The 1,022,977-nt window shown below is 42.1% G+C and overlaps 8 protein-coding genes and 1 pseudogene across 15 annotated transcripts; 4 read left to right on the forward strand and 5 right to left on the reverse strand.

Moving 5' to 3' along the window:
* Window positions 1-1,420: 1,420 nt before the first annotated feature.
* Window positions 1,421-594,999, reverse strand: TTC28 (tetratricopeptide repeat domain 28). 3 transcript variants are annotated; one of them, XM_057526054.1, is made up of 23 exons: window positions 594,771-594,999; window positions 559,984-560,262; window positions 291,578-291,725; window positions 284,718-284,990; window positions 283,679-283,809; window positions 170,770-171,277; window positions 106,899-108,240; window positions 105,110-105,633; window positions 101,404-101,513; window positions 99,549-99,678; window positions 97,205-97,423; window positions 95,071-95,236; window positions 42,468-42,608; window positions 31,278-31,422; window positions 21,131-21,310; window positions 18,748-19,468; window positions 16,275-16,399; window positions 13,758-13,989; window positions 13,077-13,153; window positions 11,533-11,556; window positions 10,828-10,957; window positions 7,586-7,693; window positions 1,421-6,348 (listed from the first exon to the last, which is right to left on the reverse strand). In XM_057526054.1, exons 1-23 carry the CDS (start codon window positions 594,870-594,872, stop codon window positions 4,721-4,723), a joined length of 7,443 nt encoding a protein of 2,480 aa, XP_057382037.1. In that variant the 5' UTR covers window positions 594,873-594,999; the 3' UTR covers window positions 1,421-4,720. The 3 variants fall into 3 exon arrangements, with proteins under 3 accessions (XP_057382037.1, XP_057382038.1, XP_057382039.1); XM_057526055.1 differs by lacking the exon at window positions 11,533-11,556; XM_057526056.1 differs by lacking the exons at window positions 559,984-560,262; window positions 594,771-594,999 and adding an exon at window positions 412,584-413,341.
* Window positions 595,000-597,524: 2,525 nt separating this feature from the next.
* CHEK2 (checkpoint kinase 2) lies at window positions 597,525-639,169 on the reverse strand. Of its 2 annotated transcripts, XM_057527393.1 has the most exons (17): window positions 639,056-639,169; window positions 638,024-638,208; window positions 637,749-637,788; window positions 636,738-637,065; window positions 627,341-627,465; window positions 627,075-627,222; window positions 624,553-624,643; window positions 621,473-621,581; window positions 618,858-618,911; window positions 612,901-612,962; window positions 611,272-611,371; window positions 609,736-609,822; window positions 608,790-608,953; window positions 608,448-608,563; window positions 607,336-607,421; window positions 600,792-600,872; window positions 597,525-599,968 (listed from the first exon to the last, which is right to left on the reverse strand). In XM_057527393.1, exons 4-17 carry the CDS (start codon window positions 637,057-637,059, stop codon window positions 599,879-599,881), a joined length of 1,635 nt encoding a protein of 544 aa, XP_057383376.1. In that variant the 5' UTR covers window positions 637,060-637,065; window positions 637,749-637,788; window positions 638,024-638,208; window positions 639,056-639,169; the 3' UTR covers window positions 597,525-599,878. The 2 variants fall into 2 exon arrangements, with proteins under 2 accessions (XP_057383376.1, XP_057383375.1); XM_057527392.1 differs by lacking the exon at window positions 637,749-637,788.
* A 141-nt stretch (window positions 639,170-639,310) lies between these two features.
* On the forward strand, window positions 639,311-655,608 carry HSCB (HscB mitochondrial iron-sulfur cluster cochaperone). 4 transcript variants are annotated; one of them, XM_057527279.1, is made up of 6 exons: window positions 639,311-639,611; window positions 640,715-640,811; window positions 641,162-641,251; window positions 641,884-642,028; window positions 645,158-645,273; window positions 655,462-655,608. In XM_057527279.1, exons 1-5 carry the CDS (start codon window positions 639,376-639,378, stop codon window positions 645,223-645,225), a joined length of 636 nt encoding a protein of 211 aa, XP_057383262.1. In that variant the 5' UTR covers window positions 639,311-639,375; the 3' UTR covers window positions 645,226-645,273; window positions 655,462-655,608. The 4 variants fall into 4 exon arrangements, with proteins under 4 accessions (XP_057383262.1, XP_007170812.1, XP_057383263.1 ...); XM_007170750.2 differs by having other exon boundaries at window positions 645,158-645,205; XM_057527280.1 differs by lacking the exon at window positions 641,162-641,251 and having other exon boundaries at window positions 645,158-645,205.
* A 21,046-nt stretch (window positions 655,609-676,654) lies between these two features.
* On the forward strand, window positions 676,655-690,115 carry CCDC117 (coiled-coil domain containing 117). The gene is made up of 5 exons (XM_057526545.1): window positions 676,655-676,974; window positions 677,654-677,704; window positions 684,072-684,296; window positions 684,783-684,920; window positions 687,190-690,115. Exons 1-5 carry the CDS (start codon window positions 676,793-676,795, stop codon window positions 687,425-687,427), a joined length of 834 nt encoding a protein of 277 aa, XP_057382528.1. The 5' UTR covers window positions 676,655-676,792; the 3' UTR covers window positions 687,428-690,115.
* Window positions 690,116-692,394: 2,279 nt separating this feature from the next.
* On the reverse strand, window positions 692,395-697,200 carry XBP1 (X-box binding protein 1). The gene is given in 6 exon segments (XM_028163743.2): window positions 692,395-693,544; window positions 693,851-693,934; window positions 693,937-693,996; window positions 694,815-694,943; window positions 695,747-695,843; window positions 696,924-697,200. Coding segments are annotated over 6 exon segments (1,176 nt in total). The 5' UTR covers window positions 697,172-697,200; the 3' UTR covers window positions 692,395-692,986.
* A 5,070-nt stretch (window positions 697,201-702,270) lies between these two features.
* On the reverse strand, window positions 702,271-702,655 carry LOC103014049 (thioredoxin domain-containing protein 17-like). Its single transcript, XM_057527211.1, has one exon. The coding sequence runs from the start codon at window positions 702,653-702,655 to the stop codon at window positions 702,284-702,286; it is 372 nt and encodes a 123-aa protein (XP_057383194.1). The 3' UTR covers window positions 702,271-702,283.
* Window positions 702,656-758,636: 55,981 nt separating this feature from the next.
* Window positions 758,637-905,003, forward strand: ZNRF3 (zinc and ring finger 3). The gene is made up of 9 exons (XM_057526534.1): window positions 758,637-759,167; window positions 849,711-849,836; window positions 895,218-895,292; window positions 895,709-895,840; window positions 897,187-897,297; window positions 898,242-898,409; window positions 900,013-900,115; window positions 900,784-902,553; window positions 903,966-905,003. The coding sequence occupies exons 1-9, from the start codon at window positions 758,868-758,870 to the stop codon at window positions 904,007-904,009; spliced, it is 2,829 nt and encodes a 942-aa protein (XP_057382517.1). The 5' UTR covers window positions 758,637-758,867; the 3' UTR covers window positions 904,010-905,003.
* Window positions 806,414-807,710, reverse strand: LOC103013776 (origin recognition complex subunit 4-like; annotated as a pseudogene).
* Window positions 905,004-918,784: 13,781 nt separating the features above from the next.
* KREMEN1 (kringle containing transmembrane protein 1) lies at window positions 918,785-984,116 on the forward strand. Of its 2 annotated transcripts, none has more exons than XM_057526535.1 (9): window positions 918,785-918,993; window positions 937,497-937,659; window positions 942,854-942,945; window positions 960,199-960,323; window positions 966,770-966,923; window positions 976,372-976,704; window positions 977,573-977,734; window positions 978,814-978,898; window positions 980,515-984,116. In XM_057526535.1, the coding sequence occupies exons 1-9, from the start codon at window positions 918,897-918,899 to the stop codon at window positions 980,681-980,683; spliced, it is 1,380 nt and encodes a 459-aa protein (XP_057382518.1). In that variant the 5' UTR covers window positions 918,785-918,896; the 3' UTR covers window positions 980,684-984,116. The 2 variants fall into 2 exon arrangements, with proteins under 2 accessions (XP_057382518.1, XP_057382519.1); XM_057526536.1 differs by having other exon boundaries at window positions 977,573-977,731.
* The last annotated feature ends 38,861 nt before the right edge of the window (window positions 984,117-1,022,977 follow it).

The raw sequence follows: 1,022,977 nt of genomic DNA on the forward strand, positions 1-1,022,977 counted from the left end.
CTGTCTCTAAAAATCTACTTTTCTCTTCCCAAACAAATAACACTTTAACTTCCTTGTTTTACATATTATTGTCCAGTATTTTAATTTTTTATTGCTACCCAAATGAGACATTACTTTTTATATAATCAATACTTGTTTTGATTTTTTTTCACATTCACCTAATTCTGTGTTCATTATTTCTTCATGCATCTCAGACTTTCACAGGTAGGACTGTTTTCCTTTCTGAAATATAGTTGTCCTTTGAACAACGTCTGGGCTGGGGCACCAAACCTTTGCACAGTAAAAATCTGCATATAATACATAGTCTGCGCTTCTTATACGTGTTTCCTCACAGCTCCTCCATATCCGTGGCTCCACATCTGCATTCAACCAACTGTGAATCGTTTAACATTGTAGTATTTACTACTGAAAAAATCCACATATACGTGGACCCACACACTTCAAACCTGTGTTGTTTGAGGGTCAGCTGTACTTCCTTTGGAAGTTTCTTTTAGATACAGGGATCTAGTGGTAATGAACTCTGTTCATCTACAACCGTAGAATTTTCTGTCCTGCAACACAGAAGATCAGAAGCATTTAGCCATCTAAACCACTACCACCAACCCGGTACCCAGGCCTCGGGGCCAGATGAGCTGCGTGCAGGTCCGCTTTGCTGTGCGCTTTCTCTGGCTCTGCTCCTGGCAAACGTGAGGCTACAGTGTGTTTATAAGGATAAACTCCAGACAGAAATACATGCTCATTAATGACACATGACCACTTTGTGTACTGCAAAGAAACCTAGGAAGTGTGGAACATGCATAGAAAGTGATTCAGATACAGCACTTAAAACCAAGGGAACTCATGCTTTAATAGACACTGAAATCACAAAGGAAGGCCAAGTGCCTTAGCAATCTCAATAAAAATATGAAGTTCTTTTTACATGGTAAATTTCATAATATAAAAAGTTTAATGCCATCTGGAAACTGTAATTTACAAAAAAAAAGTTCACATAGGCCAAAGATGGCTAACACTGCATACAAGGGGCATGAGTGCCAAGTGGGGAAGGTGTCTGAGGAGGGGAGATGTGACCACGTGTGTCCTTACATGGAACATCTTTGAAGGGTCTGGCACAGACAAGGGCCCAGTTCACAAAGCACATGTACAATTGTTTTAGGTAAAACAACAAAATATGTGATGAAAATTATACATTTGTCACATTCTGCCTACTTACTAAATGCAAACCAGATTATTGTGTGGCATTTTTTCCAGCCTGAACTGAAACTAACGAAGTGTTCTCCTTGTGGTGGGGGTGGTGGCAGGACAGGCACTGAGCTGGGGACTTGCCGAGGTGACCGCGCACTGGGATTCACCGGGACAGAGAAGCACAGTGAGGACAGCGTGTGCAGCAGCGCGTGGACCAGGGACTGTTTCAAGTGGATGGAGGTGAGAACTTCTTCATTTTACTATACACCAATACCAAAACGCATCAAAATGTAAGCTTGAGTAACTAATTTTGTCTTGGTTTATTGACTTAGTTAAAGATCACTGAAGTAGTTGCGTGGTTCACTGGTGAGAAGACAGATTCGACTACCTTGCTTTGTGGTCATACCAAGGTTTCTAGGAGAGGGAGATGTTATTGCTTGTATTTGGTGTATTTGCATCTGATAGAGTAGAGTAGGGGCAGGGGTTCCAGTTTCCTGAGCTGAAAAAGAAATAATATCCAATGCTGTCTGCATACAGTGAGGAAAAATATTTTTGTAAATTTCACCCACACCCATCGACTCCTTCCAAGTGGGGCAAAGAGCCGAGGACTATGCAGGGGTCATTCGCGTCCATCCACATGGCTCAGGTTCCCACGCGTTCCTATCAGTTTTATCCACAGCCTGACACTCACTTTCCCTAGATTGTAGAAACAAAACATTATGCTAATTGTTTTCTGTCATCTATATACCAGGAGCCAGCAAACTTTTTCTTAAAAGACTAGGTATTTTAGTTCTTGTGGACCAAGAGGAGGTAAAATCAAAAATATTATGTAGGTACTTATTTATATAAATATTTTAAAATGTAAAATCCATTCCTAGCTCATGGCTGTAAAAATCCAGGCCTCTGACCAGATTTAGATTTAGCCTGTGGGTCATCATTTGCCAACCCCTGATCTGTACAAAGAATTTGCAAATTATACAATCTCACATAATTTTTAAGTGCATACTGTTTTCAAGGTAGACTGAAAAATTCACCTTGATTTTACATCCATTTCACTTGTATAGAAAACACCAAGACTGACAGTAAACATAAAGAAGTGGCGACCCTACAGTGATTTTTAGATTGGTCCTATTATTTCATCATCTTTGCTTTTCTTCATTGAAACTTATATCTAGGACCAAAAAAAAATCGTATATTCCATTTGGCTTTTCAACATGAAACCTACAACAACAAATGTATTTAGGACTAAAACCAGGTTAGGGTACACGAGTCCTCCTCGCTGGCTTGGTAACCACGGGGAAGCGGTCTGGGTGGTGGAGGGTGTGCGCTAGAGGGAGGCCTGCGGGGTTGTGCCCTTGTCCTCAGGGATGGAGCAGAGACCCGGCCTTTCCTCCAGGGCTACTTGGCACTTGGGAAAGAGGCTGAGAGTTGCTGAGAAAGGTACAGCCCAACTATCTATATGTGGATTCAGAAATTTACTTTGAGGTTTATTTCTTGTTGTTGAGGACCTGATTTTGCTATCTAAATGCACAGTGCTATAAACTTGGCTTTCATTTGCTACACTGGTACTGTTACTACCATTTATAAAAGATATAAAGACAACCTTATAGTTGCTTGCTTCTTTATAAAGTATTTCTCTTCCAGTGTTGGGATCAGGGTTAGAATGGGACATTCTTTCTTTTGCTTTTGTCAACATGGCTGTTGGGTTAAACACAAAAAGCTTCTATGACATAGCTCAGGAGAGTAAGACAAATTGAATAAATATCTCTTCCTCTTTTCAGAGTACAGTGAGGAACAGGGCAAGTGGTCAGTGTATGTTTATAAAGTGAGATCCTATCCAGGGTTAAAAACTCTCCCTGGAGGTCTTGATGTTAGTGTCCCTCCTGCCAGGCCCCTCCTGTCCACTCCCTGTGTGGCTTGTGTCCTGGGACAAGAGGCTGCCCACCGTTGTATGATGGACCCTCACAGTGAGGATGGTAGGATTTCAATTTTAGAATTACCTAAAACAGGCTTATGTCAATTCTCCAACTAAACAGTACTAACATGATTTTCAACACTTCTTTTCTTTATTTAAATATGTTAATGGTTACCCCTACCTAGACTGTTCTTTTGTCTTGTCCCAGCTGGCAACAGTATCAGTGAACTGTCATAGCTATAGGAAAAGTCCCTCTTTTTTTTTTTTTTCTATGACAACACTTTTAGGAATATCTCTTTCCCTGTTCAGCAATAATTCAGATGTATACCCCAGCAGAAGGCCCCCTGCTTCTGAGGCTGTGGACATTAAAGTCTTCTCTGGGGGGGAGGGGATTTGTCCTTTGGACCACAGGAGCAAGGGGCGCTGGTCACACTAAGATGAGGGTCCAGATGCAGCTCACAGATGTGAGGTGCTGGGATTGTGGGAACCTGGTGACAGATTTAGACAGAAGGGGTTTTAGAAGCCTGGCGTTGGGAAAAGATAATAAAATTAAGCAGGTAATAAAGGGAATAAGAGCTGGAAGGCTAGATTCTGGTTAAATCTAGTTAGCCATGGAATTTTTCTTTTGTTTTTTTGTTTGTTTTTTGGTTTTGTTTTTTTTTTTTTTTTTTGCTTATAAGGAAACAATAATTTCAAACTCCCCCCTCCAAACTTGATAATTACTTATTGATGACTATTCAAATTTTGATATTTTAAAAAACTTTTTGAGCTTTTAAAAATAATAGCTATAAATGCAAAGTACTATTGATAATAAAACCAAGTTGTTTATCCACATACAAAAAAGGTCAGTAATGTTTTAAAAGCACAAAGTTGCATTTTTAAATCACAATTGCATAGTTCTAAAATGCCTGGATAAGAGTTACATAAATTTTTTTAAGAAAATTCAAGTTTGGTTGACAGTGGGGCCCCAGGGACATTTGTAGCCCTCAAAGAGCAGAGTTCAGGAAGTGAATTATTGCCTTGTTACTCTGATGTTACAATATCATGAGACCAAAACTGCTACAATTTAATTACAAATCATTGGCATTTTTAAAACCAGTATCCTGTTTTTTGGCTACTGTAACACTTTCATGTAGAACTCAACTTAGAGAGATTTTATATACCCTACCCCCAACCAGCACCTGAAAGCCTTAAAAAAGCTCTGTTTGTATTTCTTTGTATAAAAGGTACTGCATATATACCTCTTAGCAAAATATGTGCTCCCTTTCTCTCCCCACCCCAGAACCATGACCATTTTTGTACAAAAATCCTGTTGAAGAATCACATCAAAGATGAGAAGCAGGGAGTTCCAAGGTAAACATTTGGTGACGTGTAGAAAATTCCATGAGCCTCCTGTACCAACTCCACAGAAGTCCTGGCTTTTGGTGAATCTGGCCCAGAGTCCCAGAGGGGCTACCAGTGTATGTGTGTGTGTGTGTGTGGCGTCTGGGAGTGGTGGCGCCCGCGCCGCGAGAGCACACCCATGCTGGGGTGGCCGCACTCGGGAGCAGGCCAATTGAGTGCGGAGAGCTGGGCTGTGGGCCGCTGTGCTCCAAGTCGGTGTTGGTGGGTATAAAAGATGTTTTAGCATTTAGAGGAAGGAAAAAATCTTCCTGGGGACAGAAACTTGTAGCCGTTTCCAGAAGGAAGTCTCAAAGGGCGCGTGGGCACCGCGGCAGGAGGGCCGGTGGGCAGCGGCAGTGTGCTCAGTGAGGTGGTCTCCGTATGCCAGTGTCCGTTGGGAGGGGCTTTTGGGGGCGTTTCTCCACATTGCTGCAAAGACAGCTCCTTAAGTTCTAGCTTGTCTGCTCCTTCCTCCTTCTTGTTGTGCCGAGGTGACAAGTTTAATAGACTGAGGACATCTCTCTTGGAAGTCATCGTTCCAGGGGTCCCCCGGAATATTTTCATTGGTCCCGTGGAATGCTGGGGTGTGCTCTGCCAAAACATCTTCAGGTTGTGTACAGCCTGCACCTTCTCGTCGATGGCTGCCATCTTCAGCTTGTCTATGTCAGGAGCATCGGCTGGACTCGAGCGAGCGGAGCCAGCTGAGGAATAGGAGAGAGCTGGGGACGGTGCACTTCCAGCAGGAGACTGGTGGCCTGAGCTCGGGGACATGTTCCTTGGTGATTTGGAAATGTGAGCACTGTAAGGAGAGCTGGGATACTTCAGCTTAAAGAGAGGCTGGTCGGTCAGGGAAGTCTGGGAGTCGGAGCCGGGCGACGGCCGGCCACTGTGCTGGCTCGGGCTGTCTTTGATGGACGCCTCTGAGGTGGTGGGGCTGCTGTATCCTGAACTCACCTTGGGTAGGGAAGAGCTTCTGGCTGGGGGCTTTGGTTTGATAGTAACTGGCGACGGCTGGCTCTTCTGGTGGGAGAGGGCAGGCCTGCTGAACGCACTTGTTTCTGACGCTCTGAAGACAGCAGCGCTGTTGGGCACGGAAATGCCATCTTCAGGATTAGTGCCCTTACCTTGACCACCACCCCTCTGAAGACGTTCCACCGCAATGAGATGGCTTTGTGTCTCCTCTAGAATCTTCTGGGCCAATTCTTGTGGATCAAGCTTTGTGTTGCTTTCTTCTTGGGATTTCACGGTACTATCTGTTTCTGTGCTAGACTGGTCTGATTCTCCCGTATCTGAACTTGCTAGTTTTCCAACCTTCTGGAAGGGTGAGTTTGGGCTGGGAATCAGAGTCATTTTAACTGGAGAGTTTGGAGTGCTTATGCTCCCCTTGGAGCTTACCGAAACTTTCACACCACCAGCTGCCCCGACTCGGGACTGTTTGTGATCTGGTGAGAAGCGAGTCTTTCTGTTTTCTTGGTAGGCCGCCAAAGGCTCAGTGCTGATGATGGAAAACCCTTCATATTCTTCTTCGTCTTTGCTGTCTGCAGGGCGGGTCGGGGGGGACAGCTGGCTCCGAGGCAGGGTGGATCGCTGTGGGAAGGCGTTCTTGGACCGGTCATAGTCCTGCCTTCCTCGAGGACCTCCGCCCTCTGACCCACCCTCAGGCTTGGAGACAAAGCTCATTGAGGAGGCGATGGAGCTCAGACTGTACACAGAGATGGCATCTGAGGCTATGCTCTCTGCACCGGTGGGAGAGAAAGGAGGGTGCTGGTAGCCCAAGGGCAGAGCATTGGAGACAGACTGGGCTGAGGCCAGAGACTCCAGGGAGGACGAGCTGTCAAGGCTGAGGCGCTTGGGCAGCTCAGTGGAATCTAAGACAAAACATAGGTGCCGAGAGGACAGTTAGAATTCTGTATGGTTTTGATTTTTCTTTCACAAGCATCCTTATATGCATAGAAGCTAGCAAAGCATTATGCAAGTGTTACTTATACACAACTTGAATTCATCTTATAAGCCTGAAAAACACAGTCCTGTTGGAAAAAGTAAATCTTACACTGGGGACAAAAACACCCCGAGAGCGCGCACAGCCCCGCACGCTGCAGACCCCACCATGCGCCCATCTCCACTCTGCTCCCTATCTCACGGGACCCCATGGCGGCCTCCTGCTCTGAATGGGGGGACGATCTGTGATGCCCCCTGTCCTAAACCCTCACCCGCCATCCCTTCCAGCTCCGGCCCCATCGCTCCACATCCCAGCGACCTCCTCGGAGTCACTTACACTCCTCTCCGCACGGCCTCTCCTCCCAGCTGCTCTTAACCCACTCCAGTCAGGCTTTCGTCCTCCCCAGTTCATGTAAAGGTTAGCAGTGGCCACCAAATCTGGTACTCTACACAGTCAATCACACCCGACCCTCGTGGACTGATCCTTCCTGGGCCCCTCCTTATCTCTGTGACCTTTGACCCCAGGAGTGCCCACAGGACACAGTCCTCTTCCCCTCGGACCTGTGTGCACATTTATGTCTCCACACTGGACTCGTCTAACCAGCTGCCTATGAAGGTGTCCAAGAGGGAACTCAGACCCATCCCATTCCTTCTGCCACTTTCAAGGTCTCAGCAAAGGCAGCCCCATTCTGGCAGCTGTTCCAAAGAACAGGATATCACCTCTGGCCTTCTCTCTCTGAGCACATTCATCAGCAGGCCCTGTTGGTTGCCTTCAAGGCTTGGCCACCATCCGAGCCAGCATTTAGCCTCACTTGGCCTCTTGAGAATGGCAGGCAGGCTTGCCCCAGGGTCTGAAAAGTGCCTCGCAGGCCCGGCTCTGGGCACCACTGCTCCCTCATCACCTCTGCTGCGATGCCACCCTCACTTCCTTAGTCCCTTAATTTGCACGTTTTCTGCAGAGCACATGGTGGCACCTCATCTAACGTATACTACATGTATGCTCATCGTAAGTTGAGTTCCACGAGAGCAGGGAGTTTGTTTACTTGAACATTCCCTAACACACAAAAAAGGTTCGTTCCCTTAATTCTTCCTCTTCCCAAACCATAATCAGGGTCATGCCCGTGGCTCCTGGGGGCCACTTGGGGTGGCGCCACACGGAGCTCTTACCGAAGAGCGCGAGCAGGGCTTGGAGCGCAAAGTGCATGGTCCGTCGGTTGGCTTGTTTCCCGGTTTTCAGGATTACTTCCTCCTGACCAACCTCACAGAGATCAAAACCTATAGAAACAAAGAATATAAACACCTGCTTCCTTAGGGAAGATTCCATGTCCTAAAAAGGATTAGGGCTCCTCATACAGTCCCAGGGGAACCCCTGCAGACCCCTCAGGAAGCCCCGCCTGGGCCCCCCACCTGCACGTCAATCATGTGAACGTCAAGTCACGTGAACCAACGGGGGCCAGCTCTGCGACCATCACACCTGCTCAGCATGGCTCCCCCTTGCTGTGTGTGGACCTCTGTCCCTTCGTAGAGCGCTGAACTGCATTCTCCAGAGGGGAGGGTGGGAATTAGTAAGGCTCATTAACACTTGTCTTCATTCTTTTGCAGAAGAACAGTCCACTTAAAGAATACTGTCCAGGACAGACACTGGCCACTCCGTTCGGCATTGGGTCCAATATTTAAAGCTAGTGCAGGGGAAGGTAGAAGCTTCTCAAGGGCAAGGACGGTGTCTCCACGCGTGGTCAGTGTCTGCCACAAGGGCTCTGAGATGAGCTGAGCTCTCTCTGATGCTACAGAATCTGCTGTATTGGCTGGACTGCCCTGCAGGAACTGCACTCCTCTCTGCCAGAGCCCAAGGGGCTGCTCCTGAGCCTAACGGTTCTAATGAGACACGGAGCTGGCACAACAAAGGGCAGGAGCCTCCTGAGCAGGAGGCTGCCTAACGAGCTGTTGCCACAGCACTTAGACTCATCAGGGGCCATTACAGAGGCAGCCAGCACGTCTCCCGGGAAGAGTGTAGGAGGAAGACGCCAAACAGACACCACAGCCAGTGCTGCGGCCATAGGCGGTGCCACCGAGCAAGGAGTTAGGGCCTGGGAGCCTCAGCATGGAACGTCTTCACTCACCTCCTCAGCGGATCACTGAGCTCCGCCTGAAATGGTGCAGACACTCGGTGCCGGCAGGCAGGGGGCAGGCCCTGTGATCCCAGGCCCTTCCCCTCCTCTGACCTCACAGTGTTCCCACAATAGGGACCCATGATACCTGATACATGATGGCGAGCATTCGCCAAAGGAGAAATCTGTCTCTGCCTTTTTTATTCTTGTAACTCTGATATTGGTTCTGACACTATCATTCCTCTGGGAATTAGATTCAGTAGAGTAGCCACTCAGCATTCGGGTTGCTGTGGGACATTTTCCTCTCTCAACTCAAAAATAAACAGTCCCTGAAAACAACAGGAAGGTCTCAGAGAACTCAGCACTTTGAAAACGAATATCTAATAATATAAATGTAACATTTTTAGTTAGAAGACTCTACTTTATCAAAGTAATTTGAACTGGTTGCTCTAATAGAACTGAGTCGTCTAAATAAACCACAGCTCTGTGATGGGTGTGATGGTGCCAAGGGCTGGAGGGGGCGCTTCTCCCCAGTCTCAGTCCAGAGGACTTAAAAATCAGAAGTATGTGCACCCAACTCACCCCTTGAGTGAGTATCACTGGGATTTGCAAAGTACAGAGACGTAGAGGAGCATCAACGAAAGTCACCCAGGATCCCAACAACACCAGAGCGAGCCAGTGACACACCTGGCAAAGGGGCATCAGAAACAGCCTGTCCACAGGGGAGGAGGGCTGGCTCCGTCACACCCGCACTCGAAGGGGGACTGAGGCCCTGCTTGAGGACAAGAGCTTTTCCTTTATACAGAAGGGCCTTGGCTTCGTTCTTGCCTCACCCTGCAGCCTGTCACAAAGATGAAGAGACCCATCCTGGGTGTGGACCTGGCCTTTCTCACCCTTGCTCCATCTGCTCCTGACTTATCTATTCAGATATAAATTTACTATGTTTACACCAAGAAGCCTATGTTTTAAGTCCACAGAAAACAAGCAAATAGTACAAATCATAAAGGACATCAAAGCATCTACTCACAGGGGATTTGGAGCCCCTGCGGGGCTGTGTGGCTTTCCCCCTTTACCTTCAAAAACAAATGGAGCCCGCCCTAAGCTGAGGTGGGCAGGGAAAGGTCATCTACAAATGGGCTAGCAAAGATGGCCCAATACTGAATATCCATGCCTCCCAAGCAGAAGAGAAGTTCCTTAAAAAGGAATCTCTGCCCTGCCATGTTTGATGGCTGGTCCCTGTACCAGTGAATCCAAGCCATGTCAACCTCCAAAGACGCCCCACTCCATCAGGTTGAAAACCAAGGGCCTTCCACTGGCCTCAAATCCCCAGGATCTACCCCATCCTCTGTCTCATCCGCCCCCGTGTCCCCTGCACCTTGCCCAGGCTCATCGACGCTCTTCCCTCGGCCTGGATCTTTCATCCACAGGCTCTGGGCCTGCCAGCCTCTCTGCCTCCACCCCTCCAGCACATCACTGTGACCCCAATGCTTTTGTCTGTCATGGTGCTTCCTCACCTTCTGAGGTGCTCCCCTTAGATTAGGTCTTTCTATGTCTGTCTGTCTCCCCCTCTAGCATGAAAACTCTGGTAAGAGGGCAGGGCTTTTTGTCCTTTGCTCACTGCTGCATCCCCAGTGCCTAGAACATTGCCCGACATAGAACACGTGTTGAAAAAAAAAAAAACAAAAAAACGTGGAGTGAATGGCTCTCCCGCAAGTCACACAGGCACTTAAGTGGGGCAGGAGGAGAGCAGCTTAGCCTCTCAAGGTGTTTTATCAACAAATGTACCTGTGGTAAGAAAGTAGCGATATTGTTGGGAGCTGCCTCAGTTGCGTTACAATTATGTTTGTTGAAAAAGGAAGAGTGTTCTGGATTGAAAGAGGATCCTGGAATACACAGTTCTAGGTCCCCGTGGTCAATCAAAGGTGGTTTCAATTGTATTTTTTTCTGCCAAGTTCCAGTAGCCAGTGATAGGGACCAATATTGAAATCATTATGATTTGACTTTATTTTCTTTCATCATGGGCTGACTCCCAACAATACTTGAATCTAACAGATTAATCTTAATGCAATGACTACAAATGGGAGAGAGGAAATCATAATGTAGGGAGAGTGGCACAAAGCTGGAAGGCCATTTGGAAATTGTGCTAAAGCACTAGAGTCTTTGCATTAGCTATTTTTAAGTAATAAACTAAGAAAACACTAAGACCCCTCAGAGTCTATTAACTTTACCCAATAGAAATGAGAAAAATAGGTTTTTAAAAAACAGAATGAAGCCAATGAAGTCAAGGATGCTTTGTCCTACCTAGAGCCGCCAGGAATTCGTGACATCCCGGGAGCCGCCACAGCTGGACGCTGATGGAGACCTGAATGGGGGCTGATGTGAAGTCCTGTTCCTTCTCGCCGGCCTGCAGCTGGACCAGCACCTGGTGGAGCTGAGCGGGGAGAGCGTCAGCGTCCGCTGCATCTGGGCCCCAGGGATTTGTCCCCAAGTTTCTCTTGTGTCACCTGTCATTATCATCGCTAATGACCTTACACGTGGGTAGCATCTGAAATTCTCTTTACGGTGCCTCCATGCCTACTGTCCTGCTGTCCTCTCTGGGGGAGCTCGAGGGCCAGCCCCCAGGCAGGGTTTCTGCTTCCAGCCTCTTCCCTCACACACTGGCCACGGGGCTATGAGTGCGGGAGGGGACTTGGGGCCTAGAGGAGGGGTGGGGTCTCCCAGACACAACCTGCTGAGTGTGTGAACTCCACCCGGGGCCTCGTGTGGTTTCACAGTGTGTTGTCCTGCCCCTGCTGTTCTGAGGGAACTTGAAAGGTCAAATCAAGAGCACAAGAAGGGTGGAGCAGGAAAGGGGAGCCAGAGCGGAGACGGGGCAGACCACCTGAGCCAGCGGCACTGCCCCCCCAGCCTGAGCGCGTGTTGGCGAGACAGCAGTGCCAGGGGGACCTCGGGGTGGGCGGGTTGAGGGGCTCACCTGACAACAGTGCTACTCAGAGTGGTACTCACCATTCCAACCATATTTTTAACAGCCTTCGGCCAGCAGATTATAAGAAGAAGAAAGAAAAAGAGAGAAAGAAGAGAATTTAGACTTAAGCACAGGTAGTTACGCAACACAAGCTGATCACTGCTGTAGGAAGCACCACACCGGGCCCGCGGCTCTGACCCGGAGGGGAGAGGAGTGAGAGTCAGCAGGGACACACAGGAGAACGCACAGCCACGCCCAGGCCAGACACGCTGGGGGTGGGGGTGGGGCCAGGGTCGGCCAGGCCCTGCCCTTCCTCGCCAGGAGATGGGGAGGGGCACACTGGGCACGGATAGGCCACTCTGTAGAGCAAAGTCCACTCTGGTTCCAGAGTGACTCGGAAATGCCTACCATCCCCCAGCCACTGGGGGCGGCCCAGGACGCTTCCCTGTGGAGGTCCCTGTGCTGCCACCAAAAGCTAGAAATTAAGCTATTGGCTGTATGGATGCTCAGCCTGGCCCTGTAAATGTAACTCTAGCTTTTTCTTTTTGTAGAGCACAGGCTTGTAGCCCTCCTGGGTTCAGGATGTTTAAGTGTCTTCCTGATTCTATTCAACATGCAGGTCTAACACACTTATTACAAAATGAGCAGAAACTCAGTGAAGGGGCCAGATCAGTGAGCTACATTCCAAATCTAGGCTGAAAACCACCCCAGGTAGGGGGAGGCTCCAGGAACCAATCAGATTTGCAGAGGTTAACCCTAGATGGAGCAGCTTTATTTCTACATAGAAACAGTTCTGCTAAAATGAAATCTGCTGATATCTAATAACGTGTATTTTTCAAATTATTACACTCTAAGGTGACCAGAGAAAACTGCTCTGTGCTCTTTAGGGGTTGCTACGCTGTCACCCCAGTGCTCGTTCCAGACCCTCACTGGCCAGTAGGAAGATCAGAAGCTCTTAGGCCAAGTTGGGAAGGGACTACATGATGCTAAGGGTTAGAATCCTCCAATTCTCTGAATTAGATCTACATTCTTCTAAAAGAAAGCACTTTTTGAAAACCTGCTAAGCAGTATCTTTCATGAGACTTGACTTTGTGTTCACCACTGTGCCTCAGTGGTGGTTTTGTTTCAGGCAAGGGTCATACTTTGATCTAAGAATAAGTACTGGAGCACCTGTAGCCACCCTGACGGGATGGCCCTACACCTGCTGGCTTGGGTAAGGTGGCTGCAACACTTGTCAATCAGCAGAAACAGTTGGTGGTTAGGGATGATAAGGTGCAGGAGACCACTGAATGGAGAGTTCAGGAAATGCCCTGAGACTACAGGTGACTGGGGCCCCTTAAGCATCCTCTGAGGCCCTTGGGACTCAGTGCCCAGGGAGGACACTGGGAGAACTTGCTCCTCTGTGCCTGCACCTGCTGGAGAGGGCAGTTCTACTCCCAGCCCTTGCCTTTTCCTTCTCATTACAAAAGCTGAAAAAAAGCAGTGAGGCTGCATCACGTGCAGGTTCCTATTTGGGGCCAAATCACTGTCTTTCCAACCCGGCACAGTCCTCAGACCTGGGCTCAGCTGCACTGGCTCAACTCACCCGGCTGATGAGCTGCTCGCCCGTCTCTGAGGCAGTGATGAGCTTGCAGAGGGCTTGGAGGGCAGGGTTGGGCAGACCTAAAGCAAGGAGGGGGCAGGCGTTATCCGGAGGGGCCTCTGCACCCGCAGTCCTGCACCTTCCGAGGGGAACGCACCCGCAACGCTCAGCTTTGGTGGCATTTTCAAAAGCTTGAGACAGCCAGACGTGTGTATCCGTGTCTGACTTGTCTGTGAGAAGGGCAGATGGAGGCAGGGCCAGTCCTGACCCTGCTGTGTCCTCCAGGCGTACGGTCACATGCCAGGACCCCAACTAGTCGCTCAGGCAGCATCACCCCCTTCGAGTGAAGCACAAAGGGCAGCCCTGAGCATCTGTGCCCCGCGTCACCCTGGGGTCAGCCACACAGCTCTGTCAGATCCGAAGCTGCTGATGAAATGTTAATAGCAGCTACTGTTTGCGCAGCAAGACCTCATGTCATCCCAGGAAGGGGCAGAGCTGGGGCAGAGGATGTGTTGCCATCAGATGGAAACACCAGGTCAGGAGCGCTCCTTTCCCCCAGAGCAGGAGGAGTCTGTGTCTGGGACTCCTCAGCACTTCTCAGGAGACCCTCGCTCCTCCCCATCTGAGACCCGGCAGGGACCACGGCCACCCACTACCCTGCTCGAGCTGTCAGCCAAGGCTCACCCAGCAGGGACTGGATGGTGCTGCTGCACTGCTGGAGTCGGTCGCCTGGGTCGGAGGTTGGGAAGAAGACAGCTGCCGGCAGGCCGCTGGCAGGGGGGTCCAGCCGGAAGCCCACAGCGGTGAGGAGGGCCTGCCAGCCAGGGATGCCGCCCACTTTGTTCTCCACGCTCTGCTGGGATGTGTACATGGCGTTGCGCTGCCCGTTCTGAATGCGCTGCAGGGACTTCTCCACCTGCAGGGGAGGGGGGAGTGAGGTGCCGCTCTGCGTGGGGTGGGCGGGGGGGGGTACCCTGTTTTCTCTCCAAGTGGCTTTGGGGGAACACAAAGCCCGTGTGGGAAGCTCTGCAGGGCTGGCAGCTGCCACCAGGCACCCAGGCCTGAGGACCACACTCTGCAGCAGCGGCCAGTGTCTTGCAGGGGAGGGGCTGCTACCGTGAGAGCCGAGGGCTGGAGACTTGGAGGAGTCCTGTCCCTTCCCTAACCCAGCTCCGGGCTGTCCTCCACAGACACTCAAGTGACTTGTCTGAAAACCAATCTCTGGCCAGGGACCTGCCCCAAACCCTGCAATGGCTGCGCCCCATCACTAGGATGAACCCTCAGGCCTTCAGGACCCCCCCTCACTGCCCGTGCACCTCACACACACCAAGCAGTGCCCACCGTGGGGCCTTCGTCCCCCAGGCCTCCGACTCCTCCTCCATCCTTCAGCGCTGACCTCTGGAACCTGTGTCCACCTGCACACGGGCCCCTTCTACCTTCCAGGGCCTAAATTAGTGCTGCCAGGTAACTGCCACCTTAACTCTCCCAGGGAGCGTCCACAGCACCTGCAACAGCCACAGGCCTTCCCTCGGCAGTTTTTCTAAGGGAAACCTCAGTCCATCTGAGATGTCACCTGCTCTGGGGCACGTGTGCCGTCACTGGAGGGGAAGGAGAGTTGTCCAGGATGTCACTTGAGACTTTTCTTAGAGTAAAACCTTGGGATGCTGGGGGCTGACATCAGAGGCAGGAAGAAACGCACGTTCCCGGGCAGGGCAGACAGGCAGCCAGCTGGCTGTCCCCTGGGCTAGAAGGGCCCTAGAGACACTGTCCAGTGGGTAGTTAGAAGGAGGAAAAGACTGGTGAACTTGACCCATGGCCCCTACACTCACCCCAGAAGATGAAGCCAAGAAAAAAGAGAAAACCCTTAGATGTACTCGAGGGGCCTCAAGGCCGAATGGGAGCGGAGAGGCCTGGCTCTTGCTCCACGGCCTGGCCTGGGAGGAGAAAGCAAATGGGCTACAGCAAGGAAGGAGGGCACCTCTCGGGGTGAGAGGGACCTGACAAGGGTCCTAGTGCTGAGCAACATAAAGGCTCCATGCAGCTTCCAGGCACAGGTTAAAATCAGTTGAGAAAGTCTTCCCCCAAATTCTCAAAGCACAAGAGCACGTCCACCCGGTGGCAGGCAGCGCGGGCTTCTTTGCATCTGGCCCAAGAGCTGTCAGAGGTTTCAGGCTCCAGCATTCTTGTTCATACACTGATTTCTGTCAGGCCTGAAAAAACCTCCTTCAGGCAGACCTGAGCTTAGGAAATGTCCGTGACTGATACCTCACTGGAGTCCACACAGAGCTGATGCCCAGCCCCATGGGCCGTGTTTCCCTGGCCAAGGGAACATGCCCACCCAGAAGCCGGCCCCAGCCCACTGCCAGGACCCGTGGAGAAGCCTTCACTGGGTCCTTCCTCCTGAGCACAGGCAGAGCCTTGTGTGCACCTCTAAGCTGCAAGGTGGCCACAGGGTGGCTGTTTGCCTTGGGTTTGGAAAGAGCTTGGCTGTGGTGTGGGCTGTCCCCCATCTCCCCCCTGCCTCATGGGGTCTGGGCTGGGGCTGCACTGGTCTTTCTGGCACAGAACTCCAAGGAAGCTAAGAATTCTAAATTATTTGAAACTGCCTTCCAGGTTATCAAGGTGGAAGGGTGGAACAAGTTTTATGTCACTGTTTCCCAGCTTGATTTATAACCTTTCAATTCTGTAGAAAATGGCATGGGGCCTCTGTGTTCTCACCAGGGCCCCGCCAAGAGTAGGGTTGGGCTTGGACTCTTCCAGTTGAGTTTAGGGAACGGCCAGTGTCCTTTGATTATAAAATACCAGTTCTCAGCTACTGGGACCCTATTGTGTGACAGCTACTCACCTTTTCTCTAACCCTCACGATAACCTTGAAAAGGTAAAGTTTTATCCCCCCTTCTACTCGAGGAAGTTGAGGCTCGGAGAGCAAGGTCACTTGCCCAAAGCCATGGGGCGGAAGCGGCTGTGGTCAGGCCCTGCTCCAGGGCCCCCCTTGGCCAACCCCCCCAGGGTCTGGGCGAGGATGGCTGCAGCCACCATCCGAGGATGGTGTGACACTGCACACTGTGCCCACCGCACAGACGTCTGGGGACAATGTCCCCTCCACCTGCTCAAGCCCCCCAGTGCTGTGGGACCCCTCCAGCCTCGCCCTGCTCCTCCTGCATCTCCGGCCGCCTCCCGCGAGGGCCCTACGCCCCTTACCAGGTGCAGCAGCACTCGCAGGGCATCCCGCGCCCGCTCTGGGTGCTGGAGGATCTCGGTGAGGGCCTGGCCGATGAGCGAGGAGGGACTGTTGAGCTTCACATCGCTCCCGATGAGCAAGAACCCTGTGGGGAGCCCAGAAAGCACCTCAGAACTGCCCTCACCCAGCCCAGCTGGTCTCTACAGCTCATTTGTGCCAGAGAGAGAGAGGCCTGCCAAGGACAGCTGCTCCATGGGCTGGACCGGGACGGCTAACTCACTGGGGCACTTTGATACTCTTTTGCTGGGTGAGCTGCTCAGGAAAGCTGATGAGGTAACTGCGCAGTGAGCGAGGCAGGAAAAGGCTGTGTGGCCCCCAGGGCCCCTCCCTGGCTTGGCCACCATCCCGAGGAATGATCTGCCTTGTTTTCCCTGAAATTAATCTGTGTTGGTCTGGAATGTGCCCAGGGATGGAGGGCCGGGTGTGCCTGACTCCTTGGGGCCACCAGACAAGGGGACAGGAGGAGGTATCCCCCAGTTTTAAGACGAGCAAATGGAGCTTAGGCTGGGGAGGAAGGAGCCACACGTCTGCCTGGATCCCGTCCCCCTTCCTCTTCCCCACCACCCACTTCCATAAGCAGGGCCTGGGGGAGGTACAGCGGAGCAGCCTCCCCCAGCAACTTTAGGACCAACCTGCTCCAAGTAATGGAGGGGAAGGGTTTTCTGAGAATGAATGTGCCAAGGCTGTTTTTAAGGGTAACAGGGCAGCATCATTAAACACCATTTCCCACAGAACAGAGTTGGCTTTTCTATTGTCTGTCACTGAAACTAAACAATGACAAAAATACCACGTCCGTAAGCACACTGGGAAGATGTGGAGTGGGGTTGGGAGGCCCTGTCAAGAATAAAAATGGCCAAGCACAGGGGCTGGGTCCCCACAAACCCTGCAGTACATTCTGCGGGACCACGTGGGACTCAGAGCCCCTTCTGACTGCTGAGAACAGATATAAACAGACATCATGTGCTGAGAACAATCATGGAAACCACGGACGTGATCGCCTCTGATTTCCGCATCTCCTGGCAGAGGAAGTCTGGCAACATGGCCAGGCCCAAACCCGCAGGGCCTGCCTGCCCCCTGCCTTGCAGAGGGAGGGCCCAGCCGTGAGCTGAGGGCTGCCAGAGAGGAGGCCTGCTGGACCAACTGAATGTTTCTCTTCAGCCACGTGAGGAAACAGGATAGATTCTGCTTTGAATTTTGAATACCTTTTTGAACAAGACCACAGCTATGGTATGTTTGTGAAGTAAACACGTTCCACTCCTCAACAACATGGCTCACCCACCCGGCACCAGCCCTTGGGCGTGGGCAACTCAGCACCATGCCCAGGGCGGCCCCCGCGGGCTCCTGTTTGCTGGCCACTGGGCCCGGGACACCACGGCCCCACTTCAGCGCTCACCCGCCTTTGGGGGACAACACCAGCAACCTCAGCTCACGTCAACTGGCTTTACTTTGAGGGGAAGAGTAAGGTGAAAGCCATTTTGTTCCCAACTTCTAAACATATAAATGAATGGTATATTTTTTTGCCATTAAAACAATAAAACGTACATGTTTGAAAATAGTATTTTTGGTGTTCCTCTGCTTCTCAAGGTTTAAGACACTCATTGTAGCATTGGTGGGATTGTCGTCTGCTCTGGAGGTCCTGGGGAGGTATAGGGGCCAATTCAGAGAGACCACCACAAACTGAAGGATCATGAAGTGTGTCAGCAAAACGGCCCTGCCGCATGAGAGGCCTGGGTCTGGGTTTGGACTCTGTCTCAGCCTGTCGGGGAGGGTCTCCCGCATGGGAGGGTCCACAGCGGGTCGCAGGTCATCGCATGGAGCTGAGCAGCAGACCAGATGTCACAGGGAAAGTGCTCCCTCCACCCCCAGGCCCTCATGCCCCTCACAGGGCCCTGCGGTGGGACCACTGGGCACACACGCCGCCGGCCCCTCACACATCACAAGACGTTCAACCCACTCCTCAGACTGTCTCAAATGTGGACAGGGAGATGCCAGCACTACCACCATCATCCGCTTGGTACCACTGAGGACACTGAGCTTCAGAGAGGGTAAGGAACCTGTCTCAGGTCACACAGCCTGATGCGGAGCTGGACCAAACCCAAGTCCTCCAATGACCAAATCTCAGGTCTCTCTAAACACACTGACTGCTCTTTCCTACAGTCTGGGATTTCACACGAGGGCCGTAAAATGGGTCAACCAGTGCACACGACATCAGGAGGGCTTGACACGCACTCTGACGGCAAACTGTTCTGACGCTCCTGCTCACAAGGCCACTCTAATGCCACAGTGAGGAGAGACTGACGTGGCTCGGCCAGCGAGGCCCCCTCCCTGAGCCTCTCCACACTGTCCTTCCCCAGCAGCCCCCCTGCCCCCGTCCTCACCCCCCACCGCCCTGACTGCGCCCCCAGGCCCTCTGACAGGCACCCGAGCCCCTACCTGCCCAGTTGGAGGGGTGTGAGAAGGCCTTGCTGCTCTGCACCACCTTCATGGCCTCGCCCAGGGCCGCGCTGGCCTTCAGGCCATTCAGCAGGGACGAGTACAAGGCGTGCAGGAACATCTTGGAAGCAGCCACGGGCACAGGCCACAGAGACACGAGGACACACTGTGCGCCGGCCGCCAGGAAGGCCCGCGTCAGCGCGATGACCCCGTCGGCTGTGACCTTGCTGTTGGACTCCTGGGAGGAGCCGAGGACCACCAGCTTCACAGGCAGCCGCAGGTCCAGGACGTCGGCGGCCGTGAGCAGCAGCTCCTGCAGTGGCGGGCAGTCTGAGATGCTCTCGCCATCGCTGGTGTCATCCTGCACCCGCAGGGACTCAGGGATGGTGTAGGGGTGGCCGAAGGAGCTCTTGCTGCCAGCGGGGGTGCCTTCCACACTGGGCGTGAGGACCAAGGCCGACAGTTTCCAAGAGATGTGGGTGGCAAAGTGGACGCACTCGGCCTGGGTCAGGGCGCTCATGACCCGCTCTTTGGTGGCCACGCTGCCCACCAGCGGCTGGCAGCCCAGCAGCTCGGACACCATGTAGGCCTCCTCCTCGGCTGACGGCATCGGGCCCCACAGCCACCTGTCCATCACCGCCGATGGGAGCTTGGGGTTGCCGACCACAGCCGCCATGGACGTGGAGCTGGAGTAGGCGGGAGGGTTCTTCCGCAGGTGAGACTGGAGGGGAGGGAAGACAGCGGGCCACCCATTAGGGCTTCTCTGGGGCAGGCAGATGCCAGCTCTCCAGCAGGGCTGCATCCAGCGTGGCTCCACCTGTTCTCCTGATAACCTTGTTCACTCTACTTTTCAAGACCTTTTTGACACAGGTGCATGTCTGACTGAGAATCACACCTGCTGGTGACAAGCTCTTGAAAACAATGAGACCAGATAGATGGCAGGAAGACCCCTTGCCGTTTGTCAAGCCGGAGGGGGGTGGGACAGGGCGTGCAGGAGGCGAGGGTGTGCAGGGCAGGATCACCTGCCCTACATCTCCCTCCCACAGGCTCCCCTGTGAGCCCCTCAATCAGGGGGAACCCACTGCTGATGCAACAGGGGCTCAGAGGGGTGATTTTGTTTAAACTTGCAAAAAGCAAGTCACAGGGGAGACAGGGCCAAATTAAGTCCTTTAGAGGCACTACAACTGAAAAGATGAAAAACATCACTGAATTATAAAATCATTATAAAGAAGCCCAACAAAGTTCTGATTTTCCCCCACGATGCCTTCTGATGTTTTTTGGGGAAAACATCACGCATCAAATTATTTCAAAATAATTTTTTGGTGTTTCCACCCGGTGATGCCTTAAACTGGGAAAGAGAAATGCTTCTCGGGTGCCTGTCGGGAGACGGGACTCTTCCACTCTCTGGTTCATCTCTGCCTCCCAGGGTGCCCTGGCAGCCAGAGAGGTGAGTTGGCCCTCCGTGCCGGACGGCACACAGCTGGCTCACGGATGGGATTCACAGTCAACCATGGACATGAAGAAAACTTGGAGAAAAATCATTTCTTTCACCTTGAACTGATTCTGTCCCATGAGAAGTACAATTCAGCAACAAAAACAGTCATAACTAAGATCTCCAAAACCCGTGAGGCAGAAACTGACCCGCCTGGAACCATGCCAGTGACCAAGGTCAACAGAGGCCAAGGCAGGTCCCGTGGGGGCCGCCCACGCCCAGGCCTGGGGCAGGAGTGTCGGGGCAGGAGGGAGCCCGGGTCTCAGGGTATCTGGGCGAGTTTAGAGAAGGGAAGAGGGCTCAGAGCTGGCTCCGAAGGCCCTCTAGGTAGGTGGGCAGGGCCAGGGGTGGCTGTGGGCTAAGCCCTGACCTGCAGTGGGCCACTGTCACCCCCTTGAGTCCACAGAGTTCATCCCACACTGATTTTTGCCGAATGAGACCCAAGTCCTGAAAGCCACCCATTTGTTTTTGGTTCTTTTGTCGGCCTGTGGGGCCCTTGCCCACTTGACGCTAATCCCATCTGTCTGCCCTCCCTGCCTGCGGCCCCTCTGCTGGGCACACTTGGCACCCACTCAGCGGTCAGCTTGGCGGGTGAACGCGGCCCCCAGGGGGTGACCCGCTTCCTCAGACAGGCGGCACAGCCTCCAGCCTGACTCAGTGCTGGGAGTAGCTCCCAACCCTGGTGTCACAGCAAAGCAACGCAGAGAGAAATGACACACATGGTGGCCTCCAGAGGTGGCAAAGGGTTCGGGAGGCTGTCCCCCTGCCTTCGGACGGATCTGCTCCAAAGTGACCCCACCAGCTGCAAACTAGAGAGTCCACACCTCCTCTTGCAGTCACCAGCCCAGCCAGAGGGACGGCGCCCCAAACACCCAGGCGGGCCTGACTTACCTTGGCCTGAGGACCGAGGGAGCGGATGGAAGGGACGGCGATGAGGGCGAAGCGCTCGTACAGGTACTCATTGGAGGAGCTTCCCTTCAGGAGGGCGAACGGGATGAGGTAGAGCTCCCCCTCCAGAACCAGGACCAGCTGCCGGTGCCGGCCCACAGGGCCGCTGGAGTGCATCAGGCCCTGTGGGGTGAGCGGAGCGGCTGACACACCCAGCGGGGGTACGCCTTGGGAGGACCAGGCACCCCCGCCCCCAGGGGGTCCGCTCAGGGAGTGGGGGTGATGGGGCGGGGCTCCCTCCCACCTGCCTCACAGGCGCCACCCGAGGAGGAGGGTAGAGGAGCAGGGCCAGGAGGGAGACTGCGGTCACCCGGTCATGGAGGGTGTCCCACAAAGACAAGGATCAGCCCGGGTCATCCAGATGTTTCTACAGAAGGCAGGGGATTCATGCAAAGGGCAGCTGTCCCAGAAAGCACTCAGTGAGTCACGGTGCACCCGAAGGACCAGGGCAGGAGATGCTGCGTTGGCACAGGGACCCTACGGGCAGTGTAGGAATGACCCTGTCACACAGGCAGTGAGGTCTCAACCAAAGTGGGACGTGCTGTCCATTTCAGTGGACAGGAGGCGAGAGAACTGACGTGCAGACAGAAGCTTTGGGAACCAGGATGACATCCCCGGAGGAGAAGGGTTCCGGATTCCAGGACCTCAAGTCACCTCAGGCCTCTGTGTCCCTCCCCCCAGGACAGGGTGGCCCCATGGCCCCGGGCTCTGCAGGGGCTGTCCCCACTCGCTCCCCCGGTGCTGGCAGGGAATCTGACACTGATGGGACCCCCATCACTCCTGAAAGGCCCAGGCGGGGACCTGAGGGAAGGGTGAGTGCATGCGGACCCATAGCAGACAGACACCCCTCAGGCTCCAACAGAATTGCTCATGGAGACTACGGCCAGATGAATCTGGATAACGCAAGTGGCAATGACTGTGAAAACCAGACTAGACACAGGCTAGGAGTGAATAAAGAGATGAAGCGGCCACAAGAGCCTGCGGGGAGAACGTGCAGGGCCCACAGACCACGGGCACCAGGTGCCAGGTGCTGGGCGGCCCTGAGCCCTGGGGTGCTGGCTCGGGGGAGGGTCACAGCCGGGTCCCCCCCCCATCCCTCTGTTGCCCAAGCCGCCACGCTCTGGAGGAGCGAGTGTCCACGGCCGCACTGCTGTGGGCTCTGGGCTGAGGGTGCAGAGGGCATTCAGCTAACCCAAAGGGACATGCGCCTGGCGGGACATTCTGTCTGTACAAACCCCCTGTGGCTTTTTTTCTTTTTTTTAAATTCTAGATGCATCTAAAGAAAGCGGAAGTAAAAATTATTAGGCCAAATGTTTCTTTTTTTCTTTAAGAGCTACTTTCCAAGAAAAGGTAAAAGTATCGCCGTACAACCCAGGAGAGAAGAAGTAGGGTGTGCCCAGTGACCACTCCAGGGGTCAACTCCTGGGCTCCGTGTCCCCACCGTGGGCCACACCGAGGTCCCTGCCTGGCCTGGCACAGGGAGGATGCTCTGGAAGGCCCTCTGGAGGGCAGATTGCTGGCTGCTGCAGTACACCCAGAGGACCCGGGGGCCGGGCCGGAGCAGCTGGGCTGTTGGTACCCTGACCTCGGGGATGGGTCAGCAGCCGTGACAGTGACAACTGCTCGCTGCCCAGCCAGAGCACTGCCGCCCGGCACATGGGCAATGGGGGGGCTCAGGCCACCTGCCATGGGCAGGACCAGACCCATCCTCGCCTGATCCAGGGTCACCAGGCATCACTGGATGGGGTGGCAGCCCCACCCCTGCAGACCTTGCCTGGACTCCACCTGCCAGGGCCCCAACCCTGATAAGTCTCTGTCAGGTGTCATTCCACAGGTCACGGGCTTCACGGGGACACAGCACTCTCAGACAAGTCCCCAGTCACGACAGCACCTGTCATGTGAAGTGAAGGTAGTTGAGGGGTGCTGGGCCAGGTAAGAGACTGGACCCTGCTTAGAGAAAAGGTCCACAGGCAGCGTGCCTTTGAAGGGACTCTGCTAACTCTGCCCACAAGGCCGTCTTGTCTGAGGCACAAGCCTCAAGAGGGTGATGCCACATCCTGGGAGGAGCTCGGGTGTCTTCTCCGACGACTGACTTCTGATCTCTCCACCAGCCACCAGTGTCTACGGTGGGTGACGGGGCGACGGGGGGCCACGTCAGTTCAGGACTCGGTCCCTGCTCGAGAGCTCACGATGATGCAATGTCTCAGAAAATAAAATGTGCACAAGAAACCACTACTGAGTGAGACCACGGAAGTGTAAAACGCCAGCCCCAGAGGGTGGGACACGATGCTGGGCCCCCCCCGCTGCTGCTCTGCACGTGAGGGTGGGGAGGCCCCAACTGGCCAGACGAGGCCCATGGGGCACACGGAGGGCAAGGCTGGATGGAGAGGGACTCGGGAGCCAGATGGTGGAGGCCTGAGGCTGAGCGGGAGTGTGGCTCTCGCAGACTGTGGGGACCTGCGTCCTCTGCTGCGGAACCTCTGATGAAGCCTTGAAAGGCAGCCTGCACCAACGAGACGGGCTGCACGTGGTAATTCAGACGAGGAAACGCAGCGGACAGAAGGGGACAGGACTTGCCAGGACTTGGTGAAGAGTGGCCTTAGCAGCGAGGAGAGGGAAACGCCTCTGAAACTCTAGCCTGGGAGCTTGCGAGCCTGTCTCTGAACCGTGTACCCGAATTCATAGGTCCAGGTCCTCCCGGGACAGCACCTCGCGGCAGGTACTGGCCTGGCATGTGCAGCCCTGGGCGAGGGCTCCGAATGGGACCCCTGTCCAGCAGAGGGGAAGGAGGTGGGTGGTGGCAGACGGGCTGCACGGCAGACGGGCAGCTCTGGTTAAAGGCAGCGGGAACACTGACCGAACATGTTGGAACAGGGGCCCTGGAAGCTGTCCTCTGCATCCTGCCTCCAGGACACACGAGCGTCACCCTGGCACGGAAGAATCAGCCAAAAGCCAACATGAACTTAAACACGGAGAGCACAGTGATGTCTCTATGCAAGCTACACCTCGTCTGTTAGACGGAAAAGGAGAGAGGATTCAAGGAAGCGCTATTCTGCGCCTCTGTCTGTCAGTCTGGGAAGGGCTCGCTGGCTTCTGAAGCCCTGGGTTTGAAGGACAAAAGGGCTCTGTATCGGCCCCACACCCGCCACGAGCACAGTCCAACAAATGCCAGCAACGACTCCGACTCTCTGACCCCTGCAGTTTCTAGAAATGTGTCTTCTGAAGTAGAAAACACCAGGCCAAGTGCCCTAAAATCTGTTTACTCCCAGGAAGCGTCCCTTCGCTCTCACCAGGGCCGTGACCCTGCCTGTCGCAGCAAACACAACTGGAGGGCTCGCGGCGCCAGGCCGGCCGGGCTGGAGGGGAGGCGGGCAGTGAGAGGACGAAAACAAGCGAAGCCCAGGCTTTGCAGAGGAGAGGGGGCTCCTCTCCACAGGGGGCTCCAGGCGGCTGTTATCAGCTCCCACCTCAGCTCCCAATGCCCTGTCCACACCTGCTCTTCACACGCTGCTTCCTGCAGCCAGTTCTCCCGAGCAAAACGTGCTGCCCTGAGGCGGGCGTGTGTGTGCGCGCGCGCGTGCGCACGTACTGAACGCAGCCCCGCCGTGGCCCCGCCGGCGGTGGCTCCTGGCCCCTCCCGCCCGCACTCGGGGGTGGCCCGGCTCTGGCCTGACCAGGGAACAGCCTGCTCCCGGGCAGTGGGTGGAGGGGGAACCACACCTCATCAGTGTCCGTCCTTCCTGGATTTCGCTCCCTCAGCCCAGGAGAACCACGCAGTCTCCTGTATCTCACAGTTACCCCTTCACCACAGGGAACAGTCTTGATACTAATCTCCCCTGGTTAACCTACCTGTGCTTTCTAGCTCCTGATGAGACCCAGACCCTCTGTTGAGCGGGGTTTGGAAGGTTGGAAAGCCTTGCCCAGTGACCAGGAAGGGAAGGCACATCCCGGGAGAGGCCTTTGCCACGGGGTCTGGGCCCGAGTGCTGGGTCGGGAGCTCTGGGGGACCCGGAACTGCTAGATGATGGGGTGTGTGGTTAGGGGAGAGGTGGAGGGGGTTCTGAGAACATCGACAAGACTCTCACCTCCCTGCCCCTCAGTTCCCGAACCCACAGGACAGCACTGACGCCACGACCTCACAGGCAGCGTGTGGGGCTCTAGGCGGGCCCTCAGCACACACTGGTCAAACGTGAATTCTCAACTGCCTTCAGGTGCTTTAAATAAGAGGAACACAGGTCCTATTATTCATACTACTCTTTCCTGCTGGGTCTCGATCATTTTTCTAGTACAACTCATTCCCTTTCCCTCCTGTGTTTGTAAACATGGCCAAAACACATAAATGGCCTCTTTGGAGCGTCCAGCTCCACATGGAACCCGGGGACTCAGGGATACCGCCATCACCACGGTCCTCCTCACCTGCACGTCTCCACCACCATCATCCACAGCTCTTCACTGAGTATCCACCACACCTGACACCTGCGAAACCCACCGCCAAGCAGTTACCCTGACGTCCAATTTCCGAGTCGGCAGTTCCCCCAGGCAACCCCCACGGGTCCCAAGTGTTTGCCTGGGTGGTGAACTCTGATTCGATCACCATTTTGGTCAACGGGATCTCCCATATACACTCATGGTGACCGGGGGGTGCTGAACCGTTTGGAAAGCACGGATATCAAATGTGATGTTGCATGCGTCCTAACTTTGGCTTAAGCACTACGTGCTCTGTGCACAGCACCAGGGTTCAGAGGAGCAGCCTGTAGCCTCCATATGCGGGGAGTTCCGTTTTCACGGAAGGACAGGAGGCCTCTCAGAGCCTCACAGCATAACAGGCCAGAGAATGAACACCCCTGATCACCACAGGGGGGCGCAAGAAAATTCCTGGGTCCATGAACTTTCCGGCAGATTAGATTTGGGATGAAATGGACTTCACTGTGTACAACAAGGATTCCAGAAGCAAAGAACTGACTGCTGGGAATCTGGATACCCCAGAACCATGTACAGGGCTTAGGATTTTTTCCTGACTTATATATTTGATTGAGCGAATTGATCAAACAGAACTTTTTAAGGTAGAGAAACCTTTTATGTGACGCTTCTGAGAAATCTTGGTGTCATGGATGGTTGTATCAGTCTCAGTAAATATCAAGTCTGTTCAGAAAAAAACCCTGAAACCATGACTAAAAGCTACCAGGATTGTAGACACTGTATTCCAACCAGAAATGCAAAAGTCCAAATTCGACCCACTCAACTGTCCTCTCTGAACAACAAAAAACAAACCACTGGTTTGCCTGGAGATTCTGAGAAGGGGCAAACCAGAGGAATCTGGCTACGGGAGATGCATGACCAGTGGCCAACCAGAGCCAGAGGGGCCTGCCGGCCACCCAGGGTCCAGTCTCAGCCAAGTCAGCCCAGAGGTCTGCTCACGCACAGGGGCCTCTCTGTGGCCGAACTGGTGAAAACGAGCCCAGACGCCCTCAGTGGAAGGTGTGCCTTGGCTCCCCAAGAACCTACTGGGGTCAGGCTGAGACGGGGGCAGTTGAACATCAGCTCGCATCGACCCAAGGGGCCCTGACCCAGGTGAGAACACCGCTTGCCTGGCAGGAGCTCGCTGATTGGTCTGGTGCTCTCACTACTGCTTCAGCAGTCCAGACAGCTTGCGAGTCGTTGCCTCCGTTTTTCCTTCTCCTAATCAGCTGTGGTGACACTTGCGGTCCTTGGGTGACGTCTGTCCTCATGTGAATGTTACCACAGAGTCCCAATCAGAAATCAGACAGCCTGGCGGTGCCCATCTTGCGGGCCTTGTCCCCCCTCCACACTCCGGAGTCAAGGTCGGACTGTTGTGTGACAAGCCTTCGAAGACGACCTCCAAAGCCTCCAGTCTATTTACAAACCAGGCACCTGACCAGTCGGTCTCATCTCCCGGGTAAAGGATAAGCTAGGTTATCACATCGCTTTACAAGAGTCCCTTTCCCCCAGAGCAGACATCACAGTCACGACCCTGCCAAAGCCAAGCTCTTCTCCTGGCCAAGCCCCAGAGCCAGACCCTTACCTCGAGTTTCTCAGAGGAGAGGTCCTGGGCCATCCTGGAGCTCTGGTGTCTAGGAGGGCAGTTTACCAACCTAACCGATGTGAACGGCAAGTTTTAAGTCAGTTTCTGGGGTCCTGAACCAGATAACTCCGCTTAGCCTGGAGGCTTCTTTAGTCAAGAGCAGAGGTGGACGAGGGGGACTGCTCCTTCTGACCAGAGTCGTTCACTCCTCCTACCTGTCTTATCATCTTGGCTTTGACAACTGTAAACTTAGGAAACAGGGAATTTAAATAAATGGAAATAATTATAAGGATGAGAGAGACTATAACTAGAACAAGCCCAGGGACTTGTTAAATCACATTTAAAGAGTGATTTGAGCAAACCCTAGGGAATTTTAGACTCTACATCTGGGTCCTTAATGCTAGCAGCTTCTGGCTCTGGATGAAGCCCCGTCTGCAAACTGAGGGGTAATTCGGGGTCTGCGCTTCACGTGGAGCAGCCCTGGGGGCGCGTGAATCTGCGTGTCCCTGTGGCGAGTCCAGGCTCGGGCACGAGTGACTACCCTTCACTCGACGGTGATGAAGAACGAATGCCACGGACCCAAACCGGGTCCCGGTCCCTCTCACACTAACACGTGCCACTTTTCTTTGGTGACATTTTCTCCTTTGGGTCTGAGACAGGATTTGACTTAATGTTTGATGATGGCTCATGTGCAGATGGAACGGGGCCTCCTCAGTGATAACTGGACATGCTCACCCGTCCTGACAGCAAAGGACAGCATGCTTCCAGGAAAGAGCCACAACAGTGTTTCCCTTCAGCTAAATTAAATCAAGTCCTGGTGCAAGCCTGCGGTAAAATATTATTCTGTTCCACTTTTCATACCGTCTGACCTAGTCCCTTAGCAACAGGACTGCGGCTAAACAAAGGCAGTTGTTCAAATAATTATACGTCCCATGTGAAGAGGCTAATCGTTTTAGTCTTGAAGTGTCAGTAATTCATAATCTTGGACTTTCGGTTTTGATTTGTATTTTCATTGAAAATGTGGAGAAGGCCTGGCTCTGTCTGGCAGCTGACAGCGGCGGGAGCGGCGGACGGTGCCGTGTCGCCCTCTAGTGGCCTCCGGAGCAGGGCGGGAACCAGCAGTCGTCCACCTCTTCCACCGGGCAGTGCGCTGGGCGGGAGCATGGTCCATGAGCGCCATACCCAGCAAACCGCCCCCGCCCCCAGTCTCCTCTGTGCCTGGTGTGCGCCCGGCTGTGCCTGGCACGTGTCAAGAAACACGTGAATGAGGGGATGAAATGCGGAGGGAAGGAACTCCTGATTAGATCCCAGCTCTTCGGTGAAGTGGTTTTACTGAACCGCAGTGAGTCCCATTAGTCAGCCAAGGAAAAGCTCTTGCCCTGATCATTTACTTTAACGACCTCTGAAAGGTTTTACTCCACATCTCTTTTGAGGCAGCCTAACTCCTTCACTGTGTTCAAACTCCTCAGTCACAAAAGGACTAAATATCAGGAACTAAATGCTCTCAAACTAAATGCCTCACTTCAAGACGAGACGCACCCCTGAGGGTCACACCTGTTCACACGTGCCGTTCCCGAGCACAGAGGGGCCGCCGCAGCCTCAGGATGCCGGCACGCACGTCGGGGGACCGGGGTTTCCTTCCTTAGTCAACTGTATAAAGACATGACTTCGATCACTGTTCTAACTCGTTTGGGGCTCAAGTCCATAAATCTTCCCCTTCCCGGCACCCCTGGAGGAGCACAGATGTCCAGACACAAGCAATCACTAATCCCACTGGCATGTTTATATTCTTTAAGTCATAGGGGAAAGTCCTCAGAGAGAAAAACTGTCTAAAAAACACAGGGCAGAGTTTATAAACTCACGGGACCCCTTCAAGGATGACTCGTGGCTGTAGCAGCCTCTCCCCCCGGTGGAAACGCTGCAGTGGATGGAGGGAGGGGTTGCCTCTCTCCGCCCCCAGCCTCTTCCCGCTGCTCTCCACCCCGAGGATTTCTGTCTTTGATACAAGGGAAGAGCCCCTTCTCTGGCCAAAAGGGGAGGGGTCAACCAGCGAAACAAACAACGCTCAGGTGTGAGTCCCCTGCAGGCACGTCACTGGACTTGGGACCTACCCAGAAGTAAGCCAGAACCAGCACCGGGCTGGTTGACAGGGTCGGGGGCTCACAGACTCAAAGCTGCTCCAGGGCAGGCCCAGCCCCTTCCTTCTGCTCGATAACCTCTTGGAAAGCTCCCAGCTGCCACAAAAGAGCGGCCACAGAAAACCCATTAGCTGACTTCTGCCTTGGGTCTTCTGCTTTGTATCCAGACTAGACCTAAATACCAAATGCAGCTTTGGACCACGTACCATCTATAAACTTTACTGAGTGCCAACATGCACCAGGCCCCGTGCCAGCTGCTAGGGACACAGAGATGGCTCTGCTCGGTGACATCGTCCTCAATTTCTAATGAGGACACAGGTACTCAAGGAGGGGTACCAGCTTGGCCAAGGTCACCTAGCCAGGAAAAGGCAGTGCTAGACACGAGTCCAGCCTTCCAGCTCCTAGAGGCTCTGTGCTTCCCTCCACCCCCGTGTCCCTGAGTGAGGGAAGTCCAGAGGGCACCACCAGGCAGTGCAGCCTCCTGAAAAATATCAGGCAAGTTGACACACATCCTGGGAAGGCCAGGCCAGGAGATGCACTGGCATTTCCTGAGGGTGAAGGGATCACTGTCAAGGTGAGGACACCTTGAGGATGCACCTCACCTCTGTCAGTTGGCAAAAGTGGAAGAGAGCTGCTGATGGGCCACTCCAATACCCGTGAGACGAATCTCCCACCTGGCTGTGGGGAGCTGCTAGGAGGGACACACAGGCTGGCTCCCTGAGGCCCCGTCAATCCCCACCCTCCCCAGCTGAGAGCTGGGCCCTCCAGGAGCACAGCCTCCACTTGCTGCAGGTACCTGGACTTGCCTAGGGGCCTGTAATGAACTGGACGTTTGTGTCCCCCCCAAATTTATATGTTCATGCCCTAGGCCCCCAGTGTGATGGTATTTGGAGGTGGGACCTTGGGGAGATAATTCAGTTTAGATGAGGTCATGAGGGCAGGATGATGGGATTAGTGTCCTTAGAAGAAGAAGAAGAGACCTGAGTGTGCTCGCTCTCCCTATCTCTCTGTCTCTGTCTTTCTCTCCATCACGTGAGGACACGTGCGAAAGTAGCTGTTTTCAAGCCAGGAAGAAGTCTCCCACCAAGAATCTGGGACTTCCAGCCTCCAGAACTGTGAGAAATAAATGTTGGTTGTTTAAGCCCCAGTCGGCAGCATTTTGTTACAGCAGCCAGAGCTGACTAATACACAGTCGCGTACAAAAGCATCTGATGGGCTCACCATTCAGATTCACAAGATCCCTGAGCCCTTTGGCAGCCCTCCCCTCACACCCTCCCGCCAGTTACATAGCCACATCTGGATTGAAAAGTGATGTGCAGAGACTAGGGCCACAGAAACCTGTCAGTAGCCGCGCTCAAACTTCTCGAGAAATCACAAGTGCAAGGGCGTCTCTGCCGCTGGACCCTGTGGTGGAGTGAGTCCTGACAAGGGCAGAGGCCAAGGGTCTGTTCTCACCAGGAAGCAGCCCTGGGCTTGAAGCTGCTCAGGCGAGACCCTCAGATGAGCAGTGGGTGGGGCAGCGCTGACTGCTGAGGAGATGGGGCAGATGCGTGCAGCCCTGCACCCCCAGGCCTCCCCAAGTCTGACGAGCAAGGTGGGAAGGAGCAGCATCTCATCTGCACCTGAGGTCACGGAGGCCAAACTGACCAGCCGGCCAGTAAGGAGCCGGGCTGGGACCTGAACCCGGATCTGCCCACTTGGAGCTCAGGGCCTATCCACTAACCAGGAGCCAACCCAGCACACATGCCCACTTGGGCTTCCGGACGCTGACTGAGAAGTTGGACGGAGAAGCCCCATGTCTGGAAAACCTCTTCTGTCTCAGGAGCCTGTTTTTTGTCTGGGGGGTGCAGGGGTGCTGAGCGGGAAGTGATGCGTCCTGACGCCAAGGAGCCGTGGGCCGGGCACTTACCCCTTCCATGGGTGCCACGAGCAGGTCGTACAGAGCACGGAGCGGCGGCCTGGCGAACGAGCTCTGCCTCCTGGGAAGAGAGGAGGTCCCGTCCTTGACGGGCGACGCGGTGTTGCCGACCAGGCTGGTCGTGCTCTGGCAGCTCCTGGGGAGAGAAGGACGGGGGTGACGTCGGGCACAGGCTCCGTTCCTGTTCCTGGAGGAGGCAGCGGGGAGGCCACCCAGCAGGACGCGCCGGCCTCCCTCCCTGTGGCCTCGCCCCCTCCCCCTCAGGTACTGTTCACAGCACAGTGAGCACTGACAGACACCACAGGGCGGCCCAGCTGCGCACAACAGCTTACACGGCTGTGGAGTTCTTCTGCATAATCAAATGTCCTGAAGTGCTCTTCAAAGGATTTAATTACATCCTTGTGTGGAGCGACTGGGCAGGCAGACATGAGGACCATGAGAATGGGGGCAGCCACCAAACTGCTCGGAAGACGGTGCCCCAAGACCAAGTAATGTCCAGGGCGCTGGCCTTGTTGGGGCCAACGAGGATCCTGTTGGCCCCAACCTGGGCTCAGGTCAGCCTCCAGCCCCCGCCAGAGCCCCAGCACAGCCCGAGGCCCCGCATGGGGGGGTGGTCAGCTCAGGCACAGCTGCAGGTATTGTTTTCCTTTTTAATTTATGTTCCAAAGTTTCCAGGCAAAATTTTATTAGTACAGGTGGTATTTTCAACCCCAAGGACCCCAAGTTTCACACTCCCAACACAGGCCGACAACATTCATTGAGTCACTGATGCATTGAGAAAATGTTTCCTGAGCACTGGCTACCTGCCAGGCACTGACGCAGGCCCTGGGGACCAACAGAGGACAAACGGCACAGGTGAGCAGAAGAGACGGCAGGTAGGGAAACAAACCCATCTCCACTGCAAGGACCAGGCTGCCCTGCGAGTCTTTCTGAACCCTCCCCTCGGCGTGGCTGGCGTGGCCCCAGCACAGCCTCTGGTGGCGGCCCCCACATGACTACTGGACAGTCACTGGGCTCTCAGCCTTGATCCAGACACCGTGCACAGTTCTGGAGTTTCTGCTATGCACTCAAGGACCTTAAGGCAGAGACCAGGTCTCACACCAGACACGTGGCCAAGTAAGTACTCTGGGCGGCTGGCAGTGGCAGCTCTGTGGTTATTACCTAAGGAAAAGCAGAACACGGCTTTCCCTCCTGGGCCAGGCCAGGATCCATGACCATCTAGAGAAATGATCTGAAAGATGCGTTTGCGTTTTTGAGGCGTGGCTTCTGTCCCTGGCCTTCCCCCACCCTTTGTGGTGTTCTCAGCAGTGTCCCACTTCTAAATCCTAGGGTCGTGCCAAGCCAGGCTGTGAGCACCCTCAGCCCCTACCCTGCTCCTGCAAGAGAAGAAAGAGGAGAGGGCTCGGAGGGCCTGCGAGCCCGCTCACGGCCACTCCTACATCACCCTCATTCAGAAAGCATGTAATTACAAGCGACTGGGGCTGTGGCATGTCTTTGCCATCAGAGCCAGTGAAGCACAGATAACCCTGCAGTGACACTCAGAGGCTCACTTAATTCCCTGGAATACACGGCAAAGAGCATTGCTCCCCTGCAGGAGCGAGCACCAAACTGCCCTCCAGAGATGTGCTGGAGTGACGCGCAGTGTCTGTCACGGCACCGTGTGCTCTTACACACGGCCTGTGTGCACTCGCAGCCTGGGGAGCCCAGGATGCCAGCAGAACAGCACGGGGAGTGGGGTGGCAGGACTGCAGCACCCTGCCCCACACACCCCTCACTTCACTCTTTAGACATGTGTCTCCTGGACTGTGGGCTTGTTACCCCACTTGAGGCACCTGAGTCTGATTAATCTGGCCACAGACATCCAGGGAGTGCCATGTTCCCAGACAACGGTGTGGCCACAAGTCCTAACAGTGACCGATGGGGCGCTCCACAAACCCCAAGGCCCTAAACTAAATAGCTCCTACTGGAGAAAGAGACCCAGCTCCACATCCCGAGCTCCCCTGGTACAAGGAGACCAGCATGACCAAGCTGCACAGGGAAGGCAGGAGGGGGTGGCGAGCTGTGCGATGGACAGACCTGTGGGCACGGGTCCCAGCCTGGGGCAAGTCTCTCGCCCTCTGGGCCTCACTTTTTGCATCTGCAAAAAGGGAAAATGCTGCAGAGAGTGTCAGATAGGGGAGGATGACTGCAAAGCATCCAGAAACTGAAAGGTGTTGGGAGTCTCAGCTGATGGGACAATGAGTGAGAAGCCCTGGGCAGGAGGGTGGAAGTGGGCTGGGTTGCCTTTCTATTGAACCCATGAAGTGCCAGAGGCATCTAAAGGGGCCCAACAACGCTAACCCACTCCACACGCATCACTACCCCGCGATGTGCCAGGCACGTGGGTCCACGTAGGGGCTGACCCATGGGTCCCGGCACTAGGCTGTATGTCGAGAAGGGAAGAGCGCCAGCAGGGGTCCGGGCCATAAGACCCTGACTAGCTGCTGGTCAGGCAGAGCTGAGGGAGGGCTTTCTGGGAGAGGACCATTTGCTGTGGGCACAGGGGGCGATCTGGAGTTAGACTGCCTGTGGACAAGGAGGGGGAAGGCCATTCCAAGCCCAGGGACAGCGCAGAGGGAGGCACCAGTGTTGGGAATGGAGCATTGGGGTGCTTGGGGCAGAGTGTTGGGGGCAAATGTATGGAGGGTGGGGCTGCGGGCTGGAGAGGTGAGGCGGCAGGGCGGCTGGCCTCTGGGCTCGCGCTGCCGAGGCCGGCCCACCCCCTTCAGCACCAGGCCTGCCTGAACAGGAAGCTCCTCCCCCAGGCCGATTCCTTGCAGGGCTCATCAGAGGAAGGCTCTGCGGTCTTCACTCTTCCCTGAAGGCCTCCTGCTGGTCTCCAGGGCTGGGACCAGGCTGGGACTCAGCGCCCTCACTCCCGGCCAGTTCAGGTGGGAAGCCAGTCGATGTCCTTGGTCAGGGCTGGTAAACACACGGCCGGTCGCGGCACGTGTTGCTTGGCGGAGGTTTCCAGGGACACTCTCTCTGGGCATCTGTACGCTTCCGGGGGCTGGGGGCAGGGGCCGGGTCTCAGGCTAGGACCCACCAGGGTCACAGTAGCGAGCAGTGGTTTCCTCACCTCCACAGAGCTGCCTTGGACAGACTGCAATCAACAAGCTCCCTGTGTGTGTTGCTTCTGTTTTTGCTACAACATTCACAGTGACCTACAGCGGCTCTCACAGCGGTGCGCCCGCCCGGAGATCTGCACAAAGATGCGCCATATTTCAGAGGAGCCGAGCGGTCAAGCTCCTTCCCCGGGCTGCGGGGACGTTCCCGGACAACAGAGCTGCCGCCGTGTGACTCTGCCAAGGCATGTCACTTCTCTGCTCCCCACTTTTCCTTGATTGTAAGACGAAAGGGGTAGACTAAATGCCTTGCAGGTCTCTTCTAGTTTTAAAAAATTAAAAATCTACTCACTCTAGGAAGCCATCAAAACTGCGGTGGCTCTTTTAACCGCTCTGCTGGCCACAGCCCTAGAGCCCTCCCTGAGCTTGCCCGTGTCGGTGGCAGGGCGTGAGCACAGCCCTCCGGCGCTGCAATCTGTCTAGAAAGTCAGCGTCGCCAATGCACGTCCCTGTGGTCGGGATTCAGAGTCACAGCCAAGTGGCCGCGGTCCCCTGGGCTCTGAGCCCCGGGCCGGAGTGGTTGACAGGTGTGAGCGGATGTGTGGGATGGTCCGCTCCCTGCTGTCCTCCTTCCTGGCATTGTCGCCACGGCCCAGTGCATCCATCACACTGCGGAAGCACGGCCACGGGGTGGGGCCTCGGTGATGGCACTGCTCTGATTTCTGCGGGCCCTTTCAGCCTGGCTGACTTCTCTCTGCCTGGGCAATCTGGAGGCAGATGAGAGGATGGTGCTTTGACAGGGTGGAAACGTTTCCCCGTGGCAAGAGGGTGAGCCGCAGGAGGGGCTGGGCCCCTATTCAGGCTCCTGCCAAGCCTGCCACACCCACATCTCGCTCTCAGGACCCTAGGAGGTGGGGAGGTTCCTCTTCTACAGATCAGAGAGGCCAAGAGCCTGGACGAGGCTGCCGGCCAGGGCAGGGTCAGGCCTCCCAACTGCCAGGGAGGGAGGGGTTTTATTGTGTCCTCCCAGCCTTCAGGACACACTGAGCAACCTGCACTTGCCTCCGATCGCTGCCCTCCCCGCTGCTAGGTCCACAAAGGTGACGTTGACAGCGGGCAGCCTCTCCCAGATTTCGTGGGAGCAGGAAGGAGGGCCGGGCTCCCGGGACTCCCAGCTGCTCCACCACGCGGCTCCAGCAGGGGGCGCTGGCTCGCTTTCCTTGAGGCCTCCATTTATTGCCAGGGACCCCATCGGGCTAATTGACAGTCCAGCTCTCAGCAGAGAGGATTTTCTCACACCACATCGTGGTCTTTACCAGCTCATTCCTCAGATGATGTTTATTAATCTACTTCTGGAGAAATATTCGTTTTCTCTGCGGCTCAGCCATCTGTGTGGTAATGGGAAACGGAGGGACTGAGCACGCATCCAGGGAGACAGCAGGCAGGCAGGCAGGCAAGGGGGGAGCCGCCTGGTCTCTGCACCAGCAGGATGCAGAGCTACGAGGTGATATGTGGAGCGCTCCCCGGCAGGGCAGAGGCATCGGGCAGAGGCATCGGGGTAGTTTATGTCTCCGGAATGATGACAAAAGCCAGGCGGTCTGGGTAGCACTTGCGGCTCATGAATCTCCCTGCAGGAATGAAGAGATCTATTCCCCAGGCAGGGGGATTTATAACTGCCTGGGCCTGCAGAAGACCCTGTGCGCTGGGACTCGCTCGGGCTCACACACTGACGCGCCCCACGCCACGGCCCCGTCTGGGGCGGGCGTGCGCCTACCAGGCATCCGGGGAAGCCGTGGGACACCTGGGGGATGTGCGCTTGGAAGGCTCGGCCCGAACTGCCACACTCAGCACAAGCTGGTTGCCCTGGCTTCCCGTCAGGGCTCTGCTGAGGAGGGGAGTGAGGTCACGTGCAGAGTTACTGTGGGGGGGGGACCCACCCGGGGGGGACCCACCCCCCACCCCCCACCCCCCATCCCCCACCCCCCACCCCAACACACACACTGGTTTCTCAGCTTTCACAGTCGAAGACGGAGAGCAAGGTGAGCAGCGGAAATGGGGGAGCAGGGGCTCAGCCCCCCTCAGGTGAGACTAAGGGAGGGGCCCCACCCAGGCTGAAGACCCCAGGGATGGTGGCAGCCAGCCTGGCCCAGAGATCCCACCCGTCCCGCCTGTCTCTCGGCGCAGAGGGAGGAGCCCAAACCTAAGCTTGGTGCATCCCAGAGATTCGCAAGGACTTCCCAGGGCTCCGCACGCACTTCCACCCAGAGGCGGGACTGGAACAGGCCTCCCTTGTCTGAGGAGGGGCAGGGACCGGGCAGAATACAGGGGAGCAGCGAGGAAAGGGGCGTTTCATGAAAGCATGACAGGCGAGCTGACCGAGGAGCCAGCTTTGCTCTTCCAGGTGCTGAGAAGCAGGGATGCCTGCCTCGCAGGCTTCCCCCCTGCGCCTTGGAGGGTCTTCTCCTTTCCCACCTTTCCCGTGTCCTCCCCTCTGTGCTCAATTCCCCGCCAGGCACTCGGGTCCTTCCCATCTGACAGGGCTGCAGAGTGAGCTGAGCCAGGAGCACTCACCCAGGGCACGTCTGGCATCTTTAGGGCAACTGGAGGGAGAGGACAGGAGAGAACCATGGGACAGGGGGCCTCTCCTGGGGTGGGCCAGGCTGGGCTGACCCGTGGCCATCACTGGAATCCTCCCACCAGGCAGGTCTCACCCGCACCCCCCGCACCTCCACTGCCACAGCTGAGTAAACAGAGACTCTAGGTTAAGCATCTCACCTAAGGCCCAGGTCATGGGCAGGGCCCCGCTGGCAATGCAGTCAGGCAACAGGAGGCTGGGGAGCCCAAGGCCCAGCGCTGCCACAGCCTCAGGCCCTGAACCCTCGTCTGGAGTGCCCCGTCACCCAGGATGGCAGACGCTGCACTGAGCACTGTACTCCAGGCCGTCTGTGTGCAGGGCGCACCCAGGTCAGGCTGTCCAGGGCCAGGAGAAGGAGGAGGCCTCCTGCCACAGTGCTGAGCTCGTTCTAGGTGTGGCCGCTTTGCTCAGGTGCCTGGCTCCTCACCTTCTCTGAGGTCTTTATCACATGTTTTCACTTTCCAGTGGCCAGTTCAGGAGGCTTCCTGTCTGTGCTCACAGCAGCATGGTCCTGGGCCTGGGGGGGTCCTGCCTCCACTCCTCGAGAGCCCCCCACCTGTCTCAGGGGGGCCTCCTGCCTCACAGCCGGGGAGCTGGGAGCGGCCCTGGCAGACAGAGCCGAGCTCCTGTTCCATGGGCACCTGCTGCCTGTGAAACTACTTGGGTTCCCTCCTCCCCACCCCCAGCCCTGACCCGGATGCTCCAAAATCCCCTCCGGGGCTCTGAACTGCATCTTCTGAGGGAACAGGGGCTGGCTGGCCTGAGATTTGAACAAGTACTTGGGTTTTAAGGTACCAGTGGAAAGATAAATTGGCAAATCCATTATATTCAAGCAGCCAGAGATGCCTCAATTCAATTTAAAAAAAAAGGACTCTGATAGCATTCAGTGACTCTCCGCCATGAACATCCTCATGTGAAGGGCTGTCTCCTTGGGGAGATGAAGGCTGTCAAGTGCTGCATTTTAAGTACTTATTCAATAAGCTGTCGGTGCTTTCTGCCTGCTCACCTACCTAATCACCAAGCACCTGGCTCACTGGTCTGGTCCCTCCTCGGGAGGTGGGCTCAGGCAGAGACCCCTGCTCTTCCAGCGACGCCAACTCCTCTCAAGCCCAGGGATGAATCTGGGCTGCACGAGGCTTCTCTTCTCTTGCTCTTGGGCTCTCCTGGGAATGGTGGTCAAGGGCTGTGACACACGTACCACCAAGGGGCCTGGGACTGCCCTCCTGCAGAAACCACAGCCGCTGCCCACTCTGCTCTTTGCTGCAATGTGCATGAGGCTCCATGGCCAAGCCTGGGGATGGTCGCCTTGGAAAAACCTGATGGCCAGGCCAGCCTTGCACAGGCTTTGCCTGCTGACCCCATTCAGGGCCCAAGCTGGGCAGTCATGGGGGGACGGGCTTATTATGTGCTCAGGGATGGAGAGAAGAGGACCCTGTGTGTGGTGGCCTGCCCAGCTGATGCTAACACAGAAACCCCCTTTCCAAAGGGCCTTGCACCCATGGGTGATTTGTGGGTCCAAGCCTGTCCCCCCCACAAACCTGTGAAGTCTCACTCACTCGTTTATAAAGAACCCCAGAGCTGTATTAGTCAGTGTTGTCCAAAGACAGAATGCACCGCCTCAGGAGGTGGTGAGCTCCCTCTCACTGGAGGAGTTCAAGCAAAGGCTGAGTGATCATCTGGCAGGAGCATTAGATGGGTGGGGATCTGGGAGCTAGAGCACTGTCTTGGGAGATGGCCAGACACAGATCCTAATGCTAGCTCTGTCGCTGAGCCCATGTGACCCGCCCATTGGGAAGGCACGCCTCTGTGCCACACTAGGCATGGGCACCCAGACCACACCAGGGCGGCCCCTCTCTTTGGTCTCTTCTCTCCTGCCCAGTCACGGGAGGCTGGTCCCACAGGATGGTGGTGCCTCCTTCTCTTCCTGCAGGACCCCCAGTCTTGGTCACTGACTCTCTTGGAGGACCCCGACCAGGCCAAGGAGGCTCACTTGCCGATCCGCCCACCCGGTCTTCTTTTGGGGGTGTGTGTGGCCGGGGTGCTAGCTGGAGGCTGCAAAGCTGAGGGAGGGCTCTGGCTCCCTCTCTAGAATGGGGAGCCCTGACACTTCGTTGCCCTCTGCTTTGGCTCTAGCCACTGATGTCTGGGCAACAGGAAAGCCCCTTTCTGCACCATATCACACATACTGCCATAAAGTGAAAAAGTAAAGACCTAGCACGCATGTTGCACCAGTGGTGGCAACAGAAGTCAGAACATTTCTCTGGGATTCTGGTCCTAATGGATTCTGGCTGGGCGCACCTGCAATGCCAAGGCACAGCCCTAGGACCCAGAATCCGGGTGCAGCTGAAAGCCTGTCCTGTTCCTCTTCCTCTTTTCTGCAGCAAATGCGATCTGCTGACTGCCCCTAGGTTCAGACACACATACACACACACACACCCCCATATACACGCACTGGCCTTCCAGGCCTCAGCATAACTTCCCAAGCCTTCTGCAGGATGAGGGGTAGAGCCCTCTCTGGGGGCTGCTGCTTTGCCCAGTGGGGGCCCCCAGGGTCAGGTGCTAAACGAGAGAAGACTGCTCATTTCCTCACTAGCAGTGCCTGCCCTGGGCTCGACATGCAACTGTGTTTTCTGCCAAAGTGCACAGGCAAGAAGAAAAATAGTGGTTGTGGAGACCTCAAGAACAAAGACCAAGCTAGCTGTGCAGTGGGGAGAGAGAGAGAGAGAGAAAGAGGGGGAGAGAGAGAATTCTAAGGCCAAGTCTCACTTGACTTGCCTCTGCTGCAGCAGCCTCATTGCCAAACCAGTCCAGCAAACTGCCTGGAACAAAAGAGCCAAGCAGCCCATGAATCATGGGGCTGGAGGGCCCTGCAGAGGGGAGCTGGTGCTGCTACACACATGGCTGCTTCCACTTCACCTCTGTGGGCTCCAGGGACAAGCGCTCTGCCGTCCCAGTCAGTGACAAACCAGCCCACCTCCTGGTCACGAAGGGGCAGCAAGAAAGGCCTGCCTGGGACCCCACGCAGGGCAGGGCAGCACACAGGCCGGCAGGGCAGCTGGGAGGTGGGACCTGAAACCCAGCTTTGCACCTGCTGTGGGGGCAGGTCTCCACCCTCCCAGCCCGTGCGTGCCCCTCAGCTGCGAGACTCGAGGATAGGCTGGAAGTTTGCAAGGGCCCACACCATCTTAACCGACAAGGATACCTTGGCCTCTGTGGGTCACTTGGAAGGATGGAGGCCAGAGACCCCTCTTCCTGGGCTTGTCGGGAAACAGCAGAGAGCACACAGCATGGCAACCGTCTTAGGCCTTTGGCTCCCTGCACTGAAGCTGAAAGAATGCAGCCTGTTTCCCCTCATCCGATCTGCCCTCAGAAGTCTCTAGAAGGTCAGGATTGGAAAGGTGTGCAGAGACCACTTCTAACCCTTTGTTTTCCTGAGGGCAGGCCTGAGGCTTCGAGCAGGTCAGGCCCTGATGAGGGAGCTGGGCACAGAGCAGCCAGGCAGCGAGGCCCAGGCTCCCATGCTGCAGGCCTTGCTGCCCCCTCCCAGCCTCAGGGCTGGCCCAGTCCTCAGCCTGGCCCTGGGCACAGACTGCATTGTTTAAACGAACCAATGAACTAATCCATGGTACTGTGCTCACTGGACCTACCTCAGAGCTGCTCAGAAAGACAACAAACATTTTCCCAAAGCAAGCAACTCCATGATCCAAAATTCACACCACCTACCATCCAGGGGTGATAAACTAGGATCCCAGGTACATCTGGTTTGACCCCTTTCTTGCCTTAGCACCGGAGGCCCTGGAGGAGGGGCTCCTGGCCACAGGCATGCCTGTGATCAGGCTGGCCATAGATGCCTGACGGCCTGCCGCTGGCTCTCTCTCTCTTGCGAGCAAAGGACATGAGGTGGGACAGGAAGAAAAAAGGCGGGTGAGGCTGCAACCCAAGGTGGTGAACACCTGTTCCACAGGTACATACAAATTTCACCCCTTCTAAAGTTTGTCCGCCCACATTATCATAAGAATCCAAGTTTAGCACTGTCCTTCACACCTAAAACAGTAGAAAGTCACCACGAGTACACGTGCATTAGGAAGCCTGTCATGTGTTGTTCATACATTAGCTCCTCAATTCTCATGTTAAGGGAACCCCGAAAAGTAGGAAGCTTGTTCCCACTTCAGCAACGAGGAAACAGGCTGACAGTGGTGAAGTCGCCTGCCTAGGGTCCCACAGCTGGCACGCGGCAAGGCCAGACCTGAGCCCCAAGCTCTTCGTGCCCTAGTTCACAACCATGGATCACAGCACCAGGCAGAGTCGAGAATCACCTGCCTCAGAGGCCGAGAAGCAGCAGCAGAGGGCGGAGCCGGGCCCGACCCGCCTCCTCGCACCTGGCCCTGTCCCTCCACAAAATTAAAGCCATGAGGGACACCTGCAAAGGGGGCAGGGCCGAAGAGGAAGCTGGGGGTGAACCAGACTGAGGTCCTGGCGTCCTTTCAGCCAAGTTGCCACTTCCTACAGCCCCAGCTCCTGGCTCCCGTCCCACTCGGCTCGCCCCTGGGAAAGTAAACACACGTTTGTCACCGTGACAGCACAATAATGAGAGGAAACCAGGGCCTGGAGTAGGAGCAGACGGGGCACACAATGCCCCCCACACAGGGCAGCCCGGCAGAGGCTGCCTCCACCCAGAGCACAGTCACTCCCTCCTGTGTGCCTGGCTCAACCTGCTGCCCTTCAAAGGCAGGGACCTCAGAGAGTCTGGGATGTCCTTCTGGAAAGGTCTCTCCAAATGTGACTCCCAGGTTGTTGCCAGGCAACCAAATGACAGCGGGACAGGTGCCCCTCAACCCCAACTGCCTGCCCCTGTTTATTTGGACGCAGCTCGGCTGTCACCCCCGGTGAAAAGGTGCAGGGGTGTGCTGGTTGGCAATTTCAACCCTGACCCATCTCGACGCCGCTGAGGTCTATCTGGTCAAGTAACGGGGAGATGGGGCCTGGGTCTGGACGGGCTCTCCCTCCAGCAATGCTGGCATCCACTCTTTCGGGCCTCCCTCAGTCTCAGGCCAGGAAGGTCAACACAGGGGCCTGGCCGTGAGTTACTGGCAAAAGCTGGCAAAGAAGTATGTGAAGTCACTCTGTGTGGCTTCTGCCTGGTGTCTGGGAAATCAGCTCCAAGGTCATGGGAAGAAGCGGCCGACCGTCCCCTGGGCCTCCCGTCCCAGCCAAGGCGGACTGTCACATCAAGCCTGCTACCGCTTCCTCCCCTCACCCGGAGGGGCTGCTGTGACGCCCAGGCCCCGGGGAGCAGGGGCCCGGGAGTACCACGCTCGCTCCTGCAGACTCACATCCCAGCCAGAAGCCCAAGCAGCCAGAAGGAGCATCCCCCGAAAGCACGCTATCCACGCTGCCGGGCGCCCTGCCTGGCACCAGCCCAGGAGGCAGGGCCACACATACCTGTTAAAGAGGTTGTTGCGGCGAACCATCCGAAGAAAGCCAGTGGGGTCAGTGACCGAGTTGAGCCTGTTGTTCATCTCCTCAAACTGCTGGTCCATGATGTCTCCGGCTTCACTCTCTGTCTCACTGCTGGCACAGGCCCTGTGGGGAAACGGCAGAGAAAGGGCGCTGAGCGCTGCTGCAAGCCTGCTCCGAGGCCCTGTCAGTCCAGCACCCAGCACGGCCCAGCGCAGCACCTCCTGAGTCTCCTCCTGCTCCCCATGTCCCGTGTCCCCCTCCTGCTCCCCGCAGCCTGTGCCCTGCCCGCTCGTGTCGCACTCCGCTGGCTGCATCCCCTGGGAACCCGCTGCAGGAAAGGGCTGGGCCGGCACCCAGGCTGCACTCCCTGCATCCAGCGTGTGCCCGACACAGACCGGGTGCTCAACCACCATTTGCTGAACGAATGGCACCATTTGCTGTGTCCTGACTGCCAGCCGGCTGCTCCGCCAGCGCAGAGCTTGGGTGAGTGTGCTGTGTGGCAGGAGCCCCAGTCCATTCCAGCCCAGAACCAGTAATTAAGCACCTACCTGTGCCAGGCACCATGCCAGGTGGGGGCACACACAGCCCCCAAAGGCATTTTTCCAGACGAGGAGACAAACATGCACACGAGTGGTTGCAATGCCAGGCAGAGGGGGACTTTGAAATGTAGGCTTGAGAAACGTTGTTGACTGGAGCCCATTTCCAAGCTCAGCATGAGGGTGTTATAATTTTTGAATTAATAAATTCATATTTCCTCTGTGACAAACTGTAAAAGAACATCTCACAATGGATTTTAAATAAACAGAAGTACCCAGGAGTGCCCTGATTCATCAGTATGATTAAAATAACAAAGGGCATATTAAATGTAAAAGCTGTGTCCTATGGCCCCGTGAGGCCAAGACAGACGTGATGACATGGTCACGAAGGTGTCCGAGGGGGCGCTGGCCTCCCCCGGTCCTCACCGGGTCCAAGTCCACCGAGGCTGAGGCTCAGCGAGGGCAGACCTCTATGTGGAGACCCGTCTTCCTTCAGCATCCTGATTACATCCAGACTTTGTGGAAATGCTGAGTGATGTCTGGCCCACAGATGACACCCAACCCACGTGGCAACTTTGATTAAAGTCTCCTGCTGCCTAAGGAGCAGAGGGGAAGAGTGGAGAGCGCCAGGGCACTGGAGGCAGAGGACAGACTCACAGACCAGCCATGTAAGCCACTCACATGCTGGAGAAGTGGGATCTGGAAAGGAACAGACTTCCCGCTGCCCAGAGGGAAAAGGCTCGGCGCGTTGAGACTTGGGTTTAAGGTGAGCATGGCCTGCTTCAAATGGCTAGGCTGGTGAGCCCGTGGCATCAGAATTACAGGACAGAGAAGGGGAATGACCCCCTCACTGGGTCGTCACAGAGCCGAATGAGACGCAGTGTGTGAAGCTGCTTAGGAAACCTGAAGGCTCTAAGTGAACGTCAGCCCTGGTGAGATGTCCATTTTATGTGTCAACTTGACTGGGCCCCGGGGGGCCCAGACATTTGGTGAAACGTTATCCTAGGTGTGGCTGTGAGGGCGTTTCTGAGAGATTAACATTGGAACCTGTAGACTGAGGAAAGCAAACTGCTCTCCCCATGTGGGTGGGCCCCATTCAATCCACTGAGGGCCTGAATAGAACAAAAAGGGGGAGTAAGAGAGCACTCCCTGCCTGCCTACCTGCCTTTGAGCTGGGACACGGGTCTCCTCCCCCTTCAGATGTGGACAGATTGGAACTTACATCACCGGCTCTCCTGCGTGTCCAGCTCGCCAATGACAGATCTGGGACTTCTCAGCCTTCATTACGGTGTGAGCCAATTCCTCACAATAAACTTCCATGCATGTGTCTGTGTGTGTGTGCGCGCACGTGCCCTATCTGTTCCTCTGGAGAACCTGGCATCAGGCACCAGATTCCGACTCAGCAGTGCTCCTTGCAGAAGGTCACGCAAACGTCCCATCATTGGGAGAGGACCCCAGGGGCCGGAGCCCCAGAGAAGTGTCAGGACTGGGGCGGTCTTCAAGGACGGCAGAGAGGTACGATTTCTGAGCCAGCTGCTCTCCTTCATCCCAGAACCACACCGATGGCTGGTAAAGGCATTAGCCTGCCTTTCTTCCCAGCCACACAATCTGGACATGACCCTTCAAACCCAGCACAGTGCCCAGCATACAGCAGGTACGCAAAGAGGAACTGCTGAACGAATGCCTATACTGGAGAGCATTTTACAACATGCAAAGTATTTTTACACAGATTTAATCCTATCTGTCCAACAAGCCTGTGAGGCAGTTCTCGTCATCTCCACTTTATTTCTGAGGAGACTGAGGTTTGGAGAAGCTGAGGAACTTGGCCAAGGAGCACTAAGTGGTAGAGCCAGACCTGACCTCCCCGCCCCTCCCCCTCTAAGGCTCTAAGTGTCTCACACATTCCAAGTCTCTTTCTGCTGGGGTTTGACTAGGGGAGGGAGGGGATGAATACAGGAAACAGGAACCAGGAAACTTCCGAGCACCTAAACAAATCACCATGGCTTCCATCCTGTTGGAGAGCAGGAGCGAGGTTTTATTCCTCTCGCCACCCCACGGGCGTCAGTCGACAGGGTGAGCAGCTGAAGGCTTAAAATGCTCCCTTGGGAGCTGAGGGCCCTTCACAGAGACCCTGGTAAATATCACTCAACAAGCTCTTCTGTCCAGGGACACATTTATCATCTGAACGCGACGGCCTGCTTGGAGCTGAGAAATCTGCCTGTCATTTGGTGCTTTGCAAAGGCGAGAAGAATTGGCTGGAACCAGTATCGGCCTCCATTATCTTGCAGCTCCGCTCGCTCGTGTTGTCAGCCCTCAGGATCTCATACTTAATGGGGTTGTTTCCTATTTCCTGACCCTTCAAAGTATTAACACTGAAGGGAAAAACAAACAGGCGATGTCACAGATAAGGGAATCTCCCATTTACAAAACAAGCCTCATCTATACAGCAGGGATACCGAGTGTCTTGCCATCAACGGTCGCCATATCACAATCACAGCCCCCTCATTTCTCTGAGAGACTTTCTAGAGATGGCATATCAGCTAGTCTGATGCCATTCACTTTGATCCAGCAAGGATTACTGAGCGGGACCTATGTGCAAGAACCACAAAGGCCAAACAGAAGAGAGTCTCACTACGCCTGCCTTCAAGGCACATACCATCCTGTATGACTAGTGACTACTGGCTAAGGTGGGTTAAGAAGGAGGCAGGAGGGTATCAGCCTATAGCAAAGAGAGGGAGGGCATAAGAGCTTTCCTGGAATTAGCTGCATCTGAGCGGCATCTGAAGGATACAACTATGACAGGTAGAGGCTGGGGTGGAGGCTGGGAGTGGGGGGATGGAACAGTATGAGGAGGTGTGGAGATAAGACAGTGTGGGGACTCTCTGGGGCCCAGGGAATAACCCAGGTGAGCTGGAGCAGAGGGAAAGAGTGGCAGAGAGGAAGGAGAGAGTGGCGGAAGGCCTTGAACTTGGAAGGCAGTAGAGAGCTGTCAGTCCAGGCCTCTAAGCAGGGGGTAGTGGGCTCAGGGCTGCTGTCTGAGAGACAGTCAACTGGCCCAGACTGGAGAATGCCGATTACACGGGAAGGAGAAAGTCAGGTGGCTATTACCAGCACCTACTCAGAAGCAGCCCTGAAGGCCCGGGGTCGAGCCCAGTGGGGACTGTTGGTCCCTCACACCTACTAGAAACCCCATTCTCAGGAGTTACTATTGTGTTAATACATTAATGTGCCCTGGGTCTCAACACGCCAGGTGAGGCAAGCTTTCCACAAGCCCTCGGGCTCTGAGGTCTGGGTAGCGGCTCCCTCCTCTGCCTCGAGCTCCCATCTCCTGTCTCCCTACAAATGGACAAGGCTGGCTGTAAACCCACCTTCCTGGTTCCTCCTCATTCTTTGCTCTCTATTGTCACAAACAATGGTTCTGCTTGTCCTGTGGTTGGGCTGGCTATCTCATTAGTCTAGACCTGTGAACTAGGGTGGCAAGGCTGAGAGTGAGAAAGTGAGAACTAACAGGAGAAACATTACCAAACAGAGAACTTATCTTCCTGAAACTCATTGAAGGGAAAGGGTAAAAGACAACTAGCAGTTAATTTATGGCAGATAGAGAAACTGAAAGTAGAAGCTAGTCTTCAGTGGAAGAGGAAGGGGTTCAGTTTGGACATGCTAAAAGTGCAGACAGGACACTGAGTTGGTGATGCCAAGTATGCAGATACTGATTCAATTATTTAGATGGTGTTCCTTCCAGAAGGGCTGGAGACTATTAGAAATCCAAGTCTGGTGCTGAGGAGAGAGGTTGGTACCAACTGTTTGATATCTCATTCATTTATTCACTTAATAAATGTTATTAAGAATTTGTTATAAATATCCTGCTATACCACGTTCTGGTTCTAGGTAAAATGGAGTAAAAACACATTCCACCCCACCTTTGCAACTGAATACAACTATAAATTCTTGATGGGCTGCACAGAACAGGATATCTGAGGAATGTGAAAAGTAAACAATATCAGGCAAATGAGGGAAGAAGACCAGAATTCAAAGTGCCACCAAATCAGTACTGAGCTTCACATTCTTTGTCCCTGTGAAATCCATCAGACAGGTCTCTCTGAAACCCCCAGATGTAGAAGCAGGAATCAGTGTGAACAGAGACCTCCAGGAGAAGCCCTCTGTTTCTGGCTCAGAGACACTACAGAAAATCTCCCATTTTTCTTATTCTTTCATTTCTGTTCTCATGTTCCAGGCCACAGACAAATCCTGTCAGTTGACCTACTCTAAAATAATTGCTAATGGAAGTCATTCAGATAGAAGGGAAATGACATCAGAAAGAACTAGGAACATCAGCAAAGAAGGGAGAGTAACAGAAATATCAAATGTCTGAGTAGATATAATAGACTATTCTTCTCCTAACACTGTCTGCTGGAGTTTTATTTATTTATTTTTATTTATATATTTTTTAATAAATTTAGTTTTATTTTTTATTTGTTTATTTTTGGCTGTGTTGGGTCTTCGTTGCTGTGTGCAGGCTTTCTCTAGTTGTGGTGAGCAGGGACTGCTCTTCATTGCGGTGCATGGGCTTTTCACTGCGGTGTTTTCTCTTGTTGCGGAGCATGGGCTCTAGGCGCATGGGCTTCAGTAGTTGTGGTACGCGGGCTTCAGTAGTTGTGGCTTGCGGGCTCTAGAGTGCAGGCTCGGTAGTTGTGGTGCACGGGCTTAGCTGCTCCGCGGCATGTGGGGTCTTCCCAGACCAGGGATCAAACCCATGTCCCCCGCATTGGCAGGCGGATTCTCAACCACTGCACCACCAGGGAAGTCCCTGGAGTTTTAATGTAGGTAGATGTAGTATGTAAGACAAATACAAGATGGGGCGGGGTGCTGGTAAAGATTCCCATATGGTGATAAGACTTTTATATTTCTCTTGAATTAATAAAGTATCAATAGTAAGTAAACTGCAGACTATAAAAAGTATATATATATTATAATCTCTAGAACAACTATTTAAAAAGCTATAAAAAGAAACATAGTCAAAGACACAAGAGATAAATTAAGGGACTTCAAAAAAAAAGTTCAAATAACCCAAAATAAGGCAGGAAAGGGGAAACAGAGGAATGAAAAACAGAGACTCAAACGAAAAACAAATATTAATATGACATACATAAATCCACACATATCAATAATTATATTAAAAGTAAATGGTCTAAATACAGAGACTGACAGAATGGAATTTTAAAACACAATCTAATTAAATGCTTTTACAAGAAATTCTCTTCAAATATGATACAGGAAGGTTTAAAGTAAAAGGATACAAAAAGATATATCATGCAAATAGTATTCAAAACAAAGCTGGAGTGGTTACGTTAATATCAAAGTAGATGTCAAAGCAAAGAAAATTACCAGGGATAAAGAGGGACATTACACAATGATAAAAGGGCCAATTCACCAGGAACATAAAATGGTTCTCAATGTGTATTCACCTATCAGCAGAGCTTCAAAATACATGATGTAAAAACTGACAGAACTGAAAAGAGAGGTGGATAAATTGACAGAGATTTTAATACTCCTTTCTTAGTAGTTGACTGATAGACAGAAAATCAACAAGATACAGAAGAACTGAACAATACCGTCAACCAACTGAATATAATTGAAATTTAGAGAAAACTCCACCCAACAAAAGTACAACACATATTCTTGTCAAATGCATGGAGAATATTCCTTAGAATAGACCATACCTTGGGTCATAAAACAACCTTAACAAATTTTAAATAATGCAAAATATGCCCTCTGCCCACCATGGAATTAGATTTGAAAGCAAAAAAAAGAAAGTTAACAGGAAAATCTCCAAATGCTTGGAAACTAAACAACACACTTCTAAATTACTGTCAAAGAAGAAGCCTTAAGAGAAACTAGGAAAATATTTTGAACTGAACAAAACTGAAAATACAACATAAATTTGTGGGACATAGATAAAGCCTTAGAGATAAGTAAATAGCATTAAATGCTTATATTAAAAAAGAAAGGGCTGCAATAACAAGAAGGTGGGGGTAGCAATACTCATATCAGACAAAACAGACTTTAAAACAAAGGCCATAAAGAAAGATAAAGAAAGACACTATATAATGACAAAAGGATCAATACAAGAAGGTGACATTACACTCATTAACATAAAGGCACCCAATATAGGAGCACCTAAATACATAAAATGAATACTAACAGACATAAAGGGAGAAACTGATGGGAATACAATAACAGTAGGAGACTTCAACACCCCACTGACATCAATGGACAGACCTTTCAGACAGAAAATCAATAAGGCAACAGAGATCCTAAATGACACAATAGAACAGTTAGACTTAATTGATATTTTCAGGACATTACATCCAAAGGCACAGAATATACATTCTTTTCAAGCATACATGGAACATTCTCTAGGGTATACCACATACTAGAACACAAAACAAGCCTCAACAAATTTAAGAGGATAGAAATTATTTCAAGCATCTTTTGTGACCACAACGGCATGAAACTAGAGATCAACCACAGAGAGAAAAACAAGAAAAAAATGATTACATGGAGACTAAAAAACATGCTACTAAAAAACCAATGGGTGAAGGATGAAATCAAAGAGGAAATTTAAAAAATACCTCAAGACAATAAACACACAACCATACAAAATCTATGGGATGCAGCAAAAACATCCTAGGAGGGAAGTCCATAGTGATACAGGCCTTCCTCAAAAAAAGAGAAAAATCTCAAATAACCTAACCTACCACCTAAAAGAATTAGAAAAAGAAGAAACACAACCTAATGTCAGCAGAAGAAAAGAAATAATAAAGAGAGGAAATAAATAAAATAGAGATAAAAATAACAATAGAAAAAATCAATAAAACCAAGATCTGGTTTTTTGAAAGGACAGACAAAATTGACAAACCTCTGGCCAGGCTCACCAAGAAGAAAAGAGAGAGGACCCAAATAAACAAAATAAGAAATGAAAAAGGATAAATAACCAATACCACAGAAATACAAAGAAGCATAAAAACAATTATATGAACAATTATATGCCAACAATTTGGACAATCTAAAAGAAATGAACAAGTTTCTAGAAACATAGAGCCCACCAAAAGTGAATCAAGAAGAAATAGATAATTTGAACTGACCAATCACTAGAAGTGAAATAGAATCTGTAATAAAAAAAAAAAAAACAAAACCTCCCTGCAAACAAAAGTTCAGGACCAGATGGCTTCACTGGGGAATTCTGCCAAACATACAAAGAACTTATACCAATCCTTCTCAAACTCTTCCAAAAGACTGAAGAGGAGGGAACATTCCCAAAGTCATTCTATGAAGCCAACAATCACCCTGATACCAAAACCAGACAAAGACACTACCAAAAAAGAAAGTTATAGGCCAATATCTTTGTATAGATGCAAAAATCCACAACAAAATATTAGCAAAACAAATCCAACAACACACAAAAAGGATCATAACCATGATCAAGTTGGATTCATTCCAAGGTCACAAGGAAGGTTCAACATATACAAATGAATGTGATACACCACAATAACAAAAGACAAAAACCACATGATTATCTCAATAGATGCAGAAAAAGCATTTGATAAAATGCTTCATCCATTCATGATAAAAACTCTCACCAAAGTGGGTATAGAGGGAGCTTATCTCAACATAATAAAAGCTATTTATGACAAACCCAGAGCCAAAATAACACTGAATGGTGAAAAGCTGAAAGCCTTCCCACTAAAATCTGGAACAAGACAAGGATGCCCACTATCACCACTTCTATTCAACACAGTATTTTGGAAGTCCCAGCTACAGCAATCAGACAAGAAAAAGAAATAAAAGGCATCCAAATTGGAAGAGAAGAGGTAAAATTGTCATTATATGCAGATGACATGATACTCTAGATAGAAAACCCTAAAGACTCCACACAAAAACTATTAAAACTGATAAATGAATTCAGCAAGGTAGAAGGATACGATATTAACATACAGAAATCTACTGCATTTCTCTACACTAACAATGAAATATCAGAAAGAGAAAGTTAAAAAAAAAATCCCTTTTAAAATCCCGTTAAAAAAATACCTGGAATAAACCTGACCAAGGAGGTAAAAGATTTATATGATGAGAACTATAAAACATTGATAAAGGAAATTGAAGATGATTCAAAGAAATGGAAAGACATCCCACGATCTTGGAGTGGAAGAATTAATATTGTTAAAATGGCCATACTACCCAAAGCAATTTAAGATTTAATGTGATCCCTATCAAATTATCCCATGAAATTTTTCACAGAACTAGAACAAACAATCCTAAAATTTATATGGAACAACTAAAGACCCAGAATTGCCAAAGCAATTCTGAGGAAAAAGAACAAAGCTGGAGGCATAACCCTCCCAGACTTCAGACAATACTACAAAGCTACAGTAATCAAAACAGTGTGGTATTGGCACAAAAACAGACATATAGATCAATGGAACAGAATAGACCACACATGGTCAGTTAATCTTCAACAAAGGAGGTAAACATATACAATGGAGAAAAGATAGTTTCTTTAGCAAGTGGTGTTGGGAAAGCTGGACAGCCGCATGTAAATCAATGAAGTTAGAACTCTCCCTCACACCATACACAAAAATAAACTCAAAATGGCTTAAAGACTTAAAGACATGACATCATAAAACTCCTAGGAGAGAACATAAGCAAAACCTTCTCTGACATAAATTGTAGTAATGTTTTCTTAGGTCAGTCTCCCAAGGCAAAAGAAATAAAAACAAAAATAAACAAATGGGACCCAATAAAACTTATAAGCTTTTGCACAGAAAAGGAAACCACAAACAAAAGGAAAAGACAACCTACGAACTGGGAGAAAATATTTGCAAATGATGCGACCAACAAGGGCTTAATTTCCAAAATATACAAACAGCTCATACAGCTCAATATCAAAACAAAAAAACAACCCAATCAAAAAATGAGCAGAAGACCTAAATAGACATTTCTCCAAAGAAGACACACAGATGGCCAAGAGGCACAAGAAAAGACACTCAACATCACTAATTATTAGAGAAATGCAAACCACAACTACAATGAGGAATCACCTTACACTGGTCAGCAACAACCTTCATCAAAAAGTCTACAAAGAATAAATCCTGGAAAGGATTTGGAGAAAAGGGAACACTCCTACACTGTTGGTGGGAATGTAAATTGGTGCAGCCACTATGGAGAACAGTATGGAAGTTCCTTAAAAAACTAAAAATAGATTTACCATATGATCCAACAATCCCACTCCTGGGCATATATCCAGAAAAGACAAAAACTCTAATTCAAAAAGAAACATGCATCTCAATGTTCATAGCAGCACTATTTACAATAGCCAAGACATGGAATACCTAAATATCCATTGACAGAGGGCTGGATAAAGAAGATGTGGGGGGTGTGTGTGTGTGTGTGTGTGTGTGTGTGTGTGTGTGTGTGTGTGTATGTATATACATATGTGTATATATGTGTATATATATACATACATACACATATATACACACACACAATGGAATATTACTTAGCCATAAATAAGAATGAAATAATGCCATTTGCAGCAACATGGATGGACCTAGACATTATCATACTAAGTGAAGTAAGTCAGACAGAGAAAGACAAATATCATATGATATCATTTATATGTGGCATCTAAAAAAATGATATAAATGGACTTATTTACAAAACAGAAACAGTCTCACAGACGTAGAAAACAAACTTATGGTTACCAAAGGGGAAAGGGGGGAGGGATAAATTAGGAGGTGGGATTAAAAGATACACACTACTGTATATAAAATGAACAGTGAGGCCCTACTGTATGGCACAGGAATCTATATTCTTGTAATAACTATATATGGCACAGGAATCTATATATCTTGTAATAACTATAATGGAAAAGAATATGCAAAAGGATATACATATAACTGAACCACTTTGCTATACACTTGAAACTAACACAACATTGTAAATCAACAATACTTCAATTTAAAAAAAAGAAAAAAAGGGCTGATATTAATAACTAAGCCTCCTCTTTAATAAACTAGAAAAAAATAGAGTAAAATAAACCAAAACAAACAGAGGCAGTAAAATAATAGAGCAGGGATCAATGAAATTGAAAAGAGTAAAACAATATCTTTTTTAAAAAATGATAAAGCAAAAAGTTGGTTCTGTGAAAAAAATTTTAAAAATCAATAAAATCTCTATCCAGGCAGACCAAGAGGAGAAAAGGCAAAATTTATCAATATTGGGAATGAAAGAGGAAATGTAACTATTGACCCCACAGAAATTAAAGGGATAAAAAAGGAATACTACAAACAACTCTACACATATGGATTCAACAACTTAGATAAAATGGATCAATTGCTCACAAACCACAAACTACTAAAACTCATCCAAAATGAAATAGATAACCTGAATAGTACTATAACTACTAAAGAATTATATTCATAGTTGAAAACCATCCAAACTAGAAATCTCCAGGTCCAGATGGTTTCAATGGCAAATTCTACTAAACATTTAAAGAAGAAATAATACCAATTCTACACAATCTCTTCCAGGAACCTGAAGAAAGAACACTTCCCAACTCATTTTATGAGGCTTATATTACCCTGATACCAAAAGCAGACAAAGATAATATGGGGAAAAAACCCCTGCAGACCAATATTCCACAGATCAAATGCAAACAGACATAACAAACAAAAAGTATTATACACCACAGTCAAAGGGGAGTATGGTTATTCCAGGAATGTAAAGTTTGTTCAATATTTGAAAAATCAATCAATATAATCCACCATATTAACAGACTAAAGAAAAAAAATACATGTTTAAATCATTTGATGCAGAAAAGCATTTGACAAAATCTAACACCAATTCATAATGAAAACTTACAAACTAAGAATAAAAGAGAACTTCATCAACCTGATACAGAGCAGCTACAACAAGCCTACGGCTGATACCATCCTTTATGATGAAAGACTGAATGCTTACCTTGGGAACAAGGTAAGGATGTCAGCTCACACCATTCATATTCAACACAGTCCTGGCAGTCTTAGCCAGTGCAAAAAGGCAACAGAAGGAAATAAAAGAGTAAACAGATTGGAAAGGAAGAAAAGAATCTACTTACAGAAGACATTACTGTCTATGTAGAAAAGACTCTATACAAAAAGACTCCTAAAACCACTGAGTTTCACAAGGTTGTGGGATACAATATCAACACAAAAAACTCAGCATTTCTATATACTAGCAACAAACAATTACAAAATGAAATTTTTAAATGGTTCCATTTATAATAGCTCCAAAAATAAAATACTTAGGTGTAAATCTAACAAAACATGTATATGGTATGTATGCTGAAAACTACAAAATGTGATGAAAGAAATCAAAAAAAGATTTAAATAAATGAAAAGACATACCATGTTCATGGATTTTAAGACTCAACATAATAATGACAGCAGTTTTTCCCAAGTTGATCTATAAGTTTAACATAATTCCAGTCAAAATATCAAGCCATTTATGTTGCTGTAGAGAAGCTGATTCTAAAATTTATATGAAAAGGCAAATGAACTAGAGCAGGGAAAGCAAGTTTAAAGAAGCAGAATAAAGTTGGAGGAATGACAGTGCCAGATTTTAAGACTTGTTATAAAGCTACAGTAACAAAGATAGTGTGGTACTGGTAAAAGGATAGAAATATAGATCAATGAAACAGAATAGCGTCCAAAAATAGACCCATCTGAATATGGACAATTAACTTTAGACAAAGGTGCAAAGACAGCTTAGCAGAGGAAGTCTTTTCAATAAATGGTTTGGGAACAACTGGACATCCACATACAAAAAAATGAACCTTCTAAAAATGAACCTCAGACTAAATCTTACACACTATACAAAAACTAAGTCAAAATGAATCACAGATCTAAATATAACAATGTAAAACTATAAAACTCTTAGAAGAAAATATAGGAGAAAATTTTTGTGACCTGGGGTTAGTGACATATTTCTTAGATTCATTTCACCAAAAGCATGATCCAGAAAGAAAAAATTGATAAAACTGATGTCATAAAAATTAAGAACTTTTGCTCTGTGAAATACACTGTTAAGAGAAGAAAAAGACAAGCTATGGACTGAGAGAAAATATTTGTAAACCACATATCTGTCAGAGGACTTATATCTAGAATATATAAAATATCTAGAATATATAAAGAACTTTTAAACTCAACAAGAAAACATACAGCTCAATTTGAAAAATGGGCAAAAGACTTGAACAGTCACTTCGCCAAAGAAAATATAAGGATGGCAAATAAACACATGAAGAAATGTTCAATATTATTTTGCCATTAGAGAAATGAAAATTAAAAGATGTCACTACACATCTATTTGAATGGCTCATATTTTAAAATGCTGACAATATCAGGTGCTGGTGAGACAGATCAACTGGAACCCTCATATACTGCTGGTGGGGATGGCAAAATGGTATAGTCATTCTCAAAAATACTTTTCAGTTTCTTATAAAATGAAATACATATTTACCATATGACCCAGCAATTCCACTCCTGAAGAAATGAATTTATTTACCCTATTTACCCTAAAGAAATGGAAACTTATGTTACATAAAAACCTGTCAATGAATATTTATAGCAGTTCTAGTCATAACTACCCCAAACGAGAACCAACCCAAAGTTCCTTCAGCAAGTGAATGGATAAGCAAACTGTGGTACCTCCATACAATGGTCGCCAGGGGTTAGGGGTAGAGGGAGGTATAGGATATGACTATAAAAAGACAGAGTTATTCGGGTTATGGAACTTTTCTGTATCCTGATCGTGGTGGTGGTCACACAAATCTATACATGTATTAAAACGCATAGAACTGACACCAGAAGAATAAAATTTACTGTGTGCCAGTTATCCATTTATTGCCTCTGTGCTCCAAATTCACCCTGCGTTGCCTGCTCTGAGATAATGGACCACAGCCCTTTAAATATTTTTTCCTTTGCCAGTGGGCACAGTTCTGAGCATTGTTAGTAGGCAGCTCTGGAGAGACAGGCAGGAGGAAGGGGTTCTGCCCTCCTGGTTCTGCTGTGCTTGTTCGGCGGGCTCCTGCTGGGCAGGTGCCTTCTCCAGTGTCCAGTGCCTGCAGCTCGGGTGGTTTCCCCACAACCCCAGTTCTGCAGTGCATGGCAGCCAGCAGCCTCCAGTGGCCATCAACTTGCCCTGGTGACCACCCCTAGGGTGGTTCTGTAGTGGACTGAGACACCTCCCTGTGAACAGCTTCCCATAGCACCCTAGACAGCATATTTCCAGCAAATTCTGAGGATGGATTTCCAGCAAGTTCCACTGGTGTGGCACCACAGCAACTTCTCTGCCACTGAGTGAGCCATGGCAGTGCCTCTCCAACAAGGTCCTCAGCCCTCGATGGGGGTGGGTTGGGTTGGGGCCTTCCTCCTCGGGTACTCAATCTCAGGGGTAGTGACTGCTCCTTACACCTGCTATTCCTGTATTCTTTACAATACTTTTACCAGCCAATCCCTTTTCATTCGAATCTCTGTTAGAGTATCTATCTATCTATGTTCAAATTACTGGGTGGTTTCTTGTTCTTGCTTTGATCCTGACTGATACATACCATATGTTAATTAAAAAACATATACTAAATCCTGCTATTACCAAATCCTGAGAGGAATTCAGAAAAGCAAGATAAACTTTGGTGCCACTCATTCATCCATCTGGCCATCAGGTCAACCAACCCTCAAAACCATTCATTGTGCAACCAGTGTGTGCCAAGCCCTTAGCTGGGGCTGGGATCACTCCAAATGAAGACAGCCTCTATCCTTGACAAACTAATCTCTGCAACACAAAAAATAAATTATTACATAGTGCCGTGTACGTGTATAGAGATAGATTAAATGAAGTACCAGCAGGGGATGAGAGAGAGAGAGAGAAAGAGAGAGGGGCCAAATATGAGAATATGAACGGATAAACAGCCAGTGGTTGTGCAGAGAGAGCCCCTGGAGCACTTGGACACATGGCCTGGTTTTGGTCACCCTTCTGATGGCCATGATCTGAAACAGAAGGAAAGGCAGAGAAGCGCCGGCTTTGCAGACAAAACAGGTGGTCACAGTTCAGCAAAGGGGAGATCAGAGGCCTGGAAGGAGAGAAAGGATGTGGGCTGGGTGGCAAGGTGGGAGAAGAGGAGACGGGAGGCTGCACAGAACTGGGAAGCTGGGGCTGCACTGAACGCCTTTCTCCCTGTTCTGCCCACATTCCAGTCCTGTTGGCCCAGCTCTGGACTCTTGGCCTGCCTGCCTGTCCTGCCCCCTGGGCCTGACACTATCTCCCCACCCCTGTGGCTCTCTAGGCCAAAGGATTCTGGCTCAGACTTGCCTCCCTGGCCCTTTCCTGGACCCTCGACGGAGGTAGAGTTCTCTGTTCTTGCTCCAAGCCCCTGACTTAGCATTTGCCCAGCAGCCAGAGTCCTGGCTGGACCTCGCCCCAGCTCCCTGCATAGGGTCGGGCGGGAGGTTGAGGTTTAGATCATTTTGGTCATGGAGAACAGTGAGGACAAAGGTTAAAGTCAGTACAAGCTGGCCTAGGTGCAGGACGGTGGCACGGGTCCTGGTGAGGGGCTGAGAAGGGAGCTGGAGAGTCCAGCAGATGGGCAGTGGCTTCTCCATGGCACCCACCTGCTCTGCCAGCATCTGCTCCTGGGACCCTGTGAGCAGACCAGCGCCCCCTGCTCTGGGGAATATAAATCATGCTGTCACAGAGGCAAGCTCCAAAATGCTGTTCACATGCAGCTTTCCCCAGAGACGGAAACGGCCCATGAATCAACCGCCACAGAGCCGTGCCAGAGCTGTCCTACTCTCGGGGACAGGGCTTGGCTAGAGGCTCCAGAGAGGATTTTCATTTGCAAGCATGGCCTCCTGATCTCTCCAAGTACACGCTCTCTGTCATCCCTCTGACAGTTGTGACTGAAGCTCTACACAAGCACACTTTATGTTTCAACAACCCTTTGCTAACTCATTCTTTCTTCGCCCCCCCACCCTGTCTCTAGGCTTCTTTTGCACTGATAACCAGTTACTTGCCAAAGACCAACATTTGCAACCCTGAAGCTAGAACAATGGGTGAGAAGCCCCATCTTCAGTTTTGGGCGCACAGGTCAGTGAGGCGGCTCCTGTGTCACTAGTCCCGTGTCTGATGGAATCAGCCCAAGGGCAGGAAATGCCCCTTCTTTCAAAACAAAGACCTCTTTATAACTGAAAAAACTTGAGGAGGCAAGAGTTAGTTCATTTGCTGCCACTGTGTATAATCATTTTGGGCTTCCTCATAACGAGGCCAGGTCTGACTGTGCCAGCACCCTGCGTTACAGAAGTCCAGAACTAGGTGGCAGAGAATGTCTTGGAGATATGAAAAGATGCACAGAAGACAGGTACCATGGGCATTTACTGGGCTTTGCACAGCCAGTCAGCCAACAGCTGAAAAGACCAGAAGCTGAAAATCCCAGAAGCCACTTAGCAAGAGTCTCAGAAACTAAAGACATGCGACTTTGGGAACTCGAGATTTCTGAGACCTTTTGAAATTTTCCCATGTGAATTACTTGCTAGTCCCTGTCTGTTTTTTCGTAGTGATTATAAGTGAAACTTCAGATGAAAAGAGCCTGGGGCTTACTTTTAGGGACAGCAAGGAAAGGAGGAGCTGGAGAAGAAGCGTCCTACTCCGTGGTGTCTCATATAGAAGAACCAAAGAAATAGAGATGCTGATGTGAGGCTTTAAAGCAGGAAAACAGGCTATAACTTCAGGATGGGAGGAGGTGGTGGTGTAGTAGACAACTTTGGGGCATCTGCCCTTGCCCTGGTCATAACGATTCTACTTCTAGAAATTGCCTCCCTGATCCATAGGGCCACAGAGGAGAGTTCCTAGCACCAAGTTTATACCTGATGATGCCCACTGCTGACTGGACCAGAGATGGACATCTGCTCTAAGCGAGCCAATCAGATTCCTTTCCCGAGAATTTGTGTGTTGCAATTCAGGGAAAGCTGAGGGTGACTTCCTGTGGCTGTGAGCACAGCAGCTGCTTAGGGTGGCCCTTTTCTCACTCTGGGACTAGAAGCAAGGAGCAAAGCGGAGGGTCTGCAGCAGGGGGTGCACAAGGAAGTGGTTGAGCAGTGATGGGAACCAGGCTGCCCTGTGCAGCCCAGGGCTCCCCACAGCTTTCCTCTCCTATCCTAAGCTTGCCCTTGGGTTTCACGGGACTCCTCGCCCCCATAACATTATAAATCCCCCTTTTTGGTTTAAGCAAACTTCTGAGAGGATTGTTTTTGGGGGACAGGAAGAGGAGGATTGAGAGGTGTCCTTGGAGACCTATGTGGCCTTACTGCAGAGAGCCAGTGCCACAGCTGCCCAAGTTGCCCTGGCATCATTCCACATCGTGGGGCACACAGAAGATAGGCCAGCAAGAGTTCAGTGGGTAGGAAGAGTGTGAGCTGCACACCAGAGGAAGATGTGCCAGAATCACCCGGGAGGGCAGGAGCAAGGTGAAGGCTATTCTCAGAAAACCCTTCCCAGTGAGGCCACTCATATCATGTACCATACTTCACAACCAGAGGGAATTCGTACAGCAACAGCAGACTCTGAGGTTAAATCCACTGGTTCAAGTCCACACTACTGGTGTCCCCCACCCCACCACAGCATTCACTGTCAGCGCTGCCCAGGGGTATTGCTGTTTCTTATCAGAAAGTCAAAGTCACTGTCACCTACTCATCTCGCTGGAAATGCTTATATTAGGATGAAACTAGGTTTAATTCCTTGCTCCTCTACTTGACTCTAGAAATTACTTTTCTTTGTATCATCTCAAGATGGTAATCCACACTATTATCTAACAGTTAGTATTTACAGAACAAACCTTCTGTTGGTCTGAAGACAAATGATTATATTCACCTTCCAGGAATCTACACACACACACACACACACACACACACACACACACACACACACACACACACAATCAGTAAGTTCTGATATGTGCTATGGTTGTTAAAGTGATATTAAAAGTCCTCTTCCGAAATGCCTTCTTAAAGTGATCATTTGAATTAAAAACAAAAAAGCCTCCTGCCTTTGGGATCCAGAACAGTTTTAACTCAGAAGCACTTTGTGAATTCCCTGAGTATATCACGGACTGGAATTATCTAGTCTGTACTTAAGAGGAGGAACATGGGTTTTTTCCTAGCTTTTCTTCCTTCAGTAAACACAGTGATCAAACAAATGAGAAGGTTTCACTTCCACTACTAGCTCAATAGCCTCTGTGCAGGAGGATGGAAAGACTGTAATCAATTGGAAGGTCCCATTACTTGGTCTCTCATTTTTGAAATCTCTGCTGAGAAAGTGTTGGCAATGGAGAGCTCTCCTGACAATGCAACTCCAGAACCCTCTCCACTGTCGATTTGGCTTCATCACATCAGTAAAGACCCTTTCAGCCAACACAGACACTGTGTGCTGTAGTGGAAAGAGCCAAGGCCCAGCACTGGGGAGACCCAGGCTTGACTCCCCCTCTCCTGCTCACCACCTGTAACCCAGGGTAAGCAAGCCTCTCTTCTAAAGTGGGGATAATGATGGGACTGCTGAAATGATGGAACCAGCAGGCAATGGACGCTTTTCTCTTCCCAATTCTGCCAATACATGTGTGCACTGCATGAGAAGGAGATACACATTCACAAGCCCAGGTACATCCAGGAAAGAAAGTCATCCTGACCACACAGAATTGCTTTGAGCACCAAAAGACAGCATAGGTGAAGCCCTTTGTAAAAGGCAGACTGTACAGTTAAAAGTTATCACTGTGTTGTGCTACAAGCACGTAATAGGATTTTTAGTCATACCAATATGTGCTTTCCTTGGTAAAAGCGCCAAAAACTAGGGAAAAAATAGTATGGTAGCAATCTTGTTTACTTTCTTTTAACTCTAGAAGTAAAATATACTTGAGGTAAATATTTAAATTGGTTTAAAAGGAAACCAAGTGAGGATGAAAAAGCCCCTCTATCCCCCCACCAAGTGAACACTGCTCCTATCATGTGGGCAGAGAAGCCTGTAGGATAGCCGTGCGCGCACGCGTGCGTGCGTGCGTGCGTGTGTGTAGGGAACAGAATGTCAGAAAGAGACCTTTTTAACTGAGGTGCCTGTTAACGTCACCACTGAGGGGCGGGCGCTCTGCCTCAGCTCCCCATGTGCGGATGCCCACAGGAAATGGCTCTGAGAACCTGTCCTAGGACTCTTGGGTACCCAGCGAGATCAAGGGTCAAAGAGGGCCCAGAGAGAAGGGGGTAAGGAGACTCGTGAACAGATTCTTTGGTGAGAGCTCCCCCCACACAGTGAGTCCCCATCACACCCTCTTGGGCAAGGAGTGAAGGGTGCCTCTCCCACCTCGAGCCTGGTGGGGTGTTTTCAGGGGGTACCACTTACAGAGCCTGGAAATGTGCACCTGAAGCTGGGAGAGAGACTGGAGGGCCAGGAGCCCAACTCTTGCTGGGGGAGGGGGAGTCTCACTGTCCCACTCTTGCCCCTGCCCGGCTGGGGAGGGACCAGCCGGCACTGCTAGAGTTGGCTGGGGTCAGGCCCACTTGTGGTCCACAGGGAGGGGACAGCGGACATGACTCATCTCAGCTTCTGTCTAACAAGGCCACCTGGAGGCCCGAGGAAGTGCAGCACCGGCTGCCAAGGGCTGAGAAGGTATCTCAGGGAGCATGCATGAGAAAGATGGAGGACTAGAGGTACATCCACGTGGGTCCAGCAAGCTGCAGGGAAACTCCAAAGAGCCTTCAAAGGGCCCACAAAGAGCAAGATTCCACTTTAACCATGCATCAAACGCAACATTCCCAAAGCCTCCTACCTAGCAGGAACAGTCTCCTTACCTGCCCTCCCGCCACCCCTTGCGACAGCAGTGAGAACGGTGGATGGAGGCCTGTCCCTCACCCTCAGCAGCCTTCCAGCCCAAGGCAGGCCCAGGCGAGTGTCTCCTAGGCCACAGTGGGACCAACCCTGGCTGCTACAGATGACCGCATTCAGGTTAGTGGCCAGTGGAATTTAAATGGGCTCCTAATTTACTTGATAACAAGAGTGTATCCTGGGCTTTCTTCTCTTCTGGCCCAGGAAACCATCTTGCCCTTAGCCATGGAGGAAGGAAAGCATCCTTGTCCTCTTCCTGGATTCTTTCCTAAAGTCAAGCTTTTGCTCAAAATTGAGGAGAGAACTGCCCTGCTCCTTCCCACTCATCACGATGGGGCCCGGCACTAAGAGCCCATCCTGTGCCACAAGCCTCGGGGCGGCAGCCACTCTATCTAGGCGGGAGATGTTTTCTGCCAGGAAAATCCACAAACGAATGGGCTCCTGCTCTCTGAGCAGTGAAGTAAGGGAGCTAAAGTGTCAAAAACACATAGTCCCGGACAGGGTGCGCTCATTCTCCCAGATATTGTGAGGGCCTGCACGGTGTAAGATGCCAAAAGACCCCACAAAGTGTAAGAGTCTGTGGCCTCAGGACCCCCCAGCCTAGGGGTGGGGAGCCGAAACGCAGACAGACTTGACTCTACCACAAGCCAGGAGCTGCGAAGTCTCCAGGGCAGGGGGACTGGGGGCTGCAGCGCGGGGGAGTAGTCGAGGAAGATCCTTTCCATCCCCTCAGAGGCAGCGGCACTTGAGACGCATGGAGGAAAGATCCAGGGCTGGGGCAGGTGGGGATGACAGAGTGGAGTATCTGGCGGGGAGGACACAGCTAAAGTAAAAGGATAAAAATGGCGTTAAGGAAAAATGCATAACTACTGTCAGACTAATCTTCCTAAAACCAGCACCCTGATTCAGCATTAAGTGTGTGAGTGCCACAGATGCTGTCCCAGCAGACGGGGTGCAGACGCGGGCTGTTCAAGGTCACTGTCATCTGGCGCTTGTCCGCCTTTCAGGTCTCTCCTCCCACCACTGCCTGAGACAAGCCTGCTCCATCCAGACCAGGGAGCTCTCCAGTCACGCCCACACCGAGCAGCATGCTGCCTCTTGGCTTTGCTGCAGCCACGCCCTCGGCCTGGACTCCCCTCCACACCAACCCCGACCTGCCTCCACACGTGGAAACCACATTTTTCTCTCAAAGCCAGCTCAGATGCCTTCTCCTCTAGAAAGCTTCCCCTGAACACCTCTCCATCCCCTGCACATTTCTTGGTGGACAACTCCTAAGGTCCAGACAAAGGAGCCTTGCAGCCAGCTCATCTGCACCCCGCGTTGGACAGACAGGGGTGGAGGTGCGGCCCTTTCTCACATGTCTCCGGCCCTCACAAGGCCTAGCACAGGGCAGAGCTCAGGTCCTGGGAGACACATCTCAGCACCAGCACTGCACCACCAACACCACGGAGAAATGCTTTACTGCAAAACCCACCCACAGGTTAGCCTCAGTCCCCTCCCAGGAGAAACGCACCAGTCACTGGAAAAGCAAAACATGCACCTTTAAGTAAACAGTGCCTACAGCAACTGTAAAGTGCCTTTCTTCCATTTCCTTCCTTGAATCTTGAACTTTCTTTATGTGAGGTGACAAAGAAAGGCGGAATTGCTACAGAAAGGGTTTTTTTAAAGCATGGTTGGGTTTGGGGCCAGAATTCTGGAGCGCCAGAGGACCCTGTGCCCTTGGAGGCTGGTCCCAAATCCCCGGCACTTTCTATAACAGGGTGTGGCTATTCTTTTCCCACCCTGGTTGGAGACTAAGGGCTCATGATGGCCCTGCTTCACTTTGTCACGGAGCATGTGAGGGTGTCCACACGTGTGGTGGTGAGGGCACGAGATGAGTGTGTGTGTCACTGTGAGAAGTGAGCGTGTCAAGTGAGAGCTGTACATGTGAGGGGTGTGTGTTGTGAGGGTAGGTGAGGGTGTGTGCAGACAAAGCCTTCTTTCAGGGGAGTGGCTCTAGGCCCTTCCCCAGGCATCTGAAATAAGGTACCCATTCTCATCCGTAGAGCCCCCCAATTCCCAGTCCAAAGGGCAACAGAGCTAGGACATGTTCTTAGTAACAGCAGAAGGCAGTAACTGAGCCCCAGGGCCCTGATGCTGAGAGGGAGACTCAGAGGAGTGCAGGCACCTGTCCTAGGCCCCATCAGGAATAAGCAGCAGAACTGGACCCAGGAGCCAGGGGGGTGCGAATTCAGGCCTGTGCCTTCCCACGCCACCATCTCTGCCTCCACGGGCTCGGAAGCTGCCTGATCCAAGGAACATCCAAGGCAACTGGGGACTGCGGAGCCCAAAGTCCACAGAGGTGGTTCCACTACCTCAGCCCTCTCAGCAGCAGCCCTTCCCATATGCTCTGCGTGCCTTTTAATTTCATTCGATCCTATGTTCTTGCGGAAAACACAGGCTATTATAACTGAAAATGGTTTTCGAAGATTACCGTGAGGTCCATTTCCCTTGTCCACTAAGAGCCAAGAAGGTCTGTGGGAGGAACATTTACATCCATGACGAACACCCTACATATTATCTAGGATCATGTATATGTGGAGGGATTGACAGCAGGAAGCTGAAGTGTGGAGTGTGGGTGTTCCTTTACCAGCTGTTAATGAGAGACCTGCCCGAGTTGGTCTTTAAAGATTTTTGTTTCCTACAACTGCACTAATACAAATTATATTAAAAAGCCAAATGAGTCCTTTAACAAATGAAAAAGAGATGAGGGTTTAGGATAATGAGAATATTATAGCAAAGCTCCTAATGTGTCTGCTTGTAATGGGAGCCCTGCAGCTAGACCTGCATGTGATGCTGTAAGAAAGCCCCTCAGAGTTGTGACGAATGCAACCAGCCCTAATATGTCATAATGGAAATGCATATTCCAATGCAACATAGTCTCCTTAACGAGGAAAACGGGAGGGGCTGCATGGTAGTTTTATTTATAATCCTCTAAATCTAGGTAAATTGCATGCATTTGAAATTTCTACACAAATTATGTCACCAAGAACTACCAAACCGAGTCTGTTTAATAGGTCTGGGTAAAGAGACCAGTGGACAGAGAAGGTCAAGGAGTAGCTAAGCACTGGGCAAAGGCCGTGGGAGGGGAGTTCTTTTTCATGTGGGGCACAGTCCCTTAAAGCTTCTAAAATCACTCCCTATTCCTGAGATCTTTTGTTATGACATTTAATTAAAACAGAGAAACGAGTTGAGGGGGAATGTGACTCCTATGCTTCTAGGAGGAATGGTGAAAGGTCTCTGATTTCCCTGACTTCTGTGATGATTTCTGAATAGTCATAGTTATGTTTGTTATTGCTAAACTGAACTTTGGGTGGAAACAGTTCCCTGTTCACTTGCAGTGTTTGTTTCCTGAGGAGAAACACTGGTTTTCTGAAACAAGTCAAAGTGATACAGGATTTTCCTTTGTTAATATCAAAGTCTTTGGCCTGGGGGTGGGGGAGAACTTGTTCCCTCTTTCTCTCTCAGCAAAGCATATTTCCTTCTCTCTCTAATTGGATTTTCTAAAAGGATCCCTTTCCCCTCCTCTATTCCAGATGCTTGCAGTAGAGCACTGTACAAAAAGCCACTGGCTGGTGTTGTTCTTGTCTTTTTCTGCCACATTAACCCGGCAGGGGGTTTAACAGCTCGAGATTTTGAAAAGCTGTTGTCAAGTCGTGAAAGCCCCCAAATGCAACTTAAATGGTTATTAGCTGGTGGGAAACGTCTCCTGCATTCTAATACCTCCATTTAAATAACAATAATAAATAAATAATAACAATAAGAGTAAACTCCATGCCTTCGCAGCCATGATTATACCCTACCACCCACAGTCCATGGCTAATTCACAAAGGGCCTGGGGGTGAGGGTGCAGTTTTGGCTGGCTGGACGCTCCTGATTTTGCAGCCAGCCAGCAGGGGTCGCCCAAGCCATTTAACAGCTAACGCAAGCGTCCATGACACCGTGGATAATTCCTTTAAACAATCCAAGGCATAGACAAAAGAGCCAAGGGGGTTCCTTGCTCTATTAGAAGCCCTGAAACACATTATTTGCCAAATGGAAAGGTGCAGAATTAATTGGAAAAGAGATGAAATTTGTATTCTTTAGCAACCTTGGGGGTTTTGTAATTAATAAATATTTGTAAAGCCTTTGACAAATATGAAGTACCATATATGTGCTAAACAAAACAAGCTTTTGTGAGCATCAGAATATACCTGTGGTACATTCCATATTAGATCAAAAGACACAAAAGTTAAGAATAAGAGAAATGATAACAGTGCCATATAGTGACCCTTTATCACGTGCCAGGTATTTTCCCTATGTTATTGCTTTCATCATGATGATCTATCAAGGAAGATATTATTATTCTGACCATTTCATAGGCTTTTGTCAAAAGCCCCTGAAAGCTCTGTGAGATTCGGTCACTTGCCCCAGGAAGTCCAGCCAGTAAGTAGAAGAGCCCAGATTCAAACTGGGTTTTACATCCAACTCTTCCCAACTCCCAAACTGGTGTTCTTTCTACAGCCCTCTTGTATAGCCACCATAACAAAATGTATGAATTCCTTATACCAGGAATTCTCTAAAGGAAAACCTATCACAGAAAAAGAAAAAAAGGACCAGCCATTTTTAGAATAATTAATGAAGTACAAATTGTATAAGTAATATGAAAAAAAAAGAACTGAGTTGGCTATGGGGCTTCTAAAATGATGTCTCAAGTGGTTTTATTTCATTACGTATATTCAATACTCTATAAACTGTCTACAGATGTGAAAATTATAGTAAATATGTTCTGCAGTCTTAATTGCTAAACGATTACAAAGTAACTAAACAAGAGGTGGCATGCTGCCCTGTGGTTTTATTCTTCTCTTTCCGGAGAGCAGCGAAATCATAAAGTCTTCTCTGACACAACAGGTTTCTATGGTTACATGAGACATACATATATTATATGTCCTGTGCGACGTGAAAGGGCCAGGCAGGCACGCTGTGTGTGCGGCAGACCCCCAGAGGGAGAGCACTCATGTAGATGGCACTCCACAGCTAGCTAAATATTTGTTTCCAGGTTTACAACAGGGTAGGAGCAGGAATAAAAGCTGGTGGTGCTAGAGAGACTATCTACAGAGCTTGGTGGATGTATAGGCATGTTGGTCACAAAGAAACGCAAAGAATGAAATGGCTTCTGCTGTGTCAGGCATGAGAACCAGGCCTTAGTGAGCCGTGGGAGGCAGAGGCTTTATCCACTGCCCCTCTGGATGAGGGTAGCCTATCTTCTCCCACAGGGCATCTGCACAGAATCTACATGGATCCAAATTATTCTGCTGGTGGTCTGCTTTTCTTTTTTTTTTTTAACTTCAAGAAGCATAACTCGATAGTGGCTGCTGAGAAACCAAATAAGAAAAGTCGTTTCCATTCAAGACAGGATAGGGTTGAGAACTGCCACCTCTGAATCCAGTATTTACTATGTGTATCATGAAAAGTGACAAACTGCAATAATCTCCATCATTAAGACTGAGGATGGAATACTGGAAAATCCAAATTCAAAGACCAAGGATAATAACAGCGTAGATTTCTCCAGAGCTATTTTTATTGCATAAATTGTGAAGCAATGTTAAATGGAGAAATGCTGTTGCCCATTAAGCGGAATCCCTAAGACCGTGAACTATGGTCTCTCCCCGCTTAACCCTGAAGTGTTTCACAGATCACCTGCTCTCGACTGTACATACTCCAAGGGGCCCTGGAATCCAGGAAAGCAGTTACTGGGGTAGCTATGTTTCTTTTTTATTTTTTAGTGATGAGAAAAGAAAGGGAAGGATAGGCAAAAAATCCCTAGGCCAAAAAGAGGCAAGCTCTTCTGGAGAGACAGTTTTTTCCTGAAGAAAGTGCTCATTGGTACCTTTTGGAGAAAAAAGTAATGCCTCTTGGTGGACAGTTTTGCTTTTTAGGTTTTTAGAATACATTAAACAATTCTTTTAAATGTAAATGTAACCTGATGCTTGTTAGCCAGAGGAAGGCTTATACAAACCCCAGTTAAAGGGGATGATCTGAGTTAGGAAAATAGCATATGGACCCCTTTAGGAGAAGACGGGGGCACGTATGCTGGGTATCTGGCCCTCCCAGAGAGAAAGTAAGGAGGCTGGTCTTCCAGGATCCAGAAATGTGGCAAAGGCAGGAATGGAGAAGGAATGATGAGATGGACAAAAGGGAAGGCTCTGGTGATCCCAGGATGGGCCCACATGCAGCAGAGCACTTGCTGAAACGAGGCCTCCTAATGAGTAGCTTGGATTGATTTGAAGACAAGGAAACATCAGGCTGAGGCTGTGCTAAAGGTCCCTCCTGGGTTTTGGGCCATTTCAGCTGGCTTCCATCTACTCCAAACACAATGCAAAACCAACACTTCCAGGCTGAAATATAGGGTTCCAAATGGGTTATTTGGATTTCATTTAAAAATCAGGGTTTGAGCCTGTCTTTGGCCCAAATAAAAGGAGGAGGAGGTCAGGACCAAATCAAGGATGAGATAAGGCTGTTACAAAGGACAGAGTAGAGAGGGTAATGGCTTCCAACCAGTCCACTAGCCATCTTGACCCCTTTAAGTCACGTGATAATCCTTATGAGCAGCCGGCACCCCACTGTGGGCTCCCCTCCAGCACATATCTGCTGCCATCACCAATCCCCAGCTCATGTCACTCTACATCCTTGGAATGTTCCTCCCTGTCTTTAGACAACTTACATCTCTCCCCACCGAAAAATTCTGCTTAATATTTACCTCCTCCATGAAGGCACTCCCACTGACTAATCCCAATTGGCTTTAGATCCTTTCATCTAAATTTAGTGTTCAAGGGTTTGATTACATAAAATCTAAGATCAGTTCCAGCTCTAAAATGTTATCCATAGTTTAACAGAATAGCTGAAAAAACAGCCATAGTGCTCTTTTACCATAGTAAAGAGAGGGTCCCTGTCTTTGAGTCCAGTGGGGTTTCTGGAGTGCTATCCTGCAGCAGATCTGGGCTGGGCTCATACAATTGCATCAGTGTGTTTGGAGAAGTTCAGCAAGTCTGATGGTGGGTAAAAGCAATGATAAATCAATGTGCTTACCAGACAGCGCTGAGTTAAAAGAGCAGTGAAAAAAAGGTAATGTCTATTCTTTCATACATTCAACAAACATTTGCTGAGCCCCTTCCATGTGGAGACAAAATAGGGAGTAATACAGACACTGTCCCTGCCTTTCTAGTCAGGGAGAGACACACAAGTGACTACACAACAACAGTACTGGGTAACAACTGAGCAGAGGGACACTCAAAACTACACTCTGAGTCCTCAAGAAACTATGGAATGATTAGTGAAGAGATAAGATAGATATACAGAGAGCAACTCTACACGTGTGAGACAAAATGGGATTGAAAGGAATGGTCTGCAAGTGCCAGTGGTCTTTGGAAAACAGGAAAAAGAGGCATGGTGCTGTAGACTTAGAGAAGGTAAGCCCCTTGAAGGACACCGAGGATTTAGATGAGAGGAAAGAAAAGCAAAGGATGATAGACCTTTGCTGTGTGTCTACCATAGATTAGGGGCTGTGCTAGGAACTTCCTGGATACTCTCATTTTGAGGCTCACAACAACTCTGTGAAGTAGAGATCATAATCCCCATTTTACAGATATGAAAAGTGAGTCTAAAGAATGTTAAACAACTTGTCTAAAATGGCATAGTTAGTAAGCAGTGAGGCCAAGATTTGACTAAGTTTAATGCTTTTCCATCTACCCATCCACCCTCTCTCCCTCTTTCCCCAGCATCACCATTTACCCGTGCAAATCCTGCCTATCCAACACCCATCTGTCACTTACCCCGTCATCCCTAGACCCCACTCATATTCCTTTTCCCATTGGCAACTGTTCTAATGTGTTTGTTGTATATCATTTTGCCTGAATTTCTTCCCCCAGATCTGGATGTAGGTATTTTAATCATGTTAATAATATTGTATTATATACTTCCTCCTCTTTCTCATTTTTCCACTCTATTTTTAAGATCCATATGTCCATGCTGCACTTCTACATTTTCGCAAAGTTTCATTATGAAAGAATTAAACATATAGAAAAGTTGAAAGAATTTTATAGTGAATACCCAAATACTTACTGCCTAGATGATTCTATCATTAACATTTTAGTAAAATTGCTTGATCACATATCTATTCAACGATTTTTCTCTCTTTCCATTCATCAATTCATTTTGTATTTTGGATGCAATTCAAAATAAATTTACAGACTTCAATTAAAGTTCCCCTCAATACTTCAGAAGGCATATTATTAGCTAGAGTACAATTATTTGTTTACAGTTTTTAATGTGAAATTTATATATAGTAAAGAAATAAAAACAATTACATGAAATGAACTACACAAATCTTCATTATGGATTCAGTGAGTTCTGACAAAGGCATGCACTTGTGTTCAAAAACCCGATCAAGATACAGAACACTACTTTCACCCTAGAAAGTTTCTTCATGATTCTTCCTAGTCAATCTTTGCCCTCCCCACCCCAGAGGCAGCTGCTGTTCTGATTTTTTTCCACCATAGGTTAATTAAGCCTGTTCTACAACTTCATATAAATAGAATAATATATATACTCTCTCTCTCTCTCTCTCTCTATATATATATATACTCTTCTGTATAAGGTTCCTTTCACTTAGAGTATTTCTGAGATTCATCCATGCTGTTATTTGTACTTGCAGTTTGTTACTTTTTATTGCTGGGTACCATTCCATTGTATGACTTACAGCACAGTTTGCTTAATCATTCTCCTATGGACAGACACTGAAACTGTTTCTAGTTTGGAGATATTATAAATAAAGCTGCTAATAATATTCACGTAGAATTCTCTTTGTGAACATATATTTTCATTTCTCTTGGGTAAATATCTAGGAGTGAAATTGCTGGCTCATAGGGTAGGTATATGTTTAGTTTCATAAAAACTGTTAGAACTTTTTCCAGAGTGATTATACAGTTACAGTAGCTCCAATAATACATGAGTGTTCCTGTTGCTCTATATCCTTACCAACATTTGTGTTGTCAGTCTTTTAAATTTTATCCATTTTGGTGGGAATGTAGTGCTATCTTCTTGTGATTTAAACTACATTTCCTCAAAAACTAATGATGTTAAAAAAAATTTTTTTTGATGTGCACATTGCCATTCATATAACTTTTTGTGTGTAAAATTGTGGGTTTTTTCTTAAGTATTTAATAGAATTAATCAGTGAAACCATCCGAGCTTTAAGTGAGTTTGTTGTTGTCATTAAACAGTTTTTTATTGAATTAAATTTCACTAATAGATGTAGGTCTAGTCATATTTTGTTTCACCTACTGTTGTTTTCATAAAATGCATTTTTCAATGAATTTTTCCATTTCATCTTAGTTGCAGAATTAATTGGTATGAAGTTGTTCCTAATCTTCTCTTACCCTTTTAGTGTCCATAAGATCTGCAGCAACAATGCTTCTTTCAGCTCTTACATCCATAATCCATGTTCTCTCTCTTCCTTAGCCAGTCTCACCAGAGGTTTCTGCACTGTTTGCTCTCCTCAAAGAAGCAAGTTTTAGTTTTGTGAACCTTTCTATATCATTTTTATGCTTTCTACTTTCACTGATTCTGCTTTTATCCTTATTTCCTTCTTTCTACAGTGCTCTTCTTTTTCTAGCTTCTTTAGGTGTAAACATAGGTCACTGATTTTACATTTCTCTTTTTCTAATATAAACATTTAAAGCTATAAATTTCCCTCCATGTATGTTTAGCTACATATTGTAAATTTTGATATATTTATTTTCATTATTATTTATTAGAAATATTTTTAAATTTCCTTTTTGTTTTCTTCTCTGACCTATAAATTATTCAGAAGTGTGTTTAATTTCCAAATATCTGAGGTCAGAACACATACTCTATATAATATTTCAATCATCTTTTAATTTGCCGAGATTTGTTTTAAGTCTGCCTCGTTGAATGTGCCATAGGCACTTGAAAAGAATATGTACAGGCAGACCTTGGAGATATTGCAGGTTCAGTTCCAGACCACCGGAATAAAGCAAATATCTCAATAAAGTGACTCACATAAATGTTTTGGTTTCCCAGTGCATATAAAAGTTATGTTTACACTGCACTATAGTCTATTAAGTGTGCAATAGCATTATATCTAAACAACGTACATACCTTAGTTAAAAAATACTTTATTGCTAAAAAATACCAACCATTGTCTGAGCCTTCAGTGAGTGGTAACCTTTTTGCTGGTGGAGGGTCTTGCCTCGACATTGATGGCTGCTGACTGATCAGGGTGGTGGTTATTGAAAGTTGGGATGGCCATGGCAACTACTTAAAATAAGACAATGCTTCAAAACAATTATAATAGTGACATCAAAGATCACAGATTACCACAACAAACAGTAATGAAAAAGTGTGAAATACTGCTGAGAATTACCAAAATGTGACATAGAGACACAAAGTGAGCAAATGCTATTGGAAAAATGACGACAATAGACGTGCTCAATGCAGGGTTGCCACAAACCTTTAGTTTGTAAAAAATACAATATCTGTGAAGTGCAATAAAGCAAAATGCAATAAAATAAGGCACGTCTATATTCTTCAGTTTGGGGATGTAGTGTTCTACAAATATAATTAAGTCAAGATGATTGGTGTTTTTGTATCATCTATGGTTTTTTTGGTTTTTGTTTTTTTCTAATTGTTCTAGCAATAAAAAGGGGTGTTAAAATTGCCAAATACAATTGCAGAAATGTCTGTTTCTCCCTTTAATTCTGTTAAATTTTGCTTCATGTAATTTGAAACTTTGTCATTATGATTATGATTACATTTATGATTTTTATGTATTTTGGGTCAATTGATCCTTTTATCATTAAGAAATATCCCTCTTTATCTTTGGTAATACTCTGTCCTGAAGTCTATTTTACCTGATTGAAGGCACTTCATCCTTCTTTATGTTTACTTTTTGCAAGGTATATCTTTTTCCATGCATTTACTTTCAATCTCTTTATAAATAGCAGATATTTCGGTTCTGCTTTTTTAAAAATCCATTTGACAATGTCCTTTAATTGGCGCATTTAATTCCTTAATATTTAATGAAAGTACTAATATGTTGGATTTAAACCTAGCATTTTATTATTTTCTGTTTGTCCCCTGTGGGTTTTTTTCTTCCTTTCCACCTGAATGTTTTCTAGAATTCCATTTTAATCTATATTGGCTTTTTACTCTGACATCATTTGTCGTGTACAGTGGTTGTGTGGGGATTAGAACATGTATCCTTAACTTTTCAAAGTATCACACAACTCGTCCATCGAACACCACCTCCAACTTTCACTGTATAATTGTGATATGTATAGCAGCTATATTCATTATGAACACCATAGGACAATATGATTTTTTTGTTTATTTTATATAGCCTTATGCACTTTTTTAAAAATAAGGGAAAACTAGGTCTTATTTTTACCCATTTATTTTCCATTTCTGACATTCTTCTTTCTTCCTGAAGATCCAAGTTTCCACCCAACATTAACCTTTCAACTGGAAGAGCTTCTTTTAGTACTTCCTATAGTACAGGTCTTCTGATTATCAATATTCAACTTTTTAAAAAAATCTGAAAACATATTTATTTTGCCTTAATTCTTGAAATACTTCTTTTGCTGTTCCTAACATTCTGGATCAACGATTTCTTCCTTCAGTATTTTAAAGGTGTCATTCCAATGTCTTCTGTCCTCCATCCTTTTGTATGAGAAATCCACATCACTCAAATCACTGTTCCCTTCCATGCAATGTGTTGACTTGCTCTAGCTACTTTCAGAATTTTCTCTATCTTATTTACAAAAGTAAATATCTTATTTATTTTGCTTGGGGTTCTCTGAGATTCTTGAATTTTTGAATGTATGTCTTTCACCAAATTTGGGAATGTTTTTCTTCAAATTTTTTTTTTTTTTTTTTTTTATAAGAAGCACTGGTGGGCACTAAGGAGGCTTGGTTTCTTTTTTTTTTTAATTTTATTTATTTATTTATTTATTTATGGCTGTGTTGGGTCTTCGTTTCTGTGCGAGGGCTTTCTCTAGTTGCGGCAAGTGGGGGCCACTCTTCATCGCGGTGCATGGGCCTCTCACTATCGCGGCCTCTCTTGTTGCGGAGCACAGGCTCCAGACGCGCAGGCACAGTAATTGTGGTTCACGGGCCTAGCTGCTCCGCGGCATGTGGGATCTTCCTGGACCAGGGCTCTAACCCGTGTCCCCTGCAGTGGCAGGCAGACTCTCAACCACTGCGCCACCAGGGAAGCCCTCAAATATTTTTTCTACCTCATTCTCTCTCTCTCCTTTTTTTCTTGGACCCTAATTACAGGCATGTTAGATCTTTTGGTATTATTCCACAGATCTGTGAGGCTCTATTCTTTTTTTTCTCCAATCTTTTTTTATCTTTCTTTTCTTAGGATTAGATACTTTCTATTGATCTATCTCCAAGTTCAATCTTTCCTTTGTCAACTCCAATCTGTTGTTAAGCCCATCCAGTGAGTTTTAAAGTTTAGATATTATATTTTTCAGTTTTAGAATTTCCATTGTATTCTTTTAAGTTTCTCACTCTCTGCTAAATTATATTTCTATATTTTATTTTATATATTTTGCTTTATATGTAATTTGAAATATACTCGATATATTTTTATATATTTTATATATTTAACTATAATATTATTCTTATATTTTCATTCACTGTGAGCATAGTTTATTTAACATTATAAATGCTTTGAAATCTTTGCTAATTCCAACATCTGAGTCAGCTCAGGGTTGACATCAGTTGACTATCTTTTCTCTTAAAACTGAGTTATATTTTCCTGGTTCTTTGTATGTCAAAATTTTTTTCAGTGTATCCAGGGTGTTGTGAAAGCTATGTTGTGAATTCTGTTACATTCCTCTAAAGAGTGTTGATTTTATTTTTTTAAAAGCAGGCAATTCACTTGATTGGATTCAAATGAAAAATTCTGTCTCTTGAGTGGCAGTTCAAATCTCAGTTCAGTTCTTCTATCTTTAGTCAGAATCTGTCCTGTGCATTTGCAGTTCAGCGGTCAGCCAGAGATGGGGCAGAGTTTATACACAGGCTGTAGTTGCCCTGGGTACTGTCATCCGGTTCTTCAGACCAGAAGGGTGTCATGTTTTACTGGAGTTCTAAATGCCAAATGTGGCTGCTGACTGTGGTCTGACCTTATGCTAAAAGCCATACACATGGGCCTCTGTGCCATCCCTTTCTTCCAAGTTATGACTCCTCTCCAGAATCTGTTTGCCTCTGTTCACTCTCAGTACCTTCAGGTACTTGGTATTTCTCTTCCCCACAATTTTAGTTGCTATTTGTGGGAGGAGCTTATTTTACCATACTGGAAGTGGAACCACTGCAACTGCAGTATCCACTGCTGCACTCAATGGCACGGCGCACTCCCACTGCACTTTCCCAACCCTCTACAGTGATGGATGCTCAGGCTGACTCCAACTCCCCATCGACACAAACGACACAGTCCAGGGCCCTTTCTCCCATATGTCTCTGTGGTGGGAAGGCGTCTGGACGGAGATACCTTCACATCCTGGATGTGAATCTGGTACGTGAGGAGGAGGAGACAAGACTAGCACAGCTGTGAGGAGGCTGAGTAAGAGCTGGAGTGGGGACCCATGCAGGAATGGGTCTCTGCAGCCTCCATCGGGGGAGCAGCAGGATAGCCACGGTTCAGGAGGGATCTTGTGCCGACAGAGAGTTTGTTGTCCTGGATTGCACAGAGACTGGGTGCAATTTTTTGGTGTCCTTTTTTCCGCACACATTTGACAGGATATGAACCAGGAGAAGCATGGTTGGCAGGGTTGGAAATGGAGGTGAAAGGACAGACATGGGCTTATTACTTTTCCTGTGGACAAGGGAGGGGTATAGTAGCAACGGCCGCTTTAAATTTAGTTTGCAAGGCTGCTTCTCAGAAGACTGGAGATGAAGGAGTGGAAGGAATGTACTAGAACTCCATGTCTGCGGGTTTGGTGTCTTGGGAGGCTCATGGTATCACTGACACACAAATCAGAGGGAAAGGGATGACTTCAGTCTTGGATGGAGTCTCTAAATAACCTCCCGGGCCCCTCTAACTTCAAACCTCTCTGATTCCATGTTTCCGAGTGTGGTTTTATGATCATGTTATGTTCTGAAGCTCATTTGTGTTACTTCTATGCCTTCAACTTGATGGTAACATCCTGAAAGCAGGAAGCAAGCTTTTACTTCTTTAATATTCTATGGTATTTTAAACTAGAGCTTGACACTTGAATTTTTATCATCTTTTAATAACTGCTAATAATCAAGACCCATGTTCATTTGCTGGATCTTTAAATAAATAAAATATCTGGGGCTTCCCTGGCGGTGCAGTGGTTAAGAATCTTCCTGCCAGGTCAGGGGACACGGGTTCGAGCTCTGGTCCAGGAAGATCCCACATGTCCCAGAGCAACTAAGCCCGTGTGCCACAACTACTGAGCCTGTGCTCTAGAGCCCGCGAGCCACAACTACTGAAGCCCGCATGCCTAGAGTCCGCGCACCACAACGAAGAGAAGCCCCCGCTCGCCGCAACTAGAGAAAGCCCACGCGCAGCAATGAAGACCCAATGCAGCCAAAAATAAAATAAATTAAAAATTAAAAATTAAAAATATAAATAAATAAGTAAAAATCTGTATTATGGAGATAATAATCATTTCTGCTCTGGCCACCCAATCTGGGGACGCAGCACTTCATGGCAGAAATACACACAAACTTGATTTGAATTCCAGTTCTACCACTTTCAAGTTGTATAACCACTGGCAGTTTACTTCATCTCTCTGTGTCTCAGTTTCCTCAACTGTAAAATGGGTGAATACCAGGCATTAAATATATGGCAATAAATGGCATACATAAGGCACCCAGCATAACGCTAAAACAGAGGAGGGCTCAGAGACTAGTTACAATGAAATAGTTTTCTTAGTATAGGTCTTTAATAACCCTTCACAATATTGCTTGTTCCAATATTTTATTGAAAGCAAGAGACAAAGTATTTCTAAAATCACAACAGATTCCATTACAACTCAAAATATACAGTAATGGAGAATCCATGCCCCTAAAATCAGGCTTGCAACACAGGACAGAAGTATAAACACAAGGGGAATCATCTCTAATCTAATTCTGCCACTGATCAGCTATAAGACACAATGAAAGGCACTTACTTTCTCTTCACCTAAGTTTTGTGAACTGTAAAATGGGAATAATAATACCTGCTCTTATCTATTTTCTAGATTGTAATAAGGGTAAAATGAGACGGAATAAAAATATTTCACTGCTATAAAATGTCATGTAAAATTAATATTTTATTGTTAAACAGGCCTAATTACACCCCTCCCCCAAATAACTTCATATACTTTCAATATCAGCTCTATGTTCAGAATAAAGGTTGCAAAGTAGTTTTAGCACACCTATGGTCAAACACTATCACTGCCCTCAAGGAGCAAGAGACAGGGACTTCCCTGGTGGTCCAGTGGTTAAGACTCCACGCTCCCAATGCAGGGGGCCCGGGTTCGATCCCTGGTCAGGGAACTAGATCCCACATGCATGCCACAACTAAGAGTCTGCATGCCGCAACTAAGACCTGGCGCAGCCAAATAAATAAATAAATATTTAAAATAAATAAATAAATAAAACAAATTCATGCTTAAAGAAAAAATAAGAAGCAGCAAGAGACAGGCGTATCAAAAGTAAATGGGTGAGATTTTCTCTGGGAAGGTACCCGGCAAACTGGAACACTGGCAACTCTGAGGAGGAGACTTAGGTCGTGAAAAAAAGAGATGGGAGGGAGACTGTTCACCATTTTCTCTTTTGAACGCTAGAATTTTGTACCAAGTACTAGTTATTCAAAAACTAAAATAAAAATGTAAATGGTGAATAGGAGATGCGTTTAAGAGAGCTATCAATGCATCAGTGCATCATTTTGATACATTACACACAGGAATGTGTGGCCTTCCCTATCGCATCCAGAAACCAACAACGCCTCTGGTATTCCAGCCAGGCCACCCCCCTCGCACGGCGTCTTGGCAGCAGCTGCTAAACCTCACGAGGCCAGCCAGGACGGACTCTGACCACACTGGGTATTTCCTTTCAGTGATTACGGACACACGTTCTCTTCCCAAAGTGGCATATGCAAGGGTAATTATACTTCCCACCAAGATGAGATTCTTCCAAAGAAGGAAGTGAAAACCCGTGGATGCCGAAGAAAGTACTGGTTCCTCTGTCGCAGTACACAGTCTACATACTTAGCCCTCCACTGACTTAGCATATGCTCCGAGGTCACTGAGAATCTGTGACCAAGGCGAGCTGACATTCTTTCCAGACTGCTCTGCCATATAACATTATTCTTCTTCATAAAATTATCAGGCCAACAAGGGTCAGGCATGCTAACTGTGATCATTTTTCATTTAAGAAAACACCTTATAAGGCCAAAATGATTTAAGAAAACATGTTTTCTATGGTTAAACTGAGGACGAATGAGCTCCTTTGACAGCTGTGCTACTGCAGTGTTTAAAGACAGCTCAAGCCTCACAGCCTCGTCTGCCCTTCAGAAAAAGGAGACGATTTCTTCCTACTGTCTTCTTTTTTAATTTATTTTTACTGACACCATGACAAAAGTATTCAATTTTAATTCTAATAGAGAATAGGGTAAAAAGAGCATTTGATACCATTTCATATTGCAGGCTGTCTCGGAGTCAGGACCTGGCCCTGGGTTTAAAGAGAAGGGATTTTGGTTTGGACTATGCACAGCTAAAACCTTGCTTGTCCCCTGAACATTTACCCAAGATAGGCTATTTTCTGCCAACACAATCAAAGACATTACCAGGAAATGTACATATTTTATACTTGACTTACTCTTACGGCATTTGCTGGACCAAATCAGAATATTAATTTTCTGGTTTTCTCTAGAACTAGAAAGTGGGGCTTCTCCCTTGTATGTACAATATTTCTAGGTTGAAGGAAGATGCTCAACATGACTTTTTAACTGTCCAGGAGGTTTTCAAATGGTTCTCTTTTCCCCTAAAATAACAGACCATGTAGAATATTTAACCCAAGAGCCTCAGAGAGAACAGGGCAAAATGATCTTGAGTTTTCCTTGGACAATTTGGACCATGTGCCTTTCTCAAATGCAAACCTCCTGCCCTGGCTTTGGAGTGACACCACCCTCCATGGCCACACAGCATCTGGCCCCTTCACACCTCTCCAGCCTGTTTCTAGGGGTGTTTAGGTCAAAGTTCTCCCTGTACTTGATACTTCAACTGTGCTGCCCTCCTTGCTTCTCCCTGCATGTGGCAGCTGCCCTACATCCCAAGCCTCAGCTTGTGCTGCACACTCCACCTGGGTTTCACACTGCCTTGCCGGCCTGGCAAAAACTCCAATGCAGCTCAAGCAGCACCTCCTCCAGGAAGCCTCTCCTGACTAAGCCCTCCTGGAGGCACAAGTGGCTCCTGTGACCTCTGTGTGCCTCTCCCGCTTCTCTCATAAGTGACAGTGGCAACTACATGAAGGCTTCTTATGTGCCCAGCTCTCTCCTGCTGTTTTTCAGGCATTATCATTTCATTGTTACAAAAACTCCATGAGATTAAATTGCTTGCCAAAGATCATGCAGCTATAAGTGGCAGAATCCAAACAGGGCATATTTGTTTATCGTCTCTCTCCTTTTAGACTGAGAGCTCCTTACTGCAGGAAATCTATTGGTTTCATCTCTGCAACCCCAATACACAGCGACAACCAGACACATAGTATACATTTGACAAATGTTTGCTGAATGAATGAATGTCTTAATAATTGGATTTCTCACAAATTAGAGTGACTGCATTGTCTCTTGTAATATGAAATACTGAAAGTTCCAACTTCAAGAAAATAAAAGACTTGAAAATTTGGAGGCAGGTAAACTTGGTGTCCACCAGAAGATGAATGACCTTTGTGAAACTTTCATCTGTGCTTTCGAGTGTCTCTATTCATGACACCCACAAACCTACTGGCCTGTGAACGCCTAAGGACAGGAAACGTGTCTTTTCTCTGAATTCTTGGGGCCCAGTATAGTAACTGGCATTATGGGGATACTAAGCAAATAGCTGTTGAACAAATAAATGGATAAAAAATTTCAAACTCTATTTGAAAGGCTAAATTACTCAGAAAAAATGCTTCTAAAACTGTCCACACTATATTAATTGCAAACCCTTCAGAGCTGTTCTTTTAACTAGAGTTGCATCACACTAAGTGACATCTCCTTCCTTCCTTCCTTCCTTCCTTCCTTCCTTCTTTCCTTCCTTCCTTCCTTCCTCCCTCCCTTCCTTCCTTCCTTCCTCCCGGCCATGCCACACGGATTGCAGGATCTTAGTTCCCTGACCAGGGATCAAAGCCATGTCCCCGGCAGTGGAAGCACAGAGTCCTAACCACTGGACCGCCAGGGAATTCCCTGCTGCCTGTTTCTTATCCCACTTTGTTTTCTGTTTGTTTGGTTTTTGTTGTTGTTGTTGTTGTTTTGGCCACACCTCACGGCATGTGGGATCTTAGTTCCCCAACCAGGGATCGAACCCACGCCCCCTGCATTGGAAGCACAGAGTCTTAACCACTGGACTGCCAGGGAAGTCCCTCTTATCCCACTTTGATTTAAGCGGCTTCAGATTTATCCTGGAACCCACATGCCCAAGCCATGTAGAAGTTAAGTAGATCAGTTTATTCATATACTATTGACTTAAATTTAGCTCATCTGAAAGCTTAGTGTTACACAGAAAATAATTCAGAACTTCATTATTACAGCTCAAATTCCATCTCTATAAATACTGTTACAAACCCCAGGCAATGCCCATCTGTCTCAAACACAGGAAAACTTCTATTACAATCAGAGACTTTGCATGAGCCTTGGCAAATCTAACAAAAGCTTATCCACGGTAAATACTTGCCTCTTGAGAGAGACAAATGGCTCTGTTGGAAAGAGCAATAGACTGGAACCTGGAGGCCTGGGTTCAAGTTCCGACTTTATCCTTTAGCTTTGTGACCTTGGATAAGTCAGTCTTTGAGGCTCAACTTCCTTGTCCCAAAAAGAGGTATCCTAATAGCTGTCCTTCCTATCTCCAAGGGCTACTGTAAAGATTAACTGAAGAATATATGTGAAGATGCCTGGTAGATGTTATATAAAGTCCACCTATAGAAGAGGTGGTATTATTATTGTTAGAGCTGATACCTCCTTCCATTCTGGGCTTGTGCACACTTACTTCTCTCCTCTCCTCTAATCCCCGTGGACAAAGGGTTTAAACCTCTGAAGTCTCTATTTCCTTATAACTGTTTCTTTCTTTCAAATGAAGTCAAATATACAACAGATGCAAGTCTGTTTCAAGGTTGAGCTAAAATCACCAAAGCAATTATTTAGGGAGAGTTCAGGGAATTGTACGTAAGATTAAACAATCACTTTAATGTTTGAATGGAAACTAGGTAAATTCTCAAGGACTGCTGAATTACTTCTTTCATGATATGGCTTGATATGTACTCTTTTCATTTTAAGAAATACCTTGGGTAATGAAGGATTTATTTTTTGAAAATATTCTTTAAGCCAAAGGACTTTTATTTCTCAGTGAGAAACCATTCTCCTTGCTTTCAAATTCACCTTAGTAAGATTGTTTAGATGCTGTGTTGGATTGCACTGTGACAGAATATTTCTCTACTTTTTCATCTTGTATATTTTTCTACATTTCTCTCTGCTCCATTTTACTGCTGAGACCGATGAGACTGGAGAATACCCAGTACTTGGAGACTCAATGCAAGTTTTCAAAAGGGGAGGAGACAAGTGTACCAAAATCTCCAAAGGGACAGCAGAAGTCTGGAAAGGCAGTGAATGGGTCATTTTCTGTCTCTTTTTCTCTTCCTCAAACAAAATCATTTGAAAACACAATTCTAGAGCCCCAGGAGGTATAGCACTCTGATTTTGAGAAACCCTTTCTAAGGCCCACATCTGAGTTCCAGTTCTACCATTTAACTAGCTGTGAACCCCCGACAATTCCTTGAATGGCTCTGAGTTTCTTTAGGCTTTCTGCTATGTAAAATGGGACCACAATCACCACCTCAGAGGATGTCGCAAACACCTAGCAAAGTATGTATGCCTGTGTCTGGCACATGGCTGCTATCAGCCACAGAGGCCATGTCTCTCTTCTTTCCCAAAAGAAGCAAGCTGAGCGGTTCTAATAGGGAGTCAGAGTTAAAACATGAGCGTTAACTTGGCATAACAGAGCACTCAGCAAGGCATCATATGCATCCTGGCTTGTTAATATTATTTAGCAGTGTAAGATGAAATCAAAGTTGCATGCATATACTGAAAAATCCTACCTGCCATGGGAAACTGAAACAATTCGTATTTTACAGGATGTGGATTCTCTTGCCTATTTGACTCATTTTCAAAGATAAGTTAGACAAATAGCTTTTTTCTCCTTGTAAATGTCTTCCAACTATAATTCTCTGTCCTTCTAAACTTAGCCATTTCCAACATTCAAAAACACTGTAATCCAAAGTCCTTACTCACTGTAAACTCTGTTGAGTTTTTCTCTCCAGGATTTAAAAGTCAACATTGAACTAAAGTAGGAGGAAGCAGACAAGAAGAAAAATAATAATAAAGCATTAGCTTATGCTTGATTGAAAGAAAGTTTGTATACACACACACAGTCCCCCCCTGCCTTTTTTTTTTTTTTTTCTCATTTCACTCTAGTATTAAGTCCAGTTTGCTCAATCTGTGTCCTTCTTTGGAAATTTTTTTTTCTCGTGCGTAGCCAGATCAATTCCAGCATTGATGGGAAACTTTCCTAACTTCAGCATTAACATAACTATGAATTGACAGTGTTTATATGGGAGAAAAAAAAGGTAGGTCCATTTCATTTAGTCATTCAATGACTATTTCCTGAGAGCTGACCATGTTCCACGTACTGTACTGATGGTAGATCAGACAACCCAATCCCTCCACTCAATGGACTTCTAGTCTGGTGAGAGAGAGAGACATTACAAAATGAACTCCATACAATAAATAATACTGTGATTAGGACAGCCAAGAATGAAACCTACAAGGCACTGGGATAGAAGGAAACAGTAGAAACCCACAACGCTAAAACTACACAGACCTAACAAACAGCTTTTTTGGAAACCCCAAAGAGCTGTCTTAGTTCTCTACAGGGATGTGGCACCCAAGTCTGGAGTGGCTAGCTAAAGGAAAGGAAATCAATGTTGTGTATCACTCGGGTCTTTCCATTTAATCTTCTCAAGAAAGGCCGTCTCCAACCTTGAGGTGCTAATCAATACATGACACATACAATGTCAACCTCATCAGTCTAAATTAGCAAATGTATATATTAACTTATAGTGAGATCTTAAAGTTATCCCATGGCTCTATCATTTCATGGATGGGATGTGTCAATCCAACTTCTAGTTTTAGGTGGAAGCATCCACTGTTGCTTGATCCACCTGTGAGGCTGGAGATGAGGACACAGAAAATGAACTGAAGCCCATATCAGCAACAGGCTCGCAGGAGGCCCTGGAGCGGAGGCAGGGAGGGGACGAGGGCAGGACAGCTACAGGCCGACTCCGGAGACGGGAAGGGACCCAGTCCCTCTGAAAAGCAGGAAGCTTCTATGAGGGCTGCCAGAAAATGAAGTGTTATTTCCTGATGTCTCTAATTAGCAGGGGGATGAGCAGCACACACAGGAGTAAAGTTAAAGACTAGTTTACGATGATAACTTTGTCTCCATCAGACAGTATGCTTTTGGAAGTGACAGGTCCTTAAATCAATTCTGCCACTCCCTGTTTATTAACAGTGACTCCTCACTGCATTAGCATAAGTCTATCAAAAGCCAGCAAAGAACATCTCATTACTTTTGAAGCCTTAACTAGTTTAATGTGTTACTGAGACTCAGATGAGTTTCATGTGCTGGCCTAGGGGCCAAGTTTTGTAATGTGGATGTTAATTCAAGTCTGCACTAATTATCTGATCTGGGTAAGTCCACCTCTTTGAGTGTTGAGGATAATATTGTGCTTTCACAGTACTTCACAGGGGTAGAAGTGGGAAGAAAGGGGCTAGAGCAACATGAGAAGTAACTATGAAACATGCTCTCACTTGTGTCATGCTTTGCTACATTGATGATGCCACACTGACCTTACGTTAAGGATGCTATACTGAGCATGTGCTCAGGCGAAGCAGTCCTCCCAGCCCCCAGCAGTTTGTTCTCTCCCTCCTTTACTCATCCACTCATCCAGGGAACATTCACTGAGGGCCTCTTAGGTACCAGGCACTGTTAAGAGCTGGAGTGTAGAGATAAGACACGATCACTAGACACGATCACTATTCAGGGACATCACCACTGGGACTGAGCCAATTTGTCCTATTTAATTCTAGTTACCCAACAAGTATACATCAGAGTTCTATGTACTATGTGCCCAGACTTTTCTAAATCCTGGTTGAGAGTAGAGAAAAGGGGAAAGCCCCAGCAGGTATCCCCTACCTTGTCCTCTCCCCTTAATACTTTCCCCCACTTTGGCTTCTACCCACCTGTGTAAGCAAATCCTGCCTTCAATGTGTGCTTAAGACTTCCAGGAAAAGCAATGCCCCGGGGGAAAGAACTCCAGGGGATCCCACACTGGCAGAAGAAGACAGTAAATGCAAATTCAGGGGAATGTGCATGGTGTGGAGGTGGTGGGGGACAAACCTGGCCCCTGTGGGAACAGAGTGTTGACTCCAGGAGCTGGAGTGGGACGAGCCGTATGGAACAATGGGGCCTGATGACCAACTCATCTCAGAGACTCCTTGGCCACCAGCATTCTCTGTAGGCTATGATGTGTGCAGGAGCAGTCAGATGACAGTGGAGCTTTTGGAAAACTTCTCAGTCAGCAGAGGGCCAGGAGAACTGAAGGAGGAGGAGGAGGAGGCAGGAGGCAGGAGGCAGGAGGCAGGAGGCAGAGAGCCAGGCTGGTAACGTGGACATGTTCTTATAAGAGCCTGGCCCAGAGCAGAAGAGAAGAAAGGGGGATTCTAGAAGCAAATGGGTAAGATCAGAGCTAGTGACAGATTACATAAACAGCAATGAAGGAGAGGGAAATTTAAGGACACATGATTCAAAGGCCTCAAAACTAAGGAATTTGGGGGGAAAAGATGGAGACTTTAAAATAAATAGGAAAAACTGGAAATAAAGGTGAAGCAGATTGGGGTGCTACCTGAGAAAAGGTATGCCTTTGGATATGCTGAGCCTGAGGTGATTTCCAGGGGACCTGCTTGTATACAGGGGGAAGGTCAAGCCTAGAAATCAAGTGAGACACTGGGCCAGGCATGCACATCTGTGTCCGTGAGGAAGACTACATTTCCAAGGGAAAGCCCAATAACCAAGTGTGAGCGAGGGGAAATGCCCACAGTTTCAGAGCAAGAGGAAGATGAGAAGCCATCAGAGGCGACGGAGGAGCACTTGCACACCTGGGTGTGCGTTGTGTTCAGAAGGGAGAGAGAGAAGCAGAAAGTGGTCCACATCAGATGCTGAAGGGAACAGGAGCATGAAGCCTGAGCGAACATCATCCCCGTCTCTCCCCAGTCTCCAGGGGCGGTGGGAGTGGGAGGCTGGGCTACTGTTCAGCGCACAGTCACTTCAGGAGAGACTCCCATCCCATTGCTGTCCCGCTTGGTACGTGACTTGCTTTAGCCAATGGAACAGGAGTGAGCGGTGAGCAGGACTTTAAATGTGCCTGATTGTTTTGCTTGGTCTCTTGTGATCCTGACTTCTGCTCTGAGAAGAGTGTTGTCTGGTCACCACCAGTCACAGAAAGATGAAACACAGGGACCTAAGCCCAACAGCCTGCCTAAAGCAGAACCACCCCAGTTGACCTGCAGACCCAGAGCAAGGAATACATGTTTGCGGTATAAGTCTCTGAAATTTTGAGGTGCTACATGGCATTACTAGAGGAAAACCTCACCAGCACAGTGTGAGTTGTGGGTCTGACACAGTAAAATGTGCTCCTTTAAGGAAGGCACCTCTCCAGGGCCTCCTTACCACTGTGCTCAAATGATAGAAGTACAAAGGGATGAAAACAATACCTATTTTAGCCAGTTCAAAGAGGAACGTGGTGGCTATACTGAGGCTATTTTCCCAAAGCAAGATAAGTCAAGAGTTATATATTAAATGTCTTAAATATTGATTGTTAGATAAAGCTGCACAGAATCAATCAGAAAGAAAAGGCCAGGGAATTTCACTGGGGCAAAGGGCAGGATATACAAAGTCAGAGATATTGAGATTTGATTAGTTCAAAGAATTTTTATAAAATTGGTTACGGCAACAGCCAGCCAAGGTTGATGTGGACCTGAGGGGAAGCAGTGACTGGATTGGTCAGTGGATTCACCCCACCCCTTCTCCCCCAGCCCTTGTTCTAACAGAAATGTCGTTCCAAGCTTTGGGACCATGAACAAAGGATCTGGGGCAAGACATAGAAGAAGTGTCTGGTGTCCAACAGTGCCCCTGCCAGGGCTCCATGACACCCACCAGAGTGGCCCCTGCCCTGTGGCCCAGGTGCCGAAGTGTCAGCCCCTGGCCCAGGGAAGCCCAGGTCATTCACAGTTCCAGGCCCGGGGGCCCCACACTTGCTCAATGACAGGCACAAACGGTTTTCCCTGTATCACCACTGTCTGCTTTTTGTCTTCAGGCTGATTCTACCATTTACCAGATTATCCCTCCCATGAATAATGGGAAAACTCATATCTAGCAATTTCAAGAACTCTGCTTTTAAAAAGTGCATGAGAAATACAAAAGGGGATTCAACTTAGGCTATTTCAGAGGTCATACAGAAAGACCAGCTACACTTATCCTCGCTAAGCTGCTGAATTACACTAAGAAGCTTACCAGAGCCTTCTGTACTCATTTTGTACTCAGCTCTTTGGAAGGAATCCAAATTCAGGAATCAGGGGCATAAGACCAGAGTCTACAGAGAGTTCCACTCATTTCTGCAGCTGTGTCTCTTCAAGTGCTCTAATCCCTAACCTGGCATCATCTTTTTTTTCCCCTCAAACAGATACAGCTGAGCCTGAGTGAGTCACCTCAGAGATAAGGCCTGCCCTTTGGAACTAAGCCGTGTCACAAGAAAACAGGACATAAGAGATTCAGCCAGGCAAACCCACCCTGTCAGAAAGGGAGCTGGACTTGGTATCTTACAAGAAAGAGGTGGGCCTCTGGAGGCAGCAGCTGAGCGGCTGTGATGCAGAGACTACAATTCCTGCAGCAAAAGATGGGGGCCCTCCTCTTGCAACGACCACTCATCACCTGAAGGCCTTGGCCCTTTCCCTCCTCTATGCCCTTGCTGGGTGAGGAACTGCCTCTGCCTGTGATGGCTTCTCTCGCTCTTCAGGGCCCAGCTCAAATGTCACCTCCCAGGAAACCTCTTGAACTACTGCCTTGCCCCCAAGTAGGCAGATCGAGGCATGGCCTTCTTTTTTAGACCTTTACCATAGCATTTCGCACATGGTGGATTGATAATTTACACATCTGTTGCATGTTCCACACTGTGAGCTACTGTAAGGCCAAGAATTCCTGCCATTATTCATGCATATATTTCCAGGCTCAGGACCAGCTCTGGCACAGACTGACTACATGCTCATAAAATAGTTTCAAAATGGCACTGCCCTAATTTAGAATGCAATTGGAAACTCTTTGTTTTAAAGGACAAAATAAATGCCCCAAAATATTATATCCACTTTTATTCCACAGAATTCTGAAAAGAAATTTGGGGTAAAAAAAAAAAATTTGATTTGTAAAATAAAACCTTACTAGTTTGGATTAATTGGGAGGTCAGCCTTGATTAGCAATTTGCCAGAATTAGAAAATATTGTGAATATAGTGGGGGTTTTTTATGAATTTATTTATTTTTACTGCATTGGGTCTTCGTTGCTGCACATGAGCTTTCTCTAGTTGCGGCGAGCGGGGGCTACTCTTTGTTGCGGTGCACAGGCTTCTCATTGCGGTGGCTCCTCTTGTTGCGGAGCACGGGCTCTAGGGTGTGCGGGCTTCAGTAGTTCTGGTTCGTAGGCTCTAAAGCGCAGGCTCAGTAGTGTGGCGCACAGACTTAGTTGCTCCGCGGCATGTGGGATTTTCCCGGACCAGGGCTCAAACCCTTGTCCCCTGCATTGGCAGGCGGATTCTTAACCACTGCGCCACCAGGGAAGTCCCGTAAATATAGTTTTAAACTTTCAAAGGCCCACTGTAATTTAAAATAAGCCAACGATGTAGCAATGACCAGTGCTTGGGTACTTGCTTAAAAGAACAGATACAAATAATTTAAATCAGTTTATCAAGTATCCATTTACATCGACTAAATGTGTCCTAGTTGCAATCTTGCTTTTGCAATTCATTTGTTTAAAAAACCCCGTTTTTTTTTTTTTCCTCTTTTAGTGGAGATGGGGGGCGGGAAATCTCTTTGGAACTGAATTAATCATAATCTTTGGTTCATCATTGATCCATGAACAGCCTGTTTTCATGTATTTATTGAGTAATTTTAATAATGTAATAGTACTCACAAACCCACCAGCCGAAACAAAACCCAGAGAATAACTTACATCTAATCATTTGTTGCCTCCCCCAGAGCCCATCCTCCCCTTCCCAGACCGAGGCAAGTGCCATCCCAAATCCCATGGCCATCATTCCCTACCTGTCCTTTCCACACAAGTTTTATTGCATCTAGCTATATTCCTAAAAGTATATTTTTATTTTAGTTGTTTTAACTCTATCAAAAGGATGTCATCCTATAGGTAGTATTTGGGGACCTACTTTTTCACTTAACATTATACTTCTAAGATTTAGGCACATTTTGGGGTTCACTATGGCTCCTCTCTTTTGTCTGCTGCTTAATATTCCACTTGGGGACTAACTGCTCATCCATTCTCTCACTGATGGCATGTGGGGGTTTCCAGGACTTTGCTACTGTTTACAGTGAAGCTCTGAAAATTCTTGCTCATGTACAAGAGCCTCTCTTGGATATTATACCTAAGGTGTGTACCTGGGTCAAAGGGTATGCAAATACGCAGATCAGAAGGTGATGCCAAACCATCTTCCAATGCAAAATGCCAATTTATTTTCTTCCCAGCCACATATAATATACCCTGTGGACCCACATCTCCTCCAACACTTGGGTTTGACAGACTTGTTAACAGTTGCCCTGTGTTATCAGGCTAGAACCAACTGGAGTCATCAGCATTTACGAATTCGTGCAATCTAAATTAATACGTGTTTTGAAATAAGAAAATACATTTGATTATAAAAATAACTTTCACTGTAGAAAATTTAGCAATATAGAAAAGCACCAAAAGAAAAAAATCGTTAACAGCTATAATTTATCAAGGTTTCATATTCATTTACAATGAAGGAATATTTACCCTATTATCAGGGCAGTCTACAATTGCAATTTATTTAGAACCCCCAAGGAAGCACACCTTTCAGACCAGACCTACCACTGAACACAGCCCTGTTAGTGTTCTAACCAGTCAGCTTAGCTTCCCCAAAGTGCCACTGTGCTGTCCCAGGTGCCCAGGAAGCAGCAAGACTCTGGCTAAATATCAGAATTAAAAGCTGAAGATGTGCTTTGAAATTCATAACACCTCCCTTATGGGAGGTGCGTATTCTATACGGTGGTTTCAATCTATGCTCTTTTGATCTGGGAAGAAGGGACTGGAAGTTCTTATTAAACACTTAATAAAAGCAGTTCTTTTATTTTAAATCCATTTTCAGAAAGTCCCTTGTAGCACTGTACTTCCTTTTAGCAGCAAGATGCCATTAAGGACAGCAAAAATGGTCTGCAGAATAACAAGGATATCATGGCCAGACTGTGGGTAATTGAATGAAGGTGTTCCCCCAGGCACCGAGACTCAATTTCTAGGGGCACATTGCGTACTTTACATCTACAAGAAAAAGAGAATCAGTGAGCCAGCCCAGCATAAGCACAGAGTCTTCTCACAGCACACCTTCTGGTGACTAAATTTCAAATTCACTGATGTCTCACTGTGGGCCAGGCACTGTGTTAGACAGTGAGAATTCAGAGAGAAGGACACTGCACCTGCTCTCCAGGGCATCACCATCTGCTTGGGAAGACACACAAATCAGGTGATTATGAAACAAGGAAGAATGAAATAATTGCTATTGTTAGCGACCACAGAGAACAGCCAAGACTGATTTAGACTTACAGGGACTGGGTGGTCCTGATAGAAACACTGTGAGATTTGAACAGGAATCTGAAGGGAGATTAGACTATGTACAGGAAAAGTAGAAGGACAGTTCTGGGAGAAAGGAGAAGTACTTCATTCACAGAATCAGTTGGTTGTTCACACAAACTTTTAATAAACATCTACTATGTTGCAGGGCTGCCTGAGGGCCTGGGTATGAAGAGGTGAATAAACCTGACAGTGAAGCTTCTGAAAGGTCTTTTTGAGGAGTTATCATTTAAGTAGGAACTTGAAGGATGAGAAGGAACCAGCCATACCAAGAGCAGTGGGCAGAACTTTACAGAGAGAAGGAAGGGCATGTGCAAAACTTTAACATGGGAAAGCCCTTGATTTACCCTAGGCAGTGAATGGAGGCTGGGGTGGCCACAGGGAGATGCCAAACTGAAGAACTAGAGGTGTCATTCAAGGGGCAGACAGAAGCCAGATCACATGGGCTTACAGGCCAGTGTGAGGAATGTGAGCTGGAGTCTGAAGACCATCAGAACGTTTGAAGGGATAAAATGTGATGGGGGAGCTCTGGGATGGGTGGGAAAAAAAGGAAACATAGTTCCAATACATCTATGAAAGGTCACTCTGACCGAAGGGGACTGGAAGGCCGTGAGAGGGAGAGGCAGCAGGAAGGGCAGAGGGGAGGCAGCAGCAGTGGTTCAGGGAGAACTTTGACCCAAAAACCCCTAGAAACAGGCTGGAGAGGTTCAAAGGGGCCAGATGCTGTATGGCCATGGAGGGTGGTGTCACCCCACAGCCAGGGGCAGGAGGTTTGCATTTGAGAAAGACACATGGTCCAAACTGTCTAAGGAGAACTCAAGATCTGCTTATGTGGTGCATTAGAGTGACTGATCTGGGGGAGAAATAGTTGGCCTTTAGATATATTAGACTAGAGATGCCTGGAAGATACCGAGACAGCTTTGGTTAGTGGGCAGCTGCAGCTACAGATCCAGAGGTTAGACATGCCTGAGCTAGAGTGGAGGGGGGAGTCACAGGGTACATTTAGAGAACAGACAGGAAGGTGTGGTGGTTGGAGCATGGCGCTCACGAAGAGGCAAGAACAGAAAAGAAACCCAGATCGCCCTCCTACAACTAGATCGTGGTGTCAGGCTCCAAAACTTGGATTTTATTCTCTGTAAATTGAAATTACAGAAAGGTTTCTTTTTTCCTCTTTGAATTGCAGAATTGTTTATACATGGCTATCTATTTCTGACTTTAAAAATAATATATGTTCATTGTTAAAAAACTGAAAATAAGGACAAGTACAAAGAATAAAATACCAAGCATCTATAATTCCATCATCCACCTGTAATTACCCCTAACACTATGGGCTAATTCCTTCCAAGGACTTTTTCTTACTTTTCATATCAGTATTTTGTATATATTACAAAATTTGAATTATACTATATACAATAATTCTAATCTTACTTTTTCACTTACTATTTTGTCACAAATATTTGACTATGTGCTTAAAAATTCTCTGTAAACATGATTTTAATTGCAACATAATATTATATTGATATAAATAATATTATATTGATATAAAATAATTTGACATTCAATAATTATGGATATTTCAGTTGTTTTTTTCTATAATATATAGAACTATTATAAATATTCCTATGTATACATCTTTACTCCATTTCTAAAATGAGAATTTTGGGGTTGAAGGGCCCATTTTTAAGATTTCTCATACTATTGGCAAATTATTTTTAGAAAGGCTAAACCAATTTATATCCCTAGAGTATGAGACTGTTCACTGCATCCACACTTTAAAAAATATTTACTAATTTTATAGATGAAAAATAATTTAGCTGTCATTGAAATGTTTTCTTGAAACTGAGGCAGAAACCAGTCTCACAAAAAACTCCACTTTAGTGAATTCAAACCATGCCACTAAAGTATTCAGTTTTAATATCATAATCAAGAACTTGAGTTTAAGTTCACAAAAGATGAAACAATTTTAATAAGACTAGTCCAAAGCAACAGGAAAGACCTCACTTCTGCCTTTCAAACTGGGGATCGAAGCTACCGAGGGCAGCCCCCCAAATTCATCCTGAGCATCAAGCCACCCAACATCCTAGAGACCCCTGAGGACTCATCCCGACTTGTGAGCTTTCTGTACAAGGTGGAGGGGAAAAGATTAAGGTGGGGAACAGGAGCAAGTTACAGCGCTTCCTCTCTCCCTGCCATTGAAGAAGAGCTGAACTATAACCCAAAAGTCATTTTTTTAATTCAGAAGGCACCAGGAAGCAAACTTAGTCAACCTCCAGTATCATATAAAAGAAATGCTGAGGCACAAGTGTTTGGAGTGAAACCATGGTGTCCAACAGGAGGGGTGCTGGGAAGAGTCAAAGGGTAACCCCCTTCCTTCTCATGATGAATTTTAACCTAGGTACACGGAAATTGGGATCGAGAGAAATCTGTGTTTTTGCACAGACTGAGCCCTCTCAGTGGTTTGTGTGCACTGCAATGCCCTGGCTGTGGCCACCACACCGCAGTAAGGGAGAAGCGCACCTCTACACGGGCAGGGTTTCAGATGGCAGGTGTTGCACACCCGGGTCCCTTCACAATTTCATCTCAGTTCAAGCTCTGGACTGTGGCCTTACAAGCTTGAAAGCCTGCTGTCGCTTATGTGCTCAAAGAGGCTTTGCCTCTTGGGAGCTCATTTTCATTAACCAAGGTCGCAGAGTGGTACAAACCAGAATGCCAGTTTGTTAGGTATTTATATCTGCAAGTATATGTCATGAGAAACCAAATGATAACCAGAAAGCAGAGGCCTGAACAAGGGAAGGGAGGGGGACAGCCTGAGAGGTCTCCCCCTGCAGACCTTGCACATCCTGCCTGGGGTGGCCTTCATTTAGTTTATTTCTCATCATCCTTCTGAGCTCAGTTCAAAAACCCCTCCTCAAGGAAGCCTCCCCAGCTCCCAGTATAGGTTTCCCCACCCCTGCTTATACATTTTCACTACGCCCCACGTTTACATACATACATGTAAGTTTAAATACTTACAACGATTTTCATTACAAGACTGTATATGCTCTGTGTCTACTTTCTTTCAGTTCCCTGAGAGCAGGAGCTATTCCTGCCTCATTCATCACTCTTTCCCCCATCTCTAGTAGACACAGCACATAGCAGGCACTCAAATATTTGTAGAAGGGAGGGAAGGCAGGAAGGATGAGAGCATAATGACAGCAAAGTCCACCACAAGAACAGCCTTCCAATGGGACTTGGAGTGCCTTAGCCAAGATTCTCTCCCCCTTTTCACAGTGTCAGAAATGGGCACTGCTAAAGTCTGCCCTGCTTTTGCTCCCTTTTTTTGTGTTTCTACTGCTGGGCATCCCCTCCCCTCTAACACTCGCTTTGGATATGCAATACCTTTGATCAGGTTACAGATTAGTCAGACTAGCCTAAGCGCCTTTCTGTCTGCTGAAGCAGCTCTGTGTACCCCTGGCCTAACCCATTTTATGGTCATTTATAATTAAATCTCAGGGAGTAGCCTTACTTTCCAAGTTCGTGGGGTTCCCACACTGTGAAGCCCCTGTGATCACCATACCATTACCCAGTGTTAAGGACAGGGATGCTCCAGGAGGCACGGCAGCCGTGGGAGAAATAGGACAACAGTGTGTGCATGTGGCTGACGCCTGTTCATGCTTCATAAAAACAGAAGCTAGAGATGACATTCTTACATGCTTTGGCTATTGTCTCAAGTATGATATTAATTTTGATAATTAAAAGCAGAACAAGCACCGGCCCGGGAGTCTGGGTGAGATCTAGATTGTTTTGATTCCAGCTCTGACACTAACTCGCTGTCGGCAAGTCCCATTTCGGTGCCGAATAAGGAGTTGGCCTAGATGACCACCAGAGCCCCTTCTGGCCTTGACATTTCCATTATCGAATGGTTACTTTTCATCTAAGAGCTTGTCTCAGACTTCATAAACACCCAAAGATCAATCCAGCTGCTGGCAATGACTATCACACACTCGGGGAGTCTGAGTTAAGCATCTCTAAAGAAATCACAGCAATATCTTAGGATTTTCATGATTACAAAAGAAATCATTCAAGAGAAAAGCAGATGTCCTTGGGACCTGACACCAGTTCACACAGCAGATTTTCTGACACGGATCTTCTCAACATTTGTTAATCACAGGATGGGGGACTGAGACGCCTGGGAAATCTGGCTATGACCCAGCTCTAAGGGGCTCTCTTCTTTCCATTTTCCCAGAAGCAGGGTCCTTGTGGAAATTCTTTTCTATATATAAAATAGCCAATCACGATAAGACATTTCCATGAGTATATAACTTTTACAATATTTGCAAAAAAGCACTTTTCCTCCCCACCCTCGATATTGGGAATTCAACTTCCTTCACCTCAGCCCCTCAACAAACAGATCCTGTCACTGGTAATACAGTCTCAAACAGGCGTTCAGCTATAGTACAAACAAACTCATCATGAATCTGTTTATAACCAAAAAAGCATCTCAATTTTAATTAGCTAATATGTTAAATTTGAAGTCGTGTTTATGTTTAAACATTCTACAAACCCATCTTAGAAAATGGGCATGTCTGATAAGGCCCTTCCCTGTCTGAAAGGAAATTACCAAAAATAATAAAGACATCCTGCTAAGGGGTTTGCACTCCAGAGACACGTATTTGTTTCTGCTGCAGCAACTGTGAATAGACTGAGCACAATGTGTGAATTCCAGATTTCTTCCATTAGCTCAAGTAGGACGTTTACAAAAGAGAAAACAAACGAAAACCCCTGAGATCATATCTGAAGGTGGGATTGGGAGCACCGCACTACTTGCCTTGAGTAATAAGACTCCACACCCAGGGCCTCCCGGACGCTGGCGATGTGCTGCTCTAGGGCCGAGCTGGTGGCTGTCGGAAGGGCTGCGCTGCTGCCAGCCTGGAAGTCACTGGAGTTTTCCACCGTGTTGTCTCCCAGGTAGTGTTCGTGAAACTTCAGAATCCCTGAAACAAGACAGGCACAGGCACAGCCAACATTATACACGATTGGGGTGGGGCAAGGGAAGGCGGAGGACAGTGGGCAGCAAGGTCGATGCTATGTGACCTCTTTGACAAGCATGCTGTCCTCCAAACCATGTGAAGAAATCCTGAAATCCGAGGTGTCAAGAGGGCTTTCAGAAGTCTGGTCAGTATGCTTTTTTACAGCTTTCACCAGAAGGTTTGGTGCTTGGAAACAGGGAATTCAAGACAGGGCTTTTGATTTTGACGATATATATTCAGAAGCTCCTGGAATGATGATTAGTTCACATCAGTTCACATATTTCAAAACAGATGCTTCTCAGAAGCACCAAACAGGGAAAGTTTCCTTTCAGGAATAGTGCATGAGCATGCCAAGGTGTATTCTCCCCAGAAACTGAACTCCTGACAAAAAATATAGCTAGCCAAATGGAAACTGTGTTACTCAAAGACCATTCGTTTCACAAAAGCAAATCAAAATAAATATGTAGTGTAAAGGCCAGATAAAAACATTTTAAACCATCTTTAAATAAGACCAACTAGTCAATGGTCATTAATGGATTAAAGGAGCAAAAAATGACGGCTGTATGAAACTGAGGCAATACGCAGCGGTTTTCTAGCAATAAACACAGGACATATTCTCAAATGGTGATGAGGTGTGTCAGCCCTGGAAAATGCTGGTCCTCTCTGATTGGATTAAAGCCCTGGTGAAAGCTTCAGAGTCTCATTAAGAGCAAAGAGAAACGGAAAGAGAAACAATAGGAACCTCATTATACATGGCTCATTGTTACAGGGATTTGGATATACCACCTGTCAAATTATGTTCCCAAAACATAACAACCACCGAGAGAATGAGCTCAATGCCTCCATCATCAGCTGTGTCCTCCTGAGCATCAGGGCCCTCCGGGGGCTGGGATACACAGGGATTCATCCCACTGTGCACGACGCTCACCAAGTCACCATGAACACCACAACTTAAAACCTTCAGCATAAAAAGGTCAGAGGCAAGAATGTTCTTTATGGAAAGCCCATAAAAAACATGGAATTAAGGGTAAAATTATAAAAAGTGAGGCTGAAGCATAGTACAGGCATTCTCAGAATGTAATCAGAACCCAGGAAGCATCTCAGAGCTGTCATCCAGCCATCATTTCCTTTTTAAATCAAAGGGACAGAAACATAATCAAGAAAATCTTGTCAGTTCTCCTTGGCAGTTGAACTTTTTGAAATTGGCTTACAGATATTCAAGAAGCCCATTCTTCAAGATTCCCAATTATAAGATCCACTTCCCCAGTCAATAAACTCTAATTGGATCTGGTGTGTCTCCAACGTGGTAAAACCATCAGCATTTTGTTATGCAAAAAATATGGCCCTAACAGCTAATTAGTGGTTCTGTATTTAGTGAAACTGTTAAAGCCTGAACATTTAATCCTGATTTAATCAAAGGGGATTTTTACTTCTGAAATAGATTTACAAATGAACTGGTTAAAAATGGGTTTTGCTAAACTCAGAAATTTCAAGCATAAGACTTCATTTATATACTGTGATAGAGTTGCCATTATCATTTTAGTCTCTTTAACTGTACCATGACAAAGGGTCACAATTATTAAATCATATCTAGAAAGAACTCATTCGGACTTATTACTTTATTAGCTAATGAACAACAGCTGCTTAAAAACAGGGCTGCTGGTGAAATTAATCCTCCTGCTCTTCGTCTTCCTTGATAAATGCTTCCACATTCACCAGCGAGGAGCCGTGATTTCTTGGGGGAATGAGAAAGCTGGGCTGTCTTATTAATTGAATGCCCCACTACGGACTACCCACCGTGGGGGAAGATTTGCTGAAAGCCGACATTAGCTCCTTGATCTGATCTATGGTAATGCACCTCTCCCACCTCTATTCATTAGACTTTCACAACCTAGTGTCTTAATTGCCCTGTTCCCACAGAAAGAGACTTACCTGCCCCAGGAGCAAGCAGCCAGCTGTACAGGTAGCCCGCAGCCAGGGAATAGTAAAGCACTAGTCCCCTCTGGCCATTAACCATCTCTAAGATCTGATCAGTAGTGACTGGGGAGTAGGGGTCGGAGTCCTGCTGTCCTGTCTGCCGTTCTACCAGGAGATCTGCAAACGCCCTTGTCCGTCCTCTTTCTGCCACAGCCAGGGCTTCATCATGATGGCCTAGGAGACAAAGGGATAGGCTGGGAGTCCACGGGGAGTATGCTTATCAGAGAGGGCCATCAGGTGACCCCGGGCAGGCAGAAACCCCACTGCCTCTCCACGCCAACGTGTGGCAGACTCTCAGTGAGACTGTTTCAAATTCAACCCCCTGCCTCAGATGACGGGTGCAGTGACCACTCTACTCAAACCCCACATTTTCAGATTCCACACCACCGTAAGCCACCAGGCTTCCCTGTCTGGCAGCCACACCACAGGAAAGCTGACTGTTCAGAGCATCCATCCTCAGCCCTGCCCACTCTCCCTCCACATCCTGAGTTACTCCCCGGCCTCCTGGCTTCTGACCCCATTCACTTGGCTCATTGGACCTGATGTTCTGCACTCTGGTTACCCTCTCACTTCCCTGCTCAGCTTGGATTCTGATTTGGCCTTGGCAGATGAGCCCTCTAAGACATGGCTCTTGACCATCTTTCTACTTCTCCTCGATGCAGCCCCTCTGTGCATCACATTGCCCAGCCCTGTTTCCACATTTCCCACCAAATTATACCTCTGTGCCCTCACACATGCTGGTCCATCTGCTCTGTGTGCCTTTCCCCTGTTCACTGAAAACAGGGAATCCTGATAGCTGTCCTGCCTATCTCAAAGACTAAACGAAACCCTATATGTGGAGGTGGCTGGTAGGCATTATTCAAAGCACAGTATATATAACAAGTGACATTATAATCACTAGAGCTGATACCTCATTCCATTCTGGGCTCCCACACACTTGCTTCTCATCTCTTCTCATTCCCATGGGCAAAGGGTTCAAATCTCTGAGGTCTCTAATTCTTTGAAATTGCTTCTCTCTTTCAAGCTTTTCCTTAGTCTTTCAATCCAACCTCTAATCCCACTTCATCTAAGAAACTAGTCTGTAATCTAGTTTAAAAGCTAATGCTCAAATATGAGAGCACAAAAGATAAAGCAACATCCTTTCAAGTTAGGATTATTAGAAGGAACACAATGCAAAGGATCTGCTTGCATCATAAATATACAAATGGAAGAGTTGCTAGAACTAAGGTCCAAAGAGAGAGCAGGCAGAGGCAGGAGACCAGATGCCGCGGCCCCACAGCACTTCAAGGATGCCCTGCTTCCGACAGTCTGAGTATCAGTAGAAAGCAGGGATCTATATGTGTGTATGCAAATGTCTTCTTTTACCCTATTAAGTTATTAACTGGAACAGCAGGGACGATTTCTGTACACATTGGAAAATTGGCCCCAAAGTGCTAGACAGACTTAACACTGTGATTATAGTAGATAATAAACTGTAATCGCAGGCAATGAGCACAGTTAATAGATACATTTTTCAAGGGGAAGTTTGAGTATTCATACCCATAAAGCAAAGGACAGGTTATTGATAAGCCCTCAACATCCAACTTCAAAGACATTGTTAATTCCAATGAATACCTCCTTAACCCAAGTTCTGGGCTGGGGAAAATGGTCTGCAGAGATGGACAGGCCTGAGGAAAGGCAGAGGACGGGGTGGCTGGAATAGGGTGGCTGAAACAGCTAAGGCCCAGGTAAGGGAAGGTGGATGCTGGCCCAGTGCAATGCAGCCCACAGGCCTGGGAGCGTTGTCACTGACTATGTCACAGCCTTGGGGTCAGACAGTACAAACATTTATTAGACAGCAACATTAAAAGATGTGTGGCAGTAAAATAGGGAAGAGACCAGTGTCTTCTCAGGTACCTGCCCTCAGGTACTAATGGGCAGAGGGAACCTGGTGGGAGCACCTGCTTCAAGCATCCCTGTCTCCAGGACACCTTCTCTGGCTCCTGGGTCTGCCTGCCAAGCCACTTTGTTCCCACAGCACGCGAGTCCCTTTTACTCTAGTGCCAGTCACACCCTTCTGGGCTCCCGACTTCTGTCTCCTGATAGGCTAAGGGCTTCTAGAGGTCAGAAACCGGCACTTCTTGACTGGCACACGGCACATACAAATATTCGTTGCTTGAATGAACGAATGTTCAATTGCTGCGTTGTGGTTGTGGCTTCAGTCTGCCATGACAACAAATCATATTTCATCACAGCACTCACTAAACGACTCAGACACAGGGGTGCACGCACACAAGGTGGGAACCCCCGCTGCTCTCACCGAGGCTGACGAGCACTCGCTGCAAGGCCTGGTAGGAGGATGTCTGCAGGTCAAAGAGGGAGAGCTTGTAGTCCGTGCTCAGCTGCACCTCGTGTCGGATCGTTTCAAACAAGGCTGATGCTCTATAGAGCTGCAAGGAGGGGAAAAGAACGTTATCTGTTTTCCAGAAACCACTGTCTAGCCGTTCACCGACTAGAGACCATTTTTGCTCACATCTTGGTAGACAACAGAAAAATTGTTTTAAAAGGTTTGAAAGGATGAATCTTTATTTCCAGGTAGGTCTTTGTGGACCTGAAAAGGCATCAATTAGATCCTACTCAGTAAATTATAGTTTGTGTCATCAGTTTCTGACAGACAAGGGGATCTAAAGGACAGGGGTTATGGACTCATAGTCTGAAACTTGTGGAAAAAAATCAGCTATGAACGCAATCAAGTGCTGATTTTGATTAAAACAAACGAAAAGCCTCTCCTCCTGTCATCAAGCAACTGTAATGCACCACCCCAACGCCTCACAGTGCGGAAGGGCTGGAACTGGAGCAGGTGAGGGGGGGCCAGGCTGGAGACGCCTGAGGCTGGGGGGAAACCCTGACGGCAGCCGCGCTCTCAGGAGGAGGAGGAGGGCTTCTTGCAGGCAGTTCAGCTGAACCAGATGCTGCTCTGCACAGCAGTGCTCCAGGGAGCCACGTCCACTCACAGGGACACCCTGGGACCAGACACACGACACTCCTAAGGAGACACTGTCCTGCTGCTCTAAGTGGACCACAAGGCCAATGGGACAAGGCATTTCTCTGATATTTATATGTGGAAACAGTATCAAATTTTAAATTCATGCAAATTTAAAGAATAGAATTCTAAGACTAAGGGACTTAGACTAGGAGAGAGGAATGTATTCCCAACCCTGCCACTAATTTGCTGGGTGACTTTTGGTAAGATTCAGAACCTCAGTTTTTTTCTCTGTAAAGGGATGGTTATCACTCTACCTCACAGGGTTATTTAGGAATAAATCCAGTCAGTGAAAGTACTCTGAAAACTATAAATCACTATATCAATACAAACTTTAATTCTGAAACCAGAAAACTAGAGAATTAATTCTTTAAACTGTAAAACGTCGTAACATCCCAGGATGCTGTGGCACAAGTTCAAGCATATCATGTCCTCACTCCCTGTGAGCACCTACGACAGGAGCCTGGGTTCACCAATCCTTGGCCCCCTTTGCTAGCGCAGTGCCCTCCACAGCAAGTGCTGCCTAAGCAGTTGAGTGTGTAATTTTAGATGCCATCTCACAATTCCTCCAACCTGACAGAGGAACTCATAATTCCAGGGATCTTTCTAATTTGCAGAGCCAGCACAGAGCAGGCTTCTCTTCAACTATTTGTGTGTATGCAGAAACATGAACTCTGTGTGTGTGTGTGTGTGTGTGTGTGTGTGTGTGTGTGTGTGTGTGAGAGAGAGAGAGAGAGAGAGAGAGAGAGGGAGGGAGAGGAAGAGGGAAGAGAAGCATCTAGTGATATAACTAGAAACCTACAAAGACAGTAAATCCAATAATTATGAATTCTTGGATTACTTACTTCTGTCATAAAATGTATATAATTTCATATTAAGGTTTAATGAGGAACAGTAGCACATAATACAAGAATTCCAAAGAAATTATTGAGAAATCTATCATACAAGTGAGTAAGAGTCTTTACTATGGTTCAACACTTCTGGGCTAACACAGGCTGGAAATCTTGTATGTCAAACCCAAGAGCACGGGTCAACACCTTCTGGCAAATGTCATCACTACTAGGATAGTAATCCCAAGGTCTTCCATGCTTCTGGAAACAAAATCCACTCGGGACAGGGTTCTCCTGCTCACCTGATGTTGGGCTTCCTCCAGGTTCCCACTCGCCCAAAGGGAGAGGCCAAGACCATGGCGAATTTTGGCTTCATCTTCTCTTCGGCCCAGCTGCTCTGCTAACCTTAAACCTGAATTCAGATAGAGAAATTTTGAGGACACATAAAAGACAATTCCATCCTGCCAAGGAGTTCCGGAGGGTAACTCTGCCTCAGGTGTATATAAAGAGTGTTAGCAACACAGCGAGTTAAAATGCAGGACAAGAGCAGAATCAGCCAAGGCAGAGTAAGCATTCTTTTCAAATTCTGTGCTGGTAGTGACCTTTCCAGGTCACTCCAAGTTGCCCCAGCAAGAGCTCAGGTGACAGCTATCAGCAGGAGACAGGTTTGCAGGGCAGGCAGAAACACTGAAACAAATGGGACCTAACTGGCAGCCCTCCCAGCTGTGAAATCCCTAGCTTTGCAAATGAAAACTCCTGGCCTATAAGTTTACCTAACCCAATTCTCTGGCTGGCAAAAGTCTTTCTTGAAAGTTCCATAGTCAAGTACAGAAGCCCAGCTAATACTCTTTCCTATCCCATGTGTACAGCATCCAATCAGTGTTGACGAGAGACACATCAGATGTCCTCCTGGAAGCAGAATGCTCACACCGCCTGACCCTGCCTTCTGTTACTGATGCCACTGAGGCATTTCGCATCCAATCTGCCTTTCCTTTAAGGCTGAGACTTTGATGTGCCTCAGCGGGGTTTCAGAACAAGAGCTATTATGAGTTGAAAGCTTTAAATGAGATTGTTCTCATTCTAATGGCCTTCAGATAGGCACCTGCAGTTTGGGTCACTTACCCACAGCAAGCTTCTGGATTTCAGGACACCAGCAACCTCCAGGGCTTTGTGGGAGTCAAATCTGAAGGCAACCATTTATTGTATTGGCCGCTAAGCAGTTCTCAGCAACACTTTGCCCTCATTATCCTGCTCTCTGTACGTAGGAGTTAGCTTGTGCCGAGACAGCAGGAAGGCTCCCACACTACAACTGCACACACAAAGGAAGGACTTCTTCTTTCTAATCTAATTCAGGGTGAATGGGAGCCTGCCTCTGAGCATGCTGGGCCCACACAACTTCAGACTTTCAAAAAGGAATTGTGTCAGTTGAGAGGCTAATAAAAGTGACACTCGGGTTCAAACTCATAAAATATCATGCATCTCAAAATGCACATAACTCAGAAAACTTAGAAACAGCATTTTAAATTTAAATCATGTCATGGGGTAACAAAAACAATATGTATTTGCAAATTATTCACATTTTAAAACACTTCATAGAGTAGGAACAGAAATAAAAGAAATGGTTCTTGGGTGAAAACCAGGAGGAGACCGGTTGTTTTAACTTTCAACAAGCTAACCATATTCATTCAGCAATATAGCTCTCCCTGCTAGGCCTGGGCCTCTGAGTTGGAAGTAAAAGTCATTGAGGCAGCTCCTCCAGAAGGTATGTTCTGTGCAAGGAGGGACTTGACTTTGCTCCCTGTTGGATCCCCAGCATGTAGGACACTCCCTGGTCCACAGTCAGAAGTTCAACAATGAAGATCTAAAAGCCCACTGGACAGACATGGTATCTGTCCTTCTCCAGTTTCTACCTGCTTCTGCCTCTTAGGAATCTGACCCACCCATCCAGCCCTCCTGGAGCCTAGTTTGCCAGAAACTAGTTACATAACTCCAGGTAAGTCACTAAATTACTCCAGCCTCCCTTTCTTCATTTGCAAAACGAAAAAAAGCTGGATGAGACCAGTGGTTTTAATCACGGGTAACCACACAAATCACGTGGAGAGCTTGTTGCAAAGGCTCTGACCAGGCCTGCCTGTGAGATTCTATTGCATGTGGGCAGGGGCATGCTAGTCCACAGCCCTGTCTGAAAGCCAGGAGGGAGAGAGAGTACTGAAGTGGTTTCCAACTGAACTGTCCCCTCGCTTCAAGAGGCTGCAGACCCAACTCAGAGCACTCAGAAAGGGCCTTCCAGGTGTCCTGCACCTGGAACAACTCATGCGAAGAGGCATCTGGTCAGGTCCACGAGGTACACCAGGCTCTCTGGTAGAGCACATCCACGAAAAAGACACTGTGGAGATGGCGCGATAAGAATTTAGATCTCTGCAAGACTTAAAATTACAACAATAAAAATAAACAGTTTTCCATAAATATAGAATTATGTTACAATATCTCAGGCAAAGCAGCTGCTTCATGGAAGTAATATTTCAGGAAGTACCAAAGAACACAGTTGAAAGGTTGTCATACGCTGGGTCTGAATTTAATAGTTTTCACATATTCAATTGAAAATCGCCCCCAGTCTGTTAGAATTTTACCAGTCTAGTTTCAGGAAACCAAAAGCCACCTCTCATATTTAATGCATTGAGGCAGAGCTCCCACTGAGTGGGAGCCAAATCATGTCTGGGAAGTGGCTTCTAGCCTCTCAGTAATCTCTCAGCCTGCAGGCCAGAGCAAGCCTGGTCTGTGCAGAGGACCACAGCGACCATCAGCCCCTGGCCCATTCTCCACCTCATGTGCTGCTTCCCTCTCTCCCGGCTTCCAGCTGGGGATCAGAAGTAATCGTGGACATGACGGCCCCAGCCCTGCTCTGTTCTTGGGAGGTTGAAAGAACTGCATACAAGGTCTTGTGTGGTTCCTGAGGTCAGGAAACCTGGGCTGAGCCCCATGCCACCACTGACTGACCGCATGGTCAGGATCAAGCCACTGTAGTCTCTGAGCCTCAGGTCACTTAGCTGCCAATGGGAATAAAAAGATACAACTCTCATGGTTACCATGAGAATGAAATCCAATTAGATAAACTATATATGCCAAAAAATTCTGGAAACTATAAATGACAGTTTTTGCTTGAAATCAGCAACCATTTCCTTTTACTAGTGAGCCAAGAACACCGTATCTGCTGTTTTTCCCTCCCAGGATGACAGGATGCCATGTGCCCGTGTGAGAGGAAGTGCTTTCCAAAGGAGGGTTCCAAAGGGGTGGAGGGTAAACACACTGCCGTGGGGCTCCTGCTTGACAAGGAAGGAAGCGTCCAAGGCCTGACTGTGCGCAGGTGACTGCATGGAGCCTGCCGGAGAGGAGAGGGGGTGGGGGGAGGGGGTGAAAAAGAGGCGAGGGAGGGAAGCAGTCACTTTCTGGGCCTGCCTGAAATAAGCCTACCGTGGCACCAGCCCAGCACCGTGGGTAACCAGCACTGGGAAACCTGGCTGATGGCTTGAGCGACCCCCAGACAGGTGCTTCTGGATTAGACCCCGGCTGCCACATTGAAATGGACTTCTACACAGCTTTGATACAGCTTATTTTCTAAAGGGACAATGGGCCCGGAACAGCTGTGCATTTTTCCTCTGATTCAGGCCCTTAACTTGTACAATATTAGATCTAACTTGACCTTGTGGAGAATGTGTTTTTCATTCAGTAGAGGACTCTGAAAAGCAAGGAGGGTGTCAGCTCCTTGGACAGCTGGCAAGCAGAGCGAGACAAGCTGGGTAATGCATCCTGGACAGTGGAAAGCCTTTGTATTACTAAGGAATGCCCAGTGGGGGACACCATGGTTTTGGAGTTGAACTGATGATGTGGCCTCTGAGATCCTCACTCCAAGCAGAGGTGGCCACTCACACCGTGCACACTTCCTTCTGAGCAGACTGTGAGCTCAGTCTCAGAGTAGACCGAGAAGCCGCGACAGACCTTTTCACTTACCTTCCTGCAAGTACATGACTGCCTGGGAATAGTTCTGCAAAGCATGATGGGTCCTTCCAAGGCTACTGTAAGACACCGTCTTGGCCACCAAGTCGTTCATCTGTGCAGCGATGCTCAAGTGCTGTTCTTGATAGACCACGGCCCTCTCAAAGGTGCCCAGGGACTCGTAGGTCAGGCCCAGGTTCCCATAGGCCCGGCCCTGGCACGTGGGGTTGTTGGTTTCCTCTGCTATCTGCAGATCCAGCTGGTGGTACTGCAGGGCTGTATCGTATTCCCCCATCTGCTGGTAAACACCCCCCAGGCCACAGGCGGCATCACTTTCCAGAGCTCGGTCTTTCATCTCTCTAGCAATGTTCAGCTGGCGTTCAAGGCAGGAAATGGCTTGTTCGTAATTCCCTAATTGGCTGTGCAGACTTCCCAGCTCTCCATAGGCCTGGGCTTTATTAAAGGCCTCCCCGAGCTCATGGGCAACCACGAGCCTCTTTTCAAAGCACACAAGGGCTTGCTGCAAGCTCCCCATTGCCCTGTGGGGGATGTAAACAGAAAAGCAATGATATTATTTTGTGCAGGTGCAGACATGCTAAAGCCCCTGAGAAAATGAAAAGCATTTGTCACTGTCACTTACTATAGAAGCTCTTAACTCCTCTTCTAGCTAAAATCTATCATGTGCCCTTAGAGTGAGATGCAGGGGAATTTCATAATCTGGAAAGCAATTCAAAAGTCATCCCTTAGTGACCTTCCCAAGAGCTTGAGATTCAATGGGATATATACCCCAGAGGAAACATAAAATATATTAATAGGCACAATGATAGCAAGTGAACTGTTTGGTTCTTTGGGCCTCCCAATTTCCACTACTGCTTAGACTATGTTTTTGAAATCACTTTACAATGGCTATAAATCTTTCACCCTTAGCTTCTCAGAGCACTCTGTGGGTGATGATTTAGTCTGACCCCTTGCCCTTCCTCCACTCCAGGAGCCCTAATCCCCTGCCTATCTGGAGAGGCCGTATATTCTGCAGACACAGACACCTTCTTGGGTTGCCCACGTTCAGAAGGAAAGCACCACCTTGGCCAACAGTGTATCTTTTTGTGCTGCTAAGAGACGACAAGATAAGAGTGAGAGAGCATGGATTCTGGCGGCAGACGAAACCAGTTGTGTAGGACACATGAATTCCTTTTCCTGAGCTTCAGTTTCTGGATGCTAATAAATCCCACATCCCATAGCAGATGATAATAAATGTAGACTAATACAAGATTGCTATAAATATTAAGCAAGATATCTATGCAAGGTGGCTAGCATGACAGTATATGTTTATTCACTCCCACTATTATGAGGTGGCTTTCCCTAAAAGCAACAAAATGGGGTCCAAGTAATTGGTGGGTATAGGTGTTATATTAATGAACACATCCATATAATGTGAGGGGCATTCAGAAAATATAAGTTAGATCGATTCATTCATCTTTCCCATTCCTATTATCTCTTTTATTCTGCTCATTATGATGTAGTCAAAAAGGTAGTGCATTTGGAGTCAGAGAGCCCTGGGTTTAACTCTCAGCTGTCCCTTTTAAGCTGTGTAATCTTGGACATAAACTCTGGGCCTTAGTTTCTTCCTATATAAGGGTAAAAATATACCCTGCTAATTTCACAGAATTATTGGAGGAACAAAATGAGGTATGCATGGAAATGATTTGTAGTCAGTAAGCTGCCATGCAGACATTAAGTGGTCATTACTTTCACAACTGCTCTTTGTGCAGGTTTATCAACCACATTTGTCCTCTGTCATTTTTACCTGTGTCCATTTCCCAGGCCTCGGTAAGCCTTGGCTTGGTCTTGCATGCGATTTAGACTCTGGGCAACAGATAAATATTGTTCATAGTACTTTATAGCTTCCTCATAGTCACCCAGGGCCTCGTAGCAATCCCCCAGGTTGCCATAGGCCCGGCCCCTGTCGAGCACAGACTCGTTTCCACTCAGCTGCTGCAGCATGGCCAGCTGCTGCTCGAAGTAGCCGATGGCTTCTTCCATCACATTCATGTTCATCTTTGTGATGCCCATGTTGCCATAGACCTGAGCTTCTAGACTCGGATCTTTCAGCTTCTGCCCTAGATCTAGCTGCTCTTCATAACACTTGAATGCCATCGTGTATTTCCCAAGGGCCATGTAGACGGCTGCCAGGTGCCCATGAGCTCTGCACTCTCCCGGCAAGTCGCTTAGCTCCTGATATACCTCCAGTTCCTGCGTGTGATAACCCAAGGCCTTGTCGTGTTTCTGGATCATTCGGTATGCAGTGCCCAGGGCTGCATATGCACTGGCCTCCAGTCTTCTGTCCTTTACATGGTGAGCCAAGCCCAGCTGCTGCTCATAGAATTTTATTGCACCACTGATATCTTTTTTACAGATGAATATATCGCCCAGGTTCCCCAGGGCTCGAAATTTAGCCTGGGAATTATTCAGGGACTGGGCTAGGGACAGTAGGTACTTCTGACACTCTTCAGCTTTGTTAAAATTCAGCAGAGCCTTGAATGCTAAGCCCAAGTTGCAGTAGGCTTTTGCTTGGCTCAATTTGTCATGAAGGTCTTTGGCCAGGGCCAGATCCTGCTCATAGTACTTCACCGCCTCCTGGTAATTTCCAAGGCAGTAATGGGCATAGCCAAGATTGTGACAGACCTTCCCTTCTCCTTCCATGTCTTGAAGCTCGGGAGCAAGCCGGAGGTACTGTTCGTAATAGGGGGCGGCCTGGACATACTCCCCTCGAGAGCAGTGGAAGTTGCCCAGGTTGCTGAGGGCCCGGGCCTCGCTCTGGATGTCACGCAGCTCCCGAGCAATGTTCAGGTGGTTCTGATAGTGCTGCAGGGCCCGGTCGTGGGCACCCAGGGCCTGGTAGGCCACAGCAAGGTTCCCGTGTGTGGATGCCTGCGAGGCACGGTCATTCACTTCCATGGAGATCTGCAGCTCCTGCCGGTGGTACTTGACAGCCTGGTCGTACATGCCCAGAGCATTGTAGGCATTGCCCATATTCCCGTAGGCACGGCCCTGGGCGGCGTAATCACTCAGCTCCTGGGCGATGCACAGGTGGGTCTTGTGGAGTTTCAGTGCAGTATCATAATCACCTTTCATCTGGTGTATGATTCCTGAGAAAGAGAACAGAACAATGGAAAAGGGTTGAAATGACTGATTAGCAATTTAGAAAAAATGTAATTTGCAACTTGATTTATACTCAAATACAATCCAGATGAATTAAAGAATTTAAAATAACAGAAGGTAGAATTAAATATTTATCAGCTCTCCAGAGGGGGGATAGCTTTCTCAGCTTCAAAGCAACAGGAAAAAAAAAAAAAACTGACAGATTTGGTTACAAAAATAATAAGTTTTATACTATAAATATATATCTAAAATTAAAAGGCAAACACAATACTGGAAAATATATGAATTATACAAAAAAAATTCAATAGCTACCATGTATAAAGATTTCACTTGTTTCATTTTTTTAAAAAATCAAGACCCCAATTTACTGAAATAGGCAAAAATAGTAAAAGTGAGCAGGCAACTCACATCCAAGGAAATACAAAGAGTAACCACAGGGGAAAATGTTAATTTCTTTTAATAATCAAAGAAATGCAAAATAAAGCAACCCTGAAGTACCATTTTACTTCTACTAAATTAGCAAACAAAAAATTTAAACAATACCCTATACTGATGAGGTGGCCCTGAAGCTGGTAAACACATCAACTGCTGGACACAAACGGGAACAGCCTTTGGAGGAGCAGCATGGCAAGAACCACACAACGGTGCTGCTCAGACCCTGCAACCCTGCTCAGGGGAATGTCTTCTAAGGCAATCATACGACAAATGCAAAAGCTGTATGCATAACAATCTTCACTGCACCATTACAGATTAGTGGAAAATCAGAAACATCTTCAATGGCAAACACTTGGGGATTATATAAGTACATTTTGGTATATCAACTCAATAGGGGATTATGCAGTCATTAAAAAGATAATTATGAAGTCTATGCAGAAAAATGGGGAAAAAAGAGTTCTTGCAATAATGTTAAGTGGAAAAAGCAGAAAACAATGCTGCACGCTCCCTGACAATGACTAGGAAAATGAATGTGTGCAAATGGACAAGACCTCGAGGGTATTATGCAAAAATAAAAACAGTTGCCTTGTTAGGTGAGAGGATTTGAATGATTTTTGTTCCAGAATTTCTTGTAATTCTGCTATCTAGCTTTTACAGTCAACAATAACAGCACTTCAGACAGCCCTCATAAACTATGCTATAGCTGCTAAGCTAAGCTGTTGTTTTTACAAGCAGTTCAAAATGAGATATGTCATAAATATCATAAAGTAGTTCCAAAAGAGGGATATAATAAAAGTAACTTGGGAAGCGCCTTTAAGGACAGCCCGGTTCATTTCAGTTGGGGCTGGGATGGGGAGGCACAGAAAAGGCGGAGGGATCTAGTATGCAAACAGGTTTCTCTTTGCCCTTGGTTTTGAACATGCTTTTCTGTGCATCAACGTGTGAAATTTGCACTGGTGACCAAAACCTGCAGAAGTATAAGAACTCAAAAACACCAAGATGGGTTGCTAAAATGTCTGAACTGAAACTAGAGGCACTGACAAAGCAAGCTATCGAAATCCAGCCTCTGTAATTTGCTTATCTCTACACCTTCCATTCCTTCCTTCCTTCATTCATTTACTTACACACTGACCCAACAAATATTAACTGAATATTTATTGTGTACTAAGCCTTGTGGAGGGCAGCACACAGGGAGAGGAATGAAGACACGTGTCTGCCCTCAGAAAGCACACAGGGTCATAAGGGAGACAGTCATGAAACAAATAACGTCAATACACACAATAAAAGCTGAAGTGAGCGGGGTGTGGGAGAGAGAGGAGCATGCCAGGGCCACTCCTCTGGTCCTGACTTCCTCCCCTGCCTGCAGTGGAGGTCTGCCCTGCCCCAGGAGTCGTGCTGAGCTCTGGGTCCAGCCATCTGTATGACATTAACTGGATTTAGGGCACTGGATAAATCATTTAGCCTCTTTGAGCTTTTTTTAGTTCATCTATAAATTGAGGAAAATAATAATCTTGATACCAACCTTAGAGGATAGTAGTGAGGATCAAATGAAATAATGTATGTCCAAGTGCATTGTAAACTATAAACTATAAACTATAAAGTGAAATTCAAATATTAGTTACTGAAATTACTATATGCTTCTAGGGAAGGGAATTCTCGAGGTGGTAGAGATTAAACCATCTATGGTAATTCTTCTGTGTATTTTCTTTTATGAGTGAAATATTTCATAGTTTAAAATAAGCAAATCATGGTACTCTATATGACGGAATAACATGGTGCCATTAAAAATGGTGAAGTAAAAAGAAAGATGAAATAGAAGTTTATATACTGACATGGGAAAAATTATAATATATTAAGGGGTTATATGGGCACAAACAGTACACTTAATAAAAACATTAATAGGATGTATGTATATACATACATGTTTACACTTATACATACAGCATACATTTTTTAAAAAGGTAACAGTAGTAATCTTTGAGTGGTGAAATTTTCCTTATCTGTATTTTAAATGGTTTTTCTATGATGAATGCACAACCCTTGGTTAAAAATTACTCAAATTTTTGAAACTCTGCTCTAATTAGAGCAACATTCCTGAGGAGTGGAGATGTCACTGGCATCCTAGCTGGAAAGGTCAGGTTTTCAGAGCCTGTCTCAAGGTTAGAAACTCTAAGGTGCCAAAAGGCACTACCTTAGCATCACCTGAAGGAAGCCTTAGTGACAGAAACATTTCAGTTCTGAAGACCTGAATGTGGCCTGTATCCCTAAATGGCTTTTATCTAAAGAAAAAACTTGTAGGTTTCAAATTTCCAAGTATCCTTAGAGGAAATGAATCATTTATTCCCTCTCTCCTCAGCTTCTGCAAAAGGAGAAATAAGGGGCAAAATACCTGACCCGCCATGAGTGCACAGTCATGAACAGAGCCAGAGCTGGGGAGGGCAGCAGGAGTCCCCACACATCCCTCTGAACACTTTCCCCCGCAGCAACGCCTTTACATTGATTTTCTTCCCACAGCTTTTGGATTTCACTGCAATGATTTTTAAGCCAATATGATCACTGATTGGTTGCTAAGGCGGTGTTAAGAGGAAGCAAGCAGTGTGGGACCTTCAGAGAAGGAAACTGAGGAAGCTCAGGTTTTTTGTATGCACCCTGCCGCTAAAGAAACAGGTCACCTGGCTAGCACCCCATCCTCCCCACTTGTGCCCCATCCTATAGGAAGCTGGCTAAGTATCTGGAAGGCACACTATAGTGGAAAAGGCACAGAACTTTAAGTCAGAAGTCCTGTTTTACAAGGCTGGCTCCCACCTCATTCAGCTGAGTATCTTTGAGACACTAAGTTCATGTCTCAGAGCCTTTGTTTTCTTTTCTTTTTTTTTTTAATTGAAAACTTTTTGGTGTTTTTGGTTTTCTTATTAATAAGGCCAGGTTATAATCATCTCAAAGAAATGGTATGAGAAACACAGTAGTGTATATCAATAGGCTTGCTAACTATCACATGCTTCCTAAACACAGTATGAACAGTATTCAGAGAGTGAGCGTTCAAAGGAAAAGTAATTCCATTTCTCTTGCTCTCGGGGCCTCAAGAGTCTGGCTAGTTAATAGGGAGCAGTTGGGATGATAATGGCTACCCAGGGTTCAATGATTTGTGAAAGAAACTGCCTGCTGGTTACGGCAAAATGATCTGACCCCCAGCCAGCTTGCCCACACACTCCCTTTCGCCCCCGCCTTCCCCCTCAGCTGACACTTCCAAGGGTCTCTAGAGAAGCATAGGAAGATTCTCAAAACAAAGACTTCCAGACACAGGCAAGGGTAGAGGAGATGGGCCGGCTGAAGTGGGAATTTTTTCTTCTGCCCTGTGTCTGCTCTGTCCCAGCCGCTGCCAGCCTGGAGAATTCTGAACGGAACATTACACACTCTTGGCAGCTCTTCTCTTTGTTGAGGCAACATAAAAGCGGCCCTGAGAGCTGCCAGCAGAGTGACTGCGCATGCTGAGGAGATAATCTGCAGATCCTCCTTCCCTTTCGAGACCACAGCTTGATTTTCCAGGGCTGACACTCAGATGAAGACTTACAGAGGGCCTGTCAGAGGGCATGCTAGGTGACACGTGATGCAGGGAGGGGAATTAAATGAAGATTAGTGGGGCAGAAGATCCTCACAAAGCCCAGTTCTCACAGGGCATGTAGAGAAATGACACATGCTTATGGATTTATACATCCATCCCCACAATAAACCTCCACCTATGCATCAGGAATGGTCACTGCCATAGGAATAATAAGAGCTACTGCCATAGGAATAATAAGAGCTACTGCAAAGACCTGTTGTGAGGGCCAAGGAGTCATGCTTATGAGAAGCTAGCACAAGTGCCTGGGACATAGTAAGTGCTCAATACATTTTGCCTCTATTGTTAACCATTACCAGCAAAGATCAAGGGAGGTGTGAACAGGACAAGCCTAACAGAACTCCACTGAAACTAGAATAGTTAGCATCTTAGCAGTGAATTCTGGCAGCCTTTTCTCTTGCAAATTCTCTAAAAGTAGGGCCTCATTGTACTTCTATAAAGGATGTGTGCATTCTTCTCATTTACTGAAAATATTATTATTTTGATTATTAATAGTACACGATCCAAATGGGGCTTTAAGAGCTCATCTATTCTTTCCCACTGCTTTCAAACAGGTTGAGTTTGGCTACATTCTAGCCAAATCACCAGCTATTCTCAAAGGAAATATCAAGATTTGGGAACTGGAAGAGCCCTCCTAACTTTGTAAATGACGTGACCCTGGCCCAGTGAGAGGAAGTGAGTTAGCGACAGAGCAGAGAGAAGGACTCTCGACCCACAGACCTTCAGCTGTACCAGCCCACCTGCTTTCAAGATAAGCAGAAGACATAAAGGAACTGTATTTAGTCTCACTAGGTGTGACACAGGACCGTAGCTATACTTTAAAAGCTTCTCATCTGCTAGGAATACATATGGAATTATTTACAGATGAAACAACATGGTGTCTACTATTTGCTTTAAAAATACTCCAGGGGCTTCCCTGGTGGCGCAGTGGTTGAGAATCTGCCTGCCAATGCAGGGGACACGGGTTCGAGCCCTGGTCTGGGAGGATCCCACATGCCGCAGAGCAACTAGGCCCATGAGCCACAACTACTGAGCCTGCGCGTCTGGAGCCTGTGCTCCGCAACAAGAGAGGCCGCGATAGTGAGAGGCCCACGCACCGTGATGAAGAGTGGCCCCCGCTTGCCACAACTAGAGAAAGCCCTTGCACAGAAACGAAGACCCAACACAGCCAAAAATAAATAAATAAATAAATAAAAATTTAAAATAATACAGACATACACTTTAAAAAAAAAATACTCCAGCAGAGGGGAAAAGTAAGTATATGTTTGTGTTTATGAAAATAGATGAAATAATATTAGCAAAATGTTGATAATTGGGTATTGTCGTATGGGGATTCATTATACTATTTTCTCTGTGTGTATATGTACGTGTCTGAAAATTTCCATAATAAAAAGTTAAATCAAATAATTGAGATAGGCAGAGAGGTCTGTAGCTCCTTTTGGATCAGGAAACTCCCTCATAAGTAAGTCCCAATATGGACGTTTAAGTTTACTTTTCGTCTTCGGGACCTCAGTAGAAAAAAAGAAACCAGCTGGTCACCAGCCTCTACAGCTATACCAGCCTCCATACATATCCTTCTCCAGGCTGGGAAGAGGACATGTGTAGACAGAACAACACAGCACTTTGTCCCATTGCCCTGATTTGTTTATCGTCATGATATTTAGTTTTGTCTTTAATTTCAAATCATCTTAAAGATAGGGTGATACTTTGTCTATCAAAGAGGCAGAGTGGGAAGGGATGGTAAAAACAGCTGAGAAAACCTGCTCCACAGAATATTCTGCAGCACTGCATATTCTCAGCTGCTTCTCCCAATCCTCCCCCTCCCCAGAAGGGGCCCCAGTTTCTCCTGGGGACCCATTATTCCAACTCCAGACATCTCTAGGTTCCCTGGACCCTCTCTCTCCCTCTCAAGTTTCCACATAAGAGTTCCCTACAGTGTACTTAAAATATCTCAAAGCTTGGGGTGGGGAGGAGGGGACAGATCTGGTTAGTAAACAAATGTCTACAAAGGTACAAGAGCATAGTGCTCTGTGTTATAAATACAACCAACTGGATGTCTTAACTAACTCATTTTCAGGTGACTATTTATGTTCCCGGAGACGAGTCCCCATTATTTTTGCCAGTGGAAGACAGCAAAGGTATAGATATTTTTAAATGTCAGATCATTCCAAAATTGCTTATCATATGATTTCAGCTACAAGCATTTTCCTGGTAGGTAAGCTTTTCCTGAGAACCTGTGCCTGGCTCTCTACTTGATGATCTCATTCACTCCTCAAAACAATCTTGCAAGGTCAATATAGGGTTCAAGAACTTAATCAGGCCCATATGGCTCTAAGTGGCAGGACTGATACAGGAGCCTGGTTCTTCTGACTCAGGAGTCCATGCTATTTCACTTGCTCCCCTTCTGTAGTGAAGCTGGCATGCCTTCTAGTGAAAGGTGGTCATGATTTTATACCCACTTCTTCTTTATTAACATTAGTATACTGTTGTGGCAAACCAACCCTCTGGCAGCTATGTAAAAACAGACCGATGGGCTGGCTAAATTTGTTTCTAGAGCAGAGAGGTATACATTAGAGACCAGAAAACCCTAAGAGACTCTGGAATGTAGGGGGAGGCGGCAGATGTAATTGTCGGTGTGGGCATCACCTCCGGAGAACTCTTGGGCCATCATCTGTCTCTTCTGCCCTCATTTATCTTAATTACATCTGTCTACTTTTTCTACCAAACCCACCTGGCTCTTCCTGTTCCTTCAAAGGGTAAGTGAAGTTAAGAGCCTGTTATCTTCTTTTGCTTCAACAGCAATTTAGGATGTCTTCAGTGACACTGAGAGTACAGTGGCACTTCTGTCCCAGATCCCAACTGCCCTTCCCTTCTGTCTCAATCCTGAGGAGGTGGCTATAATAAAGCCGAGGAAATCCTTGCACGTGCCACCTCTCCCTCCCACAAACACGTTTCACTAGAAACTACCTGTCCTACCACCCCCCAGCTTTACTGAGGTATAATTGACAAATAAAGTTATATATATTTAATGTGTACAATGTGACTTGATATACATATACATTGTGAAATGATTACCACAATCAAGTCAATTAACACATCCATCACCTTCTTGTGGTGAGAATGCTTAAGATCTACTCTCTTACAATACAGCATTATTATTATTATTATTATTATTTATTTATTTATTTATTTTTGGCTGTGTTGGGTCTTCATTGCTGTGTGCGGGCTTTCTCTAGTTGTGGCGAGCAGGGGCTGCTCTTCATGGCGGTGCGCAGGCTTCTCATTGTCGTGGCTTCTCTTGTTGCGGAGCACGGGCTCTAGGGCACGTGGGCTTCAGTAGTTGTGGCACGTGGGCTCAGTAGTTGTGGCTCGCGGGCTCTAGAGCTCAGGCTCAGTAGTTGTGGCGCACGGGCTTAGGTGCTCCGTGGCATGTGGGATCTTCCCAGACCAGGGCTCGAACCCGTGTCCCCTGCATTGGCAGGCGGATTCTTAACCAGTGCACCACCAGGGAAGCACCCACAATACAGCATTATTAACTATAGTCACCATGCTGTACATTAGATCCCTAGAACTTATTCATCTTATAACCAAACTTAATAAAATGCAGTCGAAATAGAAATAGAGAGGCACTAGCTGCTCCATCCCCAGCCCTCAAGGCTTCCCTTAGGCTGAACAGAGACAGAGGCAGCTCCTCTGTAGTCCCCTCCTGCCACCGCCCCAAAGGCCTGGGCTGAGTGAAGGCGACAGGAAGCCAGCCTGGAGCCACTGGAGCTCACAAATACTTCACTGCCTTCATACATGGCCCCACTTCCTACCTTCCCCCGGATAGTTAAAAACCAAGACTGCAGGTGAACAGCTCAGTAATTCCCTGGGCCTGTACGGCTGTAAATCCTGAGGCAGTGGGGAAGATTAATTGTGCCATGAAGTAAGGGAAGTAATAATTAAACCTATTAAAAAGAAGGTGGCTGCAGAGGGGGCTCTGGAGATGGATGATGAGGTAGGAAGTGCTAGGCTCAGTCATCCCTAACGGCTGTGACCAGGCCACTGTGAGGGAACTTGGTGCGAAGCCCAGAGCAGAGTGAAAAATATGCTGGGCCTGCCTGGCCAAGCCTGGCCATTAGTCACTGTTTGGAAAAGGCAAAGTATGCCTGGTTTTCATTCTGGTTCACAATAAGAGGTGGGAGGCACCCTCATAAGTTAACAATGCTGAGAATGTTACAGGGAGTTAGTTTCAATATGAAACAAACATTTCTTTTGTTTCAAGCCCTGGGGTAGAATCACTGAAATGCAGAGATAGCCGCTTCTGCTCCTCCCTTGAGCTGAGCCTCTAGAAACTGGACGGGTCCCACCTCCCTGGAGCACCTTCTGAGGGTTCCTCTGGCCTGCAGTGTAAAGAATAAGCCAATTAAAACAGCATTTACGAGCTTTCCGGATCCAGGTCCAGCCCAGCCATCCCTGCCCCGTGCCCCCTGCTCTGTGCCAGCCACGAAGCAGCCCCCTTGCCCTGTTGCTCACTCCCACGCTGCCTTGGATGCCTGACTTTCTCATCCCACTCGCTTGGCTTGGCCTGCCTTTCTCCCCCTTCTGAGATGGACTTTGCTAATGCTCACTGTTCTCTGGTTCTCTTCTACATCCAGGTATCTATTTTCCCACTCATTAGAAGTTAGGCATGGCCAAGTGACTTGCTTTGCCCCATGAAATGTGAGTAGAAGTGATAGGTTACTTCCAGACAGAGCACTGAAGGGCTGGACTACAATATTCCACACTCTCCTCCCCCGCCCCACTGACTGTGGAAGCTGTATGTTCCAGACGGCGCCGCTGTAGGGAGATGGAGTCATGGCAGGCCTGGATTAGTGAGTTGCCCCAGAGGGCTACATGAACCTGTGGTAGGCTGTGCATGAACACAACACTTTGTTGTTCTGGGCCGCTAAGACTTGTGGGCTGTTGTTACTGCACCAGACCCTAACACATCCTGATGGATGGGCCTTCCAATATCAATACTCCAAGCCTTGTCATAACACACAATTTCAAACTGTCCTAAAAACTCTGTGTCAGAAGAGAGATACCTATTAATAGACATTTATTTCATGAGTGGTTTTGGGGTCATCCACACCTCTGGATGTTCTAAATTCTAGCCCTGGATCAAGTGAGACCACTAAAATCTATAAACTTGAACCAAATTACCTTAGACTCACACAGAATAGGCTTAAGTGAATTGAGGTCTAATCTTAATGCCCTAATTAGTTGATTTGTTTTTGATTCAAGTTTGACAGTAGAAAAAGCACACTGAAATCTATTATAATCTGTGCTGTTAAAATTTTTTGACAGGTATAAATTTTGTTACCAAATTCCCTTATATAAAACCTCTCTTGAGAGATTTCTTTCAGAATTCTGTTTTCCTTCCTCTGTGGAATTCTATGCTCCTATCTTTTCGGTAATGAGAATTATGTGTTTCTGTTTTTGCTTTTGGTCACCAGGAAGCTCTGACTCGAATATGAAACTGTTTAACAACTAAATATTTTAGCCTTTATGGGCTGCATGTTTAGGCTCTTTTCTTTAATCTTGGTTTCCTACTTTTATTTGTATTTCCTTGATTTTCTATTTCTAGTGTATCATCATTTGATAAGTTAAGTAAAATCCTTTATGGATGAAACAAGTTATAAACAAGGAAGCAATCAAAAACCCCTTCCACATCTGCTGTATGCTCAGCTGACTTTACCTCAGTCATCTGCCTACCCCCCTAGCCTGTCACTTCTTGACTTTGCTGCAATTTGTTTCATTGGTCTTGTTCTACCAGCTTTAATAACCCAGAAATGCCAGTTACTTAGAGACAGTACTTTATGATGGAAAGACATTGCAACCAGAATTAGAAGTTCCCTATTCTTGGTTCTACCACTTCACTGTTTCATGCTCTTAGGAAAGTTACTACTTCTCCTGGCCTCAAGTTTTCATCTATCTCAGATGGCTATTATGAAGATCAAATAAACCAGTGAATACCAAGGTGTGATACTCCATTTTCTAGGGTATCAGTATTATTCCAAACAGCTCAGTTACCATAGCGCTTGATATTATAAATAACAAAATCAAAATATGCCACTCCCTCTAACATTATTTTACTATAGAATATAATTCACTTTGCCTTAAGAGGCCATCATATTTCCAAAGCGAGTACACCAAAGGGAACTTGATACCAGGTCATATCATCTAAGGAGAGTGCAAAATCAAGGGCTCTGAGAATATTAGGGCCAAGCTCTGCATGTGATGAGAGAATTGGAGCCCATTTCCTTAAGGGTCTCAGTGTGTGCATGTGGGAGAGGAGGCCCCCCAAGGGCATCTGGAAATGCAGAGGGGTAATTTGGGTTGTCAGAATATCTGGGGGCCCACCATGGCAGGCTGTGGGTGAGGCCAGGGGTACCAAACAGCCTGCACCATGTGGGTAAGTCCTGCACAATGAAGAACCATTGCATCCCCAAATGCCAAGAGACTACTACATTGAGAAACACTGGATGCTGAGGTGATTTTATACCCTGGCACTCATTAATAATCTGAAAAAAACAACTTCACTTCTGTACTGTCATATAGTTGAAGCTGTTAAAATAAATCAGCAAAACTAAAAAATTAGGAAGTCTTTTGGCTGGTATCCAATAATTTAAGCAAAAGACTAAGAAACTGGAAACCCTGATTTTAAAATCTGGTGTACTGACTGATCCCCTTTACCAGTTTCTTACCTGTGAAATATAATTCACTGAGAATATAAATCAAAAGATACCATATATGGGCTTCCTCCCAATTTCATTATGATAATTAACAAGGAAGAGGGGAACCTTTCCCTAAATAATGAAAATAGTAGTAGCAGTAATAATGACAATAATATACAAAATTCTCCTTGGTGATCTCATTCAATACTATGACAACAAGAACCAATTATGTGACTCCCAAATACGCAGTTCCAGCTCAGAGTTCTCTCCTAAACATTAGTCTCATAAATCTAACTGCCTAATGGATATACTTCAGATAACCTAAAACTCAGTTTCCAAAAATGTTCACTGAATTATTGAACAGAATTAAATCTAACATTTTATGGCACTTGTCAGTTTGCAAAGTCTTCAGGCCTCCATTATCTTATTTGACTCCAGGACAAAGGCAGGGTAGCTGGGCCTGCTTTTGAAGACACTCACAAAGGCCACATGGTCACTAAGTTATACAGCTAGGACCTGAGCTCAGGCCCACAGCCTCCCAACCCAGCACTCTTCCCCTGGATTACTTCGCCCCTCTGAAAGTCTGAGGCAGCAACTGCTACAGAATTCAACTGTACAGTCCGCAGTGAGGACAAAGCCCAGCTCCTGAGGCCACATCATTCCGTCAGCCCAGAGAGGACGAGAGGATGGCATGGTCTGCCCAGACCAACAGGAAGCCCTGGAGACGAACAGGGAAGGGGAGGAGGAGCAGAAGAGCTGGCCAAAAGAACAGCTCTTCAAAATGACTTCACTTTGCAAATTCAATTGCAAAGACAGATGGATTTTCCAGCAAGGCTGGAGAGCAAATTATGAAATCTGCTTTCCCAAGGCAATCGGGTCTGAAAAGCTTCATTTTAAAAATTCACACTGGATAGAAAACTCAAACTCTATGATTGTGTGAAGTGTTCTAGCTAGATTAAGCATAATGCTATCAAAACAAGTGATTCATATATTCTGCTCATTTTTCTCTTAGAACATGGGCTTTTGGTTAGGGCAATTTCAAAAACATGGAATGGGATTGAAATTGTGAATCCGTTTACTGCTTTCAGTTTTTCTTCCCTTTCTGTTTAATTGAGAGGAATTTACTTAGGAAATGAGAGGCTCCTGAGGCTGGCTCACTCATGCACATCACAGAAGATTTAAAAGTGTATTCCTCTTGTGAACCACTTTCAATGTGAAACCGCATTTACCTCCTTTATTCAAGGTGTAAACTCACAGGATCAGAGAAATCTGTAGAAATCACCTAAACTTGGGCTTCCCAAAACATCTGTTGGTTCTTGACACACCTCAACCCTGCTACATCAGGAAGGGGTGGGTCCTTGTCTGTCTATCCTGCCAGACCAGTCCCCTGTCCGTCTACACTCCTATCTCCAGCCAACCACTTCTTCCATGTACATATAAATAGAGGAACCACTCAATCTCTCCCCATCTATCACACACAGAAACACTAATGCAGAATACTACTGCTGTCAAGACTCAGAGCAGACAACTTTAATGCTTTTATGGCTTTCTTTTTGTCCTTTTGGCATGCATATTTTTACATTATTTAGATTCTATAATCAAAATTGAACATAATAATCTCAAAAATATTTTTCAATTATAAAAATAATACACGTTAAAAAAATGTTTCTAGCAGACCACAAAGTTTGGCTCACCAAACATTCATTTTCACTTCCTCCTCCTCCCTTGCTGCCTCTGAATATGGAGCTGGAAAGCTAAATATTCACTTTCCCAGCCTTCTTTGCAGTCAGGGTTGGTTAAGTGACACTACTGTGGTCAGTAGACAAAAGCAGAAGTCTGCTGGCATTTTAGAGAAAGTTTTTGCTTTTCTGATAAACGGATACAGAAGCAGCTGGCTCGGCATCCCTTGCCTCTCCTGATTTGAACAGGTCATGATGCTTGGAGCTTTAGTAGCCACTGTGTAACCATGAGGCATAAGAGACTAGCGTGAGAATTGCAGAGTAACAGTCCCTGTTACCCTTAGCCTCTGAACCAACATCAGGTGCCTCACACTTGCTGTTTTATGAGAAGAATAAGTCCTCATTTGTTTAAGCCATTGTAAATCAGATTTCCTCTTTTTTAGCCAATGGATTATTGTTACTATATTCAATGTAGAAAATATGAAACACAGAAAAACTCTTTATTTATGTATGTATGTATCTATCTACCTACCTATCTATCTCACTTCATGACTGTCTGAGATAATCATTGCTAACATTTTAGTACAGTTCCTGACAATCTGTTTTTGTGTTGGTGTAGACTGTTTCATTTATATTATTGAGATCATACTATATGTACTGATTTTTAAACATAATTAAAACAAAACCAGGTTCTTAAAGGAAAATAATAATAAAAGAATTTTGATGATGGATATCTGCCATTAGGTCTATGCTCTAAATTAGGTCATTCAATATGGGTTTAAAGGATGTAGACAACCATTTCTCAAGTTTCCTGGCAATGAAAATAGTTGTTATGTTGTTCTCTACAGCTCTGCTTTGTAGAATAAAAACTGTTCTTAAGTTCAGTAACTCTTCTGATAGTGTTTTAACAATGCAAAAATGAGCCATTCTTAGGAAGTGCTGGGACAGAACTACATCAGTTATAGCTTTCGGGGGTATCACACTGGACAAGAGGTTTCATTTGAAATGGGGGGTAAAGGATGTGGCAAAAGAAACAAATTTTCTGGTGTTGGTCAGGAGCCAAAGGGCAGTTGGCAGGTTCATGACAAGTTCAAACTTCTCTTGGCAACAGAAGCCACCTCACAATACATTAGTCAACTGAAATGTGGGAGCAAGATGAGAAGAAGACCCCTCAGAGCCCTGTACTAACACTTCCTAATCCTTGTCTTCGTTTCTTGGTTCTTCTCTTCTATATCCTGATAGAGCTCGCTCTCTACTTCACTGATTCAGCTTCCCCCACTCAGTTCTACTTCTATTTGCAGATTTTACATTTTCAGGTTCCCTGCGCTTCTTCCTTCTATCACCCATCTTCTTTTTCATCTGATCCTTTTTTCCATATTTACCTGCTTTCTTCTTCTAGTTTTCTACTCCTGTCTCATGTCTTTTTGCATCTACTAAGGATGCCAAACTCGTGTAAACTTTTCTCCTAGTTCCTATGGTAAACAATATTTAAATGTCTGCTTACCTTCTGAGAATGACTGTTGCCTCTCCCTTATTTTGTAGCAATTTTTCATTTATCTCTATTTTTTCCTGTTTAGTCTTCAAATGAAGCAAGCTGTATCTAATATTTACTCATAAATAGAGTACAGAGTTTGTGCTCCAGTGGGATTTGGCCTCATCCTCCATGTGCTTGGGCTCTAGCCAAATCCCGGTCCCAGATCTATTATTAGATGACAGAATGATGATGTACATAATGCCTCGCTCAATTCCCAGTGTATAATAATATCCATTTTAATAGTGAAAATTATTGAGGACTTACTATGTGCCAGGCACTATTTTAGACATTTTACATGTGTCAGTGTGATTCTCACAAGAGCATATGATTTAAGTACTATAATTATCCTCACGTTCCAGACGAGTCACAGAGAGGCTAAGGAACTTGCCCAAGGTCATATGACTAGAAAGTAGCAACCTGGTATTTGAACCCAGGCAGCCTGATTCTAGAGTTCAAGCTCTTAGCCAGTATATTTGATAGCATTTAATGGCATCTGGGCAATAAACCAAGGCTTCTGTGAGCAAGATACAGGTAGAGAAGGTGGGATTTGGGGAGGCACTATCTATGCCTGGTGACTTCTAAATCATCTCTAGATCACTTACCTGAGGCTTTCACTTCATCAGCTTGGGATGGAAGTGGCGGGGGGGTAACTCTTTAGGACAAAGTCCCATAGGTTCCCCAATACTGAAAACATGGATTCTAAACTGGGTAAATTCTAAACTGCTTAACCAACCTCATCTTCCATGTCTCACCAGTCTGAACCCTCCACTCCAGCTAGCTCTCTTCTGTGCTCTTCAAAGGAATAAATTGAATACACTGCACACCCTAGAGAAATAATAACAGTGGCAATTACAGTGACTGAGTGTTACACAGATATCGCCTCCAAAAAGCTCACCATGCTCTCATCTCTCTCTCCCCTTTATCTTTATAGCATTACTCGGGGCAGGGGGGATGCAAAGTTATTAATCATTCATTTTCCAGATGGAGAAACTGAAGTACAAAGAAGGGGAGCATCCTACCCAAAGTCAGACAGCTGGTTACTGTTAGTATGAACCTGGTTCCTATCTCATCTCCTTAGGATGAGGTCCTGTGAGGCCTCCAGAGTAAAAAATAATTTATTCATCTCTGTTGGCTGGGACATAATTTGCTAAAATGCCATTATCACTCGTTCAGCAAACATTTACCGCAGTGCCATAGTGGGCACTGGGGATGAGAGACGATGATCACGGGTTCCTGCTCAGGACCTGGTGGGGGAGGCACGATCACAACATGAGGTAACAGGTGTAGGAACGGAGGCACCGCAAACAACACACAAAGCCCCCTAGCCACTAGGTGCTCGCTCGAACGACCACCGATGCCGCCAAAGGCTCTGCTACATGGGGGAAAAAGAGAATAAAGAATGATTTTACACCTTGAACTCTGGTAACAGAAAACAGTACAGATCAATACTGTGTAGGCTTTACAGCAAGAGGATTCATATTTCTTTTTATGATGTGCTTATCTGTAATAGTTCCTAAAGGTCTGTTTGAAAAAAAGGATTATCACCGATCATTAATAAAACAGGTTAATTTGCTTAACAATGACTTTAAAAAATGATTAATGAAATTTATTCAGTATAAAAATATGTACATAATTCACACATGCTTTAAACATACCCATCAATTAAATTACAAAAATGTTGCACAGCTCATTACAAAAAACTGGGTAAGAGACAAAAGGATAAGTTTTCTATTATGAGGCATCTGCATAAATTAGGTGAAAAAAAAAAAAGCCACACTGGGAGCTTAGAGACTGCACATACCCATCTACAATCCTTAGAGGAACCGAGGAAATGGAAATTAGAAAGCAGCAAAGTCACTATATTCTTTATCACTGAAAGACATCGTACCCCAGAGGTAAAAAGCAACAGACGAAACAAGAGAGAATACTTTGGTCCTAGAGAGGATTGGAGAGGAGTGGAGAGAGAGAATGAGTTTGGCTCTCTGTCCGAGCAGGTGTGGAATGACTGAGTGCAGCACGGAGGGGTTCCTCCGTTCAGTCTGAGGTAATGAACATCCCATCCTGATAACAGTTCCTAACTACATGGTGCCAGGGGTTGCCAGTGAAGGACAAGCATGGTTCCCCAGAAAGAGAACTGGCATTTCTTCAATATAATGAAATAATCTAATCATGAAATTGTTTAATTATTGGGCTGGACCCTGGACATACCATTCAGATTCATCAAAATCACAAATGTAACCATAGTTGGGCTTGACCATGGAGAACTATGGGTTTCCACTGTTTCTAGCCCATTTGGGGCAGCACTTCCTGTCTCTCATGGCATTTGAGGTCAATCCATGTCCCACGTTCCTCTTCAAGTCCCACACTCTACAGCAGTTCACCTGAACAGGTGACTCCAGCAGTCAGAGTGACTAAGTAGGTCTGTTGGCCTGAAGAGTCACACACTAGTCTACACTGTGTAAATTTAGACTGAAAAAGGAAAGGTTCTATGCCTTACCCTTCTAGTGGGAAAGGCTGCCATTATGTAAATATAGGGTCATGGCAAAGTAACAAAAGTAATCAAGAGTAATTTTGTGTTTTCTGAACCTTGCTTTGGAAACAGCTGTGTCCCATAAGACACTAAAAGATGTCGTGAGACTCATGTGTCTTCTGTGGTCAAGTGAGTGTGAAACATACAGGACTTCTCAAAGCTTTTCATATGCTAACATGCAGGATAAATTTCCTGGAGAGAGATCTAGTATCCCAAATTATTTGATTACAGAAAGACAGCCTTATCTACATCTCCTGGAAGAGGGGTTCTATAGAACAGTTTGTGATCTTGCCAATTTTTAAAATACTGTAATAAAGTTAAACACTTATTGTTTAGATTGATTCTTAAAAGGTTTGATAAAACTATAATCATTACAAAGTTAAGCCCGATTAAAAACATTAGTTACCAACAGGAGGAACCAGTGGGTCACCAGGCCTGGGAGACACAGGAAACTCTTCTCTAGGCTAGCTTGGGAAACACTCTCTGTCAAGGGTTGAAATCAGCGTTTTGCTAAAATTTTGATATATGAGAGCATTTACAACTGAGGGTCTCTAATGCATACTGCATTATTTCACTGCATGCAAAGATGCAGCATAAGGAATACAGCATTATACTTAGCCCGAGGTGGAGCTTTTAGGTACCTTTTAAAGTAAGAAAATGGTAGCAATAAACCACCAACTTCCCCAACCCCTGCTCCCTCCAAAACAACAAAGATGTTTCCTCGACATTTCTCTAGTTGCACACTGTCCAATGCAGTGGCCACATGTGGCTACTGAGCACTTGAAACGTGGCTAGTCCAAATTGAGATGTGCTGTAATATAAAACACACCCAGGATTTCAATTTTCATATTGATTAATGTCATTAATTTTCATATTGATTATATGTTAAATGATAGTATGTTTTATGTAGTGAGTTAAGCAAAATATGTTAATAAATTTATTTTCACCTTTTTTACCTTTTAAAATGTGGCCACTAGAAAAATTTAAATTACATATGTGGCTTACATTATCTTTCTAGTGGACAGTGCTGTCCTGGCCCATTTGTCTACCCTTCAAGACAGTGAGCTCCGTGAAGCAAATGACTGTACCTTCTTCATTTCTGGAGCCCTGGGACTTGGCTCAATGTTTGGCTCACATCAGAGACTCCAAAAGTCTTTGTTGAACTAACTCGAATTGCAGCTCCAGCAAATAGCTTACTTTCTCTGAACCTCAGTTTGCTCACCTGAGAAACAGGGTAAGGTGAGGATTCAATGAAATACTTATGTAAAGCAAACAGCCAACTTCTGTTGCCAAACCATGGAGCTGGATTCTAATTCTGGTATCTATTTTCAACACTTCTGTGGCTAATAATGAGATCCACTTGCAGACCTAAACACGATTTTAAGTAAGTGGTGGTTGGAGATGAGGGCCAGGCTGTGTGCGGAGTAAGAAAAGGGAACTTTGCAATCATCACAAAGACTGGAAAAGATGCTTACTCTGCCTTTAGACATTTAGCGAGATCTAGATGGCCCTAATCAACTTCTCTCTCCCTGAACACAATGAGGTTATTGCACGTAACAATGCATCAAATGCTTTAGGTATTTATACCACCACTCCAGTATTCTTGGTGCTGGCAATCTAAAAGTCTACCCAGGCAACAAGTGAACCAAGGCAGGTGAGCTATTCCCAGTGGAGGTCCTGTCAACAGTGCCACATAGAGAGACATTTAGCCAGTCTGTAAACTAGTGGGTCTCAACTTTGGGGAACACGTTAGACTCTTAGAGGGAGCTTTTAAAAATCCCAATGCCAAGCCCAGACCCCAGACCAATTAAATCAGAATCTCTAAGGTGGGGTTGCTATGGTCTGCATGTTTCTAACCCCACAGAATTCCTATGCTAATTCCCAAAGGTGATGGTACTGGTAGGTGGAGCCTTTGGGAGGTGATTAGGTCATGCAAGTGAAACCCTCATGAATGAGATTAGTGCCCTTATAAAAGAAGCTCCAGAGGGATTCCTAACCTCTTCTGCCATGACCCAGAAGAGGGTCACCCAACCTCACCCAACCATGCTGACACCCTCACCTCAGACTTCCTGACTCCAGAACCGTGAGCAATAAATTTCTGTTGTCTATAAGCCATGCAGTCTGTGGTATTTTGTTACGGCAGCCCGAACACACTAAGACAGTGGGCATCAGCACTTTGTGATGCTCCCCAGGCAATTCTAAAACCAGCCAAGGCTGAAGTCCACTGTGATAATCTCTTTCTCATTCTAGCATGTTCTTAAGTGAGGAAAAAGCAGAGGCTCTGAGATCAGGGGGCTCTAGCATTTCCTGGCTGTGTGATTTTTTTTCTTTCTTTTTTTTTAAGTTTTATTTTTACTTATTTATTTATTTAATTTGTTTATTATTTTTGGCTGCGTTGGGTCTTCATTGCTGTGCAGGCTTTCTCTAGTTGCAGCGAACGGGGGGGCTACTCTTCCTTACGGTGTGCGGGCTTCTCATTGCAGTGGCTTCTCTTGTTGCAGAGCACGGGCTCTAGGCACACAGGCTTCAGTAGTTGTGGTACATGGGCTCAGTAGTTGTGGCTCGTGGGCTCTACAGCACAGCCTCAGTAGTTGTGGCGCATAGGCTTAGTTCCTCCACAGCATGTGGGATCTTCCCGGACCAGGGCTCAAACCCATGTCCCCTGAATTGGCAGGCAGATTCCTAACCACTGCGCCACCAGGGAAGCCCTGGCTGTGTGATCTTGGGAGAGTTATTTACTTATCTTCAGGCGCTTCATTTTCTTCAGCTGTCAAATGGAGCTAATAATACTTCCCTCGCGGGTGTGATGAGGATGAAATGAATATGATCACCTGTGCAGAGTGACGTGTGCACTGGGGGCTTAAGGAACCACAGTTGCGATCACTGTCATTATTCCCTCACCTCAAGGGAAATGATTCCTGTGTGTGGTCAGGTCAGTATCACTTTCTCCTGTGTTCATGCTATGCTGGCAGGGGAGATGATGCACATAAAAGTACTTTGCAGACCAAGGTTTCTCAAACCTTAATGTGCATAAGAATCACTGGGGACCTTGTTACCATACAGAAGCTTATTTCCTAGGTCTGAGGTAGGGCTGAGAGTCCTCATTTCTAATAAGTCCCAGGAGATGAGACGCTACTCATTCATGGGACACAGTTTGAGTACCTGGACTATAAATGGTAAAGCTCTTCACCGAAGTAAAGCGCTAATAGTACTTCCTTAACTTACCTTTGGGAAGTATCACCATATTACCTACTCTCTTCAATCTTCAAATGTTTTTATTTTGAGAGACTTTATAGCAAGTTTAATGCCTATAAAGGAACCAGTATACTTAGAGATCCTATATGAAAAACTTGAAGGTTTAAGCTCATTGTTTTTCACCTTATGGTTCTATTCCCTCCATTAGTCACCATCTGATTGAACTTAATAAACACACATCTGAATCACAAGTGTGAAAAACACACTTACCCTCCTTATTTCTCCCTTTGCTTGCTCCTGAAGAGTCAGAAGATTCATTACAACCTCCAAGGTGCTTTGGGCTTCTTCTACCACTTTGGTAAAATAACAATAAACTCTTTGATGTTTCAGAAACTTCTCTAGCTTTATCATAATGATGGTGGTATTTCTCAATGTCAACAGTTTCATTTGAGCATAATAATCTTAGTCCTGCATGTGCTCTATCTGAATGATAATGGAATTTTTGTTTTATACATATGTATCCAGCTTTACATATAAATATGTCCTCAAAAAATTGAGCATGAGAAACTTCTAGGTGAATCAAACCATATATTAGATGCAGAAAAGTAGCTGGCTATTTAAGGTTTCTATGAAAGATAATTCTGAAAACCACCTTTGAAAGTCTACTTTGTCTTTTGGAAAATCTGGATTTCCATTTTTTCACATAAGTGGATTAAATCACCTCAATTAGTGATCACCTCTATAGTGGTTCCTCCAGCCCTATGGATTCTGGGTATTGGGGTTTTGTTTTTTGCTTGTTTTCTCTTGGCTTAGCCATGAATCTGTTGTGTGATCTCAGGTTAGTCAATAAATCTCCCCAAACATAAGTCCTCTTATCAGTGAAAAATATTCTCTTTCTTATAAAGTGAAGGAATTAGACTGAATAATATTTTATAAAAAGCCTTTCCAGTTCTAACATCCCATAGTTCTAAGATGCTTTTAATGGTAGGATACGCCAATATCCTGATTTTCTAACATGACTCTGACAATGTTTGGCAGCACCCCACTGACAGCTTTATTCGGGTCACAAGCCAAGTGCACCAAGGGCAAAGGATGCCTCAAACTCTTCAGCAAATACAAGTGCAATAGACTATAGAATATACCAGTGGCTCTTGAAAATGGCTCCAAGTGCTTCTGGAAGTCAAGGAGGCTGAAGAACTAGAAGAGTTCACCAGTTCTGGCATCCAGACTCGGCATTTTGAAATTGCAGTAGCAAAAAATCAGTTAAATTTCTTGATAATCAAGCTTTTGATAAGAGCAAAAAGACTTTGTTCTCAATCCTGGCTCTGACCTTAACTGACTCTGTGATCTTTTTTTTTTTTTTTAATAGCTTTTACTTTGAAATAATTACACTTTTCCCATTCTCCATTGACTGATATAATCATGTGATTTTTCTTCTTGAGCCTGTTAATGTGATGGCTTACATTGACTGATTTTCAACTATTGAGCAAGTTTTGCATTCTCCGTGTAAACTCCTCTTGTCATGCTATATAATTCTTTTTATATGTTGCTGAATTCTAATGGCTGATATTTTGTTAAGAATTTTTCATCTGTATTCGTCACCTATATATGTATGTATATATGTATATAATTCTTTTAAATGTCTTTGCCTGGTTTTGGTATCAGGATAATACTGGCTTCACAGAATGAGTTAGGAAGTGTTTCCTCCTCTTCCATTTTCTGGAAGAGATTGCAGAATTCATGTTAATGCTTCTTTAAATTTTTGGTAGAGTTCTCCAGTGAAACCATCTAGGCTTGGAGATTTCTTTGAGAGGAGGTTTTCAATGAAGAATTCAATTTCCTTAGTAGTTAGGACTTAGTAGTTAGACTATTCAAATTATCTAGTACACATTGGGTAAGCTGTGCTGGTTTGTACTTTTCAAGGAATTAGTCCATTTTATGTAAGTTGTCAAATTATGGGTGTGAAGTTGCTCGTAGTATTTCCTTATCCTTTTGATATTTGCAGGATCTATAATGATATTCCCTGTTTTATGCCCAATAATAGTAATCTGTGTCTTCTATTTTTCTTTGTCAGTGTTGCTATAGGTTTTCCAATTTTACTGATCTTTTCAAAGAACCAGCTTAGTTTTATTGATTTCTCTATTGTTTTTTCTGTTTTCAATTTCACTGATTTCTGCTTTTACATTTATTATTTCCTTCCTTTGGCTTGCTTTAGGTTTATTTTGCCTTTCTTTTTCCAGTTTCTTCAGGGGGGAGCTTAGATTATTGATTTGAGATTTTTCCTCTTGGCTAACATAAATATTTAGTGCTATAAATTTCCCTCTCAGCACTACTTTAGTTGATTCCAACAAATTATATGTTGCATTTTCGTTTTCATTCAGTTTAATGTACTTTTTCATTTTCCTTAAGACTTTCTTTTTAACCCATTTATCATTTAAAAGTGTGTTTAGTTTCCAAGTGCTTGAAGATCTTCTACCTATCTTTCTGTTATTGATTTCTAGTTTGATTCCATTATGGTCACAGAATATACTGTGATATCAACTGTTTTACATTTGCTGAGGTTAATACATAACACGGGATACATATGGTCTGGTTGCTTTCAAGATTTTTTTGTCTTTCGTTTTCCGAAGTTCGACTAGGATGTGTCTTGGTGTAGATTTCTTTGGGTTTTTCCTATAGAGTTTGCTCAGCTTCTTGAATCTGTAGGTTTATATTTCTTGTCAGTTTCAAGAAATTTTCAGCCATTATTTCTTCATATTCATTTTTAGCCCCTCTCCCCTCTTTCCAGGACTCAAATGACATAAATGTTGGATCTTTTGTTATAGTTCCACATGTCTCCAAGGTTCTGTTCATTATTTTTTTCCAGTCTCTTTTCTCTCTGTTGCTCAGATTGGATAATTTCTATTGTTCTATCTTCAAGTTCATTGATTTTTTTCCTTTGTCCTCTCCATTCTGCTATTGAGCCCATCTGTTGAGATTTTTATTTCAGTTACTGTATTTTTCAGTTCTAAATTTCTATCTGGTTCTACTTTATACCTTCTATTTCCTTGCTGATGCTTTTCATTTTTTCCATTTGTTTCAAAACCGTTCATAATTGCTCACTGAAGCACTTTTGTGATGTCTGCTTTAAAAATCTTTGTTAGATAATTCTAACATCTGTGCCATCATGATGTTACTGTCTATTATCCTTTCTCATTAAGTTTGAGATCTTCCTGGTTCTTGATATGATGAGTGAGTTTCAACTGAAACCTGGTCTTTTTAGATATTATAAGATTCTGGACCTTATTTTAATCTTGTGTTTTAGCGGGTCTCCTCTGACATCACTCTGGTGGGTGAAGGGGGCGGTACCACCTTTTCACTGCGAGGTGGGGGAAGAAGTCCAGTTTTCTCCACTTAGCCTTCTGAGGGAACTCACTACCAGGTAACTTATTACCTTGTCATTCTTTGGACCCTGAGGTCCCTAGCTGGTCTACCTTCTCTCTACCTTTCTGAGCGTTCTTATGTTTGTTTTACATATAATGTTCAGGATTTTTTAGTTGTACTTGAGGGGATGGAAGAGGCATTTCTTGTTTGCAGGGTGGGGTGAAAGTTCAGGCCTCCACCTATATCACCCTGGCTGGGAGGGGTAGGGTCATCTCATTATTGCTCCTCACATGGCCTCCCACTGACACCATGGAGGGGGTGGCCTTATTACTACTGAGAGATGGTGAAAGTCCTGACTCTCCAATAAGCCTTCAGAGAGGAGATGAGAGAGGTGCCTCATTACCGCTGGTAGAAGCTCAGGCTCATCATGTGTTCCTCACTGACATGGGGTAGGAGTGGGTGGACAGCGGCCTTATTACTACTGATTGATGATGAAAATCTTGACTCTCCACTATGTCTCCTCAGACCCCACCTCAAGAAGGAGAGGGAGGAATGCATTGTTACTACCAGGTGGAGGTGGAGGTCTAGGCTCCCCACATGGTTTCTGCTGTTACAGAGATGGGAGGTGGGGGAGATTAAAGTTTCACCTGGCAGGGATGAAAGTTCTGGCTCCTCACTTGGCCTTCTCTGGCACTACCCCAGCAGGTGCGTTGAGATGCCTTGTTACAGCCTGGCAAGGGTGAAAGTTTAGGCTCTCCAGTCAGCCTTTCCTGGTGGGGGAGGAGCCTCAATTCTTTCTGTGGTGTTTTACTGGAGTAGAGCAGATTGTCTAAAAGTTTTCTGTCTTGGTAGACTGATCCTTCAGCTAGAGAGGCTTTTCTTGGGGCTTTTTTTTTTTTTTTTTTAAATGCACTCATGGCAGTTCCAGGTTGATGGCTTCTCCAATGTCCAGTCTGGGGTATATGAAGCAAAACGTGATGCAGGGAACTCACCATTATGTTGTTTCTTGGGTCCTGAGGTTCCCTAGCTCGTCTGCTTTTTTCTCTCTACCTTTCTGAGTCTTATGTTTGTTTTATATATAATGTTTAGAGTTCTTAGTTGTACACAGAGGGAGAAATAGGGAAAGTATGTCTATTCCATTCCCTTAAAAGCAGAAGTTGGTGATGCAATCTTGAGTGAGTCATTTCACCTCGCTAATAAGGAATTAATGTGCCAGTGCTTAACCAATGGAAAGGACTCAGTAAATGATGATTAAAGTAATTCAAATGAAATTGAAATGTCTTAAAATAAAGACACAGTTTCATTCATGCTTTGGAGTGAAGAGAAACTAAGAGTGAATCAGGTCATGTGTGTGTGTTTAATTTCCAAACAAAAAAAACTAGAATATTTTTAAAACTTACCATTTAAAACTAAGACAATGCTTATTCACATTATAAAAGTATTCTTTACAAAATAAGCAGAGTGGTTTATGAAATCCATTAATGAACTAAATTTCAAAAAATTTTACCCTCCCAATGGTTTATGTCCAGTTTTTGCTAAGCAGAGTTGTTGAGAAGTAAAACCCCAGGGCTAAGAGGAGCTCTGGAAGCCAAGTGAAGGTGCAATCTGGGAAAGGGTGTCAGGGGTGCAGACAGGGAGGGGAGCTCAAGTAAACAAAGTACAAGGCAAGGTGGACAGATCTGACATTTAGAAGATCACTGAGACTTTAGCAAAAGAAATTTAAAACAGTGGTAGGGGAAGAAACCAGATTTAGGGTGTTGAGAAGTAAATGGGAGTTGAGGAAGAAGAACCCGAGAGGAAGAGGAATAAAGAGATGAAGCCAAGTTTGAAAGTGAAGGGGAGGAACTACGGACATTTACATCCTGATATCACTACTGTAATTGTTACTATATTAGAGTCATTTCCAAAGAAAGATCAAGAAGACTTAAAACAGAATGGACATATGGAACAAATACAAAGAAGAAATAATTCCAAAATTGATTACCCTTTTAACTATATCAAAGACTGATCTGAATATACTATTAAGTAGTACTTATTCTAAAACAATCTTGGTGAAGGGCCAGTTTGGGGATTCTTTGCTTTTTACAATCTATTGCAAACTAATACTATTATAAAATGCAATAAAATATCATAGCAATGTCCAATTGCTATAAAGGTTTCAAAACCCTTACCCTCGCTTTCTTTCCTTATCTTCTTGTGCACAGGGAATAGACAGTTCACGGACTGGCACTGGCTCAGCTTGCAGCAGTGCTGCTCTCTAAGGCTGGACTCAGGCTTCACAGACCTCAGATTCAAAACCTGACATCTCAGCCAAGCTCCAGATGTCCAGGGAAATGTCTAACATGAGGGCATTCCATTTCTGTGCCCCTGCTTGTATTAATCAGGGTAGGCTAGGTTATGCTGTCACAAAGAACATTCTTGCCTCAGAGGTTTACCACATGTGTTTCTTGCTCACTCTGCATGTCTAAGGTGAGTCAGCAGGAGGCTCTATTCTGCACACCCACCACCCCAGTGGCTGCGGCAGAAAAACAGACACTGAAGAACTCCGTGTGTGCTTTCCACGGCCTCACATTTTATTGGCTAGAAGTAGTAACACCTGTATGTCAAGGAAGCTGGGAAACTTCAGCACACCGCTTTAACCATAAGCAACACAGAGGAAGGTCTGTTGAAGTTCTACTGTAAATCAACTGGTGGAGAACTACTTCTCTCTTCCTCTCATTCCTCCAATGTACTGGGCAAAGAGATTTGGAAAGGGACGGTGACTCTTACTTAACCAGTATTCTCTTGATTATGCTGGCTTTTTGCCCAAGACTGGCTACTGATGCTGCCTTTATGAAGGCATCGAAATGCTGCCCTCGTTTGTAAGGGTCTTGTACAAGTTCTCTGGAGCTCTGTGGGGAGATCTACCCACTGTGCAATTCCCTGATGTGGGAACCCTCTTTTGGATCCCATCCACAGAGTTACACTCCAGATCTTTGTGCTGCTAGGGTCTGCTCATCCAGAGGTAGCCCTGTTGGGAGGGATTCTGGAGAACTGTCTCAAACCAACTTCTTTACTCCTTGGTCCATGGGAAACTAGTGTGTGCTTGACTTGCCAAACATGGGAATGCAGTTCTCCACTACTGGCCCCTCTCTCCATCTTTCTCCTCTCCCTTTCAGGAAGGTACAGAAAGCAGACCAGCAAGTTCATTATGTAGTCAGACATGTGTCTGCAGAATGTGACTCCCATTTCTGCAGGTACCTCAAGCACTGTGAGTAGTTTTCTTGGAGGCCCCTTCTTGGTTTGGAGGGTAAATACCCACTTCTGTCCACTGTGAGGTTAAGTTTGAGCATCCTCACAATATGGCAGCTGACTTCCCCCAGAGTGAGTGGTCCAAGAGGGAGAGAGTCAAGCAGAAGTTGTATTCTTTTTATAACTTTGCCTCAGAAGTCCTATAGCATCAATTCTGTCATATTCTATTATTTAGAAGGAAGTTATTAAGTCTGGCCCACATTCAAGGGAAGGCAAATTAGGCTCTACTTTTTGAATGGAGAAGTGTTAATGAATTTGTGGACATATTTTAAACCACAACTCTCCTTAAAAACTTTCCAACTCAGTCTGTGGAATGAACTATAGTATCAACCAGCCAGAGTCTGAATCAAACAAATGTCTGACACAGAAATCATTACAATCTCAAGATACTGTCAAAAGCTGTTAGAACTCTTTGTTTTTATAAATAAGGTGGAGAGGGATGTACTGCTAGACTCTTGGGAAATGAGATCCAAAACTCTTCAAATGCTCCAATAAATCTCTTTCTGCACAAATTTTTAAAAACACTGAACAAATGTTTATAAAGTATTTGCACAAGGGAAGCTTTAATAACTAATAAAAGAGCTGAAGGTATGATATTCTGTATCTTTCCTCCTATCCAGTACCACCATCAAGATGCCTACTCTGGCAGAAGCCCATCTCTCCATCTGCATGGGTGATCAAAGAAGAAAACAACCCAGGAACACACTGCTATTTAGAACTGTAATGACACTGATTTGGTCAAAGCAGCTCTGGCTTTAATAGTTTGGGAAAATCCTGAGGCTTATCAAGGCCTAACAACTTTCCCAGAGATAACCCCACAAGCAGGATATGAGCAACCCTATGCCCCTCTGACTCCACAGCCTGAACTCTTAATCACTAGGTGGCATTGTCTCTCCTTAACACCAAAACATAACTCAATATTCAGGAAAGATCTGAGGTGGCTTCTATTCCATTAAAAGGAAATCAATATCGTTGAACTGAACTCAAAGATACGAACAAAAATAGAGGATAGTTCAAATGAACAAAGAATAACAATGACCACTACTTCTCAAAATACAGATACTTAAAAAGACAAACATGAGCATGAATCATGAGGCTGCAATGTTTCCTGTCTGTTAACTATTAGGATTATAGAACAACTGCTTTCGTCCTGAGTTTGGGGGGTGGGGTGGGGTGCAAAAGGGGATGGGGTGGAGTTGAGGGGACTGAGGGAGATGCAGTGTTAACCTGCTACTAAAACAAGCACATTTAATGAATGCCTTCTGAGGGTCACACATACACAATCCACAGGCTCAAAAGGCCTGGTGCCAGGCCTTCAAGGAGCTCATAGCCTACATGGGAGGACAGACATGGAAAGAAATAAGAACACCACGCTGTGATACAAGAAACACCAGAAAACAAAACATGGTTCTGTGAAATGAGCAACTGCCTCCAGTCCCCAGCCAGCTCCGTTTCTGTGGTACATTCACAAATCAAGGAGATGGTAAGGAGAATAAACCCACAGTAACAAGGATAGGATGCCCTTAATCACTGCTCTTGTTTCAATTAGAGACATTTTAATCAGGACTTCTTTTAGGAACCATGAGCACCAGATGAACAATTTTAAAATATGAAACTGTCAAAAATTAAACGGCTTTCTGTTGCAGGAAGGAGATTAAGGCAAGTAAGCCTGATATGAGGAAGGAAAATACTACAGAAACCTGTTTGCCCAGGCATTAAAAGCACCAGACTCTCACACTGCTTGGCCTCAAACCAGCTCTGTGATGTAAATCCCTCAGCTCCTCTGAGCTGTGGTTTTGTTTTGCTTTCCTAACATTAAGGGGACTGGATTATACAATCACTACAGTCCCTCTCTAGCTCTAAAATCTGGGATCCTAGTGTTCCAAGGAAAGCCTCTTTCCCCTCTCAGGTGCCATCTCCCCTGCAAGGTTCTCATTGGCTTCAGGCCTTGAGCCGAACCTCTTTTCTCTCCTGTCCTGACTTACCTCCCACACACGACCAGGATCATAGCACCAGCCGTAACCTCCCAGATGACTTCTTAGAAGGATCTGCCACATGGCAGCAGCTCCCATGTTAAGGACGGTGGTCCTTCCCTGCATGGTGGCCCAGGGGAAGCTTTCTCATAAGCTTGAATCTGTGTGTAGTCCTGACTTCTGGGTGATCTTGGACGTGTGAATTCCCCACCCACCAGGGCAAGAGGGTCTGCCCTCTCTGCAGGGTTGTTAATGGGGACAAAATGAAGTGATTCATAAAGCACTGTACAAATACAGAGTATTACAGTGATGACCATGATGACTGAATGCTCTGAGTTCAGGGGCTCCTCCAGCCGGAAGTCTTGCCAGGACAGAACTGTGTGCTTTATTGCTCCCTGAGAGGAAACCTGATGTAAAACAGACACAGCCTTGAGGCTGATGTACCTCTGAATCTCTCCCCAGAGCAGCTAGTGGCTCTAGAACTAATAAGGTCCCAGCGGATTCTTTCTCTAAAGAAGCTTTTAATGTTACTGTGAACTGACAGTAATGCTATCCACATCAATCCCATTATCACAGTCTCCGGAACATACCACATTAGAACTCCAAGTGTAGAACTTTTCTGTCACTGCCCACTTAGGTCAACATTCATGCCACCCACTGTCCCATGTAGAGTTCTAAGAAGTTAAGATCTCTATCCTGTTAAAACTGACTTCTGGATTCCCCCAGAAGAGTTTTATGGGACTGTGCACATTTAATGTAGTTAAAGTACCCATGGGCCTGGACTTTCCAGAAATGGCCAATTTCATGCAATCTTCTTCTCAATAAAGGCAAAGATTAATTACATGTATAACTAAGTATAATTAATTTTTCTAACTCCTTTGGATATTTATTCATGTAAATAATTCATAAATCAGATTTAAATATTTTTTCAGATCAGATTCTTGAGTCTTGAATTTTTACTTGGAAAATATGATTACTGTAGATATTGTAAACTCTGGGTTAACCTGCATGGTCAGAGAATATAAAGCTGTATTCAATTTTTAACTGCAAAAGAAGAAGAGGAGGAGAAGGAGGAGGAGGATAAAGAATATCAACAAACACCAAATACATTCATGCAAGCAAGAAGATGAAACTAACTCAGAGAGGTCCGACAGCGAGTAAGTTATAATGATGGAATTCAAACCCAAGTTTGGCTCACTCTGCTTCATTCATTCAAGTTTACTCTGCTTCATTCACCACCTAAAATATCCCAGCGGGCACCCTGACTCCCTCCTTCCTCTCCATCCATTCGCTGTCCTTTTCTGTCCTCCTTCCCCAGCTTTATTTTCCTGCACAGTACTTATTTGTCTGTTTAAAAATATGTCTCCTGTACTAGAACGTAAGCTAAGCAGGGTTTTTTTTTTGTTGTATTCACTGCTTTATCTCCAGTGCCTAGAACAGTGCTGGAGACATGGTGCTCACTAAATATTAAATAAACAAAAGAATAAAATATCCTAAGTGCATGTGTTTTTCATCACATCTCACTGGAGAGTATAGTAAGAAAGCAGACATGTACATACGTACATACATATACATTCTACTTCATAATTCTGTCCATGATCTGGGTGGTATGGTCACAGAGTAAAGGTTCAAATTGGTTGTGGAGAAAACTCATCAATCTTTTTACCAAGAGAAAAGAGCAGCTGTGTCCTAGAAGTTGGAGGACACCCTTACATCTGTAGCAGCACGTTCTTGCCCACACTACATTTATGTCCTTTGTTACAAGAATTAATATACAGTACTCTTTTCATGAAGAGTCCAAAAATTTGGTAAGATGATTTTTATCTTACTTTTCCATACGAAGAACAATTTAACACCAAACACACCTCCCAGATCTTTCATACAGTTAATTCCACAACCACTGAACTTATTCTGACTCACCAACAAAAGCCACATCAACATGGGAACAAGGGATTCATTTATTACACCAAAACAGTCTCTTCAGAACTTCTGAAGTAACTGCAATTTTTGGTCATTTAAATAATTTTGTATTTAATGTAGGCTCTATTTCCAGATCTTTCTGAAATAGTTGGAAGATATACCTAATAAAAATACATTTCAACAGAAAGGAATTAAGTAGATTATGGAGCTCTTGGGTCATCACCCTGGGAAGGTAAGACTTTAAAATGGAAGTGATGCTTCCAAGGGAACATCATTAGGGCACATACCTACTTTATTCAGGCAAAATGAGTGTCCAATAAATGTTGATTCACCAATCATGTATACCTTTCACATAAGAGATACCCTGAGATCTAAATCACATACCCAATATTCAGCAATGTGGCCTAGAATCAAGGGGTGAACCATGGGGGGAGGGAGATATGCTCTTCTTCCTGATACCTGTAAGCAGAACACTGCTGCGCAGACCCATTTGGTGTTTTTATAATTACCCAAATTCTCTTCTTTTGTCAAAATTCATTCGCAGTAACAGCTTGAGCAATGTAGCAATCGTGCTCTGAAATGACTTGTAAACCACAGACACAAATATTTGGGCCAAGAATGTGGAATCCATTGCTGTCACATTCCATTATTTCTGGTGGAGCAATTCACTAACATTTTGGAATCTAGATCATAAATTATGCAGAGCCTCAGCAAAAGAGCTGAGGACACAAACTGCTGTAATAAAATTCCTGTTACTGAAGCCATAAAAACAGAACAAAAGAAAGGCAAAGAAGAAAAATCAGGGTTGGACTTTTCTGACATTTCTTGTCCGCCATTGTTAATGCTTTCACAAAATGAAAATGTAACATTCGGGAAACCATCAGACAAGCCAAAAATGATATGATGGGCATACTGTCATTTATAAACACCACCACCACTATGAGATTCCCCAGAATAAAGTGAGCTTTGTGAAGAAAGCTTGAATATTGACATAAATTAAAGTGCCTAAACGTACAACAGAGCCATCTGTACATTTTTCATGATTCTCAAGAGGTGTGAAATGTCCTTCAATCACAGCACCCAGGCAATGGTCGAATTTTCTGTTGAGATATATTATAAAATATCAGAGGGAAAGAGCTCTGAATTGCCAGGTCATTTCTCCTCTCTGTGGAAACTGAGGTAATGGCAGAGGCAGAACTAAAACCCCATCTCTTGACTCCCAACCCACTGAGTTTCATCTTGCAGAATGATGCCTTAAGCATGGTAGGTGTTCAAAAATTATTTGACGGGCAGATGGATGAAAGAATGGTGCATAGATGGGTAAATGGCTGAATGAATGAAATAAAAAACCATCCTCTATGGGTCAATGTCAAAGAGAACATACCATTGAAATACTCTAGAAATAAAATAAAGAACTGAAAAGCGAGTTGGATCATGCTTAGCAACCATTCACAATGTGACTCCAAGAATTCTTTCTTTTCAAGTATAACTTGAGAGCACTGACATATGTATGTATGCGTACATATGTATGTATATGTGTGTATACTCCAAAAGGAGTAATGAGCATGAGAACAAACATAGGCAAACATGTTTCTTAAGCAGGACTGCTATTATTGGGCAATATTTAGTATGACTCCCTTCTTCAAGGTGCACCATAAATGAGGGAGAACAGAGGAGGTGAAGGGGGAAAGGTCCCAGCACAGATGGATGGAAAGTCAGGCATGTACTTTTTGAGCACAGTACTGCTTCTGCAATTATTACAAACATATTTAGAAGAAAACAAAATGCTTTTCAAGATAGAAGGTCTAAAATGTTAAAACAGGAAAAGGGGGCTCAGTACAAGTTAAAACCATATAAGGGAAGAAAGTTGTTTTTTCACCCGGATAGGAGGAAATTTTTCTTCTAGCAAATCCCAGAGCACAAAAGAAACTAGCTCCAATCATCTGTCTAGGTTAGGAATCTTCAAGTTTTCTACAAAGAAGAACTGCTTTAAATTTCCCCAGAGCCTTAACATCACTCAGAGGAGGAGGGAAAAGGAGTACAGAAGAAAGAAGGAAAACAGCCTAGCGGTGCCATTAGTGCCCTGAGGCGTGGGAAGTCTCAGCGCAGTACCAGACACAATTTCTGAGCCTGTACTGTGTGCCAGGCACAGTACAAAGCGCTCACATACATCGTCTCATTTAATCTTCACAAGAACTCTACCCCCACCCCGGAGATTCTACTCTTAACTCCATGTTTCAGATGAAGAAATTGAAGTCTGAAGAGCTTATATAACTTTCCCAAAGCCACACAGTTCATAAATGGCAGAGCTATGATTCAAACCCAGTCCGGTCTGACACCAAGGCTCAGGTTTTTCTGTCTCCTGGCTGCCACAGTCTCCCTCCCCTCTGAGAATCCCAGAAAGCCATGGCTTTACCAGCCTTAATACATGGTTTGGAAATCTACCAGATATACCTTCAAGTTCTTTCAAGACTATGATCTGAGATTGCTGGTCAGAGTTTCAAAAATCTGGGTTTACCATTACAAAACAACTGGCAGTTGTTGTCTTTCTTTGGTAAAAACCTTCTGGAAAGCCAAAAATTGCTGTGCTATGGTCATTCCTTACCCAAGTCTGTATTTTAACATCCAGCTAACTGAGATGAGCGGAGACATCTGTAAGCTGATTTTAAAAGAGACAAATCTCTTTGGAGCATAAAAACAGCGGAACCATTTACTGAGTGCTTGCTATGTGCTAAGCACTGCTCATCAATTCACGCAGCATCAAAGCCTAACAAGCAGAGCACTAAGCCCTGGGAATACAAATGCATCAGAGGGGGAGCCTGCAGCTTCTCCAGGGGCCTGCAGCTTGCGGGAAGCCAACCACGCAAGCAGTGAGAAGTGCGCCCCCTGCCTGTCGGGCACAGAGCACTGCAAGGGTGCCAAAGAGCACCCATGTGGATCCTGGAAGCCTCCTTAGAGGCAGGGTCTCCTCACAACACCTCAGGATGGAACCTGAGGGTCAGAAAGTTTAAGTAATGCAAAGGGGCACAGCTCTGAGGTGGGCTGTGCTCAGGTTTGCCTCGCTTCAGAGCCTTGCTCTTCGCATCACTTGCTGTGGCCTCACAGGAAAATATGCTCCTTCAAGCTTCTGTCACAGGATTACCTTTATCTTACAGGGCAAACACTAAACAAAAACCTACACTAACTTCTAGGTTCTCAGTAGAGTCATATTGACATGACTCTTATTTAGTACCTAACAGTCATCAAAGCATTTTCATGTTCACATTCACATTTTGAGCCTAATAACCATCTTGTAAAGAACAAAGATATTATATGGTGTTCTTCTTTGCATGTGAGAAAACTGAGGCCCAGGAAGGGGAAGCAACTTGCACAAGTTAAGGTTCAGAGCTCAGTCTGGGGCCCTTGAATGTCTAACTCCCAGTCCAGCCAATCTCCAAGCCACAGAACATTAGCTTATCATACCTGCTTGAGTTTTTCCTTTCTTGGTATCCCAAACTGCTTGCCTTACTCCAAAGATCAGTGAACAGTGTGGCAGATTTAGAATCTGGGGTCAGGTCTCTGTAGTCAATGTTTTGGTTTGGATGTTTTTTTTAATGGGTCTCTTTCATTTGAAATGTTTCTTATCAGAAAAACGTCAGGCAGGGATATCGGAGAGTTTGTCAGCAAGAGATGAAAAGACCAGAAGTAGGAGTGATGTCACCAAGATGGCAGAGTTGGAAACCCCAGCCTCTGTCCCTCACAAAGATCAATAGAGAGCTATCCACGAATAAAAACAGCTCTGGAGGAGCTCTGGAGTCCACTTAAGAAATTTCAGCAACATACTGGAACAAAAAAATTTGAGAATAATCACACAAAAAGTGAAGGAAGAACAGCTTCAACTTGCCTGCATCATCCCACTCCCCAAGCCAGCATTGCTCAGTACCAAAAGGGAACCCTCCAGCTAGCAAGAGTTCCTTTTGTTGAGAAAGGAAGAGTGGAGTGAGCATCTAGCTTCCCCAGCACCACATGAAGGATCTGCTTCCATTTCACTCCACCCAGAGACCAGCAAAAGCTTAGATGTACAGAGAAGACTAGGAACAAGGAAGAAAAGCAGGGGCTACCAGTATCCACCACGCAGCAGGAGCATCTGCGCTTCCTAGTGACCTGCTCTGTAGACAACCCCAGTGCTTTTACCACTGAAGAGACCAATGACCAGCGCAGCTGCCATGGACCACCTGTGGATTTCACTGGCTTTCACCCCACAGGTATTCATGTTTGCTGATGCCAGCCACCTGAGTGCCTCCCTACTTCTTCACCAGAGCCTGGGAACTGCACAGGAAGCCAGCCCCAGCTTCTGCAGTTGTGCTAGTGCAAGAAGCCAGCCTAGACCCCCGCAGCTGACACCCACCACCGTGCACATGCTCAGGGCTAGCCCCTCCAGCCAGCCATCTGCACACCCCCAACCCAACCCTCATCCATGGTCTCTACTGTTGTGCACACAACCAGAGGGAGACTGTGCAGCCATGAGAGAACATGCCAAATTGTAAATGGATTAAAGTTTCCAATCAAAAGGCACAGACTGGTTGAATGGGTGAAAAAACAAGACCAACTCTATGCTGCCTACAAGAGACTCACTTTAGCTTTAAGGACACATACAGGCTTAAAGTGAAGGAATCAAAAAGATATTCCATGCAAATGGAAACCAAAAGAGAGAAGTGGTAGCTTATATCAGACAAAACAGACTTTACGTGAAAAACTGTAACAAGAGACAAAGAAGATCATTATTTAATGATAAAGGGGTCACTTCATCAAGAGGATGTAACAATTGTAAATATATATGTACTGAACATAGGAGCACCTAAATATATTTAGCACATACTAACAGATCTGAAGACAATACGATAAAAGTAATGGACTTCAACACCCCACTGTCAACAATGGATAGGTCATCTAGACCAGAAATCAATAAGGAAGCACTGGACTTAAATAGCACTTTAGATCAAATGAACTTAACAGACATATATAGAACATTCCACCCAATAGCAGCAGAAAACACACTCTTTTCAAGCACAAATGGAACATTCTTCACAATGGATCATGTGTTAGGTCACAAAAAAAGTCTCAGCAAATTTTAAAAGACTGAAATTATACCAAGAACCTTTTCTGACCACAACAGTAAGAAACTAGAAATCAATAACAGGAGGAAAACTAGAAAATACATAAATATGCAGAAATTAAAACACACACTCCTGACCAACCAATTGGTCAAAGAGGAAACTAAAAGGGAAATCAAAAAATATACTGAAACAAATGAAAATGCAAACACAACATACCAAAACCTACAGAACATGGCAAAAGCAGTTCTAAGAGGGAAGTTTATAGTGATAAGCACCCACATTAAGAAAAAAGAAAGATCTCAAATAAACAAGCTAACTTTATACCTCAAGGAACTAGAACAACAAGAACAAACTAAGCCCAAAGTGAAGAAGGAAGAAGATAGCAAAGATCAGAGTAAAAATAAATAGACAACAGAAAAACAACAGAAAAGATCAGTGAAACTAATAGTTGGTTTTCTGAAAATATAAAGAAAATTGACAAACTTTTAGCTAGATTTATCAAGGGAAAAAAAAGGGAGCAGATCCAGATAAATAAAACTGTAAATAAAAAGGAGACATCCTAACTGATATGACAGAAATACAAAGGATTTTAAGCAGTTACTATGAACAAAAACCGTGAGACACTGATGCAATAAATCGAAGAAAACACAAATAAATGTAAAGATATCACATGCTCATGGACTGGAAGAATTAATATTGTTAAAATGTCCATACTACCCAAAGCCATCTATAGAGTCAATGTAATCCCTATCAAAATTCAAATGGCATTCTTCACAGAAATAGAAAAAAAACCCTAAAATTCATATGGAACTACACACACACCAAAAAACCCAAATAGCAAAGAAATTTTGAGAAAGAACAAAGCTGGAGGCACCACATGGTCTGACTGCAAACTATATTACAAAGCTATAGTAATCAAAACAGTATGGTACTGGCATAAAAAGCAGACATATAGACCAACAGAACAAAATCAAGAGCCACAAATTAAACCCACACATACATGGTCAACTAATATTTGACAAGGAAACCAAGAAAACTCAATGGGGAAGTAATGACAGTCTCTTCAATAAATGGTGCTGGGAAAACTGGATATCTGCACACAGAAAAATAAAATTGGACTGCTATCTTACACTATTCACAACAAATTAAGTGGAAATGGATTAAGGATTTAAACATAAGATCTGAAACCATAAAACTCCTAGAAGAAAACAGAGAGAAAAAGCTCCTTGACATCAGTCTTGGCAATGATTTCTTGGGTATGACACCAAAAGCATAAACAAGAAAAGCAAAAGCTAACAAGTGGTACTACCTCAACCTGAAAAGCTTATACACAGCAAATGAAATAATCAACAAAATGAAAAGGCAACCTAAGGAATGAGAGAAAATATCTGCAAACCATATATCTGACAAGAGGTTAACATCCAAAATGTATAAGTAACTCATATAATTCAATAGCAAAGAAACAATCTGATTAAAAAATAATCAAGAGGGCTTCCCTGGTGGCGCAGTGGTTGAGGGCCCACCTGCCAATGCAGGGGTCGCGGGTTCAAGCCCTGGTCCGGGAGGATCCCACATGCCACGGGCAGCTGGGCCTGTGCACCACGGCTGCTGAGCCTGCGCTCTGGAGCCCATGAGCTGCAGCTGCTGAGCCTGAGTGCTACAATTGCTGAAGCCTGCACGCCTGGAGCCCGTGCTCCGCAACAGGGGAGGCCACTGTGGTGAGAGGCCCACGCATCGCGGCAAGGAGTGGTCCCCGCTCGCCGCAGCTGGAGAGGGCCCATGAGCAGCAACGAAGACCCAACACAGACAAAAATAAATAAATAAAATAAATAAACTTATTAAAAAAATAATAATAATCAAGAGGATTTGAATGGACATTTTTCCAAAGATGACAATTAAATGGCCAACAAGTACATGAAAAGGTGTTCAACATCACTAATCATCAGGTAAATGTAAATTAAAACCACAATGAGATATCATTTCGCACCTTAGTTAGAATGGCTATCATCAAAAAAACAAGAGATAACAAGTGTTGGTGAGGATGAGGAGAAAAGTGAACCCTGGTGCACTGTTGGTAGGAAGGCAAATTGGTGCAGGTACTGTGGAAAACAAATGGAGGTTCCTCAAAAATTAGAAGTAGAACTACCATATAATGCAGCAATCCCACTTCTGGGTATTTATCTGAAGATGAAATCACTATCTCAGAGAGGTATCTGTTCCCATGTTCATTGCAGCATTACTCACAATAGCCAAGACATAGAAACAACCTAAGTGTCCACCAGTGGATAAATGGATTTTTAAAATGTGTTTTACATACATACAATGGAATGTTACTCAGTTATTAAAAAAAGAAGGAAATCCTGCCATCGTGACAACATGGATGGACAATGAGGGCATTATGCCAAGTGAAATATCATACAGAAAAAGACAAATACTATATAATCTCACTAACAGGTACAGTCTAAACACTTGAGACTCACAGAAACAGCATACTGATGGCTACCAGTGGCTGAAGAGTGGGGGACATGGGGAGATGTTGGTCAAAGGGTACATAACTTTCTTCAAGATCTACTTTGTTCCAATATAGTAACCCACTGTCACCAAGGACATGTGGCCTTGTCCCCAGGTCTAATTGCTTCTCTCAAGGAGTAGCTGTGTCAGGTCAGGCTGACTCCACTCACCTCCTGGAATTTTTGTAAAAATTGTCTGTGTCTCATGAGCTTAGAAATTCAAGAGACATCTTTACTGTCACTTCAAGGCTGGATTAACGGTGGCACCAATGGTGGTGCAGCTAGCTACACCACCACTTGCCTTTATCAATTTCTTTGATGTGTGCCAGGATGTGATGAGCTTGGGATGGCTTAGACGTCATTATTGTAGCCAGAAATTGTCCAGTTGTATATGGTCAGGTTAAATAGGATGGTGGGAAGAACATACAGGTGTGTGTGAGAGAGAATGGCAAATGTAGAGCAGGAAGGAGGGTTTTCACTCCAAAACAATATTAGGATCTTAATGCTTGCTTCAGGCTCTGTTCCCTAGAGAACCTTGTCTAACACAAGGGATTTATTTAAAATAATACTAGCTCATATCTCAAAATGAACCTATGTTGTGTCTGGCCCTGAGTCAAGCCCTTTCACTGGATTATTTAATACAAACCTCCCAATAGTCCAATAAAATGGCATTATCTTGCAGATGAGGTAACCATCACTCAGAGAAGTTAGATAACTTCTTTAAGATCACACAGTAAGTAGGATGCTTTATTTTAGGAGCATGCTGTTATTCTAACCCACTTTATATAGAATTACCTGGAGAACTTGCTTCCCATAGCACCACAATATCAATGACTTGGACATGCAATGCCTGTATTATTCATGCAAAAAGGATTCTAACCAAGCAATTAAAGACAGAATACTTAATTGAAAAGGTTGAGAAGGTTTTGTCTGAATGAGGAGCTTATTAAAAATGTGTTTAAATATAAAAAAAAAAGGTACATAACTTTAAGTTATAAGATGAATAAGTTCAGGGGATCTAATGCACAGCATGATGACTAAAGTTAAATACTGTATTGTATACTTGAAACTTGCTATGAGAGTAGGGCTTTAATGATCTCATTACAACAACAACAAAACGGTAATTATGTGAGGTGGAGGGTGTGTTAACTAACCTTATTGTGGTAAAACATTTTGCAATATATATGTGTATCAAATAATCACACTGTACATCTTAAACCTACACAATGTTAAATATCAGTTATATCTCAATAAAGCTGGGGGAAAAAAGAGATGAAGAGATCAAATAACAACATGTATTGCTGGCCCCAGATAACCACCTTCAACTTTCAATAGATCAGAATATTCTGAAGGGTAAGAAATGCTACATATTTCAGTAGCATTTTCACCTTTCTCTTAGCATCTTCCCACACATGATACAAAACTATGATGATGAAAAGGATGAAAACATTTTTGAGTGTTCACTATGTGTCAGGAATTGTTCTAAGGGCTTTACACATATTAACTCACTCAATCCTCACAGCCATCTTGGGAGACTGGTGCTATAATTATGCCCATTTCACAGATGAAGAAACTGAGGCAGAGAGCAACTAAGCACCTTGTCCAAGGTCACAAAGCCAGTAAGTGGCATAGCTGGCATCTCAAGCCAGGCCATCTGATTTCAGCAGTAAGGCTCTTTACAAGTACACCAGATATAGGGTGACTCTATATCCTATATCCTGCTGGTGCTTGGGACTGTCCCAGTGATAAATTCTATAGTCACCCTAGCTATACAACACTGTAAAAGCCATAACATTGGCAGTGAAGGGGAGGCATTTGTGAGTGGGGCTTCTTACTGATCAAAATGGAGAGAAATCAGCTTATGAGCTGAGTGGTTTATATGTCACCAGGATAAAGAAAAAGAACAGTCCAACAGGATTCTTAGGCAGAATGCCATAGCCCTGAAGGACAGAAGGGGAGTAGAGGAGAAAAATCATAAAGGTGTTCACCGAAAGATTTAGCGCATAGGTGCTTCTTATTCACTTTGTCACACACAAAGTAGTATGAGTTCTTCACTGATGACAAAGAGAATGTCTTTCTCCATCAGGCATTTAAGAAGTACCAGGAGTTGTCAAGGCAGACATGCCAGCTCACCGGATGGTGCCACGAACTGGAGAATACCATCTGTTTTGTTAAGGTTGACAGTCTGAAATTTCTGGTTAAACTCCAGATCTCCTTGTTGTGAAGGGCTTGATAACTTTTAGTCCATTACCTTCTGCTTACTGAGTCACAGAGCATATTATATCTCCCTCCAGAGCACTCCAACAGCTGGGCCATGTTATAAGCTGTCTTTGTCTTATTCGATATTAAATAATGGATTTGATAGGACCTTCCTTTTGAATCAGGGAAACTCAATTACAGAATTGCTGTTGTTTCAAGTAAGTGGCCAACTCTGACATTTTGGCTCAAGAACACAAATCTGTTACTTTTTTGCCACTGGGGCTGTTCTGATGAGGACTTGCTTTACAAGTGCATTGGACACATAACAAAGCATTTACTTCACTTTTTAATTGCTCTTGGAAACATTCTAAATGGCACCAATGCAATTTTTACTTGAAAATGAAAGTGTTTGCTTCCCAGAGTAACTTAACTCTTCAAAGGAGGGCAGAAAAGACCACTTTTTGAAATCCCTTGAAAACTGAGAGCCCGTCTGTATTCAGGAGCTAACAAAGCTGTTTGAAAGTCAAGTGGGGACAGGCTGAGTCAGCAATACCAACTAAAAAGTCGCATTTCGGCTTTAATCCAATTCAACAAATGCATTTTCTGCTGTGTCAGAGACAGCCTTAAGAAGAATTTCTGGAACAACATGCTGAAAATTGTTCCCGATGAAAGCTACTTTTTGAAGGCACCATGAAATTACTAATTATGCTGAAGAGAGTCTTAAACATTTGAGCCTCTTGTGTTTTTCATGCTGGGAAAGAGGGGTGAGTTCAGGTTGCGGTCTATGAGCAGCCACATGTCTGCCTGGCATCGGTCTGAAGGTGTGCCTGTGTGCGCCCAGCATGAAGTGGGGATGAGTGAATGAGTATGAAAAGAAGCTGTGAGTGGACTTTCCTGGTGGTGCAGTGGTTAAGAATCCGCCTGCCAATGCAGGGGACACAAGTTCGATCCCTGGTCCAGGAAGATCCCACATGCCGCGGAGCAACTAAGCCTGTGCGCCACAACTACTGAGCCTGCGCTCTAGAGCCCACGAGCCACAACTAGGGAGCCCATGCACCACAACTACTGAAGCCTGCGCGCCTAGAGCCCATGCTCCACAACAAGAGAAGCCACCACAATGAAAAGCCTGTGCACCGCAACGAGAAGCCTGCGCACCGCAACGAAGAGTAGCCCCTGCTCGCCACAACTGGAGAAGGCCTGCGTGCAGCAATGAAGACCCAACGCAGCCATAAATAAATAAATTAATTTAAAAAAAAAGAAGCTGTGAAAAATGCTCATTTCCAGTTTTTTTCCAGTTACAATGTCAAACTGTCCTAGCCACTTCAAAATGCAAGAGCTTCAGCTCTTTCCTAAATAATTGTAGCCACTCTCTTTAGAGAGGCAGGCAGCATGACATAGTATAAGAACACAGACTTTAGAGCCAGAGAGCTCTGGGCTCAAACCCCACACACTTGCTGTGGGACCTTTGACAAGTTAACCTCTCTGTTCTTTAGGTTTTTTATTTCTAAATGGGAATAATAAGCTCCATCTTTCTGAATTTTTAAATGAAACAATGAAACTGCAGAGGAAGCCACCCCAAGTATAGTGTTAGCACACTGGAGGCATTCCAAAAAGTGAAATGACTTTTATTATTATCATGACTTTTATGCCACTTCAAAGGTGTGTTGGAGAGATCACAAAGGCCTTTCATATATTCTCTAGGGAACCTGTAATTTGAATACATAAAAAGTGAAACTAGTATCAGTTTCCTAAGACTAGATAATAAATGCAGAGGACAATAAACTGCTAAGTTTATGCACTTAAAAGAAGAGAGAGTATGATATCTTAGTGATTTTCTTGTCTAGAAGTAATAAATATTACGGTTCTTCAAACCTGCACAAAAGGCCTCATTTTAGCCACGCTTTGTAAACTTCTTAGATAAAGATCCAAAAAGGTTAATATATTATTTAGTTTGCCTGCTACTCAGACTATCTCATTTAGCTATAGGGCAAAGAACTACGTAAAAGAAAGAGAACTATCTGCTCAATTCGGTATCCCTACTACCTGTAAGGAGTAAAATTAAAATGGTATCATAAAACCTAATCACCACCTGCTGGTTTAACTATTTCTCAAGCTGATTACATTTTTGGTTCATTTAAAAGCCTTTAGGACTCACATTCCAGCTTCCATATACATCATTTTTCCATGAAACTCCAGTTGTTAGTTCCTGGCATTTCCCACAGGGCTTGGCTCTTGTCGCCCTTCGTTTACTCAAGATACATGTATGGCGTGGCCACTTATCAGCCACTAGGAAATAAGGCCACAAAAAAGCAAAGAAACATATTCTGTACATTCTTGGCATTTATGATCTAGTTGGTAAACAATTATGATACTTAATAAGTGCCATATACAAAATGTTAGGGAACACAGATGAACACTAAATTTCCTGGAAGAGCCTGAGAGGCTTAAGAGTAATGTGACATTTGACTGAAGTATGGACAAATAAGCAAGACTTCAAAGGCTTGACAGAAGGAGAAAGATTACTCAGAGCAGAAGAAATGGCATGAGGAAAGGCATGGAGGAGTGACAGAGCACAAAGATTTGGAGAACAGTGAGAGTGAGGGGTGAGGGGGCAGAAAACGGCATTAGTAACATAAATTGGGACCAGTTCCTTAGAGAAGTTTTCTGACACCCCCACCTCAATTAAAATTACACCCAATGTAATAATTTCTGAAATCACTACGTACTTCTTCTCCTTTAAGCACTTAAATTTGTCTACCACACAGCCACTGGCAATAGTTTTTGGCACATAGTAGGCACTCAATAAATACTTTTTGAATGTTCAGCGTTGTTGAAAAATATATATGCCAGGTGTAAATGGAAAACCTCAGTTTTTTCCATCCTGTGTAGGGAAAAACCCAGTTCCTCCCTACTGTGTCCCCCCTCTGAGACTCCTTTACTACTCACACAGAACACTTCACTTCCAACATTTCTGGTTACCAAGTATGATGGGAGGGGGGGTTTCCCCACAACAACAAGAGAGTCTCAGACACCAGCTGGATGTCCTACAATTTGACTCAATTCTGACCCTGTCTACCCAGAGCTGGCATCAGATCCCACAGGTACGGGCTCAGTCTCATAAGACCAGCCCCCAACACCTACTTCAGATGCCAGTCCCAAGCTCTGTGCTTCTGGCCAACTGGCCATAGATTGGAGGTTCCCACAATCTCCTCCTCAGGTTTGATTAACTTGCTAGAGCAGCTCACAGAACTCAGGGAAACAGTACTTACAAATACCAGTTTATTAAAGGACATGATAAAGGATATAGATGAACAGCCAGATGAAGAGATACATAGGGAGAGGCTTGGGAGGATCCTGAGTGCAGGAGCTTTTCCATAGGAGTCTCTGTGGTGTTGGGGTGCATCACACTTCTGGTGTGGATGTGTTCCCCAACCTGAAAGCTCTTTGAACCCCCTACTGTTGGGATTTTATAGGCTTTTTCATGGAGGCATGATCAATTATTAACTCCATTTCCAGCCCATCTCCTATCTCTGGAGGATGGGGAGGGCAGGACTGAAAATTCCAAGCTTCTAATCATGGCTTGGTCTTTCTGCTCCCACGTAGGAGCCCACCCAGAGTTGCCTCATTAGAACAAAAGAGGCTCTTAGCGCTCTTATCCCTTAGGAAATTACAAGGGTTTTAGGCGCTCTGTGCCAGGAACTGGGGGCAGAGACCAATATACATATTTTCTATTGTCTCACACCAGACCAAGGATTTTGGACTTCATCCTGAAGGTAATGGGGAACCACTGCAGGGTTTTAAGCATATAAATGATTGAGTATAGATAAGATTGAGCACTTGGGGTTTTGAGAAGGTTACCTTGGAAGCCATGTGGAAAATGAACTGAAGGAGAAGCTGGGAGACCAGTATGGCGGGATCTGTTGCAATGATCCAGGCAAGAGGTGATGGAAGGCTGAAAACACAGCTGGGCAGATACAACAGAACTTGTTTGGAGAGGCAGAATTCTCAGGACTTTTGACCAACTAGACCTGGGCTACGAGGGAAGGAGGCAGGGGTCCCAGGCTAACTTTGAGATTTCTAGGTGGGGCACTGAGTTTGTGCTGCCATTCTCAGAAATAGGGAATACACAACATGAAATCACAGACTTAGAGAGAGGCCTATTTGGAGCAGATGGAGCTGTCTAGGAAGCAGGAATAGAAAGACATCTCAGATGGAAGTAAGGTCTGGGTTTGGGGAATTGGTGTATGGTGGTGAAAGCCGTGGGCATGGATAGGATCAAGAAAGGCATACCATTCCAATTCTACTCCGCCCCCAGAATGCAATGTATTTTTAAAAGTAAACCTTTAATTAAAGTATAATATATAGTCAGAAAGGTATAACATTTTAAGCATACAATTCAACAAATTTTCAAAAGTGAGCACAGCCATGCAACTACCACCCAGATCAAGAAGTAGAACATTACCAGAATCCCTGCAATGAATTTACCATCAGAGGCATTTACTGCCAATACTGTATTGGTGGCTTAGAGACCTAGAATCATTACCTGTAACAATAAGCTGTCTTTAAACAGAACTCACCATGAAGAAGAACAACAGAGGTGATCTGAATGTCTAAGAGACCTGGTTCTAATGTTCTACTTTTTCCACTGTTATTTGATTTTCTCAAAAAATTAGTCAAAAGTAAATTCCTCCAGAGTCACCTCAAAACAGATGGTTTCCTTAAAGAATGAACATGAGACTAAGAGCACAGCCAAATGATTCCAGAAGAAAGACCCCCCCAAAGCTCATTGCAGTCACGTGGCATAGGTCCAATATGAAGCGTCCAGCACAGATGGCAGGACCCAGGGTCACATCTGCACCCACCACTGTTGGCAAAGCAAATGGCTACACAGGAGCTGCTACAGATGGAAAGACTTAGGGACAGGCAGGTGTGGGAGGTGCCGGTGCCAGGTATGGGTGGCAGGAGCCAGAGACTAACATCATTGCGAGGCTCCCCTGCTCCCTGCATGGTGCCAGGCAGCACTGCTCACAGGAAACAGCCACACAAGAAGGGCTGAAGGTAGAGTGAATGCCAAAGTGGCAATACCCCCAGAAGGCCCACCTAAGTCTGGGAAAACGGAATGGTGTTCGGAAATCAACATTCTCCAAAGTGATCCCTCAAATGTTCCCTTCTGAAGTCCTAACAGAAGTGTTATCAATGCTCAGGACTGGGCTGCCTAATGGGAAATGCCCCCATGGGGGCCTTCTGACTCATACACCTATTCAGCCTCACATGTTCATAATCATTTGTGTAAAGAAGAAAAAACCTCCAAGCACTAATTAGAAAGACAGAGCTGTTGTATTTTCCTCCTGATCACCTTATCTTCTTTATTCAGTTCTTGAAGACTCAGCTATTAAAAGAAATTAAGTAATTCATCAAGCCCATTTCAATTACCTGCTGCTGATAATATCAGATTACAATTAGCATCTACAAATGAACCAAGCGCCAACTGCCAAGCTGAAACATAAGCTAATTTACTGCTAGACTCTGCCTGCTGGAGACAGAACTCTGGGACCTGGCAGTAAGCATGCACTTCATTATTCCAACAACAATTTTGCAGCGTCTCCTGCAACCATCCAAAGTGCAGCTCTGACCAAGATTTACTGCTCCGTCTGCCGCTGCTCACGTTTACAGACGCGCTGTATCTGTAAGCAAATCACAGCTCCTTTTAAATAGCAATGTCTAGACAAGCAGGGTGACAAATCTTGACCTAAAGGAGAGAATAAATATTATTAATATTTATTAGGTACTGATAGGTGTGGGGCACAGCACAGGATGTGCATGTCACAACCGTAATGAGGGTCTGAATCATTTTCTGTGAGTCCTCTGGTGCTTGATCAGAAAAATCTCCTGCTTTGGTTGATGCTCTCCATTTTTCATTTCTCCTTTCAAACAGGGAAAGTACATTCTTGTTACTTTCTTTTAGATGTCTAGAAAAATCTGTTTCAAGCTCTGGGACACATTTTTCCCCTTTTCATGACCCGAACAGGAACTGCTTTGAAAGAAAAGCAGAGGTGTGTGGTTTGGCTTTCTGTATTGTGGACATTATTAGACTTTGACAATCTGTGTAGTCTCGTCTATGCTTCTCAAGCAGAAGAACTAACAGTTCAATAAATGTGTGGGGTTCAGAGGGGGCCTGTGGGCTGTTGTAGAAGAGAGCACACAGACCAGGGTTTGGATCTTGCCTCTGCTGCTTGTAAACTGTATGATTCTGGGCCAGTACCTTTACTTCTGTGCCTACCACATAGGTTTGTAATGGGGATGAAATGAAATAATATATGCACAGTATCTAGCTCAGTGCAAGTAATCAACAGAAAATAGATTCTCTAGGAGAAGAAGAGAAAGGGCTGTTCCATCCTGACAGGGCCTGTACTTCTCTGGGAGCACTGGCTGTCTTGTACATGGGCACAAGCAGGGACCACTGTTGCAAGGTGTCCTAGAGCCCTTCCAGTGGTGTTTCTTCTTTCTCATCTTCCTGTATATGGAGGGTGGGGGTGGGTGCAGAAGAAACATCTTTGGCTTTTAGCCCTAGGCTGAGTAATCTCAGCACGGCTCCCACTGGAATCTACCATTCTAGTGGGAATGTTTCCTCATGGCAGGATCTGTGGACATGGAATCAGAGACCTGAAGTCTAGCCTCAACTCTGCCTCTACAACCCTGGGTGAGTTACAGACATTCGTTAATCTCTGGATCCTCATCAGTGAAAAGGAATAATAATAATTTAACTCATAGCACACTTGTTTGCTATTAGAAAGGCAAACAAGTACTGTAAGACACAAATATAATGGAACTGCATTGTTGAAGCAAGAATTTCTATGTGAGGTCTCATGGACCCTTCAACATCTTGAATGGTTATTCTGAACATGGTTCCATAATCACACTGTGGATTTTCAAAGCAAAACACCCAATTAGTGTAAATTAAATACTACCTACAATTATTATTAACATTTTACTCGTAAAGCTAGACCTCTCTCCACCTAAAGAAAACCCAACATATAAAAAGAAAACCCAACATATAAAAATTGAAATGTGAAAAACAGGCAAAAGAGAGTGACTGCCATATTACAGAATATTTTTCTCTTACAAAAGAAATTTATTATAAGATTTTTTCAGGATACTGTGTTTTATATGTGTTCACAGTATTTACTGAATATTTAATTCATAAAATGTAATCAGGAATACTATATAATCAAGGTGCAATGTGTGTTTGTTATATATACAACATGTAATATTGTTCCACCTTTCCTTGGGAATTCAAATTTTTCTGATTTAGATCGCCAGAATTTAATTTTTAAATATAATTTTTATAAAAGTTACTTAGGTGATGTTTCTTAAATCCTAGAATTAGAACAGCTGAGAGTCACCATTTCTGGTGACTATCATTTTGCTGTACTATAAATAAGAGGAATGATGTGTACCCACCAGAGTTGCTACCAAACATTTACTTCAACACATGACTACCAGGTTGGTTTGAAAACATGGAAAAAAAAAAAGCCAAGCATGGGGCTTCCCTGGTGGCGCAGTGGTTGAGAATCTGCCTGCTAATGCAGGGGACACGGGTTCGAGCCCTGGTCTGGGAAGATCCCACATGCCGCGGAGCGGCTGGGCCCGTGAGCCACGGCTACTGAGCCTGCGCGTCTGGAGCCTGTGCCCCGCAACGGGAGGGGCCGCGATGGTGAAAGGCCCGCGCACCGCGATGAAGAGCGGTCCCCGCACCGCGATGAAGAGTGGCCCCCACTTGCCGTAGCCAGAGAAAGCCCTCGCACGAACCGAAGACCCAAGACAGCCAAAAATAAATAAATAAATAAATAAATAAAGTAGCTATAAAAATTGTAAAAAAAAAAAAAAAAAAAAAAAAAAAAAAAAAAGCCAAGCATATTTTATGAGATCTTAATACATCTTTTATGCTACAGGTCTCTTGAAATTAAATGGGTCAAGATTTTTTTAACCTACCTGGGCTGTGATTTCCTCATATGTAAAATTAATTAATACTCTTGACCTCATAGGTTTGTGGAGATGATTAAATATGAAAATGAATATAAATATGTGACACAGAGCAGGTCTCAATATATGCTTGTTAAATGAAAAACCATAAGCTCCATGGGGACGGGAACTATGTCAGTCTTATTCATAAAATATAGCACAGTGCCTATCACATAACTAATGTTCAATAAATATTTGTTGAGAAAATGAATAAGTGAACAAATGAATTAATGAACTCTAGTCCCACACTGCTATATTTAAAATACATAACCATCAAGGACCTACTGTATAGAACAAGGAACTCTGCTAAATATTTTGTAATAACCTAAATGGGAAAAGAACTTGAAAAAGGATACATGAATATGTATAACTGAATCACTTTTCTGTACACCTGGAACTAACACAACATTGTTAATCAACTGTACTCCACTATAAAATAAAATAATTAAAAAAAAACACTAGTCCCATTTTGCTTTCTTTCCCAAAAAAGCTACTCTGTAGATAGCAAATGTCTTTTTGACTAAATTTAAAATTTTGAATTATTTTCCATAGATAGATTATTAGATATTTCACCCTAGGCCTTGGTGGGAAGCACTTTCCATATCTCATGTTTGACCCAATACTAGAAACAGAACAGCTCTTATACTGCTGTACATGGGAAGCGGCTCCTACAATGTATTCACTTTTGTATGTATTCCAGGAGCATGGTGGCAAGCTAAGTGGTCACCATCATCCAGAAAGAGAAAGAAAGAAAAGGAAGGGAGGGAGGGAGGGAGGAAGAAAGGGAAAGAGAGGGAGAAAGAAAGTGAGAGAGAGAGAGTGCAAGAGAGCAAGTAGGAAAGAAAGAAGGAGGGAGAGAGGGAGGGAAGGAAGGGAGGAAGGGAGGAAGGGAGGGAGGGAGGAAGGAAGGGAGAAAGGAAGGGAGGGAGGGAGGAAGGAAGGAAGCGGCCACCCTTCTAATTATCTCCCATCTCATTTTCCTAATTGCAGTTTATCTCAAAGTAAAATGAGAGGCATTTCTGTCTGCCTCCCCAGTGAATGAGAAGATCTGGGATGATCAGAGCGAGAGCACTTTAACTGAGGCTTTACTCTAGTGACCTACTTTGCAGCCTAACTGAGATTTGACTCCAAACTGCCTAAATTAGAACCATAAAGAAGGCTACCAAAAAACCAGAGGCTACAGAAATACTGTCATGCAACTACAGTTGTTTTGAGCATAAAAGAAAAGATGGACATTTTCCAAGCCAAAATTTACATTAGCATTATTTTCACAAGTAAGACATACTTAGAAAACACCTAGGCTATTCTTTGTTGTTCATAAGAAATCTAAAGAGTCTAAATCATTTCTACTTGTTTTATTTTAAAGCATCTAAAAGGTGGATACTAAATATTGGTATATGCTGACCACCAAAGGATAAAGATTTCTCATCATCTCTACCTTCTCTTTTTCTCCATCTCCATAAGTTCTATCCACTACCCCTCAGATGTGCACAGAAAGCTTCTAATGTCAAAAAACCTTTAGTGACTCAAATCTCATTCTCCCTGCCTTCTCTGATTTAAGTGATAAGCCCTCCACATCCTGAAGCTCTCTTCTCCCTGAACTCCACCTGGGTCACCTCCACCCTCTGTGATCCTGACTCAGTCTCCCTGACTGGCTTTCCTCCCTTATCTCATAGATATCATTAGGATGATGCCATCTTAATACTTGTTTCCAATTCTATTTGCTCATGTTACATTGAGAGAAACACATACTTGGCATGTATAAAACAAACTTACCACGTTTGATAAAGAACTACTTTGGGGAAGTTCCTCCTCTCAGCTTTCCTGTTTCTTTCCAAAGGCACCACTGTTCTTCCAATCACTGGGGCACAACATCTTGGCATAAGCTTTGACTCATTCAATCTAACCATATAAACACTGAGTACTCACTGTGTCTAAGGGGTTATACTCAGAGATACAGAGACTGTGGAGTAGAATAGTGTTTATACTTCTATTGAGTTTTAATCCAGTGGAGGTAACTATACAAGTACACCAATAACCATATTTTATGATTGAATAGAAATAGAATAAGAGAAATTTTAAAAGTGGACTCAGGTCTCAGACAAGGTAAAGAACTTGTTATCAAGAGAGGCTTCAAGAAGTGAATAGTTTTAAAAAAAAAAAAAAAGAAGTGAATAGTACTTGGGATAATCCTAAAAAGATGGGTAAACTTTAGATAAGCAAGATAGGGACAGAGAAGTTCTTCTAAGTAGAAGAAATAGCTTGAGAAAATATATTAAAGCAAGAAGTATAGCCAGTGTGGCTAAATTAGGGAAGATGGAAAAACACAGTTTTAGGTAAAGAGTATGTAACAGAGGAGTAGTAGAGTTAAAGAATGGAAATCGTGATAGTCCCCATTTTAAGGTATAGTTTAGGAAGGTCAGTCTACTATTGGTGTGTGGGATGGAGGAGGCATGGGAGGGAGGGAATGGTAGCAAGGAAAACCCAACTAGTTGGTTATTGCAACAGACTGGGCAACAAGGAAGGAGCAAGGGAAGGAAAAAACCTTAATGAGAATACTTACTTGACAACTGTTAGATTGAGTGTCAACTGAAAAAAGGGGGGATGGGGTAAGAAATCTATGATGACTTTAGATTTCTAAGTCAGGATTGTATAACAGGCTGAATGATCCTCCCGCTCCCCCACACGCAATCTCTGCATTCTAATCCCAGGAACCTGTGAATGTTACTTTACATGACAAAGGGGATTTTGGAGGTGTGATTAAACTGTGGATCTTGGGAAGATTATTCTGGATTACTCAAGTGGGTTTGATGTAATCACAACAGTCTTTTATTTTTAAGAGGGATACAAGAGGAGTTAGGACAGAAGAGAAGGCAATGTGATGACTCAGAAGCAGAGATTGGAGTGATGCACTCTGGAGTTGGAAGAAGAGGCCACAAGCCAAGGAATACAGGCAGCCATTAGAAGGTGATTCTCCCCTAGAGCCAAGAAACCAGGCTTGTTGACATTGACCTTAGCCTGGTGAAATTGATTTCAGACTCCTGATCTCCAGAACTGTAAGAGAAAACATTTGTGTTATTTGAAGCCACTAAGTTCATGGCAATTTGTTACAGCAGCAATAGTGAATTAATAGAGATAACTAGAAGAATGGGCCTGTCATCAACAGAATAAGGAAAGCTAGGAGAAGCAGTTAATTTAGGAAAAAGATATTTCACACTTGAACTCACAAACTTGGACTGATCAGCATGAAAATCAGACGAAGCATCTACTAGGCATATGAAAATGTGAAAATGATCTCAGGCAGCAGGTCAGAGCTGGTGAATATAGATTTAGAAACAATGGACATTGAAGCAGTAGTTGAAGGTATAGTGGTAAAAATGATAAAGAGAGATACAAAGAAAGAACGGGAAAGAATCAAGGAACAAAATACAAGAACTCCCACATTTAACAAGTGGCAATACAATGGAAAAGAGCCATTAAATATAATGTAGGGAAACTGAATAATGACACAGAGGGAAGCCTAAGAGGGAAGGCGTAATAAAAAAAGCAGATGGCAGAAAAGCACATATATTATGATCCAAGTTTTTAAAAAAGGAACAATCTGTACACACGTGTATATTTACATATATGATTATACTATCATGTGTTTATGTGCATAGTAAAAAGGTCTGGAAAGAGTCTAACCAAATTGTTAACAGTACTTAACTCTGAAGAGTGGGACATGGGAAGGTATGCAAGGGGGTGGACCGGGGTGGACCTCCTTTTTCTACTTTATACACTTTCATACCATAAGAATTTTTACCAAAGTAAGTACTGTTTTTGTAACTTTTAAAATTGTTCATTTTTTTAAAAGAAGGATAAGAAAAGCCAATGAAGATGGTACAGAAAGAGCAGCCAAGAAGAAAATCAGGACAGTGGTGCTTCACAGAAACTAGAGGAGGAGAGAATTTCAAGGAAAACTTAGTAAAGGCTGCCAAATGTTGCATACTGATTAGGGAAATTTAGAACTGTCAAGAGATCTCTCAACTGAGCCATCTGGAGATCACTGTTGATCTTTTTCAGGGGACAAAAGGTGCAAATCAAATTGCAATGGGTTAAACATGGATAGGAGGAATTCCACTTCCAGTAATGGAGGAGTACCTCCTTTCAGAGCCACCCTCCTATAGATAACAACTATAAAGTCTGACAGGGGGCAGGGCAGGAGGGCTGGCATGGAGGGGGCAGGAGGCCAGCATGCAGGAAGCAGAGGGAGGAATTTATCTAAAAACACTGGAGTGCAACCAAAAGCAGTGAGAAACTGTAGAGAGGTTGGAGTTGACTCTTTGCAGAAGGGAAAGGCATTGGGTAAGTTTCCCGTTTTTGAAATGCCAGAGGACATTGTGCGGGGGCAGGGACCAGAGGGCAAACCCCATTAGTGCCGTGTGGTGAGGTTAAAACTCGGGTAGAAACACACCGTCTTTCTGGCTTGAAGAACCAAAGGAAAAATCCCAGAGAGAGCCACAGTGGAGAGCCTTGGATTTGTAATTCTACACAAATCTCTGTTTAACTCATGAAATATGCATGTGCAAGGCCAAATCTAAGCAAGCTGAAAGACCTGAACAGAGATTTCAGCTGCTGCCCAACACAGGGAAGACAGAATTTGGAGCTTAAATTAAGTCAAGTTAACTGGTAAAACAACTACAACAAAAATCAATACTATTAACAGAAATATATCAGAATCCAGAGTCTCTATAAAGTATCACTGACAATGTTGGATATAATCCCTTTTCAAAGAGTACATTAAAATGTGACTAACAACTCAAAACAAAAGGCAATCAATGCACAACTCTGTGACTATACTACAAACCACTGAATTACACACCTTAAATGTATAAATAGTATACTATGGAATTATATCTCAATCAAGCTGTTAAAAAAATAACAACAACCTCAACAACAGGCAATCAATAGGGTCTAACTCTGAGATGACCCACATGGAATTAGCAGACAAGGTTTTTTTTTTTTTTTTTTTTTTTTTTTTTTTTTTTTTTTTTTTAATTACACTATACTAGGTATGCTTTATTTATTTATTAATGGCTGTGTTGGATCTTCGTTTCTGTGCGAGGGCTTTCTCCAGTTGTGGCAAGCGGGGGCCACTCTTCATCGCGGTGCGCGGGCCTCTCACTGTCGCGGCCTCTCTTGTTGCGGAGCACAGGCTCCAGACGCGCAGGCTCAGTAATCGTGGCTCACGGGCCTAGTTGCTCCGCGGCATGTGGGATCCTCCCAGACCAGGGCTCGAACCCGTGTCCCCTGCATTGGCAGGCGGATTCTCAACCACTGCGCCACCAGGGAAGCCCAGCAGACAAGGTTTTATAATCTTTTGTAATAACTAGGGCCAGTTATGTGAAAGAAAATACACATGTAATGAATAAACACATAAATCTTAGCAGGAAAACTGAAATGTTAATTAAAAGAACCAAATGGAAATTCTAGAGCTAAAAATATATATCTAAATTTTAAAATGCACCAATGCAGTAAAGAATTAACCTTGCCCAGAGAGGTCCAGCCTTTGCCCCTGGCTCTGGGAGATAATCTCGAAGCCCTTAGAATGCCCAGCCTAAGAGTCTTTGTTTACCTGAGGGTGTTGGCCATGCCAGAGAGTCCATGCTAACAGTATGATTTACAGTGGGGGCTTTCAGCTCAACCTCCAGAGGGGCAGGAAACTAAGATCACTCATGCACATGGTCAACCATATCTCTGTGACCAAGATCCAATAAAAACTTTGGAAAAGAAAGCTCAAGGGAGTCTCTGTGCATACTGTCACATATTGCTGCTTGGAGGAGTTAGCACCATACATGACACAACTGGAAGCTTTGTGCTTACAATTCTCCTGAACTCTAACCATGTGCCTCTTCCCTTGGCTGATTTTATTCTTCTTTCTCTAATTGCTTTAGGTGCAAGGTTAGGTTGTTTATTCGAGATGTTTCCTGTTTCTTGATGTAGGCTTGTATTGCTATAAACTTCCCTCTTAGAACTGCTTTTGCTGCATCCCATAGGTTTTGGGTCGTCATGTCTCCATTGTCATTTGTTTCTAGGTATTTTTTGATTTCCCCTTTGATTTCTTCAGTGATCACTTCGTTATTAAGTAGTGTATTGTGTAGCCTCCATGTGTTTGTATTTTTTACAGATCTTTTCCTGTAATTGATATCTAGTCTCATAGCGTTGTGGTCGGAAAAGATACTTGATACGATTTCAATTTTCTTAAATTTACCAAGGCTTGATTTGTGACCCAAGATATGATCTATCCTGGAGAATGTTCCATGAGCACTTGAGAAAAATGTGTATTCTGTTGTTTTTGGGTGGAATGTCCTATAAATATCAATTAAGTCCATCTTGTTTAATGTATCATTTAAAGCTTGCTTGTGTTTCCTTATTTATTTTCATTTTGGATGATCTGTCCATTGGTGAAAGTGGGGTGTTAAAGTCCCCTACTATGATTGTGTTACTGTCGATTTCCCCTTTTATGGCTGTTAGTATTTGCCTTATGTATTGAGGTGCTCCTATGTTGGGTGCATAAATATTTACAATTGTTATACCTTCTACTTGGATGGATCCCTTGATCATTATATAGAGTCCTTCTTTGTCTCTTGTAATAGTCTTTATTTTAAAGTCTATTTTGTCTGATATGAGAATTGCTACTCCAGCTTTCTTTTGATTTCCATTTGCATGGAATATCTTTTTCCATCCCCTCACTTTCAGTCTGTATGTGTCCCTAGGTCTGAAGTGGGTCTCTTGTAGACAGCATATATACGGGTCTTGTTCTTGTATCCATTCAGCCAGTCTGTGTCTTTTGGTGGGAGCATTTAATCCATTTACATTTAAGGTAATTATCGATATGTATGTTCCTATTCCCATTTTCTTAAATATTTTGTGTTTGTTATTGTAGGTGTTTTCCTTCTCTTGTGTTTCTTGCCTAGAGAAGTTCCTTTAGCATTTGTTGTAAAGCTGGTTTGGTGGTGCTGAACTCTCTCAGCTTTTGCTTGTCTGTAAAAGGTTTTAATATCTCCATCAAATCTGAATGAGATCCTTGCTGGGTAGAGTAATCTTGGTTGTAGGTTTTTCTCCTTCATCACTTTAAGTATATCCTGCCACTCCCTTCTGGCTTGCAGAGTTTCTGCTGAAAGATCAGCTGTCAACCTTATGGGGATTCCCTTGTGTGTTATTTGTTGTTTTTCCCTTGCTGCTTTTAATATGTTTTCTTTATATTTAATTTTTGATAGTTTGATTAATATGTGTCTTGGCGTGTTTCTCCTTGGATTTATCCTGTTATGGGACTCTCTGTGCTTTCAGGACATGATTAATTATTTCCTTTCCCATATTAGAGAAGTTTTCAACTACAATCTCTTCAAATATTTTCTCAGTCCCTTTCTTTTTCTCTTCTTCTTCTGGGACCCCTATAATTCGAATGTTGGTGCATTTAATGTTGTCCCAGAGGTCTCTGAGACTGTCCTCAGTTCTTTTCATTCTTTTTTCTTTATTCTGTTCTGCAGTAGTTATTTCCACTATTTTATCTTCCAGGTCACTTACCCGTTCTTCTGCCTCAGTTATTCTGCTATTGATCCCTTCTAGAGTATTTTTAATTTCATTTATTGTGTTTTTCATCGTTGCTTGGTTCCTCTTTAGTTCTTCTACGTCCTTGTTAAGTGTTTCTTGCATTTTGTCTATTCTATTTCCAAGATTTTGGATCATCTTTACTATCATTATTCTGAATTCTTTTTCAGGTAGACTGCCTATTTCCTCTTCATTTGTTAGGTCTGGTGTGTTTTGACCCTGCTCCTTCATCTGCTGTGTGTTTTTCTGTCTTCTCATTTTGCTTATCTTACTGTGTTTGGGGTCTCCTTTTCACAGGCTGCAGGCTCGTAGTTCCTGTTGTTTTTGGTATCTGTCCCCAGTGGCTAAGGTTGGTTCAGTGGGTTGTGTAGGCTTGCTGGTGGAGGGGACTAGTGCCTGTGTTCTGGTGGATGAGGCTGGATCTTGTCTTTCTGGTGGGCACGCCCACGTCTGGTGGTGTGTTTTGGGGTGTCTGTGGCCTTATTATGATTTTAGGCAGCCTCTCAGCTAATCGATGGGGCTGTGTTCCTGTCTTGCTAGTTGTTTGGCATAGGGTGTCCAGCACTGTAGCTTGCTGGTCGTTGAGTGAAGCTGGGTCTTGATGTTGAGATGGAGATCTCTGAGAGATTTTCGCTGTTTGGTATTACATGGAGCTGGGAGGTCTCTTGTGGACCAGTGTCCTGAAGTTGGCTCTCCCACCTCAGAGGCACAGCCCTGATGCCTGGCTGGAGCACCAAGAGCCTTTCATCCACATGGCTCAGAATAAAAGGGAGAAAAAATAGAAAGAGAGAAAGAAAGAGGATAAAATAAAATAAAATAAAATAAAATAAAGCTATTATAATAAAAAATAAGAAAAAAATTAAGAAAAAATTTATTAAGAAAATTTTTTTAATTTTTTAAAATAAATTTATTAACTTTTTATAATAAAAAATAAGAAAAAATTATTAAGAAAAAATTTATTAAGAAAAAAATTTTTAATTTTTTAAAATAAAAATTAAGAAAAAAATTATTAAGAAAAAATTTATTAAGAAAAAAAATTTTTTAAGTAAAAAAAAAAACCAAAACAACAGATGGACCAACCCCTAGGACAAATGGTGAAAGCAAAGCTATACAGACAAAATCTCACCCAGAAGCATACACATATACACTCACAAAAAAAGGAAAAGGGGAAAAATTAATATATCCTGCTCCCAAAGTCCACCTCCTGAATTTCGGATGATTCGTTGTCTATTCAGGTTTTCAACAGATGCAGGTACATCAAGTTGTTTGTGGAGCTTTAATCCGCTGCTTCTGAGGCTGCTGGGAGAAATTTCCCTTTCTCTTCTTTGTTTGTACAGCTCTCGGGGTTCAGCTTTGGATTTGGACCCACCTCTGGGTGTAGGTCGCCTGAGGGCGTGTGTTCTTCGCTCACACAGGACGGGGTAAAAGGAGCAGCTTCTTCGGGGGCTCTGGCTCACTCAGGCCGCGGGGAGGGAGGGGTATGGATGCGGGGCGAGCCTGCGGCGGCAGAGGCCAGCATGATGTTGCAGCAGCCTGAGGCGTGCCGTGCGTTCTCCCAGGGAAGTTGTCCCTGGATCACGGGAGCCTGGCAGTGGCAGGCTGCACAGGCTCCCGGGAGGGGCGGTGTGGAGAGTGACCTGTGCTCGCACACAGGCTTCTTGGTGGCAGCAGCAGCAGCCTTAGCATCTCATGCCCGTCTCTGGGGTCCGCACTGATAGCTGCGGCTCATGCCCGTCTCTGGAGCTTGTTTAGGCGGCGCTCTGAATCCCCTCTCCTTGCGCACCGCGAAACAAAGAGGCAAGAAAAGGTCTCTTGCCTCTTCGGCAGCTGCAGACTTTTTCCCAGACTCCCTCCCGGCTAGCTGTGGTGCGCTAACCCCTTCAGGTTGTGTTCATGCTGCCAACCCCAGTCCTCTCCCTGCGATCTGACCGAAGCCCGAGCCTCAGCTCCCAGCCCCCACCCGCCCCGCCGGGTGGGCAGACAAGCCTCTCGGGCTGGTGAGTGCTGCTTGGCGCCGATCCTCTGTGCGGGAATCTCTCCGCTTTGCCCTCTGCACCCCTGTAGCTGCGCTCTCCTCCGTGGCTCCGAAGCTTCCCCCCTCTGCCACCCGCATTCTCCGCCCATGAAGGGGCTTCCTAGTGTGTGGAAACCTTTCCTCCTTCACAGCTCCCTCCCACTGGCGCAGGTCCCGTCCCTATTCTTTTGTCTCTGTTATTTCTTTTTTCTTTTGCCCTACCCAAGTATGTGGGGAGTTTCTTGCCTTTTGGGAGGTCTGACGTCTTCTGCCAGCGTTCAGTGGGTATTCTGTAGGAGCAGTTCCACGTGTAGATGTATTTCTAATGTATCTGTGGGAAGGAAGGTGATCTCTGCGTCTTACTCTTCCGCCATCTTGCCCAGACCCCCCTTGGTTGATTTTAATCTGTATGCTTTCACTGTAATAAACCATAACCATGAGTATAACAATAACTTTCAGTGAATTCTGTGAGTCCTCCTAGTTACTGAACCTGAGGGTGACCCTTGTTTGCTGTTGATGTCAGAAGTGAGAGTAGTCTTGGGGAATCCCAAACTCTGCATCACTAGATAGGTTTAACAGAAGATTGGAGATGACAGAAGAGTTAGTGAACTTGAAGAAAGATTAACAGAAATTTTCAAATCTGAAGAATACAGAGATAAAAAATTAAAAACATGAACAGAGCCTCAGCAATATACAGGACAAAATCAAAAGGCCGAAAATAATTCAGAGACATAAATAGAGGAGAGAGGGAGTGAACAGAAAGAAGTATTTTTAAAATAATAGGTAAAAATTCCCTAAATTCAGGCAAAGATATATATGTGCTGATTCAAAAGCTCAAAGAACCATAGGAAGGAAAAAATACAAAGAAAGCCACATTTAGGCATATCATAAACTGCTGAAAACCGTATTTAGAAGAAATCTTGTGAACTGTCAAGAAAAAATTAGCATACACCATACAGATTATTAATTCCACTGACTTCTTATCAGAAATAATGGGGGCCGAAAGACTACTTTAAGCCACTGAAAGATAAAAAAAAAAAATCTACCAACCCAGAATTCTGTATCTAGCAAAAAATATCCTTCAAGAATGAGGTGAAATAAACACATTTTAAAGTAAACAAAATGAAGAGAATTCATCACTAGCAGACCTGCATTACAAGAAATGCTACATGAAGTTCTTTAGGCTGAAGGGAAATAATACCAGGTGGAAACTCATATCTTCAAGAGTGAATGCAATTACAAGAAATGATAAATAAGTGGATAAACAGAAAACATTATTTTTCCTCTTATTTAAAATGGTAATATAAAATAGAACAGCTAACATTGTACTGTGGAGTTTAAAAAGAATATAGGTGTAGTATAAATGTGACAACTACAGCATAAAGTACAGGGAGTGGGGAGTAAGTGGACCTACAAGGTCATAATGTACTTATATTTTACAGGAAGTGGTACAATGGTAGCTCAAAGTAAACCATGAAAAGTTAAGGATATATAATGCCATCCTTAGAGCAACCATTAAAAAATAATGCAAAGATAGAGCTAAAAAGCAAATAGACAAGTAAAAATAAAATCTACATGATTAAATTAACCCATAGACAGCAGGAAAGGAAGAACAGAGAACAAAATATAAATGGGACAAACAGAAAACCAACAGTAAAATAACAGACCTAAATCCAACAAAACCAATAATTACATTAACTGTTAAATGATGAAATGCTCTAATTAAAAGACCATAATTGTGAAAATCAATAAAGAAGCAATACCTAGCTAGATGTTATCTGCAGTTAACAAACTAAAGACACCGAGAAATAGAAAGTAAAGACAGAAAAAAAATGGAAAACACAAAAAGTAAGCATAAGAAGGTAGGAGTGGATATATTTGTATCAGATCAAGTAGTTCAAGAAAAAAAGACATGACCAATGATAAAAAGGGACATTTCATAATGATAAAAGGGCCAATCTGTCAGAAAGACAAAAACGATCATAAATGAATATTTGCCCAAAGAGAAAGCTTCAAAGTACATGAAGCCATGTTTCACAGAATTAAATGGAAAAACAGACAAGTCCACACTAACAGTTGTAGATTTTAACAACTTCCTTCTTAGCAACTGACAAAACATAAACAAAGAAATCAAAAAAGACAAAGATGATCTGAACAACACCATCAACTACCTAGACCTAAACAACATCTGTAGAGACACCTATTGCAATCCTACAAAGTATGTTCTCTGACTGCAATAGAACTAGAATTTGATAACAATAAAGTTTCTAGGAAAATCCCAAATGTTTTAAATTAAACAGCACTTCTAAACAACACAGGGGTTAAAGGGAAATCACAAACAATTTTAGAAAATATTTTAAACCCAATGAAGGTAAAAACATAATACATCAAAAATTATTAGATGCAGCTAAAGCAGTGTTTAGAGGAAATTTTATATTTTTTAATGCTTGTATTAGAAATTTTAAAAGTCCAAAATCAATGACCTAAGTTTCAACCTTGAGAGGCTAGAAAGAGGACCCAAAGAAAGCGGCAGGAAGAAAATGATAAAAATGAGACCAGAAAAATGAAATTAAAAAATAGATAAGCGGGCTTTCCTGGTGGCACAGTGGTTAAGAATCCACCTGCCAATGCAGGGGACACTGGTTCGAGCCCTGGTCTGGGAAGATCCCACATGCCATGGAGCAACTAAGCCCATGCACCACAACTACTGAGCCTGTGCTCTAGAGCCCGTGAGCCACAACTACTGAAGCCCACGTGCCTAGAGCCCGTGCTCTGCAACAAGAGAAGCCACCGTCAATTAAGACACAACGCAGCCAAAAAATAAAATAAATAAATTAAAAAAAAAAAGACAAGCAATAGAAAAAACTTAACAAAAGCAAAAGTTGGTTCTTTAAAAAGATCAAGAAAATTGATAAATCTCTAGCTAGAATGATCCAGAAAAGGGGGAGGGAGTTAGTATAGGTACAAAACACAAACTACCAATAACAGAAATTAAAGAGGACATATCACTATATATCTTACAAGCATTAAAAGGAAAATAAGCAAGTATTATAAACAACTTTATGCCAATAAATTCAACAATTTAGATGAAATGAACGAAGTCTTTGGAAAATAAATGCAACTAATCAAAATGATAGATTTCTGACACAAAATGATAGAGAAAATATGAATTGTCCAATATGCACAGCCTTCTACACTCCAGGTTTCAAGCCCTCCAACCTATCCTATGTGCCACTGCTTGACTTGTCTTCCTTAAATATCTAGTCAATGTTCTCACTTCTACATTTCAAAACCTTCAGGAGTTCCTGTTCACTAACAATTCCTTGCCTAGTTTTCATAATAATCTTCTACCATCCTCTAGCACATTCCTGAAGGCTAATCATGCCATTATCCCTCAGATATGCCAACCTATTGCATCAAATTCTTCTTTCACATACCCCTTGCCATCAATGCCATCCCATTTCTGGCCAAATCTCAGCTATTCTTCAAGGTCCACCTGGGCGTCATCTCCTCCAAGAAGCTTTCCAGACTATTCCCAGCCCTCAAGGCTTCCCTTCTGGGAATTTCATGGCAACACAACATCATTAACACTGTTGTCCTGTGTATTAATCTTATTTTCCCAACTAAATTATAAGCTCTTTGAGGGCAAGGATTTTTTTTCAAACTTCTCTATCACGTAAGGCAATTATTCCAGGATTCAGCACATAGTAATGATTCAATAAATACTTGAAATCTGTTGAATGAATATATCATACCAAGAACTTATTTCTATGGTTTCTATCAGGCTCTCTAGATTCTCATTCTGATCTCAATACCATCTTTAGCATCATCTCCAGGGATTTGCCAGACTTTTTCTAACAACCATATTCACGAAACATATGGTTACAATAAGCGGAGGTAGAGGGGAGGGAGAAGTAGTGCTAAAAATTATATAAAGAGAAATAGGGTTTTGTAGGTCACAAAAGAAAAGGGGACTGACTTTTACAATGCATTGCCACTAATATCTGCTAAGCATACACTAATATGAATAAGGTCACCGTCTCCTTGTCCTGTCCCCACCCTGAGTCCCTGTGGACATAACAAACCATGGGCTCCAGGCACACGGATGAGTTCCGCTTATACTTCTGAACACATCTGTTCCTTTCATTCATTATGTACCAACATCTGTTTGGGTACCAAGAAAAGATAACAATATCTTCTAAAAAGTAGCCAGTTACTAATACTTACCGCCTCTTACCACTCCATATAAATTCCCCCAAATCTATAAATATCTTAACTGTAACCAAGTACTATCAAAACATAGACTGCAAATCTATCTTATTTAAATTTTTCAAAAAATAATTTTACATTTACACTATAACTATCAACATCATTTGTGAATACACATACATTGAGGGGAAAAAATACATTTCCTTTGGGGTTAAAGTCACCAAGTAAAGAACTCCCTCTACACTAAAATCCTCTCAAATTCCCTTCCATTGATGACTTCCTAGAAAGCTTCCCTTTCATTTAAACCAAACATAGCTTTGTCTCTTCATTTCATCCCCCTTCTCTCTAATTAGATAAATCTGGTCGCTCTTCTCTCTAGACAGATTAAAAGGTTGGGGTGTTTTGTTTTTCCAGTATTTCAGAGTTCTAATCCTCAGAGCACTGTGATGACAGAAAGGATCCTGTGATTTAGAGCAGGCAGGCTCCAAGAAAATATATCTGAAGGAAATATAAAACACACACAATGAGGAGATTCTTTTGAATATAAACACACAGATTCCTGTAAAAGATAGTGGGTTACTCCAGCTATTTCCAGCCCTTGGCCCTGACCCGGGGTCCCGCAAGCAATCCTGTCCTTACCCAGATTGGAGGACGCTCGCCCCTCTGCCGCCCGGTCCTTGAGATCCTCAGCGATGCCCAGCTGCTGCTCATGGTACTGTTTAGCCCTCTCCAAATCCTGCATGCACCTGGCAGCATGGCCCAGGCCAGCATAGGCCCGCATCTCAATGGCCTTCTCCATCAACTCCTGAGCCAGCTCCAGCACGTAGTTGTGGTAAGACATGGCCTTGTCAAAGTTCCTCCTGTAGTGGTAGGCACTGCCCAGATTGCTGTAGGCACGGGCCTCTTCTCGCTTGTTGCCCAGGTCCTTGGCTATCTTCAGATGCTGCTCATGGCACTGCACAGCATTCTCAAAATCACCCATGGCAATATACACAGCTCCCATGTTGCCGAGTTCTCGGGCTTCAGAAAGCTCATCTTTGGATTGCTTGGCTAGAAGAACACACTGTTTGTGACTGGCCAGTGCATTGGGGTAGTCTCCAATGGCTGTGTACACGTGGCCCAGACTGCTCAGGGCTGATGAAGCTGCCTGGAGAGAAAAGATAAGGCAGAGAAAAGAAAGCACATCAGAAAATGGCTTTGGTTTGTTTCAGCAGATAAAATGTTAGAGAGTTTGCCCATAACCATCCAATCCTATTTCTAATGGTGTTTCTACCAGTGGTCCTCAGACCTATGCAGAACTGAAAAAGCGCACAACCAAACAGCAAGTTCCTAATAAAAGACAATGGCAATTTAATCAGTAACATTCAACACCGAATCTCATAGAAACAGGTTGTGTGCCATATAACCTTCATCTTAGTTTAAAGAGTTGACATTTCTAATATTGTGCTATTATATCTCTGTTAATAGCTATTAACCTCTGCAGTATAAGAAAATGTTGAAGAAAATCAAAATTAATTATTACATGTAATATAGCATAGGAAATTCATAGGAGAAATCCATGCTAGGCTCTTTGCACCCTGGGCATTTCTCAATTCTTGTCTTCTCCCAAAGCAAATGGATACATTAACGGCAAGGGAGATTTTTAGATTGATGATTGATAATTTTGTGACCCAGGACCCACTGGAGGGTCCTGTTCTCTTATCTTTGTTACCTCAATGTGACTTCATCAGTACTGGTTACTGTGGAGGGCTTAGATTAGATGAGCCCCAGAGGAAAATAACAGGGGAGTTACAACTACATTTCTGAATGGGGTAGTCCCCACGGGGCCTCACCACCCCTTTTTAGGCTCACATTGCTCTTCGAGCTTTGCTTTTCTTGCCTAGAGGCTCTCTCTTCTGACCCCAGCCTCTGTGCAGAAAGATGCTATCTTCCTAGTCCCCTCACACTGCTTGCCACTCAAGTAGTTCTTGTCTAAAGAAAAGAACATGAGCCCTTTTTGTCTTAAAGGTTTTAATGAAAATGACTCTATATTGGCATAGTGAACCAAAGGGAAACAAAAATAACAAAGGAGATGTTACACAGGTTCTAGAATCTTACCAAGTGCAGATAGTCTTAGATTCTCGTCTTTACTCTCTAACTCCTTTGCAGAGACATAAAAGGGAGTTACATCGAGGTCTCCTGCGCTTCTTTTCATTCAACAACTTGCCTATCCTTCCCTTCCTTCACACCGTGCCTACAGCTAGAGCCATGTAGCCCCCTTTCTTCATGATGCTCCCTCTTCGTACCATGAATATGTGATCCTGGCAGAACAAAGGGTAAACTCTGTCACAAGTAGGCAAGTGATCTTCACCAGGGCCTCCAGGCTAGGGAATAACAACAAGGGAAGGCCGTCCCACCTGGAGTAAGGGTATTTCTTTATCAGATGTGTTCTATGTGCACTTCAGAACATTTTTATTAATATTTCATAGTTTTGAGTGATTTGCTACCCTATTTCTTTGCCTGCAAAATAGCAGTTTTGATCAAAATGACTGAGACTGACCATCTTTACAATGCTTGCAAATTGTGTATCTGCAAAAGGTTCCATGTAGTTTTAAGTTGCTTTTATCATTTCACAGATGTTCCAACAAAAAGCTTGAGGAAAATAGAGAGGAAATAAACACTTGGAAATGTACTTCTGGGTTTTTGTTTTTTTTTTTCTGAGTGGTGGAGAGCAGAAACAATTCCATGAAAATCACAATCCTGTAGCAATGTGATTCTGGCAGACGCAGCAATGATGTCACCCAAGAGCATGCCACTTGGATGTGTACTGGCCTCAGGTTCCTACTTCGGGAACCTCTTCAGGATCAGGGGTTAAGACTTCTTGTTGGCACAGTGCACATAGGCCTTTCTACTCCTCACAACTCCCCTCCCCACACCCGACAATCTCCTTTCCTCCTTTGCTGCAGGACGGGGGGACTCAGTCTCTTTCCTTTCCTTCTGTAATTGGCCCTCCCCTCCTTACTCTCTGAGGTCCTTCTGTGCCCAAGCCAGGCTAGAGAGCAGGACACAGTCCACAAACCCTCCCACCTGCAAATCTTTGTTGCCCTCAAAGTAGAACACATGGCTCTTTCACTATGGACCTAGTGTGACTTAGAATCAGACACCCTTGGTTCAAAACTGCACTGCTGTTTACTAGCCCTGGGACCTTCAGAAACTTAACTTCTCTGAGCCTTGGTTTTCCAGACAGACGTTTCTAGGTCCCAGGAACCGTTTTCAAACTTAGCCATGAGCCTCTGTCAAATGTGTAAACCATAAATAATTCACTAGATAATTCCAAACAGTAGATCTGGTTGGAGGCAATGAGCCCTTGAACACTGCAGGGAATAGATTAATAAGGCCTGGGGAAGGCACAGCACCCCAGGCATCACTGTTCTTAGAAACTTGTGGTATGTGGCAACTCCAAATGACAGCCCAAGGATCTGCTGCTTCTGGTTCTTCATTTCTGTAAACGCCAGGGAGACATAGGAGCTCATTTGCTGAAGCTCTCCCAAACATAAGGAAAGGAGTATTGGGGCATTTCCCCTCTAGGGCTGTGAGGAAAGAGGGAAGGACTACTGCATTAGCTCTTCCCTGGCACCTTCCAGTTACAGGCAGCGCTATCAGGCTGGGACTCTTCATGCAGGTGTCCTGGAAACCAGCAACTCTAGAAAGGTCAATATAGTTTATGAAGCACATATCATAGCCTCTGAAACTAGAAAGGCAGCTTGATGTAGTATAAGAATGGAATAGAATTTAGAGTCAGAGGCCCTGGCTGTGTAACCCTGATAAGTCATTTCACTTCTTCACCTGTATTTTCTTTATATGTAAACCGTTCTGATAATGACAGCGTATGTACTTTCCAAGGTTAGGATGGGATCATATGAAGCAGTGCAAGTGAGTGTCCTGAGTAAACTGTAAAGTTCTCTGTAAATGCATCACTAAGGTGCGGATGGATGTTTTATGACTGCAGGCCGGCTGGGCTGAGCTCTGTTACCAAGCAGAAGCTAGTAACAGCACCAAAAACATCAGTCATTACAACCAAACATCTATATTCCTATCAGTTGCCACAGGAAATGAAGTCCAGTGTTTTACAGCTGCTGGGCAAATAACATGTGATGATATTTATCAGCTAAGTGAATTACAAATTAATCACTTGTCTTTGTTCCTGTTCCTGTGGAATAAGCTTAGATCTGAAACATGGTTTCAGGCTGTTAAGGAGAATCTGAAGACCCACTATCTACAGGGAAACACAGGCCCCACCTCAAGCAGATGCTGCACTTGCCACTAAGGTTCACACTGCCTTTGTATATTAATCTCTTTGAGATTTTTGTGCTAGAATAGCAGCAGCTGCTTCCCACAGTGGAAACATTTTGGAACATCTGTATTTGAATACCAAAATGAACACAAACAGTTATGCTAACAAACTCTCTGGTTGGAATAAGACAATACTTTTCTCTTTTTACAAGATATAAATTACTCATGTTCTTGCCAAAGCATGATTTCCAGCTGCAGACTTAGCACACAGGAGTCATTACCCCTTGCTCTGTGACCCAAATATTTGCAGAAGAACTGCACCTGACGAGTCAGTTTCGTGGGACATGGAGCTAGAGAAGGAAATTTGCTCATATTTTTTCAAACCACCTTTAAGGACTTTCAGTTTGAGACATGAAATAGAGGAAGTTTAAATTACCCAAAAAACCACACTGATGATACTACCATTAAACCTTATTTTGCAGAATTAAACGTGTTCCTCACAACTAGCATGTTTTTCCCTTTATTGTATGTATTTTCATAAGGGTTATATTTTGTGGGATGATTAAATGCACATATAGAGAATATCTGATATAACTGCTGATTGACTAATTGCATGTAGTTTTAAGAAAAGGGGAAATGCACCCACAGCTAGTACCAGAAATACAGTTTTTCATCTTCACTGTCCAAATCCACATGCACCTTGTATTCCTTGCCAGTTCAGTGCCCACAAACCCAAGGTACTGGGTTAACCACCTGCAACCCAAGAGGCAGAGGGATGTAGAAGAATAGGGGCAGACTCTGGAATCAGGCATGCATGGGTTCAAAGGACAAACTGTGTGATACTACACAAGTTATGCAACATCTCTGAGCCTCAGTTTCCTCATCTGTAAATGGGAATATTAATATCTCACAGTGCTCTGATGAGTACTACATAAGATAGAACTTGTAAAGAGCCCATTTCAAGGCTCACATTAGATGCTCAAAAATTTTAGACTTTCATTGCTCTTCCTACCCTAACTTAGCTTTATTCCTTTCAAAGATGTGGTAGAAGATGACCAGAAAATAGAACATGATGTTATTACACCACAACTAAAAAAACAACACAAGAAGCGTGCCCCACTGATGGCAGGAAGGGTCATTATTTTCATACGCTAAAGCATATTACTCGTATTACTCTTCTGCAAGTGTAGACATAAGAAAATTCACCCTTTACTCCGGGGCATTTTGGAATCATTGGTATATCCAACACATAATGTTGGTAAAAGCACTTTAAGTGGTCAAAGCTTACACGGATATTAGAGTGTTTTGGGGTCTGTTGGTTGGTTCATTTGTTCATTCATTCATGTACTCAAGAAAATTCTCTAGACACAAACAGAGTCAACTAATTTTTGACAAAGGAACAAAGGTAATTATGGAGAAAGGACAGCCTTTTCAAAAAATGGTGCTGGACATATATATGGAATCTAAGGAAAAAAAAAAAGGCCATGAAGAACCTAGTGGCAAGACGGGAATAAAGACACAGACCTACTAGAGAATGGACTTGAGGATATAGGGAGAGGGAGGGGTGAGATGTGACAGGGTGAGAGAGTGTCATGGACATATATACACTACCAAATGTAAAATAGATAGCTAGTGGGAAGCAGCCGCATAGCACAGGGAGATCAGCTCGGTGCTTTGTGACCACCTAGAGGGTGGGATAGGGAGGGTGGGAGGGAGGGAGATGCAAGAGGGAAGAGATATGGGAACATATGTATATGTATAACTGATTCACTTTGTTATAAAGCAGAAACTAACACACCATTGTAAAGCAATTATACTTCAATAAAGATGTTTTAAAAAAAAATGGTGCTGGAACAACTGGACATCCACATGCAAAGAAAGTGAATCTAGACACAGACTTTACACTTTTCATACAAATTGACTCAAAATGGATCATAGACCTAAATGTAAAATGCAAAACTATAAAACTCCTAGAAGATAAGAGAAATTCTAGGGGACCTAGGGTTTGGAAATGAATTTTTAGATAAAACACCAAAGGCACGACCCATGAAAGAAAAAATTGCTAAGTTGAACTTCATTAAAATTAAAAACTGTGCTCTGCAAGAGATACCATGAAGAGAATGAAAAGACAAGCTACAGACTGGGAGAAGATATTTGCAAAATACGTATCTGACAAAGGACTTGTATCCAAAATATACAAAAACAAAAAACAAAAAAACTTAAAACTCAACAAGAAAACAACCCAATTTTAAAATGGACAAAAGACCTGAACAGATACCTCACCAAAGAAGATACAGTTTTCCCCCAGCATCTGTGAGGGATTGGTTCCAGGAACCCCCACAGATACCAAAATCTGTGAATGCTCAAGTCCCTTATGTAAAATGGCATGGTATCTGCATATAACCTATGCACATCATCCCACATTCTTTAAATCATCTCTAGATGACTTATAATGCCTAATGCAATGTAAATACAATGTGAATAGTTGCTGGTACATGGCAAATTCAAGTTTTGCTTTTTGGAACCTTCTGGAATTTTTTCAAATATTTTTGATATGTGGTTTGTTGAATCTGTGGATGCAGAACCTATAAATATGGAGGGCCAACTGTATATAGGTGGCAAAGAAGCATATGAAAAGATGTTCCACATCATATGTCATCAGGGAATTGCAAGTTAAAACAACAATGAGATACCACTACACATCTATCAGAATGGTGGAAATCCAAGACAACTGACAATATCAAATCCTGGTGAAGATGTGGAGCAATAGGAACTCTCATTCATTGCTAATGGGAATGCAAAATGGGACAGCCACTTTGGAAGATGGTTGGGTAGTTTCCTACAAACATACTCATAGCATATGATCCAGCAATCATGCTCCTACGTATTTACCTTAATGAAATGAACACTTAACGTCCACACAAAAACCTGCACGTGAATGTTTGTAACACCTTTATTCATAATTGTTAAAAACTGGAAGCAACCAAGATGTCTTTCAATAGGTGAACGAATAAATAAAATTTGATACATCCTTACAATAGAATATTATTCAGCACTAAAAGGAAATGATCTACCAAGGCACAAAGAGATATGAAGGAAACTTTAAATGTATATTCTTTAATGAAAGAATCCAGTCTTAAAAGACTACACACTGTATGATCTCAACTACATGACACTCTGGAGAAGGCAAAACTATAGAGAAAGCAAAAAGATCAGTGGTTTCAGCAGGAGAAAATGACAGATCACAGGGGATTTTTAGGGCAGTGAAACTATTCTGCATGACACTATAATCATGGATACAGGGCATCATACATTTGTCAAAACCCATAGGCTGTACAACACGAATAGTGAACCCTAGTGTAAACTATGAACTTTAGTTAACAATATTATATCAATATTGGTTTGTCAATTGTAACAAATGTACCACACTGACACAAGATGTTACCAAGAGGGGAAACTGAATGGGGAAGAGAAAGGGAATGTGGGAACTCTCTGTACTAGCTGCTCAATTTTCTGTAAATCTAAAACTGCTCTAAAAATGACGTCTATTAGTTAAAAATTAATAAATAAATTGGAGTTTTCCTCGTTGGGGGAGTGGGTAATTCTAGGAAATGGAAACAGCACAAGCAAAGGCATGAAGTATGACAGAGTGTGTAATGATTAGAGACCAAGAAGCTGGTTAGACCTGGGAGTGGGGATAGTGGCTGGAGGGGAGTCTGGAAAGGCGGGTTTGGATGAATTCTGTCTGTCCATCAATTTGTAAAATCTAACGCATTTTCCATGTATGTTGTTTCATTTAATCATTAATAACAATCCTTTTAATTGTATGTTGTTATTATTAAATCCATTTGTGAGATAATGCTAGACTCAAAGAGATAAAATGACATGCCTAAGAATACACAATTGATAGCACTGATGGCAACGCCAGGGTTCAGGTCCACAGACATCAGACTCTAGCTCTCGTGCTCATTTAACTACATACAGTTTATCCTCTATTGAAGAATGTACAATCCACCCAGGGAGCAATAACAGCCACAGGTTTAAGCAGGGGACTGACAAGATCAGATTTATACATTCATGTATTTCCATGAAGTAGCTGAAAAGGAGGGAGATTGGTAGTAACGACAACAACAAAATGCTTAACTAAAATAACAACTAATTAGAATACAGTAAGATCAATGTTAAGCACTAATGATATTAGGGTAGGCTTTAGGGATATTCACAAATATGCTGGCATCTCTGTTTCGAAGTAGGTAAGACTGCACATCACTGACTGCATGAAGTCAGGTGTGAGTGGCTACGTGACCTTCTTTGGCCAACAAATGTGATCACATCCATGTAAAGCTTTAAGAACCAGTGCGTACTTCACCACATTTTCTCTTCTCTTTGCTACACACTGCTCCATCAAAATTGAAATTTAAGTGACAATCATAGCAATGTGGGCCCTGGCTGACCTGTAATGAATACACAGCAGGCACAAGAAATAAGCCACTAAGATTTGGGAATTTACTATTATTGCAGCATAACCTGGCCTAGCCTGACCAGTACAATACTGAGCATAAATTAATAATTTTCATGCTCCAGTCACTATAGTTACAGTTAACACTATCTAGTGGTTCAATTATTTGAATTACCATAGGTTTCTGGGTGATGAAATTTTAGTCATTTTGATAGAAAAACTAAATTTGAGGAGAATTAGGTACTAAAAACAGAAACTTAGCTAATCTTTAAAAATCTGTATTAACCCAGATACAAGGGTCTACCTGGTAGTAATTTACCCACATTGCAGATCTATTTAGCAGGAATCAATAGCCACCCAAATACAAACCTGTAGAAACAGAAGACTGAATCATGTTCTGTGAGGTCTATACACTTCCTACAGTCTTAAATAACATTCACTCCCTATTTAATGAGTGTACTATAGCCTGAAAAATCTACCCTTAGTCAGCAACTGAGTTGATAAAGTAATTCTGTATAAAAAGTTAAATGATAGTCATGAATGTCTAGAGTTGCTTACTCAATAGCCACACAAAAACAACTGTACAAAAATAATCAAAAAAATGTGTAATCTATATTGTTGAGGACGTTGTCCATGATACCACCTGATGTCATCTTTATAAGGACCAGTGGAAAAATTTCTTTCAGATTTCAATGCAGCTGCTATGGTTTTAAAATCTTAAGAAAAATGTGAATCATATAAGCGGTCATGTTTACCTTTTTGTTTGAGTCACCAGGAAGCTTATGATTTAATACAGAGCCTCCTTTTAACAGCCAGATAGAATCCCATAATATGTACAAACTCTACCCTCGCTTCAGCATATGATATGATCCTAATCCTCTCATTACTCTGATTTCTTCCCTTTTATGTTTTGTTTCCTGCTCCCACAAATCCTTCTTGGATTACAATAGAGAAAAAACAAATCAGCAAAACAAAAACAAAAAACAGTTAAATGTTAAGGCTCTTGGTAGGGAGAAAGCTTCCTGAAATGGGATCTCTAAGAATTGTGAACTCACAGCCACAGCCTGAAGAAGACATTTAAATACCACATAAACAGGGAAATTTTTAATTACATGGTCTTTAGTAGTCTTCAATCATTTCATGCTGTACATGCTCAATAACTGGTGTTGGGTTTATGATAATCAGTCTAACCAGTTTGTCCCAATTCCTAAACTTAGCGTTGGAGGAATATTCTGCAGTTGTTACTAAAAAGTAAGACAGTGATTTGTGTACATCTGAATTCTTTCTACCATATTACTATACCATAGTTGGAATAGTTGGTTTGAATCTATTACTATGAGCTTAGAGAGCAGTTAGTGACAGTTATAGCTTCTCCATAGGTAACCTGTCAGCTTTTCCTAATACTGTGGGGCCAGAGGAGCTTTCACAATAATTATTTTTATCAAAACTATATTAGGGTTGGAAGAATAATACAATGTCAGAAAGATCTATTACCTAGACCTAAGAGTTGCTATCACAGGTCATAAATTACTTATAATGCCCAGCATTAATACAGCAATGTTTTCAAACCAAGAATTTGTAAATGTCCTTTGCAGATGCAAATTAACAGATTAATAAGGAAACAAGCTTTCTTGTTTGAGAAGCTGGGATGACAGATTAGCTATTAAGAGCAATTTATAGGTCATAAGATATGAAAGTTGGCAAGAAACACTACCTCTGCTGGCTCTATAAATAGTAAAACTGCATTTAGCTTCCCAAAGGTATCCTGTTAGACATTTTAATTATACCATAAAAACTGCCAGAATTTATAATGAATTCATTTTTTTTTAAACTTGATGCTCCATGTAAACTTGATTCAATACAACAGGCATCTGTGCTATGTGCTGTAACTGCCAAGTTGCAGCCAATGCAAGAGTGTGTGCTACTTCCTCATGAAGGACTGCAAATGATGAGGTTGATGATGAACGACAGAGGAAAGAAATGTTCCTCCCTAACATCTCTTCCAGGTTACTTAAGGATTCTCCTCCCTCCTCTACATCTTAACACCTTCCACTGAAGCCATATGCTATCCCTCTAGAGAGATTTTTATAAAGAATTCCATTCTACATAGCTCTTTGGCCACAAGATGATGACCAAGTAATAATCCTAGAGTCTTGGTAGTCCTATTAGGGAGTTGAGTTTGATTGGGGATAAATTCTCTCACTCACTTGAAATAATCAATTAAGATGATTTTTGGAAAGTTATTTCCCACTCTCAGTTTCACCTACATCTTCAGTTTTATTTGGGGGAGTGATATGCAGATACTTAGTTTCAAATTAGTTTTTTACGACATAACTCACTCAAGTTTCTTATGCAATAATTTGACCTGGGTTAAGAGACATTCTACCATAGTGCTGTTTTAGTCCAGTCAAAACTATTCCATTCCACACTTGCCAGCCAACCTGAATTTTAGTAGACTATAAAACATCGTTTTGTAGGGAGTTGGAATGTAGTCAATCACCCTTTGAAGACCGAATCATAAAATCTGGCTTTGGCTGAGCAGGATATAATGGAGAAATGTGGAGAGAAAGAAAGATGGAAAACACATATGTGTTCAAGTGTAAATACAAGAGGCAGAAGAGACATTTCTTGGAAGGAAGAAAACCCAAGAAAAGGACAGCTTATTTGCTAGGACAAGCAGATAACAATTTAAACAAGAAATCTTTTAATTGGATGGAAAGGAGTCCTCAAGGATCCTGGAAAGATGTTAGGAAATTAAGAAACAACTGAGAACTTCTGCTACCATCCAGGAAGGAATATCATTATGGCCCTCCCACTTTAAAGAACAGGCCCTAATGCAGGCTGAGGCCTTCTGAAATTCATGGCTTCTAACTGTTCAGGAATAAATGGTCCACAATCTCAGCTCTCTGTACTTTCGCTCAGCCTGGCAGATTCAACTTCTATCCCTGTTGGATGATTCCAAACTCAGATTTCAGAATAAGAGACAGAGGATTTTAGAGCTGGAAGAGGCCTTATAGATCACCTAATTACATTGGTTTTCAAACTTTGTTTAAATCGAATTAAAAATACAGGGCTTCCCTGGTGGTGCAGTGGTTAAGAATCTGCCTGCCAATGCAGGGGACACGGGTTCGAGCCCTGGTCCAGGAAGATCCCACATGCCGAGGAGCAACTAAGCCCGTGCGCCACAACTACTGAAGCCCGCGCGCCTAGAGCCTGTGCTCTGCAACAAGAGAAGCCACCCAATGAGAAGCCCGCACACCGCAACGAAGAGTAGCCTCTGCTCACAGCAACTAGAGAAAAGCCCGCGGGCAGCAACAAAGACCCAAAACAGCCAAAAATTTAAAAAATAAATTTATTTAAAAGAATATATTAAAAATACATGTGATTTATGTGATTAAAAGTGTTGTTGTTTAGGTTACTTAGACTAGGATGCACTTTTCTCCCCAGTACCCTTGGGAGCATCTATGGCACCCTGCAGGTTTGAAAACCACTTACCAATGTTACTTCTCAATGTCTTTAGATATAGAAACTAAGACCAAGAGATGTCAAGTACCTTGGCAGCAGGTCAACCTGCTAATGACCAGCAAAGGCAGGACTAGAGCCCAAATCTTCAGGCCCCCAGCTGGTACCCTCCTCACTGTGCTTTGCCCACATCCCATCACACCATCTCACAGTCACCTCAAACTCAAGCCCTCACTGCCTTTCCTAAGTCTGTCTTGTGATTTCCATGATTAATGAAAGAAGTGAACGTTATCACTATTTCTTCCAACAACTAGTTAAAAGCTCAGTGTTATCATTGACTTTTTCCTTTCTTTTGGCCCTCATATTCAGCAGCCACCCAAGACCAGCTTTATTAGACTTGTGAAATTATAATTACACTAGTTTTTATTTAATAATCTTCACTTTAATGTCAATTATTTATATAAGAGAACCACTTAGAATTAATTTCTGACAGTGTTATTTTAAATAATAAATATTACCTTTAAAGTTATGTGACGATGTTAACAGATGAGGTTTGTAATATATTTTAAATACATACTGCTCTTCCCTCTAAAATCCAAGCCAGCTATTTAGTGACAAATTCAGTGGCAAACTTTAATAACTTCAGTAAAACTTTAGTAACTTTTCTAACAGCGACTGATTCTGTCTCCTGAATAATAATGAACTTAGTAATTCCAGGGTAATACAGCGACTAGAACTGTCTAGGTGTAAAACCTGTCTCTGCTGGCCATTTTCCTGACTCTTTGTCCTTGTTTCCTTACATATAAAGTGGAGGTAATGATATCTATCTCTTGGGATGGTTATAAGCATATACTTAAAGAGCTTAGAATTGTGCCTGGCACATTACAAGTATTCAGTTACTGCTAGCTGTTATTATAGATGCTAAATACCAATAAAATTGACTAAATTAAGTAATTTTAAAGTCATATATTTACATTCATTTAACCTGTTTTGCACATTTATTTAAAATTTAAATGTACTAAATTAGTGCCTGCCTTCCTCTCTCTCATTGTATTAATTTAAAAACCTGAAAATGTCATTTCCCTTGTGTGACATTTGTCATTGTTCCTTTGGCACAGAAATTATTTGGGCACGCAAGCACATAAACATTCCTTTTTGGGAATCCCCAAAGAAAGAAGACATCACACCAAGATCTAAAAAAGGAACACAATAAGTTCACTGAAGAAAAACTAAAATTTTAATTAAGATCCTAAATTACACTTTAAAATATTAGCTTATTATAAAAATATCCAAACTGATAGGTTTGGATTAAATACAGGTTACACTGATAGATAAAATTTTTAATTACAACTGTGACCAAATTCTTCATCCTATTAGTTATTAAATGTGTTTTTCAGTGGTATGCTTGTTTTGGATAAAAGTAAATATCAGAAAATGTACTAAAGTGTTAAAGGAACTATGTTCTAAAGCAAAAATACATGATTCATATATTTTCTATTTAAAGCAATAAGAAAAGATACAGGATATGGGTGAAGGGAAGAGGAACACAGCATGCGATAGGTCAGACTGGGCATTCTTGAAGCCAAGAGTTGTCTTATTCATCTCTGAAACTTCAGAGTCTATCATAATGCCTGGCACATAGCAGACACTCAGCAAACACTTGAAGAACAAACCAAACTGACAGTCATGGGACTTTCAGTCTGCACAAGGATATAAAAGAAGAAAACTCCATCCTCCAAGGTAAGAATGCCAGAATGAATGTGCGGTACCAATACCTCAACCTCTAGTTCTATTTAAGCAAAATTCTGATGCACTAAAACTTTCCTACAGCTCTAAGAATAGGAGGTCCATAGACATAGGTGTTTCTCAGCTGCCACTTTGGTGTCTGTATACCCAGAACTCACAGTCCTTCATCTCTGTCCTTGTCCTTCTACCTGCTGCTGCTCATCTAATCAGTCACATTCATGCTAAGTCTTATGAAATCTTCTCCCTTTTACCTTTAAATTGTTCACATGAGACATGAAATGATTAAACAGGAGCAACTATTATTTTTATTATAATACTGTTTTTCCTAAGAATGATTATAATGGTACCCCCAATTGGAGTCTAGGGAATTTAATCTGGGAGCCACTGAAATATTTCTTAGAAAAAATATATCATAATAATAAGTATGATTATTATTCATTGAGAGCCAAGCAACCCACATTTCATCAAATCAAAGTTGCCATCAATTTAAGAAGCACTTTACAATATGTACCACAAATAAAGGGACCAAAATGTTACAATTAAACAATGAGAACACGCTTTCCTATTGACTGTAAAATCATCCTAGAGATTATCATACTAAGCAAAGTAAGTCAGAAAGAGAAAGACAAATACCACATGATATCACTTATATGCTATCTAAAATACAACACAAATGAACATATCTACAGAACAGAAACAGACTCACAGATACAGAGAACAGACTTGTGGTTGTCAAGGAGAGTGGGGAAGGGAAGGATTGGGAGTTTGGGATTAGCAGATGCAAACTATTATATATAGGATGAATAAACAACAAGGTCCTACTGTATAGCACAGGAAACTATATTCAATATCCTGTGATTAACCATAATGGAAAAGAATATGAAAAAGAATATATATATGTATAACTGAGTCACTTTGCTATACAGCAGAAATTAACAACATAAATCAACCATACCTCAATAAAATTTAAAAAAATTTTTTTAAATCATCCTGATTTCAGAGATACTAAAACATGAAAAAACGTGTATTTCAGAGTCAATAAATTATGATATATCAGGTGCCTTATTTACATCATCCCAAATCCCCACCAGACCTCTCAGAGGTAGGAATTTTTACCTTTATTTTGCAGATAAGGAAACAGACCACATTAAGCAACTGCTCCAAAGTCAAGGTAACTAATAAAATGACAAGGTTGGGGTTTAAACGTAGGCCTACCTGACTGCAAATCTGAATATTTCCATCATACGGCACTTCCTCCTCCAGAAATCTCAGACAAAAAATGAGGAAAACAGCAAGAGCACTTGCTCTGAAAGGGACTAGTTATTATTGCTGTTCACAATTAGGTGCTTAGAACAGCTTAGCAGGCAGGTGTTTCTAATTTGCAATATTTAATAAAAATGGCTATTGTCAAATTCTATCACAAACTGGATACAGACTCAGAATTTTTCCAGAACCAAAGGAAAAAATAACCTGTAACAATTAGCCAACATTGCTGTTTTCTGAGTAAAATAATGTTTTACTCTCTACCTCCTAGATATAAAAACTACCTTTGGATGGCTTCAAGTTTGCCAACCAACCTTTGAGTCTCAAAAGAGATGTATTTTATTTGATTAATATTATCCTCAGGATTATATATAAATGCTGAGATATGAAATGAAAAGTTTAGGAATGTGCCAAGTCTAGGACTGGTTAATGTGTCTGGCATGCCTGAAAAATCCCAGAAAGCTGCTCCCAAATGTCTGCAATTACAGACATTCGGAAGATGTGTTATGATTCAGGTTTAAGTTTATTCCATTTAGGGACAGAGATGGTTTTCAACAGTGGTATTGGGCTATGAGTTCAGGCAGGACCGTTTAAATGTGCCTTAGTAATAATGTATGTGTGCTGGGAGGAAGAAAGAATTAGCCCAACTTTTCGAATGGCAGGGTCTATTTCCAGAAGGTTCCATTCAAAGTATTATGGTATTAAATAGAGACCGCTGTAAGTTGTATAGTTTTATGGAAACCTCAGAAGCCTCTTTCTGAAAAAATCTGGGATTAGAATGGATTGGTTTACCTTGCTCATAGTAAATGGTGAAAGGGGAGGTGATGATTCGGTCACCGTTAAAGAGAAAAAGCAGTGGGAAGGAGAAGATGAAGTGGTGAGTGATGACACTTCTGTCGATGCCCCCTTCCAGATGGGGGTGGAATACAGCCTTTTCCTGCTCTGGCTTCTGCCCAAGAAAGTAGCAGCACATTTTCCCCAAAATAAAGCACATGTTGTATCATATTTTATTACACCTAAAGCTTATTTTACCTAATTTTTATAGTTCAGAAGAAGAGGAAATGAAGGAGAAAACAGGAGGATAAATAAAGTTTTGCTTTCCAAGTTCTAAGGTTACTCTATTGGTAGTCACTTCATTCTGTGCTTACTTATGTGCCTGGAATCTAAGAAAACTAGATAGAAATGTGGAATAGAGGGAGTCATTAAGTGAGAGTAAGGGTTAAGATTAACCTCTTGTGTATAGAAGGGATGCAAAATAAAGAATGGAAAGAAGTGGAAAAATGCCAGTACTAAAACATTAATCTACCAGAAATAGTTTTTCATAAATGTGAAAGTGCGACAACTTGAATTTAATTTAAAAGAAACACAAAGCCTTGATTCGCATACAGTGAGTTGTCAAAAACACAGAACTTGGATTTTTTTAACCTAATTTTTAGTGTAACAAAATTAAACTTGCTGAACCAGTGATAAAAGGCAAAGGCCACTATCCACAACCATTCTAGGCTTCAGTCAGGGATTTACCCGTCTTTTACAGCAGCATCCAGATGTGCCCAAGTGAGTTACATTTCCCCCTGGGATGCTTCCCCTAACATCTTCTCTCTAACAAGATAAATAGTGGTCTTCACACTTCTCATGGGTGCCATCAGAGGCAAAAAACAGAATAGTGCTTTAAACATGTGTTGGGTACTTGAGAGCAATGTGGTGATTAAGTCAGCTGGGGGCATCAAGGATGTGCTTCAGGGGGTTGGTAATAAGAGTCTGGGAGATATATTCATCATTGGATACTTAATAAAATCCTCCATATAACAATGCCTGCTGGGAATTCTAAGTAACTTGAGCATACTGTGAATAACCGCTGCATTCAAAGGAGACTGGCCTCATCCAATGGCAGAATCTAGAATGGCATTGTAGGCACTTTGCTTCCAGAGACATCAAGAAAATGAATGCTTTGCAAAATTAACAAAGAAGAGTTAAAATTTATTTACTCACTCATTCATTCAACAAACATTTGAGAGCCTACTATGTCCTAGGCCCTGAGAAGATAAAGACAAATGAGACAAGGCATCTGCTGCAAAGTCACTCCCAGCCTGGGAGACAGAGTGGGAAAAGTAGATGCAATAGACCTCTGGGTGACTAGGACACATAGAAATCCCCAAGTTTCTCAGCTTCTGTCAGAAATCTCAGTAAAACAACAGTGAAAGAATAAAAAAAACCTGCAAACCCATAAAAACAAAAAGATTGAGAAAGATGCCAGCAGAAGACAGATATCCACCAAATTCTGGAGGATGGAAAGCAGATGGATGCGTGGTAACTGATTTAGTAGGACAGGGAAAACGGAAACTAAACTGCTTGCAAGGAGGAGCGCCAAGTCCAGCTGCATAAGGCTGGAAAGAAGCAGGAGTTGCGCACGGAGGCTTCTGAAGTTCAGGGGAAGGGATGCAGGGTTGAAACAGAGGATGGGATATAAATTTATATAAGAAGCAATGAGAGCCTAGAACTGCTCCCCCAATCTGGCAAAAGATGGAAGCCTACTTTCTGCAGATGTTTAGAGATGAAGATAGAAGTGAAACGCTATACTAAAAAAATGGGGAGATCAGTAAAAATCTGCATTCTGAATGGAGAGAGTCTCCTCACCCGGCACCCCTCTCCACATTACAAGTCCCTTTGCTCTGCTCAGTTTCTGCTAAGCTGGCAGCTACATGTATATCTTCTGGCAGCGGACTGGAAGTTTCTGGGGAAATTGGTCCAAAGAAAAGATGTGCACATACTAACATGAGGGGATTCCCCAAATTAAAAAAAAAAAATCTCTGTCTTTTCAACTTGCATGGAAGACCCACCCAACCATACGGAGGCTCTCGTCAGTTCTTAGTGCCTCACTCCTAATGTGCACAGCTGGCCAAAGATTACCAGACACTTGAGGAAATCTCTAACATGAAAGACAACAACCAAAACAAACAAACAAATTAAGAGGAAGAGATACAATTAGAGGATGAAAAAAAAAACCTTTCAAAATAATATCTTCAGGGACATAAATTAACAAACTGCAGCCATGAACACAAAGTACCACACAGAGGAACATTCAGAGAGAAGGCTTCAAAATTTTAAATGACAGCAGAAAATAAGTGTATGAAGTAGAACAAACTGAAGAATATTACATCACAGGAAGTAGGATTTGAAACAATAACAAAGAAATGGAAAAGAGGGAGAAGGAGAGATAATCCAATTAGAGGATCAACCCAAGAAGCCTAACATCTGACTAATAAAGCTCTAGCCCTGGAGAACAAAGAAAAAGGACAGGAATAAACAGTCAAAAAAAATTTTTTTAAGAAAATTTCCCAGGGGACTTCCCTGGTGGTGCAGTGGATAAGAACTAGACCCCACATGCATGCTGCAACTAAGAGTTCGCATGTTGCAACTAAGGAGCCCATGAGCCGCAACTAAGGAGCCCTCCTGCCGCAACTAAGACCTAGTGCAACCAAATAAATAAATATTAAAAAAGAAAGAAAGAAAGAAAGAAAATTTCCCAGAAATTTTACACATGAGACCTAGATAATGAAAAGGAAGGAAAAAAGCCCACTATGAACAGGAAATATTCCAAAGAAAAAAAATCTGCTAGGCTCCCCTGGTGGCGCAGTGGTTGAGAATCTGCCTGCCAATGCAGGGGACACGGGTTCGAGCCCTGGTCTGGGAAGATCCCACATGCCGCGGAGCGACTAGGCCCATGAGCCACAATTGCTGAGACTGCGCGTCTGGAGCCTGTGCTCTGCAACAAGAGAGGCCGTGAGAGTGAGAGGCCCGCGCACCACGATGAAGAGTGGCCCCCACTTGCCGCAACTAGAGAAAGCCCTCGCACAGAAACGAAGACCCAACACAGCCATAAATAAATAAATAAATAAATAAAATTTTTAAAAAATCTTCTAATAAACAAATAATTAGGAATCAGAGTAGCACTGGGCTTTTCAACAGCAATTGAAAGCCAAAAGACAATGGATCAAATACTGTCAAAATTCTGCAAGAATATCATTCTAATCTAGAATTCTATTCCTAGCCAAACTATCAGTCAAGGTTGAGAGCAGAATTAAAGAATTTTGAGACACTTAAAGTCTCAAAAACTTTACCTATCATGCATCGTTTCTCAGGGAGCTAATGAGGGTGTGCTCCGGTAACATATGGGTATAAACCAAAAAAGAAGATGCAATCTAGGAAACAAAGGCTACAAGACAGGAAAGAGGCAAAGGGAATTCTCAGAATCACAGGGGAGGGCAGCTGTGCAGGAGCCTACAGAACAACGGGTTAAGTTTGGAGCAGTACAGAAAGGCCTGCAAGAAGGATTTCTCCAGAAAAAAATAAAAGGTTTAGATTATCTGATATGTTTGGCACTCTAGAAAGGAGTTTTCTAGTTTAGATGGAAAGTCTTATGTTAGTGACTGGCACACAGAAAAGCAAGCAAAACCATAGCAACAACAAAAACTAAAGTAGTAATTAATTCTGATTTTGCAATAGGGAAAGATCACTGGGCACTGTGAAGAATGGACCGTGGCAGGGGAGATAGGTTAGGAGTTGAGTGACAAAGTGTGGAAGAAGTTACAGGGCTTGAACCAGAGCAACAGTAGTAGGGATAAAGGGGAGGCCAATTTAAGGGAATGGAGAGCTAGGAGGGTAACTCCTGATGCAAGTTCAATCTGTAACCTTAACCACACAGTCTTGCTGATGAAGAGCTGAGGCAAAAAGAGAATTTTAAAAGAAAAAAAAAAAAGGGAGCATCATCATAATCAGTTAATTAACTGGGTGGAATACTAAGCATTGCTTTTCTCATTAAGATGCTTAAGTAGTTTCAAGAGGACTCAACAAATCTAGCTACTACTAGACCATTGTGCTGGCCCTTCATAAGCAACAGGATTAGGAAGGTATTGTTATTCCCCATTTTACTAATGAGGCCTGGAGAGGTGAAGTAATGCACCCATGGTCACCCAGCTGAAAAGTGTCAAAGGATTCAAACCCAAGCCAGCTGTCCCCACAACCTAGTCTCTTAACTGCAGGGTTCATTCTAATAACTACTTAATATAATAATTATCACCTCCTGAGTACTCTGTGTCAGGCTCTGGGCTAAATATTTTACATGTGTTAACACATTTAATCTTCAGAACAATCTTATGAGATAGATACTAGTATCATCCCCATTTCACAGGTGAGAGATAAAGTGATCTGCCGAAGGCCATCTAATTAGTAAGTGCTAGGATTCAAGCCCAGTCACTCCAGCTTATTAAGAATGAGCTGCACTATAGGGTGCTGCCTCCTGTGCCACTGGACCATATCACCTTCTCTGAAGTTACCTTGATTCCTCTAAATCTCCTTCGTTCCCTAGATCCAGTAATGGGCAATGATGGGCAAATCTTACTGAGGTATGTATGTCTAATGTAGCACATGGTGGCCTGGAGGCCAGCAAACATGCTTTATTTGGTTCACGCAGTGTTTTTTTGTTTCTCTTTTAATTAGGAAATCTCATACAAAAATCCAGGTTTTCAACTTCCCTAGGGAAAAAAAACAACAACAAACCCAGATCTGACAGCACCAACCCATATTCTCTCTCACACAGGAAAAACCACCTAACTGAGTAATGGCTGTCCCTGTCAGATACTGCATGTATGCGTTTTCAAGTTCTCCATAGATTCCACCACTCCCCACATCAAACACACTGCATTCATTTGCAGTACTGCCTGGCTCCCTTGGGCATCTGCCTTTTGAGACCCCTGTTCTTACGTCAGACCTTTCACACCCTGGGCCTCTTTATCTCACACCTGTGTTGCTTTAACAGCCTCTTAACAGGTCATCCAGCCTCTAGCCCCTCCATCTACTACTCCATTAATTTCCCTAAAGTGTAGCTCTGATTATGCCATCCTTTGCTTAAAAACCTTTGATGACTTCCCAGTGCCTACTAATCCAAACCCTAGGGTTGGCAAGTAATGATTTTCACAATTGTGATGCCAACCTTCTTTTTTACTATTATCTCCCTCCTAACAACCCAGACCTCCTGGCATATTTGTTGCTCTCTAAACATCCACCTCATTTCCTGCTTCTAGGCCATGGTCCATATTTGTGTTAAATTTTTAATGATAAGAAATATTTAAATGCAAGTTTATTTTTTCAAATTATGCTAGAGGCTTCTTCAAAACTCCTGGTTTATAAGATCAATGGAGAAATAAAGGATTATCAAGTAAATGGAGATGGAACAATTGGTTAAAAATATACAATTTTTTAAAATCAGATAGATTAAAAAAGGTTAAACATAAAAAATAAAACACAAAAAACTAGGAGATATAGGAGATTACTTAATCTCTGAATGGGAAGGGCTTTCTAAGCCTAGAAACAATAGAAATCCCAAAGAATAAAATCAAAAGATATGACTGAATAAAAAATTTAAATTTATTTATGTCACAAACATCATAAAGGAAATTAAATAGCAAAAAAAATCCTGAAGAAAATATCTGTCACAAATAAGGGATGAAAGAACATATAATTTACCAAAAAAAGTGAAAAAAAAAATCAAACATGAAAAATTCATCTTCATTAGTAATTAAGGGAACACAAAAGAAAAGATTCAACTTCAACTTTCAAAAAGCAAAGAGTAAAAACATAATTTAAAAAAAACTCACTGTATTGGTGAAAATGAAGTGAGGAGGGTACTTTAGGGCACTGTTGTAGGAATACAAACTGGTGAAGCCTTTCTGAAAAGCAACCTGACAGAACAAATCAAAAGCCCTAAAAATGTTCTTTGACACAATAATTTTTCTTCCAGACTCAAGACCAGGAATTTTCAACTTTGGCACTATTGATATTTGGGGCTGCATAATTCTTTGTTGCGGGGGTCTGTCCTGTGCACTGGAGGATGTTTAGCAGCATCCGGGACCTCCAACCATTAGATAACTCTTAACAACTCTCTCCCACTCCACCCTTTAGGAAGGATACACACCAATTGGACAAAAGTGTTACTTTAGAAAAAGAAGGGGGAGGAATAAAAGTACATTCATTTTACCTGTAATATTTTTTAAATTTACTATGAGAATCTACCCATGTATTTTTTTTTCGTGCCTACTTGCTTTTTAAAATTTTTTAATTTTCTTATTTTTTTATACAGCAGGTTCTTATTAGTCATCAATTTTATACACATCAGTGTATACATGTCAATCCCAATCTCCCAATTCATCACACCACCACCACCACTACCCCCGCCGACACTTTCTCCCTTTGGTGTCCATACGTTTGTTCTCTACATCTGTGTCTCTATTTCTGCCCTGCAAACCGGTTCATCTGTACCATTTTTCTAGGTTCCACACATATGCGTTAATATACGATATTTGTTTTTCTCTTTCTGACTTAACTTCACTCTGTATAACACTCTCTAGATCCATCCACATCTCTACAAATGACACAATTTCGTTCCTTTTTCTGGCTGAGTAATATTCCATTGTATATATGTACCACATCTTCTTTATCCATTCATCTTTCGATGGGCATTTAGGTTGCTTCCATGACCTGGCTATTGTAAATAGTGCTGCAACGAACATTCGGGTGCATGTGTCTTTTTGAATTATGGTTTTCTCTGGGTATATGCCCAGTAGTGGGATTGCTGGGTCACATGGTAATTCTATTTTTAGTTTTTTAAGGAACCTCCATACTGTTCTCCATAGTGGCTGTTATCAGTTTACATTCCCACCAACAGTGCAAGAGGGTTCCCTTTTCTCCACACCCTCTCCAGCATTTGTTGTTTGTAGATTTTCTGATGATGCCCATTCTAACTGGTGTGAGGTGATACCTCATTGTAGTTTTGATTTGCATTTCTCTAATAATTAGTGATGTTGAGCAGCTTTTCATGTGCTTCTTGGCCATCTGTGTGTCTTCTTTGGAGAAATGTCTATTTAGGTCTTCTGCCCATTGTGGGATTGGGTTGTTTGTTTTTTCAATATTGAGCTGCATGAGCTGTTTATATATTTTGGAGATTAATCCTTTGTCTGTTGATTCGTTTGCAAATATTTTCTCCCATTCTGAGGGTTGTCTTTTCGTCTTGTTTATGGTTTCCTTTGCTGTGCAAAAGCTTTGAAGTTTCATTAGGTCCCATTTGTTTATTTTTGTATTTATTTCCATTACTCTAGGAGGTGGATCAAAAAAGATCTTGCTGTGATTTATGTCAAAGAGTGTTCTTCCTATGTTTTCCTGTAAGAGTTTTATAGTGTACGGTCTTACATTTAGGTCTCTAATCCATTTTGAGTTTATTTTTGTGTATGGTGTTAGGGAGTGTTCTAATTTTATTCTTTTACATGTAGCTGTCCAGTTTTCCCAGCACCACTTATTGAAGAGACTGTCTTTTCTCCATTGTATATCCTTGCCTCCTTTGTCATAGATTAGTTGACCATAGGTGCATGGGTTTATCTCTGTGCTTTCTATCTTGTTCCATCCATCTATATTTCTGTTTTTGTGCCAGTACCATATTGTCTTGATTACTGTAGCTTTGTAGTATAGTCTGAAGTCAGGGAGTCTGATTCCTCCAGCTCCGTTTTTTTCCCTCAAGACTGCTTTTGCTATTCCGGGTCTTTTACCCATGTATATTTATATACTTTTATTTTTTTTTAATTTCAGAAATAAAATATACAAACATATTAACAGTAATTATCTTTGAGTCATGAAACTGGATGACATTTGTTGTTTCTGTATAATTTATCTAAAAATACTGATTTAAAAATTTTAAAAATAACATTAACCTTATTTTTGAAGAAAAGAACAAAGACTGAAAAAGATATAAAAATGTTAATAGTGCTTTCAGATGGGAAAAGAGATGACATGCCATTTTTGTTTGCCTTTTGACCATTGCTTTCTAAATTTTCTACCACAGCATACACTAATTTACAATTCAAAAAAGTTTTGCTTTTTAAAAATCCTAGTCTTAGCTCTATTCCAGGAGGGCTAAGGCTAGCACCTGGGTCTGCTGAGAGCCAGTGCTCATGGAAGACTCTGTTTGCTAAGGTTTGAGGCAGTCACCATTGCCACGGGGCTGGTCCTGGCAGAGGGTAAGCCCAACCCAGCCCCATATTCCAGCCTCATTGTATGGGGGTGCTGTTTTCCTGCCCTGTGTCTCAATCCTGGCTGCCTAAGCCCGGGACACTCAAGTGCTTCCTTCCTTTCCCCTCTTCCTCCCACTGGGAGGCCTCTGGGCCTCCCTTTGTTCCTTGGGCCCTGAAGCCCCACCCATAGTATTGAGAAAGGTGGCCCCTGATGGAGTGAAGGGAAAGGCCCTTCAACCCCGAGCCTTGTCTGGATCCCCATCCTCTCTAGTATCCGCAGGATTTTTCTACCTGCCCCCAGAGCTGAGGCTCACGTGAGCCTCTGTGCCCAGGGTCCAGAGGGGAGCCTCCAGCCAGCAGTTCCCTGTCCTCATCAGACACAGGATGGTTCTCACTGCCTGGCCCTCCAACCCTGCCACCTCCAGCTCATCTGCCCCCGACCTACCTGTCACTTTCTCCCAGGGGGAGAGAGTGCTGCTCTGAGGTTCTGGGCAGTAGGCTGGGCCTGGCCCCAGAACCAGGGCAGCTCTTGCCTACTCCTTCACTTTTGTAAGGCCAACCCTTTCACCAGAATAGTATTAACTCCTGGTTCTTTGTACTACTGGTCCAGCTGCCTTGGGATCCTTTTCTACATTAATAAAGAAATGAGTCAAAAAATAAATAAATAAATAAAATAAAAATCCTAGTCTTATTAACTCTGAGTTAAAAAGAACAGTACCAAAAGAATAAATTAGAACCAAATGGGGTCAGAGATAGTGTGGTATATGGCTCCTCTTTACAAGGCAGTTCAAAATCCTGGCCTCCAAGATCAGACACCAGGGTTGGGAAAGAACTGTTTAGAACTGGGTTTAGAATTGCAAGGCTAGGAAGATAGCTCCTCTGAGAGCTTAAGAACCATGGGAAGGCAGTTAGGGCCCTGAATGGGGAACAAACAAACGGGTGTGATGCAGTCTCGAACATGCCATCTCCAACCTAGCAACTAAAGAGCAATATAAACAGAGAGACTAGTTAGAAGGCTGGAAATGGCCTGGTAGGAAAAAGACTGCAAACTCTGCTGAGATAAGCAGCTGACAATAGGTTCTCAGAGACTTATTCTACTTGATTTACAAGTATAAAGTCATATTGTGTGTTACTATGCAAATAATTTTTGGTTGTTTTTATTTTTAAAAAGCACAATTATATTTCTTGGAAAATCTCTATCTTTTGGCTTATCTATTTATGAAGAAAAAATGGTACTCACTCAGCATCCACTATGTGCCAGGCAGCTGACACATGTTGGCTTACTTGAAACTCAGAACACACTAGGGTTGGATGGTGTTATCTCCCTTCAAAGGTTGGAAAATTGAGGATCAGTCAGGTCATTTAACCAAGAGCACACAGTGAGTAAAGTATAGGAGCAGCACTTGATCAATCTCAAAATTAATTCATTCAAACAACCAAAGCAATATTTTTGAGCACCTATTACCTGTTAGCTAGGCCGGGGATACAACAATGACTGTGATAAACTCTGCTTTCATGAAGAGTGCGAGGCTAGTGTACAGCACAGACTTCACACGAGAAATTACAACGCAGTGTTTGATGAAGACTGGGGAAGTGTAGGAGATGAGGTGAAACAGCAGAACTCAACCTCGGGCAGTGATCAGTGGAGGCCTCCCAGAGAAGCAGATTTTAAATGAAGCCTGGGCCAACAGGTATATGAAAAGGTACTCAACATCACTAATCATCAGGGAAACATAATTCAAAAGCACAGTGAGATAGCACCACCCTCACCTGCTAGAATGGCTTTTATCAAAATGACAAGAAACAACAAGTGTTGTGAAGGATGTGGAGAAAAGGGAAACCTGGTGCATTGTTGGTAGAAATGTAATTTGGTGCAGCCACTATGGAAAACAGTATAGAGATTTCTCAAAAATTTAAAAATAGAACTACCATGTGATCCAGCAATTCTACTTCTGAGTATTTATCTGAAGAAAATTAAAACACTAACTCGAAAAGATACACACACCCCCATGTTCATTGCAGCATATGGCCAAGACATGGAAGCAATCTAAGTGTCCACTGATGGATGAATGGATAAAGAAGATAGATATAGACATAGATATAGATATAGACATAGATACTCATATAATCTCAGCCATAAACAAGAATGAAATCTTGCCATCTGGAACAACATGGATGGACCTTGAGGGGCATTATGCTAAGTGAAATAAGTGACCTCAGTTATACATGGAATCTAAAACAAAACAAAAACAAAAACAAAACACAACCAAGCTCACAGATACAGAGAACAGACTAGCAGTTGCCAGAAGCAGGGGTAGGCGTAGGGATGGGGACAAAAACAGTGAAGGGGGGGTCAAAAGGTACAAACTTCTAGTTATAATATGAATAAGTCATAGGGATGTAACGTACAGCATGGTGACTGTAGTTAATAACACTGTATTGTATTGCATATTTTAAAGTTTGCTAAGAGTGATCTTAAAAGTTTGCATCACTAGAAAAAAATTTTTCTATGTATGGTGACAGATCTGAACTAGACTTATTGTGATGATCATTTCACACTGTATACAAATATCAAATCATCATGTTGTACACGTGAAATTCATGTATTTGTTATATGTCAATTATACCTTGATTTTTAAAAGGGAGAAAAAAAAGAAGCCTGAAAGACGTGTGAGAATTAGAAAGGTGAAGTGGGGCAAGGTGCAGAGGGAGAAGGACAACAAGCAAGAGGCAAAAAGAGAGCATGAAGCTTTCAAGTTACTGAAGAAAACTCAGTATGGTTGAGTCATGCAGTACGACTGAGAGTCGTGAGAAAGAAGATGAGAGAGGACGACAGGAACAGCAGGGAGCACCCAACAGGCTAAAATAACCAAGGCCCAATTTGGGTTTCTGAAAGATGTGACTATAAGGAAGCAAAAAACTTGGAGGGGAGCCAGCGTGGACACAGAATTATCAGTTAAGTGGCTGTTCATAGAGTCCAGATGAGAGATGAATGTAGCCAGAACAGGGGTGATGGCCCTGGGATTAGAGAAGTGAGGAGACGTGAGGAACACTCAGCACATAGAACTTAATGGAATTAGTATTTGTATAGAGCTTCAGAGGCCAAATGAAATAACCTTCTCTGAGTGCACATTATGTACGCAACTCTTCACACGTCTTCTCTAGCCCATGACAATCCTATGAGGTAGTGTTTTCCTCACTTCACAGAAGAGGCAGAGGCTCAGACAGATTTCATAACTTGTCCTCAGTCTCATGGTTGACAAGTGGCAGGGCTGGGATTCAGACCTTAGTCAGTCTGACTTCATAAAGCCCCAGCTCTTTTCAAAATACCGTACTGCATCTGAATAGATTCAGAAACTTTAAACTCCTGCTTTTATTCAATAGTTTAAAAACAAGAGAAACAAGGATAGGAAAAAGAATTTTCTTTGCATCATCATTCTGTACCTTAGATTTATAACGCTATAAAGATGTCAAACTAGCAGGGACCTGTGTCATCAGAGGACCATGGAGTTTTATAGCTGTCCTAGAGGGGCTTCCAAGGTGCCTGCATTGTCTAGCTCTTCTGTCCTTCCAACGCAAGGGCCACCAAAGCTTTGTGTTGTAATTTAGGACTGGTTTTCTTTCTGTTTTTAGTTTTTTGAAATTTTCAAACAGAGAAAAGTAATATAATGAATACCTATGATTCAACTTTAACAAATCCTAATGGTCTCCCATATTTGCCTCAGGTTTTTTTCTTTTCTTTTTTATGGAAAATAAATATTACAGGGCTTCCCTGGTGGCGCAGTGGTTGAGAGTCTGCCTGCCAATGCAGGGGACACGGGTTCGAGCCCTGGTCTGGGGGGATCCCACATGCCGCAGAGCGGCTAGGCCCGTGAGCCACAATTACTGAGCCTGCGCGTCTGGAGCCTGTGCTCCGCAACAAGAGAGGCCGCGATAGTGAGAGGCCTGCGCACCGCGATGAAGAGTGGTCCCCACTTGCCACAACTAGAGAAAGCCCTCGCACAGAAACGAAGACCCAACACAGCCATAAATAAATTAAAAAATAAATAAATAAATAAAAATTAAAAAGTAAATAAATAAATAAATAAATAAATAAATATTACAGATGCAGTTTACCCCTTTCTTCCCTTTCCAGAGTAACCATTATCCTGAGTCTGGTGTTTACCACTCCCATGCATATTTGATACTATTACTGTGTACTATGAATCCACAACAATTATTAGCATTTTTGTATGTTTTCAAATTTTATAGAAATGGTAACATACTGCATACATCATTCTGTAGATTTTATTATCTACATATATTTGCATTATTTGTATTTTTTGGTAGAAGTCAACATGGTAAAGTGAGGCAAGCATGGTCTCTGGGAGAGCCAGGTAGACACTATGGCTTTTTCACTTAAGCCCTCAGGCAAGTTACTGAACCTTCCAGAGCTCCAGCTTCTTGATTTGTAAAATGGAGATAAAGAGCTACCTTGCAAGGCTATTGGGAGGTATAAGATAATACCTATCTTTAGGCCTGGCACCAAGCAGATATTCAATAAATGTTAGCCATTATTTGCCACAATAAAATAGTATACACTCAATAAATAGGAGCTATTTTTATTGTAACCTGTAAAAGTTCTTTATATTTGTTCGAGAATCCTAAGCCTTGAACGGCCCCAAGGTCCCCAGTGTCTGACTGTGCTCGTGTAACAGGAGGTGTGATAATTTCCAGGTCAAGTCTCTGTGAATTTTTACGTAGTCCCCTATCCAGCTGGGCTTGGCTTGTTTATTTTAATGGTAGAATTAAACTGCTAATTCTTTGATCTCTACCAAATGCCATTCCATATGACTGTATATAACTTGCAGAAGCCTTTTAAAGCCTAATCCTGCCCCCCAGCCCCAGCCCCTTCACCTCTCCCGTGGACAAACCCATCCCACTACAATTCTGTGTTATCCATAAATTTAATGAGCATTCATCTGTGTTTTCAATAAAGATGCTAAACATGGGCTCAGGACTGACACCAGCAGAAGCATGGTGGTGCTTATATAATCTCGGCTTCACCTGTCACAAGAAGATTGATATTGTGCATTCAAAAGCTCTTCTGATTACGTTATTGCTCCATTTTTAAAGAAAAAAGAAAAATACGTTTATTCATTGCCTTATTTTTTTTTAATTTTATGAGCACTTTTAATTAATTTATTTATTTATTTTTGGCTGTATTGGGTCTTCGTTTCTGTGCAAGGGCTTTCTCTAGTTGTGGCAAGCGGGGGCCACTCTTCATCGCGGCGCGCGGGCCTCTCATTGTCGCGGCCTCTCTTGTTGCGGAGCACAGGCTCCAGACACGCAGGCTCAGTAGTTGTGGCTCACGGGCCTAGTTACTCCGCGGCATGTGGGATCTTCCCAGACTAGGGCTCGAACCCGTGTCCCCTGCATTAGCAGGCAGATTCTCAACCACTGCGCCACCAGGGAAGCCCCACTGCCTTATTTTTAATACCTCAGTCTGACTTATGCTTAACCTCTGCTGGTCAAAACTTCACCCATTCTTCATGATTCCTCTCAACTACCAACTCCTTCACAAAATCCATCCTGACTCCCCCCCTGCCCCAAAGGGGTAATCTCTCTCTCTCTTCTGAATCCAGAGCCTGCACCTGTTGCACAGAGCTCAGCACGTACTTAGCCCTACGCAGCACTGATTAAACTGCAAGCTTCTCCGGGGAAGGACATCCTACTTCTCTCACAGGAGTTAGAAGAGCTTGTTAAGAAGGTACTGACTGGAACTCAATAACTACTAGGACTTGGTACACTGTAATGGGACAGCAGCCAATATGCAAACGATAACCACCACTGAGTGCAGGCAACCTGCTGATTCTGATGTCCACATGGATTCAATCTCTCTGTCTAAATGTTATTAGTAATAGCTAAAATCAGGAACCTCTGCCATGCCTGGTCCTTTATATGCATCAATTCTATTCTTATATTAATCCTGTAAGAGAAGTGGAATTGTCCCCATTTTCCAGACTGCAGTGAACTATAATTGAAATCCAGGTCTGTCTAACTCTGAAGCCCATGTTCTTCCCACTTCGAGTGTCCAACATTATAAACGCTAGTCTGACTCTCATGGCTCTGCAAACCGGCTACCCTGCCACACATAACTGAGCTTGAGGCAAGGAACACAATGAATAAGTCAGTTGGGATGCTCTCAGACACAGCCAAACAGTAATTCATAAAAAACACACTTACTCTTTCCCAAGATTCCTAAGCCTTTGGTCCTTCCATCCCCCAGAGAAAATCCCAATATCCATTCAGGATATTAATTATGATAAAAAATTATTAAATACTCATAAATGCTAGACACTACAGGGAACACTAGAAAAACACTGCTATATATCGTCACTCCTATTTGAAGAAAATTGTGTCTAAATGATGAGGACTCCTGGTAGCAGTAAACACTACTTTATTACTTGCATTTTCCCCACCCTTCTCTTAAAACCGTGTATTATTTATTCTCTCAGATTTCAGACGAAAGGCCAAAAACTAAAACGTGTTCCAGTAAAATACGATCTTAGTGGAGAGCATACCACCAACTTACTATCAGCCTTATCTCCATCATAAGGGTCCTTGTGAAATACTTCCTACAGTGTTTTCATGTTTCTTTGCTCCTTCTTAGACTGAAACAGGGAAAAGAAGGGCTTAAACCTTTTATATGAATACAGTGAAGATGAAAAGATGCTCTTTTACGTTAATGCTAGAATCACCCCACCCCCACCCACACACAGAGAGAGAGAGAGAGAGAGAGAGAGGGAAATGACTCTATTCAACCTAATTTATTTCTCCATAGTAGATCTGGATATTTTTTCCTTATAAATATCCTCAAATTTCAAGACTCTTTTTTTTCTCAGAACTTCTGTTCAAGGTGGTATAGCACAGTAATTAAAACATGTGACAAAACCAAAAAAGATCATGTGTACCTTGAAACCCAGACTAGAATTTACACCTGATGATAATTCTGCCCAGCTGCCCCACACTTCAGGGTCAAGTTGATATTAAATTTTAATAAAATGAAACTTCCATCTAGTGGTTTTCTAAGGACTGAGGGAATTGAGATTAACATAGGAAAATATCAGACAGATGAATGATTCACCTATTTGGCTGGTATGAATTAAATGAGAATTTTCAATGATGAAGATGTTAAATGAGTAACAGAATAAAATATTTGGTGGGATAAATATATTCAAATTAAACATTTGAGAACATCTGAAATGAAGGTATGATTTCCTGTATCAGGGAAGGAGCCCACATAAGCCCAAATCTTCTTCCTTTCCCCATGCATGAATTCCTTTAACAAGCCACAAAATCATTTATTTCACCATTAGAGATCAGGCTTAAATGGACATAACCCCTTGGAAAAAGGAGCACCTTGATTTTCATGAAATAACACTGATTTATTTCCACCCCACCCCCCACCCCACAACACACTGGTTCATGCTGTGGTTTAAGTATCTGATGAGTACAAGAGGGTTACTGTAGACTATCTGCACAAACCTCTAAATAGCCATGGGATGTCAAAAAAGAGGGGAACATTACTAGAAATTGGGAAAGGGAGAGGTTAGAGTACAAGGATCTGAAGCAAAACATTTAAAATTCCACCTAAGTCCCTTGGAAGCCAGCTTGCAAAATCTACTCCCGATTTTTCTAATTATGCATTGGGTCAGCTGTGAATACTCTGCAGTAACTGCTAATTAAAATACAAAAGCCCATGATCACGGACTGGTAAGTGATGGTAAATGCATGCATTTACAAAAGATGGGAGAAACCTAAGAAGATTTTGGTTAATAAATGCTCTAGCCACCTCGGGTTCCTTTGTATAAAATATTGGCTCACTGTAGGCTCTGACTCAAGTTATGGTCATACAGCACCTCCAGATCTTTTGTTGTTTAATTCTTTGGAGAATTCACAAAATGTGTCCATTTTCTAATCATCTTTCAACGTTAATCACATTAGATGCTAATTACAGTGTTTGTGCTAGCCCAAGCAGCAGTTAAGTGTCCAGAGCTAGTAAAGACAACCTAGTCTATCATATTGCTCAGAGGTTAGGCCAAAAGGGAAAATTTAGCCAATTCTGCTGAAGCACAAATCTGGTTAACATGTCCCTTGCAGAAGATGAGCTCTGATTAGTATTTTCTCTGTTAAATCATTTAAGACCTGAGAGCTGCATTTTGCCTTAAATAGCACTAGGGCTTCATAAACAAAAGAGATGGGTCCTCTTACCAGGGGTTTGAAAAATCATTGAATGTTGGCTATGGGGAAGCCAGAAAAAAGAAAACTGACACATTTCTACCCCGGGAGCCACACTACATTCTAGTTGCCATCCTCATCAGTACTTTACTCAGCACTATTGCAAGAAACAGGCACTCAAAAGTAATTTAAGTGCAACTGACTCACGTTGTTACAGATAATGGCGGAAGTCTCCACTCTAGGGGGAGCGGGGGCGGGGGGGACAAGGACGAGGAAAAGGACAAATTCATTCTAATATTTCGACACTGGATTAATATAAAATGTTATTAGGAAAGTAAACATGAGACAATCCTCCAAATGTAAATGTAAATGTTTAGACTGTCCAGGTTGGGATTATCTATTACGAACGTTATCTACAATTTGAATATAGTACCCTTAAGAAGAAAATTCTGAGTGCAAATAACTAACAAGTCACTAAGCCCTTTGACGAGGATGCCACTTGATTTTGTGGAGGCCAAGTAGCTGTAAAAGGGGCACAGTATATGGGCCTTCAATAAGTAATTTACTGCTGTGACATAGTACAATCACTATGGGTTAATTCATCCTGAAAATCACTGTAGCATTCCACTAGAGGAACACAAAAACGCTGACCCTGAAACACTATCCTTGACTACATGGTACACTGAAAAGGGCAAAAGGCCACACCTTTGGAATCAGATAGATGTGGAAATGAATCTAGACTCTACTACTTATATGACCTTCCGTAAGTTATTTATACCTCTGATCTCAGTTTATTCAGGCTATAAGGTCAATAATACCTGCCCTTGTATATTCTTGACAATGTAAACTCCTAGCAGAGCACTTAGAACACAGTAGGTGTCCAGAAGAAAAAGATTTTTCTAAGCTCAGCATTAGAACCATAAATATCAACATCAAAGTGTGGGCTTCAGAGACACTGGAAAGCTGAAGGCAGAGACATGATTCAGGGACACATAGGAATGTTCTCTATTTTCTCTCCATCAAGAATGAGTTGGCCTTGCTCACACTAAGCCTGATGGAGGATCCAGGAGAGCACTACCTTTGTAAAGATGTACTTAAAGTACACATACTCTACATGTAAGCTCTTCTGGAACAGTGATGAAACCCTCAAAATAAAAAGATGTGACTCATCAAGTTGTATACATTAAATATATAGAGTTTTGTGTGTGTCAATCATGCCTTAATAAAGTGGTTTAAAATAAATACATAAAATATGATATTTCAAAAAAAAGATTGTAGAGTATGACGTACTCAACCTGGCAGAACTTGACTTGCACAGGGATTGTCTTAGGAAGCTGTGTGCCCTGTAGGCAACCAATGGGCAGCAAGAACACTACGATGCACCTATGACTACTCTGCATAGCCACTTGCTCCCACGAGTCCTATACACATGAATAAATCTAGAATTTGCAGTAGGTATGTGGCTGTGTGTATGTGGAGTCTCTTCCCTTCATTCTGTAACCTGCCTAAAATGCTGCAAGGTGCTTAAATAAATAAAGGACACATGGACTTCCCAAGAAGTGCCCACTGATATCCACGAATCCTAATCTCTTAGTAAGTAAAGGCAAAGTAACTTAGCATTAGTCAAGCCTAATGGTGCTTTTCTGTGGTTCGCAGTATTCTCCTTCACCAGCCCTGGCCACAAAACTCCATACTACATTTGGTTCTTCATCCACATAATAATGTGACTAAAACAAAGAAATGGCAGAGATGCTGGAATTGCCATACACTTCCAGGGTGGGTCAGTGAAAAGGGCACCACACTAGAGGAATCAGAAGTACCAATTTCAAGTCAGCTTAATCAGAACAGTTTCTAATGCTTTTGTGCCACAGCCAGAAAACAACGGAATTCAAAGATTCTGGAAATCTAGGAATAAAAATAGCCACACCCCCACATATGACCTTTATGACCTCCCCTAGCTTACCAGGCACAGTTACAGTCCACACTTACACAGAGGTAACTTGTCTTTTTCTACATAAACTAATATCCTATGAATTCAAGTTACAACAATCCATGGTCTTCTAAAATATGGTATTTTGACCTCTAACCAAATATATATATTTCAAACCTTAAAAGATGCAAAAAGGCTGCAGTCAACACCTGGAACTAACTCAAAGAACTGACAGACCTGAAACCAATTTCAGCCTCTGAGAAAAGGTCTGTCGGAAAATTGTGTGCTCAGATTTGAGACTGAAGATACTTATCCTCTACATACTAGAGGGTCAATCTCCAATCATTCAGAAGAGCAATTGCTCATTAGAATCATCTGGGACCTGCCAAGGAAAATTACGTGCTTTGTAGCCACTGACTCAAAACAGATCAGTTGAATTAAAAGGTTTCTCAGACGCACAGCCTTGTAAAACAGGCTTAGCATATACACCAAGAGACCACGGCTCTCATAGTTTCACATTTTCACACCAAGTGATCTAGAGATGAGACTTCTCTGTACTTCAGTCCCCTTAGCTATAAAAAAGGAGACTGGATCAGATGGTCGGTCACGTGGTGCCTTCTGACACTGCAATCCAGTACTTGGCTCACTCATGAGGGTCACCACTGTGCTACCATTTTCCACACTACAAAAGGAAGGCAGAGGGTCCAGTGACGGATCACAGTAATTGGGCTTTACTGTGAAAAATAATGCCTCCCCTGCCCTTTTTGTTCCTTGTTTCCTAATTTGGCAGTTAATTTTCTTCCCCACAATAGTGGCCTCACTCTGGAATTTATCTCTAAGGAAATAAAAGCAAGGCCATCTCAAGCTGACAAATCTCTAAAGTGATTTTGAAGCGTGCACACCTGTGTGAGGATAGGTCTGTGGGTGTGGGTATGTTGGGGTTGGGTCAGAAGACTAGGACGCTAGTGATCATGTGCAAAAAGAGGATGAAACCATCTTCTCCACTTATCTTAGGGATACTATAAGAATCAAATAAAAAGTACAGAAAAAGATTTGTTAGGCATAGTGCAAGCATGAGGCATGTTTTTATTAACTTTTCTTACTCTTATATACAACAGGTACCTTGAAATCAGAGAGAAAAAAGCCAGACTTGCACAGAGTACAGGCTCATTAAATTGTAACTGGCTACAAACTTAAATACCAGAGAACACTGTGAATGAAAAGCATCATACAATAGACAATCTTTGTTTAGCCCTTACTATACAGCAGACCCTGTGGGCTGAGAACCACACGCCTGGGTAACTGCTGCATCCTCAGCACCCGGCACAGCAAGGGAGACAGAGAGAGGCACTCGACGTTGGCAGAGTGAAGGAGCTGCTGAAGAGATGAGAGTGCAGTCTGGACACCGGGCACATAACAAGCACAGTAATTATCAGAGCTGATGAGAAAGAAGTTCACATGGGCCGGGCACGAAGGCGGGAGTGATCAGTCAAGCTGGACGGGGTTCACTGAGTGGGGGTGGGGTGGAGAGAAAGTCAGAAAAGCCTCAGGAGAGGAGGTGAGCTTGGACTGAGTGTTCAGTGCACAAACTCACTCGTAAGTGTAACTGTCCTTTAACCACAAGGTGTTTGGAGTGAGACACGTGGTAACACGTGAGTTGTGTGTTGTGAAGTGGGGTACAGTAAGGTATAGATGTGTTTATATCATCTTTGCTATGTGTAATCCTACGGTGCTGAATTTATATGCCTTACATGGCCTCGTTTACAAAGTTAAGAAAACAAGGCAAGAGGTAGTTACCGAGGAAGAAAAGATATTGGCAGCTTCTACCAAGGTCCAGCAACACCACAGTTGTTACTGATCCTGAGGTCCACTAAAGATGTTAATGACAGCAAATATTATTTTCAAGAATAAACTTCATGTGATGAAAACTCAAGTTTGGAGAAAATATTAAATACCCTCAGATACAGGCAATAGATTTGCTGTAGTCAGTTCTAGCATATTCATTAGGTGTCATTAAATGGTCCAGGTCGGAGAACTCATTGCTCCTAATAGCTGAGTGTTAATGACTACACAAGATATACATCATCCTGAAGCTGTGGTCCCAAGAATCACTCTACGATACAGGAAAGATGGAAGGGGAGGAGTTAACAACCCCAATTTATATTGCTTTCAGACTGCAAGGCTAAGGAATTATTTCAATGGCAAGTTTGATTGCAACCTACATAAACTGGTCAGTAAAACAGTCTACAGTTTTGCACCATTAAAACTAGTGTAACTTGCCAGAAAAATCTACAAATGACCTAACAATAAATTCACACATGAGTATAAAATGAATTTTACCACATACCTATTTATATCAGTTCAGCCAAGTCATGTCTAATTTATGAATTCCATTCAATTAAAAGGAACTGTGGTGATGGAGGAAAGTGGTAATTGTATATAATCTATCAAGGTGAATAGTTGAAATCAAGGTGAAACAGGCTCAACATCATTAGTGACAGGACTATGCATCTTTAAAGTGCCTATAACATTTCACTTTAGTTTCAGAATAGACATGTAGGTACAGGAAACAGAGTATAAAGCATCAGTTCTAAAAAACACGTTTTGGTCTTAGGACCCCTTTGTACTCTTGACAAGTACAACACTAAAGAGCTTTTGTGTGTGTGGATTTTACATTTCAATATTTATTATATGAGAAATTAAAACTATGAAAAATTTTAAATATTTACTAACCATAAGTATAAACCCATTACAGGTTTAATATAAATAACACATTTTTATGAAAACTAACTAGATCCTCTAAAACAACAACAAAATAATGAAAAGAGTGGTATCACTGTGTATTTTTTAAAATCTTTAATACATGCTTAACGGAAGAGCTGGATTTTCATATTTGTTTCTGTATTTAATCTGTGGCAATATGTTGTTTGGATTGAAATATATGAATAAAATCCAGCCTCACACATATATGTAATTGGAAGAGGGATAATTGCAGATATTACTCTTTAATACTGTACCAAAACTTGACAAGTGATATTTTTTAAAGGTTAGCTACAATGTGGAATCTGAGACTACATCAACAAAGTTTTTGTACTCTGTTCTGTTAAAATACATTGGTCTATCTTGCACTTTGAATGGATCTTTCACCTACTCATGACTTTGTACTATCATGCATTGGTTATTTGAAAATATTGTTCACTCAGTCTTCAGATCTTCTAAATGTTGACACAATTCATTATACAATATCGAACACTCACCACCAATCTCATCAGAAAAATCTTCAAGTATTGGGAAATCGTCAAGCTCACAGTTACAGTGGTGAATACAAGTTTTCCAAAATTCTAACTTTTCCTTGAAGCCTTGAATTGAAAATAAATACTGTTTTCCTTGAGGCAATAGGCTCATTCAGTTTTTTTTTCCACTCATTCATTTTTGATAAAACCTCTCCATATATTCAAGTCTGGGTGACCACAGTTTTTTTGTCAGTTATTCTTTTAAGTAAAAAATGTGCTCCATGAAAAAAAACAGCCACTCAGCCCACAAATCAAACAACTGCACACGTACTTTTCTTTGAGACAGCCACAGTACTTTGGTTGGTATGCAGCAGAGTTGATTTAAAAATACCACCTATTTGGTCACACAGAATATTAAAAAGACATGTACTCAAGGGTTGAGACTCAATAAAATTAATGTTTTTTATTGCTTCACTGAGGATATTCTTAAGTGAAACTGGCTTTTTTTCCTTTTAACTGCAAGTTTATGGCAGTGAAGAATATAATGACTTCTAGTAGTTTGGTGCTACTGCCCAGATTCATGCTAAGATGCCAGCAGTTTTTCCACCATTGCTTTTGTACCACTGGTGCAAAAAACATCAGCATGGTTTAAAAATAAAACAACCCACAAATAACATTTTAGTATTAATATGAAACTAATTTTGACCTCATGAAGTCCCTGAAAAGATTTCAGGGACCCCAGGAGTCCATGTACCAAACTTCGAAAACTGCTGGTGTATAGGAAAGACAGCTCTGAAGGCATGAGGATTAAAGTTCTGTCTCTGAGACAGAACTAGCTGTGTGCTCTTGGGCACATAACTTATCTGGCCTTAGTTTGCTCACTTAACAAAATGAAGATTGAAAAGAAAAAAAAAAAACCCTCAACTTATAGACCTGCTGTGAAGATCATATGAGATGTGAAACAAGTAGCAAAGTACTCAGTAGTTGTTTACAAAATATTCTTTTTTAACTCTCTTTCCCCCACATGAAATGGAGATTAGCCTATTTTCAAATATATTCAAAAGCCAGGAGAGGTTAAATGACTGAAGATCAGAAGAACTAAAATAAATGGAAAAATTACTATGAGAATGATGCATAAATAACAGATCTAATACTGTTATGAAACTGATTTTTAAATGCTTTGGACAAATGTTTATATTTTCTATTAGTAAGCATTTGTGAACTAACTCAATTTCAAGCAACGGTACTCACCCTGAACCACTTATTACTGCTTCAGACACTACTGACACCTTCCCCAACACACTCAAGAAAATCTTTTAAGAATTCAGTTTTTTCTTTGCTCTCTGCTACACACAAGGTTACACTCAATATAATCTCCATGATTTTATAGTTTTCCTACCCCAGCTGCTGGATCCCATCTGGTGTCCTTTATCTAGGACACCTGTTTCAGGAATGAGACAATTAAGGTGATGAACCATTTCCTCGCAGAAAATAAAAATTTCCCATTTCCTTAGGAATGTTAGTAGGAGAGAGAAAAATGTTTAATAAAGCACAATTACACATCTAATTACCAGATATCAAGTATTTAACTAGAACAGACATTCTACTGGCTGTATCTTGTTTTGCTCCACTGAGACACTGTATTAGTTATCTATTGCTGTGTAACAAAATTACCACAGACTTAGTAGCTTAAAAACAACACACATTTATTATTTCATGGTTCTTTGAGTCAGGAGTCCCAGGCACTGCTTAGCTGGGTCTTCTGCAAGGGTGTCGACCAGGCCTGGGTTCTCATTTGGAGGCTCAGGAAGGGAAGAATCTGCTTCCCCTCCCCTCATGTGGTTGTAGGGAGTGCAGACTGCCTTCAGCTCCTCAAGCCACCTGCAGTTCTTTACCACATGGAGTTCTCCAACATGGCTATTTGCTTCCACATAGCCAGCAAGGAAGAGACTCCAGCATGACAGATGCTACAGTCTTGTATAACATAACCATGTACACATGATCATGTATATTCTGGCACCATTGAAATATTCTATTGGTTAGAAGCAAGTCACAGGTCCTGCCCACATTCAAGGGGTGGGGATCTTACAAGGGCATGAATATCAGGAAGCAGGGGTCAGGGGAATCATGGGGACCACCTTAAGAGTATGTTTACCATAGACATATTGCAGCATACTACGTGGCTAGAGCGGAATAAGAAGTTGGGAAGAGCCAAGATTCGGGTGAGAAGAACCAATGAGTTTAATGAGCTTGACAGTTATGGAAAAGGAGGGGTACAGGCTTATTACCAATATAAATTTATGTCCATAGAGATGCAACAAATCCAGACAAGAGCTGAGATAATACTAATATACAAGAAGGTCTGAGTTGGTGAGTTGGATACCACTGTAAGAGTAACAGGTGCTCACAATAAGCAAGTGACAATGGTGTGGCTCTGGGAAAGTGTCAGTTGGAACAGCTGGGAATATGGAAAGAAGAATCTAGGCTTGAGGAGGATGACTGGTAAGACAGATGCAGTGTCTGGGCTCTAGTTGAGGAGGCAAAAGCGTGAAACAAGCTCTAGCTCTGGGAATCAGAGAGCTGAGTAAGAAACCAAACAGAAGCCCAGTCACAAGGACCTGGTGAACAAGAATACAGTGAGGTTCCAGTTACAGAGCTCAGGGAGCTAGGGAGCTAGGGAGCTAGGGAGCATCTGGGCACACCACAGTTTAAGGCAGCAAGACTAACTGTAGATCTCACTGGCTAATAACCCAAAGCTACCTTAGCTCCAGAGACTGACTTAGGGACTGACTAGGGAGGCTGAAGTTTAAGGTATTGGTGTTGGGAGCTTAGCAAGAGAAGACAGGAACTGGCTTTGATGGTTCTCCATCACTTATGACACTGGGTGGGGTCTGAATCCACAGTATAGTATGAACACCACCATAATCCAGCCTCAGTCTGCCCATCTATGTTGACACTCCTTAGATTGAAACTACTGGACTGGCCTGCCATGCTGTGAACCTGGCATGAACCTGCATGCCTCTGAGACTCATCCTCTGTGTACCCTGCCTGGAGTGCCCTATCCCCTCCATCTCCATCTGGAAAATTCCTACTTGCCTTTCAGGACCTAGTTCAAATGTTACTTTCTCTGTGAAATGTGCCCACTGTCCAGGCCACTCTTGCAGCACTTACCCAGTTTGATTCTTTACTCAGTGTGTCTTTACCCTACAAGGCTATGGGTATGAGAGGGAAAAGGTCACATCTAACCATTCCACTTTGTATCCTTGCCACCTGGAATAGTGGTGGGGCTTGCATGGTTACTCAATAAAAATTATTGAAACAACAAATCCAGGAAGCAATTAAATCACTCTTTATTGATCTTGCCTTAGGAGCCTAATTTTGTTCCCCCACCCTCACTGACACCCTTCTCATCCCTTTGCTACACACCCACTTCTGGCAGTATTGACGGGAGCTCTGTGTATATGTCTGGGTTCACATAACTGCTGCTCTTTAATGAGCATTAATGCAGCTGAAGCCTGACAGAGAGGGCTGAAAAAACAGCACTAAATCTTTTATGGACAAACTGCAAATCTGCATGCACAGTCAGACATTTCCCTTGTTGACCCTGAGCTCTGATCACCAGATGTGAGAGGTAAAGCAGAACACAACACCCACATGTTTTCAAAAGAGAGTAAATCCCAAGTGTAGTTCACGGCTGCCACTGTGGGCAACCCAGAAAGTCCACATGACCTGAAGGTGATTCTAAGTCCCTCTCCCTCTGCTGACAAGAAAAACATAAGTCTTGGCACTTGGTATCTTTAGTGTCTGAAGCTCAGTAAAAGTATTTCCTCTTCAAAATTCATTCTGCATGTGAGAATGGCTTCCTTCTGCCCTTGCATGTGAGACTTTAATGACTAAACCTAATGTACAAGCACAAAGCTGGATCACAGACACAGTCATGACTATTTCTAAGGCCGGCTATTGAGTTCGGCACTAAATAATGTTCAGAAGCTGTCTGCCTTCTACTGGGCAACAGAGAAAAGGGTTATTCATCATCATCAGACATGCAGAACAGTATCAGTCAATTCTTTTCTGTGCTGAAAGATTTTAAGTTGAAATGAATCTTTCAAATCTGATTGTTAATGCTCAAGATGACCCCAACAGGGAGTGGCTGGAAACAAGGCCTCAGCTAATTTGCATGATGCCTTTTAGGCCTCTTAATACAAACATTAAACCCTGGAAATGGGAACAAATTATGCACACATCTGATCATTTTATTTTAAAATATGCACAGATCCATGTTTTAAAATGGCCCTTTGGCCTATGACAATGAAAGAACTTCATTCATGATGAGGGACAAGCATTAGATATGCAGAGAAAAAAAGAACTAATTTGCTTAATATGTCCTTAGAGTTGGCCTTGTGGAGAGAATGTGTCCAGGAACTGGACGGCCCTTCTGTCAAGATACCCTCAGCATAACACTGAACACAGTAGGTGAATCCTATGCAGGGCGTCAGCTAGAGCCAGCATCTCATGTACCGTCGTGGCTTGTCTGCTTGCTCTTCAGTCCTTCCTTCCATTCCACTAATATTCATCGAAAGCTTACTCAATGCTATTACTACGATAGACTCCTTCCTCCAAGAATAGAATTTATATAGCAGCATAAGTAAGAAATTAAAGACGTAAAAAAGGAAGTTTTAAACCACATGAGGTGAAGGTGACAAAGTCCCTTTGGAAAGCATACTTGGCTTACTTCTCCAAAAAAAGAAATCGAAATTGCAAAAGTATTTACTTCCACTGTTCATTGTTAAAAGTTTAAGGAAAGCTATTAAAATGATTCTGGCTTTTATAATCCATTTCCATGAGCTTCAAACATCTGTGCATTAGAACTTAATTATTTGAACTGGATTTGATCTGTTTTTACATCTCCACAGTTGGCCACAGCAGTGGAACTTCCTGAATGATTAGAGCTTGAACTTCCCAAAGAGATTTCTCTGAAAAGATCTCACTGTTAAATGACAAGAGGTATTTTATAGAAAATAAATACAATTAAACAAGTGGCTAAGTTCAAGATTTAATGTGTACATGATATCTATGTGAATAAACATTTTACCACTATACCAGAAAAATGAAAAGAAATGGCTTTCTAAATTAATGCAGTAAAGTGTACAAGAATGTCACAAAGGTTAACATTATCAAGAAATAAAAATTCACCCAAATCCTGATATTAAACCTACCCTTTCACATGGCCTTTGGCTTTTGGAGAGCAAATCCCATCAGACCGACTAATGTTTATGCAGATATTTATAGTTTATAAAACACTTTACCTGTTATTTCTTTTAAGCCTCTATTGCAGTGGTTCTTAACCAGGGGGATGCTCCCCCCAACCCCAGGGCACATCTGGCAATGTCTGGAAACATGTTTGGTTGTCACAACTGGAGTAGGGGTGGGCAGAGGTCAAGGGTGCTGATAAACATCCTACAAGGCACAGGAAAGCCCCCCACCGCAGATAATGATCCAGCCCCATATGTCAATGCAGAGATGGAGAAATCCTGCTCTAAGCAGTGCTGAGCTTTAAAGTGCATGTGTTTCACTTGAGGTCATGTCAAAATGCAGTGTCTACGGCAGGCCCTGAGATTCTGCATTTCTCTCTGCTCCCAGGTGATGCTGATGGCTGATCAAAGGAGTATCAAGGTTCTGTAGATCACATGTAGTATTCAGTGTGCCTATCTTATGCAGCCCTTCTCAAGAACCTGCTCTCAAAGCCCATAGTGAGTGGGCTACGTGACTCCAGCCTTCCAGCCGTGGTTCTTATACCTCAACGGACCCCAGAACCCAGCTGAGCAGTCAGATGACCTAGGAATTTGTTATCAGGCCTCAAGGACTCTAGAGAGTTTCTGCTGAAAGCTAGGAGCTAGCAATCAATTCTGGGAGCCAGACACTAAGGCAGAGCTAGGTTTCAGGATGGCTTTGTGTCTGGTCCATGTGCACAGAGAAACAGAAGGTTCTGAACTAGGGAGGGAAGGCAGGAGAGGAAGAAGAAGGGAGGGTGGGAGTGAAGGAATGCCTGATGAGAGGCAAATATGAGTGACCTCACCCTGGTTCCAGTCCCTCCTGAGGCTCCAGCTGAACTTCCTGCTCCAGAATTCATTAGATACCTCTACATCCTGGGATTACATTCCTTTTTTTTTTTGCTTAAACTGATTTAAAGAGGTGTCTTCACTTAAAACAATTGATTCCTGACTAAAGTGTGTTCACAATGACTGTCCTCAACACTGTAGTGTTAACTATGGCTCAGAGGTTAACAAACTTACCCAGTGTTAGTAAGAACCAGTAAATGGCAAAGCACAAATTCTTTGCCTCCAAACCCCCAGCTCCTTAAACTACACAGTCTGCCCTTTAATGGTCCCATAATAAAACTCGAAACTATGCCACATCTCACAGAAAAACAATAGTGACTCAAATTTTCATTCCATGATTCCAAGTTACTCCTTCTTGCTTCCACCTGGAGGAATGTCTCCAATTGACTTTTCAAATTGAGATAAACTAACTTTTCTGCCATGGACAGACAATAACACGAATATGAAGGAAAAGTATAACAATGATCTGAGGAAGAGTAGAATTGCAGATAATTCAAAATAACATGCAATTTATTTACTTAGGTAATTGACATAAAATAAATAGCATATATTTGAAGTAGAACTTGATAAGCTCTGATATCAACACCTGTGAAACCATCGCCACAGACAATACACTGAACACATCCCATCCTCCCCAAAAGTCTCCTCCTGCCCCTTGGTAATCCCTACTCTTTTGCCCCTCCCCACTTGCCCCTATTCCTAGGCAACTACTGATTTGCTTTCTATGCCTAAAGATTTCCAGAGTTTTATATAGGTGAAATCATATAGAGGGAGGTTCTTTCATTCAACATACTTATTGAGACTCATCCATGTTGTTGCATGTATAAATAGTTTGTTCCTTTTTATTAGCGAGAAGCATTCCATTGTTTGGATATAACCACAATTTGTTTATCCATTCACGTGTTAATGGACATTTGGTTGTTTCCAGTTCTTTTGGCTATTACAGATAAAGCTGCTATGAATATTCATGTACAAGACTTTGTGTGAACATGTGCTTTTCTTCTCTCTAGAGGAAATACCTCAGAGTTATATGGTTGGGTCGTATGGTAGGTATGTGTTTAACTTTTTAGGAAACTGCCAAACTGTTTTTGAAAGAGGTGGTACAATTTCCAATTCTCAGCAGCAGCATATACAAGTTCCAGTTCTTCCACATCCTCATCAAAACTTGGCATAGTCAGACTTTTTAATTTTAGCCATTCTAATAGGTATGTAGGGTTTTAACGTGCATTTCCCTAAAAACTATTAATGTTGAACATCTTTTCATGTTGTTTTTGCTATTTGTTGCCATTATTTGATCAAGTGTTCAACTCTTGCCAATTTTTAAATTGTTGTTTGTTTCTTTTTATTCTCTCAACAGTGTCTTTCAAAGAGCAGAAGTTTTAATTTTGATGAAGTCCAATTTATAGATTTTATTTCTTTAGTAAATACAGGGCTATCCAGGTCATCTATTTATTAAGTGAGCTTTGGTAGTTTTTATCTTTCAAGAAATTTGTCCATTCCATCTAAGTTGTCAGAATTATTGGGATAAATTGGCATAAATCATAATATCCCCTTATTAACTTTTTAATATTTGTAGTGATATCTGCTCTTTCATTCCTGATACTAGTAATTTGTGTCTTTTTTCTCTCCTAATTAGTCTGGCTAGAGTATCAATTTTACTGATTTTCTCAAAGTACCAGCCTTGAGGTTTATTGATCTTCTGGGTTTTTTTCTTTTTTCAATTTCATTGATTTCTGATCTTTATTATTTCCTTTCTTCTGCTTACTTTCAGTTTAATTTGCTCTTCTTTTTCTAGTTCCTTAAGGTAAAAGCTAAAGTCATTGATATGAGACCCTTCTCCTTTTAATAATATAGCTACTAATGCCATGAATGTCCCCCAAAAAGTGCTGCTTTAGCAGCATCCTACAAACTTTGATATGTTGTGTTTTCATTCAGTTCAAAATACTTGGTAATTTCTATTTTGAATTCTTTTTGATTCATGTGTCTGAAAGGATAAATGACTGACCCAGGGACATGGAGTGAAGAAGCAGAGCAGCTGGAATTTGAATCCAAACCTACCGAATTCCAAAGCCCATGTCCTTAATCACTATGTAGTTACCTAACAAGGCAAACCTTTCCATGCCTCCATATCTTCATACGTGGGCTATTTCTGCCGTAACACTCTTCCTTTACCTAACTTCTAATTGGCTTTCAAACTCACTTCAATCACTACCTATCTAGGAATAACAGTGAAATAAAAATTTTAAAAATAAACAAATAAACAGAATGAATGCTAATATTTGTTGAGGGGTACTAAATTCTAGATAATACACATATTTAATCCTTACAACAACCCTGTATGATCAATAGTAGAATTTCAATCTTAATTCTGAAGAAATGTCCAAGGTCATAAACTGGTAAATGGATAAGTGGTGGAGGTGAGATTTAAACATTTTCTAGCCCCAAATACTACTGGGAAGTTTGGAAAGGCCAAGGAGGATGGTGCCTAACCAAAGACATGCATTAGAACTCCCTAAAGCTTTTCAAAAATACACATGCTCAAACCAGTTTCATTTCTATATATTAATAATGAACAATACAAAAAGGAAATCAAGAAAATAATTCCATTTACAATAACATCAAAAGAACAGAAATAACTTTTAAAATAGTAAATATAAATTGAATAAATAAATAAATTTAACCAAGGGACAAAAGACACAAACATTGAAAACTTTAAAATATTACTGAAGGAAATTAAAGAAGACATAAATAAATGGAACGACATTCCACGTTCATGGGTTGGAAGACATAATATTGTTAAGATGATAATATTACCCAAAATGATCTGCAGATTCAATGCAATTCTTATCAAAACCTCAATGGCACTTTTGCAGAAAGGGAAAAATTCATCCTAGAATTCATATGGAATCTCAAGGGACCCTAAATAGCCAAATAATCTTGAAAAAGAAAAACAAAGTTGGAGAATGAGTTAGGCTCATTAGGTTAGGCTTCCTAATTTCAAAACTTACTAGAAAGATACAATAATCAAAATATTGTGGTACTGGCATAAAGACAGATATATAGACCAATAGAATAGAACAGAGAGCCCCAGAATAAATCCTCACATACATGGTCAATTGATTTTCCATCACAGTGCCAAAACCATTCAATGGGAGAAATGACAGTCTTTTCAACAAACAGTGCTGGGAAACTGGATATCTACATGCAAAAGAATGATTTGGACCCTTACGTTACACCATATATAAAAATTCACTCAAAACGGATCAAAGACCTAAATGTAAGAACTAAAACTATAAAATTCTTAGAAGAAAACATAGGGGGAAATCTTCATGACCCTGGATTTGGCGGTTGTTTCTTAAGTATAACACCAAAAGCACAAGCAATAAAAGAAAAAAAATAGAGAAATTGAACTTCATCAAAATTTAAAACTTTTGTGCAAAGAACACTATCAAGAGAGTGAAAAGACAATTCCCAGAATGGGAGAAAATATTTGCAAGTCATATACCTGATGAGGGATTGATATCAGAAGATATAAAGAACTCCTATAACTAACTCAACAACAAAAAATAAAGAACCCAATTCAAAAATAGCTAAAGGACTTGAACAGACGTTTCTTCAATGAAAATATACAAATGGTCAACAAGCACATGAAAAGATGCTCAACATCACTAACCATTAGGGAAGTGCAAATCAAAATCATGATGAGATACCACTTCATACTCTTTAGGATGTTATTACATGTAAGAAAGGGAGGGAGGGAGGGAGGGAGGGAGGGAGGAAGGAAGGAGAGAAGGAAATAAGTGTTGGTGAAGATGTAAAGAAATTAGGACCCTTGTGTACTGCTGGTGGGAATGTAATAGTGCAGCAGCTGTGGAAACCAGTCTGGCAGTTCTTCAAAAATTAAACACAGAATTACCATATGATCCAGCAATTCCACTTCTAGGTATATACTCAAAAGAACTGAAAGCAGGGACTTGAACAGATATTTGTATAGCCATGTTCATAGCAGCATCATTTACAACAGCCAAAAGGCAGAAGCAACCCAAGTGTTCATCACAGATGAATGGATAAACAAAATGTGGTAAATACACATACAATGAAAAATTATTCAGACTTAAAAAGGACGGAAATTCTGATACATGCTACTACATGGATGAATCTTGATGACAGTATGCTGTGTGAAATAAGCTAGACACAAAAAGACACATATTATATGATCCCCTTATAAGAGATATCTAGAGGAGCCAAATTCATAGAGAAAGAAAGTATAATAATGGTCACCAGGGGCTGGAGGAGTGATGGAGAAGGGAATGGGGAGTCAGTGTTTTAAGGGCACAGAGTTTAAGTTCAGAAGATGAAAAAGTTCTGGAGATGGATGGTGGTGATGGTTGCACAACAATGAGAAGAAACTTAATGCCACTGAACTGTACACTTAAAAATGGTTAAACTGGTCAATTTTATGTTATGTTTTACCACAATAAAAAATAAATTTTAAAAAGTACACATGCTCAGACTACACCCCAGATTTGAGGAGAGTCACTCTAAGACAGTGAAGATCCCCTCTACTGGTAGGAACCATTTTAAAATTTTTATCTAAATCAATAAATGGAATATAAATATTTCCCAGATGGCTTAAAAATAAAAACAACCCCGAATAAGATAATAAAGTTAGTTTCAAAGGAACAGATAGCTAATCTTGTATCTCTTGCATAGAATATCTACTGCCTTTAAAAATCACACAAAGAACAAATAAGTTCTCCATTTGGCTTTAAAATACAAATCAAAACAATTAAGTCAGGCTAACTAAAATAAAGGAGGGACCATGTGGATCAAGAAGATAATTAACTTTTAACAGCTATCATAAAGAACTACTATCAACTGTTCCCAGCAAAAGCCAACTCCAAAACTATTAAATTCAACCTGGCAGCCTTATTCTAATATAGACATATAAAATATGGAACCAACTAGCTTATTTAAATACTCCAGATTCAACTAATTTCACTATTTTCATTTTCCCCTAACCATTTATTTGTGATTGTATGATTAAAGTTAAGCAGTCCTCAGAACAATGTTATAGGTTAGCAGGGTGGTTAGGCAATAAGCAGGTTCCTAAGGGCTGCTAGTCATAAAAGTTTATTCCCCACCAATCCCTTCAATTCTACAACCATATGAATCAGGAGTTAAGATTGATCATCCAGGGTGGACAGAAATAACTCTGAAGCCTCATTCTGAGTTCTCTGGGTTAGACACAGCATAACATCTCAAAAATGTCCTCTTCTACCAGATATAGATGACAGTGTTTTCCCTGCTCAATGAGAGGATTTTGAAAATTACAGTTCCATAAAACATTTTGAAATGCTTAAATTCTTCTTGAAGAAAAATCTAAAGGAAAAATTCTATTCCTAATGACTGCCTCATGATGTGGTAATAAAAAGGATGCACACATACAATGTGTCTGGGCTCCAGACGGAATATTCAAATAGTGGGAACCTGCTCTCCAGCCTGGTCACCAGCTGACAGACACCAGTTGGAAAGGAAAGAATGGAAAAAGCCATTGTGGCAGTAGCCTGCATCCTGCAACAGCAGATTCTGACTGGCATCACTTCTACTGTGAAAGGTAAAAGAACTTGACAAAGAAAAATGCAGGCTCTTTTTCTACTTGCAATGGTCACAGCAGCCCAAGTGGCAGTATGATGTACAAGAGTCAAAGAGTGAAAGCAAATATCCGTAACCATGGAAAGGCCCCTTCTAGCTAAGCTGAGACAAAATTTCATGTGGATAGGCAGCAGTACGCATAGAGCTCTGTTGGCTGTAAAAGGCTTATTGATCCTGCTGAAGCGTTCTGCAGGTTATTAAATCTAACTCAAGAGATCCAGACAAGACTTATTACTATCCATTCAGAGGTGACTGCAACATAAGACTGCACCTTCACAGCAGGGGGAAGTTTTTTGTCTTTTCATTGTCCAGAAAACAACCCTCTTATTCTCAAGTGATACCTGGACACCACAGGAGATTCTTCAAAGGAGATTCTTCCACAGCATTTCCTTCACACGCCATGACAGATTCATCCAGAAGCTTTTACTGTATTACAGAGAGAGGCTAGGAGGGGTTCAGAGAAAACAGGATATTTTCCCTTGGAAGTATACCCTATAGTGTGCCAGCTGGGAAGGGCCTGAAAATTAAGTCAAGTGTGAGCTGAACAAAAAGTTTTTCTTTATGGGCAGGAGAAGCTTCCCATAACTGTAAACTACTGAGCTCTCATTCATTCCAATCCCAGGATTCTACTCCTCCTTAGCCAAGAGGAATGACCTAATGCGAAGTCTAACTGGAATTATGCAATTCTTTTTGTGAGTTTTATGCAAAAATGTTTAAGTAAGAGAGACATGTGTGCCTACATGGGAAGTGTGTACTGGTACAAATGTATCAAGTATTTTACAGGTATGAATTATAATAAATATTAACATTGGTGATCCTTCTATTTGCATGTATTTAGGTATATTCTGAAGTTAATATCTCTAGCTTTCCTTTCAACAACCTATTCATGCCACAAATGCTGTCTACAGACCTAGCACATATGTTACTGCACTAGAGACAGAGGCAGGAGGGTGAGGGGCGGGGAGGAGAATGAGCAGATGAATTAAACCTGGTCTTTGCACTTGATGAACCAACAGTCTACAGAAGGAGATATATATTGGGTTGGCCAAAAAGTTCGTTCGGATTTTCCTAAACTCTTACAGAAAAACCCAAATGAATCTTTTGGCCAACCCAATAAAAGAGACGGCTATATAATATGATAAGCACTTTAATACAGGAGCTAAGGAAACTCAAAGAGAAGATCATAACACCTGAGTCTGGGTTTTGAACAGGAGACAGGAGAATGAGCCTAGAGTCCTATTTCTAAATTTTAGTTCTAAATCCCTGCAGAGGTCAAAATGCACAGCTTGTATCTAACTCTTCTAACTCCTCCTAGAATCACAAGATAAACCCAATACAAGAGGGGCTGGTATCTGCAGATCACAGCTGGGAACAGCTCCGGGTTCTGTTTGTTTTACAAGTCCTATGGGGGGTCATGGAATGTTAGCAGTTTACACATGTCTGATGGGGAGAGGCTGTGCAAGAGCCATCAGGAACTCAGCTCTAACAGACCAGGCCTGGCCATGAGGAAAGTCCATGAAAATAAATGTCTGGAAGGAAGATATTTGTTGTTCCAAGGATTCAAAGAAGTCAAACATCAGGTCATTTACCCCTCTAATCATACATTAATTCCAGCCTTGATAATAGCAAGGAGACAATGGAAAATGGTTTGTTTATATGAAACTTAAAGTATCAATCAATGGCTTGAAAACTTAAGGGACATTTTCTTTCTGATTGGATATAAGGCTTAAATACTTATTCCGGACTTACACACCTAGGGGCTTCAGTGGTGCATAATGTCTGAGAAAGAATCCAGCAGAGAATTAGGGGCCATGGATTATTTTTTAAAGTATTAACCTATAACCATGTAGGTCAGGTATTGGTTTTCTTATATCAGACAAGACAATGACGGGGCATGCCAGCCCACAAGTCCTTTCTAAGGTAAACTGCTTCTTCATCCCAGCCCCTGCTGAGAGCCACAGCTGGCCATGTTGAGTACCACAGTATTTCAACCACCCCTCATAGCTGATTGAATCAGGTGTGGGAATCTGACTGAAAGACAGCCAATCAGTTCGATGACCAATGACCTGTTTTGTGGTCTGGAATGAAAAAAAGAGCACCAACCAATCAGATCAATCCACTTTCAGGAAATTAAACTAATAAATATTAAGAGAATTAGGCAGTTAAAAGTGAAACTAAAACTGAGAGAATGCATAAAAAGAGAAGCCTCATGAGGCAGCCTTGGGGGCATGGGTGCTCATGGCAAGGCCAAATGATGACAGATTCTCAAAGAGCAGCAAAGATCTAGAGAGAACACAGAAGACATTAATTGACCCGTCAGATAGAGAAAGCTGGTGGTCCTAACTGGAGTGTCCATTCCAGGGTAAATGTATCCTCATAATAAATCCCCTTTCACTTAATGTGTTTTTCACAGATTTCTGCGTCTTGAAACGAAAAAGATCCGAGTACAGTTTTCATTTTACAAATGAAGAAACTGAGACTTAATGTAATTAAATTATTGGTTAAGTGGTAGAGCTAGGACTGATTCCTGTATGTGGCTCAAGATAGAAAAGTAGCATAAACAGATAAAATAATTTGACTAATATCTTTTGCAAATTTATGGCTGTTTTTTCTTTCTTTTACTTAAGGTTCCTTTCATGACATTACATAGTTTACTTTCTTAAAATTACCATTTTAATTTTGATTTGTATTTCCTTTTATTGCTTTATATTTATTATAATACAATATTATTTGAGCATTTAAATTCTGGATTTTTTCAGTGATAATTTTGGAGAAAATTAAGTACACTGGTAGAAAGAACAGTTGCAAGTGCTCCTCATCAATTTATATTTGAATTTTAGACAATTTTTCTCATACTTTATGACTTTTAAATTACAACATACATATCACATAATTATGCTCAGATTTCAATTAATTTACCTTCATTATAAGATTTCTCTACACCTCACAAAATGCACACAGTTTTAATTAACGCATTATTTATACACTTCTAAAATATTACCATATTATTTAATACATGAATATTTGTCCATTATACAACTAGTAAAATAGTGGAAAATAAAATAACAAAAAACAACCCAGGGGTTAATTCCCTTGTTGAACATATGTATTCCAAGTATCGTTCAGACATTAAAAATGCACCAGCAATACATCACACCACTCAAAGCCATGTGTGTTATTTGTTACAAGAGCACAAGGAGCCATAACTAACGTGCATTCTACAGCCTCACATACATCACTGGCTAAATGACAATGGAAGAATTTGCTAAAATTGTTAGGGAAAGGGAATTCACTAGGATCTCAAATTCCATTTTCTATTATGCTAGCCTCATCTTCTAACCTACAGACTATATAGAATTAGCGGCTGAGATCCCCTGAAGTGTTTATCCACACATAGTGAAACAAGGGGGTGAATAAAACCCTTGAACTCTAAGAGACATGCTAAGAAAACACCAAAAATACATAATTTACTTCTATATTAGAACTGCAATGCTGAATTGTTCCTGTGGGGTTGTGAACTTACAGGTAATAAGCCCTTAAAATATACTCACTGATAGACAATCAGCCAATGATTACCTCCCAACTTGAGTCGTGATCTTTTACATTATCTCCAAGGAAGGTGCTCTTATGTATTACAAGTGCCTCCTCTCTGAGGCTTTTTTGATACACAGTATTATAAGGTTTAGTCATATAATATTAGAAAAGGAAAGACTGTTTGAAGTGTTTAATCTAGCCCACTCATACAGCAGATGGGAAATCAAAGCCCAAAGAGATGAAACAACTTTCCCAGAGTCAAAGCTACTCCCAGTCCCCATATTACTTTCTCTTCATCCAGGCTTTACTGCTCTTCCATTTATTCTCATTAGATCCTCATTCGTTTTTTGATTGTGTGGGGTTCTTTCCCTGTTCTAAAACAGGCAAGACCAAGAGACCAGGGAAGGAAGTAACATTTGGCCTAGCGTTTGATGTCTGGTCTTCGCTCAACTCTGAATAGGAAAGAAGCTTCACCCCAGCTGAAACTCCACAGTAATCACTGGCAAAGTTAATCAGTCTCTAAATCTCAAATTTCTCCTTTCCATTAACAAGTCCTAATATTCAAGGTGAAACACTGATCTAAGTGAGAGTTTAACTAAAGTAAGATAAGAGTAGTGTTCAAATATGGGCTTTCAAACTTATAAAGGAAGACTAGCCCTATCAGATATGAAAACATACTAAAGGTCTCTAGGATAAAACAATGTGGTATTGGTACCTGAACAATGAACAATGGAACAGAGTACAAAGTCCAGAACCAATGCAGTACATAAGGAAACAGGATAATGGTAGCATCTCAAGACAGTGAGACAGAGATGGACTTTTAATAAATGTTGATGGGGAAAACTGAATAGCCTTGGGAAAATGATAAAATGAGATCCAGACCTCCGACCATAGACAAGAATAAACTCAAAATGGATCATAGATAAAAATAATATAAAAACTGCAACCATGTGATTGTTCTATTGTTACCTTGGTTAGGTCTGGAACTACATTTCCTGGATTCCTGTTCCTTATGTGGTTTCAGGTTAGAGGAGGCCAAAAGAGGAACTTATGGGAAATTTGGGGGGATGAAAGTGAGCAGCAGCTACTACTCTCTGAGAGTCTTCATGATCTGACGTGACGGTGAACAGAGCGGCGCCTAGTGTGTTCAAGCTTGTCTTCCTCCTCTGCTCCATACCCAGGTTTTCTTCCTAACTGCTGGTCTTGCTGACCAACAGCAGTCCCCCAGGTCCTTCCCCAGAGGCCTGGCAGTAGACAGAGGCAACAGCTTCCCCACAGACCCCTCCGTGAATTCCCCCTTCACAGTCCGATGTCAGTAGCCGGACACGCTCAGCTTCTTAGATTCCTCCACGAGCTCCAACTAGTCCACCTGTGCCAGTGCTTCAGGAGGACAGAGTGTGACTTTTCCACTCATTCTCCAAACCCCCTTCTTGACCTTCATTTCCTTAGCTACTCCCACATTTGTGTAGTTCTAATTCCTATATTAACTCCTTTATCCCCTAACACTCACTGTGGATTTGCTTGCATGATTGATACAACTACCAGTCTTGGAAGTAGAATTCCAAGGTAATAGAATGAAAGGGAATCTAGAATTAGTTCTCTGATCTAACTATGCTCAAAGGCATTAGTGACCTTTTTGCCAGTTTTGAATGGGATACTGAGTGTATGGTATATAGAGCCAAAATAGATTATAAAAGTATTACCTGGAATCACCTGAAGTCAAGTGCCAATAAAGGGGAAGACTTTGGGTGACCAAGAAGCTGCTGCCATGGTAGATATTAGCGGAAACAGAGTATAAAGACTGTAGGTTTGGTTGCTCCTAAGGATGGTAGAGAACTTGAAGGAAGAAAATTATGAGCTCAGCACTTTAAATTTCCAGCCCAAAGTCAGGGGAAGGAACCAGAAAGCTTCTATGACCGTCCTGAAAGAAATCCTTTTCTAAAGCCAGGTTTAAGATTTCTGAAAACTAATTACAACATAGACTGAGAACGAATGCGACCCTGAAAAATAGAATGAAGACATACAGGCATATTCTGATAAACTGAGGACCTCAAATTGCAAGGGTTAGTCTTCCTTTGCCTGATAACCTATAGTGAACAGCCTCTCCTGAAGCAATTGCCTTGAAGAAGATGCTAATCTTGAGACCGGACCCCAGCACCATCACCACTCTTTGCTTCTAGACTAGGGTTTCTCAGTCGTGGCACTACTGACATTTGTTGGGTAGGAATGTCCTATGCACTGTGGGATGCTTAGCAGCATGCCTGGCTTCTATCCACTAGATTCCAGTAGCCCGCACTCCCAGTTGTGACTACCAAAAATGTCTCCAGACATGGCCAAAACTGCCTCCAGTTGAGAACAACTGTTCTAGGCCAATAACTAGTCTCAAGTCCTGGCAGCTCCAGGGGGTCAGGTACAAAAGTGTTACATGTGGAGGTAGCAAACACCAGTAGAATTATAAGGTTTTACAATTCCTATCAACAGAAACCTGAGGACTATATGTAAGAAATGATCTTATGGGTGTTAAGATGAAAGGAATGGGTCTAGCAACTTGGACGACTGAGACTAAAACCTGGAATTTTCGTCTCTCATTTGTTCCTTTTTCCCCTTTTTATCCTGCCTTCTTCTGGGTCAAGTGAGCAGTTTTTAAAATTTTATTTAATCTCTTCTATTGGCTTATTACTTTCTCTCTTTCTTTTTTCCTCCTCCCTTCCCCTCCTCTCCCCTCCCCTCCCCTTCTCTCTCTCTCTCTCTCTCTCTCTCTCTCTCTCTCTCAGTGGCTGCTCTCACAGCCCTCTTTGACTGGGATTCTACGGCAGATTTAAGCCCAGATGCCCTAAGGCATCCACTGTATGTCATGATTTTACTCTTCTCCTATGCATTGTAGAATGGTACTAACTACATTTCATCCTTAGGAGAACTGAGATAACAGTCACTCAAATAATTTTCTGTGTTCTGATGTTGAGACGAGGAACTCCAGTTGAGAAAGGCTACTGGGTCTACACTATACATCTTTAACTTATCAGGGTCCACCTTTAAATATTACACTGCTTCATGAATAATGTGAGAACTCTACAAGAGTACACTTTCATTTCCCCCTCTTGTCCTTTGAGCTATTATTATAATACATTTTACTTCAACATGTTATAAGTCCCACAATACACTCCTATTATTTCTGCTTTACACAACTATCTTTTAAGTAAATGAAACAATGATGGGGAAAAGTCATTTCTATTTATCTGCATATTTGCATGTTAAGCTCTCTTCTTTCCTTTGTGTAGATTTGAGTTTCTCTCTGGTATCATTTTCTTTCCACCTGAAAAACTTCCTTTAACACTTCTCTAGTACAAGTCTGCTGGCAACAATTTTTCTCAGCTTTTGTTTGTCTGAAGATGTCTTTATTGCATCTTCATTTTTGAAGTGTATTATTGCTACATATAGAATTCTAGGGTGACTGTTTTTTTTTTTTAACACTTCAGAGATGTCATTCTATTGCTTTTTTGGCTTGTATTGTTTCTGACGAGAAGTCAGCAATCATTCTTATCTTTGTTCCTCTGTATGTAATGTCTTTTTTCTCTGGCTGCTCTTCAGTCACTCTCTTTATCATCTGTTTTCAACAGTCTGATTATGGTATGCATTGGTGTGGTTTACTTTGTGTTTATCCTCTATGGATGGGATTCATTGAACTTCTTGGTATAATTTTCACACTATTAGGAAATTCCTTAGTCTTTATTTCTTCAATATTCGTATGCCCTATTCTGGGAATTCAATTACACATATGACAGACCACTTGACATGTCCAATACACCACTGAGGCTCTATTCATTTTCCTTAGGCTTTTTTCCTTTTCTTCAGTTTGGATGGATTCTACTGCTCCATCTTTAGAGTTTTTTTTTAATCTTTCCTTCAGCTGTGTCTAATCTGTTATTAAGCCCATCCAGTAATTCTTCATTCTCAGTATTGTATTTTTCCAATTTAGAAGTTTCATTTGGTTCTTTCTGATGTCTTCATTTCTCTTTTCATTATATCAAATGTTTTCTTTTAAATCCTTGAAAATATACAACACCTGTTTTAAAGTACTTGTCTGCTAATTCCATCATCTGCATCACTTATTTGCAGATCAATTTATTTTGAGACTTTTTAAGTTTGTTAGTTGAAATAATATGTCTGGATATATATGTATCCTTGTTATGATTTCTATTCTAAATGACTTTTTACAATCAATTAATTACTGGTACTGACTGGGTTAGATGAGTTTCAACTTTATTTACCATCTATGACAAATAGCCTGTAAAAGGTAGAAGTAATAATAAGCAGATTCATTTTAGATAACATGCTAAAATTGAACGAACATCAGATTGAGCAACCATGCCCTAACACAGTGCTTCTCAAACTGTGGTTTATACATCAGTCCTGATCTGCAAACTGTTTGTTACTGGTGTGCACTGGCACATGTACAGAAATTGAGAGTATTTAGAAATATTTTTATCAATTTGACAGAGTAATATTATGCCTATGTAATCTAATAATTTAAAAATTGGGGCTTGTATCTTTTATAAAAATTTTATTTCATTTTTTTCTGTTTTGTTTTTGCTTTTTTTTTTTAGGTGGGTTGTATTTTACAAATGTGTCAATTTGTGATAAGTTAGAAATTTAAGACTAATGCTTACCCACAGAGAGTTTGAAAAGTACTGCCCTAATACAGTGTAAGCTTTTTTGCTCCTATCATGACTGCAGACTACAGAGCTAGATAAGGAAAGATCTGAGCCATCAGGGAAATTCTTAAGAGTTTTAGGCTTAAGTTACAGGGAATGGGGAACAGATATCCACTGTACACCCAGCTCACTGCTTTAGTGACTTCACAAGCTCTGTGGGGTGGGAGGGGGCCAGATAAAATGAGAGTGTCCTCTGGCACAGAAAAGACAAGCAAGCTAAGATAAAGGTGAACAGGAGTAAGGAGGTGGGTGGTGAGACAAGGATAGAGGAGTAAATGCAGAATAGCTTTTCCCCCAAATCCCTTGAACTATTCAATTCATTCAACAAATATTTATTGAGCACCTATTATGTGACAGGCACTTCTAGAGGTGCTGGAGATATAGAATGTACAACATAAACAGAAATCTTTGCCCTCATGGAGCTTATATTCTAGAGGTGAGATTTCAGAGATGTTAAAGTGTGAAATATAATATATAAGCAATAAACATGGCAATAAGTTAGACAGTGCTAAGTTCTGAGGGGAAAATAAAGCAGGGCAGGTAGATAGGCAGGATTGGGGTAGGTTTGAGTAAAAACCTGGAGGAGGTGAAAGAGTGACCTAAGTGGGTACCTGGGAGAAGAGCAAAGGGAAAGCACAGAGGCGAGATGGAGACCAGCTTTACCAGGCAGAATGCGTTCTCAGGGACCATGTGGGTTCCACTCAAATAAATCTCTTCCAACCATCGGGTCTACAGTTACCCTTTGCCTCCTTTCAAGTACAGGGGAAAGATTTTACTGAGAAACAGCTTACCTTGATCTTCTAATCAAAAGGTAGGCAAAGAATGATTTTGCTATAGAGAGGAATAAAGCTCATGTAAACACACCACTACACCTAAATCAGTGAACAGACAGATAAGTGCTACTGAATGACTTAACTGATTGCAAGATTGTCCTCTTACTAGTAGGGTATAAAGAAGGCAAATGAAAATCTGAAAAAGCTTCAAAAGAGAAACCTAAAGCTCCACATTTTCTTTTCCCCACGTACTAAATACATGCTCTGAATTCTCAACACCTCTGCTTCCAGGGGCTCTTGATACATTATTCAATGTTTTTAATTCATGACAAATTACATCTAAATTTCCTCGCTCATGTTCATTTATGGGACATTTTTATCTTGTCATCTTTTTTCATGTACCGTGCAAGCAAGAAGAGAACATCCAGCACAACATACCCTTCAGAAACAAGCTAATGGCACAATTTGGTGTCAATTTCACAGCTCAGTGAAGTGAAAGTGATCTAGCTGGCCATCCACATACGCCTAGGAGGAGGTCTACTGAGAGTACCCAGCCTTGATGTTGCTTGTGTCATGCCTACAAGCAAGATAAGTTCAAGTGGAGACATTATGTATTAAGAGAGAAAGCAGTTATCATTCAGATGCCCTTAGAGCTCACTAGAACAGAACGTAGAGAGAGAAAGTAAGCCAGACCTTTCATTTTTATATTGTGGAAAGCTGTTTTTTAGAAGTCATGCTTATATTCACAAATGGCAGGGAACAGTAGCTTCCCTTTGGGGTTTTGATAACATTTAGAAGCAGAAATTTTCTTTAACAGAAGAATGAGAACTGAAAAACTATTTTAACAGTTTTCCATGCTTCATGATGGGAAAAAATCATAGACTTCCAGCTATATTTAATACAAAACCAATATGCAGTAGAAAGATTATATAGCTCCTATTATTAACAGCAATACCAATACGATTTTTTGCTAGCACACTGTAATGACTCCATTTCACCCTTAGTCCACTTTTGCAAAGTAAAGGGGTACAGTTAATGATTTTCCCTGTTTTGTAGATAAGGAAGCTGAATCTGAGGTGACAGTTAATAAATGTAAAAAAGTCAAAGCTTAAACTCTGGATTTTAGAGGGGAATTAGACTAGACAGTCTCTAAGGCTCTCTTCCAGTCTTTAACATTCTGTGATTCTGTGAGGAGCTAATCTTGCCACTCTTCATATATAATACATTATATTGCTACTTACTTGTTTCATGTGACAGTATTTCATATCCCACACAGACCCTAGCATAGCTGCATATGGTAATGATCACAGTGACCGAGTATTTGGCGTTTTATGTGTATACATTATCTCACTGAATCCTCACACTAACCCAATGACATGGGAACTATCTCCACTTTCAAATAAGAAAACTAAGGCTCACAGAAGTTAAGCCACAGGCCAATCACAATCTAGTAAGTGGTGGAGTTCTGCTTTCACCCCAGGTCTTGGACTTTGAAACTCCTGTTATTCCCATTGTGCTATGTGGCCTCTTGAAAAAATGACAAGTAGAAGGAAGACCAAATATAGCAAACTAGTAAAAATATAAGACAATAAAAGGTGGGGATGCACTATCCTTCAGTGAAAACCATTTTTAAGCTGTTGTGCATACCTGCCAGCACCTGGCTAGGAAGAAGATGCACTTCTTGAAAGCATGCAAGCACACACGGAAGCAGTGAGAAACTTGACTAGACCCTTGGCTGAGGACAAGATCTGTTCCAACCTGGGCAGCCATGCCAGTAAGATGGGGAAACAAGAGCATTAGGATACCAGGCACTCTTTCTAAGATACTATTTTTCTCCTAAGTGTAAACAAGGTGATGCGGCTGCTAGGTGCCTGCTAGGACCGCCAGAGACAACACCCAAAAAATAGTGTCTCTAGTGACAATACCCACGAAGGAAAACAGATTGTACCGTTTGTATGTCTGGGCTCCTCAATCATGGAAAATTGAGGGAGTCACACTGCCGGCCAGTTCTTCAATGTGAACTTTCTCATCGTGTGGGTGCGTAAGGCCCTGGGATAAGGAGCATAATGAGAATCATATGTGACTGTGCCTGAGTGACGCTCAGAGCCGCTTACCAAGCAGTGCAAGTCAGTTCAAGAATCACTAGTGGCTGCCTCTGCACTGCTCAAGGCACCGGACTGGGCACCTGAGGGCAGGCAAGAGAACAAATACCAGCCAGACTTCAGGCTGCCCACACCATGAGACAGAGACAGAAACATTATTTCAATACCGTGAGATAAGAGCTACCCATGACAGATGGCATCTCACCATTCTCTGAGCACACAGAGCAGGTGCAAACTCAGACTGGGGGAAGAGAAATAGGGAAGGCTTGCTGGGGGAGGCGATATCTGACCTGAGTCTCATAAAATGAGAATGTTTCATGTTGACAAAGAAGGCAGAGAAAGACTTTTTCAACAAAAGGAACAAAGAAGCAGAGGTCAAGGAAAGGCCAAAAATTGTATGATATATGTGGAGAGCTAACAGAATTCTGCCTCCTAGAGGTAATGGAAGAGGATGAGGCTACAGAGAAGGCAGAGCCTTGAATGACTTGAATGACTTTGACTATCATGAGTCACTGAAGATTTAAGCAAGGTAGACACATAATCAGATTTGTATTTTAAATACCTTCTCCTCAAGAAGCAGCTAGTAAAACGCTTCTTCTTTACAAATGAATCTGTGAATTGCTAAGAAATAATATCCTTGTACGATAAACATTCTAAAAGAACTAAGTCACACTGTTTGTTGCTTAGTTGTAGCAGGGCCTGAGTGCCAGTCAGTATCAGTGAGTGGCCTATGATAAATGACCCATTCAACTCTGCAGTAAGGCTGGGGACAGAGAGGGGTCTGAAGTGTCCCTAATGGAAACAGCATGTGTTCTTGTATTTGTATTCACTGAACACACCACATGTGGTGCCCACACATGGCTGAAAACTCCAGGAAACCTTAGAGCCCCCATCTATCTCCCTGACAGTTCTCATTGTAGCCAGCCTGGAAACCAGGGGCCAGGCTGGGGGTGGAATTTACTTTAATCTCTTCAACTTTCTCAGGTTCTTATTTGCCATGGAAAAATGAGAGTTAATTCCAGAGGTGCTCTTTAATTAAGGAGAACATTAGAATTTAAGACAGAACACAGTTCTCAACACTCAACCATCAAAATATTGTGAAGGTAACCAATACACACCCTACTGTAGGCACTACCCAAATAAAGAGGGTTGTTTTTAGTTCAATAGTTAGTAAAAAGGAGGAAAGACTTGGAATATGATCCCACTTTTCTGGTTGCAGCTCTGTCCTTCATAGTAGACACCCACTGAAGCCACACTAGAGTTAGCTCGCCACTGATGTTTACTTGGGAAGAGAGAAAGGATGCTACCTGAAGTGCCCTATAAACCTATAGGGGCCTTCCATGGCGCCAAGAATTAAAGGTCCATACTCTGATTTCAAATCAAAATTTTCTTGCAGGTTTGTTTTCTGTTTCCATGAGGGCTTAATTATTCACTAGTTTAGCTTTTCTAACTTTTCCATATAATAAGACAAACTAAAACTTAAAGCAGTATGGGGTATTCAGCAAAGGGAGAAAATGCAGAACTAGGAAAATTTTTCCTTTAATTCCAGCTTTACCATGTGAGTAAATATGTCCTTCCAACTATAATGAACATGTTAATTAATAATAGGTAGGACTCATAGAAATAACATTAATTCTTTAATCCCCCAAATTCATCAATTTGCACTGTTACATAATTCTTTATATAGCCTGATAATTTATTCCCAGAAAAAAAAACCACAGTAAGAAGACAAACTAAGTACCATAACTGGTGAAGGCAGAATAACACAGAGGTTGAGAGTACAGTTTTTGAAATGAGACAAACCCAGGTTTCAAATCCCAAGTCGGCCACTTGGGAGTTCTAACCCTGAGTTTTCTCATTTGTAAAATGAGGACAAGAACAGTACCTGCCCCACTGGGTAGCTATGAGGATTAAATAAGTGAATGTATAGAACATTTTTACTTCAGTATCTGGCACACAGAAAATGCTCAATATATGTAAGCTCTAATTATCTTTATCATCGTTACTTCTCAAAGGGTAGCAAGGTGACTCAGCATCCCTGCAGATCTTAGGAGGAGGTAGAACAAAATCTCCCACAGGTAATTTTTTTTAAAGTACAGCTTTAAAATTAATTTTGAATTATGTAAGTAGTACATGAAGACATTATTCTTTGCCAGAGATAATTTAAGTGAATTCCTACTTGGAGTCAGAGGGATGAATGAGATAATGTCTTGCAATCTCTAGTAGCTCTAGGAACTGACGAATTTCCCAAGGACAAGGGTAAAGGGCAGCACCTCCACCAGGACTTGTAATGTCACCGGGACTCAGCCAAGCTTCACGTCCCCTGTGGCAGGGCTACATGCCCTCCATGGCGGCCTTGAGCTCTCACTGAGACGGGCAGGCCCTTAATGGTAAACACATTGTCCAGCAAAATGAGAGGATGGATGTGTTTCCAGCTCAGGAAACTTAATAAAAATTCTTTATCTATTTTATTGAAAACTCAGTTCTGAGACATTACCTCAGAGGTCAGACCTGAAGACCAGCCACTCACTTGCTATTTCATGTTGAGACCAATTCACTGTGCCTCCAAGCAGCATCTCTGAGGTTTCACTCCTCTTGTTGTGATTAAAATGAAGACTCTCAGACACTTAAATATAACATTTCAATTAACACTCAACTAAGAAGTTAATTCTACACATAAGAGAGGTGTCTTAATGTAAGTAACTGACAATTCGAGGTCCTGGAAGACAGTTGTGCAAATTCATAAACCATTTTCAATATTTCAAAAGCCTCTAGGAAACTGTAAACTGAAATCTAAAATGTCACGTTTCCTCGCTGTGCCTGGAATACCATCAGCATAGTCACAATATTACTCATACTGATCACGTCAGTGTGAGGTTTTTCCTTTTAATGTCCTAGAGGATATAAACAGAAAACACTTTCAGGCATCCTTTGGTTTATTTATCCTTTTGCTATATTTCAAAATTCAAAACTCTACTTCACTCTTAAGATTTCAAGTTTACTTTTCTTATTATTCTCTCTATATCAATACTTAAAAAATTTTTTTTTGTTTTCTATAACATCATTTTTAAAGAGAGACTATTATAATGTTAACTTATACTCACTTAAGTGCATTAAACTACCTTTATAAATTTAACATATTCAGTTCTCTTAAGTTCTCTAGTCACCTGACTGACAAACAAGCCCTTTCAAAGAGTATAGGTAATGCTTATAAATAAATGTTTAAATATGATAATTCTTGGGCTCTCTAAAATATTCCAATATAGTTTATAAACTTAGAGTTCTAACTCAAGATCATAAGTCTAATCAATTACTTAAATATATTAAGAACACAGGCTGACCCATTGATCTAATAGGCCAAATTCTCTTAAACTTTAAAGTACATATTGCCTAACACAAAAATATTAATACTTGGGTTTGAATCACCTCTATATTTCAATATATAATTCTGAAAAGATGCTTACACCTAAGGAAATGATTATGCCATCACGAACAAAATAGAGAGTTATCTTTGGAAGCAATTTTGGGTGTTAAGTTAGCTAGGTACGGCTGCATGGCAACTGAGAGACTGGCTGGGATGCAAGTTTACAGACGCAGATATCAGGGAATTATTCTCATAACCTGATGGGAAGGTGGGCCCCTTTTTGCAGTTGGCACATAACATGTTACAGAAGCTAAAAAGGGAGGTAGTCATCTACCCCGGGGGCCCAGGGCTTGAGTTACATCATTATCTAATTTTCAAGTCATCATCTAGGTGGCTGTGCCCTTGACAGGAAAATGGACTCTGGGTATCACAAGACAACATGTGACTCAATGGTCACAGCTTTTAAGAAACATGGCCATGACAGGTTTTGATTGGTATTAATTTTAAAATGAGAGAGTGAACTCATTATTATTTAATATTCAGTTTATTTGAAAGTCCAACTTTTAAAATATGGGGGACTAGAAGGAGTCACAGATGGAAAACATATCAGACCCTTTAGTAAGGAGAAGTTTGGCAGCTACTTGTTTAGAAAAAAGGTTGGCAAAATCCTGCCCACCACATATTTTTGTAAATAAAGTTTTACCAGAACACAGCCATACCTATTTATTTACTCTCTATGGCTGTTTTCATGCCACAATAGCATTGTACTGGTCTGGCCAAGAGAAAAAAAAAAAAAAACTGAAGTATTTACCATTTGGCCCTTTACCAAAAAAGTTTGCCAACACCAGGGTTAGCGGAATAGCCACAGAACTGGAAATGAGAGAGCTGGACTCCATACCTAACTCTGACACTGTTGGGAGAAACAAAAGTACAATATGTATGAATTACTAATAAAATGTAAGTGATTCACAAATATATGGTGGCATATGATTAGTAATTAATTGAGCAGTCTTAACCAATTTATTTAACCTGTTTTTTGCTGTGTTTCCCAGCCTAATGTAAGGAATAGTAATATTTACTCTAATCCATGATAAGAAAACATGAGAAAATACAGACTTTGAAACACTAAAAGGGCTATGAAATAGGGTAGTCCCATTCCACTATCCATTAAAAAAGTATCTTGAGGGCTTCCCTGGTGGCGCAGTGGTTGAGAGTCTGCCTGCCAATGCAGGGGACACGGGTTCGAGCCCTGGTCTGGGAAGATCCCACATGCCGCGGAGCAACTAGGCCCGTGAGCCACAACTACTGAGCCTGCGCGTCTGGAGCCTGTGCTCTGCAGCAAGAGAGGCCGTGACAGTGAGAGACCCGCGCACCGCGATGAAGAGTCTCGCACCCCACTCGCCGCAACTAGAGAAAGCCCTCGCACAGAAACGAAGACCCAACACAGCCAAAAATAAATTAATTAATTTAAAAAAAAAAAAAAAGTATCTTGAGAGGGGATATATGTATATGTACAGCTGATTCACTTTGCTGTACAGCAGAAACTAACACAACATTGTAAAGCAACTATACTCCAATAACAATTAATGAAAAAATAAAATTAAAAAAAAGAAATGCTTAGCTTCTTGAAAAGTACTTAAAGCTGAGTTCAATTGACTTTTCTTTTTTGTGTATTTAATAATGTATATTTTCCTTAGTATTGAAAGTTTTTAAAATAAATTTTTAGATGGAAAAAAAAGTATCCTGAAGCTGAATCAATTAATTTCTCCCCTCTCTCTTTCTCTCAGTATTCCATATTCCATGTGATTAAAAGCAAAACAAACACACACCAAGACCACGAGCATTTATCCTAGACCCCAACACAACTGGTTATTAGCCATGTCAGCTAGCTGTTCTTCACTCAGTTACTAATTTTTTTTCAGAAGAGGAAATTAAATTGGATTATATGCAGTGAGGACACAATTCAGAAATAGCCACAGAATGATTCAGTATCATAATCTGTGCACATGAGAGGGCTACACGGTAACATGCTACATCTCTCTTTCCAGAACAGCCCTGGGCCAGTATGGAGTAATTTCATTTCTGTATTTTGCTCCAACTCATTTGACGGGCAATTCCAACAGATTTTCAGCAACTCCTGTCCCATTATCCAGGAGTAGTGACAGTCATTGGCTAACATCAGCTACAACTCCCTACAAAAACAGAACTCCAGAATTCACTGTGAAAAACGAGATGAAGTCTCCCAATCATCATTTTTAACCTGCCACACCTGCTATTCTGTAGTTCAACTACAGAAATGTACTGAGTTGAGAATGGCTGCAAGATCAAAAAAAAGGAGGGGTGGAGGCAGATGATGGTATATATTTCTACAAAACTGAAGCCAGATAGTTAAGCTCTAACTGCCATGACTAAGCCCATAAATGCAAATGATGTTGTCTCATCTTCCTACCAGCACTTATCTAATTGAAACAACTGAAACCAGAGAGAAACTATTCATTTGCAACAAGTTGGACGCTCGGATCTTTTTTTTCTCATTTCACACTGCCAGGTTCATCTTCATTGGCATTGCTGAAGTCTTTAAAGGTGTGGACATTAGGGGAAAGACTCAGGTTTGTGTTCAAAGGTCACAAAATACCTGGCACCATCCTCTGGCAGAACCTGACTGACTGTAGGGACAGGTGTGATGGTAGTTAACCCACCCGGCAAGCCTAGGTCAATGTTCTGCCCCTCTGCTTCTACCCCAACAGGAGTTATTAGTTACATGGTTCAGCTACTGGTTTTAGAAATACGTTGACTGATTCATCACCAGCTGTAGCAAGCCAAAGAACAGCATAATGTGGGCATAAAGATACCCAAATATACACCCTTCTTGTTAAATGCTGAGACAGGATTTGAGTACTCCAGTGCTCACTCACTCAGCAGCTATAGTTTGTTGTTTTCTGAAAAAGTCACACCACTTTAAAGACACCTACAAAAAGTTCACATAGATATTTCAGAAAATGGACTGAAAAACAAAATACTACAAGAAAATTATAAGTACTCTTGAGAGAGAGTATATATTTCTGGGAAATTTTCTAAATATAAAGAAAAGGCCACCACATAAAATAACATACCTATATAATCAAATGATTATTTAAAGGAATACATTTCAATAATGTAAAGGAAACAACTGTTTAGACTTCCAAACAATTTTAAGTAAATTTATGTTTTGCATATCTAAAACTCAGAGAAATAGTTATAGTATGGCATTTTCTGGCACTTATTTTCATCATGGATTGAATCTTCAAGAGAGATTTTATTCACATTCCAAAAAACTGAATCTGCAAATTACCTAAATCACCAATAAGTAACAAAAGAATGTCATTGCAATGCAATGACTTATTGCTCTCTAACATCATATTATATGTTATATATTTATTTGTTCACTATCTCTCACATGTGAATAAAAACTCCATGGGACAGGGACTTTGCTGTCTTAGTCACAACTGTGACTTCAGTACGTAGCACACAGTACTGGGCACATAGTAGGTATCCAATACATACTTGTTGTATGAACAAATGAATGACTAATGAGGAGCTTAACCATGTATGGTAGTAGCGATAGAGAGAATACTGATTTTTAAAATATTTAGGAGCAAAAAGAGCAATTCCTGGTATCTAACTAGACAGTGGTTGAAAGAGAGGAGGCCTGATTTCCTGTTTGAATGACCAGGAAAAAGGGGATGTCAGTAAGTGACATCAGGAATTCATGGAGAAAATGAGTTCTGAGAGGTAAGTAATGAGTCCAGGTTTAGATAAGCTTAGTTTGGGGCACCTAACTGCATGTCAGTGAGCCTCTGAATATACAAGGGAAGGATAGGGTAAGGTTGGAAATATAGTTTGGTAATAGTTATAATCATGAAAATATATGGGATCATACAAAGAGAGAATGTGGAGAAGAACACAGTGAAAAATAAACTTGAAGAACATCAACAAGTCAAGGAAGAAGAACATTTCAAAAAGAGTGCTTATTCAGGAATACTGAACGTGCAGAAAAAGTCTGGTAAGACAAGAGGCTGAAAAGTAACCTGAGATTTGATAAAATGGAAGTCAATCGGTAACCACTGAAAAAAGGTTGAGTATATAAGGGAAAGAAAAGATGTACTGGAATGGTTGAAGAGTGACTGAAGCCTAGTGTAGCCCTCCTTCCATTAGAACACATAGAAATGTCAGATATAATAACATGTTAAAGTCCCCCAGGTGCAAGAAACAGAGGAAACGCAAAACCAAAATATCAAGTATAGGAGCAAATACAGTGGTGGCCCAGGGTCCATCTGATGATGAATAATACCGAATGGGTTGGAGGAACCTGGTCTTAGGTTCACAGAAGGCAGAGAACCAGAACTGATACTCTTGTATAAAGCAAGGACTCTGAAAAGGCCTTCTCCCTTCGATGAAAAGGGGACTAAAAAACTATCCTTGGAAGACATAAGGAATCTAGTCATCTGTCTTCTATACAGAAACACTGTATCAACCTAAGAAATTAAAACCCCAGACCCGTGGTATACACAGCTGTGGAGTATGAATTTAAATCTCACAAATTGTATAGAATCTCAAAACAAGAAATCAACACTGAGAACAAGTCCTCGACCAGGGAAACCTGAGTTTCTTCAGCAGAAGCAAATGCAAAGCCAATCTGTAGGAACACTTCTGCAATCACTCCCAATAAAGATGATCTTGCAATTTGAGAAAAGCACGGATCACACAAGAAAGTCATTTACCAAGAGGGAGTCACAAGACACAGTCAACTGAGAATTAGCACCCCTGAAAAGTGACATAACATAACTGTGGTTGTCATTAGTGCTGATACCAAATATTTCCAGCCCTTTGCCTCCAGGACATATAAGGTTGCACCTCTTGGCCAACCTGCAAGTAACATGTGTCACTTCCAGTGTGAGACCCTCTTCTCACTCTGATATGACAACTGGAGATGCTCAAGATGGTGGCTGATCTCTCAGTCTGGGTCTCTGAGTGACTACAATGAGCAGAGACTCTCTAATGACCTGCAAAGAACATGCAGCATAAACAAAACATGCACCTGAGTTGTTGTAAACCACTGAGATTTTTTGGTTTGTTGTTATTGTAGGATAACCTAGACTGTAGTGTCTGAAATGAAAATAATTTAGAAAAGCTAATAAAATAAATAATTTAACATGATCAAAGAGGGTTTTTTTTTAAAAAAGGAAGAATGACTAAAAAGTCAGGAAGTGTTGGTACCAAGTGTAGATTATGTTTTTGAGAAATGTGTCTCATGTTGGTGGTAAAAAAATAGCATAGTAGCTAAAAAAGAACACAAGGTCAAGGGAATTTTTTTCCTAAGATAGGAGAGACCTGAAGATATTCATAGGGCTAATGGTGAAGAGAAAGAGGTTAACATAAGGGATAAAGACAGAAAGGAAGAACTATATATCGTTTATTCACCTCACCTAAGCTCTTTAAGCAAATCTTATAGGAAGTCTTAGCTAATTTTTACCACCATTGTCCTTACAGAAATCCTACTTCCTTTCTTTATACTAATTAAATCCTACTTCCTTTCTTTATACTTCTTCTTCCTTTGAAGAAGACGGCCCCCAAATTTTCCCCATAGAATAAAATAATTGTCCTCTATACTCTTATTTTAGTCCTCCCATTTTCTACCTTCCTTAGCAGAAACCAACATACTATAAATTAACACACTATAGTTGGAACTGGTCGGTGCCCTAAAGTAGTGGACGTTACTTAGCAATGCCCTTGTAATCGGTCTCTCAGACAGAACTCTCAACTTTTGGTGCATAATTTGCACCAAATGTGAACAAAGGCTGAAAGTATGAACAAAGGTTTACTGTGCACAGGTCAAACAATGGAATTTCATGTTATAAGGGAAGTTCTGGTTCTATGATTACACCCAACCTATTAGATAGGATCTTCACAGTTATATTTTCAGCATTTTATATATGTTCTTTAGCCTTAATCTTTTCCTTCCTTTACAAGGACACATCAAATAAAGTCAAACTGAGGATAAAGATATACTATTTCGAGCAGGGCCAATAGTTTTCCATCTTTATCTCAACTGTATTAGTTTATGAGACCTACATATCTTTTTGTTAATATTAGCACTTTTATATTTAAATTTCCCACTCATTTTTATAAAATAAGGGCAATATGCAATGAAACATACAAATAATTACACGAACTCATGCACAACAAAGATGGCAATAGGAGACAGCATTTGCAATGTCTAAAACTGGCAAGTGACCTGAGCTCTAGGGCACAGCAGGGCGGCAAACCCAACACCACCACCACCAACAGCAAAATGTCTAACAACTTACAGAAGAGGGAACTTAAAAGCAAACAAGAACGTAAGCAGATGCTCGAATCGGCTAATAATGAAAGAAATGCAAATTAAAACAATGAGGAAGCATGTTACAGTTTTTAGACCAACAAAAATTAGAATGTTGAAGAATGCCAAGTGCTAATGGAGATGTAGGACACAGGAATACATATGTGGAGATAAATACTGATACAGCCACTCCAGGGAAGAATCTGGCAGTTTTTGGTTAAATCTAGTATATGTATATTCTACTACCTCACACTTTCACCGCTGAGTATATATTCCAAAGAAATTCTCATCAGGTCCAGAAGGGAACAAATCCAAAGGTGATCTTCAAAGCACTGCTGTGGTGGTGGGAAGCTGAAGACATTCTGGTGTCCATCACGGGAGGCTCAACTGGTAAAATGTGGTGGATGTGCACATATCACAGATAGGCAATAGCTCTTTAGAAGCAATTTATTATTGCTGTAATTGTAATTTTTCTGTTTAGCTAACTGTCTTTTTCTCTGGACTGTGAGCTCTTCAAAGGCAGGGACTAAATTTTGTTCATCTTTGTATTGAAGTCATCATACACTGTTCCTAGCCTATAATAGGTGTTCATTAAATATTTAATGAATGAATAAAAATGGATTTAATAAAACTTTTAAGATGCAAAAACAAACAGTGTATAAATGTCTCAGAATACAATTTTCACTTCTACATAAAACAACAATGTGACAGTAACTGCAATAATGGTGGTGATTTAACATTTTGGGTTTTTAAATTTTTTTTCCAGTTTGGACTCAGAGTACCACAGATAACAAAGTAATTGATGTTAGTTCAGAAATACTTAGGTATGTCACAAAACTATGGGAAATGGCTCTATCTCTAGGAATATAAGACAAATGCTAGAAAAATCTAGGCCAGGCTGTTGCAGATATCCTCAGATCAAGTCACATTTCTAAGAAAAAATGTGTTGCATGTTCAATGGATGGAGCATCAAATATGAAAAGACAGCTCAATGGGTCTGCATCATGATTTTTTTAAAAAAAGAATCAGCTAACCACCTTTATGTATGATGTCTAGAATCTACTAAGAGCAGCTATAATGGAAATGTCAGATGAAAGTACTTCACTATTTGCCTTTAAAAGGGTTGTGCTGCATTTTAAAGACACTTAGATATTTGGCATCAAAAACTGTGGTGACAGGGTCACATGATTTCTCTCAGAAGAAATCACGAGGAGAGGGGAAAAGGGCACAAGGAGACAACCGTCTGGTAGTAGAGGCAGAAAGTCAGTTTTCAGCCCCAAACCCTCTACTCCTGAGGTTTTCTTCTACTCACAACAAATCAACTGTCAATGCATTTATTAGAAAAATGTCTTCCCACAATTCCGGTATTTTCAGGTAATGCTGTGTTCTCTTGGATGAATGCTTCAGAGAAAAGACAGGAACAGATGTGGAAGATGTAATAATTTATTAGGAATTAGCAGAGCTTGTGCTTTGTTCAGGGCAATCACATGTCCCAAAGCATAATCTCATGGGACATAAACATACTTCTAAATAATTCTCCTTTTACTAAGCAGGAGTGGAAGAAGTGGAAAACTAGTAGTTGTGATTTTGTACTACAACATGTTACATTAAAGGGGACAAATTTTAGACTAACTCTCGAGGACACTACTGTATTCATTCTTTTTGGCTAATGAAACAGAAGTGGTATATTTTACCTATCTGGAAAACAGTGAGGTTAAAAGTTTTTCATTTGTATCTTTTTGATAAATATATGATAGCAGAAAGGAATCCCAACAGCTAAAAAATAAAAGCTCTATTTCTTGGGGGCAAGAACTAGAATTATCATTATAGTCCTAAATCTCCAACTTAGCCTTCTATTATTTTTTAAAAGACCAAAAAGGAATTCATTTTTAATATGAATTTGGGGAACAAAGGTGAAATTATCAAAATCCAGAAACCAAATGAACAAGCTTTGCAAAAACAACAACAACAAAATCAGTCAGTGGAAAAACAGTATCCCCCAAATGAATCTGTTCTTTCTATAACTTGTTTGGCATGATTTGGCATCCTGTAAATATGTACTTAAAGAATGACAGGCCAGTGTTTCCCAGACTCAGGACCACTCTAGACTCAGGGCTCACCGTCAAGCTGAGCCAGAGGGCTGCCTGTCCTTTCAGGTGACACTGGCTGTAATTACAGGAGAGCCTAGCATACTAAGATGAGCACCATCACCTACTCCTATTTCAGGAGCATCATTCCTATTTCCTCCTATTCCCCTTCTCATCCTTGGTGCTGAGAAGGATATTGTCACCACATTCATGGTACAACATCATAATATGACTCAAATATGACTCATTTCCTTATACAGGGATTTTGTAGAGGGGGTCCTTCTGCTCCGCTTGTGCCTCTGCTCAGCCCACTTGGGATGGAGGTGGTAAAAATCTGTACCTTTCTTCCTAGCCTCAGGAATACCACCCTAATCTAGACGCTTGATTTCTCCCAAGGACAATTAGCTCATTCAACAAATAATTATTTTTCAACAAATAATTATTCAACAAATAATTATTGCATATCTACCTTGTGTGAAGCAGTATTTTAGATGTTGGGGATACAACAGAGAACAAAATACACAAAAAATTCTGTCGTTGTGGAACAACGTTCTAGTAGAAGGAAACAGATAACAAAAAATTAAATAAGGCAATGATGTAGTTAGTAAGGTAGAAGACATTATGTGCTATGGAGAAAAACAGAGAAGGAAGGGGGGGTAGGGAATACCTGCGTTGGACAGGATGATCTGAGCAGGCCTCATTGAGGAGGTTCAGCGTGCCTAGAGCAGGGCAAGGAGAGCCAAGAGAGGAGGTTCAAGAAGAACAGAAGATCAGCCCTTGAAGAGTCTTGGAGGCCACTCTAAGAATCCTGGCTTTCATTCCATGTGAGATGGGAACCTATTTCAGTGGTTTTGAGCATCAAAGAGACAAACTCTGTCAGTCTGTTAGTAGGTGTTCCACTAAAAAGAATTCAAATAAATTTGAGTCACGCTCCCTACTTAATAAACCCTCTCTAATTAATCCCTTTATGATTAACAAAGTACGTTAGCACATTTAAAGGTCTGAGAACTCCTGCAGAAAGACTCCTACTAACCTTACTTTTTAACCTTGGATATCACACACCTACTATGCCCATACAATTCTTTGATTATTCAAATATCTTACAGAATAGTTAAGAATACAGGAAATACTGGGGTAGATCATTTTTAAGGTCCTTTGAGATGTAATATTCTAAGATTTTTTAATCAGAAACATTTTAATAGAAGTTTCCTAACTAAACTGATATTACACAGGGTCAAGAAAATTGGCTATGAAAAACAGATGAAATAACTTGGGGCTTTAGATGTCTATCCTTTTTCTCTCTCTTGCTACAGTGAAATAATAACAAAGAGAAGGGAATCATGAATACTCGGAAGCAAAATCAGGGCTAAAATCTCCCTCAACATACTGTGATACTAGGCAAAATCAAAGTTAAAGTCATCAGTTCAAGCAGAGACCCCCTCAGTGGCTCTCGTCTGTCACATAAGTGTAGTTTTACAGCTTGAACTATTACAACTAACACAACCCTGAAGCCATTTATATCTGACACAAATGTTTATCTCAGCTACTGACTTTGTAAATTAGACTTTATGCAAACAATAGTTCTGAGCCACTAAACTAGAAAAATAGTTTTCCACACTGCAGCAAGGCTAAATTAAAGTTACATTTTTCAAAGCAATACATTCATTTTGCAATTTATTTCTTTGATCTTCTCTTATTCACATCATAGTATCTCAAATGTCTCATATATCCACAATATCACTTAGTCACTAAAACTTAATATAAACTAACAGCCTAATTCTATAGCTTCATATCTGATACAATTAACTATGAGCTATATATATATATATATATATATATAAATATAAAGCTCATATATATAAAGCTTTATATATATATAAAATCAGTCTTAATGAAGGGACCTAGACTGACAGATCTAGGCATAGGACCTCTACTTGCTAAGGATTCCAAGGAGTAACGTATTATACACAGATAACTCAGTTAAGCTCTAAGGCAGAGACTGGCCAAATATTAGCCTAAGGGGTCTAACTTTTCTCTCCTAAGGGCAAGCAAAGATGACAAATATGTTATCCCACAAGCCCCAGTGGCAATGAAGAACCAGGGCTTTTCTCATGGGGAAGGGTAGTTCATAAGACTTGAGAATGACTACCAGAAGTCAGCCCCTCATGAGATAAAGAGAGGTGCAATATGGTTGACAAGTGAGCATATTAGATGCAGGGTGGAAGCCAAGTTACAGAACCTAAATAAGGGGTGAGAGGCAAGGGTTGGTCAGGAATTAGGACTGGCAAAGACAAGGAAGAGGAGGGCAGACAAGCAGAGAAGGTGGTCTGGAAGAATTCCAGAATAAGGGTTAAGATATGCAAAGTGGTTCCTAAGGAAGCCGCAGGATAGATTTTCATGGTGAAGCTTTATGTTGGGTGTTGAATAAGATGAATAAGAGATAAATGAGACAGTTTCTGGCATCAAGAGATAAACAACAATAATAATGGCTAACATCTATTACATCCTTACTATGTCCTATGCATGATGTTAATGTGTTATGTGCATTTAATCTCTTTAATAGCCCCATGAAGTATTTTCTGTTTTTATCCCCATTCTACAGATGAGTAAGCAAAGGTTTAGAGAGTGGTTGAGCAGCTAACTCGAATTTTTTAAAGACAATAAGGCTCTACTCATACAACTCAATAGCAAAGAAAACCAAACAATCTAATTCAAAAATGGGCAGAAATGTCTATTCAGATAGACATTTTTCCAAAGAAAACATACAGATGGCCAACAGGTACATGAAAAGATGCTCAACGTCTCTAATCATCAGGGAAATACAAGTCAAAACCTCAATGATATATCACCTCACACCTGTTAGAATACCTGTTATCAAAAAGACAAGAAACAACAGGTGTTGGCGAGGATGTGGAGAAAAGGGAACCCTTGTGCACTATTGGTGGGAATGTAAGTTGGTACAGCCACTGTGGAAAACAGCATGGAGGTTCCTCAAAAAATTAAAAATAGACCTTATGATCCAGCAATTCCACTGCTGGATATTTATCCAAAGAAAATGAAAACACTAATTCATGTTTACTGCAGCATTACTTACAATAGTCAAGACATGGAAGCAACCTGAGCGTCATCAATGGATGACTGGATGAAGAATATGTGATACACACACACACTAGAATATTATTCTGCCATTAAAAAGGAATGAAATCTTGCTATTTGCAACATGGATAGAACTTGAGGGCATTATGCTACGTGAAATAAGTCAGAAAAACGAAAAGCATATACCGTTTTATCTCACTTATATGTGGAACCAAAAATAAATAAATAAAAGCCAAACCAAAACAAACAAACAAACAAACAAAAACCCAAGCTCATAGATACAGAGAACAGATTGGTGGTTGCCAGGGATGGTGGCAGGTGGATGGGCAAATGGTACAAACTTCCAGTTATACAATAAATAAGTCATGGGGATGTAATGCACAGCATAGCAATTATAGTTAATAACACCGTATTGAATATTTGAACATTGCTGAGAGAATGTCTTCAAAGTTATCATCACAAGAAAAAAAATTTGTAACTATGTATAGTGACTAGACTTAATGTGGTGATCATTTCTCAATATACAGAAATATCAAATCATCATGTTGCACACCTGAAACTAATATATGTCAATTATACCTCAATAAAATATTTTTAAATTATAAAACTCTATTACATTTGTACTTTGCATATTACATTATATACAATAGTCCAAAATAAGTATCTCATACCTAGTGACACAAAAATGAATAGCAACCAAAAAAATCAGCAATATGTACATTATTTTTTCTTTAATAATAAACATTCATTTCTGAACTGGTACAATTTCACAACATACAGATGCAGTCTGCCTTTTATTTCATGTAATCATTCTACTTTCCTATATCTACACTATTCAATAGGTTCCTATGTCAATTCTGATATACACGTGAAGCAAAACAGACAAAAGAATGTAGTGCTGTGTATTCTTAATGGGGTGATGTTGACAGATCAGTGAAGCTGGGATGTATAATGTTCTTTCATTAAACCTTCCTCAGAGTCTACCTGGCAAGAGATGACATTGACGCAGCATTTAGGGAAGGCTAACCAGAGAGGATGAGCCTTGATATCAGGACAAAGAGAGTAGGAGACTAGTCAGGCTAGAGGATAGGCTCCACACAGAGTAGCAGTAAATTAAAGTGGAAAGGCAAGTAGGAGCTGGACCAGGAAGGGCCAGAGCTAAGGAGTTTAAACTTTGATTTGTGGGCTATGGTGAGTCACTGGTGGATGTGACACAAGGGAATGCTATGTTTAGATTTGCACTTTGAAATTCTGCTCTGAAGTCTTTGGGAGGATGGGTCAAAAGGAGGGAGAAGGGAGGGAGAAAGACCAACTCAGAGATTGTTGTCCTTTCCATCATTTGTGGAACAACACAGAACATAAATTAAGGGAAAGATAATGAGGGTCTGCATGATGGTCTCCTGGAAAGGAGAAGAAAGGATATTTAAAAGAGATACATATATATCTCATTTATCACATATGATACATATGAACACGTGTGCGTGCATGCGCACACGTGTGTGTGTGTGTGTGTGTGAGCTTAGACAGGGCCTGAGGACTGTCTTGGCTGTGGAGAATGTGAGAGGCTAGTATGACTGCTGGGTTCCTGCACTGGGCATCAGGGGAGCCAGGAGAATCAGAGAGACCACGTGGGAGGGAGAGGAGCTGAAGAGCTTGGGTTGAGACCCGATGCGCTGAAGGTGTCTGTAACACACGCTGGTAGAGCTGTACGGAATGAAGCCTGAAATATGGATTTGAAGTTTAAGAGCAAGGTCTAGGATGAAGATGTGATTCTAGTGATTTCTGAGTGATTCCTCATTTTCCCTCACAGATGACAGTACTGAATATTAGGTTAAATCATATGAAACTACCAGTATTCTATTTTTTTGATCTACTAAAATGGCAATTTCAATAAGATAATCTATTTTATCCATGAGCTCTTTGGAAATATGACAACATGCGAATATACAGTATTTGTAAAATAGAATCTGCAATAGATGTTTCACAAATAGCCTGGAAGAAATAAAGCAATTAACATACACTTATGTATCCTCTGCCCATTGTTTGTTTAAATGTGATTTTGAGAAATTATCATTATTAGCAACTTGCACAAAACATAATTAATGGAACTGTTAAGACTGATGGATTGCTCAACTGTAATTTCAAGCAAGTGTGTTTTGTAGGGTCATGCATACCATGTATACATCCCATAATTTTTCTGCTTATGTGAAGAAATAGTAACTATGCATAGCTTTTCGAATGGCTTATCAGTGCTCACTAATTTACTCCCTCCCAAACAGTCTTTGTGGAAGGAAGAAATGAGAAGAGGTGGGTACCAGATCACCTGCTGCAATACTTCCTCAAATAAGGCACCTCAGTTTCCACATATGTAAAGCAAAGATGATATTCTGTAATTTTGTGGCTTATTGTAAGGACTAGAAGAAATACTGCATGTACCCCATGGGACATAAGAAAGGCTTAGTAAATGGTAGCTGTTGTTATTATGTCACAGATTTGCGAAATGACCAGCAGTACTACTCAAAAATCATCTCCTATACCAGGTTGCTGATGAGTGACCTATACCAACTTACCTATACACTTAAAATTCTTGGGCAAGACAAATATTAGAGAGAGTAATGTTGAAAAATTGAAAGTCATTTGGCCAAGATAACATAGTAAATGACACAAAGACTCAGAAAAACCACGCAGTAACCACTGAATCATAAATATCTTAGAGTAGAAAACGGCCTTTAAAAGTTATCTCATCAACATTCTTTCAACAGCACCCAGATAGGAGTGAGAAAGCCCAAGTATTTCAGGGATAGCAATAATTATTAGAGTTATTAAAAGGGTTCTTCTAAATGGAAAAAAATGTGAAAGTGCCGGATAAACTGATTCTATTCACCTTTTGTCCCGTTCTTCCTTCTTAAGACATGGACAGTAAGTTAACGGGAATCATATTGAAAACAATACATATTAAGGAATTTGTAACCTGGGTATATCATTTTCAGATAATTAAGCCACCACACTGTGGTAGAGTGATTGCACTGATAGTCCCAATTCTTCACTCCTCTCATTGAGGTCGTGGCAACCACTCAAGGCTCAGTCAAGTTCGCTTGCTTAGACCAATAAAATGTGCAAATGTGATTCAAGCAGAAGCTTGACAAGAACTTGCTGCTCTGTCTTTATCATAAGAGCATGCCCAGGGTGACCCTCTGGAGAATGAGACACATGGAACAGAGCCTGCCCTGTATGGTGGTCCCAGGGGATGTCTCAGATATGTGAGAAAGGCAGGGCAAGGTCAGGGAAGCTGCCTAGCCAGCGTCCTGCTGATTTCAGCTGATTGCAGACATATAAGTTAGCCCTGCTGAGCCTAGCTCTGATCAGAGATATATAAGCAAAAATAAATGTGTATTGTTTTAAACCACTGAGGTTTTGTGGTTGTTTGTCATAAGGCATTTCTGTAGCAACAGAAAACTGATATACATGATTATTAATCATGTGAAAATTGTTTACTCACTAACTCTATAAAAGCCCAGACTCCACCAGAATGACTACATAACAGCATCTCAACTATGACATGCGTTGTGTGTGTTTGAACGAGGGTCTGGGAAATCACTTTTCTTCAGGTGTTTGTAAACCGTTATATTTTAACAGAGTTTCATCAAACATGGGACCTTTCCTATTATACTACTTTAAAACTCAAAATCAGAAGGCATCAATGATACTGAGTTGCTAAGATTATATCCATTTGAAAAAATCTTGTTTAATAGTTGACTTCCTAGGTGCATGTAGGGGAGTAGCAGGTTACTGTACTAAACCCTGGGCTAAATGCCTACAGTATCTTTCCTATTTCCAATTTCTGTGATTTCTCATTCTATACCTTGATAGAACCCAGTTGCCTAACTATACAGAAACACTAGTTTCTAGTGAGAAGAAAAAGCAGCTGGATTTCTATTCCTATTTCCTGGAAAGTCTTCTCCAGTATTCAAGAGCCTAATCTTCGCGTATCAATCTAGAAGAAACTTTATAAGCTGGGAAATCCATTGCTTTTAATAGCCACACAGGACATTAAAACAGCCAGGTGCCAGGGTAAATCACACTTAGCAAATGGGAATAAAGCAAGCCAAAATATCTGTTTCTAAAATTTGGTAGAAGGACCCAAGACATTGCTTTCTTGTGATCCTTTACCTATGTCCAATTCCTTCTGTAACCAAGAGAAATAAAGTAGAACAAGAAGAAAACATGAATGTCTGAGAGTCATAATACTGAATGTGCTAAGACAAATAAAATATTTTGAGTTCTTCAGAGAAGATCATAGTAATTAACCTAGTACTATTAATCCTATTGTTCGATGACCACACAGGAATTAAACCTGCAGAACTTAATCAGAAGTGGGCATTTTTCTGACAAAATAAAACCAATAACACGAATTAGTTTTTCTAAATTCAAACGTCTTTGCTCAAGATTTCAGTAACTGTTTTTCGAATCTCTCTAAAATGATTCATTTCCCACATTTCTAAGTAATAGTACAGGACAGAGATCAAGTCCTTTGAGACTAGAGCTGGTCAGCTGCAGTGAAATCCTTTTACTGACATTTTCAAAGTTTAATATCAGATATTTTATCCTATTTAAAACTAAAGGGCATGTCAAAGCCTAGTGTGCCATCAAGAATGAGCTAACGGGGCTTCCCTGGTGGCACAGTGGTTGAGAGTCCGCCTGCCAATGCAGGGGACACGGGTTCGATCCCTGGTCTGGTAAGATCCCACATGCCGCGGAGCAACTGGGCCCGTGAGCCACAGCTACTGAGCCTGCGCGTCTGGAGCCTGTGCTCCGCAATAAGAGAGGCCGCGATAATGAGAGGCCCGCGCACCGCGATGAAGAGTGGTCCCCGCTTGCCGCAACTGGAGAAAGCCCTCGCACAGAAACGAAGACCCAACACAGCCATAAATAAATTAATAAATAAATTAATTAATTTTTTAAAAAATGAGCTAACGGGTTCTTTTTTGGTCATTCAGACTGGAGATGCATATTCTATACACTCAAGAGATTAAAAGCAAATGGAGGGACTTCCCTGGAGGTCCAGTGGTTAAGCCTTCACCTTCCAATGCAGGGGGTACGGGTTCGATCCCTGGTAGGGGAGCTAAGATCCTACATGCCTCAAGGCCAAAAAACCAAAACATAAAACAGAAGCAACACTGTAACAAATTTAATAAAGACTTTAAAAAAATGGTCCACATAAAAAAAGAAAAAATCTTTAAAAGCAAATGGAGTATATGAACCAGATTAATGGTCTGGTCCCTGCAGCCCTAGGGGAGAGTTTACTTAAGATGAAAGCTCTGGATGCAGAACCAACTTTTTACATCTAACCAAGGTTCTCACTCGAATGGCCCCCATAATAGTATTAGTACTGAAATCCTCCAGCTTATTCTTTCCAAGGCTGCTAGAAACAAGAACATTGCAGAAAAACCTGACCCATATTACTGCCTGCAGTGGGTACAGGAAAGGAGCGCTACAAGTTCAACAGCAGAGACAGGGTGGGGCATATGCCAACAGAAGTCCTTTTAAAACAATGATTCATGAGGTTAGGGAAAAATCTTTTCATCCAGGTCACTGAAACGCATCTTTGAAGGCAGATTTACTTCAAGACTCATCTGTGTTAATGATATATGTGGGAACGAAAGCCAATTGCCACGGTAATGCATATTTAGTAGCAAGAACCATTGAACCAGAGCAGGCTCTGTGACATATTAGTTTGAAAATATCTGATTCTAAGAGAGAATCAGTTTTCCTTTCAAGTGCTAATGAGAATTCCAGATCTTCTACAAATATGCATTTAATGGGAAATGCAATGATCCTCACCATACCTTTATGTCTAATTCCCCTTTACAGATTACTTTTTTCCCCTTTACAAATTAATGAAGAGCTAGTTTTTTGTTGGTGGTGGTGGTGTTCCTTAACTAGACATCTAGTTTCTTAGATGTTAGCTCTTAGATACCCCTCACTGAATCAGTCTTTTTGAGAAAAGCAGTAATATTACTTCTTCAGTCAAAGTTATTTAATTTCTACTTCTCTATTTTGGCGAAAAAGAGTAACACATTTATTATGACAATCTATTTTTTCTGATCCATTTTCTACTACTTAAAGAAAAAAACCTTTTACACTTATGATCATGAAGAAAAGACACTCTATCTTAATAAAACGCCTAATACAGGTCTCAGCGTGCTGGCCAGTGAATGCTTGAAAACTGCCAACACCCAGCAGCCTTCTGGCAGCGCTGGGCCTTCTAAAAGCTGTTCTCTGGCAATAGTCTTTCACGCAAGCACTAATTTTATTATAGCTAGTTTATGATTTTCCCTCATTTCCCTGCTATTTTTAAACGTGGGGCTGTAATAGGAGGCGGCTAGAGGCCCAGGAGATGAAGGAACCATTACACACGGGCCTCTGTGGTATCAGTGGCCTTTGGAAGCTAAGGATTCAAATACAATGTCAAAGAGTATTTGAACACAGGGTCCCTCATGGGAACTATGCCCAACGAGAAACACATTGCTTTGCTCTCTGCATTTTCCTTTTAATTTCTGCTTTCAAGTCCTTGTGGTCTCTCAACACTCTTCCCAGTTTTGTTCTTTAAAGTTATTTTTGTACATTGCTCATTCTAGCCAGACCTATTTAGCTACTTTTAGCAACACTGTCTTGAGGGATGGGTTTTTGACATTTTGCATAATGTACCAATAGTGATTTCTGTAACACAACAAAACAACATATGACGTAAACAAGACCTTACATGAAGAAATACCAAATTTACTTCATGTCATTCTACATGTAACTTTGGGATGCGAGCTTTCAGGAAGACTGGCTCTGAATTTATGCTAATCAGAAAAAAAGTCTGAAGAAGTAGAGTGGTTTTCAAGGATGGTTTACTGGGAAAAAGGAAGATATTTATGAAATGGTGGGGGGGGGGAGAACCATGTGTTTTTCTTAGAAACATACTTTTAATAACTGGGATAAGCAGAGCTCTCACATAGGAAAGTGACAATCAAATGCCCTGGACCCAAACTGTATCATCCCAATCAATTTCTTTAATCAAAAAAAGGGAAAAAAGCCCAAGATATAGCCCAAGCTGCACATTTATAAATACCAAAGCACCCTGACTTTCAGTTGAAAGAAAACACAGGTGGAAGAGCAGGGACTGATCGATGATAAGAACACTGAGTTGGGAGTCAGAGGGGCTGCAGACTAGTTCCACATCTACTTCTAATCAGACCCACAGACAACCCATGCACCTTGGTTCTCATCTATAAAATGAGAAGAGTGCAATAGATTATCTCCCTTAGTCCTTTCCACCTCTAAAATTCCATGTATCTAGAATTCTAACAGGTCTCTCCCAGGCCTAGATACAAATGAATCACTGGTTTACTTCCTGTTGCTTACCTGAACTATCTTCATTATTCCTTTAATTCTTGTGAAAAAAACCAAGAGGCAAAAGACAAAAAGAGACACATTAGGGAAGCATCTGAATCCTAAAACTACATTAAAAAAAGAGCAAATATTAGAAATGTTACTCTTCAGGTTTACATTTATTCCAAAACAAAATAGAGAGAGATGAGAAAACTCATAAGCACACAGAAGTATGGCTCTGGCAATACTATTAAATAGTAATAATCTCTGGATCAGACATTGCCTAACAAATGTACTTTGTATGGAGAAGCTTAAAGCCCAAAGCAACACTAGAATTCTTTTTCAGACTGTCATCAAGTACAGATAACATTCTGTCATTAAAAACAAAACACTTTAAAATAGCTTTTATATGTACAGAGGTCAAACGCTAAGCAGAATTTATTCCCCATGATGTCCTTTTCTATTTACCTATTTCCATTACCTGTGTTTCACTTTCCCTAACATAAAAACTAAAAGGCAGGGCTTCCCTGGTGGCGCAGTGGTTGAGAATCTGCCTGCTAATGCAGGGGACACGGGTTCGAGCCCTGGTCTGGGAAGATCCCACATGCCACGGAGCAGCTGGGCCCGTGAGCCACAATTGCTGAGCCTGCGCGTCTGGAGCCTGTGCCCCGCGACGGGAGGGGCCGCGATAGAGAAAGGCCCGCGCACCGCGATGAAGAGCAGTCCCCGCACCGCGATGAAGAGTGGCCCCCGCTTGCCGCAACTGGAGAAAGCCCTCGCACGAACCGAAGACCCAACACAGTCAAAAATAAATAAATAAATAAATAAATAAATAAGAAAATCCTTTAAAAAAAAAAAAAAACTAAAAGGCAAACAGATATGCAATCCAGATGCTACCTTATACATCCTGGTACAGCATGAGAAAGTGGGTGATCAAGTTATGTTGCCATAAAGCCACTGTCAATGGCTCCTCTATGGGATCCGTAAACCAGATCAAACTCTAGCCAGAGTCAACTCCATTCATTCTACAGTGTATACTCTGAACTTACAAATAAGTTTATCCTTTGTAAGAGAAGCTAGCAACTTGACTGATAAATAAGATTAAGATTATTCAAACATTCTAAAAGTAAACTGCAGAAGTCCAAAACAATATTCTTTGGTTTAGCACCCTTTGACTGTATGTAATTCCATAGTCATATATACCTTATTCTTCTCTGGCATAACCTCTGAGCTGAGCTATTGTAGTTAATAAATACTCCTCTATAGCATGATAGATGGGCATAATCCGGTAATGTTCTTTATGAATTATCCATTTTAGATTGGAAAACAATTCATTTTACAAACTAACAAAAAGGGAAAAGATAACTTTAGAGTCTTAAATGTGGGTGTATTAAGTAGCCCAGATAGGGCTTCATCGATGTGCCTGCAATTTGACAATGTTATCACAACTTCAAAATGTAAGCTCTTTTCTCATAATATGAAGTCCATCAGAGCACTATCATCACTCAACCACATCAAGGTTGAGTTGATTTTATAGAATGCTGGTTAGACATGGTTTATGACCTCAGTAAGTGAGTACAAGACAAAAACACTATATTACCAGTGATGCAGTGTAAAACTCAATGGACTAGAAGTTGGGAGTCCTTGAAATGAGAACAGCTATTAATGGGCTGTGTGTCCTTGGGTAGGTCTCTCTGACTCAGGGCCCTCACTATCTCAGCTATAAAATGAGGACAAGTTATTCTTTAAGATTCTTATTTGGATCATCTCAATAGATGCAGAGAAAGCTTTTGACAAAATTCAACACCCATTTATGACAAAAACTCTCCAGAAAGTAGGCATAGAGGGAACCTACCTCAACATAATAAAGGCCATATATGACAAACCCACAGCCAACATCATCCTCAATGGTGAAAAACTGAAACCATTTCCACTAAGATCAGGAACAAGACAAGGTTGCCCACTCTCACCACTATTATTCAACTATCTATAGATTCAGTGCAATCCCCATCAAACTACCAATGGCATTTTTCACAGAACTAGAACAAAAAATTGCACAATTTGTATGGAAACACAAAAGACCCCGAATAGCCAAAACAATCTTGAGAAAGAAAAACGGAGCTGGAGGAATCAGGCTCCCGGACTTCAGACTATCCTACAAAGCTACAGTAATCAAGACAGTATGGTACAGGCACAAAAACAGAAATATAGATCAATGGAACAGGACAGAAAGCCCAGAGATAAACCCACACACACATAGTCACCTTATCTTTGATAAAAGAGGCAAGAATATACAATGGAGAAAAGACAGCCTCTTCAATAACTGATGCTGGGAAAACTGGACAGCTACATGTAAAAGAATGAAATTAGAACACTCCCGAATACCATACACAAAAATAAACTCAAAAGGGATTAAAGACCTAAATGTAAGGCCAGACACTATCAAACTCTTAGAGGAAAACATAGGCAGAACACTCTATGACATAAATCACAGCAAGATCCTTTTTGACCCAGCTCCTAGAGAAATGGAAATAAAAACAAAAATAAACAAATGGGACCTAATGAAACTTAAAAGCTTTTGCACAGCAAAGGAAACCATAAACAAGACCAAAAGACAACCCTCAGAATGGGAGAAAATATTTGCAAATGAAGCAACTGACAAAGGATTAATCTCCAAAATTTACAAGCAGCTCATGCAGCTCAATACCAAAAAAACAAACAACCCAATCCAAAAATGGGCAGAAGACCTAAATAGACATTTCTCCAAAGAAGATATACAGATTGCCAACAAACACATGAAAGAATGCTCAACATCATTAATCATTAGAGAAATGCAAATCAAAACTACAATGTGATATCATCTCACACTGGTCAGAATGGCCATCATCAAAAAATCTACAAACAATAAATGCTGGAGAGGGTGTGGAGAAAAGGGAACCCTCATACACTGTTGGTGGGAATGTAAATTGATACAGCCACTATGGAGAACAGTATGGAGGTTCCTTAAAAAACTAAAAATAGAACTACCATACGACCCAGCAATCCCACTACTGGGCATATACCCTGAGAAAACCATAATTCAAAAAGAGTCATGTACCAAAATGTTCATTGTAGCTCTATTTACAATAGCCAGGATATGGAAGCAACCTAAGTGTCCATCAACAGATGAATGGATAAAGAAGATGTGGCACATATATACAATGGAATATTACTCAGCCATAAAAAGAAACGAAATTGAGTTATTTGTAGTGAGGTGGATGGACCCAGAGTCTGTCATACAGAGTGAAGTAAGTCAGAAAGAGAAAAACAAATACCGTATGCTAACACATATATATGGAATCTTAAAAAAAAAAAAAAAGGACATGAAGAACCTGTGGGCAAGACGGGAATAAAGATGCAGACCTACTAGAGAAGGGACTTGAGGACATGGGGAGGGGGAAGGGTAAGCTGGGACAAAGTGAGAGAGTGGTAGTGTATATATGGACATATGATAGCTAGTGGGAAGCAGTCGCATAGCACAGGGAGATCAGCTTGATGCTTTGTGACCAGCTAGAAGGGTGGGATAAGGAGGGTGGGAGGGAGGGAGACGCAAGAGGGAAGAGATATGGGGATATATGTATATGTATAACTGATTCACTTTGTTATAAAGCAGAAACTAACACACATTGTAAAGCAATTATACTCTAATAAAAATGTTAAAAAAAAAAAAAGATTCTTGTTTGATCCAAAAATTGTGATTCTAAATAAATAACCATCAGGAATCTAAACATTCATTAGTAAAAAGCAAATAATAAACTACTCCTAGTCATGACAGACTAGTTTGTAGCAGAAGAATTCATTTGCCAAGAACAATTCGGAAAAAAATGGATTAAAAAAAAATCCATTTAAGGGCACTAGAGTGGTATCAAGGCATTCAAGATTTGAGACTAAAATCCTGGGCAAAAGGAGACTCACTGAAGTGAACATGACATTCTCTGGAGAAAATTTCCAATTTGAAAGAGTCATGGGCAGAAAGTTGAGAGGTCAAGCATAAAGTGGTCACTATGAAGCACAAAAAAGTAGCAGAGCTTTCAGTAATCACATGAGACTAGGGAGATAAAACATAAAGTTAAGGACTACCAAGGAAGTCAGGATATGGCCAATATTACAGAAAAGCGAGCCCAAGAGTCTGAGCCATCTTTATCCTTAAGATAGTCACTATTTTATAACTACCACACACCCCAAGGAAGAGAAGTAAAAAATAATTGCAATAAACCATGTTAATGGCATTCCCATGGTACTGGTAAGATAAAAATTGAAGTTCGGAGCCCACAGCATCTGGGGCCTGGTAAAGTACCTCAGGCTTAAAGTTGGGACAGTGGAAGGACTAAAGCCTAGGAGGAAAATTGAACCAGAAATTGATCTGATTAAACCCCAGCTCGGAAATATCTCATTCTTGCCTAGATTAAAATGATCTACTCCTGCTCTAGATGCCAACAAGATATTAAGAAAAATTCTACCTAGAGGAACATAACAACACTGAGATCTCAATATTTTCATACACAATGGTGAGCAGTCAGTAAAAAGCTGAGCCAGGCACAATATAAATAGGACCAAGAGAAAACACAGAAAAAGAGAAACAAACCCACAAATTATTAGACATGGAATTTAAAATAATTGTGCTTTATATGTTCAAGAAAAAAATGATAAGATGAAGAATTTCAAGAGAACTGGAATCTATAAAAAATAATCAGGGCTTCCCTGGTGGCGCAGTGGTTGAGAGTCTGCCTGCCAATGCAGGGGACACGGGTTCGGGCCCTGGTCTGGGAAGATCCCACATGCCGCGGAGCAACTGGGCTCGTGAGCCATGGCTACTGAGCCTGCGCGTCTGGAGCCTGTGCTCCGCAGCAGGAGAGGCCGCGATGGTGAGAGGCCCGCGCACTGCGATGAAGAGTGGCCCCCGCTCGCCGCAACTAGAGAAAGCCCTCGCACAGAAACGAAGACCCAACACAGCTAAAAATAAATAAATAAATAAATAAATTTATAAAAAAAATAATCAAATTGATATTCCAGAAAAATAACTGAAATTACAAATGTAATATACAGGCTTAACAGCAAGTCAGACATAGCTAAAGAGAAAATATTTATGATCATGAATATAGCATAGTAAAAAATATCTAGGCTGAAACACACAGAGATAAAAACTTCCCAAAGATGGAAAATACAGTATAAAGCATAAGAGACAAATGGAACATTATGAAAAGGTGTAAGTTACATGCAATTGGACTCCTAGCAGGAGGACAGAAAAAAATGGGGTGGAAGCAATACTTGAAGAGATGATAGCTGAGAATGTTTCAACACTGATAAAAGCATCAAGCCACAAATTTAAGAAGCCCTGCGAACTTCATACAGGATAAATACAAAGCAAACCACATCTAGGCAACTTCATAGTAAAAGTGATAAAAACCAAGACAAAAAGAAAAAGTAAGAAGAGGGAGAAAAAAAAGACATCTTCAAAGGATCAACAGTAACGCTGAGACAGACTTTTCAATACAAAAAATGGAAATAACCAAAATGAAGTGTATATATTCATATAATAGAATACTATATAAAAGTGAGAATGCATAATAGTACTGCTATAGGTATCAACAATAACGAATCTAACAAACATTATATTCAGCAGCAGAAGCCAAGTACAAAGGATATATTTTATGAATCCATTTGTACAAAGTTCAAAAAGAAGAAAAACTAACCCACACTATTATAAGTCAGAATAGTGGTTATCCTTTGGAGTGGGAGACAAGAACCAGACTACTGGGTTGTTGGTAGCATTCTAGTTCCTCATCTGGGTAGAGGTTAGATAGGTATGTTCACTTTGTGAAAATTCATTTAAAAAAATGATTTGTGTACTTTTCTGTGTGCATGCTATACTTCAATACAAGTTTATTTAAACAATACACACATTAATGTATAACAGCAGTCCTTGAATTGCAAATTCTTTCCACAAATGATTCATATACAACTTCTTTCCTCCTTTCCTCCTTTTTACTCACTGCTTAATGTATCTTCAAACTACCCCATTCTTTGGGTTCAAAAGACTCTCAGGAATGAGACAGTCTTAAAAATAGGAACTTCAGCTTATAATCCATCTATAGATTATGAAGTGACTAAGGTATTAATGGCCAGGCTGGGAACTTGATTGCAAAAGACATCTGTTTCTATGAGGAACCAATTTTAAAGATAAGCCAAACAAAAAGAATTTAAGAGAAGAGGGAAAGAATTGTTTATTAAGAGTAACAAAAGAGACAGAGAAAAAGAGAGAGGGAGAGAGAGAGGGAATGGATTGCAGGAAAAGATTCCAGTAAGGAGCATTAGGAAATGAGCAATTTGATAAGGTGGTTCAATAAAATAAATACAGTAACTTAAACTTCACAGTACGGGGTCCATTTGTGATAGATTTGAACATTTATCGATCACTAGAAGAACAAGAACTTTAAAACAGGATAGACTATTTAGGCTGCATTACATAAGTTTTATAAGAAATTCTACATTTCTAGAGGAAGTTTCAGAAAATCCATCAATCTGGTATAAACGCTTTAGCAAAGCCCTTCCCCACTTCATGCATATTTCACTTGGAACAAAGAGAGGGCCCTTAAAGTAAATTCCTGCCACCACCATGAGTTTGCCTAAAACAATAAAATCATTATGTGTTTTGCGAGACAGACTATTAATAAAGCAATCTTACTGATTTGGCAGTTCTTTTTTTCTAGTCATTTTCTTACAGGATCTCATATGCAGTAAAAGTGGCTTTATAACTGAACAATGTTAGGAACCAGAAACCCAGTACAAGCTTTACAGGTATTGAATATTCTTCCACTCCGGTAATTTAGAAAAGGAAACTCTTTATCAGACTCTGCTAAACCTTGGGAATAGTCACTGATAGAAATATTCATACTTGACCTTATAATTGTTCTTACATGAAAATTCTCTTTTCTTCCTCTCTTTTATGAAAGAAAGCACTCCAGCTGCTTTTCTGGAGAGTAAAGGTATTCTGCAGTAGAGCAAAGTAATAGGTTTTTAACCTACTGTGGAAGAAGAGGAAGCTTAAAAAGTTTTTTTTTCAAACTATGTTGTCTACCACTCCACTCTCCTATGATGCTGAGATGGTGAAAACATCAAATCAGTAGATGGAGTATAAAGGGGGAGCTGGTAGGTTTGATTTAGAGATGCTGGCCAAGTCATTCTTTTTTTTTTTCTCTGGCTGTGTTGGGTCTTTGTTGCTGCGCGCGGGCTTTCTCTAGTTGCAGTGAGTGGGGGCTGCTCTTCGTTGCGGTGCGTGGGCTTCTCATTGCGGTGGCTTCTCTTGTTGCGGAGCACGGGCTCTAGGTGCACAGGCTTCAGTAGTTGCAGCATGCAGGCTCAGTAGCTGCAGCACATGGGCCCCAGAGCACGCGGGCTTCAGTAGTAGCGGCGCATGGGCTCAGTAGTTGTGGCTCGCGGGCTCTAGAGCGCAGGCTCAGTAGCTGTGGTGCACGGGCGTTGTTGCTCCGCGGCATGTGGGATCTTCCCAGACCAGGGCTCGAATCCATGTCCCCTGGATTGGCAAATGGATTCTTAACCACTGCGCCACCAGGGAAGTCCCAGTTATAAGATTTGATTAGATAAATAGGTAGAGTTATGATACTGTCAAGTATACATAGTAACTAGAATTTAATAGCTTTCACGGCTAGAGGAGGAAGATGAAGATGATGAGGATGGTTGCAGCGACTCCTGCGGCTTACCAACTGACCGCACACTTTATGCTAAACACTGTGCTAAACATTTTATTGCCTATTATCCCTATTTTAGGGATGAGGATATTGAGGCTGAAAGAAATGTAAGTTACTTACTCAAGGTCACATAACCAGATAAGTGTCACAGTGAGAACTCAACCAAAGTCTATTTGATCTTAATCATATTCTGCTCATAAATTCCAATCAGCATAATCAATTCCTTATATGCCTAACATTTCTGGAGAATTTGGGAATGCTTATTGATCTTCAAGATTTATTCATCCTGTAATATTTTAACCTCTTGGTTTGCCTAGAAAACCTCCTAAAAGATAGTTAAAAGTAAAACTTTAGGCTTAACCAATTACAAATTCTAAATAGAAACAGTTTAACTAATTAGTGAAGTGTTATCAGAGACTAAAATGGTAAAAAATTTAAAAGATTCTTAGAACTCTCAACCTCTATCTTCCAGGAAAGGCCCAAAGATGTGCTGTAACACACCTCCAGAAACCAGCGGACACCTGGCTAGTCTGCAGAAAAATGTGGATTAAGGAATAAAAGCGATAAGCAATTCAACGGTGATTTCTTTGGGATGTGATTTCTCTGTAGAAAAGGAGAACTTTGAGATTCATATGTGTTTTATGGTAATTAAAGGAAAGTGCTTTTATTCAGGGGGAATAAAAGATTCTGATTACTGCTTTGAAAACCAACCTTTTTTTTTCCCAACAGTGAACTAAAATTGAAAAATAAGAAAGGATTCCTAATTTGGATCATCTGTAGCAATGGATGGGAAGGGCATTGTACTTACAATCTACTTTCATCAGATTTTAATTGTTCTAACTCACAATAACATAAAATTAAACAAATTTCAGTGATGTCCTTACAAAATTAAAATGGACTGTAGGAAATTATGGTTTTTGTTGTTGTTTTTGTTTTGGAAATTATCTTTTTAAAAACTGGACACACAGGATAAATTTCATTTCAGCAAGGATTAATGATTTGTACCAAAATTCTATTCCAAATAGCTAGCAGAACATATTTCATATTGTCTTCCAAACCCATGATTCTATCTCTTACTAGCTGTGTGGCCTAAAGAAAAAGCACCCATATTCTTTAAGCCTTCATTTTCTCATCTAAAAAACAGAAATAATATCACTAATTTGCTTCAGTTTCTGAAGTTTCCATGGTCCCTAGAATAGATAAATCCAAAGTTAAAAATCAAGGAAGTGAAAGTTAATCCAGCAGCTATTCTGTCAGGACAGCTCGCCACCATCATACTGGAATGACAGCGTCTTAGCATTACACATGGTCATCAGTACCTTCAGGAACAGCAGCACTCACACTCCTCTCCGTCCTCGGATGATGCTGCAGTCTCCAATATGTCACATTCTACCTGGCTCTGAGTCTTTTAGTTTTGACTCTTTAGGCTCACATCTCTCAGCTCTTGGTTCAGTTCGCAGTCCCCCACGTGGGGAGCACACGCATAATCAAGCAAAAGACTTTTGGTATAGCCCAGGGAGCCTATCTCTCTGAGAAATTACTGAACTATACCAAACGATACAAAAATCCATTCTTGAAATCCAAAAAAATGCTCTGGGGTTTTGTGACAATGAAGTAATGTATAAGAAAATAAGAAATGTATTTGTAAATGGTAAACATTAACCACATACATATAATAATTAATTAGTTATCACTGATAATCATGATTTCAAATGACTAGGACTCTGTTAACATTCTACATATTGCATCATTATAGAGAAAATACTTGACAAATTTAGGATCTTTAGAAGTAAAGTGCCACATAATGACAAGAAAAAAAAAACTATTCCTAAATATAACAACCTTAAGCAACTCACTGTTGATCTTGGGGCAAGTCACTTCATTTCTATAAGCTTCTTATTCCTTAGGATAAAAAGAGAGGTCTAGATCCGGTGATTTTTATTAAATTGCGTAAAGTACTTTTTCCATGGGACCTACATCTTACTCCCTGTCCCAACCTATCACCTTTTTGCAAGGAAGAGGTGGCTCCTCACAGACAGTGTTATAAGAAAAGGCCACTGGCCATGCAATCAAGGTGAGCACTCCCACCCTCACTGAGGCAGAGATGATGAGATTGCCACTCCCTCCTTCCGCTTAGACCATCCAAAGTGCCCTAGAAGGCTAATGTGTAATTCATTGGTTTCTGACATTTAGTTGAAACTGGTCTCACCCATATATGAATATTTTGCTGTGATGGTATTCCAGGACACACTGTGCATGTATAGCCAGGAAGGAAAGGGGAGGTGTGGTGTGATTATTTTTCTTGGCATTGGGGGTGGGGTGGGTAGAGACAGGGGCATCCAGTGAAATTTATTCCACATGGGTCAGCTCCTACCAAGAGGTCTGATCACTGGAATTACTGCTCATCCCTCTTTCATCACCAAATCCTCTGTTTTTTCTAACATTTTTATGGTAAAAAATTACAAAGACACAGAAAACTTGAAAGAATTACACAATGAATAGCTACATATTCACATTAGGATTCTGCAATTACTAATATTTTATTAAATATGACTTTGCTAAATGTGCTTTATCACGTATCTATACATCTTTTCATCAATCCATTTTTGGATACAATTTAAAGTAAGTTTCAAACATTAGTATACCTTCCCCCAATACCACAGCATGTATGTCACTAACTAGAGTTCAATATTTACTTTTCTATTAAAAATTTACACATAGTGAAATGCATAATTTTTAAGTGTTACCATCTGATGAGTCTGACAAATGCATACATCTAGGTAACCCAAACATACATTAAGAGAGAAAACATTCCCATCATCCTAGAAAGTCCATTCATAGCCCTTTCCAGTCAATCCTACCCTCACTTCTGTTCCCAAAGGCAACCATTGATCTGTTTTCACCACAGATTAGTTTTGCTGTCCTAAAACTTGTTGCTAATGGAATCATAAAATATCAATATCTTCTCTTTTGTGTTTGACTTCTTTCACACAATCTTATGTTTTTGAGATTCGTTCATTTTGCTGTATGTATTTTACAACTATACAGCAGTTTATATATCCATTCTTCCACCGAAGAACACCTGGGCTATTCTCAGATTCTTCTATTATGAATAAAAATGCTATAAACATTCTTATACAAGTCATTTTGTGGACTTATGTTTTCAATTCTCTGAGGTAAATTCCTAGGAGTGGACTTGCTGGACCACAGGGCCAGTGTATGTTTCCATTCTAAAGAAACTGCAAGACATTTTTCTAAAGTGGTTGTACTGTTTCACATTTCCAACAACAACATATGAGAATCAAACATATACATCCATGTATGCCATGCATCTTACAATTTAATGTTATAATTTTGCTTTAAATAGACATATACATAGAAAAGAAATAGAGTCATCCCTTGGTATCTGCAAAGGATTGGTTCCAGGACCCCCGTGGATACCAAAATCTGCAATGCTCAAGTCCCTTATATAAAACATAAATCAATCCAGGTTGGTTGACCCTGAAGATGCAGAACCCACACAGATAAGGAGGGCCAACCGTATGAGGAAAAAACGTAAAAGTAGTCTTTTATACTTATCAACATATGTATTATTTCTGGTGCTGTTCCTCTTTTCCTGAAGATCTGAGTTTCCACTGGATATCATTTTTCCATCAGCCTGCAAATCTTCCCAAAGCATTTCTTATAGTACAGATCTGTTGATAATTTTCTCAGTTTTCACTTACCTGAAAATGTATTTTAGTTTCATTCTTAAAACATATTTTTGCTGGTTATGGAATTCTGGGTAGACAGTGTTTTGTTTTGTTTTTTAAATTTTATTTATTTATTTATTTTTGGCTGCGTTGGGTCTTCATTGCTGAACGCAGGCTTTCTCTAGTTGAGGTGAGCAGGGCTACTTTTCGTTGCAGTGCGTGGGCTTCTCATTGTGGGGGCTTCTCTTGTTGTGGAGCACAGGCTCTAGGCATGCGGGCTTCAGTAGTTGCAGCACACAGGCTCAGTAGTTGTGGCTCACGGGCTCTAGAGCACAGGCTCAGTAGTTGGGACGCACGGGCTTACTTGCTCCGCAGCATGTGGGATCTTCCCAGACCAGGGCTCGAACCCATGTCCCCTGCATTGGCAGGCGGATTCTTAACCACTGCACCACCAGGGAAGCGCTGGTAGACAGTGTTTTGAGTTTTGTTTTTTTTTTCTTTCAGCATTTTGAAAATTCTGTTCCACTGTCTTCTCCATTCCATTACTTCTCATAAGAAATCAGCCATCATTTGTACTGTTGCTCCTTCTCTTTCTAATATGTCATTTATCCTGGTTACTTTCAAGATTTTCCCTTTATAAATGGTTTACAGCAGTTTGACTATAAAGTGCATAGGTATGGTTTCCTTTGTATTTATTTCCTTGAGCTTAGCTGGATTTTTAGAATCTGCAATTTTATTTATTTATTTTCACTAAATTTAGGGAGATTTTAGCCACTATTTCTACAAATATTCTTTTTTTCCATTATTTTCTTTACCTTGTCTTTCTGCAACACATTTAATTATACATATTGTCCCACAAGACACTAAGGCTCAGTTAATTCTTTTCAACCTATTTTCTCTGATTTTCAGGTTATATAATTTCTATTGACCTGTCTACAAGCTCACGCCTCTTTCTCTGTCATCTCTAATATTCTCCAATTTCTGCCACTTTTGGTCACTCTCCAGTACCTTCACATAGTTGTTTGTTTTACAGTTTGCTTAGAGTTTATAATTGTTATGTGTAGCTGAGCTGATATAAGCTACTTTGCCATTATTAGAAACTGAAACTTCCTTCTTTCCCTGTGTATCTACAAAGAATACAGGTGATTCTACTATAATTAGCAAGTAGTATGGAAAACAGAAGGTGTTCTATGATTCACACTGATGTACTTTTTGTCTTCTGATTAAAGACTAGAGCCACAAGAGACTCTAATAACACTATTCAGTAGAACTTTCTGAGATAATAGATTTTTTTCTGTGTTGTCCAATATGGTAACCACTTGGCACACAGACTACTGGGCACTTAAAATGTGGTTATTGTGTTTGGGAAACTGATTTTTTTTTTACTTTATTTAATTCTAATTAATTTAAAATAACCACATGAGGCTAATGGCTACTGCATTGGGCAATATGACTCTAAAGATCATCTGATGTGGTCTTTCTGTTTACAGATGATGAACTAGCAACTAAGAGTTTCCAGAAGAGGCCTGCCCATGATACATGGCTGCTAGTGGCAAAACCAGGATTCCAATTTAGATCTCCCAATTCCTAGTCTGAAGCTCCTGCTACTCTGTAGAGGAAGAGAATGCAAAATGCTATGGCTGCAAGAGGACAACCAAAAATATAATAGGTGAGTGATGATAAATTAGACCTTGAAAAAATATAGCTGGAAGAAATGGAACAGTGAGAGCAGAATGATTTGCAAACATATCATACATTACACATACATACACACATATTCACTGGGTGTGCTCATTTCTTTTAAGGTAATAACTGTTTTGTTAGTAGGAGAAAAAGAGCTTTTTATAACTCATTACAGGCCCAAAAGGTCTGACTCAGACAATTTATACAAAGTACAAAGAGCACAATCAAGAAGTTGATGTCCCACCTCCATTCTTTACCAAGTGTCCACTTTCCAAGTCCTACAGTCTTCAGTGACTTGAAGAGTTACAGCTTAACACTTATTTGTTTCTCAAAAGCCTGTAAGACACACACCACTGGAAAGGTTGCCAAGCATTCCCCTCCTGAACTTAATACTCCCTATGAGGATACGGCTCTCTGCTAAAATGGAATGCTTTTTACCTTTTAACCACTCTCCTATACTACTGGAAGTAAAATAATTACCTCACTACATTCTTTCCCTCTGTCTCTGTCTCTGTCTTTCACACACACACACCCCACAAACCTTTGTGTGGATTTCATACTAGCACTACTAATATACTAATATACATGGTGTAGAAAAATGTCTGCAAAAAGGTCCAAGATAAACAGCATTGTTTTTGGAGAAAGTGCTGTGGTCAGGATGATGTCATAAAAAATCAACTAATCAATTTCCTGTACCACATCCTGAAGGAAATCCAGAAGGCTCAATTTTCTCACACTCCAGTAGTCTTTCTGGGGGGACACTAATTGTTCCTGTGAACCCACAGGTGGTAAATTGATAATGATTATTATCTACCTTAAATCTTCAAAATCACAAAGAGTGAAATTTCATTGTAAAAGATCTTTAATGTGGGAGGCATTATGAAAATACAAAAAGTATCCTTATTAAATGTGAATTTCAGATTTTAGTTACTGACAGCAAAGAAAAGAAAAAATGAGTAAACTTAGTTGGTATTTACTATTGGACTTCAAAACGCTTCCTCTCCAGATCTGAGTAAAACAAAGACCACCATTCACAAGAGCCAAGGAGAGATCACTCTTTACCTACTATACACCCTCAGTGCTTTTCCTCCAGGCAACAAGCACTCACCAACACTGGGCTGGCACACCGCAGGAGACCTGCCAGATTTGAGCTCCCTGAGGGCATGAACAATGGCATATTTAGCTGTATACCCAAAGGCATTATAGCACCTGGCACAAAGTAAGTGCCCAGTAAGCATGTGTTGAATGAATGAATGAATGAGATTATCAATATAAATAAGCTATTCTCCTTTCCCTCCAGAAGCTGCCAGTTAAAAATGGGGAGAAGACCACCATTACAAACAAATAATCAATAAGCACCATAACTGAGGTATCACTAAGGGCTGTGATTTGCCAAACGATTTGAAAAAAATCTAAAGATTAATAAGAAGAGCTTCTGGCTTTAGAACAGCCTTTGTGGTGAGCAATTTGGGAAAAACTTTTAATTTAAAATATGTATAACACCTGTTGACCCAGCAATTCCACTTGTTACACACTACTCTCGTCCTAAATGTATACAGACAGACTTGTAAAAGGTCTTTTCTCCTGCAACCATGTTTATAAAAGGAATTAAAAAAACCTCCCTGCACATTCCATCAGCAGACAAAGGGCACATCCATAATACATATCACTACACAGAAGTTCAAAAGAACGTGGTTGATCTGTATGTGCTACCGTGAAAAGAGGTTCAACACTATTAAGTGAAAATACATTTGGAAAACGTTACCATATTCCCACCTATGAAAAACAAAACCATAATAGAAAATGGGCTGGGGGCTTCCCTGGTGGCACAGTGGTTAAGAATCCGCCTGCCAATGCAGGGGACACGTGTTCGAGCACTGGTCTGGGAAGATCCCACATGCCATGGATCAACCAAGCCCACACGCCACAACTACTGAGCCTGCACTCTAGAGCACGCAAGCCACAACTACTGAAGCTCGCACGCCACAACTACTGAAGCCCACGCGCCTAGAGCCCATGCTCCGGAACAAGAGAAGCCACTGCAATGAGAAGGCCATGCACCGCAACAAAGAGTAGCCCCCACTCCCCGCAACTAGAGAAAGCCCACGTGCAGCAACAAAGACCCAACACAGCCAAAAATAATAAATAAAATAAATAAATTTATTTAAAAAAAGAAAGAAAATGGGCTAGAGCCATGCTATCTAATACAAACATAATAATTTAAACTTTTTAGTAACCACAGAAAAATGTAAAAGAAAAGTGAAATTAACATATTTTATTTAACTCAGTGTATCCAAAATATTATCACTATGTTGCCATCAATATGCAAACTAAGTAATGAAATACTTTACATTCTTTTTTTCATTCTAAGTCTTCAAAGTCCAGTGTGGATTTTACATGTATGGCACATCTCAATTAAAACTACACACATTTTAAATGCTCAACAGTCACATGTAGCAGTGGCTACCAAAGTGGACAGTGTAGGTCTAAGAAGGATACACTTCAAACTGGTAACAGTGGTCACTTCTGGAAAGGATTGTGTTTAATCTTTTACATCAATAACTAACTCATATATTACTTACATAATGGTAAAAACACAACAGTAAAAAACCAAGCAGTATGGGAATATAGATGGCTGAGCAAATATACCTATTCCAAGAGTTACTGAATATCTAGGTAGAGCAGGGGGGACCAGGGAAAAATAAAATTTAACAATATTATTTACAATAACACACCCATGTGTACACATGTACACACACACACACACACAAAACGTAAGGGTAAAACTAACGGAAAATATGCAATAGTTCTACACTGAAAACTATAAAACATTGCTGTAAGAGATTTTACAAGGCCTAATAAATGGAGAAATATACCATGTTCATGGACTATGAAATTCAAATATATTTATAGATTCAAAGCTATCCCAATCAAAATTCCAGCAGGATGTCTGAGTGAAGGGAGGGGGAACTATAAACTAATTCTAAGACATATATATGTTTTATATATTTATATAAATATATACTTGCATATACATGAATGTAAAGAACCTGGAATAGCCAAAACAATTTTGAAGAAGAACAAAGCTACAAGAATTTCTAGAGTCATTAAAAAGCTACAGTAATTAAGCAATATGCTATTGTCATAAAGATAGACAAACAGATCAACAGCACACATCACCTTGTTTCTGACAAAAGTGGCACACAGTGCAATCTTGTGAATATATGGTGCTGGGTCAACAGGGTATTCACATGAGGGAAAAACTGAATTTTAATACCTGCCCCAAACCAAACACAAAAGTAAATTCCAGGTGGCAGCAGAGCTAAATGCAAAAGGTAAACAATAAAGCCTCATAGGAAAATATCTTCATGACCTTGGGATACATAAACATTTTCTTAAACAGGACACAAAAGGCACTAACCATTAAAAAAAGGAATGGTAAACCGGCCTTCACCAACATTGGTATGATATTGGGTAGAAAAGATAGAAATTGAGAAAGAGAGCTTTTTTTTTTTTTTAACATCTTTATTGGAGTATAATTGCCTTACAATGGTGTGTTAGTTTCTGCTTTATAACAAAGTGAATCAGCTATACATATACATATATCCCTACATCTCCTCCCACTTGCGTCTCCCTCCCATCCTCCCTATTCCACCCCTCTAGGTGGTCACAAAGCACCCAGCTGATCTCCCTGTGCTATGTGGCTGCTTCCCACTAGCTATCTATTTTACATTTGGTAGTGTATATATGTCCATACCACTCTTTCACTTTGTCCCAGCTTACCCTTCCCCCTCCCCGTGTCCTCAAGTCCATTAGAAAGAGAGCTTTAGTGAGCAGAGACAATTCAAACAAACATGGATAAGAAAAACACTGCTGAGGAGTCAAAGATAAGGTCTTCTATGCAGAGGGACCATAATAAGTAAAGATACAGAGGATAAAGTATAAGGCACGTTTAACAAAGTATGGCAAGTAGACTTGTATGAACAGATTATAAGGTGTTTGACACGCAAAGCAGCTGAAGAAAAGTAATAGGAAAAGGTTATGAAGGGGTTTGGACTTTATCTTAAAGGAAACAAAAATCTGTCAAAGGCTTTTAAGCAGGAAAATTACACGATCAGAACTAAAGTTCAGAAGGGTAACTCAAAAGAGCTCTGTAGGTGACGGATTGGATACATAAGAAACTAGAATCAAGGCAGAGTTAAAACAGATTTCACAAATTAGAATATTTACATACTCCAGTGTGACAAGAGGTATGCAAAGCTCCTAACAAACAGCGCTTTTTCGAAGAGTATCCAGTTTACTTGAATATCTGGGGGAAAACAATTTTACACTACAATAAACACTGATGTTATACAGGCATATGCAACATTCATCATTTAAATGATGATGACAATGATAATGCCAATAATAATGCTTTCTTGAATCTTTAAGTCTCAGGCATTGTTTAAAGCAAGCCCTTTATATAAACTAACTCACTTAATTCTCACAACAATAAGCAAGAAGGTACTATTAGAATAACTTCTATCTAACTACAATATAGTTATTCACTCAGACATTTTGAATTTCTATATACCTTTTTACTTTTTATTTATTTTTTTATTAAGGCTTAACAATCCCTTATATTGCTGATGATAAAACTTGGTACAACTACTTTGGAAAACTGGTAAAAATCTAATGAATCTAAACATATGTATGACCAAACATTTAACAGATATAAGTGCTGATGTTTACCAAAAGATATATATGTTTATAGCAGCTTTTTCAAAACAGCCAAAAATCGGAAACAACTCACATGTCCATCACACTTAAAAAAGTTATATAATTTTCAGGGTGAGAGTGATATGTGGCCAAGCCAGAGTTCAAGCCCAAGGCTGTCTAATATCTAAGTTCACACTCTCAGCCACTACACTACACCTGAAAGAAATTATATTCCTATGGCAGTGGCTTCAGGCTATGCTCATAGATCCAGGTAGTAGACACGCTCTCTTCTTTGCTTGGAGGAGAGTGTTAAAAAGTATAGAAAGTTCTGAGAGGAGGCTACTGCAACAGTCCAGACAAAAGATGATATGGCAGAAGAAAGGAGGCAGAAAAGAGATCTCTTTTATAGAAAGAAGAGAACCCAGTAACAAATCAAACATGCGAGTGAGATGGCTTGGGCAACAGGACAAATGGTGAATGCAGAAGTAGGCAGAGATTGAGGGCTAAGTCAGGCATATTAAATTGAAGACGGGTGTCCAGGAGGCATTTGGATAAAGAAATATGAAGCTCAGGAGAGAAATCAGACTGATAAAAAAAACTTCAGATTCATCAGCATATGTGCATATCAGATTCCCTGAATAGAGAATAAAATCTCTAAAACAATATAATTAGTGTATTCTTCTGACAATTAATATTAACTCACAGGAAGGTCTCTGTGGCCATCTGAAATTAATTTTGGAACTGTTAAAGCAGTTAGAAGGTTAGTTAGAATGAAAAATCCTGTGGCGAAGGCATCACCTCCACGATTAAGTATCTGAGAATAATTGTACAAAAGAAAAACACTTTGCTTTTTAAGGTAAGTGGCCAAAGTGGTTTCAGGCTACTATCTTGCTACTTGGGAAAATCTTAAAATGTATTATAGCAAAGATGTAAGAGGCAGAAAGATGCAGCTTGGTTTTCTCACCAATCATAGCATTCATAGTGGTTAATTTTTGCTTCAAAAGGCAGCTTCCTGTATTTTATTTCAATGCCAAAATAATGCAAAAGGAAAACCAAGATAAAATTTGAGGTCACAGATACAATGTAAGAGTAGAATAATCATTAAAAAGTACATCCTCTGAACTTTTTATACTCAAAGGGTATGACTGCTTTGGGGGAGAGTTCTCAAAGTTCTAACCAGTACAATAATTAAGAGAAAAAAAGTAGGGGTATAACACAAGGAAAGAAATGCACAAAATTATCATTATTTGCAGAAAGTCTGCATTACAAAAAAAATCCAAGGGAATCAACAAAAAATACTGAGCTATAATGACAATTTTCACATAGTCAATTACAAAATGTGCAAAGTAAACACCTTCCCTCTTTGCCATCAATAACTAATTTTCAGAAAAGACACAATGGAAAAAATATCCCATTTCCAACAATATATATTAAATATCCAGGGAAAAACCTCCCCAAAAGTATAGATCAGCAAGGGGAATAAAGAGTAAATGAGGGCTTCCCTGGTGGCGCAGTGGTTGAGAATCTGCCTGCCAATGCAGGGGACACGGGTTCGAGCCCTGGTCTGGGAAGATCCCACATGCCGCGGAGCAACTAGGCCCGTGAGCCACAACTGCTGAGCCTGCGCGTCTGGAGCCTGTGCTCCGCAACAAGAGAGGCCGCGACAGTGAGAGGCCCGCGCACCGCGATGAAGAGTGGCCCCCGCTTGCCGCAACTGGAGAAAGCCCTCGCACAGAAACGAAGACCCAACACAGCCATAAATAAATAAATAAATAAATAAATAAAATTAAAAAAAAAAAAAAAAAAAAGAGTAAATGAAAGAACAGACCAGGCTCTTTAAATAGAAGATCAACTATTGAAACAACATCAATTTATCCATAATTAACAAGTAAATTTAATACACTTCCAGTAAATACCACAATGGGAGAGTCTCCAAAATTTGGCAAAATGAGTTAAAAATTCATTTGATGGGGGACAGAGAGACAAGAATATCCTAGACATTAAAAATAATAATAATGGTATGGGACTTGTAGCAGATGTAAAATATATTATAGAGCAACAAAAATTAAAACTATACATTAGAACACAAATTGCCCAACTGCTCAGTAGAATGATACAGCAATGCCCAGAATCAGATCAATATAAAATAACCAATATTGCAATAGAAAAACATATTTTGAGTATTCAAGATCTTTATAAAAGAAATTTTTAAAAATAGTAAACCCAGTAGTGACCAAAGAAATGCAAATTAAAACAATAAGATATCATTTTTTAAAATATCAAACTGACTTTTTAGTTTTAACAGTAATGCCTAGTGTTAGCTAGTGCAAGGAAATGAAAGCTTTTATACACTGCTCGTAGAACTGAAAACAGATACAGCCCTTCTGAGAGCAATTTAGCAATAAATATCAGAAGCCTTAATGTGTTTTTTTCTAAGCAAGCCCACTTCTAATACATTAACCAAAAGAAATGATGAGAGATATGTTCAAAGATTTATCTATAAAGATGTTTTTCCAGATTTTATAATACCAAAAATTTTGAAACAAACTAAATGTATAACAGTAGGGGGAAAGATTAAATAAATTATGATAAAGGCAAAAGACCTTCAGTAGAACATTTAATAAAATGAAGAAATGTTGGGCTTCCCTGGTGGCGCAGTGGTTGAGAGTCTGCCTGCTAGTGCAGGGGACACGGGTTCGAGCCCTGGTCTGGGAAGATCCCACATGCCGCGGAGCAGCTGGGCCCGTGTGCCACGGCTGCTGAGCTTGCGCGTCTGGAGCCTGTGCCCCGCAACGGGAGGGGCCGCGATAGTGAGGGGCCCGCGCACCGTGATGAAGAGCGGTCCCCGCACCGCAATGAGGGGTGGCCCCCGCTTGCCGCAACTGGAGAAAGCCCTCGCACGAACCGAGGACCCAACACAGCCAAAAATAATTAAAAAAATAAATAAATAAATAAATAAAGTAGCTATAAAAAAAAAAAATTAAAAAAAAAAAAAAAATGAAGAAATGTTTAAAAATAAGTGGAAGACAGGACAAGATGGCATACTATCAAGACGCGGAATTCGCGTCTCCTCACAACTAGGGCACCTACCAGGCACCGGTGGAAGACCACAGACACCTAAGGGGATGGGAGGAACCCCTAGCAACTGGGTAGGACATGGGGTGTGGGGGGAGTGAATCGGGAGGAGAAGTGGAGAGAGGAAGTGACTGGTGCCCCTGAGGGGCAGCTGGGGGACGGGAAGGGATCCCACCCCCGAAGGGGGAAACTGGGAACCACTGGGAGGGCAGAGGATCAAAGGGGAGCCGTGGCCAGGTTTCCCCTGCCCACTTAGACCCCCAGGAACCTGTTGAGTTCCCAGGCCTGATCCTCTGCCCACCGAAGCCCCCTCCAGCCCGCACGGGTCCTGAGGGAGTGGGAAGGAGGGCAGGGGGAGCAAAAGTAAAGGCTGGACCAGGACTGGCATGACTGAGGGGTGGCTGGGGTAGGGAAGAAGTCCCTACACCCAGCAGGACCCACCCACGGTTAGGGGTCCAGTGGTGATGGGGGAGATGGTGAGGGAGGGGTGAGAAGGAACAGAAGGGAACGGGCCAGTGCTTTCCCTGTCCGCTTAGGCACCGGGGAGACTGTTGGGCTCCCAGGCCTAATCCTCTGCCGTCAGAGCCTCCCTCCTGCCTCGAAGAACTCAAGCCCCGCACCTACACCCCCACCCAGCTCCCTGTCTCCATACTCGGAGACCCCCTCCAATAAGCTGGGCCTAAATTCCACCCACACACCCTCACTCAGGGCCCTACCTCCAAACTCCCAAACTCCACACTCCAGAAGCCCTCCTTTCCACATGCTGCCTCTCCCCTTCTGCGCAGGTCCTAAGCAGAGGCCCCGCCCAGACTTGAATGTCACCCCACCTACACCCCATCCCACCCTAAACCCCACCCATGCCTAAGTTCCACCCCTCACCTAACCTCCGCCCTCACAGCCAAGGCTTTTTTTCTTTTTTCCTCTTTTAGATTGGGGTTCTGTTTTACCTTGTTGATTCATTGTTGTTAATTCTTTTATATTTTTATTTTTCCTAATCTTTTATTTTTCTAATTTTATTTTATTCTTTATACTTTGTTAGTGATCTCTCCTTTTGGCTTGTTCCCCTCCCCTTTTTTCTTTTTTTTGTTGTGGTTTTCTTTTACCTTGTTGCAGTTGTTTCAATTATAGTTTTATTTTACCTAACATATTTTTTATCTTTCTAATTTTATTTTGTTTTCTATTCTTTGATATTGTGCTGCTCCTTTTTTTCTTTCTTTCTTCCTTTTTTTTTTTTTTTTTTATTGTGCTACAAAGCTTGCAGGATCTTGGTTCCCAGGCTGGAGGTCGGGCCTGAGCTCCAGTGGTGGGAGCTCCGAGTCCAAACCCCTGGACTAACAGAGAACCTCAGACCCCAGGGAATATCAGTTGGAGTGAGGCCTCCTGGAGGTCCTCATCTCAGCACCAAGACCCAGCTCTATCCAACTGCCTGCAAATTCCAGTGCTGGATGTCTCAGGTCAAACAACCAGTAAGACAGGAATACAGCACCACCCATCAAAAAAAAAAAAAAAAAAAAGAAACGACAAAAAAAATATGTTACAGAAGAAGGAGCGAGGTAAAAACCTACATAAACCTACCTAAACCTACCTAAAAGATCAAATAAATGAAGATGAAATAGGCAACCTACCTGAAAAAGAATTCAGACTAATTACAGTAAAGATGATCCAAAATCTCAGAAACAGAATGGAGAAAATACAAGAAACATTTAACAAGGATCTAGAAGAACTAAAGAGCAAACAAACAGTGATGAACAACACAATTACTGAAACTAAAAATACTCCAGAAGGAATCAATAATGGAATAACTGAGGCAGAAGAACAGATAAGTGAGCTGGAAGATAAAATGGTGGAAATAACTGCCAGGGAGCAGAATAAAGAAAAAAGAACAAAAAGAATTGAGGACAGTCTCAGAGACATCTGGGACAACATTAAACACACCAACATTCGAACTATAGGGGTCCCAGAAGAAGAAGAGAAAAAGAAAGGGACTGAGAAAATATCTAAAGAAATTATAGTTGAAAACTTCCCCAATATGGGAAAGGAACTAGTCAATCAAGTCCAGGAAGCACAGAGAGTCCCATACAGGATAAATCCAAGGAGAAGCATGCCAAGACACATATGAATCAAACTATCAAAAATTAAATACAAAGAAAAAATATTAAAAGCAGCAAGGGAAAAGCAACAAATAGCATACAATGGAATCCCCATAAGGTTAACAGCTGATCTTTCAGCAGAAACTCTGCAAGCCAGAAGGGAGTGGGAGGACATATTTAAAGTGATGAAAGGGGAAAACCTACAACCAAGATTACTCTACCCAGCAAGGATCTCATTCAGATTCAACGGAGAAATTAAAACTTTTACAGATAAGCAAAAGTTAAGAGAATTCAGCACCACCAAACCAGCTTTACAACAAATGCTAAAGGAACTTCTCTAAGCAGGAAACACAACAGAAGGGAAAGACCTACAAAACCAAACCCAAAACAATTAAGAAAATGGTAATAGGAACATACATATCGATAATTACCTTAAATGTAAATGGATTAAATGCTCCAACCAAAAGACACGGACTGGCTGAAGGGATACAAAAACAAGACTCATATATATGCTGTCTACAAGGGACCCACTTCAGACCCAGGGACACATACAGACTGAAAGGGAGGGGATGGAAAAAGATATTCCATGCAAATGGAAACCAGGAGAAAGCTGGAGTAGCAATTCTCATATCAGACAAAACAGACTTTAAAAGACTATTACAAGAGATAAAGAAGGACACTACATAATGATCAAGGGATCAATCCAAGCAGAAGATATAACAATTGTAAATATTTATGCACCCAACACAGGAGTACCTCAATACATAAGGTAAATGCTAACAGCCATAAAAGGGGAAATCGAGAGTAACACAATCATAGTAGGGGACTTTAACACCCCACTTTCACCAATGGACAGATCATTCAAAATGAAAATAAATAAGGAAACACAAGCTTTAAATGATACATTAGACAAGATGGATTTAATTGATATTTATAGGACATTCCATCCAAAAACAACAGAATACACTTTCTTCTCCAGTTCTCATGGAACATTCTCCAGGATAGATCATATCTTGGGTCACAAATCAAGCCTTAGTGAATTTAAGAAAACTGAAATCGTATCAGGTATCTTTTCCGACCACAACGCTATGAGACTAGATATCAATTACAGGAAAAAATCTGTAAAAAATACAAACACATGGAGGCTAAACAATACACTACTAAATAACCAAGAGATCACTGAAGAAATCAAACAGGAAATAAAAAAATACCTAGAAACAAATGACAATGAAAACATGACGGCCCAAAACCTACGTGATGCAGCAAAAGCAGTTCTAAGAGGGAAGTTTATAGCAACACAATCCTACCTCAAGAAACAAGAAAAGTCTCAAATAAACAACCTAACCTTACACCTAAAGCAATTAGAGAAAGAAGAACAAAAAAACCCCAAAGTTAGCAGAAGGAAACAAATCATAAAGATCAGATCAGAAATAAATGAAAAAGAAATGAAGGAAACAATAGCAAAGATCAATAAAACTAAAAGCTGGTTCTTTGAGAAGATAAACAAAATTGATAAACCATTAGCCAGACTCATCAAAAAAAAAGGGAGAAGACTCAAATCAATAGAATTAGAAATGAAAAAGGAGAAGTAACCACTGACACTACAGAAATACAAACGATCATGAGAGATTACTACAAGCAACTCTATGCCAATAAAATGGACAACCTGGAAGAAATGGACAAATTCTTAGAAATGCACAACCTGCCGAGACTGAACCAGGAAGAAATAGAAAATATGAACAGACCAATCACAAGCACTGAAATTGAAACTGTGATTAAAAATCTTCCAACAAACAAAAGCCCAGGACCAGATGGCTTCACAGGTGAATTCTATCAAACATTTAGAGAAGAGCTAACACCTATCCTTCTCAAACTCTTCCAAAATATAGCAGAGGGAGGAACACTCCCAAACTCATTCTACGAGGCCACCATCACCCTGATACCAAAAGAAGATAAAGATGTCACAAAAAAAGAAAACTACAGGCCAATATCACTGATGAACATAGATGCAAATATCCTCAACAAAATACTATCAAACAGAATCCAACAGCACATTAAAAGGATCATACACCATGATCAAGTGGGGTTTATCTCAGGAATGCAAGGATTCTTCAATATACGCAAACCAATCAATATGAAACACCATATTAACAAAGTGAAAGATAAAAACCATATGATAATCTCAACAGATGCAGAACAAGCTTTCAACAAAATTCAACACCCATTTATGATAAAAACTCTCCAGAAAGTAGGCATAGAGGGAACCTACCTCAACATAATAAAGGCCATATATGACAAACCCACAGCCAACATCATTCTCAATGGTGAAAAACTGAAACCATTTCCTCTAAGAGCAGGAACAAGACAAGGTTGCCCACTCTCACCACTATTATTCAACATAGTTTTGGAAGTTTTAGCCACAGCAATCAGAGAAGAAAAAGAAATAAAAGGAATCCAAATCGGAAAAGCAGTAAAACTGTCACTGTTTACAGATGACATGATACTATACATACAGAATGCTAAAGATACTACCAGAAAACTACTAGAGCTAATCAATGAATTTGGTAAAGTAGCAGGATACAAAACTAATTCAGAGAAATCTCTTGCACTCCTATACACTAATGATGAAAAATCTGAAAGAGAAATTAAGGAAACACTCCCATTTACCATTGCAACAAAATGAATAAAATACCTAGGAATAAACCTACCTAAGGAGACAAAAGACCTGTATGCAGAAAACTGTAAGACACTGAGGAAAGAAATGAAAGATGATACCAACAGATGGAGAGATATACTATGTTCTTGGGTTGGAAGAATCAACATTGTGAAAATGACTATACTATCCAAAGCAATCTACAGATTCAATGCAATCCCTATCAAACTACCAATGGCATTTTTCACAGAACTAGAACAAAAAATTGCACAATTTGTATGGAAACACAAAAGACCCCAAATAGCCAAAACAATCTTGAGAAAGTAAAACAGAGCTGGAGGAATCAGGCTCCCGGACTCAGACTATCCTACAAAGCTACAGTAATCAAGACAGTATGGTACAGGCACAAAAACAGAAATATAGATCAATGGAACAGGATAGAAAGCCCAGAGATAAACCCACACACACAGTCACCTTATCTTTGATAAAGGAGGCAAGAATATACAATGGAGAAAAGACAGCCTCTTCAATAATTGATGCTGGGAAAACTGGACAGCTACACGTAAAAGAATGAAATTAGAACACTCCCTAACACCATACACAAAAATAAACTCAAAATGGATTAGAGATCTAAAAGTAAAGTCAGACACTATAAAACTCTTAGAGGAAAACATAGGCAGAACACTCTATGACATAAATCACAGCAAGATCCTTTTTGACCCACCTCCTAGAGTAATGGAAATAAAAACAAAAATAAACAAATGGGACCTAATGAAACTTAAAAGCTTTTGCACAGCAAAGGAAACCATAAACAAGACCAAAAGACAACCCTCAGAATGGGAGAAAATATTTGCAAATGAAGCAACTGACAAAGGATTAATCTCCAAAATTTACAAGCAGCTCATGCAGCTCAATATCAAAAAAATAAACAACCCAGTCCAAAAATGGGCAGATGACCTAAATAGACATTTCTCCAAAGAAGATATACAGATTGCCAACAAACACATGAAAGAATGCTCAACATCATTAATCATTAGAGAAATGCAAACCAAAACTACAATGAGATATCATCTCACACCGGTCAGAATGGCCATCATCAAAAAATCTACAAACAATAAATGCTGGAGAGAGTGTGGAGAAAAGGGAACCCTCTTGCACTGTTGGTGGGAATGTAAATTGATACAGCCACTATGGAGAACAGTATGGAGGTTCCTTAAAAAACTAAAAATAGAACTACCATACGACCCAGCAATGCCACTACTGGGCATATACCCTGAGAAAACCATAATTCAAAAAGAGTCATGTACCAAAATGTTCATGGCAGCTCTATTTACAATAGCCAGGACATGGAAGCAACCTAAGTATCCATCGACAGATGAATGGATAAAGAAGATGTGGCACATATATACAATGGAACATTACTCAGCCATAAAAAGAAATGAAATGGAGGTATTTGTAATGAGGTGGATGGAGTTAGAGTCTGTCATACAGAGTGAAGTAAGTCAGAAAGAGAAAAACAAATACCATATGCTAACACATATATATGGAACCTAAAAAAAAAAAAAAAAAGAAAAGAAAATGGTTCGAAGAACCTAGGGGCAAGACGGGAATAAAGATGCAGACCTACTAGAGAGTGGACTTGAGGATACGGGGAGGGGGAAGGGTAAGCTGGGACAAAGTGAGAGAGTGGCATGGACATATATACACTACCAAACGTAAAATAGATAGCTAGTGGGAAGCAGCCACATAGCACAGGGAGATCAGCTCGGTGCTTTGTGACCACCTAGAGGGGTGGGATAGGGAGGGTGGGAGGGAGGGAGATGCAAGAGGGAAGAGATATGGGGACATATGTATATGTATAACTGATTCACTTTGTTATAAAGCAAAAACTGACACACCATTGTAAAGCAATTATACTCTAATAAAAATGTTAAAAAATTAAAAATAATTAAAAAAATTAAAATCTACAAACAATAAACGCTGGAGAAGGTGTGGAGAAAAGGGAATCCTCTTGCACTGTTGGTGGGAATGTAAATTGATACAGTCACTATGGAAAATAGTGTGGAGGTTCCTTAAAAAACTAGAAATAGAACTACCATACAACCCAGCAATCCCACTATTGGGCATATGCCCTGAGAAAACCATAATTCAAAAAGAGTCATGTCCCACAATGTTCATTGCAGCACTATTTACAATAGCCAGGACATGGAAGCAACCTAAGTGTCCATCGACAGATGAATGGATAAAGAAGATGTGGCACATATATACAATGGAATATTACTCAGCCATAAAAAGAAACAAAATTGAGTTATTTTTAGTGAGGTGGATGGACCTAGAGTCTGTCATACAGAGTGAAATAAATCAGAAAGAGATAAACAAATACCATATGCTAACACATATATATGGAATCTAAAAAAAAAAAAAAAAAAGGTGAACCTAGGGGCAGGACAGGAATAAAGACACAGACGTAGAGAATGGACTTGAGGACACGGGGAGGGGGAAGGGTAAGCTGGGACGAAGTGAGAGAGTAGCACTGACGTACATACGCTACCAAAAGTAAAATAGATAGCTAGTGGGAAGCAGCTGCATGGCACAGGGAGATCAGCTTGGTGCTTTGCGACCACCTAGAAGGGTGGGATAAGGAGGGTGGGAGGGAGATGCAAGAGGGAGGGGATATGGGGATATACATATGCATATAGCTGATTCACTTTCTTATACAGCAGAAACTAACACAATACTCTAAAGCAATTATACTCCAATAAAGATGTTAAAAAAAAATAAGTTGAAAATATTAATGAAAAAACAAGTTAAAACAGTATATAATAGGATTCTTTTCAATTCTTGTGTGAATTTCAATTCTTGTGTGAATACATATGAACAATCATAACTGCATATATGATCAAAAGATTATACCAAAAATATTAATAGGATGGTAAGCTTACAGTTGGTTATTTTCATGTATTTCTTATGTAATTAGATAAAACTAATAAATATCACCTTTTAAAAAAACCATGGGGACTTCCCTGGTGGCGCAGTGGTTAAGAATCCACCTGCCGATGCAGGGGACGCGGGTTCAAGCCCTGGACCTGGAAGATCCCACATGCCACGGGGCAACTGGGCCCGTGCACCACAACTACTGAGCCCACGTGCCACACTGCTGAAGCCTGTGCACCTAGAGCCCATGCTCCACAACAAGAGAAGTCACCGCAATGAGAAGCCCGAGCACCACAATGAAGAGTAGTCCCCACTTGCTGCAGCTAGAGAAAGCCTGCGTGCAGCTAGAGAAAGCCTGCATGCCGCAACGAAGACCCAACGCAGCAAAAATAAATAAATAAATAAATAAAGTTCAAAACTCAATTTTAAAAAAAACCAAGAATCTGTGACTATATATATAATATATATAATAGGATGGTGGAAAATATCTGTTCTTTGCTAAAGGAATAAACTATCTTATCACTCAGCAAAACATGACGTATCTGCTGACCAGGTTTTAGAACCCCATATGGCAATTTCTGCATCTCACTTGGGGGCCAGCTTGATTTCTACTTGTTTCACAAAGCTTCCTCAGCTCTATATCAGTCTCTGTTTCCTCTGGAATTCCAGAATCTTGGCAGCGATTGAGTGTTCTCCTTTTTAATACCTATCACAACCCTATGTCCCTAATTAAAAGTCTTTCTAGCTTATCCAGTAATCGAGCTAATATATACACCTCAAAGGTTAGGAAAATGGGGTATAAATTCAGCTCTTGACATATTTATAGCTATATGTCCCTACATTAAATGGCTCTATCTAGATACTGATGCTGTTTTAGTTCTTAAACCTGGCTCTCACTTCTTAATGCCATCAGTATATCTGCCTCTAGAAATCTGAGCCCTCTTTTCATTCTCTTAACATCAAGAAATCAGATAATCTGGCTTATAAGAAATGTTTGTAAACTAAGAGTAAATAGGTAAAGAGAAAAGTGTTTAGGCAACTCTCTTGAGAAGAAAATTGCCCCAAATTCACCGCCCTTGGAGCTTTCAAAGGCTTTTTTCTGATACCCATGGATGAGAGAGACTTTCTAGGAGTCCAGCTTTCCCAAGGGGAGATTCCAGCATGCCACTGAAGTAAAGGTTTTTTTCTTTCCCAATTCCTTTCTAGTGCCTGACTGTGTTCTAGAGACATGAAGATGCTGGGTCATTTAAATAATATAGTTAATCTCCATAACGTCCTACAGTGACATTCTGAGATGTAAATGTAACTAAACATATTTCCCAACACATAGATTAATTCATAAATTTACTGTTGCCTCTGCTATTAACTTCATTCTTATTTATAATATTATATTACTACTACCATTTATGGAATTCCAGGTACCATGCTAGGTACTTTACATGTATTATTTATAATCCTATCACAACTGTGTATGGAATAAACAGAATCATCATTTTCTGAATAAGATGTAAGAGGCAAAGAGAAGTTAAATAATAACTTCCCCAAGATCCCCGAGCCAGGAAGAACTGAAGCAGGAATTCAAATCTGGGTCTGTCTCCTACCAAACCCCACCCTCTTTCCACTCCGCAGGCACCATCAAGTTGCATCTACTGGATATCAAGTTTCTGAGAATATTTCATTTCATTTATCTAGAAAAGACTAGGATGATATTTCTCTATCATTACGATTCAGGTCTGTCAGTGAGACTTAACATGCTTCTACCACCAGAGTTAAAAATCCACCAAAGAAACAATGTGAAGGATTCACAGCAATAATACTCCATCTCAGATAAAGCATAATGTGTGCTTCTTTAATTTAACGAATATGTCATAATGATATAGCTTTTTGCTAATTTTACATATATCCATAGCACATATGAAGAACAATGTATCTGACCAAGCTGTTAGATCCTGAGGTCAGAGACCATGTCTCATTTACCTCTATATCCCCAAGTCCTGTATGTGATAGATGTTCAACACCTCATTGTTGATGAAAGTTAGAAGCAATGATTATCAACTCCTGAAAGTAATATTTTAAGATACCTAGAACATTTTGAGCAGCAAAAAAAGACCCCATGTTTCAAAAAAACTGGTTTTGATCTGCAGGTAAACTTCCTACCTCTCGATCCTTGAGTTTCATGGCAAGCACCAACTGATGCCTGTGGTTAGTGAGAGCCTCCCGGTAATTTCCTTTGGAGAAGAATGCAGAGCCCAGATTCCCATGAGCTCGGCATTCTCCTGTCTGGTCACCTGAATTGGGTTAAAAAAAAAAAAAAAGATAAAATTTATCTAAGTTACAGCATTATTTATAATATATAATGGCCATCTTACTTCAAGAGGCACAGATTTACTAGCTAAGATTTCACTTGCCTTCTTTTCTTCTTCTAAAAGACTCTATGTGGGAGGTTATGTGGGAAGTTATGGTCCTAGAAGTTAAATCTCTGGACAACTGTTATTGATGTTATAACATACAACTGCAGTCAGGGACATAAGTGTTCTGGAAATGAGAGGTCATTGCTTTGTTTCTGAACAACCATCAGCTTGTTGGTTCAGTCACTTTACTCCACACCTACCATAATATGTTGCTTCTTTACAAGTATGCTGATGGCAGACTCACCATATCTCTTCTCTTACTGCAGTCCTGCAAGTCCTTGAATAATCACTGTGATGATTATCATAAACCACATTTTTTTTTTAAATGAGGAAACAGCAGCAGAGATTAGGCAACTTGCCGAAGGTCACACAGCTAGTTAAGTGGCAGAGCCAGGATTCTAAACTCAGCAGTCTGGCTCCATAGTCCACAGTCTTAACCACTGCACTGCACTATTTCCTCCAACAAAACGATGGTGCATTCTAATGTAGGCAAAAATGAAAATTAAGGTGAAAGATTCACCCACAAATCTATCATTTGAGATAGTAAATCTGTGAGCCCGTATCTCTGAGGAGGCAATGAATATGTTAATCCATATCTTTTGGCCTTTTGGGAGCTTGATACCTTGTTAAATGAAAAGTCCTAAAGACCTAAGTACTCTAAAACTAAGAATGTTCCCGAGGTACAATCACTTTTCATTGCACATATTACTCCCATTCACGTCAGGTTAATCAGCTTTCTTCAATTCCTTTCTGTACTGAAATAAAGGAGAAAAGCATAACTCTACCTAAGGTCTTGGCTACATCCAAGTCCTGCTGCATGTATCCAGTGCTCTTCTCTGTGTTTCCGAGAGACCAGTAAGCACTGCTCAGCGCAGAGAAAACGGAACCTCTTAGTTTGAGGCTGCAGGTGCCAATCTTCAGAGCGGCTTCTAAGACAACCACAGAGGCCCCATGATGGCCAGCTGTCAGGAGTTCTTGCCCAACCACAGACACGACCACAAAGGGACTCTTGTCCAGTTTCATTTTCTGAAGCTGTTGATAAGTGGGCTCGAGGGAGTCTGAAGAAAAACAAAAGAAAATAAGAGAATGTAGGATTATACACAAAACAATCTTTTCCAATACGCTCTAGAAACAAATGTTTATCATACCTTTTTATGGCCTGTTTCAGGTACAAACTCTTCAACCTTTCGATCTAACACCACCCTCACTGTCCACTCATTCATACGACTGGGTAACACCAATGTCTTTCCAGTAATTTCCTTACATCACTTTCACATGCATACGCCACACTCGTCCTCTCTTCTGGTCTTTCTTTGATCAGGACCCACCACTTTCCCTGAATGGTTCTCCCTTCTCTGACCTCCTGCCCTCTCAAAATATCACAGGCACATCACTCAAGTCCCACCCCTACTGTATACAGGCAGACCTCAGAGATGCTGCGGGTCTGCTTCCAGACCACTGCAACAGAGCAAATATCACAATAAAGCAAATCACATGAAATTTTTGGTTTCCGTGCATATCAAGAAGAAAAAAGAAATCGTCTGAGTTTACTAAGGTAAGATGAAAGACAAAATTAATGTTTATCTCATTTTATTTTCATGTTATGGAAAGGACACAGATTAGGGGTCAGGAAGCCACAGGGAGATTCTTTCCTTTTGAAGCTAGGTTTCAAAGTGGATGACCTCTAAGCTCCTTCTTCCTCCTCTTTTTTTTTTTTTTAAAGACTGTAGCAGAGCTAATGACTATAACCTTACAATGAGGTAGCACTTGTAACACTTTTGTTGTTAACTTTCCTGAAAAACTGTTTCACGTTAGTTGTTCCACTGTGCCTATGTGAAAAAAAAAACTACTGAAAGGTTGGTCTCTTTAAACTGTGAATCTCTCAGCCAACAGTACTGCATTAAAATGTAATTTTTACAATTGATGACTTCAAATCTCCACTTGCCACTAAGGAGCTCTCATCTGAATCAACATTACCACGGAAACCTCGAAACCTACTGGTGCCTAAAGCATTTTTCCCTTCAATCAGATCACTAAACAGAGAACAAAGAACATTTTTACACCTGTCAAGATGCAAGCAGTACACAGTACCAGTAAACGCTTGCTAACCAATAGGGTTAAATAAAGGCACAAGAACCCAGGAATTGCTAGAACAGGAAAAGAAAATGTCATACTGAAATAACTGTGAGCAGAATTTTGGTGGTACCCACTGATGGATTTGGCAGCCAGTGATGATCACACATTAGCATCCCACTGGCCAATTAGCAGAAGCAAAAATAACAGAATTTTAGAGCTGAAAAGACCTTGAAAACACCTTTATTTTATTTATTTATTAAATTTATTTATTTTTATTTATTTATTTTTTTGGCTGTGTTGGGTCTTCGTTGCTGTGCGTGGGCTTTCTCTAGTTGTGGCGAGTGGGGGCTACTCTTTGTTGTGGTGTGAGGGTTTCTCACTGTGGTGGCTTCTCTTGTTGCGGAGCACAGGCTCTAGGCGTGCGGGCTTCAGTAGTTGTGGTGCGTGGGCTCAGTAGTTGTGGCTCACGGGCTCTAGAGCGCAGGCTCAGTAGTTGTAGCACACAGGCTTAGTTGCTCCGTGGCATGTGGGATCTTCCCGGACCAGGGCTCGAACCCGTGTCCCCTGCATTGGCAGGCGTATTCTTAACCACTGCGCCACCAGGGAAGCCCAACACCATTATTTTAGAAATGAAGAATCTGAGTATTTAAGTATTGAGTATTCACGCAAGGTCAGATAGCTTGGGACAAAGCCAAGACAAGAACCTATTGCAGGGATCTAAGTCCAGGCTCTCTGATACCATACTAGGCAAAATTCTTGTTCACACAAGAAGTCAATTCCGGCTGATTTTAAGCGGAGAAGAAATGCACTGAGTGGCTACTGAGTGACCCTTGCACAGAAACGAAGACCCAACACAGCCAAAAACAAATAAATAAATAAAGGGTGGAAAACCAGGCCTCCAGACCCACAGTCAAAATCATGTCACAAAAGCTTCCTGGTGAAGGCAACATCACCACTGCAAGTAAACACAGGACACTGCAGCTTGTAATTCTGCCTCCAGCACTACTAAATGTCACCCTTGGAAAACAGATGTCACTATTGCCACCTGCCACCACTGGAACAAATTCTGATATCCTTTCTTCTTTCAGCCTTTAGCTCCTAATTCAAAGGTGGAGTCTCAGTTGCAAAGGAGGATGAGAAAGTTAGGATCTGATGTTTTCAACTTTTATAGTGGAAGGCAAGGAGGCAGAAGTAAAAGACAGGGAGTTCCCAAAACACAGGAAGAGTGTTCAGACACAGATGGCACAAAATGACTGATGGCCAGCAAAGATTCTACTTTTCAGCTGGTGATTTTTTTAACCATTGCAACCACGGCTAAGTTCAAAAAAAGAGTCATCCAATAGAGCCTCTAAAGCTACACGATAGTAGAAAGAAGAGAGAACATTGCCACAGTTAGAGGACCAAGGGAAACACCTGGAAGATTTTCAAAAGAAAAGGAAATCTTCATTTGTACAAATTTTTACTAAATAAAAATGAAACGGAAGGATTAAGAGGTAAAAGATCAAATTTCCATTTGTAGTATATAGGGAAGAGACTATACATATAAAAAAGATAAATTATAATGCAAGCTCAAATACTGTATATGTTATAAGAGTTTGGAAAAGGGAGTGATTATCAAGGGTAATCAGAAAGCTTCATAAAAACAGAACCTGATTTCTTAAAGAAAGGGTAGGACTTAGACAAGTCTTTGTACTTTTTTCTGTGAGTAGAGGGTATTTTAGGCAGAAGGTTTGTCCTAAACAAAGGTGCATGGAATGAAAGATAGGTACATGGAATGAAAAGGAATGATGAACAGGGCAGCTTGAATGGCCCAGAGAATATTTATGGGGAAGGAAGCTGATGTGGAATAACACAGAAAATACTGAGCTAAGGATAAAGAGACCTGGATTTCAAAGCCACATAACCTCAGTTTCCTCACTTTGTCAAATGTATCACAATTATGATTGTGGTGATGGTTACATAAATCTATACATGTTATAGATAAGTATATGTCAATATTAAATACATATGTGTATATACATGTAAATGCATCTATGTTTGCATCTATGCATGTGTAAAGATATATACACAAAAAGTCCATTTCACGTGACGTAAATTAAAAAAATTTTAATGTCAAACTTCTCTGCTTTGGGCTGTAATTACGTCTCATTTGTCCATACTCACTAATCAGAAGGTCTGGTTAGCAGTTGTACACTCGTTTGATAAATAAAAGTGGTAAGATAAGTTTTTTTTTAATGTATAAAAACTGTATAGGGCTTCCCTGGTGGCGCAGTGGTTAGGAATCCGCCTGCCAGTGCAGGGGACACGGGTTCAAGCCCTGGTTGGAGAACTAAGATCCCCGCATGCCACAGGGCAACTAAGCCCATGCGCCGCAACAACTGAGCCCGGGCACTCTGGAGACCGTGTACCACAACTAGAGAGAATCCCATGCGCCGCAACTAGAGAAGCCTGCATGCTGCAACGAAGAGCCTGCATGCCACAATGAATACCCTGTGTGCCACAACTAAGACCCAATGCAGCCAAATAAATAAATATTTTAAAAAAACAATATTAGGAGGTACTTATTATCACACCCCTTTTACAGATAAGAACTGAGGTGCAGAGAAAGGAAGCAACCTTGCTCAGTCAAGGGGATAGCAAATGGCAGTACTGGAATTAGAGTCCAACCTTTGGGGGAAAAGTCAGGTTTTTTTTAACATAACATTTCAGAAACAGGCCCTCTGTGCAAAGTGACTGCCACTTAAAAGAGAATCAGAGGGAAAGAGTTACCAAGGGTGGACAATCAGATAAATAAAAGGTGAGCCCCAATTTGACTCTGAGAGAAAAGCTTATACATTCAAGCCATTTTCCACCAGTACTTCATAAAATCAGCTTCCTGGATCCTCTGAAGCTGGTAGAAACACCACGACAGGTGATAGCCCATAAATGTAATAGTCTTTAGATTACCAAATTAACAAGAGGAGAGAAAATATACACAAGAGAACCCTCAGCAAGAAGCAGCCCTAGCGTCTTTAGAGGAACAAATAAAGGTAAACACAATCTCACTTTGTAATTACATTATTAAATCTGCGGTTGGCAGTAGTACTATGCTACACCATCCAAATTTACATAAACATTTATAAGATACAATGAACTGAAATTGCTGAAAGACTATCTAAAAAGGAGAAATGGAAAATAGTAAAAGGATAATTTGAGGGTCATGAAAGAGTCTCATTTTATATTAATACTTATTTGTACATTTACATAAATGATTTAAGGGAAATACATTACATATAGTGATGTAAATATATCTACAGGAAAAGTAGATTATCTGATATCTGGTTGGTGAGCATGAATGAAACCACAAAAGTAAAGTAAAAAAGACTTAATGCAGTTAGCAATATAGGCAACAACAATATTTTAAAAATCAAGTAAGTTCCAAAGTGGATTAATATATTTATTTGGGAACAAGAGTATATTACTATAGATTAGCCCTATCTTTAAAGAAAATCTTGAAACGTCCCCAAAAGGCCAAACCACAGGAACTCTGTGCACATCGTGAGAGCTTTGTTTGCTTACAGAAGCACTGGACAAGGGAGCTTCCCTATTGCATTTCAGAATTTCGAAACAAAAACAACTGACACAACAGATCAGACCTACATGTAAAGTGTCCTGGACTGCACAGTTATGCAACAATGGCAGAAACTGAGAACGCTGCAGGAGGCTAAAATAAACAGTGGGTTAAAAATGGGCATCAAATGATGACAGATTTTGTGAATTATAACCATATGACAAAAAGAGAGGTCATTAAGATGTTAAATGATGCACAGAACAACACTGTGCAAAGCAACAGTCTTTCTATAAAATGTTGATGAGAAAAGCCCACCTGGAATAGCTACAGTGGTAAAGGCAATAACAAAAATAAATAAGTTAAATTGCTTTAAGGAAAGAGAAGAAAATATTAAAGCGCTCCAGGCACCTGTAAGATGCAGCTTTCTCCAGGGTCGCCCTTAGGTCACTCAGTATAAGACAGGAAAGAACATGGCACAGAAAACCCAAAGGCTGACAGAAGCACTGAGCTATTTCTTGCAGTGTAAAGAAGATTTTCTTATATTTATCTAAACAAATTGCTTCAAAGGCAAAATGGTAAGTATGATTCTGCTGATCTCAACACATTCACTCCAGTATACTAAGGCAGCAGCAGAAATACCTCAGAATAAAGAAGGGATATCTTCATGAACTAAATAAAAAATGTTCCATGTAAATTACTTGCAGAGGGATACAGGGAGAGAATGAGAAAATACTAGAAAAATGGAAAGGAGAGACAGATTGATTTTTTTTGTTGTCCATTCCCCCTCCCTCCCCAAGTCATGGAGCTCCAAAGTACATCTGCTCTAAGTCAGAGTTTATTAACAGCAGGTCCCCCAGTGGGAGAAGCCATTAGGTTCCTGCAGCAAAGACTCAGCTTTGTATGGGGTTATAAAATCGCATGAAAAGAGGCTTCCTTTCCACTTTTTTTCTAGAACATGAAATCTTCGCTTTCAGGAAAGTAATTTTTTATAGTTATGAATTGCTCAGAGGCCATACGAGTATCATTTAGTTAATCAAACTTTTACTTAGCACATATTTTGAGCCAAGTACCATACTAGCCTGTATATTAAAATTATCTAATGCTGCAAACATTTTCAAAACTAAATAAATTACCTAATGTACTGCCACCAAAATTTTTAGGTTAATTCAAAAACGTACCATTTCAGAAACAAAAATAGAGTTCTGCTTGACGTACCTAATTAGTGTGGAACGTCATTAGCTGTCTACTATTTGCCATCAACCTGCCTTAGTGTCTCCATCACTCTGCAAAGATGACAACTGGTGTACACTTTCAACCCAATCTTCCCAAGAACTCCTTCCTCAAAAATCAATGTTTCTCAAAGGGAAGCCAATCTGATTTGACCCTTAGAACTCCTCCAACCTCCACAGTACTATTTTCAATCTACTGTTGTCCCAGAATACCAATTGGTATAATTCATAAGTAGTATAGGAGAAAACCATGTATCTACCATGTTTCTCTCTCTTTCAAGTCAACATAATCTTTTAATGCTCCTCTGAAAAATGTTAGACATAGCCTACAGTTAGATCCATATTTCCTCTCATGAAATGTTTAATGTCTTCTCTTATCTGTTTATTTCTAGATGGCATATTGGTCCAACTGAGCAGATCAACTTACTAGTAGAGGTGTTTTGGTTTAGAGGTACAAAATCTTAGAACTACAAAAAACATAGGGATTCCTTATGTAACCCTGAAATCCAGAGAAGTTGATTCATTTACCCAGTTATACAGTTAGTTAACAAAAAATTCAAAAATATAATCTAGGTCCACAAACTTCCAGGCCAGTGGCCTTACCACCATCCCATTGTGCCTCATTAATGTCACCTATTGACAGTGATTCCTGGTCTTCCTTGGTCTAAAATATCCAATCTTATCTAATTTCATAACCTATCCATTCTCAATGCCTGAGTCTAAAGTCTTCAAAGGCTAGAAATGTTCTAATGTAAATTAGTGTTGGACCAAATACTTTCATCATATTTACCTCTCATGGGAGATTTCATGGCTGCTTCTACCATCCCCACCAGAAGCTGGAGACTCTTGGGGTCCTGAGCCAGCCCAGATGCAAAGGCTGCCAGGGCATCGGCATGACGTCCAAGGTACTGGAGGGCAACACCCTGTCGGAAGTATGCCTGGAAATAAAGAAAAGATAATGCATGTTTTACTTATACACAATGCTCCACCAAGGCTGATGAGGATTCTTGATTAGAACAACAGGTCGGCAGAACTAAAATTGAGGTGGTCCTGGTTCAAAAACCTAGCAAAGTGTTTATAATCAAATCTAATTTCTCTGAACATCATAAAATGTAAGCATACTTCTTTCAGGCAAATTACATTTAAAACTTTCATTATTTTCCCTTCTAGAACACATTGATTTTATCACATTCTTTGGTATTTATTCACATAGTACTTTTACTTTTTTTGATGATTTTTAAAATCTTTTATCCCAACTTTAATAGCATAAGCTCCTCAAGGACAGGGGTTTGGAGATTTCTTTACATCTCACCAAAGTATCTGGTATAGCGCAAGACAAATGAGAGATATTCAAATGCCACTTATTTTATACTTCTCCTCATTAATTAAAGAGATAAATCAATATGTGATTAGTATTAAGATAACTGTAATAATGAGTAACACAACATGGTTACATTTAATGTGGTGTTTCAGACATAATATTTTAAAACTATTATTAAAAATACGTGGGCTTCCCTGGTGGCACAGTGGTTGAGAGTCTGCCTGCCAATGCAGGGGACACGGGTTTGAGCCCTGATCTGGGAAGATCCCACATGCCGCGGAGCAACTAGGCCCGTGAGCCACAACTACTGAGCCTGCACGTCTGGAGCCTGTGCTCCGCAACAAGAGAGGACGCGACAGTGAGAGGCCTGCGCACCGCGATGAAGAGTGGCCCCCGCTCGCCACAACTAGAGAAAGCCCTTGCACAGCAACGAAGACCCAACACAGCCAAAAAAATTAAAATAAATAAATTTTTAAAATACGTGTGCTTTGCTTAGAAACAGAATAAGATTGCTGTCCTTTGTATTGTTTAATTGGATTGGTTTAAAAAACTAGTATTATCAACTGTGAATATAAGGAGACAACCCTCCTTCCAGCTAATTGCAGAAAGGGCCAGAAAATTAATAAAATATTTAAACTTCAGAATGATCTTAAGAATGTGTAGTTTGTCTTTGAACACAGAGTAAAAACAAGTAAATGATCAATATGTTACCAGTATTTAACCAGCAAAGGACCTTGTACCTGATTAAATAACACATAAAACTGACATATTAATGCATTCATTGCTTATATGACATCTGCTTCTAAAATACTTGGCCTCCTATTTAGCTTAAATACTTTTACGATACTCTATGTTTGTAACACAAACGTAACTTTTTCAGTCCAGTATACTTTGTAATTGTAACAAATTGTATTCATGGAATATAAATGAAGTTTCAAACAACTACTCAATAAAGTTAATACATAATTGTATAATTTTATATTATGCACACATACAGAGTGAAAGAGAGCACCTTTCATGTTTATAAAACATATTTACTTATTTCATTTTTATAACTACACTTTGAGGTAATGTAAGATAGGCAATACTATTCAGTGTTTCTATTAAGAAACAATCCATAAACAGAATGAATACTCAAATTATTATGGGCTATTCAGACTTCTATTAGTTTAAACTACTAGCAGCTGTTAAAACTCAGACTCCAGTAAGACAATAACCTGTAAATGCACTTTCATTACTAATTCATAAGATCACTTCCTTTCACTGGACTCAGCCACTTTTTAATCTTTAATGTCTTTATACACATTTTTCACCACCCTTTTTTTTTTTTTTTTAAAGCTCATTTTTTTTTTTTTTTTTTTTAATACTTTATTTATTTATTTATTTATGACTGTGTTGGGTCTCTTAGTTTTCGTGTGAGGGCTTTCTCTAGTTGCGGCAAGTGGGGGCCACTCTTCATCACGGTGCGGGGGCCGCTCTTCATCGCGGTGCGCGGGCCTTTCACTATCGCGGCCCCTCCCGTTGCGGGGCACAGGCTCCAGACGCGCAGGCTCAGTAGTTGTGGCTCACGGGCCCAGTTGCTCCGTGGCATGTGGGATCTTCCCAGACCAGGGCTCGAACCCGTGTCCCCTGCATTGGCAGGCAGATTCTCAGCCACTGCGCCACCAGGGAAGCCCCTCACCACCCTTTTCATTTCACATTTTAGGTGATTTCTATAATCCAAGAGGCAATATGTACCACATTCCAACTAAAATTAACTATAGTTTACATAATTCTATAAATTCTATATTAAAGCTAAACTTAAAAAATGTATTTATATATATGTGTGTGTGTGTATATATATATATACACCAAATATCTGTAAACTCTATTATTTATGGAGAGAGACAAAATGTGTCTGTAGTAATGATTTCAGGTACATATTTTAAGAACCACAAAAATCTACTATGGTAATCATTTCACAGTATATGTAAGTCAAATCATTATGCTGTACACCTGAAACTAATACAGTGCTGTAAAGTCAATTAAATCTCAATAAAACTGGAGGAAAAACACAAAAATTTAAATTAGTCTCAATGAATTTTGATAATTTCTTGCATGTTTAAAGCAAAGCATTATCGTTCATTGCTTCACTGAGAGAATAACTAATTTTTCCATCTGCCAAATGAAATCACCGAAAAGTATGACATCCACTCCCCATGTATCCACTCCCTAGTAGGTAGGCAAAGTTCAGCATTAATGGCAAGTTATGGTGTCAAATACACAAAGGAGTTAAAGAAGGGCATGCATGTTTTGTTTTCTTAGGACACTCATAAATGAGATGAAAAAAGGTATGACTGGATCATGCTGCCCATAGTCTCGGCTTCCTTTCTTCAGAAGATTTTGAAAAGAGATATAGGTGAGAAGGTTCCAAGGTCTCCCTTGATCCTCCCTTATGTCCTTCCAGAATCCCCAGCACAACTTTATAAGATTTTCTCAGTTAAAAGCTTAGAGTTGCATTCTTGTCAAGATAGCATAATGAGTCAAGCTCTGACATATCCCTGCACCTAATTTACAAAGTGGGGCTCTCCCAACTTACTCCCATGCAATATTAATTGCATGTATGAATAGCTGTTGAATAAAAATTAGTTATCTATACTTCTGTGAGAGATATGCCACTATGGAGTTCAAGTTAACGATGATAAAACCTAGATTATGGGTTACTGTGATAGAATAAAAAGAATTCAGCACAGTGCCTGACATAGAGTAAATACTTAATAAAGTGAGCTATTTTGATTATTAGTTAATGAGAAAATAATCATAACAAGAAAACATAATTATAGACTAAGAGAATATAAGGAGAGTCCAATAAATATTGAAAATATTTCATTATTCAATATAATATTATCCAATTCCTATCACTGCTTTATTCACTCCTCCCCCTTGCCCCATATAAGACTGCTGGCAACTGGGAAATTCACAGCTGTAAGGCTCCCAGACAAAATCTGAACCACCTGACTAAAAGAAATTGGTACTAACAGGTCTTGGGAGATGTAGCAGCCACCCAGAGGATTCTCCGCCAGCCTCTTCCAAAGCAAAGTTCAAGAAGTGCTGAGTTTCACAGCTGTTTACTATAACTTCAAAAAGATTGATGTGACCTAATTTTTCTCTTACTATCACAGGTTTCATAGGAAGCAGCGTCATCTGAGAAAGGGGCAAATTTGGGTCACTTAGGACTGAGGAGAGGCAGTATATGTGCAGCACACCAAGGAAAAGTGGGGCCTATGAAGAAACGTTGAACACTTGGTGCCCAGCCAAGATAACATACCCCCTGCCTCAGCACTCCCCATGCATATACCCACATTCTGGTCACTGGTTATGTAGCAGATGCAGAAGGGACGGCAATATGGACTGACTATTGAGAGCACCTAAACCCTGAGAACAATGGTTTTAACCTGAAGCTTTAGCCAAGAAGAAAGACTTAGGGTTAAGACTCTGCGCTTCCAATGCAAGGGGCACGGGTTCGATCCCTGGTTGGGGAACTAAGATTCCACATACCACGCAACTAAGATGCCACATGCCATGCAGGGCAGTCAAAGGAAAAAAAAAAAAGACTTATAGGGAGCTAGTTAATACACTGGACTAAAGGGGGAATGCCTAGATTTTAAAGTGTTGCAGAGTCATTCATATATTTTTTTGTTGTTCACCACAAAGAACTTTCAGTGTTTATTCCACAGATGCTACTTAATCTCACAAAAAACAGAAATACAAGTAGGTTACAAGTATAAGTTTTCATTCCTTCCATCTTGCCTTCAATTAACATTCTCTAAAAATCTACAGCACCAGTCACTGTGATGTGTACCACGGGGCTTGTACCCTCAAGTGCTCACAGTCTAGAGGGGAAGAATATAAAAAGCTATAAATGTCTTGACTGCTACCTACAATAACTGTTTACTAATAGTTAGGGTTTGTAACATTTTAGCAGAAATAAAAATGTAACTAATCACCAAAGTATTTATGCCCTTTTGTTAAAATTGTTAGTATTTGGTCTTTTTTTTTTTTTTTTTTTTTTTATTTTTACAAGAGATAGATAGACTGACACCAAGCATTGTACATGGATGACCACAACAAAAGCAACAATGATTGCAATTACCAAACATGAAACACACTTATACTATGTCATAACATTGACATTCAGTCCAGTAATCCTCCACTGTAACAGCTCCTTTACTTTGCAGTGAAAATTGATTTGTATATTCTTTTCCTCTGAGTCCTTGTGGGATTTTTTTTTTTTTAATTCAGACAGAAAGTCACAAAAATTATACTCATCCTCATCAGTTCACTCAGTCCCATGTAATTAATTTCTTTTTTTTCATCTTGATCTTTTGTTAGCACTTTTATGAGTTCATCAGTTTTTCATTAGAGTTCTGAAAATGCTTATTCATTCAGTTCAGCAGTACAGTCAGTTACCAGAAACCTGTACTTGTCAGAGTCTTTTCCATGAATTTCTTGAAGATGAAACTCTTTTATAGGAACATATTTGCAAAATCATCAGAGTACACCCAGAACTGTCTGTAAATGACAAAAGACTTAAAAATGACCATGGTTAAAGATTTGATGAAAGTTCATAATAATGCAGTTGACAAGAAAATTAGTTATTTCTGAGATATACATTTTAAAGTAATAACTAGGATTATTACTTATAACATTATACCAGAACATATAAGATTTTTAGACGTTTCCTGTAATGTCTGAAACATTTATATTAACATATTTCCATACATATTTCCATACAAATACAAATATAAGATTTTTAGAAATTTCATGTACTGTCTGAAACATTTATATTAACATATTTCCATACATATTTCCATACAAATACAAATATAAGATTTTTAGAAATTTCATGTAATGTCTGAAACATTTATATTAACATATTTCCATACAAATAACCCAATGAAAGTTTAGTATTAGTTGTTTTGTTTGTTTTTTTATACTGCAGGTTCTTATTAGGCATCAGTTTTATACACATCAGTGTATACATGTCAATCCCAATCGCCCAATTCAGCACATCACCATCCCCACCTCATCGCAGTTTTCCCCCCTTGGTGTCCATATGTCCATTCTCTACATCTGTGTCTCAACTTCTGCCCTGCAAACTGGCTCATCTGTACCATTTTTCTACGTTCCACATACATGCATTAACATACGATATTTGTTTTTCTCTTTCTGACTTACTTCACTCTGTATGACAGTCTCTAGATCCATCCACTTCTCAACAAATGACTCAATTTCGTTCCTTTTTATGGCTGAATAATATTCCATCGTATATATGTACCACAACTTCTTTATCCATTCGTCTGTTGATGGGCATTTAGGTTGCTTCCATGACCTGGCTATTGTAAATAGTGCTGCAATGAACATTCGGGTGCACGTGTCTTTTTGAATTACGGTTTTCTCTGGGTATATGCCCAGTAGTGGGATTGCTGGGTCATATGGTAATTCTATTTTTAGTTTTTTAAGGAACCTCCATATTGTTCTCCATAGTGGCTGTATCAATTTACATTCCCACCAACAGTGCAAGAGGGTTCCCTTTTCTCCACACCCTCTCCAGCATTTGTTGTTTGTAGATTTTCTGATGATGCCCATTCTAACAGGAGTGAGGTGATACCTCATTGTAGTTTTGATTTGCATTTCTCTAATAATTAGTGATGTTGAGCATCTTTTCATGTGCTTCGTGGCCGTCTGTATGTCTTCTTTGGAGAAATGTCTATTTAGGTCTTCTGCCCATTTTTGGATTGGGGTGTTTGTTTCTTTGATATTGAGCTGAATGAGCTGTTTATATATTTTGGAGATTAATCCTTTGTCCGTTGATTCATTTGCAAATATTTTCTCCCATTCTGAGGGTTGTCTTTTCGTCTTGTTTATGGTTTCCTTTGCTGTGCAAAAGCTTTGAAGTTTCATTAGGTCCCACTTGTTTATTTTTGTTTTTATTTCCATTACTCTAGGAGGTGGATCGAAAAAGATCTTGCTGTGATTTATGTCAAAGAGTGTTCTTCCTATGTTTTCCTCTAAGAGTTTTATAGTGTCCAGTCTTATATTTAGGTCTCTAATCCATTTTGAGTTTATTTTTGTGTATGGTGTTAGGGAGTATTCTAATTTCATTCTTTTACATGTGGCTGTCCAGTTTTCCCAGCACCACTTATTGAAGAGACTGTCTTTTCTCCATTGTATATCTTTGCCTCCTTTGTCATAGATTAGTTGACCATAGCTGCGTGGGTTAATCTCTGGGCTTTCTATCTTGTTCCATTGATCTATGTTTCTGTTTTTGTGCCAGTACCATATTGTCTTGATTACTGTAGCTTTGTAGTATAGTCTGAAGTCAGGGAGTCTGATTCCTCCAGCTCCATTTTTTTGCCTCAAGACTGCTTTGGCTATTCGGGGTCTTTTGTGTCTCCATACAAATTTTAAGATGATTTGTTCTAGCTCCGTAAAAAATGCCATTGGTAATTTGATAGGGATTGCATTGAATCTGTAGATTGCTTTGGGTAGTATACTCATTTTCACAATGTTGATTCTTCCAATCCAAGAACATGGTATATCTCTCCATCTGTTGGTATCATCTTTAATTTCTTTCATCAGTGTCTTATAGTTTTCCGCATACAGGTCTTTTGTCTCCCTAGGTAGGTTTATTCCTAGGTATTTTATTCTTTTTGTTGAAATGGTAAATGGGAGTGTTTCCATAATTTCTCTTTCAGATTTTTCATCATTAGTGTATAGGAATGCAAGAGATTTCTGTGCATTAATTTTGTAACCTGCAACTTTACCATATTCATTAATTAGCTCTAGCAGTTTTCTGGTGGCAGTTTTAGGATTCTCTATGTATAGTATCATGTCATCCGCAAACAGTGACAGTTTTACTTCTTCTTTTCCAATTTGTATTCCTTTTATTTCTTTTTCTTCTCTGATTGCCATGGCTAGGACTTCCAGAACTATGTTGAATAATAGTGGTGAGAGTGGATATCCTTGTCTCGTTCCTGATCTTAGAGGAAATGCTTTCAGTTTTTCACCATTGAGAATGATGTTTGCTGTGGGTTTGTCATATATGGCCTTTATTATGTTGAGGTAGGTTCCCTCTATGCCCACTTTCTGGAGAGTTTTTATCATAAATGGGTGTTGAATTTTGTCAAAAGCTTTTTCTGCATCTATTGAGATGATCATATGGTTTTTCTTCTTCAATTTGTTAATATGGTGTATCACATTGATTGATTTGCGTATATTGAAGAATCCTTGCATCCCTGGGATAAATCCCACTTGATCGTGGTGTATGATCCTTTTAATGTGTTGTTGGATTCTGTTTGCTAGTATTTTGTTGAGGATTTTTGCATCTATATTCATCAGTGATATTGGTCTGTAATTTTCTTTTTTTGTAGTGTCTTTGTCTGGTTTTGGTATCAGGGTGATGGTGGCCTCATAGAATGAGTTTGGGAGAGTTCCTTCCTCTGCAATTTTTTGGAAGAGTTTGAGAAGGATGGGTGTTAGCTCTTCTCTAAATGTTTGATAGAATTCACCTGTGAAGCCATCTGGTCCTGGACTTTTGTTTGTTGGAAGATTTTTAATCACAGTTTCAATTTCATTACTTGTGATTGGTCTGTTGATATTTTCTGTTTCTTCCTGGTTCAGTCTTGGAAGGTTATACCTTTCTAAGAATTTGTCCATTTCTTCCAGGTTGTCCATTTTATTGGCATAAAGTTGCTTGTAGTAGTCTCTTAGGATGTTTTGTATTTCTGCGGTGTCTGTTGTAACCTCTCCCCTTTCATTTCTGATTTTATTGATTTGAGTCCTCTCCCTCTTTTTCTTGATGAGTCTGGCTAATGGCTTATCAATTTTGTTTATCTTCTCAAAGAACCAACTTTTAGTTTTATTGATCTTTGCTATTGTTTTCTTTGTTTCTATTTCATTTATTTCTGCTCTGATCTTTATGATTTCTTTCCTTCTGCTAACTTTGGGTTTTGTTTGTTCTTCTTTCTCTAGTTTCTTTAGGTGTAAAGTTAGATTGTTTACTTGAGATTTTTCTTGTTTCTTTAGGTAGGCTTGTATAGCTATAAACTTCCCTCTTAGAACCGCTTTTGCTGCATCCCATAGGTTTTGGGTCGTCGTGTTTTCATTGTCATTTGTCTCTAGGTATTTTTTTATTTCCTGTTTGATTTCTTCAGTGATCTCTTGGTTATTTAGTAACGTATTGTTTAGCCTCCATGTGTTTGTCTTTTTTACGTTTTTTTCCCTGTGATTCATTTCTAATCTCATAGCGTTGTGGTCAGAAAAGATGCTTGATATGATTTCAATTTTCTTAAATTTACTGAGGCTTGATTTGTGACCCAAGATGTGATCTATCCTGGAGAATGTTCCGTGTGCACTTGAGAAGAATGTGTAATCTGCCGTTTTTGGATGGAATGTCCTATATATATCAATTAAATCTATCTGGTCTATTGTGTCATTTAAAGCTTCTGTTTCCTTATTTATTTTCATTTTGGATGATCTGTCCATTGGTGTAAGTGAGGTGTTAAAGTCCCCCACTATTATTGTGTTACTGTCGATTTCCTCTTTTATAGCTGTTAGCAGTTGCCTTATGTATTGAGGTGCTCCTATGTTGGGTGCATATATATTTATAATTGTTATATCTTCTTCTTGGATTGATCCCTGGATCATTATGTAGTGTCCTTCCTTGTCTCTTGTAACATTCTTTATTTTAAAGTCTATTTTATCTGATATGAGTATAGCTACTCCAGCTTTCTTTTGATTTCCATTTGCATGGAATATCTTTTTCCATCCCCTCACTTTCAGTCTGTATGTGTCCCTAGGTCTGAAGTGGGTCTCTTGTAGACAGCATATATATGGGTCTTGTTTTTGTATCCATTCAGCCAGTCTATGTCTTTTGGTTGGGGCATTTAATCCATTCACGTTTAAGGTAATTATCGATATGTATGTTCCTATGACCATTTTCTTAATTGTTTTGGGTTTGTTTTTGTAGGTCCTTTTCTTCTCTTGTGTTTCCCACTTAGAGAAGTTCCTTTAGCATTTGTTGTAGAGCTGGTTTGGTGGTGCTGAATTCTCTTAGCTTTTGCTTGTCTGTAAAGCTTTTGATTTCTCCATCAAATCTAAATGAGATCCTTGCTGGGTAGAGTAATCTTGGTTGTAGGTTCTTCCCTTTCATCACTTTAAGTATTTCATGCCACTCCCTTCTGGCTTGCAGAGTTTCTGCTGAGAAATCAGCTGTTAACCTTATGGGGGTTCCCTTGTATGTTATTTGTCGTTTTTCCCTTGCTGCTTTCAATAATTTTTCTTTGTCTTTAATTTTTGCCACTTTGATTACTATGTGTCTCGGCATGTTTCTCCTTGGGTTTATTCTGTATGGGACTCTCTGCGCTTCCTGGACTTGGGTGGCTATTTCCTTTCCCATGTTAGGGAAGTTTTCGATTATAATCTCTTCAAATATTTTCTCTGGTCCTTTCTCTCTCTCTTCTCCTTCTGGGACCCCTATAATGCGAATGTTGTTGCGTTTAATGTTGTCCCAGAGGTCTCTTAGGCTGTCTTCATTTCTTTTTAGTCTTTTTTCTTTAGTCTGTTCCGCAGCAGTGAATTCCACCATTCTGTCTTCCAGGTCACTTATCCGTTCTTCTGCCTCAGTTATTCTGCTATTGATTCCTTCTAGTGTAGTTTTCATTTCAGTTATTGTATTGGTCATCTCTGTTTGTTTGTTCTTTAATTCTTCTAGGTCTTTGTTAATCATTTCTTGCATCTTCTCAATCTTTGCCTCCATTCTTATTCCGAGGTCCTGGATCATCTTCACCATCATTATTCTGAATTCTTTTTCTGGAAGGTTGCCTATCTCCACTTCATTTAGTTGTTTTTCTGGGGTTTTTTCTTGTTCCTTCATCTGGTACATAGCCCTCTGCCTTTTCATCTTCTCTGTCTTTCTGTAACTGTGGTTTTTGGTCCACAGGCTGCAGGATTGTAGTTTTTCTTGCTTCTGTTGTCTGCCCTCTGGTGGTTGAGGCTATCTAAGAGGCTTGATGGGAGGCTCTGGTGGTGGGTAGAGCTGACTGTTGCTGTGGTGGTCAGAGCTCAGTAAAACCTTAATCCACTTGACTGTTGATGGGTGGGGCTGGGTTCCCTCCCTGTTGCTGTGGCGATCAGAGCCCAGTAAAACCTTAATCCACTTGACTGTTGATGGGTGGGGCTGGGTTCCCTCCCTGTTGGTTGTTTTGCCTGAGGCAACCCAACACTGGAGCCTACCCGTGCTCTTTGGTGGGGTTAATGGCAGACTCTGGGAGGGCTCACGCCAAGGAGAACTTCCCAGGACCTCTGCTGCCAGTGTCCTTATCCCCACGGTGAAACAGAGCCACCACTCGCCTCTGCAGGAGACCCCCCAACACCAGCAGGTACGTCTGGTTCAGTCTCCCCCAGGGTCACTGCTCCTTCCCCTGGGTCCCGATGCACACATTACTTTGTGTGTGCCCTCCAAGAGTGGGGTCTCTGTTTCCCCCAGTCCTGTCACAGTCCTGCAATCAATTCCCACTAGACTTCAAAGTCTGATTCTCTAGGAATTCCTCCTCCCTTTGCCGGACCCCCAGGTTGGGAAGCCTGAGGTGGGGCTCAGAACCTTCACTCCAGTGGGTGGACTTCTGTGGTATAAGTGTTCGCCAGTCTGTGAGTCACCCACCCAGCAGTTATGGGATTTGATTTTACTCTGATTGAGCCCCTCCTACCGTCTCACTGTGGCTTCTCCTCTGTCCTTGGACGTGGGGTGTCCTCCTTGGTGAAGTCCAGGGTCTTCCTGTCAATGATTGTCCAGCAGCCAGTTGTGATTCTGGTGCTCTCGCAAGAGGGAGTGAGAGCACGTCCTTCTACTCCGCCATCTTGGTTAATCTCCCCTGGATGATACCCCAAATCATCCTGCAACTAATCGGTAGCGCTGATCTTGGAACCTAAAGCTGTCTGCTTTCCAATTTTCTCTTGCAGTGTAGACTTGCTTTCCAATTTAATATTGCAGACGTAGCAGACGCTCCCAGCATCTGCCTGTTCCTGAGGTCTTACCATCCCAGAATGCCAGTATTTGGTCTTTAATAAGTGGACATTCTTCTCATCTCAGAGAGTTTGCTATAGACTAAATGTTTGTGTCCCTACAAAATTAATATGTTGAAACCTAATCCCCAGTGTGATGGTATTTGGAGATAGGGCTTTTGGGAGGTGATTAGGTAATGAGAGTGGAGCCCTCACGAGTGGGATTAGTGCCCTTATAAAAGTGACTCCAGAGAGCTCCCTCTTCCCTTCTACCACATGAGAACAGGCACAGCAAGAAAACAGCCATCTATTCACCAGGAAGTGGGCCCTCACCAGACACCAAATCTGCCATCACCTTGATCTTGGACTTCCCAGCCTCCAGAACTGTGAAAAATAAATGTTATTTAAGCCACCCAGTCTACGGTATTTTGCTACTGCAGTCCAAACAGACTACGACACGGTTAAAGTAAAAACACTCAAAGACTAAACATGGGAAACAGTAAGCCATTCACCCTTTAAGTACCCCTGGAAGCAATGAAGGACCTTTAAGTCTTTTCTTTCAACATTTTATTACTGGGTTCACAATTCTAAGTCATCACTGAACCCAATAATAACCTAAACTTCCTACTCTCCCATGGCTCAAATGAGTAATGAGGTAAATACCTATGCTCATAGGTACACATGTATATTTATAACATAAAATATAGAACAAATGTATATAATATGTAATGATATATAAAATTAAGGACTTCCTTGGTGGCACAGAGGTTAAGAATCCGCCTGTCAATGCAGGGGACACGTGTTCCAGCCCTGGTCCAGGAAGATCCCACATGCCATGGAGCAACTAAGCCTGTGTGCCACAACTACTGAGGCTGTGCTCTAGAGCCCGCGAGCCACAACTACTGAGCCTGCGTGCCACAACTACTGAAGCCTGCGTGCCTAGAGCCTGTGCTCCGCAACAAGAGAAGCCACCGCAATGAGAAGCCTGTGCACCGCAACGAAGAGTAACCCCCGCTCACCACAACTAGAGAAAGCTCATGCGCAGCAACAAAGACCCAAAGCAGCCAAAAATAAATTAATTTTTTAAAAAATTAAGTGTTTACTTATATGTACAATACAATCTATTACTTAGTTCAAGTGCTCCCAAATATTCTGCCTTTGATTTAATCTGTACTTTGTTGTACTTTAATGTTCCTAACCTGTCTTTCACTGTTTGAATTTGAACTTTTTTACATCTTCTGAAGAATAAATATCTCTAACTATAACCTGCTAGCCAATCCAATCATACCACCTGCTACCACATCATCACCATCTTTGTCAACAATGTTTGTAAATTACATAACTATTTTACTGACTTTTCCCTTATTATTTTATTTAAAAATGAGTAGAGATTGGGAAAATAGAAATGCTGATTCTAGTTTTTAAAAAGCAGCAGCATTAATCTATAATTTAACCACAACTGGGTCAAAAATGAAAATGATTACAAGGTTTCAAAAGCAGAAAAGCTTTAACATCACTGGATGAACACAGAACAGCTAACTATGCTCATTTTTGATGGAAAAGATAAAATTAGAGGATATATATATTAAAAAATGATTCTTAAAAGGAAAGATATGATTTGAGATTTTATTTTTCAGTTCTCTAGGAATTAACACTCCCCACTCACTGAACATGTCAATCTCTTGTTTAAGATTTGTGTATTTGATATTCCACATATTTGACTTTCATATACTTTTTCAGGAATGCATTATACAGGAAAATAAGACTGCTTGTATTACTTAAAACATATCCATCGTACAAGTAAAATGTACATAAACACATATTACCCACTATAAAATTTATAACATATTACAAATTATACATTATGTCACATTAAAATATGACATATAAAAATGAAGGGACAGAACCCATGTCCTCAGTAAGTTTCCACTGTCTCGCATGAAATAGGCACCTATATGGATACATAAGCACAAATTATTTTTGTAATATATTTTGTTATGTATGTTCATTTAGAACAAGGGAGAAATTAATAGAACTTTCTACAATGATGGAACTGTTCTTTGTACTGTCTAATAACATTAGCCTCTGGCCAGCCACATGTGGCCATTGAGCACTGGAAATATGGCTAGTGTGACCAAGAAACTAAATTTTAAATTCCCTTTCATTTTAATTAATTAAATTTAAATAGCCACAACTGGCTAGTAGCTACTGTATTGGACAGTGCAGCTCTAGAGTTTGGTCTTCCTTTAACAACAAACTTCCAAACACAAAGTGAAAGGGTATATACTAAACAAATAAAAATAATTACTACAAAAGCTTTGAACTGAAGCTATGTGACTTACTCCCAGGGCAGCTGTTGCAGAAGAGAAAGGACTCATAAGGCTGACATTAGAATCCTATCCCAGTTGCTTTTTAGCTGTGTGCCTTTAGCCAAGGCACTTAACTTCACCCAAATTCATGTGCCATTTCCACTTACAGAGAGGATGATAAGGATGACCTCAAAGGGTTGTAACAATGATTGCTACCTGATACCACGTATGATATATGAAGAGTGGGTACATTTTAAAAAATTGAAGTGAATTTCTCACTATTCACTCTCAGTTTGGCATTTGCTATTTAATCAGGTGGCTGATCTGCTTTACCAGCTTGCAGAATAGAAATTACTTTTGGTAAAGTGGGTGAGGGGCTGACAAAAATTAGGCATAAAACAAAAATTAATGATCTTAATGATAACCTTCAGTCATTAAGGAAATAGTTAACTTATGTTTGGCAACTTCCGTTTCAAAAGCCTATAAAGTAGGTAATACGTTTAAGGGGAATTTTAAATCAAAATTGCTTTTAAAAATGTTTACACTTTTGGGGACTTCCCTGGCAGTCCAGTGGTTAAGACTTCACCTTCCAATGCAGGGGCTGCGGGTTCGATCCCTGGTCGGGGAGCTAAGATCCCACATGCCTCAGGGCCAACAAAACCAAAACATAAAACAGAAGCAATATTGTAACAAATACAATAAAGACTTTAAAAAATGGTCCTCATCAAAAAAATCTTTAAAAAAAAATGTTTACACTTTTGGCAGTTGATTGGGTAGGCTTCAATTATCTAGTAAATTTGTTATTTGGGAAAAACATCATATGCAGGTTAAATAAAGTCCTTTGGCCTAGGTGGAAAAGAAGAAAGAGGTGGCAAAAATAGATGACCAAACATCTATCTGTAGAAACATGAAAAAGTCCTTCCTCTCAGAGACTTTACCCTGATCACCGATTATTAGAATTACTACAAGGTGTTCTGAGGCCCAAGCCTGACACCTATTTTAGAATTAACAAGAGCCCAGTCTTACCATATCAGTCTTGCCACTATAAATTATCATAACTTTTAGTGAACAGATGTTTTATTTTCCAAAACCCTTTCTAGCTATCATTTGTTGAACCTCTACTCTGTTAGCTGTTTTCCGTAGTTTATCACTAACTGTTTTCCATAGTTTATCACTAATGCTCACAATATTCTGCAAGAAGCTCTTATGACAACTATTACACAAAAGAGGTGGTTATGAAACTTGCCCCTGCTGCCAAAAACTCTTTCCACTATCCCACACTACCTCTTTGATAAAAGAATTAATGGTGTGCAATTAACCTCTAAATCAAGCTTTTTGTTTGGGAATTCTTATACTTGCAAAATTCAACCTATGGAGGCAGAAATGAAGGAAAATCAGAAATGACACAGAAAATTTATGAACATGAATATTTAATCTCTATTCCATTAGCAACCGTTGATTGTAGAACAATTTTTAATGAATTAAATGGAAGGAAAATTCATTTCATTAACCTTTCATATAAATGTATTATTATTGAACTAAACAGACCACTGTACTTGCAACTCAGTTCGATGTTAATTAGATTACAAGCATGAGGCTTTAAATCAAAGAGAAACAAAAGGAGCCATCAGCAAGCTTCTCAGCCAACACTTGTTTGCTGGCTAAAATGGATTTTTACCTGCAATACAATTTGCTATGCTTCTTTTATTTTCTGACATTTTCAAGTGGATTTTCTTTTGCTTCTATTTGCTGATACTTTATATTAAAAATAAAAATAAATAAAACCTTGAGAATCAGCAAAGAACACATTCTTCATGTAGCAATGTTTTACCTGCTCAGCTGGGAGTAATCATTCCTATCTCTCCAGAAAACTATGCTTCTATTTTTTACTAGTCTGTCTTATTGTATGCTGAAAGTACATGCAAGAGATTGAAGGCTATTTTAGAAAACACCATTATTTAGTTTGCAACCCAGAGTCAGAGGCCCAAATGGCCTAAACGTAATGTTCTAACCAAATTGGCAGCTGCAAATTGTTTTTCTCTTCAACATGGCTTTTGGTACATTGAATATCAATTTCTAAAAGAAATCTGCTCTCAATCGTAATTGTTTCATATCAATCAACTTTTTTCCCCAAAATTAGTTTTAAACTAATTATATCAAAAGTGTTAAAGTAACAAGTTTATGGGAAAATCATATTTTGAAAAGAAACCAGAAATCTGATAAGCAGTTAAAGATGAAATGACAACCAGGAGTTAAATAACTAAGTAGGTGTCAATTTCTAGCACTGGAGGAATTCCCAGTGTTAAAGTTTATGTCAAATTATAAGATGTGTCTACCATCATCTGGAGTTTCCCTTTTAAGCTTTAAAAGTAAACAACGGGGCTTCCCTGGTGGCGCAGTGGTTGAGAATCTGCCTGCTAATGCAGGGGACACGGGTTCGAGCCCTGGTCTGGGAAGATCCCACATGCCGCAGAGCAGCTAGGCCTGTGAGCCACAACTACTGAGCCTGCGCATCTGGAGCCTGTGCTCCGCAACAAGAGAGGCCGCGACAGTGAGAGGCCCGCGCACCGCGATGAAGAGTGGCCCCCACTTGCCACAACTAGAGACAGCCCTAGCACAGAAACTAAGACCCAACACAGCCATAAATAAAATAAAAAAATTAAAAATTTAAAAAAAAAAAAAAAGTAAACAACGAAAGAAGTTTGAAGTCCCCTAGAGTAATGGTTCTGAACTGCCCATATCTTGTGCCTTCACTCCACAGGTGTGGCACAGGAGGAGTGTAAAGTCATGCCAAGAAGAAAACCAGGGAATTTTCTGAACAATCGTCAAGAAATGATCTGGCTTCAGCATGAGTTCTGTGTCCATGCCCTACCAACCCTCCCTCTACCCCAGAACACAGAGCATGTGTGCCTTCACACATATAGACTGATCCTGGGGAAAGTGCTAAACCAGAAGCAAAATGGAAAAAAAAATAATGGTAGGCAGAGAGAATTACGAAAAACACTGACGCCAACAATGTGGGAATTAAAGGATTCACTAACTATTGAAAAAAACACTTGGTATCTCACCTACCATAATGTAACTCTACCCAAACCATGCTAGATTAATCGGAATCCACTTCCACCAGAAAGCAGTCTATTAAAAATTATTGCCATAAGTGCTGTATATTAGGATACAGCAGTTCTACATAAGGCTTCCCTGAGCAGATGAAATACCACCATTAGTGGCTCACTCCCTGATCTTTCTGATCTGATAGCTGATAGTTGATAACTCTTGCTTTTCTCATCAAATTATAATTCATATGGGAGTCCACAGCATTATACCATGGAGAAGGTCAAAGTCATACAATAACATAACATATCTCCTGAAACGTCAAATCTATTTGAAGTTTCTGGGAGAGAATCTTTTTAATTAATAAACTTTGTTTTTAGAGCAGTTCTAGATTCACCACAAAACTGAGTGAAAAGTACCGCGAACTCCCATATAACCACTGTTCTGACACATGCATAACTTCCTGCACCACAGTGGTACTTTCTTATAATCAATGGAGAATTATTTTTACATGAAAATTATAGAAGAAAATAAAAGAGTTCACACAATTTTTAAAAACATAAATAAATACCCATCTCCATTCCATCTATAGCCCCAATCCTTGGAATAGTACCTCTCTTCTGACTTTTTAGGTATTTGGGAAAGCAAAGTTTCAGAAGTGCTGCCTAAACCACTGATAGCCTTTACCTTTGTCAATTGCTAGCTCACACAAAGAGTCTCCAGAAAAGAATATGTATTGGGGAGAGGGACATGACAGGGTGACATGAGCAAGTGGTAAAAGCAGGGCTGAAAGGCAAGAATATATGCCAAAAAAAACTTACACAAATATTTCACACATGCTTTTCTAAACAATAAACTTCACAGTCTTCCTCTTTCCCCTTCCTATATTAGGTAATCTTTCTACACTGGCACATGTGTTAAGGTTCCACACATCAAAATGAAAAACAAGAAAAAGGAGAATGTCTGCCCCTCAATACCTACCAGCACAAAAACATAACAATACACTTTATATCTTTTCAAAAGAGAAGGGGTTCCATTTCTAGGCAAGACAGAGTAAGCATCCAATCTCTCCCACTGAATACAACCACATCCTGGAAAGACTTCATGGAAGAGCTCTCTGTAAATGGTAGCAGATGAATTGAGGAAGGAGAGCAGAATTCAAAGCAGTACCAAATCAGCAGTGGGTTTTCTGTTGGTCTGTTTATTCTTCCCATCTGGTATCACCAATCTTGGATTCAAAAGCAGCTCAAAATGAGGAAGTACTCATTGGCGCAAACAGAAAGCTCTCCAAGTAAAGTCCTCTTCTTCTGGTCAGAGAAGCAAAAAAGAGAACTCCCAAGGGTCAGAAAGAGTGGAGAAATCACATTTTTAAAATCCTCTTTCCATTCTTTCCCAGTCCACACCCCAGGCAAACCAACAGTGCCAAGGACAGTAACAGCAGTAGCTGCTGGGCAGGCATATAAAATTCTGAGGAAGAGGACCCTCATCACAGGAGCTGTGGTCCCCAGAGTTCAGGATGAGTCCTAATGCTTTTTTTTCTCTCTCTCTCTGCCCTCTCACTACTTGATGCCTCATAAAGGCATGATTATAGGACATGCATGGCAGAGCAGGGAAACTAAAGCCCTAGTTTTGGCTAGAGGATGGGAAGGGAGCAAGGCAGCCAGAGAGCTGGAAAGTGTTGGGGAATTTTTGAAAAGACATAGGAGGGAGCTTATGAGAGATCCCATAAAGAGGTGTTTGGATCTGACCTTAAATAGCATACCAAGGCTTTGAGAACTAAACTACAGAACAGACTACCACCTGGTTCTCAAACTGGCCATTGGGTGGTGCATACAAAAGAAAGGTCCCAGTAGAACTATAAAAACTCTGAAAACTTAACGGACTTTGGAACCAAAGTCCACAAAACATGGGCTAAGACTTATAGCCTGAACCTAACCAGGTAAATTGTCTATTAAAACAAACTATATTCTTTTTAAAATGTAAACAAGATGCAATGAATAATACCAAAGCATTCAGGATATAAGCAAAATTACTTGGCCTATGAAGAACCAAAAAAATCTCTACTCACAAGGAAATAAGGCAATAAACAGATGCCAACTCTGAAATGATGCAGAAATTAAAATAATCAGGCAACTATTATATCCATGCTGCAAGAAGGGCAAATAGTCTTGTGAAAAATGGAAAGACAGACATTCCCAGCAAAGAAATAAAAGATATAAAGAAAAACCAAATAAAAATTTTTAAACATAAAAATACAATAACTAAAGTGAAATATTTAGGAATGGGCTCAATAGCAGAACTTTGATTACAGAGAAAAGAATCAGTGAATTTAAAGATAGACCAAAAGAAATTACCCAATCTGAACAACAGAGAGAAAAATAATTGAAAACCAAAAATATTCAGAGCCTCAGGAATATGTTGGGCAACAACAAAAGCTTTAATATTCATGTCATTGGTATCCCAGTAGGAGATGATAAGAAATGTGGAGCAGGAAAAAAAAAAACTTGAAGAAATGATTTAAAATTTCCCACAATATGTGAGACACAAACCTTCAGATTCAAAGTCGGCAAACCCCAAATAGGATTAACCCAAAGAAATCCATGCCTAGAAGCATCATAATCAAAATACTGAAAACTAAAAGCAAAGAAAAACATCTTGAAAGCAGTCCGAGAAAAATGCCATATTATTTGCAGGGAAATAACATTTCAAATGACTGCAGACTTCTCATCAGAAACCATGGAGGCCAGAAAGCAGCAGAAAGACATTTCTTAAAGGGATGAAAGAAAAGAAATGTAAACCTGGAATTCTATAATACTTCAGGAAAACATCCTCCAAGAATGATGCTGAAATACAAAGAACTATGAAAACTTAAGAGTTAAAAAACAAAGGGGCTTCCCTGGTGGCACAGTGGTTAAGAATCTGCCTGCCAATGCAGGGGACACAGGTTCAATCTCTGGTCCACGAAGATTGCACATGCTGCGGAGCAACTAAGCCCGTGCACCACAACTACCGAGCCTGAGCTCTAGAGCCCAGGCTGAGCCCGCATGCCACAAACACTGAAGCCCGTGTGCCTAGAGCCAATGCTCTGCAACAAGACAAGCCACCGCAATGAGAAGCCTGTGCACAGTAACGAAGGTCCAATGCAGCCAAAAATAAATAAAACAAATAAATTTTAAAAATAAAAAACAAAGAACCCAATAAAAATGGGCAACAGATTTGAACAGACACTTCAGCAGAGAGGATATTCAGATGGCAAATAAGCACAAGAAAAAGATGTTCAACCTCATTAGCCATCAGCCAACATTAGTCAAGAAAATGCAAAGTAAACCACTATATACCTATTTGAACAGCAGACAAACAAAACAAAGACAATACCAAGTGCTGGTGAAGATACAGAGCAACTAGAATTCTCATACACTGTTGGTACAATGCAAATGTCTGGAAAATAGTTTTTCGGTTTCTTATAAAGTAAAATACAGATTTACTATATAATCCAGCAATCCTACTTCTAGGTGTTTATCCTAGAGAAATAACAGACGTTCACACAAAGCCTGTACATGAATGTTTACCACTGCTCTATTCATAATTTCCCCAAACTGGGAACAATCCAAATATCCTTCAAACGGAAGAACAGATAACTCTTTTATTTTTCAGGTCTGATTTTTATTACTAGCATTTCACCCATTTGCCAACTACTCCAGACAGGGTCAAAGTACAACCCAAATAAAGTCAAGGGATAAATCTATTAAGATCAATTCAGGGTTGTGAGTCATGTGGATGATTTAAAAATTTTAAAGGTGTTTTTAAAAGTAAAATGATGCTTTGGGCATCTCAATGAGAAGCATGCACAAACACACACAGACAATACACACTGCAAACCCTATAATGAAACAAAAAGAATACTTAAAAATGAAATGCACTTTGTATAAAACAAACAACAAAACTACCATGGAAGTAGAGTTATTTATACAAACATTATAGTTACATAAATTATTATTTAAAGTAAAGCCAAAAATATGAAGTTATGAGATTAAATATAAAAAATGGATAGTAATATGTACAGTTAATCTCATTATTCACAGATTCTATATTTGTGAATTCAACTACTTACTAAAATTTATTTGTAACCCTAAAATCAATACTCCTGGTGCTTTCATGTTCATTCAAGGACAAGTGCAGAGCAGAAAAAATTTGAGTCACCCAATCCACATGTTCCTAAAACAAGCTGACACTTTGTCTTCTTACTTCAGCTGTCATAAGTAAACAAGTATCCTTTTCACTGGTGTTTTCAGTTTTAAATGGTCCCCAAGTGTAGTGCTAGAGTGTTCCTAAGTACAAACCTGTTATGTTCCTTAGAGAGAAAATATATGTGTTAGATAAGCTTTGTTCAGGAATGATTTACAGTGCTGCTGGCCATGAGTTCAATGTTAATGAATCAACAATATATATTAACTCAGGTATATTTAAACAGAAGCACACATAAAACAAAGTTATGTGTTGATCAGTTGACAAAAATGTTGTGACCAGAGACTTGCAGGAACCTAACCCTGTATTTCCCGTAGGAGCAATGGTTCAGTATTTGCTAACTCAGTATTTGCTCAACTTATAGAACATAACCACCTTGAATAACCAGAACTGATTGTTAATTTTAATTCGAGGAAAAGGAAACCATTTTCCCCTTGGCTGTGACACCCAGTGAAGTGGCAAATGTGCAAGCGCTCTACTGTTCTTTGCTCTCTCCTGGAGCTCTAGGGCAGGAAGCAGAGAAAGAATGGATACCTACACCTATAAGTAGAGGTACAATACTAACGATAACCATAATAGCTACTATTCATTAAGTGCCTCCTAATTTACCAACACTCTTCCAGGTGCTTTACATTCATTCACTCATTCTTTAAACAAATATTTGCATGATTAGCTCCATGCCAGGCCCTGTGCCAATGAAACACAACGGAGAGAAGATAGACACTGCCTCTGCACTTCTAAAGCTCATATCTAGTGCAAGAGTAAACAAATACACAGTGAAAAAATAAAATAAGTTGTGAAAGTACAATAAAGAAACAAAACATGTAGAGTAATAAAGAATAACTGGTGGGGGAGACATACGTTATTTTAAAACATACCCAGAAAAGGTACCATTTAAGCTGAGAGTTAAGGATGGTAAGAAGCCAACCAAGGAAAGAGCACTGCAGGAAGGGGTGCAAAGGCCTGAGACTAGAAAGAGTGTAGTATGCTCATGGAATTCAAAGAACCCCACCTCAGTGGGAAAGAATGGCATGAGATGAGTCATTTAGTTCCCATAATGACTTTGGAAAGTAGGCATTATCAACCTATTTTTAAAATGAAGAACTTGAAGAGTTCAGAGAAGTACAGAAACTTGCTCAAGTTGCACAGCTCGTGGGCAAAAATTCAATCAGGATGGATTGATGCCAAAATCCATGCTCTTTCACTTACATCATGCTGCCTCCCACTTTCTTCCTGCTATCCTATGACTCACCCCCAAAGATTCTCCTGTCTCACTAAGGTAGATATATTTATATACCTTAAAGAAAAATAACTAAGTCACAGAAATGTAATAAATAGGACTTGATGTCAACAAGTGCAGTTGATATATGCTCTTTGTCTGTGTACATCCTGGGACCTTATGCACTTCTAAATAGTCACATCCTACTGCTGACACATGTTCAGTAATTACGTTATTATCCTCATTACATCTCTGTAACCCCTTGATGCCAGTGCTTTCTCTCAATCATGAGCTAATCTAGCTTTCCCCTATGAGACATGAAAAGAAAATGGCTTTTATTTTTATAGACAGAAAAACTAAGGTAAAAAAAGGTTAAAGTTCACAATGTCTTCCTCTTAGCACATCACAGTTACCCTAAACTGGCAGTTCTGTTTTGAACATAGTATTTACAGAGATTGAATCCTGAAAGGGTCTATGCCAGGGATTCAGGTTTCCCATTTTCCTTCTTTGTTTTTGTTTTCTTAGGTAGTTATTTATGTGACTGTCCTCCTAACTAAATGGACCAATCTGGGCATAAACCATTTTCTCATTTTCTCTGCTTATAGAAAGGAATGGTTTATTTCAGCACTGCAGATAACATCTTGAGGTCTCAGGAGGATGACAAATTGAAACAGTCTCTTTCTTGCCTAACATTTCTTACCCAAGAGTCAAGTGATGATGTTAAGGAACAAATTTCTCTTCTCCTGACAATTTGTACTTATTTTCTTAATAGCCCTGCTAAGATTCAATGAATTTCAGTTTGCTTAGAGCCTACTTAGTGCCTGCCAACAAGCACAGGATGCTTTCATTCATCTGTGTAACAGTCCTATTGGTGAGGCATTCCTATAAAATTATGGCAGCAATCCCAAAACAGAAACAGCAGAAATAGGGTTAATGAATTATCTTTCAAAAGAGCCATCAGAATAGCACAGCAGTTCTTACATAACTAGAAAACTTAATAAATTATTTTGATTGAGAAATATTCAGAAATTTTATTAAGGTGTAATATCAATGTGCAAAAAATTACCTGCTCAGTGGTATTATCTGTATTTTACAAAATCATGTGAAAACAAGCACAACAACTGAATACAACTGCATAACTCTACTAATAAATCTATGTCTTGGTAATCATGCACAAAGAATAACATTCACAGACAACTGATGCCTCAATTGGCTAAACAGTTCCAGATTAATGCCATTCTTTGACCTGTTAGATTCTTCTTGCACATAATTCTGGTGTACTATTTGACAGGTACCTTTGGTGCAGCAATGGTGTGATTCGCACCTCTTCCAAAGATCACAAATTGCTAACATTGTACCCTCTATCCTTTAAGCTCTCTTTCTATAAAACTTTTAAATTGAAACATTATTTTCTAGTATTATTTGTTGACAAGTTTTAAACTGCAGAGTCAAAATGATTTCATATTTTTAATTAAATTCATCTTTGGCATTTTTCTGTAACTTTAACCTTTCATCAACAACATATTCTCTAACTACCATGTATCATGTATTCAGTGCTACAGAGATATATAAGAAGAGATAATTAATCTCAGCTTTCAGAAAACATATAATCAACTTGGGAACATATGTTAAAGCTGTACATTAAATAATTAAAAAATTGTTTCAAAGTAACATATGAACAAATGCTTATAAAATTCAATATGGATCCTCCCCAATTTACAGAGGAATTGTTTTCTAAAAGTTCATTTTCAAGCCAGTTGTTCAGAATGTTTTAAGCATCTTTCCATTAAAAAAAAATTATCCTGTAAAGGGTAGTTATACTATCCAGCCAGTTCACAATGACCTACTTCATAGAAAATGCCACTGGATTACAAGACCAGCAATATTACGGAAAGGAAAAGAAATGGAACTGATATTCATTAGTATGTGACAAGCACTTCCACACAAGTAATGTTATTTAGTCTGAATAATCCTGCAAGGTAGATTATTATGTCTTCCTTTAAAGATAAGGACCCTGAGGCTGATAAAGGTTAAGTAACTTGCCCAAGGGAATAGCTTGTAAATGACAGAACAGATTCAAACCCAGAACTGCCTGGCTCTGAAGCCAGGACTCCATTCCTACAACATGCAGCTTCCCTTTAAAACAGCATTTATAAGGGAACACTTTTTCCATGTTCCAAATGGGAATGTCAGAAATATATTTCACAACCCAAAAGCTCCTGAAGTGCAGAAACAATGACTTTTCATCTTTGTATCTCCAATGTGGTGTTTCACACAGAGTAGTTACCCAATGATTACTGAATGAATGAATGAACAAACAAACAAATAACAATTAACAGAAAATGAGTTCTTCAAAAGCAGGGGTTATATTTTTATTCATATCTAAATACATATAGCCTACCATAGACATATAATCTACCCATCAATAAATATTTATTAGTAAAGAATTCCATCCTGCTAGCACACCTCTCATTCTGCTTTTCCTAAATTTGTAATCCTGACCGCTTCCAAATTCATTCCTTGAACTCAATGTCTTTCAAAATCTCAGTTCTCTCCTCCTTCCTTTCCTTAGACACTGAAATCCAGAAGACTAAATCTGTATTTACATCTTTTATGGGCTCAGCAAGCTCCCTAGCCAGGACAGATACGAATTTAACCTAGTAAGCTTTACCCATAATGCTCTTGGACCTCGGAGTTTGAAAAAGATACACTGCCCCTTGGGGAGAAATTATCCAAACCAGTATCAATGAAGTGGATTTATTTTGTCCAGAGGAAATGCAAATGAACTTAGTTGCATCAAGTTCCTGAAAGTACACTTCTTAAGCAAATTAAGAAACCCATTTCAAGTTGTTTGAAAGGAATCTTGGCTGACACTTGCAAATGAGTCTTCTACAGAGAAGTAGCTCTGATTCCACAGTTTTTCATTTCATATGGTCTTAGAGATGAATATTCAGATCCCACATCAACATTTAATGAAATGAAAAAAAAAAAAACATTTAATGAAATGGATAGAATCCCAAAGGCTTAAAAACTAGGTTCCACTTCATAATCTGTCATTCTCTCTACCTTCTTTCAGGATACATTAATTTTTTAAGAAGTTCTTTTAACTAGCTTCTAAGATACATTTTTAACCACTACAAGTTCAAAAATGATGTACAAAGCCCCTAATTTAATTGGTATCTTATGTAAAGAATCCTTATTAATTATAAAATTGTGACTATATAAAAATATAGAAGTGATAGAAATAAAGGTTCTGAATTTCTCACATTAAAAGTCCTTGAAAAAAAAGACAAATCATTTTCTTAAGTTCCCAGAGAGTACACTTAATATCCTATACCAACCATGTTGATTATTTTCAAAATTATCCTGAATATTATTAATGGCAAATGTTAAACTACCAAATATCCTGTACTATTGATAAGTTCTCTCTGATGACATGGCTCAGCAATTTCAGTATATACACTGTGAAACAAGAGAACCAGAAGTACTTTCAAGAAAGAACAACAAAATCTTCATTCCCTTCAGCAATTGGCTCAGAGCAATGAAAAAGAAATACCTGTTTTTAAAACAAACTTTATATCCACATTTAAATGCCTAATTAATCCTACTAATTAAATGCAGCCACTAACCACTTTCTTTGCAAGATCTCTTTTTTATTTCCATAAACTCTGGAATTTAATGGAAATCATTGTGTCATTATGGCCAGGGTAATAAATGCCTATTGGTCAATAAGCTCTGAACCTTAACAGGCAGTTAACTAATTCAGTCGGAAATAAGACCAATAGTTCTAATGGCCTCTAATTTCACTGCAAGAGTCCAGCCTTGTGAACTATAGATGGTTTTCATGAGCTCTTCCTACAGCAGAGAACAGCAATTTAAATGTAAAAGACATGCATTTGAAATTCAAGTGCTTACACTGATTTCATTTGCCAGTGAGACCACAGACCAGAAGAGGTCCTTCCAGAAGAAATATTTAAGTGCAATAAGTAGAGCCAATGCAAACAAAAATAAAACGATTTTAAATTACAAGAGGTCAATTTAGTCTATTTGAAAATCATTCAAATTTTCTTTTATTTCAAACAATCTGAATAATTTTTTTTAAACTGGACAAAAGTAACAACTGTACAAACACCTTGTAATAAAAACAAAAAGGGAGGCTTAGAAAGTTGATCTCTTCCTGCTGTCTCACTCATCCTCCCCTGAGAGTGAAGGCTTCTAGATTTCAACATAAATAGATATAACAGTATATAGATATCAGTATACTTGAAATAAAATAGTTTGGAGACATTAGTATCCACTCAAAACCTGATCTTTTCAGCTGTTTGTCTCACACTGCAACAGCAGAGAAAGCATTTCAAGCGATGAAGTAAGAATGTCCCTCCGTCCTATACCAGGGGGTGTCTTCCATATGAAAATGAACTAGGTTATGTTCACTGTTCTGCTAGCATTCAATTCTGACCTGATCATTTTGTGCCTCTATCCACACTGCTATAGTAGCTACACTTATACTTAACAGGAAAATCTCTTAAATTACACAATTGGGCTCCTTATTCCTATGACATTTAATTTAAAAAGCATTTACATGCCAAATTTTAAAAAATCCTTATACTTATTCATCACTTACTTTGTCAATTATGGTGAAAGAAGTTAAAGTTCTTTGGCCTAATTTTATACCAAACTTCTGACAAACCTAGAGAAAACAAATCACTGTATTTTCTAGCCTCTTGTTCAATCATAATCACATTTAGCCTAATCTTCCTGATTGCACACTAATTAAGACAGTGATAATATATGGTAGTGAACTAGAACACTAGACAGGTAGTAAAGAAACCTTGGGCTGGTACTAGCTTTGTAAATGACCAGTTATATGAATTTCAATTACTTTCCCTCTCCCAGCCTCAATTCCATCATTTCTAAAGTGAGGGGTTGGGTTAAATGATCTCTTAAGGGTCTTTAGAACTGTGTAACATCCTAAAATCCTGTTCTATGAAATGTGATCTTCTTTAATTATTTATAGAGCGGTTAACTGCTGAGGTGTCCTAAATTTCTCCTTAATACTTCCACATTCACTATCATTTGGAATCTTGTGATTACCATACTTGGTTTCATTTCAATGTCTCCTTTTTCGAACATTTTTTTCCAAAAAAGAAAACCTAACATAAGAGTCCTGGATAAGATATCTGTCACCACCATACTTCCCCCAAGGCAGGGCAAGCTTTCCCTTTTAACAAAAACACTTGCAATTGGCAAGAAGGGTGTGAGCCAGTCTATTTCTTTCCATGTGTTAATGAACCACCTATTGCCAAATGGAACTCTTTCCTTAATTCCAGACCAGTAAACACCATTTTCTGATGATGTAAAATGACAAAGTACTAATTAGAAGGAATCTAATATGAAGTCACAATTCTCATTAATTGGAAGTTATTAGAGTAATTATTAACAAGTCATATTATCATTAGACCAAAGAAAATGACAAAATTGATTTATGCATTCAAGAGTCTCTAATAAACAGGGTCTACAATCAAGGTCCTCTATAAAATGACCAGAGTAGAGAAATTAACATTTTACAGGTTTAATGAATGCTCTGAAAATATCACATTTTTTATTGTCCAGATGTCGTTTTCCAGCGTTAAATATAGCCTGAAATATTGAATTAAACTAGATGACTAGGAAGAGAAAATACTCTAAAGTCTCCAAAGAGTACAACCTGTAGCATCTTCAAGAGGCTAAAACAATCCTAATGATGACTAATGCCCTGAGGATCCCAAGAAGCATCTAACTCTAAGGTCAAAAGAGTACTGCCTTTGTTCAGCTCCCTAATTAAGATGAATTGAAGATAAACGCAAACAAAAATTGTGGGCATTTGGAGACCAATACATCAAAACAATAGAGGAAGAAAAAAAAAGCTGCTCAATTAATTGCAAAGTCATAACAACATGAGTAAATTTCATGTTTCTTTTGGAATTTGTCAGACTTCCTGATTCTTTCCTTATGGGTTTTTGCAATTTTGAACTAGCTCAGATTATATCATAAACACGTTTTAACATTAGTGAATTTTGGTATGTATTTGTACTCTGAACATACTTCAAAACTCTGTAATAGGGCTTCCCTGGTGGCGCAGTGGTTAAGAATCCGCCTGCCAATGCAGGGGACACGGGTTCAATCCCTGGTCCGGGAAGATCCCACATGCCATGGAGCAACTAAGCCCGTACGCCACAACTACTGAGCATGCGCTCTAGAGCCCACAACTACTGAGCCCATGTGCCACAACTACTGAAGCCCGTGAGCCTAAAGCCTGTGCTCCGCAACAAGAGAAGCCACCGCAGTGAGAAGCCTGCACACCACAAGGAAGAGTAGGCCCTGCTCAACACAACTAGAGAAAGCCCGTGTATAGCAACAAAGACCCAAGGAAGCCAGAAATAAATAAATTAAATAAATAAATTTATAAAAAAAACAAAACCCAAAAAAAACTCTAATAAAAAGTTACTGATCCAAGGAATTCCCTGGTTGTCCAGTGGTTAGGACTCTGTGCTTCCACTGCAGTGGACACGGGTTCGATCCCTGGTCAGGGAATTAAGATTCCGCAAGCCGCATGGTGCAGCCAAAAAAAAAAAAAAAAAGTTACTGATATTTGGTTTATAAAAGCTAAAATTGTTTCTTGTGTTAAATTCCCTAATTGCTACATATGGTCTAGGTTAGAGAACTATGTTCTCAGAGCATAATTAACATGCTAATGTGATGGTGCAATAAAAAGTTAATATTACTAAAAAATTATTTTACAGTTAATTTCATAATTTAAACTCAAAATTTTTATGCTAATATATTAATCACATTAGTAATCAAGTAAAAACACATTTCACAACTAAAAGGTAGAATAAATAAATTTCAAATGTTTCTTTCAAAAAAATTTAAACTACATTTATCTTATTTGTTTGTTTGGTTGGTTGGTTTTTTTGGCCTTACCAGGTGGCTTCTGGGATCTTAGTTCCTCAACCAGGGATTGAACCTGCGCACTTGGCAGTGAATATGCAGAGTCTTAACCACTGGACTGCCAGGGAATTCCCTACATTTATCTTATTTTAAAGATTTAGGGACTTCCCTGGTGGCGCAGTGGTTAAGAATCCGCCTGCCAATGCAGGGGACACGGGTTCAAGCCCTGGTCCGGGAAGATCCCACGTGCCATGGAGCAACTAAGCCCATGAGCCACAACTACTGGGCCTGCGCTCTAGAGCCCACGAGCCACAACTACTGAGCCCACGTGCCACAACTACTGAAGTGTGTGTGCCTAGAGCCTGTGCTCCACAACAAGAGAAGCCACCGCAATGAGAAGCCCACACACCGCAACGAAGAGTAGCCCCTGCTCGCCACAACCAGAGAAAGCCCACATGCAGCAATGAAGAACCAACACAGCCAAAAATAAATAAATAAATAAATAAAATTTTTTTTAAAAAAAGACCCAATGCAGCCAAAAATAAAAAGATAAATTTATTTTAAAAATGATTTATATTATTCTAATTAAAGAATATATGTTCATTCCAGAAAATTTAGGAAAAATAAAAAGCATAACAAAAGTTTAGCTCATCCTTTAATCTCATTACCAAGAGATCATCACTTTCATTTTAGCTTACATATTGCCAATATTTTTCTATTCAAATATTATTTTACAAAATTTGGAATTTCTCTAATTTTTTATGTTGGTTTAAATTGGTTTAAAATAGTCATTTGGTTATATAAACTTCACAGATAAAAGTGGACAAAGCAAGATGAAATTAATTTATAAGACACTTATGATTTTATATATGTATGATACATGCAAAAAAGTACGTGTAAAATTATATGTACATGCATATATGTGTAAAAGCATGTGTTAAGAACATATCTTTCATACAGATCCAATCAAATTTGTATATCAGAGCTGAAGGCATACCACAATTTTATCAGATAAATGTATCCATGCAGCATGTCTAATTTGTAGAACAAACTGTTGATCCTATTATAACTATATAATGGAAACTAACCAGATAAGAGAAACTAGAATAGCTTAAAGTATAAAGTATTTTTCAAATGAATGTGAGAAATTAACATATACATACTCAGACCTAAACTACAAATTTTATTAGACCCATGAGAGGAAATTCCAAAAACCTTTTAATTCACATCAGCCTCTGCTACTAGAGAACCAGGCTAATTCTCACCAAAAAAAAGAAAGTTAAGCAAAAGAAATATTTCCACTGTAACAACTTTTAATTGGTGGCAAAGGGAACATACATACACATGTAAACATAATGAAAAAGTACACCTTATGAATGATGCATATTAAACTTACAGATTTACTTAATAGTAAGAACCATCTCCAAAATGTATAACCCACAAAGTTGTTTAAATATAGAATAAAATACAATAGAGATTAGACAGAAAATCCTGGATGGGGAAAATCACGTGTGTCTTTAAAAGTTTCTGATACAGAGGAGTAAGACTGTCCTAAATCTAATTCAAGAATTCCAAAGGATTACTTTTATCGAGCACAGGTAAGTCCTTTTTGTGAGACTTGTAGAACGTGGCACTGGAGATGAATATAAATTAATTTGGAACATGTGCAACCATCTATAAACATCTATTGGAGTCTGTTTGCAGCAACATTTTCACTGAGTTATGTATTCTGCACACCAGTACAGCTGCTCTATAGCTTTCAAATGCTGATATAAAACTAGCTTCTACCTATTTAAACAATTGCATGAACAGTAAAAACTTGGATTAACCCAGTGTTCTGGTATTTTTAATTTCCTTGGGAGCATACAGAAAGGACAAAGAAAAGAATTCTTTATTTCAACATTAAGTATATGCTATTGCTTATACATGAACATAACCACATATGTATATATCCCCGATTACCCTTTAGCAGTATTATAAAATTCAATAGAAACAAATAGCATTTACTATTTTAAAACAGCCTTAGTCATTCTACTAGTCATTTGGCTTCTGCTCTATGTCTATGAAAAAGTGTGCTAACCATCACCAATCCTGTGATCACTGGTCCAGAAATCTAGTGTGGTGTCTTGCAACACAAGTCAGAAATTAGACTACATTTAAAACAAGTGGTTCAAGCTGAGTCTTAAAGAACAGCCACTGACCAGAGAGAATAATGAAACATTCACTACCTGAAGCAACATTACCAAGAAAAGAACAGCAAATTCAACCATGCTTCCTTTAAAATAATCTCAACTCAAAATTTCTTCAGCTTTCCTTCCTGATTAAAAAAATCAGATATTAAGGTCTTTTTGAAATAGGCTTAAGAATTAACATACAACAAATACCTTGTTGCTAGTATTAAATCGTGACACCACCTGCCAAACCAAAGAATCTGAAAGCATTAAGGAAACTGTAGGACTGAGTCTCTAACATGTTAAAAGATTTGGAATGTTTAAAGAAAACATAACTGAAAATAATAAATCCATTCTTCTGATTGGTATTATTAGCGATGAGAATTATTACAATTAACAACCACACAGGCACTCCACTTATGCCCTATTCTCAAAGTTATTTTATAATCATCCTAATTCTATAATCTGCATGAAATGAGATATAGCCCACTGGGATAGGGACGTTTCCCAAAGGTGTGAGAAAATGAGTCTCCCTGACCTTAATTAGAAGGAGAAAGGGAGGGTTTTTTTCTCTCCTTTCATCTCCAAAGGAGCTGGAAAGGCCCTGGCCCCACATGAAACCAGAGGTTGAATTCTTTTATGAATAAGGAGTGGAAGGGGAAGTAGAAGAACATGGGGATACCTTTACATATAGGACACTTGACATAAATCAATGCTCTCAACCACCCTAAACCATAAGAATTACCAATTCATTTTTCCAGTGAGGGAGAGGAGCCTCTGAGAGGCTGAGCAGCTGCCCCCATGTCACACACACTCAAGCAGTTCAACTGGGATCCAAACTCAGATCTAACTTCAAAGGCCCTGCTCTTTCCATGGAAGTATGCTGCTGCCCTGACTGAAGTTTTACTCAGCACAGTTTAGTCATAATACCTTTCTCTATTGAAATAAGTAACTTTAATCAGCTGGTCTTAATATCACAGGAACTGAAATTAAAACAAGCAAACACAACAACCACAAATATTTGGAACCACAAAGGGATATGTCATATTACAGCCAATAAAGTGCTGGTTTAACAGAACTTCCAAAGCTAGACCCCTGAAAAAAAAAAATTAAAGGTAGGGGAAAAAAATAACTGCTGCCAAAATGCTAATAATCACCCCCTGAAGATCCTCACACAGCACGTGGGACTACTGAGTCCTCAAGTCCTGAACCATCTCCTTTCCCAGCCCTCCTGCCCTCCCATTTCCCTCAGCCTCACTCGTCTCAGAGAGCTACGGTCACTGAATTAGCTGAGGTGCCTGCAATGACCTTTTATGGATCTGCCTGCCTGAGTTTGCTCACAGAGCCCAAGGCAAAGCAACTTTGAGAGTTTGGCGAAGAAACTCTAAATTTTAGTTGTTTTTATTTTTAAAAGAAAACATCATCACAAAAACATTAATGCTCCGGGTACATAAACAAGAAAAATTTCTTATGAAGCTCACTCTTCTTTTTCAAAGACTTTTACCACATAAATATTAGAACTTAAAACCCAGAAAGGCATATTATATTGGTTTTTCAAAGATAACAATGAATTATAAAATTACAGGGCTTGAAGGGATCTTAAGTAGTTACACAGACCATCATCTTCGCTTCAAACAAAATTTATTGAAGCATTTTAAATAACAGGGAATTTATTCAATGTTAAAACCTTCTCTCAGAAAAAAAAGTCAGCATTCACAGGCAAATTATTTCATATAACTAATGTGAAACACTCATTTTCCCTTATAAACTTGTGAGTTCTTATTAAATCTTCAGGGTGGGAGTTGGTGGTAGGGATGGTTTGTGTGAAAGAAAGGAAAACGAACATTAAATGTCAGACACTATCCTGGATACCTTTCATATATGGTATCATTTCATCTCCACAACAATCTGTGAAATAGGTACTATTAGCCCATTTTACTAGCAGATATTAAAGTTCAGAAGGGTAAATAAAATGTCCAAGGCCAGAAGGTAATAGGTGGCAGATTTGGGACATTACCTCAGGTTTGCCTAACTAACTATCCTCCTGTCAGTTCATAGTTCATCATCCTTTATGCCAGAGATTACCAACCTCGTCAAAGTGGTTGTGCATTGCTTTCACTCTAATGTGTCAGACTGGATCAGGGACAGCAACTTGAATGGGGATGAAGACATGTGCTGGCCAACAGCTCTTATTTGAAACACTGGGTCTACTTTATGATCATTGGAAACTTCTAAAAGCCAGGAGGGCCACACCAACTCCAAACTCTCAACAGAGTTTGAGAACAAGAGATCCAAGCTGGCTGAAAATGGGCCACAGACTAAGGGGGAAAGATCCAAAAGCTACCACCTGCTAGGGCAGGTGGCCGACAGTAGCCCTTGCGAGTGACAAGGAGTGGGACTTGTTGAAATAAATATCCATGAAAACTGCTTAATAGCCATCCTCAGTATACACTCCACAGATCGACAATCTCTGTAACATACAGGACTTTTTACATACAGACAATGCAGATAATATAGAAGGGGAGCAGGGAGAGAATAGGGTAAAAATAAGTGCCCATCCCGTTGTTCCAGGAGATGGGGTAGGAGCTGCGGGAGAGCACTGGACAAGCACACTGCATAGCACAGCAAGAAAGAAATCAACTTAAATCTAAAGGAAAAAAACACAAAAATAAAAACAAAAAAATTAAAAGTCAAAAAACAAGCAAGCAAAAAATTCAAAAAACATCCAGTGACGTGATCAGGGTAGAAACAAACTAAAGATTTTAAAGGAAAAGCTCTTGAAAATCACTTTTCTCCTCAGTACATGCTCCTTCTACTTACCACTCTTCTTCATTTACATGCACTCCAATCGATTTCATATTTCATCCCTAGAGTTTCGTAATAGAGTCTCACCACAGGCAGCTTGAGAAGCAATGATCAATATATTACTCAGCAACAATATACATGCATAGAACACCTAATGCCCCAGATTATCAAATTTACTCCTAACCCATTTGGGGCAGGTGAGGCCCACTAGGAAGGGCAGCGGGAAGAACAGCACCTATGCAATCTCACACATTGTGAGAGAGAGAGACTTAAAGCAATGGGGTTTTGACATCTCCCTTCAGAACTATCAGATTGGCATCAACCAATCAAAACCAAAAGCAGGCTTGCCACTTGAGTCTGAAGCAAGCAGGAAAGAGCCAAACACATGCCTTTCCACGATTCCAAGTCAGTCTAGATAGAACCTGTACCTTGATTTCAGACAGTCCACCTAGTGCTTGAGGGCTGTGATAGAAGAAGATTCACCCTGGGTAATATCTATAGAAGAAAATAACCATTACACTCTTAGATACTAGAAACAACTGTAGAACTTATAGATGTGGTCTCAGGTTGTCAAAAAAAATGTGAAAGCAGTAGATGAAACTCTAGCCCTTCCCCACATGCACAGTGGCCTCAATTCCTCCCATCTGCCTCCTGTCCTTGAAAGGTGGAATGTAGCTGAAGGGTCAAGGGAAAGAGATGATATTCAGCATTCCCTGGGGCTCCCAGAGGGTACCAGGTGTGGGCCTAGCCTCACAGGCCTCCAGAGGTTACCTGAGCCCAAGATAGAGCACAGAGATTTCCTAAAATCCTTGGAATTAGCTCTCACCTGAGGGGAAGTAAGCCTTCCCTGAAGCCTAGAACTAGAACAACTTCTCCATGTTTCAATCAGAACAGACAGACCTCCACAGGCGGTAGATATACCCAGTTGTTTGGGAGCTGACTTCCAAACATGTGGAGCTTTCATTCATGATCGAATGCTACTTAAGAGTTATAGACTTACTTCTAACCAATTGATGGCTTCTGATCCTGCTCAAGTGAACATGGAGAAACGAAATGTCAGCCTCTTTAAACATGCCAACTGGAAATCAAAGTGAAACGCTGAAGGAGAAGTGACAGCTCAGTGTTTCTAGTATAAATTCCCTGGTGTTCACTCTTAAAAGAATCGTCCCAGTCCTTTCCTGTTTGACATTTCCTTCCTCGCTCAAGCTAAAGTGGGGCCTGTGTATAATCACTGATGAACTAAATGCCCACACGACCACCTCAGGTGACACACACAGTGCTCTGACACAAAAAACAAAATCAATAATCTGCTGCTCTATGTCACATGGAAATCCTGACTGCTGTCAGCAGACAGGAGGAGGCTTGGGGGTTGCAGTAGAGACAATTAGAGCCCTTGGAAAAGCAGAGCAGAAAGTAATGAAACCTCCCCAAGTTCATCAGTTACACACACACACACAAACACGCACATGTGCGCACATAAAATGAAAAGGCCATGTAGCCAGAGGTCATATTTTTCCAGCCTGGTAAATTAAAGTGACTGAAAAGCTCTGTAATTACATAGAAACAGATGAAATTGTTATCTTAACTGAATTGTAAATGCACTTTAAATGTCATAAGTTTTGATGCAATTTAATATTTTAAATGGACATTGCTCCATATAGTCACTGATTGTATACCAAGCAGGTGGGGACATAAGCCATGTCCATTACCATGACTGAACAAAAGCTCATCCATCTGCCTGAGTAGTACAAAAAGATACTACAGAGAAAGCAAAGAACAAACCCTCTCTGACTGGAGTTACAGAAAAGAGCACTGGAAAGGAGCCAAGAGGCCCGAGTTCCAGTCTCAGCTCTGCCACAGTCACAACCTCTCTGGGCCTCAGTTTCCTTGTCTGTGAAACAGAGAAAAATAATCCCTGACATACTCATGTCACAAGTTACTGTGAGGATAAAATAAGATCAAATAAGTAAAAATGTTCTGTAAACAGTTAGATACAAATGTAAACAATCATTATAATTTATGCCATTATGTATTTGGGGCAAAATATGAAAACAAATCATTACTTACTGTAGCCCAGAAAAGATTTGAATTAACTTTCCACTAACCAGTTGGTTTAAAAAAAAAAAAAAGTGGATGAATGACACATTCTCAGTGCATTACTATTAACCCCGTAGAGTGCTCAACACTTCTAAAAAAATTAACTCAACATTATGTTACAATGAAGATGGGACAATAGTCTTCATGTACAAAACACAGACATACCTGTCTAGTATGTACCTAGGAGGGAAAAGAGTAAATAAATGTACTGCTTTTCATATCTAACTCATTAGCAGAGAGTGACATAAGCACTGCAGAAAAACAGATCCATTATCTCTCACCTTTCTTGGTCCCTTCCTACACACATTGTATATAAAATAGCAACTAAAGAAGACCATAAGAGCAGTACTAAAGTGGCAAGTTTAAACATTAACTGCATTCCAGATAAAGTACAATTTTCTCAAAACTATATCAACTTATTTTTCTATTATACATTTTGTGTATCTAGCAGATTCACTAGCAATTTTAGGACTCAAATGTATTGTGTGTATGATTAATGTTCTTAAGAAAATCTTTATTTCAGTTTCTAGTCTTTTTAAAGTACTAATAGTTTTTAATTATCTGTTCATCAAAAAAAAAGAGGTTTTTTTTCCGTGCTTAATGTGTTTTGCTCAAACTCTCCAAAAATTTTCTTTGGAGTTAATCACAAGAATGGAAAGTTTTAGCTTTGATGGGATATTTTTTGAGGTCTGGATTAGGTTAAACTAGAAGATACTTCACACTTTGAGCTGTACAGGACTCCATGGATGGAACTATATTTCTACAATCATTCTCTCTTGTTATCACAGGCTCCACCAGAATGCTAAGGCAATCCGACACACACACACACACACACACACACACACACACACACACACACACACACACACACATGAATCTCTGAGTTAGTGGGAAGCCATCACAGCAATGCTATCAGAAACAAAGAGGGCTGGAGTTAATGCACTGATAGTGGAGAAACAGAAAATGATTCAAGGAGTATTTAGGAGACCCCCTTGCTCAATTTTAAATCTTAATGCACCACTCTATGCACATATAGGAAACAGATAATTTTGCATAGTACATAAAGGTTGAGAATTACTGTTAAAATCCTCAAGAAACATTTCTCCAGAGGTGTCAGGAAAGGACAGGCAACACTGCACAAAGAGAGTGTCTCCTAACAACCTGTGTTCTGCAAACAAAAGAGCTCACTCTCACAACAAACAGATTCCATTTTATATGTGTAGAGAAAGGATTGTTTGTCCACTTAAAAAGAAAAATACTACCAAAACAGAAAGGAGAACATCATGTCTTAATATAGTCTTCCATCGTTTCAGCCTTGGGCTCACTTGATCTGAAGAATTCCATATATGCTTTGAGAGGTGAAAAGCCTTTGTGAATAATTGAAGACAAAATAATGAAACCCTAGAACGTCAGAGACATAATATAGTTTTGTAGAATTCATCATGGAGCTTTTAAATTCCCAAATACTACATGCTGAATAATTTATTCCTGTGTCAATATGGGGCCAGCAGATGTTCATTCAGAGCCAATATTAACCCTCCTCAAGCTGAAAAAGCAGGAAAACAGGCTCTGTCTGAGATGGAAGGAGGCACTTAGTTTAAGTGAGATTATCTTGGTATTTATGAGAAAATTAAAGCAGCTTTAGAAGTCAAGAAAAAACACACTACTTAGTTGGCAATCTTTTATCAAAGTCTGCTTAGAAAGATAAGGAGTTGAATTTCATGAAAAAACACAAATGGTTGAAACAGGGGGAGCTGATAACACTGCTCTCTCCTTTCAAAAGGGTCCCTGGGGACTTTTCACTGATTCTGTTTTAGTGGCTTATTGATATTTACCTTCCTCTTTGGATCACTAATTCTTGATGCAATTTTGAACTCTACTGTGTTTTAGTTTCTGGGTATTCTCCCCTCTATGGTTCACCTCTAATTCTGTTCACTTTTTTTAAAAAGAGAATAAGGCAGAAGAAAATTGAAAAATTAAGCAACAGGGAAGTTTAAAGTTTCACCAATGGGCTATTAAACTTCAAAACTGGAAACCAATGCCTTAGATTTCATTCATTCATTCACTCATTCAACACCTAGTTACTGAGAACCATCTCTGTACAAAGTATTATGTCAGGGCTAAAAAAAGATGAGATGTTTAACCAAATGTTCTAAAGATATATTAAACAGGGGAATATACATGTACATGTCTAGATATCTGCAGAGGCTTCCAGTCAATATTGTGAAAATGGTGTACTAGGCCTCTGCAGAAAGAGACAGCTCTTGATCTGAAAACACACAATGGGTAGAATATATGAAAATAGTTTTAGGCTACATGTCTGAGCTCATATCCAAGGAAGGGAAATCCCTCAACTGCTAGAAGCAAAAAGGAAATAAAGACAGAATAATGAGCAGGAGGTGAAGCCAATAAAGCTCCCAGGAAAAGTAATAGAATCAGCCACTGGAGGCGCGCCCTGATGCCACCTCAGTGAGAGGTGCCCAGGTTGCAGCTTCACGCGTGCTGCTCGATGGACACGAACTACCTGAATAAAATCAAGAATCGCCAAGGTCTATGCATGAAATAGAGACTAGGAAAAAACTCTACCTACCACCCAGAATGGTGATGTAGATGGGACCACCTGCACCACAAGAGTTAGGCATAATTCAACAGACTAAAACATTTTAAAACAATTATTTTTAAAATGTTAAAAGAGATAAAGACAGGAAGAGAATAAGGGTGTTTTTTTTTTAAAAAAAGGACAGTATAGAAAATGATCAGGCAGATCTGAAAAAGAATCAAATAGAAACTCTAGAAATAAAAGAGGAGGTAGACCTGATGCAGGGGGTGTAGGACCTCAACAGGTGGTCTGAACAATACCCAGCTGATAATTAGAGACTAGGAATATTAACTCAAGGAAATAATCCAAAATTCAGGACAGACAAGGAGATAAATACAGGAAAAAGAGGTTGACAAAAAGAAGATAGAATAAGATAGTTCAAAATACATCTAAGAAGGATCCCAGAAGAGAATAGAGAGAAAAATGAAAGACATAATTGAAAAACAGTATCTAGAACAGACCTTATTTTACAATGAGAAAATCGCAGCCCAGAATTGTCTTCAGTCATACAGCATGTTAGAGGAAAAGCTGGCAGCACACAGATCACTAGCTGATCACTCTTCCGTTATCAAACATCTTTCCAAATGGAGAACCCCATTTAAAAAAAAAATACATCAGCCTGAAATTTCTTTTAGTTGTTAAACTATTTGAGTATTTAAGCGTATCATAGTGCTAAAATCCTTGTATGTTACTACAACTGTTTTTCAATACAACCCTATTATTATTTTCATTTTACAGATAAGAAAACTGAGGCTCAAAGAGGAGTAACTTGCCCAAAATCATACAGGTGGTGAATGGCAGACCCAGGATTCAAATAAATGTATGTCTGATTCCAAAAAGCATACTTTTTTTTTTAATTGAAGTGTAGTTGATTTATAATGTTGGTTAGTTTCTGGTATACAGTGAAGTGATTCAGTTATGTGTGTGTGTGTGTGTGTGTGTGTATTCTTATATACACATAAATTTTCATATTCTTTTCCATTATGGTTTATCACAGGATATTGAACATAGCACCCTGTGCTATACAGTAGGACCTTGTTGTTTATCTATTTTATATATATAGTATTTTGTATCTGCTAATCCCAAACTCCTAATTTATCCCTCCCCCACACCCTTTCCCCTTTGGTAACCATAAATTTGTTTTCTATGTCTGTGAGTCTGTTTCTGTTTGTATATTTTAGATTCCACAAATAAGTGATATCATATGATATTTGTCTTTCTCTGTCTGACTTATAATCTCTAGGTCCATCCATGTTGCTGCAAAGGGCATTATTTCATTCTTTTTTATGGCTAAGTAATATTCCATTGTATACAGATACCACATCTTCTTTATCCATTCATCTGTTGATGGACATTTAGGTTGCTTCCATGTCTTGGCTACTGTAAATAGTGCTGCTATGAACACTGGGGTGCATATATCCAAAAGGCATACTCTTAATCACTATATAACAATGCTTCTATAGTGATATAGCTTTAAAATAATACGGCATCCCTAAAATTTACATTCAAAGATCAATTTAATTACATCACAGTCTCACTGTACACTTGTAGTATGATCTTTAAAAAATACAGTCAGCTCTCTATATCCACGGGTTTTGTTATCTACAGATTCAACCAACTACAAGTGGAAAATATATATTTTTTTAAATTCCAGAAAGTTCCAAAAAGCAAAATTTGAATTTGTCATGCACTGGCTACTATTTATATAGCATTTCCACTGTATTTAGGATTATAAGTAATCTAGAGATGATTTAAAGTATATGGGAGGATGTGTGTAAGTTATATGCAAATACTATGCCATTTCATATAAAGGACTTCAGCATCCTCAGATTTTGGTAATCTGTGAGGGATCCCAGAACCAATCCCCCCAGATACCAAGGGACGACTGTACTATGAATCAATTTAATATATTGTGTATTGCCTTATATGTTGACAACTATGGGAAGCCTTAAGGATTTTATTTTTTGGAATACTCACAAACTATTTCAATCTGCTATTTTTAACATTTAAATTAATGACTATATTAAAAGCAGATAGAACAAAAACCTATCCTAGGGCTTCCCTGGTGGCTCAGTGGTTAAGAATCCGCCTGCCAAGGCAGGGCACATGGGTTCAAGCCCTGGTCCGGGAAGATCCCACATGCCGCAAAGCAACTAAGCCTGTGCACCACAACTACTGAGCTTGCGCTCTAGAGCCCGCGAGCCACAGCTACTGAGCCCACATGCCACAACTACCAAAGTCCGCACACCACAACTACTGGAGTCCGCACACCTAGAGCCGGTGCTCCACAACAAGAGAAGCCACGGCAATGAGAAGCCCATGCACCTCAATGAAGATTAGCCCCCACTCGCTGCAACTAAAGAAAGCCCATGCACAGCAAAGACCCAATGCAGCCAAAACTAAAATAACTTAATTTATTAACTAAAAAAAAAAACCAAACCTATCCTAAAATTCACACGGAAATCTCAAGGAAGCCCAAATAATCAAAACAATTTTGAAAAAGAACAAAGTTCTAAGACCCATACCTCCTGATTTCAAAACTTACTACAAAGCTACAGTAATCAAAACAGTGTCATACTGGCAAAAAGACAAACACAGACCAGTGGAATACAATACAAAAGCCCAGAAATAAAGCTTCACATACATGGTCAATTAATTTTCAACAAGGGTGCCAAAATCATTCAATAAGAAAAGGACAGTCTTTTCAACAAATTGTGCTGGGAAAACTGGATATCCACATTCAAAAGAATGAAGCTGGATCCTTATCTTATACAATATACAAAAATTAACTCAAACTGGATCAAAGACCTAAACATAAGAGCTAAAAGTATCAAATTCTTTATTGTTTTTTTAAAGTATAAAATTATTAAAAGAAAACATAAGGGAAGAGATTCGCGACACTGGATCTGACAATGTTTTCTTGGATATGACACTAAAAACACAGGCAACAACAACAAAAAAATAGACAAATTGGACTTCATCCAAACCAAACATTTTTATGTAACAAAGGACACTATCAAGAGAGTGAAAAGACAACCCACAGAATGGGAGAAAATATTTGCAATTCATATATCTGATAAGGGATTAATATCCAGAATATATAAAGAACTCCTATAATTCAACAACTATATATATATATATATATATATATATATATATATATATATATATATAGCAACAACAAATATATTTAAGAATATATACTAAAAATGGGCCAAGGACTTGAATAGACATTTCCCCAAAGAAAATATATACGTGACCAACAAGCACGTGAGAAGATGTTCACATGCTTGTTAATTATTAGGAAAATCAAAACTTCAATGAGATATCACTACATATCCATTAGGAAGGCTATTATCAAAAAATGGCAAGAAAAAAAATAGATGTTGGCAAAGATGTGGAGAAATTGGAACTCTGGTGCATTGCAAGTGGGAATATAAAATGGTGCAGCCACTGTGGAAAGCAGTTTCACAGTTCCTCAAAAAGTTAAATGTAGAATTCCCATATGATCAACCAATTCCACTTCTAAGTATATACCCAAAAAAACTGGAAAGCAGGGACTCAGACAGATACTTGTATGTCAATGTTCATAGCAGCATTATTCACAATATCCAACAGGTAGAAATAACCAAGTGTCCATCGACAGATGAATGGAGAAACAAAATGTGGCATATACATACAATGGAATATTATTCAGTCACATAGAGGAACAAAATTCTGATACATGCTACATCATAGCTGAACCATGAAAATATGCTGAATGAAATAAGCCAGATGCAAAAGAACAAATAATTTATGACTTCACTTATATTATGTACCTGGAATAGGCAAATTCATAAAGACAGAAAATAGCATAGAGGTTACTGGGGACTGGCGGTAACCTAAGAGGAATGGGGGGTTAGTATTTAATCGGTACTAAGTTTCTGTTTGGGGTGATGAAAAGTTCTGGAACTGGAGAGCGGTGCTGTTTGTACAATTGTGAATGTTCTTTTTTTTTTTTTATTTTTATTTTATTTTATTTTTTTTTAATTAATTAATTTATATTTATTTTTGTCTGTATTGGGTCTTCGGTTCGTGCGAGGGCTTTCTCCAGTTGCGGCAAGCGGGGGCCACTCTTCATCGCGGTGCGGGGACCGCTCTTCATCGCGGTGCGCGGGCCTTTCTCTATCGCGGCCCCTCCCGTCGCGGGGCACAGGCTCCAGACGCGCAGGCTCAGCAATTGTGGCTCACGGGCCCAGCTGCTCCGTGGCATGTGGGATCTTCCCAGACCAGGGCTCGAACCCGTGTCCCCTGCATTAGCAGGCAGATTCTCAACCACTGCGCCACCAGGGAAGCCCGTGAATGTTCTTAATGCCACTGAATTGTATACTTAAAAATGGTTAAAATGATAAATTTTATGATATGTATATTTTACAACAACAAATAAATGGAAATGGCATGTGACTCACAGTATGCCTCCTCCTAATGTTATTGATATATACTAACATATCGTAAACATCTTTAAGAATAAAGAATACTCCTTTACTATCACAAATATGGGTATAAGTATTTAAAAATACTGGATCCCTAAATCTCAAAATAACATGCAGTTGAAGAAAATAATAATTATTGCTCGTATTTATTGAGCACTTACAATGTGTTAGCCACCATTCTTGCAAGAACTTCATAACAACACACACAATATATCACATTGTATATTATTATTCTGACTTTACAGATAAGAAAAGGGGGAGCCACAGAGGCTAAAATCTATTTGTCATTACACAGAAAAATATTTTTAAAAATAAACTGGAGTTATTTTCTTTACAAAAGTACTTCCCCCTCTTTGGAAAAGGAATTATCACTGAAAGCTTTCTTTTAACAGAAATTTCATCCAACCTAACTAAAAATTCTTAATTGATTTTGCACATAATTTATGCAACCATCTCTATTGCATCAAGAAAGGTATAGCCACACAACACTTATCTTTTTTTAACCAGTAATTTTCTTTTTATTTAAATTTTCTTTTAAAATATAGGTGTTACTATATTTATCCATGTACATTTTGCCAAAAATTCTTTTTTTTTTTAACATCTTTACAGGAGTATAATTGCTTTACAATGTTGTGTTAGTTTCTGCTGTATAACAAAGTGAATCAGCTGTATGTATACATATATCCCCATATCTCCTCTCTCTTGCGTCTCTCTCTCACCCTCCCTATCCTACCCCTCTAGGTGGTCACAAAGCACCGAGCTGATCTCCCTGTGCTATGCGGTTGCTTCCCACTAGCTATCTATTTTACATTTGGTAGTGTATATATGTCCATGCCACTCTCTCACTTCGTCCCAGTGAGACGAAGAGGGATGAGGAAGGAAACTAATATTTGTCAAGCATCAAATCATGTGCCAGACAATGTACTAAGCATATCTTATCTCATTTAATCCTCTCAACAACTTGTGAGGTAGGGATTACTATTCCCATTTTACAGGTAAGGAAACAAAAATATAATAATCTAAAATACTCCTATTCACTACTTTCAAATTCTGATAAATATTTTATTCAAGTAGGAGCCAATTAATTCCAGTTCCCTAGGAAGTCAAAGAATAGTGGTCACTGCCAGAAGCTATCCCAGATACCTGAAGGAGCCAATATGACAGCTGCCCCTAGCATACTGCATGACTGAGTATTCAAACGCCCAACAGATCTCACACCCAAACACAGTGTGCAAGGGCAGAAGATCACCCTCTCGTACTACTGAGTCAAGAAAAACGGATTGTGTGGCCTTCTGCTCCAGCACCAGCCCGACAGCGGAAAAGACAGCCAAATATGGATGACCCTGAGCCACATTAAGGGGGCTCACACTGCCCTCTCTTACTTGGGTATAAAGAATAGAATCTAAGGCACCTTCTGTTGCTTTGGAACATGAAAACTTTTGAACGTCAAAAATGTATAGCAAAAACTATACAATAAATTTTTAGTAAATATTTTGGAAATGATTATATTTAACTTTTCCCTCTAGACTAACTTCATCTTATTAACACTTAAATATTCTCAGTTCTCTTTAAAAAACAGAAAACAAACAAAGAACACTTCCCTCTATTTTATCTCCCACCCCAGCTACCACTCTCTTCCCTATTCTTCAAAGCCAGTCTTTCAGACAACTTTGTTTCTGTTTCAGTTGCTATCAACACCCTCACCTTTGACTCACTCCTCCACACACTCCTATCTGGCTACTCCCTACTCCACACCTACTAAACTGCTCCTGTCAAAGTCACTCTTACCTACACCATGGGGATTTGAAGGTGCCCAGAGAAATCCCTAAGGGTTCTGAAGGGCAGAGTTTGAAAACTACTATACTTGGGTCTGGATACACATTTTGTACAGCAGCTACATAATTTGTGGCGGCCAGTACAAAGTGAAAATGCGGGACCCCTTGTGTAAAAGCAGGAAAAAGAGCTTTTTCCTTTTTTCCCCCCTGCGGTCTCTCTATATACAAGTTATGATGTTTATTTGCTACTTAATAGTGTACTCCCTAGGGCATGAGGATGTTTGTACGACAATGCAGATTCTCATAGGCACCCAGGCAACATCCACAACTTGGTGTGTAGGGTACACACCAAATCCCACTCCTCCTATGCCCATACCCAAGGCCCTGCCAAGGGTGGAGAGTGGCATCAGTCTCTGGGCAGGGGAGGGGAAGTGGGCAGCTGAGAATTCGTCCCAGGGAAGTGATTAAGAAGTAGGAAAACGCTAGGTCGTAGAAGCTCCATGCCCCCAGCATAGGTGCCATTGTCCCATCTGACTTCACTCACAAATTACAATTTCAAAGATACAGCTAGGCAGAATGTCAATATGATGACCATACAGCATTAAATTCCAAGCACAGGACCCCCTTCTGAGCATGATATTTTAGGTAACTACAATGATTGCAAACCCTGATCCTGGCTACACCACATAATAATCATAACAATACCACCTTACATCTGCATAACACATCATAGTCCACAAATAGTTCCAATTTAATTTTAACCCCACAATAAACCAATAGAAATGGATAAGTATCTCATTTTACAGATGAAAAAGTGACTCAGAAAGGTGAAATGCACTGCCCAAGGCACGAAAGAGCAGGTGTTAAACCTGCCTCCTAACTCCAAGTCCAGGATTCTTTCTAGTGTAACGTGCTTCCTAAGCAAAGGGCAGATGGGAAGGGACTAGAACAGTGACCATTTCTGTACATGAGCCACTGGTTTAGCCATTAGGTGGAAAGCAATTCTGCCAAACTTCTGTCAATTCCAGTCAGATTTTTAAAAACTTGATCTTTTACTCTCTAGAGTTCAATGGCTTTATATAAATATCTAGTCTAAAAAAAAAAAAAAGTAAAAGCAACAGGTGTAAAGTTAGCTTGTACCCCATCCAATATGCACCTTGAGACCAAGCCACTCTGAGATACAATACACTTTCACTATAGGAGAGCTGATTCCTTGATTTCATTGGGAGAAAGTTCATCAAAATGCCAGACAGTAACAACAGAGATAATGGGGAAGCACGTAGCTAGGAGATACCAATATCAAGGAGGGAGCTAGTTTCTTCAACCTGACTCTTCCTTACCCACATTCCACATACTTTATATAATTCAATCTTTCCAGATAGTGAAATTGTTGTTAATTGTCATGTTAATGTAAAGGATAATACTTTATTTTGAGACTTGAACTCTCAATTTCCTAATTCAGTTACTCAAAATTCTCCCCTGAAAACAAGAAGAGAGCATTTTTTGTGATTGAGCTAATATGCATTTGTTACAACCATTGGCAGTGTGGACCCTTCACACTGGCCGATCACCCAGAAAATATCCAAGGAAAAACAAGTGCAACTGAATGTTAGATCCAAATAGCACAATCTCTCAGCTCACTAGAGCAGAATCTCTCTCTAATACACTGGTCACAGGCTATATTGCTAGCTCTTTTTATCCTATCTCTAGGTAGAAAAGCTATAATTTAAACTGACAGCATTACTTGTCATGAAGTCTGTGGGTTTACAATTTCTAAATGTCAGTTTGAACTTCTGACTAGTTCCTTAGAGCACTACTGTTTGTTTCTAAATGAGGCAACTTGTCAGCTCTGCATACATAAAAGCAGTTAATCAGCAATTTGCAGTGCAACACAAGAGGGATCAGCTGGTATGCTAATAGTGAGCCCACAAAGCACCTCCAATTAGGAAAGAAAGCCTTGTCCTAAGCCAATAATATCCTCATGTATCACAAAATTCATTCTACTACTCAATAGATGAAACATTTCATGCCAAGGAACTTATTATCTTGAAGTAATTGTCTGCCTCCAGCCTGATGTACACATGTTCCCATGGGCCTATAATGGAGGAGCTGCAGGAAGTAAGGACCACTGTGATTCCTGACCCTCTTCTCACTTGTGGCTTCTTTTCAGTTCCCAGTGGGTTCTTATTCTTCACTCCCTCCTTTTTACTATTCTGCTGTCCCCTTTTCTATGTGGCCTTCACATCTCCTGTCTTCAGCTCTCTAAGTAAAATGGGATGGGATCTTACCCGAGAATTACCCTGTTTCCTCTAACCTTTTAGAAAAACTACTGAACTATATAACAAAATCAATTCCAAAGAGAGGAATAATGATAACTCTAACAATCAGATTATTTCATTAATAAGAACACCCCCCCCCCAAAAAATAAGAACACCCGCTTCAAGGGTAAAAACACTTTGGCATAATTTTAACTACTAATAGGTTTGAGCCTATGGACTGAATTCTAGAATATGGATTGGAATGACTAAAATTAAATAGTAAGTAAAGGAAATATATCTAAAAGACTTCTTAAAATCTTTCCCATTATCCCTAGTGGCTATCTTAGGTGTTATATCAGGATAATATCAGGAAAAAAAATGTTTGACTGTAGTCATGTACCTCACCCATTTAAACAACCTTTGTGGACTTCCCTGGTGGTGCAGTGGTTAAGAATCTGCCTGCCAGTGCAGGGGACATGGGTTTGAGCCCTGGTCCAGGAAGATCCCACATGCCCTGCGGAGCAGCTAAGCCTGTGCGCCACAACTACTGAAGCCCGCACACCTAGAGCCCGCGAGCCACAAGAGAAGCCACCATCATGAGAAGCCCATGTGCTGCAACCAAGAGTAGCCCCCGCTTGCCACAACTAGAGAAAGCCCGCGTGCAGCAACGACAACCCAACGCAGCCAAAAAATAAATAAGAATTAAAAATAAATAAATTAAAAATTTTTTTAAATAAAATAAACAACTTTTGTGTAGCTCTCAAATCAGATTTTGAATTGATCAGGCAAATCTGGTTTAGTGATTGGGTGTAGTAAAAGAGCTACCCAGCCAAAATCCAATAATCCATTTTACCTCATATGAGACACATTTTATTGGAGTTAGAGAATAAGTGCTTCTGCGTATGCTACAGTTTTTCGCAGTGGCTAAGACTTCTGGGAGGGAAATCCTTTCTGGATCCAGTGGCATTCACCTGCCTGTCAAGTAACAGGTATGGGCAGATTCCAAGAAACAGAATCTGGTTCATGGCAGGCCCATGTGCCACCTGCCAACTGTCAAGCAGATGCACGTTGGTAATCAGAGAAGCTCTGTTCATGGATCAGAATAGGCTAGCCTACTGGGCACCATTCAGCACAGAGGGAAATTCTGAGACACTGGAGTGCCCTCTTACTAATGTTAGGTTTCAATGTCTCTTTATGAAATAATTTAGCCTGGGGGTATGAGACTGACAAGGCCAGGGCAAAGAGCTCTGATCTGCATGTGCTCAGGCTGCCCCTATTCCGAGCAATACACAGAATATTATATGGTATACCTTGAGATCATCTACTTTAAACCCTCTCTCCCTCCATTTACAGAAATGAAAAGTAAGGCCCAGAAGCCATTTGCCCAAGATGACACAGAGATAACAGAGTAAGGTCTGATTCTAAAACATCTGATGCTTAGACCAAAACTTTTACTTCTCGTCTTCCCTCCCTTCTTCTCCTCCTCCCTCTCTCACTCTCTTTTCCTCTCTTCCTCCTTCCTCTCCCTATCATCACCATCTTGAAGCAGCCAATATCTTCAAACAAAATCTTAACCAGAAGTCCAATATACAAAACAGATTAAAAAGGGCCTGCTTAGATGCAGACAGAGAAGGGAGACAGAGTGTATGTGCTAGAATCCTCCTTGCTTAAATGAGCCTGCAGCCTCCTCTGGGATCCTGGGCAGAACCCTGTGAATAATGTGCCTGAGATCAGGCAAACTTTTTCCTTAGTAACTTGCAACAAAGCTAGTTTCAAACACTAATTAGGATTGTGTTATTTTTACATAAAATTAATATTTTCTGAAACACTGGTAAAATATACATCGGAGTGGCAGTTATTTTCTTGTGTTTGGGTTTTTTTTTTTAAGACATCGACATCAAATCTGAAACTCAGAAACATTAATTTTCTTTCAATACCATCAGCACACACGAACAACCATCTGATGTGATAGATTTATTTAGGTGATATTTAAAATTAGGAAATAAAGTCATGAGATGATTGATAGTAATGAAACATAAGTGTCATTCCTAAAAGCTACCAGGAAAAAGGCACATGAACCTGACAACACAGAAGCAAGCTTTGGGAAACTTCAGCATAAGACATACATGAGATTACCACGTGCAAACACAAGACATCCATCTTATTCCCTTGGGTGACTCTTTTCATTAGTGCTAATGGGCTCAGGGCCTCTGTTTAGAGGCTGTTTCTACAGATGCTAGAACACAAATCTTGTTCTCTCTGGTGAAGTCCATTCTCATAAACAAGAAAAAAATGAAATCTATGTGTTGAAATCGACATATGTACACATGCATATTTGTCTGTGTATTACTTCTGATCACTTTTCCCTTTAACTTGAATTTATTAGTCATTAGAAATCCTGCCAAACATTACTGAGTAATATAATGTAAAATTAGTACCAAAATCAGATCCCACGGGCATTTTTAATTAAATCCCTTTCATCAGGATTAAGAATTTTAAAAAACTGTGTAAAAAGTAGTAGTATTGAAAGTCATTCACCACAAGCGACTTAAAAGCAATAATACAAAACATGGCACATATCAATCATGTTTATTAAACACCAATTTGCACATGGTTAAGTGCTAAATAATATAAAAAACTGAACCCAAAAGGAAAGGCATGTGCCCCAAATCAAGCAGCTTCTGATTCAACAACTTCTTTCCTCTTCCTTTATGTATATATATGTGGAAAGTACCATTTTCAACATACCTTTCCTGATTTTTATCTTCTGTTATTTTCTTCTGTCACTTACTAACTGCGTTTAACTGTATAAAGAAACTATGCCAAATTTCAACCAAGAAGTCTGTTGATAAAGAAACCCATGGAAAAATATGCAGTTCTAAGATTTCCTATAGCCCACTTGACATTCTGCCCACAAAGGCAAATGAAATCTAAACTCCATGTATTTTCTTCTCAATGAATTTTTCTCTTAAAATATTCACTCCTAATTTCCTCTCTCCTCTCTCAATCACCCATTCTTTTAACATTTTCTTACTTAGTGAGTTCTGCCCACTGGGATACAAAGATGAATTAGTCATGATCCTGGTCCCTGTCTTCTTAGGAGATCACAGTCTGTTAGGAAAGACAGAAATGCATGCAGACAATCAAAATAGAAAGTAATAACTGCTCAGTAGAGGTCTATCTACATTGCTTTGGTGATACAAAGGAGGGAGGAGTTAACTTAGGAAATAAGAGGTTTCTCAGAGGTGGCATTTGGATGGATTTAACAAAGGAGTTGATACTTCACTAGGGAAAGGATAACTCAGGCAGAGGGAAGAGCTTGTGAAAAAGCACAGAGACCAGAAAGCCAATGACACAGTCAAGGAGCCATTTCACACAGTAAAACAGGGGTAGATGGGAAGACACCAGTTATGGCAGGAGATGAACAAGCATAAATTGGGCATGATTATTAAAAGTCTCATTTATTTTCCAAAGAGTTTTGTCTTTATCTGCTCTTTTGTTTTCATAGTGCTAAACAACACAGCAGAAAAGCGGAAGGGAACAATCCACTGGTTTTAGACAAAGGCACAAAAGCAATGCACTAGAGAAAAGAGGGTGCTAGAACAACTGTATATACATGTGCAAAAAAAAAGAATATGGATCCATACCTCACACTATATACAACAATCAATTAAAAATCAACCATAGCCCAAAATATAACATCTAAAACTAAAAAACATCTAGAAGAAAACATAGGAGAAATCTTTATGACTTGGGTACTCCCAAAGATTTCTTATATATGACACCAAAAGCACAATCTATAAAATAAAAAAATTTAAAAATGCATTTCAGGGCTTCCCTGGTGGTGCAGTGGTTAAGAATCCACCTGCCAATGCAGGAGACATGGGTTCGAGGCCTGGTCCGGGAAGATCCCACATGCTGCGGAGCAACTAAGCCTGGGTGCCACAACTACTGAGCCTGCGAGCCACAACTGCTGAGCCTGCGTGCCTAGAGCCCGTGCTCCACAAGAGAAGCCATCACAATGAGAAGCCTGCGCACTGCAACGAAGAGTAGCCCCCACTCGCCACAACTAGAGAAAGCCCGTGTGCAGCAACAAAGACCCAATGCAACCAAAAATAAAAAATAAAATTTAAAAAATAAAAAAGTGCATTTCATCAAAATTAAAAACTGCTGCTCCTTAAAAGACAATTAGGTGAATAAAAAGATAAGCCAGAGACTGAGAGAAAATCTTTGCAAAGCATATACGTGATAAAGGACTTATGTTCAGGGCAAGAAGAGCTCTCAAAATTCAACAATAAGAAAACAAACAACCCAATGGGAAAAAAATGCTAAAAGATTTAGACACCTGACCAAAGAAGATATATGAATGGCAAATAAGCACATGAAAAGATGTTCAATATCATTAGTCATTACAGAAATTCAAATTAAAACCATAATGAGATACCACTACACACCTATTAAAATGACTAAATTAAAAAGATTGACCATACATACCAAGTATTGGCAAGGATGTGGAGAAACTAGAATTCTCGTAAACTGACAGTGGGAATGTAAAATGATACAACTATTTTTTAAAACAGTTTGGCAGTTTCTTAAAAAGTTAAACATACACCTACCATATGATTCAGCCACTCCGCTCCTAGATATTTACCCAAGAGGAAATAAAATATATATCCATACAAAGATTTATATACAAATTCTTATAGCAATCTTATGTATAACAGCCAGAAACTGGAAACAATCCAAATTCACATCAACATGTGAATAAATAAATACATTGTGGTATATCCGTACAATGGAATACCACTCCACAATAAAAAGTAATGAACTACTGATATAGCAACAACATGGATAAAATTCAAAATAATTATGAATACTTATGCTGAGTGACAGAAGCTAGACACAAAACAGTACACACTATATGACTGCATTTATATAAAAATCTAGAAAATGAAAAGTAATTTACAGAAAGGATACTGGTTGTTGCCTGGGGAAGGCATTGCTAGGAGGAACTACAAAGGGCACACAGAAGGAAACTTTCAGGCATGGTGAATATGTTCACTATCTTGATTGTGATGATGGTTTCATGGACGTATACACATGTCAACCCTATCAAATTGTACACTTTATATATGTGTAGTTTATTGAATGTCAATATCTCAGTAAAGCTGTTTTTAAAAAGTACTGAGTATGTTCAATCATTAACAATCATTTCATTTCTACCCTGCTTTCATACTTTCTTTGCAAGAGAACTGAATATGTGAGACAGTACAACAAAGGCACTAATAAGGTTTGCGTTTTCTGGTAGTTTTCCATATTTGTGACAAAGTTACATATGATAAAGTGAATAAAGTAGACAAGGATAGAATACGCAAGTTGGTAGAGATCAAACTTTTTAGGCACCTCCATAAGAAATCTGGTATCTATAAAGTAGCTGCTTTCCCTTATTTTGTTTCCCTTAAACTACCCAAACAATTTATTTAGTTCCTTATTTTTCCCATGACTGCAAAAAATTAGTGATATACAGTAGTCTTATTTTTTAATTTTTTGACTATAATGATGAAAAACTACAAAGAATGTTTCCAACCTGGCATGGTAATAGGAGGCTTCAATATTACTGTGAAATCACATTTGAATGTGTATACCAAAACATGTAAATGCTCTGTCTAGGAAGATGAGTGTTTAAACTGATAAAACAGTGGGTGGTACTGAAAGAACGTTCAAAAACATTTTAAAAACTGGGAAGACAAACATTTTTAAAATCTATTTCAAGAGTTTATAAAAATATACCAACAAAATAAATACCTTTCAATACTTTGGCTTTCTCCTCTACGTGCCCTGAAAAAAAAAAAAAGTTCTAAAAAAGATAACTATTAAACAATTCTAGAAGGGAAAGAAATCCAGCAGTCCAGAATGAGGTCATATCCTGGCTAAGGTGCATACACTTGAAGTTACTTTCTCAAACTACAATGGTATGGTAAGCCAATGTACTTTAGATCTGAATCAAGGACTTAAAAGGATGTCTGGCTTTTCAAAGAGTCACTAAGAGTATCCACTGCTTTTTGTCTGTCTTAAACCACTTTTGAGACAAACAAAAACAAAAACATCAGCTCTTTTCTTAAAAGTTTAGATATGAAAAGCTAATAATAGAGTAGTACTATACTCTAAAGAGTGCGATGATCAGGGACTAGAAATGAACCAAGGTGACTGGCAAGATATCTGGCCCCATTATCAGGGCCGGGGTATTAGTTCTCAGGGGTAGCTTTCTCTGAGTGGACAGTGCAAGAGAGACTCACCAGGCTAGGGAACTCTCATATTGTGAACACAAAAGGGCGACATATAAGGGCAGCAGACTGAAGCTCTTGCTTATAAATGTATTAAACAGTTGTTGGATTTTGTTGTTGTTGTTTTGTTTTTACCACAAAACTGTCTCATTCGAGGGATAAGGTCTCACAGCACCGTATGGGACTCTGATGGGCCACAAATAAAACTGGGCTTGTAAACCTCTAGAAAGATAGTTTATAGGAAGATCCAAGTTGTATCATGAAGGTATGTCAACTACAGAAATATCTGAAAAAGGTTATCCACTGTGTGATCAGTTGTAACAAGTACTATAATTAGATTAGCAACAAATCACTCAAAAGATTGAATACTAAAATAGAAAGAATCCTTTCTTCCTACAGTCCATATACAGGCTCTTCAAAGATTCATGCTTAATTTAAAGTATATTTCATCAGCTTTAAAAAAAATGTCAACCTGACCAACTAGCACATATCCTTTTCTTGAGTGTAATAAAGATTTGCGGAAATAAAATGTACAGAACAAGCTGATTTTGGCTTTTAGGATTTATACAGAACTCCCTCTTCCTAAAGTATTTATAAGGCATAGTGAAAATTATTATTTGTAAAAAGTTTAAAGGATAGATGCTAAAATATATATATACCTAAGATTAACAGGAATATACAGTAAGCATGAGAAGAAATCATAGATGTGCTTCATTTTACATTAAAGCTCGCTTCTATTTATAAATCAAAATGTATCCTTTCTGTGCTGATTATTCTGTTTGTCTTCCCCCTCCCCACTTAACCATACCTGCCCTTGTCTGGTCCCTCTGCACCAGGAGGCCAACCTCTATGGAAAACTATGGCTCCCTCTCCCCTTGGCTTCAGGTTGGGCTCAGCCAATGGGAGGCACTGGCAAGAAATCAGAATGCAAGAGAAGAGAGGTATCAAAGTATTTATTCCTGATCCCTCTCCCAAGACCCCTCAGCTTTCTCACTCTACCTCAGTGCAGTTGTTTTCAGTGGCTTCATCCCTCTGCAGCTACAGCTTCTACCTCATAGCTCTTCTTCAACAATAGCAGCTCTCATCAGGCTTTAATAACACTGTTCCTTCCTTTTCTACTTCTGGACTAGGGGAGGTGGTGACAGCTTCCCAGGGGTGCTAATCCCAGATATCTCACTATCATTTTCCAGTTTCCTTAACCCTCCCCAAACCTATGTAAATAGTGTCCTCATTAAATTCTCTTCAGTGAACCCCTGACTTTCTACATACTGCATGTCTTTAAAGCAAGACAGTCCTGTTTTGAGGGATAAATGAACATTTTACATAAAGACTATGCTACATCTTGGCCAATCTTATATTCCCCACCTATCTGAACCTTCATTGTGATACAAGTGACTGCACACACCAATCTGCATTATCACATTTACAATTATATATTTATCCAAAGGTTTCCTGGGGAAAAATCAAATATCTTATCTCAGAAAATAAGCATCTATGGTTTCTTGGTAATTAAATAATTTAATAGAAAACATATCATCTGTGAAACTTTAAGATGCTGAATCCGAGGAATATTCAAACTAGTGCTAGTATATGAGTGGTGCATCTAATAAGTATACAGACTGTTTATAGAAGAAAAGCTCAGATACATAAGGAACTCAGCTTTTCAGGGCCCTACTCATTCTACTTTACATCATCATTTCTTCTCCACCAAAACCAAAAGAAAATACAATGGGTGTTTCCAAAATCCATGGTATCTTCTAAGATAGTTATTAATTCTACTTCTGTCCAGTGACAATAAGTACAGAGTATCCAGAGCACTGAAAAGTAAAAGGCACTCAGCTGGGCTTTTTTGGCTTTAGATTAACTAGTATTAAATTTTATATCTGTATATTGATAGCTCCAGGTACCTCCAAAATACAAACTATACCCAATATGTTAGCCCAGGCAAACCTACTGTTTGTAGGTTTCCGTTGTAATTAGATAATATGTTCTAAAATAAATAAAAATGATTTTGGCTTATATTACCCTTTACCTACATTAGCAGAGATAATTGAGAGATGAATGCAATATATTGATTAATCTTCAAATTAAACCCAGAACATATCAAGTCTAGCCCCATTCTACAGAAAATGAAATTTATATTATGATGTGGAAGTGATCCAATCAAGAATTTAAACAAACTACCAGCCAATATTTGAAATGTTGTTTACCTAATGATTTTAAAAATCACAGAATGTAATAGCTAAAAGGAGGCTTGGAGACCATCAGTTAAACTCTTATTTTACAGATGAGGAACTTAATGCCCAAGGTTTAAGTAACTAGTTCAAAATTACTAGCTAGTTGGTCTGAACCCTATCAGGACTTGAACTTGGGGGCAAGAAGATATATGGCTACAAGAAGTATGACTCCTTGAAGGGGAGTGCTTAAATTAGGGGGAGAAATTCCGCTTATCAGCTAAGATTGCTGGATTCTGAATTACCAGTGTAAGCTTTCTATAATGATCAAGCCAGTTTGGGGAATTTATGTGCTTTTCTAATACTTTTAAGGGAACCATGATCACCCGTAGAAGGATGTCTCAGAATCCAGTCTTGATGCTGAATAAAAATTCAGACTCCTCATGCACCCTTGCCATTGTTCCGTATCTCTGAGAACAGGGAGAAAGGTTTGGCTTAGACTCAAAGTGGGAAATACATTATCAACATCATTAAATACTGGTCAACATTCTTCACTGAGAATCTCTGTTCCCTAAATTATGACTCTCTGAGTGGTGTGTGTGCCTGTGTGTGTGTGTGTGTGTGTGTGTGTGACAGAGAGAGAAATAGGGAGTGAGAGAAAGGGTAGGTTAAAAGAGAAGATAAGCAGAGAAGCAGGCTGTCACAGAGAGGAAATAAAAAAGGGGAAAGCAGAGGAGAAAGCAGAGAGAAGCAGAGAAAGAGACAGAAAGGCAGAGATACACAGAGAAGGTAAAACAGAAACAGTGAGAAACAGAAGCAGAGAGAGAGACAGAGACAGAGATGCAGAGACACACAGATCAAGAAAGACAGAGAAAAGAGGAGAGTAAGATAGTGAAGCCACACTATAAACCCTTGTTAGACAATGCTGTCCTTAGCCCAGAAGCTTTAGCACCGCCTGAGAACTGGTTAGAAGGCAGGAACTCAGGTCTTGTCCCAGGATCCACTAAATCAGAATCTGTATTTTTAAGACTATCCCAGGTAATTCAGGCGCTATGACAGTTAACTCTATTTACTCAAGGTCATTTTAACTGTCTCCCTGTAAGAATACTAAAGTATCGGCAAAAACCATGAAATAAATGTTAAAGGTGCTTTTTGTTTTGTTTTGTTTTGTTTTGTTTCTGAAAGCAAACATGGAGAACACAGACAATTTTCAAAATAAGGACTATTTTTCAAAAGAAACACTTGGAAATGTCCATCATTTGAAATATCCTGCCTCCTTTCTTTTTTTTAAATTCCATGTAGGTTACTTTGAGCTTATTGCTTTGATCAGATTTAGCTGTAAGTAATTATATTTAGTCATAGACATTTGATCTATAAATGGAATCTACTAAAGGAATTATCATAACTTCCATGAAATTGGCAAATAGCAGCTCCATTTAATGTGATTCTGAAAAGAAAATGCAATAAATTTACCTACATAGAAGATATCTGCCTTCAAAATTAAAATCTTTCAAGAGTACAGTTACACATCTATGTTTTAAAGAAAGAATAACCATTTAACAGTGTCACAAATATGGATTAATTACTCAGTAGTCACTCTCATATTGAGGAAGTAATGGGTAAAAAAATTATGTTTTTCTTTTCATAGATATCATGCAAATAATATCTATAGATTGAATGCTGTCACTAAGCAAAATAAAAAGAGTTAAGACTCCTCAGGATCCTTGCCCTGAAAGAATATAAACTCCATTGTTGATGACACAGTATGTAAATCTAGACACAAGTAAAATGTTTCACTAGGAAGCGACATGAATAGTGCAAAAAATACTTAAACAGTTGTTCTCCCATCACTGATATAGTCGTGGTTCTGTAATTTACTAGATGTTTGGCCTTAAGTTCACTGCTTATCTTCTCTGAGTCTCAGGTTCTTCCTTGGAAAACAGAGACAAAGATTCAAGCATCAAATAAGATAATGTACGTGAATACATTCTATTAACTATAAGGTGATATACAAATATTATTAAGTAAGTTGTATATTAAAAAGAGTAGGCCACTAAAAATAAATCATGGCCTAGAAAGTTGGGAGTTAGGTGGGTTATTTCAGTTTTAGATCTCTGGTGTGAACTTTACTACTAGTAAAGTTAACAGTCACCATTTATTAAGTCCTAACTCTGTGACAGGCACTGTGCTAAAGGCCTTTATATACATTAACTTATTTAATTCTTCCAACAACCATATGAAATATGTGATATTGCCCCATTTTACAAATGAGGCAACTGAGGATTAGGCAGGCAGAATAACTTTGCTGCAGATTAGTAAAAAGGGAAGCAAGGATTTCAATTCAAGTCTGACGCTATAGACTATACTCCTAATCACTATACTATTCTGACTTTGAAAAAAAAAATGGTTTCAGAGAAAGTTACTATTTTCTATAATGATTAGAGTATTAAGAATGATATTTTAGGCCTGGTAAAAATAAATAAATACAGGAGGGAACAGGAGGGGAGGGCAGGGGAAGAGGAGGGAGAAAACCACTTTTACTATAGCTCTTGCTTTCTTTTTTTTTTTTTTTTTTTTTACATTATTTATTTATTTATTTATTTATGGCTGCGTTGGGTCTTCGTTGCTGTGCGCAGGCTTTCTCTAGCTGTGACGAGCAGGGGCTACTCTTCGTTGCAGTGCACGGGCTTCTCATTGCAGTGGCTTCTCCTGCTGTGGAGCACGGGCTCTAGGCACGCAGGCTTCAGTAGTTGTGGCTCACAGGCTCTAGAGCACAGGCTCAGTAGTTGTGGCTCATGGGCTTAGTTGCTCCGCAGCATGTGGGATCTTCGCGGACCAGGGCTCAAACCCGTGTCCCCTGCATTTGCAGGCAGATTCTTTTTTTTGTTTTGTTTTGTTTTTTTAACATCTTTATTAGAGTATAATTGCTTTACAATCGTGTGTTAGTTTCTGCTTCATAACAAAGTAAATCAGCTATACATATATCCCCATATCTCCTCCCTCTTGCGTCTCCCTCCCACCCTCCCTACCTCACCTCTCTAGGTGGTCACAAAGCACTGAGCTGATCTCTCTGTGCTATGCGGCTGCTTCCCACTAGTTATCTATTTTACATTTGGTAGTATATATAAGTCCATGCCACTCTCTCACTTCGTCCCAGCTTACCCTTCCCGACCCCGTGTCCTCAAGTCCATTCTCTACGTCTGTGTCTTTATTCCTGTCCTGTCCCTAGGTTCTTCAGAACCTTTTTTTTTTAGATTCCATATGTATGTGTTAGCATACAGTATTTGTTTTACTCTTTCTGACTTACTTCTCTCTGTATGACAGACTCTGGGTCCATCCACCTCACTACAAATAACTCAATTTTGTTTCTTTTTATGGCTGAGTAATATTCCATTATATATATGTGCCACATCTTCTTTATCCATTCATCTGTCCATGGACACTTAGGTTGCTTCCATGTCCTGGCTACTGTAAATAGATCTGCGATGAACATTGTGCTACATGACTCTTTTTGAATTATGGTTTTCTCAGGGTATATGCCCAGTACTGGGATTGCTGGGTAGTATGGTAGTGGCAGGTGGATTCTTAACCACTGTGCCACCAGGGAAGTCCCAGCTCTTGCTTTTTAATACTCTGACTTGTATGTCAGAGAAAGTGAGTCAGAATAAAAAGGACTGGCTCGCGATCTTAGTTTCCCAGACTAGCACAAGCCATTCTCTCCCTTTTTTGGTGCCAATAATAACAACAACTAACATTTACTGAGCATTTACTATGTGCCAGGAACTGTTCTAAGAGCTTTATGTGTATTATCTATTCAATTCTCACAAATCCATAAATATTATCTACATTTTATAGATGAGTAAACTAGAACATAAGGAGATTAAATAACTTGGCTCAAATTCTGCCTCCAGGCAAGATGGAGTAACAGGGACAAGACTTATTTATCTAATTACTTAAACAACTAAAAAACTGGGGAGAAATATACAAGAAATAACAGTTTTCAGACATTGGGCAAGAGGCAGCAAAGGACAATGATCCCTGAAAAAGGTCTAAAAAAGAAGTAAACCCTATGAGTGCCCAGGCTCACTGCATAGAGAGTTTTAAGCTGCAGCTCTGGGAAGGGGAACCCAAGAAAAGCACAGAAATCTCCCTTAGTTGAGACGACAGAGTGGGAAGCTCAAGGAGGCTATGATGGGTAGAATTCACAGGGCAGAATACTGGAGAGGAGAGAGCTACACAGAGAGAAAAGAGGGGCCCCCCAGCCCAAGCCTTCACCTGAGAACTGGGTAGTGCAGCTATGTGAGAAAACTATCCAAGGCTGGGGGAAGAATCACCAGAAAAGAAGCAGGTGGAACACTCTTAGAACTCACACAGGGCCAGGAATAGCCTTCTCATGAGCCAGAGTGAAAAAGCCTCACAATACACAGGACATGAAGTATTCTAAAGGGCACTGCCGCAGTAGTCGGGCAAAATTTGCCTAGACTAAAGGCTGCTCTGTCCCACCTAACAAATGTTAAAAGAGAGCCTCAGAAAGATCAAACCATTTCCAAAATAATTTAATAGCAACAAAGCTCCACAACAAAGTCCAAAAATATTCTGTAAATACAAGAGTGCCTAGCATTCAACAAAGTAAAATTCACCATGTCTGACATCCAATCAAAAATTATCAGGCAAGCAAATAAGCAGGAAAATACAATCCAAAATGAGGAGAAGAATAATTCAATAGAAACCAAACCAGAAATGACACAGATAAGTAGACAAGGATATTCAAAGAGTTATTATAACAATGTTCTATATGTTCAAGAAAATAGAGGAAAACATGGTCATGTTAAGTAGAGACCTGAAAAATATATTTTTTAAGATATGTATCAGAGGTATAAAGATAAGACCATAATGTTTCAAACTTAAACATGCAGAGAATGTGACTAACATCAAATTAGACATTAAAGAAAAGATTAGTAAATTTGAATATATACCAACTGAAATAACTAAAAATGAAACAGTGTTTCAACAGAACATAAGTGAGCTGTGTACAACTTCAAGCAGCCTAATTTATGTGTAATAGGAGTCTCTAAAGGAGAAGAGAAAGAGGAAAGGGCAGAAAAAAAAATCTCCTTATTTAAGGAAATAAGAACTAAAATATGTCCAGGTTTAATAAAAACCATTATTTTTAAAATAAAAACTATTTAATAAAAACTACAACAAGGCACATCATAATCAATGTTCTTAAGCACATTAATAAAGAAAAAAAATCTTATAAGCATCCAGAGAAAATAAAGATTTTATACAAGAACAAAGCTAAGAATTACAGTGGACTTCTCACTGGAAATCGTACAGGAGAGACAAGTGAAGCAACATCTTTACATCTATGAAAGAAATCTCTAGACTTAGTAAAAATATCTTTCAAATAGCATAGCAAAAAACAAACATTTTCAGACATATAAAAGCTGAAATGGAAAACAATATGGTGTTTCCTCAAAAAATTAAAAATAGAATTACCATAGCATCTAGCAATTCCACTTCTAGGTATATACCCAAAAAAACTGAAAGCAGGGACTCAAATAGATATTTGTACATCAGTGTTCATAGCAGCATTATTCACAATAGCCAAAAGGTATAAACAACCCAAGTTTCTACCAAGAGATGAATAGATAAACAAAACATGATATATACAAACAATGGAATATTATTTGCCTTAAAAAGAAACTCTGATACACAAATACACAGGTTCATGCTACAACAAAAGATAAACCTTGAGGACATTCTGCTAAGTGAAATAAACCTGTCACAAAAAGATAAATACAGTATGATTCTACTTTTATGAGGTACCTAGAGTAGTCAAATTATAGAGACAGAAAGTAGGATAGTAGTTGGCAAGGAATGGGGGGAAAGCAGGAATGAAGAGTTGTTTAATGGCTATAGAGTTTCAGTTTTTGCAAGATGAAAAGAGTGCTGGTGATTGGTTGCATGATAATGTGAATGCACTTAACACTACAGAACTGTACAGTTAAAAATGGTTAAGATGGTAAATTTTATGTTATGTGTATTTTTACCACAATAAAAAATAAATAAAATAAAAAGTTTTTTTAAGCTGAAAGAATTCATCAGCAGCTGACCTGCACTACCAAAAAAAAAAAAAAAAAAGCTAAAGGAAAGACTGATAAAGACAAGGAAGACAAGTCACATATCAGAGGCCACTTATGGAGATACAACAGTTAAGTGCAATGTGGGATCCTGGATAATATCCTAGAGCAGAACAAGGGCATTAGGGAAAAACTGGTAAAATCTGTATGGGCTGTAGTTTAGTTAATATTATTGTACCTATGTTAATTTATTAGTTTTGATAATTATGCTATACTTATTCAAAATGTTAACATTAAAGGAAGCTATGGGAAGGGTATATATAGGAACTCTCTGTTCTGTTTTTGCAACTTTTCTGTAAGTCTAAAATTATTTTAAAATAAAAAAATTTTAAAAAGGAAGAAGAAAGCATGCTTAGCATACCACCTTCAACAAGAGTTAAAAGTTCCCCTGTTAATATAGGTGAATAAAGTTCAAAGTGAGCACATTTTAGATCAACTTAGAGGAGAGAGAGGCAATTTTGTTTTGTCTGTTTATTTTTAAACACGAGTATAGGGGAGAATAAGGTCAACAAACACTGCTGGAACAGCATAAAAATCATGGTCTATATATAACAATAAAAAATGCCTCCTTACCAAAGTTGTGATACCTGTGACAGTAAAACGAATTCCAAAATTAACCCAACAAATGTGGGGATCTAGGTTCATTAGAAATGTAGGAGGAGCCAAGAGAAAGGAAGAGGCTTTTAGGATTGGTTTGCATAATTCTGTGTGCTGTATGAAATCCAATCACTTATAATCAATCCCTTATGCTAAAGAATAAAAATTTATTGGTTAAATTTCCATAAGAAGACGGATGTATTCCCCCTACTGTTCCTGTCCATGAGATCCACGTATCAATTCTCAACCTTCTTACCCACTTCAATCTGGAGAGGCAGTTTTATGGAGTAGAAACAGCATGAAACTGAAACTAGTATTTATTGATCAGCTAGTCTGTGCCAGGTACTGTTCTAAATACTTTACACATGGATTATCTGATAATCCATTTAATCCTCACAACAAGCCTGAGAAAAATGTACTATTATCCCCATTTTTACAGATGAGTGCTCCAGCCCTGGCTTTTTTACTATGTCACTGGGAAAGTTTACCTTGAATCACAACTTCTCTGGGCCCTCAGAGATCAACACCTGTTAAATGTCGCTGCTAGCATTTGTTTCATGCCTGCCTTACCTCTCCTACTCTGAATTCCTACAAGGTGGGACAGTATTCACCTTGGTATTAGGCATATACGTGCACAAGATTTGCAGTTGCTGAAAGAAAGAATGTTAGGTGAGAAGACTGAACTAACTAGAAAAATGAACCTCTAGAGTTTCCTACAGCTCTGCCATCACATTCTTCAAAGAAAAAGCATCAGAGGAAGGAATAGACTAGGGATGAGGAATTTGGGATCTGGTCCCAACTCCACCACTGATTGGCTATGTGGTCTTAGGCAACTCACAAACCTCTCTCTATCTAAGATTCCAAACCAATGCAATAGAAACTATAATATTTGACCTTTCTGATTCAGCATATTGCTATGAGGAATGAATGAGCCTACCTTAGAGGCTTATTGTAAACCTAAAAGAGATAAAATATGTAAAGCTCCTGGTACAAGATCAGTGCCCAATGATATCAGTTCCCTCCCTTCCAACACAAGGATTCAAGGATGGAGCTGCCTTATTAGTAGATGGTGCCTTCCTGTCTGCTGCATTTTAGTAACCTGGCATTTTCACTCTGATGATATTTTTTTGTGGTATCCTACAAATGTTGGTATAGAGTGTGATTCATCATGTAAACTAAAATCACTGCTTGCAAGTAAATGCAAACTGCAAATTACAGAGAGAACAGAGGTTTAAAAATGTACTTAAAAATAATAAAAATTCAAGTGAAGTCACTTAATCCAATATTTTATTGGAAATTGGACCACCTCCAATTCTCTTAAGGGTACCACAGTTTGGTAACAGATGTTAATACTGTTCTTCTGCCAAAGAAAACTGCAAGATTTAAGGACTATTTTTTCCTTTAAAAAATTATATTTATATTTCAAAACATATACCTCTGATACCTTAACAGATTAGATTAAAAACTAAGTATCCCTTCGATCTCCATGCTACTCTAAGATATATTTGATGTGTACTGGCAGGAGGCACTGGAAGAAAAAGGGTCTATTTGTTATTTGGCTAAAGAATAAAATGGACACCAGTAGATAGCCAGCCTGACATTCAGATTTACAGCCAAAAGGTAAGCATTGTAGAAGCAGCCCAGACCCAAGAAGAACTTAATTATTCTATTGTAACTAGCAACATGAGCCTTATTAAGGGATGGGCACAGTAGTCATGAAGCAACGTGATTGCTGGTACGATCCAAGCTATCAAAAGGAATAAAGTAAACTACCATCCAAACCAACCAAATGTCAGATTAAAGTAAATTCTCTGCAATTTCCCTCAAGATACAAATATGAACATCCTAATCCACAGTATCGGAGTAGCAATTATGACAACTACACCAAGGCATTTTATTACTCTCTACTAGACTTGGCAAGAGCTCTGAGCTGCTTTCATCATCAGTTGAGCATTCCCTGAACCCCAAGGCTGTTTCTGACATAAATGAGGCGCAGCAAATGATATTCACCTTGTGTCATCTTCAAAGTATAGATAACAGAGTAGATTTGATTCTTTGACAGGATTATCTATGGACCTGACCTTTGGTAACTGTTCCTAAGTTCATCAGCTATCCAACACAAGTAAATGAGCAAATGAACAGGAGAGCTAGAATACACAACGTTAGACCAAACCCATACCACTGTGCAAATACCTCCAACTTAAAGTCTTAATTCCTTAATCAAAGTAATATGAGAATTAAACTACACCAAATAGATATACAAGTGGCTATAGTAAATGGCTACATTAATATCAGATGAAGTAGACTTCAAAACAAAGAGATAAAGAGTACATTTCATAATTACAAAAGGGTAAATTCATCAGAAAGACATTACAGTATCATCATAAATGTGTATGCACCTAATTAACAGAACTTCAAAACACAGGAAACTATCTATTCTTTCTGTCACTAGTTCATCTTCCACTTTCTTGAATCCTCTCCGCCAAAACTTCTCTAAGCAAGATCAGTGATCTTCATGCTGTCAAAGCCATTGATCAATTCTCATTTTATCTTACTTAACCTACCACTTCCTCACCCTTGAAACATTTTTCTGTTTTGGACTCAAGGGCTCCATTCTCTCTCCATTCTTCTAAAATCTACCATCTTTCCAGTTAGGAAATGCATTAGAGACAAGAGATTGGATGCAGAAAGAGCAGTTGTAATCATTCATCCATTGGCCATTTCTTCTTGGTTTCCTTTCCTGGTTTCTGACTCTATCTTCTTTTCTAAATATTCTAGTCCCCAATATGTACTTGGTTTTGACTTCTTCTCTATTATGTCTATTGCTTTACTTATGCTCTTTCTTTGATGAAAATGATATTGTTGAGTTTGAGACACTTTCCTTTGCCCACACTGGTGATGTGTTTATCCTAAACTGTCCACATCCCCTTACCTACCTCCATTTACAGTTTGTGATTTTAGGGTAACTGACCATAGTTAAAACCTACAAATCTCAAATTTATAACTGTATTGAATTCCAAACGTGTACTCAAATCTCCACTTAGATGTCTAATAGGAGTCAAAAACCGAAATCTTAATTCCAACCTCCCTTCCCCTCAAACCTCCTTTATCTATAGTCTTCCCCTTTCTCAATAAATGGCTCTGGTCAAATAACTTGGCTCCATTCTTTCTCTCATACCTCTGATCCAATCCTTGAGGAAGTCCAGTTAGTTCTACTTTCAAAAAAGATCCAGAACCTGACCACTACGTACCACTCTACCACTACCACCTTGGGCCAAGCCTCCCAATTGGTCTCATGGCCCTTAAGCCCACATAGCCTATTCTCCACACAGCAACTAGGATGACCCTTTTGAGCATTAGTCTGAACATGTCATTACTTTGCTCAAAACCCTCTGATTTCCTCCCATTAGAATAAAATCCTAACTCCTTACCATGGCCTTCAAATCTTACATGATCTGCGCTCCCCTCAACAACCTCTTTGACCTCATCTTCTACCATTATGCTATTCATTCCCTCCAGCCAAATTGTTTTCCTTCCTATTCTGTGAGTACAGCAAGCACATTTCCTACTGTGGGTCTTTACCCTTGATGGTCCCCCTGCTTGGACTACTCTTTTTTTATTCCCGGAAACCACATGGTTTTCCCCTTACTTCTTCCAAGTCTCATACATCACTTCCTAAGAAATGCCTTTCTATTCCACTCAAGATAAAACTGCATCCCATCCCCATGTATTTATGCATTGTTTCCCTCTAGAATATAAACTCTGTGAAAGCAGGGCCTTTGTTTTGTTCAGTGCTGAATCCCCACTGCCTAAATCAGTATCAGGCATATGGTAGATGTGCATTAAATATTTGGTGACCATATGAATATATTCTCTCAGTTAAATGAGTATCTTCAATACTTTCTCTCCCTTATTACCCTCATCCCATTAGCCTCTAAGTTCTTTCAAATCTATGTCCATTACACTTCTTCACATCCCTCCATTTCCATTACCAATGCTAGTTCAGCCCCCTTCATCTATCTTCTGCAACAGGCTTACCAGTGCTCTTTCTGCATCCAATCTCTTGTCTAACGCACTTCGTAAGTGGAAAGATTACGGACTTTAAAAATTAGACAGGTATAGACTTTCCTTGAGCAGTCAATTACCAGCTATGTGACCTTGAACAAAACATTTGAAATTTTCAGGGTTTCAGTTTGCTTATTTGTAAATGGAGATAATAAAACCTACTTTAAAAAAATTTTACAGACTTTTTTAAACAATGTTAGGTTCACACCAAGATTGAGCAGAAGGTACAGAGAGTGCCCACATACTCCCTCCATACATAATACCTACTTTTCAGAACTATTATGAGGAGTAAATAAAGTAAGAATATAAAGCATGCAATGTTAGTAGCAATGTACATAGCAGGCACTCAACTATTATGAGGGTTTTTTTTCCTTTCCAAACTCTGATCATGTATTCCCTGGCTCAAAACTTTAACTGGCTTACCACTATATACAGATAAATCAAATTCTTCAGTCTGGTATCCAAAGACTTCCACAACTTGGCTCCAACCTAGTTTTCCAGCTTTATCTTTTGCTAAACACCACCATCCACTAGCCCCCCACGCAAATTTTACTCCACCCACAACTCTACTCGCTACTTCTGATCACATTCAGCATTTTCCTACATCTGTTCTTTGCCCCATCTCTGCCAAAAATACTTTTTTCTCTTCCAGTATGTCTGCCAAACCTGAGATCCTTCTAAGCTCAGCTCAAATCCCATTTTTTATAAGAAGACATCCACAGTTTTACCAGTTGGCATTTATTTCTCTTTCTCCTATACTTTCATGTTATTTTGTTTATGCCTCTTTTCCTACTCTCTCTTGATGAGCAGGGACCACATTTTATTCAGCAATTAGCACAGTGCTGTGCAATACTTGGCATTCAGAAAAACTCTGTTGAATTCAATTGAACATATTGACTACAAAATCACAAGTTACTCAACATTAGAGGAGAAAACTAAAAATCCATCCCTAGAATATTTATCTTTGAATGAGTACTGAGTCAGATATAAGTATTCTTTCTATACTATGACTCCATGAAGTATTCTACTTTGAGAACTTTTTTTAAAAATGCCTTGGAGTAAAAAGGAAGAAGGGAAGAAGTACGAGGAAGGAGAACACTAAATATCTAAGAGCTACAGAATCTTAAGAATTGTATAACTCCTCAGCAGCATGAAGTTAAATGCTTTTATTTAGCTTAAGCCAGAAAGTTAGTTAGAATAAGAAACTAAAATCAATTTGCCATAAACTGTCCCTGACCATCTCTCTCTGAAGAGCTCTTTTCCCATCTCTAAGTTCCTAGAGCAATTATATTAACATTAATCATCTGATAATCATATCCTGCATTTTGTTCCTATTGCAGTATTTCCTTGAGCCATTTTTAAATCTTTCATCATTTAACTTTATTTCTCATATTCTCAACTAGATGATCAATTCAATGGAGGTAAAGTTCATATCTTGCACTTTTACAGTCTGTTCTGCTACAACACATTTCCACAACACCACTTAGCTCATGTCAATAGAGCATGGAAGTCGTATTGGTTCATATGTGATTTTTTTCTTAGGCAAGAAGAGCTGGAATAGTAGAATAGAATTATAACCTTCAGAAGGAAAAGTAAAATGGCTTCAGAGAGTCTGCTACACAGACAAGGCCCTTTGCTCTACTTAAGGAAAATGAAAAGTGAATGCCTGTATACAAGCTAAGAGAGGCATAATTTCTGGTTCTCATCTCAGGGCAAGTCTTACTTCCTTCTGTGCTCCTTAATGGCAAGCCCATTGGCTCAGGGCTCCACTTTGAAATGCATTATCTCACATTTCTGGAAGTCAGCATTTTTTTAGTGCATTTTTAATATCTATGGCAACTTCCACCCATGCTGAGCTACCAGCCTGGGCTGTCCAAGCTACTGTTTTTTTTGGTTCCATGGTTCAAAGTTGCATACATTTTGAGTAGTCTACATCTAGCCCTATTTTTCTCATCATCCCTATTATTTTTATATATATACACAAACACATTGCATATATATCATGCTATAGTAAAACGCATGATTATCCCAAGTCATTAGCACATTACCTTGAACATAACACTTAAAGGTTATTGCATTTAATTCTGAAAACAACTAGTAAAAACACTGTATTTTGCCATTGTTCACATGATCTTAAATCTAAAATCCATTTTCTGTGATTCCTAAACCCCCAGTCCCAACAAGGAGTCCTTCCCTGATAAGGTATCTATTCATCACACGCAAATCACTACTGAAATTAAACCACTTCTGTTAATATAAGATTCAACTTATTGTTATAAAAAGATCTAACCTGTAACACCATCAGTATGACTCTCAAACCCCAATAAGCAATGTGACCTCTCTGCTTGGTGATGCTAAACTTCTGGACACAATGAATGGAAAAGCGGAGACAAACAGGCTCAGTTTTCTATTCACTTTCACAGCTGCTTGGGCTACTGTCCAATCTCCATAATGAGGGTGGTCTCTTGCTTTGTTTTTATGAAACCGATAGCATGTAGAACACACAGCATTTCAATAGTGCAGCCTTCAGGATATTATATTGTCCCCAGTTGCTTGATATTTTGTCTCTCTCCTCCTCAGAATAGTCAGAAACACATTGGAGCTGTAATAGTAACTATGACTCCTACTGAACCAGCTTAAATGATCTACTTATTGTCAACAAGATGAATAATCAACATATCATTTTAAGTGAAAGCCTCCACACTTTGATCTTTAAGACCTGAGTTTCAATTAAAAAACTTGGAGATCAGAAGTATATTGTACTATATCCCCAATCAGGCCTGAGGACGCTCCTTTAACCCAATTTAGAGATGTGCACATGTATGTGCATATCTTCAAGGATACAGCAACGTGATTAGTTTTTAACACACACAAATATCTGCCATACATAATTTAGAGAGAGAGAGAGAGAGGAAATCAATCTTCCCTCCTTCCTTCCTTCCTTCACTCCTTTCCTTTTTCTTCTTGAAGGAGGCGGGTGTGGTGCCAGAAAACATTTTCCTTTATAAAACAGCAACAATCCCAATGTTCACTGTTAGTGTGTATTTATATAAACCCTGTGTAAACAACCCCCATGTCCTTGTAGGGCTATTTCATCCCTGACATATGCTGCTCAACCAAATTATTTACATTACAAAATATATTCAAACAAAAGCAACATTTTTAAACACCATGCAACCAAGGCCTAACCACCATTTGGATATGAACTGTGGCTTATCTTTCATCAAAGCAGGCAAAATCAGGAAAGGCACTAATAAATTTCATATTTCTCAGAATCTGAAAAATATTCACAACTATGGCTAATACAGACAAACAAGAAACCACTTGCAAGTTACGCTTTTAGGCCCTAAATCCTAGAATTCTAAAATATCAACTTGAAGGTACTTTAAAGATCAGATATTCCAACCACTTCATTTTCACATGAGAAAATTAAATCTCATAGCGAGGTAGTGACCAGTATAAAGTCACAACGATAGAATCCCAGGTCCACTGATTCTTGAGTGCCGTAATGCCTCTTCTCACAGAAAACAATGATTTTAAAACAGATTTTGAAATAAATTGAAGCACTGGTAAAATATTATTGATAGAAACCTTTGGCAAGCTTCTGAAATATATATGCTAATTCAGCAACTGTACTTGGTTAACTCTCTATTTTCTTCTTATAAATTGTTCCTATCTGTTAACACCAATATGACATTCCCCTGCAACTCCAAACAATTTTGGCAGCCTTTTCCATCTATTGGGATGTGCTCAGAAAATATATGCTACATTAAATATTTATTGAAGTAGAATCACTAGTGAGGCAAATTCATTGGGAAAACAACAAATTAATAGTAACACTTAGTAAGCATTTAAGTGCCAGGCACTATAATAAGTGCTTTACATTTATAACCTAATTTAAGCCTTACTGGCCCTAGGAGGTGGGCATTACTAATATCACCATTTTATAGATGAAGAAACTGAAGCACAGAGATGAAATAGCCAGGATTGACTATCAACTAGTAAACTGAAGAACAGATGTTCTAGCTTCTGAGCCCATGCTCTTAACCACTATACTTACAGGGCCTCTCTAAAAGGAAATCATACATTTCAAAAGAAAACAGATTTTGTTTTTTTGATTAGCTGAAAGTTGAGAGATTAACTAGACTATATTATTTCATAGAATGATAAAATTTCTTTCACTTTAAACACAAAGAAACTGATACTCAGAGAGGTTAAGAGATTTGTCTAAGGTCACACAGCTGTTTGGTGGTAGAACCTATTCATCATTACAGTCTAATATTATTCCTCATTGCCCTCCTATGCTAATACACAAGCTAGAGAATGTACTATTTAAAGTAGCAATACTAGGTATCAGATAAATAGTCTAAAAGGAAAACCTGACTTTGGGGAAGTAGAATTTCTAAAGAGCGACACATCAAAGAAAAAGTATGTGTGTAATTTGGTGATTACATGTTCCACAAACAGGCAGAAGAGATTTCACTAGTTCAAAGAAAGCCAAAGGTTACATTCTCCCTTAGAAAATAAGAGATATTTTGCTAGTATTGATTGTCCCTAACTGAATGAACATGGCCCAAACTGAGGCCCGACAGTAAAAGCAGTCCACTGTCTGGCTGTTTCCACTTGGCCACGTAGCTCAACTTGTAGGGCTGTAATTCTGAGTTATCAGTTTGTGGATGCAAGTGTTAAACAAAGCCTACAGCAGCCGCCCAGATCATTTCCTCCTCCCCCCCTTTTTTAATGAAGCCACAAATTCAGTGGAGTCTGGAGATTTAAATTCTAATCATTTTCCCTTTGCCCTTTAACATCAGTGCTCCCAAGGGAAACTTTACTTCCAAGCATTACTATTCTAGGCCCCTGAATCAATAACCCACAGCTCTAAAAGGCAAGAATGCCAAGTAAATGCTGTTTTCTCTCTCTCCCTCCCCATCCCAATTAAAGAAAATGAAATCTATAAGGCTGTGGAAGAGCCTCCAATAGACATACTATCATAATAAAAACCACTCAGAACATCTCAAACCGGACTAAAAATGCTGCATTCTACTTGCACACAGCAGCCATGAGATAATCCAGCTGACTATGTTTAGGAAGAATGCTTCTCAAAATAGAGCACCTAAATCTGATTGCCTTTTTGTCCCTGCTCCCCATCCATACCCACCAGAAGCACCAAACACTCACCTTGTTCCTGACACAGTATGAGATCTACCAGTACGCAGCTGGGTCTCTGCATTATTGATACCACTTTGCACAAAGGATATTGGCTGTGCAGCAAACCAATCCAATATTAAGAATAAAAATAATTTTAAATTTCAGTTTAATGAATATTTATTGACTATCTTTAATATCCCAAACATTGAGTTATATGCTGGGAACAAAGTAAAGGAAAAATATCCAGTCCCTGGTTCCAATAATCTTACTGTCTAGTAAGGCAAAGAGACAAGTGGGCAAACAAAAATCTAACAAAAAAATCCCTTACAGTTCTATAACCCTTCATAACTTTACAAAAGTTTGTATAAAACTTTTGCATCCTTTATAGCTCACTGATCCCTACAACAGTCCTGAGGTACGTAAGACTGTCCTAACTACTCCTCTTAACAGATGAAAGCACAAATTCAGAGTACAAAATTGCTATGAATAAAAGGCAAGAGGAATAACACACCACAAAGCTAGTGCCAAAGAAAGTATATTTAATGAAACCACAAATACTGTTGCATCATGATTATATGAGAGAGCCCAGTCTGGCAGTGAACAGCTCCAACAGCAAAACAGCACTGAAAGAGTGATGACGTAAGTAGTATACCAACCAAAGATGCTTTTACAGGTGCCAGGATCACGTGGTACTCTAATTCTAACTCTACTGAACTGCTACTGATTTGTTTAGTGCTGTTTTGAGATTTTATTCCCTTCAATTATATCACAAAATGCCATTTAAAAATATGCCACAAATATATAAATTTTTTAAAAATGTTGCACAAATTTAAAAAGCTGAGGAACATTGACCTAAGAACACAGAGGGGATAAGTGGTGGTATAAAATCAAGTTTTTGATCTCTCATTCAGTGCTCTTTTCACTATTCTCAGACAGTACCAAGGAAGTCCAGGTCACACGAATTTCCCCTTGGAAAAGACTCCTTTAATAATCCAGAATGCTTTCAGTCCAGGATCCCTGCATACATCCCAAGTCTCAGCCTCAAAATTCATCCCTAGGATCCCACACACACTCAGAATTTGTAAACCAGGCCTTAACATCTTTTTTTAAATTGAAGTACAGTTGATTTACAATGTGTTAATTTCTCCTGTACAGAAAAGTGACTCAGTTATACATATATACATGCTTTTCCATTATGGTTTATCCCAGGAGATTGGATATAGTTCCCTGTGCTATATAGTAGGAGCTTGCTGTTTATCTACTCTAAACGTAATAGTTTGCATCTACCAACCCCAAACTTCCAGTCCATCCCTCCCCGTCTCCCCTTCCCCCTTGGCAACCACCAGTTCTCTATGTCTGTGAGTCTGTTTCTGTTTTGTAGATAGGTTCATTTGTGCCATATTTTAGATTCCAAATATAAGTGATCTCATATGGTATTTGTTCTTCTCTGACTTGTTTCACTTAGTATGATAATCTTTAGTTGCATCCATGTTGCTGCAAATGGCATTATTTCATTCTTTCTTATGGCTGAGTAGTATTCCACTGTATGTATGTACCACATCTTTTTTATCCATTCATCTGTCAATGGACATTAAGGTTGTTTCCCTGTCTTGGCTATTGTGAATAGTGCTGCTATGAACATAGGGATGCATGTAACATTTTTAATTATAGGTTTGCCCAGATATATCAGGCCTTAACATCTTAAAGGCACCTAGACCAGACTGGACACCCTGAGAGCCCAGTTTAGACCCAGCTGCCCCAAGACTAAATGGCTCCAGAAACATGGGTATTGTCAGGTGCAGTGTAAACCTTGTCAGGCCAGAACAATAGCCCCCAACCCATTCCAAACCAAAGAGGATCTGGTAAGTACCTAAAATGGTCACCCTGAGGACTGTGGAGTTCAGTGGTTACACTGGCCCCACATGAGTGCTCAGAAGAGATGGTGAGAGGGGGCGAAGAGAGAGAAAATATGGGGGAGGGGGAAGGAAAATATGGGAACAAGAACTTTAAGTGTGGGATGGACGTTACAAATGTGCTCCCCCTTCAGTCAGCCTCTCATAGTGTGAACCCTTGGCCACGCTGAGGGTGGTTCTAGTATGTAGAGCATTACTTTTCCCTAAACATCATGGCCCATCAACACAAGCTGAGTTGGGGCTCAACCAAAGAAATGTTGCCTTGTTCTAACACTGGAGGAAAAATCTGCTGTATTAAACTTACTAATTTCTAACATGGAATTTTTAAAGAGATTTTTCAAGGTAATTTTGATTATTCCATTTTTCACTTTAGGTACTGACTTTGGAACCTACTGCCCAAGTAAGGTGTAGGGAGGCAGCTTCATAATATTTTTCTCGGGGCAAACATGACTTCCCTACCCCTGCGTATCTCCAGCTTTTTGCCATTATTCCTTCTTCTAATTTCCAGTTTATTATTTCTATATCCTTCTTCCTACTCCAACCTAGAAAAATAGGACTACAATAACTGGTTCAAATAGAATGTGATTCGGGCTTCCCTGGTGGCGCAGTGGTTGAGAATCTGCCTGCTAATGCAGGGGACACGGGTTCGAGCCCTGGCCTGGGAAGATCCCACATGCCGCAGAGCGGCTGGGCCCGTGAGCCACAACTGCTGAGCCTGCGCGTCTGGAGCCTGTGCTCCGCAACGAGAGAGGCCCGCGCATCGCGATGAAGAGTGGCCCCCGCTTGCCACAACTGGAGAAAGCCCTCGCACAGAAACGAAGACCCAACACAGCCAAAATCAATCAATCAATCAATCAATCAAACATACGCATCTGATTCAAGATCCTCATTAAAAAAAAAAAAAAAAATAGAATGTGATTCTTTTAAGCTTAAATATGGACTAAAGAAACCAAAACAGTTTTTATTATTTCTAACTTTAGTGACTTGGCAATGAAAATTCATTGCATTGCTGATGATCCTAATATATGATGCACTTCAACTCTACCAGACTTTTTCATTTTCCAGCCAACTGTCTCCTGTCAGTCTTTGTTTGAAATTTCTTAACTCCTGGGGATTTCTGCCAAACTCTTAATACCATGAACTCTGCATTATCTCTGTAAAATTTAAATCCCAGGCTGGCTTCCCCAGCCACCCAGCTCATTTCTGAGCTCTTCCCACTACAATCTGTGTACAATCTGAGAATAGAAACTAATTTTATTATCACTGTGAAACATAATGAGGAAGGTAAATTTCTCATAATCACACAAGTTGATAAATTTATCTTAAATACTATCAGTTAAAAGATTAAGTTTGTTATTCTGATGTTTTGTATTATCAAAGTCACTAGATTTAAGCCTTCAAGGCACCCCAGTCCCTTGTCTTGCCCTGCCTGGGCCCACACCGATAGTCATCCTCATCCACTACCAAAAAGAGACGCTACAAGATATTCCTCTTCAATAGCCACTTTTGAAGACAACCTTCTATTATAACAGCAGAAGCACATGCATTGCAGAAATTAGAAAATAAAGATGAGCAAAAATTTTCTAAATAAACATTTCACATTTCCATCATTCAGAGATCAGCCCTTTTAACATCTTGAGCTAAACCCTGTTAGGTCTTTCCCCTTGCCCCATATACACATATTCATACATGTTTTCACCAAAATAACATTATATTCTACACATTCTTCTGCATCCTGCTTTTTAAAGCCTTTGCCTTTCCATTTCAATAAGTTTTCATCTTATCTAATATCCAAACCAAATTCAGATATCCCAGATGACCCCAGCTGGTTTGTCTCAATTAGTATCAAATCTAGAATCATCATCAACAAATTTTTACTCTAAGCTATCTCTTCCAAGCCTGGTATGACCTGCCTTCTTCCCTTTGCAAATCTGCACAGCTCAAGTCCTTCTGTTCAATATCTCAAAACGTGCTCCTCCTCTAAGCCCCATTACATGTATAGTTGTATATAGTAGTAATAGTAGCAGCAGCAGCAGTAGAAAGAATACCACCACCTTTCACCTGGAAACATTTCCTTATCATACACATAAAAAGCTTAATGCAAAGCAAAATCTTTGAGTTAGTAAGCAGCTCATCCTCAACCTGGAAAAAAACAGAACCTTCGAGTTAGAGACCATATTACCCAGACTGATCAAGAAGATCTAAATGAATTTGTGACTTAATACATAAATATTGGCTAGAATACTTAGGATAGACCAGATGGTAACAGCAGTAGTGCCAACTCCTCAGGCCACTTATTAATATATTTCTAGTATTACTCTTTCAGCCTTCTATATTCTAAACAAGTATGTGTACATAAGAAATCCAGGGCTTCCCTGGTGGCGCAGTGGTTGGGAGTCTGCCTGCTAATGCAGGGGACACGGGTTCGAGCCCTGGCCTGGGAAGATCCCACATGCCGCAGAGCGGCTGGGCCCGTGAGCCACAACTGCTGAGCCTGCGCGTCTGGAGCCTGTGCTCTGCAACGAGAGAGGCCCGCGCATCGCGATGAAGAGTGGCCCCCGCTTGCCACAACTGGAGAAAGCCCTCGCACAGAAACGAAGACCCAACACAGCCAAAATCAATCAATCAATCAATCAATCAAACATACGCATCTGATTCAAGATCCTCATTTAAAAAAAAAAAAAAAAAGAAATCCAACAAGATCCAATTTAGTTTCTTCAACTCTTAGACTCTGAAACATTTTAAAAAATACACATACTCATCAAACACTGAAAAGGCATAAGTTTTGTTCTTATTTCAAATTAATGTTTCAGCTTCTTTAATTCTCATTTATATTTGGGTTGAGAAAGAAGATAGGAGTAGTAAGGGCAGGAAAAGGGAGGGGATCAGGGAGGTATGATAAGAAGATAACACAGGATACTTTACAGTCTAAAAATGAAGCAGAAAGAAACACTGCCAGAGGGCCAGAAAGAAAGAGAAACAAAGGGGAAATTCAAAGGCATATTATAGCCAGTCAGGGAACCAATGAGAGAGAAGCAAATACACAATGGCTGAACTGGCCTTTCCATTAGAGGTATCTCCTTAGATTAGCAGTAACAGGGTTACTGCTCACTAAGTGATTATCCAAGACCAAAATAAAAATAAAAACCAAAGCTTTTAAATGTGCTTAAAAGAAATTCAGAGAAGTCAGATTCAGAAATACATGAGTACTCCTCATTCATTTCCAACTGTTTGTTGAAAGCACTATGCTGAACAATAAGCATGCACATGTCACACATCCCTAATGTCAAGATAATTATTCCCAAATTAATGTTGTCTCTATACCAGCATATCAATAGGATTTTTAAATCATAAAATGTACTTAAGAGGAAGAAGAACAAGAAAAGGAGTGGGGAGGGGGAGAGAGTGGAGGGAGGGGGAGAAGGAAGAGGAGCAAAAGGAAGAACAGAAAGAAGAGGATGACAAACCACCACCGACAACAACTTATCACTTTACCCAGCTCAAATAATATTCTCAATGGGCTAAAGTCTCCTAATGAAGATCAAAGTTATCCATTATCAAATTAAACCATTAGACTCACAGCAGAACATAGACATAATCAGCTAATTTAGAGATACATGATGCCAAACCTAAATATCAACTTGATGGAGAAATCTGTGCATTTAACTCACAGCTGCTATGTTTCAGACACAGGATTTTTTAATTGACCCTTTTTTTTAGATAAAAGCCAGGATCTCCCAACCATCTGCTTGCTGGTTAAGTTCCCCTACCCTTAGTCCAAATTTAAAGTCTAATTTCAGTACTAATTACACTTATATATGGGTTCCCAAAGAGTACATCTATCTATAAATGCTGGTACACCAAAGACTGAAGTCTTCTAACCCTTGAAATGGTAAGAACAGCAAACACAATACCACCACTTTATGCAAGCTTGTCAGAGGAAGCACTGGCCTGGTAGGCTTAGGGGAACATCTGTTTCCAGTGGCAGCAGTAGACGGATGAAGGAGAAAAATAAGTTCCTGGTGTCTGCATTGAATAATGCCTAATGCAGTGACAGGACACACAGGGCTCACAAGCATTGTCTTTTTTTTTTTTTTTTTTTTTAATTTTTGGCTGCATTGGGTCTTCGTGGCTGCGCTCAGGCTTTCTCTAGTTGCGGCGAGTGGGGGCTACTCTTTGTTGCAGGGTGCGGGCCTCTCATTGTGGTGGCTTCTCTTGTTACAGAGCATGGGCTCTAGGCGCGCGGGCTTCAGTAGTTGTGGCACCCAGGCTCAGTAGTTGTGGCTTGCGGGCTCTAGAGCGCAGGCTCAGTACTTGTGGCACTCGGGCTTAGTTACTTTGCGGCATGTGGGATCTTCCCGGACCAGGGATTGAACCCGTATCCCCTGCATTGGCAGGCGGATTCCTAACCACTGCTCCACCAGGGAAGCCCCACATTGTCATATTTAAAGCATAGAAAATCAGTTCCTTAAAAATCCTGTGGTGGCACATGCAAAAATAAGAGCTGTTAATACTTTCCTTTACCTGAAATTACCACAGAGTGTTAGTTAAGTAACTCACTCTCTAACTCATTCTGATCATCACATGTTGTTAGCTTGTGATCTTTGAAAACATGTTGAAAGCTCTGCTTTCTGGGCTTCAATGCCTTAGAAGTTTTGGCACTACTTCTTCGTAGGCCTGTCTGTAATTTTTGTTTTTTCATCTTAAAGCACACAACTACAGGAATTGTGCACCACACCTGTGTCAGACAGATCCAGGTTCAAATCCCAGATCACTACTTACTAATTTCGTGGTCGTCAGCAAGTTACTGACCCAGTTTTAGACTCAGTCTCCTTCCCTGTGAAACAGTCATTCTAAAACCCTCCTGCAGTATTGTTAGGATGTGAAGGAGGCAACGATGTCAGCACAGTGCCGAACTCACAGGAGGCGCGAAGTAAATAGTCGCTATTATTAGCATTAGCGTTGACAACTTTTCTCCTGTTTGTCTATGCCTCTGCTTTACCTCCATCTGCGAAACTGGAAAAGAATTTCAAAAGTTTTATCTCCATCATGCTCTTACAACCAAGATTTTCAGATTTTCTTTTTATTGTAAGTCTAATTATTCTGAGGTCACAGACTAGTAAGAGTCTATACAATCTCCCAGTCTCCAGAAGGCAATTTAACCTATGGAAGTAGTCAATCTCAAACGTTACAGACATTGTGCTTTTATATCTTTTAACTGTACATCAATCTGTTCGTTAAGTAAACGAAGAGACATACACAGAAGTTAACCAACAGGCTCTTGACAAACTTATGGAACCTAACACGGAATACAGTCACTGCTCTTTCCTACCGGCAGTCACCTATTGCTACTGGGATTAGATCCCCAACATGACTACTACTAGGCTGACACATGGAAGAAAACTGGCCCAAAACATTTTGTTTTAGCCACAGGCTATTAGGTTATGAACAAAGCTGTTACCTCCCTATAATATTAGAGATACTAAGGTCTAAAAGGGGACATGGAAGTGAATGGGCAGATGGATTCCACAATTCAACTCATTAAGTGGACAACTGCCCTGATCCCTGTTAAATATGATTCGGGGTCTAAAGTCAAAGCCTGGCTAACATTTGTTCATGTTACCTCCTGTTTTAAGCCCTTTGTACAGATACTATCCTAAGTCAGCGAGCTCCATGAAGGCGCATTTTGCCTTTCCTCCAGCTACCATACCCAAGTGCTTCAGGAGAAGCATTAAATCAAAGCCAATCAAAGCTGTCTCTTGACTCTAAATAGCATCCTATCTCACAAAGGCCCCATTTCTTCTGCTTCACATATAACAAGGTTGTGAGAGGCTATAGGAGAGCCTTAGACAGGTTTTGCTTGGCTTCTTGCCATCACAGGTAAACAGTTTTGTATGGTTCAAAAGAGTGACGGGTCTCATTTTGTCATGAAAAACATCTCTGCAGCCATTCACACTGTAAGTCTGAGGAGGTAAGCCAGAACTGGGGAGACAGACAAATTTTTTTAAGTAAAGAAACATCTGCCCCAAAACCTGAAGTAATAAGCTTCCATCTTCATGTGACTGTGACTTGACTTTTGATCTCTTTGTTTCTACAATGACAGGCTCCAGAAGCAAAGGACACAAAACCACTAACAAAAAGACATTCTGAATATTAATAAGATGGGGAAAAAAGTGAATATATGCTTTGTTTTAAGACATACACACAAAAAGGAATGATGTTGGCAGATGTGAACCACTGTTCTCCTACACACACTTATCCTCTCCAAGGCACTGGCCCGCCTGTCAGCCCGTCCTGTGTCTCCTCTGCTGCTTCTCACTCACAGCCTGCATGCCAGCACCCAACCTCCAGGTTCCTCCCTCTCTCCAGTCATTCTATCACCTCTCTCCCACCCACCCTTGATTTTCTTTCTCACTATCTTCTCAGGTGTCCCTACATGACTTCTTACTAGGAGCATTAACAATGGCATTATCATTAGCTGCCCAAATTGTAATGTTTGTTTTATGAGAATTATCTAGGAGGGCAGAGCTTTAAGGAAGATAAGGTCTGGGGAGTAAGATGATAATGATCACCACCAAGGGGCAGGAAACTATCAGACAGCAGTGGTACTATTTGTTTTCGGAGTCATACAGGGCTGGGAATGACCAATGACTAATGGAAGCAGGGCTTGATCAAATATTTTATTTTCTAATACCTCCTCAGATGCATGGTGAGTTTCTTCTGTTTGCCCATAAGTTTACCATTTAACAGTGTGTGTTGTTAAGACAGAAGACTTTAGTGATAGCTCTGAGCTCTGTACAATTAATGAAGAATTCTGTTTTCATACAACGTTTTCTTGAAGAAGGCTCATACACTTGTTATTCAGTCTGCAAGACTGTTGATTCTGCTAAGAGGATCATATGTCAGTTTCTTCTCATATAAAATTCGGCATGCAAAAGTTTCTTAATGATTTTGATTAGTGTTTTTGAGATTTAAAAATAAAAACATCCTTACGTACCTAACAACAGTTTGTAAGTCCCTTTGCAAGACCTGGAATATGATTATGTAAAATAGATTAAAGTCAATGGGAAAACGTTATTTCTTTCTATTGGTCATTCACTCAACAAATGTTACCGAGTAAATCACAATGTGCAAGCCATTGCTGTAGGCTCCATGGAAGACAAGAGAGTCGTCAGTCATAGAGCCTGCCTTTAAAGAGAAGCATTTGTAAAACGTGTGTATATAAACAGCTACAGCAGAAAGTAGAAAGTACCATAAGAAGAATATAGATAAAGCACTCCGGGAGTTCAGAGAAGGAAGAGATCAATTTCAGTTAACAGACTCATGGAAAAGACAGTGGTAGTGGCACAGTTCAGACAGAGGCTCTTTCACCATATATTAGCATGTCAATTTCTGTGAACTTCTCTGGGTAGCAAAATCTCCAAGATTTGGTATTACATCTGTTGTTAGTATTCCTATCTATAACATTTCTCCAAGTCACCTCTTCCATTCATTGAAATGAAAATATAAGAAAAAAACACAAGGATTTAAACTCTTAAATTACAATGAAACTGGTAAAGGGACTGGAATACAAACATAATTCACTCGGCTAAGCCTCATGCCCTTTGTATTTGTTAGCAATAATCCCATAGCAACTAGAAAACACACTTATCTTATTAACGACACTGGAATTATTTTAATTAGTTATCTCCACATGCACCAACTGTTATAAATCAGACTGTTTTGAAACAGTTGTTAATGACTTAACACAGCAAACGTTTTCCTGAATTTCAGGAGGAAATCTATGATTGAGACAGATGGGGAAGAGCCTGTCCCTGCTGTGTAGCAGAGGAACAGCCTTGTGGGCCTAGAAACGCATTTTCCACTGGGATTCAGCGAAACAAGCCTAGAGACACCCAGAAAGACAATCAGAAACTTTGGTAACATCTGCTACATTAAAAGTTCAAAACTGGCACTAGCAAACATCTAATAATGAAGAAATGCTTCATCTCAGAAACAAGTCTCTAAATTTCAAAGTCTCAGAACACCTAATAAGAATATCAGGAGTCCAAGGTCTAAGCCCAGCCTTCTGGTTAACCTGGATGAGTGTGCTCTCTACCTCTACTAGACCCTTCCCTCAGACAGGAAACAGGACTCATAATGGAGTTCTATCCTATGCTTCACATTCTGTTGGAAATGAGGTTGTTTTCAGTTTATTATTAATTCATGGAAATGCTTTAAACCTTGGAAAAGGCTGTTAGCAAAATTTACAGAAATATATACAGGGCCCTCTGAGGAGGTACATGCCCTAGAAATTCTAACTATGTTAAAGAGGTATGTATGTGGCCTGCCTGAAGCAAGATGGAAATGTGTTAGAAAGCAACAACTAAAAAGGAATATATTTTATGCTTTAGCAGCTGGATAAGTACTATCCTTTGTGGTACTTCATAGGTGAGTCTCTACCTTTCTACTGAAAGCAAATACGTCAAAAAATGGCATATTAAATTCCTTTAACTTATTTTCTGGCCTAAGTAGGAAGAAAAGTAATAGAGTTCTCTTCCAGCCAGTCTAGTCTTTTTCTAGACCTGGGACAAAGATACATCTGGAGAAAGGAAGAGGGAGGAAAGCAAACACAAGCATAATAATGCTTATTTCCAAGGTTTATGGTGATCTGTACCTCGTATTTCTCCAAGGGTGTGATGAACGAAGGTTTTTCTCTCTGGCATGCCCAGGCTCCCTGGGCTCCAAGGTTTGGGAATATGAAAGAATTGCTATGTGTGTTCTCTCTCTCCCTCTCTCTCTCCCTCTCTCCCTCTCTCTCTCTCTCTCTCTCTCTCTCTCTCTCTCTCTCTCTCTCTCTCTCTCTCTCACACACACACACACACACACACACACACTCAGTGTTTTATACAAGGTTTTGCTATTTGGACAAGACAGAAGGTCTTTTGATTATAAGGCAGAGGGTCAAGGTAGGTGTGGCTTATAATCCATTTAACTGCTTCACTGATTAAGTTTTTCAGAGCTCTCATCTTATTTTACAAGAAAGAAAAAACTCACAGTTGTTACCAGGTACAATAACATTTTTAGTCTAGGTATTTTTGTGGTATAATATGCATTGTGATTTGCACATATAATGAATACAAGGACTGAATCACCCTGGTGACAAATGTCTTATCTCCTCTATTTTTCTACTTCTCACACAGCCAATCACTTCTATTGGTGCTTAATGACCAAAGGGCCAGTCTTCTGACTCTGGCACATTGCCAAGTACACAAGGAAATGAATGCTACAGAGTCAACATCCTCTCTAAGGGATGTGAGTTGGATAGAGAAGTTAAGGCCATAGGGTGTCAATTAACTCTTAAAATGACAAGTAGAGGTACAGCTGATTCTGTTTAGTAATAGTATTCCAGAAAAGCTGTTTGTGAATTCTTAGTAATCTCACTTATATTTTAATTTCTCATAATTTGGTTACATTATGGAAGAATTACTGTAAACTAAGCTATAGTTTGTTTTCCCTGTTTTGTAAACACATTTTTATAGGATAGACTTAATAAGACGCTAGGAAGCAGACTTCCTAAAAGTTGAAAGGATGGAAGAAAATAATAATAAATAAAGGAAGTTTCTAAAACATCACCATTGCATGTGGCAAACACACAACTTTCCAGTTCCACTGAATTGTTTTAGCTCCTCGGGAAGAACAAGGAGATTGGATCAGGTGTCTTCTAAGGTCCCTTCCACCTAGAAGATTCCATGATTCTCAAAAGTAATGTTTCATTTCATAATACAATCATCAAACACTATGAGGAAAAAGTCCCAACTTTTATTTTAAAAGCTCAGTTTTAAAGCCAGTACTTTTCTACATCTGCCCTGCAATGACCATAGGCCACCAACATGTGTTGGAAATTAACCTGCAATTAAAATAAGCTTTGCAAGAGACTCCTGAACTATCACCTCAAACTCTTGAAAGAGAAGGTGAACAAGAGAACTGCTGCTCATGTAGAGCAGAACATACAGTTACTAGTCACTTAAGAACCAAGCAACAGAGTATTTCTTGCATAGAATTTCTTCAGATCATGTTTCATTATTCATTAAACTTGGAGCCGAATCCTTTCTGAGCTACCGCAGGGTAAAGGAATCAGTTCCAAGCTTCCAGCTGCAATTTATGACTCTTATCCTTGCTTCCTTGTCCTCCTTGCAATGTTATACAATATCCGCCTTCAAGATGTGGGAGTTTCACTCCACCCTTCTCCTGCTGTGAAAAATTGGTGATAATCATGGGAAGAAAAATAACAATTGTTAGAAAATATGGTTCTAAACTTAAAACTAAAGAAGAGGTCACTCTCATAATCATGCCTATTGTCTACTGACTCCTTTATTATTAAAGAGCTGAGAATGTGGAACACGGCTAATGTGGAACATGGCTAATTCCTCTTCCACATGATAATCCTTCAAATACTTGAGGACAATATTATATGCCCCTTCCTACTACTAAAGATATCCATTTCCTTCTACCATTCCTCATCTGAAATCGTTGAAAAGCCACACTGTCATCCAGTCTCGGCTGTGGTGGCTAAACTGAGCATACTACAGTTTATCTTCATCTTAAATTACATCTGCCTTATCATAAACATGCTAAATAATGAATAAAAATAAATTATAGAACTCTAGAAAACATTTCATTGTGAGAAGGAACATGGATTGATTGTATTTCTGTGAGAGAAGAGGCAATTGTGACTTCTAAGCCCAGACCTTAGTAATTAATAGATGAGGTCTGGGATCCAGAAAGAGTTCACTGAAAAAGAGAGCAGTCTAGTAGGTTCGGAGGAGCCCACGAGAGGCTAAAGCAGAATGAGGATAACACATCTGGTATTTACTGAGATACAAACAAGAAAGCATTTAACAGAAGAGTTTAGGATACATTTGTGAGGATAAAAAGATAAGATGCCTAGAAAGAGAGAAAAATGGTAATTTAGTGAACTAGCAAATAAAGTGAATATATAGGGTAGAATTCTTTCTTTTTCAATCTTTTCAAAAGAAAATAATTCTATTTTTAATGATGTAACTTCAATATACAACTTTTTCATTAACAATTTTCCTTACCTTGGATGGAATTAAAACAAAACACAAAGACAACCCAAACAACTGTCTCTAAAACAGTAATTTGGGTATGCTACGGATAAGACTTCATTTTTACTCAATTCCTTTATTTTCAAGTTTGTTATTTTAAAAAGTGATGAACTAAATTCTTTTGTCTACAGGTAAATTTTTTAAAACTCTAATGAAAACTTGTTCAGAACACATTTTTTTTTAACAGATTCAGCAAAACTCCAGCTCAAACCCTTCTAACTGATTTTAGATAATATTATATTTTTATGATGTTTTGTCACCCTTAAAAATTTCTCTCAAGTCCAGCTGCAGGGTCAATGACAGCCACACTTGCAGATCCTAGCTATGTGGAGCCAGGAAAAGCAACTGCAGAGTTATTCAACTCTTAACAGAAGGCACCTCTACCACATTTCAGCCATGTTTATCATATTTAGTCATCTAAAAGCAAGCTTCTTCCAAGAGTCCATTACAAAAACACAGTCTTGGAAAAGATTTTTGGTTCAAAAGATCATTCTTATCCATCTGGAGAACCTCAAAAAGTGGTTCTGTGGCAGAAATTGAGATGTGCTGTAAGTGTGAAACACACATCAGATTTTGAACTTAATATAAAAAAAGGAAAAACATCACGTTAATAAATTTTGTACTGATTACATATTAAAATGATAATATTTGATAATATTAAATAAAATATATTATTAAAAATTTTTTAAAGTGGTTCTGCAAAAAAAAAAAAAAAAAAGTGTCCTTCCTGCAAGAGTTCATCAGAAAGCAGTGCTATAAGATAGCACCATGTACCTTGACAACTAAATGAGAACTACAACCTCTCCAAAAAGCACAGGATTAAATGATGCCTGCAAGAAAATACTACTTTCACAAGAACAGTTACAATGTCAGTTTAATGGCCTTCACTATTGATGATCTCCTCAGTTCCAAAGGCAGTGAAAGTAGTGCCTTAAAAATAGAATAGTTCTGGGCTTCCCTGGTGGCGCAGTGGTTGAGAATCTGCCTGACAATGCAGGGGATACGGGTTCGAGCCCTGGTCTGGGAAGATCCCACATGCCGCGGAGCAACTAGGCCCGTGAGCCACAACTGCTGAGCCTGCGCGTCTGGAGCCTGTGCTCCGCAACAAGAGAGGCCGCGATAGTGAGAGGCCCGTACACCGCAATGAAGAGTGGCCCCCGCTTGCCGCAACTAGAGAAAGCCCTCGCACAGAAATGAAGATGCAACACAGCCAAAAATAAATAAATAAATAAATAAAATTTAAAAAAAAAATAGAATAGTTCTAACCACTGTAGGAACTACAACTACTACAACTAGAGCTAGGTAGCAGTATACAAATAGAAACACATGTAACACCTGAATCATCTGTTTTCCTCACAAGAGATATAAGAAACAACCAAAACCAAAGTTTCCTGTCTGAGATCTGGCAAACAGAATCATAACACACAAGTCTCCAGAATTCTGCTCTCCAAAAGTTCTAGACCCTGCTGGAGTTTCCTAAAACAAAGACCCCACATCAATGTTATTTCAAAATAATCAAATATTTTGAAGCACTGTAATTTCAAAGCAATAAGAATAGTACAATCACATAAATTATGAGAAGAGCGTAGTAAGGCCAAGTTCTACAAGCAGGTTGACAAGTCACTGACCCTTATACCCTGTTCCAGTTGGAGAGGGAAGCTAGGACTTCAAAAGTTTCCCCAAATACATGCCTTGATAAAGGACACAAGATCTGTCTTTCAGACATCTGAAGATCTGTCACATAGAAGATGAATGAAGGCTGTGCCAGATGGTCAGATTCAACATCTTAGTCCAGCTTTGTTACCCCTTGATTAGAAATATTAGTGCCTCAGTAGTTAGCAGGTCTTCCTGCTACCCCTTCTCCACAGGTGCTTCTTTCCAGTTCATCTTCTACCACGCAGCCATAAGGAGACAGAGAGAGAAAAGGTGATCATGGTTCTCTACCAAGTTTGGAAAACATTTCTTGTATGTTCACTGGCTCCTAAACAAAACCAAAGCTCCTCATCTTGGCATACAAAGCCTTCACAATATGACCCAGTCTCTCTTTCCTGCCTTGCTTCCTTATAACTTTCCACCAAACTCATGAAGAACCAGCCACAGTGATCTTCTCCACCTACCAGGTTTGCCAGGTGTGTTCACAGTTCTGTGCCAGAATACCCTTCCCCCATCCTTCCGCCACCTGACAAAATTTTACTCCATTTTTAGTGCCAACTCTGCTCTCAGAGTTAAAGTTTCTTACTCTACTGCTCTTCTGTTCATTTCAGTTTTAGCACGTAGTGTGTTTCTCTATAATACTTCCTCTGTATTTGGGAATGGTGATGCTTGGTGACAGAATGGGCAGGGAATGGGGCAGGTGGGCTGCAAGCAGACAGGAATGCAAAATAGTTGCAGGCAAACTTTCTCCATTTAAAATATTTATCTAGGGCTTCCCTGGTGGCGCAGTGGTTGAGAATCTGCCTGCCAATGCAGGGGACACGGGTTCGAGCCCTGGTCTGGGAAGATCCCACATGCCATGGAGCAACTGGGCCCGTGAGCCACAATTACTGAGCCTGCGCGTCTGGAGCCTGTGCTCCGCAACAAGAGAGGCCGCGATGGTGAGAGGCCCGCGCACCGCGATGAAGAGTGGTCCCCACTTGCCACAACTAGAGAAAGCCCTCGCACAGAAATGAAGACGCAACACAGTCATACATAAATAAATAAATAAATGAACGTGAATTTCTTTAAAAAAAAAAAAATATTTATCTAAACCCTTGGTTGTCAGCTTTTAAAAAAATCATCTCACTTGCTGCATTATTTAGATCACTAACGCCTGGGAGCACATTCAGATAGGCTTCTATAAAGAATTTGGGCACCAACATGCTTAACGACTCCTTTAAGATCAGACTATTTCTAGGCATCTGATGTATTATTGAAAAACAATGTGAAATGGATTTTATTTTCATGAAATAGTGAAAGATAAAAGCTTAAATGCTACAATGAACTCTGGTACTTATATACTGATACCAGAAGCAGCCTGGAAGGCAGCCACAGGGGTTAAAAGAATCAATTTTGTTATAGGAAAACTTATTTTAAATGTATAATGCAGAAGGAATGCTTTATACTTCAAAATACCTTGTCAAAATTATTTAGAATCCTAAAGAAACAAATCTACGCTTTTAGAAATTTTCAATTAAGATTGAGGGTTCAAAAAAAACTGGGCAACTTCTCCCCACCATTCCCATGAGCTGTGGTCTATATCTCTTATGATAATACTGACAGCAGAATAAAAGAAGGAGGACTATTTGATTTGGGTTGTTCAAAAGCAAAGTACAATGACAGCCAAATGACATAAAAACCAACAGAGAGGTGGAAGGCTATGTTATCTTTAAGCTTTGAAGGGGATATTATAAACAATGAGGAAAAAGATAAACTACTGACTAATTCAAACTCAGAAACAATTCTCTAATTCACTATGAAACCTAGAAACATGTCAAAGCTTAGATGATCTTAAATATTCTTATTTTTACCTATTTCTGTCTGTCAATCATTAATATGTCACATCATCATCTAATTTTGTTTGCTGTGCAGCACATCTGAATGGAACCTTAATTTATCTTCCACGTAAAATAAGTACACAAGAGAAAAAAGGCTGTACTCTGGCTTGATCTCCTGTGGTTAGAATTCACACCAGGAAATGACCTTTCAGAAACAAACACCCTGCACAGATGCAGCATAGCTCTCTAGAGAGCAGCAGTAAATCTGAAGTTGATCAGACTGTCACTGGGGAGTGCCTGCAGGAAGGAATATTTGAAACATCTGGGATACTAACTGCAACCCTCTAAAATAATGTAAGGTGATGGAGAATGTGAGGCGAGCCCAATGTGTTATGTTCTTAGGAGCTGGCTCTTGTCACACTAAGATATCTGAAGATATTGAGAAGTCGGTTCCGAGTTGAAAACTGCAGCAGTTGGCCTATGGTGGGAAAAGCATTCTCCCTGAAGACAAACCACCCAGAGGCATGTGCTTCAGAGATGCAAGGGCAATGTAGACAATCAGGATGGAACAGGAACAAGTGTCTCAAAAGTGAAGATTGTCTGTCCAAATATTTATATTAGTGGGTGGGAAGGGGGAAGAATTGGAGAGAAGGATGGGCAGGACGGGGATGTAAGTCAGTCCCTGAGGGAGGGAAAGTGAATATGCAATGATCTAAGCACCAAAAGTGGAGCAAAATTCTGCTAATTGTCCAGTAAATACACAACCTGTATAGTTCAATTTCCAATTCTGTATAGAAACTTCAAGAAATATTTTCCTTTGAAATAAATGGAGTAAAAAGCAATAATCAATACAATACTTACAACTTTTAAAAAACATGTAATCAGGTTGGACAGACTTGACCAATTTACTTTTAATATTTTAATTGCATAATTTGTTGAATTATGGCAAAACCAATGATCTAAAACTGCATTCTAGTAAAATATCTGAGACAGGGTCTCAGAGTCTAATTCACAAGCTTAATTAAAATTGGCCTAATATGAGCACTACCAGATGGATTGAAAAGTGGCTCTGAGATGGAGAAAAACGATAAAGGAAAATATGTCAAATGGGAGGAGGGTCTGCTGCATGTGCCAGGGTTAGTATTGGGTCTGAGTTTAATTAACACATTCCTTAAATGACAAGAGAAAAATAAGATAATATCAGATAAATGAAATTCCCTTGAGGTAAATAAGAGAAAATTTAATTGAAGAAACAATTATAGAAAAGTGGAGACTATTCTTTGGAGGCATGCAGATAAGCAATTATAATTTTTATTAGAAAAAAAATATATGGTACAGATTTAAGGGAAAAATCTATCATTTTACTGAATCAGAATTGAAACATATGTTCAATGTGACTCTAGAACTATGGTGAAATCACATTTGGAAATTAATAAAAAGAAGTTTAAATAAAGATTTTCTTATAATAGACCATATCAACCAAAAAGTAAATATGATTTGAAACCCCCTTTTACAGAAATGATAATAATGTATTGCTTTACAGTTTCCCAAATGTTTTCACATATATTATGCTGTGAGATCCTCATAACAGCCCTCTGAGACAGGCAAGGTTCCTTATCCAATTTTACAGATAAGCAGCCTGAGGCTCTGAATTGGTATAAAATGTGTCTATGATCATACAGCTAGGACACAGAAGAAATGCCAGCAAACCTCAATTTGCTGACTTCTATTCCAATGAAAGGAAAGGGATCACATCACTGGAAGAAAAGCTTATGCTACTATAGTCGTAAATCTTCCTTCAGTGCTTTATCAGGCACTTCAGTCTCTAAACTGGGCAAAATCCAAATAATGATGTAACTTATTAAAAGGACCAAAATAATTTTTAGAAAATATTTAAACACCAAATGCATATATTTTCTATATTTTGCAACCTTCAAAAAAGTTTAAGAATGTTAAAGAGTTCCAACATTTCAAGATTAACATTTGAATTTTCCTAAATATCTACCTATCTATGAAAGAAGACTATAAAAATTGCCTGATTTTTCTTTATGCAAGTATACAGAACTCGAAAAAATACACTGGAGAAGCCAATATCAATGGTTATAAAGAATATATTCTCCATCTCTGGTTCCATTGATTTCAGTGTATTAGATCACAATATTCTATGGATTGATTAGTTGTTTTTTCTCTGCACTTTGAAAGATTTCCTCTTAGCAAAAATATTTATTAATTGAGAGGATACTAGAGGAAAATATCATACTGGTGCAGTCACAATTCCCTATAGAATTCTGAACAGTCTCACAGGCACTGCCCCTCCAGGTATCAATCTGAAGTGATGGAAATTACTTGAACATCATGTGGTCATTACATACTGAATACAATTCCCCCCAACCTCCACACCCAAATAACTTTTACTTTGCTGGAGACAAACCAGAGGAAGATTTGTCAGGCTGTAAAAAGGAACTTGTTGCTGTTGTTGTTGTAATATTCCTAGAATATTCTTTTCTTAGGTCCATCAGTCTTAGTGCTTCAATAAAACATGACAAGTTAGGGTGAGCTCCAGAATGGCTTGGCTCAAGTTTCATCACTCCAAGGTTTTAAGTTACCCCTACCATTGCTCACGAGCCATTTGGGAAAGCACAGCACACAACACTGAAACAAAAGAGATAGTAACATGCTCTGCAAAGGAGCTGGGGACACTTCAACCAAACAGGAAGACTGCAGTGAAAGGAAAGATTTAGAACTCCTATGATAAAACTTCATCACATTCATTCAATCAACAAATATTCACTGAGTACTTTCTCTCTATATAAAGAACACATTCACAGAAAATGGCACATCCATAGCACAGGCATAATATTAATAACTTTCCATAAAGCAATTTTTCAAAGGAGTTTCTTTTAACATAGTCATTTTTTTCCCCAGTTTGGAAAAAATTCAGAAAAAGACACTTACTTGTGCAGTTCCAATAAGGACTACCTTATGTTGACATGGACCTTAGGAAAAAGAATGAAATCACTGTGTTCTATGTTGGAAAGAAATTCTAAAAAGGCAGACGACATATGGCTGACTTAGATGACTCAGGAGTTTACAAGATTTAGATTCTGTCTACCTACCAAACACTGTGGTAGACATGTTCACATAGTTTTATTACCGAGGCATATGCACATGCATTTTCATTACATTAGTAAATTACAATACCCCAAGTCAAGCTTCCTGACAGAAAAATGGCACTACATTTGATTACTAGTCTACATATCAGGCCAAGCTATGGAAACCCTAGTAGCTCTGAGCCTGAAACCTCAAGCCCTCTCACTACATAGATGCGGACAGTTGGTATGAGTCTTAAGCCAGGAATTACTGTGGCTTTGAAAATATTAGCTATCTCTTGCTTTGAGTGGTACTACGCCATGGTTTCTCTAAAATACGATCAACTTCTTACAGTACTCCCAACACACTAAAATACAGATAGATCTTTATACAGACATTTTGTCTGACTGTGACTAAGAAAACCCAGCTTTAAACAGCACACAAGCATAATCTACAAGGGAGGCAATCTCTCAAGACTTGAGCAAAGTAGAATTAAAAGGGAAAACCTTGAGAAGACAGTAATTGGGCCATTGGAGTCTCTTCTCACTAATTATCCCAGAGTGGCCATTAGCTATGTAACCAAGGAGAAAAGTGTGTCAGACTTCAGCAAAGCTGTGTCTTCAGCATCTTATGGAATGCACCCTAAAGCCACTGTGTAATTAACTGCCAGGAAAATGCTGAGCGAGTAGAATAAAGAAAATATAACAAATCAAATATACTGCACAGTTCAACCCCCAATGACAGCAGTTGAACTGCTTAGAACTTCAAAATACTCATCAGCATACATTCCCTGTTCAGAATCTCCAGAAAACAGATTTTTGATTAAGAAGCAAAAATACATGCTACACAAAAGAGGCTTAAAATTATAGAAATCCTCAGCAATATGACTCACTTTATCTAGCTGCCCTTCATAATGTTACAGGAACACAGCTATCAGTGGTGCTCAAAACATGGGCCACAAGGAACCTGTAGGGCTTTTCCAAAAATCTAAGAGCATGATACACTGTGGTCAAACACAGAACAGACCAAAAAAAAAAAAAAAAAAAAAAGGTGAGTTTCTTGAATTTATTGGGGGTACTCTCCATTAAGATTTTTTAGTACATTCATCTATTCAACAAATATTTATTGAGCACATAAGTGCCTAGAGCTAACAATAAACTCCAACCTCACTTGAACATTGAAATTTCAAGGATCAAATAACTAAGCATAGACTGAAACATGCCCATTTGTTTTATTTTGATTTGGGAACACAGGAATGAGAGGAGGAAGGCTGCATGTTCTGTGAGCAATGAAAGCTCATAAAGAAGCTTATCTTCCAAACCTGGCAGGGCAGAATCACAGAGAACTTAAAATCAGAATTTTGAACCCTACCCAACATTTACTGAGATAGACTCTAGAAGCAGAGTCCAGAAACATACAGTTTTTAAGACTCCTAGGCCTAGATAATTATGATGATTGGCCAGGTTTAGAAATCACCAGTGAATACTGTGTCTCTCTTGAGAATCTAAATAACCCCTATTAAACATTGAATCATAACCAAGAGTTCTATAGAACTATCTGAAGCCATAATTTCTCATTGTATCACCATCTCCTTCTTTCAAACTCACTACGTGACAAAAAAAGAATATTATTGTTTTAAAATACTTTCCTGGGGACTTCCCTGCTGGTGCAGTGGTTAAAAATCTGCCTGCCAATGCAGGGGACACGGGTTCGAGCCCTGGTCTGGGAAGATCCCACATGCCACGGAGCAACTAAGCCTGTGAGCCACAACTACTGAGCCTGAGCTCTACAGCCCTTGAGCCACAACTAGTGAGCGCGCGTGCCACAGCTACTGAAACCCACACATCTGGAGTCCGTGCTCCGCAACAAGGGAAGCCAGCACAATAAGAAGCCCATGCACCACAACGAAGAGTAGCCCCTGCTCGCAGCAGCTAGAGAAAGCCTGCATGCAGCAACAAAGACCCAATGCAGCCATAAATAAATAAATAAACAAATAGATAGATAAATAAATAAATAAATAAATAAAATACTTTCCTGGGACTTCCCTGGAGGTCCAGTGGGTAAGACTCCGTGCTCCCAATGCAGGGGACCCAGGTGCGATCCCTGGTTGGAGAACTAGATCCCACATGCATGCCACAACTAAGAGTCTGCATGCTGCAACTAAGAATGTGCATGCCGCAACTGAGTGTGCATGCCACAACTAAGAGTCCACATGCCACAACTGAAAAAAAGATCCCACATGCTGCAACAAAGATCCCACGTGCCACAACTAAGACCCAGCGCAGCCTAAATAAATAAACAAAATAAATATTAAAAAAAAATACTTTCCCATATCTACTTGTTGAAATTCTACAGATTATTCAAATTAAATTAAATTTACAAATTAAAATGCAATTTCTTCCAGTAACTCTTCTCTGATCCCTCAGCAGGAATTGTTCCCTCCCCTGTGTTTCACAGCACTTTATGATATGTTTCTTTTTTTTAATATAAATTTAATTATTTATTTATTTATTTATTTTTGGTTGCACTGGGTCTTTGTTGATGCACGCAGCTTTCTCTAGTTGCGGCAAGCAGGCGCTACTGTTCGTTAGGGTGATCGGGCTTCTCACTGCAGTGGCTTCTCTTGTTGCCGAGCACGGACTCCAGATGTGTGGGCTTCAGTAGTTGTGGCACCCGGGCTCACTAGTTGTGGCTCACAGGCTGTAGAGCGCAGGCTCAGCAGTTGTGGCGCACGGGCTTAGCTGCTCCGCAGCATGTGGGATCTTCCTGAACCAGGGCTTGAACCCGTGTCCCGTGCATTGGCAGGCAGATTCTTAACCACTGCGCCACCAGGGAAGTCCTACAATATGTTTCTTATATTCTGCCTGCATTACAATATGTTGCTTACACTGGTCACCCTAACAAGAAGTTAATCTCTTTAACAGATGGAACCTCACCTACTGCATCTCTGTATCTATTCCAGCATCTAATTCCTTGCTCAGTGCATGTTCCATACATATTTGTTTAATTGAACTAAACTTATAAACTAGAAGAGAACTTGTCTTTTCTTTCTGTCTGGGGGCATTATTAAGAAACACTGCTGATTCAGGACTCTTGTTGAAAACATGATGTTAAACAGCAAATCAACAGTCTAAATAAGAAAACCACCACCTTCTAGGCATGGTATGTCAGCATTCTGGTTAAACCAGAGCACTCAATTAAAGGCAAACTGACCATGACAAAGAAATTGTTTATTTCACTTTAAATCAAATCTCAAAGTTATACTCTAAATGTAAGATTGTACAGTTTTTCTGTTTCACTTCTTTCAAGTATTAGAAATATCCAGATAGCTTAGAGTGCTATTTTCCCAATTGCAGCTCTAAATGAGACTAAGACTCAGTGTATTTTCAAGAAAAAGGGCTACAGATGATTATAAGTAAAAGGAAATACCCCCAAATCCCAATTACAGGATATTAATTTAAGATTTATAAGAAGTCAAGTAACCAAGTTACCAATCTTATCATGAAAGGCTGATTTATTTTGTATTAGGCAAGTTTGATTGTAAAAAGTTACATCCTTGATTCTTTGGCAGCTGCTACTGGTGTTTGTACAGTGCTTGTCATCACCCCAGATGACTGCTGATTGACAGGACTAATAGATTTTGTTTTAATTGTAAAAGAAGACAGATGAAAGCTTTTGGCCAGATGACTAACTGCTCATCTTGAGTAATAAACTTGCCTATTTCTCTCCCTCCATATTAAATATCTATTTTTAATTCACTATTAACTAATCAAGTAGGGCTGCAGTAAAAAAAAAAAAAAAAAAACAAGGATATAATATAAAAGTTCAAGCGTATCTCTTTGAAAAAATACGTTTCTCCTTCTAACTTTGATACCAATTAGAAATTACTAAATAGAAACAACCAGGTGAAAGTTAAGTACTTTCCTGGTAGTTTCTCTTCTCTGCAGTTACAATAATTCTCAAAATTACACTTAAAAATATAGAAAGATTAAGAGGGAGAGCGTGCACGTGCCTTAACTCTCTGAACTTCTTTTTTTCTCCCTAAGCACCTGAAAGAAAGCAACTTTAATTCTGTTTCTACAACCACAAAACCAAGAAAGTCAACATTTTAAACACAATTTTAGCTGAGATCCACCTGGAAAAGAAAGTAGATGTCTTCCTTCTTTTTGCTATATTTTATATTAATTGATATATATTCAAATCTATAATGCCACATTTTATCCAAAAACTATGTATCATATTTGTGACTGACCTAATAAAAAAATTCTTTACCACTAAAATGGTGTAAGTACAGAGAGACCTTACTCTGCTATAGAGTTGCACGTGACCTGTAGAGGCTAGTGCTTTGCTAACCAATAACCAGATGTTCAAGAAAGAGCCACAACATTTCTGGTTTACCTGACAAAGCAATCTATAAAGATGCTCTATGGCCTCAAACTGTGCTCCCATGTATTTTCAAAGTATTTCTTCTTACTTTCTTCCTTCCTTTTGTCCTATATCCACTAACTATAGAAAAGGAATTGGCATATCCTATCCTGTTCCATCCTTATATGCACACATCCAAAAGCATGCTTAACATACATTGTCTTTCAAAATTAAACAAATAAAACTTCAACCCTAGAAAACTAATTTGTCTCAATCTAGGAAAAAATAAGTAGTAGAGTGAGATCTTTACAAATAAGCATAACATCAAAAGAAATAGGAACAAAAAAAAAAAAACAACAACCCTGTATCATATTTCTCTGTTGACTAATGAGTTAGGAATGGTTTTTTTCCATCTATATTAGCAATAATTATTAATTTATGGATGATTATCTGCTTAAAGAAGAAATAACACACAAGAAATGATGAAATTATATAATTGTTTAACGCATTTATCAAAATGCCTACAGTTACTATTTCAAATCAAGATGAGTTATAATAAATGCCTAGTCAAGGAAAAAAAGAGCAAGAAATGTTGTCTAATATAAGCTTTAAACAGATTTGATGGGGATGTTATGGTCTTCAGTTGTATTTCTCTTTAAAAATTCCAATGATTATTTTTAAGAGGAAGGGAATAAATGAACATAAGTATCTGTTAAGTCAGCAAAGCAGAAAATGTTATACTCAACACTGTAATAGTAACAATGCAATGCTCAAAAACATGAAGAGCAAGCTGTCTACCTCTCACTTTATACCTGAATGATGTCCCTGCTAAATGACTTTGATGAGCAATAAGGGGTTCTATATATAAAAGAGCAAACGTATGGATGGGTTTCAGAGGTTAGTGGTCAAAAGCCTTTTTTGGAGTCACATAACTCACACTACAACCACTGATCCTCACATCTTTTCACTTGTGATTTAAAACCTTAAATATATCTAAATTCTATGTAGTCTGCACCTTTTGCCATTCAATGATATTAAATAAGTTATATTTTATTCAGGCCTCAGTAAGAAGCATTTCAAAAGTCAGAGAGAAAAGCCCTTATTTCATAAACACTAAAAGTCAAATTTTTACTTTAAAAATCAATTATATATTTTTAAAAATGTATTGATAACATTATTAACAATTCCCATCAATGGATAATACAAATTGCCATTTTCTTATTTCCAGTCACCTACTTCTTCACTCAAAATACTGAAAGCATAGTTCAGTATTTTTCATGAAGAAATACAGATATTACAAACCATGTATCTGATAAGAAAAAGATTCCAGATTAACAGTCAAGAACTTAAAAACTACTATAGGTCCCTGACATTCCTAAAGATCTCTGGATCATTCTAACACCCCAAATTTGCAAAAGATACTATAGCATATACCTTCCCCCACAAAATTCACTAAAATATGACTGAAATTTTTAGGTGACCCTTTTCAGACCCTTGATGGTTCTATAAATAATGGACTAAAGTAATTTGTGATACCATTAAAATAAATTCTGCCATGTAAATAAACTAAAGTCCATTAAGTTACATCATTACAGTAGCTGCATTAACCTTACCTGTCTGTACAAAACCAGAGTAGTGCTTCCAAGGGCTGATGACGGCCACTCTACCACCAAATAGCACATAGGCCGTCATGATAAAGAGAAGGATGGCGGTGGATATTGTATAGCAGGGAGAAGTCAGTTTACACTAGCAGTAATCCAAACGTGGGTATATTTACAAAGTGGCTGAATACAAGGTTGCTGGGTAGCCAGCTATGCTCACTCACTAGCTAAGCAACTCACAGGTGGCACATGGGCCACTGTGTGCTTTATCAAGATCACAAATTTCTATATCACTCTCTGGGATCACTAGAACAATTTAAATCTTAAATCTTAATACATCTGGAAATGCCAGGTGCTTTGGCATACTTATGTATAATTAACCTTATGAAATAACTTGAAAAAATACCTAATAAAATAACTGCACAAAAAAAGATGCAATGAAAGGTTGTCCTTTCACAAGAAAATTAGGCTCTAAGTAATTACTTGCACCTCACACTTTACATTCCCAAAATAAACAAATAAATAAGTAAATAAATAAATGTGTCCTACTGTTCAACATCTTCCTGCCTTTGCCTGTGGTGATGGCCTGCCTGAAGCAAAACCCTCTCACCTCCCTCAAGTGTGGGGAACCTTCTCTATTTCCCTCACACTCCTTTCTCAGTGAACCCATGATCCGTAGTACATACTTCCATTAGAATACTCAGAACAATGTATTATAATTGAATATTAATATATGCCTCCCAACTACACCCTGGCAAGGATCATGCCTTTTTTAGGCTGTTTTGAAGTATAATTGCTTTACCCAAGCCATAGTATAAGTCTGATAGCAATTTCCTTTTATTATAGTCCCAGGTAAAAGCATCTCATACCCAATTCTGTGTTTGTGTCTTAGCTGTTTCTAGTAAAGTTCTTTCTTACCACTTGGCTTTGCTAGGAGGTGATTTCTCACCTCTGGCCTTTACCATACCAGACTATAACCACATTTAGTCAAACATTTATATCTTTGCTAATTTCCAGTTAGCCCCTATCCACATGTTCCCCTTTCACAAACCTCCTGGATTAGATCAGTAAGGAATGGCTGCTGGCAGCTGTATTCCGTTCAATTTTGCTACCACTAAAGCATGTGAATATTTCATTGTTTAGGCATTGCAGAGACTCTTAGCAAACATTTACTCTGGGTTCTTGGATTAGAAGAACATTTGTGGTAGGCAAAAGGTAAATAATAAACCACAATGCTACTCAACCAGTGACCTAAAAGCCTTTTGACATCTGACTCTGTTGCTTACTAAATCATTGTGCATATAAACAAAGATTCAACCCTTTGTTGCTACTACCATTTATATTTCTAAAACACAGTTCCTTCAGTTATTTGGTTTATTTAAAATAAGCTAAAGTAAGGCACAATAGTTCAGTGGCTTGCAAACTAACATAAAAAGTATCAGAATATGAATTCATCTGTTACTGACTGACTACATACAGCTGGATGCATCATAATATAAGCTGTCAGGGCTTCCCTGGTGGCGCAGTGGTTAAGAATCCGCCTGCCCATACAGGGGACATGGGTTCAAGCCCTGGTCCAAGGAAGATCCCACATGCCGCGGAGCAACTAAGCCCGTGCACCACAACTACTGAGCCTGTGCTCTAGAGCCTGCGAGCCACAACTACTGAGCCCGCATGCCTCAACTACTGAAGCCCAAACGCCTAGAGCCCATGATCCGCAACAAGAGAAGTCACCGCAATGAGAAGTCCACGCACCACAACGAAGAGTAGCCCCCACTCGCCGCAACTAGAGAAAGCCCACGCACAGCAATGAAGACCCAACACAAACAAAAATAATTTTAAAAATAAAAATAAATAAATTTATATAAAAAAATAAGTTGTCAGAACGCTAGTTTCCTCCAATATAAGTCTATCATACAAATTTCAACTATAATGAAGCAATACCCATGAATCTTCAGTTCCGTGTGTCAGAAACAAAAACAAATTCAGTATACTCAAAGGCACTTGCTGAATGCCTTGTACAGTCAAGCACTAGGCTGGGCACATGGGAGAGAATGAGTAAGAACCATCACTGCTCTTTAGGGGTTTAAGATCTAGTGGGACAAACCAATATAAACAAGCAATAGCAATGAACAATTAGCTCACTGAAGATACGATTGAAAATAGATCATCAGTCCCTTCCTGATATGTTGTAAGGCTGATATAAGGTGGGCAACAAACACATGCTGAACAAATGAACTAATCAATCAATCAAACTGTAATAATTGCTCTAATAAGGGTAAAACAGTAAAAAAAAAAAAAAGAAAGAAAGAAAGAAAGAAAAGAAAAAGGGATTAATTCCAACTTAGTGGGTCTCAGAGAGCCTCACGGAGAGGAAGGCTTGAATTAGGTTTTGAAGAATGAGCTCCATTTGGGCAAGTTGAGATGAGGTGGGGTACTCTGGGGACAGAGTAAGGGAAACTCTTCCTCACTAAAACAACAGAGCCTAACAATATCTCCTCCATCTCACTTTCCCCTGGGGTCCATTCACTTTGATAGTGACTGTCACCATCTTACTGGCACCAAGAGATGTGTTGCTTCCCTCATCAAACTTCAACAGGCACTTGGCAAACATTTGTTCAGTGAAAGACCCAACTACTGGAAGTAGAGAAAAACAATAATAAAACCTTCCTTTGATTCTCTTCAGTTACAGCTGATGACATTTTCAAAAAGACGCAAAATGCCAAGGTTAAAAAAACTAAGCAGAGAATATCATTAATTAATTATTTAACTAATTCAATTAAATAAAAATTCTGACTTACACAGTCAGCTTTCCAAATCTATCTTAATATAGTCAGGTGGTTTGCCCCAGGAGTTGGATCAGGTCATTCTAATTCCTAAAATAGCTACATTCTAACCCCAAAGGTTCCCTGCAACTTCCCAAGTTTCTTACTTTCTACTTCCTAAGGTTGCTTTGATGTAAAGGGACCACTTGGTGATGCACCATGCAGGAGCTAACTGGAATATTTTGACAAGGCTTAGGGCACACTCCTCCCACTAGACTCCTGTTCTTATCTAAGCTATCTGGGAAGACTAAGGTAAACAGACTCAATGACTCTCTCTGACCTCCCCTTAACCAAGTTCAGGAATGGCCTTTCATCCCATTAGAGCTCCAAAAGAATGATAGCACTCCATCAAAAAAAGTAACCAAACAATTGAACAATTCATACCTTCATTCATGACTTAAAGACAGTCTACTACAGTTCCCACTATCACAGGCAGCATCACAGAGATTCTTTTCCTACCACCTCAAACTTATTGGCCCTTAAAAAGTCAGGAAGGGAAAATGTTTTTTCCCAATTGTTAAATTCACCAAGGGAACTACACCCTCTTATCTAACTTTATATTGTTAAAATTTTTAGTCCTTTAATAATAAAGTGAAACCCTCATAATGTTTTTCAAGAAAAACAGTAGGGAAATGTTTTAAGCACTGTAAAAAATTAAATGTGGGAAAAATAGTTTGGCACTTAGCAATATGTTCATATCTCTGGGGAAATGTTAAATCCAAGAACCTGATAAGTGGATTTTACTACAACACATTTTAATGACACTTTCTAACTTTTACAAGTTTTCTTTTTACCTTCCTGCTGCTACCAGTATTTTTCTCACATCTCTATCCCTATAGTCGTCTCATTTTATTTCCTTCTCTTGCCTTTTCTTCTATTTCCTTCTAATTAATTTCAGCCATAAGAAGAAAAGAATATTTCCATATTGACTATGTGTATGAATTCTTATACCTAATCCAAAACAAAGATATGTTGAGAAAGCAGTTCCCAACACATATATTTTCATGTTATTAAAAAAGAGGCCATATTTGGGAAATATTTGGTTGAATAAAGGTAAAGAAGTCTCTCTTCTCCACTCCATTCTTATATTTTTAATTATAGGACTACTCAGAACCCTCACAATATGCCAAAGGAGATACTGTGTACACCTCTTCTAAATTTATTTAACCATAGAATTTTTTCATCATCAGTGAATCCAGTAGAATGTACTTTAAGAACTGTTTTCCTAAATTAAAAAAAAATTAAGGAAAAAATTTAATATGGGTATAATACATTCAAAAGGTGTGTATATTAAAGTTTCGGGGAAAAAAGAGGACATTATGCCACAAGGCAATAAAAAAAGGGGGGGTGACTACAGGTAGCACTCATTTTATTAAGATCCAACTGTGAAAACTAATCTAATTAGAGGTGAATATGTAGGAAACGCATTAATCTTCCAAAAGTATTTAAGAGGAAATCAAGCTATGAACAACAATATTACAACATGGAAGTAATAAATGAAATAGGAATGCGGAACTCCTTTAAAATTAGTTTCCTTTAGTTACTTTTAAAAATCACTGTAATACAAATGACAGGATAAGTGGTGAGACAATCTATACTACAGAAAATACATGGTGGTTATTAACCTAGACAACTTCCACACATAGTTCAATGCTTAGCTCACATCACCTCACCTTCCTTCTTTCTCCTGCTTTTCAATGTTCCCATAGCACCCTATAAGTGGTACTACTGTTAACATATTGTATTGAAATAATTTATTTTCTCATCTGACTTCCTGTCTAGACTGTAAGCTCCTTGAGAATGGGGATATTATATCTGAATCTAACACTTCATAAGTTATTAGAGTGCTTATAGTTAGTAACTTAATTGGTTCTCTCAAATTCACTAATTACTCACTTACTCAGCAAACATTCATAAGGATTAACTGAATATCCAAAATGTTGGTATAATGGAGTCACCATTAAGCATTACTCATTTTTCCTCCTCATGATATAAATAGCCAGCATCTGGCACATAGTAGGCCCTTAATAAATGCATATTGAAATCATTCAATCAATTAACCCAAGTTTGACCACAAGTTTAGGTCTTAGTGGAGGGGCAGGATAGTTCAAAATCTAAGAACAACTCTTTAATCGCTCATGAGTTTTGCATCTCAGAACTAGCTCTAACTGATCCTTCCTAAAAGCTGCTATATTCAAGCCTGGCTTCTGACTGCTGCTGAGTACTGCACCTGGCAATAGGAGAGACAGAAATTTCAGCACTAAGGAACCATTCTCAACTCCTTGCAGCCAAAAGAAATTCCTATACAAGGTAAAGAAATAGGTGCTAACTGAAAAACTCAGAATTTTTAAAGCCACCTCAACAGCTCTGAAGACCGAAATCACTTTTTTTGTAGACAATCACAGCCTAACAATGAGTTAATTTCCTATACTTAGCACTTTGTCACCTATGTAGACATATGTCCATCACTTCTTTTTCAATATTCTTTCCAATTAATTATATTCTAGTGTAAACTCATTCTTCCCACTCCAATATTCTCCCTGTCTTAACTATATACACGTTATCTTTCCCAGATGGTATAATTAAATACTTAAAAATAAAAAAGTAGTCAGAATTCTGTCTTCACAAAAATGCCCAAAGGTACAGCATTTCTTTTAAGCTACAGCAATTACCCATCAGCCTAAAGGTCATCTAAATTTTAAAATCTTCAGGGAGAAGCATGACAGGAGAATGCTCCAAGGATGAGTTAAAGACTCTTTTCACCATACAGACTATGACTTCTTTGCAAGTTTATTCTCCTAGTAGTGATGTACTATTCTTTCACAACTTGCTTAGGATGGACATATAAGTTGTCTCCAACAAGGGCTCTGGAATGTGATTTTTTAAAAGTAAAGACTGCATTTAACAGAAATTCAAACAGAAATGTGAATTAAAGGGGTAATTTCAGATGTAGTGAAAAGCTGTAATGTCCATTCAAAGTAACGAAGGCACACAGCATTAATCTCCTAAAAAGATTCAAATGCTATGAGTAGAGCAATTCTATTCCTTGGTAGGAACAAATTAAGATGATTTCCCTTACAGAAATTGCCATAATTACAAGTAATTATCTTGTACTCTCTAAATTTACCACTATAGCACATTCTGCAAATATCATTCCCTTCAAATACTTTATTTGGAAATACAGGAGATTGTTGCTTTGTGAATTGTGCTACAGACCTCAAAATGATTGTTTAACAGTTCTACATAATATGTGTAGTAAAGAGATGACATTCTGAAGTTGGAAAGGCTTGAAATTCCAAATTTATGATATTCCTATCATCAGGTAACTAAGACTACCCAAAGGATTACAAACATGAGAATGGCAAACATTCAGAGATAAACTTGAGTCAAGTGTGACTTATGCATGAAACAATGAGGAGAATCATTCTGATATGCATAGGGCAATCATGAAAAACATGTAAACAGCTGCTGTAGTATTTATAAAAATCCTTGCAGAGCCAAATAAAATCCCATCATTTACAACCTACTCAGTTTTTCATTTCTCTTTAATACGAAATTGTGAGAAAGACTAGTTACTCACCAAGCATTAGGAGGAGAATAAGCATGTGAAAACCTAATTCACCATCTTTGGGGCCAATTACTGTCTGGATTTCAGCTGGCATTTGAAGTTTATTCTCCAGCCAAACTGGGATTCCTTACCATGTTGTAAAAACATGCTCAGAGCTTGCCTTTCCCTCCATTATTCTCTCTGCCTAGAATGGTCTCCTCGTCTCCCTCTAGTAAGCCCACCAAGTCTAGCTGAAATGCCACCCCACCATGCAAACTCTCTTGGTCGACTAATTCCTACCCCGAACTCCAAACCCCTCCCTTTCTTCCACCAACTCAGCTGTGCCCTCTCCTTTTAGTCACTCTCTCTGGTGATACTTAACATATGCCACCTCACATTTCAGACATTTGTGCACTTGTCTTAACCTCCCTTCTAGAGGAAATGTATTTTATTCATATTTGCATCTCCAACAGCTTTAATAAATGCTTACTAATTTGATCATTTAAAAGAAATTTGATTTTTAATATTATTATTGAAATAGCCTCTAAAAGGGCTACAGTGTCCATTAAGAAATCATATATTTTTTAAACTCTGAATATCTGGTTCTATTTAATCAAAAATTGTACATTTTTATATTAGTGTTTAAAACTCATCCATGGTGATATTATAACCTCTGTGCATATCAATCTTCCCTAGTTTATTTGGTCAGTATAAATGTTAATTATATTTGCATATGTAATTACATATAGTCAATAACCTATAATTTTTTTAACATCTTTATTAGAGTATAATTGCTTTACAATGGTGTGTCAGTTTCTGCTTTATAACAAAGTGAATCAGTTATACATATACATATGTCCCCATATCTCTTCCCTCTTGCATCTCCCTCCCTCCCACCCTCCCTATCCCACCCCTCTAGGTGGTCACAAAGCACCGAGCTGATCTCCCTGTGCTATGCGGCTGCTTCCCACTAGCTATCTATTTTACGTTTGGTAGTGTATATATATGTCCATGCCACTCTCTCACTTTGTCCCAGCTTACCCTTCCCCCTCCCCATATCCTCAAGTCCATTCTCTAGTAGGTCTGCATCTTTATTCCCATCTTGCCTCTATCAATAACCTATAATTTAAGATCCTTCCTTTAGCTGGTATCTCTTAAAGTTAGAATTTTTAATTTAAATTTTAAACAAAAAGATAAAGAAATCTACTCACTTTCTCCACATTTTATCCTATTTTAATCAACTTCTAAATGTCAGCAGTATATTCTGTAGACTTATAATAATTTAAAAATTACCTTTAGGGATTTTACATTCTCATTCATTCTTAATCCAGAATGATGGAGTGCAACAATATATTATGAATTCACTTTTAACAATTAAGTCAGAGAGTTCTGTTCAAATTAATACAGACGATTTACCCACAGTTACAGTTATACTAGAAACATTGGTTCCATAATAGCCCAGTTCTTCTAAATTGTTTGTTTCATGACCACTATAAATGGAATAGCATTTATATGGTTCATTAAAATTTCCTGAGAACCATAGCTATCATCAGAAATAATTAGAATCGTAACAAGTATATTCTGATAAATTTATTATCAGTGAGGTCTATTTCATATTTGCATTAACCTACATAAACTGTTTGCTTTTCAGATAAGTTATTCTGTCTTTATTGATAGTGATCATTAATTTTTCTTCCCTTACTCTTGGTCCTTTTGTGTCACCTACTCCCACCTAGAGCTGGTCTTACCTTAAAATTACAAAGTACATGGAGTTTGTGGTCAGTGTCCTCTATTTCTACTCTCGGCTATCTTTTTCTCCTGTCCCCCCAAATGCTACCCGTTAATGCTACTTCTTTTCTACTCAGGGTTCCCATCAAAGTGACCCCATCCTCCACCTCAAACTAGGCCTCTCAGTGACCAGGGACCTGATGTTTCATGAATCCCTCCCTACCAGCTATATCAAGAGGTTATAAGGATCCTGTTTCTGAATGTCTTGCTGGGTGACAGAGCAGCAAAGCTAACAGACAGCAAACAAATGCTACTGTCATATTTGCATTTTACTACAGATTTTTAAAGCATTGACACAAAAGAATTTTAGGAAAATAAGTCACAGAAAAGGTGTCTGAAAGCAAATAGATTCCTTGTGTCTTCAGAATATATCATCTATATAACTGTCTTTTTTTGAAAAACAAGCCCCACCCTAGATTCTGAATTCCTAGAGAAAAGATAGAAGCAGTACAGCCCAGTGGATATGGCCCTCTCCTTAGAGTACCCAGGTCTATCGCCAGCCTCTGAGTAGCTACATGATTCTGAGGGAGCCAGCTTACATTACTGGTACTCCACTTCCTAATCTGTAAAATTAAATGCTCCTTAAAAGCTCCTCTCATTTCTAAAAAATGTTTTAGTCTCAGTATTATAAATGCTGACTAGCACAAGCCTATGCTAAAACAAAAAGGGTTGTTTAAAATTAATATTTATGTAGCTAAAGAGATAATGTTTTAGTTAATCAATATATAACTAATTAATATTTAAATAAACCCCACATTCCTTGGTCATTTCTTCTCATAGGCAATCAGCTATAATCCCTAAGATATACAAATCTACCCTTCACATAAACTACTAATACTAGGTTCCCTCTACAATAGTTGATTATTATGTGTATATATTTGAACAAGTTATTGAAAAAAAATGCCAAGCCACATACTAAAGCAAAGTCAGAAAAGGAAACACTGGAGTGGTATTTATCAAATCATTCAAAATGTTTTCAGTCCCTGTGACCAAGCACCCTCAAATGTATCTAACATTCAGTAATCAATAGCATAATAAATATCTCACTTATCAAAAGGTCATTTACTGGGCTTCCCTGGTGGCACAGTGGTTAAGAATCCACCTGCCAATGCAGGGGACACACGTTCGAGCCCTGGTCCGGGAAGATCCCACGTGCCGCAGAGCAACTGACCCCAAGCGCCACAACTACTGAGCCTGCGCTCTATAGCCCGCGAGCCACAACTACTGAGCCCACATGCCACAACTACTGAAGCCCATATGCCTACAGCCGATCCTCTGAAGCAAGAGAAGCCACCACAATTAGAAGCCCGTGCACCACAATGAAGAGTAGCCCCTGCTCCCCGCAATTAGAGAAAGCCTACACCCAGCAATGAAGACCAAACACACCTAAAAATCAATAAATAAAATAAAATGTTTTTTTATACAGCGGGTTCTTATTAGTCATCAATTTTATACACATCAGTGTATACATGTCAATCCCCATCGCCCAATTCATCACACCACGATCCCACCTCCCGACCACTTTCCCCCCTTGGTGTCCATACGTTTGTTCTCTACATCTGTGTCTCAAACCGGTTCACCTGTACCATTTTTCTAGGTTCCACATATATGTGTTAATATACGATATTTGTTTTTCTCTTTCTGACTTACTTCACTCTGTATGACAGTCTCTAGATCCATCCACGTCTCAACAAATGACTCAATTTCGTTCCTTTTTATGGCTGAGTAATATTCCATTGTATATATGTACCACATCTTCTTTATCCATTCCTCTGTTGATGGGCATTTAGGTTGCTTCCATGACCTGGCTATTGTAAATAGTGTTGCAATGAACATTGGGGTGCATGTGTCTTTTTGAATTATGGTTTTCTCTGGGTATATGCCCAGTAGTAGGATTACTGGATCATATGGTAATTCTATTTTTAGTTTTTTAAGGAACCTCCATACTGTTCTCCATACTGGCTGTTATCAGTTTACATTCCCACCAACAGTGCAAGAGGGTTCCCTTTTCTCCACACCCTCTCCAGCATTTGTTGTTTGTAGATTTTCTGATGATGCCCATTCTAACTGGTGTGAGGTGATACCTCATTGTAGTTTTGATCTGCATTTCTCTAATAATTAGTGATGTTGAGCAGCTTTTCATGTGCTTCTTGGCCATCTGTATGTCTTCTTTGGAGAAGTGTCTATTTAGGTCTTCTGCCCATTTTTGGATTGGGTTGTTTGCTTTTTTAATATTCAGCTGCATGACCTGTTTATATATTTTGGAGATTAATCCTTTGTCCGTTGATTCATTTGTAAATATTTTCTCCCATTCTGAGGGTTGTCTTTTTGTCTTGTTTATGGTTTCCTTTGCTGTGCAAAAGCTTTGAAGTTTCATTAGGTCCCATTTGTTTATTTTTGTATTTATTTCCATTACTCTAGGAGGTGGATCAAAAAAGATCTCGCTGTGATTTATATCAAAGAGTGTTCTTCCTATGTTTTCCTCTAAGAGTTTTATAGTGTCCAGTCTTACATTTAGGTCTCTAATTCATTTTGAGTTTATTTTTGTGTATGGTGTTAGGGAGTGTTCTAATTTCATTCTTTTACATGTAGCTGTCCAGTTTTCCCAGCACCACTTATTGAAGAGACTGTCTTTTCTCCATTGTATATCTTTGCCTCCTTTGTCATAGATTAGTTGACCATAGCTGCGTGGGTTTATCTCTGGGCTTTCTAACTTGTTCCATTGATCTATGTTTCTGTTTTTGTGCCAGTACCATATTGTCTTGATCACTGTAGCTTTGTAGTATAGTCTGAAGTCAGGGAGTCTGATTCCTCCAGCTCCATTTTTTCCCCTCGAGACTGCTTTGGCTATTCGGGGTCTTTTGTGTCTCCATACAAATTTTAAGATGATTTGTTCTACTTCCGTAAAAAATGCCACTGGTAATTTGATAGGGATTGCATTGAATCTGTAGATTGCTTTGGGTAGTGCAGTCATTTTCACAATATTGATTTTTCCAATCCAAGAACATGGTATATCTCTCCGTCTGTTGGTATCATCTTTAATTTCTTTCATCAGTGTCTTATAGTTTTCTGCATACAGGTCTTTTGTCTCCCTAGGTAGGTTTATTCCTAGGTATTTTATTCTTTTTGTTGCAATGGTAAATGGGAGTGTTTCCATAATTTCTCTTTCAGATTTTTCATCATTAGTGTATAGGAATGCAAGAGATTTCTGTGCATTAATTTTGTATCCTGCAACTTTACCAAATTCATTGATTAGCTCTAGTAGTTTTCTGGTGGCATTTTTAGGATTCTCTATGTATAGTATCATGTCATCTGCAAACAGTGACAGTTTTACTTCTTCTTTCCCAATTTGTATTCCTTTTATTTCTTTTTCTTCTCTGATTGCCGTGGCTAGGACTTCCAAAACTATGTTGAATAACAGTGGTGAGAGTGGACATCCTTGTCTCGTTCCTGATGTTACAGGAAATGCTTTCAGTTTTTCACCGTTGAGAATGATGTTTGCTGTGCGTTTGTTGTATATGGCCTTTATTATGTTGAGGTAGGTTCCCTCTATGCCCACTTTCTGGAGAGTTTTTATCATAAATGGGTGTTGAATTTTGTCAAAAGCTTTTTCTGCATCTATTGAGATGATCATATGGTTTTTCTTCTTCAATTTGTTAATATGGTGTATCACAATGATTGATTTGCGTATATTGAAGAATCCTTGCATCCCTGGGATAAATCCCACTTGATCATGGTGTATGATCCTTTTAATGTGTTGTTGGATTCTGTTTGCTAGTATTTTGTTGAGGATTTTTGCATCTATATTCATCAGTGATATTGGTCTGTAATTTTCTTTTTTTGTAGTATCTTTGTCTGGTTTTGGTATCAGGGTGATGGTGGCCTCATAGAATGAGTTTGGGAGTGTTCCTTCCTCTGCAATTTTTTGGAAGAGTTTGAGAAGGATGGGTGTTAGCTCTTCTCTAAATGTTTGATAGAATTCACCTGTGAAGCCATCTGGTCCTGGACTTTTGTTTGTTGGAAGATTTTTAATCACAGTTTCAATTTCATTACTTGTGATTGGTCTCTTCATATTTTCTATTTCTTCCTGGTTCAGTCTTGGAAGGTTATACCTTTCTAAGAATTTGTCCATTTCTTCCAGGTTGTCCACTTTATTGGCATAGAGTTGCTGGTAGTAGTCTCTTAGGATGCTTTGTATTTCTGCGGTGTCTGTTGTAACCTCTTTTTAATTTCTAATTTTATTCATTTGAGTCCTCTCCATCTTTTTCTTGATGAGTCTGGCTAATGGTTTATTAATTTTGTTTATCTTCTCAAAGAACCAGCCGTTAGTTTTATTGTTCTTTGCTGTTGTTTTCTTTGTTTCTATTTCATTTATTTCTGCTCTGATCATTATGGTTTCTTTTTTCTGCTAACTTTGGGTTTTGTGTGTTCTTCTTTCTCTAGTTCCTTTAGGTGTAAGGTTAGATTGTTTATTTGAGATTTTTCTTGTTTCTTAAGGTTGGCTTGTATAGCTATAAACTTCCCTCTTAGAACTGCTTTTGCTGCATCCCATAGGTTTTGGATCGTCCTGTTTTTGTTGTCATTTGCCTCTAGGTGTTTTTTGATTTCCTCTTTGATTTCTTCAATAATCTCTTTGTTATTTAGTAATGTATTGCTTAGCCTCCATGTGTTTGTGGTTTTTATGTATTTTTCCCTGTAATTCATTTCTAATCTCATAGCATTGTGGTCAGAAAAGATGCTTGATATGATTTCAATTTTCTTAAATTTACTGAGGCTTGATTTGTGACCCAAGATGTGATCTATCCTGGAGAATGTTCCGTGAGCACTTGAGAAGAAAGTGTAATCTGCTGTTTTTGAATGGGATGTCCTATAAATATCAATTAAATCTATCTGGTCTATTGTGTCATTTAAAGCTTCTGTTTCCTTATTTATTTTCATTTTGGATGATCTGTCCATTGGTGTAAGTGAGGTGTTGAAGTCCCCCACTATTATTGTTACTGTCAATTTCCTCTTTTATAGCTGTTAGCAGTTGCCTTATGTATTGAGGTGCTCCTATATTGGGTGCATATATATTAATAATTGTTATATCTTCTTATTGGATGGATCCCTTGATCATTATGTAGCATCCTTCCTTGTCTCTTGTAACATTATTATTTTAAAGTCTATTTTATCTGATATGAGTATTGCTACTCCAGCTTTCTTTTGATTTACATTTGCATGGAATATCTTTTTCCATCTCCTCACTTTCAGTCTGTATGTGTCCCTAGGTCTGAAGTAGGTCTCTTGTAGACAGCATATATATATGGGTCTTGCTTTTGTATCCATTCAGCAAGCCTGTGTCTTTTCGTTGGAGCATTTAATCCATTCACATTTAAGGTAATTATCGATATGTATGTTCCTATGACCAGTTTCTTAATTGTTTTGGGTTTGTTTGTTTGTTTTTTGCTTGTTTGTTTGTTTTTGGGTTTGTTTTTGTAGGTCCTTTTCTTCTCTTGTGTTTCCCACTTAGAGAAGTTCCTTTAGCATTTGTTGTAGAGCTGGTTTGGTGGTGCTGAATTCTCTTAGCTTTTGCTTGTCTGTAAAGCTTTTGATTTCTCCGTCGAATCTGAATGAGATCCTTGGCGGGTAGAGTAATCTTGGTTGTAGGGTCTTCCTTTTCATCACTTTAAGTATATCATGCCACTCCCTTCTGGCTTGTAGAGTTTCTGCTGAGAAATCAGCTGTTAACCTTACGGGTGTTCCCTTGTATGTTATTTGTCGTTTTTCCCTTGCTGCTTTCTATAATTTTTCTTTGTCTTTAATTTTTGTCAATTTGATTACTATGTGTCTCAGCATGTTTCTCCTTGGGTTTATCCTGTATGGGACTCTCTGCGCTTCCTAGACTTGGGTGGCTATTTCCTTTCCCACGTTAGGGAAGTTTTTTACTATAATCTCTTCAAATATTTTCTCGGGTCCTTTCTCTCTCTCTTCTCCTTCTGGGACCCCTATAATGCGAATGTTTTTGCGTTTAATGTTGTCCCAGAGGTCTCTTAGGCTGTCTTCATTTCTTTTCATTCTTTTTTCTTTAGTCTGTTCCACAGCAGTGAATTCCACCATTCTGTCTTCCAGGTCACTTATCCGTTCTTCTGCCTCAGTTATTCTGCTATTGATTCCTTCTAGTGTAGTTTTCATTTCAGTTATTGTATTGTTCATCTCTGTTTGTTTGTTCTTTAATTATTCTAAGTCTTTGTTAAACATTTCTTGCATCTTCTCGATCTTTGCCTCCATTCTTTTTCTGAGGTCCTGGATCATCTTCACTATCATTATTCTGAATTCTTTTTCTGGAAGGTTGCCTAGCTCCACTTCATTTAGTTGTTTTTCTGGGGCTTTATCTTGTTCCTTCATCTGGTACATAGCCCTGTGCCTTTTCATCTTGTCTTCCTGTGAATGTGGTTTTTGTTCCACAGGCTGCAGGATTGTAGTTCTTCTTGCTTCTGCTTTCTGCCCTCCAAAATAATTTTTTTTTAAAAAAGGTCATTTATTAACCATCTTAAACATCTAAAACATAGCCTAAAACCAGAAAGTATTAAAAAAAAAAAAAAAACCTCTGAGTAGTCAAAACAGAAAGTCACAGTTCATACTCTAAAGTTCATACACTCATAACAGAAACCCTCATTCATTCAGAGTCTACTTACTTTCATCTCAGTCACAAGCTAAGGCTCAGTTAGCTGCACTTCTCACCCACCACAGATAGGAAACAAATACATAAAACAGAATTGCAAGAAGTAGGCACATGACAGCAGCATTACTTTGGACAACATGGAAAGAAAGGTAAAAACCACACAAAGACATCATAAAAGTATATCTTTTAAAATAAAGTTATTTATTTATTTATTTTTGGCTGCATTGGTTCTTTGTTGCTGCATGCAGGCTTTCTCTAGTTGCAGCGAGCGGGGGCTACTCTTCATTGCAGTGTGTGGGCTTCTCATTGCGGTGGCTTCTCTTACTGCAGAGCACAGACCCTAGGCACGCAGGCTTCAGTAGTTGTGGCACGTGGGCTCAGTAGTTGTGGCTCACAGGCTCTAGAGCATGGGCTTAGTTGTGGCACATGGGCTTAGTTGCCCTGCGGCATGTGGGATCTTCCCAGACCAGGGATCAAACCCATGTCCCCTGCACTGGCAGGTGGATTCTTAACCACTACACCACCAGGGAAGTCCCCAAAATATTTTAGAAGACACAAAAAAACAATCTGGGGTCAGTCAGTATAGGAACAAATAATTCTACATTCCTTAAAAGCTCCTATAGTAGTGCTGCATTATGCCAAAGTAGAATAATTCATGTTTGTGATAATAATCCTGAGTAATCAGGAGAAGCTTAGTACCTTCTGTTTAAGAAGACAGAAAATGTGTTATATATTTTAGAAAATTTCACATTAAAAAATGGTTGAAATTTAACAAGGGCTGGCAGTTAATGAATTAAGTTTGAGTTAACAAGAAATTCACAAGAACACCACAGATAAATATTAGCATAGTGATTTTCCATAAAAACCATGGTGACTACAGAATATTAAAATTCATAACTAATTCCTCAAACACATTTTAGTCTTAATTTCAATATTTATCACCACCATTCCTAACCCCCCCAATACTAATTGAACCAAAGTAAATTTCTAGTTTTGTAGGTAAAAGATGGTGAAACATCAGCAGTTTCACATGGTTCAACCTAATATATTTACCAAAATTATTAACAATAAAGTAGTTTGCATTTATCTTTTATTTCTCCAGCCCACCCTCTGTTGGAAAAAAACTAATTATTAAGTAATAAAGACCCAAAGTCCACCAAAATGATCATGGGTCCACCATCACTCAGTATGACATTTTCTTTCTACTCCTCAAAAACATAATAATCTTATTTATTTATGCCTGAGAATCTCAACTCTGCAAACACGTTTCCAAAAATATCTGACAGGGCTTCCCTGGTGGCGCAGTGGTTGAGAATCTGCCTGCTAATGCAGGAGACACGGGTTCGAGCCCTGGTCTGGGAAGATCCCACATGCCACGGAGCAGCTGGGCCCGTGAGCCACAGCTGCTGAGCCTGCGCGTCTGGAGCCTGTGCCCCGCAACGGGAGGGGCCGCGATAGTGAAAGGCCCGCGCACCGCGATGAAGAGCGGTCCCCGCACCGCGATGAAGAGTGGCCCCCACTTGCCGCAACTAGAGAAAGCCCTCGCACGAACTGAAGACCCAGCACAGCCAAAAATAAATAAAATAAATAAATAAATAAAATAAAAAAATATCTGACAGATCTGGGCTTAAGCATTTCAGCTTTTCACAGATAACCACAATTTAACATAATCCTGAAAATGAGTGTGTACATTTCCATTATGTTCATTTATAAATATTTAAAATATAAAATATGCTTAACAATTAATTGTCAGAGCAATGACGTAATGAACCAGATAAATATAATGGACATTCAAAGTTTTAGTTATATGAAACAAGTTGGCATTCAGTTTGTTTTCAGATTCAAATATTGTATTTTGATTTTCCTTAAAACAAGGAACGCCTACATTGGACAAGTCAAAATAAGGAATCACATCAATTTTAAAATCCCAATTTCTTATCTATTGATAATAAATGTTGTTTTGTCAATATAGGACATAAGTTATCCCAGGATGTACAACAAAGTTTCCTTGAAGGTTTCTTCCTTCTCTACTCCCACTATTACCTTTCTAGGTTCAAGTCTATGTATAGTGTGTGTTTAGGAGAGTATATATCCAAACACAATGAGTTCCCACAATAAGCTCCTGGCTCCCAACTCCACTTTGTCCTTATTCCAAATGGTAACTGCTCTCTAACTCAGAACTACCTCAAAAATCTGTGTTCCCACAAGCCTCAGTCTTCCAACTTGATGTAAATCCAAAATATTACCTCCCACATAGTAAATAATGCTGGAAATATCAGTACATTCATGAATGGACATTGGCTTACATAACCAGATGTAAGCTATAGAAATTTCAGTCCTTTGATAGTCCAAACTGAGAGATATCTACCAGCAGAAAGCTTATGTACAGCTTTGACAACTGACACCAAATTTATTTCAGGTACTTTTTCCAGAAATGTTAAGTTTATTACACAGAAGGTGTAAGCCAAAGGATACAATTTTATGTTTTTCCTTACGGTATATGCTAAAAGAATAGAATACTCAAAATAACGAAGACAGAACACTCTAACAGAATAAATAACAAAGTGTGCTGAAAAAGGAATATAGTTAAAGGGCTCAATCATGTGAGAATACGCCTCTTAGCTACAAAAATCTAAAAGGGGGCACTAACAAGAAAGTACAGGACAAAAGCGTCATATATATCCTAAAAATGTCAGTTGAATGATATAATTTTTATAGCTTTCAATAAAACTGCATGGTTTTAGCACATCAATAAAAAGCAAAGTCTTAAAGCTGAGACATACATTGTTATTAATGATATAATGAATTCGCTGTGGAAGTTAAAGCTGACAAGGCCGGCTGGGATTTCAGGTTTTCTCTTGCTTCCGCTGTGATTTCCACAGCATGTCATCACTGTGACTGACCAGCAAAATGAAGGTGGCTGCTGGCGCCTTTTCTTGAAGTTGGGCCAATTCAACTCTGTAGCCTCTCACAATGGCAATGTTTACTGGCTAGCTCCTGAACAGTAAAGGTGCCAAATCAGATTTCCTCATCATTGACTTCTTTCACTTCGTATCAAGTCTATCAACTATTCCCAGCTTCTCAAATGTCCCTGGAAGTAGTTTTCTATAGATGATCATTCCCTACCAGTTTTACAAGATCCAAAATATTTCGGGCTGAAGGGAATAAAGATTTAACTCCAGTGGTTTACAACCATGGCATTGCTGCACTTGTATCTTGTGATCCAGCTGTGAGATGTATCACAAATAACTGTAACTTTTTCCCCCTTTTTTTCATTTGAGGTAAAGTTCATACAACATAAAATTAACCATTTTGAAGTGTACAATTCAGTTGCATTCAGCACATACACACTGTTGTGCAGCCATCACCTCATAACTGGGACTTTATTTTTAATAGGTAAGGAGTTAAGATTATCCCTTTAATGCATCACCCTGACTCATAGTCAATATGGTGTTCTGAGAGGGTAAGAAAAAGAGATAAACCTGCAAGTTAGGCATTTCCAATAACTGGCAAGTCAGAGAATCTTGCCAGCTGGTTGAAGATCACTGACCATCATAGTCCATAAATGCGTTGCATTTTTTCAAATATTCACTCTTTCAGTTCCTACTCTGTGCCTGTGCCCTCAACCTTACACTGATAGAGGCAGACATACTGACAGTTACAGTACAGAGCTATGACTATGACTCATACAAGTATGGTCAAAGGAGGGTGTGGCCAACTATACCCAGCAATTACATAGAAAGATTCACTAAGGAGGAGAAGATTGAGTTAGTTCTTAAGGTATGACCAGTGACAAAAGGAAGTGAGTTAAGAAGAGTATAAGAAGACATTCTAAGCAAAGGAAGAAGTATGTACAAATGCACAGAAGCCTGGTAAGCTGTGTCCAGCTAGATTACAGGGTACCATCATACTAACAGGAAAAGTGTAGTAAGCACATTTTATGTGCCAGACACTCCTTGTAAGCATTTTACATTATATCTTCAAAGTCACACCAAGAGCTAGGTGGCCACTCGTATTAAATAGATGAGACATCTGAAGTACAGAGAGGCTGAATAACTTGGCTATGCAGCTACTAAGAGGCTGTACTGGAATTCAAACCCAGGCAGTCTAGCTTCAGAGCCCATCCTCTTCATCACTATACTATATAACCTACACTACATTCTTCTGTTTTCTTCTCCTCTTTAATAAAATTAATCACTTAAGGCAAGATCTTTTATGATGGAAACTAAGTACACCACAGCACACTGAAGGTGAACGAATGACTGGCATGAACAATGAGAGGGCACCACTAAGAACCCCTTGTGGCCCCCAAACAAGGGAAGAGTGGCAAACTGTATTGAGAGTACAGCTTAATTTATTTCTTATTCTTTTAGATTAAAAAATACACAAAAACAGAAGTCCTCATACTTCCCCATAACCCAGTCATTTTCTTGCACACTCCCTAGCCCAAGGTGTGTTCACCCCACTTTGGAGACATCTACTAGACAATGGAGAGACATGGCAGAGTTTTAAGAAGGTGAATAAATACATGTGTTTCTTTAAACAATTACTCTAGAAGGAATAAGAAGGGAAAATTAGAGGAAAAAAGAGACAAGAAAAAGAAAAATCATTAGGATGCCATTTGCAATAGATCCAGCAAATGATAATGAGGCGCTAAACTATAACAGTGGGGAGTCAGATGTGAAAGATTAAATGACATGCCCAAGGACACAAGTCATGGGAACTGCCAGAACCAAAACGTGGGTCTCTAGATTGCACTGATCTGGGAATGGTATATAGATGGATCTGCAGAAAGACCTTTATCATGAAATTTCTAAGACTTCTCTTTAAAACTTTTGTCCACAATGCTTATTTTTAAGTCTAATTTTATACTATAAACAAACTGTGGTCCAAAATGAATAATATAATAATATCAACTAGCACAACATTTAGGCAGGTAACTAAGTAATTTAGTATAGCTATATTAAAATTTGAGACTTAGCTTTCTAATCCAGAAACAAAATGCTTTCTCATAGAAAAAGTTCAGGGATTTGAAATACACTCTTTTGTAAAAGCAATAAGCTATTCTGAGACACAAATTTACAGGACACAATCCTTATTAGTGAGCTTTGAAATAAATGAAGCTCTATCAGAGAAGTCATTTAAGAAGCCAGATTCACATTATATTAATGTGACAAGTAGAACAAGATAAATACATCATATGATTCTCAAATGACATAATTAATGTAGCTTATATGACATATTCCTATTAATGATCTTTTATTATGTGTGAACAGTAAAATAACATTAGATAAGGAATGAAAAAATCCAATCAGCAGCAGTTTTCCTGAAGGTTTTGACTGCAGTCTTATTTACACAGTGTTATCTGATACTAATCCTTGGATTTTAAAGAGCAAAAATCACTTCAGAATTGTAAACAAACGTGTTCCTATGAGATGAGCATTTTAATTACTATCATTTCTGCAAATACAAGATAAAAATAACGTGCTGCATGATAGCCTATTAACGTGAAAACATGGGAAAGTATATTTTGCCAGGCCAATAAGGTTATGTTAATAAAAGGATCATGACACTGGATCTGGAGACTGGTAGTCTGTCTTAACAATGACTGCCACGGAGCCTGTGTGGAAAGTGTAGCTGTCCCCTCCCTGAAGTTGTCTACAAAAGATTAGAAGTGAGTGCCAAAATATGCTGGTTTTCTTTAATAATCCACTACAGTCTAATACCTATGAGTCAACTGAAACATTCTGAACCTTTTTACATTTAAAGATCATACCACCCTAAAAATAAATACGAGTTTTACAAAGCAATAGTTCTTATTTACTGTTACATCAAATAAATATTTACTGAGCAACTATATTATCCCTGGCACCAAAAAAGAGGTGTGAAGCGTGGTTCCTGAACTCAAGGAGCTTTAAGAATAATTGAGAGGCTAAGATAAAAAAAGTTTACTATCAGTAAAGGACAATCAGCCTATAAGGGCATAGATTCTAAATGCTCCAGGAATTCAGAGGTAGATAAAAATCACTGTTTCTTCAAGAAGGGGAGGGAAGAAGAGCATCTTGGTGGTAGTATCCAGAAATGAGGGAGCAAAGCTATGGCTAACTAAGCTCCTCACTGGTCCTGAGAGTGGAACATGATTAATCGTGTTCTGGTGGTTTCTTTGTGAAAAAGGTAGCAGACCCTAATTGAATACTCCAGAGCCCACATCTTGAATTTTAGTATTTAGTTAAACCCAGCAAATAAGCAGAGGAAAGAAGAGTAAAGAACTCCCCTTCAATCATGTACCCCAGCTGCATGCTCAGTTAGAAACAAAGAAACATAGAACCTATGGTCATTCTCTTAACAGTGAGCCCAGAATTTACAAAAGCCAGCACTGGTAGTGGCTGACAGGGCACCATGATAGCAAGTTACCATCAATCCTAGCCATGAAGCCCAGCTATAGCAAATGATGCTTGGGGCAGCATTCTATGGATGATCTTCTTAGCTTTGTTAAAATCACATCAATGTAGTATCACTTTTCATCTGTGGTGTAAATGGTTTTTGTGAAACAGTTTGACAAAACACATGGCATGTGACTGTACCACTACAAATGTGTTAGCAGGCCCAGCCAGAAACCACAGCAATGATCTGATCATGTGAGTATTCTTGCAAGAGTAAAAAAATAAACCTAATCTTTGTAAAGACTTATTGGTGCCCTACAGGAGTTGAATATTCTTCCAAGGAAGCTTCCGTTTCCAATGTAGAAGAAGGAAGAATTGTTCTCAAGCCACCACCAAATAATCACACAGTACTTAATGGCTCAGCTTAATTTTTAATCTTCTATGAACTTTGCAGAATTATATCTGGATCCTTATAACATGATGATTTGGGATTATGAATGCAGTGAATAAACACAACCTTCTGGTATAGCAATTTAAGCATCACAGAGTGAGTAAATACTGCAGAGTGAATCCTAACACTTGAAACAGAATCTTCCAGAGTCCAGAAATCCACCTGACTGCCAAGAATAATACTTCCGTGGTTCAAGCAATACCAGTACCCAGAGGGGTTTCCTCAGACATAACCACATGAGTTACTGCATATTGGGTAAAATAGAAAAAACAGACATTTATGAATGTATAGTTTGCAGACATCTTAAAAGTACTCATAAATATGCAATTTACAAATATAGAAGAAATTGGGGGGAGGGCTCCAGGAATACACAGAATCTGTTTAAATTTCTTAATTATATGGTTTATTCTATGGGTTTTCCTCATCTTAACTCTGATTTTTATGGGTGGTGGGGGGAGATGCATGGATCTCTTAACTAAAACACATGAAACCAATATCATTGAAAGAAGCTCTATGAGAACTAATATATGAGAGATTCTGACTTCAGAATGCGATAGAAATGACTTCGTTTCAGATAGCAAATTAGATATCAAAGAAAACCTTTCAATTCACCAGGCTGTACTGAAGCAGGGTTTGTTAGATTTTCTAGCAATAAAACAAATGCACAATATCTTCTCATGCATTTCACACATGATTTCTATTTCAGCTCTGATGTAAAACATGGTATCACACATCATGCCACAAAGAAAGAGTCAGTTTAGCTAGTTCAAGTAAAACACCAGGCAGCTGCTAACAGAGACAGGTCATGGCTGGGGAGAGGCACAGCACGTTCAGTTCGCTGTTTTCCTTCAAAAGAATGTCAATAAAAAACACGGCCAAATGAGGTATTTGAAGTGGGGGAAAAAGTCCTGCTATGCAGTGAACCACTGGGTTCACCTAACAGCGCCAGTCAGACAAGTTAGCAAAAGGGAGCCCTAGCCAAAGCTACAGCCGCCAACAACTTGAAGAAAGCTGTCTTTCTCCCTGAAAGTCCTGGGGTAGCGACCAGTCCCACATTTAGAAACGTTATTTCTGGGACCAATAGCAATTTATTTTGATAGAACCACTGGATTTTTTTTTTTCTTGAGTTCTCAACAAAGGAGCCATATTAGGAAATAATCTCGCAAAACGCAAAGTGCCCCCTCCCCCTCTTCCCCACGATCGATGCACACACGCCCGTGCACGCTGCCACGCACAGACGCACACCCGTGACAATGGTCGGCGCGTGCACTCGCGCGGGCCCACGCAGCCGCCCGGGAGCCCCGCGGGCAGAAGGCCCGGCCCCAGGAGCTCAGGCTGGAGGCCCCGCGGCCCCCGCTGCCCAGGAACCAGCTGCTGGGCGGTTGTGCTAGGGATGCTCGCCCCCCAGCGGGGCCCTGGAGAAGCGGCTGCCAGCGGCTCAGAGCCTATTAACCCCTTGGGGAAGTAGGTGCTACAACACCCACCTGCGGGGACACTGGAATGTGTCGGGAATACAACCCCAAATGGCTCCCCGTAGACGAGGCGCCACCGAGTCCTTAGACCCTGGCAGCTCTTAGCTGGCTCCTGCAAAGCTAATCGTGTGGCTGGCTCCACCGGGCTTCTAAGGCAAAGGGATGTTTCTGAGCTGTCACCCCTGAAGAGTCTGGGCATACCAAGAAGGAAAAACTTAAGAGGGCAATGGACGCAGATCAGACTTGGTAACCCGTCCCTAAGGGACTGGTGTAAGTCCCTAAAGGAACAGAGTTACTTGGACCTGCCCGTCCAGCAAACTACGGAAGGAGTGGAGGGACCCGAGGGCAACCGCCCCCTGTCACCCCTCCCTGGGTCGGGCATCAGGGCCCCGTCCCCACTCCGGGACACTTACCTTCTTCCGGGGCTGCCATTTCATCATATTTGTACAGCCGATACGTGGAACATCAAGATGCTGGCTGGGGGCTGGGGACAGATGCAGGGCAGCGGCGACTGCAAGTCATGCTGCCTCCCTCCCACCCCCTAATTCTTTCCCATATTCACTGCGAAGGGAAAGAGCCCAGGAGAGTCCAGTCTTTTCGCCTTCAGTTCAATGAAAAGTATCCCCAAACCACGAACACACTTCCCACGGGGCTAGGAAGTCCCAGCAGCAACCAGCGTACTCCTGCCAGAGCGGAGCATTTTCCCCTCAGGCCAGCGCCAGCAAAAAGAGCCTGCGGCAGGGGGTCTCCAAGCCGGCTGCAAAGACCCTCCCTCAGAGAAGAGACGGAGAACGCAAGCTGCTGCACAAACCCAGCCGGGCTCCTGCCATCCAAACCCCTTTTGGCGAATTCTCCTCTTCTCAAAAAAAGATTAGACAAGCAATCAAACCCTCACGCGCAGCCTGGAGCAATTCCCAAAATTCTGGGTGTATTTCTCGTTTGTAAAATTTAGCAAAGAAAATTCCAAAGATCTGTAATCAGAGCTTCTTTACGCTGTTTTCTCTTCTTTCTTGGATAGCTTGGGGAAAGGATCTGCCCTTCCCGAAATGCCTACCTTCCCTGAACACTGTAAATAGGAAAACTTGGTTTGTGTGTTTAGATTTTTTTTTTTTTTTTTTTTTAATTCCCAAGAACCTTAGTGGGGAAAGGCTGGAAGGAAATCCTGCAAGAACCCAACTCCACAGCTCAGTCTGCACTAATGACTTCCTTCCCTTCAGTGTGAGCACAGCCTGCCCAGCTCCAGCCACACAGAGCAAATGGTTTCTGGGTCTTAGTGCCACGACATCTGTTCCAAAGCAAAAAGTAAGCACACAGTTTCAGAGGCACCTAACAGCTCCCAAGGAATCAGAGCCAGAATAGACCTACGGAATCAGGAAACCATTTCAAAAGATCTAGATTTGTGAGTTATATCAAGAGAAAAAAGGAATAGAAAAGGTTTCTAGACCAAAAGGCTATATAATCTAAAAGTGTGACTTGAAGGAAAAAGATTTAAGATATCTGACAAAATAAAAATTTTAATCAAGAATAGACTCTGCTTCTCTAAATTTAGCACTAATTTTATTATTATAAAAAATATTGCTATTAAGATTGAGTTTCATTCAGCTTCTATAAAATGATTCCATCCTATTTAAGGAGACACATCTCCAAATACAAAATACAATATAATTCTATTATTTGTCATCCAACATGTCTAGTAATTCTTATCTCACCATGAGGCTACTTTGATAGCTGGGAATTAATGGGTAGTGTAAGCTACTAGAATACTAACTGATGAACATAATAATAGCAACTGATGTATCATCACTCCATTGTTTCAACAATATTTAACTTATTAATGTCAGAGTTCTATAATGCATTGGCAGGACTGGCTGATGTGGATGATTATAAGCAGATTGGACACTAACTATATCAGATATATTGTAAATGTCATTAAAATACCCAAAACAGTTAACTAAAACAAATTACTTTCGAGATTTTTTTCTAAGCCTAAGAGTCTGAAATTCAATGGTGAAATCATTGTCTTTTAAAAAATAATAATATTAACAAGTATAGTTAAGCCATGATATGCATCATAGCTACACACCAACCTTACCTTTCTGCTCAATAAAACTATTAAGTGCCTATGATTTAAGCACCTATTATTTGCCAGCACCTATTATTTGCCAGATAGATAAGGCTATCCCTGCTCTTGAAATTACATACTGCAGGCAGCAGTCACAAATAACATCAATACTCTGTATATGCCCTAACATATCCAAATCATTCTGCATAGCTTAACTTGGATATCCTACTAACATGGAAGTTCAATAAATTCCAAACCAAATTCATCAATCTACCCCCAAATCAGTTTCTCTTCCCAGCTTTCCTGTATGTGTCCATAGCACTGTTATTCTTCCAGGATCACAAACTAAAACCTTAATTAACATCATTCCTATGTCTCATCTATCACAAAGTCCTTTCACTTCTTTCTTAGACATTGCTTTCCAATTCCTACTGCTGATATCTGAGGCTGGAGCCTCACAAAAGAAACATATATTAAGTCCCAACTAGGTGCAAAACATCATGTAGGATAGAAAGGTATAAAACTAAGTCCCTACGCTAGAAAGACTAGTTACAAAGAAGTTAGGACAGAGCTGAAGACCTATAAGAGGACAATCAGACATTGCGTTGGTCAGTTAAACAAACGAATTACGTGGTAAGTAGCATTCCAGGAGATAGAAGGAGAATCCATTGTAAACAGGGATGGTCAAGGAAGGTGTCACAAAGGAATCTGAAGTAGAAATTCAGAGGAGATACAACTCATTCTAGAGCCAAAAGCCAAGGTCCTTACCACAGGCAGTAACGTTCTTCAGGATCTGGACCCGTCTAACTCTCAGAACTCATCTCTTACCCCTCTTCCACTCCCTTTCTCAGCCCCTGCCAGACTGGCCACCTCACTGTCCCTTGAATGTATCAAGCATACATGTGTTGCACCCTCTGCCTGAATCACCCTTTCACCAGATACCCTCTTGGATCCCTCCCTTAATTCCTTCAGTTCAAATATCATATTAGAAAGGCTGTCTCTCATCATTCCTTCTAAAATAATAGCACTATGACTGTTACCTTCTATCTTCCTTACCCTGCTACATTTACTTCATAGCCTTTATGACATATATTTTATTTATTTAATGTCTTATATCCCCAAGAATATAAATTCCAAGGGAGCAGGGACTTTACTCTGTATAATATCAACACCCAGTGAACAGTGCCTGATACAATAAGCAATCAATAAATATTTGTTGAATGAAATAATGAAAGAAAAAGGGAGAATAGTGTGAGCAAAGGAGGCAAGCCTATACAAGATGTATTCAAGATACAAAATATATTGACTTGCCTAAAATATAAGGCTTAAGAATGAGAATGTTAGAGGCAGAAACTTTGTCTTGTTCAGCTTTGTAATCCTCAGTGCCAGCATAGTGCCTGGCACAGCAGACGTGCTCAATATTTATGGGATAAAAGAATGAAGGGAGGGTAGAGATTGAATGATGAATGAGGGAAATTCCATTCCATTCCATATAAAGTAAAAGATACTTCAGCAAGGTATGTTGGAACCAAATGGTAGGGAACACTGTAAGGCAAAGAAATTTGGACTTTATCCTGTAGGATGCAGGGCATTAAAGGTATTAACAATAGTCAAGAGGCATGACTGAAGCAATCTAACAAAATATTAACCATGATTTTATGAGGCTGTTTTGTATATAAACCTTTGGATTTTTAAATTATGTGCATAATTAAAATGCTTATAATGACCATTTGACAGATATGATAGATATCAAAACTGAAATTCACAGGAGTTAACTGACCCCTTCAATGCCACCCAGCAAGTCAATAGTAATGGAAGGACTAGGATCCAAGGCTTAAAAACCAACGCCTGAGTGATGGGGGCAGGAACCTACAATTGCTTAGAGGTCAAGATAAAAGTTTCTATTTTTTACTCTGCCTCTAACTTGCTATACAACAAAAATTATCAGAAGGGCAAGTCAGATGACATGAATAAATGAAACAGAGTCAGGTGTAAGATAAAAGGGAATTGTAAGGACTGTAAATCTGGAGAAAGATAAATCATGTAAAAGAGGGAGTTGCTACATGCTACATAATGCTAGTCAATTGATGCCATACAGGAATATCAGTCCAACAGTGCCAGATCCTCTAAATTTTCATGAGAAGCTAAAATTTTCCTGATTTTAACTGTTTGCTCAAAAGTTTTAAAGCATCTTAACAGGCCAAACAAAACATGCCTGTAGGTCTAAATTCCATCTGCAAGTCATAATTTGTGACTGTTGATTTAACCACTCAAGGCTTCACTTTCCCATATGTAAATTAAGAGACCTACATGGTTCCTAATCTATGGGGTGGTTTTTTGAGGGCATCTGTGAATCCATATGCATACCACGCATGGTCTGTGGACTGAAGAGCAATCTCCCATGCTCAGATGTTGTTGGACTTAATAAATGACAAAGTTACTTAAACTGGGGGAGAGGGAGTCTGAGACAAGTGGACTGTAACAAGAAAGGAGACAGAGGAAATATTTATGTTTCGACATAATCTAAGACTTCAAAGTGAAGTTTTAAGCTGGTTTTCAATTTTTTAGGTATATTTCCTTTGGGTCACTTATTTATATGGCATTTCTTTCCCTGCTGACTGGTGAGTGTTTCAGCTTTCATTTAGTAGGTACCACTCGAAAGAAGACCATTACCTAAAAGCCTGTAAATATGAATACTATATTAAATCATCTTGCTTTTTTCTTTGTGCCTTTATTTATTTTGCTTAATCCAAACTGACTTGGTAATTATATCTGAAATATTTATAGAATTACTATTATACTAGTATACTTTCTCCCTTAGAAATTATTTATATAGAGGTACCAAGCTAACACAGCTCAAAATGTTGTAATTTAGCTTATTGTTTCAAAGATCCAATGTCAACAGTAAGAACAGTTTCTCAGATATGCAGCTACTAAAAGGCGTTTGCACCACTCCATTTTTAAACATAGCACTTTGCAAATCACTTCCCTAAAGGGAGATACTGTAAAACAGTCTATTAAAGTAGTATTTTCCTCAATAACTACTTGTCTATTCAAATCTGAACAAAAGCAAGAAAGAGGAAATGAATGGAGAAAACACACCTTTTTTCATTGTTGTGAGTTTCTTCAAGATTTCCTAAGGAGTGATATGTCTGACACTGATCACAGGGTAAATGCCCAGAAAAGCTAGTCTCGTAGTTATTTACATTTATTGTGTTTTAGAATATTAAACTCAATGTGAAACAGTATTTGGAAAATATATTAATTTTCCCAAAGACCTCTAACTTATTTTCAAGTATCTAAAGAGATATTAGGAAATAAAGGGACAAAAGCAGAAGTATATTTGAGACCAAAAAATTTGGCCTCATTAGTGATATTTCACACAATTGGGTGCTTTCAGAATATTAAAGGCCTTGTTTTGCTAAAAAAAGAAAACTAAAATAACCTGTTGCATAAGAATTCTGCCACACTGCAAAGTAGATGTAGAACGATGCTCCCATTCCTTGGGAAGTAAACTGTTCTACAACATCCAGGGAAAATCACCTCTAACTTTATCCACCTCACTTCCTTCCACTATATCAGACAGTGTCAGACAGGCTGAAGCCCAATCCTGTAAATTCAACACATATTGACTGAGTACTCATTCTATACAAGGGACTGTACTAGGTACTGTGAGAGGAGACAAAAATAAATCAGATGATTTTTGCCCTTAAGGACAGAGCAGTCTTGTGAGGTTGAAGGAAAAGACAGGTACACAACTAATAAAAATAACAATAACAACAGCAGCTAACCCTACTGATCTTGCCATTCATCTGACTTTGAGAGCCCAAGTTCTTCGTGCAAGCTAAGTGCTAAAAGAATGAAATAATTAATGACATATTCTCTCATTAAGACTATGGGAGCCCTAAAGAATAATTAATTCTGACTGTGGTAACAGAGAAAGGTTTTACAGGAGAGGTGGCACAGTATCCTTTCAACAAGCTGAGACAGTGTTTGGGGAGGAATGTGCCAGACTGAAGGAAAAGAGCATGAGCCAAAATATGGACGTATGAAAACATGGGCCACATTACCAAGTCATCTCACAGATCTGACACATATAACACAAGGCAAGGCATAGCGGACTTAAGGTTAGAGGGCTGTGAGTGCTATTACCTTAACAATAATAATAATAACTATCATCTGTTGAGTATGTGCTAAGCATTGTAGTCTTTTATATATTTTTTTTATTCATTGATTCTTCCTAACACCTTTATGAGGAGGAACTATCATTATGCCCATTTTACAGAAGAGGAAATTAAGGCTAAAGGGTTAAGTAAATTCCCAAAGAATCATGGCTGGAAGAAAGGAAATTGGAGTCAGACTCCAAAGCCTTGTTATTAATTCCTGACTTAGAATACAATGATGAGCAGCACAGGGTTTTAATCAAGGCATTAGCAAATCTATTTGAGTTTTATGCTAACTCTGGAAGTACTGTGAAGGACAGGAAGAATATGAGAACACTAAAGACAGGAAGGCCAAATAAGTTTCTATTACAAAAGATCAATAAGGGATGAAGAGGTCTTGAATTAGGGCAGCATAAGTGGAAAAAGGCCCTTCTTGAGAGACATTTCACAAGTAGAACAGGTCCTAAGAACTTGTTACATGAAAGAGACAGAGAAGGAAGGATTTAAAGATGATCCCCAAATTTTTCATCATCTTTTAGAAAAAGAGATACCCTACTAACTAAAGTATGGATCACAGAAAGAACAGGTAGGTACTAAATTCAGTTTGAGACTTATAGGTCTGAGGTAGTGGTAAGAGATACACAGGAATGTAAAGTAGGTAGGTGGAGGGATTGTCTGGAGGTAAGGATATATATCTATGTCTACAGCTATAGCTATAAAGAGATTTGTGGGTCATTTACATAATGGTGACATGTATAAAGCTTTGGTGAAAAAAGAAAAAAATACAACATAATTCACTGCTCAGTTGGGATGGGTGGGAGACCTACCCAGTTTCCTGAGGCAGCAATTTTTATTTGGCTAATAATGCCTGGGTCAAACCTTAGATCCACCATATACTAGCTGTGTGACCCTGGATTAATTCATTTTTCTGTACCTCAGTTTCCAACTCTGTAAAATGGAGATAATAATAGCAACTATCTAAGTATGGTTGTTGGGAGTATTAAACTATATATGTAATTATACACATATATAATATAACCTGTATATAATGCTATATGTTTAGCATTGTTGTTACTGTGGTTGTTTTACTATGCTAACCCTAATTTTTTTCTCTTTCTTCATCATACCATGGATTTTGTGTTGATTATATATTAAGGGCCACAAGCTGCCAGAACTAATCTTCATGTGTTTCAGTGGTAAAATCATTTTTCTAATGGAATTTCTGTTCATAACAGAGCAACTGGGACCAGGCTTACTCTCCTGGCATAACTAGAAAACTGGATAAAATACAGGGAAAACACTGTTTTCGTACTGTTTTCAGACAACAATATGCACACAGTACTATGAACCTTTAGAGAAGCAAAACAAATGAGGTAACCCCTATGATCACCCTGGATTTCTGCCTGGAGGCACTTTCCGGACCACAGAGCAGGAAGGGGATCCCAAGCAGAGCACAATGGTCGTGAGGAGACAGAGATCAGTTTGAGGAAGCCAATGAAGCTGGAACATTCCGGGTAGAGAAACGGAGAAAATGAACTCTAAGGGGGCTACATGGACAGGTGCTCCAGAGATCAACACAGGGGCTTCTTGAGTTCTGGTTGAATACAACGTTGCCCAATGTAGGGCAAAACTCCACAAGGCTAAGTGAAGGGAAGCTGTAAGAACAATTGTCAGAACTCTCTAGGGCTGCAAGTCTTTCAAGTTCCAATAGCCAGAGTGGAGGGAATACCTGAGACATTCAGTAGAGACCTCAGAAATGTCATTTCTTAACAGAAGAGGTTAACTAAAGTATACTGTAAACTCACCCTAACAAAGCTTAAAAACAAATCTTGAAAAAAGCACATTTAATCTACAAGTAACTTAACTATCTGGCAGAACAAAGTTCAATACTCTTTGAAGGAAGACAACAAAATCTAGCACTCACTGAAGAAGTCCAGCATTCAGTCATTTTCCAATGAAGCTTATTAAAGGACATGGGTACTAGCCTGGAAATACTTTGTTATCTCTTTGGTAAGCAATTAATCTTTTTTTTTTTAATAAATTTTATTTTATGTATTTATTTATTTATTTTGGCTGTGTTGGGTCTTCACTGCTGCGCGTGGGCTTTCTCTAGTTGCAGCGAGCAGGGGCTACTCTTCGTTGCAGTGCACAGGCTTCTCATTGCGGTGGCTTCTCTTGTTGCAGAGCTCAGGCTCTAAGCATACGGGCTCAGTAGTTGTGGCTCGCGGGCTCTAGAGTGCAGGCTCAGTAGTTGTGGCGCACAGGCTTAGTTGCTCCGCGGCATGTGGTATCTTCCCGGACCAGGGCTCGAACCCATGTCCCCTGCATTGGCAGGCAGATTCTTAACCACTGCACCACCAGGGAAGTCCAAATCTTCCATCTTAAGAATACTATGACTGTGTTACAATTTTCTCATATAGATCAGATCAATGGACTATAATATTTTGGGCTACAATCTTGTTACTTCTCTCTACCAGGTAGCCATAGCTATAGGGCATGTGTAATTTTGCTGTTATATAATTTGTCAACCTGGGAGAAACTTCAGCATATGTTATCTTTAGTTAAAATTTAGAGAATTTATCTGGAGTAAATTCAGTGGTCAGATATTTGGGGCAGAATATACAGCTTTGGGTTTATTAACGTTCTTAAAGGAATCCTGGATGTGCAAGGGTAGTAATTACATGTGTGTTTTAATACGTTAAGGTTTACTTAATAAAGATGCTTGAACTGGGGGCTTATTTACTTGTGTGTTTTTAACCAAAAGAGGCTATATTTCTCTGGCTATGCTTAAAAGGAACACAGGGAAAGTAGATCTCTTTTCAATCCTATGGCAGGAAACAGGCTTTGAGAAAAGAGTCAGTAGAAAAAAAATATTACTCTTGAGGTCCATTTGGAAGCACTATACTGACTTGCTGCTATGAATTTATAAGCAACCAAATGGATCACACTCACCAAATGGACACCTGTTTATGGTTGTTGAACTGCCTGGTATCTTAACTCTCATCCTCTGTTTTGGGGGAATTCCCCATTATCTGAGTCTTGGTGGAATGTAGGAAATATCTCTCATGACAGTAACCAAAGAGGTCAGATAATTACTTGATACCCACCACCCGACAGCTGGGATAAAAACATAATACCTCTGGCAAAGTTTTTTGCCAGAAGTTTGAAAGTGAAGCAAGTGACTCAAAGAATAATGACAGAGAATTTACTGTAGCAGGACGCACAGGAACATCCGGTTGCTACGGTCATCAGTGCCATGGAGCTCATCACCATATACAACATCCAGCCGCAGTGGTGGTTCCAGCTCTGGCAACCAGGATACAGCAGTTACTGTGGGCCCATTATGGCTGAAATCCAGGTACCTTTTGATTAGAAGTCACAGTTGTTTTCTGTTACTTGCAACTAAGAACCGTGGCTGACTCACACAGACACATTCGATTTTGTTTATATTGGGACACAAGTTTTTCTTGCATGAATATATACGCATGAACAGATATGTATGTATGCTGGAGAGCTCCAAGGCACAGTCTTCTGCTCTCTTTTCTGCCTATAATTACTCCCTCAGATCTCAGCTAGTCCCAAGCGTCTAAATACCATCTCTTAATTGATGACACCCATATTTATACCTCAAATTCCTACCTCTCTGAGCTCCAGACTTGTATAAATAACTGCCTATTCAACATCTTCACTAAGACATCTCAACAAAATTCTTGATTTTCCCCCAAGAATCTGGTCATTCTTCAGTCTTATTTTATCTCAATTAATGGCATCTCTATTCCTCCAGCAGCTCAGGCCAAAAACTTTAAACAGTTACCTCTGATTCCGCTCCTTTCTTCGCCCTCAACATCTAATCCAATACCAAGTCCTCAGCTCTCTACCTATGAATTCTAATTCATATCCTGCCACTTCACATCACCTCTACCCCTTCTTCTTTAGTCAGAGTTGTCATTAATATCAACTGGACTACTACAGTAGCTTCAGTTTGCTTCCTGTGATCCAGTCTCTCTGTGTAGCCAGGATGATCTTTCAATAACGTGAATCAGATCATGCAGTTCCCTGTCTGAAACCTGCTTAAGGCTTCCCTTTGCACAAAGAATAGAAATACAAAGCCTTTACCACGTCCTACAAGGCCCTCCCTACATCATCTTGCCTCTACCTTTCATCCTCATCTCTTACCATACTTTTTTTTTTTTAACATCTTTATTGGAGTATAAGTGCTTTACAATGTTGTGTTGTGTTAATTTCTGCTGTATAACAAAGTGAATCAGCTATATGTATACAAATATCCCCATATCCCCTCCCTCTTAAGCCTCCCTCCCACCCTCCCTATTCCACCCCTCTAGGTGGTCACAAAGCACTGAGCTGATCTCCCTGTGCTATGCAGCTGCTTCCCACTAGCTATCTGTTTTACATTTGGTAGTGTATATATGTCAATGCTACTCTCTCACTTTGTCCCGGCTTCCCCTTCCACACCCTCCCATACTTTTCCTTAACTGTGCTGTGGCTAGACCTGTCTTCTTATGTTTCCTTCATGACCTTGGTAGTTGCAGTTACGTCTGCCTGGAAATCTCTTCCTCCAGAATAGATATTCCTTCTCAATATTCAAGTCTCTTTTCAAATAACAAGTCCTCAGGGAAGTCCTCCTGAACAAAATCAACTACCCTCCCCAAACTGACTACATACTCTCTTACTTTGCTTTGTTTTCTTCAAGCCACATATTACAATTTGAAATTGCATTATTTACTCATTTGATCACTATGTCACCCAACAGAATGTAAGGTCTAGGGAGTGGTATCTGTATTGTTCACCACTGTAAGTCCAGTATTTAGAACAGGTCCCAGCACATATTAAGTACTCACTAAATATTCATTCAATGAATCAGTGAAATTAATGTTGGTTATATGATAAGAATACATAGAATTTCCTTTTGCAATAAAATTTTCAGCATGGCATTTATTCATTTACCAAAGGATACTTGTAAATACCTTCAGTTCTGAAAGATACACTCTCCCAAGTAACACCAGAAGGGGCTTTTCCCATTAAATCAGTACTACACCCTGACCTAAGTCTGAAGATGCTTAATAGAAAAAAAATAACCTTCTGAAAAATAAGCAATAATTATTCTGAAAAATAATTATTGCCCAATAATGTTTTTTATTTAAGAACTCCAGTGCTATCACTTTCTATTTTCATTTGTATTAAAGAGAATCTTATATTAACCCAAAAATGGGTGGATAAAATGATCTTTAAGATAGTTTAATAAATAAATTAAAAACACTTTGAAAACCTTAGATGAAGTACAAATCACTTGTCAAAAGTACAATCTCATTTGTCAAAACATGAAAATGAGAAAAGAGAAGACACAGAAATAACAGGCTCAGAGATGCCAAACTGACAGGCTGTCTTAAGTGAGATAGTCAAAACATTCATATGCTGATTTTTAAAGTGCTGTCTATCTGGCCATCCATATAAAAACAAGAGAGGGCTTTTTCTTCCTATTTCAAAAGGATATGAATGGGTCAGATAGTGGACACTCTGATTACAAATTAAGCAATAGCAATTAAGATCATAAAGAATTTTCTGTTTATTCTGAATGCACATATAAGACAAAATCTAACTTGCATGGAAGGTAATTCAGAAGATCCAACCCCCACAGAAACACTCTTATCAATTATACCATCTAACACAATTATTGGCAGTCTTCTGCACGTAGAATAGAGTGCAAAGGATGACTTTCCATGTTAGCAGCTGGGGTTAGCTATATGCTGTAAATGACAAAAGTTGAATAGCAAATAACTACCAAAATAGGGTTAAAGATTTAACCAAAATATACAAATACTATTTTAAATTATTTTCCTTTTTCATTTAGTATCTTAAAGGGTTTTCATGTTCACATTTCTACTAGGTATTCCTCCCTCTTGCAACACTAATAATTCTAAACAAAAGAGCATCTCCTTGAAATGTTCTGTTTACTCGGTTGATGAATCTATCATCAAATCAACACTTTCATGTATCATCCCACCTGCTGGGATGAGGAATCCAGTCTAGCAATATTACTGAAGTTTTGCTCAAATTTGCCGTGTTAAGAATGCTGGTGTTTCCAGAAAGTGGCGGGGAGCGGGGGGAGTGGTGGTGGGATGAAGTGGGAGATTGGGATTGACATATATACACTAATATGTATAAAATGGATAACCAATAAGAACCTGCTGTATAAAAAAGTAAATAAAATAACATTCAAAAAAAAAGAATGCTGGTGTTTCCAGACTTGGATTCAGATGTTCTGCTGCTAAAAAAGAAAGTGACACATAATGTATGATTCCATTTATATGAAATGTCCAGAACCGGCAAAAAGTCGATTAGAGACAGAAAGTTGATTAGTGAGTGGTTGCCAGGGTCTGGGCAGTAGGAGAAAGGAAGAGTGGCTGCTAATGGGTACAGGGTTTCTTTGGCAAGAGATTAAAATGATCTGGAATTGGACAGTGGTTGCACAATTTAGTGAATAAATGAAAAACCACTAAATTGTACACTTTAACAGGGTAAATTTTATGATATGTGGAAAATATCACAATAAAGCTGTTATTTTTTTTAAAAGGTGATCAGCTTTCCCCAATTCACAGAAAAATTAAGTTAATACATAATTCTCTCTACTTAAAACTTTTTCTCTCATAAATTTTTAAATCTTTGGCATGAGCTATCACTCATCTTCTAGCACCAGACAACAAAAATTAAAAATTAGCAAACTAATGTCGGTATGAAAAGTTGAGAAAACAGATCAACAACATTCTTGGTTAAATGGGTTATTTTATTCATGGACATGTGCTGATGATATTAATTTATTCTAAGTATGTACCACGAAACAATTTTCTGTAATTATCGTCTATAGAGCATTTGAAAGATATAATAAAATGTCAATATTTTATAGCATTCCACTAAGAACACCATAGCTCTATATGGTGTCTTGTTTAGACACATTAGAGCCAATGAAACAGAACAAAGCTAGTAAGGCCAAATAAAGATGAAACTAATCTGTATCTTTATAACAACATATGCTAGCCTAATACGGTTCATCTATGACTACAAACTCTTAAAAAAAAAAAAAAAACTGTGCACAAACCTTTCTCAACTGCCCCCAAAAAGTAGGTGGAAAGGTTGTTTCTTATAATTCTCACCAACTTTAGCACCACCATTTCAAAGATAAAATTTTTAAATTTTAATCCTAAAACACAGTGACTATTCTGTGTCAGAATCAGTTCCAACTTAAGAAAAAGAAATCTTAAAAAAAAAAAAAAAAAAAACCTCTGCTTCCTGAAGCAGTCAGATCGTAATGACAAGTAACAGTCACAATTTTCATATCTGCTAAGTGTAATGCTATTTATTTTATTGAACTCTCATTTTTTCTATATCTTAGTCAACTTACTTGGACTTTCTAGGTATAAAATATGTTTCCTGTAAGTATTTTTGTCTTAATTTTATATGAAACCCTGTTTAAACGTTTTACCTCAAAAAGCTTAGAGTACAATTCAAAATAATAATAAAATGCATTTAAATGGATAAGGAACCTGGGTCTGAGGATTGAGACACAGAAAGAGAGAGGAAGGATGAAAGGAAGGAAGAGAGGGATGGAGGGAGGGAAGAAAGGTAACAAATTCATCCAAAAAGAAATACAAAACCTAGTAGAGTTTAGCTTGAAGGTAGTATGGACTTCATTCAAACTTATATCTAAAAACCACTCTGAAATGGGTGAGACAATCTGAAAAATTCCAGATGTGTCTAAGCCTGGTTTTCAATAACTTTCTCAATAATCTCCCCAGAAATAGAAGTTCTAATACAAACCAGGATTTGGTAAAGACAGAAACATCAAAAGATATGTTCCTAAACAAGAGGCTTAATCTTTTTTTAAAAGTCAGTTTCTGAAAGGTAGTATTGAAATATTTACCCCAATAATAACAGTGTAGTCTTGTTTTATCAGATCATTAGCATATCATGCATTCCAGTAAAAAAGATCTCCTACCTGTAGGCGTGTGTGTGTGTGTGTGTGTGTGTGTGTGTGTGTGTGTGTGTGTTGTGTGTGTGCATGTGCACTAGGAGTGGCTTGGGAGTTTTTATATTCCTACTCTGAAGATCTTATTCTTTTTTTTCTAATAGAAAGCCTAAAGAAGGTGAGTGGAACCTAACACAAACTGCCTTGCCCTCCAACCTTTCTCTCAAAGTGCCACCTGCTTCCCTCTTCCAGGTCAGGTCGGTCCACCCATACTACAAGATCAGCTTCTGCTTTTTGCAAAAAAAGTATATATTAGCAAGCTCTTTTCTTTCTTGTTACTGCTGTTGTTCCATATTAACGATGCAATTATCTTGTGTACAATCTCCTAAATTGATGCCTTGGTACCTATTCCTTATCCAAGTTTTTTCTTCCTTGTCTCCAAATACCCAGAAACCTGAACCAAAGCCTGGCTCTTGCCCTCAAGAACAACTTGATACCTGACTTATATACTGACTCTGATCTTTTGTATGTATCTCCTATTCTGGATTGTCCCCTGCTCTCAAATAGCCCAGACTTGGTTGTAATTATCAGTTTCAAGGCTGTCCTTTCAGGAAATGTTGCTTGTCCTGTGGAGGAAGAATAGGGAGGTGGAAGAATATGTTCACTGACAAAAAGGGTTAAATACCAACAAATTTTATGTTACGTATGTTTTACCACAATAAAAAAATTGAAAATAAAACAAAACAAATAACAGAAGTGAACCTCAGAATATATAGGAAAAGAGTAGCTCTTTGATGAGACCCTAAAAGGAGATACAACTAGGATTATCAGGATAAAAGTTGAATAAATGAAAGAAGCCAGGTCAGAGTTGAAGTATGTTAACATGAAGGTTTTAGGATTAGGATGTTTGAGTCCAGAGATAAAGTCATGGGTAAATGCTGATTATGGTGAGATACTTTTTTGTTTAACTAGTTGTAATTATAAAGTTAAAATATATTACAGTAAAATGTGAACAGATAGAAGAGTATAAAATAAAAATTTTAACTCGTCCTCCCCATCCCTGAACTCTTGTATGCATATACAAACATTTTTTCCAACTCAAGTGAGATAATACTTTACATATGGACCTACAGCTTGCTTTTCCACCCAAAAGAATATCTATCACATCTCATGAGCTACCTCCACTAATTCAAAATAGCTACAATTAGGGACTTCCCTGGCGGTCCAGTGGTTAAGACTCCGTGCTTCCAATGCAGGGGGCACAGGTTCAATCCCTGGTCAGGGAACTAAGATCCTACATGCCATGTGGCGTGGCCAAAAAAATAAATAAATAAAACAAAATGGCTACATCATACTCAAAATACAATAATTTAATTGACCCATTGGTAGGATATGTTTATCTATGGTCTGCCTCTTCAGGAGTATCCGGCACACTTCGGTGCTTGTTCTTCATTGCAGCCTCCTTGCCTATTGTCATTATTTCATTTTCTATAGTTACCTTCCAACTGCCTAAAACTTTGTTAAAGATAGGATCTCTATCATTTCAACTTTATATCTCCAGTACCTGTAATGGTGCCTAGTACACAGTAATACTAAATACTTACTTTGTTGAATGAATGAATAAATGACCATCGACTTATCCAAAGAAAAGTGGCTAATAAGTAGCAGAAATAACATTATAATTCTCAATCTAGCTCTCCCTTTTGACTGGATCATATGGTTCTACTGAATCTATCTTTAAAACAAATAAACAAAACACCCTACTACCTACAATATCAAATCCAATTTTTCCCTTGGTTTTTTTTTTTTTTAATTTTATTTATTTATTTTATTTATGGCTGTGTTGGGTCCTCGTTTCTGCGCGAGGGCTTTCCCCAGTTGTGGCAAGCGGGGGCCACTCTTCATCGCGATGCGCGGGCCTCTCACTATCGCGGCCTCTCTTGTTGCGGAGCACAGGCTCCAGACGTGCAGGCTCAGCAATTGTGGCTCACGGGCCCAGTCGCTCCGTGGCATGTGGGATCTTCCCAGACCAGGACTCGAACCCGTGTGCCCTGCATTGGCAGGCAGATTCTCAACCACTGCGCCACCAGGGAAGCCCTTTCCCTTGGTTTTTGAGGTCCTCCATAATCTGGGACTACCCTCTCTCACCAACCCTATCCTCCCTGACTCTAAAATCAGGTCACCTGAGTCCATAACCAGTGGTCTCTTCTCTGTCTTTTCCACCAGTTATGCTTACCCCTACTCAGGTCATGGCTTAATCTGTTGCCCCGTTCTGGAACCCCCTCCCTTCTCATGTCCTGCCACCCCAATCACAGCCATCATTCACCATGCAGACTGTCTTAACATCTCTTCTCTAAACCCATGTTTTAATTATACTTCATGTATATATTTTGGTATTAGTTGTTCTCTGATTGTTGCATATTTGTTAGTATTTACTCTCCTATTATATTTGAAGGGAGGGACTATATTTTAGCAATAATATAATAGCTACAATTTATTGAGAAATTGTGATAAATTGTGTTAACTGTTCAAAATACTCACTGCTCTACTCCACCTGGCCCATCTAAAAAGAATCCTTCCCTTTGAGATGAGTATAATTCTTGCTCCAGTGATGTCAGGCTTGGCCATATAAGTAGCTTTGGCCAACAGAATATGAGTAGAAGTGGCATATGCCACATCTGAATAGAATTTTAAGAGCTATCACATGATTCCATCATGCCTGTTTTCCTCTGTCATGAAACTGGCATGTCTCAGATATGGGGCTGAGTCCAGTCTAGGTCCTGGAAGAAAAAGTTGTGGAGCACACCTACAGTTGACCTGCAACTAATGTGAATAAGCAATTCATGTTGAGTGAGAACTGAACCTTTGTACCTATAAGCCACTGAGATTTGGAGATTATTATCCCAGCATAATACAGCATAATAGCAAATAATATTCCTCCTCCTGCAGCTGCTTTCCCCACCCCTACCTTTCCAGTATACACAATACCATTAACAACATTAGAAATTCCAAGAAGTTACCTGGGGAGTCCTATGGCTTTCTCTACCCCTAGTCAAAGTGGAGCTGGGGGCTTCCAAGAAAATTAAGCACTGAGAGTACCTGTGGTAAGAGAATCTCATTCCCCATTTGGATAATCCAATCAGCTGTTCAGGCACATCAGAACACAGACCAATGGGCCTCACCAGGCCCAAGAATTTACATCTCTCACAAATTTCTAGGTGCTGCTGCTGCTGCTGCTCTAGGGACTACACTCTAAGAACTACTAGGTTAAGCAATGAATAGTTGATCTGCCCCGATAATTTGAGAGAACTAGCAGAAAGGGGGCAACAATGGAATAGCTTAAACTCCCATTGTTTGGCATGGCAAAGATGCAAGAACTTCCAAAATTAGGTATCATAGAAGGTGGCTTGGGATATCTTGCCAAGATATCTTAGGTATCTTGGGATACCCTACCCAAGAGGACTGCCTGGAGGCGAGGGGATTCCGGTAGCAGGAGGCTTTAGATTATATCTCTAGAGATGGACACTGAGAGAGGTTGGAAGAGACAGAACTGGAACTTAGTCTCTCATATTAAGAAACTGTGATGGAGGGCTTCCCTGGTGGCGCAGTGGTTGAGAATCTGCCTGCTAATGCAGGGGACACGGGTTCGAGCCCTGGTCTGGGAAGATCCCACATGCCACGGAGCAGCTGGGCCCGTGAGCCACAATTGCTGAGCCTGCGCGTCTGGAGCCTGTGCCCCGCGACGGGAGGGGCCGCGATAGAGAAAGGCCCGCGCACCGCGATGAAGAGCGGTCCCCGCACCGCGATGAAGAGTGGCCCCCGCTTGCCGCAACTGGAGAAAGCCCTCGCACGAACCGAAGACCCAACACAGCCAAAAATAAATAAATAAATAAATAAATAAATAAATAAATAAGAAAATCCTTTAAAAAAAAAAAAAAAGAAACTGTGATGGAGAAGTTCCTAAAGTGTCCTTCAAAATACTCATACATGTGCTTCCATAAGAGAACTAGCATTTGTACACCTGCCAATGGTGACCAGAGAAACTGCAACAATCAACAGTGAGTGAGCTACAAGTGCACCAGTAAAGTGAGAGACATTAAACTCTCCATTTCCTTCCTTCTAATACACTGGAAGAGCTAGATATCCAGAAGAGATAGGGAAAAAAATTTCATGATGAAGCCTGGGCCACTGGCTCTGGAGAAAGAGGAAGGGAAGAACTTTAAACTGGAAATACTACTGGAGTTTTAAATTGGAATTTTTTAAATACCCCAAAGCACACAGAAAGTTATGGAACTGGGAATCTGCCCAGAAAGAGAGATTTGACAGAACGTGGTTGAAGGAAGTGATTATAGGAAAATAAAGCCATGTCATGGATGTAGCCCCATAAGCCAGATGCTAATTTACCATATCAGCACCTTTGTTTTCCTGATTATGTGCATATCTTTTATAATCTGTTGATGATGCTTACTTTTCAATTTTCTTTAGGAAAGATTTTTCCTATCTATGAAAAAAGACTAAATTTGTGTATGATAAGATTTTATTGATCTTCATTTGCTCACTTCAAAAGGGAAAAAAATCCTCAGGCTTGTATATTCCTTAGAACAGAATTTAAAATGAAACATCCCCTTTCTCTTTCAGTATCAGGACTTATTCTTTATCTCTCCTTTTTCTACGACCTCTAAGTTCCTCCTGTTATCACTTCATGTTCAACACTGGAAGAGATGATACTTACCTGGTGATCCCTCCCAGGATTTTTACATCTACCTAACTGAACTACAGCATTCTTCACTGCTTTAATATCCTCTTCCAGAAAAGAAGGAAGCAATACCACTTGGAAGCCATTTATATTAAGCCAAATTTCAACTCACAAAAGAATTTGAAATGACCTGATATTGTAGTCTTTTATAGACTTCACACCAGATGCTTTCCATTTTATAGACTCCCCCAAATTTCTTACTGCTACTCTGTGCCTCTGTGTCCAATGATCATATATAATCAGCAGAACTATAAAACATCATAGATTTACATTTCTGGTTACTGACTTAGGTTTACAAACTTTGGTTTCTCTCATTTGGGAGAAAAATTTTTCTTCAGCTGTCTTACTGAAACACAATCATTAGGGTGAACTCTACATGTAGGAAAATTACAGGAATACAATAGGTCAGAGATAAATAATGAGAAGAAAACCAGAAGCTAACTTTTAATTTTCAAAAATATATATCTAAATTCTAGAAATGGTCAATTATCCAAGTTTATAATAGGCACAAAATAAGTCTTCTCTTGGGATGATTATGTTAGCCAGGGTTAGATTTAGCTCCAGGTAGTAGATAACTCAAAATAACAGTGGCTTACCTAAGAGAGAAGTTTAATCTTCTCCTATATAAACAAAGTCCAGAGATCAGAAGTTCAAGGCTGATATATTATGTCCACTATCATCAAGAATCCATTCCCTTATCTTGCCTCCCCCAATCTTTAATACATGGCTTTCACTACAGTTCAAATAGCTACTTAAGCACCAGCCATCATATCTACATCCCAGCCATCAGTAAGGAGAAAGCAAGAAAAGCACATCTCTCCCTATAAAGATGTCCTAGAAATTGTACTAGACACTTCTGATTACATCCCACAGGCCAGAATTTAGTTTCATGAATACACACTAGCTATGACGTTGAGTAGTCTTTATTCTGAGTGGCCAAAGGTCCAGTTAATAACGGCAGAGTTTATTCCATTTAATAACGGAAAAAAAAAAAAAGGAAGTGAATACTGGGGAAGAGCTAGCAATTTCTGCCTCAGTGATGATCACATTTTGTTGTTTCTGAGCACCAGGACTTAAGACCTCAGGCAAGTCAATTTCATTTTCTCAATCAAAAGTCTCCCAACTCTTGGCATGAAGAATATCAACTAGAAAAATATAAAGCATACAAACTTTCAGTTATAATATGAGTAAGTTCTGGGATCTAATGTACATCATGGTGATTATAGTTAATAATACTGTATTATATAATTGAAGGTTGCTAAGAGAGTAAATCTTAAATATTCTCATCACAAGGAAAAAAAAAACGGTAATCATGTGACCTATGGTGGTAATCATTTTGCAGTATATGTGTTTACACAATGTTATATGTCAATTATACCTCAATAAAGCTGGGGGAAAAAAAAGAAAGAAACATACCAGAATGTACAGGGTTATATTGAGAATACCAAGAGATTCTTAACTTAGACACAGCAGTAAATTTCCCAAGGATTTTAAATAGCATTTGAGCAATGGAAGGAAATAAAACAATGCTGATTTGATGCTCTCTGTTTCTTCTTTCCCCTTGAGATCTTTCCGCCATGTTGCAGGTACAGACATCAAAAAATTCCACTGTAAAGCATCAATGGTATATAAAAGATGGCATACCAAACAAAAGTAATAAATCTAAAGAAATCATACAGAGTACCAAGAATGTGAAATGTGATTTGGCACTAAGACTAGCAAACAGCAGCACAGTGTGTGATTAATCCTGCATGGCCACATTTACATCTCTAATTTGCTCATATAAATGCATTAAGCCAGATGGTTTTAGAGACTAGCACTCTGCATATACTCGTGGGTCAGCACCCACATCTTCTGTACTTTACGGGTGCCCAGGCTTTGGCAGGACCCACCCCTCACCCTTCATTAGTTTCCTAGCATAACCCCTTTATTCTTATTTTTCCCCACTTCCCATAATCAGCATTCTCACATCCAATATCCACCTATGCCAACATCTGCTGTAACCTTGCTAAGTAATATATTAGGAGGATGTGAAGAGGCAACTATTACTTTAACTTAGAACACATTAGGAAGACAATTTTGAAAATGGGCATTTTATTCTGTTTGTGAAAAATTAACACCCCCTACCAAAAATGAGAGTTACATATTTTACTAGTATAAATCCTATTCCATCTTTTAAAGAAAAATCCACACTAATATCTGACATTGTCAAAAATTCAATAAAAATTATAAAACCAAAGCTTTATTTGTTAAATTCTAATACTGATTTTCAAGTATTATAATAACTCTATACTTATTGATCTGTTGGCATCTAGTTCCAACCAGACACATCATGTGAGTCTATTCAGTAAGGCAGCTGTGGTAGCAATTTGTTTCTAGACTAACAATATACTGTTGAATACGGTCATTTTCTTATACCTCAAGTGCCAGCAATTAATGGATCCTCAATTGGTTTTCAGTATGGAACTGTCGTGTTAGGAACTATACATGACAAGTGGATATAAAATAAAGATGCGCCTTAAGCATTCACAAGCTTAGAATTTTTGTTATATCCTAAAATGAAAGAAATCTGAAAGAGCTCAGAAAAGACCTGTTTATTTTAGAGAAATAAGGGACAAAGTAAGAATGTTACGAAAATATGATGGTGTGTCCAAAAGGAAAATATCCTCAAAGATGTGAGCATGATTGGGGGGTGGGGCAGGGTGGGGGGAAACAGACACAATCCTCTCAGAGAAGAAGTTGAATCCCCATGGCAAATCTGCAGCTGCTCTACAAATGGTGGGAGCAGTTAAGGTGGCGGGGGGTATCTTCAGGTTCACAATGCAACAAGGAGAGGCCCGGGGTGCAATCCCAAGACCCACAGTATCTACCTATTTGAGTCATGGGAAAAGCTATTTGAAATCAGCAATCTCAGGGGAAATATAAATAGTAAAGACACACAACTATCTAAATCTCTGTCTATGGGTCCTATCTCTCCTCCAACTTTGGATTATCATTTCTTTCTTCCTCTACTTCTTTTATACATATAAGAGTTTACCTCTTATGCTATGTTGAGGGTCACAATTGCAGGCCTGTCTCTCATTTGGCTTTGAGAGCAAAGGGATAAAACTCACTAAGAAATCTATTATTTCTTGTTAGAATTCATCCTTCTTGGTACAGTCAAAGCACTCCAATTATGATTTTCAAGAACATGCAATTATTCTGTCTTTAGTTATAATTTAATTAACAACCTCAATTTAGGTACCCTACTTATCCTTCTTTCTCTGAGAACTGCACCTTATCAATAGGATTGAGAGTCTGAAGCTGTGTTTGTTCTGCACCCCCTGGCCATAGGAAGCTGGACCAGTGTTGGACATCTGACCAAGTCAGGGCTTCAAACTACCTTGTAGGAATCTGGAATCAATACTCAATTCTATTACCTACTATCCTATTAGTCTGGCCTACTATCCTATTAGTCTATCCTATTCCTGGCCTATCCTAATCATCTGGACGATTCTCCTGTGAACTCAGGACCTAAGGCTGCCATTGTGGGTTAGATATGCTTGGTACCTGGCAGGCCAAAACAGAGAAGGTGGTCTTCAGAAAAAAATAGAGCAGCATGAACAGCTGCAGATAGAGCAGGAGTGATTAGAGACTGGTAAACTAAATAATAGCTCCCAAAGATATCCAGGGCCTAATCCATGGAACTTGTGAAAATTATGTTATATGGCAAAAAGTACTTTGCAGATGTGATCAAGTTAAGGATCTTGAGCTGGAGAGAGTACCCTGGTTTATCCAGGTAGGCCCTAAATATAATTACAAGTGCCCTTATAAGAGAGAGGCAGAGGGAGATTTTTCTACAGAAGAAGAAGGCCATGTGACAACTGAAGAAAGATGTCATGCTGCTTTGCAGATGGAGGAAAGGGATGTGAGCCAGGAATACAAGAAATATAGCTCTAGAAGATGGAAAAGGCAAGGAAACAGATTCTCTCCTAAGCCTCCAGAGGGAACACGGCCCTGACAACACCTTGATTTGAGCCCAGTGAAAGTGTTTTTGGACTTCTGAGCCTCCACACTTTTTTTTTTTAATTGGGGTATAGTTGTTTTACAATGTTGTGTTAGTTTCTACTGTACAGCGAAGTGAAATAGCATTCCCTGTGCTATATAGCATGTTCTTATTAGTTATCTATTTTATACATATTAGTGTATATATGTTAATCCCAACCTCCCAATTCATCCCACCCCCTCTTTACCCCCTTGGTGTCCATATGTTTGTTCTCTACATCTGTGTCTCTATTTCTGCCTTGCAAACTGGTTCATCTGTACCATTTTTCTAGATTCCACAAATATGCGTTAATATACGATATTTGTTTTCCTCTTTCTGACTTACTTCACTCTGTATGACAGTCTCTAGGTCCATCCACATCTCTACAAATGACCCAATTTCGTTCCTTTTATGGCTGAGTAATATTCCATTGTATATATGTACCACAACTTCTTTATCCATTCGTCTGTCGATGGGCATTTAGGTTGCTTCCATGACCTGGCTATTGTAAATAGTGCTGCAATGAACATTGGGGTGCATGTGTCTTTCTGAATTATGGTTTTCTCTGGGTATCTGCCCAGTAGTGGGATCGCTGGGTCATATGGTAGTTCTATTTTTAGTTTTTTAAGGAACCTCCATACTTTTCTCCATAGTGGCTGTATCAGTTTACATTCCCACCAACAGTGCAAGAGGGTTCCCTTTGAGCCCCCACACTTTAAGAGAATAAATTTATTGTTTAAGCCACTAAGTGTGTGGTAATTTGTTACAGCAGCCACAGGAAATTAATACAGAGACCATGTGGCCCTAGACAAAGAGTCTGGGAAAATGGATGCCTGAGTTCTAACTGCTTCCTATTTTATTCCTTCAAGTGGCCTAGACGGCACATCTTGCCATTAGGTTCCACAAAACACCAGTGTTTCACTACAATGAAACCAGTGTTTCACTACAATGAAACAACATTTTGCTTAAGCCAACCAGAGGCTTAGTTAAGATGTAAAGAGGGCCAATAAAGTAAAGTATAAGAAGCTATGCAGTATAATTTGAAAAGAGCCATAATGCACGGTCTCCAGATAAAAATGTATTTGCCACAAGGTCGAAAACAGTGTCCCAAATCTCCACCCCAGTAGTCACTCTTGTAGCTTTAGGTATTATCTCCAAAAGGCCTTGCTTTAAAATGAAACTCTCTTTTTACCTGAAAGTGGAATTCCCCAATATAATTGCATCAACTGAACACATCAACATGGATTTGTCAACAAAATAATGTAACAAAGTTTATATTTGGCCCTAAAGAAATAGGACAAAGAAAAGTTACGTTTGCAAGAAGGAACTTGTAAAAGGCTGGAAAGTAAAGCAGCATCTAAAAAGGCAAAATTCAGTAAGGTGGCTGTGATACAATAAGAAATATACATTTGGTCTTTGTCTTTGGTCCCTGGCACAAAGTTCCTAAAACCCTTGGTATCTCTGCAGTGGTGAGAGTGTCTTTGGGAGGCGAAAATTCTACCTATGAACCTCCAATGCCTCCCAAAGAGTGTCTTTTGTATGCTAATGAGATGACTGTTCGCTGGGCCCTGGTCTTCAGAAAGACCAAGGTGTGATTAGAGGGTTAGAACTTTCAGCCCCACCCTCTGACCTCTAGGGAGGGGAAAAGCACTGGAGGTTGAGTTAATCACCAGGGGCAGATGATTTAATCAAACATGCCTACCTAATGAAACCTCCATAAAAACGCTAAATGGTAAGGTTCTGAGAGCTTCTGGGTTGGTGAATACACTGAGGTACTGTAAGGGTGGCACACCCAGAGAGTGCCCCTGGGAAGCACTGTGCCCCTCCCACCATATCTTGCCCAATGCATTTCTTCCATAAACTGTTTCCCTGAGTTGTGTGAGCTGTTATAGCAAATTATCAAACCTGAGGAAGGGTCATGGAATCCCTGATTTATAGTCAGTTAGTCAGAAGTACAGGTGGCAAACCAGGACTTGCAAGTGGTGTCTGAGGTGACTTTTGTGAAACTGAGTCCTTAACCTTGTGGGGTCTACACTAACTCCAGGCAGTTAGTTCAGAAATGAAATGAATTGTTGGACCCTCAGTTGGTGTCTGGATAATCAGAGAACTGGTTGTCGGTGTGGGAAAAACTTACACACTAGCAATGAAAAAGGTTTTAGCAAGTAGAGAACAGTGTAAGAGAAGTGGGTACCTAGAGAAGGTTAGATGCAAAAGCTGGAGATGATATGAGCAGATTTTCCCCACATTTCAGCCTAAGGCCTACAGATTTAGAAGATCAACAGAGAAACCAAAATGTGCTTCAAAAATGAAACCTATTTTAAAAGCTCAGTACAGAAATTATACTATCCCAACATGAATCACTAAATTTCAGTAGAATGAGAGAAGCAGTTTTCCATTTTCAACAATGAGAAACAATCCTTTCATTTTTCAAAGCTTGGAAAGTTGTACTTCTGTGAATAATTATTAGTCTATCAGTCTGTATTTACCTTTTTAATGGTATGTATGAATAGCTCTTTCTCCTAAAAGTGTTATCTTTCCTTGCAGTACCTTTATGGGATAGGTCTTTGTAGTGCTGAAATTCCTAGTATTCAATCTTCAACTCACATGAAAAGAACGATGTCATTAGAAACTGTTTGATTAGTGATGCAGAAAAACAAAATCCTAACATAACAGAAACCTAATCTAGGTTGAAATGCTACAGCTAAAAATCATGGGAAATAAAGATATACTTACCTAGAAAGGAGTCGCTGACAAAAGAAAAGACCTGGGGGAGAAAATACATGCTTAACATAAATTGGGAAGATATTGTATCATTTAGTGAAGAAAAAGCAGAATTCCTGAACAACAGATAACTAACGTGCTCATTTATCTCCTGGAAACAACAGGGAGCATGGAAGGTCAGAACAGGGGAGCAATCACCCAAACAGGATTATTCATGAACTCTAAATGCTTGTCACTAATTACAAATTACCTAGTAATACTGTGAAATGATCAAATAGGTTAATACAGGATTTGAATTAATCTTCCTGGGTTTAAGATTTTCCTCTAATCCACTGAACCTTAGAATCAGTGAAGTGTGATTTCTGTGTTCTGAGAAAGAACATTGGGAACATTAACATAATATTCCAATCTCTTGCCAGGCTAGTCTCAGATACAACTCTTTTGCTACGGTAAAAACTTAATGCTTCGTGTTCTGATCTCTATGAGGATCTACCTTTTAAAGAAAGGTCCATTTGAAGTCAGAGAGCCTCTTTGAGCCTCTGGAGGGCAGTGACTGTGCTCAAAGCATCTTTGAGTCTTCAGTGCTTAATAATTGATATGTTTGATAAATGAATGACACAAGTTAATATCTAAAACCTTTCTTCAAAGATTCTGCTTTTCCTATATACATAATTAAAGCCCCAAATACAATACCATACTCTAACCAACTAAGAAACATTTCTATCTATCATTCCTTTATTAATTTATATCAATATCATATCTACCATTCATGTTCCAATTCTCCACCCTGGATTATTTCCTTCCTGATGTCCCTATCACTCTTTTTTTTTTTTTTTTTTTTTTAGTGCAATGACATTTCTTAGGTTAAATGGCTACTATTCTCTTTATATAGAATAATGGTAAAGACTGACTTGTATAGTTTATTCTTTTATCAGTGGGGGTTATGAGCCTCAAGTAGTGAAGAAATAATCCTTACAGGGGATAGGAGGTCAAAAGGAGAGGACAGAAAAAGGGCATTCTATTACTTATCTTGGGTGGTTGTTTCACAGGTGTTTGCTTGGTGATAAATTATACACCTTGTTTTGTACACTTTGTGTTTGTAGACTACCACATTTTAACAAAAAGAAAATGTGTGTGTGTGTAACCCCAAATATATAAAAAGAGAAACTGCAACCACGAAATAAGAACAGGTTACTTAAAAAACACACACACACTACAGAGGATCAAAAAGAACTCTTAGAAATTAAATATATAATAAAAATTAAGGACTCACTAGGAGGACAGTAATACGATAAAACCTAGGAAAGTCTCTCCACAAATATAATGAAAAGGAAAAAAATTTGAAAGCAAGAGAGAAAAGATAAGGGAAAAAATTACCAGTCCAGAAGTGCCAATATCTGCATAACAAACATTCCAGCAAAGGAGAGTAAAGAAAACAGGGGGAGGAAATCATCAAAGAAATGATTCAAGAAAATTCCAAAGGATATTAATTTGGAGATTGACAAAGCCCACCAAATACCCAATGCAATGGATGAAAATATACTCACATCAAGGCATCACATCAGAAATTTCAGAACACTCAATATCTTATAAGCTTTGAGAGAAAGGAAGATATTAAAGAGTCAAGAAGAAAGGATTTAGAATCAGAATGGCTTTAGACTTCTCAACAGAAACACCCTATTTAAGCTAGCTTGGGTGAGTGTCTAATCCTTGCAAAAGAATGGCAAAAGAGCCTTAGCTAAAACATTACTAATCTCATTGTGCTTGGGGAAAGCATAACCAAAAAATAAAAAGAGAAAGTGACCCATAATTATTCCTATAAACATAAAACATTTCTTTACATTATAATGAAATAAAAATGAAAAGGTGGGACTTCCCTGGTGGTCCAGTGGCTAAGACTCCGTGCTCCCAATGTAGGGGGTCCAGGTTCGATCCCTGGTCAGGGAGCTAGACCGCCACATGCCACAACTAAGAGTTCACATGCCGCAGCTAAAGACCCGCATGCTGCAACTAAGACCGGGCACAGCCAAACAAATAAATAAATAATTTTTTTTTTTTTAATGAAAAGGAATACAGGCTGAAAGTACTAAAATCAATTCACTTAATAAATGTCAAAAATATTCTTATTATGGACTGAATTCATATATTGAAGTCCTAACTCCCAGCACCTCAGAATGTGACTGTATTTGGAGACAGAATCTTTAAAGAGGTAATTAAGCTAAAATGAGGTCATATGGGTGGGCCCTTATCCAATATGACTAGTGTTCGTTTGTTTGTTTGTTTGTTTGTTTATTTATTTGTTGGCTGCGTTGGGTCTGCGTTGCTGCATGCGGGCTTTCCCTAGCTGCAGTGACCGGTGCGCAGGGTTCTCACTGCAGTGGCTTCTCTTGTTGCAGAGCATGGGCTCTAGGCGCACAAGCTTCAGTAGTTGTGGCTCACGGGCTCTACAGCGCAGGCTCAGTAGTTGTGGCGCACGGGCTTAGTTGCTCCACAGCATGTGGGATCTTCCTGGATCAGGGCTCGAACCCACGTCCCCTGCATTGGCAGGTGGATTCTTAACCACTGCCACCAGGGAAGTCCATGACTAGTGTTCTTGTAAGAGGAGATTAGAACACAGATACCAGACACCCACAGAGTAAAGGCCATGTGAAGACAGAAGGAGAAGACCGCCATTTACAAGCCAAGGAGAGAAGTCTCAGAAGAAATCAATCCTACTGACATCTTGATCTTGGATTTCTACCCTCCAGAACAGCGAGAAAATAAATTTCTGTTGTTTAAGCCATTCAGTCTATGATACTTTGTTATGGCAGCCCTAGCTAGTTAATACTCCTAATACTCTGCTAAAATAATTACTACTAGTTAAACATGGTAGATTAAACATAAGCATTTAGGTCTCCTCTCTTCTAAAATTCCACTAAAATGACATTAAAAGGATTTTATAAATGGCATAAACTCACAATGGAAATAAAAGATCAGAAGATGAGGCAAAAACAGCAAAGTTTTAAAAGCTAGAAAGCAGATGGACAAGTGGTAACCGACTTGACAGAACCGAAACTTAAGCCACTGAGAAAAGCCAATTTATACTGCAGAATCTCTATCAAGCTCAGGAAGGAGCAGAACCATGTACCTCTGGAAGCTGAGATGAAGACAAGCTAGAAAGCAAAAGATAGGTTGAAAGTCTATTTAAGAAGCAGTTACATTTCCAGATGACTGCTCCTCTCTCTTCTGGCAGAAGCCTGGATAAAGGAAAACAGAGATCTCTGGGCTGAGAGATAACAGGCATGGTTGGAGGGTTCCATACTAAAAATATGTGGCTGAATTATAGGCTTATATGTTTGGCTCTCAGAACACTGACAGGCAGCCAAACATAAATCCTCAGACAGAAAAATGGAAGAGCTGGTGCTGGAGAATCTGACTACACGCAAGAAGGGGGAAAAAGACCCAAAGGAATTCTATCTAGTCAGATCACCATGTGATGAAAAGCACAGTCAGTCTCACCCTTGCTTAGAGAGCTTCCATTAAGTTTTATTGTACCTCAGTCTTAAATCTAAGCAGAAAAATAAGGATGGTAGACATTTTTGAGAAAATCATCTCATATAAAAAGCAGACACCAAAACAAACAGAAAGTAACTTGGAGAAATTAAAGAATATGCACATAGATAAAATTTCCAAAAAGTTACCATTAATACCCTTAAAGATAATAAGAGAAAATATTGCTTGAATGAAACAAGAATAGGATGTACTTAAAAAAGAACATTCAGGAGGAAAATGGACATATATACCCACTACAACATGAATTGACCCTGAAAAGATTATGCTAAGTGAAAAATACGGGAAATAAAAATTCACATGTTATATGATTCCACTTACATGATAATGTCCACAATAGGCAAATCCATAGAAGCAGAAAGCAGATTAGTGGTTGCCAGGGGTTGGGGAGTAAGGGGAATAGAGACTGACTCATGGGTAGGGGTTTCTTTTGGAATAATGAAAATGTTCTGAAATTAGAAAGTGACAATGGTTGCACAACCTAGTGAGTAAACTAAAAACCACTGCATTATACATTTTTTAAATGGTGGATTTTATGGTATGTGAATTACATCTCAATTTTTTAAAAAGGAATTTTTGAAATTAAAAATATGATAACAGAAATGAAATACTCAATATAAGATTTGAAAGGTAAGGTAGAGGAGATGTCCCAGAAAGTACAGCAAAATGAAAAAATAATGAAATTAGGAGGAAAATAAAAAGCAAGAAAATTAAATGGCAGGCCCATGAGGTTCAAAATCCCAGTAACAGAAATTCTAGGAAGAGAGAATAGAAAGAACTAGAAAGAGGTAAACTGTCAAAGTACATGTCTGTAAGTTCTGTAAAAATTTACCTGAACACAGAGAATCAAAACAGATCCACATTAAGGCATTTTGTTGTAAAACCGCAGAATGCTGGGGATAAAGAAAAGATCTTAAAAGCTTCTAAGGAGAGAGAGGGAAAAAAAACAGCTTTCAAACAAAGAATCAGGAATCAGAATAGTACTGGACTTTGCAGTTGCAACAATGAAAACTAGATAGCAAAGAATCAATGCCTTAAGAATTCTGAGGGAAAATAATTTCTAAACTAGAACTAAATTAATTGTGAGAGTAAAATATATCTCTTGTGCTCCCTTTCTTAGGAAGGTACTGAAGAGCATGCTCTACCAAAATGAGAGAATAAACCAAAAAAGATGATGGGACCCAGGGAAAAGAAGATCCAAAAAGGTAAGAAGCAAATACATTCCCCAAATGATGATAAAGGGAAATCCTTTGACAACAGCTATGCAGCAGAGATAAAGTAAGAAAGGGAGGAGAGAGCAGGAGACAGGGGCTTAAATTGCAAAGTAAAATACTATTTTGGGGGGTTGGCTCTTATACATGTATAGAATCAGGCTAAGTTAATCAATCCATCAATAAAGGTTTATTCTTATTTATATTCCAAGTGATAACATAAATGCTGTAATAAAGGAGATGCCACTCAGACACTAAATGAATTAATAAATTATGAATTAATGCTATAAATGTACTTTAAATAAATTGTTTCCACATTTCTAAATGCCGATTTAATGGAAATTTGGACCTACACACTGAAGTATGAATGGGGAATCACTAACCTAAGAACCATAGTGTTCAGGATGGGTTGCCAAGCCTGTCCACTCCTGTCAAATACAGTATCCCCTTCCAAGTAAAAGGCATGAACTAGTTTTTTCCTGCAATAGTTGTAACAAATTCTGATTTGAATGAAATCAGTTCTTCCTTTGCCTCATTATAATCTATTCTTCTACACAAAAGCCAGAGTACTTGTTTAATTTGTATGATCATTTAAATGTTTGATATACCAAGAGCTATACTGACAATTATATTTTAGTTATAAAGCAATCCAAGACCAGAACATTGCCAATAATTTGCACCTACCTCCACCATTCCATCTACCTCCCTCTACCTCCCTCCTGCCTGAGGAAATATCTTACTGCTGTATTTATCATTTCCTTGCCTTTTTTGACACAGTTTTATCACATCATGCCTGAACAAAATATTATTTAGTTTTGCTTGTTTATTAACTTTACCAATGATGCATATAATTGTAGTTCATTCACTTTCCCTAATGTATAATACTGTAATGTGTGACTATGCACAATTTATCCTTTATCCTGTCAATGGACACTTGGGTAGTTTCCTGTCTCTTTGCTATTGTAAACAGTGTTACTCACAAAATTCTAATGCACAGCTCCTAGTACACTTGTATAAGAGTTTCTCTACCTAGGAGTTGTAGAGTATAAAGTTTAAACTTTCAAAATATTGCCAAACGGTTTAAAAAATCAGTTATACCAGTTAATATTTGCACTAGCAAGGTATAACAGTTCCTCATGATAATCATCCCCTGCAAAATTGTGTTAAATGGCACTTCTACCAATCTAGTAGGTGAACACAGTATCTCACTGTGGTCTTAATTTGCATTTCCTTGATTGTAATGAGGTGGTACAATGTTGAAAAGCAGTTTGACAGTTTCTTATAAAATTGAAATATACTAAACCATATGATTCAGCAATTCCACTTTTAAGTATCTGTTCAAGAAAAATGAAAATATGTTCACAAAAAGACTTGTTTGTATACAAATGTTCATAGCAACTTTATTCATAATAACCAGAAAGCTGGAAACAACCCAAATGTCCATCAACTGGTAAATAAATAAACTGTGGTATAATCAAACCATTACATATCACATAGCAATAAAAATAAATGAATTTGCTAATGCTTGAAACAACATAGATGATTGCACAGTACAGACATTATGCTGAGTGAAAGGAGACAGATACAAAAGTATGATATTAGTATGATTCCATTGATACGAAGTTCTGGAACAGGTACAACTAACCTATGATAATAGAAATCAGATCAGTGGTCGCTAGAATGGAAAAGAGATTGACAGCAAAGCTGCAAGAGGGCACTTGTTGCAGTAATGGAAATGTTTGATACCTTGATTGGGGTAGTAATTACATGAGTGTACACATTTGTCAAAACTCATCTGTGTATTTTACTGCATGTAAATGTAACTTGGACTTACCAAAAACAAGATAAAACATAAATCGGGCTTCCCTGGTGGCGCAGTGGTTGGGAGTCTGCCTGCCGATGCAGGGGACACGGGTTCGAGCCCTGGTTTGGGAAGATCCCACATGCCGCGGAGCAACTGGGCCCGTGAGCCACAGCTGCTGAGCCTGCGCGTCTGGAGCCTGTGCTCAGCAACAAGAGGGGCCGCGATAGTGAGAGGCCCGCGCACCGCGATGAAGAGTGGCCCCCACTTGCTGCAACTGGAGAAGGCCCGCACGCAGCAGCGCAGACACAATGCAGCCAAAAATAAATAAATAAATTAAAAATAAATAAATAAATAAATAAATATGTAGCTTCTTAAGATTTAATTTAAAAAAAAAAAAAACATAAATCGATCATGTCATTCCCCAGCTGCAAACCCAACATGGCTGCCCAAGGCACTGAATGAATTAGCCTATACCCTCCAAACCTTGCCTATCATTCAATCCCCCATTACTACATTCCAGTCACATTGGCCTTCTCAATATTTATTAGAAATTCCCAAATTTCTTTTAAAAAATAAAATACAAGGTAAAAAAGTAAAGGAGGAAGAATCTAGAAACAGTAACTAATCATAATGTGTGAACTTTATTTGGATTCTAATTCAAACAAAATGCAAGAGAAAATCATTTACAGCATTTGCATTGGATTGATTGCATCAATGAACTCGATGAATGGCTTTCCTGAATTCACTCCACTTTGTCCTGAATCTTTGTAGTCCCCTCCCACTCTGACTTGCTTTGACCAATGGAATGGTAGCAAAGGTGAGGCAAGCAGAAGCTTGAAAAGCACTCATTCATTCTCACCTGCTCTCTTGCACAATTGGGCTTTGCTCTTACTTCTCTGCTTTCACCATGAAAACATGCCCAAGATTGCTTACTGGAGGAAAAAACATGTGGAGCAGAATCAAGATGGTCCAGTCCAGGCCCTAAATATGTGAAAAAGCCCAACCAAGATCAACAAAATCACCTACATCACCCACAGCTAACCACAGGTACATGAGTGAGTCCCTCCATGCCCAGCTTAGCACAACAGAAGCACCCAGCTGTTCCACAGACTCTATGTTTGCTCTTGTAACCTCTGAGGTTTTGTGGTTGTTTGGTATACTGCATAATTGTGACAAGAGAAAACTGATAAAGCATTTTCAGACAACTGGAAGTTCAACACTGACTAGATATTTTATGATATTAAGGAACCACTGTTAATTTTTTTCTAGTTATGATAATAATATTCTGGCCATATTGTTTAAAAGAGTCCTTATATTTTATACACACACTGAAATATTCTTAGATAAAATAATATGATGTCAAAATAATATGAAGGTGAGGTGGGATGGGAAGGCCTATCTTGCTCAGTTCTGACTTCCCAGCCTCTAGAACACAGCTGGCTCATTGTAGGTGCTTAAAGAAAGAAATCAAACCACAGCTGACTGAACCAAGTTTCAAATGCACAAGTTAAGGCAATGAATATAGACTAAGTACAAGGGAGAAGAAACACCTCTCAGGTATCCTCACAGAACTACAACCAAAAGGGGTACTCAATGCAGAGTGGCAAGCTGACCCAATTAAACTGTCTGTCCTGAAAATACACAAACGGTAGATGGAATGAGGAGAGCCACTTTGGCTTAGGTTGTTAACTACTAGCAGGCTGGTTTCTCCATAACAACCCTTGCATTTCCACTGTTTGCATCAGGTGTGAGTACAACCCCATTACAGTAACTTTCAGTGTTATGCACATATATCCTCAAAATAAATTCTCACTCAAAAGATAATAAGTATTTCTTTTCTTTGGGACCATAAAGACTTATCTAATCACAAGACAATGACAAATCTGACCTTAATATGATCTTACACTAGTCACTGCTGTTGCACCTAAGACAATTTCTATTCTAGTGGGCTGCTCTGATTTACCCATTTGGAATAAAACCTCTAATGACTTAAGTATTAGAGCTGACGAATCATAATTAATAAACATTTTCAAAGGACAATAGGTAACAGATGATAATCAGAACCTCAAAGCTTAAAATGAGAAGTGTGTAAATTCTCACTGACACCAACCTCAAAATAATCATCTTTGTTCTCTCTCCCCATTCTCCCCACCCCTACATCCAACACCCCAGTCTCTTCATCTTTGCCATTCTGCCATCCATTCTCAATTTATCTCTTTCATTCCCTCTCTTTTTTCCTCCACACCCATTTCAATCCCTTTTCTTATCCTCTCTTTCTTCCCTTCCCCTCCAAGCTTCCATTAAAATGAACTCATTCACATTTTTAAAATATTTATTAAATAATATATAAGAAATGAAAAATAAAACTATAAAAAGATATCGTTTTTACCTATCAGACTGAGCATCTCCTTCCTGAGGGAGAGAAAAAGGCAAACAGCAAGCTCACATTACAGAAGATGAGGCAAAGCCAAATGGGGGTTATCAATATGCAGATTTTGGGGCTTCCCTGGTGGCGCAGTGGTTGAGAGTCTGCCTGCCAATGCAGGGCACGCGGGTTCGAGCCCTGGTCTGGGAAGATCCCACATGCCGCGGAGCAACTCGGCCCGTGAGCCACAATTGCTGAGCCTGCGCGTCTGGAGCCTGTGCTCCGCAACGACAGAGGCCGCGATGGTGAGAGGCCCGCGCACCGCGATGAAGAGTGGCCCCCGCTTGCCACAACTAAAGAAAGCCCTCGCACAGAAACCAAAGCCATACATACATACATACATACATAAATAAAAAGAATGTAAGCAGACAAGAATAGCATTAAAAAAAAATTAAAAAAAAAAAAATATGCAGATTTTACAAGTCTCCAGATGTGAACTGTCAGTCACAATGATTACCACAGCAATCTCACAAAAGCTATATATGAGAAACAAGAGTGCTGCTATAAGCATTCATTCTAAAAGCATTTGTTTAATGAGTTGGGGAAATTTTTGCAAACATATCCAACAATTTTCTTTCTCTTGTTTTTCAGATACTTGTTTCTCTTGTAACTAAGCTATACATAGATCCTAAAGTTTTATGCCAGCAATCTTGCCATAAAACTAAAGTTTTACACTTGTGACCTCACCATCAACTTTCTGGCAATAATATCAGGTCACAGACTCTACAGAAAGACAGAAATATACACTCAGTAGAAATCTTGATATGTTCAGAAAATTAATTAGTATTTGGCATGCTGTTTTAAAAGCCTTTCATTCTGGTTCTGTCAAAAGCAGTCTGGCACATTTCTCTAGCATACTAACAATCTGATGATTGGTAAACCAATGTTTTATTTAGGTCCTTTCTACAGTTCTTCAGTGTTGCATTTGCATACATACGTAAGAGCCAAGTCAAAAGCTGAGGTTCTAGATGAGGAAAGGGCATTTCATTTACAGATTAGCATCCTTTAATGCTTTTTTATGCTTTTAAGACTGCTTCCTATCAAATCAGACAACAGTAAGAAAGCAAACCAAGAACAAGAAAGTGCAGTCAAGTGTTCACAGCTGCAAAAAAGAGAAGTTACCTTGCAAATTTTCTTATTGTATTTTCAAAATCACTAATTTAAAAGAATAATCACCCCTGACCACATGTCAGATCCTACTTTTTTAAAGGGATTTACATACCAAAGAGATAGGTTGATCATCCTCATTCTATAAAAGGATAAAATGAGTATTATTAAGGTTAAATGGTTTCTCCAAGGTCACACAGTCAGCAAATAGCAGAGAAGGGATGCACATTCAGGTCTGATTCTAAAATCCTATACCCTTAACCACTATGCTACTCTTATTTTATTCTTTGTTATATATTGCATTACATCTGTAAAATTTACTCAACATAAAAATCTAGCTATATCAAGACACGTACTTTTGCAAGAATGAAATGTTTCTAACTTGTATTTCTGTCATTTATATGACAGGTGACATGCACAGAAATTTTGGTTGTTCATTATTAATTTCCATAGAAACGCAGTTGTAATCTACATTTAAGAATAACCCTGGGCTTATTGCTTGGATAGTCCCCCATTTTGAGAGATGCCTATAATAGAGAAACTATTGCTAATAATTAAACATGGAAATACGAAACAAAAAAGAGAACGTGAGTAAATTAAGAAAAAAAAGCACTTTATAATTATAGAACATACATAAAAGGCTATACTTTAGTATGGAAAACACCAAGTCTGAACACTTGGTTATAATTTACAATAATCCAAATTAATCTAGATTCTGATTAGCAAAATGCAGACATGTGCATGTGACAGACAATCATTGTGGAGCCCAACAAGGCTACAGAGTGAAACCAGGTGAAAAGATGTGAATAGGAAATTTGTTCTATTTTGAAGAAGGGCAAGATTTTCTAACTGCTGGGGTAAAATGACTGAAGTCAAATGTTGAGACAGAATTTGGATTAATTTCTTGGTGCTGTTCTCCTTCATTCCCTTAGGACGAAAGATCATGTCACTCAACAGTGATACTTCCAGCCAATTAAAGAATGGTTTGGGTTGCACCTCCAAGCTGGAAAGATTTCAGCTGTAATACAGGGTCCACAACAAGGGTAAAGTAAGGAAGAGTAGGTAAAATGAGCTCTGTCACACAGGCAGTCAGTCTCATGGGAAGGAAAGAGCCAAAGAATTAGCATTTCTGAACTTGACAAGTGAACGTCACAGTCACATAGACTCTATATGCACCAGCAATTGTATTCTGCTCTGTCCCTTATATTACATCAGGTTTTAGGAACTATTTCTAGGTGTGCTCCATGTCAATCAAGGATTTTCCTTCTCCCATATGAACCAAAAACTTCTGTAGATTTTTAGCCTAATCGTTGCTTGTTCCCACTCTCCCATTTTGCTCAGATCGCAGGGCTAGTGATTGGCAGTCTTATTCACAATACCCTACAGAGCAGGCACTCAAAACAAACTGACCACCTTCATTATTCAGCAAGTAAGCAAGCATTTTTAAAATTAATCTATTGAGGTGAAATTCACATAACATAAAATTAACCATTTAAAGTGAATAATTCAGTGGCATTTAGTACATTCACAATGCTATGCAACCCCACCACTGCTCCAAAACACTTCCATCACTCCAAAGTAAAACTCCATCCCCATTAAGCAGTTTCTCCCCATTTCCCCCTCTCCTTCAGCCCCTGGAAACCATCAACCTATATTCTGTCTCTATGGATTTATCTGTTCTGGACGTTTCACGTAAGTGGAATCATGCAATATGTGACATTTTGTGTCTAGCTTTTTTCACTTAGCATATGCTTTTAAGGTTCACCCATGTTGTAGTATGTATCACATATTCATTTCTTTTTATGGTTGAATAATATTTTATTGTACATATATACCACAATGTGTTTATCCATTCACTCATTGACAGACACTTCCACCTATTGGCTAATATGAATAGTGCTGCTATGAATATGTGTGTACCTGTATTTATTTGAGTGCTTGTTTTAAATTCTTTTGGGTATATGCCTAGGAATTAAATTGCAAGATCATACGGTAATTCTACATTTAACTTTTTGAAAAACTGCCGAACTGCTTCCCACAGCCAAGCAAGCATTGCTGAGCACCAACCATGCATTAAAGTCCCCGATCTCATGAAGTTTACATTCTAGTGAGAAAAAAATAAGTAAACAAGTTAATCATTAATTTTATTACACAGGTAAATATATATACATATAAGTGTCATGTCAGATGGTGGTAAGTGATATGAAAAAATTAAGCAGAGTAGGGTACAGAGAGTTATGGGAGGGTACTATTTTATATAGGATGGTCAGGAAAAGCCTCTCTGATGTAAACAACATGAAATGAGATCATTAAATATTTTTAGAATATCTCAACAGTCAGTGAAACATTATTTATTTTTTAAGAAACATTATTTCTTATATTACATTTTTCCAAAGTAATACTTTCATCTTTTTGGCTTGAATAATGTTCCCTTTGTGATTTTTTTCTGAATGTTAATTCAGACTAGTAACTTTATGTAAAGATTCTTGGTATTTATTTTGTACAACACAAAATAAAACCCACCTGGTGAATTTTGTTGATCACCAGAATGCCCTATGGTGACAAACCTACATTTCTGATATCATCACAGTTAGAGGTAATCATCAAATAAAATGTTGTGGAATGTCAGAACGCTATAGTAATTTCAAACCATTAATTTCCCAAAAGAATGTAACTAGCAAATTATGAATAACTCAGATAAAGTATTAAATCCCAAATGTGGGGAAAATACACTTGGCTAAGGGTTAGGAACCCCCAGTTCTACTTCCTGCTTTACTACCTTGGCTAAGTCAGTTACCTCCTCTGTATCTCAATTTTCAAAAAGGGCAGTGGGGGTAGGGGGACAAGAGATGATGTCTAAGGTCCCTTCCAGTCTAAAGTTTAAGAAATACATTTGAATAGTACATCTGGAAGCCTCTAAGAGGGAGCTAAAGGATCCCAAACATAGCTGTGCCTTGGCTGTCTTCAGTCAATTTAGTTGAGTGAAAAAATGGCTATCCATATCCGACCTAGAGAATAGCCCCAGTTTAAACAGATGAATTGAGAAATCAGAAGTTTACAGCCCAAAACAAGGATCACCGTCCAAATTGCTAAGGAATTCTAGGATCAACATAATATATACTGAAGGGTAGTAATATACAGAAAGAATTATAAGTAATATACAGAAAGAATTATAAGCTTCTGTGTAGTAATATACAGAAAGAATTATATTCAGCACAGAATATCATAAAGCTGTCTTCTGAATGCCTAGTACATGCCTGGTATAGTTAGGCAAAATATATATAATATATATCATCATATACATGTATATGAACATATATAGAAATACATATCTAATATGCATAAGCATCCTCACTCTCATTTTACACATGAGAAACTAAGACTTAGATCAAGTAAATGTTAACAATCACACAGATAGACGTAGTAAAAAAAAGTGGGATTCTGATCCAGACAGGACTGAATGACTCCAATTCCGCTATCATAGTGAAAGACCTTAACAATATGACTGAAGATACCATTCTTCACTTAAGTTCTTAATATTTTATTTATATTAATAAACCTAGGATGTAAACAAAACCCAAAATCCTAGCTAAAATCAAATCAACTTTCTTAAGTTTCTTTATCTAAAAGTTGCTTCCGTTATTTCTACATTCTAAATTCAAAACTACCTTTCAACTACTTAATCGACTTTTCTTTTTTTCACAGACAACATATCTTTTAGAACAAAATTCTCCATAACATATTTTCTACCTACACTCTCTCCCCAGGTGATTTCATTCAGTCCTACCATCTACATGCTATGACTCCCAAATTATATCTTGAGCCTTAACCTCTCCATTGAGGTGCAGACTCTCAGATCCAATGGCCTCCAAAATGTTTCCAGTTAGATGTTTCAGAGCATCTCAACTTGAATAAAGACAAGACATAATTTTATCTTTTCCTTGCCATATCTGTTCATATTCTAATCTTCCTATTGCAATAAATAGCACCTCTATCCAACTGATCATTCAAGGCTAAAACTTAGGATTCATCCTTGATTCTTTTTTTTTTTTTTATAAATTTATTTATTTTTATTTTTGGCTGTGCTGGGTCTTTGTTGCTGCGTGCGGGCTTTCTCTAGTTGCGGCAAGCAGGGGCTACTCTTGTTGCAATGCGCGGGTTTCTCATTGCGGTGGCTTCTCTTGTTGTGGAGCATGGGCTCTAGGCACAGAGGCTTCAGTAGTTGTGGCCCGTGAGCTCAGCAGTTGTGGCTCGCAGGCTCTAGAGCGCAGGCTCAGTAGTTGTGGTGCACGGGCTTAGTTGCTCCACGGCATGTGGGATCTTCCCGGACCAGGGCTCGAACCCGTGTCCCCTGCATTGGCAGGCGGATTCTTAACCACTGCGCCACCAGGGAAGCCCCCATCCTTGATTCTTAACTTTCCCTCCTCCCCATATCCATCCTATCACCTAGCCCTATCAGCTCTACCACCAAAATATATTTAGAATCTGTCCTCTATTTTTTTTTTTTTTAATAATCAGCACTTTTTAAGGTTTTTTTGTAAAATTTTTATTGGGGTATAATTGATTTACAATGTTGTGTTAATTTCAGGTGTATAGCGAAGTGAATCCGTTATACATATACATATATCCACTCTTTCTTAGTAATTTTTTTTTTTTTGGCCATACTGCGTGTCGTGTGGGATCTTAGTTCCCTGACCAGGGACCAAACCCATGCCCCCTGCAGTGGAAGCGCAGAATCTTAACCACTGGACCACCAGGGAAGTCCCTAGAATCTATCCTTGTCTCTTCTTCTCTACTGCTCACCACCATCACTCACTCAAACTATGCAACAAGAATCACCTCCTGGGCTTCCCTGGTGGCGCAGTGGTTGAGAATCTGCCTGCCAATGCAGGGGACACGGGTTCGAGCCCTGGTCTGGGAAGATCCCACATGCCGTGGAGCAACTAGGCCCGTGAGCCACAACTACTGAGCCTGTGCGTCTGGAGCTTGTGCTCCGCAACAAGAGAGGCCGCGACAGTGAGAGGCCCGCGCACCGCGATGAAGAGTGGCCCCAACTCGCCGCAACTAGAGAAAGCCCTCGCACATAAACGAAGACCTAACGCAGCCAAAAATAAATAAATAAATAAATAAATAAATAAATAAATAAATAAATAAAAAAGAATCACCTCCTACCTGTTCTCCCTTTCTGACTCCCTATAATCCACACAGTAGCCACAGTGATCTTTCCAAATCACTGATCAGATGATGGCACTTCCAGGCTTAAAACTCTTCAATGGCTTTCTACTGCACTTCAATAAAACCCAAATGTCTTGCCATGTCCTACTACAAAACCTCACGACCCCGTCTCTTACCACACTCCCCTACATCATTTCCTATCATAACTCTTCACTCTCTGTGCTCCAGCATGCTGCTCTTTCTGTACCTCAAGTACACTAAGTTCATTTCTGTCTCAGGGTCTTTGTATTTGTGGTTTTCCCCTATTAGGCAACTTTGTCCCCAAATCTTTATGAAGCTAACTCCATCTTGTTATTCAGGTCTCAGTTTAAATGTTACCTCCACAGTGAGACCAAATCACTACCTCATCAAATAATTTATTTCTTTAGAGCATTATCACTATCTAGGATTATTTTTCTAGTGTATTTATCTAGCTTCCTCCCACAAAAACGTAAGTTCTTTGAGAGCAGAAATCTGGTTTGTTCTGTTTATTGTTGTATCCCAAGTACCTCAAAAAAAAAATCCCTATTGCATAGCATGCACTTGATAAATATTTAATAAAGAAATGAATAAATGAACAATATTGACACAACAGACATAGTATCAATGTTTTTTTACAAGTCAAAATTATTGCCATACTACCCTATCAACTTGAAGGTAAAATCTGTCTAATTCATCTTTCCATCTCCAGAGAACTTATATAGCACCTTGTATTATTGTAGGTTCTCAAAAAAAAAGATTAAAATTAATGAAGAAAACTTTGTTCTAAAGTGTTTAAAATATACTTAATTATATACTTATACTTAATTATATATACTTATATTGATATTTATTGAGCATTTAGTACATACCAGGCCTTGTTCTAAATGCTTTATGAACGCCTAACAACTCTGTGAGATAAGAAATACCATTATTCACATTTTACAGATGTAGGATCTAAACAAAAAGAGCTTAAGTAACTTGCCCAATGTAATACAACTACTAAGTAGCAGAGCTGAAATCTGAACCTAGACATTCCTCCCCAAGACAAGTATTAGTATCAGCTAATTGAGGATTCTCAGAAAAAGCTTGCCATTTTATCTGTTTGAACTCATGACTCTTCAGAGAATTTGAGGTTCTACTAAATTTAAGTAAGCCAAAAGTTTATTTAGGTCACAGTTTTGACATAATCATTACTTGATATTAGAACAGAGTAACCTTCCAGAACAGTTTTCTCTGCTATGAGGTCCAGAGCAATGCCAGAAGAATCTTTGAGCAATAAAAGAACTGTACAGCATAAACTTAATTCATAATCACTGGAGGAAGAAATTGGGTTTATAGCTTACTATTAAGTATATGATCCAATATGAAATTCAACAGGGTACTGAAGACGTGTAAAAAATTCTTAAATGTTTGGCTAATATAAAAAAGTGATATGAAATATACTACTTCACAACAGGAATTGTGAAGGTTATGAGGTTAGTATGAGTTAGTATAAGGTTATGTTTTTTCATAATATATAATTCAACTTTGTAAAGACTGATAAGCAATATCCTTTTGTCCTTGCTCTTCAAAAGCTCGCTATAGTCATTACCCGTCACCCCCAAAGTTTTATTAAAAGTTTTATGATTCTAGCACTTGAGAATATCAAACTTTTTTACAAAAACAGGCAAACCCCATAGTTTGTCATTTTTAACATCTGGAGCTCCTCTGGTTCTTCCCTGGAAGCCTAAGGGGTAGACAACCTCAGCAATGTTCCCTATACACACGCCTTACGTCTGATTCTACGATTATTCTCTTCCCCTGCTCCCCAAGTCCTCTACCAAAGATCTACCCCATGGATATTAAACTCATGATAGACTGGGGCCAGAAAGGAAAACCCTCCATAACTCCAAGCCTAAAAGAACCTCGAATGACAAAATTATATAGATTTGTACCAAAATAATTCAATGAAAGTATATAATAAGAAGAGTAAGTAAGCAAAAGGTAAAGAGAAAAGAATAGCAGACAAACCTCACAACTATTCTCAGATATCTGAATACTCTTCTGGGTTATCTTAGAATCCTCAAACATGATTTATGTCTGATCTGTCTCCTCAGCTTGACACTAAGTACACCGAATAACATAGCATCTGTAAATCTCCCTAATAAAAATATCTGTAAACTGCTCCCCCTAGAATGCTCCTCAAAGTCCAGTATATTTTTACTACCCTGTCAGTTTTCTGCCATGATATTATGACAGGGTTATTTCATTTTAAAGGTTACCATTCCTTCAACTGCCAGATATCAGCTATCACAGGAGCAAATAATGGAGTAGTATTTCTGTAATCTACATAGAGTCAACATTTTTTTAAAGGTTGTGAGTGAATGAAATGATCCAACAATTCTAAAACCCAGTCTGATGAGAAAATTAGAAAAGACTACCAAATCTTAGGAAAAATAAAATCCTTCCATTGTTAAACTAGTATCATATCATGACTGAATCAAGCCATTTCATTACATTTCATTTTTAGCTATATGGAAGTCAATATACTACATATATTATAAAATAATCTGAAAACCAAAATAATCTATAACAGTGACTTTTATATTGCCTTTATTTAATTTTAATATTAAAATACAAACTGCTATCTTAACATGAGGTATCTGCTTAACTCCTAATTAACTTCATTTCCATCCATTCTTCCCCATATCTTTTCTCATTTGGTTAGCTTTAAATATACTCATGCCAATTCTCCATGTCTCCCCAGCATGATTAAAAAATTTTTATACAACATTGGTATGGGAAATGATTGATAACAATCTTATTTTTTTCAAACTGATTCCTTGCTGGGTCTGTGGGGTGGTAAAAATGTTAAAAGTGATTTAAAAGCTAGTTTTTCTGAAATCCTACTTTTTCAGATGAATATCAAAAGAGAAAGAAAATGAGCATGTAGTCATTTATCTTTAAAATGAGAAGTCCACACTGTGAACATAAAGAAAAATACAAAGAGACTGAGTAACAAGCTGCTCTAGCCATTTCCTGCAAAGAAATTACATTTGTGACTGTAACTATTAAAATTATAGAAAACAACTCCCTGTTCTTCAAAAACCACTAAAATATGGCTCCAAAATCGTAAGTATTATTATTTTTAAAATGTAAAGGTTTTAAGAGCAAAATCGTGTTATTAATAAATTTAAGTAGTGAGCTGTAATGCTGGAAGACAACTGTGGTAAGATATACACAATACTAACCCATTTTGCCAAAAAAAAAACAAAGAGTAATAAAGACAAGTATAAAAGAAAACTGATTAAATCACTTTAAAAGAGGGGTTGCTGCTTTCGAAATTCTTTAGTATGGAATTTTCTTCCTATGGGATATTGTACAAATGTCTTTGTCTTGTCTAAAGTGTATTAAAATTACAAATACACTCGCATACTGAGGAAAATTGCTTTTACTTATCAGGTTGAAAGAAACAAGGAAGCCTTGGAAAAACAGATATTTCCAGGGAAGAAAAGTAAAGCAGGAAAGTGAAATATAATAAAAGGACTATAATCAGAGATATGGGAGGAAGACAAACTGCATTAATTAATTTTCTTTAAGAAATGAGACTAGCTGCACACTGAGATGAATTGTCTCATTTGCCAAGTGTCCCAAGTGGCAAAGTCAAACAAATAACTCTGTAATTCTTTATTAGTATTTCATCAAGTTTAACCATTTGAAGACTGCCAAAGTGGGGTAGGGAGAATCCTTCAAATCTCATGAGAATTACGACTAATCAACTTTTTTACGTGTAATTTTCAATATCTTCCTTTGTTGAAATAACCAAGTACCGAATGCAAATGGTATAAAAACAGAGCAAAACCAAATAAGATAAACAGCAGGAAGGGTATACTCTTCATGGGAGGCCATGCTGGACAGAGCAAAGCCTTTCAAATCCCTAAGAACTGGGTTTAAATTCTGACTCTTCCACTTCCTAGTTAAATGACTATGTCATTTATTTAATCTCTCGTCTCAATTTCCACAAATGTACAAAATGAAGGATACATCAGCTCTGCAGGAATGTTGTGAGATTAAAGATGGCTGTGGGGCTTCCCTGGTGGCGCAGTGGTTGGGACTCCGCCTGCCAATGCAGGGGACACGGGTTCGAGCCCTGGTCTGGGAGAAGCCCACATGCCGCGGAGCGGCTGGGCCCGTGAGCCACGATTGCTGAGCCTGCGCGTCTGGAGCCTGTGCTCCGCAACAAGAGAGGCCGCGGCAGTGAGAGGTCCGCGCACCGCGATGAGGAGTGGCCCCCGCTCGCCGCAACTGGAGAAAGCCCTGGCACAGAGGCGAAGACCCAGCACAGCCAAAAATAAATAAATAAATTAATTAATTAAAAAAAAAAAGATGGCTGTGATTTAAATATCATATACATAAAGTACCTAGCTCTTTCCTTAGTAAATGTCAATTCCTCCAATAAAGTACACAAGTCAGGCAAATATTTATTTAAACATTGGGATATACTGTTAAATGATCAAAGTTTTGAGTATACTGTGTGATCTTCTGAAGAGAGAGCCAAATGACCCTCACTCGACATTTAGTTAAGAAATTTAGTCTTCAATTCTTATGTATTGATACTTTCATACAGAGGTAAACTTATGGAAAGACTTGTTGTAAATTTCTTTTTCCTTTAGACATAAGCTTTTTCTTCCTCAGCCCCACTAAAAGATAGTTTTAAATCAAAGCCTAGATTTAACAGTACACGGGGCATTTTTTCCAAAATGAAAATAGCTTTATCATTTATGTCATTATAAAATTAATAAATTATCCTGATTTTTTAAAACTGGATATTACAAAAATATCATAAAGAATAAATTTTTGAGATCATTTGAAATCCTACCACCTAGAGATAATAGTGATTAAGATTATGACTGATAAACATACAAACATACCCCCATCTTAGACTTCTTTCTCTGTATAAATGTATATATAGGTTTTAATAAAAACTAAGAGAGTAACACCCTTTGAATAGGTTTAGGATGTCTTTTTTTTTTCTGGCCATACCGCGCGGCTTGTGGGATCTTAGTTCCCCAACCAGGGATGGAACCCAGGCTCCCTGCAGTGGAAGCTCAGAGTCCTAACCACTGGATCGCCAGGGAATTCCCTGGGTGTCTTTTATTAACTGTACAAAATCATAAGAATAACACTAAAATAAATAAAACTTCCACAATCCCAACACCTTAAATAATGTTTTTATTTTTGCCACTTCCATTTCTAATGCTTGTCCATATAAATATGTAATTAACATAATTATAATCATAAAAGGTACAATTTTATATTCTTTCTTTATCCATTGTAAGCATGTTCTATGTTGCTGCATGAAAAAACTTAAGTAGAATACAGCAAATGAGATACTTTGTCATAAGAACTAATATCAAAGTACCCTTCTGATTGTGATTTATAAAGCCAATTCCTCATTCTTGCAAATGATCATTTTAATAACAAACATACCTAGCTTTATTTTTTAAGGTTTTATACTTTGTTGCTATGGAGATTAAATGCAATGGGAGGTGAAAACTCCTGGTAAACCTGGATTATATGAATGTAACATATCATTACTATCTATCGAACATAGTAGGTTCTGAATGAACATTTCAAGTATATATGCTGTCTCTCGATATTTGTAGGAATTACTTTTCTAGGACTTTTTTGCTCCATGGCAAACAAGACTCTTCCTCTATTCTACAACTAGATCAGGATATGTTATAAAAAATACATTTTAATGTATTTCTGGGTTTGCAAGCAAGTAAGTAAGGGAAAGCTCTAAGGGGGAGAAAGGAAGAAGGAGCTGAAATAGAATAGGGGCCACAGAGGAACTAAACTTGGATGAACAGAATGAGAATCTCCTGCCTCAAAATTCAGCCCAGATTCCTGAATGATGCTAAACTGGTCCCAGATCTATAGAATCCTTGGCTTCAGACAGAAATAAATGCAAATTCTCCCTGAAATAAACAATCCCCAATTTAGCCCTAAGGATTCTCACAGATTAAGTTCAAATATGCACTAAGAATTTGTTTTTAAAAATCACTAAACCACTCAAGGAAATAAGCCACCATGAGTGAGAGTAAAAACAATATGACAGATTTAGACTTCCAAGTGTATTATTGCTTTTTATAAAAGAAAGCTATATTTTATCACTACATTAAAAGATATTTACCTTTCCAAAAGGTCAGAATTCAAATGTTTTATTTCTGTGTCCTATGACACAACCATAACTATCAAGAATCTGAAGAACATATTCCTCCAAAATCTCACCTTGAAAGCACTGAAATCTCACCCTGAAATTTCATCCTTCATAAACTGAAGCTTGATTTTTAAAATAGCCATGAAATTAAAAACAAACAAACAAACAAAAAGAAACATTCATCTCTATCTTTTTGTTCTTAGCTGCCTAAGCAGGGATCAAGAGAAACAATAGAGCTTTTTTAATTTTTTTTTTTGAGTAATTAAGTCTACATTACAGTATGGTTAGTAAAGAAAGGCTAAGTTACACCACAGCAACACAACCTCCAAATCACTGAGGCTTTAAGTAAGAAGGTGTTTTTCCTGCCCTCCCTGCATGTCCACTGCTCTGCTCTTTACAGTCCTCACCCAGGAATACAGGCTGCAAGAGCTTCGATCGTGTAGAACAAGACAGATCACAAGATAGAAGAGAACATGGCACATGGCAAATTGTGAGCCTATCCCTTGACATTTACTTGGTCAGAGCAAGTCATATGACCATGCCTAAATTCAAGGGGTAGGGAAGTACCAGCCTACCACGTGCCTAGAATGAGGAGAACCAGAAATACTGAACAGCACTAAGGGACACCACATACAGTTATTTCAACTCACCTCCATTAGCAATATAAACAAAGAAATGCTGAACTGAATGCAGTTGAAAGTTTATGTAATAATTCCACTGCTAGGTTTCAGTGGAGAACAACAAGGTGGTCTCAGAGAAGCTTGGGTTTGACAACAGCCTCAGGCGTTCACTGTTTCAAGATCCTAGGCTCCCTTATCAATTGAGTAAATGCAGCAGTTATCCAGGGCTCTACTCTTCCAAGTAATTTACCCCTCTAACTTAATGTTTCTCTAATCAGAGAAGAAAATGGTTGACATACCACAATAGACAGAAGTCAAATAAAAATCACCATTATATACTGTGCACTTAAAAGAAATTCCTCTGATATCACTAGCAATGACTTTTTGCCTAAAACATAAAAGTCAACCATATAGTAGTTTAAGCCGCTTTTAGTCTAGAAGGTTTTTTTAAAGACATGGGCAATAAAACTGTCAAGCTTTTAAACTTTAGGAATGATCTATGAAATCCTCAGCCTTGTCATTTCTTCCTGTCCCCTTGCTTCTCTCCCTCCTATCTCTTTGTCTCTCTTTTTCTCCTCATTGAAGGTAAGTGATAAAAGATACTTTTAAGAGTTTCTCTTAAGGAGAGAACTGTCTTGGTTTAAGAAAATATCCTAATATGTAGATGGTTTGAAGAGGGTAAAGTCAAGATAGCCAAACTGTTGCTCATAAGAAGTTAATAGGTGGCTTCTAGTTAAAGATAACAGATTAAATATAAGTAGTTAGCACACACACACACAAAAGACTGTAAAACTAAAATGAGAGAGTTTGTCATAAATCCACAAGGAAAAAAAAAAAAGAACCAACCTGGAACAGAAAGAAAAAAAGAGCAACAAAAATTTGGAAGCTATAAAGTCAATGAACTAGTCGTAACAGACTAAGCATATCCAAGAAAGTTAAGCCAACATGAGAGAAAGCTAAGAAATAACCAATTTACAACAATGAATCTCCCAAAGGCTTGGGAAGCAATAGCACCAGGTACTTCTGAAAAAAAAGATGTGGCGGTTGGTCTGAAAATAGAAGGACTGGGGAATTCCCTGGTGGTCCAGTGGTTAGGACTCCGTGCTTTCACTGCCAAGGGCCTGGGGAACTAAGATCCCACAAGCTGCGCAGCATGGCCAAAAAAAGAAAAAAAAAAAAAGAAAAAGGAAGGACAGGCTGAAAATCTGTGTAAGAAGCCCTAGAATATAGACTGTGGTCTCTAAATATCATGTCCCCAAAAAGGAACAGAATTCCCTAGCGAAATGGCTGATTCCAGGTCTGAGACAGAAAATGTACAAAATGTGCCCAAAACATCTTGTCATTCCAAAAAATAAGATAGCTTTCAAAGATCATTGGAGTCATGTCAAAGGACTCAGAAGCCAACTTGAAGAGGCTGCAAGGCCCAGAGATTGGTCACTGACAAGGATAATAATGGCAACAGACTGACACACATTGAGTCCACTTAAGTACAAGGGTTCATGATAATACTTAAAAAAAGAAAAAGAAAAAAAATTCACTGGTCTCCTTTGGAGGACATGAAGGAACCAATTCATAACTGTGAAAATAGGAAAATAAGAGAAATAAACATTCATCCTGCTTTTCTATAGGAACCACATCACAGGTAACCAACTAACTGGTAAGTGAAAGACAGACTGCTTTATAGAAGTTTTCTAGCTACTAAATGCAGATGGAATAAAATTATTTAGAGTATCTTCATTTTGCAACCCCAAATTCATTTAAGGATCTAGGCAATGACCATCAGTGGCTGCTAACAACACAAAAAGAGAAAACAGGCATTAGTGCCTCATGATAGACTTATGCAACAACACTTCTGAGGTAGTCTCCCCACCCCCAAAATTGCAATAGTGAGTCTGACAAAGCATCTAAATCCAACTCTAAGTTTTTAGGAAACAGAAGAGACACCATAACCACAGGGATACAATCAGCAAAGTCCAGACTGAAAAACTATATGACAATTGACTCTGTTTCTTCAACAAGTATTTGCCAGGGGAAGAGAAAACAAGAGAGCAAGAGAGCCACAGTGATTGAGAGCAAGGGCATATACAAGAGAAAAAGAGAGTGAAAGTGAGAGAGAAAGAAACTAAGAGACTTAAGAGCAATATATGGATATTAATTTAGATCATGAGTCAAACAAACATGCTATGCGGTGGAAATAGGAATCATTACTGAAACGATGAGGGAAATCTGAACACTGATTAAACTATCTGTAAAGAGAAATGACTGTTTATTATTTATGTGTGATGATGGTATTGTGATTATATTCCTTGTTTTTAAAAATGCCTTTTTCCTTTAGAGATATATATAGAAATATTTATGAATTAAATAATGATGTCTAGGACTGCTTCAGAATAACAGATAAAAAATGATTGGACATGAGTTAGTAACTATACATGCGAACTGTTCTCTCTCTTCTTGTATATGCTTGAAATATTCACAATGAAAAGTTTAAAAAGCAGTTAGATACTCCCCTACCCAGATACGTATTTTCAAACTATGTCATAACTACTCCCCCTATACCAGCAGAAGATGGCACAGATTTATCCTCTGGAGAGGTTAAAACACTTGGGTCTCTGATATAAAGGACACCAGGAACAGTTAAGTGTAGGATACTGCATGAAATGAGAATTACTTGAAAGTTTACTTGGTGAATGTTGAGATTCTTCTCTAACCTCCTTCTCCTACTTGACTTCAAAAGCACTGGAAGTCAGAAAAATACCCCTTGGGCCAGAAATTGAAATAGTCTTCACTACAGAACCTCACAAGCCCAAGATAAGAGACCTAAAGAGACTGACATCATGAGTTCCTCCCAGGGAAACAGCACAGCCACTCACCCTGTGGTGATGACTTGGGAGACTGAGGGAGAAACTGAGGGAGAAAATTTCAAAACTACCCTTTGAGAGATGAGAAAATACTGCATTTAAAAAACAAGAATGGATGCTAAAAAGAAAAGAGAGACTAATCAGAGAACAAAGGTCTTATAAAAAATAAGATAGAAATGAAAAAACTAAACAGAAGGGCTGGATGATAAAATTGAAGAAATACTGCAGAAAACAGATTAAGGAACAAGAGAGATGGAAAATGAGAGACACAAATATCAGAAGATAAGCTAATGAGATTTGATATCTGAATAAAAGTAGTTAAAAAAAGAGAACAGAGAAAACCATAAAAATGAAATCATTAACAAAATCATTCAAGGAAATTTGCCAGAATTAAAGTACATGGGTTTTTAGATTGGGAGTTATCCATCAAGTGTCCTGCACAGTTGATGAAAACAAATCCTCCCTAGACAACAATTAAGATTCTATACACTTCCTAAGAAAGTTTCCATATAAACAATCAAGGTTTTAAATTGCATCAGGATTCTCAACATCAAAAAGAGAAGAGGACAACGGCTAAATCAATTTCTTCAAAATTCAGAGGGGAAAATAATTCCCAGCCTAGAATACAATAACCAGTCAAACTATTCATCTCCTGTGAGAGTAAAATAAAGACATTTTCAGCAACGCATGCAAACTTTCAGCTATAAGATGAATAAGGTCTGAGGAGCTAATGTAAAACATACTGACTATAGTCAATAACACTGTATTATATAATTAAAATTTGCTAAGAGAGTAGAACTTAAGTGTTCTCACCAAAAATAAATAAATAAATATGTGAGGTGATGGATATGTTAATTAACTAGGTGGGGAAAATCCTTCCACAATGTATACATATGTCAAATCACCACCATGTACTTTAAATATCTTAGAAATTTATTTTTCAATATCTTGATAAAGCTGAAAAATAATAATATACCTTACTTCTAACACCTTTCCAAACAATACAAATAGGATGTATTGAATAAATATTTGTTCAATTGATGTGCTAACCCTTTGGAGAGCCTGCAAAAGTGAGAGAAGTCTCCAGGAAGGAACCATCACCACCTAAACCTAAAAGACTGCCATGAGCTGTCTGGCATCTGCAGCATGTGTCTAATATCATCCATTCACATGTTCTGCTGTTAGAATTCCACCGTCAGTGTGTTTAAGATCATTTATTTTAATCATTACGTCCATATGGCTTTATCAAGCTTGCTCACAAAGTAGGAAGAATTCAAAGGTGATGTCAGATACATGTAATAACCTTTCAAAAATATTTTTCTTATAGAAGGATCCATTATTACAAAGAGAAAATAATTACCAAATGGTAACAACAGAAGTAGTCTAATGTAGGTTCAATTCATCCTTAATATTCAGATTAGTTTTATCTTTTTGAATAATATAAAATCTTGCTAGGACACAGCTAATTACATTAAAGTCTACAACATGCAGAAACCTCAACATTTATAATAGACAATTCCTTATCACAGTAATCCCATAACGTTCATTAGCAGTAAAAATGTCTATTTGTTAGCATTAACAATCTTCTGCATTATTCCTGATAACGTGAGTTTCATAAAGCTGTACAAAGAATAAAGATTTAGTTAACAATTTCACAAAATGAGACAGGAGGAAGAGAGACTAGAACAGATCACTTGAGGCACTACACTCCATGGCTGGAATAAAAAAAACACATAATACTCTGTTATACTTGCCTTTAATTTGCTCGCAAACATGAAAAATGGGGTATCTTATTTGACTAAATTTCAGAGGCCAGAGGAATATTTCTTACTAGCATGAAATTTGAACATTTTGGAAAATATTCTTCTGTCTATTTCTAGAGCTTTTGCAAAAACTCATAAAACATTTGTACAGCACCTACTACATGCCAAGCATTGTATTAGGCACTAGATATACCAAAAACAAGGAAAGAATGCACCTTAAACCTTACCTCACACCATACATAAAAGTTAACCCAAAGTTGATCACGGACCAGATGTAAAATCTAGAACTATAAAACATCTAGGAGAAAATATTCACAGTCTTTGAGTACACAAAGATTTCCTAGACATAACACAAAAAGCATGAATCATAAAAGAAATACATGATAAACCTGACTTTACCAAATTTAAAACTTGTTCTTTGAAAGATGCCATCAAAAAATCAAAAGACAAGCTACAGACTAGGAGAAAACATTCTCATGCATATGCCTAATGAAGGACTTGTATCTAGCATAAATTTTTAAAATCTCAATAATAATAAGAAGCAACCCAATTAAAAATTGGGCAAAAAATCTGAACAGATATTTTACAAAAATAGATATACTAATGGCCAATAACCACAGAAAAAGATATATAACATTACAAATTCATCAGGGAAATGGAAGTTTAAAAACACAATAAGATACCATTACACATTCAAAAGAATAGATAAAATTAAAAAGAATGGGGCTTCCCTCGTGGCGCAGTGGTTGAGAATCTGCCTGCTAATGCAGGGGACACGGGTTCGAGCCCTGGTCTGGGAGGATCCCACATGCCGCGGAGCAACTGGGCCCGTGAGCCACAGCTACTGAGCCTGCGCATCTGGAGCCTGTGCTCCGCAACAGGAGAGGCCGCGATAGTGAAGGGGCCCGCGCACCGCGATGATGAGTGGCCCCCGCTTGCCGCAACTAGAGAAAGCCCTCGCACAGAAACGAAGACCTGACACAGCCAAAAATAAATATAAAAATAAATAAATAAATAAGACCCAGTGCAACCAAATTAATAAATAAAAATATTTAAAAAAAAAAAAAAGAATGGCAATGGGTCAAAGGAGAAATCACAAGGAAAATTAGAAAATATCTTAAGACAAACAAAAATGAAAATACAACATACCAAAACTCATGGGATGTGGTGAAAGCAATGCTAAGAGGGAAGTTTGTAGTAATAAATAAATTTAAAAAGAAGAAATATTTCAGATAAAAACCTAATTTACAACTCAAGGAACTAGAAAAAGATGAACACACTAAACCCAAAGAAGGAAGGAAATAATAAGGATTAGAGCAGAAATTAATGAAACAGAGAAAAGAAAAACAACAGAAAAATTCAACACAACTAAGAGCTGGATTTTTGAAAATATCAACAAAACTGAAAAACCTTTACATAGACTAAGAAAAAAAGAAGACTCAAATAACAAAAATCAGAAATGAAACAGGAGACACTACACCTGATGCAAGAGAAATAAAAAGATTATAAGAGACTACTACGAACAGTTATATGTCAACAAATTGGATAACCTAGAAAAATGGATACATTCCTAGAAACACACAACCTACTAAGACTGAATCACAAAGAAATAAAAAATCTGAACAGAACTATAACTAGTAAGGAGATTGAATTGGCAATCAAAAACCTCCCAACAAACAAAAACTTCACTAAAGAATTCTAACAAACATTTAAATAAGAGCTAACAGCAGTCCTCCTCCAACTCTTCTCAAAAATTGAAGAGAACACTTCCAAACTCATTTTATGAGGCCAGCATTACCCCGATACCAAAGCCAGACAAAGATACTAAAAGAAAATAAAACTACACACCAATTGATGTAAAAATACTCAACAAAATACTTGCAAACTAAATTCAACAGTACATTAAAAGAATTATACACCATGACCAAGTGGGAATTATCCCTGGAATACAAGCATGGTTCATCATATAAAATTATTCAATGTAATACAACACATTAACAGAATATAGGACAAAAACACATGATCATCTCAAGTGATGCAGAAAAAGCATTTGACAAAATTCAACACCTTTTCATGATAAAAACACTCAACAAACTAGGAACAGAAGGAAACTACCTCAACATAATGAAGTCTATATATGAAAAGCCCACAACTAACATCATATTCAGTGGTGAAAAATTAAAAGTTTTCCCTTAAGATCAAAAACAAGGCAAGGTCGCCCACTCTTACCACTTCTATTCAACATGGAACTTTAGGTCCTAGCCAGAGCAATCAGGCAAGAAAAAGAAATAAAAGGCATTCAAATTGGAAAGGAAGAAGCAAAATTATCTCTGTTCACAGATGATATAATCTTATACGTAGAAAACCCTAAAGATTCCATAAACAAACACATTTTAGAACTAATAGATGAATTCGGCAAAGTTGCAGGATACAAAATCAACATATAAAAATCAACTAACAATGAAGAATCTGCAAATGAACTTAAGAAAACAAGCCCATTTAACTAAGTAAATTTAACCAAGAAGGCAAAAGATCTATATAATGAAAACTACAAAACATTGCTGAAAGAAATGTAAGATGACACAAATAAATGGAGAGACATCCTGTGTTCATGGACTGGAAGACCTAATATTGTTTAAATGTCCCTACTACCCAAAGCAATCTACAGATTCCATGCAATTTCTATCAAAATCCCAATAGCATCCTTTGCAGAAATAGAAAAAAAATCCTAAAATTCCTACGGAATCTTAAGGGACTACTAATTGCCAAAATAATCTTGAAAAAAAACAAAAGAGGCCCCACATTTGCTGATTTCAAAACATATTGCAAAGCAATAGTAATCAAAACAGTGAAGTAAAGCATTAAAACAAACACATAGACAAATGAAACAGAACAGAGAGACCAGGAATAAACCCTCATGAATATAACCAAATGATCTTTGACAGAGCTGTCAAGACCACAAAATTGGGAAAAGACAGTCTCTTCAACAAATGGTGGTGGGAAAACTGTATACCCAAATGCAAAAGAATGAAGCTGGACACTTACCTTACACCATATACAAAAATAACTCAGAATGGATTAAAGGGCTTCCCTGGTGGCGCAGTGGTTAAGAATCTACCTGCCAAAGCAGGGGACACGGGTTCGAGCCCTGGTCCGGGAAGATCCCACACACCGCAGAGCAACTAAGCCCGTGTGCCACAACTACTGAGCCTGCGCTCTAGAGCTTGCAAGCCACAACTACCAAAGCCCGCACACCACAACTACTAAAGCCCGCGCACCTAGAGCCCATGCTCTGCAACAAGAGAAGCCTGCGCTCCACAACGAAGAGCAGCCCCCACTCGCCACAACTAGAGAAAGCCCGCACGCAGCAACGAAGACCCAAAGCCGCCAAAAAAAAAAAAAAAACAAAATCTAATAGCATGCATGGGAGGAAGTGTGTCACATATGTGAACAAAAAAAAGAATTACCCAAGAATGATCATAGTATCATTATTCATAATAACTAAGACCTAGAAACAATCCAAATATCCAACAACAGGATGTAAAAGTAAATTGCTGTATATTCAGCAACAAAAGTAAACAAAATACTGTTACATGTAACATAAGTCAATCTCGCAAACATATAGTGAAGCTAAAAGAGCCAAAACACACCAAAAGCTACCAAACAATACATATTGTTGGATTCCATTTAAAGAAAGGTCAATATCTATTCTGCTAGATATCAGAATAGTGGTTACCTTTAGAGAAGAATGAGGTGGGTAAGGACTGGGAGGGAGCAAAAGGATGTGCTTCTAAAATGTTGGTAATGTTCCATTTCTTCAATCTGAGTGGTGGTTATATGAGTATGTTCACTCTTGATTCACATTCATGATTTTACACTTTTCTGTATGTATAGTATATGGAAACAAAATGGAGTTTTTTCATGTTAATGTGGTTCAGAACAAGAGAAGTGGCGGTAAGAATGGACAGGAGAAGATGGAATTTTTTTAATTGCAAATGCTGTATCTGATGTAATAAGGGATACAAAATAAATATAGGAGCAGGACATTACTTCAAAACACAAATAGCTTATATTTCACACTCCTATGTAGAAAGAAGCTTCACATTTTGAATCTCAGAATGTCTGTACTGCAGATCTGATAAAAGTCAGTTTGAAATATACGATATTTATTCCTATTCTACTTCTTAACAAGATCTCCTCCAAGAACAACTTTTACATACATTTGAAGAAATCCTATTTGTTGATCAAGATTTTTAAAAAATGAATTAGAACCTTACTGAGCAGTTCTTTCCCAAGTAAATTTTGAAACTTCATATTTTCACAATAATGCAAATAGATAAGCCAGGAGTCTTTTTTTTATGCTACTCTTTTTGCTTTTTTACATAATTTATGCAATGTTGGAAAATATACTTTTTAAAAATCATCACTTACCTATTCACTTTTTTATAACTATTCTCTTTTGATGCAATGAATTTTTTAACTGCCATTAAGTTTTGGGTTTTACAGTATGTTCTGATGCTTTAAGTTAAAGAGGTGATTGGTGCTAGAAGCTTTCTCTAGTATCTATAAAAGCATTATGTTTTTTCACCAAATCTTTTAAGACTTACATAATTAATACAGTATTCTCATACATATTTCCCAAAGGGAACAGAATAGCATTACTATTTTTGGTGATGGTCTATAACTGAAGCCTTGAAAATTATCTGATAACAACCAGTTAAGAGATAATTGCTAGAATGGGAGAAAATATTTGCAAATGAATCAACAGACAAAGGATTAATCTCCAAAATATATAAACAGCTCATGCAGCTCAATATCAGAAAAACACAAACAACCCAATCAAGAAATGGGAAGAAGACCTAAATAGACATTTCTCCATTTCTCCAAAGAAGACATACAGATGGCCAAGAAGCACATGAAAAGACGCCCAACATCGCTAAATTATTAGAGAAATGCAAATCAAAACCACAATGAGGTATCACCTCACACTGGTTAGAATGGGCATCATCAGAAAATCTACAAACAATAAATGCTGGAGAGGGTGTGGAGAAAAGGGAATGCTCTTGCACATTGGTGGGAATGTAAATTGATACAGCCACTGTGGAGAACAGTATGGAGGTTTCTTTTTCTATTTTAAAAAACTAAAAACAGAATTACCATATGACCCAGCAATTCCACTACTGGGCATATATACCCAGAGAAAACCATAATTCAAAAAGACACACGCACCCCAAGGTTCACTGCAGCTCTGTTTACAATAGCCAGGTCATGGAAGCAACTTAAATGTCCATTGACAGATGAATGGATAAAGAAGATGTGGCACATATATATAATGGAATATTACTTAGCCATAAAAAGGAACGAAATTGGGTCACTTGTAGAGATGTAGATGCACCTAGAGACTGTCATACGGAGTGAAGCAAGTCAGAAAGAGAAAAACAAATATCGTATATTAACGCATATTTGTGGAATCTAGAAAAATGGTACAGATGAACCAGTTTGCAAGGCAGAAATAGAGACACAGATGTCGAGAACAAATGTATGGACACCAAGGGTGGAAAGCGGGGGGTGGGAGGTGGAGGTGGGATGAATTGGGAGATTGGGATTGACATATAAACACTAATATGTATAAAATAGATAACTAAGAAGAATCTGCTGTATAGCACAGGGAACTCCACTTCACTGTACAGTAGAAACTAACACAACATTGTAAAACAACTATACCCCAATAAAAAAAAGAGAGATAATTGCTGTTTCTACACTGGAGCACCAATATCTGTCTAATATGGCCAAACCCCTGTTATCCCTGCATCTGAGAGAGTTGCAGCTTGGAGAATGTTTATCTACTGACATCAATATCACTAAATATCACTTAGTGACTGGCAACACATTAAGAATTGTGCAAACCTCTTTCTAAATCATAAAGGAAAATGTACAGGTAGCACCCAAAAGTCCTTCTACGGAGCTTACCACAAAATTCTGATAATTAGGCTGTCGATGCAGAAATCTTGGATAATGCAGATCTTCTCCAATTTTTATAAACGTTAAGAGGAAAGGGATTGATCCTTCAAACCAAGGATAAAAGCAAGCATATCCTAGCTTGGGTTATATATATTGTTAATAAAAATTGATCACATAATACCACAATACCCATAAAAGTCCATGGCCGGCTTTGGGCAGCATTTTTATTTTTGCATTTTTTAATTTAGATTGGACACTTGTATTTTTCCATATGGCTTCACACATTTCCTCATGGAAGGTAGTAGGTACTAAACAGTTTGTTGAGTTTTTCTGCTAAAAAGCATGAGATTTGGACCCTGACCCCTAACTACCTCACCAGACATTTTTTTCACACATTCTTTGTGCTCCAAACACACCTATAATTTCAGATTCTTCCCCTGCTCCTCCCACCTCCTCCCCTTTCTTCAGAATTCAGATGAAGTGTCTCCAGGGAATTCTGGACTAGGTCAGGTCTTCCTGTTGTTTGCTCTCATTTTACATGTACTCCACACCATTAATCACAATTGTAATTAAATAATTATCCTGTGATTGATTAGTTTAATATCTGGCTCTCCCTGGAGATGTAAGTGCCATGAGTTTTCACAACTTTATCCCCAGGGCCTTTAACAAGCAGAATCAAAATGAGTTTTTGTTGATAAATAAACGAGTTTGAACCGTAGCTGTACAACTTGCTAGGTAAATTTGAAAAGGTCACTTAATATCATTAAGCTTCAGTTATTATATCTATGAAACAATGATAATGAAAAGGCTACCTTACTGAGTTGTTGGGATTTACGGTGAACTCTAAACTTTAAAATGTTGTATAAAAATGTTAATTTATTATTATTCTCAGCAAGGATATTCCACATCATATTATAGCTAATGTTGTCTTTAGCTATATCTTAATAATCTTAGCTACAGTCTTCAAAAAATCATACAGATTATCAAGATGCTAATAAATAATGGAACTATCTGACAAAAATTAATAAGTGGTCATTAGTTCCAGTCAGTAGCAGCCTATGACAGATTCCAAGGACTGATCTAACGATTGCCAGTTTCATAATAACTGTCCGTCTCACATGAAAGCTGGCAGGCCCACTGTAATTCATGCCTCAGAAAGAAGCATTTCCTATGGAGTCAGCCTCAGACGAACAAATACACCAGTTAAAGTGTGGATCAATAGTGGAAAGATGAGCTTTTCCAATTCACTCACAACTATGCTTGAGTCAACAGACTCATGTAAATCAATAATTTGTTATTTTTGCTACATTTACAGACTTGCTCTTTAATATAAACCTGGCAATAAAACAACACACATTTCTTTTCCTGTGTTCTACAATGAATATGGTAAGGGAAAAAAATTATTTTCCCTCTCATCTGAGTAATAAATACAAATCAAATTGTCCATTAACCTCTTTCAGGTATCTCTGGTAACTGTCTTCATGAAAAGACTTTAAAAAAATATACATATACAACTAAAAGCTAGATACACAAAGGGCAATTACTAATCATATGTAATTTTACATCTGGGTTATATGCTTCTCCTAGGTATTCCTGTAGTATCCTATATGTGTGTGTAAATATATATGTATACATGTGTGTATATGTGTACATATAATTATGTATAAATATTCACCTCACATAAACATACATTATAAAGTACAATACATACACACACACACATATAGAATGTCAACCCTTGCTCTACTGTATTATAATGATGTAGTATTTATCTGTATCGTCTCCTAGAAAGTGACCTCTTTGAAGGCATGGTCAATGTCTTTTAAATCTCTATTATCCTCAGCACCTAGTAAAGTGTTTCAACATAATAAACATTCAGTGAATGTTTGCTAAATGGATTTTACACCTTCTCTCCATCATAATATTTTTCTGACACCTGATTCACAGTCAGTCTCTGGGGTTGTCCATTCCCAGCTCTGAAGGAAGACATACTCTTAATAAAAAATACTTTCCCCGATATAGTGTCTGTTGTTTCCTTCAAGAAAATCCAGTGGAAGGGGGAAGGATGATGTAAAGGTGAAATAAAATTGTCTATGAGCTGATAATTTATGATTTTTTAAAATTAATTAATTTATTTATTTATTTTTGGCTGTGTTGCGTCTTCATTTCTGTGCGAGGGCTTTCTCTAGTTGCGGCGAGCAGGTGCCACTCTTCATCGCGGTGCGCGGGCCTCTCACCGTCGTGGCCTCTCTTGTTGTGGAGCACAGGCTCCAGACGCGCAGGCTCAATAGTTGTGGCTCATGGGCCCAGGTGCCCCGCGGCATGCGGGATCTTCCCAGACCAAGGCTCGAACCCGTGTCCCCTGCATTGGCAGGCAGATTCTCAACCACTGCGCCACCAGGGAAGCCCACTGCACCACCAGGGAAGCCCTGAATTTTTGATATTGGTTCATTATACTATTCTTTCTACTTTTGTATATGTTTGAAAATTTCCATTATGAAACTTTTTTAACTGAAAAAAAGTAATTTTCCATATGAATTTACGTACCATGCTTCTTTGAATATTTTTACCTGAAAATTTTTTAATAATCATACTCAGGACAACACAGTTAAGTAGTCGTTATTAACCAGCCCACACTTTGAATTTCTGATGTAAAGTCAGGAAGATATTAGTTCTTGCTTTTTACCTACAGCAGTCATGCTGATACAGAATGAAAAGAGCCAACATGACAGTTAATGTGTCAAGTGATAGCTTCAGCTACCTTACTATTTAATCCTACCCACTGCTTCTTTGGTTCAAATTTTAGGAGCTGAGAGAGAGCCCAGATAAGCTGGGACGAGCTTTCTGGAAAAAAGAAAAAAAAAAATTATTTGAAATGGTATATTGACTTTTTCTAGTCCAAAAGGTAGCATTTCCTTTTAAAAACAAAAACTCAATTCTCATTAAAAATGAGATTTCTAAAAACATTTTAATGACATGAGAAAATCTCATGCTATATAAAGTAAAAATAGTCAAGAAAATGTTAATTTCAAAGGGTTTCCAAATTTTATAAAAATAAAAATATACATCCATATCTATATACACACATATATGTTCATGTATTTACGTATGTATACATACACAGGAAAAAAATCTAGAAATATATCAAATATAAACAGAATTCTGTTATATATATAAAATATACATAATAGTTTTTATTTTATTATTTACTGTATGTTCTAATGCCCTATAATGGGCAAATATTGCTTTTTTTCTTTCAGTTTTATTGAGATATAACTGACATACAGCACTATATAAGTTTAAGGTGTACAGCATAATGATTTTGCTAGGGGAACCACTGACCAAAACCACCTGCCCTGGCCAGGCCTGATAGTAACCACTTGCATGAGTTATTTTACAACAGGAGGCCCTCGTAAGGAACGCGGAACTAACAAGCTACCACCAACCGGAAGAATTCGGGAGAGGTCAAAAGGACAGAGGAGGTGCCAGTCCGTATGTCCTACCACCCTCCCAGAATCCTTCTCGCTGGAATCCATCTTGGCTGAGTGATGCACGCACCACCAGGAAGGACCCTGAGTCAAAATGATTGGCCAGAAACAACCCGGAAACTAACCCCATCACCATAAAACCCAAGACTGCAACCCACGTGGCGGAGCAGTTCTCCTGGGTTCCCTTACGCTGCTGCTCTCCCGGGTGCCCCTTCCCAATAAAGTCTCTTGCTTTGTGAGCATGTGTGTCTCCTCGGACAATTCATTTCCAAATGTTAAGACAAGCGCCCACTCTCGGGCCCTGGAAGGGGTCTCCCTGCTTGCAACAATCTGACTTACACAGAACATGAAATGATTACCACAATAAGTTTAGTGAACATCCATCATCTCATATAGATACAAAATTAAAGAAACAGAAAAAAATATGTTTTTTCCTTGTAATGAGAACTCAGGATTTACTCTCTTAACAACTTTCATACGTTACAGCAGTGTTAATTGTATTTATTATGTTGTATATTACATCCCTAGTGCTTATTTATAACTGGAAGTTTGTACCTTCTGACTACCTTCATCCAATTCCCCCACCCCCCACCCTTCTTTTATTTTTATATGATGTTAAAATCATACTGTTTATGAGGTGGTCTTTGTATATAATACAAAACAGTTTAAGATTTTAAGATAGCATATATTCAAGCTTAAGAAAAAAAACACTGGACTTTTACTAAGGACACTATGAATAAAATAACTGGGTACTTCACATTTTTTGCATCTCCGTGTATTCTTCTATCTTACAGGTTGTAAATTCCCAATAGAAATCAATTGCCTTATTTATTTGACATATCCATTACTGACATATCCATATACTGTTAGAGCATAATGTCTTAAATAACAGTAATGAGAATAATTAAAGCACAACAACTATATCCTTTCTGATATATTAATAAGTGGAACAATGATCAGCAGTACGAATCTCTCAGATAACCCTGTTCTACCGGGAAAAAGAGAACAATTTGGCAAGTTAGCTAAATCAATTAATCATTTCCATCTGCTACAAACCATGCACACTAAAATACTCTCCCAGCTTTACTTAATGGAGAAAATGGAACTTTCATTTGGTGTTCATATCATATCAATAAAAAGAACATGCTGAATAAGGCCTTCCGAATGGACTACTTTGAGAGCCAACAAAAGGCCGGAAGCTGGAGAATTAAGAAGAGAAAACCTTATAGGGAGTATTCGTACTTGGCAGCTACTGGTGATTTGATCAGGCTCGGGACAGAACATTCTTGTTTTACTTTTCTGTATTTTCATAAAAATGATTTTTCCATTCCAACACTTACATATGCCTGTGCACGGCAGTGAGAATAGTATTCAGTGACTCTCGATACATATGGTATGCATTCAATGACATCATTCACGACTACATTTGCCAAGTCGAACCTCTCCTAAAGACCACCAAAACACAGCTTCACAGTCCCTGTGGGGCTAAGCGAGTAGTTCCAAAGCAACGGGTCGGTCCTGCAGAATGGAGAGGTTATTAATGTTTCATCCCATATATTCCATACCCTCCCTATCCCCTAATAAATAAAAACCTTTGTAATCTTGTAATGTATTCATCTTTTATTAACTCTTTCATTGTTGTTTTGCATAGTGAAGTGAATACACACTTGATGGCTCTTATTGCTACAGTACTCTGGCAGGTGTTGTTTACTGTCTTTTTATGCAACAGATTACAGAGTGAATTTTTATTATGAAGATAGATGAAAATTACTATGTGAGTTGTAAATCATAATTCATGTAACTGATATTTTTATTAATGATTATGAAATAACAATCAAAGCAGCTTTTTTATCAAAGAAAAGCTTTCAATAATATTGATTTTTCTAATTTAAACATCCCATTTAAAAATTTTTTAAAGGATTATATAATGGATTCATGATATTTCAAGACAGTTAAAAACCTCAATAATAATTTTCAAAGAGGTATTAAAGGCCCTGCTTAATTACTTTTCAAACCACTGAAAAAATTAGAGGAAAAAGCAACATTACTCACATAAAATTTTTTCCAGTGGTCTATGATATAACCACGTGTAAGTACAGTATAGGAAAACTAAAGTAAAAAGATATTGCTGAAAGATTTCAGGTGGGGTCTTGCTTCACAGCATGCTGGTTACCTGAGGTAGTTTAGCAAATAGCAGAGCTTTTAACACAAACTGTTCAGGGTTTTAAGGCAAATGTCAAGAAACGTAATCTCTGGGCAATGCAACTGAGTAGAGCACTCTTTTTTGAAAGGCCTCAGCATCTCTTTGTTTAGCTAGCATTTCTCACATGAGGCTGGGTTACAGGCTAACCACTATACATTGGGTCTGAAATACCATAAATTACAAAATAAGCCAGGTATTACATAACAAACTTATAATATCTTTTTATAAAAATGGATAGTAATATTTCCATTTACAAAAATGTCAGTGAAACCATGTGATTTGCAAAAGAGATGTAACAAATTATTTACATTATTTGTTTTAATGTAAATAATAACCTAATATGGCGATGCTATGAGTTTTCAGAGGCATGAGCATTCCTACTAGATATTATACTTCTTAAGAACTGTGTAAGCATTTCAAAGCCAAAATCTATTTAGAAATGTATGACCCAAGGATGATTCTGAAAAATCAATGATTAAAGTGTAAAATCCATGCCATGCCATGCTCCAGGATAATAGAATAGTTTTCATATGTTATCAGTAATACTCACTACAACTCACTACTCAATAGCAAGTAGATAATACTCACTACAACCTATTTTATAGTTGAGGAACCTGGGCTCAGAGACGATAAATATCTTGCCCAGGGTTGCAGAGTTAGTAAGAAGCCGAGCTAGGTTTTCAAACCACGTGTTACTAACTCTAAAGCCTCCCAGCTTTCCTCTATATGAAACTGACCACATTTAAAGAGACTTACTATAAAAGTATAAAGCTCAAATTCTCTAAGGACTAGTTAGCAGAGAAGACTGGGACTGGAACTATAGTTTCCATAATATGAAAGTAAACAGGATAAAAGCAGAATTTTCCAGCATTCTTTGACAGCCAAAAGTAATGATAAATCTATTAACTAAGATCAAAGACACATTCCAACTATTTGATTAAAATATATGTAATTCAAAACACTAAGCAAACTACTCCCCAACCCCCAATATTTACTGGACTCCTTGATACATTCCACTTCTAAAATTCTGCCATTCCATTTGTTATCCAGTGTTTGAGGAAAACAGTCCCCTAAAACCAAGAGATAAAACTGCCTTCCCAAAGGTAAAAATTGATGGGTCCTAAATATTAAAACAATCTAGTGTAAATAAGTGGCTAAAGAGTTTCTTCCAATCAGTTTTTGCCCAACATAAAACAGAGCATCATTAAAGATGTGGTATACCCAAGAAAATTATCAATCTAAAGTGAAAAAGATTTCCACAAAACATACTCAAGTACCTACCCTCCCCTCCACCTCAAAAAGGAATATAGACAGAGAACTCGAGGCAGAGACTAGGGGAGACAGAATCATAGCCAGTGAACTTCCAGCTGGGTCCAGCATACAAGCCAAGGGAAAGGCTATCTTTGTGGTAAGGAAACTCTTTTAAGCTCCTAAGCTACAGAATGTCTCAATCATCAGGCTTCCCAACAGCCAGGTTAACCTAAAGTCCCACAATTCATCCTGACTGAAAACATTTCATAAAGTCATTTAAATTTCTTAAAAATACTTGTTGAATACTTATTAGAGCAACATTCTGACTATTCTAATTAGGACTGCTTTCAACTCTTTACTTCCTCAACATTGCTTCAACGCTTACTAATGTATTAAATGTGAATTCATACAAAGTGACTTGAGCAATTTTTCCCTTTTCTGAAGTTTTTCAGAAAAAGCATTTTTTCAAACATTTATTAAGCATCTATGACATATCTACTACAAATATTAGATATATTATGCTCAGCAATTTTTAGAAGATATCTTCAAATATTCCTGTCATTGGCTTTTTCTGGCTTCAGCATGGAGATTTCAGATTCATGAAAATGAAGACTGCCATAGGGTTTCAGTTGCATGGGCTTCAGCAAACTGAGATGTTAACTGGTTTATTTATAATAACAGATACCTGTTCTAAGATCACAGACGACAAATTTAAGTTTTTAAGAATTAGTATATGTGATTAAATAAGTATAAACACATACACACAAACAAACCAAACTTATGTTGAAGCAGCATGTCTGGCAGAATTCATCTATCAATTAGGAAGGAAGGAAGAAGGTCTCTAAATATTCAAGAATGATGTGCTTTATCCATTAGAGTCTTCTAGGCCCTCATTCAGGCCCTAAAAAATAAAAATGGTGGAAAAATTGAAGACCATACTATAGTCCATAGAAAAGAATATTTAGTTCTTCTTGTCCTAACTGTGTTAACTAACTGGCTGTGCATCTGGGCCAAAGCACTTAATTTCTCTGGACCTCAAGTTCATTATGTATAAAATAAAGAAAAGCTACTTCAGCTACCCTCTAAAGTCCTAAGATGGTATTCTTATTTTTAAAGACATTTTTAACATCCTTGGTTACCTAGTTTTCTGAGCAATAGCAGATCAAAAATAGTCAATTACAGAGAGAAGAGGAAGGTATAACAAGAAGCAAACCATTGATAATGGCATAACTGGCACCTGACAAAGGAGGAGGTGACTGAAATATTTTAACAATCAGACCCAGGAACCCTCACAATAATCTGAGTCTGTTAGGAATAGAAGAAAACAGCTGTTCTAGCTATAGACTATTCAAGGGTCTTATTTCTATTATGGCACTTCAATTTGCTTTGGTCATTTTTCTGAACTAGATGATGAAGGAAAACAGATAAGACAGAAATAAAATTTATCACTTTCAAGTGCTGACAACGTAAGACACAAAAGTATTTGTGAGCTTATGTTCTACTTAGAAAAAATTAAAGAGAAAGTGTATCCTTTGAGTATATCTGTTAGACACTACTTTACAGTTATAATAACCCTATTAGGCAATAAGACATATTTATTTACACAAGAACCAGTTTCTAGAGTTCCAAATGGATGTATGTGAAAAAAAACACCAGATATGGGGTCATATATTCTGGGTTTGAGACCTAATTCTACCCAAAAGCAGCACATGAAAGACAGAAGACAAGTCATAGTCTTTTCAAGCTCAACTCTTAATTGGAAAATGAAGAAGATAATAATAATACTTATCCTCACAAAATTGAAAGGATCAAATGAATTGAAATCTTTGAAAGTGTTTCACAATTATATAAAAGCCTTTCACAAACTAGTGTCTCACATACACATCTTACAAATCTCCATCTCCAAGGTTCGGAGTAATTCACATCAAAACTTTACCTTCGGGACTTCCCTGGTGGCGCAGTGGTTGAGAATCTGCCTGCCAATGCAGGGGACATGGGTTCGAGCCCTGGTCTGGGAGGATCCCACATGCCGCGGAGCAACTGGGCCCGTGAGCCACAACTACTGAGCCTGCGCGTCTGGAGCCTGTGCTCCACAACGGGAGGGGCCGCGATGGTGAGAGGCCCGCGCACCGCGATGAAGAGTGGCCCCTGCTTGCCGCAACTGGAGAGACCCCTCGCACAGAAATGAAGACCCAACACAGCCATAAATAAATAAATACATAAATAAAAAAATTTAAAAAAAAAAACTTTACCTTCTTACAGAGAATAACTGTAGATCAACTGCATAGATATGAATAAACTATAAAAGTTAGTGTAAACTAAAATAAGAGTTAGTGTTTCTCTGACCAACACTGCTTTGACCCACTCGTAAACAAAAGCAGGGAGATTATCCAGTTAGGTCAAATTACTGATTTCAGGTATGATGGAGTGGCAGACCAACTCTCCCATCAAAAATACTCCAAAAATATCTAAATAATATATATTTTTAAACTGTTTAAAGGCATCAGAGAGAGCTGATAAAGGAACCAGCATAAGAGCAGCCAAGATTTCAGAGAGGAGAAAGGAACTGAGGTGAGCTGATATTCTACTGCCTCTCTTTCCCTGCGGGTATTGCTAATTCTGGGCAAAGGTCAAGAGGCTGAGAATCCATCCAGGCTTTCCTCTCCAGAGGAAAAGTTGCTTCTGGAAAACACAGAAACATGCAGAGCTTTTGCTTGTCTCCTGGGACTAGTAAAACAAAATTAGAAACTTGAGGGGCCAAGATCCCAGAGAGAAGAGGGAGGTAGAGAACTAAGCCTGACACAGAGCCAGCTTTCTCCTTAAGACATCTGCTAAATAGTGCAGGACAATAGCCTAAGCAGAAAGCCTTCAAAAAGCAGGAAAAAGTTTTCAGCAGTCTCAGAATGCTGAGGAGACAAGAATTAGAGCTCAGAACCCATGGGGAAAGAAGCCCTGATGAACACACAGAGCTCTTCATAGAAAGTTCTAGAAGGCTAGCCTCAACTCAATATCTCATTGGATTAAGATGATCAACCCCACTTTATGTGCCTACCTGAGGAAAGAAAGAACCTCTCCAAAAGAAAACATTCTCTGAAGACTCACCAATTTTTATATACAATGGCCACCTTTCTATCAAAATTTACCAGATATGCCAAGAAAGACAAGGCAGACAACCAAGAGAATCACAGGGAATTGAGAAGACAGGGTTAACAAATAAGAATTTTTAAAGTACCATAATTAACATGTTTAAAAAAATGAAGAAACAGATGGAAAATATTGAGAAAAAGATTGAGAATTTCAGCAGAGATTTAAAATATTAAAAATATAAAACAGAAAGAGTAGAACTGAAAAACAACTACTAAAATTAGAATTTAATAGATGAGTTTAACAGTAGATTACTGATGAATTAGAAAGCCAGCCAACAGAAAATTAATTGAAACAGGGACTTCCCTGGTGGTCCAGTGCTTAAGAATCCACCTTCCAACGCAAGGGATGTGGGTTCGATCTCTGATAGGGGAACTAAGATCCCACATGCCGCGGGGCAACTAAGCCCGTGTGCCACAACTTAGAGAGCCTGCGCGCTGCAACTAGAGAAGCCCATGCACTGCAACAAAAGATCCCGCATGCCACAATGAAGATCCCATGTGCCCCAACTAAGACCCAACGCAGCCAAATAATAATAAAATTAAATTTAAAGAAAAGAAATTGAAACAGAGCAAGAAAAAAAAATACTAAATAAAGAATGAAGTACTAATACATGCTATGATATAGATGAGCCTAAAAAACAATCTAAGAGAAAGAAGCCAGGCACAAAAGACCAGATATTGTATGATTCTATTTATATGAAATGTCCAGAATACGCAAAACCACAGAGACAGAAAGAAGATGAGTAGCTGCCAGAACCTGGGAGGTTGAGGCGGGTAGGGAAAATACAGAGTGACTGCTAGTGGGTATAGGATTTCTTTTTGGAATGATAAAAATGTTCTGGATTTAGATAGTGGTGATCCATGCATAACTATACAAATATACTAAAAATCAACTGATTTTAAAAAGGATATAATGGCATGTGAATTATATCTCAAGAAAGCTGTTATTGAAAAAAATGTAACAAAGCTCAATATATGACTTACAAGGGACACACTCTGAACAAAAAATACAGAAAGATCAAGAGTACAAGGATAGAAAAAGATACAACATGTAAACACAAACCAAAAGGCTGATATAACTACCTGAGTATCAGACTTTAACAAAAGTAATATCATTCAAGATAAAGAGAGACATTTCATAGTAATAATTTTTTTTTAAGATTTTTTTTTTTTTTTTTTGGCTACGTTGGGTCTTTGTTGCTGTGCACGGGCTTTCTCTAGTTGTGGCGAGCGGGGGCTACTCTTCATTGCGGCGCACGGGCTTCTCATTGCGGGGGCTTCTCTTGTTGTGGAGCACGGGCTCTAGGCGTGTGGGCTTCAATAGCTGCGGCAGGTGGGCTCAGTAGTTGTGGGGCGCAGGCTCAGTAGTTGTGGCACACGGGCTTAGTTGCTCCGCAGCACATGGGATCTTCCCAGAACAGGGCTTGAACCCGTGTCCCCTGCACTGATAGGCGGATTCTTATCCACTGCGCCACCAGAGAAGTCCCCATAGTAATAATTTTAAAAGTTAATCCATCAAGAAGATATCACAATTCTATATCTCTATATATCCATATGATAAACTGGGTTATTATTCAGCAAATATATATATCCTTGTTCATCTCACTGAAAGTAGTCTCTCCACTTTCTTTAATGTTGGCCAGGTTACTTGCATCAGCCAATGGACTGTCAGTGAGCATGACATGAGCAGAGGCCTTAAATGTATCTGCACAATTTGGACTGAGTCTTGTGCTCACTGATCTACTATAAGAAGAGAATGACCCAGATAGCCTTCCCCATTAGCAGGAGCTACAAGACAATACCACATGAAGTAGAAATAAATTCAATCTGCAGCCTGAAGCAAACTACCCAGTCAACCACAGACCCATGAGCAAAAAATAGACGTTTATTGTTATATGCCACAGAGATTCCTGAGGTTGTTTGTTATGCAGCAAAAGTCAACTAACATAACACAATACTATATCAAAATATATAATGCAAAAAATTGACAAAACTAAAAGGGGAAAGTAGACAAATCCACAATTACAGTGGAAAACTTCATACACCTCTTTTAATGGCTGACAGAGCAAGCAGACAGAAAATCTACAAAAACACAGAGGAACTGAATATCCAGCTAGGTTTATTATAACAAGTTGGTATAACATCTCCTTGGTTAATAATAAAATTGTAATCATTTTAACAGAAAAGATTGCAGCAGAAGGTATTACCTGTCATATTCTGATCGACAAGGCTAAAACTGAAGTACAAGTCCTATGTATAGTTGACTTTTAGATTGAAGTTCAGCTTTAAAAAATGTGACCTTCAATGCCTCCTTCACAGGTTTGGGATAAAGTCACGTACAATGCTTAGGCATGTAAAATACTAAGTATCACCTCATTTTTCTGCTTCCCTTCAAAGCTATACTTCCCCCAAAATACTGTCCCCCAAATTTGGTTAACCCCCAACTTTCTCAAACCCTCTCTCCCCCCTCACTCTTCCTCTCATGCGAATATAGTATCTGGCAGCACCATTCCACTGAAACCACTTACCAAAGCCAACAATATTTCTCTATTGCCAAATGCAATGTTCACTTCTCTGAAATCATCTTATTCAACCTCTCACTTGCCTTTGACACATCTGACTGTCATCCTTCATTGAAACGATAGTCTTTCTCAGTTCCGATGACACTACACTCTCCTGCTTTTGCTCCTATTGCACTGGCAGCTTCTTCTCAGTCTCCTTTGCTGGCTCTTCAGCTCAGTCTCTAAATGCAGGTGTTATACAGGATTCAGTACCAAGCCCTATTCTCCTACTGAAACTACACATAATCCATAATAATCTCATCCTATCCCATAGCTTTAAATACAATTTATATGATTCCTATCTCCAGCCCTGACCTCTTCTCTGAGCTCCAGATTCAAATATCTGACTGCCTATTTGATATTTCCCTTGAGTCTATTAGAAATATCTCAAATTTAACATGTCCTAAACAGAACACTTGATTTCATCCCTCTCCTTCCTGAGTCTGTTCCTTCCCGACAGTTAATAAGGACAGAAACCTCAAAGTCATTTCTGCCTTCTTTTCTTTTTTTTTTTTTTTTTTTTTTTGATTGAGTCAACCTCCTTTCCCCTTCTGTCAACTTGATGTGCTATCTGGCCTCCAGAAGGTAAATGGCGTTTGCTCTAAGGTGGACCTTGGGTGCTTATTGTTCACTTTCACCCCCTGGATTTTTATTTATTTATTTATTTATTTATTTATTTACTTATGGCTGTGTTGGGTCTTCGTTTCTGTGCGAGGGCTTCCTCCCGTTGCGGCAAGCGGGGGCCATTCTTCATCGCGGTGCGCGGGCCTCTCACTATCGCGGCCTCTCTTGTTGCGGAGCACAGGCTCCAGACGCGCAGGCTCAGTAATTGTGGCTCACGGGCCCAGTTGCTCCGTGGCATGTGGGATCTTCCCGGACCAGGGCTCGAACCCGTGTCCCCTGCATTGGCAGGCAGATTCTCAACCGCTGCGCCACCAGGGAAGCCCCTGCCTTCTTTTCTTTATACCACATTTCATTAGCAAGTCAGGTCAATGCCATCTCCAAAATTTATCTCCTACACCTACACTTCTTTCCATCTTCAATGGTACTACCAAAGTCCAAGCTATCACCACATTTCACTTACACACTACAGTAGTCTTTTATCTCCTCATTTCCAATTCTGGCCCCCTTATAAGTTATTCTCCTCCCAGCTTCCAGAATGACTTTTTAAAAATGCAAACCAGGTCATGCCACTTTCCTAATTAAACCCATCAAATGGCTTCCTACTGCTCTTAAAATAAAGCTTCTATATGGTCTGGCCCCTTCCTACCTGCCCATTTTCAACTCCTACCACTCTGTCCCCAAGCGCTACACTGCATCATGGAGTCCCTCTGTTAGTGCAGAGAACAAATAGAATTTTTCTTACCTCAAAGCATTTGTGCTCCAGGTTCTTCACAAAGCTGGATGCTTCTTAGCTTCCAGGCCTCATGTTAAAAGTCGTCTTCTCAGAAATGTCTTTCCTAAACACCCTATCTATATTAGGTCTCTCCTGTTATTCTCTAATACTCCATGTATTTATCTCTTAGCATTTATCACAACTTATTTTATTTATTATCTATCTTCTCAACTAGTATGTAAATATGAAAAGTCTGTAATCACAGATTCTGTATCTATTTTTTCACTGTTGCATCACCAGTGCATAAAAGAAATGTCAAAAATAAAGCAGGTACAATGTGAAGCTGATAAGTGCCATTAAAACGGGCCCAAAAACACAATCCCATTTACCAATGCATCAAAAAGAATAAAATACCTATGAATAAACCTACCAAAGGAGGCAAAAGACCTGTACTCCAAAAACTATAAGACCCTGATGAAAGAAATCGAAGATAACACAAACAAATGAAAAGATATACTGTGTTCCTGGATCAGAAGAATCAATATTGTCAAAATGACTATACTACCCAAGGCAATCAACAGACTCGGTGCAAATCCTATCAAATTAACAATGGCATTTTCCACAGAAATAGAACAAAAAAATTTTTTAATTTGTATGGAAACACCAAAAACCCCGAATAGCCAAAGCAATATTGAGAAAGAAAAACAGAGCTGAAGGAATCAGGCTCCCTGACTTCAGACTATACTACAAAGATACATTACTCAAAACAGTATGGTACTGGTACAAAAACAGAAATATAGATCAATGGAACAGGATAGAAAGCCCAGAAATAAACCCACACATATACAGTCAATGAATCAACAAAGGAGGCAAGAATATACAATGGAGCAAAAAGAGCCTCTTCAATAAGTGGTGCTGGGAAAACTGGACAGCTACAAGTAAAAGAATGAAATTAGAACATTCTCTAACACCATACACAAAAATAAACTCAAAATGAATTAACGATCTAAATGTGAGACCAGATACTATAAAACTCCTACAAGAAAACATAGGCAGAACACTCTTTGACATAAATCTCAGCAATATCTTTTTGGATCTGTCTCCTAGAGTAATGGAAGCAAAACCAAAAATAAACAAATGGGACCTAATTAAACTTCAAAGCTTTTGCACAGCAAAGGAAACCATAAACAAAACAAAAAGACAGAATGGGAGTAAATATTTGAAAATGATGCAACTGACAAGGGATTAATCTCCAAAATATACAAACAGCTCATACGGCTCAATATCAAAAAAAACAAACAACCCAATCAAAAAATGGGCAGATCTAAAAGGACATTTCTCCAAAGACATACAGATGGCCAAAAGGCACATGAAAAGATGCTCAACATCACTAATTACTAGAGAAATGCAAATCAAAACTACAATGAGGTATTACCTCACACCAGTCAGAATGGCCAACATCAAAAAGTCTACAAATAATAAATGCTGGAGAAGGTGTGAAGAAAAAGGAACCCTCCTACTCTGTTGATGGGAATGTAAATTGGTACAGCCACTATGGAGAACAATATGGAGGTTCCTTAAAAAACTACAAATAGAGCTACCATATGATCCTGCAATCCCACTCCTGGGCATATATCCAGAGAAAAACATAATTCGAAAAGATACATGCACCCCAATGTTCATAGTAGCACTATTTACAATACCCAAGACATGGAAGCAACCTAAGTGTCCATCGACAGATGAATGGATAAAGAAGATATGGTATATATACACAATGGAATATTACTCAGCCATAAAAGGAATGAAATAATGTCATTTGCAGCAACATGGATAGACCTAGAGATTATCATACTAAGTGAAATAAGCCAGAGAGAGAAAGACAAATATCATATGATATTGCTTATATGTGGAATCTAAAAAAAAAGATACAAATGAACTTATTTACAAAACAGAAATAGACTCACAGACATAGAAAACAAACTTGTGGTTACCAAGGGGGCGAGAGGGAGGGATAAATTAGGAGTTTGGTATTAAAATATACACACTACTATATATAAAATAGATAACCAACAAAGACCTACTGTATAGCACAGGGAACTATACTCAATATCTTGTAAAAACCTATAATGGAAGAGAATGTAAAAAAAGAATATATATATATGTATATGTATGCATATATATATGTATATGTATAACTGAATCACTTTGCTCTATACCTGAAACTAACACAACATTGTAAATCAACTATATTTTATTAAAATTTTTTTTAAATAATAAAAGAATAAATAAAATAAAAGGGGCCCAAAGATCCCTGTTCTCAGGTGTTTAGTATATTAATTTTAAAATAAATAATTCAGTTTAAGCTCATGGCTGATTTACACAGATCTTTTCTCACTAAAGCACTAATGAGGCTTGACAGTTCTAAAATCCAAATTCAGAAACACTGGGGTCTTCCCACTCTGTTTGCCAGGAGACCTTATAGTTGAATCTTGGTGTGTTTGCTCCCTTCCAACTCCATGCTATTAAAAGCCAAGTTATCTGTGTGCTTACTGTTACTAATAGAAAGTTTTCAGTAAAAAGGGTGTGAGCCTGTTTAAAAAGAAAACCTGCAGAGCCTGAAACAGCTGCCACCATCACTGGGACAGGATTGGCCTAACCTCTGAGGACACTCTTCCAGGTAGTACTGAGATCACCAATGCTCAGCCTGGGCAGTCACAGGGATCTACCCTTCGGGCACCTCAGTGAGGACGAACTTGCTCTAGTTCTGCTCTCTCAGGCTCTCAAAGGGAAGTCAGAGGTGGTGGGGACGAGGAAGGAAAGTCAGTACCTGAGAGGCTTCTATGTGCTCGGCACTTCACATATGTTGTCTGATTTAGCCTTGAAATGGCACAATCAGTCAGCTGTATCATTACACCCATTTTATAAACAAGGACACAGACCCTCAGAAAGATTGGGGGCTATATTCATGGTCACACAGGTAGCAGAGAAAACAGTAGAGCCATGGTTCAATGCCAAGCCTATTGTTTTGCTTCGTTTTTTTCAATTTTATTTATTTTTTTATACAGCAGGTTCTTATTAGTTATCCATTTTATACATATTAGTGTATATATGTCAATCCCAATCTCCCAATTCATCACAGCACCACCACCCTCCTCTGCCGCTTTCGCCCCTTGGTGTCCATACGTCTGTTCTCTACATCTGTGTCTCAATTTCTGCCCTGCAAACTGGTTCATCTGTACCATTTTTCTAGGTTCCACATATATGCGTTAATACATGATATTTGTTTTTCTCTTTCTGACTTACTTCACTCTGTATGACAGTCTCTAGATTCATCCACGTCTCTACAAATGACCCAATTTCGTTCCTTTTTATGGCTGAGTAATAGTCCATTGTATAGATGTACCACATCTTCTTTATCCATTTGTCTGTCGACGGGCATTTAGGTTGCCAAGCCTATTGTTAAAATGACCACATTCTTTTCAGAAAACCTAAAGGAAGCAAGAAAAAAGGGCAACCAGCCTGAATATGATCCAAGGCAAGTCCTGCATGAAGCCTTTGCAACGGATCATCTATAAACTTCCAGCAGGCCCTCCATCTAATTTAGGCTTTATCCAAAAGGCAGAAACAACACTCTCTAAGGCAGTACTTTCCAAGCTGATATGGAAACTTCTTGGCAAAGAGGCAATGATGGCAAGGAAGCTCAAACCATTAAAAAAAATGGTGCATCTTCCTGTAGTATCAATTTTGCTCACTGTAAAGTAACCAGAATCGTCTGTTATTAAAACAAATACCAATATGTTATGAAGTAAAATACAAAATTCACATGAATCATTAGGTTTAAAAAAGAATTCACCCAGTCACAGCAGCCAGCTCTGACCAAACCTCCCAAGAAGTAATAAACTCTGTCTTTAGGGATACTTTTATAGAAAAATTTAAGAAGCATTTAGGCAATTTATCCTACCTTAAGACAATTTAGGTAAAGTGAGGAAAAAAGAACGATGGTTTTTAATTTTTTATTATTTTCTCATCAAAAAAAATAGAAAATTTAAAAGGCTGGCTGATAAATACAGCAAATTAGAAATCTAAGGAACAAGATAAAAGTATAAGTTTTTAAGCCAAACAAAATCACAAAGAACTGGACAAGTTGCCTTTAAGTGAAAGCAACTAAACACAAATTACATAGAAGATCATATTAATAATTATTTAACAAGGAATGAGATAATGATGATCTTGCCCCTCCATTTTTCATTTGTTTCAGTTCCTTATAATTTACCAAAGCCCGAGGTCTGTTGTTTCAGGAGAAAGAGAATTAACTAGCCAAACATTATTTATATGGCAGTCTCCCTGTGCCTTTTGTAAACCACTATCAATAAAAACTTTTAAGCCTGCAATACTATGTGGCAGGGAACTATGGAGACTAATCATAACTTATTATATCAGGACCTAGATTAAGATAAATCAACCTTTCTAGCTTCATTAGTAAGTCACTTCCCTAAAGGATCTGCTTTAGGAAAATAAAAAGCTAATGATGCCATTATTTAATAGTTTTTTGTCCACTCTTATCAATCTATGCAGTCATTGTTGAGCACACGTTTTTACCATTCAAAATGCTCCACAACAGTGGCAGCTATGAAGGTGAGAGTCTCAAGCTTAATAATAGCTGACCTTTTTTTTTTTTTACATCTTTATTGGAGTATAATTGCTTTATAATGTTGTTAGTTTCTGATGTACAACAAAGTGAATCAGCTATATGTATACATATATCCCCATATCCCCTCCCTCTTGAGCCTCCCTCCCACCCTCCCTATCCCACCCCTCTAGGTTGTCACAAAGCATCGAGCTGATCTCCCTCAGCTGAATAGCTGACCTTTCATACAAAATTCTTCTCTGTATTAGTGAATTCTCTTCTTCCTTTTCAAAAATATAATTACTTCCCTTAGGCTTCCTCCTCACCACCAAAACATGCTCCTTTACTCAAAAAGCTTTCCCCTACCACCTGCCACACTGTCTGAAATCCCACACCACCAGTGAAGTTACTTCTTAATGGAAGCATGATTTTCAGAAAGACCATTTTACTAAGAAAACATATAATTGGTGAGACCTTGTAAAGAACAAGAATAACTTTTCAAATACAAACATAGATCACTTACTGTGTGCTAGCACTGAGTTAAATATTATTCATTTTCAAATTTAACCCTCATAAGAAACCTATGAGATAAACGCTATTTCCATTTTAGAGAGGTGAAAACTGAGGCTCAGAGAGATTAGGTTATTTGTTCAAAGTCACATCTATAAATAGTAAAGCAGCAAACTGAAGCTAGATCTGCTTGACTCTAGGACCCAAAGAGCGAAAATCTTAAAAAGTAGGACCTAAAGAAATTCAAATGGAAAACAAGTGTTTTTATGGTAATAACAATAATAAACAGTGGCAATACTAATGATTTTTGTAAAGTGCTTAATAAATTCCAAACAACTTTACATTATCTTATGCTGTCCCTCCTTTTCCTTCTTTTTCCCCACTTTTCCTCTGCCTTCTTAAAATATACATAAAGGCAAAACAGTACTTAGTAGGAAAACCTGGAAGGAGGAAAAATATGAAAAAACAGATTCTAAATAATTCACAATTTCATCAATATTTTCCGTTATTTAAAATTATTTTTAATAGAATCTCATTGAATTTTTAAAGTCACTTTCAAAGGGTGATGAATGAACATGAGTAAGTAATTTATCCTCAAAAAATTAATAGTAGCCAGTAAATATATGCAAAATGTTACCCTCACTAGAAATCAAAGAAATGCAAATTGAAAAGAAACCATTTTTTACCTCACAAAAATATGAAGTTTTTTTTTTAAATTATAACCTCCAGCATTGGCAAAGGCATGGTGAAATAAGCACTCTCATATGCTGCTGATGAAAACATAAATTAGTATAACCTTTTTGGAGGACAATTTGGAATTACATATTATTGGCCACAAAAATCATAACACTCTTGAACCATGTAATTCTAATTCTGGGAATTTATACTAAGGAATAATCATAGGCAAAGATTCATGCAAGTATTATTTTAATGTGGAAAAACTGGAAACAATCTTGATGTCCCCAAATAAATCATAATAAAATTATAATATCTGTATATAATGAAACAGTATTTAATTAATTCTAAGTCACATTTTCCAAAAGTTTCTATAGCCATGAAAAAGTGCTCAGGACACACCAGATGGAAAAAATGTTTATTGGACTTACTCCTGGGGGTTAAATTACTTGTAATGTATCTTTAAAATGATCTACAACTAAAATGTGCTGTATTTTAAAAAATCTTTTAATCCTAAGTTTTGTTTTTATTAGTTATTCTCTAGTACAGATTTTTCAGGCAGAAACACATTCACATCTTTTTTAATGGATGACTAAAATTAGGATCACTCTGGGGAATGGGGAAAAATATTTAAGCTTAGACAAGAGAATGCATTTTTTCTTTTATAAATAATTTTATTTGTTTAAATAGTCTGATTATCTATATTCCATGAGGTTTCCAATAAAGAGGACATAAATACTACAAATGGAGTCTGTGCAGGTGCCAGGAATATAACAAAGGATTCATTCTTGTACACTGAGTTTTAATTAAAGCCTCAAGGGAACATGAAAATAAATCTGAAAACCAACAAAATACATATTTAAGAAGAATAAACTGAACTATTAAAAACCTAAATGTATTTTTATTTAATAACTTCATAATACAATACTTACAAATATTTGTATAGCTTTTTAGATTGAAATAAATCCAATTTATTAAACACCTACTAACAACCTACTATGCTCCACGTCCTATAAGAATTCATCACAAAAATGAGACAGCATACCATTTTTGCACTTAAGAGACTAGAATTATAATGGACAAGTCAAAACACTAATTATAGAACATATTTTTGGCTTCCTATACTAACACTATGAACAAAGTTGTGTTTATGCTTACATCTTTAAGTGTGGGACGTGCACTGTGGAGTGGAACACATGCATTCAAATACTAGCTCTGCCATATGATCGCAGTAAAATGAGAACCTCTCTAAGCTTCAATATCCTTGATATGAAAAACTACTAGAGATAATAACTACCTAGCTTTAAGGTTGAAATAAAATAACATATTACATTTGATATATGGTAAATGTTCAATGTATGTTAGATATAATTATTCTAACAATATCTTTCACAGCTTTAAGTTTTTCTTTCCACAATAAAAATGCAGGTTCTACTTCCAGTAATGGTAGAGTAACTTATATGGACCTTCTCAAAATAAACATTATAAACTGTGAACAAACTATACAAAATAACTATTAAAAGGAAGATAACAACTGAAATCAGACAGAAGATGGAAAGGAGTCAACCCTTGAGATAAGAGAACTGCAGCTGACAAGAATTTTTTATATATGGCTTTTCATCTGAGAGCATTCCCAGTCCACACAGCACAGGGCAGCTAGAACTCAAAGAGAAAGTCAGTCTTACTGGCCCGAAGGGTTAGAGGATGGAGTTGTCTCTTGGCTCCTAATTCACCCTTCAATACCTGTTCCGCAGTAATGAATGGAATTCTCCTTTACAGTCAACATACAGAGTTTTCTCAGTAGAGGGCACTAGAGGACCACTGCAAGAGGAAGAAGCTCTGATTTTTTTCCTGGTTGGGGCAGAGGAGAAGAGTGGTGTCAGTATGAGGACATCTGGCAGCACTCTGACCCCAGTGCTAAGAACGTGCAGTCCCTTAGCAAATTCACAGTCCTCAGCTCAGCCTGGTGATTACCTTCCTGCAGCCCTCTCGACACACATACTGCATGCCCCAATGTCTCCTGCCCACACTGGTGCCTCAACTCCCTCTGCTTGCTCCTTCCCCTGGAGGTTTGTTTCCTAAAACCATCTCAACGCCACATGCCTACCTATGTGGACACCACGTACTCTAGGTCTCCTGCGTGCACTGGTGCCCCCACTTCCTCTGGATTCGCATCCTACTGGTCACCAGAGTGAGGTGACCAGTGTAAGGCTTGCCTGTGCCCAAGAGTTGCTTCCTGCTTGCCTAGAAACTACAGACCAGTTCTGGCCCAGGCAAACTGGAAACTTCGCTGCCATCCAATGGGCTATAGCTACACCTTCTCTAATAAGGTTTCCAGCCTTGGGGAAGGGACGCCCTTCCAAGTTTGTCCTTTCTTGGATATTCTCCCTAAACTTTAGGATACTCTAGAGAGTCCCTTTAAATCTTACAGACACACTTTTATCATAGCTTAATAATTCTTTATACTAAACTTCCCTGTTTAAATTACTGTCTCCTGACTGGAACCAGAATGATAAAGAATTATTACAGGGTGCGGCCCCAGGAAATAGACTCCTAAAGATGAGATTCTGGGATTGGTCTGTTTGGGCCCTGGGGTTTGAGGGAAGTATGAGCTTCTTGCCAATGTAAAAATGGGATGTTAAAAACCCAGAGTATAGAGTGGTGTCACAGCTAATCAAAACATCACCTGTGGTTGTTTGTAATAAAGTGCCAACTAAAGCAAGTGTCGAGACCTTCAAGATGGCGTAAGAGTAAGACGTGGAGATCACCTTCCTCCCCACAAATACATCAAAAATACATCTACATGTGAAACAACTCCTATAGAACACCTACTGAACACTAGCAGAAGACCTCAGACTTCCCAAAAGGCAAGAAACTCCCTAAGTACCTGGGTAGGGCAAAAGAAAAAAGAAAAACAGAGACAAAAGAATAGGGACAGTACCTGCACCTCTGGGAGGGAGCTGTGAAGGAGGAAAAGTTTCCACACACTAGGAAGCCCCTTCACTGGCACGGACAGGGGGTGGGCTGGGGGGAAGCTTCGGAGCCACAGAGGAGAGTGCAGCAACAGGGGTGCAGAGGGCAAAGCAGAGAGATTCCCGCACAGAGGATCGGTGCCGACGAGCACTCACCAGCCTGAGACGCTTGTCTGCTCACCAGCCAGGACAGGTGGGGGCTGAGAGCTGAGGCTCAGGCTTCGGAGGTCAGACCCCAGGGAGAGGACTGGGGTTGGCCACGTGAAGACAGCCTGAAGGGGGCTAGTGAGCCACAACTGGCCAGAGGGAGTCAGGGAAAAAGTGTGGACCTGCCGAAGAGGCAAGAGACCATTGTATCAGGGTGCGTGATGAGAGGGGATTCCTGCTCCAAGTGCCCACAGAAGGCAGAGCACCGCCTAAGCAAGCTCCAGAGACGGGCGCAATCTGCGGCTGTCAGCTCGGACCCCAGAGATGGGCATGAAATACTAACGCTGCCAACACTGCCACCAAGAATCCTGTGTGCAAGCGCAGGTCACTACCCATACCCTCCCGGGAACCTGTGCAGCACGCCACTGCCAGGGCCCCGAGATCCAGGGACAACTTCTCCGGAAGAACACACGGCTTGCCTCAGGCTGTTGCAATGTCACGCTGGCCTCTGCCGCCGCAGGCTCGGCCCACATTCCAATTATGACTACTGTACCCCTCGTTCTCCCCAGCCTGAGTGAGCAAGAGAACCCTAATCAGCAGCTGCTTTAACCCCCTCCTGTCTGGTGGGGAACAGATGCCTAAGGTTGGCCTACACACAGAGGCGGGGCCAAAACCAAAGCTGAACCCCAGGAGCTGTGCAAACAAAGAAAAGAAAGGGAAATTTCTCCATGCAACCTCAGGAGCACCGGATTAAATCCCCACAATCAAATTGATGAACCCTGCATCTGTGGAACAGACAACAAATGATCCCAAAATTGAGGCAGTGGACTTCAGGAACAACTGTAGACTTGGGTTTTGCTTTCTGCGTCTGATTTCTTTCTGGTTTTTATGTTTATCTTAGTTTAGTTTTTAATGCTTGTTATCACTGAAGGATTGGTTTATTGGTTTGGTTGCTCTCATCTTTTTTTTTTTTAATTTATTTCCTTTTTTATAAATTTTTTTTTCTTTTTTCTCTTTTTCTGAGTGTGCATGTGTATGTTTCTTTGTGCGATTTTGTCTGTTTAGGTTTGCTTTTACCATTTGGTTTGGGGTTCTATCTGTTCGTTTTTTTTTTTTTTAATCCTTTTTTTTCTTCCTTTTCTTCCAAGCTGTGTGGCTGGCAGGGTCCTGGTGCTCTGGCCGGGTGTCAGGCCTCAGCCTCTGAGGTGGGAGAGCTGAGTCCAGGACATTGGACCACCAGAGACCTCCTGGCCCCACGTAATAACAATCAGCGAGAGCTCTCCCAGAGATCCCCGTCTCAACACTAAGACCCAGCTCCATCCAATGGCCAGCAAGCTCCAGTGCTGGACACCCAATGCCAAACAACTAGAAAGACAGGAACACAACCCCACCCATTAGCAGACAGGCTGCCTAAAGTCACACTAAGTTCACAGACACCCCAAAACACACCACTGGACACGGCCCTGCCCACCAGAAGGTCAAGATCCAGCCCCACCCACCAGAACACAGGCACCAGTCCCCTCCATCAGGAAGCCTACACAAGCCACTGAACCAACCTCACCCACTGGGGGCAGACACCAAAAACAATGGGAACTACGAACCTGCAGCCAGTGAAAAGGAGACCCCAAACACAGTAAGTTAAACAAAATAAGAAGACAGAGAAATATGCAGCAGATGAAAGAGCAAGGTAAAAACCCACCAGACCAAACAAATGAAGAGTAAATAGGCAGTCTACCTGAAAATGAATTCAGAGTAATGATAGTAAAGATGACACAAAGGCTTGGAAATAGAATGGAGAAAATACAAGAAATGTTAAACAAGGACCTAGAAGAACTAAAGAGCAGACAATGACAAACAACACAATAAATGAAATTAAATATTCTCTAGAAGGAATCAATAGCAGAATAACTGAGGCAGAAGAACAGATAAGTGACCTGGAAGATAAAATAGTGGAAATAACTGCCACAGAGCAGAATAAAGAAAAAGGAATGAAAAGAATTGAGGACAGTCTTAGAGACCTCTGGGACAACATTAAATGCATCAACATTCGAATAATAGGGATCCCAGAAGAAGAAGAGAAAAAGAAAGGGTCTGAGAAAATATCTGAAGAGATTATAGTTGAATCCTATAATCCTATAGTTGAAATCCACACAGGATTTCTTTCCCTAACATGGGAAAGAAAATAGTCAATCAAGTCCAGGAAGCACAGAGAGTTCCATACAGGATAAATCCAAGGAGAAACACACCAACACACATATTAATCAAACTATCAAAAATTAAATACAAAGAAAAAATATTAAAAGCAGCAAGGGAAAAGCAACAAATAACATACAAGGGAATTCCCATAAGGTTAACAGCTGATCTTTCAGCAGAAACTCTGCAAGCCAGAAGGGAGTGGCAAGACATACTTAAAGTGATGAAAGGGGAAAACCTACAACCAAGATTACTCTACCCAGCAAGGATCTCATTCAAATTTGATGGAGAAATTAAAACCTTTACAGACAAGGAAAAGTTAAGAGAATTCAGCACCACCAAACCAGCTTTATAACAAATGCTAAAGGAACTTCTCTAGGCAGGAAACACAAGAGACAGAAAAGACCTACATAAACAAACCCAAGAACAATTAAGAAAATGGTAATAGGAACATACATGTCGATAATTACCTTAAATGTAAATGGATTAAATGCTCCAACCAAAAGACACAGACTGGCTGAATGGATACAAGAAAACAAGACCCATATATATGCTGTCTACAAGAGACCCACTTCAGACCTAGGGACACTTATAGACTGAAAGGGAGGGGATAGAAAAAGATATTCCATGCAAATGTAAATTGAAAGAAAGCTGGAGTAGCAATTCTCATATCAGACAAAATAGACTTTAAAATAAAGACTATTACAAGAGACAAAGAAGGACACTACATAATGCTCAAGGGATCAACCCAAGAAGAAGAGATAACAATTGTAAATATTTATGCACCCAACATAGGAGCACCTCAATACATAAGGCAAATGCTAACAGCCATAAAAGGGGAAATCGACAGTAACACAATAATAGTGGGGGACTTTAACACCCCACTTTCACCAATGGACAGATCATCCAAAATGAAAATAAATAAGGAAACACAAGCTTTAAATGACACATCAGACCGGATGGACTTAATTGATATTTATAGGATATTCCATCCAAAAACAACAGAATACACTTTCTTCTCAAGTGCTCATGGAACATTCTCCAGGATAAATCATATCTTGGGTCACAAATCAAGCTTTGGTAAATTTAAGAAAATTGAAATCATATCAAGCATCTTTTCCGACCACAACGCTGTGAGACTAGATACCAATTACAGGAAAATAAACTGTAAAAAAATACAAACACATGGAGGCTAAACAATACGCTACTAAATAACCAAGAGATCACAGAAGAAATCAAACAGGAAATCAAAAAATACCTAGAAACAAATGACAATGAAAACACGATGATCCAAAACCTATGGGATACAGCAAAAGCAGTTCTAAGAGGGAAGTTTATAGCAATACAATCCTACCTCAAGAAACAAGAAAAATCTCAAATAAACAACCTAACCTTACCCCTAAAGCAATTAGAGAAGGAAGAACAAAAAAACCCAAAGGTAGCAGAAGGAAAGAAATCATAAAGATCAGATCAGGAATAAATAAAAAAGAAATGAAGGAAACAATAGCAAAGATCAATAAAACTAAAAGCTGGTTCTTTGAGAAGATAAACAAAATTGATAAAACATTAGCCAGACTCATCAAGAAAAAAAAGGGAGAAAACTCAAATCACCAGAATTAGAAATGAAAAAGGAGAAGTAACAACTGACACTGCAGAAATACAAAGGATCATGAGAGATTACTACAAGCAACTCTATGCCAATAAAATGGACAACATGGAAGAAATGGACAAATTCTTAGAAAACTACAACCTTCCAAAACTGAACCAGGAAGAAACAGAAAATATGAACAGACCAACCACAAGCAGTGAAACTGAAACTGTGATTATAAATCTTCCAACAAACAAAAGCCCAAGACCAGATGGCTTCACAGGTGAATTCTATCAAACATTTAGAGAAGAGCTTACACCTATCCTTCTCAAACTCTTCCAAAATATAGCAGAGGGAGGAACAATCCCAAACTCATTCTACGAGACCACCATCACCCTGCTACCAAAACCAGACAAAGATGTCACAGAAGAAAAGAAAACTACAGGCCAATATCACTGATGAACATAGATGTAAAAACTCTCAACAAAATACTATCAGGGGGCTTCCCTGGTGGCGCAGTGGTTGAGAATCTGCCTGCCAATGCAGGGGACACGGGTTCGAGCCCTGGTCTGGGAAGATCCCACATGCCGCGGAGCAACTGGGCCCGTGAGCCACAACTACTGAGCCTGAGCGTCTGGAGCCTCTGCTCCGCAACAAGAGAGGCCGCAATAGTGAGAGGCCCGCGCACCGCGATGAAGAGTGGCCCCCACTCGCCGCAACTGGAGAAAGCCCTCACACAGAAACAAAGACCCAACACAGCCAAAAATAAACATAATAAATAAATAATAAATAAAAATTAAAAAAAAAAATACTATCAAACAGAATCCAACAGCACATTAAAAGGATCATATACCATGATCAAGTGGGGTTTATCCCAGGAATGCAAGGATTTTCAATATATGCAAACCAATCAATGTGATACACCATATTAACAAATTGAAGGATAGAAACCATATAATCATCTCAATAGATACAGGAAAAGCTTTCAACAAAATTCAACACCCATTTATGATTAAAAAAAACTCTCCAGAAAGTAGGCATAGAGGGAACCTACCCCAACATAATTAAGGCCATATATGACAAACCCACAGCCAACATCGTTCTCAATGGTGAGAAACTGAAACCATTTCCTCTAAGATCAGGAACAAGACAAGGTTGTCCACTCTCACCACTATTATTTAACAGAGTTTTGGAAGTTTTAGCCACGGCAATCAGAGAAGAAAAAGAAATAAAAGGTATCCAAATTGGAAAAGGAGAAGTAAAACTGTCACTGGTTGCAGATGACATAATACTATAAATAGAGAATCCTAAAGATGCTACCAGAAAACTACTAGAGCTAATCAATGAATTTGGTAAAGTAGCAGGATACAAAATTAATGCACAGAAATCTCTTGCATCCCTGTACACCAACAACGAAAAATCTGAAAGAGAAATTAAGGAAACACTCCCATCTACCACTGCAACAAGAAGAATATAATACCTCAGAATAAACCTACCTAAGGAAAGAAAAGACCTATACTCAGAAAACTGTAAGACACTGATGAAAGAAATTAAAGACAATACAAACAGATGTAGAGATATACCATGTTCTTGGATTGGAAGAATCAACATTGTGAAAATGACTATACTACCCAAAGCAATCTACAGATTCAATGCAATTCCTATCAAATTACCAACGGCATTTTTTATGGAGCTAGAACAAATCATCTTAAAATTTGTATGGAGACACAAAAGACCCCAAATAGCCAAAGCAGTCTTGAGGGAAAAAAACGGAGCTGGAGGAATCAGACTCCCTGACTTCAGACTATACTACAAAGCTACAGTAATCAAGACAATATGGTACTGGCACAAAAACAGAAACATAGATCAATGGAACAAGATAGAAAGCCCAGAGATAAACCCACACAGCTATGGTCAACTAATCTATGACAAAGGAGGCAAAGATATACAATGGAGAAAAGACAGTCTCTTCAGTAAGTGGTGCTGGGAAAACTGGACAGCTACATGTAAAAGAATGGAATTAGAACACTCCCTAACACCGTACACAAAAATAAACTCAAAATGGATTAGAGACCTAAATGTAAGGCCAGACACTGTAAAACCCTTAGAGGAAAACACAGGCAGAACACTCTATGACATAAATCACAGCAAGATCCTTTGTGACCCACCTCCTAGAAAAATGGAAATAAAAACAAAAATAAACAAATGGGACCTAATGAAACTTAAAAGCTTTTGCACAGCGAAGGAAACCATAAACAAGATGAAAAGACAACCCTCAGAATGGGAGAAAATATTTGCAAGCGAATCAACGGGTAAGGACTAATCTCCAAAATATACAAGCTGCTCATGTAGCTTAATATCAAAAAAAACAAACAACCCAATCCAAAAATGGGCAGAAGACCTAATTATACATTTCTCCAAAGAAGATATACAGATTGCCAACAAACACATGAAAGGATGCTCAAAATCACTAATCATTAGAGAAATGCAAATCAAAACCACAATGAGGTATCACCTCACACCAGTCAGAATGGCCATCATCAAAAACTCTATAAACAATAAATGCTAGAGAGGGTGTGTGGAGAAAAGAGAACCCTCTTGCACTGTTGGTGGGAATGTAAATTGATACAGCCACTATGGAGAACAGTATGGAGGTTCCTTAAAAAACTAAAAATAGAACTACCATATGACCCAGCAATCCCACTACTGGGCACATACCCTGAGAAAACCATAATTCAAAAAGAGTCATGTACCACAATGTTCATTGCAGCACTATTTACAATAGCCAGGACACGGAAGCAACCTAAGTGTCCATCAACAGATGAATGGATAAAGAAGATGTGGCACATATATACAATGGACTATTACTCAGGCATAAAAAGAAACAAAATTGAGTTATTTGTAGTCAGGTGGATGGACCTAGAATCTGTTATACAGAGTGAAGTAAGTCAGAAAGAGAAAAATACCATATGCTAACACATATATATGGAATCTAAAAAAAGAAAAAAAAAATGGTTCTGATGAACCCAGGACAGGAATAAAGATGCAGATGTAGAGAATGGACTTGAGGACACAGGGAGGGGGAAGGGTAAGCTGGGACAAAGTGAGAGAGTAGCACTGACATATATACACTGCCAAATGCAAAACAGATAGCTAGTGGGAAGCAGCTGCATAGCACAGGGAGATCAGCTCGGTGCTTTGTGACCCCCTAGAGGGGTAGAACAGGGACGGTGGGAAGGAGACGCAAGAGGGAGGAGATATGGGGATATATGTATATGTATAGCTGATTCACTTTTTTATACAGCAGAAACTAACACAACATTGTAAAGCAATTAGATTCCAATAAAGATGTTAAAAAAAATAAAAATAAAATAAATAAATAAAGCAAGTGCCTAGGTGACTCAAGTGGCTGATGTACTTCACAAATTATGACAACGACATATATAAGGACTGTATTATGGGATGAATTCTTTTGACTACATTTCAGTGCTAACAAAGAGAAAAAGGACAAATTCAAGTCTGTTGACTCTCAGCCCAAGTCATGGTCTGAGATTCACAGAGCTTCCATGACAGCCCTAAAAGAATCTTTTATTCCATGTAGACACAGGGAAGATCTTGCTAAAAATCAAACACAAAATTTAATTGTATGGGTTACTGAATTACAACAACTGTTGAATTCATAGTCTCACCAAATTTCTCATGTGAACTTTAGGACACTGATTGAGAAAGAATGGGATACTGAAACTTGAAATAGGAAAGATTTCACGTAAGAAACAGTGAGACCAGAAGACAATGGAATATCTTTAAATGTTGAAAGAAAAAACTGCACATCTAGAATTCTATATCCAGTGAAATCATTCTTCAAAAATTAAGACAAAATAAACTTATTTTCAGAAAAATTAAAACAGAGAATTTATCATCTACAAGCCTTCCCTCTGAAAATTCTAAAAGAGGTTTTTCAAACTGAAGAGAATTAATACCAGATGAAACACATTTTGGGGAAAGAATGAAAAGCACAGGAAGTGATATATTTGTGAGTAAATGCAAAAAAAAATATCTTCTCTTAATTTCTTAAAGGACACATGACTGTTTACAATAGTTTTTGTTTTTTTTAATGTTTAACTTTTTATTTTGAAATAATTTTAGACTTAAAGAAATGTTGCAAAAATAGTACTGAGATTTCCTGTGTATCCTGTATTCAGGCCCCCCCAAATATTTTATATAACTATAGTATAATTATCAAAATCAGGAAATTATCATTGGTGCAATACTATTAAGTAAATGATAGACCATTTTCTGTTCCAGGATTTAATCTAGGACCCCACTTTGCATATAATTGTAATGCTTCCTTAGTCTCCTCCAATCAGTACATGACTGTTTAAAGCAAATATTAAAGCACTGTATTGTGGGGTTGATAGTGTATGGTGCAATATATATGACAAAAATATCACCAAGGACAGGGAGGTGATAAACAGAACTACACTGTTGCAAGGTTCTTACTTTTTACGTGAATTGGTACCAGTAGATCTCAAGGACGCATATTGTAATTCCTAGAGTAGCATATTAAAAACTGCAAAGAAGTTAGCTAAAAAAGTCAATGTAGGAATTGAAATATTTAACGTTCATATATCATAATTCTGTAATATTTAACATGATGCAGAAATATTTTGATTCACATTATACTAGTGATTTTGCAAATCTATCAGTCTATTTCCAATGGAAATAAATTTAATTTGCTTTCCAATCTCTATAATACCAATCATGCTTTGATTTTTTTTTCATTTTTCAAACAGACTGCTTTAAAGAGAATAGTTTGAAAGCTTGTCTAAAGTATGCATGGAAATGAAACTGAAATAAATAAATAAGCAAGGAAACACATAAATAAAAATGCCAGTAACATGAAATCAACACAAAATGGTAGAAACTTGAATTTTTTTTAAATCTCAGTAAATTAAAAGAACATAGCTATTTCCTTAAAATAATAAAATAGATATATGTATTTATAGAGATCTCAACCTAAAAACCAGCATCATATTTAATAAGGAAACTTTAGAAGTATTCCCACCAAAGTCAGGAAAAAGCCAAAAACATATTCACTATCACCATGATTACTTAGCATTGTTCTAAAACAGTTCATGCAGTTAGATAAGAGAATGAAAGTTTAAAAACTGGGAAGTTGAAGTTATATTTGCAAATAATATGGTTGCATTCCTAGAAAAACTTTTTTAAAGGCAACAAAATTAATATTAAAAATGATCTTCAAATATATAAGCAACAACTATTTCTTATAAAGGAAGAAATTATTCCATTTATAGGAACAACAAAAAAAAGATGACTGACTGACCTAAGAATCAAGTTATCAAGAAAAGTACAAGAGCTACATGATAAAATCTTTATAACTACTGAGAAACACTGACTAAATGTAATGACCTATCCTATCTTGGATAGAAAGACAATGCTATAAAGGCATCAATTCTTTGATATACAATATTATTGTTTTATAAATGTAAGTCCCTAAAATTATCAACAAAAAATTTAAATTAGACACCTTGATCTTTAACAAAACAAACATGCAAGTAAAACTGGAAAGATATTTGAAAAAAGGAGTAATGAGGGGGGGACTTCCCTGGTGGCACAGTGCAATGCAGGGGACACGGGTTTGATCCCTGGTCCAGGAAGATCCCACATGCCGCGGAGCAACTAAGCCCATGCACCACAACTACTGAGCCTGTGCTCTAGAGCCTGGGAGCCACAACTACTGAGCCCATGCGCCTAGAGCTCATGCTCCACAACAAGAGAAGCCACGACAATGAGAAGCCCACGCACCGCAAGGAAGAGTAGCCCCCACTCGCCACAACTAGAGAAAGCCCACACGCAGCAATGAAGACCCAATGCAGCCAAAAATAAATAAATAAATAAAATTTTTTACAAATAGGTATAGGGTTTTCTTTTGAGGTGAAAATGTCTTGGAACAATAAGATAGAGGTGATGGCTGCATAACATTTAAAATGTACTAAATCCCACTGAACTGTCCACTTTAAAATTGTTAATTTTATATAGTGTTAATTTCACCTCCATCTTTAAGTGTAAAATATTTGAAATAAATAATTTTTTTAACAAAACCTAAGGTTGAACTCAGATTAATGTCAAAGAAACTACAAGATGCCACTTCAAAGAGTATTCCACAAATTTAATGGTCTATTCAGACTTAATCATTGTATCTGACAATTTGGTTTTACTTGAATAAAGGAAGTAACCATTAATTTATTAGTGTTTACATTCAAATGACATTAACATAATGCTTTATAGGCAATTGGTATATTTTTGTCTGAGAAAGTTTTCCACACTTTTTCCACCCCAACACTATGAACATCTGAATAATAGTACACAATGCATAAAGAATAGTGATTCGGGTTTCCCTGGTGGCGCAGTGGTTAAGAATCCACTTACCAATGCAGGGGACACAAGTTCAAGCCCTGGTCCGGGAAGATCCCACATGCCGCAGAGCAACTAAGCCTGTGCATCACAACTACTGAGCCTGCACTCTAGAGCCCGTGAGCCACAACTACTGAGCCCGCGTGCATGCCTAGAGCCGGTGCTCTGCAACAAGCGAAGCCACCACAATGAGAAGGAGCCCATGCACCACAACGAAGAGTAGCCCCCGCTCGCTGCAACTAGAGAAAGCTGGCGCACAGTAACGAAGACCCAACGCAGACAAAAATAATAAATAAATAAATAAATTTATAAAAAAAAAAGAATAGTGATTCACTGCAACAGAGATTTTCAAATGGCTAGTCAGATCTACCTAATAAGGAATATGAGAATACCTCAAATAAGAGAACATGTACAAATTTCAAAATATCCCATATCATTCTGATCCCTCTCTCCCCATACACATCTCACCTTGCCCCAACTCTGCTACCAATCTTGAGAACCACTTCTCTACAAATCATATATATTCCAATGCAAAAAACTAAAGTAGAAACAAGTGTGTTTAGGTACTATTTTGGGGTGAAAGTACCAGGAGGGAAGTGATCAATAGCCTTCATCAGACTCTCAAAGAAGAATATGACCCCCCCAATCAAAGATGAAGATCTCTGCTATATTCAGTGAGGCTCATCCATATACAGAACAGTACTTAATAATCCACAGCAGAGAACAACTATTACTCATTTCAGCTGGAAAGACAAGAGAAATCATATACCTGGGTAATACTTGGCTATGCTCTGTCTCCAGAAAAAGAAAATTAAGAACAATTTTAATCTACCAAAGTTTCCATACAAAATTAAATTTCTCCAAAATGTACCAAAGAAGGCACTTTATGATACCTGGCAGGAATATTAAAGAATTAATAAGAGAGTGTGCTTGGAGTAGTAAGTCCTAAAAGTACTTGAACACTATCAAAAAGGATTCCTTGATTACACATTTGATACACTCTTAAAACATACTTAAATATTCACATAATCCATCTTTCAAAGAACTGGATCTGATCCAAGAGTTCCCAAATGAAAGGCAGCTATAATGGAATCTGCACATCCCAGCCAACTTCTGGAAATGCCATAAGAATATAAAAATCGCTCTTTACTGCTTACTAATTTCAAATTTTGTTTTGAGATTACATCTCACAAATCATGACTGAGAACGACTGATTCAGAGTTGGAAAAGTATATTTACTATTAAAGATGGAAAAAATTCAGAAGTGCTTAAATAATTTTAGAAGATGACAAAATTTCTCCTGCTATATAATGAAATGATTAGTTAATATAATTGCGATAATATTTTTGGATTTTCCCTTATTGGTAAATTTCTCCCTCTGTACCCCATTATGGCTCCAGTCAAGAGAGTTGGACAAATACTACTTTGGAAAAGAAAGGGCTATGAAATAAAGGACCTTCCAAACATTAGGAAGAAAAAGAAAGCCCACCCCTTCCTCTCCTAGTATGTAAACAAGAGAAAAATCAAAAGCAGTGGGAGGTTTTTGCCTAGCTCCCCACATTAAACCCTAAGAGAAGACCATCATGCAGGATGGTCCTGGGGCAATACAGTCTGGTAGAAGGAACAGCAGAGCCTTAACAGAGGAAAGTAGCAAGTAAATGAGCTTGATGCAATACTCCTGACTCCCCATGGCCTACATATAGAGAGAGGATCCAGAAGTTCCATAAGCTCCAGAAACATCACTCCCAAAGGACAAAAAAACCATCTCGGCAGTCAAATCAGTCCAGGACAAGATTGGAGAAACTACCCCCAGCAGACACCAGTGAAGACTGGTACAGAATTCCAAGATACTCTCTACCACTATCACAAAATCAACTAAGGACCACACCCAATAGCACTTAAACAGCATGCTGAGGCACAGCAAGCATAAAAGGATAGGGGGAGAGACTATCTGAAAGACTGAGCATATACCTAAGAGAAGCTGAATTACCTAATGAAACAGATGTTAACTGGCAAGTTTAAACTAATACTCTGCCCTCTCCTTGCCTATCACTACCTGATTGGGTAAGATGCTTATAAGAAATATTAGAGCTATCACAAAAAATAAAGAAGCTGTATTTTCTTTGAGCATCTGAATGCAGGATGAGATATTTTCAACCCAGCTACACTAACAATGCTTACTAATTTAGTTTTTTCTCTTTTTTTCATTTCATTTTCCTTTGTTTCCATTTCATAAAAACAAATCAAGATTCAAAACTCTATCATAAATATCCTCAGGTAAGACACTACATCCATGAAACAAGACAGGGTAGTTTAAAAAAAATGGAGGGAAGTTCTCAGAAATTAAAAATAGGATAGCAGAAACAAAAAGCTCAATGAAAGGACTGGAAGATAAAACAGAAAATATCCTACAAAGCAGAGCAAAAAGACAAAATCATATAAATAAAAAAGACAAGAAAACCAGAGAGTCAATCTAGGAAATCCGATATCTGTAAAAGAGAAGTGTCAGAAAGAGAATTTTTTGAAAATATTAAGTGGGTCTAAATCAACAATAAAGAAAAGAGAATTCATGACATGAGCTTCCACACTGAAAGAGATCATCAAAGACCCAATACAGTATTCTTAAAATACATCACCAAGAAATTTCATAAAACTATGAATAAAAAAAAAATGCTTTAAAACTTCCATATGGAAAAACAGGTTTCACACAAGGATAAGGATTCAGAATGTCTTCTGATTAAGAAAGCCTGGTAGAAGGGCAACCCAGGTAGAAGACAATCAAAATCTGACAGAAAATTATTCTAACCTAGTATTCTACAACCAGTCAAAATATCAAGTGTAAGGCAGAAGAAAAAGGTATTTTTCAGACTTACACTGTCTCAAATAATTTACCTCCTATCCACTCTTTCTTAGGAAGCTACTAAAGAAAGTACACGACCAAAACAAGAAAATAAATGCAGAATGAAGAAGATACGTGACTGGGAACCAGGATTCAACACAAGCTACAGGCAAAGGGAATTTTCAGACTGATGAGGAAGTGAGACTCCTGATGACAACTGTGTATGTGGGGGAAGAGCAACAAGTCCTAACCGAAACCAGTCAGAAGAGATGTCCTCCAGAAGATGAACAAACGTCATTAAGAAGGTGACTGACATAGCACAGGGAGATCAGCTCCGTGCTTTGTGATCACCCAGAGGGGTGGGATAAGGGAGGGTGGGAGGGAGACGCAAGAGGGAGGAGATATGGGGATATACGTATATGTATAGCTGATTCACTTTGTTATAAAGCAGAAACTAACACACCATTGTAAAGCAATTATACTCCAATAAAGATGTTAAAAAAAAAAAAAAGAAGGTGACTGAATATTCAGTGTGCAACGAGAGGAGATTTAGAGAACTAGGGGCTATTTGGGAATGGAAAGGAAACAAGAAAGGAAAGGTAATCACAGTATACCAAATGATTCAGCTGTGAATGGCCTTTTCAGAGTAACACTAACATACTCAATTCTAACCTACACAAATTTATGATATAATTATATTGGGAGAATAGGAGTACAAGAAGTGTGCATTTGTGCCAGAAAGGGACAAAAGAGTTAAATCCTCATCTTTCATTTCGGGAAGACAATAGATAATACTTTAAAATAAAGTAACAGCAAAAGTGGTGATGGTTGTACAACAGTGTGATTGTATTTAATGCCACTGCACTGTACCCTTAAAATTGGCTAAAATGGTAAATTTTATGTTATGTATATTTACCACAATAAAAAGGAAAAAAGGTAGAAACAAAAGGTAAATTACAAAACAAATTGCTAAGAGAAGTACTTTGTTGCCTCTAAAAGCACAGGAAGGGCTTCCCTGGTGGCACAGTGGTTAAGAATCCACCTGCCAATGCAGGGGACACAGGTTCAATCCCTGGTCCAGGAAGATCCCACATGCCGCGGAGCAACTAAGCCGTGCTCCACAACTACCAAGCCTGAGCTCTAGAGCCTGCGTGCCACAACTACTGAAGCCAGCGAGCCACAACTACTGAAGCCTGTGCACCTAGAGCTCATGCTCTCTTCAACAAGAGATCCCACATGCCGCGGAGCAACTAAGCCGTGCTCCACAACTACCAAGCCTGAGCTCTAGAGCCTGTGTGCCACAACTACTGAAGCCAGCGAGCCACAACTACTGAAGCCTGTGCACCTAGAGCTCATGCTCTGCAACAAGAGAAGTCCCCATGATAAGAAGCCCATGAGCAGCAACAAAGACCCAATGCAGCCAAAAATAAATAAATAAATTTATTTAAAAAAAAAAAAAAAAAGAGCACAGGAAGCTAGATGGTTAAGGGAGGGTAAGGAGAGGCAAGGCACTGCAGGGGAGTATACGAATCCCTTGAGCCTTTAAAAGAGTTATATGGATAACTCTGATGAAAATGAAAGCTAAATTTTAAGAAGTAATCAGAAAATTTTAAAGCTTGCATATTTTTTTCTGTCTGTATGGATAAGATTTAGACTACTCTTTTCATTTGCTCTTAAAGTACAACATACAAAATGATATGCATGAACATGTGAGGAAAACATATGTCCTGAATAGGTCTACGCTCACAAGAATATGTTTATGCCTATTACTCAAAGCGAAGTTGTATGAGGCTACGTGTAATTTGGGGCAGTAGCCAAATTAAGCAAAACAAAACTGTGCAGAGTAAATCTCTAGCACCATCTCTTCCACCTGTCTGAAATTTCTATATCATAACTGAAGCCCTGGATATCTATTCTAATTGAGGGAAACGATATAGATAAATGAATTTAACATGAAATTACATAAATTCTCCCTTAGCAATTTAGATACCGCAAAATCAAAGTTTATAGTAATTCAGAAAAGACATTCTTTTTAAGAACATGTTTAAAAATTAAGGATTATGGGTTTCCCTGGTGGCGCAGTGGTTGAGAATCTGCCTGCTAATGCAGGGGACACGAGTTCGAGCCCTGGTCTGGGAAGATCCCACATGCCGCAGAGCAACTAGGCCCGAGAGCCACGATTGCTGAGCCTGCGCGTCTGGAGCCTGTGCTCCGCAACAAGAGAGGCCGCGATAGTGAGAGGCCCGCGCACCGCGATGAAGAGTGGCCCCCGCTTGCCACAACTAGAGAAAGCCCTCGCACAGAAACGAAGACCCAACACAGCCAAAAATAAATAAACAAATAAAATTTTTTTTAAAAGCTGTATAATTACTATAAAAAAAAAATTAAGGATTAATTTCCTGTGTTTTCAAATCAAGACTCAGCCATAGTTGTTTAAGTAGTTAAAACTGCATTGCAACTTATCCATGGCAAATAATTTAGATTGTGATAGCCAAGTAGTGGCAAAAATGTGGAGCAAAAAGGACTATCAAAATTTAGCCTGCTGGTGGCAGTGTACATTGGAACAAAACTTTGAAAAGCAATTTTGCATTATATAGTAATGGTGAAGACAAGTGTCCTCTGCAACCAGCAATTTAACTTCAACAGAAACTCTTTCATAAAGAATTGTTCACAGCAACATTCAGAATGTTTATGGCAGCATTGTTCATAATAGTTAAAACCTGTAAAAACAAATATAGAAATTACATAAATAGATTGTAGTATGCTTGTAGTAATGGAATTTTATAAAGAAGTGAAAATGAACAAGCTATGGCTACATTCATCAAAATGGATAACTATTAAAATATCACATTGACCTAAAGAAGGAAGTCACAGAAGAAAAATTACAAGATCACTCCACTTATGAAAATTTCAAAAACAAGCAAAACTAGGTAATATATTGTTTAGGAATCTATATATAGATAGATGGCAAAACTGTAAAGAAAAGTAAGAGAATGATTTATTATAAAAGCCAGAAGCGTTCACACTATTAGGAGAGTGAGATGTGCAGAGAAGAGCACACACGTGGCATCCAAGGTACTGGTAATGTTCTATTTCTTTTTGGGGTGGTTAGAGAACTGTTCACTTTATAATTAGTCTTTAAAGTTATACATATTTTATGTATAGTTATATATATATTATGTATAGCTATGTAATATTTTATGTAAAGTTATATATTTTTTATGTATAGTTATATAAGATTTCACAAAAAGTAAAGAAAAATTATTTCTATAAAGAGAAAGACATTAAAACATCAGGAAGAGATAAGTGTATTGCAATTAATGTGAACCTATTGTAAATGATAACTTTTTCATTAATTATTTCATTTTACCTACTAGCACTTAACAGTGTGGTTCATAATGTGAACTGTACCTAAAAGTAACAGAATTTTACATTCCTTTATTACTTAGTCTTTTTTTTTTTTTTCTCTTTTGCTGCATTGGGTCTTCGTTGCTGCGCGTGGGCTTTCTCTAGTTATGGCAAGCGGGGGCTACTCTTCGTTGCGGTGCACGGGCTTCTCATTGGGGTGGCTTCTCTTGTTGCAGAGCACGGGTCCTAGAGCATGCGGGCTTCACTAGTTGCAGCACACAGGCTCAGTAGTTGTGGCTCGCAGGCTCTAAAGTGCAGGCTCAGTAGTTGTGGCGCAGGGGCTTAGTTGCTCCACGGCATGTGGAATCTTCCTGGACTAAGGATCAAACCCGTGTCCCCCCATTGGCAGGCAGATTCTTTTTTTTTTTTTTAATTTATTTATTATTTATTTTTTTGGCTGTGTTGGGTCTTCGTTTCTGCGCCAGGGCTTTCTCTAGTTGCAGCAAGCAGGAGCCACTCTTCATCACGGTGCGCGGGCCTCTCACTATCGCGGCCCCTCTTGTTGCGGAGCACAGGCTCCAGACACGCAGGCTCAGTAGTTGTGGCTCATGGGCCTACCTGCTCCATGGCATGTGGGATCCTCCCAGACCAGGGCTCAAACCCGTGTCCCCTGCATTGGCAGGCAGACTCTCAACCACTGTGCCACCAGGGAAGCCCTGGCAGGCGGATTCTTAACCACTGCACCACCAGGGAAGTCCCTATTACTTCTTTTCAACTTTAATTAAATACTTGATTCAGTTCAACAACTACTGAGAACCTATTATGCACCAGGCATGGATTAAGCACTGGCAGTACCATAACAGAGAAGTCTCAGTCCACTGCACTGCCCTCAAACGGCATGGGGACACAGACATACAAACAGATAAATATTTTAATTAATATCTCTTTTTCCCTGATGATTAAAGCAACATATTCTCAGTATTTAAACCTTCTAAACTCTAGGAAAGTAAAAATGAGGTAATAAAATACACCTATTATTCCCACTACAAAATGTAACCACTCTTAACATTTTGTATATACTGTTGTAGCAGTCACTGTAATTGAATCCTTTTCATCATAGATCCTATCACACTTGCCAATGCCTGGGCCTGAAACCCAATTCTAGGCTGTGAGAAATAAGGCTGGGAACTTCCAGGAAAGATTTTCACACTGCTAAAGGAGTGATAGGAAAAGAGAGTTCCTCTTCACCCTGTAGAGGCTGTTGTGTCTGGAACTGTTGTGGGCAACTTGCAACACAGCACATTCCCTCATGTGGATGAACTGAAATATATAGACCACCTACCTAATATAGGACTTCTGGGTTGTTTTCAGTTTTTCATTATTTTTAAATAATGCTGTGATAGACATCTTTTTTGAAAAAAAACTTTGCCTGTACTTTATATTCTTTCTTTAAAAAAAACATATATATAAATAGGCAAACATAACTTCAATGTATTGTGTGATAAAGACAGTGGTAAGGATACATACAGAGTAACAAGGAAACACAGAGAAGGGGCACTCTGTCCAAACTGGAGATAGTTTTTGACTTACTATTCCTTCTCTACCAAATAATAAGTAATGATATAGGCTGAAAGGATAACCACACCTTCCTATTTTTCTCTTACAGTGCTGTTACTTTTAGTATGATTCTTCTCCAAATCTTAAGCTACCACGCCACCTTTTTATTTTTTCCTCAGTGAATATTTTCACTTTTTATTCCAGTTTTATTGAGATATAATTGACATACAACATTGTATAAGGTTAAGGTATAAACATAATGATTCTATATGTGTATATATTGCAAAATGATTACCACAATATGTTTAGTTGACATCCATCATCTCACATAGCTACAGTTTTTTTTCTTGTGATGAGAACTTTGAAGATCTACTCTTAGCAACTTTCAAATATACAATACAGTACTGTTAACAATAGTCACCATGCTGTTCACTAAATTTGCAGAACTTATTTATGTTATAACTGGAAGTCTGTACCTTTTGACCACCTTCACTCATTTCCCCACCCCCAGACCCCCACCTCTGGTAACCACCAATCTGTTCTCTGTTTAAGGTACCATGTCATCTTGCACTATCTCTTTACCTCTCTACAGAGATTCCCTTTACACTGTATTCAATTTATTTTTTCAGGAGTCTCATGAATTTACCTATCTGCTCAGAAATAATGTCATTTTTATACAAATTTCAAACATAGCTTTGTTTAATTAAGCATTTACTACAGACATTATAAAAATACTATTTACCAAATACCAGTAATGTACTGAACACTGTATAAAATCTAGAATTAAAAATTCTTCCTACTGAATATAGAATTGTAATTATTTTCACCTGACTCTACTACTCTTCTTTGACAAATCTGCTATTCATTCCTAAAGTAATTTATAAAACATGTCATTTTGGGTCTTTAGGTATCAGTTATCTAACTTACTCTAAAAGCATTGCAAAGACTGCCTTAGGTAACTTAAGTCCCACAGGCTTCAAACTATGTCCTCTTGGGGCTTCCCTGGTGGCGCAGTGGTTGAGAATCTGCCTGCCAATGCAGGGGACACGGGTTCGAGCCCTGGTCTGGGAAGATCCCACATGCCGCAGGGCAACTGGGCCCGTGAGCCACAACTACTGAGCCTGCACATCTGGAGCCTGTGCTCCGCAACAAGAGAGGCCGTGATAGTAAGAGGCCCGCGCACCGCGATGAAGAGTGCCCCCCACTTGCCGCAACTAGAGAAAGCCCTCGCACAGAAACTAAGACCCAACACAGCCATAAATTAATTAATTAATTAATTATTTTAAAAAAACTATATCCTCTTGGAATAAATGAAAATTAGCATTTCTTTAAATAAATTTTCTCATTCTATTGTCTGATTTTGCAACAGTGCTCTTCCTCAAAAATAATTAAGAAAACTATATTTATATGAAATAAATTTTACTTTAAAGAATTTATATCATCCCTTGAGATAACTAACATACCCTAGAATGTCACAAAATAGGACTATGGTAGTGAATTAAGAAACAGCAGTAAACTCCAAGGAATAAATATATAACATGTTATGATTTAGTGAAGAAAAGTCTAATAACTATTCAAAGTATTTAAGGAAACTAATAACCATGAGCAATTATCAAACACATACATACAATCTGTAATTTCAACAGGCAGGAGCAGGATACCACTCACAAATAAAATTATATGATTTTTATCTACGGATATCACTGTAAGAACATTCTTCCTTTTGTCACATGGCTACTTTCCTAGGTATCTATGTTACTTGCCATCATCTTATTAGTAGTTCGTACATCATAAACAACCCACTGGTGTATGTGGCATCTCAAGTAACTGATATAAGGCCTAAAACAGAGTTATGGGCTTTATAAATTTTTGAAAGGGTGCATTATTTAGAATGCTTTGGCAAGCACAATGTTTTTATCTGAAAGTAATATTCAGTATTAAGTGGTGTCTTTTTTTTTTAACAAAGCAATATTATTGAAATAATTTTGTGGCCTACAAAGCAAATGTTCATGTCTATAATTACTACCCATTTTTCTTAGCTAAGAATAGATGATTACTCTACAGATTTTTAGATTTATTTTATCTGAATATATCAGGATGATTACCTGACCAAGCTCTGTCCCAGTGTTGGGACTTAAAATGTCTTAAATATTTGCTACAACGCTAAGGGGCAATGCGAAGATCCCAGAAAACAGAGGAAAAAAATAACTGTTTCTTAGTGCTACCAAGAAGATACAGTAGAATTAAAAAGTTTCATGCTTAAGCAAAGAGCAGCCTTCAAAATTCACATAGATTATGCCTCACAGAGGATAAGTAAACTGAACTAAATGATCCAAGATGTTGAAAATGCTTTCATACTTCTTTCAAGGAAGACCAGGTTGGTAACAACACTATAAAAACAGTCTAACAGCTGCAACTGTGTATTACTTAAGGAGGACTAAGGTGAGATGCCATTTAATCACTTTTTAATATCAAAGTAGTAAATGTAAATGTGCAAATAAGAAAAGGAGATTGAAACCCATGAAATGGTATATGCCGAATTTCAGGATAACCCATCATGACTGGAGAACCAGTGAATCCAAAAAAATGCATTATAAAGTTTTACGTCTGAAAAATTGGAATGCAACTTTTTCACAAATTAAAGACAGATTGTAAAGGGAGGGTTACAGTTGGAAAGTTCCCTGCTCATCAAATTAAAAACAAGAGCTCTATTCATAAAAATAAAAAAAAAATTAGAAAAAAAAACTTATGTGGTCAAGTCACATTCTTTGTTCTAAAGTTTTTATGCAACTAGGGGTGACCATTCTACTTGTGATTCATAAAGAAAAATGACCAGTATAACAGGGGCTCCTAGAGCATGTGAGTACATTCTAGGTGATATGTAAGTAGCCATTTAAGATACCATAGGAAAGGAGAAAACACACCCTTAATACTCGGAGGAAAGAGTGTGTTCACATGACCAACAGCTGGACTTGATTAAAAAGAAATACCAGGTTAGGTTCTGGTGGTTCTCCCATAGTTACATGACGACACAAATGAGAAATGCTACATTTCTCACAGCCTGTTGCCTAGTGATTTCAGTGCCTGCTTCTTTATCCACACTCACAATGCAACCACATCTCCTCCCTTTCTTCCTCTATAGCATTTCAGTATTCTCATTTTACAAAATCATTATTTAAAGGGACATAATGAGAAAACAGAGCAAGTATAAATAAAAAGTCAGTTTCACTTACAATTTGTGATTCATTTTCACTTTCACATGCATGATAAAATACAAACTAAACTTTCCTTATCAATAATTTCCTTATCAATATGTGTATAAAAATACTTTAAATAGATTAAATTGCGCTGGTCCAGTAGAATTCCTGCCTTCTGAGGACTGAAAGTTAAAATGCTGGAGAAGAAGCAAGTAACAAATGTAACACATCTTTCCTCCTTAAAATTACCTTTGCAATACAGCAGAAGGTTAATGCCGAATGTAGTACTATGGAAACAACACGGTTTTATTGAACTGTGAACTAAAGAGTTACATTAAATACCCAGAATTCCCTGTGAAAATCTCTTTGTTTTTCTGCTTGTCAGCATCTGCATTTTACAGCTGCCTCCTTCAGTATGGACCCTGTCTTGCGGAAGTTCAGGAACTTAAAACATTAATATCCAGAAGCTTAAAAATCACAGCAATAATAACTTATTCAGATGGGAATAAAACAGTCACAGCATTCTTGACTATAGCCGAACAGAAAATAAATCTAAAGACTGGAGATAACTATTTACAGAATATAAGGATAAATATATCTCTTCTGACTCGGCAAGAGCATTTATACTAGAGAAATTAATTTAAGCCAAAAAAGCAGATGGGTTACTAGCAGGTTTGAGGTATCATTTACCAAAAGGTTAAAATCCCAAGAAAACGTTTCCCAATCACTTATTCTTTTCTCTTAATAATAAAAGCAAACACCACTTTTTTCTTCTGAGATAAATGCTTAACCTGATGCAAAAAGGATAATTTCCAGCAATATTCCATTTCTTTCTCTCAATCAATGAGATTGCTTTTACTCCTCATCCATAGTCCAACATAAAGACAGAAGCAGCTCCGGCCTTTCCTAGTGATCACTCCTGGTGATCTTTCAAAGTATTCCTCAATTCAAATGCAAATAAAAACTACAATGAGGTATCACCTCACACCTGTCAAAATGGCCATCATCAAAACATTTACAAACAATAAATGCTGGAGAGGGTGTGAAGAAAAGGAACCCTCCTACACTGTTGGTGAGAATGTAAATTGATACAGCCACTATGGAGAACAGTATGGAGGTTCCCTAAAAAACTAAAAATAGAACTATCATATGACCCAGCAATCCCACTACTGGGCATATACCCAGAGAAAACCATAATTCAAAAAGATACATGCACCCCAATGTTCACTGCAGCACTATTTACAATAGCCAGGACATGGAAGCAACCTAAATGTCCATCAATAGAGGAATGGATAAAGAAGATGTGGTACATATATACAATGAAATATTTCTCAGCCATAAAAAAGAACAAAATAATGCCATTTGCAGCAACATGGATGGACCTAGAGATTGTCATACTAAGTGAAGTAAGTCAGACACAGAAAGACAAACATCATATGATATCACTTATATGTGGAATCTTAAAAAAGGGTACAGGGGATTAACCAAGATGGCGGAGTAGAAGGACGTGCTCTCACTCCCTCTTGCGAGAGCACCAGAATGACAACTGGCTGCTGGACAATCATCGACAGGAAGACACTGGACTTCACCAAGGAGGATACCCCACGTCCAAGGACAGAGGAGAAGCCATAGTGAGACGGTAGGAGGGGCGCAATCAGAGTAAAATCAAATCCCATACCTGCTGGGTGGGTGACTCACAGACTGGCGAACACTTAAACCACAGAAGTCCACCCACTGGAGTGAAGGTTCTAAGCCCCACGTCAGGCTTCCCAACCTGGGGTTCCGGCAACGGGAGGAGGAATTCCTAGAGAATCAGACTTTGAAGCCTAGTGGGAATTGATTGCAGGACTTCGACAGGACTGGGGGAAACAGAGACCCCACTCTTGGAGGGCACACACAAAGTAGCGTGCGCATCGGGACCCAGGGGAAGGAGCAGTGACCCTGGGGGAGACTGAACCAGACCTACCTGCTGGTGTTGGGGGGTCTCCTGCAGAGGCAGGGGTTGGCTCTGTTTCACCGTGGGGACAAGGACACTGGCAGCAGAGGTTCTGGGAAGTTCTCCTTGGCGTGAGCCCTCCCAGAGTCTGCCATTAACCCCACCAAAGAGCCCAGGTAGGCTCCAGTGTTGGGTTGCCTCAGGCAAAACAACCAACAGGGAGGGAACCCAGCCCCACCCATCAACAGTTAAGTGGATTAAAGTTTTACTGAGCTCTGACTGCCACAGCAACAGTCAGCTCTACCCACCACCAGAGTCTCCCATCAAGCCTCTTAGATAGCCTCAACCACCAGAGGGCAGACAGCAGAAGCAAGAAAAACTACAATCCTGCAGCCTGTGGACCAAAAACCACAGTTACAGAAAGATAAACAAGATGAAAAGACAGAGGGCTATATACCAGACGAAGGAACAAGATAAAACCCTAGAAAAACAACTAAATGAAGTGGAGATAGGCAACCTTCCAGAAAAAGAATTCAGAATAATGATAGTGAAGATGATCCAGGACCTCGGAATAAGAATGGAGGCAAAGATTGAGAAGATGCAAGAAATGATTAACAAAGACCTAGAAGAATTAAAGAACAAACAAACAGAGATGACCAATACAATAACTGAAATGAAAACTACACTAGAAGGAATCAATAGCAGAATAACTGAGGCAGAAGAACGGATAAGTGACCTGGAAGACAGAATGGTGGAATTCACTGCTGTGGAACAGACTAAAGAAAAAAGAATGAAAAGAAATGAAGACAGCCTAAGAGACCTCTGGGACAACATTAAACGCAACAACATTCGCATTATAGGGGTCCCAGAAGGAGAAAAGAGAGAGAAAGGACCAGAGAAAATATTTGAAGAGATTATAGTCAAACACTTCCCTAACGTGGGAAAGGAAATAGCCACCCAAGTCCAGGAAGCGCAGAGAGTCCCATACAGGATAAACCCAAGGAGAAACACGCCGAGACACATAGTAATCAAAGTGGCAAAAATTAAAGGCAAAGAAAAATTATTGAAAGCAGCAAGGGAACAATGACAAATAACATACAAGGGAACTCCCATAAGATTAACAGCTGATTTCTCAGCAGAAACTCTACAAGCCAGAAGGGAGTGGCATGATATACTTAAAGTGATGAAAGGGAAGAACCTACAACCAAGATTACTCTACCCGGCAAGGATCTCATTTAGATTTGATGGAGAAATCAAAAGCTTTACAGACAAGCAAAAGCTAAGAGAATTCAGCACCACCAAACCAGCTCTACAACAAATGCTAAAGGAACTTCTCTAAGTGGGAAACACAAGAGAAGAAAAGGACCTACAAAAACAAACCCAAAACAATTGAGAAAATGGTCATAGGAACATACATATTGATAATTACCTTAAACGTGAATGGATTAAATGCTCCAACCAAAAGATACAGGCTTGCTGAATGGATACAAAAACAAGACCCATATATATTCTGTCTACAAGAGACCCACTTCAGACCTAGGGACACATACAGACTGAAAGTGAGGAGATGGAAAAAGATATTCCATGCAAATGGAAATCAAAAGAAAGCTGGAGTAGCTATACTCATATCAGATAAAATAGACTTTAAAATAAAGAATGTTACAAGAGACAAGGAAGGACACTACATAATGATCAAGGGATCAATCCAATAAGAAGATATAACAATTATAAATATATATGCACCCAACATAGGAGCACCTCAGTACATAAGGCAACTGCTAACAGCTATAAAAGAGGAAATTGACAGTAACACAATAATGGTGGGGGACTTTAACACCTCACTTACACCAATGGACAGATCATCCAAAATGAAAATAAATAAGGAAACAGAAGCTTTAAATGACACAATAGACCAGATAGATTTAATTGATATATATAGGACATTCCATCCAAAAACGGCAGATTACACGTTCTTCTCAAGTGCGCACGGAACATTCTCCAGGATAAATCACATCTTGGGTCACAAATCAAGCCTCAGTAAATTTAAGAAAATTGAAATCATATCAAGCATCTTTTCTGACCACAACACTATGAGATTAGAAATGAATTACAGGGAAAAAAACGTAAAAAAGACAAACACATGGAGGCTAAACAATACGTTACTAAATAACCAAGAGATCACTGAAGAAATCAAAGAGGAAATCAAAAAATACCTAGAGACAAATGACAATGAAAACACGACGATCCAAAACCTATGGGATGCAGCAAAAGCAGTTCTAAGAGGGAAGTTTATAGCTATACAAGCCTACCTAAAGAAACAAGAAAAATCTCAAGTAAACAATCTAACCTTACACCTAAAGAAACTAGAGAAAGAAGAACAAACAAAACCCAAAGTTAGTGGAAGGAAAGAAATCAAAGATCAGAGCAGAAATAAATGAAATAGAAACAAAGAAAACAATAGCAAAGATCAACAAAACTAAAAGCTGGATCTTTGAGAAGATAAGCAAAATTGATAAGCCATTAGCCAGACTCATCAAGAAAAAGAGGGAGAGGACTCAAATCAATAAAATCAGAAATGAAAAAGGAGAAGTTACAACAGACACCGCAGAAATACAAGGCATCCTAAGAGACTACTACAAGCAACTTTATGCCAATAAAATGGACAACATGGAAGAAATGGACAAATTCTTAGAAAGGTATAACCTTCCAAGACTGAACCAGGAAGAAACAGAAAATATGAACAGACCAATCACAAGTAATGAAATTGAAACTGTGATTAAAAATCTTCCAACAAACAAAAGTCCAGGACCAGATGGCTTCACAGGTGAATTCTATCAAACATTTAGAGAAGAGCTAACACCTATCCTTCTCAAACTCTTCCAAAAAATTGCAGAGGAAGGAACACTCCCAAACTCATTCTATGAGGCCACCATCACCCTGATACCAAAACCAGACAAAGACACTACAAAAAAAGAAAATTACAGACCAATATCACTGATGAATATAGATGCAAAAATCCTCAACAAGATACTAGCAAACAGAATCCAACAACACATTAAAAGGATCATACACCATGATCAAGTGGGATTTATCCCAGGGATGCAAGGATTCTTCAATATACGCAAATCAATCAATGTGATACACCATATTAACAAACTGAAGATGAAAAACCATATGATCATCTCAATAGATGCAGAAAAAGCTTCTGACAAAATTCAACACCCATTTATGATAAAAACTCTCCAGAAAGTGGGCATAGAGGGAACCTACCTCAACATAATAAAGGCCATATATGACAAACCCACAGCAAACATCATTCTCAATGGCGAAAAACTGAAAGCATTTCCTCTAAGATCAGGAACGAGACAAGGATGTCCACTCTCACCACTATTATTCAACATAGTTCTGGAAGGCCTAGCAATGGCAATCAGAGAAGAAAAAGAAATAAAAAGGAATCCAAATTGGAAAAGAAGAAGTAAAACTGTCACTGTTTGCAGATGACATGATACTATACATAGAGAATCCTAAAACTGCCACCAGAAAACTGCTAGAGCTAATTAATGAATATGGTAAAGTTTCAGGATACAAAATTAATGCACAGAAATCTCTTGCATTCCTATACACTAATGATGAAAAATCTGAAAGAGAAATTAAGGAAACACTCTCATTTACCACTGCAACAAAAAGAATAAAATACCTAGGAATAAACCTACCTAGGGAGACAAAAGACCTGTATGCGGAAAACTATAAGACACTGATGAAAGAAATTAAAGATGATACCAACAGATGGAGAGATATACCATGTTCTTGGATTGGAAGAATCAACATTGTGAAAATGACTATACTACCCAAAGCAATCTACAGATTCAATGCAATCCCTATCAAATTACCAACAGCATTTTTTATGGAGCTAGAACAAATCATCTTAAAATTTGTATGGAGACACAAAAGACCCCGAATAGCCAAAGCAGTCTTGAGGGAAAAAAACGGAGCTGGAGGAATCAGACTCCCTGACTTCAGACTATACTACAAAGCTACAGTGATCAAGACAATATGGTACTGGCACAAAAACAGAAACATAGATCAATGGAACAAGATAGAAAGCCCAGAGATAAACCCACGCAGCTATGGTCAACTAATCTATGACAAAGGAGGCAAAGATATACAATGGAGAAAAGACAGTCTCTTCAGTAAGTGGTGCTGGGAAAACTGGACAGCTACATGTAAAAGAATGGAATTAGAACACTCCCTAACACCGTACACAAAAATAAACTCAAAATGGATTAGAGACCTAAATGTAAGACTGGACACTATAAAACTCTTAGAGGAAAACATAGGAAGAACACTCTACGACATAAATCACAGCAAGATCTTTTTTGATCCACCTCCTAGAGTAATGGAAATAAAAACAAAAATAAACAAATGGGACCTAATGAAACTTCAAAGCTTTTGCACAGCAAAGGAAACCATAAACAAAACAAAAAGACAACCCTCAGAATGGGAGAAAATATTTGCAAACGAATCAACAGACAAAGGATTAATCTCCAAAATATATAAACAGCTCATTCAGCTCAATATTAAAGAAACAAACACCCCAATCCAAAAATGGGCAGAAGACCTAAATAGACATTTCTCCAAAGAAGACATACAGACGGCCACGAAGCACATGAAAAGATGCTCAACATCACTAATTATTAGAGAAATGCAAATCAAAACTACAATGAGGGGGCTTCCCTGGTGGCGCAGTGGTTGAGAGTCTGCCTGCTAATGCAGGGGACACGGGTTCGAGCCCTGGTCTGGGAAGATCCCACATGCCGCGGAGCAACTGGGCCCGTGAGCCACAATTACTGAGCCTGCGCGTCTGGAGCCTGTGCTCCGCAACAAAAGAGGCCACGATAATGAGAGGCCCGTGCACCGTGATGAAGAGTGGCCCCCGCTTGCCACAACTAGAGAAAGCCCTCGCACAGAAACAAAGACCCAACACAGCCATAAATTTAAAAAAACAAAACAAAAAAAACTACAATGAGGTATCACCTCACACCAGTTAGAATGGGCATCATCAGAAAATCTACAAACAACAATGCTGGAGAGGGTGTGGAGAAAAGGGAACCCTCTTGCACTGTTGGTGGGAATGTAAATGGATACAGCCAGTATGGAGAACAGTATGGAGGTTCCTTAAAAAACTAAAAATAGAATTACCATATGATCCAGCAATCCTACTACTGGGCATATACCCAGAGAAAACCATAATTCAAAAAGACACATGCACCCCAATGTTCATTGCAACAATATTTACAATAGCCAGGTCATGGAAGCAACCTAAATGCCCATCAACAGACGAATGGATAAAGAAGATGTGGTACATATATACAATGGAATATTACTCAGCCATAAAAAGGAACGAAATTGAGTCATTTGTTGAGACGTGGATGGATCTAGAGACTGTCATACAGAGTGAAGTAAGTCAGAAAGAGAAAAACAAATATCGTATATTAACGCATGTATGTGGAACCTAGAAAAATGGTACAGATGAGCCAGTTTGCAGGGCAGAAGTTGAGACACAGATGTAGAGAACGGACATATGGACACCAAGGGGGGAAAACTGCGGTGAGCTGGGGATGATGGTGTGCTGAATTGGGCGATTGGGATTGACATGTATACACTGATGTGTATAAAATTGATGCCTAATAAGAACATGCAGTATAAAACAAACAAACAAAACAACTAATACTAAACTTTCATTGGGTTATTTGTATGGAAATATGTTAATATAAATGTTTCAGACATTACATGAAATTTCTAAAAATCTTATATGTTCTGGTATAATGTTATAAGTCATAACCTAGTTATTACTTTAAAATGTATATCTCAGAAATAATTAATTTTCTTGTCAACTGCATTATTATGAACTTTCATCAAATCTTTAACTGTGGTCATTTTTAAGTCTTTTGTCATTTACAGACAGTTCTGGGTGTACTCTGATGCTTTTGCAAATATGTTCCTATAAAAGGGTTTCATCTTCAAGAAATTTATGGAAAAGACTCTGACAAGTACAGGATTCTGGTAACTGACTGTACTGCTGAACTGAATGAATAAGCATTTTCAGAACTCTAATGAAAAACTGATGAACTCATAAAAGTCCTAACAAAAGATCAAGATGAAAAAAAAATTAATTACATGGGACTGAGTGAACTGATGATGATGAGTATAATTTTTGTGACTTTCTGTCTGAACTAAAAAAAAAAAATCCCACAAGGACTCAGAGGCAAAGAACATACAAATCAATTTTCACTGCAAAGTAAAGGAGCTGTTACAGTGGAGGATTACTGGACTGAATGTCAATATTATGACATAGTATGAGTGTGTTTCATGTTTGGTAATTGCAATCGTTGCTTTTGTTGTGGTCATCCATGTACAATGCTTGGTGTCAGTCTATTTATCTCTTGTAAAAATAAAATACAGTGTGTGTGTGTGTGTGTGTGTGTGTGTGTGTAAAAAAAAAAAAAAAAGGGTACAGGGCTTCCCTGGTGGTGCAGTGGTTAAGAATCCGCCTCCCAATGCAGGGGACACGGGTTCGAGCCCTGGTCCAGGAAGATCCCACATGCCATGGAGCAACTAAGCTCATGCGCCACAACTACTGAGCCTGCGCTCTAGAGCCTGTGAGCCACAACTATTGAAGCCGGCACTCCTAGAGCCAGTGCCCCCCAACAAGAGAAGCCACCGCAAGGAGAAGCCCACGCACCGCAATGAAGAGTAGCCCCCACTCACCGCAACTAGAGAAAGCCCGCACACAGCAACAAAGACCCAACTCAGCCAAAAATAAATAAACAAATTTATTTTTTAGAAAAAGGGTACAAATTAACTTACTTACAAAACACAAGTAGAGTCATGAATGTAGAAAACAAACTTATGGTTACCAGGGGATAAGGGGCTGGAGGGGAAGGATAAATTGGGAGATTGGGATTGACATATACACACTACCATAAATGAAACAGATAACTAATAAGAACCTGCTGTATAGCACAGGGAACTCTATACTCAGTACTCTGCAATGGGTTATATGGGAAAAGAATCTAAAAAAAAAAAAGAGTGGATATATGTATATGTATAACTGATTCACTTTGCTGTATACCTGACACTAACACAACATTGTAAATCAACTATACCCCAATAAAAATTTAAATAAATAAAGTATTCCTCATTTCAAGGCAGCTCCAGCTTCTCTCCAGGAGCCTTAACTCTTCCAGTTAACAATATGAGCTCTCTAGCATCATCACCTCTGCTTCCTTTGCTCAACCCAGCTAGGTCTGGTACAATGCCAATCTGTCTCCCTTTTTTAAAATGTCTTGAATCTAGATCAGCACTGTCCAATAGAACTTTATGCAATAATGAGAATGTATCCATAATATGGTAGCTATTAGTCACATGTGGCTATTTAATACTTGAAATGTAGCTAGTGTAACAGAGGAATTAACTTTTTATATTTTATTCAACTGTAATTAATGAATTTTTTTAATCAAGGTATAGTTGACATACAATATTATATTAGTCTCAGGTGTACAACACAGTGATTTGACATTTATATACATTACAAATTGATCACCACAATAAGTCTAGTTACCATCTGTCACCACACAAAGTTACTGCAATATTACTGACTATATTCCCTATGTTGCACACTACACCCCCATGACATTTATTTTATAACTGGAAGTTTGTACCTCTTGACCCTCTTCACCTATTTTTCCCAACACCGCAGGCCCCTCCCCTCTGGTGACCACCAGTTTGTTCTCTGCATCTATGAGTCTGTTTCTGTTTGGTTTTCTTTGTTCATTTGTTTTGTTTTTTAGATTCCACATTTAAGTGAAATTATACAGTATTTGTCTTTCTCTGTCTAACTTATTTCACTTAGCATAATATTCTCAAGGTCCATCCATGTTGTCCCACATGGCAAGATTTCATTCTTTTTATGACTAATATTCCATCGCATACATACACCACATCTTCTTTAACCATTCATCAATCGATGGACACCGAGTTGTTTCCATATCTTGGTTATTATAAATTATGTTGTAATCAACATATCATTTTCAATCCCCAGAGAAAGTTCCACCAGATTCCTGCCTCTCTAGCATACACCCTAAATTAGTCAATGAGTCTCCTTCTCATAGGACCCAGGCACTTTACAAGCTGCTGCGTCTGTGCTGGAACTCAGAGCAAGTGGGTTTATGCGCAAGCCCTTCAGGAATGAAGTCTCGGTTTCCCACAGCCTTATAGTTCTCTTGGATGAAAGCTCCACTGGTTTTCAAAGCCAGATATTATGGGGACTTGTCCTCCCAGTGCAGGATCCCTAGGCTAGGGAGCCCGATATGGGGCTCAGACCCCTTGCTCCACAGAGGGCACCTCCATGGTTGTGATATTCCTCCTGCTTATGGGTCACCACACCAGTGGTGTGGGTACTGACTAGACCATGTCTCTACCCCTCTTACCCATCTCAACGTGGTCTTTTCTTTATATCTTTATATCTTTGTTGCAGAAAATCTGTTCTGCAGAGACAGTTGTTCTATATGTAGTTGTAGTTTTGGGGTATCCATGGGACGAAGTGAGCTCAGGATCTTCCTACTCTGCTATCTTGATCCGGACCTAATTAAATTGATTTTAATTTTAAAGAGCCACATACGACTAGTAATCTACCATATTAGACAGTACAGATCTAGAACAAGAGTGCCTTTTTCCCTACCAGAAATGACTTACTTTACCATGCAAATGATGGAGAGCTACTAAAAGACTGAATTTACATTTTAGAAAGCTTTTTCTGGCTGCTTTAAGGGAGTATGATTTTAGGGGTTGGGAACAGAAAGCAAATGCTGAAGGTCTGAAAGGTGCTCATTCGATCTGGCAACTAGGAGATCACTGCTAATTTTAGACTGAGAAGTTACAGTAGAGTAGCAGAGTTGTAAACCTCACTGGAAAGAGAGCCTGCAAATACAAACCATTCTTTCAAGAAATATGGCTCTGAAAGAAGAAAGGAAGTGGGGGAAAAACATCATGAAGAACCCATCATGTGCTAGAATTTGAAAGAAGGAACTTCACATTGATTACTCCATTTAACTTTACTTAATTCTCAAAACAAATTTGTAGTAAACCTCATCTCCATTTATAAAAAGCCTCAAAGGGGCTAAGTATCTTGCCTAGGGACACACTGGTGTGGCTAGGATTATAAAACTAGGGTCTTTTTCAGGCCAAAATTCATTCTCTTAAAGGTCAATACAGAACTGACAAGAGAAATGCAGGATTGAAGCAGGATGGGTGGAAACATTAAGCATGAGAGTGATAGAGTAATTGATGAAGCAAGGCTCTGTAGGAGATAGGTAGAAATGGAACTCAGAGTCCAGGCAAGAGATATTAACCTTGGATGAGAAGAGGAAAATCACCTCCTCTGAGATGCAAAGATAGAAATCAAGTGAGTGTGAATGTGTATATGTTTATAGTACAAGGGGCTTAGGAATGACAAAAACAGATGAAAATAAAACCTGATGATCTCTATTTTCCCTGTGAAGCAGAAGGCAAGACCTTCTGTGAGGAGATGAGAATAAAAGTTTAAAGATGATGGTTTAATCTAGCCATGATGGGAAGAAGCAGAGGAATGTATGTGAGACCAGAAAAGGTACTTCTCTTTTATCATCAGTCCTTTGATCTTTTTTTTTTAATTGAAGTATAGTTCATATACAATATTGTGTTAGTTTCAGGTGTACAGCAAAGTGATTCAGTTATACATATTTTTTTTCTGATTCTTTTCCATTATAGGTTATTATAAGATATTGAATATAGTTCCCTGTGTTGTAAATCCTTGTTGTTTATTTTATATAATAGTAGTGTGTATCTGTTAATCCCATACTCTTAATTTATCCCTCCCCCCTCCTCTTTCCCCTTTGGTAAACATAAGTTTGTTTTCTATGTCTGTGAGTCTGTTTCTTTTATACATAAGTTCATTTGCTTTATTTTTTAGACTCCATACATAAGTGATATCATATCAGTCCTTTGATCTTGATGTTTAGCTAATATTGGGTAGCTGACACATTAAAAGCATATGTAGAAAGTTCTTAAACTAATGTTTTCTTACGTGCAATCAAAATTCTTTTGACACATAATTTTCAGCTATATTTTTTCCAAATTTTTATTGTAGTAAAATAATTTAACATAAAATTTACAATAGCTATATTTTTTCATAGATAATAGAAAGGTATGAGGCATCACCTTTCACTGAACTTGTCACAAATTAGGGGAAACTAAATGTGTTTGATAATTTTTCAATTAATGCTAAACCATGCATTTGCTCCACAATTTGAATTTTTTATAAAGACCTTTCAGATCATTTATCTTAAATTCTGAACTGTAAAAGAATCCTCATTATTTAAACAAATATTTAAATATAAATACTTTTAAAATTTCTAACTATGAGTGATTTTCCCTAAAGTAGAAAAAATATACTTATATGTATATGATGTTATGATGTTATTAATAGTAAAATATAATTTAAAGTATGTATAAAGCTGTAAACTTCAGTAATAAAGCATTACACTTTCTGTCATTAATGACTAGAACTAATTTATCTTTAAATGTCAGTTAAGCTTGGGAATTCCCTGGTTGTCTAGTGGCTAGGATTCGCAGCTTTCAATGCCGTGGCCCGGCTCAATCCCTGGTTGGGGAGCTGAGATCCCACAAGCTGCACAGCACAACCAAAATTTAAGCTTGGCTATGATAGAAACAAAGTTTAAAATTTTAAAACATCATAAATAATTCCTGGCTTCCATTTAGGATGTAGAATGCTGAAGAGTTGCTTCCACTCTTACAACAAGGAAAAAATGGATAAGCTAAACAAATATAACTTTTCTGGAAACCGTTAGAGAGCTAAGGTTGTAGGATAACCAACTACTCTGAAATCTAAGGAAAGACAGATGCCTCCAAGGAGAAATAGGAGGTGAGCATTTGCTTACCTGGAGCAGATATCAGGTACTACACACCTGGTAGAAAAAAATCAGCTATAATTGTTTAAAAATTGCTAATAGCTCAGTGTGTGGGCTAGGAGTGTAGAACCCATGGGAGCCACAGAACAAGAGGAATTTGCACCCACTCACAGGTTCTTCTCTAGAGACCTTACCTGGTGCTGGGGAGGAAATGGGGAGCGGGGACAATGTGAGAAACCAAAGAAGGCCTCCCTTGTGGTGCAGGACCAGGGGAGGGAAGCAGCAGCTGCTCCAAGAAAAGCCTGAAGCCCCATCCAAACCCTTCTTCCTTACAGAACAAAAGCCATAAGGTGACTGAAGCTGGGAGAGGGAATCAGAAGAAGACCTGAGGTGGGGGAAAAGACAGCAAAATGTTCTAGGTCCAGACCATTTCCCACCTCTGAGGGGACTTGGGTCACGAACACCAAGAAGGCCCCAACACAGTAACTGCCTAAGGCTGAAGCTGAACCAGGACAGGAGAAAACACCCCCTCCCTGGCCCCCCAATACCAAGTTAAGAGACACTGAGTAACAAATAGTGGCAGATCTACTGCTGGGGGAAAGGCAAGAACATGAAAAGGACCCTCTCTGACATGCAGGTACAAAGGGAAGCTGAAGGTAGATCAGACTTTGAGAAAAAGTCTGGTAAACCAGCCCCCCAGCCAAGCACAAGGTAACACTAAAGGAATTTGAAGCCTGTGGTAGACTGAGGATAATAACAGCAACGACAAAACCAAAACTCAGCTGAGCTTCTGACTAACCTGACACAACTCCTACAACAAAGGCCAAGCAAAAGAAGAGGCATGACCCTTTCCAGGCATAAATACTATTGACTCCAGTGTCTGCTGTTCTACACAACATGTCTGCTTTCAACCAAAACATGTAAAACTCACAAAGAACCAAGAAAAGATAACACACTGTCAAGAGACAATGCAATCAACAGAATCCACCCAGATATTAAATTAACACATAGGGAATTTAAAATTACTGTGATTAACTACTGGAAGTGACCTTTTTCAAAATGACAATACTTGAAATGGAAAAGGCATAGCTTTATGTCTAGCTCCCCAACTTGATTCTTAGTTCCTTCAAGGAAAGAGCTAAGTTCATTTCTCTTTGCTTCCCTAGCATCAAATACAAATACCAGCAGATCTGACAGTAGCACAATAGTACAAAAACATGAAATACCTTCTTGAACTTGAAGACCCTCAACCACCAGTAGCAGACAAGGCACTATAGATCAAACTCCATTCTATACCAGGGCTATAGAAAAAGTTTCCATTTTGGATGGACTTTTGCACCTTTACTCCTTTACAAATTGACTAGGAATGCCTAAACCCAGGGTATGTATGCTGCTCGTGGGACTCTTGAAAACCTGTTCATTCATATTTTGAAACTGCCTTTTGGTTAGTTATTCTCCTCCAAAGACTAGAATCCCTAAATAAATGATTTTTTTAAGTAACATCTCAAAAATAATTTATGAGGTACATTTATATAATCTAGCTCGTTTTCAGATCCTAGAGAAAAAAACGATGCATCTTTCACTGAGCATCATCCTTAATTTCCATATATACTAGGCTCGAGCCTTCTTAGCTCTCATTTCTCTTTTACCACTTAAGGAAAATAAAGTGGCACTGAGATACTCTGAAATGAGTCCCTCCAATTCTTACCTCAGGCATTCCTAAGTCCTCTAGTTTATCCTCTAGTTTATCTAAATAACCTTGTTGTACATTCTTAGTGACACTTTCCCTGAAAGGGACTGTTGTACTTAAATCCAGTTTTATGAAATCTATGGGGCTTTCAGTAACTTCCCACAATTCTCACTATTTGAATTACAAAAATAACAAAGATCTTGAAAAGATTCCTATAACTTCCTATTTGATTTCATGAGCATCATGCAATTTCTAAGCCTTCTGGGAGGCCTCAGTAATCTTCTCCATGGAAAATTTAGAACAAATTTGCAAGAACACCCAAAATCTCCAACAATGATGCAAAATATTTGCTTACGCAATGAATGAGCAGGATTGATGAACCTTTGCAAAACAATTATAGAAATTGTGATTTTTAAAAAATTTTTCAATTAAAGGACATTTATAGAATGCTATCAGCAACTTCCACACCCACTTAAACTAAACCCACTACTTCCAGGAATGATATTCACAAAGCATCTTCTGATATAATATATTGAATACATTTCCTGTATCTTGATCATGCTCAATGACAGTTGACCCAATAATGAGTTATATTACCACCTGCAAGATGTCACACTCTTTTGTCTATTTCTTCATTGCTCATCACTCCTCCTCAATCTCCTTTTTGCTTGTTGTTTGCCTTCTCCCTGACCCTAAATGGTAGAACATCTCCAGACTCAGTCTTAGACATCTTCTCTTTTCTATCTCCCCTCGGTTATTCCATCCAGTATCATGGATTTAAATACAAATTTGTATTTCCAGTTCATATCTCTCTCTAAAATCCCAGGCTCATATATTTAACTGCCTACTCAACTTTTCACATGGATATCTTTTAGGTATCTCAGACTCAACATGTCCAAAACTGAGCTCCTGATCTTCCCAATCCAACTCCAACCATAACCTTCTGCATCTCAGGTGACAGCAAATCTATCCTTCCAGTTACTCAGGCAAAATGCCTTGGAATCATCCTTGACTTCCTCCAAATTTTTAGAAAATACTGTTGGCACTACTTCAAAATATATCCAGAATCTGACTACTTCTCACTACCTCCACACTTCCACCCTTATTTCTCGCATAGATTACTTCAATGGCTTCCTAATGGGTCTCTTATTCCTATACCCCACAGTCAGAGTAATCCTCTTAAATAGTAAGTTAGATTATTACTTCTCTGCTCACATTTCATTTAGAAAAGCTAGAGTTCTTACAATAGCCTACAATGACCTACATGATCTGGTCCCCCTCATGTCCCATTAATTTCCTCTCTGCTCATTCCTCTCCAGCCATATGAAATTCCTTCTTTAGATGCACCAGGTACCTCCTGCCTAAGGGGCTTTGCTTTAGATGTTCCCTCTGCTTAGAGTACTCTTTCTCCAGATAACTTCATGGTTAACTTCCTCACTTCCTTAAACTCTTTGCTCAAATATTATGTTTTGCATAAAACCTACACTCACTCTCACCCTCTCACCAGCGCTACCTTTACTTTGCTTTTTTTCCCCTACAGAACTTATTACTTTCTAATGTACCATATATTGACTTTTATTATTGTTTATTTCTCTCCTGTCCCATTAGAAAGCTCCATCTCAGTTGATGACAATTTTTTCTCTTGGTTCACAGATGTATCCCAAGTTTCTACAACATTATCCAGCATAAAATAGATACCCAATTAATATTTGTTGAATGAAAGAAACAAAACTCATAAGCCAGTGAGGCCACTTAGTGACTAAGGAATGATAAAAGACCACAACTACTAAGAGCCATGAGGCCCTATTCTTTTGTTCAATCTAGCCTAACAAATAGATTATAAACCTACTGGCCCTGCAAATAATGACAAGTCTTGCAAATTATGGCTTCACGTTGTTCCTAAGAGCATAAAAACATGAATTTAATCAAAAAGGGACCTTATCCCATTGCAGATTTTTGGTCTATATGTAGTATTGAGAGCAAACTCATTGTTTGCAGGTAAAACCAAGTTTAGAAGAATTATAAATTTAATTATACTTTAGAAAGTAGAATTAAAGTTCAAAGCTTCAAAGTGACTTTGAATTTGTGAAATGGTCCATGAAAAAAACAAAAACAAAACAAAACACCAAAAAAACAGGGAATTCCCTGGCAGTCCAGTGGTTAGGACTCAGCGCTCTAACTGCCGGGGCCCAGGTTCGATCCCTGGTTGGGGAACTAAGATCCTGCAAGCCATGTGATGTGGCCAAAAAACCAAACAAACAAACCAAGATGACGCTTAATAGGTAAAAATATTCTTAATAATAAAAAGTATACAATTTTAAGTAAGATTCACATAGAGCTCCACTGTTTACAAACTGTTTTCAGAAAAAAACCTTATTTGATCCTTACATCGATCCTGAGAGATGTATTATCACCAATCCCATTTTACTGATGGGTAACTGAAGCTAACAGAAGTTAAAAGAATTTCCCAAGGAGACTTAGCTAATAAGTAGATTCCTAGATTCAATTCCAGGTCCATATATCTTTTTTAAAATTTTGAAATAATCACAGATTCACAGGAAGTTGCAAAAATAGTACAGAGGACTCATGTGCCCTTAACCAGGTTCCCTCCAATCGTTACATCTTATATAAGTATTATATGATATCAAATCCATGAATGTACTTTTTAATATAGTATTTGGGAATGATAATGGATCACAAATGATATGATTCAAAGATTTTTTTTAACTCAAGTGAAAATAATTTACATAAATAAGCTAAGAGGTAATTCCTAGGTATATACTATTTTGCTCTGATAATTATAGGAGCATTACATTCCATTTTGGGTATTTATACTTAATAACATAAACATTACAACAGAAAGGGATTTGAAGATATGATTAATGGTAAAGGAGGGCAAAGTTGATTTGATAAACTTTTCTTCATTTATGTGATTTGTTATTATGATGCTACAGACCAATTATAAAGACATCTCTGCTCTGGCTAATCCACAAAAACTCCTCTTGCATCTCACTAATGGCCATCCTTCAATTTCAAACCTGGTAGATTTCTTTTTCCTCCTCCTTATTATCCTCATGACAGTACTGTTTACAATTAACTGCTTAATTCTTATGGAAACTTTCTCCTTCATTGGCTTTTAGGACACTGTACTCCCTTGACGCTCCTTTTTTGTTGTCTTTTTGTTGTCTCTAATCTATTGCCTTTTATCAAAAACCTCAGACCCCTTTCGTAGAGTACAAGTAAGAATTACAGTCCCATTTGGGACACAGCAGTTTTCCCAGGTCAAAAATCTCATTGGCCATTGTCTGGGTAACTCAGCACAAACCATCCAGTCTTTCAAGACTCCTCTATATTTCTCAGAAACCCCTTCCCTATATCGATTTGGATTAGACTGTACTAGTGAAAGGAATGCATGTGAGATATGGAAAGAATAGAAGCCATTACATTACTTTTTGGAGTGGCTGGAGGCAGATGTTAGATTCATAGTAGCTTTGGGGCAAGTGATTGAGAATCACCTGCTTTATTGCTACGGCCCAAGACATATGACAGAAGCATTCTCAAAGATGCTTGATGATTGCAGCAATTTCCTAATCAGCTTTTGAGAACCCTGAAGGTCTTCAGTGTCTACTTCCCTGACCTTCCTGCAGAAGCTTCCCTGACTTTCCAAAGTAACTTCCCTGACATTCACTCCCTCAGCTCTTCCAATATTCATGTAAGCCCTAGTTCCCAGATTTAAACTCTTATTCCTAAGGTAAATGCCTTTATTTTCCTAAAGATATTAAATATCTTTAATATTATTTATATAATTTATTATTATTTAATATTATTAATATCTCAAATATTCCTAAGATATTTGCCTTATCAATCCCAAACTGTTAACAACCATAAAGAAATAGATTAGGTATAGATATACAGATATACTTATATATCTATCTATGTGTAGACAGATATATAGATATATAAAATTTTACTTTTTGTTGTGTGTATATTTATATGTAGATATAAATATAAAAGGAGAGAGTTATATATCTATGAAATACCTGGGAAGGATACAAAACAACCTAGTAACAAGTTACCTTTGGAGAGGGAAACTGAATATCTAGAGGAAAGGAATGAAAGGATAACTTATTTTTTACTGTATACCCTTTTGTACCTTCTTGAACTTCATACTATAAGCATGTATCACCTATTCAAAAATGAAGTAATTATTTAAAAGTTACCTACCCACATAATTATTGTTTTATGCCCCTAAGGGCCCCACGGACCCAGAGGTCTTTTCTGCCTATGGTCATTTATTAGTTTTACTGTTCAAAGCTCTGAGCTGGAGGGAGTAGTAGAATAGGGAGAGGACAATGACTTCTCAGGAATGAGGTTTTGTACTCACAGGGGAAAGATCAACTACAGAGCCGTTGGTCAAAGCTTCTCAAGCTTGGAAGAAGAAATTTTCTCATTCATTCACTGGTATATTTAACAACCACCCTTGAAAGATACAAAGATAAAAACAAGAAGTCCCCAGTGCTATAATTAAGGAACAGATAAAGTGCTGGAAGTTGTGATGAGAGACATCTACGCAGTACCTAAAACTTTAAAGACAATATGAGTTTTAGAGACCATTTAGTCTCCAGCATTATTGTTTAATTATTAATAGCTAATCTCATCTCTCATCCCCAAGGAGAATTACAGCTTTTTTAAAAAATATTTATTTATTTATTTTATTTTTGGCTGCGTTGGGTCTTAGTTGCAGCACACAGGATCTTTGTTGCAACATGCGGGATCTTTCATTGAGGTGAGCAGGTTCTTCGTTGCAGCGTGGGGGCTTCTCTCGAGTTGTGGTTCACGTGCTCAGTAGTTGCAGCACGGGCTTAGTTGCCCCACGGTATGTGGGATCTTACTTCCCCGACCAGGGATCGAACTCATGTCCCCTGCACTGGAAGGCAGATTCGTAACCACTGGACCACCAGGGAAGTCCCAAATTATAGCTTTTTTTTACCTTATTATGAGATAATTCCAACATTTAATAAACCCCGAAAGTAGGAGACTAGTCAGAAGTATAATTTGGGAATTTCAATAAATTGAAGATTTTAATCAGGGATTACATAAATTACCACAGTTTACTAGATCTTTTAACCTAAAATACACATTCTGAGGAATCTAGGAAAATGAAGCATTAGAGTATTTTCCCTAACTTCCAGTACCAAAGTCATTACCAACTGGTAGTATCTCTCTCCCAGAGAATTCAGGGTTTCTATGTGGCTTTTAGAAGAGAAAAGGGGTTTTTTAAAGTTCTTTTTCAATTCTTGTAAATCACAATGGGGGAAAAATGCTCCTTACACTTATCTGTCAGTGAGCCCCAAACAACTAATCATTGTAGTGAGAAGTCTTATTCTAGAGTTTCAAGTATTTTTAAAAGGATTTTCTCATGTTCTGGATTTCAGAAAACAAAGAGAACAAAAAGCAACCTAAGCAACATAAAGCTGTGCAGTTTTTAGTACAGATGATAGTAATGAGGGTGTAATTATCATAACTGTAAGCAGATGAAAGTTCAGACAATCAAGCTTTAGCCAAAGACTATATTTCTAGAACTAAACAACAGAACAGTACCTTATGTCACTGATCTATTTAAGCTCCCCAAGTTGACAGCATGGCCTAAACTATTCATGTGCTGACTCTACATGTATTGATGTAAGGGTAGAGTACCACAGGAGGAAAAGTAGGGGTTTCACAACTTCATATCTCCATAGAGAATGTAGAATCCCTTTTACACAGGCATTCCACATTTTAAAGTTAACACTGGGCTTCCCTGGTGGCACAGTGGTTAAGAATCCACCTGCCAATGCAGGAGACAAGGGTTCGAGCCTTGGTCCAGTAAGATCCCACATGCTGCAGAGCAACTAAGCTCATGCGCCACAACTACTGACCCTGCGCTCTAGAGCCCACGAGCCACAACTACTGAGCCTGTGTGCCACAACTACTGAAGCCCGCGCACCCAGAGCCCGTGCTCCGCAACAAGAGAAGCCACCACAATGAGAAGCCCGTGCACCACAACGAAGAGTAGCCACCACTCGCCACAACTAGAGAAAGCCCGCATGCAGCAGCAAAGATCCAATGCAGCCAAAAATAAATAAATTAAATAAATAAATAAAGTTAATACTAAACACTAAAATCAAGCTTCACACCTATTTTGAAATTAAGTTAAAATGCGGGACTTCCCTGGTGGCGCAGTGGTTAAGAATCCACCTGCCAATGCAGGGGACACGGCTTTGAGCCCTGGTCCGGGAAGATCCCACATGCCAGAGAGCAACTAAGCCCGTGTGCCACAACTACCGAGCCCGTGCTCTAGAGCCCGCGAGCCACAGCTACTGAAGCCCATGTGCCTAGAGCCCGTGCTCCGCAACAAGAGAAGCCACCACAATGAGAAGCCTGTGCACCACAACGAAGAGTAGCCCCCACTCACTGCAACTAGAGAAAGCCCGCATGCAGCAACGAAGACCCAACACAGCCAAAAATAAATAAATAAATAAATTTATTTTTTTTTAAATGCTAGTTCTCATCAACTCCATGTAATTTCCAAAAATTAGTAATCAATGAAACAATGTGCCAAACCACCTTCAGAAAATATTATCTAGTCTTTCAGCATCCATATCTTTGTCACAGAGGAGTAAAACCAGTTTTAAGTGTCCATTGGTGCTTTCAGAAAGCTCTGTAACCAGTATTCCCAGCAGGATTTCCTAAAATTTCACTGATACAATGCATTGTGTAAAACAACTCCCAAATACCCTCTACAGCAGAAGACCTCTGTAAATGGCATCTTTCTGTTTCTGCACGAAGTATCTTTATTTAAAATATTTCAAGTTTACACAAATCCAGTATTCATTTACAACATCTGTTGAGCACTTACTACGTACCAGGCACTGCGGACCTGGAACACATACGTGAACAAGACAAAGTTCCCACCCTCAAGAAATTCACAGTCTAGGGGTACAGAGAAGGCTAACAGTGAGTTATAATACAGTGTTATCAGTCAATACTTAGGGTAGGGATAAGGATAGAGTATTATGGGAACACACGTAGGGACCCCCAAGAAGAATCTATAAATGCCCAAATGCTCCACAGTTAAGAATCTTTTATATTTCCATACTTTATAAAACACTGTTGCTGGTGTTTAATATAAAAAACCCTTAAGGATAAGTGGGATGTAGGGGTAAAGCATTTAAAATATTATTCTTTTTGATGACTGCCATCCCTTATTTTGTGAAGATGAATGACCCTAATTCTCTGAAGTAGGACTCTTTAATTATATAATGAAACATGAAGCCCTCTAAGATCTGGAAAAAAAATTGCCATAAGTTGAGAATCACTGAAGCAGCAAGCCACTGTTAGAGGTTTAAGTATATCTTATCCCTTAGTACTTTAGGCTAGAGACAAAGGTTGAAATTCACTGCCAAAATAAATTTAAAGTAAGATTCAATTTAAATTTAGAATTCCAATCAATTCATAACTTTTAGAGAAAATCTATAATATAGCATAGGATAGTATAATATAGTATAAAGTGAGGTACCCCTGTGTGTATAACAATCCCTAGATATCATTACACTTCAACTACTGAAAGAGATAGGATCCTCTCTTTAGGAAGGAAGAACTCTTAAACACAAGATAACACAATACTATGGGAAAATGAAAGTCAAAATATTTGTTGCAGCCTTCACTATCTGATCAATAAGAAGGGAAGTCTCTGCATGGTAAATCAAGTCACTAATCACTAACAGACTTGCACTACTATTTAGCTTGCCTAAGCACACAATCTTCTTGGTATACTACTGCCTCCTGGAGGTTATAGTATATTACTACTCTTCTGAGAAAACTGGCATAAACAGAAAACACAGATATTATTTTCTACTAAAAACACAATACAAAAGGTTCATGTCAAATAACAAGTAGGCCTTTCCTAAATAATCTCTATTTTTAACTGTCATATTTATTTCTATCTGAATAATTGGGAACAAAGTACATAACAAAACTTAATTATAGAAAGTGGTTGTTAATATGATTAAGAACATCAGGACTTATACAGCATTTTGCATTTTCAAACCACTTAGCCAACATTAAATGATTAATCTTTAGAACATTCTTGAGGTCAATATCACCACCATCTTTTTACAGAAAAGTAAACAGCAAGGTTAAGTATCAGAAATTGAAGAGCTCGTCAGTACTCTAATCAGCAAAGTGCCACAGAATGGTTTAATGTAAAATATGAAGCATTAATACATTAATTCATCTCTAATACCCCATGACCTATCTCTAGGAGAAATTACTCTTTTAACTGTGGCCCCATAACATTTTATAGATCCCTCTATTATAAGACTTAACACTTTTGTATTATGGTTATTGAATTGGCAGTCTCTGTAACTAAACTCAGTACCTCCACAGGACTTTGCAGTGTCTAGCACATAGCAAGACACAGCAATGAACCATTCAGGCATTTTCCAAGTATTAAAGTCAGGGGCTGTTCTGGACACAGGGGATTCAGCGGTGAAGAAGAAAGCCAAGCTCCCTACTCTCATGGAACATGCATTCTAGGAGGCAAAGGCAGATGACCAAAAAAAACAAAAACCAAAACAAGGTAGTAAGAAGAGCTATAGAGAAAATAAAAATAGGGCAATGTGACTACAGTTGGCTATGTAATTACAATAGATTAGGCAGTGATATTCAAGCTGGCATCTGAATATAAAAAATAACTAGCCATAACTATATGAGGAAAAGACAATTCCAGGTGGCAAATGCCAAAGTGGGCAAGAAACGGAAATATTCAAGGAACAGGAAAAAAAAAAGACCGTGGTTAGAGCAGTGGGCCAATGAGTGGGTGATAAAATATGAAATCAGAGAGGTGGGCAGGGGCCAGATCAGGGCTTTCTTGGGCCATGATAAGAATTTTATTCTGAGTGAAACAGAAAATTCTTTAAGGCTCCGTAATATGTATTTGCCAATTTGAATTGCTGCATTTGTGTAGTTGGTAGCACTAAAGGAAAATTAATTCTGAGAAAGGAAAATTACTATGCTATTGGTTAGGGAGCCTTTCTGTTTTAATAAATTACTTTTTAGTGAAAAGTTATTTTATAATTAAATTTTCAGACTAAAGGATAAAACAGCAGTGTCTACTAACATGTTAACAGAAGTTAGAATAATGAGATTTTGACAATCATTATTGGAAGAAATTGAAGAGCTCCTGCATAAACCACTGTACATTATAGATGACTATACTAGGATCTTATGCTAATCACTTATTAATTTTGCAAAGCCTAAGATCTCCAAATAGCTCATGATGAGTGCCAGACAGACATCTGGAGAGGAGGTTCTGAGTGAAAGTATGGAAGTATCATTAAACATAATAAATCTCTTCTTACCAGAGAAACCAGAATGAAAAAAGTAATATCCATTTAGAAGAGAGAACACTTTCTCACCATGTTAACTGAACAAGATACAGCAATAGCCTAAAAATTAAGTGCACGTTTAAATTTCACCTGAGATGATATAGGTGCTGTAGAAGCCTCAAGGCTAATTCCAAGCTACAGCACCAAGATTCAGTTAAATTTAACCTCACAAATAGTCAATGCAGAGAAAATATTATCATTTGCACATTCTAGGTAGCAGGTTCCGGCACATTTGATATATTATACTTTATGTATTTTCTACCTTTTTAATGTGTTTTTATTTTTATGGTTAAAAAAAAAGTAACATAAAATCACCATCTTAGCTATTTTCAAGTGTACAGTTCATTATTGTTAAATATATTCACACTGCTGTACAAGGGACCTCCAGAACTTTTTCATTTTGCGAAACTGACATTCTATACCCACTGAACAACTGCCTGTTTCCCCCTCCCCGTAACCCCTGGCAACCACCATTCAACTCTGTGTTTCAATATCACTTCCTGGTGTTTTTTACTTATAATATTACATTGTAATACTACACAAGCTCCTACAAAAGCAACTATGTATACAAGCTTTTGAGTTGGTATTTTAGTTGGTTTGCTTTTGTTTAAACACAATTTCATCCCTGTTTCCTAAACCAAAATGTGGATAGTAGAGGGCTAAGAATTGCCTCCAATATGTAGGCAAGAACACAGAAGTGACCAGGAATTACACTGTAATACACACTACACTATTTCCAATCCACCACTAACAAAATTATTATAGAGAAGTAAGGTTACTGGCCACTATACAATGTATTTATATGGAAAAATACATAGTACATAGGAAGAATGAACACTGGACTTAAAATAAAAAGACTTGAAGTTTGAGAATAGCCTAATGGACAATAATAAACTTCTCTTTTATTTTTATATTTTATCAGGAACTTCCACATACAACAATTCATTTAGTTAAGTCACAATCCCTCCGGATGTTTTCTTCTTCTGTAAAAGAGATAAAAATGCCTACCATGCTGACCTCATAAGGTTGAAACAAGGAAAAGAATGAAATAATAAATATAAACACAATTTGAAAGTTGTAAACACTTCTACACATATATAAACTGTCTAAAGATAAATCAAAAAATGTATCACTTGTAACCAAGAAATAGTCAACACAGTGCTATGTATGCAATTAATATTTACGAAATATTTGTCAAATAATTTATAGAGTGCCCTGAATATGAAGAGACAGCAAAATTTCCTCTATCCATTTGGTGCAAAGAAAATGAATTGTCTTAAATCTGCTAATGGTGAGGTCAAAATTAAAAGAAAATCAAAATACAAATCTAGAGACTGCATATAATAAGAACAAAAGGGGCAGGATTATAGGTGTGGTTATTCATGATACAGAACAGTGAGCCTTTAGAAAAATATACTCTGTGTAACTTTTTCCAAAAGTACTTTCTTTATGAATTGGTGATTTGGTAAATTGAACAACTATCAGTGGAATGCTTGTTCGATGAAAATTACAAAGGCACAACTGCAGGCAAGATTCTGTACAGGACAAATTAACACTAAAATCAAGAACACAAGTACTTCTCTGTGACATCATATAGTTACAGAACTATGTGGAATTTACATGAAGAATCCTATATCTCATTCTTCAAAAGGTAACTTGTATTAAATTTGAGAATATAATCAAGAAAGCTATATAAAGTCATTTATTTCCAGCTCTGAATTGTATGAGTTAGCCTATAATTGCCTATACAAATCAAACGTAAGAGGGTTTTATTATTATCTAGTAGGCAGGCAAGGCATTCTCAAATTCTGAACCTCTGGTAGCGAACCCTTTATAACCACCTTTTAAATTCCTCCCCCTTTTGAAAGGAATGCTTTGTTTATGACACTATTTGCTAAGCTTCTACAATCAGTTGGCACAGTGGCTCATAAACCTGCTCTGAAGTTGATCTGATTCTAATGGATCAACAAAATGAATCACAGTAATTCTGTCCATGACGAGTCCAGATAAAGGGGGGGTTCCATGTCAATTAGAAAAAGGCTATAGTGTGAGATTTTAACATGATTATAAGTACCATGGGGTATAAAGGTCCTGCTTCAATTAAATACTGACCCAAAGATCAAAAGTCACTTATTCTCCAGGTGCCTTTGGAACCATAGCAACAAGCTGTCCTTCAGAATACAGCAAGGTGGCAATTATCCAACTAATTTCAAATCTTTCGGTCAATAAGTATCATCAGTTATGATACTTCCATTCTTCCTTTCAACAAATATTTATTGAAGGCCTACAATGTGCCAAGCACTTACTATCTTGATCACCCAATAGAGTCTACAACAGCCATAGAACCTTCATATAAAAATAATGGTATAATTAAATCTTCTTAGCCTTTTTTCTTTTTTTTGTCTGAGTTGGGTCTTTGTTGCTGGGCGCGGGCTTTCTCTAGTTGCGGCGAGCGGGGGCTACTCTTCGTTGTGGTGTGCGGGCTTCTCATTGCAGTGGCTTCTCTTGTTGCAGAGCACGAGCTCTAGGCGAGCCGGCTCCAGTAGCTGTGGCTCGCGGGCTCTAGAGCGCAGGCTCAGTAGTTGTAGCTCACAGGCTTAGTTGCTCCGTGGCATGTGGGATCTTCCCGGACCAGGGCTCAACCTGTGTCCCCTGCATTGGGAGGCGGATTCTTAACAACTGTGCCACCAAGGAAGCCCCTTCTTAGCCTTTTAAAAAATAATTTATGTTCAGAACCATATACTTCATAAATGCATTAACTAAATATAATAAAATTTGACGTGGAGTATGTGAAAGTAAATGCAGGGAACAGAACCAGGGAGACACTTAACATTCTTTCCTCTTCTAATAATGAGATTAGGTAATATGCATTGAATAGTTATCATTATACTTGAAAAATTTTAATCTCTTCAAAAAATGCACATATACCAACCCAACCCATCAAACTACTTAAAGTCAGAACAGTCTTAATTATAAATAAACACAAGAGGGCGCACAAGTCTGGGAAATTCATAAAACCAAAGGCAAGTCACATTTTGCTCAACCATCTACATAGGCACATGGATTTACAAAGGAGTCTTCATGCACGTACTAGAGGCCAACTGCAATGAAAATATTTCCCTTTCTCAATATACTCTCCAGAAATCAAATCACTGCTTCTCTTTGTAACACAAATTCCTTATCCAAATAGATTTTAAACTTACATTTTAATATTTTATCATTAAGAAAAAGTATGGGGACTTCTCTGGTGGTGCAGTGGTTAACAATTGCCTGCCAGGGACTTCCCTGGTGGTGCAGTGGTTAAGAATCCGCCTGCCAACGCAGGGGACACAGGTTCCAGCCCTGGTCTGGGAAGATCCCACATGCCGCGGAGCAACTAAGCCCATGTGCCACAACTACTGAGGCTGCATTCTAGAGCCCGCAAGCCACACTACTGAGCCCGTGTGCCCCAACTACTGAAGCCCACATGCTTTGAGCCCATGCTCTGCAACAAGAGAAGCCACCGCAATGAGAAGCCCGCACACGGCAACAAAGAGTAGCCCCCGCTCGCCACAACTAGAGAAAGCCCGCATGCAGCAACAGAGACCCAATGCAGCCAAAATTAAATAAATTTTTTAAATAAATAAATTTTTTAAATAAATAAATAAAAGAAAAAGTATGACTTTTAATCACAAGTGTATGTCACCTTTTAATCTAACTTCTCCTTGGAAAACCTACTATTTAGAAGCTAGCCAACTCTTAAAATGCCTATTTTCAAATAACTTAAAGCTTCTCCATTTAATGATTAGAATCATAATAAACTTAGTTATAGGAAACAGACCTCCAACTTTTGGAAACTGATGCAAATTTATGTCATACTAATATCAGCTATTTAATTCTCGTGTAGTTAATATTCTGTCTATAACATTCTATTCCAAAATTGGTTGCAAGTCGCTCCCAAATAGACTATGATTTCATTAGTTCACTCCCTCATAAAATAATAAGTTACCATCTGAGAAGTTTCTGTATGTAAAGCAATCAGACTAAGATTACAGAGCCTATAGGCAGGAGCATAATCCAAAATAACTGCAGAGCACATTCAGCCTAACCTAAGATTCACAGCAGAATATACTCTATACACACACACACACACACACACACACACACACACACACACAAACACACAGTTCTAGGTATGTAACTCTATTCAGCTTTATATAGTCCTAATGCAGGCTGTGACACATGAAATTATTCTGAATGCCAGTAGTTTCATATGTTGCCTACGTCCTACACAGAAAAGGCACCTGAATATTACTTATCCCATACATATTACTATGTGAAGGAAATAAAAAAGAGAGATGAACTGGCTGCTAGGATCAAGAGAGTCAGGCAAAAAGCCCAGACCAGTAGCAGTGAGCTACAGGTTAGGTAGTATGGGCAAAGGCTGACAATCCAGAACAAAGGATAAGGATTATTTCAGCGATCAAAAGTCAGGGCACAAATCAAGGGAATAACAATCAGGAACCCAAGACTGGTCAGAATCCAGTCAATTAAATAAGTTAATTGTAATCCAAGCAGGTGGTACAGACCTGACACTACAGTTTATCTATCTGAACTAGACTCCTAATATACTTCTTGCCAGGTACTTGATCCTGAACCAGAAAGGAAAGGGCATCTATAAAAAATATTACTGGAGCCTCACTGAAATTTGAATACAGTCTGTGGATTGGATAGCAGTATTGCATCAATGTTAACGTCTTGATTTTAAGTGTTGTACTGTGGTTATACAGCAGGGTGTTCTCAATACATACTGAAGGATTTAGGGGTAATGGGACATCATGTCCACAATTCACTCTCAAATGGTTCAGAAAATAACAATAATAATTATAGGTAAAGAAAGAATTATAAGCCAAATATGGTAAAATGTTAACAACTGGGGGATCTAGATGAAGGACATATAGGAGCCCTTTGAACTAATATCACAACTTTTCTGCATGTTTCACATTATTTCAAAATTAAAAATATAAAACTATATAAGTAAATAAAATTTATAGATGCTTTGATAATGGAGTGTAGCATATTTTAAAAGAAATATCTGGGGGACTTCCTTGACAGTCCAGTGGTTAAGACTCTGCACTTCCAGTGCGGGGGACACAGGTTCAATCCCTGGCCAGGGAGCTAGGATCCCACATGGAGCACGGAACAGCCAAAAAAAAAAAAAACCTCTAAACTAATAAACACGTGAAATTATTTTTAAATAAAAAGTAAAAAAACAAAAGAAATGAAATGTTTTGACAATAGAGTATAGTACATCTCAAAAAGCATCTACACTGATAAACACATGGAGCAATTCTAACCTCAATTCCTAAAAGCCTCACTGGACTTCAATTAACATGAAAAAATATTTTCCTCAAATTAATGAGACCATGCTCCTTCCAGAGAATTCAAATGAAGGTAATAATGTACACATTCTAGAGAGCAATCTGCAGGTAAAATATTTTTTACCTTTTAAAATATAAGTAAATAAAAATAAAAATAACGCTTTTAGTAACCTTCTTCAAAACTGAAACAGTTTAATCTCCTATAAGTGAAAAGAAAAATCACTAAATTTCATCAAAGACTAGCTTTACTCAATGACTTCCAGTGTTGCTATAGTAATACAAATGTAAAAACAATTCCAATTCTGGTAGTAGTAATACTTCAATTTCCAAAAAAAAGATTCAGTTTTTACACATATTGGCCATCTACCAATCTTATCATTTAAAACATTTTTTTGGAAAAACACTTCTTTGCCATTGTTTCTGGAGTTGCTTTCATAACTTCTAATCTGAAACGTTCCTTTGAGACTATTGGAAAATACTTTAATGAAATGACTGTGGAAACCCCTAGGATAGTTTTCTCTTTCCATTAACATAAAAAATGCTACCAACCTTTTATTACAGAACAAGACAAACAGAAATCTTTAGAAGTTGAATGACCTAATACATTTTGAACAATATCACCCACAAAGCATACATCTACAGTTTAATCAACTGTCAAGTATAAATGACAACGAAACTTTCACTTCATTTAAAACAATGCATTCACATTCCTTAGTGATAAATTCGTCCCATATGGGAGCTGGAAGTGAAACTTGTTACTTATCATGTGTTTATAGCTTGGTCATTAGAACATTCTTGAAATGAATTATGACAAACAAACCTGAGACTTTAATAACTGAGCTCCTATTTCCTGAATTTCGTTTACAGCAAGACTTCCCTTCTTGCCACACTTCCTGAATCATTTCCTAAGGATAAAGCACCCATCTTAAATTACTTGGTTCTATCCCACAAAAGGCTGGTTTCCAAGGAGATGCTGTGGACTCTGCATTACTTCAGGCTCACATTTATGAGAAAAATTCCTCTCATTAAAAACTGTGATTTTCATAACAAATCAACAACAATAAAATAAAAACAATGTATAAATAAGTAAACAATGACCAATGAGCTTAAAACTCACTTCATCAACAGATATAAAAAGCTACCAATCAAATGGTGGCAACTAGAAAATATACTTTTGTTCGTGATCTTTGTAGTCTTTTCTGGAAAAACAAAGAAACAAGGACTACATTGTGCCCTCTTAGATGCACCCAAGAAAATACAGAAACCCTAAACCACTTTTACCTCATCTCTTACTACAGATTTTTATCTTCTTCTTAAATAAAAAATTAAAAATATTAAATTGGCATATTCATAATGTGGAATACTATATAGCTGTTAAAATAATTAGGTGTATAAACTGAGAAAAATAAACACATTACAAATCTAACATTTAAAAAGTATGTAGGTATATGTGTGTGAGCATATGTGTATGTGCATGTAGAGTTGTACATATATCACAAAATATCTCAAAAAATATTTAAATTGAATAAAAACAGTTAACTCTAGGACTGGAATGGGGGATGAGGAATGGAACGAGAGGAATATAATTTTTATTGTCTGAGATTTTTCCAAAAGTAATTTTGAGTTACTTTGTAATAATAAAAAAATTGTGTGTGTGAATGTACAATTTATAGATTAATCCAAAACACCTGAAACATAGCTTCAAATGCATACAAATAGTAAGCCTGTCATAAAATCATGTGCTTTAAGACATATGAGTTTAGGCCTGCAGCACAGCTCACCTTCTGTCTGCCCACCCTGCCTCCTCCCCTCCCTTCCATAGGGTCTCTCCTGGGCCACTCTCTAATAAACATCTTGCACACAGGAAAAAAAAAAAAAAGACGTATGAAATAATGGCCTATATTAATATAACAAGAAACCATTTATTCCCAAAGATAAATTGGTAATAACATTTGTTTTGGTAATCAATAACATTAAAAGAAGAAACAGCTGACTGTGATGGATTTCACTTATGGTAAAATATAGAGTCCACTTAAATTTAAAGGAAGTGTCATATTCTTACATATGAAAAATCCCATTTCCTGATTATCATCCCAACTGTCTACCAAAAACTTCTGAATAACTAAAGTCTCACCTCCTTAAAAGCAAGAATAAAATTATGCAAAGAAATTATGTAAGGAAGACAGTCAACTTTATTGTAAATATTTATTGTAAATTTAATATTTGACTTGTAACTTTGATTTTAATGTCATGAGACAGACGGCACAGATGTTAAGAAAACTGGAGTTAGATAAATAGAGTTTCTAATTCTGATTTTTTTTCTTACTCTCTGACTCTGGACAAACTGCTTAAATCTCTCTGAACCTCACCTTACCTATGAAATAAAGACAGCACCACCTATGATGATTGTTATGAGAATCAGTGATAGCCTTACAGTTATGACATTCAGTGAGTTTTTACAAAGCTTATCCCAAGTCCTTCAATTTCTTTCCATTCCCCACTAGAACTCTAGTCCAAGTTAGCATCATCATTGGTCTGCCTGCTTCTGCTTTCACCCTCCTACTTTCCATTTCTCTCACAGTGGTTTTTTATATTTTTCCATAAAGAAAATTATGAAGAAGCACTTCCAAAATAGCACAGTAAGGACCTCCAAAAATCTGCTTTTCCATAAAAGCAGTGAGAACATTAGCAAAACTTTTCAAAATCAACTTTCTCAGAATTCTGGAAATTAACCAATGACTTGCAGCAGCCCAAGAAGTGTTTCTTCAAAAGAAACAGCTGAATCTCAAAGAACAACAAGTTTGTGGGGTTTTACCCTATACTATTTTTATCCCCTTCTCCCAGCTCTGTGGTAAATGTGAAAACCAAGCAGCCTCTGAAGCAAAATACTTGTGAAAACCAGAAGCTTAGGAGCCAATGGTGGGAGTAATAATGGTTTGGAGCTTTCCAAAGCACCCTATCCCCAGAAAAACACCACTATCTGACCTGTCTGGTAGCTTCTTAAGAAAGCTCCAGTCACAGGACTTCATTTGACCTGACTCAGAGATGGCTCAGTGCAAACAGCCCTCCCCTCAGGGCATGTGTCAAACAAAAGCAGTGGCAATTGCTGAACATCACAGCTGCCTGAAGCTGCAATACAAGTTGGGTAAACAAGAGGCTAAAGAAAAAACTTAGAAGAACTATCTGGAGAATCAGATGTTCATAGGAGGCTTTGAAAAACTCCAAAATATTCTTGGGAATTTAGGAATGTGCACAGCTCTGTGCATGCTCAAGAAAGAACTGAGAATGTACTACTCTCTCACGGCTGGCTGAACGTGAGGTTTTACACAAGCAGGAAGTGAAGGCTAAGACAGAGTTGCAAGTTGCCAGAATGTTGAAAGTATGCCCCAACACAGAGAACTCTTCAAGAAAGGCTGGGAGAATTATTGGTTCAAGGCATTTAAGGAATCTCTGTCCAATCAACAGCTGACCACTAAGCTAACCAAGCAGAAACTTCAGTGGCTACACATGACAAAGAATACAGACTTTAAAAAATTAGTCCAGGAAAGCCACTAATTCACAAAAGGCAGGAACAACAACAAACAGCAACAATAAACCCGGGGAGGGAGGACAACAAGGGAACTGATTTTTTTCAAAGTTGCTACAATATGTTACTTAAAATGTCCACTTTTCAACAAAAAATTATGAGATACCCAAAGAAACAGGTAAGTATGGCCCATACACTGCCAAAAAAAAAGCAGGCAAGAGAATCTGAGGAAACCCAGATGTTGGATTTAGAAGACAAAGACTTTAAGTCACCTATTATAAACATGTTCAAAGTACTAGAGAAAACCATGTCTCAGGAATTAAAAAAAAAAATCCTGAGTACAATGCCTCACCAAATAGAAAATATCAATAAAGAGGTAGAAATTGTTTCAAAAGACAATGGCATAGGGCTTCCTTGGTGGTGCAGTGGTTGAGAGTCCGCCTGCCAATGCAGGGGACACAGGTTTGATCCCTGGTCCGGGAAGATCCCATATGCTGTGGAGCGGCTGGGCCCGTGCGCCACAACTGCTGAGCCTGTGCTCTGGAGCCCGTGAACCACAACTGCTGAGGCCCGCGCACCTGGAGCCCGTGCTCCACAATGGGAGAGGCCGCTGCAGTGAGAAGCCCCACGCACCATGGCCGAGACAGCCCGCGCGCAGCAATGAAGACCCAATGCAGACAAAAATAAATAAATAAAATTAATAACTGTGTTAAAAAAAAAAAGACAATGGCATAAAGCAATAATTATAAGATCATGCTGAAGGGCTTATAATGTATAAAGATGTAATTTGTATGACAATAATAGCACAAAGGAAAGAGAAAGGAATGAAGCTATATCACAGCAAAGTTTTGTATACTTTTGAAACTAAACTGATATAAATTCAAACTATATTATTTTAAATTAAAATGTTAATTATAATGCCTAGGAACCAAGAAAATAACTAAAAATATATACAGTAAAAACAACAACAACAACAATAACAGGGGAATGTAAATGGTATACTAGAAAATATTTAACATTAAAAAAAAAGGAAGTAGTGTAGGAAGAGAAAAAGACATATAGAAAACATATGAAAGACACCGAAAAAGTCATATAGAAAACGTATAACAAAGAGGCAGGTGTAAATCCTAACTTATGAGCAGTTACATTAAATATAAATGGATTAGACACTACAATCAAAGGAGAGGGACTGGCAGAATAGTTTTTTTTTTTTTAAATAAAACCATGATGTAACTATATGCTGTCTACAAGACACTCACTTCAGTTTCAAAAACACAAATAGGTTGAAAGGAAAAGTAAGAAAAAAAATATACCATATAAGCAGTAACCAAAATAGAAATGGTGTGGCTATATTAATATCAGACAAAATAGCTTTTAAGGCAAAAATTGTCACTACAGACAAAGGATATTTTGTAATGATAAAAGGATCAATCTTTCAGGAAGACATAAAATCATAAAAATATTAGCACCAAACAACAGAGCTCCCAAAATACATGACGCAGAACTGGTAGAACTGAAGGGAGAAATAGACAATTCAACAATTCAACTTCAATACATATTCTACTTCCAAAGATGAATAGGACCATCCATCATATTAACAAGAAAAAAGAAGACTCGAACAACACTATAAACTAATTAGACCTAATGCACATCTATAAAACACCCCACTCAACACAGCAGAATACACATTTTTCTCAAGTGCAGATGGAACATTCTTGAGGAAAGATATGCTAAGCCATAAAGCAAGCCTCAATAAATTTAAAATGACTGATATGACACAAAGTATGTTCTCCAACCACAATGGGATGAAATTTGAAATAAATAACAGAAGAAATTTTGGAAAGTCACAAATATGTAGAAATTAAACACGCTCATAACCTTTAACTAGACTGACCATAAATTAAATATGTTATCCATCTAGTTAAAATCTTCTGATCACATCCCATCATTCTTTGAATAAAACATTACAGCCCTACAAATGGCTTAAAAGGCCAAGGCCCTACATGACCTGTCTCCTGGCCACAGCAACAACCTCATCTCCTACTATCTCCTCTTCACTCACTCATTCATTGTGCTCCACTGATCTTCATGCTATTTTCTTCAGTTAGCCAAGTTCAAATTAGCTGTTTACTCTGCCCAGAATGCACTTTGCCCAGATCTTCACATTTAGTTCTTTCAGGTCTCATCTGAATCTCACCTCCTCCCATAAACTCTCCCATAATTCTGTCTTTCTCTTTTCTCAGTACTCTTTCCCTTTAGTCTAGTCTTTTTACGTCTTCTGAGCACTTGTCACTTTCAATCATTTTCATATGTATTTATTACTCTATTTTCTGCTTCTCCCCACTAGAATGTTAGCCGTAACAGCCCTGTTCTTGGCTGAATCACTGAGGTTTAGAACAGTGCCTAGCGCATAGAAATGCTCAATAAATAATTTTATTTCTTGCTGAAGAAATGAATTGAAATTATAAAAAGCACACATACCCCAAAAGTGTATAACAAATGCATACTATCATCTATAAAAATGCAGCATTATTTTGTGTATTTCTGTTATTAAGCTCCAAGGCATTTAAAACACTTTTTTTACTTGTAATGACAAGTAAAAGGCAAATAAATTGCAATCTCAGACTCTGGTTTATACCACAGGAATCTGAAATTGAACAGTCTGCTCAACATTATATGGACATATCGTGTTAAAACTTGAAAGAGAATTCTGAACTCTTACGATTCCTTAATTAATTAACTCCTTTGTCCAGGAAAGTAGTATAGTATACTGATTAAGGAAAAATTCTTCAGAATCAGACAGACCTGGGTGAAAATCTAACTCTTCTAGTTACTAACTGGATGTCCTGGACAAGTTATTTAACCTCTCACTGAGTATCAACATTTGCTTTTGCAAAGTTAGGATAATATGTACTTCATGAGCTTAATGTGGTATAAAATTGATATCACAAATAAAAGGATTCAGACAACACTTTGGTAAATAAGCATTCAATAAGAGCTATTATATTTTGTTACTATTATAATTTAGGTAAACCAAAAGGAAACATGAGGCCATGATATTTCTTAATATTTTTTATTACATATAACTGTCATCAGGTATAATACCTGACAAATAAGGTATTATACTCTGTCATCAAGTATTATACCTGATGATAGGATTCTGTCATCAGGTATAATCAATGAATGAGAATATGAGAAGAGCTGTACAGAACGAGGAGGTATTTACGGTATGCTTTAAAATTAATGGGAAAGTCCCACTGTGAAACTTTTCCTTATATAGTGTTATACCACATGAAGACTATCATTCCTTTGGGTTTCTCTTCCTACAGTACCTTTGAAGAATAAAACTATTTCTGTAACTCATAATTCACACTAAAATGATAGTAACTACTTCACAACTAACTTGTCTGAAAAAATGTGATTCAAGAAAATTCCAAAACAGAAAGATAAAGGGTAAGAAATCAAACTAAAGTATATACAACTAAAAAGGGATATATTTTAGGAATGAGGGTACATGAGGGTACGTGCATCATGATTAGCAACCAAACATCATTTGTTTCAAAGTCTGTTAGCGATTGGTCACTGCACATCTGTTATTCAGCCCATACACAAGCAGCAAAGAGGTAGTTGTGTTGCCTCCTTGTCTCCCAGTGATAAACCCCATGTGCACATTTTATAAAAATGAATTTTTGAAGAGAGAACTGACCAACAAAGATGAGTGTAGCAAAGAAATAAAAAGTGACAACACTGAAGGTAAAATTCAAATCAAATATAAAGGGAGCTATAGGAGAAAGAGCTGACTGTGGGAATGTTGACACACCCACTGTTCAAGGGATTCAGTCAGAAGAACTTAGTGACAATAAACTTAAGGACATAAATGAAGAAAGCAGTTCTGACAAAAAAGCTGAAAATGTTCCAGAGAAAGTGATGCTGGTAAAATTACTGGAATTATAGGAATTCTCAGAGATATTTCACAAAACTGAAAGTACAAAGATTAAAACATTAGAAGCTGATCCAAATTAGAAAGGCGTATGAGAGTTTGCCAAGGCATATTGTCATTGGCATTTGCTCACTCTGTATTGTGAATTACATGATGAGAAGAAGGCAGTAAGCACTGTTCAAATAACTCTGGATAAGCTTTTTATAGAAAAATAAAAAGTAAATATAGTTTTAATATTTTCCATTCCTTATACACTTATAATCTACAATAAGAAAGTTTTTAATATTTTGACAAAAACCGGTAAAGGTCACAGAACAATCAAAATTGTTACAATGATCACACTGCAAGATTTTTCAGCTTGCACAGTCGTTTCTATGGTACTGTGCTACCATGCAAAGCAAGGAGTGCCTGTATATGCTGTTTCCATTATACTATGCTATCTTGCTAAACATACAAAAGGTTTCAATGTGGGAGATTTGAAAGAAATGTTAGATTGCTTCCAGAACTGATTAAAAAGTAGACTAAAACTATTGAGGTCTTCAGCTAACAATAAAAAAGAACTTCTAAACATCAAGGTGGGGACTTCCCTGGTGGCACAATGGTTAAGAATCCACCTGCCAATGCAGGGGACACGGGTTCGATCCCTGGTCCGGGAAGATCCCACATGCCATGGAGCAACTAAGCCCATGCGCCACAACTATGAGCCCATGTGCCACAACTACTGAAGCCCGCGCGCCTAGAGCCCGTGCTCCACAACAAGAGAAGCCACCACAATGAGAAGCCCACGCACCACAACGAAGAGTAGCCCCCACTTGCTGCAACTAGAGAAAGCCCACTCGCAGCAACAAAAACCCAACACAGCCAAAAATTAATTAATTAATTAATTTAAAATAAATAAATAAACATCAAGGTGATAAGTTTATGGTTTGTGACATCTGCATCCTTAGAAGTCTTCAAGAAAAAAACGCACAATTATGTGTCTCCTAATTTTCTCATTGATTTAAATACTGAGGTTTAAAAAAAAGTACACAGGAATATCAGGACTATAAAATAAATAAACAACAAACTTTCAAGGGATTTTCAAGCCAATTTAAGACTCAGATACATTCAAGTGACATGTTTATATAACAATATAAATAATTAAGTGAAGTTAGCAACAGACAATGAATGATATTCACAGAAGCTCAATGTAGCTTCCAGGAAAAAGTAAGAGTTGACCGCCATAAAAAAGAATGAAGTAATGCCATTTGCAGCAACCAAGGCTGGACCTAGAGATTATCATGTTAAGTGAAGTAAGTCAGACAGGGAAAGACAAATATCATATATCACTTACATGTGGAATCTAAAAAAATGACACAAATGAACTTACAAAACAGAAATAGACTCACAGACATAGAAAACAAACTTATGGTTACCAAAGGGGATAGCAGGGGGGAATGGGGGATAAATTAGGCGTTTGGGATTAACATATATATACTACTATATATAAAAGAGGTAAACAACAAGGATTTACTGTATAGCACAGGGAACTATACTCAATATCTTGTAGTAACCTATAATGGAAAAGAATCTGAAACAGAATATATGAATATCTATATATACATATGTATGTATATAAATATAACTGAATCACTTTTCTGTACACTTGAAACTGACACAGCATTGTAAATTAACTATACTTAAATTAAAAAAAAAAAAAAAAAGTAAGAGTCTGGACCTATCCTATGTAGCCCAATAATAGTGGGAGCAGGGAAGAAAACTCCAGGCACAGAGCTTGACATAAACAAGAAGTAAGAAGAAAAAGGAAAAGACTGGACCAACAAGAGCAGGTTTATCAGCAGAGTAGCAAGAAAAGAACGGGGAAATGTGACCACTTGTGCAGAGTCTTGAATATCAGGCCAATTGGCAATATGAACAGAAAGTTTTTGATGAGAAACCTGTTACAATAAAAGCTTATCACAACAAAATAAGAATGAAACTATAAGAACCTAGACTATAATACTAACTATGGAAATAAACTGTATAAGATATATACGAAATATATTTAAAAAAGAATGCAGAGGGGTTATTGACCAATTTGATGGAAAGAATTAAAAAGGAAAAAGAGATAAATAACCTAAATGTATGAGACCAGGTAACTAGGAACAATGACCCCAATGACAAAATTCAAAACATCAAGAAAGCCACCTTGTCCAAAGAAGCAAGATGAGTTTGTTGGGGGGATCCACTGACCATGAGGAACCTTAGATCACAGAAAAGATGTCACTTCTGCTTCCAGTAATGACTGAGCAAGATCCTAGTGGATCCACTCCCACATAGAAAACAACTATAAAATCTAGACATAATACAAAAAGAAGCTACCTGAAAGCACTGGAGAGTAACAAGAAGCAGGCAGATTCTGGAGGAAGAAAGCTGTGAAATGACTTTCCATTTTCAGGGTGCAGAGATGAGGTGCTGACTGCAGGTCAGCAGGGCAACAGGAGTGCTGTCTTTCTGGTCTGTGGAATCAGAATATTGAAGCACAGGAAATCATAGTCTTTGGCCAAGGAGGAAGGGGATTCCAGAAGGAAAAGAACCAGAAAAGGGATACACAAATTCTGTCTTCCAACATCTTTGGATAACCCTTGAATTAACATGTATGAAACAAATTCAAAGCAGTTCAACTAAAGACAAAATATCTGTACTGAAGCTGGAGCTTCAACTCAAGAAATAAAGTATGCAATTCTATCCTGACCGAGAGAATTACTGGCCAAACAACTTCAACAACCACAGAAAACAATGGAAAACTTTCTCAAGAAAAAAAATCAATTCAAAAAGTATTCACATAAACCAACAAATAGTCAGAAAAGAGTAACAGAGGAACAAAAACAGAGAAGACAAACAAATAAAATGGTAGAGGCAAAATCAACAGCATTGATAATCATGCTAAATGTTAATGGACAAAGATCCAATTAAGAGACAGAGGCTTCCAAAACTGATTTAAAAAGCAAAACACAATTATATGCTGCCCAAAAGAGATGAATTTTAAATGTAAAGGCCCAGAGAGACTGAAAATATATGGATAGAAAAAGATACATAATGCAAGAAGTAAGCAGAAGATGGCTAGAGTGGCTATATTATATCAGACAAAACAGATTTTAGGACAAAAATTAGTACCAGAGATAAAGAGGGACCTTGCATAATGATAAAAGGATCAATAAGACATAATAATAATAAAAGTGTATATGTTAATAATAGAGCTTCAAAAATCATGGAGCAAAATTTGACAATATTAAAGGGGAAAATCACCAATTCCAAAATCTTAATTGGAAGAAAAAGGAAAAGACTGGACCAACAAGAGCAGGTTTATCAGCAGAGTAGCAAGAAAAAAATGGGGAAATGTGACCACTTGTGCAGAGTCTTGAATATCAGGCCAATTGGCAATATGGAACAACAGAAACCTTTTGATGAGAAAACTGTTACAATAAAAGTTTATTACACCAAAATAAGAATGAAACTATTTATTTTATGAATAAAGTGAAACTATTTATCTTTATTTCAGCAATTGATGGAATAACTAGACAAATGTAAGTCAGCAAAGACAAAGAAGATATGAACAACACTATCAACCACCTTGACCAAGTTGATATCCATAGACTTATACCTCACAACTGCAAAATACCCATTCTTTTCAATTGCTCATAGTAGGTTCACCAAGATAAATCATATGCTGGCCATGAAACAAGCCTCAGTAAATTGAAAAGCCGTAACATCATACCAAGTACATGTTCTTTAACCACAATGGAACCAGGTTAGATATCAATAATAAGATAACTTTAAAAAAAACCCAAGTATTAGGAAATTAAGTAACGAACTTTAATAAACTCATGGATGAAAGAAGTAATCATAAGGAAAATTAGAAAATATTCTTAACTGAATGATAATGAAAACATAACATGTCAAAATTTGTGGGATACAGCAAAAGCAGTGATTGGAGAGAACATTTTAGCTTTAAATGATTACATTAAAAAAGAAGAAAGATTTAAAATCAATGGCCTAACCTCCCATCTCAGGAAATGAAAAGGAGAGCAAACTAAATGTAAAATAATTAGAAAGAAGAAAATAATAAAGAGCAGAAATTGATTAAAGAGAAAATGTACAACACTGAAAATCAATAAACCCAACAACTGATCGTCTAGAAATAAAATTGATAAACATCTGGGCAGACTAATGAGACAAAAGAGAGAAAATACAAATTAACAATAGCAAGAATGAAAGAAAGGACATCATTATAGATCCTACAGAAATGAAAAGGATAATAAAGGAATGTTATTAACAACTTCATGCCAATAAATCTGCAACCTAGAGTAAATGTAAAAATTAACTGAAAGAAACAAAATACCAAAACTAATCTAACAATTAGAAAACTTGAATGGCCTCATATCAATCAAAGAAATTGAATTCATAATTAAAATCTTCCCACAAAGAAAAGTCCACGTAAAGATGACTTGACTGGTCAATTCTATCAAATACTTAAGGACAAAACAATGCCAATTCTACATAAATTTTTTTCAGAAAACACAAGAAGAGGGAACACTTCACAGCTCATTGTATGAGGCCAGTATCACTTTGATACCAAAACCAGCAAAGACATCATGAGAAAAGAAAACACAGATCAATATCCCTCATAAACACAGATGCAAAAATTCTTAACAAAATTACAGCAAATCAAATTTGACAATATATAAAAGTGATAATACATAATGACTAAGTGGTATGTATCCCATGAATGCAAGGTTGACTTAACATCCCAAAACAAAATCAATTTAATTTACCACATTAACACACTAAATGAGAAAAAATACGTATTATAATTTCAATAGATGAAGAAAAATTTTGACAAAATTCAACACTCAATTGTAATAGGAATTGAAGGGAATATCCTCCACCTGATTAAGGGCATCATCATCAACAATAAAAAGCTCACTACTTTTGCACTAAGATCAGGAATGAGTAAAGGAAGTTTGCTCTCACCATTTCTATGCATAATTGTAGTGGATATCCTAACCAGTACAATGAAGCAAGAAAAAGAAATAAAAGGCATATGCCAAAAAAAAAAAAAAAAGGAAGAAGTAGAAATGTCATTACCTGCAGATGACATGATCATGTACAGAAAAGATCCTAAGGGATCTGTAAAAAGTCCTACTAGAACTTAAAAGAAAACTCAACAGGGTCACATGACACAAAGTAAAAAAATACATTTTTTTCTATAGACTAGCAATTAAAAATTAGAAAATGAAAAATTTTAAATCCATTTATAATAGCATCAAAAAACAAAATACTTAGGAATAAATTTAATAAAAGATGCGCAAGACCTGAAAGCTACAAAAATTTGTACAGGGAAATAAAAGAAAAACTAAATAAATGGAGAGATATACCATATTTATGGACTGGAATGTTGAGATAGCAATTCTCTCCAAATTAAAAATTCAGTGCAATCCCACTAGTTTCCTAGTAGGTTTTTTGAAGAAATTGATAAGTTGATTTTACATTTATATAAAAATGCAAAGACAGAAGAGCAAAAACAACCTAGAAAAAGAAGAATAAAGCTAGAACACTCACAGTATCTGATGTTGAAACTTAAAATAAAACTACAGTAATCAAAATAGCATGGTTTTGATAAAGATAGATAATAAATCAATGGAACAAAATAGAGAGTCCAGTAAATACCCCAATACTTTTATGATCAAATGGTTTGTGACAAAGGTGCCAAAGATAATTCAATGGGGAAAGGACAGTCTTTTCAACAAATGTTGCTGGAACATGGTTATCTATATGGAAAATAAATAAACCTTGACCCTTACTTCATACAATACCCCAAAATTAACTTGAAATGAATCACAGACTTAAAGGCAGAAACTATAAAAATCCTGGAAGAAAAGATAAGAAAAACTTTATAACTTTGAGTAAGACAAATATTTCTTAAACAGGACACAGAAAGAATGAACATATACAGACAACAGCTAAGAGGCAGTTGGAGATAAGGTATCATAATGGGACTGGGCTTATTCTTTTCTGCGGGTGGGGGGGCTCTCATAGTGCTTTTGCTCATACTTCTTTTGCAGCCCATATAACATCAAAATCATTCTTTCATTCAGACAAAATAAATGTGAATAAAAACTCTCCAACCAACCTCTGAAGCCCTTGCATCTTAATATAAAAAATTAACTTTTACAGAGAGAGAAAGAAATTGGAAGGTATGTTTTACCACATCAAACTAGACAACAATGACATTTCAGAGAAAGATTTCAGAAAGGATCATAATGAAAAAGTCAGTTAGAAAAGTCAAAATTAAAAGAAAAAGGAATTGATAAAAATTTACCAGGCATATTTTCATGACAGAGAGTATAAATGAACTTTCTTTTACATAATGAGTATATTCCCAGAAAAGTAAGTATAAAAGCAAGTTTTATAAAATGCAACTTTTTATGCAGTAGTAATTTCTTTATAAATTAATTTTATTATGAATCATATTATACAGAAAGACCCTTCATGATTTCAATAACAAACCCTAATTTATATTTTGTATAATTCTAAATGTTCCTAAGTTAGATTGCTTAAAGCCAAATATGGAGTTGAAATATTAATGCAAATTATAAATATACAATAAATTTACTTATCATAAGGGAAAAAAATTAGAGACTAAAACTTGAAATTATCAAAAAAGGTTGATTTTTCATCTATAATCATAAAAGTGCAACTTTTCAGCCATTTTCTGTATAAAAATCACAAGAGGTTGACAAGAGAAAGTAGAAATGACATAGAAAAAGGAAAAAGATAAAAGTTTATAGCTATTCACAAATATAAGAAGGACACAAGTTAAGTGGACCACAATAAAAAAGGAATGAAGATATCTGATCTGAAATTTAAGCTCTCTGTATTTATCAGGCTCATTACATCAATCACAGGCTTAAAAAAAAAAAAAAAGAAAGAAAGAAAGAAAGAAAGAAAAAGAGAAGACACAGGCCAAGCCTTGCTAGAATAATTTACTAATTTGAACATTTAATAAAAATGCACAATCATAGCTATTATACACCAAACACCAAGTATGTACAAGTAACATATTATCTCTAACTCTTAAATAACCTTACAAGATAGGTATTATCATCCCATTTATCTTAACCCCAGAGAGGTTAAGAGATTTATCCAAAACCATATTGTCATTAATAGAAGAGAAGGAATTTGAACCTAGGTCTGTCCTTTGAAAACAGCAATCTAACTCCCGAATGTTGGCATACAACAATTTTTTAAAACAGATTTTGTTTCATTTACAATGATTATACGTATAAGAGAAATCCTTTAGGGAATTACAGAATACTAAACAACTCATAAGGTAGCAGCAATACTAGAAATTCCACTGAATGAGGCCAAAAATACCTACCAGAATTAAGGTAGAAAGCTATGACTATGACATATTATTAAGACAGTAAGAATCTTTTTTAAACTTCTAGGAAATTTCCATTAACCTTTGTTAACCCAACAGAAAGCCAAAAATAGGATGAAATGGTCTTGTGGTTCAATAAAAAAAAAATCTCAACACTTCAAGTCACATCTTAAGAAATCATTTCTAAAATAAACTGGGGGTTAGGAGGTGAAGAGGCACAATGAAAATAAAGTATATACAAAACAAAGATAACAACTCAAGACAAACTATTCAAGGGAAAATAGATAATTACAATGATTTATTAGGAAAAAAAAGTTTCTCTGATTAAATACCATTCTGAAAATAAGCAGTCATTGACAGGGAATAAAATTATTTAAAATTGAAGGAAAGAAACACGATCATAATACTCCATCTAAAACATCTGTGCAGGGCTTCCCTGGTGGCGCAGTGGTTGAGAATCTGCCTGCTAATGCAGGGGACACGGGTTCGAGCCCTGGCCTGGGAAGATCCCACATGCCGCAGAGCGGCTGGGCCCGTGAGCCACAACTGCTGAGCCTGCGCGTCTGGAGCCTGTGCTCCGCAACGAGAGAGGCCCGCGCATCGCGATGAAGAGTGGCCCCCGCTTGCCACAACTGGAGAAAGCCCTCGCACAGAAACGAAGACCCAACACAGCCAAAATCAATCAATCAATCAATCAAACATACGCATCTGATTCAAGATCCTCATTAAAAAAAATAAAAAATAAAAAAATAAAACATCTGTGCAAAAAAGAGGTGTCCAAAGCCTATAGAAATAACTAGAACGCATCCTATCAAGAAACTGAGTGAAAATAAAATTTACATCTCAAACATGCAGGAAAAGAATTAAACTTAGACAAGGAAAGCATACTTCCAAAGCATTAAAAAAGGAAGCTATTCACTAGTGTACCAGCTCAATGAAGCCATTCCACATCTTGCTGAAGTACAGACTATTAAAAAATTAATAACTGCACTCAGTCAATAAAGTGTTACATTAAAATAAGAAATCAGCACAAAAGATTCCGTGAAAGTAAATGAAATTTCTACCTTTGGCCATTTGGGATTGAGAAGTCGGGCTTTGATTGCATCGTCCAGAGCCTTGTCATACTGCTGGATTTTCATATAGGCTGCAGATCTATTGCTGTATAAGATGCAGTTCTGAGGGTCAACAGCTAGGGCTTCATTGTACAGAACAATAGCTGTGTGGAAATCTCCATCATGACAGGCCTGATTACTCTGACGAACTTTCTCAACAAATTCAGCTTTGCTCAGCACTGGTCCATCAGGACTTCTCCGGCCAACAGTCTTAGCACCAAAGAGAGGAATCTACAAACAAAGAAACTTTGTGAGACAAAGTTTAGATAATCCAGAGAGGTTCCTTGTCTGAATTTCAAGAGAACATGGACATTCTTCATAGTCTGCTTTATATTATAGTTAACTTTTGTGCCGTGAAAGACAATAAACTTTCCAAGAAACAGCCAACATAGTACCTTACATACAAATGTATCACTATTATATGTATGTGTGTTCATATATATACATATAGTTATAAACATACATATTTATACATGTATATATTTTTGATTGCGAGAATGAATGAATAAATGCAAAAACGTACTCAAGCTTTCCCTTGGCAATCTAAAGTTATACTAAGAAAAAAACCAAAAGGGACTTCCCTGGTGGCGCAGTGGTTAAGAATCTGCTTGCCGCAATGGTTAAGAATCCCCCTGCCAAGGCAGGGGACACGGGTTCAATCCCTGGTCCAGGAAGATCCCACATGCCATGGAGCAACTAAGCCCATGCGCCACAAGTTCTGAGCCTGTGCTCTAGAGCCCGTGAGCCACAGCTACTGAAGCCCACGTGCCTAGAGCCCGTGCTCCGCAATAAGAGAAGCCACCGCAATGAGAAGCCTGTGCATCGCAAAGATGCAACGAGAAGCCCCTGCTCGCCACAACTAGAGAAAGCCCGCGCAGCAACGAAGACCCAACACAGCCAAAATAAATAAAATAAAATAAATTAATTAATTAAAAATAAAATCTGCCTGCTAATGCTGGGGACACGGATTTGAGCCCTGGTCCAGGAAGATCCCACATGCCGCGGAGCAACTACTGAGCGCCACAATTACTGAGCCTGCGTTCTAGAGCCTGCGAGCCACAACTACTGAGCCCATGTGCCCCAACTACTGAAGCCCGCATGCTTAGAGCCCATGTTCCACAACAAGAGAAGCCACCGCAATGAGAAGCCCATGCACCACAATGAAGAGTAGCCCCCGCTCGCCACAACTAGAGAAAGCCCGCACACAGCAACAAAGACCCAATGCAGCCAAAAATAAATAAATAAATTTAGAAAAAACAAACCAAAATACAAACCTATGCAGACAATATGATCTCAATTATGTGAAGATGGTTGCACTTAAGAAATTAATGAAAGGAACAAGATCAAAATATTAACTATGCTGAAGACCTAAATAGACGTTTCTCCAAAGAAGACATACAGATGGCCAAGAAGCACATGAAAAGCGGCTCAACATCACTAATTATTAGAGAAATGTAAATCAAAACTACAATGAGGTATCACTTCACACCAGTCAGAATGGGCTTCATCAGAAAATCTACAAACAGGGACTTCCCTGGTGCTGCAGTGGTTAAGAATCCACCTGCCAATGCAAGGGACAGAGGTTCGAGCCTGGTCCAGGAGGATCCCACATGCCGTGGAGCAACTAAGCCTGTGCTCCACAACTACTGAGCCTGCACTCTAGAGCCCGCGAGCCACAACTACTGACCCCGCATGCCACAACCACTAAAGCCCACGTGCCTAGAGCCCACGCTCCTCAACAGGAGAAGCCACCGCAATGAGAAGCCCTCGCACCACAATGAAGAGTAGCCCCCACTCACCGCAACTGGAGAAGGCCCGTGCGCAGCAACAAAGATCCAACGCAGAAAAAAGTAAAATAAATTAATTAATTTTTAAAAAATCTACAGGGGTTTCCCTGGTGGCGCAGTGGTTGAGAATCTGCCTGCCAATGCAGGGGACACGGGTTCGAGCCCTGGTCTGGGAAGATCCCACATGCCACGGAGCAACTAGTGCCCGTGAGCCACAATTACTGAGCCTGCGCGTCTGGAGCCTGTGCTCCGCAACAAGAGAGGCCACGATAGTGAGAGGCCCGCGCACCGCGATGAAGAGTGGCCCCCACTCTCTGCAACTAGAGAAAGCCCTCGCACAGAAACGAAGACCCAACACAACCAAAAATAAATAAATAAATAAGCCTACACCTTAAAAAAAAAAAAATCTACAAACAATAAATGTTGGAGAGGGTGTGGAGAAAAGGGAACCCTCTTGCACTGTCGGTGGGAATGTAAATTGATACAGCCACTATGGAGAACAATATGGAGGTTCCTTAGAAAACTAAAAATAGAATTACCATATGACCCAGCAATCCCGCCACTGGGCATATACCCAGAGAAAACCATAATTCAAAAAGACACATGCACCCCAATCTTCACGGCAGCGCTACTTACAATAGCCAGGTCATGGAAGCAACCTAAATGCCATTGACAGATGAATGGATAAAAAAGATGTGGTACATATATACAATGGAATATTACTCAGCCATAAAAAGGAACGAAATTGGGTCATTTGTAGAGACGTGGATGGACCTAGAGACTGTCATACAGACTGAAGTAAGTCAGAAAGAGAAAAATATCATATATTAACGCATATTTGTGGAATCTAGAAAAATGGTACAGATGAACCTGTTTGCAAGGCAGAAATAGAGACAAAGACACAGAGAACAAACGCATGGACGCCAAGGCAAGAAATGGGGGGTGGGATGAACTGGGAGATTGGGATTGACATGTATACTCTAATAGGTATAAAATAGATAATTAATGAGAACCTGCTGTATAGCACAGGGAACTCTACTTAGTGCTCTGCGGTGACCTAAATGGGAAGGAAATCCAAAAAAGAGGGGATATATGTATACATATGGCTGATTCACTTCGCTGTACAGTAGAAACTAACACAACACTGTAAAACAACTATACCCCAATTAAAAATATATATATATATATATGTAAACTATGCTAAGTTATCTTTGGATATAAGATTGTGAGTTATTTTCTTAAAATTTTCTAACCCAAATGTTGGGCAATAAGCATACATAAGTTTTAAATTTAAAAAAAATAAAACTTTTTAAAAATAAATTTTCATGTACCAATGAATTTTTTTAGACTGGCAAATTTGCTAACTATAATTTTGCTACTACCATGGAATTTCAAAGACAAACATCAGTTTTTGGAGATTACCAAAAAGAAAAAAAATAATCTGCTGTAAATTGGATCTTGGCAGTTTAAGACCTGTCTTTGATGTTGATTTTTCCAAATCACTAAGTTTTCTATGATTTTATAGCAGTGACTTTAAAATGAAAGGGAGTGAATGAGTCAAATGTTACTCATTTTTAAAACAGGAAAATTATAAACTGCATTAGAGTCCCGAGGATAGAAGCTTAAGACAGCAGTATCAAGAGAGACAGCTTGCAATTTCAAGCAGGCTTGCCCTAAGTGAAATTACAACAAAAAGTGTGATTTCCTTCCCGGTGTCTTCCTTTAAGACTCAGTCCAGTCCCTCTATTCAAAAGTGCATAAACTTTTTTTCTTTTTTTCTTTTTTTTTTTTTTTGGCTGCATTGGGTCTTTTTTGCTGAGCTCGATCTTTTTCTAGGTGCGGCAAGCGGGGGCTACTCTTTGTTGCGGTGCGCAGGCTTCTCATTGCGGTGGCTTCTCTTGTTGCGGAGCACAGGCTGCAGGTGCGCGGGCTTCAGTAGTTGTGGCACGCAGGCTCAGCAGTTGTGGCTCGTGGGCTCTAGAGCACAGGCTCAGTAGTTGTGGCGCACGGGCTTAGTTGCTCTGCAGCATGTGGGATCTTCCCGGACCAGGGCTCGAACCCATGTCCCCTGCATTGGCAGGCGGATTCTTAACCACTGCAAAACGTGGATAGATCTAATATGTGACACATCAACATGCACAAAAGTAATAGATTCCTCACAGAGGTATTTGCATTAAAAAGAGCAGACTTCACAGAGAGCAGGAAGAAGGCAGAGCTAATCTCTCACACAGGCAACCAGATTTTTTCCTCTGCTTATAGGGATATCATAGCCTAGATTTCCAGGACAATTTAAAATATCCTAGAAGTTTCAAATATCAGTGCCCAAGTTATATCCTTCAACTACCTCATACTAGAAGTAACCAATAATGTACTCTAGTTAGGGTTTTGTTTTTTGTTTTTTATTTTTAATTATGATCATGAAGCATATTGCTTGAAAGTGAATGGACTATGGAACATTTACCAAACAACCAGGATTTTCCTAAACAGCCTTGATGTTTATTTATTTCATCCACATCATCAAACTAATATGTAAGACAGTGACAATGTATAAGACTGATTTCATTTTGGAAAATACAGTCATCATGACTCTACTTAAAGGCAGTACTAGCCATAAGTCATAGAAACAAATTCTACATTTGAAAATTCAGGGGTACAACATAAAAATAGCAATAGCAGCCTTTAAAAGTAAAATCGTTAGGTTCACAGGTAGCCTAAAAGTGAAAAAGACATGATCCTACTATTACAGCATTCCCTGCTTCACAGGGTAATTTGGTTCAATGCCAAAACAGATAAGAATCAAATTAAGAAAAGAAAGAGTCTGCATTCTATTACCTCCATATACAGTAACACAAAGTAACATTTTCCACAACACATTCCAAGGAACCCTAGGTCCTCAGGAGACTAAGATGAACAAAGTTAAATTAAGTTTCTTCTTTAGTGGAAGACCTCTAAGAGCTTCTATTTTGCACACTGTGAATCTGAGAGAAGAGATACCATACATTATGAGATCAAAGTATCTTTTTGGTGGAGTACCTAGCTGGACCAGAAAATGCTTGAAACACTGGTGTAAACTATTAAATATAAGGCCTCTGAGAGCAAAGAAAAACGCCATGGAAAAGTCAATGCTAGTGCAGAAAGATTATAAATACTAGAGGAGAACTCCAACACCATCATCACCACCAAGTACCCACAAATTTAAGAGAAAATGCACTCTAGTTAAGTGTCCATAGAAGTACCTAATTTGTCAAAATATGCCTGTATCTACTCAGCTGGTTACAATGTGGTCCTTAGGAGGCTAAGAAATAGCCATTTTTGTGTATGGTTTTTAAAAAGGGATATAATTTGCCTAGTCCTTCTCTATCTTCTCAGCAATTGATAAACTTGGCAATACAGAGAGATTAAAAAAAGACTTGCATGTATTTCTCAGATTATATATATATAGTACTTGGAACAAGCAGCCATATTAAATTCATAGACTATTAGGGTGAATATACAGTACTACTTAAGGAGACAAAGAAAAATAAAATTCTGAAATACTCATTTAATTCCTCTGATATTCTTTCTTTCCACATATATTTCATATAGGTATAGTTTATGGATGTCAACATACATTAACATTGTTGATATTTTCTTCTGACCCTCTGACAAATTCATCTTGAAAGGCTAGAAAGAGTGTCAATAACATATGGACCAGGGCTTCCCCGGTGGCACAGTGGTTAAGAATCCACCTGCCAATGCAGGGGACAAGGGTTCGAGCCCTGGTCTGGGAAGATCCCACATGTCACGGAGCAACTAAGCCCATGCACCACAACTACTGAGCCTGCGCTCTAGAGTCGGTGAGCCACAACTACTGAAGCCCGTGCGCCACAACTATTGAAGCCCGCGTGCCTAGAGCCCGTGCTCCGCAACAAGAGAAGCCACCGCAATGAGAAGCCCACGCACTGCAACAAAGAGTAGCCTCTGCTCGCCGTAACTAGAGAAAGCCCGCACGCAGCAATGAAGACCCAATGCAGCCAAAAATAAATAAATAAACTTAAAAGAATAAATTATTTAAAAAAAGAAAAATATTTATCATCCTTTATATTAAAAAACTATAGGGGAATCAAAGAATTAACTGTTTAAGATAAGATAAAATTATAAAAGTACTAAAAGGAAACAGAATTTTTTACCATGTAAACTGAGGAAGGCATTTCTAAGTACAACATAAAACCTAAAAACATAATAGAAAACACTGATAAATCTGACAACATAAAAGTTTTAAATATCTGCATAGAAAAAATAATTTTTAATTAAGCAAAAAGAAAAGTCACAAATCAGTAAAAAAAATAAATAAATAAAACTATTTGTAACACACGATAAAAAGCTAATTTGCTTACTATATAAAAATCTCCTACAAATAAATCAGAAAAAAAATCTAGTGGAGGACTTCCCTGGTGGCACAGTGGTTAAGAATCCGCCTGCCAATGCAGGGGACACTGATTGGAGCCCTGGTCTGGGAAGATCCCACATGCAACGGAGCAACTAAGCTCATGCGCCACAACTACTGAGCCTGTGCTCTAGAGCCCGCGAGCCACAACTACTGAGCCTGCGTGCCGCAACTACCGAAGCCCACACACCTACAGCCCGTGCTCCACAACAAGAGAAGCCACCGCAATAGAAGCCCGCGCACCATGACGAAGAGTAGCCCCCACTCACCGCAACTAGAGAAACCCTGCACATAGCAACGAAGACCCAAAACAGCCATAAATAAATAAATAAATAACTAAATAAATAAAATTTTTAAAAATAAAACCTAGTGGAATAAATGAACAAAAAATATGCACAGACAGATCATGAGAAAGGAAATCTATATGGCTTTTAATCATATTTTTTAATGTGTGGTTTCTTTTATTTTAAAAGAAAATCAAACCTTGAAATATCATTTTTCACCTCTCATACTAATGGAAAAAAATTATCAGTACACTTTAATAAGGGAACAAAGAAAAAATTCCACCCATACATTGTTGGTGGAAGTGTAAGCTGATGTAATTATAGAACAATTTAGGAATACTTCTAAAAATGTAAAAGATACATACCCTTTGAATTCTAGAAATTTTTCCTACTTCTGGTAAATTAGCCTTCAGATACATTAACTTATGTAAACAAAGTTACATACACCAGGATATTCATAACAGCATCATTTGTATTAGCATGAGGTTAGAAATAACCACAATACTGGACAATAGGAAAATAGATAAATTAGTTTTAATAGATCCATATAATTGATACTATAAAGCCAGCCAAAAGAATGAGGTAGATTTTATATACTGATATGTAAAGTTAGAAAAAATCAAGATGCAGAACAGAGAGGTAGGATATGTTACCTTCTATGAAATAAGTGGGAGGAATAATGCATATACATGTACATACACTTGCATACTTAAATATATTATGGATTAATTATGCCAGAAACAATATAAAAACCAGTAGAGTAACTGTCTCAAAAGAGAGTTGTTTGAGGACTGGAAGGCAGAGGTGGTAGAGAGACCAACTTTTCAATTTTGTACTGTCTGATATTTTACTATATGCATATATTACCTATTTTTTTAAAACATGAAAAAAATCATTCTGAAAAGAGAGCATAGCTTACTTTTATATATCAGGGTATCCATATATGGTTGCAAAATCTGTTCACTTTCTAAGGGTATCTGGCTAAGAAGGTGAAAGGGAATTAAAAACCAGCCTTTGCACCCTGGCCCAGAGCTACATAAGCCTAGAATGGAGGTACCATCTTCTTACAAAGTCACTCTCTACTCACCAAGCTATTCTTATGGCTAGGGAGTAGGCTCTTTCTTGAATTCACACAAAGGCCAAATATGGATAAGCTGCTATATATTAATTATGTATTTTTTTAAATAGATAAGACAAAATTCACTGGAGAATTGACCATATAATAAAAGAACTCAGTGTACATTCCAAAATATATGTAGAATATATAATATATATTACATGATACATATGTATTATATATAAAATATATAATACATGAAGTTAAGAACTTTGTGGATGGGTTCTCAAGATTTGACCCACAAATGACAGAATAAACTGAAAGAAAAGTCCATAGAAAATACCCAAAATGAAATATACTCAAATAGAAAAAGGAAACGGGGAAAAATGATAGGTGCATAAGAGACAAGAGGAACATGCCAAAGAGGTCTAACACACATATAACTGGGATCCCAGAAGGAAAGAAAAGGGATTAGATGCAATATTTGAATACCTCATGACCAAGAATTTTCTAAAACTGATGAAAGACATCAACTCAGAATACTGAACCCACTGAACTTCATCCAACCTCAAGATATCACAAAGAAAACTAGACCAACACACATCACAGTCAAACCACTAAAAACCAAAAACAAAGAAAATGTTAAAGCAAACAAAGGAGAAAAAAAGACACATTACCTTCAAAGGGGCTACAAGCTGCAAACTCAACAGGAATGATGGAAGCTGAACTAGCAGCTAGCCTACAATTCTACACCCAGAGAAAATATTATTAAAAAATGAAGTGGAAATAGGATTGATCATACATTACTGGTGGAATTTAAAATGGTTCAGCCATTGTGGAAAACAGTTGGCAGGTCTTCAAAAAGTTAAACATAGAATTACCATATGACCCAGAAATTCCACTCCTGGGTATCTACCCAAACGAATTGAAAATGTATATCCACACAACAACATGAACACAAATGTTCATAGCAGCATTATTCATAATGGCCAAAAAGTATAACAACACAAATATCCATCAAATGATGAGTAAATAAACAAAATGTGGCATAGCCACACAATGGAACCAAAAAAAGGAACAAAACACTAATACACATGAGAATATGGATGAACCTTTAAAACACTATGCTAAGTGAAAGAAGCCAGAAACAAATGGCCACATTTGTATAACTCCATTTATATTAAATGTCCATAGTAGGCAAATCCATACAGGCAGAAAGCAAATTAGTGGTTGTCAAGGGCCAGAGATGGGGGAAATGGAACACCTAACAAGTACTGGATTTGTTTTTGGGGTAATGGAAATTTTCGGGATTAGACAGTGGTGATGGTTGTGAATATACTAAAATCCACTAAATTGTACAATTTTAAATGGTGAATTTTATGGTGTGTTAATTTTTTAAATGTAAAATAAATACTTGTTCAAACAAACAAACACTGAGGGAATTCATCAACATCAGGCCCACTCTAAAAGAAATACTAAAAGAAATACTGCAGGAAAACGATCTTAGACAGAAATATGGAAATGTAGAAAGGAAGGAATAATACTGGTAAAGGCAAATATATGAGTAAATATAAATGAACATCAGCTATACAAAATAGTAACTGTAATGTGAAGTTTAAGATACATATAAGACAGAGCCTGAACCAAGATGGCAGAGTAGAAGGACATGCTCTCACTCCCTCTTGTGAGAACACCAGAATCACAAGTAGCTGCTGGACAGTCATCAACAGGAAGACACTGGAAGTCACCAAAAAAGATACCCCACATCCAAAGAAAAAGGAGAAGCCACAATGAGACGGTAGGAGGGGCGCAATCACAGCCCTAGATACTGTTTTGATTCATAAAATATACATGTATTTAAAGGCAATAAGGGGCTTCCCTGGTGACACAGTGGTTAAGAATCCGCCTGCCAATGCAGGGGACACGGGTTCGAGCCCTGGTTCGGGAAGATGCCACATGCCACGGAGCAACTAAGCCCGTATGCCACAACTACTGAGCCCGTGTGCCACAACTATTGAAGCCTGCATGCCTAGAGCCTATGCTCCGCAACAAGAGAAGCCACCACAATGAGAAGCCCATTGCACTACAAAGAAGAGTAGCCCCCGCTCGTCGCAACTAGAGAAAGTCCATGCGCAGCAACGAAGACCCAACGTAGCAAAAAATTAAAATAAATTTTTTTTAATTAAAGTTTAAAAAAAACAGTATCTATACATATTTAAAAAAAACAGAGGCATGTGTAAACAAGTTATTTTATTTACTCAGTCTACAGATGGTCTACATATGAATTGAACCATGACCTCCCTTAGAATCCACAAAACAGTAGGACGCAGTGATCTGGTAGGTTTCCTTGCTACAGAGAATAAAAGGTTATGCTGGTTAACCAATTCTGCTATCTGTTATCAGAAATAATGTCTTGATAGCAACTACTCTATTGTTTTTGCCAGACATCTTTCAAAATGTGGTAGGCTTATACAAGCATACTTCGGTAACATTGCCGGTTCAGTTCCAGACCCCTGCAATAAATCAAATATCAGAACAAAGCGAGTCACATGAATTTTTTGGTTTCCTAGTGCGTTTAGAAGTCATGTTTACACTAAACTGTAGTCTATAAAGTGTGTAATAGGATTATGTCCAAAAATATATCTATATATACCTTAATTTAAAAATACTTTATTGCTAAAAAAGGTAACCATTGTCTGAGCCTTCAGTGAGTGGTAATCTTTTTGCTGGTGGAGGGTCTTGCCTCAATGCTGATGGCTACTGACTGATCAGGGTGGTAGTTGCTGAAGGCTGGGGTGGCCATGACAGTTTCTGAAAATAAGACCACAGTGAAGGTTGCCTCATCAATTGACTCTTCCTTTCACGAACCATTTCTCTGTAGCACACAGTGCTGTTTGATAGCGTTTTACCCACAGTAGAACTGTCAAAATTGGAGTCAATCCTTTCAAACCCTGCTGCTGCTTTATCAACTAAGTTCATGTAATATTCTAAATCCTTTGTCACTTTCAACAACCTTCACAGCTTCTTCACCAGGAGTAGATTCCATCTCAAGAAACCACTTTCTTCACTCATTTATAAGAAGCACTCCTCATCTGTTAAAGTTTTATCATGAGATTGCTACAATCCAGTCACACCTTCAGGAGCCACTTCTAATTCTAGTTCTCTTGCTGTTTCTACCACATCTGCAGTTACTTCCTCCACTGAAGTCTTGAACCCCTCAAAGTCATCCACGTGGGTTGGAAGCAACTTATTCTAAACTTCTTTTAATGTTGATATTTTGACCTATTCCCATGAATCATGAATGTTCTTAATGGCATCCAGAATGCTGAATCCTTTCCAGAATGTTTTTCAATTTACTTTGCCCAGATCCATCATTAGAATCACCATCTATTGTGACTACAGCCTTACGAAATGTATTTCTTAAATAATAAGACCTAAAAGTCGAAATTACCCCTTGATCCATGGGCTGCAAAATGATGTTGTGTTAGCATGCATGAAAACAACACTAATCTCATTGTATATCTCCATCAGGGCGCTTGGGTGAACAGGTGCACTGTCAATGAGCAGTAATATATTGAAAGGAATCTTTTTTTCTGAGCAGTAGGTCTCAACAGTGGGCTTAAAATATTCAGTAAACCGTGTTGTCAACAGATGTGCTGCCATCCAGGCAGAGTAGATTTAGCATAATTCCTAAGGGCCCTAGGATTTCTTGAATAGTAAATAGCATTGGCTTCAACTTAAAGTCACTAGCTGCATTAGCCCCTAATAAGAGTCAGCCTGTCCTTTGAAGCTTTAAAGTCAGGCACTGACTTCTCTCTAGCTATGAAAGGCCTAGATGGCATCTTCTTCCAATAGAAGGCTGTTTCATCTACATTGAAAATCTACTGTTTAGTGTAGCCACATTCATTAATTATCTTAGCTAGATCTGGATAACTTGCAGAAGCTTCTACATCAGCACCTGCTGCTTCACCTTGCACTTTTATGTTATGGAGACAGCTTCTTTCCTTAAATTTCATGAGCCAACCTCTACTAGCTCAGACTTTACTTCTGCAGCTTCCTCATCTCTCTCAGCCTTCACAGAAGCAAAGAGAGTTAGGGCCTTACTCTGGATTAGGCTTTGGCTTAAGGGAATGCTGTGGCTAGCTTGATCTTCTATCCAGACCATTAAAACTTTCTTCATATCAGCAATAAGGCTGTTCCGCTTCCTGATCATTTGTGTATTCACTGGAGCAGCACTTTTAATTTCCTTCAAGAACTTTTCCTTTGCATTCACAACTTGGGCAACTGGCACAAGAGGCCTAGTTTTTAGCCTATCTCAGCTTTCGACATGCCTTCCTCACTAAGCTTAATCATTTCTAGCTTTCGATTTAAAGTGAAAGATTTGCAACTCTTCCTTTGATTTGACCACTTACAGGCAACCGAAGGGTTTATTCATTGGCCTAATTTCAATACTGTTGTGTCTCAGGAAATAGGGAGGCCCAAGGAGACAGAGATAGACAGGAGAACGGCCCGTGAGTGGAGCAGTCAGGACACACACAACATTTATCATTTAAGTTCGACATCTTATGTGGGCGCAATTCGTGGTGCCCCAAAACAATCACAATACTAACATCAAAGATCACTGATCACAGATCACCATAACAAATATAAAATTAATGAAAAATTTTGAAATATTGTGAGAATTACCAAAATGTGACACAGAGATACAAAGTGAGCAAATGCTGTTGGAAAAAAATGCCGCCGACAGACTTGCTCAATGCAGAATCGCCACAAACATTCAATTTGTAAAAAATGCAATATCTGCAAAGTGCAATAAAGTGAAGCACAGTAAAATGAGGTATGCCCATACTTTAGCCAATGACAAAACTGCCAATATTTATATTAAGAGTAGATGTGCTTAAATAACTCATGATTTTGAAATGTAGTGGAAGCAACATGGCTTTCTTACTTCCAGTGGAAATAAAATTTAAAATGGCCCCTATGTTCAGGAATTACTGGATGCAATACTTTTACCTACCACTTTAGCTATTATTAAGATTCCAGGGCATTCTAAACTTGACTCTCTGCAATTTAAGGGAAATCACCTTGCTGATATTTCCGCAAGGAAAGCTGCCCTTAAAGGAACCAACAATAGCCAAACCTCTGTCATGGTTGAAAGGGATATTTCTCCAAATGATAACTTAGAAAAACTGGCTAGAGAAGCCCAACAATTGGCCTCAGAAAAAGAAAAACAAGATTGGAAACTCAACAACTGCTGACTTGATAAAAAGAGAAAGCTCTGGTTTGGACCAAATAACAACCAAGTCCTACCAGAGGCTCTAAAATTCCCAGTCCTCACCATTGTACACGCAATAAACCATTGGTCTACTGACAAAATGATAGCCTTTGTGAATCAGTATTGGTGAGAAAACATTAATAAGGCCACCAAAAGTGCCTACCTCACTTGTTCCATTTATCTGAAGTACAACCCAGGGAAGCCTGTTTGTACTGCTCTCAGACATTTTAAACTGCCTAATGGACCATTTGAGGTCTGGCAAACGGATTTCATACAACTTCCTCTGTCTCATGGATATAAATATGTTTTAGTTATGGTCTGTATGTTATCACACTGGACTGAAGGCTTCCCTGGCAGACAGGCTACTGCCTCCTTTATGGCTAAAAAGTCCTTTTGGAAAAAATTATCCCTACCTAGGGAACGCCTCTCAAACTTCATAGTGATCCAGGAACCCATTTAATGGCCAGGTACTTCAACAAGTCTGTGCAGTTTGGCCAGTTTTATAATACTTTCACTGTGCTTACCACCCTCAATCCTCTGCTTTAGTCAAATGCACTAAGGGCTTTATTAAGACTCAACTGGAAAAATCTGTAGAGGCTCTTCAAATACCTTAGCCAAAAGCATTGCCATTGGTCCTTTTAAATCTTAGATCCACCCCTTTTGGAATTCATAAACTCTTACCTTTGAGATAGTCACAGGATGCCTAATGCCCTTGGCTCCTGGTTCTTTTGATGCACAACTGATAAAAGGAGAGATACTCCAATATTGCAAAGGTATAATTGCTTGTATTAAAAATACCCATGCTGGGCTTCCCTGGTGGCTCAGTGGTTGAGAATCCACCTGCCAATGCAGGGGACATGGGTTCGATCCCTCGTCCAGGAAGATCCCACATGCCACGGAGCAACTAAGCCCATGCGCCACAATTACTGAGCCTGCGCTCTAGAGCCGGTAGGCCACAATTACTGAGCCTGTGTGCCGCCAACTACTGAAGCCCACGTGCCTCGAGCCCATGCTCCGCACCAAGAAAAGCCACCGCAATGGGAAGCCCACGCACCGCAACGAAGAGTAGCCCCCGCTCACAGCAACTATAGAAAGCCCACGTGCAGCAACGAAGATCCAATGCAGCCAAAAATAAATAAATAAAAAATAAATAAATTTATTTTTTAAAAAGTAGCATGTCATTAAATAAATAAATAAGTAAATAAATAAATAAAAATAAAAATTACCGTGCTTTGGTACAGCAATCTTTTCATAGTGCACTCTCGGGAGACAAAATACTTAAGCATCACACCTTGAAACCTGAAGATTTCATCTACTGGAAAAGACACCTCCAGAAGAGCTCTCTTCAACCTCACTGCAGAGGCCCCTATCAGGTACTGCTAACCAACCCTTATACCACCAAACTTCAAGGAATAGACTCTTGGATTCATGTGACACACCTAAAGAAAGCACCAAACCCTGAATGGACCTGCACCATCATCTGGTGATCTGAAAGTAAAGATTTCCTGGAATTGAAGCAGATGACATCTGATGAGACAGCTTTCCCAAGATATCTGGACCAAGCCTGTTGGAAGTTTGCCACCAAACCTTTGATGATAATATAGCACTTCAGATGATCTCCAGTGTCTGTGATCTTGATAACATATGGATTTTAGATTAAAAGTACCTGAAAGTTCTCCCTCCTAGCCCTCCTTGTTACTCAAACACGACATCATTAACTTTCCAATCCGTGCACTTTCCCTCCAACATGAGATACTACACCCAGGAAAGGTCCTTCCTGGCATTGAGGGACAAAAAGCCACTGATACTAGAAAACCTGACTCTTGATAAAAGATGCTTTCAGAGAAAGATCTTGATCAAAAGGGAGAAATGTTAAAAATTAATAAACAGAAACCTCAGTTAAATAGAGTTGGGAGACCAGAAAGGGGAGCTCCCAATACCCTGTAACAATAGCAGAGCCCAACAGGAAGAAGAAAGACTCCTCTTCTTTCCTGGCAAGGACACAACCACTGAAAAGCCATGGACTCCTTTACTACAGTCCTCCCAACATTCCTCTCTATAAAAGTGTTCTCCTTCCCCTGCCGTGCGTGCTCACCATGGATGCCCACCCCAAACTGCAATTCTCTGCTGATCCCAAATAAACCCATCTTTGCTGGAAAAATATCTGGCAGTCTATTTGTTTTAGGTCAAAAATAGTAATAACAACAACAAAACACATATACACACACACACACACACACACACACATCTAGCATTTATTTAGCACTTACTATGTGCCTGGAAGTGTTTTAAATAATATATATGTATTAATTCATTTAATCCTGACAACAACCCTGTAAAATAAGCAACGGTAGCATTCTCACTTTATGGATGGGACAATAGGTACAGATCTCATACTTTTGACACTACATATGCTACAATGCCATGATACACAACTCTCTAAATTTAAGGCAGCCTTTGAAATGCAACACTTAAACACAACTTGCTTACATGCTTTTTAAAGTTCATATCTGGACTTGCAGCTATAACGGAAATAATTTTCTCACATATGGAGTGATTTTTTAAGACTCTTGGTTGAGAACATCTGACCTGACAACACACACAGGACAAAATGGGTAGAAAATCAGGCAATGAAATCATCTTCCACACTGCAAAATAAAACTACTACCTTCACTATTGTCCCATTCAGAAATCAAAAGTAAGGTAATTCATGGTAGGTATACACAATTTATTTTATAAATTATTGTTTCTATTTACTAAAGCTCAAAAATATCTTGGGCTGAGAATATAAAATTTAAGAGTCGGTTATCCTTAATAGTAAATACATGTCTTACATACAAACTTTGTATAAGTGGAAATTTAATAAAAGTAACTTTTATTTTCTGCAGTATTGTTAAACGTAATATGTGTTTTTAGTGTCATGATTTTTAAAAGCCAATGTTAAAATACTGCTGTATCTAAACTCACTGAACAAAAAGTGATAAAATACACAAGAAACAAAACTTTTTTTAAATGTTTGAGCCAAATTGACACAAATTCACTTTCACAACTCCCTCTATAAAATCAATCAAAATGCTATGACATGTTTGGTAATTGCAATCATTGTTGCTTTTGTTGTGGTCATCCATGTACAATGCTTGGTGTCAGTCTATTTATCTCTTGTAAAAATAAAATACAGTGTGTGTGTGTGAAAAAAAAAAATGCTATGACAATGGTGGGAAACCAAGCATATTTTGAAAAAAAATTAACTAGCAAACACATCGACTAATTCTATCTCTTCCAACTTCAACTAGAAATAAATATGTACTCTAAAGTAGAAGAATAATCGTATTTCTCAATATCTGCCAATTTGTTTACAACCCATCTCACAAAGGATAAAAATTTTAAATCCTTCTCTAAATAGCTTTGAGTTCACAAATAGACATGACTTAAAACAAAGCAGTGTAGGGAATTCCCTGGTGGTCCAGTGGTTAGGACGCAGTGCTTTCACTGCCGGGACCGGGGTTCAATCCCTGGGTGGAGAACTGAGATCCCACAAGCTGTGCAGTGCAGCAAAAAAACAAACAAACAAACAAAAAGCAGTGTAAAACTGTCTCTAGACATTCAATTATTTCAATTCTTCCCTTCAAGAATAAGGAAAAGCTCAAAAATTGATATTTATTAAGTAAATACTTACATTTTACTCTCACAGTAAATTCAAATGAAGAATATATTTCTGGAATCCTTTTTTTTTTTTTTAAATAATCAAAAACTTCTTTCAGGAAACTAAAATTATACGTTAATTTCACAAACCTGACCTTGGGCTAAAATTCTGAATCAATAAATGACTTACAGTATTAATTTTGCTTTGTTTTTAGTTAACAACTTTTAATTTGCATTATAAAGACTGATTCCCTTCATCAATAAACAAGGAAGATACAAGCTATGATTTTATTTTATAATTCCTTTTATTTCAGAGATGCATATGAAATTAGAATCATTCCTTTACTATCTTAAAAACGATTATTTTTATATAGACTCATTTCATTTAATACTTTTCTTCATTATCTGGTTTAATTCCCATTATTCATCAAGAAACCTTTATGTCAGGTACTCCATTAAGCATTAGTTTAATAACAGCTTTATAACTTTAAATACTTAAAAATAAACTGCTTACATTGCAGTTAATTTTATCTTTTGATTGATAAAAAGTTGCAAGATAATAAAGTGAAAGAATAAACTTAGTATCAAGTACTCATTCTTTGGCTCTAACATCATTATAGGGACTCAAATTCCAGAATACTGTGCCAACGTAACCTTAAACCCCACAACGAAAACTAGATTTTAACAAAATATCCAGGGGAATTCCTATATTGCTGTTCTGCAACAAGTCTAACATTCAGTAGCAAAATTGATTACTATTTCCTTAATGATCATTCAAATCAAAGATAGTCTAGGGCAATGGTTAAGAACGTAGACTCCAGAGTCAAACTACTAAATCAGAATCCAGGGCAACTCAGCTTCCTAACTGTGGAGCTTGAGTAAGTTACTACTTAGTGACCTTGCTGTATCTCAGTTTCCTCATGTGTAAAACAGTGACAACGATAGTAACTACCTCATAAGATAGTTGTGAGGATTAAATGAGTTAATTTATGTAAAGGACTTAGAACAGTGCTTAACACATAGTAAGCACAACATGTTAGTGATAATAATCTGAAACCAACAGACCTTATACTTATGGAAGGAACACTGCCTACACACAGTACTCTATAATTTACATGGTTCTTCCAAATATACCTAACAAAAATTTTATTTTTTTATGAAATGTATTTGGAATTTATGATCAATTTCCTAAACAATTTTTATAAATGGTTTTCATAAATCTTTGTGGAGATTAAGAAGCAATGAATTTGGGACTTCCTTGGTGGTACAGTGGTTAAGAATCCGCCTGCCAATGTAGGCAACACGGGTTCAAGCCCTGGTCTGGGAAGATCCCACATGCCACAGAGCAGCTAAAAGCCCATGAGCCACAACTACTGAGCCCACGCGCTGCAACTACGGAGGCCCGCGCACCTGGAGCCCGTGCTCTACAACAACAGAAGCCACCACAATGAGAGGCCCATGCACTGCAACAGAGTGGCCCCCGCTCTCCGCAACTAGAGAGAGCCTGCGCACAGCAACAAAGACCAAACGCAGCCAAAAATAAAATAAAGAAAGAAAGAAGCAATGAATTTAAGAAGAGCATTATTTGACAGTGGAGCAACTTTCAAAAATCCGGTTTCTACATAAGCTAAAACCATAAAGATCCAAGACAGCACTCTACACAAAAACATTACATACAGAACAAAAGCATTTGTGGCAGTGTTTTTAGTGCTTTTTTAGTACCCTCTCAGGAAATTGTGCAATCCCCTGTCAGATACTTTTCCCAAGGACAAGAAACTATACACAGGACCAAATGTCCAATAAAGGTGCCTGAATTCCAAAATCATATTAGCAGCACGCAAATTCCTGAGAGGGGAATGAGAATGACCAATTAACTCCAAAATAAAAGGTACTGTTTCAACCTAAGTGTTTGCCCTTATTAAATATATACTCTTCAGTATCAAACTGTACTAACAAAATTTCAGGAAACTAAGCTCTTAGTAAAAGATGGTCACAGGGTTAAGTCTTACGGAGTTGACGGCTTCCTCTGCTCTACAATTTGGCATAATATCTCATAAGCACATGGAGGTTAACATGATTGCATTAAAAATGTCATCACGGGCTTCGCTGGTGGCACAGTGGTTGAGAATCCGCCTGCCAATGCGGGGGACGCAGGTTCAGGCCCTGGTCCAGAAGGATCCCACGTGCCACGGAGCAGCTGGGCCCGTGCGCCACAACTACTGAACCTGCACTCTGGAACCCACGAGCCACAACTGCTGAGCCCACGTACCACAACTGCTGGGGCCCACATGCCTGGAGCCCGTGCTCCACAACGGAAGAGGTCACTGCGATGTGAGGCCCACGCACCACAGGGAACAGTGGCCCCCACTCGCTGCAACTAGAGAAAGCCGCACACAGCAATGAAGAACCAACGCAGCCAAAAATAAATAAATTTATAAAAATGTTGTCACTTATAAACCTGTGTTTTCTGATAAGATTTTCATTGTTTTTGCTCTTACATTTAGATCTTCGATTTATTTTGAGTTAATTTTTGTGTATGGTGTGAGACAGGGGTCCAAATTCATCCTTTTGCATGTGGATATTCAGTTGTCTGTTGTCCAGCAACATTCACTGAAAAGACCATTCTTTCCCCCATTTAATGGTCTTCACACCATTGTTGAGAATCAGTTGGCCGTCAATGTGAGGATTTATTTCTGGACTCTCAATTCCATTGACCTGTGTTATTCTTAAGTTAGTACCACACTGTCTTGATTACTGTTGCTTTATAGTAGATTGTGAAATTGGGAAGTGTGAGACCTCTAAGTTTGTTCTTTTTCAAGATTGTCTTGGCTATTCTGGGTACCCTGCATTTCCATATGGATTTTAGGATCAGCTTGTCAATCTCTGCAAAAAAGGCAGATGGGATTTTGATAGGAATTGCACTTAACCTGTACATCATTTGGGGGAGTACTGCGATATTAACACTGTTAAGTCTTCTGGTCCATGAATATAGGATGTCAAGATTAGACTTATTATTTTAAAACTACATTCCTTAAACTGCCCAGTCCAACTGCTAAAATAAAACAACCAAGAAAAATACCTTCAGCCCCAAAGAACTGAATCCATTCCAGCTTTACTTGATGCTGCAGAGTTCAATCACAAAAGAAAGAAAAGTCACACAAGAGATCCCAATAATAATTTTTAGAATGTTTGTCCTTTAAATCTAATAATTACCCTCTTCTCTCATCTCCACTTGCTCCTACTTCTATTTATTTGGATGATTCTTTTCCAATATGTCTTTTCTTTTAATCTATTCTTACTTTCCCCTCCTCATCTTCAAAAACTATTTTTTCTTGCATCTATAATCTAAAAATGGGCACCAATGGCTTTCTATATGCATGATTTGGCAAAATATAAGTATCAAGGTTTCTGATTTTCCTTTTATGATGACTGACAGAGGGAAATAATAATCATAGTAAGTTTCATCTTCATCAAAGTGATGTTCTTTATGCAATTCTGGAAGTGCAGAGAATACTGATAAGAAAAATTTCCTACCTTTTTCTGAACTAAGTCCACAGTAAGTTGAAACACTACTATGGCAATTTTTGAACTTCTACTATGGCAAACTTAGCCAGTGATAGCATGGAAATGCCAGATATATAATCATGAAAAGGAAAACCATATACAATAAGATGCCTTCCATATTTAACAGTCACAGCTAAACGTTTTTTTCACTCTTGCAAAGCTACAACAGAGTCAGGTTTGCTGTGTTACTTAGACCACCTGCTATTTCTTAGCAATCCATTCTTTATCCACAACATAGTACCACATCCTCATTACAAACAGTTATTTGTCAGCTAGAATCTCAACAACTCACATTTCAGATTACTGCAATTTAACTTTACACTATTATTAAATAATGCATGTTCTCCAGACTGAAATTTCCTCTCCTAGAGGTAATACAGCCATGAGATAAAAAGGGGTTTTTTGGTAGTGGTCACAGTAAGGGCAGTTAGAGCCATACTATGACACCTGCTTCCCCCCTTCTACTGTTCTACTCTCTAGTTGCTGTTACTGCTTGTTCAATCTCCCAATACTACTTTTTTTTTTTTAATCAGTCATCAATTTTATACACATCAGCATATACATGTCAATCCCAATCGCCCAATTCAGCACACCACCATCTCCACCCCACCGCAGTTTTCCCCTCGTGGTGTCCATACGTTTGTTCTCTACATCTGTGTCTCAACTTCTGCCCTGCAAACCGGTTCATCTGTACCATTTTTCTCGGTTCCACATAGATGCGTTAATATACGATATTTGTTTTTCTCTTTCTGACTTACTTCACTCTGTATGACAGTCTCTAGATCCATCCACGTCTCAACAAATGACTCAATTTCGTTCCTTTTTATGGCTAATATTCCATTGTATATATGTAACACATCTTCTTTATCCATTCGTCTGTTGATGGGCATTTAGGTTGCTTCCATGACCTGGCTATTGTAAATAGTGCTGCAATGAACATTCGGGTGAATGTGTCTTTTTGAATTACGGTTTTCTCTGGGTATATGCCCAGTAGTGGGATTGCTGGGTCATATGGTAATTCTATTTTTAGTTTTCTAAGGAACCTCCATATTGTTCGCCATAGTGGCTGTATCAATTTACATTCCCACCAACAGCGCAAGAGGGTTCCCTTTTCTCCACACCCTCTCCAGCATTTGTCGTTTGTAGATTTTCTGATGATGCCCATTCTAACTGGTGTGAGGTGATACCTCATTGTAGTTTTGATTTGCATTTCTCTAATAATTAGTGATGCTGAGAATATTTTCATATGCTTCTCGGCCAATTGTATGTCTTCTTTGGAGAAGTGTCTATTTAGGTCTTCTGCCCATTTTTGGATTGGGGTGTTTGTTTCTTTAATATTGAGCTGCATGACCTGTTTATATATTTTGGAGATTAATCCTTTGTCCGTTGATTCGTTTGCAAATATTTTCTCCCATTCTGAGGGTTGTCTTTTCATCTTGTTTATGGTTTCCTCTGCTGTGCAAAAGCTTTGAAGTTTCATTAGGTCCCATTTGTTTATTTTTGTTTTTATTTCCATTACTCTAGGAGGTGGATCAAAAAAGTTCTTGCTGTGATTTATATCAAAGAGTGTTCTTCCTATGTTTTCCTCTAAGAGTTTTATAGTGTCCAGTCTTACATTTAGGTCTCTAATCCATTTTGAGTTTATTTTTGTGTATGGTGCTAGGGAGTATTCTAATTTCATTCTTTTACATGTAGCTGTCCAGTTTTCCCAGCACCACTTATTGAAGAGACTGTCTTTTCTCCACTGTATATCTTTACCTCCTTTGTCATAGATTAGTTGACCATAGCTGCGTGGGTTTATCTCTGGGCTTTCTATCTTGTTCCATTGATCTATGTTTCTGTTTTTGTGCCAGTACCATATTGTCTTGATCACTGTAGCTTTGTAGTATAGTCTGAAGTCAGGGAGTCTGATTCCTCCAGCTCCGTTTTTTTCCCTCGAGACTGCTTTGGCTATTCGGGGTCTTTTTTGTCTCCATACAAATTTTAAGATGATTTGTTCTAGTTCCGTAAAAAATGCCACTGGTAATTTGATAGGGATTGCATTGAATCTGTAGATTGCTTTGGGTAGTACAGTCATTTTAACAATATTGATTTTTCCAATCCAAGAACATGGTATATCTCTCCATTTGTTGGTATCATCTTTAATTTCTTTTATCAGTGTCTTATAGTTTTCTGCATACAGGTCTTTTGTCTCCCTAGGTAGGTTTATTCCTAGGTATTTTATTCTTTTTGTTGCAATGGTAAATGGGAGTGTTTCCATAATTTCTCTTTCAGATTTTTCATCATTAGTGTATAGGAATGCAAGAGATTTCTGTGCATTAATTTTGTATCCTGAAACTTTACCAAATTCATTAATTAGCTCTAGTAGTTTTCTGGTGGCATTTTTAGGATTCTCTATGTACAGTATCATGTCATCTGCAAACAGTGACAGTTTTACTTCTTCTTTTCCAATTTGGATTCCTTTTATTTCTTTTTCTTCTCTGATTGCCATGGCAAGGACTTCCAAAACTATGTTGAATAACAGTGGTGACAGTGGACATCCTTGTCTCATTCCTGATGTTACAGGAAATGCTTTCAGTTTTTCACCATTGAGAATGATGTTTGCTGTGCGTTTGTCGTATATGGCCTTTATTATGTTGAGGTAGGTTCCCTCTATGCCCACTTTCTGGAGAGTTTTTATCATAAATGGGTGTTGAATTTTGTCAAAAGCTTTTTCTGCATCTATTGAGATTATCATATGGTTTTGTTTTTTTTTTATATATATATATTTTAATTTATTTTATTTATTTATTTATTTTTGGCTGTGCTGGGTCTTCGGTTCGTGCGAGGGCTTTCTCTAGTTGCGGCAAGTGGGGGCCACTCTTCATCGCGGTGCAGGGACCGCTCTTCATCGCGGTGCGCGGGCCTTTCACTATCGCGGCCCCTCCCGTTGCGGGGCACAGGCTCCAGACGCGCAGGCTCAGCAGCTGTGGCTCACGGGCCCAGCTGCTCCGTGGCATGTGGGATCTTCCCAGACCAGGGCTCGAACCCGTGTCTCCTGCATTAGCAGGCAGATTCTCAACCACTGTGCCACCAGGGAAGCCTTATCATATGGTTTTTATTCTTCAATTTGTTTTTTGTTTTTTGTTTTTTTTAATTTATTTATTTTATTATTTTATTTTTAATTTTTTGGCTGAGTTGGGTCTTTGTTGCTGCACGCGGGCTTTTCTCTGGTTGCGGCGAGCAGGGGCTACTCTTTGTTGCGGTGCATGGGCTTCTCATTGTGGTGGCTTCTCTTGTTGCAGAGCATGGGCTCTAGGCACATGGGCTTCAGTAGTTGTGGCACGTGGGCTCAGTAGTTGTGGCTCATGGGCTCTAGAGTTCAGACTCAGTAGTTGTGGTGCACGGGCTTAGTTGCTCTACAGCATGTGGGATCTTCCCGGATCAGGTCTCGAACCCGTGTCCCCTGCATTGGCAGGCGGATTCTTAACCACTGTGCCACCAGGGAAGCCCTTCAATTTGTTAATATGGTGTATCACATTGATTGATTTGCGTATATTGAAGAATCCTTGCATCCCTGGGATAAATCCCACTTGATCATGGTGTATGATCCTTTTAATGTGTTGTTGGATTCTGTTTGCTAGTATCTTGTTGAGGATTTTTGCATCTATATTCATCAGTGATATTGGTCTGTAATTTTCTTTTTTTGTAGTATCTTTGTCTGGTTTTGGTATCAGGGTGATGGTGGCCTCATAGAATGAGTTTGGGAGTGTTCCTTCCTCTGCAATTTTTTGGAAGAGTTTGAGAAGGATGGGTGTTAGCTCTTCTCTAAATGTTTGATAGAATTCACCTGTGAAGCCATCTGGTCCTGGACTTTTGTTTGTTGGAAGATTTTTCATCACAGATTCAATTTCATTACTTGTGATTGGTCTGTTCATATTTTCTGTTTCTTCCTGGTTTAGTCTTGGAAGGTTATACCTTTCTAAGAATTTGTCCATTTCTTCCAGGTTGTCCATTTTATTGGCATCGAGTTGCTTGTAGTAGTCTCTTAGGATGCTTTGTATTTCTGCGGTGTCTGTTATAACTTCTCCTTTTTCATTTCTAATTTTATTGATTTGAGTCCTCTCCCTCTTTTTCTTGATGAGTCTGGCTAATGGCTTATCAATTTTGCTTATCTTCTCAAAGGACCAGCTTTTAGTTTTATTGATCTTTGCTATTGTTTTCTTTGTTTCTATTTCATTTATTTCTGCTCTGATCTTTATGATTTCTTTCCTTCTGCTAACTTTGGGTTTTGTTTGTTCTTCTTTCTCTAGTTCCTTTAGGTGTAAGGTTAGATTGTTTACTTGAGATTTTTCTTGTTTCTTTAGGTAGGCTTGTATAGCTATAAACTTCCCTCTTAGAACTGCTGTTGCTGCATCCCATAGGTTTTGGATCGTCGTGTTTTCATTGTCATTTGTCTCTAGGTATTTTTTATTTCCTCTTTGATTTCTTCAGTGATCTCTTGGTTATTTAGTAACATATTGTTTAGCCTCCACTTGTTTGTGTTTTTTACGTTTTTTTCCCTGTAATTCATTTCTAGTCTCATAGCATTGTGGTCAGAAAAGATGCTTGATATGATTTCAATTTTTTTAAATTTACTGAGGCTTGATTTGTGACCCAAGATGTGATCTAATCTGGAGAATGTTCCATGCGCACTTGAGAAGAAAGTGTAATCTGCTGTTTTTGGATGGAATGTCCTATAAATATCAATTAAATCTATCTGGTCTATTGTGTCATTTAAAGCTTCTGTTTCCTTATTTATTTTCATTTTGGATGATCTGTCCATTGGTGTAAGTGAGGTGTTAAAGTCCCCCACTATTATTGTGTAACTGTCAATTTCCTCTTTTATAGCTGTTAGCAGTTGCCTTGTGTACTGAGGTGCTCCTATGTTGGGTGCATATATATTTATAACTGCTATATCTTCTTCTTGGATTGATCCCTTGATCATTATGTAGTGTCCTTCCTTGTCTCTTGTAACATTCTTTATTTTAAAGTCTATTTTATCTGATATGAGTATAGCTACTCCAGCTTTCTTTTGATTTCCATTTGCATGGAATGTCTTTTTCCATCTCCTCACTTTCAGTCTGTATGTGTCCCTAGGTCTGAAGTGGGTCTCTTGTAGACAGAATATATATGGGTCTTGTTTTTGTATCCATTCAGCAAGCCTGTATCTTTTGGTTGGAGCATTTAATCCATTCACGTTTAAGGTAATTATTGATATGTATGTTCCTATGACCATTTTCTCAATTGTTTTGGGTTTGTTTTTGTAGGTCCTTTTCTTCTCCTGTGTTTCCCACTTAGAGAAGTTCCTTTAGCATTTGTTGTAGAGCTGGTTTGGTGGTGCTGAATTCTCTTAGCTTTTGCTTGTCTGTAAAGCTTCTGATTTCTCCATCAAATCTAAATGAGATCCTTGCCAGGTAGAGTAATCTTGGTTGTAGGTTCTTCCCTTTCATCACTTTAAGTATATCATGCCACTCCCTTCTGGCTTGTAGAGTTTCTGCTGAGAAATCAGCTGTTAACCTTATGGGAGTTCCCTTGTATGTTATTTGTCGTTCTTCCCTTGCTGCTTTCAATAATTTTTCTTTGTCTTTAATTTGTGCCAGTTTGATTATTATGTGTCTCGGCATGTTCCTCCTTGGGTTTATCCTGTATGGGACTCTCTGCGCTTCCTGGACTTGGGTGGCTATTTCCTTTCCCACGTTAGGGAAGTTTTCGACTATAATCTCTTCAAATATTTTCTCGGGTCCTTTCTCTCTCTCTTCTCCTTCTGGGACCCCTATAATGCGAATGTTGTTGCATTTAATGTTGTCCCAGAGGTCTCTTAGGCTGTCTTCATTTCTTTTCATTCTTTTTTCTTTAGTCTGTTCCGCAGCAGTGAATTCCACCATTCTGTCTTCCAGGTCACTTATCCGTTCTTCTGCCTCAGTTATTCTGCTATTGATTCCTTCTAGTGTAGTTTTCATTTCAGTTATTGTATTGGTCATCTCTGTTTGTTCTTTAATTCTTCTAGGTCTTTGTTAAACATTTCTTGCATCTTCTTGATCTTTGCCTCCATTCTTATTCCGAGGTCCTGGATCATCTTCACTATCATTATTCTGAATTCTTTTTCTGGAAGGTTGCCTATCTCCACTTCATTTAGTTGTTTTTCTGGGGTTTTATCTTGTTCCTTCATCTGGTATATAGCCCTCTGCCTTTTCATCTTGTCTATCTTTCTGTGAATGTGATTTTTGTTCCACAGGCTGCAAGATTATAGTTTTTCTTGCTTCTGCTGTCTGCCCTCTGGTGGTTGAGGTTATCTAAGAGGCTTGTTGGGAGGCTCTCTCCCAATACTACTTTTGATCTCTAGTAAAAGGGACTAGTCTCTGATCTCTAGTTAAAGAATAGGAAGATATTATAACTGCTTTCTGTTTCTCAATAGCAAGAAAATATTAATGATAAAACAAGCCTTAGGGGCTTCCCTGGTGGCGCAGTGGTTGAGAGTCTGCCTGCCAGTGCAGGAGACACGGGTTCAAGCCCTGGTCTGAGAGGATCCCACATGCCGCGGAGCAACTGGGCCCATGAGCCACAATTACTGAGCCTGCGCGTCTGGAGCCTGTGCTCCGCAACAAGAGAGGCCGCGATAATGAGAGGCCCGCGCACCGCGATGAAGAGTGGACCCCACTTGCCGCAGCTGGAGAAGGCCCTCGCACAGAAACGAAGACCCAACACAGCCATAAATAAATTAAACAAATTAAACTTTAAAAAAAAAAAAAAAAGGAGACCGCTGCTACTAGATCTTGTTTAAAAAAAAAAAAAAAAACAAGCCTTATATCGTAACATTAAGTAGACATTACCAGTGGTATAATCTAGCCAAAATATTTAACTCGTATCCATCAAGTCTTTTTATACAGCTTCTAGTTTACAGGAAATAAAGAAACAAGATAAATGGCACCACATGGAAGATACCAGACAAATCCAGAAGATAACTGCAGGACAACTGGTTTGGTCTCCCCAATGACTCAGAGTCATGAAAAAAGGGACCATGCTACATTAAAAGAAACTTAAGTGGCATTAATTAAGGCATGATCCTGGATTAGCTACTGATTTTGACATAAGAGCTTCAAAGAACATTCTTAGGCAAATTTTTTTTTAATAAATTTATTTATTTTTGGCTGTGTTGGGTCTTCATTGCTGAGCACGGGCTTTCTTTTTTTTTTTAATGTATTTATTTTATTTATTTATTTTTGGCTGCGTTGGGTCTTCATTGCTGTGGGCTCTCTCTAGTTGTGGTGAGTGGGGGCTACTCTTCATTGCGGCGCGTGGGCTTCTCATTGCAGTGGCTTCCCTTGTTCTGGAGCACGGGCTCTAGAGCGCAGGCTCAGTAGTTGTGGCGCGCGGGCTCAGTAGTTGTGGCACACGGGCTTAGTTGCTCCGCGGCACGTGGGATCTTCCCGGACCAGGGCTTGAACCCGTGTCCCTTGCATTGGCGGGTGGATTCTTAACCACTGTGCCACCAGGGAAGCCCTGAGCGCGGGCTTTCTTTAGTTGCGTCAAGCCAGGGCTACTCTTCATTGCGGTGCACGGGCTTCTCATTGCAGTGGCTTCTCTTGCTGTGGAGCACAGGCTCTGGGCGCGCAGGCTTCAGTAGTTGTGGCACGTGGGCTCAGTAGTTGTGGCATGCCGGCTCTAGAGCACAGGCTCAGTAGTTGTGGTACACAGGCTTAGTTGCTCCACGGCATGTGGGATCTTCCTGGACCAGGGCTCGAACCCGTGTCCCTTGCATTGGCAGGCGGATTCTTAAGCACTGCACCACCAGGGAAGCCCCATAGGCAAAATTTTTAATATTGTCTGAGAATTTATTAAGAGGAAAATTTACTTAAATGGAAAGTTGGTGGGGAGGGGGGTCACTGCCTGAAAAAAAAGTTTTCAAAACAGTATCTATATAATGTTCACCATACAATCCAGCAATCCCACTCCTAAATACTTACAAAATATATACATATGTGTGTCTGTCTGTGTGACTTATGAAACACACAAAGACTTGTATGTGAATGTTCACAGTAGCTCTATTCACAATCACTAAAAACCAGAAAAAAACCCAAATGTTCATCAACTAGTAACTGAATAGCAAATTGCACGACACATACATTGCAGCAGTACTCAGTAATAAAAAGGAAAAGTCTTCTATAACTTTTACGGACTGTGATGGTGATTATACAACTATATATACTTGTCAGAACTCATAAAACTATACACTTAAAGTTGATAAATTTTATTTTTTTATAAATTATACCTAAATAAAGATGATTTTAAATATAATTAGAAGTAAAGACATTTTGTGCAGTCTTATTTTAGTTAAAATACCTATATACATTTGTGTGTATGTGTGCAAATATTTTTATATAGAAAGATGTACAGAAAAAGTTCCAGAAAGTTATGTATTAAGGTATTAATAGTAGTAATCACTGTATTAGTAATGTTACGGGGGGGGGAGTATTTTTGCTTGTCTTATGTTTTCTAATTTTATACCATGCACACATGCACTTTTTGTAATAATAAAAGCCTGCATTTTTTGTTTTTTTTTTTAAATACAGACACTTTGATTTAAAATTTTCTTATAGGGACTTCCCTGGTGGCACAATGGTTAAGAATCCGCCTGCCAATGCAGGGGACACAGGTTCGAGCCCTGGTCCGGGAAGATCCCACACGTCTCGAAGCAACTAAGCCCGTGCCCCACAACTACTGAGCCTGTGCTCTAGAGCCCGCAAGCCACAGCTACTGAGCCCGCGTGCCACACTACTGAAGCCCACGCACCTAGAGCCCGTATCCGCAATGAGAAGCCACCACAATGAGAAGCCACCACAATGAGAAGCCCATGCTCTGCAACAAGAGAAGCCACTGCAACGAAAAGCCCACGTACCACAATGAAGAGTAGCCCCCCACACACCACAACTAGAGAGAAAGCCCGTGCGCAGCAACGAAGACCCAACACAGCCAAAAATAAATAAATAAATAAATAAATTTTAAAATAAATATTAAAATTTTCTGATAGAAATGTCTGTGAGATCAATCTGTGGATCTGTGGGTTATGAATTTAATTGTAATTGTGATTCTGAAGGTAAGTTTATATTATTTAAATAATATTTACAGTATAAACAATTATTTTCTTTGGTTCATAGTGAATACACATTCAATGAACATGATATGTTACAAGCATCATATCTGCATTATATTGTTGTCTCTGGTATCCTCCTGCACAAAATAGCAATCTACTCCAGCTACTGAAGAAGCACCAAAATAAAAATAATACTATTAAATTTCAATTCAAACATCAGGCTTTGTCTCTAAGAGTTTTTTAAAAACAGCAATCATTTTATGGCTGAGTAATATTCCATTGTATATATGTGCCACATCTTCTTTATCCATTCATCTGTCGATGGACACTTAAGTTGCTTCCATGTCCTGGCTATTGTAAATAGTGCTGCAGTGAAGGTGGATGGACCTAGAGTCTGTCATACAGAGTGAAGTAAGTCAGAAAGGGAAAAACAAATACCGTATGCTAACACATATATATGTAATCTAAGGGAAAAAAATGGTTCTGACGAACCTAGGGGCAGGACAGGAATAAAAACACAGACGTAGAGAATGGACTTGAGGACACGGTGAGGGGGAAGGGAAAACTGGGATGAAGTGAGAGACTAACACTGATATACATACACTACCAAATGTAAAATAGATAGCTAGTGGGAAGCAGCTGCATCACACAGGGAGATCAGCTCAGTGCTGTGTGACCACCTAGTAGGGGTGGGATAGAGAGGGTGGGAGGGAGATGCAAGAGGGAGGGGATATGGGGATATATGTATATATATAGCTGATTCACTTTGTTGTACAGCAGAAACTAACACAACATTGTAAAGCAATTAGACTCCAATAAAGATGTTAAAAAAAAAATAGCAATCATTCGAAAGAAGCAAGAATTGTAATCAACTTAGTGAAAAAATATTGCTTCTGCTTTTAGGAGAAATAAGTAGTAAAAGAACAGGACATTAATAAGAACTACGGGGTAAAAGCAAACAGCTTTCAGTTACACTTTTATTATTTTTAATAATACATACAAATACGTTGTCAAATATCGTATAGAGCAGCCTAGATTTTTAGCAGCCTTTTATAATACAACTGTGTGGTGTGAGAGACTCTGTCTTTCACTGTTCCTCAAGCACTCACAGGGATTTCTTGGGTCACAGAAAAGTGAAGGGGACAGGAAGAGGTTTGCGGTTTTTTTTTTTTTTTTGGTCTGAGGTTTTAGGTTTGTTTGTTTTGGGGGGGAGGGATTTTTTTTTTTTTTTTTTTTGGTGTGGCAGTTTTGTTTGCTTTGGGACTTGCTTTTAAATAGAGTTAATTAGCAAAAGAAGATAAACAACAAAGTACCAAATCCCTACCACATGCAAGGCTTTGTTCTAAATATCTACCTACATTCTCTTTTACTTAACAATTCTTTGAGATGGATATTATTTACTGTCTCATTATACATATGAGAACACTGGATATATAACACAAGATTTGTCAAAAACTCAACTAGTAAGCAGCAGAGCCAAAACTTAGAGATATGAACCTGGATTTGCATCCATACTTGAGCTTTCAAAGACCATTCTTCCTCACTATTTTCGAGGAAAGATCTGAAACAGAAAATTGGAACAGACTACCACTAAACGATGAAGCTAAAAGATATATCCAAAACTCAATTGTATTTTTTCTATACTCTAACAATGAGCTAGTGATGAACAATGATGTGAAATGAAATGTTAAAAACAGTACCAGGTACAACAGAATCTAATAGAATACTTACAGATAAATTTTTGGAAGAAGTGTAAGACTTGGGCCTGAAAACCATAAAACATCATTGAAAGGACAGATTAAACACAATCTCTATAAAAATCCCAGCTACTCTTGGGCAGAAATTGATAAGCTGATCCTAAAATCCATATGTAAGGGACCCAGAAAAGTCAAAACAGTCTTGAAAAAGAACAAAGTTATAGGACTTACACTTAATTTCAAAACCTATTACAAAGCTACTGTAACCAAATAGTGTTGTACTGGCATAAGGATAGACAATAGAATAAGATTGAGAATCCAGAAAAAAACCTAACACATATTCAGCTGATTTTTCAATAGGGTGCAAAGACCACCCAATGGGATAAGAACAGTCTTTTCAATATATAGTGCTGGGACAACTGGATCACAATATGCAAAAGAATGAATGTGGACCACTGCCTTACACCATATGCAAAAATTAACGCAAAATGGATTGACGACCTAAATATAAGGACTAAAAACATAAAATTCTTAGAAGAAAGCATAGGGGTAAACCTTCATGACCTTGAATTTGGCAATGGATTCTTAGATATGACACCAAAAGCATGAGCAACAAAAGAACTTCATCACAATTAAAACTTTTTTTGCAACAAAGGACACTGTCAAAAAAGTTAAAACACAACCTACAGAACGGGAGAAAACATTTGCAAATCATATATCTAATTTAGTATCCAAAATATTTTTAAAACTCTGACCACTCAATAATAAAAAGACAAATAACCCAATCAAAAATTGGACCCCCCCCAAAAAGGGACAAAGGATTTGAACAGAAATTTCTCCAAAGATATACAAGTGGCCAATAAGCACACACACAAAAATATGCCCAACATCATTAGTCATCAAGAAAATGCAAATCAAAATTGCAATAAGATGCCATTTAACACCTACTAGGATGGCTAAGTTAAAAAGACAAACCATGGGACTTCCCTGGTGACGCAGTGGTTAAGAATCTTCCTGCCAATGCAGGGGACAAGGGTTCGATCCCTAGTCCGGGAAGATCCCACATGCCGCAGAGCAACTAAGCCTGCGAGCCACAACTACTGAGCCCATGTGCCACAACTACTGAAGCCCGCACACCTAGAGCCAGTGCTCCACAACAAGAGAAGCCACTGCAATGAGAAGCCTGCGCACCCGCTCGCCACCACTAGAAAAAGCCAGTGGGCAACAATGAAGACCCAACACAGCCAAAAATAAATAAAATTAATTAAAAAAAAAAAAGACAAACCAATAACAAGTACTGGCAAGATTGTAAAATTCTCATACACTGCTGGTGGGAATGCAAAATGATGCAATGACTTAGGAAACAGTTTTTCAACTCTTCAAAAGGTTAAAATAGAGTTACCATATAACCCAGCAATTGGGATATGCCCAAGAGAAATGAAAACATATGTCCACACTAAAGCTTGTACACAAATGTTCATAGCAGCATCATTCATTATAACCAAAAAGTGGGGGGGGAAAAACCTATGTCTATCAATGCATGAAAAGATACAATGCGGTATACCTGTTCAATTAAGTATTATTCAGCAATAAATAAATGATACAGGTACAACATGGATAAACTTCAAAAACACTGTGATAGGGCTTCCCTGGTGGCGCAGTGGTTGAGAATCTGCCTGCTAATGCAGGGGACACGAGTTCGAGCCCTGGTCTGGGAAGATCCCACATGCCACGGAGCGGCTGGGCCCGTGAGCCACAGCTGCTGAGCCTGCGCGTCTGGAGCCTGTGCCCCGCAGCGGGAGGGGCCGCGATGGTGAAAGGCCCGCGCACCGCGATGAAGAGTGGCCCCCACTTGCCGCAACTAGAGAAAGCCCTCGCACGAACCGAAGACCCAGCACAGCCAAAAATAAATAAATAAATAAATAAAATAAATAAATTAAAAAAAAAAATATTAAAAAAAAAAAAAAAAAAAAAACACTGTGATAAGTGAAAGAAGCCAGTCACAAAAAGACCACATATTGTAAGATTAATTATATCTCAACAAAGCTGGGGTTTTTTAAGACACTTTAAAAAAAAAAAAGTCATGGGGATGCACAGTACGGTGACTATAGTTAATAGCACTATATTGTATATTTGATTGTTGCTAAAAGAGTAGGTCTTAAAAGCTCTCATCTCAAGAAAAAAATCTGTAACTAGGTATGGTAATGGATGTTAACTAGACTTATTGTGGTGATCACTCTGCAATATATATAAATATCAAATCATTATGTTGTACACCTGAAACTAATGTTACATGTCAATTATATTGATATCTTAATTAAAATAAGGAATTTTTTAAAAGACATGTGCATGAACTACAAAAATGAAATGCTGAGAGAAAACAAAGCACCTAATTTTCAATTTTTCTTCTTCACATGCATATTCCTAAAATTGTCTTCCTATACATTCATATTTTGTCCATGAACAACAAACTACTGAAATTAAATCAAGTATTGAAATTCAAAAAACATGAAAAAAACAGCTCCTGAAATATCAAATAACTTTCAAACAATTCTACTTTAGCATGACTCTGAACTAAACATAAATCTCAATTTCAAAATATCACATAAAAATTACAAATACTCAGAGGTTTAAGCGAATTGCCAACTTTTCTGAATAAACAGTAATTCAGGTTTGCTTTGATGAAAATGTAAATATTTACCTGCCTCAAAAAAACAAAATCCTATAAGCCTAGTGTTCCCAAATGATGAAAGGAAAGAAAAATGCAATTTTTTTATTCAGAATTTAGTTTCAGAATTAATTTTAACCTAGTTAGGATTATACATAGTTGATGGTTTATACTGAGCAAGGTATACCCTGCTTTTGCCTTAAATATACTGAAAACAAGGCATTTATAAACAGTTACAAAAGTTAAGTTGGGACTGAGAAAAATCACATCATACAGTAAATGTGACGGAGATAATAATTTCAAAAAGCTCCTGAAAATACAAGAACTCCTATTTTGGAAACTCCCTAAGTCATTTAGTCTTTCTACAAATATTTACTGACCATCTACCATGTGGTAAGCACTGCGCCTGATACCAGGATGCCATGGTGAGCAATGAACAGATCAGGTCCCTGCTCGCAGGAAGCTTACACTAAAACAGTGCTTGTCAAATGTACCTAATCATAATCACGCAGGAGCTTGTTAAAAATTCAAAATCTGCTCCTCTGCTTTGGAGAGTCTGAGTCCGTGGGCCTGGGGTGAGTTGTGACGCCTGTATTTTTATCAAGCGCTCCAGATTATTCCTATGCCCTGGCTGTTTGAGGAGCCCAATGCTCGGGGGCATCCCATCCCATCCAGCCGGAGCCACACCTCCGAAGTCCATTTCACTCAACTTCCTTCACCCTGACCGATAAATACCCCAAACACACCACCACGCTGAGATGGATGTAAAGCATTCCAAAATCACTCTGTGCTGAGACACCGACAGACTTGCTTCCTTCCGGGAACGGACAGCTCACTGCCTTAGATTCCACCTGGGGCTGTCTGCACCTGAGCCTCCCGGGGCTGCGCCGACACCTGTCTCCTAGCGGCTGCGGTCTACCTCTCCCGTGGGCCCGGCTCACGGGCAGCCACCGCCCGGCGGGGACGGAGGCAAGGGACTGGCACCGCGCGCGTTAGGCGCCGACTGTATACGGCCCCCCTGTGCGTGCACACACACTCCCGCGGAAACTGAGGCGGGCAGGCAACAGACCGGGTCCCGCTGCCGAGCAGCGCGAGGCAGGGCTCGAACCCGGACGACGGGGCGGGTTCCGCCTCGCGAGCGCTCGTCAGCCGCCGAGGCCCGGCCCGGCTCGCACCGACGGAGTTTCACAAAGAAAGTCTCCCGGCCCGCGCCCCTCACGCACTCACCGGAGGCGGCGCCGGCGGTGACTCGGGCTCCCGCCGCCTACGGCTCCGTGCCGGGGTCGACCCCGGGGTGGGCTCGAGCGCCGGCGGCGGCGACTGCTCCATCTCCGCGGGGCCCGGGCCGCGTCCGCCTCGAGCTAACGGTCCCGCCAGCTAGGAGCGCGCGCCGGCCCCGCGCGCCATGTTCCCGCCGTGCCGCGCGCCGCCGCGGCGACCCCCACACCCCCCAACACCCAACACCGCGCACGCGCGCATCGCCGCGCCCGCTCCCCGCGCGCCTCCGCGAGTCCCCCCGACCGCGCAAGTGCGCACTCGCCGCGCCCCCTCCCCGGGCGCCCCGCCTCGCGCCCTCCGGAGCCGGCCGCTCTTCCCAGCGTTGCGCCCACCCCCTCTGCAGCCGTCCGGCCGGGCCAGAGAGCTCGCCGTTCTGGGCTGGGTGCCGCCGCCTGCCACACTGCGGACGACGCCGGACCAGGGCCCTCGGCACTGCCCCTTTTGCTTCACCTACTTGGGCTTGAGGAGGTGGTCCAAGCCAAGAGGGAATTATCCCAAGAAGTCCCGGGGGAAGACGCCGCTAAGGTGATGAGAGCCCCATCGCGAAGGTGTGTGAGCACGTGCGCGAGCCTAAGTAGCACAGTTGATGTCCATGTCCCTGGAAAGCCAGACTCAATGGAGAATCTGAGTTCGAGTCCCACATCTCCACTCACCCTTGCCTGATTAAGGTCAGGTCTCCAGGAGCCTGTTTCTCCTTCATCGGGAACGTCCAGCAAGTTAGGAGGACTTGAAATAATCCAGATAAAATGTCAACACCGCGCCTAGTGCTCACCAAATGGTAATCCAGTGACAAGACCTCTTAAGTAATTTTGTTTTATGGTCAAAAACCAAGGGCCCTTGAAAAGGGAAATCAGTTCAAGTCTTGCCTCCGGTTCTTGCAAACTGGGAAACCTTGAACAGGTCACTTGACAGACCCAGAGAGCCTTGATCTCTAAATCTGCAAAGGGAGGAGCGGCAGTAATACCTCACAGGGTTGAGGTGAGCTTTCCGATGAGGCACACACCTCTCTGAGCACAATGCCTGGCACACACCAAGCTATCCAAGCTTCAGTGGTATAATTCCAGCCCTATCCTTCAAAGACTCCTAAAGTTTAGTGAAGGGGGCTCTGATCCCAAACCCTGTGGTATAATTAGCTGGGAGGGGGTTCGCTCAACCTTGGGGCTGGAGGGACTTAGTTCCCACATCTTCACTTTCCATTCTCTGACCCAAACCTCTCTGGAAACCCTAAAGTTGGCACAAAAACAACAGCAGAGAATGTTTTCACTTGTAAAAAAAAAAAAAAAAAAAAGAAGAGTGCCTGAGGGTCTCTTGGAGTTTGTAAGTGGTTGAATTTATTAGTCTGGCCTTTTCCAGACACAAGTGACCAAAAATTTTTTAAACAAAAAAAATTTTTTTTTAATTTAAAAAACTCAACCTGGAGTAAAACAATTAAGGGAATAATTGAAAAGTCCTGGGTGGTACCTCACTTAAGGCATAGCTGGATCCAGGTGCTCAAACGATAACCTCAGTGTTTCTACAATCTCTCAGCTCTGCTTCCCTCTGTGATGACTTCATTCTCATGCAGTTCTCTCCACATAGTGTCCTGGGCAGCTCCTAGCTCACACCTACCATGGTAGGGTGAATAATGGCTTCCAAAGATGTTCTCATCCTAATTCCCCAGAATTTATGAATATGTAACTTTACATATTCATAGCAGGAGCTGTTTCCCAGTAGTTCCAGCCAGTCTTGGGTTTTCTTTCACTGGACCCATTTGGGTCACGTGCACCTGCCTGAGCCAATCACAGCAAGATTGGCTAGATCTGACTATATGGGGCCCCTCTAGGAAGGGGGTGGGGTCAACCCTGCCAGAAGGACCTGGGGTGGGAGCAAGTGGGAGGAGGGATTCCCCTCCCCCAGAAAAAATAGGGCTGCAATTACCGTAAGAGGCATCAGGTTCAGGACAGTAACAAAGTACAGCTGTCTACTGCACCATCATCAAGGCACCGGAGGTCCACCACCAAGCAACATGCCTGTTCTTCAAAAGGGACTGGCAGTTACTTCAGTCACTGGGTGGTACCCCTCCACCTCTGCTCCCACCACCCACCCCAGGCCTGGCATTTCCCAAATCTGCTTTGTCAAAGGCATCTGTTATCCACCCATCTTGTGTGAACCCAAAAAAGGTAAACAGGTGATGTTACTTCCTTGCTCAAGAACTTTCTATGGCTCCCTCTGGCTATGTATGTGACCCTCCCACCTTTAATGATAGAAGCCGACACTGACAGATCCCCTACCGGGCACTTTAAATGAAACTTCCACCACTGAATCCTCAGAAATGCCGTATTAAGATGGTACTCTTATTGCACCCATTTTACAGATAAGGAAATAAAAGCTCAGCAATTAGAAGTAACTTGTCCAAAGCCAAAGGTCAGGAAGTTCAGAGAGCTCAGATTAGCACAATATTGCTCCCACTACTGATGTTGCCATCCCAGCTCCATTTGCTCACATTTCAAAATCCTGTGCCCACCTCCAGCTGGGTGGGCAGTGAGAGGAGCTCTACCAGAGGAGGAGCCTCTAGGGACCCCTTTGGCTTCTATAGCGTGCAGGGGCGGGTGGGGGGGAGGCAGACACCTAGGTACCATCTCCCCCTCCCTCTATGACTTCATGGGATAGGGAGAAAGAATTCCCCAGAAAGAAAACCGGAGTATAAGGTTAAGAAGAGGAGGTGGATGCTGGGTGTCCGCAGATCAGCAGCTGTTGTCTCCCCATTAGTAATGAGTATATTAGTTTCCCCTGGCTGCTGTAACAAATTACCACAAATTGGGTGGCTTAAAATAACACATTTATTCTCTTAACTTTCCTAGGTCAGAAGTCTGAAATCAGTTTCACCTGGCTAAAGTCAAGGTGTAAAGTAAAAGGACTGGTTCCTTCAGGAGGCTCCAATGGAAGAATCCATTTCCTTGCTTTTTGTCTGTCAGCTTCTAGTGGCTGCCTGTAGTGGCTAGTGGCCTCTTCCTCTGTTTTGAAAGAGCACCACTCCATCTCTTCTGACTCTGACTCTTCCTGTGTCCCTCTTAAAAGGAACATTGTGATAACACTGGGCCCACCTTGATAAAACAGGATGGTCTTCCCATCTCGAGATCCTTCACTTAATCACATCTGCAAAGTCTCTTTTGCCATGTAAAGCCAAGTATTCATAAATTCTGGGGATTAGGATAAGAACATCTTTGGAGGCCATTATTCATCCTACCATGGTAGGTATAATCAGAGAGCTAATACAAAGTGCTCTGGAAACAGAGAAGGGCTTGCTGACTACCCCAAGAGAGAAAGATGCCCTAAGAAACCACAGCCTTCACATTAAATATTCAAATGAGCTAAAACCCATCTAACTTGGCAATCTCAGCCTCATTCCTTTAAATAGGCAAACCACCTAAATCCCCATCTAGCCCTCAGCAACAGGCCAGCCAAGCCTCAGAATGCTTGCACACCCTTCTAATTTCCATTGCCAACCACCACACTTCATTGCCTGGGGCAACAGCTGTGTGCCCCTCACCCTCCCCTGGCTGGCTCACCAGTGGCATCTGAACCAAGACACTCAACTCATGGCATATTCAGCAAGCTACAATGTGGCCTAGCATCAGTCAGCCAAAGTTACAAAAGAAGCAAAATCAGTGGGTCAGAAAGAGACAAGAAGAGCCAGCCATTAGAACTGCCTGGGCTCCTGATGGCTCCCAGGCCCAGCCCTCTGTAAGGCTGAAACAGATCCCCTTTTCCATGAAGTAATTTGAATGGGCCTCTGTTCCTTGTCACCAAGATGTCCCAGCTTCCACAGATCATGGCGTTGTACCCATTCATCATGATTGAACATACTGGCATTCAAAATTTGGAAATCAGTCTCATGTGAGTTTTGTCAGTGTGAGTCAACATCCCTGAGTCTGACTGAATAAGGGAGGGAGGAGATGAGGAACATGAATTTGAGTCAGAAAGCCCTGGGTTGGGTCTCAGCTCCGCCACTTCCTAGCTGTGTGACACTGGGTAAGTCACCTTACTCCTTCAGCCTGGGTTCCTCACCTATAACATAAAGGTGATCAGAGGACCTAGCCGCCCCCTCCATAGAATCACTAGACAAGACCAACCTGGGGAGGCGCTTTACACAGGGCCTCCTTGGTCATCATTGGGTCAACATGACATGCCCACATGCCTTAGTTACATTTCCAAAATCCAAACAGCTCTGAAACTGGAGAGTCCTCCATAACTCTCGTGGCAGAAAAGATAGACCTGAAGTGACATGAAGCTATTTACAGTTTTCTCTATTCCTCTTATTGTGAATATTTGCTGCAGAAATATTAAAGTGTTTGGTTATAGGATTCAGCTGGGTATTACATATAAACACAGTTGATGTGCCTGGTCCTCTTCCTAAAATCAGGAAATTTTTAAATTTCACAACTTATCTGGCTCTGTGGTTTCAGGGATGATGAGGGGGAGAATGGGACTCTAAAACTGGCCCATGGGGGAATTCCCTGGCAGTCCAGTGGTTAGGACTCCACACTTCCACTGCAGGGGGTACGGGTTCGATCCCTGGTCAAGGAACTAAGATCCCGAAAGCCGCATGGCCAAAAAAATAAAAATGAAAAATAAAATTTAAAAAAATTAAAGTTAAAAAAATATAAAACAAAACTGGCCCATAGTAGATGCACCAAGGCACCGACCGTCTTGTAAGGACTCTGGCCAGTCTCAACAAACCCCACCCTGACTCACTGTGCCGCGTCCCCTGCAACTTGAGAATTTGTATGCAGCTCACCCAGGGATACATCCTAAGAAACCTGCCTGGTTACAGCCAAGGTAGAGGCACCAGAGGAAAAGCACACAACTTCAAATATGCACACACTAAAGGCGTGTAATTAAGAGCTGATCAACAAGCAAAAGCACAAAGCCCAGGTTCCATTACGTTTTGAATTGTGTATCAATGATTGTGGAAAAGCAACTGTTCCCATAATGAAAATACAAACTATGCAAAACAGATTTAAAGAACATGGCAGCAGGGTTCAAGAAAGTTCAATTCTTTCATGGTCAACCGGTGTTCACGAGACAGCAGCACACACAGCCAGGCGCTTTGTGGGGTCGGCATCCTCTGCTTCCCCTTCAAGAAGCCGCTTACGACTTGTGGAAGGCTGAAAGTAAAGGAAAAGGGAGAGACGTTCAAAGAAAACCTCTGGCTTGGTTACAATTGATCAAAGTTTCCCTATATACTTCCAGTGAACTTGGAGCCTTTCATGTGAAACTTCTAGGACCAAGAATACTGGTTGTCCTCATTGACTCTGAATCCCCACCACACCCCTCCCAAACTCAGACACCCTTATTGGACTGACATTTCTCTCCCTTGGGGCTTCCAACCACTCAATGATGTCTATTCAAAGTAAGCAGCATAACCAGCCTCCTCTTGGTTGTCTTCTAAATTAGGAAATGTAAAGGGACCACAATACCTCTCCCAGGGAGCCTCAAGTCTTGCTCTTTTGTGGGAAGACAATCTTTTTTGTGTCTTTTTTTCCCCATTTATAAAATTGCAAGGGAGCAGTAGGAAGAGGAGTGTTACGGAAAGAAGGCAGGACAGGAATGAACAGATATTAACTGATACCTACAAAGAACTTTAGAGGAATAAGATTATAATCAGAAATCATCAACCACTCCCCCAAATTTTAAATTTTTCAACAAGTTTAAATCTGAGCCTCTAATAAGTCTTCCAATCTTGCCTTACAGGAGACTTCCTGAATGACAACCCCTAGCTGTGCTTCTCTAATGCATTAAGCATACTCTTCATTATTAAATCTTCTAAAGGTGCCAAAGCAGATCAAGCTGAAACAAAGTATCTACTACATTATTCCTTACCAAAAAAATGTTAAGCAATCACTGCTAAAGAGACTATTCAAACTCCTTATCCTCCACTCATTGGCTCTTTAAACTTAGCCTACGTTTAATGACCATGATCCAGAATACCTGGGCGGGAACCTGGGGCAGAGTCATCGACTTTTCTTCTTCAAAAAGCAAATTCTTAAATTTTCTCTTCATGTCCTCATCCTGTGAAGAAATGAAAAACATAAGTAGGCTGTGAATGAGGGAAAGAAAGCTCCTGAAAGGCAGGGCTAAGATGCCCCCAGAAACAGGGAAGTAGGCTAAGACGGGGAGGAATGTGGAGAAAAGGGAAAAGTCTACTCAGCAGTCGGTGCTCAGTCAACACTGGCTGAACCAAACCCATACACGTAAGAGCTCCAGGTGAATGTCTACTACTAATAGACTGACTACAACATAATGAGCAACTGTCACCTTTCCATTATATAACTATGTAACAAAAGGATTGGTTGACTAAAATATACTTATGGAATTACATAATTTCATCTGTGAAAACAAGGGAGCAAAGAAATAGTTGCTTATCCAAACCTGTCATATAAATTTATTTTCATTATATGATCCTTGAAAATCTGTGGTAGAAAATGCGTTACACTATGTCACAAAGCCCCATCAAACTATTTCAAATGGTTTCAAGTGGTTTGACTAGTGTTAAGGTAGGAGAGAATTATTAGATAAGACTTTGTAAACCGAAAGGTGATATACAAATAATAAAAACAGAATTATTATCAATAGAATATAGCTGAAATATGATAAAATCTTCTGAAAGAGCATTTTCTTGGTTTTCACTATATTTTAATTTCATTAGCAAATAAATTTTATTTTGCAAAAAAAAAAAAGAGCTCCGGGTGGGTCAGAGAGAACCATAGACCTTAGTGGTCAATCTTTCAGAGCCAGCATCTCAGATCCTGAGAGATGGCGATCAGGAGGTCAGAGGCTGGGGTTGGCTCCATGCTGCTCCCCAGATCTTTCCAGGAGGTCCCCCCTCCCACTGCCAACAATGAGACCAGTTACCGGGGCCACCCTAACAAAGCAACCCTGCACTCTAGGAAAATTCACCCAGCAAGCACTGCACAAGTTGCCAGAAGGACTTCAAGCCCACAATATCCCAGAGCTAATCAGAAAAAAAAGTGAACAGGTGTTTCTTGCTGCTGGAGAGGGAAATGAGGGGTGGGGCAGGGTACTCAGAAAACTCCTGCCCACCTCCATGGATAATCACTTCTGCAGGGCTCACTTCTGCATCTGGGAGCCCTGAGAGGTGACAGCCCTCCCTACCTTCAGAAAGGTGAAACATCCATGACTAGGACTGTGGGCTTTGGGGCCAGCTGAAAGCTGAGCTCAGCCACTCACAAGTGGAATACAGACCCAGAGCAGCCCACTTCCAAATCCCCATGTACTTTTCCATCCAACCCCCGCTCCACTCCTCCCACTACACCAAGTGCACCATGGTGGGTGCGGAGAAAGGACCTAGGAGTGAAGGCCTTCAATATTCAGCAATTTGATGGATATAGAAAAATTGGTGCTCGAGGATGAATTCACCTGTTCTACATCTTGTAGCTAGAATCACCTGCTTCCATCACTCTGTTTATTGCATCACTCAGTGTAGCTCCCCACTGCCCAAGTGCCAAGTTCATCTGGATTCCACTCCACACTGTCCTCTAGGATCTCATTTCTCAGCAAGGCCACTCTCAAAGGTCCATCACTTATTTCCTCCTACACCTGTTTACAGCCTCCGCCAGAAATGCCCTCTGTGCCTCCCTGCCCACCCACCTCACCCACCTTCCTCATTCACTCAGTGAACAGTTGAGGACCCTTAGATGCCAGGCACTGTAATAAGCACAGAGGCCTCCATATCAGAGGGACTCAATCAATGTTGAAAATGCTATTCCCCCGTTGCTGTGGCAACTGAATTGTGATTGTTATGGCTGAACTGTGTGAGTTATGACTGAATTGTGGCCCCCCGGACCCCATTTATATGTTGAAGCCAACCCCCAGAATTGTGACTGTATTTGGAGACAGGGCCTTCAAACGGATAATTAAGTTAAAATGAGGCTCTTAGCTTAAATATAAGACATGACACCATAAAACTCTAGAAGAGAATATAGGCAAAACATTCTCTGACATAAATCGTACAATTGTTTTCTTAGGTCAGTCTCCCAAGGCAATAGAAATAAAAGCAAAAATAAACAAATGGGACCTTATCAAACTTACAAGCTTTTGTACAGAAAAGGAAACCACAAACAAAACCAAAGGACAACCTACAGACTGGGAGAAAATATTTGCAAATGATTCGAGCAACAAGGGCTTAATTTCCAAAATATATAAACAGCTCATACAGCTCAATAACAAAAAAAATCAAACAACCCAATCAAAAAATGGGCAGAAGACCTAAATAGACATTTCTCCAAAGAAGACATACAGATGGCCAACAGGCACATGAAAAGATGCTCAACATCGCTAATTATCAGAGAGATGCAAATCAAAATTACAATGAGGTACCACTTCACACTGGTCAAAATGGCCATCGTTAAAAAGTCCACAAATTAAAAATGCTGGAGAGGATTTGGAGAAAAGGGAACCCTCCTACACTGTTGGTAGGAATGTAAATTGGTGCAGCCACTATGGAAAAACAGTATGCAGGTTCCTCAAAAAACTAAAAATAGTTGCCATATGATCCAGCAATCCCACTCCTGGGCATATATCTGGACAAAACTACAATTCAAAAAGATACATGCACCCGTATATTCATAGCAGCACTATTTACAATAGCCAAACAACCTAAATGTCCATCGACAGATGAATGGATAAAGATGTGGTGCATATATACAATGGAATACTACTCAGCCATAAAAAAGAATGGAATAATGCCATTTGCAGCAACATGGATGGACCTAGAGATTATAGTAAGTGAAGTAAGTCAGAAAGAGAAAGACAAATACCGTATGATATCACTTATATGTGGAATCTAAAATATAACACAAATGAACTTATCTATGAAACAGAAACAGACTCACAGACATGAAGAACAGACTCGTGGTTGCCAAGGGGGAGTAGGGGTGGGAGAGGGAGGGACTGGGAATTTGGGATTAGCAGATGCAAACTATTATATGGAGAATGGATAAACAACAAGGTCCTACTGTATAGCACAGGGAACCATATTCAATATCCTGTGATAAACCATAATGGAAAATAATATGAAAAAGAATGTATACATATATATAACTGAATCACTTTGCTGTACAGCAGAAATTAACACTTTTTTTTAATATAAATTTATTTATTTACTTTTGGCTGCATTGGGTCTTTGTTGCTGTGCGCGGGCTTTCTCTAGTTGCAGCAAGCAGGAGCTACTCTTCGTTGTGGTGAGTGGGCTTCTCATTGCAGTGGCTTCTGACGGAGCATGGGCTCTAGGCGCACGGGCTTCAGCAGTTGTGGCTCGTGGGCTCAGTAGTTGTGCTCGCAGGCTCTAGAGCACAGGCTCAGTAGTTGTGGTGCACGGGCTTAGTTGCTCCGTGGCATGTGGGATCTTCCCGGACCAGGGCTCGAACCCGTGTCCCCTGCATTGGCAGGTGGATTCTTAACCACTGTGCCACCAGGGAAGCCCAACACAACACTGTAAATCAACCATACTTAAATATAATAAATTTTTTGTTTAAATTGGGCTCTTAGGGTGGGGCCCTAATCCATTATGGCTGATGTCCTCATAAGAAAAGAAGAAGACATCAGGGATGTGAGCACACAGAGAAAAGACCAAGACACAGAGAGAAGGCAGCCACCTGCAGGGCAAGGAAAGAGGCCTCAGGAGAAACCAAACCTGCTGGCACCTTGAAATTGGATTTCCAGCCTCCAGAACTGTGTGAAAATAAATTTCTATTGTTTAAACCACCCAGTCAGTGGTACTCTTTTATGGCAGCCTGAGCAAAGTAATACTGCTATGTCATCCCCAGGCCACCCTGCCCTTAGACACTCTCCACACCGTGTGAACTTGTGGGTAGCGGAAGCCCTGTGGGCAGTCCTCATCCTGGGGATCCTCCATACTCTGTGCCTACCCCTATTCCCACATGTATCTCACTGCTCTGTAGTCAGGGTTGGCCGCCACCTGGACTGTGTATCCACAGTGCCTAACAGTGCTTGACACATGAGCTCCTTACCTGTCCTCTGAAAGCATGAATGAATGCATGAAGAGATGAAACCATGCAGCCAAACAGAAATGACCACAAGCTTATTTAAGCCTGTATTTAAAACAAGTCATCAGTTGGGAGTTCCCTGGCGGTCAAGTGGTTAGGACTCGGTGCTTTCACTGCTGGGGCCCGGATTCAGTCCCCGGTTGGGGAACTAAGTTCCCACAAGCCACGGCACGGCCAAAAATAAAAATAAAAAAGAGTCATCGGTAAGCAGTAATCTGAAAAAGGAGATCATTACATACCACAGATAGAATGTGTATCTGTAAATACCCTTCCTTTGAGATGTCTACAATCTATTCAAAAATACGACATTGTAATATGCCTCCAGGTTAAGCAGGAAAAAATCCTCTATTTCAAGAAGTAAACATGGACTTCCGTGGTGGCAGCATGGTTAGGAATCCGCCTGCCAGTGCAGGGGACATGGGTGCATGCCCTTGTCCGGGAAGATCCCACATGCCGCGGAGCAACTAAGCCCAGGCACCACAGCTACTAAGCCTGCACTCTAGAGCCCACGAGCCACAACTACTGAGCCCGCATGCCACAACTACTGAAGCCCACATGCCTAGAGCCCGTGCTCTGCAACAAGAGAAGCCACCGCAATGAGAAGCCCTCGCACTGCAACGAAGAGTAGCCCCCTCTCGCCGCGACTAGAGAAAACCCACGCACAGCAACGAAGACTCAACGCAGCCAAAAATTAATTAATTAATTAATTAATTTAAAAAAAAAAAAGAAGTGAACATGAGGTCAAAGGTGGATATAAGGGATGCTCCCAAAATTGGACACTGTTAATAACAAAAAAGAGATCAGAACTCACATTCCAAACACTCAGTCCAGTGCCAGACCCATAAAACCATTTAGTTTCCTCAAAAACACTGAATTTTCCCAAAATGAAACCTAAACTGTCACCAGCAGGTGATTTATGTGGGCACTTGGCATCCTCGTCCTCACTGAATGTTCACTCCACCTTCTGCTGCAAAAATAAAATGTGAACAAAAGAGTATTCAAGTGAGACCCCTGTGGCAGGGTTGAATTTCACCTTTTCCTTAGTTGTTAACAATTTTGAGACAAAAAGTACAAGAAAAATAGGCTATGCTTGTTTGTACATTTTGGGCAGATGTAAACCCTGTTCCCAGGCCTAACTGGTAAGCTCTGTTTTCTTCAAGACTAACACAGCTCTGCTACCTCCATATCTGGCCCCCAAGAGTTTCCCTATTAAGGCACATGAAAAGAGCCAAGAGGAATGTTTTTCTTTTTCATCAAAATTAAGTCCCCACATGCAAAGGCACCCTTTATTTCCAAATTCCTTTTCTCCAGGGTCCTGCAGTTTCAAATCTGTGTGGTCTATTAAGTGCTAAATCATCTGACAGATTTTTTTCTGGAGGGACTGCTGTTTCCAGGGCAACATCCCAAACACATATATCTACTTTTTGTTTCTTGTAAGGATTTCTTGTTCTCAACCTGAGCTGGCCTGAGCAGAACTGTTCGGTGTGGAGGGTTGGAAGAGAGAAAGAACGAGGACAGTCTTCCCAGAGCCCCAGAAGCACAGTGCTGAGACTAGATGGCCCAAGGAGTTCCTGGACTAGAAATTCCCACAGTATGTGAGCCTCCGGCTCAAGCAACCTGGTTGAGTCCCCCATCCCCACAGGAAACAGAGACCAAATGAAAGTTAACAGAAAGGCGTATGGCTGTGCTGAAAGGAACTCCACTTAACAGAAGACCTGGCATCCATCAAAAAGCCTGCCCAAGGCCATAGTGAATTCTAAAACCAAAGACTAGCCCACCAAAGCCACTAAGGACTTCCAACCCTGGCAGCTCGAATGAGATCAGTGCATAATCTAATGGCAGCCACAACCCCCAGCAGGGATACAGAGGAAATGCAGACTTGAAAGGCACAGGTGACAATCTGCTAACGGCATGCTTACTCACCATGAACGAGAAGTGGGACCCCTCATGCCCGATCACTTGGGCTTAAGAAATAGCCAGATTCTCCCCCAGCGAGGCTGCTCCCCTCCTCCCACCCCTGCTTCACTGATCTAAGGTTGAAGATGGCTGGAACACAGCCCATCCTGCCCGTCTGGGGTACGGTGTTTGAGGGAAGAGAAGGACATAGCTAGGGTGGAAGTTCGGGGCTAGAACAATCTCTCAAAGGAACACAATGGAACACAACTGAACCGCAGACTCAGGGAAGCCAGGTGGAACCAGGACAGGCCATAAAGTGAGCCTGTCTATCCAAGTCAAGTTGTAAAGGTTGCACACAAACACGAGACACACCCACACTCAGACCCATAGACAAACATACACATACCCACACACCTAAACCTCAGTCTTTAAAAATTGCATTAAACAGACCCAACAAAGCAAATGTATGTTTTCAGCCTCTTCCCCATCTCTGAGGCACAGTTCAGGGCTGCCCGGGTATTTTAGGCTGGCAGGCACTGCCCCATACACACCTGAAGCCACGGGTGTCTTAAAGCTTCTTCTGTCGTAAAACGTGCCTTTGGATCCACTATCAGCAACTTCTTGACGAGGTCCAGAGCTAAAGCAGTAAGATAATTTGGCAAATCACAGTGAGAAGGATAAAGACATTAAATCAACAAAATGAGAGTGTGCCAGAATCACAGGCCAACATCCAGAAAGAGGAGAGAGGGGCTGAGGTCATTGTGATCAGTAGGCACGGTAGGCAGGGCCCCCTAATCCTCCCCACTCTGTATTTGTCCACGTGCTCTAGAACACCAGGAACGACCACGATGCTCCCCAACACTCCCTGCTCAGACATCACAACCTCTTAGCTCTCCGTCCCTACTCTCCTTGCTGGACTCAAGTTCAAACTAATTAAAGCTGAACTTCCCCCAGTTCTAAAACTCAGGATGTTCGGCCAACTCTCTCCAAGACCCACAGAGTGATGGTGAGAGTTCCTCGGCCAGCGAGAGCTCGCTCCTTGGAATCCCAGGCTTGGCAGAAACAAAGCTTGACAGCCAGCAACAAGTGGAGGCTGGCTGTATATTGCAATATTATTCCTTAGACACTGTGACACTTAGCACAATCATCTGTGGTACATTGTTTTAGTTTTCTACTTTTTCTTTTGAGAATTACAAAGTTACCCTTTTAAATTCTAAAATACAAAGTAATTACATTTAGCTCTTGCTGCGCTTACTAATTCAAAGGAGACCTTGTAACTAAAAAGTTACCCATTATTTTGCACACTTAAATAGATACCAGGCACAGTGAGCATATTACACTTAACCCTCACAAAACCCCTCAAGTAGGGGTTTATTGTGCCCCTTTTACAAATAAACGAAACGGAGACCCAGAGATGTTAAGTAACTTGCCTAAGGTCACACAGCTAGGAAGTAGCAGAGCCGGGACACGAGCCTACATCAGCCTGGCCCTGGAGCCCAAGTTCCTAATAATTTCCTTTGCCTCTCAAATGGTGCAAAACTAACAACAGAAAATAAGAACAGGATTGACAGGAGAAAACATCACAGAATTTGAAAAGAAATTCCCACCACGGCACACACACATTTTAGCAAACCACAAATTCTTAACCCTTTCGTATCCATACCCTTCTCTGAGACCTCTGCCCAGACTTCAGGAATGAAGTTGTATTTTCCACTGGTGATCTGATCCTTCAATGGCACGTGAGTCTTATGCTCAGAGAAAGGTGGATACCCACTAAGGCTTAATATTGGTAGAGAGAGAAAGGAAAAGAAATCAAGTGGCATTCTCAGTGGCATTCGTGGATATAATGATTTCTTTTTCAGCATCATGAAAAATTAGGTGTTACTTTAAATCGATGGTCAAAAAAAGTGACCTAAATTAAACACAAGCTCTCGACCTGGACACATTTCTGATTTCACCTAAATACCTCCAACCAGAGTCTGAAGAGATGAAAACTTTTTCTTACCAAATGAAAAGAATAACTCCTAAACTCCAGCAGTCCACAGCACGGTTATATCCAGCAGTCCCAAAAGAATTAAGAACCTCAGGAGCCAGGTAAGTGGGGGTACCACATAAGGTTCTCATCAGAGAGGTCTCCCCCAAAATCTTGGACTGCCCAAAATCAGTAATCTAAAGTAAGGACAAAAGGGAATCACTTTTAATGACGTCATAAAATAAAGAGTAACATAGTCTGCCAGTCCCAAAAGACATGCAGATTAGAACAGTTCCTATCCTATGGTTCATGCTGCCATTAATCTGGAATCTACACATTGATGCTTTGGTAAGGTAATTTTATACTCTGCAAGTTATTTAATTTTGCTTAAATGAAAATTCCTGAGCCAAGGAACTTTAAGGCCCAGGTTTTCTCAACTTAGATCTGGGCTTTCTGTAACCTTACAAAAGGCTTATAACCCTAAACAGACACTCTAGAATTCTAATTAGTTATTCCTGGTTCTCCTTAGACCCCAGTTTCTCAACCTTGGCTGCAAACTGGAATACCCCAGGAGCCTGGGGAAAATATTTACACCTGGGTGCCACCTACAGCAATTCTGAGGCGTAGCCTTGGTGTCATGGTTTGTTTTTTTTTTTTTTAAATCAACAGAGGATTCTAAAATGAAGCCAGGCTTGGGAAGTACTGTTTTAAACAGAGGAAGACAGGGGATGTGTTTCTCCCATCTAGACCCCTACTTCCTCCCTCTGAAGATGAAAGTGGCTTATACACAATGGAGCTCAATAAATGTTCATTACATCTGGATTGGAGCAATACCACTTGATCTCTAAAAGAACTGCTAAGAGTGGGAAGGTCAAGTTCTCTACCTTTTTATGCTCCCACTTTTTACTTGATGAATTTAAAAGGAGTTTCTGAACAGAAATCTACTGGAGTGGCCACATATAGAACATACATTTCTTACCTTTATAAGGCAGTCCTCTTTTTGAGATGAGAGTAGAACATTCTCTGGCTTTAAGTCCCGATGTATAATGCCATTTTCGTGAAGGTACTGCATAGAAAGACAGGCATGACCCTTAGATATATGGAGTAGGATGTGAGTAGAGAGACACACACACATACACACACACACACACATTTTACAGTTGGATGAAACTGTAAGCCATGTTACTCACAACCATATTCCCCCAAATCATAGAAAACCACTGGATAAATGGATTAGTGTTTACAAATTTGTTTGCAAGAAACTCCTTAAAAACGTAGAAAAATGAAAAAGGCAACTTATGACAGTAGACATTTTACTTCACTCTTCAAGATAATAACTATCCCTTCACATTGGCAGAAACAGATGTCAATTTCCATAATAAAAATGTAAATGGGTGATATAAAATATTATGAGACCATCTTAAACTATAAAAAATTCCACCAAAATAGTATATTTGGTTATTCCATCCCTGAGAATATTTTTAAAGGGACTCTGTAAAGTACACATGTGTAGATTATCTGTTTGAACACCCAGAGTTAACATATTCCTTGATGCAAAGATTAGTCTTTGAAAACTATGGCTGAAATAGAACGGTGATATTTCTTTGTGTATTCATTTTTATATACTAAGTCATATTTCTTTAGGAAAAAAAAGTTTCCCACATCCACTGATCTGCACTCAATTCATCTTAATATTCTTGGTATAATATAAGGTTGGGAACAAACCATTAAGAGAGTAAAGCACTGGTTAGGTATTTATGGGCTTCAATTTTCTCTGGATATCCCTCTGGCCTAGAGGAAAAATCCTCCAAAACACCTCCACTCGGAAAGGGATCTGGTGAAGCCCCCAGGGTGGGCACCCAGGTAGAACAGCCCCTGGAAAATCTCCCTCAATCCTCGCTCAATGCAAGAGCTGCTCCCAATCACTGCGTTTCTTGCACACAGTAGGTTCTCAAGGGAAGAGGCCTTGGCAGGGAATCGCCACAACCAAATCTGGGTTGAGAAAGGGTGATGTTCTCTGAAGCATGCAGGGTGCCATCAGCTGTTCCTCCACCCAACACTTGCCCCGAATATTGAAGAGAAGGCAGAGCATGTGCCTGCCCGCGTGCCTGCTACAGTTAACAAGATGTGCAAGAAACCCCTAGCACTGTGCCACGGGGGTGTGATCTGTCCTCATACCTGCCCAGTTCCCCCCTTGAGAGGTAAGGGGGATTTCTGCAAGGATCAGGCAGCAGTAGAGATCCCTTCCCCTCCAGAAATACCTCCAAGCTAGAGAGAGGCCATGTGGGACTGTGTTTATTTCTTTAACTTCGTTTTTTTTCCTCTCTTAAGCCTCACAGCAAGAGTTTTCTCATCTGAGTCAAAGGGGTGGGATGTTTTTGCCAAGAATGGAACAACCCACACACACACACTCTGCTCTCTGGGTTTTTATCCCCCGTCCCTCATCTTCTGCCTAACTCGGAGAGTAACACTTAAAAGAAAGTACACTGTCAAAAGCAGCAAGGGCTTCTCTTACCTGCACAGCCAGGAGCATCTGGTAAAAATAGAGTTTGCATGTAGCTTCTTTCAGGCGCTTATTTCCCACCACCCTATCAAACAGCTCTCCTCCTTCCATCCTGAAACACACAGGCAAATCAGGGGGTTCATTCCTGGAGGGAAACTCACTTGGAGGGAAGAGAATAACACAAACAAAGCAAACTCATTAAGACAAGCAAAGTGTTCATTCACTCTTGACTCCCATTTGTAAACGCAGTGATGTAATAAGCCTCGTCCACAACAAAGATGTGCCCATTGGAAACTAAGGCAAGGAAAGATGGAGGAAGAGCACAGTGGGAATTGGAAACGCTTGGGGAGCTTTTAAAAAATCCGATGCAGTAGATCAGAGGTGGGACCCAGGAGTTTGCATTTTTATTGTGCACCCCAGGTGGTTCTGAGATTGGTGTAGAGGAGAAAGCAGGAACCTACAATCTGACAACTGGGGTCTGAACCCCAGCTCCACCACTTCCCAGCTGTGGGACTTTGGGCAAGTTACACAACCTCTCTGAGCTTGTTTCTACCTCCTCAAAAAATGGGGATAAAATCCCACCTACCTTGATGGCTGTTGCAAAAATTAAGAGATAACTGATGTAGGTAAAGCACCTGGCACAGTGGAGATGCTTGGTAAGATTATTCAATCCCTCTGCAATTCAGTTCTCATTTCTGTAAAGTGGACCTAAAAATAGTAACTCACCAGTAACTTGTAAGTAATCTGGATGACAGTTAGGAAAGTTAAATGAGTCAATCCCTGTGACGTGCTTAGAGCAGGACTTGGCTCATATTAAGTGCTTAATTAGTATCAGTTACTGTTATTGTATTATTATTACTATTATTATTAAAATGTTTTAACTAGATCCAGTCAAATAACAACCTCCTATTTCATAGCAACAGATATTCCCTTAAGCACAAGGGCCATCCAGTCTCCCCTAGTGCTATGACTGGGGCTGCTGTTTACTCTATAATCTTAATGGTCAGCCAGCATAGCCACTGTTTCCTGCAGGAGTAAACCCTTGTCTGTCTGCCATGACAGCCACTCCCAGAAACACTGCACATTTATGCAGAATGAACATCAAAACAGGCCTCTTCCAGGAATGAGACAGGAAATTATTTTAATCACACCAAATAAACCTGCAAGAAAACCAGCACCTGAAAGATACTCGGGTGTCACCATGCAACCTGGTACTGTGATCCCAAGCAGCAAGGGCCACCCAGGCCGGTTATTTCAGAGTAATAATATGCACCTGTGTTTGAGCACCTAGTGTGCCAGGTGCTCTGCTGGGGGCTTTCCAGCCTTCACAGCATTTGAACCTTATGAATCTGTGCCTGGGGGTATCATTATTACCCCAATTTAACACAGGGAATACGAGACTCAGAGAGGTGAGGTAAACTAACCCATGGGTAGACAGTCAGTCACCAGCAGAGTAAGATTCAAACACAGGCCTCAGATCCACATGCCTTTGGACACACTAGAGGGATTTTAGAATTGATACTAACCCCCCACCACATACATACATTGAGGGTCCCCAGCATGCCTAAATGCAAGCCAGCATTAGGCTCTTTGGTGGCTTATAAACTTTTAAATGGAAACAAAAAAAAGTATACTACTCACAATTCCAAAACAATATAATAATCTTCTGCATCAAAAAAGTCTTTAATCTTGATGATACAAGGCTAAAAGGGAAAAAAGAGGAAAAGTAGTGAGAAGCTCCCCAAGAGGAAAACCACAAGAGCAGAACTCAGGACATCCACCCAAGGGGTCAAGGAGGCCCAGACCAGGCCTCTGGCCCCCTGCCTCGGTACACTCTGAATTCCACGCACGGGGGAAGGCAGAACACAGCATAGCTGGCTCCTGAGTGAGAAAATACAAGAAACTCTCCACCACACCAAGCTGGTAAGAGAGAAGTTCACGCTTTGTATACAAGGCCGGTGCCACGGAAGGGAGGCCAGTCTCCTCCCAGCCTTCCTCCTCACTGACCCCCGAGCACAGGGACTCAAGGACACCTAAGGAACCTGGGAGCCTAGCAGGTAGCATGAATAAAGGGAGCGGGCCAGGTGGGGAGCCCAGCCATGCTGCCAGACAGCAGGGCTATTCAGCTCCAAGCAACTGGCACCACAGGGGACCCCATGTGACAAGATCCTCCATTTTCCAAGAGAAGAGGGAAATTCCAGTTGCATACGAACTCTACAGCACATCTGTGGGGTGGAGGAGAGAGACACACACACACACCTCTGGCTCATAGTTTGTGACCTCTGATCAATGCTGGGTGCATTTGCTGAAGAACAACAGAGAACAGTATCGTACAGTTTAAAATGCATATTTAATAGCATGATTTTATACTTGGAAAACACACCTATTGTTTTAATAGTACAAATGACTGACAGTAAAGCTAATGGTCGGGGTAGAAAAACGATGTGGTGAGTATCTATTAGGGACATACACTCCCACCCAGCAGAGAAGAGGACTGTGGTTACGTCAGAATTAAAGGGAAGGGCTTCCCTGGTGGCGCAGTGGTTAAGAATCCACCTTCTCATGCAGGCGACATGGATTCAAGCCCTGGTCCGGGAAGATCCCACATGCCGTGGAGCAACTAAGCCCGTGCGCCACAACTGCTGAGCCTGCGCTCTAGAGCCCGCGAACCACAACTACTGAAGCCCGTGCGCCTAGAGCCCATGCTCCTCAACAAGAGAAGCCACCGCAATGAGAAGCCCGCGCACCACAACGAAGAGTAGCCCCCACTCGCCACAACTAGAGAAAGCCCGCGCGCAGCAACAAAGACCCAACGTGGCCAAAAATAAATAAATAAATCTATAAAAAAAAAAAAAAAAGAATTAAGGAGAAGAGAGCTGTAAGAGTTTTACTTATTTATTTATTTATTTTTGGCCACGACCTGCAGCATGTGGGATCTTAGTTCCCCGACCAGGGATCAAACCCGTGCCCCCTGCATTGGCAGCGCGGAGTCTTAACCACTGGACCGCCAGGGAAGTCCCATAAGACTTTTAGATTTTAGGTTAAAAAGAATAGCAAAACCCGCCAGAGTGATCTTGCTACAAAGCAAATTTCATCACTTCCATCGCTGATTAAAATCCTCCAAGTAGGGACTTCCCTGGTGGTCCAGTGGTAAAGAAACCACCTTACAATGGCAGGGGACACAGGTTCGATCCCTGGTTGGGGAACTAAGATCTCACATACTACGGGGCAACTAAGCCCGCACGTCCCAACTACTGAGCTCAAGCACCTCAACTAGAGAGCCTACGTGCCGCAAACTAGAGCCCATGCGCCAGAATGAAAGATCCCACATACCTCAGCGAAGATCCCGCGTGCCGCAACTAAGACCTAATGCAGCCAAACATAAATTAAATAAATAAATAATAAATAAATCTTAAAGAAAAAAATCCTCCAAGTGGTACCTCCCCATGATGAACTGTCAGACAGCAGTGAATGAATGCCTCACAGCCTCCCCAGCACGATGGATCTTAGAAATACAATGCCGAGTGGAAAAGGCAAGTCTCGACAGACTTCAAAGAGTATGAGGTAGATTTAATTGTATGGGCAAAGTTTTCGTTGTTAAATTAATGGTGAGTTCAAAGGTGTTCACTTTATTGGTTTGCTTTATAATTTACACTTATTTTACATGTGTCAAATATTATATAATTTTAAATTATTTAAAGGAAGGAAGGGAGAAGAGTGAGGAGGAGGGAAGGAAGGGAGGAAGACAAGAAAAAAGAAATCCTTTAGCACCTTGCTGCCTAGAGGCTAAATTCCAACTTCTCAGCAGGGATTAGCAAGCCTTTCAAGACCCAGCCTCGTCCTGTCACCACCCACCACCCCAGCCTCATCTCCTGCGGCCAGTCCCAGACATCCTCCTTTCCAGGCCACAAAACTCCAGGCCCGCCTCAGATTCTCTCCCTGTGTCACACTTTTGCTCACACTACCCTCCAGGCCTGGTGATCCAGCCTTCTGGGCACACTTGGCCTCAGGCATCAAGCCCCAGCTCAAATGTCCCCCTTGGAATTGAGATCCACACTTCCTGCAGTGGCTCTAATCTGTGTTGCCCCACAAGGAAACTGACACCCACCACAAGTCTCCTTTCACCAGGCACTGCATGGGCTGAGTCAAGTCTTATTTATCTTTCTAAGACCAACACTCAGCAGAGCAGCTGGCACACAGGAGACACCCATATGCTGCCCAGATTAATACCATCGACATCAATAACAGACACACCACCCACTGAGGGTGAGCCCTGCCAGCCACATTTTGGTCATGGACTAAACAGCCATGGGGTCAGGCTGAGAGCAAACCATTTCCACCTCTCCTTACCTATGATCATATCATAGTATACTTGGCTCTGCATGACCATTTGTTATTGTCACAATAATGGAAACACTGAATATGCACTGTAGTATTACATTAAGAGGAACAGAAAGGAAAGGAGAGCTGAAATTCTCATATAACAGGAAGGCAATGAGCTATTATCATTAATAAACCAAGAGAGAGCAGTTTATGTGTATTATGTAGAAATACAGAGGTAAACTCTTTAAAAATCACCCCGATGTTCATTGCAGCACTATTTATAATAGCCAGGACATGGAAGCAACCTAAATGTCCATTGACAGAGGAATGGATAAAGAAGACGTGGTACATATATATACAATGGAATATTACCCAGCCATAAAAAAGGAACGAAATAGTGCCATTTGCAGAGATGTGGATGGACCTAGAGACTGTCATACAGAGTGAAGTAAGTCAGAAAGTGAAACACAAATACCGTATAATATTGCTTATATGTGAAATCTAGAAAAATGGTACAGGTGAACTTATTTGCAAAGCAGAAATAGACTCACAGATGTAGAGAACAAATTTATGGTTACCAAGCGGGGAAGGGGAGGGTGGGATGAATTGGGACTGACATACATACACTATTATGTATGACATAAGTAATGAGAAACTACTGTAGAGCACAGGGAACTCTACTTAATGCTCTGTGGTGACCTAAATGGAAAGGAAATCTAAAAAAGAGTGGATATATGTATACGTATAACTGATTCACTTTGCTGCACAGCAGAAACTAACAACATTGTAAAGCAACTATACTCCAATAAAAATTAATTTTTAAAAAATTCCTTAAAAAAATAGCTGAAAGAGTTTTAAAATGCAGGGAGGGAGATGCATGTGATATTTTGATAAAATGAAAAGCAGAAGAAAAGACACGCACATGGAAAAGGAATAGGAGATGAGAGGAAGGAATGCAAACTGTTTGGTCTGCTTGGCTTCATCATTGGCAGTGCCCTTCTGGGAATGGGTGGGGCTGGGAGCTGACAGAGCAACAACAGGCCCCCACTAGACGGAGCCAGCACGGGCTGTCTCCAGTCCCCACTATCTCCAGGGCCATGGGCTGCAGCTGCCATAGCTGAAAGTGTCTCTCAGAAACCAGAAGCCACCAACCCAGACCCTCCACTTAGGTCCTACAGGGCAAAGGGTAGGGAATTACAGATCACTGTCATTCCCCTAGTGTGTTCCCTGTGCTGAAACCTTTAGGAGCACATCTCATTCAAGTCTCACACTGACCTTTGAGGTAAGCATCCTACTGTCTCCACTGTACAGATGAGGGAATAGAGGCTCTGCAAAGTGAAATGACATGCTCAGAGCAAGGATGGGAACCCAGGTCTGTCTTCCCACTAGACTGAAGCCACATAAGAGGAGGGATGACCAAGTCCATCTGTGCTCACTGCCCGGAGCCTAGAAAACAGGCTGGCACAACAAACATTTGACAATTGATAAATCAAAACACCGGACTCCAAAGGCCAGGGTCTACTGGACTCTGCTAGGCTCTACTCATTGTCCCAAAACATCAAAATGCACTCATGAGCCCATCTTTAATTCCCATGGGCTTCCAAGTGCCCCTGTAAATTGCCAACAAATACCCCAAACATTGTCCCCAAACATCAAAATGCACTCATGAGCCCATCTTTGTCCCCAAAGATGTCCCCAAACATCAAAATGCACTCATGAGCCCATCTTTAATTCCCAAGGGCTTCCAAGTGCCCCTGTAAATTGCCAACAAATACCTCCAAGGATCTTTTTTAGAGTTTTAAATTCCTCTCCTCTGCAGCGGACATTGGATTTGTATAAATGTTATGTTTGGGGATCTTCTGACATCAGAGAAAATTCTCTGAGGATTCTAAGTGTTTATCTTTGGGGGATGTTTGAAGCAACACCACCCCAGAAAATTAGAGGGCTCCTCTCTTTAACGAGATTCCAGATCCCATGGAAAAAGGAGGCGAATGCAGGGAAGAGGAAGAAGTTGCAAGGGCATTAGAAGAAAGTCAAGCAGGAAGGTCAGCCACTCACATTCTTATGGGTTTTCGGATCCACCACGAGTTCTAAAGGAACCTATTGAATTATTGTGTCCGTGTGATGTTGTTCTTAGTTTCTATTTGCTGTTAGGATGGTCTGAGCAGGTCAGAGCAGGGAGAAGAAACCTTTTGTTGTTTGGAGGTTAAGAACCAGAATCAGACAATCCTTAGCTGGACAGACTGGAGGTTTCATTTCAAGTTTAACTCCAGTGCCTACCTAGCTCAGGACTGCATGGGGGCCCATGAATTAATGACAAAACAGAAAGAATAAAAAGGAAGATGGGATCAGTCCCACTAGTCCAACTTTCTCTTCTCACATCTTTAGATTCTTTCCATTGAGACAAGGTCATCACTGCACAAAAAAGACAAGAACTATTTACACTCAATGAGGCCACAGGCACCGTTTAATCATCCAGGATGTTGTCATACTTACTGGATACCCTTGGATTTATTTGATTTATTCCAACTGAGGTGAATGGAAATCGGCACCATCAAGAGGTATTTAGAGGTGTGAAAATTTCAGGTATAATTAAACCAAATGTACCAAATGAGCATTGTCTCCACAAACATAATCAGTTGATCAAGCACCCATAAGACATTATATTTAGGAGACTTACTGTGTCTTTCGGTCCAGAACTAACTCAGTGGAAATATCACATAATTATTTAATCATAAAAATCTTTATAAAGTATTGTCTTTTCACGGGAAGGGGGAAGGGTAAGCTGGGACGAACTAAGACAGTGGCATGGACATATATACACTACCAAATGTAAAACAGATAGCTAGTGGGAAGCAGCCGCATTGCACAGGGAGATCAGCTCCGTGCTTTGTGACCACCTAGAGGGGTGGGATAGGGAGGGTGGGAGGGAGATGCAACAGGGAGGGGATATGGGGATATATGTATATGTATAGCTGATTCACTTTGTTATACAGCAGTAACTAACACAACATTGTAAAACAATTATACTCCGATAAAGATGTTAAAAAAAAAAAAAAGTATTGTCCTTTCAAAATTTCAGGGTAAAGCTCTTCCCAGCTAAATGATAGCTAAACACATGTATGCATGCATACACACACGAACACACACGTACACACACACAATTAAGGAACCCAGGTTAATACTAGCTTTATTACACTGAAGTGCTTTGCACTCTCCCCATATTTTGACATAAATGAATTTAAGTATGGGTCATTTTTTACAGCAGTACTTACATGATTTAGTTTTTTCAAAATTTCTATTTCTGTTTCAACATTGAGTGCTGGATCCTTTGGAAAAAAAATAACATTAGAGTTTATTAGTAATAATAATAACCAATATTCAGAAAATATTTACAGTTCAAGTTAGCTGAGTAAAGGCTGCCTGGACTTCCCTGGTGGCGCAGTGGTTAAGAATCCACCTGCCAATGCAGGGGACACAGCTTCAAGCCCTGGTCCGGGAAGATCCCACATGCCGCAGAGCAACTAAGCCCGTGCGCCACAACTACTGAGCCTGCGCTCTAGAGCCCGAGAGCCACAACTACTGAAGCCCTCGTGCCTAGAGCCCGTGCTCTGCAACAAGAAAAGCCACCACAATGAGAAGCCCGCGCACCACAACGAAGAGTAGCCCCCACTCACCACAACTAGAGAAAGCCCGCGCACAGCAACAAAGACCCAATACAGCCAAAAATAAAAACAAATAAATAAATTTATTTAAAAAAAAAAAAAGAATCTGCCTGCCAATGCAGGGGACATGGGTTCGAGCCCTGGTCCAGGAAGATCCCACATGCCACAGAGCAACTAAGCCCATGCGCCACACCTACTGAGCCTGTGTTCTAGAGCCCGCGAGCCACAACTACTGAGCCTGCACGCCACAACTACTGAAGCCCGCCTGCCTAGAGCCCATGCTCCTCAACAGGAGAAGCCACCGCAATGAGAAGCCCATGCACCACAACAAAGAGTAGCCCTCGCGCAGCAACGAAGACCCAATGTAGGCAAAACTTAATTAATTAATTGATTAATTTAAAAAAAAAAAAAAAAAAGGCTGCCTGAGTTCCAAAGTCAGCACTATTCATACAGAGAAATCAAGGCGCAGAGGTGGATGAATTACACAACTCACCTAAAATCACCCTACAAAATGCTTGGCAAATAGTAAGCATTCAATAATGACCAGGCTCTATGCCAAGCTCTTTATTTAAAAGGGTCATCTCACATAAGCCTCATAATCCAAGTGAACTGGGTTCTAAAAGTATCCCCGTTTCACAGATGGAACAACTGAGGCTCAGAGAAAGGAAGCCACTTGCTGCAGTTCCCACAGCCAGAAACAAAGTGTGTTTCCACTGTTCTCACACTGCCCTGGTAAGCTCTGCTTGTCTCATCGACTGTGGAATTGTTTACATTCATAAAAATGATACAACAAACAAAAACCACAGACAAGAAGGTATTCAATTAAAATGTGTAAAGAAAACGCCAAGTCACATTTCTAATAATAGAGCAGACCCAGGTTCCAATTTCAAGTACAAGCTGAGATATTTACTGAGACTCTAACGAGAGTAGGCTTCAGGGTAGCGAAGTTGCTCTCCGTTACAATTCCAAAAGGATGACTCGAGTTACTCAACCTCACGGGCTACACCCTCCACAAGCAAAGAGGATATAGAATTACATATTTATGTAAAATGGACTTCAGCGAAGAAACCCAGATGTTTAATTTTTAAAACCTGCCTCTTCCTGTAAGCCGGTAAACTTATTACCAAATCCGGGTGCACTCTGATGATGGAGAGGTCTAAAGAGTCCGATAGGATTTGAAAGATGAAATTAAGAAGTAAAATTGTGCTCCAAGTCATTAAGAATCTGGTAGGTTATTTTCTTCCCCCCAAAATGGGAAACAAATCCAGAATCACAGGGGAAAGATCTATAACAATGTGAACACTGAAAGGAAATTCCTCTCGCTGTGTGAGAATGGCATTGTCTAGGGAGAAAAAAAAAAAGAAATTGATCTTTAAAGAATGTTAGAGTATAATAGCCAGAAACAGCTGGCCACAAAGGAAAACGTGATTAGAGGCTATGTTTTACATTACTTTGTTGGGTCATGTGTTGAAAGACAAATACACTTGGCCACTTCAGCAACGCATAAGCGTGTATTACAGAAAATGTAATAAAATGAATGGTTACCATATAAAGAGACTTTTAAAATAATTTAATATTTTTAAAAATCTATAAACATGAAGGTATTCATTGCCACGTTATCAGGAAGAGCAAAGAATTAGAAATTACCTAAATGACCTAACTCATCTAAATGATCAACCAGAGAAATGGTTGAATAAATTATGATAAAATTGGTGAGACAGAGACTCGATCATCAAAAAGGATACATTAGGGAAAAGTACATGTACTAATGCTTATGTGAAAAAGCAAAATGCAAAATTGTATACACAATATGATCTCAACCATCTAGAAACAGAAATTCATAGGAACAAAGACTAGAAGGAGGGAGAAAACTGAAAACAGCTGTGGGGTTACAGTGGTGTGGATACGGCTGGATTTTTTTTTTTTTTCCTAATTTCCTTTCATTTATTGTAAAAACAGTCTTGTAACAACTTGGAAGGGAAAAAAAAAAGCAAAAACAAGTTCCTGCTATGTGTATTATAATGTATAACCAAATATTTTTGGAACCAAATTATCTATAAGTAAGTGTTTAGATTAGTAGAATATACTCAAAATTTTTCAATGTTCTTTGATACAAATTCTGAGCAATAAATCCTTCCTGACATTGAAAATCACCACCCTAAAATTATTTGGGGAAGGTAAGAAGTGTTAAGAATGACCAAACAGCCACAAACAAGGGTACTTACTGCCTCTCTCTCGGAGCCAATAGCAAACTTCCTTTTGCTGATGATCTTTATGGCTACTTTCTTACACGTCTTCCTCTCGAAAGCTAGCTTCACCTCACCACAGGCGCCACTACAGGGAAAAACACAGAAAGTGACTGACTGTCAAAATGTTTTTAATCCTGAGACCCACCACTCCTGAACTGGCCTCAACCACTTTGAGTTAAAGACAGCCCATTGTCTCTGTTTTCAGAAACCTCACCAGTGTAAAATGTCAAAGGCATAAGTGAATAGGGACCATCCAGCAACACTGACTCAGCTCCAAATGCCACTTTTTGAGCTGAGTGATATAGACTTAGGTCTTGCTGTCACCCCAGATTGTGAAACTCTCAGAAAGACACTAAGAACAAATCAGAGAGAAATGATTTATCCCAGGGGCCAGAGAAAGACCAAATACAACCAAGTCCAAGTTAAAAATGAGTGCCTGAAACAAGTAATAGTAAACAGCAACTGAAAATGAATTACTTTCACTGATCCATTTCTCTTATTTCTTATCCTGTCTTCAAAGGAAGCGCATAAGCAGTTGATGCCATGAATTGCACCCGAAATAAAATCACAATACATAAGAAACCAAAAGTGCACCATGAAATCTGCTTGCAGCAAGCTCTTGAAGATTTGCAATTAATTGGGATGCTAAAATGGAGGAGGACTGCTACCCAGGATGACACCCAGTACAGTTAATCAAGCATCAGGGGCTTCCCTGGTGGCGCAGTGGTTGAGAATCTGCCTGCTAATGCAGGAGACACGGGTTCGAGCCCTGGTCTGGGAAGATCCCACATGCCACGGAGCGGCTGGGCCCGTGAGCCACAGCTGCTGAGCCTGCGCGTCTGGAGCCTGTGCCCCGCAGCGGGAGGGGCCGCGATGGTGAAAGGCCCGCGCACCGCGATGAAGAGCGGTCCCCGCACCGCGATGAAGAGTGGCCCCCACTTGCCGCAACTAGAGAAAGCCCTCGCACGAACCGAAGACCCAGCACAGCCAAAAATAAAAAAAAAAAAAAAAAAAAAAAAAAAAAAATCAAGCATCAGTCACCCATTACCTGCCGCAAGTAGACTTTTCTAACCACTGTGGGTTGGGGGATGGGGTGAGGGGGTTGCCAAGACATCTTTTTTACTATGTATTGTGTATATACATAACATAAAATTTGCCATTGTAATCATTTTTTTTTTGTCAATCCTATTAACATTTTATTATCAAAACTCGCATTTTATTTTTTTTGTTTTTGTTTTGTGGGTTTTTTTTTTTTGCTTTATCTTAAAGATTTTTTTTTTTATTGGCGTATAGTTGCTTTACATGCCATTATAATCATTTTAAAGTGTACAATTCAGTGGCATTAAGTACATCCACAATGTTGTGCAGCCATCACCTCTATCTAGTTCCGGAAATTTTTCATCAGCACAAATGGAAACCCCAAACCCATTAAGTGTTCACTCTCCTTTTTCCCTGCCCCCAGCCCCTGGCAACCTCTAATCTGCTCTCTCTCTATGGATTTGCCTGCTCAGAATATCTCGCATCAGTGGAATCAAACACTATGTGGTCTTTTGTGTCTGACTTCTTTCACTTGGAATGTTTTGAAGGTTCACCCATGCTGTAGCATGTATCAGTATTCCATTCCTTTTTATAGCTAAATAATAGCCCATTTTATGGATATATCACATTTTGTATATCCATTCTTTTGTTGATGGACACTTAGGTTGTTCCCACCTTTTCGCTACTGTGAATAGAGCTGCAGTGAACTGTTCGTGCACAAGTTTTTGTTGAACATCTGTTTTCAATCTGGGGGGTATATACCTAACAAGGAGAATTACTGCATCATATGGTAATTCTGTTTAACTTTTTGAGAAAACATCAAACTATTTCCCACAGTGGCTGCACCATTTTACATTCCCAAAAGCAGTGCATAAGGGTGTCAATTTCTCCGCATCCTCACAAACACATGTCACTTTCCGTCTCTTTATTATGGCCATCCTAATGGGTGCGAAGCAGCATCTCATTGTGGTTTTGATTTGCACTTCCCTAATGACTAATGATGCTGAGTATCTTCTCAAGTGGTTTTTGGCCATTTCTATATCTTCTTTGGAGAAATGTCCTTTGCCCATTTTTAAATTGGGTTATCTTCTTGTTGTTGAATTGTAGAAGTTCTTTATCTATTCTAAACACTAGATTCTTATCAGATATATCATTTGCAATATTTTCTCTCATTTTATGGCTTGTGTTTCACTCTCTTGATAGTGTCTTTTGAGGCAAAAGTTTTAAAATTTGACGAAGTCTAATTTTTCTATTTTTTCTTTTGTTGCTTGCGCTTTTGGTGCCATTTAAGAAACCACTGCTGGGACATCCCTGGTGGCGCAGTGGTTAAGAATCCGCCTGCCAATGCAGAGGACACGGGTTCGAGCCCTGGTCTGGGAAGATCCCACATGCTGCGGAGCAACTAAGCCCGTGCGCCACAACTACTGAGCCTGCGCTCTAGAGCCCATGAGCCACAACTACTGAGCCCGCATGCCACAACTACTGAAGCCCACACACCTAGAGCCCGTGCTCCTCAATAAGAGAAGCCACCGCAATGAGAAGCCCACACACCGTCATGAAGAGTAGCCCCCGCTTGCCGCAACTAGAGAAAGCCCGCATGCAACAACAAAGACCCAATGAAGCCAAAGATAAGATAAAATTTAAAAAAAAAATGAAATGTAATAAATGTTTCCTTATGGAAGGTAATGAAAATGTTCTAAAACTGACTGTGGTAAAGGCTTCACAGCTCTGTGAATATACTAAAAACCACTGAACTGTATACTTTTGAATGGGTGAATTGTATGGTATGCAAGTTATATCTCAATAAAACTGCTTTTAAAAAGTTATCACCAATAAAATTTATAAAGAAAAACTGCTCAACTGATCATTATAAGTCAATAACATACCTATCACAAATAGGTACCCTACAAATGTTATGAATACATAATGAATGCCATAAAACCAGGAACAAAAAACTAACCAATGACAAATGTTTAGAAAGAAATTAAGTGCAAGTTCCATAAGAAAAAAAAAATTACCTTCCAAGAGTTTTTGACATGATGTATTCGTCTCTTAATTCCTTGGGATAAACTGACTGATCATCTACAGTCAGATCAAAAAATACGAAAACTAAGGAAAAAATGGCAGAAATAGGTCTCATTAATCCATTTGATAAAGAAAAGATAAATAGTCCTATAACTTAGTAAACATATGGAATATAAGACAATCATTCTTAATTCCATTTAACATCTAACCCCAAAGAAATCATTTAGCTAGGCTAATGCATGTCGTAAAACCCTTGAAAAAAGATGATAGACAAGCTTCATTCCACAATGGAAACACACAGCATCATTCTCACTATAATGCAGGAAACTCATACATAAATGCTATTCTTATTCCTTGACCTCAGAACAGTTATCAACTGCACAGGCCCAGAACCAAAAGGCAATTAGTCTGAATCTAGAAAATATGTTCGAGGCAAGTAAATATCCAAAAAAAAAATCAGGCCAGAGGTCACCATACTAGTATTATCTTCTCTCAACCATTTCTACTTTTACCTAGCTGGTATTTTATAGTGCAAACCACCTTGAACTTACTTGTAAAATTAACTAAATAACACTTTCCCAAAAAATCCCCTTTATTTCTTCATTATTCGGCCTGTAACTCAGAAAAAGAAAACCAAAAAACCACTATTTCATAATTTAACCATCCATTGGGCCAAACCTGCAATCAGTTATCAGACATTCCAGTTCTACAAAGTGGTAAATTTTCAACTGCCTATAATATCTGGAAACAGTGAAATTTGTCAAGACCCTTGAGTTTCTCAGATTTCAGGTGATGGGTCTTGACCTCCCTGGAGTAACCTAGAGATCCAGTCTCTGGCACAAATCTGAACCAGCTCAGCATGCTTCAATCCAGGCTGGTCCCCAGAAGGCAGACAGCTGCCTGATGAATGAGACCTGCTGGCTACCTAGGATACAACCATTCCTCCCTGCTTATTGATATTGATGAACCTAGATGTTACAGTGACACCTGAGAATCAGGGAACTTGAGGGGCTCTGGAGATGTTATTTTCCCAAGTGTCGATGTCTACTTCAGGGGCTGTAAACTCAGTTGCCTACACAAGCCAGGAAGGTCATGCACACAGGTAAGGCTGGAGTGAGCGTAAGATGTGGAGCAGTGGAGACTTGAACAGGAAAACATCATCCATCTAAAGGAGGCAGCCTCTACTTAGCACCTGCAAATCCTCGAATTAGGGATAATATGCTCAAGTCTAGCCAGATATTCTATCTTTTCAAAGAAAACTGGATTTTCATATTAAAGCACAAATATCAGCAAAGGCCTAAAAAAATGTCAATAGGCTGAATCAGTCTGCAGAGTACCAGTTTGATCAATTTCCATCACGGCCAGCTTCAGACCACATAACACCTTTGTTCAAATAAAAGGTGCCCTTCAGATAGAACAATTAGAAAAAGATGGCACACCACTTGTCAAGTGGAGGACAGGCCACATTTCAGCGACCGGCTGCCCACCTCGACCAGGTGATCACAAACAGCAAAAGCCTGTGCAGCTGTCCTGACTATAATTATCAGACAGGAAATAAAATAGTCAGAAAACAGGAGAAACTAAGGCAATCATAAAGTGTACTCCAGGATGTCCAGAATAGCCATAATTCCGAGATGCCAGTCTGAAGACTGGCTGCATGAGAATCACCTGGGCAGGATTTTTTAAATCCCTGGGACTACTGGATCAGGATTTATGGGACAGTGCCTCTGGGAATCTATATTTTTAAGGTGTTATCCACACAAACACATACCATTCCAAGCTGCTCAACTGTCAGATAGTTTTGGGAAGTTCTGTGAGTTTTTTTTCAAATTAAAGAAACGAGAGTATTCCTCTTGTCCAAGGTTTTAAAATCACTGTGAGCTATATTTAATTCTGTAGGTTGTTTTTATTTACACCGAATGACAACTGTTCGTTTTAGATGTGATATTCATGAAGTTTTAGGAATAGATGCTTATAAAATACTACCCGATAATGATGATAAACATCTCCACTTTCAAAGGGTAACCATGTCATATTTAAGAAGGTGGAAGGTCTAAATTGAGATTGTTACAGAAAAACCCATAGCCTAATGCCAGGTTACATATAATAGTTCAATAAATATATGCAGAAATTAATGACTGAAAGGAATAAAGAAAGGGAAGAATAAGGAAGGAAGAGAAAAAGCAGGGGAAGGGATGAACTAATGGCCTAAAATAACAACTCATAGATAGCTAAGATTGATGTGATAAAAGTGAATCAATTAATGAATGATAACTAAGCAAAATGATAATTTAAAGCATATGGCTTTAAATAAAACTAATCAAACCAATTAAACCTTAGAAAATCTGTCTTGATAGAACTTTTGATTGTTAAAAAATGCAACTAGGATTGAGGTGAATCTTGAATACTAACCTACTTACTTTATGTACCTAACCATACTCTGCAAAGGACACAATGTCATTTTTCCTTTTATACAGAAGAAAAAATTCCAGTAACCAGAAGATAATAATATTACCTTTATTACTCCATACTGAAAGTGCAATTTCAGAATTGTTATTCAAAGGAAGGCGTCTTCCTTTCCCTACAAGCTCTCTATTTACAAAGGTTCCATTCCCACTGTGATCTTCTATGTATGCGATGTAAGAGCTTTTAGGACCCATTTCCTAAAAGAGAAAACATTTTATTTCAGAGTTTTAATGGTGGGGCGTTTCAGTGGGGAGACAACTAAGAGTGATGTCTAGATGACCAGTTCTCCCAAATGTATGGATATTTGCCACCTACTCTGAAGATCCGAAAGTGCTTCTTGCTGTAAGTCCGGTATTTATCGGTTCTTTTCAGCAGGGGCTCATCAAAGCAGTATTCACAGTTTCTATCCCTCCCAAACCAGTAGCTGTCGTTAACACACTCTGTAACACAAAAGCACACCCCAGAGGGCTGTTGAATTTCATGTATCAAACACCTTTAAAAACTGCTCATAAAATCTGCTTGTAGGAAAACACCCTAAGAAGGCAATCAAAATTATAGATTTGTCCATCAAGATTTTATAAGATTCAAAATCAGTGGGGAGAAAAAAACCAAATATTTCCAACGAGTTTAACAAATTATGGTTTATACATAGCCATGAAATGCTAAGCAGTCATTAAAATTCTCAAATAATTTTTAATGATTTGGAAAAATACTTATGATATAATAATAACTTCCTACTCATTACTCTCCTGAGGCTTCCCATCATACTCAGTATGAAATCTACACTCCACATGGCAGGCTAGATGCTCAGGATCTGGCCCTTGCGTCCCTCCCAGCTTCACCTTGTACCTCTCCCCTTGATCGCTACACTCAGCTCCACTGGCCTCCTTCCACTGCCCCAAATATGCTGGGTTCAACCTCCCTTGTGGCCTTTGAATTCTTCATTCCCAGTGATTTGAATGGCCATCTTGCCTTTTGTGTCTGCAAATTATCATCTTCCACTCAGCTTTCTGTATGTATAAGCACACTCCCAGCTCACCACCCACCCACAAGAGCCTGTTCTGTTTCCCTCTATAACTGAAAATTATCTTGATTATTTGTATATTGTCTCCTGGCATTCCCCTGTTAGAACAAATTCCAGAAGGGCAGCCTTGAGTCTCTTGTTTAAGAATACAGCTCCAGCACCTAGGACAATGCATATGGTAGGCAAGCAAAATGTTCATGGAAAGACAGACTAGGGAAAATATTAGCAACTCATGTCACAATCAAAGGACTATTTCCCTAATATCTGTAAAGTTTCTACAAAGCAATAAGAAAAAGACAAACAATGCAGTAGAAAATAGGTAAAGGATACAAAAAATTTATAAGAGACAGAAATACAAATGGCTCAAACATATGAAAGATGGCCAAGCTAACTCAATACAAGAAATTCTGAAAACCATACATTAAGATTCCACGTTTCAACTTTCAGATTGACAAAAATCAAAATGTTTCATATTATACTGTGTTGGCAAGAGGTATGAAGAAGCAGGTATTCCCATACGTTCCCAGTGAGAATGTAATTTATACACCGTCTAGGGAGGATAATTTGGCAAGACCAAAATTACATATGTAGGGGCTTCCCTGGTGGGGAAGTGGTTGAGAATCTGCCTGCCAATGCAGGGGACACAGGTTCGAGCCCTGCTCCAGGAAGATCCCACATGCCGCAGAGCAACTAAACCCATGCACCATAACTACTGAGCCTGCACTCTAGAGCCCACCAACCACAACTACTGAGCCCATGCGCCACAACTAACGCGCCTAGAGCCTGTGCTCCGCAACAAGAGAAGCCACCACAGTGGGAAGCCCGTGCACCACAACGAAGAATAGCCCCCGCTCGCCGCAACTAGAGAAAGCCCGTGCACAGCAACGAAGACCCAACACGGCCTAAATAAATAAATAAATAACTTTAAAAAAAAAAATTACATATGCAACCACTTCACACCCATGAAGACGGCTTTAATTTTTTAAAAAAGGAAAATAATAAGTGTTGGCAAGGATGCAAAGAAATAGGAACCCTCATACATTGCTAGTGGGAATGTAAAATGGTACACCTCTGTGGAAAATTTTGTGGTTCCTCAAAAAGTTAAACATAGGATTGCCTTATGACTCAGCAATTCCACTCCTAAGTATATACCCCAAAGAACTGAAAACATGTACCCAAACAAATCCTTGTACACAAGTGTTCATACCAGCACTAGTCACAATAGGCAAATGATGGAGACAAACCAAATGTCCTACAATGGATGAATGGATAAACAAATTGTGATATTTACATATAATATAAATGTGATATTACATATAATGGACTATTTTTCACCCATAAAAAGGAATAAATGCTAAAACTCATACATGCTACAACATGGATGAACCTTGAAAACATTATGCTAAGTGAAAGAAGCCAGACACAAAATGCCACAGATTGTATGACTGTATTTATATGAAATATCCAGAATAGTTAAATCCATAGATATGAAATGCAGATTGGTGGTTGCCAGGGGCAGAGGAGAAAGGAATGGGGAGTAACTGCTTAATGGATATAAGGTTTCATTTTGGAGTAAAGGAAATGTTTCAGAACTGGATAGAAGTGGTTGCACAATGTTGTGAATGTACTAAAGGTCACTGAACTGTTCACATTAAAATCGTTAATTCTAGGGACTTCCCTGGTGGTGCAATAGTTAGGAATCTGCCTGCCAATGCAGGAGACATGGGTTCGATCCCTGGTCTGGAAAGATCCCACATGCCGCGGAGCAACCAAGCTCACGCGCCATAACTACTGAGCCTGTGCTCTAGAGCCCACAAGCCACAACTACTGAGCCCGTGTGCCACAACTACTGAAGCCTGCGCGCCTGGACCCTGTGCTCTGCAACAAGAGACGTCACCGCAATGAGAAGCCCGCGCACTGCAGCAAAAAGTAGCCCCCACTCGTCGCAACTAGAGAAAGCCCGCATGCAGCAACAAAGACCCAACGCGGCCATAAATAAATAAATAATTTTTTTAATGGTTAATTTTATGTTATGTGAATTTCACCTCAGTTCCTTAAAGTTACATATGCACACACCCATTGGTCCAGAAATCCCACTTCTAGGAATTTATCCTACAGATAGAATCATATGTATTATGGAAGGACATAAGGACATATGTACAAGGTTATTCACTATAGCATTATTCCTTTTTTTTTTTATAAATTTACTTATTTATATATTTATTTATTTTTGGCTGAGTTGGGTCTTCATTGCTGCTCACGGGCTTTCTCTAGTTGTGGCGAGCGGGGGCTACTCTTTGTTGCGGTGTGCGGGCTTCCCACTGTGGTGACTTCTCTTGTTGCGGAGCACGGGCTCTAGGCCTGCGGGCTTCAGTAGTTGTGGCTCATGGGCTCTAGAGCGCAGGCTTAGTTGCTCCATGGCATGTGGGATCTTCCCGGACCAGGGATTGAACCCATGTCCCCTGCATTGGCAGGCGGATTCTTAACCACCATGCCACCAGGCAAGACCTATAGCATTATTCTTATAGCAACAACTTTAATGTCCATTAGTAAGGGGCTAGTTTAATAAATTTATATATCTACAAAAGAAATGGGGATCTTTACATTCTGATAGAAGAATGTCTAAGATACATTGTTAAATATAAACAACAGGTTACAACCAGTGTGCTGTAAATTACAGTTGGTATAAATAATAAAGGGGGAAAAAAGAACACATAGATACTTAGTTGCTTATATGTGCACCAAATAGTTCTGGAAGGATACATAAGAAATCAGCAATCCTGGGAAGTAGTTGGGGGAAAGACAGAAATTGGATGAAGGCCTTGCACTGTTTTGAATTTTGCACCTAATGCAAATATAACCTCTTCAAAAAGTTAAATTAATCGCTTAAAGAGTTCGCAGTCTGGTGGGGAGACAAACAGGGAAGCAACCACAATACAGCAGGTAGACTCTCCAGGGGAAGCACAGATGCAAGGCTCTGCCAACTCTGCCTGGGACTATCAAAAAGGCTTCATGAGGCAAGATAGGAAGGATAGATTGAACAGCCCTTTTGGAAGGCAACATGGCAGTACCCATTACAAGGTAAAGCCATGCCTACTCTATGATCCAGCAACTCAATACAGGCTCTACCCTAGAGAGACATTTGTCCAAATGACCAAGGAGACAAGGACATTCATTGCAGTCTTGCTTGCAGGAATAAAAACTGGCAACAACCTAAGCATCTATTAACAGGGAAAGGTATAAATGAACCGTGGTATTTCTACTAGAAACCAGGAGCTTCTGGGACAGTTGAGAAGGAAAGGCATGGAGATTTCATCAGGACACCAACAGTCCAGGGATGATGGACAGAGAGTGGAAGGGGAGGCTGCCCATGGAAGAGCCTGCTCTGACCTTGGCTCATTAGAGGAGGCCTCAGGCAGATGTGTGGAGGAGGGCAGGGACAGAAAGGCAGGAGGCAAAGAGACCAAAACTCTCAGTGAGGCAATTAGGAGTAAGAACCCTGGGAAGGATGGGCCCCTTCTCCTAGTAGTGAAGAATGGGGCACAGGTGAGATGGTGACAGGGGAGAGGAACATCACAAACAAGACAAGGATGTCTGCTCTTAAAACTTCCATTCCGTGTAAGAGGTTCAAGCCAGGACAATTAACGGAGGGAGGGACAGGGAGATGAAAAGCCAAGGCATCCATATTGGAAAGGAAGAAGCAAACCTATCTAATCCTATTCACAAATGACATAATCTTATATGTAGAAAATCCTAAGGAACCCACTAAAAAAGATTAGCCCAAATAAACAAGTTCAGCAACATTACAGGACACAGGATCAATATTTAAAAACCACTTGTATTTCTACACACTAGCAATGGACAACCTAAAATGAAATTAAGAAAATAATTCCATTTACAATAGCATAAAAAGAATAAAATACTTGGGAATAAATTTAACAAAAGAAGTGCAAATCTTTTTTTTTTTTAAACACTCAGTGTATCTCTTTAATTATTTATTTATCAATTTTTTACCTTTAGCTGCGTTGGGCCCCCGCCGCCGTGCGCAGGCCCCCTCCAGCTGCGGCAAGCAGGGGCTTCTCACTGCGGTGGCCTCCCCTGCTGCGGAGCACAGGCTCCAGGCGTGGGACCCCAGCAGTTGTGGCACGCGGGCTCAGCAGATGTGGCCCGCAGGCTCCAGAGCGCAGGTTCAGCAGTTGTGGCACATGGGCCCAGCCGCTCCGCGGCATGTGGGATCCTCCCGGACCAGGGATCGAACCCGCATCCCCCCCCACTGGCAGGCAGACTCCCAACCACTGCACCACCAGGGAAGCCCAGAAGTGCAAATCTTATACTCTAAAAACTACAAAACATTGTTGGAAAAAAATTTGAAAGACCTATGTAAATGTGCATGGATTGGAAGACTTAATGTTGTTAAGATGGCAAAACTCCCAAACTATACACAATTCCTATCAAAATCCCAGCTGCCTTCTTTGCAGAAATTAACAAGCTCAAACTAAAATTCCTATAAAAAAGCAAGGACCTGGAATAGCAAAACAATCTTGAAAATGAAGTACAAAGGGCTTACTTACATTTTGCAGTTTCAGAACTTACTACAGGACTTCCCTGGTGGCGCAGTGGTTAAGAATCCACCTGCCAATGCAGGGGACACAGGTTCAAGCCCTGATCCGGGAAGATCCCACATGCCGTGGAGCACTAAGCCCATGCGCCACAACTACTGAGCCTGTGCTCTAGAGCCCGTGAGCCACAACTACTGAGCCCGCGAGCCACAGTTACTGAAGCCCACGTACCTAGAGCCTGTGCTCTGCAACAAGAGAAGCTACCACAATGAGAAGCGCGTGCACCGCAATGAAGAGTAGCTCCCGGTCACTGCAACTAGAGAAAGCCCACGCACAACAACAAAGACCCAACACAGCCAAAAATAAATAAATAAATAAAATTTAAAAAACTTACTACAAAGCTATCATAATGAAGGCAGTGTAGTACTAGTGAAAGGTTAGACATACAGATCAATGGAAAAAAATTAAGAGACCGAAAATAAATCACATTTACAGTCAACTGATTTTCAACAAGGTGCCAACAAAATTCACAGGGGAAAAAATAGTCTTTTCAAATGGTGCTAGGACAAGTGGATATCTACATGTAAAATAATCTAGTTGTAACTTACCTCACACCATGTGCAAAAAGCAACTGAAAGAGAATCAAAGACTAATTGCAGGAACCAAAACTATAACACTCTAAGAAGAAAAAATAGTGATAAGGCTTTGTTACCTTGGGTTAAGCAATTCTGTCTAGATATGACCCCAAGGCACAAGAAACGAAAGAAAAAATATAAAAATTGGACACAATTAAAATTTAAAATGTGTATGAATCAAAGAACATCATCAAGAAAGTGAAAAGAAGTGAATGGGAGAAAATATTTGCAAAACACATATCTAGCAAGGGATTTATATCTACCATATAAAAAAGGACACTTACAACTCAATTAATAAGACAAACAATCCAATTTAAAAATGAGCAAAGATGGGGATATATGTATATGTATAGCTGATTCACTTTGTTATAAAGCAGACACTAACATACTGTAAAGCAATTATACTCCAATAAAGACGTTAAGAAAAAATAAAATAAAAATGAGCAAAGGATTTGAATAGACATTTCTCCAAATGCATAAAAATGACCAATAAGCACATGAAAAGATGTTTAACATCATTAGAGCCATCAGGGAAATGTAAAACAAAATCACAATGAGATACCACTTCACACCTACTATGATGATGGAAATCAAAAGACAGATATTAAGTGGTGGCGAAATGTGGAGAAATTAGAACCCTCATACATTAGTAGTGGGAATATGGAACAGTGCAGCTGCTGTGGAAAACAGTTTGGTGGTTTCTTAAAAAACTTAAACATGTTATCCAGCAATTCCACTCCTAGGCACTAAATACCCCCCAAAAAATTGAAAACAGAGACTCAAACAGATACTTGTCACAAATATTCATAGCAGCATTTTTCAAAATGGCCAAAAGGTCCAAATGTCCATCAACAGAAGAAGGGATAAAGAAAATGTGATATATTTATAAAATATTATTATTCAGATATACTATTCAGACATAAAAAGAAACAAAGTTCTGATACATGATACAACATGAACTTTGAAAATATTATGCTACATGAAAGAAGCCAGACACAAAAGGACAAATATTATGATTTCACTTAAACGAAGTATCTAGAATAGGTAAATTCAAAGACAGAGAAAATAGGTTAGAAATTACTAAAAGAACTCAATGGGGAAAGGATAATCTCTTCAATAAATGGTGCTGGGAAAACTGAATAACCACATGCAGAAGAATGAAATTGGACCCCTATCTTACACCACTCACAAAAATTAATTTGAAATCGATTAAGGACTTAAACAGAAGAAGTGAAACCCTAAAACTAGAAGAAAACAAATGGTAATTATGTGATGTGAAGGAGGTGTTAGCTAAGGCTATGGTGGAGATCATTTTGCAATATATAAGTGTATCAAACTGTACACCTTAAACTTACACAATGTTATATATGTCACTTATATATGTCTCAATAAAGCTAGGGGGGGAAGAGAAATTACCAGAGGAAAAAATTTTGGAACTAGATAATGGTGATGGTTGTACAACACTGTGAAAGTACTAATGCCAATGGACTGCACACTTAATGGTTAAAATGGCAAAAATTTATGTTATATATATTTTATCGCAATGAAAAGAAGTAAACATTAAAAAATACTAAGGAATAAAGTTTTTAAAGTGCAAGACTTGTACCCTGAAAACTACAAAACACTGTTGAAAGAAATTAAAGAAGACCTAAATAAATGAAAGCTACACCATGTTCACAGATTGGAAGACTTAATACAGTTAAGATGGGAATATTACTCATATTGATCTACAGATTTAATCCCAGCTGCCTTCTTTGCAGGAAGTGACAAGCTTATCCTAAAATTCCTATGGAAAAGTAAAGAACCATAGTAGTCAAAATAATCTTGAAAAAGAACAAATCAGGACTCACTCTGGATTTCAAAATTTACTACAAAGCTACAGTAATCAAGATTTTGTGGTACTGGCATAAGGACAGACACACAGATCCATGGAACAGAACTGAAAGTCCAGAATTAAACCCTCACATTTATGGTCAAATGATCTTTAATGAGGGTGTCAAGACCATTCAAGAGGGAAAGAACAGTCTCTTCAAGAAATAGTGCTCGGGGGGCTTCCCTGGTGGCGCAATAGTTAAGAATCCGCCTGCCAATGCAGCGGACACGGGTTCGAACCCTAGCCCGGGAAGATCCCACATGCTGCGGAGCAACTAAGCCCGTGCACCACAACTACTGAGCCTGCGCTCTAGAGCCCGCGAGCCACAACTACTGAGCCCACGTGCTACAGCTACTGAAGTCCTCACGCCTAGAGGCCGTGCTCCGCAACAAGAGAAGCCACGGTGATGAGAAGCCCATGCACCGCAATGAAGAGCAGCCACCACTCGCCACAACTAGAGAAAGCCCACGTGCAGCAACGAAGACCCAATGCAGCCAAAAATAAATAAATTTATTAAAAAAAAAAAAAAGAAAGAAAGAAATAGTGCTCGGACAACTGAACATTCCCATGCCAAAGGATGAATTTGGACAATACCTCATACCATGTACAAAAATCAACTCAAAAGGGATAAGAGCTAAAACTGTAAATTATTTAGAAGAAAAGATAGGTGTAAATCAATAACAAATAATAACAATAAAATATTATAGCTTCTCTTCATTGAGCAATTACTTTATGCTGGTCTCCCTAACAAGCTCTTTGTGTATGTAATCTTACGTTTAAAGGAGATACACCCAACTTCACCCTAACTCACCATTTCTGTGTCCCACTCACCACACATCAGCCCTAAGCCTAGCTTAAATGAGTAAAAATTAGCTTCAAATGCTTACTTCTAAATTTAAAGTTGTACGTATGAATATTGCTATATTATTTCTCCATTTTTTACTGTTTTTTTCAAGTCATCAAAGTTGCACGTGACATAAAAGGAAAGGGTGAGTGACAAGGTACAAAATGGTACATTAGCCATTCATTTCTTTACATTATTATTTTCTATTCCATTAATGTCAAGTTCTTTTTTTTTTTTTGTAATGAAGAGGTCATTTTAATTCGAGACAGAGGAAAAATGCTACTTAAAACATACCGAGAGCAAAGCCTTACTGTTGGAACCAGGTGTCAGAGAGGATGAGTATATTTAAACAGCAAGGTTGGCTATTTTGAGATAAAAATAAGTAACAGGGAGTCAACAAATAACCTTCCCCATTCCGAAACTGTAAAACTGATGCTCTGAAACTGCTGCACCACCAGCAGGAGTTAAGTGGTGAAGTTTCTGTGATTAGATGACAAATGTTTGCAAGCTTGCATGAATCCGCAATTTTCTAGGGAACAGATCCACAACCCTCTTCAGATGGACAACACGTGGCAGATGCCCAATTAATGTTTGTTGAAAGTATAAATGAAGGGGCTCTACAGCAAGTAAGAGCCAGTGCACAACCCAAAACTGCTTCCTTGGTTCCGTCTTTCATCACCTTCAAACTCCAGAATCATTCCAGGAGTGTCTTGAGCTGTCTGTTGCAACAACTTTCTATAACTGTTTTTCTGAACAAAATATTACAAAGGGTCTTACCAAGATTAGAGAATCCATCCTGAAGGGCCCATAATCGAGCCCAAGAGGCAGGGACAGGCTCCTCGGGTTCTTGGTCCTCGGGAATAGAATAGAGTTCCTGCGTGGACACTGTGTCTAAGGAGCTCAGCGTACCCGAGCTGGAGTGAGAGGACTGGCTGGACGTGGGCACCGTGCTGGTAGAGGAGCTGGACGTGCCCTGGGACTGTGAAGAGGAGCCTTGTGGCTGTGAGGAGGGACCGTGGGACTGCGAGAAGCCACCTTGGGACTGCGGGGAGGCACTGCCATGGGGCTGATGACACTCCACATCCGTCTCCCGAGACATCACCACCTCAAAAATAAGTGTCCAACAGTAAGGTGAATTTCAAGGAACAAGACATCGTAAAGGTCAAGAGTGAAGGATGGGTATATTACAACAGCCAAAAACAAAAAAAGATCCAGGATACACATGCTCTGCAAAAATTAAAATTCTAACAGTTTAGACCTATCATTCTTCTGGGCTGAGCTTTTCATCACATCATTTTCACCTGATAAGTTTTTGTGTGACAGCCACAACCACAGAGGACAGAAAGAAATTACTTGAAGGCTGTAAATAAGTAAAAAGCAATGAAACTGAATTGGGGAGGGGGAGAGACTCATAACAGCTTACACTCATCCAATTTTTTAAAATTAAAAATGGGAGCTAAAATGTATTCATTAATACAATCAACACTACACTTAAACTTCATATGTATTTTTGAAAAAGAAAGAAAGGGAAGGGTCAGGTGGCTTGGCATAGACTAAGAAAAACTCTACAGAAATTCACTGCATCACCCCAGGCGTGGCTATGTTATACATAAAATGCCACTGATGCCCCCTCTCCCCCAAACCAGCTCCTGGAGGGTAGGAACCAAGTTCATTCTAGATTCCTTGACTCCAAACTAAGAGCTGGGCCACTTAATAAGGCAAAACACAAAGACTGCTCTAAACAACTCCACCTAGCCCTTTGTGATGCTAATTAACTATGGGGCTCACCTTTTTGGCATCCTAAATGGCCTCCCAGCCCAACAGAAGCCTGAAGAAAACCATGATGAGACACAGAAGACCATAACAGAGGTTCCCACCCCAGCTTTAAAATTAATTTGATGGACAGTTAAACTCCAATAACAGAACCTATAGTAAAGTCAAAGTAACTTTCAATCCCTAACTTTAAATCCCTAATTTGATTAAAAAAAAAAAAAAAGGTGCTTTCTCTCCTGAATCCCACACTCAGGCTACCCCTCAAGGAGAATATAGTAAACATGACTCACACTGATTATTGCATTTACACAGCTTTCCAGATGCAAAGGTCCTTATGAGTTTTCCTGAAAGCACACCAGGGAGGTAGGTGTTGCCAGAGCTGGGTCCGCCACTTCAGGACCTGCTGCTCTAATACCACCTCAGCCGAGCTGTGTCCTCCTGCAGCTTCCTGAGCAAGACTCCTCTGCCCTGAAAACTGGCAAAAGACAGTGTGTCAAAAGGTAGCTGCTATCATCGCTCATGATAAGAGGGTCCACCAGACCAGGACTACATTGGCCTCTGCCATGAGGAAAAAGTATAGTGGAGAGGTTATAAGCAAACAGATCTGGAGTCGAGTCAGATGTCTAAGTCAACTCTTTGCACGACCTTTACGTAGATCGCAACCTCTCTGAACCCAGAAAAGTAGATAGAGCTTGCGAATCAAATGAGATGATGCATCAACGTTCCTCCCCTCACCCCTTGGTAATGCTTGGTAATTGGGAATTACAGGCCCAAAGAATCTGAAAGCAGGAAAAGGCCTTACAAGTGCAACACAATTTTTTTTTCAAATAGAGAAACTGAGTCCCAAGGAAGACTGGTGCCCTCCTACCCTCCCCTTGCCACCCCATCCCCCACACTTCCTTAGGGACACTCGCAGAGCATCCTCCTACACAAGTCGGTGTGTTTCCAGTTCCTGCAGCACCTTGCAGCTAATAATGGGTTCTCAGTACGCATTTTCCAGATTGAACCTAAATATGGAAATAATTACTAACACCTATAAAACTCTCTACGGAGCAACTTCGCTCTCATTTTGAAGGGGACAACTTTGTTCTTTCTTATCCTTTACGTCTGGGCCAGTTTCAGCTTGAAAGTTACAAGGGAAGTGACCTTCACCTCGAAATTTATCTACAAAGAAGGAAGAGAGTCGGCCACGCATTCCTCTCCCCCTTCCCAAGCTCAAACACAGTACAAAACGGAAGCTCGGGAAATTCAGCTCGCAAAAAGACCCTGAGGACAGGATTCGAACCCCTCAATACCCAAGAGAAGTTCCCACTATGACTCACCGCGAGCCCACCTAGAACCGCACACTCAGAGCAGCCGTAGCCAGCGGAGTGGCGCTAAACCCGCTGATACAAACTCCACCCTCAGCCAATCAAAACACCCCTCCGCCCCCGCCGGACCAATGACAAACAGCGGATGTGGCGGCCCACTTAGCCTCAATGCTTTCTGGGAGTTGTAGTTTAAAACGCAGAACGGGACTCGGAATCCAGGTTCCCCCCGGGTAGTCCCGCCCCCTCAGCTTCCCGGCCAATCAGCAGCACGAGTATGGTCGATCACTTTCTCTCCCCCACAGGTGACCGCGGGGAGGCCGACCGCCGGCCAGATGTGGTGCGGAAGGACCAGGGCCTTGCTCCGGATGTCGGGGTTATGGCCGACAGGGGTGCTCGGGAGGAGACCGCTAAACTGCAGTGCTGCGTCACTGGCGGGAAGCAACTCCCCCCGGTGTTGGAATTGCGGCGGCCTAGGGGGCCCCTTGCGAGGGGACCGGTTCTTCTGCCCTCAGTGCCGCGCGCTGCAGCCACCTGACCCCACGCGAGACTACTTCAGCCTCATGGACTGGTACGGGAGGCCGTTTCGGGAAATGCGTCTGGGCGTGCGAGATGGAGGGCGGGTCAGGCTAAGGGAGGAGAAGGCGGGACCAGTTACTTGGGTGGGCGGAGCCCTAGAGAACAGGGGCTGGGGGTGGGGCCTGGGAGAAGGTGGGTGGGATGTGTCGGGAGAGGAAATCGAGGGGCCGGACTGAGCGGCGACGCTTTGGGGGATGGAGACGAGAGTGGAGCGTGGACTGGTGGGGCGAGGAGTGTGATTAGGGGAAATTGAGGTTTGGAGCCTGCAATGGAGGGAGACTTGAGGGGCGGGATCTGAGAGAAGGAAGTTCAGAGGTGAGGCCTGAGGGAAGGGTGCTTGCGCGGCCCTTGGAGGATGGAGACTTGAGGAATAGGTTCAGAACTTTTAAAGTTGGGTTGAGACTTTTAAGAAAGAAATACTGAGGTGTTATCCAAAATAAGAGAGTAAGAGCAAAGAAAAACTTAATGCTGTGGGCAGAGTCTAAGGGAAAAGTGAGAATTGGAAGGTCTGAGAAATAGATGTTTTTTTTGTTTACCTCCGAAGGTCGAGGAGCTTGGAGAGGTGGTGAAGTTTGGGCGAAGCTAAACTGATGAGATAGGGCACGCTCTGGGAATAGAAAGCGAAGAGGATTCGATTAAGATAAAGTGAGAGGTAGAGATGAAGGGACCTGGGCCTTAGAAAAATAGAGTGGGATTCAGGAATGCCTCTTCCCCTTAACTCTGGGCTCTGGCCCCACCAGTCACTGAGCACTTATGAAGGGCTGCAGTAACACTACTCTTTATGTTGTTCAAGCATGCCAGTCTTGTTCCCACTTCAAGGCCTTTGCATGTTCCCTGTGCCTGAATGACTCTTTCCTGTGATCTTCGATTACTCCTCATCATCAGTCAGGTCTCAGCTCAAATGTCATCTCTTTGTCCACCACATCTACCATTCTCTGATCCTATTCTCTTTTCCTTTGCAGTACCTACCACTTTTTGAAATAGCTCTGTCTGTATGTTTATTGCGTCATCCCCCATGAGAACAGGAACCAGGCCCATACTATACAAATCTATAAACATTTGATACATGAATTTCATCTCCTGATTTCCTTCCAGCAACCGCTCCTTCAGAGTTGACACTGCGAAGCTCCAGCATAGGTACCAGCAACTACAGCGTCTTATCCACCCAGATTTCTTCAGCCAGAGGTCTCAGGTAGCCTATTGGCCACCCATAATCACACCCAAACACGTGTGTACCCTGGGTGGGTGGCAGTGTCCTTATGGTTATGTGATTATCAGGGACAGAGCCGGACAACCAGCTTCACCCTGAGGCAGCCTGACCCCAGCCATCCAGACCCTGGACCTGTCTTACACTCAGAGCTTTTACCTGATTTCCCAGCAGAATTAGAACCCATCACTTGAAAATAAAAACAGCTTATCCCATACCAGTTCTCCTTTGACCACTTCCTTATGTGCTTGCCCATCAGTATTTTATGAAACAGTTTGTGAATGTAAGATGGCCTATTTGCGTGATAATATGACTGTCTTCATTTCCACTTACAGACTGAAAAGGATTTCTCAGAGAAGCATTCGACCCTTGTTAATGATGCCTATAAGACCCTTCTGGCTCCCCTGAGCAGGGGACTATACCTTGTAAGGTGATTTTCCGACCCGTCTATCATGACAGCCTGGTCCCATTGCTCTGTAGGACAGCTACTCCCCTGTGTTCAACAGAAGAGTGCTTGAGACCTGAGCTAATCTAGGGACCCAATGATAATTAACCTCAAAGATACTATTACATGAGTATAGTTTTCTCTGTGTATCTCTGTAAATCTTACTTGCCCAATTGCCTTTTTTTTTTTTTTTTTTTAACCATTTTCTATAAATTTCAAGGATTAGATGGTGCTGGCTTTTAGGGAAGAGTAATTTTTGTTTTGTTTTGTTTTTTTGTGGGGGAGAATTGAGCACCTTAGAATTTTAGGATTTAATAGAATTTTTACAAATACCTAATTCAACCTCCTTCCACTTTTTTCCCAAGTGGAAGAATGACTCCCCCAGGGTCACATAGTTCCAGGTAGCAGGGAGTGATCCCATCCCAGCACTCCTATCTCAGTCTAACTTTCCAGCACCCTACCCTCACACTTTCACTATTGGGACAGTTCAAGTTTTCCCTGTGAGTGGCATTCTGTTCTGAACGGTGAGGAGGATATATGGTGAGGAGGTTTTATGACTCTGGCCATAGTTCCTTGAACTAAACTTATTTTCCCTGCTTTATGCCCCAATAGCTAAAGCTCTGTGGAATAGAGATTCCCGAAGGGACAGATTATGAAGTGGACAGTCAATTCCTCATGGAAATAATGGAAATCAATGAAAAACTTGCAGAAGCTCAAGGTGAAACTGCCATGAAAGAAATGGAATCTATTGTCAGAGGTAAAAGATAAAATACCACCGAATGCATTTTATTGCTGTTTTGAGTACATGTAGGGGTTAAGTGAAAAATGGTTATAAAGAGTACATATTGGCCTTCATAATGACTCAGGGAATTTTTTTTTTCTTGATTACGCTGAAACCCATTTGGTCTAGAGGTTAGACTTGCAAAATTCCTAATTCTCTGGAAGGTGGGCTTAAACCAAGAATGTAATAGTATTTTGCAGATTGCTGTGCTCCTTCCCACCCATGACATCATTTGGATAATAATATTATCTCTGACAAGAAAAATAGACCTCAGAAGTTCATGGGAATGCCCAAGGTCACACAGCAGATATAGCAGAGCAAAGATTGAAACCTTGATCTTATGATCCCATATTGCTTTACTTTCCACTTTATTCCATAGTGTATCAGTCAGGGTTCTCCAGAGAAACAGAATCAGTAGTGTATGTGTATGTGGAGAGAGAGAGAGAAATTTATTTTAAGGAATGGCTCATGTTATTATGAGAGCTAGCAAGTTCAAAATATGTAGATAGACTAGCAGGCTGGAAACTCAGGCAGGACTTCTATGTTAGTCATGAGGCAGAATCCCCTCCTCAGGAAACCTCAGTTTTTGCTTACTACCTTCAACTGATTGGATGAGGCCCACCCATGTTATGGAAGATAATCTCCTTAAAGTCAACTGACTGTAAATGTTAATCACATTTACAGAATACCTTCACAGCAACGTCTAGACTAGTGTTTGTCCAAACAATTGGGCACCACAGCCTAAACAAGATGGCACATAAAATTAACCATGCCATGTAGAAAAGGCTCCAGGTTTCTCGTTCAAATTGTATGCAGATATGAACTTTCACAAATGTTATGGCATGCTTACTGTATCAGGCACTGTGCAGGACACTGAGGATACAGCAGTGAACAAGAAAGACATGGCCTGGGCCTTCTTGGTGTTTATATATTCCAACTCAGTGTGTCCCAAATGGAAGTCATGAGCGTCTCTCTTCTGCTCCTTTGCTGATGTTCCCTTTCTAAGTGAATGACGCTCTGCGGTTGCACAAGTCCAAAACACCGAGGAGGTGTCCTTCACAACTTATACTCCCTTACCCCCGTAGACAGTCCATCACCAAGTCTTGAAAAGCTGACCTTCTAAATGTGTCTCAGATCCATCTATCCATTTTCACTGCCACCTCCCTGTCCCAAGCTACCATTCTCTCTCACCCAGACAACTGGAGTAACTCCACACTGGTCCGTCTCTACCTTCAATCTGATATATTCCTACACTGTCACATGTGAGAATTTTTTGAAACCCAAATCTAATCATATCACCCTTGGCCTTGCTTAAAAACTTCAAGTGGCTCCCCACCCCGCGCCTCAGGTTAAAGAGACCTGCATGGCTTGGCCTCTGCTTCCTCCCATTTGCTCCTTCCACTCCAGCCACACAGGCTGCTTCCAGTTCTTCATCTGTACCTTGTACCTCCCTACCCAGGGCATTTGCGCATGCTGTTGCTCCTGCCCGAAACCCTCTTCTCCTCTACCCCATCTATTTAACTCTTCCTCCTTCAGATCTGGGGGCAATCATCACTTCCTCAAAGAATCCGCAGAGGACCTCTCTGTCTCTACCTTTTGGTCGTGGGTACCCCTCCTTTGTAGGCCTAATCACTGGTCTATGTGAGATTACCGGACCAATATCAGTCTCCCCTACTAGACCAGAAGTTCTACAGAGGCAGAAATTGTGTCTGCTTTTTGCTTCCCTCACATCCTTAGCACATGCAATAGTACTTGGAGTATAATAGGGACTCAGTAAGTATTTGTCAAGTGAGTGAATAAATAACAAACAAAGAAGTTAAAAGCAGTAAAATAGAAGTTGTGGTGGGGGAGCTGTCAGCTAGGGGTGTACCAGCAACATTAGGGTTGGGAAAAGAGAAACTCAGGATTTTTAGTCAGAAGGCCCAGCTGCACGGCTTTGGAAGGCAGAGGTTCATGAAGCTCTGGGTGAGGTGGACTTGGGTTCAGTCCCAACACTGCCACTGACTTTTTGTGTGACCTTCAGTAAAGTGACTTCACCCCTCTGAGCTTCAGTTTCCTCATCTGTAAAATGGAGATAATATTAGTACTGGTTGTTGCAACAATTAAGTTAAAGCATGTAAAACACTTGACACAGTGCCTGGCCCATGGTAAGTTCCCAGTCAATGGTGGGGGTTATTTCTAGCTCTATAGTTAACATCTGGTTTAGAACAGGTCACTGACCTTCATTTAGAGTAATTCCTAAATTTCCTTTTACCTGCTAAGGCCCAGGTAATGTGAACGTTCAAGCGCATGAGCTAGATAGTTTTGGGGTCAGGACTTCAGAGGCTCCAGACTCCTAATCCAGTGTTCTTTTGTCAACACCACGTTGCCACCTGAGAAGCGAGTTTCCAAGCACTGGACCAGAAGTCAGATGACTTGGGGTCTGCTCTTAGCTCCTCCACTCACCAACCATGTGACCATATATGTTCTCCCAGTACCTGTCATTGCTTACCATGGGGATATAATGTATTTGAAAGTGCTTTGAAAGCAGGCACCATATAAATGATTGATACTGTTTGTATCTGGAAAAGGCACTTATCATACAATTTTCTAATGAGCAAACAATAAAAATGTGAGGTAGCTGCTCCTTTACTTCATCTGGCATCTTCTCTCTTAAGGTACAATATGATCGAAATGTTTCATTTTCCTGAGAGGCTGTATAATTTGCTAGTAGTTGCCTGGCACACTCTAATGCCCTGCTGATAGGCAAGTCCCGCTTGTTAATTTTCTCCTAGCTGAAATCTGGAAGACTCAGAGTGCTTGGTGGAGATAATCTAAGGAAATCCCTTGTCTTTTTTTTTTAATGCTTCTATAGCCATTTTATGAGCTTTGGTGGTTGCCCCTCAGACCTTTCATGGACAGAAAAACAGTGTAACTAGGATCAGCCAGAGCTGCACTAAACAGGAGCTGCCGTCATGGAACTGTAGAGACAGAGGTTATGAGGCCTTACCCTTGAATCCAAACTCCCTGCTATGTCGTGTTCACAACAACAAGAGGACAAAGCGTTGTCTTCATATTATGAGTCTATTTAAATAGAAAAATTAAGATAATGTTTTTCTTTTTCAGCTAAACAGAAAGAATTGACTGACAATGTGAGCAGAGCTTTTGAAAGAGGTACTTCCTTCATTTCTTGACTTTATATGGAAAGAAACTGTAAGCACTGAGGTATAACCATCCATTCAGTAAGTAGCTATTATGTGCCCATCCTATGACGGGTACATGGGAGCTATAAAATATAGATGAGTCTACATTTCTGCCTTCAAGGATTCAAAGTCTTGCTAGAGAAACAAGGGGTGTGCCAAAACCAGTGATATGCCCATTGAAGATTAGATGAGAGAAAGTGCTCCCATTCCCCTTTAGCAAGTAGAAGATAAGGTGAGGGATGTGGGCTGAAGCCAACACAGGCAGACTCTGAGGGCAAGGCTGCACAGTCAACATTTGGCAAAGCCCGCAGACCCCTTTCTTCTGCAAAGCCCAGGAGGAGAATCCCATGGCCGAGCTGTGCCCAGATTGCAAATAGGGCGTGTTCATCCGTGTCCTCACTGCTCCTGGCTCTCAGGCTAAAGAGACTAGATCTATTTCTAGCTATTTTTAAGCAAGAACAGCCTTTCTTTCCATCCCTGACTTGTGCCACTCCTTAAATAAGAGATTAATAGCCCTTTGGCTTAGGGATCGTTTGACTACAGAAAGGAGAACACAACTCATACTAGCCCAGGTAAAAGGAGGTCAGCTCTAAGGAATCAGGGCTATCTCTCAGAATCCAAAGTCCCTGAGATGAGTATAGTATTGTGTGATAAGAGCTTTTCTAGAACAAGACCTGGGAACCAGAAAGCAGTCTGGAACCAAGACTGTGGTCCTGAACTTGGTGGCCTAGCTGGCCACTCCATCCTTCTCCCCACTGCTATACACCGGTTCCGTCTGCTTTCTTATTGGTGTACAGTGCTGCAAACTGGCCTTCCCCACTGGATGACTCCTCAGTCCTCCTTGGTCTATTACCTCATAAGAGCAGTGCCTTTTATCATCTGACTAGAGTCTTCTACATCCAATCTAGATTCCTGGGAGGGGGGATTTGATTGCCCCAGTTTGAGTCAGATGTCCACTCCAGTCCAATCACTGAGGGCCAAGGAGATAAGCTTGCACAGTGTACTGCCTACTTTGCAGGGACTGTAGGAGTTTATTCTGAGAAGCAGGCAGAAGGTGGGGGGGAGGGAGAGGTGTCTCTAAAAAGATGGGGAGGAATATAGATTAATAGCAGAAAAGACAGGAACCTGGCCCAACATATCTGCCTGAAATCCATGTCCCCAGCCTACTGGTTAAGATGGTCAGATTATGTTCCACCAAGGCCCACCCCCAGTTCCTGTTATACCTTTGTGGGCTTTTATTTTTTTAATTATAAAATACAATTTCTTAAAGAATGAATAGTACATAAGTACAATTGGAAGAATAACAACAGAAGAAACACCCATGTCCCCACCACCCAGGTTAAGAAATAGAAAAAAGGTGCTCAACGTCACTAATCATTAGGGAAATGAAAATCAAAACCACAGCGAGATACCACCTCACACCTATAAAGATGGGTGCTATTAAAAAAAAAAGAAAATAGCAAATGTGGGCAAGGTTGTGGAGAAGTTGGGACCTTTGTGCACTGCTGGTGGGAATGTAAAATAGTGCACCCACTATGGAAAACAGTATGGCAGTTCCTCAAAAAATTAAAAATAGAATTACTGTGCAATCCAGCAATTCCACTTCTGGGTGTACACCTAAAGAATTGACAGCAGGAACTCAGAGAGATGCACTGTCACAGATAAACAAAGCCAGATACTAGTTAACGTGGTAAGGACAGATTTGAATCAGTAATAACTATGGCGATAGGGAAAAGAGTCCAGTGTGAACTGAATTCAATTTCGATTTGTACAGAGGTAACTGGGCATTTTAAAGGGAGAATGAGGGAGTAGGGCGGGGGTGCGCAGTGGCTCAGTAGAATTGGGGAAGTGAAATATTACAAAAAGCGGGAAGAAGGAGTTGGTCCTATGAAACCCATCTGGGTTTGTTAATTGGCCCTTATGGAAGTTAGGCTCCCACCCTCCCACAGAGCCTGGAGACAGGGGCCCTATCATCAGGTGTTGACTGGAACGAACAGCAAGAAAGAGACAGAAGAAACCTTCTTTCCTCTGAACGACATAAGTCCATTTCTCACTCAGTCGTCTTTTGTTTATGAAGGACTAGCTGAGCCATCTGTTGAGGCCTGATAGTAGAGAATATTTGGGGGATGACGTGAGCAAATGTGCATTTAATGAGGAGCATCTCTATGGAAACGAAAAGGAAAACAAAGGTCAATGGCTGGAGCCAACTATAACCCCAGTTTCTGAGTCCAGAGGGCAGCCACCTGAGAAGACACTGACCGCTTAAGCGTCTTTAGGTGTTGGCATGAGGACAGCAGAGGCAATCTGACGCATCTCCTGGCTTGTAGTTTCAATGTTTGTGGTGATGGCAGAGACATCAGCATCACAGTCATGGTTATTCTGCAGAGCACAGCGTGGAAGGTGCGCGCTTTCTGAGGGGCCCGTGCACCAGCAGCTCCAGGCACAAAGGTTGCCCGTGATTTGTTGTGATGAGTTCTTTGAAGTTTCCATCAAGTCCTCCAGCTTCAGCTTGCAGGACTTTTCCAGATCCTGGAGGAAAGGGGCAGCTATAAGACAGCCTGAGTCCCACTGAGGATCTGGGCAGTCAGGTTTTAGTTCTTAGTGACAGTAAGTCAGGAGGGAGGGAGGAACATTGGAAACATTGGTTTGGAAAGTTGTAGCCAGATGTTGAAAGAAACTAGAAGAATTGAGGATTTGCTGAGGGCCGACAAAATGTGTAATGATCCAGTTCAGTTTACAAGTAGATAATAAAACCTCAAAGACAATGAACAGGACCGGATTCTGATAATTCGCAAGGTTGTGTTATTCTTTTCCACTGAAACATAAAATTTCTCTCCACGGTCACCCCCTCTTTTTAATCAAAGATAAAGTAGCATTGTTCTTGTTTACAAAATAAATTTAGTTTCATGAAATTTGGCCTGATTATTTATTAAGTGCATCAAGAATGGTAACTAACCATAAAGGCCTTTTTAAGTTTTCCTAATGGAACTTTTTACAGGCATAACTGGTTTTATTGCACTTTGCAGATACTGCATATTTTACAAATTGAAGGTTTGTAGCACTCCTGTCTTGTCAGATGATGGTTAGCATTTTTCAGCAATAAAATATTTTTAATTAAGGTATGTACATTGTTTCTTTAGACATAATGCTATTGTGCACTTAATAGACTATAGTATAGTATCAATATTTATACGCACTGGGAAACCAAAAAATTTGTGTGACTTGCTTTATTTCAACATTCACTTTGTTGCAGTGGTCTGGAACCCAGCCCCCAGTATCTCTGAGGTCTGCCTGTATGAGGAATCTCAGATTAGACTTGAAAAACCTCTCTGCTAGGAAGTCAAGCCAAGATTTCTCCATCAAAATTCTTCACCTAAAAAAAAAAAAAAAAAAATTCTTCACCTGCATTACCTATAGATTCAGGTGAATTCCTCTCTTCCCAACGTCCCCCAAATATTCTAAGATTCATGGGCCTGCCGAGTGCCCTTAATCACCTGTAAGGCTGGGAACCCTGTAAACCAGGTACCAAGCCAGTTTTTGCAACAGGGCTTTGAAAGCATTATCTCTATAAAATCAGCCTTATTTCCCTAAAATTGATGACTTTATGCATCATTTTCAAATATGACGTTCCCGTCAAAGCCTTATTCTTAATTATGTCCTATCACAAAGAGGACAGATTCTTACTGAAGCTATGCAAATAACTATATTGCCTTGAAAACAAGAATACTCAATAATAGTTTCTAACTTTTTGAGGGATCAGGCAGGGAGAAGATGTTTTAATTTTGTTTACAAAAGTGTATAATTTACTAGATTGTTAATGAGTCATAGATAGCTTAAGAGAAAAGGAAAGGGGATTTCCTCATATCTAGAAAATAGAACATTTAAAAGCCAGCAATAGTTCGAACAAAAAATATAAAAAATTATAATCAACTTATCAGTTTACTCAATCCTATGTAGTTAATTTTGTTCTGTTTGATCTTGGGTTAGCAGTTTCATGAACCCATCGGCCTTTTCATTAGCGTTTTGGAAATCCTGACTTAGTCAACTGGTTTGAACTCAGTAATGTAAGCAATGCCATCAGAAGCCTGTACCACAGAGTACCTCGTACAGTACCTGTTTATTGATCACAAGTACTCTGGCTTATAGCTGGTTGCAAAAGCTTTTAGGAAAGCATCAGAGTAAGGTAACAACCATCCGTGGATAGCAAAAGACTTAAAATGGCCATAGTTAAAGATCTGATGAGAGGTTATTATAAAAATAACACAACTGAAAAGGAAATCTGGTTGTTTCTGTGACATATCACATTTTCAATAATAACTGGGCGATAACATCTTACCAGGATATATCGTGGATAATGAGGGCATTGACAAATTCTAAGAACTTTATACAATTTCTGAAATAATAACATTTAACCCATATAAAAATAACCTAGGGAAGGTTAAGTATCTTTTCTTTGACACTGCTTCCATTGTAATTTAATATATCAAATAAACCTACTCAGTTTAACATCTCTCTTTTTACAAGGTGAGAGAACAAATCCTTTGAGGTTTTCCAGGGGACCTCTCAGAAACTTCAAAGTCAGTTCAAAGTCAAGAAGAATTTATTTAGAATTTGGTTTGGGGAAGTTGTCAAAAATGTTAAATGGTTTGAATATTTAATTAAATAGGATCATAGATCATTGTGAAACAACACTTAGTTATCAAACTGAAGTAATAATGAAAGATTTCGGGGACTTTCCTGGTGGAGCAGTGGTTGGGAATCCGCCTGCCAATGCAGGGGACACGGGTTCGTGCCCTGGTCCGGGAAGATCCCACGTGCCGCGGAGCAGCTAAGCCCGTGAGCCACAACTACTGAAGCCAGCATGCCTAGAACCCCCACACCACAACGAAGAGTAGCCCCTGCTCACCGCAACTAGAGAAAGCACGCGCGGCAACGAAGACCCAATGCAGCCAAAACTTTAAAAAATTAAAAAAATAAAATTTCGAAGGGAAATATGAGGTAACATGGGAAAAAAAAACCCTTAGCTCTTTTGACAGTGAGGAGGCTCGATTCTCTTACATAATCGAGGACATGATAAAGACAACATGAAGCACAGGAAATTATTTTGATAAGACAGAATATGTTTCCTAGGCAGATTACTCAAAAGGTAAAGAAAAACCTTTGACAATCTTTTATTAACAGCAGACCAGTAATCCAAGAAACTTTGTCATTTTGACAGAGAGAAAACCACTCTGGTTTTGTATTAGTACACTATTGATATTTAAGTTCATTTTTTTAAAAACACTTTATGTATAAATCCACTTAATCTTAGCCAGCTTTGACCTTACAACATAAAATTCCTTTTCCACACACCTTCTACAGCTTTCTACGTTCATTCAGGTTTTGTCTTATTCTTTCCCTCTTTCACGGTCTACTTTAGAACAAAATTACTCTTTTTAATCTTAACAAAAAACACATTTACATTCTTTACATGCTTTTCATGTAAAAACACATCCTACTTTTCTCCCATACTTTGTGTACAAAGTTGTTTTTCTTCACTCTTATCATTTCCAGTAGTTTTATTTTCATATACCAATTATAAATTTTAACCATTAGTACTTTATTTTACGGAGAAAACTAGGAGGTAGAAATTATGAGCTATTACATACCAGTATTCTGTAGCAGATTAGCAAGTTTTATGAATATACCACTTCATAATCTCTAGAGGCATATGCTTTTTAAAAAAATATTTATTTATTTATTTATTTATTTAGACTGCACTGGGTCTTAGTTGCGGCACGTGGTATCTTAGTTGCAGCAGGCGGGCTTCTTAGTTGCGGCATGCAGACTTATTTGCAGCATTCGGACTTCCTAGTTGCAGCACTCAGCATTCTTGGTTGCAGCATGCAGACTCTTAGTTGTGGCATGCATGCAGGATCTAGTTCCCTGACCAGGGATCGAACCTGAGCCCCCAGCATTGAGAGCATGGAGTATTACCCACTGGACCACCAGGGAAGTCCCTAGAGGCATATGCTTTTTATAATACAATTTTTTTTAATGTGGCAAGACGAACATGTTTAAAAATAGACCCAAATATCTTTGTTCTCTCTGTACCATATAAAATAAGAAGCCGAAAGTATATAAATTTATGCTTAATACTGAATGTTTCAGCACTTTATCTTATTTAGAAATTATTTAGATATTTAATGAATATCTATTATTTAACTTAGAGTTAGCCCAAAGATTTTGGAAATGATTTTTAAACAATATATAAGACACAATTATCATTGAAATGAAGTTTGTCAGAATGATTTAATTTGAATAATATCAAATTTATCATTTTTATCATCTTAAACATCTAGTAAATGTTAGCTTATTTGACTAGTAAATGTAAGTAGAATAAAAAAGTATGCTTGCATTATATTTAATGTTAACAACTCTGAAGACATATCCATTTTATTAAACCAAGAACATCACACTAGTTTTGTTTACCAAAGATTTACCCAAATTACATGAAATTGAAAACATTTGAGTTGGTTCTTATATTTCTGGAAGTTTTAGGAAGATTTAATTTATGTAAGTACTCATTTCTCTCTAAGCAAATTAGGATACAGTTCCTTCAAAGGATTTTATAAATTAATTTCATAATACCATCAGAAGCTAGGGAAATATATGTTTATGTATATGTGTAGATACGTAAATATACAGACAGATGCAAATAGATCTTACAGTTTTCATTAAAAAATTCTGCCATAAGTCAGGCACAAATAAGATAATATAAAACTCACTTTATGTGAGGTGGTGGATGTTAAGTAAACTTTTTGTGGTAATCATTTTACAATATGTACACATATCAAATCATGTTATATACCTAAAACTAATATGACTTTATATCAATTATATCTCAGTAAAACTAGGAAATTAAACAAAAAAATTTAAACTCTCTAGTTTATATGGGTAGTTCTCATTTTTGCTCTGTTTTATATATTTATCTGAATTGAGTTTCTGGCAGATGGAGCAAGTTTTAAAGGTTGCCTGCTCAATGTGAGTTGTAGAGGTTTTTTTAAGGTTTTTTTGGTTTGTTTGTTTGTTTTTTTGTTTTGGGGTTGTTTTTTTTTTGCCCTGATATATAATCTTATGGAGTCTGTGGGCTAAATATCTGTTTCCAGTTAGCTTTTTTTTCTTTTCAGCTTCAGTTGGTTGCTTTTGGAGGTACCTGAGTCCCTTGCAAGCCCCTGATGGGGACAGGAGGCCCAAAAGTCCAGTGCTTGTAAGGAGTTGGGGGGCGGGAGTGGGAAGGGAAAGGTCTGGTAGGATGGACAGAGGGACTGAGGAGGTAGGGGCTTGAAGGGGGACATATCAAAGGATGCGAGGGAGCGGAAGGGAAGATGGAAGGTGGTGAGAGGAGGGAGGAGGAGGCAAGAGGTCTTAAAGGAGCCAGTGTGGGGAATCTTAAGTTTCCCAAAGAAGCCAGAGAAGTTCCAATTTTTCCTAAGTATAGGTAGACCACGGAGATACTGCGGGTTTGGTTCCAGACCACCACAAGAAAGTGAATATTGCAATAAAACAAGTCACATGCATTTTTTTTTATTTCCCTGCATATCAAAGTTACGTTGACACTAATTGTAGTCTGTTAAGTGTGCAGTAGCATTATGTCTAATAAAACCAATTAATTAAAAAATACTTTATTGCTAAAAATTGCTAACCATCCTCTGAGCCTTCAGTGAGTCATAATCTTTTAGCCATGGCAACATCAAAGATCACTGATCACAGACCACTAGAACAAATATAATAATAATAAAAAAGTTTGAAAAATTGGGAGAATTACCAAAGTCTGACACAGGGACACGAAGTGAGCAAATGCTGTTGGGAAAATGTTATACATAGACTTGCTCGACGCAGGGTTGCCACAAACCTTCAATTTGTAAAAAACGCAGTATCTGCAAAGCATGATAAAACAAGATCTGCCTATAAAGTCACAGCAGCAAGAAAAGAGGTAGACCAAGCACCATGGTGGCATGCAGTCAGTAGAAGTTCAAGAAGGAGGTTTCAGAGGGCTGACAAGTTCCCATGGGAGGAGCAGGGTCAAATAGAACATAGAGGCCTCTCAAGGAGCCAGGAAAAAGAAAATGTCCAGCCCGGGAGTCAATCCCCACTCAAAACGAGGAGCCAGAAAGAATTCCAGCCTGGAGCTACCTTTCAAAAGAAGGCTGGGACTCTATCGTTCTGAGAGGATACTCAGAATCGTGAGAATCCAAATCTGTCCTCACCGTGCTTCAACAGAGGTTTGTCTGCAGAATTTGAGCAGGAGTCAGACTCACCCCAGGTTCCCAAATGAGCAGGTGGGCTGGAGAGGAGACCAAGGTCTCTGTGCTCACTGAAAGGTCCAACCGTCATGTCTGAGGGCCTGATGGTGTTTCCAATCTAGATCCAAGTCACAGCACCAGATTACTGTCAAAGATAAACAAAGCCAGACGTTAGTTAAAGTGCTAAGGACGGGTTCTAATCAGTAATAACCATTGCAGTAGGGGAATAGTCCAGCATGAACTGAACTCAGCTTCGATGTGTGACTGGGCATTTTAAAGGTAGAATGAGGGAGTGGGGTGGGGGTGGGCAGCGCACAGGACCAAGGAAGTGAAAATTTACAAAAGGTGGGAAGCAGGAGTTGGACCATTTGAAACCCATCTGGGTTTGCTAACGGGCACTTCTTGAAGTTAGGTTCCTACCCTCCCACAGACCCTGGGAGACGGGCCCTAGCTTCAGGTGTAAACTGTGATAAATTCTTTTGGCAGCCCTGTGTTCTCAGGCAGGCATTTTAAGGTGGGGCCAGAATCATGCTAGGGATGCTGCCTTTGAGCTGTAAGTAACTATGTTATTGTTTGTTCAAGTCCCTATAGGCCAAGGTGGAGGGCTAGTCAAGAAGAGGGCTCAGAGGAGCCTGGCTAGAGTTTGGTGAAGGAGATAATTTTTGTCAGCACCAACGTTCATACAATTTTTCATAATAGCTAACAGGTGAAAGCAACCTAACTGTCCATCAACTGATGAATGGATAAACAAAATGTGGTCTATCCATACAAGGGAATATTATACAGCCTTTAAAAGGAAGGAAATTCTGATGCATGCTACAACATGGATGAACCTTGAGGATATTATGCTAACTGAAGTAAGCTAGTCACAAAAAGATAAACACTGTGTGATTTCACTTACATGAGGTCCCTAGAGCAGTCAAATTCATAGAGACAGAAAGTAGAATGGTGGTTGCCAGGGACCAAAGGGAATGGGGAATAGCAAGTTATTGTTTCATACGTAGAGTTTCAGTTTTGTGAATGTACTTAATGTCACTGAGTTCTACACTTAAAAATGGTCACAATGGTAAATTTATGTCATGTATATTTTATCATAATTAAAAGAATATTTATAAATACAAAAAAATAATCAAATGAAATAAAGAAATGAACATGACCACTGCCTTCAAGCCCCTGGTAGGCCCTTTGTAATTGCATTCCCCTTCCATGGTAGCAACTAGTCTCCTGAATTTTTGTACTAACCATTCCCTTGCTTTTCTTGGTAGTTTTAACCATATATGAATATAACGGTGTATTATTTTATTACACATAAATCTAAGTCAGGGTTTCTCAACCTTGGCACTACCAACATTTTGGGCCAGATAATTCTTTGTTGTGGGGGGCTGTCCTGTACACTGTAGGCTGTTTGGCAGCACCTCTGGCCTCTGCCCACTAGATGTCAGTGCCACCTCCCCAGGGTGACAACCAAAAAACGTCTCCAGACATTGCCAAACATCCCCACAGGCGAGAAATCACCCGCAGTCAAGAACCACGGGTCTAAGGGCATCTTTCCAGAACCTGCGAGCCTCCTGGGGGCAGCTCTGTATCGCAGCACCTGGCACAGAGGAAGCACCAGGTGCTTCCACATCCTCGTCAGGGTTAGACCACCGTGTATGATAGGGGAAAACTCTTAAAACACAACTTAGTTATTGGGTATTGTCCTGAAGAAGAAGCAGCTTCTCATTTAAAGTCTGAATCCTGTGAAGAAGCATGCTTTTGCTCCCTTTGGTTAAGCCCTTTATCCCCTGAACAATCCAGATGTTTTCTCTTTCTCAAATCTACTGAGTAATTGATCAGCCTTCCAGAGCCTGGGGCTCAGCTTTGATCCGGCTGCCTTGGATAATAGAGTGATTTTATTCTTGCTTGAAATGAAGCCTCGCATTAATGTCTCTCTTTATTTCAGATGATTTTGAAAAAGCCAAGGAACTTTTAACAAAGATGAGATACTTTTCAAACGTTGAAGAAAAGATTAAGTTAAAGAAGATTCCCCTCTAATGGTTGCTAATTTTAAAGTTTTAAAAATAAAGTTCTTATCTATTTCTTTTCTGGACTCTGCTGATTCAGAGTAGAGGTGTTTCAACCGCTTTGACCATCTTTCTTTTCTTTCTTTCTTTTTTTTTGGCTATGTTGGGTCTTGTTGCTGTGCGCAGGCTTTCTCTAGTTGCGGTGAGCCGGGCCTACTCTTCGTTGGCGGTGCGCGGGCTTCTCATTGTCGTGGCTTCTCTTGTTGCGGCGCACGGGCTCTAGGCACGCAGGCTCAGTAGTTGTGGCTTGCGGACTGTAGAGCTCAGGCTCAGTAGTTGTGGCACACAGGCTTAATTACTCCGTGGCATGCGGGATCTTCCTGGGCCAGGGCTCAAACCCGTGTCCCTTGCATTGGCAGGCAGATTCTTAACCACTGCGCCACCAGGGAAGCCCACTTTAACCATCTTAATTAAACCTGTGGCTCAAGCATTAGTGGGCTGCAAAGCTTGTCATGTCAGCAGAAGAACAGCCCAGCCAGGGTTTGAGTGGTCGGTTCTTCATGGGATACTTGATATACCATGTTCCTCATCTAGGCCTGTGGATGAGGAGGTGGAAGTAAGGCCAACTCGAGGCCCTTGAGGGGAGGGGAGTTTTTCTGCAAAGGGCCAGTAGTAAATGTTTTAGACTTTGTGGGCCACACCGCCTCTGTTGCAAATAAACTCTGCCCTTGTAGCACATTATTTACTAAACAGGCAGTAGGCTAGATTTGACATGGGTTTGCCACCCTCTGCTGTAGAACCACATCTTCCTTCCGGTGGCATGACGTTCACAAATAGATAGTCAGTCTTGTTAGTGTGTCCTTCAAGGAATGGTTTGGCAACCGTGCAAAGCTGCCTAAGGGTCTCTTTGGTCTACACTTAAATACATAAATGCATTTTATCTACATGAAACATAGATAATATTATCAAGAATTAGTCTGGGAACTTCCCTGGTGGTCCAGTGGTTAAGAATCCACCCGCCAATGCAGGGGACACGGGTTCGATCCCTGGTCAGGGAACTAAGATCCCACAAGCCGCGGGGCAACTAAGCCCGCGTGCCGCAATGAAAGGTCCCGCGTACCTGCAACTAAGACCCGATGGCAGCCAAAAATAAAAGTTAGTTTTAAAAAGTTAGTAACTGTTTTAAAAAAAAATGAATTAGTCTGGTATTAAACACTAACCACATGTTCAGCTCCACCTTGATGAATTGGAGCATTTTAAATTTATTCCTGAACAGCTGCTCTCCTGTCACCGGAAGCAGCTTCCCTTCCCTTTTTGGATCTTTGGAAATTCAGTTTAAGTTCTTGATTCATTTCCAGAAAAAAAAATTTTTTTTAAGTCTCTGGATCAAGGAAGATTAAAATAGAAAATTCGGATGAAAAATTCTGAGAAACAGCATTCAAATTCTTAGAGAGAATTGCTTGTTTATAAGTGAAAAAATTCAGGGTTCTGAACCAAGGTTTAAGTACTACTCCTAGAGCTTTGCATCCTCCCTTGTCATTGTCTAAGAATTTATATCTTGTGAATCCTGATCCAGTTATACTCAGTTAACATTTCAGGATTTATGGATCTTCTGAAGGCTAATGAACCACAGCAGCTGTCTGGCTTAATGGTACTGGGGAATATCAGTACAATCTCCAGCCCCCTCACAATTTACAAGAAGAACGAGTTTCTTGTCTGAACACACACAGGGAGTCCTTTAAGTAAATAATTACAAAGCAAGCAAATGTCCTGATTAGTTTGGGTGCTTCTGAAAAGAAGGAGAAAATGAAAGGAGTGTTTGAAATATGTCTGTAGACAATCTTCCATCCTTTGGAACAAAGATCAAAACCGAAACAATCTGACCACAAAAAGAAATCAGATAAACAAATTTTCTTCAAACAATGTCTTTGGAGGAACTTCAAAGAAACTTTCCCTTACCTGTTGCCATCAGCTGGAAAGGCCACTGGACCTCCCAGCAAACCATTTCTTTTTTTTCTCTTTTTTTTGGCCGCACAGCACGGCATGTGGGATCTTAGTTGCTAGACCAGGGATCGAACCCATGCCCCCTGCATTGGAAGCACGGAATCTTAACCACTGGACCGCCAAGGAAGTCCTGAGCAAACATTTCTGATTGGGGGAATAAATTTAAAAGACTTTATTTCTGAGACATGGCTTCTGAGTCAGTGGAATTACTTATTTTTCCCCTCTCTTCCAAATTCTTTCCCTTTTAGTCTAAACTCCAAGTTTAGCTGGACTTCTAAATCCAGGAACCCTTTCAAGTGTTCCCTGACAAAGCCCTATGGGAGGGATGCTTCTAGACCTCTGAAAGGTTAGCAGCCCTATTTGGGTTAAAGTTTCTGAGTGAAGGAAATTAAGCACCCACCTCCTAACCCCACATCGTTCTTAATATGGCATCAGAACAAGTCAGAAGTTTTGACTAATTTGTGACTGCTGCAGTGTCAAATAGGCCTGCTGTTTTGGACTGAATGTGTCCCCCCCAAAATTCGTATGTTGACTCCCTAACCTCCTGTGTGGCTGTATTTCGAGATGGTGCCTCTAGGGAAGTAATTAAGGATAAATGAGGTTGTAAAGGTGAAGCCCTGGTTTTATAGATTAGTGTCCTTATAAGAAAAACACCCTTGCTCAGTCTTCCCACACTCATGCACCAGGGAAAGGCCCTTTGAGAAAGCCAGGGAGACGCCTACCATCTACAAACCAGGAAGAGACTCCTCAACGGATAGTGAAACTGACTCTGACAGCACCTTGATCTTGGACTTCCAGCCTCCAGACTGTGAGAAAATTAATTTCTGTCGTTTAAGACACCCAATCTGTGATATTTTGTTACGGCAGCCTGAGCAGACTAATACACCTGGGTTTTTTTGTTTATTTGTTTAATTTATTTTATTTTTGGTTGCATTGGGTTTTTATTGCTGCACGCGGGCTTTTCTCTGGTTGCAGTGAGCGGGGGCTACTCTTCATTGTGGTGCGCGGGCTTCTCATTGCAGTGGCTTCTCGTTGCGGAGCACGGGCTCTAGGTGTGTGGGCTTCAGTAGTTGTGGCACGCGGGCTTCAGTAGTTGTGGCACGCAGGCTCCGTAATTGTGGCGCATGGGCTTAGTTGCTCCGCGGCATGTGGGATATTCCTGGACCAGGGCTCGAACCTGTGTCCCCTGCATTGGCAGGCGGATTCTTAACCATTGCACCACCAGGGAAGCCCCTACACCTGGTTTTGAATTACAGCTCTGCCACTAATTTGCTGTAAGTCCATGATTGTGCTAAGCTTCATTTCCTCATCTTTAAAATGGTGATAATAATAATAGTACCACACTCACAGGGTCATTGTGAAGATTAAATGGAATAAATTATGCAAATTGTTTAGCCCAGTGCATGGCACGTAAGCACTCAAATGTGATTTTTTAAATGGTAATGACTACTTTTGTTTTTATTTTGGCAACAAAGTCATGCCTTTCACTACAGAGTAAATATTCTCCTTTCAACAAAGTTTCAAGCACCTACTTTGTGTAACAGAATGCTCTAACCTGAGAGAGTAACACAGAACAGTGAGATGCTTCCTGTCTATTTGGGGAGAAGACTTTTACACCAATAACCAAAACAATGATAAAAGTTCCCATTTGCTGTGCACTGTGTGCCAGGCACTATGGGCAGTACTTTGCATGATTCCATCAAATTAAACCCAATTCCACCCATTTTACAGATGAAGAAACAAGCTCCCAGAAGGTAAGAGAGTCAAGAGCAGGGATTCAAACCCAGGCCTGTCTGCAAAGCCTCTGCTCTTAGGGAGTCTGAACCGGCCAAGATTAAGTACCAGCCAAGGGACTAAACAATCTTTACAAGAGGGGCCATTTACCAGGGCCTGCTCCATGCCAAGCCAAAGCAGTATTTGATCCAAGTCTCTGTTTCCAAAGTTTGCACATACAGCTTCACTGGGCACAGGGAAAGATCACTCCCAGGTGTGGTAACCAGGGAAGAAGTCTTCAGGGAAGAGGGGAAGTGGCATCCAGACAAGCAGAGAGAGACTGTGTCAGGTGTCCCCAAGACCACCCCCAGTTTCAACGACTCAAGGGGAGAACCCACAGGACTCGGTACATAGTCCTACTCATGGCTATGAATTATTACAGCAAAAGGATACAAAGTTAAATCAACAAAGAGAAAAGGCACATGGGGTGAAGTCTGACGGAAACCAGGCACAAGCTTCCAAGGCTCCTTTCCCTAGTGCAATCACAGAGAACACACTTAATTCCCCGGCAACAAGTTGTGACAACACGTGTGAAAATGCTGTCTGCAAGGGAAACTTGTTAGAAACTCAGTACCCAGAGTTTTTCTTTGGTGCTGGTCACATAAGCACTCTTTGTCTAGCATGTGCCAAAATTCCAGACTCCAAGAAAGAAAACAGGTATTCAGCATAAATTACATTGTTTGTACAAACAATTTAGGCAGAGTGAGCCACTCTTATCAGTTCTGGAAATAGGGAAACCCTCCCCAAATCCAAGTTCCCAGACACCAGCCAAGGGCCAACCTTGTAAGCAGGACTTTATAAGGATGTGCAATCTTGGGGCTGCTGGGTTAACTTTTCTGCACAGAAGTCAAGGGGCGGTCCTGTCACGGTTGAGGGAATTATATAACAAGTAATCTATAATCAGAGAGGAAAGCACCTCCGTTGCAAAAGGGCTTTTTCCTGTCTCCGTGGCCTCCACCAAGCAAAGAGAAAGATGCTGCTGAGTGGACAAAGCAGTCATGCCACGTAGTGTGCTCAGCAGCAAGTGACAAATAGCTGCAGCAGACTCAGACCTAAAGCTTTGCTTTGACAAAGAATTCCTTTGGTTCTGTCACTTTTGATAACATGTTGGATATATCAGATTTGGCCAGATGAAAAAATAAAGAGAAGACACCATCTTTTCCTTTCTAGGTATCAGTGTTGGGAGGCAAGAGAGACTCAGCAGAGTTCAGAGGGGTGAGGGCTCCAGGGAGGAAACACACACGGGTGACGGTGGCGGAAGTGGCTGCTATCAGAGAGGGGTGAGGTCTTTGAAGAATTGCGAGCACACGCCCCATCTCAAAGCTGGGGAGGAGGCGGGAGATGCTACTCAACCCTGGTAACTGCTGCCATGGCGAGATTCAGACGTGGTGTTGACAATCTCTGGATTGTTTCAAGAGAAGCTGGAACTGGGATTTTAATAGGAAATTTCCCTGGGGCTGCCCATGGAAACACCAAGCAAGAAAGAGCTAAGTCAGCTGGGGAAAGGAGAGAGGTGAGAAAGGGCTGCAGAGGAAGTAATATGAGAGCAGTAGGGTAAAAAATGAGACAGTTCACCCAGTGAACCAAGGAAGGAAGAATTTTGGTTACAAATTATATTTGTGATACTGCAGATTTCAGAGAATCAGACAGAATTGGTTTTTGTATCTGGTAGTTCCTCTTACTGTATGACCTTGAGCAGTTAAGTTCTCTAGGTTTCATTTTTCTCATCTGTAAGACAAGGATAACCATAGCACCAACCTCAGTCATGACGAAGTAGAGATATGACATCAGGAGGGAAGAGAATATAAAATAATGCACACAAAGTGCTCAGCACAAGGCCTGGCACTACACTCAGCAAATATTAGTGGGAAGCATAGAATGAGATGGGGGCAGAGAGGAGGGGTCCCTAACCTTGACCAGTGAGCTAAATCTTGAAGGATTAGAGAGGCATTTGCATTTTCAAGTAGGTTAGCAGGAGAAATGGCATGCATGCAAGTAAAGAAGAATCTTACTGCAACAGGGTGAGGGTGGGAGTGGGGAAGGGGTAGAGATGCTATTGAGAAGGAGGCAGCCAGAGCAGGAGGAGCAGTGTAGACACTGGAGTAAAGGAGACCCATCTGGGGACTTCGGTAGAGTTGAGAGCTGATGTTTCCTGAACAAAGGCAGCATTATGGTAAGGGGACAGTAAGTGGACAGATTCAACAGCATTCTAGGAGATGGGACCATTAGGACTTGGCTGCTAATAGGGCTATGATGAGGGCTGAGTTAAGGGGACTCAAGTGTCTGGTGTGAGCACTGGGGGGATGGAGAGGCCTTGACCCAGGAAGAGGGGCTGCAGCTTGCGGTGGGGGGGCGCTGAGCTCCACTTGGACAGGTTGTATTTGTGACCTTGGAACTTCCTGTAGATGTTCGATAGGCAACTGGAGGATGGCTTGCAGCTGAGGAAGACTGTCTGGGCAGGAGACACAGATCTGGTGGGTGGGCATTTAATAAGCATGTTACACTCCACTTCTCACTGAATCCTCAAATGGGCCCTTTCAGGCAAGAACTATCATCCCCATTTCATGGATGGAGAAACTAAGGCTTTGAAGAGCAGAGTAGCTCTTCCAAGTTCACATAGTAATAGTTTGGGGGAAAATCAAACTCGGGTCGCTAACTTCAGAAAATGGGCAGCTGGTACACAGTGTAGGTTTGGGAAGATGAAAAAGTTCTGAAGGTGGATGGTGGTGATGGTTGCACAACACGAATGTGCTTAATGCCACTGAATTGTGCACTTAAAATTGTACACTTAAAAAGGGTCAAAAGGGTAAATTTTATGTTATATATATTTTACCACAATAAAAAAAAAAGAAAGAAGGAAAATGTGGTCCTGACCACCAATTATATTGCAAGTGTTGGCTGAGGAGCCATCATTTCTCTCTATGCTGTTTTTATAATGTTTGCTTTCATCCCTATGATAATATTTTCTATTTTGTCTGGCTTCCTTAGTTTCAAATTCTCAGAGGAGAGGAAACCTCACTATAACACCTATGAATCTCTTAGTCACAAGAGTTACCAAATTCCCTAGGAAATTTGGTATGTATTAGGTATACATATATATATTAGAAAAAAATAGCACATACCAGTAACAAGCAAGGTAGTTTGTAACACACATTGACCTAAGCCAACTCAGTCATGCATAACTATAGGGTTCCTTTCAGTAAGTGTCAGAAACCACCAAGACTATGAGATAGGTGAGGTTGGCTATTCCCCCACTACCTTTCTGCTGGGTTTGTTTTTTTAAAAAGTTGCATTGAGATATATATACCATGAAGCTCACCCACGCAAAGTGTATGTACAATTCAATGGTTTTTAGCCTATTTACAGAGCTGTGCAACCATCACCAGGATCTAATTTTATTTTTTTTAATTTATTTACTTATTTATTTATTTTTGCCTACACTGGGTCTTTGTTGCTGTGTGTGGGCTTTCTCTAGTTGCGGCCAGCGGGGGCTACTCTTCGCTGCAGTGTGCTGGCTTCTCATTGCAGTGGCTTCTCTTGTTGTGGAGCACGGGCTCTAGGTGTGAGGGCTTCAGTAGTTGTGGCATGCGGGCTCAGTAGTTGTGGCTCACGGGCTCTAGAGCGCAGGCTCAGTAGTTGTGGCACATGGGCTTAGTTGCTCCTCGGCATGTGGGATCTTCCCAGACCAGGGCTCAAACCCGTGTCCCCTGCATTGGCAGGCGGATTCTTAACCACTGTGCCACCAGGGAAGTCCAGGATCTAATTTTAGAACATTTTTGTCATCTCAAAAAGGAATTTATACCTTTCCCAACCCACCTCCCCTTCCCCTCCCCACCGCCTGCCCTAGGCAAATAATAATCTATATATTTGCCTAGTCTGGACATTTCACATAATGGATAAATGGTCTTTTGTGACTGACTTCTTTCACTTAGCATAAATGTACACGTTTTTGTGTGGGCATATATTTTATTTTTCTTGAGCATATGCCTAGGAGTGGAATTTTATATGGTAACCCTGTGTTTAATCTGTTGAGGAACTGCCAAACTGTTTTCCAAAGTGGTTGTACCATTTACAATCTCACCAGCAGTGTATGAAGGTTCCAATTTCTCCACACTCTTGTAAACACTTGTTATTGTCTGTCTTTTTAATTTTAGCCATCCTGGTAGGTATAAAGTGGTACCTCGTCTTGATTTGCATTTCTGACTAATGTTGTTGAACATATTTTCATGTACTTACTAGCCATTTGTAAATCTTTTTTGAAAAAATGTCAATTCACATCCTTTGCCCATTTTAAAACTGGGTTGTCTTTTTATTTGTTTATTTATTTATTTATTGGCTGTGTCAGGTCTTAGTTGTGACACGCAGGCTCTTCGTTGTTGTGCGCGGGCTTCTCTCTAGCTGTGGTGCGCGGGCTTAGTTGCCCCGTGGCATGTGGGATCTTAGTTCCCCAACCAGGGGTCGAACTGGCGTCCCCTGCATTTCAAGGTGGATTCTTAACTGCTGGACTACCAGGGAAGTCCCTGGGTTGTCTTTTTATTGCTGAGTTGTAAGAATTTTTTTTATGTGTTCTGGATACAAGTCCCTTATTGGATATATGACTTGCAAATATTTTCTCCCATTTTGTGAGCCATCTTTTCACTTTCTTAATGATATCCTTTGAACCACATTTCTTTTTAATTTTGATGAAGCCCAACTTATAAATCTTTTCTTATCCTTTTGGTGTCATATCTAAGAAGTCATTACCTAACCCAAGGTCACAAATATTTACTTCTAAATGTTTTCCTCCATTTTGAGTTAATTTTTATGTATGATGTGAAGCAGGGGTCCAACCTCGCTCTTGCAAGTGACTATCCAGTTGTCCCCAAATCATTGTTGAACAGTCCATCCCCCCCACATTGAATTGTCTTGGCACCCTTGTTGAAAATTAACTGATCATAAATGTAGTACATTTCTGCATTCTGAATACTATTCTGTAGATCCATATGTCTATCCTTATACCAGTACCCCACTGTTTTGAAATTGGAAAGTGTGTTGAGAAGCTGGAGCCGGTGTATTAAATTAAGAATATGCAGATTATGACCTGCTGAATAAGGGGGCTCAAACCACCCACTTGGGATCCCCAGGTGGTTCCCTCAGCATCCGAGCTCCCACTTTGGGGAAGTGAAACCCATGGGGTGATTTTGATTAAAGGCAAAGTTTCAATATACCCACACAAACGAATTAAAGTCACAAGAATTTTTACTTATAGATCCCAGAAAGGGAGGTGGTTTACAGTGAGCTGGGGGAAAGGCAGTCCTCCATCCCAGGTCAGGAGTAAGCAGGAGATAGAGAGCAGGGTAGTAAGCACCTATTACTTATTAGGTAGTTGGGGCGGAGGTGACTAACTTTTTACAGGCTTAACTCTCAAGTGGTTACTTTAAGAGGTGCCCTGGGAAAAGCAAAGTGGGAACTTAACAGCGGGGATGCTAAACTCAAGTCCTTATCTAGATGTTCAGACTCTGGATGTGAGCAGGGTTATCACATTGTAAAATGCCTGGGCACCAGCTCAGGACTCTGTGTGTTTTTCTCATCACAGAAGAGAGGTTGAACGCACCAACTTTGTTCTTCTTTATTAAGATCATTTGGCTTTCTGGGTCCCTTGCTGTTCTGACACCAGTGCAATACTGCAGTGTAATTCTGACACTAACCACCTACAGTTAGCATCAGACTCCACAAGTTTAAGGGCACAGGATTAGGTCAAACAAGATTTCCCTTATTTCAGATGCCAGCATCACATGGGGTCCTCAGGTCACCTATACTTATGACAGACCAGCTACAAATCCAGGAGGTTCCCGTGACACCTCTTTGGTTCAATAATTCACTAGAATGATTCACAGAACTGAGGAAAAAGTTATGTTTATGATGACAGTTGCATTGTTAGGGATACAAATGAAGTGACACATAGTACAAGGTATGGTAGGGTCCTGAGTGCAGAGTTTCCATGCCCTCTCCCCATGGATTCAGGGTGTTTCACCCTCCCAGTATATCAATGTGTTCACCAATCAGAAAGCTCCAATGAGCTTTGGTGTCCAGAGTTTTTATTGGGGTTTTACTGTGCAAATATTATTGATTGAATCATTGGCCGTGTGGTTGGATTCAATATTCAGTCTCCCTCCTCTCCCTGGGGCTACGCTGGTTCAAAGCCACAATCCTCTAATCACGTGGGTGGTCTGTTTGGTGACCAGCCCCCATCTGGAGTCACCTCATTCATTAGCATAAACTCAGGAGTGATCTGAGGAGCTCATGAATAACACACACACCTATCACTCAAGAAATTCCGAGGGTTTAGAATCTCCCTCCAGGAACCAGAGACAAAGACCAAATTCTTTTCTTTTAATTATTAATTAATTAATTACTTTTGGCTGCGTTGGGTCTTTGTTACTGCATGTCGTGGGCTTTCTCTAGTTGCGGCGAGTGGGGGCTACTCTTCGTTGCAGTGCGCAAGCTTCTCATTGCGGTGGTTTCTCTGTTGCAGAGCACAGGCTCTAGGTGCGCGGGCTTCAGTCGTTGTGGCACGCAGGCTCCGTAGCTGTGGCTCGCATGCTCTAGAGCGCAGGCTCAGTAGTTGTGGCACACGGGCTTAGTTGCTCCACAGCATGTGGGATCTTCCTGGACCAGTGCTCAAACCCATGTCCCCTGCACTGGCAGACAGATTCTTAACCACTGCGCCACCAGGGAAGTCCTAAGTATTTTTCTATATCATCTGAATAGTCAAAATTTATAACAGGGTTGAAACTATGTTAAGTAATTGTATGTGGCTGATCATAATACTCCATCTAAAACATCTGTGCAAAAAAGAGATGTCCAAAACCTATAAAATAACTAGAACGCATCCTATCAAGAAACTGAGTGAAAATAAAATTTACATCTCAAACATGCAGGAAAAGAATTAAACTTAGACAAGGAAAGCATACTTCCAAAGCATAAAAAAAGGAAGCTATTCACTAGTGTACCAGCTCAATGAAGCCATTCCACATCTTGCTGAAGTACAGACTATTAAAAAATTAATGACTGCACTCAGTCAATAAAGTGTTACATTAAAATAAGAAATCAGCACAAAAGATTGCGTGAAAGTAAATGAAATTTCTACCTTTGACCATTTGGGATTGAGAAGTCGGGCTTTGACTGCATCGTCCAGTGCCTTGTCATACTGCTAGATTTTCATATAGGCTGCAGATCGATTGCTGTATAAGATGCAGTTCTGAGGGTCAACAGCTAGGGCTTCATTGTACAGAACAATAGCTGTGTGGAAATCTCCATCATGACAGGCCTGATTACTCTGACGAACTTTCTCAACAAATTCAGCTTTGCTCAGCACTAGTCCATCAGGACTTCTCCGGCCAATAGTCTTAGCACCAAAGAGAGGAATCTACAAACAAAGAAACTTTGTGAGACAAAGTTTAGATAATCCAGAGAGGTTCCTTGTCTGAATTTCAAGAGAACATGGACATTCTTCATAGTCTGCTTTATATTATAGTTAACTTTTGTGCCGTGAAAGACAATAAACTTTCCAAGAAGCAGCCAACATAGTACCTTACATACAAATGTATCACTATATATGTATGTGTGTTCACATATATACATATAGCTATAAACATACATATTTATACATGTATATTTTGATTGAGAGAATGAATGAATAAATGCAAAAATGTACTCAGGCTTTTCCTTGGCAATTTAAAGTTATACTAAGAAAAAAAGCAAAAGGGACTTCCCTGGTGGTGCAGTGGTTAAGAATCTGCCTGCCGCAGTGGTTAAGAATCCCCCTGCCAAGGCAGGGGACACGGGTTCAATCCCTGGTCCAGGAAGATCCCACATGCCATGGAGCAACTAAGCCCATGCGCCACAAGTTCTGAGCCTGTGCTCTAGAGCCCGTGAGCCACAGCTACTGAAGCCCACGTGCCTAGAACCCGTGCTCTGCAACAAGAGAAGCCACTGCAATGAGAAGCCCATGAACTGCAATGATGCAATGAGAAGACCCTGCTTGCCGTAACTAGAGAAAGCCCACGCAGTAACAAAGAACTAATGCAGCCAAAAAAATAATTAATTAATTAATTAATTAATTAAAAATAAAATCTGCCTGCTAATACAGGGGACACGAATTTGAGCCCTGGTCCAGGAAGATCCCACATGCCGCGGAGCAACTACTGAGCGCCACAACTACTGAGCCTGCGTTCTAGAGCCCGCGAGCCACAACTACTGAGCCTGCGTTCTAGAGCCCACGAACCACAACTACTGAGCCCGTGTACCACAACTGCTGAAGCCCGCACGCCTAGAGCCCAGCTCTGCAACAAGAGAAGCCACTGCAATGAGAAGCCCATGCACCACAACGAAGAGTAGCCCCCGCTCGCCACAACTAGAGTAAGCCCATGCACAGCAACGAAGATCCAACGCAGCCAAAAATAAATAAATAAATTTAGAAAAAACAAAACAAACCAAAATACAAACCTGTGCAGACAATATGATCTCAATTATGTGAAGATGGTTGCACTTAAAAAATTAATGAAAGGAACAAGATCAAAATGTTAACTATGCTGAAGACCTAAATAGACGTTTCTCCAAAGAAGACATACAGATGGCCAAGAGGCACATGAAAAGATGCTCAACATCACTAATTATTAGAGAAATGCAAATCAAAACTACAATGAGATATCACCTCACACCAGTCAGAATAGCCATCATCAAAAAATCTACAAACAGGGACTTCCCTGGTGACGCAGTGGTTAAAGATCCACCTGCCAATGCAGGGGACACGGGTTCGAGCCCTGGTCCGGGAATATCCCACATGCCGTGGACCAACAAAGCCTGTGTGCCACAACTACTGAGCCTGTGCTCTACAGCCTGAGAGCCACAATTACTGAGCCTGCGTGCGTAGAGCCCGTGCTCTGCAACAAGAGAAGCCACCGCAGTGAACATCCCGCGCACCACAGTGAAGAGTAGCCCCCACTCACTGCAACCAGAGAAAAGCCCGCGTGCAGCAATGAAGACCCAACGCAGCCAAAAATGAAATAAATTTTTAAAAAAATCTATCTACCTGCAGACCTGCCAGATTTCCCAGAGCAGAGTGCCTCATTCCTGATCTCTGCCCTGAACTCCTTTCAGAGTGTGTTGAAAGTCAGTTCTTGCAGTGGCTAATGACCTAATCCTTATAAAGCCAGATGGTGAGTGACATTCTTTAGTTAGTATTTGATTTAGGCATCAAGGTAACACTGGCCTCTTATAATGGATTGGGAAAATTTCCCTCCTCTTCTATTTGCTGGAAGAGTTTGTAAAGGATTGCTGTTAATTTTTCTTTAAATATTCAGTAGATTTCACTGGTGAAGCCATGTGGACCTGGTCTTTTCTTTGTAGGAAGATTGTTAATTACTAATTCAGTCTCTTATTATAGGTCTATTCAAAATTTCTATTTCTTCTCAAATCAGTTTTAATTTGTCTTTCTATGAATTTATCCATTTCATATAAATTATCTAATTTGTTGGCATACATTTGTTTATGATTTTCCCTTATAATTCCCTCTTTCATTCCTAATTTTAGTAATTTGAGTCTTTGCTTTCTGTTTCTTGATCCATCTAGCTAAAGGTTTGTCAGTTTGTCAGTTGTGTTAGTCTTTTCAAAGAATCAACTTTTAGTTTCCTTGATTTCTCTCTTTTTTTCTACTCTTTATTTCATTTATTTCTGCTCTAATCTTTATTATTTCCTCCCTTCTCCTTGCTTTGTATTTAGTTTACTCTTTCTTTTTCTAGTTTCTTAAGGTGGAAGTGTTTATAGCTAAATTTCCCTTAGGCATTGCTTTTACTGAATCCCATAAGTCTTGGTATGTTGTATTTTTGTTTTCATTCATCTCAAAGCATTTCCCAGTTTCCCCTGGGATTTCTTTTTCACCCTTTGGTTCTACTAGGTTTTTTGGGTTTTGTTTTCTTTTTCTACTAGGTTTTTTAAATAAATTTATTTATTTTATTTATTTATTATTTTTGGCTGTGTTGGGTCTTCGTTGCTACGTGTGGGCTTTCTCTAGTTGCAGCGAGTGGGGCTTCTCTTGTTGCAGCGAGTGGGGCTTCTCTTGTTGCGGAGCACAGGCTCTAGGGCACGCAGGCTTCAGTAGTTGTGGTGAGAGGGCTTCCGTAGTTGTGGCTCGCAGGCCCTAGAGCACAGGCTCAGTAGTTGTGGCACACGGGCTTAGTTGCTCTACGGCATGTGGGATCTTCCCAGACCAGGGCTTGAACCCGTGTTCCCCACACTGCGCCACCAGGGAAGCCCTCTACTAGGTTTTAATGAAAGCAAGTTTCACAAAAAATTCTTCCTTCAGTAAGGACATTTAGCAAGCAGGCACAAAATAGTGATACGACTTATTCTAGAATCTCCAAGTCCCAGCTCTGTTCCTCTTTGTTTCTCCAAAATTCATTACACAAAAGGTTCATCTGAGGCAAATGAAAAAGTATTCCAGTGGCAGGGTATGACCAAGAACCCTCCCCACCAGTATGGAGCACAGGACTAGTTAAGAATCAAACCAAGAATGCTATCTTGAGTACAAGAGGGTGAAGGGCTCACTAGATTTTTATACCTTATTAATGCCAGGATGAAGACACCCCCAAAGTAATTCCAATTAGTCCACATCTTAAACACCACTCATCTTATCAATGAAAAACTGATTTCAAAATTGATAATGTTAATGAGCAGAAATTCTAGAGTTCAGAAAAGTGAAAGACAGCTGAAGCACTTGTAAGAGTTGCCTGTGATTGAATCTCCTTGCCACCCAGGAGTGTGTATTGTGGTTAGGGAGGAGCATACCCGCCCTGGGGTGGACCAATGCCAACACAAACATTCCATCACACAGTCTGTGGAGAAATAATACAAAGAAAATTGTAGGTCACGTCACAGTGTAATGCATGGGAAAATATCTCTAGATAAAACTTTATAAATAAATTCAGTTTTATTTTTTTCAATACATATCAGAGCTGTGAGAACAACACATAATGAATAGCTAAGAATGAGTACGGGAGCTCCTCCATTGTTCCTCAGGACAATGTGGAAACAAGGCTGTTGCTTCGTTGCCCAGACCTATTGCCCATTTATTCTGCCTGAGTCATGGGCACCAAGGAAACCAACTAAGGTCCTGGGCATTCTCATTGATGCTAACCCCAAAGAGCCGTGTGAAAATCCTTCATTTCCTACTTTCAAGCCTACCCCTGGCAGAATACATTCTCCAGAGTACTCCAAGAGCTTCAAGTAGGCCCACTTGTCATTGCCTGCAATCTATAGTACCTCCCCTCTTATGCCTCCAAAAGCATCACAAACATCTGATATCCTGGATAGGTCGGTTTGGATGCAAAAGAAGGAAGTTGTTACCAGGGAGAAGGAAAAATGTATGCAAAAGTTTGGAGGTGAGAGAGAAGAAGCAAGAGGAAGTCAATAGAAAACTGAAGAAAATCCAAACTGCTGGATGCAGACATCAGGTGGGGATAGAGATAAAGCTCGGGAGGTGGGAAGGGGAGGGAACCTGAAGGAATGTGGAGTCTGGTAAGGAGGTTGGACCCCCTTAAGAGTAATAGGGAGTCATAGAAGGGTTTAGTGCAGGGGAGGAGCACATCAGGATTACATGGTGGACAAATATCTCTGTGGCTCATGGGTTGGAAGGCAAGAGTGGAGCAGGGAGACCAGCTAGGAGGCTCCAGTAGGGAAGAGAAAAACAGAGCCTCTGGAGTCATGGCGATACCGATATCCCAGTTCTTCTGCAAAATCCTAATTGCCTGCACGAGGAAGCTGCCAACCACTGGGACTGTGCTTACCCGGCAGGTGGGAGTATCTGCCATTTCCTTCCTCTTCTGCTCCAGGCTCCCTTGTTGATGTCGACCCGAGAAGCCATGTGAAGAAACCTCATCACCACCATCAGTGCTCACCAGGACAATGCCAATGACCAGATGACCTATTAGTCAACAAATGATGAACAAGGGAAAAAGCAGATGGGAGGTCTAGACTAACAGAGACTCAAGAGACAGGCAAGGGCTTCCCTGGTGGCGCAGTGGTTAAGGATCCGCCTGCCAATGCAGGGGACACGGGTTCAAGCCCTGGTCCGGGAAGATACCACATGCCGCAGAGCAGCTAAGCCTGTGTGCCACAACTACTGAGGCTGCGCTCTACAGCCTGCGAGCCACAACTACTGAGCCCATGCACCACAACTACTGAAACCCGCACGCCTAGAGCCCATGCTCTGCAACGAGAAGCCACCGCAATGAGAAGCTTGTGCACCGCAACGAAGAGTAGCCCCCGCTTGCCACAACTAGAGAAAGCCCACGCACAGTGACGAAGACCCAACGTAGCCCAAAAAATTAAATAAATAAATAAATATTTTTTTAAAAGACCAGTAGGATATTAGAAATGAAAAAAAGAATTAAGAAAAAAATAGAGACAGGCAAACCTAATGCGAGGTTGAATTGTGATGCCATCAAACCAATGGAAAAAAGACATGTGGGGACACTTGGAAAAATGTGAATACGGATGAGATGATTTTAAAGAACTATTATTAATTCTGTTTAGTGTGATAAAAGCACTGTGGTTATGTTTTGTTTTGTTTTCAATATTTGTTAGAGATAAATGTTAAAGCATTTACAGATAAAATACAATTCTGGGATTTTCTTTAAAATAATCATGAAAAATTCCCGTGCCCTAACACAGTGTTTCCTATTTACATATTGCATCCTTTTTTATCCTCATACGCACACATTTTTTTTCCATGCCTGTAGCCATAATACATCAATTCTTTTATGATCTGAGAACAAATGCTGCTTTTGAGAAGGGGCTCCTCTATTTGGAATGTCATTGGCAACACCTGAACATACAGGTTTCACTCTATCCTTGACAGCCAAGGTCGTTCTCCTTTTTTAAGCAGGAGCATTAATTACTTAGGGATTGTGATGGTTAATTTTTTTTTTTTTTTAAACCTTTTACAGCTGGATTTCCTTAGAATGACATACGACCCTGAGAATCAGGGGAAGCTACTGTAAAGCATAGGTTTGGGGATGGTGTCAGAGCCTATAATACTTTTTTTTTTTTAATTTTTATTTATTTATTTATTTATGTATTTATGGCTGTGTTGGGTCTTCGTTTCTGTGCGAGGGCTTTCTCTAGTTGCGGCAAGTGGGGGCCACTCCTCATCGCGGCACGCGGGCCTCTCACTATCGCGGCCTCTCTTGTTGCGGAGCACAGGCTCCAGACGCGCAGGCTCAGTAATTGTGGCTCACGGGCCTAGTTGCTCCGCGGCATGCGGGATCCTCCCAGACCAGGGCTCGAACCCGTGTCCCCTGCACTGGCAGGCAGACTCTCAACCACTGCGCCACCAGGGAAGCCCTGTGATGGTTAATTTTATGTATCAACTTGATTAGCCTAAGGGATGCCCCAATAGCTGGTAAAACATCATTTCTGGGTGTGCTTCTGAGGATGTTTCTGGAAGAGATTAGAATTTGAATTGGGGAACTGAGTATTGCAGATGGCCCTTCGATGTGGGTGGGCACCCGCCAATCCACTGGGGGCTCTAATAGAAGAAAGAGGAGGAGGAAGGGCAAATTGGCTCTCTCTTTCTGCTTGAGCTGAGACATCCATCTTCTGCCCTTGGACGTCGGTCCTCCTGGTACTCAGGCTTTCGCACTCAGAGACTTACACCATCAACCCACTGATTGGCAAGCCTTCAGACTCAGGCTGAATTACATCACTGGCTTTCTGGTTTTCTAGTTGCAGATGGCAGATGGTAGGACTTCCTGGCTTCCATAACCAAGTAAGTCAATTCCTGTAATAGGTCTCCTCTTATATATATATCCCAGGATATATCCCTGTATATCCTGTAGTTTCTGTTTCTCTGCAGAACCCTGACTAATGCAAGGATCTTCCCTCAAATATGCATTTGAGGATCCTCAGCAGGAAAAAAAAAAGTTTCTATTTGCTTGTGGAAAGTGGTAATGATATTCCTGGTTTTGGAATCAGTCAGATCTTTCTAGAACCATCATTACTAACTGTGAGACCTTGAGATTGGTCCTTCACCTCACTGAATCTTAGCCTCTAATTCTGCAAAGTGGTGATATTAACACCGTAGTACAGAGTTGTTGTGGAGCCGACATGAAATAGTGCCCTCAGCACAGTGCCTGGTACATAGTAAGTGTTCAATAAATGCATGCTGCTGGTGTCATTTGCTTCTTTCAGCCTCTTGTTTTTAACCTCATGTCCTAGTCCATCCGGGCTGATATAACAAATATCATAGACTGAGTGTTGTATAAACAACAGAAATTTATGCTCACAGTTCTGGAGGCTGGGAAGTCTGAGATGGAGGCGCCAGCAGATTCAGTGTCTGGTGACAACACATTCCTAGTTCATAGATGGCCATCTTTCTGCTGTGTCCTCACATGGTAGAGGGGGCAGGGGAGCTTCCTAGGGTCTCTTTATAAGGGCATTTGTGAGGGCTCCACCCTCATGACCTAATCACCTCCCAGAGGCCTAATACTATCTTAATACTATCACATTGGGGGTCAGGATTTCAACACATGAATTTGGGGGGACACAAACATTCAGTCTATTGTACCTCATCAATTGTTTATTTCAAAAACATTTATCCTTTATGGCCTAATAAATAGTACATATTCATTGGAAAAGAATAAAAACTTATATCCAGAGAGTGTAAGTTCTGGTATTGCCATCAACATTTTGGTTTGGTGTCTTTTCTTCCAGAGGGGATGAAGCCTAATATTTTTGTATGAACATCCTGACGAGGTTGTTTCTTGCTAAGCTCTAGTAACTAACGACTATTAATTATGTAGACAAATTACCCTGAGTTTGGTTTTGCTGTCTTTATATAGAGTCATATGTGTATCTGTGGTCTAGTTGCGATAGTGCAGAGCTCTTATGTGTGTATTGGACACTAGCACACAGTTACGTGAGTGTGCACATACACACAAATAAGAAAAAAGACTGGAAGGATATTCATAACAATCATGCTTCTAATGGGATGGTATTAAGGCAATTTTTATTTGCTTCTCTAGCCTTTTATCACCACTTCAACTAATTTTTTACTAAGAACCTGTGTTAGTTTTAAAACCAGAAAACTTTTTTTTTTTTTAATAAAAAGATAAATAAGGTTAGCCACCAGGAAAAAGGAGTCAAGAAGGGAACGTCTAAGTGTCTGTATGCCTCTGACCCACCAATCCTATGAGAGGTGAGCCAGAAGTCACCTCTAGGAGGCAGGCCTGGATTGTCACTGAAAAGAAGAGATGTTCTCAGTGGCCACTGTTAAGTTCCGTAGCCACTCTCCCCAAGCTAGTGTGGGAGACAGTGCACAATGATCCTGTTTTTTTCTTCCAGGAGTCCAAAGCTCCATGTAGTCTCTCTCAGACACATTATACTGAGGCTTTCACTGATTCCCCCAAAGCACTTTTTCCAGGGAATTCAATGAGATGGAGCAAAGCCTAGAAGTTTAAGGCAGGATCTAGGGTCTCAGACCTGGGGCTGAACACTGGCTCCATCACTTACAGCTGAGGGAAATGGGAACCATAACCTGCCTCAATTTCCTTATCTGTAAAATGGGGGCATAAAAGCATCCAATTTAGCATTATTATGAGGAATACTTGACTTTATCTGGGTAAAGAGCACCTGCAAATAGGAAGTACCTAATAAATTATTAATTCTAATACATTGCTTGATAAGGGGCATGCAACTTAGTATAGAATTGTGAATTAAAGGATAAAAGAATGAATTTGGATAGACATTCAAGAAATATAATTAGGTGGAAAAGAAGTTTCAGAATAATATATAGAGTAGGACTCCCTTTTATAAATGTATATTTGTATGTATATGTGTATATAACATCATCTGGAAGGATTTTTTTTTTCAGGTGAGGAATGAGTTGGCCATTTGTAGAAGTGACCCAGGAGAATATCTTTTATATCCAGTTGAGGTAAGTAGGGTGTTACCTTAAGGAGGCAAAACTGCATTGTAAATGTCACTAAGAAAACTTAAACTGAATCAATCATATTACATTACACAAAGGGGTCCATTTACTTTTTCCCATACTATCATGAAGGCAATGGAGATGGGGAAAAATGAAGAGAAATCTGGAGGCCTTTCACGAGCCCATAGGACTTGCTAACTGATTAAATATGGGGGGGGGGGACGGTGAACAAAAAAGAGGCATCAATGATGATGCTTAGGGTTTTGGTTAGAAAGAGAAAAGCATCTTCTGACAGCTGAAACTGGCCTGGTACTATCAGGTGGACCCTGGTGTTTCTTGTTAAACAATTTCACAGAACATCAACATCAAACAGGGACTGAGATGTGACTTCTATGGATCAAGATAAAAGCAAGACCCCTTTGTAATCCTGTCTGTAATCCAATCCTAAACATTGTCCAAAGCACAAAAATGACCAAACATCTCCCATCCTGGCTAACGCAAGGACTGTTGCTTCTTTACCAACTGTAGGTTTAGGCTCCCTTCGTTCCCCCCACCTTCTAGAAAAGATTAGCTAAGATAACCATAGAATTATCTCTGCTTCCTGACAGTATTAAGTCCAGAGCAAAGCCCTGCTTCTTTGACCTGCTCCCAAATCCCACTATGACACACCGAAATCCTATAGGAAGCCTTTTCTAACACCCTCTTACTGAGACACTCCCTTACTGCAGTAAGTCAATAAATCCATCTTTGGTCAATTACAGGTGTGTTCTTGGAGGTCTTTGGCTGAAGGGCATTGACTTTGGTATAATAAGCAACTCAGACTAGATGATGGTGCCATTTCCTGAGATGGGAAAAATGATCGTGATCAGTGGTTGTGGTTGCAAATTCTGCTAGCCCTTTAGCAAGACTTTGTCTCTGGATGCCCCACATAGAGCCTGGAAGTCTTGCCAGTCCCTCTCACAAGAGCTCTGAGGTTTTCCCTGATCCTCCATGCTGTTCCCTCTAAGGCATCATCAGCTTCATTTACATTAAAACACAGAAGGAATTAGTAGCTGATTTTTAACGTGTACTATGTGCCAAGAAGTGTCCTAAGGGCTCTAGATGTTTTAATCCATTTAATTCTCCCATCGGTCTTATGAACATAGGTACTACTGTTTTCAGGTTTTACTACTGAGAAAACTGAGGTACAGAGGTTCCATAACTTTCTGAGTGAGGATTCGAACCTAGATCCTATTCTAGGTTGGCCAGGGCCATCCTCCAGTCCCGGAGACTCGGCCGGGCAGCCATCTTGTTTGTAGTCCGCAAGGACTTCAACTCCCGGCAACCCTCGCGTCAGCAGTTCTCCACACACAACAAATCCCGGCGTGCCCCGGGCGGCTTGGGGTGGAGGGTTCTAGAAGGCGTGACGTGGGGTTGGGAGCGGGCGCAGAAGCGGGCGCCTCTTGGCAGTCGCTGTGGCAGCCGCTGCCGGGTCTGGGGCCGCGGGCGGCCGGGGCCGCGGGCGCAGCCTCCTCATCTCCCCGGCCATGGCCGCGCTCGGCCGGCCTTTCAGCGGCCTCCCGCTGAGAGGCGGCTCGGACTTCCTTCAGCCGCCACCGGCTTTCCCCGGCCGGGCCTTCCCGCCGGGGGCGGACGGCACCGAGCTGGCCCCGCGGTGGGAACCCCGCGCCGCCCCGAGCAGCCCGGGCGGGAGCGCGGCGCGCGGACGGTGAGGATCTCGGCGGGCGGCGGGCGGGCAGGCGCGGGCTAGTTGACCCTCCCCGCGACCTTCGGCGGGGACTTCTCAGCCCCAGGTTGCTGATGAGGATACTGAGCCCCACAGTCGGTTACCGTAAGTCGCCTGAGGTAGCATAGCGCGGGGGTCCGGTTCGGACCCTGGCCCCCCTGCGTCCCGGGAAGTGAGGAGACGGTCCGAGCTCGCCCAGAGCCTGCGAGGAAGGGAGCCGGGTCGAGCCGGGTCGAGCCGGGCCTGGAGCTGCCCTGGGCGCGCACTCGCCTCGCTCCCTCCAGACCGCGGCGGAGCCGCCGCTGCTGTTAACTTTCAGCGCCTCTCGGACACTGAGTTTTCTCATCCGCAACTTGGGACAGAAGTGGGTCCTCCTAGTGGGATCATAAAATAAAGTGCTTAGCCCGGTGCCTGCCCCGATACGTTTTCCCTACGGTGGTCCCCCTCAATTTATCTCCCCCGGTCTTGACCAAATGAGAAGTTTAGATTTCAGTGTCTATACCTGACTGAACTTGTGACCTGTATATGCATCCCACTCGGCAAGGAAGGGGACAGCTGGTGGGAATGGGGTGGGCAAGATTATCGGAGCCAGAAAGTGGATGCTGAACGCACCCGCTCCATAAATTTCTCAACTGACTGATTTTCTGGTTTGTTTCAACAGTGTTTCAGTTCACCATAGAAAGAAACACAAGCGAGAGGAGGAGGAGGATGAGTAAGTTTCAGGTGCCTTTTATTCACTTAATGGTCACTTAATTTAACCTATTTTATATCCATAGCTATTTGTTTTTAAGTGAAAGGGTGAAACATCAGGTGTCTGAAAGGAGATCCAAGGAACTGATAACATGGGTTACGTTTTAGAGAACGGAGCTGGTCAGGTCAGAGGGAAACTTGTCACTCTGTAAACAACTGTATAGCCAGGACATGGAAGCAACCTAAGTGACCATCGACAGATGAATGGATAAAGAAGATGTGGAACATATATACAATGGAGTATTACTCAGCCATAAAAAGAAACGAAATTGAGTTATTTGTAGTGAGGTTGGATGGACCTAGAGTCTGTCATACAGAGTGAAGTAAGTCAGAAAGAGAAAAACAAATACTGCATGCTAACACATATATGTGGAATCTAAAAAAAAAAAATGGTTCTGAAGAACGTAGGGGCAGGACAGTAATAAAGACCCAGACGTAGAGAATGGACTTGAGGACACAGGGAGGGGGAAGGGTAAGCTGGGACGAAGTGAGAGAGTGGCATGGACTTATATACACTACCAAATGTAAAATAGATAGTGGGAAGCAGCCGCATAGCACAGGGACATCAGCTCAGTGCTTTGTGACCACCTAGAAGGATGGAATACGGAGGGTGAGAGGGGATATGGGGATATATGTATACGTATAGCTGATTCACTTTGTTATACAGCAGAAACTAACACAACATTGTAAAACAATTATACTCCAATAAAAATGTTAAAAAAAATGCATAAGCGATTGTAATGTTTGAACTTTGAGCCATGTGAATATTGTTATATGCACAAAATAAAAGAGTTCGCAGAAGGCTACATATTGAAAAGTCTTAAACTCCTTGCTCCCAGTTTTCCCCAGAGGTTACCCTTGTTGCCTGTTTCCTATGTCTCCTAAGGAAGATAATGTAAAAATTTACAAGTTTATAACTATATATTTCTGGTTTTTTACATTGTAAGTAAGATACTGTTCACACTGCAGCACATCGGATCTTTTCATTTTACTCTCCTGTAGCTTGTTGCATATGGGCACATAGAGTTCTACCTAATTTCTTTTTCAACAGGTGAGTGGAATTCTATTGTAAGGCTAGGTACAGATAATTAACCAGTCTCCTAGTGATGGATTTCTAAGTTAATTCTAATCTTTGTTATTACTAACAAATCTACCATGACCACCATTCTTTTTTTTTTTTTAACATCTTTATTGGAGTCTAATTGCTTTACTATGGTGTGTTAGTTTCTGCTGTATAACAAAGTGAATCAGCTATACGTATACATACATCCCCATATCCCCTCCCTCTTGCGTCTCCCTCCCACCCTCCTTATCCCACCCTCCTTATCCCACCCTCCCTATCCCACCCCTCTAGGTGGCCACAAAGCATGGAGCTGATCTCCCTGTGCGATGCAGCTGCTTCGCACTAGCTATTTATTTTACATTTGGTAGTGTATATGTGTCAGTGCTACTCTCTCACTTCGTCCCAGCTTACCCTTCCCCCTCTCCACGTCCTCAAGTCCATTCTCTACGTCTGCGTCTTTATTCCTGTCCTGTCCCTAGGTTCTTCAGAATTTTTTTTTTTTTTTTTTAGATTCCATATATATGTGTTAGCATACAGGATTTGTTTTTCTTTTTCTGACTTACTTCACTCTGTATGACAGACTCTAGGTCCATCCACCTCACTACAAGTAACTCAATTTCGTTCCTTTCTATGGCTGAGTAATATTCCATTGTGTATATGTGCCACATCTTTATCCATTCATCTGTCGATGGACAATTAGGTTGCTTCCATGTCCTGGCTATTGTAAATAGTGCTGCAGTGAAATTGGACCACCATTCTTTTTAAGTTCTTTGTATATATTTGCAAGTAGGTAAATGGATTCCTAGATGGGAAATTGCTGGATCTTAAAGTATATGCATTTTGAATTTTGAAAAAAGTTGCCAATTTATACTCCTTTTACAGTGGGAATGCCTGTTTCTCCATCTTCTCATCAGAACTGTATTTTCAAACTTTTTGATCACCACTTAACTGATAGGTAAAAGATTGCATCTCATAGGCAGACAGTCTAAAAAAAAAAAATGAGTAAAAGATTTCCCCAAAGGGGATATCCAAATGACCAACTAAATGAAAAGATTTTTGACCTCATCGGTCTTTAGAGAAATGCATATTAAAGGCACAATAAGATACTTCACCACCAGATACTGGAGCGTTCTGTAGCACCAGGAACTCTCAAACACTATGGATGAGTATGTAAATTGCTACAACACTTTGGGAAACAGTTTTGCATTATCACATGAGTTGAAGGTGCACATACCCATTTACCCAGCAGTTTTCCTCTTGAGTATGTACATGTGCTCATCAGGAGACATGTACAAGAAAGTCCATAGCATCCTTGTTCATGATAGCTCAAAATTGGAATGTCCCTGAACAGTACAATGGATAAAGTAAATTTTTTGCTGAGTTCAATTCAGCAAAAAGAAAAACAAAAACAAAAAACCCACATCCATCAACCTAGATGTGTCTTATAGTATGAGCAAAAGAAACATCACAAGAATGTATATGTAGGGACTTATGCCATGGAGCAACTAAGCCCGTGTGCCACAACTGCTGAGCCTGCACTCTAGAGCCTGTGAGCCACAACTACTGAAGCCCGCACTTAGAGCCTGTGCTCCACAACGAGAAGCCACCGCAATGAGAAGCCCACACACCCCAACGAAGAATAGCCCCCGCTCACCGCAACTAGAGAAAGCCTGCGTACAGCAACGAAGACCCAACGCCAAAAATAATAAATAAAATAAAATAAAATTTATTAAAAAAAAAAGAATTTATATGTATACAGTATAATTCCTTATAGATAAGGTTCAAAACCAGGCACAACTAAAAACTTGAAGATTGCATATCTACATACTTGATAATGTATTTTTTAAAAAATGAAGTGATTACCATAAAAGACAGTATTTACCTACAGGGAGGAGGGAGTAGAGTACCATTTTGGGATTCTGACAGCAGTCTATATCTTGAATATTTTCATGGATTTTTGTTTCATAATTATTAAATTGTATGTACTTTTATAAGTATAGGCATTTTATAATTAAAGAAATTAGATCCCTGTTTTAATTTGTATTTTGTAAATTATAGGCGATGTTGAACATCTTTTTTTTTAAGCCATCTGTGTTTCATTTTGTGTGAATTGTTCATGTTTCTGCAAATTTTTTATTGGCTTATTGGTCTTTTTCTTGTTAATCTATAAGAAATTTTATTAAGGAAGCCAGTTTATTATATATGTTTTGTTTTCCCCAGATTTGTTGTTTGTCTTTCAACTTTGTGTATGATCTTTTTTTTTTCTTTTTTTGCCAGCAGAAACTTTGAATTTTCTCACCTGGTTGATACATAGACTAATGAGACAGTAGATTTGAAACTTGTCTCAGTTTTAAAAAACTTCAGGGACGTCCCTGGCAGTCCAGTGGTTAAGCCTCTGCGCTTCCACTGCACGGGGCGTGGGTTTGATCCCTGGTTGGGGAACTAAAAATCCCGAATGCTGCGGCGTATGGCCAAAAATTTTTTAAAATAAATAAATAATAAAATAAAATTTAAAAACTCTGGACCAGACAATATTTATGTTCTTTATTGCCTTGGGATTGCTGTTGGATACACAGGGACCTCTTTGCTTTTATCTTTTGGGGTTCCCTATAGGAGATTATTGAATAAAGGATTCCAGTGTCATAAATAAAAAGTTTGAAGTGTACAAACAATTGGCTTTAAAAGTTAAATAACCATCTTTAATATACACATGGAGAGATTGAGGCCCTGGGGCTGGACAGTTGGATGTCAAATACCCAGAAGTGTGCTGCCCGCCTGCCACTTCCATAGCTCTTATCAGAACTTTAAAGTCTTTTATATCCCATTTTCTTTGGGACTTAATCATCATTGATCTCTAATTATTTGCAAAGTGGACCTAGAGGCATGAAATAATTTAGCCCAAATTATGTTGGAGATCAGAGATCAGAACCCAGCTCTGATACTCAGTTGCATTTAAAGATTTTTTTAAAATATTTATTTATTTATTTAGGCTACTCCAGGTCTTCGTTGTGGCATACAGGATTTTTTAGTTGCAACATTTGAACTCTTAGTTGCTGCATGCATGCGGGATCTAGTTTCCCCACCAGGGATGGAACCCAGGCCCCCTGCATTGGGAGCATGGAGTCTTACCCACTGGACCAGCAGGGAAGTCCCTCAGCTGTATTTAATAGTTGAATTGTTAGATATGCTAGGAAATTACCTGTTCCTTCTAGATTTATTCTGCTTTTTCTTACATGACTTTTTTTTTTTTTGGCTGTGTTGAGTCTTTGTTGCTGCACGTGGGCTTTCTCTGGTTGCAGCGAGTGGGGGCTACTCTTTGTTGCGGTGCAGTGGCTTCTCATTGCGGAGCACGGGCTCTAGGTATGCGGGCTTAGTAGTTGTGGCACGCGGGCTCAGTAGTTGCGGCTCATGGGCTCTAGAGCACAGGCTCAGTAGTTGCGGCGCACAGGCTTAGTTGCTCTGCGGCATGTGGGATCTTCCTGGACCGGGCTCAAACCCATGTCCCCTGCATTGGTAGGTGGATTTTTAAGCACTGAGCCACCAGGGAAGTCCAACATGACTTCTTTTTTTTTTTTTTTTTTTTTTTTTTTAATTTTTATTTATTTATTTATTTATTTTATTTTTATTTTTGGCTGTGCTGGGTCTTCGGTTCGTGCGAGGGCTTTCTCTAGTTGCGGCAAGTGGGGGCCACTCTTCATCGCGGTGCGGGGACCGCTCTTCATCGCGGTGCGCGGGCCTTTCACTATCGCGGCCCCTCCCGTTGCGGGGCACAGGCTCCAGACGCGCAGGCTCAGCAGCTGTGGCTCACGGGCCCAGCTGCTCCGTGGCATGTGGGATCTTCCCAGACCAGGGCTCGAACCCGTGTCTCCTGCATTAGCAGGCAGATTCTCAACCACTGTGCCACCAGGGAAGCCCCAACATGACTTCTTATGTCTATAACTTCTTCTTCTGCTTTCGAAAATGTCACATACTTTATCCAAATATTACAGAAATGTTTGATTTATGGATAGACATTCTTAATACTATCTTATGAATTAAAAATATTTATAAACTAAACATCTCATTTAATAGTTGATTCCAGTCAAAAATCTAGGTTCAAGAGAGCATTATTACTTGTCAGATTTTATATTGCCAGAGACTTGAATGTTGATTTTCATAGTCTTCACATGAAATAGAAATTTCTCTCTATAAAATACATGCTTCTTCCTTTGACTCTTAGTTTAGAATCAGAAGTTCTGGTAGCCATTAATGAATTTTTTGGTTGTAGAACTGTGTTCTGGTCTTGAGATTGTGCTTGGTGATGCTCAGGCAATAATGTACTTTTGGTCTAAATACTCAAATAGATGAGGGCTGGTTGTCTATTTAACTTGCTTCAGGACAGCTCTCAGCTAAACACCAGGCATGTCATAGTGCTTGCAGATACTAGTTCGTGGTAAGAGCTTGAATAGTTGAATTTCCCTAACAAGGCAGGAGGTTTTAGTGAAAATGGCATAGAGGTAGGATTCAGGGTCTGTCTCTGGGGTCTGGTACCCAAAATATCAATACAACTCACCTTACGTGACACTTTGGAGGGGGCACTTTAGTTTTCTAGGTCCTTGTTTCCACATGTGCAAAACAAAGCAATTGGATTTGATGAACTCTAAGGTCTCAAGGAAATACAAAATTTCTAGGAAGTGAAGATAGTTTATGTTGCAAGGCAGGAGAAAAGTGCACCCCATTATTAGTCAGGGACCCATAGAGCAAATGACAGCCTCTGCCATTTTTGGAGAGAACCAAAAAAATCAGCAATACCATTTGCACCTGTAGTACTTGCTGCAGACCTGATGAAGCATATATTTTTGCCCTAAGGGAATATAGGATGCCTGCAGATTACCTCCTCATATGCCCAGTGTAATGGAGCAGCAGCAGTTTGAAAAAATATGGCTGGCACTGAATTGCTACTTAGTGATTTTTGTGTTCTTTACCTCCCACTTGACCTTTCCAGAGCTGAATAAGTAAGAACGACTTTAAATTCCCACATCGAACACTTCTAATCTGGAAAGGCAAAAATCTTGCAGTTGCAACCTAATTTGACAAATGTCGGTAAGGGAAACATCTCAGGGAGGCTGTGAGAATGACAGAAAAGAAAACGTGTGATTTTCCATCTTGTAATCACACACTGTCAAAAATTAGAGTTTTTTCGTAGAAGAATTTGACTAGAGATGGGGATGATACACATTTCATTTATATTAGCCAGGATTTTCATTGATTTTTTTTTTTTTTTCAGTTGTCCAGTAAGAAAGAAAAGGCTAACTGAAGCAGGGCTCTGTGCTGGTCCTAATGACTGGATTCTTTGTGCACATCAGGATATAGAGGGTCATGGAGTAAATCCGTGCACTAGTGGCCTTTCTGCACCTGGCATGTTAGATGTTATTTGTGAAGAGATGGATCAGACAACGGGAGAACCACAGTGTGAAGTTGCCCGAAGGAGGCTTCAGGAAATTGAGGACAGGTAAATGGGCAGCATATATTTAGCTGCTTATTATTGTTCCTATGTAACATCTCTACTCTTTCAAGTTAGTCTAATTCATCATTTGGTGATTCCTTGATCCTCAACGTATCAGACTATAAAAATCAGGAAGTTCAAAGTATACACTTTAAATGTTAAAGTAAGCTCTTCTCATAGAACTGTACTTAATATTTTCACTTACTATCTCTGAATATTTTTGGTATGAGGGTTTTTAGGGACACATTCTTCAAATTTGATTGCCTCTAATGTAAAACATTTTGATTAAATGTTGAACAACTCTTTTGTGTATACTTCTTTCTCTCAGGTATAGTCTCATATTTTACTTGATATTTTGCTGTAGCGTTTGTCTTGCAGCGTACCTGTTGCGTTTATCCTTTTCTTATTTTTAAAATTTTGTCCAATTAATAGAATATATAATAGCTTAACTAAATAATTTTTCTATCTTCCTTCGCTTCTGTCTTTATTTAGAATAATTGACGAAGATGAAGAAGTTGAAGCTGACAGAAATATTAACCATCTCCCCAGCCTTGTCCTTTCTGATACCATGAAAACAGGTTTGAAGAGGGAATTTGATGAAGTCTTTACAAAGAAAATGATTGAGTCCATGTAAGTTTTGGTTTCTGGTTTCCATTCAATTATGATCTTGGAGGGAAAACCCAGTCTCTAGACACTTCCTGATCGCCAACCAAGTGAAAGCACAGTGCATTTTGTATTTAGCCCAGGTTGGAGACCTTTTCTTATTAGTTCATTGGGGTGAGCAAAATGCTATGCAAGCAGGAGTTGGCTGCCTTGTGTACTCAGCCCTGGGTTGTTTTGAAGTCCTAAAATGCACTAATGGTCTAATATTTGGAAATGGGAGGATTGGCAAGAAAGAACCCATTGTCATATGTATATGTATAGCTGATTCACTTTGTTATACAGCAGAAACTAACACACCATTGTAGAGCAATTATACTCCAATAAAGAAGTTAAAAAAAAAGAACCCATTCTCTCAAATTCCTATGATAGGATGTAGGAACCACATTTCAAAAGTACCTTTTACCTGGCTCTCTCAGTTATCTAGGACCACTATTAGGACCTAGGAAACAAAAGTCTCCCAGCAGTCAAAAAAGTTATCACAAAGGCCACAATCCACAGCCCATATTCTTACCTCATAGTGTGTAGCCCCTCAGGCCTTTAGCTCTAAGAGCCATTTTGCACTTAGTTTAGACCCAGTTTGATCAGCTCAGTTATCTGGTTTCCTCGATCATCAGAGTGGAAACACACAAACAGCAGAACAGACAAACTCATAGTAGTGAATAGTGACAGTACAGTGTGAGAACAGGAGAGGCAACTGGAAAGCAAACATAAGAACCTGAAAAGCAAAGCAGCCTGGAGCCCATTTACATAAGAACTAATGATAGCCCTGTAATTCTTGTAGTCCTTGAGCTTAGATGATCTCAAGTGGTCATTACCGACTCTGTAAAGTACAGCTGTCTCTTAATATCCATGGGGGGATTGGTTCCAGGACCCCCTGTGGATACTAAAATCCAAGGATGCTCAGTTCCCTTATATAAAATGGTCTGGGGGCTTCCCTGGTGGTGCAGTGGTTAGGAATCCGCCTGCCGATGCACGGGACACGGGTTCGAGCTCTGGTCTGGGAAGATCCCACATGCCACGGAGCAACTAAGCCGTTGTGCCACAACTACTGAGCCTGCGCGCTAGAGCCCATGAGCCACAACTGCTGAGCCCGCATGCCGTAGCTGCTGAGGCCTGCGCGCCTAGAGCCCGTGCTCTACAACGAGAAGCCACTGCAATGGGGAGCCCACGCACTGCAACGAAGAGTAGCCCCCACTCGCCACAACTAGAGAAAACCTGCACACAGCAATGAAGACCCAACACAGCCAAAAATAAGTAAATAAATTAATTAATTAATTAAAAAAATTAAATGGTCTAAATCAAAAACCCACAGATATGGAGGGCCAACTGTAGTAGGCAAGTTATAAAGTGCCATTTAGGAGTTGCCTAGAAAAGACTTCAGATAGACTTGGTACTCAGTGAGCGTAAGTGTCAGATATCTGAAAAATTCTCCTAGGATACCAGTCCCACTGATGTCAGGTAGATGAGGCAGTGTTGTCTTTAGACACAGTGGGTTCCACTGCTGCTCGATGTTAGCTCACAAGGGTTTTGTATTAGCCTCCTAGCTTGAGCTTATAATTCTGACTACCCAGCCCTTAGGATAGGTAAATAGTTTAGCCAAGAGTAAGCAGGTCACATTGCCCTCCAGCCTAAAACATAGCACTTTCTGCTCTTGGTAGTTTTCCAGAAGCTAGCCTTGTGTGTGTGGGTGTGGGTGTTCTTCATTGTTTGTGTTTTATTTTTCCTTACTTGCCCTTGGGTCCCAGAAACCATCAAACCATCACTAGATGGAGAGGGCGGCAAGGGGGTGGGGGTAAGCACAGACAGTGGCTTACTGCAAAAAGCATTATGTTTCATAGCTGTACTAAGCAAAAGGCATACTGAGATATTTTTAGTGTGTTTGGCCAGTGTTTCTTTTTCATTTATAATGGTTTAGTACAAGATAGTAGCTCACATCTGCTAATATTAACCACAATTTAAGAAAAAACTAATAAATCAAGGGCCTCTGTTCTTCATGTTGAATGTTTATATTCTAATCACAGCATCAGTACAACCAGTTGGTTTGCTTAAAAATGCATGCAGAACTGTAAAATTTAATGTACTAGAGTGGCCTTTGTAAAGATCAATTTGGATTGTCATAAATCTATTTAATCCCATCAGTTTTTAGATGTTAGGTAGCAAACATTAGTTTTTCAATGTATGTCTTTTATTTTCATGTTATAAAATTATTGATAAACATCTGTATTTTATGTCTTAGGAGCCGTCCTTCCATGGAGCTTGTGCTCTGGAAACCTCTCCCTGAACTCCTTTCTGATAAGCCAAAGCCGTCATCTAATGCTAAGAACTACACAGGAGAGAGCCAAACTAAGCATGCAGCTGCTGGCACTGCCTTCCCTCAAAGAACTGAACTGTTCTTGGAACCTCGGCAAACAGGGTTGCCTGTTTACACTGGTTTGGAGACAGCTGCTTGCACAGAAGAAGAGATGGAACTCTAGACACCAGTTTCTACACTAAAGTCAAATTTTAGAAGGCTTATGTGTTCAGTCATGAGCCTGCTTGTACAGTATAGGGACTTGAAAGTTTTGAAACGGGTGTAATATCTCTACCTGTGATTTGGGGTGGGACTCTCATTTTGGGTAGCCATTTCTTGAATTCAACTTTTGCCAAGGAAACTTGTCTCAAGAGAAAAGCAGTTTTCTAGGGGTCTTATTAAAGGAATAAGTACATTCTGCTAAGTCAAGTATAGAAGCTATATGTGTAAGCATGACTTTTAAGTCATCTGTCACATTGTCTATATCATTCAGATACTTGAGTTGAAAAAGATGCATTAAAGTAGGATGCTCTCCTACTACGTGTACTTTGACAGTTGAGCCACAACTTCATCTGTAGATATGAGCTCTGTTTACAGTGGTGACTATATATGATTGGGGAGAAGGAGTAAGGAGGCGGTAGCTTAAGCCTATGCTGGGGAAATTAACAGAGGCTCTGAAACCTGTATATTAGTTGTCAATTCAGTGTAGCTATATTGATTAAATAGCCAGTGGTGTTGTGGCTCCCCTCTTTGCCTCTGAAAATGCAATGAAAAATACAAAGAAAAGGTTTTTCCTTTGAGGCTTTTTTGCCTTGTGCTACTGTTGCTCCTTGGTTTCCCTTGCATAATTGATAAGCCCAGCTATCCAGTAATGTTTACAGCTTAATTAACTTTGAGTGATAGTTTAAAAGGTTGTGAGGTAAACCACGTGCTAATTGGCTCTGGGAGAAGCATCCCTCAGGTAATCCTGGGGCAGTGCTGTATCAGCTAAGCCCAGCATATAACTTCTGTAGTTAAAAAAAAAAAAGTTGTGCCTGTATAAGCAAGTTGAGTTTTTTAATGTTAATTTAGAAAACAGTGACTGAATAATTCGCTGAGCACATATGGGCAAGTGACATTGAGATTTACTGAAATAGCCAATTTGCCTATTGTTTCAACTATGGTGCAGTAAGCCTAAAAGTTAGTAGAGAACAGCTTCCTGCTAGCAGGAAATCTTCATCTTGAGGACCTTACCCAGGCTCAAGGCATCCTCTGAGGGTAACCAGGATTGAAGTTTTTTATTTCTCAGGAAGAGCTCTTCTGTGTGGCAAGGACTCAGTAGTACGAAGTAAAATGACAATTCCTTTAGTGCTACAGATATACACTATAACTTATTGAGTGTAATACTAGCTCTTTTATCAGACAATGGGAGACCACCCCAGTTCTTTCTGTTTTGTTTTCTGGGTTTCTTTTGCCTTTGTTGGAATCAGATACCTTGTGTAGAAAACATGGTTTATGCCAAGTAGAGGTGACTTTAGGAGGCAGCTCCCGGGCAATTTTGAAACCCATGCCGAAGTCCCTCCCCTTTTTACAGATGGCATAGAAGTCACCAGTCTGTTAACTGGACTGTTTCTTCTCCTGCCTGTTGTTCCTGCTTTCTCTTATTTCTGTCTGGATAGTCAGGAAAAGATTTAATGTTTAATATTTAAACAAAATATTTAATGTCTACACAGTAAAATTATTCAAACTTCAAACCAGTATTGAAACCAGTTGGAAACCAGCTAATAAGTTTCTTAATCTCAGATTTAGAGATGAATGTAAACTGTATTCTGTTGAAATGTGCAAGTGTTTGATTCATGCCGTTTAAAAAACTCCTGCCTCTCGGTCATTGTTAATGGGACCAACTTGTAAAGTTTGTAGCCTTAAAGAAACCTCCATGCGTTTGTTCTGCTACAGCTCAAAAACATGAAGTGACTGCCTGGAATTTGGAGTTAGTCCCAGTGTTCAGGTGAAGGAGAGGTGACAGCTTTCCAAAGAAGGACCCAAGCACACTAACACTGTCTTCTATAGGGATTGTTGGGCAGGCCTGGGATCCAGGTCTGTACAGTGAACAGGAGGAAAGAAGAGCTCTGAAACAAGGCTCTGATACCACGGGTATATGTAGGAGAGAACTAATAAGATTCTGTTAATTAAGATCCAAGCAGAACTTGTTTCAGGAGTCATTTTACCTGACATGATCATTATTTCTGCAGGAAACATGGACGTTCAATGCTCCTTTTTAAACTTTATCCTGCATATGTTTGTACAAAAATCGTTGTCTTCATCCTTGTGGTGCTTACTCATCTGAGCCGTCTCCACAGTCCCCATGCCTCTGCTTTGTTTTTCTTTTGTAGAGTAAGGCTTTTGCTTTTGCCTTAAGGTTTCCCTAGGGAATTAACAGGTCTTTTCATTTTGTACAGCTTTTGCAGCATGGATCAAACATTGGCTTACTATGCTAATGTGTGAAGAGAAAAAATTATCTAAAGCAGGTGAGCTTTAATGAACAAATGTGTATTTTCTCTGAGTTTGATTAGGGTATGTGTGGTTTTCTATTTCATATGAAGAAAGTTAAGTGAGGTTCTCACAGATATTAAATAAAAACTGCTACTCATTCTTGAAAAGGTGCAAATGTAAAATTTAAAAAATGAGTGGAAGCTAGAACCATGAGAAAAATGTTCACCAGTGGGTTCATTAATTATTTTAGATCTGGAACCTTGGTTTTGTTTTTTAATAGTGATAAGAATGGTGGAGTACTTGGAAAGTTGTGAAAGATGCTGTTTTACTTTAAAATGAGAATCTGGTGTTTTTGTATTTTGTTTTCAATAAAACTTCTTAAGTGTTTTGGACTATTTGAGATATTGTATTCCTGCACTTAAGTAAATGAAATCAAGTTTGGGACCTTTAAAAATAGGGAGTAGGAAAATTCCTCTTGATGTTCAGTTACATGGTCATTCCTTTCTTGAGTTGACAGGTCACTGGGTGGCAGTATTGCATGCATATTTACAACCATTAGTTGATAAATGTGGATCCCTGATTTGTGGGCAGGCAGGTTTGAGTTACGGCTACAGAAAACTCAGGATATTGGGGGTTTTTTACCAAAATTTGGAAATCACAGCTAGAAGTTATCTATTTTTATAGATTTGGAAACTAAGCCTAAGTAGATAGTGACAATTTAGTATAATAATCCAATTCACCAGGTCCAGGGTTCCTACTTGACCAGTGGTCTTTTTACAGCAATACCTAACATGTTTAGGTTTCATTGAAATAATCTACAATAAAGTATGGTTCAGGCAGTGTAACTTTAAACTCCTTGAGGGAATATAGTTTTGTATGTATCAGTTTGGTTCAAATATTCTACTAGTGGCATTTGAGAGATGAGCTACATGCAGTTATAATATGGTGTTAGACTATAGCTCCAGCAAGACAGGATGTTGTCTTTCAGCAACTGGTTAGTGGGTAAACAAGCCAGTCTTCCTGTCCCTTAATTAACTTTAGAAGTCAGAGGGTAAAGATTTAATCTTAGAAGATTATAATCTGATGCCATAAAATATTCTTGGAGTAGGCGGTATTAACTGCCTCTGCCTACAGTTCTGTCCCTACTTTGCCTGCTCCAGTAGCACACGTAGTAGAAAAGCAGAGAAGCACGTTGGTGTCACAAGGCCCAGGGAAATGGTGTACAGGTATCTGTCACCTGCTTCTTTGCGTTATGGACAACCTTCTGCATTTAATAGAAATCTTGCTTTGGTTTTGCAGAGAAAGATGTTTTTATTTCTAACCATTCCATTTAGTGTTTCAGTATGAAGATAGGATATCCTGAGTGTTTAGTAATTTTCACCCATCTGTGCAGGAAATGAAAATTCAATCTACACAGGTTGTGTCCTGTGTTATTCCTGTTGTACAGCTGTCTCTTTCACGTGATGTCATTGAATGTAAATTACTTGAGCCCCAGTCTTCAGATGCTTGTTCTATAATGTTGAAAGCTAAAATGTATCTGTAATTACATCTGCCTACACAATCCCTAAATAGATTCTCAGCACTTAAATTTTCAGTTCTAGAAAATCTGGTGATCAGGTTTTTAATTGTGGGGCAGCTGGAGGATTGTTCTTACACTTACAAAACAGAAACTCAGAGATTAAGCAAGTTTGCATTGCCAAGTACTAGGATTGGGCTCTGGTTTCAGCAACCAGGGACCTTAGGCTCTCTTGCCCACTAGTATGCTTGTGGACACGCCCCCAATCACACCAAAGGCATTTCCTTGTACTTGGCTGGAACCATAGCCTGCTTTGCCTTGCTGCTGGGGATTCTTCAAATCCCACCTTGTTTGGTCTGCTCACTCACTCTGACCTCCCCAGAGGTAGTCAGTAAATACTGGCATAGAATCCTGGCATGGGTAAAATAATTTCTATAAATTAGGGGACTCCTTTAATATCATGTAAGTGGATTCTCAAGGAAAAGATGCACCTTGGATGATGAGTTTATCAAGTCTGTAGTGTGGGGGTTGTAACAGATTCATTCTTTTGTGAAACATGTCCTAGAGTGTATATAATTCTGTAAGAGATAAAAACCCTTCCAAAGTGGATTAGGAGATAACAGTTAACTTTTGAGTGCTTGGGACGGTGCCTGGCATATACTAAGTGCTTATAATGCATCATCTCTTTGAATCCTCTAGCAGCCTTTAGAGATACTATTATATGAGGAAGTAAGTGGTAATTTATGCCCAGGGTTACCCAGCTGAACCGGTGGTAGAGTTGAACCCAGGGAGTTTGAGTCTAGAAAATGCTCTTAATCTCTATAATAATAGCAAAAGTATTGATATTTAATGGCATGTCCTTCTCTAACAATGTTAATAGCAAAAGTTGTTAAGTGTTCTAGCTCTGCCATTTACTAGCTGTAATATGTTGGTCAGTTAGGCTGAAGAAACTGTCTCAAATATAGTAACTGCTCAGAGTGTATTACTTCAGGCAGCCAGGAATTGAAGCAGGCGGTAATTAAGGGGGGAAAGCCTTCAGTCACTTTAAAAAGTGGCATGCTCACTGAAGTGGGATAAATCACTACCATGGCAAACAGTGAAAACTAAGAGAGAATAACAACAGTAAGACTTGAGGTTCAAGAAGGAATCAAAGAACAAAGATACTGCATTGTACTTTTTAACTGCACAGGTAGTTTTAAATAAATGGAGAAAGCACCTTCCAAAAGTTACACTAGCAGGGAAAGATTCCATCAAGCATTTACATAGTAAATTTCTATTTTACAAAAGATTCTTGATCTTTACTTGAACTGTACATGATAAGGGAAAAGGAGCCCCCTCAAATAGGTGTTCTCTCTGCTTGCAGAAGCAAACTAAAGGACCTAAGATCGGAGGCAAGCCTGGGATGCCAAGATGGGTAAAGAGAAATGATAAAGGGCCATTCGTTAATTCCATGTCTAAGACACTTTTCTAGTGATGCTTATGTAAATACTTTAGGGCAAACCACTGCCCTTAAGATAAAGGTGCAACCTCAGAATCTGTACTTCTGGATTATAGTAATGTATCTGTGTACCCTGGACTGCTGAATGTCGAAAGACAATACTTGGGGTGACCTATGAGGTTTGAACAAATACTTTAGAGGAATTCTCTAGGACCATACACCCTCTACTTTGGCTTTTTGAATGAAGCACAGGCTTCTGTGCCATATCCTCCAGCAGTGTAATAGTCAAGAAAAGGGCATCAGTATTGGATCACTCCTTAGACACTAATCAGCTGGGGAAAGAGTTCACTGGCAAAAGTGTCCTCCCAAGAATGGTCTACACCAAGCAGAGAGGACATGTCACTCAAGGGAGAAGGGGAACCCTCATAGCTACAGTCACTATAAGCATCCAGTAGGCAGGAAGATGGCTTCAGGCAGTGGCTGGTTGAAAGCAGATCTGAGATACCCAGCTCTGGAATGAAGTCATCTTCTACAAGTTCTTCCTTCACTGAGACAGTGAATTCAGGGTGATCCTTCTCTGAGGGACTGGAAGGTGCTTCCTCAATTTTCACTACCACATTAGCTTGGCTCTCTGTCTCAGAGGGTATCTCTAAGACTAGGGGCTTTGTATATACGTGGTCAAAACGAATCAGTTCATTAATGGCTTCCAGCTTGGCTGATGACGTCCCCAGGGATGGAGAGGGGGGTGTGGGTAAGGAACTGGGTCCTTCTGGTTCGACTTCTGGGAGCTCCTCCAGGCTGGTAGACTCTGGGGAAGGACATCTGAAGAACATAACTGGGTCCAAGTTGAACAAAATGCCCAACAGGATATCAGACTGTAAAAGGAAAAATTAAATGGAGTTCAACTATTAGAATGCACTGAGAATCTACCTTAGTGCTAGGTTCCATAATGTAAATTAATCATTAGGCTATAGGATGACCTCCAGGACCCACCAGACCCATTTATCTATACTCCACTCCATGTCCTAAACCACCTGGAAATAGGAAGGTAGTTAATGTTCACCTCCAACTCAACCAAAACTACCTTCTCTGCCCTCATCTGTCTGGTTAGGGATGTCAGGCATCAAACAAATGGAATTAAATAGTTATACACCTCTTTAGTAAACCTGAATAAGCCCTACCTCAGAGTCTGAAGAGTCAACACCGTCAGAATCCATGGGGAGATGTTCTGGAGGGGTGACAACTGGGCCTGCACCTGCTGCAGAGGTGCACGTAGTCTGAGTGCTGCGGACTCAGCAGACCCGGCCACCGGCCTCGCTCCATTCCCCTGGGAAGAAAGACCAAAGTGAATGAACAGCTCCAACAGCTGAGAGTCCCCAGGGAAATACTTGCCAGGAAGCTGTGATTCTTGACTTTCAAGAAAGCTAGAAAACTATTCTTTAGAGCTGAAATCTTTCCCTTAAACCTTTGTTATTTCCATTTTCTTGAGCCCTCCTCAAGAAGAGATAAGAAAAGGAAGGTAAGACTAACTTCATTGTGATTTTCTGTACAATGAAACATTTTTCTTCCCCAAGCAAAGATTCAGGCAGGACCGATATTCTTAAATAATATCTTCCTTATATTCTCAATAAGAATAACGTTCCTAGTAATAAAGTTCTATAGTGACTTTAGGTCCAGAATCTTTTTGGATAGTAATTTTTTAAAAAGTTTGTCCTGAACATTATCTTCTAAGTAGAACTGCCCTACTGTCAACCGTAGACCACTTAAGTGTTATCACTGAATTTGCCATGATTCGTAAATTAAAACCCATACATCACTCTTCTATCAGAAAGGTGTCACTATCACAATGAATCCCTTCTCAGTCATATTCATCAAAGAACCACTATAATTTTCGTAGCATTCAAAGTTAGGTTTGACTGGCTCTCTTATCCTGGTTCTCCTTAATGTTGGCATGGTAGATATATCTTGTCGACTACTGGCATTTGTTAGTACTTGCTCTTGGAGAGTCATCTAACTTATTTTAATTATTAGGACCCGGTACTATTCACTACACTCTTGAAAAATGAATAAGTATCATTGAAGAAAGAGGTCATGTCACTTAAAACCAGTTCTCACATACGGCACCAAATAAAGGACATGACTTACTTTGGTCTCTGCCTCCTCTTCAGTCACTAGGGCATCCATCCCCAAGCGCTGTCTCAATTCCTGGTTCTCAACTACGAGGCCATGAGTTTTCTCTCGTAAAAGCTGATTTTCTAGCAAAAGTTTTTGGTTCTGGAAGAAAGTTCAGAAGAGGCTATTAAGACATCTAATTCTTTCACTTAAGAATCCACCTGACAGCATTTCACTACAATAGGTTTCCTTTCCTTCTCCCGGGTCTTTTGGAAAACTCTATGCTTATGAAGTTGTTCACAGTGGGTATTAGAAGGCAAGGTTATAATTACAAAAAAAAAGTTATTTAGGAAGTGCTATCTCATGGGGTCACATATAACACAATGCCCCCAACTACTAGTAGAGACTTCAGCAAAGAGTGACTTGTGGCTTTAATTTAGATATGATGTTTAAAAAAATCCTATCTTGAACTGGCAGGTGATAATAAAAGTGGCAGTGGTGGACTGTAAAATCAACATGTTAAAAAAAAAGAACAACACAAATAATCCTTATGTATTCAAGATGTGTAACTGGCAACAATTTAAGTTTAGGTAACAAGTAGACCCTAGAAGGGGAAGGGAACCGTTAGTGGACTTTTGGATAAGCCAGAAAGGTCTCAAGTTTAAGCAATGATTTCCTATCTGCTTTTACTAATTTTTTAGTACTAACTGATAAAACATTGTTGAAATGTTGTAATTCACCAGCTTTGAGATAGAGCTAGTACCAAATGCCAAGAGGGTCAATCACTTCTGCTCTCATCAAGGTTCACCACTTAACCAACTACCTATCTACCCTAACTTAGATTAACTAAAAGTTTAACTTTTAATTTTATGTCCAATTGTATTCTAAAGGAGATGAAGCAACCATTAACCAAGGAAAGATATACAATGGATAAAAGATACGAGTTTGGCCTTAAGTTTTTTTACCTCTTCTTCCAAATCTACCACTTGTTGCTCCAGCTCACTCATTCGAGCTTTCTTTCGGTCTCTGGCAGTCTGAGCTGCTACTCTGTTTTTCAGTTTCCTGAGAACAGAAAGAGACATACCACACTGAGTCATCTCAAACCTTATTTATATCTTTATTTGAAAACTTGGCCACCTGGTGCTTTCATTTTAATTTACAGTACAAGGTAGACTAATGGTAAAATACACTTCAGGGTTCTCCCCTCAAGAAAACAAAACCAAAAAAAAAAAAAAAATCAGCCTTCTGTGGATCTAGCTTGAAGACCTACTTTATTCTCCCCCATACTGAGTCATCCACCTCCGTCTCATCCCTGGCCACAGCACAGAGGCTGGACACAAATATTATTCACCTTGCATCACAAGACTTTATTTCCTCCTCCCCTTTCTACTCCCCCGTTGCTTCCTGACTCCAATCCCCTTAAACAGGATCCAACCTGGACTGATTAAATCTAGTAAAGGCTGCAATAGCGCTAAGACATAAATCCTCCCTCCCTAAACCCAACTCAAAAGAGGGAGAGGCTGATGCGACTTTCACCCTGGTGCTGAGAGCCTAGGCCCGTGTCTACTCCAGGAGGCACTTCATAAATCACAAAAAGCACAATGATCATAAGAGAACTAACATTTACAGAGGACTAAGTACTAGGCATTTCTCAATCTCCCCAGCAGCCTGATGAAATAGATACCATTTTAAGGATGCAGAGGCTGAGTTTGACTCGGGAGCCTTACAGCGCTCCCAGCCCCCTTCAACAGCTGACATTTCAGTTCCGTGCGTCTCCAAAAAAGTAGGTTAACCAATTGGCTTCATGTCACAGCCCAAGTTCAGAAAAGCTGACCACGGGTCTGTGGTCACAGCTAGAGGGCCTGGAACCCAGGTACCCTTATACCCAGCTCTGGTTATCTCTAATGAGATAGAAAAGAAATAAAAAAGGCCTGCGCAGCTCTGGACTCCACCCAGCGCGGTGGATCTGCCAGTCCAGACTTCCTGCCCCGCCCCGCGCCACGCTGGCACCGGACTGGCCCGGCCACCAACGCCTGAGCGCTGCGGGCGGTCAGCGCGGCCCCAGGTCCCTGTCTCGCCTTCGGATTCGGTCCCAGACCCCAGGCCCTCGCCCTCCGGCTCCGCGCCTCGACCCTCGCCCACCTCCGCAGCGCCTTCTCCTCGGGGCTCAGGTGCGTGAGGCGCTGTCGTTTGCGCGCCTGGGGCGGCCCCCCGCTCACCGCCTCCGGGCTGGCCCCTCGCTGGCCCGGCAACATGATCGGCAGAGCCCGGCCTGCCGGGGCTCCGGCGGCTGCGGCGGCGGCGGCGGCGGTGGTGGCGGGCTGGCCGGACAGAAGCAGAACTTTGGGTGCCCCGGCGGCCGGGCTCTGCGCGGCTGCCACCACCACCATGGCCGGAGCGTGTCTACGCGAGTGCGCACCCCCGCCGCCCAGCGGGCCGGTTCCGCCGCGCCCAGCCTTTCTACGATCGTGGCCCTCCTCGATTGGCCAGCGCCGAGTGACGCAGGCCTATTTCGGCGCCCATTGGTCCGGCCGATCCGGAGGGGGTGGGGCCAGGGCGTCCAGCGTGGCGTTTGCGGTGCCGGGCATTTTTCGTCGGGGTGGCCGGTAGGCGTAGCTCGGCGCTGGGTTAGGGCACCGGAGGGCCAGGTCTGGGGAAGTACCGTGCTCGTGAGGAAGGGTCCGGAGCCAGGCGGAGTTTCCTCAATAAATGGAATTTCCCCCCTAGGCTGACGCAGAGTTTAATGCCAAACCGAGAGATTTCCAGACCAATTTTTACGGAGACTAACAGATTTTTACCCGCCCCTGGCAGAATTGTATCTTGTGCGCCACTTAGGGCCTGGAGCTGAGCAGAAAATCGAAAGACCAGCGCGAATCGGGGCTTGGGTTAGAGAAAAGCCTGCAAAGAAATTCCGCGAAATAAGTCTTTAGGGAATGAGATCGCGCGTTTTAAAACTAGGTTTAACTCATAGTGAAGGCTTAATAAACCTTAGGTGGTGTTCTCTCAGAGTGGCGGGAATACGTGTAATTTCATTTTTCTTTGCATCTCTAAACTTTCTGCTATGAGCATACACTATTATTATTATTATTATGAAAAGGAAAAATGTCACGTATGAGACATGAGGGGAGGTTCAGGGCTCTTGCCCGCCTGTTGCGGCGCAAAGGGGCGGGGGGCGGGGGGGCTTGTGAAAGAGGGGCCTCCGAACGGTAGCTAGGGACCAGTTTAGACACAGGCATATTAAAATGGAGAAACCCGAGGAAAACACCCCACACGGGCATTTTCACTTTTTTGAAGCAAATTACAAAATGTTAAGTTCCCTAGAATTACAAAGCAATACTTTCTTTAATAAGTAGTTACTGCTTCCTCTATGCTCAGCACTGTTCTAGGTTCTAGGGATGCAGAGATGAGTAAATCTCGTAGCTGGTGTTTGGAAGATATGCAAAAAGTGAAAAGATAGAACGCTTCCAGGTAATTCTTCGGTGTTACCAAGTCAGGTTAGCCCTTCAATTATATTTTGGTGGAAGAAAACAGTATGGGAAGAAGGAATGAATGAAAGCAGTTCAGTCTTTCGATATATAGGCCCTTTTAAGGGCGTAGTTTCCGTCATTCCCAGGACTGGACTGTGAGCCTCCTAGTATTTTCTTCCTCCAAATTGGCAGAGTGAAATCAATGACTTTATTTAAACTGAGCTGGCCCAGCTCAGGCCGTCCTGAACACAGGCTGCTTCTGTGGACTGGGAAAGACATGGGGGCTAATCAGAGACCAGGACAAAACAGCCTGCCTTCTTTTTAACTCCCATCAACCTTGAGCTAGCTGGGTCCTAAAGTGCCTGCAGGGGTGGGAGACTCACTCCTGGCCCTGGGACCTTTGGGGAGAATTCTTCAGAATACCTTCTGGTTGAGACCTACTCGTTCCTGTTAAAAGACCTTGGAAAGCTGTAAGAGGTTCTGAGAAAAGTCATGTAATTGTCATGCAGTCTTTTATTTAAGTTAATATTTGTGAATACCAAAAGAACGTCTGGCACTGTGCAAGAAATCTCAGGGAAACTAGAAGAAATTTAAATCATTTAGACATAAAAAGAAAATGCATGAGGCCTCTATTAGTCCATCATGGTGTAAATGAGTAACCATAAGGAGAAGGTACAAGATGCTGGGGCAGAGGCGAAAAAGCCAGTGGATTGCATTTTAGTCTTGGTTAATTGGGTAGAAATGGAATGTTGAAATTGACTCCCACAGCTTTGTTTTCAAGGCTTTCATCTTTTTGATAAACATGTTAAATCATACTCAAAAACAGTAATTGGACCCAGTGCAGATTGCTGTCCGTGGAATCATGAACACTCGTGTCCAAACCTTTGAACAGTTTTATATCCTCTCTGTAACATTTCTCTGATAATTCTTGCATCAGATGCCAGTAATATTTTAAAACAGTTACTAGGCACTTGTGATAAGAGCTATAAAATATATAAAATACAAAGTTCTTAGTCTTTGTGAAATGCAAGAAACAGTAGAGCATTAAGTCTAAATAAGTAAAAGAACTACACCAAACCCAGTAGCAATCTGAAACTAAAATTCAAGAACTGCTCTCTAATACGGTAGCCACTGACCACAGGTGGCTATTGATTCTTTTTCCCACCTGTCTTTTTCACAGTCTCCATTCTAGCACTCTTCACTCACATCACTCACGCTTAATCTTCCCAAGGTGCACTGCCCTGAGGTAGAAAAATCTCTGGGGCTCCGAACAAATAGACTAGTCAAGCTATTAGTGATGAGATTGAAAAAGGAAATGACCCTCATCACTGAGTATCAATCCCTTTCCAACTCCATTGGTTCTAATTCTTTGTTTTCAACAAAATTGATGGAAGACAAGATTGAGTTGTCAGCTGAGACTTGAATACAATAATTTTTAATAATAGGTCGTTATGTGACTTGGCTTCTAACTTGAAAGATGTTCAAACAATTGAAGGACATCGTTATAACAAAATGCCTTCCTTCCCCATCCACTTAGTTATATGAACAACGTTTTGGGGGACTTTTTTTAATTAAAAAAAAGGAATAAAATTAATTCTGAATCCTGCCTCACTATAGCAATAAGTATTATTAATCCACTGATACATGACGCAAAGATACATTTCCAATATCATTTTACTCTCTATGTTTAATAATTATCAAAATTTGGAATATTTGTTGTTTTGATAAACTTTGTAAAATTTGTACTGATTTTAATTGTTATGATAGCTCCATGTAGAATAATTTTTTATGGTTTGAAGAAAGCTTTAAAATATTTAAATGTGTATATTTTTACGCAAGGTAGCCTATTAGGTAATCAATAGTAGACTTTTAAACATAAAACTATATTACATTGAGATAAAAGTCTGTAAGGAAAGTAGAATGGAAATATAACTTAAAAAGGAAAGAGAAATAAGGTAAGTTTTCTGGTTCTTAATAAAGAGCTTGTTGATTTTTTTTTAACTTTTGATTTTGATATAATTTCAAACTTACAGAAAAGATGCAAGAATTGTACAAAGAGTTCCGGCAGACTCTTCACCCAGACTGGTTTTTTTTTTTGGCTGCGTTGGGTCTTCGTTGCTGCGCATGGGCTTTCTCTAGTTGCGGTGAGCGGGGGCTGCTCATCATTGCAGTGCGTGGGCTTCTCATTGAGGTGGCTTCTCTCGTTGTAGAGCACGGGCTCTAGGCACGCAGGCTTCAGTAGTTGTGGCGCCCGGGCTTAGTTGCTCTGCGGCATGTGGGACCTTCCCAGACCAGGGCTTGAACACGTGTCCCCTGCATTGGCAGGCGGATTCTTAACCACTGCCACCAGGGAAGCCCACCCAGACTTTTTACTCAGACTCACCAGTTAACTTTTTACTGTGTTTGCCTTATCAGTCTCTCTCTCTATGTATGTGTGTGTATCTCATATATGTATATATATATATTCACTGTGTATCTCATATATATATATATTCACAATTTTTTTCTGAACTATTTATGAATAAGTTTCAGTTATGATGCCCCATTACTCCTAAATACTTCAGCATGTGTTTCCTAAAACCAAGGCATATTCTCCTCATAGCGGCAGTGCAACCATCAAAATCAGGAAATTAGCATATGTAGAGATACAGTATCACTATCTAATCCCCAAACTCCATTCAAATTTCTCTGATTCTTCTAATAATGTCCTTTAAGGGAACCCTCCTACACTGTTGGTGGGAATTTAAATTGGTATGGCCACTATGAAGAACAGTGTGGAGTTTCCTTAAAAAAGTAAAAATAGAGCTACCATATGATTCTGTAATCCAACTCCTGGACATATATTTGGAAAAGATGAAAACTCTAATTCAAAAAGATACATGCGGGCTTCCCTGGTGGCGCAGTGGTTGAGAGTCCGCCTGCCAATGCAGGGGACATGGGTTCGAGCCCTGGTCTGGGAAGATCCCACATGCCGCGGAGCAACTAGGCCCGTGAGCCACAACTACTGAGCCTGCGCGTCTGGAGCCTGTGCTCCGCAACAAGAGAGGCCGCGATAGTGAGAGGCCCGCGCACCGCGATGAAGAGTGGCCCCCGCTGGCCGCAACTAGAGAAAGCCCTCGCACAGAAACGAAGACCCAGCACAGCCAAATATAAATAAATAAATAAATTAAAAAAAAAAAAAAAAAGATACATGCACCCCGATGTTCATAGCAACACTATTTACAATAGCCAAGGCATGGAAGCAACCTGAATGTTCATCGACATTTGAATAGATAAAGATGTGGTATACACACACACACACACACACACACACACACACACACACACACACACACGTATACAATGGAATATTACTCAGCCATAAAAAAGAATGAAATATTGCTATTTGCAGCAATATGGATGGACATAGAGAATATTATATTAAGTGAAGTAAGTCAGAGAAAGACAAATATTATATGCTATCACATATATGCAGAGTCTAAAAAATAATACAAATGAATTTATTTACAAAACAGAAACAGACTCACAGACATAGAAAACAAACTTATGGTTACCAAAGGGAAGGGCAGGGGAGGGATAAATTAGGAGTATGGGATTAACAGATGCACACTACAATGTATAAAATGGATAGACAACAAGGATTTACTGTATAGCATAGGGAGCTATATTCAATATCTTATAATAACCTACAAGGGAAAAGAATCTGAATATATATATATAACTAAGTCACTTTGCTGTACACCTGAAACTAACACAATGTTGTAAATCAACTATAGTTCAATATAAATAAATAAATAAATACACAAATACTGTCCTTTAAAGTACAGGATCTGTTCCAAAATCAAGCATTGCATATGGTGATTATCATGCTTTTTAGTGTCCTTCAACTGGGAACAGTTCCTCAGTCCTTTTCACGTCTTTTTTTTTTTATCATCATTTATTTACTTATTGCTAACATGAATTCAAAGCGAGTATGCAGATTCTTTTATTCTAGAACAAATCAGGAAATAAAGACACAATTGCCATCATCAAATCTTAATCTTCAGAGAACAACATCCCCACGAGGTTGGCCTGAAGACACTCAGATTCTACCAGATTTTGAGGTGTTCCATACTTAAGTAGTGTAGGCACTGCAGTTAATTCCAACTTTTTCCTGAAGTCATTATTTGGATCTTTCCAATAAGGTTTTTCTCCTACTTGGCAGTAGATAAACACCCATCCTTCACCAACATGCTTCAGCCCCTCTCGTACAACTGGTTCAGCCTGCACGCAGTCGGGGCACCAGCTTTTGCCTTCGGTGTCCTTAAAACCAGAAAAATAGGCGAAAATGGTCTTGCCACTGTGCTGCTCCACCACCTGCGTGAATTCCTCGTAGCCAGACATGCTCACCTCTTCATAGCGGGCCATCGAGAGAGCGTGCCATCGGAACACTGGAGGTGTCTTGGGTTCTGCCACCGCCGGGAGAGGCTCCATGCGGGGTGGGGCCTCATGTCTTGTCTTTTTTTTTTTTTTAATAAATTTATTTATTTATTTACTTATTTTTGGCTGTGTTGGGTCTTCGTTGCTGTGCACAGGCTTCAGTAGTTGTGGCACGTGGGCTCAGTAGTTGTGGCTCATGGGCTCTAGAGCACAGGCTCAGTAGTTGTGGCGCACGGGTTTAGTTGCTCCGCAGCATGTGGCATCTTCCCAGACCAGGACTCGAACCCGTGTCCCCTGCATTGGCAGGCAGATTCTTAACCACTGCGCCACCAGGAAAGCCTGCCTCATGTCTTTTCTGATGTTGACCTCTTTGAAATGTATGGGTCAATTATTTTGTAGAATGACCCTCAGTGTGGGTTTGTCTGATGTGACTTCATGATTTATGTGTTTTGGGCAGGAATACCACACAGTGATGCTGTTTTCTTCTCGGTGCATCATATCAGGAGGCAGGAGATGTCAATTTGTCCCATAACCAGTGATATTAACTTTTACCAATTGGTTAAGATGCTGTCTCCTAAAGTTAATTAGTAGCTTTTGTACTTATTAATAATACCTATTTTGTAGAAGGATATTTAAAGATATCTACTTATCCTGTTCCTCATTATATCTTCACTCACAGTTCTAGGATCCATTGACGATTCTTGCCTAAATTAATTCTTACCATAGTGATTTCCAAATAGTGATTTCCTAATTCTATCATTCCTTCTGCATTTATTCCTTGGAATTCTACTGTGAGGTAGAACTTTCCCTTCTTATTTATTTAGTTATTCATATCGATATCAACTCACAGAGTGCTATTTTACTCAGTGGGTTTAAAAAAATCTATTACTACATTATTTATTTTGATTCTTAAATTGTCTCAGACTTGACCAGTGGGAGACCATTGGTCTCCATTTTTAATGACCTCCATTTTTAATTTTGGTAAAATATACATAACATAAAATTTACCAATAACCATTTTTAGGCATACAACTCAGTGGCATTAAGTACATTCACATTGTTGTACAACCAGCACCACTGTCCATCTCCAGAACCTTCTCATCATCCCAAGCAGAAACTCTGTACCCATTAAACAATAACTCTCCACTCCCCCATCCTCCCAGCCTCTAGTTACCTCTGCTCTACTTTCTGTCTCTATGAATTTGCCTATTCTAAGTACCTTGTGTAAGTGGAGTCATACAGTACTTGTCCCTCTGTGTCTGATTTATTTCACATAATATAATAGCTTCAAGGTTATCCATGTTGTAGCATGTATGAGAGCCTCTTCCTGACGTGTGTCCTTTCTGGCATGTCCCAATCATTCTTTGACCACTTACTTATTTTCTGGTAGAACAAGATATTCCAGACTCATCTATTCTTTCCCAGGCCCAGCCCTTGAATGGGCCATTTCTCCAAGGAGGTCTGGCTCCTTTTCATGGAGAATAATATTTAGTGACAAAGATCTGTGCACTACGTGCGCTCATTGCTACTGGGGTGTCATTGCTTCTAGGTTGTCTCAGTGGATAGAACTAGGAAATAATATTTGTATATATATGTGTATACATACCCACATAAAAAGATATAGAAATATACAGATGTTTGTATGTCTATACCTATTTTTATATCGATCTATCTTATGTATTAAAAACTCATGAGTGCACACCAATAACTCCAACTCCAATTCAACACCAAAGAGTTTGTTCTAGCCCTCCCTCTTTTCATGATTTTAACTCTGTTCTCTGACAATAAGGAAACAGATGCCTATTAAATTCTCATGTATACAAATGTATGTAATTAATCTATTGGCAATGGCTGGTTGAATCCTTGGCCCCAGAATATGCAAACCCCCTCACCCCAGCCAGCTATTCTTGGCCAAATCCTTGACTCATATTTCCAAATGTGTGATGATGGATGGCAAATAACTGTGGTATTTCGATTCCATTGAACACAGCTAAAAGAGTGATACAAAAGTTTTACTTTAAAATGTCAATACTCCCAGTTGCATTAGAAATGACATCCATTGCAACTAATATTTAAGCTTATCATGAGAAATTTTAGATGTTTAAAATGTGGGGTGTATTTAAAATGTGGTATCTAGTTTTACTAAATTATTTTAGGGACCATGTGAACAAAAAGTTTTAAGACCATTGTAGCAGAAGAATAGAACCAAACTGTTCGGAGAGAGAAACAAAGGACAAGAGTGAGCCAGTGAGCCAGTGAGAGACAGAGAACAACAATCATTCCAAAAAATATAAGAAAAGAGGAAAACACAAGAAACATGGTAAGGAGAAAACATGAAATATCATGGTAGGAATACGTCCAAATATATAAATAATCAAAAATAAATATGAATGGATTATATTCCCTTCGTAAAAGAAGGAGGCTCTGGTTTAAGTGAAAAATCCAAATTCCAGCTATATGCTGTTTATAGGAAATACACATAAAACAAAACAGCATAAGAATGGAAAATGGCTCACCAGGCAAATGTATACAGAAAACAAGCATATGGAGCAACATTTGTATCAGACAAAATAGAATTTAAGACAAAAACATTTAAAAAGAACAAAGCAGGGTGTTTCATGTTGATTAAAAGTACAAGTTATGAGTCATACATTTTATAAATATAGTAGCATAATTTTGAAATGTATAAAACAAAAACTGAAAATAAATGGCGAAAATGACAGATCCACAATCACAGCGGGAGACGAATACACCTCGCTCAGAATTAACCAATAGAGCAGACAGGAAAGATGTGAATAGCACAATTAACAAATATGATCTCACAGAGAACTTTCCTCTCCACCAGGAACATGTGAAACATTCACAACATTTGATGTCATTTTCCTCTTGCAGAGTGAGATTGATCTGTGTTTCAGGGTTTAGAAATGGAAAAATGGAATTGTTTCCAAGTTTTAGCTTTTATGAATAAAGCTGCTGTGAGCACTTGTGTACAAACCTTTGTGTGAAAGAAATCTTTGTATTTTCATTTCTCTTGGGCAAATATTCAATACCCAGTGGGGAAACTGCGGGATCACGAGGTAGGTGTATGTTTAACATTTTTAGAAACTGCCAGCTTCCCAAAGTGGTTTTATCATTCGACATTTCCACCAGCAACACAAGGCGTTCTTAGACTACTATAACAGATTGTTATTTAACTCTTTCATTGTTACCCAACTTTTCATTTGTTTACGTTGTTATGTTTTTTTCCAACTGGATTTCGAAAAGCTCATTAGAAACAGAAGCATGGGTTATACTTCTTTGTGTTTAGTATAGTGCTGAGTACACATTAGACATTCAATAAATATATTTTTAAATGATTATTAAACTGTTAGGTTGTCTGCAATATGCTTTAAAAGACAGAACATCTTTTAAATTACTCTGGCAGACTGCTACATAATACCATTTTCTTGAAAGCAGAATTCAACACAAGGTTGGTCTATCTTGGACTTATTACTAAAGCCTGAAATGTGCTCATTTTAAGGCACTAAGGCAGTATTTCTAGTTACTTACATGGTGTCTATTCTACTTTTCTTTCTTATTAAAAATAATAATAATAATTTTTGTTCAGGGTGCCTAGCTGAAAACACTCAGCTTCCAGGTTCCCTTGAAATTATGAGTAGCTGTGGAATAAAGTTCAGGCCAATGTATAAGTGGAAGTTCTAGGCAGAGAGAATTCCAGGAAAGCTTGTTAAATGAAGAAGACTCTACTGGGATGCCTTTCACCTTTTTCCTGTTGCCCCTTTCCCCCAGGCAATGCTTCTTCTTGCCTAGAATGCTGATGAAAGTTCGAAAGGTTGAGACAGTTCAGCAGCCATCCTGCAAGCATGAGGAAGGAAGCCACAAGCTAAGGATGTCAGAGGGGAAAGACAGAAGGAGTCTGGGTTCCTGATGGCATCATGGAGTGACCATCTAGCCCTGACCTAGCTCTAGACTGCCCACTTCCAGATCCCAAGTTACGTGACAAATAGAAATATCATGGTGGCTGGGTTTTTATTACATGCCATACAACACAATCCTCACTTTTACAGGCACTTACCATACTGCCCTAAGTTAGATTTTCCAAATACCGTCTTTGTTTTTCCATGAACAGGCTACTAGTATGGCTGAGGAACTAGTATGCTCAAGTATGGCATCAGGAAGTAGGTGGATCCCAAGGACATAATTTTTATCACTGGCACTTTCTTCTGACACCAGGAAAAGAGATGAGTCATTTAGCATTAGCATCCTATTTTGTGGCCAGAAAAATTGAGTTTCAAAGGGACAAAATAATCATCTTAAGGCTGTAGATTACTTTTCCAGCTTATCTATCTGTCCCATACTTCAGTCCTACCGTTTTCCTGGAATGCCCTTTTCCTCTCTCTGTTTACACCATAGTTTCTCAACCTCAGCATTACTGACATTTGGGGCTGGACAATTCTTTGTTGTGGGGTGAGGGCTGTCCTGTGCATTGTAAATTTTACTAGCATCCGAGGTCCTACTCACAAGATGCCAGGAGCACCCCCCACTCTTCCCAGTTATGACAACCAAAACTGTCTCTGGACATTGCCAAATATCCCTGAGAGCCAAGACCTCCCCCAGCTGAGATCCACTGCTCTAAACTGTGTCAAACATCACCCTACTGTGCACCTGCACAGACTTCCAGCAACACACCTGTGATACTTGGCAGTACAATCCACCTGTCTGGATCTCCACATTAGACTGTGAGCTCCCAGAAGGCAGGGACTGCATCTGGCTCATCTTTGTAATCCCCCTGCTCATCTACTAAACAGATTTTTTAAATGGTCCAGGAGAAGAATGGGAATAGATTTCAGGAATCCTGGCTCCTTGATGCCATGATTTTGACACTCACTCTTAAAGACCCCTGTGTCCCGTGCCTTTGCTTGGTGTCATATTTTACAGGCTCCCACGCTGTAGTCAAGAGGCAGATTCTAGCAGGAAAGCGCTACATTGCTCATTGTTCTAAACACCAGTTAAATGGAAATGGAAAGCAAGAATTGTAAGACAACTTTTCATATTCTCACAAGGAGAAATGAAAAACCCTTAAATGATTGGGGAAAGAGCAAAGGTCTATATATACTATTTTTGTTTCCTTAATGGAATCGAAGTTGCATCTTAATCTTGCAAAAAGTGCTATGTACACCCCTCACCCAGTTCCGATTTCCCCTGATGTTGTACTTTTACACGACCATGGTACATTTGTCACAATTAAGAAACCGACCTGGATGCACAGGGATTCAGTACCCTCGAGAGTTGGATGAAATCGTTTGGTTTGCTAGGATTAGTGATTCTAGCGCTTTTAATTTCATGACTGTGTTTTTAAAGGCGGACGTTTTTGAACCGTTTAAGTAACGTTGAGACGCCAAATGTGTGGGCAGGAAATCCTCCTGGTGGTATTGGCGGATGTTTCCTTCAATCCTGCGGCTGCCCACCCCTTTCTGGAGAAGAGTTGCAACACTTCTTGAAGTTCATTTGTGTGTATTAGGGTTCTAAGAAATTCAGTACTCCTTTGGCTTCCACAAAATGCTGCAGTTCGTTTGCTCGGTAAATTAAACAGAGCCTAAAAGGGCACAACAACAAAAGGAAAAGGTTCGTTTGAAAAGTGAAAAGATATTGCACGCTCTCTTTTGCACTTGGCATTGACCCAGAGCAGTAAATGGCTCAACATTTGGTTTTGTCTCCTTAAAGAAAGCACAAACTCTCCATTGTCGGTACCTTTATTGACACCAAGGTTCAAAGGTGGCAAGAGAAGCAAGTTTTATCTTACTTGAAAGAAGTTTAAGCGCTGTAGGCCCCATTAGCACTAAGAGAATAAACATCAGTTCACTGGTTTTGAACTTTTTTTAATAAACTTTTTTTTTTTTTTGGTGTAATTCTAGATTGACAGGAAAGTTGCAAGGCCGGTACAGAGAATTCCCATATGCTACCAACCCCCAACCTGGTTCTAGTTTCCCTTAACGTTATCAGCCTACACCACCATTGGTACATTTGTCAAAACTCAGAAACCAACACTGACACAGTGCTATTAGCTAAACTCTAGACTTTATTTGGATTTCAACAGTTTCCCTCTTAAAGTCTGTTTTCTGTTCCAGGATCCTGCCTTGGTTTTGATTACTTAGCTTCTGTATGGAACATCTATTTTTGCAAAATGTTTCATGACTAATTTCAGTCAATGGTATTTGTTTGAAGTGCTGGATTTACTCAAGTGCAACCTTCCCAGACACATACGTACCCTGAGGCTCTGACTCCAAAATAACAGCAACTGAATCCCTCCCCCACTGGTGAGGTGGCCTTGCCTTTAGGTGATGCTGTGAGGTTTTTCATGACCTGACTTGTAGGAGACTAGATTTCCTGAGAATGGCCCAGGGACTCTCAACATTAAAAAAAAAAAAAATCCTCTCTTTTATTTATAGCTGACTTTGTACATCTGATATTCCTGTGGGGAAAGACAGCAAGCTGTACATATTCTGTTGTCTCATAAACTTTTTTTTTTTTCATGAAAACATCCAGGATTTATGTGATTCCAAGAGTCAGCTGGGTAAAATATAGATGAAACTCTGGTTTGGTGAATAAAGGAGATACAAGAAGAGAAAAGCTTTGGGAGCGGAGGAGTAGAATTATGATTGCCTCCGAGAATATTGGGAGAGAGACCATCCATCTTCCATTTCCAGACACTGTAAGAACAGTCCTTACAACCTGGGTGCTGGGAGCCTGGGCTTGTGACACAGATGGATGGACATCAGGCAGGTTTTCAGCTTTAACATGCACTAGTTAGGGAAACTTGGACAAGTTACTTAACCCCTCTGAGCCTCAGTTTCCCTGTCAGAAAAATGAGAATCAAGAGTTGACCAAGATAATATATTAAACACAGTTCATGACACAGAGAAAGCACACCATGCGTGTTAAGAATTATTGTTACCGAGGGCCATCCACCTTAATGCCAAGTACCATCCCCACAATCTTCCTAGTTTCCCATTAATCTCATCCTTTCGTCTGTCTTTTGGTACTTGGCAGCCAGGAAGTTTGACAGGTCCCAGAAGGTTAAGTAGAACAATGGTGGGTCCAAATCTTTAAAATATGTCTGAGTATAAAATTTGATCACTGGTCACAAGCAGGGACAGGGTCCATGAAGCAGGAGATGTGTCATAGCAATGGACACCAGGTGAGTTTTCGCCAGCTGCTCCCTCCCCCAACCAGAGAACAAAATGCGTGGACTGGACCTGGCCACGGGCTGCTGATGACCGGCTCTGTCAGTGTGACCTAGGACAACATTCCCAGCAGAGGGCAGCAAACATTTCCTGGGTACACAGACCCCTGACCTCCAGTGAGATTCTGGGGCAGGGTCTGGATGACGCCATCCCTGGGGGTGGGGGGCTTGTGCGAGCTGCTCTGCACAGAACAGGTGAGCCAGCCTGCAGGATCTGGGAAAGAAGAGGTTGGATCTCCAATTTAAAAAAGGAAACGTTTTCTACTAAACACAATCATTTTCTGTTTGGAAACGAGTTGTAATTTCCAGCCTAGAGTTCCGGAATTACAGAGTTTATTATAGTCCTTAGCCCCCGCAACGTGCTCCCAAAAGCCCTTGTCATGGTCTGTGCCAGGGGTGGGGGACCGACCACTAAACTTGAACAGGACGGTGGAGGTTAGTGCTTGGCTCTGCTGGGTGACCTGGAATAAACCATGAACCTCTTCAAGAGTTTTTTTTTTTGAAAGGTTCTGAAGAACCTAGGGGCAGGACAGGAATAAAGACCCAGATGTAGAGAATGGACTTGACACGGGGAGGGGGAAGTGTAAGCTGGGACAAAGTGAGAGAGTGGCAGGACATATATACACTACCAAATGTAAAATAGATAGCCAGTGGGCAGCAGCCGCATAGCACAGGGAGATCAGCTTGGTGCTTTGTGACCACCTAGAGGGTGGGATAGGGAGGGTGAGAGGGAGACGCAAGAGGGAGAAGATATGGGGATATATGTATACATATAGCTGATTCATTTTGTTATACAGCAGAAACTAACACAACATTGTAAAGCAATTATATTCCAATAAAGATGTTAAAAAAAAAAGTTTTTTTTTCATTGTTGTTTGTTTTACTAGAAAAGACAGGAGTGTGCATGAAAGTAACCTAGCAGAGTGCCTGGAACACAGGAAGGAGCTTCTTGCATTTAGTTCCAGGCTCCAGAGCAAAGGCAGCCCATCCCAGCCTGAGCCTCTTCACTTCACTTGGGAGGCCCTGCCTTGGTATCTGAAGGAGGATGACAGCAGCAGAGACAACCCCCTGTTTGAATTCCCCCTGCCCACAAATGGCCTCTTTGGCACCCGGGAACAAAGTGCAGGTGACCAGAGTGCCCACCCACCGGCCTCAGATCCCCACCCAGGGCAGCACTGTCCAGGGACAGGTGCATCAACTGAAGGAACGAACACAGATTCTCCGACATCCCAAAGATACATACTGGGGGACAGGGGTCCTCTAGAGTCACTTTCCAGGTGACCAGGTGACTTTATAACTCGAAGGTATGTGAGTCTGACTTTTTCTTACCTTCTGGAACAGAGAAAGGGGGTGAGAAGATAGCTGCCCTGGGTACAGCTTTGAATGGGAATAAACATTTCTCAATTGAGGTGTTTCATCAGTGTCTTGAAAAATCAAATTTGTTCAGGCTTGCAGGAAATGGATTGTCTAAGTGTCACTTTAAAAATTTGGCGGGGGGGAATTGAAAACAGTTTTCTAAAGGGACTCCCCTAATCTTGATCAGCAAATGTCCCCCATCCCTCCAGGAACCAGGACAAGAGCAAGGAGAACAGTTTGTACTGACTTGAGGTTCTCCTGAAAATTTCCACCCTTTGCCTGTGCTCAAACACTTGCATTCAAGGATTTTTTAAAATTTATGTGTCCACGTGCAATAAACTGATATTTCCAGCATCATGATCAGAACCACAGCCAGAAAACCTTGATTTGGGGTCATTCATTCATACCGAAAGCTGTGCCACCTTTATCTTCTCTTGGGGAGCAGAATCTAGAAGAGGAGAAAGATAATAAGTAATTCTAATGTAGTATAACTGTAACCAGCCCTTAGGAGTGGTACAGAGGAGCGAGGACCTAACTCTGTAGGGCCATCAGGGAAGGCCTCATAGAGGAGGCAATGTTCGTGAGGGCCTTGAAGGATGAGTAGGAGTTTGCATAGGATTTAGCTTTACTTTTTCCCTTGCCGCTTCTCCCTGCTAGAGCTAGATGCCACCTGGACCCTGAGCTAGAATCTCAAGAAAGCAGTAATAGTTCACCTGGGGCTAAAAAAGACCTGAAACTAACACAACATATATGTATTCAACCTTTGACACCTGCTACTATTCCTGAGCCTAAGTGGATAAGAAGATCCTTCTGGATTTCTGTATACTTATTTCAACTCTCCTGGGACATCCTTTTTCCCTTTCCTACTCTCATCCTTAGCCTCCTTCAAGACTTCCTTGGTATTTTTGTTTTAACCAACAACTTTTCTTTAAAAATGAAGGCAGGAGTGAGAGAGAGAGAGAGAGAGAGAGAGAGAGAGGATTCCCTCCCATCCTCCCCACCTTTCCCTTGTTTGGCTTTAAACTCTGCACAGTCACTCTCTCCCTGGTTCCTTGCTGTGCTTCTCTCCTTAAAGGAGCCAGAAGGGACTTCTGGGTGTCTGAGCTCAGGCAGTGCTGTCACTCTCCCGAGCCCCAGGGACGGGTTATCTCTCGGGGTCAGGAACCCAGTGGGAACCCGGGGTCCTAGGACCAGAGGCTGTGCCCCGCATCCCCTGCAGCTCTCCTCACTTTGTACAATGAGGTAGCTGACCTTTTCCATTTCATCTTGTTTTTTTTCTCTGCGCCCCACTTGGTTCGTCAACCACGAATCAACCCTGTTTCCTCCTTGGCATTTCTTACGTGTATCCCACTGAAATTAAAAACTCAAAAGGAAGAGGCCTCGTAGACCTTGAAACGTTCAGCTTGCTTTCTGGCCTTGGCCGCTGGCTTGACTGGTCCCACCTGCTCTCCTGGGAGAGTGGGCAGCTGACGAAATCCAGAGGCCTCGAAACCTCCCTTCCGGTAAGTGCTCTTGTTTGCACATCCTGGTTCAAAAGCCGGAACCGCTGGTTGGAACTCAATCAGGGAGTAAAGTTACTGAATTAGTGGATCTGCTTCAAGCTTCAGGCAGTGGCCTTCCTGAGAAAGGCAGAATCTGCATGTTTCTTTCACAGATTGAAACCTCCCTTGTTTGTTTACTCTCTACTTCTAAAAGTTCTTGGAACGCTTTTCCAGGAAGAAGCCAGGTAATGGGAAATCGGGATAATAAAGAACAGTAAGCCTTGTTTGTATCCTCCTTACTCCCTTTATTTTCAAAGGAACCAGCATGAGGATGTGTGAAATAAGTCAGTATTAGGAACATTAGCTAATGAGTACAGGACATGAGCCGGGAACTGTGCAGAGCTCTTGGTATCTACTCTTTAATTTCTGTAAGGTAGGAATTGGCTCCATTTCTCAGAGGAGGAAGGTGAGGCTCTGAGGGGTTAAGCCCAAGGTCATGTGGTAGAACTGGAATTCAAACTTAGATCCCTGTGACTTCGGAGATTGTCCGGTTTCCTGGAGGTTGCACAGGCATGGAAAGAACCCAGGCCTGGCCTATTGCTTTTAGGACAAGATGCTTCTGAGGCAACCCCCACCTTCAGTGATTTGCATTGTATCTAAGAAACTGAAAACCCAAGTCAAGGTGTCTGAAACCAGCAAAAGAGTATTCCTTTCGGTCCCTGTTCCCCTCCATCGTTGGGGGTATAGACTAGGTGACATTTACTGTGCAAACAGCAGACTGGGATCCAGGCAGAGCCAAACCTAGCTGAGTAAATAGCACCTGGAGGCCCAGGCAGGGCACGCAAGGTCCCCAGCGTGGCCTCATTTTGAGAGGCAAACAGGAGAAGGGGTCTGTGGGCTGGGAGCCGGGAGCCCAGAGCGCTGGTTCTGGTGCTGCCACTTGTACTTCTCTGTCCCTCATCTGGAAGTGGAGGAAATCAACTCAATGATGTAGAAATCTGGCTGCAGGGGTCAGTTTGCCTTGGGCAGTGCGGCCTGTTGGGTAGGCCTGCGGAGGGTAGAATCCAGCTCCCTGGGTTCAAGTGTGACCTTCACCAATTACAAACTCTGTGACCCTAGACAAGTCCCTAACTTTTCAGAGCCTCTGTTTTCCTATTATTCATCCAAGAATACCAGCAGGACCCACCTCACAGGGTTATCAAGAAATCAGAGTCAGAATGCACAATAGAATTCTAGAATATTCCATCCTGGCTACAAGAGTTCTTTCCTTTGGCTTTTTGTTGTTGTTGGGGAAACTGAGATTCAATTCAAGCAAAAGTTAACAAACAAACAAAAAAAGAGTTAACCTCTTAGAGTTAAAGCTTAGTTCAGTGCTGGTATCTAGGAAACAGATGTTGGGAATTATTAGTGATTCCCTAATTCTGCAAATATTCACTGAATGTCTGGCACCTGCAGGGCTCTTTACTAGTTCTGTGGATGATATGAAGATATTAACACACGGACCTTTTCTCAAAGAACCCACTGTCCAGGAGGAGATGCGCCCAAATGGTTACGACACAGAAGTAACAGCATCATGCAGAGGATAAGGAAGCTGCCCTGATGCTTCAGAAACTTCTCTGGAGGCCCAGACACAGCAAGACTCATGGGAGAATGTGTACTTTGTGGTCACCATAGCACGTTTTCAGTCCCAACGTGACACCGGTCAGCTGGATAATCTTGGACAATTTTCATAACTTCTCTGAATGATTTTCTCCTCTTATGATGGTTAGTTTTATGAGTCAATTTGGCTAAGTTATAATACCCAGTTAGTCTGTTAAACACTAATCTAGGTGTTGCTGTGAAGGTATTTTGTAGACGTGATTAACATCTGCAATCAGGTAAAGGGGATCATCTGAGTGGGCCTCCTCCAATCACAGACAGGCCTTAGGAGCAAATCTGAAGTTACTCAGAAGAAGAAGAAATTCCTTCTCAGACAGCACTGGCTTCTGCCCAGTTTCCAGCCTGCCAGTCTACCCTGCAAACTTCAGACTTGCCAGCCTCACAACCACATAAGCCAATTCCTATACATATATGAATCTTTATCTATATACACACATGTATATGACTCATCCCTCCTCCTGGTCCTGTTTCTTTGGTAGGAGGCAAGCAGACACGCTTCTTCCCTTTCTCTTCCCTGACCCCCCCAGGACCCACTACCTCCTGCTCCTCTCAGTTTTCCCACATCTAGTCGTGAAACCACAGATCTTGGACCTGCAGGACCCCTAGGGACTGTGTAGTCCACCCTCCTCTGCATGTGGATGAAGACATTCAGATGGAGAAGACCTGTGATTTGTCCCAGGTCTGGTGACTAGCTCTGAAGGCTGCCCTGCAGGGTTGGGACAGGGATGAGACAAGTGAGACACTTGCCTCAGGTGCAAAATTCAAGAGAAATTCAGTAATCAAGATAAAGAATACTTTAATGCAATATTTTAAAAAATCTAAATTGCTGCAGAAGAAATCTGTGATGAACAAAGTATTCCATTTTTTGTTACTATTTTTTAAAATGTTTTATACTGGAGTATCCTTGATTAACAATGTTGTGTTAGTTTCAGGTGTACAACAAAATGATTTGGTTATACAAGTATTTTTTTTCAATTTCTTTTCCCATTTAGGTTATTACAGAATATCGAGCAGAGTTCCCTGTGCTATACAGTAGGTCCTTGTTGGTTATTTTAAATATAGCAGTGTGTACAGGTCAATCCCAGACTCCCATTCTATCCCTCCCCACACCCTTCCTCCTGGTAACCATGAGTTCGTTCTCTAAGTCTGTAAGTCTGTTTCGGATCAGTGTTGCTGGGTTTTCCTTGTGCTGCATGCTCTGCTGAGGTTGGCACAGCACCGTTGCCCTGTGTCCACTGGGGTCTTTGTATTACACACGGCTCCCTGTGGTGCTGTCATTATCATGTGTGTGCTTTCCTCTGGCCACCGAGACCGCACAGAGGCGGCCAAGGGACTGAGCGGTTTTCCGGGGTGCGGGACTTTCAGTGCTTAAACTGGAAGAGTCCCAGCAAACCAGGATGGTTGGTCGCCTATCAGAGAAAGAAGCAGGGACAAGATCTTATGCACTTTTGTGTCCCTGAGCCACTTGATTGCACTCAGTAATTTTTCTTGACTGAGTTTGCCCTTTCTGGCAGAGCGCTTGGCAGGCACTCAGCACATCCCTAATCCGTTTCATATCTGAGGCACAGAAAGGAAAAAGGGACTTGGCCAGGACCCACTGGCTAATCCCTGGTGTTCCAGTGCCCAGCCCGCCTGCCTCCTGAGTGTCCCCGGCCTGCTGCTGCTCACCCATGATCGTCCCCTGGGATTCCTGAGATATGGGTGTACCTAGTGTAACCGGTAAAGGCTTAATTGCCTAAAACCTGCCCAGGAGGCTGGTGCTCTTTATTTATTTTTTTAAACAAGCACTAGATTTGGAAACTCTATGCCTAGACACAATGGTCCTTTTGCTTCTAGGATCAGTACCTCCTGCCTTCAGCCAACAGACTTAGTGTGAGTTTCGGCCACTCAAGATGGATGTTCTCTTGCTCTCTGTCCATCCCCCTGCCCTACCAGTCCCTGCTTCACTCACATGACTACCCAACCCTCTTCATTATGGGGCTTCATTAATCCCTGTTTATTGATGAGCCCACCTGATGTCAATTCCCCCTATAAAGGGCAGCCTCCTTCTCCTCCAAGTGAGGAAGATTACTGCCATGTCCTTCCTGCTGTCTGCTGTACATGGTGGCAGTATCGCTCCAGGACCCTTTGTGTAAGATCCTCTGTCCAATAAGCCATTGATGTCTCTGTTGCTGTCTCCAGGCTCTTTCTTTGGTCTCAAGGCTGGGCAACTACAAGGATCTCAGGCCTGCGAGGTGCAGCCCAACACCTGGGAATATTCCAGGTAGGTTGCTAACTAAGCAGCCTTGACTCTGTCACCTGAGTCAAGACCCCTGACTGCCTTGGGCCCGAGTTTCCTCAGTTACCAAACGAAAGCCTTGAACTTGCTATTCCAGGGGATAGCAGGGTACCTCTGTGACCATCAGTTTCCTCATCTGTGAAGTTGGCATCATGATACCTTTTAAGGTAATTGTGAGGATGAAGTGGGATGATGTATGGAAACCGCCTTGCACAGTCCCTTGTGGGAGGTCCTTTGTTTTCCTTCTCTCTAGTTCTGCTGAGTCTAAAGTACAGTGATTTTATGATTCCACTTTTACAGTCAGTAGCACAGTTCATTTATTTCACTCCAAAATGTCTTATTGTTCACCTACTGTGTGCCAAGCATCATCTTAGATATTAGGTGCTAAGCACATGATGGTGAGCAAGAATCTGGTTAGAAAACGTCAAAATTATCCAGAAATCCCTTGCAAAGAAAGACCGAGCAAAAAGACCAACGGCAGAAAGCACCTAGAGGTCAGAAATCATCCCTGTGATAACCATTTTAGATTGAGTAGATGCTACTTAGCAGGTGGTCACAATTCTCCCAAGTGGCTGCTATTCTTGTATTTAAAACACCTGCTGCTGTTTCCAGGATGCTAACATTTACTTTGGTCTTTATGTCAATGCTTTTTGTACAGAGAGCCAGCTGTGGGGCTTTTCTGTTTCAACATTGTCCCTGAATTGTGCTTTGTTGATAAGAAAATAAACACCACTTGCTAAGATAGCACTGAGCAGCCTTTAAGACTGGTTGGAGCAGGAGCCTTCTGCTCAAGATGAAGAATAGGTTTTCTCTTGCTGGTGTTAGGCATGTTGTCCTTCTTCGTGGCTTGATCATGTGGCTTAATTTTACTTTACCTAGTGTTGCTTCTGTCCTCCTGCTTTCCCTTCCTTGGAGCCCTTTTTAATAATTCCTCTCTACTTGTGGGATTTTACCAGACAGCTGAGGATTGATGAGCCATAAAAAGTAAAGGTTAGAGAGCAGATGAATGGTTGCCAGGTGCTGGGGGTGGGGAAGAACTGGAGGGTGAGTGCTTATTGGGGGTGGGGTCTCCTTTGGGGGAGTGATGAAACTGTTTTAGAACTTGATAGAGGTGGTGGTTTCACAACATTGTGAATGTACTAAATGCCATGAAACTGCACACTTTAAAATGATGACTTTTATGTTATGTGACTTTCACCTCAATCAGAAACAAAAAATGTTACGAAGCCAGATACAAAAGAATATGATCTGTATGAATCAATTTATCTGAAGTTTGGGAACAGGCTTGTCTCTGGTGATAGAAATCAGAACAGGGGTAGCCGGGGAGGAAAGGGCATGGCTGGAAAGAGGCACAGGGAACTTTCTGGAGTGATGGAAATTGTCTGCATCTTGTTTTGGGTAATTGTTACAGAGTATAAACAATTGTCCAAAAGTACTGAATTGTATGTTAAGATTTGTGCATTTTATTGATGTTAATTATGCCTCATTAAAAATTTTTTTAAATTTTTAATTAAAAAAAATGGGGGCTTCCCTGGTGGCGCAGTGGTTGAGAATCTGCCTGCCAATGCAGGGGACACGGGTTCGAGCCCTGGTCTGGGAGGATCCCACATGCCGCGGAGCAACTAGGCCCGTGAGCCACAATTACTGAGCCTGCGCGTCTGGAGCCTGTGCTCTGCAACAAGAGAGGCCGCGATAATGAGAGGCCTGCGCACCGCGATGAAGAGTGGCCCCCACTTGCCGCAACTAGAGAAAGCCCTCGCACAGAAACGAAGACCTAACACAGCCATAAATAAATAAATTAATTAATTAATTAAAAAAAAAATGGAAAGGTGGGGAATTCCCTGGTGGTCCAGTGGTTAGGACGCCACGCTTTCACTGCCAAGGGGCCAGGTTCAATCCCTGGTCGGGGAACCAAGATCCCCTAAGCCGTGTGGTGCAGCTAAATAAAAAAAAAAAGGCAGAGGCCCCAGCGATATATTTTTTTAACATTTATTTATTTTTAATTAATTAATTAATTAATTTTGGGCTGCATTGGGTCTTAGTTGCTGTGCACGGGCTTTCTCTAGTTGCGGCCAGTGGGGGCCACTCTTCGTTTCGATGAGCGGGCTTCTCATCGCGGTGGCTTCTCTTCTAGTGGAGCACAGGCTGTAGGCACGCGGGCTCAGCAGTTATGGCACACAGGCTTAGTTGCTCCGCGGCATGTGGAATTCTCCCAGACCAGGGCTCGATCCCATGTTCCCTGCATTGGCAGGCAGATTCCTAACCACTGCGCCACCAGGGAAGTCCTGGTCCCAGCAATATTTGATTTGACAAGTTTCCCTGGAGTCAATTCATCCATTTTTTTAAAATTAATTTTTATTGGAGTATAGTTGATTTACAATGTTGTGTTAGTTTCTGCTGTACCACAAAGTGAATCCGTTATTCATATACATATATCCACTCTTTTTTAGATTCTATTCCCATATAGGTCATTACAGAGTATTAAGTAGAGTTCCCTGTGCTATACAGTAGGAATTCATCCATTTTTAAAGGTTTTGCCCCGAAGAACTGTTTGCTGGTACTTCATTGCTTGTTTTATGAGTACAGTTTTTGGAGGGGAAGAGGTTGCATTATTATTAACTTGTGGGCATGTGGCTTTTGTACACACATAATTTCATTTCGGAGAACTCTATGTGCTTTGAGCTAATGGAGCCGGGTCCTGAGCACAACAGTGGGTTTAGCCCTCTCTGGAGAGGGGCTTTGAAAAAGCGGTCACCTGGGGACTTCCCTGGTGGTCCAGTGGTTAAGGCCACGTGCTTCCAATGCAGGGGGCGCCGGTTCCATCCCTGGTCGGGGAACTAAGATCCCACATGCCACGAGGCATGGCCAAAAGATTAAAAAAAAAAAAAGAAAAGAAAAAGTGGTCACCAGCCTTGTTTTGTAGTCAGATGCTCTGGATTTGACCCTGCCTCATCTATCTGCCTCAGCCACTTGGTAGTTGTGTGACTTTGGGCAAGTTGCTTAATCTCTCAAGGCATGCCTTCCTCCTGGGGTAAAAGCAGGAATGATAACAGCCCCCCTAGCAGCATTGTCTTGAGGACTGAGCCAGCTGATCCCAGAGTCCAGCACAGGGAAAGGCGTCAGAAAGCATGGCTGTGTGAGTAGGATTGTCAGGTAAAATGTAGGACATCCAGTTACATTTGAATTTCAAATAAACAACAAATAATCTTTAGCATATCAGTGTTATGCACTGAATGTTTGTGTTTGCCCCTCCATCCCCCCCTCCATCCCCCAAATTCACACGTTGAAGCCCTAACCTGTATTTGGAAGAAGTAATTAAGGTTAAATGAGGTCAGATGGGTGGGGCCCTGATGCAATTAAGTCTGTGTACTTAGAAGATCACCAGAAAGCTGCTCTCTGTTCTCTCCTCATCCTGTAAAGACACAGTGAGAAGGCTGCCATCTGCAAGCCAGGAAGAGAACTCTCACTAGAAAATGAATTAGCCAGAACCTTGATCTTGGACCCCTAGCCTCCAGAACTGTGAGAAAATCATTTTTGTTGTTTAAGCCCCCACATCTATGGTATTTCATTATGGCAGTCTAAGCTGACTAATACAAAGTATGTATCAAATATCGTACTGTTTATCTGAAATTCACATTATCCTGTATTTTCATTTGCTAAATCTGGCAATCCTATGTTTGAGGCATTATAGAAAGCCTTGTCATCATTAAGGGATAAAATGAAATGACATATCTGGTGAAAAATAAACAGATTCATTCTCTGAAAAGTTCACCTGTGGAGCTAAATTTAGACTCCGGGAAAACTGAGCCTCAGAGACCTTAGATTTGGGGACCCCGGCACAGCAGAGGATGGAAGTAAGACTGAACTAAGAACAAAAGGATTAATGGAAAGTCTTCAGAACAAATGGTTAGACTTCCAGGCCTCATTCTCTCTCCTAGTCCCAGACAGTTTATCCCAAAACAGGAGTTCGGAGGTTCTTCTCCAGAAAAACTGAATTGTCCCAGATAAATGACTTACATGCCCTGTCATTTTGGGAGCCCTCAAACGAAAAAGACCGGCTTTCCCTTGATCACGTTACAGGGAAAACCAAATGATTGACAAGCCCCACCCCCCAGCAAATACAGAACCTTGAATCAGGTTTCTAGTTCCTCCATGCTTTTCTTTTTTTAAAAAATTATTTATTTATTTATTTATGGCTGCATTGGGTCTTCATTGCTGCAGGCGGGCTTTCTTCAGTTGCGCTGACTTCGTTGCGGTGCACGGGCTTCTCATTGTGGTGGCTTCTCTTGTTGCGGAGCACAGGCTCCAGGCGTGCGGCCTTCAGTAGTTGTGGCATGCAGACTCAGTAGCTGTGGGTCGTGGGCTCTAGAGCGCAGGCTCAGTAGTTGTGGCGCACGGGCTTCATTGCTCCGCAGCATGTGGGATCCTCCCGGACCAGGGCTCGATCCCATGTCCCCTGCATTGGCAGGCGGGTTCTTAACCACTGCGCCACCAGGGAAGCCCAGTTCCTCCATTCTTAACTTTGAACTGATGGCCAAGGATCTGTAGACATTTGAGGAAATTCTTCACTATGAAAGCCTGAGAACAAAATAAAAAGAAAAAGGGACCTGAGAAAACAGAAGCAATGCAGGGGGTATGAGAAAACAAAACAACAACAGTAATAAACAAGTAAACCCAAACCTAGAGTCATTATCCTCAGAGAGGTAGGGAAAATATTGCCATCACTCCAGAACAGGATGCTGTGAAAAAGGAACAAAATTTTCACACTACTATATATAAAATAAAAAAGGACCTACTGTATAGCACAGGGAACTATATTCAATATCTTATAATAATGTATCATGGAAAAGAATCTGGAAAAGAATATATATAGATGTATAACTGAGTCACTTTGCTATACACCTGAAATAAACATAACATTGTAGATCAACTATACTTCAATTTTTAAGAAAAGGAACAAAATTTAAAAAGAGCTCTTGATATGAAGAAGTATGATAGCTAAAATTAAAAAACAACAACAAAAAACCCCAGAAAGTTTGTAAGGTAGAAACAAAGAAATGCCTGGGGGAGTAGAACAAAAAGACAAAGAGATGGACAATAGGAGAGAAAAAAGTATTCCCTATTGGTGGCTCAATCCAGGAGGTCCAATATCCAACTAATAGAAGTTCCAGTAAGAAAGAACAGAGAAAATGGAAATGAGGAAATTATTGAAGAAGTAATACAAAAAAAAAAAAAAATTTTCCCCAAAGTATAGGCCATGAAGCTTTATCTTTAAAAGGGTTTTCTGACTACCCAGCACAGAGAATGCAAAGAGCCACAGGAAGGCATTTTTACATTCAGAACACCATGGACAAAGAGAGAGTAGTACATTTCTATGAAAGAAAAACAATCAAATACAACAGACTGGAAATCATAACGGATAGAATTTCTCAACAGCAACATTCAAACCTTGAAGTCATGGGCAAAGTCTTCAAATTTTGAGGAAAATTATTTTCAACTTTGACTTCGCAACCCAGCCAAACCCACTAATCAAGTGTTAGGATGGAATAAAGAATTTCTTCAAACATTCCAGGACTCAAAAAATGTATCTTGCGGGAATTCCTGGCAGTCCAGTGGTTAGGACTCGGCGCTTTCACTGCTGTGGGCCTGGGTCGATCCCTGGTCAGGGAACTAAGATCCTGCAAGCCGTGTGGTGCGGCCAAAAAAAACCCAAAAGTATCCTGCCATCCCATAGAATGGGAGAAAATGTTTGAAAATCCTGTATCTGATAAGGGACTTGTATTTAAAATATATAGTCTATTATAATTTAATAATAAAAAGACAAGCCATTAAAAATGGAAAAAGGATCTGAGTAGACATTTCTCTAAAGAAGATACTCAAATGGCCAACAAGCACATGAAAAGATGTTCAACATCATTAGTCATTTAGGGAAATGCAAATCAAAAGCACAATGAGATATCACTTTATACCAACTAGGGTGGCTATAATTAAAAAGACAGAAAATAACAAGTGTTGATGAGAAGGTGGAGAAATTGGAATCAACTCTCACTCACTGCTGGTAGGAATGTTAAATGGTGCAGCTGCTTTGGAAAGCAGTCTGCAGGTTCCTCAAAATGTGAAACAGAGTTACCCTATGACCCAGCAATTCCACTCCTAGGTATATACCCAAGAGAAATGAAAACATGTCTATACAAAAACTTGTACACAAATTTTCATAGCAGCATTATTCATAAGAGCCAAAAAGTAGAGACAACTTATGCCCATCAACTGATGTGTAGATAAATAAAACGTAGTTTATCTCTACAATGGAATAATATTTGGCAATAAAAAGAGTTGAAAGCGGGGACTCAAGATACTTGCACATCATGTTCATAGCAGCATTATTCACAAATAGCAAAAAGGTGAGAGCAACCCAAGTGTCCATTGATGGATGAATGGATAAACAAAATGTGGTCTATACCTACAATGGAAAAGGAAGGAAATTGTGACACACGCTCTGACACGGATGAACCTGGAGGATGTTATGGCAAGTGAAATAAGCCAGTCACAAATGACATGAGGTCCCCATGAGTAATCAATTTCATAGAGAAAGTAGAACAATGAATGCCTGGGACTAGGGGGAGGGCAAATAGGAAGATGTTTAGTGCATATAGCATTTCAGTTTTGCAAGATAAAAAAGAGTTTTGGAGACTGGATGCACAACACAATGTGAATGTACTTAACACTACAGAACTGTACACTTAAATGGTTAAGATGGTAAATTTTATTTTGTGTATTTTACCATAATTAAAGTTTTTAAATAAAGTGCTGATACATGCTACAACGTGCATGAATCGTGAAAACTTTATGCTAAGTGAACGCAGCCAGTCACAAAGAACCATGTACTGTGTGATTCCATTTATATGAAATGTTCATAACAGGCAAATCCATAGAGGCAGAAAGTAGGTTTGTGGTTGCCCAGGGCTGGCGTGGTAGAATAGTGAGAGGGGTTGGGGGTAACAGCTAAAGGTATGGAGTTTCTTTTGGCATGGGGATGATTGTGGTGATGATTTCACAACTCTGAATATACTGAAAACCATTGAATTTTAACACTTTAAATGGATTAATTATACGGTATGTAAATTTTATGTAAATTAAAGATGTCCATACATAAAGATGTCCACTGCATATGTTTAGGGCACTACAGGCCAGATGTGCTTCAGGAAAATAAGAACGTGTCCAAGAAAGAGGAAGTTATGAGATCCAGAAAATAAAGGACTCCCACGCAGGAGCGGGTGAAGAGAATCTGAGGAGGATGTTTGTACCACAGGCTAAGGAAGCAAACAGTCTACATTGGAGCAGGAAGGCTCTAGATAGGAACAACAACAACAAAAATCCACAGAAGCATTTGGTTAAAAAATTTTTTTAAAAAGCAACAATTACATAGAAAAGTAAGAAAATGAAAAAAACAAGGTTGTTAATCAAGTACAGGAAAAAAAAAAAGTTCCGAAAAGAAAGGAAATCTAATCATCATAGACTATGCGTCTCAGCTGTGACTAATAATAACAATCATAATAACTCACACCACTAATAAAAATGGTGACATAAAATATACCAGAAGAATGAGGGGCAGTGGGGGTGATGGTAAAAAGAGAATGAATTTCTCACCTGCAAGTCAATTAAGGAAGTCAAAATAGAACAACAGGGCTTCCCTGGTGGCGCAGTGGTTGAGAATCTGCCTGCTAATGCAGGGGACACGGGTTCGAGCCCTGGTCTGGGAAGATCCCACATGCCACGGAGCAGCTGGGCCCGTGAGCCACAATTGCTGAGCCTGCGCGTCTGGAGCCTGTGCCCCGTGACGGGAGGGGCCGCGATAGAGAAAGGCCCGCGCACCGCGATGAAGAGCGGTCCCCGCACCGCGATGAAGAGTGGCCCCCGCTTGCCGCAACTGGAGAAAGCCCTCGCACGAACCGAAGACCCAACACAGCCAAAAATAAATAAATAAATAAATAAATAAATAAGAAAATCCTTTAAAAAAAAAAAAAATAGAACAACATAAGATTATTATTTACAGAAATGGAGATAAACCCATGACATAAACATGAAGTAATGGCAAAGAAGTTGCCTCTGAGGGGTAAGACTGGGGAGAGGGGAGAGGTAGGGTAGGCAACCTGGATTTTGTTGTAAGCCTTTTAAGTCTGCCTTGACCAAAAACAAAACAAGCTATATGCTCATGTTACTTAGAATGTAGTTTAAAAAGGGAAACCTAGAATTAGAATAATCAAATGGCATGCCTACTGAACACTTTTGCATGCCTATTTTCTATTCAGGAAAATGGGGGTTACTTTTAGAGCTCAGAGCACTGAGATGGGGGAGGGAGGGGAAAATGCAAGAATTGGAGGTGAGTTGCCCCACACAGGGACACTCTCCTCCACCTCCAGCTGTGTCTAACTCCTGGGGCCAACCTCATTTCTTGCTGCCCTTCTCCCTCTGAGGTTATGCATTCCAGGTGCCATACAGTCCCACCCCTCCACCCCCCACCCCCGCCCCCAGAATGTTCTTGCTCATCAATCCCTGTGTCTATGGGAATCTTCCCAGCACTGCATCCCAGACTCACTGGCTCAGTTTGCTTGCTCTCAGATGACCATCTTGGCTTCCTAGCTGACTTTGCCCAAAACCTACTTTTCTAAACATGACACTTGGGACTTTGCCTGCTTCTCCGCATTTGGGGTTCAGACTCCAATTCCTGCATACACCCGACAGCTGCAGACCGACCACACCCAGCCCAGCTCCCAAAGGCCTGGCCTAGGGAGAATCCAGGATCCACCTGCATGACCAAGAGGGAAAGTCACCTCTAGAGAATCACCACAGCTCTCTGAAGTCTCAGACCCCTCACTGGTAACTTGGGAGAGATTGTTCGTGTTGTGAAGATTCAAGGTGTACAGCAATTCGAACCGTGACCGGCACAGAGTGGGCCTAAGGAAATTATTAGCCAAAGAAACACTGAAGGAGAATTTCTAGCCAGGCCAAGAAACAGCAGCAGACAGCTGGCTTTGGTGAGTGCGTGGGCAGTGGGACAGAGCCAAGACGTCTGGAAGCGAGGCCAAGCTGAGTGAGGGTCTCAGATTTTAACAGTTCTTAAGAAAAAAACAAAACATACAGAACAACAGCTGTGTGCATAATTGGATGGTCTTCTACACCCATCCCCGGGGCTCTGATGCCGTTTGGCCACACCTAGAGACACCATCTTTAAGTGCAAAACAAAAGCCTATGTTCATCCAGGATTCCTCTTCCCTGTTCCCCTTCCTTCCATTTCAGAACATCCACAACCCTGGGCAGGCCTGAGCTTTCTCACCAACCTCTCAGTTGTGCCTGCAATGTGATAAAAGACTTCTTGCTTTACTTTCTCTAGAACCATCTCCACTGATACCTTCCTGACACTCCTACTATTTAACAACTGAGTCAATATTTCCCTTGGGAAATTCCTACTGACTCTGAACTTCCTTGACTTTACGATTCTTTTATCAACATCTTTTCATTTCACTATTTTTTAAAAAGCCTCTAAATACGGTGTTCATGACTATATTGAAATTTCTCAGGTACTGTAGCTTGTTTATTTCAAGGGTCGCTGCTTGGAGGGCTGAGAATCCTTAAACCGCATTAAGATATTTGACTTGGATCCGTTTTTCATGAGAAGCTAGTACTTTACTGATCCCAGACTTTCCAGTAGGTCAATTTTGCCAAGGAAGAATACTTGCTAAGGAACGACCATCTATTACCATCCCCCAAAGTAAGAAGGGAATGATCTCAGAATAGAGAATGGTCTTTTAAATTTAGTACATTAAACTTTTTGCAAAATGCCCCACATTGTGCATATTTTTCTCATTTCTCTGCTCTTTTTGTGGTTTGGCCACCAGGAACGCAGAGGCCAAGGTGGAGGGCAGTGACACCGCAAAGAACTACAGGGCCATCTAGTGGCCATTTGTTCTCACTGTATGCGCAAGTGACAACTATTCCACAGCTCCCAACAAAGGTTAATTCCCCTCCAGGGTTTCTGGCATGAGAATCAACCTTGGTCATTTTGTGGAATTTCTGAAATTCATTTTAAAAACGTTCCTACAACCTTAGACTTAAAATTATTGCCTCAGAATAAATCTGAAGATTGCGTTTCCAGCCATTAAATGGTGATTCTGAGCACTGTTACCCAAGTCAGGCCTGCGTGAGTTTGCTGTCTGGGTGACTTTGGGCAAGTTACCCAAACTCTCTGACCCTCAGTTTCCTCTTACACAATGGAGATAACAGTGGACAGGATTGTTCTGAAGACAAAGGAAAGTGTACATGTTGTGTATTTGCCACTGTTCCTGACAAGTAAACTTCTGCTATTAATTTGTTCAGTGCTTATAGAAAGACAGCATAGCCCAGGTAGTGACACAAATCCACCCAACAGGCTCAAGTATTGTAAAAGGCTCACTATGAAGAGCCCAAGCATTGTCTCAGAAATCCTTTACTTCCTCTCAATAATGTTTTATAGGTGTTGTTCGTTGTTTTTTGTTTGTCTTTTTTTTTAATTTAATTTTTATTTTATATTGGGGTATAGTTGATTTACAATGTATTAGTTTCAGGTGTACAGCAAAGTGATTCAGTTATACATATACATATACCCATTCTTTTTCAGATTCTTTTCCCATATAGGTTATTACAGAAATATTGAGTAGAGTTCCCTGTGCTATACAGTAGGTCCTTGTTTATCTATTTTATATATAGTAGTGTATATATGTTGTTTGTCTTTGTAAAGAGATCATATACAGCTTTTTAATATTGATTTCTAGGTATTTTACTTTTGATGCCATTATACACGGTGCTTTTTTACATTTCATTTTATAATTGTTGCTTGTGTGTAGAAATGCATCTTTTATATCAACCTTGTATCTAGCAAACTTGCTAAATTAATGTCTTTATTTTAACAGTTTATGTTTAGATTCATTTGGGTTTTCTACATGCACAATCATGGGACTATTGAATACTGGTAGTTTTACTTTTGTCTGTCCATACCTTATGCCTTAATTATTGCCTCTCGAATGGACTAAAGGACCATGGTAAATATTTGTGATGAGAGCAGATACCTTGGTCTCCTTCCCCATCTCAGAAAGAGAGCTTTCAAAGTTACCATTAAGTATATTTGCTAAAGGTTTCCAGAGGGTCGGGTTTAATGGGATGTCTTCTGCTTTCTAGACCTTTCCAAATGGTGACTCCTATAGATAAGAGCTGAGATAATATACTTCCAACTCTTAACAGTGGTTCTCTCAGAATGGGGGAGAGGTTGTATGACATTACTTGCTAAGATATAAATTACTTTAGCATCTGAATAATTTACCATGAATCTAGATTTCTTTTGTCATCAGAAAAAATAAAGCCAAAGGACGATTTAATTAAACCAACGTAACATAACAAGCATCAAACAGTAAAATAGATCATTCTCAGGCAAAGCTTTGTGAAGATATGTCCATGTACATATTTTTCACTATTCCTTTCCCATCAGCACATCCTCAGACTCTGCTTAGACTATTTCTTTCTAATTCACACTGAACTGCAGCGTGTAGGGAGATTTGGTCTCTGGGCTAGATGCTGTTGGTGCCCTGCCCACTGGTACACCCACTTCCTAGCTGCTCTGGGTGTTGGCTGCTAAAAGCTCATGGCTCCATCCTTCTCTGGAGGATTCTCTTAGCTAATGGGATCTGCCCTGCCAGGAGATGCCTGCCTGTAAGAACCATCTTACACACACGACTGGCCGGGGTGGCCCATGGCCAATGACTAACTAACAGGGTGGGATATAAAGCCCAGCTCCCTGGCCTCAAGGCGGGACAGACTCTCCAGTGTAATAAATACCCCCAGCTCCCTGTGGGATCAGGCTGTGGTTAGACCTATCCTGAAAGCACACATTTTCTTGGCTTCCTCCCTGGCTCTGTCCTGCTTCTTTCACTTCCTTACAGGTTCCTCCCTAGGGTCCTTCCTCAATAAATCACTTGCACTAGAATCCCTGCCTGCTCCAGGCTCTGCTTCTAGGGAACCCAACCTAAGCCTCTGAGAGTGGGCTCCCTTTGTCCAGCGCGCACCTGAGCCATCTGTGACTTGGGGAGGGGGGGGCGCGGAGTTAGGCAGCCAGGGAAGAGCGGGGGTGATGTCGTGGTCGGAGCAGGGGATACCCAGGAGGGGCAGCCATGGAGCACCAGGAGGAAACACGTGTGAGGGGGAAAGTGGGGGCTGATGCTAAATCTGCCTGACTCTAAACCCTGGATCTGTAACTGTGACCTTGGACTACTCTTCACTCTCTGCCCATGCTTTCTAGAGTTTTAAACTGCAACTTTTCTGAAAACCATAAAAGGTGTCTCCTTCATCAACGCAGCTTCTCAAGTGTTGGCTGTAAGTTCAGTGCCGAAGAGGGCGGCTGCTCCGACAGGCCTCCCCTGCGGCTGCTGAACTGGCCCACTTTGACTCAGGTGCTGGCCCAGCAGGTCGGCAGGGAAGGGATGGTGTTGAGACAACAGACTCTTTGTATGGAAAAAAACAGAATTGGCTCCCTCTGTCCCATCAGACCATAAATGAATTTCAGATGCATTAAAGCTCCAAAGGTGAAACACGAAACTTTACAATTTTATTTTATTTTTTATAAATTTATTTATTTATTTTTGGCTGCGTTGGTCTTCGTTGCTGCCCACGGGCTTCCTCTAGTTGCGGCGAGCAGGGGCTACTCTTCGATGCGGTGCGCGGGCTTCTCATTGTGGTGGCTTCTCTTGTTGCAGAGCACAGGCTCTAGGCGTGCAGGCTCAGTAGCTGTGGCGCATGGGCTTAGTTGCTCTGCGGCATGTGGGATCTTCCCGGACCAGGGCTCGAACCCGTGTTCCCTGCATTGGCAGGAGGATTCTTAACCACTGCGCCACCAGGGAAATCCCAAAACCTTAAAATTTTAGAAAAAATTTTAACAAATATATTTGGAATGTCAGAGTGGAGAAGGATCTTTTAAATAAGATGCAAAAAGTGCAAACCATTAAAGAAAAGATTGTCAAATTTGACTGTATCAAAATTAAAAACATCTGCGTGACAAATTGCATTGTAAAGGGAAAAGTGACGGTGACCGTTTCTGACTTACTACATGCTTCGTGTTCACAGGGCTTCTGCTTGGAGAGGTATCTCACCCTTCAAGCCATTTCCTCCTCTGTAGTCTGTGACCGCCCATAACTAGGTGAGACTATGAGCTAGGCCAGACGCTCGCCAGGTTCAAGGACTGGTGAGGCAGATGACTTGGACCAGCTGCCAAAGAGCTGCATGAAGGAGATAGTGAGATGGAAGGTACCCCCGGTCATGGATTTAGACCCCTAGTCCCTAGAGATGCACCCGAAATCCAGTGGCCTCAGCTTTCCTAGTGGGAGGAGGAATGTTACCCACCAGAGGGGTCTAGAACCCTGGTGGGGGGGCATTTGTCTCTTTTTATTCTGGAAGAGGGACCTAGGTTAGCCACTGTGCCATGAGCCTGATATTGGTAAGTTCAAAATTCCTTACAAAGTTCAAAATGCCCCAGTCACCGGTCACCTCTGCATTTTATTTCTCGCTGCCCTACTAAACCCACTTGAGGTTTCAATGCAGCAGGGCTAGCCTGGGCTACCACAGCCTATAGGTATTTAAAAATTGAATCGAAATTTTCAGTTACGGTAAAAGGAAGCTATCAAGCTCTCTTTAGCCCACAGTTCTCTGGGGTTGTTTTGTGCCTTTAAACCTGCCCTTGGAGCACCTGAGCAATCAGCTTAAGCTCTCTGCTTTCCATAGATCCCCTTTTCAAATATACTAGCCTTCAAGAAAAGGAGGTGGGATTTCCCTGGTGGTGCAGTGGTTAGGACTCTGCGCTCCCGGTGCGGGGTGGCGGGGGGCCCGGGTTTGATCCATGGTCGGGGAGCTGGATCCTGCATGCATGCCACGGCCGGGAGTTCGCATGCCACAACTAAGGAGCCCATGAGCCACAGCTAGGACCCGGTGCAACCAATTAAATAAAATAAATAAATATTTTTAAAAAAAGAAAAGGAGGTGACATCTTAAGGCAAGTGACTATGGTGACAACTTCACACCACTCTATGTTTGTTGCTAACTCTGATCATGATAACATATTTTTTTAAATAAACGTAATTTGTTAAGAACAGTTTTAGATATACCAAGAAAAATTGCAAAGATAGTACACAGAGTCCCCACACACCCGACACCCAGTTTTCTCCTATATTAACATCTTACATCAATGTGGTACATTTGTTACAATGAATGAACCCATAGCGATATGTTTTTATTAACTAAAGTCCATACTTTATCCAAATTTCCTTAGTTTTTACCTAATGTCCTTCTGCTCCAGGATTCCATCTGGAAGACCACATTATATTTAGTAATCATGTCTCCTTAGGCTGCTGTTGGCTGTGACAGTTTCTTGGACTTTCCTTGTTTTTGATGACTTTGACAGTTTTGAGGAGTCCTGGTCAGGTATGATTTTCTGACGATTAAACCAGAGTTATGAGTTTTTAGGAGGAAGACTCCAGAGGTACAGTGCCACTCTCATCACATCCAGTCCAGGGCACACACTTCCAACATGAGTCATCACTGTTGATGTTGACCTTGATCACCCGGCTGAGGTGGTGCATGTCAGCTTTCTCCACATTTCTCAGTGGGGACGAGGGAGTAACAATTATTGAGGGTCAAGTATGTGCTGGGGCCGTTTTGTTTTTACCCCATTTAGTCATCAAAGCAACTCTGCGAAGTACTGTTGCCTCACTTGCCAACAGTAGGATGACCAAGCTTAGCTGCCTGGGGGTGCGGGGCAAGCTGGCGTCTGGGGCTGGGGGCTTCTGGGGTGGGAAGAGTGTTCTTCCAAGATTCACCTAGCAGGGAACTCCACACACACAGAGGGGGGAAGGGACTCCTCCTCCACACTGGGTGGAGGGGAGAAGAGCCCAGGACATTCAGGACATGAGTTTGAACTTCAGACTTGGTTCTGCAGGCATCATGGGAGTAGGATTTTTGAGAAGTCCTTCAATCCAAAAATTTAACACATTGTATGGCGTCATGAAGATGCGTCGGTCAGCTCTTCTGCTTCAGGGAGCATCACTGACTGGCCGCCCAGGTGCTGCCCTCTGGGTCCAGCCTGCATTCACACCAACGCCTCCCAGCCAGTGACACAGCAAGTGGGGCTACTGGTGCACGCCCATTCCTAGGAGACTCGGGACACCTAAAACAGGCAGCATTGGCTCCAGGCCTCCCCGTTGGCCTGGCTGAAACTTTACTAGAACTGCATGGTCATCTGAGAGTCTTCTCAGCCAGCCCTCCTTCCGGCCCCTCCCTTTCACATGTTTGAGACCTGCGTGGAGGTCTAAAGACTCTCCTTTCCTTCTCTGTCTCTTCCCCTTTAACGTCCACAGCTGTTTCTCCCATAAATCTCTCCCACGTCTAAGCCTATCTCGCCGTCTGCTTCTTGGAAAATGTGACAGACGCATCTGTATTTTGGGGACTTTTTGCAGTAGAAGCAGCCATTGTCCAGGATGTGGAAATCCTTTCCATTTTCTCAGCTTCACCGGAGAAACTGACAGTCACTGCCAGCAGGTAAGCAAACGTTTCAGAACCTGGTGGCCAAATCTAGACATGGTTGAGACGACATGTTGAAAGCAACAAAGATTAAATGAAAATGTGAGTTGTGACTGGCTAGAGCCTAATAATAAATTAAGTTTGCCCAATATAAAAACCACTCCAGGGACTTCCCTGGTGGTCCAGTGGCTAAGACTCCACGCTCCCAATGCAGGGGGCCTGGGTTCGATCTCTGGTCAGGGAACTAGATCCCACATGGTGCAACTAAGAGTTCACATGCCGCAACAAAGATCCCGTGTGCTGCAACTAAGACCCAGCGAAGCCAAATAAATAAATATTTAAAAAAAACAAAAACAAAAAACACTCCAAGTGAGAGGGGCTATAGCAAAGGCAGAAAAATTCATTCAGGTCCTACAAAAAAGCTGCAAGTCAATAAGAAACATAGTTTCCTGAGGTTCTTACAGCGCTAGCTTTGCCTAAGTCCATCAGAGTCAAGGGCCAGGTAAAAAGCAAGATGCAAAAATAGATTAATTGGACAGCATCAAAATTTAAAACTTTTGTGTGTCAAAGGGCTTAATTTCCAAAATATACAAATAGCTCATTCAGCTCAATATCAAAAATACAAACAACCCAATCAAAAAGTGGGCAGAAGACCTAAATAGACATTTCTCCAAAGAAGACATACAGATGGCCAACAGGCACATGAAAAGATGCTCAATATCGCTAATTATTAGAGAAATGCAAATCAAAACTACAATGAGGTATTGCCTCACATTAGTCAGAATGGCCACCATCAAAAATAATAAATGCTGGAGAGGGTGTGGAGAAAAGGGAACCCTCCTAAACTGTTGGTGGGAATGTAACCTGGCTCAGTCACTATGGACAACAGTATGGAGGTTCCTTAAAAAACTAAAATAGAGTTACCATATAATCTGGCAATTCCACTCCTGGGCAGAAAAGATGAAAACTCTAATTCAAAAAGATACATGCATCCCAATGTTCATAGCAGCACTATTTACAATAGCCAAGACATGGAAGCAACCTAAATGTCCATCAACAGATGAATAGATAAAGAAAATGTGGCACATATATACAATGGAATATTACTCAGCCATAAAAAGAATGAAATAATGCCATTTGCAGCAACATGGATGGACCTAGAGATTATCATACTAAGAAAAGTAAGTCAGACAGAGAAGGACAAATATCCTATGATTTTACTTATATGTGGAATCTTAAAAAATAATACAAATGAATTTATTTACAAAACAAACAGACTCACAGACATAGAAAACAAACTTATGGTTACCAAAGGGGAAAGGAAGAGGAGGGATAAATTAGGGGTTTGGGATTAACAGATACACACTATTGTATATATAAAATAGATAAACAACAAAGACCTACTGTATAGCACAGGGAACTATACTCAGTATCTTGTAATAACCTATAATGGAAAAGAATCCGAAAAAGAATATATATATATATATCTTATATATAAGATATATACATCAGAATATATATATGTGTGTGTATATATATATGTACATATATATATAAAACTGAATCACTTTGCTGTACACCTGAAACTAACACAACATTGTACATCAACTATGCTTCAATAAGGGGTCTCTGTTGGCATCGAGGAGCCGCAATACAAGCATTCGGCTGCCCAAATCTGGGCTTTCTGTTACATGAGAAGAATAAGGCCCCCATTTGGTTAAGCCACCATAAGCTGGGCTTTCTGTTATATGGAGCCAAACCAATTCCTAGTTTATTCAAGGCCTGAGAGAGCAAGATATGTTAAGCTGCGGAGCTAGAAGTGGTTCAGGGGACTGGAGAAAAGGGACTGTAGAGATGATGGGGTTGGACACATGTGCAGGGACCAGATCACAAAGGGCCTTTGATGTTTTGCCTAGGGATTTGGGCTTTATCCCGGAGGCTTCTGTTCCTTAAACCTGGATAATGTATAAATGGACTTCTTTAAAAGGAAGATACTTCTTCCTGCCCTCTCCTTGCCATAGTATTCACTGCAAGTGCTTTTATGATAATGCAGAAATATAACACTAGCTGTACACTCCTCACAGAGCTATAAAACCAAATTTTCAAATAAAAATTACAGTTGTCAACAATCTAATGTGACAGATGATGTTGTTTTGTTTGTTTGTTTTTTTGCCCGCACCTCACACCGGGTAGGATCTTAGTTCCCCGACCAGGGATCGAACCCATGCCCCCTGCAATGGAAGCACGGAGTCCTAACCACCGGACCACCAGGGAAGCCCCAGATGTTGTTGCTTTGCTCAACAAAGCTCATGCTGACTGCAGTGGTTCAGTTCTTCACGTGTGACCTGCTTATAGTCCAGTGGGTCAGGCTGACGCTATTTTCCCACGACTTTTCTCTGAGTATCGACCCCACCTGGTCTTTGTAATGTGAGCTCTGGAGTCAGGCTGCCCGAGGTAGACCCGGGCTCCTACCACCTACTAGCTATGTGCTTTGGGCAAATGACTTCTCTTCTCTGAGTCATGGTTTTCTCAGGAATAAAATGGTGTGGTGATGACACCTATCTCATAGGGATAACAAAATGAAATAATTTGTGTAAGATGCTTAGAACAGTGTTTGTATTAGTGACAGCAGAAGTGCTAGGAGGCAGAGGGGGAGGAAGGAAAGGAGGAGGAGATGAGGGCTCTGAAACCTTCCACTGTTCACCCTGCTGGGTTATCACCAGCCTTTGCTTGATGCAAGCATAAATTTTAAGCATTGAGTCCAACTCTTTTCTTTCCTTACTAGCCCATGACAATTAAAGCAGTGCTGTCTCATCTCCATGAGGATTAAACACAAACAGAAACTTGAGCATTGTGTTGCTCATTAACTCTGTTCACCTAAATTTCTGCCTCTCTGACTTCTGGCCACCTATGGACCAATGAGAGGTGAACTGAGCCAGAATATTTCATTGTTGGTGTGAGAGCTTTCAGAGCTCTCTTCTCTGCTGTCATGACAACCAGCAACATTCAAAATGGGGGCTACTTTGGTATTATGCTGGCTTTTGAAGGGAGGTGGTGTGGAACAAAGCACCAGCCAACAGGTAATGAACATGTAGCATAAGATAGTAATAAAGATAGTAACTTTGTTACAAGACACTGAGGTTTGGAGTCTGTTTGTTACTGCAGCATAATCTAACCTATCCTGTCTAATCCAGGCACTGAATTTCAGTGGCAATGTTATAATATAAAGAGGTCATCTGGATGATCCAGAATACGTTTATATCAAGTTTTTTATATTATTAGAACAGAACACTAAAATGGTCATAAACATAAAAATACTGTGGTTATATAAGAAAATGTCCTTATTCTTAGGAGATGTATTTTGAAGTGTGTAGGAGTAAAATGTTTTCATATCTGTAACTTACTTTCAAATAGTTCAGCAAAAGTGGAACGGAAAGATAGGGAAGAAAGTTAATAATTTGTAATTCTAAATGAAAGCTATATAGACTGTTCTTGACACTCTTCTGTGGATTTGAGATTTAGTGAGAAAATTATCACAGACAGCTCAGGGAGCCCCAAGAATACATCATTAGCTCTTGGTTTCAGAAGCAGCTCTTATTAGTGGGGGACACTGAAGTATTTTCAGTAAAGAAGGGAAAGGATAAGATTTTTAGTCCAAAAGATCAGTCTGGCAGCAGTAGGTGAGCAACCTGCACCAGGTTTTGGCTGTGATGTAAGTTAGATTGACAGTGGGATGGGGAGGAGGCTGTGGATTCGGAACACCTGCAGGAAGCAGAGTGGACAAGGCTTGGTAACAGCTTGTAAGTGGTAAGTGGGGGATCAGTTGCCTCTCCAAAATTCAATTTAATTAATTACAATTAAGGAAAATTGAAAATTCAGTTCCTCAGCCACCCTTGTCCCATTTCAAGCCATACTTGGCTACTGGCATAGGACTGGACAGAGCAAATAGAGCACATATCCATCATCACAGATGTTCTCCTGGAATGTGCTGGTCTATACCTTTCCCACTTCATCATACTGCTTTCCCCACCCACTCTCAAATGAATCCGATGTTGTTCCCTGTTGTCTAGAAGCTCACAGACAACCAGATAGCCAAAGGATTTTAATACAATGTAGGACTGTGTTGAGATACAATAGAAAGATGTGGAGAGCTTTCTGTGGAACTTCAGAGAAGGAAGCAAGCATTTCTGGGAGAAAGTAGCATTAGTGGAAACTTGCTGATGACATGAAGGTGAGGAGAGGAGTATGGGGAGGCACGGCAACCTGATGGAGCAGGATCTTTGCCTGCTTGCAGGAGAGAAAGATTGAGGATGGCCTCTTGACTCTCTATCAGCCTTCCCCCAATAGATCTATAGCTTCAGTATAATCCCAGTCAAAATCCCAGCAGGTGTGTGTGTGTGTGTGTGTGTGTGTAAATTGGTAAATTGATTGTAAAATTTATATGGAAATGCAAAAGACCTAGAATAACCAAGGTAATAGCAAAGAAGAACAAAGCTAGAAGACCTGCACTACCAGATATTGAGACCTTGTAAAAAGCTGCAGCCAATTAGACAATTTGGTACTGGTGTCAGGTGGGCCAACAAACAGTCCAACAGATGGAACACAGGGTCCAGAAACAGACCCTCACATAGTTCATCACCAGATTTATAACAAAGGTGACACTGCAGTGCAGTGGGGAAAGGATGGTATTTCAATAAATGATCTGGGTGAACTTGGTTTCTGTATGGAAGAAAATGAACCTTCACTCATACTTCATACCATGCACAAGAATTAATTAGGGATAATCACAGACTTCAACTTGAAACAAATCAAGCATCTAGAAAAAGATATAGAAGACTATTTCATGACCTTAGGATAGGCAAAGATTTCTTAAATAAGGCACAAAAAGCACTATTAATATAAAAGACTGATGAACTGGATATCATCAGAATTAAGGACTTTCATTCATCAAAAGACAACACTGAGGACTTCCCTGACGGTCCAGTGGTTAAGACTGCATGCTTTCACTGAAGGGCGCACAGGTTTGATCCCTAGTTGAGGAACTAAGATCCCGCATGCTGCATGGTGTGGCAAAAAAAAAGACAACACTGAGAGTGGGAAGGTAAGACACAGAGATGAAGAAGATGTTTCTCATAGATATATATTGCAAAAGACTCATATCCAGAATATATAAAAAACTCTTACAAATGAATAAGAAATGACAGGCAACCCACTTTTTTGTATGGGGTAAAATACACATAATATAAAATTCATCGTAAATTTTAAAGTGTACAGTTCAGTGGCATTAAGGACATCTATAGTGTTGTGCAACCATCACCTCTATCTAATTCCAGAACTTTTCCATCACCTCAAATACCCATTAAGCAGTCACTCCCTATTCCCCCCTCCCTCATCCTCTGGTAACCACTAATCTGCTTTCTGTCTCTATGGATTTGCCTTTTCTGGATATTGCATATAAACGGAATTATACAACATGAGGCCTTTGGGGTCTGGCTTCTTTCACTTGGCATAATGTTTCCAAGGTTCATCTAGGTTGTGCTTCATTCCTTTTCTGGATGAATAATATTCCATTGTATGGTTGCACTACATTTAGTTTATCCTTCATCAGTTGATGGACACTTGGGTTGTTTCCACATTTTGACTATTGTTAATAGAGTTGCTATAAACATGCACATACAAGTTTTTGCACAAGTGTGGACGTATGTTTTCAGTTCTTTTGGGATATAACTGAGAGTTGAATTGCTGGGTCGTATGGTGATTCTATGTTTAACTTTTTGAGGAACTGCCAAACTGTTTTCCACAGGAGCTACGCCATTAGACATTCCCACCAGCAATGTGTGAGGGTTCCAAATTCCCTGCATATTTATTATTATTATTATTATTATTATTTTGTTCTAATGGCTATCCTAGTGGGTGTGAAATGGTACCTCATTGTGGTTTTGATTTGCATTTCCCTATTGACTAATGATGTTGAACACCTTTTCACATGCTTGTTGGACATTTACATATCTTCTTTGAAGAAATGTCTACACAAGTCCTTTGCTCATTTTTAAATGGGGTTGTTTGTATTTTTGTTGTTGAGTTGTAGGAATTCTTTATATATTCTGGATACTAGACCCTTATATGTAATTTGCACCTCCCCTTCTGTGGGTAAAAATCCAATTTTTTAAATGGGCAAAAGAATTGCACAGATATTTCACAGAAAAGAATATCAAAATGACCAATAAACTCATGAAAATTTGCTCACCGTCTTCATGAGAGAAATGTAAATTACAACCATAAAGGGTTAGCACAATATACTCACCAGAATGGCTAAAGTGAAAAAGACCGACATACCAAGTGTTGGTGAGGAACAATGGAATCCTCTCATTCTGTTGATACCGTGTTGATACCGGGAACATGTGTTGATACCGCTTTGAAAAAGTATTCGGCAGTAGTTACTAAACCTAAATATATGTATACTCCATGATCCAGCAATTCCATTCCTGGGCACATACCCAACAGAAGTGAGTGTTACATCTACCAAAGGACATGTTCAAGAACGTTCTCTGCAGCTATATTCATAATGACCTCAAACCGGAAACAACCCAAATGTCCATCAACATAAGATTCCACTAGTATAAAGTTTAGAAACAGGCAAAATTAATCCACAATGATGGAAATCAGAATAATGGTTACCCGGGAATTCCCTGGTGGTCCAGTGGTTAAGACTTGGTGCTTTCACTGACAGGACGGTGTTCAATGCCTGGTCAGGGAACTAAGATCCTGCAAGCCGAGAGGCGCGGCCAAAAAAAAAAAAAAAAAGTTACCCTTAGGTGGGTACTGACTTTCAGGGGCCACAAGTGAGTGTGTTTAGGTGTGGAAATTTCATATCTTTTTAAAAAATTGAAGTATAGTTGATTTATGGAAATGTTTCATGTCTTGATCTGGATGGATGTTCCATAAGTATGATATATGTACACTGGCACCATATCAGAAAGACTTTTCCTCACCACTTCAGTGGAAGTAGTATATTGCCTCCCCACATCCTGATACTGTGGCCCTATCTTATTTTTCTTCACAGTAATTATGACTACTCAACTGCCTTAGTCAGCTCGGGCTGCCATAACATAGTACCACAGACGGGGTGGCCTAAACAACAGACATTTGTTTTCTTGTAGTTCTGGAGGCTGAGAAGTTCGAGATTCAAGGTTTGGGCTGATTCTGTTTCTGGGGAGAGTCCCCTTCCTGGCTGTGTGCTGCTGCCTTCCCACTGTGTGCTCACATGACCTCTTTGTGCATGAGGGGACAGAGAGCAAACAAGTGCTCTTTGGGGTCTCACCTTATGAGGACACTAATCCTACTGGATCAGGGCCCCACCCTTATGACCTCATTTAATCTTAATTAGTTCCTTATAGGTCCTCTCTCCAAAGTCATACTGGGGCTTAGAGCAAGATTAGGATTTGGGGTGGGGGGACACAAACATTCAGTCCATTAACACCAACATGCCATGTGTTTGGTTATTGATCTGTTTACCACCCATCTTTCCAAATTAGAATCTAGTCTCCCTGAAGGCAGGGACTCCATTTGGGTCAAATTGGCATCCCCAGAACCAATAACAGTGCCTGGTACAGAGGAAGAGCTCCCTAAGTGTTTGTTGAGTGAATGAAGGAAGGAAGATGGGGTGGTGGTCACAGCAGCCCAGTGCTATTAAGCTCAGTGTCTGGAACATAGCACAACAGGTAGTAAGGCCACCATCATTGTCATTAATCCTCAGGGTACATCACCCAAAGTTCTTGCCTTCAAATAATTTGCATTCTAAAACAAGAAAAAAATTTATGTGAATTTGTCTGTCTTATATCATGTTCTATATTGGGTTTTTGAGAAAATTATTTCTTGGATTATTGCTTTATGGTAGGCATCCAGAATATGGGAGTCCAAGTTTAGGAGTTGGTTCTAGTCCTGGCTTCACCATTAAGTTACCGTACGTCCTGATGATTTCCTTTCCCTCTGTGGACCTTGCCTTCCTCAACTTCCTCTCTAATCCAATAGGATTAGTGTCCTTATTAGACTTCAAATGAAGGGTTTTGATTGAATTAAGATCTCTAAGGGCAGTTTTTTGCAGCTAGAAATTGTTACAACCCCCGTAGTGTGCTGTTCTTGTTTCTAGCACTAGGGGGCGGTCAGAACATTGGAACGCATTCTGCTATTGCAGTTCGTGCTGTTAGATGCAGGGGTTGATGCAGAAAGATGATTGCTCTCTGCTTTGGTTCCCCTACCTCTTCTGAAACCTTAAGCTCACAAACCCGAACCTTCGACAGGGATGGCTGGAGACTCAGACTTCCATCAAAGGGAACAGGGCTGAATCGCCCATGAATCTTGGATCCATCACTTTTCTATCTGTTATGGATCACACATGTAGTTGGAGGGAAGGCATGTGGGTGATAAATGGGCTGTGAATGACAAATGGACAACCAGAAGGAGGAACACTAGGGTGTAGACAGATTTTGTTTGGAAGAGAAAACAGTTTAGCGATACTCTCTTGCTGTGATGTACCGATAAGACCAGCACGTGATGGGAAGGTCCATTGAGGCCATGCATAGAGAAGAAGAGCCACAGCCTGAATGCAAAGAGAGCATGTACGCAACTTTGCCCTTGACCTTCAGAACTTTGCTTGGAATTTTCACATCCAGGTACAGGATGTGGTTACATTTAGGCGCAAATATCAGGTTCCTCTAAGGAAATTTGGAATTAACTAGGGTTTCATTCCTGAAAGACATGTCCATTGTATGATGTAGCCACCATCCATTTAAAAACGGATGCAAGTAAATGTGTCCTGTTAGTACTACTGGACTAGAAGTCAGAAGACCTGGGTTCTGTTCCTGGCCTCACTATTTATAAACCTAGTGACTAAACGTTTCAGAACCTCAGTCCCCCCACCTATAAAATGGGGATAATTATACCTACTTTTCCTATCTCAGGTTATGAAGGTCAAAGACCATATACCTGAAACTACATTGCAAAGGGCAAATACACCATACAAGTCCAAGGGAACGTGATATGGATTTTTGTAGGGACCCTTTTGGGGAAGTATTTATCATCCTTGGTTTTGTTTTTTGGTGTTTTTTTTTTTTTTTTTGCTCTTCTTTCTACTTTAAAAACATTTTTAAAAACTTTAATACAATTTTTAAAGGTTACTTTCCATTTACAGTTATTACAAAATATTGACTATATTCCTCATGTACAATATATCCTTGTAACCTGTCTTACACCCGATAGTTTGTACCTCCCATTCCCCACCCTCTCCCCACTTCCCTCTCCCCACTAGTAACCACTAGTTTGTTCTCTATATCTGTGAGTCTGCTTCTTTTCTGTTATATTCACTAGTTTGTTGTATTTTTTTAGATTCCACATATAAGTGATATCATACAGTATTTGTCTTTCTCTGACTTCTTTCACTTAGCATAATGCCCTTTAAGTCCATCCATGTTGCTGCAAATGTCAAAATTTCATTCCTTTTTATGGTGATATAATATTCCATTGTATACATATACCACATCAGCTTTATCCATTCATCTGTTGATGGACACTTAGGTCATATTTATCATCGTGGACTCAGTCAAGGAACGCCAGATTTCTGAGCTCTCATGCATTGTTGGCAGAAACAAAATCAGAGCAGCTCTCCAGAGATCTACTGGGCAACATGAATCAAAAGCCTCTTAAAAACGTGCATGTCACACACCCACTAGATTAAGATGTGTTAAGATGAAAAAGGCACACAATACCAAATGTTGGGGATGTGGAGCAGTTGGAACTCTCGCATGCTGCTGGCAGGAGTGATGACTGGGACAGCCACTTTGGAAAACTGTTTACTGAAGTTGGCAATATACACAAATTTTATGACCCAGTAGTGCCACTCCTAGGTATTCACTCAACAGAAATGTGTGCATATGTGCACCAAAAGGCATGGACCAGAGTGTTCACAGCAGCACTCTTTGTAATAGCAGCAAACACTGAAAACTGCCCCGAAGCTCATCAACAGTAGAATGGATAAATAAACGGGTATATTTGCACAATGGGATTATATTCAGCAGTGAGAATGAAAGAACTAAAATTACTTACTGCAATAGGAGGAATCTTATAAATGTCATGTTGAATTAAAAGTGCCAACTCAAAAGACTATGTGCCATGTAATTCCATTTATATTAAGTTCAAAAACAGGCAAAACTCATTTGTGGTGATGAAAGTCAGGATACTGGTTACTCTTGGGGGAAGGTAGGTATTAAGAAGGCTTCTGGGGCTTCCCTGGTGGCGTAGTAGTTAAGACTCCGTCTGCTAACGCAGGGGACACGGGTTCCAGCCCTGGTCCGGGAAGATCCCACATGCCGCAGAGCAACTAAGCCCAGTGTGCCACAACTACTGAGCCTGTGCTCTAGAGCCCACGAGCCACAACTACTGAGCCCACGTGCCACAACTATTGAAGCCCGCGCACGTAGAGCCCGTGCTCTGCAACAAGAGTAGTCACCGCAATGAGAAGCCCCCGCACCGCAACAAAGAGTAGCCCCTGCTCGCTGCAACTAGAGAAAGCCCGTGCGCAGCAACGAAGACCCAATGCAGCCAAAACTAAAACAAATAAAATAAATAAATTTTAAAAAATTACATTGCTCATATTTTTTTAAAAAAATAAGCCTTCTGGGTGGGGCAGGATAATGTTTTGTTTCTTGAGCTGGTTACAGAGATGTGTTCATTTTGTAAAAATTCATCAAGGTGCACGCTTATGATTTTTTGCACTTCTCTGCAAGTAGGTTAATCTTTGATAAAATAACGTGTATGCCCCCAACCCGGAAACGTTAAAGAGTTACATTTTTAAAATAAAATATTTATTAAGCAAATATTGGTGATAACTAGCTTAGATTCAACCCTGTGCCACTTTGCTATAGTGTCTTTTTTTTTTTTTAATTAATAGCTACTTTATTTTATTTATTTATTTATTTATTTATGGCTGTGTTGGGTCTTCGTTTCTGTGCGAGGGCTTTCTCTAGTTGTGGCAAGCGGGGGCCACTCCTCACGCGGGCCTCTCACTATCGCGGCCCCTCCCGTTGCAGGGCACAGGCTCCAGACGCGCAGGCTCACGGGCCCTGTTGCTCCGCGGCATGTGGGATCTTCCCAGACCAGGGCTCGAACCCGTGTCCCCTGCATTGGCAGGCAGATTCTTAACCACCGCGCCACCAGGGAAGCCCTATAGTGTCTTTTTTTAAAAAATACAGTCACTACAGTTTTCTTTTTATTAGAATTTAGTTGGTATATCTTTTTCCATCCTTTTATTATTATTTTTTAAATAACTTAATACCAACTTTTTTTTTAAGATTTTTTTTTTTGATGTGGACCATTTTTAAAGTCTTCATTGAATTTGTTACAATATTGCTTCTGTTTTTTTGGCGGGGAGGCATGTGGGATCCTAGCTCCCTGACCAGGGATTGAACCTGCACCCCCTGCCTTGGAAGGTGAAGTCCCAACCACTAGACTGCCAGGGAAGTCCCCATCCTTTTACTTTTTTGGTGAATTTTTTTGGCCATGCAGGGATTGAACCCGTGCCACTGCAGCGGAAGTGCAGAGCCTTAACCACTGGACCACCAGGGAAGTCACAGTGAATTTTTTATTGTGATAAAATATACATAACATAAAACTTACCATTTTAATCATTTTCAAGTATACAATTCAGTGGCATTAAGTATATTCACAAGGTTGTACAACTATCATCACTATCCATTTCCAGAGAATTCTCACCATTCCAAACAAAAAATCTGAACCCATTAAACAATAATTTCCCCAGCCCCCAGTAACCACTATTATACTTTCTGTCTCTGTGAATTTGCCTATTCTAGATAGTTTATACAAGTGAAATAACATAATATTTGTCCTTTTGTGTCTGGCTTACTTCACTTAGCATGATGTTTTCAAGTTTATCCATGTAGCATGTAACAGAGTCTCTTTTTAAGGCTGAATAGTATATGTACTCATCACATTTTGTTTGTCCATTCATCTATTGGACATTTGGGTTGTTTCCACCTTTTCATTATTGTGAATAACGCTGCTATGGATATTGGAATTCAAATCCCTGCTTTCAGTTCTTTCTGGTATATACCTAGAAGTGGAATTGCAGGATTATTTAGTAATTTATATTTAACTTTTTGAGGAACTGCCAAACTGTTTTCTATAGCAGCTGCACTATTTTCCATTCCCACCAGCAATGCAGAGTGTTTCAATTTCTCTGCATCTTTGTCAACACTTGTTACTTTCTGTTTTTGTTTTTTAAATCATGGCCATCCTAGTGGCTGTGAAGTAGTATCTCACTGTGGTTTTGATTTGGATTTCCCTGATGGCTAAAGACATTGAGAATCGTTTCATGACCTTGTTGGCCATTTATCTATTTCTTTGGTATCATCTCTTTTAAAAGTATGTAATATTTGATGTGCCAAAATATATAAAGGATGATACAATAAACATCTGTGTTTCCACCACATGGCTCAAGAAATAAAACATCCTCCAAGCTGCAGGATTCCCTCTGCGTCCCTTCCCATTCACTTCTCCCCCACGTGAACCCTATCCCAAGCCTGATGTCTATTATTCCCGTGTATTTCTTTATAACTATATTACATCTATATGTATGCCCTACCAAAAGTAGTATTGTTTTGCATGTTTGTACAGCTTATTTAAATGAAATCATGCAGTGTGTCTTCACCTTTTTATTTAGCATTTATGAAACAACCAAGTTGAGGCATGTAGTTTAGTCCATTCACTTCCCCTGCTCTATGCTGTTTCATGGTGAATGAACCACATTTATCCATTCTTCTGTTAATAGTCATTTTCTCCCCAATTTTTTGCTATTACAAACAATGCTCTCTGAACATTTTGACTCACCTCCTTGTGTGCATGAGCACGACTTTTTGCAGATATATGCATGTAGGCGTGTGAGTGAGAGGTGGTTTGGGGCAACACATCTTTCGCTTTACCAGATACTATGAAATTACTCTCCAAACCCACCATGCCAACTTACACGCTCCCAGCAGTGTGAGTTTCTGTGGTTCCACATCATTACCAACACTTGGTATTGTCAGCCTTTTTAACTTTTGCCAACTGATGGCCGTGAAATGGATCTCACCATGGTTTTAATTTGCGCTTCCTTTTTCATCAGTGAGTTTCTTCACACATTTATTGGCCGTTCACATTGCCTATTCTGTGGCTTGCCTGATTGTGTTGTGCCCACTTTTCTATTGGATGCTTATCTTTATCCTATTTGTTCATAGATGCTCTTTAGGTCTTCCTGATACTGATGTTTTGTTGATTACGTATTGCAAAAATCTTCCCATCTGTGGTTTGTGTTTTCCCTTTTTAATGATGTTTTTTGTTGAACAGAAGATTTAAAGTTTAATTTGTCTCTCTTTTCCTTTATGGTGTGACTTGTTTAAGATATATTTTCCTACTCCAGAGTCAAAACAATATTTGCCTTTTGAAGTTTTGCTTTTTAAGTTGAGCAATTTAATCTTCTTGGAATTGATTTTTGGGGATGTTGTGATGCAGGGATTCCCTCCCCTCATTTTTCTATTTGGATAACAAGTTGTCTGTTCACCAGATGTTCAATAATCAATGACAATTGGCTAATGTCATTCCCCTACTTAAAACCCTTCCATGGTTCTCCATGCCATGAGGAGAGGCCCCAGTTTCCTTGCTTCAGTCTGCAAGATCTTGCACATACTCCCCCCCAAAAGTTCCCCCTTCACCTCTCACCATTCTGTGCTCCAGCCACATGGACCAGGCTCTCTATTACCTCGGGCCTTCACTGGATTTGTTCTCATTACCTAGCATGTCCATATTCTTCTGGTCTCAGTTAATATTAGTTGTGGTGGGTTGAATGGTGCCCCCCCGCAAAAGATACATCCACCCAGAATCTGTAACTATGATCTTATTTGGAAAAAGTGTCTTTGCAAATGTAATAATGTTAAAGATCTCAAGATGAGATCATCCTGGATTACCTAGTAGACCCTAAATCCAATGCCAAGTGTCCTCATAAGAGACAGAAGACAAAAAGCCACACAGAGAGAAGAAGAAGGCTGTGTAAAGATGGAGGCAGAGTTGGAGTGAAGCAGCCACAAGCCCAGGAACTCAGGCAACCACCAGAAGCTGGGAGAGCCAAGGAAGGATCCTCTCCCAAGAGTCTTTGGAGGGAGCATAGTCCTGGGGACACCTTGATTTCAGACTTCTGGCCTCCAGAACTGTGAGAGACTATATTTCTGTTGTGGTAAGCACCCAAGTTTGTGGGAATTTGTTCCAGCAGCCCTAGGAGACTCATACGGGTGGGTAGCTGGAAGGGGGGCCTGATGGATGGGGAGCCCAGGCTGGAGGGCTGGAGAAGATGAGGTGGGCAGCAGGATGCAGCCTGCCCAAACTCCCAGCCAGGAGGAAGTCCACTCCCTCACTTCTAGGAAGAGGGCACAGCGGCCAGGGAGAGGGTGTAAGTGACAGAGCGACAATGGAAGGAACCTTGGCTCCCAGTGTCCCCAGTGAAATGAATGAATCCACTCCAGACCCCTTGAGATACCTCACCTACAGAGGAGAGAGGCAGGAGGGACCCCAGGGAGGCCCAGGGAGCATGGGGCAGTGAGGGAGTGGACACTTCAGCCGCCACAGTGGGCCAGAGAGCGGCAGACGAGTCTCAAAGACAGGCTAAGGGCTAACCAGTGCACAGCTAATGGCAGAATAGGTAAGGTCCAGGGGGCAGCAGTGCAGAGGTGGATGCTTGCAGACTAAAGGACAATTCCAGGACGGGGCAGTGGGAGGCTCGCTGTGTCTTTGAGCTTCTTTGATCCCTGGGCCACTTTGGTGGAGACAGAGCCTTGGGCACCAACAGGGTCATGTCTGTTTAAACAAAATTAAACACTGGAGGTAAATCATTAACTCACTGAAGAAACAGACAGGAGCGTAGGCCACTCCAGCATGAGGACGTGAGAGCTGCCTGGATGTTAAGAAGTCCCACTTATCAGGAGAGGCTGCCACTCAAGGTTCCCACAAGCTGGTGGGAGCATTTGCTGAGCAACTTCTCTACAAAGGAGTCACAGTGCGGGTGCTGTGCGGACAGAGGCATGGACAGTCAGAATCTGCCCTCAGCTCAGAGCTGGGGGTACCAGAGCTCACAGCCATTGCGGGTATCCACGTGCCACCATGGATATGCCATCACCGTGCCCTCCACGACCCTTCATGATCTCATCTAATCCTCATGCCAACCCTCTGAGGTAGGGTGAGGACTGCCCACATTTCACAGACCAGGAAAACCAAGCCCAGAGAGGGAGAGAACTTGGCCCAGTCACACAGCTTATCAGTGGTGGGGAAAACAACAGAGCTGGCTTTAGCAAAAAGGGGAATGAATTAAGGTTCAGGGCGTGTTTAAGACCTTAAGGGCAGCAAGCATAGCTGGGCCTCTTAAAAGACAGGGGCCAGGACCAGCAAAGCCATCAGGAGGCCAGGAGACCACTGTCCCCTTCTCTCTCTTTTTCAGGGATTACATAGTCTCCCAACTCTACTTCTAACTGAACATTAATTTTATTCCTCCCTCTATTTTTGGGTTAAGAGCAGGGGTGATAGCGTCAGAGCTGGGTCCAATCCTAGCCTCACCATTTATTACCTCTGTGACCTCAGGCACACATGCCACTTCCCCACCACTAAATGGGGTTGCTGTGCTTCCCATGGAGGTATCAAATGTGATAACACGTGCAAAGCCCTTGGCACAAAGCCTGGCACATAATAAATGCTCAACAAACAGGAGTTGCTCTTATGGTAGGAAACATGGTAGGAAACAGCCGCCCCAGCCCTCCCGGCTCCAACACTGCCCATCCACTCACTAGCACCTGGTCCTGACTTCTTCAGTCAGAGAACCAACTATCGCAAGGGAGGGTGCTTTTGTTCAAACACAGTCTCAAGTGAGTGTGGATTAGCTTTAAGAAAAGTGGAGATGAGGGACTTCTGTGGTGGTCCAGTGGTTAGGAGTCTGCCTTCCAATGCGGAGGAAGTGGGTTCGATCCCTGGTCGGGGAACTAAGATCCCACATGCCGTGGGTCAACTAAGCCTGCGTGCCACAACTACTGAGCCTGCGGGCTCTGGAGCCTGCGCCACAACTAGAGAGAAGCCCGTGCACTGTAACAAAGAACCTGCATGCTGCAACAAGCATCCCGCCTGCCACAACTAAGACCCGAAGCAGCCAAATAAATAGATAAATAATTTTAAAAAATAATAGTACTTTATTAAAAAAAGAAAGAAAAGTGGAGATGAGAAGCTGAGCAGACTAGTCAAAAGTTTTCTATTACAGAAATTTCAACTGCAAGGTCTTGTGGTCAGAAAACTGGTTGGCCAACCTTTCCAGATCCCTCCATTGTGAACCCTTTGGGTGTGGAGGGAGGGCAATCGGGCCAAGGGAGTAGCAGGATGAAGGCTTAGAGGTGGTTGCTGACCTATAGGCTGTGGAAGGTGCAGAAGAGGCAGGAGGGATGGTTTGAATGTCAGGACTTTATTTTGGCATAGACTGAAGAGCCATTCATTCATTTAGCAAATATTTATCATGTGCCACCTGTACGTAAGGCATTTTGGCAGGAACTACCGCCTAAGTGAAAGGCATAGTCGTTGTCCTCAAGGAATTAAATGGTCCAGTAGGAGGAAACAGACACACAAATGGAGGAATGTTGTCAGTGTGATCGAAACTCTAAAAGGGATCTGCTTAAGGTGCCAGGAGAACAGGGGAGGAACACCTGTCCATGCACGGGTAGGGAGCCGGGGAAGGAGGAGGTGACTATGGCATCTAGTTTTGCTTTTGTGGGTTTTGCCTGCCCAGCATCCATTCCCCCTCCAGTCATCAGTCAATCTCAGTCCCTGTGGCTGTAAGGGACAGACCCTCTTCTCCAGCTCCAAAGAGCGCCTTGAGCCAGGCCTAGTCAATCAGCATAGTCCATCCCCCTGGCCATAATGATTGGTTCACTGAGGTGTACGTAAACCAGCTCTGGCCAATGAGAGTCAAGATATGACGGGGTGGAAACGAGAGTAAAGAAGTTGCCTTCCCTGGGAGTGTTGGCAACGTGGATGATGTGAGCCTGGAAGACAGGGGTTGCTGAGTACAACCCGAGAAAAATGACGTCATAGAAGAAAGCAGAGCTGAGAGCTGGAGAAAGAAGGTGCTTGATAACATCCTTTGAGCCCCTGAACCCAGCTGTGTCTAAAACCAAAATTATCTCTGGACCTTGCGGTTATGTGAATCATTAAATCCACCCCCCTCTTTTTTTTTTTGCTTAAGGCTGTTTGAGTTGGATTTCTGTTATAAGAGAAAGGATTATGTTTAGTCTCTCTCCCATCCCAGACTTACAATTTTTTCCTTTATTCAAACAATTCTGAATAACAGTTTCTTCTGTACATTCCAGGAAAAAAAAATATGTATATATACATATATGTTTGTTTGTTTTACAGAAATGGAGTATCTAACCATAAGATACCTCCATCTCATGACCCTGCCTTCCCCCATTGAGTTATTCATCTTGAATCCCTGGCTTTCCTTTTATATACTTTAATTGCATTTATATATAATGCTGAGTTTTTTCCCAAATTAGTTACTTTTAACTTTATAAAAGGATATCACAATGAATATAATCTTTGGGGATCTTTTTTTCACTTAATATTATATTGCTAATATTCATCCATATTGTTCTAAGTCGTTGAAGGTTACTTGTTTTGACTGGTATAATATTTCATTGCATAGATATGTCAGAGTTTATTCATTTCGTTCTTATGTTGATGTGCATTTGGGCTATCTCCCAAGTTTTTGCTCTTGTGAGTAATGCTTCTCTTAACATAATTCATGTCACATTATACAATAGCCTATAGGTTATTTTCAAGGTCCTAGTTTTCATTTCATCCAAAATGAAATTCAGTGGGATCATGGGTGGTATTCTATTATTAAAACTAATTTGCTAACTAAATAGAAGTGGGCCATGTATGGACCAATAATGTGTCCAGTAATGTGTGTGCCAAGGCTAATTTAATTCTATATACCTGAGGACCAGAGAGAAAAATAAATTGGGAAAATACTGTGTATGTTATAATGCACCCTGTATTTTGTATGTAACAATATGTCTGGGAACTCTTGCTGTATCAGCGCATATAGCACATCCTATATAATTTTTAACTGTTACAGAATATTCTGTTAATGGACATATCATAATTTAAATACTTAAAAATTTTCATCATGGAAAATTTCAAACATATACAAGGGAACGGCAAAAGGGAGTTCCATGTATCCAACACCCTGCTTCAGTAATTATCATCATCTGGCCAATCTTGTTTCATCTCTACCCCATCCCTGCTCCCTCCCCCAGTGCATTATTTTGAAGCAAATCTTGGCTATCTTATCATTTGTCCATAACTTGCGCTCTATTGGTGAACACAGGTTGTTTGCACTCTTTGGCTTCTATGAACAGTGCTACAGTGAATATCCTTATAAATAAATCTTTACAGCAAGTGTAAGGGAATCTGTAGAATAAGTTTACACTAGTGGGCTTGTTTGATCCAAAGGGCAAATGAATTTTAAATTCTGATAGATTTTGCCAGATTGTCTCCTAAAGAGGTTGCCTCAGTTCCCACTCTGCATCATCAATTCTTTGGCATCTTTTTTTAAAAAAATATTTATTTATTTATTTATTTGACTGCACCAGGTCTTAGTTGTGGCATGCAGGATCCTTTAATTGCAGCATGAAGGATCTAGTTCCCTGACCAGGGATCAAACCCGGGCCCCCTGCGTTGGGAGCATGGAGTCTTAACCGCTGGACCACCAGGGAAGTCCAGTTCTTCAGCATCTTTTAAACCTCTTTCTCATTCAATAATGAGACATTCATTTCAGGTTGCTGTTTCTTGATTTTTCTCTTCTTCCTTCTATCTAAGATGAAAAAAGGAAAGATGCCCAGAGGCAGGAAAAAGTATGAAAGGCAGAAGTAAGGCCACTCATAAAGCTGTTCTTGGGAGAGGACTGTCAGCTCCTTGGGGCCTGAGGACTGTGGCTTCCAAGAGCCTCAAGGCTCCAGCTGACCAGGGTGGGAGAAAGTGGCACTGCTGCAAGCCAGTGCCCCAAACACACAAACAAATAAAGCAAAAGTGTGGGATTTCTCTCTTCTACAGCACTTCTGTGCCCAGTGTTTAATTGTTGCCAGACAGCACTTGTACATAAATGAGGAGATGTCGAAGGCTGGGGAAAGCTGTACTGTATAATTTGTGTCCATCTATTAGCTTGTTGTGGGTTCTAGGTCTTGGTTTTCTCATCTGTCAAACAAACAACACATATGATTTCTAAGGTGCCTTTCAGCAGTAAAATGGGAGGCATCTCTGAATTCCATGTCACAGTTTGGAGATTACAGTTTTGTTGTTTTCTATGTAGCGAGCTATTTCCGTTTTCTCAAATTGAAATGACATGAACTCTAGTCTGAGTATGTCCTCATTCATTCATTCATTCATTCACCCACTCAGTTAATATATTGACTACTTCTTTATTTTAGATCTTTTGTTTTGGAATTCTTTCTTTCATTTTTCTCGACTTGCAAAAATTTGGGGGGGGTGATAGATACTAGAGATCTCAAGATGAAGCTGATTGACTCAATTGCTTTTAGCAAAATGTGGGTTTCTCGATCTACCTCAATCTCAGAGTTTCTTTGGTTTTATGGGTGTGTGTGTGCGTGTTTACTTCCTATTGCTGCTGCTGCAGCTATCATTGAACTAGGCACCTTTTTTTACTGTTGTATTCGTCATGAGTCTTTTTTTTTTTAATATTTATTTATTTATTTTGGCTGTACCGGGTCTTAGTTGCGGTACGTGGGATCTTTTTTTTTTTAGTTGCAGCATGTGGACTCTTAGTTGCAGCATGCATGTGGGATCTAGTTCCCTGACCAGGGATCGAACCCAGGCCCCCTGCATTGGGAGCGTGGAGTCTTACCCACTGGACCACCAGGGAAATCCCATGAGTCTTTTGTCATAGGGATGGATCCAGGGGATCAAAGGATGCAGCCAGTACCCTTCTTATTCTTGTTTGTCTCATCTCAGCTTGCCTCTGCTTCTCTTTCTTCTCCTACAGTAGCAGCATCTTCTCTGTGGTTGGGGAAAATGGCCACAAATACCTTAAATTTACATAATCCTTAGGGTTTGAGATCCCATGGGGGAAGACAGACCTTCTCTCCCTCAGTTTCCAAAAAGACCAAATTTTAGGGAAGACTCTGGTTGCCCCTGCTTTGGTCACATGCCTACCTCTGAACCAATCACTGTAGCTAGAGGAGTGGAGTACTCTGGCCATTCTGGGTCACATGCCCACCTAAGCTGGGGAACTGAGTCCTGTGTTTGACAGCCCCAGAGAGATGGTATGGGCCAGGAAGAGGTGGGTACCCACAGGAAGAGATGCTGAGTCAACAATTCCTGTTCATTACCACTTCTCTGCAAGCTGATGGGGCTTTCCAGCCAGGGTGAATGGAGTGTGCATTTCTGCATTCTCACCCCAAATCCCTCTTCTCTCTTATTGACTCACCTCTGTTCTAAGCCACCTTGTCCTATACAGTTGGAGAAAAGCAAGTGATTGGCCTTTACTTTCTTCTAGTGTTTTCACTCAATCCCTTTTTACCTTCAAATAGAGGTATAATAAATGTTAAAGCCACCTGACTCATCTATCTTTCAAAGCTCCAATGACCCCCTTATCTACTATCAGCCTTTGTCAAGTAGGTATGTGATTACATTTCCACCTCAATTAAATATTGCATCCTGAAGATAGGTTCCTCCTGTGGTCAGAGGTGCAGCCTGCACATACAGCTATCTCCTTTATATAGTTCAGTATTTATACTTCTCAGATATTGGGGTTTCTTCCTTTTCCTCTACCTTAGCAGCCTAGAAGCAACAGTTTTACGACCTGGTCCAATCAGCGTTTGCTTTGTCACTCGTCTGTGTCTTTTGGGCACAAAATATGTTGCTTTTTGGACCTGTAGGTGTGTTTATTTGGCCCCACACAGCAATATAAATATTTTAAATCTATTGTAAACATTTTAAAACCAAGAGACACTACAAATACATTTGGATTTTTGCTTGTTTTGAGCAACTCGTAAGATCTGTGAACCTGGGCCCACGTTCCCCAGAGCAATGATGTTCGGGAGTGGCCCTCTGGACTGGCCATGCGTTCCCAGGCCACCACTCCCAAGGGTGTTCCTGCCTGAGGCCCCTTTGCCATTTACCTTCTTACTTGCAGGTTATTTTTGCTTACACCTGGCCCACCTCACTCAGTCACATTCCCTGCCTGGCCCCTGGAGCATTGTTTGAGTTTGTGACTCCTGGTTGGGTGGCCATTGCAAATCAGGGACAGGTTGAAGCAGGGTTTAAATCACTGATGAATCGGGCCCAGATTGGCCTTCTGCCTCAAGGCTCAAAGTAGACGTAGATTGATGGTATACTTCAAAGGCGGAAGAGACACTTCTAAGAGTTTTGAAAGAACTGCCGCTACTTGTCCGTGTAACATCTATTGTACCTTTCAAGAGAATTATATGATCTTTAAATAAAATAAATTAAAGTTTCCAGAAATAGATATAAATACTGTGGAAGAATGCTAGCATGTCTTAAATTTGAATCGCCTTAAAGAAACAAGATGAGATTCAAACTCTTAAAATTACTTTGTAAAATAAAGTAGACTTTATTGTAATCTTTTATGACTTCTCTAACTGCCCCATAGAGACATCAATGTTTGCAGAAGGATGGAAGGAGAGAAGAAAGGAAGGAAGGAAAAAGGAAAGAAGCTACTTGAATACGGGGACTTGCCAATTGATTTTTTTTTAAGATTTATTTTGATGTGGACCATTTTTTAAGTTTTATTGAATTTGTTAAAATATTGCTTCTGTTTTATGTTTTGGTTTTTTGGCCACGACGCATGTGGGATCTTAGCTCCCTGACCAGGGATCGAACCCGCACCCCCTGCATTGGAAGGTGAAGGCTTAACCACTGGACCACCAGGGAAGTCCCATGGCCAATCCATTATTAAAATTTTAATTTTTACTTGTAAATAACTAGAAGAAGAAGTTGCAAAAATAGTACAGAGAGGTCCCGTGTTCCCATTACTTAGATTCCACTAATGCTAACACCTTCCATAACTGTAGGCCAATCCCATTTCACATTCCAGTGGCACGTAGAAGGTGTTCAATATAGTTTTTTGAGGGGACTTCCCTGGTGGTCCAGTGGTTAAGACTTCGCCTTCCAATGCAGTGGGTACAGATTCGATCCCTGGTCAGGGAGCTAAGATCCCACATGCCTTGCGGCCAAAAGCCAAAACATAAAACAGAAGCAATATTTTAACAAATTCAGTAAAGACTTTCAAAAAAAATTTTTTTAAATAAGGTTTATTGAATGAATATGTTTGCATATGGAAAATGAATGTTATCTGTTGACTTAGCGGGTTGGTTGCTCTATTTTATTTTGTTACCTTTGAATAGGTAATATATGTGCAGGGAACAAATTCAATACGTTCAAAGGGTATACAGGGAAGAGTACGTCTCCCTCCTTTCCCTGCCTCCCACTCACCCAGATGCCTCCAGAGGCAACCATTTATTCATTTCTTATAGCTTCTTCCACACATTGTTCATGTTTGCAAGTTCATACCTCACGTATATGTTGCCTCCTCACCAACCCCCTCCATTGTAGAATACCATATGCACATCTTCTTCACTGGGCAATATATATTGGAGATCATTCTATGTAAGTTCATAGAATGCTTCTTCATTCTTTTTAATGACTATTTAATATGTATTCCATGATATAATAAATGGATGTATCATAAAAGAATTTATTTAACTAATCCCCTATTGATAAGCATTTAGACTGTTTCCTGTCTTTTATTATTAAAAGCAATATGGCTGTGGGACTTCCCGTGGTCCAGTGGTTAAGACTCCGTGCTTCCACTCTTCCACTGCAGGGGACGTGGGTTTGATCCCTGGTCCCTGGTTGTTGAACTAAGATCCCGCACGCCAAGGCTTGGGGTTAGGGGGAGGGGAGACAATACTGCTGTGAATATCCATGTCTGTTTTGATTTAAGCACATACAGTCTCTCTCTTTTTAAAAAATTTTATTGAAGCATAGTTGATTTACAATGTTGTGTTAATTTCTTATGTACAGCAGTGACTCAGTAATATATACATATATATATTCTTTTTCATATTCTTTTCTATTATGGTTTGTCACAGGATATTGAATACAGTTCTCTGTGCTATACAGTAGGACCTTGTTGTTTATCCATTCCATATATAATAGTTTGCCTCTGCTAATCCCAAACTCCCATTCCTTCCCTCCCCTCCCCACCTCCCCCCTGGCAACCACAAGTCTGTTCTCTATAACAGATACAGTCTCTTTAGGTACTAAAACATATGTTTTATGGATCTGAAATCCCCAAACTTCGCTATTTGGTCATGTAAATAGAACTTTGATGGCAGAAAATTTCCTGAAGCTTTGTGTGGTTTCTGGCCTAAGTCAGTGAGATTTGTTCAAGGTCTGGCTGGCAGCTTTAACTGATGCTGATGCACCTGTTCTCCGTTATTTTCATCTGAGCTGTGTCTGGTAAGTAGAGAAAGGAACAAGGTAAGTTATACTCGGGATGATTAGGGATGTGCCTTGAAGGATAGTGAATGTGCATTGCTTCTCTTCACTCCTATCATTCGATCCAGCTCGCTGATCCAGCCCTTGTTCCTGGCCTATGTGTCTTCCCTCTTATTTGAAGTTATCTTCTATCTTCCCTTACTGCCCAGCAGATTTTGGTGACATTTCATTACTCAGTAAACACCTCCATTTCTAAACAGCTTTACACTGCTGAGATGAATCATATTACCTCTGTGTTGATGATCTGTGTCTTATTAACTGTACCTTTCTTTAAGCAGATTTAAAAACATCTAAACCGGTTTCTTTTTTGACCCTTGACTGGGTTTTCATCACAGTCCCTGAGGGAAAGACTGTTGCTCTTCTCCATGTTCAGAGTTTATTTTGGTTCCATGAAGCCCAGTGCTCCTCAACAGCTGTTAACAAGCTGCCCCAAATGCCTGCAAAATGAGAGGGTTACACAACAATGAGCTTATCACTCATTCATTTAGTCATTAATTCATGCAACAAATATTTATATTGAGTGTGGACTCTGGGCCAGGCAGCCTCAGCCTAAGTCAGTGAACAAGACAAGATCCTTGCCATTATAGAGTTTGTTCTCCAGCATGTGTGTTTATGGGGCATGGAGGAGAGACAAAAATAAATAAGCAAATTATTTTGTATGTTCGGAGGTGATAAATGCTACGGGGTGGGGGGATGAGCAGGCCAAAGGAGGTTGGGATTGGGGGGACAGGGGGCATACTGTTTTTGCTGAGGGTGTGAGATTTGAACTAAGACTTCAAAGAACACAGAATATCCTTACATAGTATCTTGTGTGTTATGTGTATGTTTGCATGAAAAAGACCACTAATGACTTTGTATTTGTTGAACAACTGCAACTGTACTGAGATATAATGCTCATACCATTAAACTCATCCTTTTAAAGTGTACAATTCAGTAGTTTTTAGTGTATTTACAGAGTTGTGCAACCATCACCATTATCTAATTCTGGAACATTTTCATCACTCCCAGAAGAAACCCATTAGCAGTCACTACCCATTCCTGCCTCCCCCTGGTCCCTGGCAACCACTAATCTACTTTCTGTCTCTGTAGATTTGCCTATTTTGGACATTTCATATAAATGGAATCATGTACTATGTGGTCCTTTGTGACTGGCTTCTTTCACTCAGCATGTTTTCAAGGTTCATCCATGTTGTAGCAGGCATCAGTACTTCATTCCTTGAAGAATAATATGCCATTGTATGGATATACCACATTTTGTTTATCCATTCATCAGTTGATGGTGACCTTGAATTTTAAATATTGCAGAGTGTCCTGGATGGGCTGTAGTGATGGACCTCCCTGTTAAGGACCGGACTGTGCCATGTAGAGGGAGCCCATTGTCAGGACTGATGTTGCCCAGTCCAGTCAGCACTGGTTAGGCTTGGTTCTGGAGAAACTAAAAAGCCACCATACTCAAAACCCTGCTTTTCCAGGTGCCTCCCTCCTGAGCAGTAGCTCTGGGTGGTCCAAATGCGGCAACACAGACCTGTGGGTTTTTTTCAAGTGTATTTTCTATTCCATATTTTTTCTACTTTACATTGTAACCTTGGTAAGTTGTTTACCCAAGACAATTCGCAATGAGTTTTCTTTTCTTTTTAATATTTTGGGTGTGGTAGCAAGTAGAAGCAGATCATCCTAACCAAGTATTTGCAAATATCTGAACAAAGTCATTCTGGTCATACAGGGAAGACTCCACGGAGGAAATGGGAATTGAATCTGGATTTTGAAAGAAGGTTCAATTCTCAGAGAGGAATAGATGAGGAAGGAAAAGGCATGTTCCAAAGAGAATTCAAAGTTTATCTTTTGGGTGACTGGGAACCCCTGGGCCCTGGAGCATGTGTCTTAGGTATGATAATTTAGCATCTATCCTCTGCGCATAAAGTGCGATGGTGTTGGAATCCTCTGGACTCCTGCACAGGAGACAATCAAAGTTTCAGAACTTCTGTCGAGGGGGGTGTTTCAGTTACAGCCTCCGGGGCTGCAGATTATTTCCATCAGAGTCCAAATGACTTAATGGCTTTCTCACCCCCGCCCCGCTCCTACACACACAGTTGAGAGTAACTGTCTAAGCGACACCAGTGCAAGACCCGGACACGCCCCATCATGGCCCAGCGGCACACCTCCCCAGACCGCCGGAGTCGTTCCCGTTCGATCCTGGGGGTGGGGGTGGGGGTGGGGATGGGGGTGGAGGACCAGGTGCGGTGGCTCCGCTCCCAGGAACTGCAGATTGGGGCGGGGGAGCCAGGAAGGACAAGAATCTAAATCTTGCATGGGAGCAGGAGGCGTGGGGTCTCCATAGAGGACGCACAACAGCCCAGAGCAGAATGCGGTCCCCATTCCCGCCGAACTTCAGCAACCGCGAGGAGAAATGTCTGCCGCGGAGGGCGGAGCGCGGTGGGGGCGGAGCTCGACCAAGGGGTGGAGCTAGAGCGTGGGGGCGGAGCGAGGATGAGGGGGCGGAGCGAGACGGTGGGCGGTGGGCGGGGCTACAGCAAGGGGAGGAGCGCAGACGGCGGACGAGAGGCGGGGCTGGGGTGAGGGGCGGAGCGAACACGGGGGCGTGCCCGGCCATCCGGCCCCGCCCCCGCCGCAGGCGCGCCCGCCCCGCCTTCCCGCTCCCCCCCGGCTGCAGAGGCGGTGGAGCGCTGAGAGGGAGGGGAGAGCGGGTCACGACGTTGCCGGGGCGGGGATAACCCCTCACGTGGAGCAGATGAAAGGGCCGCGGCGCGACGCCCGGGGGAGCCGAGCAGAGCCTGCGACCCACAAAGCCGCCGCCGCCGCCGCCGCGATGGGGCTGTGAGGCGTCCGCCCGCGCTCGGTCCTCCGCCGGCCCGCGACTATGCCCGGCCGCGCCCGCCCTCCGCGCCCTCCCGCCGCAGGACCATGAGGCCGCGCTCGGGCGGGCGCCCAGGGGCCCCGGGCCGCCGCCGCCGCCGCCTCCGCCGCCGCCCCCGCTGCCCCCGCGGCCGCCGCCTGCCGCCGCCGCCGCCGCTGCCGCTGCTGCTTGGGCTGTTGCTGGCGGCCGCGGGGCCCGGCGCGGCGCGGGCCAAGGAGACGGCGTTCGTGGAGGTGGTGCTGTTCGAGTCGAGCCCGAGCGGCGACTACACCACCTACACCACCGGCCTCACGGGCCGCTTCTCGCGGGCCGGGGCCACGCTCAGCGCGGAGGGCGAGATTGTGCAGGTAGCTGCCCGCCGCCCGGGCCCCGCGCCGCCGCCGCCACAAGATGGCTCCGGGGGCTGCGCCCGCCGACCCCGCCGCGGGCTGGCGGGCGGGCGGGCGGGAGGGGCGGCGAGGAGGCCAGCGGCATCCCTCCCTGGCTGGCGGGCGGGACGCGGCCTCCAGGGCGCCGCTGCGGGGGGCGAGCGCACGTGGGGGCTCGGCCTCCTGTAGGTCCGGGGAGCGGGAGGGGGACCCCGGGTCCGGGCACCCACGTTGGGGCAGCCGCCTCGGGCCGTTGGGGCTTTCGGTTTGCCTCAGGTGGAAGTCCCGGGAACTACCTGTTGAATGCCAACTTCGGAAAGATAAGTGATGAAGGATGGGGTGGCTTGTTCCAGGTCGCAGGCTGTCCTTCCCACCCGTGCATGTTCTTTTGGGGAGTAGCCAGCCTTGTCTGAGGGGCTGCACAGCCTCAGGTTCTCCCCTGGAACCTGCCGCCAGCCTCACCTGGGCGCTGACCCTCCTGTGGGGTTCTGGACAAGCAGCGGCGGGAGGAGAGCAGCGGGAGCCCGCCGAGGAGTGGGGATCGCGGGTGCCCTGGAGTGGACGAAGCAGGCAGCCCTCGCTGCGTGCCTCAGATTACAGAGGGTGGGAGGGAGGCAGCCTGCCCGCACCTCGGCCAAGGACTTCTGCAGAGGGCCTGCAAATCGGGAGACGGGGTCGCTCACTGACAGGGCCTCCACCTTGCTCCAGATGAAAGAGGTGTGCATTCCAAAGGCTAGGGAGAGCTAGCTTTAAGCTGACCCCGCTCTTTCGAGGAGGAACTCTGAGCCCAAGCCCCTGCAGATGGTGAACTGGGTAGATGCCTTCCTGCTTCGGGGCTATGATTTTATCAACTTGTTAGTAGACAGCCAGCGCACTTACTGCGGTTAATATGCGTGCCTGGGAAGGGGGCGATTTGAAACGGTTGGCTTGTCTTTGAATCTTTTGGGGGAGAAGAGTTGGCTGCAGGGCTCTAAGCTTTGGGCCTTGTGCACTTCACTCTTGGATGAGTTATGAATGAAGAGAGGGGGACCGAGTGGAATAACTGCAAGCAGCCTTTCCTTTCCCCTCTCCTGGTGCAGACTCAAAGCCCTGCATGGTTAGGACAGGGAGCCCTGCAGCTTGGCCCTTAGAGGTGTGTCCTTACATCCCTATCTTAAACTTCTGCAGGATGAATAGAAGGGAAAACACATGTTGTCTGAGTTCTGTGACTACATATATGTTAAAGGATTTTGGACATTTTTTTTGTATAATGTTATAACTACAGTCTTTATAAGATTTAGAGACCATGGTGTGCTGAAGATTCCTACACATTTCATTCGCAACCTTCAAGCACAGTTTGAATCTTAAAGCTTACTCGTTGTGACTCCTTGTTTCTCTTTGAGGCTTTCACTGTGGCCTGATGCCTGTAGAAAATATTTGATTTACAGCCTTCTAAGAGAAAAGATGTTTTAACGTGGCACTTCACTTTTTGAAGGAGACTTTTGAAGTTTGCGATTTTTATCTGCAGTGTTTTTTAACTTGTACTCTTTCTCCCTGGTAGTTTGTCTGGCGAGCTATCCGTTATGAGTAGTGCTGTGCTTTGGAGATAATCTGGGGTTCACCATTTAATACAAAATTAGCAGTTTAAACACACCATTTGTAACTATTTTATCCTTGTGAGTGGAGAGATAATGTGTGAATTTGGCAGAAGGAATCTATTCTCTTTTAAAACTTTTTGAAGTGCTTATCTAACTCCTTTGTAGTCCATTAGCCTCGCCAAAAAAAAAAAGTCAAGTTGCTAAGTAAAGAAAGATGACTTAAATGGTATTTAATAAGTTTACCTGTTAAGCAATCACTAATAGGTGTCCTTAATTCCCTTATAACTGCAGTAACGCTGGTGAGTTTATCTGAGCTGTCTGAATAGTCATTTCTTGGTGTTCTCACTCTATATCTTTGATAACTTTATTGTGAGGCCTACTTGCCAAACCTCTCCGTGTGCACAGAAGGAGCTCAGCGTGGCTTCTAGGGCTGTGTGTGTACAGAGGCTGGCATGCTTTTATTATTTCTTCGAATACGGTTGAGTGAAGGAACTGGTGTGGCCCGTCAGCCCTGAAGAAGGTTTTTGTAAGGAAAGCTGATGTTTTAGGACTGCTGAGAGGGAACGTCACATTTTGCATGAGAAATGAGAATGTACAAGAAACAAATTGGTGTTCAGCTTCAGATTAATCAGGTTTTCTAAGTGCCCTTGTTGAACTTTTCAAGCCTCCTTCTATTTACTATCTTGAAAAAGCTGCATAATTTGCTATTTAATATTTTATGGTCTTCAGAGGAGAGTTCATTTTCCTTTAACGGAACCTAAATAGTAGCCCTTATAGGATTGCTTTTGTTATTTCCCGTGGGATTCCGCAGCTCTGTTGTTCATGCTTTAGGGGAGAAAAGAACCGTTTTGGGAGACTCTCTCCTTTAAGAATTCTAAGATAGGAAATTGGTTTGTATCACTGATTTTTTCCCCTCCTTGTTGTATGCAATTGAAGTATGTGTGTGTGTATGTTTATTGAGTAGATACCTTATCATAGTCTGGTTTGCCCAGATACTCCTAATTAGAGTACCTGTTCATTCATCTGCATGAGTTGGAGTAGGGGGAGGCCTGGTTAAGAAGGGTGTGTGTGTGTGTTTGTGTGTGTGTGTCTGTTTGTGTGAGTGAGAGAGAGAGAGGTATTCAAACCTTCGGATTAGTCACAGGAGTCTTGGTTCTCTCCTTGTGCATTTTAGGCTTAAATAACTTTCCCAAGGTCATCAGTGTGCTCTGGAAAAAGAGAGATTTTTTTTTTTTTTTTTTTGACATCTTCATCTGTGAAAGTTGTGGAAACAATGTGTCGCTATGAAATGCTATTCATTACTTTTATTATCTTATTTATTCATACAGTATTAAAGCCCATTTGCTTTTAAGTGTCAAGCATACAGTGTGAATGATGAAGTAATTACACTTCTCCCATAGTTCTGAAGTGTGGAACTTTAAAGGGTTCTTAGACATATTGATACATATTTCATCTTTGAACCAATTTGTTGCTATTAATGAGATCCTTATCTGAAACTTTGAGACTTGGTTGTTCAACTCACATGGTTAGTGATGTTAAATAAAGGCCCAATTAAACACTGGCTAGGGGTATGTGGATTGGTTAAGCAAACAAAGAAAATTTGCATAGAGGTGAAAGATTGTTTCAAAGTGGAAATGCATCTTTTCCCCTCTTGAAGTCAGATATTTGGAAATGCTTGAGAAATTCATTTGTAGAAGAAATCTGAATGGTAGGTTTTGTGTAACTTTAAAATCGGCCTCTGTTGGATCCTGGGTTAAGTGTTGAATGGTCTTGAAAGCAGAGCTTGCTGAGAACATTTAAGAACTAAGCCAGTGGGACTTCCCTGGTGCAGTGGTTAAGAATCCGCCTGCCAATGCAGGGGATGCGGGTTTGATCCCTGGTTCGTGAAGATCCCACATGCCACGGAGCAACTAAGCCCGTGCACCACAACTACTGAGCCTGCGCTCTAGAGCCCGCGAGCCACAACTACTGAGCCTGCGTGCTACAACTACTGAAGCCCGTGCGCCTAGAGCCCGTGCTCCGCAACAAAAGAAGCCACTACAGTGAGACGCCCGCGCACTGCAAGGAAGAGTAGTCCCCGCTCGCTGCAACTAGAGAAAGCCCGCTCACAGCAACGAGGAGCCAATGCAGCCAAAAATAAATACATTTATTAAAAAAAAAAAAAATCACTAAGCCAGTGCCTTTAGCCATGAGGGGTGAGAGGAGAGCTGAGTGGTGGGTTAGAAAGGCTGAGTGAGGTCCTTAAATAGCCAGTGTTAACTAAGGGTATCAGAGAGAATAATTTTAGGAAACTAATTCCTCTGCCTTGTTTCCCTGTCAGTTTGTTTCTGCAGTTTAGCGTTTGATCAAACACTTTCTTTTCATCTCCATTTTAAGTTAACTTAACAGGCCTGCCTCTAAAAATTGACTTGGCCTAATAGAACAATTGCTTGCTGACAGCTGACCTGGATTTACACAAAAAGGGACTGCTGACTGTCTTGTCAGAAGGGCCTTCATAGGTTAAAACCAAGCATTTGATTTTGGGAAAAACATTAGGGCTGTGTTTTGTGACCTTGTAAATTCTTAGGGGCTCTTATTTTCTGTCTTGTTCTCTGAGATGCCCTGGGGGTTACTAATACAGCTCTGTATGGAGATGAAAATGGGAGTGGGAGGTAAGTGTGGGGTCTGGAGACTAGAGAGGGTGGTGATGGCTTCCATTTAGGAGCTTTTATTTTGCACCGGGCACTGTGCCAAGCACGTCATGTGTTTGCTCATCTAATCATTACTTTAACATGGAATCAACAATTGTTGTTAACCCATTTCACAGATGAGGAAACAGGTTGAGAAAGGCGATTTGACTTATTCAACCTCACACATCTAGCGCATGATAAAACCTGGGTTGAAACCCAGGTCTTTCTGGCCCCTTGCTTCCTATTATCGCCAAATAAATAGGACTTAGCCGGCTAGGTCTTGACATTAATTCAAGTCTAATTTTTTTTTAATTTTTAAAATTATTTATTTTATTTATTTAATTTTATTTTTTTGGCTGCATTGGTCTTAGTTGCAGCATGCGGGATCTTCGTTGAGGCATGTGGGATCTTTCATTGCGTTGCGGGCTCTTCGTTGTGGTGTGTGGGCTTCTCTCTAGCTGTGGTGTGGGTTTCTCTCTAGTTGTGGTGCTGGGGCTCCAGGATGCACGGGCTCAGTAGTTGTGGCGCGCAGGCTTAGTTGCCCCATGGCATGTGGGATCTTAGTTCCCCGACTACGGATTGAACCCATGTCCCCTGCATTGGAAGGTGGATTCTTTACCACTGGACCGCCAGGGAAGTCCCAAGTCTAATTTTTAACAGTCTAGCATAGGGGTTCTTAACCCGAGGGACACAGACTTCCAGAGAGGGCCTGTGAACCCCTGAAATTATACACACAATCCCGTGTATGTGCACTTTAATTTTCCTGAGAAGATACATAATTTTTCCCCTTGGTGGGTTCTGTGATGCCCCTCCTCTCCAAGAGGAAAAAGAGAAGCACTCACCTAGTACCTGTCATCAAGTAGTGCATCACTGAGGATTTGAGTGGCGTGAGTTGTAGAGAGGTCTACAGGTTTATGTGTCTCCATCGAGCATGTTCATTTGATAGATTTCTACCAAAGCCCTATTCTGTACCAGATACTGTATTGCTGTTGTCTTCTGGAGTTAACAGTCCCTTATAGAGCCAGACATGTGTGGATAAATGATAATTCTTCCCAACTGGGTTTCCCTACACAATAGAGCCCTTGGTCCTGAAGGCATCCATTGTCTCTAATGGATTAACTTCTCTCCTGTGCATCTATCTGATAGTAGTTAAATGCATCATCCTTGGGAGAAGTGAGAAGATAGTCACTCCAAGAATTTTGTGCATTTAATATCGAATCACTGTGTTGTGTACCTGGAACTATACTTTATACTTAAGTTAAAAAAAGAATTTTCTGCATTTAGCTGGTGAAGGGCAAGAAGGTGAGGCTCAATGCAGGGTGTGAGAGTGCGAAGTGCAGATGTGTGTGCCTTTGCAGTAATTCACTGGAAGATGAAACGGAGTGTCCGTCGATGTTGAAATGCCTTAAGAGCAACTCCTTACATCTTCCTTGTGGACCTGGGCACAGGCCTGTTTGTTTTTGTTCATCCCTGGGTCCCCGGTGCTTGCTGCTTAGCAGACACTCACTATTAGTGAATGAATGATGGATTCAGAGTGGACACCAGGCAGGCAGTGGGTCTTAATGGGCTTGGATTAATTGATGAGAACAACGTCATTTGCTTTGGCTATACATTCTGGGATTAGCTTTCCTTTTTGGTTGTTATTTACAGAAACTTGCTTGATTCGATGCAAAGAATGGTTCTGGTGGACCCACTGATATTATAATACCAGGTTGTATGAAAGTGACCTGTGTGTGTGCACATATTCAGGGGCAGGGTACCTGACATAAAGGTCTGAAGGCGTGCTTTTCATGGTAAAACACTGATTATTGAGAAAGCCCTAATGTGGACAGCTGTTACGGATGGACAGACACATGGAGAATAGTTCACAGCCAAGCCCTAGTGTCCCTGGGAATAACTATAAAGGTTTGGTATTCAGAATCATCATTAACCTGAATACATGTCATGTGAAAACTTTGCTTCTTGATGGCGTTTCCCACGTCTGGACGATGTGGATTTGCAGTTCATGACAAAAATGACTTTTAAATCCATCTTAATAATCTGAAGAACCAGACTCAGCCCTTTAATGTGTTCGATAAGGAGACCAAGGTCCAAAGAAGTGAAGGGCCAGGGCCATGTGGTGAGGTAGAGATGACCTTGGAGAACTGTCTGGGTCTCCTGACTTCCAGGCTTGGGCCTTCATGTCATCCTCAGCTGCACCTCGGCTGAGTGTGCCAGGGAGAGCCAGTAGAGAAGCGTGCTTTATGATCAGGTGTATAATTGGGGAAAGCCAGACCTTCTAAATCTGCACATTGGGTTTAAGTGGTTGCTTTTCTCCTTTAATTTACATTTTGAGTCTCTCAGTTTTCCTCTGTCAGAGCTTTTAAAAATAGGTAGTAATGATCATATGCTTCTGCATGCCAGGCCTTGGGCACAGTGCTGTGCTTACACTTAACGGACGAGGTAAATGGGATGCCCCGGGTTTTCAGATGAAGAAACTAAGCTCAGAGAGGTAAAGTCACTGAGCAGGTCGGTAGCAGGGATCAGATTCAAACCCAGGTCTGTGTGATCTAAGCCGTTTCTGTTTTTACAAGACTGCTTCACTTGGCACTTTCTTCTGCTTGGGATGAGATTATGGCAGCTGATGGTGGAATTTAGAGTCAGTAATCCAGACTGATGGACCAAGAAATGAGTCTGTAACTTCAACTGAGAAAACCCTCTGCTCTTAGAGATCTCTTCTCTCCCTCCCTCCCTCTCTCCCTCCCTTCCTTCCTTCCCTCCCCTTTTCTCTCTTTCTTCTTTTTTTAATCACGCAGTCTCATTCTACCTTGTTTTTTCCACAAAGAGCCATTCTGCCAAGGTTGGGAAGAGGGACCAGTGGCTTGAGTACACAACTGTCGCTCCGTGGCACGTCCGTTGGTTTTTGGCTTTGGGAAAGTTGGAATGGCCATGGCGCTCTGGCATTTAAAGGGATTTCTGACGTGAGACACACCTCCTTCCTGTGGCCAGCTTTTTAGAGCCATTTCGGAGCCTGCATGGCTTTCTCCAAAGAGGCCCCATCCTGTGTCCATCGCCTTTCTTACTTTACAGTCTGTATGTTCCCTGTGATTTGAAATTTGATTTAAAAGATTGTAAGAACCTAAAGCTGTGGCTTCTCCCTGCTCATGCCATCCTCCTGGCTGTTAAACCTTCCCGTAGGTCTGCATTTCCGCAGTGGACAGGCATTCATTGCTGCCTTCTGTCCCCCAGACCCTGTGCGGGGTGAGGCGGCAGGTGGGGATGAGTGAGACACTGGCCTTGCCTGCAGGCAGCTGAGTGGAGGGGGCAGACAGCGTGCCAACCACAGGTCCTCTGGTGGAACACACCTATGGGATACTGAGGGTACGCCTGGCCCAGGTGCTACGTGTAGGCCTGGGCAGCCCATTCTGAAGAAAAACGTCTGTAATGACACAGTACATGGATTTGCGCCTTCTGGCCCTTTCTGACTCATTTTTACCTACCTTTGAGGTTAAAGCTGATAACCCCTTCGTGGAGACGTGCCTTTATACCTGTCAAACAGGATGGGGAGGCCGTAAAGAGTAGAGGTTCTTTGTTCCATTTGCAGCTTGAATGAGATGTTTTAAAATCTGACTTTTAGCGGCTCTGTTGACTCATGATAGTGTGAAGAGAATGAGGTCAGCTGGCCTATTGTGGTTCAAGGGAGAGCGTTTTATTTTTATTACCCTTAAGATGTGTTGTAAGACTTGATATTAACCCCCTTCTTTCCCCAGCAGCCAGTCTGTTATGGTTGTTTAGAAACTCAGTGTGTAGAGCTGATTTGGTGAAAACAGACTTTGATGATTCTAGAAGTTTCACGGGGGAATTTATGTTGGAATGGGGACTTCTGGTCTCCTGGTGTAGAAGCTGCTGCATTTTAAAAATAGGAGAGTAGGGGTGGTGCTCGATTAGGTGTGTGTACGGGAAGCCATTCAGTGCTGTAAGAATTTAATTAAAACTTGATTTTCTACTTAAACTGAGTACCCTAACTTGTCAGCAGACATTTATTGAGTTCTTACCATGAATACAGCCTAGAGAAGAAACATATACACCCACAATACAGTTTGTGATTTACAGATGTCATTTTCATGATTTCTCCCATACATATTTGGGCAGTTGAATTAGCTGCACTTAACAGAGGAAACCAGGGCTGAGAGTGTAAGTAAGCTTCTCAAGGCCACAGAGCTGGGATTGAACTTGGGTCACTTGAAGACAAAGCTCACTGACCCTCTTGCTTAAGGACCTGGGTGTATTTTGATACAATTTGGGCAAAAATGTTAGAATAGATTCATTTTACATTACTTCTTGTCAGGGCCAAAATTTCTTTAAAAAAAATCATCTAACTTATTTTTTAATTATAAAAATAATACATATTGTAGAATACTTGGAAAATACAGAAAAGTATGAAAAAGAAAATCAGTCCCGCTGCCTACACATACCTCTGTTAACCTTTTGTGTTTTGGTATAGATTTCCTTTCTTTTTTTCCTATGAGCTTGGAGGGATTTTTAAGAAAATTGGAAAAAGCATTACATAGTGTTTATAACCCTTCATGTACCTTAATTATTTTCCTCTTACTAATAAATGCTCTGAAACATTTTTAGTGTCTTGTTTTTCTTTAATATAAGTAATGCTGTGAGGAACATCTTTTCTCTGTCTCTTGATTGTCTTCAAAGAATCAAGTTCTAGAATTGGGACCACTGGGTCGAGAGGTACATAAACGTTTTTCATGCTCTTGTTATGTATTGTCAGTTTGCTCTGCAGAAGAGTGGATCTAGTTTACACTCCCCAACCAGGTCAGCACACGTGTTTCCACACACCCCCACTCACAATGGGTAGTATCTGTTTCTTAAAAAAAAAAACAAAACCTACATCAGAAAACAATTTCATAAAAGTGAAAGGCTATACATTCCTATCACTTAGTAAGTGGTAAAGTACTGGCTTTTTCCCTCTGCCATGAGGATCTGAGTTATGACCAATGTCTGCATCGAAGGGAAGGTACCTGGCGTGGTACCTGGGTCCCTCCCTTGTAGGCGTATCTGAGCACAATCCAGGAGCTGCTACCCTAGCGTTCTGGGCAGGGTCATATCGGCTGGCCAGGCAGATGGCCATGCTCAGAGGCCTAGAGGCGGCCTCAGGGGAGGGACCACTGTGCTGTCGGCACACCCCGTGGCAACTGATTGTGGCCCAGGTGGGTGCTGCTGCACTTGATGTTTTCTGCCCTCTTTCCCTGTCCTCTCATTCAGAGTGACGCCGTCAGTTTGTGGTGGGCAGAGATGCATTAGAGCCAAGCACCAGACCGTCAGGGTGCCTCCAAACAGCAGGCCCATGGGCTGAAAATGGCTTCCTGCTATTTTGTTTGATCCCTGTTAAAAAATCTAGAAATTTTACATAATAATCTGGAGCTTTGGCTCTTCTTGAAAAATGAAAAGATCTGGCAACGTTGGGCCCACATTCCCACGTGGCGACAGCCTGCCCCAGTGGAATAACAGCTGCCCTCTTCAGATGGGACACAGGCCCCAGTTTATAAGCCTCTGTTGCAGTGCTGCGGCTTGCTGCGCACACTGTAACGATCCTGTGTCTACCAGTGCCTGGGCCCTGTGGGCATTGACGTTTGCCATCCATTCTATCGCTGGAAGTTCTGGAGCTGAAAGCTTTTAAGTTGCGCTTGGCAGGTCTCTGTTCTCTCCTTTCTCGGCCATCTGCGTGTCAGATGGCCATTAGTGGCTTTATGACACTTCACCGGACCATGTGAGCCTCAAGTTCTGCTACCGGGGAGGGCTGCACCGGCCCTAGGGTGACCAGAGTGTTCTCTTCACTTTGACACAGGGGCTTTCATTTTCTAGAGCCATTTGGCCTGTGCCTTCATTATGATCTTTGTCCCTTCTCTCTTTTTGCTCCTTGGTTTCTTTTGACTGCGAGAGTCCTTGATTGAGCTGGAGGGCACCCTGGAATGCTGTGGCTCTGCTCTCCTTTTACAGTGAGGGCACTGTGGGAAGGTTCCTCAAGCCTTTGGTCACGAGAGGAGCTGGGGTTAGAACTCGGGTCTTGGTGTTCCCAGGTGCTGGTCTTTCTAGAGCGGCATCCCACTCTGATGCTCAGGTTCCAGCAAATCTTCCACATGCTTTAGGGGCCCCCATGAACTTTCACCCGTATTATCTTGTTTCATCCTCCCAGCTAGGAGCGCCTTCCCTGGATTCTACCCAGAAGGCTGTCTGCTGTTCAGGTTGTCCCGGTTGCCAAGGCTTGTCCCACACTTGACGTAGAATGCTTTTCTTTGTACCTATTGTATGCTTTTACTTAAATGCATTTGACATTGTGTGTTCAGCACCTTTATGCGATTTTTGGAACCATCAATGGGTACTCAGCGACTTGGCATCTTTTCAGAAAGTGCCTCAGTCTTGGAGTAGGTGGGAAGCAGGCAGCTAATGGCATGTAAACAATGTTGCAAGCTTGACTTGCAAAGCCATTTCAAAATTTAAATCAAGGTAGCTTGTGGCCAAGTCAGAGGAAATGAACTTGTTCTTTCCTTGCTGACCTTACTGCTTCATGCCAGGTGCTGCCTAAGCATCTCCCTGCCTCACAGTCTCACTCCTCCCAGCAGTTCTTCCCCTCCCCATCAGATTCATCTTTCCAAAGTAACCTCTGATCTTGTCATTCCCTTGATCAAAATCTTTCAGTGCCATCCTGTTTACTAGCGAGCTGAGCACAGAGATGGCCTGGGATGCGGGCCTGGGTCCTGTGTGTTCCTGCCCTTATTTCCTGAATGGGTCCTGGGCTTTCCTCCCTCTGTGCCCTTGGTTTTGGATTGCCCTTCTGCGGGAATATGTTTCTATGCCTCCACATTCCTGACCCCCACCTTTGCCCCCTACCCTCCTATCCTCTCTCCCAATGCTTTCACCTATGGTCAAACTTCCAGCTCTTCCCATCAAGTGTTTCAAAGTTATACTGGTGGGTTCCTTCGACTGAAGCACTCCATTTTTCACTTCTCAGCTGGTCTTCAATACCTTATTCTTTGTTTTCTTTTCCCCACAAAATCACAGCTCCCAGCAGAGCGGGCTTGTGTCTTACTCACCCCCCTATTACCCTGCAGTAAAACTCTTAAATATTTACTGAGCTGAAATTCCTCTAGATAATGATACTTTGGGATAGGGTAGTGATGGAGATGTTAGTGTAGCCAGAAGAAGACTTGGCTTTTTGAGGGAGAGCTTTCTGTGATTGTAGAAACAATTCACAAGACATGGGTATGTCCTAGGGCTATTCCAAGTAGTTGGGAATGGACCAGACTCTGAAAATAATTTCACCTTGCCTCTGTTCTCCAGGCCTGGAAAAAGGAGGTGGGATCAGGACGTAGCACCATCTGACTCCTCCCAGGCTGGCGTGTGGCTGCCTGGGTGCAGTGTTCAGAGCATGCTGGAGAAGAGACATCTCAGCCTGACAGTAGACTTTTAGGGGGTATGTTTTATTTAAATATGAACAATATTTTGGTGTCACTTAGAAAACTGGCATTTTGGGGAATAGTAAAAGTTACATGTAGTTCCAGAATGACCCATCCTTACTTAAATTTATACCATATTGTTTCCTCGATCCCCCTCCCTCCAGCCTTGGAAGTTCTGGCTGAGCCTGTGTTTAGGTGCTGGATGGGAAGCAGTTTTAAAGGACTACAGTAGTATTTCTAAAGAGACCAGCAGACTGCAAGTGGAAGAAATTTAGATTTCAGTTTAATGAATGTGATTTTCTACTCTTTAAGGGCCCCACTATAAGCATTTGGGAATTATTAAGTTATTGCTTCGTTATGTACATGTTGGCATGTTGAAATTTTTTTTGGTTATTGTTGCTGTTTGTTGTGGAACAGTGGTTATTATATGGGTGCTGGGGCCTCCAGGAATATTTCAGAGTCTATCCATGACGTGTTATAGTTCACTTGTACTAGAGGGTTGTCATGCCTTTTCACGGCATGTCCACTCCGGAAATGTTCCAGTGCCCATCAGTAAGTGTCACCCTCACTCAGGGAGTTAAATGAACAGCTAATGTGTAGTTTTGAAACTTTGGAGTTATTAGGTTTAAATCTCTAGGACACATATAAACTTGCTTGGCATTAAATGTACCGTATGAGTGATTCAAGTTCGAGAGGCAATTTTTGCATTTCCTGACTCTTGTGTTTAAATTTGCAGTCTCAACATTGCATCACCGTAGGATTTCACATTTAATGAATATTTATGTTGAGCCGAGTTCTATACGAATGCGATGGTTTCTGACTTGATTATAGCTTGCTGTGTGCTGTGGCCAGGAGTGCCCTACAGACAACAGAGCTGGCACACGTCTTAGCAAGCCAGGCCCTGGCGGATGTGGTTAGGGACCACAGTGACTGGTGCTCTGGTTGCCATGCCAACCTTGTTTTTGGAAGGGGGAGGCTCTGAAACAGCAATGGGATGGGGGTAGAATAGTTTTGAATATTCCAAGTGAAATTATTCCATATATGTGTTCCTACAAGAAGATGTAGAAAACTCTAGAATTCTTACAACATGCTCACATGACATTAATTTTCTTAATAATTAATTTTTAAAATTTACTTAGGCAAGGCTGTTTTAATTGTCCTCTTGCAAACTTGTCTAAGTTCACGTATGAATGTCTTCCCTACTTGCTGCAGGATAAATAAGGAATCTTCTGTGTCTTACTATTTACAAACCCTCCCACCTCCTGCCAACATCCCTTGCCCTCTGGTAACTCTGATCCAGTGATGGCTGATTGGGGGAGGGGAAGGGAAAGAACAGTAGGCGGGATGGTTGGGGGACTCCCCCTCCCCAGCTCCTTATCCTCATTCCTCCCTACTTCCCATTTCAAGAAGGCTTATCCTCTTCCCTCCCTGATTGTGTATATTCAGCAAAGACCATGGTGGCAGGTGCCATCACCCATAAGTGGGATCTTAGGATGCCCAGCTCTCAAGGTTTGGCATTCAAGAGCTGAGAGAGGAAGAGGAGTGATGTGTCTTGGCATCCAGCACTGGAATTCTGTCGACCCCTTTGCATATGGTATCCCGCATAATTAATTCTGTGGTGCTTGGGGTTGTGCAGTGAAAGGTCCAGAAGGGAATTGATCAGGCCTGGTAAGCCAGATAGGAGCCCCGGATGGCAGGATGGGATGGGACGCTTGGGCACCATCCTCTGTCCTAGAGCCCCTCTACAGAAGGAGACCCGAGCCACTGGAGGCTGGGCTTGTGCAGCTTCAGTAGCTCAGGCAGTCCCATGATGTAGAGGGCCTGTCCTCAAGGCTCATCTCACAGAAAAGAAAGCACCCCACCCCTTTGTAAATTTATTTATTTATTTATTTATTTATTTATTTATTTTTTTTTTTTTAAGGATTTTCTTATTTATTTATTTATTTATTTATTTTTGGCTGTGTTGGGTCTTCGGTTCGTGCGAGGGCTTTCTCCAGTTGCGGCAAGCGGGGGCCACTCTTCATCGCGGTGCGGGGACCGCTCTTCATCGCGGTGCGCGGGCCTTTCTCTATCGCGGCCCCTCCCGTCGCGGGGCACAGGCTCCAGACGCGCAGGCTCAGCAATTGTGGCTCACGGGCCCAGCCGCTCCGCGGCATGTGGGATCTCCCCAGACCAGGGCTCGAACCCGTGTCCCCTGCATTAGCAGGCAGACTCTCAACCACTGCGCCACCAGGGAAGCCCTATTTATTTATTTATGGCTGCGTTGGATCCTCGTTGCTGTGCGCAGGGGCTACTCTTCGTTGTGGTGCGCAGGCTTCTCACTGTGGTGGCTTCTCTCGTGGAGCACGGGCTCTAGGCACGTGGGCTTCAGTAGTTGTGTCACACAGGCTCAGTAGTTGTGGCCCGCGGGCTCTAGAGCGCAGGCTCAGTAGTTGTGGTGTACGGGCTTTGTTGCTCCTCAGCATGTGGGATCCTCCCAGACCAGGTCTCAAACCCGCGTCCCCTGCATTGGCAGGCGGATTCTTAACCACTGCGCCACCAGGGAAGTCCCTGCCTTTGAATGAAGACTTACTATTTCAGAAGTAGATGCTGACCACACATCTAATCGTTGCTTGCTGACTTGGAGTCGCCTGTGTGACTCCCCAGTAGATTGTCTCATCTTCAGCACAGGGCTGGTGTCTCAACCTTTTAACATTTCCCCACTCCAACACAAAGGGTCCCTCTGTGTGAATTAGGAAAAGCTGTCCCTTCCTTAAGATACCTGGCTTCTGTTTGCCATAATGTGGATCTAGGATGACTCCAGAAGTGGATGGCGCCCCCTAGAGTTGTGCAGGCTTGAGGCACCTGTCTGCAAGTCGTTCCCTCCTCTCCAGCGCTTCTCTCTCAGCAGTTGTGATTTGCCGCTTCTAATTTCTGTAGTCTATTCCTAGAACACCGGGGAACCACGTTTGCCAGAATTGAGTGTAACGTTAAAAAACAAGATACCAAGGTGAGTAAGGAGTTTAGTACACGGATTCTTGACACCTCCTTTGGCTGCTTTTTTGCTTTGTGCTGACTGGAGCGGGGTCCTCAGGCCTTGGGTGCGTTACAATTAAATGGATAGGCCTTTTGTGGAGCAGAAATGGCACCACCATTTTATGGGAGAAGATACACATGTCTTCCTAGTAACCAACTTAAAAATTAACTTTCTGTCTATAACCTGATTTGGGTGTAAGTTCTCTTTAGTTCTGTGTTACAACCTTGAACCAACTGTATTTGGGAGGAGTTGGGACAGCACTTCCGTGTAATGGGACATTGGTGTGGCTGTTAGAAGCAGGAGTCTGCACCTTTGCTACGCAGACACCCAAGGTTTGTCGGGTTCCTTAAACTGTGTTGTAAATTTTGCAGAACAAAGTGGTTCTGGATTTCCTTTGCTGATGGGAGAGGCAGCAGAGCACCAAGTCTGGAGCCAGACTGCCTTGGCTTGGACCCGACTCTGCCAGTTACCTGCTGTGGAAAGGTGACTCTGCCTCTCTGGGTCTTAGTTTCTTCATCTATACAATGGAGTTGAGTTACTCACACCACACTCTTTGTGTCTAGTGATGATAACGATGATGGTGAAGAAAATAACATACAGAGTTACGTAATGTTCGTCACATATACTAACACTTATGTTGTAGTTCCCAAATGGCTGGAAATTTTTATTCTAAAGTCATAGTTTATCAAGGTTAAAGAATCCAAAGATGCTAGTCATTGACAAGAGGAGTGATCATATTGTAGGTATCATTTCCAACATGCTCACTGCTGACCACTTGCACCTGTGTCCTTTCTCCCCTGGAAGCGCTCTGCGAGGGGCCGGGGCCGTTCACACCTTGCTGATCCCTGGTTCCCTCCTTCAGCTCTGTGTCCTGGGCGGGGGCGGGGGCGGGGGCAGGGGGGTGTGTGGGGGGTGTTTGCTGCAGCTCCATCTGCTCATCCCTGCGTGCTACAGCTAGATCACCGTCCAGGCTCTGAGCTCTGTCACTTGGGCCCGTACACACATACACACACACACACACACACACACACACACACACACAGACACAGACACACACACACAGAAGCGTGTGAACTGCAAGTCCAGTGCACAGGAGGCTGGGTTTCTAGGCCAGCCTGTCTGTTGTTCCTGAGGCCGCTTGGCCTGCACATGGGCGTGACTGCTCTGAAGGGAAGCGGCGTGGTGGCTTGCTTCTCTGGATCCAGCCAGGTCATGTGGAATGTTGTGATGTGCTAAGGCTGTGCTCTGGGGGCCTAATTATGTGGGACCTGTGGCAGGCACAGGTGACTTCAATGCTTGATTTGATCCGCTGTGCAATTATGCCAATGCAAATACTGTATTAATCTTAACCCCCCAAGTTAGGCACATGGACTTTTTCTAAAAATGGGAATGATAGGAGGGCATTGTGGGTTTGTTTGTTTTTTTTATAACTCCCCCCACCCACTCTGCCAAGGCTGTGCAGTGCATTCCTCTCCTTGAATGGAGACGGTAGTTTCTATCTCTGTCTACCCCCTTCTCGCACATTCCTGAGACTGGGTGATGGGAAGATGCCCCTTTCCCTTCTGTGCAGGTGTGTTTTCTCCTTGCTTTCTCCAAGAGGTACCGCTTCTTTCTACTTCAAGGCCAAAGAATCTTGCTCCTCAAAGGATCTGCCGTCCTGATGGAACTTTCTTAAATGGGGACTCTTCTGGTTTCCTTAGGATCCTGTCCTGAACGTGTGTAGGGAAACTGCTCGGTGACTTCCTGCAGTGACCTTGAGTGTGCCTGGCGGGGCTCAGCTGTAATTTCTCGTGAGGCACTCGAGCGAGGTCAGGGCTTCCACTCGACACCCTCGCAGTGTCTTAGGTGAAGGGCCCACTCACAGGGTAAGTAGAATGCATCTGGTATCAGGAAGTGAGGTCGTTCTTACCCAGTCCAAACTGGAAAAAAGAAAAGCCTCTAAATAAGCAAGCAACCTAACCTCACCTTGAAAACGATTCTGGGCCAGCCTCCTCCCTTCTCTTCACTCGGCCTCTGAGCGGACCTGGTGGGATTTACCAGCTTTGAAGTCCTAAGGTGCTATTTTAATACTTTTCTTTTACACTGCAGGTTTCGAGACCGATTTAACTAGATTCTGGAGGGAGCTCACTTTACAGCATTCTTAAGAGCTCGGACAGTCTTGAAAGAGTTAAACTCTAATTAGCTCATTCCTAAGGTATTTAATGCCCTTATTAAAACTCAACTGCTCATTCGCTTTTTTCTTTAGTGAATCAGATTTCTCGAGGAGCTGAGCCCTCACTCCTCAGATCACAGGCTCACATGTTGAAGCTGGCAGTGCTAGAGGCTAGTTCCTATCTGTGTGACAGCATTTTTAATTTAACAGGACCGCCTTTGATGTTCCCAAATATTTATAGGCAGCTTTAGATCATTTCAGCGTGTGCTTTCTTTTTCTTTTCTTTTCTTCTCTCTCTCTCTCTCTTTTTTTTTTTCAAACTGGAGCAAAAGTTCTTCCTCATGCAACAGCCTTCCTTTTATCCTGTTAGTTTATTTTTGTTTCCTTTGCAGCTTTGGCGAAGGCTCTTTGGCTGCATTCACACACACAGGATTGACTCTTCCTTTTGCTCCTTTGGTAAAGGCTACCTCTGTGTATCATCTGCCTGCTTGAGATTGCTTAAGGCGCTTCTCTTTGTCCCTCGACTTTCTAGAGACTGAGGTTTTTTCTGATTTGCCTCAGGAATCTGCTCTCTGGCTGACCTGAAACCTTTTAGATCCATGCAGAGACCTGGGCAACGTGTGTGAAGGTGTCTCTTTATGGATGACCAGGCTGCGCTGTCCTACTCTGCCTGTGCGTCTTGACCGGGCCTCAGCAAGTTATGATTTATGATGTAACTTTGGCAGAGACTGCTGTAGCTGGGGCAGGAAATACAGATAGACAGAACTCTGTTCTGATCATTGCAGGCTTGCTCCATTTGGCTTTGCTGGACTTCCTGGCCGAAAGTAATAGAGAATCGTCGACTTCAGACTCAGGAATGGGAAAAACAGAGCTGTGATGTAGATTTGTTAAACCATTAAGGAAAAGGAAAAGGAAACTTTGTACCAATCAAATCAAATGACAGGACAGAGGACAGTGGTTTCTCCAGCCTGGACTCTGGGTAAACATTCTGCTTGTGAAACAATCTAAGCTTTTTTTATTACCTCTCAGCTGCTGTCACTTACCCGGGCCTGGAACCTTTCCGTGGCTGCCTTCATCGCTGCTGGCTCTGCCTCCTCCTATATGGAAGGTTTTTGGGGCTGAAGGTCACATAGGTGGTTGGTGAAATATTTGAATGAATGAATACTGTCAGACACTGTCCTTGGAGCTTTACATCGTTGGTCCCACTAGATCCTCAGGACCATTCTGAGCGATAAGAGGTTCCATCCCTGTGTTTCTAGATGAGGACACCAAGGTGCAGAGAGGTTTAACACAACTAGTGAGCGGAGAAGCTGGCCTGGAGCGCAGGACTGTGTTTCCAGCCTCACCATAAGGTAGTCTGAGGTGGGTAAATCCGATGGTGGTCTGCTGATCTCTTACGCCTAAAAACCTTTTACATCTAACATCAGCTGTGAGTTGCATTCTGAGAGTTCAGAGTTGACCAGACTCTTGCCACGTAAGGGGCACAGTAGTGGAGAGAAGGGTCCTGGAGTCAGGCCAGCATTTGCATCCCGGCTCTGCCACTGCCAGCTCTGTGACCTTGGCCAGGTCACCCAACCTCCCTGAACTACTGTTTCCTCATCTCTGACATGGGACAGTATAGCTTGTACCTCCAAAGGATTGTGAGGATTAAATGAGATAATATATGTAAGGCATCCAGTAAGTGCTTAATACATGTAGTACCCGTGGCTTTGCTGCTATAGAATCATCACCCTCAAGGAATTCACAGTCCTGCTGGAAGGACAGTCAGGTAAAGCAGGTGAACGTGGTAGCTGCAGCAGAGATGTGCTTGTGCTTAGCACGGGCCCAGGACAGAGCCACCGGCTTGGTTTTCTGTCTTCCTTTCATTCAGCAGATGCGGATTGAGTGCTTGCCGTGTGTGTGAGGCAGAGCTTTGAGTCACACTCCCCTCCCCCTCCTGAAATTTCCCTTTCCCTTGGGGGAATTTGAGTTAAAATGTTAATTGCCACCTGGAGAAAAATTTCCAGAAGTCATTTTCACATGAAATCCTAAGGTGCCAAATGGGCATTTGACAGTTTATCTCTTATGGCTTTGTGTTATACTTCAACTGTTATTTTAACCTTATCTAATTTTCCCGGTCTCTCATACATGAAAACGGTACTGTCCTTGAGAATGTACAAGTGACTTGCCGAGGGAGCAGGTGGTGATCCTTTTGTTCCTCACAGTGCCCAGATGGTGTCCGTGCCTTCTCATGGTCTGGTTCCGTGGGGATTTTGTTGATAAGATTTTGCTTTGATTTGGTGTTCCAACCCAGTGCCATATTCGGATTTGATTACCAGCACTGTAGCTTGTTTCTCTGCTTAGTTTCATTGTCTCTGTCATTGGCTGTCTGGAAACATAGGTCCCATTCTTCACCTCCCCACCCCTTCACAAGCCGCGGGGATGGTTGTGCAGGAGAACTTTTTAACTAACCACCGTGTGCGTGGTCCAGAGTGGATGGTTCATAACTTTCATTTGTTGAGTTGATTGATAACATGTTTAACCAAATATGTTAAATATTTTTAACAAGTAGTACAATTGAACAAAAGATACAGTTGAAAGGCAGTTGGTATTGTCTTCTATATACTTTAAGAAACCAAATAAGCCTTTTTTCTAAAATAGATTTAAGGTCATTTCTGTGCCTTTCTCGTAGAGTTAGCGAGCTTTCAGTGGGAGGTGGGTGTTTTCTAAATACACTGTTGATTTGAAGCTAAGATGATGATCTAACTACTTTTGGACCATGAACATAATGTTAATTTTTTACCTGGCTCTGTTTGAAGGTACCACCAGGGTGGGTCAAATCTATTCAGCATTGTTGGTACCCATGCTTTCTTTAAATAGCATGCTTAACTTCACATTAAAGTAGCTTATATTCAGCTAAATCAAGCACTGATTGATTTAGGAGGAGGGTTTGGAAGAAGGGTGAATGAGAGAGAGAAGACAGCATGCGACTGAAATTTGCTGCAGGTCAGCTCCGTAGTGTCCATGAGAATTGAGCAAAGCCGATTTCTTTCCAAAGAACCCCCAACAACCCTCAATGTTTAGTTACCTTCTCTTGGGCATCTTGGTGGCGTCCTTTTGTCCTTGGTCCCCAGTACACTCCAGCCATGGATAAGGATAAGGCAGTAGTGTCTGGAAGCACATCTCCAAGCAGTGTTGGGTAGTGTGCAAGGCTGTTTTGGAGGGGAGAAGTGGGCATCACTAACACATTTGGACAGAAAGAAGTCCAGGAGGGTTGAATTAGTCCCCCTGGGGCCTGAATGTGGCGATGTTTATGTTTTCTAACAATACTTATGGACCATCCACTTGCCCCATGTCCTATGGGGTGTGTCTGCCCCCACTCTGGTTGTCAAAACTAGGAGCAAAAGCCATTCCAAAAAAAAAAAAAAAAAAAAAAAGCCATTCCACATCGCACCCCTTCCTCCGGCTCAGTTGGACTGCCGCTTGCACAGTCAGTCGGACGCAGTGTGGTTTTGCTCAAGGAGGGGAAAGCCTGCATTGATGATACAGTGATAGGACCTGTGCTTGCAGTTTGGGTGTTTGTAATTGGGGATTAGAGCTGTCTGGGCAGGGAGCAAAGATGAAGGTAATGGTCGAGTAGAGACCACGGGTTCACAGGCCAGGCCTCGTGCCTCAGTTGGGCTTTTTAGGCACCCTTGCCTGCAGAAGCTTTTTTGGTTTTGAACCACTTTCCCGAACTCTGAAGCCATTCCTGGTCTTAAGTCTGTGGAAACTTGCCCTTTGGGGATGGGCAGCACCTAGGAGCCGACAGCCTCTTAGCCCCGACCGTCCTGGGGCCTTCCTGTTGGCCTTGTTCACTGCCCTGCTGTGGACTCTACCTCTAGACCAGGACGGTTTTCACTTGTACTGATTTTCTCAGAAAATAATCAAACTAAAATTTGCTCTTGCTGGTATAGGATGATTATGCAAATCAGGTCCATATGCTTATGTTCCTGGAAATGTTCAGCAAAAAGAAGAAAAGGCCTTCCTCTGGCTCATGTACTTTCCTCATTTACACAATGAATTTAATGAAATCTGGTTTGTGCCCGGGAGCCTCAGTTTCTCTGTTAGACTTTGGGTCTGAAAGGTAGTAAGGGGAAAGGTGAGGTAACGCAGTGCCGTCTTCTGTGGATTGGAGCAGCCCCAGTGTTCTCACCGAGGTCTGCCCTGTTCCTGTGTTCTTGGGTACGGCGGTGAGGAAGCCTCGGGTGTATAAAGGTGTGTCTGGCTGTGCTTAGTGCCCTCTTTCCTGGAGCGGTTTGATGGATGTGGGCTTGACATCTTCTGGATAGTGTTCACAGAATCACTGCCGGCCTCCTTCTGAGTGTCTGGGGGCAGGGGTGGAGGGGAGGGCTTATGGGCCAGTGGGAAAGCCAGCATGTGTCCCTGAGATGGTGACATGGCTGGACTGAGTACCACATGCCTGGGGTTGCGGGAAAGTGCCTAGAATTGCTGAGAAGCTCCTGGGGGCGGGCCTCCAGCTGGGTTCTTAAAGAAGGCTGCTGCTTGGATCTTAGCCCTGCCAGCCCGTGGGAGGGTGGATGGGTAGGTGGGGGGCATTCCTTGCTGAGACCCAGGCTGGCTTGGCATCCGATGGGGCTTTCCCTAGCTTGTGGGGCTAAGAAGTAGACTGGAGGCCGCCTGGCGTGGAACGTGCTCGTGGCAGAATGAGGCATGGCTAGGAGACAAGACGCCCGATCTGCTCCCCAATCTGTCACTTAAGTGAGACCCGAGGGGAGCCAGCCTCCCTGAGCCTCAGCCCACACATCCGTAAACTGGGTGAGATGCCTGGGGGCTTAGATCTGTGTGCCCGGGGGGCTGGGGCAGGAGCAGGAAGGGGGAGAATCACCCAAACTGGAGAACCAGGGAGGGAAATGAACTTCAGAGGGTGAGTAGGGGATGGACAGGAGGGGCTCTCAATGCCAGGGAAGGTGTTTGACTTTTTTTGTAGAGACTGATGGGTCCCACAGCCATGTGCGGTAGATGAGGTCTATGTGCACGGCCAGATTTTTGATAACACGACCTCCCCCGGTCTGTGTTCCCCAGCAGCACAGTTTGTAATCACACCAGCCGGGAGGCTCAGTTGGGAGCTGTGCTCTCCTCTCCCAAGAACAGCCTGGAATGTAAGGGAGTAAGTGGCATTCAAGTGAAAACCTTGAATTCGCTTTATTAAAGATAAATAAATTGCATGCCAGCTTTGGCCTTTAACTGTTATTACTAACAAATTGCTCTCCACCCATACTCTCAACCATTCATGACACCCTGGGGAAATTTGCTGTTGTGGCTCTTTTTTCCGAGAGTTTTTTTTTAATATACCATGAGTGCATAGAAACTTCGGGAGGGCGATTCATCATCTGCCATTCAGGTTCTGCCCATAACCCATCAGTTGGGGCTCCATCTGTTGACAGTCCTGGGTTTCAGAGGAGAGATTTCAAGGTCCGTTAGGATTAGGCAATAGAGTGACAGTCTGGTTTGGACATTTTTCTGGTTATTGAGAGGCCTTACTGTGGCTTCTCCCAAATGAATGAGGAATATATTTTTCTAAATCCAGCCACTGAGCCAAATGAGCCACACTAGGATAAACTCTGTTTACAAATTATGTAAGAGAAGGGCCTGGCCATTAAATTCTTCTGGGCCAGAATTCCTACCCCTCTTCAAAGTTGTAATCAAACTAAACAAACACTTTCCACAGGAACTAACTCCCTCCTGAGAAACAGGAGCAGATGCTCCTGGGAGGCCTTTAGCAACTTTGGAATGTTTAAAGTAGAAATATGTAACCAAGGTGAAGTTCTTCCAGAAACGTTGCTTGCTCTAGCCAGGACCAAAGCACGCGTCAGCTTTTTAATTTAGGGCAGGAGGTGCAGAATGATCTGGGCCAGTCCAGGCGGAATTTTCTCTAGGATGTTTAATTTTCTATTTTCATCTTTCCCTGCTTCTCATAATTTCAGCTCTTTGTGACCTTTATTCCTTTCTGCTTAAGTAACTTTTTTTTTTTTTTTTAGCTTGATCCTTATCTCTTAGCTATGCTGGATTACATCTGGGGATCAAGGAACCCTCCTTCTAACCAAAGCACTTAATTATTGCTTCTCTGTCCCTAGGAAAGATGTCAGGTGCAGAGCAAACACTCCAGGGGAGGGAGACAGAGGCTGCCTTGCCTTTGTTGTTGTCCCATAAGATGTGCTTTTGGGGATAGGCAAAGACCATCAGGCTCAGGGACAGAGTTTCCCAGCTCTTACTGATTTGGGTCTTTACCGGCTGGCTTGATTTATTTTGGTTTGGGAATGCTGTGAATTTAGGGCCTCAGGCACACCTGTATTAAAATAGAGGTACAGTTTCTAATGCCAGATGCAGATTTCTCTGGATTATGCCTCAAAATGAGCTTTCTTCAAGGCGCCTTCTGAAGGATACCAGTCCTACAGAATGCTCTGGAAAGGGTTCCTTGGTGAGCTAACTTTGAGAATGCTGTTTATCATCATTGCCTCTTGGAGATTTAGACTGCACAGTAATAATGGCTCTGAGAAATGCTGCTGAAAAGGAATTTAAATGAACTCTATTCAAGCTGGCATTTCGCAAATATCCTTGATCCCAGAACTCCTTTCAAAGGCCCCAAGGTGCTGGGGAAACTCCACTCTCAAATAGCTGGTGTTAGGTTGGTTTAGGGGCCGCGCTTGTCCAGTTGGTGTCCCACTGGATTATGAGCATGGAAGCCCAAGACTGTGTTGATTTCCAACTTCCCACAGGGCCCTGGGATACAGTTGTGCTCACCAAGAGCGGTCAGAATGCCTTTCAGCTGTGATGGGACCTTTTCTCCCATTTGGGCTTAGCAGGTTTGTGGTCTTCTCTGTACTTGGGTGATGGATGGGGTAGGGGTCGGAGTATAAAAGAACCAAGAAACAGCACCTCTCTTTGAAGAATTTAATTTCTACTAGGATGGGAAGATTCATGAAAGAGTTAAACAGAAATACCTTCCAAGTGGATAGGAAGTGATACCAAAGCAAGCTTAGCACCGGGTCCAAGCAGGCTGTCCTCTGGGCGCTTGTCAGGGGTGGGAAGGAGTGTGTGTGTTGCAACTGAGCGAGCTGTGGGGAGATAAGATAGAGGAGCACCCTGACAGCTGGGACGTCCTAAATGACTTGTTGTTAGACTCGGCCCTGTGTTTAGCACATGTTCATGCGGAACAGTCCCTTAGACTCCCCCAAGGCTGGCGTGTTAAGAGTTGGATGAAATGCAGCTCTGAGAGCTCTCTGGAAGGGAGCTGTCTCTGGCTGCTCTGCTGGATTTGGGGTTGGCCACCCTCCCCAACTCTGACTCTTAAGCTGTGAGTTTGGCTGCCGGGTTTTGGGGGCCAGCTGCCTTCGAGGCGCTGGGCTGAGGTGAATGGATGTGCATTTTTCAACTTTGTCTACCTTGGTTAATGCACAAAAAGATTAAATATGCTCTTCTGGCTCTAGTTGCCTTTAGGAAGAATGTGACGTGAGCAGGGCTGAGATGCTCCTCCCCCTGTGAGGTGCTAAGAGGAGACTCCAGATGAATTTAAATTCTTCTCCAACAATGTGTCACATTTCATAGAGTGTTGACGTAGGGCTTTGTTTTTTTTTTTTTTTAACTTTTTAAAGTTGGGTTGACCTACCTGATGGATATTGTCAGCAGCTAAGTTCTCTCCGTAGCCTTGGGCATCCAGCCTTTTGCCTCAGTGGCTTTTGATGAGGCCCCAGGCTCTGCTACTGCACTAAGGGTGGGGCTCAGCCCCTCCTCAGCTTCCCCCCTCAACACACACACACCCCTTAAGGAACCATCCCCTTCTTGCAGGGTGCTGATTGTCAGAAAGTTCTTCCTTATACTGAATCAGACTTCTGTGCCTTGGTTCTGGTTCTGCTTTCTAGAGTATATTAGTGTCCTAGGGCTGCCAGAACAAAGCACCACAGAGTAGGTGGCTTAAACAACAGAAATTAGTTTTCTCACAGTTCTGGAGGCTACAAGTCCAAGATCAAGGTGATGGCAGGGTTGATTTCTTCGGAGGCCTTTCCCTTTGGCTTGTAGACGGCCAACTGTCTTCTTCTTATGTCTTCACATGGTCTTCCCTCTGTAACTGTCTGTGTCCAAATTTCCTCCTCTTAAAAATGACACCAGTCATTATTGGATTAGAGCTCATCTTTAACTTAATTACCTCTTTAAAGACCCTGTCTCCAAATAGTCACACTCTGAGGTCCTGGGGGTTTGACCTTCAATATAGAGATTTGGGGAGACACAATTCAACCCATAACATAGAGCCACTAAGACATGATGGCCCTTCAGATCTTTGAAGGCGGTTATCCTGTCACCCCCTACCCACCACCACCACCGATGAAACCAATAACATTTGTTTTCTCCTTGCTGAGCACCCTGGTTCTTTTCATTATTCTTCACATGAGATGGTTTTGAGGTCCCTGACTGTGTTGGAGTCTTCTAGACTTGCTTTCAGTTAAGAAGAGACAAAGTCAAGCACCCTGGACTCCTTGCTGTATTCTAGATGGAATTCATCCCAATATCTGCTCCAGCAAATGGTTTTGATGATTTTTTTTGAAAAATTTAAAAGACTAAAAATGGACCTGAGTTTCAGTGGCAACTTTTATATATTCATCTTTAATTGTGCCTGAATTAGGTCTGACCATTGACACATGCACATGTGTATACACACACACACACACACACTCATGAGAGCAGTGCTAACCATAAGTCTTCTTCTGAGTCAGGCATTGATGTTTAGAGTTAAGGGCTCAGGGTCCAAGTTTATTCACCACTCTTGTCCTTCCTTATACTTCAGTTTTAGGAAAGCCAATGCGGGTAGTTATTTCAAAAGAACAAATAAATGTAGAGATATGTTTGTTCTTTTGAAGTGTAATTGCTGTCTGGAGAGTCTAGAAGTAACTCAGTTACTTGAATATAACTCCTTTTAGGTACAGACTCTTATGCCAAGTTCTAGTGTAATTAGATTTAAAATTATAAGGTATCCTCTTCACTTTTGGAGATTGTTTTACTTCTTATTGCCCACATCTCCTCCACCAGAAGTTAAGTGTCAAAAGGCTTATCTGTTTTGTTCTTCGTATTTTCAGCACTTGGCAGAACGAAGTTTAAAAAAAAAAAAGTTTGTTGAATGACTAAATGAAGCCTCTGAATCATCTTGTGCTTATTTAATCAGGAGTGTCCTGTTGTGTCTCAGAGGCCTAAATGCGGCAGAAATATCAGCTTGGGGTTTGGGGGTTATTCTGGTTGCTTCCCCTTTTGCTGTTGAATTGTGGATCTTTCCACGAAGAGACCCTCAGTGCCATTCACTTTTCTGCTAAGTAGTGGTTTGTAAATCCTGATGGATAGTTCTGACAGACTTTCTCCCTCCACTGTAGTCTGTTCAGATGGAGTGCGGCACTCTTGGAGTTCCTTTCTTTGAAGATGCTTTGACTACACTACCCAGGGTTTCCAAATTGTAGCTCTGAGATGCCCAGAGCCCTGGCCCCACACAGCTGTTAGGCCCGACAACATCAAAAACACCAACTATTTATAGCATACTTTTCAGTGTCAGGAAATTACAGGATGCTCTTGCCAGTGGGACAGGGCAAACACCCACCTGCTCGCCACTCCACTGCTGCCCAGAAGCTTGCAGCCAGGTGGCAAGAGCTGAGTCCCACCTGAGTGCTGCGGGGGCCTCCCTGGGCTGAGGCCTGCTGGGACGCCAATTACACTTCAAAAGAATAAACACACCTCTACATTTATTTGTTCTTTTGAAATAAGTATCCCTACTGGCTTTCCTAAAACTGAAGTATAAGGAAGGACGAGACTGGTGAATAAACTTGGACCCTGAGCACTCTAAACATCAATGCCTGAGTCAGAAGACTTATGGTTAGCACTGCTCTAGTAGAGCCCAGGTCCTTGGAGATGATGTGGCTGGGGGTAAAAGAGCAAAGGATGCCGAGGTATGTGGACTCTTGAGAGAAGCCCACGCTGCTCTAACTGCCAGCCCCCAGGTAGCTGTGTCTTCAGTGGTCTGTGCAGAGAAGCTTGTTAGGTTAGATCAGTGTGCAGTGCAGTGTCTGTGTAATCGTCCCTGGAAGGATCCCTCAGATTTCAACCCAGGAACTGAAGATGCTGGCTTTGGATTTGGGTCGGTACAATCTCCGGAGGGTGAAGAATCTGGAGAGAATGTGAAAGCTCTGGAGAAGGCCTGATAGGGTCTCGGGTCTTAATCTTCCCTCACCTGGCCCTGTGGAAAGCTTTGCAGGCCGCCCTTGAGAGTCCAGGGGAAGGGGCAGCCCCCCTCAGGGCGCTGCTTTGAACGTTTAGAAAGGGCTCAGCTGCTAGGATGCTGCTGAGGGCGAGCTCTCCCCCGGCCTCCAGGCCTGAAGGGGTCGGACTTCGGGGGGCAGGTTTCACGGTGCTGGCTTTTGAGCCCTTCAGCCCCTCGGCGGCTCAGGGAGGGACTGGGCGTGAGAGAGAGGCCTGTTCTGTTAGTTGGAGTTGCCACTGAAGCGCTGGCTGCCGGAGCCTCTGAACCTCCAGCCGGAGGGGATTTATCACGGGCTGTTTGCGCGCTCGCGCTCGGAGGAAGCGGGGCGGCCTGGCTGTTGGGGGTGAGGAGCCGAGGCTCGGTGCAGGCTGCGCGGGCGTGGCTCCGCTCCCCGCGACCCCAGCAGGCCCCCACGGCCCTCTCAGGGTTAACGGCTCTGCTCTGGAAGCAGCTGGCCAGTTTACACTCCTCCCTGGGCTGTACAAAAATACTTCCTTTGAAGTGTGGGGAGAAGCGGTGAAGGGTAAAACCTGGTGGCGAACCGAACCTGGAGCGGGGCCTGCGCGCATGTCTCTCCCAGGAAGCTGCCGGGGGACCGAGCCCCCAGGCTTCCTGGTGACCCACCGGCCGGTAGGGTCTCCCCACACATTTCACAGCTCACAGCCGGGTCGCAGCTGGCTTCCTCTGTGTGTATGTGTGTATTTGTGTTTAAAGTCTCTGCGAAAGGAGTGTTTCTTCGCGAGAGAGATGGTTAGACTGCAGCTCCTGGCGCGGGCAGGAATCCCTTTGACCACACGGCTCCCTGGGGCTGCTCCAGTGGGGGTGGCGGGGTGGCGTCCTGGTTCATGGGAAGCCCTGGTATCTCTACTTGGTCCTCAAGCAGTGAGCGTGGCTCCTTGCCCCCCACACCGGGGTAGGACAGCCGCCACAGATCCCGCCTCTGATTCAGATCAGAGCAGCTCAGCCCAGACGACCCGTGGGCTCAGAGCAGGGAAGTTCTGGTTCTGACGCTTGGGACTACTTGCTGAGACCCAGCATGATGCTCTGACTCCTCTTAACCTTGGGGTCCCATTCTGTAAAGTGGGGCTGGCAGCTCCTGCCACCAGGATGTTGTAAGGATCTGTGGAAATAAAGGGTTGGGGGCACCCTGAGAAAGCACAAGACACTTCTCCAGTGCAGGGCCTGCTGTTGAGCAGAAATGGCATTTAGGAAAAAGGGGCCGAAGAGAAGAATGCCAGAGCAGAAATGAGACGGAACAAAGCTTGAATGTCTTCTTAATCCTTGAGTATTTGCAGCCGAGGAGGGGTCAGGGCGAGATGGGAGGAGAGGCAGCTGTTATATTCTAGAGAAGAATGCCAACCTGTTTCTCCCCACAGATGGGGCCACACAAGTTCTTTCTGAGCTGGGGTTTGCAGTCCTTTCTTCCTTGGGAGATGCCCTTATCATATGGATTTCTTACTTCTCATGACACTACTTCCTGTCTCTCTTAGACAAGGCGTGAGGGCCACAGATTTAAAATATCACAGGGCTAACATTTATCGCTGACTTGTGCCAGGCATGACGTTAAGCACCCAACACAAACGATCATATTTAGTCCTCATAACAGTCTTGTGCTGTGAAGCACTTGTCCCCGTTTTATAGATGAAGAAACTGAGGCTTAAAGAAGTGAAATGACTTACCCAAGGTCTTACTACCTACTTATACAAGTATGGAAATACAGACCCACTCAAGCTGATTTTAGACCCTTTACTCTTCATAGCTCTAAATTACAGTAAGTGTTGAAGGATGAAATTTAATTCAGTGCCCCAAGCCCGGTCAGAAACTGTTTTTAGGGAAAGAAGCAGAACGTTGAACTCTTCGGACGGTTACGTTCATCTGTTGATTCTTGCTGATCAGTTGTATTTGAATAAATGTAAATGCTTTTTCCCCTTGTCGTTTCTGAAAAGGAACTTTTCTAATTTCTAACTCTCTGTGTTGTCTTTATAACATAAATGCTGTTTACTTTCTCATTGGGAAGGAGGGACGATGGTTGTAGGGCTCTGTAGTCATGGCTTTCCTATAGTTGAAGTTCTTGGTGTTAGGGATTGATGGTTAGTCTGTACCTCTAGGAATCTTAGCTTTAGGCTTTTTTGGTCTTTCCCCAGCCTAGATCCAGACTTGGCATTTACTGCAAGGGACTAGAGATCCCATCCTTGACCTTCCTCAGTTAAGAAGGGAGAGGGGGAGCGAGCTGGGAAAGCTTGAGTGATTTGCCCCCTATTGCACTTGGGGCCAGACCCAGGGCTGGCCAGCAGGCCACTGGCCACATGCTTCTCCTTTTCACCTGAATTTCAAACAGGAGGGAAGATGAAAGGAATAGAAATGACAAGTCAGAGGAGTAGGAGGGCTGTCGTTTGCAAACAGTTTCTTTTGATCTTCACGCCCTTGTTACACACACACACACACACACACACACACACACACACACACACACACACACACACACCCAAAAAAAAAGCCACACTGGTAGTAGCCTGAGCACATGATTCTCTCTGGTTCATTGAGTGAACAGTCATTTTGCTTTTAGCAGGAAGCCCCCCACCCTCCAGTGGTCTGTTTCAGTTAGGGCCCCACATCCCCTCTTCGATTCTGCTACTTGGCTGCCAGATGTCACGTTGCTCTTCACAAATCTTTAAGAGCTTTTTTACTCTTTATAGGATGGAGTCTAAACCCTGTCTTACCCTAATGTTAAAGCCCTTGGCATTTTGCTCCCCATCTGTCTCTGCAGTTTGATACTCTACTGTAGAACCACTCGCCTCCTGGATCCAAGCAGGCTCTGGCCTTTATTTGCCTCTTTGCTCACATTCTGCCCATCTTTCAAGGCTGCCACCTCCAGGAAGCTCTCTTGGACCACTGCAGCACCCAGTCATCTCTGCTGCCTCTGAACTTGAGACAACCTGGTCTGGTCATGCATTTGACACTTCATAATATGTTAGTTTTTGGTTGTTTAATTTGTGGGTGTGTCTGTCTTCTCACAAGATTGCGGGCCTACTGAGGTCAGAGGCAGGCCTTCTGAACTGCTTTACATCACACCAGCACTCCATTGGGCCTAGGCTGGATGCTACATAAGGATCTGGGACTGTAATGTTAACTTTTTTCTGTTAATAGGAACGAAAGACTTGATAAATGAGTTTCCAAAATAAAATAATTAGCAGAGAGATTTTTATGCCAGAAAGATCTTGAGATCTTGCTATGCCAGAATCAGTATGCTTTTAATTCAGGAGTCCTTGAATGAATCGGGGAGTTTGTGTACATTTTTTAATATGTGTGGTTTTACTGGGAAATGGTCTATAGTGGGGATTTTGGACCTAGACCCCTTCAGGATGAAAGCTAACAAATACGTGCAGTTTTAATCTGCTGTTGATGTTTTGCTCCCCAGTTAGTTGCCCTTTTATTTTTAGGCTTTTACTTCAGTGTTCTGATAACTTCTCCCCCAAACTCATTTCTTGGATCTCTTCTCACACTGTTATAGTTGGGTTCTTCTCTTAAAAATATCCCTAATCTTTTCTTTCTTTTTTTTTTTTGCTACGTGGCATGGGGAATCTTAGTTCCCCGACCGGGGATCAAACCCTTGCCCCCTGCAGTGGAAGCATGGGGTCTTAACCACTGGACCACCAGTGGTTAGATTAGAAGTCCGCCTAATCTTCTTAGCTATTATGATACTGTGTTTTGTTTCCTTGACCCTTTCCATAGTTTGTGGGTTTGCCCTCGACTCTGAGGGGTGCAGGTAGGTTGGTGGTCTTCACTGGATTTTTAGTTTGACCTCCCACAGGTGGATCCACCTGTATGGGAAGGATATATTTTCCCTTCTCCGCCCCCTCCCATTCCTTCCCTCTGCCTTCTGGCCTGTGTGTATGAAATTCTGGCTTTGAACACACCTAACAGTCCTGGACCCTTCCTGCTTCTGAGTTAACTCTTTTGTGCCTGGTCTGCGTGTGGCTTGTTCAGCTGCAGCAGTGGATAGAATCGTGTTTGCATCCCCATATACCTTTTCCTTCTTGGCATTTTTTCCACTTCTTACTCCCCAGTTAAGCATGTAGTAGAAGAGGTGGTGGCAACACAGGTCGTCATTAATAGCTCTCCATTTACAAAATGCAGGGACTGGCTGGGAGTGGTTCATGACTTACCCAAGGCCACAGGGCCAGTAAGGAGCAGAATTGGCCTTGTGAGGCAACTCAGAGATGTGCTATGCCCCATGACGGCCCTGTGTGGTGGCATTGGGAGGCCAGTGACTGGTTGGGTACCTGTAGCCCTTTGAGGGAGGGAGTTGTCCAAATGGAGCAACCTGGAGTGCTTACTCCAAGGGCCATTTCTAATCAGATTTCTATACATAATGGATTTTGAGGGTGGGTTTGGTATTTCCTCCAGGTTCTCCTGTGTTTATGGGTGTTTTTCTGGAGAGATGAGTTTTACAACATTCATCTTTCTGTTAAAGAGGGCTGAGATCCTTCAACCAGTGAAGAGCCCCCAAGCCGGGGGGGGGTGGTGGTGCCATTTGTGCCCCTCCCCCTGCAGGGATTGCACTGGGGAAGCTGGCCATGTGGGCCTGCTGCGCCCTGGTAACTCCAGGGACTGCCCTGGGGGCACAGTTGGAAAGTCTGATGTGATCCACCCTCACCCCATCCAGTGTCAAACTGCTGTTTTCTTTCCTAAAATAGAAGTCTGTGAGGAATAACCTTTTAAAATAGCAAAGAGTTAGAGGTTGGTTTCTTTTTCAAGTTCTTATTATAGAAAATGTTACATGTATTCACAAGTAGACAGTAGGTGTCCTGTACACAGTGTACCTCCGATGTCACGCCCCACCCAGTCACCATCACCTGCTTTAGAAGTTGTCAACTCCTGGCCCCTCTTGTTTCATCTGCACCCCAACCTCTCATGTTCTTTTGAAGCAAAGCCAGCATTATCATTTTTTAATCTGTAAATATTTATAAATCTGTAAATATCTCTGAGTTGTTTTTTTTTTTAAACGTAATCTCAGTGCTGTTCCCACAACAGGTTAACGCTAAGTTAGTGGTGTCCCCCCAAAGGGACAGTACCCCTTCCCCCCACTTCATAAGCCGTCAAGTGTCCCTGGCACTGGCGCTCTGATCTGGCGGGCACTGGCGCCCTGATCGGGCGAGCGCTGGCGGGGACGGAGAGCTAGTGGGGACAGAGGCGGGCGCGGGCCGGATGGTCCCAGCGTGGACGGTGGGTCCCTGCGTGGGCGCGCGATGGTATCAGCTTGGCCCCAGGGCTGGAACCTCAAGATCAAAAGGCGCCGCGCGCTCAGCGCTTCAAAGCCGCCGGAGCAGCCCGGATTGATGCAGAGAATGAGAGCGCTCTGCTGATGTAATCATAGCCTGTGAGACAGGTTCTTTTTTTTTTTCTTTTTTTTAAAAATTTAAACAAAGACACCCCTTGTTTGTTTAGAGAGGTGAAGCGTGTGCCGCGCAGGGCAGGCGGCATCTGGAGGCTCTAAGCCGGGCTGGGGTGGGCGCGGGGGGCGGGAGCGGGGGCGGTAGGGCAGGAATGCCCCAAGCGGAGGGAGTTTTCTTAGATGGACTTGCAGATTTCTCCGTAAAAGACAAACTGTTTCTCTTAAGAGCAGTTGATTTTTGTCCCTTTCTTAGGGTGGTCGGGTTTGTTCCCAAGTGACCCTCCTGAGATTTTGAAAGCAGCCTCCTCTGATGGGTGAGTCAGGCTTTGGAACACACCTGGTGAACCAGGTGGGAGACAAACCAGGAGTAGTCAGGGGGGTGTGTGGGCTGCCTGGGGTCGTTCCTGCTTATCTGTCCCTTCCCCAGTGGGTGTGAGAGGCTTGCCCGAGGCTGGTGAGCAGGGCTTTCTGTTGGGGGGGGGGTCCCCAACAATATGGCAGAATGCCAGGATCTCCACCACCCCCAGCCTGAATATTTTCCAAGTCTTTATAAGAATCACAGACGGGTGGCTGATTTTCTAGGTCTTCCCAGCTTAAGCTGGTGTGTCTGCCTTAAGCCATTTGTTCAGTACACACATTGGCAAAACCCTGTGCCATGCATACCTCCATGATAGCCATGCCCCATTGTCTTACAGACAAATAGTTGCACAGATAAAGCAGTCTTCCAAATTGAGCCAGCTTGCTGGCCCTTGAGCTCCTTCCCAGGATCTTTCTTACATCAGAGGTCGGGATCAGTGGGGTCTGAGGCACTCAACCAGGCTAAGTCATGGTGACTAACGTCCACCTCGGCATCTTATGGGCACACCGAGCAAACCAGCACCTGTAAGACCAGATTTCTCTTCTGTCCCCAAATCCTTTTCTCTTGGGTTCTTGCCTGTAACTCAAGCTCAAATCCTGCTGTCTGTCTAGACTGTCTCCTCTCTTCTGGCCCCAAAGATGCCTCTGTCCATGCATGTTGAATTGTCTGTAAGCTACTTGACAGCAAGACTGGGAGGTTTTTTATCCTTTTTTAAACTATAAATCAGATTTCCCCCATCTTCTACACCCCCCCCCCCAGTATTTTATCATGAAAAATTTCAGACATATAGGAAAAGTAGAAGAATTTTATAGTGAACACCTATATACTCATTGTCTGTATTCTACCATTAACATTTTACTATACTTGCTGTATCACATATCTATCCATCTGTTCATGTGATGTGTCTTTAATATTTGAAACCTGGATACATGTATATGGTAGGTGCTCAGATGTTTTAATGGATATGACAGGGTTTTTTGAGGTTCCTTTTTTATTCTGGTTTTACAACTTTTAGATCCAAATATCTGTCTTTCTCTCTCTCTCTCTCTCTCTCTCTCAAGTTGGAGCAGCCCCAGGGATTTTGCTTCTTGATTTGGACACTCAAGGGAGAGCCCAGAAGCTTGCAGTGGCCAGAGGACAACCTGGGGCATGGAGTTTGCCTTGGAGACCTGTTGTGTTTGAATGACTTGCCTCCTCATGCTTCTTGGAACGTAGCCCATTGCTCTTCCTCCATCTTGTCCCACCCTTTGCTGCCTGATGGTTGCAGGGCTCAGAGACTATAGGTTTTCGTACAACAAGGGTGCTACTGTAGAGTGAACGGTTAGCCAGCTGGGTGGAACTTCTGGTAGGTTTTTAAACTGGTTTTAAAGATCTCTAGCTTGAAGATTATTGTGTTTTTTATTTTTATTTTTGAGTAAGTAAAACAAGTCATGTTTCTTGAAATATCAGTATGAACATGTGCTTTGGAGGGAAATCTCATTGGAATTGGCAAAGTCAGCTTATTTGTATGACCCTTTCAGTTGAAAGCCTTTAGCTCTCACTTGTAAATCTGCTCAAAGGATCCTGGAATCCTAAAATATTTTGACTTATATGTAAAAACTTAGATGTAAAAAGCTTTGCAAAGTTTAGATGAACCACGGGTTGTTGCACTTAAACTGGCTTCCCGTGAGCTTTCCTTTTTCTTCGCTTTGCTCAGCTTTGTGTCTCCTCCAGAACAAGCCGATGGGATTGTGGGTGTGTGGAAAGTCTTCTAGAGCAGAAGCCCTTTCTTTCACTGTTGTAAGCAGGAAATGGACCAGGTCTGCAAGCTTACCAGATTCTTTCTCTTCAAAGGATGGGTAAGCTCTTCAACTTGCGCGTGGTGAGCATATTTTCATTCCAGCCTGTGGTTTCCTTGCTTAAGGGGTTGGGTTCAAAGAGGTTTCAGTTTTAGGGGTGAGTGTGTGTGTGTTCAGAAGAACGACCTGACTTTGCCATGGTCTCCATGATGCCTCCAGGATGCCAAGAGGTCTGTGACATGGGTTGTGTTGTGAATCTGCTGGGTGTGCCTTTTTTTTACTCCAGGGTTATACCTATTTTATTTTGCTGTAGCGGTAGAAGGCAGCTATGCAGCCTTTTAATAATGAAACTAAGACCACCGTCTCCAGTTTGATTCTGTTTGGAGACCTTTTTGTTGTTTGGTCTAGATCCATGATCCAGCGGTACTTGTGATTTGATTGTCTCCCTAACCCCCGTCTTGGTCTGTGTTAATTTTTGCCTATCTCTTTTATTTTGAAGTTTTTAAGCATTTAGAAAAGTTGAATGAATAGTTGAGTGTGGCAAAATGTTAACAGTGGCTCAGTTTATACTCTTAACATATGCTGTGTGTGTGTGTGTGTATTTTTTTCTGTTTTGGCTAGACCATTTGAAAGATGCCAATACCATGACTTTTTACCCCTTAATACTCCAGCATACATCCAGCTAAGATTAAGGACATGCTCCTAACCACTGTGTCATCATCACGCCTGTGAAATTGACATGTTTAGATTTCCCTAAGTGTCTCAGACATGTCTGAAATAGCTGGCCTTAAAAAATCCAGGATGCATTCAGGCTTCTCTCATAGTATTCAACTTTTAAGTAGTTATATTGTGTTGATGCACAGATACTGTAATGCTAATGGGAAAGCAAAATAAAAGGAAAAGCTTCTTCCACAATCCTACTATCACAATAAACCAAACGAATTTCACTTTTCCATCTTCTTATATTTAAAAACGAAGCTCTGGACAAATTTTTTAGTTCATTTTTATCGTCATCCATGAGATAATTGGCGGTATTGTGGAATGTAAAAGAAAAAGAAAAAAGAAAACTGACCAGGACTCTTGCGCAGTTTCACCACATAACCAAAAATTGTGGTCTTTGAAAATTCTTGCTGAGAGATTGAGAGTTTTACTAAGAATGTCAGGAGGCCAGTGGCCTTTGAGTACTGTTTGAATCAAGAGGGAAGAAATCAGCTCTTCCTTTGGTTTGTTCAGAAGGCTGTTTTTTTCTGATGATGTAACAGTGTCTGTAGGTCTTGGATCTCCTTTTTCCAGGGTGGCTTCTCTACTCTTGGCACTTAAAGCTGGATCATTCTTTGTGGTGGGGGCACTGTCCCACGCATCAGAGGATGTCGAGCAGCATCCCAGGCCCCTACCCACTAGATGCCGGTAACAAGCTTCCCTCTCAGTTATGACAGCTAGAAACGTCTCCAGATATGTGTGTGTGTGTTGGGGGGCAGGGGCACAGCACAAAACTGCCCGTAGTTAAGAACCATTGTTCGAAAAACTCTTTAAGGGTAATTATTGAGTTGGGGTTAACTATGCTACTGATGAATTTCTGTGGAGAGACATTTCCTATTACAGTGAGAATTAAACTATGTTAAGCCCTATCCCTGTCTGAGAACCCAGAAATTTCTAGATGTCACTGGCATCTAGAAGGGATTGAAATCACTTGGCAGATGACAACAGAGTGTGTGCCTTTTGTGATTTTCACACTTTAGCCGGAGCTTGTTACCTGATATTATTGGGACCTGTGGATAGTTGGGTGATTGAAAAAGGTCAGTTCAGTTGAAGCTGGGAATGATTTAAAAAGTTTAAAATTATATTTTAATTAAAGTCTGTGAGCAGACGGTCAAACCCAGGCTTTTGTGAATGGGACCACTGATCTGTATTCCTTAGAGTCTTACTTTCGCCTTCCTCTTGATTTAGCACTTAAAATTCACAGTTCTGGGCTTTTTTTCAAAGTGAAGGGAAAACTTGCAAGCACTTGCAGACTATCAGGAGCCTTCTAGAAATTTGCCGTTTTTCCCCTTTTTGTCTAGCCTTCAAAAGTTGCACTTAGTTCTCAGCCATTTTTAGTTATTTGTCTTCGTTTAATCTTTCTTTCCAAATTATTTGACTTAGTTTTCCTAGGATAAAACTCAACTTTTTGCATCATTTAAGAGTTAGTTTTGTTATAAATTTATATCAGATAGAGTTAGCATAAACAGATCTACAAACACGTACAGCCTGGCTGGTGGGAGCAGTGGCATGTGGTGGTCCTGGTGATGGTTTCCTGGCCAGGCATCTGCAGTGGGAGCAGGTACCGGCTCACGGCGTATTGGGCAGGTTTGTCAATAGCCCCTGCTCTATTCTGAAGTAGCGGAGAGGCTCCAGACAAAGGCGGTGCCCTTTCTAAGTGTGGGCCTCCTCAGGAGTTGGAAGATCTGGGGGCAAGATCTGCCTTAGAGGCCCCAAGCTTCTCGTTGCTCATCTGTCAGGTGGGAGTGACGGTTATGCTTAACTACCAAGCAGGTTTTCCTGCAGGTTCCACGCAGGTCACCTAACGGACACGCAGGATGTGCCTTTGCAAATGTGCTGTGGGCCCCTGGGGTGTTATTAATGAGTCAGCTTTTGCTGAGTCTGAGAATGGATTGCTCTTCTGAGGATGTGTTGGCTGCTTCTTGCTCTCTGACCAGAGGACACTTGAACCCTCACACTGAGAGCTTTGGGCCAGAGTAGGAAACAAGCGACTTTGCTCAGTGCATGTTCATACCCATCCCTGAGGAAATCGCTCTGGGCTCCTACCATGCTGATGGCAAAGCCACATGGTGTGACTGAGTCTTTGTTGCAGGTCTTGCTTGAGCGGAGATTACTGGCTTCTCAGTGATGAACCCAGAGAGCAGGCGGGAGTGAGGGGGCAGGAGGTGGGAGGACAGGGGCTCGGCTGGGGTGTCGGAGGCTGGCAGGGTTCTCATCACAGGTCCTGTACCCACGCTTTGATGCGCATGCAAAGCAAGTGACTTGTGGATACTGCACCACCCCGGAGGAAAAGAAGTCATTGTTGTGGTGCAACATTCTAGGGTCTTCTGGATGGTAAAATTTATTTATTTTTGCCAGGATGCCACTTTCATTCTTTCATCATCAGGCTGACCAATGTTGGATATGTCAGCAGAGTCTTGTGCTGTTGAATGAATGGTTAGATAAATCTCACACTGATGTTTAGACCTTGAAGGACCGCTTGTTGTGGAGTGTCACCAGTTAGGGAAACTGAGCCCATCCAATTGCTCTTTTTGTAACCTTCCTCCTTCTCCCATCAAGGGAAGCTAGAATCTTCCCAGTAAGTGAAGACGTTACTTTGTAAGTATGTTTGTAGCTTGAAGAATAGCGAAATTGTGTTGCAGTTAGCATTAGGGAAACCCTGGAATTATTGATGCAAATTGTTATTAATACAGCACAAATTCTGCCCTGAAGCTAGCACTAGTCTTTTGACATGGGAAATGACAAAAGGGGAATCAATCCAGGAGGCTACTATTGGTTAGGGAGCCCATCCATCCTTGCCAGGCACTAGGTCAGGCACTAGGAACACTGCAATGGAAAAGGCAAGGATCCAACATCGCACTAGGGAACCTGTGTCCCAGTACAGTCATTCTGGAAACAGAGGGACTCTTCCTGTCCAGTTCCCTGGGGCTGTATGTGTAGTACATGTGTGATCGAGAAACAGCTAAGCTTTGGTCACATGGCAAAATACAGGTGAGGCTCCCGTGGTCAGAGAAGGCGTGATGGGGACATGCCGAGCTTGGTGATGCATCAGTGTGGAGAGCCTGGGAGACCTGAACTCGGTGACAAGTGTAGGCTGTCAGCCAGGCATGGGGCCAAATTGGAACAGAGGCTGTGGAAGGGACAGGGGTGTGTGTGGTACTTATAGCTGAGGCTCAGGTGATGACCTTACCCTGCTCAAGCTCGGAGAGGAAGAGTTGAGCCACGCACACAATCATCCCTGAGCACCTATTTGAAATCAAGGGTGAGAGCCTAGAACAGGGAGGTCTGCCTGGGGCAGTAGGGTGTGGAGGAGCTGATGCTTATCTTAGCTGGGGAGAGGCCTGGCCCTCTCCTGAGCTTGGTTTCCTCACCTGTAAAACTAGGCCTACATCTCAAAGGTCTCTCCTGGTTTGATTAAAAAAAAAAACAAAAAACAGAAAAAACTTAACATTGTTGAGTAAGAATGTAACCACTTGCCTCTTTGATCTTTGATCAGTGATCCGGGTGAGTGGAGGGGACCTGGCTTTTCCTGGCTCCCGCTACCTTTGGAGTGAATGCAAATCGTCTGTTTATAGATGGCCAGGCCCCTGTTGTCATGTACAGAAGCTCAGGCAGCGTGAGAGTGCAGGAGCCACACAGCAACACGGGGTCATCGTGTGCATGTACTCGTAGTCTGTCCCCGGGGCCGCTCTGCCCGGCAGTGACTTGAGCTGAGAGGCAAGACTGAGCAGAGAAGTGGTTTCTGCAACTAGAGCCCTGAAAGCTGGTGCAGGGCTGATCCCTGTTCACTTCAGTCCTTGTCTTGGGTGTCTCTGGCTGTGGTTGGCTCCCTTTAAGAACCTGCTTGGAGGAGGTTTACCCAGTGTCTGCCTTCTCTTTACCAGCAGTAGTGAATCTTCAGTTGCATCCTCTGTCAGATGTGCTGTTCCCTCTCGCCCCTCGTCTCCATGCCCCTTGCCTCTCCCTCCGTCTGCCTGAAAGACAGAAAGCAAAACTTCTAATTATATGGAAACAAAGATTGCCAAGGTTTATTAGAATGAAGTGTTGTGGGTGTGTGTTCCACCTATAATAACAGCCAAATCTTCCAAAGTACATCATCTGACATTTTAGAATATAGACCTTCTTCTCATGGCAAAGCTGTATTTTAATAGCTTGTGGTTTTAAAATATCATCTAAACTTACGAACAGATGCATTCTTCTCAGCTATACCCTGATTCTACCATGATCTTCCCTTTCTTCTCCTTAATGTCTCTAGAAATTATTGGAATCTACTTATAAAAACTGGGGGATTGTACATTATAAGTGTTCAAAAATGAATCAGTTCGAGTCTGAGCAGTATGGTAGTTAAAAGGAGTTTTAGGTGTTATTCTGATTCTCTTTTTTTAAGGAACATTCCTGAACTTGATTGAAGCCATCAGTGTTCCTGATGAGCCATGGGCCCGTGAAGCAAACGTTGGAGTCTTCTGGTGGGCATCATAACTGTTAAGGAGTTACTGTTACCCCTGCCGTGTTTAAACATTAACCAGAGGGCTTCCTCTGCCGTTATCTGTTATCAACAATTATTTGGAACATTTTCTGGCAGTTGAGCTTTGTTTTTCCTCTGAGGAGATGCTAGAACAGGATGAGAATAGACATTAGGCCTCAACAAAGGAAGATTCTTGATTATATCCAGAGAAACAACTGGCTTTGCGGGTACATAGAGTTTGCCTTCTTAACATTTTGTAACCTCCTGTCAACACCCCCTGCCCCCCCAATACACACACACACACACACACACACACACACACACACACAGTTATCTGGATCCGGGGGAGAGGGCTGTAGTAATTATTTTATTGTATAAAAATGAATGGTACCTCTTTTCCTATTAGGGATACTCATTAAAATTGCTTCGTGGAGACAGAGTGATGGCAAGGTACAATGAGACACAGTCGAGTGCTCTCTGACGTATTAATGCTCTGAGGCCACTAATATTTGGGGGGACACATAAAGGGGGTACTGCTCTATTGCAGATGTGTTCATTTGGTTATTAACAAAAGGCTGCGGTGACCCAGAAACTTAAACCTGGAGAAGAACAAAAGTACTTTCAAACTCACAAATGGGACGATGTTGGAGGCTCCTGAATAGCCCCTCTGGAGTGCTTTCTCTGCCACCTAGCTGCTTTGGAGCTGTGGCTTCTAATAGCTTCTCAGCCTAGAGGGCCCCATAAAATTTTAGCCTGTTTCTGTATAGAGTGCTTTGGAGTGGCCATTTCTCTCTGCCTCTTATTTACTCTCAAATACCCTCTGGAAAAAGAGCTGATGAGGTGCATTGAGAGTTGACATCAAAGGCCATTCATTGATCGCCATCGCTCAGTGCTCCTGTATTTTTGGCCTTAAATTTTGTTTTAAAAAATTGTTTTAAGGCATAACTCCTATAATTCAAGCAAGCATTAAAGTCTAATCCGTGAAAAAGTATATAGATTAAGAAAGGAGAAGCCTTCCCACCCTACTCTTCCTCCTGTAGATGCTGCCATGACCAGCTGGGTGCCTGGTTTTTCTTTTTGGCAGTTATCTGTGTGCCCTGTTCCTAGACTTGCTGACCCAGGGCTTCTCCGAATGGAGCAGGGGCACCGGAGCACCATAACCAAGCCTCAGCATGGCGTGCAGTGCGGGTCGCGTGAAACAGGACACACTCGCAGGCATTTGTGGGGCAGTGGTGCTTACCTTATGCCCCTGGGTTTCATGTCTCTTCTGTACGCTTCAGATGTTGCCCCAGTTTCTGGGTATGGCTGTCAACGATTCTTGATTCTTCTGGTGTTGTTTTCCTAATAGGGCACTTCCAGAATGGAATTTCTGAATATCTCAGTTCCTTCGATCTCAGATATGGGCACACAGACCCTGTCCCTGTACCCGTCCTTTGTCCCGAGAGGCATCTCTGCGGGAGCCCTTCAGAGGCAGCCCACCTTGGTGTCACAGGTGATAAAGCCCCGTTGTTTTCAGGTTTCTAGTCACTCGGCCTCGACCTTGGCATTGCTTCTCTGTGGCTTGGGTTTCGGGTGCCCTGCCGGTGCCCTCGGTTCATCTGTCTTTATTCCAGGTTCTTTGCTTGGCGTATATTCACCAGGCTCCGCTCCCTGAGGGCAAGGCTGCTGTCTTTGCACCTCGGAGGCTGGCCTGTCCACTGTTGATCCCCTGTGTGGGTGAGGTACCCACCCCGACACCCCACACATCTGGCCAACTGCCCCGGGTCAGCCTGCCACCTCCTCCAAGGTTTGTTGGGTTCTGTCCTCCAGTGGCTGCAGAAAATGATTTTCTACAATTCCATCACAATGATTTATGAGAGAATCCATTTTCCTAAACCGGATATGGGGGCCCTTCCACCAGCAACAGAGTATTCCCTGAGGGTCTCCAAAGAGGCTTCCCACCTGAATTCCCAACCCTGAATTCCCTGAATTCCCCAGGAGTCTGGGGAGGTGAGTAGATGATCTTTTTATTAGAAGAAGCACTGCTTGTACTTTTTGTCCTTCCCCACTGTGCACTGAACCCCACCAGGCCTTTCCTGGTCCCCTCCTCGTTGTGGGAGACTCCAGGGGTGTAGACCAAAGGCCCAGTTGAGGTGATTTAGGAAGCCAGACCCTCGCTTCTCTGGCCTAGGTTTCTCTGCATCTGTCAGGCTCTCCCAAGAGCTGTTTTGATTCACCCGGCACCTTTATTGCTGGTTTCCGCTCACTGGCTGGCCTGCTACTCCCAAGACTCATGTGAAGGTCTTTCAGCTGTAGGTCCCTAATGGGGAGGACAGTCTCCTGTCGGCTCTCCAGTGTCATTCTCCTTATCCTCTGGCTGAAAGTCCTGACATGACCCAGCCATGACCCAGACTCGGACCCTAGGTGGTCTTTCTAGCTTGGTCGACCTCCCATCTCTACTTGTGCAACCTGGGTTTTGTGGCTGTCATACCCACCCCGCACGCCACACCTGTGCAGTCTCCTGCCTTGAGGACGTGCTGTCCCCGAGCCCTGGAGTCCGTCAGCGGCAGGCATGACACCTTTCAGGTCCCAGTGCCTCGGCACCTCTCTTGGGTTCCCGGGGCCCTGGCAGAGCAGCAGGCTCAGTGCCTGGGAGTGTGGCCCTCGGTTCCTGGGCCTGTGAAGTGCCCTGAGTGGCTGCTGGGTCGTGGGTGGCTCACTTCTGATGGCTGTGGTCTTGCTCATCTCCCATTCCTCCTCCCCCTTGGCTCTAGGAGGTAGTAAATTTTTTTTAAATTAATTAATTTATTATTTATCTTTGGCTGCATTGGGTCTTCGTTGCTGCGCGCGGGCTTTCTCTAGTTGTGGCAGGTGGGGGCTACTCTTCATTGCGGTGCGTGGGCTTCTCATTGCGGTGGCTTCTCGTTGCAGAGCACGGGCTCTAGGCGCACGGGCTTCAGTAGTTGTGGCACATGGGCTTCAGTAGTTGTGGCTCGCGGGCTCTAGAGCACAGGCTCAGTAGCTGTGGCTCACCGGCTTAGTTGCTCTGCAGCACGTGGGATCTTCCTGGACCAGGGCTCGAACCTGTGTCCCCTGCATTGGCAGGTGGATTTTTAACCACTGCACCACCAGGGAAGCCCCTTTGTGCTTTTCTTTACCATGGCTTTCCAGTTTCTCTTTTTTACCTTTTAAAAATATTACTTTTTAGGAACATTTGGTATCATGTGCATAAAATTATTTACTGATTTATGGGCAAAATGATACAAATAGCATCTTTTTTTTCATAAATTTATTTATTTTATTTTTGGCTGCACTGGTTCTTTGTTGCTGCGAGTGGGCTTTCTCTAGTTGTGGCGAGCTGGGGCTACTCTTCATTGTGGTGCGCAGGTTTCTCATTGTGGTGGCTTCTCTTGTTTCAGAGCATGGACTCTAGGCGCGCGGGCTTCATGGGCTGTGGCACGCGGGCTCAGTAGTTGTGGCTCGCGGGCTCTAGAGCACAGGTTCAGTAGTTGTGGCACACGGGCTTAGCTGCTCCGTTGCATGTGGGATCTTCCCGGACCAGGGCTTGAACCTGTGTCCCCTGCATTGGCAGGCGGATTCCTAACCACTGCACCACCAGGGAAGCCACAAGTAGCATCTTGACTGAACATCATTTACCTCAGATATTCAACCAGCAGTACATTTTTTATGCAGTCTCAACCTATATCCTATTTGTTACCTCTCAAAATATTGGTAAACAATTATTTTAGCTTTATTCTGTATTTCGTGTCAGTGTTTTGGGCACAGGTTGTTGTGCTACTGTCAAATTTTACTTGCTGTTTTTTCTGCAAGTATTTAACAAAAAGTTAAAAAAAGAAAAAAAGTCCCATAAAACCCCACCTTGGGTAAGTGATTAAGTATTGTACAAATAAAATGTATGCTATCCCCATTCCATTCCCAAGTTAAAAAAAAAATTGTATGATTTGCATATGAAGTTTTTCTTCAGTTATATGTTCTTAAAGAGGGGAACAGTAGCTTTATAATTTATAGTGAGGCTTACAGCTTGAGATTTGCAAGAATGGGGATAGGTGAAAGGGAGGTTTGTCAATTGTGGCATTTCCCTCCTTTGTTGTGTAAGCAGATTGTATTCCCACAAAAGTACGCATGTTGGTCCTGTCAATTTTAAAAGAGGCTAAATGGCATTAGTTATCTTGTCTTTTCATACAGAGATTTTTAAAAAGTGGCTTAGGAAATAGACATCAAAGATATAAACTACACTTCCCAGCTATAACTAGTTTAACAATTGAACGGAAGAATTCTGGTATTTTCACTTAGGGTAATCAGTAAGAGTGATCACCAAGGAAGCTAGCTTTCATTTACATTTTTAGTGTTGCAAATTCTTTGGTTTATCCCGTGACTTTCAAAGAAAATGGGGGTGGAGGAGCCCCACCTAGTCACATTGAGTGTCACAGTTCACACCAATGGATTCTCAATTTTTTTAGGGTAAAGGTGAAGGAAGGGGCAACACTTAGGTTATGGTGGTTTGAAAGAACCTGCGTTGTCTTCTAAAACCAAATGAAAATGCAAACCACAGTGGAATCAGCAAGGAATCTCTGCAGAAAGACCAAAACTGTTTCCACAGTGCTGCTCTGCAAAACAGATTCTTCAGGAAGTTAATTGTATATAATCATCATATATAGCATTATGATGTGGTAAATTTGAACCAACAGCTCTTAATTCCTCAGAGCCATTCACATGCATGTCCACAAAATTGGAAAGACTTTTTGTTTTTGTTTTGTTTTTCTTAATAAGATCCTGTTTTTGGTAGGGCACTTGGAGGGATCACATGAGTGAAAACTGCACCAATGCCGCTAACATTCCTCCTCACCTGTTTTTCAATCTTTTGATTGTGCTGTTTACAGGCTACATTCCTCCTCTAGTAAATGAAAATATCTTTAAGCCGTATTTGTTTACATTATTCTCAAAAGTTTTTTGCTAGGGCTTTTTCAGATTTGGTTTTTATTTTATTGATGATGGTTTAAACAATTTAAGAGATGAAGTTAGGTTAAAAAATTTAAAGTACATTTTAGCTTCTCTGTATTAGGGAATATGGAAAGGGGAATTTCAACATTCCTTCTCTGAAAAAATGCCTTTGAAATGTAGGCACGTGCTTCATTTGTATGACTTTTGCTAACCTATTTTTTCTAGTTTGTTTTGTAGCTCTTTCACTGATGTTGATGGATTTTCTGTAGCTCTTATGGAGCCAGGGAGGCAGATGAGTGCTCTTAACCTTTTAGTGGAATCTTAAGCTGATAAAAATTTGCAATCTTTTTTTTTAAAATGAATTTATTTATTTATTTATTTATTTATTTTTGGCTGTGTTGGGTCTTCGTTTATGTGCGAGGGCTTTCTTTAGTTGCGGCGAGCGGGGGCCACTCTTCATCCCCGTGCGCGGGCCTCTCACTATCGCGGCCTCTCTTGTTGCGGAGCACAGGCTCCAGATGCGCAGGCTCAGTAGTTGTGTCTCACGGGCCCAGTTGCTCCGCGGCATGTGGGATCTTCCCAGACCAGGGCTCGAACCCATGTCCCCTGCATTGGCAGGCGGATTCTCAACCACTGCGCCACCAGGGAAGCCCAAAATTTACAATCTTCAAGCCAGTTCTTTAGGTACTTTTATGGTCAGTGCCTTTAAAGCAGAGGGTACTTCCCTAAAACAGTTCAGAAAAATTTTTAAAGGGACAATTTTAGCTCCAGTGCAAAATCCTTGCTTCTAGTAGTAGTGAATCTACCATGGTAAGTATTTTGGCAAACTGTCCCCTAAAAATCTATAGACTATTGCATAGAACCAGGATGCAAGCCTTAGCTTTCATGAGACACTGCTGAAAAGTAATTGACAGTGATCTGAAAACTTAGAATGCCTAAGTATGCAAAGAATATGTTGCAACTACTGAAGAGCTATTTTTATGCGCAGAAATCTCATATTCCATTCTAAACGCAATACTTCTTAAAAACCAAGTAAATAATTTCTTAGAGTTTTAAAAATACATGGTAAGGAACATGTTACTGAGCTTTGCTGTCAACGAAATGAGTTGAATTCCAGGGTCTGTCAATCCTCTGGACAGGACCACTACTGTGTTAGTTTTCTCACCTGTAAACAACAGTAACTAAATATCATAGGGTCTTTGACAGTTAAAAGGATTACAAACTGCACAAGGATAGGGACTCTCTCTTTTGTAAACCTTCCATGAAAATAATAGGCAATCAAATATTCTTGAATAAATGAAGTCACAACACTTAATGCTTATTAAATTTCACTTTAAACATATACCGGGGACTTCCCTGGTGGTCCAGTGGTTAAGAATCCGCCTTCCAGTGCAGGGGACACAGGTTCAATCCCTGGTCGGGGAACTAAGATCCCACACGCCTCAGGGCAACTAAGCCCATACGCTGCAACTACTGAACCTGCGCACTCGCCCGCCATGAAGATCCATTGCAGCCAAAATAAAAATAAATAAATAAACAAACGAACAAACATATACCAGTATTAGTTCATGGATTCCTGAATTTATAAGGTGATGCTTTGACATTTCCACATTGCTCATAGGGGTCTACTTTTTGTTACAAATAGATTTAGTTAACACTGTCATACACTTTCCATTATTTGTGGGAGTGGTTTTACAGGAATTTCCTACAGTGCCTGTTAGAAAGACAAATGCTAGTCCCTAGAAGAGGCCCAAAAATCTGTATTTAAAAGCCTCCTACAAGAGATTCTTCTGTAGATGGTATGAGTACCATATTTTAAGAAGTCTGGAAGAAAATGTTCAAAGTTTTGGCTTTTTTCTTCCATGTGAACCATCTTCTAGCCAAACTGATCAGTCTCCTGAACTAGAAGACCTTGGTCTGGGACAGAAACCCAAATTTCCATGAATACAGAAAAACTGCAGCACCTCTCAATGGACCAAACGATTACTCATTACACCTCAACTTTTACCATTGTTTCTTTACTGTTTTGTTTAAGGATTGTTAAAACATCTGGCTGCTGGGTTGAAATGAACTCTTCAAATGTACCACATAAATACTTCACAAGTGTTAAATAAGCATGTGGTTCAATCCCTAAAATAGTCATGCTTATTTTTTTGAACAGCTACTTACAAAATAATCTAAATCACTGGAATTATAAATCATGTAACTGCTCGTGATTCAAAGGCAAGGCACAGCCATGATACTGCATATGTAACAGTCTCCCATAAATACAAAAATACATCTTTATAAATATAGGAAAACATAGTAACATATCTTGTTAAAGGACAATAGCTTTTAGTTCTTTAGAGAAGTATGCCTGAAATTCCATAACTGAAGCCATGGTTATATTTATAACCAGTTTAGGGAGGATGTTGCCCACTGCCTAACATCTGTAGGACAGTTAGGGTATTTCTGCAAAGCATTCATAATTTGTGTATTATCCAGAAGTAGTTTCATCAGCTGGTACTCTGTGCATTTACTGATGTTCTTTCCAGGGGCCTTATTAATTCTAATTGTTGTAAGTGTTCAAAAGCCTTCATGACAACAGGTTTCTCAAAATTATAAACAGAATGGGCCCTCCTTTGAACAAACTTCTGAAACTCATTATAAACCATTTGAAAATTAAAGGGCTTCTCTTCATAGATGTCATTTAAATGTTTCATTGCTATGATAAGACAGATTTCCAAGACCGACAGACCGCGTACAATATTTGCTTTAGAGTCCACGCTACACTGCTGGTTTGCCTCTGTCAGATCTGCTGCAGTCATAAATGGTTGTGATGGTGTTACGCGATTTAAAGCAAGCCTCAATAGCATGTGTAATGACCGCAGGTTTTTGCTGACATTGAAATGCTTCTGCAGCACTTCTTGTACACTTCTATCTTCTGAGAGACTCTGAACCTTCTCATTCCGCTTCTCAGCGAAAATCTTGTCTGGAAATACTGCAGATAGAGATAATTGTTCTTTAAATATTTTAAGATACTGTGGAAAACCAAATGAATTCATTAAGTGTATCTGCCAGTGGGCAAATCGTGACTTCACTCTTTTTTCTAAGAGTTCCAAAATATCCAATCTACGTGTAAGACCAATAACTGCTACTGGAGTCTGTGCAAACTGAGAAATGTCAAAAAGATTATAGAGGAGTGTTTGGTTTTTATGATGAGCAAAAAGATCAAATTCATCTAATATGAAGATCGCTGGGCAACTACTAGTCCAGTCACCTTTTTTTAAAGCTTCCAGAAGAAATGAAAGGTTTTCAGCAAAGCTTCCAAAACTTTATCTCCAACTACAGTTTCCAGATTTAACTGCCTTTAGGGCAATTTTATCCTCGATCTGCAACAGTCCATTTAAGTGAACTTGTAATACATTTTCACTCCCTCTTCTCCTTCTATTAGTTCTTTCAAAGCATGGTTTATTAACATAGTCTTTCCTGATCCTTGGGGTCCAATAATGAGAGCAGAGTTACTTTCTCCATGGATAGCAGTTCTTTTCAGCAGCTCAATTAAGTGTTTATATTGTACTTGTACTCCAAATAGGTTACTATGTGGACTCTGATGACAAAATCTTTCACGTAAAATTCTTTGTACCCACGAAAGGTATTCTGCTTGTATTAAGTTGTTACTCTTTGATTTACGACTGCTCATTTCAACAAATTGAAATCCAGGGCAGAGCAGGATTCTGGGGACCGCGGGAATCCCTTCACAGGCTCCTCTCGCCGCGTACTCTCCTCTGCCTCACCTGCTGCCGCTGCCAGCGATACACCCATACTCCCTTTACCATGGCTCTCATGGAGCTGAGCCAGCAGGCAGAGCAGCCCCTTGAGGGCCTCTGAAAGCAGAGCTGAAGTACAGACTCCAAGGGTCTTCTGCACGAGGTGGAAGGAGTCTCGGGATGTACCTGGAGGGAAGGAAGCCAGCCGGGCATTATAAATACTCCCGGGCCTCGGAGTAGGATGGCAGAGGACATCCGGGGCCATTCCAAAGGCAGGGCTGATAGGCTCACACCTTGTTCATTTGAGCTGCTACTACATTCATGTTTAGGAATTTTTTCTTTTTTTTTTAATTATGAAGATGAGTCTCTACCTCTTAAACTGTTAGTTCTCATGCCCTGGCTGGTGCTGTTAATATACAACCGAGACCGGAGGCCATAAATTTGAAGATGATGAGCTGGTGCCAACAAACTTTCCTCTTACAATAAAAAATTTAAAAAAAAAGAAACCGTCCCCCCATGCCAGATTTGTTTGTCTGAGACTTGTCTCTGTAGGTATCCCAGGGGCTCCCATGGAAGCTGGCCTGGGATGGTGGGGAGACGAGGGAAGGGACAGAGCGGGTCAGTCTGAGTTGGGACTGGCCTGTGCTTGCCTCCCGGTGCACGTGCTGTGTCAGGGCCTGCATCTGGGCTTAAGATGCTATTCATTCGTCAACATACCCCCTTTTCAAGTTTCATTGTTCTGTTGTTTTGACTATAAAAGTGACACTTTTTATAAAACCAGTTTCTGTGATCTGGAACAGGGTTCTCAAACTCTTGTGTGCATCAAAATCATCTGGCCCCCACCTCTAGAGAGTCTGATTCAGTGGCCCTGGGGTGGGGCCTGAGAATTTGCATTTCTTTTTTTTTATTATTTATTTATTTATTTATTTATTTATTTATTTATTTATTTATTTTATTTTTGGCTGTGTTGGGTCTTTGGTTCGTGCGAGGGCTTTCTCCAGTTGCGGCAAGCGGGGGCCACTCTTCATCGCGGTGCGGGGACCGCTCTTCATCGCGGTGCGCGGGCCTTTCTCTATCGCGGCCCCTCCCGTCGCGGGGCACAGGCTCCAGACGCGCAGGCTCAGCAATTGTGGCTCACGGGCCCAGCTGCTCCGTGGCATGTGGGATCTTCCCAGACCAGGGCTCGAACCCGTGTCCCCTGCATTAGCAGGCAGATTCTCAACCACTGCGCCACCAGGGAAGCCCGAGAATTTGCATTTCTAACAAGTTTCCAGATATCGCTGCTACGGCAGATCTGGCAACCACCCTTTGAGAACCGCTGATCTAGAAGGTACAAGGAAATGAGCACCATCTTCAGTCTTACCACTCAGAACCATTGTTAACATTTGAAATGTAGTGAATATATACTTATGTATATGGACAGAGTTTTAAAAGCAAAGATGGTTCTGTGCTATACATATTGCTTTTTAAAAAAAAACTTTTTTTTTTTTTTTGACTGTACCTTGCAGCATGTGGAACTTCCCCCACCAGGGATTGAACCTGCACCCCCTGCAGTGGAAACATGGAATCTTAACCACTGGACCGCCAGGGAAGTCCAAAACAAACTTTAAATTTTAGAATTGTTTTAGACTTACAGATAAGCTGCAAAGATAGAGAGTTCCCATATACCATTCACCCAGTTTCTCTTATTGTTAATGTCTTAGATTATTGTGGTACATTTGTCACAACTAAGGAACCAACAGTGGTACATTACTGTTAACGCCACACTATTTTTGCTTTTAATGAAAATATTACTTTTAATGTTTTTCATAATAAGATTCAAATATCAGAACTGCATAGTGACAGAAGGAAAAGACCTCTTTACTCCTCCCATCTCATTACCTATATATTTCAGAGTATTTTTCTGTGCACTTGTATACCCATGTAATCACACACACACACACACACCTTTTTTTTTTTCATTTAATGTGTCTTGAAAGTTTTTCTTTATCAGTATATCTAGATCTGTCCCATTGTGTTTCAATGGATAGCACACATTGTTTGGTACCCTTTTAAAACTTAATAATATCTTATCAGTTTCCAGAATTTAAATCTAGTGGATGAAAGGTGAGGTCTGGCATACCTCCCTTTTATCTTGCATTGGAAGTTAGACATTATTTGCCCGCCTCTGTGGAGTACTTAGCATGTTCCAGGCACTGCCAAGCCTTTAGCATACATTATCTAACACACTTATCAAAACAACCTTACGAAACAGGTATCATTATTGTCCTTATTAACAGATGAGGAAACAGGGTCAGGGAGGTTAAGCGAGCAAAACCCTTTGACGACTTTCTAGCTGAAGCAGGCTCTCTGGTGTTTTGAGTGTCGTGAGCCACTCAGTTTAGTGTGACCATGGCGTGTTTGTTCAGCTTTCCTGTGTGCCACACCCAGTGCTAGAATATGAAGGTGAAGGATGTCGTTAAGGAACTTGGGCTAGTTGGGAGGACATGCATGTAAACAAATAATTATAGGCTAAGAATTACACCGGAGGTTTTAAATTACTGGTGGGGTTTTGACACCTTAAAAAAATCCACTGGAGGAGGGGATGTGTGCTTGGAACTGTTGCATTGCAGAGGTGCAGAGGGAAGCGCAGCATCAGACTTGGCAATCTGACCTGAGTTCGAAGTCTAGTATTACTTTTCAGCTGAGTGACCCTAGGTAAGGCACTTAGCCTCTCTGAGTTTTTGTTATGAGTATCTTAAAAAATACTTCTTATGGTTGTAAGATTAAATAGATACATAGTAAGAGCTAGCTATTGTTATGCTCAATAAATACACAAATATATATTAAGTATTTTATATATTTAGTGGGCTTAATAAATATAAATGTGTAATCTCTGCCACATCAGTTGCTGAGTGGAAACTTGGAGGACTTCCCTGGCGGTGCAGTGGTTGGGACTCAGCGCTTCCACTGCAGGGGGCACAGGTTTGATCCCTGGTTGGGGAACTAGGATCATGCATGCTACGCGGCGCGGCCTAAATTTAAAAAAAAAAAGAAAATCCTTGAAAAGTTCTAGACAGAAATAAGTAAGGAACCAAATCTCACAGTCTTTTATCTCTCGAGACCAAATCCTGAAGGCCTCCTGGGACGCCTCATGCCCCCGTCTTGCCTTCTCTTGATGGGCCTCGCTCTTGGCACTTACCCCTCACTCCCACGTGCATTTTATTCTTTTCGTGCCTTCTCTCCTCTGTGTAACTGCAGTCTCTTTGAAGGACAGGATCCCTGCCTTTCATCCTTGTGTCCCCTGAAGTTAAATGGAAACACGTTGAACATCAGTTGCAGAACCAGGTGCTTTAGGAGGGGAGGCGCACGCTCTCCTTGCCAAGATGGTCGAGCTTAAACAGGATGGTCTTGGAAGAGTTTTTTCATCTCTCCCAACCATTCTTCCCCCCCTGGGTTTTTCAGACATTGGCCTTTTACACCCAAACTTGAGTTTTTAACATGGATGGGTCACTCAACATTTTGTTCAAGATTTTTAATGAACTGTATCTTAATATATGAGTAGTCTGTGTTATGAGTTAACTTAACCCTCAGATCTTTCACTGGGAAGAAAGATTTATGTTGATATTCCCCGCCCCCCCAACTTAGAAAAGCAGAACAAAACCTCAGCAGGCCTGCGTCTTGTGTAGCCAGGACAATTCCGACCAGACTGCCATAGGTTAGATAAAATGCCTTTTTTGTTTTTCCTTTCCTACTTATGCTTGGGGTAAAGAACCTTCTGGCAAAGAGTCTGGACCAGCAAAGCTGGAATAATATTGTAAAGAAGCTTTGGTTGAAGATGAAGCTAAGTGAGTTGAAGGAAAGACTAGCTTCTTTGCTATGTAATGGCTTGGAGAAGTTTCTAAGTTTGTCCAGGGGGATTGGCAGTTAAAACATGGTCCATGTCAACCTGAACTGTCTAAATAGTAATCTTGAGAAGAAATAAGGCAGTGTTATTTTTTTTCTCCTTTCCCTTGAAAATTGGCTGAACCCCACACGTTGGTTGGAAAGTGGGCTTGACTTGAGTATGTGAAAATCCACTTTCCTAGATCCGAAGAGCAGGACTCCCATTTCTGAAGGGTAGTAACAGAGAGCCAGGCGAGGTTTCTGCCGTTTTCTGTTTTTTTTTTTTTTTTTTTTAAGGAGTTTGCTCCCCCTAAGAGAGCCAACTATTCAGAAAACTTAATCACAGGTTCTTCCTCCATTCAGACTTAATCTGGTCATTCAGAGGCCCTTTCCCTCCCCTTCAGAGGCTGCTGGCACCTGACCTGGGGCCGCAGAGGTCTTCCTCTGGGCCTTTGGAAGGCTGAGAGGGCAGGAGCAAGTTCGATTCTTTGGGTTAGGGGGTTGGGTTGGGTCTCTTAAACTTAATCTCCAGTGTGAACTGTTAAGGGAGACCAACCATCAGAGACCAACTCCCCTTTATCATTTATCATTGCAGCCAGAAGCTTCTAATGGTTTCAGCCAAAAATATTTATGAAAATGACCCAATATAACAAAAATGTATTTAACTGAGGTTGTTCATTTTATGGACAGTTGTTCCTTTTCAGGCACTTGAATCACCCTCATGAATTCCTTTTTTTTTTTTCCCCTCCTCTTTTTCTGTCTTCAATTCTCCAACATGTTCAGTGACAGTGGAAGGTACTTGAGAAGTCTTTCTTCATATAAATAAGTGCCTACATCTCTCCTCATACTTCTCTTTTGTTTTTTTTTTTAATTTTTATTGGAGTTACTGTTGATTTACAATGTTGTGTTAGTTTCTGCTGTATAGCAAAGTGAATCAGTTATACATATACATATATCTACTCTTTTTTAGATTATTTTCCCATATAGGCCATTACAGAGTACTGTACTTCTCTCTTTTCTTGACACTAAAAAACAAAACAAAACAAAAAACCCACAATAGTGGAAGTCGGGTTCTGAGAAGTCCTGTGTTGGTGGCAGCATTGGCAGCTGAGGAAGAAAGCGATGAGACCCTGGCATGCTGATTAGGAGCACTCGCTTGCTTACTAGCTGGGTGGCAATAAAAGGTGTCTGGAGTACTGCAGATGTATTTTTGTTGATTTGAATTCAGAGTTTATTTCATTTTTATTTTTTTAATTTCATGTTTACTCTTTTCCACTTGGCTGAGGACAAATACAGATAAAGTCTTGGCCTATTGAAAGAGCCATTTAAATTTGTTTGATTTTTGTTTTTAACACAGCACATTTTTATATCCACAAAATGTGGTGAAGACAGAGCCATTCATAAAAACAGATTGCACAAGTCTGTGACTTCTGAGTGTTTACCCTGGAAGAAATCACCCGTGCCATTTTAGCCTTGCCCTTTCACATGGGATATGGTTCTGTGATTGAGTTTCAGGCCTGAACCCTTTGTGTGTGTACATCTAGCCCCATGAACCTCTCACCTGTTTCAGGAAATCATTTTGAGCAAAATGATACCTTCTTTGAGAGTCTGAGCACTTACTTTCTCAGCAGAGCCATGTGATACAGACACGGAGAGCAGGGTGAGGACATACAGATGTGTCCACCTGCCTGTGGGCCTGACTTCTGTGAAAACCCACCAAAACCAACAGACGGACTGTTCTTTGGGAGCACTTTGTTTCAGAACTTTCATATAGCACATCAAGCCATTTAGTAGCAGCCAGAAACGAAGACGAAGCTTTAGCCCCTCTCCTTGTCCCTAGACCTTTATGGTTGTCGCCCATGACAACCAAGAACTTCAGCTTGGGAGTTGGGAGACCTGGCTTCCAGATGAGCTGGGGGAATGTCCCAAGGTCTGTCCTCATTCGGAGTGAAGGAATGGGACTTGATTCTCTAGTGGTCTCTTCCCCCTGAGTCCTGTGTGATTTCGGTGCACCAGTGCTACATCTGGCGTTGGAGAGCTCAAATGCAAAAGGGACTATTTGAGATGTCCACTTAGGGGCTGTGAAGCCTGTCGACTCTTGTGCTATTTACCTGGAAAAATGAGGGCAGCTTCTACCCAAAGTAAAGGCCGCCCTGAGATTCCCCTATTTAGATTCTGTGGACAAGTGGTTGGTCTACTCTTCTTTGTGGCTGCTGTTGCTGTACTGGGAAGGGGGCATTTGGACCAAGGATTTAGAGATTTTTCTGCTGGGAGATGATCACATTTGTACTGAGATGGTGCTTAAAGCTGGTACTTGCCGTTTTATCACTAATGGCTGTGTTTCTCTTTCCATAGACGTGGGTTTTATCTGGCCGTCTCTCAGGTACGCTGACAGTTTTGACTAGTGCTTAAAAAGGCATGTTCAGGAAATGCTATTTTCTGTGTTTCTTCTTTCCCTACTTTCCCCCTTGTTGAGCAGCACAAAACTGCCAGGTTTTATGTTCCACTGGGCAGTTGCTGCTGGTCTGATGTTTTTCTCTCCCCTCCTTCCTCCTCCTCCTGTGCCCCCTCCCCCGGAGACGCCCCTCCCGCATCCGTGCTCTGCTCCGAGGGGAGCTGTACCTTTGTGGTTCTTCTGCAGCTGCCGGACTTTGATGGGGACATGCTTGCTGCCTCTACACTTGCTTCCCGTAGCAACCGGCTCTTTGAAGATGACCTCTTGCTGTTTGCCTGTTGTCTCTTGTGTTGGATTATAGATGAGAGATTTACCAGGCTGGGGGTAGGAGCCTGCTGTTAGCACATTTCTTTTAGGGTTCCCAGCGTCCCTCAGCCTGTGCTTTCTCTTTCCAGAATATGAGGTTTTGCGGGGGTGGGGGTGTGGAGGGGATATTTGTGCTGAATCAAACACAGTTTTGAGTGTGTAGGATTGCCCTAGTTGTGAGATAATGTGGAATGTGGAAATAGTTGCTGCAGTGATTCCTTACTGAAGCTATTTGGTTTACTTTTCATTTTTATTATAATGTGATTAACACTCATTAGGAAGGGAGGGCACTCTTTGGCCCCCCACTCCCCCTAGGTGTTGGTATGTTGGCACTAAACTTGCTTCCCCATATAATCTGAGTGCTGGGAATTGCCAAGTACCTAAATCTCCACACACTTGAACACCCGTGTTTTCCCCCAAAGCATCAAGTTTTCTCTTTCTTTACAGCAGCAGAATCCCCTGACATGTGGCCCCTGTCTTGCTCGGACAGCCCCTGATGTGCTGTGCACAGCTAGTGCGTGGATTTCTGTTCAGCTCTGTGAACTTGCCTTGGACAGAATGAGGACATTGTGGAACAGCAAGGATTCCAAAGGAACCCTGGATTAAAACAAAAACTAGCCTTTTTTTTTAACCTATCGAAGTGACAACGGCTAAAATAATAGTAGCACCCATTTTAGTAAAAAGGTACAAGAAAATAGACATTTTTATGCACTGCTGGTAGGAGGGTTGTTTGTAGCAGCGTATGTATCAAGAGCCTTAAAAATATTCATACTCCTTGACTCAACAGTTTTTCTTCTAGGAATTTATCCTAAAAAACAAAAAACAAAATCAGAGGTGCATATCAAGATTTTTGTGTGAGGATGTTCACTAATATGTTATTTATGATAAAAATTGCCAACAATGAGAATATCTGGCTGGCAAAGTGATAGTACTTTTGTTCATATAGTAGAGTGCTTTACAGACATTAAAATTGTTTGAGAGTATTTAATGTCAAGGGAAAATGCTCATAAGTGGAAAAAAAGCAGAATATAATAATGTAGTTTAGGGAGTTCCCTGGCGGTCCAGTAGTTAGGGCTCTGTGCTTCCATTGCAGGGGTATGGGTTCGATCCCTGGTTGCGGAACTAAGATCCCGCATGCTGCGAGGTGCAGCAAAAAAAGTGTAGTATATCATATGATCCTACTTTTTTTAAATTAAAAAATAAGAAAAATTGTATGGCATACGTAGAAAAAGACTATAATGAAATACTACCTCTCAGTTTTTTCTCCAGTAATGAGATTTTGGGGTGTGTTAATTTTCTTCATATTCTGAGTTCTTCAATGATCAGATAATTACTTTTATAAGCTGAGAAATTTAAAAAATTGATTCCCTACCAATTAACCCACAAAGTACATTGATAATATTTTCTTTTAAAGCTAAGTATTTTTTAAATAGGTGAACCAAGATAATACATCTGTTCTTTGTTTTTTTATCGTTAGAATGTGCTTCTGTTTTTTTTTTTTTTTTAATTGATACCACCATCATTCTTTGTGTGAGAGAAATGGCTTTGCAGCTTTAAGAAGTTGTGGTTTTATCCAAAAGGAAGTTCTATCCCTTAGCAGGAATTCAATAAAATAATATATCATCTTTTGTAATCATGCAATGATGCCTGACTTCAAAGTGACTTACTAGTTTATGGGCATTGATGTTTGGATTGGTTGTTTTTGGCAAAGTCCAGGTGGACTGTCCATTTGTTAAAGGTGGATGCATGGCAGTGGGCTTTGGAAGCCCTTCTGTTTGTTAGTGGTTGAAATCACTAGTTATGGACCTTACCTTTATTTGGAAATATTTGTGATTTGGGGGAAGAATGAGAAGTATTCGCAGGTGATGGTTCTATGAGCAGGTTATCTAGGGGCATCAGGTTGGTGGGAGAGCGTTTTGGGGACCGGAGGGTGGGTTTCATTTGTATTTGATAGTAGCAGATGACGGCTGATGGTAGGAAGGTCTGCACTGTCTGTTAAGGTGAACTTGACTATGAGGTTGGTTGAGTTACTCAGCTATGCTACAAGCCTTATGCTTCTTCAACCCTCACTGTCACCAATTACTTGGGAAGCTCATAAAGCTGGGAGGAAGAGAAGTATAGCAGTCATTTCTTGGGAAGGCATTGAGAGGCAAGTCTAGAAGGCTGGAATATGGGTAAAACTAGCTTCTGTTGGGTTCATCTTGTGGGAGGGACTGGTGAAGTTAGGGTTGGCTCTCCTGAGAGGGTTTAGTTTTTTAATACTCTCTTCTATTTTGAATCCTTTAAATAGGCACATGTGGGAATCCACAGGTATCTAGATGGAGTTTTCTTTTAACTGGTATCCTGTTATTAACCATAGATTACTGAATAATGTTACATTGTATGGACACCACATTTTGTTTATACATTCATCAGTTGTTGATCATTTGGGTTGTTTCCACTCTTTGGTTATTATAAACAGTGCTGCTGTGAATATTCATGTTCACGTCCTTGTGTAGACATGTTTTCATTTCTCTTGGGTGTAAACGTACCAGTAGAATTGTTAGGTCATACGGTAACTCTATGTTTCATATTTTCATGAACTACTAGACTATTTTCCAAGTGGTTGCACCATTTTACATTCTTATCAGCAGTGCATGAGGGTTCCAATTTCTCTCTGTCCTCATCAACACTTGTTGTTGTCTGTTTTTTTGATCATAGTCATCCTAGTAGATGTGAAGTAGTACCTCGTGTTCTGATTGCATTTCTCTGGGGCTAATGATGTTAAGCATCTTTCCGTATGCTTATTGGTCATTTGTATATCTTATTTGGAAAAATGTCTACTCAGATCCTTTGTCCACTTTAATTGGGTAATTTTTTTTTTTTTATTGTAAGAGTTCTTAACGCTCATAAAGTTTGTTTTTTTAATATTTATTTATTTAGGTTGCACTGGGTCTTAGTTGCAGCACGCATGCGCCTTAGTTGTGGCATGTGGACTTATTGGTTGCAGCATGCAGACTCTTAGTTGTGGCATGCATGTGGGATCTAGTTCCCCAGCCAGGAACGAACCTGGGCCCCCTGCATTGGGAGTGCAGAGTCTTACCCACTGGACCACGAGGGAAGTCCCTCATAAAGTATTAAGGTGCACAAAGAGATTTTCTTTATGTGGGTTGTATCTACTGATATTTGCCAGGTGAGAAATTAAAACAAAAACTTTAAAAATATTTAACTTTAAAATATGCTTTAAAATAGTAATAAACCCATCATTACATGTTAACATAGCTAATATTTTTTATGAACAATATTATGCTTTGGAAAATATAGTGAAGAGTGGTCTTTTTAATATTTTTGTCTCTTTAATATCTGGCTTAATAGAAAATAGTTGGATTCTCACATCTACTTCTGTACCCAGTTTGTTTTGATATGCTTTGGTTGAAGTATATGAAGAAAATCTGGCCTTACACAGATGTGTAGTTGGAAAAGGGAGAAGTATTTTATTAGTTTCTTAAGATAATTGTGGATATCTTTGATACTATATCAAAACTCAGCAAGAGGTAGTTTCTTGAAGGTTAATTGTAATGTGGAACCTGAAGCCATATAGATGAACTCTTTGTACTCTTTTACGTTGAAATCCATTGGTCTTGCTTGCACTTTGAATGGGTCTGTTACTAATGGATGATTTTGTATTATCGTGCATTGGTTATTTAGAAAATACTGATTCACTGAGTCATACGGCTCTTTCAAATGCTGACACATTTCATTATACAGTATTAAAAAAATCACATTTATTAATATCCTCATCATCCTCAATAGGAAAGTCTTTAAGTAGTATTGGGATTCTGTCAAGCACATGGTGGTAGATACAAATTTCCCCAAATTCTAATTTTGCTTGGAAGCTCAAATTTTATTGTTGGCAACAAATATTGTCAATTGTTTTCCTTGAAGTGGCAGGCTCACTTCATTCATTTGTGAGAAAATGTCTGCCCTATACTTATCTGTATAACCATACTTTGTCAGTTATTCTTTTAAGTAAAAATGGTGTCCCATAAAAAAGTGGCTAGTTGAGCTTGCAGCTCACAATTGCACAAGTACTTTATCATGAAGCAACCATGTGCTTTGGTATGCAGCAGAAGTGCTCTACGCATACTTCCTTTGTCACACAGAATATTAAAAAGTATGTACTCAGGAGTTGGGAGCTAATAAAATAAAAAATAATAAAATAAAAATAGTTTTTATTCATCAGTGTTTTTCATCAGTATTGCTTCGTCAACATTCTTAAGGAAACTCCTTTTTCTGATTGCAAGTATACAGTAGTCAGGAGTGCAGTCTGGCGCCACTGCCTTGATTCACTCAACAGTATTATCCCACTGTTACATTTACACAATCAGTGCAAATGTCAGCACAATGTAAAAGGCAGTTGTTGTCTTAGTATTATTACAAATATGGTATTGCCCTCGCAGATTCTCTTAAAAGGTTTAAGGACCACCCCCACTGCCGCCCCCACCAGGAGCTTATAGAGTGGACTTTGGGAACCCATGGGCTAGATGGCATTTAATGGAAATTGGGGTGAAATTGTTTTGAAGGCACTTGCCCCTGTTATCTCAGATGTTAGCACACATTTGCATGATGATAGTGACAGTGTTTGTGTGTGTATTATGCACCTTGTAGTTGGACATTCTTCCTAGTCTTCAGCAATATTCAGAATCACAAAGCTATTACCACTGAGGCTCCTTTGAAAATAAAATGCCTTCCCATTTTCTTTTCTTTTTTTTTCTTCCAAGAAAAGGCCTCTCTTCATCACCCACCTTTGCCAGATGTGATGTTTCCTTATTTCATGTTTTGAGTTTGAGAAAGCAGGGGCCCTTTAGGGCCTTCCTGCATATGTCCTTTTCTCAGGATGCTCCTTACTCTGAAAACCCTAGATGGGTGTCTAGCTCAAGTCCAGGCCAGTGGCTGGCAATGACCTGATCCTTGCCATGTAAATCCTCACTGAATGGCATGAGACTCAAAGTTAGCAGTTCACGGAATTGTAAGGTGAGCCCCGTTTCCCAGCCAGTTATGACCCGATCTAAAGCCATAGCTGGGCCATTAATGTATTTTGGGCCTTGTCCTCTTTTATATCTTGCCAAACTCGGAGACTCTACTGTATAGCTACTAGCAACAGGCCGCTGCCAAAACTGTTTATGAATGTATCATTTTACACCTCATTTTTCCTGTTTCCCCTTGTGATGGCACCTTGCCTGTGTTTCTCTCCCACATCTTTCTGCTCACTTAAAAAAATTATTCATTTAACTTATTCCTGCATTGTGATACAGACTTTTGGCTTCTGTAGTTACTTATTGTGCAAGAGATGCTAAAGAATGAAAATGCGGATTTCTTACAGGACCCTTTCCTTTTCAACTACCAGTGATTCTCCAAGGGCCTTCTTACGGGGTTGAATGATGTCCCTTCCCCCAAATTCATGTGTTGAAGTTTTAACCCCCGGTACCTCAGAATGTGACCATTTTTGGAGATAGATTCTTTACAGAGGTAATCAAGTTAAAATGAGATCATTAGGGTGGGTCCTGATCAAATATGGCTGGTGTCCTTATAAAATGGGGAAATCTGGACACAGACACGAACACAGGGAGAACCAAGTGAAGATGGGAAGCAGTGATGGGGTGATGATTCTACAAACCACAGAACGCCAAAGATTGCCAGCAGCCCCCCCAGAAGCGAAGGGAGAGGCGGGAACAGATTCTCCCTCAGCCCTCAGACACCTTGATCTCTGACTTCTGGCCTCCTGCACTGTGAGACAGTGCATTGGTGTTGAAGCCACCCAGTCTGTGGCATTTGTTAGGACAGCCCTAGGACACTGATCCTGGTTTCAAGGCTGACTGCTCTCCCTCGTGGCCCCGTGGTTCTGTTATTCACCTTGGACCTTTGTTCCATAGGTCACACCATGGATGGTCTCCCAGGGCGACCTGTGCCGCCCCCCGTGTGAGGGTCCTGCTCAGAGCAATGCTCCCTTAGTGCTCACACTGATGAGGAATGCAAGGTTGAGGATGGCATCTTCTGGAAGGATGGAGAGAGATGGTATTGGACCCCGAGGCAGGCAGCTTCACGCATCTGCACCCATCCTTTCCCCGGCACTGATGAGAGATGTTGAAATCTGCCTGGCCTCCTCTTGCTCCCCTTTCCTGCGGAGCAAGGAGTGTTGAGCCAGAATGGGTATATTTGGCTTTATTTTCTCCAAGTGCTTTCTCCCTGCGACCCTCCTGTGGGTTCCCAGCTGACTGCCTGTTTGCACCACACTGCAAGGAGAGGTGGCCAAGAAAAGCGAGCTGCTGGAATGCTCGGGGCCCCGAAACATTGCTCTTCATGGTAGTTTGGTTCTTGCCAGGATGTCCTTGTAAAACTTTTATGAAGATGTTGTTGTACTTGCATTGGAGGTTGAGAATTGCTGTTAACTTTGCTAAGTCCCGTGTCCCCCAGGAATGTGGGCCACTGAGGAAATGCCTCCGGCCCTCCCTTCTGGACGGGCGCAGCACTGTGGCAGCTGCCTGCGCAGAAAGTTGAGCTGGATGGATGGATTAAGGGACATCAGCTAGGCCTTTGTTTAAAAATATTTAAAATATGTTTGAACCTCCCTTTATCAACAAAGAACAGTTCCTTTCGGCAGAGAGAAGTTTTTCATTTCCATGTTTTTTTTGCGATTTTGTTTGGTCCTTTTGTATATTCGTGACTTTGGAAAAGTGTTCCCATTCACATTTTGAAAGCCGAGTACAAAAGGCGCTGCATAATGTTCTATTTTGCTTAAGGGAAAAGAGCAGTTTACTTCTATTAAGAACATAATGTTTATGAAGATAATCTTCTCTGGCTTGAGTTAATTTTTTCTGGTGCTGAGCTTTGACGATTAAAAAAAAAAAAGAACATGTTTGAGAATGTATGTATTTTAAACTTCTCTGGAATTAGGAGTTAATGGAGGCATATCAGTAATGAGAATGAGCTTTGCAAGTTACAAAGAAATAAAAATGAAAGAGGTTCCTATGTCGGGGTCTGTGCTGCTCTTAGAACCAGGAGTATTAACTAGCTCAGAGTCCTTGACTATTAAGGTATTTTGAGTTAAATGTCAGAATAAAGTATTTTCCTAAAATAAGATCCAGGTTTTTCCTTGCCTTCCTCCGTGATGATCCCAGTTTTGTGTATCAGGTTTCTGCTTAACTTTAGATCTTCTCTGGGCATTTGCCCAGAGTTATTAGAAACCTGAGCTCCTTCTCTACATATGTACAGGAAGGGCCAGCATGTTGCACAACTCTAGGGGCCCCATTCATCTGAGTAGATGAGACCAGGGTGTGAAGGGTGCCGGCTGGAGCCGGCTGCGTGCAGCCCTGAGTGCAGGTGCTGACAGGAAAGGCATGGTGGGTGGGGGCCCTTGCTTTTGGGGTCATTTATTACATAATTACTTTTAGAAACAGACCCTGGGCATAACCTTTGATATTCTGTGCCCTTGATGAACCAAATCATTCATCTCGAGAAGTATTTGGCTAACGGCTTTTGCCCTCCAGCTACTAGCTTAGCCACAGCTTGACAGGGGTGAGGCCACAGCTTGTGAAAGATCAATCCAGAGAATTATCAGTTGTCTCTTAAGGTTGTCCTGAAATTGCTTGCAGGCCAGCCCTGAAGTTTAGGAACAGAACGTACTTGCATTTCTCCTTTTTATACCTTTCTCCTGCAAGTATTCCTTCCTGTCCTTCAATTGATTTTGGAGACTGGAATCCAAGTGAAGAAAATGAAAGGGGCTTTAGGTAAACATTCTAGAATATTTCAAAAGTTTCAGGGTTTTGGATTGAGGTTAGGGATGCGCCGCCCACGACCGAGGTTCCACTCTGCCCTGAAAGGAATTCTCTCTAGTCAGTCACGTTTCAGCCGTTAATCAGACATTTAACAAATGGCTGGTGCAGCTATTAGATTGAATCCTTTGAACTTGCCAGTTTTGTAAGTCAGAAATAGTTGAATATTGGCTATTTCCCATGGTCCTATCCAGAGTTCTCTGGAGAGGCTCAGAAGAGCAGGGAGCTGGGACCCACATGCCTGGTGCTGGGCTGGGCTTCTCACCTCGGCACCACCTGTGTGTGACATTGGGCAGGTCACCACCCCCATCGTTCTGCAGTTCGCTGCTGTGAAGACAGGCATGATGCGGTACCTCGTTGTGGGGTTGTTTTAAAGATTAAATATGTTCAGTTCTATAAAGCACTGAGAGCAGGGCCCGGCACATGGCTTGCTCTGTGTGCTCTTGTTATATAATGTAGTCGTTCTTATAACACCTTCACAGTTCCTCCCATATCTGTGTGCCACAGTCATTTAATATTTCTCTTTAAAGTGACTATAATTCTAAAAACTGAAATAACTTATTTTGTTGATTCTTAGATGCTTTGCTTTTTTTGTGTCTTATCATTTCTGACATTGGAATGTCTTAAAATCCATTGTGTGTCCTCGTTTAATTTTTTCCTTGCGACTCAAAGATGTTTGGCTGATGGTGTCTTAGCTTTGGTGAAAAAGGAGATTTTATCAAGAATTTGTGCTGATCTCTTCTAATTCATGGTAAAATGAACATATGTATATTTATGTATATGAACATAAAATATATGTTTTAAGAAGTCCACCTGTCCACCACCTAGAATCCTCTGTGGATTTACTTAAGGGTGGGTTGATAGAAAGGACTTCCTGGGGCTTCCCTGGTGGTGCAGTGGTTAAGAATCCGCCTGCTAATGCAGGGGACACGGGTTCAAGCCCTGGTCCGGTAAGATCCCACATGCCACAGAGCAACTAAGCCCACGCGCCGCAACTACTGAGTCTACACCCTGGAGCCTGCAAGCCACAACTACTGAAGCCCGCGCGCCTAGAGCCCGTGCTTCTCAACAAGAGAAACCACCGCAATGAGAAGCCCACGCACCGCAATGAAGAGTAAGTAGCCCCTGCTCGCCACAACTAGAGAACGCCCACGTGCAGCAACGAAGACCCAACGCAGCCAAAAATAAATAAATTAATTAATAATTTAAAAAAAGAAAAAGAAAGGACTTCCTGTACTAAACATGGCTTGGAAACCAGCAATAAGCCATCCTTTCATTTGCCCCACTGACTGCCTGCTGAGGTCCTAAAGGCTGGGCAGGATGGGGTGCAAAGGGTTCTCTTCATCCCTGGGACAGGAAAAGCACGTTGGCCCACCTGGCTGATGGGTGGTGGCTCTGTCCATTGTTGGAGCATATCAAGTACCACAGAGATGGTCAGAGACAGGGATGTCCGCCTTGGCCAATAGTGCCTTCAAGTAGGGGGTGTGTTCTCTGCAGGCTGCTTTCTGGGATGGAAATGGGCTGGTAAAGTGATGTGGGAGGCCAACCCTGAAATACAAGGGACCGGACAGGTGTGTAGTACAGATAAGGTGGGGCGGGGTGAGGGATAGTTCCTGCTAATACCTGTAGATCTTCCTGCTAGCCATAAGTGTCTGATGACATATTTTAGATTTTCTGAGCAGCCTTTGATTTCTGTTTCCTTGATTTTTTTTTTTCTTTTTTTAGCAGCAGCTTCTTGCATTGGATGAAATCCTGAGCTTCCTAGAAACAAAGGGACCTCCTGATCTTCTTTCCTTCCCTTTTCTGGGGCTGGTGTTTTCTTCATGACCGAGTGTGTAGTAGCATGGAGAATTTGGGGAAGCTGATTTTGCCTTTTCTCCTCCAGGAAGAGAGGCATGTCTACAAAGCATGGGGCCTGTCTTTCAGTCCTTTGAAGTCATCTGCTCTGACTGAGACCGTTTCCCCACTAGCTTCTTGAACCTTGAGCTGAGCAAAAAATTACTTAATCGCCCCGAAAGCAGTACATGAGGTGCGTGCGGAGGGCTTCATGCATTCCTGCTTTAACTTTATCTGCCAGAGAGCTGAGAACTGAGTAAGGCACTCCTGCTTCTTAGACCTCTGGGCATCACAGGCCTCCTGTAGAGGGGGGTCTACATGCCTTCAGGCCTGGGGGATGAATAGTCCCAGAAGGCTTTGGAATCATGCTGGGTCCATTCTGGAGGAAAAATAGGGCCTAACAGCCATGACTGCTTTTCACCCCAAAGTGTATTTAGCCCTGAGGGTCTCAGCAGCCAAGTGGGGTCCAGGGGCGCCAGGAGTCCTGAGTGGCACTTCCCCCTCCCAGCACATCTTGATTTGTTAACAAGGAAGATTTGAATTAGGTCTAGAAAGGTAATATGCATATTGGGCAGACCACAGGGCTTTTTGTTCAAGGCTGTCTGCATTTGGAAGAGAATTGTAGAGCAGTGTAGATTTGTGTGTAGTGTCTTTGGTTTATGACAATTTTTGGTTTATTACAGTGTTATGGTTTGGAGCCAGGACAGTGCTTTCAAAATTCCATCTTTGGAGCCAGGACAGTGCTTTCCAAATTCTGTCTTTGTCGAGGGGCTTTGCAGTTCTGACATTCTGCTCTGTTGGCACCGGTTACAAGATAAGACTGACAGTCACAGAATTCCAAGCCGATTATCATCTGGAGCCCCTCCAGCATGGGATCCTTGGTCTGACTCTTCACTGTGTCACTCACAGCACCTGTCACAGTGCATGACACCCAGAGGGTGCTCAGTAAATTTAGTGAACGGGTTTATATATATTTTTTTAATAAATTTATTTATTTATTTTTGGTTGCATTGGGTCTTCGTTGCTGAGCATGGGCTTTCTCTAGTTGTGGTGAGCGGGGGCTACTCTTCGTTGTGGTGTGCGGGCTTCTCACTGCAGTGGCTTCTCTTGTTGCGGAGCACGGGCTCTAGGCACGTGGGCTTCAGTAGTTGTGGCACACAGGCTCAGTAGTTGTGGCTTGTGAGCTCTAGAGCGCAGGCTCAGTAGTTGTGACGCACTGGCTTAGTTGCTCCATGGCATGTGGGATCTTCCTGGACCAGGGCTCGAACCCGTGTCCCCTGCATTGGCAGGGGATTCTTAACCACTGCGCCACCAGAGAAACCCTGAACGGGTTTATAAACTTACAGATTGCTTTCTTTTTTTTTTTTTTTTTAAATTTTATTTATTTATTTATTTATGGCTGTGTTGGGTCTTCGTTTCTGTGCGAGGGCTCTCTCTAGTTGCGGCAAGTGGGGGCCACTCTTCATCACGGTGCGCGGGCCTCTCACTATCGCGGCCTCTCTTATTGCGGAGCACAGGGTCCAGACGCGCAGGCTCAGCAATTGTGGCTCACGGGCCCAGTCGCTCCGCGGCATGTGGGATCCTCCCAGACCAGGGCTCGAACCCGTGTCCCCTGCACTGGCAGGCAGACTCTCAACCACTGCGCCACAAGGGAAGCCCACAGATTGCTTTCTGATTGGATGATAATGCTTACTGTTTCTGAGACCTCGTCCATTGCGCTGCATCCAGCAAGATCGTATACTGCCTCCCCCAGGTTGCACCACGTTTAGAGGCAGGAACCAATGTTTGTTCTCGGTCTGGCAGTGTGAAGAACTTTGGGATATGGGGTGGGGGAGCGGATTGCAGAAGGATGCTTTGAAAAGCAAGTGACTCTTCTGTCTAGTATGTTAATAAGAACTGAGGCTCCAAGTCATTGTAATCAGTTTGGTCTTTGCTGAAACCAGTTGATCTACCAACAACTACTTGAGTGCCTACTATGCAGGCAATAAATCAGTAACTGATTGATTTGGTGATGGGTAAAAGTTGGTTTTACTTTTGTCTCCCTCAAATGCAAAGAATGACTAAAAAGTCATTTATTTTTCCTGTTGGGGAAGGTGTATGACCCAGTGACTCAGGGGCCTAGTTGGCAGAGCGGATCAGAGTGGCTGGTTTGAACGTGGGTCCAGCTGCCTCCGTGTCTGTTCGGATGTGTCGCCTCCTGAGTGCAGGCTCTTCCTCAACACACAGGGACAGTAATCTCTGTCATGCACACCTGCAGCGAAGGAGTAGATATGACCTTCATTAAGGGTTGTAAAGACTGGGTACCCAAAGTGGTTGCCACTCACGGGGGGAGAGGATGAAAGAGTGGCCCTTGCGGGGCACAGAGACTCCAGGAGCCTCAGGCTGGTGACGGGCTGCATTTGGTGGGTACCGACTCATCCAGTTTCCTTCATTTGGCCCATTTCCCAGTTTGGCTTCTCTCTTAGCTTTAGGTAAACAAGTTACCGTGTTCAAAACTGAATGACTTGCACCTGGTACATTTTGTCCTCGCATCTTACAGCAAGAGCTAAATGGTACCCTGGCAGCTTGGCAGAGTGAGTGCCGACTTCATCAGCAGAGAAGAACGCAGTCTCGTGGGAAGGTGAGGCCCTGGAGGAGAGTGCCCTTTCTGGTCTGGAATTTCTCACCAGTCACAAGTGCTCATGAAAATTACCTTTTGGTACTCACTCTCCCATCCTTCCCAAGGGAAGCTGAGTAGCTTCTCAAGTATGTCTTACAACCACAGGGATGAGAATCCCAGTTTTGTTGAAAAACTAGACCTCAGAAACAGGAAGATACAAGCTGGTCTTTTTGGAGGACGAAGGAGATTCAGCTTACACAAGGCTCTGGCCCAGCAGCTCCGTGGCTCCCACATGGGAAGTGATCCCTTAGCTGTGGAACCGGGCAGCTGGAGGGACGCCATGCCCGCGGACTGCCACACACCCTGGCTGGTGCCACCTCCCCTCTCCTAGGGGAGCAGTGCAGTTCACAATGGAGACAAACCTCTGGCCTGAGTGGACCTCTTATATTGACAAATTAAGGTTATCCTCTTCTATGGATAAGAAGATGCCCATTCGCCAAGGTGCATGCTTGCATCTAGAAGTAATAGTACCTTATTACCATATGCAAGTGCAAGTTTTGTAAATAAAGAACTTGGCAAACAGTGGCCATTTCATATCATTTTTTCCACTACTTGGAAGCATTGAGTTATGATTTCTGTCACGTAGTCAGTTTCAGGTAGAAATGGGAAGCCTAGTTTGAATTAACTTCCTTGTCTACGCTTGACCTGTTTTCTTTGGCCTAGGCAAGTAATTTTCAAAGTGTTCTCAGAAGTTCACCTTCATCAGAATCATGTTAAAATCCCTAAGTCTGTGTCCCAGCACTAAAGATTCTGTTTGGGGTTCTGTGTATGGCTGGACCGTGCAATTTCTGTTTCTTTACAGTTCTTTCTTTGAGGTTAAACTTTGCATGGAATGAAATGTACAAATCTTAAGTATTCTACCCTGTGGGTTTTGACAAATGTGTCCCCTTATGTAACTCAACCTTCATCTTTTTTGTCAAGATAAAGAACAATATGACCATCAGTCCAGAAGATTCCCTTGTGCCCCTTCCCAGTCAGTCTCCACTGGACTGTGCATCTAGCAGTGCCCCAGGGCTTCTGTTACTAGTGGCTGAGGCCAGAGAGCCACTGGTAATTAATGAACTACAGCACAGAGTTGGAAGTTTGATCTAGCAGGAAGGGCTGGGGATTGGAGTTACCATCTGAATTCAACGTTCTTGAATTCTGTAGATCTTGGATCCTATTGATAAGGACTATATTTTAAAAAGACATATTTTGGCAACTTGCTTAGGAGTTGCAGGCAACCTCTGGGCCTGCCTTGCTTCTCCCTTCCGAAATCAGGGTGTTTTCAGTTCCAGATGTGGCGTCTACATTGTTGCTTGGACTTTCAACTCCTTTGGGCTGTTTTAACAAAATACTACGGACTGGGTAGCTTATAAACAACCGAAATTTATCATTCACTGTCCTGGAGGCTGGAAGTCTGAGATGTGGGCGCCAGCATGGTCGAGTGAGGGCCCTCTCCTGGGTTGCAGACTTCTCATATCCTCACATGGCAGAGGAGGCCAGGGAGCTCTGTGGAGCCTCTTTCATGAGGCACTGATCCCATATGTGACTTTAAGCACCTCCCAGAGGCCCCACCTACTTAATACCATCACCTTTGGGGGTTAGGATTGCAACATAGGAATTCTGTGGGGAGACAAGCATTCAGACCACAGCAGAGCGCATCGCCTGTCAGGCTCCTGCAGGCTCCAACCCCTTCTTGGCGGGGTCCCCTGCAATTCCATGGTTAGTGTTTCCCAGCTACTGGTTCTTCTGTGGCTGTTCCCAGTCATTCTAAGTGTAGAAGACCAATGCCATTCTTGGCTTCTTCTTGGTGACTCACTTGAGTGCATCAGCTCCCTTTCCTTTATGATGTTGCTGTTTATTTTTCATAATATCAAGGTTTGTCATTTGATCCAGAGCCAGTGATTGACAACCCCCTCCCCTCTCCATGGGGAGAGAATATACATGCAATAGTTAAGCTTAGAAGAGTCCAAACAGGGTAGGCGTTCAGAAGTGGGAGCAGTAATAGTGAGTGGAGGGGTTCTGGAAAGATCAAACAGAGGCAGTGGGGTTAGAGCTGGACCATGAAGAGTGGATGGAGCCAAGGAATGGGGCATAAGGACCTCCAAGTCACTTAGGTGAATTTATGGTGACATCTTGCTTTTAGGTAGCATTTGGTACTCTTCGGTACTCATTACTTTTTCTTCTCCTTTCTAACAGCTCTGTGAATTAGATGTATGTATGTGAATCCTATGTATTGCTGAGAAACTGAGGTCCAGAGAGAAGTGATTTGCCCAAGACTACCCAGTGAGATCACTGGCAGCCTGAGCTCTCCCTCTTGCTATCTTAAGTTTGCTGTGTCACCTGACCTCCCACTTGTCTCTGACCCCAGAACACCTTCACTGCTCATTTCCTGTGGTGTTTTGTTTTATTTTGCATTGCCCGGTGCTGCCAAAACAAAATCTTTTTAAAACAACATTTCCCCTGTTAACCTGTAGCATCAAACACATTTCTTTATCTTCTAGATTTGAGCCAGTCCTGATTTTAATTTGATACTTTTAAGATAACTGGAGGTGGACAGGGTAAGAGTATGTTTGGACTTTTGTTTTCCTTTCTTTCTTGAGATTGTAGGGGAGTGTTAGATTTCAGAGTCTAAAGTTAAGATTTCAGAGTCTAAAGTTAACATAGCAGTCACTAGCCAGATGTGGCTTCTTAAATTTGAATTAATTAAAATTAAGTAAAACTTAAAGTCCAGTTCCCTGCCTCCAACAGCCACACGTGGCTCACGGCTCCTGCGTTGTCAGTGCAGGAACAGAGCTTGCCCATCGCCGCGGAAGGTGCTGTTGTTTGCCAGCCCTGATCCACAGCTGCAGCCCCCACTGAGTGACTTCCCATGACCTCTGACCTTACGAGGAAGGCTCGGAACACAGAAGGTGTGATAAAGCTGTCCGTGGCACTGACACGTGTTCAGGCCATGTTCTAGCACTCTCTGGTTCAGCTCCCTAAAAGACACAAGCAGTCGCTTGTTCTTCACAGAGAGGGAAGACCTCTGACCTGAGTTGTACTGACTCCAGTACAAGTGCTCCTGTGGTTGGGCAGCATCCCACGATAGAATCTAGAACCAGTGTCCGTCGGCCCAGTTTAACCACAGGTTCCACATCCATGGATTCAACCAACCGTAGATTGAAAATGTTCAGTTGGGAAACAAAATTCCAGAAAGTTCCAGAAAGCAAAAAGTGAATTTGCCTCATTATGGCGACTATTTAGCATTTACATTGTATTTACAACTGTTTACATTGTACTGAGTATTATAAGTAATCTAGAGATGATTTAAAGTATACGGGAGGATGTGTGTAGGTTATATGCAAATACTGCACCATTTCGTGTAAGGGACTTGAGCATCCTCGGATTTTGGTATCCGCAGGGGTCCCAGAACCAGTCACTCGTGGAGACTGAGGGACAACCGTATTATCGTTTGTCCCATGTTTATATGTGGCCATATTACATGTGCTGTTAGTGGTGCGTATTTACACGGTTGTGTGTGGGTGGATGAATGCATACGTGTGAAGATATCTGCCTGTGTTGGGAGAGGTATGGTGGGGAGAACAGCTGTAGCCAGAAAAGCTCCTGTGCAGAGGAACGAGCTGCCATGTTGCCGCCTCCACCCTTAAGAATGTTCTTTGTTGCCGGTCTCCGACTGGAATTTAGTTTGTACATACTTTGGGTTTGCAAGAATAAAAACCTGAATTCAGAGTTACAGGTAAGGGGCTGGTCTTAGTTCAAGTGCATCGAGGTGAGTCGTTTTATGCACAGTGGCTTACACTGGGAGTGTCCTTTTGGAAGAGGGAGGCAAAGAGGGCTCTTGTGTGTCTCAGCATGTACACTGCCTCTGACGGGATGGTTAGACATCCCAAGGGCCCTGCTCTGAGTTTTAGTCTTTATTCTACCAAGACTAGGGTTTACGAAGCATGAAGAGCCAAATCCATACTAGCTGTCTAAAAAAGACGTTGTCTCGTATTGGTTTTCATGGCCGATTCTGAGCTAGACCTGAATCAGAAAAGGAAAGTTTTCTTTTTTCTTCCCTGGGTCATCATGTGTTTATGAATTAAAGCCCACTTACATAACTGAGTGTTGACGCTGGGATGCTTGTTACCTTGGGTTGGGTTGGAGAGCTCCATGGTAGAGTTGTTGACTCTCTTTTTAGAACGCTGTCTTTGTTTTTACACCGAATTCAGCAATTTCCTTAAAAAAAAAACAAAAACCCTTTTAATTGAAGTATTTATTTACCATAAACTAACCATTTAAAGATGCAATGTAGGGTTTTTTAAAAAATTAATTGATTAATTTATTTATTTTTGGCTGCATTGGGTCTTTGTTGCTGCACGCGGTCTTTCTCTAGTTGCAGCGAGTGGGGGCTACTCTTTGTTGCGGTGCGTGGGCTTCTCATTGTGGTGGATTCTCTTGTTGCGGAGCACGGGCTCTAGGCGTGCAGGCTTCAGTAGTTGTGGCTCACGGGCTCTAGAGCGCAGGCTCAGTAGTTGTGGCGCACAGGCTTAGTTACTCCATGGCGTGTGGGATCTTCCCGTACCAGGCCTCGAACCCGTGTCTCCTGCATTGGCAGGCGGATTCTTGACCACTGCACCACCAGGGAAGCCCCCATTAGGGAGTTTTGATAGATGTATACACCTGTGAAACCAACACCACAACCAACATTTTCATCACCCCTTAATGTTTCTTGTCCCTTGGCAGTCCATCCCTTCCTCTGCCCCAGCCCCAGACAATCACTGCATTCTGTCACTGTAGATAACCTTTATTTTCTAGAATTTTATATTAATGGAAACATGCATTATGTACCCTTTTTTGGGGGAGGGGAGTAAGTCTGGGTTATTTTATTCAATGTGTTGATTTTGGGATTCATCTATGTTGTAGCATGCATCAATGTTTTGTTGCTTTTTATGGCCGGGTAGTATTCCATTGTATGGATGCACCAGATTTTATGTATTCATTTACTTTGTTGATGGACGTTGGGTTGTTTCCACTTTTTGGCTTTTACAAACAAAGCTGCTATGGCTATGTGAGTACAAGATTTGTGTGGAAAAATGTTTTCATTTCTCTTGTATAAATAACTAGGAGTAGAATGGCTGGGTCACCTGCTAGGTGTATGTTTTACTTTATAAGAAACTGCCAAACTGTTTTCCAGAGTGTCTGTGGCACTTTGCATTCCTGAAAGCGGTGCATGAGAGTTCTCGTTGCTCCACATTGTCACCAACGCTTCGTATTATCAGTCTTTTAATTTCAGTCATTCTAGTGGGTATGTAGCAGTATCTTGTGTTTACTTTGCATTTCTCTGATGACTAACGATGTTGAGCATCTTTTCGTGTGCTTGTTTGTCACCCCTATCTCTCCTTTGTGAAGTCTTTATTCAAATCCTTTGCCCGTTTTTAATTGGATTGTTTTGTGTTTCTATTATTGAGTTTTAAGAGTTCTTTATATATTCCGGATAGTAGTCCTCAGTCTTCTTTTGAGTCTCACAGTAATTTTGGTGTCTTTGTAGTAAGACAAGGCCCAACTTTCATTTTAGTGTTTAAAACTGAACTCCTTCCAAAACAAACCTATTCTGTCATTCTTCCTCATCTCAGCTAATAGCATTTCTATCCTTGGAGTCATTCTTGACTCCTGTCTTTCTCTCCCGCCCACATCCAGCCCATCAACAATTTCTGCTGCTCTACCTTCAAATTATATTCAGAATCCATCCACTTTCACCACCTCTACCCTGTTCTCACCCACCCTCATTTATCCTCTGGGTTCTTGCAGGAGCCTCCTAACTGGTCTCCCTTCATCTAACCTCCCACTTCCTGCCACTCTCCCCTACCCCATATTTTCCCAAGTGTAGCAGCCAGAACAATCCTGTTAAAATCTAAGTCCAACCTTCTTGCTACTCTGTTGAGAATTTCCCATTGACTTATGAGGGCTCGTAACCCTCCGTGGTTTGGCCTCCTGTCCCCTCTCTCCCCTTTCTCTGCTGCGCTCCATCCCCCGTGCTCACTCTGTTCTTCAAACATTCCAGACCTGCCTCAGGCTTTTTGCACTTGCTGTTGTTCCCTTTGTCTGGAATAATTTTCTTCCTCCAGGCGTGACTCTCTCCCTTACTTCCCTTTACGTCTTTGTTTAAATATCACCTTCTGTTCAGTGTATATGTTTAATTTTGGATCACTTCCATTTGCCCCCCAGTTGCAAGCACCAAACAAAGTTAAAGATGTAATTATGCTCAAAAACAAGATAAACACATCTGTAAAAAACAAATACAAAGCAAAGATTGATGCTGAAGCCACAGCCCCGCTCTGCTGTGAGTCTGGAAATGGGCGGTGGAGCTGGGAGCTCCGCTCTGCTGGGGCAGAGGGAACTAAAAGTAGCCCATGAGCCAGACTCACTGCTGAAAACAAGGTTTGGGCTGGGCTGCTCCAGCTATGGAAGGAGGCTAAAAACATCCAAGACAATTACTGCTCAGGGTGAAGTCTAGGGCGGCCGGAAGAAACAGACACAAGCTTGCAGCGCACTCATGGGCCAACATCACCTGGAGGCATGACTGAAGTTTACCCATGTCACTGTGTGCGAGGGGTCCTGGTCTGTCAACACGAGACTTGTTCTAGGCTTGCAGATCCTGGGAGTAGTGACCACAAAACTGTGGGGGAGGGATGGTACGGAGAAGACCTCCCCTCCCCCCCACCCTACCTCGCCCCACTCCACCTCCTCCTGACCAACTCTGACCGTATGAATTTGCAAACCAAAATTCCAGAACACCTGAACTACTAAAGTTAGCCAACAAAATCAACAGTGAGAGATTAATTTGTTCAGGATTAAATGAAAATAGAGGCCTCTGATACCAAGTGTAAAATGCGTGTTTAGAATTATCAGAGATGAAAGGCCTTATTACAGCTAAAAGAGAATATGAAACACAACAGGCAGAAAGGAAATATTAATAGGTAGATATGAACAAAAACCTGTAAATGCTGGAAATGAAAAATAAGCTCAAAATTTAAATCTTAATAAATGAAGCTCCACACTGGCCAAAGATGAAGATAGGATTAGTGAATTGGAAGATATGCAGAATGCAGGCGGAGGAGTAGAAATGTTTTGACAGAGTAGTTGGGTCACGTGGAGGGCAGACCTACGCCTCCAACCCTGGTCTGATAGATGTTCTAGAGGAAGAGAGATGGGGCAGTGGCAGACAAGCACTGTTCAGAAAGATGAAGGCTGAGAATTTTCCAGAAGCAAAATAAGACATGAGTTTTCAAATTGAAAACACACACAGTGCTTTGTTTAACAAGGTGAATTAAAATAAACCCACAAGTCCACCCCTAGGCATGTTGCAGTGAAATAGCCCAATGTAGGGATAAAGCAAAAATCTCCCAAACCACTGAAAGAGAGAAGGCAGGTAATCTACCAAGGAGCGGCAGTTTTAAGGTAGTCTTTTTTTCTGACCACATCCTACTTCATCGCAAGCCTCGATCCTAAATGCTAAGGCAGTAGGTTATTGTTTATGCCCTTAAGCAGCCACAGATTGCCTCGTTGAGCGGGAAGGGGACCTGTGTTCAAGTGGCCACCCTCTGCTACACACTGTATCCGAAGATGTACGAGCTGGGGTGTTTCTTGCCATGTTTTATAGACGCAGAACCTCGAGGCCCAGAGGGGCTAAATGACAATGACATGTTCAAGGCCATGGCTGTAAGAGACCGAGTTGAGGCTGTGACCCAGAGTCCGTGCTCTGTCCGCCTCTCCTCAGGGTGGTAAATCAGCTAAACAGACGTCCTGGGCGATCTGGAATTATTTAGTTCTCCAGGCTAAGGTGTAAGTTAAAGTTCTCTCGCTGGGCTCCTATTGTGGCAGGTGATCTTTCTCGCCAGGGCTTCTGGCTGTGGGTCCGCTGCATCCTGGTGAAGGAGAAGGGAAGACTGGCCGCTTACCCTCCTGTGCCGACACACAGACTAAATGCCTGGTGTAGTCCCTGCTGCTTTGGCCGCCTCCCAGTTTTTTTTTCTTTAAATGACCTATTTCCTTTATTAACTTGTTGCTGGACCAAGTTGGTACACTTACGATTTGCTATTATGTGTTACTTTTTTCTTCAGGTTAGGAAAGTTGACACAGATTGGTAGTTTTCTTCCTGCCAAGGTATTTTCGGTACCCTGTTGAATTTCAGACGCTTAATTTTTTTACACCTTTCCCCTTCATTTAGATAAGGACCTAAGAGCTTTGCAGAGGTAGGAATTAGGTTTTTGCCACTCAGGGCTTTGGGAAAAATATCTGAAAGTAGACAGGAGACATACTAGGGAGATCACTGATTTATGGAGTGGGTAGAATGTGCTTGAGATGGGGGTGCTATGGGTGGATTTCTTACGTAATAATGTCATTCGGTTTATGCTTTCGTAAGAAATCAAGGGAGTGAGATGTGAAACAATATATCAGATACTTGGGTATTTATGAACAAGCCCAAGAAATAGTATTTCCCTCTCCTTTCCTGCAAAATGTGACCCCATCTTGAATTTGGTATTTTTACTTCCATTGCTACATCTATCTTACATGGGTCCAGTGTTTGGCTGAATTATTATGGATACTTGCATATTCTTAGATTTGGACCTTTGGTTTGTGCAGGCAGAGGGTCATGAAGCTCAGTTTGTCCTTCTTAACTGGGAACCTATTTGATTCTGCTCTGCTCCCCCCTCCCCAATCACTTATCACTTCTACAGTCTCTTGTTATCTACATCCCTGCCAAGCCTTCTCTTTTTCTCATTGTTTGTTTGTTTGTTTAAACTCAAGGTTAATCAAATAACTAAGAGGGTATCAGGACAGGCACCATTCTTAGCGCTTGGATTAGATAAAACATGTTACTTTCTTTTCAGCACCAAGAAGGTAATGGGAATATATTTCATGTCTACTATGGCAGGGTGGTAAAGGCTACCCGGGTTTAAATCCCAGCTCTGCCACTGACTTGGGTGTGACCTTGAGCAAATCACTGAACCTCTGTCTTGGTTTCCTCATCTATAAAACGAGAATACTAAGAATACCTACCTCAAGGCTGTTAGGATCAAATGAGTTGTGACACCTATAAAACCAGAAAACCAGTGCCCAGAACATGGCAAACACAAAATAAGTGTTAGCGGCTATTATAATCACCGCTCTGGAAGTTTAACATATGTTATCTCTAATCTTCACAACACCCTTATAATATCAGTTCACCAAACTGGATAGACACCCTTGAAGACAGAGACCCACATCAAGTTTTTTGTATCAATTTTGCACACACACACAGTTTTACACATGGCCTTGCCCTCGCTTTGAAACACCGTAAATGCAGGTTTCTTTGTATGTGAACTCAGAGTCCACCTGGTTTCGTTAGTTGGTAGCCTTGAACTTAAAACCTGCAAGAACCTGTCCGTGAGTCTGACATCTAGGAACAGAGTAGTTCAGTACTCCAGGAGCTTGTTCCTGCTCCCCTCCCCAGCCTGGCAGTCACTCCCCTAGAGCCCTAAATGTTGGGGTGTGAGGGCGGTAACACGAAGCAAAGGGTCTCAATTAAAACCCAGAAGTCCAGAGAGCCTTTTTAACCATCCGTCTCTGGCATCAAATGCTGGGCGCTGTGCTGAACGTTCAAGGTACCTTGTTGCTGATGAGCAGGGTGTAGGGAGTGGCGTTAACAAGGTTGGCCAGGCAGAGCAGACCCAGCCTGGGTTATGATCTCCCTGGTCCACTCTTTGAGAGAGAACTTTAATAGCAGACGTAATAAAGCACAGGTGGCATAATGAGGTGAGGAATGGGCAAGAAACTGTCCTAGCTTGTGCTGATAGTGCCTGAGACCTAGTATTGTCTCCAGGGAGCCCGAAGCACAGCTCAGACATTATCTCATTAATCCTCCCAAAACCCCCAGGTGGCAGGCATTCCCCTTGCTCTCAGGATCAGAGAGAATGTGGCCCTTATATGACTCACCCAAGGTCGGGTAAGGGTGGCAAAGCACAGCATATAATTTATTGCTTTTAACGCTGTGGTTTCCTCTCCTCCCTAGCCCCCTGCCCCTGTTATTAACAGCGATTTTCATCAAGTGACCCTTTCTGAAGCGCTCTGGTTTGGAAACTCACCAGTGCAATTACAGAGAAGCGAGGATGGGATGGGGGTGAATCTGTAGCCTGTGGGTGTAGCTAGCGAGTCCTCGAGGAACTTGAGGTGCCCTTCCCCTCCCCGCGGGCTCTTGCCCCCATTCTGGATCTATCACTGGTGTCCTGCTTTCCTGCATTCTTGCGATAGGTTTCTTGCTTGGGTCCATGGTCTTGGGCATGGTGAATAGGAGTAGTTCTATTTCCACCTCACTCTGCTCTCACTGATCTCCTGTTGTCACTCTTTTCATGGTGACACTGCCCTGGCTGGAGCCCTTTTCCTCTTAGGCACTGTGCCCTAATATAGTCCCCTCACCCACAACCTTGGAATCCTAATTTACTGAGTGCATTGGCTTGTGCCATCTAACTCAGGTGATGCAGGCGCTGTCCCTATTTTATACATGAGGAAACTGGACCTTGGGGCTGTGTTCTTTTCAACATGCCATACCGTTGCTCATAATTAGAGTCTTGCCCTACTATTTATTTTTTCTTTTCTAACTTGCCCTTTATTTGCATTAACTCTTTCAATAACAGCTTTGTTGAGATATAATTCACACACCATACAATTCACCTGTATGAAGTGTACAGTTTAGTGGGTTTTAGTATATTCACAGAGTTGTAGACCATCACCACAATCAATTTTAGAACATATAAATCATATCAAAAAACAAACCCTGTACCTTTTAGCTCCTACTTCCCTATCCTTTCATTCCTCAACCCTCCAGCCTTATGCAACCACTAATCTATTTTCTGTCTTTATAGATTTCCCTATGCCGGACTTTCATATGAATAGAGAATAGAAGATGTGGACTTTTGACTGGCTTCTTTCACTCAGCTTAATATTTTCCAGGTTCATCCATGTTGTAGCATGTATCAATATTGTTCCTTTGTGTAGCCAAATGATATTCCATTGTTTGGGTATACCACATTTTGTTTACCGATTCACCCGTTGATGGACGTTTGGGTTATTTCCACTTTTTTGGCTGCTATGAATAATGTTACCATAAACTTTCAGGTACAAGTTTTTGTGTGGGGGGAGGGAGTGTATTTTCTAGCAGATGGTGAAAGGATTTTTAGCTTTGTTTTTGTTTTGAGTGTTTTTCTCCATCTGTTTTGCGTGTGTCAAAGGAAGGAACCAAAACCATGGTGTAACTTCATAAAGTATTTCTGTGATCAGGTGGCCTCTGGCTCAAGCTCATCGTGTCGGGATGACCGACGCTAAACTGCTGTCATCATCCATTAGGATGGTGTTTATTGTTGATTCCACACGGCATGCCTGTTTATCATACTTTCCCCTCATGTTTTCTTGCTGAGCCCTTGCAGGCAGCCTGTGTTGCTTGGCCAGCGCAGGCTCCAGTGCCTGGCTGTCCTGTCCAGCACCCACGGAACGCTCTCTCCAGGGTGCGCTCAGCTGCTGGACCATTCTGTGGTGGCGTGTTGCTGTGGGGAGGAGCACATCTGTTTGCGGATGCGTGTCACTACCTAGTAATGCTGTTTGTTACTTTTAAACTGTGTTGTACATAGAGCTGATTTATAGGAAAAAGCCCTGGTGAGCTTCAAATTTCCGTCATCTGTTGTGTCAGCAAATGCACATACATTTTAGATTTTTTTTTTTTCAAATTACTGATCAAACAACAATGGGTCTTAATTACCTTTTCTTGTCCACAGTGTCCGGCACAGGGTCAGTGCTCAGCAAATATTGGTTTGGATGAACACTAGAATCCAAAAAAGGAAAGTCTCCAGCTACCCTTACTCTCTAAACCCATCAACTTTTAAAATTCTTTGTTTCCTTGCGGTTTTCACACATCTGCAGATGGTATTTTTAAATAGGTGTTGTTTTGCACATATGCTTTTCTTAAAATTTCATACATGGTACTTTTTATACCATGTTATCTTCATCATTATCCTCTTATAATTATATAATATCCCATAAATTATGCACATTGTTTTGTTTGATTATATAGTCTTTGGGAAGACATTTTCTTTTTTCTTTCTACATTTTCATAGTTTGGAGAAGGACTGCTTGAAGATTTTATCATGGAAAGTTACTTCTTTGTTTTATTTATTTATTTCATTTGTTTTTGACTTAGTTTTAGGTTACTTCCTCAGGATCTGCTCTAAAAATGGAATTATGGGGGAAAGGAAGTCATAGGATCTTGGGTTTGTTGTATATTGATAGACAGATTACCCCAAATTGAGCCGATTTGCAGCGTGGCCAGCCAGGTGTGTCCACATACACCCAGCAGCCCATACACCCAGTAGCATTGAGTTACGTTGGTGATTTTACTGTGCATTCATCAGCAACAAGGTTGATGGTCTTTCTGTTTTCTTACTATAAACTATTTATATATATCCCATAACTGTCACTTCATTCCTTTCTGTTACTGATAATATGGAGAAGTTTTAAGAATATATTGCTCTTTCCGCCTCCTTTCTCACTGTCTAGCTTGTTAATTGTCCTAAAGGACTTCCCTTAACTCGAGTTGCCTCACTGATTCTCAGAATAACTTATGGACGGCCAAACTGAGCTTTTCTCTGCATTGCTATCCACCTGTCCCAACAGAATGTATTAAGTGAGTCCTTTCTGCATCCTTATGTTGTCCTGGTTTGCATCATAAGATCTTTTAAAAATTTAAATGTGTTTTTGGAATTTCTTTTCCACTTGTTTTGTTTTTCTAGTTTCAGACTGGCATCATGTAGTTTTATTGATTTTGTGGTTTTATAGTATTCTTTTTAAATCTGGAAGAATGAGAAGCCTTCTTTACCCTTTCCCCTCCAATATATTTCTTCTTGATTTAATAACTGTTTTGTGTGTACAAGTACCAAATCCTTACCTTTTTATAATAAGAACAATCAAGCGTCCTTTATGATGTTGCCTTGTAATTTAAAATAAAACTATGTCTGTGAATTTCTATGTAGAGCTCAATACTTGTCATCTGGTAGCTGTATGTGTCACTTTGAGTCATTTAAAGAATAGATTTAGAATTAAATTTTGCTTAACATTTTCAGATCGTTTCCTATCGGCTATTGGATACTTTTTTTTTTTTTTTTTTTTTTACAAAATTTAACCTATGAAAAATCTCCTTACCTACTTGGAATTGGAAGTTCTAAGTGAAGGTCTGTAAAGTCAGACATGCGATATACACAGGGCCGTATCTAAGTTTCAACATGATTATCTGACAAAATGCAATTCAGGGGCTGGGAGATATTCAGGTGAGAAGGTAGATTTGAAATACTTGCTGCTTTGCCCAGATTCCGACAGGCAGCTTCTCAGTTGTTCTTTTAGTACCAAGAACAAGAGGAACCAAACAGGGTAGAGGCTGTTCTTGGTTTTTCTCTAAAAAGTGATACTCACTGCAGAAGACAGTGTTCGGAAAACCAGACCCCTCAGCGAAGAAATGCCGGTTTTAATCCTCAGGCAATTCCCATTTGGAAGTTTCCAACAAACAGCAGCAACAGCCAGCTCCTTTTCTGTGTCTGGGGTCCTTTCCGTTCCCATTGCTATGACAACGGTGGGAAAAAACTGTGTTCGGGTACCTCTGGATTCTAGATCCAGAAAAAGGTTCAGGCTGTTTGTTCAAAGAGCAAAAGAGAGTTGTCTGTTTCCTTGTACATAGAAGAGAAAAAATAATCCTTATGATTCAAGAGAAAAATGGGTGGAGCTGTCCTTTTCCATTCTTTCACGTAAATTATAAGTCTTGATTCTAGCCACCACACCTTTTAAAAAAAGGTCCAGGGCTGTTGTTTCAGGTGAAACTCTGTACCACAGTGACACCCTAGCCTGGTCTGCGGCGGCAAAAGGACAAAAGGAAGGAAGTTTCCCTTTTAAATCCCCAGGAATTTTTTGATGAGATAATATTACAGAGTGAAATGTCTCTCCTCCTATTCGTTCCGTGTTTGGCTCCAGTGTAACAGTAACCCACTTAGAAGCAGGCGGCCCTTTTGAAGTTATTTTAAACTTCCAGCAGAGTGTGGAGATATTGTAGCCTTGGATAAGAGTACCACCAGCCCCGGTTTCAGTTTTGCCCTTTTAGACGTGTGGAAAGTGCCCCAGTATATCTCAAGGATTTTGTACTGAAAGCTTCTTAAAGAGCTGGTCTTGGTTTCAAAGCTTGGCTTGATGTCCTGTACCCAAGGGAACGTAGTTCTATTTCTCCAGATACTTAACCTTGTCTGACATAGTCTTTGGGCTTTGAAGTTCCCATAGAGTCTTTGTCCATTAACAAAACAGTGAAACCATGATAGCCAACCTCATCGGGCTCCGAGAAATTTGAAGAAGGTCCATCTTCATGTTTCAGCATAAAACCAGATGCTCGATACCTGGCACTGATGGTGGCCAGGACTCCGCCCTGCTTATTGTTAGCCATTTTGCCCGAGCAGCTCCTTGTTTGGAAATGCAAGTAGGATGTTCAGCACCCCTTGCAGAGGTTATAGGATCTGTCTGTGCCTGGGAGAAAACTGGGGCTCCCTAGAACAACCACCCTGGTTGTTGTGTCTGCCACCTCTGTAACACCCAAATCCACATCACACTCTGGTGCCCCCTGGAAGTTATTTGGCTTATGGGGGTGGTGAGGGCTGCTGGTTCCTTCTGCACCATTCTCCCTGAATCATCCGTGTGCTGTGTTCCAGCCGTCCCCAGCCCAGGGCCTGGGGGCTCCCGAGTGTCGTCCCAGGCAGTCCTCCAAGTCCATAGTCCTGTGCAGGTTGCCTGTTGGGGTCTCTCTTTGGCCTGATGGAATGCTTCCCTGCAGGACCCAGAGAATCGACTGCAACACCTGGAGGAAGGGGACATCTGTCCAGCAGTGCCTACAAAGATCTTAACCAAAATAAAGCACGTATACGTTTACAGAAGGGAAAGAGTACTTCATGGCTTTTAATTTAAAAGAGCGTTCCTCTGGTGTACCCTTTGCCATCCCTGATTGCTATTCTCAGAGGCAACTACTTTCAATTATTTAGTGGTTTCTTCTGCCGTTCACCTCTGGGAATATTTCTAAATTTCTGTCAATAATTTCTAAACCTGCTTATACTGCCTCATATTTTTAGCCCATTTATACATTTTTCAACTTCCTACTCTGGAAGATGGCAATTTTGTTCTCTTACCCCCCTCATCCCTTCCCCTGCCCTGCCTTTCCACCTCCCCACCCCCATACACACATTTCCCATCTCTGCATTTTCCCAGTGTAGTTATATCACAATCAATGTTTAGATCAGGATTTACGTTATCATGGCTGTCACTGTTCCCAGCCAGGCCATGCATGCCATACCCTGCTTATGGTTTACAATTCTGGTGTGACTTTTTGGTTTTTTTCTGGAGTTAATAACTGTCCCCCCCACCCCATTACTTTAGTTTGCTATCTGATTATCACATTTCATTATCCTGTTCGGGACTGTAACACTCTTCTCAGTACTGTCAGTCCCACCGGGTGATGACTCAGGTTGTTGTTGTTTGTTTGCTTATTTTGGGAGCTCTCCTGCAGCCCTCATCCTTCTGACCCCATCTGGGCTGGTCACCGGGCAGGCTGGTGGCATAGCTTTCCTCCTGGGATTTCCGTCTATTTTTCTTCTCTGTTGGATTCTCTGTGCCCTGGATCCCATGCCTGCCACTTCCTCGGTTTATTCCCTTGTTTTCTCGGAGCTGACAGCAGCTTCTGAGATCAGACAGGGGCTGGAAATTTTGAGGTTTTGCTTTTTAGGGAAGGAATCCTCTATTCCTCTTCCCCCTCCATCACCCTCATAAAGCACTGTGGTGGGCCTGCCTGAGTGAAGGGCAACGGCGTTGTGTTTTCTGCACGTGGAGAGTGTTACCTGCCTCTGCAAGCCCAGCTGCTGAGACCAAGAAGGAACATCCTTTGCTCCTGTGCCATTCCCAGTAAATCTTGAGATTGCCGGTAAAGTCCTGGGAATGTGTTTGGTGACTTGGGGATCAATGACTCTAAGAGCCGGATCTTTTAAAGTTCTGGCAGCAATTTGTTGAAATCCTGACCTCTTTGTCCTGTTCCCTCACTTAGCCGAACAGAGACGCAAATGGCTTCCCCAAACAGAGCTGAGATGCGGAAGCAGGCCTGTCTCCAGGCTGAGGGCTGGAGACACCCAGCGGTCATTTATTGAGCACCTATTGGGCACAAGGCTCTGGGTGGGGTGAAAGGGGACCTCTGAGAAAGACTCCTTGTAGGAGCAGGTACCCATCCCAGAGGAGAGGCTGAAGGAACTGTGCAAAGCACCATGTAAAACATTTGGGAATGTAGAGGTGGAAGCAACTAGCTATATTGGTGCATTCAAGAAAACTCCATGGAAGGTCTGACGTTTAAACTGGTTTTGAAGGACAGAGAATTCTAGGCAAATGCATGAAGGGCAAGCAAACGTGACATGCCAAGAGAAAGTGAAGAAGGAGAGGGCTTTCCCACTGATTGAGCGTCTACTGTGCAACTAAGATTATATATTTTATCTCATTTAATCTGCACAGCACCCTGTTGAAGTGGATGGTACTGTCCCCATTTTACAGATGAGAAAATAGAGGTTTATAGAAATCGAGTCATCTGCTCAAGGAGGTATGCCCCATAAGAGGCAGGTTTCAAAATATGGTTACATGATTCCAAAGCTCTCATCCTCTCCATTCCCCAAACACCCCTCAGAACAAAATCAGGAGTAAGGCAGCCAGAGTCACCGCTTCTTAATGTCAAACCTCCCGATAGAGGACTAACTGGGAATTTGCCTTCAATTGACTTAAGCCAGGGTGTTGACATCCCGAAGTTATTCTGAGAGCACAAGACCAAAGTTATAACTCAGGACATATCTTCTGTTAAATCCTCACGTTTTAGTGTGGCTTGTTAATTATTGGCATTTTTCTTCTCCGAACCTGCCCCAGGAGTTTTGCTTATCTTCTCATTTCAGGCTGTCCTTCTCCTCCTTCAGTATTCTCTGTCCAGTGAGTTTTTGTCAAGTTCCATTCTAGGTTTCTGAGTTTATTTGGTTTTTCCTTTATGTTTTCATTAGTGGTTCTTTCTGACAACACTGAGTTCTTATACACGATTTAGCCATTTTTTTGTCTTCCAGTTTTGTTTGACATACAGCACTGTATAAGTTTAGGATGTAGAGCATCATGATTTGACTTACATACATCATGAAATGATTATCACAAGAAGTCTAGTGAACGTCCATCGTCTCATATAGATACAACATTAAAGAGAGAAAAATATATTTTTTCCTTGTGATGAGAACTCAGGATTTACTCTCTTAACCATTTCATATGTAACATACAGCAGTGTTCATTATATTTATCATGATGTACATTACATCCCTGGTACTTATTTATCTTATGTCCTGGAAATTTGTACCTTCTGACTACCTTCATCCAGTTCTCCCCACCCCCAATTCAGCCATTTTTAACCTTCTTAAAAATATGAAGGCAAAAACTTCTTAAATTTCAAACATCTGATCAGGTAAACCCCACACACCCAAACATTTTAAGAAAATAAACTCAGAAATTCCTATAATTGTTAAATGCTTATGTGCCACATTAAGTTCAAAGTTAACATGCTTGAACATCATTCGTTGAAATCTCCTAAGATTAATTCTGCACACACAGGTCTTATGTGTCGTCGCTGCCTGTATGTCACTGGCTGGTGTCAGCATGTACGAATTCACAAGCGTGGTTTTCATGTGATGACAGCCTGGAGCAATAGTGTGGCAGCAATGTCTCACTGAATATTTAGAATATATGTGTTTCATATGTTGGAGGTCCTCATTCTCCATAGATGACTGTGATCCAGAAAAGGACTTTGGGATCTTTTCAAGTTAAGGGCTACTGTTTCTCAGAAGACAGTAGAAAGATTTGGTTGGGGCTTTATCTTGAAACGTGGAACAGAAAATAAGTTTGTATTTGAATTTAACAAGTTAAATTATAATTGCAACTTTGTTCTGATTTCTGAGAACAAAGAGCGAATCCCCTGTTGGCAGTGTTGGGATATTTCCAGCAAAACTGTCTGAGAATGTGGATGTGACATCCTTCGCTTACGTTTGACTCCAGCAGCAGGATCACCCAAAGTCATTTTTCCAAAAATGTTAGAGAACTCTCTCTTTTCCCGAAGTTCTGTCTTAATCCTTTGATCATTCTCTGTGGAAGCCCCCATGTGGATTTCTTCTTTAATCCTTAGCTAGATTGTTTGCCATTTGCTTTGAGTGGATCCTGTTGCTGACTAATATGACTTTGGTGGACTCTGTTATATTTGCATCATTGGCTGATTTGCGGTTCTAGCTTGCAATTTATCGACATGGTCTAGTCACTCTATCATCTGATAGACCAATTAGCAAGAGGTTGCTGTAAGGATTAAACAAGATAAAATACATAAACAGAGTAATATAGTTGGTGCTCAATTAACAAGAAAACCCTCTCCTTCACTTTCCCCAGACTTGGCATATTTGTTTGCATTTTATGCCTTTGCCTAGAATATTCCATCCTTTGACACAGGTAAGTTTATGAGTGAATATTTTCATGTTATGGCTTCCCTATAAAGCATTCTGCTGAGCTCATAACTTGGAGCCCTTGGGAAAAGAGAACCCCAGGGCGTAAATGTTTGGAGACCTAGGGTGGCGGGCATTTCTGGAAGCTGATGCTGTCATCAGGGGTGAGCTGAGAGAGACCTGAATTGTACAATATTGGCAGGTGAGTCAAAGAGGCCAGTTACACTTGAGACGTAGCTGAGGTTGAATTCACAGCCCCAGTAGTTTGGGCCTCTGGAGATACAGACTAGAATAAGGAACTCAGAAGAGAAGAAACTCCGGAGTGGAGCTGGGAAGGGGGAGGATGGTGAGGTCGGTTTTGGATGCTCTGAGATGTGATTTTGGTGGCCCTTTACCCTCCCTGGGAAAATAAACCACCCACGCCAACCGATTACACCCACCAGCACTTGAGAAAAAATTCCTTTTGGTTTTTAAATCTTTGATCCTTGTGCAGAAGTCAACACCCTTGACAGGGCTGACACTTTGAGCTGCTCACAGTCACCCCAGTGACAGCGGATGCTTTGTAAAGGAGTCTTGGGCCCAAGGAGGGGGAGGGCCCCACATGGGGTGCGGCCCAGGGTGCCAGGGGGACCTCAGCATGTGTGAGGCTCACGCAGTTGGGATTTACAAGTGCTCCGGACGCCCTCTTGCCATGCCTCCCGTGGCCACGTGTCCTGCCCCACAGCTCGAGCCTCAGCCTGGTCTGCTAAGGGCCTCAGCTTCTACTCCTGCTTCTGCTGCTCTGGGTTCACAGTCCCGCCTTCCTCCTCCTCCCGCCCTCCCAGGCCCCCCCTTCTCTCCAGCCGCCCCCCACCGTCCCTCCATCTCCTCCCACTGCAGCCTTTGCTCTTCGCATCATGCGTGTCAGCGTTTGGCTCGGATCACATCTACTTTAGGTTTGTTTCTTCTCACGCATGTACCTGTGCTCTCCCTAACTTGGCATTTCTCAGAGTGTGTCCCATGAAACAGTGTGAGCATATTAAACACAAAATGGGTTGATCATCAACGGGTAGGAAATGCTGGTTTTAGCAAAGGTTAAAACCCTTTTAAGTTATTTAAACCTTAGGCCTCTGCAGAGCTTTAATTTCCAAATGTAGATCCCGAATCCCTATGTCCTGTTCCTCAGCATTAGTTGCGTGTGCAGGAACCCATTTATCATCGTGCAGGGCTAGTATTCTGCAGGACACAGTTTCCCGAAGGGCTCTGGTGGTTGGTTTAGGTTCTGGAAGGGTGGAAACCACATCGTCCTACACTGTGGATTCCCATGTTGGCTGAGGGCAGTCATTTCTGAGTAAACTCTTAGGACTTTTTTTTTTTTTTTTTTTTTAAATTTATAATTTATTTTGGCTGCACTGGCTCTTAGTTGTGGCATGCGGGATCTTTTAGTTGCAGCGTGCGTGCGGGAGCTAGTTCCCCAACCAGGGATCGAACCCAGGCCCCCTGCGTTGGGAGCGTGGAGTCTTACCCACTGGACCACCAGGGAAGTCCCTGACTCTTGGGACTTTTTTAAAAAACTTATTTATTGTGGTAAAACTGATACAGAATTTACCACTTAAGCCATTTGAAAGTATACAATTCAGAGGCATTTAGTACATTCACGGTGATCACCCATCCATTACTATCATCTGATGCCAGAACATTTTTATCACCGTAAAAGGACTCCTGTACCTATTAAGCAGTCACTCTCCGTTTCCCCCTCCCCCAGGCAGGCATCCACTAATCTGCTGCTTTCTGTTTCTATGGATTTGCCTGTTCTGGATATTTCATATCAGTGGAATTATACAATATATGGCCTTTTATATCTGGCTTCTTCAGTAAAGTTTTAATACACATACAAAGTCTTAGACCTGCATGATTCCTCTGCTTCCCTCGATGCAGCTCTCTATCACTGACCAAACCCTATACAGGTGTAAGTAACAAAAAGCACCTTTCCCCCTGGAAACCTCCAAGGCACATGGCCAGGTTAAAAATATCATGGAACACTGTAGAAAAGTGTCAGTAGTGGGGCTGCCGTTGACGTGACTTGACCTGGGATGTCAGGAAGCTGACTTGAGCCCGGCTGGGAGCCACTTCCTGGAGGGTCAGAAGTGCCTGGCTCTTGGCACGACTGGCTTATTGCCCTTGCCCATCCTCTCCAGTTGGAGATCTGCATTTCAAGCCGCTCATCATTTAATAACCATCGAACATCCTAGAGTGGGCTGAGTTTTTCAGGGGCAGCTGGAGGGAAGCTGTGCCGTCCACTGCACTGCAGGACCCTCCTTGGTCCTTTGGGCAGACTCTTCGAGCCTGAGGGCTGGTGCAAAAATCATATGTCACAGGCTTCCCCATCTCAGGTCCTGCAATTCCCAGGGCAGGGTTATCCTGTGCCTGCTATGAAGACAGCCGCCAGCCACCCCTTGAGCTCACGGCGCTCACCCTTCCTTGTGGTTCCATCGACTTGCCGAGGATCTCTGCCCTCTGGGCTTCTCCCTCCCCTCCTCCACTCACTCATCCTCTCCAGTCCAGGGCCACCATTGCCAGAAGGTGCAACCCGCCTGCCTCAAATTACTGTTGTCGGTGCGCCGCTTTTCCGAAGAACCTGTGGTGCTGTCCTGGTGTCCACACGCCTTCCTGATTTTTGAGCCTGTCTCTTTCTTCTTGGTGTCGGCTGTGGCCCCCCCATGCTGCTCAGGTAGCCTCTCCTCTCCCCCTGAATCCCTCAGCTCCTCGTCCCCGGGCGTGGATGGCCACCCGTCCTCTCCCCTGCCCCGGACCCGTCCAGCTCTCCCTGTGAAGCTCAGCTGCAACTCTGGCCACCTGCACCAAACTCACATTACACTCCCACACCACCCAGTTCAGAGCTGGCAGGCAGCCTTTCTTTACAGAGATTTTACCTCTTAGTCTTTTCTCTCCAGTCAGGTGACCAGCTCTCAGAAGAAGGGACAATAAAGTTAAGCAAGTGGAGTTGGAAGGTACTGGACTGTGAATTCAAGGGCCAGGCCACCCCTGGGGCAGCCACTTGCTGGCTGCCTTGCCTTGGAAAAGCTGTTTATCTTGAACTTCTCATCCGTAAAATGAGTGGGGGATAAGGAGAGTGTATTAGTTTCCTATTTGCTACTATAACAAGTTACTACAAACTTAGTGGCTTAAAGCAACACAAACTTATTCTCTCATAGTTCTGGAGGTCAGAAGTCAAAAATGGGTCGGCAGGGCTACGTTCCTTGTGGAGGGTCTAGAGAGAATCCTTTTCCTTGTCTTTTCCAGCTTCTGGAGGCGGGCCGCCTGCATTCCTTGGCTCATGGCTCCCACCTCCATCTTCTGAGCACATCACTCCAACCTCTGCTTCCCTGGTCACATCTCCTCTGTTTCCACGATTCTCTTTTTTCCTTGTAAGGACCTTTGTGATTACATTGGGCTCACCCAGGTAATCCAATATATTAAACTTAATCACGTCTATAAAGTTTCTGGTGCCTTGTAAAGTAACGTATTCACAGGTTCTGGGGTTTAGGACATAGATGTCTCATGGGCCATTATTCTGGCTAACACAGTAGATTCTTCAGTCTCTTGTATCTCTTAACATGCCATGACTCTAAAGACATATTTCTTCCAATTATTTAAAGAGCTTAGCACCGTGCTAGACTCCTTCACGTCTCGGTAAGTTAGGTTTATCCACAAGGACTTCCTCTTCTCAGATGGTTATTAGGGATTCTAGGGTCTGATAAAACTCAATACTAGAATTGTGAGCGCAAGCCATAGTATCATTCTGTGTTCAGGCTTCCACTAAATGCACTTTTACTAGTAAAAATTTGACAGTGCTCTCCTACCTATCTTTGATTTTGTGTTTTGCAAATTTTGAAGAAACCTCAAAGCATTTCATCTGTTTTCCAGTAACCAGGGGTAGCCTGTTAATTATCCTGGTGATTCTGCCGTATGTCTAGTGGTCTCTCCATAAATTCCTGAATGTGTTTCGAGGTCCTCTTGCGTCAGTTGAAGTAGATGTGTTGTTAAGGTCTGGAAGCCAAATAGTTTTGGATGCTGACCTAGCTCGTCTCCTCTGTAGCTGCCACTGAATGTTATGGTATTTCACAGCCATCTAGACCGGCATTTATGTGGGAGTTACACTGTCTCTCTTTTCCTACATCCCACTGGGTGGTGTCCACCTTGGGTGACCACTGCTTACAAAGCAGTGAGAAAGCATCTGTGAAGTCTATTTGTAGTGGCTCTATTGTGTTCTCCCCAGGGCTCACCTCATTGTACTGAAATAGGATCCACTCAATGGGTTGAAAAATGCATCCCCCATCCCCCCCATATAACTTTAAGTTTTGAGATTGCTTTTGACTGTCGAGTCTGAGACGTGCACACCGGGAGTCAAGCAGGTCTGCAGCCTGCCTACTGAAATTTTCTTTCCATTTGTTTCCTAGATGCACCCACTGGGCCTGTGTAATAACAATGACGAAGAGGACTTGTATGAATATGGCTGGGTAGGAGTGGTGAAGCTGGAACAGCCAGAACTGGACCCGAAACCATGCCTCACTGTCCTCGGCAAGGTAAGCACCAGGCCCTCCGAATTGCTCCCGTTTTGATTGGTGTTCTCCACACCCTCATTTCCCCAATTCCTCAAATAGCCGGTTACGGAGAAGAGCCTTGCTGGCACAGCACTCTTTCCTGGCTGAAGTCATGTCTTGGAGCAGCCCCCCATGGTACCCAGAAGCTTGGACTCTGATGGCAGCTGCCAGCCTCAGAGTGGGCTCCACCCTGCCCACTGTGTGGCCTTGGGCAGGTCACTTCCCCTCGAGGAGTCTCAGTTTCTTCTCTGTGAACTGGGTTGATAATAGAGATTCACAATCCCTATCTTACACCCTTGGGGCCAGATATTTCAGAATTCTGAGATTTGAGGCATTTAGAAAGGTATTAAGATGCACATATTTTGTATTAAGGAACCCCCAGGAGATGTGGGGCCGTCCTCAGGAACCAGACACATGCATATTTGTGTAGCAAACTACATGGATATTCACATTAAGTGGGACAACTAAAATCTAAATAGCCCCGTGTTAGTTCAGGGCAGCTGTGCCTCCAAATGAGTTCAGGGCCATTAAGTTTCGCTGCCAAGTAAGTTCTGAAAAGACTTTGGGGTTGTAGAGCTTTTTTGGTTTCAGAATGGCAGACAGCAATTATGGTCCTGTATTAGACCTTACCTCATAGGATGGTTAGCAGGTGAGATGAGATACAAACGTCTAGCAGAGGAAGCTCTCCAGAAATGTTTACTGCCATTGGCTATTGTTATTCCGTTTAGAAGTACTAAAAAAAAAAACTTTCTTAGCCTCAAGGGTCAGCATTACCTCTGGCTGCAGTATAAGATAAAAGACAGAAATACACGTACTTTGGAAAACCATCTGTCAGTGATCTTAAAATATGACAGATAGCAACCTGTTTTTTTTTTTTTTAATTATTTATTTTTGGCTGCATTGGGTCTTCGTTGCCGCGCACAGGCTTTCTCTGGTTGCAGTGAGCGGGGGCTGCTCTTCGTTGTGGTGCGCGGTCTTCTCACTCTGGTTGCCTCTTTTGTTGCGGAGCACCGGCTCTAGGCGCGGGCTTCAGTAGTTGCAGCACGCGGGCTCAGTAGTTGTGGCACACGGGCTTAGTTGCTCTGCAACATGTGGGATCTTCCTGGACCAGGGCTTGAACCCGTGTCCCCTGCATTGGCAGGTGGATTCTTAACCACTGTGCCCCCAGGGAAGTCCCAACCACCTGTTTTAAACTGGATCATTTTGTTAAAGGGAAAGGTTTGGAGAAAGTTGTTAGAATTTTGGTTGGAGGAAAGATAGTATATCCTAAGGGTAGTGTTATTGCCTGGGTATTTTTTATATTCTCAGAAGCTGCTGTTCTAAGTATCATGGAGAGACAGCTGGGAGGAAAAAAGTCCTGGTTCTGACCTCTGGAGGAGATTCAGGCCAGAGAAGAGGTGGTTTTGATGTAGGGAGCCTTTCCCACAGTCAAAGCTGTCCCAGCCGGTGTCTCCTGAAAGGCTTTTGGCCCAGGAGACCCTCATGGATCTAATCTGTGATGTTTGTGTCCCACTTGTCTTCTGAGTAGCTTCCCACCACTTCTCAAGTTCCCCTGCCCTTTTATAGAAGGAGAAGAAAAAAAAAACAAGACAAAAACAAAAAACAAAAAACCACAGGGACTATTACCTGTTTGGTTTATAATTCCCAAAGTTCAATCAACGTGTTTTAGGCAGCCCAGGCCCCGATACTTCGTCATTTAAATAGTTGGCCAGAGCTGCCTAATGATGCTCAGAGAGCAGTGACCCCCTTGAGAATATGTTAGTGTTTTCCTAGGAGAAATGCCAGCTCCATCCAAAGATTAGGAACAGTGCTTTCCTTGTAGGTAGCACTCTCCTAATAGAATATTTTCTCCTGTACTTAAGCTGCTGCTACGCAGGGCTCAGCAGCTTGGCTTAATTTTGCTTTGCCCCAGTCCAGTGGGTCTCCACCTACGCGTCTGTCATGTCTGTAAATGGGTTGGAACAGGGCCCCTCGGGGACACCCCCTGTTCTCCCATGGCCTAGTGGTGTTGAAGTCCCTCAGGGAACCCAACTGCTCCTCCTCCGCCTGGGACAACCATATAGTGGTTTGACTTGAAGAGTTCTGTATGGTTTGGCCTGCCGGCCTGTGAAGCCAGAGGGAATAAAAAAACCCTCAACATATATTGCCTCATTAAGTATTTCTTGAGTTTATTCATTCACCAAGTGTTTATTGAATGCAGGGGCCCGGGAGCTAAGCACGTGGTTGTACCTGCTAAGAAGCAGCACCCTGCTCCATGTTTCTCCATGTTTGGAGAAACATGTTTCTGTTTGGAGAGGCTGTGGTGGTGGCCAGGCCGTATTTGCACGTGGTTAATTACTGAAATTTGGCTTAACACCTGAATAAAATCATTAACCAACCCGCTTGGGCCAGACGAAGCAAGACGGTTTAGCTTTTGCTTAAAACCTGGGTTGGTACAGGAGGAACAAAGAGTCAGGCATCTCTCCCTCTCCTTCCTCTTCCTCTTTCTCCCTCCCTCTCTTCTGCTCTCTCACCTTGTTCTTAAGTGCAGTTGTTTCCAGCTTCAATTTTATTAACTTCGCTAACTGTGTTTTCTTTCTTCCTGAGCCCCCAAGTGCAGTGGCAAGAGGCTAGGGTAGGAAGAGCAAAGTGGTCCTCATGGGCGGCCTGCTCGCCTGCAGACACACAGCATGGTTTTCTACCCTTTCTTTGCCCTTAGTGGTGAAGGCAAGAAGGAGGTGGGCAGCTAAGAGAAGCACAAAAGTAAGACGCTACAACCAAGTCCCCGTGGGGGTGGGGGAGGGACTCCTCCTCCGTGTAGATGTTGAGACTTGTTGAAAACCATAGACGGGGGGAGGATGCTGTCAGGCGTTTGGAGGAGCCTGGGGGAGAAGGGGGAGGGCCAGACGCAGACCCCTCTCCCTCCCCCATCACCTAACCCCCATCACCCACCTGCCCACAGAAAGTGCCATGGGGTGAAATGTTGAAAATAACAGAGGAATGTCCTAAATTAAGAAAACGTAAATGCCTCTCCAGGAGTTCAAATAAAGTTTCATTTTAAAAGGGAAAGACATAAACTCATCACCTCGGTTTATTACTGAGTGCTTTTGAACTCCTCAAAAAAGGAACACTATAAACTCATGAGAGAAAAATGATTTATGATCCCCTCCTTATGATCTTTTTGATTCTGGAGGAGTCAGGGCAGACAGTCGGATCAGCTAGGGGGGCAGAGTTGGGGTGGGGGTGAGCTCCCCCAGAACATAGCAGGCCAGGGCACCAGGCCAGGCCCTGGGCAAATCCCTTCCGCTTTCTGGGCCTTTCTTTTCCACTTCATGTGAAGAGGCTGTTCTGGGCTCCTTGATTGTCTAACGTTTTGAACTTCTGTATCATATTAAAAATCTCCCCTTGATATTCTAGTTTTCGGGGATTTCTAGGTGCAGCCTTGAAAGGCTCTGTTAACCTGTAACAGTTTACGTCCTCGGAGATTGAAACAGAAAAAAATAGACATTACTGAGCAGCTTGCTTTTGAAAGTAAGGGTCTTAAACCATCCCCAAAGTGCAGGAGTCTGTTTATGCCTCAGGCATTTTAACCCTTCAGTTCAAACTGTTTATTATTTAAGCATCTTACGGGATTGGTAAGACATTGGAAGGTCAACTTTAATAGCCGTGGTTCTTATGACTCTTCCACCTCATGGAGAGCCTTGTGGCAGGGAACACACAAGACGTGCTCAGATCTAACACAGCCCGCCCGGCCCAGATTCACCAAACGTGGAAGAAAACCAGCCTCCCTCCCTCACACCCCACGCTGGAGTGGACTCGTAGGGAGGGTTTTGAAGGGCAGGATGGACAACAGGCATGAAATTGGCTCTTGCCAGTCCTTAGGAGGAGAGCAGAAAGTTAGTAGAAAGACAAGAAAAACAAGGGATTTAGGTCAAAGAGATGCAGCTTTGGCTGAGTGACCTCGGGAAGGTCACTTCAGTTCTTGGGGCTCATGCTGCCCTTGTAACTGTGTTGGGGGTACTGCGAGGGGCCCTGAATACAGAGCCTGGCTCTCGGGGGACGCCGGCAAGAGTGTAAGAGCAGCCCTCGTGTGGTGGGTGCTCGCCGAATGCCGAGAGCTTTCCGAGCAGCGTCTCCTCTCGTTGTCAGGCCAACTCTGGGACCGTGTCCAGATTCCCATTTTACGATGAGGAGATCTCAACCTAACCTGAGATCCAAAGGCTCCCAATTGCTGAGCCGAAATCTGAGATCAGGACTGTCATGCCGCAGCATCAGCGCTGGTTTCTTCCTCCTGCCTCCTTTTGCCTTTGCCGGTTTTTCTAGATAAAAATCGGGTGCCTTTCAGTAGTCATTGGCTGGGCAAGGACCGTTGGTCGCATTGAATAGAAACCGTGCTTGAGCTGTGTTGAGCCGAAAGCGGAATCCGCTCTGGAAGCTCCTGAGTGTCGTCAGGGAGCCCGTGATGGGGGCGCTGCTGCTCCTCTGGAATCGCCAACAGCAGGGCTTAGGTCTTCTGGGAATCTGCATTATTCCCCACCCCCCCAACACCTCCTTGGTCGGGGACAGCACCCCAATATCCCTTGGCCTGTCACTCTTGGTTTCAAGTCTAAAGGATTCCAGAAAAGGGATTTAGTGGCCCATCTTGGATCAGGTGCTCACCTGTAGTCTGGTCAGCTGTGATCCGGGGCTGGGAGCACACTGCAACTGCCCAGCCGTGTGTGCGGCATGGGTGGAAGGTGTGCCTTCCAGAAGGAAGCTGGTGGGGACAGTGCTGGCCTACCGTCCCCAAGCAGCCCCCTCAGTCACCCAGTCACGTGTGCACTCACAAGCCGCTGGGCGGTGGCCTCAGTTTATCCCAGGTCGGTCAGAGAGGCGCCACTTGGAAGGGCCTGCTCTGGTTCCTGTGTGCTGGCAAGAGTCACTTCCTCTTGCCCTGAACCGAGGGCCAGTCCCTGGCACAGACGGTGGTTGTTGTGAGTGAGGAGAAGCACGTCCCCGGGGCCGGAGGGGTTGGGGCTATGAGGCGGGCGCGTAACCTCCAGGAAGAGGGCGGGAAGAACGGGAGCAAGTTCCTCAGGGGGGCGTTGAAAGTTGCTGGGGCAGGAAGAGGGTTTCAGATGCAGGAGTTTCATCTTCATCCCCCAGGAAGCTGGGAGCCACTGAAGGTTGTGGGGATGTTCATTGGGCAGTGTGTCTAGGCTGGTGGGAGAGGGGAGGGTCAGGGTACTCTGCTGGTGGGTGCTTCTGGAGCTGAATGGGCCCAGACGTCAAGTCTCTTGAACGCTTTGGTGAGGCTCTAGCCAGTGACGTTGCCAAGGACACCTCGCGTTCGCCTTCAGATTTCCTGGCTCTTCATCTTGCCTCTCCTGTTTCCACCTGTGGCAGCAGCCTGGCCGAGCGCACGGCAGGTGGACACTGCCGGGAACCGCCGTGCCTGTGAGGCGGGGAGCAGCTCGGCAGTCCTGGCTCTTCTGATGAGCAGTGCGCAACCCGGTGGCGGGTTGGGGGGTGGTCAGTGGAGAACTGAACCCTTGCGTTCACTCCACCGACCCACATCCAGCCCTCGGAGTGCCTAGGTAACTTCTTCAAAGAGAACAAAGACCTTAGTGACCAAAGTGACCGCAAGGCAGAAAACAGAATCAAAGGAATTTAATTTTTTCAGGATGGTTGGGAGGAGAGGGAACACATAATGGTTAAGACTGGGGTTTAGTCATCAAACTAACCTGAATTTAAACCCCAGTTCCAGCCCTTTAATCCATGTGACCTGGGATGGTCCCTGAACCCCTCTGCCCGTTTCCACCTCTGGAGACAGGAACCTCGAGGCACCTCAGGGAGAGAGTGTGTGTCAGGTTCACGCGTGGCTGGAAACACAAATTAGCAGCTCTTGGTGCCCATCCTCTCTCCCTCCCTCCCTCCCTCCCTTATTATCCTTCAGTTTCTTTCAGCACTCACAGTGCTGTTACTTAAGTAGTCAGATCCTTAGAGACAGAAAATAGAGTGGAGGTTGCCAGGGCTGCGGGAAGGGGAGAATGAGGAATTAGAGTTTAACAGGGCTGGAGTTTCAGGAGGAGGTGGAAAAGTTCTGGAGATGGGCGGTGGTGGAGGGAGCGGGGGGCTCGTCGTGCCCTTCTCGTTCAGGGTTTGGTCACAGATGGGTGTTTCCTACAGTATTGGGTCCCCCAGCCCTTAGGCCGAGCCCAGCCTAGCGCTCCTGAGAATGAGATTCCCCGCTCTGTCTCAAGAGCGATGGTGGGACTAAAATCTTAGAGTCTGACTTGAAAGGAAGGTGGTGGCTGACTGGAGCAGGGTCTCAGAGCAGCTGCCCCCGTCACAGGCATTGGACTCTTGAGGCAGGGAAGTGAGTGTGATATTTGCCACACACCTGAGCTCAGGGTACTGTGACTACCCGCAGCTCATTGCCGTGGTATCCTTGGGAGCACCTGTGCTTGGGACACTTACCTGTGTCACACCTTCCCAGAGCATGTTACCCGAGGCGTCTTATTGCAGCGGTTCTCAACTGGGGGCGTACATAGCATGTGTGCGCGCGCACGCGCGCACACACACACACACACACACACACACACACACACACACACTGCCCCAGGGGACATTTGGCAATATCTGGAGACATTTTTGGTTTTCAGACAAAAATATCCAGGAGAGGATGGGGGTGGGGCTGCTGCTCAACACCCTACACGGCACAGGCCAGCCCCCCCTACAACAAAGAACATTCTGGCCCCAATGTCAGTAGTGTCACCATTGAGAATCCCTGTCTTTCTGTGACACGTTTTCTCTCCCTAAGAAGACCTTAAATTCCACTTCCTCCTTCATCCTTTGCTTCTCTGCCCTGCTGGCCTCCAGTACAGAGACAGGTTCACGGTGTCCTGTGGTGTGTTCGTTGAAGTACACGATCAATGTTAGAGTGCGTTTGTGTTTCCACGTGAGGAGTGCAGGGAGCACAGTTTGCAACTATGCCGCGTGGCTTCACGATCTGGGCTCCCTGCAGTCCTCTGCGCTCCTCACTTTAGGCCAGTTAACCTCTCTTTGTCTTCGTTTCTCCATATTGCCCTCTGTAAAGATAGTTGTGACAATTAAAAAATGATGTGTGTAGAGTTCTCGGAGTGTGTGAATACTCAACAAATACCAATTTCCTCCCTTCTCTAAACATACTCCTGAGGTGAGGTGGGTTTCTGGTTGGAGAGGAAGTTTGGAAGGCTCTTCAGATTTATTTTAAGGAGTACTTGGGTAAATAACTCCCATATTTGGTTAAAAAGGAAAGCAAGAAAGGAACTTAGTGAAAGAAATCAGATCAGGAGGAAAAGATTGACATGATATGAATGGAAAAAGGAAAAACTCGGGGAATACCACTTTTCTTCTAAGGTCATGTGTCTGATTTGGAAGTCACAAACTTTTAATCTGATGCTTTTCTTCTATGCCTAAATCTTCCAAGAACCTCTTGGTTAAAAGGCTATATTAAGCCCAAGACTTTTTCTTAAACTAGGTCTGAGACATTTTCAGCTATAAAACGCTAACTGAAACCATTATTTGAAATCCTCTGAAAGACTTAAGGGAGTTTTGAAGATAGAGCGAGTGAATAGAACAAATAATGTTTCTGCCAACCCAAGGAGCACAGGCTGATGGCCATCTCCCCAGACTAGGGGAAGCCTGGCTCACAACACTCCTTCTGGCCATTGTCCCCTCTGATTGAGCCAGGCTCTCAATAGAGCAGGGGCCACAAATGAGGCTGTCCTAGGAGACTAGGACTGGTGTGACGGGCCAGCAGAAAGACCATCAAAAACAGCTGATGACCTTGTCGACTTTTGAGAGGCCATTTTGAATAATAAACGAAGTTAAAACCTAACATATTAAGTCATGATAATATGTATAGTACCAGTCCCAAGTCAGGTGACCTGAATCTCTCATACCTGGAGATAAGCCCCAAAGTCCCATCTGCTCAAGGTTCTCAGAGAGAGGGGTCTTGTACACACCTGGCTGTGTGCGTGAATTAACCCAAATAAGCAGCAGCGGGCTGCCCCTCGAGTGCGTTTCTGGCCACATCCAAGGGCATTTCAGATTTGGCGGGGGGCTGTCACGACAGTGACTGCACGTAACTGGTTAACGATCTACGTGGAGAACCTGTGCACGAGGTTTGACCAGCTCACAGTATAGGGCGCTTGAGCTGCACCTGTGCAGGAGGGCACCTGGGTGCCCAACCTGGGCAGAGAGACCCATTGGGTGAAGACGTGGAGGAACGGGAATACTGGCCAGATCTTGTCTGCTAACCTTGTTCACAAGACCTTCTCAGACTGCGGACAAAAGCCACTTCTTTGCCTCGTCCTCTGTCTTTTGTGTTTGTTCCCCTTACAGAAAGCACCATATTTCATTTGATAAAAGGTAGCATTCAGCTTTGGTGATCTTATTTTCCAAATCAGACCTCGGGCTGTGTGTTCTAATACTTTCTGTGCTGTTTTAAGTTCGAGGCAGTCTAAACAATTGGGATACTGAAATCCTTTAAATCCTGCATCATTTTTGCTAGTTATAAAAATAATAAGAAAAAATAATAATAATAATAATAAGAGTATCAACACATTACAGTAGTTCTATGCACTGCTGGATGCAATAAAATTCTAGTCAGCCTGAAGAACTTTGGCTGTTTCTTGGCATGTATAAAGCCCTTGGCCTTCACTATTACACCTTACCCGGTTGCTGATAGATGTGCACAAATGTATCAACTCTTAACTGAACCTCAGAGAAAAGAATGTGGAATATGCAAGGAACTTTTGTTACCTTGGCTTGCTCTTAATCAAATTTTAAAGTGTTTAGCTTCAAAAGCTTTCTTTTTCATCTATTTGTAAGCATAGTAGATTGGTGTTTTTTTTTTTTTAAAGGGAATGCTATTTATTTATTTATTTTATTATTTATGGCTGTGTTGGGTCTTCGTTTCTGTGCGAGGGCTTTCTCTAGTTGCGGCAAGCGGGGGCCACTCTTCATCGTGGTGCGCGGGCCTCTCGCTATCGCGGCCTCTCTTGTTGCGGAGCGCAGGTTCCAGATGCGCAGGCTCAGAAATTGTGGCTCACAGGCCTAGTTGCTCCGCGGCATGTGGGATCTTCCCAGACCAGGACTCGAGCCCGTGTCCCCTGCATTGGCAGGCAGACTCAACCACTGCGCCACCAGGGAAGCCCAGTAGATTGGTTTTTTAAGTGAGTTATTTTCTTAGTGTTTTTCCTTTTTTTAGAGTTTCAGTTGCTAGAATCTTAACATATTTTATAACCCCTAATTTTAAAGGTATACCCAAAATTTATAGCATTAACTTATTTTACTGTTTTTGTAACTAACAAATTTTCTGGTCCCTTTGTCTTTTTTTTTTTTTTTTAAGTGTGCAATTCTCATATTCCTAGTGTCAGGAACAGTGCCTGGTACATATAGTGGGCACTCGGTAGATATTTGTTGCATGAAACAATTAATTATGGAGAATTTAAAAGTAGAAGGAAAAAACCCAACTTTAATTTTGCTCCTTTAACACATGTACTGTCAATCTTGGTTTATTCCCTTCCAGTCTTCCAGGGAACCCGAGTCTGATTTTTAACGTAATTGTTATGAAGGTATGAACATCTGTTCTGCCTTTTCAAACTTAATAACATATGCTAGTCATTTTACCAGTTTGCTATTATCTTCGTAACCTATCATTTTATTGGTTGCATAACATGACAATAGAACATACCGTGATATAGTTGACCATTCCCCCAGGGTTCTGTAATTAGATTGCTTCTGTTTTATTTTTAATCCTTACAAAGAAACCAAACTGAAAGCTTTCTTTATGTAAGATGGGTTTTTGGGCGTTTTTTCCCTCTTTGAATTATTCTCTCATGGTAATATTCCAGGAGGAGATTATAGATCAAAGGATATGAACATTTTTTAAATGATTCTTGGTGCAGACAGTTACAAATTGCTTTTCAGGAAAGTTCCCTCAGTTTACCTTGCCACTAGTGAAGTAAGAGTGAACCATTTTCCACAGAAACAGTGCTAACATTGACTGTTATCGTTAATGTTTCTTTACTAGTTTGAAAGATAAAAATAGTACTTCATTGTTTTCATTCGCATTTCTTTGATTATTAGCAAGTATTAAGCGCCAAGCATTTTTCCATCTGCTAATTAAATTTCCTCTCTTGTGAATTGTCTATTCTGGTCCCTTGCTCGTTTATGGGTGGATCTTAATGTAGGGTTTTTTTTATAGCAATGCATTAATTCCTTGTCATTTTGGAACATTTTTAAACTGGCCCTTTTATTTACTAACTTTTTTTTTGTTTTAGCTGTCTTGGCATGCAGAAGTTTAAAAATTTTTACACAGTCATCACTCCTTCATGATTTCTTCTATTGCTTTTATAAACTTAATTATTTTCTTCCCTCCCTTGCAAGCTTAGAATCATTTTTGCCTTTTCTGCATTTTCTGTGATCACTGGTTTTAATATATTACACCTTTAAGTCACTCAATTTATTTTGATGTGTAATATCAGGGAGTGACTAAGTAGAGTCTCTCTCTTTCTCAAAGTTGTCATTGCCTTCATTTTATGTATCTTCCTCCTTTTAAAAATAATATATTCTGTTCTACTGAATTCTGTAACAGAATCACATCCTGTGTTACCTACTGTCAGGTTCTGTATCCCTTTTTGGGCCAATACCACACTGTTTTAATTTTTGTTGTTTTAGAACACAGTCCCAGAGTTAAGTGAAATATGCTTGCGAACACATTTAAAAGAATTAATCCATCGGTAAATCAACAAAGGAAATGCCTGTTTGTGGTATTCTTTAGAGCAGGGAATCCTAGTTAATCCTCATCCTCTCCCACTTAGTGAGTATATCATAACCCTGCCCCAACTCTGTCAGCATGGGGAGCTGCTTTCAGAATCTGTTCATTATTGTAAATGCCATATTCAAGTTTCACTCCATTCCAGCACGCACACAAAATTTTTATTAGGAGGTGTATACTGTGGTTAAAACCAACTACTAAGCCTATTTCAACTTTCAGTTACCCAAGATTGTTTCACCACCAAAACTTTTCTACCCATTTCTGTTCAAGAAATAGATGATTGGACTCTATACAGAAATAGAACAGAAATGACTGATCAGATTGTTCCCACATGAAGGCTTCTTTTTTTCTAAGTGTCCAGTGGTTTTTAGTATATTCATAGAATTGTGCAACTACCACCCACAATCAATTTTAGTATTTTCATGTTCTTTATATATTATAGATTCAAGTCCCTTATCAGATGTCTGAACATTTCCATCAACCCAAAAAGAAACCCCTTACCACTGAGCCGTCATCTCCCTTCCATACTGGACATTCCGTATAAATGGAATCATGCAGAACGTGGTCTTTTGTATCTGTTTCCTTTTGTTTACCATTATGCTTTCAGGGTTCATCCGTGTTGCAGCAAGCAACAGTACATCGTTTCTTCTTATTGCCAAATAATAGTTCATTGTGTGTTTACTGCTTGTTTATCAGTTGATGGACATTTTGGTTACTAAGAATGATCTGTGAACATTTGTGTACATGATTTCTTTTTTAAGATTTCTTTTTTATTTATTTATTTTAGGCTGCATCAGGTCTTAGTTGCAGCATGCGGGACATTTGTGGCAGCATGCGGGACATTCGTTGAGGTGCGCGGGCTCTTCATGGTGGCGCACGGGCTTCTCTCTAGTTGTGGCATGTGGGTTTTCTCTTCTCTAGTTGTGGCGCGTGGGCTCCAGGGCACATGGGCTCTGTAGTTGTGGCGTGTGGGCTCTCTGGTTGAGGTTCACGAGCTCAGTAGTTGTGGTGTGCGGGCTTAGTTGCTCCATGGCATGTGGGATCCTAGTTCCCTGACCAGGGATCGAACCCGTTTCCCCTGCATCGTAAGGTGGATTCTTTACCACCGGACCACCAGGGAAGTCCCTGTGTACATGATTTTGTGTAGGTATAGGTTTTCATTTCTCTTGGGTAAATAACTAAGAGTGGAATTGCTAGGTCATATGGTAACTGTTTAACCTTTGAAGAACTGCCAGACTGTTTTCCAAAGTGGCCACACATTCTACATTACCGCCAGCAGTGTATGATTTCTCCACATTCTAGCCAACACTTGTTATTATCTGTCTTTTTGATTACAGCCATCCTAGTGGGTATGAAGTGGTATCTCATTGTGGTTTTGATTTGCATTTCCCTGATGGCTAATGATGTTGAACATCTTTTCCATGTGCTTATTGAAGGGTTGTATATCTTCTTTGGAGAAATATCTCTTCAGATCCTTTGCCCATTTTTTAATTGGTAATTTATCTCTTTATTATTGAGTTATAAGTGTTCTTTATGTATCCTAGATACATGTCCCTTATCAGACACATGATTTGCAAATATTTTCTCCTATTCTGTGGGGTTTCTTTCACTTTGTTGATAGTGTCCTTTGAAGCATAAAAGTTTAAATTTCAGCAAAGTTCAGTTGATCTAATTTCTTTTGGTGTCATGCCTAAGAAACCATTGGAAAACTCATTCTTTTTTTTTTAATTTTATTGAAGTATAGTTGATTTACAATGTATCAATTTCTGTTGTACAGCAAAGTGATTGAGTTATACATATATATATATATTCTTTTTCATATTCTTTTCCATTGTGGTGTATTACAGGATGGAAAGCTCATTCTTTCACTGAGACCCACTAGTCATCCTTAGTGTGGTATTTTACATGGTCGTATATTTAAGGCCCTTCTGGGATTTGTAATAAAGAATTTATTCTCTTTCCCTCCAGAAGCTTAAAGCTAACAGAGGGCCAGGAAGCACTGGTCTCTCTTCGTCGCCAGTCCTTGTCTTGAGCTGCCCTCCAGATCCCTTGATTTCACCGGGGTCATCTGAGCCACTACAGTCTCCACGTATCCTATGGCAGGTGGCTGGTCCAGCACAGGGCATGCAGTGGTCAAGACTCCTTCAGTTCCAGCTCAGTAGCTGAATGGCTGGGTTAAATATATGGAAAGGCAGCAGAGCTACTGCCCAGCCTTCTCCTTTTTTTAGCTAATGATGGTTCTGGAAGAGACTGGCCTGCTACTTCCTAGCATCCCAGCAAACGACCATGAATGTGGGTACTCCTGCTGACCAGACTTAGGGACCCGATTTCTGTAGGGTTTAAGGTTATATTCTGTCAGGTTTAAGTAGGGGAGACAAGACAGTCTACCAAAATAAAGGGAAAAGAAAAGCCAATTTTGAAATGCTACAGAAAGAACGTAGGCGAGTGACAGCTGTCAGTAAGGCTCCCACCTCCGCTGTGCTATTAGTGCCTTTGAAAAGACAATAGCTCAAAGGTCCCATTTTAGAACACTCAAGATCTTGAAATGTTTCCAAAATAATTTTTCTCTCAAAGGTTTACTGATGAGCACCAGACTGTGAAAATAATTCCCCCTAACTGATGGCCACGCCCCTGTTCTCAGAAGAGGGTGTAGCTACAGTCTTCAGGGTTGAGGGTCATCGACCAGGATGCTGTGCTCCTAAGAGCACACCAACAGGCAGTGCAGGGACCTTCCGTTGAGTTCTAGCTGTAACCCACAGCCTGTCTGGAAGGCCTGACTTCAGGGGAGCTGGTGGTGCAGTGACTTCATGCCTGCTAGACCTGAGACTTTTCCGAAGTTCTTTCTCATGAGGCCAGAAGCACCGAGAAAAGGGGAAAAAAGTTCTTGTAGTTATTTCTGTGTCATTTATAGCATCTGAAATTCATCTAAGACCCTGCAAATACTGTTTGTTGTTCAAGCACCCCATTTTTCCTGTTATATAGTCTTGAGTTCCTCTGCTCATATCACAGTGCAGTTAGCCTTTATATCATGATTATGTTAAGATGGATAGATCGATTGATCGATAGATAGGAGACTGGATGCAATTGGCTACCACACAGAATGTTTACTTGACATGGAAATGGACTCTTCCCTAAAGGTCAAAGTAGAATCAGTTTGTTTTGCAAAAGGATTACTTGTAGAATTGCTTTCAGCTATCCACACTGCCCTGCAAACGAACCCCACCCCACCACCAAAAAAAAAGACAAATGCAGTATACACCCATCTCTTAAGCATTGTATTATGTTAAGAAGGTGGTATTCTATAAAGCTGCATCTCTTACCAGGCCCCCACCCTCTTTATCCCCCTCTGCTATTGTCATCTCTGCTTAGGTTGGGTTCTCTTCTATGAATGAGAGAAAATAAGAAAATTGCCTGTTTTAGGCAATGCAGGTGTGTTTCAGAGATTTAGAGTTAAGAAGTCAAGTAAATATTTTGGCAGCCCAACAAAGGTAAGCAAGGGAGAACGCACCTCATGGGCTTTTCAAATTGCAGGCCTGTCCAAACACTGCCTTCCTCAAGAGCTGCTGGTCAGGGCCAAAGCCTCCCCTGCTCGGTGGTGGCGACAAGGCCTGGCCGAGAAGTGGGCTCGCTTCTCTCACTGACCCTGGCCCTGTGCCCAGTAGGACGCTGTTGGACTTTGATCCATCTGACCCGAGAGGAAAGATACTTATCAGTAAGGGAGAGATCTTTCCTCCTTAACAGATTCTAATCACATAGCTTCCTCTTCCTTGCTGAAAAAATCCCGGATAGCTTTTTCTCCCCTTTTAAATTGGAACGCTGAAGAGACGGGGCATAGCATCTCAGATAACTTTTTCGGTGTAACTTCATCCATCTCGAGGGTTAGGAGGTGGACAGCTATAAAAGAGGACCCGGAAGTAGCATGTCTCAGGGGGGCTGGGCATCCAGGTGCACCCCAAGTGCATCAGTCTAGGTGGCTTCTGGGTCTCCTGGTTTAAGAGCAGAGACATCCCAGAAGGAGGTTGCTCTGACCTGCTAGTGGCATGTCTCCTCCATTCAAGCTGTGCTTTGTGTCTCTTCTAACAGAACGGCAGACGTGAAAACTCCCTCTCTTCCTTGCCCTCCCCCAGTGGCTTCCACTGGATCACCTTGGCAGGGCCTCATCCGAAGAGGGCGGGAGAGCTGGCGGGAGGAGGGTGGTAGCTGCACCAGCGGCCCCTTTGATCACCTCCCTCCCGGTTCCAGGCCCCGCTGCCAGCAGGCCAGCCAAAGGCCCGGCTCTACTGATCTGATGAGGTGCTGAATAGGACCCGAGGGGCAGTGACGGGAGCGAGAAGAAAGCCTCGGGAATGAAAAGGAAACCCTGTGAACCTGCTTGGCTTCACTGGCCAGATTTTCCTACCAGGGAGCCGCTCAGTTCCTGCCAGCCCAGCCGCCTGCCCCTCACCCCAGCCCCTCCTGTCTGCTTTTCAGACCCAGTGTGTGTTTTGTGTTTGAATCATGGCTGCTCTCCCTGGTTCTCAGGCTGGGAACCCACTGCGCCTGTTTCCATGGTCACTGGGAAGCGCTCAGCGCCATGTGCTTCAAAGGGAACCTTTCCCCTCCCGGCGCTTGAGCTGCCCGCCCCAGGCGGCCACACAATAAGCAGCTCCTCCGAGCCAGGCCTCTGACCCTCGCTTGCCAGGAGGAAAACCTTGCCTCTGCCTAGTGAGGCTGTGCAGCCTCGCAGAAATACCCTCAGCAGAGCGTGTGGATGTGCACAGGGCAGGCGAGTGCACGTGCACACCCGTCTCACGTGCCCCTGCTAGATTTGGATGGGATGTAGAGATTACAGGTGGTGAGCTTTTGGGAGCCTTTCTGAAGTTGAAGGAAAGAACAAAGCCTAAGCCCCTTATAACTGGAAGAGAGGTGGCCTCGTTGGGGGTAGGAGAGGGGAAGGAAGAGGAGGCTTGGACTGAGGAAGGTCGTGGGACTGGCCGGCCATGTGGGACTTTCTCCGTTAGCCTTTGGGGTCAGCAGAGAATGGAGTCAAGGCAGGTGGCACTGGCTTCCTGTCCCCAGAGCCAGGGTGAGGGGGTATCTGCTCACTCCCCCAGGACCACGGATGCCGGAGCAGTCACCCTACCCCCCACCTCCAGGTTTGACTTTCATCTTTGCTTGTTTGTTGAATAATGCAGAGGAGTGGAGCCTCTCACGTTGTTTGGAGAGACAGAATCAATGTTAACCATCTGGGAGGGCTGCTGTACAGTGATGCTGGAAGTAAAATGTGAATGTCCTCTGAGAGCTCACCTTTCAAATGTCAAGCCTGCCCCCCTCGCTTGGAGCCCAAGATGTTAATTTCTGCCTTGAGCTTCCTGAGCATGTGTGGGAAATTGGATGTTTCTCCAGCTGTTAATTTGCTACCTATCTTTACCTTTTGTAATATTTTGATCGTACCTCCTCTTTTTCTCTTGCTCATTTGCCCCTTCTATAAAAACTGTATCTCTTTCCTTTTTACAAAACTATCTGAAATGGTACTTCTCTCGTTTGCACGCTCAGATGATGAGGAAGGACATGCACGGATGGCACAAGTTCTGTGTATTAAAAAATGTCATCATCACCATGTCCTGTTTGGTGGGCAGAGTACATGCTCCAAATTGTATTCTTACTAGTGGGAGTTGGAGACTTTGAGCTGTTCAGAGTCTGGCCCGTGGCCATGCGGTCCAGGGATAGCTGTTCACCCGAGTGTATGCTCCTGGAGGTGATGGCTTCCCTCATCCCAGGTTCTGAGCCAACTCTCTCGAGATTCTTTATCTACCTCGACATGCAGAAATTAATGGTGGTGTGATTTACTTTGGCCCTTTTAGGTGTCAGGCACGTGTCTTGAAGAAACTAGGAAAGAGAGGTTAGGGTTCTTGATTGATTTGAACCTTTTGGGTTTTCTGTCTTTCCTTTCTCCCCAGTGTCAGGCCTAACTTGGGCGTAGTACTTCAAGGCTGAATGAATGAGCACCGTTTTCTTTCTGTGTGTTCTCAGTACAGAACTAAATGGGATGGGCGTGGGATGGCAGGTGGAGAGTGCATTGGTGATGGCTCTTGACTTGAATTTCGCAGTTCTTCAGAAGAAGGTTATTGGTTTTTCACCAGTTATGCTAACGACTATCCTTGTTGGCAGCTTTAATAGAAGGATTAGGAGAATTGCATGTCTCTCACCACTCGAAATTGATTCTCCAATTCAGTTCTGTTGTTTGTCCAAGTTCTGTGGCTGTGATAGTATAGGGAGCCAATTAATCTTTTTTGTTACCAAAAAGGTTTATTCAGTTATTGGGCCAGGGTTTGTCATTTAAGGTGTGGATGTGTACAGGATGTTAAATTTACCTGATGGCTCAGAACTACAGCTTCCCACATAACTCCTTTGCCCTGGTTGCCATGGTCCCTTGATCTACAGAGGTAGCTTCGGGGTGTCCACAGGGCTCCAGCCACCCTCTGGGCACTACAAGGCCATCATGGGGAGAAAATCAGGATGGACTCCTTCAGATCTTTGCTTATACATTGCTTTCTCTTAAAAGTCTTTCTGGGTTCGTGGTGTGTTAGCAAGGGAAGGCTTCACAAAAGAGGTGAAACTGAACTTTCAAGAATGGGTTTGGGGTAAGAAAGGGATGCAGGAGGAAACGCCAGGAGTGGGGCCAGCAGGAGTAGCAATAACCCTTGGTGTGTCCCAGGGTGGGTCAGAAAGAGCGACTTGACCCAGCCGCGTGGTTTAAGTAGACAGGAGATCCCCTTGGTAGGGAAGGCATTTCCAGGGAGTGTGTCAAGAGGTATGCAAAAGAGGAACACACAGTGGAGGGGAGGGGCACCTGGTCCCAGCAGAGGGAACCAGGATGTGATTAGGCCTAGAAATAGATTCCCAATTTGGACATTTCTATGATGTTGCTGTAAATTGCTATTCTGTGGCAATTTAAGTAAAAGAGAGGAATAAAACAACGTATCAGAGGCCTTAAAATGTAAAATCCCAGAGAAGTTTTACATGATTAAACTGAAGTGGTACTTGGTAGAACTTGCCCGGCCAACGTAAAACACAAACAGGGCTCTAATTTCCCTTCCCTGTGGCGCTAATTCTTTTTACCCTGAATCTTCTCTCTCTCTCTCTAAATTGTGGTTCAATATATACATAACATAAAGTTACCATTTTAGGCATTTTCAAGCGTACAATTCTGTGGCATTAAGTGCATTCACATTTTGTGCCACCATCACCACCATCCATCTCCAGAACTTTCTCATTTTCTACAGTTGAAACTCCGTACCCGTTAAATACTAACTCCGCGTTCATCCCTCTCCCCAGCCCCTGGCAGCCACCATTCTACTTTCTGTCTCTATGAATTTGACTACTCCAGGTGCCTCATGTAAGTGGAACCATATAATATTTGTCCTTTTATATGCTTTTTACTTAGCATAATGTCTTTAAGGTTCATCCATGCTGTAGCACGTATCAGAATTTCCTTCCTTTTTATGGTTGAGTAATATCCCACTGTATGTATACACCATGTCTGTTTATGCATTCATCCCTCGATGGACATTTGGGTTGTTTCCATCTTTTGGGTATTGTGAATAATGTTACTATGAACACATATACAAATGTCTCGTTAAGACCCTACTTTTTGTTCTTTTGGGTATATACCCAGAAGTGGAATTGCTGGGTCATATGGTAATTCCATTTTCTACAACAGTTGCACCATTTTGCATTCCCACCAGTAATGTACAAGGGTTCAATTTCTCCACATCCTATCAACACTTCCTGTTTTCTGTTTTGTTTTGTAGAATAGTCATCTTAAGAGGTGTGAGGTGGTTTTTCACTGTGATTTTGACTTGCATTTTCCTAATGATTAGTGATGCTGAGCATCTTTTCATGTGCTTATTGGCTATTTGTATATCTGCTTTGGAGAAGGACTATTCAAGTCCTTTGCCCATTTTTTTTTTTTTTTTTTTTTATAATTCTGTTTGGGGATTTGGGTGTTGTTTTTTTTTTTTTTTTAATCTTTTATTTATTATTTATTTTTGGCTGTGTTGGGTCTTCGTTTCTGTGCGAGGGCCTTCTCCAGTTGTGGCAAGCGGGGGCCACTCCTCATCGCGGTGCGCGGGCCTCTCACTGTCGCGGCCTCTCTTGTTGCGGAGCACAGGCTCCAGACGCGCAGGCTCAGCAGTTGTGGCTCACGGGCCCAGTTGCTCCGCGGCACGCGGGATCCTCCCAGACCAGGGCTCGAACCCGTGTCCCCTGCATTAGCAGGCAGATTCTCAACCACTGCGCCACCAGGGAAGCCCTGCCCATTTTTTAATTGAATTGAAATCCAGATTCTCCAGTTTTTTTTTCCTTTTGTGGCCTGCGCTTTTGGTGTCTCTTCTCTCTCTTTTGCACTTGCTCCTTAATTCATCATCAGCTAACATTTTCTTACACATAGAAAGTTATACAAGCATATCTCACTACTTGGTCTTGGTTTAGAATTTACTGTTGTCCTGAGAATTCCAGAAAGGAAGAGAAATTTTGCTTCCTGGGCCAGGCTCTCGGGGACTCGATATGTTGGAAGATGTGCTGTTGTGGATACAAAGAATGATACGGAACTGCACAGAAGGTTCCAAGGCTGTTCCTAGGCTGGCCACAGGGGTCCAGCAAGCTGGCTACACTATTCTGTGGTTGACCCCTTGCAAGTGGGGAGCTCCTGTCCGCCTCCGTGGCCAGCTGCCACCAGCCCCATGGTGTGAATGGCGAGGAAGTGGGGGCTGGCGGCTGGCCGGGCTCCAGGATGCAGCCTTTGCTGGCGGAGAACCAAGGCGGAGGGGGAAAACACTCTTGTGTATGAGAGAAGTAGTGCCAGTTCCAAAACCTATAATTCCCAAGTTTAGAAAAGAAAAAAAGATTTTTCAACCAAACTGTGCTTTTATCTTTGGATTCTGAATGGGAGATTGTTCACACAGCTAAGCTGGCTGCAGAAGCCAGGCCAGTTAAAACAATATGCAGGCAGCTCTCCTCCAAGTAACCAGAAACTGTTGGCTCAAAGGACCCTGAACCGAGGAACCAACCTGCTGGGAGACGTTTTCCAAGTAACTCCAAGCAACGGCCTGAATGTAAATTCTCCTGCTGGGGAATGGCACTTTGGCAAATGAAGACCCTAATTAGAGATGGAAGGGTTTCTATTTTGTTTTTCTTTAATCCTTACCCTGGGGCCTTTGCAGGGCCGCCATGTCTCTGCTTGTGTGCAAAGAAATTTCCAGCTTCTCTTTGTAACAAGATCCTCTTTTGGGAAAGAAGCAACAAGCTGACAATGTGGGCCCACCGCAGCCAGGGGACCCCACCACCAGCCTAACCCAAAACAAAGAGCTCGGTCTGGGCCAAGAGCTGGGTCACCTGGATTGGCCGGTCGTTTGAAGCTGTTGGCCAAGTTGGATCCCAGGCTGCCCCCCCGCCCCATGAGATGCTCAAATCCATGCTTAGACTGCAAGTGAAGTTTCTTAAGTCCTGAAGGAGAACAGTGAGAACAAAATGCAAAGCAGTGAGGGGGAACTGCAGCTCTGAGGTGCCAAGGCCAAGGTCGAATTGGCACTGGGTGGTGGGACCCTCTTATGTCTTCAGCCTTGCACATGAGTCTGTGCTTCTCGATCTTAACCATGAAGCAGAGGGGCTATGCTCCTTTCAGACTGATCACCTCTTAGTTCTTGATTATCCGGAAGTATCGTGTGTGTAGAGAATCCACATACACCCGTTTTGTTTTGTTGTTGGTACATCATTGACTTGCCCAAGGACCCTCAGGGGCTAGAACAGATGATCTCTCTCATTTTTACTCTTTTGTCCTAAAAAGGCAAATGAGCAGTGTTCTCTGGGCCCGAAGTATAAGGCTGTTGGTAAATGATAGAATCAATTTAAGAGAATTCTAGATAATTACCATGAGCACGGGTGATGTGCCTTTTCCTAGCTGATCTTTGAGGCACCCTTCGTCCTTCACGTTGGTAAGTGTGTGAAGGGCGTGTGAGAACTTTGTGTGCCTGAGCATTTTATGCACAATTGAGGGCTGTTACCTTATTCATTGTTAAGTTCACTGGATGCTTGTGCCTGAGTGACTTTAAAAGTTCATAAGGGGAAATTACACTTTTTGGAGTCAAATGTGTGAAGCACGCTTCTCCTGAGCTGCTGTTCCGTGCTGAGCCCTGGGCCGCACTCTGTCCAGATAGAGTGTCCTCTGGTGTTCACAGCTCCGGGAGCCAGTTGATACCCGCCTTTAAGATGAATACACTCAGCCTTGGGGAGGAGAATTACCCACAGCCACCTCCTGGCTCTGTCCAGGTCCTGAGGTAACTTCAGACCTGCTCTTTCTAGGCCACCCCAGCTCCTCTTTGCCCGTTAGTTCTGTCCTTTGAATTAGAAGCTGAGCCTACAGACGGCAGTTCTTCTTCCACTTGTGCATGTGTAACAGGACAGACAGACAGATTCCTGACCGACAGTCCACGCCCCCCACTGGGGAGGAGCCCAGCCCTGCCACCCGTTCCTGGTTGTCATGTGCCAGAGGGACGTGTCCGCTGCGTCTGTTTCCCACAAGCCCTCAGCTTGCTCAGACTGTCTGAAGTGAGGTTTCAGGGAACCCTAGGACGTCTGTCTTCCCGCACCATGCCTGTGGTTAGGCCGCTGTAGCTCATCCGCTGCCTGGCAAGATGATGCCGGTGGAGAGTATCCTGTCAGTGCCAGCAACTGGCCCTGTTCCAACCTCGCATTCGTGCTTCAGTTTTCATTGGGGCTTGTAGAAACTACTTAAAGTCATTGGGAAACGGGTAGATCCAGAAATAAAAAGACAACTAAGTTTTTAGAGGCCACGTTGATCCTTTTAAAGAGATAAGACAAAAGAAAACCTTCCCACCATGGCCTCGATTTATCCTGTCGCTCTTTGGGGAGTGTGGTGCTTAGGTGACAGAATGTGGTAGCAACTTGACCCTTGTTGTTATAGAAAATCTTGGCCATGTTACACACTCACAGCTAATTTAAAGCTGTATCAGACCGAAAGGAGGGTATATGATCATTTGCATGTCAACTTGTACCTAATGAACAGCTTAAACCGTTGCCTGCTAAACTTGTGATGACAGTGGGCTTGGGAAGGGATTCACATGTCAGGAACCGAATTCTATCACAGATTTTCAATTGCCGGTGTAGCTATGACACGGAGAAAACTGAACAATAGTGGATTTACGGCAATGATGCTTCACTCCATTAGCATGAGGAACTGGGTGAGGTGGGTCTGGGTTGGAGTGGGTACTGTTATCTAACATAAGCAACCACAGGCGTCACAGAATATTGGTGGTGGTCTTTCCCAGAACAGCCTAGCATTGTTAATAATGTTAAAATATCTCCATGCTCAGAAGAGAAAAAAAAAACAGAACAAAACAGTGCAAAAGTCTGCATAGTCTTAATATTGTTCCCTAAATATCTTTGCCTGTATTTTTCCTCTTGCCCTGGTTATTTCCATGTTGCCAGAAAGTCACACAGACGTGCGAGGGCTGAAACAACAGTGAGGATCCTCGCCCAAATCTTGCCCCTAGGAAGAGCTGAGAAATGTCACTCGAATTACCACTGTTGTTTTTCTTGCTTTGTGCTCCCCCCTCCCCGCCACTTTTTTTAATTGTTTTTTTTTGTTTGTTTGTTTTTTTAACAAGGCAGTTTAATAGTAGTGGCATCTTTGGTGTCACTCAGTCATCTGAAGTCATTTGTTAATGCCCTACATGCCCTCAGCCCTTTCCTCCAGGAGCAGTAGCCCCATGGGCTGCTTGAGCTGTCGGGCAGGCTTGGGTGATGTGATTTCTCATGTCTGTGGGATCCCTGAGCCAGGGCAGCTCAGCAGCGCACTGCACAGAAGCCAGGATGGGGACGAAAGCTTGTGGACCATTTTACTGCAACCCCCTCATGTGACCAGAAGCAAAGACACCCGAGGCTCCCAGCAGTGGTGAAAGGATGCAACGAGCTTGACTCTAAGCGGCTCCCTTTTGTAGCTCAATGTAGAAGAACCGACTGCATCTTTAGATTTCATTCCTCTGTTTATTAAGTACCTCCTATATCCCAGGTCTTCTGCTAAACGCTGCTGATACAGTGGTGACTCAGATAGACAAGTCCCCTGCCCACAGGGGGCTCACAGGCAGTGGAGGGATGCAGAGGACACCAGCAAGTACACACACACACAACAGGCTGAGTGCAGCCTGTGACGTGCATCGCAAGACCAATAAACAGGGGTGGGAGGGTGAGTGGGATGTCTCTCCACATAGGCTGCCTTGAGCTGAGAGCCCAGGTTCAAGGTTCCTGGAAAAAAAGAGGGAAACATTCCCACACCCCTCACCACGTCACAGTGTGCCTGCCTCCGCACCTACCTGCTCCGGCACCTGCTCTTCAGCACATCTGCCGCGTGAGGTGTGAGCTCTTGATTCCTGTGATTCCTGTCACTTTCTAACCATCAAACGGCACTTCGCTACCATATATGTCCTATCTGCCAAGTAATAAAACAAGAGCACTCAAGTCTTGCAGAAAGTTAACGGCTTATTTTAGGTATCTTGTTAAATATTATCTACTTGACTATTTGGTGACAACTGCTTTCAAATCCTCTAAAAGTTATATAATGTGCTATGTGATGTAAAAGGATGTACTATATGCAAAATCTTTATTCTAATAATTGCCAAAAACTTACCGTGTGGGTTTTTTTTTTTGTTTTTTTTTTAATGCTAAGTTGTAGCCTAAGAAACCCAAAGTTTAATTGAAACTTAGTCCGGTTTTGGTGTATTGCTTCGAGTTAACATCCTTCCTTCCAGACTTATTGCCCTCTCCCAGTGGCTTTAAGAAGGGAAGGAAGGAAAGGGGAAAAAAACAACCCAAAACTGATTAACATGCAGACTGGCTTGGCTGATGAGACTTGTATCTTCTATTCTGAATTAAATAATGTTGCAAGAGGTCAGCTGATCATCCCTGTGTCTGTGGTCCTGGCAAAGGCCGCGGTCACAGTTCATGCAGAGCTTCCCGGTGCGTTGACCTTGCCTTTGCTTCAGAATCTAGAGACCAGACCACCCAAGCGCCCTCTCAGCCCGCGATCAGTGCATTTGGGAAGGTGAAGTGGTGTCTGACCACCTACAGAAGACTCAAGTGTGGAGACAGGTTGCAATGAGCTAGAGAACTTTCTCTTTAGAAAAAAGTGAATGGGAAGCAAGGCTTTGCCAGGGCAAGGGGTGGGAGCTCTAGCAAATAAAAGGTTATACTAGAACCCATTTCCTTTGTTTGTTCTACTAAGTAAAGTCTTGCTAACACTGAATAATTATAGTAGGAAAAGCCTGAATGAGGCCATCCTTTCACTTGTTCAATGAAGGTTAATTTAAGGAACTTAAATTCAAGGGTTAATTTAATGAGACTTGAGGTAAAGCTTGAATTTAGGGATTTTTGCAAATTACCTGTTAGAGGCAGTGGAAACAGAAGTGTATTTGTTCCTTAATACATGAGTGACCTCTTAGTATTTAAGTGATTACTGATTAACCAAGGAGTTTCAAATAAGACTTTTCATATTCTGATTTAAAGTACTTGCCCCGGCTGAGAGAGAGCTGGCTTACGTTGGGGTGGGCTGGGAGCAGTGGGGGGCTGCTGTACCTCACAGAAACGTGACTTCAGCTGGAGAAACATCCCTCCCCTCTGGGTGAGGCTCCCGCATGTCCTCGGGCGTGTGCACAGCAGTGCACAAAGCCACCTCTGCAACTCATTTTCATCCAGGAGACTTGAAATGGGAGAGAAACGTAACGCTTGCCTAGAGAGAAAGGTGGTCTGGTCCCTGTATTCTAGATAAACTGAGACAGCGGTGCTCTGCCCCCACAAATGGTCTTTGGGGGCAGAGCTGATGAGTGGCAGAGACGGACTCGGCCCAGCTCAGGAGCCTGCTCGTTTATTTCCATTCCTGAAGTGGGGCGTTTTCCAGGCAGAAATCTGAGGGTTTGTTGAAGGCCAAAGATGTGAGGCACTGGCCACTCAAGGTGCACCTGCACAGTGTTTTAAGTATAAATTAGGTGTCAACACTTCAGTTGGAAGATTTTAATATAAAAACCTGCATTTCTACCTTCTCTTGAAAAATGAGAAGGTCCGGCAATGCTGATGCCCCATCCCTGCTGATCAGGATCACCTGAGCTGCATGGCCCCTGCCCCCATCAGACGGACGTGCCCCGACCAGTCTGCCACTGTCCCCACCACTCGGCTGCTCTCCTCTCACCGTGGCAGCATATGTGCTGCCGTCAGCCTTCTACCTGGCCCTGTGGGCAGCTGAGTTTGTGATCTCCATTGCGTGATTTTTAAACTGCCAGGGAAATACCATCAAGGTTGTCTGCAGAAGGTTTAGTGAATCAAGTGTGAACACAGACCAATATTTTCTGATGGTCAAACAGTGAGTATGAAGAAGAATCCAAGATGGGTTGGATTTGCCAAATTCTTTTATGCCTCTGATTTGTGTCAAGCACTGTAAGACCAATGTAGGGCGACCACGTCATTTGTCATCCATGCTAGAACACTTTTGAGAATGGAAGGGGATGCTGTCACTACTCATTATGGTGGGAAGACAAGTGTAAATCACGGCTGTCCCAGGCATGCTGGGGACAGGACATATGACTGTGCTAGGCCTATATGACATGAAAACAGGAAGCTTACATTCCATCAACCAGGGTAAGTGAAGTAAAGGTTCATAAGAGGGGCTCACACGGAGGCTACAGTGGTATAGAGATGGTTCTGGAAAAAATGGGCAAGACTTTGCAGAGAAAGGAGGCTTTTGGGTAGGTCCTTGAGCGTGAGGAGGGCTTTGAGAGGTAGAGAAGGATCCAGGAGAGCCATTCAGGGAAAAGGAATAGCCTAAGCAAGAAGGTGTTTGTGTGTCTTAATTTTTCAGAATTGGGGCCACCATATGTCAGGAGCACACAGTGCTTTGGAGGCAGACAGCGGGAGAGGGTTTCTGGATTCACGTGATGGTGGTTCCATTAATCTGAGACAAGTAATGTAAATTTGAGAGAAACTTGGTGGCTGATTTTGGCTGTATTGAGTAGGAGCCCTGGAATCTAAGAAAGGGGTGGGGGCTGGAGGTTGGGAAGTCATTAGGGGGGGAGTGTGTTTTCAAACTGAGAGTCTGAATGAGCTTGTCCAGGAAGAAAATATAGACCAGGAAGAGAAAAGGGGCCAGCACAGTATCCCAAGGAAAACTTGGAATAAGGGATGATGGAGGGGAAAGCCAATAAAAGAGATTGAGGAGGAGTTGAGGAGAGCAGTATGTCAAGAGGAGATTAGTGTTTGGAAATTTCCAGAGGCAAGCAGGCAGTGAGTGGGACCACGTAAGAGTCATCAAGGGGAACCTGAACGTGTGAGAGAGGAGAGAGGCCAGCCCGTGTGCACAGAGCAATGTTCACAGGGTTGTGGACCAGCACAGAGGACAACCCAGGCGAGGGAGCATGACCTTGTCGTGCATTCAGTTAACACATGTGTATCCATTAGTTTTTGCTGCCTAACAAACTACCCTGAAACCTAGTATCTTAAAAAACAGCAGTTGTTCTCATTTGTTCATGATTCTATGGGTCAGCTGAGCAGTTTTGGTCAGGGCCAGCTTGGCTGATCCCTGTGGTCTGCTGGCGGTTCTTTGGGGCCTCGCTCGGAACAGTGGTACCTTCTCAGTCCGTGCTCTCATCATCCAGGAGGCTGGCCCAGGCTTCTTCATATGGTCGTCTCAGGGTTCCCAGCAGCAGAAGAGGGCAAGCCCAGTGCACAGGCACTTACCAAGCCTCTGCAGGCATCATATGTGCTAATGACCCACTGGCCAAAGCAAGTAGCATGACCAAGCTCAAGTTCAAGGGCTGTAGAAATAAACTCCACCTCTTGATGGGAGGAGCCACAAAGTATTGTGGCCATTTTTTCCCCATCTACCCTGACAGGTGTGAATTTCTCGTAACAGTTGGCCAAAGGAGCTATTTGATGCTTTGGGTCAATCGTGTAATTCTCAACTGAGCCAGGAAGGATTGAAGATCACAGTGGAGCAATTTAAATTCTGAAGACTCATCTAATTGTGGACATAGTTTCAGTTCTGCTCCAAATGAAAACTGAAGGTGGTGCAGGGGAAAACAATGCCACTCGTATTCATGAGAGCAAGCTAAAGTGATTACTAAAGACATTGATATACCTCGTTGAAAACTCAAACCCAAGTTCCTTTCTCTCAAAGCAGCATTGTCCAATTTGCAGCAATCAACACTTCTTAGCTCCGTGACTCATTTAAGACTAGGTCATAGCTGCCATTAATTGGTGCCTTCAGTGTGCCCAAACCGTGGCAAGCACTTTACGCCCATGAACTGTCTGATCCCTTGAACAACCTTACGGAGTCCTGTCACTGGCCCATTTCTACAGATGAGGCTCCTGAGGATCAGAAGTGACTCAACAATGGGCACCTATTTAGGAAGTAATAGAATCGGGAATTTTAAAAAATCCCTCAGGCCACTGGGCTCCCAGGACTACGGGCAGCAGGAGCAAGTGAACAGGGACACGCTCCCCCCTCGCTGCCCCCTCCAGTCCTGGCCATCCTCACGTTGATGTGATCTCCTGCGTGACCTGGGAGTCCCCGTGGGCTCCCTACTGCTGGTCCAGCTTTACCATTCACCCAGATTCATTGAGAGTGGATTTGTTTTAGGATGCTGGGACACTTTTACATATCAGAAGGAGGTCTTACCTTGCTCAGTCTGGATAAGTTTTAAAACCAGCTTTAGAATTTTCCTATATTAACTAGAATTAACAGCATTCACATGATGAAAGCTATTTGTGTCATAAAAATTTCGCTTTTAAACAATAAGAGCAATAATGGGAAAAGAATGTTTGTACATTCTACCCCCACCCCTAATTTTTTAAAGTTCTTTATTGAAGTATAGTAGACATAATAAACAGTATGTATTTAAAGTGTACAATTTGATAAGTTTTGACCTACACACACACACACACACACACACACACACACACACGTCCATGAAACCATGACCACCATCAAAATAATGAATTTCCCATCGCTCCAGAAAGTTCCCTCATGCCCCTTTGAAGCCCTTCCTCCCCCTTCTCTCTCTGTCCCTTGCCAATCCCCACACAACCATTATCTGCTTTCTTCTCTCTAGATTAATTTGACTTTATGTGAATGAAATCATACAATATGTACTCTTTAATCCGACTTTTCACTCAGCATAATTGCTGTGAGATTCATCCATGTTGATTGTATCAGCAGTTTATTCCTTTTTATTCCTTTTTAAATTTTAAACGAGAAAAGGGAACACTGCTTTTTTTAACTGAACTTGGCCCAGGACTATTGAAGTTACCTACAAAATTGTACATTAACCAACTAATGCCAGTGATGAGTTAATCTATAACTTCATCTGTTAGCTGTTAACGTGACCCCCAAAACTAACCTCCTCTTGACTGTCAGACCCTGATCCTGGGCACCCTTTCTCTCGGGGCTAAAACTGAAGTTGGGCTGTAGGGCTTGGGGAACCCAGTACTTATGAGTCTTGGTTGGTCCCTGCCCAGCATCGTATCTGAATGTAGCACATCTTCATGCTCTCATGACAGTGGGACTTTGGGCTTTATGGTGGTGTGACCAGCAGAATAGGAGGAGCTGGGTGCTCAGTGAAAAGCTTGGGCTTCAGTCAACTCTCTTTTATTTATATACCTGAGCTATGCAAATGCCCAGTAAAAGCAAACTCAGTATATGGGCAGAAATTAGGGGACTTCTGTATTGTTTCAAAAGTACTCACTTTAGGATTTATTTTTTTTATAGTGAGCTCAATTGGTATATTTGAAATTATTTTCATTTATACTTCTTTTCAAGACTCCATCCCCTTTTAAGGCTAACATACACTTGTCTGCTAGCAAGTTCATTACAGTCAACCTTCTTCCTTTCACAAATCAGTTTTTAATAAACTCTTTCCTTAAATGCTTGGTTTCAGACCTCTTAGTATAGGAATGTTCTAGTAAACGATTGCTTAAAATAATATGCAAAATACTTATATTCTTACTAATAGGTGCTGGTTAAATATATCTTTCAGTTATTTTCGGAAAACTAACATTGGATTTCCCTAAGTTTTGATTTTCTCCAAAAGGGAAAACTCAGACATGACAAAACGTAAGGGACTATAAAGAAGTTGGGGGGCAGGGCTGACAGGATGCAGTCAGCTCTAAGTTGAACACCCTCCCCTGCTGCCAGCGGCTCTGACCTCGGGAAGTCACCGCATCCTTTGCAAATCTGGGACGTGGGACTAGGTGCTCTTTAATCCCATTCCAGGACTGAGAGGCACTTAATCGATTCCGATGGACCATAGTCAAGGTCATTGTTGCCTAAGAGGCCCCCTTTGTCCCTCTGCATGAGGACTGCAGTGACTCTTCAGCTGGGCCATGCTGGTGCCTGGGGCTGGGGAAAGCAGGCTCAGTCTCTCCTCTGGATTTGACTCACTGGTCCTTCCAAATGTCCAGACTCCTGCAGGGTACACAATTTGACTTGTTTAGCCTCAAGATGATGCCAGCCAGCACCACCCCCCCGCCTGCCTGATAGTTGGGTGCCTCTTGAACCAACCTTGGCATATTCTACAATTCTCTGCTTATTTGTGGGGGGGAGTCCCATGGCACTTTCTAGTTTCAGCTCTCTCCACTTACCACAAACCAGACTGCCAAGCTCCTAGATCGTGAAACAAAGCGTAAGCACCTGGATCATGACCCAGCTCTTTTCCTGTTCTTCTTTTGAGACTTCCCCAACAGGAAAGGCTCTGGGTAATTGATAGAGATTATCCCTGATTCCCTTAATGTAACCTTCTTACTCTTTCCTTTTCCTGGGATTAAGCTGTTCTTTGCAAGAAGTCCTTTTCTTAATGACACAGTCATCGACCTATTATTGACCAAAGGAAGTGATCCAGCCCAACTCCACCTTTCTGTGGTTCATAGTCCCTTTAGTCTGTTTCATTATAATGACTTTCAAAGTTATTAACTGGTTTTTTCAATTTTTGGCACAGTTAAAGGCTATCAAACTGTACTTTAAAATTAATCTGCCTTCTTGAAGCAATAATTGCCCGTATATTTGTTGTTGGATAAGAGAGATGTTTTAATATTTGCGGAGTGAGGGTTCCGTGCACAGGATGATGAGTTGAGGTCTGATGTAAAGGGAAGACATGTGAGCCCTGTCAGCAGGCACCTTTCTTCCCCCCTTGCCACCCCCGCCTTCCCTTCATTCAGGGAAGTATTTCTTGCTGTGCACGCAGGGCACCTAGTGTGACTACTGGAGCTCCAAGTTAAGAGGGACTAAATCTTCTAGGACTGAGCCTGTTCAGCATACGATTGTACCATCATGGTAGGCGTTCAAGAAATAGGTGTTAAATTAACTCCTGGGGAAGACGGTCACTTAGAATTACACGTTTCCCTGTAAGCACATAGTGAGCAGAGTGAGCTTGTGTAGGGGTCAGAGAACCCTTTTCCAGAGAAAATAAAATTTCAGTTAGTGACCCAAAAATGTCAGTAAACTATAGGGGCTGCTTGGACACTATGTCACAAACTAACCTGTGGGTGTGCTGCCTGCTACTGAGAGAAAAAGAGTCAGTAAGCAGTAATCAGTGTTTATATGACGGCCTTGGGAGTGGACTGTAATGCGTAATCACCATGCATTGAGCACCGCCTCTTCCCTTCGTGGGACTTGATGTGTTTGCAGGGTCTGTGGCCTCAGCCAGCGCCTTGTGTGTCCAGCTCCTGGCCAGCCTTCCCTTCCTCTTCATCCGGGCGTCTTGGTCTCCATGAAGCCCTTCTCGACCACGCCAGCCCATAGCACACACCACCCCCATCCAAGCTCATCTGTTCCAGACCTGTTTGGAGCCTCCCTCAGGGTGGTCCCACACAGTTGGGCTCTTGATCCATTTGTTTTCCTTGTTGGTCCAGCTCCCTCTCTCTAAGTCAGGAGATTGCAAGCTCTGCACAGGCGAGCTCTCATTCCCGACTGCTTTTGCAGCCCAGGTGGAGGGGCAGGATGGGACTGTGAACCCAGGAGCAGGAAGTACCATTGCCTGACACCGGGCAGAGATGCCCGAGAGCATCTTTTTCCTCCAGCTCAGGTCCTTTCTCAGCCTGAGGAAGGCCTGTTTGGTGCCTATTCAGCTTTTCTCCTTCCCCTTCCGTCATCACCACCATTGTTGTGACTGTTTATTAAGCGCCAGGCCTGGAATGCATTCGGAAAAAAATAAGAGTGTACTTTCAATGTGGACTTCAGCTTGTTGGCCTATAGAAATGGGATTCTAAGGCTTGTTCTTTGAATTAGACACTAAAATATGGCCTTTCTGGGTTTAACTCACATTATGTTTTATAGCCTAAAACATCTGAGCTGCTGCAGCCTGTATCCCCCCTCCACACGCACAGTCCCGTCACCAGAATCACTCCTAACGGCAAAGCAGTCATGACTTTTTGCAGGGAAGTGGAGATTAGGTGGGCAGTTGGCATCCAAGTTCTGTGACTTGGTTAACTCAGCTCAGTGTGTGTTTGGAGACCTCATTCAGGAAAGCATGTGTTTTAGGGACTTCCCTGGTGGCGCAGTGGTTAAGAATCCACCTGCCAATGCAGGGCACACGGGTTCGAGCCCTGGTCCGCAAAGATCCCACATGCCACATAGCAACTAAGCCCATGCACCACAACTACTGAGCCTGCACTCTAGAGCCCACGAGCCACAACTACTGAGCCTGTGTGCCACAACTACTGAAGCCCACATGCCTAGAGCCCGTGCTCCGCAACAAGAGAAGCCACGGCAATGAGAAGCCCGCGCACCGCAACGAAGAGAAGCCCCGGTTCGCTGTAACTAGAGAAAGCCCACGCGCAGCAACAAAGACCCAACGCAGCCAAAAATAGATAAATAAATAAATTAAATAAATAAATTTATTTTTTTAAAAAAGCATGTGTTTTGTGAAGAAAAATGGGACTTAAGCTTGAAAATGGCGTTCTTGAAATTCTTGTCTTTCTGAATTTTCATTATCCTATTATCACAGAAGACTCTTTTGGAACTTACATTCTATTGCTCTGTCCAGTCAGGGGGTGGAGGGCCCTGGACTCAGGGAGGTCCTAAGCTGTGAACCCCAAAGCCTGCCCTGTAAGGGATAGATAGTTGCTCTTATGCCACAGCACCTCCCCCCAGCATCTGTGCCCCGTGGCATTTGCTGCCTGCTGGGTTCCAGGTACCCTGCCTGCTGGGGGCCTGGTGACCGGAGGATGCCTGGGATAGTGGCTGCCCACCCCCAGACCTTTGACTATGAGAGCCCCAGGCTTCTGCTTGGGGTTGGGGGCGGGGAGGTGTATCATTCCCACAGCCAGACATGCCAAGAAGCTCAACTGCTTATTGCCTTGAAGCACATTTTTCTGAGAGCTTTCCTTAAGTCTGAGTTACAGTAGCCTAAGTGGGTTTCTAGAAACCAAATAGTCTAACTGAGAAAGGAATCTGGCAGTTCCGGAGGGGAGGAACAAGGGATGGGTGAACTGGGCTTGAGAAGCACACTCCCACCACCCTGTCCTCTGACCTCCTTAAGGTCTTTGTCTGGTGGGTCCCTATCTTGGCTGTGCCCAAGGATCAAGCCAGGGAGCTTTCAGGCCTACAGAGGCCGGGTCCACTTCTAGCCCAGTGCCCCCCAGTCTCCAGGGAGGGGTCTGCCCCTGTAATATTTATTTATTTATTTGGCTGCCTCGGGTCTTAGTTGCAGCATGTGGGATCTTAGTTCCCTGAGCAGGGATCGAACCTGGGCCCCCTGCATTGGGAGCACGGAGTCTTAGCCACTGGACCACCAGGGAAGTCCCTGCCCCTGTATTGTTAAAAAGCTCCCCAGAACATTCCGATGTGCCACTCTGACAGCCACTGACCACCTTCTGCCGGTTTTGGTGCCTAAACCGTGAGGTTCCTGTGTGTATATGGTGTGCAGTACACTCAGGTCGACTTCCAGAACCTTCCAAAGGTACAGTCACCGTGAGTCCCAAGTGCCTGCCACTCTGTGTGGGAACTGGACCTGCAGGAGGGTTCAGACAGGGTGCCTCAGCTCTCCTTCCTGGAGAGGAGAGGAACCCTGTATGCAGATGGTCAAGGGGAGGGCCGGGCGCCCCAAGGAAACACTCATAGTGTATGTGCTGTGTCGAGATGGAGATCTGGCCAAAGTGCTTACCGTGTGCCAGGCATCTTCTCATCTTGCCTGTTAGCATTATCCCCATTGTGCAGGTGAACAAATGGGAGCTGAGAAAGGTCGTCACGTCTACTCACAGCCAGAGCTGGGGAGATGAGCCCGAATTTTGACGCAAGCAGTGTGAGGTGACAGCTCCACCCCCTGCCCTTCCCCCATGGCAGTGCTAAAAAGAACCTGGGTTGGCCCGCCCATTCACAAGTCACCTTCAGGCTGTGTTCTTCCTCAGGGCCACTGTGGTTGGGGGCCAGATAAGAATAGCTAGGCTGAGGGGGACCCAGCTGGTAACACTGCCCAAGGTAAGTGTGGGGAGAGATTTGGTTCTGTTGCTGTTACAAATGATTTTGGTGTGAAGTTGAGATAATGAAACTATATCATTCTTAAATTCTAATACAAGTCACAGATACAAGGAATCAATACAATAGGGTATGCCGAGGACCATATTGAAAAAAGCTTCGTAGATCCTTAAGAAGTATACAGGGTGAAGGTTGTACTGTTTGTGAACTTGCATTGGCTAAAGAGCAATGGATATAACTCCTCTGAATGAAAGAGCCTCTGATGAAACAGACATGAGCTTTCAAAGCAGCTAACCTTGTACAAAAGTAGAACTTTCCACCCTGCCATCCCTCCTTAAGTTGACTATATGAGCTGCTTGACATTTGTAAAGGGAGTTTTAAAGATGGAGTCCGTGGGACTTCCCTGGAGGTCCAGTGGTTAAGACTCTGTGTTTCCAATGCAGGGGGCATGGGTTCGATCCCTGGTTGGAGAACAAAGATCCCACATGCTGTGTGGCATGCCACCCCCACACCCCCCAAAAAAGATGGAGGGAGTCCAGATGGGTTAGGATAAGAGATATCTGGAATTTCCTTGTGGGGTTGGGAAATACAATACTTACATAAGCTGTTAATGGACTACCTGAGTTTCAGCATTCATGTTTATACTTGTGCACATACCTCCATCATGCTTGATTTTTGGAAGCCCCTAGGATAACATGAGTATTTCTGTAGCCTGGGATTATGGAGAGAGGCTGATGTCAAATTGTCAGCTCTCTACTACTCCATGGCTGTGTGATGTAACTTCTGAGCCTCCAGATGTAAAATGGGAATCAGCCCCACCTCGCCTGCAGATGCTGTGCAGATTTAGTGCTATTTGAAAGTGCTCATTGCCTTGCCCCGTACATAATAAGTACTTTCCTTACTTTTCCCTCTTGGAGTCTGATGCTTTGGGGCAGTAACGTCCCAAGACCAGGCAAGGGAGCCCCTGCTTCTAAAGCTTCTGGCCACCTGGTGACGAGTCCAAGAGGAAGTGCCCTTCTAAATCATTTCCGGGATCCCCACATTGCCCCAAGATGACCCTGTGCTGGCTTCCAGGACCTTGCAGACCTCTTCTCCAAGACCCTCCTCCTGGGCGCAGACTATCCTAGCAGCACACCCGTCTTCCCAAGGAGGGTGGACAGACCTTGGCCTCAAGGCTGGGGTGTCCACTCTCATGTGTGTAAGCCCCCCTCAAAATGCACAGTGGGCCAGGGGTGAGCTTTCTCACTAACTTAAAGTTCACTTAAGTTCACTAACTTAAAAATAAGAAAGTCATATAATCAAAATATCTTGGGTTTTTGTTTTGTTTTGTTTTTTCAGTTTGCCACCTGATTCAGGAATTCTCTACCATGTTCCTTTGCCTCATCACAAGTTTTGCCTGGGGTGCTGGGTAGGCAGCTTCTGGACCTCTGTGAGTCCAGCTGAACCAGGAAAGGGTCTGGAATGTGCATCTGACAGGCATCCCAGAGGCTTCGTGCAGTTTGGGGCTCAGTGGTACTCAGCCCTACCTGAATTTTAAAACTAACTGGGAAACTTTGAGAAAAATACTTCTGTGGGGCTCCATTCCACATAGATGAAATAGGCATCTCGAGGGGTGGGCGGGGCCCAGTTGCCTCCCCAGTGGGCCAAGGTTGAGAAGCAAGTCCACCCAGCTCAGCCTCAACAAGAACCCCGCCTCCACTATCTTGGTGGAAGGGAGACTGTATGGTCTTCAGACTTTGCAGGCACTGTTGTTCCTTGTTAAGCACCATTCCGCCACCTAATTAACACTTGTTTATAAACAAGTGTTCGCTGCCATATGCAGAGAAGGGGGTGGTCCTTTTTGAAGTTTCTAGTTGCTGACTTTGTAAGATTTGGCCTGAAGTGGGATTTCTGGAAACAACCCGGAATAGCTAGCAGCTAACAGGTTCTTCCAGAAGTTTCTCTTGCAGCCATAGACATCTCACAAAACAAGCCAACTGCCGACGTTTTTCCATAACACCCCCTGACCCGGCAGTGGCGACGGAGCGGAGGGTGTGGACAGCTTCCTGGGTTTTGGTGCTCCTTGTCAGGTGTTAAAACAAAGAGGATCATTGTGTTTCTTGGAACTGGCCTAAATGTCTATGTTTAAGATTAAGATCTAGGGAAACGCATTTCCGTTTGAGACCCAGTATTTTCTGATTGTGAAGGGCACCAACCTGGTAATGGCGCCGTGACACGGCCGCGGCCTCCAGTCTCTTCTGCCGGTTCCTTTAATTAGGAGAAATTAAGTGGGGCTGCTACATATTTTGAGAATAAATAACGCTAAACTTAGGCAGCCTTAACCACTAACTTAACCGCTGAGTTCTCGCTGCTACATGTCTCCTAAATAGATGAGCATAATCTTCACTGGGACTTAAAATGCATCACCTTCGTTCCGGAGCTCAGAACCAGCAGCCGACAGACTTTGGAGGCTTAATGACTTTAATTATGGCGAGGAGTACCTTCTCCGGGTGGGAGGGGCCCGGCCGGCGAGCTAGGGTCAGAGGAGGCCGGATGGGAGCCCGCCCCCGCCCCCGCCCCCGCCCCCCCCCGAAGGCGGCCCCACCGGGTGGGGGGAGGGGCTGGGGGTGTGGGGAAGCCGAGGGGGAGGGACCGGGGACGGGGGTGGCCGCGGGGCCTCGGAGTTCTGAGCCGTGTTTGTGGCTCTGGCGCTTTGATCTCCGGCCAGGGAAACCTGGAAGGTCAGGCCCGGCTGCAGCCAAGCCCCGGAGCCAGGAGCCGGTGGAGTGGGCCGGGCTGCGCCACCCACCTCCACCCCCCACCCGCCTCCTCCCGCCGCGGAAAGTGAGCCCGCCTGGCTGCCCGGCACCCCGACCTCCACTCCGTGGGGGCTGTTTTGCGTTGGTCTGCCTTAGGCAGTGGGTTAGGGGCTCCAAGTCGTGACAGTAAACTAGCCAAATGCCCTGCACGTTTGGTTTGCAAAGATCGTGTTTGTTGTACATACTGTAAAAGAAACCAGGTTATTTTTTAAGCTATGTGCCCCCCTTCCTGCCTACCCCCTACAGATTCCCCCAGAGCTGCAGGTGATTCCCCTGATGGTTTGTGCAAGTTAAGGTGTTAGGGTCGGTTTTTTCTGGCCACTTCTTCTGATGCCCCGCCCCCTTCTTGGCACCAGGATTTTCTCACCAGTTACCCATGTGCGCTGGTGTGTGACCTCATTTCCTATGGAATGAAAGGTTTCTGTAGGAAAACAGGGCTCTTGGTGAGACGGGCCTTGCAAGCCCCCTTGCCTGGCAAGAGTGTCCCCTGTCGTGCAGTGACTCATGCTTCAGGGCACAGCAGCTGACCAGAATGCTCAAGAGCCCGGTGCCTGGGTGGTCACTACTCAGTGAAGAACACGGGGGAGGAGGAAAGGAAAAAGTGAGGAGGGCAGCTTTAAAATCCACTTAGTGGCCTCCAGAGGGAGGGGCATAAAGAGACATGGTGAGCTCTGGCTTGTTTGCACTGGGGTGGGAGCAGCCAAGAGAGACTGGTGGCCGTCAGGCGGGGTGTCTCTGGGTCTGGCTGGTGGGTCTCTGTCGTGTTGACAGGCCCTTGCCCCTCCCTGGCCACAGGAGCAGGCCCTGTGGCAGTGGCAGCCTAAGCAGGGCTTGTTACCGGCCCTGGGTTCCTGGCAGTGGCGTGCTTGAAGCTCAGGCCTCAGGTGGATGAGCCTCGCAAGCCTGTGCTTTTGGTCTCTCATTGCTCCACCTGAGGCCACCACTGAGTTTAGAGTTTGGAATCTACGGCCAGTTCCCAGGATCTTCACAGCAGGTGGGGAGGGCAGGCCAGTGTCCACACACTGTCTCCTGTGTGGTGCAGGCCATCTTTTTCCATCAGTCTTTTAGGGTGAAGAAAAGCAAAGTTCCCCTAAGTGATATCGGGAGAAAACTGAAAATCCACATCTCCTGCCGTTTGTCCCTGTGGATATGCCCGAAGCTGATCGTTTGGTCAGCTTTCCTTTGGTGAAAGTTCTCAGGGAGGCTTGCATTCCTCCCTCGAGTAGAAAGGGCAGACTCTGCAAGTGCACAGGCTCGTTTTCTGAGAGCTCTGACATCGGAGATGTGTTCACGAGAGGCCTGGGGCCCCATAAAGAACCACCACGAGGCAGAGCCACTTTCAGTGACTGGGGTCGAGGTTGCCCAGGGAGAATAATTCCTACATCAGAACCAACCACCAATAAAAGACCCATCAGCAAGCGCTACAGCAGAAGACAGGCATGTGGTTAATAAGAAACCAAATCCTGAACATCTGCAGTGCGGAGAATCTTGAGTTCCAAGAAGATATGGTAGAGAATTGGACCTTCCACAATTCAAGAGTCAAAAGAAACAGGAGATCAGGTGGCCTGGAGCGAGCTACAGCCTGTGTTTGGAGTAGCAGGGCCCAGGGTGTTTGATGCTAACCCCAAGGGCAAAAGCTCATCCTTTTTAGGTTAAGCAACAGACATTTCTTGGTCTTTTACCCTGTGCCAGGCTCTTTGTGGGATTCTGGGCATTGAGCAGGAAAGAAGTCTGAGGCCTTCGCTGCCCTCTAGTGAGGGAGGCACTTTAAGTAAACAGTTACAGTGTGATGTCACAAGAGCTGCACCCATGGGGCTCAGAGGCAGGCGGCAGGCCAGGCAGTGCGGAGGGAGTGACACCCAAGGCAGTGAGAGTTAGAGGAGGTAAGGCGGGCTGTGGGGAGACACAGTGTGTTTCCCCAGCAGGTGGGCAGGCTCACCTATAGAGGCTCCTCCTAGTCAACACTGGGGCTGGAGTGTTGAGTTTGCTAAAAGCCAGGGAAGTCACATCTTATTCTAAGAGCAGACACAGAGTCGTTCAGGGAGAGTGGGGCAGGTCAGATCTGTGGTTTATTGACTAGAAAAGTCCCTCTTATGCTGCGTGGAGACCCTACCAGGGGCAGGCGGGGTGGACTAAGGAACCCCCGGGGGGAGTGTTTTGTGACTCACGTGGGAAGTCTGGTGTCCTGTACAGGGTGGCAGCAGTGGAGATGGAAAAACAGTGGATGGATTTGGAAGATGGAATCAGCAAAACTTAGTAAGCAGTTGAGTGTAGGGGTGAGGGCAAAGGGTTGTAGTTTAGCTTGGCCCCCTGGGGGGCGCTAGCGGGGCACCTCCCTAAGGAGGGAGCCCTGGTTGTAGGAATGTGAGGACTGCATGGAGGGTAGGCCCATGCACCTGTATCAGCCTGAGCAAGAACAGTGAGCTCTGCCCCGGGAACAGTGGCAGAAGGAGCTTGGGGACCCTGCTGAAGCAGAAAGCTGATGCCAGGTTGTGGAAACTAAGCCCTGGGACTCTGGTGCCATTCTGGATTCTCCATGATCATGGTTTCTGCCACCTTGGGTCATACTGCTGTATCAGTGTGCCAGAGGAGAGCTGCAAGAGAACACTCTCTCGGGTAAGAAAGGAAGAGACCTCAGCGCCCTCACCCTGCTCCTTGCTAAGCAAGATCTCTTCCCCCAGGACACCAGCAAGTGTGTAGAGACAGACACTTCTAGGAGGTCCTGGCTTGTATCTTTCTTGGGGCTCCTGGCACACAGTTGGCCCTCTTAAGTAGTTGTCAAATTGAACTGTATACAGTTGACCCTTGAACAACACAGGTTTGAACCATGCAGCCCACTTATACACGGGGTTTTTTTCGGTAGTAAATATTACAGTGCTACACATCCCAGTTGGTTGAATCTGTGGATGCAGAACTGCGGGTACAGAGGACCTTGGAGACAGAGGAACCAAGATTACGGAGGGTGACTGAGTTACACACGGATTTTCCTTCAACTGCGCAGAGGGTTAGCACCCTAACCCCCACGTCGTTCAAGGGTCAACTGTAATTGAATATACCAGGAACCATCTCATTTAAACTGCAGTGTGTGTATTCCTTAGTAATCATTTTCCAGATCAAAACGTCGATCTGTGGCCCATCCCTCACCCTCTTACGTGAGAGCCAGGGAGTGGTTAGGGGGGTGAGATTCCTGTCACGTGAGCGTGCCATGTGCACGGAGCCTTGGGTCCCAAAATTTCTCCCATGGAAGGGAGGGTAGGGTGTGGACAGGAGTTGCTGCAAAAAGGGTCCTGTGTCAAAAAAAACCTGGGGACGCCGGGTAGCTAAGAGCCTTATCACACGCAGCATTTCTCAAAGGACACTGACTGGGACAGTCTCTCCTCCCCTGACACCTACTACAGGGATGTGGGATAAGTGACTCCTGGTTGGTAGTTTCTTCCTCATTGGCCCTCAGAACCAAACACTCGGACCTTTCCTGATGACTCCCCCAGCCTCTTCAGAGAGGCCTGTGCCAGCACTGCTGGCAGAATGGACGCTCCGTGAGGACGCGCGGCCACCATTCTGCTCACTGTGTGTACCCTCCAGGCCTGGCACACGTAGTAACTGGTTAAGTACTACCGTTGAACAAATAAAGTAATAAATGGCACCTCAAATAGAATTAAACTCTACTGCCACCTACTATGTTAATTTGTGGAGTATGGGCCGCGCCCAGGGCAGTCTGCTCTGTCAGGCTTTACGGGGCACAGACACCGGTCAGAGATGTACCTCCTGGCTCCATAGACCCCGGGGCAGGTTAGCCTGGCACCCAGTCAAGACATTTACATGTGAGATGTTAGTGCCATTCGACTCCGCAGGGCCACTTGTAGCGATTTAAAGGATAGATTCCACCAGAATGCTAGTACAAGAAGATAAATACAGCACTGTTCATAATAGAGAAAATGAAGAAATCCCCTGAATGCCTGTCAGAGGGACAGTCTTAAGCTCCATATAATGGAAGAATATATGTAGCTGGTAAGAAGAATGGACATTTTTCTGCATCACTGCATATAATATTGTTGAGTAAATGGTTGAGTTAAGGGGGAAAATGGCAAGAGTTGAGAACATTATATACATCCAATTTATTTTTAAGTATATTTTGGTATATGAGTGTATATAAACATAAGCATTTTATTGCTGCTAATATATGAGTTTAAAAAAAATGGAAAGATATAAACCACACTATTATAAAGCTGGGATATAGGGAGGTAATAGGTAGATTATCTTTTGCTTTCAGTTTCTCAATTATTTTAAAATTTTCATGTCAAGCTCATATTACTTTTATTAATAGCAAAAATACTAAAGATGGTCACACTTGCGGAGAAAAATGCATCCCAGAAAGTGATAAGTGGCAGAGGAGAATCTTGACCGGTATTAGAACTAAGATGAGGGATAAAAGCTGCTTTTCACTAAAGAGAGGCACTTACCGGTCTTATGCGGCAGGCTTTGCACATGAACTTGACCTTGAAGAATCAGTAGGCTAGGTAAGATCAACTCATTATAGTTCACTCTGGAGACCTTTGTGCACGTGAAGGATCACGCAGAGAGTTACTCTGAGACTGCCTGCCTCCTCCTAGCCAGCTCACCAATGGGCCACTTTATCCAGAAGTTAAATCTGTTGACAGATTTGTCTTTTACTGTCTGTGTCATCTTATCTTGTCATTACTGCAGATAAATTAAGAGTTGAGTGGGTTTATAAGGAGGGGCATTAAAATCCTATGTGGATTGTATTAAGATTCTTAATAATCTTCATATTCTTTGGCCCTGGGCATCCATCCTAAGAAAATTGGAAATGTAAGCCAAGATTCATTCAACGTGGCATTAATTACAAGAATAAAGAAAAAACTGGAATAGCCCAAATATCAAAAAGATATGAGTAGCGTATCTGAAGGGATATATCACAGCCTTAAACATATTAACAAAAAAATTTAAATGACTTGTTAGAAGCTTAGATAAGTACAAAAAGACCAGAATGGGAAATTATATTCAATAGAGGCAAAAAAAAAAAGTCTGCTTGAAGCCCCCATATGTCAGAACTTCCTGTGAGAGGTTGAAGACACAAGCCTCCATATCAGTGCTAACAGTCCAGCTTCCTGGGTTATCCTCTGGTCAGGCGTTTGGGACAAAGGAGATTTGGGGCCATCTTTTGGGTTATTTCCGATTAAGGTTGTATGCTATCGAAAGTTTTCCTACAATAAAGATTAGGCACTGGGGACGCCATGTCCAGTGCTTGACGAAGAAACGGATAAACGGGGAAATGGAATCTGTTCCCAGGGGCTCTGTGGAGTAGCTATGGGGTGGGACCAAGCCCCGAACCAAGTCTGGGTGTAACTGCACACACTGGGGAGAGCACCAGGTCCATTCCTGATTGGAATTCCTGAATTTAATTGAAACCCAAGCAGACTCTAGGCTGTAGGTTTTCTCACCCACAAGGTGGTAATGGGACTATTCTTATCAGAATGCCCCCCATGCATCCAGAAATTCACAAGCCCCCTGCATTTAGAGTGTGGAGTCTTAACCACTGGACCGCCAGGGAAGTCCCAAGACTCAAACATATTGATAGAAGCACTTTCTTAGGGGAAAACCACATCCACATTCAGGGAGCAGTAACCCAAGAGTACGGTCCAGGCAGGTTTGCTTTCAATTAGAATAAACTTTTAGTGAATACCATAGGAGTCTCGCATTGCCGTAAGTGCCAGCCACGTAAGATCCTGTCTTCTAGAGCTTGACCTTTTGTACTTTGCAAGATGTAAGTCTGCAGATGTTTGTGCTTTTGCTACGTGTCTCAGTGGCTGTGACAACTGTCTAGCCTCGGGTCTCACAGCCCTGGAAGGGTAAATGAGAGACCATGACAACCTTTTTTTTTTTTTTTTTAGAATTTCACTTTTTTATCTATTTATTTATTTATGGCTGTGTTGGGTCTTCGTTTCTGTGCGAGGGCTTTCTCTAGTTGTGGCAAGCAGGGGCCACTCTTCATCGCGGTGCGCGGGCCTCTCACTATCGCGGCCTCTCTTGTCGCGGAACACAGGCTCCAGATGCGCAGGCTCAGTAGTTGTGGCTCACGGGCCTAGTTGCTCCGCGGCATGTGGGATCTTCCCAGACCAGGGCTCGAACCCGTGTCCCCTGGATTGGCAGGCAGATTCTTAACTGCTGCGCCACCAGGGAAGCCCCCATGACAACCTTTTATTCCTCATTCTGCTGCAGGGCTTGTGGTCACCTGCTGGCTGGTGCCAACCTTTCCTGGCCTGATGGAAGCAGCAGCGGTGATGAAGGGTGGGGAACACCTGTGTGAGTGGGGTGAGGGGAAGGGCAAGCAGAGGTCAGTAGGCAAGGCCTTCAGCTGCTTCTGGGAGGCCTTGCCAGGACATCCCACCTGCTTTCTGCTGCTCACACCCTTCTCATGCTCTTCTTCCCAATCCAGTCTGTGCATAGGTCAAGGGTAACTGCCCTCTCCAACTGAAGCCCAGTGACCAGTGACCTTCATCTAGCAACAGGCACCAAGCTGCATCTTTCTCAGCCTTTTGTTGAAACAGCCTTATTCTGAGAAATTTGGACATTGGGTGTGTGCCTTTATAAAGACAGGGTTTTGAAATAATATTCCAGCCCAAGCTTGACTGGAGAAAACAGTGAAAGATCTAACATATGAAGACATGTTCAAGGATGCCTCATCAATTTTTAAACTGAAAATGTGGGGCAAGGGGGAAAGTATGACCAAGTAGTGTTCTATGTTTTCATTTGTTTTGGGAATAGTGTGATCAACGTGTCGTTCATGGCGAGGAATGGCCATATTCATGGCCATTTCATGGCCTATTGTCAATCCCAAGCCTTGCTCCTGACAGGCGAGTTCCTGATGTAATCCTGACTTGCCTCCTGTCCAGTCCTGAGTGCAGGAAATACAACCTTACTTTAACAGCAGCTTACATTAAACGTAACTTTTAAAGTAAGCCGACTGTGAGAATTATCATTTTCTCAAAATATTAGTACTTTGGACCCTGTGCATTAACCTGGTTGTGTCTAAAGTTGAGCTATAAACAGGATTAAGCACCTTATTCTTGACCTGCTCTTTTCACTCGAGAAACCTGGAGATGACTCCTCCCTCCTAGATTTTGTTTAAAATGTCTTTTAAAACGTGCCTAGCCCATGGGGGTCATGCCTGGCCTCCAGATACCTGTGACTTCTGCCTCCTCGTGAAGCCAGGGGGGCTGGAGGCGGGAGCAGGCGGCAGCCAAGGCTTGCACTGCCCCGCGGCCTCCAGGCTCTCCAGATGCACCCCGTTGAAGCTCCCAAGCAAGAGGGAGCTGCACGCACAGTCCCCTCAGGTGCTGTTTGATGTGCTCAAGCAGGGAACAAAAGCCAAATAAAGGAATGAGAAGTCCTGTTTATTTCCTCGTTTGTGGTGCTGTCCCTCAGGGCCCTCTGCGTCCCTGAATTTGTGAACACGGCTGGACTACCCCACTTGCTGTTAGTTAACTCTGGAGCCCCCGAGGGCCTGTTGACCTCAGGCAAAGGGGTCTGTGCCCCTAAAGAGATTTATGGAGGAAAGTGACACCACCTGGCCCACTTTCTCACTGGGCCATCATGTCCTCTCTTGCTGGAGGCAAGTGACAGCTGTTGCAGCTCTTTCTGCATCGCTCTGGACAGTCCCTTGCCTCCTTGAGTGGCCAAGACTGGGAACTGGAAGGGACCCTAGTCCTCATGACACAGGCTCCCTCCTCCTTTTACAGATGGGGAAACTGAGGCTGGGGCTGAAAGAGACTCTAACTCACCCACCACTGGCAGCTTGTCTGGCAGAGATGGAGACAGCGCCCAGGGGCCCCTCCTGATGCAGCGTGCTGGCGGGGAAACGGGGTGGGACGGGCAAGCGGCAGAGCAGACTAAATACATCGAATCTCAGTTCAACAGGAAAGGGTCCCCAGCAGAACAAGGACAGCTTCTGCAGCACAGCACTCAGGTGTCTGAGCTTGTTCAGTTGCGGAGGACTTTGCTGCATCCCTGACAATCCACCGTCCTGCTTATTTAGTACCAAGTACAGGGAGCTGGCTTGTTGTAGAAGCTGTGAGGTAAGACCGCCCTCTGGTGGCTGATGGAGCCATTGCTCTAGCCACATTCTGGTCTAAGGCTCAGTGTTGCTTTCCTGTGCAGAAGGAATTCAGATTTTATTCTTTCTCAAGCACTCTGGCTCACAGAGACTTTCTTGATCTCTTGAGTACTAGCCATCATTTGCCCATCTTACAGGGGGTTTGGTTTTTGTTTTGAGCCCTCCCCCCACCCGTTAGAGGTGTCTCGCTTCCCTAACGAGATTCAGGTTCCTATAAGCAAGGATTATGTCTTACATCTTGTTCTTCCTCAGCTTCTACCCGTTGTCCCCTTAGCTGGACATGAAATTAGAAGGTTCACTGGGGTGGAAAGGAATCCTTTCCTCCAAAAGAGAATCCCACCCCTTCTCATTTGTTCCTAAAACATTCTAATCTCATCTCTGATCAGTAGTTCCCCAAGTGGTTGAATCATCAGAATCCCTCAGAAAACCTTCAGAACTCAGTTTCCTGGGCCTTACTCCAGCCCTGCTGAATCAGTCTCTGTGGTTTGAGCCAGGAAATCTGCTTTACAAACTTCCCAAGTGGTTTCTGATGTGCAGCCAGGTTTGGCAGCCAACTGCTCTAAATCCCCATTTACAATTATTTCTCGTAGCTTTTCCCCCGACAGCATGTCCAAAGGTCTTTAGCTTATGTCACTTATTAAAATTGACCGTTTTGAGATTCCTTCGGAAATACTCAGTATGTTCCTCTAACTGCGGTGCTGGATGATGTGGGGAGGAAGCAGGACCGCAAGAGAAGGACCAAAGGCATTTGCTTTAGCTGCCAACGGCCCTGTGTTCATAGCAGAAAATACTGAAACCACTACCTTTATGCTGACTGGGCAGGTTGCTGATTTGTAGTTTGATTTTAAGATTTAGGCTGGATAGGGAGACAAAGGTTAATTGAGTACCCAGCTATTTATTTTCACCATTTCTAACTCATTTGGTTCCCAGGATAACTGTACAAGGTGCTATTGCCCACCCCCCACTCCCCTTTTTTTTAAACAGATGGGCAAGTTGAGGCTTAGGAAAGTTAGTAACTCACCCAGTCACATAAATTGGTGACTGTCAGATTCTGCATTCGAATACAGGTCTGATTTCCAAGGCCAGCTTCGGAAAGGTAAGGACCAGGGTGCCAACCTGCTCTTTTTCACTCTGCCAGGCCAAGCGAGCCGTGCAGCGGGGAGCCACTGCAGTCATCTTCGATGTGTCTGAAAACCCAGAAGCTATCGACCAGGTAAGCTCCTCGGGCCAGGCCAATGCTGCAGTGTCCCTGAGAGAAGCACCTCCTTTACTTAGCCTGGCTTCTCACGGTCGTGTCACCCTCATCCTCAGGGCCCTTGCGCTTGTCTGCCCTCGTTAGTTATCCGTGTTTGCACATCACACTCCAAGGCAAGTGTATCAAGAGGGGTAAGAGCCAAGAAGTTGAGGGTTGGTGAGGCACTTTTCAAAGACCCTTCTGGGGTCCCGCTCCATCCTAAAAGGGGCATCATCCTCAGCCTCGTCCTTCTGGGAGCTCCAAGCCTATGATGCTTGAGGAGTTTGAGGATTTCCAAAAGGGTACTTCGTGTTCTTTTCCTCCAGCCTTTCTTTCTCTCTCCTGCTTCTTGAAGTAATTATGTCTTCTAACCAGGACCTCCTCTCCTTCCTTAGCTAAACCAGGGGTCAGAAGACCCACTCAAGAGGCCAGTGGTGTACGTGAAGGGCGCAGACGCCATCAAGCTGATGAACATTGTCAACAAGCAGAAAGTGGCTCGAGCAAGGATCCAGCACCGCCCTCCTCGAGTGAGCCTCCGCTGGCCACGCCGCCACCTTCCCTGCTGCCGCCTGTGCCTTAATCCCCTTTGGGCTTTGGCCTTTTGCTCCTGCCTTCTTTCCGTCTACAATGCTGATGCGCCCCAGGTTCCTGCAGGTTTAGATCAGACGTAAGGCTGGAGGCCAGGGAGAAATTTCACCCGGCTCCTCTAGAGGGGATTTGAAAAGTCCTTCCAGAGATAGGTGATTTGTGACCAAATGTCTCTTCCACCCGGCATCCCCTCTGGGTAACCTCCTGTCCTTTTTTCTCTTCTGTCCCATCTCCCTGTGAAAGGCTAACTGAGGAGCACTGAAGGGAAGGACACCCCGCACTCAGCTTCCTGTATCTCCCTCCTTCTGTCTGGCCTAGACTAGAGGATAAGGCCTGTGCTTCCTTCTTCCTATGGGGCAAATGCATTACTGAAACCCCCTAACTTGTATTTGATTCTGGAAAAGTAAGCTTTCAACAGGGATTGGGGCTCACGACTTCCAGGTGGTTAATGAATAGCTTCATTTTTTAGGCTTCTCTTAGGTGTATTAAAGGGACACTGCTGGCATCTTTTGCCCAACCTCAGGCTGAAGATTCTAGGAACCTGGGACAGGTGCCCCACAGATGGTTTATTTCCTCCTCACGAATGTTGTAATATTCACATAGAGGATGGGTCTTTTGCACAAAATATCCGGATACCCATAGCGTTGAATTAGCAAAACTCCATTCCTGTTGGCTAAACACGTCCCAGATGAGGTAACTTTAAGGTTTTAGGAGGCAGTGTGCCATGAGGAAAAGGTAAGAACTAAAACTAGAGGGAGTTTGCAAAAGAACTGACTTGCTGGCTGCTTTTTAAAGGAAAAAAGAGCGCTTTGGTAAATATGACTCATTGTAGTGGAAGCTGATATTTGTGGAAGCAGCGTACAGTTTTCTGAGTTGTTGTAAACCATTAATTATATGGTTAGTAATCACTGTTCCCTCAAAACATGACACTCACTCCTTTGTCCCATAAATGTGATATTTGTGTTTATTTGGAAGGGCCGCTCCTACCGGTTACGGTGAACTTTGCGCTATTCTGCAGGGAGCGAGGCTCTGTGAACAGAGTTCTCTTGGCTATTAGGAGGCCTGGCTGAGACCGCTGCGGCCTCCCTGGGCCACACTGCGGGGCACTACCTGGGCCTGGATAGCACACTGTGTGTGTGTTAGCAGAACCCCACACGTGCCCTGCAAAGGAGGGGAAATGCAGCCCGGTGGCCCCATCCTTCTCCCGACCAGGGCTGACCCAGCCCGTGTGCCAATCCCCAGGCTGAAGAAAGCTGTGACTCACTGTGTCTGTGTTCTGTTCCAGCAACCCACGGAATACTTTGATATGGGGATCTTCCTGGCCTTCTTCGTCGTGGTCTCCTTGGTCTGCCTGATCCTCCTTGTCAAAATCAAGCTGAAGCAGCGACGCAGTCAGGTAACTCAGAGCAGCCTGTGAGCGTTCATCCCTGCTGCCCCTTTGCCGGTGCAAACCTGGTCCTGAGCCCTGCAGCCTGTTCCCAGTGGCCTAGAACCAACAAAGATGGAGAAAAACCAGAGCAAAGCTTATAGCACTGTGTCTTCTCTGTTCCGAAAGGGCCAGTCCTACAAAGGCCGAGCCCTGGGGCCGTTTCCAGCCAGGGGTTTTTCCAAAGAAATGTTTAAATGTCAACCTGGAGCCCTAGAGCCCTGCTCCTCAAATATGATCTTGGGACCAGCAGCATCAGCACCACCTGGGAGCTTTTGGCAGAAACGCAGAATCTCAGGCCCCACCTCAGACCTGCTTCATCCGACTCTGCATCTACCAAGCTCTCCAGGCGATTCTCAATAAACAGAGTAGCCGCCCTAGTGCCCCAGCCGGCACACCACTGTGTGCTTGTAGGAAGGAAGGATTTGGGGGTAGAGGGCAATGGGAGGATACTTGGGAATCTAGACCCTCAGAGGTGTAGCAGTGTGATGTCCACAGCGAGAGACGGTGGACCTGGGCGCTGAGTTCTCTCGAGGATGGGTGGCCATCACCAACGGAGCAGCAGCTGACATTTGTCGAGTGGGCCTGGTTTGCCAAGTGCTGGGCACCCCCATGCATGGTCTCATTTGCCCTCAGAACATTCTCCAATGAAGGGAGGAACCCTTAGCACAGAGCAGAGTTGGCCAAATAATTAGAGTAGACCTCTGCTGGTACTGCTGCTTAGGCTGATGTGGTGGACACTTGGGAGTCTAGAAGATCTGTGCTCTTGTGCTGTGGCCTCTGAATCTTTAGTGATTTCTAAGAAGTCCGTCCTGGCCTGATGGAGACTAGTGTTTGGCCGACCATGGCCCCAGGGGTGACTACTGCTGTTAACATGTCCCAGACCCTAACATGGACCACGTTCTGCTGTGCAGAATTCCATGAACAGACTGGCCGTGCAGGCCCTGGAGAAGATGGAAACCAGGAAGTTCAACTCCAAGAGCAAGGGGCGCCGGGAGGGGAGCTGCGGGGCCCTGGACACGCTCAGCAGCAGCTCCACATCCGACTGTGCCATCTGCCTGGAGAAGTACATCGATGGAGAGGTAACGGCAGAGGCGGGGCCAGTCCTGGTGGGGATGAGGTAGACAGGCCCGCAAATGGAAGGGGAAGGGCTTTTCCCACAGGGGAAGGGCCGAGCCGCCTAGGTCTCCAGGGGACGTCCTGAGACCTTCAAACTGCTATTCCCCCCCTCCCCCCCGGAAGGGGGTGGCCACACACACAGACACTCTCTCCAGGGGACCGAGCTGAACATAGGTGATTTCGGAAGTTGATCGGAAATACATAATGGGCCAGAAAACGTCTAGTTTTAAGAACATTTACACTTAATTTCAGAATTGCTCTTCTGAAAACTCTGGCGCTTGACTTGATACAAACCTCTCTTACAAAGCTGTATGGAACGTTTACGTTTTTAAAGAGAGAAGGGATGTGATGTCCCCTTTTTCGTTCTAGCTTTTTTCTGAAAATTTCAAACTTTCAGAAGAGTTGCAAGAATCAGACAATGAATGCTGCATCATTCACCTAGAATCACCCATTGTTAACATTTTGCCACATTTGCTTCATCTCCTTCTGGATAGAGGCGTGCATATACACACACATTTTGGGGAGTGGGGAGCAAACCACTTCAGAATTAGTTGCAGGCATTTGATGCCCCTTTGATGAAAGTGTCCCGCCGCTGTGTAGACTGTTGGATGAAAAAAGAGGTTTTGCAGAGGCCTTCAGATGAATAGTCTCACATGGTCTCTACCTGCAGACTGCCTGAGTTCTCATCTGGGCCCAGGAGGGTTCTAGCTTTGTGATCTTGGGCAAGTGACTTTATTCTCTGTGCCTATGCTTGTGATATGGGCCCGAGACTGACCTGTACTCCAGGTGATCACAAAGGTTACACGAGAAAATCCAGGTAGGACTCTTGCCATGGTCAGGCACAGCCTTAGGTGTTAGTTTGAATGTTACTGCATTGAGCTGGTCAGAGAATGGAAAATCAAAGTAAAATTAGCAAGTTTGGAGGGTGCTTTGGGCTCAGGAACTTTAGAGGTGGTTCTGCCTGCCTCAGAACCCCATTACCTCCTCTCCACGTCGGGTGCTTTGTTATTAACTGTGTGCCCCCAGGTGAGTGCTGAGGGTCCAGTGAAGGGGAGGACGGGAGAACTTTGCCCCCTTGCTGCCCCACCTGTCAATCATGAGTCCCGGGCATCTTCCTTTCTACCCGCCGCATTTTGGGTATCTGGAGCCAGCCACCATCCCAGAAGTGCAGAAGGTTTTGGGGTGTATGTAGCCATCCTTCCATACCCCCAGGCTCACCATTTGCACTAGCATACAGCTCTGGCGGTCCCATGTGTGTGGCGTGGGTGTGAGTGCCCTCCTCACAAGAAAGGAGCTTGCTTCCTCCCTCAACACCAAGCACCGTGGTTGGAGCTGGCTGATGGTCCATGTCTTTCTCCCTAGAACCCGTGTGTGGGCCCTGACTCCAGGGAACAGAGCCCACTTATAGCTAGAGATGGGGAGGGGGAGCCTCTGGGCACTGCCACAGTGAACTGGGCTCCTTGGTCCACTCCAGGCTCCACGGGAAGAAGCACGTGCAGGGCTGAAGACAGCACCGCCCTCTGCCAGTGCCCTCCCTTCAGGCTGTGTGTCCTCTCTCCCTCCCAGGAGCTGCGGGTCATCCCCTGTACTCACCGCTTTCACAGGAAGTGCGTGGACCCGTGGCTGCTGCAGCACCACACCTGCCCCCACTGTCGACACAACATCATAGGTAATTCTCCGCTGCCTCTGTTGTTGCTGGAGTATCACTGTCTTTACCGAGTACCCAGCAGGAGCAGGACACGTGCTGGGGAGCAAGCAAACCACCGCAGCATTGCCGCCTGGACTTGGAGGCGTGGGGGCTTGGGGTTTGGAGGCCTCTGAAGAATCACCCTGAGTTTGGGTTCTGGCTTTGACATGAACTGGCTTCCTGACCTTGGGCCAGGCACCCGGCCTCTCCAGGCCCTGGGCCCACAATCTCTTCAGCGGGATGACAGTGGTGACGCTTGCTATGCCTGGTACCTCAGGGTTGTGATGCTGCTGCTGCCTCCCTGTGGTGGTGGATGAGGGCCCGGAAGCCAGGGTGCCCTCCAGGTAGCTGCTCTCCCAAGAGGGAAAATGCCTTTCCTCTCCGTGTCCCTGTTGCTCTCTCGAGCCTTATGCCGTGCAGAGCAGCTGGGAGGTGGGAGATGGACCCTGACAGGAGTGACCACCTTTCCAGTGGAGAAGCACGAGGCCTCTACCCGCGTGGCCGGGTTTGGTGGCAGCTTAGAATGGGCCATGGTCGTGAGACTGGGCACCTTGGCGCCGGCCGCCTCAGTCTGTGCCCGCATCCGCCCCTCGAGCCCTTGGCCCCAGCGTGCTCGCCCCCCTGACCGCGTTTCCTCCGCCTCTCCCCAGAACAAAAGGGAAACCCGAGCGCCGTGTGCTTGGAGACCGGCAGCCTGGCGCGCGGCCGGCAGCAGAGGGTGATCTTGCCGGTGCACTACCCCGGCCGCGTACACAGGGCCAGCGCCATCCCCGCCTACCCCACGAGGACGAGCATGGACGCCCACGGGAACCCTGTCACGCTGCTGACCGTGGACCGGCGCGGGGAGCAGGGCCTCTTCCCGCCGCAGACCCCCGCCTACATCCGCGGCTACCCGCCCCTCCACCTGGACCACAGCCTGGCCCCTCACCGCTGCGGCCTGGAGCACCGGCCCTACTCGCCGGCCCCCCCTTTCCGCAGGCCCAAGTTCGGCGGCCGCAGCTTCTCCAAGGCAGCTTGCTTCTCCCAGTACGAGACCATGTACCAGCACTACTACTTCCGGGGCCTCAGCTACCCCGAGCAGGAGGGGCAGCCGCCTCCCGGCCTCGCCCCCGGGGGCCCGGCTCGGGCCTTCCCCCCGGGCGGCGGGGGCGGCGGCGGCAGCGGCCTGCTCTTCGCCCCCGCGGTGCACGCGGCCCCGGCCTCGCACCTGGAGAGCGGCAGCGCGTCCAGCTTCAGCTGCTACCACGGCCACCGCTCGGTGTGCAGCGGCTACCTGGCCGACGGCCCGGGCAGCGACAGCAGCAGCAGCAGCGGCAGCTCGGGCCAGTGCCGCTGCTCCTCCAGCGACTCGGTGGTGGACTGCACGGAGGTCAGCAACCAGGGCGTGTACGGGAGCTGTTCCACCTTCCGCAGCTCTCTCAGCAGCGACTACGACCCCTTCGTCTACCGCAGCCGCAGCCCCTGTCGCGCCGGAGACGTGGGGGGCTCAGGCCGGGGGCCCGTGGTGCGCCTCGAGGGCTCCCCGCCCCCCGAGGAGCTCCGGGCTGCGGCCCGAGGCCCAGGTGCGGGGCGGGGAGAGCCCTGGCCCGGGCCCGCCTCTCCCTCGGGGGACCAGCTGTCCACCTGCAGCCTGGAGATGAACTACAGCAGTAGCTCCTCCCTGGAGCCCCGGGGGCCCAACAGCTCTACCTCAGAAGGGGGGCTCGAGGCCTCTCCCGGGGCCGCCCCGGACCTCAGGAGGACCTGGAAGGGGGCCCGGGAGGGGCCGACGTGTGCCTGCTGCTGTGAGCCCCAGACCCCCGCCCCAGACCCCGGAGCGGCAGCGGCCGGGGGCGGCCTCTTGTTCCTGGGCCCCCCGCCCTGTGAGGGCTGCAGTCCCCAGGGTGGGGAGTCACAGCCGGGGAGCTCCCAGGGCCGCTATGGCCTTCACCCGGACCATTTGCCCAGGACAGATGGGGTGAAGTACGAGGGCCTGCCCTGCTGCTTCTATGAAGAGAAGCAGGTGGCCCATGGCAGGGGCGGGGGCGGGGGCGGCGGCTGCTACACCGAGGACTGCTCGGTTCGCGTGCAGTACACGCTGGCCCAGGAGCTCCCGCCCAGCTGCCACCCCGGGGCCCGGGACCTGAGCCAGCGCATCCCCATCATTCCGGAGGATGTGGACTGTGACTTGGGCTTGCCCTCCGAATGCCAAGGGACCCGGGGCCTCGGCCCCTGGGGTGGGACGCTGCCAGGTCCGGATGCCCTGTGGCCCCACAGGGGCCTGGGAGCAGCCCAGCAAGAAGAGCGGGTTCCGTGCTGCCTGGCCAGGGCACCGCTGTCACCTCCCTGCCCTCCAGAGGATGTGGGGGCCCCTGGGGCCAGCTCCCCCAGCGCCCCCCAGGACACTCAGGACTCCAGCGCCACAGCCACTGAGGCTGCAGGTGAGAGCGGGCGGTGACAGTAGGCCAGGATCTGGGTCTTCTCTCCACACAGTCACTTTCTGAGTGACCTTCTTGGTGCCCTTGGCTTTAAACACCATCCATACCTGATGATCTCCAAGTGTTACTCCCCAGTCCAGCCCTTCCTCTGGGCTCCAGACCTGCTGGGCCCTCTGCTTCCATGAGCTCTCCCCCAGATGCTGCAGAAGCATCCCACTTGATCCTGCCACAGCAGCGTCTCGAGTTCCTCCCTCTGCACCCCCTTCTCCAAGGCTCTCTACCCAGATGCTCAGACCAAAAGCCCAGGCCCCAGCCCTGAGCCTGCCCTGCCCCTCATGCTCCAGGGTCCTGGGCTTCTCAGCCTGTCTGTGAGAACCACATGTGCTGGTTTTCCCCTGGTCCAGAAAATTGAATCCCCAGAAAAATGAAACTTAGCAAAAGACATGCAAAACCCAAGTCCAGATTTTTTATTATTAGATTCAGCAGACATCATCAAATTGTGATAAAGTTGCCAAAACTTTTGTCTTCAGTAGTGAACAGTGTGCAGTCTAGCACCTTTGAGTAGCACTGGGACAATTCCATCTCCAAAGTAAACCCCACATGGATCTGCTCTGCTCCCCGCCTGCTGTTCGCAGCTGGGCCCGTTTCCTCTCTCCAGGGTGAGGGCAGTAGCCTTCTGACTGGTCTCCTGTGGCTGGTCTTGTCTTCTGTTCCACGTGGGCACCAGAGTCATCTTTTTTAAAACATAAGTCTGTGTCTTTACACCAGAAAACTCTTCACTGACTTGCCATTACCTTCCAAATTTTAGAAATGTAAACCCCTCACCCAGGTCTGTATGATCAGGCCCTGCCACCGCCCCCAACCTCCTCCCGTGTCCCTCCTTGTTCACGATGTCAGCCGCCTTGCCCCCGTCCTGTTCCTCCAACGTGCCAGGCTCATTCCAGCCTCCAGGCCTCTCTACCGCTTCTCTCCTGCAGATCTTGGCTTAAGAGCCGCCCTCCAGCCCCCTCCGAGCTCACTCTCACACCCTCTGTTTACTTCCCAGGTTTTCACGATCTGAAATTACTTTGTTGTGAGGTGTGAGAGCTCCGCGATGGGGGTCTTCCCAGTGCCTGCAACGGCCCGAGGCACATCTTTTGTACATTGTGTTTTCATGCTGCCTAAGGGTTTCCAGAAGGCTCTGCACACCCCGATGAGGGAGGCCGGGTCCCTAGAAGGCCCCCGTGCCCTCAGAAAGGGGGCTCCACTTCAGCCCTTTAGCATATACACAGTCCATCCAGTATCCAGAGCTGTCACTTCTGAGAGCCCACCACACGCTGGGATGGGCCCCCAGGTCCCTTGCCTCATCCCTGCATGTGGTGCCCAAAGCCAGCGGGGCCGGCCCCCTCCCCTGACGATTGTTCTCTGTCTCCCAGGACCGAGATCTCGCCCGGCCGACAGTGGCAGCCCTGGAGCCTGAGCTCAGAAGGAACTCTTCCGTGGAAATGGGAACTGTACGGAGACTCCAAACTCTGACTTCCTACAGAAAAAAAAAGAAAAAAAAAAAAGATTTTTTTAGCTTTGACAAACACAAAAGTGGTAAAAAAGAGAGCCCTCCTCAACCCAAAATGTGAGCCACGTGTGGCAACCGCTTCTCCCAATTAACAAACCAACAGACAAAATTCTCTTAGTGTTTTGCCTCTTGATAACATGTTACTCTTCTGTTTTGTAAAGTGTGTGTGCTTGGGGTTCGAGGTGTGTGGGATTGACTTCTCTGCTTTGTTTTTTAAGATATTATATGTAAATGTAAAAAGTTATTTAAATATATATTTTAAAGAACCCTAACCGCCAACTTTTGCTGAAAAAAAAAATCACTGCTGCATTAATTGAACCACATCATGTGTAGATACTGCTGTCTCCCTGGAGGGAGCTCAGGCCTTTGAAAAGCTCAGGGCTACACCTGCCTTAGAAAATGAACCAGAAACTTGAAGTAAAGCTAGTTGATATGGGTACAAACTCTGAGAACAATGCAATGCTGCCTCTTACTTTCTCGTGGCAAATCCCAACGTACAAAATGTCAGGCCTTCTTGGAAACCATGCCTCTCCAGCCCGCACCTTCAGGCAGCTGATGGAAACAGCTTGGGGTCGGGTGGAAGGTCTGCAGCACTGCGGAGCCGGGACAAGCCATTGCTACGTAAGCCCCAGGGTGACAGGGACGATTCTGCGTAGTGTCCTCAGTCTGTCCCCTCTGGTCATCGTCCTAACTAGAAGGACAGAGTTTACAGTCCTGATTTTGGGCTTCCTGCCACTGGCTGCAGAGACGGCTCGATGGGGTGTGGGGGGAGAGACACCCAGGAGGAATGTACGTGGTTTTTGCAGCCTTGGTGTCTGCCCCAGCTGGGGGAGAGGGGGGATGGAGGGCGCCCCCGAGCGGGCCTGTGCGCATGTGTCCGTGTGCGCCCGGCCACCCCCCCCCCCCCGGCTGCTTCCCGCGTTGGGCTGTCTTCCTGGGTGCGCGTCGCCGGGACCGATAGGGTCTGAGCTCCCTTTGAATGACAACGTTTCCTATCCCATTGCTTCAGGGTTGTTCAGCCCTCTGCCTCGTGGCTGAAATTGCTCATCTCGCCTGCAAATGTCTACTATCCTTTCTACCTAATGCACTATTCTGTATTGATTCTCCATGAGACAGAGTGAAAGAGACTATCAGATAGTTTAGACCCAAAGGGTAGGTTTTTGTATATTGTTCCAACCTTTTGTTGTTTGTTGTTGCTGTTGTTGTTGTTTTAAGAGGGAAGAAGAGTTTAAAAACCTAAACCATTTTTTAAAAGATGTTTCCATTTTAAAAGGGAGAATCTAAAGCTATTTCAGATCAGGGATCGTTATCCTTTTTGTTCAGTGTATTTCTTGTTATTAAAAAAAATTTTTAGAAGAAACTAATCACATTAGCCCTTGAGTTCGCTAACTCTTCTGGTCACTTCTGTTTATTCATTTATTCAGCAGGTGTTTGTTGTCATCTGAAATGCTCATTTGCTGAATAGGAACCTTGAGTCCTGGCCCCCTGTAGGTGGGGAAGCAGAGACCCACCCTGGGCTGCCCAGGGGACTGTGACGGCTCTTCTCCGGTCAGGCCCAGGGAAGGTCAGCCCAGGGTCCACATTACAACGTTTTGAATGAGAATCTTACTGAATCCCTTTTTCTTAAAAGCCCCAGCCTGTGATGAGGAAATTTACTTACTTCCAGCCAGGATTTGTCAGAAAGAAATTCCAGCGTCAAACGATTGAGCCATTTGCCATTAAGGAGCTCACTGTGGTGAGATTTGTCGTCCAGCCTCTGAGGTGCAGTCCCTTGGGGGCTGCCCCCACCCCCAGCCCCGCCTGTGCCCAGCACACCTGTTGGCGAGGGTGTGCGAAATGCCTGAGCCTGTGACACGTGATCTGGGCCGCCTTTATTCCTCGGGCCAGGAGTAGCAGCTGCTGAGGACAGCAGCTTGCATCTTGTGGTTTTAGGGAAGGGGTGGGGGGTATGGCTTCTAACATGAACTACAAAAAGCAGCTTCTCATTGTTGAGTTTTTGTTTGTTTGTTTGTGGCTTTGTGTTTGTTTGTTTGTTTTTAATGCCTTTGAGTGCATATTATCTTCCTTGTCTGAAATCATACCCCCAAAGTGGCTTTCTTTAGCCCTGGCTGGAAAACCACTCCTCAGCAGCCTTAAGCAATAAATAGATGAGGAAAGCATGTGGCTTCAACTGGGCTTATTAAAATAAATGAGCCCAATTTTCATTTGAAAGAGCAGTAACTACAGATGGCCAAAAAAACCACATTTAATTTTCATAGTTTATAGGGTGGTAGAAACAGAAAAGTGAAACTTTCAGACTTTAAACCTCAGCCGTTGTCTTAAATTTGTGTTGGGTGACCAGAGTATGGTGACCAACTATATCGCCTCACCATTCAAATCAAAAGAAATGTCTTCTTTGAAGTCATAAGGCTCCAATAATGATGACAAGTACCTTTTCTCGGTGGCCTCTCAGTGGCATGTGGGAGTTATATAGCTATGGAAACTGGGAGCATCACATCTTCCATTGAGAGAGAGAGAGACACACACACACACACACACACACACACGCAGGAATGTGACTGTTGGGCGTGGTCCCGTGGCCCAGCCTCGGGTGTAGGACAGCCATGTAGACTGAAGAGTGCTAGAACCAGTTAAAAATGGGGGTTTGGGAGTTCTGGTCCACCAGGTACCTCTTTGTAGTAGACACAGCCCCAGGATGCTGGCCTTAACTCTCCGTCTCTTTGCCTCTCCCTAACCCTAACCCTAATCCTGACCCTAACCCTAACCCACGCCGTTTTATGACATGTCCACCACTCTGCTGTCCGCCACTCACACCCTCCCTTACGTGCTGCTAGTTCCTACTCAAAGCTCATGCAGGACTAATGCTTTTAAAATGAGGTCTAAAAAATAATTACTAATCAAGAGTATTATTTTTTAAACAGAACTGCCTTTTTCTATTCTTTATATAAACTCTATTGTGTTGGTCTAACAAGGCACTATTTTAAAATGTTTTTTAAAAAATTTCTCCCATAGCACTTAAAAGATATTTTGTAAAGACTTTGCTGTAAAGATTTTGTAATAAAGTGGTCTAAGGGCTCCTTCTCCAACATTACCATTTAAAAAAAAATGTTTTAAAGGCTAGAAAACAACTTAATGTATATTCTGTATATGTATAGCAGCACATTTCATTTATGGAAATATGTTCTCAGAATATTTATTTACTAATATATTTATCTTAAGCCATGTCTTATGTTGAGAGTGTGACGTTGGAATAATCATTGAAAATGACTAACATGAGGCCCTGTAAATACATGATAATTGCACACAGATTTTACATACTTGCCGACCAAAAATGATTTAAAACAAGTTGTAGTCTTCTATGGTTTTGTAACAAATTGTACAAATGACTGTAAAAAAAAAATACAATTTTATCAAGTACATGTTATATATTGTCATTGCTCTATTTGGTAAAGGTCTACAGATTCCACAAAGGAGAGGTCTGCGTGAAGCAGTGCCTAATAATATCAGCTTGCTCATGGGAGCATCTGTGTAATTTCCTCTCCTGTTAACACAGAGTTCAGGTCACTGGGGATCCAGGTGGTGTCTGGGCAAGCATCCGAGAGACAGCGTTTGAGATTATGTCCCTGAGGTGGTGATAGGTTTTCTGCTCAGCCCTATGGGGGGAATGGTGGTCAATCCCAGCAGTCCACTTTTCGAACATAGGGACCGTAAACTGGGTAGGTGATAGGTTTTCTGCTCAGCCCTATGGGGGGAATGGTGGTCAATCCCAGCAGTCCACTTTTCGAACATAGGGACCGTAAACTGGGTATAACCATCGACTTCATCTGCCAAGCCTTTTCCTATCTGGAAGACTGAGGCCCTCCAGCCCCTCTCTAAGGAAAAGGGATTTGTAGGAAAAAAGCTTAAGCATCCAGCCTGGAAATGACCAAATCATGAAGGTGGAGAGGGGCCCTGAGTCTAAAGTGAATCTCGTACCCATCTGTCTTGTTTCCCGGGGAGGGTAGTCACTGATCTGTAAAGTGCTCTGAGATCGCGTGGAAGGTGCAAAGTGGTGTTTATTCTTCAGACATCTAGCAGAGAATACCCTAATCCAGTGAGCTCCTGTCCCTATTTCTCACTCCTTAACTTGGGCCATTTCTTGGGAGCAGCCTCCTCGTGGACCTCCGGCCTCTTCCTGCCTGGCAGTGGGTCCTTCTGAGCACCTTCAGGGTGGCAGCCTGGCTGCAAAGAGCCTCCCAGGGCTTTTTCTTGATGGCCTTGCCCAGCTCCAAACCGGACCTCTCAGGGGTCCCCGAAGGATTCCACAGCATTGGCTCCACCACCATGTGGTGCAGAGCCCGGTGGCCCTCTGTGTGGAGGCCATGGATGGTGAATGCGTCCTCCGACAACTGCTGTCTCTTCCTGGTTTCCGGAAGTGAGGCTCGGCCCTTCCAGGACACTGTCCCAATGTCCCAGGGTAGCACTTGGGTGGCAGCCACATGTTCAGCATATCTGCTCTCAAGATCTTGGCAGAGTGTTACTTTTTTCTCCTTTGAACTTTCTTTACTCTAGCCAGGAAGAAAGCAGAGAAGTCAAAGCTAAAACTTGAGAAGGGAGCTCAGGATAATTATCTGGGATTTGTGTCCCCAAGTCTTGGTTACAGCCACAACCAACATTTGTCTAGCATGTTCTAGTTTACCGAATTCCTTCAGGGATACCGCTGCAAGCGTTTCCCCACAGCCCTGTAAGGTCAGCAGGAGACAGCTTTAAAGGCAAGGAAATTGGAATGGGTTTGCCCAAGGCCACACAGCCAGAAGGTGGACCATGGCTGTCACCTACTGAGTGCCACCCAGGACCCTAAGCATCTACTCTGTGCCAGGCTCTGCTCAAAAGCCCTTTGCATGCATTAACTCATTTCATCCTCGTGAAACCCTGTGAAGGAAGGGCTGTTTCTCCACATCTTATAGATGACAAAAACCAAGGTAGAAAGAGACTGAGCCCACAGTCCCCCACAATTACGGTCAGAGCTGGGATTTGAACACTGACCACCTAGCTCCAGGGTGCATTCTGAGCTCTGCTGGCCACCATGGACTAATGGAGCTGGACTCAGATCAGGCCTCTGGACGCCAAGTTCTCCATGTGGAAGTTCATGGCCAGGTCTGTGGCTCAGCTCTGGGGTTCAAGCATGTGCATCTGAGCCTTTCCCATCCTCATTTTCGCTTCACATCAAGTTTCTTTTGTCTCCACTTCTGAAAGCCACTTTATCCTCCTCTCAAACTGAGCAAAGGAGAAATATGCATGACCCCAGATCTGTCCTCTCTCCACTAAATCACGCCCCCACCCCCATCCTGACACCCCACAATCCTGTCTTTAACTTCAGGGTTTCCTTCTCTTGGCATGAAGCCCTAGCTTACCTTTCCCTCTCCCTACCCCATCACATTTTCTCCACCACCAGCCATCACCTACCTCGTTGACGCCTCCTGCAGGCCTCCTGTGCCTGGGTGAGCCTGGCCACGGCCCCACTGGCCGCTTGCTCTTGGAACTGATGGAGTTTCTTATCCAACCCTGCTGGGCGGCTTTCGTTGCTGAATCGTCCTTGGGCTTTAATCTCTTTGAGGGTTTCGCATATCCAAACTTGCGTGGTACTGGGCAGCATTTCTCCTTCAGTTGTCGCCTGAGCAACAGTTTAACCAGGGAGAAGGAACTGGCAATTAATGGGTTCTTTACAACTTCCCAAGTAGAGGTGGTACCTGGTATGGGAGCATTGGTGTTCTGCTTTGCACACGTTCTGGTTGTCCAGATGTTGGTGAGAGCTGGCGAGTCCACATAGCAGTCCTGAAGCCTGGTGTTCAGTAAGATAGACTGTCGGAGTCCATAGGTGGGGTTACTGGGATCTCGTCTCACAGAGATTGGATGCTAGAATTATAAGGGGGAGAAAAGGAATAAAAAAGACCAGTTCTCAAGCAGAGACTAGAAGGTCTATTTTGGAGGTAAAGTATTAACATTTTTTTATAGACCATTCCTTCCACACAGCTCTTAGAAATCTTTCTGCACAACCTCTCTCCTGCTCACCAAAACCTTTTGTACCAAGTAGGGAAGCAGTAGAACTTCACAAGGTCACAGTGATGGTCAGGTTCTCAAAGAACATAGCATGCTTGGGCTGGAAGTGGAGGGAGGGTCAGGGAGCATTTATAAGGAATTAAAAACCATTTCTGTCCCCTGGAAAGCTAAGGGAACCCATGGCAGGAAAGGAATGGGAGATGGGATCACTCAAGCTTCCTATAGGAGCTGTAGCCACTCCTCAACTATGCTGCAACCCAGAAATGACAGCAGGTAAAATCCTGCCAAGCCCTGAAATCACTTTCTAACCAGACTGCCATGAGCCAAGAAAAGCTGCTAAGCAGGGAAATATACACTGGGGTCTAAAAAGGCAAAAGCACAATGTAAATGATGCTGGCCTCCATTTCTCGGGACCAGCCAAGAACAAGAGAACAATTTGGATAGATTAGAATCACACACTTAAAGAGACCTGGCTTTCTAAGAAATGTCATCTGTAATAAAATAAAATCACCTTACCATATTTTGGTTGCCTTAAATTTTATTTTAGTTAGCTTAGTAGGGGGAAGAAATATGTATTTTCTTTTCCCTTTTTCTCTCTCTTTTTTTTTTTGTTTTGTTTTAATATTTCTATCACCTGTCTTTCTCTGCCTCAGTCATGTATGGGCAAATTGCTGTTTGTTTAGATTTTGGCTCTCATGCAGTTTTGAACCATTATCTCTAGTATTTGTGATGTCACTTTCGTTTGTGATGTGGGTGTGGGTGGGTGTTACATCATCAGATTTTTATAGTTAAATTATGTTGGAAGAAGTTCTATTTTCTTGTGCTTACAGTCTCAGGAACTTCTCAAGCCCTCATTTTCCCCAATATGGCACAGGTGAATTTTGAAGGTTCTGACATTCTTAAGAAGCACACTTTGCACGCAATGTAGTCAAATATGCAGACCAGATTTTTGGATACAGGTAGCGAGATGCATCCTTACAGGTGCGAAAGGGCCCTTCTCCGTGCACATAAAGAAGGTACTGTTAAGTTCTCAGAATAGCTGCCAAGGTTAGGGACCAGAAATGAAAGAACACGTTCCTGCAGCCCTGGGCACCTCTGCCTGCCATGTCTCTCCCTGGGAGAATACATGGTTTCTGGAATGTGGTTTTATTTTACATCCCATGGCAAATGCAGTAATTAGAGCTGTTAGCAGTGTCAAGGGCTTGAAACAAGAACAAAGACGCCTCTTCCTGGGAACTCTTGGGCAATGCCTATCTCCTTATCAGGTGCCTGCCCTGTTGGTGGTTTTGATTTTTCATGTGCAAAATGCCAAAGGAGGCTCCCTCTCCGGGGGGGAGGAGAGCGAAATGGGGGAAAAACAGAGTATGAGTCTGGCAGGAGTTCCTGGAATCACATGCGTTGCCTGTTTGATTTTTTTGTCCCTGGAGTGAATCAAAGTCGCAGGCAGACCGCACCGCAGGCCGCCGTGGAACCACCACCAGGCCGCCGGCATCTGGACCCACAGACGCTTGGGAGGACAATAGGGTCCATTCAGTGGCAAGCTCTGGCCTCACCTCCCGAGAGGTGGGTCAGTTTTAGAGCTGGGCGTTGGAAAGCGTTTGTCTTTGGGAAGGGTTTGCAAACGTCTGGAGACCGGGCAGGCAGGCATCCTTTCAAAGCCAGTGAACCCTGGAGAAGTGCCACCAGGCTCTGGGGCTATGGTCTGCCTTTACTCCGCATGGCAGGGACAGAAGGGCAAGAATGGCACATGGAGCTGCTCTTCTGCTTTCCTTCTCTCCTTCCCCATCTTGAGGTTGGCTTTCCCACACCACCTCTTTCCAGACACTCAAATGTATTTACTTTCCTAGGCCTTTGACTCAAGGAGCACTCAGTATCTCCTTCTAGCACAGAGCTGTTCACACAGGTGGCAGCTGATACAGACTCTTCAAGTTCTATCAAATTCTACCTTCTCTCCCTTCTGTGTAACTCCCTTCAATTGACCCTGCCCTAGTAGTAAGCCTCACGTTCCTTATAAATAACTCAGGGTAATTTGGCCTGTGCTATTTCTCCTATTTCAGTAAAATCTGTGTTGATTGAATACTCACTGTAGTCCAAACATGGTTCTAGACAACACTTTACCAACATCATCTCACCAAATGCTACCAACAGTCTTCTGCATGAGTTCGGGTGCTGCTGCCATCCCTACTTTATAGATGAAGAAACTGAAGGTCAGGGACTTCCCTGGTGGTCCAGTGGTAAAGAATCTGCCTTCCAATGCAGGGGACGTGGGTTCAATCCCTGGCTGGGGAACTAAGGTCCCACATGCTGCAGAGCAACTAAGCCCGCACGCCACAACTACTGAGCTCTTGCGCCTCAGCTAGAGAGCCCGAATGCTGCAAACTACGGAGCCCACGTGCTCTGGAGCCCGCGTGCCACAACTCTAGAGAGAGAAAACCCACATGCCACAACTAGAGAGAAGCCCACATCGCAACGAAGAGCCTGCGTGCTGCAACTAAGACCCGACGCAGCCATAAATAAATACATTAATTCATTAATTAATTAAAATTTTTAAAAAAGAAAAGGAACTGAAGGTCCAGTTGCTCAAGGACCATGCCTCAGGCCCAAAAGCTAGTAACCAACAAAGGCTGGACTCAACCCAACCAGGGTCTACACCACCTTTGCTCTTATCCACTCAGAGCTACGCTGTGACACTTTGCCTTGCATCTGGTTGGCCCATCCACGTACCACACCTGGGCACGGACCACATCAAGTCCTATTGATGGATCCCAGATCCATTTCTCAATGGGCAAGTGAATTCACATCTCTGGGCCTTACTTTCCTCATCTGTGAAATGCGGATAATAGGAGTGCCTACCCCAGGATCACTATGAGGAGGAAATGGGACAACGCATGTGAAGCACTTGGCATGGCTCCTGGCAGAGAGTAAGTGCTCAGTAAATAAAGTTCTAATTAATGTTGGTTTTTTTTTTTTTTTGGCTGTGCTGTGAGGCATGCAGAACCTTAGTTACCGAACCAAAGATTGAACCCACGCCCCCTGTGGTGGAAGCACAGAGTCTTAACCACTGGACCACCAGGGAAGTCCCTAATGTTATTAATATTATGGCCCATTCACTCATCTGACCCCTTCTTGAGCTCCTGTTGCTCATGGCCGGAGTGACTTAACCCAACATTTTATAGGAACTTCATCCCAGGTCCTTAGTTGTGTGCCCATCTGGTTTATGAGGCCAAGCAATGAGCCTCTTTTTTTTTTAAATTGAAGTATGGTTTTTCAGATTCTTTTCCATTATAGGTTATTACAAGATATTGAATATAGTTCCCTGTGCCACACAGTAAATCCTTGTTGTCAAGCAATCAGCCTCTTGAAACGGGGGATGATTCTGATCTGACTTGGGTATCATGACATTTCTTTTCCCACGATCCATCTTCACTAAACATTTGTCAGATTCATCAACCTTACGGAGGTGATGTATCTACAAGAGCTACATTTCCCCCTGGTTTTAGAAGTTGTCCCGAATATCCCTGCTTTGTTAGATGGAAAGGGAAGCGGGTACCTGAGGATACACTAAGGAAAGTAACTAGTCTTTAACAGAGGTTGTTCTGTTGAAGGTTGTTCAGAAGTATAAAGTCAGGATGGAAAGACTCTATTTGATCCAGGGTCCTGAAACCATGGCAAGAGTTTCCATTGTTGGTGCCAACACTCAATCCAGAGACCTTGGGGCTGAGGCCATAGGGCTTCCATGTTGCTGAAAGTCCTGTTCCTGAGTTTGGTTCGCCAATGAACCTTTTTCATTCTGCTGAGCTCAGTCTAAATAACCTTTATTTTCCACCCATCCTTTGGAGCTGTTCTTCCTGACATATCTAAACCACCGCTTCTATCTGGAAACACATCTGCCCTTGTCTGATGCTTAGCCAGTCTCTACTGACTGTATTTTTAGCTCCAATAATCTTTCTTCTTTCTTTTTCTCCTCTACTACCACTCTTCTCTTTAATTTCTCTGAGCTCCTGTTCTCTTTCCGGAGGGTCAGTGAATAAAGAGGAAATTGAGCTGGGCTTCCCTGGTGGAGCAGTGGTTAAGAATCCGCCTGCCAATGCAGGGAACATGGGTTCGAGCCCTGGTCAGGGAAGATCCCTCATGCCGCAAAGCAACTAAGCCCGTGCGCCACAACTACTGAGTCTGTGCTCTACAGCCAGTGAGCCACAACTACTGAGTCCACGTGCCGCAGCTACTGAAGTCTGCGCACCTGGAGCCCATGCTCCGCAAGGAGAGAAGCCACCGTGATGAGAAGCCCGCACACTCACCGAAGAGCAGCCCTGCTCTCCACAACTAGAGAAAGCCTGCGTGCAGCAATGAAGACCCAAAACAGCCAAAAATTAAAAAAAAAAAAAAGTTTAAAAAAAAGAGGAAATTGAGCCAATTTATATGAATTCTCATCTTCCTCCTTCATGCCCCACCCCCAAATTCTAGTGGAATTTAGTTGTGTTTAATTTCCTCAGAAGATGTTTTTATTTTAACACCCAAGCAAGTAAACTTCCACACCCATATGGGAACACGTCTGAGGTTTGTGATGTAGAAGTTTTAGGAGAGAAGAGAAAAACTTTGGATGAGAGAACTTGAAAAGATTCCTGAACCATGATGCAAACCCGGAGGACGAGTGATTTAGACCACATGTGCTGAATACACACCTATCACGGGCCAAGTTTGTGAAATGAAGGTGCCCTGCCCATCCTGCCACCCCTTCTCACCTGGCTCTGAGTTCTCAGATGTGTCCACCTGGATGCCCCACAGACACTGCTAACTCGTTATGTTCAAAACCAAATTCTTTTTCTCCCTTCACCCTCATCAGAACAGACTAACTACTGCTTCTCTTGAATTTTCCATCACTAGTTGCCTGACCCAGAACCTGGGAGATAGGATCAGTGCTGAGATGAGCCTGAGGCTAAAGGAAAATCAGGAATCTAGATCCTGTTTTTATTTAAAGTTTTGAGATTCTGTTCATCATTAATTTTTTAACATTCATTTAGAGTTTTAAAAGATATTGCATTAAAACACTGTCCATTAAATATATTTAATATATTTAAAAATTGATTAAATATTTGTCTTGATTACTGAGTTTTGGGGGGCCCCCTTAAATCTTGTGCCTGAGGCCAATGCCTCACTTGCCTCACCCTAATCCCAGCCCTGGACCACTCAGTAGGCATTGGTTGCTAGAACCCCATAAAGATAATAAGGCAATTCACCACGGTGATGAGGAGTAGGGTCCTGAAGTCCCACTGCCTGGGGTCATAGCCCAGCTCCACCACTAGGCAACCTTTGGGCAAGCCATTTAACCTCTCTGTATGAGGGGGCTCATAAGAGCGCCTCCCTCATAGGGCTACCGTCATATGAGAAATGTGATGACAAACATTGCACACTGCTGAAAGCTTATTAAAATCCTCAGTAAAGGTTTGCTATTCTTGTTATTATAATCAGACTCCTCATCCAGTGCTCTCTCTACAACATGACTGCCCTTTGAGCAGAAATTACCCCAGCTGGAGTTTCAAAGATACCAGGATCGCCCAAACTCCACCAGCTGAGATCTCTCAGCTTTTTGGCAAATCCTGCTGCCCTCGGGAGGAATCCAAGGGCCTGACTGCAGAGCCGGCAGACAGACAGACACCAATATCTTCCTGGAGGCCCAGGGGCTATAGTCAATGCCCTCACTCTTTCCATGAAATAAAGCTGCTGAAGGACTGAGGCATGTGAAGCATTGAAATGAATATCTCAGGCAGCTCCTTGCCAGGGCCAGGGACCACATAACTGAGCAAAGACCTTGAGCCATTACGTGCCCTGACCTAGACCTGCTCGGTTGTATTTTTAGCCTCTGTGTGCTGTTTCCATCACCTGTGCTGGGCTTTATGCTGGAAAAGAGGGGAGGTGGGGGGGACTGGGGACAGCTAGAGAGATGTTTCTCATGGCAGCCAGTGGGGGCAGGAGCTTGCACACTATTTCTGAGCTCTGTTGTACAAGCCAGTTTTCATGGGCTTGCAACATTTCAGGGGTGTGTGTAGTTAATGACACAGACCCCCGAGCTTAGAAGGACCTCAGGCTTGGTTTAATGCTCTGTTGTCACCATCTTGAAATTCTTAAAAATTTTGAACACGGGGCCCCACATTTTCATTTTTCACTGTAGCCCATTCTGGTTACACAAGGCCAAGAGAGCAGAATAAAGGAAGGCGGCTGGTACCCAGTCAACAGGGGTGCCTTTCTGCAGGGCAGTAAGACAGATGGGAGCTACTACCATGAGGCATAAATCCCCAGACTTGGCCAAATAAACCTGATTTCGACCCTCCCCCCCCATCTGCCTCTTCTTATTTCCTCCTCTGAAACTAGGATGAGATATGAAAGGACCTTGTAAACTGTAGACAGCTGTGTCCCACTTTGCTAAAACCTTTCCCCGGCACTCTATTTAAAACAGTCCACAGAGCACCCTCTGTCAATATCATCATTTTCTTGTTTTTGTAGTACTTTTTGCTCTCTGAAATTCACATTGTTTTCCTGTTGGTTGACTGGCCTCTCCGCTCTGTTTGAGTTCAGTTCTAGGAGGGTAAGTTCTTGTCTTGCTGGTGCTCTTGACAGGCTCCTCACTGAATATTTGTTGAATGGAGGAAGGATCACCCTTACTGAGTACTTGCTTTGTGCTGATGGTTTTACTTGCATCTCCCCATTTTATTCTCCTTCTAGGGCCTCCTGCCTGGGAGGGTGCAAGTTAAGAGTTGAAGCATTCCCAGGTTATGTTGGAGGAGGTGATTTTGGAGGTGGGGAAGGGCCCAAAATGGTGCAGGAGAAGGTAAGCAAGAGTGGGAGACACCAGGTGGGATGTGGAGGGCATCCCTCTGCTCCAATAAGGAGCCCAGAGGATTCTCGACCTTGGTAATGACCCAGGGAAAACAGTGATTGAACAAGCGCACTCTTACCGTGGCACTGGGTCGTGTGACGGAGCCAAGAAGCCTCGTGGGAGTAGTTGCGCCTTTGGGGCCCAGCTCTGGGAGCAGCTGGGATGGGGGGATGGTTGGGGGCTAGGTGGCGGGTCTTGGGACCGGGCGAGGGGGATGGCTAGGGGGCCGGTGCACCTAAGGCGGGCCGGGGATAGCCCAGCCCCGCTCAGGGTGCGGCGAGTCAGCACAGGAGGGCTGAGGTTCCCGCCGCCGCGCCGGGCACAGGCCCGCACTTGCAAGTCTGGGACCAGGGACTTAAAAGCGCCCGGCGCACCGCCCGGACCTGCCCCGCGGGGCGTCACCGCGGCGGTTTAGGCTGGAGCCGAAGGAAAATCTCTGCCTGGGGGAGTGCGGGGGAGGAGAGAGGCCCACCACAGACCCCGGAGGCGGAAGGGGAAGACCATGTTGGGGAGTGAGGCCACGCGAGGCCGAGAGTTTAAGCGAGCCACGCGCTCTCTGCGTCCCGGGATCGCAGTGTCTAGGAAAGCACCATTGCCCCACCCACTTCTGGACTTTCTTGGTGTCGGGCGCTTTGCTTGCGTCTGTCTAATCTAATCTAATCTAATCTTGTGAAGGCCTTTTAATATTCCTATTTTGCAGATGACAAAGAGCAGCAAACTTGCCCCAGCTGACAAAAAATGTGCGATAGGATTCGGAACCGGGGCTCAGTATGCTGCCTCTTTTTTTTTTTTTTTTTAGTTAATTTTTATTTATTTATTTATGGCTGTGGTGGGTCTTCGTTTCTGTGCGAGGGCTTTCTCTAGTTGTGGCAAGCGGGGGCCACCCTTCCTCGCGGTGCGCGGGCCTCTCATTACCGCGACCTCTCCTGTTGCGGAGCACAGGCTCCAGACGCGCAGGCTCAGTAATTGTGGCCCACGGGCCCAGTTGCTCCGCGGCATGTGGGATCCTCCCAGACGAGGGCTCGAATCCTTGTCCCCTGCACCGGCAGGCAGACTCTCAACCACTGCGCCACCAGGGAAGCCGTATGCTGCCTCTTTTGTGGCTGCAAAAATTGGGATGGTGAAAGGAACTCAACATTTTCTAAGCTCCTACTGTGTGTGTGTAAAAGTTTCCACGCATTGTCTCATTTAGTACAACCTCTTTGGGAGTAATTGCTATCAACGTCCCCATTTAACAGATAAGGAAATTGAAGTAAGAGAGCTATTTTTCCTTTAAATCCGCCCAAGATTTTACAGGTGATCAAGTGGGATATGAACCCGGACAGGCTGACTCCAGAGCACCCTTTTTTAAACCGCTGCGAAGAGCCAAGCAGGGAAAAGCGGTTTGCAGACTGCTGTTCTGACTATTACGGCTGCGGCTGAGCCCGCGTGTGGGTCACGACCCGAGTGAGGGTGGAGCAGGGGTCACTGGGCGCCTGGCCCGGTCCAGCCGGGTCAAACCTCTGCTTGTGGACTCGGAGGCTGTGCCCCAGGCCCCGCCCCTCACCTGCTGGCCCCGCCCCTCGAACCAACCAAGAAAGTGGTCCGCGGGCGGGCGGGCCCAGGTGCAGGGGGGATGTGGGCGGGGCCTGGAGCGTGAGTGGCAGGCGCGGATGGGGCGAGGCGGGCGTGCGCAGTCGGCTCCGCCCCTCGGGCCTCGCGGCGGAGCCTGGTGGGCCGCTGGCGGCAGGGGCGGTGGCGGCGCTGGGGAGGGCGGGCCGGGGCGGGGCGGCTGGGCGGCGCCACGCTCGAGCCTAGCGTCCCGCTCCCATGGCCGCCCCCGGCTCCCTGCGTTGCCCCTTCTCCCCCGGGCCGCGCCCCGGGGCCCCGCACTGACGGCCCATGGCGCCGCCCGCCGCCCGCCTCGCCCTGCTGTCCGCCGCCGCGCTTACGCTGGCCGCCCGGCCCGCGCCCAGCCCCGGCCTCGGCCCCGGACCCGGTGAGTGACCGACTCCCCCCACCCCCCGCTCTGCCCGTCCTGCGCGGAGCCCGCCCGGGGGGCCCAACTCCCTCGCCCCTGCCTTCTGGGACTCCTTCTCCAGCCCCTCATCGACGCCCCTCAGACGGGGCGGCCCCTCTCCTCAGGACCTGGGACTCCCCCAGACTCCTCAGCTACGCCCTCGGTCGGCGCCCAGTCTGCCTCAGTACCTCCCAGACCCTTTCGCCAGGCTCCTCAGCGACGTCTCCCCGGCCGGGATGTCGCCTCTGTCTCAGGACCCGGCACCCCCAGCTCAAGTCCCTCAGCGACTCCCCCCCGGGGCCGGGACGCTCCCCCACCCCGCCTCAAGACGCTGCCCCCCCTCCCCAAGCCCCTCAGCGACACCCCGGGCCAGGATCCCCTCCGCAAGCCTCACAACGACGCCCCCAGTACCCCCTCCCACCCACGCCCGCGAACCCTGCGCCTACCCGCTCACGACCGGGTGCGGAGGCGACGGGAGCGGGCGCCCGGCCCCTCTGCCCGGTCCCGGCTGCACCCGCTTGCCCAACACTAATTTCTGAGTACAAGTCGTGAAAAGTAAAGTTGACCTGCCCGCCCTGCTAGAGGTAGACCTGGGTCCGGAGACGACCGGCTCTACCCAGCCAGAACGTTCCCTCCCTAGCCACCCCCCACCCCACCGGGGCCGCTTTGAACTTCCCCGTGACTCGGTGCAGGTCCAGCGTGGAGAGGGGAAGAAAGGAAGGGGTGATGGGAAACTTCTCCCCTACAGAGCTTAGGGTGCTTATCCTGACTTTAAACAGGGTAACCCGCTCCCCAGGCCAAGGTCAAGGCCAGGTCTTCCCAAGTGGGGCCCTAGACCAGGATGGAAGCTGGGACTTTGCTTAGCTTGCCCGAACACCCTTCCTTGCAGCAGAACTCTCCAAGGGGGCGTTGTCTGGCCCAGGTACATTTGTCCGCAGGTTGTTCAGGTGTTGAGAATTCGGCATTAATGGAAGGGACGGGAAAAGTGCATTACAGGTTTGCTGAAGTAAGAAAACCACCCTCTGGGTTCTCCACCCAAAGTCGCAGACTGTGATATTGGAGAGATGGATTTTGCTGATGAAAGAAAACTCCAGGTTGCTTTGTTTACTTACCAGCTTGGATTTGTGATAAAGATAAGGATTTAGTGTTGTCACTTACTATGTGACTTTGGGTTGTGCCTTCAGCTCTCTGAGCCTCAGTTTCCTCATCTGTAAAGGAGGGATGATGATAACTCCCTTGCAGGGTGTTGTGAAGATTATATCCCTTGCAGGGTGTTGTGAAGATTAAATGACGTACTGCAGGTAACACACCCACGTATAGCAGGCAGTCACTAAACATATTTAATACTTCTTTTTATAGTGCTTTACGGTTCACCAAGTGCTGGACACCTCCTTTGCCCTGGGAATGCTATGAGCTTCCAGTCTGATTAATCCCTGTAAAAGGCAAAGCTTGGCTTTAGAGTGGTAGAAGGGGGCTCTCCAAGTGCTATAAGCCTTAGGCTCAGGAAGTGGTTTCTGAGTGATCAGTGGCCTTCTAGGGGACAACTACAAAAACTTGTGCAGAAGTTTGATCACTTCTACTGTTTGCTGTATGTGGGGAATGAAGGAGGGACTTTCTGAGAGCCAGGATATGTCAACATAACTGTAACCTAGTAACCCCTTAGCTCCACTTTGCCATATGTGTGGTCAGGATTTAATGTCCTCTATGGAGAGAGAGGTATGGGTGGAAATAAACTGTTTCCTCTCCTGGAAAGGGCAGAGTAATAGCTCTGAAAAGTGTTCAGTGAACCAGCTGTGTGCTTATGCTTGTTGGAAGGTGGCACCCTCTCCTCAGGCACCTTTGCTTTGCTTGGAAGGGTCAAATGCAGCAGCTCTTATGTAGTTTGAACCTCAAACCTTGGTGTGTGTTTTTATTGGAGTCTGGGGTAGGGACAAATAAATAACCATTATGAAATGATTTATGATAAGTGGCCCACGTTCCCAATTCAGTGAGCCTCACCAGCTTTTTTCCCTCCCATCCTAGTACATCAGTGCCTTTGTGATTTCTCCTCTTTAGTTCCAGAGGCAGTTTTAGGGAGATACCACATGGTCTTCAGCATCACATCCTGTCTAGAGCCTACCCACTAGTTTTTAAAAATCCTTTCCAATAAAAAACACGTTTTACTCTGAGGATATGCCAAACTTGACATTTCATATTTTTGATACTGTAATTTTCTCTAAAATTTTGTGGATGGAAAAAATTATTTCAATACTTATATTCTGCATAATTTTGTAATATTTAAATTACTGGTGGTTTGCATTTTTGAATGCTGACTTTATAAAAAGTTAGCTCATTCCCTATCAGTGCTACTTCTAATTACAGTGTGTAGCCAACCCCAGATGACCTCCCTTCTCTTCATTCTTTGAGATTCTCTCCCTTCCTTCACAACTGATAAGGAGGAAGGTAGAGGTTAGTGAAACCTAGAGGTTAGTGAAATTCTAGGTTAGGAATCTAGACTCCCTTTTCAAGGAGGAAGGCAGCCAGGGCCGTGGGCTGATGGGCTCTCTGAAGTGAACTCCCATCTGGAATTTACTGACCTGCAGGGGACAGCCGAGAGGTAGGAAGAGCAGAGAAGGCTGAGTGGACTTCTGCTGTGAGTTTTCCGCCTAAGGCATATACCTGCTTGGGTGTTTCACCACATTTAGGGGCTTTCGGGTGTGCGTCAACTCTGGCTATGTTTGCTGTGAACAGCCTTTTATGCTCATCCTCCTCCAGCTCCTCATGTAGAATTTGTCCCATTAGACAGCAGTGTGTCTTGCCATAAAACCTATGAGTTCAGTTAACAGTGAGAGTTTCATACTGTACAGGGCCTTATCCCTCTTGGGGACTCCATCAATGTTGTATAGAATTACCTGTATACAACCCAGGGGCTGAGAGGAGTGAAGGGGACTAACGTGCATACCAGTTACTTTTATGTATTTTTAAGAAACAGGAAACTGTCAAAACTGACCTGGCATCAAAGAACTCTGATCTTTTTGTGAAAATTTTTGGCCCCTCGACAAAGCTGTTTAAGTGTTTGAGATATGCAGTGAGACCTTTTATAAATCTTAGAGCAAAAAGAAGTTCAATTTAGGCTCACTGCTAATAAACAGCAAGTTGGTACACTTAATATAGATATTATTGATACACTTACTTATGATTTAGCATATTTGGATCAAAAGCAATAAATGATGAAGGTAAAATATATTGCTTTAAATTGCTTCACAATATACAGATTAGGAATTTTGGGTGTTGGGCAATATACCATCTTTAGTTTAGAATTTTTGAGCCTATAATGCCATCTTAGGCTCTAGGTCAGGTAGGTGTCAGCAAACATTTTTTGTAAAGGGCTAGACAGTAAATAAGTTGGGCTTTGTGGGCCATGTACTGTCTGTTGCAGTACAACAGCTGCAGAATCTCAAAGAATGAAGAGAAGGGAGGTCATGTTTGTAGAGCAAAGCAGCCATAGACAAACTGTGAATGGATAGGTGTGGCTGTCTTCCAAGAAAACTTACATGGACACCGATATTTGAATTTCATGTGATTTCTTTTTAACAGTTTTTTAAAAATTTTATTTATTTTTGGCTGTGTTGGGTCTTCATTGTTGTACATGCGGGCGTTCTCTAGTTGCAGCGAGTGGGGGCAACTCTTTGTTGTGGTGAGCGGGCTTCTCATTGCGGTGGCTTCTCTAATTGCGGAGCACGGGTTGTAGGCCTGCGGGCTTCAGTAGTTGTGGCACGTGGGCTCAGTAGTTGTGGCTTGCAGGCTCTAGAGCGCAGACTCAGTAGTTGTGGCACACGGGCTTAGTTGCTCCGTGGCATGTGGGATCTTCCTGGACCAGGGCTCGAACCCGTGTCCCCTGCATTGGCAGGTAGATTCTTAACCACCAGGGAAGTCTAATGTGGTTTTTATATGTCACAAAATATTGTTCTTTTGGTTGTTTTCAACCATTTAAAAAGCATTTTTAGCTCATGGGCCATACAAAAATGGGCAGTGGGCCAGAGTTGGCCTGCAGGCTGGACTTGACCAAGTCCTGCTCTAGGTCCATATGTGTTGATTTTTTCCAGTGTTCACTGGTCTGGAAAAGTGACAAGGAGGCTTGCTGAATGAACCTTTTACCTTTTACTATAAACTAACTTTAAGAGGCATGGGAGAAATGGTTAAAAAGGTAAATTTTGTGTTAGGTATATTTTACCACAATTTAAAAAAAAACATATCGAGGGAGGGAAATTTCATACACATACATTTGGATCTTTAATAAGACTTTAAAAAATACTTTAAAAAGAAATTCAGTATGGTTCAGGGTGCCCTGCACAAAGAAAATAGAGCCTTCCTCGGAACCAGCCCATTGTTTGTTCAGCTATGCAGATGTTGCTTGGATCAAACTGTTGAGAGATTTGTTTCTCAGAGGAAAGCCCAGGCAGCAGGTGGCACCGGCCCTGAGACATTTAAAAAAAAAAAAAAAAACAGGAGAAAAAAAAGAAGAAAACAAACTTCTGTCACTTTCCTAAACAGTTGAATGGTTCTATTGTCATTTTTAAAATGGCCTTTAAAAAACAACAGTGTGCTTAGCATGGATGATTATTTTGTTTTAATTAAAACATTTTCGAAAAAAACAAAATGAAACACTCAAACATACCAAATTGATTGTGTTTGTACTGTGGAACAGTTAATGCAAAACACTTGCGAGAGGCTGTAAGTTTGGATCTGTAGTTTTTTCTTAGTTTTTGCCTCCTGAATAAGGATAACAGAGGAGGAAGTGAATGTGTTCCTTAGCAAACTACCTGTGCAGGTTTTGAGGTGAGGTCTCCTCAAGTCCCCTTTTGTCACCTGGCAGGTTAGTTTCTGGCTGGCTCACAGTGAATGGGTGAGAACGGTGACTGACATTCTTCCCCATTCATTTTGACCTTGAGTATCCAGGTGGAACCCGGAAGCATTAGTCTAGGAGAGGAGCCTGAGGTCACTCTGTTTTGTCCCCCTCTCTGTTGTCTTCAGTGTCATTCTCTCAAGACGGCAGTGCTTCTTCCCCAGACGTCGCCTCTGGGACATTATCCTCGATTCAGATTAAACAGGGAAAGGAAAGAGGCCGTTGTAGAAATATCAGAAGGGTGTCCATACTCCTCAAAAATAGCCACTCCACAGAAACCTGCCTTCTCGTCCTCTAAGGAAATTCCTTCCATCCCCCTTCTAATCCTCTTTCTAGGTAAGCACCTCCCTCTCCTGGACTTGCACCAGTTTGAAGAGGAATGAGGTTGGGGCTAGGAAGTACTTTACAGACAAAAGATTTGAGGCCACCTCACACGCAAGGCTGCCTCTCCCTCCTGCAGTTATGAGAGGGTACTTAATAACAGTACCCTCTCGGTGCTGCCCCTCTGCTGGGCCCAGCTTCTAGTTTCTCTTGCCACTGATTTAATCCCTGGCAAGTAGCCAAAGCATTAAACTTTTATTGTTCAATTTACCACGAGGGCGGGGCCCTGCTTCTAGTGGGCTGAGGAGGCTTCCAAACCCCAGTGTCACACCACATTAGCAACTTCAGACTTTGAGGGCTGGATTTCTTTCAGTTTGGTTAGATTCTTGGTTAGAACCAGAGCAGTATATTCACACTCAAAGTTTGAAAGCTCGGAAATAATAAAAACAGCATAGGCAACTTCTAAAGATGATACAAAGCAGTTGTGGTATTGACTTATAGGACTAACTCTAAACAAGAGTTAGAGTTTATTCTTTTAAACAGAAATGTTAAATGGCTGTCCACGTTCCTTGGTGTCCTAAAGTTGGATGAAAACATGGCGACCAAGTAGTTCTAGAACAGTAGGGATTGTTAACCAATGTCATCACAGTATGTAAATTACTTGCTGCTGTTCAATCTATAAAAATTCATCTTCAAAGAAAATTATTGGGCTGGTAAAAATATTTTTAATAATGACCACAGAAGCCATATTTGTTTTTCTTTGATGTTCTTCTGAAGACTTCTTCTGGTTTTAATCAGATTGTTCCCACATAAAATACAGTGGAAATCTACAATAATAAAATCCCTATTCCTATGTCTATGGGGAAATAAACAGGATGGGGACTGTCCTTTTAAGGGGCTTTCCCCTTCCTTTTCCCCAGACTCAAAGCCTCTATTACTGGTGGGTGTTTTGGCATCAGTTAAGGGCCTTCAATCCTTCCCTCCCTCCATGTTTTGCTCTTTCATTAAAGTGTTTCTGTTGTCTAATTATATCCTTTCAATCAAATTAGAGACTGCAGCATCTGGTGAGGGCCGTAACTGCTGCCATCTGCACCTCGTATATACAGGCCTTTTCAGCTGAGAATCACTCAACTTCCAAATGGCAGGAAGAGATTTGGAAAAAGTTTAGTTGGAAGGGAGGTTAACTTAAAAGGAACATCTTCAAAGGCTGGGTTCGATGCCCTGCTTGCTGTGATGTGTGCACTGCCATGCAGAGCTTCATCGGCTTGGCTCACCGAAGATTCTTCTCTAGTGCTTCTGGCAGATGAAGGGTTTCTGATTGTCTTAGCTGAAATGACTAGTCCTCTCATCCTTGTTATGGGCTTGAGGCAGCCCCGGGGCGAGCTGAAAATTTCTCCCTTGAGAAGAATCTTTTGTTATGTGACCACCGGTTGGTTAATGAATCTGACACTTTCTGTTTATTTGACCATTTCTTCTAACTCAGTGGTTTCAACTAGAGGAGATTTTTTGCCCCCAAGGGACACTTGGCAGTATCTGGAGACATTTTTGCTTGTCACAACTCACTGTACTGTGGGGAGGGGTGTGCTACTGGCATCTAGCAGGTAGAGAGGCCAGGGATGCTGCTTACGATCCTGGAATGCACAGGACAGTGGCCCCCTTCCCCCCCCCCCCCCAGAATTATCCAACCTGAAACGTCAGTAGTGCTGAGGTTGAGAAACAGTGTCCTAATTATATTATTCTTTTACCCTTCCCTTCACTGTGGCCTCGAAGTAGGCAACTCTGATCAGCATCTTTTTTCACTCTTAAGAAAATAGATTCTTCATTGTCCATATCTAAACTCCTTAAGCATTTCCGTGAACAGTGTTTCAAAAATCTTAATGGAGTAAGGTCTGTGGGTCACCGTATGTTTCCACTCTGGTAAGAGTGCCAGATTAAATACAGGACACTCAATTAAATTTGAATTTCAGATAAACAGTAATTTTTTGTGTTTGTCTCATGCAATATTTGGGAATACTTATCTTTAAAAATCATTCGTTGTTTATCTGAAATTCAAATTTAACTGGGCATTCTGTACTTTCATTTGCTAAATCTGACAACCCTACTCTAGATCCATGAAACATTACATGAAACTTTAAACCTTTGACTAGCAAATCAGTCTGTTGGCCACCATCTGCCCTTATTGTTCTGGGTGACTAGAGGTGACAGCAACGCTTGTTCTTGTTTTTAAGTCAGTGCTACACTGAGACTTTCCTTCTGCCTCAAGCTGTCTCCATGGCCAGAACTTCTGAAACTTGTCACTTGAGTCATATTTTTATCTTGGGACCAACCAACAAACGCTTATCAAATGCCTACTGTATGCCCAGCATCTCCGACTAGGACTCATCCCTGTACCAATTCTTAGAAGACGACAACTTTGTTGCTTCGGGTTTTACTTTAAAGATGTGCTCTAGAGATACGCTGTCTACCTGGCAGTCAGCTAGCTCCCCATTCAAGGACTGTTGTATTATTTGCCCATCCCACGTCAGCCAAGGGGAGCTGAATAGCCCAGAGCCTGGCTTCCATGGAGCATTGGCTGCCCTCCAGGGCTCCATTATTGGGGAACTTTCTCGCCCTCTGAAATTAAAAATAGGGTACAGGCAATACTGATGAAAGTTGTCCAAAAGCTGGATTATATTAGTTTATTTTATCTCCTTTTTAGTCTGACTGAGAGCTTCAGACAGCGTGAAATAGTGTTGCTCAAGTGATGGTGAGGCAAGGTGTAGATTTGAGCCAGGTGTCTCCCATTGAAAGCAAACTCAATATCAACATGAGTATTCATTACAAAGGGGGTCGCTTATTCCCTATTACAAATAGCTCTACCATGGATTCCATTTAAATAGCAGACTCCCCTGGTTTAAATAGCAAGCATTTGATTTTCAAATACTTGATTTATATAAGCTTTCCTGGAACTTCTCCCAGGTCATTGCTAGGTAGGGCATGATAGCTAGCCTGGAGGCACAAATTGGTGAGGAAACCAGGGCACTCTGAACATGTCTGTCATGGGTTTTTCCCCCTAGCCCTCCATACATCTGCTTCCCTCATTCAACAAAAGTTTGCCAGGCACGTTCTGTGTGGTCTGTAGTTGCTGAGAATACAAAGATGAGTGAAGAAACTTACGGGCTAGTGGAAGCAGGGCCAGGTGCTTCTTGAGCAATTATAGGTCAAGCTGATCAAGTCTTAGAAGAGCTGGGGCAGCAGATGCTGTGGGACTTGTTTTAGAGCCTCTGGTTTCCATAGGAGTATAGTGCTATCTCCTCTAGACCCTGAGCTTTCAAATAGTTCTCCATCTTTTGTCTTTTTTGTTTCCTTTAGAGTTGATTTATAATGTACTAAGTTATTGCCCATCAGAGAACTGGACTTTGAGCTTTAAAACATCTTATTGTGCTTCCCTTTTCCTTATGTGAAAACTCTAGTGTGAAATTTTATTTCAAGATTGAAGAGGATATTTATAAATAAACATCTAAAGTAGATCCATTTATACTCAAACATTACACCGAGAGAGGTGCCATCACCACACCGTGATAGAATATGTTCTGTTGGTATTGGCAGTAAAGTCCATGGTTAATTAATGAAATGTTTTTCTTAGAGTTCTGCTGAGCTAGTGACTTCTAACTGAGTGAGTCCATGCTTTCACTGAGGCTTGGCCTAATCTCTCTGTATATGTTACAGAACTAGATGTTGATAGGTTAATGGTCATTCTTTCTTAAGAACTATCTCCTGGTCTTCAATTTGATGAGTGTACTTGTATATAATATCCTAAATGATGAATGTAAGTTCCTCAAGCACTACTGCATGTTCATGGTGACTCTTCCTGGCAAAAACACATGTCCTTCACAGTGACAGCCACGGCATGCTTTCCAGTGGGTCCTGCCTGGGTAGGAGTGGAACATATTCAAGATGAGAGCCAGATGGGAAGAGTGGTACCCAAGCAGCATTGCATTCTGGGCCTGCTCTGCCTCAAGGATTATCTATTTTTCCAATTTTTATATAACAAATAGTAAGGACCCCTCTCTGAAGTGTTTTCGTGGGTCTTCTGAATTTAAACCTATTGTCTATTGCTTACGATATGTTCAGTTTTTCTTAAAATAGTCTTTTAATTAAGTATTTATCTGTTAATAGAGATGAATAAACTGGAGATTCAAATAGAAGACCTCAGGTCTCCTTCCAAAAGTATGAATTCTTTAGTTAAAATAACTTTGAGAGGTATGGCCTTTTCTTCTGACATTGTTCCCATGAATGAAAAGGAAGATCTAAAAGATATTTTAATGGAAAAGCAACTGATAAATAATTGCAGTGATTATTTTTGTGGTAATTCTACTTTGGGCAAAAGTACAAAAGTACTTTGTCCTCTGGTCATTTGAACTGTGAATACGTAGTCCAAGAACATGGTAGGTGAATGTCTGTCTTGACTTTAGATGACTGAATTTATGGCTGATTGAGTTTGTTTATCGTTCTTGAAAAGAAACTAAGGTAGATTAATTGTAAAACAACATGTTAGTAAGTATTTTCAAGATGTCCTTTCAAAAAATTTTGCTTTGGGAAATTTAGAACATATTCAAAAATAAAAGTGTAAGGAAGTCGTGTGTATCCATCTTCCAGCTTCCACAATCATAAACCAAGGCCAAAGTATTTCATCTCTACCTCTTTCATCCCCCCAACTAGATTATTTCATAACAAATCTCAGATATCATATCATCTTATCTGTAAATATTTCAGTATGTATCCCTAAAGGATAAGAACTCCTTTCAAAAACATAGCAACAGAGACTTCCCTGGTGGTCCACTGGGTAAGATTCCGTGCTCCCAACGCGGGGCTGGGTGGGGGGGCCTGGGTTTGATCCCTGCTCGGGGAACTAGATCCAACATGCATGCTGCAAGTAAGAGTCCGTGTGCCTCAACTAAGAAGTCCACACACCGCAACTAAAAAAAAAAAAAAGGATCCCACATGCTGCAACGAAGCTCCCACGTGCCACAACTAAGATCTGGCGCAACCTAAATAAATGAATAAATATTTTAAAAAACCAAACATAGTAACAGTACCACTACCATTATCACAACTAAAATTTTAGCAATAATTTCTTAATATCGTCAAATATCCAGTCAGTAATCAGTTTTCAGATATCCCTGGTTGTCTCATTGGTGTTTTTATCATTCAAAGCAGGACCCAAGCCAGGTACAGTTAGGTGATGTGACTTTTGAGTCTCTATTAATCTAGAGGCTTCTCCTCTTTTTCTTTTTTTTCTTGAAATTTATTTGTTGAAGATGTAGTTTCTTCTAAACAAAAAGAGTGCTTAAGTGCCTCTTTCAGAGGGAGGTCCCACATGGAAGGTGAGTTATTTTTTTCCATAGAATTCTCACTTCCATTAGAGAAATGGGTAGAATTAGAGAATTTTAAGCCTGGGAGAGATTTTAGCCATCAATCCTTTCCTGTCACACTCCCTCAGACTTTTGAGCCTCAGTTCTATTTTGGTAGAATCTTGAAATTAGAGTTTAGAGTGAAGGGATATTGAGACCACCTGTCTCAAATCCTCTTGTTTCACCAGTGAAGAAATGGAGCCCCAAATCCAGGTGATTTCTTCAAACCCCACAGTGTCAGCTACTCATCTGGTGTTATTTCCCCTTTCTTCCAGTGATTCTCAATATGTACCATGTGTATAGAAGGCCCCTTCCTCCTACCCTCTCTCTAAGTAATCTAGGTGATCTAGACCTGATCACCTGCCTCCATGTAATCATGGGAATCTCTTCCCTTGGGGAGCCATCGGCGTTAAAGACGCAGAGTGTCTTCTCACAGGCTCAGCTGTGTTAGGATGGGAAAGTCTGGGAACCCCTGCCTTCCCAAGGCCACGTGCTTCTTTACCATGGGGTTCCACACAACTGAAATAAGCATTCCTGAAGTGCTTTTGAGTGTCTGAGGGCAAAAGGTGATTTTGCCAGGAACCATAGGCTTTGAAGACCTACCCATGAGTTCCCACTGGACACCAGTCTGTACTGGAAACCCAACAGAGCAGCAAGTGTGTTGTGCAAACATCTGACAACACTCTTGTGTTGCCCTCTAAATATTAAAAGGAGCTTTTTCCACCTAAGCCTTGTATTTCTATAATCTACCCACCTACCAAATTTTATAGATGTCTTTAAAAGAACAGATGTTCCCACTGGAAAATGTTTTCTGCCTTCTTATTTTAAGATGCCATAATTCAATTTAATGCTTATTGATTCATGTTGATTTCAAACTAGGCTAAAACCAGCCAGATTCTTCCAACATAGGATCAATAGAGATGCTGAGTAGTCCTACATGGATGGAACAGAAAGTCAGCTTTGATGGATTAAAAACAGTGACTCTCACAAACATCATATAATAGAGATCTAACTAGTAATTAGCTACCAGAAAACCAGGAAAATTCAAGACTCAATATGAGAAAAACCTCAATAGTATGGTTTCAGGCAAACAGTGTAGTTAGGAATGACCTAGTTATAGAGCTTCATTGAGAACTTATTCTTCAACTTTATTAGATGTTATCAAGGAATAGAATGTCTTTTGCTTTCCTTCCACCATCTCATATATGTCAAGTTTTAATTATTTTAAAACACATCGTTATAGTTTTAAACATGAACTTTAAAAACGCAGTGCACATGCAACCTGTCAGGAGTTAAATTGCCTGGTTCTCTTAACTTAGCATTTTCCTCACTTATAATAAGTACAGATATTGAATTATGTGATTTCAGTAGCATATATAAACAGAGATGTGTTTCATCCCACAGTTCAAATTTTGATTAAGAAAAACATGTACCTTTTTTCCCTTACTTTTTATCCACTGAATGCTGGGATTCAACATAGGGTTCAAACCATATATATTTTTCCTATCCTGATGGTAGCCTGATAACTGCCCATTAAATCACTAGGTAGACAGACTTTGGGAATTGTATTGTGGAAAATGTATCTGGGAATATTTCTAGGTCCTCTACAGGTCATGCCTCTAAATCAACTGAAATCTTCAAATAATGTTACATACAGCATGCGAGTATGAGAGCCTATGGAATTTGAGGGATAAATATCAAAGTTTTGAATATATATGCCATCAAGTCAATCAGTCTTTATACCAACCCTTCTAAATTCCAAACATAATAAACAATAATAGTTTTATGAGAGAAAACTCAAGCTTGCTTTTATTAGCAATGGGGAATATTGAACTTTCACCCAGACATGGTCTTTGTCCTCAGATCTTCCTACCATGGGGATGACCTCCAGGCCTTCATGCAGCAGCAGGTCCTGCAGAAAACAGTTGGTCTGCACAAAACCATTTGCTCAGAGATTCTCACCCAAGATTTGTATACCCTAATGTGATTCCATATATCTCAAGAGAATTTCAATGAAATTAGCATCTCCAGTTTTTTTTTTAATACATTTATTTATTTTATTTATTTATTTTTGGCTGCGTTGGGTCTTCATTGCTGGGCGCGGGCTTTCTCTAGTTGAGGCGAGCGGGGGCTACTCTTTGTTGCCGTGCACGGGCTTCTCATTGCAGTGGCTTCTCTTGTTGCGGAGCACGGGCTCTAGACGCATGGGCTCGGTAGTTGTGGCTCGTGGCTTCTAGAGCGCAGACTCAGTAGTTGTGGTGCACGGGCTTATTTACTCCGTGGCATGCGGATTCTTAACCACTGCACCACCAGGGAAGCCCGCATCTCCAGTTTTTAAAAATAAATGCCATGGGCTTCCCTGGTGGCGCAGTGGTTGAGAATCTGCCTGCTGATGCAGGGGACATGGGTTCGAGCCCTGGTCTGGGAAGATCCCACATGCTGCCGGGCACCTGGGCCCGTGAGCCACAACTACTGAGCCTGCGCGTCTGGAGCCTGTGCTCCGCAACAAGAGAGGCCATGAGAGTGAGAGGCCCGCGCACCGCGATGAAGAGTGGCCCCCCGCTCGCCGCAACTAGAGGAAGCCCTCGCACAGAAACAGAAGACCCAACACAGCCAAAAAAATAAACAAATAAACAATAATTAAAGGTGCTAATAATTTAAAAAGTAAGGTAACTTAAAAAATAAAATAGGGCTTCCCTGGTGGCGCAGTGGTTGAGAATCTGCCTGCTAATGCAGGGGACACGGGTTCGAGCCCTGGTCTGGGAAGATCCCACATGCCACGGAGCAGCTGGGCCCGTGAGCCACAGCTGCTGAGCCTGCGCGTCTGGAGCCTGTGCCCCGCAACGGGAGGGGCCGCGATAGTGAGAGGCCCGCGCACCGCGATGAAGAGCGGTCCCTGCACCGCGATGAAGAGTGGCCCCCACTTGCCGTAACTAGAGAAAGCCCTCGCACGAACTGAAGACCCAACACAGCCAAAAATAAATAAATAAATAAATAAAGTAGCTATAAAAAAAAAAAAATTAAAAAAAAAAAAAAATAAAATAAAATAAAATAAAATAAATGCCATATGCCATATTTTGGAGGGTTTTGGTGCTGGAGAAAAATATAAGGAATCGCCAACTTAGAAAAGTAGAATTAATCCCGAGTGCTTTGATGCCAGCCTTGGAAGTTTTTATTAAGGAGTTTTCTTCTGTATTTACTAAGTTTTTGTCAGGCTTGTGTCTAACTTAACAGCTGTTTTCATTCAATCCCCAAAGCAAAAGATTTGCAGTTTTCTGATGGAGAGGAAGGTCCAAGCAGAGATGAATGGAATGGGTTCCAACTGGAGAAGACAGGGAGGAAATAAAAGTGCTTTCACAGCTTATTATTCCTCGCTTTTCAAAACACCTTCTCCCTTACCTTCTGAGACCCACATGCTTCCTTAGCTTTTCTCCCACCTCCCAGGCTGCACATCACTGCTGGGCCCCTCTCTTTCCAGGCCTGAAACATTGCAGGGCCCCAGGGCTCAGCCCCAGATGTCCTCTCTCTCCACGCAGGTACTGTTACCTCCACACTGTGGATCTAGCCTTGGCTTCTTTCCTCAACTCTAGGCTCATCTAGCCATCTGCTTACTCTGTATCTCCATCCAATTTTCCTATCCAAAACCAAAGCCTTGATTCCACCCCAAGATATTCTGTGCCTCTTGGGTCCTCCCCACTGTAGTAAATGGCAGCACTGCTCATCCAGCTGCTCAGTGTTGTACCTAACTCCTCTTTCTCTGGGACCCCAGCAAATACTATTGGTTCTACCTTCAGAATATGTCCGGAATCCGGCACTTCTTCCTATCCTTCAGCTACCAGCCTGGCCCAAGCCATCCTTCTTTCCAGCTCATCCTTCTGCAGTAGGCACCTAACTGGTCTCCCTGCTGAGTGCTTAGCCGTCTCTACATAGCTCTTCCTCCACCCAGCAGCTACAGTTCTACTAAAAGATAAGTCAGATCGTGTCATTTCTCTGCTCAAAGCCCTCCAATGACGTCCTGTCACTCTTAGAACAAAAGCCAAAATCTAATTTATACGACCCTCAAGACTTTACATGTCCTGGCCTTGCCTGCCTCCTCCTCCTCTTCATTTCCCACCACCCTCCCCTGCACTGACCCTACCTGGTCGGATCAGAGGAGCTGCCTCACAGTTCCCCAAACCTTCCCCAGCACATTGCTGCTTGCGGGGGGGTTTGCACTGGCTGTGCCCTCTGCCCGGAAAGCCCTTCCCGTGTCCTTTACGTTGTTCGCTTCCTCCCCTTGTCCACATCTCCCCTTGTCCTCCCCTCATCTCCTCTCCAGGCCTTTCCTGACCCACCTCTTCTAAAAGAGAACCCCCACCCTTCCATCTCTGTCCCCTAACTCCATTTTCCCTTGTAGCACTTCTCACTAGCTAGTGTTAATTTTGATTGGTGTATTATGAGCGTGAAGCCCTGTGAGCATGTGAGCGCTAGGAACACAGAGTGTTCACCACTGCCGTCCCAGTGCTGTGAACAGTGCCAGACACATAGTAAGTGTTGAGTAAATATTTGTTGAAGTAATGAATAATATCGTAGACATTAGATTTATCACCTTTGCTTGTTCTCTTTCACTGAATGCATAAATATTACAACCAGCCATGTGATATTTTATTTTTTATTGGTTTAAGCCACACCTTGCTTGTCTAGCCAAAGCTTAGGCCAGTTTCATAGTGGTAGGAAACAAGGGAGGCAGGGTCCTCATTACCTAGTGCACACCCCAGTATTCTGATGAAATCAAGATGCACACATAACTTTAATCCAGAACGTTCAAGTTTGTTTTTTTTTCCCCCCACCACAATTGACATGCACTGGACAAGTCTGTTAAAAAATAATTGTCAAATCTGGTAACACTGCCTCCATTTCCCTAGCGTAGCTAAGAACAAGACTGGGTCTAGGAGGAATAGACTAAAGCAAACAGGCCTGCTCTTACCCACTCCCTCTCTCAGATGCCACCTCATTCCATTCCTGAGGGCTGACACTTGTGTGTATGGCTACCACATTCTTTTGTGTTACAAATCAAGTCATCTGAGTCTCTGGGAACACCGACCCCCCTGCCCTGCAGGTTGCTGTCTATTGCTAAGGCTTTCCAGTGGTTGGCCAGCATTTCTGGCTCCCAAGCCACTCCTTTGTTGAATTAATGAATAATATCTCCTACCACTTTTGATAGGAGAAAAAGATGTATTAACACATAGCAATTAAAATTCTAGCAATTGGCAAAGATTGGCTTGATGTTCTTAGAATCATCACTTGGGCAGCTTTCTAGAAATATAGGTTCCCAGGTCCCACTCTAACCTTGGGATTGGGTAGGGTTCTGGTGTGGTGTGTACACACACACACACACACACACACACACACACACACACACACACACACACCACGTGAGTCTCTCTCTCCCTCTTTCTCTCTAGCAGATCATATATATTCCTAGTGATAATAAGTGCTATGAAGCAAGCAAATGAAGGGCAGAAAAACAGGAGTGGAGATGGTGGGGAAGGGTTTTCTGAGGAGGTAATATTTAGTCTGTGATGGGAAGTATTAGGGAAAGAACGTTTCGGGCAGGAAATAGCGTGGTGTGTTTACAGAATTAAAAGCAGACGAGTGTGGCTGGAGCACAGCACGTGATGAGGGGAAGAGCTCGGGCCGGTGGAGGGAGGGCCTGGGGCCACATTGAGGGGGCTTCACAGACAAGGATGACGGCTTTGGGTTTTGTTCCCAGTGCTCATGTTTTCCTGGGAACTTTGAGCCCTGTGCAGAGAATGCGTTGCGGGAGCACGAAAGTCGAAGCTGTGAGACCTGAACAGGACCGTATTGTCCTCCGATGGTGAACAGGAAGAAGGTGGCAGCACCCAAGATGGAGAGGAGAGTGGGGTTTCAGGGAACATATTTGAAGAAAGTCAACAGGGCTTGCTGATGAGCAGAAAGGGGGTGAGGAAGAGCATGGGGAAAGCAAGGATGATGCCGAAGCGTTCTATCGGAGGCAGTATAGGGTGTGATCGAGTGCCCCAGGTGCCTCATCTGTGAAATGGGAGTATTAAGGGACCTCCCCACTGGGTTGGTGGTGAGTTGATGTAAAGCACTTAGCGCAGAGCTTGGCACACGGTAGAACACTCTAAACATCAGTTACCTTTGAACTTTTTTATTTATGCAGACTCTTGGTGGAGGGCTCAGTTGTCTTGGAACATGATGAGTTGCACTTCTCGTAACATGTAAATGTCACACCAGGCACGATAAAGTGCTACGGTGTCCTGTGCCGCCTGGGAGTCCAGGTTATTTTGGCTGTCCATAAAACCGGACTGTTCCAGACAAAACACAGGGCCCAGATAGGGAGAGGAAGGGGGTACAGGAAGAGAGATGGTTAGCAGGTAGATTTCAAATAGTAAAAGGAATATCTTTCAGAATATAGATGTGCTTGTGTTGTGCACATGCTTAGGCCAGAGGAGGCACATGCACTGCACCAGGAGCCGGCAGTGAGAGTCCTTCATACCGGAAGTCGTGGGTCAGCACATGCCAGGAGAGGGAAAGAAATAAAGCTAAGAATGTTAGTGTAACTCCCCCAGATTGTCAGGTTCCTAGTGATACATCTTAAAAAAGTGTTTGAAGTGCTTCTGTCAGTTTCAACTAAGCTAATTTTTAAAAATTGCTCTTTGTACTGTGCCTTTCTCATGAACCTCTGTGAATTTAATGCATGCAACATGTGGGGGGAAATCCTCTCAGCTAAAGTTCCCATCCCCCCCCCCAAAGTCTGAGAGGCAGATTTGATTTGATTTGATTTGATTTGATTTGGCTGCGTTGGGTCTTCGTTGCTATGCGCGGGCTTTCTCTAGTTGTGGCGAGCAGGGGCTGCTCTTCGTTGTGGTGCGCGGGCTTCTCATTGCGGTGGCTTCTCTTGTTGTGGAGCACGGGCTTTAGGCATGCGGGCTTCAGTAGTTGCAGCACGCGGGCTCTAGAGAGCAGGCTCAGTAGTAGTGGTGCATGGGCTTAGTTGCTCCGCGGCATGTGGGATCTTCCCGGACCAGGGCTCGAACCCGTGTCCCCTGCATTGGCAGGTGGATTCTTAACCACTGCACCACCAGGGAAGTCCCTGAGAGGCAGATTTTAGAAGCACATTGCTGCACCTGCAAAGATTTTGTCATTTTATTAAACGGACCTCAGACTATGTTGAATGTGTCCTATAGGAACGAATTTTAGAAAGAGGTGAGAGAAAATGCCAACTCAGCCCCTGCTCCCTCCTGTTGACTGTCTGTTTTGTGGCACCTCTATCTCAAACAGCGTGGGGAGGACTGTTCTTCATTACCAGGGAATGTGAGTCATTCCCAGACTTGTGTGATTGGGATTCCAAAACGTTGCTGTATCTGATGGTCTTATTAAATCCAAGTGTCAGTGCAGCCTTTCAGACTGTAGGGGAGAGCTCAGTTACAGCTGGTGACCTGGTTCTAGTTACCACACAGAGATGCTGGCAAGAGCAGTGACCCCCTCCGAGCACCCAGAGTTCCTCACGGATGGCTGTTACCAACTCTTCCCAGATTTGGGGGTTTCCCGGTTCACTCCATAGGCTTCATTACAGTTCAGCTCCCTGTTTATATCCTAGTTGGGATCTGTATACTTTAGGGGAAAATGTCCTAGTGTCTGTAGACAAGTGAGTGCCAAGATGAGCCTAGCATTTGGAGGGTACCTCGTTTCAGATTTCCTCAGCCCTACCAATGTTAAATCCACTGTGTCCAGGATCTAGCAAGACACTATCCATTTCTAGCTTGGTCCAAACAAAACAAATAAAACATCAAGCAAAGAGGGAGGAAGCTATAGATGTTGCCAGAAAATTAGTTTGCTCTGTCTTTTCTTTCTCCTAGAATGTTTCACAGCCAATGGTGCAGATTATAGGGGAACGCAGAACTGGACAGCACTGCAAGGCGGGAAGCCATGTCTGTTCTGGAACGAGACTTTCCAGCATCCATACAACACTCTGAAATACCCCAACGGGGAGGGGGGCCTGGGCGAACATAACTACTGCAGGTAAGATGGGGTTGCACAGTACTTAAAAAAAGCTCTGGTCTCCTCTTCCCATTTCTTCTGGCCTTGCTCACAACAGGGAAAGCTTCTTGGTATTCTTTTGCCCAACTCACAAGGCCTTTCTTGTTACTGTTTTAAAAATCTTCCTCCCAAAACTGCGCTCGCACACACACAATCTACCCGCTCTTTTCAACTTGGGTTGCTTTGATACTGGTTTTCAGAGCTCTGCTTTCCTGTCTGATATCTTCCATGTCTCTTTGGGAGGGTTTTCTTAGTTGGCCCAGAAGACAGTGCACAAACAGCAGAGCTTCTTAAGCTGCTGTGAATGTCATGGGCAAGCAGAGCACCATCTGTGACCCAAACCTCCCTCTGCTTCTGAGCAAAGGAAGCTGCCCTGCGTTGTACCACCTCCTGCCAGCCCAGGACCACCTTGCTCTGGGAGCAGCTGTAGCCATCAGATTTGTGCTGTCTCCTTCTTTTCAGCAGACTAAGGTGTTCCTTTGCTCTTTCACCTCCTGTCTGACCCTCGCAGGGGCTGAGATCCATGGTGCTTCAAGCATGTACTTGTGACTGGGGAGATGATCCATGGCTTTGATCAGATTCTCAAAGTTGTCAGTGATCCAAAACAAGTTGAGAATCACTGGTCAGTAGGGACCAGAGCACCCTTGGTTATAGCTACGTTTTAGCTATTTATACCCAGGATCCTGGTAACATGACTCATGGGTCAGCCATGTGTTGAATTTAATTATTAATAGGACAGGTGCAAAGGCAGCCTCTTGAGCCATTGGGACAGGGAAAAATGATCACCGAACTACTCTTTGAGCTACACACTGTGCCCCCAGTGCTACCAGAATGTTGGAATCTCAACCATGGCACTGTTGACCCAGCTGAGACAACATATTTATACCTGCATTGCATGGGCCACAGTGTTTACCTACTGCCCTTTCCAGGTACCTTTGCTAACACCCTAGGACCCTTGTGCTTATCTTGAAGTCTCAAGGCCTGTAGTCCATGTTTATCCCTGTGCCTTCAGCTCTTTGCTTCACCTTGGTTCTAATGTGTACCAACTGGCCATTCCCCCATCGTTGCTGTTGCACTATTTTTTTAGTTTGTTATTTGATTGCTATATTTTATATGTTACATTTTATTATTTGTTTGCTATAAAAGTATTAAAAGTTTTTCCAAAAAAAAAGTTCTCAAACACAACAGATACATATATTGTTTAAATAAAAGTCCCCATTTTTGGGCTTCCCTGGTGGCGCAGTGGTTGAGAATCTGCCTGCCAATGCAGGGGACACGGGTTCAAGCCCTGGTCTGGGAAGATCCCACATGCCGCGGAGCAACTAGGCCCGTGAGCCTGCGCGTCTGGAGCCTGTGCTCCGCAACAAGAGAGACCACGATAGTGAGAGGCCTGCGCACCGCGATGAAGAGTGGCCCCCGCTTGCCGCAACTAGAGAAAGCTCTCACACAGAAACGAAGACCCAACACAGCCAAAAAATAAATAATTAAATAAATTTATTTAAAAAAAAAAAAAAGTCCCCATTTTACCTCTTTCCTCCCAAATCCTCTCCAACAAGGCCTACTTCCCAGAGGTAACAATTTGTATACATGCTATTTCACATTTCTCTATCATTTGTATTTTATTGTTAACATTACACATGCTCATTAAAGAATTCTTTGTTGTTTTATTTTCAAAGTTATACATGTTCATTATTTTTTTCTTGCATAATTAAAAAAATTAACCCCACTCCACTTCTGGCTTATTTCCTTCCCCTAGTTTTCCTATTCATGGGAATAGTTGGCTTGGGTTGGGAAGAGTATTTAGGAAGAGAAACCAGTGTTTGTTTTTTATTTTTACATAGTTACTTATCTTATTGTTCTAAAGTGTCTCTTGGTATTAGGCTGTTGGTTTATTCAGTTATATTATTGTGTTATTCTATTATATTATTCTGTTGCCTTCTATCAAGCAAGCCTTCTCAGACATGCTCCTGACTTTAAGGTAAATTTTAAATTTCCAATGAGTTTTAATTTATCTGAAAAAAAAATCTTTTCTTATAGATTAGTACCCAGTTCTACCACTAGGCTCTCAGAAATGCACCAGTAAATATCCATTAAGAAAACTGAGAGCGGGGGACCACCTTCCTCCTGAGCCTTGGCTGGCTGCGGTCCTCTCCTTTGATTTGATGGAATGTACCAGACCTGAACTAACAATTTATCCTTCAAAAAAAGGGATACTGAAATTGTCGATTATTATCACATCAGGGAGCTGGGGCCTTTCATTTTAGCACTGCAGCAGAGTCAAAGATGAATTTGCTTGTTCTTTTTTTAACCTATTCCGATGCTTTTCAAAATGGTTTTGACATTGATAACAAACAGTTGTTTTCGAAAGCCTTTACCAAATACTACATCAAAGCCGAACACTGAATAGAGGGAGGAAAATGACAGTGAAACTGTTTAAAGAAGGGCTTTGTACAAATTCTCCGACTTTGATTTCTCAGCTGACATCCAACACCCTGTTTGTCTTATGCGATGTTTCCAGACCCATCCCAGTTGAGATGTCTGTGAGATGGCGAGTGATGGGAACGTGCTTCTCTGGCTCCACATATCTGGACTGGGGGGAGGCAGAGAGGCCGGGACAGCAGGGTTGGCACTGGTACCTGCCTTTGGGCACAAAAAATAAAAGGACCCTTTGTGCTTCAGGGCAGCTTATCTTCTGGGCCACACAATAGGCTGATCCCTCCCAGGCCTGATAGGGGCTGCTCCAAAGCTCCGGCTGCAGGGTCTTTATGCCCATTTCCGGCCTAACCGGAGTGTCAGGTTTCCAGTGTTCTGAGTCCAAATAAAAGGAGCTTGAAAAGCAGCAAAGAGAGGCGAGGCTTTTCTGTGTGTCCAGTAACCCCTGCCATCTTTTGCTCTGTTTCAGCAGCGCTGCCCATTATTGTCGTGGCATCTCTGAGTTGAAAAGACCTTAAAGGCATTTATTCCAAGCCACTCATTTAGAAATGTGGAGTAAGTCTTTTGCAATTATTATTGCCATATCAGAAGTTGGTACCAGGATTATAGGACTGTATGTTCTGAGTGAAACTCTTTGGCATAGTTTTTTTCAGAATTCTCTGAGAAGTTAGTGTTTTGACGTGGAAATAGGACCCATTTCTATCAAACATGAGTTGACTGGCCTGATCCTGGTGAAAGCTTGTCAGTGCAGTCTACGTGATGTGAATTTTACTTTATTGCTTAAAAATTACACAGTGTTCATTGTAGAAGAAATGAGAAAATAAAGAGAATTGGAAAAGAAAAAAATTAAAATTACCAGTAGTCCCATCATCCAGTGATAAATACTTTCAAGAGTCTGGTGCGTATCCTTCCCTAAATATATCTTTTCAAAAATGGGATTGTTGTCATCCATCATATACCATCATATCCATCCATCATATTTTAGAGCTGCCTTTTAAAAAAACCTAACAAGACATTGTGAATATCTTTCCATATTAATAAATGTGTCTCTACACCACATTTTTACCAGCTGCCTAGCATTCCCTTACATGGACATATTTGTTTAACCAATCCTTAATTGTTGTTTCTAACTTTTTTGCATTATGAAAATGCTGTGGTGAACATCTTTGTAAGTAAAGATTTCCTTAGAATATAGCACTAAAGGAGAAATTGCCAAGTAAAGGGGGTTTGCGCGTATCTTCAGGGCCTTTGACTCTAATCACCAAGTTTCCATCCTGACCGTTTGCTCCATTCACATTATTATTATTATTTTTAAAATTTATTTATTTATTTTGGCTGCGTTGGGTCTTCGTTGCTGTGCGTGGGCTTTCTCTAGTTGCGGCGAACAGGGGCTGCTCTTCATTGCGGTGCGTGGGCTTCTCATTGTGGTGGCTTCTCTTGTTGCGGAGCACGGGTTCTAGGTGCGTGGGCTTCAGTAGTTGTGGCATGCGGCTCAGTAGTTGTGGCTCACGGGGTCTAGAGCACAAGCTCAGTAGTTGTGGCACACGGGCTTAGTTGCTGCACGGCATGTGGGATCTTCCCAGACCAGGGCTCAAACCTGTGTCCCCTGCATTGGCAGGTGGATTCTTTATTTTATTTTATTTTATTTTATTTATTTTTATACAGCAGGTTCTTATTAGTTATCTATTTTATACATATTAATGTATATATATCAATCCCAATCTTCCAATTCATCCCACCACCACCACGCCCCCCCCAACCATTTTCCCCCCTTGGTGTCCATACATTTGTTCTCTATATCTGTGTCTCAATTTCTGCTTTGCAGACCAGTTCATCTGCACCATTTTTCTAGATTCCACATATATGCATTAATATACGATATTTGTTTTTCTCTTTCTGAATTAACTTCGCTCTGTATGACAGTCTCTAGGTCCATGCACGTCTCTACAAATGACCCAGTTTCGTTCCTTTTAATGGCTGAGTAATATTCCATTGTATATATGTACCACATCTTCTTTATCCATTCATCTGTCGATGGGCATTTAGGTTGTTTCCATGACCTGGCTATTGTAAATAGTGCTGCAGTGAACCTTGGGGTGCATGTGTCTTTCTGAATTATGGTTTTCTCTGGGTATATGCCCAGTAGTGGGATTGCTGGGCCATATGGTAATTCTATTTTTAGTTTTTTAAGGAACCTCCGTACTGTTCTCCATAGTGGTTGTATCAATTTACATTCCCACCAACAGTGCAGGAGGGTTCCCTTTTCTCCACGGCAGGTGGATTCTTAACCACTGTGCCACCAGGGAAGTCCCTGCTCCATTCACATTCTTATCCGTAGTTTTGCAAGCACCTGTGTTCTCCCAGCCATGGGACCACCGTGTTCATGGTTAAGGTGCCAGTGCTGTTTGGCATCATCTGTTCAGTGGTTAGTTGTCCCGGTTACACTGCAGTGAATTTGTGTAAACATATTTCACCTTTGCTCACTCCCTACCCCCACCCTCAAACTCTGAAGTTTCTGTTGGAGTGGATAGCTTTGTTCTTGTAGTATTACCACTTTTTTCTTCCTCATAAGAGGTGGCATTAAGATACATACGAATTATTAGAAACAACACAGAAGCCGAAGTGTTTTTTTGGGTTTTTTTGTTCGTTTTTGGTGAGGGGCGTTTGGTAAAACTGAAAAGCAATGAGCCAGTTGACTTAAAACAATGGGAGTGTTACCAGGTGTGTCCTTTTCCCTCCACAGAAACCCAGACGGCGATGTGAGCCCCTGGTGCTACGTGGCGGAGCATGAGGACGGTGTCTACTGGAAGTACTGTGAGATTCCCGCCTGCCAGAGTAAGGCTCTAATGCACCCATGGCAGGTTTCGGGACCCTGAGCACTAGGCGTGCAGAGTGGAGGCCACTGCCGGGGGCAGGTAGTGCAGGCAGGTGGGTTTCCTGAAGCAGGTGAAAGGAGGAGCCACCTGGGCTGAGGATTTTCACTTCTCTTATGGAGGCTTTTCAGAAACGGGACTCTCGGGTTCTCTCAGGACCCCATTCCCTTGATGGATAAGCCCAACCACAATTTCTGCTTCTGCTTGATTTCCTCATGCTGATTCTTTCATGGATAGAGATGGCACCAGCTCAGTAGCAGTCCAGAAAAAAAAAAGTACCTTGCACTTTGGGGAATTAATTTTTTCGAATGAGGGAATTCCCTGGCAGTCCAGTGGTTAGGGCTCAGCACTGTCACTGCTGGGGCCCAGGTTCAGTCCCTAGTCGGGGAACTAAGATCTCTCAGGCCACATGGTGCCGCCAAAAAAAAAAATTTTTTTTTTAGGATGAATGACTAGCCCTTTATAGACAGTAAAACTAAGTTACGACACTGCTTACTGTTTAGATTTGGTGTGGTATGTCTCCTGAAAAATGGTGTTCAGTAAATATCTAACTAGATACCCTCCAAAGCCAATGTGATAGTCCCTTTCCTCACATTAGCATAAATATGTTCTATTGTTATTTTATGATAACTCACAACTTGTCACTCTCTACTACTGGAAAACCCACTTTCTTCTGTCTTTTAGCACAAGACCTGTTTTCTAACTGGTTCATTCATTCATTCCCGCATTCAGTGTTTATTATCTGTAAGGTACAAAGGCAGAAAGATACCCTGACCCTCAGGGAATATGTGATGTGGCAGGGGATCTTAGAAAGATACTTTAAAACAAGGTGGAAACTGTTGTGGGAAGATTTAGAGTACAGGAACCAAAATCAAACATGGTACTGTAAGGCGTTTACTAATGCAGTGTTTATAGTATCTTCTTCTTTTTTTTTTTTTTTTTAATTAATTAATTTATTTATTTTTGGATGTGTCGGGTCTTCGTTTCTGTGCGAGGGCTTTCTCTAGTTGCGGCGAGCGGGGGCCACTCTTCATCGCGGTGCGCGGGCCTCTCACTGTCGCGGCCTCTCCCGTTGCGGAGCACAGGCTCCAGACGCGCAGGCTCAGTAGTTGTGGCTCACGGGCCTAGCCGCTCCGCGGCATGTGGGATCTTCCCGGACCGGGGCACGAACCCGTGTCCCCTGCATTGGCAGGCGGATTTCTAACCACTGCGCCACCAGGGAAGCCCTATAGTATCTTCTTAAATATGCCAAAGGAACAGGATTTTTCAGTTCCTAGAGCTGAAGAAAAGGACAGCTCATTCATAATAATTCTACCTGGTTTTTTTTTTTCTTTTTCCTTATGATTTAAACCTACCCCTCGCCCTGCCTCCTCTCCCACTCCTCAGGGCAGGAGGGTGTGTGTGGAGAGGGTATGGAGGTCCACGTGGGACCCACGACCCTCTCCCTCCTGCCCACCACAGCGGTCTGAATTCTGCTGCCTCAAGGGGACCAGTGCTCACCTTTCATGAACTAAACTTCCACATGTCACCACTGTCTGGCAGTCATGCCCTCACTTTGCTATCCTTCCAACCTGATATACCTTGATTCAGTCCCCCAAATTGAGAAAACAGTAAAGACCAGAAGAATAGGCTTTTGCCCAGGCTGCTTAATCAAATTTTTAAAGTGAAAAACATCTCATTTGGCTCTAGTTATGTAAAAAAGGAAGGGGCAGGGGGAGAGGAAAGCAGATTTTCCTCGGTCCATTTGTTCTACACAAAGATAGTCTTTTAGTACCAGCCTGTGTCATTCTCTCAGGAATGGCAAAGAGGGGATTTCAATCCGGTCGCTTTTATTTGGAAAGATAATCCTCAACTCGCATTTATAAAATATAATTTGGGCCAATGGGAGTGGACTCATGTGGTCACTGAGACTAAGTTCCAGAGGAGAGAATTATAGCAAAACAGTATGAACCACCTAATTCCCCTCTAATTTGTAGTATTTGTCAGATGTACCTCACTGTCCCAAAAAAGAAAAATTAAATATCATTTTCCTTAAGGCCCTTTGGTAACCCTCTCAAAGCTTCTAAAGCCAGCCTTGAAATGGTCAGGGTAGGGAGACATACAGAAGTTGGGAATGAGAACTGGGGAGCCCCTGGTTTGGGGGTGTGGGAGGAGTGAGCAGCGTCTGGCTTTGGTTCTTTGGAAAACCCTTCTGTTCACCCTGCGGGCACCAGCGCTTCCCATGAAGCTGAGCCTCAGACCTTGAGTCTGGAAGGACATTGTGCTTCTAATGTGTCAGATTAACATAGTTGAGAAAAACTCCTGTGCTGTTTGCAGCAAGAGACCTTGGTAATTGCCTGGTGGACTCAACTGAGATCCAGCCTGCCTATTTTAGGCCAGTTTTGCCCTATTTCTGGATGTGGAGTCATCATTTTCATGAATAATACTAACCCTCTGTGTGAAGCCTGCTATTCATGATTAGCATTGAACTTGTCATACAGGAAAAGGCCTGTGACATGATCAGATTCCTGGAAAGTTCATATCTGAATATAACAGACCCAGCAGGAGCCAGGGGGAGTGAATGTTTAGGGACAAAGCTGAGCGTGGTTGAATGGTGGACCATTGTGTGGAGACCGGAATCTCTGTTACGTACAGAGCTGAAAGGAGCAGGGAGGCAGAGACAAGCCTGATTCAGAAGGGGGCAAAGAGAGGTTTGAACTGTGCTCTTGACCTACGGAACACGGATCAGAACTTACTGTTAAAAGGAGAACAACTCCGAGGTAATTGGATTTGCTGTTTAAACTGCTTCTGCCAGTATGTTTCTCAGAAACCTCGTTCTTATTGCAGAGAGAAGAAATACAGATTTTTAAAAAGAAATTTCAACAGCATCAAGTTTACCACTCCTCTGTGTCCCGCCTTCTAAATCTCTAAGTCCTATTGGTTAGGCTACTGAGGGAGAAATCATTTGGCTTAATGTCCACCCCTTGTGTATCTGTCTGTTGTTAAATAATCATCCTCACCAGTCCAATTCCTCTTTATTTTATTGCTTTTGAGGGACATGCTGTGTAACACTCAGCATGGCTTTTGTTTTGTTCTCTTTTACCTATAGATTCTTATAAAAGTTTTGTACAGTTTTTTAAAGTAAGTAATCTAGTTGAGGGGGAGCAGAACCTGCAAATGGCACTTAAAGGCAAATATAATTTTTTTCACATACCTGATTAGGGCCTGAGGCCACAGGCATGAGATATTTATCATGTTGGCTCCGAGAGCTATCTTTGGTTTGCTGTTAAATATTCACCTGATTTCTACAAACTCAACTATAAAAATTCATCTTTGAAATAGGGAAATTTGAATACAGGCTGAGTATTAGATTATATTAAGAAATCACTCTTGGGCTTCCCTGGTGGCGCAGTGGTTGAGAATCTGCCTGCCAATGCAGGGGACATGGGTTCGAGCCCTGGTCTGGGAAGATCCCACATGCCGCGGAGCAACTAGGCCCGTGAGCCACAACTACTGAGCCTGCGCGTCTGGAGCCTGTGCTCCGCAACTAGAGAGGCCGCGATAGTGAGAGGCCCGCGCACCGTGATTAAGAGTGGCCCCCACTTGCCGCAACTAGAGAGAAAGCCCTCGCACAGAAACGAAGACCCAACACAGCCAAAAATAAATAAATAAATAAATAAATTTTAAAAAAAAGAAATCACTCTTAATTTTATTAGGTACAATAATGGCATGGTTGTTTACATATACAGAGAGTCCTTTTAAATTACAGATACATTACTGAAATATTTGTAGTTGAAGTTATATTATATCTGGGATTTGTTTTAAAGTGATCTAGCCTTCCAAAGAGTGAGTTGGGAGGGGGGAGGGAAATAGATGAAATAAGAATGGTTTTTTAAAAAGTGGCTATTTGTTGATGCTCAGTAAGGGCCTCATATTCTTTCCTACTTTTGTGTATACTTGAAAGTTTCAATTATAAAAATAATTTTTGTAATATTAAAAAATTTTAAAAATTTAAAAGTGTAAGTGTGTAAATACATTCAAAGTATCTGGATTCAAATGTGTAACATGACTAAGCTAAATTGTAGTACTTTTAAAATATAGCTCACAGGTATTTGAGTTATTTATTAAGGTTAGTTATTAAAGTTTTAGTTATTAAACTTATTAAAACTTAGTTATTTAAAGTTATTAAAACTATTAGTTATTAGAGTTAGTTATTTAAAATTAGTTATTAGAGTTTAAAATCACAAGGACTTTAGAAGTCATTAGCTGTGACAAATGACATTATTTAAGCTCTAACCATATACCAGACCTTGTACAAAGTAGGGGACACAGGGTGGCATGGTCTGCAGCCTGTGGGGAGCCCCTAGTTTAGGACTGAAGGCCGACATATAAACAGATCAGCAAATGCGAGATACTCTGTAATAAGTGAGATGAGCAAAAGGATGGGAGCACTGAAGGGGGGCATCTGCCCTGGCACAGTGGGTGGCAGGGCTGCTCTTTGTCAGAGGGCTTCTGGAAGAAGTGGGGTCTTAGTTCAGGGCTTCTCCCACTGTAAGGTACATATCATCACCAAGGATCTTATTAAAGTGCAGATTCCGGATTCAGTAGTTCTGGGACAGACCTGGGACTCTGCATTTCTAACACACCCCTGGGATGCTGGCACTGCAGGACCATACTTTAAGCAGCCAGATTCTAGATGTTAGGGTTGGGCAGAGGGAACAGTTTACATGCGTATACACACACACACGTGAATTCCCAAGCAAAATCAGTGTTGCTGAGATATCAGTTTTAAGAAGGAAGGACAGGAGATGAGGTCCGAGAAGAATTAGATGGGGCCAGATAATGTTCTGGGTACAGACTTGACCCAAGAAGATAGTGATGAGGCTGAGGGGAGTGTGGAGGGTCAGAAGGAAACATTTCTCCATAACTTCTTAAGCCTCTGTATTAGGGATATGGGGTGAGGTTTCTCCCTCCTAATCCGTGAGAAGTTCTCTAGTGATTGTATCATATTCTCCCAGACCAGCCCTAAGAGGATGCCAGCAATAGCACCTCTGCCATATGGGACCTTCGGTCAGTCTCAGCTAGTGACCTCACTGGCTCAATTTCCTTTTATTTAAATGATACCCTGACTTTGTTAAAACAGATTTGTTGTTCCTTACAAAAGTGCAACCCCCAAAACAGGATTTGAAACCTTCCGAATGTGATCCCTAATAAGAGTTTTTCAAGTTCAGACTTTGAGTTTTAAAGTTCAGACTGAGTTTTTCAAGTTCAGACTTTGAGTAAAAAGCCAAGAGTACTTTGACAATGGTGGTCAAAGCAGTCTCTCAATTATAGAAAATGTTTTGTTTTTGTAAGCACTTTCTGCATTTTAACGTCAGCACTGATTTTTAAACATTTTAGCTTTTATTTCAGTTATTATTGAGTACCTAGTACGTGTAAAGCACTTATATTCACATTATCTTATTAACCTTTTCAACAATTCTATGAAGCAGGTGGTATGTCCTCTCCCGCCTGCCCCCCTTGGTCAGATGAGAAAATGAAGCTGGAGTGGTTAAGTGATTTGATGAGGATTACCCTCTGAGCCAAATAGGATTTGAATCTAGGACTCCTAATGGCAAGACCAGTGCCCTTTCTGTCCAGTACTTGAGAACAGCCCCATTTCCTTTATTTCCTTAAAAGCGGGAGCCTTGAGATGGATCCAGGCTACTGTTGAGGTCATTCTTGAGAATTTTTCTTTGTGGATTGTTTGGGAATTAGAGTTTGAAATTCTGATAGTATGCTGAATTATTAGGATTGCCTTTTTGACATTGTAGAAACCAAAGGATTAACTCAGTGGCGACAGAGGGTCTGCAGTTCAAGCTGTTAGCTCCAAGTCATTTTCTTTCCTTCTTTGAGTTTGGGAAATCCCAAGCCCCGGGAGTAAGCAGGCTGCGATGGTATCCAGGAAGCATTTGTTGCAGGCAGAGCCAGCTCTGGAGACTGTTGGGCCCATCTCCGCGGGTGTTCCCGGCCCAGCTGTTCTCAGCTGGGAAGGGGCTCCCCAGAAGTGGACCTTTTGTTTGAAACCCTGCATCAGCAGCCTTGTCCAGGCCTCAGGGTCTCTCCCAACACCGTGTTTCCATTGCACTGGCTGAACCTCACCTTGAAAAAGACACATCTCAGCACGTCACTAACACTTCACAGCTAAAATGAAACCTTAAACTTTAGCTGGTAGCCAAAGAAAAGATGAACATTAATAATATGAATTATGCTGACTCATTTTTTACCTTTTCTCTCTTTCCACTACAATTATTTAATGTTTTTGTCTAATTGAACCCTTTTAGACTACCCAGATTAGCATGGTCAGAATCCTGTTTTTGATTGTTTGTTCTTGCGTGACGTGAGCAGTTTTGTTTTCCCAACTGGACTAAGCTGTTCAAATATCGGCACAAGGGTAGCTCTGGAATCTCTGTGAAGGAGAGACTTAAGGTGGAGGGGTACTCGAGGGTTTCTCTGAAAGCTGTGTTTGCTCAGCCGGCCCCCTCATTTTACTTGGACTGTATGTTTATTTACAGAGGGGTACTGATGGTATTTATTGGGGCTTTCCCTCCTCGAGCCATATATTTTAACAATCTTCCACAACATCTAGTACTGTGGAGACTGTAACAGGTGCTCACCAAATATTCTTGCTGATGTGATGTCATATCTCTCCCAAAAAGAGAGACAACACAATCTAGTGGAAAGAATGTGGCCTCCAGAGTCATACCGGCTTAGGTTGTAATCATTACTCGCTTAATAGCTCACGGCCAAATGACTCTCCTCTGAGCCTTGGTTTCCACATCTCTACCTTTCAGGGTTATTTTGAAGATTAGATGAGTAAAATACACATGACTCTGAGTCCAGGACCTAGCAGAGGGAAGGCATGAAAGTAACAGCATGGATTGTGGTGGCCTCGGCTTTCTCCAAGGCATAGACCACCATTGGCATGCTCCTGTCATCTAATCCCTAAACAGGTTATTCCTAACCTGCATTTTATTTCTGTCTGTTCCTGCTTTATATGATTGGCCCCGGGGCCCCGGAGCTGTGCCTCAGCTGCTCGGAGGCCATTCCCCTGGGGCCTGATGTGACACTGCACTCGGGGAGCACAGGAGGCCCCACATTCGTTGTGACAGTGCAGTTTTATGGTTTCAGATCTGGCATATACTCGATTACTCATTGTTTTTGGCAGTGGATATTATTTAATTTTTCACTAAAAAAATACAGACTTTCTGAACCAAATGGACATTTTCCTCAGTGACAGTTATATATATCACATTTCCAAAATGTTCTAAAGCAAAGTTGTGTAAAGCATACTAATAACTTAAAAAGGGAAAATCATTCAGATCAATAAGGACAATTTTACTGAAAATCTTTACACCAGCACTTGCCTGTAAGGAGTATACATAAACATAAGAAACAGTCCCTACCCTCAATCTTATGATGTAATTAGGAATCTGAGTTATAAACACAGAAAATTGGAGACCAGCCCACCAATTATATAAATAAGATTGAATTATGAGGTAGAGAGCTGTGAGTTTTTGAAGATGAGAGGGCTCCGTGAGGGTTGGGGAGCTGGAGGCATCATTATGGAGTAAGGCTGGTGGGGCTGGACGGGTCAGGGCACAGCAGGTCAGGGAACAGCTGGACAGAGACTTGGAGGAAGGACACGGGATTGCCATGCACGCTGATGGGAGCCAAGATGCCTGAGGAAAGGAGCGGACAGAGAGGAACCAGGTCAGAACCTTGAAAGCCAGGGCTGATTAGTTGGCAGCTGACATGCTGAAAGCCCTTGTTCAGGAAGATGAGCCCAGTGTCCCTTAGAGGTTAGATCGGGGGAGGGACGTTTGGGGAGGAGAGAATGGGTGTAGATATCTAAACGCAGGGGATGAGGGCCTGGGCGGTGGTGGCAGCAGTGAGATCGTGCAGGAAGGGTTAATCCAAGATGCGTTTAGGAAGAGGTCAGAACTTGACAAGTGGAATATATAAGGGATGAAACAGCAGGAAGAGTAAAAGATGCCTCTGTGGTTCTTTGCCTGGGATATTTGTGGTGTCCCAGAAAAAAAGTTCAAGTCAAACTGAGCTCTTCTTCCCAGAGACACAGCTGTATCATTCCTCTTGAACTTGGACTGAACTTTTGTCGAGTAAGGTGTTTCAGTTGTCTGTTACTGCATCAGAAGCCACCCCATACCCCAGTGGCTTAAAACAACAACTTGTCATTTCTCCTGACTCTGTGGGTTGGCTGAGTTTCAGCTCGGCCGCACTTCTACTGCTCTCATCTGGGCTCAATCGGGTGGCTGCATCCACCTGGGGGCTCTCCTGGGGCTGGGGCATCCAAGACAGCTTCAGGCCTCTACCTGGGCAACCTCTCTTTCCAACAGCATACTTAGACCTCTTATAGGGTGGCCGGCTTCCAAGAGAAGCTTCCAGTCCCCTTAAGAAGTGAACTCAGAAGTCCACCATATTCTGTTAATCAAAGCAAGTCACAAGGTCAGTCCAGATTCAAGAGGAGAAGAAATTGATTCCAAGTCTAAAGTGGGGAGTCACACACATGTATGACATGAGTGGGGAGGGGAGAAAAGATTAGACCCTCCTTTGGAGACTGTCTACTGCATTATATCACCAGAAATTAAGTTTCAAAGAAGGAACTCCTGCCAGAGGAGAACTATCTCTGTGATACATCAGGGTTATATGGGGGTCAGGATCCTTAGGAACTCTTACTACCTTCCCCTAAAGGTAAAATTTCAAAGGGGAAGAAAAAGTGGTGTTTACTTATTTATTTGGGTGAGTCGATAATGAGACTCAGAGACATAAGTAGGGCTGCTTGAAGAATCAGAGTGACTGAAAACGAGAATTGATGTTTAGAAATAAAGTTATAGAGGCAGAGGGATTCCCTGGTGGTCCAGTGGTTAAGACTCCATGCTTCCACTGCAGGGGGCACAGGTTCAATCCCTGGTCGGGGAACTAAGATCTCGCATGCCGCACAGCATGACCAAAAAAAGAAAAAAAGAAAAAAAACTAAAAAAAAAAAAAAAAGTTGTAGTGGTAGAAAGGGGCCATATTATGATAGGACTTGGACCAAACTGGTGGCTGTCAGGTTTGGAATGGAAGTTATAGATGGACAGGATGGGGTAGAGTGTGCTCATAGTCATGGGCTGAGAGTGTGGAATAATCCACGCTTAACCTACTGATGCTCTGAAGGAGGTATTTGAATTGACTGGTCCTCTGATAGGACACCAGTGGTATCATCTCATGTGTACTTAGTCCTTATTCCCACGGAAGGGAGAATTCAGCTACTGAGGCACCAATGTGGAGTCCCTGAGGCAGAAGATAGTCTCTGCCACACAAGGTTAAATGACATTTAAAATAAGCAGTCACCGCCCCCCCCCCCTTCTGTAACAGGAAACAAATTGCTTGTTCTTGAGAACTTTCCCATCAAGAATTTAATAGAAGCAGGTATACTTATATCATTTTGATGTTTTTGTCAATGTTTCCAAACAATGTACTTTGAAATCAGATCACTTCTTATTCATTTTTATATAATTCTCCTGATGCTCTTCATCACACATTAGTGATCAGATAAGATGCAATTCCCCAATCCCTGCCTGCAAGACCTGAGTAGGATCTTACTGTAAGTTGAAGGAAGTTTAGCCTTAACTCATGGATTGTGCAAGAATGAACTGCTGTTGTGTTTGACTGATTGTATATGGGTTGTGGTGTGGTGTATCTGAAGGCTATTGAATGCAACTTACAATGCTTAATAAAAATCTTTATTCTAGTAGTATAAAAAAATAAAATAAGCAGTCACTGCATGGTTTCTGAAGAACCAGATTTTTATTTGTAAGAAAAAGTAAGAGGAGTTCTGTAGAGCCAGAGAAGAGTTTTCTAAAATGTAGAACTTTGCTTCTGGTTTCTTAAACAAATATCTCAGATTTGGTCAGAGCACTGGAATAGAAAACACAGTAATGGGTCAGGACTTCTTCTTAAGGAAATTACCATCTGAAGATTTTTATTCAGATTGAGCTTTTACAATAAAAGCCATGTTTTCTGTGTTTGTCAGGAATTGTTAGATTGCGAGGAATAGAACTCACTCAGGCTAACTTGAGCAAAAGAGATTTATTGGAAGGACACTGGGAGTATATCGCAGAAGCCAATACCTGTGTCCCAAGAACCTGGGAAGGAAGTACCCACTCTTGCCATTTCTCTTTGGGGCCACATGGCCTCCCATCTCTGCCTCTCTCTCAGTATGGTGTCCATTCTTCTTCCTCTTTGTGGACCAAGAGAATCACCTCACTCATCCACTCACATGCTCCAAACGTGGCTGGTTGCCTTAATCCCTACTTGACTGAACCCTACAAGTCCAGTGCATGTAATTCACTTACGGGAATCCTGGTTCCACCTTCCTGGGAGAGAGTATCTGGTGGCTCCCAGTGGGAGTCAGCTGTGGCCAGAGGATGGGTGGGGTTCTTTGGCCTGTCCCCACCCAGCAGCAGTTACGGTGGCAGGTAGCAGGTCCTCTGAGACGGTGGTTCTCAGAAAAGGGCTGTTGGCTGTGGAGGCCCCCATGGAGGTGTGCTTAGCACCTTCACAATGAGGCCACAGTTATATCCAAATGTAATGGCTATTTAGGAAGCCTGCCTGGTTGCTTCCCAACAGTTCCTTGTGGTAGTAAAAGAACAATAGTTCCTGGATTAATCCGAAGAGAGAACCATCTTCCCTCAGCCACCTCTAAAACTTTTATCTCTGTCAGGAACTCTGAACATCTGAAGAGGTTGTTGGTAATTAACTGTCATGTTTTAAAGCATCAAGTATGATAAACAAGGGGTCCATTTATATTTTAAGATGATTTTTAAAAATTGAATGTGTTGGAGCCTCTTTGGTAAGAAAAAAATGCATGACCAAGCAACAGGACTTTAAAGTGGTCTTGAAAGTAGAAAGGAATCTGAGGACAAATATCCTTTTTCAAATTGACTTTTCCTCCCTGCTTCTGGGAAGAGCTAAGGGTGGGACACAGTCTGGAAATCCACTCAGTTGACCAGTCATGCTTTTGAAGACGACAATGACGTGTCTTCTCTGGCGAGACTTCGAGCCACACTTTCCAGTGCGAGTCAGAGGCAGTGACAGCCCTCAGAGGCTGGCCTTGTGGGACACAGGGCGCTGAGGGACTGCGTGTTTGCAGATTCAGTCTTTATTCTCAGGAAGTCACTTTCATTTAGCTCCCAGACTGTCCCCATGAGGAAAGGGGGGTGCAGGGACACCAAGAAAAATACCGTGGAGTGAGAATCTGCCACTCTAGAGCTGACCTCTGCTCTCCAGTTAGTTCCATCTTGTGTGTCCCTGCGCAAGGTCCTTAACCTTGCTGAACTGCGGCTTCTTCTCAGTCACCTAGGAAGCACATCACCTGTCCCACCTTCTTGAAAGGGACCTGAGTTTCATGTGAAAGGCTCGCGTGGCAGTGCACTGTATCTAGCCAGATGTAAGAGGTTAATATTTTAATATCTAGAATCAAACCCAGTTTTCCAAGGTGGCTGCCTTTGACTTTATCTTTTAATTCAATGCTATTTTACTCCTTTTTTTTTTAAAATTTATTTATTTTTGGCTGTGTTGGGTCTTCGTTGCTGCACGCAGGCTTTCTCTAGTTGTGGCGAGCGGCGGCTACTCTTCGTTGCGGTGCGTGGGCTTTTCATTGTGGTGGCTTCTCTTGTTGCGGAGCATGGGCTCTAGGCGCACCGGCTTCCGTAGTTGTGGTATGGAGGCTCAGTAGTTGTGGCTTGCGGGCTCCAGAGCGCAGGCTCAGTAGTTGTGGCACCGGGGCTTAGTTGCTCCACGGCATGTGGGATCTCCCAGACCAGGGCTTGAACTTGTGTCCCCTGCATTGGCAGGCAGGTTCTTAACCACTGCACCACTAGGGAAGTCCTATTTTACTCTTCTATTAACCGAGCAGGTTATTCTCGTTGGTGTGGTAAATGATGAAAGCCTTGTTGTATATAATGATAACAAACACTTTATTCAGCACATACTATGTTGCCAGGCCTTGTGGTGTTTACTTTATTTACTTTATCTAATTTTAATTCTCACAAGAACCCTTTGAGGCCCATATTGTTCCTCATTCCACTGTGGACGAACCTCAGCTTAGAAAGGCCGTGGTGGAGGGGCCAGAGTTCAGCCTGGGGTCCTTCTGACTCGAAAGCCCACATTTGTGAATGATGCAAAATGCTGGCTGCTTCTGGACAGGTGATGGTAGCACCAGTGCTCTTCAGAACGTTGCCAAGAACTGGGAAGTGAGCAAGCAAAAAACAACCCCTGAGCTACAGTATGGACGGCCGAAAGTGGGAAGTGGTAAAAGCCTTCCCTCTTTCAGAAACTGTTATTTTCCACACAGTTCTAATAAGCTCGATAGTTTTCTTCTAAGTCTAAGAAGCAGAAAATTAAGAAGAGGATAAGCAAAGACCACAGGCACGAACAGTAGCAAGTAGACGCTAAGACTCCTTCCAGTTCTAATGTTCTGAGGGTTCAGCTGCCCCAGCAGTAACCACGGAGACAGATTAACTATTAAAGTCAGACACAGGAACACAGAAGAGCACACCAGTCCGGGACCATTTGGTGACGTACATCTGGTGACCTCAAGCCACCAAGAAAAACTTAAAGTACGTAAGTTAAACTAAGTTTTTTTTAAAAAATAGCTAATGCATTTTAGAAAAGTTTCATCCAAAATGATAAAGATAGAATTTTAAGTTTTAAAGTTAACCTTTAATGGAGAACTTGGTTATCTGGAATGGTGTTTTCTAGATAGTCAAAGAGGACAGTGAGGAGTCAAAACCAGTGGGTACCGGCTGTAAGTGGACGTCGTGATGCAGATCAGATCTGCCTTTCACTCTGCTCTGCTCTCTCGACTCCCTGCTGCCTGAGAGGTACCTCTCCCTCTCCATGAGTTCAGCTGGCAATGTGGGACACGTTTGTTCATTCCGCACACAGTTTTAGAGCACCTGCTGTATGGCTAGGACCATGCCAGGCCCTGGGAATACAAGTGGGCAGAAGGTACAGTCCTACCCTTAAGTTGTTCATGGTTAACTGGGGAGAGAGACACATAAACAAGTGTTTAGAATCAAGCTTAGCATAGGCTGCTGTAGGACTACACAGCAGGGGGCGTATAACCTGTTTTGTGGGATGGGAGGATGATGGGAGGCCCATGGGGCTTCCCAAGGGAAATGATGCTCAGGCTGCAATCTTCAGCAGGGAAGAGCATTCTAAGCAGAAGAAACAGACTTTTGTAAGAAAGTCCAGAGGCCATACAGCAATGTGCAGGTGGGAAACTTGCAGATGCACTATAATTTATCTTGGCTTTCATATAGAATGTGAGCCAAGGGATAGAGAGAGGGGTCATGCTGATGGGGGTGGGGTAGGGGAACAGCACAGATCAGGCAGGGCCTTGTGTACCATGTGAGAGAGTTTGGACTTTATCCTGAAGGGCAGCCTGGGAGCTTTGAGGGTTTTAGGCAGGGCTCCTGCATACCTCTGCAGCTCCTGCTGCTTTTCCCTCTCTTTCACTGGTCATACTCACTTCTTTGTGTTCCTTGCAAAGGCCAAGGTTGTTCTTGCCTTAGGCCTTTGCCCTTGGCCTTCCTCTGCCTGGAAAGTGCTGTAAAGATTACTCTGCTTGCAGTGTACTAACTAGATTAGAATAGGGTGAGCCTAGGAGCAGGGAAATGGAATAGTCTGAGTGGGAGGGAACGGTGGCCTAAACAGGGGAAATGGCAGGCTGGATAGAGACGTGGACAGGTGTCTGCAATATTTTAGGAGGTAGAAATGACAGTGTCTGGCAAGCGATTGACTTGGGTGTCAAGGATGATACCTAAGGCCGTGGGTATTCAGAGGGGTGGAGCAGCAGCAGCATGGTGTGGTCTGATTTCCAGTGATCTACCTCCCGGTGTGTTTTGGGACCTTACTGCCCCACTAGAACATGAGCTGCCTGGATTTGCTCACCGAATTATTGTGAATAAAGCTTATAGGTTCCAGCTGCATCAGTGCAAACTACGACCCTGTTTATGTCTAATCTTAACATTTATGATTATGTGCCTCGGGCTGTCTATAAATGAATACATAATATCATGCTTATTTGTGAGTATAATGGAATAAATGAGAGAGAAATCAGAGTAAATGACCAAGACGATCATGATCAAGTAGCTCTTATTAAAAACCATTAAATGCATGGCTCAGGTTTCCATATGTAAAGCCCCTTTAACAAACTTGGCTTATATGATATGCCTCCGACTAGAGATGCTTACTTAACTCACTGCATTTGTTTAAACTCTAAAATCCAGCCATTCCCAAGCTAGGCCCCCACTGAACACTGTGAACTCCTACTGCCTAGAGCTTTTCTGTTTACATTTGCTTCTATAGAGATTTGGTTTGTTTCCGAAAGATGCATTTTAACATTTGTGTGGTGAGCCACATTTGTTATATTTGAACCATGTGTGATGCAAAGGAGAAGGGTAACCACTTGGCTTAGGGGGGAAGGGTGACTCTTTGGGTTAACTTCCTGCCAATTTAAAATGAACTGGTTAGATGTAGGGCTTCCCTGGTGGCGCAGTGGTTGAGAATCTGCCTGCTAATGCAGGGGACACGGGTTCGAGCCCTGGTCTGGGAAGATCTCACATGCCGCGGAGCAGCTGGGCCCGTGAGCCACAATTGCTGAGCCTGCGCGTCTGGAGCCTGTGCCCCGCAGCGGGAGGGGCCGCGATAGAGAAAGGCCCGCGCACCACGATGAAGAGCGGTCCCCGCACCGCGATGAAGAGTGGCCCCCGCTTGCCACAACTGGAGAAAGCCCTCGCACGAACCGAAGACCCAACACAGCCAAAAATAAATAAATAAAATAAATAAATAAAATGAACTGGTTAGATGTAGATGGTGACAGAAATTAAAAAGTGTGTATGTGTACATATATATATTATGCACACATATACCTATATACATATATAAGTATATATATGTATATTTTTATATGCCAAAAACTAGTTTGGATATAAAGCTTACTAAACTGGACCATGCTGTTCTCCAGTCTTAAACATAAAGGAAAAGTGCTTCCTAAGAATCTATATGTCTCACTTTGGAATTGGATAATGTATAACTCTTGACTGACCTAGAAGTGCTTCTAGGACCAGGCCTCATTCATGTCTTATTATAGCTGTAGTTATGTAAACTGTGAGGAGCCAAACAGAGAAAGTAGGGAAAGGGCTTCATCTGATGGTGAAGTAATTCATAAATTAATAACACAGATGGAAAACTAAGGGGCAGAGAGGTTGATTTGTCCATGGCTCACAATAAATTCATTCCTTCATTCAATGAGCATGTATTTAGTATGTGTTATATAGGTGTGTTAGTTGTCTATTGCTATATGACAGATTACTCTAAAATTTAATGAATTAAAACAACACATTTTTAAATGACTTTTAAAAAAATTATTATTTTTTATTTATTTATTTGGCTGCGTTGGGTCTTTGTTGCTGCACGTGGGCTTTCTCTAGTTGCGGCGAGCGGGGGCTGCTCGTTGTTGCGGCGCACGGGCTTCTCATTGTGGTGGCTTCTCTTGTTGCGGAGCACTGGCTCTAGGCGCACGGGCTTCAGTGGTTGCGGCACGCGGGCTCAGTAGTTGTGGCTCGCGGGCTGTAGAGCACAGGTTCAGTAGCTGTGGCGCACGGGCATAGTTGCTCCATGGCATGTGGGATCTTCCCGGACCAGGGCTCGAACCCATGTCCCCTGCATTGACTTAGGTGGGTCCTCTGCTTCAAGGTCTGTCATGTGTCTGCCAGGGCCGGGATCTCCTCTGAAGGTTCCCCTGGGGAAGGATCTACTTCAAGCATACATAGTTGTTGGTGGGATTCAGCCTTTGCAGAAACTGAAAGTCTCATTTCCTTGCTGGCTGTTGGCTGAAGGCCATTCTCAATTCCTTGCCACATGACATCTCGGACATGATATGTTGCTTTATCAAAGTATATAAGCTGAGAGGGCGATAGACAGAGTCTACTAGCAAGACCGAAGTCACAGTCTCTTGTAACCCAATCACAGAAGTGGCATCCCATCAACTTTGCCACGTTCTGTCAGACGAAAGCAAGTCACTCTTCCAGCCCACACTCAAGGGGAGGGGATCACACAAGGGCATGAACACCAGGAGGTAGGGGTCATGGAGGGCCGTCTTTGAAAGCTCTCTATCACAGTTGGTATATATATTTAGGTTTCCTTATTCTCAGTTGCAGCTTTTTCTATAGACCAGACCATCTGATTGTGTGGTTGTGAAACACTAATATGTTCACTGTGGTAAACAGAATACTCCTTCCTCAAAATGTCTATTTTGTAACCCCCGGAATCTTTAAATATGTTACCTTACATGGCACAGGTGATCAAGTTAAGAATTTTGAGATGGGGAGGATTATCCTGAATTACCCAGGTGGGCCAGTGTAACCACACAGGTCCTTATAACAGAGAGGCAGGAGGATTAGAGTCGGAGAAGGTGATGTGATGATAGAAGCAGAGGGGGGGCAAGCAGAGGCTGGGATGGGGCAGCCACAAGCCAAGGAATAGGGGCAGCTTCTAGGAGACGGAAAAGGCAAGGAACAGGTTGTCCCCTCGAGCCTGCGAAGGAACACAGCTCTGCTGACACCTTGATTTTAGCCCCAAAAGACCCATTTAGTACATCTGACCTCCAGAACAGTTAAGATAATGAATTTATGCTACTTTAAGCCACTAGATTTGTGGTCATTTATTCCAGTAGAATAGGAAACTAATACATTCAGCAAAGGACCTGGTTAAACCAACTTGTGGGGCTTTTTAAGGGACAAGGGAAGGCACAAGGCATAGGATGGTGGGCTTCCAAGGGCTTTTTTTGCTGTCCAGTGACTCTGAAACATAATTTACATATTGTAGCTTCTCTGTTTTTAGAAAGTTATTCCTAGTTCTCGTCAATACTAAATTCTATCAGTATTGAACAGGTGAAAAATTTCTTAGGCTTAGTTATATGGGCCTCACTCGTCAAAATAAAACAAAAACATAGCAGCTAGCAGAGGACACTAAGGCTTCCATTTTTAAAGCTTGTTGCTTGTTATTCATTTGCACCTTAGGAGTGGAAATGTTGGCTGAGATGAGAGTACCTGGCAAAACACGCTTTTCCCTCTTGGTGTTCACAGCCAGATGTTGTAAAGTTCTTTTGTTTTTCTTTTTTCTTCAGTGCCTGGAAACCTTGGCTGCTACAAGGATCATGGAAACCCACCTCCTCTAACTGGCGCCAGTAAAACGTCTAACAGACTTACCATACAAACCTGCATCAGTTTTTGTCGGAGTCAAAGGTTCAAGGTAACGGTTCTGTGGCTATGTATCTATAGAAAAAGATAAAGGTGTAAGTGCATTCTGCTAAGATACCTTTAAAACATATAAATTTTAAAAAACAACCTGTGGAGCTATATGACTGTATACTTTTCTGCCAAGGAGAAGTTGGAGGAAGAGTGAGGCTTGGGATTCAGGGGCGTGAGGCAGCACTCTGTCCAAAGACTGCGAGAAAAGGGGGAGGAAAAGCACCAATATCTGCATCCCAGTTTGACCTCCAACACAGTTACATGTGTCCTTGAGCCCCTGCATGTTATGAGCAAAGACATCTCTGGCTCCGTGGGGGATCTGGGAATAAGCCAAGGTAGTGGTTACTTCTTTGATACATTAGGGGGCCCTAGCCTGGACACCAGTCCAAAATATTTTCTTTCCTTCCTATCCATTCTTCTATCTGAAACTCATTCGTCGGCCGTTAAGGTTCAATAATGCTCTTGTTTATTGTATCAAAAAAAAGAAAGAAAAGTCTTTCCCTTCCTCCCTCCCTCCCTCCCTCCCTCCCTCCCTCCCTCCCTTCCTTCCTTCCTTCCTTCCTTCCTTCCTTCCTTCCTCCCTTCCTTCTTCAGTCAAAAGATCATTAATCAGGCCCAAGCGAGGAGAATAGACTGGCAGGGTTCAGGGCCTCTGTGGGCCAGGTAGCTGAGCAAGGCAGTTGGCCCAACGTGATCAAGCGATTGGTTGCTTGCAAAAGATTGAGCATATAAGTAACTATATTGAGGATAATGGGAGCCAGGTTTCTCACTATTAGAGAAGAAAGCCAGGGAAAACTGGAATGAAGTCTATAGTGTTGGACAAGGATTGAAGTTATTAGTGTAGTGCATGGTTTCTGATACGTATAGAGAGAGATAGAAATAAATTTAAGTATAAAAGTGTGTGTGTATGTGTATGTATGTATGTACATGTATATTTCCTAGCTCTGTCCACTGAGAGGGCCTGGGAACAGTGACACACTGGTAGTAAAGGTCACATTTAGCACTCATATCTTGGTTTATAAATACTGTTCTCCATTAAAAAGAACTAGGGCTCCTTGGACAAAATTGCTGATTCTAGAGAAATCGCAAGATAAGGTTGTTTTTTTTTTCTTTTCTGAGAAAGCACAAGATGATCCTGAAACATCTTGTACAAGAAAGTAAGGAATGTGAGGGACTTGTCAAAAGGACACAGGAACCTGCTTGGAGGGACTCCCACTGGCTAAATCTAACATAATTTGAGCTTCAAAACAAATAATAAGAATAATAAATATACTCCATTAAATAAAATAAGAATCTGCAAATTCACGCTGATATAAAAAAATAACTGAATACTACCAAATGTAAAATAGATAGCTAGTGGGGAGCAGCCACATAGCACAGGGAGATCAGCTCGGTGCTTTGTGACCACCTAAAGGGGGTGGGATAGGGAGGGTGGGAAGGAGATGCAAGAGGGAGGAGATATGGGGATATATGTATATGTATAGCTGATTCACTTTGTTATAGAGCAGAAACTAACCATTGTAAAGCAGTTATACTCCAATAAAGATGTTAAAAAAAAAAAGTGAATAAATAAATGAGGAGAAGAAAAGGATTTCCTTACAGGAGAATGCCAACTAATAAATGTGGAAGAAATGATGGAATTAGAAAATTCACCATTTGGCCACCATCATAGTAATAATTGATTCAGAGAACAAATATGAAGGTATGTAAATATTCCACATCCTCATGGATGGTGAGTAAAAGTTTTACTAGTGAGTGAAAGTTGCGTGAGGCACAGGATATTTATATAGCTTCAGAGATCTCCTCACAAACTACTACCATAAAGGGAAAACAGGTAATTCTACAGTGAAGAAAACTGGCATACACTACCGTACACAGGTGATCAAAGTTAGCATCACCAGTGATGGGACCACTAGACATTGTGTCCCGCCTGACCTGTCAAGAGCATAACATCACTTTGGTGATTGTCTGCCAAAAATGCATAATATGAATCTAAGCATGAAACACTAGGTAAATCTGAAACAAGGGACATTCCACAAAATAGGCTTTATTCTTCAAAAATGTTAAGGTCACAAAGGTCAAGGAAGGCCTGCAGCTATTCCAGATTGAAGGAGACTGAGGAGACCCGACAGCTAAGTATGTCTGTGATGCTGGATTGGATCCTTTTCTACAAAGGATACAGTGCAGGCAGTTGCCAACTTGAATGTGGGTCTCTAGGTGAGAGGGAAAGGGCAGTTCTTTGTATTATTCTTGCAATTTTTCTGTAGGTTTGGAATTATTTCAAAATGAAAATACAGCATAAGTATTTGAGAAAACACAACACCCATTAATGAGAAAAGTCATAAGCAAACTAGGAAGAGAAGGGAACTTCCTCAATTTGATTACGAGCATCTACCAAAAACCCTAAAGCTAAATTTATATTCAGTGTTGAAAGGTTCAGTGCTTTACATGTATGATCAGGAACAAACAGTGAGGCCCACTGCCACCTCTTCTGATGAGCATTGTACTGGAGGTCCTTGCCAATAAAATAAGGAAAGAAAAGTAAATAAAAGGCATGTAGGTTGGAAAGGGAGAAGTAAAATTTTCTTTCTTTATGGACAAGATGATCATGTATGTAGACATAAGGAATCTATGAAAAAGCTATTAGAACTAATAAGTAGATTTAGCAGGGTTGCAGTTTATAAGGTCATATACAAAAATTAGTTGCATTTCTATATACTAAAAGTGAACAATTAAATATAAATTTTCAATTTAAAAATTAATTTTGAAAATAATTTTTAATTAAAGTTTTATTTTAAAAATTAAAACAAAAATTTAAATGCCATTTACAGTAGCATAAATAACAGAAATAAATTTAACAAAAGATATTGAAGACCTATACACTGAATACTACTAACATGGCAAGGGAAAATTAAAGACGACCTAAATGACATAGGTCAATGACATAGACATTGTTCATAGATCGGAAGGCTCAATATTGTTATAATGTCAGTTTTCCCCAAATTGATCTATAGATTCAATACAATCCTAATCAAAATCATAGCAGATTTTTTTAAATTGACAAGCTGATCCTAGAATTTATATGGAAAGGCAAAGAACTTAGAATAACCAAAATAATTTTTAAAGAGATCATCCTAGGAGGACTTGCCCTGCATGATCTCAAGACTTTCTGTAAAGCTACAGTAATCAAGACAGTAGTATTGGCATACGAATAGTCACATAGATCATGAGTCAGATTTGGCATGTGGGCCAAATCCTACCACCCACATATTTCTGTAAAAAAAAAAAAAAAGTTTTATTGACACACAGCCACACCCATTCCTGTATATATTGTCCAGGCCTGCTTTCATGTTGAGTCGTTGAGAAGAGACCGTGTGACCCACAAAGCTGAAAACATTTACTGTATGACCTTTTATAGAAGGAGTTTTCCAACCTTTGTTATAGATCAATGGAACTGGATAGAGAGTCCAGAAATAGACCTGCACTTAGATGGACAATTGATTTTCAACAGAGATGCCAAGGTAATTCAGTGGGAGAGAGGATAGTCTTTCAACAAGTGGTTCTGGAGAACTGGAGCTCTTTATGAAAAAAATGAACCCCTGTCCTTACATCACATCATAACTTTAAATTATACTACTGAAAAAATAGCTATAGTACTGACATAAAGATGGACATATAAGCCAATGGAATAGAATTTAGAGTCCAGAGATAAACCCATACATTTATTTAAGGCCAGTTGATATTTTTTTAAAAAGTTTTTTTTTATGTGGACCATTTTTTTAAAGTCTTTATTAAATTTGTTACAATATTGCTTCTGTTTTATGTTTTGGTTTTTTGGCCCTGAGGCTTGTGGGATCTTAGCTCCCCGAACAGGGATCGAACCCACACCCCCTGCATTGGAAGGCAAAGTCTTAGCCACTGGGCCGCCAGGGAAGTCCCAAGGCCAACTGATATTTGACAAGGGTGCCATATCATTCAATGGGGAAAGAATAGTCTTTTCAACAAATAGTGCTGGGACAACTGGATATCCACATGGAAAAGAATGAATTTGGACCCCTACCTCATATTACATATGAAAATTAATTAAAAATGGATCACAGGCCTACATGTTATAGCTAAAACTATAAAAGTTGAGAAAGAAGTATGGGTACAAATATACATGACCTTGGATTAGGCACTGGTTTTTTAGTTATGATACCAAAAGCACAAACAATCAAAGAAAAAATAAGTAAATTGGACTTCATCAAAATTTAAAACTTCTATGTATCGGGGACACTATTAAGAAAGTGAAAAAACAACTCACAGAATAGAGAAAATATTTGCAAAACATATATCTGAATAAAAATCTAATGCCCAGAATATATAAAGAACTCTTACAATGTGACAATAAAAAGACAAACAACCCAACTAAAAAATGAGCAAACGACTTGTAGATTTTTTTTTTTAATTTTTATTTATTTATTTATTTATTTTTGGCTGCATTGGGTCTTTGTTGCTGCGCATGGGCTTTCTCTAGTTGTGGCGAGCGGGGGCTACTCTTCGTTGCCGGTGCACAGGCTTCTCATTGCGGTGGCTTCTCTTGTTGTGGAGCACGGGCTGTAGGCATGCGGGCTTCAGTAGTTGTGGCATGCGGGCTCAGTAGTTGTGGCTCGCAGGCTGTAGAGTGCAGGCTCAGTAGTTGTGGTGCACAGGCTTAGTTGCTCCACGGCATAGTTGTGGCCAGCGGGGGCTGCTCTTCGTTGCGGTGCACAGGCTTCTCATTGCGGTGGCTTCTCGTGTTGCGGAGCACGGGCTCTAGGCACGCAGGCTTCAGTAGTTGTGGCACGCGGGCTCAGTAGTAGTGGCTCGCAGGCTGTAGAGCGCAGGCTCAGTAGTTGTGGCTCACGGGCTTAGTTGCTCCACGGCATGTGGGATCTTCCCAGACCAAGGCTCAAACCCTTGTCCCCTACATTGGCAGGCGGATTCTTAACCACTGTGCCACCAGGGAAGCCCTGATGAGCAATGGATTTGAATAGACGTTTCTCCATAGAAGATGTACAAATGGCCAATAAGCACATGAAAAGATGCTGAATATTACTAGTCTTTAGGGAAATGCAAATCAAAACCAATGAGATACCACTTCATACAATAAATAACCTAGGACAGCTGTAATTTTTTTTAAACGACAAAAGCAAGTGTTAGTGAGGTTGTAGAGAAATTACAACCCAGAAATCCCATTTCTAGGTATTTACCCTAGAGAAAGGAAAACTTATGTTCACACAAAAATCTACACAAATGTTTATAGCAGCTCTATTTTATAATTATGAAAAACTAAAAACAACCCAATGGATTAACAAACTGTGGTACATTCATACAACAGACTACTACTCAGCAAATTATAAAATACATGCATCAATTTGGATGAACCTCAGAGACATTATGCTGAGTGAAAGAAGCCAGTCTCAAAACATAACATACTGTATGATTCCATGTACAGTATACAATGTCTTAGTCCATTCCGGCTGCTGTACAAAATGGTTGGCTTAAACCAAGCATTCATTTCTCATGGTTCTAAAGGCTGAGAAGTCCAAGATCAAGGCTTTGGCAGATTTGGTGTCTGGTGATGGCCCATTTCCTGGTTCATAGACGGCCATCTTCTCACTGTGTCCTCACATGGCAGAAGGGGCAAGGGGGTCTCTTTTATAAAGGCTCTAATCGCATTCATGAGAGCGAGCCCTCACTTCCCAAAGGTCTCACCAGTAAGTACCATCACATTGGGAATTAGCTTTCAACATATAAATTTCAGGGGTTGGGGGGGACACAGGCATTCAGTCTATAGCATATGACATACTCAAGAAGATAAAACTATAGTATAGGAAACTAATTAGTGGTTGCCAGGGGTTATAGAGGGAGAACTATTATATAAAGCGATAGCACAAGGAAGGTTCCTGGGGTGATGCACCTGTTCTGTATCCTGATTGTAGCGGTGGGTGTACAAATCTATACGTGGGTTAAAATTCATACGACTGTGTACCATATAAATAGTTGTACTGTATGGTAATATATAAAAAAAAAGTTAAATGGGGCCTACAGTAAGTTTTCTGTGAGGACTAACTTTAAAGCATTTACCACCTGGCACATAGTAAACATTCAATAAAATGTTTAGCTGTTACTATTATTAAAGTTTCAAGTTAATGAGATTCCCCCCTGCCTTTAACTTACTTAAATACAGTAGAAATACAAACATTAATAAGGGATGCTTACTGAAGGGGAAGCACCGTGGTGGTGTGTAGTTACCGGTCTGCATGTCATGAAGTGTGGTGAGGGTGGGATGAGGCAGAGGTCCCCGGGGAACGTGGGCTGGGAAGACGAAGTGCTTGCTTGCTGGGGGCCGAACGTGCCAGGCTCCTTCAGGCCACCGACACCCCTGACTGACGCTTACCAAGTGCTGCTTCTCTGTCGTGGCAGTTTGCCGGGATGGAGTCAGGCTATGCTTGCTTCTGTGGAAACAGTCCTGATTACTGGAAGTACGGGGAGGCAGCCAGTACGGAGTGCAACAGCGTCTGCTTCGGGGATCACACCCAGCCCTGTGGGGGCGATGGCAGGATCATCGTCTTTGACAGTGAGTATGCCCTGTGCCCGGCACTGTCCAAGGCACGGGAACCCTGGGCCTGGGGAACTGGCCTGCCTCTGCTTCCTCCCTCCCCGTTATCCATTCATTCACTTGGCAGTATTTATTAAGCACCTACTGCAGGCCAGGCAGTCACTGACCAGACCCTGGAGATACAGCATTGAACCAGAAGACTCTAGAAGGGAGCACAGACCTTTAACAAGTAATTACTTACAGTTGTGCCCTGACCTATTGTGAGATGCTCAGACAACCTAGAAAAGGTAATAGGGACACTGATGTAATGGTTCAGTATCAGCTTTAAGATCCTCTTGTTTAATGTAATTTGCAAGTCCTTTTAGTGTTTTCTGAGGCATCTGAGATTTATATCTTACTGTGATAGAGCAGAGAAGAGATGCAAAGCTTCGAGTTGTCTTTCCAGGCCTGGTACTGAGTGTGCCCTGACCCGTCTCCTCCCTGACCCGCCACGCCTGTGAGATGCTGGCCAGGGCAGAGCATCTAAACGGGGTATGGCCTGGGGCCTTGACCTCTTCAACCTCTGGGCCACTTGATCCCCCGTAATCCACCCACATCTAGCAGTGGTAATGAGACTTTGCAAGCGCCCTCGTACCAATGCAGCGCCAGATTTTAAGATGGCAGAAAGGAGATAGTCACAGATGAGGCAGACGAAGGGAAAGGCTTGAGCTTACTGAGATACGCTGTAGCGTCTACAGTGTTGTTAGTCCCCAGGCTAGAGTAGATGCTGACATCTTGACTAGGCTGAGTGGCTCAGTTTTTTTTTTTTTTTTTTTTTTTTTTTTTTTTTTTTTTTTAAGGAAGTTCTTTTTTTTTTTTAAAGTTTTTACTTGATTTTATTTATTTATTTATTTATTTTTGGCTGTGTTGGGTCTTCGGTTCGTGCGAGGGCTTTCTCCAGTTGCGGCAAGTGGGGGCCACTCTTCATCGCGGTGCGGGGACCGCTCTTCATCGCGGTGCGCGGGCCTTTCTCCATCGCGGCCCCTCCCGTTGCGGGGCACAGGCTCCAGACGCGCAGGCTCAGCAATTGTGGCTCACGGGCCCAGCTGCTCCGTGGCATGTGGGATCTTCCCAGACCAGGGCTCGAACCCGTGTCCCCTGCATTAGCAGGCAGATTCTCAACCACTGCGCCACCAGGGAAGCCCCTGAGTGGCTCAGTTTTAAGCCAGAATGTCATGTGGTGCGTCAGTGTCCTGGGGCTGCTGCCATAGCAAATTATCACCAACTGGGTGGCTTCAAACAACAGAAATTTCTTCTCTCATAGTTTGGAAGCCTAGAAGTCCAAAATCAAGGCATTGTCAGGGCCATGTTCCCTATGAAGGCTCCAGGGAAGAATCTTCCTTTGCCTCTTCCTACTTTCCAGTCATTGCTGGCAGTCTTCGGCTTTCCTTGACTGGTAGCTGCATCACTCCAGTCTCTGTCTTCCTTACGTGGCTGACTTCCCTCTGTGCCTCTTACAAGGACACTAGTCATTGGATTAGGCCTACCCTAATCTAGTACAGGCTCAGTTAACCTGTTTTCAAATAAGGTCACCATCACAGACACCAGGCATTAGGACTTAAACATATCTTTTTGGAGAACATGATTCAGCCACTACACATGGTGTCTGTAAAACCCAGCCCGAGTTTATAACTGATGCTTTCGCAGGTTACAGCTTAGACACTGTCAAAAATGTGTTTTTTATGGGGGGAGGACAGCGGGAGGATTGGTGAGCAAAACTCACGTGGTTAATTGTTGGTCTTTTTAGTTGTGTGCCCATTGGAGACTGCCAGTGGCTTCCTATACATCCTGTTTTGCTCAGTGTTAGTACCTCTGTTAAAGGCTGCACCTTAGCTAATGTTTAAGGGAGAATAGTTGGCAAATAATATGTGCTGCACGTCCATTTAGCCTTTCATCTCCAGAGTTCATTGTTATAAAATCCTCTGCCTCAACACCCCAACCCAGGAGAGTATGTTGGCTGACCTTACAGAGTGCCTGGTATACTCTTAAGTAAAAAAAATAAGGAGATAAACACTGAGTCCCTAGTATGTAAGGCTTTATAAGAATTGTCACATTGGGCTCTCCTGGCAGCCACCTGAGGAAGGCATTATTATTATCTCTCTCATTTTACGGAAGAGAGTCCTAGGTTGTGGAGAGGAAGAGAGTCCTAGGTTGTGGAGAGGAAGAGAGTCCTAGGTTGTGGAAAGGATAAATAACTTGCCAGGACTCACACCACCAACAAACTGTGGGCGTAGACAGTAAACAGAAGCAGGGTGTGTGGGTTCACTACCTGTTTTTCTACTTTAAACAGAATATAGTGTTAATTTTTTTTAATGGAAAATAAGTGTTGGTGAGAATATGGAGAAATTGAAACCCTCTACGTTGCTGGTATTAATGTTAATGGTGCAGCTCCTTTGAAGCAGTCTGTCAGTTCCTCAAAACGTGAAACAGAATCATCTTATGACCCAGTAATTCCACTCCTAAGTATATACCCGAGAGAGCTGAAAACATAGGTTCACACAAAAGCTTGTACATGAATGTTCATAGCAGCATTATTCGTAACAGCCAAAAAGTAGCAACGACCCAGATGTCCATCAACTGACGAATGGATGAACAAAATGTGGTGTGTCCATACAAGGGAATATTATTTAGCCCCAAAAAGAAATGAATTACCGACCCCTGCCACAACATGAGGAACCTTGAAAACATGATGCTCGGTGAAAGAAACCAGACACACGGGGTGCATATTTAATGATTCCATTGATAAGAAATGTCCATTGATAAGAAATGTCTTATTGATAAGAAATCTTATCAATAAGATTCCATTGATAAGAAATGTCAAGGTTCCTAGAGGAACCTTGAAAACATGATGCTCGGTGAAAGAAACCAGACACACGGGGTGCATATTTAATGATTCCATTGATAAGAAATGTCCAGAATAGGCAAATCCATACAGACAGAAAACAGATTAATGGTTGCCAAGGGCTGGGGAAAGGGGAGGAATGAGAAGTGATTGCTTAGGAGGTATGGGTTTTCTTTTTGGGGTGATGAAAATATCCTGGAATTAGATAGTAGTGGTGGATGCACAACATTGTGACAGTACTAAATACCACTGAATTGTACTCTTTTAAATGGTTAAAATGGTGAATTTCATATCAATAAAAATAAGTGTAGTTTTTATATGATACTCTTTCATTCATTTAGCACATTTTTATTGGGTATCTGCAGTGTGGCAGATAAATTATGTTTTATTTGCACAGTGCCTCTACTGGAGCATCAAATGGAAATAATTTGGTTTAAAGTCAGTCATCTTTGTACCAAGTATCATCTTTGGTACTAGAAATATATCTAGGAGATAGTACTGGGCCTCACACAAAAGTGCCCTAAGACAAATTAATTATGATGAAAATAATTGCTCTCTATTGAGTGCTTGCTTCATGCTAGACTTGATACTGGGGCACTTGTTTATTTTGTTATTTAATCCTTGCAACAGCCCAGTTGATAAGGAAGCTGTGGATCAAAAGATTAAATAATTTGTCCAAGCTAATAAGTGCCAGAGCCAGGATTCAAACTCAGTTTTGCCACAGTTTTTTATTTTTCTAGTTTCAGCAGCTAAAAATCCCTTTTATTAACAACAACAAAATAGATCATAATACCAGATCCAGTTTAATGCTTTAAAAGTATGTGAACAAAGTTTGCCCGGTTGTTCAGATTATGATCAAACTGGCCCCTTCCACAGGTCTCTAGAAGCTGCCCCCTCTGGCTTCCATGCCCTCGAGGACTAAAAACAATGGCACTGAGAGGCTGCCCATTCCAGTCTTCAGAGGCCCTGATGTGTGTTGACTGACAGGGGCCCCTGATAGCAGCCAACTCATAATTCACACCCCACAGCTTTGTAAAAAAAGAAAGGTACAAAATGCAGCACTGTAGAAATAATCTGTAAAGTTTCATCTGTTAGGAGTAAAATAGTTTAAAGAGCTTAAGTACTGCCTCATGGAGATCCTTATGATCCACTGATGAGGCTGAGCATTTCAGAGATGGTGACTGCAGACTATCCTGTAATTTGGGAGGGCAAAGGTGCCTCTCCAAAGAGATTGGAGGAGAGTTAGATGTGAGAAAGGGACCAGGTTGCAGTCTCTGTGTCCCAGAACAACAACCTCGGGAGAGCGACTACTCAGGCAGCGGGCGGAAGCTGTCTGCTCAGTGGTTGTTGCCACATCCAGTGATTTGTCACAGGCTCTGTGGCTGATTTTCCAGCAAGCTCTCATGAGCTTAGGGAGGTTGCTGAAGTAGGTTGTGTTCTGTGTGTAAATGTGGCGCTGATGAAGGCTTCAGAGCCTCTGCTGCCCCCAGAGTTAAATGTATTGAATTAACAGAACCAAACAGAAGAGCAGATAGGCCGGCGTCAGCAACAGGTCACAGGGACTGCCCAAGCAACCCTCTTGGCCTCCCTCATCTTCTAGGCACTGAAGGGAGAAGTGAGTCATATAGGTTGGGTCATACTTGGTAACATTAGTGGAGCACTTATATTTACAGGGCACTGTGCTATCCATTTCCCAGGCATTCTCTCCCTTAATTCTCATAATACTGTGAAGCAGGTACTGTTATCCTTACTTGCCCCACAAGAAAACTGAGGCTCATAAAAGTTTAGTAACTTGCGCAGAGTCCCACAGATAGAGATCCTGCCCTCATGGAACTTACATTTTGGTGGGAAGGGAGGAGATTAATGGTGAAAAAGATTGAGGGCCTAAGGACAGGTAGGATCTGACAGCTGGGACTATATTAGTAATTGTATTTCATAGATTCCAAGATGCCATCAGTTGTGAGATGCAACATTATTTTATATGCCACTGAAGGGAAAAAAATGCTTCCAATTAAACAATGACATGCACGGACTGAAAGACACATCCTAGGTTGTGTGTCAGGTCAATGTCCCCTTCAAAAAATAAGATCTTGAATATATTCGTAAGTTTTAAGTTTCCTTATTATCCGAAATGTAAGTTTCCTTTTTTCCTGAATTATCACTGAACTTTAATAATCCATCATAGATGTCACGTGCTTATTCTCGAAATTGCTGAATTGGATGTACTGTCAGCACAGCACGCATCTAGGAATCGAAATTTCTGAGTTTGTCTGCCTTTGCTGTTGAAATATCAGTTTAACCTGGACACTTTTTTCTTTTCAAATAATAATAATAATAATAAAATAACTAACACGTAACTGAGCTTGTACTCTGTGCCAGATCTCATAGTAAACACTTTACATGCATCAACTCATTTTGATTCTTATAACCTCATGAGGGAGAAACTATTACTAATTTCATTCTGTAGATGAGGAAACTGAGGTATACAGAAGATAAGTATCTTGCTCAAATTCATAGTTAGTACATGGTAAAGTCAAGATTAGAACCCAGGAATCTTTATTTTTTTAATTTAGGTTTATTGAGGTGAAATTACATACAGTAAAATCACCCTTTTAGTTGCATAGTCCAATAAGATTCGACAAATATGTACACAGTCGAAATATAGGACATTTTTGTCACCTCAGAAAGCTCTCTTGTGCCCCTTTGTGGTCACCACCCCCAGCCCTCAGCAGCCACTGATCCCGTGTTCCATCTGTATGGTTTTGTGTTCTGAACAAAGTCATATAAATGGAATTATACAGTACTTAAACATTTGCGTCTGGCTTCTTTCACTTAGAAAAATACTTTTGAGATTCACTTGTGTTGTTTCAGTAGTTCCTTTTTATTGCTAAGAAGCATGCCTTTGTACAGATGTATCACAACTCATTCATCGTTTACCAATCGATAAATATCAGTCTGTGATAAAGATGCTGTACGGCTGCTGTACACACACATGTACAGGTGTTTGTGTGAGCATGTGTTTGTATTTCTCTTGGGTGAGTACCTAGGAGTTACAGCATTTCTGGGCCATACACTAAGTGCATATTCAGCATTTATAAGACACTGCCAGCTGTTCTTTGAAGTGGTTATACCATTTTGCACTCTGGCTGACAAGATATAAGATTTGCAGTTGCTCCTCATCCTCACCTGCACTTTTGTATTGTCTGTTTTTTAATGTTAACCATTCTATCATGTGTGTCGTGGTAACTCATGGTTTTACTTTGCATTTCCATAATTTCTAATGATGTTGAACATCTTTTCATGTTCTTATTTGCCATCTGGTATCATATTCTTTCGGCCTAAAGAAGTTCTTTTAGCATCTTCTCTAATGTAGGTCTGCTGTCAATGGCTTCTCTTAGCTTTTGTTTGAGAAAGCCTTACTTCACCTTCTTTTTTTTTTTTTTGGCCATGCCACACGGCATGTGGGATCTTAGTTCCCCCACCAGGGATCGAACCTGGGCCCTCGACAGTGAAAGTGCCGAGTCCTAACTACTGGACCGCCTGGGAATTCCCTTTGTTTTTTAAATTTTTGTTTTATTTGCCTGAAGATTGCTGAGATTCTTAAATAACCTTTCATCAACTTTGGAGCATTCTTAGCCATTATCTGTTCAACTATTTCTCCTATCTTATTCTCTTTTTCTTCTCTTTCTGGGACTCCAATTATATATTGTTAGACCGTTTGATATTGTGCCCCAGCTGTTGGATGCTCTGTTCTGCTTTTTTCATTTATTTTTTTCTCTGTGTTTCATTTTGGATAATTTCTACTCACCTATTTTCAAACATGTTGATTCTTTCCTCAGTGTGTGTAATCTGTTTCTAAGCCCATCAAAGGAATCCTTCATCTCTAATATTGTTTATTTATAGCATTTACATCTGACTCTTTTTTGTAGTTTCCATATCTCTGCTGAAATTTCCAACCTGTTCAAGCATGTTGTCCATCTTTTCCCCTAGATATTTTCTGTCTGGTAGTTCTAATGTCTGGGTCATTATTGAGTCTGGTTCTGTGGATTGTTTTATCTCCTTTTTTAAAAATTGAGATATAATTGACGTATAACACTGTATTAGTTTTAGGTGTACAACATAATCACTCAATATGTATATATATTGTGATATGATTACCAGATGTTTTATCGCTTGACAGTGTCTTTTTTTTTAAAATATAAATCTATTTATTTATTTATTTTTGGCTGCGTTGGGTCTTCGTTGCGGCGCGCGGGCTTCTCATTGCGCTGGCTTCTCTTGTTGTGGAGCACGGGCTCTAGGCGCACGGGCTTCAGTGGTTGTGGCACGCAGGCTCAGTAGTTGTGGCTTGCAAGCTCTAGAGCGCAGGCTCAGTAGCTGTGGCGCACGGGCTTAGTTGCTTCGCGGCATGTGGGATCTTCCCCGACCAGGGATTGAACCCGTGTCCACTGCATTGGCAGGCGGATTCTTAACTATTGCACCACCAGGGAAGTCCCGACAGTGTCTTTTATTTTCCTTTCTTTCTCGCTTGCTTGCTTTTATGTTTTGTGTGTTGTAATATTGTATTGGATACCGTACACTATATGTAGAAGGATAGTAGAGGCTGAGGAAGTGTATTTACACCTGGAAATGGGCAGGCCTGCTCGGTGTGGGGATTGATTGAGCCTTTCTGTCAGTGGTCGAGCTGGGTTTGGGTTTCCCTGTTCCTATCATCACCTGCAGTGCATGTCAGCCTTCAGTTTCCTCCCATGATGGCTGCTGTTACCTCGTGCTCAGTGTGGAGCCTGGGATGCCAGTGGGGTTTTTTCATTGTTCCCATTCCACCCTCAGCTTTGAGCAGTTCCTCCATGCCCGTGACCCTTCCCCTCCCTCGATGGTAGACTTCTGCTGCTTGTTACTTGGTGCTGCGCTCGTTGTGTGGTTGGGGGTTCTTGGTTCTCCTGCCCCATCCTCCATCTCAGACACGTCGTGTCACTGGGCCTCAGGGATGGGGTCTTTCCAGCATCCCCAAATACCCATCTCCTGGCAGCCGAGCACTGCCTTGTATCTGTGGGGGCTCCCAGGAAGAAGAGGGTCTCCTGCCCCTCCACTGGGTAGCAGACCTCTGCTTTGCATTGGTGCAGGATCCTGGGGCTCAAGGCAACCAGGGGCTGATGGCTTTTGCCTCTGCTCTTCCCCCAGAAGCAATGAGTCTTTGCCTGGTTACTTTGACAGGAACGAGAGAGTCTCCTGCTCCCTCCCCAGAGGCTTCTACCCTGGCCCTGGGAGCAGGAGGGTTTGCTGCCCCTCTCCTTGCAGCTTAAGGCTTTTGTTTCCTTTGAGAGGAGGGTCCTGGAAGAGGGCAGGGTTTCAGGCCTGTCCCCCAGCAGTGGCTCATCACCTCCTACCCATCACCTCCTGCTCACTGGTGCCACCCATGGGGACCTTTTGATCTCCTGCCCTACCCTGGTCATTCTCGTGGGCCCTGGGTGGAGGCCTGCACAGAATTGCTTGCAAATGAGTGCAGACTCCTGTTGTGTCTGGGGTCCCCGGACATCCTGGACTGAGAGGCTAGCCCACATTCAGCCTTTAGAAATTTGTTAAAATTTTAGCTGCTTTCTTCTTATTTACTTTCATGGCGAAGCCCTCTTCCTCTTGTGCTCCGTCGACGATGAAACACTTTGTGTGGCCTGACTCTCCTCAGAGGAGCTTCTTACTTTTCAGAATTAAATTGCCTTGGTTGTCTTGAGATCTCAGCTTTCTAATGGGTTGAAGAAAAGTTCTGAGCTTTTTCTCATTGTTAGGATGAAAGCAGCTTTCTACATCCTAAAGGGAAGCAGAACTCCCCCAAAGCCTGCTTTTTAAATCCCGGCCCTACCCTCCCTCTTGAGGACTTTCATTTCCAGGATCTTATTTGCACTTCAGCACGTAAGATACAGTGAAGTGTATCTGCCACTCAGAACCGGGAGTCCAGAGACATCAAATGTGTTGCTGCAGAGTGATCAGTGAGCTTACCCTCTGAGAAAGTCATTTCTTGTGCCACAGTTTCCCACTTGAAAAACAAGTGTGGCCCCTCAAATGAACCTCGCACCCCTAAGGTACTTGGGATGCCCTCGGCTTTTTACTGCCTTACCTCATTGAGTGCCCCCTGCAGAGAGGTCCTGTGTTTTCATGTGCTTTGTCTCATCTGTCCTCACACATTTATGTGATACGAGAGCAGGTAGGTGGTGGTCTCTCCACCCTCAAAGCTGCGAGAAGCTAGAGGCCTGGATGTGAAGTATGGCCCCTGGGATCAATGGCCCAGCTGGTTCCGAACCCAGACTCTCTGACTCCAGCCTGGCCCCCACCGGGGCCACACTGCTGTGCTGTGTGCTAACTTTAAGGTCTCCTGGGAAAAAAATAAAAAGCCTCCAGTCATTTGTTCAGGGTTTAAGCGATTCATTCTGTGATTCAATCCTGAAACATAAGACAGTCCGGTTTTGCAGACAAAAAACAACATCCCAAACTGGATCCCATCAGCTAGGAAGTTTTGTTTGTAACAGGTTGAAAAACGAGCCCTGTGGCCGAGCCCCAGCCTGAGGGCTGGTGTCCTTTTGTCTCCTGCAGCTCTGGTCGGTGCCTGTGGTGGGAATTACTCGGCCATGACTTCCGTGGTCTATTCCCCCGACTTTCCCGACGCGTATGCCACAGGGAGGGTCTGCTACTGGACCATCCGGGTCCCGGGAGCCTCCCACATCTACTTCAACTTCGCCTTGTTTGACATCCGGGATTCCGCAGACATGGTAGAGCTGCTGGACGGCTACACCCACCGCGTCCTGGTCCGTTTCAACGGGAGGAACCGCCCACCTTCATCCTTTAACATCTCTCTGGACTTTGTCATCTTGTATTTCTTCTCTGATCGCATCAATCAGGCCCAGGGATTTGCTGTCTTGTACCAAGGTAAGACCCCGGCCTCCTCGGGCTCCCCTTGAACCTCATTGTGACGTGTGGACCTCGGGTGCTTCTTGCCGGAAGGACTGTGCGTCAGGATCTGCCCACTCAACTTGCAGGTTTTCCTGCCTCCTATTTTATAACTTGTACCCACTTCATGATACAGAAACGAGGTGCCACTGGTCTGTGTGAGTTCTGCTGTGAGTTCTGCTGTTTTAGTCGTTCTCATGACAGTTTTCATGGGAGAGTTAAAAGACTAACTAAAAGAAAGAGCTGAGATAGGTAGAATTGGAAGGTTCTAGAGAGGTCATTTGGTCCATCCTCCTGCCTCTGAATATCCCAGCCAATCCCCAAAGCCTGGTTTACCATCTTCAGACCCTCCTAACATGGAGCTGCACTCCTGCCCCTGTAATGTGAACACACGTGTGCTAGGCACACCTCCTTGCCCACACATGAGAACACAGCAGGTGTCCCCGACCTAGTCTCTGTCCTGGACGTCAAGGGCCTCAAGAAGAGTTCAGTCAGTGTGCAGCTACAGGAAGGAGGAGGAGGCCTCCTCATGGGTGGGACAGGCTGAAAGAACAGGTAGGATTGGGGAGGACAGATAGGAAGGAAGAGGGCCTTTGGGGCAGAGGGACCATAGCTGCAGAGGCACAAGGGAAGGAAAACCCTGAAGCATGTTCAGGTGTCCATGCAGAGACACGTCAAATGGCTCCTTCGGAGCCAGAGCCTGGCAGGTTCTGCTTTGGGGCCAGCGGGGCCAAGAATTGCCCCCAGCACTGAACCATAGAAAACTGCCTTCTCTTCATGACCAGTGCCTCATCCTCTTCGTTGTCTCCACCAGCTTTCCCCCAGCTAATTCCTTTTGATCTTCCAGCCGTCAAGGAAGACCCGCCACAGGAGAGGCCCACTGCCAACCAGACGCTGGCTGAGGTGATCACGGAGCAGGCCAACCTCAGTGTCAGCGCTGCCCGGTCCTCCAAAGTCCTCTACGTCATCACCACCAGCCCCAGCCACCCACCCCAGACCGTGCCAGGTAGCAGTTCCCAGACACCATCAAAGGGGTGGGAGCCACAGAGCTTGGGGGTAGTGCCCTTGGCGGTTACAGAAACAGAGCTCTCTCAGGTGTTTCTCTTTCCGAGGCGGGCTGGGGGTCCTGGCTTCATGACTCTGTTTGTCCTGGCCTTGGAGGGACATTTTCTCTTTAGCTTGATTCCTTAGTCCTTACCTCCAAGATCCAACACGGCTGCCTTTAGTACATGGTGATTAATCAGCTAACCCAGTGTTTCCTACGGCCCCAAGTTGTAGCTCTCTGAGTGCATCGGCTGTTTATTCAGTCATTTGGAAGATGTGTAAGTGCTTTAATGCTGTCAGGCTCTGTCTTAGGCACTGGATTGTACAGCGAACCACACAAAATCCCTGCCCTCCTGTGGCTGACAAGTGGAAGGAGAAAGACAAAAAGCAAAAGAAGAAGTTAGATAGTCACCAGAGCTGTGAAGGCAGGTCCTGCAGGAGACGGGTGGAGAGAGGGTGGTGATCTTATGGTTCAAGCTGGCTAACTTGGTCGGGTACGGACTGTCACTCTCTCTTTTCTGCCAAGGAAGTTGGAGCCTTTACAAGCTGGTAGAGCTGCAGATACCATTCGCGATTCCCTGGACTAGAGGTTTTCCCCTGCAGGACTCACAGTAGAAAGTCAGGGAGGAGAGCCCCTTCCTGTGTATCCTATTGTTTGTGTATCTGTAGGATTTCACAAGTCACACATCCCATTCCTCAGATGAGGAAGTGAGGCCCAGAGAGTTTATGTAATTTGTCTGCGGTCGCACAGTGATTCCAGTGGTAGAGACAGAATGTGCACCACCCCTTTCAACTCCAAGTTGAGTGTGCTTTGGACCACGCTGCCTGCTTCTCTCCAGGAGGTAGTCTAGAGCAAGGCGAGGTGCTCAGAAGGCCTGGGACTCTGGGCCAGCCCAGCTCGAGCTGCGTTGCGTGGCTACCCCCACCTGCAGGGAGCTCCTCAGCCAGGCCTGCTTCTCTGAGCCGCCAGGGCTCACTCAGACCTCCTTCTGAAAAGTGAGCTCACACACACAGTCCGATCACCCCTGTCTTTTGCACTTGCAGGATGGACAGTGTATGGCCTGGCAACGCTCCTTATCCTCACAGTCACAGCCATCATAGCAAAGATACTTCTGCACATCACTTTCAAGTGAGTATGAGAGCCGCCCGACTCCAGGAGGGGAAGGCTCAGAGCTCCTTTTCTACTACGCTTCAGTTGTCTGAGAACACTTGTAATATCGGAACATGATTCCAGAGCCCTCAGTGCTGGGCAGCGTGAGGCCATAGACATTCCTCATTCCCTGTAGAGTGAAATGTACAACTGGACAAATCTCACTAGGTTTGAGGGATTGTGTGTGCTCCTGGGTCTAAAGGATACGATTTCAAGGAGGATTGAAATAGTCTGGGCATAAAACAGGACAATTTCCATTTTTTGGCTCGTGCTGGCCCCTTGAAGAGATCTTTACGTAAGAGCAAAGATTCCTAGGACAATACCAGGCATATTTCCTGATGCCTTCTAGAAACTGTGAGACATTCTTAGGAAGAGAATTCCAACATTTTATTAACTATTGCTTAATAATTATTTTAAAACAATTATTTAAGAAGCTTTTAAAAGCTTCATCCTTCAGTTCTGACCAATTTGGAAAAAAAATATTTCCTCCCCTTACTTCCGCTGTTCAGGTTTAACTGTTCTGCCTTCCAGGAAAGGGGCGATTGTTCATGCACTGATGTTTGTGTGCCTACAGAGGGGGGTGCTAATTTTCCTAGCCCTCTGCTCTGTCTTTCCTGTGGTTCCCAGTCCAGGCTCTCTCCATTTCTTTTTTTTCCTCAGTAAAACTTTTTTCTCAGTTTTACTGAGATATAATTGACATAAGGGCTCTCTCCATTTCAAGGCCTTCCTGAGCATTGGTGTCCTGTAAAAGCTACCTTTTCCCTGACCTTCTGGCTTGCTCTCTGCCACAGACTTCTTTGTACATTAAATGCTGGCTCCTCCATTGCCCTGTAAAGGCTGCCCTTGGCCACTTCGGCACCACCCATAGGCCTCTCCACCCTGCACTTTACATTTTTCAGTGGAAACAATGTCCTTGTTATTGTTTACTGAGCTTCTATATCTGTGTTTCTCTTTTTTTTTTTTTTAAGTCCCAGTTCACACGTTCTGGGGAAGCCTCTCAGGCACAGTCTCGTCTGCATGTCCCCCACAACAGGGAGAACGCAGGACACTCTCTGTAGGGCCCAGCACTTCACCGCACGCTGAGGCCCCAAAGCCCGTGTCTGACGTGCATCTGACACCGAGCCCCTCTGCAGCTTCCCTGTCAAGCAGTGCCGGGGGCTGGCACGGGGGCAGGGCAGGCGTGGGTAGAAAGGCAGGTCCTAGTCCAAGAAGAGCAGGCTTGCCTTCATCCTGTTTAGCTAGGTGGGCTTCCGAATCAGTGTCATTTGAAAAGAGTTCTTCCGCTTAAAAAGAAAGAAGTATTTTGAAAACTCATAATCTCTCAGGCCAGCCCTTTCCAGATTTGAATAATCCTGCCAGCTAGAAGGTTCTTCATTACACTGAGCTGGAACCTGCCCCACTGCACTGCTATCCCACAGGGCGCAGGTCATCCACAAGGCGGTCCCTTGGGTCTCTAAAGGCTGCTATGAGGTTTCCTGAGGCCTCGCCTCACCGAATGTCCCATTTTATAGGTGCAGGGATCTCATGAGATGGTAGGTTGTTTTGGACGCTTTGTTCTATTCTACTTGAAAAATTAAGTTATTTTTGTTTGACAGATCCCATCGTGTTCCTGCCTTAGGGGACCTTAGGGACTGTCGTCAACCAGGGACGTCGGGGGAAATCTGGAGCATTTTTTATAAGCCTTCTACTTCGATTTCCATCTTTAAGAAGAAGCTCAAGGGTCAGAGTCAACAAGATGACCGTAATCCTCTTGTGAGTGACTAAAACCGCCCCACTCCGTGCCCAGGACACGAGATCCCTCTGAGCTTGAGGCCCCTGGGGACCACTTCTCCTGTGGTTTCGTTTGACTGACTCTTCCTGCCTCTCCCTCAGCCTCTTCTGGGGCACCGGCCATAGGGGCAGCATAGCCTGGATTCGACCTGCTTCATCACTGCACTTAGGAGAGAGACTCACGGTCCCACGGTCCGTGCCTCCTGCATCTCTCTCTCTCTGATCTAGGAACAGGGTGTCGGGACAGTGGGGCTGAGATGACAGAGATGGTTGTGTCCAGCACTGGGCTCAGGTACGTTGTAGACGACTGTCAGGTAGTGGGTAGGTAGTGCTTCTTCTCAGTTTTGTCCACACACAGATCGCTTTCTCCTGGTCTTTATGGTTTGGAACAAGCCAGGCATAGAGAGTTCTGAGGCTGTCCTGGGGGTTGGCCCCCCCAAAGCATGACGGAAACCCACGTTCTGTGCTGACTCTGGGGCTCCGGGCGAGAATGGGCCGCCTCCAGCCTGGGAGGGCCTGTCATGTCAAACCTGACGCCTTCACCGATGGGCTTCTTTCTCTGGCTTCTTCTGCAGCTTGGTGACCAGCAGACAAGTTTGAGGGGTGGTCATAGGAAACATCCATTCATTTATTCATGCAGTAGACTTTACCGAAAGCTTTTCTAGGTGCTCAGTAGCTCCTTGTTGGGCTGGATTTGGTGACCTCTCCCCCAAGCAGCTCGTCCTGTGGAGCCTGAGCCAGGCCCCGTCTCGGGATTCCTAAGCTGACTCTCAGTTCAGAACAGGGAGTGTAAACGTGGTTGAGCATCCAGGAAGCAACGTGTGACACAGGGTGCCAGCAGTCCGTCCTTTAAGTGTCCCTTATTTTAAAAGAGGATGAAAAATTCCCAATGGCCTGTGCTTTCTGCGGCCTCCATGCCTCTTCTTATGGGGACAGGGTGGGCTTCGGAATGGCTCAGTGGGGAAGGAGAGGCCTCTTGTCCCTGCTCCCACACCCTCTGCCCCCCAGAAGGGGAGGGGAGCCACAGAGAGTGGCATGCGGAGTGGGGAGGGAGGGTGTGGGAACGGGAGCCCCACTGAGGAAAGGCCTCTGAAGATTGAGAGCTGCAGCTGCAGCGGCCGCGGGCGGTGGGAGTCAGTGCCATCCCGTCCAGAAGCCCCGCCGACCTGTCCAAGAGCAGCCTCGTCCACAGCAGCCGGGAGGAGCACCTGGGACCCCGAAGGCCGGGCCTGGCCTCTGTCGGAGTGTGGCTCTCCCGCAGGCACTCGAGCCTTGGGCCTCGTTGTGCCTCTGGCCTCACAGGTTCCTTGTTTGGGGCACTTTGCCCCCCTCGCCGAGCCCCTGAGCTACTGCCTGCTGTGGCCTTCCCTAGGGTTCTCCACACCGGCAGACGTCTGCGCCCGGCTCCCAGAAAGACAGAGGGCCGCGTGGGGCCAGCTGGGAGGCGACACCGGCAACCAGGAGAGACGCTGGGAGCTGGCAGGGTGGGCGAGGGGCGTTTGGAGAGGGAAATGACACGTGTCCACGGGAGAGTGGGGGCGCTGCCGCGCTGCCCCAGGCACCGGGTGAGGCTTTGATCTAGAAAGGGCGGTTACCCTGAGCAGCTGTCTGCCGGCCCCAGGGTCTGGAGACAGGCCTGCTGAGTGCAAGGACCACTGGAATATACTGACGTGTGCAGTCTCCCCTCCAAGCTATTCCTGGCCTTTATGGAATCTCCTCTCAAACACAAGTGTCAGGTGTGTGCAGTCACAGAGGGCCCTGTGCTGTGAATAGGTCCACGCAGCACAGAGGGAATGTGGAATCCCACCCAGGAGGGGTCCAGCCGGCTGGGGGCAGCCGTGGGCTCCCTCTGATCACTGGCCTTGGTGCATCCTGTGGGCCCGCCTGCCCTCTTCACACTTCGTGACTTGAGTTCACGGTGTGTCTGAGCACCTGGAGCAGCCCTTTTTCAGAGACCCCGGAAGGGCTGTGACCCCAGTGTTGTCCTTCTTGCCACCCCAGGCACAGCCCAGCACCCTGGGACCCACTTACCATCCTGGGAGCAGCCCTGGGAATCCCAAACCGGCCTCAGGACAGCATGGGGGGAGAGAGCCATAAATTGTCCCAGGCCGACCTCTGTAAGCGTGATCCCCCAGAGGGCCCCCTGCAGCTAAGTAAACACCGGAGATGTAAATTGTCCCAGAAGAGCGGAGACATACACCCAGGAGCACCGAAGGAGGAAGCACTTGATCTGCTAAGAAACCACTTTAGAGGCGAGAAAGTGGGGGTTGGAGGGGACTGGAAAGGGGTGACCCTGAGAAAAGGGTGAGGCCCCCCCCTTTCTGGGCATGAGCGAGGTAACCAGGTTGCTGTAACTTCTGAAGTGTGGGCTCTGGCTCAAGACTCCAGTCGACCAGAAACTGGCAACGCAACAATCAAAGCACTCGCAAGCACAGCTGTCCTGGCCCTTAGGCTGAACGCATGGATGGGCACGCCTGGGCACGGCCCCACCCACATGGCCCATCGTCAGCCCCAGGCAGGAGTGGCCTGACCTGCTCAGTGTCCGGCCAGGTCGTCCTGACACCAGCAGGGCATGCAGCCTGTCACCAAGCCCCCGTGCTTCCTGGCACTTCATATTCCCTAGCACTTACAGGGGAACGGCCTCCGAGGTCCCATCCCCTTGTCTGATGAGCACCCCAGGCCTCCCGCAGAGCCGGGTGGCCCCCACTCTGTAGCCCGGTCAACTGCTGCCCTCTTGGGTTTCCAGTCTTCTCCTTGCTGTTTGATGTCTGCTTTTGCTACCACCTTGGGAATGTTTAACCTTTTGATTGTTTTCCTCTGGTGTCTTTGTTTACCCTCCTCACTGTTCTACCTCCTGGCCAGGGCTCTCAGCTTAGCTACCCTGGCGCAGGGTGTTTTCCAGACCTTCCAGCCGCAGCTGCCTCCCCTCAGGCTGGCTGGCCTGGGGGATGGGCCTCACCCTCTGTTTGCAGACCCCAGGGGGCCCATCTCCCAGGTTCCCGTCTTGCCAAGTTGAACATATTTAACGAGGCAGCAGTGGGGTGTGGAGAAAAGTCTGAGGTCAATCTACTGCTTCAGAAAGAACGTATCGTCAGGAGCACACGGTTGGGGGGCTGCCGCCGAGGGGTCCACACGGCGTCAGCACCTGCCGACATCCAGACTCACCTTCCCGCAGGGATCCTGACTTTGGATGACAAGGCTTTATTTGTAAATATGCTCTTAATACACAACTTTGAGAATAAAATAGAAACATCATGTATTTTAAAATATAAGATGAAGTGTGACGCACTGTATACAATTTAATATATATTTTTAGGATTGTTATTTAAGAAAATGGAATGTAATGGTACTTAACTTTTACAAAAGAGAGAAAAATGTTATTTTTACCGTCTGGAAAAAATAAATATTCTCATTGTTGTAGAAATCGCGACGGGCCCTAGGTTGTCGTGTTTACGGGAGGCTCCCAAGCCCGAGGCCAGGAAGGTGTCGCGCTGGGAGGACCTCGGGCTCTCCCTGGGTCAGCGTCTTCCAGTTGCTCAGCTCTCATCACATCTCTGACCCACAGCCGATCTCCGGCCGGTAAGGTCTGAAGAGTTGGGATTCCAAATTCACATGGTGCACGGTGGACACAGGGTGGCCACGGGCAAGGGCACAGGGCTCTGCACTCAGAAAACCTGGGTCCGAAGTGGCCTCAGGTCGGTCGGTCCAGCTTCCCCTCCTGTAAGATGCACGGCATCTACGTCTCAGAAGGTCGAGAAGGCTAGCATGCTGCATGATTATCGTCCACATGGGTTTCCCTGCCTTTCAGAGAAGCCAGCTCTTCCTCTCCCCTTTCCCCCCACCCCTTCCTTTTTATAACACGGAAGAAGCTCGGGTGTGAGTTGCCCTCTCTTGTGAGGAGCCGTGCACCCCAGTGGCCCTTTCAGTGGGTCCTGTGGTCTCCGTTTTGACGATGAGGAAGCTGAGGCTCAGATAGGAGTGCGGGGCAGTAAACTAAGAGCACGGCTGAGTCAGCCTGCAGGATTCAGCTCCCACCATAGGTTCGCTGTGAGGCCGGGGGTGTAAAACAGGGAGCCTTTGAGGGGTTTCAGTGGAGGAGCAATGCCAGATTCCCAGTGAGAAGGATTTCCTACTTGCATTTGGAAAACAGGTCGGAGTGGGGTAAGACCGAGGGCGAGGAGGCCAGTCGGGAGATGCCGAGGCCCCCACACCAGTGCCGTGGAGGGAGGGGAGGGCCTGACAGAGAGCTGGCCACCGCCACAGGCCAGGGGCCTGGCTCATCCTCCAACCCCACCACCACGTGACCTCGGGCGTGGCGGGTGGGGGGGGCGCCCAGGTGCCTGTTTTCTCACCTGTCAGGTGAGGGCAATTACAGTACTTATTTACCTCATCGAGTTGTGATGAGTTATTACCTGTGGTATGTTTTCAGTAAGTGGTGGCTGTTCCTTGTTATTTTAGAATGGAGCTGGGAGGTGAAGAACAAGGGAGTGTCTAGGGTGATGCCCAAGTATCCTGACTTGGGTGCTGGGGAGAGAGAGAGGCCAGTCTTTTCGATAAAGGACGTAAAAGGCACCGGAAGAGAGAGAAGATACACTGAGTTCTGTTTGGGCTGAGTCGAGTGAGGTCCCGTGGGACATGGAGGCAAAGCTGTCAGGCCCGGACAGGCAGCCTGAGACCCAGGGAGGGTCAGGCCTGGGTTCTACAGCCCATGGAAATGGGGACACAGATGACATCTCCGGGGTGTGTCCGGGGCCACCCAGGAGGCTGCTGAGGACAGTGTCACGGACACACTCAGGCAGATGAGGGGGAGCCTGGGCAGGACTGGGGCGGGGGGAGCTGGCTTGTGGGGAAGGAGAGGGGGCAGCCCCGGAAGCCAAGCTTTTGACCTGCCTGGTTCAGTCACACAGCCACTGCTGGTTCTGTGAGCCCCAGGTCCAAATTCTCAGGAGGCAATTTGCTGGGGGAGGTCTCCCTGCTCCAGCCGGTTATGGCAAGGAGAAAAGGGGGCACGTTACCACCGCCTCAGATGCAGACGTGTTCCTCAGAGCGGTGCCTGGACCACTTGCCTCAGAATCCCTGGTGTGCTTGTTCGAAATGCAGGTTCCTGGGCCCCACCCCAGACCCACCAGAATCCCTGGGAAGCTTCTGAGTGATGCCGACGCTCACTGAACTGTGACAGCCCTCTTGTCTGAGACGTTTGGTTGGTAGTCACCTTTTCCTCTAAAACGAATCATCCACTCATAGGCAGTGGCCTTAAGTTCCACTGGCTGCTTCCTCCACCATCCACAGTGTATTGGTTACTCGACTTTGAAGGCCGTATCACTCTAGAGATTCATTGCGGAACAGAGAGGGGCAGGGGAGGAGAGCTGCGCAGCACAGCAGTCATTCCAGACATTTCTCCAGAAAGCACTGCCTTGACATGGGGTTTGTGCCCCCCTCCCGCTGTCCCCTCCCTTCCTGACCTCGGCCTGCGCCCAGGCAGTCAGCCCTAACCTGCTGTGGCCGTTGCCACATGATGGCAGCTCACAGGCCAGCTTCACTTGAGTGTTTATCTTCTCTGAGCTCTCCTCTCTTTCCCATAAGCGCTTTCCTTCCCTGAAGGAAAATATTTTTAATGGCTGGTGGAAGACAAATGGGGCGGCCTAGCTGGTGAACTTCTTAGAGATGGATCCGCCTGCAACAGAAAAATAAATACACGCAGCAGGATGCACACCACTGTCCTGCCTAAAGCAGCGCCAGGAGGAGCCCCCAAAACCCATCTGAGTGGACTCTGGGGATTGCTGGCCTTGACCTCATCTCCTTGTTCCGAACCTGCAAGATGGGACACTAAAACCCGCCCACCCGGGAGCCAGCACCAGGGCAGCATCAGCACCATCCTCGGTCAGGCAACCAAGGCCCTTCTTCCTATGGAGACGAAAGGGCTGGACAAGGGTGACCTTGTCTCCAAGCTTGGGGGTCACGTGATCATCCCCTCTCCCCACTGGGCTGTGCGTGCCTGAAACTGCAGACGGTCTCTGGGACGCAGAGAACTGGGAAGCTTTTGTTCCTCTGGCGGGGTCGGGTCCCCATGGGGGATTGTTTTCGCTTGGCTGAAAGGGACACTTTGGGGATAGAATATTTCAACCTCAAGAAGCAGCAACATTTGCTTGTAGCTGGAAGTCTCCCGTCCTGGTCTCCAGCTGTTGTCTGGAGCCACCAGATCCCTGCTGAATGGGACTACACCCGGCAACTGGGCGCAGACAGCACTGGGCTGGGCTGGCCGTGGACCAGCCTGTGTCCAGGAGGCCCGTCTCCAGGACAGCCCGGTGGCAGGGATGCCCTCAGCCCTCTCAGTGGTGGTTACCAGGCTCTGGAATGAACCTGCCCACTGTGGATGACTGGGCTGGGGAACCAGGCTCCACAGAGAAACATTTTAGGGGGAAAACAGATCCAAGCTTGAGGTCCAGAGTAACTCCTTGGGGAAAAAAAGATGGCAGGATTTGAAACAGCCAAGGTTCTTGCAACAGAGAAGCTTCAGATCTCTTATTTAGCTCTCAGGAACGTTTACCATTGTCCCTGTTCAAGTGAAGCCACTGAACTTCTAAAAACTTAATTGGGGACCTGCTGTTTTACACACTGATCGTGAGAATATGTGTAATGAACTCGCCTTAGTTGCTGGTACCAAAGATAAAATCGGATCAAGAGCACTCAGTGGGAATTCAAACCTCATATTAGCCAAATGTGGGGCAGCTTTTTATAGGTCCCAGGTGAGCTGAGGAAATCTGAACGTGCAAGGATGCTGCTGCTGATGATAATAATAGCAGCTACCATTTCTGCGGTACCTATGTGTGCCAGACACTGTGCTCAACCCTCAAAGTCATCCCTGGGTCAACCCAGCCTGGGAACCAAGGCTCGGAGAAGCAGTCCGGCTGGTGGAGGGCAAGGCCAGGACTGAGCCCAAGTCTGCTGGCTCCAAAGCCAGGACTCCTGGTTCCTGTTGCTCTGCAAGCCCCTCCCACTTGGGCAGGGGGTTGGGCTCTGAGGGGAAACCCTGTGGCCCCCAAATATCTCCCCCAAATATCATCCCTGTTCCCTCCAGACAGCCCAGGGAAAATACAGATCAATTTGCCTAGGGTGAGGAAGGCATCAAACCTACACTTCTTTACCTATTTGGCAACCCAGACTCCTTTGGGAAACAGAGGAATGTCACGAAGCCTGTCCCCAAAAGACCTCACCTGCAAAAGCTACATAGAAATTCTGGAGATTCAGAGACGCTCCCCACCCAGCCCCAGAAACCCTTCCATGGACTTCAGGTACAGAATCTATTAAGCCAAAACAGGGGTACCTGAAAGTTAAAACTAGACCAAAAGAGTAATAATAATAATAGTAACCATGCATACATTTTACTGATCACTTATCCAGTGTCAGGTACTCACACCAGGAGTTAGCGAACTTTTTCTGCAAAGGGCTAAATAGTAACTATTTTACCTTTTGTGGGTCCTGTGGTCTCCAGTCTCTGTCACAACCTCTCAACTCTGCCTGCACTGGTTGGGGGCAGCATCCACTTGAACCACAGCCCATTCCCAGGGACCCCCAAGGACCCCCCCCATCACCTCAAGTCCTCAAGCCTTTGGGTGACTGTGAGGGGGTGGGGATTGGCAGTGGGAGGCGGGCACCAAGGCCCACCCCTAAACAGCCACAGACAATATATAAACACATGGCAGCTTGTATGCCAATAAAACATTTATGGACACTGAAACCTGGATTTTGTATAACTTTCACATGTCACCAAAATATTCTTCCTCTTTTGACTCTCCCCCAATAATTAAAACATGTAAATACCATTCTTAGCTCACGGGCTGTAGGAAAACAGGCGGCAAGCCCACAGGCTAGCCCCTGCACCATGGCAACCGCTTTTCGTCCTTTTGAATGCTCACAACAGCTGGATGGGTTAGGCCTCGTTATTATCCCCATGTGTCAGATGAGGACACTGAGGCTCAGAGAGGTTAAATAACTCACTCAAGAAGCACAGGAATCAGGACTTGAACCCGCCCCCAAGCCTGTTTGCTTTCCTGAGAGACAAGCCGGGTGAGTTTAAATTGTGGAGAAAGGGAAGGAAAAGGTGCTGGTGGGGCAGAAAGGGAGACCCTAACGCACAGCAGCACTTGCCCCCCTGGGAGCACAAGGGAGGGCGGGGTGGGGGAGGCTCTTTGCTTGAATGGGCTGCACTGCAGGGGTGGCGGCTGGTTTCCTCCAGAGGCCCCAGATCCAGGACAGCTGGTGTCTCTCACATTGTTCTGCGTCTCCCAGGTTCTCTTAATTATAACTAATTTGCCACCCTCAGCAATGCCTTGTTCTCCTTTGCTAATACCCATGAGTTGGAACCATGAGCCAGACTCCCAGCCAAATGTTGGGCAAAAATCACTTCCCTTTCCCACGTAGGGAGCCCCAGTCTCTTAGAAACTGGCCTTCTCAGTGCCGCAAGGCGGGCAGGGCGGCCCTTTTGCATGTGGCCTTGCTTGGCTGAGATTTGCCGTCAAATCTCTCAGCAAAGGGTCTTAGCAAAGAATCTGCTTAACTTTCTCCAACCCCTTGCCTCTCTGGCTGACTCTCGGGGCAGGAGACTGACTGCACGGGTGGCCTTTCTCTTTAGTGCTGTTCGCCTTTTCTCCATTCCCACTGAGTCATTTGCAACTTGGGCCCAAGTCTTGGGAACCCTCTACCCCAGAAACACTCCGGGCTGTGCCTCTGTCTTGTTTGGGGTGACAGGGACCGGAGGCTGGGGCTGAGGAAGGCAGCCGCTGCTGAGGGGTGGGGGAAGGAGGCGGGCTTGCCAACACACCTGTGTAGGTAACCCTAGCCAAGCCACCTGGCTTCACTGAGGAAGCCTTGATTCCTCATCAGAGGAGCATTAATACCATGAGCTCTGAACTTGTGGGGACCGGGTTTAATGCAGGCTCTGCTGTCACCAGCTCCCAGACCTCAGGCAAGTTATTTTACCTTTCTATCCTCAGTTGACTCATCTATAAAACAGGTCTAACAGTAGTTTTCTCACAGAGTTGTTGTGAAGATTAAATAACATAATAAAGGTAAAGTGTTCAGCTCTGGCACTGGCATTTTAATGATTTTCATCAGTAAACTAAGGGTGGTGACGCTCTAACCACACAGGTCTGGAGAGGTCAGCATGTCAAGGGTCTGGTCCATAGTCCCAAACGGGAGCGGAATCACACGGTTCTGCAGCCAGACCTGCCGGGGATCACCAAGAGCATGGGACCTCAGATGCGCCCTGCCTTTGGGATTGAAACTCTGTTTATCAAATTCCAAGCACACAATGCACAAAGGGCAGTTCGCTCCTTAGAAAAATAATTCCTGACTCGGTTCCTTTAAGTAGCTGATTTCCCCCAATATGTTCAATATATGGCCCTATTTTATAAAAATACCTACTGACCATCACCTTCTCAGCAACGTTATCTGTTGGGTGAAAATACCCTTCTCTGCTGGCCTCCTGCCTGCAGTGGATTTCTTTATCTGTTGCTTAAGGTCAGGAACAAATGCAGAATTTGGATGTCCTTTTATTTCCCTCCTGGCCCCAGGTGGGCAAACAGGCAGGCTAAAACCCCAGGCCCAGCTCTCTCTCCGCACGGCCCCGACCCTGCCTCCCGCGCCCTTGCTTTCATGGCAGGAGCCGCCCCTACGCAGCCTTGCTCACCAGCGCTGCTCAGTGGTAATATCAGAGTGCTGCGGCAGAACGTCAGCCCTGAACCGCCACCTCCATTGCTCCGGGCCCTAACCCTGTTGACTAACCCAGGACACTCTCTCTCACCACGACACCTAGGAGCTCTCGGATTCTCAAACTGTCTGCTCAGAAGGCGAGTCCTCTGCGCCCTGACCCCACGGTACCCAACAACAGGAAGATCTTTATTTAAGAGCATCCTTTTTGTCTGCTTATAAAAGGAACACATCCCATCAGCAGGTACGTGAGCAGATGAATTATTCTACTTCCATACTATGAAATTCTAAGTCACCGTTCAACACGTTTTATTTGATGTGTTTATACGTAGCTTGAATCTTTTATATTATTGAATTACATGTGCAATTTGGGGGGAAAAAAGCACATTGATTATTTTTTTAAAACTGGAAAGTGTAAAAAACAAAGCAACATTTGCCTCTCACTGGCACACCACTCAGAAGAAAGCAGTTCTTTCTTCTGTTGAAGAGTCAAAATGCTGGGGTGTGTGTTTCCAAGACAGACTAAGCCTGAGAAGCAGCACTTCCCCTGCTTGGGGAAGTCACCTGGGCTCTCAGGGGCGGGCTGAAGCTGCTAGCGTGCCCCACCCCAACCTGAGCCACCCCCAGAGGCACCTGCTTGTGTAGGGGGGCCTCCCAAAAGGTTCTCCCTGGGGCCAGCAGAACACTTGGGCCACAAGCCAAAAGGTTCTTCTCTTTGTTAACTACAAAATAAACAACTCCAGCCCCCCGGGCTACTTGCAGTACAAACGTTTATGCCTTTGGAAAGAGAAAAAAGAAAGACTCTTGCGAGTTCTCGAGCAGATGGGCGCCAAGTTTGTAATTAACCCTTAGCAATCGGGGTGTCTGATCTTCAGCCAACGGGTCTGCAGCAGTTTGAGGAGGGTGGCTGATGTGGGCTTCTGCTATAACTTTGCTATTGATGGGCTTTTGAGGCCTTGGAATGCTCTCTGGAAATGACGCCTAAAACTCTGAATTAGGCACTAGGGACTCACCCTGAGAAAGCGCCCGACACCACAGCACCCGCTCCAGGTGAAGGGTTGTGAGCAGCTACAGCATTCATACCACTTGGGGCAAGACCCCCTGATGATGGGTGTGTACACAGAGTCGGGGGGGGGGGGGAGCAACGCCCACCCACCACGGGGCTAACATTTGCTGAAGAGCAGGTACTTTGTCATATCAATGGTGGACATTGATTAAATGCCCGAGGACCAGACTCCCTGCTAAACTCGACACACTTCATATTATTTCATTTGATCCTCCCAACCACCCAGTAGGGTGGGTGTGGTTATATTCACGTTTCACAGATGAGGAAATTGAGTCTCAGAGAAGTAAAGTCTGCTTTATTTTTTTTTTTAGTCTCATTTAATCCTGGCTGGTTAGGTCCTCCTCTTCAGATGATAGGTGTCCCTTGCCCGAGGTCATCGACCTGGTGAATGGTGGCAGAGCTGGGACTGAAACCCAGGGCTTTGCAACTTCAAAGTCACCTCCGGCCATCCCTGTCCATTTGTGTTCACTAACACAAATGACGGTTATCACCTTTCAGACTTCCAGAAGCAATGACGAACTCAGAGGAGCTACCTGTGGGAGCTGAGTGCACAGACCAGCTCGCCACTTGTGGGTACCCAGAGGGAATGAGAGGGGCAGCTGTCAGCCCCCAGGTCCCAAAGCCCATCATGAAAGGCTGGGGGATCTCAAAGGATCATCCTCCTCCATCTTTCCAATGGGGAAACTGAGGCCCAGAAGGCAGAATTCATGCCCAAGTTGCCACTACTACTTTGCCTCCACAGTCTGTGCCCTTTCCACGGCTGCATGGAGCTTCCTGAAAAAAAACTGAAGGTGGTGGCAAGCACTGGACTGGGAAGATGGGGAGAAAGCTGATCTGGCGTGTTCCCTGGGCCCTCGGTTTAGATGGAGGGCATCACCCAGTTGCTAAGGGTGTTTCTTCCTTTATGCAAAGTCAGCCGTGGACTGCTTCCATCTTTAGCTCCAGCATCTTGTGGATTCAAGGCACCCTTAGTGTCACAAACAGGCAGGGTGGGGAGTGAGTGGGCAGAGGGTCTCCAGGAGATTTTAGGGGCAGGACCCAGGAGTATACTCCTTCACTGTACTTCACTTCCTTCCACATCCCATTGGCTGTAACCAGTCACATGGGCTGGGCTGGATACAAGGGCTTCTGGGAAATGTAGTCCTCCTGCAGGGGAGGCAGTGTGGGAAATGAAATTGGTGAATCCACAGCACTGTCTCTGCCATGACTATTCAAAATCTCACAGTCCTGTCAGGGCCTGAAATGCCTCAAGATCTGAGGGCGGTCCAGTGAGAGTGCTGTTCAGCATAGCATGTAGGAGGAGCAAGTGGGTGAGGCTGGAGAAGTGGGCTGGCCCAGCTTGAGAAACACCAGTGGAAAAGTAGCAGGGAGAGAGGGTTCTGATTTGCAGCCAAGCCCCACGTGGCTCGAGTCCCTGACATCAATTCAGCCACGGCAGGAGAGGGACAAGATGGTGCCAGACACATGTATACAGTGGACTATTACTCAGCCATAAAAAGAAACGAAACTGAGTTATTTGTAGTGAGGTGGATGGACCTAGAGATGGTCATACAGAGTGAAGTAAGTCAGAAAGAGAAAAATAAATACCGTATGCTAACACATACATATGGAATCTAAAAACAACAACAACTACAACAAAACTGGTTCTGAAGAACCTAGGGGCAGGACAGGAATAAAGACCCAGACGTAGAGAATGGACTTGAGGACACGGGGAGGGGGAAGGGTAAGCTGGGACGAAGTGAGAGAGTGGCATGGACATATATACACTACCAAATGTAAAATAGATAGCTAGTGGGAAGCAGCCGCATAGCACAGGGAGATCAGCTCAGTGCTTTGTGACCACCTAGAGGGGTGGGATAGGGAGAGTGGGAGGGAGACGCAAGAGGGAGGGGATATGGGGATATATGTATATGTATAGCTGATTCACTTTGTTATAAAGCAGAAACTAACACACCATTGTAAAGCAATTATACTCCAATAAAGATGTTTAAAAAAAAAAAAAAAAAGATGGTGCCAGAGCAAGAAGCAGATGAATGTTAAGGGAAACCCAATAGCCCTGAAGATGTCCAGAGGAGGCCACACCAGCCAAGAGTCCTGGCCAGCTTTCCAGAAAAGAAGAGGATGCAAGGGGGAGCTGGAAAATGAAAATAAAGAACAGAGGAGAAAAGCAAACACAGGGCACCAGGGAGTTCTAAGACAACAGGGACTGGTGCCAGCAGGGCCCGCGTCACACAAAGGCAACCTCTGCGGTGACACAGGGCCACACGTTCAGAAAGGTCCCGTGCTTGGCTCTGCTGTCACCATCTTGAAATTCTTAATAATTGTCAAAGAAGGGGCCCCACGTTTTCATTGTGCATTGGGCCCCACAAATTATGCAGCCAGCCCTATATCTAGCAGTATCGGCATGATGACCCTGCCTCCAGGGCAGGGGTGCTGCTGACAGAGGCTGCTTTCCAGCCTGATGAGATAGCAAGGCAACAGGAGATGGATCTAGAGGAAGATGGGGAGTGGGGGCTGGTCAGCTCAGGTGTGTCTTGTTCCTTAGTGTTCTCAGGTATAAACATTTAGGAGGGACTGGTTTCAGATTCCACTTGCTCAGGGAGCCAGATTGGAAGGAAACAGGTGCTTGCCGGTGAGAGATTTTTTTAAAAAATTGAGAATGATGAGCTCTGTAAGAGATGTGATGTTGAGAATGACAGATGATAGATGAAGTCCAGGTGCCCAAATGGGGAAATGGGGACAGTGGATTAAAGTGAGAGGGAGGGGCATTAGACTAGGAGACTTGAGGTTCATCCTAACTTTAGGAACCTCTACCTTCATAGACAAAGAGACATTCAAGGAGACCTGCCTGTATGGTTTTTTTTTAAAGGATTTTCTTATTTATTTATTTATTTATTTATTTTTGGCTGTGTTGGGTCTTCGGTTCGTGCGAGGGCTTTCTCCAGTTGCGGCAAGCGGGGGCCACTCTTCATCGCGGTGCGGGGACCGCTCTTCATCGCGGTGCGCGGGCCTTTCTCTATCGCGGCCCCTCCCGTCGCGGGGCACAGGCTCCAGACGCGCAGGCTCAGCAATTGTGGCTCACGGGCCCAGCTGCTCCGTGGCATGTGGGATCTTCCCAGACCAGGGCTCGAACCCGTGTCCCCTGCATTAGCAGGCAGATTCTCAACCACTGCGCCACCAGGGAAGCCCTGCCTGTATGTTTTTTAAAACCAGTCCTGATGTTGGAGACATCACAAAATCAGGAAATAGGTTAACTAGTCCAAAATGGAAATGGCTGTGGATGGTGGTGGTGGGGATCCTCTTCAAGTCAAAGAGGGATTCAGACACAGCTGGCAAACTGATGGGACCAGCCTTCCATTGCATTACCTAGAACAGCCCACAGCCTAAGGGAAGAAGGAACCTAGTACAGTGAGCTCAACCTAGATACAAAGTTTGATTCCAAAGGAGAGGAGTGATTAATAACTGCGCCTTCCTATCATTTGTTGAGTACACGCAGTGCCAGACACTGTGCTGCACACATGTATGAGTTATACTCTGCTGTGTAACGTACCCCACAGTTTAGCAGCTTAAAACAATGAAAATGTATTATTGACAGTTTCTCTGGGTCAGGATTCAGGAGCAGTTTAGCTGAGTGGTTTTGGTTTAGGGTCTCCCACAAGGTTATAATCAAGATGTCAGCCGGGGAGGCCGTCATCTGAAGGCTTGTCTGGGGCTGGAGGATCCATGTCCAGGATGGTGCACTCATGCAGCTGCAATTCGGTCCTGGCCCCCTCAGTTCCTTGCCTCTTAAACCTCTGCATTGTACTTCTTAAGCATCCTCAAGACATGGTAGCTGGCTACTGGAGCATGTGATGCAAGAGAGAGGAGGATGGAAGCCTCAATGTCTTTTATGATGTAGCCTCAGAAATCACACTTGGTCATTTCTGCAATGTCCTGCTGGTACAGAGATCAGACCTATTCGGTGTGGGAGGCAACTACACAAGGGTGTGAATACCAGGAGGTGAGGATCATTGGTGGCCACTGTGGGGGCTGCGTACTACAGCATGTTGCTTGCATTATCTCATTTAATCATGACAACAGAGTTGGTAATAATATTTTCCCCTACTCGGAGGAAGAAAGTTTGTTCAATATCAAAGAACTAATAGCAGAGCTGGGATTTGAACCCAGCTGTCCCTTGGATATGTCTGAGCTCTATGGTGAGCAGGGATGATGTAAGCGAGGACTGACAGAAATGCTCACAAACCCTGTTAGACCCTGGACTCCAAGCAGGAAGATGTTGCATTTCTGTCCTTTGGAGAGTCCCAAGTGGGAAGGACATCTTCTCCCTGACTCTCCCACAGCCATTGGGAGCTTTGGCCCCAGGAGGGCACCAGTGAATAAGAGGTAGAGAAAGGTGCTGCATCTCTCCAACCCTTCCTCACTTCTCCCCAAGAGAGGGGGCTGCTACTTCGAATGAGTCTGATTCCAGAACAGTGACTGAGTAGAGTTTACTAGTCACTGTTAGAAGATCCTTCACATACACATACACTACACACATGCACACACACACTGTCTCTCCATACACACATACCACATGCATGCATACAACCACACATGCATAAGCATGCCCACACTGTCATACAAATGTGCTTATCATGCAGGTGCACATGTGACACACACACATACACACACATGCACACAAACCACACACTCTTCTCTTAGGCTTTCTGCCTCTAAGTGACCACATGGTTCATTTTTTCCATAAATATTTATTGAGCACCTACTTATGCCTGGCATGGTGCTGGGTACAAAGGATACAGTGGCATTAAAAATAGGTGTGGTCTCTCCTAGCTAATGCAATAAGACAAGAAAAGGAAATTAAAGGTATACAGAGTGGGAAGGAAGAAATAAAACTGTCTTTGTTCACAGATGACATGATCATCCATGTAGAAAATCTGAAAGAATCAGTAAAAACAACCTCCCAGAACTAATTAGTGATTATAGCAAAGTTGCAGGATAACAAGATTAATATACAAAAGTTAATTAGTTTCCTATATACTAGCAATGCACAAGTGGAATTTGAAATTAGAGAAATAGTACTGTTTACATGAGTACCCCCCAAAATGGAATACTTAGGTATAAATCTAACAAAATATGTATGAAATCTATCTGAAGAAAACCAGAAAACTCTGATGAAGGATATCAAAGAATAACTAAATAAATGGAGAGATATTTCATGTTCATGAATAGAAGGACTCAATATTGTCAAGATGTCAGTTCTTCCCGACTTGATCTATAGATCCAATGCAATTCCAATTGAAGTCTCAGCAAGTTATTTTTGGATATTGAAAAACTGACTCTGAAGTTTATACGGAAATGTAAAAGACCCAGAATAGCCAACATGATATTGAAGGAGAAGAACAAAGTTGGAGGAATGACACTACCTGATGTCAAAACTTACTATAAAGTTACGGTAATCAAGACAGTGTGGTATCAGTGAAAGGACAAACAAATCAATCAGTGGAACAGAATAGAGAACCCAGAAAAAGATCCCCATAAATATAGTCAACTTATCTTTAACAAAGAAACAAAGGCAATATAATGGAGCAAAGATAGTCTTTTCAGCAAATGGTATTGGAACAACTGGACATCCACATGTAAAAAAAAAAAAAAAAAAATCTAACCACAGACCTTACACCTCTAACAAAACTTAACTTGAAATGAATCACAGACATAAATGTAAAATGTGAAACTATAAAACTTCTAGAAGATAATAAAGGAGAAAACCTAGATGACCTTGTGTATGGTGATGACTTTTTTAGATACAACACCAAAGGCACGATCCATGAAAGAAATCGTTGATAAGCTGGACTTCATTAAAATGTAAAACTTCTGCTCTGCAAAGACATATCAAGAGAATGAGAAGACAAGCCACACACTGGGGGAAATATTTGCAAAAGACACATCTGACAAAGACTGTTATCCAAAATATATTTACATGGGAACATATGTATATGTATAACTGATTCACTTTGTTATAAAGCAGAAGCTAACACACCATTGTAAAGCAATTATACTCCAATAAAGATGTTAAAAAAAATTTAAAAAACAAAACAAAACAAAATATATTTACAAAGAACTCTTAAAACAACAATAAGAAAATAAATGACCTGATTTTTAAAATGGGCCAAAGACCTTAACATACATCTCACCAAAAAAGATATACAGATGACAAATAGCATGTGAAAATATGCGCCATGTCGTATGTCATCAGGGAAATGCAAATTAAAACAACAATTAGATACCACTACACACCTATTAGAATGAACCAAATCTAGAATATTGACAACACCAAATGCTGGTGAGGAGCAATAGGAACTCTCATTCATTGCTGGTGGGAATGCAAAATGGTACAGCCACTTTGGAAGACAGTTTGGTGGTTTCTTACAAAACTAAACATACTCTTACTATATGATCCTGCAGTCATGCTCCTTGGTATTTACCAAAAGGAATTGAAAACATGTCCACATAAAAATGTGCACTCAAATGAGTATGGCAGCTTTATTCATAATTGCCAAAACTTGGAAGAAAGCAAAATGTCCTTCAGGAGGTGAATGTATAAATAAACTGTGCTACATCCAGGTAATGGAATATTATTCAGCACTGAAAAGGAATAATCCATCAAGCCATGAAAAGATGTGGAGGAACCTTAAAAGTGTTTTACTACGTGAAAGAAGCCAATCTGAAAAGGCTACATACTGTATGATGCCAACTATATGACATTCTGGAAAAGGCAAAACTATGGAGACAGCAAAAAGATCCAGCAAAAAGACAGCAGGGGTTAGTGGGGAGGGAGGGATGAGTAGGCACAGCACAGAAGATGGTGAAAATACTCTGTATGATACTTTGATGGTGGATACATGTCATTATACATTTGCCAAAACCCATAGAACATACAACACCAAGAGTGAACTGTAGTGTGAACTTTGGACTTTGGCTGATAATGACATGTCAGTGTAGGTTCATCGACTGTAACAGATGTCCCACAACCATCTGACTTGCTTGAGGCAGGTCACAACTTTCTTACCTCATCTGGGACCCCCGGAGGTCCCACTGTGTTCTCTTAGTGAAACAGCACACAGCAAGCCACAAACGCCAGAGCAGACAGAAGGAGGGATGCCGCAAAGGAATCCAGCCCTGGTCGCAATATGTTTTATCATCTGGACAAGCACATAAAGCCTTGTGTGGCTTGCTCAGGATCAATGGCCATAATCATTTAATGGCAAAGCGGGACTTGTCACTCAGTGACATCAAAGGCCCCCAAGCCCAGTGCGGGCTCCTCTGAGACTGTTCCAGAACCAAGTTGTATATCATTTTTCTGTTTGTCAATGTCTTGGTGTGTATATTTCACTGTGCAACCTCACGGGAAGCAGGATTTGGGCACCCCGGACCTCCCGTCCGGACACCAGCCCTGAGGACCACAGTCCCACCATGACTTCAACCACAGGCGTTTGGCACCAGTGGGCAGCCTGGGCACCCAGCAGAAGACAAGGGTAGTGGGTGATAACAGATGGAGTGTGCACCTGGTGGGCAGGCCCATGCATGCATGTAAGAGAGCCTGGAGGCCCTCAGCACGCTGAGACTTTGAGGGAGGCTGACCACCCCATCTGTGGCCCAGGCCTGCCTAATTTACCTCTGGTTACAGATGCTTTCCTATATGCCAGGACCAAGTAATTTAAGTCACAATCTGGAATGTCTGTCTGTCAGAGCTGGAGGTCGTGCTCTGTCCAAGTGCAGGCACCCGCTGTAACATCCTCAGCAGGTGGCCCTTTACCCCTGCATTCACCTTCCTGCGGCAGGAAGCTTGTACCTCTGCAGGCAGCCACTCCTGCACTTGACAGGTGTGACTCTTACCTGTCCGGCCCTTGGACTCTTGTTGGCCCAGAAACATGGGCCTTGTCCCAACCTTTCTCTCAATCCCATCTACTGCCCTTTATCCCTCTGCCACTGCCAAGGTCAAGCCATAACCACCCCTTGCTGGGTGACAGCAGTAGTGTCCTTGGTGGTCTCCTGCCTCCTATCTATTCTCCACCCTCCCACAGGGGGGCCCTCCTGAACCCAGGGCTGACCAGCTCCTTCCTGCCTAAATGCTTCCACAACCGAACACCAGCCCTAATAACCCCAGTGCTCCCAGGATAATGGGGCTTCCTGGGCTTTTATGATCTGGCTTCAACTGACCTCTCTAACCTCATTAATAAGAAGAAGAAGAAGAAGAAGGTGATGATGATTGCCAACACTTAGCACCTACTGAGCTCCAGGCACTGTTTAAATGCCCCAAACTGCCCTGGTGACACCTTGGTTTTGGCTCAATGAGACCCATTTCTAACTTCTGACCTTTAGAATGGTAAGAGAATGAATTAGTGTTATTTTAAGCCACACAAAGTTTGTGGTAATTTGTTACAGCAGTCATAGAAAACTAATACTCCTATTAGAAATTTAAATTGAGGACTTTAAAAATCTATTAATTTGTTTAAAAATAACAGTAAGTATATTTTTTGTTAGCATAAAAATATTTTTATTTTAAAGTAACTATATTTTTAAAAACATTAGTGAGAATATGGGTTTTTAAAAAATATTTTCGTAAATCTTTTCATGTCTGGCTCCACAGATGATAGCTGGATTCCCATGTCTGCTCCTGCATTCTGTCTGTTGTGATGTATTGTTTTGGTTGAAAATATGAAGAAAATTCAACCTCATACAGATAGGAAGGTGGAAAAAAAGAGGAGCACTTCAATAGCTTTTTCAGACAACAATGGCTATTCTTCTTTGATATAAACTAAAACACAAAATTGGCAGTTTTTCAAAGGTTAGTTGCAGTGTGGAATCTGAAACCATATCAATGGTCTTTGTTATGACGGCCTTTGAATGATTCTGGCCTTGATGCCCCTTTGCTACACAGAGGAGCTGACAGTCCCCTTGCTGGGGAGCCCAGGAAAATGCTGAAGGTAACTCAGCCCTAGTAGGAGCTGGGCCAGGGAAAGGACAGAGGTGACAACGGGGTGGAAGTGGCAGAGCAGTTCAGGACAGTGGCATTGGACACAGCCAGCTGAGACCTTTAGAGGCTGCCAATGACAAGCTGACACTGCCCCGTCCCCTCCCCATAGCCAATTACAACTCAAACAAAACTAACCATAAGTTCCAAACCTTTGTGCATGTTGGAATTAAAATAGCTTCTTTCTAAATCTTCTGCTATCTTCTAGCCAGATTCTGGCTAAGTTTGTCAAAGCCCATCTCTGCTAATTGCTCTGGTCCTTGGGTATCCAGCCTGCTGGGAGTTAAGACAAGCTGAGTATGAGTGCAGATCCTGCTATGCACCAGGCCTGTGGCCCTCGGTGTCCTCCTCTGTACAGCAGGCATCTTAACACCTGTCCACCAGGGTTGTGAGGACCCTGAGATGAGGCTTGTGAGGCATTTTAGCCAGCGCCTGGTGAGTGCAAGCTCAAGTTTGCTGTTATTGCAGGAATGCAAGTGACCTTCCAGGTGCCTCCAGCTGGCTCCTGCAGCCCAGATCTTTCAGCCAGTGCCCAGGGCTTAGTGAGGTCAGCTGAACTGTCCACTCTCTCCACAGCTCCATAACCTGGGGTTTCCCTGGAAGCCTCAGGGCTGGGGATGGAGGTGTTGATGAAAATAATCAACAAACAATCTGTAATAGGAATAGCAAAGAGTTTTATCTGAGCCAAACTAAGGACTATAGCCAGGAAGACAGCCTCTCAGATAACTCTGAGAAACTGCTGCATAGAAGCATGGTTTTCAGCACAGTTTTATGTCTTGTCAGAACAAAGAACATTAAACAAGTCAGGGATACATTCCTTCAAGTTAAAAAAAAAAAAAGCAGATCAGCATGTACACATCAAGTCAGTATGGCCTTGGCACCTGGGAAGGGAGTCTTAGCATCAGAGGAGTGCCATCCCAGGAAGGGAGGCATTTAATCTTTATTTTTAACATGGGCATTCTTTACTTCTGGTCAAAGCGCCCTTTTCTTTAATCAAAGCAGATGTACAATGTATGTTTAATAGGCCACAAACGGGCTGTACTAGTTAGCATAAAATTCAAGTTAACTCATGTATAAGCCAGAATGACTTCCCCAGACCTCAATACGTGAACATTTCTTTTATCAGAGGAATACAAGGAAATGTCTCAAATACAAGCAACTTTTCCATTTCCTCTTCCCGCAGAGCCCAGAACCACTGCAGCTGCTTCCAGAAGGATAGGATCTGGGAGGCCAGGGGGAGGAGGGGAGCAGGTCAAGGAGGCAGCACACTTGTCCCACAAACTTGAAGCTTGTGGTGGACACTCTGAGGGGCACTGTCCAGATCCCCCTTCCAGGCCGGGGCACCCAGAGCTCATCCCAGTAGCCCAGAGATCGTCCCAGCAGCCAGGAAGTGGGAACACATGGCTAGATGTCCTCCTTGTCCTCCCTTGGGGGATCTTGTCCGCCTTCAGTGGCTCACTTTGCACAAGTCCAAAGGGCCTTACCAGCAGCAGAGTCCCAGTGGCCGGCCAGCTCCCCCTGCCCAAGCCTGCCTTCCTGAGAACAAACTCTTATAACCTGCTCTCAGATCTGGGGTCTCTGAGCTGCCCTCGGGGAGCCCGCCAAGGGGCCTGGGTCCTGCTGGGTGGTCCAGGTGAGCCCCTCACCCTTCCCAGTCTCAAGACCTCCCACAAAGGACTGGAGGAGCCTCTAGTTAGGAAGGGAATGTGCAGCCAGTGGCACATATGTCACACCTCCCTCCTTAGCAGACCCCTCCCCACCCCACCTGAGTCAGAGGAGAGGAGGGAAGTCTCCTTGAAACCTCCCAAGCGTGTGGGGGAGAGGGGAGGGATGGAGACAGAGATGGGGATGGGGCCTCCTGCCCTTTCTGCAGACTTTGGGGACAATCGGCAGAGTGCTGGTTTCTTCTATCCAGCCTTTGCATCTTAAGGGGAACAGAACCCTAACCTTCCCTGGTGGTGGAATGCCACCCTCAGCTGCAGACTTGCGGGAGGGGGTCTCTGAGGCGTGGTGGTTTTGCCCGAAGGGGCAGTTCTGCCCCTGGCACAGGGAGGTGGACAGGGGAGCCAGGGCAGCCCCATGGATCTCTACTGAACTAAAAAGGGGAGGTCAGAAGGGAGATGGGTCAGACTACCCTTGGTTTCCAAGGGTTGGCCATAAAAGGCGTTGCAGTGCCTGCCTTCCTCTCTCTTGGATCACTTGCTCTGGGGAAAGCCAGCCACCATATTGTGAGGACACTGAAGCAGCCCCATGGGAGGCCTGTGTGATGAGGAACTGAGACCTCCAGCCAAGAGCCATGTGAGCAAGCCATCTTGGAAGTGGGTGTTTCAGCTCCAGTCAAGTCTTCAGGTGATGGTAGCCTTAGTCAATATCTTGACCGCAGTCTCATGAGTGACCTGAGCCAGAACAGCTCAGCTGAGCTGCTCCTGAACTCTTGACCTACAAGAGCAACAGATAACTAATAAAGAGTTCCTCAGAATTTGGAGGATCTAGGTGTGGAGGAAACAGGTTCTGCTCCAACCTTTGTTGGTGGTTGGATTCTTCCGCCCTCAGATCCTCGGGCTGTGGCCTCTTGGCTCTGCCAGGAACCAAAAAGATCTGCACCCAGCTCTGCAGACTGGCTGAGGGTATGGCTGGGCCACCTCCCTCAATGGGTAGAAAAGCTTGTTGTGTGTGTGAGGAGGGGATGAGGGGTGATGATTAATTTGCTACGGCTACCATAACAAAATACCACAGACTAGGTGGTTTAAATAACAGAAATGTATTTTCTCATAGTCCTGAAGGCTGAAAGTCCAAGATCAGAGTGCTGGCAGGTTTGGTTTCTCCTGAGACCCCTGTCCTTGGCTTGCAGATGGCCACCCTCTTTCTGCCTCTTCACATAGTTGTCCCTGTGTGCATGTTCATCCCTGGTATCTCTTTGTGTATCCAAATTTCCTCTTATCAAAAGGACTCCAGTCATCAGATTCGGGTCTACCCTAATGACCTTCTTTTAACTTAATTACCTCTTTAAAGACCTTAGGTCCAAATGTGGTTACTTTTTGAGATACTGGGAGTTAGGACATCAACATATGAGTTTGGGGGTGGGCACAATTCACCTGATACAGGTGCTGAGAGCTTAGTTTTGTCTGAGCCAAGGGGCTGCAGGCAGTGGGTAGGAGCATAAAAGAACTGGGTGTGGGAACAGGACCCATGATCTGAGGAGGAAGAGTGAGGCTCAGGGTAGGCTGCCTGCCACAGATAACTTTCTGGGAAATAGAGGAGCCAGGACCCAAACATATAGTGCCTGTACCCCACCTAAGTGGACACAGAATCCAGTGTGGGGGTGGTCTCTCTGTGGCCAGAGTTTCATTGGTAGGCCCAGTGGCCACGTCAAGGCCTGGGGCCTTGAGGAGGGTAGAAATTGGAACTTGGGTATCAGCCCAGCCCAGCAGAGGGGACCTATGAAGGAGATAGCCAGGGAGGCAGCTATGAGGGCCACAATGCAGACAGGCCCAGGGCCAAGATGACATTGAACCTGCACCTCCCTCCTGGACCTCTCCTTGCCAGAACCAGGTGTTTACCCACAGACCCTGGACAGACCATCTCTGTACAGCCCCAGCCTTCGCTATGACTGAGAAATATTCCTGCAGTTTCTGCAACAACCCTTGACCTTCTCTTCACTGCCTGGACTCATTCAGGGTTTTTCCACATTCTTTTCAACTTAATTGACATTTATACAACTTCCTACCCCAAAATAGCAGGATGCACATGGAACGTTTACCAAGATAGACCATATTCTGGGCTCTAAAACAGACCTCAATTAATTTTAAAGGATTGGAGTGAGCTTTCGCCTTAAGAAACTAAAAGGCAAGAAGAAAAAGGTGAAGAGCAGAAGGAGGAGATGAAGAAGGGGGAGTGGGGGAGGAGGAGGAGGAGATTAGTGAGACCCCAAGTAAGTAGAAGAAAGGTATAAAAATCAACATGGAAATCAAACAAATGGAAAACAGAAAAATAATAGAGAAAATCACTGGGAAAAAAAACTGGTTCTCTGAGAGCAATAAAATTGATTAACCTCCAGCCAGATTGGCCAATAAAAAAAGGAAGAAGACACACTACAGAAGTGCCATCACTATAGATTTTATAGATATTTAAAAAACAAGGGAATATTTTGAACAGCTTTGTGCCAAAAATTTTGGCAATTTAAATGAAATAGATAAATTCCTTGAAAAGACATGATTTACCAAAGATCATTCAAGAACCAAGAAATACCCTGAATACCTCTTTATCTATTAAAGACTTCGAATTTATAGTTAAAAACCTTCCTACAAACAAAACTTGAGGCCTAAATGGCTTCACTGGGCCTGCAAATCCCCCCCAACATTTAAGGAAGAAATAATACCAATTCCATACAAACTTTCAGAAAATTGAACAGGAAGAAATATTTCCCAATTCATTCTATGAGGCCATTAATTCAACTGATACGAAAACCAGACAGTAGTATTTTAAGAATAGAAAAATTACAATATCACTCATGAACATAGAAACAAAAATTCTTACCAAAATGTTGGCAAATTGAATCCAATAATATACAGCAAGTTCTCTTGTTTTTTGTCTATCTGGGGATGTCTTTATTTCACCTTCAGCTTTGAAAGATAGTTTTTGCTGGGTATAAGATTCTTGGCTGACATATTTTTCCTTTCAGCACTTTGCCTCCATTGTTTCTTTCTCTTTTTTTTAAATAAATTTATTTATTTATTTATCTATTTATTTTTGGCTGTGTTGGGTCTTTGTTGCTGCGTGCAGGCTTTCTCCAGTTGCAGCAAACGGGGGCTACTCTTCATTGTGGTGCTCATGCTTCTTATTGCGGTGGCTTCTCTTGTTGCAGAGCAGAGGCTCTAGGCATGCAGCCTTCAGTAGTTGTGGCACGCGGGTTCAGTAGTTGTGGCTCACGGGCTCTAGAGTGCAGGCTCAGTAGTCATGGCGCACGGGCTTAGTTGCTCTGCAGCATGTGGGATCTTCCCAGACCAGGGCTCAAATCAGTGTCCCCTCCACTGGCAGGCAGATTCTTTTATTTTTTTAATAAATTTATTTACTTTATCTATTTATTTTTGGCTGCGTTGGGTCTTCATTGCTGCGCGCAGAATATCTCTAGCTGTGGTGAGCAGGGGCTGCTCTTTGGTGTGGTGCATGGGCTTCTCATTGCAGTGGCTTCTCTTGTTGCAGAGCACAGGTTCTAGGTGCATGGGCTTCAGTAGTTGTGTCACGCAGGCTCAGTAGTTGTGGCACATGGGCTTCAGTAGGTGTGGCTCGCGGGCTCTAGAGTGCGGGCTCAGTAGTTGTGGCACACGGGCTTCGTTGCTCCGCAGCATGTGGGATCTTCCCAGACCAGGGCTTGAATCCATGTCCCCTGCATTGGCAGGTGGATTCTTAACCACTGCACCACCAGGGAAGCCCTGCCTCCATTGTTTCTGATGAGAAGTCAGCTACTAGTCTTATTGAAGTCCTCTTGTATGTGATGACATACTTTTCTTTTGATGCTTTCAAGAATTTCTTTTTGTCCTTGAACGTTTTTTTTATTATGATGTGTTTGGATGTGGATCTGTTTGCATTTTTCCTACTTGGAGTTCATTAAGCTTCTTGGATATGTAGATTAATGTTTTCATCAAATTTGAGGAGTTTTCAGCCATTATTTCTTCTTTTTTTTTTAAAGGAATTCCTTTATTTTTATTTTATTTATTTATTTTTGGCTGTGTTGGGTCTTCGTTTCTGTGCAAAGGCTTTCTCTAGTTGTGGCAAGCGGGGGCCACTCTTCATCACGGTGTGCGGGCCTCTCACTATCACGGCCTCTCTTGTTGGAGAGCACAGGCTCCAGATGCGCAGGCTCAGTAGTTGTGGCTCACGGGCCTAGTTGCTCCGCGGCATGTGGGATCTTCCCAGACCAGGGCTCGAACCCGTGTCCCCTGCATTGGCAGGCAGATTCTCAACCACTGCACCACCAGGGAAGCCCCATTATTTCTTCAAATAGTTTTTCTTCCCCCTTTTCTCTCTCCTCTCCTCTCCTCTGGTGCTCCCATTATACATGTGTTGGTGCACGTAATGCTGTATCACATTTCTCTAACTCTCTGTTCATTTTTCTGCATTCTTTTCTCTCTCCATTCTTCAGACTGTATAATCTCTGTCAGTCTATCCTCGTTTGCTGATTCTTTCTGTTCTGAAATGGGTGGGGGAGGGAGGGAATGTGCCATGTCTCAAATGCTACAGACTCTTGCTGTTCTGAGATTTACTAGATTTTCTTGAATAAATGTTTCTTTGTTTGCTGTATTCCCTTAAGGCAATTTTCAGAGACTTTTAAGTGTGTTTTTTGTTTGTTTGTTTTACAAATAATTGTTATCAATTATAGTTGTTTCTCTGGGGAGAGAGAGCCACAGAGTTCCTCACACCACTATTCCATAAGCCATCTCTGAATATATGACATGTAAAAAGAGTAATACATCACAACCAAGTGAGATTTCTCTAAAGAATACAAAGTTGCTTTAATATTGGAAAATCAATCAGTATGATTCACTGTATTAATAGACTGAAAAATAAAAACTGTAAGAGCATCTCAATAAATGCAGAAAAACATGCATTCCTGTTAAAAAAAAAAAACTTTAAGCAAGCCAGGAATAGAAGGGAAATTCCTTACCTAATAAAGGACATCTACACAAAAAACACCAAACAACAACAACAAAAATCCTACAGCTAACATCATCTTTAATGACGGAAGACCGAATACTTTCCCCCAAGATCATGAACAAGACAGGCCTGTCTACTCTCACCAGTTCTATTCAGCATTGTACGAGAGGTTCTAGCCAATATAATCTGGCAAGAAAAAGAAATAAAAGGCGTCTGTATTTGAGAGAAAGGGGGAAAACTGCCTTTATTTGCAAATAACATGTATGTCTACATTGAAAATCTGATGGAATTTACAAAAAAGCTATGAGAACAAGTAAGTGAGTATAATAAGGATGCAAGATACCAGATCAACATACAAAAATCAATAGTATTACTAGCAACAAACAATTGGAAATTTAAAAATGTTATTTACAATAGTACAAAAATATGAAATAGGGATAAATACAACAGGAAGTATGAAGCATTGTACAGAACATTGTTCCGAGAAATTTAAAAAGTCTAAATAAGTGGAAAAGTATGCCATGTTTGTGGATCGAAAGACTTAATATTGTCAAACATGTCAATTCTCCCTAAATCAATCTACAGATTCAATATAATCCTAGTCGAAATCCCAGCAGGCCTTTTGGTAGACATTGACAAGCTGATTCTAAAATTTACATGGAAATGCAAAGGACTTAGAATAGTCCTTTCAACAACTTTTAAAAAGAACAAAGTTGGAGGGCTTAAATAAATGACTTCAAGATATTATAAAGCTACAGCAATGAAGACAATGTGGCATTGGTATAAAAATAGACAAGTGATTTAATGGAACAGAACAAAGAATCCAGAAATAGACTCATGTATGTATATGGTCAATTGACTTTCAACAAAGGTGCAAAGGCAATTTCATAGAGAAAGTGTAGTATTGATATTTTCAACAAATGGCGCTAAAACAATGATAGTGTGCTGAACCTCCACCCCCAAGATACATCCACATCCTAATTCCCAGAACCTCTGAATGTTACCTTATTTGGGAAAATGGTCTTTGCAGATGTAATTACATTAAGGATCATGAAATGAGAAGATCATCCTGGATTATCTGAGTGGGCCCTAAATCCAATGACAAGTATGTTTATAAGAGACACACAGAGGAGAGGCATACAAGGAGAAGGTGGTATGAAGTCAGAGGCAGAGGTGGGAGTGATGTGACCAAGGAATGCCAGGCAGCCACCAGAAGCTACAAGATATGAGGAAGAGATTTTCTCACAGAGGCCCTGAGGGAGCACGGCCCTGCCAACATTTTGCTTTCAGACTTCTGAACGCCAGAACTGTTAGAGAGTTGTTTTAAGCCACCAAGTATGTGATAATTTGTCATGGCATCCTCAAGAAACTAATGTAGGCATCCATACGCAATTTTTTTAAAAAAAGAATTTTGATCCACACCTTGCACTGTATATAAAATTAGCTCAAAAATAGATCATAAACCTAAATGTAAAACCTAAAACTATAAAACTTCTAGAAGAAAAGATAGGAAAAGAAAATCTTTGCAGCCTTAGGTTAGGCAAAGATTTTTTATTTATATGCTCCTGCATATCCAACACCGAACCTGAACTTGGGCTCTGAGTGGCCACTCAGCAAACTTGTGTGTGGGACGAATGAGGCCATTCCCTGTACAGGCCCGGGATGCTTAGGCCACAGAGCCAGCATTGAATCTCCTGGGGATTCAAGTCGGCCACGTTCCACCCAGCAGGAAAAATTCAGAGCTGACATGAATTCAGACCCCACATACATGATTCTTACTGAGTGAGGCATTGAGACAATCTCGCCCTTTGTCAGAACTGTGGGAGTCTTACTTACACGTAGAGAGAAGCCAGTCTAAAATCAGTCGCTTTTTGAAACCATCAACTCAAGAAATTAAGGATTCTGTCAGCGTGCCCTGAATTTCTGAGGCCAGCAATTAGTTCCTTCTAGATTAAAGGATTGTTGTGTTTCTAATACATTATTATGCGGAGTGGGCTTGCTGTGAATTTTAAAACTTTAGCTAGAATCCTCATTAACTGGGACCTTTTATCTGTGTGCAACTTCTAGAAGAGGCCAGTGGCTAGAAAGTGAGCTGACACATCCAAAAAGAAAAAAAAGCATCCAAGGGGGCGTCCCAATGCACATTCAGCCCGGGCAGCTGTCCCCTCTCCTAACGGTAACGGGGCCATTTCCTCATAAGGCACCAGGCCCAGGCTGGACTTTGTACATCACCCCACGAATCCTCGCCCGCCCTGTCAGGTGAACACAGTTGTTATTATCTCCAGTTTACAAGTGAGGAGACTGTGGCTGGTGAAGGGAGGTGAGGACCCTTGCTCAGGCCCGTGGTGGCCCAAGTCTGTCTAACCTCCAGGCTCCATGCTTGGTCGCATTTTCCACTGCATCCCCTACTACCTGGACAGTGAAGATCGCTGTGCAGAAGGATGACTCCAAGGCCTTTTGAGTCCACCATCCACCTAAGAACCATTCCATTGTGGAGTGGTGCCCAGGGCCATTTACATGCTGGGAGGGAGCCATGGAAATGCAGCCATGTATGAGGCGGAGGGTGACCCAGAGGCCAGGGTCTCCATCCCATGTCTGGGAACCTCGGGATTCTTTTTTTTTTTTTTTTTTAATTAATTAATTAATTTATTTATTTTTGGCTGTGTTGGTTCTTCGTTTCTGTGCGAGGGCTTTCTCTCTAGTTGCGGCAAGTGGAGGCCACTCTTCATCGCGGTGCGCGGGCCTCTCACTATCGCGGGCTCTCTAGTTGCGGAGCACAGGCTCCAGATGCGCAGGCTCAGTAGTTGTGGCTCACGGGCCTAGTTGCTCCGCGGCATGTGGGATCTTCCCAGACCAGGGCTCGAACCCGTGTCCCCTGCATTGGCAGGCAGATTCTCAACCACTGCGCCACCAGGGAAGCCCAAACCTCGGGATTCTTTCAGGCAGGGTCCAGCCTGGCTGCACTTATGGCAGAACCTGAACTCAGATGCAGCCCTTGAGAGGAGATTTCCAGGACCTGGGTCAGACGCTGGCTGAGCCACCCCACATTAACCTAGGTCCCCTCAGTATTTTAGTCAATCCTCGTTTTTAGTTCACATGGGTTCATATACATAATGTGTGTGCACCCAGCCATCTCCTCACCCCACCCCAGCCCCCGGCAGGCTGGGAACCAGTGCCCACCTCCCCTCAGTCCAGTGCAGGTCCCTGGAACCCTGGGGTCTCCTCCTAGAAACTTTAGAAACTCACAAGGGAGTGGGTCAGGAGCTCCGGCCCCCCTAATAAAATGCCCCCTTCCAGCTCTCCAGGTGAGAGATCAGGAGACAGGCAGCCCCGAGAGCAGACCCATCCCAGGGCCTCCTTCCTCTGGGCCCACGGCACCGACCTAGAGCAGAGGGGCTGCTCAGCACCTCCTGCCAAGGTGGCTGGAGCTCACCACCGCACAAGCAGCTCACAGTAGTCTTCTCGTGGAAAATAAAATCTAAAGGAAATTCTGATACATGCTGCAACATGGATGAACCTTGAGGACATTATGCTGAGTGAAGTTAGCCAGTCACAAAAAGACAAATACTGTATGATTCCACTTATATGAGGTCCCTAGAGCAGCCAAATTCATAGAGACAGAAAGTAGAGTGGTGGTTGCCAGGGGCAGGAGGGGAGGAGGGATGCGGAGTTAGTGTTTAATGAGGATGGGGTTTCAGTTTTGCAAGATGAAAAGAGCTCTGGAGATGGATGGTGCTGACGGTTGCACAACAAATATGAATGTACTTAATGCCACTGAACCATACACTTAAAAATGGTTAAAAAGGTAAATTTAAATGATGTATATTTTGCCACAATATTTTTGGTAAATTTATGTATTTTATTATTTTATTTTATTTATTTATTGTTTCTGTCTGCGTTGGGTCTTCGTTGCTGCGCGTGGGCTTTTCTCTGGTTGAGGCGAGTGAGGGCTACTCTTTGTTGCGGTTCCCGGGCTTCTTATTGCGGTAGCTTTTCTTGTTGCGGAGCACAGGCTCTAGGCGCACAGGCTTCAGTAGTTGTGGCACATGGGCTCAGTAGTTGTGGCACGTGGGCTCTAGAGCGCAGGCTCAGTAGTTGTAGCGCACAGACTTAGTTGCTCCGTGGCATGTGGGATCTTCCTGGCCCAGGGATCGAACCCGTGTCCCCTGCACTGGCAGGTGGATTCTCAACCACTGCGCCACCAGGGAAGCCCTACAATTTTTTTAAGTTAAAAAAAATATCTAAAATTTCCCTTCATCAAGCATCCTGCTATTCCCATTCTCCCACTGAATGCTGGCAGCAACATTTGGAGGTAACTTCTACTATTATTCTTATTTAATAGGTAAGAAAACAAAGAGTAGGGAGGTGACATGAGTGGCCTGAGTTCACCCAGCAAGTAAGTGTAGAGCCAGGGCTTGACCCAGGGCCAGAATGCAGGACCTGCTGTCTCCCACAGGGAGCCCTGGCCGCAAAGGGAGCCGCCCTTCCCTGATTACTTGCTATAGCTCTGCTCTGATTCCCCTGCCAGGGGCTGCAGACAAGATCCAGATGGTGGTTCCCCTGCTGACCAGGATGGGGCCGAATTGGAAAACCCCTCCTCCAGGGTTTCCAAATGCATCCCAGACTTCTGTCCTGGAAGCGCCTGGTGCCCTCTTGCTGGGATGGTGGGGGGCAGAGAGGCAGCCGAGCCTGGCCACTGGCCTGGACGGTGATTGTTGTGGGCGACAGGGGTTGGCACCAACCCAAGGTACCCCTACAGGCCCTGGAATGCCCAGTTTCCTCTGACCGTGAGACTCATCTCATCCTCACCTGAGCTCGTGCCCTGGGGCCACAGTAACAAAGTATCACAACTGGAAGGTATAAACAACACACTTATTGTGTCACAGCTCGGAGGCTGGGAGACTGCAGTTGAGGGCTCAGCAGGTGCCTTTGTGGGTTGGGAGGGAGAATCTGTTCCATTGCTCTCTCCACCTCCTGGTGGCCTCAGGCATTCCTTGGCTCATAGGTGGCCTTCTCCCTGTGTCTTCACATCATCTTCCCTCCATCTGTCTCTGTGTCCAAATTTCCCATTTCATAAGGACACGGCCGTAGTGGATGAGGACCCACCCCAATGACCTCATCTTAACTTGATCATCTACAAAGACTATTTCTAAATAACGTCACATTTCAAGGGGTGGGACTTCAACATCTTTTAGGGGGACACCATCCAACCCATAACTCTGTTCCACTACACTCTTACTCCTCTCAGCCTCCCTGGAGGCCAGTGGGGAAGGTTCTGAGGGTTGGGGATGTTTGCAAAGTGAAAGGGTATTTCACGTACTCTCTAAGGTTTTGTGAATTTATAACCATCATCGCATGTACTGAATGCTCGCCGTGTGCCAGGCACTGGGCATACACACTCCCCCATCCTTAGCTGCAGGGCAGCTGTTACCATCCCATTTCACAGGTGGGTGACACAGCCCTCAGTTGAAGGAATGAAGCTTAGATCATTGCAGTTGGAGTAAAAGGCAATGCCTGGGAATTCGGGCAGGAGAGGAGGTGTGAGGGGGAGGTTATTTCTACCTCCTAAAAGTCTTCGGATCTGGTGACTTCTCTCCATCCCCACGTGCCTGCCTGTATCCGTGTCCTGGGGCTGCTGTAACAAATGACCATAGACTTGGTGGCTTAAAACAACAGAAGTTTATTCTCTCACACTTCTGGAAGCCGGAAGTCAAGATGTCAGCAGGGGTCCCTCTGAAGTCTCTAGAGGGGGATCCTTCCCTGCCATGTGCAGCTTCTGGTGGCTCCAGGCATTCCTTGGCTTGTGGCTGCATCCCTCTCGGATCTCTGCCTCTGTCTCCACATGGCCTCCTCTTCTCTGTCTCTCCTCCAGTGTCCTTTATAAGGACATTTGTCCTTGGATTTAGAGCTCACCCAGGTAATCCAGGACGATGTCGTCTCAAAATCGTTAATTACATCTGCAGAGACTCTTTTCCAAATAAGGACACCTTCACAGCTTCCAGGACGTGGACATATGTTTTGGGGGTCACCATTCAACCCCTTCTTATAGTCCCAGCTGCCATCATCCAAGCTGGGCCACTGCAACTACCCCGTCTCCCAGCCTCCAGCGCGCACAGCCAGAGGAATCTTTCAGAAGCAGAGACCAGACCCCAGTCCCTTCCAACTTAAAGCCTCACAGGCTCCCAGAGCCTCAGGAAGCTCCCTCGGCCGTGTCCTGCTGACCTCTTAGGCCTTGGATCTCCCTGCTCCCCTCCCCTCACCCTGTTCCCACCACACTGACCTGCCCTTGGTTCCTGCAAGGGTCCACGTGTGCCCTTGCCTTCAGGCGTCCCCTGTGCAGTTACCGCCACTCCCTCTGCCTGGGATTCTTCCCATGGGCTTCACCTGGATGACTTTTGCTCGTCTACCAAGTCTGTTTAGAGAGATTCTCCTGCACTCCCCTTGACAAGTGAATCAGGGGCCTGAGTTCCCACAGCCTGTCCCCGTCACGAGTCGTCCCAGGGGGTTATAACGTGGGTTCACCTGTCTTTGCTCTCCGGACTGTGAGCTCAGCCCGAGCAGGGCCCACCTCACCCACATCCATCCTGCTCACTGCAGAATGGCCGCCACCCGCTGCAGGGCACAGCTGGCGTCCTGCAGTGTGTCTGGGGGAGCGTGAGGGTCAGACATGGCTGGATCTTTCCTCCCACCTCCCACCCCGGCCCATCTTCCTTCCTCAGAGTCTAGGGAAACACTTTTTTCCCACCTTTAAAATCTTAAGTTCTGTTTGAATGTATGTATGTGTGTTTCCTATATAATAGCTTTATTGATATATAATTTACATACTGTACAATTCACCCAAAGTGTACAAGTCAGTAGTTTTCAGTGTATTCAGAATTGTGCAATCATCACTACAGTCAACTTTAGAACATTTTCATTATCCCAAAAAGAAAACCTATACATATGAGCAGTCATGACCCATTTCCCTCCGACTGCACCCCTTCCCCAGCCCCAGCCTCAGGCAACCAGTAATCTGTCTGTCTCCGTGGAGTTCCCTATTCTGGACATTTCATACCAATAGAATCTTACAGTACGTGGCCTTTTGTGTCTGGTTTCTTTCACTTAGCATAATGTTTTCGAGATTCAGCCACGTTGTAGCATGTGTCATCACTGCATTCCTTTTTATTGCCTGAATAATATTCTGTTAAATGGATAGACCACTATTTATCCATTCATCAGCTGATGGACATTTGGATTGTTTCCACTTTGGGGCTATGATGAATAGTGACGCTGTGAACCTTTGTGTGCAAGTTTCTGTGTGGATATATGTTTTCATTTCTCTTGGGTCTATACCTAAGTGTGGTGAATGTGTTTTTCTTAATTAAAAATAATTTATATTTTAAATTACAAATGCAAAACACGAGAGATCACCAAAGCCACAAATTAGAAACAAGAAAATACAGACACGTCCATAATCCCTACAAACAAAGATATCTGGTGTCCTGCCCTGGAAACATCCCTTTGCTCTTGTTTACTTATATGGATCGTGAACGGGAGGCCGTGTATGTGGAAACTGTGACAACTCCTGGCCCTTGCATTCAGCTTCCTCTGATCTCTCGTGTGACTATCAATAAAGAACCATTCAGCGCAGATTAGAAATGAAACCAGCTTTAACTTCAAAGGACAAACAGCTAAGAGTTTAGCTAACAGCTAAGAAAGAAGGAAGATTTTCAGCTGTCTGGAGATGGGGGAAAGATTTTCAATGGGGCTGGAACTTCTCATTCTTTGGCCAAAAAAAAAAGCACTAAAAAGAAGGGAAGCCCAAACCCCAAACAAAAATCATCTAGGGAATCATTACATCAAGATAGATGGATTACAAGTGATTTATTTTCTTTTTGAAAAAATTTAATGATATTATATTATTATAATGTTTTACCACTAAAAAGATTCTAAGAAGGCTTTGAGGGATTACTGATGAAAAAGAGTGATTTTATAAAACCCAGCAATTCTTAAGGAGAGTGCAGCCAAAAAGGCCTTTTTTGTTCTTTTATAGTTTCTTCCAAGAATGGGCTCACTGAGACAGAGGCCGAGTGAGCAGACAGCCGCAGACCTGAGGGAAGCTATGAACATCTCAACTCCAAGAATGAGAGTTGCCTGTGAGCACATAGGAAAAAGCAGGTAAGAAAAGGCATTAAAAGTGTCTCTCTTTAAAACGACTGTGGGGAAAAAATGGAAATTCTTAACCATTCATGACCGGTAAGAAAGGCTGAAACTTCATGTTTGCTTTCTTAAATATCTTGCTGCAAACCTTTTCCCAAACTATATGTTCGTTATTACAAAAATAATTCTTATAAGCATCCCTTCTTAAACAGATATTAGTAATTCTAATATTCATGATCAAGTGTTTTAAAGATTTCCACTTAAATCTAAATCTAAAAAGTATCATTAAACAGAAACACATTCTTGTCTACTCAGAAGCACAGTCTAGAGGCGGCTGGATGCCTGGCACAGAAGCTGCTGCTTTCCATTCCTTCACCCAGGGTAGACATTGCTAAGTGATCACAGCACTCTTTTCCACCAAACTAAAGACTGTCTCTGTATCCCTATCTATTCTTCTCAAACGGTAACTTCTAGGAGTGAATCAGAGGGGGCAAAAACAAAAAAAAAACAAAAACCACTCATTAATGTGCAAGTACAGACCCAAGGCGCCACCTAGTGGCAGAGCTTCCTAATTGCAGGCAGAGTACAACTAAAACTATCCCGTTTTATTTATTTTTTAAATTAATTTTTATTTATTTATTTATTTATTATTTTTGGCTGTGTTGGGTCTTCGTTTCTGTGTGAGGGCTTTCTCCAGTTGCAGCGAGCGGGGGCCACTCTTCATTGCGGTGTGCGGGCCTCTCACTGTTGCGGCCTCTCGTTGCGGAGCACAGGCTCCAGACACACAGGCTCAGTAGTTGCGGCTCACGGGCTTAGTTGCTCTGCGGCATGTGGGATCTTCCCGGACCAGGGCTCGAATCCGTGTCCCCTGCATCGGCAGGCAGACTCTCAACCACTGCGCCACCAGGGAAGCCCATATCCCCAGTTTTAGAAAGAACTGGATCCCTGGGCCAGCAAAGCCAGTCACGATGACAGTAAATAAACTATGCAGTCTAGTCTTGAGCAAATACAGTAGCCCTCCTAGAGAAAAGTTTTGTATTTCAACATGGGTTTTCCTTGCTTTAGCCCAAGAGATTGGCCAATAGAAGAATGTCAGGCAACAACTAGTAGCAACAAAGGGCCTTTAGAAAACCCCAAATTCTTCCCCAATATTCTCTTTGCCAAAGACTGACTCTTCTGTCTGTCAGGTTCCCAAGCTGCCCAGATTTCTCATTCTGCAAACTACATAACCATGCCTCAGAGTCACGTGGGTACCTTTTCCTGAGCAGAATATGCCAGGCCCTGCATAAGGAGCTCATCTGAAGTCTCCTCTTAGCAACCTAGCCTGAGACAAGTGCTGCTATCCCCATTTTCCAGGCAAATACACTGAGGCTCAGAGAGGGGAAGCAACTTGGCCAAGGTCACACAGTGAGGAAGATACAGGCAGGATTGAAACGTCCTCCTGGCCAAGCTGGGGCTACAGACCCCACAATGTCAGCCCCTTCCTGACAGCAGGCTGCCCTTCTTGCTGGAGGAGTCTAAGCAGGTCAGCTGTGCTCCTGGGAACATCCCACCGGGGCAGGGCACAAGCAGCCCAGATGGGCCAACGGGCCCCATCAGGAGGGGGCTGGGCACAGTGCAGTGTCCCAGGGCCAATTTGGGACCTGGACTGTCCCGACCACCTGCTCCAGGGTTCTGCAGCAAGACGTTGAGTCGCACTCTGTGGTCACTAGCTGTGCAGTTTATCAGCCTCCCTGGCCTCCCTTTCCTGGGCAGAATACCTCTGCATGGGTGGCTGTGATAATGCATGCCGTCTGCAGGCACATAGATGAAGGCTTGGGGCTGACTCAGTAGAAGACAGGTCATTGCTGCCCACCCCCCACCCCCTGCTCCTCTCCACCATCCTGTCCTCCTGTGGTCTCTCTGCTCTCTCCACATCGCTGTCTGCCTGTGTGGCTACTCTGAGCCCCACCTCTTTCCATGTCAGGCCCAGCTCCTCCCTGCTGATGGCAGGGCTCAGTCTCTCTGTCTCTGTATGTTTATCTCTGTCTCTAACATTTTCTTTCTCTCTCTCTTATCCTCCCTCTCTCTCTCACCCTCCTCTTCTCTATCTCTGTCTTCTCTCCCCTTCTCTTCCTCTTCTTCCCTCCCTGGGATCGGGGAGGACACAGTCAACTTCAGCTTCTCGTGGCTCCAGTGGGTGGACATGGGGGGCAGCCCTGGCTCTCTGCCAGGTCCTTCCCTCTGGCCAGGGCCCCCACCTCCCCATCACCTCCCTGAACAGCCTCCAGTCAGGTGTGTCATGAGTAACCGGAATCCCTGGGCCAGGCCTGCTGAGGACAGAGGCACAGGGTCCTTCCCGGGAGGGGAGGGAGGGGCCGCCTCCCAGGGTACAGCTGGTTCAGAGGCGCAGCTCCTGATCCAGCCCTGGCCCTTGTGGATCCTCTGCCTGCCCAGAGGTGGAGATCCATGTCGAAACTTCACCCCAGCACCCAGGGGCCCTCCCAGGATGCAGGCGATAGCAGCTTCCAGAGCTGGAATTGTAAGAGTTGCCATTTCATATGTGTGCATACGCGGGCGCACACACACATGAATTTAATTCTTAGGGCAGAGGGTGAATATAATATGTATACTTTTTGGTATTAATTTTTTTCAAACCATGCAAAAGGATTCACAGTGAAAACTAACACCCTCAGTCCCTCAGTTCACCTTCCCAAAGGCAGCCAGTTAGCAGTTTCTTGTGAATTCTTCTAAAGAAAGTAAGTGCATGATCTGAGTACTTACGGGTAGATATTCCTGCAATTTCCCCCCAATGGCAGCATCCTTTACACACAGCTGCACTTACTTTTTTCACTTAACAACTGATCTTAGAAGTTCCATAATCTAGGGACTTCCCTGGTGGCGCAGTGGTTAAGAATCCGCCTGCCAATGCAGGGGACACGGGTTCGAGCCCTGGTCCAGGAAGATCCCACATGCCACGGAGCAACTAAGCCCGCCTGCCACAACTACTGAGCCTGCGCTCTAGAGCCCGTGAGCCACAACTACTGAGCCTGAGTGCCACAACTACTGAAGCCCATGTGCCTATAGTCTGTGCTCTGCAACAAGAGAAACCACCACAAAGAAAAGTAGCCCCCACTCGCTGCAACTAGAGAAAAGCCCATGCGCAGCAACAAAGACCCAACGCAGCCAAAAAAAAAAAAAAAGTTCCATAATCTACCTCATCTTTATATATATAAATATATATAAGCCTTATCTTTATATGTATATGTATATATAATTCACATGCCACAAAACTCATTCTTTAGTAAGAACAATTCAGTGGTTTTTAGTATATTCAGAGTTGTGTAACCATCGCCACTAATTTTAGAACATTTTCATCACCCCAAAAAGAAACCCCATACCCACTAGCAGTCACTCCCCATCCCCTGCCCCCAGCCCCTGGCAACCACTAATCTATTTTTTGTCTCTAGGGATTTGCCTATTCTAGACATTTCATATAAATACAATATGTAGCCTTTTGTGTCTGGCTTCTTTCACTCAGCATGATGTTTTCAAGGTTCATCCGTGCTGGAGCATGTATCAGTGCTGTGTTCCTTTCAATGGCTGACTAATATTCCACTGTATATGTATGCCACATTTCACTTATCTCTGTTCTTTTTACTGGCAATACAGCATTCCACTGATGGGTGTACCTTAATATACTAGTCTCCTGCAAGGGGCATTTAGGTTGTTTCCAGTCTTTTGATACTACGTATAGTACTGCAGTTAATTTCCTTCTGTTCTTTGCAAATATACATGTAAGAAACTTCCTCACTGCGGAATTACTAGGTCAAAGGAAGACACATTTTGCCTTCTATTACATATTACCAGCTGTGCTCCAAAGAGGGCATATGTGAAGTGACATTTTCTCCATATCCTTGCCAACTCACTTTTTCAAAGATTTTAAGTCCTTACCATCAGTTTTGGAAGGTGCTATCTCATTGTGGTTTTCATCTGCAATTTTTTCTTTTGAGTGAAATTGAATGCCTTTTCATTCTGAGTTGTCTCTTCATAACTTTTGTCTATTTCTCTATTGGGTCATTGATTGATGTTATTGATTTGTAAGAGCTCTTTACATGTGGAGGAAATTAGTCTTTTTTTCTGATTGATATGTTGAAAATTTTTTCCACAGTTAATCATATTATTCTTTTTCAATGCAGAAATTTTTATGTACCCAGTGTATCCTTTATGGCTTCTGGGGTATGTAGTTTTCCTAGTACTCTTAGAAAGATTACGGAAAGGGCCCAGCATCTATTTATGATCCATCAGGGAAATCAGACAAATCAACAGATGGCTCCTGCATAGAATGCTGTGAGTGGAGAAGCCCAGTGGACATGTGATCCAGTCTTGGGGTATGGGACACCTTCCTAGAGGCAGGGAGGGGGTGATGTCTGAGCTGTGACAGAAGGGGGAGTGGGCATTGGTAGGCAGAGGGGATGGGATGGGAAACCCCTGCGGTCCAGCTGGAGAGCACAGGGTTAGCTGGGAGGATAGAGACTCTCTTTGGTGTCCCAGGGTCTGGGACACAGGGAGGATGAGCAGGCCAGGCCACATTCAGTTCCCAACCTGAGGGCAGCAGGGACACTGAAGGTTTCCCTCACAGGGAAATACCTCCAGTAACCTTTGGGAAGATCCCAAAAGACTGGAAGGGTCAGAGAGGAGGTGAGAAGCCACCAAGGAAACTGAAGCCACGTCCCATAGAGGGTGGGGAGGCTGGAAGGGACAGAGCCGAGGAGTGGGCAGATGGAGAGGATCCAGGCTTGGCCCTGCAGGGCTGGACAGGAGGGCAGGGCAGGGAGAGCCTGGAGTCCAGGTGCTCCAGGGGTGCACATCCCCCATGCTGTCCATCCACTTATGACTCCCTGGGCCAAGCCACGGGCTAGAAATCCATCTCTTCTGGGTCCAGCAGCTCCATCTGCCTTACAGGGCTTCCAAGGCACAATTTATACCAATGCAGGCAGCCCAGAGCCTATTGGTCAGCCAGTGCCAGGCAAGGGCAGCAGATGGCAGAAGGACCAGTTCCTGCCTCTTAGGGGTGTGCGAGTGTGGGTCTGAGGGAGGCAGAGCCTGTCGTGCAGAGGATGGTGCTGGGCTGGCACCCTGGTCCTGCCCCCTCTGCCCGGTCCCCACAGGAGCTGAGACCGACAACCTGGGGTCCTCTTCCCCAAGTGCTCTTCTCTCTGTGTCTGTCTGTCTCTTTTTCTGTCTCTCTGTCTTTCCATCTGCCTCTCTCTACATCTCTCTGGCTGACATCTCTCCCTCTGTCTCCAGCTTGCTGGCTCTCTTTCTCTCTTTCTGAGTATCTCTCTATATCTCTATATCTCTCTCTGGCTCTTTCTCTCTCCCTCTCCTCTTCCTCCTCAGAATCACTTCCTCAGAGTGGAACCCATTCATCCTGGGGGTATCAGGTGGGGCAGGCCCACATGCTCCTGGCCCAGCAGGCACCTCCTGGGACTGGCAGGGCTGGCAGGCAGCTCCAGGGTCTCCGCTCTGAATGGCTCCTCTTGCCTGTCCTTCATGCCTGCCAGGTCCATCTCAACCACAGGGACTTGTGGCCACCACTCCAGATGCGTCCAGCAGGGGGTGGGTTTCACCTCACTGTGGCCGGGAAGAGGACATTTTCCCACACAGAAGGCCCTTTCACTTGGCAGACCTTGTTCCTAGACCCTTGGTCACCAAGCATCCCCCTTACTAGCCTAGAAGTGATTACTAGCCCACTACTAGTGATTTAGGGTTTAAATGAGGAAGAATCCCTGTTAACTGGGCCCCAACATTTAACAACATTCATTAACACTCTAGCGTAAATGAGCCAACCTCTACCCCCTCCAGCTAGGTGGATGTTGCCTAAGGAGACCTCATTAGTCTGTTTTTGCAGGAGGAGAGATGTGGAAAAAGAAGCAGAGCCAGGGATACCCAAAGAAGGGAGGTAGGGCAAAGATGGGGGGCAGAAAGGAGGGTATTTGTGGGCAAGGAACCAGAGGAAGGGAAGTGGGACAAACATTGTTAAGGAGAAGGCCTCTTATCTGTCCATTTCTTCACAGTCAGCAAAGCACAGTCACAGGAAAGTCCCCAAGTCTTGTATCCCTCCCTCCCCCGGTTTCCAGATGGGGGCACTGAGGCCCAGAGAGAAGGGACTCACTGTAGATCATGCAGACATCCAGGTGTCTGAACTCCAAATACAGGTGCCCTGGCTGCCACCCTGTCGTCCTCCCCTGACCCAAGGTGCCGGTCTCTCCCCCTGAGGATTCCTGAGGAGGGCAGGAAAGCCCTCTCTCGGAGCCCTAATTTATGATTTTCCGACAGCTTCCTTCCTCCCATCACTCCTTCCAGCTCCAGTCCCAGCTCCATGAGGAAGGAATGAACTGGGTGAGAAGGGCAGCTCCATGGAGCATAAATAACTTAGCTGGGCAGCTGCAGGCTCTCCGGGTCCCCCAGCATCCCCGCCCTGGCCCAGCGAGGGGCCGCAGGGCCAGGCCTCCACATCAAAGGCACAGAAAGCGGGCATTGTTCCCTAACCTGGAAGGCCGGCCCACCGGCCCTGCCCTTTGTCTGGGCAGAGGCTTCGATGGCGATGGTGCTGGCACTGACTGGGCCCCTGGGGGCTCCGGGTACCCCCAGGCCTCTTGGGCTGCTCCCTCCCCTATAGAATGGGCACGACATGGGTACAGATCAACTGGGGCACCTGGGCTCACACAAGCTGGTGTGCAAGCAGGGCTAATTTTATGGGCCCTCCCACCCCCAGCCAGGGAAACTGTCCTTGGGACATAGTCAGAGGGAAGAGGTCCTTAGCACAGGCTCCAGGGGCAGTTCACAGGGAAGAGAGGCTGCGACCCAGGTTTGTTTGCTGTTAGAAGAACAGCATTTCCTGTTTGGATTAGGCGGGCTGGATGTGTCAGTGAATCCACACCAGAAGGGCTGTGTTTCCCAGACCCCATGGCCTGCTCCCGGGGGGGTGGGGGTGGGGGTGGGGGTGGGGGTGTGTGTGTTTGTGTGTTTATGCATGTGCTCCCTCTCACCTCCTCAGCCTCCCGACGGGAGTCTAAATCTGAGCTGAGTTCTCTTTTTGCCCAAAGAAACCCCCTTGCAGGGTCAGAGGGCAGCAGTGTGGCCTAATGGGTAAGCGCAGAGGCCGGCACCCATCACTCACCAGCCGTGGGCCCCGCACCTGGGGATAATATGGAGGCCTCCCGGGTGTGGGAGAAGAAGGCAGGCGACAATGCAAGCAAAATGCTTAGCACAGCGCCTGGCACACGGTCAGCGCTCAGACCGGACCGGAAGCTGCTGTTGTTGCTGGCGGTTGTGGTTCAGTCTTGGCAGCTGAGAAGATCAGCCCCCCAGGGAAGAGGCCCCACCCACAGGGGCCTTGAGCCAGCGGGCCCCTCTCCTCCCCATCTCAGCAAACACTGAAACCTCAAATGACCAAACCCAGGTCCCTGCAGCATTTCCTGCCCTTCCTGCTCAGGGGGGAAAGAGGACCAGAAAATAGGCTGATATCCACCAGGAGAGTGCACCCTCAAAAGGGGGCTTCATACTGTGCCCCAGGACCACCGCGCAGAGACCCAAAGCTTTAAAAACTGCCTTGTTTTTTGTTTGTTTAATTGAAGTATAGTTGATCTACAATGTTGTGTTAGTTTCTAGTGTACAGCCAAGTGATTCAGTTATATATATATTC

Source organism: Balaenoptera acutorostrata, chromosome 13 (genome assembly GCF_949987535.1).
Source record: "Balaenoptera acutorostrata chromosome 13, mBalAcu1.1, whole genome shotgun sequence".
In the NCBI taxonomy this organism is placed as follows: domain Eukaryota; kingdom Metazoa; phylum Chordata; class Mammalia; order Artiodactyla; family Balaenopteridae; genus Balaenoptera; species Balaenoptera acutorostrata.

Excerpts from the sequence above, each read along its gene's own strand:
- TTC28 (XM_057526054.1), bottom strand. The coding sequence starts at position 594,872 with ATGGAGCAGTCGCCGCCGCCGGCGCTCGAGCCCACCCCGGGGTCGACC. Across the intron at positions 283,810-284,717 it reads GGATGTAGCCAAGACCTTAG|GTGACCAGACAGGAGAATGC; the intron begins GTAGAGTTATGC and ends AACCCAATTCAG. Across the intron at positions 42,609-95,070 it reads GTGGAGTCTTATTACTCAAG|GGCCTGTGCCAGCAGTGAGA; the intron begins GCAAGTAGTGCG and ends GTTTCCCCACAG.
- CHEK2 (XM_057527392.1), bottom strand. The coding sequence starts at position 637,059 with ATGTCTCGGGAGACGGATGTGGAGTGTCATCAGCCCCATGGCAGTGCC. Across the intron at positions 608,954-609,735 it reads AAGAGGACTGCCTTATAAAG|ATTACTGATTTTGGGCAGTC; the intron begins GTAAGAAATGTA and ends TCCTTACTTTAG. Across the intron at positions 608,564-608,789 it reads GGAGTTATTCTTTTCATTTG|CCTTAGTGGGTATCCACCTT; the intron begins GTAAGAAAAAGT and ends ACCAATATTAAG.
- HSCB (XM_007170750.2), top strand. The coding sequence starts at position 639,376 with ATGTGGTGCGGAAGGACCAGGGCCTTGCTCCGGATGTCGGGGTTATGG. Across the intron at positions 639,612-640,714 it reads TACTTCAGCCTCATGGACTG|CAACCGCTCCTTCAGAGTTG; the intron begins GTACGGGAGGCC and ends ATTTCCTTCCAG. Across the intron at positions 642,029-645,157 it reads AATGGAATCTATTGTCAGAG|CTAAACAGAAAGAATTGACT; the intron begins GTAAAAGATAAA and ends TTTCTTTTTCAG.
- CCDC117 (XM_057526545.1), top strand. The coding sequence starts at position 676,793 with ATGGCCGCGCTCGGCCGGCCTTTCAGCGGCCTCCCGCTGAGAGGCGGC. Across the intron at positions 677,705-684,071 it reads CGAGAGGAGGAGGAGGATGA|TTGTCCAGTAAGAAAGAAAA; the intron begins GTAAGTTTCAGG and ends TTTTTTTTTCAG. Across the intron at positions 684,297-684,782 it reads CTTCAGGAAATTGAGGACAG|AATAATTGACGAAGATGAAG; the intron begins GTAAATGGGCAG and ends GTCTTTATTTAG.
- LOC103014049 (XM_057527211.1), bottom strand. The coding sequence starts at position 702,655 with ATGGCCCGCTATGAAGAGGTGAGCATGTCTGGCTACGAGGAATTCACG.
- ZNRF3 (XM_057526534.1), top strand. The coding sequence starts at position 758,868 with ATGAGGCCGCGCTCGGGCGGGCGCCCAGGGGCCCCGGGCCGCCGCCGC. Across the intron at positions 895,293-895,708 it reads ACCCAGAAGCTATCGACCAG|CTAAACCAGGGGTCAGAAGA; the intron begins GTAAGCTCCTCG and ends CTCCTTCCTTAG. Across the intron at positions 900,116-900,783 it reads CTGTCGACACAACATCATAG|AACAAAAGGGAAACCCGAGC; the intron begins GTAATTCTCCGC and ends GCCTCTCCCCAG.
- KREMEN1 (XM_057526535.1), top strand. The coding sequence starts at position 918,897 with ATGGCGCCGCCCGCCGCCCGCCTCGCCCTGCTGTCCGCCGCCGCGCTT. Across the intron at positions 942,946-960,198 it reads TGAGATTCCCGCCTGCCAGA|TGCCTGGAAACCTTGGCTGC; the intron begins GTAAGGCTCTAA and ends TTTTTTCTTCAG. Across the intron at positions 976,705-977,572 it reads ATTTGCTGTCTTGTACCAAG|CCGTCAAGGAAGACCCGCCA; the intron begins GTAAGACCCCGG and ends TTGATCTTCCAG.